The 1,153,433-nt window shown below is 34.5% G+C and overlaps 10 protein-coding genes and 2 pseudogenes across 12 annotated transcripts in view; 5 read left to right on the top strand and 7 right to left on the bottom strand.

The window, feature by feature from the left end:
* The window catches only part of LOC308648894 (jouberin), a 182,631-nt gene extending 58,511 nt beyond the window's left edge, over positions 1 to 124,120 (bottom strand). Inside the window, exons 1-21 of the mRNA XM_081294039.1 lie at positions 123,850 to 124,120; positions 121,501 to 121,568; positions 120,177 to 120,301; positions 105,259 to 105,803; positions 98,914 to 99,095; positions 93,832 to 94,051; positions 92,594 to 92,786; positions 89,591 to 89,686; positions 87,299 to 87,484; positions 86,017 to 86,169; positions 80,889 to 81,021; positions 77,110 to 77,233; positions 72,720 to 72,949; positions 70,649 to 70,755; positions 67,291 to 67,409; positions 63,263 to 63,393; positions 61,839 to 61,979; positions 48,612 to 48,808; positions 44,470 to 44,496; positions 33,976 to 34,096; positions 4,819 to 4,874 (exon numbers count right to left, since the gene is read on the bottom strand). Of these exons, the coding sequence (XP_081150165.1) occupies positions 4,819 to 4,874; positions 33,976 to 34,096; positions 44,470 to 44,496; positions 48,612 to 48,808; positions 61,839 to 61,979; positions 63,263 to 63,393; positions 67,291 to 67,409; positions 70,649 to 70,755; positions 72,720 to 72,949; positions 77,110 to 77,233; positions 80,889 to 81,021; positions 86,017 to 86,169; positions 87,299 to 87,484; positions 89,591 to 89,686; positions 92,594 to 92,786; positions 93,832 to 94,051; positions 98,914 to 99,095; positions 105,259 to 105,803; positions 120,177 to 120,301; positions 121,501 to 121,510 (3,096 nt within the window). The 5' untranslated portion in view covers positions 121,511 to 121,568; positions 123,850 to 124,120. The remainder of the gene's footprint in view (positions 1 to 4,818; positions 4,875 to 33,975; positions 34,097 to 44,469; positions 44,497 to 48,611; positions 48,809 to 61,838; positions 61,980 to 63,262; positions 63,394 to 67,290; positions 67,410 to 70,648; positions 70,756 to 72,719; positions 72,950 to 77,109; positions 77,234 to 80,888; positions 81,022 to 86,016; positions 86,170 to 87,298; positions 87,485 to 89,590; positions 89,687 to 92,593; positions 92,787 to 93,831; positions 94,052 to 98,913; positions 99,096 to 105,258; positions 105,804 to 120,176; positions 120,302 to 121,500; positions 121,569 to 123,849) is intronic.
* An 85,095-nt stretch (positions 124,121 to 209,215) lies between these two features.
* On the top strand, positions 209,216 to 210,672 carry LOC308650020 (peptidyl-prolyl cis-trans isomerase F, mitochondrial-like; annotated as a pseudogene). The gene has a single exon. The product of its transcript is annotated as a peptidyl-prolyl cis-trans isomerase F, mitochondrial-like (transcript).
* An 11,509-nt stretch (positions 210,673 to 222,181) lies between these two features.
* LOC308649513 (large ribosomal subunit protein mL42-like) lies at positions 222,182 to 224,393 on the top strand (annotated as a pseudogene). Its single transcript has 2 exons — positions 222,182 to 222,681; positions 224,307 to 224,393. The product of its transcript is annotated as a large ribosomal subunit protein mL42-like (transcript).
* A 277-nt stretch (positions 224,394 to 224,670) lies between these two features.
* On the top strand, positions 224,671 to 748,667 carry LOC308649512 (uncharacterized protein; the record flags this gene model as incomplete). Its single annotated transcript, XM_081295046.1, has 3 exons — positions 224,671 to 224,744; positions 227,545 to 227,905; positions 748,563 to 748,667. 2 exons carry the CDS (start codon positions 224,671 to 224,673, stop codon positions 227,897 to 227,899), a joined length of 429 nt encoding a protein of 142 aa, XP_081151172.1. The 3' UTR covers positions 227,900 to 227,905; positions 748,563 to 748,667.
* Positions 289,021 to 310,112, bottom strand: LOC308649511 (thyroid receptor-interacting protein 11-like; the record flags this gene model as incomplete). Its single annotated transcript, XM_081295045.1, has 5 exons — positions 309,431 to 310,112; positions 306,931 to 307,036; positions 292,941 to 294,817; positions 292,406 to 292,511; positions 289,021 to 289,085 (listed from the first exon to the last, which is right to left on the bottom strand). Exons 1-5 carry the CDS (start codon positions 310,073 to 310,075, stop codon positions 289,021 to 289,023), a joined length of 2,799 nt encoding a protein of 932 aa, XP_081151171.1. The 5' UTR covers positions 310,076 to 310,112.
* LOC308649510 (thyroid receptor-interacting protein 11-like) lies at positions 318,101 to 324,666 on the bottom strand (the record flags this gene model as incomplete). Its single annotated transcript, XM_081295044.1, has 4 exons — positions 323,988 to 324,666; positions 322,020 to 323,891; positions 321,485 to 321,590; positions 318,101 to 318,165 (listed from the first exon to the last, which is right to left on the bottom strand). The coding sequence occupies exons 1-4, from the start codon at positions 324,627 to 324,629 to the stop codon at positions 318,101 to 318,103; spliced, it is 2,685 nt and encodes an 894-aa protein (XP_081151170.1). The 5' UTR covers positions 324,630 to 324,666.
* LOC308649509 (thyroid receptor-interacting protein 11-like) lies at positions 335,917 to 353,738 on the bottom strand. Its single transcript, XM_081295043.1, has 4 exons — positions 353,057 to 353,738; positions 351,098 to 352,975; positions 350,557 to 350,662; positions 335,917 to 336,402 (listed from the first exon to the last, which is right to left on the bottom strand). Exons 1-4 carry the CDS (start codon positions 353,699 to 353,701, stop codon positions 335,951 to 335,953), a joined length of 3,081 nt encoding a protein of 1,026 aa, XP_081151169.1. The 5' UTR covers positions 353,702 to 353,738; the 3' UTR covers positions 335,917 to 335,950.
* LOC308649508 (thyroid receptor-interacting protein 11-like) lies at positions 365,039 to 368,269 on the bottom strand (the record flags this gene model as incomplete). The annotated part of the gene is given in 3 exon segments (XM_081295042.1): positions 365,039 to 365,334; positions 365,337 to 365,505; positions 365,623 to 368,269. Coding segments are annotated over 3 exon segments (3,075 nt in total). The 5' UTR covers positions 368,233 to 368,269.
* On the bottom strand, positions 379,534 to 411,844 carry LOC308649507 (thyroid receptor-interacting protein 11-like). Its single transcript, XM_081295041.1, has 6 exons — positions 411,163 to 411,844; positions 410,242 to 410,379; positions 408,663 to 408,768; positions 394,661 to 396,537; positions 394,120 to 394,225; positions 379,534 to 380,019 (listed from the first exon to the last, which is right to left on the bottom strand). Exons 1-6 carry the CDS (start codon positions 411,805 to 411,807, stop codon positions 379,568 to 379,570), a joined length of 3,324 nt encoding a protein of 1,107 aa, XP_081151167.1. The 5' UTR covers positions 411,808 to 411,844; the 3' UTR covers positions 379,534 to 379,567.
* LOC308649506 (thyroid receptor-interacting protein 11-like) lies at positions 423,098 to 455,448 on the bottom strand. Its single transcript, XM_081295040.1, has 6 exons — positions 454,719 to 455,448; positions 453,846 to 453,983; positions 452,267 to 452,372; positions 438,251 to 440,124; positions 437,713 to 437,818; positions 423,098 to 423,583 (listed from the first exon to the last, which is right to left on the bottom strand). Exons 1-6 carry the CDS (start codon positions 455,409 to 455,411, stop codon positions 423,132 to 423,134), a joined length of 3,369 nt encoding a protein of 1,122 aa, XP_081151166.1. The 5' UTR covers positions 455,412 to 455,448; the 3' UTR covers positions 423,098 to 423,131.
* LOC308649688 (ubiquitin-conjugating enzyme E2 N-like) lies at positions 475,099 to 476,790 on the top strand. The gene has a single exon (XM_081295423.1). The coding sequence runs from the start codon at positions 475,162 to 475,164 to the stop codon at positions 475,618 to 475,620; it is 459 nt and encodes a 152-aa protein (XP_081151549.1). The 5' UTR covers positions 475,099 to 475,161; the 3' UTR covers positions 475,621 to 476,790.
* A 376,529-nt stretch (positions 748,668 to 1,125,196) lies between the features above and the next one.
* LOC308649505 (mirror-image polydactyly gene 1 protein homolog) lies at positions 1,125,197 to 1,140,145 on the top strand (the record flags this gene model as incomplete). Its single annotated transcript, XM_081295039.1, has 3 exons — positions 1,125,197 to 1,125,922; positions 1,139,148 to 1,139,308; positions 1,139,953 to 1,140,145. The coding sequence occupies exons 1-3, from the start codon at positions 1,125,284 to 1,125,286 to the stop codon at positions 1,140,143 to 1,140,145; spliced, it is 993 nt and encodes a 330-aa protein (XP_081151165.1). The 5' UTR covers positions 1,125,197 to 1,125,283.
* Between the last annotated feature and the right edge of the window lie 13,288 nt (positions 1,140,146 to 1,153,433).

Here is a 1,153,433-nt window from a genome sequence, read left to right as displayed (position 1 = left end):
AAATATGAAACAGCCACATTTACATAAATTATATATAAAGTATGTTAAACAAGTGTAAAACTGCAGTATACAGCAATGTTGAGAACCTGAAGAAAGGACAAAATAATGATAACAATCTAACAACAACTCAAAATGATGCAAAAAAGCACAAATATCTTTTTTATTTTTTTCTGGAGAAAAAGGAAAAAGAGGTCTACTGCTTTGCAAAGGAGAATCACAGGGCACTCCTGTCCCAGAGGCTGTGATTCAGCACAGATCTCTTGTAATCTAAAAGAGATTCAGAATGAAATTTAACTTACATGATTCAGATCGGTACCTTTATGAATAAATTTAGTGTTAAGGGCAAGCAACATCATGATCATTTAGAAATAGTTTCAAGGTGACAAATTAAGTCTATACATATTTACAACTAATAGATTATAGGAAAAAAATTACCAGTCAGCCGTTAGAAGGGATATAACTGCAGAATGAATGTGCTAAAGGCTTGCAAAATTGGTCTTATAGTAAAAAATAATAATAAATCAATATTTAAATTACAAATGAAGCAAGGACATTTTAAATCCTAATAATAAGGGAAGACTTAAGACAAACAGCAAGTATTCCACATTTGGTATAATCTTGATAAAATCATGGTAAAATTCGGACAGTCTGGATTTTATTTGAACTATTGTGGTAGATATGGAGGTGTCTGTGAAAGTGCAAGCTGTATTTTTAAAAAGTGCCAAAAATTCACTTGTTAAATAGAAAAATTGTTCTAATAGGTGTCATAGCATCACTGAATAGATTAAGAATAATGAGTAATATTCGTTAAGTGTTACAGATTTGAAATGTAGAAAATTTACAAAAACTTAAACAATCACTTAAATTAGGCCATACTGATATAATCTGAATTTACTATATCAGTTTTCACTGGAAGAGATTCAAAAACAATGGGGCTGGGGTTGTGGCTCAGAGGTAGAGTGCTTGCCTACCATGCGTGAGGCACTGGGTTCAATCCTCAGCACCACATAAAAATAAAATAAAGATATTGTGTTCACCTATAACTAAAAAATAAATATTTAAAAAAAGAGATTCAAAAACAATACTCCACAAATCACTAAGAATGCTTTATAGGGGCTGGGGTTGTGGCTCAGAGGTAGAGTGCTTGCCTACCATGCGTGGGGCACTGGGTTCGATCCTCAGAACCATGTAACAATAAAATGAAGATGCTGTGTCCATCTATAACTAAAAAACAAATATTTTTTAAAAAGAATGCTTTATATATTCAGCATGGTTTACTATGTTTTAATGTCTTATAGGCATATTAATTATGTCGGAAAACATGAAAGCTGTGGACTCTGCTATGCATATGATTATACATTAAAGGGCAGGTATGTTTTAACTTGGGAAACATTTCCTTATGCTAGTTGTGCTTTCTCTTTGATTTGCAAATAAGTCCCTCATTTAAAGTAAATACATTTCTCAAACCTGAACTGATTTAACTATTAACTAACTTTTACACCTGCCTTTTGGGATTCAATGACCTTTGATTAATCTGAGGTTGATAAAATCCTGCCTATAAGCAGGTGCAGAGACTTGTCCTTAAAGTGGCAAGATTTAATTCTAATATTGTAATTGTCTCATGTCTTATTTACATTTCCTCTTAACAGTATAGCACCTGGGTGAAAATTACCAAGGGAAAAAAGTCAGTGAGAAGATGATTACCCTGTTGGCCATTAAATCTGAACTAGGACATTAGGTCGGAAGAAAATAAAATCTATAATAGATGAACAGGCTGAACAGGTTATTTGTACAAAAGAATATTCATACAGCTGATATCTAATGTTTCTCCTGCAACACTAAATGTCAGAAGACAAAGATGACCAGTTTCTACAATGTTTTTAGGCAAATAGGTAATGTCAAAATAATAAAAAATTGGCCTTATGCAAAGAGAACTGATATATTTTTAACTATATATGTAGATAATTCATCTCCCATTTTATATTTCTTGAAAAAACAATTTGAAAAATGTACTCTAGGATATTAACAAAATTAAGAGCTCAGGATGCAAAAAAGAGGAGACCATATTCAGTTAAAAAGAGAAGTTTGATTCATTTTGATGGATAAGCTCATATCAAGTGGGGATATTTTTTTCACTTTCTATTAAAGACATCTCAAAACAGGCTGGCTACTATTTATGTCAAAAAGAAAACAAATTCAAAGTTCAAGTAATAAATAAAATACAAAAAAGAAGTAAAGAGAGAGCAAACACAGAACAAAAGGACAGAGGTGGTTTTGTTCTCAGGCTAATCTATATTTACTTAAGGGTCAATGCTATTACATTATAGTACTATATGCTCAAACTATCCCCTATAACCATATATTTACTGAATAGTCCATTTAGAATTCTAACTTGAACTATCAAGGAACACACCATTCCCTAAAACAGAGGCTTGAGAAATTCTTACTTATTTCCCTCACTTGGTGAATAACTGCAATTGGCATTTAACACTCTCCTAGACATAAGCCATTCCCTAGAGTACTCAGAGCAAGAGGGAAGAGGGAGTGATAATGGGTAAAGAAGTAACCTGGAAACTGAGAGGTTAGGAAGTCAGGAAGTCAGTCAGAAGCCTGGTCTCAGACACTGAAATCCTGGCCAACTCTCTTTCTGTTTTATTCCCTCAGGTTCAATGAGTGAATTGACTCATCTCCTTTTCAGATCAGGAAAGCACAAAGTTTGGGATTGCAAATATCTCACTTTGTTCGATTTCCTGAGAGACTCCTTTCTATCTCTTTCTCTAAACATTTAGTATAATTATATTTCTGAGAAAATCAGACTTTACCTGTCCATCAGACGTGGGGGCATTGGGTAATGAGTGGACTTGTGACTCCACTCAAAGGTTTTGGAGAAAGGGACAAGGCGAACTGTCAGCAAACTGGGGGATGGGACTGTGGAGGATGGGTAGAACAGCCTTAGATGGTAGTAAAGAGAGAAGGAGAAGTATAGACCCACCTGAGAAATACACATCAAAATTAACCAGGACTCAAGTGAAAACTTGGTGAACTAATGGGTGTTTGGGGAATACATGCAAACATGAAATACATTAATTTTTTTTTAAGAGAGAGAGAGAGAGAGAGAGAGAGAGAGACAGAGAGAGAATTTATTAACATTTTTTTATTTTTTAGTTCTTGGCGGACACAACATCTTTGTATGTGGTGCTGAGGATCGAACCCGGGCCGCACACATGCCAGGCAAGTGCGCTACCGCTTGAGCCACATCCCCAGCCCTACATTAAAATTTATCAAGGCTTGGGGTACAGTTCAGTTGGTAGAGTGCTAGCCTAGCCTGCATGAGGCCCTGGGTTGGATTCTCACCACTGCAAAAAACAAAATTAAAACAAAAACAAAAACAACTCATTGATTGTATAGAGTAGGAATAGTAATAAATTAGGAGTTATCAATTCCTAATCCAATTGGAAAAACATAATAAAAAAGACAAGCAATATCTAAACTATTATGCTTTACATTTAGTTCCTAATTCATGGAGTAATTTTGCAATTATTGTCACTATTATAGATATCAATACCATTATTTCTTATGAGTTCATGTGAATTAGGCTCTATTACTTCATCATTTAAAAACCTAGGAATTTACAATCAGCCTAGAGGGTGTAACAGAAAACTGCCAGGCTTTACTTTTCAGAGCTCCTGAATGTATAAACAAATAAGAATGTAAATACATGTGACATAGGAAAGCTTATAAGAATAAACTGAATTTTGGAAGTATGTAAAATAATTCAATGATGGAGTATATTATTCAAATTTATTAAACATAAATTTCTTAATTGCTAATCTGTATTTTTTAATATTAAAGAGTAAAAACTGCATAATATTATGTCTACTCTTTTAGCATACTTACTAAAAGATAACTGAAACCCATATTATAGCAAAGTAATTTTTATGATTATGCTGATGACTAAATTTCTGATAAACTAGTCTTTTCTGGAGCATCATACATTAAGTTATCAACTATGTTATATATTTGTGGATTTATTACAAATAGAAAATAGAGTCAACTTTCTAGTGAGGCAATTATTAATCATCAATAAAATTCAAATAAAGTTTAACATTATCTTTACATTCCTGAAAAATTTATTACTGAAGAAAAACTTTTTCATAACAAGAAACAGTGAATTGAATGAAGCACTACAAAGACTTATTGTATAGATAGGATAAGAACATTATATTGAAGGAAAGGTAAGATGTACTCAAGTCTTATGAATCTTTCAACTGGAAACCAGAAAATGATGTATATTTCATACAAATATACCCAGAGATTAAAAGGGAAATCTAGTTGTTTTCCTTTTAAAATATGTATTTTTAATATCTTAAATAATTAAGTGCTTTTGTTGTCTGTTAGTAACAGAAGAAAAAATAAGAATAAGATTTTACTTTAGTAAGAGAAATGAAGCACTAATGGCATTCTTTCGCTGTCATACAACGTTCACTGTAAATAGTACTAGTGTATGAAATAGCACCCATTTTTAAAAAAAGCAAATTGATGTGCATAAAGATTTACATTACTTTGCCAAAACTATAAGCTATTTTAAGGTATAAATAAATACCTGTAAAAATACTGTATCTTATTTTCCTATATCTTTACAAAAATTACAAAGTTTTCTTCATTATTTGGAAAACATGACATTAATTTCCCTGCAGGGACATACTTTTTGCCAAAAGGAAGTCATAAGAAATTTCTACAATGGTGCTTTGTGTCACTGTAACCAGCATCATTCTCTAGTTTTTTTTACAGTTTTAACAATGCAAAAAGAGGCCTTACCGTTGGAGGTGAATCTACTTGATGGTTACAAGGCCTTCTTTCTATGCTGATAATCCCTGTGGAAAGAAAAGAATTGTGAATATGGGGTTATTATGCCTCTTCATTTTATTTTGAAAACATTCATGTCAGTAAGATATGCCTCATACAGTGTACAAGAAAAAAGCCTCACTCAGCTGGCAGGATCCTTTCAAGTAATATCATGAATTCTTTGGTCAGGAACAGTTGGTGAGTTTAGCTAAGACACCCTACTTAAGGTTAGCTAAGACAGTTTTCCCATTCAAGTGGCCTCCAGCAATAGTGGCAGATGTGCCATATCTTGCTTCCAACTCAAAATTACACCATTATCTGGACTCTGCTGCATTTCCTCCATGAAAGGTTTATTTCTGACTTGAGGTCATCAAGTTTCATAATGAAATATCATAAAGGCCATGAAAGGAATCACTGCTTCCTTATTTTCTCAAAAGAATAAATAAATCTATTTGAATTTCTCTTTGATCTGACTTCCTACTACGACATATTCTATTATTTATTCAACCACCATGGAGTATCTGAGGAAAAAGAAAGTTCCCTGATTCTCTCCTTTAAAATGATAACACTGATGGCTAATCTTGAGAAATATCCTTTTATCATGTGTGGATTTATCTTTTTGTTCTCAATGTCCTCTACTGCATTTCTTTGTAATAAGCAGCCTTCAAGGATATAACACATTGTATCTCATTTGTAAGATACTGGTTCAAAGTCAAGCTCAAGTTAAAAATGAACACAGGCACTGGTCTCATTTAGTTTCCAATCTCTGTCCATCAGCAAACTTACATAAGAGTGAGGATATCAGAAGAGTTTTTAAATAACACTAAAGGCTGTCACACACAAGACCTGTTAGAAGTGAGAACTCCAATGTCTGTTAATAGCAATTAGCAAAATTCCTAGTTCAAACAAAATATTAGTTCCTCTGTTTCACAAGCACTTAACGTGAAGTATGAAAAGGGATTCAGTGAGATCAACACAAGCAATTGCTTTTTATAACTTGAAAGAATATATTAAAAATGAACAATGTACCATGAAACATTTTTTAAAAATATAGCTTTTGTTTTGTTTTAAAAATTTCTTTCAATTTTTATTGTTAGACAGTGAGATATAAACTACTAGCTACCTTAATCCAATCAACTAATATTTATTTACAGGCTATCTGGCACTCACTACCTAGCTATAGGATGAATAAATTATGATTGAGTCTAATAAAACAGAGATATTTTGTTTTGAAAAAATACTATACAGTAAATGAACTGGGTTCTATCTTACATGTAGTAAGTCTTTAGGGTAATTTTAATGGAAAGACTTTAAATCATACAGGAACATTACCTTTGAATGAAAAACTTAAAAAAAAAGACAAGTAACAAATTTTAGAAAATATTCAAATAGTGCAGATTTTTTTTTTTTTTTTAAATGCTGGGGATAGAACTCAGGGCTCCATAGGTACTAATCACAAGCACTACCACTGAGCTACATCTCCAGACCCAAGACCCAAGTAATGAAGATTCTTGTTCAAAGATTTTAATAATACAGAGGTACATAGAACAATTGGTGAAATTCCCACTTCCCCAGCCCTGATGTCTGCAACCCTCCTAGCTGTAACCACTGAAAGCAGTCTGGCACCAGAAGCTTTCAAATGAGAGGGCTCACACCATGGGGTTCAGGAATTAGCAACATCTACATGTGTGTTCTCACTATTGTAACCTGACCGCTATAAAACTGACCTAAGCTGATTATAAATTTTAAAATTCTTATCCAATTAGAAAGTAACTTTAGTTGGAAATAAATAGTAACTTTAAATGACAAAAACAAAACCCCCAAATAAATATCCTTAGCTTATACAATCACAAGGATAAAAACAACATATTTTAGTTTCATTTGCAAGGCAAGAATATGTTGGAAACTTGAATTTTAAAAAGTAGATTACCCAAAGTTATAACCTTAGTTTTAATTTAGATGGCAAGTGGAAATAATATTGCTGGGAAATGTTTTTATCCAAGATTGCAATAATATATATACAAAACGAAATAAGCTTGGGGAAAATGTCCTAAAATAGCTTCCTATTTTAAGTAAATTTTACTTAAAAATCTGCATTTGTATCTCAATTTCACTTTTAGTAAATAAGTGAAAGCTCATATTAAGTAGCTTGCTATAATGATCAATTTTACATGTCAACCTGAGTAGGCTGTGGTACCCAGATATTTGATCAAACATGATTCTAGATATTTCTTTGAAGGTATTTTGTTTTTGGATGGGATTAATATTTAAATCAGTACACCCCAAGAAAGTAGATGGGCCTTCATTATGTAAGTGGGCCTCATCCACTTATTTTAAGACCTTAAGAAAATCGCTGACCTCCCCTGAGAGAAATCTGTGGATAGACTGCGTTTTTGAACTTGAACTATAACTCTTTTCTGGCCTGCAGATTTTGAACTTGACAGTTTCCATCATTCCTTAAAGTAAATCATTCTGTGTGTGTGTGTGTGTGTGTGTGTGTGTGTGTGTGTACATATATACACGTATATACAAACATATACTATTGGTTCTGTTTCTCAAAACATTATTTTCTGGAAAACATGAAATAAATGAAAATGTAATTGTATTTGTATTCTACATTATAAATACATATGGTCATTAAAATACTAATTGTGCAGGAATATAGTTAAAATGTCAAAGTTGTCATGAAATATTTTAAATTTATAAAATTTCCAAATGAACTTAAGATTACAGAATCTCTCTAAAATGAATAAATGAAAAAATATGAATAAAAATCAATCCGCCAAGAAATATTACTGCTGTATTGTCCAGTTGGAGAATCTCTGCCTTTCAAAGTTTAGACGATTTACATTTAAAATTATTAATGGTATGGCTTTAAGTTTACCATTTTGCTATGCTTTTTTATTTTTTTCAGTACTAGATATGGAACCCAGGGGTGATTTACCATTAAGCTACATCCCCAGCCTTTTAAATTTTTTTATTTTGACACAGGATCTCACTAAGTTTCTGAGGCTGGCCTCAAACTTGGAATCTTCCTGCTGTGGCCACCCAAGTAGCTGAGATTGCAGGTGTGTACCACATTGCCATCTTACTATTTTACTGCATTTTAAAAAAATTCTAATTTGTTATATATGACAGCAGAATGCATTACAATTCATATTACACATATATTACATTTTATTTTATATTCTTTTAGAATAATTCAATATTTATTATTGTATTTTATGTCCCTTAATGGATTTTTAGCTATACATTTTCACAGTTTTAATGATTAATTTAGAGATTACAGATATACCCTTAATTTATTACAGTATACCATGAATTAGGATTTTCCTCTTAAAGGACAATATAAGCACCTTAAATCAGTATTCCTATATTTACCTCACTACCCATACTACTTATACTTCCATGTTACAAATGTGACAATATATTGTCAGTATACTTGTTTTAAAGTCAAGTCTTTTAGAGAATTTTTAAAAATACAGTCTTTTATGTTTGTTCACATACTTATCCTTCCTAGTGTTTTCATCCTTTCCTGCAGGTCCAGGCTTTCAAATGAAATGATTTTGCTCCAGGCGGATGAACCCCTGGTTCAATCTCTTATAGTGAAGATCTGGTGACTGCTTTTTTCCTGAGAGGTCTTTAGTGGATATTCACTTACGAAGCATGTTCTTGATGAGTAATGAAATCTAGGTTGATGTCCATTTTCTTTCAGAAAGTGATTTAATTCCATTTTTTTCTTATGAGAAGGCAGGCATGATTCTTACTGTTATTTCCCTCAGTGTTCATTCTTTTCCCTCTGACTGCTTTTGCAATTTTCTCTTTATGTTTCAATTTCTTCATTTTAATTAAGATGTGCCTAGATGTGGTTTTACATGTATGTATGTAGTATGTATGTGTGTGTATATGTGTCTCCTTCTTGAGATTTGCTTAGATTTTAATGTCTAGAGGTTAAAAATCTTTGTTAACAAGAGTAAGAAAATTCCTAGCCCATTATTTCTTCAAATAGTTTTTAAACTCATTTCCTCTACAGTCCTTCTGAATTCCAATTATACATATTTAGTCCATTTTACATTAACACATAGATCTCATACTCTTTCTTCCTCCCAGGGCTTCATTCCCCCACTGTGTTTCAATTTGGATAATTTTCATGATTTCAATTGTCTTATTCCAGAATTCAGTGATCCTTTCTTTCAATGAGCCCTATATGCTAACAGCCCATCTAATAAATTGTCATGTTATCTAACACACTTTTCAGGTTTAGAATTTCCACTAGATTCTTTTTTTGGGAATTCCCATTTCTTTGCTGAAATTCTCTATCTTGTCATTCATTTTGATTATGTTTTCTCATAAATTATTCAACGTATGCATCAATTATTTCAAAAGTTTTATCTGTTAATTCCAACATTTCCATCATCCCTGGGATTCTTTTTATTGATTGTACTTTCTCTTGATTATGGGCACTTATTTCTGCTTTATTCACATGCCTTATAAATTCTGATTACAGGTTAGAACTCTTGGACATATAATCAGTAGAGAATGAAATAAAAAACATCTCTCCTCAGAAAGGGGTCATCATGTCCTTTTTAAGAAAATCTTTAAGAACAAAGATCTCTTTATTCAAATCAGGAGTTGGCTTGGGTTGGGGCAGGCAGTTATTGCTATAGCTAACCTATTATATTAGGTATTCCAAAAGTAAGTTAAGGTCCTCCGTCTAGGAACACTTTGGGATTTAAACTCCTAGAGATTATGAGAACTCTGCCTTTCTCCCAGTTTCTGGAGTTATTGCTTATGTCACAAAAAATCCTCTAGGGGAGAAATGATGAGTGAATAAGACTGATTCACATTTGGGATCTTTCAGATTCCAGTCTATCATGGTGGCCCACATGGTCCTCAGCTCATTTCTTCCTATCCTGGAGGCTTGCTCTTCTGTTCTCTTGTGCTTCTACCTCCATAAATGCTCCAATATATTAATAAGTGACAGTTGGCCTTTACTACTTTATGGGAAGGGCTCAATCTCTTTGCAATTTATTTTATTTAGACTTCTTTGTTTCCACATCTTTGATGACTTTCTGTCTATGTTAGGTTTTCTCAATGTTATAGTCAGAGTGATCAAAATTACCAATCTTGTATATACTAACTGGAAGCTAAACTCTGCTTCTATTTAGTTACATTGTTGTTATTTTTTTCTCTTTGTTTTTGGTTAATTTACTTCATTCTTTTGTTTTTCTTTGTCTACTGATCTTGACTTTGTTTTTAATTTTTACCAATGTTTCAATTCTGCTACTGGTTATCTTCCTGATTCTAATAGTAATAAATACATTTATAAAGTATATATTCTAGGACAGAGGTATAAGTTGGACAGGTTGTCTGTAGCAACAGCTCAGATCTCCATCAGTACAGTTGGCAACACAAAACATGAGGAGGCAAAGAAAATGAACAACTCTCTTTAATGGATTTCAGTATCCTGAAAAAGACCACATCAATGAGAACTGGTAGTACTACTGATGTCAATGTGAGAAACAGAGTATCTCTAAAATGAAGCAGACAAAAAGCAAGAATTAAGAATTTTAAAATAGGTAATTAAACAAACAACAAAGAGGACCCCATCTTAAAGAAAGAAAATAGTGGCTTTCAGAAAGTAAATCAGAAGGTAGCTAACATTTCCAAGATCACACAACTAACGAGCAGCAGTACCATTACTGAAACTCATGCTTCTAAACTACATACCCTTCAGACCTATTTATGTGTGTGTTTGGCCCCTGTGGTTGGGACTTGATTTTATTCATCTTTATATCCATAGTACCTAACCCAAATGACCAAAACACAGAAGGTCCTTACGAGTTGACTCAATTATTAACTGAATGAATGTGTTCCCTCCTAAGCCATATCCACCAGATTCATAAGCTATAATACAGCATTTTTTTAGTCATCAGAATGCTTGAGGATGTGTTGGAATTTTTTTTTTTTTTTTTGATACTGGGGATGAAAACCAGGACCATTTGCAAGCTATGTAAAAGCATCTACTACTGAGCTACATCCTCAGTCCTCTGGGATTGTTTTCAGAAGCTTTAATTTACTTCTTCTTTTAGTAATAAACTCACAACAAAATACAAGGTATTATTACAAACTTATTCTAATTTTCCAGATAGTAACATACTCCAGAGAATGGAAGAAATTTTATGCTTCTTAAGAGATACTTTCAGTATTTTGCTTTGTAGAAAAATCAGATCATGACTTTTTATCCCACTGTATAACTATTTTGAACAGAGAATTAAGTGTTTTTTAGTTACCCTAAACTATATTAACCTTCAACTCAAGATCATGATCAAAGAGCGAGAAAAAACATAGACTTACATAAAAATGAAAACAGGAAAGAATGCCTTGTTCTGAAGTCAAAACATATATGCATCAACTTTATATATCACACAGGGCACTGTGTGAGGACCTGGAGAAGCTCCCTACTTCCTTAACCATATCTTCTTATAATCTATTGGTTCCAGGCAACACTATACCTATGCATACTTAGTGTTGGAAATCTCCATAAATCTTTTTGTAGGACTCACAGAGAGAATTATCCTTTGATTACCCATGGCTATGCAAAAATAAAATTTATTATATTCCGGTAGAATATATTTTTTAGAAGGAAGAGATCTTTTTTGTTAAGTTTAATATAAAGTTGGCTACATTAAGATTATAAGCCCTTAGAACTAGGAAAAAGATAGGTGAACATGCCTGTAATCCCAGCAGCTCTGAAGGCTGATTGTGATTTCAAAGCCAGCCTCAGCAATTTAGCGAGGCCCTAAGCAACTTAGTGAGACCCTGTCTCAAAATAAAATATATAAGGGGTGAGTATGTGGCTCAGTGGTTAAGTGTCCTTGGGTTCAATGCCTGATACCCACCCCCCTAAAAAAAGGAAAACTAAAACTGCTTTTGAAATAATATAATTTTCTATCTGGAAAGTCCAAAAGAATCAAGGCTAAACTAACACAATCAATAATGATAAAAAATAAAAAAGCATAAAATATATAAAATTCAATACACTTTACATATTCAACCAAGTTAGAAGATATGAAAGAGAGTACCCTATTTATTCATTTTGAGGTGCCAGGGATTGAACTTGTGCATGCTAAGCAAGCACTTTACCACTGAGCCACATCCATAGCCTGAGTATACTCCATTTACATGAGCAATTTTGAAGATAAAAATTGTGATACACGTAAGCAATGTACCAATTAGAATAAAGAAACATTAAACTACTTCTGAAATTCACAAAGCAGTCCCCCCTCCTTTTTTATAGTACTTGGGTTGGACCTGGGGTCTTGTGCAAACACTGAGCTATATCCTAAGCTCTTTTAAATTTTATTCTGATAGGATCTTACTAAGTTGTCCAGACTGGTCTTGAACTTGTGATTCTCCTGCCTCAGCCTCCCAAGTAACTGGGTATGCAGGCATCTGCCACTGTACCTGGCTACTAACCATTTTCTTTTGTTGCTCTAACTGTCCCCTAATTTGACCAGGAGAGCTGCTTTATGCCTATTCTTATGTCCTTTGATATGAACCCCTTAGCTTTTGAGCACCTCCTTACTTATGATGTCCCAAGATCACCCTGTGATTTCCCCACAGTAGAACTGGAACTGTCATTTCTTCAAAGAGCTTTGGTACTATTAACATAATCAAATTAAAAACTACAATCTGGGACTCGGTGCACTCAGGGGCTTTGAGAGTTATTACTCTTTTGTTCAACTTTTCAGAGAACAAATCTAGGAAATCGAGTTTTAAAAAAGTCATTGAGCCTATGTTGATATTTCCTGTTCATATTTAAAATTACCTTTATATTTATATGCTCTGGCTTATATAACAGGGAGACTTTTCATCTGTCAATAATAAAGGCTGCAAATATTTTCTTGCGTGTTGTTATTTGGCTTTTGACTGTATTGTGCAAAAGCCTTTTTCAGTATTTATATTTCTGACCTATTAAAGTTTTGTTATTCTGGTTTGTTATTAGGAATGGATACTACTATTTTTAAAAATTACTATCTAGGGCTGGGGATGTGGCTCAAACGGTAGCGCGCTCGCCTGGCATGCGCGGGGCTCTGGGTTCGATCCTCAGCACCACACAAAATAAAATAAAAGATGTTGTGTCCACCGAAAACTAAAAAATAAATATTATAAAATTCTCTCTCTCTTAAAAAAAAATGACTACCTAGTTGTCCTAATACCATGGTTTAAAACTATTCTTTTTCATACACCAAAATGTATGTGGGCCTTTTTCCAAATATTTTTCTCTCTTCCAATAATTAATACATTTACTTATTTGTCAATACTGCATTGTTTTAATTTCAGAAGTTTTTAAAAATATGTGTTGACATTATGTTGTATTTATTCCACCGGTTGTTCTCCCTTCTCCCCCTCTCAGCATTTTCTAGGTATTCTTGCATGCTCTTCTATATGAATTTTAGGATCAACCTGTCTCATGTTGATGAAAAAAAATTGTTTTAAAATTGGAATCACAATAAATTCACATATTATCTTGGGGGAGAAATGACCCTATGATGTTACACTCACTTGTCACAGGAGAAGGATGTCTTTCCATTTGTTCAAGACTACTTTTGTAGCTAGGTGTAGTGGCACATGCCTATAATCCAGCAATTTGGGAGGCTGAGGCAGGAGGATCACAATTTTGAGGCCAGCCTGAGTGACTTCAGCAAGACCCTGTCTCTAAATAAAAATGACTGAGAATGTAACTCAGTGAAGTGCTTTCTTAGCAAGCACAAGGCTGGGTTCAAGGCCAAGAACTGATGAAAAAATGAAAATGTTACTAAAGAAGTATAAAAAGTATATTAAAGAAAAAGACCAATAAAAAAGAGATGGGAAAGAAAAATAAAAAGCAATCACTCTGCTTGTTTGAAGACTGCCAGCTAATAAAATGGAAGAAGGCCAGCATTAGAAAACTATCATTTTGTATCCTTCCCCACTGTGATAACTAACTCCTGCAAGGATCCCCAATGGATGCTGAAACCACTAAGCCAAGGATAAGGTACAGGGTAGTCACATGTTCACATGGTCTCAAGACATTATCCCATGCTACTGAGCAATTGCAAAGGGAACATTTTACTTTTACCATCTTAATCAAAGACTGAACTTGGCAATACCAATAGTGGAAATACCTGACATTACATGCCACCTGATATGATGTGAAAAATAATGTATCACTCACAGTGTTATGACCAAGAGTTTAGTAGGCTTATGATACAATAGAAAAATTCAAACATGGAACATTTTGTAAGAGAATTAGCCCAGTGTCAGATTCTTTTAAAAATCAATATCATGAAAAAGATTTTAGATTAATTGAAATTAAATAAGACCAAAATGACTTACCAATCAATGTAAATGTAAACTGGAGCTTGGATAAAATAAGTGCACAAAAATTTGCTTAAGACATGTTTTACAAAATTAGGGAAATCTGAATATGAATTATTGATTAGGTGATTATTCAGAATTATCATTAATTTTTGAGGTATGATAATGGGTACTGTGATTGTTTTACCAGGTGTATGATAAGGTTTTCAGAAAGAAAAACAAATGTGATAAATTTAGAAGCATACTTTATGTTTTCAATTTGTGGTTTAAAAACATTTCAAACATTTCAAAGTTGTAGGAAAAATATTATAGACACTAAATAGACATATAGTAATCATATAATAGGCAAATTTTCAAATTTTCAGTGATTTTTGAACACTGCATGATCCTACATATAGGCAAAGCAGACTTTTTTCCCCGAGGAAATTTCTCAGCATTATTTGCAAACAAACAAAATACTTCTTCCTTAATATTGAATTTATTAGCCACTTTCCTAAAAATAAGGGAGAGCTCAAAAATTAATACACGAATAAGTGATTATTATATTTATATTTTACATGTTTAATGATAAGAAATTTATTTATTGAAAAAAATATTAATTTTCTGGAAAAATTACTGTGCCAAATTAGGTATATGAGTTATCTGTAATTCTCTTACTAGTTTTTGTTCCTTTATAATTAGTAAAAAATATGAAAGGACAATTTAGTAGTATCCCAATAAATTAATAAATATCCTAGATCTTCCTTCTGAGAATATCTCCAGGGATATGCTGATCTTCAATGATTTGTACTATTTAATCTCAAATATTAATCAAAAATAAAATACACTGATCCAACAAACACAGAAAGCTAGCACATCTTCAACTTTTTAAACCAATAATCAAATATCTACTGTACCTATTTCTATTTTAAAACCAAAAACTGTATACAATTTTAAGTATTTGACTAAATTTCCTCATTAAACTCTACTGGGAGATTGAAGTCTGTTCAAACCACATCCTTTGAGACAGGCTCTAGATATCTAGTCTGAGGAAAGTCAGATGTTTTAATAAAATATGCCATCCATTTTTAATATTGGAAAGGCCAATAAACTTCACTTCATTGTGTGTAATCATTAAAATACAACTCACTGTCTTTAACCTTAATGTTATGTTAACTTGAAAATCACAAGTACAAAAAGGATGAAAAAGCACAAAATTATAATTAGGCATTCCCTTTTTATTTAGATTTGTTATTGCAGTAAAGAAGTGAAAACAATGATGTGCACCAATATCAGAAGCTTCCTGTATTTTCCTGTTTCCTCAGCTTTTTTCTTTACCATCTTTTTGGGTAACAAATATCCAAGCTATTCCTCAATAGTCATCCCTACTAGTTCTTCATCTCTTTTTTTTCAATAACTTCTTCAAGCTTCTCATTAACACCTGTGTGTTCAAATACCATATGTATATCAACGACTCCTTAATTTATACTTATGCTTCAAGCGTATACTTCAAAATATACATTATAGTTCGTAGCACAGGGCTTGACTTATAGTATGGTTTAATAAATGAAGTTCAAATGAATGAGCAAGCTATTAAATATCCTGTTTAGAAGTCTTCCAGAAATTTCAAATTCATTCTTCTGCCAATATTCCTAATTTCTCTATTTCCATTTATAGTTGCCACTGTTCATTTGCCTATATTAGAAAGCTCAACTACTCTCTCAGATTCTACTCCTTTATCCCTTACCACTCATATTCCAGATTTCCAAGTTAATGATTTAATTCTTCACTTTCTTATTCAGTTCTTTTCTCCCACCTTAATTATTAAAATCATCCTTTGACTGGACTTCCTGTGTGGAATGCCTCTAACACTTTTTTTTTTATAATTATCAATCTTTTCATCTTATAATAATTCAACACTTCTTTGTCTATGAGACCAACTTTCCCCTTTACTTCAGGATTTGTCACTAAATCATAAACACTCCCCAGTATACTTTATTCATTTTTTTAATTGGCACTGGCTCTGAACACAGGGTTGCTTTAGCCACTGAACTACATCCTCAATCCATTTTTTAAATAATATATTTTATTTTGAGACAGAGTCTTGCCAAGTTGTAAAGGCTGGCTTTGAACTTGCAATCCTCCTGCCTCAGCCTCTTGAATCACTCAGATTACAGGCATGTGCCACTGCCCATAGCTTACTTAATTCTTTTCTACTGTAGCAAATATCAAACTACACAATTCTAGTCACATCCCCTTTTGAAAACAGTCCTTCAGTGAGAACTTCCAGTGCTGGAGATAGAGCTGAGTTTCTACCAGTTAATTTCTACAAAGTTCTGTACAATGTGGTGCCTTGATCTCTCTAGCCTTACTGTCTTCTGCTTCCTCCTCATTCCCTCCACTCTGGCTACACTGACCTTCGATGTTAAAAACATTAGAAGTGCATTTCTGCCTAGGATCTTGATTGTATATGATACTCTACCAGATAACACAGGTGCTCTCTTTTGTTATTCTGTAAAATTCTGCTCAAGTGCCAGCTTCTTTGTGAAATATTCCTTGACTACCCTATTTAAACAGCAACATAATCCCAGTTCCCAGATGACTCTTTGCCTCCCTGTAATGGTTTGGATCTTAAGTGTGACCCAAAAGTCATGTGGTGAGAAATGGTCCCCAGTTCAAGGCATTACTGGGAGGTGAAACCTTTAGAAGATGGGCTCTGTGGAAGAAAGTCACAGGACTGGGGATATGCTTTTGAAGGGGATACTGGGGCTCCAGCTCCTTCTTTCTTGTTTGCTTCCCAGGTACCATTAGCTGAGAAGCTTTTGTTCTAACACATGCTTCCTGCCATCATGTGCTGCCTTGCTGTTATAATTTGCATCTGGAATGTTCCTCAAAAAGTTCATGAGTTGAAGCTTGGTCCTCAGTGAAGCAATGCCTGAAGGTGAGGTCTTTAGGAAATGATTTGATGATAGGGGTCTAGACTCATCAATGGATTAATCCACTTGATGGATTAATAAAACAAATGACAATTGGGAAGAGAACCAAGATGGAGGAAGTAGGCCACTAGTGGCACATCCTAGAAGAATTATCTAACCCTGACTTCCTCCCTGCTCTCTTTCTGTTTCATGGCTGCCACGAAATGAGTAGTTTTCCTTTGCTACACTCTGCAATGGAGCCAGACAACCATGGACTGAATCCTCTGAAACTGTGAGTCAAAATAAATTTCTCCTCTTCTAAGTTGTTTTCCTCAGGTATTTTAATCACACTGATGAAAGGCTGATTAATACAATTGACACAGGCCTTCTGAGACTGAGTGCCAAAGTAAATCTTTCTTTTATATAAAATGATTATTTTAGCTATTTTGTATCAGTAATGGAAAGCTAACACTTTCCTTCCCTTTCTTGTTATTTGTTCTATTTGTATTTATTTGTTTATTATACTTACTAAATATATGAATGATCTTGCACTTCCAGAACCTGAATGGATAAGAACCAAATATTCTTCATATTTAAAAAATAAAACAAAACAAGAACAAAGTTAAAACAAGAAAGGGTTTAATGATGAAAAAAGCTGTTTATTACACTGGTAAGGTATTGAGAAAGTAGAAGGTGAGAAAACATTTTATCAGACCCATTTATTATAGATAAAGTTCTGGGAGAAATTGTACATTTAAACTTCAAGCATAAGCATCATGATTTGAAGGAAATTTCCCCTAACTTAAAATAAAGGGAAGTCAAATTTTAACAATATGCTTATTATGCTATTAACTTTTTTTTTCTGTAAAAGTTCAGTGAATAAGAATTATATTAATTTGTCCATTATGCTGTGAATTTACAACTTTCAAACAATGATGTTTAAAACCTATTCCTTTCTACTCCTTTCTAATCTTCATTTAAAATACAGATCAAAAAGACTGACATGATACAACTTAATGAGGTCACTACTAAAAGGAAGAGGAAAACAAAATAAAAACTTTGCTGATTCTGAGCTGGCCAAAACAACAACAACAACAACAACAAAACCCCTCTGTATTCTCTTACTTTCTCAAATTTAACAACCATAAAATGTAAAGGATTTCATGCCCCATTTTTGTTCAGAACTTGGCTGAGTTCTTGTCACAGACTAGGTTTTTCTATAAACAGTGCTTGATGAACTGAATGAATTAATTTTTTGAAAGTATAAGAAAGTGTTCAGTTTTTAAGCTGAGTAACAGCTTACATTTGAGTATTTCTATTAAATACATTATTTCTGGTCCTGTTTTTAAAAAAGGATGCAAGTTAGTAAAAAAAAAAAATTCTCAATTTTGACTCCTTACAAAATTATAGTGGATATTTTTTCAGAGGGGAAAATTGAGCAAAAAAAATATACTGAAATTAGGACAATGTTTCACTCTTATTCAACATTTAAAATAGAAAACCTCTCATATTATTTAAAAAAAAAAATGACCAGTCACTCCACTTAGTCATTTGTTAGTTTCTGTCTTTCTCATCAACTTTGCTCTCAGACTAGTTAGCAAGTTGCTGACTAAGAACACCACGAAGAGTGATTCTTTACATTTTCATTCACTTTTCATTCAAGGAAAAAGGTTCCTGAAAATATGCATTTAAAATTCTGGAAAATACAAATCAACATTATCTAGAGGTCTCAATCATTATCAGAAGGTCTGGTTCCTAAACCTAATTTCTACTGTTAGTGGACTATTTCAATAAGTGATGGATATTCATTTCCAGAAAACATTACCAGTAAATTCTATGATATCATATACTGTTCACAATCCAGACCCAACTGACTAAAACCACAAAATGCAAAAGCCTGCACTTCACTTCTCTAAGGGAAACATTAGGGCTATTCTGAGTGTAGTCTTAGTAGCTTATAACTTAACCAAGTAAGAGTAAGTGAGAAGAGTAAGTCTTTTTCTCTGAATTTCCAGGGTCTTTTTCTGATCTCTCAGTGGACACAAATGAAAATGATTAAATACTAAGGTACTTCTTGGCACAGATCTAATTTTTTATAAAGTTACTTTGAGATATCGGGATTTAGAAAGAAAATAAAAATTATTGTTTTTATAATATAAATGATTTTTATTTTCTTTTCCCTGGCTGGGGTGAGGTGGAGTATAAAGACTGCTTGCTTTTTCTAGGTAATACCCACTCTAGGCAAAATTAGTAAATAAAGATATTAATTTTTTTAAAAAATCTACTACCTTTTGTAGCATCACAGAATGGCTAAAATGGACATTGATATGAAGTATGAAAATGTTAATGATATATCAATGGAAGGAACAAGTAAAACTGATTAATATGGAGTAAAAACTTGACCTTTTCCTTTGAAGTTGCATTGGAATACGTTTATTAGAGATGTGGTAAACATACTGCATATATATAGATACATTCACTTTTTATAATACTTAAAAAATACAAATAAAATCTAGTATTTGAGGAATGGCTTAAAAGTTTACTCATTTTCTTCAAAAGTAGGTATTGAGTTTATTATCAGAAAAAAGAGTAACACAAAAATCTACATTAAAATTTATGTACTAGTAAATATACTCCACAATAATATTACTTGTGTGCTTAATTATCTTAAAAGTCAAAAACTGTCGATTTCAGTTTGAGTTGATAAAATAAACTATATTAAATGCAGTCTTATCCTCAAAGTATAAAAATACAATTAAGTTATGCCTGGTCAAAATAACTTATTCATTTTATAACCAATTCTCTCACCAAACTTTTTGGTACCAGGGCCATTTAACCACCGAGCCATGTCCCCAGAGCCCCCCCTTTTTTATATTTTATTGTGAGACAGGGTCTCACTAAGGTGTCTAGAGCCTGGCTAAATTGCTGAGGCAGGCTTTGAACTTACAATCCTCCTGTTTCAGCCTCCTGTGTCACTGGGATTACAGGCATGCACCACCAAACCCAGCTTTCCCTCACCTTATATAGCCAAATGAGAATTCAGTTCTTCCTTTTGTTCTTACCTTTGAAAAAATTGATTACTGGCAGTTTACCCTAGAGGCACAATAGTAAATTAAAAAATATTCACTGCTTTCATCATGGTATAATTATGTTCTGATAAAGTAGTCAAAACCTTCAGTCATCTATTGCAAAATTATATAATAAAAACCACCTTTTGTCATGGAAATGGTTTACTCAGTATTCCTAAAAGTTATATTTTGAAATAACATATATAGTGGAGAAATATGGATTTTAATGTAAATCATTCACTAGGTTTAATTTTAAGAACACAGTGTTTTCACTTTCCAACATGTAGTAGGATGTTAGATAAATTTAAAATAAAAAGGTTCAATGATTAAAGTAGTTCTGAATACAGCCATAAAGATTATAAAATTTTATTAACTCCTAATGTACTTGAAGTCAAATGTATTTGGGTATTTAAAATTTTTTACTCATATAAATATTTTTTCTATCCTTTTAAATGACAAATCATTAAGATGAAATAACTTACATCATAGAAAAAGTAAGAGAATACAAATCTAAATTCAGGTATTCTGATTTCTTTGCTGAGTGCTACCAGAATCTCATGTGTTGACTTAAAATTTCTAAAGTTCCAACATGAATCAATTGATACTGCTTTTAATAACATCTTCAGAATCATGATGATGAAATACCATGAAATCTTCAACATTACATTCAAGGAAGTTTTTATTATTAAAGGTTTCCTGATAGTTAAATCAACTGCTAATTCTTTATAGTGTAACAATTGGTCTAGGGTAAGATGATGAAGACTTACACAGAAGTGGATTTACTGTTCTGTACTTTCCCAAGATGTACCTACTGGCCACATTTAGTTTTCAAATTAAAATTAAATTAAATTAAGCTAAATTAAAAATTTGGTTTCTAAGTCATACTTGCTACATATCATGTACTCAACAATCACATGAAGCTAGAGACTACTGTAATATACTATGCACATCTAGAGTTCAGAAAAGAGATCTAAGCTTAATATAAAACATTTGAGAATCACTAGAATATGAGTTTTATTTAAAATCATGCAATCCCCAAGGATATGAGCATATGCAGGGAATAAAACAGTCAAACTGTAGTGGAACAATCTAGAAAGACATGTCAGAACAAAGAATCAGCAAAAGAGAATAAAAAGAAGTGACTAAGATAAGAAGAAAACCAAGAGAATGTGGTATCCCAGAAACCATGCATTACGAAGTGACCAAATGTGTCAAATGCTGCTGATAGGTCAAGTAAGATAAGGATGAAGAACTGGCCATTGGAATTAGCAATGCAAAGGTCACCAAGCTTGAGAAGAACAGATTAGAGATTTCAACAAATTTATAAAAGAGGAAAGTGATTAAACAGACTGAAAACCCAACAAAAATGGCGTCTTCCCAGCATGAACCTCAGGTCAAAAGAAAACAAAAATCAGTGGAATTGTTTCTAAAAATAACAAATCATTTGGGAAGAGTGAAAGTGTCTCGAGTAGATATGCTGTCCCAGTTTTTCTCATCTGGCAATTATCCCGACAGCCTGACAGGTGGATCCATTCATCTTGCCTGAATGGAAATACAAGTAGCCAGTTATGTCCTAGTCACATGGAACAAAGTTCTAAGACATTCCGCTTGAGTGAACAAAATAGTGAGATCATGGAGCTAGTCACACAAAAGAACAACACTGTATTTGCACCCAGTCCTTCATCTTTAAAAATAGGCAACAACAACACTCACTAGATATATAAGGAAAAACCATAAGAATAAAAGAAAAACTGATGGGCAAAAACCATACACAGAGGAAACATCAATTCAGGGAACAGAACTTTCAAAGAGTTAAGAAGATATGATATCCACAAAACATCAATACTAGAAAAAAGGGAACAAGGAAGAAATGAAAGAGACTATAAACACAAAAGGGACATTAAGAGAGATTTAGAATAAAGAAATGAGAGCGGTCTGAGAAAGACTAGTTAAAAAAGGAAGAGAGAAGGAGGTAACGATGAAACCAAAGTTTCTACCCAAAAGAGTGGTAATGTGTCAGGTACTGGTGGTGCATGCCTGCAATGAAGAGAAACTCAGGAGGCCGAGGCAAGAGTATTGTAAGTTCAAGGCCAGTCTCAAGGGCAGCCTCAGCAATTTAGCAAAACCCAAAGCAACTTAGTGAGACTGTCTTAAAATAAAAACTAAAAAGTGCTGGGAATGCAGCGCAGTGATAAAGGAACCCTGGGTTCAAGCCCCAATACCAGAAAAAAAAAAAAAGTGGTAGTGTTATTCCCAGAAATGAGACTGAAGAGTAAAATATAGAGGTTTCTTTCAGGAAACTCAAGTTCCCTCATGAGAGCTATTAGATTTCTGTCACATACACAACAAAAGTGATTAGTTTATATTATTTGCTATACAAGTTTGAGGTTGCATATTCTTTGAGATTAAATTTTATATTTCAGAGTTTTATACATTATAATAGCTCTGTTCAATTTTGCCTAAACTCAAAATCTTTACATTTGCTTTTTTAAAAAAAGTATAGGCAAATACCTTTATAAGTCTTCAAAATACAAAGACAAACTAAAAGTTATTAATACATCAGCTAAAAAGCTTTGGAAAAGGTAAATATCAGAATATCAATATGAATTTCAATGATTTAGGTCATACTTTGGCCATGTTAGAATTAAATTATGTAGCTTGCACAGTCATTAAATCAATAAGATCTCATTTTGAGAATTTCCTACAGTTTATGCGAGCAACTTGGTTGCTTTTTATTCCTCATTGGGTTTTAATATACCACTGGGCAAATGCTATGGTATATTCTGACAACTAAATTTAAAAGGTTCTTAAAACAAACATACAAATACACAAAAGAAATGAGGCTGAAATTTAAAGTACCTTTTCTATTTTAAACAGATGGAGGTAAGGGTAAAAGTTGTAAGGCTGGAACCATATGGTGCCATATAGACACACAAAACAGCTTCCTACAAAACAAATGGCTAAAAAACAGTGGGAAGACTCAATCTCATTTGAGTCTGCTGATATCAACAGGGAGAAAAGTTTGCCCTCATATTCTCCCCTCAGAAGATATATAAAGAAATTTAACATGCCTTATAATTAATACATTAATACTAAGTACATATCCCTGTGCATGAAGAACCATCAAATTCAATAATATTCATTAGTTGACACATTAAGAAGTTATTTGTATGTAGAATATATTTTAAATTATCAACATATAAAAACACCTGACTAATTAAAAATATAGGGACTTGTATTGTAAGTGGAGGATAAGTTTTAATATTTAACTAGCAGATTAACTTGGATCACTGCAGAATTAGTATAATAGTATACTGGTTACTAAAATGGTACCTTGTATCTTTAATGTACTGATACAACATCAATTTCACATTCCAAGTATGACAACAACAACAACAAATTCTAGCAAATGAAGTCTTAATCTTTGTAGAAAGGGAGCATAAAATAGTCACATGTTATAGGAAAATTCCAAACAATGAAGATTTAGCCAGTAACCAGAAAAATCCAAATATGAAATTAGTCCCATTTCTAGGACTGTTGTGTTGATAGGTAGTTAGAGAAAATACATAAAACAGCAGCAACATCAGCTTTGGATGTAATTCCTGGTTTTTGGGAGATGAGATGGACAATAGGATTAATTCAGTTAGTCTGACCAGCTATGTGACATATGTACATTTTCATCCTGTCTTCATTTTTATCACCATCCTTTTTTTAAAATTAAGCTACTATTACTTAATTCATGCTACAGAAATAAAAGATAAAGGGTAACAACCTACATTTAGTTGCTTAATCATTTAAAAAGTGATTTCACACTGCTTGTTAGCCTTTTTAAAAAGCAGTCAAATTTGGGCATAACAGCCTCCATTTTATATGTGAAAAACTTTGTTAAGTTGTTCCCACCCCTCAGTCTTAGAGCCCCTTTCTTTTTAATGGGGACTCCTCTTCTTAAAACTCAATTCAGAAATCACCGAGTCTTTAAATTCTTTATCTTCCTCAGACCTCTGAGCCCGAGTTAGGCTCTCCACATTGCACTCTAAATGTCTGCTTGTCGTCTTCTAATAAAAACTGCAGATCCCTTGAGAGCAGGGTCTATAATTTTTACTCTGAACAACCAGCACCAGCATACTGTCTGGCCTATCATTAGCTATTTAGAAGTTGAATAAATTGAGAGGCTGGCGGGGCAATAAAGGCAGAATTAGAAGTTTGACATCAATTTCTAATCTGAAGTTTACTTCTATACATCACTGCTTCTATTAGTGAACAAATGTTATCAACACATTTCCGATTAAATAAGTACCCTTCCTCCCACTTTGATTCTTTTTTTTTCCTACTATAGAAAGTATTTTCTTGAGTGGAAAAATTACAGGTTGCAAAATGGCATTATATGAAGTACTTCAAAGTTTTCTGATGCTTCTTGCTGCATGCTTTTAGAGGCAGTCAAATCCTGAGGGAAAACAAGGCTAGCTAAAGGAGTTCTTTGTTATTTTGGTTGTTTCTTAGCTTTGGAAGAAAGGATTGTTCCCAACCCAACACATACTCTCACACAAATTTTGGCCTATAATTTTAACTATCTGAAATTCTCAACATTATCACATTTAAAAAATGGGTTAAGGGTGGTATTTCTGTGGAAAGCTAAAGCTTCAAAAGTGAAGTGTAAAATTCTAAGGGATAGAGTTTGAGATGCTTGTTTGAAAACTGTCCTCTTAAATTACTTAATCTTGACACCTTTTTGGCATGCCTCTAAAAATCCTATATCCATTATCTGTCCCTCTCACATATTTTCCTCCTATAATCATCACTTAATTCATTTTATTAAATCATGTACTTCCTTCATTCTGTGGGTCATGATGCAAATAGTATGATTTCAAATCTCAAGTAGCTGCCTATTATTTATTCTCACAACATTTTATGGGTTTTAAAGTATTAAAAATATTTTTGTGATCCTAACAATTCTATGCAGGAGAAAATATTCAGAGACATTTATCTGATGTGAGAAAGTCAACTACCCTCAAAAAACAGGTAATAGAGTTAGGGATAAGGCTCAACTTTCTTCTGACCAAATCCAATTCAAGTTCATAATATACAGCAAATTCAGAAAAGTGACCGTTTTGGAAAACAAAGTCTTGCTCTTAAAAACTGCCCAATAAAAACATGTTGATTTTTTTTAACAACAAAAAAGAATACTTAAGAACACTTATCTATAGAAAATCCATTAATTCTACTGATCATCTTTTGGCAATGAATTGGTTCCTTTAACCTATCTTACTAATGGATTGAGATCTTAGAATTTTGAAAGTATGAAACCAGACAGAATTCAATAAAGCAGTTAAATTCATTAAGTAATAATAGAAAAAAACCTGCCAATTCTGATGTGATGAAAAGTTCTTTGAGCTCATTTTACCTTCCTTAAAATGGAAACTTCCTTTTATCATCAGCTGTGTTCTGAGAATCATTCTAATTCCTAATTTTTTGCCCAAATATATTTTTCCTTTGAAATAAAGAGCCATCATATTTCCAGCTTAGATGTAATCCAAACACCAAATTTATAATTAAAAACAATGATATGAAGATTTCATGAATACAAGTCATATTAATAAATTGACGTGTTTTATTTTGCTTGACTTATCCATTTAATCTGAATTAAATTTAACTTAGAGCAATGTTGTGAAAAGCTGGAAATACATAAAAACAAAATACACTGTCCTTCAAATATAATTAAGCAAAGATGATACAAATACCCCATTGCCAGTAATAAGCATTTCTGCTAATTTTTCTCCCTTATCCACCCATAATAGTGATAGATTTTATTACTGAATAAACTAATTTTTAATTTTTATTTTATTTCTTTTTGCAATAGAGCTCACAATGTTGTCCACATTAGTCTTGAATTTGTGGGTTCAAGTAATTCCTCTGTCTCAGTCTCTTAAGTAGCTGGAACTAGAGGCATTTACCATCACACCTGATAGCCTGTTCTAAAATTTAGTTCTACAGGACTCTTGAGATGGTTGAATGGGATCTGGATTCAGACAAATCAGAATAAAGTTTCTCTGAAGAGAGCCTGTTAATTTGACTAGATACTAAACATGCCAATTATACTGACCCAAGCATTAAAGACAATTTAATAACTGACAAATAGAATATATCTAAAGGTGAAATAAAATGCAAATTGATTAATCCTCAGAAATTAAGATGTCCTTCTTGACAGCTTAATTTCAAAAATCACACCTTTTCCAAATAGTTGTTAGTATTGTTCAGGTTATTACTTTTCAAAGAACTCTAAAGCTAGTAAAGAAATATAATACCCAAGCCAGAGGGACTACTTGGCAGACTAAAAGGACAAAGGACAAAGGAGTGGCTGCAGGCACAGCCTCTCTGAGGGTCTTGACCAGGGAATCCACTTTACCTCCCATTTTTAAGTCCTTCTATAGAACAGGCAATTTGGTATAGTAAAGACGATGCATTGAGCTAGGTGCGACTGACATTAATTATGTGAAGTATAGTTATATGTCAGTCCCTCCAGTTCTTAGTTTCCACTGTAAATGAATTGAATAAGATCTTTAAAATTTTTAAGATGATTTCACTCAATAAGATTTTTCACACTTGCTCCTTTCAGAGTTATGTTGAGGAGAAAACAAACATATGTATTAAAAAAATCTTATAAACGTAAGTTGCTGTCATTGTTTTATACATTTTCTTAATTATACCAAACAAGTATGGAACAGTTTTGAGATGAAGTCTATAACATGTTCACTTCATGGTGAAGCATTTATATAGGTTGTAGCCTTTACTATAACCCAAAATGTTAAAATTACAAATTGACTTTTTATAAAACTTAGGAAAGATGTTAAATAGTTTTAATTTTAACAGGGATTAACTGACTTATTGTTAAGAATTTACAGTAATACCCTAATATTTTTTTCTAGACCATGTCTCACCCAGATACCAGCTACAGTTTTTTTAATATTTATTTTTTTAGTTGTAGTTGGACACAATATCTTTATTTTATTTGTTTATTTTTTTTTTAAGAGAGAGAGAGGAGAGAGAGAGAGAGAGAGAGAGAGAGAGAGAGAGAGAGAGAGAATTTTTAATATTTATTTTTTAGTTCTCGGCGGACACAACATCTTTGCTGGTATGTGGTGCTGACTGAGGATCAAACCCGGTCCGCACGCATGCCAGGCGAGCGCGCTACCGCTTGAGCCACATCCCCAGCCCTATTTGTTTATTTTTATGTGGTGCTGAGGATTGAACCCAGGGCCTCGCACATGCTAGGCGAGTGCTCTACTTCTGAGCCCCAGTCCCAGTCCCAGCTATAGTTTTTTAAAGTATATTTTTAAAAAAAGTTTTCAACATTATTTATTGGTGTATTATGTTGTACATAATGATGAATTTGTCCTTATATGCACACAACATAACAAATCTCCCTTTGATTTCCATGAGATCCACCCTTTCTTTCCCCTTTTTCCTCTCTAGCTTTTGCATGTGAGAAAATATATGACCCTTGACCTTCTGAGTTTAACTTAATTCATTTAACATAATGGTCTCTAGTTCCATCCATTTTCCTGACAAAGGATGTAATTTCATTTTCCTTTATGGCTGAATAAACTCCATTATATACATATATATCACATTTCTTTATCTAATCATCCACTGATGGACAACTAGACTGGTTCTATTGTTTCACTCCTCTGAATTGTGCTGTTATAAACACAGATAAGGATGTATCACTGTAGTATGATGACTTTAATTTTGGGGGATAGGAGTGGCATAGCTGGGTCACACAGTGGTTCCATTCCTTGTCTTTTGAGTGGTCTCCATACTGATGTCCATAGTGGCTGCATTAATTTATAATCCCACCAACAGCATAATAGTGTTATTTTTTCTCCACATCCTCTCTAGCATGTATTTATTTATTTATTTAGTGGGGGGGGCGTGGCCACTGAGCCACATCCCCAGCCCTATTTTATATTTTATTTAGAGACAGGGTCTCTTTGAATTGCTTAGCACCTCACTGTTGCTGAGGCTGGCTTTGAACTCACAATCCTCCTGCTTCAGCTTCAGGAACCACTGGGATTACAGGCATACAACCATACCCAACCTCTAACATTATAAGTATTTTTAATGCCTGCCATTCTGACTGTTAATGAGATGAAATCTCAATGTAGATTTGATTTGCATTTCCCTACTTGCTAATTATGTTGAACACTTTTTCATACACTTGTTGGCTATATGCATTTCTTCATTTGAGAAGTGTCTGTTTAATTCATTTTCCCATTTATTATTATTGATTTTTTTGGTGTAAAGTTTTTTCGAGTTTTTTTTTTATATAGTCTAGATATTAATCCTTTGTTAGAAGAATAGGTAGCAAAATTTTTTTTCCCATTCTGTGAGTTCTCTTTTCACATTACTAATTGTTTCCTTTGCTGTGTAGAAGTTTTTAAATTTGATGCCATCCCAATCATTAACTCTTGGCATTATTACCTGAGCTTTACAGGTCTTATTAACTTGTGCCTATGTGCTGAAGTGTTGATCCTGTTTTCTTCTAGGAGATGTATAGTCTCTGGTCTAATTCCTAGGTCTTTGATCTATTTTGAGATGATTTTTGTACACCTTGGTGAGAGACAATGACCTAGTTTTATTCTCCTACATATGAATAACCAGTTTTCCCAGCACTATTGTTAAAAAGGTTGTATTTTCTCCAAAGTATGTTTTGGGCACCTGTGTCAAGAACCAGATGACTGGGTTGGGGTCATGGCTCAGTGGGAGAGCACTTGCGTAGCATGTGGGAGGCACAGGGTTCAATTCTTAGCACCACATATAAATAAAGCTCCATTGGCAACTAAAACAAAAATATTTTTTAAAAAAAGAAATCAGAAGACTGTAGATGTGTGGGTTTGTCCTGTGTCTTCTATTCTGTTCCATCGGTGTTTTTTTTTTTTTTTAGAGAGAGAGAGAGAATTTTTTAATATTTATTTATTTTTTTTAGTTTTCGGAGGACAACATCTTTGTTTATAAGTGGTGCTGAGGATCAAACCCGGGCCGCACGCATGCCAGGCTAGCGAGCTACCGCTTGAGCCACATCCCCAGCCCTGTTCCATTGGTTTTTATGTCAGTTATTAAGCCATGCAGTTTTTTTTTTATTATAGCTGTGTAATATAATTTGAAGTTAGATATTGTGATGCTTCCAGCATTGTTTGTGTTTGGGGGGGGGCTTAGAATTTAATTGGCTATTGTGGGTCTTTTATTCTTCCAAATAAATTTTAGGACTGTTTTTTTTCCTAGTCTGTAAAGAATATCACTGGTAATTTGATGGGAATTGCATGGAATCTGCAAATTGCTTTTGTATCCATTTTAACAATATCAGTTTTGCCTATTCATGAACATGGAAGGTGTTTCCATCTTCTGAGATCATCTTCAATTTCTTCAATATTCTACAGTTTTCATTGTAGAGGTCTTTCACCTTGTTAGTTAGATTTACTTCTAGGTATTTTATTGTATTTTTCAATGCTATTGTAATGGAATTGCTTTCCTGATATTTTTCTCAGTAGATTCATTATTAGTATATAGGAAAGCTATTGATTTTTTTTTTTTGAGAGAGAGAGAGAGAGAGAGAGAGAGAGAGGAGAGAGAGAGAGAATTTTAATATTTATTTTTTAGTTTTTCAGCGGACACAACATCTTTGTTGGTATGTGGTGCTGAGGATCGAACCCGGGCCTCACGCATGCCAGGCGAGCGCGCCACCACTTGAGCCACATCCCCAGCCCTAAAAGCTACTGATTTTTTTATGTTGATTTTGTAACCTGCTATTTTGCTGAATTTATGTCTTAGCTCTAGCAGTGTTTTGGTGGAATTTTTGGGATCTTTTAAGTATAGGCTCATACCATTTTCAAATAGTGATAATTTGACTTCTACCTTTCCTATTTTAAATCCCCTTTATTTCCCTCTTTGCCTAATTACTCTAACTATAAATTCTAGCACTATCTTAAATAGAAGTGGTGTGAGGACATCCTATCTTATTACAGATTTTTCAAGGAAATGCTTTCAGTTTTCCTCCCATTTACAATGAAGCTGGCTCTGGGTTTTTCACATATAACCTTTATGACTTTGAGGTATGTTTCTTCTATCCCTAGTTTCTTTAGTATTTTTATTATGAATTCATACTGAATTTTGTCAAAGGCCTTCTCTGCATCTATTGAGATGACTAAGTTATCTTTGTCCTTAATTTTATTTATGTGATGAATTACATTTATTGATTTGCATATATGAAACCCAGTCTTGCATCTCTAGAAAAAAACCAACTCAGTCATGGTGTATAATCTGAATATGTTGTTGAACATGATTTGCTAATACTAAGTATTTTTGTATCTAAGTTCATCAGGAATATTAATCTATAGTCTTCTTTCCTGGACATGTCTTTATCTAGTTTTGGTATGTGGTACTGGCTTGACAGAATTAAAATGTCAATGAATTAAAAGCATATTTTATCATATTTCATATTCATACCTTGGATAACTCTTCTAGTTGAAGAATAAAATGTGAATTCCTAGGCTTAGCACAATTTGGCCCCAGTCTACCTTTGTAGACCCAGTTTTCCCTAAGCATCCATTCCACCATTTACAGCTAAACAAACCATTACCTAGCCATGTCAAGTTATTAAAACACACACACACACACACACACACACACACACACACACACACACAATTCATTAAAGTATGGTAACAAAAAATTTTATTTAGGGTGAATGCAAAGGATACAGATCACTGCAGTAGGCCAGATCAAACAACTGAACTCCATAGACAAGTAGGAAGTGGAGGGAAAAGAAAGACTCAATTATGGCTCTAAGTTTCCCTAAACAATTGAGTCGATGTGGTATGAAGCACTGGGATTATGAAGACCTGAGGTGTAGCAGAGGAAGTTGAGGTAGAAGGCAGGGTTTTGGGGATGGAGAATCAAGAGGTCTATTTAGATATGTAGTTTGAAAAAATCTGTTAACTCTTCTCTCTCTCTTTATTGCTGTGATACTCTGATGGTCTGTGATTTCATTGTTTATATCACAGTGACTTAGTTTGTTGCCTACTCATTTTTTTCCTCAACCAAATCAAAAGCTTCTTGAATGCAGAGATTGTAATATTTATTCCATATCTTTGACAGAGGACATAAAACACAGTAGATTCTTAAAATGATTTTATAATGAATAAGGCAGTATTCTAGAAATTGAGGAAAATAAACCAACGAGGAAAGACTGTTTTCTAACAGTCCTCATTACCTAGACCTTACCTTGAATTAATAAGGTCAATATATGTTTGGCTGAACATAAAAGCCCACATCGCAGTTGAGACATCCAGCAAGTAAACTCACGTATATGTAATTTATATATAAAAAAGATCCAATCTTGTTCATAAATCTCTTCACATGATTGTAAGCAGGATCATATATATTAGCTCTGTGTGAACAGATTTTCCCTATACTTTACAAAGACAAACATTGTATGACCTATATATTTCAGATAGGTTTTCAGTTGAGATTTTAAAACACTATATCCATATTATTTGTTTTGTAGTCCTGTATTTTGGATTCTAATAGATTTGTAAAATCAAGAACACTTATTTAAAAACTCATTTGAACACTGAATAAAATCACATAATTTTAAAGAAAGAAATCTAATCCAAAGTCTTCACTTGTAGGGGACAAGAAAACTGAAACCTGTAAAATACTGCTCAAGATTCTACAGTCATTTAGAAATAGGGCCAGGTCTAGAAACTAGTCTACCTAGTTCCCTGCACAGAATATCCTCCACAGAGACTGGCTTTTTAATGAATAAAATGGAGAACTTGGCCATTTTGCAATCGATCATTCTGCTTTTATCATTTTTCCATATAGACCACATATTCTCCTTTTATCATTTTTCCATCTTAATAAACTTTCTAGGAAGGATATGCCTTATAGTGAGGTTAGCAACTGATTTTGGTATGGCCATGTAACCATGCATTGCATGGCTAAATGAGAATACCTCTGAGATAGTGCACATGTGGATAGACATCCAGGATGTAGATATCCCACTTGTGGCCTGCACGGCCATGGGATCTACAGGGAAATTGAGCCACTTCTATGTATGTGAAGTTTGCAAGGCTTGCCCTTATCATATCCAGCTGTTCCTCTGTTCTTCATCTCTATTCTTTATCTGTTTTAGTGATAATCCCTCTTAACATTTCAAAGGCTTTCCTATCTATCCTTCTGCTCTTCCTCTTCACAAAAAATAAAAGCACTTTATATTCATTATCTACACAATGTTGGCTGACAAGACAGAAGACACTATTTAAATAAATTTTAAACAATATGTTAACATTTATCTTTATTTAACAACTGACATTTATCTTCTAAGCCTTTAATCCAGAAATGTGGACTGAAAAGTTTGTTCCCAGAAATTCTGACCTAAGCACAAAGATGGAAAGCTCCCTCCTAGTCATTAAAAGGACAAGTTATAAAGGAAAACCATCTATGTATTTAGGGTGCAAAGACTAAGTCTAAAGGAGCATATAGTATATGGTGCACCTGCCAATGTAAATATCAATGATCAGCACTATTGCTTTAACTTCTGTTAGATATCTGAAACAAGATAAATTGAAATTTTTGAGGTTTGAGATAATTGTTAATTACTATAGTGATCTGAATTTAGAAGTCATAAAGTTTTTTCAAACCTAGCTTACACATATTCACCATGTTTACAATGTCAACATTTATACTTATATAGTGCCTTATGTTTACATAAGTGTTTTCAGATATGTCATCTGAACACCATTATCAGTTTTCAAATGAAGATATTATAAAAGACAACCAGCACTACTGTAAGCCTTCTGAATCCAAATATTTTTTCATTATAGTATATAACTTATACAGCAAACTTAAAATAATTTGTACATGTAAATTCCAAAATACTTTCAAGATTGAAAATGATAGTATCTCTGAACTTCTAAGAAAATTATGCTGATCTTTTCAAACTCAAATTTATTTTTAATCTTTTTGTTAAAAAGTAATTGTTTTGTAATTTTCAGTTATCTCACATTTCTTGAAGAATTCAGTAATAGGAAAATTACTGTTAGAAATATATAGCTAACAGGGCTGGGGTTGTGGCTCAGCAGTAGAGTGCTTGCCTAGCATGTGCAAGGCCCTGGGTTTGATCCTCAGCACCACATACAAATCAATAAACAAAATAAAGGTATTATGTATGACTAAAAATAAATAAATAAATATTAAAAAGAAATATATAGCTAACAAAGAGAACATTAGCCTAAAAATTTACAATTGAATAGTTCATATCAACTCAGTAATTCATGTAGATTTCTGAAACAAGCTTTTTTGCATATTTTATTAATTTGCCAACTTTTAGGGGATGTGATCTCTCTGCAGGTTGCATCCTAATTCTTCCAAAGTGCATTCATTCTATCTTGACTTTACTTCAGATGAAAAATAGAATTAGTTGTAAACCATGGTTTCTTTATACAGCTGGGACACTGACTTAAATTTAGAATTATACATGTTTAAAACTCGTATTTCTTCACCTTTAAGTTATTATCTGTTTAACAGAATACAGGTTCAGAATAGCTACTGTTCAAGTTAGCAAATCTAAATTTACTTTGAAATAATTTCTGTGATTTCAAGGAAAAAAAGATGACTGAATAGAATTTATCAACTGTGAAACTGACCATTAAAATGCTATTTTGTTTCTGGAAGAGAAATATGTAAATTCATTTTAAAAATAACATCTGAACACTTAAAATAATAGTCAAAGTAAGAAAGGGGCTCACCGGTTTGAGTGAAACCAAACTGATGTAGAATCTCATGAGCGGACAGCATGTTTGACTGTTTTAACTTAGACTGTTGTGAGGAGGCTGGTGGTGGTGAAGTAAATGAGAGATTTTTGTTGACCTGCAATAGAAAATGCAAATCAGAAACTACAGCATGATTTTCTGGGTTACTTATGCAAAAACTGGATGTGAAATATTTGCTTACTAGCCAAATCAGAACATATGATGGGTTAAAAGAAGTGGTAATGATTTATATAGTTAGTTTTTAAAGTTTACAAAACAAAAAACAAAATAGTTTTTATCAAGAAAGGTATACAGTGAAGATGAAAGTTAACTATATTAAAGTAAATAAATCTTACTAAAGTTTGCTTATTATGAAATTAACATCATTAATAAAACAGAGTAGTCTTAATCCATGCAAAAAAATACAATGACTCCTTAAATGCTTTTAATCAAGAATGTAAAATGTTTCATATCCACATTTCTCTAGCATTTTAGTAAAATAGCAGGTACTTCCTTTTTAGAGACTGTAGAGAAAACACCTGTAAGACTAGCATTTATATAAATTAGGGTGACACAGATAACACAGCTATAACTTAACTTGTGAAAGTTATTCTGTGAAACAGTTATTCTGTTTAAAAAACAGCATGACTTTAGAAATAATATTAAGCAAAATTTCTGAAGTAAATGTAAGGTTTTACACAACATGTAAAACTTATTATGATTGTCAGTACAAACATCTCACAGGAATGAAACATGTATTATAGCTACTGTAAAAAAATAATCGTTCACTAAAAAAGTTTGAAGTGTTTATGAAGACATTTATATTGTAAACTAGAATGAATTTCAGGAAAAAAGCAAGTCCTTAGTTCATTATTAATAAGTCAGCAATTTTTTTAAATTATTACTATGAATCATGATAAAATGTGATATATTTTTTTAAAAATTGGAACAATATTTTAGTTCACTGCACATATGTAATTGATGAATTAAGAAAGCTAAAATTATAAATTATGATATAAATATTAATATATAAAAATAGTTCCTTTTCTTTTTATTTATTTTGGTTTAAATAATAAAAACCACAGAGTGGACTTCTGCATCAGTATTTGGGGTTTTAAATAAGAAAGTTCTGGGTTGGGGTTATAAGCAATTTATCTGACTCATTATTTGCATATTTGTAAATGCTTTCTTTCTTTCAAATAGTAATGCTATATCTTAGATTAACTTTTTCTCTTGGAGCAAAGAATTTTAGCAGATTCAGTAAAAAATCAATTAAGAACATGCACTAACACAATTCTAAAGTACCTAAATGGTTATGATGACATTTAATAAAACACAAAACTATTTTTCAAAGTAGTCAAAAGGGGTCAAATATCACATCAGTGCTAAAATACTGTCCAGCTTTAAAAATTCTCAGACTCCATTATCAAACACTGACCAAAATTAAGTTGATTATTTATATTAATTGTATCTAAAATAAAAACAAAACCAATATCTTTGAGCTTCCTTATCCATCTTTAAATGGAGATTATAAAAATAATATCTATGAGTTATTGGGAATGTGCCAATACATATGAACATCTGGTATTATAAAGTGATATTTACATGTTAACCATAAAACACTAAATAACATTAAGTAAGAAATAGGTTAAATAGGACTGAAGGTATGGCTCAGTGGTAGAGTGCTTGCCTAGCATGCACAAAGCTCTGGGTTTCATCTGAAGAAATGTACAAAACAAAAACAAACAAAAAAACCTAAACCAACACCCCCCAAAACTTAAAGTACATATAAAGTGCTATATAAATTTAATTATTATTATTAACATCATCTAAAAGTAAGAGAATTAGGATATTTAATGTAATATGGTGATGCAATAAATCAGAATTCTATAATTTTAAATGTAAGTACTATATACAAAAAGGACACATTTATCATTTAACTATATATTCATTCCTTTTGTCAGTTTCTTGAAAATGATTTTCCTACATGCCAAACAATGTATTTTAAGATCTGTTGTAAATTAACAGGTGTATGCTGGAGATATGAATTTGTGTTTGTATCTCTGTATGGTCATGGATACACACAAACACACACACACAGTACCTACAATGACTTTTAGTCATCCTCTTTAGAAATTTATGTGCACAATTTATGTGCACTGAAACAAAACAAAACAAAAAACACCAGCAAAGCTTGAAGAGTGTACTGAATGCCACTCTGCTCAAACAGAAAAACTTATCACTCTTTTTAAATAAAATGTTGTTTGGAAAGATAATTATAATTACATGTTCTTGTGGAGTTTTTTTTTATATAATTCTGTTATTTCTTGACACCTTTCTTTAGAGGCTATTCAAATTTCCATTAAGTGATGTATAGTAACACAACAGAGCAGACAAGGCAATTTTCAAGGTTTGCAAAAACTGTTATTATTGTTAGTATTAGTCATTTGAAATTACAACTCAAAGTGTTTTTAAAGCTAGTTTCCATATATTTATCACTTCATTTAGAGGAAGAAAAATAATAATAACCATTAGATAGAGTGAAGCAACATCTATTTTTGAAATATATGCTGTGGAAAAGAATTGCTTAATAATTTTACAACAACAGAAAGGTTGGCTAAGATAGTCTACCCTATACTGATCTACCCTCTTTTCACAACACATTTTTCTGCTTGCTTCATGCAAAAACCACAGTCTGCCAAAGTCAGTTTAGTACCTCCATATTGAAGAACACTTAAAGCATAAAACTTGAATGAAATTCATGGTAGGGAAAAAGAAAAAATCACCTAGAACTTCTACCAAGTTAATTACAAAACTGTTTTGCCTACTCTTTTAGAGCATATGCAGCTTTATGCAAAATATGCAAACATTAATTCTCTAGAAGTGGGTTCATTTTAATGTTAAGAACCTCACTGTCCCAAACATAAAACTGAATGCAAAAGACTAAATAAGCTAAGGAAAGTTTCTCTTTTAATCATTAGTTAAAATTGAAAACTTTTGGGAGAGATATAACACTCATTTCCATATATACATACAAGTCTAATCATTTTAGCTGACTTTAGATTGTACGATACCTTCGCCACAAATAGAATTGTTCATAATAATTTTTAAGCTTTGAAGACTCCTCAAATTGGTTTTAAGTTATATCTGAATATTCTGATGCTGTTTATATGCTACATTCACAAGTTCAACTCTTTGCCCATACAGCTGTCAAATTTTTCCACCAAATCTATACAATAATGCAGGTTAATATTTTAATCTGAAGACAGTTCTGGAGGCAAAAATAACCCAATAATATTCAGGAAATGTTTACTGCAAATTATTTTTGCAAATTATCTGTTATAAAAATTAAAATCCCAGTTTTGAAAAAGAAGTTAAACAGAAAGCTTGAAGTAAAGTAATATTCAAAGTATTTGAAGGCTAGTATTTTTTTTTTTACATTCTCAGAATATAAATTCTAACAGCAGCTTATGTTGCTATGATTTCTAGGTTAGTAAAGCCAATACATGAGCAGTCCATAGTATCTTAAGAAACATGATCTCAAGACCTTCAGATGTTTTCTTTATAAACTGGGACAGAGAAGTGAGAAGAGAAGTGAGAGACTGGGAAGGAACTATTAGAGACTTTTTTTTTTTTTTTTTTTGGTACCAGGGATTGAACTCAGGGACACTTTACCATTAAGCCACATTTCTAGTCCCTTTTTATATTTTATTTAGAGATGGGTCTCACTGAGTTACTTAGGGCCTTGCAAAATTACTGAGGCTGGCTTTGAACTTGAGATCCTCCTGCCTCAGCCTCCTGAGTTGCTGGGATTACAGGCGTGCTCCATGGCACCCAGCTACAGTTTTTTTTACAATGGTAAGGTACCAAAAAATGTTACCTCTAAACTAGTTCATTATGACTAATATTAACTAAAATCAGAAGTCAAATTTGAAGCAGTCATTATGAAGTTTTATTTTGTAATATTTAATCAGATTTTGGGGGGCCTCTGACAGCTACCACGGTGTTGGTGTTTCAAAGATTACTGATATGATTCCTCCAAGTACACTTTAAAATAGATCTTGGATTCCTTCAAGACTTTCACTACTTTTCCATTTAGTCTACTGCACAGCTTTGCAAGGAAAATGTGACCTTGAACCTCCAGAAATCCTCACTTTCAAACCTATGACCGAATACACCTCCTCCACCTACCCTCATCTCTTCTTTTACTGTCAGAGGAAGAAGTGCATCTGTTTAAGATTAATACCTTCACTGGTGTCCTTGGGGATGTCCCTAAAGCTCTTTCAAATTCTACTCTCAACTTCTCCACTGGCTCTTTTGCCACAAGCTAGAATAGACCCTTCTACTTTAGAACAAAAATTAACAGCAAACAAAAACTCCCTATAATTCTATTTCCCTCAAATTTTATTAGAAGGTAAATTCCTTGAAAAACAGCACACAGTTTCTATCCAGGTACCTCAATCTTTCATTCTTAAAACAGCTACAACAAAGCTTGTCTTTATTGTTAACACTAACTATGAAGTGAAGGTCACTCTGTACTTTCAATCATGAAATTCAGGAGATTCACACAGGCCTTTGACACTGTCCACAACTCTCCTCTCTTCATTTTTAATCCTGTTTATCTTGTCATACCCATACATTCCTCATTAGTGTGTTTGCTAGTCCACTTTAGCCCTCTTCTACCCTCACATCATATCATATTGTTACTCTGGGCAGGAACATTCATTTTATTACTTTATATGCTTTCTAACACTGTTTCTTATGTTGAAAACATGCCTCTTGGTCATTAAGCTCAGAGATAACCCAATCTTTCTGTACAATTTATTTTCTCAGGAAAAGCTACTACTCTCTGCCTAAGTGCCCAGGTTAGAAAGCTGGACTCTCCCTTAACTGCTCCTGACAAGCCACAAAGACCACATATAGAATAACGCCAGCATTCTACATATTGTTAGAGCAAGAGAACTCAACTTGCTCATATCCAGTTTTGGAATGCCAGTAAGAAATAATTGTATTTTTAAAAAAATTATTTAAAAACCCTTTCAAAAGAACCCTTTTCCAAACAACTGAAAACCATTATTCTACTCAAATCTCAACTTGATTTTGTCTTCCTTATGATGAAAATATTTATGCGCGTGTGTGTATGTCTATGTGTGTATATAATATATATGTGTGTGTATATATATGTGTGTGTATGTATATGTGTGTGTGTGTGTGTATGTCTGTGTATGTGTGTGTGTGTGTGTGTGTGCGTATGTGTATGTATATGTATGTATGTATGTATGTGTATATATATATATATATATATATATATATATATAGTTTTTTTTTCCCTCCTCTGTTTCTCTCTTAGTGGTGCTAGGGATTGAACCCAGGGCCTCATGCATGCAAAGCAAATGTTCCACCAGTAAGCTGCTTATAAGCAGCTTTCTCTGGAATCTCTATTTTTAAAACATTTAAAAATTTTTTCAGTAAATAATATGTTCCAAGATAGATCCGACTATAATATAGATTACTACTACTATAATATAGATTACTACTTTACATTTATAGAATTCTTATACTAAACATAATTTAATAAATTTTTATTTGGCTGCATTTATTATCACTTACCCTGGATGAATATAATTAAAAAAAAAAGAAAAAGAAAAAGAAGATTAAATCCTCTTCAAGACCTCAATACCAGTTACTACCTGGACAGCAATAAGATGAGAACTCTCTCACCCTTCCATCATCAAATCTATATTTTTATTTTCTCTTTAGAATAGTCCCTCCATTTGAACTCAAGATTATATCCCCTCTCACTTTTTTTTTTGTAAAGGACTTGATTCCAGTAATTACTACCTCCATGGTACATTATCAACTTTTAAACTACCACCAAATTATTCCCATCTGCAAGTAAGTATGCTTTAATATTCCACCTAATATTCCCCTCCACTCCTGCCCTGTTTCTCGGATCCTCAGTCATGATATAATTCCTTAAAAGAATGACCTATATTTCTGGTCTAAGATTAATTCACTCTGGTTCCATTTTCAACCCATTTCTCTTGTTCTTTTGTCTCCATCATTTAATGAAACAGTTTTTACCAAAGTAACCAAAGGCCAACATCTTGCCAAATACAAAGGTCAACTCTGTCTTTATCTTACTCTTCTTCTCAGCAGTATACAACCATCTACCACTCTTCTTTCTTGAACTACTCTAGGCTCTTCTTTACTGATATGCCATGTGATATCATTCAGTCTATCAGCTTAAAAAAAGGAAGGAAAGAAGGAAGACTCTAAGAAAGAAAGACTTTAGTCCTGACTTCACTACCAAATATGAGACTCATATATCCACTGTCTACCTCATAGATATTAGATATCCCTGTATTTAAAACTCTACTTTTATGACTTGCTCCCTCGACTCTAGTACTCCTCACATTAAAAGAACAGAGGGATGGGAAAGGAAGGTAGGGAGCATGGGGTTAGAAATGATGGTGAATGTGATGAACATTATTATGCAAAGTACGTGTATGACGACACAAATTGGTGTGAATATACTTTGTATACAACCAGAGATATGACAAATTGTGCTCTATATGTGTAATAAGAATTATAATGCATTCCACTGTCATATAGAAATAAAAAAATTAATTAAAAAAGCATACCACCAGCACCCACACAATTACTGAAACCAAAAACATGAAATTTATTCCTCATTCCTTCACTTATACCATATTGAACACATCACCAAGTCCTGATGACTCTATTCCCAAAATATACACCAAAACTATCCATTGCCTGCATCTTCATTATTACTACACTAACAGAGGCCTACTACATAAAGAGAGGTCTCCTCTTTATGGACTATAATAACAGTCTGCTGGCTTCTCTGCTTAAAAGACTCATTCTCTTACAATTCATTCTATTCTCCCTGGCTGGTTTCTCTGATTAAAATACTATTTCTAACTCCTAATCATGCTGGCAAGACCCTTTAATAGAATCTGTATGATCTACTACTGATTACCCCTTACCCTGTTTATGAAAACATGCTTCCCCTTGCTTCTTTACTACTTTCTTAAGCATAGGTCTTTCTGCTCCTTGAGCATGCCAGTACTACTCTTAAGATCAGAATTTAGGAAACAATTAGCTCCTTGTTAAGGATTTTTTTTCTGAGAGGGCTCCCATGATATCCTCAGAGTAGCCTCCACTTGCAAGCATTCTTTATCCCATGGACTTATTTTCTTTGTATCAGTTATTTCCTTTGTTTTTTTTATTTTTTTATTTTTATTTTTAAATTTTTTTTATTATTAGTTGTTCAAAACATTACAAAGCTCTTGACATATCATATTTCATACATTTGATTCAAGCAGATTATGAACTCCCATTTGTACCCCATATCACTTATTTCCTTTGTCTGTCTATAATAAAATGTTTTTGTTCACTGTTACATCCCAAGCATTTAGAAAAATACTTGGTAAGCACCAATAAATATTTATATTTATATTTAAAATATAAATTAGAAATATAAATAGAATATTTAGAAAAAATAAATAAGCTTTCAAGAAAGTAAAAATATGGCTGGAATTTAAGAAAGAAAAAACTTATTTAACAAGCCCTAATGAAAATTTATTATCCAGGATCTAAAATATGAGAAAGTGCATATACTGTGCTGTGAAGATGAAATACCTTTGATGAGTAACAAGACCATTCAATGTGAAAGAAGTGCTAAAACAACATCAGATTCATATGCAATAGAATGAAATTCAATTAGTATATCACATCATAAGAAAAAAATAACTCACAAGAATCACAGACCTAAATGTAAGAAACAAAACTACAAAACTCATAGAAGAAAATGTAGACCTTTGAGATAGGGTTAGGCAATGTTTTTTCTCATGTGACACAAGAGAGACAAGTAACAAAAAAAAAAAAAAAAGGAGAAGAAGAAGAAAATGAACTTCAGAAAAATGAATGAAAACCTCTTTATTTCAAAGAAAAACATAAAGAAAATGGAAACAATATAAATGGGAAAACATATTTGCAGATTATCTATCAGATAAAACACTTGTATTCAATATATATAAAAACCTATTGAAAGTGAACAACAAAAAAGACAAGAAACTCAATTTAAAATCAGGGCAAAGGATTTGAACAAATATCTTTCCAAAGAAAATACCTTGTTTGTGGGATTCTAATATGGTACATACACTTTGGAAAATAGTTTGACAGTTCCTCAAACTGTCAAAAATAAGAGTTACCATATGACTAAATAAGTCCACACCTATATTAAACGTCAGAGAAATAAAAATGTCCACATCTCCCAAAATATGTTCACAGTAGTATTATTTTTAATAGCTAAAAGGTAGAAACAACTCAAATGTTCATAAACTGATGAAGAGATTAGTAAAATGTAACATATCCAGACTGTGGAATCTTCTTTGGCAATAAAAAACAATACATTTAGAAAATGAAGAAGAATGCTTAAAATATCATTTTGAGTAAAAGAAAGTTACAAAAGACCACATATTATACAATCCCATTCATATGTAATGTCCTGCATGGGCAAAACTATGGAAAGTATATTAGTGGTCACCATGAGTTTGTGATGTGTGTGTGAGCGTGTAGGAATTGGGAATGACTACTAACAGATATGGGAGTTCATTCTGGAGTAATGAAACAGTTCTAAAACCAAAGCTGGATGGCTGCATAACTTGAATAAGGTAAAAAAGCAATGAATTATATACTTTTAAAAAAGATTAATATTGTGGTATGTGAATTACATCTCAATAAAACATATTTAAAAAGAAAAACTGAAGATATTAATAAGGTTAATCTTTCCAGATATAATATGTAATCATTTTTTTTCAATGAGCATTCATTCTACTTTTTCATTTATGAGCATTCACTTTCCCATTACATTTATGTAGAGAACATTCTCCATACAGATTGGCTAAATGTGTGCAGGATGCTTTTACTCTTTGGGCATTCAGACAGCATCACAAAAGAAGGGCATGCAATATATTTGTTAAAAATAAAAGAGAAATAACTTTGAATTGCTAGTCAGAGAATAAACTTTTTTTTTGAGGGGGCACTAGCCTTTTATACTGTGTATACATAAAATTTAGTAATCTTGGAGCTACAATCATTGTACCAATCAATGCTATCAGAACAAGTTTCCTGAACATCTGCAGCCCCAGTCAGACTATAGCATGTTCTCTTTTTTCTCCATTTTCCTTCTCTTGTCTATATTTGATATCTTGTTGACTTTGTGATAATTAGGTAAAAAGTGATAGGTCCCGACTGCTATTGGACAGCTCAGTGATGGGGTAGGCCCAGTATTTTCTGATATGTTTCCTCTGTAAGATGCCCCATGAGGAAAAAGATAACAGCCTACCACATTCTGTGTGTCTGCCACATGGTAGTGGGTACTTATTGAATTAAAAAAAATTTCCTGCATTGACACTATATGAAGCAGTCTTTGATCACACCAACACCATTCTAATTCTTTCCCTTCTCATCTTTTATTTTGTGAGATATAATTATATTTGATAAATGAATGTTTAACTGAACTTTGGAAGTGGCAGAAAAGGGAAGAATGAAAAAACAAGACCATTCCAACTCCTTAATTTATTTTCTCAACAACTGAGTTAAAGGTTATAAATAAATAAAATAGTCTTGTTTGTAAAAGGAGGACTGCTGCTGTGTATATCTCATACACTTTCGTTCATACTCTCTAATATCAAGGGTCTCTTTGTGTACTATAGTTGTTAGATTAAATTTGGATTCTCAGGTAAAACATAAACTCATTAAGCCTCAGCCTCCTCCTTTCTAAATTAAGAATAACAATAATATCTAATCTGTCCTTCAGGATTATTATATGATTAAATGGGGAAAGAGTACAAAACACTTTGATAAATAATTAAAGCATTATCAGCACAACATATAATTAACTGCAACTTGTATGCATTTCAATACTTATAAAATTTATTTAGCATATACCCATCAGATTATACTGGTTGATGTCTCCTATGTATTAATTATCATGTAAAATTTATCTGGACTAAGAATATAGCCCAGTGGTAGAGTGCTTACCTTGTGTGTGTGAGGCTCTGGGTTCAATTCCCAGCACCCCATCCCTCAAAACAAAACAAGACAAAACAAAACAAAAAAAGCATAAAATTTTTCTCAGAGAATGAAAAAACCTGCTAGTTCTTTACTGAAAATATACGCCATCACAATATTCTTTTTATTTTATTCTTTTTTCATTTACTGTTCCTAAATCTTCAAAATTGTGAAATTACTTGCTAAATTTTTTATCAAGTAATTTTTACTGAATTCTAAGATCCCAGTGTAATAATCCCTTGAAAAATTCTAATTCCAATTAAGGAAAGTATATACCAGATTAATTTATGTAGAAGTTCTAAACTCTACAAGAATGCATTGCAACTCTCTGGTGTAGCACAATGAAAACTATAGTTTAAAGTTACCTTCCTGGTATTAAGAACTACTTACTTTTGCAGCACAGGATCGTATCACCTCCTAAAAGACATACAGTACAATAAAGAAGTATTCATAATTTCATTGAAATAAAGTATAAACTCTTTTCAATTCATTCAGATATTGACCTTGTAATAACCAAAAAACAGCATTTGGGAGAGTTTATCACCCTGCAGTTATTACTCTGCATTGTTTCCAATAAGTTGGAAGGAGTATAAATTAAAGGCAGTAATCAACAGACTTGTGAGAGCCCATATGTGTCTGCCTCAATAAAGACCTGTCTTCTCAATAAACCTGGAGTAAACACTAAAATTCTGCAGTAGAATACTAATGTCTAAAAGATACCCCAAATTAACTGTAGTATAAATACATCTATAAAATATCCATAAATATAATTTCTAAATTAATAATTTATACCAGGGGACGTCTCAAAAACACCACTGAATGGTAAAGAATATGACTAGTGTTTAAAAAGCTAAAAAAGGAAACTACTTGCAATTCATAGGACAAGGCCAAGAAAAGTTCATTTATGAAAGGGAAACTAATAAGTCAATACATAATAGAAAATTACAAACTTTTCTCCTAAGGAAACACCAAAAATACATAAGTCAAATTAAGGTTAACCAGTATATATCATCAGTCTAGTAAAGAACTAAAGAAAAAGAGTAATAATCAACATAGGGTTTAGAAAAAAAAGAGTACTGAAAATAAAATATATCAACTTTTTATTCAGAAACTTCTAAGGTACTGTATCTAAAGGAGAGTAGTAATTTAATTACTGAAAGAGTGTTCCTCTTCTGGAAAGTGTGGATAATACTAGTACCCACTACTATCCTACAGAATGGTTTGAGGATTAAATAAACATGTAAAGACTTAGAACAGTGCCAGAAATATATTATGTCAATTATTACTTATAATGAAACAGATATTATCAATGGCCAATATAAGGTGAAATCTCCTGTGAGGTAGAGAAAATTAATCAACTTTTCTCAAAACTGGCATAAAACATTTTATAATTCATCCAATTCTTTCTGCTCTGATGCTACTTAATAAGTACCTCTGTGATCTACAGACTTAGGTTAGAATGGGAGGCTGATCTTAAGTTTCCCAACAGATGGGAAGGTCTACCTTTCATTAAAAGATATTTTTTCAGGTTTATTAATCAACTTTTTGTAGGATTGATTACTTTTAATAGGTAACCCAAACTCTGAGCAACTGTGGATACATTGGTAAGAGCAAATTTTTGGATCTGAAAACTTTTGAGATATATCTACCTGTGAAGTCTTACTGAGGTTGCAGAATGCCTTTTAGGTACTGCTATGGCAGCAACATACAATGAAGTCTAACTATGAGACAAACAATTTATATTTTTACTACATGGTAATGTTATCAAAACAGGGAGTTTTGATATGTCCTTTATTTGCTAATGAGCAAACACCTCTTAAATACCTTCTGAGCTGAATTTATTATACAGTTCTCTCTGTCTCTCTGTCTCTCTCTCTCTCTCTCTCTCTCACACACACACACACACACACACACACACACACACACAAAATCACATCCTAAACGTGAACTATAATCTATTAGAAAATACTCCAGTTTTAGTAACAAAGAAACAATTATCTCTAATAACAGACTTCTTCTATAAATTGATGAATAACCTATACAAAAAAAGGAATTTTGAGTCTATTGAAAAATAATTACAAGAAACAAACAAAAAAGACATTGTGACAAAAGGTAGGGATCCTGTCAACCCCAAATCTTGCAAAATATAAAAAGAATAAAGAAATAATAGAATTCCCGTCTTATAGATGAGGAAAAATTAGGCTTACTTATCTGGAATAACAAAGCAGGTATAGGTTGGTGCCACAGACCTATGTCTGTGCCTAAGCTGTAAAGCCTTAACTATTTTCACTTGTCTTTTTTTCTGCATTCTTAAGGATGTTTCTGAAATTAGTTCTCCAGGCTATACTACTGATCTGATATTTTTATGTGTCAATTTTCCCCTTTACCATTTGCAATGTAGAATTAATTGAACCTTGCCTTTTAAACTTCTTTAAATTCTTTTTACCTTAGCCAGATAACTTTTACATCAAAATCCCAGACTGTATTTCCATTTCTTCATTAATAGAAACCCCAATTTCTTCTATTTTATTGAGAACAAAACCTAAAACATTCTGTTTATTAGAATAAATTATTTTAAGATATGCTTTGCCTTTTCTTTTCTTTTTTAATGCACATTATCTTTTTAATGACCCATCTCTGGCCTTAAATGAGATCAATAAATGTTACCATTTTGAACTCAGGCTGTCCAGTGGGTTGCGTACAGCCCCTAAACCTATCTCCGGTGGATTTCAGTACTCTTATTCTGTGGCTCTGCTGAAATGAAATGGAATATGCTGTTCCTGTCTTGTTTTTTGGGGCTGTGAAGAGAATTTACTCCTGAGACGTACAATGATTTTTTTTTTCATTAACTGCTACTGTTCTATTAGTTTGGGTGATACTGCTTCTTCTTTATCTAATGCCTCTGTGATCTCATTCACTAGTTTCCATACAAAATTCCTCCACAATATAACACTAGTAGAGGCTCAATAGTTATACATGGAAAAACAATTAGCTACTACTACTTTTTATAATGATAGAAATGTTTTAAAAAATAGTAAGGGAGATTATGCACATAATATTCCAATTTTATGTTAAAAAACTTTATATCTATCCTTTGAACAGAAATTGTTTTTCTGTCTGTAAAAATAAGGGTAACCATCACCATCATGCCTATCTTACAAGGCTACTACAACAATAAAAGAGGCAATGTGAGTACTACAGTGAAAAGATTCTAATTAATAGTTGTTTGAATACCTGTCACTACCTACCAGACCTAAGGTAAATAAAGGTCAAGGATTTAACATTTTTATGTTCTCTGGAGTGACTTCAATATAGTAGATAATCAATAAATATTTGAAATAACTAAACTTTCTTTGTTCCAAGTGTTAGAGCTCAACTTGGAAGTCCAAGATATATTTGGTCAACACTTTCTACAAAAATAGTGCACAGGTGTAGAGAGCAAAAATGGTTTTTTGCAGAGGCTATTAGCAGGTACTCAGTACACAAATGTATGGTATCAGATAGGAGAACGCCAATTAGAAAATAGGAAACCATGGAGGAAGGTCAAGAGCTGGGAAAAATGTAAAGAATGGGAAAGTTTTGGAAAGAAAATTAAGGTGCAGACTGATCTCCCTAAAATGAAGACTGAAAAAAAAGTGGTTAAAGACAAAATAAGATATAGCACTTGTGTAAAGGGAAGTTTAGGAATTTAGTTTTTCCTTAGATCACCTAGTCTATTTTAGTTTTTAATGAAGATCAGTTATGTAGACTAGGGGATACAGAGAACTGCCTTCAGGGAGCTTACAGTTTAGATGAGAGCATAAAACACCTATTTATTATGATCTTTCTAAGTGTTGGGAACTGTGAATTTAGACCAGTTGGTCTCAGCGGGTGGTCCTCTGACCAGCAGCATTGCCTGGGACTTGTCAGAAATGACAAATCATAAGACATCTCAGATCTGCTGAATCACAAACTCTAGGTGTGGACCCTGGCAAGCTGTGCTTTGATAGGACTATCAAGTGTTTCCGATACACACTAAAGTTTGAGAACCACTGAAGGAAACATGAGATTTGGAGCAAGATTTTATGGGAATCTGAACACCTAGACAGAGATTGTTTGAATACTATCATCTTTCTAAGAAGTGGTCCTGTGGTATGACCCTGAGAATTCACAGGCTGAGGGTCAGAGGCTGTTAACTTCCTCTTGTCCCTCAGAGATCCTACTGGGCAGGATTGAGAAGGCTACCATTTCTCTTCCTTTCCTAGGAATGGAGTCACAACCATATGTGTCAAGTCCTACTTATGCTCTTCTTTAAAGCTTTCCTTACAACTAGGTCTTGGGCTCGTATTTACAGAAATAACAAGTCAAGACAGTATATGACAGATTATCCTAAATTTAGTTAGTCTACTATAATTAATGATTTCAGAAAGGAACTATGAAAGTATATGAAAACCTAGATTTAAGAAATTAACTTACTTCATTAATATTCATTTGCAAGGCAATATAAAATACAATAGAAGTGGTTTTAAGTTTTTAATAATAATTAAACATACCGTGACAGTTTCAAGTCTCTGCTTCACTATCTGCATCTTTGTTGAAGAATTTTCAGTGTGGACAAATTCATCAATTTGAAAAGAGCCTTGATGAGGCAGTTTAGGACAGGTACATAAAGCATCTTGGCTTTGGTGTATTCCAGGTAATGGAAATGTTCCATTGTAGCGTTTGAACATTTCAGCCTCCTGCTGGGCTACTGAAAAAAAATGAATCCATCATTAGTTCAATTCATCATTGCAAAAGCATAACTAAATGATTAAGCCATGAAACTGTAGCATTCAACAAATGATCAGATACTGCATAAAATTTTAAAAACTAGGTTAAAAAGACAACATAACTGACAAAATATAAAATTACTAGATACACTAAAACCACAAGAAAGGAAATATTGGGGGCTGGGGATATAGCTCAGTTGGTAGAGTGCTTGCCTCGCGTGCACAAGGCCCTGGGTTCAAACCCTGGCACCGCAAAAAAAAAAAAAAAAAAAAGAAAGAAATATAATTACTTCACAATTTCATGTCAAAAAGTATTGTAATTGAGCCTTAAAGGCCATGCAAACTGATATGGGAGCATAATTTGTTGAACACAGGTATATATAAAACAGAATATTAAAAAAATATGGATCAAAGATATTTAAAGAGATGTTATAATAATAAAAATAAATATTCACGAATCCATCTCACTATAATTGTTCTCATGTTTCTATATATCTCTTCCAATCTTTATACTTACATACTTTTATAAAAAAATGCCATAAGGTGAATATATTTTAATGCTTTCTCAATTAAATGAAAATATTCTCATATATCTACAATGATACAATTACCATGTTTTTTAATATCTAATGAAGTAACATATTTTTTTAAATGCATTTTCCAATTACTGAATATTTACAACGTTTTCTGTTTTTCCTTATTATAGACATTACATGAATAAGTTCTTTCAAAGTGGACTTCGCTTCTTAACATATTTTCTATTTTGTATTTAATTCCCCAGAGCGAGCGGGAAAGATGACTCAATGACTCAAAGGTGATGTTTTTTGATGATGATGACCACAATGACGACCACAGCCATGAGAACACTGCACTGTACTTTTATGTTTTTTAGGAAGCTTTCATATATTTTATCTCATGTGATCATCTAAAACAGATGAATCTGAAACAATTTTAAATGCCTATCTGTATACACAGAGGAGAAAAATGTATGCAATCATCATTTAAAAAGTACTTCCTCACCAAAAAACCAAATAACCCAATCAATAAATGGGCCAAGGACCTGAACAGACACTTCTCAGAAGAGGATATACAATCAATCAACAAATATATGAAAAAATGCTAATCATCTCTAGCATTTAGAGAAATGCAAATCAAAACTACTCTAAGATTTCATCTTACTCCAGTCAGAATGGCAGCTATTATGAAGACAAACAACAATAAGTGGGGAAAAAGGTACATTCATACGCTGCTGGTAGGATTGCAAATTGGTGCAGCCAATCTGGAAAGCAATATAGATTCCTTGGAAAACTGGGAACGGAATCACCATTTGACCCAGCTATTCCTTTCCTCGGTCTATACCCAAAGGACTTAAAAGTAGCACAGTACAGGGACACAGCCACATCAATGTTTACTACAGCACAATTCACAATAGCTAAACTGTGGGACCAACCTAGATGCCCTTCAGTGGATGAATGGATAAAAAAAAAGTGGCATATATACACAATGGAATATTACTCAGCAATAACAGAGAATAAGATCATAGCATTTGCAGGTAAATGGATGGAGTTGGAGAAGATAATGCTAAGTGAAGTAAGCCAATCCCAAAAAAACCCAAAGGCCGAATGTTCTCTCTGATAAGTGGATGCTGATCCCTAATTGGGGGGGTGGGAGGATGGAACAAATGAAGAACTTTTTTATTTTGGGAAAGGAGAGAGAGAGGTGGGCAAAGTGCATGGGGCAAGAAAGATGGTGTAATGATGGACATGATTACCCTATGTACATGTATGACTGCACATATGGTGTGAAGCTACATCGTGTGCAACCAGAGAAATGAAAAGTTGTGTGCAAATGAAGGCAGTACTAAAAAGAAAGTTCATTTCATGAAGTTCAATCCTTAAAAGAAGAAAATGTCAACAAATAAATGACTTAACATTACATCTCAAAACCCTAGATAAGAAAAATAAATCAACACCAAAAGCAGTAGAAGATAGGAAATCATCAAAATCAGAGCTGAAATCAATGAAATTGAAACAAAAGAATCTATTGGAAAAATTGACAAAACAAAAAGTTGGTTCTTTGAAAAAAATAAATAAAATTGACAAATGCTTAGCCATGCTTATGAAAACAAGGAGAGAGAAAAGTCAAATTACTAACATACGTGATGAAAAAGGAAATATCACAATAGACACTACAGAAATACAGATGATAATTAGAAATTATTTTGAAAACTTGTACTCCAATAAAATAGAAAATATCAAAGGTATTGACAAACTCTAGAGTCATATTATTTGCCCAAATCGAATCAGGATGATTTATCCAGTTTAAACAGATCAAATTTTAAACAAGAAAACAGAAGATGCCATCAAAAGCCTATTAACCAAAAAAAAAAAAAAAAAAAAAAAAAAAAAAAAAAGAAGCCTGGGACCAGATGGAGTTCCACAAGACCTTTAAAGAAGAACTAATACCAACACTCTTTAAATTATTTCAGGATATAGAAAAAGAGGAAGCATTTCCAAACTCATTCTATGAGGACAATATCACCCTGATTCCAAAACCAGGCAAAGACATATCAAAGAAAGAAAACTTCAGACCAATATCTCTAATGAACACAGATGCAAAAATTCTCCACAAAATTCTAGCAAATCAAATACAAAAACATATCAAAACGATAGTACACCATGATAAAGTGGAGTTCATCCCAGGGATGCAAGGTTGATTCAATGTATGGAAATGAATAAATATAATTCATTACATCAATAGACTTAAAGATAAGAACTATATGATCATCTCAACAGATGCAGAAAAAGCATTCAACAAAATATGGTACCCCTTCATGTTCAAAACATTAGAAAAATTAGGGATAACAGGAACATATCTCAACATCATAAAAGCTATCTGTGCTATGCCCAAGGCCAACATCATTCTAAATGGAGAAAAATTGAAAGCATTCCCTCTAAAAACTGGAACAAGACAGGGATACCCTCTTTCACCACTTTTATTTAACATAGTTCTTAAAATGCTGGCCAGAGTAATTAGATGGACAAAAGAAATTAAAGGGATACAGATAGGAAAAGAAGAACTCAAATTAGCACTATTTGCCGACAATATGATTCTATACTTAGAAGACCCAAAAAATTCCACCAGAAAACTTCTAGAACTAGTAAATGAATTCAGGAAAGTAGCAGGTTACAAAATCAACACCCATAAATCAAAGGCATTTCTGAATATCAGTGACAAATTCTCTGACAGGGAAATGGGGAAACTACCCCATTTACAATAGCCTCAAAAATAAAATAAAATAAAATAAAATACTTGGGAATCAACCTAACAAAAGAGGTGAGAGACCTCTCTATAAAATGAAAACTACAGAATGCTAAAGAAAGAAATTAAAGAAGACCTTAGAAGATGGAAAGATCTCCCTTGTTCTTGGATATGTAGAATGAATATATTCAAATTGACCATACTACCAAAAGCATTACACAGATTAATGCAATTCCAATCAAAATCTCAATGACATTCCTCATAGAAATAGAAAAAGCAGTCATGAAATTCATCTGAAAATATAAGAGACCCAGAGTAGCTAAAGCAATCCTTAGAAGGAAGAGTCAAGCATGTGGCATCACTATTCCAGACCTTAAACTATACTACAGAGCAATAGTAACAAAATCAGCATGGTATTGGCACCAAAAGAGACTGGTAGACAAATTGTACATAAAAGAGGACACAGAGACTAAACCACATAATTACAGTTATCTTATATTAGACAAAGGCATCACAAATGTACATTGGAGAAAAGATAGCCTCATCAACAAACAGTGCTGGGAAAACTGGAAATCCATATGCCACAAAATGAAATGAAGCCTCTCTCTTACGATGCACAACTCAAAGTGGATAAAGGATCTAGGAATTAAACCAGAGACCCTGTGCCTAATAGAAGAAAAAGCAGGCCCAAACATCCATCATATCGGATTAGGCTCCTACTTCCTTAACAAGACTACTATAGTGCAAGAATTAAAATCAAGAATTAATAAATGGAATGGATTCAAACCAAAAAGCTTCTTCTCAGCAAAAGAAACAATTGGTGAGGTGAATAAAGAGTCTACATCTTGGGAGCAAATCTTTACCCCTCACACATCAGATAGAGCACTAATCTCTAGGGTCTATAAAGAACTCACAAAGCTAAACTCCAAAAAAAAAAAAATAATAATAACCCAATCAATAAATGGGCCAAGGACTTAACAGATGCTTCTCAGAAGAGGATTTACAATCAATCAATAAATATATGAAAAAATGTCAACATCTCTAGCAATTAGAGAAATGCAAATCTAAGATTTCATCTCATTCCAGTCAGAATGGCAGCTATCAAGAATACAAACAACAGTAAGTGTTGCGAGGATGTAGGGAAAAAGGTCCATTCACACATTGCTGGTGGGACTGCAAATTGGTACAGTCAATACGGAAAGCAGTATGGAGATTCATTGGAAAACTGGAAACGGAACCAACTTTCTACCCAGCTATCCCTCTCAGTCTAAACACACAGAACTTAAAAACAGCATCCTCCAGGGACACAGCCACATTAATGTTTACTGCAGCACAATTCACAACAGCTAAACTGTGGAACCAACCTAGATGTCCTTCAGCAGATGAATGGATAGAGAAAATGTGGCATATATACACAATGGAATATTATTCAGCAATAAAAGAGAATAAAATCATGGCGATTGCAGGAAAATGGATGGAGGTGGAGAAGATAATGCTAAGTGAAGTCAGTTAATCCCCAAAAAACAAATGCCAAATGTTTTCTCTGATATAAAAAGACTGATTCATAGTGGGGTTGGGAGGGGGAGAATGGGAAGATTAGACAAACTCTAGATAGGGCAAAGGGGAGGGAGGAGAGGGAGAGAAGGGAAGGGGAAAGAGGGTAAAAGAAAGATGGTGGAATAAGATGGACATCACTACTCTAAGTACGTGTATGAAGCAGACATGAATGATGTGAATATACTTTGTGTACAAGGAGAGACATGAAAAATTATGCTTTACATATGTAATATGAATTGTAATGCATTCTGCTGTCATATATAACAAATTAGAATAAAAAATTTTAAAAACAGAAAAAAGAATGAGGAAAAAAATGTGCAAAAGATTCACAAAGTCTCAGTTTATCAGACACTAGAAATGGAAGCTGCTTACAAGTTCTTGGGCTCTTCCCTCCCTTACTCTCCACAAATACACACTCAATCCACCTGTATACTTTTTAAAATTTGTTATACATGATAGCAGAACGCATTTTAGTTCATATTACACATATAGAGCACAATTTTTCATATCTCTGATTGTACACCCATCTGTATATTCTTTCATTGTGAAAAAAGGTTATAATAGATGGCTCCAAGTATTCCTTTAAGATCTATGCTTTTAATATTTCAGTGGTTTCTAAAACACTTTTAGGTCATAGCTGGACTATGACATTGCAATGAAATAACTACATTTTTCTACTTCAGTTTTCTTCTTTTTGCTAATATAAATTTGCATGTTTAAAATTTAGATTTGTCCTAATCTGGTAGGTTTAAAATTCATGATTTTAACAATCTCATCCTCTTTCTTTCATCATTTTTTGAGAGTCATCATTTACAAGCACTGGAGTGGGCCATGGGAATACAAAGATTCTGGTCTTGGAGTTTCAGCCTTCTGGAAGTGAACAGATTAGTGTAAAGTGCTAAGTGGGATAGCAGAGGAAGGGAAAGGTGCTGAGAGTACCTGGGTGGCAATTCTTTGCTTAAATAATGTTATATATATCAAAACACTTCTAAGTTCACCTCCAAAGAAATTCTTAAAATAACTGACAATTCTTTGATTTATATAATCTCAGTGCTTTTATGCATTTTCTGTCCTTAAATAATTATAAAAAATAACATGGGGGGCTGGGATTGTGGCTCAGTGGTAGAGCACTTGCCTTACATATGTGAGGCACTGGGTCCGGTTCTCAGTACCTCATGTAAATTAAAAAAACATAAATAAAGGTCCATCAACAACTAAAAAAATAATGAAAAACCACATGGTTTTCTCAGGAGGATTTTCTCTCTAAATAGGAGAATGGAGGAAATAAAATATTTTAATCTACTACCCTTTGCATTTAAAGCAAATATAAGGTTTGCTATTAAAATCTATGTGTACTTACATTATTGACTTTAAAGTTCAAATAGAAATCATCATATATTATTTCTAGCACTCTATGTTAACAGTAAGATTTCCTTTGGGTCAATGTTTAATTCCTTTGCTCAAGATTTGTTATTAATATTTTACCTTGTTATTACACAAAGTCATCTTATACGTCTAAATGCTTTATAAATTATCACATTTGAAGTATAATATGATTACGGTAAACAGGTATTTTGCAGCTTCCCAGCCTTTACCAGTAAGGCAGAATTCTACTTCTCTTTCTTTAACATTTGCTCTATGCAGAGAAGCTTCAACAGCTTATGCTTTTTATTGTTTTTTACCTGGTCGTAACTTTTCCCAATTCAGATAATCTTTTGATACTATGTAGATAGATCCAGTTTCTATTGAATAACACTTCAATTCTGGGAGCCTGGGTATGTTTCATGGACTGTTAGTAATTCAATATTCCCCTGAAGTAAATAATTTAATGTTTATTTATTTATGTTTGTGTCAAAGGGGATTGAATCCAGAGCCTTGCATATATTCGGCAAGTACTCTTTCACGACCTTATCCGCAGCCCTTCCTTGACATAATTTGATATATCAAGTAAAATGTATGTGTTACTAATATAACTTGTTTAAAAAGCTATACAAGAATATGTAGCAGATCTGAGTCTCATAATAAAAAATGGGAGACTGTACCATCATTTGACAAATCCATTAGTAGCACATTAAATTATGATAACCTATCTATAATATGATAACCTATCTATATCCCCTGCAGCACATACTATTCTTTTCTTGGTTTCCTATTCCATTATCAATAATCACACATTAAGCTATTAAACTCAAAGTGTGTGACATGTATATTGCTATGAAAAATAGCCAGGATTTCCCTACTAGAGTCTGGTCCATGAACTCTAATAATTCCAACACTTCATGCCTTGCTTGACAATTTCCCTTCGATAAAATAGAATAGGTATTATATTTATTTTACAGGTAAAAAAACAACACAGAAATGTTAAATTACTTTCCAGGGCCAAAGAGAAAGTGACAGGATTTTGTCTAGATCCCCGGTGTTCTGACTTCTACTCCAGTGTTGTTTACTTTGTATTGCACAATTCTTCCTTTTGGTGCACTTTAAGAAGCACCAATGTAAGCATAAAAAGAGGCCTGGATGAGGAATTTGGTGCTCTGGTTTATGCTTAAAGTCATTGAGTAGTTTTTCATATATTCTGAATCCTTGAATGGCATAAACTTTCAAAGTATTCAAGATATAAAGAATATTAAAATACATTTTTTAGGATATAACCAAGAAGTAGTTTCAGCATCTCTTAAAATGTGGCATCTATATCTCTCACTTCATCTTACTAGGCTAAAAATAAATATTTAAAACTCTGTCCTATGATTTGTTATATTTGTTATGGCATAATTTCATCCAAGTACGAGAATTAAAAATCTAAGTTTGCTTTTGAATCAATCATTACCACTATTACAAGAAAACCAAAAATTAACTTTATTTCAAGTATACATTATTTTATTGCAAAAATATTGTGAAAGCATTAAAACAATGCTACATGAAAAGAAAATTTATATTATGCACTTTGTTGAGAATATGAGGACTTGATGCACTTTAATTATTATACCCCAAATTTTTACAGAGGTGAACTATTAATAATAATAATACTAAATAAATAAACTTCCTTTTAATCTTAAAGAGATTTTCCTAAATATCAAAACAAACATTTTATCATATGAATATTTAGCTGCCTGTCTCCACCCTCTTTTTTGGGTCCTAGGGACTAATCCCAGGGCCTCCCTCTTACTAAATAAGCACTCTACCACTAAGTTACATCTCAGCCCTTTAGCTATCTTTTTCATTTAAGTTACTTCATGATGAAGAAAAGCAAACTAACTAGTTTTGACAGCTTAATGCATTAAAAGCATGGGCTCTGGAGCCTAACAGCTTGGAATCAAACAGTAGCTGCACTACCAACTGTGTGACCCTAGGAAAATTATTTAATTTTTCCTGTGTTTCAGTTTCATTATGCACAAAATGTAGACAATAACAGTACCTACCTCAAAGGCAGTATGAGAAAATGCTCGTAAGAGTGGTGGACCCATAGTAAATACTTGATAAATGTTAGCTTCTACTACTAGTACCATTATTATAAGCTTTGAACTTACTGATGATACCTTCATTCTGTATTTTTACAAAATTTAATGAGAAATGACTTTGCACAAGATTTGAAATTCTTAATGAGAACATTTACTGCATGTTAGTAATATGCCAGGTACTAAGTTAAATACATGATGTTATAAATGCCATAGGTGATGTGCACGTATTTAAAAAAATTTATAGGAATGTAATATTACTTGACCTCTGGTAAAGAGTGCCACAGTAAGAACCAAAAAGCTACAAAAATGACAAGGTAGGTGACCACGATAAATATGGATTCTGTTAATAAAGCCATGTCAATGGCATAAAGAATTGCCTTTTAGTTTGACTAAAGTCTTCCAGAGGTTTAACCAACTACTTAAAAAGCACAAAGGATTAGAAAAGAATATGGTCATCTGAGCTTGATTCCCGGGTTTCATAGCTCAGCTCAACTGGGCACACAATAGATGCTCAATTAAGATTTATCTTGCCCAAGACACTATGATTAAAATGCATTCAAGTTACTACTTATTCAGAGGAGACACTGCCACCTAGTGAAAAATTAGGCTCATTACCCAGGATTTTAAAATAATGCTAAGAAACTTCTCAAATTAAGATTTGATCTTACTTAAAACAGTACATGCACATTAATTATATGCCAGTATTTAGATGTAGTACAGGTAATTAAAAAACAAACAAACCTCTATCTTTGCCTCCTACAAAGAATAAAAAGTACCAAGAAAAAATACTGTCCACAGAGATACACAAGGAATTGCATGAAGTTTGTTTATCGGATACTCAAAAGCTAGTATTTCAGGGAAGGTACCAATAAGTCAGTTAAGTGTATCAAACAAGAATATGGAATTGGTCCTGGCTCCTGTGCATTGGGGCTAATAATGGAATCTAGATGATAAAATTAAGTGTAAAAATTTAAATAGTAATAAGACATAAAATGTGCTATGGAGGTACAATAAATATTCTTACTTGTAAAATAGCATCCTAGAGACTCAAGCAGACAAATATTGATAATAAAAAAAATTGATTGCTGAAGTCTAGCTTGATAAATTAATTAAATAGAAGCCATTTCTCTGACTAGTACCTTTTTATTATGGGAATCCTAAAAGTACATTATTTGTGGTACTCTGTGACTAAATTTTGAATTACTAGATGATTAATTCTTTCAACATCAGGCAAATAAAACTGCCTTCTGAAAGTAAAAATCATATTTCTTACCAAAAAAAGCAAAAAGTCAGTAGAATGAAAGACTCAAAAGACCACAGCCTGAACATATGCTTCACAGGGAAAGAGGCTTGCTGACTCTTCACAGATTTTGCTAGAACTGAAAGATGGATGATACATTTAGCTACTACTGTGGTCTCATTCATAGCTCATTTAACTTACAAAACGATCAGCTTGCTTCTTTTGCTTTGAAGATTATCAGAAGTGCTGATAAATGATATTTTAAAAATCACTTAAAAAATCATCATCTATAATACTATTAAAAATTTTGTTAACTATTTTCAGACAAGAGATTTGGGGCAAAATAAGAAATAAAAGATAAAACTATGATAGGTCAATTAAACATTTTAATTCTCAATTAAAAAATTAAAATACAATTTGAATTGATGATTCTGGTCTGTATTTAATGAGTAAAACATTTCAGAGACTAAAATAATATTTCATTTCTTATAGATTTATACCATTCACAAGAACTGTGCTAAATCTTGGATGGTTTGAGGTTACTTCTTCCTAAGCTTCCTCTTTTTAAAAATAGGCAGTGAAGAGTTGGGAAAATGTGTTAAAACTTTGTGAGTTTTAATCTGTAAAGGTATGTTAATGTGTTAAAAAACTGATCTAAATATACTGTACAAAATAATTGTAATTTCAGGTGTTATCATTTGAGCATCTTAATTTCTAAAAGGCCTATGGAAATCCTTTCTCTTCCAAACTAAGACAGTATGGATATAGTGTGTCTTTAAAAGAACTTTATGCATTTATTTTGTAATACAATTGACCTGGAATGGCATATATTTTAACAAATGAAAAGAAAAGGCTGACCAATAGAGTAAAGGAGAGTTGGAAAAAAGCTTTTTAAATTCCATTCCATATGGAGATGCTTATCAACATATTAAAGCATAAGTTCCCTTAACATCAAATGGATGGGCATGATAACAACTCATTTTATCTTCTATTTGTTTTATATAGTGCTTATGAGTTTATAAAACACTTTTACCCTCACCGTCTCATAATATTCTCATACATAACTCTGTTAGGTAGGGCAGCTATTAGTACTAGCAGTACCTTTTAATAATAAGGGTATGGAAGTCCAGAAAGGCAAGAATTTTATGTAACATCACTGAAAAACATAATAGGAGCCCAAGCCTCATGTTACTGTATTGCTACAATATTTTGTTCTTCTCACTGTTCATCTAGAATGGAATTATTAAACAAAATACCTATAGTCTAAAAAACAAATTGGCAAACCTAACTATCCTAAGCTAATCCTTCTGTCAATGACCAAAAAAAAAAAAAAAAAAAACTGGCTTGAAGAAAAAAAGATTATAAATTTAATTTGCATTTGTAGTGAAAATTTCAAAAGCCTATAAAGCAAATTAGAAACTGAATGAAGACCATTGTGAAATCTCTTAAGAGTCTAAGGAAATAACTGTGCTGCCTATTTCCTGTGTAACAGTTCCAATTATAAAGTACTTAGGTATAACTCTTAGTAATTGTGAAGATTTAGAGAAAAAAAGAAAAAAAAAAAAAAAAAGAAACTACTTCAGGATATATGTTAGAATTAGACACCAGATTTGGCCATGGGATAATTATGAGAAACTCACTGTTTATTCCTATAATAAGGCAGTTTATTTTTTGCTAACATGCTAGTAAATGTAAATGGTACTATGTTGCTTGACATTAGTAATGGAGTGTTTTATTATATATCTGAATATGAGTTGCAGAATTTAATTCTTTTCTATCAGGTTTTTCAAAATAAGAAGAATCTAGATTTTATGTATTATTTTTGAAGATAATTCACTGGGAAAGGTATCATATAATATCTACTATGATAAAAAAATTCCAGGTAAATAATTTAATTGTCTAATAACTTGCACTTATCAGAGAATTAGTCAATTTAATATGTATTAACATAATAAACTTAATTTCTCATTTAATTACTGTCCAAATAGTACTAATTAATGTTGTAGCTATATACATATTTATATATTTATAGTGCTTATGTAATTATATGTGTATAAAACAATATTAGCTTATGAAATAATGACACATAATATTCTAAACAAATCAAAAAGACTAATCAAGACCTTTTTTTATATAAGAATATATAAAGGGGCTGGGGATGTGGCTCAAATGGTAGCGCGCTTGCCTGGCATATGCAGGGCGCTGGGTTCGATCCTCAGCACCACATAAAAATAAAATAAAGATGTTGTGCCCACCGAAAAATAAAAAATAAATTAAAAAAAATATATAAAGAAAATTAAATTGTAATTTTGAGAAAGACAGTTTTAATGTAAAGAGTGAAATCCTAATTTCAGAATAGAAATTAACAAATATAAACAATTCTTAGAATGACAGTCTACTCTTGAAAAATGCACTCAAACTTTTAATTTCCTTACTATTCTCCAAATGATAGAATAGTGTAATTTTAGAGGTGAAACAGACATTAGAATTTAATTCCAGATCTTGTTTTCATGTTAATTTAATTTTTGCCTCACTTTTTGTTAAGAAACTCAACTTACTGATTTAATAAAAAACATAAAGAGAATAAGAAATTCAATATTCAACTCAAAACATTAAAGATTCATATTTTCTACATATGTTATTTATCTCTTAAATTTAGTTAACATATTCTCCAATAATTTTTAGGTGAATTTTGCTTATTTATGTTTACTTACAAAGAAAGTAACAGCTACCTTTCTGTGATTCAACATAGAGCACAACCATTATGAATACTTTTGACAACATTTTCATATTAATCATGCTCACAGAAAACAAAATAAAATGTTGTAGCATCATAATAATACAATCTATTTAATCTTTTTTACTTTTATATATATTCATGAGGGTTTTTTAATTCAAAGGATAAACAGATTTCACAGTGCTCATGATTCCTGGTCCAGTCTAAACATAAAGATTAGTCTACATATATTATTTTTTTAAAAAATTAATTTGTGGGGTAGGGTTGTGGCTCAGCAGTAGAGTGCCTGCCTAGCACATGCAAGGCCTTGTGTTCAATCCTCAGCACCACATACAAATAAATAAGTAAAATAAAGGTATGGGTCCAACTACAACTAAAAAGTAAATATTTTTTAAAAATTGTTTATTTGGTCTAATCACTTATACATGACAGCAGAATGCCTTTCTATTCACAGTACACAAATGGAGCACAACTTTTCATGCCTCTAGTTATCACAAAATAGAGTCACACCATTTGTGTTATCACACATTTACCTAGGGTATGATACCCGTGGAGTCTACATATTCTTTTTATTTTTTAGTTGTAAATGGACATGATACCTTTATTTTGTTTATTTATTTTTTTATGTGGTGCTGAGGATGGAACCCAGTGCCTCACACATGTTAGGCGAGTGCTCAACCACTGAGTCACAACCCCAGCCCCAGAATCTACATATATTCTTAACTTAGCAAGCAGTGAGTGATGTGGAGTGGACTTACCATGGAAATCATAAATGTAAAGAAGAATGGGCTCATTCTGCCCAAATGCACAAAATGCAACCATATTTTCAAATGGATGGTAAGAAATGTCTCGAATAGGTGACTTGAATGGCAGATCAGAATACATTGCTACTTGTTCTCCTGAATAAAAAAAAAAAAAGGAAAAAAAAAGATTCAATAATTTGTACTGTATGTGGTATTTCTTACTACAAGACTATTCTGCAACTTATTAAAAATACTTATAGTTCTAATGAAGCTCACATATTTTAGTGTATTTGAGTACCCTGTATTAAACAATTATCTTTATTTTGCATTCTGTTGGTCCTTCTCTTTCCACTTCTCAATCCAACCTCTTCAATGAGCTTTTCAAGGCACAAAATAAACACAAAGTGATTAGAAGGAAGAATAGAGGTACATGGTTCTGAGGTCTGTCAGGGCTGAGCAAAAGACAACTATCAAAGAATTCTAGGCAAAACTAGGGGAGGAATTACGAAACTCTAAAACTGAAGAAATTCTCTATTTTGAGGAGAACTGCTGAGGTATTAATTTTTTCTACTCTGTTTTTACCCCTGTAGGCTCTTTGAGATATCCACTGCTTGAAAGATACCTATGATTATGACTAAAATATGCTTAAAGCAGAAGTGAAAAGAACCCAAGAAAATCAGCCAGAAGTAAAAAAAAAAAAAAAAAAAACAAAGGATCTAGATCCATTTATTAAAGGAGACAGTTGATGCTTTTGAATTGAAGTTAAAACACGGTATATGGGAAAAAAAATCCACAAGTATGCTGCCTAGTCAAAATTAAGGATAAAGGAAAGAACAAAACAATGAGATGAAATCAAACACAGTTCACTAAAGGAATTTAAAAAATTCTTTCAATTTCTAGTTAAAGAAATGCTCAAGAAGTTTCAGATTTTCTTTTAGAAAGCCAAGGTAAGGCTAAATAAACTTTTCAAGGTAACAGTTTAATTTATTAAAAAAATTTTTATTAAAATTTAGGTAAATTGCTAATTTAGTTTCAAGCATCAAAAAATTACACAGGAGTCTTTTTGTTACTCTAAAGAATACAGAGGTGTTTAATCATCTATGTAGTTACAATTCAGCTTACATAATTTTGTATTTTGTACTACAGTCATTAAATGTCTAAGAGCAGCATTATCTCATAGACAAGAAAAGAATAAACCTTGAATTGTAAAGTGAAATTTTAAATCAAATAAAGATAATAAAACAATAAAGAACAGAATTTGAGATGTTTAGATTGTGGCTCAGCTCCATTAAAGGCTATTCAATCTAAAAAAATAATTAAAAACTTGAAATCAGAATTTTTTCAAAAATTATTCCATAAAATGATAGTATTTTTATACTTCTTCAGGCCCCAACAAATACTTCCCCCTTATAAAAAGATTTCTGAAGCCCAATAAATACCTGTTTCAGGGTTCCAAACATATACTATGCCATCTTCACTTCCAGCAAAGAGAAAAGTCCCACATGGTGTTAAAGTACTGTGAAGCTTTTCCCGGTAATTTGCTGCACCGACAAATTTCCTTGCTGCTAATCTATAGACCACAAAATAAATAAATAAATAAATAATGATATAATCATTTAAAAGATTACTGGTAGAAAAACTTTCCTTTTAAATACTTAATTTGCATTCAACAAAATACTTTTTGAGATTCTATCATATAAAAGAGATTCTTTGATGGCTGCAGAATAAAGAAGAGCTGGTCCCAGTGCCCAGTAAGGTTAGAATTTAGCAGGGGAAAGAAGGATTATATCAATGTGAAATAGAAGATGGATACAGAATGTATCCCACAAAAGAAGAGAAGAAAGAGTGCTTTGCAGATCTAGGTAAAAGAAATTAAAACTAGCTATTAAAGAGACAGACTATTTTATGGAAGCAACATTTGAGTTGGTTACTAAAGAAATGGATAGAATTTTTATATTCTTATAATATCTTTCTTCTAATGGATTTTAAAAATCATACGAGGAATAGTTGGTCCCTGAAGAAATAGTAGATAAAATAAATTATCAAATCATACATTAAATATGGCGTACAATCTTTCAGACTTTTTCACTTACAAATAACAGTTACATTGTTTCAGCACTTATACAGAAACACTTATACCGAAACACTAATCTCTTTTTAGTCTATCAATAAATAATGAATAGTTGAGCACCATGTCAGAAAAAATACATTATGCATTATAATTTTAATGGGTATTTACCATTGCCTAAATGTATCTTAATAAATTTGCTATTGTGTAACATTTACAATGTTTCCCAGTTTCCTTTACCATGAACATGATGTCAATAAGCAATCTGTGTATTTATATATATTTATACTATTTTTCAATTTTTTTCTTAACATGAATTTCCAGACCTATAGTTACTGGGTCAAACTTTTCTAGTCCTTTCTATGTGCTTTACTGTTGTATGTACATGTTCTAACTACTTTATTCCTCCACAAAATCCTTATAAGTAAGATATACTATTTCTCCCATCTGAGAAATGAGAAAAGAGAGGCACAGAAAGGTTAACTGGCTAGAAAGGGTGAAGCATTTGACTTTAAGCAGTGTACCTCTAGAGCTGAGGCATGATCTTATATTATTTAAAAAGGAACTACCAAACTCTTTAGACTGGACTTCCAATCTATTTCTAATTACTATTTCTTAAAAATTTACTCCCAGTATTCCTTGTCAAGAAACCTCTACTCATATGGACTACCTCCTCTGCCTTGAACACACATGATCCTACTTCTGAACTTGATTTCATGCTTTCCATCTTACTGAAACACTTCCATCTTATCTAAATTCTGTCCATCCTTCAAGATTCAGCTCAAATCTCCTCTAAATAGAACCTTTAACAGAAGACTATATCATAGTTATCAGCTTTATTGTTGCCATGAAAAATATAATTTTTTATTATATACTTATATTCATTAAAAATAATGTGTGAATATATATACACATTTGTACATGTGTATAGTGTATAAATGTATTGAGTGTATACATACATATATATGTATACATATTATATATATAAAATCTATCTTGAGTGCTTGCTATTTAATGCCAGGCATGACATGAAAAAAGAATAAACAAATTCCAATCTGTGAAAGTCTCATATTTTAGTCTGACTAAATATTTTTATTTCATTTTGGAGGTGTGCAACTAGATTATTAATTCTTCATGGACTAATACTTTTATCAGTGTCTCAAATCCATGCCAGGATCTTGAACTAGTCTATGTAAACAGTGAAGGTTAATGATCAGCACTAAAAAGATAATTGCAGAATCAAACTAATATATTAATCTTACCAATTAATATCACCACGTTTTTCTAAATACAATAAGGAAATATAATAAAATAGCTTTCTCTCATTTGTTTTATTACAGAACCATGGAGACAAAAGCATAAAAATCCCAGGCATTTTCCCAGAACTCTGCTCTGTCTTTTCTATTTAAAAAATTTTCTCTTCATTTAGGAAAAAAACAAAAAACAAAGAAACCTGGAGTGGTGGTGCACACCTATAATCCCAGACACTTGGGAAACTAAAACAGGAGGATTACAAATTCAAGGCTAGCCTCAGCAACTTAGTGAAACCCTGTCTCAAAATTTAAAAGGGCTAGGATATAGTTCAGTGGTAAATGCCCCTGGGCTCAATCCCATTACCCCCAATTTCCTGCTATACATAAGAAAGAAACAAAACAAAACAAACAACAACAACCAAATATCTATTAACCAAAAGTCATCTGCTTCAGTTATATACCAATATGATGCTTATAGCAGTTTCAAAGAGATAAAAGATATGCTCTCATTGTTGAAGGTAGAAGTTCCTGTTTTTAATGGTGAAGACAGAAAGCAGTGGACTACATTTTAGCCCCAGAGCTATTCTCATTTGGGGCTGGATAATTCTGTGTGTCAGGGGCAGTTTCTTATGAGCCATAGGATGCTTAGCAGCATCTCTGATCTTAATCTAACAGATACATAAAAAATGTCTCCAAATGAAAAGATAGCCTCTTCAATAAATGGTAATGGGAAAACTGGAAATCCATATGTAATAAAGTGAAATTAGACCCCTATCTCTCACCCTGCACAAAACTCAACCCAAAGTAGATCAAGGACCTACGCATTAGACCAAAGGCCCTGTGCCTATTAGAAAAAAAAAAAAAAAATAGGCCCAAGTCTCCACCATTTGGTTTAGGAAGAGAATTCTCAGCAAGACTCCTAAAGTGCAAGAAGTTGAACCAATAAATGGGATGGATGGCTTCAAATTAAAAAGCTTCTTCACAGCAAAGGAAACAATCAAGAACATGAACAAAGAGCCTACAGAATGGAAGAATTTTGCCACCCACATCACAGATACATAATTAATCTCCAGGACATATAAAGACTTAACACCAAAAAAGCAAATAACCCAATCAATAAATGAGCAAAGGAGCTAAACAGACACTTCACAGAAGAAGAAATACAAATGATCAACAAATATATGAAAAACTGTTCAATATCACTAGCAATTAGAGAAATGCAAATTAAAACAACATTGAGATTCTGTCTCACTCCAGTAAGAATGGCAATCATCAAGAATACAAGTAACAATAAATGTTGGGGAGGATGTGGGGAAAAGGGTACACTTATACATTGCTGGTGGGACTGAAAATTGGTGCAACCATTATGGAAAGCAGTGTGGAGATTCCTCAGAAAACTTGGAATGTAACCACCATTTGGATCTAGTTATCCCACTCCACGGTGTATACCCAAAGGACTTAAAATCAGCATACAATAGTGATATGGACACATCAATGTTCTTAGCAAAATTCACAATTGCTAAGCTATGGAACCAACCTAAGTGCCCTTAATAGATGAATGATGAAGAAATGTGGTACATATACACAATGGAATATTACTCAGCCATAAAGAAGAATGAAGTTATGGCATTTGCTGGTAAATGGATGGAACTGGAGACTATCATGCTAAGTGAAATGGGCTAATCCCAAAAAACCAAAGGCTGAATGTTCTCTCTGATATGTGGATGCTGACTCATAATAGGCGAGGGGGTGGGAGGGAGTGGAAGTTCACTAGATTGGATAGAGGAGAATGGGGAGAAGGGGGGAAGGGGATGGGAATGGGAAAGACAGTAGGATGAATCGCGGACATAATTTTCTTATGTTCATATATGAATATACAACCAGTGTAACTCCACATAACCTACAAACACAAGAATGGGAAGTTGTACTCCATGTATATACAATATGTTAAAATACATTCTACTGTCATGTACAACTAAAAACAACAACAACAAACAAAAAAGAAACAAAATGTCTCCAGGCACTGTCAGATATCCTCAGGGGGCAAAACTGCCTAGTTAAGAACCATTGCTGCATTTTATAAATATAAATTAACTTATTAATTATCCTGCGAGTACTCATCTTGTTGATACTAAAATATACTTACATTCGGAGATCCATAATTCTCAAAGTGCTGTCTTTGGTATGAATTAATAAACGTTTTCCATTGGGATGAACCTCCAAATAACTTATTGGAATCCCCTTAAATTCAGTTTCCTTAATTTCCTAAAATGAATTAAAAAATCATAAACTATGGAGCCTGAAAAGTAGAAAATTAATTTAAAAACATCACTTGCAATTCTTGCAGTATATAGAATACTGTAAAACTGTTAGCAAAAAGATTCCCAGCAACTGCAGTTTTGGACTGAAAACGAAGCTGACAAATCTTATTTTTTGTAATATGCAATACTGCATTTAATTAGTATGTGTTTTTTGTATATTGTTCATTTTCAGTCCCAAACAAAAGGCACATTCATCATACACATCTTCTGACACTGCATTTTTGGTTTAACATCATATAAGAAAGTTTCTAATTTTTATAAAATTCAAACCTAAATGCAGAATTCACTTTTCAGTTTCCAGTCCAATCTCATACTTTTCATATACTTCTACTTGTCTTGAAAAATCATAAGTTACAGACATGTCGTTCTGAAATCATTTAATTTAGATTATAACTTTAGGTAGGGTTTTGGGAGTTTGGAGATACAGTTATTTGATGCAGCTAAAGAAGATATTAAATAATGATGTCAGGAAAGATACCTGCCTACACCAGCCTTGCCCAAGGAGAATTACTATTATCTTACCCTGTATGTTAAAATCAACTCATAATGGATAGAAGATCTAAATGTAACACCAAAAACTATAAAATTCATACAAGAGAACATAGGGGGAAAGTTTCTGAATACTGGTCTTGGTAATGAGTTTTCGAGTATTACATCCAAACCTCAGGCCACAAAAGCAAAAAAATCAATAAATGAGATGACATTAAACAGGTTTTGAACAACAAAGTAAACAGTCAACAAAACGAAATGGTAGCCTACAGATTGGAAAAAATATTATGTGTAAACCATGTGTCTAATAAGGGGCCAATACCCAAAATTTATAAAGACTCTTACAACGTAGTAATGGAAAAACAAGTAACCTGAGTAAAAGATGGGCAGAAGATCAAAACAGACATTTATCTCCATAGAAGACATAAAAATGGCCAACAGGAATAAGAAATGAGGCTCAACATCATTAATCATCAAGGAAATATAAATTAAAACCATTATGTGATAATACTTCACACCCGCCAGAATGGTTATCAAAAAGTCAAAAGTTAAAGATGTGAAGAAAAGAGAACTGTTCTACACTGCTGTTGGGAAAGTAGAGTCAATATGGAAAGATTATAGAGGTTTCCAAAGAAATTGAAATGAGAACTACCATATGACCCAGCAGTCCCTCTTCCGGGCACTTAAGGGAAATAAAATCATCATCTTGTAAAGATAGCTGCACTCCCATTTCCATGTTCACACCAGAAACTATAAATATTCATAGAACAGAAATACAGGAAAAGCCTCTAAATATTAGTCTTGGTAATGAGTTTATGGGTATTACATCCAAAACTCAGGCCACAAAAACAAATAAATGGGTATTGTTCACAATGGCCAGCATATGGACACAGTCTCTGTCCAGCCATGGATAAATGGATAAACTGTGATATATACCTATAAACACACACACACACACACACACACACACACACACACACACACACGGAATGGGGGTGGGGCTATTATTTATCCCTAAAAAAGAATACGTTCTTTCCATTTCCTGCAATGTGGATGAGCCTGGAGGATACTATACTAAGTAAAATAAGTCAAACAAAGAAAGAAAAATACTGCAAAAATTTTCTACATGATCTCACTTATGTGTGCAATGTTAAAAAATAAAAAATTCAAATAGAGAGGTTATTAGAGGCTGCAGGGGTAAAAGAAATGTAAAGATGTAGGTCAGAGGATACATCATAGAATGAACACGTCTAGAGAGTTAATGTATAACATGAGAATTACAGGTAGTAAAACTGTATTGAATGGAAGATTCATGCTAAAGGGGTAGATTCCAATTGGTCATCACAAAAATAACAATAAAGAGAAACTATGCCACATGATGGATTTGTTAATTTTTCACAATGGTAACCTTTTTACTGTATGCATGTATTTTCCTAATATCATATATACCTTAAATATACACAATAAAATTAATTTTTTAAAAATCAAAAGAATATTATCAAAGGTTATTCTTTTTTAGCTTACCAGACAAAAGAAAAGAATTGCAAATGAATATTACTTAGGCTAAAGTCCAAAAACTCAAAGAAAAGTCTCTTAACCTTCAGGCAGAACTCTAAATCAGCCACCTTCTCCCTTATTGCTTTTCACTCCCTTCATTTAAGAGTGTCTCTGGACTTCTTCAGCACTGGTCATGGTGGGCTTCACTGAGCTACAGTTCTAATATTAGCTGCTGAGCCCCTGCTACCACCGTTTGTCACTAAGACCTGCAGCCAGCTATTTTTTTTTAAGTCATAGACAACAATGAAACACACCACAGATGAGGATTTCAGTGAGTTAAACTACATCAAATTTGAGGTGAGAGAGCACTGGTGGGGAGTTGAGCAACTGGAACAGGAGCAAAAGTGACAAAAAATAAAACTGCAGAACAAGTGTTAGGTACAAATTTGAGAAAGTTGCTACCAGATTTAATGCCTGTAGTGTCTGGTGATTTCCTCCATATTTTTCTTTGATTACATCCATGTTCAAACTAAAAAAAGCCCTTGCTTTGAAGAGTATTATGACTAAGAGTATGTGCAACAGTATATGAGTGCTTCATGGCTAAGGGACAGATGATTGTAACTTAGCATTCCCCACACTGCTGGTGAACTACAGCCAAGGATATAATCACTGTTTCTCCAGTTTGTCATATGGCATTTTCCACTAAAAAGACATTCTAGCTCATTGCCTCACTTCTTTAGTTTTGTATTTTTTCTTTACTTTTTACTTATTTTAAAAATTTCTTGTCTTTTTCATTTATTTAATTTATTTATTATTTTAGTCTTTATTTAAATATGTTATATATGATGGCAGAATGTGGGCTAGGATGCAGTTCAGTAGTATAGTGCTTGCCTGGTATGCGAGAGATTGTAGAATCAAGACCCAGCACAACACATGTGCGCTTACGTGTGCACGCACACACACACCACACACACACACGCACACACAAAGTCCTGGCCCAAATGAAAATATTCACTATGTTGTCATCAATTAGTCATCAGGAAGATGTGACAGTTAATGATAACTGACTTTTTAGGGACTGAGAAAGAGCTGCTGTTTTAGAAAGAATATCTTTATGTCCTATCTTAAGGTCATGTGGTTGAATATTTTTCCCAATTTCTTTAATTACATTCCAAATTACAAAATATAATTTCATACCTTATCTATAGTCCAGTGGCGCACTGAATGTTGCAAATCATTAACTTTGACGTAAGTATTCCAAACAACAATCACCCCTGTGCAGTCTCCTGAATACATGTGATGGCCTATTTTAAAACAACAACAACAAAAAACCCAAACTCAGCTATGAATATTGCAAGAGTTAAAAACAAAAGCTATGAAGTCTAGGGAGAGGAAACCACAATCCAGTGGAACAATCAAAGAACTGGAGTGCCATTAAAAGGCATGTTAGTTTAGAAAAGCCAAAAAGCAAAATAACTTCCAATCTAATTCCAATTATCTTTAAGTGAATTTTTCATTCTTTTAAATTATTTGTGAATACTTATTTCCGTTTCTCCCTTACCTGAATTTTAACACAGCAAATGAGCATTTCAGTGTATGGGTATACAGCTCATACTCTACAGCCAGATTAATTGAATTATTCAACCAGCACCTCTACTCCTAATCTTTGTTATCCTATATAATCTGCTTTATAGGCTTAGAAAAGCATAATACCTAAAACCAACTGAAAACTCAATAAATGAACAGAGATGAATAAAATAATAAATAACAAATGTTAATAGTTTAACCTCAATTCTTTAGCATTAAGTCATCTTAAAGTTGAATAGGATCTTAAGCATCAAGTTCAGGAATCTCTTATACACCATTACTAATAGAAGGGTGTTTGCTAATTGTAAATTTATTATTTTTATAAAATAGCTTATTCAACTGGTGAATTGCTCTATGTGTTAGAATGCTCTTTTTAATTCTGAGCAAAGAAAAATCTGACTTCTATAGCTTTGGCCTCAATTCTACCTATTAGAGAGACATTTTTCACATTTGCATATCTTATGGCTAAATATTTTTTTAATTATCTCTTTTATAACCTGAGCTACTTCTGACAATTTTTCAAGACACTTTTCTTCTTATGGCCTTTCATGTATATGTTCCAAATTTACTGACATCCTTATAGATGAACATTATTATTACAGATACGTATCATCATTTTAATCTGAATCCCATTTTAATTAATGAATGCTATAGCTTACATAGCTAGTGTCTGAAATAATGTATAAAGTGAGTAATTAACAGACTTAATAAAATTCTTTAAGAAAAATAACTTATATTTTATATTTTTAAAATATCATCTACATTATTCATATGCTAGGAGAAACCTTTAAATGATTATAATTTTCCCTTTTATATGTGTGTGTACTTGATATGATTTGGATATGCCCCCAAAACTCAAGTATTGAAGGCTTGGTCCCCAGGGGAGCCATATTCAGAAGTAGGGCTTCAGGGAAGTGATTGGATCATGAAAGGCTTTGACTCCATCAGAGGATTAACCCACTTATAGCTAAATGGACCCCTGAAAGTTGGCAGAAACTGTAGGCAGTGGGACAGTTGGAAGAAACAGGTTACTGGGAGATGTGCCCTGGGATGGTATTACTTGTCCTCTGTCCTTTCCTCTCCCTCTCTGCTTCCCCACTGCCCTACTGTGAACATCTTTGCTCTACCACACTCTTCTACCTTGATTCTGCCTCACCTCAGGCTGAAAGCAATGAAGCCAGACAACCATGGACTAAAATCTCTGTGAGCCAAAATAAATCTTTGTTCTTCCAAATTCTTTTTTGAGTTATTTGATCAGTGATGAAAAGCTGAAAAACACTTACTATTTAAATAATCCTGGTGCTCATTTAACATATATATTTACATTCTTTTGAAATTTTCCCCCCACATTTCCCTAATTTTGGATCCTTTAACTTAAAAGGTCCTTAAAAACAACTAAGAATAATCATCACCAATCCAAGTAAATACATTAAGAAAATCTGATACACAACTGACTGTTGAGCGTAGATATCAAATGAATCTGTTGAGAAATTTAATAATTTTAAAAATATAAACAAAACTCTCTCAGTGTCAAACCTACATGTAACCTGTACCTAAATATTCACAAATAATCATCATTACATAAAATCCCCCAAGCTTAAATAAGCTTATTAGTAAAATGAAAATTAAAATCAGTTCTTCATTCAATTAGCCCTCCTTGTGAACATATTCTCTGACATACCTTCAGCATCAAAACAGAGAGAGTTGATAAAACTCTTGTGAGCATCAAATTGTCGAACCAATATGGCAGAATCTTCTCTCATATCAACTTTCCATATCCGTATCATAGAATCATAGCATCCTGTCACCACCAGCTCTCTTACAGCTGGATGAAATTTAGCCGTGTAAACAAAAGAAGGATGAGGTAAAACTCTGAAAGTATTTGTATTGTTTATTTCATTTTTCCATATCCTGTAAAAATAGAAAAGTTATATATTGTTTCTGAAAGGCATTTAACAGTTTATCTAAAAGCTAATAGACAATAAGCCTTAAATAAGTAATTAACAATGACCAAGGTAAAGCAACATTTATAGCAATAAAAAAATATGACCATGTATTTGATGGCTGAAAAATTTCACACTTAGCCATTTCTTATTCTCAAGCATAACATATCTATTAATTATAACCTATAGGGTAAAATTAAAAACTGTATTTTTATTTGGATATATCTCTATATTTTTAAAATCTACCTATTTTCGATATTATTTAAACCACATTGAATAGTTGGTAAAATATTGCTTTTAGTACAATGTATTTTTAAAAATATGGAGAGAAACTTAAATGATTGGCCATTTATGTTGTATATATTGCTTCTGGAAAATGCTTACTAGCGCTGGTTTAGAGAACAGGATTGACTATTGATTTTTACATCTGTAATTTCAAAAAAATTGATTATGTAGATAATAAACATGAAGATCCCAAAGACTTTAAAGCCGTGTTGAAATTACTCTGAATTCTTGAGCAAAATAAAAATAATATCAAAGATTCTGATACGCTATGCTACATTGGGCACTCTTTCTGTGTTCAACCCTCTCAGTATTTCTTCCTCGAAATAATGGCTGATTTTATACAAAACTTAATATTATTATTGTCTTGATCAAAGAGTAAACCAAAGGGTTAAACTGTTTTGTTAGGTATTTTACATTTCTGTGATGTGTAAAACTAGACAAAATCTAGCAACAAAAAGGTGTTATATGAATGTGGAATAGTGAATTTTTAAAATATGTTTGGATAAGTTATTAGAATTAGATTTTTTTTTAAATCAGGGAGGATTATAGTTCAAAATGTTTTGAATTACTGCATAAGAATTAAAGCAAATTAAGACCTTTATAAAACTTTAAATAAAAGAAAAATATAGTTGACTATTTAAAAATAACATTCTATGAATTTTCTCAGCAGCTGCTTAAAATATGGAATATGCTCTTCAATTACTAAGAATCCAAACTATTGATGAAAGAACATGTTTTCAAATGAAAATAAAGCACATGTGTCACTACATAAACATTTTTACCACAGTAAAAATTTCAATAAACATATGCTACATGAAATAGGATGCCTGCTAAAAGAACAAAATTGCTAACTTGCTAAAATAGTTAAAAGAAGAAAATCTTAATTGCTTGTTAATAAATCTTAGTGGCATTATTTGAAATATTATAAAACAGGCAGAAATGAAACAAACTTATCTTTAAAACCGCTCCATGCAATTAAAGTAGATACAATATTTTTAAAATAAAAATGAAGCATTTTGTATAAAACCTGATCAGTTACTAGTGGTGGTTTTTACAGAATACAAGATCAAAAGACATATATTAATGGGTTTAGAGGAAATCAGGGTGCTCATAGAGAACAAGGAAACACAAATCTGTAAGGAGTGGGTGAGCACATACCCCAAAATAATTATATTTGGGGATGAAAAAAAACATACCAAAGACCAAAGTTAAAACAGTATTGTGAGGGCTGGGGCTGTAGCTCAGTGGCAGAGCACTTGACTAGCATGCATGAGGCACTGGGTTCGATCCTCAGCACCACATACAAATAAAAAAAACAAAATAAAAGGCATTCTGTCCATCTACAACTACAAAAAAAAAAAAAAAAAAAGCAGTATTGTAAGGTACACCAAATGGGCCTATTGGAGAACCATTCCTCAGATTGTATTAGGAACTGTTGATGTGAACACATACACACACACACACAATTCTACAAATGGCTAAAGAAGAGGATTTAGACTAAAGGCATATGGCAGAAAGCTAGTCAGTGAGAAAATGTTACTCAGGAGACATTAGTGATAACATAGAGCAGTGATTCCCAGGAAAAGAGAAGACGACATGGGCAGTAATTACATTTGCCACTTCTGATTATTAGGAATCCTAATTCTCTTCCTTTTAACTTTAGCTTATTCCTTGCAAATATCCTTTATTTCTTTCAAAAACCTCCTTGTCCTTGCTCTCCCTTCATTCAGTTAATGATTTCACAATATTTTTACAATGTAGAGTCTAAACAAAGCTACATAAAGAATAACATACTGCTCTATAATGTATTGTATGTTGTGTGGGGAAACCCAGGACAGCTTCAAGAAAATTTGGGCTGAATTTTTAAATGACAACCACAATTCACTATGGCTCATAAAAGGCACTTAATTTTTCGTTGAATGATGGAATTAGGCAAAAAGGGTAAGAGAGGGGCATTTAAGTATAGGAGGAATAAGTCTAAGGTAAAATGGCATGAGATGACAAAAAAGATATGTTAAGGGTATTTCCAAAGATTGTGTGGGTCAGGCAAAGGGTATAGAGAAGAATGTAAGAACAATCAATGAGGGATATGTCTTTATGCCGTGGTAAGGAGTTAGAACATTTCCCAAAGGCAATGGGTATTCAAAGACTTTTTAAAGTCAAAGTATTATGAAAGATGGTTTTAGAAAGATTAGATTTTAGCACAGCAGAGGCAGAAGAGCTAGAGATTGAATGCTGGGAAAGTGAAATACCGACATAAGAAGAGATACTAGGGCTTGAAATAAGGCAAATGCATCAACAACAGAAGGGATGTGACAGAATTTTGAGTCTTTGAAGAGGGAGAACTGGCAGACTTCAGTGCTTGTTAGATGTGGACAGAAATGGTGGGAATGGAGTAGATGAGCACAGTTTGAAAAGACAAACTCAAAAAAAAAAGGTGGGAGACAGAGACATTAGCACATAAGAGACTCAAAGCTGGGGAAGGGGAGAGAAATTGCCATATACATACAAAACAGATAAAGATGGGTGCATTTATAGATATTAGGAAGGAAACCAGAAGGAAATAAAGAAAGTTCATGTCTAAGTTTGACAGTAAACTGAAGGTAGTCATCTAACAAAAACTGGAAGACTGTAATTTAGTATAGAGAACTTGAAGACTGTGATTTAGAGAACTTGGTGCACAGTGAGCTTTGGATCTGCTACCAGAGGAATGGGAAAAGGAGCTGAATAAAAATAAGAATAAAGATTGCTCAGTAGGGACAAGAGCTCAGGTGACTAAGACTCACCAATCTACAAACAATCCTTAACAGAGCTATGCATTTTCCTTTAGTATTACAGACATCAGACTAAATGGATGCCCCTGAGAATACTGTTCCTGATCAGTTCCTGAGCATATTGGTAAAGGGGGAGTAAGAAAGTAGGTTCCCAGCTAAACAAAGAGGGAAGTTAATTGTCACAAACTCATCTTTTTCATTTACATATAAACTAAACAATGATAAAAATCATTATCAATTAGACATTTTATATAGAAAAGAAGAGTAAGATCAATAGAAAAAGGGGCCCAGAGGCCACAAGTCACATGCTAAGTAAAGAGGAAGCAAAAAATGTAAATGAGAGTGAAGTCATAATGGATTTTAAAACGGTAAGTGTCACACTAAACTATAGAGAGAATGTGTCCTCCTAATAGTTGTTGGAACCAAATTAAATGATGTATATAAAAGCATTTTGAAAAATTATCTACTAGCATTTTTAGAACACATTCAAAGTCAAATAAGCATCTAAAAACAGTATAAATAAAACTTTAAAATTTAGCTTTTTAAAAAATTATTGATACTTACTAAATTGAAAAGGGACAATTTAAGAAGATATTGAAAATGCAAATAATTAACAATCTACAAAACTCTTTAAAACATAAACCACATACTTACTTATTCCCTCTACGTCACTATATCTAACTAATGAGCTCTATTGGGTTCTAGCCCCTGAATCCAGCCATGGCTGAAGATTAAAGATGGAATCTCTGACATCAGAGGAAAAATTTCAAGTGTATAATAACCTCATCTCAAGCTATTAATCAAAGAGTTTACTTAATGATCATTTCAAGATGGTTAGGACCAGAAATCCTACATACTATATAAATAAATATATTTAAGAAGAATTCTTTCAAGGAAGAAATTTATGACTACTTATTTAATCAGTCAGTCTACATGATGCATATTTATGACGGTCCCTTCATAGGTAAAACAAAACAGAAGCATAAGTGTAGTTGTATGACTTCATCTTCTCTTAGCTTTACTCCATGGCAAAGAGCATGCAAAATCAGAACTTGCTGAGTATACTAACCTGGCAGTGCCATCAGATGATGATGTAAGAATATATCGATCATCTGTTGACCAGCAAAGATCATAAATGATATTGAGGTGGCCACACAATTCTCTCATGAAACGTCCAGAAGGAATTTCATATACTAATAAAAATATTTAGAAATTAATAGGCTTCCAGATAGAGGATATTTAATTCAATGTTACCTAAATACACAATTCATAATAATTTAGACATATGTTAAAAACTGTGTAAGAAAAATACAACCAAAGACATATGCAGCACAAACAAAATTTTACAATCTATTTAAAAATAGTTTTTCATTACCTTTAGATATAAGAATTTACACATAAAATTTTATAATATGCTAAAGTTATATAATATATTATTAATCATTTTAATCTCTCAAAGCAACCCCGAAGTATCTTTGATAATTAATTGATCAGTCTTATAATAAATAACATTTACATTGCAATTTACTTTAAATAGTCTATAATATGGGGCTTCACAAATAAGGTTTTATTTATTCTACGTGAAAAAGAACTAAATGCTGACCCAAATTGTAATTATTTATAGTAATAAGAAATTTAAACTGTTATTGTCAGAAAAAAATTCTAATGTATAGACACTATGGCTGACCTGAAGAGGCGCTGCACCAGTAAAAAGTGAAGGCTAAGGCAGAGTTTTAAATTGTCTTCCAAAACACTGAAAGCATATTCCAACACATACACACAGCTTCCTGGCCAAGGACATCAGACCTATCCACTCATAGTTATTTTTTAAAAAACTCTGCCTGACCTATAAGCTGACCACTAAACTGAGTAGAGACTACAATGTTAATACATGACAAAGAATAAAGACTTTACAGAATTAGTCCAGGAAAGTCACTAAACAAACCTATAGAGAACTTTTGGTAATATCGCCATTTTGATAATGTTAGTTCTGCCTATCCATGAACAGGGTATATTTTTCCATCTTCTAAGATCATCTTCTATTTCTCTCTTTAGGGTTCTGTAGTTTTCATTGTATAAATCTTTCACCTCTTTTGTTAGGTTGATTCCCAAGTATTTTATTTTTTTTGAGGATATTGTGAATGGGGTGTTTTTCCTCATTTCCGTTTCAGAAGTTTTGTCGCTGATATACAGAAATGCCTTTGATTTATGCGTGTTGATTTTATATCCTGCCACTTTGCTGAATTCATTTATTAGTTCTAGTAGTTTCTTTGTAGACCCTTTTGGGTCTTCTAGGTATAGAATCATGTCATCTGCAAATAGTGATATTCTAAGTTCTTTTCCTATTTTTATGCCTTTAATTTCTTTCATCTGTCTAATTGCTCTGGCCAGTGTTTCGAGAACTATGTTGAACAGAAGTGGTGAGAGAGGGCATCCCTGTCTTGTTCCAGATTTTAGAGGGAATGCCTTCAACTTTTCTCCATTCAGAATGATGCTAGCATGAGGCTTAGCATAGATAGCTTTTACAATGTCAAGGTAAGTTCCTGTTATCCCTAGTTTTTCTAATGTTTTGAACATAAAGGGATGCTGTACTTTGTCGAATGCTTTCTCTGTGTCTATCGAGATGATCATATGGTTCTTATCTTTAAGTCTATTGATGTGGTGAATAACATTTATTGATTTCCGTATATTGAACCATCCTTGCATCCCAGGGATGAATCCTACTTGACAATTACTAATAGGGCATTATGTAAAATTGTGGATGTGTAACCGACGTGATTCTGCAATCTGCATTTGGGGTAAAATTGGGAGTTCATAACCCACTTCAATCTAATGTATGAAATATGATATGTCAAGAGCTTTGTAATGTTGTGAACAACCAATAAAAAAAAGAGTCACTAAACAAATAGCAATAATAATAATCCTGGTTTGGATGAGAGGAAATAGGAAGAGGAATATGATTCCCAGAGCTGCTGTATTACTTTTTTTAATTTAAATATCCAGTTTTCAGCTCAAAATTATGATACACAGAAAAACAAACAGGAAAGTATGGCTCATACACAGGAGGAAAAAAAGCAGTCAATAAAAACTATCCATACAGAAATTGATGAAAAAATAAAAAAGAAATTGAAGAAGCCCAGAGGTTGGTCTTTTTCAACAAAAACATAATATTATAAATATGTTCAAAAATCTGAAGAAAACCATGTCTAAAGAAGTAAAGTATAACAATGATTTCTCATCAAAAAAGACTGTATCAGTAAAGAAACGGAAATAATAAAAAAGAATAAGGCAGAAATTTTAGGGTTGAAATGTACAACTACTAAAAGGGTTCAACAGCAGCTCTGAACTGATGGAAGAATTACTAAACAATGTCAGGTTACTTGAGATTATTCTGTCTGAAGAACAGAAGGAAAAAGAATTTAAGGGGCTGAGGTAGTGGCTCAGCGGTAGAGCACTCGCCTATCATGTGTGAGGCCTGGTTCGATCCTCAGCACCACATAAAAATGAATAAATGAAATAAAAATACTGTGTTCAACTACAACTAAAAAATAAATATTTTTTAAAAAAGAATTTAAAAAAATAAATGAATAAGTCTCAAGAGACCTGTGGGACACTACTAGTTCTACCAACACAGGTACAAGGAGTGTCCCAGAAGAAGAAAGAAAGGGGCAAACAGAACACTGGAATGACTGAATACTTAGCATATTTGTAAAAAACAGTAATCCATACATTTAACAAGCTAAAATGATGGCCAGATTTGGACACATCATAATGGTTCAAAATCAAAAAGTCATCCTCTATTTTAAGATTTAAGCAATACACATAGCACTTTTAACAAGTAACTTAAGAATAAAGTAACAAGTCTATCACAAAAAATTTACAACATATAAACCAGAATGAAAATAATTCTTTCACTATCCCCCCAAAAGAAAAAATATATTATTAATATCTTAGAGCATATTTCCCAAGAATCTTTTTCTACTATACATAGGTTTCTTGGTGAATTTTAAAATAGCACAGTGGTAATTGAATTACATAAATAATTTTGTATTTTAAAAAAATCTGTTTATTATTGCAATGGGAAGGAATAGTCATTCAAAAAATGCCAATAGAATCAATTCTGACTAAATCAACCAAGGCACAACAAACTACGTGAAGCTAAGTGAAGTTCAACATGATCTGGGGGTTAAGGCAGAGGAGGTTAATGCCATGAGGAGCTGCTTTCTTCCTCCTGAGGAGAGCTGGCTTTCAAGAGCGAGTCATAAATACGGGACTATTTAACACAGAATTCTAAATCTAGAACAGTATGATAATGCTCACGTAAAAAAAAAATCTCTAAAGCTACAGAAAAATAATCTTTCTTGGCCTCTCTGTTGACTTCCCTGTTTTAATAAGAAGTTTTTATCTGGGTCCTGCTAAGCCAATTATTAGCATTCTAGTGCACAAGTTTGTGAGTTTTTATAATTTAAATAACCACCTTTATCAACTAACCATATTGAACTAAAATCTCCTGTGAGAATTATTAATCCCTTATATTTCTAAATTTCTGTACTTAAAGTAGAAAATGTTTACAAAAATTCTTCTGCATGTTTAAAAAAAATAATAGCTTTCATTTCAGAATTTTCACTATATTTAAAAAAATATAAAAGTTATAACAGTTTTAAAATTTATACAAGTTATAAAAATACAAAAGTTATAAAAGTATAAAAGAACTGTTTACCTGAAGAAATCTGTTTAATTTACTGGTATTGGGGATTACTCGAATTAAGATTTCAATGAATTCTAAAAACTAAACAATGTCCACCACACAGACTACAATCAGATTAAACAGGTAGGATCATTTCTCACATATAATCGGATATCCATCCCGGCTGGCACAGGCTGCTGCTAATATTCTTCCATTGTGGGAGAAATCAAGACAAAAACATCCTCGCTCTCCTGCATTCAGTGAGAAGAGGTGCTTGTTTGGGATACGGCAAGCCTAAAATACATTTAAAATTCATGTTAGTAAACATTAAAAATACAAAGTCTAGTTAAATTTAAATTATTATAGTGTCTTTTCTTAATAAAAAGGGAAGAGCAAGTAGGTAGAATAATGAAAAACCATAGTAAATTACTTACTAACCAGAGAATTGGTTCTCCATAAAATTAAGTGAAATTGTTCTTCATGTCTAACTAGTTTTTAATTCATACAAAATATGAACAGAAACACTTCAATATCTGATACTCTAAAGCTGTCACTACCACATTGCTTTTATACAAGCACAGAAAAGAATATATGTCACCTTATTTTGTAACAGCAACTAATAAGTCACTTTTGCTAATGTGACAAATTTGTTTTTAAAACTACATATGACCTAGTTTAAGCCCAGAGTATACAAATATTCGTTTTTCTTTTTCTCTCTTAAAATAACCATCCTCTGTGACTGTTTCTAAAATATACCATAATTCCCTGCCCACCTATTTGTGGTTTTCTTTCTGAGGTTTTTGGTCAGTAACAGCAACTGGGGTCTGAAAATAATAAATGGAAAATTCCAGAAATAAATAATTCATAAGAAATAAATAATTCATAAGTTTGGTACCATTCTAAGTAGTGTGATGAAATAGCATCGTCCTGCTCCACCCCATCTAGAACATGAATCACCTCTTCATCCTGCATATCTATGTGACATAGATATCAACAGATGTAAGTATAGATACCAATATGCTACCTATCACTTAATAGCCTTCTTAGTTATCAGATCAACTATCATATCTCAGTGCTTATCTTCAAGTACCCCTTATTTTAATCAATAATGGCTCCAAAGAACCCAAGTACTGGCAATTCAAATATGCCAAAGAGAAGCCTTGAAATAATTCCCTTAAATGAAGAGGTGAAGGTTCTAGATTTATTATAGAAAATAAATCATATCCTGAGGATGCAAAGATCTATAATAAGTTTTTATCTGTGAAATTATGAAGAAAAAAATTGTGGTAATTTTGTGTCATACCTCAAACTGCATGTTATAGCTCCAGTGAGTAATAAGTGCTTAGTTAAAATGGAAAAGGCACTAAATTTGGAGGTTGAAGACATGAACAGAAAAGGTGTTCCAACTGACAGCAACATCAGAAAACATTGAGCCTATACAAAAATTTAGCGAAGGATCCCCTGAAATGAGTGACACAAAGCCATTTATTGCAAGGAAGGGAGTCTACAGATTCTCATTTGTAAATTAAACTTTAAAACAGTTATGTATAAATAGAGGAACAGATAACCTATGGAGGGTTTAGTACTATCTCTGGTCTTAAAATGTATTTATTGGATACTCAGAGTAATTAATCATACCCTATTGGTCTCTCATTCATTAATTTCATTAAAATTTCTTCATAATTTATATGGTTTCATTCCTTATTCCAATTTTCTGGGTATTAATATCTACTATAGAAAACTCTACTTATTTTTTCCCCCAATATCTTTCTCTTAACCTTTAGTGGGTCTTACTTTTGTATTTCTTGTCATACAAAAAACTGAATTAAACATATACTGAGCCCTTAGTTGTGTACTGTGAATATTGTACCTTACTATAAATGCCTTTGAGAAACACCATAAGCAATCCCTGCTATTAGCTAAGAGTATCTATTATTAGCTAACTATAGCTAATAAGGATATTCAGAGAGTTAAGTCTAGCTTAATGGACTCAAAGACTATTAGGCTTGCTCTCTAGATGGGAGAGCAAACTCAAATTCCTAGTACAAACAAATCTCAAAAGATTTGTTTGTACTAGGAATTTGCTACTAGGAATGTATTTGCTACTAGGAATGTGGAATAATAATGTATCAGACAACAGACAAACTCTTGATAGGAAGAAGGGGTAAGAGGAGAAGGGAGGGGGCAGGGGGTTAGCAATGATGGTGGAATGTGATAGACATCACTATCCAAAGTACATGTATGAAGACATGAATTGGTGTGAACATACTTTTATATACAGAGATATGAAAAATTGTGCTCTATATGTGTAATAAGAATTATAATGTATTCCATTGTCATGTGTTTAAAAAATAAAATCAATAAAAAATAATTTAACAGACATCATGGAAGACAAAAAAAAAAAAGAATCTGAAGGAGATGTTTGGAGGTTTTACTTACAACCACTTGCTGCTGCTTTTAGAGAAAGTGTAACTGAGGAAAACCATACCTAATCATCCAGCTAAAATCACTGAAGCTACTATCATATTATGTGTATTTCCAGGGTTTGACATTGTATCCCATTCTATAAAAATTAAATAACAACAACAAAGATCCTCAACAGTTTTGCCGGTGTTCCCTCCCTTAATTTCCTGCAGTCACTAAATCAGGCAGGGTCTTATTTTCTACATTTTATATCCATGTCTTGCTTTAAATTTTTGTCATAACTAACCCAAGGTTAGCCCCTCATCACCTCACACATCAATGTCCAAATACCATTCAACAGATTTCTCTAATTCTAATGTATCCTGCTTTAGGACTTTCACATGACATTGTCAACATTTATTATCTGAAATATGATTAAATTTCTCTTCTTCCCAGAACCTTCCATTATTTCTCACATCCTACACAATCAAGTATCAGGCAAGACACTTTACCTCTTATGCAAACTCTGCTTTCCAGTCAGCAAAGTGTTGCAAGAGTCTAATAAATGCAAAGAAGCCCTTTTCACTTATTTGCAACTCTGTTTCCATATGAAATATCTTTCCCTACTCAATCCTTCTTCACTACACCTAAATCATCCATACTAGTATCTCAGAATCCCTCTTGTGAATGAATATTCTTTCTCCATTCTAGTTCACCTTCTTCATATTTCAAGTCTCAACTTTATCTAGCTTCAGGATTACTTCAGTCTTAAAACTGTTTTTGAAGATCCCCCCAAAGCTTTTGTTTATGTAGACATATCCATGGAAATTTTTCATTAGAATTTAAAATGGAGAAATTTTAAAAATATTTAATTCACTTCAAAAATAATACTAACAAATCCATTAAATGTTAACAAAAGAACACTTATGAAAAATAACTATATGAAGTGAAAGTGTGTGTACAGATTTGAAAATCTCCATAACATCTGGCTTAATAAACGCTAGGTTTTCATAACTACTTCTGCATTCACCCTCTTGAGATATCACATGCCATTTGGCCTCTAGAAAACTGCAGCATGTATTTGAAACAGAATGAAAATAAAAAGGACTACTAATGCCTTGGAATCATTATGAAAAGAGACTCACTTTGAGGATTACCTTGAAAGGGCCTCAGGATTCCTGAAGGTCCCTGAACACACTTTGAAAACAACTGATGTATAAAATTACATTTATATTTATTTTTCCTCAAGACTTTCACATGAAAGTGAACATCACTAATTTCTCATTTCCTTAAGGGCATAATCTAGTGTCATTCTCTCTATATTAGAGGTTGAGTATCCTTATTTGAAATAGTTGGAATGAGAAATATTTCAAATTTTGGAGATATTTTGGCTTTTGGAGTATTTACCTGGACATTTGTGGCTGAGCATCCCTAAACTGAAAATCTGAAATCTCAAATTCTCTAGAATTCAAAACTTTTTGAGAGTTTTGTATTTTCACATTAGAGATGTTCTACCTGCATTGTTTGAAGTATCCCAACCCCAATAAAGATATTTTAAAATGCATCTATAAAACTGGTCGCAAAAGAAAGTTAAATGTGTTACAACACACAGCAAATGAAGAGGCCTAGAAAAACAACCATTCCTATTTCTACATTAGAGATTTGGATAAAATTTAGATTTTGGATAACTTCTGCCCATGGCTCAAATGTATAAAATGAACTACTCCATCCTTTGTAGAAATAAGTAAGATATTTATAAAGCTGTACTACCAATGTTTTTGCCACTACAAAAAATACTAACGAAGTTAGAATAACTTAGGAAAAAGTTTAAATGTTGCTCAACTTGTTGTAGAAGGATATGCATATGTATGCTATCTCCTTCAAAATGTGATTCAGGAAAACCGGAGGCTGTAAAAAATTCATGAATTCATAAAGATTAGGAGATATGTATCTTACATAACAAAAATCTGTTTTGACTCTGTTATGGGCTAAATAGTGTCCATTTCCCAATTCATGTTAAAGTAGCAGTAGAGATAAGAGTATTTAAAAAAAATATGATTAAGTAAGAAGAAGTCATTAGGGTAGGGTAGTAATCCAACAGACTTGTGTTCTAGTAGGAAAAGACACCTGATATAACCATACACAAAGAAAGGATGATGAGAAGAAGCAACAAGAGGGTAGTCATCTGCAAGCTAAGGAGATGTCAGAGGATATCAGCCTTGCTGGCACCTTAATCAACATTCATATATTGAAACCCTAATCTCCAATGGGATGGTTTTTAAAGACGGGGCCTTTGAGAGCTTATTAGATCATAAATATGGAGTCCTCATAAATAGGATCACTGCACTTAAAGGAAGAAACATGTGGTACATAATCTCTCTCTCTCTCTCTCCACCATGTGAGGATATAGCAAGGAGGACATTTGTAAGCCAGGAGGATTTTCATCAAATTAGGAAATCAAATTAGCTAACAACAATTTGGCACTTATTTCTAGAACAGTAAGAAATAAAGGTCTGTGTGCAATCTCAGGTACTTGGGAGGCTAAGGCAGTAGGATCACAAGTTCGAGGCCAGGCTTGGCAACTTAATAAATAAAAAGAACTGAAGATGCAATTTAGTGGTAAAGCATCCCTGGGTTCAATCCCTGTTCCACAAAATAAATAAATAAATAAACAAACAAATGAATGAATGAATAAACATCTGCTTCACCTGTGGTATTTTGCTATAGCAGCCATAGCAAACTAATATAACTTCTCTGGTACCCAAATGAAAAATCTACTATACATATAATAGGAATTCTATTATTTGTCAAATGGATTAATTAAAAGTCTAAGATTAAGGTAATAAGTAAATATCTAAATCAATCCAGTATTATTAAACACTTCACCTGCCCAGGAAGTCGTTTCCATTTTACTACTTCCTTTGAATCTTCTAATCCAGGTTCTGTGTCGACTGAACTTGATTCACGGTGGCGTTCACAATACACTGGTTTACCTTTTTCCTCCTGAAGTGCCATCATAGAGCGGTAAGATGGTTTTATCTAGACATGTATAGAAAATGAGAAAATTTATATCACATTCATGTTTCCTAGCAAAAAAAATATGTATATTATGTATATATATATTCACATTTATACATACATATTGCTTTTAAAATATGGAGACAAATATCAAAATGTTTTATAAAAGGCAATCCATAAAAAAATTCTATTTTTATTTTTTCATTATTTCAAGTAAAAGTTCTATAATCAAAAAGTTTTAAAAGTTTGAAAAAAGTTGATTCTAATGGTTGCATGAAATGGTTCTAATAACCTTGTCCTTTCATTTTCATTTCCTGATTAATACCTATCTGATATTTTACCATGGCTATGGTATACTATGATATCTACATCTTAATTTTTTTTGAAATGACAAAACTAATATTATAAAAACCCTTATTTAAAAATTTAAAAAACCCTTATTTCTTAGTGATTTAACTCCATTCAAACCAATTGACCATGTGGTCAAAGTATATAAAATCAGCTACAGAAAGTGCAACTGACCTGAAAGATTATTTTATTAAAAATAAAATTTTGGGGCCTGGGGTTTTGGCTCAGTGGTAGAGCACCTGCCTCGCATGTGTGTGGTCCTAGGTTCGATCCTCAGCACCACATATAAATAAATAAAATAAAGGTATTGTGTCCATCTACAACTAAAAATATTAAAAATAAACAAATAAATAAATAAAGTTTTATTTGGACACATCACATCCATTTATTTATTGATTGATTCCATATCTATATTGCTACATTTACACTACAAATTTGGGTAATTTTGAGAGACATTATATGGTCTATAAACTCTAAATTATTTACTATCAGGCCCTTTATAAGAAATATATTTCTCATAATTTTAAAATCATCCTTTCATTTTAACTAAAAAAACAACAAATTTTAACATTTTTTCTAACACTGAAATCTACATTAAAAACTTAAAATTCATTTAAGTATCTCTCTGAGTATTAACCATTATTAACCATAAGCTTAATATATATCATCTCTTCAGGCATTTTCCTATTATAAAAATCTATTAAAAAATTTGAGACCTATCTTTTTAAAACTGGAAAACATATTATATCATCATTTAATTTCAACAATAGAAGGTATACATTTGTATGTGCTATTAACTTACACAGTCTGGAACTTTCAGTCCTCGCACAGTTACATACAATGTTGAAGGATAACGATTTCTTGGACATTTGGACCACCATTCAAAAACCTCAACAACATTTAATTGAGATCGAGGTTTAGTAGGTGGGTAGTACAGTTGCAAGCGAAGTTTTGAATTGATATTTGCATTTCCATTGGCTCCCAGTAGCTTAAAAGAATTCATATAAAATATTACTTTCACAGAAAATAAATAATATAATAAAGCAATAATATGTAGTCAGAAACTCTTTTATAAATGATCAATGTGGCATGCTGAAATTTCTTGGATTTATAAAGCAAAGGAAAGAACATTGACATAGTTGGTTAAGTACAGATTCAGATTATTTCTGAATAAAGGTAAACCAAATGACAGGTAAAATATTTTTTCAATAGCCCCCTTTTTATCTGTACAACCACTTCAGAATACAAAGCATTTACATTACTGAACCAGATGCCACTCTGCACAAAGGAGTGATCAATACATATTAAACAGAAACAATTTCCCATTTATTCCTTATTACTATTTTTAATGGTTAAATTATTATGTTTTTAAAAAGTCAACATCATCAAGATACTTAAACTAATTCAAACAAATCATTATATTTTCCCAATATTTTAGTTCATCTTCTTAAAATGGTCTATTTAAAGAAACCTACTAAACAAAATGAATTAAGTAAAGATTCTTATTAGAAAAATTCAAAAATCTCACCAACTCTTTCAATAGAACACAACTCTAAATAGGAAATCAATTATTTCTTTGCAATGCTAAGGCTTAAAACCAGGGCTTCACACATGCTAGGCAAGTGCTCTACCATGAACTATATCCCAAGCCTTAGGAAACATCTTTTTAATATTTGTGTCCTGTACAAATTAGGAGTAGAGTGATAGTTGTGAGAATTTACATTAGCTTGGGCACAGTATGAAGGTGACTTAAACCAAAAGAAGAGTAGTCAGTGAGTGCAGAAGACATATTTAATAACATTTACTGACTGATAACTTGAAACATTAAAAGAGTCAAGAAAGACTCCAAGGGAGTATTGTCCAACAGAACTTCCTATGATGGTGGAAGTGCTCTACACCTGTGCTTTCTAGAACAGAACCCATGGGGGGCTACAAAACACAAGGGGCTGTAGAACCAAATTCATAGTTATATTTAATTTTAATTAATCTAAACTTATTTAGTAACAAGTGGCTTGCAGCTACCAAAATGGACAGTGTAACTGGGAGACTGGGAAGATGGCAGTACTACCAACTGAAAAAAGAAGAGAGAAAATGGGTAAGAGATTAGTTAGGATGTTTGTTCACTCTGGGGGAGTCTGAGATATCTATAGGTCATTTGAATTAAAATGTCCAGTAAGTAACTGCATTTACAAATCTGAAGGACAGAAAAGGAAAGTGGGTCCAAGAGAAGTGAATTTCAGATGAAATCAAAAGTAGGACATCAGACTACTGCAAGAATTTCCTATGTGGATCTTCAAGGATATACAATTGCTCCCATTCTACTCCATTCTTCACATTGATCAAAGTAATCTTTCCAAAACATGGTTCAGATTGTTTTATCCTTTTGTTTAAATCCTGTAATGACTTCCTATTACTTTTTAAAAATTTTATCATGGCTTGAAAGTCCTATGTAATCAAGACCCTGTTGACCTCAGTAACCTCTTTATGCACCATTCTTTCAGTCTCTACTCTCCAATCTTAGCAGCCTTTTTTGTTGTTGTTGTTATCTGAATAGATCTTGCTACTTATAATAACTGGATTTTCCTAGAACTCTCCACTCCACTGCTCCCACCTAGGTAGTGCTTCCTTAGGAAAGTTTTCCTGATCCCACAGGACCCTTGCTTCATAATCCAACCCATAACTCTTCACAGTATTTACAAAAATTAATAATTATCTATTTAGTTATTTTATGCTTGTTTTTCTTATTAGAATATGAGGTCAACAAATTTGTCTTCTTTAAGTCTACTGACTAAAACAGTGGCCAGCACATAGAAATGGCTTACTGAATATCTGTTGAATTGAATAAAATTGGCAGGGTCATATATATCTTACTTGGTGCTGCATCCCCAGGACCAAAAAGTGGAAGTGGTAGAGGATAGGCAATCAGTAAATATTTGAGACTCTTAACGAGTGTCTCCAAGTTTGTGTTAACATCACTTTCACGATGCAATCTTCCTTTAAGTTCTAACTCCTTATATGAGACTAAACTGTCTAGGGAAAAGCAACCAAATCTGGAGATTATTTTAAATGTGTTTAAAATGAATGAAAAACATACCTTAAGAAATGCCCAGGCAATTTTCCGAAAGCCACATTCTTGGTTTTGAACCTCAGAGTTATTCTTAATTTCATCCATGCTCAAAAAATCAACAATCTGCAAGTAAATTCCAAAAATTACTTCATAGAATACTAGACTATCTAAAATTTAATATTTTCTAATAAAATATTGTTAAAAATTAAAAAAAATTTAGTTGTTGATGGACCTTTGTTTTATTTATTTGTGTATGATGCTAAGAATTGAACCCAGTTGCCTCACCCATGCCAGGCAAGTGCTCTACCACTGAGTCACAACCCCAGCCTAATATATTGTTAAAAAAAATTTTTTTTTAAAGAGGGAGGGAGGGAGGGAGGGAGAGAGGGAGGGAGGGAGGGAGGGAGGGAGGGGGGGGAGGGAGGGAGAGGGAGAGAGAGAGAGAGAGAGAGAGAGAATTTTAATATTTATTTTTTAGTTTTCAGCGGACACGACATCTTTGTTTGTATGTGGTGCTGAGGATCGAACCCGGGCCGCACGCATGCCAGGCTACTGCTTGAGCAGCCCCATATTGTTAAAATTTTTAAAAAAATCATTTGAATGTTTAAAAATGTGTTCTTTATATAGAGTAAAATCATTTTTATCTCATTTCATTCACCTTTGAGTTAACTCCGCTATTGAGGGTTCATTTTTTGGCCACTTTATCTCTTATTAGTAAATCTTTTATTAAGATTTATTTTAAACCTAAGGCAAAGAGTTAATTACCTCAAATATTACGGCTATGCCAACTACACTGCCCTAATCATCTTACATTGTATGCATTTATGGGAATGCCACAATGTAACCCATAAATATGTATAATTATAATGTGTCACCTAAATGTAAAAGATAATTACTTAAGTGCAGTCTAGGCACAAATACACCAGGCATAAAATTCTTAAGCTTTATCATTTAATATGTATCAGAGCAGACTTCAAAGGGTTCATTATTTTAAAAACTCAGGACATTTTTTCTGAATCCTTGCTTGGATCACCTTCCTGAAGTTGGGGGCTTTCTCTTTGGATACATGTTGTAATTAGGCTTCTCAAGAGATTTCTTTCATACCTTCATCTTATCCATATATTAAATCTCAGGGATTTGCTATCAACCTGCCACAGAGATTGATTCTAGGTACTTGTTAGAGGCTATTGCTTTGCATTCATGGTTATCAAAAGATCAGTTGAGAGATATTAAAACTTTATAGAAGACTGCTTAAACTTTAATATGGATTTCACCCATCCCTCTTCTTTAGATTCTTAAATCTTGTTTCAGATATAATACATGTCCAGTGAAAAAGCACTGACAATATAGAAAAATACAGAAGCAAAGTAAAACAATTTGTAATCCAGACCTACAAATAACTACCATTAGCATTTGACTTATACAAATGTAAACCTTTTTCTGTGCATTTCTAAATATATGTAAGCATGTGACTACAAATACCACACTCTTTTGCAAACTATTTCATATAGCATGTGTTGGCTATATCTCCATGTCATTGCAACCTATGAATATCATCATGTTAATGGCTGCCTAGACTAGTCTACCTAAAATTCTGTATTATAAAACAAAATAAATGTAATAAAAGCCATTAATTATTTAATCAAATCTGTTACTGATTAAAATTAGGTTCCTTAATGTCTCTCAAGTTTTTGCCATAAACAGAGATGAAATAAATATTTGCATATACATCTTTGTACACATGTTACTTTCCTTTTAGGATAAATATCTTGGAGTAGAATAACAGTTTTAAAGACTTCTGATAAACATTATAAAATTTTCCTCAATAAACTCTTCAAAAATTGAAATCAGCAGGCAGGAAACACACTGTGGTAAAACTTAAATAACCAAAATTGATAATCCAATAATCTATCATTCTTATACCACTTAATAATTAAGTGATTATAAAATGACATATAATAAATCACAATGACTAGTTTCTTTCTTTCTTTTTCTTCTTCTTTTTTTTAAAGGAGTGGGATTTATTCAAGTGTGAAGTATAGAAACAGGACTCTTGCAGGGGCTAAAGAGGACCCCGTTACGGGTTACCCCCAAATCACAAGTTTCTAGAACAAAGAAAAAAATTCCTTGAGATACAAATTACATTTCTTTTTAAAAAATTAGAAACTTTATATACATTACACATAACATAATCATAGATGAAATGATAGAATATTTGTATTATAAACAAACATAAATAATCTGAAAGTCAAGGATCATAAAAATAAGCCACTCTACAAAATGAAACATCAGCTCCTGTCATGCCAGGCACCTTGTTCCCATACTAAAATTTTCCAGTTTGGTTAAACTGGAAAGGAGGCTTTCTCTGTTTCACTTTGCTAGCAGAGAGAGAACATAAAATAGAGAAATTAAATGTGGTATTCAAGGTTGAAATTATCATCAAATATAAATTACCTAACTTAAAAATTGGAGTAACTTAAAGGAAATCACTCTAGCCAAACCTTGATATCCTTTTCAGTGGGGAAAAAAAAAAGGAAAAACTTATAATTACAAATCCGCTCAAAGACTATCTATTTTATAAATCTTTCTCTGAGTACTCTGACCCTTCACTTCACATCTAATAAGTTCTTCATCATTTTTGGTTATATATGACATTGTATTAGTTAACTGATCTATGTATGTTTCTTTTTTTTTTTTTTTATCCAGGTGGTACACATATTCTTATGGAGTCTGATACTCAGTTAAATAAGCTTATACCATGTAAATGGAGGACTGCACTCATACAGATAAGATTTATCACTTTAATTAACAGTCATGAGGCTGCTGTAAGGATTAAATGATGTCACAACATAGGTCAAATGGCTAACTTCTGGCACTGAAAACTATCACTGTTTTATCTGTACCTTCACAGCATACTGCACACTACTTTGTTGAATTATTGAACTACTTACCACTTACATTTAACAACTTATGTTTGCACAATTAAATATTAACTAAAATTTAGTTTGAATTGTTTAATCCAATTCATACCTCAAAGAACAAGATGACTTTAGGACTCTCATCAAACTCTCGAAGCAAAGAGGGAAAATTTTCATTAAATATAATTTGTTCTTCCCATTCTGGAAGTCTTGATTTTAACTGTTTAAAATCATAAGGCTGAGTCATAATAGGAAGAATATAATCCACATTCTCTTTTTCATAGTAAGATGACACGGGTCGTTCACTGTTCAAAGAAAGACATTTCTGTCAACAAAATTCATAATTTTTAGATGAGAAAAAATTATGATACACAACCAGAAATAATAATAAGGAAAAATTATTTTCATAGTCCATCTAGAAAATTATAAATTCATAAAACTTTAAAGTAAAATAGTGCCTTACTATCATTTTGTATTTATATACCATCAGTTTTCACAGAATTATAGGAACATAAAGTGAGACATAATTATACCTTCACTATATAGTGGAAATAAAGCAATTCCTTCAGAATTTTAAACAAATTTATGATGATAGCACAATAAGTTAATATAAAAAAGGGACAGGGCCAGGAGTGGTGATGCATGCCTATAATCCCAGTGGCTCAGGAGGCTGATGATTTCAAACCAGCCTCAGAAAAAGCAAGGTGCTAAGCAACTCAGTAAGACCTTGTCTCTAAATAAAATACAAAATAGGGCTGGGGATGTGGCTCAGTGGTTTAGTGCCCCTGGGTTCAATCCTGGGTACACTAAAAAAAAAAAAAAAAAGCACAATTTTTGGAGCTATCACATTTTCTTTACAACTGAATAAGTGAAAGCCCTTTTTTTGACAATTTTCATGTTTTCTGCCACTGCCATATTTCTGAACAACTAATTTTTTGAATGTTAGTATCATCATCTATTTTATTTACCTTGTTCTTTTACTTGGCCCTCAAGTATGTATTGCCAATAGCAAATTCAAGATTCATTTACCTCACTGAAGGCAAATGACAGGTAACATATTAATTTAAAAAAAAAAACTGAGTTACACAACTAGAACATTTACATGCAATATAAGATGATTTTCAAAGTTTTGTGGCATTAATTAGCTTGGGAGAACCTCTTTTACTTGAAATGAACAAATGTTCTCCAGTTCTTTTGCGAAAACATATTGATCAGTTATATGGTAGACGAACACTTAGAACTAGTCGACTACTCTTACACAAATTCATAACTCTATTTCCATTGACAATACCAACTTCTACTGCATACAGTTTCAATGTCAAGGATTAGCTGCATTATTAAAAATATTACCTATCGTCTTTCTTGACATATTGACCAGTATTCTCATCTACCACATGAATTTTTACCATTGGGTGAGAAATCATAAAATCTGATTTAAGTCGATCAGTTCGGTGAATGTAAACTCCCAAGACAAGGTCATCATCAAGCAAGCATTTGGGATAAACTGGGCTATCACGGCTTGTTATTTCATGAACACCATCACCATCAATGTCTTCATTATCATCTGAAACTACATGTATAGAAGAAAATCAATGTTATAATTAACTAGCCTCATATTTGAATTTACATATGATTTAAACCTTATGATCTATGATTATTTCACATGGTTAACAAAGGAACTTCAAGGGAAAAGAAGTAAAGGCCAGAGAGCAGCAGAGCACACATAGAGTAAAATATATTTACTAATGCATTATATTATAGCAGGGTGAGTAATGTTTTTTCCCAACAAGCACCAATAACAAAAAATGAGTCGAAACATAATTTTATCTATTTTCTTTGTGTAATATATTTCATTCAAATAATTTATAACTGGAACTTCTGTTTTGGGGTAGAATGTAGTAGGATGCAGCAAGTCAGTTCTTCAGGAAAAAAACAAACAACACAAACAATTGCAAAATTCTTATTTTAAAGACCTTAGAAAACTACAGTAACAGTGTACTAGATGGACTAAAATTCCAGAGAGAGAGAGAAAGTGGGTGTGGGTGTGGGGCAAAGACTGACTCAGTCAGAGGTAAACAGACAGAATGGCAGCTGCTTTTGTCTCTGGAATATTTGCTGACTCAGGGTGTGGGCTGAGAATCAAGATTTGGTCCAAGCAGAAAGAAGTTCACCAGCAAAGTTTTCAGTGGTTTCCTGTGAATAAAGCGATAAAACTGGAAAACGGAGAAGCCTTAAGCACATGGCCAATTTGCCTCACAAATTGAATTCTGGGAGGGTGGAGAGGTAGTGAAATCTTCTGGTGGCTAGGTGGTGCTAGCAGAACGTATCACACTAGGGGAAAAGGTCTGAAACAAAACAGGCAGGCAAAGAGGAAAGCCTAGGTTTGGTCAATTTTCAATGGATGATAGAATCCCATAATAAAAAGATAACTAAAAAATCAATTGCTGCTCAAAATTTAACAACAGACTTCTAAATAATATATAACCAAATAAAATAAAAATATAAAAATTTTGTTTGGTTGAATGATAATAAAGATACAGAATGTCAAAAAATTTTAGGGACACAGCTTAAGGCAATACTTAGGTAGAAATTTAAAGTCTTACATGCCTATGAAAGATAGACTAAAATCTTTCTTATAAAATTCATCTTGTAAAGCTAGAAGTAAACAGCAAATCAAACCCAAAGAGAGTACAAAGAAGGAAATTATACAAATAGAAGAAAAAATAGTATACAAATGTACAATAAAAAAAATATCAAAGCTACAGGCTGAGTCTTTGAAGACTCAGACCAAAAATCCTTGAGTGGATCAAAAATTGAGAAAAAAAACAAACGACAATATTATGAATGAAAAAAAAAAATGGTACAACCTTCTTGATGCTATATATATTCAAAACTTGAAAATTTGAATTAAGTGGACATATTCCTTAAAAAATATATCCTAACAAAGTTGCCAGAAGAAATAGAAAATGTGAAGACTCTGATATGTAGTAAAGAAACTAAATCTGATTAAAATTCTTCCTATAAAGAAAATCTTAGTCTAAAATATTTTATCAATAAATTCTTCTAAATATTTAGAAGATATTTTATCAGTAAATTCTTCTAAATATTTAGATATTTTCTCCAAAAACTGAAAAAGATGAAGCATTTCCCAATTCTTCTAAGACAACCAAAACTTTTATGTCTAAATTCAGGGCATTTTAAGAAAGGAAAAGTACAACTAATCTCACGACCACAGATATAAAAATACAAAGTAATGGCAAGCCAAATAAAAAAAGAGATTTGGAGGGGAAAAAAAAGAAAATCCATCACAACCAAGTAGGTACCTTCAACCCTCCCAGGAACACAAAGATGGCTTAATATTTAAATAACAATTAACCACACACAAAAAAAAGGTGAAATTTATATGATCATGTTGATAAGATGATCACATATGTACCTGACAAAATTCAAAATCAATTCATGATAAAGAAAAATAAAAGCCTTTGCAAAGCAGAAGTAACTTCCTTAATCTGATAAAGGGTACAGACAATTCACAGCAAACATCATACTCAATGATGAAAGAGTTTTCTGTCAAGGCTGGTAAAAAAAAAAAAAAATACTTGTTTTTGCCACTTCTGTTTAAGACTATAATAGAAGTCCTAGCCAATGTATTGAGAAGAAAAAAAAAAAAAAAAGAATAAGATACAATAACTGAAAAAGCAACAATAAAACTACCATTACTAACATATTAATGATCATACATGTAAAAAAGTCAAAATAATCTAAGAATAAACTATTAGAAGTAATAAATAAATTTAGCAAGATTACTAGGTACTATGTTTAAAATTTAAGTACATATGAAATAAGAAGCAAATTTTTTAAAAAATGCCTTTTACAGTATTATTAAGTAATATCACACACTAGGAATAAATCTACAGAAAGACTGCCAAAATTTATAATATTATCAAGATAAATTTTATAAGAAACAAATACATGGAAATGCATGCCAAATTCATAGATTTCAAGATAAATATATCTAAAAATGCCAGGTCTACTCAGAGAGTTGGTATATTGTGAATCTTTTAGATTTATCCAGTTTAGATCAAAACTGAGCTTGGTTGGCAGGACTAAGGTGGATAGGAGGAGGGAAATTGAGACATCACTTGTAAAATTCACATGGAAATGCAAAGAGTAAAGAATAACACAGATAATACTGAAGAAGGAAAAAAATCTATAGTACACTACTAAATATCATGACCTATTATAAAGTTATAGTAATTAAGGTATTTTTTTATACAAACTGTCTATGTAACTGAGTAGAGACTATAAAAACCGATCCACATTTAACATAGTCTTGTTATTTATCATAAAATTGACACTGCACTATAAAGAGAAAAAGATAGTCTTCAGTAAATAATTACTAAGTCAATTATATACTCATGTGAAAAAAAAGTCTTGATCTAGTAGTTAAATTAAAAAACAAGTGTTTAAAATGTCTTGCTCTAGTAGTTACATTTAAAAACACTTGTATTAAATTAAATTTAAAAAACACTTGTTTTTAACTACTAGAATCAGAAAATATCAATGTATCCTCAAATGACTAAAAACCATAAATTCTAAAATTGTCTATTTTCGTCCCCAAAAAATCATACACAAAATCAATTCCAGATGAACTATAATCCTAAACATGAAAAGTCAAACAGTAAAACTTTTAGCAAAACATTTTCAGGACTTAGGGAAGATTTCTTAAACAAATCACAGACAGCTCTTAACCATCAAAGAAAAAAATTAGGGAAACTGGGTAATATAAAAATTTATTTTTCAAAATTACCAATAAGAAATAATAAAGCCTAGAGTGGGAACATATTTGCAACTATTTGTGTATATTTATATCTGAGAAAAGATTCATATCTAGGTATATAAAATAGTGTCACATATCAATCAGAAGACAACAATTATTTTGTTTTAAAATGCATAGAAGACTTGAACAAATTTATAAATGTGAAATCCAAGCAGTTAATAAACATGAAAAGAATCAACATTACTAGTTTTAATTGGGATCAAGCTAAGGTCAAGGTTAATTGGGATATATATTATTATATATCCCTAAGAATGATTAAAAATTCAGGGGTCTAACCAGGTAGACACCATGTACATGCTGGTGAAGATGTGGAGCAACTAGAACTCTCAAACACTGCTAGTGTCTATTGGTAAACCAAGCAGGGAAAATAGAAAGTAACGATTAGAGCAACAATATACATAAACTATGACACAGCAACTCCAAGACTGTGCTCAACAAAAATGTATATATATGCTCACAACAGATGTGAACAGAATGTTCCTTTCAGCTTTACTTGTAATTGCCTAAAACCAAAAACAACTTAAATAACCATCAACAGGTTAGGTAAGTTAACTGTGGTATATTTACACAATGGAAATCTATACTGTACAAAATCAAGAACTGAGAATGTATAAAGTCAACTGTCTTTACTGCTGGTATAAATTTCAAAAATAACACTGAGTTAAGAAGTCAGGCACAAAAAGCACCTTTATAATTTTATTTGTATCGATGTGCAAAAATGATCTGTTAGCAAACAAGGTAGTGGTTATCTCTGCAGAGCAATAAAGTGAAAGGGGGCCTGAGGAGGGTGTCTGAGGACAAATAATGTTCTGTTTTTTGATTTAGACAACAAGTTTATAGGTAAGTTCAGTATGTGAAAATTCACTAAGAAATACACTGTGATACATATACTTTTCTGTATGTATATTGTGCTTCAACAAGTGTTTTAATTTAACTACTAGAATCAGAAAACATCAATGGAATCAGAAAACATCAATAGTATCCTCTAATGACTAAAAAACCACAAATTCTAAAATTGTCTATCTTTGTCCCAACGTTTTACCAATTACATGGGATTGGGGGAAAAATAGAATAACGGGTAGGAAAAGGGCAAGAATATACAAAGAAAAAGGAAAAAATCAGAAAATGTAGAGACAGAAAGCAAGAGTGGGAAGGGAAATTTGGAAGAGGAGAGAGCAGTTGAATTAGCTGAGGAACCAGGTGGACGCCATGTTTAATACAGGGACACAGCCTGAATATCTGAAATATTTTTTGACTGTTGACCATTTCTGTCTTTCACAACAGAGTCTTAACCACTTAGGGACTCTAAACTCAATGGTTTAAAGAAGAAATTCTCTATGCCACAAAAGTAATGACAAAGTCTGTATTATTCTAGATTTAATTAAATTAAGAACTCAAAATGACTCAAGTAATACAAACCCATCACAGCAACCTATAATTACAAATGAATGCTTTTAATCAAGATGAATCCAAAACAAGTACCAAATATTATACATGTGATTATTTTAAACTATATCTTTAGGCTTAATTTTAAGAACTAAAATTCCTAGAGTCAAAAGCACACCATTTCTCATTTAATTAGTGTAACAAACCTGCTTTAGTCTTCTTTTTTGTCTTTTTTGGTTTGGACTTTGTGTTATCTGGCATGTTATCATCTGCATTTTGTTCCACTGAGCTTACTTCATCATCTTGATGAGAATCTGAAGTAATGTTTCCAACTGGCGAGTACTTCTTTTGTTCATCTTCAACTGTGTCATCAGAGATGTTCAATGTGCTGCAAATATAAACCAAGTACAAGAAATTACAAATATATTAATATTATAATAATCATTATTCATTGTAGAACAGAGTGAATGGTAAACAGAAGCAAGGATATGTTGTCTTCTGCTGGAAGATGCATGTATTTTCTTATATAACAATCAAACATCAAACTAGGTATTATAGGGACTATTTTATGCTTGGTGAGGAATTATATACCCCAAGGTCAACACATCGAGCTCTAAACCCCAGGGGAAAAAAAATGAAATAGTCTTTTATGAGCAATAGATCTGTCTTACATAGGACCACTGATGCCAAGTAAATAATTAATGAACTTCTGAATCACTTCGTGTAAAGGCAAAAAAAAAAAAAAAAAAAAAAAAAACAAAAGCATTATAAAAAAAAAGCATTATAAAAAAAAGCATTATAAAAAAAAAAAGCATTATAAGTCTGTTCTGTTGGTGCTGCGACGTTCATAAAACAAATTCTCCTCAAGTTCAAGAATCAAATAGACCACAACACAATAATTATGGGTGACTTCAACACACCTCTCTCACCATTGGACAGATCCTCCAAACAAAAGTTGAATAAAGAAACTATAGAACTCAATATCACAATTAATAACCTAGACTTAACTGACATATATAGAATATATCAACCATCTTCTAGTGTATATACGTTTTTCTCAGCAGCACATGGATCCTTCTCAAAAATAGACCATATATTATGCCATAGGGCAACCCTTAGTAAATATAAAGGTGTGGAGATAATACCATGCACTTTATCCGACCATAGTGGAATGAAACTGGTAATTAATGATAAAAGAAGGAAGGGAAAATCCTATATCACATGGAAAATGAACAATATGTTACTTAATGATCAATGGGTTACAGAAGACATAAAGGAGGAAATCAAAAAATTCTTAGAGATAAATGAAAACACAGATACAACATATCGAAATCTATGGGACACAATGAAAGCAGTTTTAAGAGGGAAATTCATCTCCTGGAGGTCATTCCTCAGAAAAAAGAAAAACCAACAAATAAATGAACTCACACTTCATCTCAAAGCCCTAGAAAAGGAAGAACAAAACAACAACAAATGCAGCAAAAGGCAAGAAATAATTAAAATCAGAGCAGAAATCAATGAAATTGAAACAAAAGAAACTATTGAAAAAATTAACAAAACTAAAAGTTGGTTCTTCGAAAAAATAAATAAGATTGACAGACCCTTAGCCATGCTAACGAAGAGAAGAAGAGAGAGAACTCAAATCACTAACATACGGGTTGAAAAAGGCAATATCACAACAGATGCTACAGAAATACAGAAGATAATTAGAAATTATTTTGAAAACCTATATTCCTATAAAATTGAGGATAGTGAGGACATCGATAAATTTCTTAAGACATATGATTTGCCCAAACTGAGTCAGGAGGATACACACAATTTGAACAGACCAATATCAATGGATGAAATTGAAGAAGCCATCAAAAGACTACCAACCAAGAAAAGCCCAGGACCGGATGGGTATACAGCGGAGTTTTACAAAACCTTTAAAGAAGAATTAATACCAATACTTTTCAAGTTATTCCAGGAAATAGAAAAAGAGGGAGCTCTTCCAAACTCATTCTATGAGGCAAACATCACCCTGATTCCGAAACCAGACAAAGACACCTCAAAGAAAGAAAACTACAGACCAATATCTCTGATGAACCTAGATGCAAAAATCCTCAATAAAATAATGGCAAATCGGATACAAAGACACATTAAAAAAATTGTGCACCATGATCAAGTAGGATTCATCCCTGGGATGCAAGGATGGTTCAATATACGGAAATCAATAAATGTTATCCACCATATAAATAGACTTAAAGATAAGAACCATATGATCATCTCAATAGATGCAGAAAAAGCATTTGACAAAGTACAGCATCCCTTTATGTTCAAAACATTAGAAAAAATAGGGATAACGGGAACTTACCTCAACATTGTAAAAGCTATTTATGCTAAGCCTCAGGCTAGCATCATTCTGAATGGAGAAAAATTGAAGGCATTCCCTCTAAAATCTGGAACAAGACAAGGATGCCCGCTCTCACCACTTCTGTTCAACATAGTTCTAGAAACACTGGCCAGAGCAATTAGACGAAAGAAATTAAAGGCATAAAAATTGGAAAAGAAGAACTTAAATTATCACTATTTGCAGATGACATGATTCTATACCTAGAAGACCCAAAAGGGTCTACAAAAAAACTACTAGAACTAATAAATGAATTCAGCAAAGTGGCAGGATATAAAATCAACACACATAAATCAAAGGCATTTCTGTATATCAGCGACAAAACTTCTGAAACGGAAATGAGGAAAAACACCCCATTCACAATATCCTCAAAAAAAATAAAATACTTGGGAATCAACCTAACAAAAGAGGTGAAAGACCTATACAATGAAAACTACAGAACCCTAAAGAAAGAAATAGAAGAGGATCTTAGAAGATGGAAAAATATACCCTGTTCATGGATAGGCAGAACTAACATCATCAAAATGGCGATATTACCAAAAGTTCTCTATAGGTTTAATGCAATGCCAATCAAAATCCCAATGGCACTTCTTGTAGAAATAGATAAAGCAATCATGAAATTCATATGGAAAAATAAAAGACCCAGAATAGCAAAAGCAATACTAAGCAGGAAGAGTGAATCAGGCGGTATTGCAATACCAGACTTCAAACTATATTACAGAGCAATAGTAACAAAAACAGCATGGTACTGGTACCAAAACCGGCGGGTGGACCAATGGTACAGAATAGAGGACACAGAGACTAACCCACAAAGTTACAACTACCTTATATTTGATAAAGGGGCTAAAAGCAAGCAATGGAGGAAGGATAGCATCTTCAACAAATGGTGTTGGGAAAACTGGAAATCCATATGCAACAAAATGAAACTAAACCCTCTCCTCTCACCATGTACAAAAGTTAACTCAAAATGGATCAAAGACCTTGATATCAAAACAGAGACTCTGCGTCTGATAGAAGAAAAAGTTGGCTCCGATCTACATATTGTAGGGTCAGGCCCCAAATTCCTTAATAGGACACCCATAGCACAAGAGTTAATAGCAAGAATCAACAATTGGGACTTACTTAAACTAAAAAGTTTTTTCTCAGCAAGAGAAACAATAAGAGAGGTAAATAGGGAGCCTACATCCTGGGAACAAATTTTTACTCCTCACACTTCAGATAGAGCCCTAATATCCAGAGTATACAAAGAACTCAAAAAATTAGACAACAAGATAACAAATAACCCAATCAACAAATGGGCCAAGGACCTAAACAGACACTTCTCAGAGGAGGACATACAATCAATCAACAAGTACATGAAAAAATGCTCACCATCTCTAGCAGTCAGAGAAATGCAAATCAAAACCACCCTAAGATACCATCTCACTCCAGTAAGATTGGCAGCCATTATGAAGTCAAACAACAACAAATGCTGGAGAGGATGTGGGGAAAAGGGTACTCTTGTACATTGCTGGTGGGACTGCAAATTGGTTCGGCCACTTTGGAAAGCAGTATGGAGATTCCTGGGAAAGCTGGGAATGGAACCACCATTTGACCCTGCTATTGCCCTTCTCGGACTATTCCCTGAAGACCTAAAAGGAGCGTACTACAGGGATACTGCCACATCAATGTTCATAGCAGCACAATTCACAATAGCTAGACTGTGGAAACAACCCAGATGCCCTTCAATGGATGAATGGATTAAAAAAATGTGGCATCTATACACCATGGAGTATTACGCAGCACTAAAAAATGACAAAATCATGGAATTCGCAGGGAAATGGATGGCACTAGAGCAGATTATGCTTAGTGAAGCTAGCCAATCCCTAAAAAACAAATACAAAATGACTTCTTTGATATAATGAGAGCAATTAAGATTAGAGAAGGGAGGAAGAGCAGGAAGAAAAGACTAGCAATAAACAGAGACATGAAGGGGGAGGGAAAGGGAAAGAAAATGGGAATTACATGGAAATGGAGGGAGAGCCGCATTGTTATACAAAAATACATATAAGAGGCTGTGAGGGGAATGGGAAAATAAATAAGGAGAGAAATAAATTACAGTGGATAGGGTAGATAGAGAGGATGGGAGGGGAGGGGAGGGGAGGGGGGATAGTATAGGATAGGAAAGGTAGCAGAATACAACAGTTACTAATATGGCATTTTGTAAAAATGGGGATATGTAACTGATATGATTTTGAAATCTGCGTTGGGGGTAAAAATGGGAGCTCATAACTCACTCAAAGCTTATGTAAGAAATATGCTATGTCAAGAGCTTTGTAATGTTTTGAACAACCAATAAAAAAAAAATCTGTTCTGTTTTCAGGAGGTTTCAGATAAATAACTTTTGGTTTCTAGGTAAAAACTAATTCCGTGTGTTTTCCAGTGTGACTATATTTTCAGAAGGCTATCATTAAAATAAAAATCTGCATCATATAAACCAATAAATGATAAGAAAGAGCAGCCAAGAAGTATACCAAGTTTAAAGAGAAGCTGGCCTATGAAAGTTTGTTTGCAACTATTTAAGGATAATAGCTTCCCTCTGCATACTATCGTCATATAAGACATGGTTTTAATTAAAATTTGTGAAATAGTTCTACTTTATAGTAAGAATGGCTTTCTAGCTCTACATCAAAAAAGCTATGAAAAAAGGAAGATTCACTGTATTTACAGTATTTTTAGCAGCCCTTATGATTCCTGTGTCTTCATAATCATTTCTTTGTATAACCCCCTTCTCTTTAAGTATGAGAAGTAGTGGAGTCACCCAATACTACAATGAGATCTTAAACAGACTGTGACTTCTGTCTTGCTCTCACTCCCTTGGATCCCTTGCTCTGGGGAAGCAAATGGCCACATTGTGAATAGCAAACATGGAGAGGTTCACGTGGCAGGGCAATGATGTCTGGCTGAAAGCCAGTCAGGACCTGAAATCTACCAACATGCATATGACTGATCTTAGAAGTAGATCTTCCGAGGCCTTCTAATGGCTATGTCCACTGGCAGATTGCCCCTATCAAGACTAGCAGTAGCTTTAGGCCCAGCTAACATCCTGACTCCTGCCTGTGACAGACCCTGCCAGACTCAGGGGCACCCAGTGAAGTTATTTCCAGACTCCTGAAACCACATAAACTGAGAGACAATAAGTGTTTGTTGTTCTAAACTGCTATGTTCTAGGGTAATTTTTTAATGCAGCAACAGGTAACTGCTGTAGTATATATATAATATATATTATATATACTAACATATCCCTTTAGCAAACTGACTGTCCTTCTCTTTGTTACCACTGGTCCATTAACTTGTGATGATAAGAGGGGAATTACTTTTACCCGAGAGCTTTAGAGGAAAATGTCCTGGAATGCCAAGGAATAGTCATCTACAGAATGTTCCCACCTTAAGTTGCTTCTAGATGACTGCAGAAAAAAATTATGGCAGGTAAAACGCATTTTTTAAATCTCACTCTTTTCTCTAAAGAGAGAATCTATAAATATAAATATACTCACAGAAACCCAAATGATAAACACAAGTATATATGTATAGTCATTATATATATACATATATATGTATATGTATGTATATATGTATATGTATGTGTGTGTGTGTATATACATATACATGTATATATATATATATATATATATATATATATATATAGACTAAATACCAAATTGCCAACAGTGATTATCTTTGAATGATTGTTCTACAATGAGAAAATGTTATTTGTATAATAAGGAAAGTTATATTCATATGTCCAAATGGGCATTTATAACTCAAAAAGGGGGAAGTAATTAGGTTTCTATTATTTATAAGGAGAAGTATGTGGGTAAAGATAGAAACTCTGGAGTTAAGCTGCCAAGATCTGGCTCAGCCTCTGTGACTTAAACCTTTTAGTTTCCACATCAGAAAAACAGAATGATATTACTTTTCTTCATTGGGTTGTAATAAGGAATAAATGAGTTAATTTTCATAAAACTCCTACCACAAAGTTAAGGTGCTACATAAGGTCAGCTGCTATTCTCCTAGTGGCAGTGTCTCCAAATGAAAGATCAAGAATTTTATTAAACTACAGATGTCATGCAAGAGCTGAAAATAAGAATATATTAAAAAAATATGTATCTATGTAAAGTACCTTGTTTCAGCTTTAGACATGGCTGGAACTTTCTTTTTCTTCTTTTTCTTTTTTTCACTGCTCAATTTGTCATCATGCAATAAAGTATCTGAGGGAAAGTAAGTTAACTGTTCTTTCAGTTTCTTCCTTATTTTCTTCTTAATTTCCTTTGCCATTTCTTCAGCTACCTGGAGCTGGTATGCTTGCATGAGTTCTTCTTCTCCTTCTAAAGTATTATTTTCTTTTCCTTCCTTTGTCTTATCACTTTTTTGATGATCAACACCGGACAATGACTTTGTTCTCATTTTCTGATGTGCAAAATCTACCTTCTCAGAAGTTTCTGGTTCCATTTCTTGTGTGGTCTTTGTAATCTTTTTACTTGGCTTCCCTTGCTTGTCTTCCTCTACACTGACATCATCATTTGAATCTTCAGCTGCTGAATGTGTATTCTTCAATTTGTTTTTAGTGACTCGAATGCTCTTCTCTGGGTTATTAGTGTTAATACAACTTACATCATCACTTTTGGTTTCTTTAATATTCTGAAGACCGCTTTTAACAGTGCCAAGCTAGGGAATAAGACACAACAACAAAGCTTTAGCTAAGGACAGCTGAAGTTTATATAGATAAAAACAATGACTAATGTTCAACAATGTGGAATATTAGGAAGATTATGTTCTGCTGAGACAGAGTGATAACAGTGTAGAGCCTTTGGTCAGCATTATCCTAGCTTATGTTCCAGAATTAGACTAGTAATCTCTAAAAGTAACTGGAGATTAAATGAGTTAGTTAATTAACATGGGGAAAAGTCCTTAAGGACTTTTCAGATATGAATTAATTGCTCAAATTTTAAATGCTATTTTCCTCACTGGAAAAATGATCCAAACTCTAATCTAATTAGGAGATGAGAAACTACTAAAATAGTCACTGTGGGTAAAACATTTCTAGTTCCTCAAGAGAAAACACACATGGGTCATTTGTCTTGCTCCATAATTATACTCGAAAACCAAAGTCTTTAGCTCTAAGATTATCCTGTAATGAGTCCAACTGTATAACTAAAACACTGCTAAATGTTAAATATCAAGTTAAATCAAATGTCAAACTAAGCATACAGCTATACTTCTTTCTCCAATAAAGTATTATTTGAAATGAGATATTATTTTAATAGGAAAAAAGAGGCTGAAAATCACAAACGAATGTTACTAATAGTAAAACAAGTATTTTGAGAAATTCTCCAAAGATTTAAGTAGGCAAGATTAGATCTATTAAGAAACCATCAGAGAGAAAAAACACAATTGATAGGGAAAGACGTCCTCAGATACAGGTGGTTCTGGAGAAGCAATTAAGAATCAGAGTCAGCTATTCTTAAGCAGCAGCAAATATGCCTGAGGACAACCTATTATTGAGGAGCTGGAATGGATAACTCTTGTGGTAGCTCACCCAGAGGATTAAGCAGTTGAGCATAAAAAGAAAGGGTAGCATGCTTCAGGTAGGCACACCCCACAAACAGCAAAAGCAGACTATGTTAAAAACAAAAAACAGGCAGAGGAAAGATTCTCAACATAAAGACAACCAGACAAGTAAAAACTAACAGACACTAAAGGAAAGCAGTATAATTAAGGTGAGCCATGAAATCCAATGAAAGAGAAAAATGAATACCAAAGGAATATAAATAGTATAAACTAGTAAGAATTTAAAATAGGCATCATATTAAAGAAATACAAAAGAATGTTGGGTGAACCATAAATATTAGAAATAAAATTCTGAGTGACAGAAATAAAAACTTAATAGATGCAATGAAAATCAGAATGGACAAAAGCTAAAATCACAATTCAGAACTCTCTAAAAAATGGATATGCTTACTACTGAATACTGAGGCCCAATTTTTAAAATTCTTCATGTTTAAAAGCAGTTAGAAAACATTGATTACATATGAAAAGGAGATGAAAATGCTGAAAGAACACCAAACATAAAGTAGCTCAATACATATTCAACATAGAAAGAAAGGGTAGCATGCTTCAGGTAGGTACACCCCACAAACAGCAAAAGTAGACTATGCTAAAAACAAAAAACAGGCAGAGGAAAGATTGCTCACTTAAAGCATTTTCCTAATTCTGTCTATATTTAATGATAAATTATGAAGCCATAACTTTTTAAAAAATCTTCCATAATCAGAGCTAATAAAAATTGCTTCCCTTAGAAGGATCCCGAGTTCAAAGCCAGCTCCAGCAACTTAGCAAGGCCTTAAGTAACTCAGTGAGATTCTGCCTCTAAATAAAATACAAAAAAGGGCTGGGAATGGAGCTCAATGGTTGAGCGCCCCTGGATTCACTCCCCAATACCAAAAAAAAAAAAAAAAAAGCCTCTTTTAAGAAATCAATTTTCATATATTCTGTTTTAGAAGTGATATATGCTTTAAAAAATATTTTTTTAAAAAACAACAAAATAACCCCCCAAAATTAGAAACCCAAAGTTCATCCTTGATTGCCTTCCACAAAGAAAAAGATTGCTGATCTTTTTAGAAACTTCTCTTTGGTTTCTTTCTATGAATATAGTCATACTTCAATAACACTGAATTTCCATTATGTTAAAATGGGCCATATAGATATCGTTCTACTTTTTCAGTGAATACTAGAAATGTAGCACCAATATTGCACAGATTGTGAGGAAATAGTTGTAAAAAGACATAATCAAGAATTAGACACACAAGAAATATTTTGTGGTCTCAAAAAAATTTTTAAATGAAACTGGGAAAACTAATAAGATGAAGCTTGTTTTTTTAATATTTTAATTCACTCTGATCCATCAGCCTTTGTACAAATAATATTAATTTTATATGACTTTGTATCTGTCGTTGATCTTTTTCTTTGTTCAGTTCTTTTTTAAATAGTACAATAAATATAATTCCCAGCTTATCTCTGGTAACATCCTATACATTTAAAAGGATAATAATTATATTTTCATTATTTTTTTAAACACTTTATTTTTTGTGGCTTTGATTTCCTTTTCCCCCTTATAGTTTAATAGAATAAGTTATTTATAAATTATAAACTTGATTAATTTCTAGTTTTGTTGTAGTACAATAACAGATGTCTGCTTTGTGGAATTTAATAGCTTCATGGACCTGGTTGTGACTAAATTTGAAATGGCCCAAAGATATTTGCTCATGTTCCTAATTTATCTTTGTCCATTCTTCATCTTTAACTTCTGTGCATCACTTAATATTTTTTTTCTTCAGTGTGTCTGCTTTTAAAATTATTCTGAAAAAAATGATTTACCAAAAATTCACTACTTTTAAGTATATAAATCGACTTTGGCAAATGTATAGTTATATGGTCACAATAATCATGATGTATTTCCATCACCCTGCATGTCTTTATGAAGTCAACTCCTGAAGCCAGTGTGATAGTGCATGCCTGTAATCCCAGTGACTCTGGAGACTGAGGTAGGAGGATCATAAGTTCAAAGCCAGTCTCCAGAATTTAGCAAGACCCTGTCTAAAAAAAAAAAAAAAAAAAAAAAAAAAAAAATTAAAAAAAAATACATTTCCCTAACTCCTAATGACAATGAGAATTTTTACATGTTCTCATTTGCTATCCATACCTCTTCTCTAATTTTAATTGGATTGTTTTCATATCACTGAGTTATAACTGTTCTTAAAACGTTCTGTATCAGATGGTGCTTTGAAAATATTTTCTTTCAACCCAAAACTGATCCTTTCATTTTCTTAGCAATGTTTTAATTTTTGAAAACCTCAATTTATCTCATTTTCTTTTTATGTCTTATGCTTTTATATCCAGCAAGGATACCAAGGATACCAATGAGTTCCTAATATCTGTGTTCCTTAGGAATATTGGTTGGTAATTTTCTTGTAAGTTATATAGCTTTGGTTCTTATATGTAAGTCTTTGATCCATTTCTAGCTATTTTCCAAACATGATGTGGTCACAATTTATTTTATTGCATATAGATATATGATTATTTCAGGACCGCTGTTGAAAAGTTTTTCTTTTCCCTTACTGAATTAACCTTGACAATTAAGAATTAAGTGACCAGAATGGGGTGTAACTCATTGGTAGAGCACGTACTTAGCATGCACAAGGCCCTGGGTGCAATCCCCAGTACAAAAATGAAGAGAGGGAGGTAGGGAAGAAGGAAAGAAAAAGGAAGAACTGAGTCCATTTCTAAAGTCTATTCTGCTCCATTGATACATATGCCTATCTTTATGACAATATCAAGCTGTCTTGATTACTACAGCTCTACTATGGGTTTCTATTCAAACTGTGTAACTTCTCCAATTTTGTTCTTTTTAAAATTGTTTCATTATTCTGTTGTTTATATTCCCAAATAAATCTCATATTTAGATTTCCAATTTAAAAACCTGATGGCATTTTGACTAGTATTGAACTGAATCAAAAGATTTTCAGAGAATGAATATTTAACAACACTGCTTCTTCTAAACTATGAACAGGATACCTATTTAAGCAAATCTTTATTGTTAGCATTTTGGGGCCTTTCAGTATATACACTGAATATAAATGTAAATATACATAAAATTATTGGTTATACTCCCTTATTATCCTTTTAAAATCTATAGCATATGACTTTCCTCTCAGATTCCAAATATTGGTGATTTGTGTCTTCTTTCCTTTTTCCTGATAGATCTAATTAGAGGTTATGCAGAAAAAAAACTCAGCAGACTTTAGTTGCTAAAATGCAGCAAATTTCAACATCTTGCACATTTTTGATGCATTTATCCTTGAGTGCTATGTATATTCCAGATCATTTTTCTATATTTAAGATGATCATATGGTTTTCTGAATTAGCCTTATGAAAAGAATTCCAGTGAATAGTTTTTCTAACACTGAACTGACAATATATTCCTAAAAGTCATTTTGTATTATCTTTTTTTGTAAGAATGAGTTCCTAATATTTCATTGATGATGTCTGAATCTGTGTTCCTTAGGAATATTGGTTGGTAATTTTCTTGTAATGTTTCTAGTCGTGGTATCAGGGTAATGAGTGTTTACAAGAAGGAGTGGAGAATTAGTTTAGCCTGTTAAGAGCTTGTATAGAATTGGTATTAATTCTTCCTCAAACGCTTGGTGAAATTTACAATGAAGCCACCTAGAATTACTTTTATTTGTGAAGTTTTTATCTATTTCTTTTAGAGGGAGCTTTGGGAGTTTGTATACTGCATGTAATTTATGCATTTCATCTCAGCTGCTAAATATATGGTCAGAAAATCATTCATTATACTCCCTTATTATCTTTTTAAAATCTATAGCATCTACAGTAACTTTCCTCTCAGATTCCTAATATTGGTAATTTGTGGGTTTTTTTTCTTTTTTCCAAATTAATCTGGTTACAGGTTATGCAGGGGGGGAAAAAAAACCAAACTCGAGACCAGTTGCTAAAAGGCAGCAAATCCCAAATAAGATCCATTTTTGGGACCAGCTGTAGGTAGGATCCTAAAAACTGAGCTTTGAGTTTTTGGAATGTTATGTGTGATAAGACTGCTTTTATATGCCTAAAGCCTTGGGCAACACTGTACCAATTTGTTCAAATACTAATAATGCGATTTATGGTAAACATCTATTTTTGGTCTGGGAGACTGATATCAGAGTAACTAAGGTCATTCACACAGGCACTGCATGCTTATATGACACCTTGCACAGACACACACATACACAAAACCATGAACAAGAAGGCTTGGGTAAACGTTCCTGGTTATCAACATTTTGCACATTTTCACAGTTGCTGGCAGAAGTAAGAACTGTACAACACTACAGGGAGCACACTACTGGTTTCTCCTGCAGTGTGCCTCATGCACTTTTTCCTTTTGTTGACTTTAATGTTTCTTTCTGCTGTGATAAACTATATGAACATATCAGAGCTTTTGAGTCCTGTGGGTCCCGCTAGTGAATTATCAAGCCTGAAGTAGGCCATTAGAATGCCCAATACATAAGATGATCAATTTCTTTTAAAAGGATCTGCACTTGAATATACTCATGCTGACTATAGTTTTTCTCATTTCACTGTTTACACTTATTATTTCCATTTTCTATTTGGGGCTTAATTTGTTCTTCATACTGTTTAAGAAGGCTTCAATAATAGATCTGAGACTGCTATTCCTCTAATAAAGTTCCTCTTTAATTTCAGTATTATGAATTTCCATCTGCTTTAGAAGCATTCCACATTTGATACATTGTGATTTCATTTTTCTTTAGTTCAAAGTTTTTTCTTCAGGTTTCTTCTTTAATATAATGGCCATTTTTGGATCCTGTTTAACTTTCAAATATTGAAAGATCAGACATATCTCTTTCTAGTTTAATTTAATTTCTAGTTTAATTCTGTCATGGTCTAATCATTTAAAGTTTTTATTTTGTATCTATAATTTTTTTGCTTATATTTAAAATAGTAATATCTAGGCTTATGGCACAGGTTGGTATTTGTCTCAGTGTGCTAGAAATTGATTACTGTTGTTTGTTGGATACAATGTTCCAAATTTGTCGACAGTGATTTGAAGTCATCTATTATTAATGATTTTTTGACTACTTACTCTATCAATTTCTAAGAGGGAATATTCAAATATATAATCATAATTGCTGATTTGTCTGTCAGTTCATTTCCATTAGTTTTTGTTTTGTGTATTTTAAAGTTCTTTTACTGGGTTTATACACTTTTAGGATTATTTTCTTCCTGAAAAAACAATACTTTTATCATTATAAAATATTCTTTAAGCTAGGCAATATTCCTGTTTATCCTTGGTAACTTTTTATGTCCTAAAATATACTTTTTCTGATATCACTATAACCACTCCAACTTTGCTTCAACTACTATTAGTATGGTATTATCTTCTTGTCTGTCCTTTAAACTTTAACCCATCTGTGTCTTTATATATCTAGGGGGTTTCTTATAGTAAATATATACCAGGGTCCTATGTATTTGTCAATTTGAAATCTCTATCCTTGAATGGGTCTGTTTGCTCCTTTTATATTTAAAGTGATTTTTTTGATACAACTGAATTTAAGTATTCCATACTGTTATTTGCTTCTATTTGTATTGCTGGGTTTTTTCCCTCTCTTTCTGCCATCTTTCTCATTATCTTTTTGTTATTCCATCATAACATTGCTGGGTTTTTTAATCTATCCTCCTCCCCATTTTTTAAGTGATTGCTCCAGGTTTTATAATATAAATCTTTATCCAAACTTACCAAATAATGCCACTTCCCATGTACTTTAAGAACCTTAAAAGTATAATTCTACTTTACCTCCTCCCCTATTTCCTATGTTCTTACCTTTTGCTTCCACACACACATTCTATTCCTGTTTTCACTCTTGCCTTAAAAGTTATCTTTTAATTAAAGTTTTTTTTAAATGAGAAAAATTATTTCTTTAGTATATACTAGTTTGTGTGCTCCTTTGTACAAATCTACTTGGTTATGATCTTTTTAAAAATTAACAATTTCTTGTACTTCAGGTCTACTGACGAAGAATTCTTTCAGTGTTTACTTAAAAGGTTCTTATTTCCCTTTCAATTTTGCAAGATATGTCTCTCAATATAGAATTCTAGGTGGTGATAGTTTTTTCTTTCAGTGTTTTAAAGACATAGCTCCAGTCACTTTTAGCTGAAATAGTTTGTTTGCTGTCATTCTTTATTCTCCTGAACAAAATGTCTTCATTTTCTCTGACTTTTCAACAATTTTAGTGTGATAATGGAATGATTTTGTTCATATTTCTTCTACTTATGATTTGTTGAGCTTCTTGTATCTGTGGGTTTACTGTTTCCATAAAATGTGCAAAATTTTTTCTTTGAATGTTTTCTTAACTCCTACTTTCTCAGATTTATAGTACACACAATTAAATGCTTAATACTGTTCTATAAGTCACAATGTTCTGTTCCCTCTCCACTTTAACATTTGAGACCCTTTTTAGTGATAGAATGTTATTTCTTCAAGTTTCCTAATTATTTCTATGCAGTCTCTAATATGCTAATTCCATTCAGTTTACTGGTAATTTCAAATATTATATTTTTTAATCTCTAGAAGTTTTATTTTGTCTTTTTTATATCTTTTTCTATCTCCTTCTACATTGTTTCTATTAATTGACTTATTTCTGGTTCAAGGTCATATTATCTTTCCTTTTTATAAGGCTGGTGGATTTCAATGGAGATCAAACTATGCATTTGTATTGCTCGCTGCTAGATTTTCTCGGGATTCCTTTAAATATTGTTGGTCTTTGCTCTTAGACATAAACTACTTTGATCAGGTGACACACACTTGTAACCCCAGTGACTCAGTAGGTGTTGAGGTGTTTGAGACCAGTCTCACAAACCTAGCCAGAACCTGTCTCAAAATAAAAAAAAAATAAAAGAGCTGGGAATGTACCTCAATGATTAAGTCCCCCGACATTCAATCCCAATACAAAAAAAAAAAAAAAAAAAAATTATTTTGATGAGTATTTAGTTACCCCCTAAGACTGGGGTTCTAAATTTATCTTTGATAGAGCTAAGATAATTACAGATTTATGTTAAAGAAAATACATGGATGATATGAGTAATACCTAGAGAACCTAGAAGATTTTCTACCCTTTAAAATTCAGTACAAAAAGCAAAAATATTTAGAAACTTTAGCTCATAGGACAAATACGATATCAGTACTATCAAGTAAGTTATAAGAATAAAATGAGGTAAAAGAAAATCAAGATAATATAGCATAAGCAATCAAAATGAGAAAAATATGGCTTAAATTTCCCCATTTAAAAGAAAGATTTAAATGCAATTCTAAAAATACAACTATAGTGTGTTTATTCTCTACTTAGCCATTTATTTGTTATTACTATTGAATAAAAAACCACTCCAGACAGTAGTACAAAATAATAAAGTTTATTATGTTACCAATCCAATAAAGCCTAATTTATTAATATCCTGATACTGATCCCATGAGCCATCAGTTTAATCATCACTTGCCCTTATCATGTACTTACCGTCCATCACATTGTCTGGCAAAACTCCAGGCACTGTTCAAACTTAGTCATTTTATAATGAGTTTGAAAAATCTGAACCACTTCAAACACTGGTGTATTTATAAAAATATAGTCTATAAATTCAACTGGGTTTCAGCACTGTTGGACAAGTCTTCTATGTACAATAATCTGTTCACTTGCACTTCTCCTTACCTTCTCCACAGTGGCTACTTCAGACCCTCTTCACTCATCTCTAATGTCCAATGGTGTCACTTCCTAACTCATTTCTACAGACATAAGCCATCACATGGGAAGCTGGAACTTTCTGCTACCAACACTGCAAACACCTTCTTTTTCTCTTTTCTTCCCAATATAAAAATGTGAATTTTTTCTATTTGTGGTCTATATCTCCATTATCTTCCTGAAATCAGTGTTTAAACACCTTAATTCAATCAATACTATCTTCATAATATTCCTCTTCACAATCTTCCTAGAAGAGTTGTTAATGCGTGCTATATTAACTTACCCTTTTACCATCATTGTACCAAAAAGCCTTGTTCACCACACTACTACTAATAAGCTTTTAAATACTTATTTGGTCAGCAAAAAATATCATCTCAGTATCCCACTCTGAATCTCTTTAACTATTTCTATATTCTATTAGTTAATGTTATTTTCTCATACAATTTGTTTTATTTTTCATGAGTTTAGATTACTTAGCTATTTAGGATCTTAATATTTATGGCATCTAATTATACTACTTAACAACAGAAATGAAACTTAATCATAATGTTGTTCTGAGGAGTAATCAGATAAATAACTATAAAACATTAAGAAGGTCCTTCTGATTCTAGTATTCAATACATGTTAGTAATTACTTTTAGCTACATGTAAAAGTATTAACTCTTAGGACTGTAAAAATATTACATATTTTTCTCAATGAATTAGTTGACTTTGCTTTTTGACAAAAAGAGCATCTTACACATCCTATTCATTCATTCAATAAACATTTACTAAATCTTCTGAGAATAGTCTATTTGGGATGTTTTTATCCCTTTTAAGACCAGAATATCTTTCTTTACAGGAAGATTAAACCAGCTAGTCATTTTTATTTTCTCATTTAAGTATTTATCTACTAATTTAGATTTTTACATTTAACTTTTTAAGCTGTCTGAAATGAAATTTAGTCATATAAAATGAGGTTTTAATTGAACTTTTTCTTCAAAACTTAAAGTATCCCTATCAATATTATTTCTTGAATTATATTTATAATAAAATGAAATATCTAGAAATGGTATAATCCCTTTTCTTGTTTTAAATTTTTAAGTTAAATCTTCCTTTTTCATTCTTCTGCATTAACTTTAGTCTAATTTTGTTAACTAAAAAAGTTCACTGACGATTATGACAACAGTGTGAAACCTAAACCTTAAAGAAAACTGGTAAGTATAAAGTCTAAGTCTGTAATATGTGCTAACAATTATTTACAAGTTTTTTTCATTATGAATCTATACTTTTGGAAAATTTATTTTTAAGACCTTTTGGAGGTTTCTGTAGTTTCTATGTGATATTTATCTATTAGTTCCTGTACCTTCTTCTCCAATATCTTCATATTGTTTCTCACTCTAATTATTTTAATTTACTACCCTGTTCCCTTTCAGTTGATTCACATAGGTTTCCTAATATTAGCATTTAGACTATCCATGACCATTTGCTAAGAGAACATACATTTGCCTACAGTATACAAGAGCAAAATAGGGAGGAAGTAGAGCAGAGTTGTCATGATTACAAGATACAGAATAAGAAGGACCAGGATTCCCACACCTTAGTTGTCTGAACCCAGTTAAGTTCCTGAAACTCTGGTGCCTCGGTTCTCCAATCTATACTAATTTTAAGATTCTTATGAGAATGAAGTGAGTTAATAAATGCATGGAAAGCATTTGGTATGGTGCCTGGTATGAAGTAGCTGCACAAAAATATCAGTTTTTAAAAAAGCAAAACTATCATTATTTGTTTTATACTCTAGCATATTTTGTAATTATGTAAATATCAAGGATACGAACTAGTTTTAATGAAAAGAGATCTTTTCTATGTACCCTAATAGTAAAGGAAAAAAAATGAAGGTTAGATGTATATAGAAGTATATATCCTTCCTCCTCAAAGGAAACCATGGAAAACTACTAAAATCTTACACAGTATTTCATGTGTACATGTGGATCTGAAGGAACATAATTTTCACAAACATAAATATAAAATATTTGTTTTTTTTTTAAAAAATTACTATTTTGTTTCCAATTAAAATGATTTCTTCTTGGTTATTTTTATATGCTCATATGGCTTTTATTCAATTTATTTATACTAACTTCTTAATTATGCACCAATATCCATTTATTAAGATAGTCTTGAGATTTTGGGGGGAAACTATTAGGTTGATTTGGATAATTCTTTTAACATGATCAATTTCAATTGTTCAAATTTTATTTAGAATTTTTTATTCTTTCAATAAAGGCAACAGCTCCAAGTTTCTAAATGCTCTTCATCTAAATTTTTGCACTTTTATTTTAAACTTTATAGTCATTTTGTCTGGTACATGAATCTTGCAAGTGGAAAATGTGACTACTTCAAAAATTTATTATACAATCTACTTTTTAAAATAGAAATCTTAAGCCATTTACATTTAATGTCATGACTAAATATTTGCTCTTAAATTTCTCACTCCATTACTTTTCTTTGTCTTATAAAATCTAATTTCAGTGATTTTCCCTGATCTCTAATGACTCAAAAATTATAATAATCCATTTTATATGCTATATATTATTTTAATTATTTCACATTATAGGATGAAACTGTAACTATACCCTAGGCAGTAGTAATAGTTATATGACTTTTCCTTCCTTTGTAAGAGAGGATGTTTTGCTCAATCTTTGGAAACCATTTAATTCTGTTATTTCACATTATCATAGACAGTCAATTGTTTTTTTTTTTACTTTATGATGGTACAAGAGAGATGTTCACTCAGTAGAAACTGTACTTCCAATTTTAAATTTGAATCTTTTCCAATCTGGTGATGTATGGTACAGTATGTTCCCAGTCAGCCCTACAATCATAAGGGATTAACAACTGACACTCTATAGTGGACTGCACTGCTAAGCTATTTGGTAGGTTAGATGTATTAAATGCATGTTCAACTTACTATGGGTTCACTGAGACATAATACAATTGTAAATCAAGGAGCAGCTGTATACATACATAGTAAAAATCTTTAGGTTTAATTTTAGCATATATATATAATATAACATTTCTATATATTTAACTGATTTCAAGGTTCATTCAATATTTGCAGATTATATGTTTTCTATGCTTTTATTCGTGTCTGATAATCATATACATCTTCAAATATAACATCTTTAATAGCTTGTCATTTTTTTTCAGGAGCTCATTAAGCTCTCTGCTCATATGATTACTGCCCTTGCAAATGACTAACAATTTAGGTTACTAGACTTCTTGGGTCAGTTTTCCCCTCAATACTCTATAGATATTTCCCCATTGTCTTTTGGAGTCAGTGTTTTTAGAGAAGTCTGAAATGTACTTGATGCTTTTTTTGTTTAGATATTTGTAAAATTTATTTTTCTTCTGAAATAAAAACAAAACAAAAACATTTCTAGATACAGTTCTCATCTCATAAATACCTGGAATACAAAATGGACTCATGTCTTTCAAGATCTTTTTTTCTTAACCTCAGGCAGGTTTCTTCATCATTGCTGTTTTGGTTTCTATTCCATGAGTACTGTCTGGGAACACTTATTTGTAAGTCAAATATATCCTCATTACTTATTTACTTCAGTTTTGGCCATTTCTCCCATGGAGAGTGCCTCAAGTTTGTCTCCCATATTACTGACTAGATTTTCTCATGGTACCAATTCCATTAGTTTAGGCCTGAGATAGTTTTAAGGAAGCAGATGAAGAAAGGACATGGACTTTAAAATTGGAGGGACTATGGTCCTAGATCCCACTTTTTTGTTTTCTGACTATACAACGTGGACAAACAATTTAAAATCTTTTAAAATAAAATTTCTCATGTGCAAAAACTCTGAATGATTAACACGACTATAAGAAATAATTGTTGTAAAATTCTTATCACCATGCCTGATATGAAATTAGAACATAAGGTAAACCTGCCATTATTGTAAATTCTTTTATTACAGGTTTTTTTCCTTGCTTAATTTTATTTCAGACTGCTTCCTTTTTCACCTCAGTCTGTTATGTTATGTACACAGAAATTCATGTTCTTGTTCCAAAGAGTTGCTATCACTTCAACGTTTATTAAAAGAGGTAACACTGAATTGTGGATAAGAGTACACTCTACAATCAGACTGTCAGTATTTGAATCCCTGTTTTCACAACTTACTACATTACTTTTGTCAAGACACTCCAAGTCTATGCTGTAGTTTCCTGGTCTACGGAGATAAATCTTTATCATTCTGTTGTTTGTAGCAAGTATGCGAACACTTAAAAAATGTATAGAAGAGAGCCTGAAAGACAGAAAGCACTGCGCTATCTAGTAAATGAAAGTGGGTATTCCTTTTCTACTTCCTGGGATTAACAATTCCAGAAATATTTGGTTTTCCTCTAAGCCCTCCAGGAATATTCCCTTCTTTTGAACTAGAAAATCTTTTTCTCCCCCACCTATTATCCTTATTTCTGAATGCAAAGTCTATTTAGGTTTGGTGTTTGCTAAGAGAGGCTGGGTAAATTATGATGTTACTTCATACCTGTATGTCCTCAATATCTTAAATGGACCTTATAACTTCTGCTCATTATCTTATTATCCACTTAATTAAGAATTCTTGGCCTAAACTGCATCTTGCTCATAACTCACAAAGTCCAATTCTCTAACAATGAGAGAAAAAAAGAGGTTCTTCTTTAACCAAGTGAGTTCATAAAAACATTCTGCAGACAACTGTTTCCAGGGTTCTTTTCGCTTTGTTGCAATGTAAAATCCCCACCTGAGGGGAGGGCATGTACCAATACACAGTGTTCTATTCTGCACATCACTGTTTCCTACTATGCTGCACACTGTAGCTTACTATAAACGGTACTTGTCTGTGGCTGGATTCTGGCCAGCGATACACTAATTTTGCCTCACTTGAGAGTATATACTGGTACACTGATGACTACCAAATAGAATACTAATTACACAGGTTTCATACATATACATTGGGTAAAATCTGATACAAGCAAAATATAGGATATATCATTCATTAAAAAAGCTCCTTCCAGAGAAAAATTATGTATCACTTGGCAGGACATGCAAGGACTTATTTTTGTGTATGTGTAAGAACACAAGAGATTATGTTCAAAGGAGAAAGTGCAAAAGAAATGGTGAGATAGGTGTAAAACATGAACAGTTTACTGTGGATGCTGTTATAGACTCTCATAATACCACAGGAATCAGGCTAGTTAGTTGCTGATTTGCTTTAAATTCTGTATCTTTCATAAGTGTGCTGTCCAAAATTCTTTATTTAAATGTGTGGCTGAAGCATAAAAAGATAATTATTGACTTAAGGCCATTGATTTGCTCTGTTTTCTTCTGAGAAAGATCAGTTAGATTAAATCTAAATATAGACAAGTCACTGACTATCTGTAGATATTACTTCTAACATTCTTCATATTCTGGGTTTTAAAAACCTTTGTTTTCCTCAAAAATGTGTAATATGGCTAGTTTTGAGTTTCCTCAGTGTTTCTGGTAACCCTCGCCAGTGTGCCTATGTTCTTCTTTTAGGACAGCACTCAAGACAGAATTCAATACTCTAAGAATGACTCAAAGAATGATGTTGATTCTAATGTAAACTTTATTTTACCATGTGTTATGGATCATGACGGACGTTTTTAATTTCCAAAGTTCCTTAGAATTTTAATATGAAAGCCATAATTTTATTCAGATACGTAAGTCACCATAACCAAATGATCAGTTACTCACTGGGATGTTTTCTCTAGATTTGGCAAGTTTTTTCTTCAGTTTTTTCCTTTCACGAATTAGATCATTGTGGGTCTTAAGTAATTCTTCAAAGCGAATTTTGGTTTTTGCTTTGGCTTCACTCTCAACTACAAAAGATAAAGACTCAGTCATTTTCTAAATAACTCTACTGTAACACAAACCTTTACTACTATGATATTAAGAAATAGTCTGTGAATACCTGCATGAGTTCTCTACATTATAACAAGTGAATGATTCCTACTTCTTAAAATAGTTTTTTTCTTTTAGCTGTGGTGACTTCTCACCCATATACCTCTTACCTCTTTAGTCACTTCCTCTAAATGTCTCCTTTGCATAGTAGCATCTATCACTGTTACTTGTATGACCTTAGATATCTATAAACTTCATTTTCTAATATTATCTGTAAAATCAAAATTCTATCAAAGATCATTTGGCATGAAAAATGACTAACATTTGTCTAGCCTATAGTCACCATTTGACAAATATTAAAAGTTATTTTTTCCTTTAAAACACAAATCATATCATGCTATTTCCCTGCAGATTTAATTTAATTTAGGGTAAAATAAAACAAGTCCTTCATATGCCCTAAAGGGTTGTACACTTCCTGACAGCTTCAAATCAAGACAAACCTCCCCTTAAATACCTACATCCTGTCCATAATGTCAACCTTCTATCTCCTCCACCAAAATAAGCTCCTTCTCATGCAAATGGAGCTGCTTCTACATTGTGTTAAGCTATTTAAATGTTGCTTCTAAAATGGATCACTTTCTGACAACCTCATCTAAACTTTTCTGTTTCTTGTGTAGAAAGCCATTCTTTTTCTTTGTAGCACTTAACCCAACTAGAATATATATGTATATATAATATACATATGTCTACGTACACCTACATAAATAATTCTCTCTCTCCCACCATACTATGTAGTGTATATTTACATCCCTAGCTACTAGCTTTGGTGGTCAATAAATATGTTTTAAGTGAAAAAGTGATGACTGAATGAATGCCCCATAACAGGTATGGCCAAACTGTGGCCTATAGGCTAGTCATTTGCTTTTGTACATAATGTTTTATTAAAACCAGATATGCTCATTGTTATGAATTCTTATGGTATTTTTTTGATTTAAAAGAGCTGATCAGTTCCACACAGAGACCAAACCTAAAATACTCATTACCCTCTCTAAAAGCAATATTTGGTTGATGAGACTTACTTTATTCATTAATCTGTTAGAGTCCCTTAAAATGAGCCAAATTTAAAAACAAGTGTGTAAAATATGAATTTTGTACAAAAATTTCATAAAAGTCTTACCAGTGGGCATAGCTCAGCTTTATGGCAAGCATTGAAAAATAATGTAACGCTCTGACTCAATCAGGATCCTATTAAAACAAAGAGGATTTTTTATAACATGGATGTTCCAAATGAAAATTAAAACACTCTTCACTTAAGTTATGCCATGGTATTGCCACTACTTCACCAGTAAAGCTATACTCTCTTATCCCAATATTTATGGAAATTAATTGAGTACATTTGAATTAATTTTAGGGTCCTGCAATAAGGTTAAGTAAACTGGATCATATATGAATAAAATATTTTTTTATTTGAAACCAAAAAAATTAGAAATGCAGTAAACATCTAACTTGGTATGTTAGCAGACTTTTTAAAGTGTTCTAAAAAATTAATGACTATTTTAACATGATTTTAAGAAACCAAGCCCCAGCTCAGGTTTGATTTCCCAAAACATTATCATATTAATAAAATATGCTTGTGGGTAGCATATTCATAGGTAATTTAAATATTTCTGTATCTGCCACTGAAAATTTTGCTATAATCGAGAAGACTAGCACAAGCATCTGTGCCATCATTTTCAAATAAATATCTCAGGGTATATTACATCAGAGCTACTCAAATACATGGGTATACTCTGCACATATATTCTTGAATTATCAATTTATTTAAAGATGAGGATGAGTCTAAAATGAATATATTAATTTCCACATAAGAATATAATATGCATGCATTTTTAAGAATAAAATTGTGTAAAAAAAAAGAAAAAAACATATATTTTGAACTACTGGGCATTATTAGTTAATGCTCCAGTTCCCTGTAGATCTATATTCCCTAACAGAAAAGTCTAAGAAATGCTAAAATTCCTTGATCTTCATCAATCAATTGGTTTACTTCCACCCTGAATTTTAACCCTGGTAAATGTTCTGTGACCACCATCAAACTGCTAGCTTTTGGACAGCAAAACCTGTGCTCTCTTTATCTATGTATCACCATTAAAAAAAAAAAAAAGCAGAAACAATGGTTTTATAGTCCAAAAGACTCAACTTGAGCTCATGTTCTGTCACTTACTGATGTGTGGTCTGAGGCAAGCTACTGAATTTCCCTAAGCCTTGGTTTTTCCTTGCTTGGGAAATTAAAATGGCATCTACTTTTATTGTAAAGAGAAAAGAAAACATCAAAAAGGAAAACAATCACACAATGCAGGTAGTGCTCCATAAAATTTCTTTATGTTCATTTAATAATTATTTAATAAATAAAATACATGATTAAATTATTTTAATCATACAATATGCATGCATTTTAAGAATAAAATTGCATACAATATGCATGCATTTTTAAGAATAAATAAATTATGTATTTACATTATCTCTAAATGTAATGTATTTATGCAAAAATTAAGGCCAGATTTAATAAAACATCCCTGCATCTCATATATGCCTTTATTTTAAAATTTCTCCATCCCAAGTCTTTTACAGGAGCTTCAAAGGAACACAACGCAGAAAAATTAATTAGATTGCGTTTCATCTCTTTTTTTTTTCCCACTGACTACCTGATTATCACCCAGCATGGGACTAAAGACCAAGGGGAGAAAAAGCTGAGAGGCTTGGATAATCCAGTCCTTCGGAATTTTACAGTAAAGGAAAAAAGAAACAAAAACACAGGGTGCATAATTCAAAAAATAAATCAACGACAGTCTTCGTGAATACCTGAGATTCTAAATATGGTTTTAAAACACTTCTGGTATCTTAATATCTTTCAAAAATCCTTTAAAAGAATTTCCTGAATCCCCATAACAAGCAATCTTCTTTCAGAAAGCCCAAACAATAACAGCAATCCTTAATGCAACAGGTCAAAAATCTGTTAGCATCCCTTTCGGGGGAGCGGGGCGGCTGTATTTTCACAGTACTCCTGAAATGCAGTGTAATCATTCAGTGGGGATTCTTACCATATAATACACCCCCCATTTTTAGGCACACCTAAATGACTCTATTAACATAATTTGACTCTTATAAATGTAACCCATGGATCACCTTTTCTCAGATGTTTTAAAGAAGGCGTTTCAGTACCAGCTTGACCCTCTAAAAAGAAACGAACACACTTAGAACGTATCTGCTCCAATGCGCTCAAGCCAGGACCTGGAGTATGGAAGACAATGACTGCAATCCCCCGCTCCACAGACTAGAAGACCTGAAACGTACGGGGGATCCAAGATCGCATCCCGTGCCCGCTCGGCGACGGCCCGCGGTGGCGCACTGCGGCCCAGCGCTCTCGGCCTCGCGCAGCCCCCACGCCGCCCCCGCTCCAGGAGCCCGGGGCAAGCCGAGCGCCCGCTCCCGGCTCCCGCCACCAGCGCACCCGCTGGGTACTCACGGAGAGGAGAGCGCTCAGCGATCGGTTCCCAACGAACCGACAGCTGGAGCGGTGAGAAGCAGACCCAGTACCAAGCTGGGCGGGCAGGAGGGCGGCAGCAGCACAGCCAGACCGGCCGCCAACGTCCCAAGCTCTGAGAGCCGACTGGGTGCCGCACTGCGGGCTGCGCGCCGCTCGCTGACGTCAGGCCTGCCTACGCCGCCGTTCCCATGACGACCGGAGCTGCCCACGCGCCTAGCCTGGACCGTGGCCGCGCCTGGGCGCCCTTTCTGCGCCCCGCCCCCGCGCAGGCCCCGGAAGTGCTGCATCGCTGCGCGGACCCGCGGCTCCTCCGCCTGTCGGCGGGCACGCGTTGCGGGGCCGTGCGCGCGCCTGCCGCCCCCGCGGCTCTGGAAGGGGTAAAAATCTGCTCCCCTTGGAGCGGTAAGGAAACCCCAGGATGCGCGGGTGTACCCTCTGTGCGCCTCAGAACCGTAACGAGCCCGGGATAAACAAAGGAGGGAAAGCCAGACGCGCAGGCTGTCGTGGAACCCTCCCTGAATAAGAAACATGAATGAATGAGACCGTGAAGCAAAGAAAAAGACTTGTCATCCCCCGCGCTATCGCGCCCACAAAATGAAACAAGCTTTTTAGCGTGGAAAATGAAGAGTTGTACTACACATAAAAATCTTGGCGGAAGAAAACCATCCGTGATTCTCCAGGCGCTGAGATATCTCACTATGTGTTGAAAACAAAAATGAAAACGTCATCTTTTCTTCATAAAACGCCCCCTCCCCCGTGCTAATTTCTGCTACAGGCGCCATCTTTAGCTCTGAGTCACCAAGGATGGAAAAATACTAGTTGCGTTATTCCTCAACTCTTGAATTAGAGGCCATTTTCTACAGTTATAGTTGTGCACCATCACCTGTTGCTTCGTTTGCACTGGGAGAAAGTTGTGTATATTTCTCTGGAAGCCAATTTTTCTATTCTCAACACACCTTACAAAAGAAATCTCACCTGTTTCCCAAAGTTCTATCAGGAGACAATAGGAACTATTACCAATCCAATGTATGCCAAACAGAGTTTTTTGATTTTTCACTCTAAATCTACTTCCCTTCTAAATTTTATTTTGCATTAAGTCACCACAAAGCTCACAGTGTTTTAGTAAGATAGCTTTACAGTATCCCGAATACATCTTTTAAACAAATCTTGTCCATTCTACCTTTTTAACATCCTCAGTGTATAGCAACTGCCCCTGCCTAATGCCAGCTTTCAACATTTCCCACTGGGTAATTGGAAGATAGCCCCTTTCCCCAGTCCCCTCACTCTAGTTTTGACTGTTAAATTTCATTCTCCAGACTGCTATCAGAATGACCAAACTAAAAATGTAAAGCTAATAAAGACACCCTCCTGAAAATTGTTAAAAGGCCATCTGTAGCAGACTATCTAATTACTTTTCCTGGGATTCAAGATGCTCCATCTTGCCTAATTTCATCTCTCATCAGCTCCTTGTTTTAACGTCATACAATATTGAATTATGTATACCATTCAATTTTAGGCACTCCATATATTAAATTATGTGCGCCCGCAAGATAATTTGTACCATTTCATGCCCCGGACCTTGCACATATTGTCTGTTCTCCCTGAAAATCCCTCCTACTTCTCCAAAATGCAGCCCATCCTTTGAATCTTAAGTTGATTAACTTAACTCTGACCACTCCTGCTACACCCTACTAGATTTTAGATACTGATTCTACAAATTATATTTTCATTGCATTGCATTTTAATTTCTCCATCCCCAGCATCTACCACGGTATCTATCAAATAATTGATCCTTTATGAACATTTGTTGAATGAGTAATAGATGATATATACTGAGCTCTTTCTAGAGCTCTGCATTATTTTATGCGCTTTTCATCTGTACCCACAACCACCATTTAAATATAAATTTGACAAGGCCAACCATCCATGAAAAAAGTCAGAACAGATGCTGGCTTTACTGATTGAATTAGTTTGCTTTGCTGCCTTAACAAAGTAGCACACATTGAGTGGCTTAAAGAACAGAAATTTATTTTCTCACAATTCTGGAGACTAAAGTCTATGATGAAGGTGTCTTCACTTAGTTTCCACTTTCCCCTTCTCCTCTTCTAGGGGTGTAGTCAAACTGGATTAGGACTCACCCTAATAACTCCATTTTAACTTAACTATCTCTGTAGAGATCTGATCTTCAAATCAGGTACTTGGGGATTAGGACTTCAACATAAAACTTTGGACACAACTCAGCCCATAACACTACTGAAGTAGAGTTCTGTAGCCATAAAAGATGAGGCCTTGTTTAGATTCCGACTCACAAGAACTAACTGCATAAAGACATGTTTTAGGCAATCAGAGATCATTCCTTAAGGGTTAAATATTAGATGACATTAAAGAAATTTTCTTATTAAGGAATTTGGAGCCCGACCCCACAATATGTAGATCGTAGCCAACTTTTTCTTCTATCAGACGCAGAGTCTCTGATTTGATATCAAGCTCCTTGATCCATTTTGAGTTAACTTTTGTGCATGGCGAGAGAAAGGGATTCAGTTTCATTTTGTTGCATATGGATTTCCAGTTTTCCCAACACCATTTGTTGAAGATGCTATCCTTCCTCCATTGCATGCTTTTAGCCCCTTTATCAAATATAAGATAGTTGTAACTTTGTGGATTAGTCTCTGTGTCCTCTATTCTATACCATTGGTCCACCCGCCTGTTTTGGTACCAGTACCATGCTGTTTTTGTCACTATTGCTCTGTAATATAGTTTGAAATCTGGTATCGCTATACCGCCTGATTCATACTTCCTGCTTAGAATTGCTTTTGCTATTCTGGGTCTTTTATTTTTCCATATGAATTTCATGATTGCTTTATCTATTTCTACAAGAAATGCCGTTGGGATTTTGATTGGCATTGCATTAAACCTATAGAGAACTTTTGGTAATATCACCATTTTGATGATGTTAGTTCTGCCTATCCATGAACAGGGTATATTTTTCCATCTTCTAAGATCTTCTTCTACTTCTCTCTTTAGGGTTCTGTAGTTTTCATTGTATAAATCTTTCACCTCTTTTTTTAGGTTGATTCCCAAAATTCCTTAATAGGACACCCATAGCACAAGAGTTAATAGCAAGAATCAACAAATGGGACTTAATTAAACTTAAAAGTTTTTTCTCAGCAAGAGAAACAATAAGAGAGGTAAATAGGGAGCCTACATCCTGGGAACAAATTTTTATTCCTCACACTTCAGATAGAGCCCTAATATCCAGAGTATACAAAGAACTCAAAAAATTAGACAGTAAGATAACAAATAACCCAATCAACAAATGGGCCAAGGACCTGAACAGACACTTCTCAGAGGAGGATATACAATCAATCAACAAGTACATGAAAAAATGCTCACCATCTCTAGCAGTCAGAGAAATGCAAATCAAAACCACCCTAAGATACCATCTCACTCCAGTAAGATTGGCAGCCACTATGAAGTCAAACAACAACAAGTGCTGGCGAGGATGTGGAGAAAAGGGTACACTTGTACATTGCTGGTGGGACTGCAAATTGGTGCGGCCAATTTGGAAAGCAGTTTGGAGATTCCTGGGAAAGATGGGAATGGAACCACCAATTGACCCTGCTATTGCCCTTCTCGGACTATTCCCTGAAGACCTTAAAAGAGCATGCTACAGGGATACTGCCACATCGATGTTCATAGCAGCACAATTCACAGTAGCTAGACTGTGGAACCAACCCAGATGCCCTTCAATGGATGAATGGATTAAAAAATGTGGCATCTATACACAATGGAGTACTATGCAGCAATAAAAAATGACAAAATCATAGAATTTGCAGGGAAATGGATGGCACTAGAGCAGATTATGCTTAGTGAAGCTAGCCAATCCCTAAAAAACAAATACCAAATGTCTTCTTTGATATAATGAGAGCAACTATGAACAGAGCAGGGAGGAAGAGTAGGAAGAAAAGATTAACATTAAACAGAGACATGAGATGGGAGGGAAAGGGAGAGAAAAGGGAAATTGCATGGAAATGAAGGGAGACCCTCATTGCTATACAAAATTACATATAAGAGGTTGTGAGGGGAATGGGAAAATAAACAAGGAGAGAAATGAATTACAGTAGATGGGGTAGAGAGAGAAGATGGGAGGGGAGGGGAGGGGGGATAGTAGGGGATAGGAAAGGTAGCAGAATACAACAATTACTAATAGGGCATTATGTAAAATTGTGGATGTGTAACCGACGTGATTCTGCAATCTGCATTTGGGGTAAAATTGGGAGTTCATAACCCACTTCAATCTAATGTATGAAATATGATATGTCAAGAGCTTTGTAACGTTGTGAACAACCAATAAAAAAAATAAAATAAAAAAAAGAAATTTTCTTAATTTCATTAGGTGAAATAATAGTATTATTGTTACATATAACTTAAGTATGTAAAAGAGTGAGGAGGTATCTAAGGTTTGCTTTAAAATGTTGCAAATTAAAAAACAAAAAGTTGGGAAAGGTGACACATGTAGATCTAAATTTTGATAATTGTTGAAGCTGATAGATACCTAGTATTTTATTAAACTTTTTCTTTGTTCGAATATTTCCATAATAAAAAGGAAAAATGAAGATAATATTACTATATTCTAGAGAATTTGAAATATAGAGAGCATTAAAAAAAAAAGGAAAAAGTACCTAATGCTACTACCCAAAGATATTCTTAATTGACTTTTTTGACAAATTTCTTTCCAGTCTGTTTTCCATGCATGTTATACTCTTGGTCATGTTTTCATGTAAAATGTTTATTTCTGCTTTCTTTAATTAACATTATGTTATAACTTCATTTCTACACTATTTTACACACACACACACACACACACACACACACATATATATGTACACATATATATGTTATAAATTCACTATGTTATAACTTCGTTTCTACACTATTATATACCACATAAACTTTATTAAAAATTCTAAACTTTGTTAATAATGTTTATATGCTGTAGTAAAAATTCAGATATTTATAAGGTAGGAACTAAAGCCAGCCATATGTGTTATTCACTGATCATAGTTTTTTACATATTCTTTCAGACCTTCTTTCATACATATACTAAATATTCCAAATTACAAACATGTCTTTGTGCAGTTAATTCTGTCCTGCCTCATAATGTTTGTTCTTCTTTTTTTGTAACTTTGGTAGTGGGGCCTGAACCCAGGGCACTCTACCCATGAGGTAGGTTCCCAACCCCCCCCCTTTTTTTTTTCAGTGCTGGGGATTGAACCCAGGGCCTTATGCATGCAAGGCAAGCACTCTACCAACTGAGCTATATCCCAAGCCCCCAACCCCCCTTTTTTTTTTTTTATTGGTTGTTCACAACATTACAAAGCTCATGACAAATCATATTTCATAGATTAGAATCAATTGGGTTATGAACTCCCATTTTGGGTTATCTTTGTATGTTTAAATAAAATACTTATTTTTAATCAAATATATGTGTGTCTGTGTGTGTGTATATAATATATATATATATATATATAATGTCTTGACAGTTTATAAGATGAAGAAATTTACATTATGCTTCACTTTTCCCACTTGCATATCTCCATCTCACCTCCTGTATTTTCCATCTCTGATTATTATATTTTCTAGGACATTGTCTTAATTTAATCTTTTTAGCTATCTGTTATACATTTTTCTTTAGCAATCATATTTATAATTTCTAAGATTTTATCTGATCTCTAGTGTTTAGTTTTATAGGATTTTAAAGATGTGGTATCTTACTGACTATTGTGTTAGGTAGGGTCCACTCAGAAGAAAACATTTAACACACTAGTGATTTAAATGGGGAAAAATAATTGTGAAGTAATTTGTGAGCTAAGTAAAAGATGTTTTAGTTACTAACAGGGAACTGAACTTGGAAAAAGAACTTGGAAAAAAGAACTTGGAAACTCCCAAGGAGAAAGCCCAGACCCTGAGCCCCAGACCTGTGAGTGGGCCTGGTTGCCAAAAGAACACTCAACCTGCTGCTCGGATTACAGGTGTGTGCCACCACGCCCAGCTGTTGGCAGCTTTTAGATTATTGCTTTGTTCCTCCTCTTCTTCCTCCTCCCCTTCCTTCTTCTTCACCAGGATTGAACTCAGGGGAGCTCGGCCATTGAACCACATTCATCCCCAGCCCTATTTTGTATTTTATTCAGATACAGGGTCTCACTGGGTTGCTTACCTCCTCACTTCTGCTGATGCTGACTTTGAATTTGGGATTCTGCTGCCTCCACCTCCCCAGATGCTGGGATTACAGGTGTGCGATTTTCTTACTAGTTATTAATCTATTCAATTTTTCTCTTTCTTCACGATTCAGTGTTGGTATGTTTCTGGGAGTTTATTTATTTCTTCTATCTTATCCAATTTTTTAGCTTGTAATGTTCATGGTAGTATGTTATGATCTTTGTATTTCTGTGGTATTAGCTTAAATGTTTCCTCTTTTATTTGTAATTCTATTTACTCGAATATCCTTTTTTCTTGGTTATTCCAGCTAATGGTTTGCCAACTTAGTTCTTCAAAGATAAAAGCTTTAAATTTTTGTTACTTTGTATTTTCTTTCCTGTGTTTATTTCATTTGTTTCTGCTCTAATTTTTATTATTTCTTTCCTTCTGCTAATTTGGGTCTTAGTTTATTTTTATTCAAATACCTGTGGATGGGGCTGGGGATGTGGCTCAAGCGGTAGCGCGCTCGCCTGGCATGAGTGCGGCCCGGGTTCGATCCTCAGCACCACATACCAACAAAGATGTTGTGTCCGCCGAGAACTAAAAAATAATAAATATTAAAAAATTCTCTCTCTCTCTCTCTCTCTCTCTCTCTCTCCTCTTTCACTCTCTCTTTAAAAAAAAAATACCTGTGGATGTAAAATTGGGTTTTTACTTAAGATCTTTTTTTTTTCTTTATTCTTTTAAACATTGGAATTTGTTGCTACCCTCTTAGAATTGCTTTTATTATATCCCATACCAAATTATTGTATGCTGTGTTTCCATAGTTATTTGTCTCAAAATGTTTTTTAATTGACCTTTTGATTTCTTCTTTGACTCATTGGTTTTTCAGATGTGTGTTGATAACCTAAATGTCCATCGAAAGATGGGATATATAAAGGACATATGGTAGATGTATAAGTGGAATATTACTCAACCTTAAAACAGAAGAAAATCCTGCTTTTTGTGACAACATGGATAAACCTGGAGGACATTATGTTAAGTGACATAATTCACACACAGAAATACAAACATGTATGATTTCACATTTAAACTCACGGAAGCAGATAATAGAATGGTGGATGACAGGGACTGGGAAAAGGGGAAAATGGAGAGGTGATAATCATATACAAATTTCCAGTTATGTAAGATAAATATGTTTTGGAGATCTACCTATGCAGATAGTACCTTAGCTAATTGTGTTGTATACTTAAATTTACTGATGTTAGGGGACAGGCCAATGAGAATGATGAATACATAAGGTTTAGAGAATAATTCTATAAAATGGGTCCACTCTGCTGACCCCTACATGCTTTCTTTTCCAAGAAGCAATTTACCTACAGCCCTTCCTGGCCTAAATGGAAAGGATATGTCACATGCCTCAGCAAACTACCCATCTGCAGGAGAAATGCAGGCCCAAGATAAGGTGATAGGAGAAACCCAGGAGACTTTTGTGACCAGATCCTGAAACTCTGGGAGATAAGGACAGTTCCTCATGATAATACAATCTCTAAAAATGTATGGTTAGGAATCCAATTAGAACTGGTCAGCATGGACTAACATGACCTGGAATCATCATGATAGTGGGTACTTGAAAGCCTGATGTCATCTTGCTATCAGTCAAAAGTCAAGAGGTGGACCTGGGTGGAACTCTCTGGAAACTTCTCTGGGATCCCCAATGAAACTAGAGTACAGAGAGGTCCTTACTGAGAGGACTCATTCTATCCCTTGAGAATATCCCCCTTTCACCTTTCCCATCCCTTCAATAAACTCATTTCTGTTACTCTGAGCAATATATCTGAAATCTTTCTAACTTGATTGTAGGAATCAGGGTTTGAAGAGGGTCTTCAAGCTCAGTTTCTCAGAAGGCCCCAACTCTATAACACTAGGAAGTCAGATCCTAGGTCAAGCGTTCTTGCCTCAAAAGATAGAGGAGGGAAGAAGCTTTTGGAAGCACATGAATGTGTTTATGGCCTTGATGGTAGTGATGGTTTCTCAGGTGAATACTTATTTCCACATTCATCAAGTTGTATTATTAAATATTTACAGCTTTTTGTATTTCAGTGATCCCTCAGTAGTTTAAAATAAGTAAAAGTGCTAGGGTGGTTAGCCCCTCCAAGTGGTGGCTCAGTGGTAGAGTGCTTGCCTAGCGTGTGAAAGACCCTGAATTTGATCCCTCTCACTGCTCAAAACAAAACAAAAGTAACTGTGCTTGGGGTTTTCTTAGTCAGCTTTTTTGCTGCTGTGACTGAAAGACCTGACCAGAACAACAGTAGAGAAGGAAGGGTTTATTTGTGGACTGACGATTTCAGAGGTCTAAATCCATAGAGAGCAGGCTGCATTTCTCAGAGCTCAAGGTGAGGCTGAACATCCTGGCAGAAGAGTGTGGCAGAGGAAAGCAGCTCACATGATTATCAGGAGGCAGAGCTTCCACTCTCCAGATAGAAAATATATACCCCATAGTCACGCCCCCAATGAACCACTTCCTCCAGCCACACCCCACCTACATTCAGTCACCACTCAATTAATCCCATCAGACATTAATTGATTGATTATGTTAAGGCTATCACCCAATCATTTCTCCTCCAAACCTTCTTGCATTATCTCACACATGAACTTTTGGGGGACACCACATCTAAACTATATAACACGGTTTCTTAGCTATTTGCTATTTTTTTAAAATAAAGCAATGAAAAACTGCTTGTTGGCTGAACTTGTCAACTGATCAATGTTGCTTTAGAATATTTTGGTGGGTAATAGAGTCTTTGGTTTCTCTGCTTCTCTCCAGACAGTACAATATCTATAAAGAAGAATCTGGAAAATTTTTGCTAGAGTGGTAAATACTTTACTGCTAAGCATTCCACTTTTTGGGAAAGGGAACATAAGGAACAACTAACACTAATTTTCAATTAGTTCCCCCATGTTTTTTTTTTTTTTTTTGTACTGAGGATTGAAGCCAACGGTACTTTACCATTGAGCTACATTTCCAGCCCTTTTTAAAACTTATTTTTTAATTTTGATACAGGTTTTCACTAAGTTGGGGCCACTCTAAGTTGCTGAGGCAGGTCTCAAACTTGTGATCCTCCTGCCTCAGCCTCCCAAATTTATGGGATTACAGGTGTGCACCACAGTGCTCAGCCAATTCCCCCATTTTAAATTCAATATTGTATTATCTCCTTCCAATTGGTGCTTTCTGAGTTTCTCTATTTCTGCAAGCCAATTTTCTCAGCTTTGTTGGATTCCACTTAGATTGGTTTCTTGATGCTACCACAACAAAACACCACAAACATAGTAGTTTAAAACAATAAAGGTGTACTGTTTAATGGGTCTGGAGAACAGAAGTGAAAAAAAAAAAAAAAGCCCAAGCAAGGCCATGCTTCCTCCAGAGGCTCTAGGGGAGAATATCTTCCTGGTCTCATCCAGCTTCTGGTGCTGTTGGCATTCCTTAATCACATCATTTCAATCTCTGACTCCATCTTTTGTGTAATTTGACCCCTCATCCTTACTCTTCTAAAGGTGATTATCATTGGATTTAGAGCCTACCCAGAACATTTAGGATGATCTCTACACCTTTAGCTTAATGTACATTTGCATAGACCTTTTTTCCAAATAAGGTTATATTCACAGGTTCTTGGGAGTAAGACATGGATATATCTTTGGTTATCAAAATTTAACTCACTACACCACTGTTCTGCAAGTCTCTTTAAGAAATTTGACTGCATTTCTTGTCTATTAAGGGCTTAATTTCTGTCTTGTTTATTCATTATTGATTTTTTATATCACCTCACTAGATAGATATATTTGTATGTATATATGCGTATACATGCAGGTGTGTGTGTGTGTTTTTTTCTTATGACCGTTTATGAGGTTATTAGGAAAAAGAGAAAACAAATATGTTTTGTCAGGCTAACATCTTGACATTGGCCTATATAATTTGTTTCTAAAGAGTTTTTACTAGGTTGTCTCTGAATAAAATAAAATTATGCTAAAGTCTGAGAAAGTATAGAATAATCCAGGTTATGTAAAAAAGTTCAATTAGTAGTGTGTCTGTGTGTCTCTCTCTGCCTTTTAATATTTTTCAACTGATTCTATCATGACTCCCCAAATATTCAAATTCTCTGTTTCCAGGGGTAACAATAAACCTGAGTTTCTCTATTTAGCAATTTATATGACACTTCCCATTTAAGGTAGGAGCAAAAAAATAGGAAATGGTACTAACTTATGCAAAGCTAACAATTATGACATTTTGCTGACTTAAATATTTTCAAATATTTTTTTACATCAGTTTCCATGGTTTTGATTGCCATATCTAACTAGTGATAGCAATAGATGGCCCAGTACTATAGCCTTTCTGTTGGCCATGATCACTAATCAGTCATAGCATTTATTCTCAATAAGCCTAAATACACATTCAGAATTATTTTCAGCATAGCCTCCATGCATCCATACCAATTTACTGGAGCTAGCACATCAGCTGAAAATTGTTTGCCATCTCTGCTCTGAACTCCCTAGCTCACAGATATCATAACTTCAATGTATTTTAACACTGTAGATATCTCCTAATATAATAATGTTGACATTTTCCTGCTCTGAGCAAGCAGTTAGAGAAGGCTGTGAAACCTCTTCACCATGAGAGGATATAGACTTTATTCCTTCCATTGTGTGAGGACACAGCAACAAGGTGCCATCTTTGAATCAGAGATGGGGTTCTCACCAGACACTAAATCTGCTGGTGCCTTGATCTTGGACCCTCTAGTTTCTAGAACTTTAATCAATAAATTTTTATTTATAAATTACCTAAAGTATTTTTTTATATCAGCAGGTATAAACAAAGACAGGCAGTAAGTATTTCAGTTCTGAAGCAGTTGAGTGGAGATCTGGGCTAGAAGCTCTAATGTCCTAGAACTGGTGACCACTCAATGAGAAAAAACAGTTTTGAGGCTCAGAACAATTAGGAAAATTCAAGAGTCCCACCTGCACGGAAATGAAAGGCTAAAATCAGGATAGGTCTATCAAGAAGGTGTTTGCTCAAAAGTGCATTTTTCTCTTCTTTTTCCTATTATATGTTCAGTTGTTTACTTTCTATGTAGCCATGGACTCAAGGAAGGTGACTCAGTTCCACTTTCTCCAGGAGGTAAATATGATTCTCTTAGCCAATCATAGTATTTCTACTCTGCTAGTCTGCTTTTCAGAAACTGGTAAAAGAAGAGTCATATCTTTTTGGCCAATGAAAAATTAGAAGTAGACTGAGGTTGCTTTGCAGAAAGTCTTGCTCTTATAACAAGAAGCAATAACTTATTCTGACTGTGGATATTGAGTGGGTGAGGAATGATATCCAGAGCTGCTGCAACCACTTAGCTCATGAGAAGAACTAGCATAAGTCAAAAAGCCAAGATGCTACGATGGTAAAATAAAGAAATGGCAAGAATCTTGTCCTCAATACTGCTGAGCTACTGAATTAGTCAACCCTGCAACTCCTTATGTTAGTAAGAGTTCTCCAGAAAAATAGAACTAATGGGCTGTATGTATAAATATATACTAAGGAATTTGTTCATGTGATTATGTATGCTAAGTCCCAAGAGATGAAATTGGCAAGCTGGAGGCCCAGGAGAGCCAATGGTGTATTTCCAGGCCAAAGCCTGGCAGGTTCAAAACCCAGGAAGATCCAGATTTTCAATGTGTTCAAAGACAGGAAAAAAACTGATATCTCAGCTTGAATGCAATGTGGTAGAAGAAATCCCCTCTTATTCATGAGATGATTAGTATTTTTATTCTATTCAGGCCTTTAATTGATTGAAATGAGACCCACCCACATAAGGGAAGGCAGTTTGATTTGTGCAGTCTATTTAATTCAATAGTAACCTCATCCAAAAATACCTTAAAGAATCCCAGATGGAATGTTGAACCAAATATCTGGACATGCAGCAGCTCAGTTGAGTCAACACACAAAATTAACCACTGTCATTTCCACTTTTGAATTTCTTGATAAAAGTTTCCCTTTTTCTAGGAAATAAAGACATGAAAAACCCTTTGATCTATCTCTCCATGTTTTTGATCTGGAATTGCAGTACTATGGTGATTTTCAAAAATTGAGGTACACTGTAACTAGACAGGGGAGTTATCACCAAGTTTTGCAGACCCCATGACAATACTTTTAATTTATTCTTAAATTGTTTGTTTGTTTGTTTGTACTGGGAATTAAATGCAGAGGTGCTCTACTACTAAGTTACATATCCAGTCCTTTTTATTTTTAAATTTTGAGACAGTTTCCTTAGGTTGCCAAGGCTGGCCTTGAACTTGTGATCCTCCTGCCTCAATCTAATTTATTATTTTTTAATTTTTTAAAATATATTTTTAGTTATAGGGGACACAGTACCTTTATTTTATTTTTATGTGGTGTTAAGGATTGAACCCAGTGCCTCGTGCCTGCAAGGTGAACACTCTACCACTGAGCCACAACTCCAGTCCCTAATTCATTCTTAAATTCAACAAATACCAGTTGAATGATAACTATGTGCCATTGAGACATATACAATACTCCATGAAATAAAAATATAAAGATTCTGAGAAGCTGATATTCTATTTTAATAAGTGAGTGATCAATTTTAATATAGTTTTATATTTGAGTTTATTCCAGGTTAAGAAATTAATGCCCCAAAGTGACAGCTCTTGCAAAGCAATGCCCATCAGCAGATGCCACAAGATGTCAACCTATAGACAGAGCACCTTCAAGTTTTTACACAAATGAGATCCAAGTTTGGCAGGGTATTAAGAGTTTCATTTAAATCAATAAACGGACTCTGGATTTCATCTATTGTCCTAAGCCTGCTATAAACATTTATGTAGTCACCAATATTAAGCCCCTTGTTCCCGACCTTAACCCTACTGTGTACCTAGACTATTGCCTCTGTTCTTTTTTTTTTTTTTTTTTTTTTTTTTTTTGCCTCTGTTCTTTGTTTGCACATCATTCTCTGCTGGAAATGGATTCCAGCCTTGAACCCCAGCCAAATTGTCTGGGCCTGTGAAGTCAGCTAGTCTTGCCAACTTCTTCTCTCTAGGGGATCTGGATCTTATCCCAATGTTCTCCTCTCTACAGCCCACTGGCGAGGACCTTTTTACAACCCAGACAACCCCTCCCACTCCAAACATAAAACTGTCAACTATCAGATAATAATATTTCCCATATAACCAATTCCTGGTGTTGTGCTCCCACTGGGCTTATTCCAGGTGGTGACTACCAACATTGATCTGGTTTGGACTCAGGTTTGGTGTGTCCTCTTAGATGATGAAATTGGGAGAGCTCTATAGTTCTATCGGTTAGATTTGCCCTGTCCTCACCATTCTTGGCTCATTTCCCTCCTACTACTCCATAGCTGAAGTTCCCTTCTGGTTCTTCTGCCAAGACCAATCAGATCACAATACAGAACAGTAAGAATTTCCCCATTTTGCAGTATACACTTTTCTAAACTACTCTTTATATTTTAATGCATCTTACAATTATAAGTAAGGTTTTATTCTTTATGTAGAATATTAGGCCACCTACAAATAGTTATTTTCAAAATTATCTAAGATTTGGATGCTGTATCCAATGTTTACACTTTTTGCAAGCAATATGGTCCTAATCCAATATATCATGCAGAGCGTAGATCAGTGTTTCTTCTAACTTCAACAGTGATAAATATTTATTAAGCCTCTACTGTGTTCATGGCACTATACCAGGTGCTGCTATAACCATTTTTCCTTTCCAGGAAAAATAAATTCAAATATGGAATAAAAAGCCCAAACTCATGAAACTGGACTGCCTTTGTTTCTTAAAAATTCAACATGCTGCAGCTGTGTGCTTAAAACTGGTTCAAACAAGATCATTAAATAAAGCATTATTATTGTTGGGAATCTAATATTGTCTGAATAAATAACCAAAGTGAAAACTGTCTCTAAAAACCATAGTGTATGTATATGCAGACTGTAATTGAGTTAGACATTCCTCCACTATTCTGTGACATGGCCAAGTCAGAGTGTCTTACCATTAATCTTGAAGACATTTAAAGATATTCATTTTTCCAGTTCTTTTCCTTTGAAAGTATATGTGAACTTTATGTGCAATAAAAAAATCTCATAACTTTTTACTATTTTTTGATGTGCCATTTCTGTCAAATGTGCCTGGAATAAATCAGCTTTTACTTTTGGGATTAAAATTGTTGTTCCAAAGTTGTAGCACACACGTTTTCTAGTACCTTTACCATAATGGAAAAAAGAAGGAAGGAAGGAAGTAAAGAAAGAAAGAAAGAAAGAAAGAAAGAAAGAAAGAAAGAAAGAAAATGAAATGTATGTGTGTATATATAGTTTAATAACCAGCCAACTCTGTCACTATCAGAAAGCTTCTAATGTTGAATTTTAATTATATACTTGAATGACTAGGACTTTTGTCTTTTTTTTTCAATTACATATTAGTGTAAAACAAATCGAAATGAAAAGTTTTTAAAGTAATTTTACATATCTGCATGATGATGTTTGAATTAAAGATATAAATCTTTTGATTTTATATTTCAAATGTTACATCTATCAACATAAAAATCTACATAGCTATAATCATTCAGGAAAAAATCTTGTTCAAAAATGATCCAAGTTTTAGATAATCCTGACATTATTTCAGCATATTTTCTAGAGTAGTTTGCTCTCTAAGACTTTTTTTAAAATATTTTTTAGTTGTACATGGAGTCATTATCTTTATTTTGTTTTTTTTTTTTTTTTACTTTTATGAGATGCTGAGGATCAAACCTGGTGCTTCACACATGGGAGGCAAGCACTTTGCCGCTGAGCCACACCCCAGCCACCTCTCTAAGACTTTTTGACCCAAACATTTATGTTAAAGGCCATATTTTATAGATCAAAGTGTAGTTACTTTGTGGAGGAAGGCATTTGTTCTTGAACAGAGCCAGAAGCAAATAAATGATAAATAGTATTATGTAATAGACATTTCTGCAGACAAACGGTCTTAACTATCACGATTAAAATTTTAATGGCTAAATTTCCACAGATTAGTAAATTCTAGTTTTAATAATGATTCTTCGTTTTTAATGAAAGCCCTGCTTTTCCCATCATTAAGCTGATGAGAAATTGTGGAGAAAGCTCTCATTCCTATATAATAATGATGTTTTTAAAAAATGTTAATTTATGAACAACATTTTTCTTATTTCTTGAGGTATATATCATGAAGTTCAGAGGTTACTGTTTGTCCATTAAAACTAATTGGTCAGATAAGAATGGATTATAATTGTCAAAAGTAATACCAAAAAATAGCTTTTAAGTAAATAGAGTTTTATAACAGTTAATTAAATCAAAGAATCTTTTAGTAGGAACTGTAAGTACTAATACTTGGCATTTAGTGCACCCTTGCTGTGTATTTTGTATTTTACTGAACATTTTGTATTCTTTATTTTATTTACTTCTCAAAAGAGCATTATGAAAAATGTACTGGTATTAAGACTTATTTTTTTAATATTTTGTTTTTAGATATACATGATAGTGGGGTATATTTTGACATATTATACATACATGGGGTGCAACCCATTATAATTTTGATCCCATTCTTGTGGTTGAACATAATGTGGAGTTATATTGGTTTTGTATTCATATATGAGCTTAGGAAAGTTATTAGCCTTATTTTAACAATGCTGGAGCTGATGTTTCAAGGAAAGTGTCAGGCCTTAGAACAAACTCAGGGTCCTGTGCTGGGTAATCTGAGTCAACCTCCTCTGCTACAATTACATTTTTGTCATGTCTCCCTTACACAAATATGTCTTATCTACTCTGTTAATTTATAAACTCATTGCAAGGAAAGATAATTTCTTTTTAGTTTTTATGTTCATTAATTACTTTGGGCATAATAGGGACTGACACATGTGTGTACATTTCATAAAATATATTAATAATGGCACTATGATATATAGTAATGTTTTTTAATAAAATTAAGGGTTAAATAAGTTCATCTTATGACTAAATCACTTGATCATTTCTTAATATATTTAAAGGTCCAATATATTAGATTTCTTATTATTGATGTTCACAAAAAGTCATTTTTTATTCTGATATAAATAAAATGGCCCATATATCCATTGGGACAGTTTTGCTGCCAAGGAGTACAAACATTCATTCAACAAATATTTACTAAGCATCTACTCTGTGCCAAGCACTACTGCAGTAGCTGAAGATACAGAGGTGAACAACAAAAACAAGGTTTCCATTTTTATGGAACTAAATTCTTGTGCAAAAAAGTAATAGAGGTGATTAAGACAATTCAAATCAGTAGCGGGATTCAGCATGAAAAGAGGGTCTTCCGCTTTAGCATGGGTAGTTGGAAAGGCTCTACAATGAAGTTAAAATTTAGCTAAGACCTAAAGAATAGAGGAACATGAGCTTGGGTGGTTTGAAGAAGACAAATAATAGTGATTTGGCTGGACCATTAGTGAAACAGCATGATTTCCAACCTATCTGAAACCCAAGGCAGGAGTTTTCTAATCCTCACCATTCCAGACTTCTCTAATGAGTGGAATCAATAATTCCAGTCAAATGTTTCTGTGTTGGAATTTGACACCAAAGGTCCCTTTACAATTTTTGAGGCTAATTTCAACTACCTCACATTCTTGTTCTTTAGGTGATAGGCTAAAATACAATTCCTTCGGGGCCTTTTTTTTTTTTTTTTTTTGTCCATATGTTGTTCTTTTCTCTGTAAATCAACACATATGGTGCTAGCTCTAGTACCTAAACATTTCAGCTGCAATCTTAGAAACCCACAGCACATCCCCAGTATGTTTGAACAGGGCTCCCTTGAGGTACAATTCACAACTGATACCTGACTTTGCTAGGAAGACAGCTCTTCTTTCACCCAAGTTTCTGACACCTGTGTCACAACATCACCCTCTGCTCCAAGTCCTGTTATTATCCCCGACTTCAGTGTTTTTTCTATCTAACTCCAGTGATCTTCACATTCCTCTCCCAGAAACCCTGACAACTACAGATATGGTGTTAACCTTGTACTCTACAGCCAAGTAGAGTACAAGAGTACTCTTGTATTCTACAACCATGCTGCCTTCTAGCTTCCAGTTTTCTCCATGTAACCCTGGCATACCTCTCCTCTTCCTGTTCGCCTAACTTTGGATTGGCTTTAGTGGATTGGGGGATGGCAGGAGAAGAGGAGGCAGGAAGATGTACTTTACCATAGTTTGGCAATAGCTGTGTTCCCAACAGTTACAATTTGTGGTTGGGCATGTTCTTGTCCACAGTTCCAACTTTTAACAGCCTCTATACCACTTCAGGTTTAATGGGTTGGTGATGCTGTCTCACTTTTGCTAACCTCCATGTGCCTCACCCTCACTGTTTGGTATACTTAATCCTGCCCACACATTTGTAAATAGTCCTTTCCTCAGTAAAACCCTTTGGAATGTGCCATCTCTTTTTTTGCTCTGATCCTGACCATTTCTAAACTATTTCAAAAGAAGTATAGCACAGCCTTATGAAGTGGTACACATCTGTAATCCAGTGACTTGGGAGGCTGAGGCAGGAAGATTACAAATTCAAAGCCAGCCTCAGCAATTTAGCAAGGCCCTATACAACTTAGTGAGACTCTGTTTCAAAATAAAATACAAAAAAGGGGTAGGAATGTGTCTCAGTGGGTGAGCACGCCTGGATTCAATCCCTGATTGAATGTGGCACAAATTATTGTTAATCATAAAGCCATTTCAAAGCTTTTATATAAAGCTATTCATTGCAGCATCATATTCAATAGCAAATAAATCATAAACAGCTTATATAACTATAAAACAAATGACTAACAAATAATGTTACATCAATATGATCAAATATCATTCACCTCTACAATGAGACTTCTGAAGACTGCAGAAAACATGGGCATAGAAATAATGTGCCCAACCTGGGATACAACTAACTTTAGAACTACATCTATGTAAAAGTAAAACTATCTTTGGATAAGAAGTAAAAGATACTATGCAAATATGAAGATAATTATGTTTGGGTGTTGATATACTGATTATTTTTTAATTTTGGAAGTTTTCATAATTAAGGAAAATTGTTTTAAGTTCTTCATGAACATCAGTTTTAGGATATTATAAAAATATTATACTTATGTAACCAAGATAAATGCTCCAAGCAAGGGAAAAGCAATTACTAAATACTCAAATTATTCTTCTTACATCTTAATTGTAAAACTTAGCCATAAATTGTTAACACACCTGGCTTCCAAAGTTGAACTTCTGGTATAGTAAGAAGGAAAAATATTATTTAATGGATAGTATCTAATTGCTTGCAATCAAGACACAATCTTTTAAATAAACACTCATCTTTATAATCAAATATAATCAAAGAAACATCTGTGCAGTTATATTAGATAATCTGGTTCTTAACTTTACAAGGTGTATTTGGTAGACTTTATTTCTATTTGCCTATCTTCTAAAATATTCAGACTTCAGGGAGGGAGGAGGGAAGGGGAAAGGGAAATCCTGGAGGATGATATTGACCAAACTATACTGTTATATTATGTGCATGTACAAATATGTAACTCCACTATTATGTGTAATTATGAGCCAATGAAATATGGGGAAAACAAAATAAACTATTCAAACTTTAAATTTAAGTTTAATACATTCAGAATCATGAGATTGATCACAAAACTAGATTTCAAGGAGACAAAAACAAAGAAGAACAAATTAATTAACTGAACCTTAAGTCCCTCTCTCTCAAAAACCTATAAATAAACATGATTCTTAAGGAAACATTCCTCAAAGGGACATGCCTCTCTGTGGAATTCTGCAAAGTGATATTCCAGAGTATATGTAAAATAGCCGAAAGCCAGTGATGTGTATCCCAGTAACTATGCCAAAGCCATCACAGCCCTAGATATGGTTGCTTGATGTTTCAATTCAATTCACTTTTGATAATTTTATTTCTCATCCACTAGCAAGGTGCAGAATTATGGGTTTTTTATTTTTTATTCTAACATTTTTTCATGTCTGAAACAATCACTTTTTCTTCTCCAACTGTTTCCCCTCTCTCTCTCTCTCTCTCTCTCTCTCTCTCTCTCTCTCTCTCTCTCTCTCTCTCCATCTTTCTTAGTGATGCTGGGCATTGAATCCAGAAATTTTCACATGCCAGACTATCAGTTGTCATTTTCGAGGTATGCACAATCATTAAACAATAAATTTTAATACTCCTGACATAAAGGGAATGCTGGTTTACTTTAGTGGGGGTTGGGCTAGATGACCTAGTCAGTATCATGTAACTTTTATTTCAACAAACCATAGAAATCTATTTCTACTCTGACAATGGTCTTTAGAATGAGATAATTTATCAGGTAAGCCACAAAGAGTAGCAAAAGGACCAAAAACCATTGAAAGGAATCCAATATATGTTTCATCTTAATACTACAGGATGAAGCAGGGAGCTAGTTATCCCACTCATTATTTTCTGATGTTCTTACAGGTTCACTTATTCTACATACTCTTCACATGGAAACACATTTTCTTACTTTAAAAAATCTTTCACCAAACAATTATGATGCATTATTTTTCACAGGAAGTATAATGTTTTCTTAAAACAGACTAATTTAGACAAATTCTTTTAAATACAAATCCAGTTTAAAACATTTTATATAAAAATTCATTATTTGGTTAGTATAGGTTTCTGATTTTTAAAACTTGACATCAAATTACAATGTGCAAACCAATACAAATGATGACAAATATATGGGACTATAAAACTAATGCCTCTTTGACTGCCTAGTGGTAATATTGCATTCAAATCTCCAATATATAAAGAACATGAAAAATAGTTAAATGATAAAAATTGACAAAATAAACTCAAAAGAAAAGCAGAAAATTGCCAGGTGTGGTGGTACATGCCTGTAATCCTAGCAGCTCAGGAGGCTGAGGCAGGAGGATCATGGGGTCAAAGCCAGCCTCAGCAATTTAGGAAGGCCCTAAACAACTCAGTGAGACTCTGTCTCTAAATAAAATACAAAAAAGGGCTGGAGATGTGGCTCAGTGGTTTAGTGCTCCTGGATTCATTCCCCAGTATCAAAAAAAAACAAAACCCCAAAAACCAAACAAACAAACAAACAAACAAAAAAAAACCAAAAACCAGAAAACAAAAACAAAAACAAAACAAAACAAACAAACAAACAAAAAACCCCAGAAATCTGAAATTCTGTAAACAAGTTTCTTTATTAATTGTATTTTTAAAAATTTAATTATCTTGTGAAGTCACCAAAGGCTTATTATTAAATTGCAGAAAAATAAAATTTGACTTATTGTTTAATTTCATGTGAAAGAAGCATTTTCTGGTTAAAAGGACAAAATAATTACCATAATGATTAGTCTATGAACTGGGATTCTGGTCCATTTGAAGAACTCTGCTCCTATTTGTGAAAGCAATGGATACTTTACTTTGTTGATGAACAAATTTGTTCTTCATTCTGTCAAATACACACACACACACATACACACACACACAGAGATGTTCTTACCTTGTCATTGTATTATGTTCTCATAAACCTATAGTAAGTTATCAATATCATAAATTAAAAATCCAGTTAATATCCCTTAGCTAGCTTACATAGCTTAGTAGCTTAGTCTAGCTTTCTTTAAACACACCCAGAACACATACCGTAACCTAGAGAAAAATCATCTAACTCAAAGCATATTTCACAATAAAGTGCTGAATATCTCATGTAATTGAATACTGTACTGAAAGTGAAAAACAGAATGGTGGTGTGGGTATGCTTTTGCATTGTTATAAAGTAACAAACAAACAAACCATAAGCTGAATGAACGATTGTAAGTTAGGGACTTTCTATAATCAGAATCTTGCCAGAAGCTGCATCAGTTTATTTCACTGCTTTGTACTCATTATAGGTCTAACAATATTAATGTTAACTATTAGGTATGAAGATGGTTTCTTTCATTGACTTACCTATTATTTCATTCACTGAACATTTATAATCTTGCTGGTAGTTTAGCTTTAATTCATAATCTCTTCCCAAACTCCTTTTCTATTGGATTCCTTGCAGATCATTATCAAATATTTAATGTGTGGTTGGAAGGTTCCTTCCCATCCTATGGACAAAAGACTCTAGGATGCTTTAATATAACTATATAGTTATAATAGATATATATATATATATATATATATATAACTATATAAGTTATATATATAGTTACATATATATAGTTATATTAAAGCATCCTAGAGTCTTTTGTATATATAACTATATATAGTTATATATAATAATATATATATTTATTTTCTGCCATTTAATAATATACATAGTATATATATATATTATATATAACTATTTAGTTATATATAATAGTTCTTTTAAATCACTCCTGATGTGTGTTTGTAGCTATTAACACTTTATTGATACTTTTACATGCATACAGGCATTTTTAGGTTTTATCAGGCTCTTGGGCTATCAGCAGTCCCATCAGTATATTTCTGTTCTTAAGAAGAAAACATGTCTGGGATTCCATTCTGTAACTGTTAAATTGTGGGCTACTAGTAAATTTCCCACAAGAGGTCACCAAAACGCTAGCATTTTCTGGTGTATGTTTTTCTAACTTCTTGTCTTGGCTACAAAGGAATTGAGAAAGATTTTCTGTTTCCTGATTTTCTACCTTTTAAGGCAGGTCTAATCTAGGCAGGTCTAATCTAATCTAGGCAGGTCTGCCAATCTGTTCAGCTAGACATGAAGATTAGCAATAGAGAATCAAGGCTAAGGGCCAAGGCAGGTTATGGAGGTTTGAAGCATCTAGAGGAAGTGTCAAATATATCATGTGTGATTCAGAACATTCCTTACCACAATGTATACATAAAAAGAAAGGGGAAAACAACCAGCCTCCTTCTGAACTTTAGCCATAGATTAGGTATTTTTGAGGGAACATTAACACTTTTCAGGTTCTGGATTAATACAGTTTCTCATACACACCAGAATGATAGAACAGACACTTAAAAGAGGCCTATACTGAATTAAAATCTCTTTAGGGATAAACGAATATGTAAATGCTAAAAGTAATCTGAGTAATAGGAAATTTCTGCTAGAACCAACTACTTGGAGAATCTTTAGACTCAAGCAGTTACATTCTGTTATAAAGACTATGGTTGAGGGGCTGGGGTTGTGGCTCAGCGGTAGAGTGCTCATCTAGCACATGTGTGAGGCACTGGGTTCGACTCTCAGCATCACATACAAATAAATAAAAAAATAAAGGTGTTGTGTTTAACTACAACTAAAAATATATTAAATAAAAAGAATATGGTTTAATACAAAAGTTGATCTTTTAGTAACAACCTTTGTTTTCTTTACAAGACACATGAATATTTTTATTTTATTTTCATTTTTTAAAGGAGAGAGAGAGAGAGAGAGAGAGAGAGAGAGAGAGAGAATCTTTTTTTTTTTTTTTTTTTGTAGATGGACACAACACAATGCCTTTATTTTTATGTGGTTCTGAGAATTGAATCCAGGTCCCGCCTGTGCTAGGCGAGCGCTCTACCGCTGAGCCACAATCCCAGCCCGAATATTTTTATTTTTATTATTTAAATAAAATCCAGGGATTAAATCCAGGTGTGCTTTACCACTGAACAACATCCCCAGCCCTTTTTAATTTTACTTAAAAAAACTTTTTTGGCACTGGGGATTGAACTCAGGGGCTCTCTACCATTGAGCCACATTCCCAGCCCTTTTTTGTATTTAGAGACAGGGTCTCACTGAGCTGCTTAGCACCTTGCTATTGCTTCGCTGGCTTTAACCTCATGATCCTCCTGCCTCATCCTCTCAATATGCTGAGATTACAGGTGAAACATGAATATTTTAAAAATGATACTTACAATTATCTTTTATAGAATTTGACATTTGGATCCTCTAAAAGACAGTTTTTATTGTCTACTTTTCCCCTGTATATGGATCACATTATCCTTATTTTTGTATGTCTCATGGTTGACAGTTGAAAATTGGACATTTAAAATAATAATTGTAGCAACTTTGCCTACTGAACCTCTCTTCAAACCAGTTATTGTTTGCTTGTTGACCTGTTTGGTACCTAAGTTGAACAACTTCAGTGGTGTCTATATTCCCTCTGTGACCTCACTCCTCAGAGGCACAATCACCCCAAGATGAAGCAGTGTTAGAAGTATTGTTTTTGATACCATCTTTCTCTGATCTCATTATTAATTTGTCTGCCTCTGTGGTATCACATCCAGTCATTAACCTTTATTAATTGCTATCTCATTGGTCCATTGTTTTTAATATTGCCTTGGCTGATTAATTGTTCCACAATATGATCCAATTAAATTCAGACTCCTTTATAAGAGTGGTCTTTGAGGCTGGTCTTTGATGTTCATTTCCTCCAACTCTACAAGCAATCTGCCTGTTTATACCTTTCTCTGATCCTCTCTGATAAACTTATAGCTAGTTTATAATTTAGCTTGTTGTGTTTTTAAAAATATTTTAGCTGATACATGAAAACACAATATTGTGCATATTAATGGGGTATCATGTGAAGTTTTGATATGCATATACATGTATTGTTCAATCATGTTAAATATATCTCCTCATTTATCATTTTATTCGTTGCAAACATTCAGAATCTTTTCCTCTTGATTTTTTTTGAAATATAAAGCACATAATTATTATATATTTTCACCCTACTGTGTAATTGCACAACAAACTTTTTATTCCTATCTAACTGTAACTTGGTTTCTACTGATCAAGCAAAGACTTCAAGGTAGCTATTATGATATGTTCAAAGAATTAAAGAAATCCATAGGAAATGATATTCATTTGGAAAAATAAGAGGCTCAGAATAGTCAAAGCAATCCTTAGCAAGAAAAATGATGCAGGAGGTATCACAATACCAGATCTTAAATTATACTACAGAGCTGTAGTAGCAAAAACAGCATGGTATTGGCACAAAAATCAGACATGAAGACCAATGGAATAGAAGACACAGAGACAAACTCTCATAAATACAGTTATATCATACTAAACCAAGGCCCCATAAACATACATTGGAGAAAAGGTAGCCTTTTCCATAGGCAGCAGAATGAATTTGAACCCCTATCTCTCACCCTGCACAAAACTCAAAGTGGATCAAGAACCTAGGCATTAGACCAGAGATCCTGTGCTTACTAGAAGGAAAAGCAGGCCCAAGTCCCTATCATGTCAACTTAGGAACCAACTTCCTCAATAAGATTCCTAAAACACAAGAATTAAAATCAAGAATCAATAAATGGGATGGTTTCAAATTAAAAAGCTTCTTCACAGCAAAGGAAACAATCAAGAACATGAACAGAGAGCCTACAGAATGGGAGAAAATCTTTACCATCTATACCTTAGAGCATTAATCTCCAGGATATACAAAGAAATAAAAAACTTAACAGCAAAAAAAAAAAAGAAAAAGAAAAAGAAAAAAACCCCAATCAACAAATAGGCAAAGGAGAACAAATATATGAAAAAACGTTTAACATCTCTAGCAATTAGAGAAATACAAATTAAAACTACACTGAAATTTCGTCTTACTCCAGTCAGAATGGTAATTATCAAGAATACAAGTAACAATAAATGTTGGGGAGGATTTGGGGAAGAAGGTACACTCATACATTTCTGATGGGATGGAAAATTGGTACAAATGCAAACACTATGGAAAGCAGTGTGGAGATTCCTCAGAAAACTTGGAATGGAACCACCATTTGATCCAGTTATCCCACTCCTCAATCTATACCCACAGACTTAAAATCAGCATACTACAGTGGCACAGCTACATCAATATAAATAGCAGCTCAATTCACAACAGCCAATTTACGGATCCAAACTATGAGTCCTTCAACAGATCAATGGATAAAGAAAATGTGGTATACATACACACAATGGAATATTATTCAGCCATAAAGAAGAATGAAATTATGGCATTTGCTGGTAAATGGATGGAACTGAAGACTATCATGCTAAGACTATAAGCCAATCCCAAAAAACAAAAGGCCGAATATTCTTTCTGATATGTGGATGCTAATCCACAACAAGGGAGGATAGGGAGGGGACTAAAAGAAGTTCATTGGATTAGACAAGGGGAATGAAGGGAAGGGAAGGAGGTAGGGGGATAGAGAGAACAGTAGAATTAATCTGACATAACTTTCATATCCTTGTATTGAATATATGATCAGGGTAACTCTGCATCATGTGCAACCACAAGGAAAGGATTCTAATTAAAATAAGTTATAATCCATGTATGTAGAATATGCCAAAAGATACTCTACTGTCATGTATATCTAAAAAGAACAAATTAAAAAAAGTGAAAAGGGTCTGGGGACAATGTTTCATCAAGTATAGAATATTGATAAAGAGATAAAAGATATTTTACAAAGAAGAAAATGGAAATTCTGGAGTTGAAACATATAATAATTGAAATAAAATATTTAATTGAATGTTTAACATTGCATTTGAACTGAAAGAAGAGACAAAAGCTAAAGATAGATTGACAGAGATTCTTACCATCTATACCTAAGAATGGAAAGGGAAAAAATACAAAGGAAAATGAACACAGATAATGCAAAATGTGAATACCACAAGTAGAGGTAAATAGTAGAGAACATAAAACAATTTGATGATGTAATAGCTAAAAACCTCCCATGCTTGATGAAAAACATGAAAGACCTATTGAATAAACTGAATAAATTGCCAGTAGGACAAACACAAAGAGATCGACATCAAGACATTTCCAAGTAGAAGTATTAAAAGATAAGGACAAAGATAAAACATTGTCAGCAGCAAGAGAAAAATAACTTGTCAAATACAAGGGAACACACCAATAAGGTTAACAACTAGTCAGAAACAATGGAGGCCTGTTCCTCTAGTGAGGTGACAGATTTACAATACGGAATGCCAAACAGTGCCAATGAGTAAGCTTATGTCCAATAAGAATATCCTTCAAAAATAAAAACAAAACATTCTCAGGTAAATGAAAACATACTTTATTTTTGTTAGCAGACTGTTTTAGTCAGCTCTCTATTATTGTAAAAATATCTGCTATAATCAACTTATAAAAAAGGTTTGTTTGAGCTCATGGGCTCATGGTGTAGATCTCTTTCATTCTATGGTCGGTTGGACCTGGCTGCTTTGGTGTCTATAGTGAGACAGGACGTCATGGCACTGGTATATAGTGGAACAAGTTGGTCACATCATGGTGGTCAGGAAGCAGAGACCAACAATCCCTTTGAGGTCACCTAATGATCTAAAACCTATGCTGAAAGGTTCCATCACCTTCTAATAACACCAACCTGAGTACCAAGCCTTGGGCCATTAGGAGATATTTTAGATTCAAATAATAGCCTAGATCTACCTTGAAAAAATACTTCCGACAGAAATCAAATGACAGTAGCTTGAATCCACAAGTAAACAAAAAGCATTGGTAATTATATAAAAAGATAATTTAATTGCCAATTTTGCCTTCTTTTTTCCTTATTTTTAAAAGAAGTTGTAATAACATATAATTATATATATATATATATATATATATATATATATATATATATTTACTTTGTGTACAATTATTGCATACAACAATATATAACTACATTATATAACATTATAACATAATTTTATTGGATATATATAAGTATATATATATATGTATATATATATACATATATATATATATATTCTGTTTTTTTAGTTGTTAGTGGATTATTTGTTTATTTGTTTATTTTTATACAGTGCTGAGGACTGAATCTAGGGCCTCACATATGGCAGGCAAGCGCTCTACCATTAAGCTACAACCCCAGCCCTTCCCCTAGTTCCTTTAAAAAAATAAGTTATGTAAAGTGAGACTTATAGCAATGTATTGTTGGGCTTATAAAACATATCAATGTAATGTACATAATAATATTAGTACAAAATAAAGAATAGTACTATGTAGGAGTAATGTTTACATATTAGTTGAATTGTTAGTCTAAATCTAAAGTAGACTTTAACAAGTTAAGATGCATATAATAAAGCATTAAAATAACTACTAAGAAAATTACAGGAATTTTTTTTTAATTAAAGGTATTAAAAATCTTAAAGTAGCACAAAAGAAAGCAATAAAGGAAGAACATAACAACAATAGTAAAAGACATGTAATATACAGAAAACAAAAGAAAATGTCATATAACTCCAACTGTTTTGTTATGGTTTAGATATTAAGTGTCCCTAAACACTCATGTGTGAGACAAAGCAAGAAAGTTTGAAGATGAAATGAATGATTATAAGACATGTAATCTAATCATTATATTAATCCCCTGATAGGGATTAATTTTTTAGTAACTGTAGGCAGGTAGGGTATGGCTGGAGGAGGTGGGTCCCTGGGGGCATGCCTTTGAGGTTTGTATTTTTACTTTGTCAATATATTAAACACTTTCTCTGTTTCTTGGTGGCCGTGTTTGCAGCTCTTTCCTCTGCTATACTCTTCCACCAGAGTGTTCTGCCCCACTTGAGGCCTGGAGGCATGAAGCCAGCTCTCTCTGGACTGAGATCTCTGAAACTGTGAGCCCCTAGATAAACTTTTCCTCCTTCAATTCTTCTTGTCAGGTCTTTTGGTGTCAGGGGTGGAAAACTGATGAAAACATTTATCAATAATGACATATCATATGAATGAATTAAACAATCAAATTAAAAATCAGAGATTGCCAGATTAGATATTAAAACAGTATCCAACTCTGCAGAATACATTATTTAAAATTTTTTTTTTTTAGTTGTAGATGGACACAATAACTTTGTTTATTTTTATGTGGTGCTGAAGATCGAACACAGTGCTTCACATGGGCGAGGCAAGCGCTCTGCCACTGAGCCACAGCCACAGCCCTGCATGATATATTCTTTAGATTCAAATGTACAAATAAGTTGAAAGTAAAGAATGGAAAAAGAAATATCATGCAAACAGTAGCCATAATACAACTAGAGGTCTGTACAATTATTGGATAAAATAGTCTTTAAAACAAAAAGTTTACTAGAAAGTCTTTTATAATAACAAAATATGGATCCATTATGAGTATTTAGGAATCATAAGCATGTAGGCATCTTAATAGCTAAGCCCTAAAATACATGAAGAAAGTTCTGACAGAACTGGAAGGAGAAATAAATAATTCAACAATAATATTTGGAGACTTTAATACCTCATTTTCAGTGATGACTTGAACAACTAAGCAGAAAAGCAACAAGGAAAAAGAAACTTTGAGCAACATTGTCAACCAGACGTCAATGGGACAATACACCCAACAACAGCAGAGTACATATTCTTCTCAAGTGCACATGGCACATTCTCCAGGATACACTATACGCTAGATCACCAAACAATCCTTCATATATTTAAAACTATTGAATTCAAACTATGTTCTCTGACCACAGTGGAACAAAATTAGAAATTAATAACAGAAATTTGGGGAGTTTACACATACGTGGAAACCAAGGGCCAAAGAAGAAATCACAAGAGAAGTTAGAAATATTTTGAGAAGACTTGGGAAGATTCAATACACCATACTTATGGGAAACTAATTTCAAAAGACTACATTTTTTATATATGAAATGGAATGCACAAAACATATATGAAATGTTCAAAATAACAAATGCATAGTGATATAAAATAGGTTATTGGTTGCCTGGGTCCAGGTGTGTTGAGAAGAAGTAGGAGGAAATGTGGGGCAGTGCTAATGGTACAGGATTTCTTTGGGGGTTGATGAAATGTTTAAAAATTGGTGATGGTTGCACCACTCTGTCAATATATTAAACACCATTTATTGTACAATTTAAGTGAATGAATGGGATGTATGTCAATTACATATCAATAAAGGTGTTACGAAGAAGAAGAAAGAGGAGGAAATAATTAGGACCTGTCCAGACTGATTAGCTTATCATATTTATTGTTCAATTTGTTTATAGAAAAATCTATTATACTCCTTTAAACTGTGGACATTTCAAAGAAGCATAGAGTGTAATTTAAATGAGTCTTCTTGACTGCTGTGGTCCCATGGACAGATTACAGTAAGACATATTCAACTGTAGTAGAACTTGTGAAGACAAGAAATATATTAAAATTTTTATCATTTAACCCCTCTGAGAAATTGGTTATATTAGAAGACCCCTTCCAATGGAAATGTAGTCAATTTACTCTTGTAAAATGATCAAATATCTGTGCCTATGCTCACAAAACACTTGTGTTAACTCACTGAGACAGGGCCTTGGATTTTTACTGCTTTCTATGACAAAATCTGATATCCACAAAGAGGTCATTCCTGTTAGGAAGAGGCAATGAATACAAGAGTCATAATTTGAATTTGTTGATTTAAAAAAAGCAAACTTAAGTGATTTTCTCAATGAGAAGAAAAGTATACTTTATAGTAAACCTGGCTTGAAAATTGGAGGCTATTTTCTCCACCCTTAGAAGAATAGTGTCCTAAAATAAAAAGGGAAAGTTTGATTTATAGATGTCCCAGACTTTTGAAGAAATAAACTGCTTTTAGTGGCCTCAACAAGTAAAATCATTAGTTGTATATCTTCCTAGCAAGGGTCACTGGTTGCATTTTTTTATGGTTTCTATTATATATTAGCAGAGTTTTAGGCAGAGACTTCTCAATGATTTTTTTTTCACTTCTCTACATGGCATATACTTCACCTAAAATACTGTGATTTAAACATATATAAGAGAGAAGCTTTATTGTTATTTATTGACTATTTGAACAACTTCTTGTTTTCATATGAATGGTGTTAAAATTATGAAGAATAGTAAACATATCAGGCTGGAAAACCCCTTATGAGTATGAAATGTTTTAGACAAGACAATTTCTAAGGCCCCAACTAGCTCTCAATGTAAAGACTCTATTTAAATTCTCATGCTTTTGGACTATAAAAAGTCCATTTCCATTTCAATGAGATTTCTTTAATGGTACATTTTTCTTATTTGAATAGCTGTCTTATTATGGTACCAAGGTTTGTAAGTTTAAAAACCAGATAATTAAAATTCATTTTTTCATAATGACTAAGATTTTGCATTTTTCTCAGTAATTATTACTTAATTTATATTTCTAACTTCTCTGTTAATGAACACTCTGCTTCATGAAATGCTTTTGCAAAATGCTAACATAATCCTTCCCATGTTTCTTTTTGGGAACAAGGGACTCATATACTTTAATAAGCTGAATATACTTTAATAACTGAATGGCCCAAGTGAATAACAATACAGGGATATTAAGTTTCTATTTGAATTGATCCGCATCATTCAGAAAAAAAGGGTAAATAAATCAGGCTAGCCAGGAGAGTGGGAGCGAACCAGTTGTAGTGGATCAAAAGGCAAATGGCAGTAATCAGAATCTCAAAGAATCACACCATAAGCTGTTTTCAACACCACTGCCACCACCCAGGGCTACTGATAGTTGACGGGCATATTGATGTCCTCAGTTTACTCATAGTAATCCCTGGGCAGACACAACAAGAGAACATTTCAAATATGTGTGGGTTATAAATAAGCATGAGTCACTGACTCCTAGCACAGCTGAAACATCAGGGGACTCTCAGGACTGCATTCCTGTCTCACCTCTTGCCCACACTTTGTCCTTTGGACAAAGCCTTTTTTTAGTCCTTGTACTCAGGTAACTTATAGTACAGTTGGAGAAATGGGGCAAAAGAGACAACTACAGCATTATTTTATTGTAAAAAATAAAAATTCTAATGCATTTTTTCAGATTACATTTCAGAAATTAGATTGCATCTCACAATTGATGGTGTATTACATGCTCCGCTGGGTGGCAGTCATAAGCATTCTTGGTTTATATGGGTGCAAACTTGGTCATAGCTGTTGATACTGTCTTTCCTTCACTGAGGTATGTGCATTTTTGATACTGCAAAAGTTGAGTTAATTGCCAATTATAATGCTTTTAAAAGTACACTATGATTCAGCATTAGAGCAAAAAGTTATATAAATAGAAAAGCTAGAAACATTGAAATGGGGTGTATATTTGATGACAGGGAGTTAAGTGCTTACCATTGAAGGGATATCCCCCTTTTCTTATTTTATTGCAAATCAATAAAATGTTTCATAGGTCCTATGCAAGGAAATTGAAATTTGGATAAATTATGTAAGATGCCATGACTGAGATATGTGCAAAATGGTGCCTGTCACTTTGCTATACCACAGGTGGTCTTTGGTCCAGCAACGTCAGCATCACGTAAAGATTTGTAAGAAATGCTGAATTTCAGCCACAACCACAGACTTTCAATACCAGAATCTGCATTTTAATGAGATCTACAGACTGATTCATATGCACATAACTGTTTGAGGATTTCCAGTATCACTTCGACTAAAGGCAAGAGAAATTGTCAAATACCATTGAAGAAATGAAAGAAATTTCAAGACAACAAGGAGCTGATGTGACCAATTCATTCCTAATGCAGGACTGTCATTTAGATGTCAAACTTTAATATCAGAAACTTCCTGCTGAGTTTGAACTTTCTGTGACATGTGATTGGATTGAAGAAAAATGAAAACTATCAGTTGGCTAAATAAGAAATGCTAACAAAACCCTGGGCTCTTCGATATGTTTCACAATACACTGAAACAGTTCCTTAAATCTGTATAAAATAAAAATATAAAATTCTAAGTAATAAGGTTTTATTATAATTTTATTGGCAGTTTTTTTTGCTCCTTAGGGTTACATAAACTAATAAAGTTTCATAATTGATGGTGTTTAGACTGGATGAAAGCAATATAATACAGTGTGTTGTGTGCTGATAGCAAGAAATAAGGAATCCTGAGCAAATGGGTGGTCATCTCATCAGGGAATGCTTGTGAATATGGAACCAGAGTGAGTTTGAGCATTCCCTGAAGTAGGAATCCATGTGCAAAGGCATCACAACTGTTTACCAAAAATAGAGGAATTAAATCAGTTCTTTTTTTAAGGGGATGGGGTTAAGGGATGATGCAGTCATGAGTGCTGGATTGTTTTGTCTTAGCTCTGGTGGTGTAGAACAAAAGCAAGAGGGAAATATCTCTATATGTCAAATGAGGTTTTGGTGGCTAAAAGCTCCCATTCCCACTGGGAGAACTGACTCTGGGATCAGTTTTCTGCAGAATCAGGTTCCAACAAGAGGGTTGCTCTCTATTTGGATTTTCCTGAATGAGGATGGATTCCATGTAGGGAACGGAAATATTAGTTTGGATGGCTGAGGGTGAAGTTCTCTGCCCTGTCTACGCATTATTATCACTCCAGGAGATGCCTGTGCCCGTCCCACAGAAATTCTGAGTTACCTGGGCATTTGTGCTTTTTTAAGTCTCTGTCCTTATGGTATTACTATACAGCTTATTTAGAGAACCCAGGCTTAGGGGCAAGGGAGTTAGGATGGGCAAGTAGCTCATCATCAATAAACAGGAACTTCAGCACCAGAACTTAATGTCACAGGTAAGGTGAAGTATCATTAACATCCTATTAGGTTGAAACCTGTTAGGTTCCCTGTTAGGTGAAACCAGTAATTTGAGTAGATGAGGTGGGGAAATGGAGAATGAATTTGTACTATCATTTTATGAGTTTCAGGATTCACCAAACACCCTTGATCATCTTGGAACTCTTTTATTCTAGAATGGCATCTTTTCTGGCATCCTGTGGATGATAGTAAAAGTTATATCCACAACCTCTTCATCCAGGCTCTCAGATGGGCACTTCCCATAGCATCCCTGAGGTGGCGCTGTTGCACTAGTGGTTGTATCTTGGCTTGGACATGCTGATAGGGACAGTGGTGCCGAGCTCTTCCAACTGGTACCTCCTTGCTTTGCTGATATCACAGAAAGCAGATAGTTATTTGGACTTCGATTTCTGGACAACTCCAGTGGTGAGTGGTAAAGGATTAGGGACAGCATGAAAAGCTGGGGTGGGCTGTTCGTTATGCTTCTACCTTGAGATGGAGTTCACTGAATAGCACATCCTTAAGCCCATGTGGGTTGAAATTGTGAAACTTCATGGTAGTAGAGTGAACATTTATTTTGTTTCTTGCTCAGCATTCACTATCCTAATTTTGCTTTGAGGAGCCCACTCTCCCTCATTTTCAGTTTATGTGCTTCAAGTTCCCATGTCCAAAAACAGTGTTTTATTATAACAAAACCAATGAGCATCCATTTATATATGGCTGTTTTTTTGTTCTACAAAGGCTAAGTTGGTTATAACAAAGAACCTGTGGCTGCAATCCCAAACTATCATCCTGTGATTCAGTTCTCATGATGGAAAATGAGTGGTTCAGCATAAGATCCAGGAATAAATGTCTGGACCTTTCTTTGAGCTATTGGGAAATTGGCTTCCTATTATTCTGCCTCATGTCAAAACCTAAGGATATCAGGAACCATGAGGTCTTAATCAAACTTGTCTGAAATTATCCTAACTCTAGAATTTTCAGCTATGAGAAGCAACCCATTCTCTTTAATCTTAAATTAGCTAAAATTGTTTTTTGCTGCTTGCAGCCAAAGAAACTCAACTGATAAGTCATTTTGGAAGGAATCCTACCCAGGTACAGAGGAAACAGGATTAATTAGTTCCCCAGATCATTGTCTTATGGCAAAAACAGTAGCTACCTGGCAGAAGACAGGAAATTTGTCTTAATAGCACCCCCTATGTCCTGAATTTGTCTTGTTCTGGGAGAAATCAGAGAAGCTCAGAAGTTGAGATCATGTGGTCAGTGTACAGGACTTCCATTTTATAGCACATGACTGAATCTTTCAGAGGAAAGATTCAGAGGAAAGATTCTACATACTGGCAGACTTCAGGACTTATGATTTTTGTATCTTCTTATCAGAATTAACCATACAATAAATATCTGGTTTGTCTCCTATAGACTCTTTTTGTATATAGTAACACTACTACTGTTTTTTAAAATTCCAATACAATACATGAAGGTGTCCAAGAAGGAAAGGGTTGAAAAGCTTAATAATGAACAATAGTTTGTTATTTTGTTTGTCCTGAATTTGCAGAATATCAGCCATTACCACATATAGACTAATTATCAAGTAAGAATATAAATACATGTGATATTTTAATTAGAATATTTTTAAAAATGTATGTCTACTTTTCCTTCCTGTTGATTAATTCCACTTCCTGCAACTTAAAAAGCAAAGTTGCTTTCTGCTCATTATCTCAGGGAAAGGATGTTATGTGAGAGAGAACAGAAAACAGAAAATAAACCAAACCAAACCAAACAAAAACAACTTCCCCCAAATCCAGAAAACTTCCTGGCAAATGCTCATACTATTTGGACATTAAAGAATCTCTTTCTAGACATAAATTTTTTGAGAGACATTTCATAGGTGATTACTGTTTTTGTCTTCTGGAGAGAGAAAGACTCACCAGGATATATATGTATGTATATATATATATATATATATATATATATATATATATACACACACACACACATATATATGTATCATATCATATATATGAAAGCAAGAGCCTAAGAGGGAACAGAGAGAATGTGATGACAACTCAAGTGTGTGGGATTCAGAGAGAAGGGCCCCAATTCCAGCTCAGACCTCTGAATACCTGGTGGCCTCTCCTACAGGGAACTACAGGTAAAAGGGGAGGCATCCATTGCATTCTACCTAGATTCCCTGATGAATGGGCCCAAGAAAGAAGCTTCCTGGAATTGCCCCTTCATCAGCCTGAGTATGGTTATACTGTGGTGTGTAGATCTGTATGGGTCTCCAGGAATATGGCAAGGGGCTGATGTGAGGGCATAGGCCTGAGGGGCACAGGTTTTTGTCTACAGTCCTCCATTTCTGCTCCTCCTTTTCTTCATGTTATTAATGTGCTGAGGGCCCTTCTTGGCACAAAGTTCCCCCAAATAGTGGCAAAATTCCCCCAAATTTTCAGATGGTGCTCTGAGACTGGAGAGTCCTAAATTTCCTGGATACAATTTTCAAAACTTGCTATCTTTGCCCTGGCATGAGGGTTTGGCATAGAAGTTAGGTAGCCTCAAGTGGAAGTATTTCTCATACACTTGAGTTGATGGCTGGAGACCAGAGACCTTCTAGGTCAGTTATACTCATCTCCATTGTATGGAAAATCAGGAATTGACTTCACTCCTCAGTCATTCCAAGCATGACATTCTAAGTGTGACAGCCAACAACATGCAAGTGTGGGAATATATTATCTGTGCTTTGTGTCCCTGGATTTCACTGCTTTGCGATGTACTGTTGTTAATTTTAAAGAAATGTTTTTTCATTTGATTATGAAATCTATTCTTCACTGGCAAAGGGTGATTCACTGGCTTTCGTTAGGGAGCTCTTGAAAGAGATTTTCATAGTTAGTTCATTTTTCTTTAACATATAACCAATGAAATAATAGAACAAAAACACATTTATCTTTTATAATTGTTTCCCTCCTCTAATACATAGCAGATTTTGTGGAAACATTAACCTAACAGCTGTGTTGAATAATTCTCCCTCAACCAAAGAACAATATGAGTAATCTCTTCTATTTATAAAATCTCCTTGATTTCTTGATATTGCTCTTCCCATCCTTCACCTGGGGAAGGCAGGAAGCAAGATGAGAAAACACAAAGTGAGCTCTGGTAAGTTTTTCGTTGGTGTCATAGAATAAGGCCTTGATTTTATTATGGCCCAAAGGAGGTGTTGGGACTATACAGCAAGTGGTTCTCAGGCAGGGGCTATTTTGCATGCCAGGGCCTTTTGGGCAATTTCTGGAGATGTTTTTGGTTGTCACAGATGTTGGGGTCAGGGAGGGGGAAGGTATGTTCCTGGCATTTAGTGGGAAGAGGCTGGACATAGTGCTAAGCATCCTACCATGCAGAGGACAGCCCTAGCTCTGAACACAGAATTGTTTGGCCCAAAATGTCATTAAGAATGCCAACATGGTGAAACGCTGACATAAAGTAACAAGGAAAGGAGGCATGATTTGAGAGAGTTATGAGGATGAATGGGGTTTTTACAGAATGAGAGGAGGCACGTGTATGATTTTTGAAAAAGGAGGAAACAATCTATAGGAACGTGAAGAGTTGGATAGTTCTTTTATATTTGAAGCAGATTTTAAAGGGAGACTGACTTAAGAAGCTATGCATGTTGTTACCAACATTTTAAGAAAAAGAAAAAATTCTGTGAAATTAACATTATGGTTCTTGAAAGCACACACACAAAGAGAACTCTGACTACATTTCACATTTTGTCTCGCTAATTTCACATAATATAATGTTTTATTTACTGAATAAATGTAAACCTAAATATAGAGGGGAGAAAGCATGGTGTATTTCTACCTGGCTAGATTTTATAGGCCAGTAAATGCTCTGGGAAAGGTAATGCAGATAAAAAGAGTCTGTAATGGCAGGTTTTGGAGTTTCCTAGTCATTAGAAATGGGGAGGGATGTATTAGGGGTTTCCAGAGAAACAGAACCAATAAGACACACACCGCGCACGCACACAGATTTAGTTTTTGAATGTGAGGCCTAACAAGTTCCAAGTCTGTAGAACAGTTTTGCAAGCTAGAGTCAGGGAGGAGTTAATGAGTCAAAAGTTTGGCAACTCAGGAAAAAAATTCTGCATCTGGGAACAGAATTCCTCCTGAGAGCCATGAGAGAATCTGCTTCAAACCTGTTGCCTAGTTTCTCATGGTTTGCTGAAGAACTTTGGTGTTCCTTGTAGCAATATCACCCCGATCTTTGCCTTCATCTTGCATGACATTCTCTCTGGGTACATATCTGTGTACGAATTTCCCTTTTTCTGTGAACTCCAGTCTTATTGGATCAGGGTCAAACTTAATAACCTCATCTTAACTAATGATGGTGCCCGAAGCCTATTTCAAAGAGAGTCGCATTCTGAGACACTGGGTGTTAGAACTTTATATACGAATTAGTATTGCACACAATTTTCCAGAACAGTAGAGAAATGACATTTTCTGAATTGTTCTGTACTGGTAACACTGCAGTTTTTTCCTTTCTTGGAGACAACAGTTACAAGAAAATGTTATAGTAAAAACAAATGCAACAGAATCTTAAAATATTTTTGAATTTTATTTTTCTTATTCTAATAGTGTGTGTGTAAAAAAAACTAAAACATTGTACAACACAAAAAGAAGGAGCTTGCTTTTATTACAAAAAGTCACTCCCTTAGTAATCCATTAGTCCTTTCATGAAGGCATATCGCCTATGACCCAATCACCCCCCCACCAAGTTCCACCTCCAAATATATTTAAGTTTCTAACATGAATTGTGAGAGACGAGCATTCAAACCATAACAAGTAAATAAAAACCCATGATTTCTCTTTTAGTGACTGCTTAGTATTCCATTAAATGAATGTATTATATCTGTTTAACCAATTCCTTATTGAGGGTCATCTAGGTTCCAAACTTTTAGTTTTATAAAAATGCTACAGTGAATGTCTTTGAACATACATCTTTGTATACCTGTATAAGTGTCTTTTTTGTTTTTTCTGGATAAATGTTTGGAAGTAGCACTGTTGAACCAAAGGGTGTGGCTATTTTAAATTGTAATAGATGTTTCTAAGTGTCAGGCAAAAAATGTTGCATCAAAATCTTTTCTGAGAATATAGGAATTAGATTAGCAATCTCTATCTAGCAAAAAAGCAAGTAGATCATACTAATATTATATTTAATAATATTGTGACGACACAATAATTCCTGTATTAACCAAAGAATTGATTTCTTAATTAAGTTTCTATTCCTTTATAAATATACTCAGTTGTTCTTCATAAAGCTTTTTTCAACAAATCTTAGTTTATTGATCACACTGGTACTTCTGCCAGATGGAATTTGTTTATGTTAAATGCTACCAAAGTGTTCAACTTTATCTATTTGTTTGAATGTTCACCATCAAAATTATAGTTTGTATAGCACATTTTTTAGTTGCAAATTCTCAAAATGAATAAAAATGCTTATTAAAACCACAATGTTTGATTACTATTTAAAATGCTCAAAATGTAATTCCTTAACTATCAGTGTGTAGCAGTAAAAAACTCAAATAGTTTTAAGACTTTTTTCTGAGCCTTATTCTCAGCCCCCTGATGTGTGGTTCTCTGGCCAAGTGTGGACTACTTCCTACTGTTTTGTTCCCTGGAGCCAAGAATCATGTCTTGCCAAAGGGTTTCAAGTGAATTCAGTCAAGGATTGGTAGCCAAAGGATACTGTCATCTTTAATCATGATTCTGGAAAACAGTTGGATATAAGAACATCAATGCAATATTAGTTTGTTCTATCAGTAGAGTAGAGCTCAACCATGGAGACACAAGGACTGGTGAGACTTGGAAATCCTGGGGTCTGTCAGTCAATTTCTTGGGTCTGTTTGGAGGATGCTGAGTATTCACCATGGAGCCAAATCTTAGAGCAGGCTATAGAATTGAAGGAGGAGGAATGGGAAAGTTCATTAGCCTTCTTGTCTTGGGAGACACATTAACACACTAGGAACTTTGCATCAGAGACTGAGTAGACATAATGAAGGCCATAGTTTAGGTTCTGGAGACATTTCAAGACATTTCACACACAATGTCTGACTTTTGGGATTTGCTGTTGAAGGCAAAGTAATTGATACTATATCATTCCATACAGTGTCATTTTCTGTATCAACCAATATATAGCACTTTCTAAATACCATTGCCTTCTGGGTTGTTGACACCTTTTTGGAAGTTTTGAGATAATATTGTCTTTATTTTCAGAAGGTCACAATGGAAGGAGCTTAACCAATGAACAAGACTTAAATTTCTTCTGAAATGGTTGTTATTGAGGGAAATGTAGAGAGTTTGTAGTCATGCAGTCAGTCACCAGAAAAAACAGTTAACTTATTCACAACTATTGTGAGTCACTATCAAAAGCAACTATTGTGATTCACAATCAATAGCAAGATAAATCTCAACTTCAAAGATATTAATACATGTTTTAGAATTGAATGAAATATAATTAAAAATTTTAAATATGAGGTAGTTTAATTATATCTTTTAATTATAAAACAAATATTTACTGAGTACTATTATGTTCAAGCTTCTGTTCTAAATCCAGTCACCATTTTTTTTTTGTACTAAGGATTGAGCTCAGAGGCACTAGACCACTGAGCCACATCCCCAGCCCTATTTTATATTTTATTTAGAGATAGGGTCTCACAGAGTTGCTTAGCACCTTGCTTGCCATTGTTGAGGCTGGCTTTGAACTCAAGATACTCCTGTCTCAGTCTCTCCAGCTCCTGACCCAGTCACCCATTTTTATTTGTTGTGTATTTATATTTTCTCTCAGATTTTTTTAAACTTTAGTTAATAGTTTATGAATCTTATTTCCAGAGACTGAGTTCTTCTATTTATTAATTTTATACTTCATTGTTTCTGTTTTAATTTTCAATTATTTCCTTTTGTTTGTGTTTTTTTTCCAAATTTTTATTTGAATGCTATATTAAGTAATCTGTATTCTTAATTATTTAGATATGTAAGTTTCTAAATACATAAATTTATTTCTGCTGTAGATGTTTCTATTGTTTCTGATACGTGGTATGTGAACTATTGCTATTTCCTATATGCCTGACAATTACAATTTAGAGTTTTTTCTTTGATGCAAAAATTGTACTAGTGAGAAATTTAAAACTTATATGCACCTGGGTGTTTTGTTTTTCTACTTTTGTAATTAGTTTCTATGAGCTTTATGTAAAAAGATGTTGCTTAGCGTCTCACCATTGCTGAGTCTGACTTTGAACTTGCAATCCTCTTGCCTCAGCTCCTGAGCCACTGGGATTACAGGTGTGTTCCTCCATGCCCAGTGTTATTTGTATTATTTTTACTTTCAAGAATTTATTTGCTTTTTGTGGCCTAATACACAGTGCATTTAAAAAATGTTTTATGTGCACTTGGAAAATATACTGACTTTAATTTAAATCAATATATCTATCTTATTGGCTGGTAACTTAGTTCAACATTATTTTTTCTTCCACTTAAATTCTTATCACTGAGAGAGGAGAGTCTCCCATATCTATTTGTATTTCTGTATGTATTTTTATTCTTGTTTCTGCTTTAAGAAAATTTTGGTACAAAAGTACACCTGTTAGTTCTTTATTGTGGGTTGTAGGCATTGGATGAAAGCATCTTTCCTTGCCTTATTTTGTGACTCATATTTGACATTCTCTTACAATAATATCATAACCCTGCTTTCTTTTGGTTTATATTTGCCAAACAGGTCTTTGTTGACTCTTTTATTTTCAACTTTACTGTGTCACTTTGTTTCACACTTAGCCTTTTAGTACCTCATAATTTACTATGTGATCTTGGCTTATTATTTTTCTTTTATTACCTTTCCATTTATTTTTTTCTGAAAGACATATGTTCTTGGGTTTCTAATAGGCCCTTTTAACACTGTAAAATAATCAACACATAGTTTTGTTTAGACTGTATGTGAACTATTTGTCTTAAGCCACATTTATCAGTTGTTTCCCTGGCCCCTCCCTGGTCTCATGACAACCTTCCTCTTTGGATAAGTCACAGTCCTCTGGAGCTTGGCATGGTTGGTGAAGTCCACAGAAGACTTTGTCGAAACAGAAGTTCATTTCCAGTTCTGTGCATAAATGCTATTCACTTCCACTGATGGTGCTGCCTTTCATGGACAGATTGGTTTGTTTCTTTAAGATGTCTTCAGGGGACTATGGTTCCTAAACTCTTCCCCATTTGTAAATGTCTGATGTTTGTCTCTTTATGCCTGGAAAACGCTTCAACTACAAAATTTCTGGAGTACATCTTATTTTCCCCAAGGATGTGACATTTCTCTGTCCTCTTCCTGCATTATGTTGTGGCTGTGGGAAAGCTGAAGCTTTCCTGATTTTTGCCCCTCTATTTCTGCCCATCTATGACATGACCAGATTCTTTCTTTCTCTTTTAAGTTTGGTGTCTTTGTCGGGACTGATATTTTATTGGCCACTTGCATGCATTTTTACAGAAACATCATGTGACCTTTCAACAAGTAGATTCAAATATTCATTTCAAATAAATTTTGAATTATGTTTTTAAAATTTTTAGGTTTTATTTATATCCATTTTAGGGAACCTAAGTAAGTGTGTATTTCATGTTTTTTGTCTTTGATAGCTTTTATTTCTTCTCTGGTTCCTTGAAGCAATTTTGGTTTAGTTCAGTGGTCTCAAGCTTATCCTTCATGTTCCTGATTTTGTTTTATTTGTTCTCTTCTCTGTTGTTCCCAGTGTGGCTTTCCTTTTTGTTATGGTCTTATTTTCTCTTCCATTCCCCTTCTAGTTCTTCCAGCATTTATAGAAGACATTGTTTCATTAAGTTCTCTGATTATAGGCTGACTGTCCAGTTTTCATCTGTTTCATGACAATTCAGTAGTTTCCTTTGATCCAAATGGCTGTTTCAATACCCACTGGATGCCCCAAACCTTGGATACTACCAAACCATACACACACACACAATGTTCATACCTATGATGAAGTTTGATTTATAAATGAGGCATAGTAAGATATTAAAAACTGAGCAAAATGGAGCAATAATAACATGTTACTAATGGGAGGGTAGGTTGTATAGAGTGGATGCACTGCACAAATTATGATTCCCATTGTGGGCTGTATGAAGTGATGCTATGTGACATTTCATCACATTACTCAGGAATGGTATACAAACTTTAAAATTTATAAATTATTTGTTTTTTAATTTTTTTCATTTAATGTCTTTAGATTATAGTTGCCTGCAGGTAACTGAAACTACAAAATACAAACTGGTAAATAAAGGGGGACTATTGTATATTTGAGGTGTGTGATGTGGATTTCCATTTTTTTTTGGAAAGAGTTATATTTCTTTATTATCTATTTTAGAGTGTTTTTAAAAAATGCTGTACTGGTTTCTTTTTCTTTTTTTTAAATTAAGTGATCTGTGAATAAGTTTCTTCTGTTCAACTCTTTTCAGAAGTAGTACTCTACTGTAATCTGTCTCTCCGATTTTATTATTTACAAGGGTGCAAATATATTCTCAGCAGAAAAATCCTTTTATTAGGTGAGTTCTAAATTAACTTTCCTCATTTCAAGAAACTGGGTGGAACTTGATTCTATACTTTTAGTTTTTAATTTCATTTGTTCAAAATTGAACATTAATACTTTCATTGGTTATAAAATAGAACCTCATAGGAATTATAAAACAAAATAAATACAAAGAAGAAGTGAGAATTATTCATAATTTTACCACTTTGAGTGGTAAAATTTGAGATAATTAGCATTTTATGTATATCAGGCTATAGTTTTTATAACATATAAATTAATATGGCATATATATGTTTATATGTACAACACAAAAAATGACATATATTTGCATGTGTATAAATATACACACATATTTACATATAAATGTATATTTAGTATGTATATGCATGAATAAAAACATGCTCATGGTATACATATATAATAAAGAAATTTAACTTTATTTTTCCCCTAATGATTAGCCCTGAGATTCTCAACCTGTACACTGAGGTGCCCCAGGACACTACAGCAAACTCAGAATGCCATAGGAATTTTTAAGTTCTCAAGGAAAATCCAATGATATTGACATCTTTGGGATACCCTGTGAACTACTAAATTAAGCTACATTCCTTTCAACAACATCATTGCAAAGCTGGGCTGATGCATTTAAAAGCAAGCAAGTATTCTATGAAAATTGATGAGGGAGGCATAATCACTCTGAGTCCAAGATTTGAGAAGTTGTGAAGTGACCAACATCAAACATCCCATTTATATTAGTTGTGTTAAATAAGAATTAAATAAAAATATTATTTCAACTTATATGTATAATTTTTTCAATAAAACTATCCATCAAATGTATAATAGTAAAAAAAAAAAGAGTTTCAGAGTTTCTAGATCTCATGCCTATCTGCTTCTCTTACCCATGTTTCAAAAACCTATTGGAAGATGTACTCCTTGAAAATGAGGGAATAAATCAAGAAACGTGATCCAGGAAACCAGAAATCATAGAAACAAGCAAAGGAAATTTCTAGTTTGATGGCAAGTTGCTAAATTAAAATTTTTAGCTCATTTTTCTACTTGGATGTTGGTCTTTTTCTTATTGATTTGGGCTTTTTATCAAATAAATAATCTGTTTATTTGTTGTTTTGCAATTTTTTTTTGTTTTTGCTTTTGCCTATGGGATTTTCTTGGTTTTGTTTTTTATACTTTCTTTTTTCAACACAGAAACTTACTTAAAAATTTTATGTGATCAAATTGATTAACTTGAGCATATTATTAACTCTCAGATTCTATGATTCTACTAAGTTAGAAAAAGGACTAAATGGGGAGTGAGAACAGATACAGGGTATCACACATGAAAGAATGCTGAATTGCAGGCCAGGATTCATGAATTGTGACTACAGTAATATTATAAGTTACAGAAACCAAGACAGTTGCTTGGTTTCCTTAGATTTTAGATTTGTTTTTTATAAAATGAGGCTTTTACTAGATATTTGTTAAGACTCTTTCAGCTCTCAATATTTTGATCTGATGCAGTTGGAGGCTTTGACAACAAATTTAAATTAACATTTGGAAAATTGCTAGGCACTGGCAACAACAAAAATTTCAGATAAAACCATAAGACTAAGTGTCATAACCATAAAACATAAAAGTTGAAATAGCACAAAAATTCCAAGTGACTGAAGAAGTGAAGGACAGGTCCTCATTTCAGCTGTGTATCCAAAGATTATGTGAATGGAAAAGATGGCAGCAAGGTGCCTGGAGATGTCAAACCAGAAAAGAAAAAACCTGGAAGGAGGCAGGAACTTGCAGAAACTCTACCTGCAGCTTACTTTGAACACAGCATTTTCTTTTTGCTGTTTAGTTTTAAGAGTGATGACTCATTCACAAAAGGGAAAAATGACTGGAGAGCTCTGAAATTTACGTGCAGTGAATAGAAAACTTTCCTCTTTAATTCAGACAGTAGCTGGGGAAGGAGTTTGTATTTCCATGTTTTTCAACCCTCTCCCCTTCTCCCAAAACTAACACCCCACACAACTTTTGTTTTTTTCTTACCTCTCTGGTCCTTATATAATGCTATGAACAGGATGTAGCTTTGATGAGTATTAACTGCAAACAAGAATGAGACATTGCATACATTTTTGATAAAATATTACCTTTTTATTATCATCAAATAAATAAAAGTGCTTCTGAGACATTTACATCTTTCACATGTCCGTCTAGAACATCATCAGTGGAACAAAAACTCTCGCCTCTGCACTAGACTCCTTTTCTTTTTCATATTTTGTATTGCTAGTTGCTGTTTATTCTCACATGTATATAGTGATAAAAGCCCCACAGCTGTATAATTTGTCAAGATTTTATTTGGTCTTGTTGAAAATTACACAGTCAGAACCATTTCATTAGTATGTGAGAGAAAATAATATAAACTTCAGATCTCAGTCAGGATATATCATTAGGAATTGAATAAGCGTGAAAACCCATTGTATTTGCACACATTTGAGACATCATTTGGGCAATAGACTATAAAATAGCTGGCTTAGCAGACCAAATGGAGTAAATGCATTAGGTTTTTAGAGCATTTGGAATCATCTTAGATGAATTGTAAATGAGAAAAATAATCTATATGCATTTAAAAGAAACTAAAATGTATTAGAGAAACTATGCATTCATTATCATTGTAAAGTTATTTTAATAATGATTTTCTATAACCATATGATGCTGACCATTTAAAAATGTGACATCTTTTTAAATTATAAAAATAATGCAAAAACATTGCAAAATATTTGATTATAGGAAAGAGCACAGTACCACTACCTTCATACACAATTGTGTACATTTTGTCATTTATCCTCACAGACTCTTATGCACATTTTATATGGTTGTGGATGTATTTTTTATATTTAGTAATCTATTAGGTGCCTTTTTGCATTTACTACATTTGCATAACCTTATTTATAATAAGAAATAGCAATAGTCTATTGTAACTTTTAAAAACATTATTCTTTTGTTGACTATTTTTCAATTAAAATATCACTTTCATAAATATATATTTAAATATAATCATGTTATCCATTTTAGGTGATGTCATTGGGAAGCATGATTACTAAATTCAAATGTGTAACTTTTTTTATAGTTCTGAACACATATCAAGAAATTGCTTTAGAAAATGATGATACACATTTAGAGTGCAATTAGTGATGTATGAAACTGTCGATTTCACTGCACCACCACCAAAAATTATTTTAAGAAATTAATTTAATAACATTTTCTTGTTTTGAGTTTTGTTTTGCTTTAAAGCAATGTCTTTGACAGAGTAAGTCCAACGCTGTTGTGGAAGTGTACTTGTAGTTAGGGATCTAAGACTTTTTTGGTGGAATTTAGCAAAAAAGGAAAGTGTAAAGAAGAAGGTGATTTTCTCCTGGGGTGGAGTGGGGAAAGTTTCTATTTAAAAACCCAGGACTCTTTTTCCCCACCTTTTAGATTCTGGTTTTAAAATTTGGCCTATTCTTTTACTCCCTTATAATGATGTTTTGCAAATAAAGAAATAATCCTCACCATCTGCTATTTTATCCAGGGATCTATAATTTTTGTCCCAGAGGACACTTGCTTTGTGTGTGTCAGTGGAAGATAAGGGCTCATGTGAAGCTCTGTCTGAACTGACCTGTGTATTCCCACCATCAGAGCTCCGCAGCCAGGGGGAGTCAATGGCTAATTTCTGAGTAGTCTGGTGAGAGAGCAGCAATTTGAATATAAAGTCTGTTTTGGAGATTCCTATCAAGTTTTTTGAAGGATGTTTTTTAATTTCTGGTACTTGGAGGTCCTGAGACTTAACAGCCTTAGGTCATTTGGCTGCTGGTCAGGTAGAGCCAGTGATTCAGTTACTTCTGTCACTCGGAGCAGGCAGGACAAAGGGACCTTGCCAAGAACTTACTGTAGGTCAGCCATGAGGGGAGTTTGTAACAGACTGCTACTATGAAAGTTGTGTTTGTGTGTACATCTGTACAGGCATTGGCAAGAGAAGTAGTGGGGTTTATGATTGCATTTGTTATGTAAGTAATATAGGGGTGAGGTAAATTATATAGTATTTTTTGTTTTTAATCTTTGCCTATACTATAGTTGGGATCTGGAATGGCCCCTAATGGCCAATGTGTTAGAGGCTTGGTCCCCACTCAGTTTGAGGCTATTGGGAGTTGTGGAAAAGTTTAAGAAGTGGGGCTTGGTTTTCAGGTCACTAGGGCATGCCCTTGGAGGGGATTGTGGGACTCTGGTCTCTTCCTTTATCTCTTTTGCACTGTGGTCCTGAGATGGGTGGTTTTGCTCTGATGTGTACTCCTGCCATGGTGTGCCTAAAGGTCTGAAAGCAATCGGGCAAATAGATCATGTACTGAACTCTCCAAAACCGTGAGCTAAAAAAAAAAACAATTTCCCTTTGTAAGTTGATTATTTCAAGGAATTCTTTATAGTGATAGAAAACTGACTAACAACCTAAAAGATCTATTTCTCTCTGAAGTAAAAACTGGGACTATGTGTGATTATTGGTTCTGCTTCTTAGGGCAAAGTGCAAGATAACCACACCATTCTATATATTAATTAGAACAAAGACCAAGTGTCTACATGTGTAAGTGTGTGTGCATGTGTCTGTTTTCAGCAATTGAAATAAATCTGGTGGATTGCTAAATGGGAAATAGGCTTGAGAATTTTTCTTTTTAAAGGTAGAATGGACTTAAGCAGAGTTTAGCGTGTGCTGAAAGAATAAATAGAAAATGTCGGAGAAAGGGCGTGGCTAATGAAACAGTGCTCCTGAAAGATAGCTTACTCACTCCTGAAGATACAGCTGAAAGGTGATAGAAACTGGAAGAGAAAACCCAGGGTTTGATGGTGAATTTGGAAACCATAAGGAAGCGAAAATAACAAGTTCTGAAAACAGTGAATTTGTCATGGGAGAGCATGTTGAAGATGGAAAAAATAAAAACAGGGAGTTTTCAAAGGCAAGGACAAATAGAATGAAAACTCAAAAATATAAGATTAGGCTTGTATTTGGCACTTTAGAAAATCAGAGTTAAGCAGTGGCGCATGCATAAGGCCCTGGGTTCAATCTCCAGCACCACACACACACACCACACACACACACACACAAAGACAAATACTATATGATTCCACCTACATGAGGGTATCTAGGAATACTGAAATTCATAGTGACAGAAAGTAGATTGGTCATTGCTAAGGTCTAGGGGAAGCAGGGATGGAGAATTAGTGTTTAATGGATACAGAGTTTCAGCTGGAGAAGATTAGAAAGTTCTAGAGATAGATGGTGATGATGGCTGCCAAATAATGTCAGTGTGCTTAATACCACTGAACTTGAGAATGGTTTAATGAAAAATTATATGTTATGTATATTTTGCCACAATAAAAAATGTTGAGTGCTAAGAAAGAAAGAAAGAAATAAGACATATCTAACAAAAGTGTAGTGATCTCTTGCCAACCACAGTTTTTGGAACTGTAGTATCCATTTATATAATTTAAATTCTTATAACAAATATTTAAAATATGAGATCTTTCACTCGTGCAAGTTTTTGTTTTATCCCTTATAGGTATTCTTAAACCTGGTCATCAAAGCTACTTACTAAACTCTATAATAAGTTAGACTCACTATTATAATAAAAAAATTCTGGGCTCTTCCTCAGAAACTTTGAATCATAACTTCCAGGAATGGGGGCCCAAAATTAATATTTTAGCAGGAACTTTCTGGTGATCCGTATGCAACAAAAGAATCTTAACCCTCTAAAATATTTCTCCTCCTTCAGTTCTGGGTATAGGTCTTTAGGGGTTATGCAGAGAAAAGATATCTTTAAAATTTTGTCTTTTCAACAAATGTATGAAAAACCAGGCTGTGGAAATAATCTTGTTAATTTATAAAAAGACATAAACCTTCTGTAAAAGGAAATGAGGGAGCCCCAACAATAACAGATAATGAAATTATTGCCATCTTTGGTGAATGAGGGTTCAACATCAGGTATTATTTGATTAAGAAAAAGAAATTTGACAATTCTAACAAACACCTTAAATGCTATAAAGCAATTTATTCATGTATTACTATTACCTATTATATTAATGCAATTATTACTGTTAGTTTTTATATTAATATGTTACTATTGATCACTATATTACTATATAATAAATGTTACCAGTTCTTGTAAGGCCTTTCATGAGCCCTGTGTAGGACAGAGCCTTTGGATCTAGGTATAGAAAGAGTGCAAATGTTAGACACTGAATTTCAAGCAGTATAAAATGGTTCCCAATCTTTTTTAACTGGATAGTCAGTCTATGAATGCATTTGCCTCTACAGATCATGGGACAGCAATAGTGGTTCTGAAACAGTTAAAAGAAGTGCCGTGGTAGGGGATTTCCTACCAGAACAGATTTTTTGTTTGTTTTTGCTTTTGTTTTGTTTTGTTGGTGCTGGAGATTGAACTCTGGGCCTTGTGCCTTCCAGGCAAGCACTCTACCACTGAGCTATACCTCCAGCCCCAGAACAAGTTTTAATAACAAATATGATTTGCTTTGGACAAGATGCCTTTCAGATTTTTATTTTCTCTATTTTCAAGTTTTACATATACTTAACTAACACATTTTTTTTCTATCCAACCTTTTATTTTTGCCAACCAACTGTTCTGCCAGTCCCAGAACTTTTCATGAGCATAGCTTCCTGTGGTTAGCAAGGGATCACTGTAATTATTTTAGGCATGAAAATAAGCATTGTACAATCACTCTTCATTACCTTAAGAAAAATTGGATAAGCAACTTCAAGCATTTTTTTTAAAATGTGGTAGGGCGAGTATTAATAATTTAAGGAAGCAATAATTCCATTCCCCATCTCTTTCCATCCTGGTGAAACAATCTTATAGAAAAAAAGAAAGGAAAAAAGTAGGCTCTATCTGCTCAAGTGGACTATCATGAGGGCATTTGTAAAGGTGAAACCTTAGGAGCTACAGCCTGCAGGCAGTCATACAACTTTTCATAATTGAACTGACACTCTGTTGAAGCGATCAGGAACAAAGAGGGGTCTCTGTCACCTGTATAGGCTGCTCCAACATCAGTTGTTAATGACAGGGAAGGATACAATGCCACAGCAGAATGCTGGGCTCAAATGAGGCAGGGAAATTGGCAACCACAGTGGAATAAGAAACTGGACTTGCTCTATTTTCTCTGAACCTGGTCAGCCTAGGGATCCTTGTACATTCCCTTGAAAAGAGTGGAATTAAGTACCAAAAACTAATATTTATCTGCTGCTTTCCTACCTCTGAGGGGGAGGACTTGGATCCAGGAATAATTTGACATAGGAAAACAAAAATTGAACAACTCTACTAGCTGGTGTTATGGAGCAATTTATTCATGTTACATACATGAATATTTCATCTTTTTGAAACTGAGTTTTGCAAAACTTGTTTGTGTATGTGTGTGTGTCTTAGGGATTTTTTTTTTCCGGTACTGGGGATGGAACTCAGGAGCTCATTCATGCTAAGCAAGTGCTCTATCACTGAGCTGTATCCATAGCCTGTATATATTTGATTTTTACACACAGGAAGAAGAATCTGTCCTTGAATAAGGTGTGGGAGAAAAAGAAAAGGGTGATGGAAATTGTTCTTAGGAAAAGTGCAAGAAATTTGAGGAAAACAATGCAAATTTTGAAACAAGAGGGTTTTCCAGGACTACTGACTTAATACAAATTCTGTTTTTAATGCTGAATTTGCAGCTATCAGAATCCATATGTATTTTTTTTTCGTTTTGCATTTTTTGATTGCTATTGTATAATAGACTTGCTGTGGAGGGTCCCTGTGGAAATACCGGTGAAGGAGCAGACTTCTTTTTTAACTGATTAAAATGTGTGGAGCTCCTGTGATGATTTCCTCTGTGTTTCCTTTGGCTGCAGATAATACCACAAAGCTTACTCAGTGACGCACATGGGCAGCTGATAACAGCTGACACAAGTGAACCTTAAGCCAAGTGTGTATTATCAGAAATCGAGCTAAAAAACCCCATAAAAGTCCCCACCGCCTGATTTGAAAACATAACTTTTGCAATCTTTTCGTGACATGGTAGTTGATATTTTTAATTTTACGTGCTAAAGTGCTTGCAGTAAAATCTGGAATGAGAATAAGAGAATATCCTTTTATTGACTATGAGCTAGATATAGGACGTAAGTTATCTATGCACTCTTCAATTGCAGAAAATCTGAGAATTGCATGAAATTAATATCATTCACTTGGATTTATAGGTATATAGACAGTCTATTTGCCTTTAAAATTTGAATAATATTTTATTCAAAGTTAAACATTGACAGAATTTTAAAATCAAAAAATACCATAAGTATTTTAAAAACAGTAGTCCTTTTGCTACATTCCTTCCCACCCTAAATTCTAGCTTTCTAGAGATAACCACTTTCAACCATTTCAGTTATGTTTATTATTATTTTAATATTTTAAAATAAACTACTTGTACTATTATTTCTTAATATTTTCTTCCTAGAAGTTATATAAAGACTTCCTATTATAGAAAAAAAGTTTTCTCTGCTATCCCATGCTGCTCTATCCACACTTTCCTTTTCTTATCCTTTCAATGTAGTTTTAAGATGTTTTGGTACATTTTTCTTCATTAAATCCCATGCTTAATATGATTATTCAAAATGTAACTCACAACTGACCCACAGTTAATTGTGATCATATATCTTTCTTGTGTAACTTTTCATATTGTCTACTAATTACCTTTTGTCAAGATTAGTTTTCTCTGCATCCCATTATTAATTTATTCTCAGACTTCCCAGAGGATTTACTTCAGATAGCCTTTCATCTTTCACGATGTTCACATATGGATGCCCTGCTGACAGCCTGCTGCAGGAAGCCTGAGATGGCCACCGGTCACTGCTCCTATGAAAGTTCAAGGCATACTTGCTCTGAGATGCTTCCAGCCAATGGGGGAGTCTGGAGGGGATATTAAGTTCCATTTCTATCCCAGTACCAGTGAGTAGCCTTTGATTAGGGGCTCCCCACTCTCTTGGTTGAAACTTTCTCATAACTTTGCTATGCTTTGGGGATTTCCTTTCCAATCCTTCCTTCTCTCTCTCCTTTCACAGGAGTCATATCTGTACCATAGCCTGAAGGTACTCCATGTCTAATTCTGGTCCATCCTCCTTATCCTACACAAACATTTTCCTCAATAGATCTCTTGTATGTCTAATCTTATCATGACACCTGCTTCTCTGAGGATATAAAGGATAAAGTGGATACTAGGAGGGATCTGAGAAAATAGGCACAAAGATGGGATTGAGAACTGGTTTGCTCTTTTCCCACATGGTGAGGAGAGGATCCCACCCTGAGAAGAATGTGAGTTTGAAGGATGCAAATACTGTTTCAGTTCCAATCACTTAAGATTTCACTTGAGGTAATTCAGGGAACTGAAATCCAGAGGGTTTATTATTGATAAGTTGTGTTGATATCCTAAAAGGGTAATGGCAAATGGAGTAGTTAACAGTTAAAAACTCAAACATAAGTGTCATAGGGACTTTTGGTAGCTTACATGTAAGCCCCAGTCTCCTATAGTAGAGAAGTATGCATAGCTGAGAAGCAGATGTGGCATTTTATAGTTAGAGTCACTAAAGCCTCAGAAACATTTAAATGTGCAGTCAATGCATGTCCTGGGATCCTGATACATGGGATGGAGACATCTAGGAAAATGTCTTTGAGGGGTTTGGGTGCAACAGATCTCCTGAGTCTCATAATCTATAGAAATTGCAAGGAGGTGCCTTCCCTGTGCTGCAGAGGTCTCTTTCCCACAAAGCAGGTGCCCCGTCAGGAATGCCTCAACTCCCTATCCTGGTTGTCAGGCTGATGACTAGGGCTAAGAACCAATACAATCTTACTGGGCATGTGCTGGGATTGATGAGAGAGGAAAAGCAAGGATTAGTTAGCAGGTAAAAGCAGGAGCCAAGGGAATATACCTGTGATTAGATTTTGAGGAAGTCTGACTGAGGAGGTTAGATGTGGTTGAGGAGGCCAAAAGTAAAAATGTATAGAAAAAAACTTTATTAACTTGGGTGTGCTTTCTTGGGGCAAAAGATTTAACACTCTCTCAAGGATTCCAGGCAATTAAACAAACTTGCTAGGGTAGATCTTTGAAACCTAGAGAAAGCAGTGGTCTGAGTGAAGTTGAAATGGCAGACAGTGGAAGGGATACAAAGGATAGGAAAGACAACAAGAAGTGAAGATTTTTCACTAGATGGTAATGCCTATCAGAAGGCATACATCTCAGAAGAGGCAGTATACAACCAAATATACAAAATTACTTGATCGTTTGGTATTACCCAGTCTTCATGATCAGGAACTAATGAAAGAGAGACATGAAGAGAGGCCATAGTGGCAGAGATGGAGGGTATACATGGGGGAAATAAGTGAGTCTGACAGCAGTGACTTATCAACTTACCAAGACCAATATGTCTACTACAGCCTCTGAACATCCAATTGCCCATAACCAAGAGCATTGATGAACCCCTGACATGGCATAATTACTCCAGGAGACCAAACAACCACTTGGTGGCAAGTAAACTGTATGGGGCTTTTACCTTCTGGAAAGGCCAATGGTTTCTCTATTCTGGGATAGATAACTATTTGGGGTATGAGATTTCCTGTCAATAGAAATTTAGCCAGCACTTTCTTGGGGTTTATAGGATATCTGATCCCTTAGCATCAAATTCTACATAGCATGACATCAGAAAGGAGACCTACTTTGTTGTGATGGTGATGTGGGGGATAGATTATGACTATGGACCCACTGGTCAGATCACTTGCTGCCCCATCTAGAAGCAGCTGCTTCATAGCAGCTACAACAATTCATGTTGGAATTGTTTTTTAAAGGCACAGTGAAGGAGGCTATACTCTTCAAAGACGGAATGCCTTTTCCAGAATGTGTAACATTAGCCCATTTGGTCCAATACCTAGAAAAACTTACATTGAATAACAGATATACCATTTATGGTAACTTTGCAATAATTATTATGTTCACAGAATTGAAAACATGGGACTTAATGGGTTAAATCAGACAGATATATGCATTATCAGAGGCTTTCATATAGTATCAGGGTCCCAACAGGAAACTGGAACCAGGTGTGACCCTATCCCAGTAATTCACTAGGGACCTTTTTATTTCCCATTTTGCAACTTTGTCCTTTGCGGAGTTATAAAGTTTTATAACTATATATGACTATAGTGTATAACAGATATAGATTGCATACACACACACACACACACACACACACACACACACACACAAACATATGTATGACCCTAACAGCAAGTTTGTTTCACATATTTGTTTTAAACCTATAATATTTACCTTATGGAATAGCTAATATTGCCTCTATTTTACGGGTAAAAGATGGCATATCACTCAGTTTGTTCCTTTACTCATTTAACACGCAAATTATTGAACTCCAGTTATGCACCAGGCAATATTCTTAACATAGTAAGCATGTAACAATAACAATCCACTTTAGTGTGGCAGTAAAAATGTTCCAATAATGCAAAAAATGTTTTTCCTACAAACCTTCTGCTGGGTTTCCCTATTCTAATGAGCCAGGGAACTACTACTTTATATAAATAGGCAAATAAATTATTTCACAGGTATTAAAATTATTTCAAGTACATTGAAAGGATCAATGATAAATCTGGAATTTGAATTTCAACATAATTTACTACTGTTATTAAAAAGATTGATTATTATCTTGTCTTTTTGTGTAGTTTTTCTTCTTGAATATTCAAAAGCAACATCCTGAAGGATTTAAAAACTCTTATGGGAAAATCAGCACTAATTCATCATTTAGAATGTTGCCCTTGAGTTGCAGTTTACACTCGTGCTTCCTTTGAAGAAATAATTTGGTAATCAATGTAATAATTTATACAAAATTAAAAGAAGGCTTGTGCATTTGAGGAATAGTTGTGGTTGCATTTAATTCTTCCTTTAAAACAAGTTATTTTAGGATGGTAGCATATTATTTGCTAATTATTTCAGCAATTAGAAGCATGCTCAAATGCTACTTGCACAAATCTATTAGAATCACAGTACAGATGATTGTGTGTGTGTGTGTGTGTGTGTGTGTGTGTGTCTGTCTGTCTGTCTGTCTTTACTGGTGGCAATTGGAGATAAACAAACATTATTGGACACTTTTTGCATGTGGGACTTGAGTGGGAAAAATTAATGTCAAATCCTATATAAAACCATACTTTAAAAAATGACAATAATCAGACCATGAGGGTAAATGCCATCTCTAAGTAGTTATGGCATTATTTTGGTGAATAGACTTATACAGCTAAGCACCTCTCAAAGCAATTTTTATCTTTTAACAAATATGAGATGGATCAGCATAGTGAATTACTCATTAAAGGCTTGGCAAGAAGGATGAGTTACACCGAGCAAATGTGAGTTTATGACTCTTTGGGGTATGTAGGCACTTAAGTCCTTGGGATCTAAATTTGGGTAATTCAAAAGTGTAAAATTGCCAGCCTAGTTAAAAGAGGCAGAAATTTTGCAATGCTTTTAGAAGGCAACTTTAATATGAGATGAGCACTGAAGTCACACAGGGCATAGCAATGTTATGTTAATGACTTATTTTGTCATGGAGGAACGGTTAATTTAGTCTATGAAGAAGATGGAGCCTTATATCCTTCTAGGAAGAAAAGAGACAATCAGGTAGGACTTCTTCCTTAAATCTCTTTGAATTAGTTGTTATTTCTGATTTTGAAAGGATTCTTCCTAATAAGTAGGCATTTAGAGTTTGGAAAAGTGTGATTCTAGAAAATAAAAAAAAAAAAACAAATCTATGAGATGCCTTCATTCTCATAAGCAACTAATATTAGATCAAAGACATCCAGATATGTTTTTTTGCTAGATACTGGTATCTCTGATGAGATGATTTGCTTAGTATAACACATTCTCATATTTCTCAATGTATTTTACTTCCCTCACCTTCAAACATTGTGCCAGTTACTATTCCTGTATTTCACTATTGAAATAAAATAAATGCAGATAGGAGTTTTGGAACACATTTTTAAAAAATTTTAAATAAGTGTGCTCCTTCTCTTTACTCTTATGGAGTAATAAGCAAATAGAAAACTGGATCTCCCTACTCACCTCATTAAACACTGGACAAGAGATGATGCAGAATTTTGACCCTTAAGGAAAAGAAACAAAATGAGCTCACAATTGTGTCAGTTTATTACCTATACAATAGTACAGGAGGGTGCATGCCAGAGACCAGAGTGTTGACCAAGTTGAGGAGAAAGAGGTTCAAATCCAAAAAGCCAAGTTACCTAGAAGTTACAGGAAAGAATACCATGAGAAGGAAGCATAGACATAACTCTGGGGGGTCTTGCAGGGGTGTCTCCACAAGTCTGATGAATAATGATCTCTATAATGCATGGGAAGAAACTGAGATTAGAGAGGAAATGCCACAAGAGTAGGAAGAATAATTCTCAATTAGAGCTCAAACTGAAGAGTTCATATTTCTGCTAATTGAAAATAATTTGTCATATGAAGGGCATTGACTGGAATGCTCAGAAGTGTCTTACCTTCATTGTGAGGTTAAATTAGCACTGTGCTACAGGCTACTCTCAACATGCCTTAATGAAGGTTAAAAACAACCTCAAAATAATTTTGCTGATTCCAAGTAACTTAAATGCATGCCCAAGCAAAATCTAATGCTATATAAAATAACATGACAAAACCCAGTAAAGAGCAACATAAAATTCATAATGAATGGCATCAAACACAAAACTACCAGGCATGCACAAAGAAAATATGATTGAAACTAGCAGACATAGATTAAGACAGCAATTACAAATATGTTCAAGAAGGTGGAAGAAAACATGAACATGATAAGAGAAATAACCTAAATGGAACTTAAATAACAGAAATATTATATCTGAAATGGAAATTAGAGTCAAATGAAGTCTGTTGACAGAGAGTGTAGAGAAAAGATCAGTGAACCTTAGGACAGAGAAACTATCTAAAATAAGGCACAGAGGAAAAGAGTGAAACAAATGAACAGAGCATACATTTTGTGGGGAACAATATCATGTAGTCTAACATACATGTAAGTGGACTCCCAGATGAAGGTACTGAGAAAGCCAGAAAAAAAATATTCAAAGAAATGGCCAAAGATGTTCTCAAATTTGATTATTATAGATGAGAATTTTAAAAAGAATAAAAATAAAAATAAAAACATTATATATACAGAAACAAATAAGAACAATCACAGATTTCTTGTCAGAATCCATGAAAATTAAAGGATGTTTTTAAGGTTCTGAAACAAACAAAATTCACCTTGAATTTCATACTATTGATAATGTGTTTCGAAACAAAGACAAAATGAACTCCCTCTCTCTCTCTCTCTCTCTCTCTCTCTCTCTCTCACACACACACACACACACACACACACACACACACACACATACACACATGCACACACCCCACACCCCTGAGAAAATTTGTCATCAGTAGATTTATAAATGGAATGTTAGGGGAGACCCAACATGGCGGCCGGCGAAGAAGCAGTATTTTCAGTATCTCCACAGTAACGCGTTCAGAAAGACCCATTAATACACCTAGAATCTACCTACGGAGGGACTTCTAGCAAAATTCCGTGGAAAGGAGACCTGCCGGGAATCAGTAAGTTTATCAGAGGTGACAGTTTGTCCTAGACGAGTGAATCTTGGCCACGCGGCGCAGGGGTTCAGTCTCACTGCCAGCCGCTGCCAAACGGCGCCTCCGGCGCCGCCTGCCCGGTTCTGCAAACAGCCCCAGGCGGCCGGGCCCAGCGCGGCGATAAGGGTCCCCGCCCGCACGCCAAACAGCCCCCCACCCACCCAGCGCAGGAGGCGACGTGAAGGGAATCTAACCAAGCCTTTATGAAATAGCGAACTGGGCTGCATACGGGGGTTGCTGAAGTGCTGAAACTGGTGCTCAGAGTAGCGGCTTTAATAGAGACTTTGCACAGCTTGTTAGAGCTCCTTTCACCATTAGTCTGTAGTGGACCACCCGAACAAGCAGCAGAAAAAACAAAGAGATTGAAAAAGAGACGCTTGGCTCCCGGACGCTTTCCTGTTCAGAGCCACGGGCGCTTTGCGCCCATCTGCTTCCTCTTTCACTTCGCCCCCTGCGGAGAAGCTGAATGGGTAATCAGCAGTGGATCTTAAGTTCCTGAGGCAAAGAAAGCTCAGTACACCCCGCCCTTTTTTTTTTTTGAATAATGTCTATACAGGGAGAGTTAGTGGTCTGAAATTGTTGGCTGGGCTGGGGTTTCGGGGCCGAAAACCCACTCCGCGGGAGCCGCCATTTGCTTTCGGCATGCTGCCTTGATGGCCTTGTCTACACGGTCCAGCAGCCACATCTAGAGACTGGAATTGGGCTGCATGCCGAGCCCTGTCCTCTGAAGGCTGGACCACGGCCTCAAGCGCATCGGTCGCCTGTTCCCTGCTGCACCTTGGGGCAGAGCCTGCTCTGGGGTCGTTGGGCATCCCCCTGCGAAGGAACCCGTGCTCCGGAGGAGGGGGTTGGAGAGCCGCAGCGGCAGCCGCTTGGGCCCCAGGAGCTAGGCACCGGGCCGAGGAGCAGCGGAGGCCGCGGCGGCGCTGCTAAGGTCGTGGACCAGCGCGGTGCCCAAAAACGCGGTTATCGCTCCCACCAGGACTGACAACAGAGGTCCCTTGCACCAGCTACCAGGGGAGTTGCTACCTGAGGGCAAACAAACTCGCTGGGGGTCCTCAGCCCCAAGCCCTGGGGGTCCGAGGGAGGAAAACAGAAAGGGTGTGCCCAGGCATCCTGGAAAACAGGGCTCCCAGGAGCAGCAGACCCGGCGTGTGGCCAGTAATGTGGTAAGCATCACAGGCGAGTGGGGCCTGGATTGAGGAACCACAAGAGAAGGACCTAGCACTCAGGACTGGAGACTCGCACAGTATGGGAAGAAGAGCTGAGGCACAGTGATCGGTTTCCACCTATCAAGAGGAGAAGCCTGGCCCAGCGGGCATAGCTCCACCTACTGGAAGAGAAGTTAATCGAGCTCTATGACTGCATTTATTATTATTATTATTATTCTTTTTTTTTTAATGATTATTATTAGTATTTTTTTTTATTTTCACTTTTTGTAGTTGACGTTGTTGTTGTTCTTTAACTTTCTTATCAATGGTTTCAATTTTTTTTAATTCTTTTTATTCTATTATTATTACTATTCTTTTTTTAAACTTCAATTTCCATTTTTTAATACCATTATAATTTTTTGTTTGTTTGTTTTAAATTTTTATTTTTTCGTTTTTTCTCTCTTTCATCTCACTTTTCTCTTTTGTCTATTCATTTCTTTTCAACTTTCTTATTCCCCCTCTCTTGAACCCCACCTGCCTACACTCACTCTCTTTAGTGACTTCTTCCCTTCCCCTCTAATACCTCTCCTCCCAAGCATCAAATAAATTTATAAGAGTAAACAGTAACTCAGCAGTCAAACAGAACAAGAAGTATCATGAGCATAAAAAAGCAAGGAAGAAAAGGAGTACAAACAATGCAGGACAGCCTAAATATTCAGGAGGACCTGGAGTCATCAGAAAAATGGCCATATAAAGAACTCAAGGAACACCTTAGACAGATGGAAAGGAACCTTAAAGATCACATTGAAAAGGAATTACAAAAACAGATAAAAGAAGAAGTTAAGAATCTTTATCAGGAGATAGAGATTATTAAAAAAAATCAAACAATAATTCTAGAAATGAAGGAAACGATAAACCAAATTAAAAACTCAATCGAGACTATCACTAACAGAGTGGAGCAAGTAGAAGCCAGAACGTCAGATAATGAAGACAAAATATATCAACTTGAAAAGAGTCTAGCCAACTCAGATAGGCTGGTAAAAAATCACGAGAAAAACATCCAAGAGATTTTGGATAACTTAAAAAAACCAAACTTACGAGTCATCGGGGTAGAGGAAGGCACAGAGATTCATGCCAAGGGAATGAATAACCTGCTGAATGAGATAATTACAGAAAACTTTCCAGAAATAAAAAAGGAAACAGATATACAAATTGTAGATGCATACAGGACACCGAGCACACAAAATCACAGTAGACCAACGCCAAGACACATTGTTATGAAGCTATCCAATATACAGAACAAGGAGAAAATATTAAAAGCTACAAGAGAAAAGAGACAGATTACATTTAGGGGTAAACCAATAAGGTTGACAACGGATTTTTCATCACAGACGCTGAAAGCGAGAAGATCCTGGAACAACGTATTTCAAACACTGAAAGACAATGGATGCCAACCAAGAATTCTGTATCCAGCAAAATTAAGCTTCAGATACGACAACGAAATAAAAATCTTTCATGATAAACAAAAGCTAAAAGAATTTGTAGCCAGAAAACCAGCATTGCAAAGCGTCTTGAGCAAAACTCTACACGAGGAAGAAATGGAAAACAATAACCAAAACCATCAGCGGGAAGTGCCTCGGTAAAGACAGAGGAAGGGGGGAAAGCTAATCATGGAGAAACAAACTAAATTAGGGTGAAAAAAAAAAAAAAGATAAATAATCAAACATGGCAGGAAGTACAAACCATATATCAATAGTAACTCTAAACGTTAATGGCTTAAACTCTCCAATAAAGCGACATAGGCTGGTAACATGGATTAAAAAAACAAACCCAACAATATGTTGCATCCAGGAGACACATCTGATTGGAAAAGACATACACAGACTCAAGGTAAAAGGTTGGGAAAAAATATACCAAGCACACGGTCCTCGTAAGCAAGCAGGCGTGGCCATTCTCATATCGAATAAAATCGACTTCAAGACTAAGTTAATCAAAAGGGATAAGGAAGGACATTATATACTGTTAAAAGGAACCATTCACCAACAAGACATAACAATTATCAATATTTATGCACCAAATAATGGCGCTGCGACGTTCATAAAACAAACTCTCCTCAAGTTCAAGAATCAAATAGACCACAACACAATAATCATGGGTGACTTCAACACACCTCTCTCACCATTGGACAGATCCTCCAAACAAAAGTTGAATAAAGAAACTATTGACCTCAATATCACTATCAATAACCTAGACTTAACTGACATATATAGAATATATCAACCATCATCAAGTGGATATACTTTTTTCTCAGCAGCACATGGAACCTTCTCAAAAATAGACCATATATTATGCCATAGGGCAACCCTCGGTAAATACAAAGGGGTTGAGATAATACCATGCACTCTATCAGATCATAATGGAATGAAACTGGAAATCAATGATAAAAGAAGGAAGGAAAAATCCTACTTCACATGGACAATGAACAATATGTTACTGAATGATCAATGGGTTACAGAAGACATAAAGGAGGAAATCAAAAAATTCTTAGAGATAAATGAAAATACAGAAACAACATATCGGAATCTATGGGACACAATGAAAGCAGTTTTAAGAGGGAAATTCATTGCCTGGAGGTCATTCCTCAAAAAAAGGAAAAACCAACAAATAAATGAGCTCACACTTCATCTCAAAGCCCTAGAAAAGGAAGAGCAAAACAATAGCAAATGTAGCAGAAGGCAAGAGCTAATTAAAATCAGAGCAGAAATCAATGAAATTGAAACAAAAGAAACTATTGAAAAAATTAACAAAACAAAAAGTTGGTTCTTTGAAAAAATAAATAAGATCGACAGACCCCTAGCCATACTAACGAAGAGAAGAAGAGAGAGAACTCAAATCACTAACATACGGGATGAAAAAGGCAATATTACAACAGACGCTTCAGAAATACAGAAAACAATTAGAAATTATTTTGAAAACCTATATTCCAATAAGATAGAAGAAAGTGAAGACATCGATAAATTCCTTAAGTCATATGATTTGCCCAGACTGAGTCAGGAGGAAACTCACAACTTAAACAGACCAATATCAATAGATGAAATAGAAGAAGCAATCAAAAAACTTCCAACCAAGAAAAGTCCAGGACCGGATGGGTATACAGCGGAGTTCTACAAAACCTTTAAAGAAGAATTAATACCAATACTTTTCAAGTTATTTCAGGAAATAGAAAAAGAGGGAGCTCTTCCAAATTCATTCTATGAGGCCAACATCACCCTGATTCCGAAACCAGACAAAGACACCTCAAAGAAAGAAAACTACAGACCAATATCTCTAATGAACCTAGATGCAAAAATCCTCAATAAAATTCTGGCGAATCGGATACAAAGACATATCAAAAAAATTGTGCACCATGATCAAGTAGGATTCATCCCTGGGATGCAAGGATGGTTCAATATACGGAAATCAATAAATGTTATCCACCACATCAATAGGCTTAAAGATAAGAACCATATGATCATCTCGATAGACGCAGAGAAAGCATTTGACAAAGTACAGCATCCCTTTATGTTCAAAACATTAGAAAAAATAGGGATAACAGGAACTTACCTCGACATTGTAAAAGCTATCTATGCTAAGCCTCAGGCTAGCATCATTCTGAATGGAGAAAAATTGAAGGCATTCCCTCTAAAATCTGGAACAAGACAGGGATGCCCCCTCTCACCACTTCTATTCAATATAGTTCTCGAAACACTGGCCAGAGCAATTAGACAGACGAAAGAAATTAAAGGCATAAAAATAGGAAAAGAAGAACTTAAATTATCACTATTTGCGGATGACATGATTCTATACCTAGAAGACCCAAAACGGTCTACAAAAAAACTACTAGAACTAATTAATGAATTCAGCAAAGTGGCAGGATATAAAATTAACACACATAAATCAAAGGCATTTCTGTATATCAGTGACAAAACTTCTGAAACGGAAATGAGGAAAAACACTCCATTCACAATAACCTCAAGAAAAATAAAATACTTGGGAATCAACCTAACAAAAGAGGTGAAAGACCTATACAATGAAAACTACAGAACCCTAAAGAAAGAAATAGAAGAGGATCTTAGAAGATGGAAAAATATACCCTGTTCATGGATAGGCAGAACTAACATCATCAAAATGGCGATTTTACCGAAAGTTCTCTATAGGTTCAATGCAATGCCAATCAAAATCCCAATGGCATTTCTTGTAGAAATAGATAAAGCAATCATGAAATTCATATGGAAAAATAAAAGACCCAGAATAGCAAAAACAATTCTAAGCAGGAAGTGTGAATCAGGTGGTATAGCGATACCAGATTTCAAACTTTATTACAGAGCAATAGTAATAAAAACAGCATGGTACTGGTACCAGAACAGGCGGGTGGACCAATGGTACAGAATAGAGGACACAGAGACTAACCCACAAAGCTACAACTATCTTATACTTGATAAAGGAGCTAAAAACATGCAATGGAGAAAGGATAGCATCTTCAACAAATGGTGTTGGGAAAACTGGAAATCCATATGCAACAAAATGAAACTGAATCCCCTCCTCTCGCCATGCACAAAAGTCAACTCAAAGTGGATAAAGGAGCTAGATATCAAATCAGAGACTCTCCGTCTGATAGAAGAAAAAGTTGGCTCCGATCTACAGATTGTGGGGACGGGCTCAAAATTCCTTAATAGGACACCCATAGCACAAGAGTTAATAACAAGAATCAACAAATGGGACTTTCTTAAACTGAAAAGTTTTTTCTCAGCAAGAGAAACAATAAGAGAGGTAAATAGGGAGCCTACATCCTGGGAACAAATTTTTACTCCTCACACTTCAGATAGAGCTCTAATATCCAGAGTATACAGAGAACTCAAAAAATTAGACAATAGGAAAACAAATAACCCAATCAACAAATGGGCCAAGGATATGAACAAACACTTCACAGAGGAGGACATACAATCAATCAACAAGTACATGAAAAAATGCTCACCATCTCTAGCAGTCAAGGAAATGCAAATCAAAACCACCCTAAGATACCACCTCACCCCAGTAAGATTGGCAGCCATGATGAAGTCAAACAACAAGTGCTGGCGAGGATGTGGGGAAAAGGGTACTCTTGTTCACTGCTGGTGGGACTGCAAACGGGTGCGGCCAATTTGGAAAGCAGTATGGAGATTCCTGGGAAAGCTGGGAATGGAACCACCATTTGACCCAGCTATTGCCCTACTCGGACTATTTCCTGAAGACCTTAAAAGAGCACACTACAGGGATACTGCCACATCGATGTTCATAGCAGCACAATTCACAATTGCTAGACTGTGGAAGCAACCCAGATGCCCTTCAATAGATGAATGGATTAAAAAAATGTGGCAATTATACACCATGGAATATTACGCAGCACTAAAAAATGACAAAATCACGGAATTTGCAGGGAAATGGATGGCACTAGAGCAGATTATGCTTAGTGAAGCTAGCCAATCCCTAAAAAACAAATACCAAATGTCTTCCTTGATATAATGAGAGCAACTAAGAACGGAACAGGGAGGATGAGCAGGAAGAAAAGACTAGCATTAAACAGAGACATGAGGCGGGAGGGAAAGGGAGAAAAAAAGGGAAATCACATGTAAATGGAGGGAGACCCCCATTGTTATACAAAATTACATTTAAGAGTTTACTAGGGGAATGGGATAACAAACATGGAGGGAAATGAATTACAGTAGATGGGGTAGAGAGAGAAGATGGGAGGGGAGGGGAGGGGGGATAGTAGAGGATAGGAAAGGTAGCAGAATACAACAGTCACTAATATGGCAGTATGTAAAAATGTGATGTGTAACCGATGTGATTCTGCAATCTGTATTTGGGGAAAAAATGGGAGTTCATAACCCAATTGATTCTATTTTATGAAATATGATTGGTCATGAGCTTTGTAAAGTTGTGAACATCCAATAAAAAAAAAAAAAAAAAAAAAAAAAAAAAAAAAATAAATGGAATGTTAAAGGAAGTTATTCAGGTAGGAAGTTCCTGTTATATTTTTCTTATTGATTATACCTCTTTATAAAATTGTCATTCTTTCCTTAATGCATTTTATCATAAAATTTAGTTTATCTGAATTCAATATTATCATTTTTACATATTTTACTTTATTTTTTTAACCTTTATTATCTGCTCTAATTTTTTCATCTTTTATGTTTCTAATAAATCAGATTTATTTAGACATACATTTCCCAAGAAGGATAGTTTGATGCTGCTTTGTAAATCACTTTGAAGTGTTTAGATTAAAAAAATATGTACATAATTTGATTTATTGTTATAACAAATAAAAATGATACTGTTCCTCTTGTCATTTTGTTTTACCTTTTCTGAGGCTAAATTTTCTATGCTAATACTTTGTATTCTAAGTTTTAGAGAATATTTATTGGTTTTATATATGTATACATTGCTGGTGCTAAGTGGATGACATTTTACTTGGTTTAATATTGCCTACTGAATTTGAAGGTATCTGGGTGTCTTCTTTCTACTTCTAATTATGATCACATTTATATTAAAAATATGCTTGAATCTTTTTAATATTTATTTTCTAGTTTCAAAATTAGGAAACAATTAATCTGCTAGCTCTAACGTGAGTATTTAATGTATTTTACTATCTTCTAGAGTATATATTCACATTTGTTAATTCATTATGTTTTAATTTTTTAGAAGGTTATCAAACCAAAATGGTTATGTCATTTTATAATTTCACCAGCAATATATGAAAAATATACTAGATAGTGTCATTTTAAAACATTTTAGGCATTAGAAGTTTCATGATTTAATATTTATGTTAATATATGTGACCCATTTTGAGTTAGTTTTTTAAAAGGTGTAACATTAAATGTTTTTCTTTTCGTATAAATATCTGATCACTTTTTCCTGTGGTTGAAAAGATATTTTTTGCCTCTAACTGAATTATCTTAATATTTTTATTGAAAATCAGTTGACTATACAGAATAGATGAGAGTCAATTTCTGAATTATAAGTTTAGTTTCATTGATCTGTGAATCTCTTTTTATGTTGATACCAGACTTTCTTGGCCATTATAGATTATAATATGTATTGAGATTATGTAGTTAAATTCTCCAGTTTGTTTTTAGGATGTTTTGAATCCTTTGCATTTCTACATTAATTTTAGAATTAGCTTGAAAATATACACCAAATAAAAGCAGTTAGAATTTATTACAATTGAATTGGGTAAATTGACATTTTAAGACTTTATTATTTTTCTGAGCCACAAACATCTATGCCTTATCTATTTAACTACATTATTTTTCTCAAAGGTGTTTGTAATTTTTAGTATATGTGTCTTACAAAAAATTTAAAAATTTCTCCTTCTCTCATCAATGACATAAGAATAATGATTCACATTCTCATTTATTCTGCAGTTTGGCTAGAGTGAAAGATGGCTATTTTGGAGAATTATAGTAGATAAATCAAGTAGTAACTATTTACTGCAACTATGGTCTCTATATTAAGATCTTAAAAATGCTTCTTTAAAAAAAAAACCTCAACAAAAACAACATACCAGTTATCCTTTCATCAACTTATTCAATTAGTGCCTGGGGCATTGATATCTCACTAGTTGGGCATCATACTCATCGATAACATTGGTGATTTGTGGATGGGTAAGAAAATTTGCATATATGCTAGGTGCCTTAGTAGTATATGTACTCTTGAAAATACAGGGATAGACACCTCAATACAAGTTTTGGAATCTTTCTTTGGCAGGAAAAGATAGATATCTTCACTGATTTAAAGAACGAATTCTTGAACCCTGTATATTCTTTTTTTTCCTATATTTTTTATTGGTGCTTTATAGTTGTACATACTGATGGGATTTATTGTTACATATTTGTACGTATACACAATATACAATATAACAATATAATTTGGTGACTATTACTTCTTATCACTTCCTCATCTATCGCACCCTTTAGTCTCTTTCCTCTACTGATTTCCCTTTGATTTTCATAAGATCTGCCCCCATCATTCTTTTCCTTTTTCCTAACTTCTGCTTATGGGAAAAAAATATGAAACGGAATCTTCTGAGTTTGTCTAACATAATGGGCTCTAGTTCTATCCATTTTCCTGCAAATGACATAATTTTATTTGTCTTAATGGCTGAATAAAACTCGATTGTATAAATACACCATATGTTCTTTATCTATTCATCCATTGATACACATCTAGTCTGTTGAATTGTGTATTTTTAAATGTTTAGTAGGCCTGTTTAGATTTTGGAGGCTACTTATTCCATGGATGACCTAAAAATCTGCCAACTTTGAGTAAGGCCTCTCCTGATGGCCCAGGCTTCAGTGCAAGCAGCTCAATCATTTGCCTCTTATGTCCAAGGGCATCCTATATCGCTTATCTAAGGCGATTAGTATGCCGCAGCAAGTCCTAAAAGAGAACTACGAAAGAGAGTTGAGATGTTTCTAGGATACAGATTTGGCTCATTTTACTTTCTCCTTGTGGTTGCTCTATCACCAAGAATGCTGGTAGGAATGTCCTTGGTCAGAATCCATTCACTGCTCAGAAGTCTATGACTTAATACCCTCAAGGGAAACATTTGAACAATTGAAGGGGGTGGGGCAGATGGGTAAATGCTCCTCTTGCTTCCTGCCTTCTGATACACAATTCTGGGAGGCATCTTGTAAGTTTCTCAGTTGGGCCTAGCAGAACATTGTAGCATTTCCCTATAGCCATGCACCACAAGGAATACATTTGAGTTGAACAGTTTGGGTTTAATGTTCATTGCAATGAGGACAAAGGCATCCCATGGAGAATTGTGGATGTTTCTGTAAGACTACATTAGAAAAAAACATTAATTTTAGCTATGATGAATATTTTGAGGAGGGTTCAAGAAAGTAGAGCTTTGTTCTGGACTGTATACTGTCAATAAGTGAGGGTAATTTGGATTGGGGATCTTAAATTTCCATCGGGTATGTTTCTCAACCTGGAATTGTTAAAGAATCATATTCAAGGACAACAATGGCAGAACAGAGAGGGTCACTTTCCATGTTGCTCTGTGGGGTGAAAACAAGTAGGTAGACAGGCAGCTTCTCAGCAAGATGGGTGTTAAAAAAAGGAAGAGGACTTTACTGGGAATTAATTCTGGACATTCCAAGCAGATGGGGGAATCTGGAGGTTGGATCTCATAAAGAAGAAATCCCCAGCACCTGCCGGAATGACCCCATGAAAAAAGTGGAGGGATAAGTCAATTAGAGGAACTTGCATTTTTAGGAGGCTTGTGTATGGGTATGGAGAGATCAAAGACACTGCCTGACTAACCTGAAAGGTGTGCTGCATAATATTCCGGTGTGGGAAAAAACCCACATCTCTCTGACTTCCTGTGGAGGACAAAGGAAGAAACCATTTTGCAGCTGTGGCACATGGGCTGGCAGCTGGGGGGACCGATTCCTGGCAAACTGAGCTTGGACAGTAATAGAGGCCTGGCAAACCCACACCACATGACATGGAGTGTGCCTAAGTGACCAGGAGAAAATCAAACATGGAGAGGGGTTTACACAGGGGAATACAGGTAAGGGAAACCAACCCTTTTCCCCACACCCCCAAACCAGCTGGGAGAGACACCACTTGACTGGGAATTCAAAGGGGTGAGGATAGGTTTGATTGAGTTTGGAAACTGAACCAGAGACACTAGAAAACATGGGGTCCACAGGTGACTAACGACTCTAAGGATTGGCTCCTCCACTGCATGAGTGGGACCCAGAGGAGCTCCTGTGGACCAGCAACTGCTGGTCCTGGGAGGTGCACTGATTTCAAATCTTCAGACCAATTGTCATTCAAGGAAGAACCTGAAGCCTGCTTAAGCCTAAACTCTGCCTCCAGGAGCCCAGCCAATGGAATTTCCTCTCTCACTTCCACAACCCTACCTAACACAGAAGAGGAGGGAAGCTGAGAATCTTTTGAACTACAATGAAAACAATTCTTTAATTTTTCATCAAGATCTTTTTTTTTCCTCTTCATTTTTCATTGTGACCTTAATGGTTTATGGGCAGTAATACATATTCATATCAGTTTCTTTTTCCTTATTTCTACCATTTTTTGAAAGCAGGTATTTTTCTTGGATCAGTATTTTGAGGACTAGGATGTTTTATTAGTGCATTTTGGCTTTGTTCTTGTATTTTTAAATTTTTATTTAAAAATTTTTATCTCATACACTATCCTCTCACTTATCTGTGTCCTTCAATCCTGTCTCTTTTCTTCTCCTAATGACCCATCTCCATTGTTCTCTTTTCCCCTCTTCAATGTTTTATTTCTATTTACTCTCCTCCTCCCTCATAATCATCACATCCTTTATCACTTCTGTTCTATCCCTGTTCACTCCTGAAATTGTAAACACTTTTGTAAATTTACTGTTTTTACCGTGGGCAATAACTGATCATAATTTGTGTTTACTGTGACAATTGACATTGTAGAGAATCCCAGCCTCTGGGACAGGAGACCCTATGTTTCTTCTTTGCTAGCAAAGCAATAAACTTCTTTTTCTCAAAACAATGTCTCCATTATTGGATTGGCATCAGGGACAAGGACCAAACTTTCAGCAATAAATTTGGTACCCCTGATAGGACCCAAGAGCAGCCCCCACATCATCTTTCTTGGGAAGGTCTGGTTCTCAAAGTAATTCTGCTTCCATGATGAGGATGTAAGGTGGCTGGCAAACTTGTTGAGAGCCAAATGCAGGAGAGTTAGGACATGGATGAGTTTACCGTGGGTTGAATCCGAGGAACTATTCCTGTGAGTAGAGGGAGGGATTGAGGGTCCATCCCAACAGCTACCAAAGCTCTTTTGCTTCAGGGAACTCCCACCTTCTCTCCCTGAACAGTACAGGTTGTTCCATTATGGTCCACTTTGTGAAAAAGGAAACTGAACTCAGGAAACTTGTGACAACTTTGACTACTTGGTAAGTTCTCTGGTGTATACACCATGACCCTTGATTCCACACATCTGGTTGTTCTTCATGGGAATATCTGGCCCCTTTTTCTGGAGACATCTGTGTGCCACTGTTGTAATGGTCACTATTAAGTAACTTGAGAACCTAGGGGTATTTACTCCCTTTTGATTTGTTCTAGGTTTTTACCTATTTGTTGGTCTTGGGCTTGGGAATTCCCTCTGGTTATCTGTTTTGTTTGTGTCTGTTTCTGCCCCTTTTAAGGCATGGCCAATACTACAGTGATTCTGTAGGTAGTGTCTTGGGAAAGATCCTGGCAGGTCAATTTAAAGGTTACCATCTATTGGCCATGGTTTTGGGGCTCCTCTTTGGTGGACTCTCTCTGGTTGTTTTTTGTTTGTTTGTTTGTTTTGTTTTGTTTTTTTTTTTTTTTTACAATCTTGCAATTGGAGTTGGTCTGTCAGAGATGAAGTGAATTGAAGAAAGGGCCACCACCTATAGGTGTAAGTCTGACTAAGATAATGTTTTACTGTGATGATCTGACTGTTGAATAGCTTTCTGAATTATTGTACAATCTTGCAGTTGGAGTTAGTCTGTCAAAGGTAAAGTAAGTGGAAGAAATTTGTATGTGTGGGTCTGTCTGTTTTAAGGTTCCCATCTGTCAGCCCTAGTTTTGGTGATCCTCTCTTGTCTGTCTGTTTTTTGTCTGTTACTGGCCCTTTACGACATGGGCCAAGCTGCACTGATCTTACCAGTAGTCTCTTGAGGAGAGAGATCTTGGCTGAATGGACAACCTATAGGGATAAGCCTATCTAAGAGAAAGATGGCTTACTATAACACAATCTGGTCTTGGAATTTTTTTTCTGTATTATTATACAATTCTGAAGTTGAAGTTAATCTGTCAGGAGTAAGGTATATGAAGGAGATTCTGTTTGTACAGATAGTTATGCAGTTGCATGATAGGGGGTCTGATCAGTCAGGAACTAACTTGATGATGCCAAAAGACACTGCCTCTGATGTGCAAGGTTAGCAGGCCACCAGAAGAAAGGGTTAAAAAAGATTTCAATCCTTTAAACCCAGTGCTGGTACTCCCAGCACTGTTTCTCAGCCTGGCCCCCAGAATAAAGGGTTAAAAAAGATTTCAATCCTTTAAACCCAGTGCTGGTACTCCCAGCACTGTTTCTCAGCCTGGCCCCAGGCAGCCACAGTTCATCCCCCTGTGGGTCAAGGATACCAGCTCTAAACTAGGGTGAAAATCCCAGAAAGCTGCCTAGGGCGTAGAGAACCTGGCCTCTGCCCCTCCTAACAGCCCCCTTTGCTCCTGGGTGGGGGAGACTTCTGGCCACAAAGGATGTGACATATAGGCTCCAGCACTGTCAGTTTATGACCTAGAGACAGGATTAGTCTCCCTTTTAAAGATCCGACAGGACACCTCATTTGGCTAGGGGATATTAGTCACTGGGACAAAGCAATTCTTGCTATCCCATCACACTAGATGTTGGGGAAAATTGGTAGAATAAATAACTGAACCCAGAAAAGAAAAAGACAGAAACTAAGGCCAATCTGTGTTTTTTAGGAGCCTCTGCAAAGGGATCTTCAAGGAAACCTAAAGAAAAAGATGGAAAGGGCCTCCTTCACCACATATCAATATATCTACTATAAGAAAAAGGTTCAGAAGGAGCCTTAGGGTACAATTGACAGTGAGGAACTCACTTAAATTTGATGGCATTGTGATAATGATAATGGAGACAGGTTAGTCTCAAAAATATCCTGTGCTCCAATGCCTTGAATGCAACTTGGGAGAAAATGATTAATACACAGTTTTTGTATGTGCTGGATTGTCCAGCCCTCTCCTGGGATGAAATTGTTGTGTAAATTAAATGCATAGATAACATTCATAAGGACTTTTTCAGAATACAAATTTAAGAAAGAGTCCAAAACTAAAAATGATAAAAGAAAGTTATAGGTATAGAAATATATATTAGTACAGAAAATTGAAAAGGTAAAAGAAATGTTTCTGGATGAGAAAGTAATTTGGTAAAGTAATATTCTTGGGCTAAAGTTCAAGATAGAAGAGAACAAAACTAAGGATGTGAAGTTGTGAATATTTAAGTTGCAGAAGGTTTGCAGAAAGCAAATCTCAAAAAGTTTGTGTTTGTGATGAAATTGGCTACAATGAGCACAAAGTTATTTGAATTTTAATGTACTGATATGAAGCAAAGTCTGAAACATTGGTCTGCTCTTATCTACTGAGATAATTTTCTTGTATTTGTTAGGTTTTCTTACTTGGGGAAACTAAGTCTTAAAGGAATTATGGTTTGTACTGGTTTTAAAGTCTTAAATGATTACTTTGTAACTGGTTAAACAACTGTTATTTAGGTTATAACAATATTGTTGACATCTAAAATATATGCACCTGAGAACTGTATCTTTCTAAACCTTGTCTAAGTGTTATGTAAAAGTTTATAAAATTAAAGTTTGTGTAAGTTTATAGGCAAGATAACCAATAAGTGTTCTCTTTTATACATTGTATTGACATTGTAGGGCCACATTGTCATCTGAAGACCTGTCTTATATCTGTTTGCTTAACTAAGTCAATTTCTGATTATTAACTTTGTTTCCTAAATGTATAAGAGATTTAAGGATATCCTTTGATTGTCATTAACCCACCCAGACCTGTGATTATTGTTACCATATAGTCTGGATTCTAAATTGTACTTTTAAAGTTAAACTTAGTTAAATGTAAAGCTTAAGAGAGCACTTTCCTAAGTTCCTGTTCTCCAAACTAAAATTATGTATAGCAAAAATCTTGGATTTGTATAAAAATAACAAATTTGGTTAGTATTTATTAATGTAATTTGATGTTTTATAGCTGGATAAAGTAACCTGTTGGCAATAAGTTATATATACAATCTCGTATTACTCTTCACACTGGAATTGGGATTAAATGCATTTTTGGAAGATAATAAGGAGAGGCTGATCTGTTTAAAAGTGACACTATAAAACAAGGAAGCATTCTTCCACTTTTTCCACAAAAAGAGAGTTAAAAGCTCTCTTACACTTTCTTTGATTCATATTTTCAGATGTAATGTTGTATTGTGTTATTTGTAAGCTCTGCCTCACCTGAGATAATGCTCTGCCTCCTATCTTACTCCATGTTAAAATGGCTTCAAAATAGGGTAGATTTCAGCTCATTTAAAGTTGTGTTCAGAAGTTTGATTTTTGTTGTAAAGATTACTGTGATCTGAAAAAGGGAATACAATATTTAAGTAAGTAAAGGTTAAAGATTATATAAGTCATTTTTCTTCATTCCTGGCTATTACACAAACTGAATATGTTTTTTCTCTGTTAATTTCATTTTATATTTTCCTTGTAAGCTTTATAACTGTATAACTGTTGCCTGTTAGTGTTTTGCAGAGACAACATTTCTTAAAAAAAAAGCCAACTTGGGTTAGTTTGAGATAATAAGCTATCACCTATAAGACAGATAGATAGTATATACTGCTGACTTCCAGTTCTAATAATAATCCCAATTAAATGAAAGGGGTAACTGCAAAATTATAGGTTTTGAAGTTATAACCTGTTAATCCCTCTTTAATACTGGTGAAACTGGCTTGCTGTGTGTTTAAAACCAAACTTGGACACTAAAAAAAGGAAGTAAAAGGGCCAAGGAAAAACTAATCAACATTTTGGCCCTTGCCCTCTAAGGTCAGCCAGGACCAGAGAATGATAGTATCCCTGTCTGAGCCCTGCAACTCTGGTGAGTCACCAGATCTGCTAATCAGGGAGACTGAGAGGACCCTAGAGAACAGGAAGCCAACCAGTGCACATTCTGCAAAGAAGAGGGTCACTGGAAAATGTCCCTGATGCTTCCAAGAGAAGCCATGTATGGTCAGCCAGAGCCTGACCCATCCTGGCAGTTGGCACCACAAGTATTTATGCCCCAAGCAATGGAGCATCTATGCACATCAAACAAACCCTTCTCAATTCCAAGAATCAAATAGACCACAACACAATAATACTGAGTGCCTTTAACACACCTCTTTCATCACTGGATGGATTCTCCAAACAAAAACTAACTAAAGAAGTTATAGAACTAAAAATACAATTAATAATTTAGACATAACAGACATATATAGAATATTTCATCCATCAACAACTGAATACGCTTTCTTCTTAGCAGCACATGGATCCTTTTCTAAAATAAACCATTTGTTAGGCCACAAAGCAACTCTTAGTAAATACAAAAAAATAGATAATACCCCTTGCATTCTATCAGATTATTATGAAATGAAATTAGAAATCAATGATAAAATAGAAAATAAAAGCTACTCTAGAGACTAAGTATGTAAAGACTAAATGATATGCTATTTAATGACCAATGGACAGCAGAAGAAATCAGGAATGAGATAAAGAAATACTTAGAGGTAAATGAGAATACCAATACAATATATCAAAATCTCTTGAGACACCATGAAGGTGGTTCTAAGAGGAAAATTCATTGTAGTGAGCTCATTCATTAAAAGAATAGAAAGTCACTAAATAAGTAATCTAAAATTTCATATGAAAGCCCTAGAAAAAGAAGGAAAATCATCAACAAAGGCAGTGGAAGAGAGGAAATACTTAAAATCAGAGCCAAAATTAATAAAATTGAAACAAAAAAATTTAAAAATTGACAAAACAAATTTTTTTTAGAAAAATAAATAAAATTGATAAACCTTAGCAAAGCTAACAAAGAGAAAGAGGGAAAAACTCTCAAATTACTAAAATTTGTGATGAAAAAGAAATATCATAATAGACACTACTGAAATAAAGACAATAATCAGAAAATATTTTGAAAGTTTATACTCTAATAACATAGAAAATCTTGAAAACATTGACAAGTTTCTAGAGACATATAACCTACCCAAATTGAATCAGGAGGACATATGTACCAAAAATAATTTGTTGATAACTTCATAAGCATATATTATGTTCTAGGAACTTGGCAATCATTACTTCATTTTCAGTAGGCCTATTTTAACACAGCTCCATTTTAGAGTTGAGGAAACAGGAGAGATCAATTAATATATCCATTCACTTAAATATTATCAAAATGAACATAGTTTAATTCATTTATGAGTTGCTAAAAAATCAAGCATACAGTAGATGTTTAAAATATAATTGTTGTTGAATTGATCAATTCCAAAATTGAAGGTAATTTTCTTTGTACTATGCTAATTCTCTAAATAAGAAGGGAAAAAAATGAAAGAAAGGGGGAGGGAAGGAGAGAGAAAATATCATCACTTTAGTAAAAAAAAAAAAAAAAAAGATGAAAAAAAGAAACTTCCATACTTTTAATTGTTCAGAACACTCAGGCAATTATTTTTCTATCTTTTCCCTGTCCAGCTAATGTAGTTGTAATTACAATGTAGTTACTGAGTACTGTCAAAATCCTTTTTATATATTTTTGAAACTTAAAAAAAGTGCTTCAAATTCGTTAATGAAGTACAAGTTGAGGCAAAGTTACATGACTTGCTCAAGATCATCATATAAATAGCAGAGCTGGGGTCATCTGATCGTTCATTTTTTATATGACTATGTACTACACAATGTTCTAAGTGTTGGAGATTTATATGTAAGTGCAGTACAGTGCCTGCCTCAAGAAGTTTACAGGTCTGTGAGTAATACTCTAAAGTAACTAAGCAATGAATATAAAATAATTAAAACCCCAAAGAATCAAAAACATAAAAGAATATCTTCATGACATTGAGATGGGCAAGAAAACTTTAATCCAGACACAAAATCTACTAATGATGAAGAAATAATCATAAATTAGACTATAACACAGTTAAGAATTTCTGTTCATTAAAGGATAATTAAAAGAGTGATGGTTACTTTTATGTGTAACTTGACTGGACTGAGTTAGCAAAGCATTATTTATGGATGTGTCTGTGAAGGTTTTTCCAGAAGAGATTAGCATTTAGAATCAAAACACTGAATAAAAAAGGAGATTCTCACAAATGTAGGCAGTTATCATTCAATCCACTGAGGCTCTGTACAGGATAAAAAGGCAGCCAGGGGAAAGAGAAGAGTAAATTCACTTTCTCTGTTTGAACTGAAGCATTTGTCTTCTCCTACCTCTGACATTGGCGCTCCTGTTCTCTGACCTTCAGGCTTGGACCAGAACCTGGCACCATTAACTCTCCTGGTTCTTAGTCCTTCACACAGGCTTTGGAATTTTTATTGAATTATGGTATCACTCTCCTGGTTCTCCAGCTTACAGCCTACAGCTAGGATTTTGCAGCCTCTATAATGGAAATAACCAGAGTTACAGGAGATATTCACAAGACATTACAAAATGATAATATTTGTAACATACAAAGAACACACAAATTAATGCAAAAATTATGATATTTCAATAGAAAACACTTCACAAAAGAGGATAGCCAAATGCCCAATACACATATGAAAGATTAGACACTACATTGTGTACGACCAGAGAAATGAAAAGTTGTGCTGCAACTGTGTACAATGAGTCAAAATGCTTCTACTGTCATATATACCTAATTAGAATAAATAAATAAATAAATTTTTTAAAAAATAAAAATTGCTGAATCAGTTCTTTTAAAAACCCCTGTTCTTGATAATGGGGAGAATCCTATCCTTTAGGACAGGAGTCCTCTGTGTTTCTCCTTTTCTAGCAAAACAACAAACCTTCTTTTTCCTTTTTCTCAAAAAGAAAGAAAGAAAATTGTCTGGTGTGGTGGTGCTTGCCAGTAATCCTAGCAACTTGGGAGCCTGAGACAAGAGGATCACTAGTACAAGGTCAGCCTCAGCAACTAAGCAAGGCCCTAAGCAACTTAGTGAGACCCTGTCTCAAAATAAAAAATAAAAGGGCTGGGGATGTGACTCAGTGGTAAAGTGCCCTTGGGCTTAATCCCTAGTACCAAAAAGAAAAAAGAAAAAGAAAGAAAGAAAGAAAGAAAATGAAAACTACAATAAAATATGACTGCATATACACTAGCCTTGATAAAATTAAATAGATAAAATTTAATATGTACAAAATGTATGACAATAATGTGAAACAAAAAATTAGTACATTGCTGGTAAGAGTCAAAATTGGTATAAAACCTTATGAAAACCAAACAGCACTGTTTATTAAAGCTATATGTATATAGCTTTATATACTCTGTTACCCAACCATCCAATTACTATTTATATTCCCAAGAGAAATATATTTAAGGCGTGCATGGTGGTATACACCTGTAATCCCAGTGGCTCAGGAGGCTGAGGCAGGGGGATCGCTCAAAACCAGCCTCAACAACTTAGAGAGGCCCTAAGCAACTCAGAGAGATCCCATCTCTAAATAATATATATAGAAAAAGCTAGGGATGTGGTTCAGTGGTTAAGCATCCCATGTTTTCAAAATCCTTGGTACCAAAAAGAGAGAGAGAGAAAGAGAAAAGAAAAGAAAATGTTCACCAATACACATGTACCTCCTCAGTATTTATCCCAAAAAGTTTAAAGTCAGCATACTATAGCAATACATAAATATCCATATTTATAGCGACACAAAAAAGTACTTGCCACATAATTGCAAAATTAAAAAGGAGAAGAACCATAGAAAGAAATGAATCTATGCTAAGACTTCCACATTCAACCAAGATATAGTAACAGGGAATTGATTTAATGTTCTACCTGAAACAACTAAATCCTCAGATAAAATATAGGATATAATGATGGATTTTGTAACACTAAGCATGAAGCAATGAAGAAAAGTGATCCTGAGAGATGAAAAACAAATGAGATCAGCCGTACCATTGCCCAACTCTAGCCTGGAGAGAGATTTCTGGCCATGGCCCAGGGAAGAAAAAAAGAGCCATATTGCAGAAAGACAGGTGAATTTCCCAGGAACCACTGGTAGCTGGAGTTTGCAAAGCAGAGTAGTAGAGAGCATGGAACTTCACACAGAGAGTTCTCCAGAGCTCTGCAGAGTTTTCCTCCACTCTCCAAACAAGTATTCATTATCATAGGATATCTAAAGTGCTACCTATGGCTAGAGAAAGAACCATCAGAAAGAAACAGAGGGAATATTATTGGAATTTACAAAGAAACTGAGACCGTTACTGTTCCCCTACCCAGAGTGCAAAACCTCATGGTTCATGGGTTACTGAGGAGACTACTCAGAAGAGTTTTGCCCAAGTAGTGGGGCAAAATAAGTCCTAGGAAAGGCTGTTCTGGTTCTAGCTAACAAATTTTACATAGAAAATATAAAGATATTAATATGTTTCCAAGTAACTTAACAGTTGTCCAGAAGAAAAGTTCAAGAATATTTATAAGAAAACAAAAATGTTCAAAAACATACAAGGTTAAATTCCTGATGTCTGACAATCAACAACAACAAAAAAAATCACAAAGCATGCAAAGGAACAATACAATCAATAGTAAAGAAAATATCAATTAAAACTGTTAGACAGTCATTAGACATGAGCAGTGGATCAGGAGTTTATGAAAATTATACAGAGCAAATAAATTGATCAACAGCTCTGCTTCAATGGCATTGCAAGGTCTAAAAAGTATAGCTATTTGGGACCTTTGCCTGACCTCAGCCATATAAACTATTCTTCTTACATCAGGAGGAAAATAGATAAATCAGGGGAAGACAAAGATGTTTGCTCAGGAGGACCTAATTATTAAGACATCTTAAGAAAAGCCCTACACAAACAACACAGACTAGAGATTCTCAGACGTATTAATAAGGGTTCTCTAGAGGAACAGAACCAATGGGGGGATATTTGTGTATATATATATACATATATATGTATATAAAATATATATAAAACAACATAAGGGGGTTTATTTATTAGATTGGCTTACACAACCAGAAGCTGCATAGTTCCATAATGGCCATCAGCAGGCTGGACAGCAGGAAGAACTAGTAGCTGCTCAGGATAAGAAACTGAGCCTCAAAACAAGAGACATCAATGATGCAGCCCCAGTCCAGAACTGAAGGCCTGGAAACTCCCTGGAGAGTCACTGGTCAAGAGTCTACTTTGGAAGCAAGAAGGATCTGGAGATCTATGATCTCAGGTGATCACAGCAGCAATTGAAGAATCCACTCAAGAACTGAATTTTTACTTGCTGCTGCTTCCTTGTTCTTCCAGCTTTCATTCCATATATGCCCCCAACTTATTGGACTATGCAGCCCACACTCAGTGTGGTCTCTGTGTCAGTCTGCTGCCCCATATGGCAATCTTTCTAGAAACACCCACATTAACACACTCAGAAGCCTCTAAATCTTGGACATCTCTTAATCCAATGAAGTTGACAAATCAGATTGACCATCATGCCTAAGAAAGCATGATGATTAAGACTGGAGATCACTGACCATAAATTCTGAAAAACCAGTTTCAATTAGGACCTGTCAGCAATGAGCCAGAATGCAGCACCATCCACTGCCTTCACTAGAGGCCAAACCAATGGAGTCTAGGAAATCTTGGATTCTAAACATCTAAAATTCTAAGATAACCTTTTTCTCTTTATAAATTAGCAGCTTCTGGCATTTCATTATAGTGATAAAACACTAAATAACACAGTAGATTGCTAAGCAAAGAATATTACCAACAATTCAAAGATTCATTTCACAATGATAAAGGGATAAATTCATTAAGATAATATGATAATTGTAAGTTTTTTATGTATCTCATACATGAGTATATGAAATTACATAGAGCAAAAACTGAAAGAACTATAAAAGAAATAGAAAAATTCACAATTATGTTTAGAGATTTCAGCCTTGAAATCTGTCTTGATAGAATGAGCATACAGAAAATCAGTAAAGAGCCAAGAATGTAATCACCTGTCAATCAGTAAAGTGCCTGTAATCCCAGCTCCTCAGAAAACTGCTCCAAGAGGATCACAATTTCAAGGACAGCCTGATAACTTAGTAACACCCTCTATCAAAACAAAAACTTTAAAAAGGGATGAGGATGTAGCAAGGTAGTAGAGTGGCAGGGGGCTTGCCTAGCATTTGTGAGGCCCTGAGTTCAATCCTTAGCACCATATAAAATAAACAAATAAAGTCATTCTGTCCACCTACAACTACAAAAAAAAACTTTTAAAAAAAGGAATCAATAAATGGGATGGAATCAAACTAAAAAGCTTCTTCACAGCAAAAGAAACAAGCAAGAACGTGAAGAGAGAGCCTACAGAATTGGGAGAAAAACCTTGTCACCTGCACCTCAGATACAGCTTCAATATAAAGAACTCACAAAAACTTCACACCAAAAAAAAAATCAATAAATGGGCTAAGATACTTCATAGAAGAAGAAATATGATTGGTCAACAAATATATGAAAAAATGTTCAACATCTCTAGTAATAAGAAAAATGCAAATTAAAACTACACTAAGATTTCATCTCACTCCAGTCAGAATAGCAATTATCAAGAATACAAGCAACAATAAATGTTGGCCAGGATGCGGGGGGAAAGAGGTGGCTTCTTAATGAAGAGTTTTTGCAAATATAGAACTTATTGCAAAAGTAATTGGAGAACAACTCCTTAGGGTTATGATAGATACATTAAGTTGGTAAAGAAAATAAAAATCTGCATAGCTTGAAGGGCACATAGTGTGCATCATCACAAGGAATAATTCCAAGAATTATTAGGTGAGTTTCAGAGTGCCCTGGAAGCACACACCAAAGGTGGGGCATATGAAAACAGAGCCAGGAAAAAGCACAAATCTGTGTTAGATGTTGGTCTGATGGGAGAATATCTCCTGGGTGGGATTATCAAAGAGTTTAACTTGAACAATATTTATATAAGAAGTAGCTGTTTTGATGAGTCTAGATGATATCACTATCAGCATCTACAAAAATCTGGAGGAAAAATCTGGATTATTCAACAAAAATAATCTTGAGGGAAAATGCAATTACATGAAACAGTGTCAGAGAATGAAAGGAAACAATTTTATGATGGAGTTTAAAATTCAACAGGGCCTCTCTGAAGGTGAAATACAAGAAAGGGAAATAAAATTAGAGACAAACACCCTACAGGTGCAGAACAAGATGTGGAAGAAAATATTGTTACTCAAGACCTGGAACATTTGAAAACTGAGCATAAGAAATAATTTTTTTAAAAGACAAGTATAACGTTTCAACGTGCAGGCCCCTAAGGGGCAGAGCTTTCAGAATAATCAAAAGTAATTTCAGTTTTGAAATCTATTAAGAGTAATTCTTAAATAGGTACCAGTGGAAAACTTCCCTCTCAGCAGGTTTCCGGACTCATGCAATTTATATCACATAGAAATGAAAAGATACAAAATGAGAAAATGCCTGTTCACAAGATATTGGAACTCTGTACCTGTAGGTACAGTCATCCTCACTAAGGTCTAGGATGCTGGACGTACAAGACTCAAAGGGGAAAACAGAAATTAAAAAGGTTTAAATATGCAAAAGGAAAATAAAGCACCTGAAATGAGACCCATGGGCCAAAGTTACCACCATCATAATTTCTGAACTTGGAAAAATGTACAAAGGACCTGGATCCCTAAATCTGATCATGAGATAATGCCAAAATGAATTCCTTCTAGAAGATATTGCAGTCTTTCAAGTTCATTGTTTAAATTAGTCAGCTTTCTGTTACCATAAGAAAATACCTAAGATAACGAACTAAAAAAGAGGAAAGGTTTATTTTGGCGCACAGTTTTGGAGTTTTCAGTTCATATTTAGTTGGCCTTTGTTTTGGGGCCTGGGGTGAGGTAGCACATCATGGTGGAAGCATGTGGTAAAGGAAACTGCCTACCTCACAGCAGTCAGAAAGCAGAGAGATGGGCAGGGAGGGGCTGGAATTTCAGTATGAGTACACATACCTAGTGACCTAAGTTTCTCCCACTAGGCCTTATTTCTTAAAGATCCTACCATCTCCCACAGGCTGGAAACCAAATCTTTAATACATGGACCTTCAAGGGACATTTCAGATCCAAACTATAACACTAGTCATGGATTTGAAAGAACTAAAATTATGTATGGGAATCATTTGAGGTGTGAACCTCCCCCCAAAAAATCTACATCTAACTTCCTTCTCTAAAATTACTATTAAGACCTTAGGAACACTAAATTTAAGGATCTGGGAACGCACTTCTTGGGACAACTACTCTAGGAGATAGGAACCAACCCGTTTTTCAAATTGCATGAATGTAGGATTGACGCTCAGATAATATTTTGTTCTACTAACTCTTTCATAAGTGTTTTCATTTAAAGCAAGATTTAAGACTTAACTAAAACAACTGAAAGAGTCATACATATTATAGTGAAAAACTCTGATCACAGATGCTAGTGGAAAAAAATTGACTCTAGACTGGGGTTGTGGCTCAATGGTACAACACATGCCTGGCACATGTGAGGCACTGGATTCGATCCTCAGCACCACATAAAAACAAATAAATAAAATAATTAATATTACTTAAGTGGTATAATTTGATTTGGGACTTAAAATCTGTGGCAATTCCCCCAAATTCAATAATTAGAAAGCACTTATATTCAAATTTGGGATATCTCTGTGTGATAGTTTTCTACCAAAAAGTCTTAATGTATCATTGAATCTCATTGCAAAACTTGGACAAGGAATTTTGGACTATCATCATCCTTAGATGCAAAATGTTAATTTAGACAGTAAACTGATCTGACTTATTTCAGGGCCTTGTTCCAAAATGTTTAAAAATTGGTAAGAGGAGACTAGCCCCACAAAGAGAGAAACCTGTCTCAAAAAGCTCATTTTTCTCCCAAAAGGAAAACCCACACTTCCCAATGAGCATAAGCTAAATGATTAAACCCAAAGGGTTAAAAGCAATCAAGATATTCTATATACTAAGACTATGGTAGAGTGTTTTGGTCCCTTCAGTCTTCCATAGTACAATGTCATAAACTGGGGAACCAGTAAGCAACAGAAACGTGTTTCTTACACTTCTGGAGCCCGGGAAGTCCAAGATAGAAGCAACAGGAGGCTCAGTGTAAGATGGGGACTTCTTCTTTATAGTTGTGCTTCCCTTAACCTCACATGGCAGAAAGGCAAGAGGCCCTCTGAGGCCTGTTTTAAAAGGACACTTACCTCACTCGTGAGTTTGCTGCTTGTGAGGCAATCGGCTCCCAAGACCCTACCTCCTAACACCATCACCTGGGGGCTGAGGATTTCACATGAATTTGGGGGGGGGGATATAAATATTCAGGCCATGAGACAGAAGTAGAGGGAAACTCAGCACATTATTATATTGATAAATTTGGGAGCAAGCACTGGACAAGCTGAGTTGAGATTCCTCCCGTACCCTTCTTCCTTTCTTGGGAACAATCCACCAAAGGAGCACACGTTATTCTCTATTCTTAACACAACTAAAATTTTACAACTCTGCCTTTTGGGAAGTGGCCTGCTATAGTACAGGCATGTGGGAGGGAAAACTGGCCTGTTTATGGGTTCAAGATTTATAGGGTTTAATATCTTTATCACATACCCATACAAGTGTCCCAATAGCTCCAGCAATTAAAAAAAAAAAAACAAAAAACAAAACAAAACTAACATTCAGATCCTCCCCAGCTGGACTTCCTTGTCCATTTCAATTTAATCAGAATTAAGACAAGGAATTCTGAGTGATGTTATGTACTGCTCCTCTTTAAACCCCAGCTCTTAAAGGTTCCTAAAGGTCAACCACATGCTGTTGCCCCACAGCAGATAGCCCTGCTACCTGCCTAACGGAAGATAACTTCTGAAAGTTGCCCTTGTACCAGAGTAATCACAGTGGGAGTGAAGAAAAGTTTACTAAATAAGCACGGATAGGATTTGGTGATAGATTATTACAATATTACTGGGTAGTAGATGATGTCAAATGTTTCATTTGGGAGCACAGCGGAGGAATCAGAAAAATGATGGTGCTTCCAATAAGAGAACTAAAAAGAAGAGAAAACAGAGCTCAGCCTGGTATCACTCTTCTTTCAAAAAATTGAATATCTACTTGGTACATGCTGTGTGCTGGCACTGGGTTGTTAGTTAATAGTATACAGACAAAAGTGGATCCAGGGGTGCCTTGCCAATTACCCTTTGCTCCTGCTGGGCTGCACCAGCAGCAAGAACACTGGCATACAACATACAATAAAATACAAGCTCTATACAAATTCTTTACTTAACATTCATTCAGTATCATGAAAATACCAGGCACAGTGGCACATGCCTGTAATCCCAGCATCTTGGGAGGCTGAGGCAAGAGGATTGCTGGTTCAAAACCATCCTCCACAACTTAGCAAGGCCCTAAGCAACTCAGCAAGATCCTGTTTCCAAATAAAATATAAAAAAAGAACTGGGGATGTTAAGTTCTTTTTTATATTTTACGGTTAAGCTCCCCCTGGGTTCAATTCCCAGTACAAAAAAAAAAAAAAAAAAACATACAAAGGAGAACCAAATGCATAGCCCACAACATAGCAGAATCCCTTTATATATGATTCTCTTCCTCCCTTCATGTCTCTAAAAACTCTTATTCCCTAAGATCCAATTTCTCAACCCAGAGTTTGTTGTCATTTATTTTTAAACTCTTCCTCTTCCTCCTGGTTCTTCCTCACTCTTCATTTCTGTCTGTATATGATGCTTCGGAGCCTTCCCATAAATCATAGCTTCCTGAGAGATGCCCCCTTAGCATGCATAGATTTCCCCCTGAGAACCAGCCCACTGGCCTGGTTCTTTCCATATCTGCACTTGTTCTCCTGACTTAAAATGCTTAAAATGCTCTCTGGAAATGTCAGAACCCTTTGTAAGGAGGAGGAGGAATGAAGCCAAGTGAGCAGACCCAGAATCCTTTTCAGGGGAAACTAGAGGGGAGAACTGAAAATGTTTAATCAGTTTTTCCCAATCACAAGTCACTAATTAAAGCAATAATTAAGCTGGACCGGTGGCGCATGCCTGTAATCCCAGCGGCTGGGGAGGCTGAGGTGGGACAGCATCTCGAGTTCAAAACCAGTCTCAGCAAAAGTGAGAGGCTAAGCAACTCAATGAGACCCTGTCTCTAAATAAAATACAAAATAGGGCTGAGGATGTGGCTCAGTGGTCAAATGCCCCTGAATTAAATCCCCAGTACTAAATCATCATCATCATCATCATCATCATCTTGAATACAAGGACTTATACTGAACATTCTTCCATGGAATTTTCCATTTATTGCAACAATTCTTTGGGATAATTAGTGCTATTATTCACATTGTAGATAGAAAGGAACTGAGATTTAGGGGTCAAACATTACCCAAGTCCACAAAACTAAGTAGAAATGAAATTAGAACTAGAACTTGGGTGTACCTGACATAAGAATCCTTAAAATCTTACTGTTGTATGTGACAACATATTTGCCCCTTTCTTCTTATCACCCTCCAAAAAAAGAATACCAATTTTTTCAACTTTTTCTCACACTAAAGATCAGAAATTTTAAAGCACTTAGAACAACATGACATATAAAAGCAAGCACATGGTGCCAACACATTGTCAGCACTCAACCAATAGTTGTTCATTTGATTTATAATATCTAAAACAGAATCATATACCTCCATCCAGCTTTACCCTCCAAATCAGTTTCTCTAAGTTTTCATGCTTTTGTTAAGAATATCATCTACTACTACCCTCAGCTTAGGCCACATCACCTTAGACTTTACTGATTTTTACATAGTCTGTTCACTCAAATCTCCTCTAATTCTTGTTTGAGATAGTGCCTACCATTACATGACTACCACCACACATAGCCTAAGGTCTCATCTAGTTTCTAAATTACAATAGATTTGATGAACTGTTTATTACCTTTATACAAACCCTTTAATTAATTCATTGTCTTTAGATGGAAGTACATATTCTTTGATCAGAATCTGGCCCCTGCATCTCTACACTGTAACTCACTCAGTTTCAAACTACCTCACTCATTATTCCCTGAATATATATTTACATTTTCCTAAGTAAAATATGAACAAAAATATATAAAAATGAGCTCATCTTCACTTACTAATTATAACATATTTATAATTAAATATGTATTAACTAAAACCTTGAAGTAACAAGTTTTGATTCGATAGGCAGAGATAAAGCTAAAAGAGATATAACATTCAATGTTAATAAGAATATAAGAAAAGAAGCATTCTCGTTGGCAACAAAAATTACTTCAGTATTTGGAGAGCAGCATCTCTATCAAAAAGACAAACCCGAATCGCGCCCGCAATGTTGGCGCTGCGTTGCGGCTCCCGCCTGTCTGGCCTGCTCCCGGTCCCTCGCTCCGCGCCGCTGCGCCTCTCGGCGGCCCGCACCTGCAGCAGTGGCGGCGCCCACAACCCACCCTCTTCCTCCCCCTTGTGTACCTGGATGTCGGCGCCGATGGGCAGCCACTCGGCCGCGTGGTGCTGGAGCTGAAAGCAGATGTTGTACCCAAAACAGCAGAGAACTTCAGAGCCCTGTGCACTGGTGAGAAGGGCTTCGGCTACAAAGGCTCGACCTTCCACAGGGTGATTCCTTCCTTCATGGGCCAGGCAGGTGACTTCACCAACCACCATGGCACTGGGGGCAAGTCCATCCACGGGAGCCGCCTTCCTGACGAGAACTTCACGCTGAAGCATGTAGGGCCAGGTGTTCTGTCCATGGCAAATGCAGGCCCCAACACCAATGGCTCCCAGTTCTTCATTTGTACCATAAAGACAGACTGGCTGGATGGCAAGCATGTTGTGTTCGGCCACGTCAAAGAGGGCATGGACGTTGTGAAGAAATTTGAATCTTTTGGTTCTAAGAGTGGGAAGACATCCAAGAAGATTGTCATCACAGACTGTGGCCAGCTAAGCTAACCCGCAGCCAAGGTGCTGGGACGGCAGCTAGGACTTGCCCAGGTTACTGCCCAGGGCTCTTAGTGGAGGTGCCCCAAAGAGCTGCCAGTGCTGGCTCCACTGTCATTGTGTGTGAGCTTGAGGAAGGCTTGGGGACACGCCCCTCCGCAGGACCCCAGGGCACTCTCCTGATGTTCCCCCCTCACGACCCCATTTCTGGGCATCTCATATGACATCAGGCCACACACCCCTCATCAAGCATTGCTGATGATCGCCCAGCCCAAGTTCATCTGTGTCATGGGTGGTGGTGACAGGTCAGCGTCCAGTGAAGGTTTCTACCTTATCCTTGACCTGGGGGACAGCAACTTGCTGCAAAAGGGCTGTGATACCTGTTCAGTGTTGTCTTCCTAATTGTAATAATTTTATAAAATTGCCTAGAAATGAAGCTGTGACACTATAACATGCTGTGATGTGACTGAGTTGGTGGCACAGGACTCAGAACCTGAGAGCCTGACCTTTGAGACATAACTCAGGGCTTTTGTAGAAGCTCCCAAGATGCCTTTCCTTCCATCACTGTGAATCCCATTGGTTTGCTGCTCTCATTTTTGAGGAGGGTCTGCGGGTGGAAGCAGGTGACTCTGGGAACAAACCTATTGCTAGCTGTGCCAAGTCAATGTGAATCACTGTGTCAAAAATGGAAGTGGCTTGTAAGTGCCCTGTCCTCAGGAGGAAAGTATTTCCTGGTGGGCTTTGCTTTTTATGTGTGTTGAATAAATTGAAACTACTGATGATGTATATAAAAGATTTCTAGAACATTCAGTGTTCACCTTAAATGTGATAATAAATCCTATTTTCTACAAAAAAAAAAAAAGACAAACAAAAAGTACAAGTACAAGATGTTCTTAGAAATAAGAAAGCCAGGCTTAGTGGCACAGGCCTGTCATCACAGTGACTCAGAGGGTTGAGGCAGGAGGATCACAGGTTGAAGGTCAGCCTCACTCAGCAACTCAGCAAGCCTTGTCTCAAAATAAAAAGGGCTCAGGATGTAGCTCAGATGTGAAGCATCGCTGGGTTTAAGCCCCAGTACCCCCACAAAAAAATCAGTATGTTCTTGCAAATTAAAATATTAATATTAAAAAATCTTCAGAATAATAAAATTAAATATGCAATAGAAAATATAAGAGAAAATGAGACATGGTTTACTTGCAGATGTCCAACTTTAGAGAGCACAGAATAAACAGGAAAAGGTGATAATAATAAATAAAAATAGAAGAAATCTCCTGCAGCTAAAATGCTTCTTACATGGAAGCCAGCAAATTGAAAACATCCATGCCGACACAGTGGCGCATCTCTGTAATCCCAGCAGCTCAGGAGGCTGACACAGGAGGATCACAAGTTCAAAGCCAGGCTCAGCAAAAGTGAGGTGCCAAGCAAATCAGTGAGACACTGTCTCTAAATAAAATACAAAATAGGGCTGAAGATGTGGCTCGGTGGTCGAGTGCCCATGAGTTGAATCCACGGTACAACAACAACAACAAATTTAAAGCATCCATGATGTATCTGATTCAATAGCTAAAAGAAAGACATAGGCTGAGATATATCATTATAAAACTTCAAAACTATAAATATAAAACATACAAATATAATTTATAAATAAGTTGTCCAGTGTGGAGATAAAAACAAATTCCCTAAAAAAAAAAAAAAAAAAAAAAACAGACTATCATCAGAATTACCAGCAGTACTAGATATCAGGGAAAATCATGAAAGGATGTTTTCAAAACTTTGAGGGAAAATAATTTTTCACCCAGCAAAGTCATTCACCAAATATGAGAGCTGGAAAAAAATCAATATCTTCTGACATGTAAGTAATGAGTAAGTTCAGTTATCATAGTGCTTTCTGATGAAATTTCTTTAGAATTGATGTAACATATTCATCAAAAGGAGGGAATACACTAAGAAAGAGGAAAGTTCAAAAAAAAATGAATCCTCTTCAGAAGAGCAATAGTGAGTCCCAGGATGACAGCAGGGTGGATCAGGAAGTTGGAGAGCTCCAAGCAGGAACGAGGTGGCAAAAAGACCTACAATACCAGGGACTCCTGACAGGAAGTTCTAATAAAATTTAAAATCCAAGAAAGATAGATGATGCAAGAGAAAAAAATTAGAAACTACAAGAAAAAAAAACAGATATAAAAGAAAGGAAATACAAATATAATGCATTCCTGACATTATATTTCAACAATACTTACAGGATCATAATAGTGTTAACACTCTGTTGAATTTTGTACTTTAGAATCAACTTACAGAGAAAGTATGAAAGTCTTGTGGCTGTAGAGTAGAATGCAGTGGTGTGAACCTCATTAAAAGTGAAAGGTCAAGAGGACTGGGGATGTGGCTTTGTTGTCTGGAGGTAGAAAGGAAAGAAGGGAAAGTAGAACTGACCAGATAAGCAGGGAGGCTGCTCCTGTAGCACAGAGTGGAAAGAAAAGACACTCTCCACAGTTGGAAAAACGAGAGGTCGAGGTAGCATAAAACTGAAAATGGCAGGAACTAAAGTGATTCTATAGAAGACAGATTTTCTTATTAAAACAAATTGCAAGATCAGGATATAGGAGAGCTTGGTAAAAATGAGCTAAATCTTCATCTATCATTGCAAGAAGCCAATAAAGAGCCTTCACAATTGGTAAATCTAGGAATACAAAAGATAAGAATATTTTGAGGATACCTTAGTGGTATGCTGGTTGTGTGACAGCTAAGATAAACCACTGTGCATCATTTACTTCATCTATAAAATGAGAATAATAGCGGTACATGTTCATTTTGTGTGGCCTCTTCATGTTTATTAGGAACATTAAATAAGTCAATATATGTAAGTCACTTATAATGTGGTCTGGTGCATTATGAGTGCCACATACAAATAATATATATATATATATATATATATATATATATATATCAATGTCTTTTGATGAGTGATATGGTGGAGATGGGAAAAGCAGTTACAGGGCTCTTAATTTTCATTAGTCACCTTTCTTATTATTTTTTGTTCTAACAAAAGATATGTGTTGCTTTGATTACCAAAAAAAAAAACTTTTTAAAAAATATTGAAAAGAGTCAATTCCAAAACCTAGAGATGCCAAATTTACATTTATCCCACATTTTTTCTTTTTGGTGTTCCCAGCTTCACCCAGGTCTTCACACATCATGCCTGCTGGGGAAGTATTCCACTACTGAGCTACTTCCCCAGCCCCATCCCATGAGTTTTTAAGCTCTGCTATAGAACTAATTTAAAAATCTACATAAAGTAAAATTGAATTAAAGCATTAAACATGAGTGCTATTAAATTAAAAAAAATAATTTACTATAAATCTCTTTAATTAAATTGATCAATTTAATTAAACTTGAAATTTTTAATATAAATTTATTTTGGAATAAAATTTTATTTGTTAAAGTTCCAAAGATAACACAAAGTGTTCCTAAATATTCTCCATCCTGTTTCCCCTTATGTTATTTTTTACGGTGCCAAGATATATTTGTTAATACCAAAAGACCAACATTTGTTCACTACTATTAAATAAACTACAGCTTCATTCACATTTTATGTTTTCTAACTTCAATATATCTTATTGTATTCTAAGATCCAAGTCAGAATATCACACTACCTATAGTAATTTTGTTTCCTGAGTCGCCTTCATTTTGTGCCAGTTTCTCTGTTTCCCTTAGTATTTTTTCTTGATGTTGGCAGGCTTGGGGAAGACTGGTCTTGTCATTTCTAAAGCATCTTTGAAGTTTAGTTTGCCTGTTTTTAATACTCAATGGATTCATGCCTATAAAAACAGAATTTCAGACATTTTATTGATTTCTGTAACATAGTTATTAATGTAAATAAAACATTAAATATTATAATGTGCTGTACTTGTTTCCTAACATCTCAGAAGGGACCATGTGTTTTTAATTTAAGAGAATAATTTTTAAATGTATTTAATGATATAACAACCATAATATAGAAATATTCTGAACTTCCAATATCCTAGTGAATCATTTAAATAAATAGGAGAAATCATATGCCTTTAACATCTGTATACTTTTTTGTAAAATTATACCTTCAAGAGAAGCACTTGCTATGTGTTCATATTTTATCTTTTTTTAGTATTTCATTCCAGTTTTATTGTAGAATGATATTACATTGTAAGTATATATCACAGTTTCCTTTTAAAAAATGTTATGAGCTTATTATAAATATAAATAATAGGCCATTGTGTATAGTCGTACCTGAAGTGAACAGTATTTAGTCAGTTTCATTATTTTTTATTTAAAAAAATAACATTAAGGAAGGGAAGAAAATCTGATCTTAGGAAATGCAACACTCTAAAATACATTCAATAACATAGTTTTTCTAATAATGAGAAATTCTAATGGAAATTAAGAAATTAATCATATTAAAGGACACTAGGGGCCTAGAGAAAGTGGAAACTAGGAAATTAATCACATTCAATGCCATTTGGGATCTTTGAAAATCAGGTTCAGGTTTCTAGTAGACATTTCTCTTAGAGGTGGTCTTTTTCTTCTTGTATTTACAGATCACAGAAGTAACAAATAATGAACACTAGAGGGAGCTAGAGGCACAGGCCAGAGGATAAATGTCAGCAACTATGTTTGGGGAATAGCCTTAAAGGAATGAATCAGGAAGATCAAAATTAAAAAGGCGTTATTTATTTTTTCTATCGCTCATAATATAAGAAAGAAATAAAAATAAGTATCCATAAAAATGTATTATGAGTACCATAAAAAAATACAAAAATTTTTCTTGGGATATGTCATGAAAAATGTTTATAAGGAAATAAGCTTTGTGACGGATCTTGGAGAATGGTAAAAGATCAGTAAATATAAACGCAGAGGTCAAGATGAATAACACTGAGGCAGGAAGAAATAATTGTGCTGAAGCGAGAGATAAATATGAAAGAGTATCTGGAAATTGTGTACCTTGTCAGATGATAAAGATTCCTTCCCTACAATAGATTCCTTCCCTACAATATTCATAACACACTCTGTCTTTTGGTAAACCTCTTTTACCCTTCTGTAGACTTGAAGAGGAAGATTGAAAACTGCAATTACCAATCTTCACTCTGCTTCTTTTATCATTTATAAAAAATTAAAATTGTACTAATTCATAGGGGTATAATGAAATTAAGCAAGTTAATAAAGACAGAGAATTTGTAACTGTTCCTGGAGCATATTAAATACTATAAAGATGCTTCTTCTTGTTGATGCCATTGTTGGTTATTTGGTATCCATTCAAATACTCTGTTCTTTCCATGAAGAGTTTTCTAATCTCTCCAATCCACTCTGATCTTTCATTTCACTGTACTCAAATTCAATTTTACCTAGATAATATTTAATATTTCTCCAATTATTTTGTATGTCTTCATGTTGTGCCTTCACTAGCTCATATTTTTCTTGGAAGGGACCATCAAATACTGGATACTCATTTGATGTGTTGTGGAATCAATAAAATTGAGGTCAGCTAATGGACAGTGAAAGAATGTCGTACATATCTTAAAAATGAAAAAGTGAATAGCATGAGATGTAATTACCCATTAGCTAACGGAAAGTGAACATTATAAATAAGCTCAGGAGACAACTGAGCAAACATGCTCAAATAAACACAGCATTTTACTATTTCAACATTATTCAGTAGTATCAGGGAATATTTATTTGACATCTACAATTTCCTATACATTTACTCACAATAAATTTGAAAATAAATTTATTTAGAATTTTACAACAATCTTAGAGGGTTTTGTAAATGATTGAGGTTCATAGAGTACATTTTTGTTAATAGTGATAAAGTTAAGATTTAAATCTATGTTTACCAAACTTCAAGTATGTACTGTTTTGCCTATTACATCTTCTACTGATATAAATAATTAGGAGAAAAATAATTTTCGTTTTTTAGATTAAGATGGCATATAATTATAGTGAACAAATAAAATGAAAACAAGAAAAATAAAAATGAAGTAGGAAGGATGGATATGATCAAAACATGTATATGAGTTTATGAAAACGTCACAGTGAAACCCTCCATTTATACAATTAATGTGAGTTTATAAATAATGTTTACAAATAATGTATTACATAAAAATCTGCTCTTTTTGTTTATCATTTTCCAACAAATGTTTATTAAGCACTTATACTGTTCCAAGCACACTTCTAGAATTTGGGATTTACATCTGTGAAAAAACAAAGATCCCTATCCTTGAAAGAAATTACGAGTATGTGGGATGGGACATTGAGATAGTTGTAGTATTGAATAGGTTGATCAAGATAGGCCTTATGGAAAATATTACATTTGAGCGAAGACTAAGGGGATTTTTATCTCTAGGAAATACAGGAAATAGTATTCCAGATGGAGGAAGCTGTCATTAAAAATTTCTAGGGAAATATGCTCCTGACATGTTTAAGAACAATAAAGAGTCCACTCTATCTGGACAGAAATGAGAGTAGTAAGAGAGAAGCTGGAGGGGTGAGGGTACAGGTCATGGGGAGACAAATCAGGTAGGCTCTTATGGGCATTAAAAGTTGTTTCTTGGAGGCAAATGAGGACCTTTTGCAGAGTGAGCATAGGAGTGACATCTTCTGATGTACAGTTTCAGTTTAAAGTAAATAACATAAAGTCATAGAATTATTTATTTAATTCAAAAGCAGGAAGCTAGCAAAGAGGAAAAATTGGTTTCACCTCTAAAACACCCAGGTAAATTTTTTTTCTTAGGTTATCAAGGACTTTTTATTGCATATTCATTAAACTCTTTTTAAATTAATGACAAATATCACACAGATAATTCTAATTTTAATAAAGGTAAATAATTCTTGGCTCACCTAGGGCAAGAATAATACTTTAATATCTAATCACTATTTTTTTGTTATTAAATACAAATATTAATAATAATTTAAAATGTGTATTAATTTATCCAGTCATTATAAATCAACTGTCATAATAAAATATTTTGGTTAAACTTGTTCTAATATGCATAATAGTTGGGCTTTGGGGACGTCTGGAGAATTTGGTGTAGTTTGAAATCATGAACCTCCTGCAGAGCATACATGAGCAGTCTTAACTACAGAAGTTTCTAGTAATAACAGTGTGCAAGGGAGAGAGAGAGAACAGGAAGAACCAGGACTAAAACTGGCTACAGACCAGATGGGAGTGAACACTGGCAGATCCGGTGTTCGCTGTGTATGGCGAACTTCTCTACTGAGGACAGCACTGACAGATAACCCAAGGCAGGGAAGCCAAATAGGCTGCTACATTGTTCACCTACTATATTAGTGTGCTAGAGTTACTAGGTGGATTAAACAACTCAAATCTGTGCTCACAATTCTGGAGATTAAAATCCAAGATCAAGGTGTTGGCAAGTCTGGTTTCCTCTAAGGCACCTTTTGTTGGCTTCCAACTAGCTGTCTTTTCCTTATGTTCTCACATAGTCACCCCTTGCTCTGTGTGTTGTCTGTATTGTATGCTCTTCCAGTCATATTGGATTCAATCCATCCACATGTCCTACTGATATAAATAAATTGGAGAAAAATAATTTTCACTTTTTAGATTAAGATGGCATATAATTATAGAGTGAACAAATAAAATGAAAACAAGAAAAATAAAAATGAAGTAGGAAGGGTGGATATGACCGTAAAGGACCTCATCTCCAAGTATGGTCACATTTTGAAGCACCAGGGTGAAGATTTCAACATATGAATTTTTATGGAGCATGAATCAGCCTATAACACCTTGCATCAAGATCCAAATGATCTATCTGGTTGAAACAAGACTCAGGTCTGGAGTACTCAGTTACCTAATTAAGCTCTAGGTAAAACAGGAGACCCAAAATAGGTTTTTGTTTGTTTGTGGGAGTAGCATATTTGTTATTGCAGATTTTGGTAATTAAAAAAATGTCAAAACAGTTATCCTGGAAAAAGCAGAATTTTGTTGTACTTTCTTGTATTTATTATAATAGTCATAATTTTTTTTAGATTCTTAAGAAGCATTTAATTAATTTTTCTTTATAAAAAGTCTAGGAGAAATTGGAGTAGAAGTCACCTTCCTGTCTGTGACCAGATGGAAGCCTTTATCAGAAATCAGCAGCAAATACCTCATGCCACGGTCGACCAATAAACGCATTTCCATGAAAACCAGGAACAAGACAGGGCAACATTTTTACAAGAATTCTGGAGATTTTAGACAATGGAATAAGGCAAGAAATTATAATAAGTTCCGTAAGTGTAACCACGTCAACGACCCAGTGCCAGGCACTGTCCTGAGTTCATTACATGAGATGGAGAAACTAGAGCACAGAGAGGCACAGCAACTCTCCCAAAGTCACACAGCTTCTGAATGACAAAGCTAGGATTTGAATCCAAGAGATCTGGTTCCAGGACACGGATGTTCCTGACTTAGGAGACGTTGTCTCTCAGGTGTTGGAAGAGAATAGAAAACTTATCACTTTTTGTAGATGATGTAGAAACCCGGTACCAGACGATCTCGCGCAGGCTACCGTCCGTCTTGAAATTACACTTCAAGGTCACCGCGTCCCCAGCCACCACAGGGGGCAGAGGCTCAATGTTAAGGGTCAGGTAGCCGCGCGCCAGGTCCAGGATCGCGGCGAGCAGCAGGCAGACGCCGCCGCGGAGGCTCCGGGCGGCTCGCATGGTGCCCGGGAGCTGGCGGCGGTGGCGGCGGCGGCGGCGGGTCCCTTCGCCATGGGCTCAGGCGCGCTCCTGTTTCCAGCCGCCGGCCAGGCGGTGGCGGGCAGTGGCGGGGCGCCGCGACCCTCTCGCCGGCGGCGTCCTCCTCGGGGCGCGCAGAGGCTCCGGGTCCTCGCCGCGCACGGCGCCCACCGTGGCCCGGAGTCCGATCGGCGGCGGCAGCGCCGGAGTTTGGAGCCGAATCCAATAGTCTTAATTTTTAACTGGCCCCTAAAGTCAGTCTGCCTGTGACAAACCATGTGTAAGAGCTAAGAGAGCAGCCAAGCCAAGTGGGTATACACTGGTGGCCCAAATCTGCACCAAATCAGAAAACTGCAGCCCAGTTATAGGCTTGAGAAGAGAAAGAGAAGCAAAGGGAAGGCTACCACTTTGGACTGGGGATGGCAAGCACTTATTCCAGACACATCAGACTTGAGACACCAGGTTTCATCCATCATAGAATAGGCCCATCATAAGATAAATCCTAAACAACATAGTGGAAAGACATAGGCTTCAAAGTGGAAATATTTTGCACGCTTCCAGTATCCTCTCATATGTACATACATATTTCCATACGTAAACATGCTGATTTGTGAGCCTGTGGGAATGTGACCAAAATTCTCTGGATCTCAATGCCCGTAAGTATCTCCATAAATATTAGCTGCTTTTCTCCTCTTGCAGTTGAGTAAGTCTACAGGAGATAGTTACCATAAATTATTAATTGAACTAGTGAAAAATAAAGCATAAAGAAATTAGTCCAAAACAGATATAGAATATATCTTCAGCTACCAATTCCCAAAAAGTTACAAGTAAGATTTAGTTTCCTGATGTTGCATTAACGGTTATGAAAATACCAAAGAATAAAGGTATTTTCTTTCATTTATATCCAATGGTGAAATCTCCCCTGAGCACCAAATATTAGATTATTTTGTCAAGCTTAAATATTTGCTATTGCCATAGAAGCATGATGTTGACATTTCTGGTTGCTAGGAGCATCATAGCCTTGGATGCATATACAATAGCTTTCTCTTGGCTCAAATAGGGGAATTTTTTTTAATCAGTGTTACTTTCTTTTTGTATGCTGGTAATAATGGAAAATATAGATTTGCTATGTAAATCATTCATGAAGATCTGAATTCACTAATCCAAAGAAATAAAAGCACCAATATTTAAGGATTTAAGCTTGAGATTTCTTTCTTTCAGCCAGTCTTTCTTTCTTTCCTTCCTTCCTTCCTTCCTTCCTTCCTTCCTTCCTTCCTTCCTTCCTTCCTTCTCTCTCTCCCTCCCTCCCTCCCTCCTTTCCTTCCTTCCTTCCTACCTTCTTTACCCTCTTTCTTTCTCTCTCCCTTTTTTTTTTTTTCAGGATCTTTAAGTGTAAATAAATGCTGGGCATGATAGTACATGCCTGTACCCTAGCATCTGGGGAGGCTGAGGTAGTAAGAGGATCACAAGTTCAAAGCCAGCCTCAGCAACTTAGTGAGGCCTTAAGCAATTTAGGGAGACCCTATCTCAAAATAAAAAATACAAAGGGCTAGGGATGTGGTTCAGGGGTTAAGTGCCCCTGGATTTAATCCCCGGTGGAGGGGGGTGTGTAAATAATTAAATAAATAAGCTCCTTGAAATGAAACAAATGTCCATCAGTAGCCTGGATATATTCTGCTCTAAACACATTGTGGAGCACCATGATATTATTAAAAAGAGTAAATTATAATTGTGCCAATTGAAATAATTTTCACCAAGTGTTGTCAAAATGAGAAAAGCAAAATTCATCAAATTATATATATCAATGTTCATGGTAACACCATTTATAACAGCCAAAAGATGGAAGCAACTAGCATGTCCATTGACAGATAAAAGGATAACAAAATTCAGTGGTGTGTGTGTGTGTGTGTGTGTGTGTACATATAGGATTCTACCTTATAAAGAAAGAAAATTATAAAACATGCTACAACATGGTTGAATCTTGGGGACATTATGGCAAGTGAAATAAGCTATTCTCCAAAATGAATACTGTATGAACAGATATATATGAGATACAGATATATGTGAGTAATCTAATTTATAAAGTCAGAAAGTAAATGGTGGTTTCCAGAGACTGGGGGAGTGGAGAAATGGTAGTTGTCATGAGAATACAGTTTTACATTTATAATATTAAAAGAGTTTTGGAGATTGTTTACACAACAATATGAATGTACTGAACTACTAAATTGAACACTTAAAAATAATTAACATAGCCAGGCCTAGTGGTGCAAGTCTGTACTTTCAGTGATTTGGAAGGTTGAGTCAGGAAGATCATAAATTCAAGGATAGACCCAGCAATTTAGCAAGGTCCTAAGCAACTTAGACTCTCTATCAAAATAAAAAAAAACTAAAAAGCTGGCAATGTGGCTCATTGGTTAAGTACCCCTGGGTTCAATCCCCAGTACCAAAAAAAAAAAAAAAAAAAAAAGTTAACATAGTGAACTTTATACAATATATATTTTACCACAATTAAAAGTAAATATAGATTTTTTTTTTTAGGCAAGTGCAGTGATACACATTTGTGGTCCTAGCTACTCTGTAAGAGTAGACAGGAAGATCACTTAAGGTCAGATATTCAAGACCAATCTATGTAACATAGTAAGACTCCACCTCAGAAAAAAAAATGTTAAATACCTTTGTATAAAAATAATCCACAAAACCATCTACATGTATGTGAATATATATGTCTGTATATATACATATATGTGTGTGTGTGTGTGTGTGTGTGTGTGTGTGTATATATATATATATATATATATATATATATATCTGGTATTAGATTACCAATTATGTCAAAGTTGAAAGGATGCCACCAGGTGTCAAATGAGGTAATTTGTACAAATGTTTGGTAGGTTGTTCCAGTAGATCAAGAAAATAAATGGTATAGAACTTATACGGAGGAAATGGGAGTTCTTCACAGAGTGATGTTAGGAGGTCTTTATCCTAAGAGATTGGAAATATATCTTGGAATATATCCTTAACCACTAATATCTGAAAGGTGCCATGCAATTAAACCTACAATCCAGCACTGAAATTCAGTTTTCCATCTAACTGAACTCATAGTTCAATGTAAGGATCTGTTTTGTTGCTTCAATCTGGAGAATTTTGCCAGATTTACATTCTTGATGACTAAGCTAAGCCAATTTGACTATTTCAGTGATTGGATTTTTTGTAGTCCCAAAGAATCAGAATTAGTGAAAGTCGACTCATTTTCTTTTCACAACGGTACCATCAAGTAGAAGAACTAAGAATCAGTTGCTATTCTGCCACGGTTACAAAGATACGTTACCAAAAATATGCAAAAAGCTAGTCCCCCATTCTATAAACCAGGTGAAGTACACTGATGTTGCAATGTTCCAACATTAGGTCTCAGCAAATGTTCAAGAGAGTTGGTAAAATCTAGATGTATTACTTTCATACTCTAGAGCAGTTCTCTGCCTAGAACCCAGGATTTTAGAAGGCCTTGAATATCCTAATGCATATACTCATTAAGAATCAAATAGGCGGAGGTGGTCTCCTGGAGTAAAAATTGGTGTGCCTAGAAGCATATTTTAAAGGTGGTTGCTCTTCAGAACATCTTTCATCATATGGTCTGATCATCTTTATAACACCATGGCAGCGATAGCATTCAAATGGATGATATCAAAGAGAATTCTCTGGAAGCATTTATTTCCAGTTCAAAACAGTGCTTTTTCTGGTGTTTGTCATAAGTCCACATTTTCTTCTCTTCCAGATGCCTATAATTGCAAAGTAGAGCTTGCTTTGACATCTGATGGCAGGACATTAGTATGGTGTCCTATTCTGTGGATATCCCATGTGAACATACACAACCTATTTCTCAACCAGATCCTGTGCACAGTAATGAAGAAACACATGATCAAGTGCTAAAAACCAGATTAGAAGAAAAAGATGAACACCTTGAGCAAGGACCCATGATAGAAAAATTTAGCAAAATGTTCTTTACTACTAAACATCGTTGGTATCCTCATGGACAGTATCATAGATGTCATAAGAATCTGAACCAAAAGACAGATGATATTGAGACTCCTGGGAGAATCAAAGAAAAATGTTATCTGGTGTCTCATTTGCCATTTGAGAAAATGCAATCTAGCGTATTCACTAATATGTTATTTGGTAATATAATAAAATGTCTTTTCATATATTAAAAAAAAGAAAGAAATATGCCCCTCTATCACTTGGGATCTAGCACCCAGTGTTGGCATCCTACAGTTCTTAACATCACTCTATCTCCTATGCCTTTGAAATACAAGATTTTAGGTTACTCTACTTTCTATCCATGCCAGAGACAGAACTGTTTCAGAGTAAAAGAGAGTTTATTTTTTGAAGCATTTAATCCATTTGATTTTCTTTCAAAATATTAAATTTAAAATATGATATTTATGTGAATAGTTTTTAAAATTTAAAATTTATTAAATATAATTTATTGAATTTTAATTTTGTAACAATTCTGAATATAACTTAAATTATGAACATACCTAATTTTTCAACATTCAACATTTATTTTTAATAATTTTAGAAAATAGATTGGTTTTTAAATACATTTGTGCTTTTTACCCTTTAAGTGACTTGTACGCTGGATTCAAAGGGACCAATGGGACACCTGTTACTGTGCTAGGCGGGAAACAACTCCTTTTTCCCTATAAAAGATCTGTACCCCAAAGCCCGGTGTGCCAGTTCACCAAAGCTTCGGCTGAGGTTTTGCTGTGCACCCGCAGGCGCCTGTGTATTAATAAACTTGCCTCTTGCTTTTGCAGCCAGTGTGACGCTAGTTCTCTTTTGGACGGGGGATTTGAGGGTCTGGGGGGTCTTTCACTTTGAGTGCAATTACATTTTTGATCAATAACATCAATAACATCCATACAACACAGATTATGTAACAATTTTGATGATGACAGCCTAATCAGTGACTTTGTTGAAATAAAATCAAGAAAAAATAATTATATGGAATAAACATGATTTAATAATTATGTCTTTATTCATTAATGATTTTAAACATCACTGTTCCATTAACAGAATACCAGACAATAATAATTAAATTTGATCTTCTTGGATATTTTACCAAACATGTCTTTTTTCTTTTTCTTTTTTGTGCTGGTGATCAAACCCAAAGACCCATGCTACCAGCATTCACTCTACCACATCCCTAACCTATTATGTCTTATGAAAACTATGGCAAAACAAATTGTAGGAGAGCCTCCATTTTTACTTTCGCCCCAGAGCACCCAAATGCTTTGATTAAGAGGATAAGAATCCTAAGGTCAGGGACAAGGGCACCTTCAGAAGAAGGGTGTTATTGCTCAAGTATCAGGATTCCCAGTTTAGTCCAAAGTGGAGGTGTACACAGTTTTTAGTAAACACAAATATCCTGAACTTCACTCATTTCACACACAAATTCATTTTCACATATATTATTCTAATTAACAAAACTTTGATGCTGATTTAAAAAAAAAAAAAGAAAGAATGCTTTCAGAGAGTAGGAATTTGTTACATCTTTCAAATGCTAACCAAATGCCTCTGGAGTGTGTATTCTTAATTAGAGTATTTTAACCATTAACTATCCCCAGGGTGCAAATTACAATTAAGGGTCACACTACATATTACTGTTTAAGTAGGAGTATTTTAGAGTAAACTATAGCAAATCTAACAATCACCACGTATAAGGGCTTTATAAAGCAAGAGTTCTGTCATTAATTTGCAAGTCTTTAATGTGTCCCAGGGAGTCCTTGATTCAGACTTTGATCTAAAAGGTCAGAAGTCATTCAGTTCTATCCTGGCCTTTTCAAGGAAAAGGAAGCTTGACTAAATGGATGGTTAGCACTTATCTGTGTATTCATTGATTTATTCAACTAATACTTATTGAGTTTAATGTATACAAAACACTGTGATAGCTTTGTAGGTGAATGGATGTAATTATGACAGTCTTTATATTAAAAGTATTTTCATAGTCCAGTATAAAAAGGCACATACATTTCAATATGATGTAATAAGTGCTATAATAAAGATCACCAAGGAAGATTTCACCAAAGAGATGAGATCTGCATGCAACTGACCTTGAACGTTAAGGAGGAATTTAGGGTATAATGGGGAACCAGAAAGGCTCTCCAGGAGAGGCAACAGTGGTGGAAATATACAGAGGTGTGAAAGAATGTGACTTGTAAAATAACAGCGGTGAAGCAGTCAGGTGTGGCTCAGGCTAAGGTGTGAAGAGTGCTGGACCATGACTCCAATAGTAGGTAGTATCAGAACACTGAAGGTCTTTCATGCCATCTTAAAGGTTTAGACTTAGTTCTGGAAATTATGGGAAGCCACTGAATGACTTCAACGAGAAGATAAGGTTTTCAGATTTGTGTTTTAGAAAGGTATCTGTAGGATTGTGGAGAAAAATGTCAGTTCGTTGAGTTTCACTCTGTGAAGTGAGTATAAGAGGTATTTTCACTCACATTTGATGTAAGAGGCACTAGATCTGGTAAATACCATTCCAAAATGGAGAAAAATCAACACATTGTTCAGAAAGGAATGTAGGTAGAAACCTCTGTGTAGTTCATCTTTGGCTTCAGTCTTCTTATCCTTGAAAATAATTATTAATCACTAAGTCAGGTTACACTGTTGATACCAGATTTTTGCATAATTGATTGGATGAGAATCTGAATCAGGTACTCTGAAGCTTCAATTTCAATGATTGGATGGTTGTGGGGATTGAATAAGAGCTGTAAAGCCCTTGTCATATATAAAAGCTAATCAAAAATCCTTTATTACTTGTATCCCTTCATACATCTGATTTTGTTTCAGCGAATAAGCCAGTGCTGAACACAAAGTCAGTATTCAATCAATATGTGCTCATTGGAAATTATGTACATTTTTTAAAATAGACTATTTTACATATACCTAGGTAGGAAACTAATTCTATAGTGAATTATCTTTATTTGCAAATCTTATTTTTTGCTGACTATTGTAAAAGCTAAAAGTTTAATTTTGCACAATTCTTCATACTTTCAAAGAATTTTTCAGCTATATTATTAGGGAAACTATGGGAAAATATATTCTTATCTCCAAGGAAGAAATGGGAAAAAACCTTTGCAGATACATTAAAGAATTCTTCCAAATGACACAGTACCAGTGTAATTTAACATACATTAAAGTGTCCCTGAAGCTGAACCCAAACTCAGACTTACTTTTTCCTTGCCCAATAATTTTTTCCATATGCCAAACTATTTCGGGTAAATAAAAATGTACCTACAGTGTACCTGAAGAAACAATTAATTTGACTAAAATAATATAAAGTATTAGACAATGAGCTGGGCCTGATGGCACAGGCCTGTAAACCCAGCAGCTCCAGAGGCTGAGGCAGGAGAATAAAAGTTCTGCAATTTAGTGAGGCCCTTAGCAATTTCGGAAGACCCTACATCAAAATAATAATAATAATAATAATAATAATAATAATAATAATAATAGACTGGGGATGTGACTCAGTGGTTAAGTGCTCCTGGGTTTAATTCTGTTCCGCCTCCTAAACTCCCCCTCACTCTCCTTACCCCCTCCCCAGAAAAGAATTAGGCTAATTCATTTTAGGCTGGGCACAGAGTAGGCATTGATGTTTGCATAATTATAAACAACATGTAACAGCATGCCTATTACAGTGCCTGGTTTACAGTAATCCGTATATACAAAATAGTTATTGTTTAAATTCCTCTTTTCGATAAATATTTTAAAGGAGTCGCTTTCCCCTAATTAAACTTTAAGGATAAGGTTCATTACTTTAACAGTTTCTATTTGGGCCTAACACATCACATTGGAAAGCTGCCCTGTGCCTCACGTGATTTATCCCTTCCACTACCCAGATGCAAATTACACTTTGCTTGCTAAACTAAGGACTCAAAAGCCCCTGATGGCTTTTTGTAGCCCTTTCTGACACAGCCAGAGAATTCAATGCCCTTCCCAATAGAAACAACTAAGCGCCTTCTCCTAAGCTGGAGGTCCGCTACAGTGAAACCTCCCATATAAAAGGCAAATAAGGGGCTGGGGATGCGGCTCAAGCGGTAGCGCGCTCGCCTGGCGTGCGTGCGGCCGGGGTTCGATCCTCAGCACCACATACCAAAAAAGATGTTGTGTCCCCCGAGAACTAAAATATAAGATATTTCCCATTGTTTGTTTTGTGTATTTTCTGTTTTATTCAATTACTTTAGTAATTTCTATCAGGATGAATAAAAATGAATGAAATCCTTATTTTGAAATAGATCATCTTTATGATACAAAGTTTTATAAAAGTTTGGCTTATAGCCCATTATATCTATAAAAAAATATTAAAAATTCTCTCTCTCCTCTGTCACTCTCTTTAAAAAAAAAAAAAAGGCAAATAAGAAGGCAGCGTCCCCTTTAACTCCCGCCCATCACGCCGGCAGCATCCAGTCACTTTTCTCTGTGGCGCGGCCGGGGCCTAGGTCTGGCTCCGCAGAGGACCCGCGCGAGACCAGCGCGCATGGGCGGAGCACAGAGATTTGTCTGTCAGTGCGGTCGCCAGGCCTCCTAGCCTAGCTGAGCGCCCGGCAGGGCTGGGTGGGGGGCGGGGCCCCAGAGCTGCTGCGCCTGCGTGGTGGGCGTTCTCGGGGAGCAGTTGCTGCCACCGCCGCCGACGCCTCGGCCAGCACCGCCGCCGACGCCTCGGCCAGCACCGCCGCCGACGCCTCGGCCAGCACCGCCGCCGACGCCTCGGCCAGCACCGCCGCCGACGCCTCGGCCAGCACCGCCGCCGACGCCTCGGCCAGCACCGCCGCCGACGCCTCGGCCAGCACCGCCGCCGACGCCTCGGCCAGCACCGCCGCCGACGCCTCGGCCAGCACCGCCGCCGACGCCTCGGCCAGCACCGCCGCCGACGCCTCGGCCAGCACCGCCGCCGACGCCTCGGCCAGCACCGCCGCCGACGCCTCGGCCAGCACCGCCGCCGACGCCTCGGCCAGCACCGCCGCCGACGCCTCGGCCAGCACCGCCGCCGACGCCTCGGCCAGCACCGCCGCCGACGCCTCGGCCAGCACCGCCGCCGACGCCTCGGCCAGCACCGCCGCCGACGCCTCGGCCAGCACCGCCGCCGACGCCTCGGCCAGCACCGCCGCCGACGCCTCGGCCAGCACCGCCGCCGACGCCTCGGCCAGCACCGCCGCCGACGCCTCGGCCAGCACCGCCGCCGCGTTGGGGTGTAAAATTCGGAATTTCTGCGGCTGGTTAACGATGAAGCAGAGTTGGAACGTGCCGGCTTTCCTCAGCAAGCTGTGGACGTTTGTGGAGGAAACCCACACCAACGAGTTCATCGCCTAGAGCCAGGTATGGTCGGGGCACTGCGGCCTCCGAACGCCTCCTCCCGCTCCCTCCCGCGGGGTTGTCCCTCGCGGCCTGAGGCTCGAGGCTCCCTGCCAGGCGCGGGGCGGCTGTGCGGCACCGCGCGGCCTTTGCGTGCAGCCTCTAGAGGACCCCTGGTATTGGTCACGAGGGGAGCTGGGGCCCAGCCGCAATGCTCGCCGCGGGCCGCGGTGGGGGAGGGGCGGCCCGTAACGGTCCGGCCGGGTCGCGTTCCGAATCGGCCCGCACAGCCTAGGCAGAGGAGGTACCTAGGGCGCGGGAGCCACGTTATTGCACACTCATCCTCCATCCGGCTCCGGTAGGGATCGGGACCGGAGATCCAGGCCGGGCTCTTCGGCGCGGGGTTAGCTGGGGAAATCTGTACCCTAGGACCTGACCACACGCACACACCCCTCGCTTTGCATCTGGGACCTTTTATGAGGAGAGCTGTCGGGGGAGTAGACAGATGTTCAAACGCAGGCTATTGCTTATCAATCCCTAAAAAACAAATACCAAATGTCTTGTTTGATATAATGAGAGCAATCATGACTTTTTAAGACTGAATATTTCAATGTATATACTACATTTTGTTTATCTATTCAACTGTTGGACATTTTGGTTGTTTCTACCTTTTGGCTATTATAAATAATGCTATTGTGAGCTTCAAAGTTTATGCTTCTTTTTCTTCTTTTAAGTACATATCTATAACAGGAATTGCTGGATATTATAGTGATTGTTTTAATTTTTTGAGGATCTACTATACTCTTTCCATAGTAGCCACACTTTTATATTCCATTGGCAATTCACACGAGTTCAAATTTCTCCACATCTTCATCAATACTTATTTTTTGTTTTTTGCTCATGACCATCTTAATGGCTACGAAGTAGTAGGTATCTCATAGTGGTTTTGATTTTATTTCTAATGATTAGTGATATTGAGTGCCTTTTCATGTGCTTATTGACTATATTTATAAATGTTCTTTGGAGAAAGGTCTACTACAGTCCTTTGTTTTGTTTTGTTTTAGTTAGGTTGTTTGATTTTTGTTGTTGAATTGTAGGAGTTTTGTATGTATTGTGGATATTTATTAGATCCTCCTCCCTCAGCCTTCCTACTCTCTGGGATTACAGGCTTGGGCCCCCTCACCTGGCCACTGTTAACTTTCAGTGTTAATGTAGTAAACATATAGCTTCGAGTTTTGCAGTTGATTTGTAATCAGTGCATCTTAGTATAGTGTCTACTACAGATACTGATAAAATGTGTTTCCTTTTAATTTATCTTATTTATTTTATTGTTATACAAGATAGCAGAAATGGTCTATTTTTCTTATTTAATGGAAATGCTAATGATATAATGCAGTATTTGGTGTCAGGTAGATATCGAAAAATTTAATTGCAGTTTGGCACTTAATTGCAATTTGTTGTTGTTGTTGCCATTATCAGGAATAGAATTTTGATTTGAAGGTATCATGGAAGGACTGGTCAGGACAGATTTGGGATTCATATATATGAGTGTGCCAGAGAACCTTAACTAATTGACCTTTTCTGGTTTTCTTTAGAATGGCCAAAGTTTTCTGGTCTTGGATGAACAAAGATTTGCAAAAGAAATTCTTCCAAAATACTTCAAGCACAATAACATGGCAAGCTTTGTAAGGCAACTAAATATGTGTAAGTATGGACAGCAGTTTATTTGTTCTGCTAACCAATTACTGATTAAACCATTTTTTTTCTCATTAAGATAGATGATAAAGGAAAATTCCACACAAGCATTGTGACTTTTTGACTGTTGTCTAATTCCAGTGTGATTAAATTTTCAATTTTTTTCAGATGGTTTCCGTAAAGTAGTACATATTGACTCTGGAATAGTAAAGCAGGAAAGAGATGGTCCTGTTGAATTTCAGCATCCTTACTTCAAACAAGGCCAGGATGACTTGTTGGAGAACATTAAAAGGAAGGTGAGTTGTTGTTAACATTATTTAGCTAAGATTTTGACATGTATGATTGACCAATGAGCAATTTTAGCTATTGTAATGCAGAATGTACAGAAATTACACAGGTGTTCTTTGTTAGAATGAATCAGACCAATAAAATTTAATTAAATATTCTATCCTCCACCTTTCCCTGTGTTCATCTGTAGTGAGAGCTCATTCTTTATTTTCTTGATGAAAGGAAAATGCTTACAACATTCTGATTGAGGATGAAGAGTCATTATTATATTAGGAAGGTTCATTCCTGTGTTGACTGAAAAAAAGTCCTCACTGTAGGACTTTTTTTGTTGTTTACTGATATATATCCGTTGTACAGAATAAGTACTTTGTACATGGTAGGCATTAATTATTACATTTTTGAATGAATATCTTTTGCTGAAATAAGATATTTTTACTAAATCCATAAAAGGGCTGTAAACCATGAAAGAAAATGACCTGCCATGTAGCCATTACTGTATAAATTTAATTAAAAGTGGAATGTGGTAATAAAAAGGCTTGAGAAAATTACAGGGAATTTGGCAGAAGGAAAAGAAAAAAAACCCTAAGATATTACTGCTCATGGAAACTTAAAGAAATTTTTTTTTGTTTTGTTTTCTGATTATTTCTTGCTTTCTCTCTGGATGAGCTGTGAAGTGTATTCTTTTCCTAGAATTCCACCCTGGGCTTTTAGAACAAAATCTCCCTTTGAGTAGATCACAAAAAATTCTTATAATAGGGAAGCTTTGAATTATAATCATGGGTGTGCAGTGTATTTTTGATTTTCTAAATTTGCTTTTTGAAAGGTTTCGTCTTCAAAACCAGAAGAAAATAAAATTCGCCAGGAAGATTTAACAAAAATTATAAGTAGTGCTCAGAAGGTTCAAATAAAACAGGAAACAATTGAGTCCAGACTTTCAGAATTAAAAAGGTAAACCATTCTTCCAAATATAGTACTAATGTGTTGGGTGTTGGAGTTGTCTGGTGCATTGGTTCTTACTACTTTTGATTTGTAGTCATAGACTTAACTTTAATAACACGTTTTAATTGTGATGGTCAGGATCACGTATGAACCTAAGAACATCAAAACAATTTGATAAACAAATATTACTGAAGAAACAATAAATCTCTAGTGTAGGAAATACATTTCTACTTAGGTGTTCACAAACAAAAGAGGGCACACACAAAAAATCTTATGTACTACTCCTCCCCCCCCCCCTTTAAAATTCTTTCTTGAGTTCTATTAGGAAAAAGTAGGACACAAAAAGTAGGGAATAAAAGAACCCAAGAGATTTGCCCTACTTGATATTTGCTCTGCATAGGTGTGGGAGAATTTTATTTAAACCTTTTTCTCCAAAAAGATGCTTTGTTTTGTTTTATGACATTACTTGATAGGTTTTCCTAACTTACAAAAGTAATAAGTTTATATATATATATATATATATATATATATATATATATATATATATATATAGGGAGAGAAAGGTATTTTACTACTCTTAGTAAGCAGCTGAGATTTTTCCCTTTAATAGTTTCCAAGGGCTTGAGAGTAGTTCCTTGAAGTATTCTTCACCCATTTCAGTTATATTCCTAACTATATTTTAATAGTAACCTTGGGCTTTGGTTCTTTTTTTGAATAAATATAAATTTCTCCATTTTGCATATTTTATTTAATCACTGAGGATGTGTCTGTTCGCTATACTTTGACCTAATTCTTTGAATCTCAGTATAGCTCTTAAGGAAATAGATCCCCAGATCATCCTTTAAGTGTTAGAGGCAATGATCTCCTCCTTTAGTAGGCAGATAATAGCATCTTTAAAGGTGCGTCTGAAAAAATATAGCAGTTATTCAGTAAGTAAGTATTAAAGAAAATCTCCTTTTCATATACCTCTGTATTTAAATCCACATTTCTTTTTGTAATAATTCAGACTGAGAAAAATAGCTTTTGTGGAGATTAACAAAAGTTGAAAATTATTTAATTGGTAGATTATCTTTTATATCTTCTCACCATTTTCACAGTGCAATTTCAATTAAGAAACAGCAAAGGAAAAGAATCTTAATATTGGGCAAGTTATTGGTTTGACATTGTTGAATATTCCATCTTTTAAAAAAATAAAACAGTGGTTTGCATATGCTTGTTTGAGACAGTTATCAAGGTAGTTTGAGAGTCTCACTTTAGTTTGGCTTTAACAGTTATAGAATTATCTGTGTGACACTGGGCAGGTTCCCACAAATTCTCTGTACCTCAGTGTCCTAATCTTTCAAGACAATTATTCCTTACTTGGCTGATTTTAGAGAAATTTAAATGCTTAATTGAAACGTTGAGCATAGTGCCTGAAGCACATCAAGTGTTCAGTAAATGTCACTTTTGTTTCCTAAGGTGATTCACAAATTCTAACCTCACTTAAGTGATGAACATTAAAAAAAGTAATGAACCACATTATCCAAAGGAGTAAATTGCTTTCTACCATATGCATATAGAAGTGTGTTTCAAGTGTTTTTTTTTTTTTTTGTATATTTTGCCATGAATAGCAGATAATACATTTAAGAAGCACTTGTGTCCTCCGCGACAGGGGAGCCCAGAGCCGGCGGGGCGGCGTGGGGCGGAGCGTCCCTGCAGCGGGAGCAACACGCAGGAGCCTGGGACCCGAGGGCGGCGCACCGGCAGCTGGGTGATGCTGAGCCTGGCCAGCTCCGTGCACCCCCGCCCCCGCGCGCGCGCGAGACGGTCACGTGCAGCCGAGGCGCTGCCCCCGCTGGCGGCGGCGAGAGAGGAGGGCGGGGCCGCAGCACTGCGCCGCGCCTGTCGCGCAGGGTCGTTTTGGGCCAGGCGCGCGCCAAGCGCATTCGCCACGCGAGAGTGAGTATGAGCCTCGCGCGCGAGCCGGGCGCCGCAGCCGGGGTGGGCGGGGGCGGAGCTAGCGCGCGCGCGCCCGCCGGAGGGGGAGGGGCGGAGCCGCCGCGGCGCGCGCGAGACCGGCCGCCGCGACTGTGGGGGAGCCTGGACCGCGGTGCGTTGGAGCAACTGTCTTTCCCCGCGCTCCTCCCCGGCCCCGGTGAGGGCACTCTGCAGCGGCGGCGGCGCTGGAGCCCGCGAGGCCGGAGCAGGCAGCCGGGCTCGGGCATGGTGGTCTGGGGCAACGCGGAAGGTGAGCGACCCCGGGCCGGTGGCGGGGTGGCGCCGGACACGCGTCGTCCTGAGACGCCGCAGACCCGCACGGCGGCGGCCGGCCTGAGGTGCGGGTGGCGGCGGGCGCGCCGGCGCGGGCGGCATGGGCCGTGCTCTCGCGGCCTGGGCTGCCCGCAGCGCCCGCCCCTCGGCCGGCGGCTGCCGGCCGGCGGCCGCCGGGTTATGTAACGCGTGACCTCCCCTTCCCCCTCCGCCATGGCGCGCCAGTCCCTCCGCCGCCGCCGCCGCCGCTCGCGGCCGCCCCGACCCCAGCCCGCGGCCCTTCCCTCCGCGACCCGCCGCGGACGCCGCCCGCCGCCCCGCGCCGCAAACTCCTTCCTCCTGCGCCGGCGCCTCGGCCGGCCATTGAGTCCCGCGCCATTCATTCGTGCGCGCGTTCGGGCGTCCGCTCGTTCGGGCGTACGCTCCCCGAGCGCTGGCAGAATGTCGGCGGGCGCCGCGCTTCTCCGCCTGGCCTCCAGTCACTGCCTGTCCCCCACGCCCGGGCCCCGCAGTCCCTGTCGGAGTATCCACAGGCAGTTTTTATCACTCGCGTTTCCATGATACTTCTCTGGCCCTTAATGTGCAGCGCACCTTTCCCCAACTGTCCTTACAAGTGTCCCTTTCACACTTGCACACACTGTTGAAATGACTCAGCCCCGGTGTGGACGGAAAGTGGCATTTCTGTGTGTTTCACTCCTCTTCCTATGTATTCCCAGTTGGAAAAGCAGGAACCTTAACATAGCCTAGCTCCTTCATTGAGCCCCCTTGTTTAATTAAAAAGTGACAGATGATCTAGGTCCAACTCTGTCTTCATCCTCTCAGGTCATGTAGTGGTAGAAATGGTACGTGGGTGACAAGAAATCGTGTAGACTGGCATGCCATAAAAAGCGCTTGTAACTGTTAGCACTTTATGTAACAAGTCTTCATTCTGTGTATCTGCCTAGCCTCTCTGGCTCCTCTAATCTCCAAGAATAAGCCATTATTTGCTCCTGAAGTTGAGTAATACATATCATGGCCTTGGTTCTTGCTATGGAGTGCCCAGTAACTAATTTTTTGGTTTTTACAATCTACCTGCTTTCCAAACGTAGATTTGTGGTTTCTTATAGGCTTGGCTTTGCCTTTGCAAATTCTGCTAGCATAATGTTACCTCATGTCTTAGACTTCTATGCTGGACACTTGGAAACTCACTTAAAGTCTCTCTTTCAAAGATCCAGTCTAAAGGTTATCTTCCCTTCAGTGGTTAGGCTATTTGCCATTTTTCATGTGTTGTGATAATTATCTTTTATCCCTATCCTGTTATAGGTCCTTTAAGGTCAGACTGTACCAAACTCATAAAACTTTACCCTAATTTTATAGTAAACAGTACCTGTGGGTGCCTTTGTATGCTCATCTATCTGTAAGATGACTATAAAGGATTACAGTGAGTAATAATTTGAATTAATACATGTAAGGTGTTTCTGTGAGAGTTATTTTATACTTTTTAAAAAATTACTTGGGGACTGGGAATGTGGCTCAGTTGTAGAGCACTAAGGCCTGGGTTCAGTCCCTAGCACTGCCAAAAAAAAAAAAAAAAAAAAAATGTTTTGACTTAAGATTTGGCATGAGATAAAATGTGAAGTAATTGATTTTTTTTATACTTATGACCTTTTTTGGCTGAATTTTTATGGGCTACCAAATTATATTTATGGATTTATGGAACTTGTTTAGTTTCTAATAAGTAGATTTTGTATAGGTCTAGAAAAAATTGAAAAATAAACTCCTGAGAATGATGACCTGTATTTGGTCTTAATGTGTAAGTCAGGTTTTTATTCTCGGATTTGTGGAAGATACTAAGAGTGATTATCTCAACAGCCACCCACCAGAGTGGCTTTTATATATTTCCCTTTGAAGTTCTGCTGGAGATATGATTGTGGTGATGAAAGGACTTGCTGGAGGCTTCCTGTCTTTAGATAGGGAAGCCCTTGAGGATCCAGTTAAGGTATGAGTCTTGTAGTATTTGGGAAGGAAAAGATGTTTTATCCTCTTTAGTGTGTTGAATTTCTGCCTTTCATTTTGAGTTTTTCCCCTCAAATTGTGTTTGGTTCTTAATTGGAGCTTAACACAGTCCAACTATACTGTATATCTTTCTTTATCCTTCTGTTCTTTGCATAGTGTAATTGCTTCTTCTTTAGCATTTCCAGAAATAGTAAAGAATTTCTAGACACAGTGACTTTGTAATAATAAATAGTTTGAGCTAAGACAACTTGAGTTATTTTTGTAAACTTAAGATTCTTCTGTTTTAATTATATTTGCATAGTACCAGTTATTTTTACTTGATCCACTTGTCCTCTTTGTAGTAACATGTTTTATTTCTCAGTCTGCCTAGAATCCTCGACTTTGGGCTTTAACTTTTTTAAAAAATTGAAATACTGCTTGTATTTACATTTGTCCAAAATCTAATAATTACTAAATTATTAAATTATTACATTATTAAATAATTACTGGGCTCTTTGCTAAGTGCATTATCTTGTTTAATATTCACAAGACAATACATATAAGGTAGGCACAGTTGTAAAGAGACAGATTTATAGAGATGATGTTGCTTGGCTGGATCACACAGGTAGGTCAGAATATAGCCAGGATTTCTACCAAGTTCCACCTCATTCTGTATTTCAAGGTCATAACCACTCTTCTGTGAGCCACATTAAAAATAACAAGGTTTCTGTTTGGAAACTTGCCATTTTATTTTATCACATTATTTGTGAGTAGGTAGCCTCTTAAACTACTGGCAGTTTTACCATTTTTTATGATTTTAGTTTCTTTGGATTTAACTATCACTATACTTCAGTGCCTACATGTTCCTTATGTGTGAGACATTAAGTTGGTAATATGCAAAATCATTTACATTTTTTTCTCATTCTAAAAAGCCATTAAAGATAAGTCAAAGCATCATACATTTCATGGTACATCAGCTTTGTAAATAGTTTGGAAAGGTTTTGAATGTAATGGATGTGATAGATTTGATTTAAGAAAACAATTGTCTTTAGATTTGCTGAAAATAAGTTTCAGGTAACATAAATATTTAATAAAATATTAATGTCTTTCTGCTGATTACCGAGCAAATCTTTTGTTATCTTTTTTTTTTTTTTAATAAGGAAACATTTGTGGAATATTTTAACGTAAGTTTTAATGATTCTTGATGTCTATTTGTAAAACTTTCTTTTGTAAGAACAACTAAAATAAAAATTGTTGAATTGATGCTTAAGTAGAGTCAGAATGCTGGTGCTAGAAAGAATCTTAGATTGTATCCCTAGCCTTCTGAAGGAAAATGAGATCCAGATAATTTTCAACTGTGAATGAGGAGAAATTTAGGGCTAGAACCTAGATGGTTTTTTTTTTTTTTTTTAAATTCTAAAAGTGACTTTTTTTTTTTTTCCTATTACATTCTGCTCTGTGCATGTATCGTCCATGGAAAAATCAACACTTTGAAATCTCTTATTTAAGAGGGCAGAATATTGAACAATATGTTTTTGTAAAATTGTGATTTAAAGGCTTGAATTGTTTTTTATCATTGGAAGTGAGTAGAAAAAAATTTTGTCCTCTATTTATAATGCAGTAAGAAAATATGTTCTCTTGTGTAGAAAGGTAGTTGCTTTATCCACATAGGATGGTTTGAGACTCTTATTAAAGGGCACATTGGTCTCATTAGGCTTAAATTAAAAGAGTGAGAATGGGGGAAAAATATGGCTGTTAAGTAAGTAGTTTGTACTTGAATCCAGTATGTGAATAACCAAAATATTGCTTACTAGCTTCTGTCATTCTTGGTCAGACCCAAGACTTAAGAGAAACTTCTTAGAGGTTTAGTCACAAAATAATGAGTGCACATTACATTTTCTAAACGCCATCATTCCTACATTTGATATTACTCAAAATTGACTTAATGCATTTTTATCTTTTAGACATTAGTCTAAATTATGTAGTTTGAAATTATAATTATTCTTTGCCCTTTCAAATGCCTTTTACCAAGTTAGGAATCTTATTATTATAATAACAGGCTCTAGTTCTTGATGACTTGTTGGCTTGCTATTTTAAGCCTTTTTTTTTTTTTTTTTTTTTTAAGCTTGGATAGTCAATTTTATTTTAAACCCCCCTCCTTTTTGGTGGAGGATGAGTACTGGGGATTGAACTCAGAGACACTCAACCACTGAGCACTGAGCCACATCCCCGGCTCTGGGTTTTTTTTGTATTTTATTTAGAGAGAGGATCTCACTGAGTTTCTTAGCTATTGCTTAGTCTGGCTTTGAACCCTCAATCCTACAGTCTCAGCTTCCTGAGCTGCTGGGGTTACATGCATGCGCCACCATGCCCAGCTCTCTTTTTTGTTTTAACATGGATGATTTAAGGTAAATTTCTTTAATTTAAAAAACATTTTAATAATTCTTTAATATATTAAAGAACATAGCTTAAAATAAAAAACTTGGTACTAACTGGGATGTTTTATAGCTTAAAGAATGGTTTCACTCAGCTTTCCTCCTTTAAGTCCCAGAGTCCTGGGAAGAGAAGTAGGGCAGTATATTCTGTATTTTAGCTGCTGAGTAATTCTGGTACCAACTTCCCAGAGTTAAGTTAGGCATCACACTGAGGGCAGGGCCTGCCAGAATCCCCTCGCTTTAGTTATCAGTCACAAGCTCTAGGATTTCCAGGCCACTCACAATTCTGATCAAGGCACTATAACTTCTAAAGTCCCCACTATCCCCTAAGCTTTGTTAATTTGCTAGAATGACTCAGAATTCAAGAAAGCTGTTCTTGGAAGAACAGGATCCGATAAATGAGATGTGTGGGGGGAGGATAAAGCTTTCATGCCCTCAAGACTTTATGCTCTCGGTACACCAGCCAGAGAAGCTCACCCAAACCTAAGTGTCCAGAGATTTTATTGACGTTTTATTATATAGGTAAGACTGAACTACGTCTTTAGCCTTGTTCCTTACTTGGAGGTCAGGAGGTCAGGCTGGTATTACCTATCTCAAAGTTCCAGTTCTCTAATAACATGGGTTGACCTTTCCAGCATGACAGCCCCTGACCTGAAACTAGGGGTCCACTGGGAATTACTCTGTTAATATAAATTCATATGTCAGATGTGGTTTGAGGAGCCCACATGGGTTACAAAGACACTGTACCATTTGGGAAATTTGAAACATTGAGTCTTTCAGGAACCAGGGACAAAAGCTAGCCAAATTCATTACTATACAATATTAGCTGAAAAAGTGAGAACACATACTTGCCAAATTTGTTACAGCTAAAACTAGTAGTAATGGTAGAAGCCTAAATTCTACTCATTATATATATTTTGACATATTTATATTAAATATTGAAGCAAGTTGTATTAAAGTATATTTATATAAAAAGATTACCTTCTGTTGAGGATTATAACATTTTCTTTCATTAATACAGTAGAATTAAAGCCTGGGTTTATACTCATTTAAGTCATATATCTTATTTATGTAAATTTTGTTGCAGGTTGGGTTGTAAACTAAATATTTCTTGGTATTTTAAAAGTGCACTAATTTTTTCTGTGAAAAGTTTGATTTTTTATTTCTTTGTGAATTGTTTTTTTTAGTTTTAAATGATTATTTCCTACTACTAAGTGAAAAGAAAATAAATCTATGTGAGATTTTTGTGGGTGAGGTAGAGAGGTTGATGATCTATTTGTTTTTAGAGTTGCAGAATGTTTTGTAGTAACTTAATTGCTGTTTTGAATTTTAGCACTTGAGAGAAAGTTACCAACATGTTTAACTTTATGCTTTTGGAGGAGTTTTTTTTTTTAAATAATTATTTTTCAGTGTAGTTGGACACGATACCTTTATTTTATTTATTTTTATGTGGTCCTGAGGATCGAACCCAGGACCTCGCACATGCTAGGCAAGTGCTCTACCACTGAGCCACAACCCCAGCTGGAACAGTTTTCTTTTGCATGTTGTTTATGCCCAATTGAAAATCTTATTTCTGATTGTCATTTAAAGATTGTTTTGGAGCTCTCACTGTTACATGGAGCTAGAGTCTATTAGTCAAGTATAGAGTGCTGAATAAATTGTTACATCAAATTAGACTTTTAGTGTCTTGAAGAATGTAGTATGTTGCTGGGGCTGTAGCTCAGTAGTAGAGGGCTTGCCTAGCACATGTGAGGCCCTGGGTTCCATCCTCAGCACTACATTAAAAAAAAAAAAAAGAATGTAGTATCTCCTTATAATGTTATATCTATAAAACTACTGTCTCTTATGTTTTAAAATATATGATAGGGAGTTCTTGGCATGAAGGCAAGGAAAGAGTCCAGAAGCAGTGGCAACTTTTTAAACATTCTATACCTTTTATATTCACTTGCAATTACATTTAATGTAAGGATTTGTGAGAAAAGAGATTGGTGAAAGATGGAACTGATAGCAGATCCAGAAAAGAGTGTTTGACCATATATTTTTAGTTGCATTTGCTCAAAGTGATTTGTTCTATATCACCATTTGCCAGTTTCCTATGTGAGTTCAGAGATCTAATGAATTATATGGGTGGAATGCACAAGACAAGGACATCCGCTAAGACAGGTTTGTGGATCTTCATGTAGACTGGACTCATGAGGCAGAAACTCTCCATATGTATCCAACTCATTGTCTGCTGTTTATATATACAATTTTACAGTTTCCTAAAACTTAAAAAGTAAGGCTCAACATGCTTGGAATGACAATCAAGGCCTCAGTTACCTTGGTTAGTATTACATCTGGCCATGTATTTTGTAAACCAGTCAATTCCAGAATGTTTTCTGTGGTTTTGATGATGAATTTTTCTGACATTGTTGCTCTCCTCTTCTTAGTTCCCTTTTGCTCCTTCAGATCATTGTAATCATTCTCAGCTCAAATCTACCTACTAAGTGATGCTGACACTTAAGTGATAAGGGAGTCTGAGGAGACCTCATCAGAGCCAGAAGAAACCCCCTCCTCAGACCTTCCAGGCTCTTAACCCTATCACATAAAAGAATTTAAGGACAGTCATGTTTTAGCAAACAGGAAAGAGCTTTATTAGAAAGAAAAATGTGAAGGTGTACATTCTCAGAGCAGAATGTGGGCTATCTTGAGAGTGAGAAGTGCTTTGTTTTGTTTTTGTTTTTTTATTGGGGGCATAATAAGGTAGACTATGTTCCAAATGGGCCAGACTTCCTCTAGATTGGGAAATATTAAACAAGATTGTGTTTCCTTTTTGGGTGGTCTGGACTGTTAGGTAGGTGTATTAGCTTTTTGTTGTGATCAAAATACCTAACAAGAATGACTTAGAGGGGAGAAAAGTTTATTCTGGCTCAAGGTTTCAGTGGTCCCAGTCTACGCCCTACTGACTATTGCTCTGGACTTTGGACGAGGCATAACATCATGGTGGAAGCGTATGGTGGAAGAAAACTGCTCAGCTCATGGTAGCCAGGAAGCAGAGCAGGGAAGTGCATTGTGTTCCAGGGACAAAATATAATCCCCAAGAGTATGCCTCTCCCCTCATCCCGCCCCCCCCCAAACCTGTGACCTACTTCCTCCAGTCACCCCACCTGCCTACAGTTACCACCCAGTAATCTGTTCAAAGTATTAATCTGTCAGATAGGTTAATCCACTGATTAGATTATAACTCTCAAGATCTAATCATTTCACTTTTGAATAATCTTCATTAACACATAAACTTTTTTGGGGACGCTCATATCCAAGCTGTAACAGTAGGTTTCAGCTTATAACAGTGTCTGGCTTTATTTTTTTTTAATATTTTGTTTATTGTAGTTGGACCCAATACCTTTATTTTATTTTTATGTGGTGCTGAGGATCGAACCCAGGGTCTCGCATGTGTGAGGCAAGCGCTTTACCTCCTTATAGACATGCTGACTTTGAGGTGCACCTGAGATATCCTAATGGAGATGTTTAAGAAAAACTTTTGGGCCATGTGATTTGGAACATAGAAAACAGAAAACTGAGGGAGGGTTTTTGGAAACTGGATGAAGAATTCTCTCCAGCTCTGGAAAGCCAAAAGAGGAAGTCCTCCTTGGTGATTCGTTAAAACAGTGTCTATTTCTTTTTTTTTTTTCCCTTCGGGAATCTGTGATTCCAGGAAAGAAAATAATAATTCTTTCAGAATGCACCCTTCAGTTTGTATCACATGGCCTTGTTAAATCAAATATCATTTTGTATTTTTTTTGTAGTTATATACCAAATGATGAGAGAGAGAAAGCTCTTTTATTTTGAATTGTTTGGGATGGAAATTTTCCTTTCAATAAGATCCACCTCAGCTGGGTGCTGTGGTGTACACTTGTAATCCCAGCAGCTCAGGAGACTGAGGCAGGAGTCTCATAAGCCTCAGCAACTTAGTGAGACTCTTGTCTCAAAATAAAAAGTAAAAAGGGTTGGGATGTGGCTCAGTGGATAAGTGCCCCTGGGTTCAATCCCTGGTATACCCCCCCCCCAAAAAAAAAAAAAAAAAAAAAAGATCTGTCTCAAACTAGGGCATTTTACAAGTGTTTCAAATTTGCAATTTCAGTTTTTTTTAATATGTGTCTTTTTATCTTTATTTCCTTTAATCTGTTTGGTTTACTTAAATATGGAATCAAAATCATAATAAAATGCTTAAGTATTTTTACATTTTAGGGGACAGGCTAAGCCTCTATAACAGAGACTTCTGCATACAGTGAAATCAATATTGGAAGTTTTCTTCTTGCTAGTAATAGTCTAAAAGTAGGCAGAAAGTACATAGCAGGTGAGCAACTCTGCTTTTTCAGGTCATTCAGGGTCTGAGGTTCCTTCTGTTTTTTGTTGTTTTTTTTTTAAGCTATTCCTAGGTTATTTTATTTTATTTGGTTCTCGGGATTGAACCTAGAGGTGCTTTACACTGAACCATCCCCCAACCCTTTCTTATTTATTTGTTTGTTTATTTGAGGCAGGCTCTCACTAAGTTGCTTAGGGACTTGCTAAGTTACTGAGGTTGACCTTAAACTTGTGATCCTCCTGCCTCACCTCCTGAGATGCTGTGACTTGAGGCCTGCACCATTGCAACTGGCTATTCCATTGGTTATTGTATTCTTTTCCCATAGTTGAAACTGGGTTACCGCACAACTGTATTCCTGAAAAAGAAGTAAACAACTCCCAGTCAGTCTTGAGCATGGGAAAGGGGAAGAAGAATATAGCATATATATATATATATATATATATTTTTTTTTGTAGGCATTGTTGTGTTTGTATCTCAATGGTGAGAACTTAGTCACTGCTGATTTGATGCATTTTTATGTGGGCTCTCTCATCCAGCGAGGAGGTCTACAGAACAGGGTAGAGGAGAGTGTGACTATGGAGTCACGAATTAAGACCTTCTGGAGACCAAGCTGGAAGCAGGTCTGATTTTATTGTATAGTTACCATGTATATATACTCTTGGGCAGTAGTTAAGCAGATTATAGGCAGCCACCAATACAATTTCTGGCCAACTATCCTTTCGGTGACCAATCGAGGAGTGGACCGTGGAGCAAGCACTGGGACCACAACACATGGCCTCATGCTCAGGCGCTGTGCATACGGGGTAACCGTTTTGCTGCTCACGTGCCTACCATGAAGGGGGTGGTTTGCCACTCAGGCACCCTTAACATATGCCAGGTATGCAGTACTCCATGCACCTGTCTCCAAAGATTTTTGGTATTGGTGATTGAACCCAGGAATGCTTTTCCACAGAGCTATATCTCCAGGTCTTCTCTTAATTTTGAAACAGGGTCTCACTAGCTGAGGTTGGCCTTCAATTTGTGATAACTCCTGCCCTAGCTTCCCAAATTTCTAGGATCACAGGAGTGTGCCTTGCGCCTCTCCTGATTTTAAAGAAGGCTGGGAAGTATAGTCTCTAGTTGTCACCCATTTCCCATTAAGAGGGATAGGAATGGTGTTCCATTTTGAAAGAAAGGGAGGGAGGGAAAAAGAGGGGATGAAGAAAGAAAGGAAGAATGAAATTTGGAGGAGAGTGCCATTCTGTCAGCTGACCATCCTCACTTTTGACACCCAACTGCAAGTTTGGGGATCCTCATGATTATTTTCTGGTTCAGTAATTCTCTGAATGAGGTCACAGAACTTCTGAAAGTTCTTGTACTGATGCTAAAAGTGCTTGTACTTATGATTGGATTTATTATAGTGGAAAAGGTACATGGGCTGGGGATGTGGCTCAAGCGGTAGCGTGCTCGCCTGGCATGCGTGCGGCCCGGGTTTGATCCTCAGCACTATATACAAACAAAGATGTTGTGTCCTCCGAGAACTAAAAAATAAATATTAAAAAAAATTCCCTCTCACTCTCTCTCTCACTCTCCTCTCTCACTCTCTCTTTAGGGGGAAAAAAAAAAAGAAAAGGTACAGATTATAATAGCCAAGGGAAGAGATACATGGGGCACAAAGAGTTCCACATGTGAAATTTCTGGTTATTCTCCTAGTGGGGTCATGGACAGTGCTAACTTCTGGCACTTAACGTATGACAGTACTGACTGAATATTGACTAAAGGAAAATTCCGGGTCTTGGTGTTCAGATTTTGTCCAACGTCTATATATAATTGATTGCTGGCATGGTTGACTTTTTATAAAGTCTTCAGTTTTTCAGGAGGTTGATAATACATGGTCCAAAGCTGCTACCTTAAATCACATTGTTAGACTATTTGGAGTGGTTTGCAGCCCCTGGTAAACAAAGGCTTTGGATATGCAGGACATTCCAAGGGTTTACAGATTACTTCCTGAGAATTAGGGCAAAGGCTAGACTTAATTTTTAGGTAAGGTTAATTCTTTACTACTACCCAGCTGTACTTATGGATAGGCACATCTTTTTTTTTTTTTGGAAGGTATATAAAAAGTTGCATAATATATATGTATGTGTCTTAAAAGCTGTGTGTGTGTGTTTTAATGGCTACAATAAATGCAAGAGACTAGATTTGTCATGTCCAACTCTGTCCACATAGGAAAGATCTAAAATCTGGCTGATGTATGACTTGCTGGTTGTCAGTGAGCCAATTAGGAACAAAGTTGGTGTTGTCTCTAGGGTCTCTATTTATCATGAATATAACCTAGATGGAGCTAATCTAGATGGAGCTTACTTGTAGCACCTGTTTTCTTCCCTAGTTCTGTTTGAAACATGGCTCCTACTATGTCTGACTCCTGAACATGGCTCCTACTATGTCTGACTAATGCATAAGCATCTGTTTTGTTGAATTGTATTAGGTGAGTTCAATTCAGTAGGAGTGTTTTTATTCACTTTTTAAGCAGTTCCTGGTGATACCATTGTGATTTTCTCCCTTGAAAATTTGGAAACCTTCCTTGTTTTCAAGATGTATCATTTTGAACCACAAACTGCTACTTCAGCATATCAAACATTTTAACTTCTCTACCCTAGAAAGCAACTGTGTGCAAAATAGTATTTGGCCTGCCTGTCCTATAGAGTGCTATATAAACTATAGGGCTGGGGATGTGGCTTAGTGGTTGAGTGCCCCTGAGTTCAATCCCTGGTTAAAAAAAAAAAAAAAAACACCCTAAAACTCTAGATATAGCTTTTTGGAAAAAAGCGTTGTGGGAATGTGAGGTATTTCTAGTGGTGTAGAGAATTTTAGATTTAAATGTTAAAAAATTTTAAAAACCACGAAAGGAAGGAAATATAGTCAACAGGTGAATTTTTTAGATGGTGTATTATGGGTAATTCTTCCTCCCCCTTACTGGTTTTTGTTTATTACAATCTATACTAAACATAAATTGAGTTTATAAATACAGCAGGGAAAAACTATTTTGAAAAGAAACACCCAGCAAGACTTAGCATAAAAAATAAATGTATAAAACACAAATCAGTGATCAAATAATAGAGAAGGTCCCCAAAAAAGAGAAAGATCAGACTGTAGCCTTTTAAAAAATTTTCGGATAGTGTTTTATGTCACCTTCATTTGACAGACTAAAGTTTTTTGTTTTTTTAGTTATAGATGAACACACTGTATCTTTATTTATTATGTGGTGCTGAGATTAGAACCCAGTGCTTTACACATGCAAGGCAAGTGCTTTACCACTGAGCTACAGCCCCAGCCCTAGACTAAAGTTTTTTTTGAGTTCTGTGTTTATTTGGTGTTGATCAAAATGGATCTCAGTGGTGTGTGGTGACCAATGCCTGTAATTCCAGCTACTCCAGAGGTTGAGCATGAGGATCACTTAAACCCGGGAGTTCTAGGCCTGCCTGGGCAACATTCTGGCTCAAAACAAAGCAATCAGACAGATAGAGTATCTCATCTAGTTCAGGAGTTGTTTTATTGCAGCAGAAAAATTGGAAATAGAAAAATGTTTCTGTATACTGAAGGTGAAAAAATTGTAAAAGATGGTTGGTTCTATTAGATTTGAAATAAAATCTAATGTAAATATCTTGGACTTTTATTTTTGTATAGTTTTTAAAAGGTATCTTAAATACATGAAATACTACTTGCATGCAACACTGTTCTTAGAAAACGTACACTTTTCCTTGATTTTAGAACACCTAAAAATCAAGTGTAAAGACTAAAGTTAGGTACTTCTGTGGAAATTGCTACAAGGGCATAGTGCACTCAGGTGTCTGATTTTTTTTCCCCCCTAACTAGCTTCGTGAGAGTCCCTTCAGAGAGGAAACCTGACTACAGTGTGTGCCATGGGTATGAAAGAATGCTGTACTTCCCTGTTATGAAATTCAGGATTTTCTATAGTGTTCTTCTAATAGCAGCCTGAAAACTATAGCTTTAGACAATGATGGTCTCAAAACAAAATCTCCAATCAGCTATTTTAGATCTGAAAGTTACACAAAAAGCTGCTTCTCTGGTCAAAGCCTTTACCATTTAAGGACCAAATAAGAGCATTGGAGTAGGCATTGTCAGTTTTTTTTTTTTTTAGGCCTGTGGTCTAGCACCCCATTTACTTAATTTCTCATAAGAACAGCACATGGTCCTTTTGCAGTTGGCCTCCCACTGCCCACAGTTCCAAGAAAGGATCCAGGTTCTGCAGTACAGATTGCTTGGAGAGGTAGCCTCTTTCTGAGCTTTGCACTCCGCCTCCACACAGTGGTTACACCCCACCTCCCTTTCATGTATTTTACCCATTTCTGTGATCCTAGTGCATCTAGCTTCAGAAGTTCTATTTAAAAAAACAAAAAACAAAAAAAAAACTTCCTTTGCTCCTTTAAATATTATTTTAAAAAATTTTATATCTATGTAAAGTAGATACGATATAAAACTTACCATTTGACTGTTTTTTTTTAATGTTTTATTTTTTAGTTGTAGTTGGACACAATACCTTTATTTTTATGTGGTACAGAGGATCGAACCCAGGGTCTTGCACATGCTGGGTGAGCGCTCTACTGCTAAGCCACATCCCCAGCCCCGTTTTAACTGTTTTTAAGTGTACGTTTTAGTGGATTAGTTACATTCACATTATCCTACAACCATCACCACGATTCATCATCAGAACCCTTTCACCTTGCCTGAAACTTAACCCATTGAACAATAACTCTTCCCTACAACCACCATTCTACTTTGTCTCTGAATTTATCTGCTTAAAGTAACTCATGAATAGAGTCATACATATTTGTCTTTTTACAATGGCTTGTTTCACTTAGACTTACGTCTTCATGGTTCATTCATGTTGTAGCATGTGTTGGAATTTCCTTCCTTTTTAAGACCAAATATTTCATTTTAGATATATGCTACATTTTCCTTATCCATTTCTCCCATCAACAGACACTTCAGTTTTCCTGCCTTTTGGCTCTTGTTAATAATTAAGGTGTGAATGTGGACTAGAAATAAATAAATATGTGCTTGTGTTCACACTTTATTTTAGGGCCTATATTCAGAAGTAAAATTTCATAATCTCTACCACGCGGCCTGCGCAGTGGTTTCATTAATGAGGTTCTGGCATTCAGTTAGTTAGAAGAGATCAAAATAAAACACACAGACAGTACCTTATTTTAATGCTAGGTCCAAGACGGCTCGCCTCGCCTCCCTGTTTCCCTGCCTCCAGCCGCTCAGCAGGGCAGCGAGGATTACTCTGGGCTAGCAGGGGAGAGAGAGAGAGAGAGCGAACACGCCGGGGATCAGCCTTTTATTTGGGGGGGACAAGAGATTCAGGGGAGAATTCCATCCAATGAAGGTTGAGGGGGGGCTGTACTCCAAGGTCAGGGTCAGTGATTGGGTCTCCGGGGTCAGTGGTCACGCACACCCCCACACGGATGGGCTCTCTCATCAGGAAAGGGTCGGGATAACTCCGACACAGCCAGAGTGCCTCAGGCCCTTAACGGGAGTCACCCAATCACGTGTCAGAATGGCTCCCCACAATAATCATGATAAGTCCATTCCTAATTTTTCAACAACTTCTGTACTATTTCGTTTCCTTCCTTCCTTCCCTCCTTCCTTCCCTCCGGGATTGAATTCCCAGGTGCTCTGTCACTAAGCTACATCCTCAGTACTTTTTTAAAAAAATTATTATTTTGAGACAGAAACTTTCTGAGTTGTTCAGGCTGGCCTTAAACTTTTGATTTTCCTGTTTCGGCTTCCTGTGTAACTGGGATGGTAGACATGTGCCACCATACTGTGCTGCTGTAGTATTTTCTATAGAAGCTGCACCATATTTTATTTTCACCAGTAGTGCACAAGGGGTCCCAGTGCCTTTCCATCCTTGGCAATACTTTTCCTTTTTTTTTAATAGCAGCTATCCTATTCATTGTGCTTTCAATTTGCATAATGATTAGTTATGTTGAACATCCTTTCAAGTGCTTATTGGCAATGTGTGTAGTTTTGATGTTAAGTTGTAGAGATTAAAAAAAAATACAACCCCTTATCAGATATAAAATTTGCATATATTTTCTCCCATTTTGTAGCATTTCCTTTTACTGTTCTGTCCTCTTCCCTCCTTTTTGTGATGCCAGAAATTGACCCAGAAACTTGCCAGTGCTCACTATCACTGAGCACACTCAGATCCCCTGTTGGGTCTTCTGATGTACAGAGAAGTTTTAAATTTTTAATGGGGTCCAATTTATCTACTTTTTGTTGTTGCCTGTGCTTTTGGTGTCATAGCCAAGAAATCAATGCTTTCTTAGTTCTAAGAGTTTTATAATTTTAGCTCTTATGTTAAGGTTTTTGATCCATTTGGAATTAATTTTGTATATGGTATAAGGTAAGGGTTCAACTTCCTTTGCATGTGATATCCAGTTTTCCTACCACATTTATTGAAAAGATTGTCCTTTTCTCATTGAATGGTCATGCAGAAGTCCTTTTAAACATAGATGTCCATGGGACATCATACCTTAAGTCAGTTCAGTAAATACATTGGCAGAGAACTGACAGCTAACCAATTAAGATAAACCTTGAGGAAAAAAAGAAAGATGTTGAGAGATGGAAGAGAGCCAAAGGCAAGCTTATTTTATTTCAACTTTGCCTAAAGTAGGATAGTAACCACAGGCTGCTGTCCTTGTCACATTCATGAATTGTGCTACACAACTTAAAATGTACACATTTCATTCATTCATTGCATATTTGCATATTAATTTCATAGAGTAAATATGTCTTATGTAACTATTAAATGAAGGTAAGATAGCACCATACATTTACAGATGACCATAGTAATGACACTGATTAAAAGCAATTTAAAGGCGGTTTCATTAATCTTAATATTCAGTAGACTTTAGAGTTTCAAATATGTAACCAACAGATTAATACTGGTGAATATTTGGGCATTTTCTCTCTAAATGGGGTGAGTTTTACTTGTTTCTGATGAACTGTTTGTACTTAAAGTGTTAATAATTCTTTTGTAAATACATAAAACATCATTTTTGCATGAAAGTGATTGCTCCTTATGATGAACTTCATTTCCTTGGTATATGTTAAAATCCATCAGTAGCCATAGTAAAGAAGGCAGAATGATAGTCTTTTTAGTGGGATTTGACCAGCCTCTTAAAATGTACAGAATGTGCTCTAGCAAACGATGAACTAAAGTTAGGTAAAATGCAAACATAAATAATCTTGTTATATTTTAAATAATCCGGTCCTTAATGAGAAACTTCCTATAGTTTGGACATCCCTGTTAAAAGAATAGAAGTCAGGAAGTCTTGCATTGTAGGCATTTCAAATCCTTGGCTCTTACAGACACAGCTGCTCTACCATTTGCCTTAAAATTGGCCTTACCTGGGCAGATTTCCAAAACATTAAAAAAAAAAAAAAAAAAAAGAAAAGTCTACTTAAATTAAAGGGTTTAGGGAGTAGAATCTTTCTTGCTTGCTGTTTCTTTCCGCCACATCCACTTTACATTCATATATGGCCACCTAAGGGATTCTTCTGAGTGCTGATTCTTTATACTTGGTTTTTTAGATGAAGAGATGTCACGCCAAATGCTTTAGACTTACCCTGTGTCGTAGCTAGGTAGTCCTTTGAACTGGGGTTTGAACCCAGATCTTGTGTCAGTAAATCTTTGCTTTTTGTTATGTTGTAGATAGATCATGGATGTTCATTTAAATAAACTGTTATATACTTCATAGTTTTCAAATATGTAGTCTCAAAATTTGATTTTCACTCTGAACTAGCAAGGTATATTCCTAGAATAGTAGCTAATGTTTATTGAGAACATACTCCATATGCTAGGAATAAGAATACTATTACATATATGAATTCACTCATTTTCCATTTTTAAACAAATTTTTGGAGATCCATAACTGCATTATCTATTAATGTTGCTGGATCAGGAGAAGATGGTAGGTTATTTAGGTTGCACAATACAGGTTTAGAATCCTTTAACGCTTGCCCCAGGGTCATCAAGCATTGTGAAATTGGCTTGGGAATCCAGTCTGCAAGAGTTGGCTCAGAAAACAAGAATGTGATATTTATTTACAAGTCTAATCTTGATAATTGGTTAGTTGTCAATACTAAGAGGTTGCCTCTCAATGAGCAGATTTAGTAAATAAGGCATAATTCAAAACATTGCTTGAAACCAAGAATAAAAACAGGGGGCACATTATTTCTGAGGCATATTTCTGTCAAGTAGTATGCTGATTGATTGCCTTACTCCCTTTTAGGGAAATGTCTAATTTGAAGAATCAAATCAGTCACCTAGAGGGAAGAACGTTTCTCTGAATTTATCTATAGGGACATTGGCAGAGCCACTTTCTTTTTGTGATGGTCCTTACTTGCTTGCAGGAACTTAGGCCTTTTACATCTTGACACATTACAGTTTCTAAGAATAGGCACTTTTTATTTGTTTGTTTTTGGGGTACTGGTAGTTAAAACCAGGGGCTCTCTACCAGTGAGCCAAAATCCTCAAACTTTTTATTTATTTATTTTTTGAAACTAAATTGCTGAGACTGGCCCCAAACTTGCAATTCTGTCTCAGCCTGCCTAGTCACTGAGATTACAGGTGTGCACCATCATGCCCAGTTAAGACAGGGTTTTACATTTGCTCCTTCCTGATTTTACATTATATAAGCAGCTCTCTGGATGATTTGCCATTAATTCCCATCTATTGTGTGGTTCTCGTTAGCGTTAGCGTTGAAGGTGTGTTACTTGCTGTTGTACCTGTGTTACCACATTTTGGGGGAGAGGTATCTGTGATTGATGAGTAGATTTAGTAAATATTTGAGTGTGAATATTTCGAAAAATGTTATTAAGAGAAATAAAAGCTAAAATTAAAAACTCAGGATCTTTTCAAATATTGATGTATTGGGCAACCATATATTTGGGATGTATTTCTGTTACTGTGCTTTATAGGTTACCTGTAAGTTTACTTTCTTTACTCAGGAAGTATTTATTGTCTGACTACCTATCGTTTACAGGATTAATGACAATTTTATACATAGTGTATTTTAAATGTTTGCAACATAATGTTTTGAGTATCTGAAAGGAGGTGCATGTGGGTCTCGGTGAAGTATGAATTGTATGTATTAACAGAAGTGTTGATAAACATAGGGTGGTTTGTTTCCTGTTGCAACATCTTGCTTTTATTTGGCCTTACACTTGAGGTGGTCAGATGGTGGCTTTGCTGCATGCTAAAATTTGTCCTCTAAGTAGCATTGTTTCCCAGCATTGTGGAGCTGAATCATGTAGTTTGCTTTGCGCTCCAGGGTGCCTCATCCTGTCTTGCTGAAAATCTTCCATTTGAGTTTATTTGTAGGACTTGTATTTCCTTGCCTTGTGCTCATTTATTTTTTGGTTAAAGTTTAGAACTTTTTTTTTTTTTTAAATCTCCTTTAACATAGTAATTATGCTGGTTAAAGTTTGTGTTAAATTCAGTATTTCTAGGTCTGTGATTTTATTATTCTGTTTTTACTTGTACTTTGTGTCACAGACTTTATATTTTATTTGCAAAATTGATCGTAGAAATATGTGAAGTTTAGGACGTTGCTATCATCCATAGTGGATTTACATTTGCTTCTTCTAGTTGTTTTGAAGTTTTAGCAATCCAGGAGCACCTTAACTATTTTCAGAGTAGAAATAATGTAAGGTAGGATTCAGTTTCTGCAAAGTTGTAATCAGTTTACTTTCAGTTTATTTTTCCACCCAGGGCCCTAATCCCAAGCAGGGAGATACATGTGTATCCTTGGAAGATGCTTCAATTCCAGTTCTTATTCTCTTAGCACCATGATTGTCAAAAACATTGCCCAGCCTTTCAGACACTCCTTGAGAACTGGTGAATACCTTCAGAGGGAAAAGTGATCCTGCTTTGGGGAGGAGAACTGAGTTGATATATTTTCTTTGTAGATTTTGTCCTCTTGTGATTCTTGGCCAGTAATTTCTACTTTCCCTAGGCCTTCTATATCTGGAGGCAAGTTTTTAAAAAACAATTTATATATAAAGTTCTGCATTCAGCTTTGTTTTATACTTGTCTATTCTAAAACCATCAGTAAAGATTTTCTTATTGGCTTTTTAAAAAAGTATATATTTTTGTTGTAAATGGACTCAATACCTTTGTTTTATTTATTTATTTTTATATAGTCCTGAGGATCTAACCTAGTGCCTCATACGTGTAAGGCAAGCGCTCCATCACTGAGCTAAACCTAGCCCTCTTATTGGCCTTTTGCAGTGGGCCTATAGTAGAACTTAATAAGTGGGACACTTAAATGATTGAGCAAATGGATTAAGCTTTTAAAATATATTTTGTTATTTGATTTACCTTTAAAATTAGTAGTTTAATAGTTTTATTATTGTGAGTTTGCATCCTTGGCCAGAACTCCCAAGCTCTTGACTTGTAAGACTAGGCATATGGATTCAGAGTTTATGTGAAGTTAAGAAATGTTTTAAAACGTTTCTTAAACTCCCTTAAAATAAGGGGTGAAGACTTTGTTGGGGGAGCCTAGGCAAAGAAGAAATATTTAACAGAAAATATGGCACTTCTGGGACTTGATATTGAACACATCAGGTTTCTATGCTCCTGCGTATAGCAAACTTTTAAAGTTCTCCCCAAAGAGTTAATCAGTTTACCTTCTATTTTCAGAGCATTTTGCATATACCCCTAAAACATTTATATTATCCTCTGCTGGGACTTAACTCTTTGAGAATTATTTCTATGTGCCAGTAAAGAGAAACTAAACCCCACAGTATACCAAGAACAAGAGTATTTGAAAGAAAATGCTTTGTCTTTCTCATCATGTTTTAAAGTGGTGTTAAGTAAAAAATTCTCATTAATCATAACAAAGCTCATTTGATGACTTTGATAATTTTTTAAAACAATTTTTAAAAGTCCTCCAAATTTTTTTATTAATTGACGCACTTTTTGTGGTGCTGAGGATTGAACTCAGGCCTCTGTACGTGCTATCAACTGAGCCTCACTTTGATAATGTTTAAGGCTTCATATAGTAACCCATTGATACAAACCTACGCAGTGACTAGAAGAAAATCCTAAATAGACGTTATATTAAATTTGTGAAGGTTAATGCAGTGTGGCCATTTCAGTTAAAAAATTTGACCTTACAGGGAGTTGTATTTAGTGCCATTTTGACATAAATAATTTTGTGTCTTGCAAGACATCAAGCCTGCCTAACACTTGTGATGGCCATCATTTGGTCATCCTGGTGGTTTTTACAGTATAGTTGGCTGGCTAAGTGTTGCCTTAAGGAGAATGCCAGATGTACTCAATTATTATACATGATAATCTTTCTGCATCATGTCCTCTGTGACGTATTGTTTTAATTGACTTCTTTTAGGGCTTTTTGTAGATTGGTGAATTACACTGTGAGCACAATTGTAAGTATCCACTATGTAACAACAAAGACAGGAGTTGAAGCTGTTACACGATGGTTGATGAAAGGAAATGTTTTATTAATTAATGGTAACAAGTTAATAAGTGTGGCCATGTTTGTTGCATATGATGATGTTTTTATATGAGTGAACGTTAAGATACCTATTCAGGAATGCATAAAAATTTATCTATAAAAATTGAAATTTACAGTAGTTAAACTCTAGGAGGGTGTTTTAGGGACAAATTTCACTTGTAAAGCAGTCTAAGAATAATATATTTTGGAAAAAATTTACTAGGTATTGGATTAATTGAGCATTTGAATTTATTTTAATTTCTTATTTTTCTTAATACTGAAATAAAATGATAATTAGGAGTACATTGTGTTATAAAATTGATGTCCCCCCCCCCCCCCCAATACAGAAGCTCCACCATGAGGCGAGGTGGATGGAGGAAGCGAGGTGGATGGAGGAAGCGAGGTGGATGGAGGAAGCGAGCTGAAAATGATGGCTGGGAAAAATGGGTGTGTTTTAAAGAATAAAAATATTTTTCATTCTTTTAGCTTATAATGTGGCTTAAGGCATAAATTTTAAATCACTGTTTTAAGTGATAGCTTTTGATATTTTTCTGAGGTTGAAGTTACCTAGTGGAATTAGTGCTACTGTCAAGTAGATTACTTAGATCCTGAATTTAGCCATGGAATCATTCATTGTATTCTTAATTCCCATGTGTAGAGGGCTGCTGGTCTGTTTAATTGATTCATCTTATGCTTCTTATATAGAAATAGTAGAAGGCACTCTAAAAATTTGCTCTTAGACCACTTGTTAAATATCTGATTGTTTTAAACTTTGGTGTAACTCAATCAATTGTATATGTAAATAAGAACAGTATAAATATGATAAATTTAATGTCACAAAAAATTTTATGACATTAAATTTATTATGGTTGACTTTTTCCTTTTAAAAGTAATATCATAAGAGTGTAATAAGGTTATTAATATTAAAATTGAGTTGACAGAGGGAAGAGTTTTATTTGATCTACCTGTTTTTTACCTTGCTGTGTGGTTCAGGTTTAGGATGTCATCATTTTATCCTAGTAACTAGCACAGAATAAGGTTGTCTTATTATTTTTAAAATTTAAGTTTCTTGAGTGGGGAGTGGAGGGAGAAAATATAACCTTTGTAATTGTTTTATCTTTCTATAATTCTAGGGTGCGTATATGGCTGCCAAGTTCCAAAAATTGGAGGAACAGTTTCGAACAGATGCTGCTTTACAGAAGGATGGGACATGATCTACTATTTTTAGTGGAGTTGCCATCTGTGTTAATGGATATACAGGTTGAGTACTTTTTATTGTTTGGTACCTATTTTGACATGTACTTTTTTAGGCTTGAGAATATATTTTGTTTCAAATTTTCTTCTTTTAATTATTTGTCATGTATATGAAAATTATTTTTAAATGATTAAAAGAAGTCCTTATTTAGATATTACTCCTTCTCTACCCCTTTTCATCCCACCTTTAATTTTATCAAAGTACATAGTTAAATGAGGTTTAAAGTGAAGAATAGTAGGTGTCTTGCTTAAACAGCAGACTGGGAACTCATTGCATATGGGTGGGCTTGACAACTGCAAGGTGCATATAGGGGAGTCTGACAGGACCGATTTCCTTGGGAAATCTCCAAATGTGATTATTCATTGACCCTCTTTGAGTCTATGATTTCCCAGAGAAGAATCTCTTGTTCTCTTGCCAGGAGAAATATATAAACCTACCTGCCAACATTTTGGTTGTCAAGAGCGGAGAGGAAAGTACCAGAATTCTTAGGGTTTAGGAAGTAAAATTTCACTTAATCTCTCTATCTTTTTTCATCTCCTTTCCTATCATCTGTTTCTATTGTTATTGAGACTGGTATCTGGAGGAGTTTGGTAGTCTTTGTGAGTGGGGGAAGAAATCTGGGAGTTCTAATTTGTCCCTTAAGTAGTTTAAGCCATCAATTTCCTGTTTTAAGACTTATTCACACAACTACTTTTGGAAGTGCCAAGTACCTGTATTTCATGAATTTCTATTGATTTTACTGGCACCAAGCTGCTTCTCTTTTGGCTACCATATAGCTGCTTTAGATTTATCTTTTTCCAATCTGTAAAGTCAGGTAGCACTTGGCTATTAATTATCAGGTTTTATTCCTCAAGTTTTTTCTTCATTTTCTTAGGGAATTGTCATCTTACGATCACTGGAGAGATAGAGAGAGAGAGAATGAATAAATATTTTTTTTTTAATTTTAAGTGAATGGCTGAAAATAGTTTTATTCATGTGTTTTATTTTCCCCTCTCTGCTTTTCAGTTGGCTAATACCTGTATCTTTTTCCCTTGGTTATCTGATTGTCTTCATATACTTTAAGTGATTTCATAGTTTCTTCTGGAGCTGTGGCTCCTTGTGTGTCTGTATCTTACTTACCATTATTAGGCCTTACTTTAGTTGCCTGTTTACTAGACAAGAGCAAGAGCTATATTTTTATCCCTATTGTATCCTTGATGCTTCTGCAGTGACTGTATCTAAATTTGCTAAATTAAAGTATTAATGAATTGATGCATTTGCTTCATTTAGTAAGGATAGTGTGTATTGGTTGTAATTAGGAGTTTTGTTAGGCTTCATTAACAATGAGTTTCATCTAAGACTGTTATGCTGGTGCAAATTTGGGAAGTTTCAGGAAGTTTCAGTCACATTCAGGAATTTTCTTTTTTTCTTGAAAATATTGGCAAATTTGAGGTTTATTGATTTTCATTATATGCACCATAAAATAGTTGAAATTATAATAAAAGCAGTGGGCATGGTGGCATGTGCCTATAATTCCAGCTGCCTGGGAGTTTGAGGTGGGAGGATTACAAGTTTGAGGCCAGCCTGGGCAATTTAGAGAGACCTGGTCTCAAAAAAGACTGGGGATGTAGATCAGTATTTGCCTAGTATGTGTGAGGCGCCAGCTTCAGCTCCAGTTTAGTTCCAAAAATAATAAATAAACGAGTAAACAAAATATTATGCATCACATGAGCCAGTTACAGAAGTCCTCAATTCATGAGGGATACCCTTATTCACATAAGAGGAAGGAGATGCTTTGTGTAAGGGAGAAAAATACTGCAGTCATTACTTTCTTGTTTGGAGAACTGGAATTCTGATTCTACTTTATGACTGATTTTTGTGTGACTTGTAAGATATTTTCTATTTGGATTCATCATTATTCTCCCTTTCCTTTATCCCTTTTAAAAATATTATGTTATAATTCAGTAGGTAAACTTGTGCTGAATTTTATGGTGATACTCAAGTTGTGATTTAAAATAACTTTCCTTTTAGAAAAAGTTTCAGTTTTAGTGAATATTTCACAACTTTTAAACAGAATTAACAATTCATAAGAATTCTTTTTATTAAGAATTAATTTATGAAATAATTAGCAACTTTTATGTGGTGAATTAGAAAGTAAAAAGAGTAATGCATAAGATGAAGTAAGATAAGACATTGTATTTTTGTTGATTCTTAGCCATCTCTTCACAGACCTTAACTAATATTCTGAATTTTCTTGATTCCCTTAAAACTCCTAATTCTGCCACCAGGCCTTTTTCATAAGCCCTTTTACTCCCAATCCAGTTAGCTTTGAACTTGAACTTAGGAGATCCCTCTGCTTCTGCCTCTGCTTCTGCGAGCCCATTCTTTTTTTTCTCCTCAAAGCATTTGTTCCTTATTAAGGTTAACTTCTTTGTCATAGAACTATTTTTAAGACTTTTTAAAAATAATTATAGATTTATATGCTTCTTTGGTACAGGATTATTTATTAATTGAACTTTAAAAAAATATGGTAGATTCATAGGCAAATGTGAGAAATAAATATTGAAAGATACTGTGAACCCTTCACCCAGTTTCCCCAATGGTAATAGGCAATAGTACAGTGTCACAACCAGGAAATTGACATTGAGAAGAGTCAATATTTCCATCAGGAGTACTTTATGTGTGGCTGGGTTATAGCTCAGTGGTAGAGTACTTGCCTAGCACATGTGAGATACTGGGTTCAATCCTAAGCACCGCATTAAAAAAATAAATAAAATAATGCTGTCCATCTACAATTACAAAAAAAAAATGAAGAATATTTTATGTTGCCCTTTTATAGCCATGCCCACTTCCCTTTTTGTGCTTGTCATTATCTTAATTTATTACAACCAGTAATCTGGTCTCCATTTCTATATTTCGTCATTTGTCATTTGTTCAACATATAATGATGTTGTATAAATAGAAACTATAGTATGTAAACTTTTGGGATTGACCCTTTTTTTTTTATTAACTCAGCATTTGTCTCTGGAGATTCATAAAATTTTTTAGATGTGTAACTTGTTTTTTTCCTTCCTATTGCTGAGTTGTATCCCATAGCATGACTATATGGCAGTGTTAACCATTTGCCCATTAAAGGACATCTGGGTTAGTTCCTGTTTTTTGTTTTGTTTTGTGTTATAAATGTTTGTGTAAAACTTGACATCCTTAGTTTTTGTAAGATAAGAAACTTTTCTGAAGTGTTTACTGTTTTATATTCCCACCAGCAGTGTATGAGTGATGCATTTTCTTTGCATCCTTGCCAGCATTGTTTTTTATTTTATCTATTTTAGTAGGTGTGCAGTGATATCTCATCATGGTTTTAATTTATATAATTTATATTTATATAATACATAATTTATATTTCTTTGTCATATATGTGGTATGTACATTCTGTTCCCCATGCTATAGCTTGTTTCATAATCTTTTTGTGAGGGGTGGTTACTGGGGATTTGAAGTCAGGGCCACTCGACCACTGAGTCTCATCCCCTGCCCTATTTTGTATTTTATTTAGAGACAGGGTCTCACTGAGTTGCTTAGCACCTTGCTTTTGCTGAGACTGGCTTTGAATTCAAGGTCCTCCTGCCTCAGCCTCCCCAGCTTCTGGGATTATAGGGATGTGCCACCATACCCAGCTCTTTCATCATCTTGATTTTTTTGCAGAGCATGAACTTTTTTTATTTTACAAGGTGTAATTTATCCATTTTTACAGACTGTGCTTTCAGATCTAAAAACATAGCTTAGTGCCAGACTCTAAAGATTTTTCTCTGGGTGTGTGCGTGTGTGCACACACAGGAGTTTTTTGTTTGTTTGTTTTTGTTTTTTGTAAAAACTTTTTTAAGTTTTATGTTTTACATTTGTTTTGAGATTTGGATTAGGTTTTTTTTCCCCTCCATGAATGTCCCCTTGACTCAAAACCCTTTGTTGAAATGGCTATCCTTCCTCCCTTGAATTACTTTTTTCTTTTAAATACTTTTTTAGTTGTCAACGTACCTTTATTTTATTTATATGTGGTGCTGAGAATCGAACCCAGTGCCTCACACATGCTAGGCAAGCTCTCTACCACTGAGCTACAACCCCAGCCCTTGATTACTTTTGTACCTTTGTTAAAAAATCATTTGGGTATATCTGAGTGGAACCTTTTTCTGAGTTTCCTACTCTGTTCCACTGTTTCCACTGTTCCACTTTATCAGTACCACACTGCTCTTGTAAGTAAGCTTTATGATGGTGTAGAACAACGTCTCTCAGTTACTACTTCTTTTGTCAAGATTATTTTTGCTATTATAAGGCCTGTGCCTTTCCATATGCATTTTAGAATAAATGATAAAATTCTATTGTGTACCTTGCTAGGGTTTGATAGTAATTAAATTAAACTGTAGTTCATTTGGGGGAGAATTAGCATCTTTACTATGTTGAATTTTCCAATTAATAAACCTTCCATCACATTTATTCTACTTTAATTGACTAAGCAAACATATTTTGGATGCTACTTGTGTGGGAAGATGTGTGAAAAGAGGCAGTTGATAGAGAACATGGATTTTGTGACTTATAAATAATCTCTGTGAATTAGAATAGAGATGAACAGGAAAACGGAAGCAGTTGCTTGTGGGAGCCTTTGTGAATCTCCTTCAATAAAGCAACTGAATTTTTAAGCTGGGTCTTGGATAAATGGGTTGAGGCATTCTAGTCCTAGTCCTTAACCTGCATTTTCACTTGCAAATTCTTAGGTTTACTTTGATTTTCTAGATTTGTCTTTTTACTTTGCTCTCATGAAAAGATTCTTTTCTTCCGATTTCTGTAAATTAGTAATGCAGTGCATCTATGAAGACCCAGATTAAATCAGTTTTTGCCTCTTTCCCTAAGTCAGTTCATAGATGTAAATGTTAATATCATCACTGCTAGAAACATTTATTTTAAACCTGTGTTTTCAGTAGAGAAAGTGGACCGTCTTGAGCAAAAAGCAGCTTCCCCTTGGTCTGGTCTGTTAATATTTATGGAAGTACAGTAGCTAGAGCCTGTTGCAGTTTTCCCTATGCATGCTCATTGCCCTCTCATCGTATTACTTTTTGGGTGCAAACACTTGAGCCAAGGATGTGGTCTGGATTGCTTACCATTTGCTTGTTTTGCATTCTGGTGGTTCATGTGTGTTTCCTGCATGATGGCCACTTTTTGGTGGGATTCAATGTATCTTTTTCTGTATCCCCAAATTCTTAACCAATCTCAGAACCTTAAATTTGCTTTTCTTTTTCTTCATAAACTAGTATTGAACCTAGGGATGCTTTAACACTTGGTTACATCATCAGCCCTTTTTATTTAAATTTTGAGACAGGACTTTGTCAAATTGCTTAGGGTTTTGCTAAGTTGCTGAGGCTGGCCTCAAACTTGGGATCCTACCACCTCAGTCTCCTGAACCACTGCAGGATGGGCCGCTGCACCTGGTTTGTTGTTCCGTTTGTTTCTTCAGATCTTCATCATGCAGACTGTGCTAAATACCTCTTTAAAGAGACCTTCCTTTTCAGACTGCCTTTATCCAAAATTGGTTTCCATTGCTCTCTAACCCCTAATCCAACTTTATTTCTCTTTATTACATTTATCTGTAACAGAACTGATATTATTTTTCTGACCTGTTATTTTGTCTGGCCATGAAATACAAATATCCTGGAGCACAGACTTGAATCTTGTTGATTGCTGTATCCTGTGCCTGGAACTTTACCTAATGCATTGTAGATGCTCAATAAATATTAGTTGACTGGGCAAATAAGTAAAATGTTTTTGTATTTGTACATCTGAATGTTGAAATGTTTTCAGTCACATGCTAATTTAACACAGTCGTCTTAAATATTTACTTTTTAATATGAAATGGGCCACATTCTAGGCCTACTGAAGTATAATAATCTCTAGAAGATAGACTGGGGATCTGTTTATTTTTGTGAAAGCTCAAGTGAGACAACGCTTTATATATAGTGGACAGTAATTGCACCACTGTATTATTGGTGGGACTGGGACAGTTAGGGAAAAGAGATGTTCTGGTTATCTTGTGTTAACCACAAGATAACCAGAATATGTGGATAAAATCCAGGTCTTAACGAATTTGGCACGTGGAAGTTTCTAAAAAAAAAAAAAAAAAAAAGGCAGGTGGGTGGGCAAATACTTTGCCACAACTTGCAAAAAGAAATAAGAATATGCATATGTAACAGATGTGCAATTCAAGTGACAGGGATTTGTTTGAAAACTTACAACCATACATTAATGTTTTCTGAACACATGAATGTGATTGTCACCAGAAGAAATCTTCAGATTTTATGTGCTGGAGATAATGATTTTAGTGTGTGGAATCATGTAACAGTTTTATAAGGGACCTTCGTTTTCATCTAGTTTAGTCTCTCATTTTGCAAATGAGGAAATGAGGCTAAGTGAGGTGAGTTGAGTTGCCCAAGATCACATGACTTTTCAGTGTTAACCTGCACCTGGAAACCAATTTCTCATTCTAGGATTGCCACCTGTTAAGGTTGAGCAAGGGCTGGGGAGTGGCGCAGTGGTGGAACACTTGCCTACCACGCTCTAGACTTTGGTTTTGATTGGATTCTCAGCACTGTACCAAAAAGAAAAAGAAAAAAAAAATGTTGTTTGAATAAGACTTTCACAAGACTGGACCTGAATCTGAATTTTGGCCATTTTCGTAGCTGCATGTGATTTTGGAAAGTTAACTTCATTTCACCAATCTGATTTGTTTTTCTTTGAAATGGGGATTATATTACTTGGTAGGATTGTCAGGAGTAAACTATAGTATAGAATGCAATGTTAAAGCATTCAGATAATTCCAGGCTTTTTTTTTTTTGTTGTTGTTTTTGTATTTCTGATCTTTACACCATGCATAGAATACAACAATGAACATTGATTTTGAAAGGGTTCCAGTACTCAAAATTAATCGGCCTAAAATTAATGCTATTTATAAAAACTTATATCAGGGACATTGAATGAATAATAATTTGTTATTTAAAACCTTAGTAGAACTTTAAGGAAATAGCTCTTTGGCACATGTCCCGTAAAAACCTCATTTGAACCAACACTTTACTTTTTTCTATTGGTAAAGTCACCTATGAAGCCATGAACCTCAGAAACACTGTTTTATTTATTTAAGGTCCTCACTAAAAGATTTGTGGGTAATGATTTTGTTGGCTGGAATATTGTCATTTGCATACTCTTATTAATTTAAAAGTAATATGTTCAGAAGGATGTGTAATGAGGGTTTAGGGATGTTAATTTTATCTGCTAACTATTTGAATTGGTTCAGTCTGTTTACTTTCATTAGGTTGTGTGTACTGCTGTGGGAAATGAAATGGTCATTAGACTTCTGAAAAGCTCTTTTAGTTCTGACACTCCCTGGGGTGTGACATTGATTGTAAAGATGGAGGGTTGAATTTCCCTTAGTCTATTTTTGTTATTTCATTTTCTATTCTTATTCCTTGCCATACATTAAGGACATTCTTAAATGAAAACTTACTGAAGGGTGAGCAATAGAGAAAGATTTGTTAGGAGGAATTGTGAGTTGGAAAAATTTTATGGGTGGAGCAGCCTCACCTGATGCTGCTTCCTTCCTGCTTTGGGATAAGAAATGGTAATGTTAATACTAATAACATAGGTAATAGCTGACATAATTTTTTTTTCTGTTCAAGGTACTTTTCTCAGTCATTTATAAATTTTAATTCATTTAGTCTCCACAACAGCCCTCTGTTGTTATCCCTGTTCTACATATGAGGAAACTGAGGCTCTGTGAAAATAAGAAACTTTCTTGGGGTCCACATAACTAACTAGTGCCAGAGCTAGAATTTGAACGCCCTTCATCTTGCTTTGGTGTCTGTCATCTTAGTAAATGAGTGGTATGTGTGTGGAAGGAAGTATTGCTGCCACATGCATTCCATGTGTGCTAGAGAGGTGGACTCCAGGAGGGAGCCTGTGATGCATTGAGGTTGTCAATTAATTCAACACATACTTACTGCACATCTGCTTTGTGTAAAGGATATGAAAACAAGACAGGGAAAATTCCTGTCCACAAGGAGCATATGTTACTGGGGGGAATTGACAATAAAGTAAACAAATAGAGAAGGTAATTTCAAATTACCAGTGCTATGAAGAAAATTATCTGCTGCAGGCAGTATGTCACACAGTGCATACAGATTTCATGATTTTGGACACTATCTTCCAAATATTTTTTTTTGTAATTAACTCCACATTTGATGAATTAAAGGAGCATCTTACATATAAAAAATGAATTTATTATGTAAACCTTCATAGCTATTTGTTTATATTGTTTTGAGGTTGTAAGATGGGAGCATGCTTTACTACTGAAGAATTAGAACCAGAAAGAAATACTGTTTTGAGAGAGAGAATGTGTGTGTGTGTGTGTGTGTATGTGTGTGTGTGTATGTATATGTGTTTTGAGAGAGAGAGAAAGAAAGTGTGTGTGTGTGTGTGTGTGTGTTTTGCTAGGGATTAAACCCAGGGCCATGTGCATGCTAGGTAGATGCCCTACTGCTGAGTGATAGCCCCTATTTTGAAAAAGTTTTTAAATCTCAAAATAAGAGCAGCCACCAACTACTAGGTATGCTGGAAGATACCATGCCAGGATATGTCTTGATAGAGTAATCCCTAGCCACTGTCCTTAGTACACTGTCAGCAGTTTTTTTTTTTTTGGAAAGTTAGGGCTACCACATGGTAGTCTATATATCGTCTTCCCCCACCTCTATTTTTATAAGGGTCCAGGTCAGGACCCTCAAATTATATACATTACTTGAAAGGAGTTCTAATGTCATCATGTTGTACAGCAGCTTTCATATTGAGGGCTTCCTATGTGCCAGACTTAGATCATTGTTACTCTTTTATTTGTTATTTGTAAGAAAGAAAAAAGCCGAAACAGCTAAAGGGTGTGAAAGCCAAAGTCAGGATTAAAGTTGGGTCAGTCTGATGACATAGTTTATGTGATTTCACCTTTTTTTAAAAAAAAATTTTAATATTTATTTTGTAGTTTTCGGCGAACACAACATCTTTGTTTGTATGTGGTGCTGAGAATCGAACCCAGTGCCCCGTGAATGCCAGGCAAGCGCGCTACGGCTTGAGCCACATCCCCAGCCCTGATTTCACCTTTTAATTAGATTGGTTTTTATGGTTCACTTCATGCTGAAGAATTTGCAAGAGCTTTCAAACTTGAGCTTCAGATAGGCTGTGTGTCTTCATTGCAGTGCAAGAACAATGAACTCTCCAGGTTTTCCAGTTCCAAATTTAATTAGTTTTCAAAGATTTTATTTCAAGTGGTAGAGGGAAGAGTGCTTTAAGAGTATGTGTATGCAAAGTTAGTGGGTTCCTGACTTATCTTTTGACTAACTAAATAGAGGATAGCTAGCTATTTTCTACTTAAATAACTTAAATCCTGTTAAGCCCCAAGTTTTCATTTCTGTGAATATTTCAACAGAGTTGACACAGGTGCATTAAAATAACAAATAACGTTGGAAGTAATAGTTTAGAGCTTATTTATCATCATATTAATATCTAATTATAATTATGAAGTTATAAAATATATATATATATATATTGTATTTAAGTTTTCATAGGAGGTTCACATAGGATGTGGAACCACATCGGTTAATAGGATTGGAATTAGTTTAGGAAAGTCAGAGATTAACTTGCAAAAATGATTTTTTAGATTTTTGTGCTTCTTACTGGATTTGGGGTTCCTATTGTACTGTACTCTAGCCTTTAATTTAGTATTCTTTATTTGTCATTTTATAAGGTCACTTAAGTTCTTGAATCTTTGCTTTAATTTAGAGAAAGTAAGTAAGTGGTAGATTCCCGTCTGTCTAGTTGTTTCACACCACCATTTTATATAGATTTATAAACTAAATGATAACTATTATTTAGTTTTGGGGATCTTTAAAAATCTTCCATTGTGAATTTTGAATTCATTTTATTCAGAAGTATAATTTTAAATCTCTACATGTGTTGAGCACTGGAGAAGTGGTTTAAATATAAAATTTAAAGTAAGGAGTGTTTTAAATATAAAATTTCTACTATATTCTGGAGATTTAATATAAAAAAGAATGTAAATCTCAATTTTATATATCGATTATATCCAAAATAGTATTTTGGATCTAATAGATTAAATAAAATATTACTAATATTAATTTCACTTTTTTAAAAATCCACTGAACTACATCCCTAGTGCCTTTTAATTTTCATTTTGAAAGAGGGTCTTGCTAATTTCCCAAGCTGGCTTCAGACTTGTAATACTCCTGCCTCAGCCTCCTGAGTTGTTGGAATTATAGGCATGCACTACCATGCCTGGCTTTTTAAAAATGTTTTTAATGAGGCTCAAGAAATTTTTAAATTATATATTGTGCATTGTGGATTTCATTTCTGTTGGACATTGCCAGTACATGTAAAAAGCATGAAATGAATACTGTGCTTCAAGAATTTATCAATAATTAGACAAACCTGGCGCGCGCGCACACACACACACACACACACACACACACACACACACATATACATGCTATTAATTTGTTCCCCACACTCCCTCTTCTTTCTACAGAAGACTGAAACCTAATTAGAGAGGTGTCGTTATAAAAACATTTAAACACTTGGACATACATTGCTTGGGCTTAAGGAAAACTGTTGAATAACAAGGCAGATACATAAGGCTCCTTTGGAAACTTCCCTCGGGTACAGTTGTTAGGGAAGGTGTGATTTAGAGCATTCATTAAGATGATAGGTGAAAGAATCAGAAAAGTGAAAATGGTTTAACATGATACAGCAATGTAGGATACAACATCACTTTAGTTAATCATATTTCTTTTTTATGGGAAAGCATACATCATATTGATTTTGTATTTCTTAAAAGTTTCGGATGTTTAAGATGTTTGCTATAGTTTTACTCAGAATAAAATAATTTCAAACAGTTTTTAAAATGGTGTTTCTTAGTTTTTGTTTGTATTAATGAATTTTATTTTTTGGCCTTGATGAGGTTTTATATTATGGAATTGAATGAGATTAACTTATTCAATTGACTTTAAAATTTTTTTATATTTTAATTAGATATATATGACAGCAGAATGCATTTTGATTCATTGTACACAATTGCAGCACAACTTTACATTTCTGTGATTGTACAGCATGTAGCGTTGTACCATGTGTGCAGTCATACATATTTAATTGACTTTTTAAGTGTTTTCTTAAATAAAAACTAAAATTGTTAAGCCTCATAAGAGCCAAGTCTATTATAAGCCCTGCAGTAAGTCTACTTATAGTAAGTATGAGTAATTTATCTGATTACTCTTTTATTATTCTGAAGGAGTTAAAAGATTTTTAAAAAACGAGATACCAGTATTAAGGACATATGTTAAATATGATAAAATATTTAAAAAATTGTTATTTGTAATTTCTGTGTGACTTGAGATCCTTGTTTGCTCTTTTAGTCATCTCTTATTAGAGTAGATGTTTTTGTATTGGTTGACTGTTTCTGGTATCCAGAGGAAGAGGATGTGCTAAGGTCAAATAGCTGTATCACTTTGTGATTTTTCTCCTATCTTTGTTTAATGGCAACAAAGCCAAGGAGAAAGTGAACCAGTGATCTTTAAGTTGGTGTATTTAAGGTATTATTCACCTTAGTGTTCTTCTTTTCGTACATGAAACTCTTAATGTATTTTAATGTTGACTTTACAGATCCTTCTGCTGAGGAATTGAGAAAGCTAATGATGTTACATGGAGGTCAATACCATGTATATTATTCCCGATCCAAAACAACACATATTATTGCCACAAATCTTCCTAATGCCAAAATTAAAGAATTAAAGGGAGAAAAAGTAATTCGACCAGAATGGATTGTGGAAAGGTAAGTTTAACTTTTGATTAAATTCAAATTAATAAGTTTTTGGAAATATGGAATACTTTTTATTTTACCATACATATTTGATTTAATTGCCTCATAATTGGCATAGTGGAAAATAATTTCTTAATACTACTGTAGTCTTAAACTCACATTAGTTCCGGTAGCCTAAGATTGGCATCCTATTAAAAGTAGTGTGTTAGCCATCACGGTGATAATCAACTTAATGAGAGGGAAAATATTTGAAAAATATTTTGTTCAAATATTTATGCATCGATTATGGGCTAAACTGTTTTGTGTATATGGGAAATATCAGTGAACGAAACAAAGATCTCTCCACTATCTCATGGAGCTTACCTTAGTCAATAAACTTAATATATCAGCAAAGTTCATCATTTTTTATTACATATTATGTATTTTTTTAAGAGAGAGAGTATTTTTTAATATTTATTTTTCAGTTTTTGGCGAACACAACATCTTTATTTTATTTTTATGTGGTTCTGAGGATCGAACCCAGCGCCCCGCGCATGCCAGGCGAGTGCGTTACCGCTTGAGCCACGTCCCCAGCCCCTGTTTTTTTTAACCTTTACTCTTGTATGTCAGGATAATGTGACCTGGAATGCTGGAAGTAGGGGCAGTGGAAGGAGAGCAGTTTGCAGTATTTTTGTTAGCTTTTACTATGGATTATGTGTGAGAGAGAAATCATTTGTGTCAGTTATTTAACATAATTCTTAGAACATTGTAGAGGCACAATACACAAGAAGCTATTGTTATGTTTATTCTGTAAACTAAAATAAATTCTAAAAGTTAAAAAGTGCTTTTACTGCTTTCAGAAAACTAAATGTATCTTACAGACTAAGGGAATTTTAATCCTTGGGGGATTAAAATCAAAGGCCTTTCTTAAGAGCGCATCCCACTGATCTTGTTTTGTGCTGTGTTCTCATGACCCAGCTACTGTCTGTCCATTACATAGGATTAACATGGCTTTTAGTTTTTTGTCTCCTTATGAAGTTCTCAGTGTAAGAAGTTAGCATCACTCCAGAGTTGAGCTGTGTTGTCAGAGAGACTATCCTGTCATTGTGTTAGAGCCAGAATTTTGTTCTTGAGGTGTTAGTTTGGTTTGGACAGAATGGGGAAACCAGTGGGTGGTAGGGAAGTCAGGGAGAAAGGGTTCTTTCTGGGTGGGAACCAGATTTGCTTTGAAAACAATTTTTTTTTTTCATTACAGCTATTTTCTTTACACCTATTCTTACTGAATGTGGCTAGGGAGATAATGCAGCTGAGATATTAAAAGTTTAAAAATAGGATTTTATTTTAGTCTGGAGTTCTGCTTAGTTATCTGTTTTTCAATAACTGAAAGTAACTTTGAACATTATGATTATATGGTGTGTTGACCTCATTTTGTATATGAGAAGGTAGGGCCAATAAGTTTGATTTGCCCAAGAACAGAACAGAATTGAGAGTCCAAGTCCACATTTTCTGACTCCTATTTGGGTTACCTCTTTACCATTAATTTTGTTACAGATGAGTAGACCCATGTAGAAATGGATCATTTTGGGCACGTATCTTAATATATAAAATAAATTCTCCAAATGTCTTTATGTCATTATAGCATAGGATCATTTTTGTTAAATCATAGTACTGTTTTCTTTTACTTTTTAAAATATTCTTAATTCTAGATGGACACAATACCTTTATTTTATTTATATGTGGTGCTGAGGAGTGAACCCAGTGGCTCACATGTGTGAGGCAAGGGATCCACCACTGAGCTCCAACCCCAGCCCAGTACTGTTGCAATTCCTGTCTTGTCTCAGCAGGGTTTTAAATGAGATTTTGTTATACTTTTAAATTTTAAATACATATGTTATTTAATGGATGATAAATACTATTCTTTTTATAATTAGTTTTTCTGTTTTCATCTGAGTGGTTATAAAAGGAACTACACCTTAAATATGTAAGGCATTGCTTTCATTAGAATTCTCTTATGCCAGTGTATGTGCCATTAAACTTGAGTTAATACAGGTGTGATCGTAGGGCCCTAATATCCAAGAGGCAGGGGAGTCCTTTAATGAGAAGTCTCTGTATATTAGTTTAAGTATGAGATAATTTTACTAAAATTTATGCTTTGCAAGTCTTATACTCTTTTATGTAGTATAAATTATTTGTTTTCAAAATTTTGTCATCCTTTTCTTGAGACAACTTTACATTAAAATTTGAAATGTAGTAGAGAAGTTGCTGGCTTGCCAAATCTGAGGTGTTCATGGGAGCGCAGTTTAACACCGTAGTCTTAAGTTACTACAGATTGGTTTTGTTTTTGTTAATATTGATTTTTGTCTTGGAGTGTGGGAACCTGTCTCCTATGGTTAGGTTCCCAAGTAGATTGTCTCTGAGTTGAGAGATGATGGTGATTTATTGTTCCAGCTAAGCCAGTTCACTTGAGGTCTGTTAATAGTACTGGTTCCCCATCAGAGTTTTTCTTTACAAACTCCCAAACTGACTTTAGCATATTTGTCGTATGCTTAACAATACTCTGAAGATCTCATACTTGAAATGGGTTAAAACTCTGATTTCTAATTAGAGTGATTATTCAACTCATTTAAATGAAAGTTGATCATATCTTCAGAGAATATTTGCAGGATTCTAGTTTCTCCTATAAATTTTTGCTTTTTAAAAAAATTAATCATAAAAAAAAAATTAATCATGATGTCATTTTACATTTTCTCACGAACTAGAAAATTCTAAATTTATTTTTACTAATGTAAACAGTGCAAACATTTCGGGACATCTCTTAATGATTTGTGAGTAATATCTTCATAAAAATATATTCTCGGTTTTAGCTTAACTCCTAGTGTCTGTAGTGAAAACACACGTTTTCATCTTTACTTTTCTAAATACATGGTGTCTTGGTGAGTAGCTGAAACGATCAGGAACTTGAGGGTGGGCCAAAAGGAGTTTCAGTTTTGAATGCATAAAAATGATTCATTTATTTATTTATTTATTTAGCCTAATGGAGAAAAAATAGGCAAAGAACATCTTCTTTTTTCTTGGCACATAATTAGATCCTTTCTTACCTTAAATTCACTTTTGAAGAAGAAGGTGGATACCTGATTGGTTGTGCAGGTGGATATATAGGTGTTAGATGCTGATTTTCTAATAGAGAAGGACTGGGGGGCATTGACTGGAACTATAAAACTTTTGATTTTCAGAATTATTCCTGAAACACTAAAAAGAAAACACAGTTATTTCAGACTATAATAGAAACCAACACAGTGAATTTCTTTCTTTTTTTTCCTTCTTCTTTTTGGTGCCTTTTTTGTTGTTCTGTGGTGCGATGGATTGGATGCAGGGCTTTGGGCATACTCTTTCACTGAGTTATATTCTGGCCCCTTATATCTTTTTTTTTTTTTTTATTGGTTGTTCACAACATTACAAAGCTCTTGACATATCATATTTCATACATGGCCCCTTATATCTTAAGTTTTGAAAAATTTTCTAGACTCTTTATAACTACCAGTTTAAAGTTGTTCATTGACAGTTGATAGAAATAGAATATGACTCAGAAAACTGTTAGATACAGAATTTTTTTTCAGAGATAACTTTCCTTTGCTATAGGACAAAGCAAGAATTGAGATTCCCCCAAGCAGATGAATATTTCACTTGCAATGAACATGTGTCTGATCCATTAGATAGAATGTAAAACACTTTTATATATTTCTGAATATATTTGCAGTGAACAGGAAAAGCTATATACATAAAAAAAACAATGTTGTATTTTTTGGTAAAGTGAAAGATTTCTTTATATTATTGCCTTTGGGTTTTTATCTTTTATTTCTTTTTGGAAGGAAAATGGTAAAAAATGTAAATACATTTTCTTTGTTTTTAGGATAAGCAGGGAAATTAGTAAATATTAGAAATTAATTCCCGAGAAAATATTTTAAATAAGATCTTTTCAAAATATACTTCCAGATAATGTTTCTAGAGTGCATGCATTGGGCTTTATTTCCTTCTGCTAAAGTAGCTCAGAGGATATCTTACTTGAGACTTGTGGTATTTACGTTTGTCTAATTTTATAATAATCTCCATGGGCTTGCATAAGCCTAAGAATTCTTCTGGGCCACATGGCTCTCATTAGGAGCTGGACAAGGTGTTATCCCTTTGAGTGTGGTCAGTGTTGACCATAGGGAGCACCTGTAGAAGTCTGCAGCACTCTCCATACTGTTAATAGCCTGAAGAAGTGAGTACACTATTTGGGTATTTTGTCTGGTTTCTGTCTTTTGATTTTACCTGAAATGTGTACTAATCCCTTTGTTATAACTATCCACGATGAAAAGTATTAAGTTAAGATGGGATTCTATTTTAAGTTATTAAGTACCTCCACTTTTTGGTAGAAGAGACAGGAGGTGAATTGAGATAGACAATACTGTAAGAAGACAAGAGACTTATAGTTTGGCAATTGAAACCAACTTTTAAGGAAGAAGAGTTGATTCAGTAAAGAATAAAAGTAAAGTAATAAATGGTCTAATTTTAGAATTTTGGTTCTAGTATTTGAATGTAACCTATAATTTTGGTTTGGCCTAATAAATCTATTTGAGTAAAATTGAAATGTCTTGTGATTTGTATATTCTTTACTGCCATAGTTTACATATTTGGATATGTTTTAAAGTACTGAGGGTAGAATTATTAAATAATTGATGTAATTGACATAGTTAGAGGACGAGAATTATTAAATAATTGATGTAATTGACATAGTTAGAGGACGTAGGCTGTACCATTTTATGGCTCCATCTTTAGGAGGGGAAATTATATCAGTGTATTTTTCTGGATTCGAAGTTGTTGACTCAAGTATTTAAAAATAATTTTCTATAAGATTATTCTTTCATTTCTTTCAGGGCCCCCCTTTTTTTTTGAGTTACATAGAGTGCCATTTAAGAAAATGAAAGTGTCAAAAATCTTGGATTTATGAGACAAAAAAGTATTTTAGCCTGTTATTTATATGTTCTTTTCCTAAATAATTAAGGGATGACTTCCCATCTTCTCTCTCTACCCCATCTGCTGTAATTCAATTCTCTCCCTTGTTTTTTTTTCCCCCTTTTCCCTCACATCCTCTTATATTTAATTTTGTGTAACAATGAGGGTCTCCTTCCATTTCCATGCGATTTCCCTTCTCTCTCCCTTTCCCTCCCACCACTTGTCTCTCTTTAATGTTAATCTTTTCCTCATGCTCTTCCTCCCTGCTCTGTTCTTAGTTGCTCTCCTTATATCAAAGAAGACATTTAGCATTTGTTTTTTAGGGATTGGCTAGATTCACTTAGCATAATCTGCTCCAATGCCATCCATTTCCCTGCAAATTCCATGATTTTGTCATTTCTTGGTGCTGCGTAATACTCCATTGTGTGTAAATGCCACATTTTTTTTTTATCCATTCGTCTACTAAAGGGCATCTAGGTGGGTTCCACAGTCTAGCTATTGTGAATTGTGCTGCTGTGCACACTGATGTGGCAGTATCCCTATAGTACGCTCTTTTAAGGTCTTCAGGGAATATTCCGAGAAGGGCTATAGCTGGGTCAAATGGTGGTTCCATTCCCAGCTTTCCCAGGAATCTCCATATTGCTTTCCAAATTGACCGCACCAATTTGCAGTCCCACCAGCAGTGTACAAGTGTACCCTTTTCCCCACATCCTCGCCAGTTCTTATTGTTGTTTGACTTCATAATGGATGCCAATCTTACTGGAGTGAGGTGATATCTCAGGGTGGTTTTGATTTGCATTTCTCTGACTGCTAGAGATGGTGAGCATTTATTCATGTACTTGTTGATTGATTGTATGTCCTCCTCTGAGAAGTGTCTGTTCAGGTCCTTGGCCCATTTGTTGATTGGGTTATTTGTTATCTTATGGTTTAATTTTTTGAGTTCTTTGTATACTCTGGATATTAGGGCTCTATCTGAAGTGTGAGGAGTAAAAATTTGTTCCCAGGATGTAGGCTCCCTATTTACCTCTCTTATTGTTTCTCTTGCTGAGAAGAAAAAAAAAAAAAGAAGAAAAAAAAACCTTTTTAGTTTAAGTCAGTCCCATTTGTTGATTCTTGTTATTAACTCTTGTGCTATGGATGTCCTATTAAGGAATTTGGAGCCCGGCACCACAATATGTGGATCGGAGCCAACTTTTTCTTCTATGAGATGCAGAGTCTCTGATTTGATATCAAGCTCTTTGATCCATTTTGTGTTAACTTTTGTGCATGGCGAGAGAAAGGGATTCAGTTTCATTTTGTTGTATATGGATTTCCAGTTTTCCCAGCACCATTTGTTGAAGACGCTATCCTTCCTCCATTGCATGCTTTTAGCCCCTTTATCAAATATAAGAAAGTTGTAATTTTGTGGATTGGTCTCTGTGTCCTCTATTCTGTACCATTGGTTCACCCGCCTGTTTTGGTACCAGTACCATGCTGTTTTGGTTACTCTTGCTCTGTAGTACAGTTTGAAATCTGGTATCGCTATACCGCCAGATTCACACTTCCTGCTTAGAATTGCTTTTGCTAATATTTCTCAGACACCTGTAGTTTCTAAAACCACTAAGAGAATTTTTATCAAAATTAATTTTATTAATTTTTTATTATATTATATAGTAAATATTAAATGATTTAATCTATATTAAATGTTATTTAAATTGACTTTGTTAAATTGTATTAATTTAAATGAAATTTAATGAACTTTTAAATATAAATCAATCTAAAATTTAATCAAAATTAATTTAAAAAATCAATTAAGAAAATAAATTTAAATCAAACAATAGTATTAATAAAATAAATTTAAACAATATTAATTAATAAAATAAATTTAAATTAGATCAATTTATTAAATGATAATATAATTTATATTTAAAAATTTATTAAATTTTATTTGAATTAATTTTAATAAAAATATTCTGAATGGTTTTAGAAACTACAGGTGTTAGAGAAGTATGTGCTATGCAATCTGCTTTTGCTCTTCTCTGATTTCACCTACTTAAGCTAGAAACTTTTGATTGTCTTTTACCTTAATTTACGAAAAGGTTGAAACTACTCCTTTTTTAAAGCCTTTCATCTTTCAAAAACTGATGTTAGCTTCTTTCTCTCCCCCAATTTTTTTGATCAAATGTTTTAAAAAATGTGTTGAGAGGCATTATTGTAGAGCCCCCAAAGTATGTAGATAAACAGTCCAGATATTTAATGAAATATTCTTACTAAGTAACTTTTCCATTGGCAATGGATCATGTGATTCCACTTTGGGGTTGACTCATAAAAATACTCTTACTTCTGGACATATTTAACATCTGGAAAACTGAATTAATGTGAGGTGACTTTTCTATAGAAATGGAAATAAGTAAAATGGATAGGGGTCATAGTATTTGGATTAAAAGTATCTTAGAATTTATCCACTAAGCTTCATGATAAGGCCCTCTGCACTGGAATTTTCTTTTAGTACTTGTACCAGGTTATTTGGGATAAACTAAATATTCTCAACATTTTGCAACATCATATTTGGTTTTCTTCTTCTCTAAATCTGAGATCTCCTTCAGGTGGTTTGGATTTTTCATCTTTCCTGTTATTTAAATGTATCATTTTTATCTTAATGCCATTAAATTTAACAAATATAATCATTTAAAAAAAAGAGTTTAGAGCTAATGGTTCACTAATGCTGCTCTGTACAGTTGCTTACAAAAGTACATCAGAATTGAAGACTGGTGATGATTACCTGCTACACTGGAGCAAAATTTTATAAAGAAAAAGTGCTACAGCAAACAAAACAAAATTTTTAGAAAGAGCTATAGCAAAAAATAAAAAAAAAAAAACAGAAAAAAAACTACAACAAGAAGCAAAAAAAAAAAAAAACCTAGTATCTATATACATATATATATATCAGCTTTTTTTCTTTCTCTTTTTGTCTACAAATACAGAGTTCTTTTGCAAAAGGCCATGCTGTAAAACATCAAAAAGGGTTATGGCTTCTTTAAAGTGCTAAATATTTAGAAGATCCTAGAGTACAAGTCTGGCACTGTTGTCCGGGGACACTGGCAGTGGTGTGAAGGTGGGCTTGAAATCTGCGATGGGTTTAAAAAGAGGATGCCCAGGTCATATTATTTTATTTATTTATTTGTTTGTGTGTGTGTGTGTGTGTGTGTGTGTGTGTGTGTGTTATTCAGATTTGTGAGTTCTTTCTATGCCCTAGAGATTAGTGCTCTATCTGATGTGTGAGGGGGCAAAAATTTTCTCCCAAGATGTAGGATCTCTATTCACCTCCCAGATTGTTTGTTTTGTGGAGAAGAAACTTTTTTAGTTTGAATCTATCTCATTTATTGATACTTGATTTTAATTCTTGTGCTCTAGGAGTCTTATTAAGGAATTTTGGGACTAATCCCATATGATTGGAATTAGGGCCTACTTTTTCTTCTGTTACATGCAAGCTCTCTGGTTTTATTCCTAGGTCCTTGATTCATTTGAGTGGAGTTTTGTGCATGGTGAGAGCTAGGGGTTTAATTGCACCTCACTCCAGTTAGAATGTCAGCGATTTTTGAAAATGGCAGCTATGATGAAGACAACAACGATAAGTGTTGGTGAGGATTTCAGGAAAAATGTACACTCCTACACTGTCGGTGGGACTGTAGATTGGTGGAGCCAATATGGAGAGCAGTTTGGAGATTCCTTGGAAATTTGGGAATAGAACCACCATTTGACCTAGCTATCCCTCTTTTTGATCTATACCCAAAGGACTTAAAAACTGCATACTACAGGGACACAGCCACATCAATGTTTATAGCAGCAAAATTCACATTAGCTAAATTGTGGAAACAACTTAGTAGATGAATGCATAAAAAAATGTGGCATTTATACACAATTAATATTACTCAGATACTTACCCTCTCGCTCAGTCCAGGAGACGCTAGTGCCCTTCACTACCTCTGTCAGAGCCTGGTTCCGACAGCTGGTGCCTCGGAGAGGACAGGCTGATCCTGCCTGCCTCCCATGTACCCTTTGTCACAGGGAGCGACATTAATGTGAGACCAAATAAAATCCAGTCATAGACATTAATAGAATATCTCAAAAAAGTATTTAATAAAAAGGCTAGCAAATACAGGGTCTTTAATGAAACTTTAATAAAATTTATGAGACGAGGAAACTGAAAGCACAATATTTTCTTAGGAACTTTTCTGTTTGGTGTTATTCTTTACAATATAGAAGCTTTTCCTAAGAATGCAGGGAGTATGAAATTTCTAAGGCTATCTTGCTGTTTTCTCCATTAAACCCCTTGTCTTAAAAAGAATCTTGAATCTATATTAATCTTTGTAATTTTCTGAGTACCCGTATAACATATTTTTCTCAAGAATGCAGTGAGGTCGCTGTTTCCAAGAGCTCTTCAATTCTGAAATATAAGAAGTGTGTTTCCAGGCATTGAAACCCAAAGGCTCACCTAGACACAATGGAGTGAGCCGAATATATAAAAATCTCTCATGACAAATCTGAACTCTGCTTTTCCCAACCATGTGAAGTCTACTGGAATAAGATTCCAAGTAATTTGGCAGGTCGAAGCAAAATATATACTTTGATATTCTTCTCAGGAGTAACAACTGATGGCATCTTAATTTTGGTAAAATAATGTAAATGTTAAGGTGAAATTTAGAAATAAGAAAGGAAAAGCTGATATGTGTGTAGCTACTAGGTGTTTTTCTTCCTTTTTTTATTTTTGTAAAGTAAAACAAAAGATAAACCAAAAGGTTCTAGCTTAAGTTAGGTAAAATCAAAGAGGAGAAAAAAGAAGATAATATAGCTAATACTTCACTGCCACCTGTAATTTCCAAAACAACTAAGAGCATTATTATTAAAATTAAAATTAAATAATTCAACCTATATTATGTTAAATTTACTTTATTAAATTGTATTAATTTAAATAAAATTTAATGAGTTTTCAAATATAAATCATACTATAATTTAATATAAGTTAATAAACAATATCAATTAATAAAATAAATTTAAATCAAACCATAGTATTAATAAAAGAAATTTAAATAATACTACTAATAAAATTGATTTAAATTAGGTTAATTTATATTAAATGATATAATTTATATTTAAAAATATATTAAATTTTGTTTAAATTAATTTTAACAAAAATGTTCTGAATGGTTTTAGAAACTACAGGTGTCAGAGAAGTATGTGCTATGCAATCTGCTTTTTCTCTTCTCTGATTTCACCTACTTAAGCTGGAAACTTTTGATTCATCTTTTACCTTAATTTATCAAAAGGTTATAACTACTCCTATTTTAAAGCTTTTCATCTTTCAAAAACTGTTGTTAGCTTATTTCTCTCCCCAACTTGTTTTGATCAAATGTTTTATAAAATGTGTTTATGAGAATTATTGTAAAGCCCCCAATAGTATGTAGATAAGCAGTCCAGATATTTAATGATACATTCTTACTAATTAACTTTTCCATTGGCAGTGGATCCTGTGGTCCCACTTCGGGGTTGACTCATAAAAATACTCTTCCTTCTGGACATATTTATCATCTGGAAAACTGAATTAATGTGAAGTGACTTTCGTATAGAAATGGAAATAAGCAAAATGGATAGGGGTCATAGAATTTGGATTCAAAGCATCTTAGAATTTATCCACTAAGCTTCATGTTTAGGTCCTCCCCATTGGAATTTTCGCGTGGTAGTTGTACAATGTTATCTTGGATAAACTAAATATTCTCAACTTTTTGCAACATTATGTTTGGTTTTCATGTACTCTAAATCTGAGACATCCTTCTTATGGGTTGGATTTTTCTTGTTTCCTGTAATTACATGTATCGTTTTTACCTTAATGCCATTAAATTTAAGAAATATTATTATTGTTTTAAGGTTGGAACTAGTGGTTCAAGAAGGCTGCTCTGTACAGTTGCTCCCAAAAGTACATCAGAATTGATAACTGGTGATGATTATCTGCTGCATTGGAACAAAATTCTAGAAACAAAAAGTGCTACAAAAAACAAAACAAATTTTTTAAAAAGTACTATAGCAAAAAATCACAACAACAACAACTGAAAAAATAAAATAAAATACCTAGTAGCTATACACTTACATATACCAGCTTTTTTGCTTTCTCTCTTTGTCTACAAACACATGAGTACTTTTTCAAAAGGCCATGCTGTAAAACGTAAAAAAGGGTTATGGCTTCTTTCAAATGCTAAATATTTAGAAGATCCTGGAGTACAACTCTGGCACTATTGTCCAGGGACACTGGCAGTGGTGTAAAGGTGGGCATGAAATCTGCAGTGGGTTTAACAAGAGGATGCCCAGGTCCACCAAGTCCAACTCCAGCTAGGTTACTAAGAGGCACAGCTGCAGAACGTGGAACCAAAACAACTCATCCACTTACTGACACCACCGTGATCTTTATTCAACAGCTGCTCCATTTCGTCCTGTGGAATGTCCAGGATGCTCCCCGTCAACTGCAATACTTCACGACGTTTGTCCTTTGGTGTCTGGAAATGACCAATAAAAAGGTTTCGCATGAGGACTTTGTCCACTTTTCCTTCTGCGCTGTTGACCAAAGTCGACAATTTCTGTTGTGCATGGTCCAACATTTCTTTTCGGAGCTCGTTTTGTTTTTTCAGTTCTTCCATCTGTTCTTCCTTGAGATCTAAGTCTTCTCTCAGTCTGGAAGCAGAATCCAACAGAGCATTTGCTTCATCCAAACGTTCCTGCAGTGATGATACTTCTCCTTCCAGCTTTTCGGCCTTGTTCTTCCATTCAGCTATTGACTGTTTTTCTTTGTCTTCTGCAGCCAAAATTTGCTGGGTGTAAGACTCTTCTGATTCCAAGAGATGGCTGCGTAGCCTTTCTAGCTCCCGGTTTAGGCGTAATTCTTGGTCCCGTAAGTGTTGAACCTCTTTTTCTCTTAGGATTTTTACTTTGGTCTCTTGAAAAATATCAGAATTCAATGTCTGAGCATCTCCTTTCTCTCCAGGCAACTGGGCTTTTAGTTCTTCAATAGTCTTCTGCAAGTTCTTAATTTCCTCCTCTTTTTCTAAAATTAACTGGCTATGCGCAGCATTCATCTGCTCATATTTGTACTTAAATTCATCCATTTCCTCCTTCTGCTCCTGTAAAGACTGAAGTAGTTGCATTTTACGCTGGTTCTGGTTTTCAATGATATTCAGATGGTCTTGAATTTCATCTTCCAGATGATTTTTGACTATATTCAGTTGAGATACCTCCAATTCTAGTTCTGTGACAGCATCAAGAGCTGTCGGCTCAGCCACTGGTACAGCTTGATTGTGCTGTTCCCCAAGTATTTCCAATTCTACTCGCAGATAGTTGTTTTCTGCTCTCATGTAGGTAAGACTTCTGTCCTTTCTTTCCATGGATTGCCTTAAAGTTTCATTTTCTCCTAAAGCCTGAGAACACTTATCTAAATCCTTTTGTAGTTGTGAACTTTTTTCTTCGAGTTTTTCAATAAAAACTTCTTTCTCATTTATGACTTGTATCAATCGCTCCTGTTCGTCTACATAAGATGCCAAAATTTCATCAGTTTCTTTTTCATCAGCAGTCATTTGCTCAATATTCTTTTTGAGTCCTGCTATTTCAAAGTCCTTCTCTTGGCTGAGTTGAACTGCACATTCGTGTTTCAGCTTTAAGGCAGAGGTATCCAAATTATGTGCATTGGAGAGTTCCTGAATAGTCTGCCTGTGATTATTTGCTTCTTCCAACAGTCTTTTTTCTGCCTGGTGCAGTTTGGCTTCAATCTCTTCTTTGTCTCTTTTGAGAGTCTCCGTGATAGTGTCTTTTTCTTGAGAGATTTGATTGTAAGCAGCAATAGATTCTTCCAACTTACGCCTTACATCGTCACGTGCTAAAATCAACATTTCATTTTCCGTTTTGAGTTCAACAGCAACTTTCTTTAAATTTTCATTGAGCTGTTCCTCTTCAGAAAGATTTTGCCTTAAGTTGCTAACTTCAGCTTCTCGTTCTTTAAGCATGTCATCCTTACAATGACTGTTAGAGTCTTCATTCAGAGAAGTGCGATACTTGCTCTTAAATCCAGACAGCTCATCTTCAAGTTGTCTAATGTGATCCTTAAGCCCAAGGTTTTCCTGCTGGATGTTTAAACTATTTTTTTGTGACTGATTTAGCTGATCTACTAAATCTTCTACTTTACCTTCAAGCTTCTGCTTAGTTAAATGCAAATCACTGAGGCTCTGTGCGTTCTCAGTTAACTTCTCCTTCTGCACATGCAACTCTTGGGATATGTTCATTTGATCATCCTCAAGTTGATGAACTCTCTTTTTTTCATCATCTAGATCTTGTTCCAACTTCTTGATGACAAGGTCTCCTTCATTTTGTTGTTTTGATAGCTCCTCTTGTATCAAAATCATGTGCTTTGTAGCTTCCTGATTCTGATGATCCAGTTCTTCTAACTCAGCTATCAGCATTTTCTTTTCATTGATAGTCTGATTCAGTTCTTCCTCCTTTGCCTTCAAGTGAAGTTTTAAGTCTAGTAATTGTACATTCAAATTCATGTCTGTTGAAGCTCTGTTTTTCATGACTTGGTAGTCACAGCTCAATTTTGACAGTGACATCTGAAGTTCCTCTTTTTCTTGACTCAATGATGCCTTCTCTTTTTCTAAAGCTTCAGCATGCATTTTAAGTTTCAGATGGTCTTCAGCAAGACGGTTATCCTGGTTTAAACCATTTAGTCTCACGATTTCCTTCTCCGCATCAGCCAGGGCTTGTTGAAGCCTGAACACTTCTTCCACTGCTGAGCTCTGAGGAAGGATTTTTCCCTTTTCTGCCACAGTAGAACTCTGCTCCCAAACTGAAATTTCATGCTGATGATCATATATGTCTGGGCTTTGGTTTGGTTGAAGAGTCTTGATAGTATTTTGTACTTTGCAGATTTCACTTGAGTCAGAATGGTGTGTTCCCTGAGCCTCAGCAATCTGCCTCGAGTGGCCAACTTCAGATTCATGTTTTGCAGCTTCAGTTGATAATCTGTTTGTTTCTTGTCGTGATGAGATTATGTCACTAGAGTCCATGTCGTCATCACGAAAGGCTGAAAAATGACTACTGATCAGGGAACCGAACGGAGCCGGTGCAGTTGTTGTTGGCACACCACAAGCTCCCGAGTGTACTGATTGAGCGGCTGCCTGTAGTTGGAACATTTGATCTTGCAGTACAATCTGTCCTGCTTTAAGATGGCTGATCTCTACCTCTTTCTGTTGCAGTTGATTTTGGTAACTTACAGACTGATGGTTTATTTGTAGCTCTGATGCTTCATGCTTTTCTTCCAGGTCAGTACAATACTCTTTCAGTCTTTCATTCTCACATCTTAGTGTGGAATCAGTAGTTTCCATTTCCTTTCTCCAACAATGATGTAAAGCTGCTTCTGGGTCTCCTAAGTCACCCAGAAGCATTTCCCTGGCGAAGCTGGAGCTATGGCCGGTGAGGAAAGCCAAGCTGCTCCCCACCTGACCCAAGAAGTGGCCCAAGCCTGAGCCCAGGCCTCCAAACCAGGACCACATCGTGGCCACTTCAGTGATCCATCGGACCAGCTCTGAAAAGCGCGTCCATCACCATCCACTTCTGTGCCCCGAACGTCCTCGGGCGTTGCCGGGGTCAATTATGACCCAAGCGCTCAGAATTCCTCAGAGCGCGGGGTTCCTGGGGCTCCACCAACACTAATCATCCCTTCCTGCCTGTAAACTCAGAAGCCTGTCCTGCGCTTTGACCAGGGGCTGGCATCCAGTAGCACACACTCACCCCCTGCAGGGCCTCTGCTTCTTCCCTGCACTTGCCTGTCAGCTATTGGCTCACAGGATTGGGCAGGGTTGGCTGGGAGGAGCTAGAGATCCAGGAAAGTGTTCTAGTTTGAGTCCCAAGGCAGTGTGCTGTGGAGCCAGGAAGAATCAATGTTGTAGATGAAATCCAAAGGTAGTTCACTGGACAGTTCCCTCTTGTCTGGGAGAGGTGGGCTTTTTGTCCCATTCAGTTGCACTCGGTTGACGAGGTGAGGTCTCTCTCCATTACAGAATGGAATCTATTTAACTAAAAGTCCCCGATTCAAAAGTAAATCTCACCCCATAACACCAGCACAGACACACCCAGAATAAAAGTTGGCCAAGTGTCTGGGCATCGTAGCCCGGACGAGTTAACATGTAAAATTAACCATCACAAAGTCTTAATCATTCTCAGAATTCAAATTATAATATGGATTAAATGTCACTAAAGAACCATCTTTACCCTTTCCAAAAATAAATTTTTGCTGTTAATCTATAAATTTTCGAGTTCATTTTAATATTATTTGGTCCTTGTTAATTCTGATTGAGTTTATTGAAGTGCTGAAAAATTCCACTTAAATTTCACTTAAGAAAATTTGTTTTAGAGCCAACAGGTTGATGTTCACTTAACCTATTGTTGTTTATCAATGCCAAATATCATCCAGGTTTAAACAGTACAGAGTGAAATAAAAAGTCGAGAAATTTTCTACGATGGAGTAACAATCCTAAATTTAATTCCCACACCTCTAAGGATCAGAAGGAGTTAAGATAAGGCCCTGGTTTCCAAGGTGTTTAAATTCCAACAAGTTAATGAGGAGGCAGTTTTGTAGAGTTGGGGACAAAGCAAAGAGATGAAGCACATGGGCTGTAACAGACATACCAGTTGGGACCAAAGCAATTTTGGAGCTAAACTGACGGAATGCATTTAGAAAACCTCTCTCCCAAGCATGAGTTGAACAGTAAATGAGAACATAGTGTGTAGTTCTCACCTGATGGCTGGTGCAGAGAAAGTGGCCAACAAATAGAGCCTGCTGCCACTTTGTTCATATTTGCTTTTTGTTTTGTTTAGGATCATTTTCCTCATTACCCTTTAGAAGGGGTTTGGGTTTGCTCCCATTACTCTCTTCCCAGAGCCCATATTCAGGAGACTCTTTTCCTTGAGCTGTTCTTTCTATATGTCTGTTCAGGGAACAAAACCTCAAGGTGGCAGAAATAAAATTCAAAAAAAGGCAGAATTTTTGGAAAATTAATGGTTAAGTAGATTCTAAGGATTATATTAATCACCTCATAATGTCTCTTGCCTTCAAGATAGAGCAAGTAGACATAATTACTCAGATTGGTATCAGAAACTAGTGACTGCATTTGTGTGCTGTGCCAGAAAAGGAAATCTTCTTGGTCCTTCTTATTCATCTCCAAATCTGAGAGAGAAATCAGGCCTGTGTTAGTCAATCTCTCCTCATAAAAGACTAATATAAAAATTTAAGCCCCTTTTAGCATCTGCTGAAGTGCGAATCCACGCTGTACCCCAGCTGTGTCTACTGTTGAAGAAGGCATCAACAATACCAAGTGTCCTTTTCTCCCTTTAGACCATTCCTCCTGTGTGTGTGTGTGTGTGTGTGTGTGTGTGTGTGTGTGTGTGTTAGAAGACTTTTTCATCACTTTGACAACATACCTGAGAAAATTAAATGAGTAAATATTTATTTTGGTTCAATTTCAGGCTCCATTGCTGTGGCCTGAAGTGAGGCAGATTACCATGGCAGAGAGCCTGGCTTCAAAACAGAGCTGCTCAACTCATGGAGATCAGGGGATCAACTCATGGAGATCACGGAGATCAGGTGAGGGGAAGAGAGGACTGAGGAATATGATGTACCCTTCCAGGGAATCAACTCCAATGACCTACCCTCCAACTAGGCCCTACCGCCCACAGTTTTTACCAACTCCCAATAGTCCTGTCCAATCGTGAACCCATCAGTGGATTGATCCACAGATGAGGTTAGAGCCCAGGATTCAATTCACCTTTCTGTAGAGTCCGTTCTGAATGCTGTTACATTGGGGTCCAAGCTTTCAACACATGACCTTTGGGCAACATTCCAGATCCAAATTATAGCAGGGTGCCTCCTTCTCTTTAGGTGTTCTGTGTTTGTTTATTGTTTTAAATCACAAATAATGATCCTTTTTCAGTGTAAGACCTATCACATTTGGCTTGAATCTGGTTCCAGTGGTTGTTGCTCCTACTGCTGAAAGGCATTTCTGATCACTCAGATTCAGTCTTCTAGCATGGTTCACTCTGACCACAGCTGTTTGTCATTTTATATTTCAATCTGAGAGAGGTACCTACCTACTGTATTCAAAACTGACCATCCAAATAAAAGCATTTCTCTTCTTGTAAATATGTTTGGAATATTCCTGGAAACTATGGGGGATATGGAGGGCAAACCCTGGCTCATTCGCGAACACATGTGACAAAAAGCATCCAATAATCATAAGTATATCCTTATACATGTATTCAGTGCCCCCAAAGTACAAGGTATTGTGGTAGATATTGTGAACAACATAAAGCTGTGTTATATACATTTCCTGCTATGAAGTGCAATTGAATACAGTCAATCAATGGGGAAGATGTTACATAGAGTGATCCTTGAATTATAATGCAAGGTCAGCCATTGATGACTGTGGTGGTGAGGATCGCATATGGGGGAAAAGACTAAGTAAGAAAGAATAAGCCAGAAGTAGAGAGCCCTTAATAATGTGGCTTTGTTAAAACACAGTTGAAGATTAAAATAATGAAAGCTTTTTGAGTCTATAAACATAGGGTGATAAATTCTATGCAAGATATTAAGTTTGTACTTTTTTTTAATTCCTCATAATTCATTCAAACATTTTCTTATAGATTTCAGTAGAATTTTTAAATCTCTTTAATATGGGCCTTGTCTCTTCTTGTTTCTTTTTTTAAATTTCTATTGGTTGCTCAAAACATTACAATGATCTTGACATATCATATTTCATACATTTGATTCAAGTGGGGTATGAATTCTTATTTTTACCACGTGTACAGTTTGCAGGATCACATTGGTTATACATCCGAGTTTATACATACTGCCATACTAGTGTCTGTTATATTCTGCTGCCTTTCCTATTCCCTCCCTATCCCCCCTTCTGTCTCCTCCCCTCCCCTCCCATAATCTCTCTCTACCCCATCTACTGTAATTCATTTCTCTCCTTTTTTCCCCTTTCCCCTCACATCCTCTTATATGTAATTTTGTATAACAATGAGGGTATCCTTCCATTTCCATGAAATTCCCCTTCTCTCTCCCATTCCCTCCCACCTCTTGTCCCTTCTAAATGGTAATCTTCTTTTCATGCTCTTCCAGCCTGCTCTGTTTTGAGTCCCCCCTCCTTATATGAAAGAAGACATTCAGCATTTCTTTTCTAGGGATTGGCTAACTTCACTTAGCATAATCTGCTCTCATGCCATCCATTTCCCTGCAAATGCCATGATTTTGTCATTTTTTAGTGCTGAGTAATATTCCATTGTGTACAAATGCCACATTTTTTTATCCATTCATCTATTGACTGGCGTCTAGGTTGGTTCCACGTTCTAGCTATTGTGAATTGTGCTGCTATGAACATTGATGTAGCTGTATCCCTATAGTGTGCTCTTTTTAGGTCTCTGGGAATAGTCCGAGAAGGGGAATAGCTGGGTCGGATGGTGGTTCCATTCCCAGCTTTCCAAGGAATCTCCATAATGCTTTCCAAATTGGCTGCACCGATTTGCAGTCCCACCGGCAGTGTACAAGTGTACCTTTTCCCCCACATCCTTGCCAGCACGTGTTGTTGTTTGACTTCCTAATGGCTGCCATTCTTACTGGACTGATATGGTATCTTAGAGTGGTTTTAATTTGCATTTCTCTGATTGCTAGAGATGGTGAGCATTTTTTCCGTGTATTTTTTGATTAATTATATATCCTTCTCTGAGAAGTGTCTGTTCAGGTCCTTGGCCCATTTGTTGATTGGGTTATTTGTTTTCTTAATGTTCAGTTTTTGAGTTCTTTGTATACTCTGGATATTAGGGCTCGGCACATTTGTATTTTTAAGAATTGGCATAATCAATGAAATGTTCCGCACACATTTGTAGGAAGATGAACATAACACTCCAGTGACAATACAATAGTAGAAGGATTGATTTGGACTGAAGTTGTTCAGTGAATGATATATTACCCATAAATTTGAATTCTCATTATCATAAAGAAGCAAGGTGAAAATAAGAATTTAAGAGAGTGTTGGGGATATGGCTCAAGTAGCAGCTCGTTCACCTAGCATGCGTGAGGCGTGGGGTTCGATCCTCAGCACTACATAAAAAAATAAATAAAATAAAGATGTTGTGTCCACTAAAGGCTAAATAATAAATATTTTTTAAAACGAATTTAAGATAGTCCATAAATGTTATATACGAACTGTGAAAGTAGATGCTTTCGCATCTAGTGACTTTTATTAGTAGGACAAAGAATTAAATGTAGTTCTGCTGTGTACAAAATGATCACAATAAATCACCAATGTCATTTTTTGAAATGGGAAAATGTTTTTTTATTGGTTATTCAAAACATTACCAAGCTCTTGACATATCATCTTTCATACATTTGATTCAAGTGGGTTATAAACTCCCATTTTTACCCCAAATACAGATTGCAGAATCACATCGGTTACACATCCACGTTTCTACATGATGCCATATTAGTGACTGTTGTATTCTGGTACCTTTCCTATCGCCTACTATCTCCTCTCCCTCCCCTCCCATCTTCTCTCTCTACCCCATCTGCTGTAATTCAATTCTCTCCCTTGTTTTTTTTTTCCCCCTTTTCCCTCACATCCTCTTATATTTAATTTTGTGTAACAATGAGGGTCTCCTTCCATTTCCATGCGATTTCCCTTCTCTCTCCCTTTCCCTCCCACCACTTGTCTCTCTTTAATGTTAATCTTTTCCTCATGCTCTTCCTCCCTGCTCTGTTCTTAGTTGCTCTCCTTATATCAAAGAAGACATTTAGCATTTGTTTTTTAGGGATTGGCTAGATTCACTTAGCATAATCTGCTCTAATGCCATCCATTTCCCTGCAAATTCCATGATTTTGTCATTTCTTAGTGCTGCGTAATACTCCATTGTGTGTAAATGCCACATTTTTTTTTTTTTTTTATCCATTCATCTACTAAAGGGCATCTAGGTGAGTTCCACAGTCTAGCTATTGTGAATTGTGCTGCTGTGCACACTGATGTGGCAGTATCCCTATAGTACGCTCTTTTAAGGTCTTCAGGGAATATTCCGAGAAGGGCTATAGCTGGGTCAAATGGTGGTTCCATTTCCAGCTTTCCCAGGAATCTCCATATTGCTTTCCAAATTGACCGCACCAATTTGCAGTCCCACCAGCAATGTACAAGTGTACCCTTTTCCCCACATCCTCGCCAGTTCTTATTGTTGTTTGACTTCATAATGGATGCCAATCTTACTGGAGTGAGGTGATATCTCAGGGTGGTTTTGATTTGCATTTCTCTGACTGCTAGAGATGGTGAGCATTTATTCATGTACTTGTTGATTGATTGTATGTCCTCCTCTGAGAAGTGTCTGTTCAGGTCCTTGGCCCATTTGTTGATTGGGTTATTTGTTATCTTATGGTTTAATTTTTTGAGTTCTTTGTATACTCTGGATATTAGGGCTCTATCTGAAGTGTGAGGAGTAAAAATTTGTTCCCAGGATGTAGGCTCCCTATTTACCTCTCTTATTGTTTCTCTTGCTGAGGGGAAAAAAAAAAAGAAGAAAAAAACTTTTTAGTTTAAGTCAGTCCCATTTGTTGATTCTTGTTATTAACTCTTGTGCTATGGATGTCCTATTAAGGAATTTGGAGCCCGGCACCACAATATGTGGATCGGAGCCAACTTTTTCTTCTATGAGATGCAGAGTCTCTGATTTGATATCAAGCTCTTTGATCCATTTTGTGTTAACTTTTGTGCATGGCGAGAGAAAGGGATTCAGTTTCATTTTGTTGTATATGGATTTCCAGTTTTCCCAGCACCATTTGTTGAAGACGCTATCCTTCCTCCATTGCATGCTTTTAGCCCCTTTATCAAATATAAGAAAGTTGTAATTTTGTGGATTGGTCTCTGTGTCCTCTATTCTGTACCATTGGTTCACCCGCCTGTTTTGGTACCAGTACCATGCTGTTTTGGTTACTCTTGCTCTGTAGTACAGTTTGAAATCTGGTATCGCTATACCGCCAGATTCACACTTCCTGCTTAGAATTGCTTTTGCTAATATTTCTCAGACACCTGTAGTTTCTAAAACCACTAAGAGGATTTTTATCAAAATTAATTTTATTAATTTTTTTATTATATTATATAGTTAATATTAAATGATTTAATCTATATTAAATGTTATTTAAATTGACTTTGTTAAATTGTATTAATTTAAATGAAATTTAATGAACTTTTAAATATAAATCAATCTAAAATTTAATCAAAATTAATTTAAAAAATCAATTAAGAAAATAAATTTAAATCAAACAATAGTATTAATAAAATAAATTTAAACAATATTAATTAATAAAATAAATTTAAATTAGATCAATTTATTAAATGATAATATAATTTATATTTAAAAATTTATTAAATTTTATTTGAATTAATTTTAATAAAAATATTCTGAATGGTTTTAGAAACTACAGGTGTTAGAGAAGTATGTGCTATGCAATCTGCTTTTGCTCTTCTCTGATTTCACCTACTTAAGCTAGAAACTTTTGATTGTCTTTTACCTTAATTTACGAAAAGGTTGAAACTACTCCTTTTTTAAAGCCTTTCATCTTTCAAAAACTGATGTTAGCTTCTTTCTCTCCCCCAATTTTTTTGATCAAATGTTTTAAAAAATGTGTTGAGAGGCATTATTGTAGAGCCCCCAAAGTATGTAGATAAACAGTCCAGATATTTAATGAAATATTCTTACTAAGTAACTTTTCCATTGGCAATGGATCATGTGATTCCACTTTGGGGTTGACTCATAAAAATACTCTTACTTCTGGACATATTTAACATCTGGAAAACTGAATTAATGTGAGGTGACTTTTCTATAGAAATGGAAATAAGTAAAATGGATAGGGGTCATAGTATTTGGATTAAAAGTATCTTAGAATTTATCCACTAAGCTTCATGATAAGGCCCTCTGCACTGGAATTTTCTTTTAGTACTTGTACCAGGTTATTTGGGATAAACTAAATATTCTCAACATTTTGCAACATCATATTTGGTTTTCTTCTTCTCTAAATCTGAGATCTCCTTCAGGTGGTTTGGATTTTTCATCTTTCCTGTTATTTAAATGTATCATTTTTATCTTAATGCCATTAAATTTAACAAATATAATCATTTAAAAAAAAAGAGTTTAGAGCTAATGGTTCACTAATGCTGCTCTGTACAGTTGCTTACAAAAGTACATCAGAATTGAAGACTGGTGATGATTACCTGCTACACTGGAGCAAAATTTTATAAACAAAAAGTGCTACAGCAAACAAAACAAAATTTTTAGAAAGAGCTATAGCAAAAAAAAAAAAAAAAAAAAAACCTAGTATCTCTATACATATATATATATATCAGCTTTTTTTCTTTCTCTTTTTGTCTACAAATACAGAGTTCTTTTGCAAAAGGCCATGCTGTAAAACATCAAAAAGGGTTATGGCTTCTTTAAAGTGCTAAATATTTAGAAGATCCTAGAGTACAAGTCTGGCACTGTTGTCCGGGGACACTGGCAGTGGTGTGAAGGTGGGCTTGAAATCTGCGATGGGTTTAAAAAGAGGATGCCCAGGTCATATTATTTTATTTATTTATTTGTATGTGTGTGTGTGTGTGTGTGTGTGTGTGTGTGTTTTATTCAGATTTGTGAGTTCTTTCTATGCCCTAGAGATTAGTGCTCTATCTGATGTGTGATGGGGCAAAAATTTTCTCCCAAGATGTAGGATCTCTATTCACCTCCCAGATTGTTTGTTTTGTGGAGAAGAAACTTTTTTAGTTTGAATCTATCTCATTTATTGATACTTGATTTTAATTCTTGTGCTCTAGGAGTCTTATTAAGGAGTTTTGGGACTAATCCCATATGATTGGAATTAGGGCCTACTTTTTCTTCTGTTACATGCAAGCTCTCTGGTTTTATTCCTAGGTCCTTGATTCATTTGAGTGGAGTTTTGTGCATGGTGAGAGCTAGGGGTTTAATTGCACCTCACTCCAGTTAGAATGTCAGCGATTTTTGAAAATGGCAGCTATGATGAAGACAACAACGATAAGTGTTGGTGAGGATTTCAGGAAAAATGTACACTCCTACACTGTCGGTGGGACTGTAGATTGGTGGAGCCAATATGGAGAGCAGTTTGGAGATTCCTTGGAAATTTGGGAATAGAACCACCATTTGACCTAGCTATCCCTCTTTTTGATCTATACCCAAAGGACTTAAAAACTGCATACTACAGGGACACAGCCACATCAATGTTTATAGCAGCAAAATTCACATTAGCTAAATTGTGGAAACAACTTAGTAGATGAATGCATAAAAAAATGTGGCATTTATACACAATTAATATTACTCAGATACTTACCCTCTCGCTCAGTCCAGGAGACGCTAGTGCCCTTCACTACCTCTGTCAGAGCCTGGTTCCGACAGCTGGTGCCTCGGAGAGGACAGGCTGATCCTGCCTGCCTCCCATGTACCCTTTGTCACAGGGAGCGACATTAATGTGAGACCAAATAAAATCCAGTCATAGACATTAATAGAATATCTCAAAAAAGTATTTAATAAAAAGGCTAGCAAATACAGGGTCTTTAATGAAACTTTAATAAAATTTATGAGACGAGGAAACTGAAAGCACAATATTTTCTTAGGAACTTTTCTGTTTGGTGTTATTCTTTACAATATAGAAGCTTTTCCTAAGAATGCAGGGAGTATGAAATTTCTAAGGCTATCTTGCTGTTTTCTCCATTAAACCCCTTGTCTTAAAAAGAATCTTGAATCTATATTAATCTTTGTAATTTTCTGAGTACCCGTATAACATATTTTTCTCAAGAATGCAGTGAGGTCACTGTTTCCAAGAGCTCTTCAATTCTGAAATATAAGAAGTGTGTTTCCAGGCATTGAAACCCAAAGGCTCACCTAGACACAATGGAGTGAGCCGAATATATAAAAATCTCTCATGACAAATCTGAACTCTGCTTTTCCCAACCATGTGAAGTCTACTGGAATAAGATTCCAAGTAATTTGGCAGGTCGAAGCAAAATATATACTTTGATATTCTTCTCAGGAGTAACAACTGATGGCATCTTAATTTTGGTAAAATAATGTAAATGTTAAGGTGAAATTTAGAAATAAGAAAGGAAAAGCTGATATGTGTGTAGCTACTAGGTGTTTTTCTTCCTTTTTTTATTTTTGTAAAGTAAAACAAAAGATAAACCAAAAGGTTCTAGCTTAAGTTAGGTAAAATCAAAGAGGAGAAAAAAGAAGATAATATAGCTAATACTTCACTGCCACCTGTAATTTCCAAAACAACTAAGAGCATTATTATTAAAATTAAAATTAAATAATTCAACCTATATTATGTTAAATTTACTTTATTAAATTGTATTAATTTAAATAAAATTTAATGAGTTTTCAAATATAAATCATACTATAATTTAATATAAGTTAATAAACAATATCAATTAATAAAATAAATTTAAATCAAACCATAGTATTAATAAAAGAAATTTAAATAATACTACTAATAAAATTGATTTAAATTAGGTTAATTTATATTAAATGATATAATTTATATTTAAAAATATATTAAATTTTGTTTAAATTAATTTTAACAAAAATGTTCTGAATGGTTTTAGAAACTACAGGTGTCAGAGAAGTATGTGCTATGCAATCTGCTTTTTCTCTTCTCTGATTTCACCTACTTAAGCTGGAAACTTTTGATTCATCTTTTACCTTAATTTATCAAAAGGTTATAACTACTCCTATTTTAAAGCTTTTCATCTTTCAAAAACTGTTGTTAGCTTATTTCTCTCCCCAACTTGTTTTGATCAAATGTTTTATAAAATGTGTTTATGAGAATTATTGTAGAGCCCCCAATAGTATGTAGATAAGCAGTCCAGATATTTAATGATACATTCTTACTAATTAACTTTTCCATTGGCAGTGGATCCTGTGGTCCCACTTCGGGGTTGACTCATAAAAATACTCTTCCTTCTGGACATATTTATCATCTGGAAAACTGAATTAATGTGAAGTGACTTTCGTATAGAAATGGAAATAAGCAAAATGGATAGGGGTCATAGAATTTGGATTCAAAGCATCTTAGAATTTATCCACTAAGCTTCATGTTTAGGTCCTCCCCATTGGAATTTTCGCGTGGTAGTTGTACAATGTTATCTTGGATAAACTAAATATTCTCAACTTTTTGCAACATTATGTTTGGTTTTCATGTACTCTAAATCTGAGACATCCTTCTTATGGGTTGGATTTTTCTTGTTTCCTGTAATTACATGTATCGTTTTTACCTTAATGCCATTAAATTTAAGAAATATTATTATTGTTTTTAAAAAAAGAGGTTGGAACTAGTGGTTCAAGAAGGCTGCTCTGTACAGTTGCTCCCAAAAGTACATCAGAATTGATAACTGGTGATGATTATCTGCTGCATTGGAACAAAATTCTAGAAACAAAAAGTGCTACAAAAAACAAAACAAATTTTTTAAAAAGTACTATAGCAAAAAATCACAACAACAACAACTGAAAAAATAAAATAAAATACCTAGTAGCTATACACTTACATATACCAGCTTTTTTGCTTTCTCTCTTTGTCTACAAACACATGAGTACTTTTTCAAAAGGCCATGCTGTAAAACGTAAAAAAGGGTTATGGCTTCTTTCAAATGCTAAATATTTAGAAGATCCTGGAGTACAACTCTGGCACTATTGTCCAGGGACACTGGCAGTGGTGTAAAGGTGGGCATGAAATCTGCAGTGGGTTTAACAAGAGGATGCCCAGGTCCACCAAGTCCAACTCCAGCTAGGTTACTAAGAGGCACAGCTGCAGAACGTGGAACCAAAACAACTCATCCACTTACTGACACCACCGTGATCTTTATTCAACAGCTGCTCCATTTCGTCCTGTGGAATGTCCAGGATGCTCCCCGTCAACTGCAATACTTCACGACGTTTGTCCTTTGGTGTCTGGAAATGACCAATAAAAAGGTTTCGCATGAGGACTTTGTCCACTTTTCCTTCTGCGCTGTTGACCAAAGTCGACAATTTCTGTTGTGCATGGTCCAACATTTCTTTTCGGAGCTCGTTTTGTTTTTTCAGTTCTTCCATCTGTTCTTCCTTGAGATCTAAGTCTTCTCTCAGTCTGGAAGCAGAATCCAACAGAGCATTTGCTTCATCCAAACGTTCCTGCAGTGATGATACTTCTCCTTCCAGCTTTTCGGCCTTGTTCTTCCATTCAGCTATTGACTGTTTTTCTTTGTCTTCTGCAGCCAAAATTTGCTGGGTGTAAGACTCTTCTGATTCCAAGAGATGGCTGCGTAGCCTTTCTAGCTCCCGGTTTAGGCGTAATTCTTGGTCCCGTAAGTGTTGAACCTCTTTTTCTCTTAGGATTTTTACTTTGGTCTCTTGAAAAATATCAGAATTCAATGTCTGAGCATCTCCTTTCTCTCCAGGCAACTGGGCTTTTAGTTCTTCAATAGTCTTCTGCAAGTTCTTAATTTCCTCCTCTTTTTCTAAAATTAACTGGCTATGCGCAGCATTCATCTGCTCATATTTGTACTTAAATTCATCCATTTCCTCCTTCTGCTCCTGTAAAGACTGAAGTAGTTGCATTTTACGCTGGTTCTGGTTTTCAATGATATTCAGATGGTCTTGAATTTCATCTTCCAGATGATTTTTGACTATATTCAGTTGAGATACCTCCAATTCTAGTTCTGTGACAGCATCAAGAGCTGTCGGCTCAGCCACTGGTACAGCTTGATTGTGCTGTTCCCCAAGTATTTCCAATTCTACTCGCAGATAGTTGTTTTCTGCTCTCATGTAGGTAAGACTTCTGTCCTTTCTTTCCATGGATTGCCTTAAAGTTTCATTTTCTCCTAAAGCCTGAGAACACTTATCTAAATCCTTTTGTAGTTGTGAACTTTTTTCTTCGAGTTTTTCAATAAAAACTTCTTTCTCATTTATGACTTGTATCAATCGCTCCTGTTCGTCTACATAAGATGCCAAAATTTCATCAGTTTCTTTTTCATCAGCAGTCATTTGCTCAATATTCTTTTTGAGTCCTGCTATTTCAAAGTCCTTCTCTTGGCTGAGTTGAACTGCACATTCGTGTTTCAGCTTTAAGGCAGAGGTATCCAAATTATGTGCATTGGAGAGTTCCTGAATAGTCTGCCTGTGATTATTTGCTTCTTCCAACAGTCTTTTTTCTGCCTGGTGCAGTTTGGCTTCAATCTCTTCTTTGTCTCTTTTGAGAGTCTCCGTGATAGTGTCTTTTTCTTGAGAGATTTGATTGTAAGCAGCAATAGATTCTTCCAACTTACGCCTTACATCGTCACGTGCTAAAATCAACATTTCATTTTCCGTTTTGAGTTCAACAGCAACTTTCTTTAAATTTTCATTGAGCTGTTCCTCTTCAGAAAGATTTTGCCTTAAGTTGCTAACTTCAGCTTCTCGTTCTTTAAGCATGTCATCCTTACAATGACTGTTAGAGTCTTCATTCAGAGAAGTGCGATACTTGCTCTTAAATCCAGACAGCTCATCTTCAAGTTGTCTAATGTGATCCTTAAGCCCAAGGTTTTCCTGCTGGATGTTTAAACTATTTTTTTGTGACTGATTTAGCTGATCTACTAAATCTTCTACTTTACCTTCAAGCTTCTGCTTAGTTAAATGCAAATCACTGAGGCTCTGTGCGTTCTCAGTTAACTTCTCCTTCTGCACATGCAACTCTTGGGATATGTTCATTTGATCATCCTCAAGTTGATGAACTCTCTTTTTTTCATCATCTAGATCTTGTTCCAACTTCTTGATGACAAGGTCTCCTTCATTTTGTTGTTTTGATAGCTCCTCTTGTATCAAAATCATGTGCTTTGTAGCTTCCTGATTCTGATGATCCAGTTCTTCTAACTCAGCTATCAGCATTTTCTTTTCATTGATAGTCTGATTCAGTTCTTCCTCCTTTGCCTTCAAGTGAAGTTTTAAGTCTAGTAATTGTACATTCAAATTCATGTCTGTTGAAGCTCTGTTTTTCATGACTTGGTAGTCACAGCTCAATTTTGACAGTGACATCTGAAGTTCCTCTTTTTCTTGACTCAATGATGCCTTCTCTTTTTCTAAAGCTTCAGCATGCATTTTAAGTTTCAGATGGTCTTCAGCAAGACGGTTATCCTGGTTTAAACCATTTAGTCTCACGATTTCCTTCTCCGCATCAGCCAGGGCTTGTTGAAGCCTGAACACTTCTTCCACTGCTGAGCTCTGAGGAAGGATTTTTCCCTTTTCTGCCACAGTAGAACTCTGCTCCCAAACTGAAATTTCATGCTGATGATCATATATGTCTGGGCTTTGGTTTGGTTGAAGAGTCTTGATAGTATTTTGTACTTTGCAGATTTCACTTGAGTCAGAATGGTGTGTTCCCTGAGCCTCAGCAATCTGCCTCGAGTGGCCAACTTCAGATTCATGTTTTGCAGCTTCAGTTGATAATCTGTTTGTTTCTTGTCGTGATGAGATTATGTCACTAGAGTCCATGTCGTCATCACGAAAGGCTGAAAAATGACTACTGATCAGGGAACCGAACGGAGCCGGTGCAGTTGTTGTTGGCACACCACAAGCTCCCGAGTGTACTGATTGAGCGGCTGCCTGTAGTTGGAACATTTGATCTTGCAGTACAATCTGTCCTGCTTTAAGATGGCTGATCTCTACCTCTTTCTGTTGCAGTTGATTTTGGTAACTTACAGACTGATGGTTTATTTGTAGCTCTGATGCTTCATGCTTTTCTTCCAGGTCAGTACAATACTCTTTCAGTCTTTCATTCTCACATCTTAGTGTGGAATCAGTAGTTTCCATTTCCTTTCTCCAACAATGATGTAAAGCTGCTTCTGGGTCTCCTAAGTCACCCAGAAGCATTTCCCTGGCGAAGCTGGAGCTATGGCCGGTGAGGAAAGCCAAGCTGCTCCCCACCTGACCCAAGAAGTGGCCCAAGCCTGAGCCCAGGCCTCCAAACCAGGACCACATCGTGGCCACTTCAGTGATCCATCGGACCAGCTCTGAAAAGCGCGTCCATCACCATCCACTTCTGTGCCCCGAACGTCCTCGGGCGTTGCCGGGGTCAATTATGACCCAAGCGCTCAGAATTCCTCAGAGCGCGGGGTTCCTGGGGCTCCACCAACACTAATCATCCCTTCCTGCCTGTAAACTCAGAAGCCTGTCCTGCGCTTTGACCAGGGGCTGGCATCCAGTAGCACACACTCACCCCCTGCAGGGCCTCTGCTTCTTCCCTGCACTTGCCTGTCAGCTATTGGCTCACAGGATTGGGCAGGGTTGGCTGGGAGGAGCTAGAGATCCAGGAAAGTGTTCTAGTTTGAGTCCCAAGGCAGTGTGCTGTGGAGCCAGGAAGAATCAATGTTGTAGATGAAATCCAAAGGTAGTTCACTGGACAGTTCCCTCTTGTCTGGGAGAGGTGGGCTTTTTGTCCCATTCAGTTGCACTCGGTTGACGAGGTGAGGTCTCTCTCCATTACAGAATGGAATCTATTTAACTAAAAGTCCCCGATTCAAAAGTAAATCTCACCCCATAACACCAGCACAGACACACCCAGAATAAAAGTTGGCCAAGTGTCTGGGCATCGTAGCCCGGACGAGTTAACATGTAAAATTAACCATCACAAAGTCTTAATCATTCTCAGAATTCAAATTATAATATGGATTAAATGTCACTAAAGAACCATCTTTACCCTTTCCAAAAATAAATTTTTGCTGTTAATCTATAAATTTTCGAGTTCATTTTAATATTATTTGGTCCTTGTTAATTCTGATTGAGTTTATTGAAGTGCTGAAAAATTCCACTTAAATTTCACTTAAGAAAATTTGTTTTAGAGCCAACAGGTTGATGTTCACTTAACCTATTGTTGTTTATCAATGCCAAATATCATCCAGGTTTAAACAGTACAGAGTGAAATAAAAAGTCGAGAAATTTTCTACGATGGAGTAACAATCCTAAATTTAATTCCCACACCTCTAAGGATCAGAAGGAGTTAAGATAAGGCCCTGGTTTCCAAGGTGTTTAAATTCCAACAAGTTAATGAGGAGGCAGTTTTGTAGAGTTGGGGACAAAGCAAAGAGATGAAGCACATGGGCTGTAACAGACATACCAGTTGGGACCAAAGCAATTTTGGAGCTAAACTGACGGAATGCATTTAGAAAACCTCTCTCCCAAGCATGAGTTGAACAGTAAATGAGAACATAGTGTGTAGTTCTCACCTGATGGCTGGTGCAGAGAAAGTGGCCAACAAATAGAGCCTGCTGCCACTTTGTTCATATTTGCTTTTTGTTTTGTTTAGGATCATTTTCCTCATTACCCTTTAGAAGGGGTTTGGGTTTGCTCCCATTACTCTCTTCCCAGAGCCCATATTCAGGAGACTCTTTTCCTTGAGCTGTTCTTTCTATATGTCTGTTCAGGGAACAAAACCTCAAGGTGGCAGAAATAAAATTCAAAAAAAGGCAGAATTTTTGGAAAATTAATGGTTAAGTAGATTCTAAGGATTATATTAATCACCTCATAATGTCTCTTGCCTTCAAGATAGAGCAAGTAGACATAATTACTCAGATTGGTATCAGAAACTAGTGACTGCATTTGTGTGCTGTGCCAGAAAAGGAAATCTTCTTGGTCCTTCTTATTCATCTCCAAATCTGAGAGAGAAATCAGGCCTGTGTTAGTCAATCTCTCCTCATAAAAGACTAATATAAAAATTTAAGCCCCTTTTAGCATCTGCTGAAGTGCGAATCCACGCTGTACCCCAGCTGTGTCTACTGTTGAAGAAGGCATCAACAATACCAAGTGTCCTTTTCTCCCTTTAGACCATTCCTCCTGTGTGTGTGTGTGTGTGTGTGTGTGTGTGTGTGTGTGTGTGTTAGAAGACTTTTTCATCACTTTGACAACATACCTGAGAAAATTAAATGAGTAAATATTTATTTTGGTTCAATTTCAGGCTCCATTGCTGTGGCCTGAAGTGAGGCAGATTACCATGGCAGAGAGCCTGGCTTCAAAACAGAGCTGCTCAACTCATGGAGATCAGGGGATCAACTCATGGAGATCACGGAGATCAGGTGAGGGGAAGAGAGGACTGAGGAATATGATGTACCCTTCCAGGGAATCAACTCCAATGACCTACCCTCCAACTAGGCCCTACCACCCACAGTTTTTACCAACTCCCAATAGTCCTGTCCAATCGTGAACCCATCAGTGGATTGATCCACAGATGAGGTTAGAGCCCAGGATTCAATTCACCTTTCTGTAGAGTCCGTTCTGAATGCTGTTACATTGGGGTCCAAGCTTTCAACACATGACCTTTGGGCAACATTCCAGATCCAAATTATAGCAGGGTGCCTCCTTCTCTTTAGGTGTTCTGTGTTTGTTTATTGTTTTAAATCACAAATAATGATCCTTTTTCAGTGTAAGACCTATCACATTTGGCTTGAATCTGGTTCCAGTGGTTGTTGCTCCTACTGCTGAAAGGCATTTCTGATCACTCAGATTCAGTCTTCTAGCATGGTTCACTCTGACCACAGCTGTTTGTCATTTTATATTTCAATCTGAGAGAGGTACCTACCTACTGTATTCAAAACTGACCATCCAAATAAAAGCATTTCTCTTCTTGTAAATATGTTTGGAATATTCCTGGAAACTATGGGGGATATGGAGGGCAAACCCTGGCTCATTCGCGAACACATGTGACAAAAAGCATCCAATAATCATAAGTATATCCTTATACATGTATTCAGTGCCCCCAAAGTACAAGGTATTGTGGTAGATATTGTGAACAACATAAAGCTGTGTTATATACATTTCCTGCTATGAAGTGCAATTGAATACAGTCAATCAATGGGGAAGATGTTACATAGAGTGATCCTTGAATTATAATGCAAGGTCAGCCATTGATGACTGTGGTGGTGAGGATCGCATATGGGGGAAAAGACTAAGTAAGAAAGAATAAGCCAGAAGTAGAGAGCCCTTAATAATGTGGCTTTGTTAAAACACAGTTGAAGATTAAAATAATGAAAGCTTTTTGAGTCTATAAACATAGGGTGATAAATTCTATGCAAGATATTAAGTTTGTACTTTTTTTTAATTCCTCATAATTCATTCAAACATTTTCTTATAGATTTCAGTAGAATTTTTAAATCTCTTTAATATGGGCCTTGTCTCTTCTTGTTTCTTTTTTTAAATTTCTATTGGTTGCTCAAAACATTACAATGATCTTGACATATCATATTTCATACATTTGATTCAAGTGGGGTATGAATTCTTATTTTTACCACGTGTACAGTTTGCAGGATCACATTGGTTATACATCCGAGTTTATACATACTGCCATACTAGTGTCTGTTATATTCTGCTGCCTTTCCTATTCCCTCCCTATCCCCCCTTCTGTCTCCTCCCCTCCCCTCCCATAATCTCTCTCTACCCCATCTACTGTAATTCATTTCTCTCCTTTTTTCCCCTTTCCCCTCACATCCTCTTATATGTAATTTTGTATAACAATGAGGGTATCCTTCCATTTCCATGAAATTCCCCTTCTCTCTCCCATTCCCTCCCACCTCTTGTCCCTTCTAAATGGTAATCTTCTTTTCATGCTCTTCCAGCCTGCTCTGTTTTGAGTCCCCCCTCCTTATATGAAAGAAGACATTCAGCATTTCTTTTCTAGGGATTGGCTAACTTCACTTAGCATAATCTGCTCTCATGCCATCCATTTCCCTGCAAATGCCATGATTTTGTCATTTTTTAGTGCTGAGTAATATTCCATTGTGTACAAATGCCACATTTTTTTATCCATTCATCTATTGACTGGCGTCTAGGTTGGTTCCACGTTCTAGCTATTGTGAATTGTGCTGCTATGAACATTGATGTAGCTGTATCCCTATAGTGTGCTCTTTTTAGGTCTCTGGGAATAGTCCGAGAAGGGGAATAGCTGGGTCGGATGGTGGTTCCATTCCCAGCTTTCCAAGGAATCTCCATAATGCTTTCCAAATTGGCTGCACCGATTTGCAGTCCCACCGGCAGTGTACAAGTGTACCTTTTCCCCCACATCCTTGCCAGCACGTGTTGTTGTTTGACTTCCTAATGGCTGCCATTCTTACTGGACTGATATGGTATCTTAGAGTGGTTTTAATTTGCATTTCTCTGATTGCTAGAGATGGTGAGCATTTTTTCCGTGTATTTTTTGATTAATTATATATCCTTCTCTGAGAAGTGTCTGTTCAGGTCCTTGGCCCATTTGTTGATTGGGTTATTTGTTTTCTTAATGTTCAGTTTTTGAGTTCTTTGTATACTCTGGATATTAGGGCTCGGCACATTTGTATTTTTAAGAATTGGCATAATCAATGAAATGTTCCGCACACATTTGTAGGAAGATGAACATAACACTCCAGTGACAATACAATAGTAGAAGGATTGATTTGGACTGAAGTTGTTCAGTGAATGATATATTACCCATAAATTTGAATTCTCATTATCATAAAGAAGCAAGGTGAAAATAAGAATTTAAGAGAGTGTTGGGGATATGGCTCAAGTAGCAGCTCGTTCACCTAGCATGCGTGAGGCGTGGGGTTCGATCCTCAGCACTACATAAAAAAATAAATAAAATAAAGATGTTGTGTCCACTAAAGGCTAAATAATAAATATTTTTTAAAACGAATTTAAGATAGTCCATAAATGTTATATACGAACTGTGAAAGTAGATGCTTTCGCATCTAGTGACTTTTATTAGTAGGACAAAGAATTAAATGTAGTTCTGCTGTGTACAAAATGATCACAATAAATCACCAATGTCATTTTTTGAAATGGGAAAATGTTTTTTTATTGGTTATTCAAAACATTACCAAGCTCTTGACATATCATCTTTCATACATTTGATTCAAGTGGGTTATAAACTCCCATTTTTACCCCAAATACAGATTGCAGAATCACATCGGTTACACATCCACGTTTCTACATGATGCCATATTAGTGACTGTTGTATTCTGGTACCTTTCCTATCGCCTACTATCTCCTCTCCCTCCCCTCCCATCTTCTCTCTCTACCCCATCTGCTGTAATTCAATTCTCTCCCTTGTTTTTTTTTTCCCCCTTTTCCCTCACATCCTCTTATATTTAATTTTGTGTAACAATGAGGGTCTCCTTCCATTTCCATGCGATTTCCCTTCTCTCTCCCTTTCCCTCCCACCACTTGTCTCTCTTTAATGTTAATCTTTTCCTCATGCTCTTCCTCCCTGCTCTGTTCTTAGTTGCTCTCCTTATATCAAAGAAGACATTTAGCATTTGTTTTTTAGGGATTGGCTAGATTCACTTAGCATAATCTGCTCTAATGCCATCCATTTCCCTGCAAATTCCATGATTTTGTCATTTCTTAGTGCTGCGTAATACTCCATTGTGTGTAAATGCCACATTTTTTTTTTTTTTATCCATTCATCTACTAAAGGGCATCTAGGTGAGTTCCACAGTCTAGCTATTGTGAATTGTGCTGCTGTGCACACTGATGTGGCAGTATCCCTATAGTACGCTCTTTTAAGGTCTTCAGGGAATATTCCGAGAAGGGCTATAGCTGGGTCAAATGGTGGTTCCATTTCCAGCTTTCCCAGGAATCTCCATATTGCTTTCCAAATTGACCGCACCAATTTGCAGTCCCACCAGCAATGTACAAGTGTACCCTTTTCCCCACATCCTCGCCAGTTCTTATTGTTGTTTGACTTCATAATGGATGCCAATCTTACTGGAGTGAGGTGATATCTCAGGGTGGTTTTGATTTGCATTTCTCTGACTGCTAGAGATGGTGAGCATTTATTCATGTACTTGTTGATTGATTGTATGTCCTCCTCTGAGAAGTGTCTGTTCAGGTCCTTGGCCCATTTGTTGATTGGGTTATTTGTTATCTTATGGTTTAATTTTTTGAGTTCTTTGTATACTCTGGATATTAGGGCTCTATCTGAAGTGTGAGGAGTAAAAATTTGTTCCCAGGATGTAGGCTCCCTATTTACCTCTCTTATTGTTTCTCTTGCTGAGGGGAAAAAAAAAAAGAAGAAAAAAACTTTTTAGTTTAAGTCAGTCCCATTTGTTGATTCTTGTTATTAACTCTTGTGCTATGGATGTCCTATTAAGGAATTTGGAGCCCGGCACCACAATATGTGGATCGGAGCCAACTTTTTCTTCTATGAGATGCAGAGTCTCTGATTTGATATCAAGCTCTTTGATCCATTTTGTGTTAACTTTTGTGCATGGCGAGAGAAAGGGATTCAGTTTCATTTTGTTGTATATGGATTTCCAGTTTTCCCAGCACCATTTGTTGAAGACGCTATCCTTCCTCCATTGCATGCTTTTAGCCCCTTTATCAAATATAAGAAAGTTGTAATTTTGTGGATTGGTCTCTGTGTCCTCTATTCTGTACCATTGGTTCACCCGCCTGTTTTGGTACCAGTACCATGCTGTTTTGGTTACTCTTGCTCTGTAGTACAGTTTGAAATCTGGTATCGCTATACCGCCAGATTCACACTTCCTGCTTAGAATTGCTTTTGCTAATATTTCTCAGACACCTGTAGTTTCTAAAACCACTAAGAGGATTTTTATCAAAATTAATTTTATTAATTTTTTTATTATATTATATAGTTAATATTAAATGATTTAATCTATATTAAATGTTATTTAAATTGACTTTGTTAAATTGTATTAATTTAAATGAAATTTAATGAACTTTTAAATATAAATCAATCTAAAATTTAATCAAAATTAATTTAAAAAATCAATTAAGAAAATAAATTTAAATCAAACAATAGTATTAATAAAATAAATTTAAACAATATTAATTAATAAAATAAATTTAAATTAGATCAATTTATTAAATGATAATATAATTTATATTTAAAAATTTATTAAATTTTATTTGAATTAATTTTAATAAAAATATTCTGAATGGTTTTAGAAACTACAGGTGTTAGAGAAGTATGTGCTATGCAATCTGCTTTTGCTCTTCTCTGATTTCACCTACTTAAGCTAGAAACTTTTGATTGTCTTTTACCTTAATTTACGAAAAGGTTGAAACTACTCCTTTTTTAAAGCCTTTCATCTTTCAAAAACTGATGTTAGCTTCTTTCTCTCCCCCAATTTTTTTGATCAAATGTTTTAAAAAATGTGTTGAGAGGCATTATTGTAGAGCCCCCAAAGTATGTAGATAAACAGTCCAGATATTTAATGAAATATTCTTACTAAGTAACTTTTCCATTGGCAATGGATCATGTGATTCCACTTTGGGGTTGACTCATAAAAATACTCTTACTTCTGGACATATTTAACATCTGGAAAACTGAATTAATGTGAGGTGACTTTTCTATAGAAATGGAAATAAGTAAAATGGATAGGGGTCATAGTATTTGGATTAAAAGTATCTTAGAATTTATCCACTAAGCTTCATGATAAGGCCCTCTGCACTGGAATTTTCTTTTAGTACTTGTACCAGGTTATTTGGGATAAACTAAATATTCTCAACATTTTGCAACATCATATTTGGTTTTCTTCTTCTCTAAATCTGAGATCTCCTTCAGGTGGTTTGGATTTTTCATCTTTCCTGTTATTTAAATGTATCATTTTTATCTTAATGCCATTAAATTTAACAAATATAATCATTTAAAAAAAAAGAGTTTAGAGCTAATGGTTCACTAATGCTGCTCTGTACAGTTGCTTACAAAAGTACATCAGAATTGAAGACTGGTGATGATTACCTGCTACACTGGAGCAAAATTTTATAAACAAAAAGTGCTACAGCAAACAAAACAAAATTTTTAGAAAGAGCTATAGCAAAAAAAAAAAAAAAAAAAAAACCTAGTATCTCTATACATATATATATATATCAGCTTTTTTTCTTTCTCTTTTTGTCTACAAATACAGAGTTCTTTTGCAAAAGGCCATGCTGTAAAACATCAAAAAGGGTTATGGCTTCTTTAAAGTGCTAAATATTTAGAAGATCCTAGAGTACAAGTCTGGCACTGTTGTCCGGGGACACTGGCAGTGGTGTGAAGGTGGGCTTGAAATCTGCGATGGGTTTAAAAAGAGGATGCCCAGGTCATATTATTTTATTTATTTATTTGTATGTGTGTGTGTGTGTGTGTGTGTGTGTGTGTGTTTTATTCAGATTTGTGAGTTCTTTCTATGCCCTAGAGATTAGTGCTCTATCTGATGTGTGATGGGGCAAAAATTTTCTCCCAAGATGTAGGATCTCTATTCACCTCCCAGATTGTTTGTTTTGTGGAGAAGAAACTTTTTTAGTTTGAATCTATCTCATTTATTGATACTTGATTTTAATTCTTGTGCTCTAGGAGTCTTATTAAGGAGTTTTGGGACTAATCCCATATGATTGGAATTAGGGCCTACTTTTTCTTCTGTTACATGCAAGCTCTCTGGTTTTATTCCTAGGTCCTTGATTCATTTGAGTGGAGTTTTGTGCATGGTGAGAGCTAGGGGTTTAATTGCACCTCACTCCAGTTAGAATGTCAGCGATTTTTGAAAATGGCAGCTATGATGAAGACAACAACGATAAGTGTTGGTGAGGATTTCAGGAAAAATGTACACTCCTACACTGTCGGTGGGACTGTAGATTGGTGGAGCCAATATGGAGAGCAGTTTGGAGATTCCTTGGAAATTTGGGAATAGAACCACCATTTGACCTAGCTATCCCTCTTTTTGATCTATACCCAAAGGACTTAAAAACTGCATACTACAGGGACACAGCCACATCAATGTTTATAGCAGCAAAATTCACATTAGCTAAATTGTGGAAACAACTTAGTAGATGAATGCATAAAAAAATGTGGCATTTATACACAATTAATATTACTCAGATACTTACCCTCTCGCTCAGTCCAGGAGACGCTAGTGCCCTTCACTACCTCTGTCAGAGCCTGGTTCCGACAGCTGGTGCCTCGGAGAGGACAGGCTGATCCTGCCTGCCTCCCATGTACCCTTTGTCACAGGGAGCGACATTAATGTGAGACCAAATAAAATCCAGTCATAGACATTAATAGAATATCTCAAAAAAGTATTTAATAAAAAGGCTAGCAAATACAGGGTCTTTAATGAAACTTTAATAAAATTTATGAGACGAGGAAACTGAAAGCACAATATTTTCTTAGGAACTTTTCTGTTTGGTGTTATTCTTTACAATATAGAAGCTTTTCCTAAGAATGCAGGGAGTATGAAATTTCTAAGGCTATCTTGCTGTTTTCTCCATTAAACCCCTTGTCTTAAAAAGAATCTTGAATCTATATTAATCTTTGTAATTTTCTGAGTACCCGTATAACATATTTTTCTCAAGAATGCAGTGAGGTCACTGTTTCCAAGAGCTCTTCAATTCTGAAATATAAGAAGTGTGTTTCCAGGCATTGAAACCCAAAGGCTCACCTAGACACAATGGAGTGAGCCGAATATATAAAAATCTCTCATGACAAATCTGAACTCTGCTTTTCCCAACCATGTGAAGTCTACTGGAATAAGATTCCAAGTAATTTGGCAGGTCGAAGCAAAATATATACTTTGATATTCTTCTCAGGAGTAACAACTGATGGCATCTTAATTTTGGTAAAATAATGTAAATGTTAAGGTGAAATTTAGAAATAAGAAAGGAAAAGCTGATATGTGTGTAGCTACTAGGTGTTTTTCTTCCTTTTTTTATTTTTGTAAAGTAAAACAAAAGATAAACCAAAAGGTTCTAGCTTAAGTTAGGTAAAATCAAAGAGGAGAAAAAAGAAGATAATATAGCTAATACTTCACTGCCACCTGTAATTTCCAAAACAACTAAGAGCATTATTATTAAAATTAAAATTAAATAATTCAACCTATATTATGTTAAATTTACTTTATTAAATTGTATTAATTTAAATAAAATTTAATGAGTTTTCAAATATAAATCATACTATAATTTAATATAAGTTAATAAACAATATCAATTAATAAAATAAATTTAAATCAAACCATAGTATTAATAAAAGAAATTTAAATAATACTACTAATAAAATTGATTTAAATTAGGTTAATTTATATTAAATGATATAATTTATATTTAAAAATATATTAAATTTTGTTTAAATTAATTTTAACAAAAATGTTCTGAATGGTTTTAGAAACTACAGGTGTCAGAGAAGTATGTGCTATGCAATCTGCTTTTTCTCTTCTCTGATTTCACCTACTTAAGCTGGAAACTTTTGATTCATCTTTTACCTTAATTTATCAAAAGGTTATAACTACTCCTATTTTAAAGCTTTTCATCTTTCAAAAACTGTTGTTAGCTTATTTCTCTCCCCAACTTGTTTTGATCAAATGTTTTATAAAATGTGTTTATGAGAATTATTGTAGAGCCCCCAATAGTATGTAGATAAGCAGTCCAGATATTTAATGATACATTCTTACTAATTAACTTTTCCATTGGCAGTGGATCCTGTGGTCCCACTTCGGGGTTGACTCATAAAAATACTCTTCCTTCTGGACATATTTATCATCTGGAAAACTGAATTAATGTGAAGTGACTTTCGTATAGAAATGGAAATAAGCAAAATGGATAGGGGTCATAGAATTTGGATTCAAAGCATCTTAGAATTTATCCACTAAGCTTCATGTTTAGGTCCTCCCCATTGGAATTTTCGCGTGGTAGTTGTACAATGTTATCTTGGATAAACTAAATATTCTCAACTTTTTGCAACATTATGTTTGGTTTTCATGTACTCTAAATCTGAGACATCCTTCTTATGGGTTGGATTTTTCTTGTTTCCTGTAATTACATGTATCGTTTTTACCTTAATGCCATTAAATTTAAGAAATATTATTATTGTTTTTAAAAAAAGAGGTTGGAACTAGTGGTTCAAGAAGGCTGCTCTGTACAGTTGCTCCCAAAAGTACATCAGAATTGATAACTGGTGATGATTATCTGCTGCATTGGAACAAAATTCTAGAAACAAAAAGTGCTACAAAAAACAAAACAAATTTTTTAAAAAGTACTATAGCAAAAAATCACAACAACAACAACTGAAAAAATAAAATAAAATACCTAGTAGCTATACACTTACATATACCAGCTTTTTTGCTTTCTCTCTTTGTCTACAAACACATGAGTACTTTTTCAAAAGGCCATGCTGTAAAACGTAAAAAAGGGTTATGGCTTCTTTCAAATGCTAAATATTTAGAAGATCCTGGAGTACAACTCTGGCACTATTGTCCAGGGACACTGGCAGTGGTGTAAAGGTGGGCATGAAATCTGCAGTGGGTTTAACAAGAGGATGCCCAGGTCCACCAAGTCCAACTCCAGCTAGGTTACTAAGAGGCACAGCTGCAGAACGTGGAACCAAAACAACTCATCCACTTACTGACACCACCGTGATCTTTATTCAACAGCTGCTCCATTTCGTCCTGTGGAATGTCCAGGATGCTCCCCGTCAACTGCAATACTTCACGACGTTTGTCCTTTGGTGTCTGGAAATGACCAATAAAAAGGTTTCGCATGAGGACTTTGTCCACTTTTCCTTCTGCGCTGTTGACCAAAGTCGACAATTTCTGTTGTGCATGGTCCAACATTTCTTTTCGGAGCTCGTTTTGTTTTTTCAGTTCTTCCATCTGTTCTTCCTTGAGATCTAAGTCTTCTCTCAGTCTGGAAGCAGAATCCAACAGAGCATTTGCTTCATCCAAACGTTCCTGCAGTGATGATACTTCTCCTTCCAGCTTTTCGGCCTTGTTCTTCCATTCAGCTATTGACTGTTTTTCTTTGTCTTCTGCAGCCAAAATTTGCTGGGTGTAAGACTCTTCTGATTCCAAGAGATGGCTGCGTAGCCTTTCTAGCTCCCGGTTTAGGCGTAATTCTTGGTCCCGTAAGTGTTGAACCTCTTTTTCTCTTAGGATTTTTACTTTGGTCTCTTGAAAAATATCAGAATTCAATGTCTGAGCATCTCCTTTCTCTCCAGGCAACTGGGCTTTTAGTTCTTCAATAGTCTTCTGCAAGTTCTTAATTTCCTCCTCTTTTTCTAAAATTAACTGGCTATGCGCAGCATTCATCTGCTCATATTTGTACTTAAATTCATCCATTTCCTCCTTCTGCTCCTGTAAAGACTGAAGTAGTTGCATTTTACGCTGGTTCTGGTTTTCAATGATATTCAGATGGTCTTGAATTTCATCTTCCAGATGATTTTTGACTATATTCAGTTGAGATACCTCCAATTCTAGTTCTGTGACAGCATCAAGAGCTGTCGGCTCAGCCACTGGTACAGCTTGATTGTGCTGTTCCCCAAGTATTTCCAATTCTACTCGCAGATAGTTGTTTTCTGCTCTCATGTAGGTAAGACTTCTGTCCTTTCTTTCCATGGATTGCCTTAAAGTTTCATTTTCTCCTAAAGCCTGAGAACACTTATCTAAATCCTTTTGTAGTTGTGAACTTTTTTCTTCGAGTTTTTCAATAAAAACTTCTTTCTCATTTATGACTTGTATCAATCGCTCCTGTTCGTCTACATAAGATGCCAAAATTTCATCAGTTTCTTTTTCATCAGCAGTCATTTGCTCAATATTCTTTTTGAGTCCTGCTATTTCAAAGTCCTTCTCTTGGCTGAGTTGAACTGCACATTCGTGTTTCAGCTTTAAGGCAGAGGTATCCAAATTATGTGCATTGGAGAGTTCCTGAATAGTCTGCCTGTGATTATTTGCTTCTTCCAACAGTCTTTTTTCTGCCTGGTGCAGTTTGGCTTCAATCTCTTCTTTGTCTCTTTTGAGAGTCTCCGTGATAGTGTCTTTTTCTTGAGAGATTTGATTGTAAGCAGCAATAGATTCTTCCAACTTACGCCTTACATCGTCACGTGCTAAAATCAACATTTCATTTTCCGTTTTGAGTTCAACAGCAACTTTCTTTAAATTTTCATTGAGCTGTTCCTCTTCAGAAAGATTTTGCCTTAAGTTGCTAACTTCAGCTTCTCGTTCTTTAAGCATGTCATCCTTACAATGACTGTTAGAGTCTTCATTCAGAGAAGTGCGATACTTGCTCTTAAATCCAGACAGCTCATCTTCAAGTTGTCTAATGTGATCCTTAAGCCCAAGGTTTTCCTGCTGGATGTTTAAACTATTTTTTTGTGACTGATTTAGCTGATCTACTAAATCTTCTACTTTACCTTCAAGCTTCTGCTTAGTTAAATGCAAATCACTGAGGCTCTGTGCGTTCTCAGTTAACTTCTCCTTCTGCACATGCAACTCTTGGGATATGTTCATTTGATCATCCTCAAGTTGATGAACTCTCTTTTTTTCATCATCTAGATCTTGTTCCAACTTCTTGATGACAAGGTCTCCTTCATTTTGTTGTTTTGATAGCTCCTCTTGTATCAAAATCATGTGCTTTGTAGCTTCCTGATTCTGATGATCCAGTTCTTCTAACTCAGCTATCAGCATTTTCTTTTCATTGATAGTCTGATTCAGTTCTTCCTCCTTTGCCTTCAAGTGAAGTTTTAAGTCTAGTAATTGTACATTCAAATTCATGTCTGTTGAAGCTCTGTTTTTCATGACTTGGTAGTCACAGCTCAATTTTGACAGTGACATCTGAAGTTCCTCTTTTTCTTGACTCAATGATGCCTTCTCTTTTTCTAAAGCTTCAGCATGCATTTTAAGTTTCAGATGGTCTTCAGCAAGACGGTTATCCTGGTTTAAACCATTTAGTCTCACGATTTCCTTCTCCGCATCAGCCAGGGCTTGTTGAAGCCTGAACACTTCTTCCACTGCTGAGCTCTGAGGAAGGATTTTTCCCTTTTCTGCCACAGTAGAACTCTGCTCCCAAACTGAAATTTCATGCTGATGATCATATATGTCTGGGCTTTGGTTTGGTTGAAGAGTCTTGATAGTATTTTGTACTTTGCAGATTTCACTTGAGTCAGAATGGTGTGTTCCCTGAGCCTCAGCAATCTGCCTCGAGTGGCCAACTTCAGATTCATGTTTTGCAGCTTCAGTTGATAATCTGTTTGTTTCTTGTCGTGATGAGATTATGTCACTAGAGTCCATGTCGTCATCACGAAAGGCTGAAAAATGACTACTGATCAGGGAACCGAACGGAGCCGGTGCAGTTGTTGTTGGCACACCACAAGCTCCCGAGTGTACTGATTGAGCGGCTGCCTGTAGTTGGAACATTTGATCTTGCAGTACAATCTGTCCTGCTTTAAGATGGCTGATCTCTACCTCTTTCTGTTGCAGTTGATTTTGGTAACTTACAGACTGATGGTTTATTTGTAGCTCTGATGCTTCATGCTTTTCTTCCAGGTCAGTACAATACTCTTTCAGTCTTTCATTCTCACATCTTAGTGTGGAATCAGTAGTTTCCATTTCCTTTCTCCAACAATGATGTAAAGCTGCTTCTGGGTCTCCTAAGTCACCCAGAAGCATTTCCCTGGCGAAGCTGGAGCTATGGCCGGTGAGGAAAGCCAAGCTGCTCCCCACCTGACCCAAGAAGTGGCCCAAGCCTGAGCCCAGGCCTCCAAACCAGGACCACATCGTGGCCACTTCAGTGATCCATCGGACCAGCTCTGAAAAGCGCGTCCATCACCATCCACTTCTGTGCCCCGAACGTCCTCGGGCGTTGCCGGGGTCAATTATGACCCAAGCGCTCAGAATTCCTCAGAGCGCGGGGTTCCTGGGGCTCCACCAACACTAATCATCCCTTCCTGCCTGTAAACTCAGAAGCCTGTCCTGCGCTTTGACCAGGGGCTGGCATCCAGTAGCACACACTCACCCCCTGCAGGGCCTCTGCTTCTTCCCTGCACTTGCCTGTCAGCTATTGGCTCACAGGATTGGGCAGGGTTGGCTGGGAGGAGCTAGAGATCCAGGAAAGTGTTCTAGTTTGAGTCCCAAGGCAGTGTGCTGTGGAGCCAGGAAGAATCAATGTTGTAGATGAAATCCAAAGGTAGTTCACTGGACAGTTCCCTCTTGTCTGGGAGAGGTGGGCTTTTTGTCCCATTCAGTTGCACTCGGTTGACGAGGTGAGGTCTCTCTCCATTACAGAATGGAATCTATTTAACTAAAAGTCCCCGATTCAAAAGTAAATCTCACCCCATAACACCAGCACAGACACACCCAGAATAAAAGTTGGCCAAGTGTCTGGGCATCGTAGCCCGGACGAGTTAACATGTAAAATTAACCATCACAAAGTCTTAATCATTCTCAGAATTCAAATTATAATATGGATTAAATGTCACTAAAGAACCATCTTTACCCTTTCCAAAAATAAATTTTTGCTGTTAATCTATAAATTTTCGAGTTCATTTTAATATTATTTGGTCCTTGTTAATTCTGATTGAGTTTATTGAAGTGCTCAAAAATTCCACTTAAATTTCACTTAAGAAAATTTGTTTTAGAGCCAACAGGTTGATGTTCACTTAACCTATTGTTGTTTATCAATGCCAAATATCATCCAGGTTTAAACAGTACAGAGTGAAATAAAAAGTCGAGAAATTTTCTACGATGGAGTAACAATCCTAAATTTAATTCCCACACCTCTAAGGATCAGAAGGAGTTAAGATAAGGCCCTGGTTTCCAAGGTGTTTAAATTCCAACAAGTTAATGAGGAGGCAGTTTTGTAGAGTTGGGGACAAAGCAAAGAGATGAAGCACATGGGCTGTAACAGACATACCAGTTGGGACCAAAGCAATTTTGGAGCTAAACTGACGGAATGCATTTAGAAAACCTCTCTCCCGAGCATGAGTTGAACAGTAAATGAGAACATAGTGTGTAGTTCTCACCTGATGGCTGGTGCAGAGAAAGTGGCCAACAAATAGAGCCTGCTGCCACTTTGTTCATATTTGCTTTTTGTTTTGTTTAGGATCATTTTCCTCATTACCCTTTAGAAGGGGTTTGGGTTTGCTCCCATTACTCTCTTCCCAGAGCCCATATTCAGGAGACTCTTTTCCTTGAGCTGTTCTTTCTATATGTCTGTTCAGGGAACAAAACCTCAAGGTGGCAGAAATAAAATTCAAAAAAAGGCAGAATTTTTGGAAAATTAATGGTTAAGTAGATTCTAAGGATTATATTAATCACCTCATAATGTCTCTTGCCTTCAAGATAGAGCAAGTAGACATAATTACTCAGATTGGTATCAGAAACTAGTGACTGCATTTGTGTGCTGTGCCAGAAAAGGAAATCTTCTTGGTCCTTCTTATTCATCTCCAAATCTGAGAGAGAAATCAGGCCTGTGTTAGTCAATCTCTCCTCATAAAAGACTAATATAAAAATTTAAGCCCCTTTTAGCATCTGCTGAAGTGCGAATCCACGCTGTACCCCAGCTGTGTCTACTGTTGAAGAAGGCATCAACAATACCAAGTGTCCTTTTCTCCCTTTAGACCATTCCTCCTGTGTGTGTGTGTGTGTGTGTGTGTGTGTGTGTGTGTGTTAGAAGACTTTTTCATCACTTTGACAACATACCTGAGAAAATTAAATGAGTAAATATTTATTTTGGTTCAATTTCAGGCTCCATTGCTGTGGCCTGAAGTGAGGCAGATTACCATGGCAGAGAGCCTGGCTTCAAAACAGAGCTGCTCAACTCATGGAGATCAGGGGATCAACTCATGGAGATCACGGAGATCAGGTGAGGGGAAGAGAGGACTGAGGAATATGATGTACCCTTCCAGGGAATCAACTCCAATGACCTACCCTCCAACTAGGCCCTACCGCCCACAGTTTTTACCAACTCCCAATAGTCCTGTCCAATCGTGAACCCATCAGTGGATTGATCCACAGATGAGGTTAGAGCCCAGGATTCAATTCACCTTTCTGTAGAGTCCGTTCTGAATGCTGTTACATTGGGGTCCAAGCTTTCAACACATGACCTTTGGGCAACATTCCAGATCCAAATTATAGCAGGGTGCCTCCTTCTCTTTAGGTGTTCTGTGTTTGTTTATTGTTTTAAATCACAAATAATGATCCTTTTTCAGTGTAAGACCTATCACATTTGGCTTGAATCTGGTTCCAGTGGTTGTTGCTCCTACTGCTGAAAGGCATTTCTGATCACTCAGATTCAGTCTTCTAGCATGGTTCACTCTGACCACAGCTGTTTGTCATTTTATATTTCAATCTGAGAGAGGTACCTACCTACTGTATTCAAAACTGACCATCCAAATAAAAGCATTTCTCTTCTTGTAAATATGTTTGGAATATTCCTGGAAACTATGGGGGATATGGAGGGCAAACCCTGGCTCATTCGCGAACACATGTGACAAAAAGCATCCAATAATCATAAGTATATCCTTATACATGTATTCAGTGCCCCCAAAGTACAAGGTATTGTGGTAGATATTGTGAACAACATAAAGCTGTGTTATATACATTTCCTGCTATGAAGTGCAATTGAATACAGTCAATCAATGGGGAAGATGTTACATAGAGTGATCCTTGAATTATAATGCAAGGTCAGCCATTGATGACTGTGGTGGTGAGGATCGCATATGGGGGAAAAGACTAAGTAAGAAAGAATAAGCCAGAAGTAGAGAGCCCTTAATAATGTGGCTTTGTTAAAACACAGTTGAAGATTAAAATAATGAAAGCTTTTTGAGTCTATAAACATAGGGTGATAAATTCTATGCAAGATATTAAGTTTGTACTTTTTTTTAATACCTCATAATTCATTCAAACATTTTCTTATAGATTTCAGTAGAATTTTTAAATCTCTTTAATATGGGCCTTGTCTCTTCTTGTTTCTTTTTTTAAATTTCTATTGGTTGCTCAAAACATTACAATGATCTTGACATATCATATTTCATACATTTGATTCAAGTGGGGTATGAATTCTTATTTTTACCACGTGTACAGTTTGCAGGATCACATTGGTTATACATCCGAGTTTATACATACTGCCATACTAGTGTCTGTTATATTCTGCTGCCTTTCCTATTCCCTCCCTATCTCCCCTTCTGTCTCCTCCCCTCCCCTCCCATAATCTCTCTCTACCCCATCTACTGTAATTCATTTCTCTCCTTTTTTCCCCTTTCCCCTCACATCCTCTTATATGTAATTTTGTATAACAATGAGGGTATCCTTCCATTTCCATGAAATTCCCCTTCTCTCTCCCATTCCCTCCCACCTCTTGTCCCTTCTAAATGGTAATCTTCTTTTCATGCTCTTCCAGCCTGCTCTGTTTTGAGTCCCCCCTCCTTATATGAAAGAAGACATTCAGCATTTCTTTTCTAGGGATTGGCTAACTTCACTTAGCATAATCTGCTCTCATGCCATCCATTTCCCTGCAAATGCCATGATTTTGTCATTTTTTAGTGCTGAGTAATATTCCATTGTGTACAAATGCCACATTTTTTTATCCATTCATCTATTGACTGGCGTCTAGGTTGGTTCCACGTTCTAGCTATTGTGAATTGTGCTGCTATGAACATTGATGTAGCTGTATCCCTATAGTGTGCTCTTTTTAGGTCTCTGGGAATAGTCCGAGAAGGGGAATAGCTGGGTCGGATGGTGGTTCCATTCCCAGCTTTCCAAGGAATCTCCATAATGCTTTCCAAATTGGCTGCACCGATTTGCAGTCCCACCGGCAGTGTACAAGTGTACCTTTTCCCCCACATCCTTGCCAGCACGTGTTGTTGTTTGACTTCCTAATGGCTGCCATTCTTACTGGACTGATATGGTATCTTAGAGTGGTTTTAATTTGCATTTCTCTGATTGCTAGAGATGGTGAGCATTTTTTCCGTGTATTTTTTGATTAATTATATATCCTTCTCTGAGAAGTGTCTGTTCAGGTCCTTGGCCCATTTGTTGATTGGGTTATTTGTTTTCTTAATGTTCAGTTTTTGAGTTCTTTGTATACTCTGGATATTAGGGCTCGGCACATTTGTATTTTTAAGAATTGGCATAATCAATGAAATGTTCCGCACACATTTGTAGGAAGATGAACATAACACTCCAGTGACAATACAATAGTAGAAGGATTGATTTGGACTGAAGTTGTTCAGTGAATGATATATTACCCATAAATTTGAATTCTCATTATCATAAAGAAGCAAGGTGAAAATAAGAATTTAAGAGAGTGTTGGGGATATGGCTCAAGTAGCAGCTCGTTCACCTAGCATGCGTGAGGCGTGGGGTTCGATCCTCAGCACTACATAAAAAAATAAATAAAATAAAGATGTTGTGTCCACTAAAGGCTAAATAATAAATATTTTTTAAAACGAATTTAAGATAGTCCATAAATGTTATATACGAACTGTGAAAGTAGATGCTGTCGCATCTAGTGACTTTTATTAGTAGGACAAAGAATTAAATGTAGTTCTGCTGTGTACAAAATGATCACAATAAATCACCAATGTCATTTTTTGAAATGGGAAAATGTTTTTTTATTGGTTATTCAAAACATTACCAAGCTCTTGACATATCATCTTTCATACATTTGATTCAAGTGGGTTATAAACTCCCATTTTTACCCCAAATACAGATTGCAGAATCACATCGGTTACACATCCACGTTTCTACATGATGCCATATTAGTGACTGTTGTATTCTGGTACCTTTCCTATCGCCTACTATCTCCTCTCCCTCCCCTCCCATCTTCTCTCTCTACCCCATCTGCTGTAATTCAATTCTCTCCCTTGTTTTTTTTTTCCCCCTTTTCCCTCACATCCTCTTATATTTAATTTTGTGTAACAATGAGGGTCTCCTTCCATTTCCATGCGATTTCCCTTCTCTCTCCCTTTCCCTCCCACCACTTGTCTCTCTTTAATGTTAATCTTTTCCTCATGCTCTTCCTCCCTGCTCTGTTCTTAGTTGCTCTCCTTATATCAAAGAAGACATTTAGCATTTGTTTTTTAGGGATTGGCTAGATTCACTTAGCATAATCTGCTCTAATGCCATCCATTTCCCTGCAAATTCCATGATTTTGTCATTTCTTAGTGCTGCGTAATACTCCATTGTGTGTAAATGCCACATTTTTTTTTTTTATCCATTCATCTACTAAAGGGCATCTAGGTGGGTTCCACAGTCTAGCTATTGTGAATTGTGCTGCTGTGCACACTGATGTGGCAGTATCCCTATAGTACGCTCTTTTAAGGTCTTCAGGGAATATTCCGAGAAGGGCTATAGCTGGGTCAAATGGTGGTTCCATTTCCAGCTTTCCCAGGAATCTCCATATTGCTTTCCAAATTGACCGCACCAATTTGCAGTCCCACCAGCAATGTACAAGTGTACCCTTTTCCCCACATCCTCGCCAGTTCTTATTGTTGTTTGACTTCATAATGGATGCCAATCTTACTGGAGTGAGGTGATATCTCAGGGTGGTTTTGATTTGCATTTCTCTGACTGCTAGAGATGGTGAGCATTTATTCATGTACTTGTTGATTGATTGTATGTCCTCCTCTGAGAAGTGTCTGTTCAGGTCCTTGGCCCATTTGTTGATTGGGTTATTTGTTATCTTATGGTTTAATTTTTTGAGTTCTTTGTATACTCTGGATATTAGGGCTCTATCTGAAGTGTGAGGAGTAAAAATTTGTTCCCAGGATGTAGGCTCCCTATTTACCTCTCTTATTGTTTCTCTTGCTGAGGGGAAAAAAAAAAAAGAAGAAAAAAACTTTTTAGTTTAAGTCAGTCCCATTTGTTGATTCTTGTTATTAACTCTTGTGCTATGGATGTCCTATTAAGGAATTTGGAGCCCGGCACCACAATATGTGGATCGGAGCCAACTTTTTCTTCTATGAGATGCAGAGTCTCTGATTTGATATCAAGCTCTTTGATCCATTTTGTGTTAACTTTTGTGCATGGCGAGAGAAAGGGATTCAGTTTCATTTTGTTGTATATGGATTTCCAGTTTTCCCAGCACCATTTGTTGAAGACGCTATCCTTCCTCCATTGCATGCTTTTAGCCCCTTTATCAAATATAAGAAAGTTGTAATTTTGTGGATTGGTCTCTGTGTCCTCTATTCTGTACCATTGGTTCACCCGCCTGTTTTGGTACCAGTACCATGCTGTTTTGGTTACTCTTGCTCTGTAGTACAGTTTGAAATCTGGTATCGCTATACCGCCAGATTCACACTTCCTGCTTAGAATTGCTTTTGCTAATATTTCTCAGACACCTGTAGTTTCTAAAACCACTAAGAGGATTTTTATCAAAATTAATTTTATTAATTTTTTTATTATATTATATAGTTAATATTAAATGATTTAATCTATATTAAATGTTATTTAAATTGACTTTGTTAAATTGTATTAATTTAAATGAAATTTAATGAACTTTTAAATATAAATCAATCTAAAATTTAATCAAAATTAATTTAAAAAATCAATTAAGAAAATAAATTTAAATCAAACAATAGTATTAATAAAATAAATTTAAACAATATTAATTAATAAAATAAATTTAAATTAGATCAATTTATTAAATGATAATATAATTTATATTTAAAAATTTATTAAATTTTATTTGAATTAATTTTAATAAAAATATTCTGAATGGTTTTAGAAACTACAGGTGTTAGAGAAGTATGTGCTATGCAATCTGCTTTTGCTCTTCTCTGATTTCACCTACTTAAGCTAGAAACTTTTGATTGTCTTTTACCTTAATTTACGAAAAGGTTGAAACTACTCCTTTTTTAAAGCCTTTCATCTTTCAAAAACTGATGTTAGCTTCTTTCTCTCCCCCAATTTTTTTGATCAAATGTTTTAAAAAATGTGTTGACAGGCATTATTGTAGAGCCCCCAAAGTATGTAGATAAACAGTCCAGATATTTAATGAAATATTCTTACTAAGTAACTTTTCCATTGGCAATGGATCATGTGATTCCACTTTGGGGTTGACTCATAAAAATACTCTTACTTCTGGACATATTTAACATCTGGAAAACTGAATTAATGTGAGGTGACTTTTCTATAGAAATGGAAATAAGTAAAATGGATAGGGGTCATAGTATTTGGATTAAAAGTATCTTAGAATTTATCCACTAAGCTTCATGATAAGGCCCTCTGCACTGGAATTTTCTTTTAGTACTTGTACCAGGTTATTTGGGATAAACTAAATATTCTCAACATTTTGCAACATCATATTTGGTTTTCTTCTTCTCTAAATCTGAGATCTCCTTCAGGTGGTTTGGATTTTTCATCTTTCCTGTTATTTAAATGTATCATTTTTATCTTAATGCCATTAAATTTAACAAATATAATCATTTAAAAAAAAGAGTTTAGAGCTAATGGTTCACTAATGCTGCTCTGTACAGTTGCTTACAAAAGTACATCAGAATTGAAGACTGGTGATGATTACCTGCTACACTGGAGCAAAATTTTATAAAGAAAAAGTGCTACAGCAAACAAAACAAAATTTTTAGAAAGAGCTATAGCAAAAAATAAAAAAAAAAAAACAGAAAAAAAACTACAACAAGAAGCAAAAAAAAAAAAAAACCTAGTATCTATATACATATATATATATCAGCTTTTTTTCTTTCTCTTTTTGTCTACAAATACAGAGTTCTTTTGCAAAAGGCCATGCTGTAAAACATCAAAAAGGGTTATGGCTTCTTTAAAGTGCTAAATATTTAGAAGATCCTAGAGTACAAGTCTGGCACTGTTGTCCGGGGACACTGGCAGTGGTGTGAAGGTGGGCTTGAAATCTGCGATGGGTTTAAAAAGAGGATGCCCAGGTCATATTATTTTATTTATTTATTTGTTTGTGTGTGTGTGTGTGTGTGTGTGTGTGTGTGTGTGTGTGTTATTCAGATTTGTGAGTTCTTTCTATGCCCTAGAGATTAGTGCTCTATCTGATGTGTGATGGGGCAAAAATTTTCTCCCAAGATGTAGGATCTCTATTCACCTCCCAGATTGTTTGTTTTGTGGAGAAGAAACTTTTTTAGTTTGAATCTATCTCATTTATTGATACTTGATTTTAATTCTTGTGCTCTAGGAGTCTTATTAAGGAATTTTGGGACTAATCCCATATGATTGGAATTAGGGCCTACTTTTTCTTCTGTTACATGCAAGCTCTCTGGTTTTATTCCTAGGTCCTTGATTCATTTGAGTGGAGTTTTGTGCATGGTGAGAGCTAGGGGTTTAATTGCACCTCACTCCAGTTAGAATGTCAGCGATTTTTGAAAATGGCAGCTATGATGAAGACAACAACGATAAGTGTTGGTGAGGATTTCAGGAAAAATGTACACTCCTACACTGTCGGTGGGACTGTAGATTGGTGGAGCCAATATGGAGAGCAGTTTGGAGATTCCTTGGAAATTTGGGAATAGAACCACCATTTGACCTAGCTATCCCTCTTTTTGATCTATACCCAAAGGACTTAAAAACTGCATACTACAGGGACACAGCCACATCAATGTTTATAGCAGCAAAATTCACATTAGCTAAATTGTGGAAACAACTTAGTAGATGAATGCATAAAAAAATGTGGCATTTATACACAATTAATATTACTCAGATACTTACCCTCTCGCTCAGTCCAGGAGACGCTAGTGCCCTTCACTACCTCTGTCAGAGCCTGGTTCCGACAGCTGGTGCCTCGGAGAGGACAGGCTGATCCTGCCTGCCTCCCATGTACCCTTTGTCACAGGGAGCGACATTAATGTGAGACCAAATAAAATCCAGTCATAGACATTAATAGAATATCTCAAAAAAGTATTTAATAAAAAGGCTAGCAAATACAGGGTCTTTAATGAAACTTTAATAAAATTTATGAGACGAGGAAACTGAAAGCACAATATTTTCTTAGGAACTTTTCTGTTTGGTGTTATTCTTTACAATATAGAAGCTTTTCCTAAGAATGCAGGGAGTATGAAATTTCTAAGGCTATCTTGCTGTTTTCTCCATTAAACCCCTTGTCTTAAAAAGAATCTTGAATCTATATTAATCTTTGTAATTTTCTGAGTACCCGTATAACATATTTTTCTCAAGAATGCAGTGAGGTCGCTGTTTCCAAGAGCTCTTCAATTCTGAAATATAAGAAGTGTGTTTCCAGGCATTGAAACCCAAAGGCTCACCTAGACACAATGGAGTGAGCCGAATATATAAAAATCTCTCATGACAAATCTGAACTCTGCTTTTCCCAACCATGTGAAGTCTACTGGAATAAGATTCCAAGTAATTTGGCAGGTCGAAGCAAAATATATACTTTGATATTCTTCTCAGGAGTAACAACTGATGGCATCTTAATTTTGGTAAAATAATGTAAATGTTAAGGTGAAATTTAGAAATAAGAAAGGAAAAGCTGATATGTGTGTAGCTACTAGGTGTTTTTCTTCCTTTTTTTATTTTTGTAAAGTAAAACAAAAGATAAACCAAAAGGTTCTAGCTTAAGTTAGGTAAAATCAAAGAGGAGAAAAAAGAAGATAATATAGCTAATACTTCACTGCCACCTGTAATTTCCAAAACAACTAAGAGCATTATTATTAAAATTAAAATTAAATAATTCAACCTATATTATGTTAAATTTACTTTATTAAATTGTATTAATTTAAATAAAATTTAATGAGTTTTCAAATATAAATCATACTATAATTTAATATAAGTTAATAAACAATATCAATTAATAAAATAAATTTAAATCAAACCATAGTATTAATAAAAGAAATTTAAATAATACTACTAATAAAATTGATTTAAATTAGGTTAATTTATATTAAATGATATAATTTATATTTAAAAATATATTAAATTTTGTTTAAATTAATTTTAACAAAAATGTTCTGAATGGTTTTAGAAACTACAGGTGTCAGAGAAGTATGTGCTATGCAATCTGCTTTTTCTCTTCTCTGATTTCACCTACTTAAGCTGGAAACTTTTGATTCATCTTTTACCTTAATTTATCAAAAGGTTATAACTACTCCTATTTTAAAGCTTTTCATCTTTCAAAAACTGTTGTTAGCTTATTTCTCTCCCCAACTTGTTTTGATCAAATGTTTTATAAAATGTGTTTATGAGAATTATTGTAGAGCCCCCAATAGTATGTAGATAAGCAGTCCAGATATTTAATGATACATTCTTACTAATTAACTTTTCCATTGGCAATGGATCCTGTGGTCCCACTTCGGGGTTGACTCATAAAAATACTCTTCCTTCTGGACATATTTATCATCTGGAAAACTGAATTAATGTGAAGTGACTTTCGTATAGAAATGGAAATAAGCAAAATGGATAGGGGTCATAGAATTTGGATTCAAAGCATCTTAGAATTTATCCACTAAGCTTCATGTTTAGGTCCTCCCCATTGGAATTTTCGCGTGGTAGTTGTACAATGTTATCTTGGATAAACTAAATATTCTCAACTTTTTGCAACATTATGTTTGGTTTTCATGTACTCTAAATCTGAGACATCCTTCTTATGGGTTGGATTTTTCTTGTTTCCTGTAATTACATGTATCGTTTTTACCTTAATGCCATTAAATTTAAGAAATATTATTATTGTTTTAAGGTTGGAACTAGTGGTTCAAGAAGGCTGCTCTGTACAGTTGCTCCCAAAAGTACATCAGAATTGATAACTGGTGATGATTATCTGCTGCATTGGAACAAAATTCTAGAAACAAAAAGTGCTACAAAAAACAAAACAAATTTTTTAAAAAGTACTATAGCAAAAAATCACAACAACAACAACTGAAAAAATAAAATAAAATACCTAGTAGCTATACACTTACATATACCAGCTTTTTTGCTTTCTCTCTTTGTCTACAAACACATGAGTACTTTTTCAAAAGGCCATGCTGTAAAAACGTAAAAAAGGGTTATGGCTTCTTTCAAATGCTAAATATTTAGAAGATCCTGGAGTACAACTCTGGCACTATTGTCCAGGGACACTGGCAGTGGTGTAAAGGTGGGCATGAAATCTGCAGTGGGTTTAACAAGAGGATGCCCAGGTCCACCAAGTCCAACTCCAGCTAGGTTACTAAGAGGCACAGCTGCAGAACGTGGAACCAAAACAACTCATCCACTTACTGACACCACCGTGATCTTTATTCAACAGCTGCTCCATTTCGTCCTGTGGAATGTCCAGGATGCTCCCCGTCAACTGCAATACTTCACGACGTTTGTCCTTTGGTGTCTGGAAATGACCAATAAAAAGGTTTCGCATGAGGACTTTGTCCACTTTTCCTTCTGCGCTGTTGACCAAAGTCGACAATTTCTGTTGTGCATGGTCCAACATTTCTTTTCGGAGCTCGTTTTGTTTTTTCAGTTCTTCCATCTGTTCTTCCTTGAGATCTAAGTCTTCTCTCAGTCTGGAAGCAGAATCCAACAGAGCATTTGCTTCATCCAAACGTTCCTGCAGTGATGATACTTCTCCTTCCAGCTTTTCGGCCTTGTTCTTCCATTCAGCTATTGACTGTTTTTCTTTGTCTTCTGCAGCCAAAATTTGCTGGGTGTAAGACTCTTCTGATTCCAAGAGATGGCTGCGTAGCCTTTCTAGCTCCCGGTTTAGGCGTAATTCTTGGTCCCGTAAGTGTTGAACCTCTTTTTCTCTTAGGATTTTTACTTTGGTCTCTTGAAAAATATCAGAATTCAATGTCTGAGCATCTCCTTTCTCTCCAGGCAACTGGGCTTTTAGTTCTTCAATAGTCTTCTGCAAGTTCTTAATTTCCTCCTCTTTTTCTAAAATTAACTGGCTATGCGCAGCATTCATCTGCTCATATTTGTACTTAAATTCATCCATTTCCTCCTTCTGCTCCTGTAAAGACTGAAGTAGTTGCATTTTACGCTGGTTCTGGTTTTCAATGATATTCAGATGGTCTTGAATTTCATCTTCCAGATGATTTTTGACTATATTCAGTTGAGATACCTCCAATTCTAGTTCTGTGACAGCATCAAGAGCTGTCGGCTCAGCCACTGGTACAGCTTGATTGTGCTGTTCCCCAAGTATTTCCAATTCTACTCGCAGATAGTTGTTTTCTGCTCTCATGTAGGTAAGACTTCTGTCCTTTCTTTCCATGGATTGCCTTAAAGTTTCATTTTCTCCTAAAGCCTGAGAACACTTATCTAAATCCTTTTGTAGTTGTGAACTTTTTTCTTCGAGTTTTTCAATAAAAACTTCTTTCTCATTTATGACTTGTATCAATCGCTCCTGTTCGTCTACATAAGATGCCAAAATTTCATCAGTTTCTTTTTCATCAGCAGTCATTTGCTCAATATTCTTTTTGAGTCCTGCTATTTCAAAGTCCTTCTCTTGGCTGAGTTGAACTGCACATTCGTGTTTCAGCTTTAAGGCAGAGGTATCCAAATTATGTGCATTGGAGAGTTCCTGAATAGTCTGCCTGTGATTATTTGCTTCTTCCAACAGTCTTTTTTCTGCCTGGTGCAGTTTGGCTTCAATCTCTTCTTTGTCTCTTTTGAGAGTCTCCGTGATAGTGTCTTTTTCTTGAGAGATTTGATTGTAAGCAGCAATAGATTCTTCCAACTTACGCCTTACATCGTCACGTGCTAAAATCAACATTTCATTTTCCGTTTTGAGTTCAACAGCAACTTTCTTTAAATTTTCATTGAGCTGTTCCTCTTCAGAAAGATTTTGCCTTAAGTTGCTAACTTCAGCTTCTCGTTCTTTAAGCATGTCATCCTTACAATGACTGTTAGAGTCTTCATTCAGAGAAGTGCGATACTTGCTCTTAAATCCAGACAGCTCATCTTCAAGTTGTCTAATGTGATCCTTAAGCCCAAGGTTTTCCTGCTGGATGTTTAAACTATTTTTTTGTGACTGATTTAGCTGATCTACTAAATCTTCTACTTTACCTTCAAGCTTCTGCTTAGTTAAATGCAAATCACTGAGGCTCTGTGCGTTCTCAGTTAACTTCTCCTTCTGCACATGCAACTCTTGGGATATGTTCATTTGATCATCCTCAAGTTGATGAACTCTCTTTTTTTCATCATCTAGATCTTGTTCCAACTTCTTGATGACAAGGTCTCCTTCATTTTGTTGTTTTGATAGCTCCTCTTGTATCAAAATCATGTGCTTTGTAGCTTCCTGATTCTGATGATCCAGTTCTTCTAACTCAGCTATCAGCATTTTCTTTTCATTGATAGTCTGATTCAGTTCTTCCTCCTTTGCCTTCAAGTGAAGTTTTAAGTCTAGTAATTGTACATTCAAATTCATGTCTGTTGAAGCTCTGTTTTTCATGACTTGGTAGTCACAGCTCAATTTTGACAGTGACATCTGAAGTTCCTCTTTTTCTTGACTCAATGATGCCTTCTCTTTTTCTAAAGCTTCAGCATGCATTTTAAGTTTCAGATGGTCTTCAGCAAGACGGTTATCCTGGTTTAAACCATTTAGTCTCACGATTTCCTTCTCCGCATCAGCCAGGGCTTGTTGAAGCCTGAACACTTCTTCCACTGCTGAGCTCTGAGGAAGGATTTTTCCCTTTTCTGCCACAGTAGAACTCTGCTCCCAAACTGAAATTTCATGCTGATGATCATATATGTCTGGGCTTTGGTTTGGTTGAAGAGTCTTGATAGTATTTTGTACTTTGCAGATTTCACTTGAGTCAGAATGGTGTGTTCCCTGAGCCTCAGCAATCTGCCTCGAGTGGCCAACTTCAGATTCATGTTTTGCAGCTTCAGTTGATAATCTGTTTGTTTCTTGTCGTGATGAGATTATGTCACTAGAGTCCATGTCGTCATCACGAAAGGCTGAAAAATGACTACTGATCAGGGAACCGAACGGAGCCGGTGCAGTTGTTGTTGGCACACCACAAGCTCCCGAGTGTACTGATTGAGCGGCTGCCTGTAGTTGGAACATTTGATCTTGCAGTACAATCTGTCCTGCTTTAAGATGGCTGATCTCTACCTCTTTCTGTTGCAGTTGATTTTGGTAACTTACAGACTGATGGTTTATTTGTAGCTCTGATGCTTCATGCTTTTCTTCCAGGTCAGTACAATACTCTTTCAGTCTTTCATTCTCACATCTTAGTGTGGAATCAGTAGTTTCCATTTCCTTTCTCCAACAATGATGTAAAGCTGCTTCTGGGTCTCCTAAGTCACCCAGAAGCATTTCCCTGGCGAAGCTGGAGCTATGGCCGGTGAGGAAAGCCAAGCTGCTCCCCACCTGACCCAAGAAGTGGCCCAAGCCTGAGCCCAGGCCTCCAAACCAGGACCACATCGTGGCCACTTCAGTGATCCATCGGACCAGCTCTGAAAAGCGCGTCCATCACCATCCACTTCTGTGCCCCGAACGTCCTCGGGCGTTGCCGGGGTCAATTATGACCCAAGCGCTCAGAATTCCTCAGAGCGCGGGGTTCCTGGGGCTCCACCAACACTAATCATCCCTTCCTGCCTGTAAACTCAGAAGCCTGTCCTGCGCTTTGACCAGGGGCTGGCATCCAGTAGCACACACTCACCCCCTGCAGGGCCTCTGCTTCTTCCCTGCACTTGCCTGTCAGCTATTGGCTCACAGGATTGGGCAGGGTTGGCTGGGAGGAGCTAGAGATCCAGAAAAGTGTTCTAGTTTGAGTCCCAAGGCAGTGTGCTGTGGAGCCAGGAAGAATCAATGTTGTAGATGAAATCCAAAGGTAGTTCACTGGACAGTTCCCTCTTGTCTGGGAGAGGTGGGCTTTTTGTCCCATTCAGTTGCACTCGGTTGACGAGGTGAGGTCTCTCTCCATTACAGAATGGAATCTATTTAACTAAAAGTCCCCGATTCAAAAGTAAATCTCACCCCATAACACCAGCACAGACACACCCAGAATAAAAGTTGGCCAAGTGTCTGGGCATCGTAGCCCGGACGAGTTAACATGTAAAATTAACCATCACAAAGTCTTAATCATTCTCAGAATTCAAATTATAATATGGATTAAATGTCACTAAAGAACCATCTTTACCCTTTCCAAAAATAAATTTTTGCTGTTAATCTATAAATTTTCGAGTTCATTTTAATATTATTTGGTCCTTGTTAATTCTGATTGAGTTTATTGAAGTGCTCAAAAATTCCACTTAAATTTCACTTAAGAAAATTTGTTTTAGAGCCAACAGGTTGATGTTCACTTAACCTATTGTTGTTTATCAATGCCAAATATCATCCAGGTTTAAACAGTACAGAGTGAAATAAAAAGTCGAGAAATTTTCTACGATGGAGTAACAATCCTAAATTTAATTCCCACACCTCTAAGGATCAGAAGGAGTTAAGATAAGGCCCTGGTTTCCAAGGTGTTTAAATTCCAACAAGTTAATGAGGAGGCAGTTTTGTAGAGTTGGGGACAAAGCAAAGAGATGAAGCACATGGGCTGTAACAGACATACCAGTTGGGACCAAAGCAATTTTGGAGCTAAACTGACGGAATGCATTTAGAAAACCTCTCTCCCAAGCATGAGTTGAACAGTAAATGAGAACATAGTGTGTAGTTCTCACCTGATGGCTGGTGCAGAGAAAGTGGCCAACAAATAGAGCCTGCTGCCACTTTGTTCATATTTGCTTTTTGTTTTGTTTAGGATCATTTTCCTCATTACCCTTTAGAAGGGGTTTGGGTTTGCTCCCATTACTCTCTTCCCAGAGCCCATATTCAGGAGACTCTTTTCCTTGAGCTGTTCTTTCTATATGTCTGTTCAGGGAACAAAACCTCAAGGTGGCAGAAATAAAATTCAAAAAAAGGCAGAATTTTTGGAAAATTAATGGTTAAGTAGATTCTAAGGATTATATTAATCACCTCATAATGTCTCTTGCCTTCAAGATAGAGCAAGTAGACATAATTACTCAGATTGGTATCAGAAACTAGTGACTGCATTTGTGTGCTGTGCCAGAAAAGGAAATCTTCTTGGTCCTTCTTATTCATCTCCAAATCTGAGAGAGAAATCAGGCCTGTGTTAGTCAATCTCTCCTCATAAAAGACTAATATAAAAATTTAAGCCCCTTTTAGCATCTGCTGAAGTGCGAATCCACGCTGTACCCCAGCTGTGTCTACTGTTGAAGAAGGCATCAACAATACCAAGTGTCCTTTTCTCCCTTTAGACCATTCCTCCTGTGTGTGTGTGTGTGTGTGTGTGTGTGTGTGTTAGAAGACTTTTTCATCACTTTGACAACATACCTGAGAAAATTAAATGAGTAAATATTTATTTTGGTTCAATTTCAGGCTCCATTGCTGTGGCCTGAAGTGAGGCAGATTACCATGGCAGAGAGCCTGGCTTCAAAACAGAGCTGCTCAACTCATGGAGATCAGGGGATCAACTCATGGAGATCATGGAGATCAGGTGAGGGGAAGAGAGGACTGAGGAATATGATGTACCCTTCCAGGGAATCAACTCCAATGACCTACCCTCCAACTAGGCCCTACCGCCCACAGTTTTTACCAACTCCCAATAGTCCTGTCCAATCGTGAACCCATCAGTGGATTGATCCACAGATGAGGTTAGAGCCCAGGATTCAATTCACCTTTCTGTAGAGTCCGTTCTGAATGCTGTTACATTGGGGTCCAAGCTTTCAACACATGACCTTTGGGCAACATTCCAGATCCAAATTATAGCAGGGTGCCTCCTTCTCTTTAGGTGTTCTGTGTTTGTTTATTGTTTTAAATCACAAATAATGATCCTTTTTCAGTGTAAGACCTATCACATTTGGCTTGAATCTGGTTCCAGTGGTTGTTGCTCCTACTGCTGAAAGGCATTTCTGATCACTCAGATTCAGTCTTCTAGCATGGTTCACTCTGACCACAGCTGTTTGTCATTTTATATTTCAATCTGAGAGAGGTACCTACCTACTGTATTCAAAACTGACCATCCAAATAAAAGCATTTCTCTTCTTGTAAATATGTTTGGAATATTCCTGGAAACTATGGGGGATATGGAGGGCAAACCCTGGCTCATTCGCGAACACATGTGACAAAAAGCATCCAATAATCATAAGTATATCCTTATACATGTATTCAGTGCCCCCAAAGTACAAGGTATTGTGGTAGATATTGTGAACAACATAAAGCTGTGTTATATACATTTCCTGCTATGAAGTGCAATTGAATACAGTCAATCAATGGGGAAGATGTTACATAGAGTGATCCTTGAATTATAATGCAAGGTCAGCCATTGATGACTGTGGTGGTGAGGATCGCATATGGGGGAAAAGACTAAGTAAGAAAGAATAAGCCAGAAGTAGAGAGCCCTTAATAATGTGGCTTTGTTAAAACACAGTTGAAGATTAAAATAATGAAAGCTTTTTGAGTCTATAAACATAGGGTGATAAATTCTATGCAAGATATTAAGTTTGTACTTTTTTTTAATACCTCATAATTCATTCAAACATTTTCTTATAGATTTCAGTAGAATTTTTAAATCTCTTTAATATGGGCCTTGTCTCTTCTTGTTTCTTTTTTTAAATTTCTATTGGTTGCTCAAAACATTACAATGATCTTGACATATCATATTTCATACATTTGATTCAAGTGGGGTATGAATTCTTATTTTTACCACGTGTACAGTTTGCAGGATCACATTGGTTATACATCCGAGTTTATACATACTGCCATACTAGTGTCTGTTATATTCTGCTGCCTTTCCTATTCCCTCCCTATCTCCCCTTCTGTCTCCTCCCCTCCCCTCCCATAATCTCTCTCTACCCCATCTACTGTAATTCATTTCTCTCCTTTTTTCCCCTTTCCCCTCACATCCTCTTATATGTAATTTTGTATAACAATGAGGGTATCCTTCCATTTCCATGAAATTCCCCTTCTCTCTCCCATTCCCTCCCACCTCTTGTCCCTTCTAAATGGTAATCTTCTTTTCATGCTCTTCCAGCCTGCTCTGTTTTGAGTCCCCCCTCCTTATATGAAAGAAGACATTCAGCATTTCTTTTCTAGGGATTGGCTAACTTCACTTAGCATAATCTGCTCTCATGCCATCCATTTCCCTGCAAATGCCATGATTTTGTCATTTTTTAGTGCTGAGTAATATTCCATTGTGTACAAATGCCACATTTTTTTATCCATTCATCTATTGACTGGCGTCTAGGTTGGTTCCACGTTCTAGCTATTGTGAATTGTGCTGCTATGAACATTGATGTAGCTGTATCCCTATAGTGTGCTCTTTTTAGGTCTCTGGGAATAGTCCGAGAAGGGGAATAGCTGGGTCGGATGGTGGTTCCATTCCCAGCTTTCCAAGGAATCTCCATAATGCTTTCCAAATTGGCTGCACCGATTTGCAGTCCCACCGGCAGTGTACAAGTGTACCTTTTCCCCCACATCCTTGCCAGCACGTGTTGTTGTTTGACTTCCTAATGGCTGCCATTCTTACTGGACTGATATGGTATCTTAGAGTGGTTTTAATTTGCATTTCTCTGATTGCTAGAGATGGTGAGCATTTTTTCCGTGTATTTTTTGATTAATTATATATCCTTCTCTGAGAAGTGTCTGTTCAGGTCCTTGGCCCATTTGTTGATTGGGTTATTTGTTTTCTTAATGTTCAATTTTTGAGTTCTTTGTATACTCTGGATATTAGGGCTCGGCACATTTGTATTTTTAAGAATTGGCATAATCAATGAAATGTTCCGCACACATTTGTAGGAAGATGAACATAACACTCCAGTGACAATACAATAGTAGAAGGATTGATTTGGACTGAAGTTGTTCAGTGAATGATATATTACCCATAAATTTGAATTCTCATTATCATAAAGAAGCAAGGTGAAAATAAGAATTTAAGAGAGTGTTGGGGATATGGCTCAAGTAGCAGCTCGTTCACCTAGCATGCGTGAGGCGTGGGGTTCGATCCTCAGCACTACATAAAAAAATAAATAAAATAAAGATGTTGTGTCCACTAAAGGCTAAATAATAAATATTTTTTAAAACGAATTTAAGATAGTCCATAAATGTTATATACGAACTGTGAAAGTAGATGCTTTCGCATCTAGTGACTTTTATTAGTAGGACAAAGAATTAAATGTAGTTCTGCTGTGTACAAAATGATCACAATAAATCACCAATGTCATTTTTTGAAATGGGAAAATGTTTTTTTATTGGTTATTCAAAACATTACCAAGCTCTTGACATATCATCTTTCATACATTTGATTCAAGTGGGTTATAAACTCCCATTTTTACCCCAAATACAGATTGCAGAATCACATCGGTTACACATCCACGTTTCTACATGATGCCATATTAGTGACTGTTGTATTCTGGTACCTTTCCTATCGCCTACTATCTCCTCTCCCTCCCCTCCCATCTTCTCTCTCTACCCCATCTGCTGTAATTCAATTCTCTCCCTTGTTTTTTTTTTCCCCCTTTTCCCTCACATCCTCTTATATTTAATTTTGTGTAACAATGAGGGTCTCCTTCCATTTCCATGCGATTTCCCTTCTCTCTCCCTTTCCCTCCCACCACTTGTCTCTCTTTAATGTTAATCTTTTCCTCATGCTCTTCCTCCCTGCTCTGTTCTTAGTTGCTCTCCTTATATCAAAGAAGACATTTAGCATTTGTTTTTTAGGGATTGGCTAGATTCACTTAGCATAATCTGCTCTAATGCCATCCATTTCCCTGCAAATTCCATGATTTTGTCATTTCTTAGTGCTGCGTAATACTCCATTGTGTGTAAATGCCACATTTTTTTTTTTTTTTATCCATTCATCTACTAAAGGGCATCTAGGTGGGTTCCACAGTCTAGCTATTGTGAATTGTGCTGCTGTGCACACTGATGTGGCAGTATCCCTATAGTACGCTCTTTTAAGGTCTTCAGGGAATATTCCGAGAAGGGCTATAGCTGGGTCAAATGGTGGTTCCATTTCCAGCTTTCCCAGGAATCTCCATATTGCTTTCCAAATTGACCGCACCAATTTGCAGTCCCACCAGCAATGTACAAGTGTACCCTTTTCCCCACATCCTCGCCAGTTCTTATTGTTGTTTGACTTCATAATGGATGCCAATCTTACTGGAGTGAGGTGATATCTCAGGGTGGTTTTGATTTGCATTTCTCTGACTGCTAGAGATGGTGAGCATTTATTCATGTACTTGTTGATTGATTGTATGTCCTCCTCTGAGAAGTGTCTGTTCAGGTCCTTGGCCCATTTGTTGATTGGGTTATTTGTTATCTTATGGTTTAATTTTTTGAGTTCTTTGTATACTCTGGATATTAGGGCTCTATCTGAAGTGTGAGGAGTAAAAATTTGTTCCCAGGATGTAGGCTCCCTATTTACCTCTCTTATTGTTTCTCTTGCTGAGGGGAAAAAAAAAAAAGAAGAAAAAAACTTTTTAGTTTAAGTCAGTCCCATTTGTTGATTCTTGTTATTAACTCTTGTGCTATGGATGTCCTATTAAGGAATTTGGAGCCCGGCACCACAATATGTGGATCGGAGCCAACTTTTTCTTCTATGAGATGCAGAGTCTCTGATTTGATATCAAGCTCTTTGATCCATTTTGTGTTAACTTTTGTGCATGGCGAGAGAAAGGGATTCAGTTTCATTTTGTTGTATATGGATTTCCAGTTTTCCCAGCACCATTTGTTGAAGACGCTATCCTTCCTCCATTGCATGCTTTTAGCCCCTTTATCAAATATAAGAAAGTTGTAATTTTGTGGATTGGTCTCTGTGTCCTCTATTCTGTACCATTGGTTCACCCGCCTGTTTTGGTACCAGTACCATGCTGTTTTGGTTACTCTTGCTCTGTAGTACAGTTTGAAATCTGGTATCGCTATACCGCCAGATTCACACTTCCTGCTTAGAATTGCTTTTGCTAATATTTCTCAGACACCTGTAGTTTCTAAAACCACTAAGAGGATTTTTATCAAAATTAATTTTATTAATTTTTTTATTATATTATATAGTTAATATTAAATGATTTAATCTATATTAAATGTTATTTAAATTGACTTTGTTAAATTGTATTAATTTAAATGAAATTTAATGAACTTTTAAATATAAATCAATCTAAAATTTAATCAAAATTAATTTAAAAAATCAATTAAGAAAATAAATTTAAATCAAACAATAGTATTAATAAAATAAATTTAAACAATATTAATTAATAAAATAAATTTAAATTAGATCAATTTATTAAATGATAATATAATTTATATTTAAAAATTTATTAAATTTTATTTGAATTAATTTTAATAAAAATATTCTGAATGGTTTTAGAAACTACAGGTGTTAGAGAAGTATGTGCTATGCAATCTGCTTTTGCTCTTCTCTGATTTCACCTACTTAAGCTAGAAACTTTTGATTGTCTTTTACCTTAATTTACGAAAAGGTTGAAACTACTCCTTTTTTAAAGCCTTTCATCTTTCAAAAACTGATGTTAGCTTCTTTCTCTCCCCCAATTTTTTTGATCAAATGTTTTAAAAAATGTGTTGAGAGGCATTATTGTAGAGCCCCCAAAGTATGTAGATAAACAGTCCAGATATTTAATGAAATATTCTTACTAAGTAACTTTTCCATTGGCAATGGATCATGTGATTCCACTTTGGGGTTGACTCATAAAAATACTCTTACTTCTGGACATATTTAACATCTGGAAAACTGAATTAATGTGAGGTGACTTTTCTATAGAAATGGAAATAAGTAAAATGGATAGGGGTCATAGTATTTGGATTAAAAGTATCTTAGAATTTATCCACTAAGCTTCATGATAAGGCCCTCTGCACTGGAATTTTCTTTTAGTACTTGTACCAGGTTATTTGGGATAAACTAAATATTCTCAACATTTTGCAACATCATATTTGGTTTTCTTCTTCTCTAAATCTGAGATCTCCTTCAGGTGGTTTGGATTTTTCATCTTTCCTGTTATTTAAATGTATCATTTTTATCTTAATGCCATTAAATTTAACAAATATAATCATTTAAAAAAAAAGAGTTTAGAGCTAATGGTTCACTAATGCTGCTCTGTACAGTTGCTTACAAAAGTACATCAGAATTGAAGACTGGTGATGATTACCTGCTACACTGGAGCAAAATTTTATAAACAAAAAGTGCTACAGCAAACAAAACAAAATTTTTAGAAAGAGCTATAGCAAAAAAAAAAAAAAAAAAAAACCTAGTATCTCTATACATATATATATATATCAGCTTTTTTTCTTTCTCTTTTTGTCTACAAATACAGAGTTCTTTTGCAAAAGGCCATGCTGTAAAACATCAAAAAGGGTTATGGCTTCTTTAAAGTGCTAAATATTTAGAAGATCCTAGAGTACAAGTCTGGCACTGTTGTCCGGGGACACTGGCAGTGGTGTGAAGGTGGGCTTGAAATCTGCGATGGGTTTAAAAAGAGGATGCCCAGGTCATATTATTTTATTTATTTATTTGTTTGTGTGTGTGTGTGTGTGTGTGTGTGTGTGTGTGTGTGTGTGTGTTATTCAGATTTGTGAGTTCTTTCTATGCCCTAGAGATTAGTGCTCTATCTGATGTGTGATGGGGCAAAAATTTTCTCCCAAGATGTAGGATCTCTATTCACCTCCCAGATTGTTTGTTTTGTGGAGAAGAAACTTTTTTAGTTTGAATCTATCTCATTTATTGATACTTGATTTTAATTCTTGTGCTCTAGGAGTCTTATTAAGGAATTTTGGGACTAATCCCATATGATTGGAATTAGGGCCTACTTTTTCTTCTGTTACATGCAAGCTCTCTGGTTTTATTCCTAGGTCCTTGATTCATTTGAGTGGAGTTTTGTGCATGGTGAGAGCTAGGGGTTTAATTGCACCTCACTCCAGTTAGAATGTCAGCGATTTTTGAAAATGGCAGCTATGATGAAGACAACAACGATAAGTGTTGGTGAGGATTTCAGGAAAAATGTACACTCCTACACTGTCGGTGGGACTGTAGATTGGTGGAGCCAATATGGAGAGCAGTTTGGAGATTCCTTGGAAATTTGGGAATAGAACCACCATTTGACCTAGCTATCCCTCTTTTTGATCTATACCCAAAGGACTTAAAAACTGCATACTACAGGGACACAGCCACATCAATGTTTATAGCAGCAAAATTCACATTAGCTAAATTGTGGAAACAACTTAGTAGATGAATGCATAAAAAAATGTGGCATTTATACACAATTAATATTACTCAGATACTTACCCTCTCGCTCAGTCCAGGAGACGCTAGTGCCCTTCACTACCTCTGTCAGAGCCTGGTTCCGACAGCTGGTGCCTCGGAGAGGACAGGCTGATCCTGCCTGCCTCCCATGTACCCTTTGTCACAGGGAGCGACATTAATGTGAGACCAAATAAAATCCAGTCATAGACATTAATAGAATATCTCAAAAAAGTATTTAATAAAAAGGCTAGCAAATACAGGGTCTTTAATGAAACTTTAATAAAATTTATGAGACGAGGAAACTGAAAGCACAATATTTTCTTAGGAACTTTTCTGTTTGGTGTTATTCTTTACAATATAGAAGCTTTTCCTAAGAATGCAGGGAGTATGAAATTTCTAAGGCTATCTTGCTGTTTTCTCCATTAAACCCCTTGTCTTAAAAAGAATCTTGAATCTATATTAATCTTTGTAATTTTCTGAGTACCCGTATAACATATTTTTCTCAAGAATGCAGTGAGGTCGCTGTTTCCAAGAGCTCTTCAATTCTGAAATATAAGAAGTGTGTTTCCAGGCATTGAAACCCAAAGGCTCACCTAGACACAATGGAGTGAGCCGAATATATAAAAATCTCTCATGACAAATCTGAACTCTGCTTTTCCCAACCATGTGAAGTCTACTGGAATAAGATTCCAAGTAATTTGGCAGGTCGAAGCAAAATATATACTTTGATATTCTTCTCAGGAGTAACAACTGATGGCATCTTAATTTTGGTAAAATAATGTAAATGTTAAGGTGAAATTTAGAAATAAGAAAGGAAAAGCTGATATGTGTGTAGCTACTAGGTGTTTTTCTTCCTTTTTTTATTTTTGTAAAGTAAAACAAAAGATAAACCAAAAGGTTCTAGCTTAAGTTAGGTAAAATCAAAGAGGAGAAAAAAGAAGATAATATAGCTAATACTTCACTGCCACCTGTAATTTCCAAAACAACTAAGAGCATTATTATTAAAATTAAAATTAAATAATTCAACCTATATTATGTTAAATTTACTTTATTAAATTGTATTAATTTAAATAAAATTTAATGAGTTTTCAAATATAAATCATACTATAATTTAATATAAGTTAATAAACAATATCAATTAATAAAATAAATTTAAATCAAACCATAGTATTAATAAAAGAAATTTAAATAATACTACTAATAAAATTGATTTAAATTAGGTTAATTTATATTAAATGATATAATTTATATTTAAAAATATATTAAATTTTGTTTAAATTAATTTTAACAAAAATGTTCTGAATGGTTTTAGAAACTACAGGTGTCAGAGAAGTATGTGCTATGCAATCTGCTTTTTCTCTTCTCTGATTTCACCTACTTAAGCTGGAAACTTTTGATTCATCTTTTACCTTAATTTATCAAAAGGTTATAACTACTCCTATTTTAAAGCTTTTCATCTTTCAAAAACTGTTGTTAGCTTATTTCTCTCCCCAACTTGTTTTGATCAAATGTTTTATAAAATGTGTTTATGAGAATTATTGTAGAGCCCCCAATAGTATGTAGATAAGCAGTCCAGATATTTAATGATACATTCTTACTAATTAACTTTTCCATTGGCAATGGATCCTGTGGTCCCACTTCGGGGTTGACTCATAAAAATACTCTTCCTTCTGGACATATTTATCATCTGGAAAACTGAATTAATGTGAAGTGACTTTCGTATAGAAATGGAAATAAGCAAAATGGATAGGGGTCATAGAATTTGGATTCAAAGCATCTTAGAATTTATCCACTAAGCTTCATGTTTAGGTCCTCCCCATTGGAATTTTCGCGTGGTAGTTGTACAATGTTATCTTGGATAAACTAAATATTCTCAACTTTTTGCAACATTATGTTTGGTTTTCATGTACTCTAAATCTGAGACATCCTTCTTATGGGTTGGATTTTTCTTGTTTCCTGTAATTACATGTATCGTTTTTACCTTAATGCCATTAAATTTAAGAAATATTATTATTGTTTTAAGGTTGGAACTAGTGGTTCAAGAAGGCTGCTCTGTACAGTTGCTCCCAAAAGTACATCAGAATTGATAACTGGTGATGATTATCTGCTGCATTGGAACAAAATTCTAGAAACAAAAAGTGCTACAAAAAACAAAACAAATTTTTTAAAAAGTACTATAGCAAAAAATCACAACAACAACTGAAAAAATAAAATAAAATACCTAGTAGCTATACACTTACATATACCAGCTTTTTTGCTTTCTCTCTTTGTCTACAAACACATGAGTACTTTTTCAAAAGGCCATGCTGTAAAAACGTAAAAAAGGGTTATGGCTTCTTTCAAATGCTAAATATTTAGAAGATCCTGGAGTACAACTCTGGCACTATTGTCCAGGGACACTGGCAGTGGTGTAAAGGTGGGCATGAAATCTGCAGTGGGTTTAACAAGAGGATGCCCAGGTCCACCAAGTCCAACTCCAGCTAGGTTACTAAGAGGCACAGCTGCAGAACGTGGAACCAAAACAACTCATCCACTTACTGACACCACCGTGATCTTTATTCAACAGCTGCTCCATTTCGTCCTGTGGAATGTCCAGGATGCTCCCCGTCAACTGCAATACTTCACGACGTTTGTCCTTTGGTGTCTGGAAATGACCAATAAAAAGGTTTCGCATGAGGACTTTGTCCACTTTTCCTTCTGCGCTGTTGACCAAAGTCGACAATTTCTGTTGTGCATGGTCCAACATTTCTTTTCGGAGCTCGTTTTGTTTTTTCAGTTCTTCCATCTGTTCTTCCTTGAGATCTAAGTCTTCTCTCAGTCTGGAAGCAGAATCCAACAGAGCATTTGCTTCATCCAAACGTTCCTGCAGTGATGATACTTCTCCTTCCAGCTTTTCGGCCTTGTTCTTCCATTCAGCTATTGACTGTTTTTCTTTGTCTTCTGCAGCCAAAATTTGCTGGGTGTAAGACTCTTCTGATTCCAAGAGATGGCTGCGTAGCCTTTCTAGCTCCCGGTTTAGGCGTAATTCTTGGTCCCGTAAGTGTTGAACCTCTTTTTCTCTTAGGATTTTTACTTTGGTCTCTTGAAAAATATCAGAATTCAATGTCTGAGCATCTCCTTTCTCTCCAGGCAACTGGGCTTTTAGTTCTTCAATAGTCTTCTGCAAGTTCTTAATTTCCTCCTCTTTTTCTAAAATTAACTGGCTATGCGCAGCATTCATCTGCTCATATTTGTACTTAAATTCATCCATTTCCTCCTTCTGCTCCTGTAAAGACTGAAGTAGTTGCATTTTACGCTGGTTCTGGTTTTCAATGATATTCAGATGGTCTTGAATTTCATCTTCCAGATGATTTTTGACTATATTCAGTTGAGATACCTCCAATTCTAGTTCTGTGACAGCATCAAGAGCTGTCGGCTCAGCCACTGGTACAGCTTGATTGTGCTGTTCCCCAAGTATTTCCAATTCTACTCGCAGATAGTTGTTTTCTGCTCTCATGTAGGTAAGACTTCTGTCCTTTCTTTCCATGGATTGCCTTAAAGTTTCATTTTCTCCTAAAGCCTGAGAACACTTATCTAAATCCTTTTGTAGTTGTGAACTTTTTTCTTCGAGTTTTTCAATAAAAACTTCTTTCTCATTTATGACTTGTATCAATCGCTCCTGTTCGTCTACATAAGATGCCAAAATTTCATCAGTTTCTTTTTCATCAGCAGTCATTTGCTCAATATTCTTTTTGAGTCCTGCTATTTCAAAGTCCTTCTCTTGGCTGAGTTGAACTGCACATTCGTGTTTCAGCTTTAAGGCAGAGGTATCCAAATTATGTGCATTGGAGAGTTCCTGAATAGTCTGCCTGTGATTATTTGCTTCTTCCAACAGTCTTTTTTCTGCCTGGTGCAGTTTGGCTTCAATCTCTTCTTTGTCTCTTTTGAGAGTCTCCGTGATAGTGTCTTTTTCTTGAGAGATTTGATTGTAAGCAGCAATAGATTCTTCCAACTTACGCCTTACATCGTCACGTGCTAAAATCAACATTTCATTTTCCGTTTTGAGTTCAACAGCAACTTTCTTTAAATTTTCATTGAGCTGTTCCTCTTCAGAAAGATTTTGCCTTAAGTTGCTAACTTCAGCTTCTCGTTCTTTAAGCATGTCATCCTTACAATGACTGTTAGAGTCTTCATTCAGAGAAGTGCGATACTTGCTCTTAAATCCAGACAGCTCATCTTCAAGTTGTCTAATGTGATCCTTAAGCCCAAGGTTTTCCTGCTGGATGTTTAAACTATTTTTTTGTGACTGATTTAGCTGATCTACTAAATCTTCTACTTTACCTTCAAGCTTCTGCTTAGTTAAATGCAAATCACTGAGGCTCTGTGCGTTCTCAGTTAACTTCTCCTTCTGCACATGCAACTCTTGGGATATGTTCATTTGATCATCCTCAAGTTGATGAACTCTCTTTTTTTCATCATCTAGATCTTGTTCCAACTTCTTGATGACAAGGTCTCCTTCATTTTGTTGTTTTGATAGCTCCTCTTGTATCAAAATCATGTGCTTTGTAGCTTCCTGATTCTGATGATCCAGTTCTTCTAACTCAGCTATCAGCATTTTCTTTTCATTGATAGTCTGATTCAGTTCTTCCTCCTTTGCCTTCAAGTGAAGTTTTAAGTCTAGTAATTGTACATTCAAATTCATGTCTGTTGAAGCTCTGTTTTTCATGACTTGGTAGTCACAGCTCAATTTTGACAGTGACATCTGAAGTTCCTCTTTTTCTTGACTCAATGATGCCTTCTCTTTTTCTAAAGCTTCAGCATGCATTTTAAGTTTCAGATGGTCTTCAGCAAGACGGTTATCCTGGTTTAAACCATTTAGTCTCACGATTTCCTTCTCCGCATCAGCCAGGGCTTGTTGAAGCCTGAACACTTCTTCCACTGCTGAGCTCTGAGGAAGGATTTTTCCCTTTTCTGCCACAGTAGAACTCTGCTCCCAAACTGAAATTTCATGCTGATGATCATATATGTCTGGGCTTTGGTTTGGTTGAAGAGTCTTGATAGTATTTTGTACTTTGCAGATTTCACTTGAGTCAGAATGGTGTGTTCCCTGAGCCTCAGCAATCTGCCTCGAGTGGCCAACTTCAGATTCATGTTTTGCAGCTTCAGTTGATAATCTGTTTGTTTCTTGTCGTGATGAGATTATGTCACTAGAGTCCATGTCGTCATCACGAAAGGCTGAAAAATGACTACTGATCAGGGAACCGAACGGAGCCGGTGCAGTTGTTGTTGGCACACCACAAGCTCCCGAGTGTACTGATTGAGCGGCTGCCTGTAGTTGGAACATTTGATCTTGCAGTACAATCTGTCCTGCTTTAAGATGGCTGATCTCTACCTCTTTCTGTTGCAGTTGATTTTGGTAACTTACAGACTGATGGTTTATTTGTAGCTCTGATGCTTCATGCTTTTCTTCCAGGTCAGTACAATACTCTTTCAGTCTTTCATTCTCACATCTTAGTGTGGAATCAGTAGTTTCCATTTCCTTTCTCCAACAATGATGTAAAGCTGCTTCTGGGTCTCCTAAGTCACCCAGAAGCATTTCCCTGGCGAAGCTGGAGCTATGGCCGGTGAGGAAAGCCAAGCTGCTCCCCACCTGACCCAAGAAGTGGCCCAAGCCTGAGCCCAGGCCTCCAAACCAGGACCACATCGTGGCCACTTCAGTGATCCATCGGACCAGCTCTGAAAAGCGCGTCCATCACCATCCACTTCTGTGCCCCGAACGTCCTCGGGCGTTGCCGGGGTCAATTATGACCCAAGCGCTCAGAATTCCTCAGAGCGCGGGGTTCCTGGGGCTCCACCAACACTAATCATCCCTTCCTGCCTGTAAACTCAGAAGCCTGTCCTGCGCTTTGACCAGGGGCTGGCATCCAGTAGCACACACTCACCCCCTGCAGGGCCTCTGCTTCTTCCCTGCACTTGCCTGTCAGCTATTGGCTCACAGGATTGGGCAGGGTTGGCTGGGAGGAGCTAGAGATCCAGGAAAGTGTTCTAGTTTGAGTCCCAAGGCAGTGTGCTGTGGAGCCAGGAAGAATCAATGTTGTAGATGAAATCCAAAGGTAGTTCACTGGACAGTTCCCTCTTGTCTGGGAGAGGTGGGCTTTTTGTCCCATTCAGTTGCACTCGGTTGACGAGGTGAGGTCTCTCTCCATTACAGAATGGAATCTATTTAACTAAAAGTCCCCGATTCAAAAGTAAATCTCACCCCATAACACCAGCACAGACACACCCAGAATAAAAGTTGGCCAAGTGTCTGGGCATCGTAGCCCGGACGAGTTAACATGTAAAATTAACCATCACAAAGTCTTAATCATTCTCAGAATTCAAATTATAATATGGATTAAATGTCACTAAAGAACCATCTTTACCCTTTCCAAAAATAAATTTTTGCTGTTAATCTATAAATTTTCGAGTTCATTTTAATATTATTTGGTCCTTGTTAATTCTGATTGAGTTTATTGAAGTGCTCAAAAATTCCACTTAAATTTCACTTAAGAAAATTTGTTTTAGAGCCAACAGGTTGATGTTCACTTAACCTATTGTTGTTTATCAATGCCAAATATCATCCAGGTTTAAACAGTACAGAGTGAAATAAAAAGTCGAGAAATTTTCTACGATGGAGTAACAATCCTAAATTTAATTCCCACACCTCTAAGGATCAGAAGGAGTTAAGATAAGGCCCTGGTTTCCAAGGTGTTTAAATTCCAACAAGTTAATGAGGAGGCAGTTTTGTAGAGTTGGGGACAAAGCAAAGAGATGAAGCACATGGGCTGTAACAGACATACCAGTTGGGACCAAAGCAATTTTGGAGCTAAACTGACGGAATGCATTTAGAAAACCTCTCTCCCGAGCATGAGTTGAACAGTAAATGAGAACATAGTGTGTAGTTCTCACCTGATGGCTGGTGCAGAGAAAGTGGCCAACAAATAGAGCCTGCTGCCACTTTGTTCATATTTGCTTTTTGTTTTGTTTAGGATCATTTTCCTCATTACCCTTTAGAAGGGGTTTGGGTTTGCTCCCATTACTCTCTTCCCAGAGCCCATATTCAGGAGACTCTTTTCCTTGAGCTGTTCTTTCTATATGTCTGTTCAGGGAACAAAACCTCAAGGTGGCAGAAATAAAATTCAAAAAAAGGCAGAATTTTTGGAAAATTAATGGTTAAGTAGATTCTAAGGATTATATTAATCACCTCATAATGTCTCTTGCCTTCAAGATAGAGCAAGTAGACATAATTACTCAGATTGGTATCAGAAACTAGTGACTGCATTTGTGTGCTGTGCCAGAAAAGGAAATCTTCTTGGTCCTTCTTATTCATCTCCAAATCTGAGAGAGAAATCAGGCCTGTGTTAGTCAATCTCTCCTCATAAAAGACTAATATAAAAATTTAAGCCCCTTTTAGCATCTGCTGAAGTGCGAATCCACGCTGTACCCCAGCTGTGTCTACTGTTGAAGAAGGCATCAACAATACCAAGTGTCCTTTTCTCCCTTTAGACCATTCCTCCTGTGTGTGTGTGTGTGTGTGTGTGTGTGTGTGTGTGTGTGTTAGAAGACTTTTTCATCACTTTGACAACATACCTGAGAAAATTAAATGAGTAAATATTTATTTTGGTTCAATTTCAGGCTCCATTGCTGTGGCCTGAAGTGAGGCAGATTACCATGGCAGAGAGCCTGGCTTCAAAACAGAGCTGCTCAACTCATGGAGATCAGGGGATCAACTCATGGAGATCACGGAGATCAGGTGAGGGGAAGAGAGGACTGAGGAATATGATGTACCCTTCCAGGGAATCAACTCCAATGACCTACCCTCCAACTAGGCCCTACCGCCCACAGTTTTTACCAACTCCCAATAGTCCTGTCCAATCGTGAACCCATCAGTGGATTGATCCACAGATGAGGTTAGAGCCCAGGATTCAATTCACCTTTCTGTAGAGTCCGTTCTGAATGCTGTTACATTGGGGTCCAAGCTTTCAACACATGACCTTTGGGCAACATTCCAGATCCAAATTATAGCAGGGTGCCTCCTTCTCTTTAGGTGTTCTGTGTTTGTTTATTGTTTTAAATCACAAATAATGATCCTTTTTCAGTGTAAGACCTATCACATTTGGCTTGAATCTGGTTCCAGTGGTTGTTGCTCCTACTGCTGAAAGGCATTTCTGATCACTCAGATTCAGTCTTCTAGCATGGTTCACTCTGACCACAGCTGTTTGTCATTTTATATTTCAATCTGAGAGAGGTACCTACCTACTGTATTCAAAACTGACCATCCAAATAAAAGCATTTCTCTTCTTGTAAATATGTTTGGAATATTCCTGGAAACTATGGGGGATATGGAGGGCAAACCCTGGCTCATTCGCGAACACATGTGACAAAAAGCATCCAATAATCATAAGTATATCCTTATACATGTATTCAGTGCCCCCAAAGTACAAGGTATTGTGGTAGATATTGTGAACAACATAAAGCTGTGTTATATACATTTCCTGCTATGAAGTGCAATTGAATACAGTCAATCAATGGGGAAGATGTTACATAGAGTGATCCTTGAATTATAATGCAAGGTCAGCCATTGATGACTGTGGTGGTGAGGATCGCATATGGGGGAAAAGACTAAGTAAGAAAGAATAAGCCAGAAGTAGAGAGCCCTTAATAATGTGGCTTTGTTAAAACACAGTTGAAGATTAAAATAATGAAAGCTTTTTGAGTCTATAAACATAGGGTGATAAATTCTATGCAAGATATTAAGTTTGTACTTTTTTTTAATACCTCATAATTCATTCAAACATTTTCTTATAGATTTCAGTAGAATTTTTAAATCTCTTTAATATGGGCCTTGTCTCTTCTTGTTTCTTTTTTTAAATTTCTATTGGTTGCTCAAAACATTACAATGATCTTGACATATCATATTTCATACATTTGATTCAAGTGGGGTATGAATTCTTATTTTTACCACGTGTACAGTTTGCAGGATCACATTGGTTATACATCCGAGTTTATACATACTGCCATACTAGTGTCTGTTATATTCTGCTGCCTTTCCTATTCCCTCCCTATCTCCCCTTCTGTCTCCTCCCCTCCCCTCCCATAATCTCTCTCTACCCCATCTACTGTAATTCATTTCTCTCCTTTTTTCCCCTTTCCCCTCACATCCTCTTATATGTAATTTTGTATAACAATGAGGGTATCCTTCCATTTCCATGAAATTCCCCTTCTCTCTCCCATTCCCTCCCACCTCTTGTCCCTTCTAAATGGTAATCTTCTTTTCATGCTCTTCCAGCCTGCTCTGTTTTGAGTCCCCCCTCCTTATATGAAAGAAGACATTCAGCATTTCTTTTCTAGGGATTGGCTAACTTCACTTAGCATAATCTGCTCTCATGCCATCCATTTCCCTGCAAATGCCATGATTTTGTCATTTTTTAGTGCTGAGTAATATTCCATTGTGTACAAATGCCACATTTTTTTATCCATTCATCTATTGACTGGCGTCTAGGTTGGTTCCACGTTCTAGCTATTGTGAATTGTGCTGCTATGAACATTGATGTAGCTGTATCCCTATAGTGTGCTCTTTTTAGGTCTCTGGGAATAGTCCGAGAAGGGGAATAGCTGGGTCGGATGGTGGTTCCATTCCCAGCTTTCCAAGGAATCTCCATAATGCTTTCCAAATTGGCTGCACCGATTTGCAGTCCCACCGGCAGTGTACAAGTGTACCTTTTCCCCCACATCCTTGCCAGCACGTGTTGTTGTTTGACTTCCTAATGGCTGCCATTCTTACTGGACTGATATGGTATCTTAGAGTGGTTTTAATTTGCATTTCTCTGATTGCTAGAGATGGTGAGCATTTTTTCCGTGTATTTTTTGATTAATTATATATCCTTCTCTGAGAAGTGTCTGTTCAGGTCCTTGGCCCATTTGTTGATTGGGTTATTTGTTTTCTTAATGTTCAGTTTTTGAGTTCTTTGTATACTCTGGATATTAGGGCTCGGCACATTTGTATTTTTAAGAATTGGCATAATCAATGAAATGTTCCGCACACATTTGTAGGAAGATGAACATAACACTCCAGTGACAATACAATAGTAGAAGGATTGATTTGGACTGAAGTTGTTCAGTGAATGATATATTACCCATAAATTTGAATTCTCATTATCATAAAGAAGCAAGGTGAAAATAAGAATTTAAGAGAGTGTTGGGGATATGGCTCAAGTAGCAGCTCGTTCACCTAGCATGCGTGAGGCGTGGGGTTCGATCCTCAGCACTACATAAAAAAATAAATAAAATAAAGATGTTGTGTCCACTAAAGGCTAAATAATAAATATTTTTTAAAACGAATTTAAGATAGTCCATAAATGTTATATACGAACTGTGAAAGTAGATGCTGTCGCATCTAGTGACTTTTATTAGTAGGACAAAGAATTAAATGTAGTTCTGCTGTGTACAAAATGATCACAATAAATCACCAATGTCATTTTTTGAAATGGGAAAATGTTTTTTTATTGGTTATTCAAAACATTACCAAGCTCTTGACATATCATCTTTCATACATTTGATTCAAGTGGGTTATAAACTCCCATTTTTACCCCAAATACAGATTGCAGAATCACATCGGTTACACATCCACGTTTCTACATGATGCCATATTAGTGACTGTTGTATTCTGGTACCTTTCCTATCGCCTACTATCTCCTCTCCCTCCCCTCCCATCTTCTCTCTCTACCCCATCTGCTGTAATTCAATTCTCTCCCTTGTTTTTTTTTTCCCCCTTTTCCCTCACATCCTCTTATATTTAATTTTGTGTAACAATGAGGGTCTCCTTCCATTTCCATGCGATTTCCCTTCTCTCTCCCTTTCCCTCCCACCACTTGTCTCTCTTTAATGTTAATCTTTTCCTCATGCTCTTCCTCCCTGCTCTGTTCTTAGTTGCTCTCCTTATATCAAAGAAGACATTTAGCATTTGTTTTTTAGGGATTGGCTAGATTCACTTAGCATAATCTGCTCTAATGCCATCCATTTCCCTGCAAATTCCATGATTTTGTCATTTCTTAGTGCTGCGTAATACTCCATTGTGTGTAAATGCCACATTTTTTTTTTTTATCCATTCATCTACTAAAGGGCATCTAGGTGGGTTCCACAGTCTAGCTATTGTGAATTGTGCTGCTGTGCACACTGATGTGGCAGTATCCCTATAGTACGCTCTTTTAAGGTCTTCAGGGAATATTCCGAGAAGGGCTATAGCTGGGTCAAATGGTGGTTCCATTCCCAGCTTTCCCAGGAATCTCCATATTGCTTTCCAAATTGACCGCACCAATTTGCAGTCCCACCAGCAATGTACAAGTGTACCCTTTTCCCCACATCCTCGCCAGTTCTTATTGTTGTTTGACTTCATAATGGATGCCAATCTTACTGGAGTGAGGTGATATCTCAGGGTGGTTTTGATTTGCATTTCTCTGACTGCTAGAGATGGTGAGCATTTATTCATGTACTTGTTGATTGATTGTATGTCCTCCTCTGAGAAGTGTCTGTTCAGGTCCTTGGCCCATTTGTTGATTGGGTTATTTGTTATCTTATGGTTTAATTTTTTGAGTTCTTTGTATACTCTGGATATTAGGGCTCTATCTGAAGTGTGAGGAGTAAAAATTTGTTCCCAGGATGTAGGCTCCCTATTTACCTCTCTTATTGTTTCTCTTGCTGAGGGGAAAAAAAAAAAGAAGAAAAAAACTTTTTAGTTTAAGTCAGTCCCATTTGTTGATTCTTGTTATTAACTCTTGTGCTATGGATGTCCTATTAAGGAATTTGGAGCCCGGCACCACAATATGTGGATCGGAGCCAACTTTTTCTTCTATGAGATGCAGAGTCTCTGATTTGATATCAAGCTCTTTGATCCATTTTGTGTTAACTTTTGTGCATGGCGAGAGAAAGGGATTCAGTTTCATTTTGTTGTATATGGATTTCCAGTTTTCCCAGCACCATTTGTTGAAGACGCTATCCTTCCTCCATTGCATGCTTTTAGCCCCTTTATCAAATATAAGAAAGTTGTAATTTTGTGGATTGGTCTCTGTGTCCTCTATTCTGTACCATTGGTTCACCCGCCTGTTTTGGTACCAGTACCATGCTGTTTTGGTTACTCTTGCTCTGTAGTACAGTTTGAAATCTGGTATCGCTATACCGCCAGATTCACACTTCCTGCTTAGAATTGCTTTTGCTAATATTTCTCAGACACCTGTAGTTTCTAAAACCACTAAGAGGATTTTTATCAAAATTAATTTTATTAATTTTTTTATTATATTATATAGTTAATATTAAATGATTTAATCTATATTAAATGTTATTTAAATTGACTTTGTTAAATTGTATTAATTTAAATGAAATTTAATGAACTTTTAAATATAAATCAATCTAAAATTTAATCAAAATTAATTTAAAAAATCAATTAAGAAAATAAATTTAAATCAAACAATAGTATTAATAAAATAAATTTAAACAATATTAATTAATAAAATAAATTTAAATTAGATCAATTTATTAAATGATAATATAATTTATATTTAAAAATTTATTAAATTTTATTTGAATTAATTTTAATAAAAATATTCTGAATGGTTTTAGAAACTACAGGTGTTAGAGAAGTATGTGCTATGCAATCTGCTTTTGCTCTTCTCTGATTTCACCTACTTAAGCTAGAAACTTTTGATTGTCTTTTACCTTAATTTACGAAAAGGTTGAAACTACTCCTTTTTTAAAGCCTTTCATCTTTCAAAAACTGATGTTAGCTTCTTTCTCTCCCCCAATTTTTTTGATCAAATGTTTTAAAAAATGTGTTGACAGGCATTATTGTAGAGCCCCCAAAGTATGTAGATAAACAGTCCAGATATTTAATGAAATATTCTTACTAAGTAACTTTTCCATTGGCAATGGATCATGTGATTCCACTTTGGGGTTGACTCATAAAAATACTCTTACTTCTGGACATATTTAACATCTGGAAAACTGAATTAATGTGAGGTGACTTTTCTATAGAAATGGAAATAAGTAAAATGGATAGGGGTCATAGTATTTGGATTAAAAGTATCTTAGAATTTATCCACTAAGCTTCATGATAAGGCCCTCTGCACTGGAATTTTCTTTTAGTACTTGTACCAGGTTATTTGGGATAAACTAAATATTCTCAACATTTTGCAACATCATATTTGGTTTTCTTCTTCTCTAAATCTGAGATCTCCTTCAGGTGGTTTGGATTTTTCATCTTTCCTGTTATTTAAATGTATCATTTTTATCTTAATGCCATTAAATTTAACAAATATAATCATTTAAAAAAAAGAGTTTAGAGCTAATGGTTCACTAATGCTGCTCTGTACAGTTGCTTACAAAAGTACATCAGAATTGAAGACTGGTGATGATTACCTGCTACACTGGAGCAAAATTTTATAAAGAAAAAGTGCTACAGCAAACAAAACAAAATTTTTAGAAAGAGCTATAGCAAAAAATAAAAAAAAAAAAACAGAAAAAAAACTACAACAAGAAGCAAAAAAAAAAAAAAAACCTAGTATCTATATACATATATATATATCAGCTTTTTTTCTTTCTCTTTTTGTCTACAAATACAGAGTTCTTTTGCAAAAGGCCATGCTGTAAAACATCAAAAAGGGTTATGGCTTCTTTAAAGTGCTAAATATTTAGAAGATCCTAGAGTACAAGTCTGGCACTGTTGTCCGGGGACACTGGCAGTGGTGTGAAGGTGGGCTTGAAATCTGCGATGGGTTTAAAAAGAGGATGCCCAGGTCATATTATTTTATTTATTTATTTGTTTGTGTGTGTGTGTGTGTGTGTGTGTGTGTGTGTGTGTGTGTTATTCAGATTTGTGAGTTCTTTCTATGCCCTAGAGATTAGTGCTCTATCTGATGTGTGATGGGGCAAAAATTTTCTCCCAAGATGTAGGATCTCTATTCACCTCCCAGATTGTTTGTTTTGTGGAGAAGAAACTTTTTTAGTTTGAATCTATCTCATTTATTGATACTTGATTTTAATTCTTGTGCTCTAGGAGTCTTATTAAGGAATTTTGGGACTAATCCCATATGATTGGAATTAGGGCCTACTTTTTCTTCTGTTACATGCAAGCTCTCTGGTTTTATTCCTAGGTCCTTGATTCATTTGAGTGGAGTTTTGTGCATGGTGAGAGCTAGGGGTTTAATTGCACCTCACTCCAGTTAGAATGTCAGCGATTTTTGAAAATGGCAGCTATGATGAAGACAACAACGATAAGTGTTGGTGAGGATTTCAGGAAAAATGTACACTCCTACACTGTCGGTGGGACTGTAGATTGGTGGAGCCAATATGGAGAGCAGTTTGGAGATTCCTTGGAAATTTGGGAATAGAACCACCATTTGACCTAGCTATCCCTCTTTTTGATCTATACCCAAAGGACTTAAAAACTGCATACTACAGGGACACAGCCACATCAATGTTTATAGCAGCAAAATTCACATTAGCTAAATTGTGGAAACAACTTAGTAGATGAATGCATAAAAAAATGTGGCATTTATACACAATTAATATTACTCAGATACTTACCCTCTCGCTCAGTCCAGGAGACGCTAGTGCCCTTCACTACCTCTGTCAGAGCCTGGTTCCGACAGCTGGTGCCTCGGAGAGGACAGGCTGATCCTGCCTGCCTCCCATGTACCCTTTGTCACAGGGAGCGACATTAATGTGAGACCAAATAAAATCCAGTCATAGACATTAATAGAATATCTCAAAAAAGTATTTAATAAAAAGGCTAGCAAATACAGGGTCTTTAATGAAACTTTAATAAAATTTATGAGACGAGGAAACTGAAAGCACAATATTTTCTTAGGAACTTTTCTGTTTGGTGTTATTCTTTACAATATAGAAGCTTTTCCTAAGAATGCAGGGAGTATGAAATTTCTAAGGCTATCTTGCTGTTTTCTCCATTAAACCCCTTGTCTTAAAAAGAATCTTGAATCTATATTAATCTTTGTAATTTTCTGAGTACCCGTATAACATATTTTTCTCAAGAATGCAGTGAGGTCGCTGTTTCCAAGAGCTCTTCAATTCTGAAATATAAGAAGTGTGTTTCCAGGCATTGAAACCCAAAGGCTCACCTAGACACAATGGAGTGAGCCGAATATATAAAAATCTCTCATGACAAATCTGAACTCTGCTTTTCCCAACCATGTGAAGTCTACTGGAATAAGATTCCAAGTAATTTGGCAGGTCGAAGCAAAATATATACTTTGATATTCTTCTCAGGAGTAACAACTGATGGCATCTTAATTTTGGTAAAATAATGTAAATGTTAAGGTGAAATTTAGAAATAAGAAAGGAAAAGCTGATATGTGTGTAGCTACTAGGTGTTTTTCTTCCTTTTTTTATTTTTGTAAAGTAAAACAAAAGATAAACCAAAAGGTTCTAGCTTAAGTTAGGTAAAATCAAAGAGGAGAAAAAAGAAGATAATATAGCTAATACTTCACTGCCACCTGTAATTTCCAAAACAACTAAGAGCATTATTATTAAAATTAAAATTAAATAATTCAACCTATATTATGTTAAATTTACTTTATTAAATTGTATTAATTTAAATAAAATTTAATGAGTTTTCAAATATAAATCATACTATAATTTAATATAAGTTAATAAACAATATCAATTAATAAAATAAATTTAAATCAAACCATAGTATTAATAAAAGAAATTTAAATAATACTACTAATAAAATTGATTTAAATTAGGTTAATTTATATTAAATGATATAATTTATATTTAAAAATATATTAAATTTTGTTTAAATTAATTTTAACAAAAATGTTCTGAATGGTTTTAGAAACTACAGGTGTCAGAGAAGTATGTGCTATGCAATCTGCTTTTTCTCTTCTCTGATTTCACCTACTTAAGCTGGAAACTTTTGATTCATCTTTTACCTTAATTTATCAAAAGGTTATAACTACTCCTATTTTAAAGCTTTTCATCTTTCAAAAACTGTTGTTAGCTTATTTCTCTCCCCAACTTGTTTTGATCAAATGTTTTATAAAATGTGTTTATGAGAATTATTGTAGAGCCCCCAATAGTATGTAGATAAGCAGTCCAGATATTTAATGATACATTCTTACTAATTAACTTTTCCATTGGCAATGGATCCTGTGGTCCCACTTCGGGGTTGACTCATAAAAATACTCTTCCTTCTGGACATATTTATCATCTGGAAAACTGAATTAATGTGAAGTGACTTTCGTATAGAAATGGAAATAAGCAAAATGGATAGGGGTCATAGAATTTGGATTCAAAGCATCTTAGAATTTATCCACTAAGCTTCATGTTTAGGTCCTCCCCATTGGAATTTTCGCGTGGTAGTTGTACAATGTTATCTTGGATAAACTAAATATTCTCAACTTTTTGCAACATTATGTTTGGTTTTCATGTACTCTAAATCTGAGACATCCTTCTTATGGGTTGGATTTTTCTTGTTTCCTGTAATTACATGTATCGTTTTTACCTTAATGCCATTAAATTTAAGAAATATTATTATTGTTTTAAGGTTGGAACTAGTGGTTCAAGAAGGCTGCTCTGTACAGTTGCTCCCAAAAGTACATCAGAATTGATAACTGGTGATGATTATCTGCTGCATTGGAACAAAATTCTAGAAACAAAAAGTGCTACAAAAAACAAAACAAATTTTTTAAAAAGTACTATAGCAAAAAATCACAACAACAACAACTGAAAAAATAAAATAAAATACCTAGTAGCTATACACTTACATATACCAGCTTTTTTGCTTTCTCTCTTTGTCTACAAACACATGAGTACTTTTTCAAAAGGCCATGCTGTAAAAACGTAAAAAAGGGTTATGGCTTCTTTCAAATGCTAAATATTTAGAAGATCCTGGAGTACAACTCTGGCACTATTGTCCAGGGACACTGGCAGTGGTGTAAAGGTGGGCATGAAATCTGCAGTGGGTTTAACAAGAGGATGCCCAGGTCCACCAAGTCCAACTCCAGCTAGGTTACTAAGAGGCACAGCTGCAGAACGTGGAACCAAAACAACTCATCCACTTACTGACACCACCGTGATCTTTATTCAACAGCTGCTCCATTTCGTCCTGTGGAATGTCCAGGATGCTCCCCGTCAACTGCAATACTTCACGACGTTTGTCCTTTGGTGTCTGGAAATGACCAATAAAAAGGTTTCGCATGAGGACTTTGTCCACTTTTCCTTCTGCGCTGTTGACCAAAGTCGACAATTTCTGTTGTGCATGGTCCAACATTTCTTTTCGGAGCTCGTTTTGTTTTTTCAGTTCTTCCATCTGTTCTTCCTTGAGATCTAAGTCTTCTCTCAGTCTGGAAGCAGAATCCAACAGAGCATTTGCTTCATCCAAACGTTCCTGCAGTGATGATACTTCTCCTTCCAGCTTTTCGGCCTTGTTCTTCCATTCAGCTATTGACTGTTTTTCTTTGTCTTCTGCAGCCAAAATTTGCTGGGTGTAAGACTCTTCTGATTCCAAGAGATGGCTGCGTAGCCTTTCTAGCTCCCGGTTTAGGCGTAATTCTTGGTCCCGTAAGTGTTGAACCTCTTTTTCTCTTAGGATTTTTACTTTGGTCTCTTGAAAAATATCAGAATTCAATGTCTGAGCATCTCCTTTCTCTCCAGGCAACTGGGCTTTTAGTTCTTCAATAGTCTTCTGCAAGTTCTTAATTTCCTCCTCTTTTTCTAAAATTAACTGGCTATGCGCAGCATTCATCTGCTCATATTTGTACTTAAATTCATCCATTTCCTCCTTCTGCTCCTGTAAAGACTGAAGTAGTTGCATTTTACGCTGGTTCTGGTTTTCAATGATATTCAGATGGTCTTGAATTTCATCTTCCAGATGATTTTTGACTATATTCAGTTGAGATACCTCCAATTCTAGTTCTGTGACAGCATCAAGAGCTGTCGGCTCAGCCACTGGTACAGCTTGATTGTGCTGTTCCCCAAGTATTTCCAATTCTACTCGCAGATAGTTGTTTTCTGCTCTCATGTAGGTAAGACTTCTGTCCTTTCTTTCCATGGATTGCCTTAAAGTTTCATTTTCTCCTAAAGCCTGAGAACACTTATCTAAATCCTTTTGTAGTTGTGAACTTTTTTCTTCGAGTTTTTCAATAAAAACTTCTTTCTCATTTATGACTTGTATCAATCGCTCCTGTTCGTCTACATAAGATGCCAAAATTTCATCAGTTTCTTTTTCATCAGCAGTCATTTGCTCAATATTCTTTTTGAGTCCTGCTATTTCAAAGTCCTTCTCTTGGCTGAGTTGAACTGCACATTCGTGTTTCAGCTTTAAGGCAGAGGTATCCAAATTATGTGCATTGGAGAGTTCCTGAATAGTCTGCCTGTGATTATTTGCTTCTTCCAACAGTCTTTTTTCTGCCTGGTGCAGTTTGGCTTCAATCTCTTCTTTGTCTCTTTTGAGAGTCTCCGTGATAGTGTCTTTTTCTTGAGAGATTTGATTGTAAGCAGCAATAGATTCTTCCAACTTACGCCTTACATCGTCACGTGCTAAAATCAACATTTCATTTTCCGTTTTGAGTTCAACAGCAACTTTCTTTAAATTTTCATTGAGCTGTTCCTCTTCAGAAAGATTTTGCCTTAAGTTGCTAACTTCAGCTTCTCGTTCTTTAAGCATGTCATCCTTACAATGACTGTTAGAGTCTTCATTCAGAGAAGTGCGATACTTGCTCTTAAATCCAGACAGCTCATCTTCAAGTTGTCTAATGTGATCCTTAAGCCCAAGGTTTTCCTGCTGGATGTTTAAACTATTTTTTTGTGACTGATTTAGCTGATCTACTAAATCTTCTACTTTACCTTCAAGCTTCTGCTTAGTTAAATGCAAATCACTGAGGCTCTGTGCGTTCTCAGTTAACTTCTCCTTCTGCACATGCAACTCTTGGGATATGTTCATTTGATCATCCTCAAGTTGATGAACTCTCTTTTTTTCATCATCTAGATCTTGTTCCAACTTCTTGATGACAAGGTCTCCTTCATTTTGTTGTTTTGATAGCTCCTCTTGTATCAAAATCATGTGCTTTGTAGCTTCCTGATTCTGATGATCCAGTTCTTCTAACTCAGCTATCAGCATTTTCTTTTCATTGATAGTCTGATTCAGTTCTTCCTCCTTTGCCTTCAAGTGAAGTTTTAAGTCTAGTAATTGTACATTCAAATTCATGTCTGTTGAAGCTCTGTTTTTCATGACTTGGTAGTCACAGCTCAATTTTGACAGTGACATCTGAAGTTCCTCTTTTTCTTGACTCAATGATGCCTTCTCTTTTTCTAAAGCTTCAGCATGCATTTTAAGTTTCAGATGGTCTTCAGCAAGACGGTTATCCTGGTTTAAACCATTTAGTCTCACGATTTCCTTCTCCGCATCAGCCAGGGCTTGTTGAAGCCTGAACACTTCTTCCACTGCTGAGCTCTGAGGAAGGATTTTTCCCTTTTCTGCCACAGTAGAACTCTGCTCCCAAACTGAAATTTCATGCTGATGATCATATATGTCTGGGCTTTGGTTTGGTTGAAGAGTCTTGATAGTATTTTGTACTTTGCAGATTTCACTTGAGTCAGAATGGTGTGTTCCCTGAGCCTCAGCAATCTGCCTCGAGTGGCCAACTTCAGATTCATGTTTTGCAGCTTCAGTTGATAATCTGTTTGTTTCTTGTCGTGATGAGATTATGTCACTAGAGTCCATGTCGTCATCACGAAAGGCTGAAAAATGACTACTGATCAGGGAACCGAACGGAGCCGGTGCAGTTGTTGTTGGCACACCACAAGCTCCCGAGTGTACTGATTGAGCGGCTGCCTGTAGTTGGAACATTTGATCTTGCAGTACAATCTGTCCTGCTTTAAGATGGCTGATCTCTACCTCTTTCTGTTGCAGTTGATTTTGGTAACTTACAGACTGATGGTTTATTTGTAGCTCTGATGCTTCATGCTTTTCTTCCAGGTCAGTACAATACTCTTTCAGTCTTTCATTCTCACATCTTAGTGTGGAATCAGTAGTTTCCATTTCCTTTCTCCAACAATGATGTAAAGCTGCTTCTGGGTCTCCTAAGTCACCCAGAAGCATTTCCCTGGCGAAGCTGGAGCTATGGCCGGTGAGGAAAGCCAAGCTGCTCCCCACCTGACCCAAGAAGTGGCCCAAGCCTGAGCCCAGGCCTCCAAACCAGGACCACATCGTGGCCACTTCAGTGATCCATCGGACCAGCTCTGAAAAGCGCGTCCATCACCATCCACTTCTGTGCCCCGAACGTCCTCGGGCGTTGCCGGGGTCAATTATGACCCAAGCGCTCAGAATTCCTCAGAGCGCGGGGTTCCTGGGGCTCCACCAACACTAATCATCCCTTCCTGCCTGTAAACTCAGAAGCCTGTCCTGCGCTTTGACCAGGGGCTGGCATCCAGTAGCACACACTCACCCCCTGCAGGGCCTCTGCTTCTTCCCTGCACTTGCCTGTCAGCTATTGGCTCACAGGATTGGGCAGGGTTGGCTGGGAGGAGCTAGAGATCCAGGAAAGTGTTCTAGTTTGAGTCCCAAGGCAGTGTGCTGTGGAGCCAGGAAGAATCAATGTTGTAGATGAAATCCAAAGGTAGTTCACTGGACAGTTCCCTCTTGTCTGGGAGAGGTGGGCTTTTTGTCCCATTCAGTTGCACTCGGTTGACGAGGTGAGGTCTCTCTCCATTACAGAATGGAATCTATTTAACTAAAAGTCCCCGATTCAAAAGTAAATCTCACCCCATAACACCAGCACAGACACACCCAGAATAAAAGTTGGCCAAGTGTCTGGGCATCGTAGCCCGGACGAGTTAACATGTAAAATTAACCATCACAAAGTCTTAATCATTCTCAGAATTCAAATTATAATATGGATTAAATGTCACTAAAGAACCATCTTTACCCTTTCCAAAAATAAATTTTTGCTGTTAATCTATAAATTTTCGAGTTCATTTTAATATTATTTGGTCCTTGTTAATTCTGATTGAGTTTATTGAAGTGCTGAAAAATTCCACTTAAATTTCACTTAAGAAAATTTGTTTTAGAGCCAACAGGTTGATGTTCACTTAACCTATTGTTGTTTATCAATGCCAAATATCATCCAGGTTTAAACAGTACAGAGTGAAATAAAAAGTCGAGAAATTTTCTACGATGGAGTAACAATCCTAAATTTAATTCCCACACCTCTAAGGATCAGAAGGAGTTAAGATAAGGCCCTGGTTTCCAAGGTGTTTAAATTCCAACAAGTTAATGAGGAGGCAGTTTTGTAGAGTTGGGGACAAAGCAAAGAGATGAAGCACATGGGCTGTAACAGACATACCAGTTGGGACCAAAGCAATTTTGGAGCTAAACTGACGGAATGCATTTAGAAAACCTCTCTCCCAAGCATGAGTTGAACAGTAAATGAGAACATAGTGTGTAGTTCTCACCTGATGGCTGGTGCAGAGAAAGTGGCCAACAAATAGAGCCTGCTGCCACTTTGTTCATATTTGCTTTTTGTTTTGTTTAGGATCATTTTCCTCATTACCCTTTAGAAGGGGTTTGGGTTTGCTCCCATTACTCTCTTCCCAGAGCCCATATTCAGGAGACTCTTTTCCTTGAGCTGTTCTTTCTATATGTCTGTTCAGGGAACAAAACCTCAAGGTGGCAGAAATAAAATTCAAAAAAAGGCAGAATTTTTGGAAAATTAATGGTTAAGTAGATTCTAAGGATTATATTAATCACCTCATAATGTCTCTTGCCTTCAAGATAGAGCAAGTAGACATAATTACTCAGATTGGTATCAGAAACTAGTGACTGCATTTGTGTGCTGTGCCAGAAAAGGAAATCTTCTTGGTCCTTCTTATTCATCTCCAAATCTGAGAGAGAAATCAGGCCTGTGTTAGTCAATCTCTCCTCATAAAAGACTAATATAAAAATTTAAGCCCCTTTTAGCATCTGCTGAAGTGCGAATCCACGCTGTACCCCAGCTGTGTCTACTGTTGAAGAAGGCATCAACAATACCAAGTGTCCTTTTCTCCCTTTAGACCATTCCTCCTGTGTGTGTGTGTGTGTGTGTGTGTGTGTGTGTGTGTGTGTGTTAGAAGACTTTTTCATCACTTTGACAACATACCTGAGAAAATTAAATGAGTAAATATTTATTTTGGTTCAATTTCAGGCTCCATTGCTGTGGCCTGAAGTGAGGCAGATTACCATGGCAGAGAGCCTGGCTTCAAAACAGAGCTGCTCAACTCATGGAGATCAGGGGATCAACTCATGGAGATCACGGAGATCAGGTGAGGGGAAGAGAGGACTGAGGAATATGATGTACCCTTCCAGGGAATCAACTCCAATGACCTACCCTCCAACTAGGCCCTACCGCCCACAGTTTTTACCAACTCCCAATAGTCCTGTCCAATCGTGAACCCATCAGTGGATTGATCCACAGATGAGGTTAGAGCCCAGGATTCAATTCACCTTTCTGTAGAGTCCGTTCTGAATGCTGTTACATTGGGGTCCAAGCTTTCAACACATGACCTTTGGGCAACATTCCAGATCCAAATTATAGCAGGGTGCCTCCTTCTCTTTAGGTGTTCTGTGTTTGTTTATTGTTTTAAATCACAAATAATGATCCTTTTTCAGTGTAAGACCTATCACATTTGGCTTGAATCTGGTTCCAGTGGTTGTTGCTCCTACTGCTGAAAGGCATTTCTGATCACTCAGATTCAGTCTTCTAGCATGGTTCACTCTGACCACAGCTGTTTGTCATTTTATATTTCAATCTGAGAGAGATACCTACCTACTGTATTCAAAACTGACCATCCAAATAAAAGCATTTCTCTTCTTGTAAATATGTTTGGAATATTCCTGGAAACTATGGGGGATATGGAGGGCAAACCCTGGCTCATTCGCGAACACATGTGACAAAAAGCATCCAATAATCATAAGTATATCCTTATACATGTATTCAGTGCCCCCAAAGTACAAGGTATTGTGGTAGATATTGTGAACAACATAAAGCTGTGTTATATACATTTCCTGCTATGAAGTGCAATTGAATACAGTCAATCAATGGGGAAGATGTTACATAGAGTGATCCTTGAATTATAATGCAAGGTCAGCCATTGATGACTGTGGTGGTGAGGATCGCATATGGGGGAAAAGACTAAGTAAGAAAGAATAAGCCAGAAGTAGAGAGCCCTTAATAATGTGGCTTTGTTAAAACACAGTTGAAGATTAAAATAATGAAAGCTTTTTGAGTCTATAAACATAGGGTGATAAATTCTATGCAAGATATTAAGTTTGTACTTTTTTTTAATACCTCATAATTCATTCAAACATTTTCTTATAGATTTCAGTAGAATTTTTAAATCTCTTTAATATGGGCCTTGTCTCTTCTTGTTTCTTTTTTTAAATTTCTATTGGTTGCTCAAAACATTACAATGATCTTGACATATCATATTTCATACATTTGATTCAAGTGGGGTATGAATTCTTATTTTTACCACGTGTACAGTTTGCAGGATCACATTGGTTATACATCCGAGTTTATACATACTGCCATACTAGTGTCTGTTATATTCTGCTGCCTTTCCTATTCCCTCCCTATCTCCCCTTCTGTCTCCTCCCCTCCCCTCCCATAATCTCTCTCTACCCCATCTACTGTAATTCATTTCTCTCCTTTTTTCCCCTTTCCCCTCACATCCTCTTATATGTAATTTTGTATAACAATGAGGGTATCCTTCCATTTCCATGAAATTCCCCTTCTCTCTCCCATTCCCTCCCACCTCTTGTCCCTTCTAAATGGTAATCTTCTTTTCATGCTCTTCCAGCCTGCTCTGTTTTGAGTCCCCCCTCCTTATATGAAAGAAGACATTCAGCATTTCTTTTCTAGGGATTGGCTAACTTCACTTAGCATAATCTGCTCTCATGCCATCCATTTCCCTGCAAATGCCATGATTTTGTCATTTTTTAGTGCTGAGTAATATTCCATTGTGTACAAATGCCACATTTTTTTATCCATTCATCTATTGACTGGCGTCTAGGTTGGTTCCACGTTCTAGCTATTGTGAATTGTGCTGCTATGAACATTGATGTAGCTGTATCCCTATAGTGTGCTCTTTTTAGGTCTCTGGGAATAGTCCGAGAAGGGGAATAGCTGGGTCGGATGGTGGTTCCATTCCCAGCTTTCCAAGGAATCTCCATAATGCTTTCCAAATTGGCTGCACCGATTTGCAGTCCCACCGGCAGTGTACAAGTGTACCTTTTCCCCCACATCCTTGCCAGCACGTGTTGTTGTTTGACTTCCTAATGGCTGCCATTCTTACTGGACTGATATGGTATCTTAGAGTGGTTTTAATTTGCATTTCTCTGATTGCTAGAGATGGTGAGCATTTTTTCCGTGTATTTTTTGATTAATTATATATCCTTCTCTGAGAAGTGTCTGTTCAGGTCCTTGGCCCATTTGTTGATTGGGTTATTTGTTTTCTTAATGTTCAGTTTTTGAGTTCTTTGTATACTCTGGATATTAGGGCTCGGCACATTTGTATTTTTAAGAATTGGCATAATCAATGAAATGTTCCGCACACATTTGTAGGAAGATGAACATAACACTCCAGTGACAATACAATAGTAGAAGGATTGATTTGGACTGAAGTTGTTCAGTGAATGATATATTACCCATAAATTTGAATTCTCATTATCATAAAGAAGCAAGGTGAAAATAAGAATTTAAGAGAGTGTTGGGGATATGGCTCAAGTAGCAGCTCGTTCACCTAGCATGCGTGAGGCGTGGGGTTCGATCCTCAGCACTACATAAAAAAATAAATAAAATAAAGATGTTGTGTCCACTAAAGGCTAAATAATAAATATTTTTTAAAACGAATTTAAGATAGTCCATAAATGTTATATACGAACTGTGAAAGTAGATGCTGTCGCATCTAGTGACTTTTATTAGTAGGACAAAGAATTAAATGTAGTTCTGCTGTGTACAAAATGATCACAATAAATCACCAATGTCATTTTTTGAAATGGGAAAATGTTTTTTTATTGGTTATTCAAAACATTACCAAGCTCTTGACATATCATCTTTCATACATTTGATTCAAGTGGGTTATAAACTCCCATTTTTACCCCAAATACAGATTGCAGAATCACATCGGTTACACATCCACGTTTCTACATGATGCCATATTAGTGACTGTTGTATTCTGGTACCTTTCCTATCGCCTACTATCTCCTCTCCCTCCCCTCCCATCTTCTCTCTCTACCCCATCTGCTGTAATTCAATTCTCTCCCTTGTTTTTTTTTTTCCCCCTTTTCCCTCACATCCTCTTATATTTAATTTTGTGTAACAATGAGGGTCTCCTTCCATTTCCATGCGATTTCCCTTCTCTCTCCCTTTCCCTCCCACCACTTGTCTCTCTTTAATGTTAATCTTTTCCTCATGCTCTTCCTCCCTGCTCTGTTCTTAGTTGCTCTCCTTATGTCAAAGAAGACATTTAGCATTTGTTTTTTAGGGATTGGCTAGATTCACTTAGCATAATCTGCTCTAATGCCATCCATTTCCCTGCAAATTCCATGATTTTGTCATTTCTTAGTGCTGCGTAATACTCCATTGTGTGTAAATGCCACATTTTTTTTTTTATCCATTCATCTACTAAAGGGCATCTAGGTGGGTTCCACAGTCTAGCTATTGTGAATTGTGCTGCTGTGCACACTGATGTGGCAGTATCCCTATAGTACGCTCTTTTAAGGTCTTCAGGGAATATTCCGAGAAGGGCTATAGCTGGGTCAAATGGTGGTTCCATTCCCAGCTTTCCCAGGAATCTCCATATTGCTTTCCAAATTGACCGCACCAATTTGCAGTCCCACCAGCAATGTACAAGTGTACCCTTTTCCCCACATCCTCGCCAGTTCTTATTGTTGTTTGACTTCATAATGGATGCCAATCTTACTGGAGTGAGGTGATATCTCAGGGTGGTTTTGATTTGCATTTCTCTGACTGCTAGAGATGGTGAGCATTTATTCATGTACTTGTTGATTGATTGTATGTCCTCCTCTGAGAAGTGTCTGTTCAGGTCCTTGGCCCATTTGTTGATTGGGTTATTTGTTATCTTATGGTTTAATTTTTTGAGTTCTTTGTATACTCTGGATATTAGGGCTCTATCTGAAGTGTGAGGAGTAAAAATTTGTTCCCAGGATGTAGGCTCCCTATTTACCTCTCTTATTGTTTCTCTTGCTGAGGGGAAAAAAAAAAAAAGAAGAAAAAAACTTTTTAGTTTAAGTCAGTCCCATTTGTTGATTCTTGTTATTAACTCTTGTGCTATGGATGTCCTATTAAGGAATTTGGAGCCCGGCACCACAATATGTGGATCGGAGCCAACTTTTTCTTCTATGAGATGCAGAGTCTCTGATTTGATATCAAGCTCTTTGATCCATTTTGTGTTAACTTTTGTGCATGGCGAGAGAAAGGGATTCAGTTTCATTTTGTTGTATATGGATTTCCAGTTTTCCCAGCACCATTTGTTGAAGACGCTATCCTTCCTCCATTGCATGCTTTTAGCCCCTTTATCAAATATAAGAAAGTTGTAATTTTGTGGATTGGTCTCTGTGTCCTCTATTCTGTACCATTGGTTCACCCGCCTGTTTTGGTACCAGTACCATGCTGTTTTGGTTACTCTTGCTCTGTAGTACAGTTTGAAATCTGGTATCGCTATACCGCCAGATTCACACTTCCTGCTTAGAATTGCTTTTGCTAATATTTCTCAGACACCTGTAGTTTCTAAAACCACTAAGAGGATTTTTATCAAAATTAATTTTATTAATTTTTTTATTATATTATATAGTTAATATTAAATGATTTAATCTATATTAAATGTTATTTAAATTGACTTTGTTAAATTGTATTAATTTAAATGAAATTTAATGAACTTTTAAATATAAATCAATCTAAAATTTAATCAAAATTAATTTAAAAAATCAATTAAGAAAATAAATTTAAATCAAACAATAGTATTAATAAAATAAATTTAAACAATATTAATTAATAAAATAAATTTAAATTAGATCAATTTATTAAATGATAATATAATTTATATTTAAAAATTTATTAAATTTTATTTGAATTAATTTTAATAAAAATATTCTGAATGGTTTTAGAAACTACAGGTGTTAGAGAAGTATGTGCTATGCAATCTGCTTTTGCTCTTCTCTGATTTCACCTACTTAAGCTAGAAACTTTTGATTGTCTTTTACCTTAATTTACGAAAAGGTTGAAACTACTCCTTTTTTAAAGCCTTTCATCTTTCAAAAACTGATGTTAGCTTCTTTCTCTCCCCCAATTTTTTTGATCAAATGTTTTAAAAAATGTGTTGAGAGGCATTATTGTAGAGCCCCCAAAGTATGTAGATAAACAGTCCAGATATTTAATGAAATATTCTTACTAAGTAACTTTTCCATTGGCAATGGATCATGTGATTCCACTTTGGGGTTGACTCATAAAAATACTCTTACTTCTGGACATATTTAACATCTGGAAAACTGAATTAATGTGAGGTGACTTTTCTATAGAAATGGAAATAAGTAAAATGGATAGGGGTCATAGTATTTGGATTAAAAGTATCTTAGAATTTATCCACTAAGCTTCATGATAAGGCCCTCTGCACTGGAATTTTCTTTTAGTACTTGTACCAGGTTATTTGGGATAAACTAAATATTCTCAACATTTTGCAACATCATATTTGGTTTTCTTCTTCTCTAAATCTGAGATCTCCTTCAGGTGGTTTGGATTTTTCATCTTTCCTGTTATTTAAATGTATCATTTTTATCTTAATGCCATTAAATTTAACAAATATAATCATTTAAAAAAAAGAGTTTAGAGCTAATGGTTCACTAATGCTGCTCTGTACAGTTGCTTACAAAAGTACATCAGAATTGAAGACTGGTGATGATTACCTGCTACACTGGAGCAAAATTTTATAAACAAAAAGTGCTACAGCAAACAAAACAAAATTTTTAGAAAGAGCTATAGCAAAAAAAAAAAAAAAAAAAAAAAAAACCTAGTATCTATATACATATATATATATATCAGCTTTTTTTCTTTCTCTTTTTGTCTACAAATACAGAGTTCTTTTGCAAAAGGCCATGCTGTAAAACATCAAAAAGGGTTATGGCTTCTTTAAAGTGCTAAATATTTAGAAAATCCTAGAGTACAAGTCTGGCACTGTTGTCCGGGGACACTGGCAGTGGTGTGAAGGTGGGCTTGAAATCTGCGATGGGTTTAAAAAGAGGATGCCCAGGTCATATTATTTTATTTATTTATTTGTTTGTGTGTGTGTGTGTGTGTGTGTGTGTGTGTGTGTGTTTTATTCAGATTTGTGAGTTCTTTCTATGCCCTAGAGATTAGTGCTCTATCTGATGTGTGATGGGGCAAAAATTTTCTCCCAAGATGTAGGATCTCTATTCACCTCCCAGATTGTTTGTTTTGTGGAGAAGAAACTTTTTTAGTTTGAATCTATCTCATTTATTGATACTTGATTTTAATTCTTGTGCTCTAGGAGTCTTATTAAGGAATTTTGGGACTAATCCCATATGATTGGAATTAGGGCCTACTTTTTCTTCTGTTACATGCAAGCTCTCTGGTTTTATTCCTAGGTCCTTGATTCATTTGAGTGGAGTTTTGTGCATGGTGAGAGCTAGGGGTTTAATTGCACCTCACTCCAGTTAGAATGTCAGCGATTTTTGAAAATGGCAGCTATGATGAAGACAACAACGATAAGTGTTGGTGAGGATTTCAGGAAAAATGTACACTCCTACACTGTCGGTGGGACTGTAGATTGGTGGAGCCAATATGGAGAGCAGTTTGGAGATTCCTTGGAAATTTGGGAATAGAACCACCATTTGACCTAGCTATCCCTCTTTTTGATCTATACCCAAAGGACTTAAAAACTGCATACTACAGGGACACAGCCACATCAATGTTTATAGCAGCAAAATTCACATTAGCTAAATTGTGGAAACAACTTAGTAGATGAATGCATAAAAAAATGTGGCATTTATACACAATTAATATTACTCAGATACTTACCCTCTCGCTCAGTCCAGGAGACGCTAGTGCCCTTCACTACCTCTGTCAGAGCCTGGTTCCGACAGCTGGTGCCTCGGAGAGGACAGGCTGATCCTGCCTGCCTCCCATGTACCCTTTGTCACAGGGAGCGACATTAATGTGAGACCAAATAAAATCCAGTCATAGACATTAATAGAATATCTCAAAAAAGTATTTAATAAAAAGGCTAGCAAATACAGGGTCTTTAATGAAACTTTAATAAAATTTATGAGACGAGGAAACTGAAAGCACAATATTTTCTTAGGAACTTTTCTGTTTGGTGTTATTCTTTACAATATAGAAGCTTTTCCTAAGAATGCAGGGAGTATGAAATTTCTAAGGCTATCTTGCTGTTTTCTCCATTAAACCCCTTGTCTTAAAAAGAATCTTGAATCTATATTAATCTTTGTAATTTTCTGAGTACCCGTATAACATATTTTTCTCAAGAATGCAGTGAGGTCGCTGTTTCCAAGAGCTCTTCAATTCTGAAATATAAGAAGTGTGTTTCCAGGCATTGAAACCCAAAGGCTCACCTAGACACAATGGAGTGAGCCGAATATATAAAAATCTCTCATGACAAATCTGAACTCTGCTTTTCCCAACCATGTGAAGTCTACTGGAATAAGATTCCAAGTAATTTGGCAGGTCGAAGCAAAATATATACTTTGATATTCTTCTCAGGAGTAACAACTGATGGCATCTTAATTTTGGTAAAATAATGTAAATGTTAAGGTGAAATTTAGAAATAAGAAAGGAAAAGCTGATATGTGTGTAGCTACTAGGTGTTTTTCTTCCTTTTTTTATTTTTGTAAAGTAAAACAAAAGATAAACCAAAAGGTTCTAGCTTAAGTTAGGTAAAATCAAAGAGGAGAAAAAAGAAGATAATATAGCTAATACTTCACTGCCACCTGTAATTTCCAAAACAACTAAGAGCATTATTATTAAAATTAAAATTAAATAATTCAACCTATATTATGTTAAATTTACTTTATTAAATTGTATTAATTTAAATAAAATTTAATGAGTTTTCAAATATAAATCATACTATAATTTAATATAAGTTAATAAACAATATCAATTAATAAAATAAATTTAAATCAAACCATAGTATTAATAAAAGAAATTTAAATAATACTACTAATAAAATTGATTTAAATTAGGTTAATTTATATTAAATGATATAATTTATATTTAAAAATATATTAAATTTTGTTTAAATTAATTTTAACAAAAATGTTCTGAATGGTTTTAGAAACTACAGGTGTCAGAGAAGTATGTGCTATGCAATCTGCTTTTTCTCTTCTCTGATTTCACCTACTTAAGCTGGAAACTTTTGATTCATCTTTTACCTTAATTTATCAAAAGGTTATAACTACTCCTATTTTAAAGCTTTTCATCTTTCAAAAACTGTTGTTAGCTTATTTCTCTCCCCAACTTGTTTTGATCAAATGTTTTATAAAATGTGTTTATGAGAATTATTGTAGAGCCCCCAATAGTATGTAGATAAGCAGTCCAGATATTTAATGATACATTCTTACTAATTAACTTTTCCATTGGCAGTGGATCCTGTGGTCCCACTTCGGGGTTGACTCATAAAAATACTCTTCCTTCTGGACATATTTATCATCTGGAAAACTGAATTAATGTGAAGTGACTTTCGTATAGAAATGGAAATAAGCAAAATGGATAGGGGTCATAGAATTTGGATTCAAAGCATCTTAGAATTTATCCACTAAGCTTCATGTTTAGGTCCTCCCCATTGGAATTTTCGCGTGGTAGTTGTACAATGTTATCTTGGATAAACTAAATATTCTCAACTTTTTGCAACATTATGTTTGGTTTTCATGTACTCTAAATCTGAGACATCCTTCTTATGGGTTGGATTTTTCTTGTTTCCTGTAATTACATGTATCGTTTTTACCTTAATGCCATTAAATTTAAGAAATATTATTATTGTTTTTAAAAAAAGAGGTTGGAACTAGTGGTTCAAGAAGGCTGCTCTGTACAGTTGCTCCCAAAAGTACATCAGAATTGATAACTGGTGATGATTATCTGCTGCATTGGAACAAAATTCTAGAAACAAAAAGTGCTACAAAAAACAAAACAAATTTTTTAAAAAGTACTATAGCAAAAAATCACAACAACAACAACTGAAAAAATAAAATAAAATACCTAGTAGCTATACACTTACATATACCAGCTTTTTTGCTTTCTCTCTTTGTCTACAAACACATGAGTACTTTTTCAAAAGGCCATGCTGTAAAACGTAAAAAAGGGTTATGGCTTCTTTCAAATGCTAAATATTTAGAAGATCCTGGAGTACAACTCTGGCACTATTGTCCAGGGACACTGGCAGTGGTGTAAAGGTGGGCATGAAATCTGCAGTGGGTTTAACAAGAGGATGCCCAGGTCCACCAAGTCCAACTCCAGCTAGGTTACTAAGAGGCACAGCTGCAGAACGTGGAACCAAAACAACTCATCCACTTACTGACACCACCGTGATCTTTATTCAACAGCTGCTCCATTTCGTCCTGTGGAATGTCCAGGATGCTCCCCGTCAACTGCAATACTTCACGACGTTTGTCCTTTGGTGTCTGGAAATGACCAATAAAAAGGTTTCGCATGAGGACTTTGTCCACTTTTCCTTCTGCGCTGTTGACCAAAGTCGACAATTTCTGTTGTGCATGGTCCAACATTTCTTTTCGGAGCTCGTTTTGTTTTTTCAGTTCTTCATCTGTTCTTCCTTGAGATCTAAGTCTTCTCTCAGTCTGGAAGCAGAATCCAACAGAGCATTTGCTTCATCCAAACGTTCCTGCAGTGATGATACTTCTCCTTCCAGCTTTTCGGCCTTGTTCTTCCATTCAGCTATTGACTGTTTTTCTTTGTCTTCTGCAGCCAAAATTTGCTGGGTGTAAGACTCTTCTGATTCCAAGAGATGGCTGCGTAGCCTTTCTAGCTCCCGGTTTAGGCGTAATTCTTGGTCCCGTAAGTGTTGAACCTCTTTTTCTCTTAGGATTTTTACTTTGGTCTCTTGAAAAATATCAGAATTCAATGTCTGAGCATCTCCTTTCTCTCCAGGCAACTGGGCTTTTAGTTCTTCAATAGTCTTCTGCAAGTTCTTAATTTCCTCCTCTTTTTCTAAAATTAACTGGCTATGCGCAGCATTCATCTGCTCATATTTGTACTTAAATTCATCCATTTCCTCCTTCTGCTCCTGTAAAGACTGAAGTAGTTGCATTTTACGCTGGTTCTGGTTTTCAATGATATTCAGATGGTCTTGAATTTCATCTTCCAGATGATTTTTGACTATATTCAGTTGAGATACCTCCAATTCTAGTTCTGTGACAGCATCAAGAGCTGTCGGCTCAGCCACTGGTACAGCTTGATTGTGCTGTTCCCCAAGTATTTCCAATTCTACTCGCAGATAGTTGTTTTCTGCTCTCATGTAGGTAAGACTTCTGTCCTTTCTTTCCATGGATTGCCTTAAAGTTTCATTTTCTCCTAAAGCCTGAGAACACTTATCTAAATCCTTTTGTAGTTGTGAACTTTTTTCTTCGAGTTTTTCAATAAAAACTTCTTTCTCATTTATGACTTGTATCAATCGCTCCTGTTCGTCTACATAAGATGCCAAAATTTCATCAGTTTCTTTTTCATCAGCAGTCATTTGCTCAATATTCTTTTTGAGTCCTGCTATTTCAAAGTCCTTCTCTTGGCTGAGTTGAACTGCACATTCGTGTTTCAGCTTTAAGGCAGAGGTATCCAAATTATGTGCATTGGAGAGTTCCTGAATAGTCTGCCTGTGATTATTTGCTTCTTCCAACAGTCTTTTTTCTGCCTGGTGCAGTTTGGCTTCAATCTCTTCTTTGTCTCTTTTGAGAGTCTCCGTGATAGTGTCTTTTTCTTGAGAGATTTGATTGTAAGCAGCAATAGATTCTTCCAACTTACGCCTTACATCGTCACGTGCTAAAATCAACATTTCATTTTCCGTTTTGAGTTCAACAGCAACTTTCTTTAAATTTTCATTGAGCTGTTCCTCTTCAGAAAGATTTTGCCTTAAGTTGCTAACTTCAGCTTCTCGTTCTTTAAGCATGTCATCCTTACAATGACTGTTAGAGTCTTCATTCAGAGAAGTGCGATACTTGCTCTTAAATCCAGACAGCTCATCTTCAAGTTGTCTAATGTGATCCTTAAGCCCAAGGTTTTCCTGCTGGATGTTTAAACTATTTTTTTGTGACTGATTTAGCTGATCTACTAAATCTTCTACTTTACCTTCAAGCTTCTGCTTAGTTAAATGCAAATCACTGAGGCTCTGTGCGTTCTCAGTTAACTTCTCCTTCTGCACATGCAACTCTTGGGATATGTTCATTTGATCATCCTCAAGTTGATGAACTCTCTTTTTTTCATCATCTAGATCTTGTTCCAACTTCTTGATGACAAGGTCTCCTTCATTTTGTTGTTTTGATAGCTCCTCTTGTATCAAAATCATGTGCTTTGTAGCTTCCTGATTCTGATGATCCAGTTCTTCTAACTCAGCTATCAGCATTTTCTTTTCATTGATAGTCTGATTCAGTTCTTCCTCCTTTGCCTTCAAGTGAAGTTTTAAGTCTAGTAATTGTACATTCAAATTCATGTCTGTTGAAGCTCTGTTTTTCATGACTTGGTAGTCACAGCTCAATTTTGACAGTGACATCTGAAGTTCCTCTTTTTCTTGACTCAATGATGCCTTCTCTTTTTCTAAAGCTTCAGCATGCATTTTAAGTTTCAGATGGTCTTCAGCAAGACGGTTATCCTGGTTTAAACCATTTAGTCTCACGATTTCCTTCTCCGCATCAGCCAGGGCTTGTTGAAGCCTGAACACTTCTTCCACTGCTGAGCTCTGAGGAAGGATTTTTCCCTTTTCTGCCACAGTAGAACTCTGCTCCCAAACTGAAATTTCATGCTGATGATCATATATGTCTGGGCTTTGGTTTGGTTGAAGAGTCTTGATAGTATTTTGTACTTTGCAGATTTCACTTGAGTCAGAATGGTGTGTTCCCTGAGCCTCAGCAATCTGCCTCGAGTGGCCAACTTCAGATTCATGTTTTGCAGCTTCAGTTGATAATCTGTTTGTTTCTTGTCGTGATGAGATTATGTCACTAGAGTCCATGTCGTCATCACGAAAGGCTGAAAAATGACTACTGATCAGGGAACCGAACGGAGCCGGTGCAGTTGTTGTTGGCACACCACAAGCTCCCGAGTGTACTGATTGAGCGGCTGCCTGTAGTTGGAACATTTGATCTTGCAGTACAATCTGTCCTGCTTTAAGATGGCTGATCTCTACCTCTTTCTGTTGCAGTTGATTTTGGTAACTTACAGACTGATGGTTTATTTGTAGCTCTGATGCTTCATGCTTTTCTTCCAGGTCAGTACAATACTCTTTCAGTCTTTCATTCTCACATCTTAGTGTGGAATCAGTAGTTTCCATTTCCTTTCTCCAACAATGATGTAAAGCTGCTTCTGGGTCTCCTAAGTCACCCAGAAGCATTTCCCTGGCGAAGCTGGAGCTATGGCCGGTGAGGAAAGCCAAGCTGCTCCCCACCTGACCCAAGAAGTGGCCCAAGCCTGAGCCCAGGCCTCCAAACCAGGACCACATCGTGGCCACTTCAGTGATCCATCGGACCAGCTCTGAAAAGCGCGTCCATCACCATCCACTTCTGTGCCCCGAACGTCCTCGGGCGTTGCCGGGGTCAATTATGACCCAAGCGCTCAGAATTCCTCAGAGCGCGGGGTTCCTGGGGCTCCACCAACACTAATCATCCCTTCCTGCCTGTAAACTCAGAAGCCTGTCCTGCGCTTTGACCAGGGGCTGGCATCCAGTAGCACACACTCACCCCCTGCAGGGCCTCTGCTTCTTCCCTGCACTTGCCTGTCAGCTATTGGCTCACAGGATTGGGCAGGGTTGGCTGGGAGGAGCTAGAGATCCAGGAAAGTGTTCTAGTTTGAGTCCCAAGGCAGTGTGCTGTGGAGCCAGGAAGAATCAATGTTGTAGATGAAATCCAAAGGTAGTTCACTGGACAGTTCCCTCTTGTCTGGGAGAGGTGGGCTTTTTGTCCCATTCAGTTGCACTCGGTTGACGAGGTGAGGTCTCTCTCCATTACAGAATGGAATCTATTTAACTAAAAGTCCCCGATTCAAAAGTAAATCTCACCCCATAACACCAGCACAGACACACCCAGAATAAAAGTTGGCCAAGTGTCTGGGCATCGTAGCCCGGACGAGTTAACATGTAAAATTAACCATCACAAAGTCTTAATCATTCTCAGAATTCAAATTATAATATGGATTAAATGTCACTAAAGAACCATCTTTACCCTTTCCAAAAATAAATTTTTGCTGTTAATCTATAAATTTTCGAGTTCATTTTAATATTATTTGGTCCTTGTTAATTCTGATTGAGTTTATTGAAGTGCTGAAAAATTCCACTTAAATTTCACTTAAGAAAATTTGTTTTAGAGCCAACAGGTTGATGTTCACTTAACCTATTGTTGTTTATCAATGCCAAATATCATCCAGGTTTAAACAGTACAGAGTGAAATAAAAAGTCGAGAAATTTTCTACGATGGAGTAACAATCCTAAATTTAATTCCCACACCTCTAAGGATCAGAAGGAGTTAAGATAAGGCCCTGGTTTCCAAGGTGTTTAAATTCCAACAAGTTAATGAGGAGGCAGTTTTGTAGAGTTGGGGACAAAGCAAAGAGATGAAGCACATGGGCTGTAACAGACATACCAGTTGGGACCAAAGCAATTTTGGAGCTAAACTGACGGAATGCATTTAGAAAACCTCTCTCCCAAGCATGAGTTGAACAGTAAATGAGAACATAGTGTGTAGTTCTCACCTGATGGCTGGTGCAGAGAAAGTGGCCAACAAATAGAGCCTGCTGCCACTTTGTTCATATTTGCTTTTTGTTTTGTTTAGGATCATTTTCCTCATTACCCTTTAGAAGGGGTTTGGGTTTGCTCCCATTACTCTCTTCCCAGAGCCCATATTCAGGAGACTCTTTTCCTTGAGCTGTTCTTTCTATATGTCTGTTCAGGGAACAAAACCTCAAGGTGGCAGAAATAAAATTCAAAAAAAGGCAGAATTTTTGGAAAATTAATGGTTAAGTAGATTCTAAGGATTATATTAATCACCTCATAATGTCTCTTGCCTTCAAGATAGAGCAAGTAGACATAATTACTCAGATTGGTATCAGAAACTAGTGACTGCATTTGTGTGCTGTGCCAGAAAAGGAAATCTTCTTGGTCCTTCTTATTCATCTCCAAATCTGAGAGAGAAATCAGGCCTGTGTTAGTCAATCTCTCCTCATAAAAGACTAATATAAAAATTTAAGCCCCTTTTAGCATCTGCTGAAGTGCGAATCCACGCTGTACCCCAGCTGTGTCTACTGTTGAAGAAGGCATCAACAATACCAAGTGTCCTTTTCTCCCTTTAGACCATTCCTCCTGTGTGTGTGTGTGTGTGTGTGTGTGTGTGTGTGTGTGTGTGTTAGAAGACTTTTTCATCACTTTGACAACATACCTGAGAAAATTAAATGAGTAAATATTTATTTTGGTTCAATTTCAGGCTCCATTGCTGTGGCCTGAAGTGAGGCAGATTACCATGGCAGAGAGCCTGGCTTCAAAACAGAGCTGCTCAACTCATGGAGATCAGGGGATCAACTCATGGAGATCACGGAGATCAGGTGAGGGGAAGAGAGGACTGAGGAATATGATGTACCCTTCCAGGGAATCAACTCCAATGACCTACCCTCCAACTAGGCCCTACCACCCACAGTTTTTACCAACTCCCAATAGTCCTGTCCAATCGTGAACCCATCAGTGGATTGATCCACAGATGAGGTTAGAGCCCAGGATTCAATTCACCTTTCTGTAGAGTCCGTTCTGAATGCTGTTACATTGGGGTCCAAGCTTTCAACACATGACCTTTGGGCAACATTCCAGATCCAAATTATAGCAGGGTGCCTCCTTCTCTTTAGGTGTTCTGTGTTTGTTTATTGTTTTAAATCACAAATAATGATCCTTTTTCAGTGTAAGACCTATCACATTTGGCTTGAATCTGGTTCCAGTGGTTGTTGCTCCTACTGCTGAAAGGCATTTCTGATCACTCAGATTCAGTCTTCTAGCATGGTTCACTCTGACCACAGCTGTTTGTCATTTTATATTTCAATCTGAGAGAGATACCTACCTACTGTATTCAAAACTGACCATCCAAATAAAAGCATTTCTCTTCTTGTAAATATGTTTGGAATATTCCTGGAAACTATGGGGGATATGGAGGGCAAACCCTGGCTCATTCGCGAACACATGTGACAAAAAGCATCCAATAATCATAAGTATATCCTTATACATGTATTCAGTGCCCCCAAAGTACAAGGTATTGTGGTAGATATTGTGAACAACATAAAGCTGTGTTATATACATTTCCTGCTATGAAGTGCAATTGAATACAGTCAATCAATGGGGAAGATGTTACATAGAGTGATCCTTGAATTATAATGCAAGGTCAGCCATTGATGACTGTGGTGGTGAGGATCGCATATGGGGGAAAAGACTAAGTAAGAAAGAATAAGCCAGAAGTAGAGAGCCCTTAATAATGTGGCTTTGTTAAAACACAGTTGAAGATTAAAATAATGAAAGCTTTTTGAGTCTATAAACATAGGGTGATAAATTCTATGCAAGATATTAAGTTTGTACTTTTTTTTAATACCTCATAATTCATTCAAACATTTTCTTATAGATTTCAGTAGAATTTTTAAATCTCTTTAATATGGGCCTTGTCTCTTCTTGTTTCTTTTTTTAAATTTCTATTGGTTGCTCAAAACATTACAATGATCTTGACATATCATATTTCATACATTTGATTCAAGTGGGGTATGAATTCTTATTTTTACCACGTGTACAGTTTGCAGGATCACATTGGTTATACATCCGAGTTTATACATACTGCCATACTAGTGTCTGTTATATTCTGCTGCCTTTCCTATTCCCTCCCTATCTCCCCTTCTGTCTCCTCCCCTCCCCTCCCATAATCTCTCTCTACCCCATCTACTGTAATTCATTTCTCTCCTTTTTTCCCCTTTCCCCTCACATCCTCTTATATGTAATTTTGTATAACAATGAGGGTATCCTTCCATTTCCATGAAATTCCCCTTCTCTCTCCCATTCCCTCCCACCTCTTGTCCCTTCTAAATGGTAATCTTCTTTTCATGCTCTTCCAGCCTGCTCTGTTTTGAGTCCCCCCTCCTTATATGAAAGAAGACATTCAGCATTTCTTTTCTAGGGATTGGCTAACTTCACTTAGCATAATCTGCTCTCATGCCATCCATTTCCCTGCAAATGCCATGATTTTGTCATTTTTTAGTGCTGAGTAATATTCCATTGTGTACAAATGCCACATTTTTTTATCCATTCATCTATTGACTGGCGTCTAGGTTGGTTCCACGTTCTAGCTATTGTGAATTGTGCTGCTATGAACATTGATGTAGCTGTATCCCTATAGTGTGCTCTTTTTAGGTCTCTGGGAATAGTCCGAGAAGGGGAATAGCTGGGTCGGATGGTGGTTCCATTCCCAGCTTTCCAAGGAATCTCCATAATGCTTTCCAAATTGGCTGCACCGATTTGCAGTCCCACCGGCAGTGTACAAGTGTACCTTTTCCCCCACATCCTTGCCAGCACGTGTTGTTGTTTGACTTCCTAATGGCTGCCATTCTTACTGGACTGATATGGTATCTTAGAGTGGTTTTAATTTGCATTTCTCTGATTGCTAGAGATGGTGAGCATTTTTTCCGTGTATTTTTTGATTAATTATATATCCTTCTCTGAGAAGTGTCTGTTCAGGTCCTTGGCCCATTTGTTGATTGGGTTATTTGTTTTCTTAATGTTCAGTTTTTGAGTTCTTTGTATACTCTGGATATTAGGGCTCGGCACATTTGTATTTTTAAGAATTGGCATAATCAATGAAATGTTCCGCACACATTTGTAGGAAGATGAACATAACACTCCAGTGACAATACAATAGTAGAAGGATTGATTTGGACTGAAGTTGTTCAGTGAATGATATATTACCCATAAATTTGAATTCTCATTATCATAAAGAAGCAAGGTGAAAATAAGAATTTAAGAGAGTGTTGGGGATATGGCTCAAGTAGCAGCTCGTTCACCTAGCATGCGTGAGGCGTGGGGTTCGATCCTCAGCACTACATAAAAAAATAAATAAAATAAAGATGTTGTGTCCACTAAAGGCTAAATAATAAATATTTTTTAAAACGAATTTAAGATAGTCCATAAATGTTATATACGAACTGTGAAAGTAGATGCTGTCGCATCTAGTGACTTTTATTAGTAGGACAAAGAATTAAATGTAGTTCTGCTGTGTACAAAATGATCACAATAAATCACCAATGTCATTTTTTGAAATGGGAAAATGTTTTTTTATTGGTTATTCAAAACATTACCAAGCTCTTGACATATCATCTTTCATACATTTGATTCAAGTGGGTTATAAACTCCCATTTTTACCCCAAATACAGATTGCAGAATCACATCGGTTACACATCCACGTTTCTACATGATGCCATATTAGTGACTGTTGTATTCTGGTACCTTTCCTATCGCCTACTATCTCCTCTCCCTCCCCTCCCATCTTCTCTCTCTACCCCATCTGCTGTAATTCAATTCTCTCCCTTGTTTTTTTTTTTCCCCCTTTTCCCTCACATCCTCTTATATTTAATTTTGTGTAACAATGAGGGTCTCCTTCCATTTCCATGCGATTTCCCTTCTCTCTCCCTTTCCCTCCCACCACTTGTCTCTCTTTAATGTTAATCTTTTCCTCATGCTCTTCCTCCCTGCTCTGTTCTTAGTTGCTCTCCTTATGTCAAAGAAGACATTTAGCATTTGTTTTTTAGGGATTGGCTAGATTCACTTAGCATAATCTGCTCTAATGCCATCCATTTCCCTGCAAATTCCATGATTTTGTCATTTCTTAGTGCTGCGTAATACTCCATTGTGTGTAAATGCCACATTTTTTTTTTTATCCATTCATCTACTAAAGGGCATCTAGGTGGGTTCCACAGTCTAGCTATTGTGAATTGTGCTGCTGTGCACACTGATGTGGCAGTATCCCTATAGTACGCTCTTTTAAGGTCTTCAGGGAATATTCCGAGAAGGGCTATAGCTGGGTCAAATGGTGGTTCCATTCCCAGCTTTCCCAGGAATCTCCATATTGCTTTCCAAATTGACCGCACCAATTTGCAGTCCCACCAGCAATGTACAAGTGTACCCTTTTCCCCACATCCTCGCCAGTTCTTATTGTTGTTTGACTTCATAATGGATGCCAATCTTACTGGAGTGAGGTGATATCTCAGGGTGGTTTTGATTTGCATTTCTCTGACTGCTAGAGATGGTGAGCATTTATTCATGTACTTGTTGATTGATTGTATGTCCTCCTCTGAGAAGTGTCTGTTCAGGTCCTTGGCCCATTTGTTGATTGGGTTATTTGTTATCTTATGGTTTAATTTTTTGAGTTCTTTGTATACTCTGGATATTAGGGCTCTATCTGAAGTGTGAGGAGTAAAAATTTGTTCCCAGGATGTAGGCTCCCTATTTACCTCTCTTATTGTTTCTCTTGCTGAGGGGAAAAAAAAAAAAAGAAGAAAAAAACTTTTTAGTTTAAGTCAGTCCCATTTGTTGATTCTTGTTATTAACTCTTGTGCTATGGATGTCCTATTAAGGAATTTGGAGCCCGGCACCACAATATGTGGATCGGAGCCAACTTTTTCTTCTATGAGATGCAGAGTCTCTGATTTGATATCAAGCTCTTTGATCCATTTTGTGTTAACTTTTGTGCATGGCGAGAGAAAGGGATTCAGTTTCATTTTGTTGTATATGGATTTCCAGTTTTCCCAGCACCATTTGTTGAAGACGCTATCCTTCCTCCATTGCATGCTTTTAGCCCCTTTATCAAATATAAGAAAGTTGTAATTTTGTGGATTGGTCTCTGTGTCCTCTATTCTGTACCATTGGTTCACCCGCCTGTTTTGGTACCAGTACCATGCTGTTTTGGTTACTCTTGCTCTGTAGTACAGTTTGAAATCTGGTATCGCTATACCGCCAGATTCACACTTCCTGCTTAGAATTGCTTTTGCTAATATTTCTCAGACACCTGTAGTTTCTAAAACCACTAAGAGGATTTTTATCAAAATTAATTTTGTTAATTTTTTTATTATATTATATAGTTAATATTAAATGATTTAATCTATATTAAATGTTATTTAAATTGACTTTGTTAAATTGTATTAATTTAAATGAAATTTAATGAACTTTTAAATATAAATCAATCTAAAATTTAATCAAAATTAATTTAAAAAATCAATTAAGAAAATAAATTTAAATCAAACAATAGTATTAATAAAATAAATTTAAACAATATTAATTAATAAAATAAATTTAAATTAGATCAATTTATTAAATGATAATATAATTTATATTTAAAAATTTATTAAATTTTATTTGAATTAATTTTAATAAAAATATTCTGAATGGTTTTAGAAACTACAGGTGTTAGAGAAGTATGTGCTATGCAATCTGCTTTTGCTCTTCTCTGATTTCACCTACTTAAGCTAGAAACTTTTGATTGTCTTTTACCTTAATTTACGAAAAGGTTGAAACTACTCCTTTTTTAAAGCCTTTCATCTTTCAAAAACTGATGTTAGCTTCTTTCTCTCCCCCAATTTTTTTGATCAAATGTTTTAAAAAATGTGTTGAGAGGCATTATTGTAGAGCCCCCAAAGTATGTAGATAAACAGTCCAGATATTTAATGAAATATTCTTACTAAGTAACTTTTCCATTGGCAATGGATCATGTGATTCCACTTTGGGGTTGACTCATAAAAATACTCTTACTTCTGGACATATTTAACATCTGGAAAACTGAATTAATGTGAGGTGACTTTTCTATAGAAATGGAAATAAGTAAAATGGATAGGGGTCATAGTATTTGGATTAAAAGTATCTTAGAATTTATCCACTAAGCTTCATGATAAGGCCCTCTGCACTGGAATTTTCTTTTAGTACTTGTACCAGGTTATTTGGGATAAACTAAATATTCTCAACATTTTGCAACATCATATTTGGTTTTCTTCTTCTCTAAATCTGAGATCTCCTTCAGGTGGTTTGGATTTTTCATCTTTCCTGTTATTTAAATGTATCATTTTTATCTTAATGCCATTAAATTTAACAAATATAATCATTTAAAAAAAAGAGTTTAGAGCTAATGGTTCACTAATGCTGCTCTGTACAGTTGCTTACAAAAGTACATCAGAATTGAAGACTGGTGATGATTACCTGCTACACTGGAGCAAAATTTTATAAACAAAAAGTGCTACAGCAAACAAAACAAAATTTTTAGAAAGAGCTATAGCAAAAAAAAAAAAAAAAAAAACCTAGTATCTATATACATATATATATATATCAGCTTTTTTTCTTTCTCTTTTTGTCTACAAATACAGAGTTCTTTTGCAAAAGGCCATGCTGTAAAACATCAAAAAGGGTTATGGCTTCTTTAAAGTGCTAAATATTTAGAAAATCCTAGAGTACAAGTCTGGCACTGTTGTCCGGGGACACTGGCAGTGGTGTGAAGGTGGGCTTGAAATCTGCGATGGGTTTAAAAAGAGGATGCCCAGGTCATATTATTTTATTTATTTATTTGTTTGTGTGTGTGTGTGTGTGTGTGTGTGTGTGTGTGTGTGTGTTTTATTCAGATTTGTGAGTTCTTTCTATGCCCTAGAGATTAGTGCTCTATCTGATGTGTGATGGGGCAAAAATTTTCTCCCAAGATGTAGGATCTCTATTCACCTCCCAGATTGTTTGTTTTGTGGAGAAGAAACTTTTTTAGTTTGAATCTATCTCATTTATTGATACTTGATTTTAATTCTTGTGCTCTAGGAGTCTTATTAAGGAATTTTGGGACTAATCCCATATGATTGGAATTAGGGCCTACTTTTTCTTCTGTTACATGCAAGCTCTCTGGTTTTATTCCTAGGTCCTTGATTCATTTGAGTGGAGTTTTGTGCATGGTGAGAGCTAGGGGTTTAATTGCACCTCACTCCAGTTAGAATGTCAGCGATTTTTGAAAATGGCAGCTATGATGAAGACAACAACGATAAGTGTTGGTGAGGATTTCAGGAAAAATGTACACTCCTACACTGTCGGTGGGACTGTAGATTGGTGGAGCCAATATGGAGAGCAGTTTGGAGATTCCTTGGAAATTTGGGAATAGAACCACCATTTGACCTAGCTATCCCTCTTTTTGATCTATACCCAAAGGACTTAAAAACTGCATACTACAGGGACACAGCCACATCAATGTTTATAGCAGCAAAATTCACATTAGCTAAATTGTGGAAACAACTTAGTAGATGAATGCATAAAAAAATGTGGCATTTATACACAATTAATATTACTCAGATACTTACCCTCTCGCTCAGTCCAGGAGACGCTAGTGCCCTTCACTACCTCTGTCAGAGCCTGGTTCCGACAGCTGGTGCCTCGGAGAGGACAGGCTGATCCTGCCTGCCTCCCATGTACCCTTTGTCACAGGGAGCGACATTAATGTGAGACCAAATAAAATCCAGTCATAGACATTAATAGAATATCTCAAAAAAGTATTTAATAAAAAGGCTAGCAAATACAGGGTCTTTAATGAAACTTTAATAAAATTTATGAGACGAGGAAACTGAAAGCACAATATTTTCTTAGGAACTTTTCTGTTTGGTGTTATTCTTTACAATATAGAAGCTTTTCCTAAGAATGCAGGGAGTATGAAATTTCTAAGGCTATCTTGCTGTTTTCTCCATTAAACCCCTTGTCTTAAAAAGAATCTTGAATCTATATTAATCTTTGTAATTTTCTGAGTACCCGTATAACATATTTTTCTCAAGAATGCAGTGAGGTCGCTGTTTCCAAGAGCTCTTCAATTCTGAAATATAAGAAGTGTGTTTCCAGGCATTGAAACCCAAAGGCTCACCTAGACACAATGGAGTGAGCCGAATATATAAAAATCTCTCATGACAAATCTGAACTCTGCTTTTCCCAACCATGTGAAGTCTACTGGAATAAGATTCCAAGTAATTTGGCAGGTCGAAGCAAAATATATACTTTGATATTCTTCTCAGGAGTAACAACTGATGGCATCTTAATTTTGGTAAAATAATGTAAATGTTAAGGTGAAATTTAGAAATAAGAAAGGAAAAGCTGATATGTGTGTAGCTACTAGGTGTTTTTCTTCCTTTTTTTATTTTTGTAAAGTAAAACAAAAGATAAACCAAAAGGTTCTAGCTTAAGTTAGGTAAAATCAAAGAGGAGAAAAAAGAAGAAAATATAGCTAATACTTCACTGCCACCTGTAATTTCCAAAACAACTAAGAGCATTATTATTAAAATTAAAATTAAATAATTCAACCTATATTATGTTAAATTTACTTTATTAAATTGTATTAATTTAAATAAAATTTAATGAGTTTTCAAATATAAATCATACTATAATTTAATATAAGTTAATAAACAATATCAATTAATAAAATAAATTTAAATCAAACCATAGTATTAATAAAAGAAATTTAAATAATACTACTAATAAAATTGATTTAAATTAGGTTAATTTATATTAAATGATATAATTTATATTTAAAAATATATTAAATTTTGTTTAAATTAATTTTAACAAAAATGTTCTGAATGGTTTTAGAAACTACAGGTGTCAGAGAAGTATGTGCTATGCAATCTGCTTTTTCTCTTCTCTGATTTCACCTACTTAAGCTGGAAACTTTTGATTCATCTTTTACCTTAATTTATCAAAAGGTTATAACTACTCCTATTTTAAAGCTTTTCATCTTTCAAAAACTGTTGTTAGCTTATTTCTCTCCCCAACTTGTTTTGATCAAATGTTTTATAAAATGTGTTTATGAGAATTATTGTAGAGCCCCCAATAGTATGTAGATAAGCAGTCCAGATATTTAATGATACATTCTTACTAATTAACTTTTCCATTGGCAATGGATCCTGTGGTCCCACTTCGGGGTTGACTCATAAAAATACTCTTCCTTCTGGACATATTTATCATCTGGAAAACTGAATTAATGTGAAGTGACTTTCGTATAGAAATGGAAATAAGCAAAATGGATAGGGGTCATAGAATTTGGATTCAAAGCATCTTAGAATTTATCCACTAAGCTTCATGTTTAGGTCCTCCCCATTGGAATTTTCGCGTGGTAGTTGTACAATGTTATCTTGGATAAACTAAATATTCTCAACTTTTTGCAACATTATGTTTGGTTTTCATGTACTCTAAATCTGAGACATCCTTCTTATGGGTTGGATTTTTCTTGTTTCCTGTAATTACATGTATCGTTTTTACCTTAATGCCATTAAATTTAAGAAATATTATTATTGTTTTAAAAAAAAGAGGTTGGAACTAGTGGTTCAAGAAGGCTGCTCTGTACAGTTGCTCCCAAAAGTACATCAGAATTGATAACTGGTGATGATTATCTGCTGCATTGGAACAAAATTCTAGAAACAAAAAGTGCTACAAAAAACAAAACAAATTTTTTAAAAAGTACTATAGCAAAAAATCACAACAACAACAACTGAAAAAATAAAATAAAATACCTAGTAGCTATACACTTACATATACCAGCTTTTTTGCTTTCTCTCTTTGTCTACAAACACATGAGTACTTTTTCAAAAGGCCATGCTGTAAAACGTAAAAAAGGGTTATGGCTTCTTTCAAATGCTAAATATTTAGAAGATCCTGGAGTACAACTCTGGCACTATTGTCCAGGGACACTGGCAGTGGTGTAAAGGTGGGCATGAAATCTGCAGTGGGTTTAACAAGAGGATGCCCAGGTCCACCAAGTCCAACTCCAGCTAGGTTACTAAGAGGCACAGCTGCAGAACGTGGAACCAAAACAACTCATCCACTTACTGACACCACCGTGATCTTTATTCAACAGCTGCTCCATTTCGTCCTGTGGAATGTCCAGGATGCTCCCCGTCAACTGCAATACTTCACGACGTTTGTCCTTTGGTGTCTGGAAATGACCAATAAAAAGGTTTCGCATGAGGACTTTGTCCACTTTTCCTTCTGCGCTGTTGACCAAAGTCGACAATTTCTGTTGTGCATGGTCCAACATTTCTTTTCGGAGCTCGTTTTGTTTTTTCAGTTCTTCCATCTGTTCTTCCTTGAGATCTAAGTCTTCTCTCAGTCTGGAAGCAGAATCCAACAGAGCATTTGCTTCATCCAAACGTTCCTGCAGTGATGATACTTCTCCTTCCAGCTTTTCGGCCTTGTTCTTCCATTCAGCTATTGACTGTTTTTCTTTGTCTTCTGCAGCCAAAATTTGCTGGGTGTAAGACTCTTCTGATTCCAAGAGATGGCTGCGTAGCCTTTCTAGCTCCCGGTTTAGGCGTAATTCTTGGTCCCGTAAGTGTTGAACCTCTTTTTCTCTTAGGATTTTTACTTTGGTCTCTTGAAAAATATCAGAATTCAATGTCTGAGCATCTCCTTTCTCTCCAGGCAACTGGGCTTTTAGTTCTTCAATAGTCTTCTGCAAGTTCTTAATTTCCTCCTCTTTTTCTAAAATTAACTGGCTATGCGCAGCATTCATCTGCTCATATTTGTACTTAAATTCATCCATTTCCTCCTTCTGCTCCTGTAAAGACTGAAGTAGTTGCATTTTACGCTGGTTCTGGTTTTCAATGATATTCAGATGGTCTTGAATTTCATCTTCCAGATGATTTTTGACTATATTCAGTTGAGATACCTCCAATTCTAGTTCTGTGACAGCATCAAGAGCTGTCGGCTCAGCCACTGGTACAGCTTGATTGTGCTGTTCCCCAAGTATTTCCAATTCTACTCGCAGATAGTTGTTTTCTGCTCTCATGTAGGTAAGACTTCTGTCCTTTCTTTCCATGGATTGCCTTAAAGTTTCATTTTCTCCTAAAGCCTGAGAACACTTATCTAAATCCTTTTGTAGTTGTGAACTTTTTTCTTCGAGTTTTTCAATAAAAACTTCTTTCTCATTTATGACTTGTATCAATCGCTCCTGTTCGTCTACATAAGATGCCAAAATTTCATCAGTTTCTTTTTCATCAGCAGTCATTTGCTCAATATTCTTTTTGAGTCCTGCTATTTCAAAGTCCTTCTCTTGGCTGAGTTGAACTGCACATTCGTGTTTCAGCTTTAAGGCAGAGGTATCCAAATTATGTGCATTGGAGAGTTCCTGAATAGTCTGCCTGTGATTATTTGCTTCTTCCAACAGTCTTTTTTCTGCCTGGTGCAGTTTGGCTTCAATCTCTTCTTTGTCTCTTTTGAGAGTCTCCGTGATAGTGTCTTTTTCTTGAGAGATTTGATTGTAAGCAGCAATAGATTCTTCCAACTTACGCCTTACATCGTCACGTGCTAAAATCAACATTTCATTTTCCGTTTTGAGTTCAACAGCAACTTTCTTTAAATTTTCATTGAGCTGTTCCTCTTCAGAAAGATTTTGCCTTAAGTTGCTAACTTCAGCTTCTCGTTCTTTAAGCATGTCATCCTTACAATGACTGTTAGAGTCTTCATTCAGAGAAGTGCGATACTTGCTCTTAAATCCAGACAGCTCATCTTCAAGTTGTCTAATGTGATCCTTAAGCCCAAGGTTTTCCTGCTGGATGTTTAAACTATTTTTTTGTGACTGATTTAGCTGATCTACTAAATCTTCTACTTTACCTTCAAGCTTCTGCTTAGTTAAATGCAAATCACTGAGGCTCTGTGCGTTCTCAGTTAACTTCTCCTTCTGCACATGCAACTCTTGGGATATGTTCATTTGATCATCCTCAAGTTGATGAACTCTCTTTTTTTCATCATCTAGATCTTGTTCCAACTTCTTGATGACAAGGTCTCCTTCATTTTGTTGTTTTGATAGCTCCTCTTGTATCAAAATCATGTGCTTTGTAGCTTCCTGATTCTGATGATCCAGTTCTTCTAACTCAGCTATCAGCATTTTCTTTTCATTGATAGTCTGATTCAGTTCTTCCTCCTTTGCCTTCAAGTGAAGTTTTAAGTCTAGTAATTGTACATTCAAATTCATGTCTGTTGAAGCTCTGTTTTTCATGACTTGGTAGTCACAGCTCAATTTTGACAGTGACATCTGAAGTTCCTCTTTTTCTTGACTCAATGATGCCTTCTCTTTTTCTAAAGCTTCAGCATGCATTTTAAGTTTCAGATGGTCTTCAGCAAGACGGTTATCCTGGTTTAAACCATTTAGTCTCACGATTTCCTTCTCCGCATCAGCCAGGGCTTGTTGAAGCCTGAACACTTCTTCCACTGCTGAGCTCTGAGGAAGGATTTTTCCCTTTTCTGCCACAGTAGAACTCTGCTCCCAAACTGAAATTTCATGCTGATGATCATATATGTCTGGGCTTTGGTTTGGTTGAAGAGTCTTGATAGTATTTTGTACTTTGCAGATTTCACTTGAGTCAGAATGGTGTGTTCCCTGAGCCTCAGCAATCTGCCTCGAGTGGCCAACTTCAGATTCATGTTTTGCAGCTTCAGTTGATAATCTGTTTGTTTCTTGTCGTGATGAGATTATGTCACTAGAGTCCATGTCGTCATCACGAAAGGCTGAAAAATGACTACTGATCAGGGAACCGAACGGAGCCGGTGCAGTTGTTGTTGGCACACCACAAGCTCCCGAGTGTACTGATTGAGCGGCTGCCTGTAGTTGGAACATTTGATCTTGCAGTACAATCTGTCCTGCTTTAAGATGGCTGATCTCTACCTCTTTCTGTTGCAGTTGATTTTGGTAACTTACAGACTGATGGTTTATTTGTAGCTCTGATGCTTCATGCTTTTCTTCCAGGTCAGTACAATACTCTTTCAGTCTTTCATTCTCACATCTTAGTGTGGAATCAGTAGTTTCCATTTCCTTTCTCCAACAATGATGTAAAGCTGCTTCTGGGTCTCCTAAGTCACCCAGAAGCATTTCCCTGGCGAAGCTGGAGCTATGGCCGGTGAGGAAAGCCAAGCTGCTCCCCACCTGACCCAAGAAGTGGCCCAAGCCTGAGCCCAGGCCTCCAAACCAGGACCACATCGTGGCCACTTCAGTGATCCATCGGACCAGCTCTGAAAAGCGCGTCCATCACCATCCACTTCTGTGCCCCGAACGTCCTCGGGCGTTGCCGGGGTCAATTATGACCCAAGCGCTCAGAATTCCTCAGAGCGCGGGGTTCCTGGGGCTCCACCAACACTAATCATCCCTTCCTGCCTGTAAACTCAGAAGCCTGTCCTGCGCTTTGACCAGGGGCTGGCATCCAGTAGCACACACTCACCCCCTGCAGGGCCTCTGCTTCTTCCCTGCACTTGCCTGTCAGCTATTGGCTCACAGGATTGGGCAGGGTTGGCTGGGAGGAGCTAGAGATCCAGGAAAGTGTTCTAGTTTGAGTCCCAAGGCAGTGTGCTGTGGAGCCAGGAAGAATCAATGTTGTAGATGAAATCCAAAGGTAGTTCACTGGACAGTTCCCTCTTGTCTGGGAGAGGTGGGCTTTTTGTCCCATTCAGTTGCACTCGGTTGACGAGGTGAGGTCTCTCTCCATTACAGAATGGAATCTATTTAACTAAAAGTCCCCGATTCAAAAGTAAATCTCACCCCATAACACCAGCACAGACACACCCAGAATAAAAGTTGGCCAAGTGTCTGGGCATCGTAGCCCGGACGAGTTAACATGTAAAATTAACCATCACAAAGTCTTAATCATTCTCAGAATTCAAATTATAATATGGATTAAATGTCACTAAAGAACCATCTTTACCCTTTCCAAAAATAAATTTTTGCTGTTAATCTATAAATTTTCGAGTTCATTTTAATATTATTTGGTCCTTGTTAATTCTGATTGAGTTTATTGAAGTGCTCAAAAATTCCACTTAAATTTCACTTAAGAAAATTTGTTTTAGAGCCAACAGGTTGATGTTCACTTAACCTATTGTTGTTTATCAATGCCAAATATCATCCAGGTTTAAACAGTACAGAGTGAAATAAAAAGTCGAGAAATTTTCTACGATGGAGTAACAATCCTAAATTTAATTCCCACACCTCTAAGGATCAGAAGGAGTTAAGATAAGGCCCTGGTTTCCAAGGTGTTTAAATTCCAACAAGTTAATGAGGAGGCAGTTTTGTAGAGTTGGGGACAAAGCAAAGAGATGAAGCACATGGGCTGTAACAGACATACCAGTTGGGACCAAAGCAATTTTGGAGCTAAACTGACGGAATGCATTTAGAAAACCTCTCTCCCAAGCATGAGTTGAACAGTAAATGAGAACATAGTGTGTAGTTCTCACCTGATGGCTGGTGCAGAGAAAGTGGCCAACAAATAGAGCCTGCTGCCACTTTGTTCATATTTGCTTTTTGTTTTGTTTAGGATCATTTTCCTCATTACCCTTTAGAAGGGGTTTGGGTTTGCTCCCATTACTCTCTTCCCAGAGCCCATATTCAGGAGACTCTTTTCCTTGAGCTGTTCTTTCTATATGTCTGTTCAGGGAACAAAACCTCAAGGTGGCAGAAATAAAATTCAAAAAAAGGCAGAATTTTTGGAAAATTAATGGTTAAGTAGATTCTAAGGATTATATTAATCACCTCATAATGTCTCTTGCCTTCAAGATAGAGCAAGTAGACATAATTACTCAGATTGGTATCAGAAACTAGTGACTGCATTTGTGTGCTGTGCCAGAAAAGGAAATCTTCTTGGTCCTTCTTATTCATCTCCAAATCTGAGAGAGAAATCAGGCCTGTGTTAGTCAATCTCTCCTCATAAAAGACTAATATAAAAATTTAAGCCCCTTTTAGCATCTGCTGAAGTGCGAATCCACGCTGTACCCCAGCTGTGTCTACTGTTGAAGAAGGCATCAACAATACCAAGTGTCCTTTTCTCCCTTTAGACCATTCCTCCTGTGTGTGTGTGTGTGTGTGTGTGTGTGTGTTAGAAGACTTTTTCATCACTTTGACAACATACCTGAGAAAATTAAATGAGTAAATATTTATTTTGGTTCAATTTCAGGCTCCATTGCTGTGGCCTGAAGTGAGGCAGATTACCATGGCAGAGAGCCTGGCTTCAAAACAGAGCTGCTCAACTCATGGAGATCAGGGGATCAACTCATGGAGATCACGGAGATCAGGTGAGGGGAAGAGAGGACTGAGGAATATGATGTACCCTTCCAGGGAATCAACTCCAATGACCTACCCTCCAACTAGGCCCTACCGCCCACAGTTTTTACCAACTCCCAATAGTCCTGTCCAATCGTGAACCCATCAGTGGATTGATCCACAGATGAGGTTAGAGCCCAGGATTCAATTCACCTTTCTGTAGAGTCCGTTCTGAATGCTGTTACATTGGGGTCCAAGCTTTCAACACATGACCTTTGGGCAACATTCCAGATCCAAATTATAGCAGGGTGCCTCCTTCTCTTTAGGTGTTCTGTGTTTGTTTATTGTTTTAAATCACAAATAATGATCCTTTTTCAGTGTAAGACCTATCACATTTGGCTTGAATCTGGTTCCAGTGGTTGTTGCTCCTACTGCTGAAAGGCATTTCTGATCACTCAGATTCAGTCTTCTAGCATGGTTCACTCTGACCACAGCTGTTTGTCATTTTATATTTCAATCTGAGAGAGGTACCTACGTACTGTATTCAAAACTGACCATCCAAATAAAAGCATTTCTCTTCTTGTAAATATGTTTGGAATATTCCTGGAAACTATGGGGGATATGGAGGGCAAACCCTGGCTCATTCGCGAACACATGTGACAAAAAGCATCCAATAATCATAAGTATATCCTTATACATGTATTCAGTGCCCCCAAAGTACAAGGTATTGTGGTAGATATTGTGAACAACATAAAGCTGTGTTATATACATTTCCTGCTATGAAGTGCAATTGAATACAGTCAATCAATGGGGAAGATGTTACATAGAGTGATCCTTGAATTATAATGCAAGGTCAGCCATTGATGACTGTGGTGGTGAGGATCGCATATGGGGGAAAAGACTAAGTAAGAAAGAATAAGCCAGAAGTAGAGAGCCCTTAATAATGTGGCTTTGTTAAAACACAGTTGAAGATTAAAATAATGAAAGCTTTTTGAGTCTATAAACATAGGGTGATAAATTCTATGCAAGATATTAAGTTTGTACTTTTTTTTAATTCCTCATAATTCATTCAAACATTTTCTTATAGATTTCAGTAGAATTTTTAAATCTCTTTAATATGGGCCTTGTCTCTTCTTGTTTCTTTTTTTAAATTTCTATTGGTTGCTCAAAACATTACAATGATCTTGACATATCATATTTCATACATTTGATTCAAGTGGGGTATGAATTCTTATTTTTACCACGTGTACAGTTTGCAGGATCACATTGGTTATACATCCGAGTTTATACATACTGCCATACTAGTGTCTGTTATATTCTGCTGCCTTTCCTATTCCCTCCCTATCTCCCCTTCTGTCTCCTCCCCTCCCCTCCCATAATCTCTCTCTACCCCATCTACTGTAATTCATTTCTCTCCTTTTTTCCCCTTTCCCCTCACATCCTCTTATATGTAATTTTGTATAACAATGAGGGTATCCTTCCATTTCCATGAAATTCCCCTTCTCTCTCCCATTCCCTCCCACCTCTTGTCCCTTCTAAATGGTAATCTTCTTTTCATGCTCTTCCAGCCTGCTCTGTTTTGAGTCCCCCCTCCTTATATGAAAGAAGACATTCAGCATTTCTTTTCTAGGGATTGGCTAACTTCACTTAGCATAATCTGCTCTCATGCCATCCATTTCCCTGCAAATGCCATGATTTTGTCATTTTTTAGTGCTGAGTAATATTCCATTGTGTACAAATGCCACATTTTTTTATCCATTCATCTATTGACTGGCGTCTAGGTTGGTTCCACGTTCTAGCTATTGTGAATTGTGCTGCTATGAACATTGATGTAGCTGTATCCCTATAGTGTGCTCTTTTTAGGTCTCTGGGAATAGTCCGAGAAGGGGAATAGCTGGGTCGGATGGTGGTTCCATTCCCAGCTTTCCAAGGAATCTCCATAATGCTTTCCAAATTGGCTGCACCGATTTGCAGTCCCACCGGCAGTGTACAAGTGTACCTTTTCCCCCACATCCTTGCCAGCACGTGTTGTTGTTTGACTTCCTAATGGCTGCCATTCTTACTGGACTGATATGGTATCTTAGAGTGGTTTTAATTTGCATTTCTCTGATTGCTAGAGATGGTGAGCATTTTTTCCGTGTATTTTTTGATTAATTATATATCCTTCTCTGAGAAGTGTCTGTTCAGGTCCTTGGCCCATTTGTTGATTGGGTTATTTGTTTTCTTAATGTTCAGTTTTTGAGTTCTTTGTATACTCTGGATATTAGGGCTCGGCACATTTGTATTTTTAAGAATTGGCATAATCAATGAAATGTTCCGCACACATTTGTAGGAAGATGAACATAACACTCCAGTGACAATACAATAGTAGAAGGATTGATTTGGACTGAAGTTGTTCAGTGAATGATATATTACCCATAAATTTGAATTCTCATTATCATAAAGAAGCAAGGTGAAAATAAGAATTTAAGAGAGTGTTGGGGATATGGCTCAAGTAGCAGCTCGTTCACCTAGCATGCGTGAGGCGTGGGGTTCGATCCTCAGCACTACATAAAAAAATAAATAAAATAAAGATGTTGTGTCCACTAAAGGCTAAATAATAAATATTTTTTAAAACGAATTTAAGATAGTCCATAAATGTTATATACGAACTGTGAAAGTAGATGCTGTCGCATCTAGTGACTTTTATTAGTAGGACAAAGAATTAAATGTAGTTCTGCTGTGTACAAAATGATCACAATAAATCACCAATGTCATTTTTTGAAATGGGAAAATGTTTTTTTATTGGTTATTCAAAACATTACCAAGCTCTTGACATATCATCTTTCATACATTTGATTCAAGTGGGTTATAAACTCCCATTTTTACCCCAAATACAGATTGCAGAATCACATCGGTTACACATCCACGTTTCTACATGATGCCATATTAGTGACTGTTGTATTCTGGTACCTTTCCTATCGCCTACTATCTCCTCTCCCTCCCCTCCCATCTTCTCTCTCTACCCCATCTGCTGTAATTCAATTCTCTCCCTTGTTTTTTTTTTCCCCCTTTTCCCTCACATCCTCTTATATTTAATTTTGTGTAACAATGAGGGTCTCCTTCCATTTCCATGCGATTTCCCTTCTCTCTCCCTTTCCCTCCCACCACTTGTCTCTCTTTAATGTTAATCTTTTCCTCATGCTCTTCCTCCCTGCTCTGTTCTTAGTTGCTCTCCTTATATCAAAGAAGACATTTAGCATTTGTTTTTTAGGGATTGGCTAGATTCACTTAGCATAATCTGCTCTAATGCCATCCATTTCCCTGCAAATTCCATGATTTTGTCATTTCTTAGTGCTGCGTAATACTCCATTGTGTGTAAATGCCACATTTTTTTTTTTTATCCATTCATCTACTAAAGGGCATCTAGGTGGGTTCCACAGTCTAGCTATTGTGAATTGTGCTGCTGTGCACACTGATGTGGCAGTATCCCTATAGTACGCTCTTTTAAGGTCTTCAGGGAATATTCCGAGAAGGGCTATAGCTGGGTGAAATGGTGGTTCCATTCCCAGCTTTCCCAGGAATCTCCATATTGCTTTCCAAATTGACCGCACCAATTTGCAGTCCCACCAGCAATGTACAAGTGTACCCTTTTCCCCACATCCTCGCCAGTTCTTATTGTTGTTTGACTTCATAATGGATGCCAATCTTACTGGAGTGAGGTGATATCTCAGGGTGGTTTTGATTTGCATTTCTCTGACTGCTAGAGATGGTGAGCATTTATTCATGTACTTGTTGATTGATTGTATGTCCTCCTCTGAGAAGTGTCTGTTCAGGTCCTTGGCCCATTTGTTGATTGGGTTATTTGTTATCTTATGGTTTAATTTTTTGAGTTCTTTGTATACTCTGGATATTAGGGCTCTATCTGAAGTGTGAGGAGTAAAAATTTGTTCCCAGGATGTAGGCTCCCTATTTACCTCTCTTATTGTTTCTCTTGCTGAGGGGAAAAAAAAAAAAGAAGAAAAAAACTTTTTAGTTTAAGTCAGTCCCATTTGTTGATTCTTGTTATTAACTCTTGTGCTATGGATGTCCTATTAAGGAATTTGGAGCCCGGCACCACAATATGTGGATCGGAGCCAACTTTTTCTTCTATGAGATGCAGAGTCTCTGATTTGATATCAAGCTCTTTGATCCATTTTGTGTTAACTTTTGTGCATGGCGAGAGAAAGGGATTCAGTTTCATTTTGTTGTATATGGATTTCCAGTTTTCCCAGCACCATTTGTTGAAGACGCTATCCTTCCTCCATTGCATGCTTTTAGCCCCTTTATCAAATATAAGAAAGTTGTAATTTTGTGGATTGGTCTCTGTGTCCTCTATTCTGTACCATTGGTTCACCCGCCTGTTTTGGTACCAGTACCATGCTGTTTTGGTTACTCTTGCTCTGTAGTACAGTTTGAAATCTGGTATCGCTATACCGCCAGATTCACACTTCCTGCTTAGAATTGCTTTTGCTAATATTTCTCAGACACCTGTAGTTTCTAAAACCACTAAGAGGATTTTTATCAAAATTAATTTTGTTAATTTTTTTATTATATTATATAGTTAATATTAAATGATTTAATCTATATTAAATGTTATTTAAATTGACTTTGTTAAATTGTATTAATTTAAATGAAATTTAATGAACTTTTAAATATAAATCAATCTAAAATTTAATCAAAATTAATTTAAAAAATCAATTAAGAAAATAAATTTAAATCAAACAATAGTATTAATAAAATAAATTTAAACAATATTAATTAATAAAATAAATTTAAATTAGATCAATTTATTAAATGATAATATAATTTATATTTAAAAATTTATTAAATTTTATTTGAATTAATTTTAATAAAAATATTCTGAATGGTTTTAGAAACTACAGGTGTTAGAGAAGTATGTGCTATGCAATCTGCTTTTGCTCTTCTCTGATTTCACCTACTTAAGCTAGAAACTTTTGATTGTCTTTTACCTTAATTTACGAAAAGGTTGAAACTACTCCTTTTTTAAAGCCTTTCATCTTTCAAAAACTGATGTTAGCTTCTTTCTCTCCCCCAATTTTTTTGATCAAATGTTTTAAAAAATGTGTTGAGAGGCATTATTGTAGAGCCCCCAAAGTATGTAGATAAACAGTCCAGATATTTAATGAAATATTCTTACTAAGTAACTTTTCCATTGGCAATGGATCATGTGATTCCACTTTGGGGTTGACTCATAAAAATACTCTTACTTCTGGACATATTTAACATCTGGAAAACTGAATTAATGTGAGGTGACTTTTCTATAGAAATGGAAATAAGTAAAATGGATAGGGGTCATAGTATTTGGATTAAAAGTATCTTAGAATTTATCCACTAAGCTTCATGATAAGGCCCTCTGCACTGGAATTTTCTTTTAGTACTTGTACCAGGTTATTTGGGATAAACTAAATATTCTCAACATTTTGCAACATCATATTTGGTTTTCTTCTTCTCTAAATCTGAGATCTCCTTCAGGTGGTTTGGATTTTTCATCTTTCCTGTTATTTAAATGTATCATTTTTATCTTAATGCCATTAAATTTAACAAATATAATCATTTAAAAAAAAAGAGTTTAGAGCTAATGGTTCACTAATGCTGCTCTGTACAGTTGCTTACAAAAGTACATCAGAATTGAAGACTGGTGATGATTACCTGCTACACTGGAGCAAAATTTTATAAACAAAAAGTGCTACAGCAAACAAAACAAAATTTTTAGAAAGAGCTATAGCAAAAAAAAAAAAAAAAAAAACCTAGTATCTCTATACATATATATATATATCAGCTTTTTTTCTTTCTCTTTTTGTCTACAAATACAGAGTTCTTTTGCAAAAGGCCATGCTGTAAAACATCAAAAAGGGTTATGGCTTCTTTAAAGTGCTAAATATTTAGAAGATTCTAGAGTACAAGTCTGGCACTGTTGTCCGGGGACACTGGCAGTGGTGTGAAGGTGGGCTTGAAATCTGCGATGGGTTTAAAAAGAGGATGCCCAGGTCATATTATTTTATTTATTTATTTGTTTGTGTGTGTGTGTGTGTGTGTGTGTGTGTGTGTGTTATTCAGATTTGTGAGTTCTTTCTATGCCCTAGAGATTAGTGCTCTATCTGATGTGTGATGGGGCAAAAATTTTCTCCCAAGATGTAGGATCTCTATTCACCTCCCAGATTGTTTGTTTTGTGGAGAAGAAACTTTTTTAGTTTGAATCTATCTCATTTATTGATACTTGATTTTAATTCTTGTGCTCTAGGAGTCTTATTAAGGAATTTTGGGACTAATCCCATATGATTGGAATTAGGGCCTACTTTTTCTTCTGTTACATGCAAGCTCTCTGGTTTTATTCCTAGGTCCTTGATTCATTTGAGTGGAGTTTTGTGCATGGTGAGAGCTAGGGGTTTAATTGCACCTCACTCCAGTTAGAATGTCAGCGATTTTTGAAAATGGCAGCTATGATGAAGACAACAACGATAAGTGTTGGTGAGGATTTCAGGAAAAATGTACACTCCTACACTGTCGGTGGGACTGTAGATTGGTGGAGCCAATATGGAGAGCAGTTTGGAGATTCCTTGGAAATTTGGGAATAGAACCACCATTTGACCTAGCTATCCCTCTTTTTGATCTATACCCAAAGGACTTAAAAACTGCATACTACAGGGACACAGCCACATCAATGTTTATAGCAGCAAAATTCACATTAGCTAAATTGTGGAAACAACTTAGTAGATGAATGCATAAAAAAATGTGGCATTTATACACAATTAATATTACTCAGATACTTACCCTCTCGCTCAGTCCAGGAGACGCTAGTGCCCTTCACTACCTCTGTCAGAGCCTGGTTCCGACAGCTGGTGCCTCGGAGAGGACAGGCTGATCCTGCCTGCCTCCCATGTACCCTTTGTCACAGGGAGCGACATTAATGTGAGACCAAATAAAATCCAGTCATAGACATTAATAGAATATCTCAAAAAAGTATTTAATAAAAAGGCTAGCAAATACAGGGTCTTTAATGAAACTTTAATAAAATTTATGAGACGAGGAAACTGAAAGCACAATATTTTCTTAGGAACTTTTCTGTTTGGTGTTATTCTTTACAATATAGAAGCTTTTCCTAAGAATGCAGGGAGTATGAAATTTCTAAGGCTATCTTGCTGTTTTCTCCATTAAACCCCTTGTCTTAAAAAGAATCTTGAATCTATATTAATCTTTGTAATTTTCTGAGTACCCGTATAACATATTTTTCTCAAGAATGCAGTGAGGTCGCTGTTTCCAAGAGCTCTTCAATTCTGAAATATAAGAAGTGTGTTTCCAGGCATTGAAACCCAAAGGCTCACCTAGACACAATGGAGTGAGCCGAATATATAAAAATCTCTCATGACAAATCTGAACTCTGCTTTTCCCAACCATGTGAAGTCTACTGGAATAAGATTCCAAGTAATTTGGCAGGTCGAAGCAAAATATATACTTTGATATTCTTCTCAGGAGTAACAACTGATGGCATCTTAATTTTGGTAAAATAATGTAAATGTTAAGGTGAAATTTAGAAATAAGAAAGGAAAAGCTGATATGTGTGTAGCTACTAGGTGTTTTTCTTCCTTTTTTTATTTTTGTAAAGTAAAACAAAAGATAAACCAAAAGGTTCTAGCTTAAGTTAGGTAAAATCAAAGAGGAGAAAAAAGAAGATAATATAGCTAATACTTCACTGCCACCTGTAATTTCCAAAACAACTAAGAGCATTATTATTAAAATTAAAATTAAATAATTCAACCTATATTATGTTAAATTTACTTTATTAAATTGTATTAATTTAAATAAAATTTAATGAGTTTTCAAATATAAATCATACTATAATTTAATATAAGTTAATAAACAATATCAATTAATAAAATAAATTTAAATCAAACCATAGTATTAATAAAAGAAATTTAAATAATACTACTAATAAAATTGATTTAAATTAGGTTAATTTATATTAAATGATATAATTTATATTTAAAAATATATTAAATTTTGTTTAAATTAATTTTAACAAAAATGTTCTGAATGGTTTTAGAAACTACAGGTGTCAGAGAAGTATGTGCTATGCAATCTGCTTTTTCTCTTCTCTGATTTCACCTACTTAAGCTGGAAACTTTTGATTCATCTTTTACCTTAATTTATCAAAAGGTTATAACTACTCCTATTTTAAAGCTTTTCATCTTTCAAAAACTGTTGTTAGCTTATTTCTCTCCCCAACTTGTTTTGATCAAATGTTTTATAAAATGTGTTTATGAGAATTATTGTAGAGCCCCCAATAGTATGTAGATAAGCAGTCCAGATATTTAATGATACATTCTTACTAATTAACTTTTCCATTGGCAGTGGATCCTGTGGTCCCACTTCGGGGTTGACTCATAAAAATACTCTTCCTTCTGGACATATTTATCATCTGGAAAACTGAATTAATGTGAAGTGACTTTCGTATAGAAATGGAAATAAGCAAAATGGATAGGGGTCATAGAATTTGGATTCAAAGCATCTTAGAATTTATCCACTAAGCTTCATGTTTAGGTCCTCCCCATTGGAATTTTCGCGTGGTAGTTGTACAATGTTATCTTGGATAAACTAAATATTCTCAACTTTTTGCAACATTATGTTTGGTTTTCATGTACTCTAAATCTGAGACATCCTTCTTATGGGTTGGATTTTTCTTGTTTCCTGTAATTACATGTATCGTTTTTACCTTAATGCCATTAAATTTAAGAAATATTATTATTGTTTTAAGGTTGGAACTAGTGGTTCAAGAAGGCTGCTCTGTACAGTTGCTCCCAAAAGTACATCAGAATTGATAACTGGTGATGATTATCTGCTGCATTGGAACAAAATTCTAGAAACAAAAAGTGCTACAAAAAACAAAACAAATTTTTTAAAAAGTACTATAGCAAAAAATCACAACAACAACAACTGAAAAAATAAAATAAAATACCTAGTAGCTATACACTTACATATACCAGCTTTTTTGCTTTCTCTCTTTGTCTACAAACACATGAGTACTTTTTCAAAAGGCCATGCTGTAAAACGTAAAAAAGGGTTATGGCTTCTTTCAAATGCTAAATATTTAGAAGATCCTGGAGTACAACTCTGGCACTATTGTCCAGGGACACTGGCAGTGGTGTAAAGGTGGGCATGAAATCTGCAGTGGGTTTAACAAGAGGATGCCCAGGTCCACCAAGTCCAACTCCAGCTAGGTTACTAAGAGGCACAGCTGCAGAACGTGGAACCAAAACAACTCATCCACTTACTGACACCACCGTGATCTTTATTCAACAGCTGCTCCATTTCGTCCTGTGGAATGTCCAGGATGCTCCCCGTCAACTGCAATACTTCACGACGTTTGTCCTTTGGTGTCTGGAAATGACCAATAAAAAGGTTTCGCATGAGGACTTTGTCCACTTTTCCTTCTGCGCTGTTGACCAAAGTCGACAATTTCTGTTGTGCATGGTCCAACATTTCTTTTCGGAGCTCGTTTTGTTTTTTCAGTTCTTCCATCTGTTCTTCCTTGAGATCTAAGTCTTCTCTCAGTCTGGAAGCAGAATCCAACAGAGCATTTGCTTCATCCAAACGTTCCTGCAGTGATGATACTTCTCCTTCCAGCTTTTCGGCCTTGTTCTTCCATTCAGCTATTGACTGTTTTTCTTTGTCTTCTGCAGCCAAAATTTGCTGGGTGTAAGACTCTTCTGATTCCAAGAGATGGCTGCGTAGCCTTTCTAGCTCCCGGTTTAGGCGTAATTCTTGGTCCCGTAAGTGTTGAACCTCTTTTTCTCTTAGGATTTTTACTTTGGTCTCTTGAAAAATATCAGAATTCAATGTCTGAGCATCTCCTTTCTCTCCAGGCAACTGGGCTTTTAGTTCTTCAATAGTCTTCTGCAAGTTCTTAATTTCCTCCTCTTTTTCTAAAATTAACTGGCTATGCGCAGCATTCATCTGCTCATATTTGTACTTAAATTCATCCATTTCCTCCTTCTGCTCCTGTAAAGACTGAAGTAGTTGCATTTTACGCTGGTTCTGGTTTTCAATGATATTCAGATGGTCTTGAATTTCATCTTCCAGATGATTTTTGACTATATTCAGTTGAGATACCTCCAATTCTAGTTCTGTGACAGCATCAAGAGCTGTCGGCTCAGCCACTGGTACAGCTTGATTGTGCTGTTCCCCAAGTATTTCCAATTCTACTCGCAGATAGTTGTTTTCTGCTCTCATGTAGGTAAGACTTCTGTCCTTTCTTTCCATGGATTGCCTTAAAGTTTCATTTTCTCCTAAAGCCTGAGAACACTTATCTAAATCCTTTTGTAGTTGTGAACTTTTTTCTTCGAGTTTTTCAATAAAAACTTCTTTCTCATTTATGACTTGTATCAATCGCTCCTGTTCGTCTACATAAGATGCCAAAATTTCATCAGTTTCTTTTTCATCAGCAGTCATTTGCTCAATATTCTTTTTGAGTCCTGCTATTTCAAAGTCCTTCTCTTGGCTGAGTTGAACTGCACATTCGTGTTTCAGCTTTAAGGCAGAGGTATCCAAATTATGTGCATTGGAGAGTTCCTGAATAGTCTGCCTGTGATTATTTGCTTCTTCCAACAGTCTTTTTTCTGCCTGGTGCAGTTTGGCTTCAATCTCTTCTTTGTCTCTTTTGAGAGTCTCCGTGATAGTGTCTTTTTCTTGAGAGATTTGATTGTAAGCAGCAATAGATTCTTCCAACTTACGCCTTACATCGTCACGTGCTAAAATCAACATTTCATTTTCCGTTTTGAGTTCAACAGCAACTTTCTTTAAATTTTCATTGAGCTGTTCCTCTTCAGAAAGATTTTGCCTTAAGTTGCTAACTTCAGCTTCTCGTTCTTTAAGCATGTCATCCTTACAATGACTGTTAGAGTCTTCATTCAGAGAAGTGCGATACTTGCTCTTAAATCCAGACAGCTCATCTTCAAGTTGTCTAATGTGATCCTTAAGCCCAAGGTTTTCCTGCTGGATGTTTAAACTATTTTTTTGTGACTGATTTAGCTGATCTACTAAATCTTCTACTTTACCTTCAAGCTTCTGCTTAGTTAAATGCAAATCACTGAGGCTCTGTGCGTTCTCAGTTAACTTCTCCTTCTGCACATGCAACTCTTGGGATATGTTCATTTGATCATCCTCAAGTTGATGAACTCTCTTTTTTTCATCATCTAGATCTTGTTCCAACTTCTTGATGACAAGGTCTCCTTCATTTTGTTGTTTTGATAGCTCCTCTTGTATCAAAATCATGTGCTTTGTAGCTTCCTGATTCTGATGATCCAGTTCTTCTAACTCAGCTATCAGCATTTTCTTTTCATTGATAGTCTGATTCAGTTCTTCCTCCTTTGCCTTCAAGTGAAGTTTTAAGTCTAGTAATTGTACATTCAAATTCATGTCTGTTGAAGCTCTGTTTTTCATGACTTGGTAGTCACAGCTCAATTTTGACAGTGACATCTGAAGTTCCTCTTTTTCTTGACTCAATGATGCCTTCTCTTTTTCTAAAGCTTCAGCATGCATTTTAAGTTTCAGATGGTCTTCAGCAAGACGGTTATCCTGGTTTAAACCATTTAGTCTCACGATTTCCTTCTCCGCATCAGCCAGGGCTTGTTGAAGCCTGAACACTTCTTCCACTGCTGAGCTCTGAGGAAGGATTTTTCCCTTTTCTGCCACAGTAGAACTCTGCTCCCAAACTGAAATTTCATGCTGATGATCATATATGTCTGGGCTTTGGTTTGGTTGAAGAGTCTTGATAGTATTTTGTACTTTGCAGATTTCACTTGAGTCAGAATGGTGTGTTCCCTGAGCCTCAGCAATCTGCCTCGAGTGGCCAACTTCAGATTCATGTTTTGCAGCTTCAGTTGATAATCTGTTTGTTTCTTGTCGTGATGAGATTATGTCACTAGAGTCCATGTCGTCATCACGAAAGGCTGAAAAATGACTACTGATCAGGGAACCGAACGGAGCCGGTGCAGTTGTTGTTGGCACACCACAAGCTCCCGAGTGTACTGATTGAGCGGCTGCCTGTAGTTGGAACATTTGATCTTGCAGTACAATCTGTCCTGCTTTAAGATGGCTGATCTCTACCTCTTTCTGTTGCAGTTGATTTTGGTAACTTACAGACTGATGGTTTATTTGTAGCTCTGATGCTTCATGCTTTTCTTCCAGGTCAGTACAATACTCTTTCAGTCTTTCATTCTCACATCTTAGTGTGGAATCAGTAGTTTCCATTTCCTTTCTCCAACAATGATGTAAAGCTGCTTCTGGGTCTCCTAAGTCACCCAGAAGCATTTCCCTGGCGAAGCTGGAGCTATGGCCGGTGAGGAAAGCCAAGCTGCTCCCCACCTGACCCAAGAAGTGGCCCAAGCCTGAGCCCAGGCCTCCAAACCAGGACCACATCGTGGCCACTTCAGTGATCCATCGGACCAGCTCTGAAAAGCGCGTCCATCACCATCCACTTCTGTGCCCCGAACGTCCTCGGGCGTTGCCGGGGTCAATTATGACCCAAGCGCTCAGAATTCCTCAGAGCGCGGGGTTCCTGGGGCTCCACCAACACTAATCATCCCTTCCTGCCTGTAAACTCAGAAGCCTGTCCTGCGCTTTGACCAGGGGCTGGCATCCAGTAGCACACACTCACCCCCTGCAGGGCCTCTGCTTCTTCCCTGCACTTGCCTGTCAGCTATTGGCTCACAGGATTGGGCAGGGTTGGCTGGGAGGAGCTAGAGATCCAGGAAAGTGTTCTAGTTTGAGTCCCAAGGCAGTGTGCTGTGGAGCCAGGAAGAATCAATGTTGTAGATGAAATCCAAAGGTAGTTCACTGGACAGTTCCCTCTTGTCTGGGAGAGGTGGGCTTTTTGTCCCATTCAGTTGCACTCGGTTGACGAGGTGAGGTCTCTCTCCATTACAGAATGGAATCTATTTAACTAAAAGTCCCCGATTCAAAAGTAAATCTCACCCCATAACACCAGCACAGACACACCCAGAATAAAAGTTGGCCAAGTGTCTGGGCATCGTAGCCCGGACAAGTTAACATGTAAAATTAACCATCACAAAGTCTTAATCATTCTCAGAATTCAAATTATAATATGGATTAAATGTCACTAAAGAACCATCTTTACCCTTTCCAAAAATAAATTTTTGCTGTTAATCTATAAATTTTCGAGTTCATTTTAATATTATTTGGTCCTTGTTAATTCTGATTGAGTTTATTGAAGTGCTGAAAAATTCCACTTAAATTTCACTTAAGAAAATTTGTTTTAGAGCCAACAGGTTGATGTTCACTTAACCTATTGTTGTTTATCAATGCCAAATATCATCCAGGTTTAAACAGTACAGAGTGAAATAAAAAGTCGAGAAATTTTCTACGATGGAGTAACAATCCTAAATTTAATTCCCACACCTCTAAGGATCAGAAGGAGTTAAGATAAGGCCCTGGTTTCCAAGGTGTTTAAATTCCAACAAGTTAATGAGGAGGCAGTTTTGTAGAGTTGGGGACAAAGCAAAGAGATGAAGCACATGGGCTGTAACAGACATACCAGTTGGGACCAAAGCAATTTTGGAGCTAAACTGACGGAATGCATTTAGAAAACCTCTCTCCCAAGCATGAGTTGAACAGTAAATGAGAACATAGTGTGTAGTTCTCACCTGATGGCTGGTGCAGAGAAAGTGGCCAACAAATAGAGCCTGCTGCCACTTTGTTCATATTTGCTTTTTGTTTTGTTTAGGATCATTTTCCTCATTACCCTTTAGAAGGGGTTTGGGTTTGCTCCCATTACTCTCTTCCCAGAGCCCATATTCAGGAGACTCTTTTCCTTGAGCTGTTCTTTCTATATGTCTGTTCAGGGAACAAAACCTCAAGGTGGCAGAAATAAAATTCAAAAAAAGGCAGAATTTTTGGAAAATTAATGGTTAAGTAGATTCTAAGGATTATATTAATCACCTCATAATGTCTCTTGCCTTCAAGATAGAGCAAGTAGACATAATTACTCAGATTGGTATCAGAAACTAGTGACTGCATTTGTGTGCTGTGCCAGAAAAGGAAATCTTCTTGGTCCTTCTTATTCATCTCCAAATCTGAGAGAGAAATCAGGCCTGTGTTAGTCAATCTCTCCTCATAAAAGACTAATATAAAAATTTAAGCCCCTTTTAGCATCTGCTGAAGTGCGAATCCACGCTGTACCCCAGCTGTGTCTACTGTTGAAGAAGGCATCAACAATACCAAGTGTCCTTTTCTCCCTTTAGACCATTCCTCCTGTGTGTGTGTGTGTGTGTGTGTGTGTGTGTGTGTTAGAAGACTTTTTCATCACTTTGACAACATACCTGAGAAAATTAAATGAGTAAATATTTATTTTGGTTCAATTTCAGGCTCCATTGCTGTGGCCTGAAGTGAGGCAGATTACCATGGCAGAGAGCCTGGCTTCAAAACAGAGCTGCTCAACTCATGGAGATCAGGGGATCAACTCATGGAGATCACGGAGATCAGGTGAGGGGAAGAGAGGACTGAGGAATATGATGTACCCTTCCAGGGAATCAACTCCAATGACCTACCCTCCAACTAGGCCCTACCGCCCACAGTTTTTACCAACTCCCAATAGTCCTGTCCAATCGTGAACCCATCAGTGGATTGATCCACAGATGAGGTTAGAGCCCAGGATTCAATTCACCTTTCTGTAGAGTCCGTTCTGAATGCTGTTACATTGGGGTCCAAGCTTTCAACACATGACCTTTGGGCAACATTCCAGATCCAAATTATAGCAGGGTGCCTCCTTCTCTTTAGGTGTTCTGTGTTTGTTTATTGTTTTAAATCACAAATAATGATCCTTTTTCAGTGTAAGACCTATCACATTTGGCTTGAATCTGGTTCCAGTGGTTGTTGCTCCTACTGCTGAAAGGCATTTCTGATCACTCAGATTCAGTCTTCTAGCATGGTTCACTCTGACCACAGCTGTTTGTCATTTTATATTTCAATCTGAGAGAGGTACCTACCTACTGTATTCAAAACTGACCATCCAAATAAAAGCATTTCTCTTCTTGTAAATATGTTTGGAATATTCCTGGAAACTATGGGGGATATGGAGGGCAAACCCTGGCTCATTCGCGAACACATGTGACAAAAAGCATCCAATAATCATAAGTATATCCTTATACATGTATTCAGTGCCCCCAAAGTACAAGGTATTGTGGTAGATATTGTGAACAACATAAAGCTGTGTTATATACATTTCCTGCTATGAAGTGCAATTGAATACAGTCAATCAATGGGGAAGATGTTACATAGAGTGATCCTTGAATTATAATGCAAGGTCAGCCATTGATGACTGTGGTGGTGAGGATCGCATATGGGGGAAAAGACTAAGTAAGAAAGAATAAGCCAGAAGTAGAGAGCCCTTAATAATGTGGCTTTGTTAAAACACAGTTGAAGATTAAAATAATGAAAGCTTTTTGAGTCTATAAACATAGGGTGATAAATTCTATGCAAGATATTAAGTTTGTACTTTTTTTTAATTCCTCATAATTCATTCAAACATTTTCTTATAGATTTCAGTAGAATTTTTAAATCTCTTTAATATGGGCCTTGTCTCTTCTTGTTTCTTTTTTTAAATTTCTATTGGTTGCTCAAAACATTACAATGATCTTGACATATCATATTTCATACATTTGATTCAAGTGGGGTATGAATTCTTATTTTTACCACGTGTACAGTTTGCAGGATCACATTGGTTATACATCCGAGTTTATACATACTGCCATACTAGTGTCTGTTATATTCTGCTGCCTTTCCTATTCCCTCCCTATCTCCCCTTCTGTCTCCTCCCCTCCCCTCCCATAATCTCTCTCTACCCCATCTACTGTAATTCATTTCTCTCCTTTTTTCCCCTTTCCCCTCACATCCTCTTATATGTAATTTTGTATAACAATGAGGGTATCCTTCCATTTCCATGAAATTCCCCTTCTCTCTCCCATTCCCTCCCACCTCTTGTCCCTTCTAAATGGTAATCTTCTTTTCATGCTCTTCCAGCCTGCTCTGTTTTGAGTCCCCCCTCCTTATATGAAAGAAGACATTCAGCATTTCTTTTCTAGGGATTGGCTAACTTCACTTAGCATAATCTGCTCTCATGCCATCCATTTCCCTGCAAATGCCATGATTTTGTCATTTTTTAGTGCTGAGTAATATTCCATTGTGTACAAATGCCACATTTTTTTATCCATTCATCTATTGACTGGCGTCTAGGTTGGTTCCACGTTCTAGCTATTGTGAATTGTGCTGCTATGAACATTGATGTAGCTGTATCCCTATAGTGTGCTCTTTTTAGGTCTCTGGGAATAGTCCGAGAAGGGGAATAGCTGGGTCGGATGGTGGTTCCATTCCCAGCTTTCCAAGGAATCTCCATAATGCTTTCCAAATTGGCTGCACCGATTTGCAGTCCCACCGGCAGTGTACAAGTGTACCTTTTCCCCCACATCCTTGCCAGCACGTGTTGTTGTTTGACTTCCTAATGGCTGCCATTCTTACTGGACTGATATGGTATCTTAGAGTGGTTTTAATTTGCATTTCTCTGATTGCTAGAGATGGTGAGCATTTTTTCCGTGTATTTTTTGATTAATTATATATCCTTCTCTGAGAAGTGTCTGTTCAGGTCCTTGGCCCATTTGTTGATTGGGTTATTTGTTTTCTTAATGTTCAGTTTTTGAGTTCTTTGTATACTCTGGATATTAGGGCTCGGCACATTTGTATTTTTAAGAATTGGCATAATCAATGAAATGTTCCGCACACATTTGTAGGAAGATGAACATAACACTCCAGTGACAATACAATAGTAGAAGGATTGATTTGGACTGAAGTTGTTCAGTGAATGATATATTACCCATAAATTTGAATTCTCATTATCATAAAGAAGCAAGGTGAAAATAAGAATTTAAGAGAGTGTTGGGGATATGGCTCAAGTAGCAGCTCGTTCACCTAGCATGCGTGAGGCGTGGGGTTCGATCCTCAGCACTACATAAAAAAATAAATAAAATAAAGATGTTGTGTCCACTAAAGGCTAAATAATAAATATTTTTTAAAACGAATTTAAGATAGTCCATAAATGTTATATACGAACTGTGAAAGTAGATGCTGTCGCATCTAGTGACTTTTATTAGTAGGACAAAGAATTAAATGTAGTTCTGCTGTGTACAAAATGATCACAATAAATCACCAATGTCATTTTTTGAAATGGGAAAATGTTTTTTTATTGGTTATTCAAAACATTACCAAGCTCTTGACATATCATCTTTCATACATTTGATTCAAGTGGGTTATAAACTCCCATTTTTACCCCAAATACAGATTGCAGAATCACATCGGTTACACATCCACGTTTCTACATGATGCCATATTAGTGACTGTTGTATTCTGGTACCTTTCCTATCGCCTACTATCTCCTCTCCCTCCCCTCCCATCTTCTCTCTCTACCCCATCTGCTGTAATTCAATTCTCTCCCTTGTTTTTTTTTTCCCCCTTTTCCCTCACATCCTCTTATATTTAATTTTGTGTAACAATGAGGGTCTCCTTCCATTTCCATGCGATTTCCCTTCTCTCTCCCTTTCCCTCCCACCACTTGTCTCTCTTTAATGTTAATCTTTTCCTCATGCTCTTCCTCCCTGCTCTGTTCTTAGTTGCTCTCCTTATATCAAAGAAGACATTTAGCATTTGTTTTTTAGGGATTGGCTAGATTCACTTAGCATAATCTGCTCTAATGCCATCCATTTCCCTGCAAATTCCATGATTTTGTCATTTCTTAGTGCTGCGTAATACTCCATTGTGTGTAAATGCCACATTTTTTTTTTTTATCCATTCATCTACTAAAGGGCATCTAGGTGGGTTCCACAGTCTAGCTATTGTGAATTGTGCTGCTGTGCACACTGATGTGGCAGTATCCCTATAGTACGCTCTTTTAAGGTCTTCAGGGAATATTCCGAGAAGGGCTATAGCTGGGTGAAATGGTGGTTCCATTCCCAGCTTTCCCAGGAATCTCCATATTGCTTTCCAAATTGACCGCACCAATTTGCAGTCCCACCAGCAATGTACAAGTGTACCCTTTTCCCCACATCCTCGCCAGTTCTTATTGTTGTTTGACTTCATAATGGATGCCAATCTTACTGGAGTGAGGTGATATCTCAGGGTGGTTTTGATTTGCATTTCTCTGACTGCTAGAGATGGTGAGCATTTATTCATGTACTTGTTGATTGATTGTATGTCCTCCTCTGAGAAGTGTCTGTTCAGGTCCTTGGCCCATTTGTTGATTGGGTTATTTGTTATCTTATGGTTTAATTTTTTGAGTTCTTTGTATACTCTGGATATTAGGGCTCTATCTGAAGTGTGAGGAGTAAAAATTTGTTCCCAGGATGTAGGCTCCCTATTTACCTCTCTTATTGTTTCTCTTGCTGAGGGGAAAAAAAAAAAAGAAGAAAAAAACTTTTTAGTTTAAGTCAGTCCCATTTGTTGATTCTTGTTATTAACTCTTGTGCTATGGATGTCCTATTAAGGAATTTGGAGCCCGGCACCACAATATGTGGATCGGAGCCAACTTTTTCTTCTATGAGATGCAGAGTCTCTGATTTGATATCAAGCTCTTTGATCCATTTTGTGTTAACTTTTGTGCATGGCGAGAGAAAGGGATTCAGTTTCATTTTGTTGTATATGGATTTCCAGTTTTCCCAGCACCATTTGTTGAAGACGCTATCCTTCCTCCATTGCATGCTTTTAGCCCCTTTATCAAATATAAGAAAGTTGTAATTTTGTGGATTGGTCTCTGTGTCCTCTATTCTGTACCATTGGTTCACCCGCCTGTTTTGGTACCAGTACCATGCTGTTTTGGTTACTCTTGCTCTGTAGTACAGTTTGAAATCTGGTATCGCTATACTGCCAGATTCACACTTCCTGCTTAGAATTGCTTTTGCTAATATTTCTCAGACACCTGTAGTTTCTAAAACCACTAAGAGGATTTTTATCAAAATTAATTTTGTTAATTTTTTTATTATATTATATAGTTAATATTAAATGATTTAATCTATATTAAATGTTATTTAAATTGACTTTGTTAAATTGTATTAATTTAAATGAAATTTAATGAACTTTTAAATATAAATCAATCTAAAATTTAATCAAAATTAATTTAAAAAATCAATTAAGAAAATAAATTTAAATCAAACAATAGTATTAATAAAATAAATTTAAACAATATTAATTAATAAAATAAATTTAAATTAGATCAATTTATTAAATGATAATATAATTTATATTTAAAAATTTATTAAATTTTATTTGAATTAATTTTAATAAAAATATTCTGAATGGTTTTAGAAACTACAGGTGTTAGAGAAGTATGTGCTATGCAATCTGCTTTTGCTCTTCTCTGATTTCACCTACTTAAGCTAGAAACTTTTGATTGTCTTTTACCTTAATTTACGAAAAGGTTGAAACTACTCCTTTTTTAAAGCCTTTCATCTTTCAAAAACTGATGTTAGCTTCTTTCTCTCCCCCAATTTTTTTGATCAAATGTTTTAAAAAATGTGTTGAGAGGCATTATTGTAGAGCCCCCAAAGTATGTAGATAAACAGTCCAGATATTTAATGAAATATTCTTACTAAGTAACTTTTCCATTGGCAATGGATCATGTGATTCCACTTTGGGGTTGACTCATAAAAATACTCTTACTTCTGGACATATTTAACATCTGGAAAACTGAATTAATGTGAGGTGACTTTTCTATAGAAATGGAAATAAGTAAAATGGATAGGGGTCATAGTATTTGGATTAAAAGTATCTTAGAATTTATCCACTAAGCTTCATGATAAGGCCCTCTGCACTGGAATTTTCTTTTAGTACTTGTACCAGGTTATTTGGGATAAACTAAATATTCTCAACATTTTGCAACATCATATTTGGTTTTCTTCTTCTCTAAATCTGAGATCTCCTTCAGGTGGTTTGGATTTTTCATCTTTCCTGTTATTTAAATGTATCATTTTTATCTTAATGCCATTAAATTTAACAAATATAATCATTTAAAAAAAAGAGTTTAGAGCTAATGGTTCACTAATGCTGCTCTGTACAGTTGCTTACAAAAGTACATCAGAATTGAAGACTGGTGATGATTACCTGCTACACTGGAGCAAAATTTTATAAAGAAAAAGTGCTACAGCAAACAAAACAAAATTTTTAGAAAGAGCTATAGCAAAAAATAAAAAAAAAAAAAAACAGAAAAAAAACTACAACAAGAAGCAAAAAAAAAAAAAAACCTAGTATCTATATACATATATATATATCAGCTTTTTTTCTTTCTCTTTTTGTCTACAAATACAGAGTTCTTTTGCAAAAGGCCATGCTGTAAAACATCAAAAAGGGTTATGGCTTCTTTAAAGTGCTAAATATTTAGAAGATCCTAGAGTACAAGTCTGGCACTGTTGTCCGGGGACACTGGCAGTGGTGTGAAGGTGGGCTTGAAATCTGCGATGGGTTTAAAAAGAGGATGCCCAGGTCATATTATTTTATTTATTTATTTGTTTGTGTGTGTGTGTGTGTGTGTGTGTGTGTGTGTTATTCAGATTTGTGAGTTCTTTCTATGCCCTAGAGATTAGTGCTCTATCTGATGTGTGATGGGGCAAAAATTTTCTCCCAAGATGTAGGATCTCTATTCACCTCCCAGATTGTTTGTTTTGTGGAGAAGAAACTTTTTTAGTTTGAATCTATCTCATTTATTGATACTTGATTTTAATTCTTGTGCTCTAGGAGTCTTATTAAGGAATTTTGGGACTAATCCCATATGATTGGAATTAGGGCCTACTTTTTCTTCTGTTACATGCAAGCTCTCTGGTTTTATTCCTAGGTCCTTGATTCATTTGAGTGGAGTTTTGTGCATGGTGAGAGCTAGGGGTTTAATTGCACCTCACTCCAGTTAGAATGTCAGCGATTTTTGAAAATGGCAGCTATGATGAAGACAACAACGATAAGTGTTGGTGAGGATTTCAGGAAAAATGTACACTCCTACACTGTCGGTGGGACTGTAGATTGGTGGAGCCAATATGGAGAGCAGTTTGGAGATTCCTTGGAAATTTGGGAATAGAACCACCATTTGACCTAGCTATCCCTCTTTTTGATCTATACCCAAAGGACTTAAAAACTGCATACTACAGGGACACAGCCACATCAATGTTTATAGCAGCAAAATTCACATTAGCTAAATTGTGGAAACAACTTAGTAGATGAATGCATAAAAAAATGTGGCATTTATACACAATTAATATTACTCAGATACTTACCCTCTCGCTCAGTCCAGGAGACGCTAGTGCCCTTCACTACCTCTGTCAGAGCCTGGTTCCGACAGCTGGTGCCTCGGAGAGGACAGGCTGATCCTGCCTGCCTCCCATGTACCCTTTGTCACAGGGAGCGACATTAATGTGAGACCAAATAAAATCCAGTCATAGACATTAATAGAATATCTCAAAAAAGTATTTAATAAAAAGGCTAGCAAATACAGGGTCTTTAATGAAACTTTAATAAAATTTATGAGACGAGGAAACTGAAAGCACAATATTTTCTTAGGAACTTTTCTGTTTGGTGTTATTCTTTACAATATAGAAGCTTTTCCTAAGAATGCAGGGAGTATGAAATTTCTAAGGCTATCTTGCTGTTTTCTCCATTAAACCCCTTGTCTTAAAAAGAATCTTGAATCTATATTAATCTTTGTAATTTTCTGAGTACCCGTATAACATATTTTTCTCAAGAATGCAGTGAGGTCGCTGTTTCCAAGAGCTCTTCAATTCTGAAATATAAGAAGTGTGTTTCCAGGCATTGAAACCCAAAGGCTCACCTAGACACAATGGAGTGAGCCGAATATATAAAAATCTCTCATGACAAATCTGAACTCTGCTTTTCCCAACCATGTGAAGTCTACTGGAATAAGATTCCAAGTAATTTGGCAGGTCGAAGCAAAATATATACTTTGATATTCTTCTCAGGAGTAACAACTGATGGCATCTTAATTTTGGTAAAATAATGTAAATGTTAAGGTGAAATTTAGAAATAAGAAAGGAAAAGCTGATATGTGTGTAGCTACTAGGTGTTTTTCTTCCTTTTTTTATTTTTGTAAAGTAAAACAAAAGATAAACCAAAAGGTTCTAGCTTAAGTTAGGTAAAATCAAAGAGGAGAAAAAAGAAGATAATATAGCTAATACTTCACTGCCACCTGTAATTTCCAAAACAACTAAGAGCATTATTATTAAAATTAAAATTAAATAATTCAACCTATATTATGTTAAATTTACTTTATTAAATTGTATTAATTTAAATAAAATTTAATGAGTTTTCAAATATAAATCATACTATAATTTAATATAAGTTAATAAACAATATCAATTAATAAAATAAATTTAAATCAAACCATAGTATTAATAAAAGAAATTTAAATAATACTACTAATAAAATTGATTTAAATTAGGTTAATTTATATTAAATGATATAATTTATATTTAAAAATATATTAAATTTTGTTTAAATTAATTTTAACAAAAATGTTCTGAATGGTTTTAGAAACTACAGGTGTCAGAGAAGTATGTGCTATGCAATCTGCTTTTTCTCTTCTCTGATTTCACCTACTTAAGCTGGAAACTTTTGATTCATCTTTTACCTTAATTTATCAAAAGGTTATAACTACTCCTATTTTAAAGCTTTTCATCTTTCAAAAACTGTTGTTAGCTTATTTCTCTCCCCAACTTGTTTTGATCAAATGTTTTATAAAATGTGTTTATGAGAATTATTGTAGAGCCCCCAATAGTATGTAGATAAGCAGTCCAGATATTTAATGATACATTCTTACTAATTAACTTTTCCATTGGCAGTGGATCCTGTGGTCCCACTTCGGGGTTGACTCATAAAAATACTCTTCCTTCTGGACATATTTATCATCTGGAAAACTGAATTAATGTGAAGTGACTTTCGTATAGAAATGGAAATAAGCAAAATGGATAGGGGTCATAGAATTTGGATTCAAAGCATCTTAGAATTTATCCACTAAGCTTCATGTTTAGGTCCTCCCCATTGGAATTTTCGCGTGGTAGTTGTACAATGTTATCTTGGATAAACTAAATATTCTCAACTTTTTGCAACATTATGTTTGGTTTTCATGTACTCTAAATCTGAGACATCCTTCTTATGGGTTGGATTTTTCTTGTTTCCTGTAATTACATGTATCGTTTTTACCTTAATGCCATTAAATTTAAGAAATATTATTATTGTTTTAAGGTTGGAACTAGTGGTTCAAGAAGGCTGCTCTGTACAGTTGCTCCCAAAAGTACATCAGAATTGATAACTGGTGATGATTATCTGCTGCATTGGAACAAAATTCTAGAAACAAAAAGTGCTACAAAAAACAAAACAAATTTTTTAAAAAGTACTATAGCAAAAAATCACAACAACAACAACTGAAAAAATAAAATAAAATACCTAGTAGCTATACACTTACATATACCAGCTTTTTTGCTTTCTCTCTTTGTCTACAAACACATGAGTACTTTTTCAAAAGGCCATGCTGTAAAACGTAAAAAAGGGTTATGGCTTCTTTCAAATGCTAAATATTTAGAAGATCCTGGAGTACAACTCTGGCACTATTGTCCAGGGACACTGGCAGTGGTGTAAAGGTGGGCATGAAATCTGCAGTGGGTTTAACAAGAGGATGCCCAGGTCCACCAAGTCCAACTCCAGCTAGGTTACTAAGAGGCACAGCTGCAGAACGTGGAACCAAAACAACTCATCCACTTACTGACACCACCGTGATCTTTATTCAACAGCTGCTCCATTTCGTCCTGTGGAATGTCCAGGATGCTCCCCGTCAACTGCAATACTTCACGACGTTTGTCCTTTGGTGTCTGGAAATGACCAATAAAAAGGTTTCGCATGAGGACTTTGTCCACTTTTCCTTCTGCGCTGTTGACCAAAGTCGACAATTTCTGTTGTGCATGGTCCAACATTTCTTTTCGGAGCTCGTTTTGTTTTTTCAGTTCTTCCATCTGTTCTTCCTTGAGATCTAAGTCTTCTCTCAGTCTGGAAGCAGAATCCAACAGAGCATTTGCTTCATCCAAACGTTCCTGCAGTGATGATACTTCTCCTTCCAGCTTTTCGGCCTTGTTCTTCCATTCAGCTATTGACTGTTTTTCTTTGTCTTCTGCAGCCAAAATTTGCTGGGTGTAAGACTCTTCTGATTCCAAGAGATGGCTGCGTAGCCTTTCTAGCTCCCGGTTTAGGCGTAATTCTTGGTCCCGTAAGTGTTGAACCTCTTTTTCTCTTAGGATTTTTACTTTGGTCTCTTGAAAAATATCAGAATTCAATGTCTGAGCATCTCCTTTCTCTCCAGGCAACTGGGCTTTTAGTTCTTCAATAGTCTTCTGCAAGTTCTTAATTTCCTCCTCTTTTTCTAAAATTAACTGGCTATGCGCAGCATTCATCTGCTCATATTTGTACTTAAATTCATCCATTTCCTCCTTCTGCTCCTGTAAAGACTGAAGTAGTTGCATTTTACGCTGGTTCTGGTTTTCAATGATATTCAGATGGTCTTGAATTTCATCTTCCAGATGATTTTTGACTATATTCAGTTGAGATACCTCCAATTCTAGTTCTGTGACAGCATCAAGAGCTGTCGGCTCAGCCACTGGTACAGCTTGATTGTGCTGTTCCCCAAGTATTTCCAATTCTACTCGCAGATAGTTGTTTTCTGCTCTCATGTAGGTAAGACTTCTGTCCTTTCTTTCCATGGATTGCCTTAAAGTTTCATTTTCTCCTAAAGCCTGAGAACACTTATCTAAATCCTTTTGTAGTTGTGAACTTTTTTCTTCGAGTTTTTCAATAAAAACTTCTTTCTCATTTATGACTTGTATCAATCGCTCCTGTTCGTCTACATAAGATGCCAAAATTTCATCAGTTTCTTTTTCATCAGCAGTCATTTGCTCAATATTCTTTTTGAGTCCTGCTATTTCAAAGTCCTTCTCTTGGCTGAGTTGAACTGCACATTCGTGTTTCAGCTTTAAGGCAGAGGTATCCAAATTATGTGCATTGGAGAGTTCCTGAATAGTCTGCCTGTGATTATTTGCTTCTTCCAACAGTCTTTTTTCTGCCTGGTGCAGTTTGGCTTCAATCTCTTCTTTGTCTCTTTTGAGAGTCTCCGTGATAGTGTCTTTTTCTTGAGAGATTTGATTGTAAGCAGCAATAGATTCTTCCAACTTACGCCTTACATCGTCACGTGCTAAAATCAACATTTCATTTTCCGTTTTGAGTTCAACAGCAACTTTCTTTAAATTTTCATTGAGCTGTTCCTCTTCAGAAAGATTTTGCCTTAAGTTGCTAACTTCAGCTTCTCGTTCTTTAGGCATGTCATCCTTACAATGACTGTTAGAGTCTTCATTCAGAGAAGTGCGATACTTGCTCTTAAATCCAGACAGCTCATCTTCAAGTTGTCTAATGTGATCCTTAAGCCCAAGGTTTTCCTGCTGGATGTTTAAACTATTTTTTTGTGACTGATTTAGCTGATCTACTAAATCTTCTACTTTACCTTCAAGCTTCTGCTTAGTTAAATGCAAATCACTGAGGCTCTGTGCGTTCTCAGTTAACTTCTCCTTCTGCACATGCAACTCTTGGGATATGTTCATTTGATCATCCTCAAGTTGATGAACTCTCTTTTTTTCATCATCTAGATCTTGTTCCAACTTCTTGATGACAAGGTCTCCTTCATTTTGTTGTTTTGATAGCTCCTCTTGTATCAAAATCATGTGCTTTGTAGCTTCCTGATTCTGATGATCCAGTTCTTCTAACTCAGCTATCAGCATTTTCTTTTCATTGATAGTCTGATTCAGTTCTTCCTCCTTTGCCTTCAAGTGAAGTTTTAAGTCTAGTAATTGTACATTCAAATTCATGTCTGTTGAAGCTCTGTTTTTCATGACTTGGTAGTCACAGCTCAATTTTGACAGTGACATCTGAAGTTCCTCTTTTTCTTGACTCAATGATGCCTTCTCTTTTTCTAAAGCTTCAGCATGCATTTTAAGTTTCAGATGGTCTTCAGCAAGACGGTTATCCTGGTTTAAACCATTTAGTCTCACGATTTCCTTCTCCGCATCAGCCAGGGCTTGTTGAAGCCTGAACACTTCTTCCACTGCTGAGCTCTGAGGAAGGATTTTTCCCTTTTCTGCCACAGTAGAACTCTGCTCCCAAACTGAAATTTCATGCTGATGATCATATATGTCTGGGCTTTGGTTTGGTTGAAGAGTCTTGATAGTATTTTGTACTTTGCAGATTTCACTTGAGTCAGAATGGTGTGTTCCCTGAGCCTCAGCAATCTGCCTCGAGTGGCCAACTTCAGATTCATGTTTTGCAGCTTCAGTTGATAATCTGTTTGTTTCTTGTCGTGATGAGATTATGTCACTAGAGTCCATGTCGTCATCACGAAAGGCTGAAAAATGACTACTGATCAGGGAACCGAACGGAGCCGGTGCAGTTGTTGTTGGCACACCACAAGCTCCCGAGTGTACTGATTGAGCGGCTGCCTGTAGTTGGAACATTTGATCTTGCAGTACAATCTGTCCTGCTTTAAGATGGCTGATCTCTACCTCTTTCTGTTGCAGTTGATTTTGGTAACTTACAGACTGATGGTTTATTTGTAGCTCTGATGCTTCATGCTTTTCTTCCAGGTCAGTACAATACTCTTTCAGTCTTTCATTCTCACATCTTAGTGTGGAATCAGTAGTTTCCATTTCCTTTCTCCAACAATGATGTAAAGCTGCTTCTGGGTCTCCTAAGTCACCCAGAAGCATTTCCCTGGCGAAGCTGGAGCTATGGCCGGTGAGGAAAGCCAAGCTGCTCCCCACCTGACCCAAGAAGTGGCCCAAGCCTGAGCCCAGGCCTCCAAACCAGGACCACATCGTGGCCACTTCAGTGATCCATCGGACCAGCTCTGAAAAGCGCGTCCATCACCATCCACTTCTGTGCCCCGAACGTCCTCGGGCGTTGCCGGGGTCAATTATGACCCAAGCGCTCAGAATTCCTCAGAGCGCGGGGTTCCTGGGGCTCCACCAACACTAATCATCCCTTCCTGCCTGTAAACTCAGAAGCCTGTCCTGCGCTTTGACCAGGGGCTGGCATCCAGTAGCACACACTCACCCCCTGCAGGGCCTCTGCTTCTTCCCTGCACTTGCCTGTCAGCTATTGGCTCACAGGATTGGGCAGGGTTGGCTGGGAGGAGCTAGAGATCCAGGAAAGTGTTCTAGTTTGAGTCCCAAGGCAGTGTGCTGTGGAGCCAGGAAGAATCAATGTTGTAGATGAAATCCAAAGGTAGTTCACTGGACAGTTCCCTCTTGTCTGGGAGAGGTGGGCTTTTTGTCCCATTCAGTTGCACTCGGTTGACGAGGTGAGGTCTCTCTCCATTACAGAATGGAATCAATTTAACTAAAAGTCCCCGATTCAAAAGTAAATCTCACCCCATAACACCAGCACAGACACACCCAGAATAAAAGTTGGCCAAGTGTCTGGGCATCGTAGCCCGGACGAGTTAACATGTAAAATTAACCATCACAAAGTCTTAATCATTCTCAGAATTCAAATTATAATATGGATTAAATGTCACTAAAGAACCATCTTTACCCTTTCCAAAAATAAATTTTTGCTGTTAATCTATAAATTTTCGAGTTCATTTTAATATTATTTGGTCCTTGTTAATTCTGATTGAGTTTATTGAAGTGCTGAAAAATTCCACTTAAATTTCACTTAAGAAAATTTGTTTTAGAGCCAACAGGTTGATGTTCACTTAACCTATTGTTGTTTATCAATGCCAAATATCATCCAGGTTTAAACAGTACAGAGTGAAATAAAAAGTCGAGAAATTTTCTACGATGGAGTAACAATCCTAAATTTAATTCCCACACCTCTAAGGATCAGAAGGAGTTAAGATAAGGCCCTGGTTTCCAAGGTGTTTAAATTCCAACAAGTTAATGAGGAGGCAGTTTTGTAGAGTTGGGGACAAAGCAAAGAGATGAAGCACATGGGCTGTAACAGACATACCAGTTGGGACCAAAGCAATTTTGGAGCTAAACTGACGGAATGCATTTAGAAAACCTCTCTCCCAAGCATGAGTTGAACAGTAAATGAGAACATAGTGTGTAGTTCTCACCTGATGGCTGGTGCAGAGAAAGTGGCCAACAAATAGAGCCTGCTGCCACTTTGTTCATATTTGCTTTTTGTTTTGTTTAGGATCATTTTCCTCATTACCCTTTAGAAGGGGTTTGGGTTTGCTCCCATTACTCTCTTCCCAGAGCCCATATTCAGGAGACTCTTTTCCTTGAGCTGTTCTTTCTATATGTCTGTTCAGGGAACAAAACCTCAAGGTGGCAGAAATAAAATTCAAAAAAAGGCAGAATTTTTGGAAAATTAATGGTTAAGTAGATTCTAAGGATTATATTAATCACCTCATAATGTCTCTTGCCTTCAAGATAGAGCAAGTAGACATAATTACTCAGATTGGTATCAGAAACTAGTGACTGCATTTGTGTGCTGTGCCAGAAAAGGAAATCTTCTTGGTCCTTCTTATTCATCTCCAAATCTGAGAGAGAAATCAGGCCTGTGTTAGTCAATCTCTCCTCATAAAAGACTAATATAAAAATTTAAGCCCCTTTTAGCATCTGCTGAAGTGCGAATCCACGCTGTACCCCAGCTGTGTCTACTGTTGAAGAAGGCATCAACAATACCAAGTGTCCTTTTCTCCCTTTAGACCATTCCTCCTGTGTGTGTGTGTGTGTGTGTGTGTGTGTGTGTTAGAAGACTTTTTCATCACTTTGACAACATACCTGAGAAAATTAAATGAGTAAATATTTATTTTGGTTCAATTTCAGGCTCCATTGCTGTGGCCTGAAGTGAGGCAGATTACCATGGCAGAGAGCCTGGCTTCAAAACAGAGCTGCTCAACTCATGGAGATCAGGGGATCAACTCATGGAGATCACGGAGATCAGGTGAGGGGAAGAGAGGACTGAGGAATATGATGTACCCTTCCAGGGAATCAACTCCAATGACCTACCCTCCAACTAGGCCCTACCGCCCACAGTTTTTACCAACTCCCAATAGTCCTGTCCAATCGTGAACCCATCAGTGGATTGATCCACAGATGAGGTTAGAGCCCAGGATTCAATTCACCTTTCTGTAGAGTCCGTTCTGAATGCTGTTACATTGGGGTCCAAGCTTTCAACACATGACCTTTGGGCAACATTCCAGATCCAAATTATAGCAGGGTGCCTCCTTCTCTTTAGGTGTTCTGTGTTTGTTTATTGTTTTAAATCACAAATAATGATCCTTTTTCAGTGTAAGACCTATCACATTTGGCTTGAATCTGGTTCCAGTGGTTGTTGCTCCTACTGCTGAAAGGCATTTCTGATCACTCAGATTCAGTCTTCTAGCATGGTTCACTCTGACCACAGCTGTTTGTCATTTTATATTTCAATCTGAGAGAGGTACCTACCTACTGTATTCAAAACTGACCATCCAAATAAAAGCATTTCTCTTCTTGTAAATATGTTTGGAATATTCCTGGAAACTATGGGGGATATGGAGGGCAAACCCTGGCTCATTCGCGAACACATGTGACAAAAAGCATCCAATAATCATAAGTATATCCTTATACATGTATTCAGTGCCCCCAAAGTACAAGGTATTGTGGTAGATATTGTGAACAACATAAAGCTGTGTTATATACATTTCCTGCTATGAAGTGCAATTGAATACAGTCAATCAATGGGGAAGATGTTACATAGAGTGATCCTTGAATTATAATGCAAGGTCAGCCATTGATGACTGTGGTGGTGAGGATCGCATATGGGGGAAAAGACTAAGTAAGAAAGAATAAGCCAGAAGTAGAGAGCCCTTAATAATGTGGCTTTGTTAAAACACAGTTGAAGATTAAAATAATGAAAGCTTTTTGAGTCTATAAACATAGGGTGATAAATTCTATGCAAGATATTAAGTTTGTACTTTTTTTTAATACCTCATAATTCATTCAAACATTTTCTTATAGATTTCAGTAGAATTTTTAAATCTCTTTAATATGGGCCTTGTCTCTTCTTGTTTCTTTTTTTAAATTTCTATTGGTTGCTCAAAACATTACAATGATCTTGACATATCATATTTCATACATTTGATTCAAGTGGGGTATGAATTCTTATTTTTACCACGTGTACAGTTTGCAGGATCACATTGGTTATACATCCGAGTTTATACATACTGCCATACTAGTGTCTGTTATATTCTGCTGCCTTTCCTATTCCCTCCCTATCTCCCCTTCTGTCTCCTCCCCTCCCCTCCCATAATCTCTCTCTACCCCATCTACTGTAATTCATTTCTCTCCTTTTTTCCCCTTTCCCCTCACATCCTCTTATATGTAATTTTGTATAACAATGAGGGTATCCTTCCATTTCCATGAAATTCCCCTTCTCTCTCCCATTCCCTCCCACCTCTTGTCCCTTCTAAATGGTAATCTTCTTTTCATGCTCTTCCAGCCTGCTCTGTTTTGAGTCCCCCCTCCTTATATGAAAGAAGACATTCAGCATTTCTTTTCTAGGGATTGGCTAACTTCACTTAGCATAATCTGCTCTCATGCCATCCATTTCCCTGCAAATGCCATGATTTTGTCATTTTTTAGTGCTGAGTAATATTCCATTGTGTACAAATGCCACATTTTTTTATCCATTCATCTATTGACTGGCGTCTAGGTTGGTTCCACGTTCTAGCTATTGTGAATTGTGCTGCTATGAACATTGATGTAGCTGTATCCCTATAGTGTGCTCTTTTTAGGTCTCTGGGAATAGTCCGAGAAGGGGAATAGCTGGGTCGGATGGTGGTTCCATTCCCAGCTTTCCAAGGAATCTCCATAATGCTTTCCAAATTGGCTGCACCGATTTGCAGTCCCACCGGCAGTGTACAAGTGTACCTTTTCCCCCACATCCTTGCCAGCACGTGTTGTTGTTTGACTTCCTAATGGCTGCCATTCTTACTGGACTGATATGGTATCTTAGAGTGGTTTTAATTTGCATTTCTCTGATTGCTAGAGATGGTGAGCATTTTTTCCGTGTATTTTTTGATTAATTATATATCCTTCTCTGAGAAGTGTCTGTTCAGGTCCTTGGCCCATTTGTTGATTGGGTTATTTGTTTTCTTAATGTTCAATTTTTGAGTTCTTTGTATACTCTGGATATTAGGGCTCGGCACATTTGTATTTTTAAGAATTGGCATAATCAATGAAATGTTCCGCACACATTTGTAGGAAGATGAACATAACACTCCAGTGACAATACAATAGTAGAAGGATTGATTTGGACTGAAGTTGTTCAGTGAATGATATATTACCCATAAATTTGAATTCTCATTATCATAAAGAAGCAAGGTGAAAATAAGAATTTAAGAGAGTGTTGGGGATATGGCTCAAGTAGCAGCTCGTTCACCTAGCATGCGTGAGGCGTGGGGTTCGATCCTCAGCACTACATAAAAAAATAAATAAAATAAAGATGTTGTGTCCACTAAAGGCTAAATAATAAATATTTTTTAAAACGAATTTAAGATAGTCCATAAATGTTATATACGAACTGTGAAAGTAGATGCTTTCGCATCTAGTGACTTTTATTAGTAGGACAAAGAATTAAATGTAGTTCTGCTGTGTACAAAATGATCACAATAAATCACCAATGTCATTTTTTGAAATGGGAAAATGTTTTTTTTATTGGTTATTCAAAACATTACCAAGCTCTTGACATATCATCTTTCATACATTTGATTCAAGTGGGTTATAAACTCCCATTTTTACCCCAAATACAGATTGCAGAATCACATCGGTTACACATCCACGTTTCTACATGATGCCATATTAGTGACTGTTGTATTCTGGTACCTTTCCTATCGCCTACTATCTCCTCTCCCTCCCCTCCCATCTTCTCTCTCTACCCCATCTGCTGTAATTCAATTCTCTCCCTTGTTTTTTTTTTCCCCCTTTTCCCTCACATCCTCTTATATTTAATTTTGTGTAACAATGAGGGTCTCCTTCCATTTCCATGCGATTTCCCTTCTCTCTCCCTTTCCCTCCCACCACTTGTCTCTCTTTAATGTTAATCTTTTCCTCATGCTCTTCCTCCCTGCTCTGTTCTTAGTTGCTCTCCTTATATCAAAGAAGACATTTAGCATTTGTTTTTTAGGGATTGGCTAGATTCACTTAGCATAATCTGCTCTAATGCCATCCATTTCCCTGCAAATTCCATGATTTTGTCATTTCTTAGTGCTGCGTAATACTCCATTGTGTGTAAATGCCACATTTTTTTTTTTTATCCATTCATCTACTAAAGGGCATCTAGGTGGGTTCCACAGTCTAGCTATTGTGAATTGTGCTGCTGTGCACACTGATGTGGCAGTATCCCTATAGTACGCTCTTTTAAGGTCTTCAGGGAATATTCCGAGAAGGGCTATAGCTGGGTCAAATGGTGGTTCCATTCCCAGCTTTCCCAGGAATCTCCATATTGCTTTCCAAATTGACCGCACCAATTTGCAGTCCCACCAGCAATGTACAAGTGTACCCTTTTCCCCACATCCTCGCCAGTTCTTATTGTTGTTTGACTTCATAATGGATGCCAATCTTACTGGAGTGAGGTGATATCTCAGGGTGGTTTTGATTTGCATTTCTCTGACTGCTAGAGATGGTGAGCATTTATTCATGTACTTGTTGATTGATTGTATGTCCTCCTCTGAGAAGTGTCTGTTCAGGTCCTTGGCCCATTTGTTGATTGGGTTATTTGTTATCTTATGGTTTAATTTTTTGAGTTCTTTGTATACTCTGGATATTAGGGCTCTATCTGAAGTGTGAGGAGTAAAAATTTGTTCCCAGGATGTAGGCTCCCTATTTACCTCTCTTATTGTTTCTCTTGCTGAGGGGAAAAAAAAAAAAAGAAGAAAAAAACTTTTTAGTTTAAGTCAGTCCCATTTGTTGATTCTTGTTATTAACTCTTGTGCTATGGATGTCCTATTAAGGAATTTGGAGCCCGGCACCACAATATGTGGATCGGAGCCAACTTTTTCTTCTATGAGATGCAGAGTCTCTGATTTGATATCAAGCTCTTTGATCCATTTTGTGTTAACTTTTGTGCATGGCGAGAGAAAGGGATTCAGTTTCATTTTGTTGTATATGGATTTCCAGTTTTCCCAGCACCATTTGTTGAAGACGCTATCCTTCCTCCATTGCATGCTTTTAGCCCCTTTATCAAATATAAGAAAGTTGTAATTTTGTGGATTGGTCTCTGTGTCCTCTATTCTGTACCATTGGTTCACCCGCCTGTTTTGGTACCAGTACCATGCTGTTTTGGTTACTCTTGCTCTGTAGTACAGTTTGAAATCTGGTATCGCTATACCGCCAGATTCACACTTCCTGCTTAGAATTGCTTTTGCTAATATTTCTCAGACACCTGTAGTTTCTAAAACCACTAAGAGGATTTTTATCAAAATTAATTTTGTTAATTTTTTTATTATATTATATAGTTAATATTAAATGATTTAATCTATATTAAATGTTATTTAAATTGACTTTGTTAAATTGTATTAATTTAAATGAAATTTAATGAACTTTTAAATATAAATCAATCTAAAATTTAATCAAAATTAATTTAAAAAATCAATTAAGAAAATAAATTTAAATCAAACAATAGTATTAATAAAATAAATTTAAACAATATTAATTAATAAAATAAATTTAAATTAGATCAATTTATTAAATGATAATATAATTTATATTTAAAAATTTATTAAATTTTATTTGAATTAATTTTAATAAAAATATTCTGAATGGTTTTAGAAACTACAGGTGTTAGAGAAGTATGTGCTATGCAATCTGCTTTTGCTCTTCTCTGATTTCACCTACTTAAGCTAGAAACTTTTGATTGTCTTTTACCTTAATTTACGAAAAGGTTGAAACTACTCCTTTTTTAAAGCCTTTCATCTTTCAAAAACTGATGTTAGCTTCTTTCTCTCCCCCAATTTTTTTGATCAAATGTTTTAAAAAATGTGTTGAGAGGCATTATTGTAGAGCCCCCAAAGTATGTAGATAAACAGTCCAGATATTTAATGAAATATTCTTACTAAGTAACTTTTCCATTGGCAATGGATCATGTGATTCCACTTTGGGGTTGACTCATAAAAATACTCTTACTTCTGGACATATTTAACATCTGGAAAACTGAATTAATGTGAGGTGACTTTTCTATAGAAATGGAAATAAGTAAAATGGATAGGGGTCATAGTATTTGGATTAAAAGTATCTTAGAATTTATCCACTAAGCTTCATGATAAGGCCCTCTGCACTGGAATTTTCTTTTAGTACTTGTACCAGGTTATTTGGGATAAACTAAATATTCTCAACATTTTGCAACATCATATTTGGTTTTCTTCTTCTCTAAATCTGAGATCTCCTTCAGGTGGTTTGGATTTTTCATCTTTCCTGTTATTTAAATGTATCATTTTTATCTTAATGCCATTAAATTTAACAAATATAATCATTTAAAAAAAAGAGTTTAGAGCTAATGGTTCACTAATGCTGCTCTGTACAGTTGCTTACAAAAGTACATCAGAATTGAAGACTGGTGATGATTACCTGCTACACTGGAGCAAAATTTTATAAACAAAAAGTGCTACAGCAAACAAAACAAAATTTTTAGAAAGAGCTATAGCAAAAAAAAAAAAAAAAAAAAAAAAAAAAAACCTAGTATCTATATACATATATATATATATCAGCTTTTTTTCTTTCTCTTTTTGTCTACAAATACAGAGTTCTTTTGCAAAAGGCCATGCTGTAAAACATCAAAAAGGGTTATGGCTTCTTTAAAGTGCTAAATATTTAGAAGATCCTAGAGTACAAGTCTGGCACTGTTGTCCGGGGACACTGGCAGTGGTGTGAAGGTGGGCTTGAAATCTGCGATGGGTTTAAAAAGAGGATGCCCAGGTCATATTATTTTATTTATTTATTTGTTTGTGTGTGTGTGTGTGTGTGTGTGTGTGTGTGTGTGTGTTATTCAGATTTGTGAGTTCTTTCTATGCCCTAGAGATTAGTGCTCTATCTGATGTGTGATGGGGCAAAAATTTTCTCCCAAGATGTAGGATCTCTATTCACCTCCCAGATTGTTTGTTTTGTGGAGAAGAAACTTTTTTAGTTTGAATCTATCTCATTTATTGATACTTGATTTTAATTCTTGTGCTCTAGGAGTCTTATTAAGGAATTTTGGGACTAATCCCATATGATTGGAATTAGGGCCTACTTTTTCTTCTGTTACATGCAAGCTCTCTGGTTTTATTCCTAGGTCCTTGATTCATTTGAGTGGAGTTTTGTGCATGGTGAGAGCTAGGGGTTTAATTGCACCTCACTCCAGTTAGAATGTCAGCGATTTTTGAAAATGGCAGCTATGATGAAGACAACAACGATAAGTGTTGGTGAGGATTTCAGGAAAAATGTACACTCCTACACTGTCGGTGGGACTGTAGATTGGTGGAGCCAATATGGAGAGCAGTTTGGAGATTCCTTGGAAATTTGGGAATAGAACCACCATTTGACCTAGCTATCCCTCTTTTTGATCTATACCCAAAGGACTTAAAAACTGCATACTACAGGGACACAGCCACATCAATGTTTATAGCAGCAAAATTCACATTAGCTAAATTGTGGAAACAACTTAGTAGATGAATGCATAAAAAAATGTGGCATTTATACACAATTAATATTACTCAGATACTTACCCTCTCGCTCAGTCCAGGAGACGCTAGTGCCCTTCACTACCTCTGTCAGAGCCTGGTTCCGACAGCTGGTGCCTCGGAGAGGACAGGCTGATCCTGCCTGCCTCCCATGTACCCTTTGTCACAGGGAGCGACATTAATGTGAGACCAAATAAAATCCAGTCATAGACATTAATAGAATATCTCAAAAAAGTATTTAATAAAAAGGCTAGCAAATACAGGGTCTTTAATGAAACTTTAATAAAATTTATGAGACGAGGAAACTGAAAGCACAATATTTTCTTAGGAACTTTTCTGTTTGGTGTTATTCTTTACAATATAGAAGCTTTTCCTAAGAATGCAGGGAGTATGAAATTTCTAAGGCTATCTTGCTGTTTTCTCCATTAAACCCCTTGTCTTAAAAAGAATCTTGAATCTATATTAATCTTTGTAATTTTCTGAGTACCCGTATAACATATTTTTCTCAAGAATGCAGTGAGGTCGCTGTTTCCAAGAGCTCTTCAATTCTGAAATATAAGAAGTGTGTTTCCAGGCATTGAAACCCAAAGGCTCACCTAGACACAATGGAGTGAGCCGAATATATAAAAATCTCTCATGACAAATCTGAACTCTGCTTTTCCCAACCATGTGAAGTCTACTGGAATAAGATTCCAAGTAATTTGGCAGGTCGAAGCAAAATATATACTTTGATATTCTTCTCAGGAGTAACAACTGATGGCATCTTAATTTTGGTAAAATAATGTAAATGTTAAGGTGAAATTTAGAAATAAGAAAGGAAAAGCTGATATGTGTGTAGCTACTAGGTGTTTTTCTTCCTTTTTTTATTTTTGTAAAGTAAAACAAAAGATAAACCAAAAGGTTCTAGCTTAAGTTAGGTAAAATCAAAGAGGAGAAAAAAGAAGATAATATAGCTAATACTTCACTGCCACCTGTAATTTCCAAAACAACTAAGAGCATTATTATTAAAATTAAAATTAAATAATTCAACCTATATTATGTTAAATTTACTTTATTAAATTGTATTAATTTAAATAAAATTTAATGAGTTTTCAAATATAAATCATACTATAATTTAATATAAGTTAATAAACAATATCAATTAATAAAATAAATTTAAATCAAACCATAGTATTAATAAAAGAAATTTAAATAATACTACTAATAAAATTGATTTAAATTAGGTTAATTTATATTAAATGATATAATTTATATTTAAAAATATATTAAATTTTGTTTAAATTAATTTTAACAAAAATGTTCTGAATGGTTTTAGAAACTACAGGTGTCAGAGAAGTATGTGCTATGCAATCTGCTTTTTCTCTTCTCTGATTTCACCTACTTAAGCTGGAAACTTTTGATTCATCTTTTACCTTAATTTATCAAAAGGTTATAACTACTCCTATTTTAAAGCTTTTCATCTTTCAAAAACTGTTGTTAGCTTATTTCTCTCCCCAACTTGTTTTGATCAAATGTTTTATAAAATGTGTTTATGAGAATTATTGTAGAGCCCCCAATAGTATGTAGATAAGCAGTCCAGATATTTAATGATACATTCTTACTAATTAACTTTTCCATTGGCAGTGGATCCTGTGGTCCCACTTCGGGGTTGACTCATAAAAATACTCTTCCTTCTGGACATATTTATCATCTGGAAAACTGAATTAATGTGAAGTGACTTTCGTATAGAAATGGAAATAAGCAAAATGGATAGGGGTCATAGAATTTGGATTCAAAGCATCTTAGAATTTATCCACTAAGCTTCATGTTTAGGTCCTCCCCATTGGAATTTTCGCGTGGTAGTTGTACAATGTTATCTTGGATAAACTAAATATTCTCAACTTTTTGCAACATTATGTTTGGTTTTCATGTACTCTAAATCTGAGACATCCTTCTTATGGGTTGGATTTTTCTTGTTTCCTGTAATTACATGTATCGTTTTTACCTTAATGCCATTAAATTTAAGAAATATTATTATTGTTTTAAGGTTGGAACTAGTGGTTCAAGAAGGCTGCTCTGTACAGTTGCTCCCAAAAGTACATCAGAATTGATAACTGGTGATGATTATCTGCTGCATTGGAACAAAATTCTAGAAACAAAAAGTGCTACAAAAAACAAAACAAATTTTTTAAAAAGTACTATAGCAAAAAATCACAACAACAACAACTGAAAAAATAAAATAAAATACCTAGTAGCTATACACTTACATATACCAGCTTTTTTGCTTTCTCTCTTTGTCTACAAACACATGAGTACTTTTTCAAAAGGCCATGCTGTAAAACGTAAAAAAGGGTTATGGCTTCTTTCAAATGCTAAATATTTAGAAGATCCTGGAGTACAACTCTGGCACTATTGTCCAGGGACACTGGCAGTGGTGTAAAGGTGGGCATGAAATCTGCAGTGGGTTTAACAAGAGGATGCCCAGGTCCACCAAGTCCAACTCCAGCTAGGTTACTAAGAGGCACAGCTGCAGAACGTGGAACCAAAACAACTCATCCACTTACTGACACCACCGTGATCTTTATTCAACAGCTGCTCCATTTCGTCCTGTGGAATGTCCAGGATGCTCCCCGTCAACTGCAATACTTCACGACGTTTGTCCTTTGGTGTCTGGAAATGACCAATAAAAAGGTTTCGCATGAGGACTTTGTCCACTTTTCCTTCTGCGCTGTTGACCAAAGTCGACAATTTCTGTTGTGCATGGTCCAACATTTCTTTTCGGAGCTCGTTTTGTTTTTTCAGTTCTTCCATCTGTTCTTCCTTGAGATCTAAGTCTTCTCTCAGTCTGGAAGCAGAATCCAACAGAGCATTTGCTTCATCCAAACGTTCCTGCAGTGATGATACTTCTCCTTCCAGCTTTTCGGCCTTGTTCTTCCATTCAGCTATTGACTGTTTTTCTTTGTCTTCTGCAGCCAAAATTTGCTGGGTGTAAGACTCTTCTGATTCCAAGAGATGGCTGCGTAGCCTTTCTAGCTCCCGGTTTAGGCGTAATTCTTGGTCCCGTAAGTGTTGAACCTCTTTTTCTCTTAGGATTTTTACTTTGGTCTCTTGAAAAATATCAGAATTCAATGTCTGAGCATCTCCTTTCTCTCCAGGCAACTGGGCTTTTAGTTCTTCAATAGTCTTCTGCAAGTTCTTAATTTCCTCCTCTTTTTCTAAAATTAACTGGCTATGCGCAGCATTCATCTGCTCATATTTGTACTTAAATTCATCCATTTCCTCCTTCTGCTCCTGTAAAGACTGAAGTAGTTGCATTTTACGCTGGTTCTGGTTTTCAATGATATTCAGATGGTCTTGAATTTCATCTTCCAGATGATTTTTGACTATATTCAGTTGAGATACCTCCAATTCTAGTTCTGTGACAGCATCAAGAGCTGTCGGCTCAGCCACTGGTACAGCTTGATTGTGCTGTTCCCCAAGTATTTCCAATTCTACTCGCAGATAGTTGTTTTCTGCTCTCATGTAGGTAAGACTTCTGTCCTTTCTTTCCATGGATTGCCTTAAAGTTTCATTTTCTCCTAAAGCCTGAGAACACTTATCTAAATCCTTTTGTAGTTGTGAACTTTTTTCTTCGAGTTTTTCAATAAAAACTTCTTTCTCATTTATGACTTGTATCAATCGCTCCTGTTCGTCTACATAAGATGCCAAAATTTCATCAGTTTCTTTTTCATCAGCAGTCATTTGCTCAATATTCTTTTTGAGTCCTGCTATTTCAAAGTCCTTCTCTTGGCTGAGTTGAACTGCACATTCGTGTTTCAGCTTTAAGGCAGAGGTATCCAAATTATGTGCATTGGAGAGTTCCTGAATAGTCTGCCTGTGATTATTTGCTTCTTCCAACAGTCTTTTTTCTGCCTGGTGCAGTTTGGCTTCAATCTCTTCTTTGTCTCTTTTGAGAGTCTCCGTGATAGTGTCTTTTTCTTGAGAGATTTGATTGTAAGCAGCAATAGATTCTTCCAACTTACGCCTTACATCGTCACGTGCTAAAATCAACATTTCATTTTCCGTTTTGAGTTCAACAGCAACTTTCTTTAAATTTTCATTGAGCTGTTCCTCTTCAGAAAGATTTTGCCTTAAGTTGCTAACTTCAGCTTCTCGTTCTTTAGGCATGTCATCCTTACAATGACTGTTAGAGTCTTCATTCAGAGAAGTGCGATACTTGCTCTTAAATCCAGACAGCTCATCTTCAAGTTGTCTAATGTGATCCTTAAGCCCAAGGTTTTCCTGCTGGATGTTTAAACTATTTTTTTGTGACTGATTTAGCTGATCTACTAAATCTTCTACTTTACCTTCAAGCTTCTGCTTAGTTAAATGCAAATCACTGAGGCTCTGTGCGTTCTCAGTTAACTTCTCCTTCTGCACATGCAACTCTTGGGATATGTTCATTTGATCATCCTCAAGTTGATGAACTCTCTTTTTTTCATCATCTAGATCTTGTTCCAACTTCTTGATGACAAGGTCTCCTTCATTTTGTTGTTTTGATAGCTCCTCTTGTATCAAAATCATGTGCTTTGTAGCTTCCTGATTCTGATGATCCAGTTCTTCTAACTCAGCTATCAGCATTTTCTTTTCATTGATAGTCTGATTCAGTTCTTCCTCCTTTGCCTTCAAGTGAAGTTTTAAGTCTAGTAATTGTACATTCAAATTCATGTCTGTTGAAGCTCTGTTTTTCATGACTTGGTAGTCACAGCTCAATTTTGACAGTGACATCTGAAGTTCCTCTTTTTCTTGACTCAATGATGCCTTCTCTTTTTCTAAAGCTTCAGCATGCATTTTAAGTTTCAGATGGTCTTCAGCAAGACGGTTATCCTGGTTTAAACCATTTAGTCTCACGATTTCCTTCTCCGCATCAGCCAGGGCTTGTTGAAGCCTGAACACTTCTTCCACTGCTGAGCTCTGAGGAAGGATTTTTCCCTTTTCTGCCACAGTAGAACTCTGCTCCCAAACTGAAATTTCATGCTGATGATCATATATGTCTGGGCTTTGGTTTGGTTGAAGAGTCTTGATAGTATTTTGTACTTTGCAGATTTCACTTGAGTCAGAATGGTGTGTTCCCTGAGCCTCAGCAATCTGCCTCGAGTGGCCAACTTCAGATTCATGTTTTGCAGCTTCAGTTGATAATCTGTTTGTTTCTTGTCGTGATGAGATTATGTCACTAGAGTCCATGTCGTCATCACGAAAGGCTGAAAAATGACTACTGATCAGGGAACCGAACGGAGCCGGTGCAGTTGTTGTTGGCACACCACAAGCTCCCGAGTGTACTGATTGAGCGGCTGCCTGTAGTTGGAACATTTGATCTTGCAGTACAATCTGTCCTGCTTTAAGATGGCTGATCTCTACCTCTTTCTGTTGCAGTTGATTTTGGTAACTTACAGACTGATGGTTTATTTGTAGCTCTGATGCTTCATGCTTTTCTTCCAGGTCAGTACAATACTCTTTCAGTCTTTCATTCTCACATCTTAGTGTGGAATCAGTAGTTTCCATTTCCTTTCTCCAACAATGATGTAAAGCTGCTTCTGGGTCTCCTAAGTCACCCAGAAGCATTTCCCTGGCGAAGCTGGAGCTATGGCCGGTGAGGAAAGCCAAGCTGCTCCCCACCTGACCCAAGAAGTGGCCCAAGCCTGAGCCCAGGCCTCCAAACCAGGACCACATCGTGGCCACTTCAGTGATCCATCGGACCAGCTCTGAAAAGCGCGTCCATCACCATCCACTTCTGTGCCCCGAACGTCCTCGGGCGTTGCCGGGGTCAATTATGACCCAAGCGCTCAGAATTCCTCAGAGCGCGGGGTTCCTGGGGCTCCACCAACACTAATCATCCCTTCCTGCCTGTAAACTCAGAAGCCTGTCCTGCGCTTTGACCAGGGGCTGGCATCCAGTAGCACACACTCACCCCCTGCAGGGCCTCTGCTTCTTCCCTGCACTTGCCTGTCAGCTATTGGCTCACAGGATTGGGCAGGGTTGGCTGGGAGGAGCTAGAGATCCAGGAAAGTGTTCTAGTTTGAGTCCCAAGGCAGTGTGCTGTGGAGCCAGGAAGAATCAATGTTGTAGATGAAATCCAAAGGTAGTTCACTGGACAGTTCCCTCTTGTCTGGGAGAGGTGGGCTTTTTGTCCCATTCAGTTGCACTCGGTTGACGAGGTGAGGTCTCTCTCCATTACAGAATGGAATCAATTTAACTAAAAGTCCCCGATTCAAAAGTAAATCTCACCCCATAACACCAGCACAGACACACCCAGAATAAAAGTTGGCCAAGTGTCTGGGCATCGTAGCCCGGACGAGTTAACATGTAAAATTAACCATCACAAAGTCTTAATCATTCTCAGAATTCAAATTATAATATGGATTAAATGTCACTAAAGAACCATCTTTACCCTTTCCAAAAATAAATTTTTGCTGTTAATCTATAAATTTTCGAGTTCATTTTAATATTATTTGGTCCTTGTTAATTCTGATTGAGTTTATTGAAGTGCTGAAAAATTCCACTTAAATTTCACTTAAGAAAATTTGTTTTAGAGCCAACAGGTTGATGTTCACTTAACCTATTGTTGTTTATCAATGCCAAATATCATCCAGGTTTAAACAGTACAGAGTGAAATAAAAAGTCGAGAAATTTTCTACGATGGAGTAACAATCCTAAATTTAATTCCCACACCTCTAAGGATCAGAAGGAGTTAAGATAAGGCCCTGGTTTCCAAGGTGTTTAAATTCCAACAAGTTAATGAGGAGGCAGTTTTGTAGAGTTGGGGACAAAGCAAAGAGATGAAGCACATGGGCTGTAACAGACATACCAGTTGGGACCAAAGCAATTTTGGAGCTAAACTGACGGAATGCATTTAGAAAACCTCTCTCCCAAGCATGAGTTGAACAGTAAATGAGAACATAGTGTGTAGTTCTCACCTGATGGCTGGTGCAGAGAAAGTGGCCAACAAATAGAGCCTGCTGCCACTTTGTTCATATTTGCTTTTTGTTTTGTTTAGGATCATTTTCCTCATTACCCTTTAGAAGGGGTTTGGGTTTGCTCCCATTACTCTCTTCCCAGAGCCCATATTCAGGAGACTCTTTTCCTTGAGCTGTTCTTTCTATATGTCTGTTCAGGGAACAAAACCTCAAGGTGGCAGAAATAAAATTCAAAAAAAGGCAGAATTTTTGGAAAATTAATGGTTAAGTAGATTCTAAGGATTATATTAATCACCTCATAATGTCTCTTGCCTTCAAGATAGAGCAAGTAGACATAATTACTCAGATTGGTATCAGAAACTAGTGACTGCATTTGTGTGCTGTGCCAGAAAAGGAAATCTTCTTGGTCCTTATTCATCTCCAAATCTGAGAGAGAAATCAGGCCTGTGTTAGTCAATCTCTCCTCATAAAAGACTAATATAAAAATTTAAGCCCCTTTTAGCATCTGCTGAAGTGCGAATCCACGCTGTACCCCAGCTGTGTCTACTGTTGAAGAAGGCATCAACAATACCAAGTGTCCTTTTCTCCCTTTAGACCATTCCTCCTGTGTGTGTGTGTGTGTGTGTGTGTGTGTGTGTTAGAAGACTTTTTCATCACTTTGACAACATACCTGAGAAAATTAAATGAGTAAATATTTATTTTGGTTCAATTTCAGGCTCCATTGCTGTGGCCTGAAGTGAGGCAGATTACCATGGCAGAGAGCCTGGCTTCAAAACAGAGCTGCTCAACTCATGGAGATCAGGGGATCAACTCATGGAGATCACGGAGATCAGGTGAGGGGAAGAGAGGACTGAGGAATATGATGTACCCTTCCAGGGAATCAACTCCAATGACCTACCCTCCAACTAGGCCCTACCGCCCACAGTTTTTACCAACTCCCAATAGTCCTGTCCAATCGTGAACCCATCAGTGGATTGATCCACAGATGAGGTTAGAGCCCAGGATTCAATTCACCTTTCTGTAGAGTCCGTTCTGAATGCTGTTACATTGGGGTCCAAGCTTTCAACACATGACCTTTGGGCAACATTCCAGATCCAAATTATAGCAGGGTGCCTCCTTCTCTTTAGGTGTTCTGTGTTTGTTTATTGTTTTAAATCACAAATAATGATCCTTTTTCAGTGTAAGACCTATCACATTTGGCTTGAATCTGGTTCCAGTGGTTGTTGCTCCTACTGCTGAAAGGCATTTCTGATCACTCAGATTCAGTCTTCTAGCATGGTTCACTCTGACCACAGCTGTTTGTCATTTTATATTTCAATCTGAGAGAGATACCTACCTACTGTATTCAAAACTGACCATCCAAATAAAAGCATTTCTCTTCTTGTAAATATGTTTGGAATATTCCTGGAAACTATGGGGGATATGGAGGGCAAACCCTGGCTCATTCGCGAACACATGTGACAAAAAGCATCCAATAATCATAAGTATATCCTTATACATGTATTCAGTGCCCCCAAAGTACAAGGTATTGTGGTAGATATTGTGAACAACATAAAGCTGTGTTATATACATTTCCTGCTATGAAGTGCAATTGAATACAGTCAATCAATGGGGAAGATGTTACATAGAGTGATCCTTGAATTATAATGCAAGGTCAGCCATTGATGACTGTGGTGGTGAGGATCGCATATGGGGGAAAAGACTAAGTAAGAAAGAATAAGCCAGAAGTAGAGAGCCCTTAATAATGTGGCTTTGTTAAAACACAGTTGAAGATTAAAATAATGAAAGCTTTTTGAGTCTATAAACATAGGGTGATAAATTCTATGCAAGATATTAAGTTTGTACTTTTTTTTAATACCTCATAATTCATTCAAACATTTTCTTATAGATTTCAGTAGAATTTTTAAATCTCTTTAATATGGGCCTTGTCTCTTCTTGTTTCTTTTTTTAAATTTCTATTGGTTGCTCAAAACATTACAATGATCTTGACATATCATATTTCATACATTTGATTCAAGTGGGGTATGAATTCTTATTTTTACCACGTGTACAGTTTGCAGGATCACATTGGTTATACATCCGAGTTTATACATACTGCCATACTAGTGTCTGTTATATTCTGCTGCCTTTCCTATTCCCTCCCTATCTCCCCTTCTGTCTCCTCCCCTCCCCTCCCATAATCTCTCTCTACCCCATCTACTGTAATTCATTTCTCTCCTTTTTTCCCCTTTCCCCTCACATCCTCTTATATGTAATTTTGTATAACAATGAGGGTATCCTTCCATTTCCATGAAATTCCCCTTCTCTCTCCCATTCCCTCCCACCTCTTGTCCCTTCTAAATGGTAATCTTCTTTTCATGCTCTTCCAGCCTGCTCTGTTTTGAGTCCCCCCTCCTTATATGAAAGAAGACATTCAGCATTTCTTTTCTAGGGATTGGCTAACTTCACTTAGCATAATCTGCTCTCATGCCATCCATTTCCCTGCAAATGCCATGATTTTGTCATTTTTTAGTGCTGAGTAATATTCCATTGTGTACAAATGCCACATTTTTTTATCCATTCATCTATTGACTGGCGTCTAGGTTGGTTCCACGTTCTAGCTATTGTGAATTGTGCTGCTATGAACATTGATGTAGCTGTATCCCTATAGTGTGCTCTTTTTAGGTCTCTGGGAATAGTCCGAGAAGGGGAATAGCTGGGTCGGATGGTGGTTCCATTCCCAGCTTTCCAAGGAATCTCCATAATGCTTTCCAAATTGGCTGCACCGATTTGCAGTCCCACCGGCAGTGTACAAGTGTACCTTTTCCCCCACATCCTTGCCAGCACGTGTTGTTGTTTGACTTCCTAATGGCTGCCATTCTTACTGGACTGATATGGTATCTTAGAGTGGTTTTAATTTGCATTTCTCTGATTGCTAGAGATGGTGAGCATTTTTTCCGTGTATTTTTTGATTAATTATATATCCTTCTCTGAGAAGTGTCTGTTCAGGTCCTTGGCCCATTTGTTGATTGGGTTATTTGTTTTCTTAATGTTCAATTTTTGAGTTCTTTGTATACTCTGGATATTAGGGCTCGGCACATTTGTATTTTTAAGAATTGGCATAATCAATGAAATGTTCCGCACACATTTGTAGGAAGATGAACATAACACTCCAGTGACAATACAATAGTAGAAGGATTGATTTGGACTGAAGTTGTTCAGTGAATGATATATTACCCATAAATTTGAATTCTCATTATCATAAAGAAGCAAGGTGAAAATAAGAATTTAAGAGAGTGTTGGGGATATGGCTCAAGTAGCAGCTCGTTCACCTAGCATGCGTGAGGCGTGGGGTTCGATCCTCAGCACTACATAAAAAAATAAATAAAATAAAGATGTTGTGTCCACTAAAGGCTAAATAATAAATATTTTTTAAAACGAATTTAAGATAGTCCATAAATGTTATATACGAACTGTGAAAGTAGATGCTTTCGCATCTAGTGACTTTTATTAGTAGGACAAAGAATTAAATGTAGTTCTGCTGTGTACAAAATGATCACAATAAATCACCAATGTCATTTTTTGAAATGGGAAAATGTTTTTTTTATTGGTTATTCAAAACATTACCAAGCTCTTGACATATCATCTTTCATACATTTGATTCAAGTGGGTTATAAACTCCCATTTTTACCCCAAATACAGATTGCAGAATCACATCGGTTACACATCCACGTTTCTACATGATGCCATATTAGTGACTGTTGTATTCTGGTACCTTTCCTATCGCCTACTATCTCCTCTCCCTCCCCTCCCATCTTCTCTCTCTACCCCATCTGCTGTAATTCAATTCTCTCCCTTGTTTTTTTTTTCCCCCTTTTCCCTCACATCCTCTTATATTTAATTTTGTGTAACAATGAGGGTCTCCTTCCATTTCCATGCGATTTCCCTTCTCTCTCCCTTTCCCTCCCACCACTTGTCTCTCTTTAATGTTAATCTTTTCCTCATGCTCTTCCTCCCTGCTCTGTTCTTAGTTGCTCTCCTTATATCAAAGAAGACATTTAGCATTTGTTTTTTAGGGATTGGCTAGATTCACTTAGCATAATCTGCTCTAATGCCATCCATTTCCCTGCAAATTCCATGATTTTGTCATTTCTTAGTGCTGCGTAATACTCCATTGTGTGTAAATGCCACATTTTTTTTTTTTATCCATTCATCTACTAAAGGGCATCTAGGTGGGTTCCACAGTCTAGCTATTGTGAATTGTGCTGCTGTGCACACTGATGTGGCAGTATCCCTATAGTACGCTCTTTTAAGGTCTTCAGGGAATATTCCGAGAAGGGCTATAGCTGGGTCAAATGGTGGTTCCATTCCCAGCTTTCCCAGGAATCTCCATATTGCTTTCCAAATTGACCGCACCAATTTGCAGTCCCACCAGCAATGTACAAGTGTACCCTTTTCCCCACATCCTCGCCAGTTCTTATTGTTGTTTGACTTCATAATGGATGCCAATCTTACTGGAGTGAGGTGATATCTCAGGGTGGTTTTGATTTGCATTTCTCTGACTGCTAGAGATGGTGAGCATTTATTCATGTACTTGTTGATTGATTGTATGTCCTCCTCTGAGAAGTGTCTGTTCAGGTCCTTGGCCCATTTGTTGATTGGGTTATTTGTTATCTTATGGTTTAATTTTTTGAGTTCTTTGTATACTCTGGATATTAGGGCTCTATCTGAAGTGTGAGGAGTAAAAATTTGTTCCCAGGATGTAGGCTCCCTATTTACCTCTCTTATTGTTTCTCTTGCTGAGGGGAAAAAAAAAAAAAGAAGAAAAAAACTTTTTAGTTTAAGTCAGTCCCATTTGTTGATTCTTGTTATTAACTCTTGTGCTATGGATGTCCTATTAAGGAATTTGGAGCCCGGCACCACAATATGTGGATCGGAGCCAACTTTTTCTTCTATGAGATGCAGAGTCTCTGATTTGATATCAAGCTCTTTGATCCATTTTGTGTTAACTTTTGTGCATGGCGAGAGAAAGGGATTCAGTTTCATTTTGTTGTATATGGATTTCCAGTTTTCCCAGCACCATTTGTTGAAGACGCTATCCTTCCTCCATTGCATGCTTTTAGCCCCTTTATCAAATATAAGAAAGTTGTAATTTTGTGGATTGGTCTCTGTGTCCTCTATTCTGTACCATTGGTTCACCCGCCTGTTTTGGTACCAGTACCATGCTGTTTTGGTTACTCTTGCTCTGTAGTACAGTTTGAAATCTGGTATCGCTATACCGCCAGATTCACACTTCCTGCTTAGAATTGCTTTTGCTAATATTTCTCAGACACCTGTAGTTTCTAAAACCACTAAGAGGATTTTTATCAAAATTAATTTTGTTAATTTTTTTATTATATTATATAGTTAATATTAAATGATTTAATCTATATTAAATGTTATTTAAATTGACTTTGTTAAATTGTATTAATTTAAATGAAATTTAATGAACTTTTAAATATAAATCAATCTAAAATTTAATCAAAATTAATTTAAAAAATCAATTAAGAAAATAAATTTAAATCAAACAATAGTATTAATAAAATAAATTTAAACAATATTAATTAATAAAATAAATTTAAATTAGATCAATTTATTAAATGATAATATAATTTATATTTAAAAATTTATTAAATTTTATTTGAATTAATTTTAATAAAAATATTCTGAATGGTTTTAGAAACTACAGGTGTTAGAGAAGTATGTGCTATGCAATCTGCTTTTGCTCTTCTCTGATTTCACCTACTTAAGCTAGAAACTTTTGATTGTCTTTTACCTTAATTTACGAAAAGGTTGAAACTACTCCTTTTTTAAAGCCTTTCATCTTTCAAAAACTGATGTTAGCTTCTTTCTCTCCCCCAATTTTTTTGATCAAATGTTTTAAAAAATGTGTTGAGAGGCATTATTGTAGAGCCCCCAAAGTATGTAGATAAACAGTCCAGATATTTAATGAAATATTCTTACTAAGTAACTTTTCCATTGGCAATGGATCATGTGATTCCACTTTGGGGTTGACTCATAAAAATACTCTTACTTCTGGACATATTTAACATCTGGAAAACTGAATTAATGTGAGGTGACTTTTCTATAGAAATGGAAATAAGTAAAATGGATAGGGGTCATAGTATTTGGATTAAAAGTATCTTAGAATTTATCCACTAAGCTTCATGATAAGGCCCTCTGCACTGGAATTTTCTTTTAGTACTTGTACCAGGTTATTTGGGATAAACTAAATATTCTCAACATTTTGCAACATCATATTTGGTTTTCTTCTTCTCTAAATCTGAGATCTCCTTCAGGTGGTTTGGATTTTTCATCTTTCCTGTTATTTAAATGTATCATTTTTATCTTAATGCCATTAAATTTAACAAATATAATCATTTAAAAAAAAGAGTTTAGAGCTAATGGTTCACTAATGCTGCTCTGTACAGTTGCTTACAAAAGTACATCAGAATTGAAGACTGGTGATGATTACCTGCTACACTGGAGCAAAATTTTATAAACAAAAAGTGCTACAGCAAACAAAACAAAATTTTTAGAAAGAGCTATAGCAAAAAAAAAAAAAAAAAAAAAAAAAAAAAACCTAGTATCTATATACATATATATATATATCAGCTTTTTTTCTTTCTCTTTTTGTCTACAAATACAGAGTTCTTTTGCAAAAGGCCATGCTGTAAAACATCAAAAAGGGTTATGGCTTCTTTAAAGTGCTAAATATTTAGAAGATCCTAGAGTACAAGTCTGGCACTGTTGTCCGGGGACACTGGCAGTGGTGTGAAGGTGGGCTTGAAATCTGCGATGGGTTTAAAAAGAGGATGCCCAGGTCATATTATTTTATTTATTTATTTGTTTGTGTGTGTGTGTGTGTGTGTGTGTGTGTGTGTGTGTGTGTGTTTTATTCAGATTTGTGAGTTCTTTCTATGCCCTAGAGATTAGTGCTCTATCTGATGTGTGATGGGGCAAAAATTTTCTCCCAAGATGTAGGATCTCTATTCACCTCCCAGATTGTTTGTTTTGTGGAGAAGAAACTTTTTTAGTTTGAATCTATCTCATTTATTGATACTTGATTTTAATTCTTGTGCTCTAGGAGTCTTATTAAGGAATTTTGGGACTAATCCCATATGATTGGAATTAGGGCCTACTTTTTCTTCTGTTACATGCAAGCTCTCTGGTTTTATTCCTAGGTCCTTGATTCATTTGAGTGGAGTTTTGTGCATGGTGAGAGCTAGGGGTTTAATTGCACCTCACTCCAGTTAGAATGTCAGCGATTTTTGAAAATGGCAGCTATGATGAAGACAACAACGATAAGTGTTGGTGAGGATTTCAGGAAAAATGTACACTCCTACACTGTCGGTGGGACTGTAGATTGGTGGAGCCAATATGGAGAGCAGTTTGGAGATTCCTTGGAAATTTGGGAATAGAACCACCATTTGACCTAGCTATCCCTCTTTTTGATCTATACCCAAAGGACTTAAAAACTGCATACTACAGGGACACAGCCACATCAATGTTTATAGCAGCAAAATTCACATTAGCTAAATTGTGGAAACAACTTAGTAGATGAATGCATAAAAAAATGTGGCATTTATACACAATTAATATTACTCAGATACTTACCCTCTCGCTCAGTCCAGGAGACGCTAGTGCCCTTCACTACCTCTGTCAGAGCCTGGTTCCGACAGCTGGTGCCTCGGAGAGGACAGGCTGATCCTGCCTGCCTCCCATGTACCCTTTGTCACAGGGAGCGACATTAATGTGAGACCAAATAAAATCCAGTCATAGACATTAATAGAATATCTCAAAAAAGTATTTAATAAAAAGGCTAGCAAATACAGGGTCTTTAATGAAACTTTAATAAAATTTATGAGACGAGGAAACTGAAAGCACAATATTTTCTTAGGAACTTTTCTGTTTGGTGTTATTCTTTACAATATAGAAGCTTTTCCTAAGAATGCAGGGAGTATGAAATTTCTAAGGCTATCTTGCTGTTTTCTCCATTAAACCCCTTGTCTTAAAAAGAATCTTGAATCTATATTAATCTTTGTAATTTTCTGAGTACCCGTATAACATATTTTTCTCAAGAATGCAGTGAGGTCGCTGTTTCCAAGAGCTCTTCAATTCTGAAATATAAGAAGTGTGTTTCCAGGCATTGAAACCCAAAGGCTCACCTAGACACAATGGAGTGAGCCGAATATATAAAAATCTCTCATGACAAATCTGAACTCTGCTTTTCCCAACCATGTGAAGTCTACTGGAATAAGATTCCAAGTAATTTGGCAGGTCGAAGCAAAATATATACTTTGATATTCTTCTCAGGAGTAACAACTGATGGCATCTTAATTTTGGTAAAATAATGTAAATGTTAAGGTGAAATTTAGAAATAAGAAAGGAAAAGCTGATATGTGTGTAGCTACTAGGTGTTTTTCTTCCTTTTTTTATTTTTGTAAAGTAAAACAAAAGATAAACCAAAAGGTTCTAGCTTAAGTTAGGTAAAATCAAAGAGGAGAAAAAAGAAGAAAATATAGCTAATACTTCACTGCCACCTGTAATTTCCAAAACAACTAAGAGCATTATTATTAAAATTAAAATTAAATAATTCAACCTATATTATGTTAAATTTACTTTATTAAATTGTATTAATTTAAATAAAATTTAATGAGTTTTCAAATATAAATCATACTATAATTTAATATAAGTTAATAAACAATATCAATTAATAAAATAAATTTAAATCAAACCATAGTATTAATAAAAGAAATTTAAATAATACTACTAATAAAATTGATTTAAATTAGGTTAATTTATATTAAATGATATAATTTATATTTAAAAATATATTAAATTTTGTTTAAATTAATTTTAACAAAAATGTTCTGAATGGTTTTAGAAACTACAGGTGTCAGAGAAGTATGTGCTATGCAATCTGCTTTTTCTCTTCTCTGATTTCACCTACTTAAGCTGGAAACTTTTGATTCATCTTTTACCTTAATTTATCAAAAGGTTATAACTACTCCTATTTTAAAGCTTTTCATCTTTCAAAAACTGTTGTTAGCTTATTTCTCTCCCCAACTTGTTTTGATCAAATGTTTTATAAAATGTGTTTATGAGAATTATTGTAGAGCCCCCAATAGTATGTAGATAAGCAGTCCAGATATTTAATGATACATTCTTACTAATTAACTTTTCCATTGGCAATGGATCCTGTGGTCCCACTTCGGGGTTGACTCATAAAAATACTCTTCCTTCTGGACATATTTATCATCTGGAAAACTGAATTAATGTGAAGTGACTTTCGTATAGAAATGGAAATAAGCAAAATGGATAGGGGTCATAGAATTTGGATTCAAAGCATCTTAGAATTTATCCACTAAGCTTCATGTTTAGGTCCTCCCCATTGGAATTTTCGCGTGGTAGTTGTACAATGTTATCTTGGATAAACTAAATATTCTCAACTTTTTGCAACATTATGTTTGGTTTTCATGTACTCTAAATCTGAGACATCCTTCTTATGGGTTGGATTTTTCTTGTTTCCTGTAATTACATGTATCGTTTTTACCTTAATGCCATTAAATTTAAGAAATATTATTATTGTTTTAAAAAAAAGAGGTTGGAACTAGTGGTTCAAGAAGGCTGCTCTGTACAGTTGCTCCCAAAAGTACATCAGAATTGATAACTGGTGATGATTATCTGCTGCATTGGAACAAAATTCTAGAAACAAAAAGTGCTACAAAAAACAAAACAAATTTTTTAAAAAGTACTATAGCAAAAAATCACAACAACAACAACTGAAAAAATAAAATAAAATACCTAGTAGCTATACACTTACATATACCAGCTTTTTTGCTTTCTCTCTTTGTCTACAAACACATGAGTACTTTTTCAAAAGGCCATGCTGTAAAAACGTAAAAAAGGGTTATGGCTTCTTTCAAATGCTAAATATTTAGAAGATCCTGGAGTACAACTCTGGCACTATTGTCCAGGGACACTGGCAGTGGTGTAAAGGTGGGCATGAAATCTGCAGTGGGTTTAACAAGAGGATGCCCAGGTCCACCAAGTCCAACTCCAGCTAGGTTACTAAGAGGCACAGCTGCAGAACGTGGAACCAAAACAACTCATCCACTTACTGACACCACCGTGATCTTTATTCAACAGCTGCTCCATTTCGTCCTGTGGAATGTCCAGGATGCTCCCCGTCAACTGCAATACTTCACGACGTTTGTCCTTTGGTGTCTGGAAATGACCAATAAAAAGGTTTCGCATGAGGACTTTGTCCACTTTTCCTTCTGCGCTGTTGACCAAAGTCGACAATTTCTGTTGTGCATGGTCCAACATTTCTTTTCGGAGCTCGTTTTGTTTTTTCAGTTCTTCCATCTGTTCTTCCTTGAGATCTAAGTCTTCTCTCAGTCTGGAAGCAGAATCCAACAGAGCATTTGCTTCATCCAAACGTTCCTGCAGTGATGATACTTCTCCTTCCAGCTTTTCGGCCTTGTTCTTCCATTCAGCTATTGACTGTTTTTCTTTGTCTTCTGCAGCCAAAATTTGCTGGGTGTAAGACTCTTCTGATTCCAAGAGATGGCTGCGTAGCCTTTCTAGCTCCCGGTTTAGGCGTAATTCTTGGTCCCGTAAGTGTTGAACCTCTTTTTCTCTTAGGATTTTTACTTTGGTCTCTTGAAAAATATCAGAATTCAATGTCTGAGCATCTCCTTTCTCTCCAGGCAACTGGGCTTTTAGTTCTTCAATAGTCTTCTGCAAGTTCTTAATTTCCTCCTCTTTTTCTAAAATTAACTGGCTATGCGCAGCATTCATCTGCTCATATTTGTACTTAAATTCATCCATTTCCTCCTTCTGCTCCTGTAAAGACTGAAGTAGTTGCATTTTACGCTGGTTCTGGTTTTCAATGATATTCAGATGGTCTTGAATTTCATCTTCCAGATGATTTTTGACTATATTCAGTTGAGATACCTCCAATTCTAGTTCTGTGACAGCATCAAGAGCTGTCGGCTCAGCCACTGGTACAGCTTGATTGTGCTGTTCCCCAAGTATTTCCAATTCTACTCGCAGATAGTTGTTTTCTGCTCTCATGTAGGTAAGACTTCTGTCCTTTCTTTCCATGGATTGCCTTAAAGTTTCATTTTCTCCTAAAGCCTGAGAACACTTATCTAAATCCTTTTGTAGTTGTGAACTTTTTTCTTCGAGTTTTTCAATAAAAACTTCTTTCTCATTTATGACTTGTATCAATCGCTCCTGTTCGTCTACATAAGATGCCAAAATTTCATCAGTTTCTTTTTCATCAGCAGTCATTTGCTCAATATTCTTTTTGAGTCCTGCTATTTCAAAGTCCTTCTCTTGGCTGAGTTGAACTGCACATTCGTGTTTCAGCTTTAAGGCAGAGGTATCCAAATTATGTGCATTGGAGAGTTCCTGAATAGTCTGCCTGTGATTATTTGCTTCTTCCAACAGTCTTTTTTCTGCCTGGTGCAGTTTGGCTTCAATCTCTTCTTTGTCTCTTTTGAGAGTCTCCGTGATAGTGTCTTTTTCTTGAGAGATTTGATTGTAAGCAGCAATAGATTCTTCCAACTTACGCCTTACATCGTCACGTGCTAAAATCAACATTTCATTTTCCGTTTTGAGTTCAACAGCAACTTTCTTTAAATTTTCATTGAGCTGTTCCTCTTCAGAAAGATTTTGCCTTAAGTTGCTAACTTCAGCTTCTCGTTCTTTAAGCATGTCATCCTTACAATGACTGTTAGAGTCTTCATTCAGAGAAGTGCGATACTTGCTCTTAAATCCAGACAGCTCATCTTCAAGTTGTCTAATGTGATCCTTAAGCCCAAGGTTTTCCTGCTGGATGTTTAAACTATTTTTTTGTGACTGATTTAGCTGATCTACTAAATCTTCTACTTTACCTTCAAGCTTCTGCTTAGTTAAATGCAAATCACTGAGGCTCTGTGCGTTCTCAGTTAACTTCTCCTTCTGCACATGCAACTCTTGGGATATGTTCATTTGATCATCCTCAAGTTGATGAACTCTCTTTTTTTCATCATCTAGATCTTGTTCCAACTTCTTGATGACAAGGTCTCCTTCATTTTGTTGTTTTGATAGCTCCTCTTGTATCAAAATCATGTGCTTTGTAGCTTCCTGATTCTGATGATCCAGTTCTTCTAACTCAGCTATCAGCATTTTCTTTTCATTGATAGTCTGATTCAGTTCTTCCTCCTTTGCCTTCAAGTGAAGTTTTAAGTCTAGTAATTGTACATTCAAATTCATGTCTGTTGAAGCTCTGTTTTTCATGACTTGGTAGTCACAGCTCAATTTTGACAGTGACATCTGAAGTTCCTCTTTTTCTTGACTCAATGATGCCTTCTCTTTTTCTAAAGCTTCAGCATGCATTTTAAGTTTCAGATGGTCTTCAGCAAGACGGTTATCCTGGTTTAAACCATTTAGTCTCACGATTTCCTTCTCCGCATCAGCCAGGGCTTGTTGAAGCCTGAACACTTCTTCCACTGCTGAGCTCTGAGGAAGGATTTTTCCCTTTTCTGCCACAGTAGAACTCTGCTCCCAAACTGAAATTTCATGCTGATGATCATATATGTCTGGGCTTTGGTTTGGTTGAAGAGTCTTGATAGTATTTTGTACTTTGCAGATTTCACTTGAGTCAGAATGGTGTGTTCCCTGAGCCTCAGCAATCTGCCTCGAGTGGCCAACTTCAGATTCATGTTTTGCAGCTTCAGTTGATAATCTGTTTGTTTCTTGTCGTGATGAGATTATGTCACTAGAGTCCATGTCGTCATCACGAAAGGCTGAAAAATGACTACTGATCAGGGAACCGAACGGAGCCGGTGCAGTTGTTGTTGGCACACCACAAGCTCCCGAGTGTACTGATTGAGCGGCTGCCTGTAGTTGGAACATTTGATCTTGCAGTACAATCTGTCCTGCTTTAAGATGGCTGATCTCTACCTCTTTCTGTTGCAGTTGATTTTGGTAACTTACAGACTGATGGTTTATTTGTAGCTCTGATGCTTCATGCTTTTCTTCCAGGTCAGTACAATACTCTTTCAGTCTTTCATTCTCACATCTTAGTGTGGAATCAGTAGTTTCCATTTCCTTTCTCCAACAATGATGTAAAGCTGCTTCTGGGTCTCCTAAGTCACCCAGAAGCATTTCCCTGGCGAAGCTGGAGCTATGGCCGGTGAGGAAAGCCAAGCTGCTCCCCACCTGACCCAAGAAGTGGCCCAAGCCTGAGCCCAGGCCTCCAAACCAGGACCACATCGTGGCCACTTCAGTGATCCATCGGACCAGCTCTGAAAAGCGCGTCCATCACCATCCACTTCTGTGCCCCGAACGTCCTCGGGCGTTGCCGGGGTCAATTATGACCCAAGCGCTCAGAATTCCTCAGAGCGCGGGGTTCCTGGGGCTCCACCAACACTAATCATCCCTTCCTGCCTGTAAACTCAGAAGCCTGTCCTGCGCTTTGACCAGGGGCTGGCATCCAGTAGCACACACTCACCCCCTGCAGGGCCTCTGCTTCTTCCCTGCACTTGCCTGTCAGCTATTGGCTCACAGGATTGGGCAGGGTTGGCTGGGAGGAGCTAGAGATCCAGGAAAGTGTTCTAGTTTGAGTCCCAAGGCAGTGTGCTGTGGAGCCAGGAAGAATCAATGTTGTAGATGAAATCCAAAGGTAGTTCACTGGACAGTTCCCTCTTGTCTGGGAGAGGTGGGCTTTTTGTCCCATTCAGTTGCACTCGGTTGACGAGGTGAGGTCTCTCTCCATTACAGAATGGAATCTATTTAACTAAAAGTCCCCGATTCAAAAGTAAATCTCACCCCATAACACCAGCACAGACACACCCAGAATAAAAGTTGGCCAAGTATCTGGGCATCGTAGCCCGGACGAGTTAACATGTAAAATTAACCATCACAAAGTCTTAATCATTCTCAGAATTCAAATTATAATATGGATTAAATGTCACTAAAGAACCATCTTTACCCTTTCCAAAAATAAATTTTTGCTGTTAATCTATAAATTTTCGAGTTCATTTTAATATTATTTGGTCCTTGTTAATTCTGATTGAGTTTATTGAAGTGCTGAAAAATTCCACTTAAATTTCACTTAAGAAAATTTGTTTTAGAGCCAACAGGTTGATGTTCACTTAACCTATTGTTGTTTATCAATGCCAAATATCATCCAGGTTTAAACAGTACAGAGTGAAATAAAAAGTCGAGAAATTTTCTACGATGGAGTAACAATCCTAAATTTAATTCCCACACCTCTAAGGATCAGAAGGAGTTAAGATAAGGCCCTGGTTTCCAAGGTGTTTAAATTCCAACAAGTTAATGAGGAGGCAGTTTTGTAGAGTTGGGGACAAAGCAAAGAGATGAAGCACATGGGCTGTAACAGACATACCAGTTGGGACCAAAGCAATTTTGGAGCTAAACTGACGGAATGCATTTAGAAAACCTCTCTCCCAAGCATGAGTTGAACAGTAAATGAGAACATAGTGTGTAGTTCTCACCTGATGGCTGGTGCAGAGAAAGTGGCCAACAAATAGAGCCTGCTGCCACTTTGTTCATATTTGCTTTTTGTTTTGTTTAGGATCATTTTCCTCATTACCCTTTAGAAGGGGTTTGGGTTTGCTCCCATTACTCTCTTCCCAGAGCCCATATTCAGGAGACTCTTTTCCTTGAGCTGTTCTTTCTATATGTCTGTTCAGGGAACAAAACCTCAAGGTGGCAGAAATAAAATTCAAAAAAAGGCAGAATTTTTGGAAAATTAATGGTTAAGTAGATTCTAAGGATTATATTAATCACCTCATAATGTCTCTTGCCTTCAAGATAGAGCAAGTAGACATAATTACTCAGATTGGTATCAGAAACTAGTGACTGCATTTGTGTGCTGTGCCAGAAAAGGAAATCTTCTTGGTCCTTCTTATTCATCTCCAAATCTGAGAGAGAAATCAGGCCTGTGTTAGTCAATCTCTCCTCATAAAAGACTAATATAAAAATTTAAGCCCCTTTTAGCATCTGCTGAAGTGCGAATCCACGCTGTACCCCAGCTGTGTCTACTGTTGAAGAAGGCATCAACAATACCAAGTGTCCTTTTCTCCCTTTAGACCATTCCTCCTGTGTGTGTGTGTGTGTGTGTGTGTGTGTGTGTTAGAAGACTTTTTCATCACTTTGACAACATACCTGAGAAAATTAAATGAGTAAATATTTATTTTGGTTCAATTTCAGGCTCCATTGCTGTGGCCTGAAGTGAGGCAGATTACCATGGCAGAGAGCCTGGCTTCAAAACAGAGCTGCTCAACTCATGGAGATCAGGGGATCAACTCATGGAGATCACGGAGATCAGGTGAGGGGAAGAGAGGACTGAGGAATATGATGTACCCTTCCAGGGAATCAACTCCAATGACCTACCCTCCAACTAGGCCCTACCGCCCACAGTTTTTACCAACTCCCAATAGTCCTGTCCAATCGTGAACCCATCAGTGGATTGATCCACAGATGAGGTTAGAGCCCAGGATTCAATTCACCTTTCTGTAGAGTCCGTTCTGAATGCTGTTACATTGGGGTCCAAGCTTTCAACACATGACCTTTGGGCAACATTCCAGATCCAAATTATAGCAGGGTGCCTCCTTCTCTTTAGGTGTTCTGTGTTTGTTTATTGTTTTAAATCACAAATAATGATCCTTTTTCAGTGTAAGACCTATCACATTTGGCTTGAATCTGGTTCCAGTGGTTGTTGCTCCTACTGCTGAAAGGCATTTCTGATCACTCAGATTCAGTCTTCTAGCATGGTTCACTCTGACCACAGCTGTTTGTCATTTTATATTTCAATCTGAGAGAGGTACCTACCTACTGTATTCAAAACTGACCATCCAAATAAAAGCATTTCTCTTCTTGTAAATATGTTTGGAATATTCCTGGAAACTATGGGGGATATGGAGGGCAAACCCTGGCTCATTCGCGAACACATGTGACAAAAAGCATCCAATAATCATAAGTATATCCTTATACATGTATTCAGTGCCCCCAAAGTACAAGGTATTGTGGTAGATATTGTGAACAACATAAAGCTGTGTTATATACATTTCCTGCTATGAAGTGCAATTGAATACAGTCAATCAATGGGGAAGATGTTACATAGAGTGATCCTTGAATTATAATGCAAGGTCAGCCATTGATGACTGTGGTGGTGAGGATCGCATATGGGGGAAAAGACTAAGTAAGAAAGAATAAGCCAGAAGTAGAGAGCCCTTAATAATGTGGCTTTGTTAAAACACAGTTGAAGATTAAAATAATGAAAGCTTTTTGAGTCTATAAACATAGGGTGATAAATTCTATGCAAGATATTAAGTTTGTACTTTTTTTTAATACCTCATAATTCATTCAAACATTTTCTTATAGATTTCAGTAGAATTTTTAAATCTCTTTAATATGGGCCTTGTCTCTTCTTGTTTCTTTTTTTAAATTTCTATTGGTTGCTCAAAACATTACAATGATCTTGACATATCATATTTCATACATTTGATTCAAGTGGGGTATGAATTCTTATTTTTACCACGTGTACAGTTTGCAGGATCACATTGGTTATACATCCGAGTTTATACATACTGCCATACTAGTGTCTGTTATATTCTGCTGCCTTTCCTATTCCCTCCCTATCTCCCCTTCTGTCTCCTCCCCTCCCCTCCCATAATCTCTCTCTACCCCATCTACTGTAATTCATTTCTCTCCTTTTTTCCCCTTTCCCCTCACATCCTCTTATATGTAATTTTGTATAACAATGAGGGTATCCTTCCATTTCCATGAAATTCCCCTTCTCTCTCCCATTCCCTCCCACCTCTTGTCCCTTCTAAATGGTAATCTTCTTTTCATGCTCTTCCAGCCTGCTCTGTTTTGAGTCCCCCCTCCTTATATGAAAGAAGACATTCAGCATTTCTTTTCTAGGGATTGGCTAACTTCACTTAGCATAATCTGCTCTCATGCCATCCATTTCCCTGCAAATGCCATGATTTTGTCATTTTTTAGTGCTGAGTAATATTCCATTGTGTACAAATGCCACATTTTTTTATCCATTCATCTATTGACTGGCGTCTAGGTTGGTTCCACGTTCTAGCTATTGTGAATTGTGCTGCTATGAACATTGATGTAGCTGTATCCCTATAGTGTGCTCTTTTTAGGTCTCTGGGAATAGTCCGAGAAGGGGAATAGCTGGGTCGGATGGTGGTTCCATTCCCAGCTTTCCAAGGAATCTCCATAATGCTTTCCAAATTGGCTGCACCGATTTGCAGTCCCACCGGCAGTGTACAAGTGTACCTTTTCCCCCACATCCTTGCCAGCACGTGTTGTTGTTTGACTTCCTAATGGCTGCCATTCTTACTGGACTGATATGGTATCTTAGAGTGGTTTTAATTTGCATTTCTCTGATTGCTAGAGATGGTGAGCATTTTTTCCGTGTATTTTTTGATTAATTATATATCCTTCTCTGAGAAGTGTCTGTTCAGGTCCTTGGCCCATTTGTTGATTGGGTTATTTGTTTTCTTAATGTTCAATTTTTGAGTTCTTTGTATACTCTGGATATTAGGGCTCGGCACATTTGTATTTTTAAGAATTGGCATAATCAATGAAATGTTCCGCACACATTTGTAGGAAGATGAACATAACACTCCAGTGACAATACAATAGTAGAAGGATTGATTTGGACTGAAGTTGTTCAGTGAATGATATATTACCCATAAATTTGAATTCTCATTATCATAAAGAAGCAAGGTGAAAATAAGAATTTAAGAGAGTGTTGGGGATATGGCTCAAGTAGCAGCTCGTTCACCTAGCATGCGTGAGGCGTGGGGTTCGATCCTCAGCACTACATAAAAAAATAAATAAAATAAAGATGTTGTGTCCACTAAAGGCTAAATAATAAATATTTTTTAAAACGAATTTAAGATAGTCCATAAATGTTATATACGAACTGTGAAAGTAGATGCTTTCGCATCTAGTGACTTTTATTAGTAGGACAAAGAATTAAATGTAGTTCTGCTGTGTACAAAATGATCACAATAAATCACCAATGTCATTTTTTGAAATGGGAAAATGTTTTTTTATTGGTTATTCAAAACATTACCAAGCTCTTGACATATCATCTTTCATACATTTGATTCAAGTGGGTTATAAACTCCCATTTTTACCCCAAATACAGATTGCAGAATCACATCGGTTACACATCCACGTTTCTACATGATGCCATATTAGTGACTGTTGTATTCTGGTACCTTTCCTATCGCCTACTATCTCCTCTCCCTCCCCTCCCATCTTCTCTCTCTACCCCATCTGCTGTAATTCAATTCTCTCCCTTGTTTTTTTTTTCCCCCTTTTCCCTCACATCCTCTTATATTTAATTTTGTGTAACAATGAGGGTCTCCTTCCATTTCCATGCGATTTCCCTTCTCTCTCCCTTTCCCTCCCACCACTTGTCTCTCTTTAATGTTAATCTTTTCCTCATGCTCTTCCTCCCTGCTCTGTTCTTAGTTGCTCTCCTTATATCAAAGAAGACATTTAGCATTTGTTTTTTAGGGATTGGCTAGATTCACTTAGCATAATCTGCTCTAATGCCATCCATTTCCCTGCAAATTCCATGATTTTGTCATTTCTTAGTGCTGCGTAATACTCCATTGTGTGTAAATGCCACATTTTTTTTTTTTTTATCCATTCATCTACTAAAGGGCATCTAGGTGGGTTCCACAGTCTAGCTATTGTGAATTGTGCTGCTGTGCACACTGATGTGGCAGTATCCCTATAGTACGCTCTTTTAAGGTCTTCAGGGAATATTCCGAGAAGGGCTATAGCTGGGTCAAATGGTGGTTCCATTCCCAGCTTTCCCAGGAATCTCCATATTGCTTTCCAAATTGACCGCACCAATTTGCAGTCCCACCAGCAATGTACAAGTGTACCCTTTTCCCCACATCCTCGCCAGTTCTTATTGTTGTTTGACTTCATAATGGATGCCAATCTTACTGGAGTGAGGTGATATCTCAGGGTGGTTTTGATTTGCATTTCTCTGACTGCTAGAGATGGTGAGCATTTATTCATGTACTTGTTGATTGATTGTATGTCCTCCTCTGAGAAGTGTCTGTTCAGGTCCTTGGCCCATTTGTTGATTGGGTTATTTGTTATCTTATGGTTTAATTTTTTGAGTTCTTTGTATACTCTGGATATTAGGGCTCTATCTGAAGTGTGAGGAGTAAAAATTTGTTCCCAGGATGTAGGCTCCCTATTTACCTCTCTTATTGTTTCTCTTGCTGAGGGGAAAAAAAAAAAAAGAAGAAAAAAACTTTTTAGTTTAAGTCAGTCCCATTTGTTGATTCTTGTTATTAACTCTTGTGCTATGGATGTCCTATTAAGGAATTTGGAGCCCGGCACCACAATATGTGGATCGGAGCCAACTTTTTCTTCTATGAGATGCAGAGTCTCTGATTTGATATCAAGCTCTTTGATCCATTTTGTGTTAACTTTTGTGCATGGCGAGAGAAAGGGATTCAGTTTCATTTTGTTGTATATGGATTTCCAGTTTTCCCAGCACCATTTGTTGAAGACGCTATCCTTCCTCCATTGCATGCTTTTAGCCCCTTTATCAAATATAAGAAAGTTGTAATTTTGTGGATTGGTCTCTGTGTCCTCTATTCTGTACCATTGGTTCACCCGCCTGTTTTGGTACCAGTACCATGCTGTTTTGGTTACTCTTGCTCTGTAGTACAGTTTGAAATCTGGTATCGCTATACCGCCAGATTCACACTTCCTGCTTAGAATTGCTTTTGCTAATATTTCTCAGACACCTGTAGTTTCTAAAACCACTAAGAGGATTTTTATCAAAATTAATTTTGTTAATTTTTTTATTATATTATATAGTTAATATTAAATGATTTAATCTATATTAAATGTTATTTAAATTGACTTTGTTAAATTGTATTAATTTAAATGAAATTTAATGAACTTTTAAATATAAATCAATCTAAAATTTAATCAAAATTAATTTAAAAAATCAATTAAGAAAATAAATTTAAATCAAACAATAGTATTAATAAAATAAATTTAAACAATATTAATTAATAAAATAAATTTAAATTAGATCAATTTATTAAATGATAATATAATTTATATTTAAAAATTTATTAAATTTTATTTGAATTAATTTTAATAAAAATATTCTGAATGGTTTTAGAAACTACAGGTGTTAGAGAAGTATGTGCTATGCAATCTGCTTTTGCTCTTCTCTGATTTCACCTACTTAAGCTAGAAACTTTTGATTGTCTTTTACCTTAATTTACGAAAAGGTTGAAACTACTCCTTTTTTAAAGCCTTTCATCTTTCAAAAACTGATGTTAGCTTCTTTCTCTCCCCCAATTTTTTTGATCAAATGTTTTAAAAAATGTGTTGAGAGGCATTATTGTAGAGCCCCCAAAGTATGTAGATAAACAGTCCAGATATTTAATGAAATATTCTTACTAAGTAACTTTTCCATTGGCAATGGATCATGTGATTCCACTTTGGGGTTGACTCATAAAAATACTCTTACTTCTGGACATATTTAACATCTGGAAAACTGAATTAATGTGAGGTGACTTTTCTATAGAAATGGAAATAAGTAAAATGGATAGGGGTCATAGTATTTGGATTAAAAGTATCTTAGAATTTATCCACTAAGCTTCATGATAAGGCCCTCTGCACTGGAATTTTCTTTTAGTACTTGTACCAGGTTATTTGGGATAAACTAAATATTCTCAACATTTTGCAACATCATATTTGGTTTTCTTCTTCTCTAAATCTGAGATCTCCTTCAGGTGGTTTGGATTTTTCATCTTTCCTGTTATTTAAATGTATCATTTTTATCTTAATGCCATTAAATTTAACAAATATAATCATTTAAAAAAAAGAGTTTAGAGCTAATGGTTCACTAATGCTGCTCTGTACAGTTGCTTACAAAAGTACATCAGAATTGAAGACTGGTGATGATTACCTGCTACACTGGAGCAAAATTTTATAAAGAAAAAGTGCTACAGCAAACAAAACAAAATTTTTAGAAAGAGCTATAGCAAAAAATAAAAAAAAAAAAACAGAAAAAAAACTACAACAAGAAGCAAAAAAAAAAAAAAACCTAGTATCTATATACATATATATATATCAGCTTTTTTTCTTTCTCTTTTTGTCTACAAATACAGAGTTCTTTTGCAAAAGGCCATGCTGTAAAACATCAAAAAGGGTTATGGCTTCTTTAAAGTGCTAAATATTTAGAAGATCCTAGAGTACAAGTCTGGCACTGTTGTCCGGGGACACTGGCAGTGGTGTGAAGGTGGGCTTGAAATCTGCGATGGGTTTAAAAAGAGGATGCCCAGGTCATATTATTTTATTTATTTATTTGTTTGTGTGTGTGTGTGTGTGTGTGTGTGTGTGTGTGTGTGTGTGTTTTATTCAGATTTGTGAGTTCTTTCTATGCCCTAGAGATTAGTGCTCTATCTGATGTGTGATGGGGCAAAAATTTTCTCCCAAGATGTAGGATCTCTATTCACCTCCCAGATTGTTTGTTTTGTGGAGAAGAAACTTTTTTAGTTTGAATCTATCTCATTTATTGATACTTGATTTTAATTCTTGTGCTCTAGGAGTCTTATTAAGGAATTTTGGGACTAATCCCATATGATTGGAATTAGGGCCTACTTTTTCTTCTGTTACATGCAAGCTCTCTGGTTTTATTCCTAGGTCCTTGATTCATTTGAGTGGAGTTTTGTGCATGGTGAGAGCTAGGGGTTTAATTGCACCTCACTCCAGTTAGAATGTCAGCGATTTTTGAAAATGGCAGCTATGATGAAGACAACAACGATAAGTGTTGGTGAGGATTTCAGGAAAAATGTACACTCCTACACTGTCGGTGGGACTGTAGATTGGTGGAGCCAATATGGAGAGCAGTTTGGAGATTCCTTGGAAATTTGGGAATAGAACCACCATTTGACCTAGCTATCCCTCTTTTTGATCTATACCCAAAGGACTTAAAAACTGCATACTACAGGGACACAGCCACATCAATGTTTATAGCAGCAAAATTCACATTAGCTAAATTGTGGAAACAACTTAGTAGATGAATGCATAAAAAAATGTGGCATTTATACACAATTAATATTACTCAGATACTTACCCTCTCGCTCAGTCCAGGAGACGCTAGTGCCCTTCACTACCTCTGTCAGAGCCTGGTTCCGACAGCTGGTGCCTCGGAGAGGACAGGCTGATCCTGCCTGCCTCCCATGTACCCTTTGTCACAGGGAGCGACATTAATGTGAGACCAAATAAAATCCAGTCATAGACATTAATAGAATATCTCAAAAAAGTATTTAATAAAAAGGCTAGCAAATACAGGGTCTTTAATGAAACTTTAATAAAATTTATGAGACGAGGAAACTGAAAGCACAATATTTTCTTAGGAACTTTTCTGTTTGGTGTTATTCTTTACAATATAGAAGCTTTTCCTAAGAATGCAGGGAGTATGAAATTTCTAAGGCTATCTTGCTGTTTTCTCCATTAAACCCCTTGTCTTAAAAAGAATCTTGAATCTATATTAATCTTTGTAATTTTCTGAGTACCCGTATAACATATTTTTCTCAAGAATGCAGTGAGGTCGCTGTTTCCAAGAGCTCTTCAATTCTGAAATATAAGAAGTGTGTTTCCAGGCATTGAAACCCAAAGGCTCACCTAGACACAATGGAGTGAGCCGAATATATAAAAATCTCTCATGACAAATCTGAACTCTGCTTTTCCCAACCATGTGAAGTCTACTGGAATAAGATTCCAAGTAATTTGGCAGGTCGAAGCAAAATATATACTTTGATATTCTTCTCAGGAGTAACAACTGATGGCATCTTAATTTTGGTAAAATAATGTAAATGTTAAGGTGAAATTTAGAAATAAGAAAGGAAAAGCTGATATGTGTGTAGCTACTAGGTGTTTTTCTTCCTTTTTTTATTTTTGTAAAGTAAAACAAAAGATAAACCAAAAGGTTCTAGCTTAAGTTAGGTAAAATCAAAGAGGAGAAAAAAGAAGATACTATAGCTAATACTTCACTGCCACCTGTAATTTCCAAAACAACTAAGAGCATTATTATTAAAATTAAAATTAAATAATTCAACCTATATTATGTTAAATTTACTTTATTAAATTGTATTAATTTAAATAAAATTTAATGAGTTTTCAAATATAAATCATACTATAATTTAATATAAGTTAATAAACAATATCAATTAATAAAATAAATTTAAATCAAACCATAGTATTAATAAAAGAAATTTAAATAATACTACTAATAAAATTGATTTAAATTAGGTTAATTTATATTAAATGATATAATTTATATTTAAAAATATATTAAATTTTGTTTAAATTAATTTTAACAAAAATGTTCTGAATGGTTTTAGAAACTACAGGTGTCAGAGAAGTATGTGCTATGCAATCTGCTTTTTCTCTTCTCTGATTTCACCTACTTAAGCTGGAAACTTTTGATTCATCTTTTACCTTAATTTATCAAAAGGTTATAACTACTCCTATTTTAAAGCTTTTCATCTTTCAAAAACTGTTGTTAGCTTATTTCTCTCCCCAACTTGTTTTGATCAAATGTTTTATAAAATGTGTTTATGAGAATTATTGTAGAGCCCCCAATAGTATGTAGATAAGCAGTCCAGATATTTAATGATACATTCTTACTAATTAACTTTTCCATTGGCAGTGGATCCTGTGGTCCCACTTCGGGGTTGACTCATAAAAATACTCTTCCTTCTGGACATATTTATCATCTGGAAAACTGAATTAATGTGAAGTGACTTTCGTATAGAAATGGAAATAAGCAAAATGGATAGGGGTCATAGAATTTGGATTCAAAGCATCTTAGAATTTATCCACTAAGCTTCATGTTTAGGTCCTCCCCATTGGAATTTTCGCGTGGTAGTTGTACAATGTTATCTTGGATAAACTAAATATTCTCAACTTTTTGCAACATTATGTTTGGTTTTCATGTACTCTAAATCTGAGACATCCTTCTTATGGGTTGGATTTTTCTTGTTTCCTGTAATTACATGTATCGTTTTTACCTTAATGCCATTAAATTTAAGAAATATTATTATTGTTTTAAGGTTGGAACTAGTGGTTCAAGAAGGCTGCTCTGTACAGTTGCTCCCAAAAGTACATCAGAATTGATAACTGGTGATGATTATCTGCTGCATTGGAACAAAATTCTAGAAACAAAAAGTGCTACAAAAAACAAAACAAATTTTTTAAAAAGTACTATAGCAAAAAATCACAACAACAACAACTGAAAAAATAAAATAAAATACCTAGTAGCTATACACTTACATATACCAGCTTTTTTGCTTTCTCTCTTTGTCTACAAACACATGAGTACTTTTTCAAAAGGCCATGCTGTAAAACGTAAAAAAGGGTTATGGCTTCTTTCAAATGCTAAATATTTAGAAGATCCTGGAGTACAACTCTGGCACTATTGTCCAGGGACACTGGCAGTGGTGTAAAGGTGGGCATGAAATCTGCAGTGGGTTTAACAAGAGGATGCCCAGGTCCACCAAGTCCAACTCCAGCTAGGTTACTAAGAGGCACAGCTGCAGAACGTGGAACCAAAACAACTCATCCACTTACTGACACCACCGTGATCTTTATTCAACAGCTGCTCCATTTCGTCCTGTGGAATGTCCAGGATGCTCCCCGTCAACTGCAATACTTCACGACGTTTGTCCTTTGGTGTCTGGAAATGACCAATAAAAAGGTTTCGCATGAGGACTTTGTCCACTTTTCCTTCTGCGCTGTTGACCAAAGTCGACAATTTCTGTTGTGCATGGTCCAACATTTCTTTTCGGAGCTCGTTTTGTTTTTTCAGTTCTTCCATCTGTTCTTCCTTGAGATCTAAGTCTTCTCTCAGTCTGGAAGCAGAATCCAACAGAGCATTTGCTTCATCCAAACGTTCCTGCAGTGATGATACTTCTCCTTCCAGCTTTTCGGCCTTGTTCTTCCATTCAGCTATTGACTGTTTTTCTTTGTCTTCTGCAGCCAAAATTTGCTGGGTGTAAGACTCTTCTGATTCCAAGAGATGGCTGCGTAGCCTTTCTAGCTCCCGGTTTAGGCGTAATTCTTGGTCCCGTAAGTGTTGAACCTCTTTTTCTCTTAGGATTTTTACTTTGGTCTCTTGAAAAATATCAGAATTCAATGTCTGAGCATCTCCTTTCTCTCCAGGCAACTGGGCTTTTAGTTCTTCAATAGTCTTCTGCAAGTTCTTAATTTCCTCCTCTTTTTCTAAAATTAACTGGCTATGCGCAGCATTCATCTGCTCATATTTGTACTTAAATTCATCCATTTCCTCCTTCTGCTCCTGTAAAGACTGAAGTAGTTGCATTTTACGCTGGTTCTGGTTTTCAATGATATTCAGATGGTCTTGAATTTCATCTTCCAGATGATTTTTGACTATATTCAGTTGAGATACCTCCAATTCTAGTTCTGTGACAGCATCAAGAGCTGTCGGCTCAGCCACTGGTACAGCTTGATTGTGCTGTTCCCCAAGTATTTCCAATTCTACTCGCAGATAGTTGTTTTCTGCTCTCATGTAGGTAAGACTTCTGTCCTTTCTTTCCATGGATTGCCTTAAAGTTTCATTTTCTCCTAAAGCCTGAGAACACTTATCTAAATCCTTTTGTAGTTGTGAACTTTTTTCTTCGAGTTTTTCAATAAAAACTTCTTTCTCATTTATGACTTGTATCAATCGCTCCTGTTCGTCTACATAAGATGCCAAAATTTCATCAGTTTCTTTTTCATCAGCAGTCATTTGCTCAATATTCTTTTTGAGTCCTGCTATTTCAAAGTCCTTCTCTTGGCTGAGTTGAACTGCACATTCGTGTTTCAGCTTTAAGGCAGAGGTATCCAAATTATGTGCATTGGAGAGTTCCTGAATAGTCTGCCTGTGATTATTTGCTTCTTCCAACAGTCTTTTTTCTGCCTGGTGCAGTTTGGCTTCAATCTCTTCTTTGTCTCTTTTGAGAGTCTCCGTGATAGTGTCTTTTTCTTGAGAGATTTGATTGTAAGCAGCAATAGATTCTTCCAACTTACGCCTTACATCGTCACGTGCTAAAATCAACATTTCATTTTCCGTTTTGAGTTCAACAGCAACTTTCTTTAAATTTTCATTGAGCTGTTCCTCTTCAGAAAGATTTTGCCTTAAGTTGCTAACTTCAGCTTCTCGTTCTTTAGGCATGTCATCCTTACAATGACTGTTAGAGTCTTCATTCAGAGAAGTGCGATACTTGCTCTTAAATCCAGACAGCTCATCTTCAAGTTGTCTAATGTGATCCTTAAGCCCAAGGTTTTCCTGCTGGATGTTTAAACTATTTTTTTGTGACTGATTTAGCTGATCTACTAAATCTTCTACTTTACCTTCAAGCTTCTGCTTAGTTAAATGCAAATCACTGAGGCTCTGTGCGTTCTCAGTTAACTTCTCCTTCTGCACATGCAACTCTTGGGATATGTTCATTTGATCATCCTCAAGTTGATGAACTCTCTTTTTTTCATCATCTAGATCTTGTTCCAACTTCTTGATGACAAGGTCTCCTTCATTTTGTTGTTTTGATAGCTCCTCTTGTATCAAAATCATGTGCTTTGTAGCTTCCTGATTCTGATGATCCAGTTCTTCTAACTCAGCTATCAGCATTTTCTTTTCATTGATAGTCTGATTCAGTTCTTCCTCCTTTGCCTTCAAGTGAAGTTTTAAGTCTAGTAATTGTACATTCAAATTCATGTCTGTTGAAGCTCTGTTTTTCATGACTTGGTAGTCACAGCTCAATTTTGACAGTGACATCTGAAGTTCCTCTTTTTCTTGACTCAATGATGCCTTCTCTTTTTCTAAAGCTTCAGCATGCATTTTAAGTTTCAGATGGTCTTCAGCAAGACGGTTATCCTGGTTTAAACCATTTAGTCTCACGATTTCCTTCTCCGCATCAGCCAGGGCTTGTTGAAGCCTGAACACTTCTTCCACTGCTGAGCTCTGAGGAAGGATTTTTCCCTTTTCTGCCACAGTAGAACTCTGCTCCCAAACTGAAATTTCATGCTGATGATCATATATGTCTGGGCTTTGGTTTGGTTGAAGAGTCTTGATAGTATTTTGTACTTTGCAGATTTCACTTGAGTCAGAATGGTGTGTTCCCTGAGCCTCAGCAATCTGCCTCGAGTGGCCAACTTCAGATTCATGTTTTGCAGCTTCAGTTGATAATCTGTTTGTTTCTTGTCGTGATGAGATTATGTCACTAGAGTCCATGTCGTCATCACGAAAGGCTGAAAAATGACTACTGATCAGGGAACCGAACGGAGCCGGTGCAGTTGTTGTTGGCACACCACAAGCTCCCGAGTGTACTGATTGAGCGGCTGCCTGTAGTTGGAACATTTGATCTTGCAGTACAATCTGTCCTGCTTTAAGATGGCTGATCTCTACCTCTTTCTGTTGCAGTTGATTTTGGTAACTTACAGACTGATGGTTTATTTGTAGCTCTGATGCTTCATGCTTTTCTTCCAGGTCAGTACAATACTCTTTCAGTCTTTCATTCTCACATCTTAGTGTGGAATCAGTAGTTTCCATTTCCTTTCTCCAACAATGATGTAAAGCTGCTTCTGGGTCTCCTAAGTCACCCAGAAGCATTTCCCTGGCGAAGCTGGAGCTATGGCCGGTGAGGAAAGCCAAGCTGCTCCCCACCTGACCCAAGAAGTGGCCCAAGCCTGAGCCCAGGCCTCCAAACCAGGACCACATCGTGGCCACTTCAGTGATCCATCGGACCAGCTCTGAAAAGCGCGTCCATCACCATCCACTTCTGTGCCCCGAACGTCCTCGGGCGTTGCCGGGGTCAATTATGACCCAAGCGCTCAGAATTCCTCAGAGCGCGGGGTTCCTGGGGCTCCACCAACACTAATCATCCCTTCCTGCCTGTAAACTCAGAAGCCTGTCCTGCGCTTTGACCAGGGGCTGGCATCCAGTAGCACACACTCACCCCCTGCAGGGCCTCTGCTTCTTCCCTGCACTTGCCTGTCAGCTATTGGCTCACAGGATTGGGCAGGGTTGGCTGGGAGGAGCTAGAGATCCAGGAAAGTGTTCTAGTTTGAGTCCCAAGGCAGTGTGCTGTGGAGCCAGGAAGAATCAATGTTGTAGATGAAATCCAAAGGTAGTTCACTGGACAGTTCCCTCTTGTCTGGGAGAGGTGGGCTTTTTGTCCCATTCAGTTGCACTCGGTTGACGAGGTGAGGTCTCTCTCCATTACAGAATGGAATCTATTTAACTAAAAGTCCCCGATTCAAAAGTAAATCTCACCCCATAACACCAGCACAGACACACCCAGAATAAAAGTTGGCCAAGTGTCTGGGCATCGTAGCCCGGACGAGTTAACATGTAAAATTAACCATCACAAAGTCTTAATCATTCTCAGAATTCAAATTATAATATGGATTAAATGTCACTAAAGAACCATCTTTACCCTTTCCAAAAATAAATTTTTGCTGTTAATCTATAAATTTTCGAGTTCATTTTAATATTATTTGGTCCTTGTTAATTCTGATTGAGTTTATTGAAGTGCTGAAAAATTCCACTTAAATTTCACTTAAGAAAATTTGTTTTAGAGCCAACAGGTTGATGTTCACTTAACCTATTGTTGTTTATCAATGCCAAATATCATCCAGGTTTAAACAGTACAGAGTGAAATAAAAAGTCGAGAAATTTTCTACGATGGAGTAACAATCCTAAATTTAATTCCCACACCTCTAAGGATCAGAAGGAGTTAAGATAAGGCCCTGGTTTCCAAGGTGTTTAAATTCCAACAAGTTAATGAGGAGGCAGTTTTGTAGAGTTGGGGACAAAGCAAAGAGATGAAGCACATGGGCTGTAACAGACATACCAGTTGGGACCAAAGCAATTTTGGAGCTAAACTGACGGAATGCATTTAGAAAACCTCTCTCCCAAGCATGAGTTGAACAGTAAATGAGAACATAGTGTGTAGTTCTCACCTGATGGCTGGTGCAGAGAAAGTGGCCAACAAATAGAGCCTGCTGCCACTTTGTTCATATTTGCTTTTTGTTTTGTTTAGGATCATTTTCCTCATTACCCTTTAGAAGGGGTTTGGGTTTGCTCCCATTACTCTCTTCCCAGAGCCCATATTCAGGAGACTCTTTTCCTTGAGCTGTTCTTTCTATATGTCTGTTCAGGGAACAAAACCTCAAGGTGGCAGAAATAAAATTCAAAAAAAGGCAGAATTTTTGGAAAATTAATGGTTAAGTAGATTCTAAGGATTATATTAATCACCTCATAATGTCTCTTGCCTTCAAGATAGAGCAAGTAGACATAATTACTCAGATTGGTATCAGAAACTAGTGACTGCATTTGTGTGCTGTGCCAGAAAAGGAAATCTTCTTGGTCCTTCTTATTCATCTCCAAATCTGAGAGAGAAATCAGGCCTGTGTTAGTCAATCTCTCCTCATAAAAGACTAATATAAAAATTTAAGCCCCTTTTAGCATCTGCTGAAGTGCGAATCCACGCTGTACCCCAGCTGTGTCTACTGTTGAAGAAGGCATCAACAATACCAAGTGTCCTTTTCTCCCTTTAGACCATTCCTCCTGTGTGTGTGTGTGTGTGTGTGTGTGTGTGTGTGTGTGTGTTAGAAGACTTTTTCATCACTTTGACAACATACCTGAGAAAATTAAATGAGTAAATATTTATTTTGGTTCAATTTCAGGCTCCATTGCTGTGGCCTGAAGTGAGGCAGATTACCATGGCAGAGAGCCTGGCTTCAAAACAGAGCTGCTCAACTCATGGAGATCAGGGGATCAACTCATGGAGATCACGGAGATCAGGTGAGGGGAAGAGAGGACTGAGGAATATGATGTACCCTTCCAGGGAATCAACTCCAATGACCTACCCTCCAACTAGGCCCTACCGCCCACAGTTTTTACCAACTCCCAATAGTCCTGTCCAATCGTGAACCCATCAGTGGATTGATCCACAGATGAGGTTAGAGCCCAGGATTCAATTCACCTTTCTGTAGAGTCCGTTCTGAATGCTGTTACATTGGGGTCCAAGCTTTCAACACATGACCTTTGGGCAACATTCCAGATCCAAATTATAGCAGGGTGCCTCCTTCTCTTTAGGTGTTCTGTGTTTGTTTATTGTTTTAAATCACAAATAATGATCCTTTTTCAGTGTAAGACCTATCACATTTGGCTTGAATCTGGTTCCAGTGGTTGTTGCTCCTACTGCTGAAAGGCATTTCTGATCACTCAGATTCAGTCTTCTAGCATGGTTCACTCTGACCACAGCTGTTTGTCATTTTATATTTCAATCTGAGAGAGGTACCTACCTACTGTATTCAAAACTGACCATCCAAATAAAAGCATTTCTCTTCTTGTAAATATGTTTGGAATATTCCTGGAAACTATGGGGGATATGGAGGGCAAACCCTGGCTCATTCGCGAACACATGTGACAAAAAGCATCCAATAATCATAAGTATATCCTTATACATGTATTCAGTGCCCCCAAAGTACAAGGTATTGTGGTAGATATTGTGAACAACATAAAGCTGTGTTATATACATTTCCTGCTATGAAGTGCAATTGAATACAGTCAATCAATGGGGAAGATGTTACATAGAGTGATCCTTGAATTATAATGCAAGGTCAGCCATTGATGACTGTGGTGGTGAGGATCGCATATGGGGGAAAAGACTAAGTAAGAAAGAATAAGCCAGAAGTAGAGAGCCCTTAATAATGTGGCTTTGTTAAAACACAGTTGAAGATTAAAATAATGAAAGCTTTTTGAGTCTATAAACATAGGGTGATAAATTCTATGCAAGATATTAAGTTTGTACTTTTTTTTAATTCCTCATAATTCATTCAAACATTTTCTTATAGATTTCAGTAGAATTTTTAAATCTCTTTAATATGGGCCTTGTCTCTTCTTGTTTCTTTTTTTAAATTTCTATTGGTTGCTCAAAACATTACAATGATCTTGACATATCATATTTCATACATTTGATTCAAGTGGGGTATGAATTCTTATTTTTACCACGTGTACAGTTTGCAGGATCACATTGGTTATACATCCGAGTTTATACATACTGCCATACTAGTGTCTGTTATATTCTGCTGCCTTTCCTATTCCCTCCCTATCCCCCCTTCTGTCTCCTCCCCTCCCCTCCCATAATCTCTCTCTACCCCATCTACTGTAATTCATTTCTCTCCTTTTTTCCCCTTTCCCCTCACATCCTCTTATATGTAATTTTGTATAACAATGAGGGTATCCTTCCATTTCCATGAAATTCCCCTTCTCTCTCCCATTCCCTCCCACCTCTTGTCCCTTCTAAATGGTAATCTTCTTTTCATGCTCTTCCAGCCTGCTCTGTTTTGAGTCCCCCCTCCTTATATGAAAGAAGACATTCAGCATTTCTTTTCTAGGGATTGGCTAACTTCACTTAGCATAATCTGCTCTCATGCCATCCATTTCCCTGCAAATGCCATGATTTTGTCATTTTTTAGTGCTGAGTAATATTCCATTGTGTACAAATGCCACATTTTTTTATCCATTCATCTATTGACTGGCGTCTAGGTTGGTTCCACGTTCTAGCTATTGTGAATTGTGCTGCTATGAACATTGATGTAGCTGTATCCCTATAGTGTGCTCTTTTTAGGTCTCTGGGAATAGTCCGAGAAGGGGAATAGCTGGGTCGGATGGTGGTTCCATTCCCAGCTTTCCAAGGAATCTCCATAATGCTTTCCAAATTGGCTGCACCGATTTGCAGTCCCACCGGCAGTGTACAAGTGTACCTTTTCCCTCACATCCTTGTCAGCACGTGTTGTTGTTTGACTTCCTAATGGCTGCCATTCTTACTGGACTGATATGGTATCTTAGAGTGGTTTTAATTTGCATTTCTCTGATTGCTAGAGATGGTGAGCATTTTTTCCGTGTATTTTTTGATTAATTATATATCCTTCTCTGAGAAGTGTCTGTTCAGGTCCTTGGCCCATTTGTTGATTGGGTTATTTGTTTTCTTAATGTTCAATTTTTGAGTTCTTTGTATACTCTGGATATTAGGGCTCGGCACATTTGTATTTTTAAGAATTGGCATAATCAATGAAATGTTCCGCACACATTTGTAGGAAGATGAACATAACACTCCAGTGACAATACAATAGTAGAAGGATTGATTTGGACTGAAGTTGTTCAGTGAATGATATATTACCCATAAATTTGAATTCTCATTATCATAAAGAAGCAAGGTGAAAATAAGAATTTAAGAGAGTGTTGGGGATATGGCTCAAGTAGCAGCTCGTTCACCTAGCATGCGTGAGGCGTGGGGTTCGATCCTCAGCACTACATAAAAAAATAAATAAAATAAAGATGTTGTGTCCACTAAAGGCTAAATAATAAATATTTTTTAAAACGAATTTAAGATAGTCCATAAATGTTATATACGAACTGTGAAAGTAGATGCTTTCGCATCTAGTGACTTTTATTAGTAGGACAAAGAATTAAATGTAGTTCTGCTGTGTACAAAATGATCACAATAAATCACCAATGTCATTTTTTGAAATGGGAAAATGTTTTTTTATTGGTTATTCAAAACATTACCAAGCTCTTGACATATCATCTTTCATACATTTGATTCAAGTGGGTTATAAACTCCCATTTTTACCCCAAATACAGATTGCAGAATCACATCGGTTACACATCCACGTTTCTACATGATGCCATATTAGTGACTGTTGTATTCTGGTACCTTTCCTATCGCCTACTATCTCCTCTCCCTCCCCTCCCATCTTCTCTCTCTACCCCATCTGCTGTAATTCAATTCTCTCCCTTGTTTTTTTTTTCCCCCTTTTCCCTCACATCCTCTTATATTTAATTTTGTGTAACAATGAGGGTCTCCTTCCATTTCCATGCGATTTCCCTTCTCTCTCCCTTTCCCTCCCACCACTTGTCTCTCTTTAATGTTAATCTTTTCCTCATGCTCTTCCTCCCTGCTCTGTTCTTAGTTGCTCTCCTTATATCAAAGAAGACATTTAGCATTTGTTTTTTAGGGATTGGCTAGATTCACTTAGCATAATCTGCTCTAATGCCATCCATTTCCCTGCAAATTCCATGATTTTGTCATTTCTTAGTGCTGCGTAATACTCCATTGTGTGTAAATGCCACATTTTTTTTTTTTTATCCATTCATCTACTAAAGGGCATCTAGGTGGGTTCCACAGTCTAGCTATTGTGAATTGTGCTGCTGTGCACACTGATGTGGCAGTATCCCTATAGTACGCTCTTTTAAGGTCTTCAGGGAATATTCCGAGAAGGGCTATAGCTGGGTCAAATGGTGGTTCCATTCCCAGCTTTCCCAGGAATCTCCATATTGCTTTCCAAATTGACCGCACCAATTTGCAGTCCCACCAGCAATGTACAAGTGTACCCTTTTCCCCACATCCTCGCCAGTTCTTATTGTTGTTTGACTTCATAATGGATGCCAATCTTACTGGAGTGAGGTGATATCTCAGGGTGGTTTTGATTTGCATTTCTCTGACTGCTAGAGATGGTGAGCATTTATTCATGTACTTGTTGATTGATTGTATGTCCTCCTCTGAGAAGTGTCTGCTCAGGTCCTTGGCCCATTTGTTGATTGGGTTATTTGTTATCTTATGGTTTAATTTTTTGAGTTCTTTGTATACTCTGGATATTAGGGCTCTATCTGAAGTGTGAGGAGTAAAAATTTGTTCCCAGGATGTAGGCTCCCTATTTACCTCTCTTATTGTTTCTCTTGCTGAGGGAAAAAAAAAAAGAAGAAAAAAACTTTTTAGTTTAAGTCAGTCCCATTTGTTGATTCTTGTTATTAACTCTTGTGCTATGGATGTCCTATTAAGGAATTTGGAGCCCGGCACCACAATATGTGGATCGGAGCCAACTTTTTCTTCTATGAGATGCAGAGTCTCTGATTTGATATCAAGCTCTTTGATCCATTTTGTGTTAACTTTTGTGCATGGCGAGAGAAAGGGATTCAGTTTCATTTTGTTGTATATGGATTTCCAGTTTTCCCAGCACCATTTGTTGAAGACGCTATCCTTCCTCCATTGCATGCTTTTAGCCCCTTTATCAAATATAAGAAAGTTGTAATTTTGTGGATTGGTCTCTGTGTCCTCTATTCTGTACCATTGGTTCACCCGCCTGTTTTGGTACCAGTACCATGCTGTTTTTATTACTATTGCTCTGTATTATAGTTTGAAATCTGGTATAGCTATACCACCTGATTCACACTTCCTGCTTAGAATTGTTTTTGCTATTCTGGGTCTTTTATTTTTCCATATGAATTTCATGATTGCTTTATCTATTTCTACAAGAAATGCCATTGGGATTTTGATTGGCATTGCATTGAACCTATAGAGAACTTTTGGTAATATCGCCATTTTGATGATATTAGTTCTGCCTATCCATGAACAAGGTATATTTTTCCATCTTCTAAGATCCTCTTCTATTTCTTTCTTTAGGGTTCTGTAGTTTTCATTGTATAGGTCTTTCACCTCTTTTGTTAGGTTGATTCCCAAGTATTTTATTTTTTTTGAGGATATTGTGAATGGAGTGTTTTTCCTCATTTCCATTTCAGAAGTTTTGTCGCTGATATACAGAAATGCCTTTGATTTATGTGTGTTGATTTTATATCCTGCCACTTTGCTGAATTCATTTATTAGTTCTAGTAGTTTTTTTGTAGACCCTTTCGGGTCTTCTAGGTATAGAATCATGTCATCTGCAAATAGTGATAATTTAAGTTCTTCTTTTCCTATTTTTATGCCTTTAATTTCTTTCATCTGTCTAATTGCTCTGGCCAGTGTTTCGAGAACTATATTGAATAGAAGTGGTGATAGGGGGCATCCCTGTCTTGTTCCAGATTTTAGAGGGAATGCCTTCAATTTTTCTCCATTCAGAATGATGCTAGCCTGAGGCTTAGCATAGATAGCTTTTACAATGTCGAGGTAAGTTCCTGTTATCCCTAGTTTTTCTAATGTTTTGAACATAAAGGGATGCTGTACTTTGTCAAATGCTTTTTCTGCATCTATCGAGATGATCATATGGTTCTTATCTTTAAGTCTATTGATGTGGTGAATAACATTTATTGATTTCCGTATATTGAACCATCCTTGCATCCCAGGGATGAATCCTACTTGATCATGGTGCACAATTTTTTTGATGTGTTTTTGTATTTGATTCGCCAGAATTTTATTGAGGATTTTTGCATCTAGGTTCATTAGAGATATTGGTCTGTAGTTTTCTTTCTTTGAGGTGTCTTTGTCTGGTTTCGGAATCAGGGTGAAGTTGGCCTCATAGAATGAATTTGGAAGAACTCAGAGGGCAAACTTTATAACCCCAAATTTGAAGTCAGTTACAGAGAATTTACAGCTTACATGAGCAGAAGCACAAGAGCAGAAATTGATTCTGGATCCAGAATCAGGGAAAGAGAACTTAAAGTATAAATGATGAATCATTATCAGTTCAGTTTAGACAATTTTTAGAGTAAAATATGACAGAGGTCTCACAATTTCATGAGTTTGTACAGTTGTGAGATCTTCCAGATACACAGGGAATATTGGAGAAAACCCTTTCATGCTTTTAGCAAAAAAAGGAAGATATAGCTATTATGAAATACATACAGATCATTCTATTAGCAAGAATTAAACAAAATGTTTACTATTTTGAAAGAGCTTAACTGACCTACATGAAATGACTTAACTGATTTAAAATATTTTGTATTAGTAGAAGATTTTAAGTTCAGTAAGGTGGTGATATAATAGTTTATAACTCGCATTTTAAAACAATAGAGCATACTGAGACACAGTGGTGCATGCCTGTAATACCAGTGACTGAAGAGACTGAAGCAGGAGGATAGCAAGTTAAAGACCAGCCTCAGCAACTTAGCAAGGCTCTGAGCAATGTAGAGAGGCCCTGTCTCAAAGTAAAAAGGCAAGGGCTGAGGATATGGCTCAGGAGTTAAGGACCCCTGGATTCAATTTCCATTACCAACATAAATTAATAAATAAATAAAAGAGCATGCTATATTGTACGGGTCCACAAAGGGAAGCATAGAGTCAGTAAGTTGATGGGAGAAATTCTGGGAAAGAGCCTTATTGTGGTTTATTTGGGAAGGAATCAGCAAGTTATGGTAGGCATGCTTAGAATTGTCTGCATTGAATATCTCTGCAGATTCTGGAACATTTTATTTGGTATTAGTCTTAGGTGACTGAGGCAAGGAGGGTCTACTGTCTGGAAGTTTTATAAAAAAGGCGGTTGGTGTGGGATCTGGGTTGATGCATTTTTATTTGATAAGCCTTCTCATGGGCAGGATGTTTACTCTCCTAGGAATTGTCAGGCCCTGGGGAGGGTCAGCCCCTTCGATGTTGGCAGAGGCCCAAGTGTCAGAGCATTTAAATATAAAAAAAATAAAGACATGGTTAATGCAGTACTCACTCCCTATCTACTTCTTAACTAATAACTATGGAAAGGTAGAAATAAGCTAAATGTTAAACACCTAATACAAAATAAACAAAATAAAGCATATTTTCTATTATTTGACAATTAAAAACATGAACTAATGGTCCATGCTACATGAGAAAACCTTAAAATTTATTACTAAGTGAAAGAAACTAGTCACACATGGCTACATAGTGATGATTGTACAAGTGTGTGAACATACTAACAACCACAGAATTCCATTAAAAACAACTTTATCTGAATGAAACTATGAAAAATAAAGTATATTAAATAAAACTTTAAAATAATTAACAAAATTCAAATTACTACTTTAAGAAAAATAAAAACATCAATAGCAATCTTATATTCTGGTAATAATACTCACCTAGAAATGGTGGTGGAAGTTGTGTGGCATTTACCATAAATTTCAAAAAATTGTTCTGAGATATTAACACCAGAATGAGAAATAGTGATTCAGTGAGGAAAATTATGAAACTAAGGCCCATAAAACAATTTATGTTGAAAATTAAGACAAAATCTATTCCAATGATATTAAATAGTCCATATCATAAAAATACATTTTCCTTAAAGTAATGTATAAGTCTACTTCTATCAAAAATGTATTAATGGCTTTTGGAGGCATAAGTGTTAAGATTATTTTAAATATAACATGAATAGCTTTATATTAAAGTCTAGAAAAAAATTTTAACATTGTATTCTGGGATCTAAATATACTAATGAACATAATATATGTTTCAAATATAAATTATCTTGTTAAAATATTTATAATAATAATGAATTGCCCATATTTTGTGAGAAAACAGAAGTTTTAGTCAGTTTTCACCACTAAGCAAGAGAACTGACAAGAACAATTTCAAAGGAGGAAACGTTTGTTTGGTGCTTATGGTTTTAGAGGTCTCAGTCACTAGATGACTGACTCTGTTGCTCTGGGTCCAAGGTGAAACAAAGCATCAAATACAGAAGGATGTGAAGGAGGAAAGAACTCAGAACTAACAATCAGGAAGCAGAGAGAGGCTTCCACTCACCATGGATAAAATATAAACCCCATAGGCACATCGCCCCTGACATACGTCTCCCTACTACACACTCCCTGGCTACAGTCTGTTGCTCTGGGTCCAAGGTGAAACAATTAATTAATTAATTAATTAATTAATCCATGCAAGCGTATTTAATGCACTGATCAGGTTAAAGATCTTATTATTATCCAATCATTTTACTTCTAACCTTTCTTGAATTATCTTACACATTAGTTTTGGAAAGACAACTCATATCTAAACCATAGGAACAGAATTATTGAACAAATGATCTTGGGAAAGCTTACTAATAATTTTTAAAACACAAAAGACTATGTTAATATTTTATATCAATTCTATAAGAACTTAAGTCTTAAATAGAACATGGCAAATTTGAGAAATACTTGAAGTCATGATTTTATAGTCTGCATAAAGAATTTTTATTTTTAACTTTCAATGAGTTATAATGTATATAAAAATAATGCACATGTAATATATACATCTTGATGAGTATGCCATATAGTCATGAAATCATCATTCCAATCAAAAACCTAAACCTACTCATCACCTCAAAAATTTTTCTTCTTTTCTTTCATGTGTTTGTGTAAGAATACTTCATGAATTCTGTCCTTGAAACATTTTAAATTCTACAATACTATATAATTGAGTATAAGTAAAATACAGTATAGCTGGTCTCTAGAACTTGTACATCTTGAATAATTGAGGATTTAAACTCGTTTAGTAACAGTTTCCCATTCCACACAAACTCAGACTCTAGCAAACTCCATTTTGTTCTGTTTCGATTGGTTTGATAGTTTTGGACCCCTTATATAAATGAGTTATACACAAATTATTTTGTGACTGGCTTATTTCACTTAGTATAATCTCCTCTAGGTCTGTTTGTGTGGTCATAAATGACAGGATATATTTATTTTTTAGTGCTGAATAATATTTCATTTTAAATGTCTATCACATTTTCTTTAGTCATCTATCAATATATATTCAGTTTTTATTGTATCTTAATTACTATGAATAATGCTGCAGATCAGTTATTATACTAGTCCTCGTTTGTTTGGGGCACTTTCCTCCCTTGTTTTTCTATGTTGTCTATATGTCTTCCTTTCTTGCAGTGTGGATCTGAGATATTATAATTTTTACCCTATATTCTTGTAGTACCCATGCAGATTATCTGTATCTCACCTTGATGTTGGGCTTCCAGACCCTGCTGGTTTCCCTCATTATACGCTAGTGCTACTAAAGGTGGTGGTGGTAATAGCCAAGGTAACTCAAGATAATACTTGAGGTGCCCTAAGATGGATGCAATGTCTTACAGAGATGGGGCTGAAAGGGTGGGCCTCACACTCTCTTTGGGATGCCTGGTCTAAGTAGCAGCTGCTTCTAGGCTCTGTCTGTTGTCAAAAATGAAGGGGCTACTGCATGGAGAAAGCTGTGTCAATGACTGCAGTGTTCCAAGATGGAAGTGGGTTAGGCTTAGGCTCCCAGGTGGGGTAGGGTCGAACTCAGACCTACCCTGAACCTGAGTTCTGCCCAAGTCTGTATGGGTGGATCTGGGTGGGGCCTGACCACCCTTGGTAGTCTGCTGATTGGAAGGGGTGGTTCTGTGCTGGAGGCTGGGCTCTGGCAGGTGCCTGCCAGTGGAGAGATATATCTGGTCCTACTGTTCAACTAGGTCCTATGCAGCCCATGTGGGTGGATCTGTTGTTTTTATTCTTAATGACGCCACTCTAGCTGACATGACATGAAATCTGAAGTAGTTTTGATTCATATTTCCCTAATTACTAATGATGATGAACATGTTTTTATATATTTGCTATTTATTTATATTTCTTATTTTGAGAAGTGTCTGTTTTATTTATTTATTTAAAGAGAGAGAGAATTTTTTTAATATTTATTTTTTAGTTTTCGGCAGACACAACATCTTTGTTTTTATGTGGGGCTGAGGATCGAACCCTGGCCTCACGCATGCCAGGCTAGCGCGCTACCTCTTGAGCCACATCCCCAGCCCCATGTCTTTGTTTTATTTATTTGCCCATTTATTAATTGATTTATTTGCCTTTTGGGTATTAAATTTTTGAGTTCTTTAAAAATATTTTGAATATTAATTCTATTGGAAGAGTAGCTAGCAAAGATTTTCTCCCATTCTTTAGGCTCTTTCTTCACATTCTTAATTATTATTATTTTTTGTTGTGTAAAAACTTTTTAATTTGATTCCATCCATTTATTAACACTTAGCATTATTTCCTGAGATTTAGCAACCCTATTGAGAAAATTATTGCTTGTGGCTATATGTTTGAGTATTGAATTGACATCTTCTTCTAGGAGATGCATAGTTTTGGGCCTAATTCCTAAGTATTTGATACATTTTGAGTTGAGTTTTGTGTAAGGTAAGACATAAGGGTCTATTATCATTCTTCTACATATGGGTAACTGGTTTTCCAGAACCCTGTTAAAAAGACTTTTTCTCTAATGTATGTTTTTTGCACGTTTGTGGAGGATCAAATAATTGTAAATATGTGGGTTTGATTATATGTCTTCTATTCTGTATCATTTGTCTATGTGTTTGTTTTTATGTCAGTATCATGCAGTTCTTATTAATATATCTCTATATTATTATTTGAAATCAGATATTGTGATATCTCCAGCATTTCTTTTTTTGGCTCTGAATATTTTGACTATTTAGGGTTTTTATTCTTCCATATGAACTTTAGGACTGTTTTCTCTGGTTCTGTGAAGACTGTCATGGGTATTTTGATGAAGATTGGATTTATTTTGTACTTTGTTTTTAATAATATGGACATCTTAAAAATATTACTTATGTCTATCTAAGAACATGGGAGATATTTCCATCTTTTGATGTCTTATTCAATTTTTTTTCTTTAATTTTCTGTACTTCAGTTTGTAGAAGTATTTCATCTTCTTGGTTAGATTTACTTTCAGTATTATTTTAGGCTATTTTGAATGGAATTATCTTCCTCATTTCTTTCTCAGCAGATCTATTATTTGTTTAGGAAAATTTACAGGAAATCTGTTGATTTTTCATGTGGAATTTTTTAAGCTGCTACTTTGCTGAATTTGTTTGTTTATTAGCTCTAGTAATCTTTTGGTGGAGATTTTGGTATCTTCTAAACATAATATCATATCATTTGCAAACAGTGATAATTCAACTCTTCCTTTCCTCTTGTTAGCCCTTTTTTATTTCTTTCTCAAGATGGTTGCTAACTTGCTCTCAGCATCCAGTTTAAAAAAAAAAAAAAAAAAAACAACATTATTCAGTCATCAGTTCACATAATTACCTCTGGATCAACTAAGTGTAGACTACTTTTGTGATCTTAGATTATTCTGTACAAAATTTATTCATGGTAATTTTCTGTGTGTTATCCCTCCCTTCTGTGGTGAACAAGTATCACTGCTGCTGCTGCAGCTGCATTAACTTGCTCCAGTGTACTCTTTCTTCTTTGTTCAATGTTCCTGTATTTCTGAGTCTCTGAGAGGCTCTGACACTTCAATATAGAATTTTAGTGAAAACATTTTATTTACCTACCTCATTGAAAACATTACTCCTTTTGCTTGAATCCTGAGCCATGGAACAACTAGAAATGCATCCTTTCTCTAATCCACCATCTCAAATCTTTTTAGTCACTTGATTCTTGATAAAGATGTCAGAAACATACATTGGAGAAGAGGCAGTTTCTTCAACAATGTTGCTGGAAGAATACAATACCCACATGTAGAATTAAACTTTAAAAATCCCTATTTCACACTCCACACCAAAGTCAGCTCCAACTGAAATATCTGGTTATAAAATCAGAAAATTTACAACTGTTAAAGAAAAACAAGGAGACATACTTTAATATATAGACACAAGCAATGGCTTACTAATAAAACTACTATTGCTCAGGAAACAAACAAAAATCAATAATTTGAATTATATTAAAAAAAATTTCTGCACAGCAAAGAAAAAAATTAGCAGCCTGAAGTCATAGCCTACAGAATGAGAGAGAATCTTTGTCATTTATGTGGGGTGGTGATTGAACAATTATGTATGCTAGGCAAGTGTTCTACCACTGAAATACACGTGAACCATTTGGGAGACACTATTCCAAATCATAGCTGCGTATGACTATATGAAATTTTCCATTGTTGATGAGGTAATAAAAAATAGGTAATCTAACACAGTGCAAAGGAGAGCTGAGCATAATATTTCTGGAGGTACCTGGTAAATATGCATGTAATTAGATAAATTATGCATTAGAGAAGAAAAAAAAATTTGACTTAGGCGATTGTCTCCCAAAGAAAGATATTTTAATGACCTCATACTTATGCAATGATACTAATAGCAACATTTTTATATGGGCAGAACAGAAATTTTAAGACACTAATTATGAAATAAATATATTTATATTTATTAAATGGGAAATTGAAATAGATCAATTAGACCTGGAAATATTTACAAGAAAAACTTTATGTAAAAGTATTTCACATAGAAATATGGACAAGCAAATTTTGCATAAAATTTTTTATATAATACAGATTAATCTTACTTTAAGTGTATAGGTATAAAAGTTGACTTCTATAAACATGCATATTGCAAATACAACTATTTACGAAAATACTATACATACTAGGTGGTATCAGAAATTATCTCTGCATGGTTATATAAAGATATATTTTAAAATTTTTATTTTTGTATATTCTTGAAATTTTTTAACAATTAAAAGGGTTTATTCTCATAATAAAACAATCACACAACTTTCACTTTGAAAGGTAAACTATCTTGAGCAATGATTTCACTGATTCTGGAGAAACCAAGAATAGGAAAATATCCTGAAACAATAATTATGAGAGTTTAAAATAATAAAAATATTTACTTTAAATAATAATCTCTTTTCTTCACTGTGTGGACTGTTGCTTTTCTTTTGTGTCATTCCTTTCTTTTTTTTTAATATGATAATTGTTTTTAACTTTTTTTTAATTGCCATTAACATCCACTGTTCTTACTTCTTTTTAGAATAATTTCCACTGCATTTCCTATAAATTGCTGATGCTCATTTCTAATTTTCATTCTGAATTATTACCAAAAGGATATTTTTTCATTTCCTTAAAAAACATTATTTGATCCTGACATTGTTATTCTTCTCATTTTGTTCAAATCAGTTTTATATAACCAGAAGATCTAGAAAGGCAAAAAGATGAATTTTTCTTTATTTTGCCCCAAATCAAAAGTAAAATTGAGGCAGGAGAATTACAGTTTCAGGCTTACCTGTGCAACTTAGCAAGACTCCCAAAATAAATAAATAAATAAATAAATAGGCTGGAATGTATGTAGCACACTTATAGAATGGCTTTAGATACAATACACAGTAAAAAACATAATTAATTAATAATAATAAAAGTAGGATGGGTTTGCAGTTTTATGTCCCTGAGGGTATAAATATATAGTGTGTATATATATATATATATATATATATATATATATATATATAACTGTAACTGGTCAAATCTGAGACCTTTGCTTTATTTAAGTTTAAAATTCAGGATTGAATTATTGAAAAATCACAAATCTGATGTTGTATATTTGTATTATTAATTTCTCTTTAGAGTACAAAATTATGTATTCCATTTTGAACATAACACTCAGAAAATAAATCACAATTTAATTTAAACAAAGGCATGAACATTACATATTAAAAGAAACAAAGCACATAAGAATTCTCATTTCTTGTCACCCAACACAACAATAACAACAACAAAGGCTATATCATTCTAATAATGAATAGAACAGAGATTCAATTTATGGTACAATCTCACACTTAAGCTGTCTGGCCCAGGGTGTGCAAATGCATCACAATATGTGGTCAAATAAAAAAAAATGTATTTGTCCCAATTCCATTAGATATTAAGTGGTATAAGTATTCTGTAGCAGTCTAAACATCTACAAGTTTGTTTTTACAATTAGAAAAAAATGTTACTGTATTTCAGCTCATAGTGACTACGTCATGGACTCTCATAGGAATGCCCTCTCAGGGACACTTTCTTATGATAAATTAAACTGCTCCAAGTGAATTTCTTAAGGACTTCACTCAAAATGGAAATCCAGAGATCTGGGTCTCATGTTATAGCACCCTCCACTTCTAGTCACTTGTATATTTTATTCCAATTTAACTATCTTTTAAATTTAAAGCTTCTTTCATCATATACTAAGTCCATCTGTGCAGAAAAAGTTAATGATCTTATTACGGAAACTAAAATTTTAGCATCAAAAGTATATTTAACATGCACTTTAAAAATATCTTGCCTCTACTTCCTGGAAAGAAAAAAAAAAATGATGTGTTGATTCATTCATGATCCATTCCTCTTCTTCAAGACTACTTTGCAAAGCCCCTTTAATATCTGTGGTCAAACAAAAGAAAGAAAAGAAAAAAACAAGCATAAACCATAATTCGAACATCTGGAATATAGCACAGTAATGAGTTGATAAACACAAAATTAAAAGTAAAGAATTACCAGGGAGGGGCTGGGGATGTGGCTCAAGCAGTATCCCGCTGGTCTTGCATTGCGTGCGGCCCAGGTTACATCCTCAGCACCACATACAAACAAAGATGTTGTGTCCACCGAAAACTAAGAAATAAATATTAAAAAATTCTCTCTCTCCCCTCTCTCTCTCTCTCTCTCTCTCTCTCTCTCTCTCTCTCTCTCTCTCTCTCCCTCTCCTCTCCTCTCCTCTCCTCTCCTCTCCTCTCCTCTCTCTCTCAAAAAAAAAAAAAGAATTACCAGGGAAATAATCTAGAAACAATATAACCATAGTATGGACTGCAACATTATATATTTTACATGAAATTCATTGCTACTGTATATTGCATGTTTGAACTTTATTAGTCCAAAATAACCAAATATACAGTAAATTTATATCACATTCAGTATGCTGTTGACTATCAGTGGCTTTTGAATTATTAATGCAAATGGGGTCAGTCTTCCATATCTGTTTATACATTCAACCAGTGATAAATAGAAAAAAAAAGTTATGTCTGCATTGAACATGTAGAGCCTTTTCCTTTTTCATTCTTCCCTAAATAATACAACATAGCAACTATTTATGTTGCATTTATATTGTATTTGGTATTGAATAATATTGAGAACTCTGCTGGAAATGTATATAAATATATGCAATTCTTATTAATATATCTCAGTAGTATAATTTTAAATCAGATATTGGGATATTTCCAGCATTTCTTTTTTAGCTTAGGATTGTTTGGACTATTCTGGGTCTTTTATTCTTCCAAATGAATTTTAGGACTGTTTTGTCTAGTTCTCTAAAGAATGTTATAGGTATTTTGATGAAAATGCATTTAATTTGTATATTGTTTTGGTAATAAGAATTTTTTAAATACTAAAAAATACTCCTTATGTCTATCTAAAAACATGGGAGATGCTTCCATCTTCTGTGAGAATACACAAGAATATAAAAAAAATTGGCATTTATGTATGAATCCTAGAACAATCCTGTAAACACTTAGGCATGACTGAAAAGTGAGGAGTGTGATAAAGTGATTTTATATTTTATATGGCGCTTCTAGCTTTTACTATGTACTATATTGCAAATTATGGTACAATTAAAGAGAATAAAGAAGGTGTAAATAAATAAATAAATTTCTTTCAGTGTTGGGAACAAAACCCAGGACTGTGCATACAAGGCAAGGGTTCTACCACTCTGCTACTTAACAGATATCAAACTTTCCATGGTTAAGAAAAAAGTGATTAATTAACCTAAGCATCCATACATTCATTTTCTCCTATCACAACAAAAAATTTAAAGTTTCAATAGTGATTACCATAGTATTATATTTATAAAAAGCTATTAAATCTTTATTTGTTTGTCAAACTATGTCCTGCTGAAGAGGTATTAGAAGTCATATAGAAAGGTGTTATCTGAATGTGTGCATTAATGATGTATTTTTGGAAATTCTTATTTAAGTAAAATAAAATTTACAAAAGTAAAAGTTTCATATTTATTTGGGAATCTTAGAAGCTTCAATATTTTAATTGGTCTTGTTACAAATCCATTTTTTTATATAATAGGATTCAGAAATGCTTTATTACTGAGTTACATCCCTAGTATTTTTAACTTTTTTTTTTTTTAACCTGGGATATGCTAAGTATCTGAGGTTCTTGTTAAGTTGCTGAGAATGGCACCAAACTTGAAATTCTCCTGCTTCAACCTCCAAAATTGCTATGATTATAAGCATGTGCCACTCTTCCCAGCCTTACTGGTATTACATTATCTAAAACAATATTTTATAGTTATGGAATTCACTCAATCAGATATCTTACCACAAGTCACTGAAAATTTTTCTATTATATTCCAGGAAATATAAGAATTCTATTCTTATAATATTTTAATTTGCCTTCTGCCTCTTAAACAGATACTGTACATTATAAATGACTTGGGTAATATCTTAAGATAAATTTACAATCTTAGATTTTTTTCAAGATACACATTAATGAAAACTAATTGTAATTCAAAAATTCAATTTTAGATAGTTGTCATTCAACTGGACATCATATACTTAAAATCACAGCTATAGAATGTACATCTACCTTTATTTATTTATTTATTTTTGGTCCGTAGATGAAAAAACTAAAAAGCAAAAAGTTAAACTCTGCTAAACATTTAAAATTTGATTATAAAGAGGAGAGAGTTAGATATCTGTCCCTTGATCAATTTTTTTAAACATCTTTTAAAAGTCTGTTATTTGATTAGACTATGTCTTGGTGAAGTTTGTCTTAAAACTTTTGGAATTTTGAATGCTAAAAAGAAATTAAAATCAATTTTGTAAAATTTATCAAGCTTGAGTCCTTATTAGAATTAGTAATTATCTTTATCATTTGATTGAGAAGACATGATTGTGAGCACAGTGACGGGTATATAAAACCATTAACTGTCTCTCCCTCCAGATAGAGCAAGTGATGTGTAGACACAAACTCAGCAGGGACCATCTTTATAACCATACCCTGAAGGGAAGTGGAACATGCTTGAATGAAATACTGTTAAATGAGCCTAATATGACCCTACTCTGTCTCCTCCTCCATGTACTCTTTCTCTGTAGGCTTTCGTTTTCAAAATGCTAGCATCACCTCCATCTCATTCATGCAACACATATCAACCAATAAATAAATAAATAAAGTAACAGTGGTAAGTATTTAATAACAAACTATATCAACAATGTGACTCAGTTAACTTTTGGATTTCATAAAGAGCTCTGATATTGTGAAGAGTCATTTTGCAGCACAAAATATGATTTTAGCAGAAATACAGGTTTAGGCTACCCTAGAGAGCAACATGATTATTTGTTCAGTGGCTTCTCTCATAACATGCCCCTATATCAATCATCTCAGAGGTAGCAAGGAAGCTAAATTGGCCCTCAACCCTAGGAGGTCTGCCTGTTAACATGAAATCATGAAAAAGATCCTGAACTACTCAGTGGAAGTCCTAAAACCTTGAGCAATTAATATTCTTTCATGCTAAAACATAAATCCTATTCCTGTTCTCACTTTAGACCTCTACTGTTATAATGTAAGAAATCAAAAGGGACTTTTGAATTCTTTTTGTTCTCAAAAGGTAATTTTCGCTAGAAAAAAAAAAAAAACTTCTATATCTGTAACAGTTCTAGGTAAAATTTTTTTTAGCTCTGTTGATAGATTCAGAAAAAAGAAAAAAAATAATTGTCAAGGAATAACAAATGATCACAACCTTGTGACAGTGGCTATTTTGTGAAAACTATCCAGTGAATGTTTCTTTTCATTTCTGAGGTCAAAGAATAAAAACAAATGTTTGGCTCAGAAAATTATCTGGGAGAAAATCATTTCAAGCATAGGTTATTCAGCAAGAAGTCCAGTGAAACTTCCACTCGTGCGTGAGGCGAGCGGAGCCGGAGACGAAACCAGAGGCCGAACTCGGGATCTGACAAGATGGCCGGGCTGCCCCGCAGGATCATCAAGGAAACCCAGCGTTTGCTGGCAGAACCAGTTCCTGGCATTAAAGCAGAACCAGATGAGAGCAACGCCCGTTATTTTCATGTGGTCATTGCTGGCCCCCAGGATTCCCCCTTTAAGGGAGGGACTTTTAAACTTGAACTATTCCTTCCAGAAGAATACCCAATGGCAGCACCTAAAGTACATTTCATGACCAAAATTTATCATCCTAATGTAGACAAGTTGGGAAGAATATGTTTAGATATATTGAAAGATAAGTGGTCCCCAGCACTGCAGATCCGCACAGTTCTGCTATCGATCCAGGCTTTGTTAAGTGCTCCTAATCCAGATGATCCATTAGCAAATGATGTAGCGGAGCAGTGGAAGACCAACGAAGCCCAAGCCATAGAAACAGCTAGAGCATGGACTAGGCTATATGCCATGAATAATATTTAAATCGATCCGATCATCAAGTGTGCATCACTTCTCCTGTTCTGCCAAGATTTCTTCCTTTTTTGTTTGCATTTAATGGACACAGTCTTAATAGAAACATTACAGAATAAAAGCCCAGACATCTTCAGTCCTTTGGTGATTAAATGCACATTAGCAAATCTATGTCTTGTCCTGATTTACTGTTGTAAAGCATGAGCCGAGGCTAGAAGTATCATCTGGATTGTTGCGAAACGTTTAAAAGCAGTGGCTCTCTGCTTTTATTCATTTCCCCCATCATGGTTTAAGTATAAAGCACTGTGAATGAAGGTAGTTGTCAGGGTTAGCTGCCAGGGGTATGGGTGTGTTTATTTTTTATTTTATTTTTTTGAGGGGAAAGGTAGTTTTATTTTAATTTTATGGACTCCTTTCACTCCCCTTTATGGTGAGCTAATTGCATTGGTTAAAAGCAGCTAACCAGTTCTCTAGAATATGCTCTCTAGCCATGTCTAACTTTATTTAGACTCTGTAGATGGACAAGCTTGATTGTTTGAATCAAAATGGGAACATTAAACAAACATCACAGCCCTCACTAATAACATTGTGACTTTGCTGTCAGGTGTAGATTTCCCCCCTTCAAAAAGAGAAAAAAAAAAAAAAGAAAAAAACTTGTGACCATTTTGTATGGCTTGTCTGGAATTCTGTAAATCTTATGTTTTAGTAAAATATTTTTTGTTATTCGACTTTGCCTTTGTACAGTTTATTTTACTGTGTTTATTTCATTTTCCCAATGTGACAATCGTATTTAAAAATTAAAAAACTCTGATGAAACATTCTGTTTTGGTCTTCACCATCTGACAAATTGAATGGCAAGAGATTTTGCCAGTTTCTTTTCACTGATGCAAACTTATATTAAGAATTACTGAATGGGATTATTTATAAATTGGCCCTGAGCATGCATAAAGCATCAGTGTCTGACTTTTTTTTTTAAACTCCTAGAAATTAAAAATAAATGTTCGTTGTCTGATTTAGTTAGGCTATCATTGGTCTTGCCACAATGTTTGACAAATTACTGTACAGGGATAGTCACAGCAAAAAAAGCATTAGTGACTGACATGTAGGACTTTCACATGTCGTGCCACATTTTTACCTCAGATGTGGAGTATGACCTTTTTCTTGGTTCCTATCTTTAAACTTCCTATGTGGCCACTGGTGTGTGTTATTAGGAAACACCAATCTGGTATTCATTTGGGGTTTGCTGAGGCATTTGAGTCTTCCTTATAGACCTAAGAGTGTATCTCAAGCAACCAGCTTGCATAAGTGTCATCAGAAAGGTTTCTTCCTTTGAGAGCATCAAATCTTAGTTAATGTGCTTTCACCTCCCTAGTATTTGCTTTGGAGCTCCTTTTATTCTTTAATTTGTTATTAGTAAATTTTTCTTCACTGACACTTTCTTCCCTCACAAAACTGTTCTTTTCCACCTCTCTCCACATCTAATGCTTGATTCTTATTTTCAAGTCATAAATGTAGCCAGTCATAAATATGTAAATGTTAACCTTCACTTTGGAATCTTTTTTTGTCTCTTGCAGTTTAAGGTAATGGATATTGTAGCCCCATCTGAATTTTCCTCACTCTTATTCTCATAATTTCTGGAGTTTCTTCAGAATGTGGTGTATTTTATTGTGCTCCTATGTAAGATGAAGAATTATCTATTAAAATTACGTTTTCAACATAAAAAAAAAAAGAAGTCCAGTGAAGCTGAAATAGGGTGTAGCAAATGTATTAGGTAACTAATAAAGGGCAGAATCTGACACCCATTATATGTCATATTAAAGATGTTAGATTTAGGGCATTATTTAGAATAAGATGAAAAGTAACAGGTGGGCATTTATTAGAGTGATAACATAATATGACATACTTCGTACAAGGGCTCTATACGAAGAATTGTGAGTGAAAAATGAAAGTAGAAATACTAATAATAAGTCTTCTGTAATTGTCCAGATGAGATGTGATAACTGTTGGTATTTGGATCATACTGGTATCACAATAAATAAGTAGTGGTTGATCCAAGCTGCTTATTGAATAGAAGGCACATTGCCTTCTGGAGAAGGGTTGGATACAGTATGTGAAAGAATGATGGTAAATGACGATGTCTGAGAGGTGTGCATCTTAAGCAAGAGGTAGAAAGACAAAGACAAAAAATAACATGGGGAAAAGTCTGCAGTATACAAAAGTATTTTATTAAAAATATTGATATTGTTATTTATTTATTTATTGCAGTGCTAAGGATTGAACTCCAGGTCTCTGCACACCAGGTTAGTGCCCTACCTCGAAGCTGTATCAGCTGCTCTATTAAATTTTAAATGCCCTTTGGATGTTCAAAGGAATAATCAATTTAGGCAGTTAGCTGTACAAGTCAAATGTTTAAGCAAGCTATTAAATTAAAGATACAAATTAGGGGGCCATCAGCACCAAGACGATATTTAAAGGCATAGAACAAGACGAGATCCTTTAAGAAGACAATAGTTAAACAGATAAGAAAAAAATGTCAGAAATTGAGATCTGAGTAACGGTGAACCAAGTGATCAGGAATATCATGAATGGATGGCAAACATGCTAAGTAATGGAAAGGTGGGACCCAGTGGATAATTGTAAGAAGATGAGAAAAATCCTCAGGATTCAATAGTGAGAACTGAAGATAATTAAACTGATTCTGGATTATGCTAAAAGAATTTTTTGTTAACTAAACTCTGAGAAAACAAACTTCTTTGCAATTGTGGTCACAGAAATTTCAACTAAAGTGAAGTCAATAAAAATTGAAGAAGAGAAATTTAGAGACAATGAATATAGACATTTTTTTCTATAAACAGGACCAAAATAATTGCATGTGGTTGTAGGTCAAGGAAGGATTTTTTATTTTAAAATACAAGAGCAGATGGTGAACATAAGTTGTTCTATATGACACAATTATCGACTAGAAATTGAAAGCATGCAATTTAATTTCACTCATTAAAATAAGTAGGAGCAAATTTCTTTGATATTTTAAGAACCTGCATATGATTTGACCATGGCCTATATAAGTCTATATAAGCCTGAACACAGACAGCTGAAAGACCATTTTTAAAAAGATGTGATTATTCTTTTCTGGTATAAAATGGCAGTTTTTCTCTGATAAAAATATAGGCTTTATGAATACTATTTACCCACTAATTATAAACTTTTGCCATGTATTCCAACAGTGAAAATTATGTTTCCATTCCACAATGTGGCTACATTTCTTAAAATATAAATAAAATAAATGCTTAAGACATATAAGTTCAAAAATTAAGAGAAAAAAAATATGATATGTAACAGGGACAGACAAAGAGACAGTATGAACCAAATTTCAATAAGTAGTATAATGAGTTCATAATCTATAAAAGGGCAATAATATAATTCTAATTCTAAGATTTTGCATTCTCAAATATAATTATCAACTAGAACTATGTTTTCAAGAAACAGAGTTTATATTTTAAAACATAGTTTAGCCCTCACCAAGAGAACAAAATTTAATCAAGAAAAATCTAGTATTATTTATTAGGGCAGATTCACTTCAAAAACTCCAACACATTTGCAAAACCTGAACTAAAACCTGCTACATAGTTCTAAAGTTAACTATAAAATGGAAAAATATTTTATTGTTTTACATCTTGGTAGATATGTTTCTCTCTCTAAATTTAACAATTTACTTTGCACTGGATAATGTATAAATTCTCATTATTTCTTTCGTAGAGAAGTTTAAAGATCTTTAAAGCAAAGTCAGAATTCTGTTTCAAAAGAGGAGCAAAGGTAATAGTATTTTCAATGAATTTATGAAGGATTTCTTGCCTTGAGAACTGTTATTACAGAGATGAAACTGCATTGAATGTAATCAATAAAATATTATGAAAAATATAATCAGGAAAAATGAACTGTCACCAATCTGCCATAGCATTTTTCAATGAACAGGATTTAGTTAAACTAATTAAAATAATATGCTATTAAACTGATGGTGTAAAGCTGTTATACATAATCATGTGTTTAATGTACCACAATAAATATAATGCTTGCTTTATTCAAGTTTGAGAAGGATTTCCAAGTGTTTGTTTTGTTTTGTTTTCAAGTTCTCAAAGAAATGCTTTTATATGTTGAAAGTTTAAGTAGTAAAAAAGTATCCCATTGTATGGAAGTAAGTTGGAAGTTGATCTAGAGTAATTAGCTGAACCACTAATTTCCTTTAAAAAGATATGGAACTAGCTTGATAACAAAAAACAACAATAATTCAACTGATACTCATTTTAGAATTCACATCAGGGGAAATCATAATATTTTCAGGAGAAAAAGGGGAAAATGAAGTATTTATATGGCATGAGAGAGCTATATTGCATCAGAGTAAATGCATAAAAAAGAGATTATAAGATTAGGGCTGCGGTTGTGGCTCAGCAGTAGAGTGCTTGCCGAGCAAGTCTGAGGCCCTTCAATCTTCAGCACTATATAAAAATAAATAAAATACATGTATTGTGTCCAACTATATCTAAAAATAAATATTAAAAAATATTATAAGATTAAAATCTCATTCAATAGAATGTGAAAGCATTTAACCATTAACTATCTCAGTCACATCGAACTTGAGTAGTTGGTCAAAAAGTAAAATATATATTTAAACCGTTATTTTATAATTATTTATGATACTTCATTTATTAATGATTACATTTATCTAAATATCTATTTTAGCATATATGATCTCAAATTAATTGCATTTTTTATACTATTTAGCTTTAAAATTAAACCCAAGTTACACATGATGTTGCATTTTTGTAGTCCCAGCTACTGTGAGGCTGAGACAGAAAAATCACTTTAGTTCTCCTGTTTAAGACTAGCATAGAAAAATATAGTGAGAAACTATCTTAAATAAACAAACATATAAATAAAATCAGAAACTGTATTAGTAGTAAATTTAAAGCATCTAAAATATATTTTTCTATAGTTCATCAAATTTCGTCTCTTCTGGGCCTTAATTTTTTTATTTTTTATTCAGGTCCTAATGATTAGCTCATCTTACTCAGGACCCTTTGGTCCTAATCTTGGTCTGTGCACAACTAAGGAATTCCATTTCAGTGGTCAGACTGCCCATGAGATAATTCCTTATATCTAGGCAGGCTTCGATGTATTTTTCTACTTAAAATTATAGGATATTTATCCGATTCCTCAAACATATGTCCTGCCCTATAATCTAATAGAATTGACTAAATCTAAATTCTGTATTCTGTGCCTGACTTTCCCTCTAACAGTAGCTTGCCAGTACCCTCTTTCATGTGAGCCCAGAAGCCTGTAATCCTGTGATATTATCTTGGTGAACTGGAGTTATCCTAGTTGCTCTTTGCCCATTACCATAAAGCAGACTTCCATAATGTCAACCAAGTATCTACCTAGCTGTATAAGTTTGTAAATCTATTTATGATTTATAAGCCCTGTGAGTACCTCCTACATTTCTCTTTCTGGTTGTTGTTAAATTCTATGATACCTATTACTATCTGGGGCTACTGGCTATATTCCATTAGAGGTTTTGGTTATTATACTTTAAATGCTGAGCTAGTCTTTCCTACTTTTAGAAGTATCATCTACTTATATGTTCCTTCCCCAATTCTCTATTTCATATAACTTGAAAAGTAATTTGTTACCAATTTGGAAGAGAGCTATGCAAGATGGTCCACTCCTAAAAGGATTAAATCAATGCCTTTGTGAATTCAGTATTAATAGTTTATTTCAAAAGTTGCATTGCACTCATAATGTTTCAGATATTTTATCTTTATGCATATATTTTTATGTCTATTTATTCTTTTTAATAGAATCACTTCCCACCTTTGAGTTTTTTAGGTCAGAATAAGAAAAAAAAAATTAAGTCCATTTTAATTAATAAGATGTGTGTTTTAATTGTAGTTTTTTTTTTTCAGTACTGGGGATTGAACTCAGGCCCTCACACATGCTAAACAAGTACTTTACCACTGAGCTATACCCTAGTCCAAATTAATTGTAGTTTTTAATACCTATTCTTCTCATATATACAAAATAAAATGCAAAACAGTTGCAAAAATGATACTGTCATTTGGTGTTAAATGACATTGGCATAACAAAGATTAGGAAAAAATGTTTAGTAACATAAATAGACACATTAAGGTATAACATGAAGCAAATTCCTGAGTGGTGGCATATTAAATATTTAATGAAGATAATGATGGTAACTATTGCAATGTAAGCCAAATAATGTCTGATTAAATTTCTAGCTAAATGTTTGTTTCTCCTGATTCTTTCAATAACATCCATATCTATTCATATATAACGTAGAAAAGCATGAGGTAATGATATAAATGCTTTCAGTAACCAAGCTATAATATGGTAATTTAATTACATATTGAGGTACAAACAAAAAAAACCTCATTATTTTTTTATGGATGTATCTACACTTTCCATAGAATATTCATACCTTTTAACTACATCTCATATATATAGAATTTAAATACTGAAATGAATTGTTGCAGTCTGCATGTGAGGCATCACTCAAAAGCTCATGTGTAAGACAATGCAAGAAGGTTTAGAAGAGAAATGATTGGGTTACAAGAGCCTTAACCCAATCAGTGAATTAATCACCTGATGGGATTAATTGAGTGGCAGGTGGTGTGTGGCTAGAGGAGTTTGGACATTGGAGGCATCATTTTGAGGTACGTATTTTTATTTGGAAAGTGAAATGTCTCTCTGTTGCCTGATCACCATGTGAGCTGATTTCCTCTGCACACTCTACTCCCATTCTTATCTTAAGCCCAACAGAATAAATCTGCTGTCTATGGTTGAGACCTCTAAAACTCTTAGCTCCCAAATAAACTATTCCTCCTCTACAATTGTTCTTGTCAGGTCTTTCAGTCACAGTAGTAAAAAAGCTGACTAAAACATGAAATATGAATGAAATAATTTCTAAAATATTCAATTAGTAAAGATCTATGTATCTACAAAAATATTGTGAAAAAGACCCAAAAAAGCAAAATAATAGATATTTGCCACCAATATTATCTCAGTTTTATTATAATCAATGTTATACTCCAAGTCTCAGTTTTTGTCTGGCATTCCTAAAATAAAAAGGCCAAATTAAGCATACATATTACCCTTTAAGAAAGAACTAAAGTTCATCTTATGTTGATAATAAAAAGTATGTTTTAAAAAAGGCTAAATAAAACTATAGAATTAATTAAATAATTATAAATATCATTAAATTTATAATTCAGTACATGATCATCAGTGTATGCATATATATATATATATATATATATATATATATATATATATATGAAGAATTACTGTGTATTAGGTAGTTGCAAGCTGCCAAAATTAAAATTCATTGATTTATTTCTAATTACTTAACATGTTAAAAATTTATAATAGAGAAATACAGTTTGTTATCATACAAAAATGAAGAACAAAACTAGCTTCATATATTTGGGGCCAATCTGATTTTTGGTGTCAAATCATGGATTTACATAAATTATATAGCATCCCCTATTTCATGGATGACATTTGCTATGTCTATTTATTCTTTTTAATAGAATCACTATTATTAGTTTGCCAAAAAATACTTAATCTGAAATCTATCAGGACTTTAGATCTAGCTGATAGTTTAGAGGAAATACAGAATTTAGGGGAAAGGTTAAATAAAATCATGAATAAACAATTAGGTAAATTTAGTATGAAGGTTATTCTATGTGAAAAAGACTATTGTCTTCAAATTATTTTTGAATAATTAAAAAAGTAAGCATTGAATATAGATTTTAAAGACTACATGGTTGAGAATAAGATAGTTTAAAAGATATATTGGCAAACAATTGGGGGATTTTAAATATGGACAGTGTATTAGATAACAGAAAAATACTTTTATAGACAGAATTTCAGTATTGTAGTTATATAGTGGTATGCCTAGATTAGGAAATGCACACTAATTTATATATGGGTAAAATATTATTGATGTGTATCCATCAAAATGTTTCAAAAATAAATATATATGAATGACATAGTGTAAAATTTTGTACATGTTTTGAATTATATATACATTGTCAAATGAGTGAATCAAGCTAGTTAACATATGCACTATCTCACATACTTACTTTTTTGGGTTGAGGCTACTTAAAATTTATAATCATTGATTTTCAAGAATATATTGTTAACTATAGTCATCACATTGTATAGTATTGAGTATTTTCAATCTGGTTAATATGACATGTTAGTTTATTATCTTTTTAATTTTTTATTCATATTATAATAGTTAAAATAATGTCATTAAAATGAAAGATAACAGTATTTAGAATAAGCAAAGTATTAGACATGAATTATGCTTATTTTCTACATTATATATGTACTTTCTTTAATTTTAAAGTCACATATTAAAAAAATCTTTAAATCTTACCTTCAACCCAAAGCACAAATTCTGAAAGAAGGTCTAAGTGTATGAATGGAATATTACTTAACTACTTATTAGATTAGTTTGACCTCCTTGATTCCTTTAGCTCTTTCAACTTTATATTACACTTTTATAATTTATAAAACTGCCAAGGCCAGTTTAATTCTGAGGTTTACAGATAAACTTTGATTCATCAAGTTCAATAAGGATTTTTCCCTGGGGCTTAAAGAAAATTTACTTCTGTTTTGCATTTACTTCTCTGTTGCCTAAAAAATCTCATTGAAAATCATCCTGTGGGCTGTTGATATAAACTTTGGTAGATAATAAATAAGTGAAATATTTAAAAAATTAAACAAATGAAATTCATGAATTATTGAAGGTGCTTTTGTGCACAACAATAAGCACCTCATTGCTGTATGAAACCAAAGGACAACTCTTTGTATTAGTCACATCCATTTTGTATAGTATGTTGTGGCAATATATATGTTGAAAATAAAATATCTTTCACCCAAAATCAACAGGGTTTCTGAAAGCATTTACAGTTATTTAAAAATAACCACTTTATACTTATGAAAAATTAATGGATTCATACTTCTTCAAATTTCTACTGATTTATATGACATTGGGAGTAAATATTGTGATGTGTATAACATGGAAAGAGGGGCTGGGAGTTAAGCTTACTGGTAAAGCTCTTGTAGCTTGTATGAGGCTTTGGGTTCAGTTCCCTACACAATAAAAAATGATGGAAAAGATGTAGGGAAATGCCAAGTGACATGACCTCACATAGCCTTAAATATCTTATCACATAATGGTTCATTCAAATTCAGGAGAGAAAAGTTCTGAGGAAGCCATTTTGAGTGAAGTTATCCCATCATTCCTGCTTTTTAAAGACCTGAATATTAGCATGCCAGTCAGAATTGCTAGATATAATGGAATAGGAGTATTGTAGGGACAGACTAGACAAGGCATCAAAGATACAGGAAACAGTTTTATTTGGCTGCAGCCAGATTTAGAGGGCACAGCTTTTGGTGTAATCAATCAATCCCATGAACCCTGAGTTCAGATAGTTTCAGTATTTTATATCCAATATCTAAAGGGAGGGGCTCAGAAGTTCACATCTGTAGAAGTTCACATAAAAGCAGTTTTTTTTTTCTTTCACTGTTCTGGGCACTTTAACCCTTCAAGGGCAACACCTGAGAAGGGAAGAGCTTCTTCTCCCCTTTCTTTCCTCACCCTGTTACCTTGGAGCCCAATTGGTAAATTTTCTTGTCTTAAAAATATAAGCCCTAGCTCAAGGCCAGAGGCCTTGTTTACACATTTCTACAAACAACTAGACTGGATACATGTTTGTGAAAAACTAGTAAAAGGGTGTCCAGCACCTGGAGTGCTGAGTTCTTCCCAGCCATGACCATGTAAAACAGGGTGACACAAAAATAGGAAGTTTATCTACATTGAACTCTTTGGTAGAGACTCTTTTGCTGACAGTCCTAAAATCAGCCATGGTGAAGATTTGGAGAAATCCAGTTAAGACTTTTCTGTGGAGAAACTGGGTACCACTACAAGAGTGGGCTCTTGATTCAAAATATTCAGGTTCAGATTTTCTAATAAGTTAAATAAAGTTTCATAAACATAGAAGTATTAGCTATTAGAGCTATTTATGGTTATAATGCATTAAATAGAAAACTGACCCAAATTATTATGATTCCAATAATTATGATTTATAAGTTACACAAAATCTAAACACAAAAATTAAAGGTATGATATTCCTTCATTACATGAGTAAATTTATAAGTTTAGGTGCATTACTAGCTAAACTTATCAAGTATATTGATGCTTATTAATAATCATTTGAATATTTTCTAATGTTATATAAAAAAGTAATCAATAATTTCTGTTATCTAGAAAAAGTAATTAATAAATGTTTCAAACTAATCTCAATTTTTTTGGTACAATTCAAATTTTTCTAGAAAATTCACAGCAATTTAAGCTAGGAAATCAAACTTTTCATGATACCGTAACTCTATTACAGATTTAATATGTCGCGGAATAATTTTTCTGAACTGCAAATGAAACTTTACAGTCATACAAAAATAAAAATTATCTTCTGTTTAAATGGTAATTTAGAGGGAAATATTGAACAAATTTGAAATGGATATCTACATTTCTGAGTGTCAAATATTCTACTTATTTAGAACAAACACAAAAATAAAATTATAGGTAAGCTATTGGAGTCTGTTTCTAATGATTTCAATTAAAACATAAAAGCCTGACTGAAAATTGTATTTTGTACTCTCTTCCCAGTCCTCACAGACAGTAATCCAAATAAATCCCAAAGTGAAAAAAAGCCTTTACCCTTACTCCACTATTTTCTCAGTAAGGTCTGTAACATATTATATTTAAATGATTAATTTTCACATATGGCTACCTGTGGAAAATATGATCTCTTTACATGATGAATCATGTCTTACTCATTTTTGATTGCCTAGACCTTAGAACAGGACCTGACACATACCTGATTTTCCATATATTTGTGCTGAAACCCATTTCAAAAACCAAAGAGAAAGGAAAAATTGTCTGCTTGGCTTTGTTTTTGGAGAGAAGCTGTTTTGAGAACTAGCTCACCTGCCTTACCAAATAAAATCTCTGCACATGAGAAATTGATATTACCAATTCTCAATTTTGTTATATTTAAGTTTTACATGCTATATTTAAACATTGAAACATTTGTTTATATTTAAATAACTTGGTATTGAAAATTATCAGTTTTGTTATATTGAAATCAATAAGATGGCTACTCATGGGCTGTCATGAGCATTGATCATGATGGAAGTAACAAGAGGCAGTGTTGACTGAGTACCATTACTGTGTGTCTATTAAGTAATATAATACACTTACTGTGTGTCTATTAAGTAATTTAACACACCTGGCTCCAAGTTCTTTGTGCCTGACAAAAAATCTTCTAGAAACATTACATACAGGATTTTATTTAATTCTCAATAACCCATGAATTACCTATTATTTTTTCATAATTTTATAGATTAAGAATATGAACAAACTGAAGTTAAATAATTTGATCAAGATCAAGTAAAAAATGGATTGAGAAAAGAGCATTCCCCCCCCCCCCAGGGTCTCATAATATGTAAAGGGCCTGAATATAATGCATGATCAATAAATTTAGATTAAGAAAAACAAGAGAAAAACATTTCAATTACAATTCATATTTCATGTGGTCCCTTTTCAGGGTACAAAAAATGCCAAGCTTTCTTTGGTCTCTAATTGTTAATGAATGTGTCATTTTTATGAACGTATGAATATACTTAAGCCTTCAAAGGCTCTCACTTGGGCAAGCTGTTGAATGCTAAATGGATGTTAATAGCTACAGGGAAATATTCTGCATAATAGGAATGACTTCTCTATTAAAGGAAACCACGTGTAACTTAGGGTATGGTGTGGCACTTCTGGTATACGATTTACAATAGATCTATTCCTTTAACTCCTCCCAGCATTTTCAAGCCAACATACACATGTTCTAACCTAATTTACCTTTGCCTTTTAGAGTACATTTGACATTAGAAAATATGAAATAACAAGTGTTATTTCCATTTAATTCCTCAAAAATTGGCTTCTCTCTAGACAGGCACCTGATTTGGAGGAAAGCAGAGGCTCTTGGCCAGCTGGAAAGAACAAGAAAGTAAAAGAGTCAAGGTTTCCAAATATATAGGTCTCTCCCTATTTAAACTGTTCCAAACCACACTCACTTAGAAACAGACCAAAAAAGTCTTGACTCTTTCTATATAGAACCTTTTTAATCAACTATGGCAGGCCAAGGGCTACAGCTTCAGGCAGCCACATGGTCAGAATCTCTGTTCTCATATCTTTGGCTATAAGAAAAGTCTGTAAACCAATTTCTAGACTGTGTTAAAAGTAGTTTAACTTTGAGAAGAAAAAAAATTATACCTTTGATGTTCAATATTTGAAATTAAACATTTGGTTTATATATGTGCATTTTCTGGGAATATTAAACCATAACCAGTCGCTTATATTGGAGTCCCATATTACTATAACTAACTTAAATGTATATCACTTTTCAGCTGCCTCCAGTATTAAGCTCACAAGTGCCATTTGTAATTAAAGGGATTTAAAAAAGAAATTCACTTGGTTTATTTATATTGCTACATGGATTTTCTCTGTGGAGTTACCTACAGCTAAGGTAATGTAAATGGGTATATTTCTTTGAAACATTCTCTTTTATTTTTGTCACAAATATTTGTGGTTTAAAAAATAGTGAGTGACAAACTTGTTTCTACATTTCTTTCTGTCTATTAGCTGCTATATCATATACGGAAGAACATAATTTTAAATGGTCTAATTGAAAGAGATTGCAAATTAGTTTTCTACAGCCTAGGAAATACATTACAGTCATGTATGTTTCCTTCATCAATAGCAGGGAGTTCCTGGGCTGGGGTTGTGGCTCAGTGGTAGAACAGTTATCTAGCACATGTGAGGCACTGGGTTCTATCCTCAGCATCACGTAAAAAATAAGTAAATAAAATTTAGTTGTAAAAATATTAAAATAATAATAATATGGAGTTTAAAAAACAAATTACAAAACATAGTGACAGGGTGACACATTTGAAGTCTCAGGTACTCAGGGGGCTGATGTAAGAGGATCCCAAGTTTGAGGGCAATCTGAGCAATTTTTCAAAACGCTGTCTGAAAAAATATTTTTTTTTTCCCAGTAAGGGCTGAAGTTACAGCTCAGTGGTAAAGCACATGTCTACCATGAGTGTGGTATTGTGTTCAATTCACAGTACCACATAAATAAATAAATATATAAGTATACACGGAAATATAAATTTTGGTATCTGGTTGAAACTAAGAATAGGTAACTTTGTATATCCTAACATAGCAGAAGTTCACAAAAACTGTTTTTTCTCTGCATTAAGAATCAAATTCTGAGGAACAGAAGTAAATATGGAAAAAGTCAATCCTACAACTATGGGACCATTTTTGCAGTATACTACTAAATGGCAACCATCAGGTTATTTGAATGTTATTTTCCAGATCCACCAGCCAACCCTGCCCCAGGCCACTCCATATAAATAACTAATAGAAATATAATTAGTAGAATTTCTAAAAAATATATACCTTTAAAATCACCCTTCCAAATATATTTGGTTTTCTTAAGACTCTTTTATTCTCAGCTTCATTGAAGTATAACTGACAAACAAAATTTAAATATATATTTTACTTAACAAATGTCCTCAAAATTTACTCATGTTATTGCAAATGGTATGGTACCCTTTCTTTTAATGGTTGAATTATACTCCTTTTCATTTATTATGTCATCTGTCAATGAACACTTCAGCTTTTTCCATATCTTGGCTATTATGAAAAATGTTTCAGTGTACATAAAAGTGCAGAGATCTCTTTTGATTTTTTATTTAAATACTTTTGATATATATAATCAATGGACTTGCTGTATCATGAGGTAGCTTTATTCTTCATTTTTGAGGAAATTCCATGCTGTTTACCAAACTAGCACTTTAAATACATTATAGTATTTTAAAGACATGTATAGATCCCACAGTCATCATATTTGAGTTATATAGACTGGGCACAAAAAGTTATATATTTTTTTATTCTATTAAATTCTAACATAAATACTATGTTAATTTGCTTGATTGAGGTAAACATTTTCAGTGATGGATGAACTTTTATAACTGTGAACCCAAATAAACTTTTCATCATATAAGCTGTTCTGATGAGGTATTTTGATCACAGTGACAAAAATGATGAATAACACAAATAATGTCTGCCTATGTCCAAACTGAACAAAATGTATAAAGTAAAAATGCAAATTTTTTGTATATAATTTATACCTCATAAAAGTTTAAAAATACAATAACTTTTCTTGTGTAGTCTATCTAAAGTTGTTTTGTTAATTTTAACTTTGTTCAACTTTGAAAATAATCAACATTTAAGACTTTTATTATTATTATTATTTCATTTTTTGGCTGTACTAAGGAGTTGAACCCAGGTCTATAAGCATGCTTGGAAAGTAGGAATTACTCCATCCCTGAGCATCATCCAGTCTCCAAAATTTTATCTAATCTGGTTATGGTAATTCCTGTTTGCTTGTTTTAACTAGGGATTGAACCCAGGGGTTCTTTACTGCTGAGCCACCTAAGTCTTTTTTATATTTCTTATTTTGAGACTGGCTGTTCAGTTGTCTCAACCTCCAAAGATGCTGAGATTATAGTTCTGAGACACCATGCCAACAACCTTTAGATTTACTATGTTTTTCTATTCTCTAATATAGCTATTTTTATTTTTTTACTTATTTCTGTTTATAGTAGTTTAGTTTATTCTTATTTATGTGTTTATTTATAATATAGGCTTTAACAGGTATAAATTTTCATTTTAAGCACTGCTTTAGCTACATTACAAAAGTTTGAGTATATTCATCTAATTCATTCAGTTTTGCTATTCATTTCTTTTCTACTCTTTCCCTTCCTCCTCCCACCCTTCTTCTTCTCCTTTCTTTACATATGCATCTTTTAGAAGTGTGTTTAATTTTCAGTATTTTGGTGAATTTCTGTATTTTAATGCTGTTATCAATGTATAATTTCCTTCCATTATGGCTGGAGAACTATAAACATTGAAAATAAAGTCTTTTTTTATAACTTGACACATGGATTAACCTATGGATATTTTCTTTTTATATTTTGTTTGTTTGTTTTTATTCAATTTACCTATTGCTCTTTGGAGTAATCTCAGTTCCCACATATCAAATCTTCTGATTCTTCAGCTTCTCAGTCTAGGTGTTGCACCCCTCTAGTAAAATGTCGTTTCAGTTCTTGAATTATTAAAGTATGGATTTTCTACATAGCTATTTTTAATTAATTTTCTTTTTTGAAATTGTCTATTCTGATGAGAATTTTTTTTATACTTTCTTATAGTTTTCCCCAGGGCTTTGAGTGAATTTAAATTAGTTGATACAGAGGCTATTTTGTTGTTGTTGTTGTTGTTGCTTTTGTGCTGTCCTGAAGATTAGACCCAGGGGCACTCCATAACTCTGTATTTTGTTTTCTAATTTAGTTTTATTTATTTATTTATTTATTTATTTATTTAAAATTTTGAGACAGGATCTCATTAAGTGCCTTTGTTGACCTTAAACTTGCAATCCTGTTTCACCTTCCCAAGCAGCTGGTATTATAGGTGAGCACGACTGTGCCCAGTTGAAGTCTTTGTTGTTTAAGCCTTGTGTTAGTTTCTCCATGCACTGTTTCTGCTGATTGCTTATGTTCTAATATTTTGGCTGTCTGGGTGTCCTGAAGAACACCTATAACCCTTGCTACTTAGGAGGCTGAGGCTGGAAGATTGCAAGTTCAAAGTCAGTCTCCACAAATTAGTGAGATGCTGTCTCAAAATAGCAATAAAAAAGACCAGAGATGTACCCTGGGGGAAATATATATAGAGACAGAGATCTACATTTATATTTATATCTAGATTTATAGATATCATATGTTCTACTTTATTGGTGTATCTTCTAATTTCTGTTAAAAAGTAGATGTTTGAAATCGTATCATATAGCAACTGTGGAAATCAACTCTTCCTTCCTTTCCAGGTTTTGTTCCTGTTACTGTTGACTGCAATACCTGTTGGTGTCTGAATACTTTTTCTAAACTAATATTTTAAATTCTGTCTTCATTGTCACATGTGCCCACAGATGTGTCTGCTTAGTTTGTGCAGTGGCCAGTTTATGATTATCCTGACCTTTCCTTATATGTCTTCAAACAAGGTGATATCTTCCAACCTTTGTTGAAGGTTTTTGTGTTGCTCTGGAGTATGCCTTCAATGCCCAGGCAAACTTTATACCGCTCTGTATCATCCTTCATTTCCTGCTACTACAGTATTACACCTTTGCCCCTGTTACTGCTAACTTTATTCTGCCCTTCCTCTCTCTTTCATATTCTTTTCTGGCACATTAGTAATACATTTCAAACAGGTTGGTATTATCCCACAGTTTTTGTTTTAATTTTTTCCTTTTTATTTCAGTTTGAATAGCAATTGATTTGTCTTCAAATTTTCTGGTACTTCTAGACAAAGTTCTGTTTCTTGTAAAGTGTGATTGGAAAATATGTGAAGTTATAGCAACTGCAATTGGACAAAGCTATTTTGTGGGAGTAGCATTTAAACAGCAATCTCATCGCCTGAAGAGGCGAAAATCTAGATGGAGTTAAAAGGAAGGAGAGACATCAATATATTTGTCTTTTACAATTACCCTTAGAAACTTTTTTTTTTTTAATAAAAGACACTGCTTACATTCTGGATTTCCCAAACTATAGCAAGAAAATTTAATTTGTCTTCCTGTCAGATCTATTAGATTATGCTAGTTAGCTTTTCATTACTGTGGTAAAACACATGCGATAACCAACTTAAAATAAGAAAAGTTTATTTTGAATTGTAGATTCAGTTTTCAGGCCATGGTCACATGGCTATGTTGCCTTTGAACCTGTGCTAACATATTATATGATGGTAGGAGTGCATGGTGGAGAAGCTATTTACTTCATGGGAGTCAGGAAGCAAAGAGAGAGTAAGAGGAAGGGGTTAGGGTTCCAGTCTCCCTTCTAATGGGCCAACGACCAAACTTTCTTCTACCAGGCTATTATGTCCTCACCACTTTCCAATAATACCAGATGCATGAATCCAAACCTTGAACGCATGGTCCTTTGGAAAACATTTCAAACTCATACGATGGTACAGATCCTATCAAAGAGTTGCAATTAAGTCTTGTTTCCCTTGTAATTACTTTACGGGTAAGTTATTGAAATAAAGGAGATGGCACCACTCCTCTACCTTTACCTGTGAGTATCTTTGGATACCTTGTCAACCTATACATCCCCCAAACCATTATTCAGTGATTCTATGAGGCAGAGAAATGGCATTCTGCTGATAATTTAGACACTTCATTCAAAACAAGAATTAGATCAATTACCAAACTTGGCCTTGAAAATTTAAAGCTTATTAAATTTTTTTGAGGCCAAATTTGGAAGCACTTTCAATTTCTTTTCCCTCTCAATGGATAGTAGGCCCACTTGTAAGACTCCAAACTCATACACAAGAACTTCTCTCTATGGAAACTGTACATGAATCTGAAATTATTTTTGTTTTTGTTGTTGTTTTTAAATCTGGTAAAGATGAACAAATTTGATCCTCTATCAAAAACAAAACAAAACAAAAACAAAAAACAGTGAGTTACAACACAGGGTTAGATATTGAGAACTTCAAATGTTTTATGAAACATTAAAAGTAGTCACTCAACTCAGCCCATGGAGGACTGTAAATATCTTTTCAAAATGAGGTTTTCTTGATTACTTGTGGATAACTTCTAGAGAGATAACTGATTCATCATTTATGTGCTGCTTGGAGGCAGTTATCTTTACAACATGAGTCAACAGATTAGAAACCAGGGTATAACATTTATCACTGTCTTTAACTGAAGTGATCAATTATACTACTTTGGCCCTCAAAGGCATTCAATTCTGCCTGAACCCACTGGTCATGGTTGTTCTGGATGATTGCCGGATTTTTGCTCTTACAGGGCCGTGTAGAGTCTGTACAACCACTAATGCATCTTGTTGTGTCTGAATTACTGTCAAAAGTCTAGTGGAAAATGTCAATAGTAAAAAAACTTATATTGAAACCCACCAGACTTTCTGAGTTAAAACCTGATTTGTTTATTCAGCTGTGTCTGCTACTTTACAGGAATATTTTCAGTCCATACTTAAGGTTGTCATCATTTGGGTGCTGGTAAGCTTACTGAGAACAGTCTTAGTTAAATGTAACATGAGGCAACTGAACAGATTTGATTGTAAATTCTGTAGGTCAGATTAATCAGAGTGGCCAATAAAGTGGCACACTGGAAATTCACCAGAATTTAAGACCTTGCAGAAAATGAATGGTTGATGTTGCTGGGAAACAATTCCCCAGAGATCTTCCATATTTGTGAATATATTGTGAGGGAGGCAATGATGGTCATTTTGTTTCAGAGTATATTTCATATATTATTTGTGTAGAGTAAGATAGAATATTTCCCTCAAGAGTGAAATAGAGGGCTGGGGTTGTAACTCAGTGGTATAGTACTTGCCTAGTATGTGAGGCACCAGGTTCGATTCTCAGCATTTAAAAAACATATTTTTGAAAATTGCTCTAATCTACTACTACAAATGCCACCATCACCACTGCTACTCTACACACACATCTAAATAAATAAAATAAAAGTCCATCGATGACTAAAAATAAACTTTAAAAAAAAGAGGGAAGTACAGACATGTTTTATGTTCATTCTATGGGTAGTGCCTCTTCTAAAATTGACAAATATAATTAGTGACCATGGTAAAAACTAAGGTTTCCAAAACTTAGGTATGTAATCCTATAATCTGTGACTGCATGTGACATAGGTTATGAAATGATACAAAATTCTGCAGGACAATTTAGCATATTTTTTTCAAAAGTATATGGACTGAAAAAACAAAGAAAGAATGATACCTTAGAGTAAAACCACATGCATGTGTGTGTGTGAACACATACATACACATTCACCCTCACACACACACAGAACCAAGTGCAATTTAAATTAATCTTAATTAACAAAAGTGAAAAATTAAAAGATGTATTTGAGACTGGGTGTGGTGGCACATGCCTGTAATCCCAGCAGCTCAGGAGGCTAAGTCAGGAGGATCGTGAGTTTAAAGCCAGCCTCTGCAACTTAGCGAGGCCCTAAGCTAATAAGTGAGACCCTGTTTCTAAATAAGATATTAAAAGTGCTGGGAATGTGACTCGGTGGCTAAGCATCTCTGGGTTCAATCCCTGGTGCCAAAAAAAAAAAAAAAAAAAAAAAGAAAGGAAAGAAAGAAAACAAAACAAAACAAAAAACAAAGATGTATTTGAAACAGTGGCATCAGAATATCAATTATGTACTAGGTATTGTTAAGGATTTTTTTATGAATAGCATTAATTGGAGTTACTAAATAGGGTTATGTATGAAAAGAAAGTTTTATAAAGAATATATACTAGTACATAAAACATATTTTTAAAAATTGTCCTATTCTACTACAAATGCCACTACTATTACTCTACACACACACACACACACACACACACACACACACACAAAGCTATTATGTAGTATAGGTTTTCTAGTGAAAATAACTGAAAAACAAATCAGTTGTTGAAACTGGGTGAAGTACATAGGAATGCATTATATTATTATCTGTTTCAACAAAACAAAATAAAATGGAGCGTGATTCAAATTTCAGTTCAATCCCTTCCTAACTGTGTGAACTTTGTAAATTTCCTTACTATTATTCCTTCAGTTGAAAGTAGGGGTATTATTAATACCTGTTTAATAGAATTGTTATGAGCTTTGATAAATGAATATTTCTGGGCATTTAAATCAAAACATTGCTATCTACATCCCTTAGGTTCTAAAATATAAATATAGCTAATAACCATATTCATACAAACTTTTCCTTCATAATTATGTTTTAAAGGATTAATTAAATTTCATACCATAGAATAATGCATCTAGAACTCATCACATAAATGCTATACCTCTTTAAAAATTAATTTATCTAATTTATAGACATTGTTGTTTTCTTTTTTTTAATGGGTATAGGAGTTTTTATAAGTAATTTCATTGTGTCTCAGGATCTCCCAGCATTTCCATGACTTCCACTGCATTCACTAAATATAGGAAATAGTTTTAAAATTTCCTTTCACTTACATCCAAGATGAAAACTCATTTTACTTCTCCTCCAGGTATGAACAAATATAGATTATTTTTCCACATATAGAAAAAAAGATATTTTCTTCACTAAAATATAGAATCACAATTGTAGCTCCCATGCCTGGCAGATGGACAGCATTCTGTTACTTAGCTATCAACCAACTAATCAATCAATATTTAAATGAATTAGTCAACAGAATTCAAGTGTTTTCTAACTGTAGGTAAAAATTGGTAGAACTGTCTGCTTCATAAAACTCCCCTGTGAATTCATACTAGAGAATAGGATTCACAGCAAGAAGATCATATTATCTAATCCCCCTCCTTTGATAAGTCCAAAATAGTTCTTATATCTACTTCTTCCAGGTCACTGCATTTCCGACTCACCTTTGAATGCCCTGGCCTCAAATATACTTCACAGAGTGTTCATAATTTACATTTATCAATATAAAATATCTTTTCAATGGCTTAGAGAAAAGTCTCATTTTCTTTTTTTATTTCAAATATTTCTCAGGCTAAATATTGTGGTAGTTTTGTAATTCAAGTGGTTGTAGTACTCTTTTTCACATTTTTCTCAATTAGGAAAATTAATTTTGAAGCCAATGAGTGGTAGTTAAAGAGTTACTACAGAAAATTAAATGAAACAGAAAGAAATATAAGTAACTTTAAAAAAAATGAAACACAGGTATGAGTAATATAACAAACATCATAAAATTTTGGAGAGAGATTTTTGTGTTACATAACATTTCCATGGTTTTAATATTAATAACAAAAATACCTAAGTTTTAATTGTGGAATTTTATTCCATTTTTTGAGAGTCTATCTTTAATCCCATTTTCAATGAATGATTCAGTTCTTTTTTTTCCAGGAAATTTTGTCTGCAAAAAAATTGAAGAATGCTTATTTTACTAATTAGAATGGAAGCTTTTTGAAATTAATGTCTGTGAAGATATAATGTTAGTGTAGGCACAATTAATATATATATATATATATATATATATATATATATATATATATATTCCAGTATCAAATTCTGATCATTGTATGATATTCAGAAATGACTTAACCTTCTGCAGTTTTAGCTTACAGTTTTATAAATGAGAATAATATTCATGAAATATAAACAAAATAAAACTCAGAATATGATTGAAAGCTATGTAGCTCTGAAACCAACATAATTCTGATAAAACTTTTTTTAATTTTTTTTTTTTACATTTTTTTTATTGGTTGTTCACAACATTACAAAGCTCTTGACATATTATATTTCATACATTAGATTGACATGGGTTATGAACTCCCAATTTTACCCCAAATGCAGATTGCAGAATCACGTCAGTTACACAACATAATGCCATATTAGTGACTGTTGTATTCTGCTACCTTTCCTATCCCCTACTATCCCCCCTCCCCTCCCCTCTCATCTTCTCTCTCTACCCCATCTACTGTAATTCATTTCTCTCTTTGTTTATTTTCCCATTCCCCTCACAACCTCTTATATGTAATTTTGTTTAGCAATGAGTGTCTCCCTTCATTTCCATGCAATTTCCCTTTTCTCTCCCTTTCCCTCCCATCTCAAGTCTCTGTTTAATGTTACTCTTTTCTTCCTACTCTTCCTCCCTGCTCTGTTCATACTTGCTCTCATTATATCAAAGAAGACATTTGGTATCTGTTTTTTATACAAAGAACTCAAAAAACTAGACAATAAGATAACAAATAACCCAATCAACAAATGGGCCAAGGACCTGAACAGACACTTCTCAGAGGAGGATATACAATCAATCAACAAGTACATGAAAAAATGCTCTCCATCTCTAGCAGTCAGAGAAATGCAAATCAAAACCACCCTAAGATACCATCTCACTCCAGTAAGATTGGCAGCCACTATGAATTCAAACAACAACAAGTGCTGGCGAGGATGTGGAGAAAAGGGTACACTTGTACATTGCTGGTGGGACTGCAAATTGGTGCGGCCAATTTGGAAAGCAGTTTGGAGATTCCTGGGAAAGCTGGGAATGGAACCACCATTTGACCCTGCTATTGCCCTTCTCGGACTATTCCCTGAAGACCTTAAAAGAGCATGCTACAGGGACACTGCCACATCGATGTTCATAGCAGCACAATTCACAATAGCTAGACTGTGGAACCAACCCAGATGCCCTTCAATAGACGAATGGATAAAAAAAATGTGGCATCTATACACAATGGAGTACTATGCAGCAATAAAAAATGACAAAATCATAGAATTTTCAGGGAAATGGATGGCATTAGAGCAGATTATGCTTAGTGAAGCTAGCCAAACCCTATAAAACTTTTTTTTAAAAAAAAACATTCTATTAGTTAAGATTCTCCAAAGAAATAGAATCAATAAGAAGGGAAGACATAGAGATTGATTGATACATAATTATTATAGGTGATTCACTTTATGCAATGATATGAAATGGGCAAGCTTGCTCAGTCTTATGGGGACAACAAATGCATCAGAAAATTAGGAGTTAAAAAGTAGCCCAAATCATGGCAATAAAATTAAAATGAGACATTAGGAGAAAAAAGGTTGGGAAGTCATCTCTGCCTTCGGAGACTAGGTGGTCTGCAAATTACCAAGAGGTCCGAGCCAGACAAGAGAAAGTCACTAAAATCCAATCCACTGAGATAGGACAAGAGTTTGCCTTGTTCTCAAAATAATATTAAGAACTTTCTAGATGATAAGGAGAAACTCTAGACAGGGAAATGTGTAGAGAATTCATTAAAATAACTTGAAATTATTTCAAACTTCTTAGTACGGTAAAACACACAAGCTGAGGAGGAAACTTAAGATAGTAATAAGAACTGATTGGCATGAGAAGCATAATAAAGAGTGTAGGCACAATTAAAATACCATCACTACATGTTATGACAAGAGAACAGGATCATGCCTACTCTGTAGATGCTGTGAAAGCTGTACAACATTGCCTTTTACTTGAGCTGGCTGACACTTTTGGTTGGTGTGTTCTCCCTTCTGGCTTGAGGACAACACTACCCTCTTCCCCCTCTTAGTACAGAGAATTATTTCTGTTACACTTTTGCAAATGCATAATTCTTCTAGTAGAGAGCACAAGAACCCACTGAAGCATAACAGAAGAAACAGAAATGTCCCATGAGTTATCCTCTATAAGCTGATGGTCCAAGAAAGATGATGGCATACTTAGACTCTAAATATAAGAGTTTTCTTAAGACACCAGTGGTATAAATACTATTCTGAGTTCACAGAAACAAAAGCCAACAAGACTGAAGTTCAAGGGCAGAAGAAAATGAATGTCCAGGCTCAAAAAGAGAGGATGAATGTCCCTTCCTTCATCACAGTGTTCATTTCTCAATGGATGGGGTGATGTTCACCCACGTTGGTAAACATGATTTCCTTTATCAGTCTTTTAAATTCAATTACAATGTCTACAGAACCACCCACCCAGTCATACACAGAAATAATATTTTCCAATAATTTTATCTTCCCTTTATCAGTCATACTGACATCTATAATTAATTATCACAATAACAGAAAACACAAAATTATAAATTAGCACATCTGAAAGTGTGGTTAGCACAACGGTCATTATTCTAGTTGCTATTTCTAAACTTTATAAATTCTTGATTTAACAGAGTTTTAGATTTCTATGCTGCAAAATCACATAATTAATTTTCATAATACTTTCCTAAAAAGAAGAGGTAAATTGGGATTTGTAAAATTCACTTATGGAAAAGATGTCACTTAAAAAAATACTTAAAGGTCAAATAAACCATATGCTAAAAAATGCCTCTTTAAGAAATTCTTCTTAACTAAGAAGGAAAGTATGTATAAATATATATATATATATATATATATATATATATATATATATATATATATATAAAGCAGGAAGAGATAAACTTCAAAAAACAGGAGAACATTACACAACATATAAAATGATATAACTAATCCCAACAACATTAACATTTACATTAATACTGTTCAAGAAACTACCCTGACAGTGTCAGCTGGAAGAAAAAAAAAATAAGCAAATAGACCTAAGACACAACTCATTGTCCATGCCCGATATCTGTGGTTATTTAACACAATTTGTTCATGTGAGTTTTCTTATCATCATTGAATTAACACACCATATTGTCCACTTTGTTCTTCAGAGTTGTTTTGACTGTTTCAAATTATTAACCTTTACAAAAATGTTTTAAAATCAGCTTGTTGATTAATTGCAGAAATAGAATATGAATTGTGAACACATCAATTTGGGAAGAGCTGCCTCTTTAAAAATACCAAGGCTTAAATTAATTAATAGCACTTCTCCCTTTATGTTTTCTTTAATTTCCTTTACAATTGTCTGTAGTCTTCCGCCCATCTTAATTTTTTTTCTTATTTTCAATCTTTACCATGTTACCATTTTATACTGTAAAATGCTATACCTTTGTATTGAGTAATAAACTATTCATTTTCAGAGATCTTGAGACAAATATGCTATTGCAAATTGAATTGTACGTAAGGTAGATTTCTGAGAAGAAAAAGCATCTGAAGTTGTCTTTTTTTTTTTTTTCCAGCTCTCTCTACTTCCCTCCTCCACCTTCCTCTTTTCCCTTTGAAATCTCAAGACTGAATTGAGAGAAAGATTACTTAGTTTGGACACTAGTAAGATTGCTTAGTGGCCTCCAGTGATATTCAGATAAAAGTGCAAGTGGATTGCAAGTTCTTGTAGCTCTTTTTGTGCTTCTGAACTCCAGCCCACTCTCTCTGTCTCCTGCATTCAGCTGCAGAAATGCTTCTCTATTCTTTGTTCTCCCAACAAACTTCTTTCTGCCTCAGGACTTGGCACATGTTATTGTCATACCAAAATTTTCTCTCTCCTTTCCCTTTCTCATTATTTTTGTCTTAATAAATACTTATCTGTTTTACTGTAATTATTCAATCATATTAATTGTACATAGTAATGGGTTTCACTGTGACTTTTCCATAAATTAATTTATTGTGTTTTGATCATATTCACCCTCCCTACTACCTTCTTACCTTTCTCTCAAGCCTCTCCCCCACAATTCTCCTCCCCTTCTCTTAATAGTTCATTTTATACAGATCATCTTATTTTTAAATAAAAATGTTTTTAGTTTCTACATATGAGAGAAGAAATAAAATAGTTTTCTTTCTGTGTCTGGCTAATTTTGCTTCATACAATGTCTTCTAAGTCCATTTTCCCTTAAATGACATGATTTAATTCTTTATGGCTGAATAACACTTTATTGTTTCATGTATCAGTTATTTTTAGCCTAATAAAGTCATCTATTGACATGCTAATTCCATATTTTACTACTGTGAATTTTGACACAATAAACATGGCTACGTGGGTCTGACTTTTGTATACTGACTATATTGTGTACTGACTATATTTCATATATATATGGTTTATACCCTAAAGTGATATAACTGTTTCATATTGTAGATCTATTTCTAGTTTTAAAGTTTTTTAATTTACTGTCCTTCTATTTATTGAATCTTAATATTATTTTCTGATCTATTGGATTTCATTTTAGGAAATGATTGCAAGTGCCAATATATCAGTGTTCCCCCCAAATTTTTACCCTGTAAATTCTAAGTTTCAGTTCTTATGTTTGGTCATTGCTACATTTTGAGTTGACTTTTTACATTGTGAAAGAAAATAATCTAGTTTCAATGTTGCACATCCATGCTTGTTCAGTTTTTCTAGCACCATGTGTTGAAGAGGCTGACTTTTCTCCAAGGCAAGGTGTTGGTCCTTTTGTTGAAAATCAGGCAGTTGTAGATATGTGACTTAAATTCTGGATCCTCTATTGTCTTCTACTGGCTTACATTTCTGTTTTTATATCATTATCTTGTGTTTTTTGTAACTGGTTCTTTAGTATATTTTGAAATCAGTTTTTTTTTTGATATCTGTGAAATTGTTTCTTTTGCTTCCTTAAGGTAGTGTTGGCTATTTAGGGACTTTTCCACTTTCATATGAAATTTAAGATTATTTTTTCATATTGCTATGTAGAAAGTCATTGGAATTTTGATGGGATTGCATTGAATCTGCAGATTGCTTTTGGTAGAATGACCATTTTAACCGTATTAAATCTCACAATGAATAAACATGGGAGGTCTTTCCATGTCCTAGTTCTTCCTTAATCTATTTAATCAGTACTTTATAATTTTCATTGTAGAAGCTTTCACCTCATTTTTTTTTAGGTATATTCCTAGGTCATTTTTTAAAAAGAGTATTATGAGTGGAATTGTTTTATTAAAGACTTCATTATTCATATATAGAAAAAGCTACTGATTTTTGCATGTTGATTTTGTATCCTGCCCCTTTGATAAATTTTAAAATCAGTTTTAGGATGTTTTTGATTGATAGATTGCTTAGGTTCTGCTAAGCTAAGAATCATCTACAAACAGGGATAAATTATGTTTCTCTTTTCCTATATGTATTCCTTTTATGGTTATCTTTTGTTATTCCTCTGGTTAAAATTTCAAGTGCAGTATTGAATATGGGTGGCAAGAGTGAAAGCCTGTCTAATTCCTGATTTTGGAGGAAATGCTTTTTGTTTTTCTTTAGATAGTATGATGTTGGCTCTCTGTCACATATAGAATTTATAACGTTCTATCCTTAGCTTTATCTTGGCTTTTATTATGAGGGAACCTGAATGTCTTTTCTGAATCTATTGAGATAAGCATGTCATTTGTATCACTTATGCCTTGTATTACATTTTTTGATTTACATGTGTTGAGCCATTCTTACATCCCTGGAATGAAAGCAGCTTGGTTATAGTATATGATTATTTTTAATATGTTGTTGAGTTTTCCTTGCAAGTATTTTATTTAGGAATTTTGCATCTAAGCTCATTAGAGATATATGCCTATAATTTTCCTTTGTTGCTGTGTGCTTATCTGGTTTTGGTAGCAGAGTGGTACTGCCTTTGTAGAACATGTGTGGAAGGATTGCTTCCTTTGTATCTTATGGAACGGTTGGAGAAGCATTGGTATTAGTTCTATAAAAGTCTGGTAAATATGTGTGGCCCTGGGCTTTTCTTTCTCAGGAGAGTTTTTATTACTGCTTCAATTTTATTGCTTGTTATTGCTCCATTTAGATTTTTTTAATATATCCTCTTGCTTCAATTTTGGAAGATCAAATGTGTCTATAAAATTGTCCATTTCTTCTGTATGTTTCATTTGAAAGGAATTTGGCCTCTCAAAAAAGTTCAAAATGATTATTTGGATTTCATTTTATCTGTTTTAATATGCTTTTGTCATGTATAATTTTGTTTATTTGGGTCTTCTCTCTTTTTTGGCTAAGCCTTTAATATTTTATTTATCTTTTCAAAAAACTAACTCTTTTTTTGTTTATACTTTGTATTGTTCTTTTAGTTTCTATTTTATTCAATTAAGCTTGAGTCTCTATTATTTCTTTCCATCTACTGGTTCTAGCATTGGTTTTTGTTTGTTTTTCTAAGAACTCAATAAGTGTTAGTGGGTTATTTGAGATCTCCAAGTTTTTGTATTATAGGCCAGCTATAAACTTTCCTGCTCAGTAATAATTTCACTACATCCCTCAGATTCTAATATGTCATGTTTTTGTTTTCATTTGATTCTTGGAAATTTTTAATATCCCCTAATTTTTTCAACAACCCAATGTTCAGTAAAAAATGTATTGTTCAGTCTCCATGTTTCAATAGTCTCTGTTGTTTCTCAGGGTGTTGATTTTTAATTGCATTTCATCATGATAGGATAAGATGTAAGAAATAATTTAAATTTTTATTTTACTAATTGAGACTTGTTTATGGATTTAACTGATATATATTTTGGAAATAGTCCCACAAACTTCTGTAAAGAATGTGTGTACTGCAGATGCTGAGAAAAATATTCTGAATATATCTGTTAAGTTTATTTAGGTTAATGTTCGTTGACTTTTTGCTTGGGTGATCTATCTGCTGGTGAGAGTTGGGTATTGCCATTACTCATTATTATTGTGTTGGCGTGTGTCTCTCTTTTTATTCCCAGGAGTGTGTTTTATTTTAAAAAATTGGTGCTCTAATGTTCAGTACATACATATTTAAATTTTTTTTGTAATGCCTTTTTGATGAATTGGGTTTTTTTATCCATATATGATAACTTTTTCTTTTTTCAATTTAGATTGATTTTGTCTTGAAATCTATGTTGTTGAATATAAGAAAAGGTACTTTTTGCTTGTGAATTCCTTTTACTGAGAACATCATTTTCCACCCTTTCTCTTTCATTCCATGTATCACTTTGCTGGTAAGATGAGAATTTCTTGCAAGCAACAGATTGTTGTGTCTTGTTTTTAAGTACAACCTGTCAGTCTGCTTTTTAATTAGATATTTAAATTCAGTTACATTCAATGTTACTATTGAATGTTATATACTGAATCCTGTCAATTTTCTGATCTTGAATAATCTATGTTCTCTTTTGTCTCCCTTATTTATCTAAGAGGTTTGATGTTTTACTGAAATAGTAATGTTTCATTCTTTCCTAGTTCTCATATGGGTAATTTTCTTTTCTTTTTTAAAATTTGCTTTAGTTGTAGATGGACACAATAACTTTGTTTTATTTTTTTATGTGGTGCTAGTGAATAAACCCAGTACCTCAAGCATGCTAGGCAAGAGCTCTGCCTCTGAGTCACAACCTGGGCCCTGTGTACTTTTCTTGCAGAGATTTTTCTACTTCATATTTTGGTGATTGCTTCTATTTTGCCTATTTGGGTTCAGGATTGCTCTCAGTGTTTTCAGAAATGCTGATTCAGTGTTTATGAATTTCTTCAGTTTATGCTTACCTTGAAAAGTATTCCTTTTTACTTTGATTCTGAAAGATAACTTTGTAGGATTTAGTGATCTAGTTTGTTATTTTTTTTTCAAGGCCTCAAATACAACATTCTGTGACCCTATGGCCTGTAGAGTTTCTGCTGAGTTTATGCTATTCTGATGATTTGCTTGTATAAGTAACTTAATGCCTCTCCCTTGCAACTTTCAGTATTCTTTCCATTTTATGTCTTTTGGCAATTTAACTGTACTATGATATAGAGAAGTACATTAAGGGTATATTGTTCAGCATTTTATTGTATATTTTACCTGGATATTCATATCTTTCCCTAGATTTGAATTTTTTCTGTTCTTATTTCATTGAATGAATTTTGATGCATTAAGCCTATAATTTTGTTCCTTCATTCACATTTATGAATCACAAAGTTCTATAGGTAAAGTTTTCAACTAAGGTTTTGTTGTTGTTGTTGTTGTTTTAATATATTGAGCTTTTCATTTCTGATATTTCCATTTCCTTTTTCTTCAGAATAGGTATCTCTTTATTGAATTGTTCTTTCAAGTTTTGTATTATTTTAAATTATTTGGCTCTTTATTTCTTTCTTGAGTTCTTAATATTTTTATATCTTTTTTTAAATTCTTTGTCCAGCATTTTATCCACTCAGTTACTAGAGAATTAGGAACTTCTGCTGGAGTCATATTGTTTTTTTGTTTATTTTTTCTTGTATTCTAGGTTGATATTTGTGCATCTACTGGTATTTGATTGATATCTCTTGCATTTTTTATGCAAGTGTCTTCTTAGGTAGTAGTTTTCTTTTACTGATGTTCCCTGCAATATTTACTTGTTGTATAGTATTGAATTTAATTTCATATAAATTTGGTGTAGTTTCCCTGTGGCTTCTAAGACTTTGATTGTTCAGTTTCAACCCACTGTATTCTGTGCCAGAGAATGAGAGTCCCAATTCCTTTGTAATTCTCAAAAGAGATGGGTCTCCCTAGAAGTTTAAGGTGGTGTATTGTGGAAAGAGCATTATTTGGTGCACCCACTATTGTTAAATACTTCAGAATTGTATAGTATGTACAAGGGCATGGGAGCAACCTTTGCTAAGGTCTCTTGTAGATGTAATGGCCTCAACAATTATGTTGTTAAAGGGTTACCTTAATTTTGAGCAGGGATGGATCATGAATGGAGTAACATGCAATCTCTTTAAACTAAACTGGGAACATAGCTTAACAGCATAGCATCAATGCACTTCAAGTGTTGGGTTTTATCCTCCTCACTTTGTAGAAAGAAGAAAATAAGTAACAGTAGAAACAACAAATAAAAGCATACTGGATACAGAAACAAAGTAAAAATCAAGAAAAACTAGAACATTAACAACATCACCAAAGAATGGTGAGGGTAAAATGTTGAAAAATTATAAAAATAATATTAAGAGGGAAAATAAAATAAAATGAAATTAGAACATTCAAAATCAGAAAAAAACAGCAAATAAAAAAAGAAGTCAGTAAAAATTTGTATCTGCTGACATAGTCAGTTATATAGATAAAATTATATGTTTAAAATCTATGCTTATTATAAGTATTTCTTTCCTCATTTTTTTTTCTGCTCTGTTCCCCTTTGAGAGAGCAAAGAGTGGGAGGTTATCACACCTTACTTCTCACTTTTGTGTTTCTTACAATATGACGAAGAGAATGAATTGGGATTGGATCCAATTGGAATAGCTGTGTTCCTGATCTGCCATGCATAAAAGGAAAGTGAATTATGCTCTGATTGGTGTCACCAAATGTTTACACACTACTACAATTTTCAGTGGGTTTGTTTCAGTAACACTCCTTCAGGGCCAAGTCTCAAGAGAGATGCCCACTAAGGCAATGTAATATTATTTGATGTGGGTTCCCAGGGACAGAAAAACATAGGGCTTTTGTTTCTGTGAAGTGGAAAGATAGGGCATGATTTTCTCAAAATGACTCCTTATTATACCACTGCTTGTATTGCTGGGAAGTGGAGACAACCTCTTCAGCAGTATCTTGAAGAGAAGTTTAGTTTTAGATGTTCTGATACTGATGAGAGGAGAAACTGCCGAGTGTCCAGTGCACTAAAAGTCTATCTATCCTTTCTGTAAACATTTTATTTACTATTTAATTTTGATTGTATTGCAACTAGTCCATTGTAGTATATTCAATTACAAATGGCAATTGCATATTAATCTTGTGCCCAGCAACCTTTATAAAATTACTTGGCAAAAAACTTTTTTACCTGGTAAATAGCTGTTCTAACACCATTTTTCTACATATTTGGGTTTGCATAAATAACATTAATGAAATAAAATAGTGCCAATACATAGAGTTTTACTTTCATTGCATTTTTATACCATGTATTTATTTTACCCTTATTTCAATACACTATTGAATGAGATTGTAGTGAGCTACAGTGTTAAAATAATTACTATAAAAATTAGATTATAATGTAGACATATTATAAATTACCAAATAAATAACCCACCTTATTAAATTGTGTATAAATATAGTTAGTTTAAGTTATTAATAAAAGTACAAAGAGCCCAATATAGTGACTAACAAACACATTTAAAAGGAACAAATACACATGGACAATAAGCATATGGAGAAGCACTCAATGACAATATCCATAAAAAATGTAAATTTACTAAAATGAAATATTTTAACATACCCATAAGAAAATCTGTAAGTAATACCACTAAAACCCTAAAGGTTGACAAGGATTTATAGCACACAAAATTCCCCTATCTTATCAGGTAAAAGTATAAAAATATATACCCCATCTGTAAAAATTACTTGACAGTTTCATAAAAAGACACATGCACTGAAGTAGTTGACAGTAGCACTCATGTATTTATCCAAGTGAAATAAAAATTTATTTAGAAACATGACCTCTAAAATCATATGTATGGGAGACTCTTCATGAAAACAAAAATGTAAATAGTCCATTATAGAAGAATTGAATAAATAGATTGTGAAACAGCCGCTTAATGGGATAGTTTCATGTGGCCAAAGGAGTAAACAAACATCTCATACAAGCGACAAAATTTAGACATGCTGCAGAACATGTACCCTGAGATTTGATGAACATGAGCTTCAAGAACAGGCAAAAACACAACTAAGATAACAGAAAGTATAAGGGTGTTTGCCTGTTGCGGAGTATAGTTATCAAGAGAAATGAGTAGACCTTGTGAGGTAAAGGCGTCTCTTATATCTTTTTTTAAATGGTGCATATTATTTATTTATATTATCCATCTATGTTAATTATGAAGAATGATAGGTTTCATTGTGGCATATTCATAAATGAACTTAACTCAATTTAGTTAATTTTATCCCAAAATACCTTGCCTTATCCTCTATACCTCCCTTCCTCTATTCTCTTGCTGAATCCTAATGTTCCTTCTGTTTCATGACATACCTTTTTCTTTCCTTCTAACTTCTGCATATGAGAGGAAGAATATAATAATTGTCTTTCTGAATCTGACTCATTTCACTGAACATAATGATCTCCAGTTCCATTCATTTTTTTTTTTTTTGGCAAATGACAATTTAGTTCTTCTTTATGGCTGAAAAAATACATTGTGTATATATGCACCAAATTTTCTTATTCATTCTTCAGTGTACAGATGCCTAAGCTTAGTTCATAACTGGGATATTCTGAATTATGCTGCTATAAACATGAATATGCATGTATCTTTAAAGTATTCTGACTTTAATTCTTTCAAGTAAATGCAAAGAAGTAGTATAGCTGAATCATATAGTAGTTTTATTTTTGGAAATTTGAAGAACCCTCACACAGATTTCTATAGTGACTGTACCAATTTTTAATCCCTTCAACAATATATAAAGGTTCTTTCCCCCCTGCATTCTCACCAGCATTTATTGTTTTTTGTATTCTTGATATTTTCCATTCTGACTACAGTGAGATAGGTTGTCAATGTGGGTTTGATTTGTGTATTTCTGATGGCTAAAAATGTTGAGTATTTTTTCATATAATTTAGCAATTTGTACTTCTTCTTTTGAGAAGTGACCATTCGCTTCATCTGCATATTCTTTGAATGGAATATTCAAGTTTTTTATGTTGAGTTCTTATATATATATATATATATATATATATATATATATATCAGATAGTAATTCTATATCAAAAGAGTAGCTGGCAAAGATTCTTTTTTCAAAGTTTGTAAATCAAACTTTCATACTGTTAATAATTTCCTTTGCTGTGCAGAAGCTTATTAATTTCATTCTATCTATTTATTGATTCTTGCCAGTATTTTCTGAATTGTAGTAGTCATGTTCTTGAAGTTTCTCCCTGTCCCTACATATTGAATTGTGTCTCTTTTCTTCCAGAAGTTACAAAATTTCCTGTCTAAATCCTAGGTCATTGATCCACTTTGAGCTGAATTTTGTTTAGGGTGAGAAATAAGTATTTTGTTTCATTCTTCTAGATATTGAATTCATTCTTCTAGTCATTGATCCACTTTGAGCTGAATTTTGTTTAGGGTGAGAAATAAGTATTTTGTTTCATTCTTCTAGATATTGAATCACTGACATGCCTCCTGAGAAGATATATCACCCAGTGTTTGGGGATTTAATTTAAGGTGTGTGTGTGTGTGTGTGTGTGTGTGTGTGTGTGTGTGTGTGTAAATCTCTCTGAAATGAAATGTTTGCTTTTTATGGAAACAAAGTTAATAGAAATTAGAACTCACTCAATTTTATAGTAAATATTATTAGAAAAAATGTTTTAAGTGGTATTCATTAAAATTTCAATTGTTAATAGGAGCTGGATTTTTTGCAAAGCAGTCAACCTTTGAGCAAGTCTCAATTGAAATCCTGGGTTGTATTCAAAGTCATGCATCTAATTTGTTGGACAATCTTGAACAAAGTCACTTATGTAGTAACTCAACCTAGGGGTTTTTCTTCCCAATATGTCAAAAAAAGTTGGTTAATGACACATACTTATTTGTGAAGTGCTTTGGTCTGCTCAGATTAAAAATGTCATAAATGCAAATATAGTTATTACTTTATTTATTAATTAGTGAGGATGGCTTTAGTGCACCTTTGATATTTAAAAAATCATGTTGTCAAAACATTATGTTTACATGAGCCATTATCAGAGATGGTTGATGCAGAACTCATAGAGAAGGAAGCTGCTGGAGGAGCTACTCATGAAGAGCAAGATAAGAGAGAGAAAGAAACTGCATGTAACAAACATGTGCACATACATACACATTTCTGTACTTATGATTAGAGAGGACTGTGGGGTCTATTTCCTTATTGTCATTCTCTTTCCTTCACCAACTAGGTCTATTAATTCTTTATACAGAGCTTGCTTTTGTGTGCAAAACATTACTGTAATTTGTTTCTTAATAAATATTCACACCTTAAAATAGTTTGGCAAAATAGCATTTTGTGTTTCTAAGTCCAATAGAATTTGCTCAGTTTGTTACCAGAGAGAATAATGCTGTTTCTTTTTCTTTTTCTTTTCTTTTTTTTTTTTTTTACTGAATTTCTTGTGCATATGTTATTTTTTTACTATATCCATAGTAAACTGTTTTAACTGTTATTATCAATTTTCAACATGGCTCATGTGGGTTCTATGAATTTCCTGACTTCTGTAATTGTGATGGTACTTATGGAAACATGCAGAGCATACAAGAGAAAACCCTAAGATGCAGGATGGAAGAGCAGCAGAGCAAAATTCAGGCACTTTCTTCTCCTGTGCCCCCTTCTTCACCACCCAGTTGAATTAAAACTCTTATATAAAATTTCTTTTGTGAAAACAAAGTAAGGTTTTACATTCATTGAAGATACGATTAGGAATACAAATGGATGTGACACAAAGTGGTACTTTATGATAACCTAATTAACTAGTGTTTAAAATGTATGTTGCTTTGTTTTATACATCTTAGCTAACCAATGTAATATTACCAAGCCATTTATTTTTAACCTAATTTGGAGAGGGTTCATGAGTAAACACTATTTATTTAGTGTCATATTATCATCTTTGGTCAGTGCAAAATCTTACTTCATTTTATCTATTCATTTTCATTCATGTACCCCATAACTTCCTTACTTGTCCTGTACCCTGCTAAAGACAATTATTTTATGCTATCATTTTGGTTGCTAATTTCATTGTTTCTATAAAAATATACTTTTGTATTATTTTAATAAATTTATTATGTTGTTTATTTTTGACTCAGTGAGCACTATGATTTTTTTTAAGATTTTTAGATGAACCTTAAGTTAATGTTTATTATAATTGTTTAAAGTAATTTTTTTTTGTTTTTGGAAGGTAGATAAGCTACTTGGAGATCAGTTAGTTATTTTTAAGTTAGAATTTTAAAGTTAAAATTGTTTAATGTGGAAAATTTGTATAAAAAGAACCTTATGATTAGGTATGACCTATTATTTTTTTTTTTTTACATTTTTTTTATTGGTTGTTCACAACATTACAAAGCTCTTGACATATTATATTTCATACATTAGATTGACATGGGTTATGAACTCCCAATTTTACCCCAAATGCAGATTGCAGAATCACGTCAGTTACACATCCACAATTTTACATAATGCCATATTAGTGACTGTTGTATTCTGCTACCTTTCCTATCCCCTACTATCCCCCCTCCCCTCCCCTCCCATCTTCTCTCTCTACCCCATCTACTGTAATTCATTTCTCTCTTTGTTTATTTTCCCATTCCCCTCACAACCTCTTATATGTAATTTTGTTTAGCAATGAGTGTCTCCCTTCATTTCCATGCAATTTCCCTTTTCTCTCCCTTTCCCTCCCATCTCAAGTCTCTGTTTAATGTTACTCTTTTCTTCCTACTCTTCCTCCCTGCTCTGTTCATACTTGCTCTCATTATATCAAAGAAGACATTTGGTATCTGTTTTTTAGGGTTTGGCTAGCTTCACTAAGCATAATCTGCTCTAATGCCATCCATTTCCCTGAAAATTCTATGATTTTGTCATTTTTTATTGCTGCATAGTACTCCATTGTGTATAGATGCCACATTTTTTTTATCCATTCATCTATTGAAGGGCATCTGGGTTGGTTCCACAGTCTAGCTATTGTGAATTGTGCTGCTATGAACATCGATGTGGCAGTGTCCCTGTAGCATGCTCTTTTAAGGTCTTCAGGGAATAGTCCGAGAAGGGCAATAGCAGGGTCAAATGGTGGTTCCATTCCCAGCTTTCCCAGGAATCTCCAAACTGCTTTCCAAATTGGCCGCACCAATTTGCAGTCCCACCAGCAATGTACAAGTGTACCCTTTTCTCCACATCCTCGCCAGCACTTGTTGTTGTTTGAATTCATAGTGGCTGCCAATCTTACTGGAGTGAGATGGTATCTTAGGGTGGTTTTGATTTGCATTTCTCTGACTGCTAGAGATGGAGAGCATTTTTTCATGTACTTGTTGATTGATTGTATATCCTCCTCTGAGAAGTGTCTGTTCAGGTCCTTGGCCCATTTGTTGATTGGGTTATTTGTTATCTTATTGTCTAGTTTTTTGAGTTCTTTGTATACTCTGGATATTAGGGCTCTATCTGAAGTGTGAGGAGTAAAAATTCGTTCCCAGGATGTAGGCTCCCTATTTACCTCTCTTATTGTTTCTTTTGCTGAAAAAAAACTTTTAAGTTTAATTAAGTCCCATTTGTTGATTCTAGTTGTTAACTCTTGTGCTATGGGTGTCCTATTAAGGAATTTGGAGCCCGACCCCACAATCTGTAGATCTGAGCCAACTTTATCTTCTATCAGACGCAGAGTTTCTGATTTGATATCAAGCTCCTTGATCCATTTTGCGTTAACTTTTGTGCATGGCGAGAGAAAGGGATTCAGTTTCATTTTGTTGCATATGGATTTCCAGTTTTCCCAACACCATTTGTTGAAGATGCTATCCTTCCTCCATTGCATGCTTATAGCCCCTTTATCAAATATAAGATAGTTGTAACTTTGTGGGTTAGTCTCTGTGTCCTCTATTTTATACCATTGGTCCACCCGCCTGTTTTGGTACCAGTACCATGCTGTTTTTGTCACTATTGCTCTGTAATATAGTTTGAAATCTGGTATCGCTATACCGCCTGATTCACTCTTTCTGCTTAGAATTGCTTTTGCTATTCTGGGTCTTTTATTTTTCCATATGAATTTCATGATTGCTTTATCTATTTCTACAAGAAATGCCGTTGGGATTTTGATTGGCATTGCATTAAATCTATAAAGAACTTTTGGTAATATCGCCATTTTGATGATGTTTGTTCTGCCTATCCATGAACAGGGTATATTTTTCCATCTTCTAAGATCTTCTTCTACTTCTCTCTTTAGGGTTCTGTAGTTTTCATTGTATAAATCTTTCACCTCTTTTGTTAGGTTGATTCCCAAGTATCTTATTTTTTTTGAGGATATTGTGAATGGAGTGTTTTTCCTCATTTCCATTTCAGAAGTTTTGTTGCTGATATACAGAAATGCCTTTGATTTATGCGTGTTGATTTTATATCCTGCCACTTTGCTGAATTCATTTATTAGTTCTAGTAGTTTCTTTGTAGACCCTTTTGGGTCTTCTAGGTATAGAATCATGTCATCTGCAAATAGTGATAATTTAAGTTCTTCTTTTCCAATTTTTATGCCTTTAATTTCTTTCGTCTGTCTAATTGCTCTGGCCAGTGTTTCGAGAACTATATTGAATAGAAGTGGAGATAGAGGGCATCCCTGTCTTGTTCCGGATTTTAGAGGGAATGCCTTCAACTTTTGTCCATTCAGAATGATGCTAGCCTGAGGCTTAGCATAGATAGCTTTTACAATGTCAAGGTAAGTTCCTGTTATCCCTAGTTTTTCTAATGTTTTGAACATAAAGGGATGCTGTACTTTGTCGAATGCTTTCTCTGCATCTATCGAGATGATCATATGGTTCTTATCTTTAAGTCTATTGATGTGGTGAATAACATTTATTGATTTCCGTATGTTGAACCATCCTTGCATCCCAGGGATGAATCCTACTTGATCATGGTGCACAATTTTTTTGATGTGATTTTGTATTCGATTCGCCAGAATTTTATTGAGGATTTTTGCATCTAGGTTCATTAGAGATATTGGTCTGTAGTTTTCTTTCTTTGAGGTGTCTTTGTCTGGTTTCGGGATCAGGGTGATGTTGGCCTCATAGAATGAATTTGGAAGAGCTCCCTCTTTTTCTATTTCCTGAAATAACTTGAAAAGTATTGGTATTAATTCTTCTTTAAAGGTTTTGTAAAACTCCGCTGTATACCCATCCGGTCCTGGGCTTTTCTTGGTTGGTAGTCTTTTGATGGCTTCTTCAATTTCATCTATTGATATTGGTCTGTTCAGATTGTCTATATCCTCCTGACTCAGTCTGGGCAAATCATATGACTTAAGAAATTTATCGATGTCTTCACTATCCTCTATTTTATTGGAATATAGATTTTCAAAATAATTTCTTATTGTCTTCTGTATTTCTGTAGCATCTGTTGTAATATTGCCTTTTTCATCCCGTATGTTAGTAATTTGAGTTCTCTCTCTTCTTCTCTTCGTTAGCATGGCTAAAGGTCTGTCGATCTTATTTATTTTTTCGAAGAACCAACTTTTAGTTTTGTTAATTTTTTCAATAGTTTCTTTTGTTTCAATTTCATTAATTTCCGCTCTGATTTTAATTATTTCTTGCCTTCTGCTACATTTGCTGTTGTTTTGCTCTTCCTTTTCTAGGGCTTTGAGTTGGAGTGTGAGCTCATTTATTTGTTGGTTTCTTCTTTTTTTGAGGAATGACCACCAGGCGATGAACTTTCCTCTTAAAACTGCTTTCATTGTGTCCCATAGATTCCGATATGTTGTGTCTGTATTTTCATTTATCTCTAAGAATTTTTTGATTTCCTCCTTTATGTCTTCTGTAACCCATTGATCATTCAGTAACATATTGTTCATTTTCCATGTGATGTAGGATTTTTCCTTCCTTCTTTTATCATTGATTTCCAGTTTCATTCCATTATGATCAGATAAAATGCATGGTATTATCCCCACCCCTTTATATTTACTGAGGTTTGCCCTATGGCATAATATATGGTCTATTTTTGAGAAGGATCCATGTGCTGCTGAGAAGAAAGTATATCCATTTGATGATGGTTGATATATTCTATATAAGTCAGTTAAGTCTAGGTTATTGATTGTGGTATTGAGTTCTATAGTTTCTTTATTTAACTTTTGTTTGGAGGATCTGTCCAATGGTGAGAGAGGTGTGTTGAAGTCTCCCATAATTATTGTGTTGTGGTCTATTTGATTCTTGAATTTGAGGAGAATTTGTTTTGTGAATGTCGCAGCACCATTGTTTGGTGCATAAATATTGATAATTGTTATGTCTTGTTGGTGAATGGTTCCTTTTAACAGTATATAATGACCTTCTTTATCCCTTTTGATTAACTTAGTCTTGAAGTCGATTTTATTCGATATGAGGATGGCCACCCCTGCTTGCTTACGAGGACCATGTGCGTGGTATATTTTTTCCCATCCTTTCACCTTCAGCCTGTGTATGTCTTTTCCCATCAGATGTGTCTCCTGGAGGCAGCATATTGTTGGATTTATTTTTTTAATCCATGATACCAGCCTATGTCACTTTATTGGAGAGTTTAAGCCATTAACATTCAGAGTTACTATTGATATGTGGTTTGAACTTCCATCCATGTTTGATTGTTTATCCTTTTTTTTAAAAAAAAAAAAAAATTTAGTTTGTCTCTCCATGATTGTCTTTCCCCTTGCCCTCTGTCTTTACTGCGGCACTTCCCACTGATGGTTTTGGTTATTGTTTTTCATTTCTTCCTCGTGTAGTGTTTTGCTCAAAATGCTTTGCAATGCTGGTTTTCTGGCTGCAAATTCTTTTAACTTTTGTTTATCATGAAAGATTTTTATTTCGTTGTCATACCTGAAGCTTAATTTTGCTGGATACAGAATTCTTGGTTGGCATCCATTGTCTTTCAGTGTTTGAAATACATTGTTCCATGACCTTCTTGCTTTCAGTGTCTGTGATGAAAAATCCGTGGTTAACCGTATTGGTTTACCCCTAAATGTAATCTGTCTCCTTTCTCTTGTAGCTTTTAATATTTTCTCTTTGTTCTGTATATTGGATATCTTCATAACAATGTGTCTTGGCGTTGGTCTACTGTGATTTTGTGTGCTCGGTGTCCTGTATGCATCTTCAATTTGTATATCTGTTTCCTTTTTTATTTCTGGAAAGTTTTCTGTAATTATTTCCTTCAGCAAGTTTCTCATTCCCTTGGTTTAAATCTCTGTACCTTCTTCTATCCCGATGACTCGCAAGTTCGGTTTCTTAATGTTATCCCATAATTCTTGGATGTTTTTCTCGTGATTTTTTACCAGCCTTTCTGAGTTGGCTAGACTCTTTTCAAGATGGTGTATTTTGTCTTCATTATCTGATGTTCTGGTTTCTACTTGCTCCACTCTGTTAGTGATACTCTCAATTGAGTTTTTAATTTGGTTTATCGTTTCCTTCATTTCTAGAATTATTGTTTGATTATTTTTTATAGTCTCTATCTCCTGATAAAGATGCTTAACTTCTTCTTTTATCTGTTTGTGAAATGCATTCTCAATGTGTTCTTTCGCTGCTTGAATTTGCTGTCTTGTATCCTCTTTAAGGTTCCATTCCATCTGTCTTAGGTGTTCCTTGAGTTCTTTATATGACCATTTTTCTGATGACTCTAGGTCCTCCTGAATATTTAGGCTGTCCTGCGTTGTTTGTACTCCTTTTCTTCCTTGTTTTTTGAAGCTGCTCATGTTGTTTCTTGTTCTGTTTGACTGCTGAGTTACTGTTTACTCCTATAAATTAGTTTGATGCTTGGGAGGAAAGGTATTTGAAGGGAAGGGAAGAAGTCTCTAAAGAGAATGAGAGTAGACAGGTAGAATTCAAGAAAAAAGGGGGGATAAGAAAAATGAGAAGACTAAAGAAGAAAAAGAATAGGAACTAAAAAAGAAAAAGATTAAAAAATAATAATAATAATAATTAAAAAAAATTAAGTTAAAATTAGTAGAAAAAAAAATTTAAAAAATATTTTGTAAAAAAAGATTAATAAAACAACAAGAAAGAAAAAAATGAAAATGAAAGAAAAACCTAAATCAAAAAAAAAAAAAGGAGAAAAGAAAAAGAAAAAAAAACCTAATAAATGCAGTCTTAGAGTTTGATTAACTTCTCTTCCAGTAGATGGCGCTGTGCCCACTAGGTCAAGTTTCTCCTGTCAATACGCGGGAACCAATCACTGTGCAGCAGCTCCTCCCAGACTGGGCGAGTCTCCAATCCTGAGTGTCTAGGGCCTCCTCTTGTGTCTAGTCACTTCCCACTTTTTCTCTAGCCAGGCCCCTCTCACCACAATACTGGCTACACGCCAAGTCTGCTGCTTCCGGGAGCCCTGTTTTCATGAACGACTGGGCACACTCTTCCAGTTTGCCATTCCCTCAGACCCTAAGCTTGTAGAGTTTGGGGCTGAGAATCCTCAGCGGCTTTTACTTGCCCTCTGGTATCCACTTCCCGTAAGTGGTGCAAGAGGCCTCAGCAGTTAGCCCTGGTGGGAGCGGTATTTCCGCTTGCGAGACCCGTACCACCTCTGATTCCCTCGGGCTGGCTGAAGCACTCACAAGAGAGCTGGGAGGTGCCCTTAGGGGAGAGCTGGGAGGGGCTCTTAGAGTTTTCCCGATGTGTGGAGAGGCAAGGCTATGGGATCACACACCTGTTTCAACAAAGTTATCTCCGCAGCAGTCTGATGACACGGTTTCCCTTTGCCGGGAGACTAATTCAACGGGTGGGTCCTTCTCTCCCAAGCCCCGTTTCAAACCTGTGGCCACTACTTATGAAGGCTCGGTAGGCATTTACCTTCGTAGGATGAGAAGGGCTGACCCGTTGTTTCAGCCGGATGAATTAATGCCGAGTCATAGCTGTTTGTCTGCGGGAAGCAGGTGACCGGGAGTTTGAATTCAGCGGGTCAGAGCTCAGTGCGTGTTCTCGGATCACTTGGATTTTAAATTGTCGCTCATCTTATCAGCTGTTTCATATACTTCGGCAGCTCATTCGCGCGGTGAAGAGTCTGCTCTATGGTGCTCTGTGGGAGGCGGCGGCAGCGGCGGCGGCAGTGGCGGCGGCCTTCGGGACCCCCGGGGAGGGGGTGCGGGTTGGGGGAGGGGAGGCGGCGCCTCAGGGCCGCGCGGTCCGGGTACCGGACACGCAGGAGAGCGGGCGGGGTGGGGGAAAGAAGTTGAGATCTAAATTTAGAGACTGAGCTTGGGAGGAGAGACGGCTGGGGAGAAAGAAGCAAGGCGGAGAGGCGGGGAGGAGAAGGGGAGGGAGAAGGAGAAGGGGTTGATGGAGCCGGGCGGCTCGGGCTGCAGCCTTACTGCTCGCGCTGAAGTCGTGCTGTACTCCCTTCACCTTGGCTGGATTAGTGGCTGATTCACTCCACCTAGGCCCCTATCTTGACACGGTGCTGGGTTTTTGTCGACAGATCTCCTTTAATGATCTTTACCTCATCTTTTCAGACGCCGCGGCGCGGGGCTCAGAGCGGCTTACTCACTTCCCGCTGAGGTATGACCTATTAAATAGCATAATTATTCAATTAATTCTTTCTAAACTGGCAGATTGGAATTTTTTCATCTTGTAAATTTGCTGGATTTGGCGAGAGTTTGGTTTTGATTTCCCCAGTTGCTTTTCGTTTTCCTAAATTTGTTCTTTACGAGGTATTGTTGATTTTTAGCCTAAGCATGCACGGTTTCCTATTTGCTCAAAAACTGAAGGTTATCCATATTTAAACTTCTGAGGTTGTTCCTTGCATAATTTATTACTCAACAGCAATCTGCTTCATAATTTCAGCTACTGAACTCCTTAAATTCTATTTGCAATTTTTTTTATCATTGTCAGTAGTGTAACATCTAAAAACACATTTATGTTTTATGTTATGGTAGAGAATATGACAGTAAGTAAAGAGTATTATTGACCAATCCCTCTACCATTTCTTCTAGTGTACCTGAAAGAAGAATTAAAAAAATAAGTTTGAATTGTATCTTTCCTGCTTTGTTAGCATTACTTGGTTATCAAAGATTTTAACTTTTTATACATAAAAAACTTCAAATTGGACTGATTTGTTTTTTTTTTTTTTGGATCCCGAAAAATGCTAGGCAATTCAAATTATATTATATAATATTATAACTTATTAAATATTTTTATCTAATATGAACTGCATAACTTGCATCAGTCCATCCTGGTGACTCGGTTTCAACAAAGAAATCTTCTTAGATTCCTAGCAGATTAATTAATCAAAAAAGTGGCTTTTTCAGAAAGAGTTGTATTGACTATAGTCTTAAAAAAATAAGTACATTAACAAATAGGTTAACAATATATCAGTAAGGTATAAATATATTACCAAATTATATAAGGCACAGAATTATGAACAGTTCTTATTCTTGGAACTTCATGGTCCAGTGCAGAAAGAAGCATCCTGGCAATATGTATGTATCATGAAAATATTTGATAACACAAAATACAATATCATAGAAATATCAAATGCATATATACAATGCCATAATTTTTAAGAGTATGTGAAAATTTTAATATTGATAATAAATACTTATAGGATAGTGGTTTTGATTTAGTCCTTGATTTTTCGAATGTTTTCTACAGATCTGAAAAAGAAAGAAGGAAATTGGTATTGGGAGAAGAGCTAAAGCAGAGAAAGCTACTATGAAGCAAAACATTTTGGTAATGAGGCACCCAAAGCATGACACAATGAGGTCTTATATTTTTCTTATCAAGAATCACAAAAAGGGGGTGCTGGGGTTGTGGCTCAGTGGTGGAGTGCTCGCCTCGCATGTAAGAGACCCTGGGTTCGATCCTCAGCACCATATAAAAATAAATCAACAAAATAAAGATATTGTGTCCATGTATAACTAAAAAAATGTTTAAAAAAAGAATCACAAAAGGGAAATGTAGAAACAAAAATGAATACTATCTTTAGAGTGTATTAGACTTAATACTGTGAACTTTATAGTGTGATTTAGGTTCAAGTTATTTTTAAAAAATATATACAAGACATATCAAATTTTGAAAATAAAATTTACTGTCTCAAATACTTTCTTAATCTATAAAAATTCCTACTAATACTTAATAACATTGTTTTTCCACAAAATGAAATACTAAAGGAGCAAATCTCCTGAAAATTGAAACAGTTTGAGAAAATAAATACCATAATGAGAATTTTGATCTGTAATAACAAACTAGCAGTTGACACATACTGAATTATAGTAAGAAGATATAGTAATATGATGAGATGTAATTGAAAGAGTTTCCATATTAAAGAATAAACATGAAATAAGTTTATTTAGAAAAGAAACAAAAATAGACTTTTCCATGGTTTAGAAACAGGTTAGAAGAGCTAGCTTGGTCTTTTGTAACTTAAATGGATTCTAGGAATTTTAATGAGCCAGTAAAAGAAAATTTAATTATAAATATACTAAAATTCTTAGTATATGGGTCAAATTCTCAAATTTAGAACAGGAACCATCACCCAGGATGGACACATTTTCTTCTTCCTATATTATTTTACTTAATATTAACACAGTTTTGTTATTCTAAGCAGTGTATTAAAAAATACTGATGAAACTTATTTAAATATTTTTACTTTTTCTTAAGAGTAAGGAATGTCAGGAATAAAATTGAAGCATCTGGAGAGTACTAAGTGGCAAAAAAAAAAACAGAGGTAGTTTAAAAAAATAGATTTTGTAATCTTTATAATACAAACTAGGACAGATCTTATATATCAATATTTTTTTAAAATTGGTATCTTAGAGAAATCATCTGCTTTATGAGGGTGTTTTAAAGAATATATTTTAGTCACTATGCTTTTTACCATCTTCTAAAACAGATTTTTTTATTATAATAACTACAGAATTTTATATATATACAAGGTAAAGGATGTGAGGGAGAAATCAGATTAACTCTGGACAAAAGCAATTGGTAGCACTTCTGCACGTATAAACATCTGCCATTTATTATTTCTTCTCCTTATTGTCATTGTTTCTGAATTTATTTTCATCTTTTCTTCCTCATTCCTACTTTACCCAAATTGAAGACATAGTCAAGCTAGCCAAAATTATGACTACATTAATAGTCCTTTTAGATAGTTTATATGTGCTTGAATTCCCCTTCTAAATATGACCTTAACTTACAAATCAATTAAAGAAATGGAAAAATAATGTGAGAAAGAAGTTTATAATAGACATTGTTAAATAAGTGAAGATACCCAGCAAGGATAGATATCCAGAACCATAAAGAATTATGGAAATGCACATCAAGTCAACAACATGATAATATTATTTTATTATTATTATTATTATTATTATTACTATATGCATGATAGAAGGGTTGAAATCATAGAACATCATCATATAATAAAGACCAAAAATAAAATATAAAACACTACTTATCACAAAATTAGAACAATAACAAACTGAACTTCAAGTTATTACAAGAAAGGTAGCAATGAAGAGCAGAACACAGCAGATATAAATCAAAATGAGAGAATATTTTTTATTTCTGTCCTGATTTCTACTATGATCTGTTCCTCATTCCAAAATCATTACTATTTTTTATAAAAATATACCTACTCAAACTTTTGAATAACGTGTATAATTAAGATCCATATAGGAATGAATTTGTGTAATGTTTATTTTTCCTATATTTTTATATTTCATATCTTATTTATTTATCTTGAAAATAAATGTGCTTCTGTTGAAAATGCTTGTAGCTCTATCTTCATTTTTTATTTTCTCTAATTATCTCAAGGCATTTTTTGTAGAAGTGTTGAGATTACTTACACAAAGTAATTATGACTGACTATTGGGACTATTGCTGGAATAAAAATGGAAGTGCAAATATTTTTTAAAAAATACTTTTTAGTGTTGATGGACCTTTGTTTTATTCATTTATTTATATGTGGTGCTGAGAATTAAACCCAGTGACTCACACATGTGAAGCAAGCACTCTACTTGTGCATATTCAGTAGTGTGATTGCTGAATCATGTAGTATTTCTACTTTTAGTTTTTGTGGGAAATTTCCTATTCTTTTCTGTAAGTAATATATTAATTTATTTTCCCACTAGCTATGCTATTTTCCTCCACATTCTCAAAAAATGGCATTAGTTCTTCTTCAAAGATCTGATAGAACTTGACTGAGAATGCATCTGGTCCTGGGCTTTTCTTTTCAACAAAGAAAAGCCCAGGACCAGATGCATAATTGCTGCTTCAATTTTATTGCCTGATCTTCATCTGTTTAGTTTTTCCATATCTTCATCATTCAAGTTGGGTAGGTCATATGTGTCTAGAAATTTGTCAGTATCTTCTGGATTTTCCATTTATTGGAGTATAAATTTTCAAAATAGTTTCTGATGATCCTCTGGATTTCAGAAGTATCATGTTGATATCTCTTGTGTCTCTGATATTGTTGCTTTTTTTCTCCTCTCTCTTTTGGTTAGTTTTGTTAGATTGAGGAGTGGCATAACTAAATGAAATGTTGTTTGCATTCCAAGTATTTTAAGGAATCTGCATACTGTTTTTCATAGTCATTTCCATGGATCAAAGACCTAGGCATTAGACCAGAGAACGTGTCTCTTCCTAGAAAAAAAATTAGGCTCAACTCTCCATCTTGCAGGCTTAGGAACCAACTTCCTCAATAACACTCCTAAAGCAGAAGAAGTAAAACCAAGAAACAAGAAATGGGTTGATATCAAACTAAAAAGCTTTTTTTACAGCAAAGGAAGCAATCAAGAACATGAAGAGAGAATTTACAGAGTGGAAGAAAGTCTTTACTACCTGCACCTCAGATAGAGTATTAATCTCCAGGATATAAAAATAAATAAAAAACCTTAATACCAAAAAACAAATAACCCAACCAATAAATGGGAAAAACAACTTGAACAAGCACTTCATAGAAAATGAAATACAAATGGTCAACAAGTATCTGAAAAAAAAAATGTTTAATATATCTAGCAATTAGAGAAATGCAAATTAAAACTACGATGAGATTGCATCTCACTCCAGTCAGAATAGTAATCATCAAGAATAAAAGTAACAATAAATATTGCGAGGAAGTGGGAGGAAAGGTAACCTCATATGTTGCTGGTGGGACTGCAAATTGATGCAATCACTCTGGAATGGATAAAAGTTAGCATTTTAAATAAATGGTGCTGAGAAACCTCTATATCCATATATAGAGAATGAATCTGGATCCCTAATTTTTACCCAGCACAAAAGTCGACTCAAAGTGGATCAAAGGCTTAGGAATTAAGCTCGTAACTTGCTAACTGCTAGAAGAAAACACATGCTCGACTCTTCAACATACTGATGCAGAAATTCACTTTTTTTTAACAAGACTCCTAAAGCTCAAGAAATAAAACCAAAAGCCACTAAGAAGGACAGAATAAAGTTAAACACCTCTGCACAGTAAATAAACAAAAGCATGAAGAAAGAGCCTACAGAATGGGAGAACATCTTTGCCAGCTCTACTTCTGACAGGAGGTTAATAGCTGAAATACATAAATAATTCTCAAAGCTTAAATCCACACACACACACACACACACACACAAGTAAAACAACAAAAAAATCCAAATAATAGAAAAAAAACACAACAAACAGCTTTTTCTCAATTGAAGAAACACACATATCCAAGAAATATATATATATATATATATATATATATATAAGTTCAACATTCCTAGCAATCAGGGAAATGGAAATATAAATTATATTCTTATTAAATCTAACTACAGTTGGAATGAAGATCATAAAGAATATAAAATAATAATAAGTTTTGACAAAAATGTGGGGGAAAAGGTACACTCATACATTATGGGACTATAAATTTGTACAACTTTGGAACTCAGCATGGACATTTCTCTAAAGAAGATGAATGGAACAACCATAAGACCCAGATATCCTGTTTCTTGGTGTTCATCCAAAAGAACTAAAATTAGCATAATATAGTAACACAGGGACATTAATGTTGATTTTAGTGCAAATCACAATAGCCAAGCAATGGAATCAGCTCAGATGCCTATCAAGAGATAAACTGGAAAATAAATATGGTAGCATACACAATCGAGTTTTATTCAGCCATAAAGAAGAATGAAACCATGGCATTTGCTGACAAATAGATGGAACTGAAGAACATTATGCTAAGTGAAATAAGCCAGACTCAGGAAGTTAAGGATCAATATTTTGTCTCATATGTGAAAGACAGAGCAAAATAAGAAAAAAAGAAGAAGAGCTGTGATGGGGGCAGAGGAGGTTGCTGTGGGAACTCATTAAAATAGAATGGATATTTGTAGAATAGAAGGAGGAGACAGGTGGAGAAGGACTGCTTGATGCAATTGAGCAAATTATATATATATATATATATATATATGTATCACAGTAAAGTTGGGCTTTATGTATAGCCATAAAGCACCAATTAAAAGAAGAATAAATAAATAGAAGGAAAACCATAAAGTAGAGGAAGGACCATCAAAGTAGAGGAAGGAGAAAAGATAATACATTCAGAATAAGTTACTGAACCAAGAAGACAAAACATTCCTCAAATTTATATATAATAGAAGTAATGATTCACCATATACAAAGGAAAACTGAAAGACTTGACAAATGAAATAAAGGAAACAGACTATTATTATTCAAAATGTCAATATTTTTCTCTCATAAATATTTGAAAATTGTCAGGAGCCAATCAGGATAAAGATGAGCAGGGTGAGGAGCATTCACATGTATACCCATCCTACAGGCAGTAATGGGTGAACTAGCTGTCCACGAGGGTGGAAGGGTTCTGAGCCTATCCTAGAGGTGGTCCGATTTTTCGTCATAACCCTTGGCAATGCCTTCTGGCTGATCGCCAGGCGCAGTCTTAGCCACATGTGCGGCCCAAAGAATGGGAAGTGGGTAGCAGCCAGCAAGTTAGGTTTCCTGTTTTCTGATGCAACATACCCCACATGTTACATCATGCCCTGCAGGCTCATAAAAGTAAAACTTTAAATTTAAAAGTATTGATACACATTGAATATACACTCTATCCACAGAAATATTATATTAGAAATTAACATTTTCTAGAAAATCACCAATTCATTTGAAAAAAATAACTTTAAAGTAAATGGATCCATGAAAAATAAAAATTACAATGTCAATTATAAAATATTTTGAATAGGGCATCTAGGTTGGTTCCACAGTTTAGCTATTGTGAATTGTGCTTCTATAAACATTGATGTGGCTGTCTACCTGTAGTATGCTGATTTTAAATTCTTTGGATATAGACCAAGGAGAGGTCAAATGGTGGTTCCATTCCCAGTTTTCAAAGAATCTCCATACTGCTTTCCATATTGACTGCACCTATTTGCAGTCCCACCAGCAATGTACCAGTGTACTTTTTTCCCCACATCCTCACCAGCACTTATTGTTGTTTGTCTTCATAATAGCTGCCATTATGACTGGAGTGAGATGATATCATAATTTGCTCAATTGCATTTTGTAGATGAAACCTAGATTCCCTTCAGTAGATTAATGGATTAAAAATGTGGCATATAGACACAATGGAATATTATTCAGCAATAAAAGAGAATAAAATCATGGCATTTGCAGGTAAATGGATTGCGTTGGAGAAGATAATGCTAAGTAGAGTTAGCCAATCCAAAAAAAAAAAACAAAACAAAACAAAACAAAACAAAAAACAACAACAAATAAATGCTGAATGTTTTCTCTTATATAAGGAGACTGATTCATAGTGGGGTAGGGAGAGGGAGCATGGGAGGAATAGACAAACTCTAGATAGGGCAAAGGGGTGTAGGGGAAGAGAGGGTGCAGGGGTTAGCAAGGATGATGGAATGTGATGGACATCATTATCTATAGTACATGCATGAAGACACAAATTGGTGTGAACATAGTTTATATTCAACCAGAGATATGAAAAATTATGGTCTATATGTGTAATAAGAACTGTAATGAATTCCACTGTCATTTATTAAAAAAAATAGATTAAAAATTTTAAAATTTTTAAAAATAAAATATTTTGAATATAGACACTAATATAAAACATTGAGATAGAAGATTCTGTAAAATAAGCGATTTTAAGAAATATTCAATATAAAATAAACAATTTTACTGAGATAATATGAATAATGCTAAACCTATTACAAATAGAAAATTATTATAAAACTTCTTTCCGTAAGTAGAGTCAAGACTCCCATGGCTTGAATGTTGAATTTTGTCAAAATTTTAAGAAAAAGATAACATCAACTTTACATTAATGTTTTTTTTAGAATGTATAAGAGGAAAAACAATTTTCAATTGGTTTTTTAATAAAAAAAAATCTAGAAAATGACATAATAAATAAGGTGAACACCAAACAAAAAAATAAACAATGTACCTTATGAATGCAGAAAAAATTAACAAAATATTACTAAATCAATATATATATTTTATATATATCATAATATATAAAAGTAATGATATGATTATGAAATAATCATTTTTATTTCACAAAGAGAAAGTCACTTTAACACGTGACTGTCATCCAGTGAAATTCACTAACTTAATAAAACACCTGAGTAAAGAAAGATAAGATTAAAAATGTAAAAATTTCATTTGGTCAAATTTAATACTTATTATTATAAAATCTTTTCATGAACCAAAAAAAGAAAAAAAAATTCAACACAAAACACACTAAAAAAATTCAGCATTCTTAACATTGAAAGACTTAAATCATGCCACCTAAGATCAAAACATGAATATCCATTTCACCATTTTCATTCAATATTTTACTGTCTATTCAGTGAATAAAACATACACATATATAAATAAAATCTTCAGACTGGAAAGAAAAAAACAATTAAGCTTTTTATTTATATAAGAAAAACCTTTTACTTACAGGTAGAATTGAAGGAAGCTATAAATAATTTTAACTAATGAATCAATGTAGCAAAATTGCCAGACATTATGTAAATATAGAAACCAATTATGTACAATGTATTAGCAATAAATAATTGAAAAATGAAATTTAAAATCAGTATCATTTATAATAATATTAAAGAGAATACATACCCAAATCCACAAGCTTGAACTTTGAAGTGTGTAGAAGAAAGAAAAATAGAGATCTTTGTAAACTTTGGTTGGGTAAATTTTTTTTTTTGGTAAGCCACAAAAGTTCATTAACTAAGAAATAAAAACAAACTGGTATGGCATTGGATGGAGTTAGAGAATATCATTTTAAGCGAAGTAAGCCAATGCCAAAAAAAACAATGCCAAATGTTTTCTCTGATAAGTGGATAATAATTCATAATGGGGCAAGAGGCATGGGATGAGTGGAGGAAATTTGGATGGGACAAAGGGGAGGGAGTGAGGGGGAGTGGGGGTAGGAAAGATGGTATAATGAGATGGACACCATTACCTTAGGTACATGTATGATTGCACGAATGGTGTTATCCCACTTTGGGTACAAACAGAGAAGTCAAAAATTATGATCCATTTGTGTACAATGAATCAAAGAGCATTCTGCTGTCATGTATAACTGATTAGAATAAATAAAAAAGCAAGTTGTATTTTAATAAATTTAAAACAAAAAATTATCTTTGTAGAACTTCGATATAAAAAACAATGGAAATCGTGGACTGGGCAAAAATATGCACAGTACACAGGACTCTGATCTGGACAGGATATGTAAAGATGAAGATTTATAGTCTAGAAATGTCTCGCTATGGTTTGCTATAACAATGTGCCATAGGTTGAGGAACTCAAACAAGTGTCATTGCTGACAGTACAGGAAACTGAAGTTTGTGATCCATGTACCAGCAAATTCAATTCTTGGTGAAGACTCCTCTTGGCCCTATATGTCAATTTATCTCATTCTCCTTCTTTGAGAAAATGAGTAAAAATAAAGTGATATGAAGCAATATTTTATGGTGTTAGAAATATTCCATTCTTTAATCATTGTGATAGTGATTACATGTGAATATGTGCTTGTTAAAAATCATCAAATTGTATATTTAAATATATGAATTTTATTTACTGCAAATGATACTGCAAATGAAATAGATGGAATGTGAACTGTGATGTTCATGCTATTATAGATTGTCGAAGAAAATTATTTCATGATTTCTTACAGAAAAATAGTATGTACGTTCATTATTTACTATGTACAAAAGTATGTACATGCATCTTCCTGTGTTTGAAAATTACATTTTTGTTATAAAATATTTATTAAATTATAAAGAATGTGTATATTTTGTTAATGTGTTAAAATAAGTTGGTCCTATTTTTAATTTTTTACATTTATTTATAATAAAAATATGAAAATTATTACCATTTGCTTGAACATTTTATTGGAAATGAATAGAATGGAAATAAATATTTGAACTTAAGCTATGTAACATGTTTTAGAAAGTCTTATTTATGTGTCCACGACATAATTAATGCATTATTATACTCTGAGAATTTCTTTAAAACAATAAACATCTTGTATTCAGAAAAATAGTATAATTAATTGGTAAACTTTAAACTCACAAGATGAAACCATCCTAACAGCAATCTGGGATTTCTGAACCAGAACTATATAATAGGGGATTATATAATTTAACTATGTTATGATAAAATTTCAAAAACTCATTGATGGTATCACTTTATATTGTATCATATTGATAGAAAAGTTTCTAAAAAAATGTTGTAAAAAGATACTGGAGAATGTTAACCCTCTACAGAACATTTTATTTGAAAATAAGTAAAATAATCATATTTTGGTGCTAAATTGAAACAATGTTATTGATTTAGTGAAATTATGCCAAACAATTTTGTGGCTCACTATCAAAGTGTATTTTATCTTTCTTTAGCAATGTAATCATAGGATGAAGGGATGGAGATGCTAATTTCATGAAGTTAGAATTAAGTTTTTAGTTTTATTGAACAGTTTTCTTTGTATCTATTATTTCAACCTACATAACCTTTATCAAATGACCAGAAGTGGCATGCTCCACAGATGGTTAGACCTCATCCCACCTACAGCTATGTATATCTGGTGTGTCAGTTTGTTCTTGTTAGTTTGCCAGATTCCATGTTTTTGCAAGGGTGGTTGTAGGTGGGTGGTAACAAACAGATGTTTTACTAAAACAGAAAGTATACCCCACTAACTATGAATAAATGCACTTCAACACTAAGGATAAGAATACAAACAATAGGGATTAAAAAAATATTGTTTCATGGTACAAACTTTTCAAAATAGCTAAAAGAACATTAAAATGATTTTTAGTCAAAAATGTGATTCACACATCAGGAAATTTTCCTGTTTTGGAGAAGTTAATTGCGATTTTCTTTAGTTTGCATCTAAATTTTACATCTAAATTTCATGATGAGTGGCCAAATTCAATTTCCACTTTTTCTGTTGCAGAGTTTTTAAAAGATAAGTTCCATCAACTGAAATATTTTAGAAGATTTTGTACCTAAGATAAGTTAAAGTAAAATCAATATTATTATTTTCTTACTAATAAAAAATAATATGATATTTAATTCTAATACTAACAAATGTAGCCAATGATGTCATGCATATTTATAAAGTGATAGCACTTCAAAGTAAAATAAAATAGTGCACTGTTAATGATGGTGTAGTTTGGACATGTGCAGATTTCTTCATTCTGTCCAGAAAATCCTTACTTTAAACTTCCTATTCAATGGACTGAAGTGGTGGTTGTATATTGCTGCAAAAATCAACTAAAAAAAAAATCATTGGGTTCTATATTCTAACCAAAAGCTATAGGTTGGAGGGATAAAATATATAGGAAAGTGTACAAAATTCCTGTATGGTCATTCAGTCCTTTTCCCTGAGCCACTGAATCAGAGTACAACTTTTTAAAAGATGTTATTTATTTTTTTCTGTTTAGTAGAACACTATTCTGTTTATAAAAGTATATACTTATTATTTAAAATCTTGTAAAATGCAGAAAAATGCAAGTAAAATAACTGATAATATAACCACATAATGGAAATGATAATTTTAATGTAATATTTTATATTTTTATGCAAAAGTAAAAAATAAAGTACTTATGGTTTTTATATCTATTGTACCAAAATCAAGTGCCTGAAATTGTGGGTTTATGATAAATCAAAATCTGAATTGAATATTTACTGCAGAATCATAAGAAAATAACAGTCCATTTAAAATTCTTGTTAATTTGCAATAAATGTTTATATACTGTACATGAAATTAAAAATCTGTTTTATAATACTTTTTGACTTAATCAGAAAATCTGTATTTTCTTTTTGTATATTTTGTGTGGCATTTTTACTTATCTAAGCATGATTAAGATTTTATTTCCAAGAATGACTGTGTTTAAATGCAATTTTCTTTTCTTTATTTTTAATATCAAATGCCTATAAATAAAAGCATTTATTATGTTGGTCATGTTTTCATATTGTAAAAGTATTTCAATAATTTCCGCCTTCCTATTATACATTCTTTGCATAAATGTACATATGAAAAATCAACATAAATTATTATTTTTATGTATGAACATACACATTTAATATTGGAAGTGATACACACACACACACAAGTACATGTTTACTAATTCAAAAGCTTAGTTAAAACATCAGATACATTAAAATGGAATCATCATTTAGAAAAAAAGGGGAAATATTGGAATGAAATATCTGTAATCAAAGACAAAAGGAGAAATTTTTTTAAAAGTGACAACTTTCAAAAAATACCTAAAGAATAAAGTTGAAAGAATTAAGACAACAATGAAGTCCATGATATTTCTCTATCCTTGTATTGTGATAATTTTAGTGTTCTAAATTAGGACCTTTGGTGATGATTCTGAGCATAACTCATCATTAATATCCATACAATGTTCTTTTATTACTGTAAAAAGATTCCCTTTGTATATAATTCTGATCAATATTACACTTCTAACTTTTCTGTAGTGTAGCAGGATAACAATCAGTTTTGTAAGGTCACAAAGTTCAGAAAATAAAGATGAATTTTGTAACATATGCTAGGTACTTTTTATGTTCTTTGAAAGGCAATCTATTAGGTGATGGGATTGTGATACAAGTAAGAAATAAAATATAAAGAAAACATGCACTCTTTTTTTCTCACTGCTCTGAAAATTTATCAGACTAATCCATCTTAGATAGTGTCTTGATCTGTTTATGCTCTACAACAAAAATCCCACAGACTGAATAATTTATAGATATTAAAAGCTCATGATTCAATTCTGAGATCTGGAAAGTTCAAGACCAAGACTGAGATGCCAGTAGGACCAGTGTCTGGTGAAGATCTAGTGTGTAATTGCACGATAGCCCTTTCCTGCTGCATCCTCTCTAAGAGAGGATAGTCATATTCACACATGGCAAATGAGTTGGAGGAAGCAAACTTGCCTCCTCAAGACTTTATCTAAGGCACTAATTCAATTTATAAGGCTTGGATCTTAAAGGTATTACCTCCTAATGTTTTTGCCTTGGGGACTAAGTTTCCACATGAATTTTGGAGAGGTCACAGATATGCAAACCATAGAAGGTGTTGTGTAACTACACCATAAAAAGAACTAATTGTTTTTTCAGGAATACTTGGATTTGTTCATATCTAATATTCCCCTGAAAATAATTTGATTATTCCTGAATATAAACAAATACATTCTTTTTATTTTTGCTTAAAGACTAATGTTACAGTGCAGATTGACAATTTAGTATCTGCACCCATCTTGGTGTTTATTCATGTATTTGCAGTGCTAGGGATAGACCTGGAGAGGACTTAGTATATGTGAGGCAAGAACTGTACCATTGAGCTACCCTTCCAGCTTACTGATATTTAATTTTAAAGCACCAACATTTAACCTACTGTGAAGATAAGGTTGCAAATCTAGAGTAAATTCATTGCAAATATCAATTTCTATTTACTTTATTTCAGATTTTCTCAAGTGTTATTGAAGTATATAATCATACTGGCAAGTAGTTATGAATTCACAGAGAAATACAGAACCAGGTATAATTGAAGAAAGTTATATTCCATCTCTGTAAACAAATATTAGATTACACATTAGAGCAAATACATACTGAAACCAGAACTAATGCTTCCTCATATTTTCCTATATTGTAAACCAAATATTTTGTCATTAAAAATTTAAATCAAGGGCTTCTATTCCTTCCTTTTTAGGTTTGGGATCCTAATTACATTTTAAAATATCAAAAACTTAAGATTAAAATAAAACCAAATATGGCTTTTTTTTCTTCCTGTCGTTTCATATGTAACAACATTCAAGTGAAAAATTCAGATATAACGAGTGAAACTAAGAATTTACTTTTTAATGTAAACTATATTTATGACTTTTCTCACTGTATCAAAACACATAGTTCTAGACATTATTTGTATGTAATCCAAAAGATAATTTTCTCCTTAACCTCTTAAAGAATGTATAAGTCATGTTATATTCATGCCCATACTTAGCCTGTAATTGGATTTTAACTCATTACCCACATACTAGCTAACCTACTGAAGTGATATTTTATACTTTGAAAAAAATTAAAACAGGCAAAATAAAGTTTGTATGCCAAGAAGACAAATCGAGTTATATTTTTGTAACAGATGAAAACTTAAATGATGAATGCAATGTAAACATATTTGTACTTTTTTGTTTATTTGTTTTGCTTATTTTATTTTCTTTATACAGTACCGAGGATTGAACACAGAGGTACTCTACAACTGAACCATGTCTCCAGTCCATTCTATTTTTTTATTTTTGAAAATGATCTAAATTACCCAGGCTGGACTGAAACTTGTGATTCCCCTGCACCTGTATCTCAAGTAGCTGGGATTGCAGGAGTGCACAACGGTCCCACACCTGAATTATTATTCTCTTAGTTCATTTTGTACTGAGCAGCAGAAAATCTGAAACTGGGTAATTTATAGTAAGCAAAAATGTGTTGGATCATGGTTTTGGAAGCTAGAAAGTCCAAGTTTGTATCTGGAAACACCCTTCTTGCTATGTCTTCCCATAGTAGAAGGGCAAAGAGAGAAATACATATATATATATATATATATATATATATATATATACACACACACATATATATACATACACACAGTATATATATACATATACATATGTATATGTATATATACATAAACATATGTATATGTATATATACATAAACATATGTATATGTATATATACTCACATATATATATATATATATATATATGTGTGTGTGTGTGTGTGTGTATACACACACATAGATGCACATGCACACACACATACATACACACACAGAATGTGTTGCATGGCTAAGGTTCTCCTTTGGTTAAGAACCCATTGTTGTTAAATGAGTCCATGTCCAAATTAACAGTATTAACTATTCATGAGAGCAGAGCCTTCTGGACTCTGTTCATTGAAAAGTTGAAGACTAACTTTCCAACTATGATTTTGGGGAGACACACTTAAAACGTAGCAATTAATACACTTTACCTGCAAGTATGACAGTACTTTGATTATTAAAAAAAAAACATAATCTAGCTATATATTCAGGCAAAAAGTGAACAAAAACAACTACCTCTAGCTAATTTCCTATATAGCATTGCGTACCTAGACCTGGTACAGCAGCCTTTTCAGGTTAAATTTATTTGTAATATTTATTTTTACTCAGTAAACAAATAAGTGTATCTTTAGTATACAAGACTGAGTGCTTCACAAGATACAACATTCCAGGAGTAATTACTTTCAGAAGAATCCAGACTTCACTAACTTCAATACTGAAGAAAAAAGAAATATTACAAAGAGGCACAAGTGAGGTATGAAAGTAGTTAAAAGGAAATATGATTCACTCTACAAGAAGGATTAAGAACTTCTGGGAAGATATGCCAATTAAGAGAAGTATTTCATAAGTCAAGGTTGGCAGAGAAAGTCAACAATTAAAGGGAGTAAACAACATGGGATAATAGACTACCAGAAGTGAAACATGGTTATGGACTTTACAAACACTGTCATTTAACCCCTACAGAAATTATTTGACATAAATAGCAAGATTTTCATTAAGGGGATGAGTTTACATCACTATAGCTAAATTTGAATCATATCAAACCTATTTCTCTAAAATAATCTATTTCTCCACAATAATCTATATTAATGAAAAGGAGAGAAGAGGGCAATGTTTCTGGATCTTGTGACAGAATAACTTTGGGGATTATTTCAGAGCCAACCGGTCTTTTTCTCAAGCTAGTTTTGCAATCATACATGTAAACACTTTCTATTGAATTTACATTTTATCTGGATATTTGATATCATATTTGTAACTTTTGTAAAATTTATAATCAATTTATGATCTTAGGTGTGCTTTTTACACTAGAAGAGAAAAAAATAATTCTGAGTACAAACTAAATTCAATGTAATGGACTATTTCACAATCACAATCTCACTTGTGCTATTAAGAATGTTTTAAAACATATTTAAGTTATATTAGATTTTAATTTAAAAGAGTAAACATGGGCATTCCTTTATAATAAACACTAAAATAAATTGATAAATAGATAATTACAGACTTAAGGTTTATCCTTTATGTTGAGAAGAAATAGTTCATGAGTCTCCAGTTCCCATTTGCCTTAAAGGGTCTCTATTTTAGCAATACTATAGAATAGTGATGGTCTTTTCATTGGGAATTAACAGAAACTGTGTTAAATGCTCCTTTTAATTCAATGTCAGTTTGTGACACAATTTAAAATATATTTTAAAGATTTTTTAAAAGCAGAAGTGGATGAAAAATTTAAAGCATATGGTGGGATGAGAATATTCTAATTTTATCCTAACTGGTATAAATATTACATTTCCTTGAGGCTGTGCATAAAGAACTCTGTTTCAACTCCAGTGATTTTTTGAAGGTAACCAAATCAGCTTGTAACTAGATAGATGACCTTGGGAAAATCACTGGAACTCTCAGACATCCAGTTCTTTCATATGTAAAGTCCTACTATTGAAATATATGTTCCTTAAGGCCCAATCAACTTTAATATTCTGCTGGAAGTAGATGTTTTCATGACTTACTACTTACTATAAGCATGAAAGGAAGGATGCAGTTATGGCATAGACCTATTAGAGGATGACTAGATTAGCAGGAGCACATAAAACAGGAAATCAATTGTAAATACATTGCTTCAGGTTTATAAAAATTGAAGAACACATGCCGTTTTCCATTAATGAACAAAAATCTGTAGGGTCATTAATACACGTTTCCAAACAGCAAATAAAACACGTTTCTTAGTGTAGTCATATATTTTAACACTTAATATGATGAAAATAATAGAGTAGTCTCAAAGTCTCAAGCTGTATTTCTTAATATAAACCACCTAATAGCAACATGTATATTTATATATTCTCCCTCACATTAAAATGATTCATGCTTATTCTCTGAGACACATACATATTTATAGCTGTTTTTTGTTGCCAGGTCTTGCATTCGTTCCTTTGTATTTGTATTTCACTCCATTTTTTTGGTTAACAAAAAGGTATGTTAAAAATTAAATATTTTATTCAATGCCATCTATTAAATAGCAAGGAGTCAACAGTTACTAATAAACTTCTTTCTTTAAAATTATGTTAGGTCTTTTTGTTCTTATGTAAAGTAGTGCAATACTGTACATTCTCTGAACAAAATGCAGCCTGCTGGATGCCAATATTCATCAATATGCTTGCAAGTTAGAAGGTTCCATATGGGAATGCTGCCTTGAGACAGTGATTGCAGATAACCCTCAGTCTCAAACCTCTTTGCTGTCCTGCTTTTCCACATGGCTCTATGTCATCTGTCAAAACTCACCACTGTAAACATGCTATAGGCATCTCAGCTCTATCGTCTCTTGACCATTCAACTTGATGGTCAATGATTTCTTGCCATTTCTAATCATGTGCCCTTCTATGCTCATTATAGCCCAAAACCCATGATTGTCACACACACATAGACACACAGACATACATACACACACACAGAGAGACACACACACAAAACAAAACAAAACAAAAGCTATTATATCTTATTAATTTAATGTCTTTGGACACAAAACAAAATAAAATTTACCATAGTATTCTTTCAAGGTATCTAACAGTTTTAGTTTACCTTTAAGTTTAACTAACTGAAAAAATCTCTAAAATATAACATTATTTTTTCCTCTCATGGTTTTGTTCATATTTAAGGACAATAGTACTTACTCTATTTCTAAGTATTTATTTTAATTTTGTTTTTTAATTGTTGATATGACTTTTTTTATTTATATGTAGTGTTGAGAGATGGACCCAGTTCCTCACATATGCTAGGCAAGCACTCTACCACTGAGCTACAACACTAGCCCTTCTAAGATGTTCTATAGCAACTATAAATAAGTATTATGTATATTGACAGTCACATTTCTGTATGAATATGTGAATAAATTATTGAGTAAACCTTTTCACTCTACCCTCTATTTCTAGAATTCCTTTTTTATTTTTTTCTTCTGTTTACTGCTTTTTAAATTTTTTCTTCTATTTACTGCTTCTATAATTACTTCAAATTTATCAGTTTATCAATTTTAATGTTATGTGCATGATAGTCTTATTAAGGTACAGTTAATGTTTTATATGGATGCATTATTTTATGTTTTAAATTAAGCTATACTTCCTTTTAAATTCAGTGTATATATGTATATGTTGTTTGTATTTATGTACTTGTTCTTCTGATTAGTTTCTGACTTCTCTAAAGAATGGTTTTGACTTTGTTTCTGCCTCTGGGATTTTTTTTTTCATGTTAAATTTTATCTAGATTTCAATACCATGTGGATGGAAGGAGTCTATCTACCTGTTCGTTCCTAGTATAGGTATGGAATTTTTTAAAAATATTTATTTTTTAGTTAAAAGTGGACACAATATCTTTATTTTTTTTTTCATGTGGTGCTGAGGATTGAACCCAGTGCCTCTTGCATGCTAGGCGAGCACTTTAACTCTAAGCCACAATCTCAGCCCAGGTATGGAATTTTTAGTACTTCATGAAGATATTTTCACAGTTCTAAAAAGGGACAAAATATCCAGAGCCAATGAACATATAACTTTTCTTTGCTTTACTTAGTTTTGAGCATGAATTCAGCTGGACTCTGGACTTTGAAGACATTACATCTCCAATTTCTAACTTCTAATATTTTTGTCTAAATACAATATTTAGCTGTGCTGGCAGAATACTAACTCACAGTTATTGCTCAGATCTTGAGTCTTCTCTGTGAAGAATTGCAGAAGTTTAGAGATTTACTTTACTTGCAAGCTGACAAATCTGACTGTCACAGTTTCTTGGATGCTGGCAGAAGACTTGAAACTCTTGGCTTACAGGTGAAGAATGGGTTATTGTTCACAATAATAGTAATAAAACAATGTATCAGAATTTCTTTAACCTGGATTTGTAAACATCAAATGCCACAGGAAAATGTTTAAAAGGCCAGCAAACATTTAAATAATCAAGTGTGAGTGCATTGTAGGAATGGAACCATGAGCTTTGGATATTGAATATTTAATAATGGAAAATAAGTATTCCTGATTTTTGCTCAAAAGGCACTGTCTCTGTATTTCAACACTAAAACCAAACTTGCCTGTTGCTATAGAGAAAAAGCCTATTTTTTCATGCCCTTTGGCATATAAAAACATCTTAAGAGATAGACACAAATCAAGTACACATACACATTCAGTAATACAAATATATATTTAGTAATATAAAAGTCTATAAATTCCAATATGTTCTTAATTTATATATGCTACAATTTTATTTTTTATTATCTCTATTATATGCTTCGTTATTTTGTAGCTAAAATTTAATATCAAATCCTATAATTTTAAAGGTGAGAAGGAATAGTTTATTTTAACCAGTTTCAACAGGTTGTTCCTCATAAAAATTTTTTCCTTTTAAAATGATATTTTAGGATGGGGAAAATATTCTACACTCAAAAAGCTTTTCTGAGTCACTAAATTTTTTTTTCACTAATGGATTTTTGTTTAAAACAAGCAAAAAAGACCAAATATATAATAAATTTTTTGGAAGGAATTTTTTTTTCTATTTTAGTACACTTAAGATTATATATTTGATTGCAAACATTATGCATTCCATTATTCTCTTTGTGATGTAAACATCACATTAATACATTAACTATAACTGAAATATTTTACTTGTTCTTAGAATATCTCATTTAATTTTAGAACTCTAGATAGAGAGTAATAAAAGTGGACAAGTGTCTCACAATTGTGTATTCTTGGCATTATGCAAATTAATCTCAGTAGTAAATTATTTGGAAAAGGAACCATTTATGCCTACATACTCTATAGATGATAATAATCCTCTCTAGCTGCTAAAAACACTATTGCTTTATTTTGGCTTTTTTTTTTTTAACACAAATCATTATGCCCTGATCATGACTCTAGTTTGGATCACTTTCAGACTGTTATCATTATAACTGTGGTCATTAGCAAGCATATATGCTGAAAAGTAATGCATTGGGTATTACGAGCCTTCAAGAAAAATAACTGAAATTTAGAAGTGTAATCCTGCCTCTGTTATTTATTTGAAAGTATATTTATATGTATATATCTGTTATTAAATATTTGAATAAAGTAACTAAGTAAAATTTTAATATATTCATGAAGATAACTAAATTTAAGAGGATTTAAAGTCTTCATGAAGATGTAATGGGAGTATATTGTGAGTTTAGTTCTTAGTTTACTGAATTTTCTAAACAAGTTCGTACCAGGCCTACACATTATCTAAATATGAATAATTTACATATTCAAAAAGATAATCCCTATTAATGGCATTTAAATGCAAGGTGTAGTTTTGCTTCTCTTCCAAAAAATAATTGGAGAACATCCTTCCAGACAGAGTCATAAATGTTGAAATAATAGATTTTTCTAAGTTGCTACTGATGATAATCTGATTTCCATTTAAATATTGAGTGCCAGTGTTTAGTCATATGGCAAATTTTTGTCTGAATTGAGTGGTAAAAAAGTTTATGTTTTCCTCTCTCATTCTCTACCTTCCCCTCTTTTTCTCTTTCATTTTAAAAATTAATTAATTAATTTTGTTTTTCTGGAACTAGTAACCTAATTTATCTTGCACATGGAATTTCCTTCAGTCAGCATGTTTTTGTTTGTTTGTTTGTTTGTTTGTTCTAATGTCTTTCCTGTTACCAGGGAGCTACCTAGACCCACCTCTATAATTCTTTTACAACTTTCTTCCCAGTCATATAGAATAAAATGATTGCATTACATTACTAGCCCTGATTTCACAAGATTTCCCTTTTTCTATTGACACTGATAAATTAGTGTCTGAAATTACAAAGGGTCATTCCTTGCTATAATATCCCTGGTAGATCAATGCAAAATTGCTAGTGTTTTTTTTTTCTAAACTAGCCCCACGCCCCAAAATTAAAAGTATTTAGGGTGTTTGGAGTTGGGAAGAATATGAAAATAATTTTATTTTCCCTGTTAAATTTATGAAACTTGATAAACTGTCTTTTAGTTTTGTACATATTGGCTAATATAGCTTTTTTCTCCCTTTTGAAGAATCATATTTTGATCAAAACAAGATATTATACATACAGCAATGAGTATACATTTCAAACATAGGTTACATTCTATTACTTGAAAATAATACAAAACTAAACCTATTGACATTCTGACTTTGTGCAACTGTTAATGTCAGGTTTTCTTTTTAATGGTAAATAATATTACATTGTCAGAATATATCAGCATTTATTTATCCATTCTCCCACTGAAGGACATCTTGATTGCTTCTAAGCTTTGGCAACCATGAATAAAAATTGTACACATTCATGTACAATTTTAGTGGAGATGTAACTTTTTAACTCATTTCTGTATATATGAGGACTGCAACTATTCAATTATATAGTAATAGTATGTTCACTTTTGCAAGAAACTATTAAACTATCTTCAAAGTGGCTGTACCATTTATGTTCTCATCAACAATTAGATAAGACTTGTTATTGCTATATATCCTGGTTATCATTTAGTACTGTCAGTGTTCTGGATTATTACCATTCTAATAAGTGTTAGTGGCATTTCATTGTTTTAATTTTTAATTCTCTAATAAGGTCTGATATGGAACATCTGTCTAGATGATTATTTCCTTCTACATGTCATTTTTAGTGAGATGTCTTTTCAGATATTTGGTTCATTTTATAATTAGGTTGTGCATTTTATTATTGAATTTTAAAATTTCTTCATTTTGGAGTAAAAGTCCATAATCAGATATATCATTTCCAAATATTGTCTCATAATATATGATTTGTCTTTTCAGTCTTTTGATAGTGTCTTACACACAGAAATAGTATTTTGGGGGGCTAGGGATGTGGCTCAAGCGGTAGCACGCTCGCCTGGCATGCATGTCGCCCGGGTTCGATCCTCAGCACCACATACAAACAAAGATGTTGTGTCCGCCAAAAACTAACAAATAAATATTTAAAAAATTATCTCTCTATCTCTCTCTTTCTCTCTCTCACTCTCTCTTTAAAAAAAATAGTATTTTTGATTGTTTATTATTTTTAGCAGTAAATGTCTTTAGCTGATGTGAGAGAAATTTTTGATTTTATTGTAATCCCATTTAGCAATTGTTTCCTTAATAGACTGTGCTGTTAAACTTATCTCTTATAAGTCATCACCAAACTCATCTAGACTTTTTCTTACATTATCTGATAGTAGTTTTATAGTCTTACATTTTAAATTTTAATTAATTATTCCAAAGTCTGTAAATTCTTATCAAGATATATTTTTTCATGCGAATGCCTAGTTATTCCAAAATTATTTGTTGAAAAGATTGTTCGACCCATTTAAATCTCTTGTTCCCTTGTCAAAATCAATTGTTTATATTGATTTTTAGACTCTATTATGTTCCAATAACCTACTTGTTTGTTCTTTGTCCACTGAATTTTATTCTTATCAAATTTATTTCTACAAAGTGTTATTTTACTATCAATTTTTAGAATAGTAATATCTTCAACACATAAAGATTTGTATATTAAAACATTGAAATATTTTTTAAATTTATTTTTTACTTGTAATTGGACACAATATCTTTATTTCATTTATTTTTATATGGTGCTGAAGATCAAACCCAGGGCCTTGCAAGTGCTAGGCAAGCGTTCTACTGATGAGCCACAACCCCAACCCAAAGCATTGAAATATTTTATGGCACTTAAAATTATTCCATATACTTCAGAATTAGGAATTGATATTTGTAACATTTTGACATTCTGATAAATCATCTTGATTTTAGTTATGTAAGATAGATATATAAAATTGACAAATACAGCATAGTTTAATTATTTCACAAGTTTCATAATTTTATAAAGTTAACATTTGTTTTTCAGAATTTTTTCCATCTTTTGAAACTGAGAATGAAAGTTTTTTAATTAAAACATGAAAATATTTATTATAGATCATTTGTTAATTCTAAAGTACATTCATCTAACTTATACATTATACAACAATTTCAAACGTAAAGTACATACTGCAATGTGTTTAGCTTCTCTATTGTGTGACCAGAATAGGGTATTGAAGTACATATTATTTCTCTGTTTTCCTCTAATGCTTAATGTCTTAGTAAAATCATTCTATTGCTTTCTTTCAACTTAAATAAGGAAAATCTTCACAATTTTTCAAACTCATGCCAGAATCTGTGTAGTTAAAGTAGATGGGACACAATGACATCATCATATAATCAAAATTGAGAAAAGAGTGTTTAAAGAATTATTGAAACTATAACTGAAATTTGCTAAATATTTTCCAAAGAGAAACAAGACAATTTTCAGGAAACAGTGAAGATATATTTGCTGTAATTCCATAAGTTAGCCTATATTTTCTGTCTTCAGTAAGAAAGCATTGCTAATCAGTTCCAGTACTGTTTTTGGAAGAAAGGTCTCTTCTATCTGGGACTCTAAATATGTCTAGGCCATTACCAACAATATATTCAAAGTGTAAATCCTAACAAGAAGGATATATCCTGCAACACTGTTTATCCTGTTATTAGGGGAAGTATAGGAGTAGAATAACTATAATCAACAACTATGAATGTATATACATATGTTTTGTCCTCATTCACAGAAAATTTGAAGGAAGATATACATTCATTACTCATTAACCTAGTATTCATTGAGTATTGATTATGATTTCCTTGGAGCAGGGGTGCTTGTAATATTTAGCAAAAAAATAAACAAAAATACGCTCTTTTTGATCTTAAATTGTAGAGAAGGACGAAATTTCTGTCCAGTAAATTATGTAGGGAGATCAGTACAGTAGGATTAAGAAAATGAATAGAGTTGAAAAAGTCAAAGAAAAGTTTAAATGTAAAGCAGATGGTTAGGGGTTACTTTTGTTAAACAGGCAATTCATGAACAACCACTTATAAAATGTAAGGAAGTCAGTCATGCAGATAGATGAAATGGAAGTTTCAAAAATAACAGGCAATAAGAAAGGCTCCAATAAAGAAGTATTTCACTCTTGTTTTAGGATAAACATGGAACCAGTTTGGCTGGGGTGGTGTGAGTAGAGAGCAGAAGAGTACAAAATAAGAGAGAAAATGAAGGTGAGAGGCTGGTAGATCTTTTAGGGCTTTGTCAACAACATAGACTATGAGAATCTCATTGTTGAAAAGGGAGTGCCACTTAACTGTATTGAGTGAAAGATTTAAAGTATATTTTTAAAAGGACAAACGTCATTTTCTATAAGCTATAGAGAAGTAAGGGAATGAGGTAGATTAAAGAAACTGTATATACACACACACAGGCAAATATATGTGTATGTATATATATTTTTTTTTCACTAATCTAGGAAAAAGACAATGGTGTATGGAGTAACTATAAAGATATGGAGAATATGTTAATTTCTGGATATAATTCTAAGGTTGTATTAAATTATTTTCTGCTTTATTTGAACTGAAGTCTGACAGAGAAGCATCAAGGGTAACTTGCTTTTTACTCTAACAGAGAACACTAATTTTATTTTCTAAGGTTGTTAACTATATAAACATCCTTGAAAAGATAATTTGAAGGCAAGAGCAATGAATTTCTTGCTTTTATAATATGCAAAAATATAAAACTTGTAGGGAAATATCTCTTATGAATCAATTTCTTCTCATATGATATTCTTTATTTGGCAATCTTGTATATCCAGACTCTTAATTAACTTAATTGCCTAAATCAAAAAAAAAAAAAAAACCCAAAAGTCATTTTTAAGCCCTCCATTTTGTGGAAACTATTGCAATTTTTTTTTTTTTTTTTTTTTTTTTACGGAAGCTAGCAATTAAAGATTCTAACCATGTTGAGATCTTTGAGATCTTGAGTGAAGCTAACCTTAGTGAAACCATTTAAGAAAGATAAAGATTGATGTCAGTGCTGAAGTGTTCTTTTGGGGTTCACTTGATGTGAGACCAATCTCTGTTCTTTTTATTTATTTCAATTAATCAGTTCCTCCACTTTTTTTCCCAGTTTGAGTCTTATTTTCAGGTACTTATGTCCAAAAGAATACCCTATTCATTCCTCAAGATTAGACTTAAAATGTATTTCTCTCTATAATGTTTTTCAAATCCTATAATGGTATTTTGATCTATTTTGTTCTCATTTATTGCTTTTAGCATATAATCTATTTTTTTAACTTTAAGTTATTTCGATTGCATTTTGTTTTCTCTAAATTTCATGTGTGTCTCATGTTATCCATTCCTTTTTTGATAGGTAGGAAGCATCTCTGTGATTGTACAACTAAGATAATGACTGATAATTACTTTCATTAACCATAGACATGCTTTTTACAATAATACTAATGATTAAAATTATGTCAGTAATGTACTAAATTAGCAAGTAAATCTTTTTTAGCAGGCATATATTTAGAAAATACACATTACATTTGAATCTACTAAAGTTTATTTTAGGAACTAGAAAAGTAATGGGAGAAGGAAAACTGCATCCTTTTAATAGGAAGAGTGAGATTATAGTTTTGAAATCTGCAAATTCTCAGAAGTTGATAGTTTATTTTAATAACATGGTCCCACATGTCAGCTATTGTTCTTTATAGTATGTATTATCTAATTGAAGTCTTAACATACACCATGACTTCAGCATAATTGTTATCATGGAAAAACTAAGGCACAAAGAGTGATTCAAATAAGGTAGCACAGAATTCATTACCCTAAGTTGCTGCTCTCAATCACTTCATTTGCTCTTACCCATCCTGGTACATTTTGCTTCTTCTAATTTATGATCTAATATGATAGTATTCCATAATTCTGTTTAATTTGTTCATTATAAATTTCCATTGCATTTGGTTTAATAAATTTTCTCTGCTGTATGCACAACTTTGATGGTAGAATGACATTTTTAAGAGATAGAAAACAAGTTTTTATGTTAAAGAAAATATTTTTTATTGTATAGTTTAAGTTTTAAGTTTTGATGCATACAGAGGTATTTTGCAGTAAAGTTATTCTAATATAAAAATAAGTTCAAGAATGAAAATGGAACTCAGAGTAGTTCTAATCATAATAACTCACTATTTGGCTATTTTAACAGATGGCAGAAACTGGAAATCCTTAGAAGAAACAAAAGTTTTTGTTCCTATTAAAAGAATCAACATTTCAGAAATCAGAGAAATTTAAATACTGAGTGACAGGAAAATTTTGGTAGTCTATATTTATCATGGATGTGAATTTATGTCTGTACAAACCAATGTTATTCTCTTGTTTATATCCCCAAAGTTGATTATATCGTCATAATATATACATATCATAGTGATGAAGAATATCTGAAAAATAGACTAAGACATGATCAGTGATTCTATATTGCCAAGTCTTGGCATGGTGTGGAGTTAACAGTAAGAATATTTAGCTTATTCATAGCTTTCCAGAACCTTGAACATAAGAAGAAATAACAGCAAGCTTGAAATTACAACTCTCTATTTATCTGCTAAACCACCACATCTGTCTTTTGATGTTGTGATTATATCATAGTCTTGTATCTGCTTTAACTACATGATCCCTAGCATTACTTGAAGAAACAGAAATAACTGTGTAATTATTTGGTTTAGAAAAGAAAGTCCTTATTGGAATTATATTAAGAAATTTAAATTTAAAGATGTGGACAAATATGATTACCTTTCATATAATTTATTATAAAGGAGGTAGTTAAATGGTGCTTAAAGAGACAAAAGAGTTATATTAACAAAGATGAACAGACCAGCAAAGTGATTACAGAAAAGCTTACAGAGCAGGTGTAGTGCTGATACTGAATCAGTACTGAGCAGTAGGACTAATCACCAGCCTCCTTTATCTACCTAATTTAAGTCCAGGCTCTATCTCAAAGTCTGAGGGTGCTTTGGGGATATACCCAGCAGCTAAATAGAGTTTAGGACCAGGTGTGTGTGTGTGTGTGTGTGTGTGCGCGTGTGTGTTCATGTGTGTGCACGTTAAAAAACAGAATTATGAAAGGTGACCCTATAGTATTATATGATTCTGAAATATCCTGATTTTTTTAATCATATAGAAGTTTTGACATTGGAAATAAAACAAAAACCTGCTTTTCCTTAATGCCTCCTTGCTGTCTACATATGCCATGGGATTTTTTTTTTTAAGAGGCTGTCTGTAGAAAAATAGCATGATTCATTGACACAGGGACTATTTATTAATTCCTGAATGTAAATTAAACTTCTGCTGAGAAGGGAGATGATTTAGAGAAAGCTAGTTCACTGTGAACTTTGGGAAATAAAATCTTTAGCAGAAGGCTTATTTCACCCCTTACTGATTTCTTCTGGTCCTGGTCCTCTTTTCTGTCTGAAAGTGTAAAGCAAAGAAGATAAAGGAGAAAGAGTGGGGAAGCCTCCCATCTCTTTTTGCAATAGTCAGTCCACAAAAAATATTAAAGAGACCATTCTCCCTAGAAATAATAAATAAATACTCCGTGCATAATATTTTTACATTAAATACATATACTTCTCAATAAATATTGTTGAGTATGGATTTAAACTGACCATATTACTCAAAAGCACTAAACATACTTGAATTGACAAGTTTAGAACATTTTATTAATTTCTTAACCAGTGGAACTTGCTTCAGCATGCAGATTATAAAATGAATGTGTATATATGGGTCTTAGCCAAAATATTAATCAATAAAAAACAACAGAGTACAATTTTCTTAATTACAAGCTGCACTAAACAGTATAGTAAAATTTAAGGTATAGACTTGATTGGTACTATGTGATAAACGCATGGCCTTCAGTTGTCTTTTAAGGACCATATATATCAGTACTGCAGGGTAAATGGTTTTCTTGAAGGTTTTTTGCTTGTTTAGACAATAATACCAGAACTTTTACTTATTAGACATCACTTAAAGAAGAAATTTTTTTTCTTACCATAAAATAATTACCATTGTTCTTTGTTAGATAATTTTGGCAGTGATGAGAAAGGATAGGTTGGAATTCACAGTGTGTCAGGGAGGCCTGTCTAGAAATTTTGAGAAGTTTTTGGAGGAGAGTGGATCAGTGCGTGGACCAAGGTGTAGACACTGAGTGCCACATGAATTGGTCTTCGATTAGAGAAAATTTCCTAAGGTGAATTATGTACCACTGGAATGCAGGACCATTTATCCCCTTGTGTCATTTTGGCAGACATGAGAAACTACTTTTCCCATAAGCTTTTCACGGAAATACACATCTGTTTTACCTATTCTATAGTAAAGTATAACTATAATGTCAACACATTTACTGTATGAAATCCTTTACCTACCAGTCCTTCCTCTTTAAGAATTTAACCAAAAAAATAAATTAGAGAATTACAAGAAAGAAAGGGGAAGCAAAAAGTGCATGGTGATAACCCCTACCACCTGATTTGCTAGTTCTCTTCCAGTTTGTAGAATAAGGATAGCTCCTTTCTCCAGTGTACCAATCATTTAATTACGTATTATTTACTTATATGTGTGTCAAGTAAGGTCACCTAAAAAAAATGTAGAAAACATACTAAGATGGTCTCAGTGCGGTAATTAGAAATATGCTCAGAATCTGGATGTTTGATATAGGTGATACCGTTTGCTATAGGTATTTTAAAATGTTATTATAAAATATAACTATTACAGAATTTCAGTATTACATGGTTGGGGGTTGAGATGTTGGAAAGCCCAACCCAAGAGTTTTCCACAACCTTGAAAAATTCCAAACTAGACAAATTGAAACTAATCACTACTGACCTAAGCTTTTCTCTCATGAGGATTTTGAAAAATGGAAAAACAGTCTTGATTGATTATCCCTAGACTGTTGTTTTTGTATTATGTGGTATTTTTCCAGCTATTGCAAATAACTATTACTTATGAAAGGCATTTGTAAGAGTATTGCTTTTCCCTAAGAAATGACATAAAACTGTCTTTTGTGATACCATATGATACATGCTTGAAAAACCAAACAAATAAAAATAATATCAGTTAGAGTTGACTTAAAATACAGTAACTCTGTCATGACTAGATGGAAACAAAACAATGATGACAATAATAACAGCTGAAATTTATTGAGCATTTGCTTGATGATGGAAGATACTATTTTACAGGTTTTATAGATAATAACATATTTAATTCTCATGAAGTTCTTTGAGGTTAGTCCTACAACTATCTCTATATGACAGATGAGAAATCTGAGAGACAGTAAAATTGGCCTACTCAACAAGATAGTGTTTGAAACAAGATTTGTTTCCAAGTAAATTGGTTTAACATCAGGACTTCATTTGTGTTGGAGACTTCTCATAGTTTTTCTTCTTTTCATTCTTTTGTTAAATTTTAACTTAGCATATAAAAAGACTTTCAACCTATATTGATAAAAAATAAGGGTATAGAAAACATAATCCTATGCATTTAAACTCATATATATGTATATATATATATGTATTTGTATATGTTCATGTGTATACATACATATATAGGTGCATTGAAGTATAAAGGATGTTTATCATATTATTTTTATTTATTTATTTATTTATTTATTTATTATTAGTTGCTCAAGAGAATACAATGATCTTGACATATCATACATTTGATTTAAATAGGGTATGAATTCTCATTTTTCCACGTGTACAGATTGCAGGATCACATTGTTATACATCCATGTGTATACATACAGCAATCCTAGTGTCAGTTGTATTCTGCTGTCCTCCCTATTCCCCTCGCCCCTCCCCTCCCCTCCCATCACTATTCTCTACCCATTCTACTGTGACACTTATCTCTCTCTCTCTTTTTTTCCTTCCCTTCCCCCTCACACCATCGTATATGTATTTTGTGAACCCATGAGGGTCTCCTTCCATCTTCCGTGCAATTCCCTTTCTTCCTCCCTTTTCCTCACACCTCTTTTCCTTGTTTCCTGGTAATCTTCTTCTCATACTCTTCCTTCCTACACTGTTTTGAGTCACCTCCCTTATATCAGAGAAGACATTCGGCATTTGTTTTTAGGGATTGGCTAACTTCGCTTAACATAATCTGCTCTAATGCCATCCATTTCCCGGAAAATGCCATGATTTTGTTATTTTTTAATGCTGAGTAATATTCCATTGTGTATAAATGCCACATTTTTTTATCCATTCAACTGTTGAAGGGCATCTGGGTTGGTTCCACAGTCTAGCTATTGTGAATTGTGTTGCTATGAACATTGATGTAGCTGTGTCCCTGTAGTATGCTCTTTTTAGGTCTTTTTGGTATAGTCCGAGAAGGGAAATAGATTGGTCAAATGGTGGTTCCATTCCCAGCTTTCCAAGGAATCTCCAAACTGCTTTCCAAATTGGCTGCACCAATTTGCAGTCCCACCAGCAATGTACAAGTGTACCTTTTTCCCACATCCTCGCCAGCACTTGTTATTGTTTGACTTCATAATGGCTGCCAATCTTACTGGAGTAAGATGGTATCTTAGGGTGGTTTTAATTTGCATTTCTCTGATTGCTAGAGATGGTGAGCATTTTTTCATGTACTTGTTGATTGATTGTGTATCCTCCTCTGTGAAGTGTCTGTTTAGATCTTTGGCCCACTTGTTGATTGAGTTATTTGTTTTTTTTTTGTTGTTGTTGTTGTTTAACTTTTTGAATTCTTCATAAACTCTGGATATTAGGGCTCTATCTGAAGTGTGAGGGGTAAAAATTTGTTCCTAGGATGTAGGCTCCATATTTACCTCACTTATTATTTTTCTTGCTGAGAAAAAAAAAAACTTTTTAGTTTGAATATATCCCATTTGTTGATTCTTGATTTTAACTCTTGTGCTATGGGTGTCCTATTAAGGAATTTGGAGCCCAAAGAGATGGAGATTAGGGCCAACTTTTTCTTCTATTAGATGCAGAGTCTCTGGTTTTATTCCTAGCTCCTTGATCCATTTTGAGTTAACTTTTGTGCATGGTGAGAGAAAGGGATTCAATTTCATTTTGTTGCATATAGATTTCTAGTTCTCCCAGCACCATTTGTTGAAGATGCTATCCTTTTTCCATTGCATGCTTTTAGCACCTTTGTCTAATATAAGGTAGTTGTAACCTATATTGATAAAAAAAAGAGGTATAGAAAATAAACATAATCCTATGCATTTAAACTCATATATGTATGTATATATATATATATATATATATATATATATGTATGTATTTGTATATGTTCATGTGTATACATACATATATATATGCATTGAAGTATAAAGGATGTTTATCATATTATTAAAAGTTTATTTGTAGTGGAAGAGTTAGGGAATTATGATTTTGCTTATAACTGTGTATATTATTGAAAAATTTTACCAAAATATTAATTTTTTTTATTATTATTTTATTGTTGGTTGTTCAAAACATTACATAGTTCTTAATATACCATATTTCACAGATTGATTCAAGTGGGTTATGAACTCCCATTTTTACCCCGTATACAGATTGCTGTGTCACATCAGTTACATTTCCATTGATTTACAAATTGCCTTTCTAGTGACTGATGTATTCTGCTGTCTATCCCATGCTCCACTGTCCCCTAACCCCCCCCTCCCCTCCCCTCCCCTTCTCTCTCTCCATCCCCTCTACTATAAGTCGTTTCTTCCACTTATATAATTTTTCTCCTACTCCTCCTTTCCTCTTATATGTAATTGTGTATAACCCTGAGGCTCACCTTCCAATTCCATGCAATTTCCCTTAACTCTCACTTTCCCTCCCGCCTATCATCCCTGTTTAATGTTATTCTTCTTCTCCAGCTCTTCATCTCTACCCTGTCCTTGGTTACTCCCCTTATATCAAAGAAGACATTTGACATTTGTTTTTTAAGGATTGGCTAGCTTCACTTAGCATAATCTGCTCTAATGCCATCCATTTCCCTCCAAATTCTATGATTTTGTCATTTCTTATTGCAGAGTAATACTCCATTGTGTATAAATGCCACATTTTTTAATCCATTCATCTATTGAAGGGCTTCTAGGTTGGTTCCACAATCTTGCTATCGTGAATTGTGCTGCTATGAACATCGATATAGCAGTGTCCCTGTAGCATGCTCTTGTTAGGTCTTTAGGGAATAGACCGAGAAGGGGAATAGCTGGGTCAAATGGTGGTTCCATTCCCAGCTTTCCTAGAAATCTCCATACTGCTTTCCAAATTGGCTGCACCATTTTGCAGTCCCACCAACAATGAACAAGTGTACCCATTTCCCTGCATCCTCGCCAGCACTTGTTGTTGTTGGACTTCTTGCTTGGAGCGCATTCCTTAAAAAAAGAAAAAACCAACAAATAAACGATCTCATATATCATCTCAAAATCCTAGAAAAAGAAGAGCAAAATAACAGCAAAAGAAGTAGAAGGCAAGAAATAATTAAAATCAGAGCTGAAATTAATGAAATTGAAACAAAAGAAACAATTGAAAAAATTGACAAAACCAAAAGTTGGTTCTTTGAAAAAATAAATAAAATTGACAGACCCTTAGCCATGCTAACGAAGAGAAGAAGAGAGAGAACCCAAATTACTAGCATACGGGATGAAAAAGGCAATATCACAACAGACACTTCAGAAATACAGAAGATAATCAGAAATTACTTTGAATCCTTATACTCCAATAAAATAGAAGATAGTGAAGGCATCGATAAATTTCTTAAGTCATATGATCTGCCCAGATTGAGTCAGGAAGATATAGACAACCTAAACAGACCAATAACAATAGAGGAAATAGAAGAAACCATCAAAAGACTACCAACTAAGAAAAGCCCAGGACCGGATGGGTATAGAGCAGAATTTTACAAAACCTTTAAAGAGGAACTAACACCAATACTTTTCAAGTTATTTCAGGAAATAGAAAAAGAGGGAGAACTTCCAAATACATTCTACGAGGCCAACATCACCCTGATTCCGAAACCAGACAAAGACACTTCAAAGAAAGAAAACTACAGACCAATATCTCTAATGAACCTAGATGCAAAAATCCTCAATAAAATTCTGGCGAATCGGATTCAAAAAATATTAATTTTTAATAAAAATTGTGTAAAAAATAAAATATGTACTTAAATGGAAATATTTGAAAAGCATTGTTTTGACATAGCAGATTTTTTATTAATATGCATTGGTGGTGATATTAAGTACTTTGAAGCCTACATATATACCACCCACAAATACATACACTTAGTAAAATGTTGGACTTGGAGGATATGAAAATATTAGTAATTGTTATCTATTTGTGAAGTAGTTATGTAGTTTCAATTTTTTTTGATAAAAAGTACTATAATTTTTATTTTATGAATGATCTATTATTTTGTAATGAACAGTAAGAATTAAAATAGACAAAGTACAGAAAAATGAGGAAAGAAGGAAAAACAGAGAGAGTTTGGAAGCATGGTAAGTAGAATGAAAAGCTCTGGGTGAAAATCTTAGTTCTGCTTTCATCACTTCCAGCTGTCACCTCACCTACCCAAATCTCATGTACATTTTTTTTTACTAAAGCATATATAACAATAATGCTATTATTACTATGAGATAAACTTCACATGATCAATGTATAGATCATGTATGAGTTTATGTTAAATTTGTCTATGAAAATGTATTTAAATCCTACAAATGTGCTTCTTTTTGATCAATAGCTCAAGATAAACATTTGTCACAGTATTGTTTTTCCCAAGAAAAGAAAATAAAACACTTTTTCATAGTACAAAAGAAAAAGTAGTTCCGATATAATATGAAAAAAATTATACTCCTTCATGAACAAAATTCACTTATCCTCATAACAGTCCCATCCATTTAGGAGTCTTAGGCAAGAGGATTTCAATTTTGAGGACACTGAGCAAATTTGTGAAAGCCTGTTTCAAAATAAAAAATAAAGAGAAGCAGGTTGGAGCTCAGTGGCAGAGCAACACTGTGTTCAATCACCAGCACTGTGGAATGAATGAATGAATGATTGAATGAATGAATGCACGCATGCAAATAGATTTCCACACTCAAGACAAATACATTTTATCTAGATACATGTAAGCCTTTTTTCCCATCATTTTTTGCAATATTTTTATGGAAATTTGCCATCAAAATATTCAGAAAAATCTCCATAATTATTTACTACTAGTATTTTAGAACAAAAAATCTAAAATTTTAATCTTAATGAATCATAAGAAACATTAATTTACCTAGCTTCAGTGTTCATGTGTATAAAATTAGGTATTATTGTTGTCCTGAAGCTTTAAGTGAGATTATATATGCTGAAAGTTAGTTGACTGTTTCATGCATATATACCTGCTCATTACATGCCAATTCCCTTCTCATTTTCATCTACATAGGATGAGTTCACATTTGGAGAAGATCAGGGAAATAAATTACTCTGTCATATCATTCATATACATAATTTTTAAGGTAAAATTATTTTATTTGTGTGAGTCATCAATCTTATACTTTTTCTTCAGGAAAAGTTTAAAAAATAGTTTAAAGTTAAAATCAAATAAGAATATACAAAACAATCATCCCCAAGCATTAAGGCTTATTAAAACTAGGGCTTGTCTAGGCATCTCTGGAGATTTGGGAAATGAGCACAGTTTTATCCATTTCTCTATTAACTTTCTCTATTAACTAGTTCTCCACTATTTGACCCAGGGACTCTTAATTCTTATTTCAGTTTTCTCAACTTTTAAGTGGAGAATAATTATGGCACCTGTCTTACCCTCTAGAAGATCTTTTGTGAGGAGCAAGATGAGAACGAATGAAATTAAAGAATATTAAAGAGCTGACATTGTTGAAATAAATAAGTTAGAATGCTGAAATTGTTGAAATAAATAAGTTAGAATCATTCTGTTAAGTGGTACATTGAGAGAATAGGTCTGCTTTGCATGAAATAATTCAGGATTTTAAAAACTGAAGTAGAGATTGTTACATGCATCACAAAAACTGATGATTGCCTCATTCTCTAGGCATATTGTTAAAAAACAAAAAAAACAAAAAACAAAAAGTTTGTCCTAGGTCTTCCTTTAAGTGTGACTTTGTGAATAAGCAGTACCTACCATAGTATGTGCAGAATGATGTATTTGATCCTGAGGATTTTCTCATTAAATACATCCCATGTAGGCTCCTCTAGGCTTTTTAAAAAAATTTTTTTAAAATGTTTCCCTTCCCCTTCAGAGTTTTGGAATCTAAAGTAATTCCAAAGTTCCCTGGATGTTTCTTTTTAGAGATAACAAACTCTCTGCATGAATCCATGAATGACTACTTGTGAGATATGTATCATTAACATGTAAATTTGCCTAATATTATTTGAGGAAGAAAGAATATGATTTTACATGCAAATCATGATACAGATATGGTTCATTTTGTTAGTACAGTCAGAATAGAAATTACAATATAACAATATATAACAATATAGAAATTACTGGTGTTAAGAAGGAAAATCTAATTTTATAAATTTCAAAATTCAATTAATTCCTAAGGGAAACCTGAAAATTAAAACCATTTGCTGAAATTGAAACTAACAGGTTATTGCTGCCAATAATAAAGTCATAGAAATATTTCTTAGTATTTTTGTGTGAAAATTATGGATTCAAGTTATAATGTTCATAACATTTTACAATATTGTTGTGAATTTCTTTTTTCATATTTCATGGAAGATGATCATTATACACCAGGTTTATAGTTAGTATTCATTAAGTAGTAGCTTACTAAGAATGTGAATCATTTTTCAATCCTTTAAATAAGATACTAACAATAATTTGTTATAACTAATAATCACTAAGTGCTTTGTATATTCTTGAAATTTTACATTTAAATCACATAAGAACTATTGGAGAAAATGCAATTATTACTTTCATTTCACAAATAAGGAAATTAGTGCCCACAAAGTTAAGTAACTTTTCCTAGTTACTTATTGTTCAAGATAAACAAGGTTATACTGCAACAGATTTACAAATTACAGGACATTTACAAAACAAAATTAATTTCTCACTTAGATTACGTATTAGAATACTAAACCTATGTGTTAGTACCTTCACAGGTGTAGAAATTTACAGTTGCTGTCATGGTCTAAAGCCAAAGGGATCGCCATTTTGACACCTGCTTTGTCTGTCACTTTGTCCAAAGGAAACAAACACGACAATTATGCACTTTGTCCTCTAGTTTCTTCCCACATTTCTTGGTCAGAGCATGTCACAGGATCACACCAACTTTCAAAGAGGAAAGTGCCATCCTACCAAATGCCAAGAAGCAAGAAGTGAATTCTTGTGAAAAGTTTTAATATCTAAAAGAATATTTAGCAAGTGATGAGGAAAGAATGTAAATTCAGGCATTTGGTTTCAAAGTTAGTTTTATTGTTATTATTGTTTGTTTGATGCCGCAGTCCAGCTGCAGCAAAATAACGGGGGGGGGGGGGTGACGAGCAACTTGTGTACATTGATACAGCAGGAGTGGGAGCCGTTTATTGTAGGACAGGAGGGGTATATATACATTCCACACAGCTTATCTTAATTAAGAGAAACTAGATACAGCAGTCAACCAATAAGGAATCTCCACACTTAACGGCTTGCTGGCATTACTTCACAAACCACTCCCTCTGGCAAAATACCAGGCGCCATCTAGACTTGTTTACAGACCCTAACAGTTTGTTTTAATCTACTGTCTAAATAAAAGTTTTAGGGTGCAGAGGAATGAGATTTGAATTAACAGTGAGGACATTACTGCCTTCCTAATAGGAACTTGGTAATAGTAGAACCCAGGTACATCTATTGTTTCTGTCAAATATCTTCTAAATGTACAGTTTAAAGGTGGGGTATTTTTCCCCCCTCAATGAACCCTTCTACTGTTGGTTATGTAGTGTTATTTCTGAATCTGGCTGTGAAAACCTAGTTCAAATCCATATATTTCTTTCAGTTGGATCAGCAATAAGGGCACTTTATGTTTGCATAATGCTATGTGATCCATGGTAATTTTTCACATTCTCACCTTCAAACATATTCTTAAGATTTGAAAGTTTGGTGGAAAGTAATTCATAGACTATGATCATAAAATTGTTCACCAGTGTTCACACTGTGCTGCATGACATTGCTTAATAAGAGATAAGTTATGGTTGCCAATTGTAGCTGAGACATGGAATTTAACTATCTTGTAATTCTAAAACATTTTTTATTAAAATTTGCATTCTATCATTTAATGGAATCTAAACTTAACATAAAATAAAATAGAAATGAAGAAAATATGTTGTGTCTGTTTAAATATGGATGAATCTAAAAATTTATTTAAATTCAGTTTTATCTCCCTTATAAAAAACAACAGTCAAAAAAATGAAGTAAAATGATAGGATTTTGGGAAAAAAATTCAACAATGACAAATAATTCAAAAAAACAAATAAATTTTCCCAATATTTTTCTTGTATTACTTCTTTTAATATTGAATTTTGAGAGATATATTTATCTATTTCACTACATCTATTAATCTACCTATCATTTATCTATTGAACCTATCATTGATACATTTTCAAGACATGTACATTATGAAAAAATATATAGAGAGAATATAGTATGTATCTTCTATGTACAAGTCTTTTATTAAATACATCATTGCCAATGTTTTCTCCAATTCTGTTCTATATCTTTTAATTCTCTTAATAGTGCTTCTCAAAACTAGCTTTTAATTTTGATGAAGTCTATTTTATTTCTGAATATTTTCCATACTTTTTTCATTTATGCATGACTCTTTTGATGTCATATCCAAGAACTCTCTTTGACCCAAGTCTCATGCTATTTTCCATAATTTTTAAACTTTTATGTTTTACTTTTAAGTCTGATTAATTTTAAAATTTTATTTGGTACAACGTATGGACAGAAAATGATGTATACATGAATCATTAGTCTACTTTCAGTTTCTACTCAGCTCTTAATAATACCTAGAAGAATATTTGAATTTTATATTGATCTTGCACTTCTACATAACTTTCTCATCTCCCTTACTCTCTTTTGTGCACTCCAGCCACATAGGGTCCTTCTTGAACTTTAGGACTGTAAGTTTTCCCTTCCTCAACTCAGGGGTCCACCAGCATCATCTGGTTTCTTCTCTCTGGAATAAATACACATACACACTCACACACACACACACACACACAGAGAGAGAGAGAGAGAGAGAGAGAGAGAGAGAGAGAGAGAGAGAGAAATACATACATATATGAGAAAATACAAATGTGAATTCTACACTAATGACAATTGGATTATATGTATGTAAGACTGAATCAAGGCTATTATTAATTATTTATATTATTATTTTTAGATAGTCTATGGATTTGGTGACATTAGATGGTCTTGAAGGATGGTACTGAAACATGGAAAATATTTTGAAAGCTTTTGTAAGGAAAATGATCAGACAGTAAACACTTGTTTCAAATCATAGTGAAGGACTATCTGGAAGTATAGCCCAAGCAGTAAGTACATATTGGTGCAGGAAAGCATAGCACTCCAACAAAGAGACCTCCAGATATAGGAAATAAAGCACTTAACAGATTAACTATGAACTTTAATTTATTCCAAGGTAATATATAATTTATTAGGATATCTGGGAAAGAATTAATGGTATATACCCAAAAGCTTAAGGAAAAAAATGGGGTAAATAGCAACTTTAGGGAAAATTTAAAAGTTGTACAGAAATTAAAATGTAATCTTTATGATTTAACCAGGCATAAGATTTACATAGTATAATGTGACATGAACACTGATTTAACAAAAAGGTGAAATGCTATGAGTGAGGAGGCAGGAATGGATGCATGCAATGTGTACATTGTGTGAAAACACAGATTTATATTTTTTGGTAGAAAGTAGAGCATGTTCCAACCTTAAGAAAGAACATTATGAGGGCTGAGAATATAACTCAGGGGTAGAGCACTGTGTAGCTAGTGTGAACACACAGCTTAGCCCTCAACACCCCTCCAAAAGGAAAAAAAAATTAAAAAGTATGAGCAGTTTTTTTAAACATTTAGAGTTGTATAGTAAATTTTAGAAAAAAATTTAAATGGTTACCTTGATCCACTAAGAATAAGGGTGTTTAGTATTATAGAAAAACCAAAAGAGAGAAGGATATTGATGGTGTAGGAATGATGCTGAGTCATTTTCTGAATGCATCCTCAATAAACAATGCAAGGAACACAGTAATAGCATTCTACATTAAATAGCAATACCATTTGCATTAATATTTAAAATAGGCAAATATTTTTATAAATATGTTGTTTTGATGTTCCTATGTCTGCTTAAAAATTGATTCTGTCATACTAATCAGATTTTTGTGGCCCATTTTATTCAAAATATGTTTATTCAATTTTTTTTTTTCAAAGAACTCCAAACCCTGTGACATAAATTTTCAAAACCAGCAGTATGGAGGCAACAGCTGGCCTGGCCAAATTTCTTGGCCTAGTTGTAAGCCTGAGTCTGATAGGGATTAATATCAGAAAAGACGACCTACTTTGAATCTCTAAGTAGGAAGACTTTGTTAAGTCAAAAAGGACCCTGAAGGATAGAATGGGTGTGAAGAGTATTTTTGTTTCAGTTTCTACTTCTTCGGTAGACTATTCGGAAATATTAATTATGTGTATGTTAGACTGAATCAAGGCTAACTATGTTAGCCTCCTGACATCAGCTTATTGTATGGACTCACTGCAGACTTATTTCATAATATGTGTTAAAACAAGCATCAGATAAAATTAGCCTTTTCCCCCCTATATTTTCTTTTTTATTTTTTAAATATTTTTTTAGTTGTAGATGGACACAATACCTTTATTTTATTTATTTATTTCTATGTGGTGCTGAGGATGGAATCCAGGGCTTCACATGTGCTAGGCAAGTAGTCTTCTACAAAGCCACAACCCCAGTCCCCTATATTTTCTTTATGTTAGTAATCTTTTTCAAGTTTGTTTGCTGTGAATATGTATTGCTACAAAGGATTCAGTATTGTAAAAGAAATTAAATTTTTCTGAGGAAAATTTATTATCTGAACTCAGAGAAAAAAACACAGAAAGATAACAATGAAAATTTCAAACTACATATTTTAAAATATTTGGTATATCAAGAATTCCTCAAGGACAGTGACTCTGCTTTTTTAACTTGTGTTTCTATCATGCTTGATATAATGTCCAGGATACACTCAATATTCAGTGAATTTTTATTTCATTGAGTTGATACTAGTTAGAAATCTTTTAAAGGGACATTGTATTTTCCCTGACTCCAAGGCTGTCTTTATGAATATGCAGTTTATTCATAATATTGTACCATAAAGGTCACCATGACAGGGCAGTAGAGAAAATATGAATATAGGGACTTGAAGATGAGTTGATTCATTTCACAAAGGTAAACACCAAATGCTGCATAACTGTCTGCTTTTAATTAGCTTGTCAAAAGATTTTGACAAAGACCTCCAGTGGATTACTGAACAAACCTGGATGCAGATTACTTCTATTGAATCTTTATTGTCTTTCATAGCTTTTAATAGAATTGATCTAATCAGGCTCATTCTATTCTCTTATCAATTTTACACTCCTTTTTTGTTTGCATTTGTAACTATATGGTTTCCTAGAGATAATTTTGCTTCCTCCATGTTTGTTAAAGCTGCTCTATGCTTGAACACATACTTTAGATCTATTCTGATATTTTTATTTGGGACTGAGTATGATGTTTCTAATAATGTTTATACATTCAGCTTTTTCTCTATATTTTTGATAAAAATTTTTAATAGCTCTCATCTCCTTCTTCCATTTTCTATTATGAAAATATGGCCTTTTAAAAAACTCAAGAAAATTGTGCCTTTAGTGTAATATTCAATTTCCTTGATCTTCTTTTTCACATAAATCTTTTTCATCTCACTCTTACTCATTACAAATAAGAATGAAATGCTTCTGAAATTAGCAAGTTATATACAGAATGAGATGATCTGATACAAATCAATTTTCATCTTCACAGTATTAAATGAATTAATTCATCAAACTAACTTGCAAGATAATGAAAGCAAAATGCAAGCAATGAAATTGAATGACCTTTAACAAGCCTCAAATGGAACTAAATGTCAAAGTCCTGAAAAGAAGTTTCCTCTGTTTATTTCCAGCAGCTACATGTTTCAGCCCAGATGCTATGATGGGGAGTTGCTAGGTGATTCTTATAACTTGGGCTTTATTTCTATTAAAGGTTTACTATCCCTAGCAGGACCACATTGCATTTCTTATTTGAACGATTCCCCTTCAGAATTCTGCAAATGACTATATATTTGTTGAAAAATTAATTATTTTCTTAGATACTGCCTTTATTTTGTACAAATAAAATTGCATATCTAAGTATATGTTGGTAATGAAATGGACTATTGAATATTTTAAAAAGGTCCCAAAATTTATGGGTATTTTTCTGATCAAAAGTCAAACAGAGAAGACAAGCTGTTAAAGTGCCAAGTGAATCGATAACAGTTGTCCACATCAAGATGCAAAGTCTTAAAAGGTTTGAGTTCTCATTAATCATATCAAGAGGATAGGAACAAAACATAAATGAACATAGAGAAAAATATTCTAAAGAAATCTATATCGTCTGTGGTAAGAAAACTGAAGCTGCTTTCTTCATCAAACATGAAATTATGAATACTCTTTCAGCATACTATAATTGATTGCACGCTATGTAAGTGTGACTGTTAATTAATATATCCATTGATCTATTTTGATTTACATTAGAAAATGTATCTATAACTCTTAGGTTGTGCCTTATTTTCAATTATAAACAAGTGGGGAAAATTAATTAAATAAAGAAAATGAAAAGAAACCTAAGCTAAAGTTTTATAAAGTCATGATAATGTAAAATAAAGGAGTCTTATATGTTGTTGAGATGCATATAGAACTTTACAACTCCTGTAGGTAGCATAGATCACCAAAGGAAACAAACTATACCCATGTCTTCATCCTCAGTTCAGAGCACTGTCTAGGTGTTATGCATAAAACCAGAGGAACCACTACTTTTTGTTATAAAAGATGAAAAACATGAAGAACTAAGATTTGGTGCACTCGCTGCACACCAGAAACAAAATATCGTGCCTACCGTTCGACACAATGTTTAGTACTATTTGTTTTTGCCAGGGTCAAAAGCACCTTTCTTCATGCAGCTACATTGGATGAAAACAAAGTATGCCATTGGTGATAAACACTGAAACTACAGTGGGGGAACAGAAATTAGTTTTATCTTATCTACCTTACCAACTGAGTTTCAGGAACTCAATTATTTCATTATGTTGAAATGATAATAGGTTAAATGATAAGTGCTTTTAAACCCCACAGTAAACACTGATTAATAACAATGTGGGTGGATGTAAGCAAGTATTTACACTTGTTGTGTTTCATTATCTTTTTGACTTACCAAGATATCTACCTAAGTTCATTCTAAAGATTTCCCTGATTAGGAAAAACAAAAATAAAAACAAAACCAAAAAAACCCCAAAAGAATCTAACATATGAAAACCACTGTGAAAACACATGAGGCACATAGAGAGGCAAAACTGTACTCTCTATAAAATTATTTTATCAATAGCATATGCACATCAGAAATTATAATGAGGAACACTGTGCTTACTTTACTCCTATAGGAACTTAGCAAATATCCACTGATCAACTGTTCTTTCACATTGTGGAAGAATCTCATGGGGAACACTACTACAAACTCCCCATTTTACAGTCTTTATAGACATTGGAATGATTAGATAAGTACAGAATAATGGAATAAATATTGTACCTATAGACATAGAGATATATACAATTTTTGCCATGATTCAAAGTTGAATTTATTCTGTTTATTAGACATTATGGTACATAAGTTGATGCAAAGTGGAGAACAACTCAGGAAGGAAACTGGCTAAAGCATAGCCTTCTCCTCTAAAAGTCATAGCATTGGAGATGTGTTACCTCTCTGATTTTCATGTAAGCATTTTGCATCCTAATATTTGAGTAGGCTTAAAGATTGAGAAGTTTAAGTAATAAGTGTTCAACAAATTTATAGCATTTAATTTATAGCATTTAATTTCATCTGTGTTTCTATTCTTAAAAATATTTTGTGTTCTCATATAGGAGAGATTTTGAAATACATATTTGCTGAACAAAATATCTTTGACCAGGATTATAACTAATATGAGTTTCAAATTTTATAACAAAAATAAAATTTAAAATTTCAACTTGAGGGGCTGGGTTTAGCTCAGTGACAGAGTGCTTGCCTTGCATGCATGAGGCACTGGGTTCGATCCTCAGCACCACATAAAAATAAAAAAATAAAGGCATGCTATCCATCTACAAGCACAAAAAAATTCAATAAATAAATTTCAACTAAATTGTGAAAAAGATGTTTGATTAGAAATATTTGTAACATGCCCCAAATAGTATCTGGAGATTAGTAGTCCTGGACCATTTCATTTTCAACTGGGCTCTTCATTTACGTTGTTAAGCAGATTTTTACACTACTACCACATTTTAAAAATGATGGCATAATGTAAGAAGGTTATTTTTTTCCTGAAGTATGATTTTTGTATTAAATTTTTTAGAATTAATAAGCACACTAATTGATATGATTTTGATCATTCAGATTTTACATTCGTGTTAGGATTTCTTACAATTAAAAATATAAATATATTGCCAAGAAATGCATTAGAATATGGAAATATTTGAGAGAAAAAATGGTCTAAAAGCTGGAAATAAATCCATTCAAATGTTAGCAATATTTCTATTTCTAAATTCATACTTTTACTATCTACGACTGATTTTGGAGATAGGAGAATTTATTGTGTAATTCTCAGGGCTGAGAGCAAGTGCAACATTTCCTTACCAAACTCAGTAATTTTCAGGAGCAGGCACCTAATAAGGATATTACATTTTTGTGTGAAGGTGCCTTTTCCTCATCTCATGCACTAGGCATTTAGTCCTAATGGATGCTATTTGCAGACACTGCCTCACCATAAATAACTGTTTCAATGAGGTCAGGACCCTTTGTGTTCAACTTGTAGTCAGTGTTGCAACTGAATGGCATCTGTGCTTATATCCTGCTTCAGGGGAAAACACATAGGTTAAAAAAAGTAAGAAAGAAAGAAAGAAAGAAAGAAAGAAAGAAAGAAAGAAAGAAAGAAAGAAAGAAAGAAAGAAAGAAAAGAAAAGAAAAAAATTCTCAACTGTTCCACAAACCACATCTCCATCCTACACCTCATTATTTGTGTCGAGAAAGTTTTGGTCAGAATTAAGCAAGGTAAATTGAAGATGACAAAATTTCCCATGTTTTCTAGGCAACAATCAAAATGTATTGCATTCTGCTCTCTGTCTGCTTGCACCCATCCCACATATTTTATTTATTGTCTCATTTATTTCTGAATAACTAGACCTACATTTAAATTTACAGATATAGAGCATAGAGCCTTTGGGCATGTTTAAAATACAAAGAAATAAATAAGCATTTTTACAAAAATGTTATAAAAATCACATTGGAGCCCAATTTTCTTTGTACAGCAAAGAAAGAAAATGGCTCCTGAGCCTAAAGAGACTGAATAAAAATTTAACCATTTTGAAATAAACTGTGGCTTGATGAAACTCCCCATGTTATAGAAATAGCTATATTGCTGAAAAATATGAAGAAAAATACAATTTAATCATGACACTAAATTTGTACTTTAGCACAGAGTAAATGCATCTATTATTATCATTATTTTATTATTATAGTATGGTTATAATTACCTAACTTATTAAGTAAATTCAATAAAATAATTATGTAAGTGTTTAATCTCTGAAGGGTACACTAATATCTATTCAGCTCACCTCCCATAATAATTGTACACCAATATTTTATAATTAAATCATAATAGAAATCATAATGGATAAAACAAATATAATGGATCTTTTTTTCCCCCTTGGGGTACTAGGGATTGAACTCAGGAGCACTCAACTACTGAGCCACATCCCCGGCCCTTTTTTGTATTTTATTTAGAGACACGATCTCACTGAGTTGCTTAGCACCTACCTGTTGCTGAGGTTGACTTTGAACTCACCATCCTCCTGCCTCAGCCTCCTGAGCCATGGGATTATAGTCCTGTGCCACCACACCTGGCTATAACTGATCTTGTTACAAGGCAGCATACTATTCAAACTGCTCTATAACTGATGAATACTGGTCCTCTGTATGTTTTTATGAAAAAGATAATTTAGGAGACAAATTTGTTCAGGAACTTTTGTTATAATAAAGAAGAATAATGAAGAAAATAGCGATAACATATCCTATTGTGAAAACTAGTGTTATCGTTTAGATATGAGGTGCTCCCCCAAATTTCATATGTGAGAAAATGCAAGAAGATTTAGAAGTAAAATAATTGGGTTATCAGAGCCCTAATTCAATCATCAAATTAATCCCCTCATAGGGATTAACTGAGTTGTGACTGAAGTGTGTAGGCTATGGCTGAAGGAGGTGGATCAGTGTGGATATGCCTTTGGGACATATTTTTGGTGAACTGAGCTTAGTCTCTCTATGCTTCTTGGTGTGATGTCTTGAACTGCTTTGCTCCACCACACTGTTCCACCATAATATTCTATGTTGGCTAAGGCCTAGAGAAGGAATTTGGGTCATCTGTGAGCTAGGACCTCTGAAACTGTGTGCCTACAAATAAACTCTCCCTCCTCTATGTTGTTTTGGTCAGGTCTTTTGATCACAGCAGTGGAAAAAAAACTGACTAAAACAAATAGAAATTTAGCACAGTAAATATAATTGATCTTTTTTTTGGGGGGTACTAGGGATTGAACTCAGGGGATTAAACTGCTGAGCCACAAAATCCTTTGTGAGTAGTTCTTCCTAAATAGCATAGTGTTCCTATCTTTTTTGTGGTTATTGTTATTATTTAAGTTTTTAATTTGGTTTTCTAAAATCTTTGCATAGTATAAAACTGCATTTAACAACTACTAATATCTCTTATAGGTCAATACACATAATAACTTTTAAATCATCTTGCCATGATTGAATACACAAAATAATATAATAAATGCAAATGATATTGGACTTCTGAATATACATATTTCAAAGGCCATCATGAAAATGGTATATCCCCAATTTAATGCACAATCTGAGTAGGAGAGTTGAGGAGAAATATATGTGTGAAAAGACTACTTTCATGATTTCTTTTTCAAATGTTAGCATTTGTTTGAGTTCAAAGAAATTGGGGTAAATGGCCACATTCATCCATGAAGCTTTTCCTTTAAAAAAAAATTTTTGTATTAGATTTGTGTGCTCAAATATTTTTTACACAAAATGAGTTCTAGAAAACAAATGTTTAGGAAGAAACACAAAGCTAAATGCATATGAGTCCTGACAAGAAAGTTAGTACAAAATACATAAGTTGTTAGACTTCTAGAACTCTTGTCAACAGTGAAAAGTAGTAACATTTTTGCTGGAGTTTATATAATTGTCCTTTTATAGTTATTCTAAAAATGAATTATCAAACATCTACAGTGTTTGTGTAACTTATTAATATCTTTATTGAGTAACCATTGCCATTATGATCTTCTTGATGTTTTATCTATAATATTATTTCATCATGCAGGAGAAACGTTCATAGAGAAAGACTGAGAAATCTTTACCATGGTTTAAATGTTTCAAATGTCAGACTCCTGCCGATGATAATTATCAGTATTTCACACTTTTTTCAGTTCCAATATAAAAGTGCACCCTGGAAACCAATGAATGGAGAAAAAAATGTAAAGGCAAGACAATTTTTAGCAGTAATTTAGAAAACAGAGTTTTATGCTAAAAAAAGAAGGTATTTATTTTTAATTACCCTAGGTAATTTGCTTTCTTTAACCACAGGAAACTAGTTTGCAGTAATGAATATTGCTTTAAACTTTATCTGAAACTCCTTTGTAAGGAGTTCTTCCTAAATGGCATAGGATTTAAAAATTAATGACTCAATTCAGGATAAATACCATATTTGAATCTCTAATTTAGACAATTGTTAAAGTTAACTCAGAGGAAACATTCAGTACAAATAAGGAAACATCACACTAAGAATAAAATAAAAATATTTAGGTATGTGTGTATGTGTGTATGTATATGTATATATACATATGTGTATATAAAGCAGAATATATAATTTGTATGTCTAAGTGTTAACAATGTGTGGCCCATTCCTCTTAACTTATTGATAAGTCAAAAGACTTTAGATGGACTAAAGTTTTAGAAAGAAATGATTGACAAGGCAGAAAATGAAGAAAAAATCTCATAATATACAGTTTCAATGCCGGTTTTGTCAGTGACATGCTTTAATAGTTTAAGAATATTTACAGATAATCTATGTTTATTCAAAGTGTGATGTGTGGATTGGAACTGCATAATGCCAATGCATATTCCCAAGCCCTATCCTAAAATTAATGACTCAAACCTTGCATTCTAACAAGATTCTTAGTGATTTGTAGGCACATCTTGGTGTTTCAGCCAATTTTGCCAATAACATAATCTTAAATTTATGGATTATAGGAGCAAAGGTTCAAAAGGAGAAGTAAGATCACCAAAGGACATTCCAGGCACATGTAGGATACAAGTAAAAAAAAAAAAAACCCTAACTCAGTGGACTTTATCAACTGTTCAATTTCCAGAGTTAAGGTGGCTTACAGGGACAGAGACTACAGGAGATGAATTAAGCATCATTGCAATCAGGTTGGCTTCATTTACAAGGTGGTAGCATGATGGGTACAGGTATTCTAGGTATTGAATTAACATGTGTCTTTTCTTCCCATAAATATTTCCTACAGATAAGATAAAATGTCCAAGGAACTCTTGAAAAGGCATGCAGTATTTTTATTTATGAGAATTTTATCATATGCCTAGCCCTAAAACTATTAGAGACAATGAAAAAAGAAATTACTCTAATTGACTTAATCAATTGACATCAACCTCATAAACTCAAGTTGGGGATGTATCCCTTGGATGGCAAAGGGTTAGGCTGAATTATTTAAAACTATATGTTCTAGCATCTTATTGGCATAAAAATAGACATGAAGATGAATGGAATGGAATAGAAGACATAGAGACAAGTCCGCATACCTATGGCCATAGATATTTGACAAAGTTACCAAAAATATATTTTGGAAACAACACAGCCTTTTTACCAAATTGTGCTGGGAAAACTGGTTATCTATATGTAGAAAAATGGTACTAGATACCTATCTCTCAGCCTGGACCAGACTCAAAGTAGAAGGGATCAAAGACTTAAGAATTAGACCACAAATTTTACAACTGCTAGAAGAAAACATACTATCAAAACATCTTCACATAGTTGTTGGCACTGACTTTCTTAACAAGACATCCAAAGTGTAAAACATAAAACCAAGAATCAGTAAATGTGAGGTCATCAAACAAAATCTTCTGCACAGCAAAGGAAATGATTGAGCATGAAGAGAGAGCCCACAAAATGGAAGAAAATCTTGGCCAGCCATAATATGGGATTAATATCCTGAATATACTAAGAACTCAAATAATTTAACATAAAAAAATTAAGTAACCCAATCCATAAATTAGCAAAAGAACTATCAGAAACTTAAAGAAACACAAATTTCCAACAAATATACAAAACCATGTTGCACATCTCTAGTAATCAGGAAAATGTAAATCAAAATTACACTAGGATTTCATCTTACTCTAGCCAGTGAGGCTTTGGTGAAAAACTGCACATGTTCATTTTTGATGGGACTACAAACTAGTTCAAACACTTTGGAAAGCAATATGGAGATTTCTCAAAAAATTAGGGATGGAACAACCATGTGACCCAGCTCTCCCACTCCTAGATATTTTCCTAAAGATCTAAAATTGGCACATTACACCAATACAGCCATATTAATGTTCATATCAGCACAACTTATAGCTAAATTATGAAATCAATCTAAATATATACCAACAGAGGAATGGATCAAGAAATTGTGATATATGGGTGTGCACACACACACACACACACCACAATGAAATTCTACTTAGTCATAAAAAACAATGAAATTATGATATTTGCCCATAAATCGATAGGAATGGAGAATATCATGCTAAGCAAAAAAAAAAAAAAAAAAAAAACCAAATCAAAAACTCAATGGTCCAGTGTTTTTTCTCATAGGCTGAAACTAGAGTAAATAAATGAAAGGGAGAAGGAAAGATAAGGTAACATAAAAAGCAATCAAATACAAATTAATAGACAAATGAAGTGATTCTAGTAAAATAGAGGAAAGAGAATGGGAAAGGGGAGGTAGGATGGGTGGGAAAGGTGGAATCATAAACCAAAGTGGATTTTCATACATTTATAAGCCTATTGGTATGAACCCAGCCACTTTGTATTACTATAAAGCTCTCATAAAAAAGAAATTAATTCAGATTAACAAGATCCTTTATTAAACTGAATATACCTCCACGAAAATTGAAAACAAAGCTGTGGGGTTTTTTGAGAAAAAAAAGGTAGAAAACAGTATTCATTATTTTTCCCAACTGCCTAAGTGGAAACATGAAAAGATTTTCAAGCAGAATATTGAGATGATGAAGTGTGTTTATTAAAAATTATATAAAACATTCATATAGAGTGCAGGACAGAAAAATATCACCTTTTACAGTTCAAATCAGAAATTGTTAAAAGTTCAAAATCAAGGCACTTGTAGCAATATAAAAGAGGTGATAGAGTTGAAGGACACTATCACCTTAATTAAAAAGCAGAAAATGAGATCATAAGAAAAGGCTTAGGCAAGTTTCTGGGCTATAAGTTTCTGGGCTACATAGATTGAATATTCCATATTCCTTCAAATACAGAACTTATGCCTAGTTTGTTCAATAGACTACACTGAATACCTGGTACCATAAAAGATATAATCAAGGTGATCAATCAATATTTATGAAGGGAAGAAATACATGTACCATTAACTGAAATCATAATTCAGATAGAGAAGATTTAAGGATGAACTGATAAGCTTCTAGATCTGTGAAAGGATGTTCAAAATCAGTCAAAATCCAGGTCTTGAGGGAGAAATTTAAACTCAAGACAAAGTATTGCTCTTTATCATTCACATCATGTTTTTTCCCTTAATATTTAATTCATACTATCCTTTCTTATAACCTATTTTCTACAATCGCTTGACTTCTCCATACTATTAGTATTTAAAGGCCTTTGAAAAAAATCACATTGTCTGAATTTCATGATCCAAGTCTTACATCCTTAGTTTTTCAAGATACCTATGTTGTGTCCTATAAAAATAATAAACTATGGAACTTTCCAAAAATGAGACACATTTCTAAATTAAAAGGTGACTAACAATGTATGTGCTCATAAATCTCCATTTTAACATTCTTTTTCTTCTTCCTGGAAAGTTCTTATTGTCTTGGTTTTCCTGCTTAATATCTCATCCCTGAGATTTGCAAATACCATCACCTAAATTCAATTATAAACTTTTGTTGGGTATTTGTAACATTACCTCAAATTGGGCTAGATTCTATAGTTAAAGATAATGAGATGGAGTCTTCCTGTCCAAATAGCTTACCAGGTAGTGTGAATAAAACAGAATCTTAATAAAAAATGCATAGACAGAATAAAAGATATGCATTATTTAATGAGTGAAATAGCTGCTACCCAGACTATGGGTAGAGACATTCGAGGTCAAAGAAATATAAAATAATGTGACACAAAATTGAGACCCAGTTCTTGGATTATGTGTGAAGAATAGGGGAAATCCAAGAAGGGGCTTGCCAAAATTTGCCAGTGATAGAACACATGGTATGAGCAGGGTGGGGTATTATGATTTGGGGGAAAATATTGAACCTCAGGGAAGGTATTTTTTTCTGTATATAAGAATGAGGAGTGACACAGGATTCTGATAATAGCTGGAGGGCATTGGATGCCAGGTCAGTTAGCTTGGAACTCACAGGCAGATAATGGAATAAAATTTTCAAACTTCCAGTTTCCCTTCAGTCCTACCACATTGATATCTAGAATTCCTCTTATCTTTTCCTAATACCAGAAGCATACCACTGTTAAAACACTTAGTTTGGTTTATTTTCATTTTTGCTTATTGTGTGTGGATGTTTTGTCCTATTTGTTTAGATCTGCCTATACATAACAGATGTTCAATAAATGTGAGTATATTGCTAATTATGTGTCCACAAAAGCACATTTAAATTCTTTTAGTTGTAGATGGACACAATACCTTTTATTTTATTTATTTATTTTGATGTGTTGCTGAGGCTCAAAACCAGTGCCTTTACATTTGCTAGGTTAGCATTCAACCACTGAGTCACAACCCTAGCCCACAAAAGCACATTCCTTGTGCTTGATATTTGTTTGTTAATTCACAAAATTGCTAGATTCTTGAAGAGAAGCCTTTATTATTATTTTTTTTTACTTACTTATGATGCTTTTGGTGGTGATTTAATATATATTCCTCATTAAATGTATGGCATGATTTAAAGACAAATGAGACAGGGGGTCAACTGTAATTTTAAAAATGTTTTATGATAACAAAAAGCCCTTTATTTTCAACATTTAATATGTTTAAAATGCAATTAGGTATATAGTCCTTTCTCTTTTGGGAGGGAGAAAGGAGGTACAATGATGCAATAGCTCCTGGATTCAACCTCCCCTATTAATATTTTATATACTTTTTCAAGATCTTCCCCATACTCAAAGGGAATTAAGAGAAAAATAAATGACCACTATCACTTGCTTGAGTAGTTTTGGTATCATTTAATAGCACCATCTGCATATATTTCTGCTATAGAATCTATTGACCTAATACAGACGTTAGATTAACCTTCAGGTAGATTTGATAGAAAGAGCCATTAAGCATGCATGGATAGTTAGAGCAGGTATACAAGCAAAGTTTATAAACCGGCACAGAGGAAAAACACCCAGTCTTATTAAACAGACCTGTTTGACCATTCTGTCCAGGTAGCAAACACTTTATAAATTACATTCTGTATTTTAAAATACTCCATTCAATGGTTTTTCAGTACATTGCACAGGCAATAGCCCTGTCAGACTATTTTCAAGTTCCTGGAAAGTATTAATTGACAGGAAACTATGAGGTTGAGAGTACAGTTTTGAATATTTCATGGACTAGTTCTTGACCTAGCACTGTATAAACTACAGCAGAGTAAAATATCAAATTATCTTAAGAAATATATTAGGTCTAGAATGCATTAGGTCATAATGGATTTTAAAATATCAAGTAAAGTATGGTAAAGTTATTTTATTTTCTCCCTAAGGCTATATTTTACAAAAGTCACATTAAAAGTGATGTGACAGATTTTGATTTCAGATAAGTAAATCATCAGCTTGAATATCTGTTTAACCATTTATTAGTTGAATAACCTTGAGAAATAAATTGTATACCTTTTGTTTTACTCATGTTGAGTTGGTAAGTCCTATCTTTCAGTGTTGTCAGTATTAAAAACAATGAAAAATTCTCTAAAAAGATAGGTATGAGTTCAAAGAATGCACACATTCAATGGAAGATTTATAATTATTGCAAAATACTTTAAGTTAGTGTGTTGGCTAACTGCTATGGCTTAACTATGTTTGAGTGTGTGCCCTAAAGCTTCCTTTGTTGAAATTTAATTCTGATTATGAGTTATTAAGTGGATGGAAACTGGACTGAGTGTATTTATCAGTAATAAAGCACATGCCTAGCAAGCATGAGTTCCTAGGTTTGGTCCCCAGAATTTCCCCTCAAAAAATAAGGACAGAAACATGATTGTGACGTTTAGAAGTGAAGCCTTTGAGAGATGATAGAATTAGGTAAGAGGATCAAGGTGACGCCCCCAGAATTGTTTCCTGGTTGATTTATAAGAACAGAGGGACAGAACAGAAGAAAATAAGTGTGCCCTTTGTCATATGATGTCCTCTGTCACATTGGGGCTCTGATAGTAAGAAACAGACGTGTTTCTTACACCTTGGACCTCCAGATATGTAAAGAAAATGAAATTCCTCCTCCTTTTTACTTTTTCTTTCAAGATTATCCAGTATTTCATTACTGTAACCTTTTGTTACCATGCATATCTTGAGTGGGTTCCATTCATTACTGTAGAATATATATGAAGGGTCTTACCCTGTTCTATTAGGTAGAGGTTTTTGAGAATATTATTTAATTTCTTTATAATTTTAGCTTCTATGACAAAACATTTTTAAATAAAAAAGAGACAAAATATAATCTTCTCAAATTATGGTCTACTGTGTGTATACATATATGTGTATGATTTAAAAATTGCTCAATAATAATAATAAAAACATGGAACTTATTAGCTAAATATGTCATATATAATTTATTAAAATTAATTATATCATCAAAATCCTATAAAAAGGAAGGACTCTAATTATTTACACTTTAGATTCATGGAAACTGAGCCTCCTCTCATGTATGAAGGTAAATAGTTTAATTACTGATAAACTATAAAATAATGGAATCGTATTTTGTGAATTTATCTATAAAACTATACATCATCTAAGTGAAAAATGTGGCAATTGAAATCTTGTATGACAATCAAACCAAATGTATTTAATACTAATTAAAATATATGATTCATTTAAAAAAATACCTAATCTTTTGAATGATAATAGGCAATAGCAGATGTTTATGACAAATTGCAATGAACCATCATTTTCAAAAATCTTCCCAGAATCTTCCACATATTTTGGGTTTTGCTCCTTCTTGAAATATCCTCATGGCTAGAATGAAAGAGACAAAATAATATTACACCCCAAAAGGCCATGAGGACTATGCCAATGGTCTTCTACTCAGTAAGGTTTTTTAAGGTTCTATTGCCTTGGACCTTCATCACCACTCTATATTGAATGTTATTGTTTTGCTAATCCAGTAAATGAAAAATATATTTCATTATGCATTTCATTTTCATCTTCCTGATTCCAAATGCAGATAACCTATTCATGTTCATAAGTTATTTACATTCTTCTGTTATAATTTTAATAAAATATTTCTTTGTAAAGTAGTTCATTGATTACAAAAAAATCTCAAATATTGTCTTTTGATCATTTTATAATATAAATACCTGTATATATACAAATATAGTTTATGTAGCTCCCCGTAACCTATGTTTTATTAATATGTATTTCACCTTCTTTTACATATTTTATTATCCAAATGTTAGTAAATTATGTTCAAAGATGGTCAACCATATACTCAGAAGTTTAAATTTTCATTTAATTTTGTGTGTATGTGAAATCAGAGACAATTATAATCTTTCCCCTAAGTCAGGCTGTGACAATACGACACCAAACTGATAATTGGCCTATATGTGCTCAGTAAAATATGGTCAGTATTGTCACTTCAAAACTTTTGAACTGAGAAATGGGCAAATTAGAAGTTTCATTTATAGAGATGAAGAGTTTGTAGGATAAACATCCGTTATTTTATGTATTTATTTATTTTAGTGAAGAGAAGAGTAAATTTTGCATTAGGATATGTTAAATTTGGTATGTCAGGGTAGGGTTGTAGATCTGTGGTAGAGCGGTTGCCTTGCTCATGTGAGGCACTGGGTTCTATCCTTAGCACTATATCAAAATAAAGTATTGTATCCATCTACAAATAAAAATATTCAAATTTTTTGGCATGTCTATTAAAAATCTGTAAATATCATTTGTAAAAGAGGGTTAATAAGTTTATCAGGGAGTTTACAGGGAAGGTGATGTATATAAATTTGTATTTCTATAACTGAAACCTGAGTCTGGGAAATTTATAATGGATATAGATTTATTGGCCTATTTTTCTTCTGGAGGCTGGGAAGTCTAAGATCAAATTTTATATTTGGTGAAAGTCTTCTTGCTTCATCATAACATGGTCAAAAGCATCTCCTGGAGACAGAGGAGAGAAATATAGAAAGAACAAAGGAATGCTGAACTCACTGGTATAACAACATAGCTCTTGTATTAATGAAACCACACCCATGATAACAACATTAATTCCTAATAATCTCTTAAAGGTACCACTATCATCACTGTTAAATTGAGGATGAAGTTTTCAACACATGAAATGTGTGGGAAACTTTCAAACTGTAGCATAAAATACATGCCAGAATACAAAAAGGAATTGGAATGAGAGATCAGTAAATAGAATAGATGATAACTGAAATAATATTTGAACTGCAAGACCTATTTGGTATATTTTGCTGAGCATGACAATGGAATGGACTTGAGAGAAAAATAGGAATAATGAAAGGAGGGAGAGAAGTAATATAGGAGTGGAGGAGGCTCTCCAAAGAAAGAAAAGAATTGGGTCAGTAGCTGAAGATGAAGTAAAAGTCAATGGGAAGTTTATTTCTCTCCTTATTAATTTTCCCATTCCCCTCACAGCCTCTTATATGTATTTTTGATGGGAGGGGAGGGGAGGGGAGGGGGGATAGTATAGGACAGGAAAGGTAGCAGAATACAACAGTTACTAATATGGCATTTTGTAAAAATGGGGATATTTAAATGATATGATTTTGAAATCTGCGTTGGGGGTAAATATGGGAGTTCATAACTCACTCAAAGCTTATGTAAGAAATATGCTATGTCAAGAGCTGTGTAATGTTTTGAACAACCAATAAAAAAAAAAAAAAAAAAAAAAAAAAAAAAAAAAAAGAACTGAAAAAAAAAAAAAAAAAAAAAAAAGTCAATGGGAAGATCTTTATTAGCAAATTAGATATGTTTGCGTTTAGAATCAGGGATGATTAATGACATGGGAGAGGGCGAAATTAGAGGTAAAACCTGTAGGCCCAGAAAATTAGTCTAATGAATATTTATAGAACCTGGGCAGATATTGGATATAAATGATTTGAGAAGAAGAAAAAGAAAGTAAAAGAAAATGTATACTTTCTGCTTTGGACATAATTGTATTCTCCAAATCAATTTGGCTGATAGTAAATAAAATATAATGTATGTATGGTAGCACATTGAAAACAATTAAACATAAAATAAACTAGGTTTTAATTTAAAAACTTTTAAAGTAGACTTTTAGTAATTTTATGTTTGATATGCATTTTTAGTGAGATGATACTGTGTATAAGGAGGTGAAAATTGATTCTCCAGGAGTCAATAAAATGTGAGCTACTACAACAATTTGTTTTACTTCAAAGGACTATAGCATATAAATAGACATATGGTACTAATATTTATGGGGTATTGCAGCATTTAGAAAAAAATGTATAAAAAGGGTACTTATGAGAGTACTGATGAAAAAAATAATCTAAAAAGACTACTTAAGGAGGACTGTGTTGAAAAAATTGATCAGTAAGAACATATGTTATTATTTTATATTTATTTTAATTCGCACATGTGTCACATGCTATGGCATTTAGAAAGGAAAAAATAGTAGTTAATACATTGATAAAACCAGTAATTAACCTATTAAAACTTAGTTTAAACTTTTAGAATAACTAAATATAACTACCACCTTTGGTTTGAGCAAATATGGATTTTGTCAGTTTTCCCATTGATATAAGGGGAACCCTAGACACACACCTGACCAGGCTACTGCTTCCCCTTAATTCTGGTCCCATCGCTACCAGCAATCCCTGCTTTTTCCCTTTTGTATGCCAATGCAGAAAATATACTGACAAATAACAGCATTTCAGAGATTGTAACATAAAAATCACTTCTTTAGTCATTCTTACCCATTATGAATATTAGTCAGGTCATTCAATTAAATATTTTTTCACTATAGAGAAAAAGGACCCACAAATTCATGCTTTCCATTTGTTCATTGTTAATCGTCATTTATTACACAATCTCAACAACATTATTATCATTTTCTCAAAGTGTTCTTCTTTGTTATAGGTTTTCATAAAGACCTTATTTCATTGTACTCTAAACAGGCATTTTCTTGAAATCAACCTGCTGTGCGTATGTTTTACTGGTGTGTGTTTTGATATAATTTGAGGCATCTCATATAGGTCAGCATGGTCTTGTTAAAAACAGGTATCACAGATAAGTCATTAAGAATTATTGAATGAAAAAGTTTGTATAATAAAGCCCTAGGCATGAGAAATAGCATGAAAAAACACACAAGTCAGAAAAAGATTACAACAAAGAGCTCATTATTAAAAAGTTAAAATATATAGAACAAATGGAGAGAATCAGATAAAGTGTAAATAAAAAATAGAGATGATTTTATTTCACTAAGAATAAAACTCTGATTTATATATTATTGTTATATTTGATTCCTAATGATATTAAAGTGTAGGAAATACTGTTTGAAGTATGTACTAACAATTTTTACATTAAATAATCTGTCAACAAGACAAATATGTTTTCAACTTCAATTTATATTTCAGTTTAGAAAAGAGCTTTCCCCTTTAAATCCCAAAGCAAATAAAAAGTCCATGTTTCTGAATTTGAGATTTGTAATATTAAAACATGTAGAATATAAAAAATACTAGATTTGTCTAAATGTGTATATTTTCTATACCACATTCAGCTTAAATGAAGGCTGTGTCAAGAGTAGAACATATTCCACTTGCTATGATGAAGAACTTGTGCTAACAGGCAGCTTCGGAGGCAGCACCATTAGAGAGATGGATGTACGTATCAGTAAGTAGAGGCACAAATATCTGCTAATGGGAAGGTCACAAAGCAAACATTAACAAACAAGAACATTAATAAATTCCCCCACATCAATGCTTTCTCAATAGTGCCTTTTTGACAGGTACAATCTGGCTCCCATATGTCTCTGGTAAACCTCGGGGAAAATTTTTAGTTCAGTACACAAACACATCTACAAATTTGCCTTCAAGATGATAGAAACAACTGAGCCAAAGTGTTTAGCATTTTTGTATACATTGGAACAGGTCTCTTCCCTAAGTAGATAAATGAGGAGATTTGTCTATACAGTACTGTGTCATATAGCATGTGTACAGGAATCACACTTTTTTTCCCCAGTGTGTGTTGCTTTCTGTTGGCATGAAAATATATGTATAAGATCATCATTATATATATATGTATGTATACCCAAATGATAATTAAAGAGGCAAGACATTCTTTTTTTTAACTGAGTATTGAACATAGGACACTTAACCACTGAGTGACATCCCCAGCTTTTAAAAATTTTTCTTACTATGTTGACACAGGGTCTTGCTAAGTTGCTTAGGGCCTGGATAAATTGCTTAGGTTGGCATTGGATTTGCTATCCTCCTCCTGCCTCAGCCTTCTGAGCTGCTGGGATTTTAGACTTGTGCCACCACTCCCAGCAGGATCAAGTCACTCTTATATCTTAAGGGGTAAAGGGGAAAATAAATGGCCAAGAGGATGAAGAATTTACAAACTAGATTCCCAAAGGTCATATTACTTATGATTTTTAAGTGGGGTTCTGATCTGTCCCTGATCACATCTTATACAGGTGTCAGGATAATAAACACAACACTAATGGATATGCAGGGCTGTGACAGTGGGCAGGGTCAGGAGGTTGTGTTATTAGGATGCAAGGTACCAAAAATTATCTAAAAAGAAGGACTCAGCGATTCTGTTGTGAGACAGTTTGAAGTAAGGGACTTTACTTTTTGCCTGGCAGGTAAGGTTGGCTCTTTTCAACCTTTGCTCAGAAGAGAGGTAAAAGGAGACAAGGGGAAGCATAACTTGAAATTCATCAATGGCAAATGTGGTATTTAGAGTTTTTCTCCATAGACTTATTTTGAAATCAGGAATAATCAGTATACTATCCACATTAGAAGTGGTGAGACAAAATTATAATTGTGGACATTTATTCTATGCAATAGCTGTAATTTCTTTAACAGAATAATTATACTTCACTTTTGATAGCACTACTGAAATTTGTCTGTTCTCCTTCATTTAATTATCACTAAATCTGAGATGGATTTAGAGCTAAAATTATTTTCTACAGTAATTAATTAATTTCTAAATTGTGATGTAACTGTGCAACTCTTAGTTGAAATACATATTATCAACGATTACTGAGTTTTCTGACATTAGGAAATTTTGCACTTAGAGAAACTGGGATTAGACCAATTTTCATAGTAAATTCTAGAGACGATTTTCAGAAGTATGTGCAAAATACACGCAACATATTTCTAATTGTCAAGTTAGGTATGCTAGCATTTTTATTATGGAAGTATCCATTTCATTAAGATACATACAACTGATTGATTTCACGAAGTTCTTGTTTAGGGAACATTAAAATAAAATAAATATTTTATAATACATATACAAATGTTAACATCTTTAATATAGAGATAAGAAAAGTGAACTTTAGTGATTTGTGTCAGATACCATGTGGAAGCTTTACCTCACTTTACCTCACCTCTTCTGTTTAAGAAGATGCCAATATTCATAATTTATCTTTAGGGATACTGAGATATAGATAGATTTAGAAATGTCTCATCATTGCTCAATGTGATCAATGTTAAAGCTAAGTATAACTACAAATCCATGCTCTTTATATTATTTATGCTGTTTATGCCAAAACACATTGAAACTCATCTGTGAAATAATATTTTACTGAATGATGTCATTTACATATTCAATAACATCCACTCCAAATATTTTTGTTATATAGCTATTCAAAGTCCTACAAAATATACTTTATTCTTAATTAAAATGTGATTTTCTGATTCTCCATGCTGGAGATAACATTTATATCTCTCTATATCTCCCTCCCTCTCTCTCCCTCTCTCTCTTTCTCTTTAGTTCTTTTTCATTATACATGACAATAGAATTATAATTGACACAACTATAAAAGTATATAATATAATTGTTTTCATTTAGTCCCTAGTTCTTCCCTTTCTCTCTCTCCCTTTCCTCTAACTCTGGTTCTCTTCCCTCTACTTATCTTTCTGCAATTATGTTTTTTTTCTTTTAATTAGTATCTTGTGAATATACATGATGGTAAGTTTCACTGAAGTTATTCCCATATGTTCATAGGAACATTAGGTGAGATTCATTCCGCTGTGCTCCGTATCCCATTCCTCCTTTCTTTCTTTCATTACCTTTATCTACTCTATTGATCTTTTTTCTAGTTTTTGTTTGTTTGTTTCTTTGTTTTGTTTTGTTTTGTTTACTCTCATCCTCTTATTTTGGATTAGCTTTCAAATATCAGAAAAAACATTCGATCTTTGACTTTGAGGACTGGTTCCTTTCACTTAACATGATATTCTCCAGTTCCATCCATTTACCAGCAAATACCATAAGGTTGTTCTTCTTAATGGCTAAATAATACTCCACTATGTATATATGCCACATTTTCTTTACCCACTCATCTGTTGTAGGGCACTTAGGTTGGCACCATAACTCAGCCATTCTAAATTGTGATTCTATAAATATTGATGTAGCTGCATAACTTCACTTTGATGATTTTTAAATCCTTTGAATACATACAAAGAAATGGGAAAGCTAGGGCATTTGGTAGTTTCAATCCTAGTTTTTTTGAGGAATCACCATACTACTTTCCAGAATTGTTGAGCAAATTTTCAGTCCTACCAACAACACCTGAGAGTACCCTTTGCCACACATCCTCACCAACATTTATTGTTATGAATATTCTCGTTAATTGCCATTCTGACTAGAGTGTGATGAAATCTTGATGTAGTTTTATTTTGCATTTGTTTAATTGCTAGAGTTGTTGAAGTTTTTAAAAGTATATTCTATTTGACTGTTTGTATTTTATCTTTTGTATTTTTATCTTTTGAGAAGTGTTTAGTTCTTTGTCCATTTATTGATTAGGTCATTTCTATTTTTAGCATTATGATTTTTGAGTTCTTTGTATTTCCTAAATATTAATGCCCTGTCTGAGAAGAAAGTGGAGATTTTTTTACCATTCTGTTGACTCTCTTTGTATGCTCTTAATTGTTTCCTTTGCTGTGAAGACTTTTAATTTGATGCATCCAATTTATTGTTTTTTTGTTTTGTTTTGTTTTGTTTTTTTGTTTTTTCCACTTCTTGTGCTTTGGGAGCTTTCCTAAAGAAATCAGTTCCTGAGCTGATGTGTTGGAATGTGGGTCAACATTTTCTTCTAGCACTTGCAGGATCTCTGGTCTCATTCCTAGCTCTTTAAACAACTTTGAGTTCAGTTTGTACAGGATGAGAAATGGGGTTAAATTTCCTTGTTCTACATATGAATTTCCAATTTTCCCAGCACTATTTGTAAAAAGACTCTTTTATTTAATGTATGCTTTTGGCAGCTTTGCATAATATAAGAGCAATATTCTTTTACAGATGTATCTGTGTCTTCTGTTTTATTCCCTTGGCCTTCTTGTCTGTTTTGGTGCCAGTACCATGCTGGTTTTTTTTTAATTATAAACCTGTAGTACAATCTGAGGGCCAGTATTGTGATGCCTTCTGCTTCACTAAGGATTGCTTTGGATATTCTAGGTCTCTTATTTTTCAAAGAAATTTCATGACTGCTTTTACTCTTTCTGTGAAGAACATAACTGGAATTTTGATGGAAATGCACTGGATAAGTGTAGCACTTTTAGTAATATGGTTATTTTGACAATATTAATTTTGCCTATTAAAGAGCATCGGGGATATTTCCATCTACTAAGTTATTCTTCAACTTATTTCTTTAGTGTTCTATAGTGTTTATTGTAGAGGTCCTTCACCTCTTTTCTTAGAATGATTACCAAGTATTTTTTAGGCTAATGTGAATAGGAGGGTTTTCCTAATTTCTTTTTTAGCGTATTCTTCATTGGGGCTTAGAAACACACTCAATTTATGAGTGCTGATTTTGTTTCCTGCTTTTTTGCTGAATAATAATCATTTATGAGCTCTATAAGTCTTCTGGTGGCTTTTTTGTTTGTGTGTGGTGGTGTATTATAAGTAAAACATTTGACAAAACACAGCACCCATTAATGTTTAAAACACTAGAGAAACTATAGATAAATGAAACTTACCTAAATGTTGTAAAGGTTATATATGATAAACCCAAGGACAACATTATTCTTAATAAAGAAAAACTGAAACCATTTCCTATAAAAATAGGAAGAGGACAAGGATGCCCACTTTCACCATTCTAATTCAACATAGTCCTTGCAAACCTAGCCAGAGCAATTAGGCAAGAGTAGGAAATTAAAAGATACAAATAAGAAGAGCTCAAATTATCTTTGTTTGCTGATGATCCTATGTTTAGTTTTCTTCATATATTCTTGAAATTTTCAATCTTTATTTTCTAATAGTAACAAGAGTAGCTTGTGCAAAGTGTGCTGAGCTGGGGGTCAGATTATTCAGGTTATCATCCAAGACCTGCTCCTTATTCACTTTGGCCTAATACTGAATTTTTTTAAAATTTATTTTTAATATATTTTTTATTTTATTTATTCTAATTCAATATATATGACAGCAGAATGAAATAAAATTCATGCAGCACAAATAGAGCACATTTTTTCATGTCTCTGGTTGTACACAAAGTACAGTCACATAATTCGTGTTTCCATACATGTACTTAGGGTAATGATGTCTGCCTCATTCCACTGCCTTTCCTAATCCAATGCCCCCTCCCTTTCTTTCCATCCCTTTTGCCCTATATAAAGTTTGTATATTCCTCCCACAGTGCCCCCCCATCCCCACTATGAGTCAGCATCCTTATATCAGAGAAAACATTTGACATTTGTTTTTGGGGATTGGTTTACCTCACTTAGCATTATATTCTCCAACTCCATCCGTTTACTGGCAAATTCCAGGATTTCATTCCCTTTTAATGCTGTGTAATATTTCATTGTGTTTATATACCACATTTTCTTTATCCATTCATCTACTGAAGGGTATCTAGGTTGGTTTTACAATTCAGCAACTGTGAATTGTGCTGCTATAAAAATTGATGAGGCTACATCACTGTAGTATGGTACTTTTAAGTCCTTTGGTTATAAACTGAGGAGTGGAATAGCTGGGTCAAATGGTGGTTCCATTCTTAGTTTTCCAAGGAATCCCCATACTGCTTTCCAGATTGTCTGCACCAATTTGTAATCCCACCAGCTATGTGTGAGAGTGCCTTTTCCCCCACATCCTTTCCAACATTAATTGTTGTTTGTATTCTTAATAGCTGCCATTCTGACTGGAGTGAGATGAATTGTTAGAGTAGTTTTGATTTGCATTTCTCTAATTGCTAGAGATGTTGAACATTTTTTCATATATGACTGATTGTATATCATCTTCTGGGAAGTGTCTGTTCGTTTCCTTAACCTATTTATTGATTGGGTTATTTGTGTTTTTTGATGTTAAGATTTTTTGAGTTCTTTATATATCCTAGAGATTAGTGCCCCATCTGATGTTCATGTGGTAAAAATTTGCTCCCATTCTGTAGGCTCTCTATTCACATCATTGATTGTTTCTTTTGCTGGGAAAATATTTTTAGCTTGAATCTATCCCATTTATTGATTCTTGATATTAATTCTTGAGCCAAAGGAGTCATATTAAGGAAATCAGGGCCTAATGCAACATGATGGAGATTTGGGCCTTCATTTTCTTCTATTAGTTGCAGAGTCTCTGCTATAATTCCTAGGTCCTTAATTCACTTCGAGTTGAGTTTTGTGTATGGTGAGAGATAGGGGCTTAATTTAATATTTTTGCATATACACTTCCAGTTTTCCTAGCACCATTTCTTGTTGAGGCTATCATTTCTCCAATAAATGATTTGGTGCATTTGACTGATATAACTTTAATTATATGGGCTCGTCTCTCTGTCTTCTATTATGTACCATTGGTCTACCAGTCTATTTTGGTGCCAATACCATGCTGTTTTTGTTACTATTGCTCTGTGGTATAGTTTAAGGTCTGGTGTAATGATGCCACCTACTTTTCTCTTCTCGATAAGGATTGCTTTAGCTGTTCTGAGTCACTTATGTTTCCAGATGAATTTCATGACTGCTTTTTCTATTTCTATGATAATGCAGTTGGGATTTTGATTGGAATTGCATTAAATCTGTTTAGTGCTTTTGATAGTATGGTCATTTTTATAATATTAATTCTGCCTATTCAAGTTATCCTGTTGTCAGGTAAAACATTGGAATTTATTTATCCTATGTAATTGTATTCTGGTAACCTTTAATTATCATTACTCCCCACCTCACTTCTTAACATCTACTGGCCTTCATTCTGTTCTTTAATTCTATTAAATCATCTATTTTAGCATCTACATAAGAGAACATGTGGTAAAATGTAGAAAAATCATTGCGACAGAACATATAATGTGTATTTGTCTTTCTGTATCTCACTTATTTCACTTAATATCATGCCCTCCATGTCTATTCACTTTGTCACAATTTCTCAAAACTTCTTCAAAGCATTCTGCATAAACTCAATATGTTGTATTTTTCATATATCAGTTCAAAATATTAACTAATTTTCATTTTGATCAATTCTTTCTACCATAATTTAATTAATATTTAGTGATTTAGTGTTTGATTTTTCAGATATCCACATTTTTTCTTAAAGCTATTATTTATAGTTACTTTTTTGATAGCATTGATAGCAGAGCTTGAATTCATGGGTGCTTAACCACAGAACCACGTCTCCAGCCTTTTTTTTTTTTTTTTTTGAGAGAGAGAGAGAGAGTTTTAATATTTATTTTTTAGTTTTCAGTGAACACAACATCTTCATTTTTTAAATTTTTATGTGGTGCTGAGGATTGTACCCAGTGCCCCTGCACATGCCAGGCAAGCGAGCTACTGCTTAAGCCACATCTCCAGGCCCTGTCCAGCCCTTTTTATGTTATATTTTATGATAAGGGCTCACTACATTGCTAAGACAAAAGTTATGATTCTTTTGTCTCAGCCCCCTGACTGGCTGGGGTTAAAAGCATTCATCTCTATGCCTGGCTTATTGTTGTTGCTTTTATTTTTTTTATTTTTTCATTCATTAATTTGTTTGAAATAATTCAATTTTTGAAATATATGAAGACTCATCTCATGACACATTATATGGCCTTTCTTTATGATTTTCTTTAAGTATTTGAAAGAAACGTGTGTTCTTCTATTTCACTGATTGTTGTGTTCCATAAATTTCACTTGCATTAGGTGGTTATATCTTTTGTGGTTTAAAGTAAGGTATTCTCCAAAAGCTCATTTGTAAAACACCAAATAACCTAATCATTGAATTAATCCCATGATAGGGATAAAATAATTGGTGACTGAAGGCAAGTGCTGTATGGCTGAAGGAGATGGGTCATTGACATATGTCTTTGGGTTTGGGGTACATAGTTTGTCACTGGCATATGTCTCTCTGCTTCTTTACCCAGATGCTTTCCTCAGCCACATACTTCTGCCATGATGTTCTGTCTCACTTCAGGCTCCAAGGAATGGAGTTGACCATTTATGAACTGAGACCCCTAAAACTGTATGCCCCCAAATCAACTTTTCTTCTTTTACAGTTGCTCTTTTCAGGTCTTTTGGTCACAGCAGCAAAAAAAAAAAAAAAAAAAAAAAAAAAGAATAAAAAAATAGCATTACAATATTCCAAATTAACCAATTTTTGGTGTGTTTTTTCTTTCTATTGTTACAAAAAGTATGTTAGAGTTTCCAAACAAAATTGCATCTTTGTGAAGTTCTACCTTTATTTTTTCAGTTTTTGCTTTGCGTATATTGACATTTTATTTTTAGTTACATATATAATTACCAATTGTTATATCTCCACTATACCATCTTTAAAATAATATGGGGCCTCTTTTGCATAATCCTTGAGTTTGTGTTTTATCTTAAATCTGTCGAGCCTCTCCAATTTCTAATATTTATTACTAACTTAGCACCCTCTTCCCAGCCCCTCACTATTATTCTAATTGTGCTTTTGTGTTTAAATAACATCTCAGACAGCACATGGTTAGTTCTTGCCTTTTACACAGTCCAACAATCTTTGTATAGTAATTGGAAGAATCAGTTGAAGTTTAATGTAATTATTAAATTATTAAATGGAATGTTTTTATACTTGGTAGTCCAATTTTCTTATTTTTTAAAAATTTATCTCAACTGTTTTCTTTGCTCTTCATTTCTTTGTTGTCTAATTCTGTACTACTAAATTTTAAAGCATTATTTTTATTTTTTCTATTGAGTTTCTAAAAGGAGTGCAGAGTAAATCTAAGAATGAAGATTCATTATTCCAGGGGAATAAGGCTGGGCTGTATCATGAAGTGCCATATAATTTATGCTAGGAGCATGATAAAGATATGAGTGTAGTGGAATTTTGAAATCAATACATGAAAAATTATATAGTAAAAATTTGCTGATTATGTTTCTGTTGAATGTTAGTGAGGAAAATTTTATCATGACACTGATATTTTAGGTTAGATGATAGTTCAATTAGTATGGCAAACAATTATACTCAGAGCAATTTGCAGAAGTTTGAGAAGGAAAATATTGAGTTCAGTTTGGTCATCCTGTTTCTGAGGGACATGATATCCAGATGGAAATGACCAGAAGACCATTGGAGTTCAGAACATGCTTTTGTGGAATGAAGATTTCACTAGTGGAATAAGAAAATAATCACATTTAATGGTAGTTGATAGCTTATTGAGTAGAGAAATTTGCAGCATACAGAAGAATAGGATGAAGACTCGGAAGCTAGGGAATAAAACATTTCTGGCACAAACCAAGGAAAGAAGACTTTGTAAAATATAGGTTAAGGCTGAAGTAAGAAACACGGGAAAAGAAAAGACTTTCAGAGGGAAATATGCAAATCAAAGTCAAGTGCCTCCAAAAGAACAATTTTAGAAGCAAAGGCATTTCAAAGCTTATGTGATATGACCATTAAGATATTCATAGATTTCAGCAAAAATAGTGAATGAGTGTGGGTAGAAGACATAGAATGTATTTATGTTATAAAATCGGAGAGAACAAATATGTACTAATATTTTATACACTTGAAAATTAAAAAAAAAGTAAGAGCAATTGGTCCATAGTTATTGGTCCACACAAGACAGAAGTTTTTGTTTATTTTGTTGTTGTTGTTACTCCTAGAATAACTAGTAAGAAATAAATGGATTGAGAATGATTAATAGTTCTATAAAAAATTCAATACTAAACACAATGCTAAAATAGCTAACACCCATGTACTCTTTGTTAAATGACTGCTACCCTAGTACTCTTCAGAGAAACCAGATGCCACCATCATAGCTTCCATCTGGAATTCCTCAGGAATCATCACTTTTGGCTCAACCTGCCATTCAATCTAGCTCTCTGGTATATGGACTCCACAACTTCTAATTTCTCATATATAACACAAGTTTTGTGGCTAGCATCAATTCTTATCTCCTTTGTTCACTACATTCCTATCTCAGGTTCCACCTTCTCGACTGTCCCAAACCCATGTAGTTCTACAATTAAATAGACTCTTGGTATAAGTCAATGGAGAATCCTAAGGAATATTTCCAAATACTGCTTCCAAGCACTGTTTGTATCATGATTACTACTTATATTACCTTGGGGAATGTGTTGAGCATGATTATCTATTATCTACTCATTTTCCGGATCTGTTTATTAGTGTCAATAAAATATAGAAGCTTTTTTACAAGACTCCCCAAACTCAGAAAGAATCAAATCACCCCTCCTTTTCTATAAATCTAAAGCACAAAGCAATCTCATTTGACCTCAGATAAGTTTACATTTTCTCCTTTTATTTACGTTAACATCTCTATGAACCTCATTGAGTTGCACTGATTGAACAGAAAAAGAGAAGCTACATTAAAGAATATTGAGTAAAGAGACTCAAGAATAAAAGAGAAAAATAAAAGGTGAAAGAACATTGTGAAAATAAAAACTATCAATATGAGTGTAAAAGCTTATTTGTAAATGAGCTTATTTATTAATAAAAGCTTATTCATAAAGATTTCACAGGAACTCTCCACACAAATTGGAAGATGAAGAACAACCTTGCTTTTTTATAGAGTTTTTCCTCTGTAAAATAAGTGGCTAATAATATAAGAGACACAGAATGTTGAGAAAAATGGATTATATAAGAATCTAAGAGGTAAAGATTAAATCAAGAACATTAGACACTCAGGAAAGCAGCTTATCAAGAAGGAATCCTTTAAACCTGGAACACCTCTGCCACGTCAGTTCATCAGTCAGGAGGAAAGTAATCCAGCCAAGAGGAAGAGAATATTGGACTCTTATACTTGCAATTTGTAAAATAGTGTATATATTATATATCTTCATTTTTCTTTTGCAAATATATATATATATATATATATATATATATATATCTTATATATAAAATAATATATATATATATCTTCATTTTATTTTACAAATAAACAAACTTGGACATAAAAATAAAATGTACAAAGCTATTTTATTGAGTGTCTTATCTTATTGACTCTATCACAAAGTAATTTCATGATGAGATTATTCAACTGCTCTATTCTGATTACTATTCTCCTTGCTAACACAGTACTAATGCTTATACTTAATCATGCCAACATCTTCTGATGAAGCATTTCCCCCAAAAGTCAATAACCCTCTCGTAGAGCTTCTTATTAATTTCTCTTTTATCTAGTATTCACATTAAATATTATACAGGGATATCAGCCTATTAATAGATTATTTTTAATGGAACATATTGACTTTGTTGTTTCTTATATAAGTATTATTGAGAAAAAAGAGATAAAAGCGTTCATTTTACACAATGAGTGACACCCAATAAATTATGTAATGATTCATTCAGGAAAAACTTGCAATAAAAAAAGATCAAAAGGTCAATACACCTACAGAAAAATAAATAAAAATTAGATGATAAATATGAGTGTTAGCAAAATTCAAAAAGAGAAGCTGCTTATCATTCCTTTGTTTTATTTTAGTTTTTGAAAGGGTGGAAGAAATTATTTAACTTTTGAGGAGAAAATTGAATTCTGTTTGCAGGTAACAGTAATAATCATGTTTTCCTGACATCTTTTCATGGGCTCCACACCAACCATCACCATTGTTTACCACCCTAGGTCCAGCTGTGTCACTATTCCTTTCACAAGGGCAGTATTCCTCTTGTGCAGTAACCATTGACATTTCATCATACTGCATTTCTTACATTCACCAGTAAAGAATCTCTGCTTTTCCCCATTTCCTCATATAACAGGAAGAAACATAGATAGCCCATAGTTCTCCATTCTGCCTACCTGTCTTGTCTTTGTCCTTCCCTGTTGGTCCAGTATGGTATACAGTACTTCCTGTTTAGAGGGATTTGTGAGACTAATAAAACCCTCCATGAGAACATTTCCTCGTCTCCATGTCTCAGTTTCTTTGCATATCTGATCAAAGCACTTATTATGTTGTTTTTAAGCAATAATGGCTATTAGTAAGAAAAAAATGTACTTGTACCTCATGCTATGTAAAGTGTCCTATACATCATATAATTTGCATATATGTACTTATACACGTTTACATAGCATAATGAAAGTAAAATAAATATAAATTTATAATTGAGTTTTATTAACATTATTAAAACTGGAGTGTGAAAAATCTCTCTACAGTGGGAAAAAATAAGTCAGCTAACCAAAACTTTAACTATCTTTTTTATGCAGATACTTTTGTTTAAAATTTTCTATGAAGCATTCAGCAAAATTTTTATTGAATCATTTGTATATCTATTTCATCTATATATATCAGCATGCTTTTCATTTATGTAAGATGCACCTACCTGGATGTATAAGATCTCATTCACTTTAAAGCTAAAACCCTCTATATTTTGAAAATGCTTATAGTTCTCATGTAGAATATGATATCATCTTTTTATATTTTTTACTTTAAGATTAAAAAAAGAGGAAGCCTCACATATATGCAAATCCATGTGGAATGTTATGAAACTTTAAAAATTTTATATCTAGCAGGGCATGGTAATGCATACTTGTAATTGTAGTGACTTTGAAGGCTGAAGAAGAAGGATTGTATACTCTGGATATTAGGGCTCTATCTGAAGTGTGAGGAGTAAAAATTTGTTCCCAGGATGTAGGCTCCCTATTTACCTCTCTTATTGTTTCTCTTGCTGAGAAAAAACTTTTTAGTTTAAGTAAGTCCCATTTGTTGATTCTTGTTATTAACTCTTGTGCTATGGGTGTCCTATTAAGGAATTTGGAGCCCGACCCCACAATATGTAGATCAGAGCCAACTTTTTCTTCTATCAGACGCAGAGTCTCTGATTTGATATCAAGCTCCTTGATCCATTTTGAGTTAACTTTTGTGCATGGCGAGAGAAAGGGATTCAGTTTCATTTTGTTGCATATGGATTTCCAGTTTTCCCAACATAATTTGTTGAAGATGCTATCCTTCCTCCATTGCATGCTTTTAGCCCCTTTATCAAATATAAGATAGTTGTAACTTTGTGGATTAGTCTTTGTGTCCTCTATTCTATACCATTGGTCCACCTGCCTGTTTTGGTACCAGTACCATGCTGTTTTTGTCACTATTGCTCTGTAATATAGTTTGAAATCTGGTATCGCTATACCGCCTGATTCACACTTCCTGTTTAGAATTGCTTTTGCTATTCTGGGTCTTTTATTTTTCCATACGTATTTCATGATTGCTTTATCTATTTCTACAAGAAATGCCATTGGGATTTTGATTGGCATTGCATTAAACCTATAGAGAACTTTTGGTAATATCGCCATTTTGATGATGTTAGTTCTGCCTATCCATGAACAGGGTATATTTTTCCATCTTCTAAGATCTTCTTCTACTTCTCTCTTTAGGGTTCTGTAGTTTTCATTGTATAAATCTTTCACCTCTTTTGTTAGGTTGATTCCCAAGTATTTTATTTTTTTTTTTTGAGGATATTGTGAATGGAGTGTTTTTCCTCATTTCCGTTTCAGAAGTTTTGTCACTGATATACAGAAATGCCTTTGATTTATGCGTGTTGATTTTATATCCTGCCACTTTGCTGAATTCATTTATTAGTTCTAGTAGTTTCTTTGTAGACCCTTTTGGGTCTTCTAGGTATAGAATCATGTCATCTGCAAATAGTGTTAATTTTAAGTTCTTCTTTTCCTATTTTTATGCCTTTAATTTCTTTTGTCTGTCTAATTGCTCTGGCCAGTGTTTTGAGAACTATATTGAATAGAAGTGGTGATAGAGGGCATCCCTGTCTTGTTCCAGATTTTAGAGGGAATGCCTTTAACTTTTGTCCATTCAGAATGATGCTAGCCTGAGGCTTACCATAGATAGCTTTTACAATGTCAAGGTAAGTTCCTGTTATCCCTAGTTTTTCTAATGTTTTGAACATAAAGGGATGCTGTACTTTGTCAAATGCTTTCTCTGTGTCTATCGAGATGATCATATGGTTCTTATCTTTAAGTCTATTGATGTGGTGAATAACATTTATTGATTTCCGTATATTGAACCATCCTTGCATCCCAGGGATGAATCCTACTTGATCATGGTGCACAATTTTTTTGATGTGTTTTTGTATTTGATTCGCCAGAATTTTATTGAGGATTTTTGCATCTAGGTTCATTAGAGATATTGGTCTGTAGTTTTCTTTCTTTGAGGTGTCTTTGTCTGGTTTTGGAATCAGGGTGATGTTGGCCTCATAGAATGAATTTGGAAGAGCTCCCTCTTTTTCTATTTCCTGAAATAACTTGAAAAGTATTGGTATTAATTCTTCTTTAAAGGTTTTGTAAAACTCTGCTGTATACCCATCCAGTCCTGGGCTTTTCTTGGTTGGTAGTCTTTTGATGGCTTCTTCAATTTCATCCATTGATATTGGTCTGTTCAAATTGTGTGTATCCTCCTGACTCAGTCTGGGCAAATCATATGACTTAAGAAATTTATCGATGTCTTCACTATCTTCTATTTTATTGGAATATAGGTTTTCAAAATAATTTCTAATTGTCTTCTGTATTTCTGTAGCATCTGTTGTGATATTGCCTTTTTTATCCCGTATGTTAGTAATTTGAGTTCTCTCTCTTCTTCTCTTCGTTAGCATGGCTAAAGGTCTGTCGATCTTATTTATTTTTTTGAAGAAACAACTTTTAGTTTTGTTAATTTTTTCAATAGTTTCTTTTGTTTCAATTTCATTGACTTCCGCTCTGATTTTAATTATTTCTTGCCTTCTGCTACATTTGCTGTTGTTTTGCTCTTCCTTTTCTAGGACTTTGATATGAAGTGTGAGCTCATTTATTTGTTGGTTTTTTCTTTTTTTGAGGAATGACCACCAGGCGATGAATTTCCCTCTTAAAACTGCTTTCATTGTGTCCCATAGATTCCGAAACCTGTGGCCACTACCTATGAAGGCTCGGTAGGCATTTACCTCCGTAGGATGAGAAGGGCTGACCAGTTGTTTCAGCCGGATGGATTAGTACTGAGTCACAGCTGTTTGTCTGCGGGAAGCAGGCGAACGGGAGCTTGAATTCAGCCGATCCGGGCTCAGTGTGTGTTCTGAGAGGCCCAGACTGTTCGCCCCAGATCCACGTCAGCTCAGCACTGCCTAGTGATCCTGAGCAAACAGATTTAGGTTGCACAGCTGAAGAGGTCAGAGACTTGATCTCTCTGCGCCCGCCGCCATGGTGGAATCCAGGAAGCAATTTCTTTAACAGACATTCATTATCTCTATGTAGGAAGTCTTTATAGACTAGAAAGTTTATAATACATAATATGGTTTTGTTGTATCAGGTTTATCAGAAAGTAGTAAAATGTGTTTCTGGGTTCTCACAGTCAGGGCAAGCATAAGCAAAATAAATATGAAAGGGTATAAGATCTGTGACATCCTCCTGTTTACGGTGTTTAAGGTACTTGCCTACCAGCTTCTAGCATGTGGGCGCTTGTCAGCTGGATATCAGTGGTCATAGTACAGAGTCCCCAGTTTTGCCTGTTACTTGAGCATCAACAACTCTATGAAATCAGAGGTGAATGTGATAAAAACTGTAAGGAAAATATATTAACCTTAGTGAAAAGTTTCAGTAAGAATTATTGTTCCCAAGCTGTATTAGCCACATTTTTTAGCTCATTTCATCATAATGATATTTCTAGTAGAATCAAGGCTAACAACAAAAGTTAGTTTGTATTCCATTTTCCATTACCCCATATTAATTTCCATCAAGAAACGTGATGGCAAGGTAAAGATTTTGCCAACAAAAAATAGGGTATTCCCATGTTGCTGCATAATCTCAGAAATTCTAATATCTAAGAAATATAACCACCCACACTTAGTAACCAGCAAAGACATGGATGGTGGATTGACAAATGAGTCTAGAATTAGCATAACATTAGATGTGAAAGAAAAGGTTAATGGCAGTAGCTAGACAACATTATGGAAGAATATATGACCTTGGGAGACGGAGTAGAAAATTTTTGTGGTACAGGTTTTGCTTCTTTTATAAAACTGTGAGTACACATTTACCATTATTGACAATGTATGTTCTCTAGCAGTTTCAGTGTTACTGTATAATATTTTATCCCTGCTTTCAGGGACAGAAACAAAGTTCACTTTTTTTTTTACAATGTAATGTGTTGGATGTTTTCAAGCACATTATATATGACTTCTGTCACATCTGAGTATCAATTTAGTTCATCATCACAGTGAGAGTATTAGAGTTTATGTACAGTAGACAGATAGGAGATGAAACTGATCCTCTGTGAATGATAACAGGAGGACAGATAGAAATTGGATTTACTGAAAGGTGAAGATTGGGACAAAATTTATTGTGTTTTAAAGGATTACAACTCAAAATGAGAGACATTCCAGCTTATTACATACTTTTTATCAGAAGCAATTATTTATAATTATTATTAGTTCTCACAATGTGAAATGGATTACATGTAGCCAACATTTATCATTATCGTATGTTTGTTATCCTTAATTCAGTGAAATTCATTAAATAAATGTTCTCTTTCTCAAGAACCAAATTTGAAAGAAGTTTTAATGAAACTAGTTTATACACACACACACACACACACACACACACACACACACACATATATATATATATATATATATATATATAGAGAGAGAGAGAGAGAGAGAGAGAGAGAGAGAGAGAGTGAGTTTATCCTAACATACACCAAAGGAAAATCTTATTTTAAATTGGGTATTTCTTGCATTTGATTTGGTTCAGACACTTTATGGTTTTCAAGTGCTACTAACTCTGTTAGGTTGTTATTAGCATTTCAATTAATGGTTTTCTATCAATAGAAGGCAGATAGTCTGGTTCTCATACAATTTGTACAGCAAACACTAAAAATAAATGATATCTGATCCAAATATTTCTAAGCTATATTTAAGTACATGTCAAGAAAATGTTGGCCAAAGCTGCTTCCAAGTTTCTGGAGCAAAATTGCACCCACATTGTCATCTGTAAACCACAGCTTGTGAACATTTAAGGATCCACAGACAGTTAAATCTGCTGAAAAATTTATTCTAGTTACAAGAAATCTTTTCCTGTTTAATTAAAAGACAGTTAGTTATTCCCTCCCTACACTCTGTTCTTCCTCATCATGTCCACTTGGTCACAACATGGCTTTTTTATGATTTTAAAAGGAAATTTTCAAATCATATAATAGTTTGATTTTATAGGAAAAAATGAAAAAATAATAGAGAGAAATATTAAATACTTATCCAATTTTCCTACTATAAACACCTTACTCTAGTGTGAGAAACCTATCACAAGTAATGAACTAATATTGATATTTTATCAATAACAGAACCCATATTTTATTTGGATTTCTATAGTTTTCTCTGGTTTTCTTTATTGTTCAAAGATCCCATCTGAAACTCTCCATTTATGCAGTACTCTTAAGTTCCCTTTGGATTTGACAGTTTCTCACATTTTTTTATAATGTCCTTGAACATTTTGAGACCTGGTCAGAAATTCTGTAGAGTATTTCTTAACTGGAATCTTTTTTTACTCTTCACATGAATATAAAGAATCAAATAGACACCATACCTAATACTAATGATTTATTTGTTATATTTCTACTGTTTTTAATACTTAATGATTTCAAATCACCTCTCTCATTTTTAGATAGGTAATCCAGAGAAAAACTAAATAAAGACTTTTCAAAACTAAAAGATACTATTAATCAAATGGATCTAACAGAAACTAATAGAATATTTCATCCACTGACAACTAAATTCACTTTCTTTTCAGTGTAGGTACATGGAATTTTCTGTAAAATCGATTGTGCTTTAGAACACATAGAAAATGTTAGCAAATACAAAATTGAAATAATTCTTTACATTTTTGTCAGACCATAAGGAACAATATTATGAATCAATGAGAAGATAAAAAAACAAAAAAACTGTAATACCTATAGATTAAATAACACATTTTTGAATGAGGAATAGACCACAGAACAAATCAGGAGAGAAATTAATAAAAAAAACCCCAACAACTTAGAAACAAATGAGTATAGAGATACAGTTTACAAAATTTCTGGGACAGTATGAAGACAGTTCTAATGAATAAAATTTATGTCACTGAGTCCACACATTAAAAACAATAGAAATATAACAAATAAATAGTCTAACATTATACCTTATGCCCCTAGAAAAAGAACAAATTAATTCCAAAATCAATAGAAGAAGGAAATATTTAGTATTACAGTCAAAATTAACAATATTGAAAATTATCAAATAAAGAATCAATGCAACAAAAATTGGTTCTTTGAACAGATAAACAAGAATAAATCCTTAGCCAAACTAATCAAAAGAAAAAGAAGACCTAATCAACAAATTCAGAGATGTAAAAGGAGATATCATCAAGATACTTATGCAATTCATAGTACTATTAGAAAGTATTTTGGAAATTTTTACTCCAATAAGCTGGAAAATCTTGAAGATATTGACAAATTTCTAGACCTGTGACATAACCAAATTGAACAATGCAGATATAGAAACTTAAATAGACCAATATCAAGCAAAGAAATTGAAGCAATAATTAAGTCTTCCAACAAAACCACCTAAAATAAACCCAGGACCAAATAGATTTTCAGCTCAGTTCTACCAGAACTTTCAAGAAGAACTAACACTAATCTTCTTCAAATCATTCCATGAAATACAAAATGAGATAACACTGACAAGTTTATTCTTATTTTTTGGTATCAGCCGGGAGCACCCTGATAACACAACCAGTCAAGAGCACATTGAGGAAAGAAGCTGCAGACCAATATCCCTCATGAATAAAAAATCCTTAATAAAATATTAGCTACCTGCATTCAAAAACACATCAAGAAGATAGTACACCATGATCAAGTGGGTTTCATCTCAGGGATGCAAACTTGGTTTAACATACACAAACCAATAAATATAATGCACCACAAAAAAAGAAAGGAAAAAAAAAGAAAAGAAAGTTTAAATACAAAAAACACATGATTATCTTAACAGATGCCAAAAAAAAAAAAAAGGCATTTGGCAAATCCCAGCACCCATCCATGTTTAAAGCATTACAGAAAACAGGAATAGAAGGAATTTACCTTAATATTGTAAAGGATACATTTTATTAACCCAAAGCCAAGATCATATTAAAAAAATTTAAAAGACTTTCTCTAAAATCAGGAACAAGACAAGAACACTAACTCTCACCACTTCTAATCAACAGTCTTTGCAACTCTAGTCAGAGCAATTAGGCAATAGAAGAAAATTAAAGGAATTAAATGACATTACATTTAGAAAACCCAAAAAAACTACCTGAAGACTTTTAGAGCTGATAAACAACTTTTGAAAGTAGCAGAATACAAGATCAGCATACATAAATCAGTTTCTTTCATTTACTTCTATAATGAGTCTGCTGAGAAAGAAATCAGGAAAATCATTTCATTCACAATAACATTAAAAAATATATACTTGAGAATAAATATAACGAAGTTGATAAAAGACCACTAAAATGAAAACTGTAGAACACCAAAGAAAGAAATCTAAGACAACTTGGATGAAAAGTCCTCCCATATTCTTGGATAGGCAAAAGTAATAGTATAAAAATGGTCATGTTACCGAAAATGTTATACAGATTTAATGCAGTCACCATTTAAATACCAATGACACTCTTCAAAGGGTTAAAAAAAAAGCAATTCTAAAATTATGTGGAAGAATAAGAGACTCAGAATAGCTAAAGAATCCTGAACAAGAAGTGCTATGTTGGGCGCATCACATATTGGACACTGAATATACTACAGAGCTATAATAACAAAAGCAGCATGGTATTGACATGAAAAAAGACATGAAAACCAATGGCATTGAATAGAAGATACAGAAATTCATGCAGAGTCATCTGATACTCAACAAAGGTGCCAAAAAACATGCATTGGAGAAGTGATAGTGTTTTGACAAATTTCCACATTTTTTTTAAAGAGAGAGAGAGAGAGAGAGAGAGAGAGAGAGAGAGAGAGAGACAGAGAGAGACAGAGAAACAGAGAGAGAATTTCTTTTAAAATATTTATTTTTCAGTACTTGGCGGACACAACATCTTTGTTTGTATGTGGTGCTGAGGATCGAACCCGGGCCGCACACATGCCAAGCGAGCACGCTACCGCTTGAGCCACACCCCCAGCCCCAAATTTCCACATTTTTAACAAATGTCCATATGAATATCCATATGTAGAAGAATGAAACATGTTTCCTATCCCTCACCCTGCACAAAAGTCACCTCAAAGTTAATTGAACACCTACAAATTAGATGGGACACTCCACAGCTGTTAGAAGAAACGCCCAATACTCCAAAATATTGACACAGGTATCAAGTTCCTTAACAAGCTTCCTAAAGCACAAGAAATAAAACCAAGAATCAATAAGTGGGATGGCATAAATTTAACAACAACAACAACAAACAAAAACAAAAACTCCTTCACAGCAAAGAAAATAAACTAGAGTGTGAATAGAGAGCTTATAGAATGGGAGAAGATCTTCCTCACTCCTCTGACAGGGGATTAATATCCAGTATATATAAGAAACTGAAAAAAAAACATAAGTTAATAAACAAATAACCACCAAATAATCCAATTAATAAATTGGCAAAGAAATTAAGTAGTCACTTCTCAAAGAAAAAAACACAAGGCCAACACATATAAGAAAAAAATATTCAACATCTGGGACAATCAGGAAATGTAAACTAAAACCACATTGATAATTCCTCTCCTTCCAATCAGAATGATATTTATTAAGAATATAAATAATAATGAATTCTGGAAAGGATGGGGGCAAAGATTCAGTTATATATCGTTGATGGGGAGCAAATTGTGGACCACTCTAGAAAACAGTATGGAGAGTCCTAAGAAACAACAAACAAAGAAATAGAACCACTGTAGGACCCAGATATTTCACTCATGGGTATTTATCCAAAAGAACTAAAATCAACATACTATAGTGATACATGCATACCAATGTTTATAGCAATGTAATCCACAAATAGCCAAGTTATGAAAGCAGCCCAGATGTCCATCAACAGATGAGTGGATAAAGAAACACACACACACATACACACACACACACACACACACACACACATACATACATACATACAGTGGAGTATATAGGAAGGAATTTTATTTAGCAATTAAGAATGAAATTATGCCATTAGTTTATAAATGGATGGAATTGGTTAAGATAATGGTAAATAACAAAATCCAGACTTATAAAGTCAAGGGTTCACTGTTCTTTTACATTCATGGAAGCTAAACAGAAATATGGGAATAGGGGAGATGCAGAGAATCCCATGAAAACAGAAGGGAGTAGAGAAAGCAGGTTGGGGAAGTGGGAGGGAAGAAGGATAGAAAATAGAATGACTAGTGGAATGATTTTGACCAAATTATTTTATGTACATTGATGAACACACCACAGTAAATTTCACCTTCATGTATATCTACCTATAAAGCACTAATTTTAAAAATCTATAAATAAACATAAATAAATAGAAGGGAGACAAGTAAAGTAAAATGAAAGGGGGAGGGAGGAGAACAGAGAAAGAGAAAGTCCTAGGAACTAATTGAATTAAATTATATTATGCTTGCATAAATTATGTCAAAATGTACCCCAATATTATCTATAACTATAAAGCTCTAATAAAAAATAAATTACAAAATTTCTACCTGTTTATTATAGATAAACCTGAATGGTATTTTAGTAATTTTAACATATTACACATCAATATTACCTTAATCACATGTAGTGCAATAAATCACTAAAACTTATTTCTCTCATCAAACTACATCCCTCCTCAAACTTTGTTCCCTTTGATCAATGTCTTCCTTTTACCTTCCTTTCTTCTCCCATTCTGGGGCTGTTTACTAGCTTTCCACTCCCTATCTAGTACTAGTATTCTTTCCATACCTGGCCTATTTCACTTAGCATAATTTGTTTTTTTTTTAATTCTTCTTAAATTTTAGCACTGTGAGATGCTTCAGGATTCTTTTGCATATCCCTTGCCCCAGTCATAGAACCATTTGATTCTTCAGGAATCTGTGTATTCTTTTATTGGAGAATGGAATAAGAAACCAAGATTTATGTGCTTGTAGTTTTACTGCAATCTATAGTAAATTTTTGATGGGATAAAATACAGAAATAATTCCTGTTATTTTCCATACACATCAATGTCTGTGATACATAAATATCTGTATTATGCTGTCTCTTCATTTTTATTTTTAAGCAGACTTAAAGTGCATTCATTTAGGAATGAAGAAAGTGCTTTATTTTACTATACAATTAATGTAAATTGGAAGCAAAGGAAAGGATGGACATTAAAAATAGTCTTGGTATGGAGATAAAATATCTTGAAAGCTGATATTGAAATTTTTGTTGGTTTTATTTTCATGTATAAAGCATTACTGCAAAATTGGTAGCTTAAAATTATTCACTTACTGCCTCACAGTACCTGTAGATCATAAATACTTTTTGAAGGAACTGATTATCTGCTCAACATCTCATAATACTACCATGAAAATAGTAGATTGACTATGTTCTCAAGGAGGGTTGAGATTATCTTTCTAAGCTTACATGTTTTAGCAAAATTCACTTCTTTGCAGTTATAGAAATGGAGTTCCCATTGCATTTCTAGCTGTCATCTAGGTTATACTCCTAGCTTATAGAGAAAGTCACATTATTTGTCATTTGGTTCCTTTCAATTTCAAATTCAGCAAAGGAGTATGGCTCATATAGAATTCTCCTCATGCTTTGAATCTCTTTGTTTCAGAAAGAACCCTGTGTTTTAAGGTTTAACAATTAGATAATGTACACCAAAGATAATCTCCCTTTAGTAAAGTCACTTCTGCTATATAAAGAAAGCCAATCATGGTAGGAAAGTCCTTCAATTCACAAGACCCACTGTTTATAAAGGGTATGTGGATTGGGGGCAGGAATTTTGGAGACATTTTGGAATCCTTACTACAACAAAATTGTGTTTAAAATGTTTAGTAAAAACAAAAGAGAAAGTGAAAAGAGAGATAAGCAACTCAAGGCATGCAGAGTTCAACTACAAACAATTCAGGATTAATTAGATATGAGACTTCTAGTCAGAAGTTTATGAGATGAGTCTATACTCATGCTTTTTTGTGAAATATGCAAATCTCATTTCATGCCAAGTAGTCTGAAATTTTCTGTAGTTAGTGGAGGGTTTTAAACAAGGGAATAACAAAGAAAAAATGTGTCTTATTGATCAAACACTTAAGTAACAGCAGAAATGATCATTGTGCATAATATATTGCTGGAGTCAGAATCAGTAAATAGGTTCAAACAAAAGTTAACATTGGCCTGAAATAATAAAATTGTAGTAAGAAGGAGGAAACTTTCATAATGGGCATTGAAAATCAGGGAAGGGTTCATAATGCCTCCAGTTGTGTAAGCCATGGAAAGATTATAGAGTGAGAGACAGAAACAAAAAACAACGAAGGAAAGATTGAGGTATGGGGAAAATTTAGAGTTGTTGAATCAGAAGATAATATACATATTAAGGTCTGTGGGAAATTTGAGCTGATAAATGGATCAACAGGGGATTGCATTGGGGTGTGGATATGATCCAAGTATGTTATATACATACACTACTATGCCACAATGAAGCCCATTGTTCTGTATATTTAATATACACTAACAAAAGATTTTTTTTGATACCCAGATTAAACCCAGGAGTGCTTAACTACTGATTCATATCCCCAGACCTTTTTAGTTTTCCTTTAGACATAGGATCCCACCAACTTGCTTAGGACCTCACTTAAATTGCTGAGGCTAATTTTAAACTTGGGATCCTCCTGCCTCAGCCTCCCAAACACATAGGCTTACAGGTATGTACCACTGTGCTCAGCCCAAAAAGGTGTTAATAAAGAAAAATGGATCAATTATTTTGCAAAGTATCTTGAGTAAAAACTTACTAGAAGGAATAATTATACATCGCACCTTCAATTATTGAAGAATCCCAATGCAATATTTTTTTTAAAAGGAGACATCATGAAGAAGTATAATATCAGAGAGTAGAAGGATAAAAAAGTTTTGTAGCAACACTTGCATGGAAAATTTTATTTGAATTAGGAAATGGAAAACCGGAATTTAAGCATTCATTATTCTACTTAGTAAGTGGTTTTATTCAGATAATTTTAGAAGAATATACATGCAACAGTTCACATCATGAAGTTTTTATGTATGCTCTTTAATTCTGGCAAGAAATGATATAAAATATTGTTATGGTTTGGACATAACATGTCCCCCCAAACCCACATGTGAGACAATGCAAGAAAATTTAGAGGTGAAATGATTGGATTATGAGACCCTTAACCTAATCTATACATTAGTCTATCTGAATGGATTACTGGGTCAACTGCAGGTAGGTATGGTGTGGCTAGAGGACAAAGGTTGCTGGCAGTATGGCATAATATATTTTGTCCCTAGTGAGCAGAGTGCTCACTTTTGTCCCTCTCCCTCTTGCTCTCCCTCTCTCTCTCTTCCTCCCTCTCCCTCTCTCTTCTTGCTGGTGCTATGTCCTGATCTGCTTTCCTCTGCCATGGACTAAGAAACTCTGAAATAGGGAATCCCATCCAAACTTTTCCTCCTTGAATAGTTTGTCAGAGGTCTTTTGGTCACAGCAGTGACAAAAGTGACTAAAACAAATGTACTATTTTGTCTGTGAAACTTATTATCATCCTCTGACCCATTTGTGCCCATCCTGGAGCCAATAATGGCTGGGGACAGACAAAGGAGAATGAAAAGGAAAACTAAACATAACAAGTAACATAAGAAGGGAGCATACACTATCATCTCTTCCTGTTCCCTTGACTCTAGAGTCAGCTAGATATTTGGCAAAGAGTAGAAGAATTCTCAGTATTTTAAAATGACAGGTTTCTATTTGACAGCCATCATTTCAAAACTAAAACAAGCTTTGTCATTTATTAGAATAGAATATACATCCTATAGGAAATGCATTTCTATTTTTTATATCTGGAAACAAGATTTCTATGAGCACACAAGAACCCTTTACTTCTATGCAGACTTCAGAGATGATTATACATTGCATTGTCACTGGGAATTAAGTTTTTTGTACTGAGAGTGGAAAGAGAAGTGGGCACATGGCAACTCTCCATTTTATTTTATCAGTCTAGGAAATTTGATTTTCTTTCCTTTGACATTGTTTGGCTATCTAGATAGATCTATTTATCCGGTAGTATTCAGATATCTATGTCAGTTTATGTTTAGATTTAGCTTCAGCCAAGAAAATATTTTGTTTACTCTTTACATATATGAAAACTGCTTAGACATGTGTGTAAAGATGGAATTTCAATGGAAAGGTACAGCAAGTTACAGTGAGCAAAGAAGATATATGACCATTTCTAAGTTGTTTTTAAAATATAGCAAAGCAAAAGAGGAAAATAAAAACTGCTCCAGACAGAGCATAGAATAATTAGTGATGACCATGATCAGCATAAACACCAGAGCTATACATGAAGAGAGCAGGCTTCAATCAATGCATAACTTCTTTATATCCACACTGCCTAATCCACTCACCTAAAGATGAGTGATAAGGAGAACCTCCTCTTTCTTACATAACCTAGATCTCTTTCACCCATGTTTTTGACAACGTACTTCCACACATCAATCATTATCTTGTTTAAAATTTTAAGCAACAACATGTAGTGTAGCTAAAGAGAAATATGTTAAAAGGGATAGGAACATATGTAAGAAAGGACATTAAAACAAAATAGAGATTAATATTTTAAGATACTATCCTAACACAATTATTTTATAGATGAGGAAATTAAGGTGCCTAGTAACTTAGATTCTTGCACATGATTCTAGTTAGGAAATGGGAAGTATAATTTCAACTGTTCCTGGATGGACATGATGAAAGGATAATTTGTCTCAGAGAAATATACTGAATTGGAGAAACATGCTGTTTGTTCGCTTCTTTGGAAGAATTAATGTTGATTAGTTCGAGGTGATGATTTTGTAGAATGATGAAGGCCATCCACTCTGTGCTATGGGGTTATTGAGAAGGGAGTAACTAAGCCTGCATGGTTGGGAAAGTTGTAAAGGCCAAGTAGCATTTTGAGAGCAGGGTCACAATGGATAAATGGAATTTCATAGACAATGGCATTTATATCCTAGAAGGTGATTTAACCATTGGGTATATTTGGAGTGGAAAATGTGAAAGGAATTCACCAAATTCATGGATAATGAGGACTGCATATGGGTCATGAACAATTTTGTGTATCATTTAGTCTAAAGGGAACAGATTTGTGATTCCAAAAGATAGACAAATATATGATAAATTTGTAAGTTGGGAAAAACAATTGTTGATGGTGGAACACTGAAATAGAACTCAGTAGGAAGAGAAGTTAGAAGAAATTGGAGTATCCCAAGAAGTATACGATAGTTCATACACAAAATAATTGAAGGGCAAGAAGTGTTTTGAAGAAAAAAAGTGAAGATCAAGATATATTTCATAGGAAAAAACAACAGGACATGATGACAAATGGTAGGAGATATTCTGTTGGAGAATGTCTCATAGCTACCATGTACTTTTACTCAATAAATGTCCAATCACCCCTTTGCTTCTCCAAGGAATGCCTTCATCACTCATGTCATAACCCCAGAAAATAGTGAATTTGTCTTTCTCAACACCTTGTCCTGTGGCAGGCTGCTTGACAATTGGCACTTATCCTCTCCACAGTATATAGTAACAACAAGTTTGCTCTATTTGCAATGTTTGTGAGAGAGATAGTCTGGGTTTTTCCAGACAGTATTTATCTGAGCAATTTTGTCTGGGTCCACTCATATTGTTCCTGTAGTTGAGTTGGCCCTTGGAAACAGAAAGGGATAATTTCAAGGATGTGGCACTTTACTATCTCTCTTCCTTTAAATACAACACATATTCACATGTGTTTGTTTGCCTATAGAGCACGTTTACAAATGAACATCCTATCTTCAGATTCTGACAGAAAATATTTGAAAGTAATTATTTCTGGGCTGAACATCTACACACTTTTATTCTTGTCATTATTCCCTAAACAATACAATTATTCACATAGCATTTTTATTGTTGTATTAATTTTAAACTAGATGTGTTAATGTAGAGAAGAGTGATTTTGTAGATTTATGCAAATAGCTCTCCACTTTTTTGCAGAAGACATAAGTATCTATACATTTTGGCATACTGGGGAGGAATGGTGTCCTGAAAACAAACCTCTGTGGATATGGAGACGTTATGTTATCGATTACTAGGATCCCATCACCCTGAGCATTTCCAGAAATCACATATAAATATCGGAGGGAGCCCTGGTATTAGAATATATAATTTTCTAGGTCATATTTAATTCTGGTCAACTTTAATCTCTAGTCTTACAAGAAGAGTTTCTTCTGCTGTCTAGACTACAGATTGTTAAAATCGTCTTCACATTAGTGAAGCTGTAGCTCTAAAATTACCAATATCCAGTGACATTTCAACTCTAGTAGAATCTCTGGGGGTGGGACCCATACTTTGTCATTTTCCAGCTCCTATAATACAAGCTCAGTAAATTAAGCTATAGTGAAAAAATATTCCCTAAACTACAGATGTTTAAATGCTTTTTAATGATTACATAAAGTACATTTCATAACAACCATCTTTACATTATTGTTAAAGGTAACTAAAATAATGTGTGGAAAGACTACTTAAAATATTTCAAGTATTATTAGGTCCATTGTTTTTAGAATTCTTGTTCTGGACATTTCAGTTTATATCCAACTATCTTCTCATCAATGGACAAATTAATTCTGCAGTATTAATAACTGTTTATAAGAACAAAGGTGTCCTCTATTTTTGTTTCCTGTCACTAGTAAAAGCCTGAATCAGTTTTGGTATGAGTGATTTAAAAGGTAACTAGTGTATCAGAGTAATTTTCCATAAAATTTCATGTTTACTATGATCTAGGAAAATGTATATTTTGAGAAATAGTTGAGAATTAATTGTGTTTTCAGCAGTGGCATGACTCGTTTTTAACTAAAATAGGATAATTTTTTGTTCAGTTCTAGGGATGCCTAAATGTCTGGTAGTTACTTTTGGTGAAGATAAGGATGACTGGGATAATTAATGATTTATAATGTACTGTTTAAAATTAGAAAGTCTAAAGGTGGCACTCAGTGTCAGCTTGCTTATTGATGACTTATGCCAGGTGTCATTGGTTAAAAAGCCTGGCTGGCTTAATAATCAGTGAGGCATAAAAGACCCTGCTACGGATGATCTCTTTTTTTTTTTTTTTACTTCTTTTCCCCTTTCTCATTTTATTTTTTTTATTGGTTGTTCACAACATTACAAAGCTCTTGACATATCATATTTCATACATTAGATTGAAGTGGGTTATGAACTCCCAATTTTACCCCAAATGCAGATTGCAGAATCACGTTGGTTACACATCCACATTTTTACATACCTGCCATATTAGTGACTGTTGTATTCTGCTACCTTTCCTATCCCCTACTCTCCCCCCTCCCCTTCCCTCACATCTTCTCTCTCTACCCCATCTACTGTAATTCATTTCTCTCCTTGTTAATTTTCCCATTCCCCTCACAACCTCTTATATGTAATTTTGTATAGCAATGAGGGTCTCCCTTAATTTCCATGCAATTTCCCTTTTCTCTCTCTTTCCCTCCCATCTGATGTCTCTGTTTAAAGTCAATCTTTTCTTCCTGCTCTTCCTCCCTACTCTGTTCATAGTTGTTCTCATTATATCAAAGAAGACATTTGGTATTTGTTTTTTAGGGATTGGCTAGCTTCACTAAGCATAATCTGCTCTAGTGCCATCCATTTCCCTGCAAATTCTATGATTTTGTCATTTTTTATTGCTGCATAGTACTCCATTGTGTATAGATGCCACATTTTTTTTTATCCATCCATCTATTGAAGGGCATCTGGGTTGGTTCCACAGTCTAGCTATTGTGAATTGTGCTGCTATGAACATTGATGTGGCAGTATCCCTGTAGCATGCTCTTTTAAGGTCTTCAGGGAATACGGATGATCTCTTCTACTGTCCTGAAAGCAAGACCTTTAAAAACATACCAAACGTGTGGTAAAAAGAACTTGAGAAAACTGCAGCTGGCAGTCTCTTCCAACCTGACACTTGCCAGAGCTTCTTTCATCTGTGGAGCAGTATATCTTTATTACCCTCCTTTCATGTTGTTCTCTGGCATCTAATGGGCCTTTTTCATGATCTTATTATATGTACTCATTGCATATAGTTATTGTAAATATTGTTCTGTGGCCATTGTGTCTACCAATACATTTCAAAATATTTCTCTGTTCAAAATTCAAATTTGTATTTTTGTCCCTAATGTTAAAATCACTTAACCTATTTATTTTCTGAAGATTAGACATATCACTTGATCACAAATTTAATCCAAGAATAATTAATATGTGGTTTAAGATTTTATATATATATATCTATAAATATATTTATATATATGTATTATATATGTATATATATAATTCAGGTAATTTGGGGGGAAGAAAAGGAAAGAACAACTTTGTGTGAATTATAAAGAAAAAACAAAGTAAAATAAAACCTAAAGTGTGCTTTGCAAGTCCTCTGCAGGCTGAAGGTTACCTATGATCTTAAGAGTTAAGGGTGGGAAGTGACTGTTAAGCAAGAGAGTACAAGAATAAACCGAACATCTATAGCAATTAGAAAAATGCAATTTAAAACTACACTGAGATTATATTTCACTCCAGTCAGAATAGTAATTATTAAGAATACAAGCAACAATACATGTGAGCCAGGATGTGGGCGAAAAGGTACACTCATACATTGCAGTAGGACAGCAAATTGGTGCAACCACTTTAGAAAGCAGTATGAAGATTCCTCAGAAAACTTGGAATGGATTTACCATTTGACCCAGCCCACTTCTCAGTTTATATCCAAAGGAGTTAAAAATCAGCATACTATAGTTACACAGCCACTTCAATGATTATAGCAGCTCAATTCACAATAGCTAGACAATGGAATCAACAAAGGTGCCCTTCAATAGATGAGTGGATGAAAAACAATGAGACATATATACACAATGGAATATTACTAAAACATAAAAAAGGAAAATTATGGTATTTGCTGGTAAGTAGATGGGACTGGAGAGTATCATGCTACATAAAATGAGCCAATCCCTAAACACCAAAGGCTGAATATTTTCTATGATATGGGTATGTTAAATTCACAATAAGGTGGGAATGGTTAGGGAAAAATAGAAAGAAGTACTTTGGATTAGAAAAAAAGGAATGAAAAAAAGAAAGGGGAAATTAAAATAGAAAAGAGTAAAATGAATCAGATATTACTATCATTTATGATTATATGACCAATGTAATTCTGTATTATGTACAACCAGAAGATTGAGAGGTTATACTACATATAGGTATAATATTTCAAAAGATATTCTACTATCATATATAACTACTTAGAATAAATAAAAATAATTTTAAAAAGAATAAATCAAAGAACATTGAATAAGCTGATCATCAGAATTACTCCACAAATAAAGCTAGAAAACTATCATAGCTAATCCAATAATATACTTTATTTAAATTTTTCTATATATGTAGGTTTTGTTTAAAAACAGAACTGATTTTATATTCTAGATTTATTTTTTTACCTATCCTGAAACATACTGCAATCATTTAAGAGAAAAAGACATTTCCAAAGAGCAAAAATACAAACTATGTAACTCTAATTTACTCCCTCTGGAGAATTTCAAGAAATTTGTATTGATGAAATAATTCCACCAACTGCAGGCATACATTTAAAATATTTTAGAAAAGCTGTGTATTTTTTACCTGTGCAGAAATGCTCCTTTTGATAATTGCTGATGATTCTAGGAAAGTGTTCACTATCTATAGCCTTGACTTAACTTGATTCTCAATAAACGACTATCAATAAATTCAGTAGTAAATAAGTGTTTGAGCATGGAACCATAAGAACAGTAGATCTACATATTTTCTAAATTTTCTATTAAATTATTTTTCTTAAAACTTTTGAGCTATAATTATAACAGGTAATAATACTTGAGGTTTACAATCTGATAAACTTGGTTTGTTGAAATCATCACCAAAATCAAGATAATAAACCTAGCCATAATCCCCAAATGTTTTCTTATGCCTGTTTGTGTTACAGTATAGCACAAATTTTGATCACCAATATTTTCACTAAAAAATAGAAGTATCATTAATAGCAAGACATTGTTGAAGCAGTACTTTCGATTTTTACAGCATCCATCATTTAACAATATAATCTATCACTATAATAGTATAGTTAAACATTATAACTTAGTGAAGTTTCTGTTAGCATTCTTAACCCATTCACGCCAATCTGTGAGTATGTGTTTTGACATAGGAGTAATATTACTGTTCTTAAACTATTTCTAATAATGGAATAGATATTAGTTATATATACCAAGATTTCAAACTTCTATTTTTATAGTCACGAACCACACCACCACAAACTTCCCTGTTATTCTATTAAACAGTCTGTTCAAAACTTTCTTTAATAAAATATTTCAACAGTTTAGAACAGCTTAGGCTCACTCATTCTTTCTTTCTCTTTTTTTCTTTTCTTTTTTTCTTTCTTATCATCTGCTTATCTAACTATCATTGTAGTTATACCCCAAAAGAAAGAAACCTCATCTCCCTTAACAGAATCTTTTACTACCCACCCTCGACACTGTGAAATCCTTCACAGACTTTTTTCAGGTGCAAATATTAATAACTTTCAAATTTGTGGTCTTGTTTCCTAAAAGTCAAAAAACTTGGTCATATTTTCAGCAGAAAATTGTACATATGACTGGGGTATTTGTGACATTAGGGCAGAGGAATGGAGAATTACAAGTGATTTTTTTTTTGATAAATAATTTCCAGGTTAGTTTTCAAAGGGAAAAAAAGTGAGCAAGTGTAGAGTTTTTTATACACTACATACTTCTAGATACTGAGATACAATTTTTAGACAGACTTGGACACACTTTCATAAGTAATTATGTTTTATAAAGGAATTAGTGAAAAGTCAGTTATTAATGAACTTTAATAAATGTTCTGGAGTATTTCTGTCTAGCATATGGGAAATATAAATCTTGATATCTACTTTATATTGTACCCCCAAATCATTTCCAACTAGTTTATGGATAGAATTTTGAGCCATAATCAAATCAAGAGTTATTAGATGACATTATTAGAGAAAGTCTTCATAATATTTGAAATTTGATGAAAAATATTACTAACATGCAATTTGCAAAAAGTTCAATAATATAAGAAACTAAAAAAAAGAAAAAAAAAAGTTTAAAAATGTCAAAGAACTTAATCAAAGTCACCATAAATCTAGGAAAAGAATTTCATCTCTGTTAAAAGTTAAGAAAATTAAAATTAAAACCATAATTAGGTGCTAATGAACAAATCCTGAATGGTAAAAGCAAATGAAGACATGTTTGTTAGAAATGCAATGGAGCAACTAGAATTCTAATAGTCAACTCTCCTGAGTGTGAACTGACACAAATAGTTTGACAAACTATTTCTAATTATGAGCTATAGTTTAGTATTCCTAAATACATGATCAAGAGAATATATATGTACAGCATAGTAATAAAAATGTTCGTACCAACATTAGTCATAATAACCTTCCATTAGAAATAAACCAACTAGCCATCATTGTTATGATGGATAAGTAATTATGGCTTATTCATAACATAATATATGCAGTATCATGTAAAATGATAAATACATCTAATCACATAGGTTAATATTGCAAGCATAAACTTGAGCAAATGAATGTATAGGAAAGGAATGTATAACATATTAATACATTTATAAAAATATAAGACAAGAATTAAATGTAATTTTTTCAAGTCAAGATTGTGTTCATCTTCAGGGAAAAAGGAAAAAGCTCTCATTTGTAGGACTAAAGCAAGGAGAAAGTGGTAATAATAATTATTGTTTCTTGATCTGAGTGAGAGTTTTATCGGTGACTATACAATAATTCATTGAATTGTACAGTTTGGATTTATGCACTGTTCTGATTGATTTACTTCTATAAAATTTTAGAAACATAGTTAATCAAAAATACACAATGGTGCTCTGCACAGCATTAATTAATTTTGATAGAATTAATGTCAGTATCTTTAAATATGAGAATGGCATTGCAGTTATACAAAAATAAATGCCCATATTATTAGCTACTTACTAAAGAATGACATTGTAAAAAGATATGTCTGCAATTTGTTTAAAATATTTTCACCATACGGGCTGAGCATGCAGCTTAGTAAGAGTGCTTGCCAAGCATGTGCAAGGCCCCAGAACTGGGAGAAAAATAATAATAATGAAATAATTAAATATTTACCATAAAAATAATTAAAGAGACTATATAAAATGAATGTGGCAAAAATCTTGCTGAAACTGAATGGTGGTATACAGAGATAAATAATGCTACTCTAGTTATGGAGTGAATGGTGCTATAATACTGTTCTACCTACTTTTACATAAATTTGAACATTTTATGATAAATATGCATCTTTTAAGAAAAAGCAGTGTCATAGGCCAGGCGAGGTGGCGCATGCCTGTAATCCCAGAGGTGCAGGTGGCTGAGGAAGGAAGATGGTGAGTTCAAAGCTAGCCTCAGGAAAGGCAAGATGCTAAGCAACTCAGTAAGACTCTGTCATTAAATAAAATACAAAATAGGCCTGGGGATGTAGCTCAGTGGTTGAGTTCCCCTGAGTACAATATTCGGTACACCATGTGCTCCAAAAACAGAGTGCCACAATTATTTAGCCTAAAAATTATCAAAATTTATCCTGCCTCTGTGTTTTTTTAGAATAATTTTCTTAGAACCCCACCCATGTAGTCTTTCCTTCAGAGAGTAACCTAGATATAATCCTGGATTTCTTCTTCCTCACCAACTCCATTCCTACCATATATCTTGTAATTCCTGACATATTATGGTTTCACCTCTTTATTACTGGAAGAACCCATCTATCTCACCTCTTTGTCATGCCATCATTTTAATATAGGTGCTAATCATTTCTAACCTGGGTTGTGTCACCAATCTCCTTAACTAATATTCCCATCCCAAGTGTAGCCTCAATCAACTCTCCAACTCTTGGTATTGTTATCTGGTGGCCAGAAAATAGAAAATATTGGCTAAGGAAGATGGTTCAGAAAAGCCCCATTAAGTTGGAAGAGAACAAGAATAAAGCCAATGTGCTACATCTTTCAGTTCCTATAGCCTGATTCAGAAAAATCAGAGCTCTTGTCCTACTCAAGTGTTAGGTTATATCAATTGTGAAAAACTAACAGATAGCAGAAGTTTATATGCTAAAGGTAAATAACATTAATGGAGTGTTTCATTGGGCTGTGGGAAAGGATCAACCCTCAGATTTTAGGAACAATGTTTATAGACTTGAGAGATCTTTTTCATCACAGAAGCTCTTGCTGCTGCCACAATGACCCACTTAGGTCTGAGGAAGCTGACACCACCATTGCAGGCCCTAGTGCCCCAACACACTCTATCAAAATAATGTCTCATGATCTGTTTCTCAGTCCCACTAAGAACTTCTGTTTGCACAGAAAGTACAGCACATCCATCACTATCCTTGGCAGCAGAAGTTGCAGAATTACAATAATTGCAGCCCCCTTATTCTCTTTCACTACACCTGTTCTAATCACAAAAACGATCTGATTGGGAGAATGTATATCTAGGTTGGAAAAGAAACTGAAGTGGAGTCTGGGTGATACAGATATATTTAGACTTACGCTAAAGGAAACACGTTTCTAGGGTGTTATAATTCATTTCTCAAGATGACATAAATACATACATACATATGTACATACATACATTTTGGAGGAGTATAGAGATACTAGTGGTCAAGTTGGTGGGATATTTAAATTTTATATGTTACATTACTATTTTCTATACTGCAACCAGTAATCCACAAGGGAGGGAAATTATAAATGTGAGGGAAGCTAAACAAGTAGATATGTGAATGGTTTCCCTAATAAAATTAATGTCACAATTATGAGAGACGCTATGCATGGTTGAATTACATAATTGCTGGTTCAGAATTTTATATTATGTTTTTAACATTGGATATTTAATTTGCTTTGTTTTTAAATTATTGTTTAATTGTATAAATTTATAGTGAACACTGTCATAATTTGTACATGTGTTGACAAACCAGGGAAGTTGATATTTCTATTTTTTTTAAAGTTCCTGATTAACAAAATAACTGAATATATTTATTGGGTAAAGTGTGATATTTCAATAGATTCATACAATATGTACAAATCAAATAAGAATAATTAAGGCTTCCATCTTCTTCTAATTACTTTGTTTTTGGAGCTCCTTTTTCCCAGTTATTTATAAAATATATAATAAGTTATTGTGACCTATAGTTCCTCCACTATTCTATAGTCACTGGAATGTGTTATTTCTACCAACTGTATTTGGATACTTTTATCCAAGTTCTCATCACCCCCTACTTCCTAGTCTCAACAAGTTTCTATTAGTTTACCACTATTATTATTTCAAAAATTTTTGATACTGTGTCTCACTATGTAGTACAAGCTGGCCTCAAACTCCTCGGCTCCAATCCAAGTTCTGGGACTGCGGCATGTACCACCCTACCATACCAATCAAGTCTTTTGTTTTTTTTTTTAATATTCACATATGACAGAGAACATGAAGCATTTTTTTAACTATGTTTAGTTTATTTTACTTAAAATGTCCTCCAGTTCCATCCTTTTTTTTTCAAATTATAGGAGATAATTTATTATTGCTGGATAATTCCATTGTGAATGTGCACAATTCCTTTATCCATTTATGGGCATTTAGGTTGCACTCATATCTTAGTAATGGTAAATAGTGCAGTGATAGCCATGTTGTGCTTGTGCCTCTTTGATATGCTGATATTATTTTCTTTTGATATATATACCCAGAAATTGGATAGCTGCATCCTATGGTAGGTCTATTTTTAGTTTCTGTTCTCCATAGTGTTTGTAGGAATTTGTTTGTTTGTTTGTTTGTTTGTTTGTTTGTGGGTATTAAACACAGCACTTTACCACTGAGTTACAGCCACAGCCCTATTTATTTTTTGTTGTTGTTTTTTATTTTATTTTTGAGACCTGTTCACTAAGTTGATGAGGGACTTTCTAAGTTACTGTGGCTGGCTTTGAACTCATGACCTGAATGGCTCAGCCTCTGGAGTCACTAGAATTATAGACCATGCCCAGATGTGTCTGTAGTAATTTACATTCCCACCAACAATAATTGTTTTATACAATCACATTAAACGTTTTCATGAAATATGAAGGGATCTATACATCTAATGCCATACAATTATGGAAAGAGTATTCTAGAAAACTAAATAACATGTTTCTTTTTTAGTCATTTAAACTTCAGTTACTCTTACCCTGAATACATTTTACAGACTTTAGAAAAAATAAATCACAACAGACAATTATTCTACTTGGAAAGATAGTCTTGTTTAAATTTATGTGTACTATGTATACATTTCCATGTTTAATTAACATATATGGTATACATATATTTTCTACTCTTTATTTTATTGTTCTATTTTTTCCTCCCTATATCCAAATTGTCTTCTTTCTTTCTTATAAATCACATAGGTTTTTTTTTCTAAAAAAACAAAGGCTAAACAGTTAAAGAGACTGAAATTTTATTTTTCAACTTTTGAAGAAATGTGTTCATAAAATGTGTTCATTAAGGAGTACTTTTTAAACTACATTTTATTCTTTATTTTATAGATGATACAGTTTAGGCCAACAAAAGTACCAATCACCTTATCTGGTTTATAGAAATACTTTTAAATATGGACTGTTATGCATGTTTGCTTGTTCTCTTCTGTGTGATTTCATTAGTGAGATTGCCATCAGTGTGGAAAATAATTTAATATTATGCAGAAACTGGGTCAGCAGAGTAAAATTTAAGCTTTTCCTTTTGCATTTGACCTTCCAAGACCATATAATTGTACAGTATTAAGAGGCAGGTTTTTTTATGAGAAGTATTTTAATGCAGGAAGTTTACTAATAAGGTATATTTGTTTTTTCAATTTTAATTTTTAAATTTCCCAGTCATGACTTAAAAAAAAAACTCTAAACAATAGATGGCATTCAAGTTTGAGACATAACCTTTATCTTTATAATGACATTTACTACTGAAATCTTAAAACAAACTGTTTTACCAGCCAGAATGAGTCAAAACAAAATCACTTTGATGTACCACACGAAAATAGATTTTAAAAATTTGGCTGAATTGAATCATTTTAGATTGCCGACCACCTGTCATTGCTTGTTTTAAGCTAAAAGCATCCATTACTTTCTATGTGAAACTTCAGCTATTGTAAATCAAACTTCTTTTCCAAATAACTATGAGTCCCATTAATGCACAGTGGCTTGGTTCCTGCATTGAAAACCAATGAATTCCAGAAAGAGAATGTGATTCTGTTAAAGTTTGACCAAATAGGAAAATGTGGATTAAAGGTGGATGATTTATTATGGGCCAGTTCAGCAGTCTTCTTTTTCTTTCTTTGTTTCAAGGAGGTCCTAAGTCAATAAAATGAGCAGCCAAAGAAAGGGAAAAATTAAGAAAAATATTTAATTGAAGTTAAATTCAGATAAGAAGTTATTTCCCTGCCATACTTTCAGAGATAAATGCAGTCCTAAAAGGCAACCTCTCTTTTTGTAAAATGTCTTGAAGCACCAACTTAGGTGTTTTGATTTCCACCATTGTGATTTCTTGGACTAAAGAACTAGAAGTGAAGTTTACATCCATTTCCTGATTTCCTTGTGCTAGCAGGATTGTTGATTTAAGTTTTTTATTTTTTATTTTTATTTTATTTTTTTTGTGTGTGTATTTATATTTTTGATACCCAGGGTTGATTTAACACTGAGCTACAGCACCGGCCCCTTTTTCTTTTTAGAGACATGGTTTCCCCAAGTTGTCTACACTGGTTAAGAACTTATGACCCTCCTATTTCAGCCACTGAATCTCTTGGATTGCATGCATGCGTCACTAACACTCATGGCTAGCCTTTTGCTTTTGTATCAGATTAATTTCACTAAAATAAAAATCTTTGTTCATGTTTAACTACCTTTAAATAAATGTTTATATTTTTGTCCTCAAATTTTATAATCTGTTTCTTTACATGGAAAACTTAACGTGGATTCTCTTTTAAATTTAGGTTTTCAATTATACAAAAATGACTCACATAAATTTTATAACAATATAAAAGCAACATAAGAATCCCACTCTTTTTTTTTTGTTTTTTGGGGGGGTGTGGGGGCGAGGGGGAACCATAAATTGAACTCAGAGCACTTGACCACTGAGCCACATCTCCAGCTCTATTATTTATTTTATTTAGAGACAGGCTCTCACTGAGTTGCTCAACACCTTGCTGTCACTGAGGCTGGCTTTGAACTGCCAATCCTCCTGTTTCAGCCTCCCAAGCTGCTGGATTACAGGAGTATGACACTGTGCCCTCCTCCTTTTTTTCTTCTTTTTCCAGACATTATAACTAGTAACAGTTTAGTATGCTACTTCCACATTAAATTTGTTCTTCGCCCTAAAGACTTACAAATCTTGATTATAGCATATTACATTTGAAGGAATTATTTATTTATTTGTTTGGTGTCTAGAAAAAGACACTGAAGAGTTTTTATGTAATTATTTTCTGGCTAAACAAACTACATAGAATGGCTTTAGAATTTTATAAAAGCACCATAAGGAATGTCTTAGACACTGCAAATGGGTCAGTATCCACAGCTACAATTTCTGGATAAAGTCCACATGGTTGTAGCCTCCAGAAAGAGTTCTTTCATAGAGGATGAAATTAACTCTGGAGTCACTTAAGTCACGGCGTGAGGTTGAAAATAACACAATTCTGACATTTTTTACTTTAAATAAAAACTTTCACTTACCACTTAGATAAAACGCCTAAGTAAGCTCATGTTCTTTTCTCTCGTGAATAAGTGATATCGTGTCCAGAGAAAATTAAAAATGGATCCACAAATCTCATGTACGCACAAACATTATATACACAGATTCCAGAAATTGAGGTCTCTGCTCTTGTAGGGTTTACCCATAGCACAAGAGACATCATAATCTACCCAAAATGCTTCTTTTCCCAACCGCCTCCGAAACAGGCCATTATTAGAGACTCACTGTCTCTTGTGTTATCCTGTCATATCCCATGATGATTCTTTAATTCCTGGCCTAGCAAAATAAATGACAAAAAACAACAATTACGAAAACAACAACCAAAGATCTCTTGCTAACAAAAATTTTCTGGTCAGTAAATATTTCTTTTTGTTATGGGGTGGGCAGGTGAACAGTTAAATCTTATTAGAAACAATGCATTGCTGCCTGTACAAAAGTTTAGTGCTCAGATGTTGGCTATGTCAATGAAAATTCAGGTACAGTAAATGGCATCTTGCATGGCAGAAATAAATTATTCAAAATTGTTATAGGATCCTTATTTTAAAAAATAGTAGTAGATAAATACATTGTATCTTTATTTATTCTTATGTGGTGCTGAGGATAGAACCCAGTGCCTTGCACATGAGAAGCAGGTGCTCTAATACTGAGCTACAGCCCCAGCCCTGTTATAGTATCTTTTTGAGATGAGTATCTCATGGGGAGTCTTAACCAGAGATAAATCAAATGTGCTGAGAAAATTTCAATAAAGTATACCTACAATTCTGAACAAAATACTTTTGAAACATGCTTTCTCAATGCAAGGTTGTTCAGAAAGAGAAAAACAATGCAGATTGTATTTAAATGCAAGCTTAACTTTTAAGATACTAAAAAAAATCTTAATTATGAAGACTCAAAACAACCTATTCTTCATCTCCTGCAATCTAACTACTATACATTTTTACATCCTCTGTTCTGACTCAATTTCCCCTCCTCTCTGTAGGTCCTGAAATACTTATTGTAGACCTCTGTAAGCATACGTTCAGTCATTATCCACATTCCCATTCATTTAAACTTTGATGTTTGTTTAGCTTAATATAAAAATACCAAGGAAAAATCACACTCAGCTGAATAAACTGCCTCCCTAAAATTTTCTTAAGTAGTTGATATTTTTTAGTTCTTGAAATCCCATTGAACTAACCTGGAATGTGAGTGCTCTCCTTGCTTCGCATTGTCACATTTACAGATCAGTGATGCTCTGTCCTCCCTAAAAGGCATGCCATCATACTATCAGTGATTGGATTTCTGTCATCAATATTCTGACTCTCCTGTCATAGTTCATTGTTATATATACTTCCTTGTTTAATCTGTCAGTTGTCTAGTGCACCTTTCCCTTCCTAATGTATCATTCAATATTTTTACTGTTATGGTTTGGATGTGAAGTGTCCCTTAAAAGCTTATGTGTAAGAGAATGAAAGATAGTTCAGGGAAGAAATGATTGGGTTAGGAGAGCCTTAACCCAATCAGTGATTCAATCACCAGATGGGATTAACTGGGTGGTAACTGAAAGCAGGTGAGGTGTGGATGGAGGAAGTTGGGCATCAGGGGTTTGTCTTTGGGGTATATATTTTATATCTGGTGAGCATAGTCTCTCCTTCTCTGTTTCCTGATCATCATCTGAGAGCTTCCCTCTGCCACATACTTCTGCCATGTTGTTCTGCATCATCTTGAACCTTGGGGAATGGAGCCAGCTGTCTATGGCTCACAGACCTCTGAAACTATGAGCCTTTAAATAAACTTTTCCTCCTCTACAGCTGTTCTGGTCAGGTCTTTTAGTTATAGCAGTGGAAAAGCTGGCCAAAACACTTAACCTGTTTTAATGAAACAATCTAACTATTCTCTGCTTAAAATCATGCATCTAAAACTGTTCAAGGAAAAAAGAAGTAAAGGCATGCATCTTGGTCTCATTTTCATTTCAAGACTATAGACTGTAGGGCTATCTGTTTATTATACTCTATAGTTCTATATGCCATACATCTTCCCATTACTCTGTATAATTATTTTATATGTCTTTTTTTTTGCTAAATTCTACAAATGTTCTTCTAAATCCTCATTTTGTTTGATTTTCAACAAAAAATCATAAACATAGCTGTTGATGAATTTGTACAATTGTTTTAAAGAAAAATGTATTTGTTTCTCATACCACATATTTTATGAATGTTGCAAGTGAGTATTTATAAAAACAGGGAGGTATATTATAATATAATATGAGTGGCAATAGGAGATCATGAATGTGAAAAATATGAAACTCATTGCTCTTGTAACCTGAACAACAACAACAAAATCTTATGACAGCATAATATTTTAATTCATGTTTGTATAATGTTATCTTATAATTTAAAATACATAGGATGACTTAATGTAAAACAGTCTGCTATCCAATAGTTTTATTACCTGTGGGTATATATGTAGTCAAACACAGCATACAAGTTAGATTGGGCTCCTATAACAAAAACAAAAACATGAATTCGGTGACAACAGTAACCTACTTTGTCAACAGACCTGAAGGTTGAAAATCTGAAATCAGAGTGTTAGCATAATCAGTTTCCAGTGAGAGTTCTCTTCTAAGCTTGAAAAAGGTTGCCTTCTTTCTTCATCCTTACTTAAGAACACTGATCCCTTCATGAGTATCCTACCCTTATATAAACTCTTCTAAACTTAATTACCTCCCATCTGCAAGTCTATCACATTAGGGGTTAGAGTTTCACTGTATGGATTTTCAGGAGACGTGATTCAATCTATAACATGCATTTTCATTTTTAAAATCACACTCTACAAATAAAGTATTCTTTACAAGGTCCACTACAGTAAAGGGTTTTAACACTGGAGGTCATTGTCAGTATTCCTAGAATGTTTCCCCAATGATTACATATTATTACTGAATAAAAACTGAAAATAGCTTTGTTTCTAACATATTTTGTTCCAGAAATATTATATATATACATATATATGTATATACATATATATATATATATATATATATATATATATATACATATATATATATTATGTTTATTTGTAGTACAGACTGATTTTCTTTGGCTAAGGTAGCATCATTTGGAGGAATGTGAAAGAAAAAAGTAAAACCAAATAGGAAAAATAATATCTAACAGTAAAAAGCAAATAAGAGCATACAACTAGAAACATATTGATCAATATTATTTAATAAAATTGTCTTATTGAATCTTCTTTTAGAGATAACAGTTCTCATATGTGGATTTAAAATTTTAAGATGTATTTTCCCAATTTGAATTGTATATCAATCTTGAGTTTTAAGAAATATGCATAAATTGATATCAAGCTATAAATATTTCAAATTTTAATTTTTGAAATTAATAACCAAAAACATGTCTGAATGTGAACTATCCTGCTGCAGCACTAAATTATTTAACAAGCAATAGCAAGATCAAATTACTGTTTGACCCACATAGAGACAAATCCAGATTTACTCACAGTGGATCAATTTAACAGTCTCATTCCATGACCCATACCCTATTTTATGCACATCTGCACCCAGACAACCTCATCTCCATACCAGTCCCCAAATTTGATTTATTATAATCATGCCAGAAGGAAGGAGATTAAAAGCCTGTGCTTACATAGCTGAGAATTTTCATTTAAAATAGCAACAACTAGCAATCCACCCTACACAATAAATTCAAGTAGCTACCAGTGTCTATATTTATTGCTTCTGTGTGTCATTTACTTATCAATCTCTTAAATCCTTTTGATTTAGAATATTCAAACATACCACACAGAAACAAAACATAAAGACTGATTATCATAAAAAATAGTCATCCTAGAAAAATGTGCATACATATCAAATTATTACAAATTTGAAGCACGCTGATCAAATGCAGAAAGAATTCTACTAAGTGTTAAAACAGTTGGAAAAGTTCTCCCAACCCCCAAGTCCTACTTTTAAGTTCCTTTGATACAAGGTGGCACAAAGTCAAGAGAGAACTTAAAACAAGCTTCACATTAATATTTGAAAAAGGGCACCCACTGTGTTTGATGTGGTGCCCTTCATGCAAATCATGTAGTCCAAGAGAAATCCCAGTAGGAAAAACGCTGCTTTCTTCTTAGCATGCCCCCTTTTTTCTGATGGATAATAATGAACTTCTCACACTCCCTCTGCAACCCCCATCCCCCGAGCTATACAGAAATTAAGTTATTACTTGCTAACTGAAGATTCTTTTGGTAGTTATTGGGGTATATATTTTTATTATTGATTTTTGGTTAAGAGAAAAAATGCAAATTTTAAATTTCATTAGAGAGAAAAAAACTGACCTATTTTTCTAATAATGAGTAAATTATTCTTTAAGAAAATGTAACCAAAATAAGATATATTCATTTAAATTATTTCAAATCATGATTGGTATTTATAAAAAGCATTCCTTCCTGCATTGGAAGCCTGCAGGGCATTGATCTAGCTGAAAAGGCAGAATTATTAATGGAGAAAGCCAGTGCATAGAGAACATGCCACACAGCCAACTATGAACCCCTCATAAAGCACTCTCTAAAAGGAGGAAAAATGTGGAAACTAAAAATCAAGTTGTTCTTACTCCTATGTTGACATCTCTTTAATTTGTCATTTTCTGAGGCACTCTATGTTTTTGATGGCTGTATACATATATTCAGGGATATTTATAAAACAGGGAGAAATAGATAGGGGTCTAACCCTTGTCCTTTGTTGACAGCAACAGGGGGATATTTAAAGCTTTCTGCCACATACAAACCAAATGCACCGAGGGGAAACCCTGGGTAACTTTCCTTTGTCTTCCTTAAAGTGATGCTCATTTTTGTTACAACTAAACCTAGTTTCAAGTCTATACAATTGATACAATAAAGAGAATATAAAAGATTAAATAGTTTACCAAACATTTTCACATACTTATTTTTCATGTGATCATCCCTATAACTGGTTATGGAAACTTCTCTTACTGCCCCCCAATCAGCAAATAAATGAATTCTTAGATTTTACAAATAAATGAATTCTTAAATAAATCACCAACATATTAAAATGTGAAACAATTCCATAATCTTCTAACTAAATATCTCAAATCTCTTAAGGATAACCCAAATTCTACCTTTTTTTTTTTTTTAGAGAAATACAATCAGGGGAATAAATCTGGCCTGAATTTTCTATAGGATATTGGGTAAATGACTTTTTCCATATTTTCTATTTATGTCAGCTATGAGATGTGAGTGTGAGCCTTTATAGCTGAAGAGGCTTTAAGAGATTTACAGAATCTTTGGTTTAGGCAAAAACACCTAACAATTGTAAGTCTAGGTTAAATTTACTCCAGGCGAAGTCTCAGATATCATGAGGTTGGTTCAAAAGTCTCTTTGTCTACACTATTCTCTGTCCCAGGGTCTCTTTCCCATTGTGCCTTCTTGCTTATGCTCCAGTGAAAATAAAATTGAATAGTAATCTGGCATTAATCAGTTCAGATCTTAGGTTACTTCACCTCTCCTGTTCTATATGCTTAGTAATCATATCTCTTAAGAATGGTACTTACATATCTATTCTACTTACTCTTGAAAATAAACAATTATGTCAGCATCTATGTTTTGTGCTTTGACTTAATTGAATGAACTGATATAATAGGAAAGAAGATGTCTCATCAGTTAAATATTTTTTCTACTCTTTTCATAATTGGTCATTCTGGCTGTGATCAATTTCAGAAACTACTAGTAAATGATGTAGCCAAAATAATTAATTGCAATATCAGGATATGAACATTCCTGGAATTTCTTGTTGAAGAACAATATTAAGTTCTTAATAAAATATTTTCTGATAATAAAAATTATAATGAAATTGTTTATTTCTTATGCAGTGAGTCATGCAATTTCTTGTGAGTTTTTTAACTTTGACCATGCTAGTTTTCTCATGTCTTATTACTCCTACTTTTTCAAATGTTTTTAAAAAGACTTTTATTTTATTTATTTGCTTTTTATGTGGTGCTGAGGATCAAAACCAGTGTTTCACACATGCTGGGCAAGTGCTCTACCACTGAGCCACAACCTCAGCCCCTTCAAATATTTTTATTAGTGCTTTATAGTTATGCATATTAGTGGGGTTCATTTTGGCATAAACACACATGCATGAAATATAATTTATTCCACTTGAAACCACAATACTTCCTTTTTCTCTTCTCTCTTCCCTTTCCTTTTTCTTACTCTACTGGTTCTCCTTCTATTTATTTATAATTTTCTTTTATCATTCCTACTTTTAATATGATCTTCTAGAAATTATTCTGTCTTAAGCCATTGCTTGTGTAGAAGACCAGTATAACACCAAAAATTCTTTAATAGGACACCTGATACAGACTTAGAATTGAAAACCACAGACATAAAAAGGCTGATTTTAAGATTCTGTTCACATCATTCAAAAAAATATCACAGTTAGGCTAAAAAGGTCTGTCAAGAGTACTGAATTTTTATATTGGAAAAAAAAACCTGTACAAAGCTTTAGTTTCCTCCTTGAATAAAATTAACATGTCTACCATCAAAGAAAAATAAACCAAGGAAGTAAATAGATATTTAATAATGATGAAAAGGATATGCTTGTCAAAATATGGACTCTAATGATTATTTTACACAATTACCAACACTTTGATATCCTTTATTTTTTTTTTTAAAGAGAGAGTGAGAGAGGAGGGAGAGAGAGAGAGAGAGAGAGAGAGAGAGAGAGAGAGAATTTTTTAATATTTATTATTTTTTAGTTCTCGGCGGACACAACATCTTTGTTGGTATGTGGTGCTGAGGATCGAATCCAGGCCGCACGCAGGCCAGGCGAGCGCGCTACCGCTTGAGCCACATCCCCAGCCCTGATATCCTTTAAATAATGATTTCTCATCATCTCTTCAAATAAGACCATGAATTTCAATATAATGGATCAGACAATTAGTGCATCCAAACTAAAACCTGCATGTGGTAGTTGCCAGTGGGCTGTTTAAGGGAAAGGCTAAACAAATTGCACCTATGCACTGTGATACGCAGCATGTGATACTGTTCCTGACTCAAGCAGATGATGTGCTTATGCCTAGCAGCTTCTAATTACTGTTTTAATGATCTTATCTGTCATAGGGAACACAGAGTAGCCATTTAAAGGTTTAGCAGATAGATATGCTTCATAATCTCATGGCTGAAAAGATTTCTATGAATATCTAAGTGTCCTTTCTTACACCTGAATATATATATATATATAGATAGATAGATATAGATATAGATATAGATATAGATATAGATATAATTTACAAGTTATTGTGAATCTATCACTAAATTGGTTGAGAATAGGAGGATATTTCTGGAGCACAAAGACAAAAATTATATTTACTATAAACTAATGAATGTATTATAATTCTACCAGACACAATATTTTGTCTTTGTTTCTCTTAGTCTCATAAATAATCAAAATATGAAAATAAGCAAGCAATAAAAAATTTACTGTTTAAATATTTTGAAAAAAATTAGTAAGTTCTCCTTAAACATGAACTAAAAGATGTTATCATATTTTCATAGATTTATTTCTGTTAAGTGCCTCAAGGTTAATGTTTATTATTTTTAACACATATTCTGAGGTTTTTTTTACATTCACTGTGCTATTACATGGTAGCTAGTGTTTTTATTAATAACTAGTTATAATTATGAAACTCTTAAAATTGTGATTTGTTAAGAAAGGTGAAATTTGATAATAATTTGGAACATAATGTAAAATCGCCTTATGCTTTATCTATCTCTGCACTTTCTGAAAATTTTCTATACTTCCAAAAATGATATTTTATATCTGATTAGTATCTAAATCCAGATAATGATAAAAGTTTGGCATGCATTATTAATCCTCATAAAATGCCTATGAAGTTAAGACTCTTATCCTTGTTTTCAGATATTGATGCTTAACAAGCTTTAGAACCTGGTTTAGAGTTAAAATAATGAGACATTTATGGATAAATTTGTCTCTTTATGCACCAAAGTATTTGCCTTATGAAAACATTAATGTAAAATACAATAATTGCAATTTCCCTTTGTATGAAAATCTGTTATTATTATTATATTAGGTAAAAGTAAAAGTTGATAATCAAGATAAAGTTAAATATTATCACAGCTATTTTTCTGCCACATAAGCCTGTGCAACTAATAAAATAAAAGGAACAAAATGGTAAATTGATCATTTTTTTATTTGCTGTTTATTGACATTACAAATAATATTTTAATCATACAGAGAATTATTATCTTTTCACTATATGTCTTCATGTGGTTTTAATGAAATGCAATGCTATCGTACTTTATATAAATTGCTTTAAAAGTGCCTACTGTTTTCAAATCTATTTGATTTTTATATTATTCAGAGTACAGATGCTGAATAATATTCTCTTGAGTAGAGAGACAAGTAGCCCAGTCATGATTTTAGAAAGCCAGTCTGTCTAGCTTCATGTTTTCTAGCCAAAAGTAACAAATGTACTCAAATAAAATAATTTCAAATGTTTTAGCATATTCTTGCTTCCATTGTAAATTTTTTTTACCTTTGTTAAATTAAGAAATTTGAGAACAATTTGGGGGTATCATTCTTTTGTTAACTCAACCAAATAACTCCTATAAATCATTCTGAGGGTGAAAATGATGGAAAGTGTTAGCCTAAGTACTTTGGAAACGAGTCTTTCACAATAAAAACAAAATGAACTATATATATGGTCTGTACTTATAAAAGATACAATTGATTACCATAAGAGTACCAGTTAATTCTTAAAGCATTTTCATGCATGCTGGAATTAAATAAGTGGACTGAGAATGATTTTGGAAGTAGCTTTCTCACTGTGGAAGTGGGAGGTTACACATAAGCAGGAAAGAGGCCCAAATGATACTTGTAGTAATAGATTAATATTGAAAATATCATTATGAACTTGTGTTTGCCTAATTCAGACACAGATGATTACAACATTAATATTTACAGACATGAAAATAAACAAAGGTTTGATAGTTCATCTCTGTTTTCTGCTCTAAGAAGGTCCAGATGCAATGATGTTTGAGTAGCAACAAGTACTTCAAGCATCTAGATATTAGCTTCTTCTATATTATCAAGCTTCCTATACAAATGGATAATTCCAGGATTGTGGCAGGACATGAACTACATACTTGTGCAGCATCTTGTAATACTGAAAATTGTCTTTCCCTCTGTCAAGCCCTATGTCACACTATGCACACACACATCCACACACACTGATAGGAAATATGTTAAAAGAATACAGGATCCAAGTGAAAAAGTGACTAACAGCCACAGGTGTATAAATTTAGCAACAAAATAAATTAACAAATTTTGAATTATAGAACAATTCATAAAATGTATATCCATGAGTCCATACTGAAATAAATAAGAAATTTAATTAAAGTAATAATATCATGGAATAGACAGCTCTCTTATTCAGAACATTTTCAAACATTTTATGTAGTTACTCTGCTTTCTTGAATGTAAAATGTAATTACATAGTATTTGAATATGGAATGGACACAGCAACTATCTTCTAAAGTGTATAATGATAAAATTTTAGGTACTAGGGAGGTTTCATTAAAGTAATCAACTATAAACTAAAATTGAGAGTTAGCAATACAGAACAAGGGAGTGAGCGGAAGGGAGAATATGCCAGATGGAAGACAGCTATATCTTTGTATCAGTTGAAAAGAGAACCAAAGTTCAAGAGTACTTGAAGGAATCAAAAAAATCAGAAGCTTAGATTATATATATATATATATATATATATATATATATATATATGTGTGTGTGTGTGTGTGTGTGTGTGTGTGTAATTAGTTCAAGAAGATGAATAAAGCTGGACTAATAAAAGTTCTTCAAGTGCAATGGACATTGAATTTGTATCACAATGGCAATATAAACCCATAACTGAGTTTTGCACAGAATTCATCTAATGTAATTTTAAAATAACACTCTAGGTGCTCTGCACAGTATGATTTGGAGCAGAGCAAGAATGAATGTAATGTACTACTGTAAGTGATAATGTGAGTGATAATGATAATGCAAATGTTTTATCTATCTGTTTGCATACAGTAGTGTTTCTCAAACTGTAGTGAGCATCAGAAGACTAGCAGAAACACAATCGCCAGGTACAAGGTTCAGAGTTTTTGATTAAATAGATCTGGAATGAGGTCTAACAGTTTGCATTTCTCACAATTTCCCTGGGGATGCTGCAACTGTTGTTACTCCAAATGCCACATTTTGAGAACCACTGGTAAGAGAATAAAAGTGACATTGCCTTCAATTCACAGGTAACTGAATGACATGCATTGACCCTTTGTGTTTCTGCTAGTCTTCTGATGCCTACATTTGAGAAACACTGCTGTATGCAAACAGATAAGTAAAACATTTGAGATATCATCATCACTCACTTGGATCAGTGCCACACTATTACATAGCATTCATTCTTGCTCTGCTCTAGTTCATGCTGTGCAGAGCAGCTAGAGTGTGCCTTTAAAATTACATCAGATGATTTCTTCTGGGTAAAGCCCATTTATAGCTTTATATTGCTACTATAGTACACATTCAATGTCCATTACACTTGCAGAATTTTTCTCAGTCTTGCTTCCTGATCTATTCTTAGTGTCTTTTTGTTGTTGTTGTTGTTGTTGTTCCATCCAAACTTCTACTTTCGTTTGCTCAACTAAGAAAAAAAAACTACTTCCAGATATTTTTGAATTTTGCACAAACAAGCATTACTTTTTAAGTCTATGTCCCATATGTTGTATGTACATTCTTATGCTAAAACTATTCTTACTGTATATTCCATCTTTGAATTTAATACAGTCCTGTGTTTTATCTGAAGTACTGATGCACCCATGGCCAAGTCTTTTGAAAAGTATACTCAGAAGTGTATTTCACCAAGAACTGCTAGACTTCTTTCCAAAACAGATGAATTTATTCCTCCCAGATCAATATGCAACTATTCTTTTCTGTATATAACTTCAGTGATACTTTATATCACAAGATTGGTATTCCTACTGTTGTTTGCTTTTATCAAGGGTCTGAATTTTTTCATCCAAAATATTTAAATCTATAATTTACAAGAAAACATCATTCAACATTTTTATAAGACAAGTACCATTAAATATGAAAATATTGGTTTTATTTTTAAAATCAAATTTGACATATTTAGTCCAATAACATTTAATAAGTAATTTTCCTAAGCACTCATGTGCCCATGATTGAAATTAGAAAAGTAAACTTAAAGTAGAGTTGGAGGGTTATGTGCATTCTCTCCACACAACAGAACGCGCTATTCCAGAACATTATGGACATTAGCATATTTGCACTGAGCTCATTTGCTCCCAAGTCCCACAGGGTAATATGAGAGCCCAAATACCAAAAAAGACCTTCATTTTTATAGGGTTTAGTTTTTCATTTAATTTCTCATATCTTTACAGATGAGTATATATTTTCCCATTAGGACAAAGCCTTAAATATATTTATCTACTTAATCTCTTTCATTGACGCAACTTTAGTTTAAAAAAATAAATTTCTATTAATATGTGTAGTTTCCCAGCATTCATTTACCATTCTTATGTATTGTATGTACTCTTGAATAATTGATTGATTAATTGTGAGACCTTGAGGATGTTGCAAATTTTTTACTACAACAAACAACACGGAAAATTTTTTAAAATGTCATATTTTGAACAGTGTGAAAAAAACGTGTCTTTAAAATATATGCCAGGTGGGAGGAATAGATGAATTCTAGATAGGGAAGAGGGGTGGGAGGGAAAGGAAGGGTGCAGGGGATTAGCATGTATGGTGGAATGTGATGGACATCACTATACAAAGTACATGTATGAAGACTTGAATTGGGTGTGAACATACTTTATATACAAACAGAGATACAAAACTGTGAGTTATATATATACGTATATATAATTGTAATGCAAATAAAAAGCAACAAAGTACATGTATAAAGGCATAAATTGGTAGGAACATACTTTATATACAGAGATATGAAAAATTATGTCCTATATAAGAATTGTAATGCTTTCCACTGCTGTCGTGTAGTTAAAAAATTTTTAAAAATTAAAAGAAAAACACAAAGATTTTCACAGAAAACAAAAATATATATGCCAGGAAATGTTATTGCTTGGCAGTAAGTTTTGTAACTTCTGCATTTCCAAATTGTTCTCCAAAGAAAAGTAAAACATTCTTAAGGTCCAAAGTCAAATGTTGTCTCTCACATGTGAAAGCTAGAACAAAATAAGGGGGAAAAGATAGCAGGGGTGGGAGACAGGTTTCATGAAAATAGAAGGAAGACCAGTGGAACAAAGGAAGGAGATTGATGAAGAGGAAAGAGAGATGGCAAAAGAGAGGAACTGCAGAATGAGTTGACAAAATTATGCTGTGTACAAATATAAATATCCAGAAGTGAAGTTCACCTTTATGTGCCTATAAAAAGCGCTAGTTAAAAAAAATAAAAATAAATAGAAGGAAGACCAGTAGAGTAAAGGAACGGGAATAAGGAATGGAGGAAGGAAGGGCAAGGGGAAGTTCAGGGGACAGAAATGGAACAAATTATACTCCATGCATATACAATTATGTCAAAATGAACTCTGATTTTATGTTGAACTATAATGCAATAAGTAAACTTTTTTTTTAAATAAGAAAAGTAACTGTCTTGTATAACTAATTAAAACAATTAAAAATTTTATTTAAAAAAGTAAAATAAAACATTCTTCCTGTTATTGATTTCTTGTTAGATTCCATTATATAGAATTTATTTTGCATAATTTTAATTGTATGACGTTTGTTTAACAGTCAGATATGTTCTACTTTAGGGAAAAATACCATGTGCACTTGAAAAGAAAATATATCATGCTTATTTGGTGTTGAGTGTTCTATAGATGTCATTGTATGTACTTGGTAAAGAAACTTTTTAACTTGTAAAAACTACTTTTCCGTCTCCTTGTGTTGAAGAATTAAACTGTGAAATTAATTGTAATTAATAATTGAGCTCTTGAAGTGAATGTGAAAACCTTACCACCATATCAGTCCCTTTTTCTTTCCCTAATTCAGTGGTAGTTGTCATAGATATATGTCCATGTTTGCTGAAAGTGCACCAGACAATGCTTCAATTATTCTTTTCTTTCAATAATTATACATATGTTATAGAACTTAAATAGGAAAAATATATCTACCCAGAGGTTTACTGTATCTTCAAACATTTTAAATGTATTTCATTTTATTTTAATATTATCAGTCTCAACAATTTTTTTTTTGAGATTTAGAAGGATTTTTTTGCCTTAAAGAGATTCTTACATTGTCTTTTTCTTCTGGATGTTTTATAGTTTTACCTGTCATATGTAGATCTACAAATTCTGAAATTATTATGATTAACATAATCTAAAGTTAATTTTTATGTGTCACATCAATTTAAGTTCTAACTTCACCTTCATTTATATCCAAATGTTAGAAAAAATATCCATGATTCAGTTTTACCAATTGTTCTAAAATTGTTCTTAATCATATATAAGCATCTTATGAGTGAGCATTTATGTGCTATTCCTTTGTCTATTAATCAAATAATCTTCTAACCCCATGCAAGAAGTATTCATTACATTTGCATAATCAATCCTGATATTAAATTAAAAGTCTCCAACTTGCCTACTTATTCAGGAGTGTTTATATGCATGGTTCTCATATTTCATAATTTCTCAGAATCATAAAAAAATTTATTCTAAGAACTTTTGGTAAATTTATTCTAAGAAATTTTGGTAAAATGCCATTGAATTTGGAGATACATTTTAAGTTCATTGATTTTTTTTTACATTATCATCTTTTCTTATCTAAGACCATAATATAAATCTTCACTCATTTAGACATTTTATTACTTTCAATACTTTCAAATTTTCTGTATGAAGATCTTTCATATACTGGTATTTTTGCAGCAGTTGATGACAAAACTTTGACTACTTGTTCTGTTTTTTTAAAAATTTTATTTTCAAAGAAATTTGATTTCTTTGTATTGGTGCCATACAAAGAAAACTTTAACTAAACATGCTTATTTTTTCCCTGACAGGTTTTTTTAAAATATTTTTTCAAACACTTGTGTCATTTTAAATAATTATATTTTTTCTTCTTGGATCTTACATATTCCACCTATGCTTTTCTAACTGACACTGATTAGGACTTCTGCTGTAATGCTGACTAGAAGTTCTGATAGGCTGTATGCATGTCTTGTTTCTGAATTCAGTGGGAATATTTCACATGACATACAGTCACAAGTAGAATTTATCAGATTGAAAAAATTCCTCTTTCTTGCTAAGAGCTATTAACCTATGAGTGATTGTTGAATTCATTAACAATGTTTTGGCCAGTACTGAAGTGATTGTGTGTGTGTGTCTCTGTGTGTGTGTGTGTGTGTGTGTGTGTGTGTGTATTTGTTATTCAGTTAGATAATATTGGATTTATATTATTAAGATTTTTGAAGAGACTCAGATTTTGCCCTTCTCACCTGTTACTGATGCAGAGGTGATGGTCAAAGACCATCCTCAGGGTACAGAAAGCATTATGAAAATTAGCATATTTGCACTAATCTCATTTGCTCCCAAGTCCCACAGGGTAATATGAGAAATCCAGAAGAATGCTAAGTATGAAATAGGTTTGTGTCACAATTTTGGAAGGCAGAGAGAAGGCCCAGTCCTTTTTGATTAAGTAACAAACTTGATGGTAAGTAGAATACAAGCCAGTCCTATCCCTGTGGAAGAAGCATGCACATGATAGCAACACTAAAATTGCCTTGACCTTCTTATTGTCTTTGTGTCAGTATAGAACAGCTTCTCACTGTCAGTAAATAAAAAAGCCTTGGATCCTGCTACATATTCATATTCATATACATATTCAGCAAAATATGTAGAGACACAAGGAAAGTATGGTGAACTCTCTTAATATGTATAACTTGAACTGCTTATAATGACAAATGATATTGGGTGTATTTTGCTAATATGTTGTTCAGATTTTTGCAACACTGCTAATCAGCAAGATTAGCTTTTAATCCCCATTTTACTATTTCATATGGCATAGGTATTAAAATTAAATGATCTGATTATCCTCATAAAGTGAGTTGAGTTTTAATTTCCCTATTTCTGTTTCGTGGAAGAAATGACATGAAATTGGAATACATATATACATATACACTTACCTAATTAAAAACATATATATATGTTTTTAATTAGGTAAGTGTAACAGCTCTTAAGGAAAGATATTTAAATTCTAATTGAAATTCTACATGAAAATTCTTTCTTTTTTCTTCCTGTAAATGCATTATATTCTCATATTGATCAATTATAAATAATGTATAAGGAATTTTTGTCTTGTTTTTTGCTTAAAAATATTAATCTGAAAGCATAATATATATGCACAAGTAGAGAAAATATGAATTTCTAATACAAAAAATATTTTACAACTTTATAATTTTTTTTTTTAATTTTTTTTTAAAGGGGGAGAGAGAGAGAGAGAGAGAGAGAGAGAGAGAGAGAGAGAGAGAGAGAATTTATTTATTTATTTATTTTAGTTCTCGGCGGACACAACATCTTTGTTGGTATGTGGTGCTGAGGATCGAACCCGGGCCGCACGCATGCCAGGCGAGCGCGCTACCGCTTGAGCCACATCCCCAGCCCACAACTTTATAATTTTTTAATAGACTGACTCCCCTAACAAAGTTTGCATTTACTATCTACTTTACTTAGATAATTATTTGAAGGGAGCTTTTTATCAGTTGGATAAATAAGAAAGTTTTATATGTAGGTTATATAAAAACTGGATATAACAGAAAATATAATAATAGAATTATTTTATTTTTTATGCTTTCTTTGGAGGAGGAAGCCACATTCAAGAATTATTCCTAAGTTTTCAGAAGTTCATTAGAATAATTAGATTATGTTTTAGCTGTGCAACTTCTTAATCATCTTCAGAGTTTCTACCCTGGATTAACTTAATACAGCTAAAAATAAAAATAAAAATTGAAACAAAACAAAACTCATGCTCACTTTATCTTCCTGGATGAAGAAATACTTTGAATAATACTTTGAGGGGATAATGGCATATAATTCTCAGGCCCATTTTATTTAGATATTTATAATAATAACTACAAGAGGACATTGATGTCAGTTACGCACATCACAAAATCAATTATGTTATGGAATTTATGCAGATATGTAGATTTTTTTCTCTAGGCAATTACTAATGCTGTTTCTGAACTATAAATTATCCTAGATTTCCAACCAGCATAAGATTTATGGTGAACACTCTTAATAGTCCTCCATGATGTTTGCTGTATGAGGTAAATGCCATGGAAAGCTCTGTATTTTTCATCTGTTTGCAAGAACACACACATACACATACACACACATACCCACACACAAGGTATATGAGGGAGGAGAACTTTATAGTGAGTTTAAAAATGAACCAGAGCTTGAGAATTACCATGAGAATAAATATATTCCATGGCTTATGCACTGGAGCCTTACAAAACACACAGTAATTATAAACTACATTTTTATGGCTTTCATAAGACCGTTTTAGGATTGTATTTGTTAAAGACAACCCTGTAGTTGTATATTTAGATGTGTTGTTAAGGTTGTGTGTTAATCTCTCTTCATGACAACTTTCCCAAAAGACCACTTGTTTGCACTTCTTGGTGCTATTCTGCTTATGATACAGAGGAAGAAATGTCATCAAGGAGAGAAACAGCTCACCATAGGTGAGGAGGAAGCAGAAGGGTGGACAATGGCAATCAGATCTGGAGTGATAAAGTGATCACAACCTCCACAATTATTGTGAAAATTGTCCCATATAGTCTCCTCAATTAGAAAAACACCATGAACCTAGCCAGGTTTGAATTTGCCTCAAAATATTTTTTCTTCTCAAAAGACAGAGTGCCAAAATCTGTAACAGTAATATAACACCACTATTTTAAAAATATGCTTTTATATTACCAAATATATGACTCTTCAAAGTTATCTCTAAAGGCCAAGCATAGTGTTGCATGCCTGAATTCCTAGACACTTGGGAGGCTGAGGCTGGAGGGTAGATGGTTCCAGTTGGAGGGAAGGTTTGGTAACTTAGCAAGACAATGTCTTAAAAATAAATAATATAAATAATAGATAGATAGATAGATAGATAGATAGATAGATAGATAGATATAAAAGACTGGGTGTGTTACTCAATGATAAACATCCCTAGGTTCAATCCCCAATACCACAAACAAAAATAACAAAAGTTAGTTTTACAAATGACTTCTAATTTTTTTGTATGTGTCCAAGAAAGGATTTTATAATATCTTTTCCTCCCAGTTGGTAGAAATCTGTTTGATTACCCACTGTGTGGTCAGGTTTTAATATATTTCATATACGTTAGTAAAGAATGTGAATTCCTTAAATGTTTCAAAGAATAATACAGATATACCCTTGGCCCCAAAATATTATATTTTTCTGATTTTATTTGCAGATCTTTAGTTACTATGAGGTAGTGAAAGACACTATGATGATGATAGATAAATAGATGGTAGAGAAATACATTATATATATATTGTATATGTTATATATTTATAATGCATAGATAGATAGATTGTTTAACTATTCCATAGGATTCACCCTAATCCAGTATGATATCATGTTAATTTAGCACATTACACAATAAAGACAGTATTCCTTACAAATAAGTATGGTTGCATTTTGACATAAAATGGACACAGTGGGAACAAAATTCAACGTCTTGATGAATAAGCACACTTCCTTTCCTATTGTCATCTCTGGTCCACAGGAAACAAACACCAATGGTCCCTAATGAGGGTGCTTCATCCAGTATCCTTTGCAATGCCCCCTGCCTGGTCTGCCGGCAAGAAACATAGTCATGCTTTTCTCTGGACGTATTTTGTTCTGAAGCTTCAGCACCAAATTGAAACCTCACAAACTACTATGGAGAAAGACCATATTTTTCTCATATTTTGCTCTTTAGTTTGGAGGCATTGGGGTTTAAAAATATATGCACCTCCACCAGCAGGAGAAGAGAAGATGGTATTTTCTATTGACAATCACCAATACTCTCTAAGTGGTAAGGGGAGGGGGCAAGAGGATCTGCACAACATCCAGGCAAATCCCTATAAATCAATCCTAGATCCCCATTTCAGTCCGCTACCACATGCCTTTAGGTTTCTAAGGGACAGAAAAGATGCAGGTTTCCAGTTTCCTATTAGTAAACTGTACAATATTCTTAGAATGTATTATTACTTAGCTACATTTGTATCTAATTTACGGCTTTCAGAGAAGGCTGAGACAACTAGAAAAGTATCATTTAACATTCTTTTACAGAAGAGTTAATGAAAGTAATAATAATAAATTCTTGTTGATTTTTATTATACACGTACTGAACTCAGGAATCTTTGATTTTATGAGAGTAATGTACTCCCAGTTCAAGTATAAAACAACAACATAAACTTCAAATGTCAGATTCAAATTCCAGGATTTTTGTACATCAAAAGATTTTATAGCCTACAGATTAATTAACATAGCTTGAAACAGACATAGACCACATTGTTAGAAATAAGAAGATTATAATATCAATTGGTACAAATTCTATTTGGTATGAACACACTAAGCTGTGAATCTTATCCCTTCTGATTTGAGAATGGCAGTTAAGATCATCATAAGGCAATTTAAAGACCATGAATCAAAGAATTGCATGATCCGCTAAAGGTGAATTTAAATCAAAATAGATAATTAGCTAATATTATTTGGAAAAATTCTAACGATTTTCCTAGTTTTAAAATTTATATGTTAATTATTAAAAGTTCTAAAATATATAAAAATGCAAAGCGGGGCTGGGGTTGTGGCTCAGTGATGGAGCGCTCACCTAGCATTGCAAGGACCTGGGTTTGATCCTCAGCACCACATAAAAATAAATAAATAAAATAAAATAAAGGTATTATGTCCAACTACAACTAAAAAATAAATATTTAAAAAAATAAAAGTGATTCCAGCATAGATAAATATGGTTAATATTTAGATACATGTAGTTCAATATTCTTACATATTTTCATTAAATGTAGTGTTTTTATAAAGTTACTTTTTACATAGGCTTATTTCTGCTATATGTCCAGTTGGGAATCTATTTTTTTTTTAACTTGTACTTTCAGTTTTATCATTTCCCTGTATTTTTAGCTGCCTTTTGAGTATTACTTCCTTTTTAACTCTTATTATAGAATATTTTGAATATAGAGAGATTGACATAATGAACATATTTGTACTCAATATCCAGTCTAAAAATTTAACAATATCATTTGCATTTGTTCATTTCATTTATTGATTTCACATTATTTTTTATTAGCAAGTTTATGATATTCCTCTGATATGTCATAAAGCAAATATCAAATGGACATTATTTTATCTATGAATATCTCAGTATTTATTTCTAACAGTAAGGACTTTCTGAAAATATAACAGTAATATGCCAACAACATAATCATACACAACAAAATTAACAATAGTTTCCTAATATTATTTAATACATAGTGTTTTCTTTTTCTCTAATTGTTAAACAAATTGTTGTATTCAAATCAGGATCCAGAAATATTTGACTAATCAAATTTGATGTGTTTCCTGACTTGCTTTTACTTTTTGAAAGTTTACATACTTTTATTTTTAAATCTCTCATTTAATAGGTGCATCTTCTATTTTGTTGTTTCTTTTTGCTATATATAAGTTTTACTTTGAAGACACCCCATGTCAGTTCTTGATAATATTTTCTGTGCCTTTGGAATTCTTTACAGAAATTCACTGCTCTACAAACATCTTGAGTTTCCCTTTTGCTTTCCTATAGCAGTTTCAGAGTTTCAGGTCTTACATTATGGCCTATCATACATTTTGAGTTGATTTTTGTACATGGTGAGAGAATGAGCTCAAACTTCAGTGTTATGTATGTGGATAATCAGCTTTCCCAGCAACAATTGTTAAGGATGCTATCCTTTCTGAAATGCATATTTTAGGCAACTTTGTCAAGAATCAGTTGGCTGTTAGTGTGTGGCTTTATTTCTGGGTCTTTGTCACACTCACAGTCCAGTTGTGATAGGATAGTGGGGTAGGTTGTAGAAAGGACAAAGTGTGCAGAGATGACATGTGAGACATATGTATTAAGGAAAGTTCATAAGACATTAGCAACTTCTTCAAGAAGAGTTTAGTGTCAACAGATTGAAAAAAATAGCACCTCAGTCTCCCACTACTTTTCTAAACAGTGCCTACTCTCTCTCTGGGTGTTTTGACAAGTGGTATCTCACTGAATGAATGGCATCTATAATTTCCACAGTGTGTTCAGCTCTGCCCCAGTTGCCACTGGGAAAGGGTTTTCATATGTTATGCTGTTGAAGCACTATATCATCAGCAGTAACTTGCTTAATTAGTTCATATAATGAGCATCCAAATGAGTAATTGTCCAGGCACATATGCAAAATATAGTTTCCTACAAATAACACAAACTTGACCTATTCACAGTGTGAATAAGAGAAAGTCAGTGACTTTCAAGAAAAATCTATCTGAACATTCCAGCCCATACTGGCTTGCTGTCATTGTCCCTTTAACTTATCTAAGTTTTTATTGTTTGCTTTTGGTACAGGGGTTTGAACTCAGGGGCACTCAACCACTGAGCCACATTCCCAGCCCTATTTTTTTTTGTGTTTTATTTAGAGACAGCATCTTACTGAGTTGCTTAGTGCCTCACCATTGCTGAGGCTGTCTTTGAATTCTCAGTCCTCCTGCCTCAACCTCCCAAACCGCTGGGATACAGGCTTGTGCCACTTCAAACTTAGCTATGTCTTTAGGAAAAGAAAAGTGGCATCCATGGATATGATATTTTACTGTATCTATTTTCTATAAAGAGAATAGAGTCCTCCATTCTGTCCTTTCAATCAATGTGTCTGTTTTTATGTCATTAAAATGCTGATTTTGTTATTATGGCTCTACAGTGTGTCTTGAAATCAGGTATTGTGATATCTTCAGCTTTGGTATTTTTGTTTAAATTGATTTGTCTATGTAGGAACTTCTGTGCTTACATACATACTTTAAGAGTGTTTAGTTCTGTGAGAAATATCATTGGCATTTTGATTGAGATAGCATTTAATCTGTTTTTCAATATGTATTTTCAATTTATGATGGGTTTATTAGGATGCAACCCCAACATACATTGAGGAGCATCTGAACTTACATTCACAGCATGTTTTTCTTTCTGTTTTTGTTCATTTCTTAAATAATCCTTTGAATGCTTAGGATCCAGATCATTCATAGAATTTCATACCTCATAGCATAAAAATCCTCTCATATAATAATAATGTCCCCCACTAAATCTCACCTAACAGAACTTTCAGCAATTGACTCCCTTGAGAAATATTTCTACTTCTAGTCATACCTGTTTAATATATAGCCCTACTCTTATTGAAGTAGGGTCTGTGTAAATGTGTAACATAACCTCGGAATGACTTAGGATGTTAACATTTATGATTACTCATCTTAAATTTAAGACAAGTACGTAATCATAGATCCTACAATAAAATTTTGATTCAGAGTGCATTAAATAATCACTATATACTTATAATCTCTATAATTATAAATGAAATGTCTTGTTGAAAAACATTAGAGATTTTCCTCTCACACATAAAAATTATAGTATATTCTTCAATAATCGCTATTCAGATTCAGAAGATTTTTTTTGTTTGTTTTTGGTTCTTTTTCTGTAAATTAAATAGAACCAAAGAAGAGGTGATTAGTACATTTATCTACCTGGATTTCTATAGATAACTTCACAATCATGAGATACAGTGTCTCTCTCAACTCTGCTTTTCTCTGAAAATCAACATGATTCTTTCCACTAAGCCATTAAGGAATCATGACTACTATCAGTTTCTAGTTGGTTTTACCATGTGTAAAAATCTGTCTGATTTGAATGTAAAATCTCATCCTTACCCTCATTCCTGACCCTGCCAAAGAAACAAAGGAAGAGGGATGGGGTGGGGGAGAAAGGAAAAATATTGGCATAAATTTGGCAAAATATGTGCAAGGTCTTCATTCTAAAAGCTGCAAAATGCAGATGAAGGAACTCTTAAGATCAAAATAATTAGAAAGCTATACTATGCCCTTGAACTTGTAGGCATAGAATTGTTATATTTGAATCAGACAGATTTTCACACATGGTAAAACCAACTGGAAACTGAGAGTAGTCATAATTCCTTAGTGATTTAGGGGGAAGAATGATGTTGATTTATCCATAAAAACATCTATCCTAGTCAAAGTCCAAGCAGAAAATTTTCTAGAGAAGCTCTTTTTAAAATTTTATAGAAAGACAAAGGAACCTGGGCTAGGGATGTGACTCAAGCAGTAGCGCACTTGCCTGGCATGCGTGCGGCCTGGTTGGATCCTCAGCACCACATACAAACAAAGATGTTGTGTCCGCCAAAAACTAAAAATAAATAAATAAATATTAAAATTCTCTCTCTCTCTCTCTCTCTCTCTCTCTCTTTAAAAAAAAAGAAAGAAAGGCAAAGGAACCAGTGTATTTCTAATTCTTTTGACAAAGAAGAACAAAATTGAATGATCAATAAAATTTGATTTCAATAGCTGATATAAAACTGTAATAATTTAGACACAATGAGATGCTGATTAAGGTATATATGTATTTAGGAAATGAAAGTGAGAGTCCAGATCAGAATGGACTCACAGAAATACATTCATTTCATCTTTGACAAAGGCACAAAGGCAATTCAATTAAAAAATAACAAATTATTTCAACAAATACTGCTGGGAAATTTGCATACCATATTTATAAAAAGAAAAAAGAAAAAAATCTCAACACACACTTCACATCTTATATGTAAATACATAATTCAAAATGTATCATAGACTAAAGTGTCAAATGATAAAAATTAAAACACATAATAAAAGATAATATAGGAAAAATCTATAACTCTGGGTTGGACAAAGTTATCTTAAATGTAATAGAAAAAAAACACAATTCAGAAAACAACAAATTTAATTTTATTTTAAAATAAAAAAAATCCTGCTTGAAAATTATCATGAAGAAAATGAAAAGATGAGAAGCACGTGAAGAGAAAATATGTATATATCATATGCCACACAAAGGCCTTGTATTCAGGTAAGATTATAAAAGTTTACAATCTAAACAATATGAAAACAACTCAATTTTTTAAATGGACCTAAGATTTGAACAGAAATTTTACCCAAAAAAGATATATAAAAGGCATATAAACATCTAAGAAGAAGTTCAACCTCATTCATCATTAGGGAAATACAAATTAAAACCTCAATGAGGGGCTGGGAAATGCAGTTCAGTGGAATAGTACTTGTCTAGCATATGTAAGGCTCTGGGTTCAATCCCAGTCTCCATAACTAACTAACTTACAAACTAAATAAATAAATCCACAATGAAATATCACTGGTTATTCATTAAAATGGCTTAGAACAAATTGAATGGTAAGGATGTACCAAAGTTAAGTTTCAAGTGCACTCTTCATGATGTAATCTGGAGTATAATAATCAACCTTTTTGATTCACAATTTCCACATGTATAAAATATGGTTGCCAGCACCTGTCCTGTTTAATATTTTGAGCTGCTATGAGAAGCAAGTGTATGAAGGACATTTTGTAAATTACAAGGTAGTTTGTTTAGGGAATGAAATATTATTACAGTGTAATATCATTGAAGATTAGGAAAGATTCAAATTATAAATTCTTAAGGTAGAGTGATATTTCATTTGTGCTTTATCTATACTTAAATAGATTACTAGGCAAAACTGTTGGGGAAAAAGTTCCATAAGAAGTATCATAATTAATTAATCATGAAAATGATATAAATTCTAGAAACTGATTTTTGATCATAGTTATTGATGCAGAATATCAAGAAATGTACAAACCAAATTAGTGATACAAATATGAACTTTGAATGTACAAATATTCCTGTGATAATATTTAAGGCAAACTATTGTTTTCAATGCTTGCCTTCAAAATGGCCTTAATTTACTACAAATCTTCATCATACAAATATTTTCCCTTTTCATTGCCTCTGTGTTTGATCATTTACCTATATGGCAGACTGATACTTTGAATTTTACTGTTCTGCAAAGAAAAGATTAAAAGAGTAAAATAACGACTCTGAATCTAAGGAAAAAATTAAAATGTCAACAGTCCCTCAGTGACAGTTTTAAATGAATCTTTAAAGAAAGCTTATTTTGGAAAGCCTTCTGGTCACCCCCAATTACTATGGTTGCCTTGGTTGTGACAGCTGGTGTATAATCTTTGATTACACTGTCATTAAAATGTCTTTTATACCTTTTTTAATGCCATCAACACACCATTTGCTTTTCAAATCACACCCTAAAGTGGGTGGATCATGGGCATTGAGGTATCTATGAAGTTTATAAGCCTTTTTCACACTTTTAGGAGCTGGTAAATTCAGATACAATATGGGAATCTGATACTGCTCCAGTTCTGGTATACTAAATTTATCTTAGATATTTTTTTAACACTTACTCTTATTTTTGATGTTTTTCTTTTACCCTCTATCTCAACATAAAATGTATTTATTTCATTAGAGTTCATTATTATACCTTGTTGGTAATTATAATAATGATGTCAATATTGTAGAGCAGCCCTCAAGCACATTATCAGGGTTTTAGAGGAGAACAAATACACTGTTTCAAAGCCAAAGCCTCAGATTTTTTTTTTTTTTTGTGTGTGTGTGTGTGTGTGGTACCAGGGATTGAATCCAGGGGTGCTTAACCACTGAGTTACATCCCCAATTCTTTGTATTTATTTTTAAACATTTGCTTAGGACCTCACTAAGTTGCTGAGGCTGGCCTTGAACTTGTGATCCTCTCACCACAGCCTCCAAAACCACTTGGATTACAAGTATGTGCCAGCTTGCTCAGCCTTAGAACTTCTTTAACCCAGCCAGCTAGCTTAAAAATTTTGTACTATGAGATGTGCATACAGATTCATCTCTATGGACAGGAAGCTTGATGAGGAATGAGGAATCAGTTTGTGTGTGTGTGTGTGTGTGTGTGTGTGTGTGTGTGTATGTGTTTATTTTTCCTGATCATGTTATTTGAAAAATAAATTTCAATAATTTCAATAAGATCCAGATTTTTGGAATGCAAAATGAGAATAATAACTGCCATTTTTATTTATTGGTATTCTTCTGGTCATTAAAAAAAATATGAAGCTTAGCAATTGACTATAATCCCCAAAGCACTGTACTATATCACATTTGCTGATGTAAGGGTATCTGCCATAGGTCAACTATTCAGTGAAAGTTTTGAGTTCTTAATGGGCCAGTGACCTAAATGTCATGATGGAAAATTGGCCAGGTGGTTGGAACAGTTCTGTGTGCACCTGTGTCCTTAACCAAATGGGACACAGGTGCACTAAATTTATCTTAGATATTTTTTTAACACTCTTATTTTTGATAAACTGGGATTAGTTTCTCATTAGGAAAATATTTAAAAAGCAAAAAGATATTTTTAATTAGACAGAAATTTGAAGAAAAGATATTTACTGTTATATATTTGTTGTTGGAGATACATTGAAATATTTTGGAAGATTAGATAAAATTACAAAAATTTAAGCATGTTAGTATGTTATTTCCAACATGACATTTTCAGATAAATATTCTGAAATTTTAATAATAAGGGGGATATGAAATTTGCTTCAAAATCTCAAAAAACATAAAAGAAATATATTTAAACCAAGATAGGGTAAAGTGTCTTACATTTTAATATTTTCAACAATTAAAACTTGGTCTTTTGTGTTGTGAACACTGACATCCTAATATTGATTAAAATGCTTGATTGGTGATGTCTTGAAATAATGCAAATCAGAAACATAAGTAATTCATACTTTCAATTAGGAGATAAAAAGTTTTAAATCCTGGAGTTTAGGTGGAAAAGATCACTAAGTGAAGACATCATATGAAAAATACATTGCCATGGAAAATGCTAGTGATTTTATTTTTAAACTTAACAACACCCCTCATGAAGTTTATTACTTTATATGAATCATCTATTTACATTATTTACTGTCTTTCTCTGATTAAATTCAGCATATTATTTTGCTGACATTTCCAGATACATTTTCAAGTACAGGAAACTTTCCAATTATCAAGTACTCATTGCTTTTAAGGTATATCCTAGTCAATATCTCTGCTATTTCACACTATATTTCCTCCAAACCTCATCATAGAGCACTCTTCCAGTTCCAGTGATTTACAGCTGGTGAATCTTTAAAATTGCATCATGAATTCCTTCACAGAAATTTTGCTTTCTGTTAAATCCACACTGATGTTCCATGAAAAGCTCATTTGGAATTAGAATTTTTCCATTATTATATATAGTAAGGTCTCATGTAAAATATTAAAGTTTTGTACTAGCTATCCTTTTACATATTAGATATTTAGAGTGCCTGTGATTATTAATGCAGGCTTCATTCAAGAATATATTGGTTCTAAAATATGTTCTCTTTTTTAACCTTATTCTGAATAATGAAATAGATATGAATTGCTCATAATAAAAGGATATGATTTTTGGTAATATTATGTTAAAATAATTCTAGAAAAAATTGAAATATGGAAATTGTGCCATCTATAATTAATTAAATTCAAGATTTGTAAAAGACTCTGAACTATACATCACTGTAAATACAAAAAAAATGGAATTTTACTTGCTTTTAAGGAGTTATCTCATTAATAGTTACTTATATTATTCCTATAATAATCACAATAATTAATCAATATCAAAAAAGTACTAAATATTATATAAGGCAAAATAGGGCATAGTGAGATTCCCAATATGAATTTGGGGCTATAGAAAGCCACTAACATTTCCCTGGATTCAAGGGAAGGAGCCCTTAATGCTGTGGTATCTATATATTGTGAAATATGTAATGTACATGGAAGCCAAGAATTAGCTATGTCAATTGCTGTTTTGAACAGGACTATATAACCTAGTTTTTGTAGTGATTGTTTCCAAGAAAATCTTGCCTTAAGTAATGGATTAATATGACTAGAACTATTTCAAAAAGCATAAATCTTAATGTGTACTAGTGTGCTTAAGTTCTAAACTAACCAAAGCACTGTTTGAAAACACACCCCAACCCCAGGATCTCCTGAAGGCCTCGTTTCCATGTATTTAGGATCTAAGGTTCTTGGTTTCATGAGAAGTACACACTTCATGCAAGCAAAGGGGTCATGAGCCTTTCTCATTGAGTATGTGAAGCCTTAAACTTTCAATACTTTAAAGACCCAGAATTGCCCAACTGTGAACATATGTGTTGTGTCAGCACATACTGAGTGTCATGAATGAACATGACTAATGACTCCAGTAACATAAAAAAATGTGTGAGGAAGAATGAGGGGATATCCACTGTTTACAAGAAGCTGAGTCTTTTAGAACAGCATAATCTGTCTCTTACATGGATTTATTCCACCATTGTCCTTAGATTATTAGAACTGGAATAACCACCATATCATTTTAATAAGTGTATGAATTTTCTCTTGGAATAAATAGATGCTTAAAATTGTATAATGAGTCTGCCACTCATTATATCATGTTTTTCAATTGAATTTATTTTCTTAAACCTTTTCTCAGAGATTATCCAGAAGACGTGTTGTTGAATGTGCTTGCTCTTTGGCACTAATGCATACTCATCTTCAGCACCTAATATTTTTGCTGACTAATCCTATCATTTAAAATTTCATCAGTGAATGTGACTGAGGGCTTACCTTCTTATCACAGAAGACAATCTTCTCTCAATCTCACACTTATTTCTTGGTGTTTTTTCCTCTCTGCGATTCAGGCCCTTAGTTGTCTGGGACCTTTATTCCCCTTGACTTCCATTCTGTGTTCTCAGCTCATGAAAATAAGAAAAAGTTGCTTGAACCAGAGCTTGGAATGAATGATAGTGAGAATTAATATATGCTTCCATCACTCACAGACATGTATATGTAAATATTTAAATCCTTTTTTTAAAAAAAGGATTGCATCTCAAACTTTATATTTAAAAAACTGACATAAAAAACAGTTTATGGATAAAGTGTATGACTTGGTTTGCCTTAAATAAAATTATCTTAATCAGAATCAACCTTATTTTCCCTCACACATTCTCAGACCTCAACAGTTATGATGATTGGGTTTTTAATACACATTTCTCCCAGAACCAGCTGAGCACTTTTGTAGAACATCTGCTATGTTCTTGATCAAATACCAAGGGATATGTGATAATTAACACTTTTGTTTATAATACACATGCTATATTTTTCCTAATACTTATCATCATATTACAAACAAGTACCAACTCAACTTCTTCAACTAAACTATCTAATTTATTGCTAAGAAAGCAAGAAGCAAAGTTGAGTAAATAGGAAATAATGAGAATTACAACTAAAGATGAAGAAATTATCCTAGCATCTATGTACATATCTATGAAGTCCTTAACTGATGATAATTCTTAATAAATATACCAAAACACAAACCATATAAACAGCATCTGTCCCTGTTGTCTATACATTTTCACTTCCCTTCTATTCTTAAATTCTCATTTATAACTTTGTTTAACAGTGCATTTTGAAACCCTTGACAAGATCCAACAAGTTAAAATGACTCACTAATTCTTATTTCAATATATTCTGTATTCCTATGTTTTCTCCAGAGATCTTGACACTAATGCCTACTCATTCATTAGTAAAAAGTCCTCTTTTGTCTTCTTGATAATTCATGGTATTGCAGTCCCTCTTGTTTAAGCTTCTCTGAAGGTTCCTTTTCCTCTTGTGTACTCCTTTGAAAGTTGTCATGTCTCATTCTCTATTCTCCACCCTTTTATCAGTTGGCATGTGTTCTTAGTGATCTCATTACTGTTTAATGCTTCCCAACTCACTTGTGTATGATGAATATTTCAAAATATCCTGTGACCGAGACCCACAGATGGGACTTTACAGTATATATCACCTCCAGGTGCCCACAATCATCTGAAACTCAAAATATCAAAATTAGAACTCAATAATTTCTTAATCACTGCCTTATTCTCCCCGCCAAAACATATCTTCAAAGAAAAGAATAATTTTATGTTTTGGTATTCTCTGTTCATTGATGGCCAAGTGTAGGAAAAATATATGTTTTTTTAAGTTTAATTAAGCATTTGTCAATAACTCTTTTTTATTTTTCTATGTCATCTGGCCCTTCTTCCAGACCATATGTGGCTCCTTAGTCACATACATTTCAAATAAAAGTATGTATGTGTGTGTGTGGGGGGGTGTGGGTGTGTGTGCACATATCCATTTAGTTACTCAGTACTGAAATTATTACTAACAGTATTGTTGAGAAAACAGTTACTTATTCTTATACCCTGTGTTCTAAGAAAGACCAGATCTTGTTGAGAGATACCCAGTATGCTTTTAAGCTCAAAAGAAGACAAACTGGTGTATTCTTGGCTTTACTTGCAGAAGATGTTAGTGTAAAGAAAATGACAGTTATGAGGAAGTTTTAAGTGCCTAAATTTGGGGGAGACCTGTAAGCTCAATATGGACCTCAGTCCTTTAAGGCAAAGTGATATATTGGGGTGCGTGCACATGTGTTTTACATGGGATTGGACCCAGGATCATGTGCCTGCTAGGCAAGCACTCTACAACTAAGCTACTTTCCCCTGCCTCTAAGTGGATATACTTTTTATAAAGAAACTGGTCCCGGATTCTGGTTTGGAGATTCCTAAATCCAGTAGTTATGTAGGAATATCCCATAAAGTAGAGCATTAATGGGCCAAACCCTAGTTTGTGTATGAATGAGCTTCCTCTTCTGAAGTTCACTATTGGACATTTAAAATACATTTGGGCATTGACTGTGCTCCATGTCACCTGACAGGACTGTTAGTAAAGTAGCTGGTGTCACAGTTAGTCTGAGGGACCATGTTAGCCAAGCAATCTCACATGATATTCTAATAAGACTAAGGGGATATGGTTTCTTCTGAGGGGCTCCTGTAGCAAGAAAGTCTTTGCTAAAGCTCCACATTTGTGAAAAATAGCTTCATGCTCTTGATTCTGCTACATCATACTTATTTTAGGTCCATGGACACTTTAGAATAACCATATAGCAAATAAATAATGCAAAATAAGGTGTCCCAACATGATTTCTCTCCTTACAGATTGCTATTATCTGAGAGAAATAGAAAATTAAGGTATTATGGTTAGAAGGAGGGAACTCAACTGATTTATTTTTTATTCTTGCTCATGTGCCAGAAAAACACTTACACCTTACATGTCATAAGTTGTTTAATCTTTACCACAGCTCTGTGAGCTAAATAGTTTTATTGCAATTAACTATATGAGAAAAGTGATTTTCAGATCATTGAACTAATTTGTCCAAGATTTCACAAAGAGACACTAAGTGGAAAATAAACTCAGGTTTGTTCCCCTCAGGAGGTGAAGTGTTTTTGTTATGACATACATCAGCAAAATATTTTCATAAAGGCTCCCTTCAATAATTTTAATCATACATGTTTTTCTCCACCCAATTATGAAATAATTTTTCCTGTTTGAAACTAATGTCATTGCCTCTGAGTATCTGTAGAGGAGAAATGCATATATTTTAATGCTTTTTAAATTTTGATTATGTACTATTTTGACAAGTTTTAGATATGTACATTCTCAATATATCTGTATTGGTTTATTTACAAAGTATATATTAATATATACTTTTAATAGCTTGATTTCATGTGCAATTCTAAGTATGAACATTGATGAATTTAATTATCCTGTTATCCCTGTGACAGTTATGATTATCCTCTCTATTTTAAAGATAACACACAGAGAAGTAACTTTACACAAGTACCTTGCTTTGTAAAGGATGGAGAGAGGATTAGGACCTAAACAGGAAGCATCAAGAGGAGTCTTTGATAATTCTAATGTACTATATCATCTGTATGTACTTCTATAATAACTTTCTATATATAATATAAATTTATACAAAAATTAGGAATTAAAAATAAATTTAAATGCTATGAATATATCTTTTCTTACTTTTTCTAAAATGCAATGAGTTAAATTATTTACACATTAGGACAATACCAGTTTATTTTCTAGAAGTTTGATCTTACTTTGAATTTAATAGCAGTGATGCTAACTTGAATTATATTTTGAAAGTGGATTTTACTCCTTTACTAAAAAAGCAAGAGAGAGATAGAATTGTTATTCCCTCAAAAGTTTTGTTTACTAGACCTCAAAGATCATATTTGGAATAAAAAAGAAGTGAACATATGGAAATTAGTAGCAAACTATCAAAAGAATGATATCACAGAAGCAGTAAGCAAAATTTAAAAACCATCTGTGTATTTATTGGATATGTCTACATAATAAACATGCTTTGTGGGAGATCAGTTGGGTTTTCAGGAGTGGTTTTATTTTTATTGTCAGCCTGATTAGTAAAAATATCCTCACCTTTTAAAGAAAAAATGCTTTTGCCATTAGGCATAGAAAGTTGGAAAAAGCACTAGTTAAATATTTATCTGTTAAATGCAAGAAGTCTTATCAACATAGTTTCAGAAAAGATCATTTCATTTAGTGTAAAGAAATTCATACCCAAATAGCAATTTTTACATAATGAACTACTAGATTCCTGCCATTTGTCCAATTTTTGCTTGTAGCAAAAATGAGTTTTAGTTTCATTGCACATTTCCCTCCAAGTTTTTCCAGCCACAAGCTGACAGGTAATTCATATGTCTCAGTGGGGGTGTTTTAGACCATGTTTCATGTGTGGTTTCAGAGACAGAGAGAGGCAAATGAGATAACCAAGAGAGACCCCAGAAACTAACTCTTCCTAGGCAGAAGTCCCATTTAAAAACCATAAAAATATAATAAAAATTAAAAATGCACAAAGAGCATGGAAGCAGTGTCTGTGGTTAGTGGAAAAGAAATCCAATTTAACCAATCTTTTCAGTAAGAATTCTATTATTTATGAAGGACATACAGAGATTTTGATAGTGGGATTCAGCTATCAGACAAACAACAATAGGGAAGTGATAATTTAAATCTCTGATCTCCATTTCATTGTCCTTCATCCTTAGAAGAGTTTCAACTAGTTTAACTAATAAACAGAAGGAAGACTATTCAATTCCAAATACTTTGACTCAGTGTGTTTAAAAGATACTCTTCAAAGCTGGGGATATAGCTCAGTTGGTAGAGTGCTTGCCTTGAATGCACAAGGCCCTGGGTTTAATCGCCAACACTAAAAAAAAAAAAAAAAAAAAAAAAAAAAAAAAAAAAAAAAAAAAGAATAAACCAAACTAAGATCCAAAGCTTGAGAACAAATCTTATCTATCTTTAGAAAAATTTATTTTGTGAAGCTCAGTTTGCTTACAATTTCTAAAAAGAAAATTTCATCTGAGTAGAGGATATCAAGTATAATTTGTCCATTTTCTAGTTTGTTTTTTGGTAAAGAACTTGGAACTGAAGTCTGCCCATCTAATTTGAACAGATACCTAAGCCCACAAGGCTTAACATAAGATACTTTTTTTTTTTTTTTCCGGAAAGACTCAGAAGTTGTTATCCCTTTGAAAAGGGAGCTATACTAAGAAAAAATGTAATTATTAACAAGAGGATGTTTTGAATTTAGAATATATTATGGTAAATAGTGAATTCAGTCTCTATCCTATCCAACTAAATATGTTCCCATGTTGATTATGCCTGTAGCTAAACTAAAATACTCTCATTGTCTAGGTAAATGCCACATTTTATTGACAGAAAAATAATACTAAAATGCATTGTGATCTTATTGCACACCAAATCTTAAATTCTTTTTTCCTGTATATTTTGAATTATGAGTAGTAATAATTCTATTCAATTCAGAAGCATGAGTTCTACAAAGTATCCACCCACACAAGATGTTAATTCACCCTCAGACAACATAAACAAAAAAAGCTTCAACTAGAAATTGGTCTGATCTGCAGTCCTATGACCACTAAATGTGATATTTTATCTAAAAACACTTTTAATAGGATCTCTAAATAAATAAGAATTATCTCTATAAAAAAATAAAAGCAGCAAAATATATGTATATTTACCATAACCTAAATAATCCTGAAAGACCTTTTACATGCAGGATTTTAAGAGGAAGTATTTTTAAGGTGTGCTCTCTTCCTAAAATGAAGGCATATGCTCTTTGATTCAATGCTCCTTTTATAACTTCCAGTTGTTGTTTGTATATTGAGATATCCAAAGCTTAAAATATCTTATTGAAGAATTATAAGTAATGCATTGTCTATTTTCAGTGTTATGACATTATGCTATCAATACCTTGGGCAGTATAAAAGCCTTCCTCTTATGTCTTGTTGTAGGTAAATGGATGGAGCTGGAAAATATCATACTAAGTAAATAAGCCAATCCCCCCCCAAAACAAAGGCCAAATGTTTTCTCTGGTATGCAGATGCTAATTCACAACAAGTGGACAGGACTAGGGAAAAATAGAGGTGCTTTGGATTAGGCAGAGGGGAGTGAAGGGAAGTGAGGGGGTTTCGGGTGTAGGAATGACAGTAGAATGAATCAAATGTTATTACCCTATATACATATATGATTACATGACCAATGTGATTCTACAACATGTGCAACTAGAAGAAAGATAAGTTATACTCCACTGATGTATGATGTGTCCAAATGAATTCTACTGTCATGAATAACTAATTAGAACACATTTTAAAAAGCACTGAAAAACAAAGATTAACATATATACTTTAATTTACTATATTCTCATTAAATTTTATTTATTAACATAAAATCCAACAGATGATGCACTCCATTTATTTACAAATATTTATTACAAAAACAATAGTTAAGCACTAAGATTATTTAGTTATAGGCTGATACTGCATTAAATAACCTTTTCATATGCTTAGTTCAAAAGATATTAAACACAAATATTGGTAAATTTAGTACATTGTGGCCAACTTGGGTCAACAGATATTCAGTACTTTGGAAACACAGAAAAAAAAAAGAAAGTGTATTTATATTGACCATAGTGGAACCAAATTTCTCTAATTGTTTCCTACTTTTGTCATTCAAATGTCATTTTTTTATTTGTTGCTTTTACATATACATGAAAATAGAGAGTATTTAGACATATTATATGTACATGGAGTACAATCCATTCCAGTTAGGATCTCATTCTTTTTGTTGCACATACTGTAGAGTTACACTGATTTTGTGTTCATACATGAGCAAAGGAAAGTTATGTCTGATTAGTTGTACTATCTTTCCTATCAACATCCTCCCTCCCTTCCCTGCATTTCCCTTTGTCTAATTCAATGAATTTCTATTCTTCACTCCCTTACCCTCCCTTGTTGTGGGTTAGTATCCACATGTCAGAGAGAACATTTGGCCTTTGGTATCTTGGAAATGGCTTATTTCACTTAGCACAATATTCTTTGATTTTATCCATTTACTGGCAAATGCCATAATTTTATTCTTCTTTATGGCTGAATAATATTCCACTGTGTATATATAGCCCATTTTCTTTATCCATTCATCTGTTGAAGGGCTTTTAGGTTTGTTCCATAGCTTGGCTATGATAAATTAAGCTGCTATAAACATTAATGTGACTGCATCACTGTGCAGTGTGGCTGGGCACAAATCAGGAGCTACTCAAGCAGGAACAAACTTTATTTTCCGAACTCCCTTGAACGCCACCCATGCGGCCCTCCTAGGCACACCACACACCAACCGGAACTCCCTCCACCGGAACTTCACCAACCAACATGAACTCCCTAGGAATCCCCGTGAGAACTCCAAAGTAGCAGGCGCCCAAGTTGGAGGAGGGGGTCCAATATACAATTGAATACACAACCTGTTTCAATCCAGCATCAATGATGGTTTCAGTCCAAGCTTTCTAAGAGTCCAAGCTTTCTAAGGGATCTCCATACTGCTTTTCACAGTGGTTACACCACTTTGCAGTCCCTCCAGCAATGTACCTTTTTAATGAAGACAGAATTAGATAGGCACTCAGTATAGACAGGTAAATTGAGTCAGGTCAGATCAAGGAGGTCAATTTTGAGTGAGTCAGGGAAGTTGGCGACTGTACCCTGAGGGATCCTAAAAGAACCTGCCTCTGCTCCAACCAGTTGCCAAGGTAACCTGTTCCAGGAATTTCCTCTCCCTACAGGGAGCTCTAAGGATGTTAATGTGTCCTTGGCTATTCCTTCCTGCCCTTCCCCCCTTCAGCCCAGCTGTTTCCCACTTGGACCCTCCTGCCTAGCATGCCTGGGCCTAGTCACTTACACAGGAAGGAGAAAGATGAGGGGAAAAGGTTGGAGAACAAAGGAAGCCTAGGACATATAAAAAGGGCAGAACACCTCGCCTATTGGGGAACCATGATAGTAGTTATGGCCCCCTTCTCCCTCCCAAGAGGATTCTATGTTACCCTTTCTAAGGGATCTCCATACTGCTTTTCACAGTGGTTACACCAATTTTCAGTCCCTCCAGCAATGTACCTTTTCCCCCATATCCTTGCCAACATTTATTATTCCTTGTATTCTTAATAATTGCCATTCTGACTAGAGTGAGATAAAATCTCAGTGTGGTTTTATATATATATATATATATATATATATATATATATATATATATATATATATATTTAGAGAGTGAGAGAGAGTGAGAGAGAGTGAGAGAGAGAGAGAGAGAGAGAGAGAGAGAGAGAGAGAGAATTTTTTAATATTCATTTTTTAGTTCTCGGCGTACACAACATCTTTGTTTGTATGCGGTGCTTGAGCCACATCCCCAGCCCAAATCTCAGTGTAGTTTTAATTTGCATTTCCTCTAATTGCTGGAGATGTTAATTTTTTTTTCATATCTTTTTTGACCATTTGTACTTCTTCTGTGAAGTATCTGTTAAGTTTCTTTGCCCGTTTATTGATTGTGTCATTTGTTTTATTGGTGCTAAGTTTGAGTTCTTTGTATATCCTTGAGATTAATGCTCTATGAGAGGTGCAGGTGTTGGTAAAGATGGTGCCCAGAGTGCTTCTCTTCTGGGAGCTAAGGTCCATGATGCACTGAATGGCACACGAACCATCACCTCCAATCCCTGTGAATGGCACCAACTTTGAATGGCACACCTCCAATCCCTGAAGTAGTGGCAATGAAGAAGTAACAGCCCACTCGCCTTGCTACTCCTCATCCTGTGTTAAGCCCATAAATATCAACACCCTGTTCATGCTCACTCTCTTACTCTCTTACTCTCTCTCCTCTCTCTCTTACTTACTCTAACCCCTCCTCTCTCCCTCTTCCCTCTCTCCTATCTCTCCCCCTCTCCTCCCCCCCTCTCTCCCCCCCTTCTCTTCTTCCACTGGCTGCTATGGTCCTGCTCATAAAATCTCAAGGTAAACAATTGTTTGGGCTTGTTGAGTTTACAGAGCTTTTACACCATTCCTTACACAGGTAGTAAAGATTTTCTCAAATTTTTTGGCTCTCTGCTCACATTCTCAATTGTTTCCTCAAGTGCCTTATGTTTTTTAAACCCACTAATTTTAATTTTAATAAAACTAGTTTTGAAAAACCAGCCTCTACCTCAGAGCAAAGCCTGTCCAAGGAAGAGGGAGTGACCCTTGTCCTTGGAAAGACCCACAGAGCACTCCCAGGCACATACCCACCCTGCTGAGTTGTTTATCTACAAATAATTGGAGAGATCTGCTGTGCCAGGTGTCCCTGACTCAGTCAGGCTAGGTTGGGATCCATAGGAACCCCCTAGCAGCTACCAATCAGCTTGAGACAGGGAAAATACCTGGGATGCCAGATGACCTTCCCAGTAGTTTATGGTGGTTGATAACCTGTTGGGAAACCATGTAGTTCAGCACATACTCCCCTCATGGCTTAAACCAATCAGTTCAAATGAGTCCCCCTCTTGTACTAGCCAATCAACCTTACCCAACTTGTTCCCACCAGTGAATGTACTAATCATGTTTTAGATTTGTTTTATGATTTTCCTGTGATGTGTGATGATTTGCTAAGAGATGCTATGATATATGTGAAGTCCCTGCCTTCCCCAGAGTGTATAAAACTGCTGCAAACCCTGGACTCAGGGCCTCTCAGCATCACCAGTTGCTGTGTGAGCAGAGGACCTAGCTAGCTCTCAATAAATGCCTCTTTGCTGCTTACATCGATCTTGGTCTCTGGTGGTCTTTTCTGGGGTCCCAAATTCGAGCCTAACAGTTTTATACTTGAACTTGATTTTACTTTGATTGAAATGTTTATATTTCACTATTCTTATAAATATTGTCACTTCACAATTTTCTTGTTCTTTTACCTATTATCTTTCTTCTATCAGGTTTGAAGATAGAAAAAGATAGTACTAAAATGGGCCCCTTGTTTACATAAACATTTAAATTGTCAGAAATGATATGTCAGCACAATCTGTAGGCCTTATTTTGTGCAGTATTTGGAAATAAGGACCACACTGGAAAACAGGATCAGTCTGCTGCCTTAACTGTTTTCCTGGAAGCATCCTAACTGCAGGTCTAAGAAAAACCCCATCTGTGTATTCCAGAACTTTCTAGGGGATCTGATAAACTGTCTTGCAAAGGGAATATAGTTTGTAGTGGAAGGTCCCCATCAGAAGATGTGATGCACTGCTCATATCATTTTGTCTATAGTGGCAGATCCAGAAGAAATGTTCAGGAGGGCAAATCAAAGTGCAGGGCCCACTGAGATGAGGGTCCGGAATACAGACCCCCCTCACTAGATTGAAGAGCAATGCCTTGCTTCTGTAGAAGCCACCCACAAGTCCTCTTAATCAAGACACTGATCCATTCCTTTAATTCATCAATTTCTTAGCTGAATGACTAAATTACAGGAATATAAATGTCTAATTTCTATACTCCTTCATAATTGCAATTAATATTCAGACACTTTTATTTTAATTTCAGTTGTAACTCTGAACTTGAGGTCAAAATGGTTTTTCTCATAAAGTGTTGATATATAATATGAGCAGATGGGAAGTGAAAAATTTTTAAACATAGTCAAATAACTTTCTTTTAGTTGTCTTGCTTTTATTAACTTTTATGTGCCTTTTATTTGAACTTAACTTCCATGATATTCACTGATTGATTCTAAAGTTCGGTTGTAGAGATTAGTTGAACCAAAATTATGAAATGCTAGTTAGGAAAGCAATCATACATTAAATGTTCAGAAACTGAGCTAGACATTTGAATGTAAATGAGTTTCATTTTTATACCTCTTTGTTCACTTTTGATAACCAACTATTTATCAAATAATGCATCTTTTAGAACATATTGAGTATTTCTTATGTGTAACACAGTAGTCTAGGTATATATTCTGAATATATATCACAGAATGAAGAAGAAAAAATAGAATCATTTACATTCACTTCCATCAAAACTCATTTGGCTTCCCTTACCCATAGTCAAGGGCTTATAAATAATTAACCAAAAGTAATTTTGTTTCTTAAGTTCAGCTTCATTTTACAAGAAGGACTCCACATAGCCTATAGGCCTCACTTCTCTCTGTCTTGTTGTCCTACAGCTAGTCAATATCTGACCACCATTTCTTGTTCTTTAGAAAGTCCAACTGAATACACCTAGGAAGATATTGATGAGTCACTGATACCATGCCTGTCTTGCACCTTGACCAGCAGAAGTTGCATTGCAATTTTTACTTAACCTAAAGGAGTGATGGCTATAATGCTGTACTGTAAAGTTCATTTCAATTAAGAGAGTGCAAAATTTTTGAAATTTACTGACAAGCTTGTTCTTTGATTTGGAAATCTTTATGGTGACTTCATGAGGATTTAATTCTGTCTGCAGTCTAGTGCTCAATCTTTCCTGAGTTTCCCACATGCAGAAAAGAAATGGGTCAATTTTCTTAACATTTGTGTGTTTTTTTTTTTTGTCTTTTATACCTGATACTTTAAACCAGCATTTTAGTTGAAAAAGTTAATGTGTCAAAATGTGTACTTTTATGCTTAAATGAATTTTACAGTGATGTACCCATGTAGCCACAACAGCAATCAAGATACAGACTAAGATCCTCCCACCTCAAAGATTTTTATATTCTTTACAAGTGAGACCTTCTGAGGCAGGTGATAGATTATCTGAAGACAGATAGAAATGAAGAAATAAATGAGGACTGTAGAGAATAGGATCCTACCTCCCAAGATTAAAATCTTAGGTGAAAGCTTGATTTTTAGTTTTTGTTTTTGGCCCCCTGACTGGAAGGCTCCACTCATGCTCAGGTGCCCATACATTCCAGGTGGCCCCCTTCCTTAACTACCCTAAGAGTAGTCAATCCAAAGGAGTTGCTTTGAACCCAAGTCATTCTTTTGTTTTAAAGAACAAGTTCAGGGCAAACTCAGTTTAACAAATGCATTAAACCTCCCATTATGTTGAATAAGAAATTAAAGTTGTACATTTAAGATTGAATCAGAAAAAAGGAACCCTCAAGAAAGACTTTCCAATGAAAGATTTGTTCCTTATCAAAACAGTATAAAAGCCCTTAGAAAGTTCCCAAGGGTGCCCTATTTGGGACCCTTCCCATGCTGTGAGAGCTTTCCTTTTTTTCTTCTAGTAAATCTGTGACTCAACTGTCATCCTTGGTTATCTGCATACTTCACTATTTATGTGTGTGTGACAGGAAACCTCCCGTGTCCACCCAACCTCATATCCCCTTGACCTAGACAACTCAGGATTTTCTTTTTTTTCTCATTATATATTACATTTATATTTCCTAGAGTTTTGTAAAATTAGAATCACATATCACATACTCTCATGTGTCTTGACTTTTTTTTCTCAGTATGTTTCAGACTCATTTGTTATGGGTACCAGTCATATCCTCCTTTCTATTGTGAATGTCATTGTAATTTTCAGGTATGAATGCCTTGGACATTGTCCAGTTCCACTTGGGGTTATCCAAACAAAAATATGATGGAATTTCAATTCAAGTTTCTTTTTTGATAAATCTAAGCATGGAATTTTCTAGGCAGTGTATAATTGAAGTCTATCTGTTAAAGAGACTTCCACACTGTTTTCTAAAATTTCAGCAATATTTTACATGTCTGAAAGTAGTATACAGGAAATTAAGCTTTGTTCTAGATGCTGGCCAAAACCTAATATTGTGAATTTTGTTAATCACAGCCTCTCTAATGGGTGTGTATGTAATTTTAGAGGTTTTAATTTGGATTTACTTGATAAGTAAGACATCTCAGCTTATTTATTTCCTTTGTCTATTTTTATTGAATAAGATATTTGAATAAAAACTTTATGAAAAATATATGAATGATAATGAATACAACATGAGATAGTCAATACACTGTATTGAACACTCCTTTTCTTATTTTCTTGTTGTCACTTTATTATTATAATTACTAGCACAGCACATACTAATTGTACAGGTTGATGTGTTTACTGACATTCTCATACATGCATATGCTATGAATTGATCCTGTCTTCCTTCCCTTCTTCTGCCCTCCCATCCTTCTCAATTTCCAGTATTTAATAATCCCTCTTCTACTTTTACCTCAATAGTTTCTTTCCTTTTTGAAGTTTATATATATGAGGGGAAATTTTTCTTTCTGTGTTTGATTTATTTTATTGAAACAAGTCCTCCAGTTCCATGCATTTACCTACGGAAGAATGTCATTCTTCTTTATGGCTGAATAATATTCCATGTTATTTATGTTCAATATTTTATTTATTCATTTACTATTGATGAACACCTGTGCTTATTTCTTATCTTGGTTATTGAAAATAGAGTTGTAATTGTAAATGAGATAGTCAATATACTTTTATTAAATATTGTTATTTAAATTACAATCTACAATTGTTATTTAAATAATATACATGGCAATTCAAGTATCTTTTTTGTATGCTTTTTTTCATTTCTTTGGGATATTATTTTAGTAAGCTTTTTTTCTGCTTTGACCAAAAGATGTGACAGAAACAATTTTAGAGGAGAAAAAGTTTATTTGGGGGTACACAGTTTCAGAGGTCTCAGTCCATAGACAGCCAGTAGAAAGAAGTGGTCACATGATGATCAGAAACCAGAGAGAGCCTCCACTTGCTGACAGAAAAGATATATTCCAAAGGCATGCATCTAATGACCCACACCCTTCAGCCACACCTTACCTGCCTCTAGTTACCACCAAGTTAATACCTCCTAGGAAATTAATTCACTGATTCAGTTAAGGCTCTCATAACCCAATAATTTCACTTTTAAGCCTTCTTGCATTATCTCACATTATGGACCCCCATTATACAAACTATAACAGATATTACGGAGGAATGGAATAGTTGGATCATATGGTAGTTCTACTCTGAGTTTTTATCATGTTTTGTGTAGTGGGTACACTAATTTACATTCCCATTGGTGCTGTATAAGTGTTCCTTTCATTTACATTATAACAAGCATTTATTTGTTAATTGTTGGGTTTTTTGTTTGTTTGTTTGTTTTTTGTTTTGATAACAGCAATTCTAACTGGTGTGAAAGAGAATCTCTTTGTAGTTTTGACTTGCATTTCCTTATGACTAAAGATAGTATTTTATCATATTTTTATTGTTTATTTGTATTTCTTTTAACAAGTATCTCTTTGAATAAAGTGCCCTCTTTTTCTGGGATGACATGCTTTACTATTTTTAAGTTTTTTGAACTCTCTCTATATATTTCTGATATCAATACTCTGTCAGATAAATATATTGCAAGGATTTTCCCCTGTATATAGTGGATCTCTCCACACACTTGATTGATTCTTTTGCTGCACAGAGGCATTTTACTTTGATATAATTCCATTTGTCAATTCTTTGTTGGCTGTGCCTTTGGAGTACTATCCAGGAGATCATTGTCTGCACCAACATCTTGAAGAGTTTTCTTTATGTCTTCCTCTAGTAGCTTTAGTTTCCCATCTTACATTAAGGTCTTTGGTCCAGTATGAGTAGGTTTTTGTATAGGGTGGGAGACAGAGGTCAAACTTCAATCTTCTGCATGCACATCACTGTCCTTTTGACAATGTATTTTTTGGATACTTTGCCCAAAATCAATTGGCTGAAAATGGATGAATTTATTTCTGGGTTATCTATTGTTTTCCTATTAGTCTGTCTGCTTTTATGCCAATACCATTCTGTTTTTGTTACTAAGGATCTGTAGTACATTTTCAAATCAGGTATTATAATGCGTCCCACATTGCTCGTTTTTCTTAAAATTCCTTTGACTATTCAGAATCTTTTATGCTTTCATATGAATTTTAGGATTATTTTTTCCATGTATTTTTAAGAATGTTATTGGTATTATTATGGAGATTATATTCAATCTGTAAATGTGTCTGGGGAATATGAATATTTTAACATTATTAATTCCTCTAATTCATGACCATACAAAGTCTTTCCAACTTCTCATGTCATCTTTAATTTCTTTCTTCAATGTTTTGTGATTTTGATTTTGATTTACCTCCTCATTTAGGTTTATTCCAAAGTATTTTATTTATTTCTGTGGATATCATTCATGGGATAATTTTCTTGATTTATTTCACAATGAATTCTCTATAGATGTATAGAAAAATCTACTGATATTTCAATGTTGATTTTATATTCTTTCAATTTACTGAATTTTTAAATCAGGTCTCAAATTCTTTTGGTGGTGTTTTTAAGATTTTCTATACATAGAATTACATTATCTGCAAATAAATACAATTTTAATTTCTCCTTTCCTATTTATATATCCTTTATACTGTTCTCTTTCATGATGGCTTTAAAATATTTATACTACACTGAAATAGAGTGATGAGAGGAAACAAGATTAGAGGAAATGCTATCTAATTTCCTCCATTTCATATGATTTTGGCTTTGGGCTTGTCATATAGTTTTCATTATGTTGAAATGTGAAACTTGTATTGCAAATTTATTTAGAACTTTTTCATGAAGGCAGATTAAATGTAATCAAAGACATTTTTTTTTGCATTGTATTGAGATGGTCATGTGATTGTAGGTTTTGGAATATATTTTGTTTGGTTTGTTCTTTGTTTTATTTTGTTTCTGTAATACTGTGGTTTAAATCCAGGAACACTCTACCACTGAGATCCATCCTCAACTGTTTTTGCTTTTTTTTTTGTTTGTTTGTTTTTATTGAAATAGTGTCTTATTATTTTCCAAGTCTGGCCTTGAAATTGTGATTTTCCTTCTTCAGTCTCTTAAGTATATGGAATTTTAGGTGTGAACAATAAGTCTGGCTGATCTTGTGATTGTTATCAGTGTTTCTATTCATGTACTGTATTAAGTTTATTTATTTGTATATGTTGAACTATCTTTGAATGCCTGAAGTAAAACCAACTTGATAATGGTGTACGATTTTTTTTAAATTTACTGTCAAATTTAACTTTAAATTTTTATGTTAAGGACTTTCACATCTTTTTTCACCAGAAATATTGATATATAACTATGAGATCAGGCCTCAGAGCGGCAACCAAAAGAGGCAGATTTAAAAAGACAGCCGCACAAAGCTTTATTGAGACTCACTCCTGAGCAATACTTGATCAGACCAACAGGGTGGACAGGAGAAGGGTCTGATGAGAAACCGCATGGGGGCTCAACCCGACTGGAATCATATGGAGCTTACACAGAAAGGGAAGGGCTTTGGACAGGAAAAGGTGTTTTTAGAGTCTCTTGTCCCACTGGAGTTGGTCCGGGGAGGTGGCTGAAATCCAGGGTTGGCCAGAAGAAGCTGCTGATTGACAGGCCTTAGCCAGAAGATTCCGGTGATTGACAGGTGGCTCCATCAGTGCCTGATTGATGTTTCTTTCCCAGGCTGCTTGGTGCTTTGTTCCTAAGTCACCGCCACCCACCGACCTGACAATAACCATGTAATTTTTTTTATTTGTTGTGTTCTTGCCAGGTTTTGATAATGTGGTAATATTGGATTCATTGAATAAATTCAGAAGTTTTCCTTCAGTTTTTTTTTTTTTTTTTGAATAGTTTTTGTAGTGTTGACATTAGTTCTGATAAAAGTCTGCTAAAATTCAATAATAAATCTTTCTGGTTTGAGGTAATTCTTGGTTAAGAAACTTATTATTACTGCTTTCATCTCATTATTTGTTATTACTCTATTTAGGTTTTTTAATATCCATTTGGTTCAATTTTGATAGGTCATATGTATCTCAAAATTTGTGTGTTTGTTCTAGATTTTCCAATTTATTCACATAAAGTTTTTAAAATATTTCCAAAAGATCATTTAAATTTCAGTGACTTTTGCTTTTGCGTCTCATTTTTTTTACCTCAAACTTTATTTTACTTTTCTTCCTTTTTAGTTGGATTAGTTTAGCTGAAATTTTATTCATTATGTTTGCCTTTTCAAAGAATCAACTGTTTTATTGATTCTTTGCAATGTCTTTTTAGTTTCTACTTCATTTATTTCTTCCGTGATCTTTATAATTTCTTTCCTTTTACTGATTTTAGATTTGAATTATTCTTATTTTTTAAGAACTTCATATTTATCATTATGTTTATTTTTTTGAGATATCTCTTTTTTTTTCCTTTTACTTTTGGTATTGGGAATTGAACCTAGGGATAGTTGACCACTAAGATACATCCCATCTCCTTTTTTATTTTTTATTTTGTGACAGATCTTACTAAATTCCTGAGGGTCTGACTAAATTGCTGAAGCTGACATTGAACTTGTGATCCTCCTCATTCAATCTCCCATAATACTGAGATTACAGGTTTCAACCATCAAGCCTAACTTAGATTTGCCTAATTTTTTGTTTTTATTTTGGCATTTATTACTATCAACTTCCCCGATAGTATAAGCTTAAACTATATCCTACAGTTATGGTATGTTGTGTCTACATTTCACTTGATTCAGGAAATTGTTAAATTTCCTTCAATGATTCAATGTTCATTTAATAGCGTGTTATTCACTTTCCATCTATTTGTGTAATTTCTGCAGTTCCTATTCATGTTTATTTCTAATTTCATTCTATTATGATCAGATAAGATGAAAGAAATTATTTAGATTTTTTAAAAATTATTTCAGTTCAAGTTTTAGATTTTGTTTAGACTTGTTTTTTAGCCCAATATATATTTTGTTTTGGATAAAGCTAATATAGTAATGAAAGGAATGTGCATTCTGAAATTGTTGGAAGGGATATTCTGTAGATGCCTGTTAGCCCCATTCAATTTATAATGTAATTCAACTCTGAAATTATTTGTTTTGGTCTAATTGATCTATTAATTCATGAGAATAGGTATTTAAATTATGAACTATTATAATTAGACCCATCACTCCCTTTATATCTAGTAATGTCTGTTTTATGACATTAAGTGCTCATAAAGTCAGTGCATATGTATTTATAATCATTATATCCTCTTGATAAATATTTCTTTTGATAAATATATAGGACCTTCTTTTTCTTTCCTAACTAATGTTGTTTAAAAAAATCTATTTTGTTATATAAGAGTAGAGTTAACCCTGCTTTGTTTTAGCTTCCATTTGCTTAGAACATCCTTATTCATTTTTTCCAATTTTATTCTGCAGATATTTCTGTGGATGAGGAGATTTTCTTGGAAGGAACACAATTTTGAGTCACTTTTTAAATCGATTCTGCTATTCTGCTTTTTAAATAGAGAATTAAGACCATGCATATTCTGTGTATTATACAAATAAAATATATAGGTTCCTGTCATTGTTTTGGGTATTTCATGTTTTTTCATCCTCATTATTCATCTTAGAAATTTGATGGTTTACTATATTGATAATGTTCAGTTATTTCATAATTCTCATTTGCATTAGTACATTTCTAGGGAAATGTATTGTTTCATGTGCTCTCATGGGTGTGTTTATCTTTCTTCCCCTTCTAAGTATAAGATTCCTTTATGTATCTTCTGTAATGCAGGCTTAGTAGTTATGAATTCCTTTAGTTTAAGCTTATCTTTGAAGATCTTTATTGATCCAGAGATTCTGAAGGATAACCTTGCTGGGTATAGTAATCTTGGTTTTCTTTCAGGACTTGAAATATATCATGCCATGCCCTTCTGGCCTTTAGATACCTGCTGAGAAATATGCTATTATTCTAATCAGTTTGGCTATAAATTCTCTCTTACAGATTTTAATAGTCTATCTTTTTCCTTTCTTTTGGTAATATACCTGTCATGGTTTGGATATGAGGTGTCCCTCAAAACTCCTGTGTTAATGCATGAATTTCAGAATGATGCTGGATGTGAGAGTTGTAATCTAATCAGCCCAACCTCATTTTAATGGACTAATTGGATGGTAACTGCACACAAATGAGGTATGACTGAAGGACTTATAGCCATTTCTGAATGGATATAGGACACAATGGTGTTATTTTTGTTTAGTGCTAAATGTCTGTGTTATTTAAAAAATGTTGGTCCTTGATCTGTTAAGTAGTTTAGAAGTTACTTACAAATTGCTCTAATAGCTTCAAGGGTGTTTTGGGTTGCTATTGTTCATAATTTAATAGTTATAACATTGGTCTAAATTACATGTTTTACTGAAAATGCTTAGCCTCACTACTGAATCACAAACCTCATGAAACCTCTGCTTGGTGCTCTTGATTTCCATGTTTCTCTGCACTGACTGGTAAAAATTTAAATGGTTGGTATATATATATATATATATATATATATATATATATATATATATGAGTTTGTATATATAATATTGTATATATAATGATATATAATATCAGGTATTATGACACCCCCCAAATTGTGACCACTCATCAATTTTGAAACTATGCATGCATGGTATATATCAAAAACTAAAGGAAAATCTATATATATTTATGGCATAACTCATTTGTTTCCTTTTCTTTTACCAAGAAAAAAACATATGATTTTTGTCCAATGCCTAAAAACAGACATTTTATGCTTTTTTCTAGATTTCTTGACATTTGTTGAAAAAGGGTAAATTTTAAAATGGAATACATTTTTTTTCCTTTATGGAATACATTTTTTCTTCTCCCTCCCTTTTGAACATCTTGAGATGATGATAGCTACTGTACAACTCTGATGTTTTCATTTACAAAGTGGAAAGGCAAAGATCATATGTACTCTGGATTGGGTAAAAATTCAAATAATCATTTTAAAACAAAGTAGGTTTTCCATTGACAATAAGTAAAATTTTGATTTCACATTTGTGCAAAAATAATTATACTTTCATCAAAGGTACTGTGGCTAAAATAGTTTCAGGGGTCTATCCAAAAAGGATGACAATGTTTCAAATGTTTCCTGGGAAGTTAGAATGTGGTCATTTGCAAACAATCTGCAATGATCCATAAGAGAGTTTGAAACTTACCAGTGATATTGCGAATTCACATCTTTGCTGTACTGTGTAGAAAAAGCTTTCATCTGTCCACTCACTTCTAATATAATACAATGTACTTCCATACCCTGGAAAGTACTAGAGTTAATGACCTGAATTATACTTCTCTGGCACTACATCATAAAGAATAAAAAAGAGCTTAAGGGGCTGGATACATAGGACACATTTCACCCATTGCTAAAATGATACTTTCTTTGAATCTTACTATAAGTCACTCTGCAACATAATGCACAAAAATCTGTTTAGAAAAGCAAACTATACTTGTGGATTTTGATGAAATTTTCCAAACCACATTAACTTAAAAAAGTTGATATCAGCAACATGATAAAGAGAATTTCCCTGATATATGTATAAAAATAATCTTGATTACTGGAGAGGTTTATAGAGAAGTAATATCAGTCTTAGAAATTCTAGAAAATTTGAGTATCCTGGAACATTAGTTTTTATCTTAGATTTGCACACAGAATCCAAAAAGCCTAATGTGACTGTTTGGGGTATTATTATCTTATAGGAGTTTTCTTGTGAGAAAGGTTTGAATTAATGGAACAGAATCTGTACCCATTTTAAGGGAGAATAGGGATGAACAATGTTCTCAAATGTACACAAGCAACTGGGAAGTTTTCAAGTTACATATGGTGTTAATGTTAATCATTCTCAAGCAGTTAATTTTAAAAATATCCAGTACATCCTTAGAAATTCAATACTTTGTTTTAATTTGTTAAACTACATGCATTTTTTGGCATAAGTGACTGGAAATATTATAGATTGGTCAGATTTTGTTTGCTTTGAGATTTCAGTGGTCAACAACATTTAGATTAAATCAGGAGAAAAGTCACTGGGAGTACTCCTAGAATATAAATGCTTGCCAAAGACCTAACTGTAAAATTCACCATTCATCACTCTTTTAAGACTTGCTATTTTATCTGCACCTAACATTTGACATACTGTAGATTTTCATCAATTTGTACTATGGGGACTGGGCTTTAACTTTCACAGGTGATATATAGATAAAGCAACAAAATAGTATGAAATACAGAAAATACAAGGAAAATGACCATGACTCATTGTTAAAAATGATTTCCACATGAATCTTGTTCAGTATTTTGTGCTTACTTTCTTCAATAGGTTCAAACCTATTCCCTAGGCAGGCTTCTCCTTTTATATTTAAGATATTCAAGCATTTTATCTGATTTGACAGCTTGCATACACAAGAAAGAGAACCAAACAGAGTTGGCTTTCATTTTCTTTGACTCTTCATATTACAAAGGACTGCATTAATCCCGCATTTCATAAATTAACGAGGACCCCATTGCTTCCCACAGTTGATCTTATTGAAATAGTATTCCATGAGTTTTGTAGATCAACTGATTTCAACATTATGGAAAAGGCAATTTAGAGCAACATCCAATGTAAGCAGAAATGTAGAGAAAAACTAGACAAAGGAGCCATTATAGCTGACTATATGCCTTGATAGCATTCAGATGTCTGCATCCATTTGCAGTTATATTGCTGGAAACCTTAACTTGAATAGTCTGAAACATTGTAAATTTAGCTCTCCAATAAGCCATTTGCTGAAAAATAATCTGTTGAAGAAAGTGGCTCTCCCAGCCTAATTCTTTCTCTATTTCATTGAGATCTTACAAATAATGGTGCACAAGTCCTAGAAAAGTGCAATGCTCATAGAAACTGAGTACTCTGCAGAGCATCGGTGTGTAAGCAAAAGACAGACACTCATGGATACCTGCCTCCTCCTATACACACTAGCACCCCATCATACTTCATGCTTACTCCTTATGTCCAGAACCCATATCTTGAATAGATTTTAAAAGAAGCAATTGAGAAAATCAAGAGAAAAGCCATAAATGAGTTAGAAAATGAATTCCTCTGGACAGACTCTAACTTGAATGATCTTTGGCAAAGTTAAGTCAGACTTAAATGACAGCTCAATTTGGAAGGTTAAAGATAATGTGAGCTGGATGTGTAGCTCAGTGGTAGAGCAATTGGCCTAGAATGCACAAGGCTCTAGATTTAATTGCCATCACTGGAAAATGCATAAATATAAATATAATGCAACTATCTTGCTACTTATAAATGCTCAGACTCCAAGAAATTGAACATATATGCTTTTTAAAGTAAGCACCTAAAGATGATAATTATTCTATCAATTCTTACTTTAAGTGTCAACTGTTTAGTTAATATATCTCAAAGGCATATATCTGTAAGGAATTGATTTTTAAATAGTGCTTGCCAAACACGTTTTTTATATGTTTTTTATATCTAATTTGTACTTAAGTTTGGAAAGTAGCAACTGAGGAGTTAATGAAGATATCAAGTTCAGTATATACATATATGTTTGAGTTTGTGTATGAAAGTGTAATTTGTTGCAATATGACTTTTTTAACCTCTTCAATTAATCAATAAACCCTAATTAGTTCTGGAAAGTAGGATCATTGTCCAAACCTTCAGGAGTGAAGCAAGATCTAGGAGAGTCTTGAAGCACGAATCCAATGACAATGTTGTGCTTGGGTGAGTACTAAGATTCCAAAAGGCCATCTTCTTGTCAAAGACATGAATGAATTGGTCTGAGTTTTCTGGTCCTTCCCTATTTTTCCAAAGAAAGTTTTATTGAAACAGTGGTGCTATAACAGTGTTATGTAAGTTCCTTATATAACAACACTGACTAGGAAGCAATAATATTTTTAAATTAAACAACAAATCAATTGCTTGCCCTACCTTCCAAATCTCTTGGTACATTCTGTGACATTCTGAAATTGTTGGGTTCTCCTGATTATATAGCAGTCACTGGTCAGAAAGAGGAATTTAAATTTCCTTTATCCTTCAAGTCAGAACTGCTTATGTCTATGAAAATATGTAGCTCTAGAATTACACACACACACACACATATATTCAGCATATATATGTACACATATGTACATGTATATATATACTTTTTGTCTCATTTTAAATACATTACAAAATACTAAATACTATATATGAGAAAAACACAATTTGACCAGCTAACAAAGACAATCCTCAGAAACATGGTTACACACAGAAAATAAATACCATATGTATATAATTTATATATACATTAAATATATATACACATTATATATTTATATATGAAATATATATATAAATTGTATTATATATTTGTTTGTATATATAAGTACATAAACATATGTATGTATGTGTATATATATATATATATATATATATATATATATATATCTCCTGAAAAAAATATATATATCTCCTGAAAAAAAGAATCTAATTTGTCTACTACATAGAAAATTTCTTATAAAATAGTGAATTTGATTGGTAGCTAAATTTCAAGTATTGTATTCACCCAATACTATCTTGGTTTTTTGGGGTTTTGTTTTTTGATTTTGGTAGTGGGGATTGAATTCAGGGACATCTACCAGTGAGCCACATTCTCAGCCCTATTCTGTATTTTAATTAGAGACAGGGTCTCAGTGAGTTGCTTTACACCTTGCCATTGCTGAGGCTGGCTTTGAACTTGTAACCCTCCTGCCTCACTCAGCTCCTGAGCTGCTGGGATTACAGGCATGGGCCACCGCCCAGCCCATCTAGATTTTGAGAACATGCCAACATACTCCATGATCAATGTATCCTCTAGGCCATATCACATATTATGATGTAACTAAACAGAAAACAGAATAGTAAATATATCTCTGTAGCACTATACTTTGATAGAAATTAATAAAGACAGATTTTAAAAAGAAATGTCATATTAAAATATGGCTGGAAATGCATGGTTTCTTTATTTATACTCTAATGCTGACATTTTTGGGAAATTATAAAAAATAAGCAGCCTCTATTTCTGAATTATCAATTGTCTCATTTTAAATACAGCACAAAATACTAACATATATATGAGATAAGTGCAATTGAACAGATGATAAATGGAAACTGACAAGTAGATTTATTATAAACATGGGTACTCACAAAAAATATTGGTAGTATGACCATCTTGGGGCAAATCCTGAAGAATGCGCAAGATGAAATTATTTGCAAAAAAGAGCTGACTTCCGGAAACCAGAGCAATGAGCATTCTGTTTTCATTCTAGGATTCCATTTGGTCCCTGTTTGTGCCTTGTGTTTGAATTCTAAATATCTATGCACATGTACATCTCTCTCAGTACTTTGTAAATAATTAATATATAGTGACCATGTCTTATTCAACTTTTTATCTCCTGTTGTTCTTAAGGAATATATATCATATATTAGTAGCAGTATAAATTATAATGCTATTACTCTTAATATGACTCATAATATATAATATATATATTTAGAAAGAAATTATATTATTATATATGAATATATGTATGTATATATGAATATATATATGTGTGTATATATACACACATATATATAAAATTCATATATGTCATTCCCATAATAGGGAGAAGGCACTTTTATTCCTAAAGAGATAGGGGTTTATACATTTTTCCTTGCACTTCTTATGAAGTTATTGCTCTCTTTCTTGACCAATAGCCACATCAAGTTCATACTTTCCTGACCACATTTTTCAGGCAATTGATAATTCATTCATAGGCCATATTGCCAAACCACTGTGAATATATTATAAAATTGGCTACTGCCCTAATTTAAACAATAAAGAAGATTAAAGCAGGGTGGGTACAGCAATGAAAATAATATGCCTTTGGATTTCAAAGCCAGACACAGCCAGAGGCTATTTGATTTGTACCAACATAATTACATTTAAAAATGTGAAGAGATCTTCCCACTTAAGATCTCCTCCTGCCAAGAAATAAGTTGCCCTTAAACAGGTATATTTGGCTAAAACATGAAGGACTTTAAGTGCTTTAAGACTAGGTTTTTCTAAATACTCTGATTCTCTATATTTTTAGGTCAACAATTAACTTCAATAAGGTTCTTACAGGATTGAGTTTCATTTTTTGGTTAAAGACCAACATATTGGGAAAATGCAATTAGGAAGATAACAAGCATAAAGCATCACTTCTTTTATTCACTTAATGAAATGAACCAAATCATCTGCTACTGAAATGTGAGATCAATAATAAGAATTAGAAAACTGATTCTGCAATTTTAGCAAGGAATTCAATTCATTGTAGAGACAAAACCTTTGCATGAATCATCCTTATATAATCACTTTGTTTAGGTCAGAACAATTAAAGCACAGGTTTGTACAATTTCAAATAGAACTGAATATGCCTAGATGTTAAGCTCAACATGTTCAGGAAAAGAAAAGTACCCCACCATAGAAGAACCCTTTGATGACTAATGCACCCATTTTGCATTAGGACAAAATGCAATACTTAATCATAAATATAAATATGCTCTGGACATATAAATATTTCATATACAACTACATAAATATATATTTTTTGTCTATCCAAGTCACACCAATTTCTACAGAATTCTTAGAGTAATAACATGAAACAAATCCTACCAATTTCTACAGAAATCTAAGAGTTCTAACATGAAATTCAATCTAAGAAAAAAGTCAATGATTTGTCATTTTGATAATTATGTAGACTGCTTATGAAACCTACAAAAGGCTAGCCAATTTAAAAGAAAACATGAAAGGAATGGCTAAAAATTAGGATAAAGTTAAGTTAAACTGTAACTGAGAAATTACAAATTAGTGAATTATTATAGTTTTGAAAATAATAATATTTTAAGTCACTTTTTTATTGAACTAACGTCAATTATTTTTTCCCTTTATTGTAGGGTTGCAATTTTGAATGCACATGGCTTGCATACATAGGCTTATATACACTAAGAAAAGGCTCAGCCTACATTCTTTATTGTGACTTGTTTTTCCATCAATGTAGTATATTTATTGCTATTATTCCTTACTTTTAAAAATGACGATAAGGGTAATTTAATCATTAACTTTTCTAGATGTTACCATTTAACATTTTTACATTGAGTAGTAGTTTTATTTTAAGTACAATGCTAAAATATGGAATAAATACTGAATGACTTGATGTGTTCTCATGCATTGGTGTATTATAATCTACTTCATCTAAAGACATATTTCTTTGAGATAAGCATGTTATTCTTTTAACTTTTTTTAAAAATAGCACAATTAGATAATACAATTTTTGAATAAGACAACTACTTTCAAAAATTACATATAGGCGTACATGTACAGTAAGGCTAAACTATTAGAGAATATTCACTTACAAAACATTCAACAGACATAAGAACTTGTTACAGATACACACCTTGATCAATTTTGCACAGGATTTCAAAGTTGCAGGAACTGTTCTCACTCCTTTTGCTTGGAACTGTGTTTGTCTATGTTGCGGGGAGGAGAGAGAAGCATGTGGCAGACTTCTCATGCTTTAGATACTTCAACTCAGGACATGAGTATAAAACCAAGGAGCACTGAACTATTAGAGAATTATGAAAGAAAGGGCATAGATAGATATTTAGGAGAATATTTAACAGAGGGAATGTTATAATGAAGTAAGTCTTTTTTTCCTGTTATGCTGAAACCATGTCATTGCCAAAGCAAAATGGAAACTTGCAATAAAAACATCTATTTACATGAGAAATTGCCCAAGTGCCCCCACACACACTGCTTCTCATGCACAATACAAAGTGGTTCCATTTGCAGTGGAACATATGCTAAATGTTTAAGCTCAAAGATGATTTAGACAAAATGGAAAAGATTTTTTAAACATTTATTTTACACTTTACAGGATTCATTTAGATTGGCAGATGTTCCAAAACCCAAAGGAAAGTAACTTAACTAGCTGGTAGAAATGATAATGTTTGAGAAGAAGGCAAAAGGAAGGGTAAAAACTCTCTCACCTTGTGGCATTCAATATAAAAAAGCATATAAATAAGTAAATAAGTAATAAATAAAATTCCAGAGGAAATCTAGTACTTAAAATACTAAAGGGTTTCCAAATTCTTTCAGGTACCTGCAGCAAATGATGTATCGATTTTGCTGTTAAACTGCACAGCTGTAACCAACACATTAGACATGGAAGATAAAAGCAATGACTAAAAGCACCTTATTTCATCTGTCACACCTGAGGCACTGCCTTCTGCAGACCTTTAGTGTATTAGCACAGAAAATCAATTAGGTAAAGAGCTAAACAAATGAAGGGAGAATAAAAAAGGCCTCATTCACAAAGTGTCAGGGATGTCAACAAGCCCAGGAGACTTCAGTAAACTCTACGATATCTTCAAATAAACCATAACAACTTTTTATGAACTTCTAAAAGTTAACAATTATGTATCACAGATTCCTTCAAACCTATTTTGGAAGATCCTTGGCCATTGAACAACAAAAGATAATGCTGAATTTCTTATGGATAAAAAATGAGCTACCTATAAAATATACCTTAATTTTTTTTGGTTTCCCTTGAAGTTTAATGTATATACATTTCATAAATCCTAAGTAGTCTTTGTCAAAAAGCTAAATAACCCAATGTAACTATTTGCTACATTTTCAAATGACTACATTGAGTTATATTTCAAATTATATTTTCAATTTGATTGGATCCATGAATATTCAAGGTGATTGATTATCTTTTAAAATTTGTATAGGTTTCTATATTTCTACATGATCCCAAATTTACAGTGCAACTTTGGTAAATGATTTCCTCACTTATTTAAATAATCAACGTCTATTACAACAGTCAAATGGCTTCTTTTTAAATAGACAAAGCACCGATCATAAGATCAACCTCATGAATTTTGCTAGCTTTAAAAAACATATTAGTCTTTATCTAAGGAACAGTAGTTTTTCCCCAAATAAAATCAAATTGCTTCTTGTGAGATGTTCTTAAACATGTCAGAGGTAGTCTGTGTCATACTTGGATGCAAATTAAATTTTAGGGTCAATATTGACCCCCTTTTCTGGAAATTGTCCAAATTATAAAACTATTTCTTTTTTTCTCTAATTCTTATGCCATAACACATATTACCTGACCAATTTTCCAGTCACTGATGCTTCATCTGAGCTCCTCACAGCTGTTAATATAGAATCTCATCCTTCCCATTTCATCTTAATGAGTAAACATTTTCTTCCCATAAAATACTTTCCATACACTGAGTTCCATGAGCTCCAGATCTAACATTCTGAAATTCTCAAATTACCTCATGGAATTTGCTTATGCCCTCTGCCTTCTCATATGGATCATTGATGCCCAGATGTCAAGACCTCTCTATGAAAGTCTGATTCTCCTCCTTTCTTTCTGAATATTTGCATTTTTGGTCCCCAGAAACAACAGCAGCCTCTAACTCTCTACATCCTGCTTTTGCACCTGAGATTCAAATGAGGTATCACTGATACTCGCATTGCCCTGTTTTAGGCATTATGTTCCCACTTTTCTATGTTTAAAAGCATACAGAATGTACTCATTTAAATCTTATCACTTTCTTGTGACCTACTGGTTCAGTTTTACAAATGAAAAAAATTAAAAAAATTTAAAAAAATGAGGAGACATGAAACTTGCCAAATCTATTCACTCTCTCCCTTGAGTCACAAAATCATCTACTGAGTTTTGCTTTTTTTGTGATCTCATTCTAGGTAATAGCTCCATCATTCTCTCTTAATACAGAGTAATTCATTAGATCACCTCTTGGCAAACTTGCATCTTACATAAGAAAAAGTGAGTTCCCTATGCAAAATTTCCAATGTGACATAAGGAAGAGAAAATAAATGGTGGGAGTGTTGAAGTAATTATAGCCATTCTTAGGGATAATTTTATTATAAGAATTATGAGTTATATCACACACACAAACGAAAAAGTGAAGAGAGAGATAAGCATGAAAAATGGAAATAAGAGATTAGTAAGGAAGCAGAAATGGCCTAGAGTACATCTTGTAAATCAGTATAGGTTGTTGATCTGGAAACAGTCATATTGATATTAACAGAATATAGGGGTCATCAAGCAATTCTCATCTACCTCATAGTATTGATAAGATATATATACTATTTTAATATGAAAAGTCTCTAGACCAGGACTCAATTCTTTATCTATGATTATAATATGAATTTGAATATCTTATCTGAACTCAAATTTTCTAAGGCAAAAATAAAAATCAGAGGATTCACATACAGTGCTGAGAAATTTCTAAGGGTTCTTTTAATAAATTAATTTAATTAAATATTTTAATACAAACTTAATTTTTGAAATGTGGCATATGAATATTACTTTTGGTGACCACCTAAATTATATTCAGTGTTGCAATAAATCTTTTTAATATTTGGATAATTTGTTAAAGATTTTATACATTCACATTTAAAGTATAAATTATAAGCTTCAGTGACTTTTAATGCCTATTGGTGCCTATATATTACTATTAATTGTGTAATTAAAATGCATGTACTCAATAGTTTACAATATATAATAATCAGAGGTTTTATCAATTCTACAATTGATTGTGTACTTGTATAATCTCACATTAGAATCACATTTTCTTTGTTAAATGAAGTACATGCATAACTCTGAACTTGAGCTGCTCAGACATATTTCTGAGATTTCTGAATATCTTGTAGCTAAAACATATCCTGTACTTTTTCATAATTTGTCTTGGCAATATAATTTGAGGTTGCACATTGTGGTATTAGTTTAGCTCTAGCTCAGAGAAGAAAGACCCACGTCAGTTCCAGATTTACCAGGTTTTCAATGCTAGCATAGGAGCATCTCTGTTCATCATCTAAATGTGAAGAATCCTGTTGAAACTGATATCCTCAGATTACCCTAAGCAGCTTGTAACTTGACAAGGCCATTTAGAACAGCTCAAGGCGAACCAGATGTTTAAAAGTCCAGCTTTTATAAAGGTGATTTGGATGCCATAGCTAAGTACATTGCAAGTACAACAGAACAGAACAACCTTCTAAGTGACTTCTGATATTAGGAAAGAAACCTGTTCAATGCTTGAAAGTTTCAGTCAACATCAATAATTTTCCAGAGGTGAGCATAGTAAGTGAATGTCTTCAAAATGGCACTTTCAAAATGCAGCTCTATTAGGAGGGAAGAAAGCACCCGTTCCATTAGCCTATGAGAAGAAATTGCATATCAAGATCTTCAGGGAATGATCACCAATAAGTATATTTTTTTTTAAAGAGAGAGTGAGAGAGGAGAGAGAGGAGAGAGAGAGAGAGAGAGAGAGAGAGAGAGAGAGAGAGAGAGAGAGAGAGAATTTTTAATATTTATTTTTTAGTTCTCGGCGGACACAACATCCTTGTTGGCATGTGGTGCTGAGGATCGAACCCGGGCCGCACGCATGCCAGGCGAGCGCGCTACCGCTTGAGCCACATCTCCAGCCCAATAAGTATATTTTCAAAAGGAAAAAAAAGTTAAGAAAAAATCTGAGAAAGAATCACTGCCCAACCAATACACCTAGGTAGGCCACTCCAAAGACAGTAGAAGGACACTTGAGATAGCCGAGGCAAAGATGAGGTCACAACAAAGATAATGTTTGGCCAACGTGAATAGGGCTTACGGAGATAATTGTGTGTTTTTTATGAACCCAGAGTATATAGATTCAATCGTTTACCTCCATTTCTCCTGTAAACTAGGAATAGTACTAAAAACTGCATCAGAGGTAAGGTTAGAGTATCATAAATTATTCACCAAAAAAACACATGGGAAGCATTTAGATCTTCATAACAATACATATAATTTAATGTGGAGATTCACTAATTAAAATAGAGTATCTTGGCATGTTTGCAATTTACCTATATAATACATTATTATTTTTATAACTTACTCATATTCCAGTAAGCCAATGCTCTGGAAAAGAAAAGAAAAAAATATTTTGCCACCTTTTATTTTCTGCAGCATGATCATGGTGCTTAATTTTGTTTTCTTTAACTTAGTGAAGTGTCTTAAGTCTTTCCCACTCATGTAAGAAAATGAAATTCAAACCAATTATAAGCAACTATCCTTAATTTTTATTCCTAACAAGTGAACATACTTTTAAATGACATTACAGGGTATTTTTCACACTTCTCCTAGATGATAGATAAATTCTTAAGGCACTTCTCATTGCCAGGAAATGGGAGCTCTTGTCACTGTTCGAATAAAATGAACATACACAAGAGTCTCTGGGAGACTGATAATCTCAGAGTTTCCCTGGTCAGCTCCCTGTAGTCCCCAAGCTTGTGTTCCACAGACTTTACCTGCATGAGGATTTCAGGATTAGGTTTTTCTTTGTAATTTCACTCTCTAATAATGGGATTCTCTGGGCACTTTCTCAATTATTTCTACTTCCTAGTGTGATGCTACAGAACTAAATGTGGAGATTTATGTACTTAGTCTCCTGCAGATCAAGATGATTATATATATATATATATATATATATATATATATATATATATATATATATATATATAATTTTGTGAACTGGAATTTCCTTCAATATGCAGACTAACATTGTAGTTTAATTTTTTTTTCTCTTTCCTTCCCCTTTTTATTCCTCCAGAATTTCTACCTTCCATCTTCCCTCCTTCATTCCCTTCATTCCTCACTTCATTTCTTCCTTCTTTTTTTCAACCTATCTTTCCAGTTATCAGAAAACAGGTGTTAGTTGTTTCTATTCCCATAACATTTTATTTGCTTTTGAGGAAAAGCCATGGCTCTTTAAAATCCCTTATTTAATAAGTATACACAAAGAATCACACAGAAGTAAAATTTAGGTAAATAATTATAGTAAAATGTTAGCTAATTAACTATTATTAAATTAAGTTAAATAGTAATAAACTTCCCCTTTTGCCATCAGATACTAAGATCAAAATATACATTTAATGACTATTTTAAGAACCCTTCACATTTCTTGGGCCAAATCATACTGCTTTGATTATGGTCATGTCAATTCAACTGTGGCCACAGTCATCAACCAGTATGATATATCCTTCTTTGAACCTAATCTCATTTCATCACTTTTATCCCTGTTCTTTAACATGAAATAGGTTCTTAATTCTCACTAAGATCTCTATTAGATCCTTTCTTCCCATTATTTTTTTTAATTAAATGGTCCTGTCATTTAGGACCATTTAAAGTTGTCATTGAACTACTTTAAATTACATTACTTTGATAATTATGATTAACAAATTCATTTTTCCAGTGGGGGAAAATGGGAGTTATATAACATACTTCATAGTTTTGTCAAAATATTAAAGATAATATCTTTAAAATAAATAGTGTCATATATGGTATTTAATAAATCATTTTAAATATGGTAAAATAATCACACTGTCATTGTTAAATAACATTATATCAATTGTTAATATACATTTAATAAATTAAATATACATATTATTTGTGTCTATTTCTTCAGTGTCTTTTCTGTTGTGTTGTTCTGTATTTGTTTCTTCAGCAATTCCATAGTACACTGATTAGTTTAGCTTTCTATAAGAAGTTAATTCCTGAGCCAATGTGTTGGAGTGTTGAGCTGACTTTTTTTTTTTTTTTTTGTAGCAGGTATAGGGTTTCTAATTCTTAGGTCTTTGACCAACTTTGAGTTGAGTTTTGTGCAGGATGAGAGATAGGGTTTCAATTTCATTCTACTACATACTGATTTCCAGTTTTTCCAGCACCACTTATTAAAGAATCTATCTTTTCTCCAATGTATGTTTTTGCTACCTTTGTCTAGTATGAGATAACTCTATTTATGTGGGTTTGTCTTTCTGTCTTCTATTCCATTGATCATCATGACTGTTTTGGTGCCAAAACCATGCTCTTTTTGCTATTAGAGCTCTCTATTATAATTTAAGTTCTGGTAATATGATGCTTCCTGCTTCACTTTTTTCACTAAGAATTGTTTTGGGTATTCTGGGCCTTTATTCTTCCAAATGAATTTCATGACTGTTTTATTTCTGCTTCTATAAAGATTATCACTGTAATTTTGATGGGAATTGCATTGCACTTTGGTATTATGGCCATTTTTGCAATATTAATTCTACTTATACAAGAAATTGGAAGGCCTTTCAAGCTTCTAAGATCTTCAATTTCTTCCTTCAATTTTCTGTAGTTTTCATTGTAAAGGGCTTCACTAGATTGATTTCCAAATGTTTTTTCTTGAGGCTATTTTGAGTGGGATAGTTTTCCTAATTTTAGCAGTCTTGGAATCATGTTGTGAGTCTGTGAACTCTCCAAATTAAAAAAAAAAAATGTTTTGGTTACTCTAATTTTCTTCCTATGTTAAATGTTAGAACTAACTTGCTGGTTTCTATAAAATTCATGTTTAAATTTATAATCATAATATTAGTAGTTTATAGAATAATTTGAAGAATTGACATATTTCTAAGATGATGTATCCCATACAATGAATGATATATAGGATTCATTATTGTTTTGTATGTATTTGATATATATGATGTGTATCATCCATTGTGTACGATACATCATGTTAGTAATAGGTTAATTCTTCAAATTATTCTATTTACTAGTAATATTATATATATATATATTTGTATACATATATATATATATATATATATATTGATTTGTCTATGATTTGTGAATTTTAAGAAACATTTATAGCATTTTTGTTAGATTTAAACTAATGTTCTTCATGTTTCTAATATTCTTTTTTTATTGTAGATGAACTCAATATCTTCATTATTTATTTTTATGTGGTGCTGAGGATTGAACACAGAGCCTCACATATGAGAGGCAAGTGCTCTACCATTGAGCCACAACCCTAGCCCCATGTTTCTGATATTCTAAATGATAATTTTATCTAATTTTAATTTTCAATTGCACTTTGCTATATTGTGACCCTTAATTTTTCCAGTATTATCATAGTATTAAGTGGTCTTTCTTAACACGCTGATTTATGTAAGTTGCTCCCAAAATACTCTGTAATCCACTACATAGACAATTACTTATAAATAGAGGTCATTTAAATAATTATTTTCCACATGGCACACATCTTATTTCTTTTTTTTCCTACCTGGAATGACTAGATTTTCAGTTAAGTGGTACATAATTTCAAGTGCAAATATTACTTTGTGCTCTATTATTAGAAAACAGAGTGTTTTACCACTAATTGTGAACTTTTCTATAGTTTTTTTTTCTGGGTATAGTTTATTTTTTGTTTTTAGGGTTTGATAGACATTTATTTTTTCATAGATTCTCATCAACAAATTAAAAAATATTATTACTTTCCTGGTGAGTCAGTGTCTGCCTCTCTGTCTGTTTCTCTCTTACACACAAATGTATGCATGATCTATTGATATAATAAGTTAAATAGTTTTTTATTCTGAAACATGGAAAAAAATTTACATGACAAAGGTATGTTCATGGTATATTATCCTTATCATATATTGATGAATTTTATCACCTAATATACAATGGTACTTTTTCTCTGTGTTTCTGGTAAGTATTGAGCAGCTAATCTTTGTTCTTTCAGTACAACAAGGACCTTGAAAAATTAGTTGAGCAAAATAGCACCTTCTTCAATTTTGTAGAATAGATATATTAGAATCGGTATGATTTCTTCCTCAATTGTTTAAAAGAGCTTACCATAATGGCTTCAGTGTATAAAGATGGGTATCTTTGAATTTTAACAATGCATCCAATTTATTCAATGGATAGCACTGTTTAGTACTACATTCTGCATTAAACTTTGGTAGTTTAGTATCTCTTAAGGAATATGTTACTTTATCTAAGTTGTGGAATTTATTAACATAGTATTTTTTTGATAAGATTGACATTCCAATGATTTATTTAAAAAGCAAACATGTTTAAAGTAGGAGGAGGAAGAGAAAAAGAGGGAGGCCTCAGGGCAAGGGCAGGAGTCCAGCAGCCGTCATGCTGTCCAAAGCCTGGACTGATAACTCCCTCCCATGTTCAGTGTAAATAGAGACTCCTGCCCCTTGAGCCCATCTGCAATGGGACTCAAACACCTTGAGCCAGTCTAGATGGGGACTTTCTTGCCTTAAGTCTGTTTGAACTGATGGATTTGGCCACAAAGAATCCCTCTTCTGGGCTTCAGACCCCTCCCTGAGGTGTGTGGAGAGGGTGGGTGGCAGCTGTTGGAGAAGACACATGTGTCAAGGCACTGGAGACTCCAGAGTGTTCTGTGGCATCATCTCCATGTTCCCATTTGCACGCAAGGGAGAGGTAGGTCAATGGGCAGAGGTGGACCTGCCAGCAGCAGTGGCTGGATGCTTTACCACACGCCACGCAGCCTCTGTGCCCAAGTCTCCTTTTGTCACTGCTAGAGGTCACAGAATGTGAGACATGGGATTTGAGGACTGGAGGTGTTAAACCATCTCAGGGTTGCTACTTTTTTTTTTGGTCTTTTTTTTTTTATTGGTTGTTCAAAACATTACATAGTTCTTGATATATCATATTTCACACTTTGATTCAAGTGTGTTATGAACTCCCATTTTTACCCCGTATACAGATTGCAGAGTCACATCAGTTACACTTCCACTGATTTACATATTGACATACTCATGTCTGTTGTATTCTGCTGCCTTTCCTATCCTCTACTATCCCCCCTCCCCTCCCCTCCCCTCCCCTCTTCTCTCTCTACCCCTCTACTGTAATTCATTTCTCCCCCTTGTATTATTTTTCCCTTTCCCCTCACTTCCTCTTGTATGTAATTTTGTATAACCCTGAGGGTCTCCTTCCATTTCCAAGCAATTTCCCTTCCCTCTCCCTTTCCCTCCCACCTCTCATCCCTGTTTAATTTTAGTCATCTTCTCATGCTCTTCTTCCCTACTGTGTTCTTAGTTACTCTCCTTATATCAAAGAAGACATTTGGCATTTGTTTTTTTAGGGATTGGCTAGCTTCACTTAGCATAATCTGCTCTAATGCCATCCTTAACATAGTATTAATAGCATTCCTTTAATAGCTTTTAAGTATCAAGAGCATTTGTAGCGATGTCCCTTTCTGATACATATGATTACTCTACATTTTTTGAATTAAAATTTTTTTAAGTTGTTGATGGAACTTAATTTTTTTATTTATTCATTTATATGTAGTGCTGAGAAATTAACCCAGTGCCTCACACATCCTAGGCAAACACTCTACCACTGCAGTACAACCCCAGCCCTTATTCTTTACTTTTTTGTGTAATCAATCTTGATAAATATTTATCTTTATAATTGATCATCCCTAAACCACAATCACTGCTGCAGGCCCCTGATCCCCCAGACACTTTCCTGGATGTCTTCTTTTTCTGGAAACTCTCCCTTTAGCTCAACTTCCTGGAGTCCTTTATGGCTGTGTTTAAATACTCCTTTGTAGTGAGGCTTACTCTGGTCATTCCCTTTTACCCTGATAAACTTTTACTTTTTACTCACGAAATTTCTTATTCCTCTACTTTCCTTTTTCTCTTTTCAATGATATTTATTCTTTATATCACACTCAGGAGTCCTTTCCTTACTTGTTTGTTCTCTTATATACCTCAAACAGATAATAATTTCTGAAATGAATTAACTATTCCCTACATAGGTATTGAATGAGTAAAATGCATTATGGAATGAAAAAGGAAGGTGGCAAAAAATTAAAACAAAACTTAATCAAAAACATGAATCAAATCTGAGAATTTACCAGGAGCAGTGAGCAAAATACAAAGGAATGATTATTGCATTGACAAAAACAAACCTACTAATTGAGAAAAGGAGGATCCAGTACAAATAATGAATCACTCTGACTGAGATTGCTGAAGTTTAGACCCATGCACTATGTCATCTACAGTGCAATTTTTAGAATTTCATGTTATCAAATGGGGTTTCATGTGATGCTGCATTATTAGATAATCTCAAGGTTCTTTCTGCTTTTAGGGTTACTACTAGGTCCCTTCCAAGGAAATTATATTTTACACATTTGACAAACTTTTTATTCATTTCACATTGGTTCTACATGGAATTCTTCCCAGAAATTTCCCCTTAGGTAGTAATATTTCAAACACAGATTCTGCAATTTTCTAGGCAACACCAATTTCTTCTGCATATGTTTAATTTTATCTCCACATTTGCTGTGAAAAGATAAAATCAATATTTGGGAAATAATTTGAATGCTTACAATGCAAAATAGAATGAATCAAAGCATTTTTTAATGTTTCAGACATTTTCTTTCAGACAATTAATCCCTTTGTTGACGAAAATCTGGCTAACAATTTTTCTGTTTCAAGTTTGACACATTTTGATTCTCAATTTAGTTGAAACATCCCAAGTGACTCAACCATTCTCAACTTAATGATGCAACTGAGTGTTTTATAACTGACTACCTCTTGTGCATCATGTAAAAGAAACAAAAGGCTGGAAAAAAAATTAAAGGATAGAATTTGAGGCTATTACTAAGTGTTTTTATCTTTTTAAAAATGTTCTCAGATAATTTATCTATCCACTTACTTTATTTTAGCAAATGCTTATGCAGCTTATCCTGAGAAACATTTTGTATCAGAAATATTTATGTACAAGAAACACATAATATGCTAAAGAATAAGGATTAATGAATTCTGACTGAGCAGGATATCTAATTGTAATCTGATTTTTAAAGTTGTACTAAAATTTACATATTGTATAATGCATGTTTGCTTTTCCTAAGAAGTTAAATATATCATCCTGAAGATAGACAATTTTCAGAGATCTTTATTTTAGGTCTTTATCAGGACACAAAAAGGAATATGATTGTATAAATAAATGATAAAGTAAAAAATTCAATTAAGTATTAGTTCTAGTTGATTATCTTTCTCTACTATAAATCTACATCTATATATTTATGAGTAAATGTATTTTTAAATGTGAAAGTGAAAAAAGAAAATTGTAATATTTATTTAGTTTTTTCAAATATTACACTTTATGAATATTTGGGAAACAAACTTACTAAACAAGCTGGCAAAGGGAACTTCTTAGTATCACAAAAGAACAATCTTCTATTCTTTATCTTTTAATGTGTTATTTAAAATTCAAAACAAATTGCAAACTGGAAAACTATATGTATGCAAATTCTTGATTACCAGTAATGCTTTATATTTAGCTAATATGATTATTAAAACTCTATGAACAACTAAGAATTTACTCCCCAATCATTTCAGGTCAATTCACATTAACTTATAATTATTCTAAAATGCATTGGTCTTTTTGTCCACCTTAAATTCATGAATGTGAGAAAAATTGAATCTGTGATAATTCAGTATCTACACTGCCTTGGGCTCATCAGTTGAAGAGTCAGTACCCATTGCATAGTGATGGAATTGAAATTATATGGGGTATAGAGGATATTGACTTTATTCCCTACTGACCAAAAAAAATAAAAATTATAATGTCTTGGCTTTTTGAATATGTCTAAGATCCAATTATTATTTTTTTTATTTACCTCTGTATCTCAAGTATGTAAAAGGAGTTAAAACCAGTTGAGTTATTTGGAGTTTCTGGTTAATCATGTTTCTTCACTACATTTTCCCTATTCTTTTGGAGACTGGATATCATGTGTATTCAAAAAGTTTTTTCTCCTAAGTTTAGAAATGTTATGTTATATATGCAATGTCTCCTAATTGATCACATAGTCAAAAGGATAAGTTGTTATGAGATATGTAACAAAGCCAAATATATTAACAATTATAGATTATATACTGATGACAATGTTGATTTGCTAATTGTCTATATGAAACATTAAGTTAGATGTTTCAAAAATGTATTATTATCAATTTCTAATTCAATTTTATTTTTTAATAAGATTACAAAAAATAAAATATTTGAATATCAATTACATATTAATGGGGATTCTGATTCAAGGGAAAATAGTTTAGGCAAACTGTTCTCTGCCTTTACCCCTGAATGCATCAATAAATATTGGGCACAACATGTAAAACACCTTTCTAAGAACTCTGAAAAATAAACTGTTGCAGGTAGATTAGAGGGATCAGAGTTCAAATTTCATCTCCATTACTACACAGTTTGCCATATTCTATCCTACTATTGTCTGCCCACAGTAAAAGCCAGATTGAAACATAGTGTGAACATAAATGGACCTAATGGAAGCCTTCTATTTCTGGGACAGAGTATGACAGAAGATATGTATAGTTTGGAAAAAAATGGTGTTCTGACTTGTCCTTTTTCCTTTATTCCAGAAATCTAAAATTCTGACAAACATAGCAATCCTGAATATGTGTACAACAAAATGTGAGACTAAAAACATGTTAAAAATAAACTTATAGAAATGAATGGAGAAATGTCCAAACCAAAACTTTATTTGAAGATCTCAAAATTCCTCTCACAGTAACCCATGGGAATAGTATATATAAGTTGTTATTGAATAGAAGAGTTGAACAACACCATCAGCTATCCTGATCAATACACATTTATGGGATATTTTATACCAAAACAGAAAAATACAATATTTTGTAAGTGCAATATAGTAATCACTATTATGTAGCATATATCCTGAATTATAAAACAAAGCAAACTGTAACACATTTAAAACAAGTGCAATCATACAAGGTGTTCTTTGTAATCTGTAAAAGAAATGAAACTATGAAGTTCCCCAAAACTTGGAAATAAAACAATTCACTACTAAATTACATATGGATGAAAAGAAAAGTCTCAAGAGAAACTGAAATCCACTTGTAATCAAATCAAAATAAACTTCAGAAGAAAAAATTGTAGACTACAGATAAAGCAGTACAAAGAAAAAAAATGTACAGTTGATTAAATGCTTGTTGTAGAAAAGCACAAAGATTTAAGTGAAGAATCAAGGATGTCACCTCACCAAATTAGCAAAAAGAATAAGGAAATTAACAAAACAAAGTAAGCAGTATGAATGTAATAATAAAGACACAAGCCAGGCATGCTAGTGCACCCCTATAATCCCAGTAACTTAAAGGCTCAAGCAAAAGGAATGCAAATCTGAAACCAACCTCAGGAACCTTGGGAGAACTTGACTCAAACTAAAAACGGAAAAAGAAGTGGGGTACAGCTCAGTGGTAATGTGCTCCTGGGTTCAATCCTGAATCAAAAAAAGAAAAGAAAAAAGAAAAAAAATAAGCAGGAAATATTTAATATAGTTATAAACTGGAAATTATAAAATGATCATTACAGTTGTGAAACCTCTAACCCAACTGAAAAAGCTGAAGGAGTGGAGATACAAAACAACAATACCAGGAATGAGTGTGGGAATTTCATTACAGAGCTTACTGGAATTTAAAGAATAACAAAGGAATATTTTGAATATTAGTCACAAATCTTTAATAATTTAGATGAAGTGCAATGAGTCTTTGAAAGCCTCAAGATTACCAAATCTCAGTCAAGAAAACATGGTAAACATTATAAATAGTAAATAATTTTTCTAGGGCCTTGGAGTTTAGCTCAGTGGTAGAGCACTTATCTAGAAGCACAAGGCTCTCAGTTGGATCCCAAGCACAAAAGGAAAAAAAAAGAAGGAAGGGAGGGAAAAAGGAAGAAAGGAAGGAAGGAAGAGAGAGAGAGAGGGAGTAAAATGTCATCTTAGTAAATTTAAATGGCTTAAAGAAGTGGGACAATGTTACAGCCTTATCTCATGGCTTTACAAAGTTTATACACTCAGAAATTTTCTAATAAGAAAATGAAAAGCTCACTTTTCATTTGTGAAATTGGAGAATTCCTAAGTCAAATTTTATTTTAAAGAGAAATAAAAATATATTGTAATAAAAATAATACAAATAAGGTTTACCTCTTAGAAAATAAACAGCAAAATTAAAGGGCATCAGCTAGTTTCAAATTAAAATTTGTTTAAAAAATAAGAATCAACATTTAAATAAAGTTTATTGTAGGTAAATTTATATTTTGGTAAACATAAGTTTGAAATGTTCATTCAAGGAAAGAGAAGTCTAGCAAGACAATCTAGGCTTTCATTCACTCATTACAAAATATATATGTATTTAGTGTGTATTATGTTTCAAGTTTTAGGAATTTCAGATAAAGAGCTATAGAAGGAAATAATAAAGTTTCTGTTCCCTTGTAGTATATATGCTATGATCAGGATAAATTAACAACAACAAAAAAATTACAAAAAAATAATAATGTGAGGTTATTTAACAATGAGTCACAGAAAGGATTAGTCAGGGAACACTTCTCTGACAAGACATGATCTGAAAAGGATGTAAAGGAAGTGAGACATAAATGGATGCTTTGTGTTGAGGGAAACTTTCAGAATAAAAGAATGGAAAGAATAGAATGAAGACCTCATTTTGCCTTTTTAAGGAGAGCAAGGCAGCCACTGTGGCTGGAACACAGTGAGCCATGACACATATGGGTTGGTATGGATTCAGAAGAAGCAAAGGTGGGAGGTGTGGCAGATCACAAAGAGACTCATGGGCCATACTAAGGATCTGGCTTTTATTATGTAATCAAAGACATTTGAGGATTTAATGTAGAAATAGCTTGTTTTTTTTGTTTTGTTTTGATATATAAAACTATTTTCCATGAAGGTGAGATTGAGGTGAGTTATGGCATGCCTTGAAACAGGACTAGAAAGGATGATATTGAACTGGTTCAGGCAAAATATCATAGTGATCTGAACTAGAAGTAGCATTGGAGGTGGTTAAATTGATTCATGGGATATGAGAAATGTTTTCCATGATATTTATAATCATTTATCTATGCCCTGAGAATAACGAATAAGGCTAAGTTTTAAAACATTTTATTAAATACAAAATTAATTTCTAGATCAGAATAATAGATAGAACAAAACATGATTCACATGGAAGATTACATATTGTTATTACTCAAAAATGTTTCAAAAGTTACACTGTTCTTTCTATCTTTCTCAAAATAATTGTACGTGTATTCAAAGAAACTTTTGGATAGAATGAGCTTCTAGCACTTGATACCTACTATTGTTTTTCTCCCCAAAATTAAAAACTAAATATAGAATTAAGGAAATGTTTTCCTATGAAAAACTTACAGAAGTGTTAAAAAACTAAACTTGGCAATCTCTACAGAATATAGATAGATAGATAGATATAGATATGTATATAGAGAGATGATATGTAATTATATATTTCATAAAGAAAGTAAAATATAATTTAATATAAGTATTTAAAATAAAAATTGTTCACATGGGAAGATTTGTATCTTCTATTTATACAGACACACACACACACATACATGTAGCTGGATACATATAAATAAACACAAACAGATATTAAAGTTATTTATTTTATGTTACCTATACATATCTATAATTACAAAGTTGAACATTGACCATTTTTGTGTGTAATGTCCTCCCTTCTCTGTGAAATGTTACCTTTGTAGTCAGAAAGATTCTATTCTTGTGTTAGTCAGCTTTTCATTGCTGTGAGCACAGTATCTGAGAAGAACAACTAAGAGAAGGAAAGATTTATTTTGCCACACAGTTTCAGATCTTAGGTCCATGGTCAGCTGATTCCATTGCTCTGGGTGAGACAGATCATCATGGAGGGAAAGCATGGCAGAGGAGTACGGCTTTACTCATGGTGGCCTGGAACCACAGAGAGAGAGGTAGAGAGAGAGAGAGAGAAAGGGACTGCAGATAAAATAACCCTTCTAGGATATGCCTCTAGTAACACATCTCCTCTAGCTGTATCCTACCTGCCTACAGTTACCACACAGTGATCCCATTCAAACTACAATGGGCTGATTAGATTACAACTCTGGAAATCCAATCATTTTACTTCTCAATATTACTGTATTAATACAGGAGCTTCTGAAAGTACAAACTTCATATCCAAAGCATAACATTTCATCCTTCACACCCAAAAGCTTATAACCATCTCACAATGCAAAATGCATTTATTCCATCTCCGAGAGTTCCCAAATGCTTAACAGTGCCAGCACTGCCAAAATGTCCAAGTCTTAAGTCTCACCCGAGGCTCAAATCAATCTCTTGGCTGTGTGCCCTGTAAAAATCAAAATCGATTTGCATACATCCAATAAACAATGGCATAGAGTAACCTTCTCCATTTCAAATAAAGTAATGGGGCACCTAAAGAAGAAATGGAATCAAAGAAAGACTGAAATCCAGCAAGGTAAACAAGCCCTGTATCTCTAGATACAGAACTAGGGCATATGCTGGTGAGATGTGAATTCCAAAAGACTTGGGCAGCCCCACCATTTTGTCCTTTCATGTTGAAGCACTCACGGCTACTCTCTTGGCCTAGCCATCTCTACAGCCAGACGCTTTCCATGGTAGAGAATTCATGTTACTGGCATTTCTTTTCTTTTCTTTTTTTTTTGGGGGGGTGTGTGGGGGTGGGAAAGGCAGGAGTGTACCAGGAATTAAATTCAGGGGCACTCAACCACTGAGTCACATCCCATCCCTATTTTGTATTTTATTTAGAGACAGGATTTCACTTCACTGTCTTAGTGCCTCACCTTTGCTAGGCTGGCTTTGAACTCATGATCCTCCTGCCTCAGCCACTGGGATACAGGCATGAGCCACCACACCAGACTGGCATTTCTTAAATCCCCAGGTCTTTATTACAATTTTTGTTTCATTTCACAACTTCATTCATCACCCTCTCAGGGGCTGCCTGCTGAGATTCCAATACTGCTACATTTTACCTGAACTCCTCAGTCTTTCTTTGAAATCTTTGTGATAGTCTCCATGACCCCCTAACTCCAGCATCCTGCATTCCAGCTGTACAAGCACCATGTGAGTAACACCAAGGTCTGTCACCACCTTGTGTAGAACATGAGCTCCCTGGCACTATGGCTGCAGCAGCCTCTGAGTACCTTAGTGGTTTGGCATGGTGAAATAATTTCCTAGGATACCTGTGTGAGCAGTATACCCTATGGTCTCTTCTGAAGGAATTTTCCCTTCCATACCCTTAACCCTGCTAAAAGCTGAGAGCAATATTCATTTCACTGTCTGAATGCTGCACTGCCTTTGAGATTTCTTCTGCCACCTTAATTAGTTCGTCACTTTTAAATTCAGCTTCGTGAAAAGTCTCAGGACATGATCAAAACATACAGAAGTTCTTTGCCAAAATACAATGCTCATAGCCTCTAGTCTAATTCCCAATATAATCATCTTTTCCCACTGATATCTCATAATCACAGTTTTTACTCTTTGCGTTCTTACTGGCATTCTGATCTCTGAACTTTCACCAGAATCATCTATGAGGCTCCACTTGCAGCACTTTAAAAGTTCTGCAGCCTATTTCTTCATTTTTTTCCCCCTAAACCCCTTCTACAAACCAATTCCAAAATTTTCTAAACCACTTGATGAGGTTAGTCATACCCATGACCTCGCTTCTTGGTACAAATTTCTTTGTTGAACAAACAGCTTTTTGTTGATGTGACTAAAATACCTGACAAGAACCACTTAGCCAAGGAAAAGTTTATTTTGAATCATGGTTTCAGAGACTTAGTCTACAGCCAGCACACTACAACGTTGCTCTGGACTTAAGATGAGACAGAAAACTATGGCATTAGGGCATGGCAGAGGAGTAAGTGCTCTGTTCATGGTCATCAGGAAGCAGAGACAGAGAGAGAGGAAGTGAGTTCTGGGAAAATGAATTTTGGGACAATTCTAGTGACCCATTACCTCTTGCCTTACCCATACCCCATCTATCTACAGTTATCACCCGTTTTAATCCATTCAAAATAAGATGGATTGATTAAGTTACAGGTCTCATAATCTGATCATTTCACCTAGGAACACTTCTGCACTAACACCTGAGCTTTTGGAGAACATGTAATTTCCAAATCATAACAATCCTACTTGTCCATTTTCTTTGCAAATTTTGTTTTTAAGATTTATATATAAGATTTTTCTCTCTGCCTGTTTTTCATCTTCGTCCTTTTTCTCCTCTTATCTTTTGACCAGTTTTTCATTGAATTCTTTTCTTCTTCTTCTTTTTTTTTTAATCTATTCTAATTAGTTATACCTGACAGTAGAATGCAGTTTGACACGCCATAAATAAATGGAGTATAACTTCTCATTCTTCTGGTGGTGCATGACACAGAATCTTTCTATATGTTAAAAAAGTAATTAATTATTTAAACTTTACCTTCTTACCTGCATGCTTTTAAATCTAAGTTTCTGGTCCTCATCACTCATCCTTTTCCATGCCTGAAAAATTTCTAGAAATGTCAGAGTACTACTTCAATGTGTTATATTGGGCTAATTGCTCACAAATCCATTCTTCATGTTTTCAAGTTGTATTTCCCAGGCTTTCTTGTAATTTGAAATTGAGGTAGTTTTAACTAATGATAGGTTCTGAGAAGACATTAGGAATTTGAAAAAAAAAAATTCCTAGAGCCTCCCATTTCCCACTTCAGAGATATCTGCAGAAGGTGTCCTCTCTTCTCCACAGCTCCATTACTCTGTAGGAAGGTTTCCCTTCATGTTTTATGCTGTGGACAGTTTTCCTGTTCTTGACCTCTAACCAGCTCCCTGTCATCCCTTCATTCTTTTTTTGAGGGGGATTACTGGGGATTGAACCCAGAGGTACTTTACCACTGAGTTATATCTCTGGACTTTTAAATCATTCAGTCATGAGACAGGGTCTCACTAAGTTGCTTAGGGCCTCTCTAAATTGTGAGGCTGGCCTCAAATTTCTAATCCTTCTGCCTTCACTGCTGGCATCACAGGTGTGCATCACTGCACTTGGCTAGCATGCCTTCATTTTTTTTGGGGGGGATTCTTTTAAGTTATACATATTATTAGAATTCATTTTGACATAATTATAAAAGCATAGAATATAATTTTCTCTCTTTCATTCCTCAGTATTTTCACTTTCTCTCCACTCATCCCTATCCCTTTGTTCCCTTCCCTCTACTTTCCCAATCTTTCTACTATTTATTATTTTTCAAATTGTTTTTTATAGTTAGTGTCTTGTGGATATATATGATGGTGAGATTCACAGATACAGATTTACCTATATACATAGGAAATTTAGATCAGATTCATTGCACTGTTCTTGACAAAACAAGAAATATATCCACATATAAGAAAATTTATTTTATTCCTGGGGAAGTCAGCTATGGGTAGGAAAAGGGAATGACATTTTTATGCTTATAATCCAAATTCATGATTGGCCATATAACTTACTAAGTGAACCAAAGTTTTCTCATTTACAGTAGGAGTAAAATAACACTGTTTTCCCTAATTAATTCACATAGTCAGCATTATAGTGAAAAATGTAAAACAGAAAAATGCCCAGAATGTATTTAAAAAGACCTATGTGCCATCATATTTATGAAATGGAAGTCCATGCCATAAAAATCAGAGCATTAAATAATCAGTAATTTATATTTAGTATCATAAACCCAGATTTTCCTTTTTAAATACAACAGAAAATGCCAGGAATTAACTGAAAGTCAGAAAAAAACAGTTCTAAAATTAAAAAATAATAATTTAACTTCTTTTTTAGTCTCATTTATATTTGGATTATGTGAATATTTGCTTAAGTTCTTTGCAATTTGGTATAAGATATAAAATAGAAATATTTGTACTAAATTAAAATATAAGAAGAATTCATAGGGTATTTAATTTCTTTCAAAAATAGGAAAAGTAATAAGCTTCTGGTCATACCTTTGGTAATTCTCAGCATTTTTCAATAAATTGTTATTTTTAGTTACTTTAATGGCCAATTTTAGTTGAATTCATGATATATGCTGCCACTTATGTCATATTCAACCTCAAAAGATCCAGAAAGGGCATTGTAACTATAAAGTGTTTGACTCTGGAGTTGCATATAGATAGGGCCTTGGAATATTAACTCTCTCATCCACCGTAACCATTTTAGATATACCAAAGGGGCAATGTCATTTCATGATTCATTCAACTCTCAGTTACCCTTGGAAATGGGACATAGCAGAGTCTGGATGAATGAAATCCTCAAACAATCCTTGAACTTACTGCAGTCATTACTGTTGATATCCTTAACTAACTTCTGACCAAAGATTCCACAAAATAAACAAATAACAGATATTAAATTCACCCCAAACTGGGTTTCTTTTCTATGAAACACAAAATGGAAATAATAATGTGAAGAGAAAAATAATGAAAAATTAGAAAATCCAATGGGAAAAATATCAGGAAAAGAAACTAACTTTAATATGTAAAAGTGTTTCACTTTCATTTCAATTTGAGGTATTTTTATTTTACTCAAATGTGATTTCAAATTTTGTTTTATAAACACCAGATATACCTTAGCTTACCAAACAATATTTTAGAAAATGCTTAAGACAACCTTATGTTATGAAAATATCACTACAAATCAGGCTAAATCAAAATACATTTGTCAGTTGATGTAATAGTATAGGACAAATTTTGTGATCTGTTGAAGAAATATTAGATTATATGACTTCAGATTTTGTTCTGACAGAATTTTATAATTTTATCTATGTACATGATATTAGCCTAATTATTCTGGGGGATTTTGATAATTCCTAATCACAAGAAACTTGAAAATTAGTGGAAAGAGATATATTCTGAAGTAAGAAATATTCTCTGTATACATAAAGAAAAATGAGCAAACAAAATATTTCTTATGAGACTAATGGAATAGATGACACAGAGACAAACCCAAATACTTAACAAAGGCACCAAAATATATATTTAGATGAAAATGTCTTTTTAATAAATGGTACTGGGAAACTGGGGTAAAAGAAAAAAACTAGTTTCCTATCTCTTACTCTGTATAAAAATCAAATTAAAATGAATAAAAGACTTAGGAACTAGATCAGAAACCTTACAACTACTAGACAAAAACAGGTTCAACACTTTGTCATATCGGTGCTGGCACTGATCAATAAAAATCAATAAGTAGGATACTATCAACTTAAAAATCATTGGTATAGCAAAGGAAATGATGTACATTTCCTTTGAAGAGAGAGTCTATAGAATGGGAGAAGATAATTTCCAGATGATTCTCTGACTGGGGACTAACATCCAAAACATATAAAGAACCTCTTCCCCTCCCCCCAAAATTAATAAATTGGCAAAAGATTTAAATATACATTTCTCAAAAGAAGAAATAGTCAACAAATATATGAAAACATACAGAACATATTTAGCAATCAGGGTAATACAAATCAAAAGTACAATTCAAAAGATTTCATCTCACTGTAGTCAGAATAAAAATTATCAAGAACACAAATAATAATAAATGCTGGCAAAATTTTGGGAAAAAAGGAACACTCATGCATTGGGATTGCAAATTAGTACAACTACTCTGGAAAGCAGTATACAGATTCCTCAACAAAACTAGGAATAGAATCATCATATTACCCAGCTACCCAACTCTTTGCTATTTATTGTAAAGAACTAAAATCAGAATAGTATAGCAATAGAGCTATCTCAATGTTTATAGCAGCACAATTCACAGCAGCCAAATTATGAGATAAGACCACATTTCCATCAACAGGTGAATGTATTAAGATCAATGCCACTCTCTCTCTCTCTCACACACACACACACAAATAGAGTTTCTTAGCCATGAAATAATGAAACTGTGGCATTTGCCAGTAATGCCATTTGGCAGTGGAGAACATAATGCTAATGAAATAAGCCAGTCTCAAAAATGAAGAGTTGAATGTTTTCTCTCATATATATAATAAGCTAGAGCAAAATAAAGGTAGGAAGAAGGGAAGGATCAGATATCATAAAGGTATAGGGAAAATGAGTGAAGTAGAAGAAAAAGAGAAGGAGAAGGAGGGATGAGAAAGGGGAGGGGATGTGGAATGAATTTAACAAAATCATGATCTGCGCATATATAAATAAACCACAGGGAATTTCACATTTATATGTAAGTAGGAAGCACCAATAAAAATTAAATACATAAAAGAGCAAATGGAAGAATATTAGAGTAGAAGAAAGAGAATAGGGAGAGGAAGGAGGTGAGGAAAGAGGGAGGGAAACAGGATTGAAATAAATTTCATGCATGAATGATTTTGCCAAAATGAACCCACTATCATGTATAACTATGATGTCTAATTTAAAAAAATCTTATATATATTTATACCAGGAAAGATCTAGAAAAACTTGTTGAATCTTAATATATTTTCTTAGTTTAGAAGTATAAATATTATTTTAACAGAGGAATATGCAAGATAGAGGGCATTCAAAACAAGAATAAGCAAAAAAGGAACAGGGATAGTATATCTAGTTGATAACAAGCAGTCAAATGCACTATTCACCTTTTCATCTTAAAACAGGAGGTAAACCTAAATAAAAGATTTTAAAATATGCTTCATGCTCTACATTTTGAGTTATTAAAGTATTCTGTTATTTTCATACCTCATTTACCCAAATTTCCATCACACATACTGCATTACTATCTTAGAGTATTGGTGAAGTATTCTGGTATCTGAAATTCTGGTATCACGCACAGCTCTACTTCATCTCATATAAAGTATAATACACACACACACACACACACACACACACACATACACACGTTTCTATTATTATTAAAATAATCTCAGATGTCACCTGCCTCTATTTATTTTTCTATCTTCTCAGATTTTCTAGAATAAATAATCTAAAACTGTTACTTATATGTCCTTACTATCCACTCATTTCATATCTCATACAGTCTAGTCTTCATGGCAATTTCATCTGATCACCATCCACCAAATTTACTTGGGAGTTTCTATAGCTTTTGATACTGCATTACTATTTTCCATATTAAAAGTCTTCTCCTTTAGACTCTAAATCTTAGTAATTTATCAGTGTCTGTGCTATTTTGACTATCTCTCTTTATCTATTGGATGTATATCCTCCTTGTGCTCTTTAAACACGGACAACCTCAACCTTTGTCACTAATTCCATCTTTCCTTAGGGATCTAAACTTGAGGTCTCCTATTATCTCAATGTGGATGGTGTGTAATCATTATTCTTTCTTCAGACATAGACCTCTTTCACAATAGTCTGCTGATAACTCTACATGCACATTAAGTGTTTCTCCAATAGACCTTATGGGTCGTTCCATTCCACATACTCAAAACTAATTCTAGACATTCATTTTAAACAGAACTACCATTCTCCCATTTAACTCAGCTCAAAGCCTTCATATTTCTTTCAATCTTTCCTTCGTTTCAAATCCACGGGTAAATTAATGCAAATGCCTAAAAGTTCCCCATCTATGATATTTCTCACATTCACCTCTTCCTTCTATTTCTACTAAGCTGCAAGCTAGTTTAGGACCTTGATACCTCTGGCCCTCTTCTTCTGAAATGGCCTCTTTACCTTAATCTCTGTGATTTTAACTTCTCACAATCTCCCTACAGATGTCTTTAATATAATTCAGATTCTCTTGCCATGCTGAACTTTGAAATCATCTGGAGTATTTCTGAAACAAACATCAAGGTTTATTCCTACAGATACTTGTTTAATTATCCTGGAGGAGGTGGTCTAGGCACAGAACACCCTTCATTGTTGTCGAGGATGTCTTTCACTCTTAGATGATTCTAATTAAGAGAACAATTTAGGCTGATAACTACTGATGGTCAAGCTATGCCTGGGTTTTCTCAAACATACATCTAATTTTCTTGCATCAAATCAACTTAACTACCTTTTCTTCAGCTCCCTTGTTATGCAATTATTTTTCTCCTGTGGACTACCATTAACCCATTGTGCTTTAACAAATTTTTTCAATTTTATTACTCATAAAACAAACAGAAGTTTTTGTTCAAATTCCTCACCTGCCAGTAAATTTCTCTTTCCTTTCATATATTTATCATATGCATAAGTGCAACAAGAATTTCATGATATATATATATATATATGTGTGTGTGTATATATATGTGAGATATGTGTATGTATATATGTGTATGTATATATGTGTATATATTCATATGTGTATGCATATGTGTATGCATTTATGTATATATACACATCTATGTGTATATATACATAAATGCATATATGTGTGTGTATATATATATGTGTGTGTGTGTATAATTTATTGTAGCAACTAGTTTATGACTTCTGGTTTTCTCATCCCCCAAAACTTTAGATGATCTCCAACTTACTTTCTATATGAAAACTGTTATTCTGTGATTCCAAATAAATTCCCTCTCTCTCTCTCTCTCTCTCACACACACACACACACACACACACACACACGGACACACACACAAAATCAGGATTTCTGCATAATTTACCTAAATACTCAATCCAAATAGTTCTAAGTTCTTGATGGTTTTTGCAATTAGAATTATGGTCATGTTTCACATGATATCATCCACAACTCAATCTTTGAAGATGTCCACATACAAAAACAATAAAACCATTGTTTTGTTCTTTTAATTGTCCATGTATGACTTTTATTCCATCCTCATAATAGGAAATTTTTCTTTGGTTATACCATCTGCTGGGTGATCAAGATTTTGTAGGTTTCTATTATGTAGAACATAATAGTCCTACAGTTATGGTAAATTACGGTTTTTCAGGGGGTTTTAGAGCTTTGTGAGGAGCCTTGTGCATCCCTCAGTCTTTTTTTTTAAGATTGTTGTAATATTTTTATACCTTTGTTTTATTTATTTATTTTTATGTGGTGGTGAGGATTGAACCCAGCGCCATGCACATGCTAGGAGAGTGCTCTACCACTGAACCCCACCCGCAGCCTCTCAGTCTTTTTTCTATAGCAGTTGTGTCACCTGCCAGGAAAACAACTGGCAGTTGAAAAACAACTGGACATATAGGTGCTTAAATATATCCTAACTCTTTTTAAGACAGTTTTTCTAAATGATTAAAAAAAAAAGTGGCTCAGGAGGCTGAGACAGGAGGATTGCTAGTCAAAGCCAAGCAATTCAATGAAAAAAAAAAAATTGGCAAAGAACATGTATAGACAATTTTCCCCAAAAGGAATTCAAATGGTCAAGAAGCTTATAAAAATTGCTGAATATTCCTTATTACAGGGAATGTGCAAGATCAATTCACAGTGATGTGACATCTCACACTTGTTAGAATTATGTAAAAAAAGATAAAATTTTGATAGCAAGGGCTGATCAAGATGTTGAATAAAAAAGGAAATCTTGTGCACTGTTGGTAGAAATGTAAATTTATATGGCAATTATGGAACCCAGTATGAAGGTTCTCAAGAGTCAAACAATTCAATTAGGACAAGTTTTTGATTTTGCAATAACACCATTGGATATTTGTCCCAAGGATAGGAAATTAATATGTCAAAAGTATTTATAAATTTCCATGATCCTTGCAACATTGTTCACAATTGCCAAGATATGAAATCAGGTTTAGTGTTCATCAACAGATTAGTGGATAAATAAAATATGAGAAAGGCACACACACACAGTGTAACACTCTTTAGCTTTTTAAAAATAAGCAAATTATGAGCCAAACCCGGTCCTCCCAAATGCTAGGAGCCACAAGCAAATATACGATGTATGGCACCTTTAGTTGTAAAGTGACGCCAGCTAGCCACTGAGATATGATTATGTTAAGATTTACATTCATATGGAAATTGGACTCCCGCTGTTCACCTTGGCCTGCTACCGGACTCATGTTACGGGACTCATGGAGAGTTCCCATTGGTTGGGGAAGGATAGTAGGAGGGAATTCCGGGGGAGGTCCGGGGTACCCCGGGTTCCGGGAGACGCTCGGTTCCGGTAGACGCGCGGTTCCGGTAGACGCCCGCGTGGGAGGACCGGGTTTGGCTTGCCGGCGCCTAGAGAGTATCAGCAGCTTTTTCAAAATAAAGTTTTGTTCCTGCTTGAGTGGCTCGTGATTCTGTGCCCAGCCAAAACTGCGGCAAAAGGGTATAATATTTTAGTTATGATAAAAATAAACTTCAGGTTGTGTAGTTATACAGCATATGGTTATAGTGAATAATGCATTATGTATTTGAAAATTGTAAATATTATTATTCTCACCACAGATTTCATAAAAATGAGTTAATTGATGTTAGTTTGATTTAGTCATCTCCTAATTCATTAATATATTAGAACATCACATGTTACAATGTACATATTTACAACTTTGGGAAGCTGAAAAATGTTTCTAAATATTATTTAATAAACATATATTTTATATAGGGAAATAAATGGAATGTTTTAGTAGTAGTAAATGTCTAAAGTACCCCAAATGAATTTAAAATAAGAGTAAATCTTAGAAAATTTATCCAAATGAGAAGCAATTTCCTTTCTTTTATATTTTTAACTTTTCTTTTAAATTCAGACAGGTGTGTAAAAATCAGCATTGCTAATTTCTTTTCAAATGATTTCTGTCTAAATCTGTTCTAAATTTTTCTCTAGGTAAATTCAATAACTGGAGCCAGGATGACTATAAAGCTAGTAATTATTTCATATTTAAGCATGTCATCAAATGTAATTTTCAGTTTTGTTATGTGTATTCATTATTTCCAGTGACAGAAGTAGATGCGGAGGGACCAGGATGATAATTCCCACTAGAAAAATGAAGAAACTTACAGGTGGAACAATTTCTTTACAAGGACATTCTAAGAACTGAGTCACACTGTGAATAGAAAATGCTTTGAAGATTCAATATATGAAATCATCAACATCATCTCTTGGGTGCAGACAAATAACAGGATTCTACTTCCTAGAATCTGAAATAAATAGAAAAGGTGGCATAGAGATTTGAAAATGTGTAATACTTATTTAAATTTTTCAACAGACTGGCTTAAATATTCTCTATAAACATTTAATAAACTGCTGTTTAAAATCTAGCCATCAATTTTGTTGCTATAAAGAATAAAAATGATAATTTCTACTCAACTACATAAAATGTTTTATTTGTCTTTAAATTTTAAATTATTTTTAAATAACACATAAAAATGTAAAAATTATATATACTAATAGGGTAACATGATGGTTCAAAAAATGTACGCATTATTTAATATTTAAATCATCCCTGAATTATCAATTTTCATTTCTTTATCATGAAATATTCTAAATCCTTTCTTCTAGCTTTTAGAAATGAATACTACATTATTTCTAACTATGGTCACCCTAGTGGGCAATAGCACATCAGAATGTCTTTCTTAACCCTAACTGTAACTTACTACTCATTTATGAAGCTTTTCTCAACTCTGTCTCTCTCCTCTAATCCTGTCTCTGGTAACCACAATTCTATTCTCAGCTTCTATAATCACAGTTTTTTAAAAAACTACTCTAAAAATTCCTCGTATGAGTGAGATAATATAACGCTTGAAATTTTGTGTGTGATTTATTTCACTAAAAAAAAAAAAGATCACTGATGATTTCATCCATGTTGTTACAAACGACATTGTTTCATTCTTTTTAGGGCTAAATAATATTTTTTGTGTTCATGCACCTCATTTGTTTCATCCATTCTTCAGTTGATGGACATTTGAATTATTTCAATTGCTTAGCTATTGTGAATAGTGCTTCAATAAATATGGGAGTGTAGATGTACTTCAAAATACTTATTTCATTTCCTTTGAAAAAATACTCAGTATAATCTATTATAAGGATTGATGTGTTTGGGTTCTTTGATTAATGAAAATATTTAAAAAAAATACAATTTTACACTCTAACTATAATATATGTGAATGGATTTGATCCCCAGAAGAAATTAACAAATTATATCAGTAATACAGTCTTCAATTTAATATCTCCTTACTATCCAAACATCCATTTAATTAATTCATCCTGATGATATAATATTTCACTGTTTAAATCCTGTGTAATTTTTCATTTATAACTCAGCATGTGGTTATAATTACTGTTGCCACATGTCAAACAATCTTTCTATGCTATCATTAGTTTCATTATATATATATATATATATATATATATATATATATATATATATATATGTATATTTAACTTCTTTTAATAATTTCCACAACTTTTTATGGTGCTATGATTACTATGCAGCTGTGTTTTTAAATAAACCAAATGTGGAAAATAATTGTTAGAAAGGCTAGGGAGAAAATTTGAGCTCTTGGTAATGGTAGAGTACAATGGTTGCTTAGTCCTTCTGCAGATTACATTTATAAATTCTAAAACAAAATATAAAGAGCAATGTGTGTACATTAATATTGGTCTAAAATCATCAAAATCTAGAGAAGAATCAACATGGGGAATAAATAACTGTGTCACATGTGTTTCTATTTTGATCAGTTTTTGCCTAAAAGGACTCTTCAGCTAATATCTATGAAGGGCATTTGAAATTGGGAAAGTTCAATGACTTTAGGGTTTAGAGGGTGGATATCTAGGACACCATAACACTGTGGATAGAAAATGCTTTCAAATAATATATATAAAATCATCAGTACCATCTCTTGAGTGCAGAAGCATAACAGAATACTCAGTCTTAGAATCTGAAATTGCTGTTAAAGAGAGCAAATAATGAAAAGTTGACATAGAGATCAAGTAGTTTATTATGCTTATTCAAATTCTCAAAGTAACTTGTCTAAATATTTTCTATAAGGCTTGGATGAACTTCTGTGATGTGGGGAGTAAAGTTGTACAAAGGATAAAGTCAAAGAAGTGACCTCAAATTCTGCATGTAAACTTTCCCCAATCCTCTAGTTGATCTCTGATCTGTAAATGCATCAGGCAGGATTCAAGTAGGACAGCTAATTATAAAGAACTGAACATTTATTTCAATGACTACACTCCACATGTGGGATGCTGTTTGAAGTTTGAGTTCAGCCAAGGTCACTGCTTGCTGAAACAAACAAACAAAATGTCATTAGTCCTCAGAGAACCATACCAGGATGCAGAGTAGACATATGTAATTCACAATTTCCAAGAAACAGTTCTCAACTTCTAGAGGACAGGCAGGTAAATTATAAATAAATAAACAACAGCAAAGCAGCCTGGTGCATTTTCCTAAAAAAGGAATTCAATGGACAATAGAAACTACTTTCTATCAGAAATAGAATCTATGAGAAATAAGCCCCCCAAAAAAACATAAAATGAAATTGCAGAATAAAAAATACAATTTCTAATGTTAAGTTTTTCTGATTCAAAGTAGTTTTTTAGGTCCACATAATTATGATTTGCCACATCTAAGAATTAAACCAGGTCTGCCTGATTCTAGAATCAATGCCCTTTGCTACAACTCCATGCTACTTTCCAGTCAAGTATATATTATTGAACTTCATGAGTTTTATGTGGAAACTGAGACTTGATAAGTTAAGTAATGTATTTGGTGATAACTGAAGTAGAGTAATCAATAAGAAAGAAATGCCAATTGAATTCCACAATCTAGTAATTGTAATAAGTTACTATAATGGTAACTAAAATTGTAAAATATATCATATGAAAAATTGTAAAGTAGGGTGACCTGACTTAGTAATAACAAAAAGCTTTGTAGACACTTATTCATCTTCTGTATTTCGTTAAACAGTCTCCAAATTATGACCAGTCTTAAACGTGAGTGTAAGTTTACCCTTTCCGGTTAGTTGATATTTATTAAATTTATAAATTGAACATCATAGAGAGATTATTATGACTCTGAAGTGCCATAATTATAAAAATAGTAGTTCAGGTCACAATATTGCTAAGGAAAAATTTTACTGAAACTTTGAAATTTACTGTATTGATTGTTGAGCTCCATTCAAGTGGGGATCTCTCTTTATAATGCAGGAATAGCCTAGTGAATTATTTGCTAAAAAAACATAAGTAACCAATATTATATGAAAGAAATAAATATGTTTTATACTTATTGAATCCAATGACTACTTTAGTATTTAATTTGCTTTCAACACGTGGTACATTTTTTTGAGGTTAATTAAGTCTATTGATCTCTAAGACTTTACCCATGCAACTTTTGAGTCATCATAATTTATTGTAATTAATATGAAAATACAGAGCTGGATATTTGTTCTCTTTTTATATTTGTACTTAGCTACAGAGTAATTCTTAAATAAAAATTATGTTGTTATTTATACCAGTATTTATTGATACATAGCAACACTATGAATTTTTAAAGGATTTCAGTCCACAAAACCTAAACACCTCATATCAAGCAAATAAATACTTATCTTCTTTGTTTACAAAATTCTGTCACTATTTAACTCTATTGTTGGTTTTCCTTCTTCCAGAAGATCCACAAAAAGTATTCTTCATGGGCTATTCTTTTTTTTTTTTTTCTTTCTTTTTTCATTTTGTGGAGCGGGGGTTTGAACTTACGGCCCTCTGAATGAGGGGCAAGCAATCTCCCAACTGGGCTATATCCCCAGTCCCTTCATGAGCTATTCTTCACTAAAGTTTACATATCACATAAAAATTTAAAAAAGAATAAAAACTTTAAATATTTTCAACTATTATTTTCATCTTGTTCTGTTTATATCAACTTTCTACATTCTTATGAAAATGTTACTTGCTCCCTTTAAACTCTATATTGATACTAAAACCCTATTTAATTTATGTAATTTCCTTTATACAAGTTCTTTTTCAAACATTTTAGAATTTTTTTATGAATGAAAATATTTATTGATTTCAAATTACACTCGATAGAACCATATAGTTTCTTATAATCTAAGATAGAAAAAAGTAACGAACTCTATACAATTTTATATATTTAATAAACATTTATGTCTACTGTGTTCTAGATTACTACTATAAAATAATTTATAAATATTGAAACAATGAATCATATTTGTACTAGCAAATTATGTCAGTTCTGGGTTATTTCAAGGAACTTATTGGCATCTATAATAAGATATTACAACAAGATTTAATGCAATAAAATGTAACAAAACTTTTTGCATTTCTTCCTTGCTGTTGACGTAATGAATTTTTGTTTAGAAATTACTTACAAAGATGAGAGCAGAGGGACAAGAGCACTTGGTTCACAGTCATTCTAGAGAATTGTCAATTACTTCAAAGGATCAATTCCTGGCTTATTGTACTGGTGACAATAATGCAAGACCTCTGGGTGATGCCAAAACAGATCAAAAGTGCCAACACTGGTTTCACATTTTATATTTCAAAAACAAGTGTCCTGAAAGTCTTGGACACCAGAAAAAAATCTGTCAAGTTCCTCACCAGCAGCTGTCATCTAAAGTTAATCCTTTTATTTTTATTTGTGTATTCCCCCTCACACCACTCTATCTCCTGCACACCATGACACCATCTGCCGCCACATTTTCATGTGTCCAATTGACCTCTCCAAATATAGTCTGGCTATCATTTTCAGTAAGTGAGGCATCACTAAGTTAGTGATGTCAATGTCCTCTGAAAATGAAACTACATATGTGATAACTTGGAATTGAATTTTTACCCTCACTCTCCAAACATTTGAATGTACTTTTCGGTGTGGGTACAATAGTTATAGAGCTCACAAAATATTATAGCAACTAATACAAATATATCTTCTTTTGAGTATGTATTAAAGAGGATGGATGATGTAGACTTCTTTTTTACTTTATAAGCAACTGTGCCTAATAGGAAGCAGTACACCAGTGAAAGAATCAACCAATTAATTGATTAATAGGCAATAATGTAATCAGAGTAATAAAGGTTATTGTCATTTGTAAAAATTTGGTTTACTTCTCCTTCTGTGAAAATTACACTTTTAATTTCTGTTAAATGATATGATGTGTCTACTTCAGAACCAACTCATGATTCCCATGCATTATTCTGAGCTCAGAATTTGTCTTTTGGAGCACCTAGGATCTAGGGGTTAACGTAGCTACCACAGCATAGCCTAGTCTATCCTGACTAATATCTTAAGTCAGAGATAAGAAAGAGTTCATCTGTCTCCATTTTCCCCCTTACCTATCCCTCATAATGAGAATTTTCATGATGGACTACTCAGATTTCAATCATTCTAGATATCATGTTGTGTCTCTTTGATAAAGAGCCTTAAATTTATTATTAAGTCAATTATGCAGATTATGTGACTGCCTTCATAATTGAGCTAGCCAAAGGAATGTATTATAAGGAGCTAAAATGTAGCCATGGAGCAGCACTCTGGTGTGAGAAAAGAGGGAGAGGAAACTAAAATCCAATGTCAAAGCCTTAAGACCCAAATCTTCCATGTTGTGATCAGAGAATAAAACATAAGCACAGATTGAGCAGAACACTTGCAGAGACCGAATTGTTTTCTGAAGACAATATTGAATGCTTTTCTTTCCTTAAAAAGGAAGTAAATAAAATGAATTTGGATGGATTCCCAGATTGCACATCTGCCTAAATTACACCTGAGACATAGCAACCAAACAGATGTTCGAAGGCAAAAGAATTAGAGAACAGCTTTCTTTGGATTTTATATACCAATAATCACAATGGCTTACACTCATTGCAACAAAAGGTCTTCAGGCTGGCAGATAGTCTTATAAATATATGCTCTAACACCTGTGCATTAAATAAGCAGATACAGGTGCATGGTGGGTTCCCTAGATAAAGAGGATAAACTTTCTTAAGTTAGACACATGCACATCATTCCAGAAGCTCCATGTCTATTTCATTATAATATAGAAAAATAATATTGCATAGATTATTGATATTACATAATATAATTTCTCTTTGCTAGATTGGAAAGAATGTGAATCTATCATATTCCATTCTATGTCTTCTCCAATTCTGCTCCCTCTTTGCTTCAGTCTTATCAGAATTTTCTGTTTTCTGTTATAAAATTCCACTGAATGGTAGAGAAATATTGGAGACACATTTAAATGATCAAATATATTTCCTTTACCTTTTTAGACTTTAAATGGCAATTAGGGGATTTTGTGATTTTTTAAGATAAACAGAGATCTTAATGTTGTGGAACTGCTGCAAATAACATTGAAGTGATTAACAAATATATCCTCCTTTTCAATAAGACAGAGTTGTGGAATATTTGGCATTTAAATGAAAATAACATGAAGAAATAATACACTATAGCAAGTAACTGACTAAAAAAATGATTGAAAACTGTACTTACTAGTGTTTAAAAATTAAGTTCTGTAATTCAGGAGACATTAGATTCCTAAAAAAAAGTGTTTATGTAATTTTTTTTAATGTATGAAACATTTCTTCACTGCCAAGAATACGTATCTACTCAGGTAGCTAGGTATTAACAGGAAGTAAGTCTGACAGTGAATTAACTGACAATTTGAAATCTTCTGCTAGCTTTGAGTTGGGTCCTTGAAAATTCTTCAACCTAATCACATATCATGGGATTGGTTGGCATTAACTTAATCTCATGTTCTCAATTTACAAGCTGAGATTCCTTTTCTCTCCCTCTATAGTGACAATAGCAATTTTATGAAATGTACTGGAAATGTAAAATACAATGGGATTTGACATTAACAAACAAATAGTATTTTGATTAATAGTGACCATGAAATCTACCTTATAAAAGTGGAGGTGTTGTTTTATAATTTACTGTAAATTATGAAATAGTGTACAGTGATCATTTAAATCAGATATCACACACCTGCTGATCACATAAGATTTTGCTTCACTCTGACACAACAGTAAAGTAGGAATTATATTGTGAATATAACAGAATATAATAATATATTGTTATATTATTATATTATGACTACTATTTAACCAAAATATAATAAAATTATTTGTTAAGTGATTACATTCCATTAAAAAAAACCGTGTTCTTTGATCTGCATGGTTTAAGATAACTGAGTTGACTAATTTCTAATACAACAAGCTTGTTTCACCATGATTTATGTATGAATAAGATAGGTTAAAGAAGTTCTTATGTAATGTACCACAGCTCATTTAAAGGTTATGATTGTGAGGAAAAGGCATGAAATTATCAATCTTATCTGCTATACATATTTATTATTTCTATACATATTTATTAAATTTGATTGACTTAAATAAGATAAAGGCACAACAAATCATAATGAAATTTCTCAGAAATTTCAGTTACAAAGCTCATGTGTAAGTACTATAAGCAACCTTACGAGAATTACTGAAGGAAGCCTAATCGTTTGCACCCCCTTAAGCACACGTACACCAAATATAAAATAATATACAGATACACAGAAACTGATATGATCAATTCTACCTGTTAGCATGTGACTCTCCTGGTTTTGCACTAAAATTTTTGCACCCCAGAAAAATCCTTCATACTAGAAAAATTGAGATACTCTATTACCATAAAACATACAGAGACACTGACACACAGACACACAGACACACACACACACACACACACACACACACACACACTTTGGTTGATGACACTTTCCATACAGTCCCATAAATTTTGAAACCATTCCCTCACTTTTGACCAAGGTAGAAAGGCAGAAAAAAAAAAACACTAAAATACCTCAAAGTCAAGAGAATATACGAAATAGCAGCTTATACGATGCTGAATTTCAGTCAATGAAGAACATTTTGAATCTTTAGGAAACAAGTAAGATGAGCCCCATGATAACCTAAGTATACTGCTTTTTCATAAAGAGGGAAAAACATAAGCAGAGACTCCTATAAAAGATATCTCAGCTATGGCAAAAATTCACATTACATCTAGCATCCTATGAGATCACTTTCACATTGAAGATCTAGGGCTTCTGTGGCAAGGAAAACAAAGGCTCTTGCTACTTGCTGTGCCATGAATAACAAAGGTTTTTGTCTTTGAACAACACGCCTCTTGTTTTCTGCCAGCATATATGAGTTGCATGTGGCAGGCTATCTTGGTAGATTACAGGTCAGTTAAAATCTCAGGCACTTCACAATTCTGTCATAAAACACAGAAAGAAAAAACAAAATTTAAGGAAGATTTCTTATAGAAAACACTATAAGTTTAATCCACCAAAGGACAGATTGATAAACAGGGATTTGTCATCTCCAAAAACCACTTTAAAGAGAATAAAAAGTAAAGCCATGTTCTTGGAGACAAATATATGCAGTGGTATATCTTAAAAATAACCTGAATATAGAATATATACATAATTCTCAAAACTTAACAATATAAAAATTAACAGCCCAACATTTATAATGAGCAAATGCAGGAATAGACACATAACCAATGGAGATAGATACACAAATGGTAAATATTCACATTGAAAGATGCTTAATATTTTTAATCATTAGCAAAATGTAATTAAACCTTGATGACATATAACTACATACTGATTATAATGGAAAATTCAAAGATAACTGACTACCCAAAGTCTTGTTAAGGATGTAGAAGAATTGAGATTCTCATAATTTGCTAGTTAACCTATGAAATGGAATGATCACTTCCAATAACATACTCCTACTATATAACCGCCCTGTTCCAATCCTATGTATTTTCCAAAGGGAAAAACAGTGTCCATGTAGACACTGTTAAATGATATTAATAAAACTCTTTTAGATTAGTCAGACTGGAAAATGTCCAAATGTCAATTAATAGGTGATTCATAGACAAATTAAAGCTTGTCAGTATAGTGGATAATTAAAATTGAATACACTATTGAAACATCAGCAAAAGGAATAGGGCTAGGGATGTGGCTCAAAGGGTAGAGCGCTCACTTGGCATGTGAGGGGCACTGGGTTGGATCCTCAGCACCACATAAAAATAAGAAAAAAATAAAGATGTTGTGTCCACCGAAAACTAAAAAAAAATAAATATTAAAAAATTCTCTCTCTTTAAAAAAAAGGAATAAATTCTTCATATATGATATAACATGGATAAATCTTAATATAATTGTAGTGAGTCTAAGATATAAGTAAAAAATTAAAATCATATATGATGTAATTCCATTTTTTAAAATTCTAGAATAAGTAACATAAAATAGATTAGTGAATGGTCTTGGAAATGTTAATAAAAATATATTATGCCTTACAGCCTGTAAAAGAAGAAACTTCCAGATCAATATCTCTGCCCTACCAACACCAGATAGATTAAATGAACTCAGTAAAATTTCACCATATATTGGCAATTTATTATTCAGGAAAACATCAGATACAAATTGTATAAATGAAGGAAGGAAGAAATGAAGAAAGGAAGGAAGGAAGGAAGGAAGGAAGGAAGGAAGCTGGGGGAGGGAGAGAGAGGGAGGGAAAGAGGGATAAATAAAGTAAGGAAGCCTGTGATAGAAAATATGAACATACAGGTACAGAGTTTTCAGTCAGAATTTTAGTGTTCTTCTCCTAAACAGGAATATATCACTTGGCACACCAAAGCACAGAGGATATATACATATATATGGATATATATATATATATATATATATATATATATATATATATATATACTCTGTTGCATAATTTTCAAAGTTGAAATCATTACAAAAACTTTTATGATGGCAGTTTCAAACAATTTTTAAGAATTTATCCATTGAACAAAATAAAAGTGAGAAACAAGAAAACTAAAAGTATAAAATAATAGCACATTTATTAAGCATATAATTATACAGTAAATTATTTATGCCATCTATAAATAGGTAACTGAATAATCCAGTCAAGTTATGTTAGTCAATGAACATTATCTTTAAAAGACTCAAATGGATAGAGACTAGAATATGGTTATTTTCTCTTGCCCAGTTGTTACAATGACTTTTCATTGTTGTTACTTGAGCAAAGTAGGGTTGGGGGTCAGGCACCAGGGATTGAACCCAGAAGCTCTCTACCCCCCCCTTTTTTGTATATTATTTAGAAACAGGGTCTAACTGAGTTGCTTAGTGCCTAGCTTGTGATCTTCCTGCCTCAGCATCCTCCTGAGCCACTGGGATTACAGATGTGCATCACTGTGTCCTGCAGGGTCTACTTATTTTTTAATAAAACTTTTGATTTTGAGACATTTGGAGACTGACATGAAGTTGAAAGAAACAACAACAACAAAATTGTACCACCTTTTGACAGTTTTTTTCTTATAAACATCTTGAAAATTTGTATGATATCACAACTAGGTTAAACATCTATTTGAATCAATACACAAAACTCTTTCATCACCACAAAGATCTGTTATGTTGTTCTTTGTATCCACACCCATCACGTTCACCTCCCACTCCCCTGGAAACTACTAATCATTCTTTATTTCCGTAATTTTATCATCTGAAAATTTATATAGATGAAATTAAATAAAGTGTAACCTTTTGGAATGGTATTTTTATTCAAGTAACTTTCTGAAGACTTGTTCAGGTTTTGTATCACTAGTTCATATATTTTATTGTTGAGCAATATTCTATGATATTAATGTACCAATATTAGACCTCATGAAAAACATTTAGTTTGGTTAAGATTTGGTCTATCATATGTAAGGCTGCTACAGATATTTGTCTGTAGGATTTTGTGAACATAACTTTTCATTTTTTTTCTTGGATAAATGGTCATGAGTATAATTGTTAGGTATTTATGTTGTTGCATGCTTACTTTTATGAGACTATACTACACTTTTTTATAAAGTGATTTGCTACTTTAATCACACCAACATTGTGTAAGTGATCCAATTTTTCTTCACCTTACAAGCATTAGATATTTTTTCTCTTTTTTTTTGTCAATTTTAGCCATTGAAATAAGTGCATAGAGATATCTCACTGTGGCTTATGTTTGCAATTCTCTAACAACTAATGAGTCCAATATTATTTCACATGTTTATTTGCTAATTATTTATTCTTTAGTGAAATACTAATGCATAATTATTTCTCTTTCTCTCTCTTTTTTCTTTTTTTATGCTAAGAAGTAAAACTTTATTCATAAATCATCCTGGAACTTATACACCCAATACCTTCAAAAACTGTACATGTTTTATATGGCACATTTTCAAGATATTTTAATATGCTCTTTAGATATATTTTCAAAAACTAATGATAAGCTGGGCAAGATATCAGTCTTATTCTTACAAATAAATATTGTTTTCACATTAAAACCATGTGGAAACTTGTTTATTGACTTGGACAAAAATAAACATTTATTCCATTTCAATGAAATCATTTTGAACCATTTCATCACAAATTCACCTTTAGAGTGAAAAAATTAAATATTATTAAAAAGGTTCAGATATTGCCTTGTGACAAGTTGTTGAGAGAGTTTCCAAAGAATAATTCTAAAAAGTTCTAGGGTAACAGCAGGCATCTTTCCAAGATGAATTCTTCATAAACGTATTTTATATTGATATGTTTCATATTCTGGTTTGAAAATTTCTAGTGTGCTTATTTTACCATGGTGTATACTTTTGCAACATGCAATAAATAGAACCAGTTGTCATTACATTTTATTTTCTGTTTGGGGTTTTGTTTGTTTGTTGTTTTTTGTTTTGTTTTGTTCTATTTTCTTTTTTCTGGATCCCTGAGGATTACTTATGACTCAGATTCCATTTTGAATTATGCATTCTATTTATGAGTGTATCAATTAGTATTATATTAGCAACGGTTGTTTTCTATTTTGAGATATATACATACACACATATATGTGTACACACACAAACATACAACTGACGATCATTTTCTGTTATTATTTTGCTAGTTCAAGAGAATTATAAAAAAATCTCACCTGAATTAAATCTCTCTGCATTCCACCCTTTGTAATATAAATGATCATCACGTTCTCATCATCATCAAATATAAAACTAGAGAAGTGAAGGAATGCCTACTGCATTTATCCTTTTGTTTACTATGTTCTTTGTTTTTCTGTGTGTTTGAAATTTTCCTTTCTATTTAGAGAAGTTCCTATAGTCATTTCAAGGGTTACAACTTTTGGCAATCTATTCCTGATTTCCCGTCATCTGAAAATGTCTGGATAATGCCTTCCTTTTTGAGTAATATTTTACTGGATATAAGATTCTGAGTTGGCAGTCTTTCCTTTCAGTACTTGAGTACAAGTGTGCTTCTTTCTTCTGGTTTCCATACCTGATGAGAATCCACTGTCATTTCAATTACTTTTCCTCTACAGGCAGGGCATCATCACTTCTTTATTACTTTCAAGATTTTCCTTTTGTCTTTTTTTGAGTTTCAATATTTGCTTTAGTGTGGGTTTATTTGGGTTTATGTGGCATCTTGAATCTGTAAGTTTTTGTCAAATTTGTAAAGTTGTCAGACTTTTCCAGTTCTCCCCTCCTCCTGCTCTCCTGCTGGAATTCAGACAACATAAATGTTAGATATTTCATATAGTGCCATGGGTCTCTGAAACTTTTAGTTTACTTTTCCCCCCTCTATTTTTGTTTGAAAGCTATTTGCTTTGGTTCGTTTTGTGGGGCTGGAGATCAAACTGAAGCCCTCACACAAGTTTGGCCAATGCTGTAGCTAGATTTCTGAACTTTTCTTTACTAGTGAGTTAATTAATTTCTATTTTTTATCTTACATTTATTACTTGGTCACTCAGTCAACTCTGTTTTGCTAACCCATCTACTAATCTTTAAACATTTGACATTATATCCTTTAGATATAAAATGTGTATTCAATTTGTCTATCTTGTATTTTTTTGCATAGACTTTATTAGCTGAGATTCTATTTTCCCAATTGCTTTAAATATGTCTAAAATGGGTCACTAAGGCATTTTTGTTATGACTGGTTTAAAATCTTTATTGTATTATTCTGATATTTAAGTATTCTCCATTACCATCTAGTGATTTTTAAAACTTTAGTTTGAGTACTTTTTATTCTTGGTATAGCAATTGATTTTCTATTGAGTGCTGGGTATCTTGGATATTGTGATGAGATTCTGGGTCATATGTACATTGTCTAATTCACCTAGCTTTTCCTGAAACCAACATAGCAGGAAGAAAGTAGTACCAACTCATTATTCTCAGAAGATGGCATAAGTTCTGGTTTTTCACCTGAAGGGGGCTGCTCTTATCACTATTGGGTGAATGTGGGAGTTCTGTCTTTTTATTGGGGTTCTGTTGATACCATTATGGTTTCCAGGGATTGGTGTGCTAAGTTATTGTTTCCCGGGTGGCCTCTGGATGCCAAATGTAGCAAAAGCCCTGATTCTCCCAAGTCCTCCCCTGATGCCACCCTGTCAGACATTTAAAGACACATCACCACCCAGTACAGATGAGGTCCATGCCAAAGTAAGGCTAGAAGATACCACAAGAAACTGTAAATGCAGATAGAAGAATAAGTCAATCTTTCTTAAGAAAGGCAAGCAAGTTTCAATATTCCAAAAATAGCATAAGTATCCTTTTATACATGAAGAATATTACATGCATGTGATAGAAAGTAATTATGTAAAAGTCTATTTGCCAGGCTTATTTTCTTAAACTGGGGGATAGGGTTACAAAAATTTAAACTTAAGGGGAATATTTGCATATACTCAATTTAAAACAAATGAACATGTGCTCAATTTTTGTTCAAGAACAAAAGAGTAATTAAGAGCAAAATAAAATACCACATATATCACACATGCATACATACACACACACATACAATTTTGAAATGTCTTTTCTGTAATTACTGGAAAGAAATAAAAATGGATTTTGAAGTTTAAATATGAATATGATGATCATACAGCAAGATTTCATTAATTAATAATCTGTATAAATCTGGCCTCCTGGAAAGCAATTTCATTTTTATGTTATTAAACATGAAGAAAGATGTTCTTATCTCAGTGACACTGTCCCTAATCATTCTATGTAAACTTGTAGTACCTAAGTATCTATGTACCATTATTTCCTAATTTTTACATTGTGCTTACAATATTTGCTTGACATTTTACTTATTTGTTTTTGTAATGATCTCTCCTGATTCTAAAAATACCATGAAGGAGTAATATGCAAATTAAGTGAATCAACTCTTATCAGAAACATTTGACAGCACATATTTTTGAACAGATCATTTCATGTAAATACTTTCTAGTCTCCTAATTAGTATTACAAAAAATTTGAATTTGGTAGGGTTATTTTAGAATTTATCCATTTTGTTTTATTATACAATGCTTTATATACTGTTTTCTATAACTGAGTTTTAGTCATACATTTATTATATTTAATAAGATTAAGCTCTTATTGAAACACAGTTTGGTATCTCATAATTTAAAGATACAAGGAAGTGAAAATTACTTCTATACTCACCATTTCCTTTCCTGTTGTATTACTGTTTTCTTCAAAAGTCTTTTCTGGGTCATGATTACATATAAATTTAACCACAATTTCTAATTTTGTCCTAACCTATTTTATGAAAATGATATTGTCAATGACTTTACAAATTAAAACTTAGAATTCATATTTATTTTCATCAAAGCTGAGCTCATAATTTTGTATCCATTGTCCCTTTTATGTATTCAATCTTATCTTTAAAAATCAGCCAATTAATTATTTTATTAATGATAATCAACTTGCATTCTTCCATTTACCTATGTCCAATGTTCAGTTGCTACCAAATATATAATAATTCTACTTTCAAAATTATCTTGTTTTCTGCATGAGATTTAGTTCACTTGTTAGGTCAATAAAATTTAAACAAAAAATTCAAGCTTTGAGACATCACTTTTTAAGATTATGCTCTGTAGATGTCCCGTCTTTTATTCTGCCTGATTTCTCTAAACAACTACAAATGTAGACATGCCCAAAGAAGTAAATCTCTGATTTGGTTGTACCTCACCCTTAACAAGTTCTATATGAGGGGTTATTTATGCATTAGAGACATTTATATTGTCTGTATTTATTTATTTCAAGTATATTTGGAATTTCCTCTTCACTATTTTCACAAAACTGGGGTTCTAACAGAATTTAAGGTGTGACTATGAAGTAATTCGAGTAAATAAAAGGCAATATAGTAAAGTCATATTTGTAGGTATAATACTTGACTGCTGTGTATCTGTGGCAATGAGAAACAATAGGTTCAATACTATCCACTGTATTTGATATTTATCCATCAGGTATTTCAATATGTTACTGTTTCCCAAAGGACTGCATATAATAATTAGACTTGTGAAGTAAATATTTCTAAATGAAAACTCTGATTCTATAATAGGTTGTAGGGTAGAACTTGAAACTCTGTTCTCATAAAAAAGTGAAATATGATATTATTGGCTTAAGTTGTATACTTCTCTTGAGACCTCCACTTTTAATAACCTCCAGGATCATAGATAAAACTGAGGTAGTAATCATTACTGAAATGGATTTTCTGGCAGAATTAGACATCACCTCCAAGAATCAATAATCATTTGAAGCTAACGGGGTGATTAAATGACCTCCTTTTTATTTTACTTCATGTTGAGTTGCTTTTTAATCTTGATTTAGAGTCACACCACTAGAAACAAAGATAAACTGAGGACTTAGAACATTAGAGCAGCAACTAGAAGCCTATTCATTATCAATGTTAAAGGCTCCCTTCCTTCAATCAAGGCATTTCTAGTTAATCAATGTATTCTCAAAGAAAAACTGAACACTCTGGGTGCAGACTGAATAAATACCACCACCTAAGGCTGCTTCTACTTTTTAAAGATCTGCTCCATTAGCTTTTCTATGGCAGGTGCTATATTTTTTTATTTAATAATTTACCATGCCAGTGATGCTTGGGGTTATCTTCATATTGACTGATAATGTTGTCATTAGTTCTTTTCATCCATGAAGTTTATCCCTCCCATCTTTTTACAGTCCAGAAAGATCTGCCTCAAGTAGGCAGCAAGTTAATTCTACCAGCCAATTATTTTCTGCTGCATGTTGGAAATCGATCCAATTTCCAAAATGAGTCTCTCCTAGCTTGAACTGTCAATTATTATGCAAAAAATTATTTACTAAAGTATCAGTATGTTTGTGCATCCTAATATTTACATAGGACAATAAGATAAAATTTGTCAATATGTTCATATGCAAGAAATAAATAAAATGCAAAAAATAAAATCATTTAACAATTTAGAAGTAAGACATTGTTTGCTCCCTTATCCAAAAAAAGAATTGGTCAGAGAAAGAGAGAGAGAGAGAGAGAGAGAGAGAGAGAGAGAGAGAGAGAGAGAGAATGTTCAACCACATATGTATGTAATAAAGGAGTAAAGGACACAGAGAAAATGTATCTCTATGCAGATACAATAAATATATTGATAATTATAACTGGTTCCAAAGTCATGGAAAATAGTTGTTATTGTATGTATGAATCTAAGGATGTTATCATATTTGATAACATTTTAACCCATTGCAGTAATTTTGATGTTCATATTGTGTAGGGATTCTGACTGTGGAAATATAGAGAAGTGTTCCTTTGGTGAGCAAACTCCTGGGTGCAGGGGAGTAACTGGCACTCTGTTTCCCATCCTTTGAATGCCCTGCTGTTTCTCCTAAGAAATAGTAAGATAACTATTACATATGCTATGCCTAGCTGCTGTAGCAATGTCCTTCATGAGGACTCTCTATGGTAGAGTCTTATCAGCCTCCAACTTGATCTCAGGCACATAGCTCCTGGCAATAAAGAAACTCTCTTGTTAGAAAACCACATCCTAAACCTGTCCACATAACAGTATCTTTATACAATGCACTTTCTTGAGAGCTACACAAAGCTCCTAACATTGCAACTTGGTATGCAACTTAGAAGTAAGCTGCATAATATTGTTATATCTGTAACCTACCAAGTAATACAATGAACAATATGTACTAATGATGCCAATGACCTAAAGTAACCTATTGATATAAATAATGCTGGCAGAATTGACAATATTGTCTCATCTTTGACCAAAGGAGTCTATGAAAATGATTGTTCTTTAATTTAATATGAACCTGTTAGTCTTCATAGCTTCCATGTTATCTTATAATAATAATATGTTACATCCTATTCTTCCACATATTTTTATTCCAGTCCTGGAATCAGTTATTTTTCTTATGAGACTAGATTCTTATTAATTATATGGTTTTAGAAAACACATTCTGGGTACCAGAGTTTCTCACCACAATTTAATTATTTATTGTTTCTAGCAATTTCAAGGGAAACTGACAGGTAAATATATAATTTTTTAGAGAGTAAGAATATATCATAGGTGCATATGTATTTTTCTAATTACATTTTGGGATTATTATATTTTGATTTTGTATTTACATGTGTTTGGCTAGATTGGCAAATATTGGTTACAAATTACACTCACTATTATGGTTTGGATATGAGATGTCCCCAAAAAATCCTGTGTCAATGCAAGGATTGAAATTTTTGCATTATGTGAACTGTACACTCATCGATTAATTAATCAGCTAATCAATTCAGTGAATTAATAATTTGAGTGGGTTAGTGGTTGGTGACTGTAGGCAGCTGGGGAAAGGCTAAAAGAAGTGATAACTGTGGGTGTTTCTTGGGGAATTGCATATTTTGTCACTAGCTCTTTGTGCTCTCTCTGCTTCCTGTCTGCCAAGAGTAGAACAACTTCTTCTACCAAGCCCTTTCTAATGATATTCTGTCTCAACTTAGTCTCAGAGCAGTGAAGTCTGCTGGCCATGGACTGATCCTGAAATCAAGAACACAAAATTAAAACTTTTCCTCTTCTAGGTTGTTCCTGTTTTTGTTTGTTTGTTTGTGGGTTTTTTTGGTCACAGCCATGAAAAACTGAATAACACACAGCTTATTTAGTTATTTTACTTATCATTATGAATCTCTGCACATGAATACAGTAGTGCCCTAATCTGGTCAGTGGGTAACAATGTATTTCTTGGAAAAATAAAAGTCTCTGAGTGTAGAATTTTCTGAAGTCCAAGAAGTAATTACTCTTCATTACTGACTTCAGGCCATGGAGAGAGTACTTTTCTTACTTCAGAAAAGCTCTGTTATGAGGACTGGGGTTGTAGCTCAGTGGTACAGTGCTTGCCTCACATATATAAGGTACTGGGTTCGATACTCAGCACCACATATAAATAAATAGATTGATTGATTGATTGTGACCATTTACAACTAAAAAATAATTTAAAAAGGAGAAAGCCATGTGATTGCACATGAATCCATATAATATTTTCACTATATAGGCACAAGAGGTATAAATTCCCTTATGATTATAAAGTGTACGAAAATGTAGTAAACTCATAAGAAATTATGAGTTTCTGAGTATTTACCACCTTGTCATGTAATTGCCATATAATGAAACTTTATTCTTCCTGCACAGGAAAATAGAAAAGAAGATATGTAAGTAGATATACAGCAGAGATGTTCCACAACAGAGATGTTCCACCTCTTTGCATTGTATATAATCTTTCAGCAGATGATGAAGATATGCTTTTTTACCTCTTAATAAACAAGAAAACTATATAGATGCCTTATTTGAAAAGTCTTTCTTGGCCCTTCAATTTCATTTCTTTTCCAAGAGTCTTAGAAAAATTATTTTATTTATTTGATAAAAATCAAAGACTATTTTTATTTTGGTACTCTGTTAGTTTATACATTTCTAAGACTAATCAGCATTGTATTATTCTATAAGTAAAATATTTTCACTTTTTCTCAGTAGTTTCAAGAAAAATATATATATTTATATAAGATGTATATAACTATATATATTGTATATAATATATGTAATTGAAATTCTTTCACTAAATACATATATATAAATTATACATATATTTATATATAAAGAAATTTAATTACTAAGAATAATGTATATATAATTTATTATATATTATATCATATATATTATATATAATTTATTAAATGAAAGTTCATAGTACTTAATTTTCTATAGTGGCTGTATTTGGGTTGGGGATAAAGCTCAGTGGTAGTGTTTGCCAAGCATGTGTCAGGATGTGGGTTCAATCACCAGTACCTAAATTTCTTTTTTCAAAAAAATATTGGCTGCATTTAACCTTAGACTTACAAAACTACAGAAAATTTAATAAGTTCTTAAAAGTTCATGTAAACTGGCTTAAGCACATTACTCTTTCATGTATACATACAATATATATCTTCAACTATGCAAATATAATTATTACAAGTTAATCTATCAAAAATTAGTGTAAATATTTTTTAATGTCCTCCCTTTTTAGATTATATCTCATTGTGTAATACATATTACTGTGTTTTGAAATCACTTGCAAGAGTTGCTCTCCTAGTAAAGTTACTTATTTAATTTTGATACTGAGTTTTGGATATTTCCTTCCTTCACATTTTGATGCAATTTTGTTTAAAATTTTGTAACACTTTTACATGCTTCTAATGGTCAAATGACAATACAAGATCTTATCACAGAAATTATCCTTTTATTTCTTTTCCTCTTATGGTATTGTCTCTTTCCACATATTGATAAGCATAGATTCAGGTTGTTATTTATTCTTGAAATTACAGGTAGACACTCATAACCTACATATCATTTGATTTCAGAATGATATTTAAAATTTATATGAAGCATAAAACAGAGAAAGTAATATGTTAAGTCTCATAACAAATATGCAGTAAAACAGATCCAAACTGTAGAAAATCCCACAGGATATTTTACAGCTCCTTAATCATAGCAACAGAAGTAAAAGATTATAGGAATTATAGACATAAAAGACTTAAATATTTATCAACCATATGTAATATATTTATGTGGATATTTATTGGATACTGACAAACCAAACTTACAAAATTTCATATATATATATATATATATATATATATATACACACACACACACACACAAACACACACACACGTATATAAAAAAGAGAGAACATTTGAGAACAAATAGATTGATTTTCTTATATACAGAATTGCTGGAGTTTCTAAATTTATTTATTAGGAGTGAAATGGTATTCTTCTAGTGTTCAAAAATGGATACTAAATATCATAGATATTTGGGATTACTGACCTTAACTCTTGTGTGTATGGGGGTTCATAGTACCATATTCACTAATTTCATTTACCCAAAAATGCCTCCATAAAATGTGAAAATGTAATATATTGGTTTTCCAAACTTATAAGATATAAATAAATACAAATTAGGTCACTATCTCAAGAGTCTCATTATACTGGTATAGTATTCAGCTTTGTAAACAATTACTACAGTTGGATATATAGACAATTTTGAAAAGTGTTACAAATGCAAAGAGTAAAGAGAAACTAAATTCATCTTTGGAATTGGGATGCTTTTTGTGGAGAGAATGGTCTTAACCATCCCTTAATTGGGATGCATTAGTCATGCTCCATGTTAAAAAAAAAAAGGTATTTACTCAATTACGTTTCTGTAAACTAAATTATTCCTACTCCAGTTGAGATGTCAGCTATGTGTTGCAATCATAGGAAAGAACCCAACTCATTTATTATTTGGTCACTGACTGAGAACTTTTTAGTCACTTCTACCTAAAGAACCCTGAATCCTAGTTAAAGCCAGTTCTCATTGTGCTTACTTGCCAGGCTTTCTGATTTTTCTTCTATTTTCACAAGTGAAGAAATTTAAAAGATTTTTCTTAGGTAGTGATTTGGTGCATAACTGTTTACTCTAGAAGGTCTTTGGGAACATCTAGCCACTGAACTGCAAGAAACAGAAGTTCCCTGTTTGTGTTTTAAGTGAGATCAGGAAACAAAACAATGATTCAGACAGAGGAAACTACAGGAATTAAAAAGTTATAAATTTATTTTCAGTTTTCACTTATTGATATTTAACTTAGTCTTAAAGAAGCACTAACAAAACAGCAATAGCAAAAAAGATTTATAAAATTTTAATTTTTTCTCTTTAAACACTTTATATCTCATTTTCTCTGTCTTCATATGGAAATAGTAATAGCATTTTGCTAGATTTTAGAGAAGTGCCTGCTATTTATTTTAACTGTTATTGAATCCATCATATGCATATAAATGAAATAAATACACTATAAAATTTTAAAAGTAGTCATTGAAAAACTTCATATTATCATTCTTCTGCTCTGGCAGTCTGTCATAAAAACACAAGTGCACACACAAACACATACACACACACTTACACACAGTAAAAATGTTTTGGCATTTGTGGAAATTGAAACCTAATTTCACAAGTAAATCTTGCAAATGCATTAAAATAACATGAAAATATGTACTGGTGTTGTACTATACGTAAAGAATTGAACAAATTCCTATAGGATGAATCAACATTTGCAGAGATTAGATTTTTTAAAAGTGTACTGCACTTGAAATATGCAAGTTAAGATATAGATAATCACTAGATTGGGAGGAAAAAGTTCACATTTGTAGAAGATCTTCATAATAGAAGTTTTTATGCTTTAGCTTATGAATTTATTCTTAATTCTAACTTTGTTCTTTCAGAGTTTATCTTAATATGGCTGAGCCAATCCATCACTCAAAAGCTTAGTGAGTGCCTACTATGTGCACAGCATGAAACCAGCAAAATCAAGAGTCTCTGACATTTTGATTGGCTGATCTGATTTGAGGCTACCCAGAGAGAAGAAACTGGAAGTAGCAGGCTCTTTGCCTTCAGGGAATCCTAATGAGACCTAGTGGTTCAGACTGACAACCTACAATCAGACCTGATTTTACTGCAATTCTTTTATAATGAGCAGTGGTCTACTCTTTATGATGCCATTTAAGTCCTTTATCTTTACCCATTTGATTTTTACTCTTTTTACCTGAGAAAATTAATGACAAGTTTGTTTTCTCAGATGAATTATTATAATAGACCCTGACCTCCATTAATTCTACAGAGTTGTTGATTTTCTAATCAAACTTCAAACTTGAAAGTTATCTAGTCAGAATAATAGTCAGAAAATAAAAAATAATTTGCAAGATTTTACATATACTTGTTTTTTTCAGTTTTCATTGTTCTATTTCTTCAGGTTTAACTTTAAAATTCATAAAAGTTTTTTTTAGTATATTTGTCCTAATTTACCTTACATAGTATTAAATAATTCATTCTTACCTATTGTGATGTTGCAATGCTAGATTGTTTTATTTACTTGATATATTAATACTTATTTAACATTTAACACATTATCCTCATGCACATAGAATTTTGAAAATCAAGTTAGAATTCAGATTAGAGTTTTCAACAGGCAAACATGAAATAAAAATTGCTTTACCTTAGTTGTTGGACTTAAAGAAAATCTCCAAGTCTAAGGTCTAAAGTTTCAAAGTTGTGTTCAGGAAATAAATGAAGATTTGAGATTGGAAGACCTCAGAAAGTAGGAGTAGGTGTCTTTTTCTTCTTTTTCTTTTTTTTTTCTCTCTCTCTCTCCAGCAATATGGAGATTTAATTATTCTTTCTTACCAGGAGCAGGTATAAGTTTTGTGCTACCTAAAATCTGTCCAATTTGGTAGGTCTTCAAAAATGAAGAAAAATAAATTACTGATTACTGATTCAATTTGTGCGTGTGTGCGTGTGTGTGTTTGTTTTTTAAATACGAAATTCTTCAGAAAAATTAGTCTAATATGAAATCTTAAAGTTCAAGCTTTATTGGATCCAAGATAAATTTTCCTGTGTTCTTGGATGAAATTTATAATGAAGATAATTTTAGATGAAATATAGTGTCTATATTAGCTAATACACCCAATTTCTTCCTCAACACTGAAAGACACGAGGCGGTAAGTCTTCTTAAACATGCTCTAAAACAACAGATATTGGTGAGTGAAGATATATTATATTTAGAGGTGATAAGATTGGCAAACCTAATTGTCATGGACCAAGGAAATCTTTGTTAGATAAAATGAGGCAGTAAGTTTAGAGGAGGATTACAATGGAGAAAGAACATATATAATGGGCTTACCAGATAGATGGTGACATTTTTATGAATTTTGTAAATACTATAAATCATTTCCTAATCTAATTAGTAATGAAAATATTTACATAGGAAGGCAATAGTTGCAAAACTAGTAGGCAAACTACTGTCATTTTCACATGTAAAATTAACATGTAAAATAGTTTAGATTGAATGAGAAATATTTTAATTTATTTTCAGATTAACATCTTAAAGGAAAGCTGAAGAATATTTTCCTTTGGGCCTTTTCCTTGGCCTGTATTTGACCTGCTAACTTCTTTTACTTTTTTTAATTCAAATGTCATTTTTTTTATCCTTAGAAATGACAGATTCGTCTTTTAATGACTTAATACATGGGTTAGTGATTCTACATAGAAGCAAAAGTCCATGACTATAGAATAAATCAAGAAGCCCAACATTTGTGAAAAGAAATGATTGACATTATAAGTTATTCAGGAAAGTACGTGTGTGTATCTAGGGGACAAATGATTCTGAACATGTCTTGCAAAGAAACGATGTAACAGTATTGTAAATGTGATTGTGCTTCTTGAGATAACAGTTACTTGATTGTAAACTGACTTGAATATTTAATTATCATTATAAAAGGATTTTAGATTAAAATATATAAGAACTAGGCTTGGGAATAAAATGTTTGAGAATGTTAACTATCAAGCTAAAGTAATAAATTATCATATACTTTTATGAAAGTTTTCAACAATCACAATGCCTGAAGTCAAAATAACAGATAGATCAGGGCAACAGATGGTCAATTTATTTCTCATCTAGAGACCACAAGCACCCATTTGGAAAACCAGGGCACGATGATCTGGTATAACATCTAAATTATTTGTTGCAATACTACACTGATGGAATGTTTATTTATGATTAACATTAGTTAAAAACATACATTAAAATGAAATATTGTAATTGAAAACTTAAGACTGATTCATAAAACTATCTTGAAAAACTACTAGAAATTAAGAAATTTATTTGTGAGAAAGTGCTAATTTTATTTACATACAATAGTTTGCCAGAAACTTTGTATGGTTATATGTCCAGTTGTTTACTTAGAATAACTATCCCAAAAGCCTATTTTACACACAAATACTAACATATCAATATCAAAGTATCTGCTTATAATTTGTTTGATCCTTATCTTAATGAATTTAGTTGTATACAGATTGATGTGGATGCTACGAAACTTTGTGCCAGAGTTCCTAGTCCTACCATCATTAAACAGTGTGTTTCTTCTGTTTTAATTTTGATTTTCTTCATAGATTAACAATAGGAGATAGAAGATCATTCTCTTGTTTGATATTTTAAATTATCATGCTAAAACAAAATATAACTATATAGATATATCTTGAAATTATTGTAAATACTCAGAGGATTTCAGTAGTTACATGTGTCTTTAAAGTATGCTTTAGTAAAGCCTATATTTTATTTATTTTTATTACTTCTCAAAAAAAAGAAAGAAAGAAAAAGGTTTTGTGAAGCATAATTTTCTGAGAGTCTAAGCTTTAATATAGTATGCCTGTATAATCTTTGGCGTAATACTTGACTAGCTACAACCTAACTTCAGAAAGGTAACAAGAAATAGTAGCCCGACACTTATTTGGACCAGCACTCTCTTTCCTTTCTGTTACAAGAGGCATTTCCTGGGAAACATTGACCTTGAAAACAGTACTTTCCTTTTGTACAATGTGCATAGTTTTTATAGAGTTAATATCTTTTTTATTAGTTAAAATTTTATAATTTAATGTAATGAGAATATAACAATAATGAAAGTTAAAAAAAGCATCAGAAGTCAGAATATCAAAGATTTAGTAAAATAGTGTAGGGAAAAAGGCCCCAAAATATCAGAAATAATATTCCAATATACTGCAGGTGACCTTAAATACTAGAGATAGCAGACTAAAACATTTATTCTTTGACAAAATATTCTTTATAGGAATGAAGTTAAGGATATAAATCCTCTCTATTCCCTTTAAAAATCAAGAAATTTTTTAAAAATATTGATAAACATAAGTTTTTTAAGGATTTACTTTTTAAATGTTATTTTCCCTTGAGAGCAGAACATATGCTAAAAGATCATCAGTCAGATCCCTTCTCTCACACAAACACACACACACACACACACACACACACACACATACACATACACAATTTCCTGCTATCCTAGTGACAGCTTATTCTCAGTTGAATTTGTTTGCATTTTGACATGTGCCAATCAGTCATCATCTTCAATTGAAAAAAAGTGACAGCTTCTTCCTCTAGTGATAAAATCATCAGGAGTCAGAATACAGTCAGATACAAACTGTAATGAAAAACTATAATGATGGATACTCCATAAATGTTATGTAAGCAACAAGACCAAGCAACATACCAACATACAAAAAGTGAATCATATCTATACAAGTTTGTAGATATATCACACATTTATTTTTTTGTGTATGTGTGCATATACAAATATAAGATAAGTATATACTTTAGTATTTACTCTTGCAAAGCTTAATATAAATCCTTTGACTAAAATGATGGAGTAAGAATACAAATTGGGTTTTTATAAAAAAAATAATGCTTTTTTCTCAACCTTTGTAAAAAAAAAAAAAAAAAAAAAAAGACCAAAAATAATTCAGGGACAAAAATGGCACTAAAAGAGATACCTTTGGTAGGAATATTTCCCATTTACTGAGTAAAGATAATACTTTGGAACTACTAAACTCGAGGTACATAGTTAAGAAAATAAAGGTACTCATGAGGGGAATAATTTCATACTGGGAGCCAAATAAAAATAACTCCTCATGATAACTTTGAGCAGAATTTGATGACTTATATAGTCATTGGGTGGAATGAGTTTAAAAAAAAAAACAATTGAAAAAAAGAAAACAATGTCAGAACAATTTTTGTTTGATGCAACTCAGAATATATTCACGGGGTAAATAACTCAGGACATTTTATCTAGGAAAAAATAAAAAATAATTTGTGCAGACATTTTTTAAATGCAATGCAATATTAAGCTGTAAATCTCTATAGAAATACCAAGGATAGAGACTTGCTGCCAATATTGTGCTTCAAGCAATTGAAAAAAATAGATCTTGAGAAATTCTCACAAATAATGATGACAATAAAATGACCAGCTCATATATATGAAGAGATGAGCTGAGGGGTAAAGAAAAACTTAGAATAAATTCAAACTTAAACCATTCATTACTTTTTGTTTCCTCTTTTTACTGACTTTTATACTCCTTTACCAAGTAAGAAATTGGAAATCATCATTATACCTATTGCTCATCAGAGAAAATCTTTTTTATTATACTAACAGTAAGTTTCAGAGTAAAATGTTGAGTTCTCTTTTAATAGTATTTCACCATTTTTTACCTACTCATTCTATTGTTTTACTAAAAGGAAAAGGAACCCCTGAGGACTGCAGCTGTCTGGAACTGTCAGCTCCCAGGGCTTCATTTGGCAGACTGTCTTGGCATTCTCATCTACACTGTGGTGTGCTCTTGTTGAGCATAAACCATTTCACAGAACACAACATCAGACAAAGCCACTGTGACTGTAGTTATGGTTGATCACAAACAGAAATGAAGATCATTGTCCAAACTACAAATATGCCCAACAGCTCCCTGTCCTTATGACTGCTGAGTCACAGGTGATTGATGCTTCCTGAGTTTTCCTTTTCGCTGAGTTCGATTCCTCCTTCTTTCTACATAAACATTATTTACATACCTAATTATGTATTCACTGCTTCTTTCTGACCAGATCAAACCCACAGCAAAGCTTCACTTCCTTAACTCCACTCCAAAATTACCTACATAAAAACGATGCTTTCTTAGTCTTTTCTAAAACCCTTATTCCCAAAGTGTGAGCTCTGAATTATTACATGATCTAATAAATAAGCCCGAATTACAGTTATGTTCCTAAAGGTCTTTGGCTGGAGGACAGATATCAACAATGATTTAGATATCCCTTTTTGTTCACCAATATTATCGATGGATGTCTAGATGGCAAATATTTTTATTATGTTATCGTCTAGCTTCTGGTTCTCCAGAGTGGCCTACCCAGCTTTTCCATATACAATATCTATTTAGTTTAATACATGTTTCTTACTGGTTAATATACTTAAACTGTGTTGATGGTATACAGAGATATGCAACTTGTTCATTCTTGCTTGCACACTCTTCCAAATAAAGCTTTGCTCTGTTATTGAAGAAATAACAATCACTAATGTTGTAAATTAAAAAGACTATAAAAACAAGCTGAGGCCCTTGGAAAGAAAGCTAATATAAAGATATTCTGATTCAGATATTTCCTTTGCCCCAAAATGGCTCAACAGTAGAAATTGAGAGAGCCTCTATATGATTCCCACCCACAAATGTGTTAATGATAACTTCTCTTTGGTAAACTATTTTGCTAGTCAATACAGAAACAAGTAGACACTATGACTTGATTTTTTTCCCTTTGAGTTACCAGTTGATTTCTTTTATTTAGTAGTTTATTCACAGGTGCAACTTTGTGCAAGCTTATTAGGAGTGAGAAATAGTAGAGAAACAAAATGGCTTTTCAATAAGAGCAAGGTAAGATAGCTCAGGTTTAAGTCACAGATTTGCCATGTAAAATATATGCAACCCTGTCAAAGTTACTTTTTTATTTCCTTGACTAAATAGCCTTTAAATAGAGACAGATTTATACTATCTACATTTTATTATTTATTTCAAAATTAAATGAGTTAAAACATTTCTGTTGTGGTAAAACAATGATGGCACACATTAGGTATTGAATTGATGTTACATATTTATAAAACTAGACATCTAAAATTCCCTTTGCCCACAGTCTCCAATAACAATTTGTCCAGAATACCTCAGAAGGAAAGTATATTTCTTAACCACTCCACATGTTCATACATGTTTATGTGCATTGTAAAAATGAAGGGCAACTGGGCGTGGTGGTGCATGCCTGTAATCCCAGCAGCTGTTTAGGCTGAGACAGGAGGATCATGAATTCAAAACCAGCCTCAGCAAAAAAGAGATGCTAAGCTCATTTAGTCATCAGTAAGATGAGAGCCAGTCTCTAAATAAAGCACAAAATAGGGCTGGGGATATGGCTCAGTGGTAAGTGTCCCTGTGTTTAATCCCTGATGCCAAAAAACAAAACAAAAATAAAGGACATCATACTATTCTTATACTGTTTTAATAAGATTTATTGGAGGTGTAATTTATATGCAGGAATTATTAATTTTCATGAAGTGAGCTTTGCACAAAAATACTCTTTTTTTCACATTAACATGTAAATTGTCCCTGTTATTCATTAAATTACCATCCTCTCTCCTGCCATTGCTCCTTTCTCAAATTGACCATCATTCTGTTAGTCCTTTCTTAAACTATCTTTTCTAATCTGAAGTTATGTCTTGTGCTAAAACCAGTGTCTTCAGTACTCTAACTACTTAGTAAGTTTAAAATCAGGTGAGGTGAGCACTATAACTTCTTTTTAAAAATTTTTAATAGTTTGATTCATTAGTCTTTCCGTACATATTTTTTAAATCATTTTGTCAATATCTAAAGAAATTCCTTCTGAGGATTTGATTGGAATTGCATTAAATCTAAAATCAGTTAAGGAAAACTGGCATCTTTATTATTTAAATTTACAATCCATGGACACTATATTTCTCTCTGGCTATTTAAATAGTCTTTGAATTTTAAGTTCTTTAATGTTTGCAGTTTTGTTGCAAACACATTCTTCAAATGTTTTGTTGGAATTTTGCAAAGTATTTCATTAAAAATATTACAAATTTTATTTTTAAAACTCTCATCCCAGACATTTATTGATAATATATGTAATATATATAAATATATTTATTCCAGATATTTATTGATATAATATAGAAATAGTACTTGTGTCTTGAACTTTTATCCTTCAACATTGGCAAATGTATTTGTTAGTTCTGGAAGGTTTTTTGAGAATCCTTGAGATGTTCTATGTTGACAGTTATACCATCTATGAATAGGAGGAGTTATATTTTTTCTTAATTCAAAATATTTTATTAAACTTATACATTTTAGCTGGGCATAAGTGCATGCCTCTAATCCCAGCAGTTCAGGAGGCTGAGGCATGAAGAATGAGAATTCAAAGCCAGTCTCAGCAATGGCAAGGTGCTAAACAACTCAGTGAGACCCTGTTTCTAAATAAAATACAAAATAGTGCTGGGGATGTTGCTCAGTGGCCAAATGCCCCCGGGTTCAATCCCCATTTAAAAAAAATAGAAAATGTTAAGTTACTTGCTTTAATGCTTTAATGCACTGTTTTAATACTCACACTAAGATATTGAAGAGAGATGTTCAGATTAAGTGTCTTTATTTTGTTCCCCATCTAAAGTGTGAAGCATTTAATTCAGTATGATATTAGCCTTCTCTTTTTTGTTTATCTTGATATTGAATGAATATAAAATCTTGTCAAATTATTTTTGCCTCAATTAATAAAATCAACTATGTTTTCTCCTTTACTCTAATAACATGGTAGGTTACATAGATTTGGTTTTGAATATTACAACAACCTGGCATTACTGGGACAAATCATAGTTGCATATGAGACATCATTCATTTGCATATTACTGGATTCAAATTCTAATTACTTATTGAAAACTTCTTGCAGGTTCATATAGTAGTTCTATTTATAAATTCCTTTCATTGTAATGTTTTTCACAATGGCTTCAGTAGACTGACTTAGAAAACAATATGGAGGTTTCTAAAGAAATTAAAAATAGAACTTCCAAATGAACCAACAATCTCTCTTCTATGCATATCATATAAAATAAATAAAATCGTCATTACACACAGTCTTCTGGTGTGTACCAGAAGACTATTATTCAGGCTTCAAAAGCTAAATTCTTCCATTTTTTTACAGCATGAATGAATTAAAATGACATACTATCTGAAATAAACTATCCATGGAAAGAAAAATATTGTATGATATCACTTATATGTGGAATCTAAACCATAAAGTCAAATATAAGGAGAGAGTAAAACAGTGGTTAAAAATGGGGAAATAGGAATGACAGGTGCTGGTCAAGGTATACAAAGTAGTAGATATGTAGGATGAACCAAAACTAGATACTAAGGTACAATGTAAGTATGATAGCTTTTAGTAACATATTGTGCTCAGAATTTTTTCTAATAGCGTAGACTTTAGCAATGATCTCCACAGGTAAAAGGATTAATTTTTTTACTATATCCATTTATCTGTACATTTCTCATAGCATCATGTATATTTTAAATATATTCGATAGTTATCTATTTTTAAATTACCTTTAAAAGTCTGCCCTTTCTATTTTTGGGAAGTAATTATATAGAATTAGTATCACTGCTTTCTTAAATGTTTTCCAGAACCCTTCATGGTAACCATGCAGAGAAACCACAGGATAATTTTTTTTTTCTGTTTTGGAAATTTTAACTCTTACTTCAGTTTTTCTGATGGACACAAAGGTATTCAGGTAATTAATGTTATTGAGCTGGTGGTTAGTCTCTTTCATCTAAGGCTCGAATTGTATTTTTGTTGTGGAATTGACTTACATGGAGACTTTTGTAGCATCCATTATTATAATTGTAATTCCTGTATACTCAATCATAACTTTGATTTATAAAATTAGTACTTTATACATTCTTCTTTATTATTACTTTTTCTATAGCTTATTGGCTTTATTGGTTTTACAGATCTCAAAGAAAAGCTTTTTTTATTTCAAATTTATACTCTTATATTTGTTTATTATTTTTATTGTTCTGTTTATTTTGTTTTATTTTCCTCAATTATGCTTTTTTTCTCTTTTCTCTTTTTTATTCTTGGTCCTGAGAAGTGACCCAGAGGCCCCTTTTCCACTGAGCAACATCTAGCTCTATTGATTTTTTTTTTTTTTAATTTTAAGACAAGGTTATACTAAATTGCTTAGGCTTCCCTAAATTGCTGAAGCTAGCCCTAAACTTGCAATATTCCTGTCTCATTTCCCAGATTGCTGGGATTATAGGTATGTGTCACCATGCCCTACAAATTATGCTAGTTATAAAGAGTGATTCCTTACTAATTAATTTGAGACTTTTCTGCCTTTATAGGTATTTAATTTTTTAAATTTTCCTATAGATATTGCTTTGATACTAACATTTTTAATATACAAAATTTTTATTTCAATTCATTTCAAACTTCTTTCCTTTTGTGACTTCAATTTTTATTCATCGTTATCTTGCTTTTTTTAAATCCATTTTGACAGTCTCTGAACTATAATTGGGGTGATTAGACTATTGTTATTTGAATTGGTCATATTGATAGTTCTTTACTTATTATCTTATGTTTCTTCTTTACGTTTCCCCACTACTTTTGCCCTTTATAGAATTAATATTTATTTTAAAATAAATATAAAATATTTGGACTTATTTATCTTCAAAAAGTTTTTTCAAAATTTTTGTTTGCTTTAAAATTTATAATATTTAAATTATTCTTTTATTTGTAAAACTCTTCCTTCATGTATTATTAAGCCATTTAAGGTAGAGTAGAAATTTTTCTTTATAGCACTTCTCAAACTTCATCCCACTGGTCTCATGCATTATTCTACGTATACAATAACATTCAAAATACATTGATGCAAGTTTAAATACTCAATATCCTTCAAAAAATTAAAGCAAGAAAAATACATTTGTGTTTTTTCTCAATATTGAGATTTTTTATTTTTTCTATGGTGTTATGTTTATCTATACCTATCAATATTTACACTTGCAACCACTACTTCCTTACCATTTCTTATATGGCAGTTCTGTTGAAGATATCTTTTCCAGCTTGTGTTCATCTGAAATATCTTTTATTTAGTTTAAATTTTGAAATCTTCTTTTTAGTATAAAATTCTTATGTGTCAGTTTTTTTTTTTTGGATACTAAAGGTAACTTCATTTTCCTTTGATTTTCACTGAAAGACTGCTTTAACAGTAGTTTTTATTATTATTTTATAGATATTTCCCTCCTCTCCCATCCCCTCTATCTATCTTTAATATTTTATTTTTAGTTCTTGTTTCAACATTTTAAAAGCGACTAAGGTTTTGTGTGTATGTTGTGTGTGTATGTGCAGTGTATTTATATCATTACCTCTTCAAATACATTTTCTGTTCTGGTCTTTTCTACTGAGATTTTGTAATGCATATGCTAGATTATAAGGTATTTTATCATAGCTGCAGGATGCTGTGTCCTGATTTTTTAAAGAATCATTGCTTTTGATTTATATTTCTGTTAAATAATTACTCTCAGAACTACAATTTTAAATAGGTCTTATTTGTAAAATCCCTTGGCTGACAACTTAATAATCTCTAGCTCTATTTCTACCAACTATCTAAATTTCTGAGGAGTTGTTTTCTTTCTTGGTATTTTTGGATGGTAATTTTTGATTGAATAGTAATTATTACATAATGAAAATAGTGAAGAATATTAGGAACTGCAATAGAATTTGTGACTCTCCTTTTCTCAATCTGTGGGTGTGGCAGGGTCAGTTCAGTCAGTTATTGAATTTTTCTTGCAGTAATTAGTTTAGAACACCACACACTTTAAGTTCCTCTAATGGTGGAAAGCTGCTGACTTATTTGTAGTGTTTCAGTTTCCGCCTCTTTCTTACCAGTAAGGGAAACCTCAGATTCTTTATTGTGCTTGACAGCAATTATTTGTAGCACCTTGTGTTTGGCTCTCTCCTGAATTAAAAACTTTCCCAAGAGCCATTTAAGTCAAACTTCAGCTTTTTCCTTTTAGCCACTTATTTCTTCCTATGATTTGTCAAAAGTTGGACAGTTGTGGTTAGTGTGATACTGCTTCTGTTTGGATTCATCTGCCACACTTTGAAATTCAGTTCACTTGAGAAAGATCAAGTAGCCTTATAATTTCGCAGATTGTCAAACGTTTTTCATTACTAAGATGGCAGTGTCATTTTATTGTAGATTTGTCTATTCTGAGCTTATTCTTAAAATTTGACAGTCTGAGTTGTTGTACCACAATTTGACAATATGCCTTAAAATTTGTCTTCATATGTGTAGTTTTACCTTATTTTTTTTTTTTGGTTTGGTTGTATATCAAAATTCTAAATGACCAATTGTTTCCCTAATCAGGAACATTTCAGTTTTATGTTTTCTGAGTCCAAGTAGTGTATCACATTTAAATGCTTTTAATGTATGTTTACAAGTATACTTCAGAGGGGTTTTCAAAGTGAAATTTCTAGATGACTGTGTTTGTATGTCTTAAATATTAATAGCTGAAAATATTCTCTTATATTGGGCTTTTACTACTTACCTACAGCAAGGTAGTGGCTTTTTCTACAACTTCACAAATATTTATTATCAAGCCTCTTAATGTTTAGCAGTGTCAAGTAATAGTAATGTTTTGCAGCTTTAATGTGAATTTTCTAATAATAGTGATGTATATAGTTTTTACATATTTATTGCCTACTTGTGTCTTCACTTTTTATTTATTCATCTTAGTTTTTAATTATTATTCATTTATTGTAGTTACCTATCTTTTTATGTATGTGCTGCAGATGTTTTCTTCTAGTCTGCTTATGATAAAAATACTGTATAAAATTACTCTTGCTTCTTATGTTAATTTTGAAAACTGGAAAAGTGTATTATTATATAGTAATTCAGTAATATCACTGCTTTGTTCAGTTCTTTTATTTTGAAAGTCATTGTTGTGTGAATAGTATTTATTTCTTCCCAATAAGGAGTAAGTTTTCAAAACAATATTTAAAAAAATATATTTAATTCCTTTATGCATTGTGTTCCATTGATCTATTAATTTATCATTTATTTTTATTTTTTACCTTACTATTTTATTTCTACTTACAATATAATTTAATATATGAAGAATTTCTATTACTTCTTTTTTTTTGATTTATCTAGATTATTCTGTCATGTCCACTTTGCTGATTGAGAATTGTTTTATATAATACAAGATCAGCATCCATATCTGAAAATTTTAAATCCAAAATTCTCAAAAATCTGAAACTTTTGAATGCCAACATAAGGTACAAGTAGATAATTCCACATCCAACATTATGAGATGGGTTGCTGTCAAAACACAGTTGCACTAAAAATACTGTATAAAATTACTCTTGCCTAAGTGCATAAGATACGTATGAAACATTAATGAATTTCATTGGGTCCCATCCCCAAAATATCTCATCACAAAAATGCAAATATATCAAAGTCTAAAAAACACTCAAAAATTTGAAGTATGTTTAATCTCAAGTGCTTTGGGTAGAGAATATTTAACCTGTGATTGTAATGGGAATTTAGTGGGACTCTATAGCATTTATTGAATAGTTTGGCAAATCTAACATCTTCATGTTCTTTAGCTATCCTGTCTTTGCAAAAGTGAAGTCTCAATTTATTCATGTTTTCTATGCTGTATTTGGGCAAATTATCAATATTTGCTTCTGAATTTTCTCAAATTTTTCTTAGGTTTATTTTTAAGTACCTAAAAATTCTTTCATTGAAATATTATTAAATGAAATATTTATAAATTCTTATAAAATATTAAAATATTTTAATTACTATCAATGAACTAGAAGAGAAGGTAAAGCTTGTTAATTAAAATCATTAGCTTCAGAACCATACTGCATCTGTTTTGCTTCTTGCTAGTTATGTGGCCATAGAGAAATTAATTGCAATTTAATGTTTAAATTTTTCTAATTTTTAAAGAGATAATATAGATAAGAAATTTCTAATATTACTAGTGAAATCTAAATTTAGGGTACTCAATAAATATTATTCATTATGAAGACTTTTTGTAGATTTACTTGGTTGGGTAAGTAAGTGTACAGTCATATCATCTGGAGAAATAATTGCATTATTTTTCTTCTACATCACTAATTCCACTTCTTTCTTTCTTTTTCATTACATTAGCTTAACCCTTCAGTACAAAGTTAGTATCTGGAAGTGAGCCAGCACCTCACTGCTTCTTTAATAAATCACTTCTAATATTTAGGCATTATGCATGATCCTGGCTATTATAGTTTTGTAGACTCTTGTTCCATGTAATAAACTTTTTCATCTTTTCAGTTTACATGATACACTTTAATTAAAATGTATATTTATTTTTAAAGAATATTGTGAATAATTTATTGAATATTTGTTTTATGGTTTATTGAGATCATTCTATTCTTTTCTCCTTTTGTCAATTAAAAGCAGATGTCATTTTATATAACATACTTTCAAATGTTAAAGAATATCTGTATTTATGGACAAACTAAATATTAACAGGTTTTTATTTTTTTAATACATGTATATTTTTTTAATATCCTCTCATTCTGTTTATACACACAATTGATCAGAAGTTCATTTTTCTTCTCTGGTTTTGCTTTAAGGTCTATTGACACTCATAAAATGAAGTAGATATGCAAATTATTCCATTTAAATTAGTACTATAAATTTTTCATATAATATTTTTAATTCATTCATATTAATAAAGGTAGAGCTAGACCATTTTAAATTCTGCATAGCATTTTTGGTATGAGAGTATAATCATTGACTTAATCAATTATTTGATCCTAATTTTAAAAATGTTTTCTTAGCACCTATTATATATTTAACATTATTCTCAGTGCCCAAACAACTGCCAACAACACAAGTTTCTGATCTCATGAAGCTAACACACCATTGGGAAAGACAAACCATAGACTACTAAATTAGTAGATACTGAAAGTTAGAAAATCATCTTTCAAAAATTAATTTTAAACAGTAGGGCGATGTGGTATAGGGTAAAAAAAATGTTGTTTTATTTGGGGCAATAAGGAAGAAACCTTTCAGAGAAGTGATATTTGATTGAAAAATGAATAAATATTAAAAGCTATAGATAACAATGCATATTTTTCATTTCCTCTTGATACCCCTTCCCTGTAATTCTAAGTTGATAATATTTAGGATTATATCCTATATCGTTAATATTCTCCATAGATTTAACATTGTGTTAACTTCTGTTTCTGCTATACAAATGAAATGCTTACCATTTTCTCTTGATTACCTGTTTTCAATTTAGTGTATGAATTTTATAATGATTTATTCAGAGAAGATCTAAGGAGGCAAAAATGTCTAGGTCCTTTTAATTTACTTAAAAGCATACTTATTTTGTTATTATGCTCTAAAGCAACAGTGACTGTACAGTTCCAGATGTAGGTTGATTTTCTAAAATGTTTAATATATTGTTATATTTTCATGTTAGCAGTAGTACAGTGATACTAGTGTTCTGGTAGTGTGTTCTTTTCTTACCTCTATTTTTAGAAATTTTGCATGAATTTTTAAAGTATTTTTTCTTCTATCCTTTTGGGTCATTCATTCTGGAGTTCCTCTGTATAAGTGATATTAGATCTTTATTTTGCTTCAACTAACTTGATTTTTTGCTTTCTATTTTTTAGATATATCAAAATTATGATCTTTAGTCTTGTCTATTCTTACCATGCATGTTTTATTTTTAAATTTGATTGATCAAAATTTTGATACATAATATCTTGTGGAATTTTTTATGTATATTGCATATTTTAATACATCTTTCTGAGCATGTTAAATGTATGGACATATTCCTGTTGTGCTTGCCTGATTTTCTCTGTTACTTTTATTCTAAGTTATTTCTGATACTCATTATCATGTCCTTTCTGTTTTGTAGATTATCTTCAATATCAGATAGATTGATAGATATATGTAGGTATACATAAAGAAATATTGATATACATAGATATATATCATGTATTTTTTCCAAGAGTATATATAATATTTGTGTTTGTTTCTCTGTTAGACACTTTATCAAGTCTTCTCAGAAAATGTGCGTATAAATATTGGATGATCAGTACTTATCTCTATCTCAGAAGCTTACTACATTCTTTGTTTGAATCAATGGAGGACATCAATTTTGTTGGATGCAGTGTTTCTCCAATGAATAACATTAAAATGAAAGCCTGCTGATGGAAAACATCACTAGTGAATCTACCTGGCTCAAGTGGGTGGAGATAATGCCTAAATGAGTGTTCCGAAGAAGTTTCCCTATCATTAGTGAAATTGCTAGTTATTCACTAGCCACTCCTACTTTATGACCACCACATCCAAAGGTGATCCATCCGTAGGACTACTCCCTCCCTCTCAAGCAGTCTTGTGCACTCCACAAAAGTTAAACATTTAGATTATTTTTTCCAGTTTGAAATACTCTATAAATCTATTAACAATGCATCAAATAACAACTTTCCTAGAAGATTATTTTAGGGTCTTCATAATAGATCATTGGATCACCTAGAACTCCACAGCTGGCTAGCCACATTATTCAAAGTAATGATTAATTATAATATCACTACCAAACAATATTGTACTATCCCCAAAACAATCAGTTGAAAACATTGTTTTAGCAATATCTATGACATTATTAAAACTTGGACAGTTTTATTTCCTATAGCATATAATATTAACTACATGCATTTTTATATAAACATAGCTAAAAATGCTATACTAGACATTACTGGATGGGAGCTCAGGTAGTAATTACATCTTCTGACGTAGAAATTAGAGTTCTTCTTTAAAGTGGAACATTGCTCTCATTAAAGTCATAGTTGTTATATTAAAGTTTAAGCTATTTCCTTCAGGATGAAAAAGTTTTTCTAGAGATTATGTCATATGTAAATACCCGGGCTTATGATTGCTTTTTTGAGTAATTTAACAATTTGTCAACATTGTAGTAGCAGGTTTCACTTGGAGACAAACTGAAATAGGGTAATTTCCCCCCATATTTTTTCACTATTCTCCATATTTCAAATACAATTTGAATGAAATGTATGTACATTACTGTGTCATTGGAGAATGGAATGGTAGAAGTGATCTTAATGTGCTGGTAATGTTTTTTGTGTCTTTTGTATTGTTAACATTTATCATAAGGAAAGACTGCCCCATAGAGCTGATTCTCTGAGAATGAGAAACACAGCTGTTCTGAAGCACATTTGCTGCCATAGGATTTGCTGACCACCTTGCACACTAATAAAAAAAAAAAACTAGTGTGCAAGAAACATAAACACCGTGTTCTATAATATATTTTAATAGGGGTGTTTTTTTTGTTACACAACATAAGCACATCAATAGTTGACTAATAAAATCAATTAGCAAAAAAATAGTTGGGAAATTCTAATGAAAATAGACATGTTCCAAGATAGGGGACAGAACCTCACATTGTTTTCTAAAATCAAAATGTTCTTTAACTTACTTATTATACCAGACACCACTAATTTTTAAAAATCTTTTATGACAATGTCTGAAAAAGAAAGGAAAGAGAATGGATGGAAAGGGAGAGACGGTAAGGATAGAGAAGAGAAGAGAGAAAGAGAAAAAAGAGGCAAGACATGAAGTGAAGGGAAAGAATAGGGGTGAGAGGGGAGAGAAGGAAAGAAAAAGAAAAAATATATATATCAAGTTGCTACCAATCATGGGTACACTGCGTGTTTGATGTAGTAAAGAAACAATATTTTATAGTTTATATTAAAATTTGTTGAAGCAATTTCAAATATTACTCTTTGTGTCCATGGTCAGATAATGAAATAGTTCTTTGGAATTCATCATGTTTGTGCTGGTGTTTTTCAGCAGAGACTTCTGTTTGCCCAGAGTGAAGGGATGGGACTATAGTGGAATTCAAGTAATAGTCACTATGCTGCACCAAGATCCTCCCCAAAGAGACCATGTCTTAATGATTCTTTTCTTTGGAATAATTCACACCAAAAGCAGTTAGGTACAAAGGAGCAAGACATGTATCTGCAGAAGCAGGTGGTTACAACATCTTGTCATGGGGTGTTGGAACTAAATGGAGTGAGCAGAGGCTCTCCATAGGGCAGAAGTGGAAGAACCTTGATAGGGTGCAGGCTTAGACTGTCTACAGTGTTTTAAACAATTTTTTGAGGTTCCTCTGCATCTGGACAGGTCCTTCCAATGCTTTCTAAAGGAGAAGGCAAGGCTCATGCATGTGTGTGCATGTCTGTGTGTGTGTGTGTGTGTGTGTGTGTGTGTTTTGTAATAGATTCATGCATCAACACCAGAATATATCCTTTCTTACTACATCAAAAGCTAGATTTTGCTACTGTGGTTTCTTTCATAAAATCTGGCAGAGATGAAGGGCTTTGATTGATTCATGATAATATTTCATTTTCTTTTTATTCTATAAAATAAATTTCCAAATAAGGTATTATATAGTATAATAAATCAAATAAGGTATTATATAGTATAAATCAAATCATCTAATCATGCTATGACATTCCCATTATCAAAATGTTATAAGAAAAATACCACATATTAACACAAAATTTGTTTTCTTTCATTATTAAAATTAGTACACAAAATAAGCTTGGTAGGATATTTAAGACAATTATACCAGGATGTTTATGTGTAAGACAGAAAAACTAAGGTGATTTAAAATAAAAATTAAATAGGGCATTTCTTTTTTATACAAATAACATTGTAGAAAAATTTTTGCATACCTTAATTGCAAGTCTCAGCTACCATATCCAGTAAGTCCTTGAAGACAGCAATGATCTGAAAATGTCATTAACATACCCAATTCCAGATATTGCTCTGTTACATCTGGACTTTGGTGGACATGGTAGCAATAGCTTCCTATTATATTTTCTGGGAATGTGAAACAAAGTCAGAAGCAATGCTTTACATTCTCCTGAACCAGGATTTTATCAAGGAGCTGTACCAATCATGAGGAATATAATCATCCATAGCTCCCCTTTATCACTATTTCAAGAGAATGCGGTTTTGTTCTCTTCCATAGATGAGACCATACAATCCACACAGGCAACCTGGAGCACTTGAAGGCTAGTATTCCACTTCCCCCAACCTATATTCTCAACAGATGCCAAAAAGAGAAATCAAATTGTTGGAAGAGTTTGTGACCCCATTAGAGAGAAAACCACAAACTTGGTTTGTTTTACTGGCAAGATCACTACCGCCCTTCAAGAACACATATTTGTAATTCAAGGTTATGTAAAAGCCAAAATGCCTCTGATAAACTTAACAACATAGAATTTATCTTTTATTATTGCTTTCAGAGTGCTTTATAGAGTATTCCCTTATTTAATTTTTGCTTCTTTATTTTTTTTACTGTTTACCTGACTTGTCAATTCAGATTTTGATGTTTGCATCATTTAAAAATTTTAGTAAATTTAAAATGATAGGTTTTTTCCCTCTCTTGTTGTTATATCCCTGCTTTATCAATTAGAAATATAGTGATTTTATTCAAATATATGGCATTTATTTTCCCATATCTGACAATATTTGTATTAAGATTCTTATCTTTTTATTTTGCTTTGTGACTACAATTGGCACAACTATGATTCTAAAACTTAGGAATAATAATTACCACTAAATTTATTGAGTGTCTTTATGTTCAAGACATTGTGCTAACATTTTTATATCCAGGACCTCATTAAATCTTTGCAATACTCCATGCAGTAGGAATCATTAATAATGTCATTATGCAGATGGGAAACTGGATTCTGAGAAGTCAGTAGCTTGCCCAGGAGCCCCTATAATTGGCAGGACCAGGATTTGGACACAGTTTGTCTGATTCTAGAGCTGGAGCTTGGCACCATCTCACCAAGAATTTGCTAATGATTTTCCTTGGCTATCTCACTTTTATCAGAAGTTTGAATTTAACTACCCTATGATTACTGTCTCATTGTAAGTTGCTGGCCAATATCCTTAGCATTTTTTTAATTCATAATGACTGCTGATAAAAAAATTAAAATGATAAAAGCAAACTTCTGTAGCACTACCTATAGCAATCAGTGTTCTCTAAAGAAACAGAACAAGTAGATAAACAAAATCTACCTACAACTATATCTATGTCTACATAGATTTTGATTTATTTTGAGTAATTGGCTCCTATGATTAGGGGGCTGGCAAGTCTGAAATCTGTGGTGAAGTCTGACAGGCTGCATCTTAGGCAGGTGCTGCTTTTGCAATTTGAGGCAAGATTTCTTCTCTGGGAAACCTCAGTGTTTGCTCCTAAGGACTTCAACTGATTAAATAAGACCCACTCACATCATTGATGCTAGTTTTCTTTATTTAAAGTTACCTAATTATAGATTCAACCACATCTACAAAATATATCTACAAAATATATTTCCATAAATACCTATATATAATAGCCTATCAAAATTGACATATAAAATTAACCACCATGCCATCTATAACACAAAGCAGCATTCACTTCAAAAAATTTGTAATAACTCAATATGATAATTTACTAGTGTACATGTGGGGAAAAAAGGACCTTCCATATAGTATGGCTTCACATATTTTGAACTTCAAATTTTGGATTAGTTTCATAAACCTGAGAAGAATTATAAGGCCCTGTTTAGGGCTTTTAATTATTTAGGTAGGGCATGCTGAGGCATAGAAATTTTGAAGACCTCTCTATATCAGGAAATTTAATCATTGCTCTTCACTTTAGCCTTTATATACATGCCATCTATATATTCATGTCACCAATTCCTGCCATGATACTAGCCCAGCAAATAAATTAGTTCTGAAAACTTTCTGACATTATATTATTTTAAAGTCCTTACCATCAAATACTATAATTTATCTGATCACTCTTCTCCATGGAATTATTGTAGAATATACAACCTGCTTTCATGTTGGCTTACTTAGTTTATTAGATTGGTCGAATCATCTATTGAGTCAATCATATATTTGAAGATTTTGAGCACTTTATAGGAAATAAAGTGTGAAGAAATATTGTTCATAACTCTCTCTTCATTTGCACCAATATCTGATTCATCAGAAAGTTTTGCTGACACACTCTTCAAATTGTTCTCTAGAGCTCAAAAACATTTTGCCATTTCAACTGCCATCCCAATGCAATCTAACATCATCTTTGTTCTGCATATTGCTTACTGCAATAACTCACTAGAAGGTCCTCCTTCTCTCCCTTTTGCTGTCTTAGTAATTCTCCTGCTGTCTTTCTCACAAGAATCTCTGCTGTCATTATGTGCTGTCCTAAAGAGAACAGCAAATGACTGAAGAACTGAAGATGAATAGTGACTTTATCTTAAACAGTTTTAAATAAAAATATTATAAAACTAAGATTATTTATTTAGAAGAACTTTTAGTTTATTTTGAAAATGTACCAGAGAACATATTCAATAATAAGCACTGCAGTGGATAGAATAGTGGTCCTGAAAATATGTTCATATCTTAACTCTCAGAACCTGTAGCTATTACTTTATTTGTGGAGATAAAGAAATCTTTGCAGATGTAGTTAAGTTACTGAATCTCAACATGAGAGTATCATCCTGGATAATCTAGGTTTACTCCAAATTTAATGATAAATATCCTTGTAAATGTGATGTAGAGAGAGATTCTATATGAAGAAGAAGAAAGCACTGAGATCACAGAAACAAAGGGAAGCATTGAAACCAAAACCCCAAGAATGCTGGAGCAGGTAATAGAAACTGGAAGGAGAAAAGAAGAGTCTACAAAGAGATGCCAATAGGAAGCATGATGCTGGAGTTTGAACTTTGGATCTCTCTCTCTCTCTCTCTCTCTCTCTCTCTCTATATATATATATATATATATATATATATATATATATATATATAATTTATGTAGTTCAGTCTATAAAATTTTAACACCAAAAGAAACTAACACACATGAGTTATTAGTCATGATTCTTCAGAGAAATAGAATCAATATGATAGGCGGATGGAAGGACTGATACATAGAGACAAATAGATACAGAGAGATTCTTATAGATGAAAAAGGTTATGTGTGGACATTGACTTGTAAAATTATGGAATCTTCAGGTTTCAGGATAGTCCAAATTCAAACTGGAGATCCAGGTGAACTGACAGCAGAACTTTCAGTTCCAGGATGAAAACCTGAGAACCCCAGGGACCATCTGTATATGTCCCAAAGTATAAAACCAGAGAATTCAGGGCTCTGCTGTCCAAGAACAAAAGAAATCTACCCTAGTTCCAAAAGAAAGGCATTTGTATTTCTTTTTTTATTTCATGAGTTCTTTTTTTTCTTTTTTCTTTGTTCTTTTTAGTTATATATGACAGTAGAATATATTTTTACATATAAAACATACATGGAGTATCACTTTCCATTTTTGTGATTGTGCATGATGTAGAGTTACACTGGTCATGTATCTGTATACAAATAAAGAAGACTTCTGTCTGATTCCTTCTAAAGTCTTTTCCTTTCATCTCCTCCCTTCCTCACCATCACACCTCCACCATCAAATCCAGTGAACATCCTCTCCTCCTTCCTCCCACACTTCCTATTGCGAGTCAGCATTCCCACATCAGAGAGAACATTTGGCTGCTTATTTGGGGGGGATTGACTTATTTCACTTAGCATCATTTCTCCAACTCCATTCATTTACCTACAAATACCATTATTTCATTCTTTTTAATACTAATTGTAATTGTGTATATATACCACATATTCTTTATCCATTTATCTGATGAAGGGCACCTAGCTTAGTCCATACTTTACTATTGTGAATTGAGCTGCTATAAATATTTATGTGGCTGTGTCACTATAGTATGCTGCTTCTAAGTCCTTGGAGTATATACCAAGGAGTGGGATAACTGGGTCAAATGGTAGTTAAATTCCATGTTATCTGAGGAATCTCTATACTGCTTTCTAGTGTTTTTGCACTAAATTACAATGTGAACAGCAATGTATGAGTGTACCTTTTCTTCCACATCGTGACAGCACTTAATGTTCTTTGTATTCTTAATGATTGCCATTCTGACCAGAGTGAGATGAAATTCTAGAGTAGTTTTAATTTGCGTTTCTCTAATGGCTAGAGATGTTGAAATTTTTTTTCATATATTTGTTGATCAATTGTGTATCTTTTGTTATGTGTCTGTTCGGTTCCTTAACCTATTTATTGATTGGATTATTTAATATTTTGGTGTTAAGTCTTTTCAGTTCTTTATATATTCTGGAGATCAGTGTTTAATCTGATGTACATGTGGTAAAGATGTTCTCCCATTCTGTAGCCTCTCTCTTTATGTTATTGATTGTTTCCTTTGCTGAGAAGAAGCTTTGAAGTTTGAATCCATCCCATTTATTGATTCTTGATTGGATTTTTATATTTCTATGAAGAACTTCAGTGGCATTTTAACAGGAATTACATTAAATCTGTACAGAACTTTTGGTTGTATGGCCATTTTGAAAGTATTAATTCTGCCTATCCAAGAACATGGGAGATCCTTTCATCTTCTAAGGTCTTCTTCATTCTCTTTCTTTAGTGTTCTGTAGTATTCATTGTAGAATTATTTCACATGTTTTGTTAGATTGACTATAATTTTTTTTTTATCAGGGTGGGGAACTATTGTGAATGGGATAGTCTTCCTAATATCTTTTTCATCATATTTCACTTATGAAAATGTATGTATGAGAATGCAATTGATTTATGGTTGTTAATTTTATATCTCAGTACTTTGTTGAATTCATTTATGAGCTCTAGAAATTTTCTGGTGGAGTTTTGTTTTTGTTTTTGTTTTTGTTTTTTGTTTTTTTGGTTTTCTCAATACAGAATCATGTCATCAGCAAACAGTATAGTTTGAGTTCTTTTCCTATTCATATCCCTTTAATTTCTTTCTTCTGTCTAATTGCTCTGGCTAGGACTCAGTGGAATGGAAATGGTGCAAAAGGGCATCCTTGTCATATTCCAGGGTTTGGGGAGAATGTTTTAATTTTTCTCCATTTACAATGATATTGGCCTTGGGTTTAGCGTATATAGCTTTTACAATATTAAGGTACTTCCCTGCTTTCCCTGGTTTTTCTAGTGTTTGAAAATAAAGAGGTGCTGTATTTTGTCAAATGCTATTTGTGCACCTAATGAAACAATCATGATTCTTGTCTTTACATCTATGATGTGATGAATTCACTTTATTGATTTCTGTATATTAAATTAAACTTTAATCCTTGGGATGAACCCCCACTTAATCATGGTACACTATCCTTTAATATGTATGTGTATGTGATTTGCCAAAATTTTAATTAGAATTTTTGCATCTATATTCATCAGGGATATTGTTCTGAAATTTTCTTTCCTTGATGTGAATTATTTTTTTCCCCTCCTTTCACCTTTTGTCTGTGGATGTCTTTTCCTAAGAGATGAGTCTCATGGAGACAGCATATTGTTGGGTCTTGTTTTTTAATTCAATCTATCAGTTTATGTCTGTCTTTTGATTGATGTGTTTAGACCATAAACATTCAGTGTTATTATTGAGATATGATTTTTATTCACTATCATTTTAATGTATTTCTAGATTTTAATTTGGATAGGTTCTTCATTATTTCACTGTTCTTTGGAGTTTTTAATTTTGCTGGTTTTCACTTTTATTTTTCATTTCTTCTTCATAAAATATCTAATTGAGGGGTGGGGAACATGGCCGCCGAGGAGGAAGCAGGGACTCTGATGTCTCTGCACTAACGGGATCAAAAAGACCCTTTGGAACAGCGGCAGTCTTCACACTGAGGAACTTCTAGCAGAATTCCATGAAGAGGGGTCCTGCAGGGATCTGGTAGGTCTATTAGAAGTGTCGGTGTGTGGCCGCCGGGACTCGGGGCCTGGGGACTGTGATACTTGCCGGAGTCAGGCCGTCGCCTCCCCGGCCCCGGGCGCCGCGAGCCATAAAGACACGGACCGGGCCGCGGTGCGGCTAGAAGCTGGGAACGCCGGGGGCGGAAAGAGCGAACAGGGCAGCGCCGGCTGTAGAAACCGCGGCGGAGAGAGGCGCGGGAGCTCGAAGCAGAGACACACCGGAGAGAGTGAGCCAGCACCCCGCCATCATCCCGAAATAGCGAGAGGAGAAAGTTGGCGGCGGGAAGTGAGTAAGCCCCTCCTGTTCCGTGCCCCGCACCACCGCGTCTGAAAAGCTAAGACAGACAGCTGCGACTCAGCATTAAGCTATCCGGCTGAGGCGGCTGGTCAGCGCTTCTCATTCCCCGGAGGTGGATGCCTGCCGGGCCTTCGTGGGTGGTGGCCACAGGGTCCAGGCGGGACTTGGGAGACAGTGGGGACCCGCCCGAGGCATTGGTCGCCCGGCAGGGGGAGGTGAACTGCAGCCGTTTGCTGAGGACACCACTGTGGCAGAGGGCTGGCGTGGCAGGACTGCGGCGGAGGAGATAAATTCATTGAAGCCTGCTGCAGCAGGTGTGTGGTCTCCTGGTTCTCCCTCCCCACGCATCAGGGAAACCTTAAGAGCCCCTCCCAGCTCTCCCGAGAGTGCTACAGCCAGCCCAAGGGAGTCAGAGGTGCTGCGGGACTGCCGCTCCCTCCAGGGATGGCTGTTGAGGTCTCTTGCACCAGCTACGGGGGCGTGGCTACAGGAGGGCAAGCAAAATTCGCTGAGGATTCTCAGCACCAAGCTCTACAAGCTTAGGGTCTGAGGGAATGGCAATCTGGAGGAGTGAGCCCAGTCGTTCATGAAAACAGGGCTCCCGGGAGCAGCAGACCTGGCCTGTAGCCAGTATTGTGGTGAGAGGGGCCTGGCTAGAGGAAAAGTGGAAGTGTTTGGACACAAGAGGAGGCCCTAGGCACTCAGGATTGGAGACTCGCCCAGTCTGGGAGGAGCTGCTGCACAGTGATTGGTTCCCGCGTACTGACGGGAAAGACTTGACCTGGGGGGCACAGCGCCACCTAGTGGAAGAGAAGTTAATCAAACTCTAAGACGGCATTTATTAGTCTTTTTTATTGTTTTTTTTTTTTTTGATTGATTGGGGTTTTTCTTTCATCTTCATTTTTCAATCTTGTTTTTTCTTTCTTTTCTCTTTTTTTTCTCCTTCTTTCTCTTCTAATCTCAATTTTATTTATTTATTTTTTAATTATTATTAATATTTTTTTAAATTTTTGTTCTTTTTTAGTTCCTATTTCTTTCTTCTTTTGTCTTTTCATTTTTCTTATCCCCCCTTCCTTGAATTCTACCTGCCTACTCTCATTCTCCTTAGTGACTCCTTCCCTTCCCTTCTAATACCTTTCCTCCCTAGCATCAAATAAATTTATAGGAAAATAACAGTAACCCAGCAGTCAACCAGAACAAGAAGCAACATGAGCAGCTTCAAGAAGCAAGGAAGAAGAGGAGTACAAGCAATGCAGGACAGCCTAAATATTCAGGAGGACCTAGAGTCATCAGAAAAATGGTCATATAAAGACCTCAAGGAACACCTTAGACAGATGGAATGGAACCTCAAAGAGGATACGAGACAGCAAATTCAAGCAGCGAAAGAACACATTGAGAATGAGTTACATAAACAGCTAAAAGAAGAAGTTAAGCATCTTTATAAGGAGATAGAAATTATAAAAAATAATCAAACAGTAATTCTAGAAATGAAGGAAACGATAAACCAAATTAAAAACTCAATCGAGAGTATCACTAACAGAGTGGAGCAAGTAGAAGCCAGAACGTCAGATAATGAAGACAAAATATATCAACTTGAAAAGAGTCTAGCCAACTCAGATAGGCTGGTTAAGAATCACGAGAAAAACATCCAAGAGATTTTGGATAACTTAAAAAAACCAAACTTACGAGTCATCGGGATAGAGGAAGGCACAGAGATTCATGCCAAGGGAATGAATAACCTGCTGAATGAGATAATTACAGAAAACTTTCCAGAAATAAAAAAGGAAACAGATATACAAATTGTAGATGCATACAGGACACCGAGCACACAAAATCACAGTAGACCAACGCCAAGACACATTGTTATGAAGCTATCCAATATACAGAACAAGGAGAAAATATTAAAAGCTACAAGAGAAAAGAGACAGATTACATTTAGGGGTAAACCAATAAGGTTGACAACGGATTTTTCATCACAGACACTGAAAGCGAGAAGATCCTGGAACAACGTATTTCAAACACTGAAAGACAATGGATGCCAACCAAGAATTCTGTATCCAGCAAAATTAAGCTTCAGATACGACAACGAAATAAAAATCTTTCATGATAAACAAAAGCTAAAAGAATTTGCAGCCAGAAAACCTGCATTGCAAAGCATTTTGAGCAAAACACTACACGAGGAAGAGATGAAAAACAATAACCAAAACCATCAGTGGGAAGTGCCTCAGTAAAGACAGAGGGTGAGGGGAAAGATAATCACGGAGAAACAAACTAAATATTAAAAAAAAAAAAGGATAAACATTCAAACATGGATGGAAGTTCAAACCATATATCAATAGTAACTCTGAATGTTAACGGCCTAAACTCTCCAATAAAGCGACATAGGCTGATATCATGGATTAAAAAAACAAATCCAACAATATGCTGCCTCCAGGAGACACATCTGATTGGAAGAGACATACACAGGCTGAAGGTGAAAGGATGGGAAAAAATATACCACGCACACAGTTCTCGTAAGCAAGCAGGAGTGGCCATCCTCATATCGAATAAAATCGACTTCAAGACTAAGTTAATCAAAAGGGATAAAGAAGGTCATTATATACTGTTAAAAGGAACCATTCACCAACAAGACATAACAATTATCAATATTTATGCACCAAACAATGGTGCTGCGACATTCATAAAACAAACTCTCCTCAAGTTCAAGAATCAAATAGACCACAACACAATAATTATGGGTGACTTCAACACACCTCTTTCACCGTTGGACAGATCCTCCAAACAAAAATTGAATAAAGAAACTATAGAACTCAATATCACAATCAACAACCTAGACTTAACTGACATATATAGAATATATCAACCATCATCAAATGGATATACTTTTTTCTCAGCAGCACATGGATCCTTCTCAAAAATAGACCATATATTATGCCATAGGGCAACCCTCAGTAAATATAAAGGGGTGGAGATAATACCATGCATTTTATCTGATCATAATGGAATGAAACTGGAAATCAATGATAAAAGAAGGAAGGAAAAATCCTACATCACATGGAAAATGAACAATATGTTACTGAATGATCAATGGGTTACAGAAGACATAAAGGAGGAAATTAAAAAATTCTTAGAGATAAATGAAAATACAGACACAACATATCGGAATCTATGGGACACAATGAAAGCAGTTTTAAGAGGAAAATTCATCGCCTGGTGGTCATTCCTCAAAAAAAGAAAAAACCAACAAATAAATGAGCTCACACTTCACCTCAAAGCCCTAGAAAAGGAAGAGCAAAACAACAGCAAATGTAGCAGAAGGCTAGAAATAATTAAAATTAGAGCGGAAATCAATGAAATTGAAACAAAAGAAACTATTGAAAAAATTAACAAAACTAAAAGTTGGTTCTTCGAAAAAATAAATAAGATCGACAGACCTTTAGCCATGCTAACGAAGAGAAGAAGAGAGAGAACTCAAATTACTAACATACGGGATGAAAAAGGCAATATTACAACAGATCCTACAGAAATACAGAAGACAATTAGAAATTATTTTGAAAACCTATATTCCAACAAAATAGAAGATAGTGAAGACATCGATAAATTTCTTAAGTCATATGATTTGCCCAGACTGAGTCAGGAGGATACACACAATTTGAACAGACCAATATCAATGGATGAAATTGAAGAAGACATCAAAAGACTACCAACCAAGAAAAGCCCAGGACCGGATGGATATACAGCGGAGTTTTACAAAACCTTTAAAGAAGAATTAAAACCAATACTTTTCAAGTTATTTCAGGAAATAGAAAAAGAGGGAGCTCTTCCAAACTCATTCTATGAGGCCAACATCACCCTGATTCCGAAACCAGACAAAGACACCTCAAAGAAAGAAAACTACAGACCAATATCTCTAATGAACCTAGATGCAAAAATCCTCAATAAAATTCTGGCGAATCAAATACAAAAACACATCAAAAAAATTGTGCACCATGACCAAGTAGGATTCATCCCTGGGATGCAAGGATGGTTCAACATACGGAAATCAATAAATGTTATTCACCACATCAATAGACTTAAAGATAAGAACCATATGATCATCTCGATAGATGCAGAGAAAGCATTTGACAAAGTACAGCATCCCTTTATGTTCAAAACATTAGAAAAACTAGGGATAACAGGAACCTACCTTGACATTGTAAAAGCTATCTATGCTAAGCCTCAGGCCAGCATCATTCTGAATGGACAAAAGTTGAAGGCATTCCCTCTAAAATCCAGAACAAGACAGGGATGCCCTCTATCTCCACTTCTATTCAATATAGTTCTCGAAACACTGGCCAGAGCAATTAGACAGACGAAAGAAATTAAAGGCATAAAAATTAGAAAAGAAGAACTTAAATTATCACTATTTGCAGATGACATGATTCTATACCTAGAAGACCCAAAAGAGTCTACAAAGAAACTACTAGAACTAATAAATGAATTCAGCAAAGTGTCAGGATATAAAATCAACACGCATAAATCAAAGGCATTTCTGTATATCAGCGACAAATCTTCGGAAACGGAAATGAGGAAAAACACTCCATTCAAGATATCCTCAAAAAAAATAAAATACTTGGGAATTAACCTAACAAAAGAGGTGAAAGATTTATATAATGAAAACTACAGAACCCTAAAGAGAGAAGTTGATGAAGATCTTAGAAGATGGAAAAACATACCCTGTTCATGGATAGGCAGAACTAACATCATCAAAATGGCGATATTACCAAAAGTTCTCTATAGGTTTAATGCAATGCCAATCAAAATCCCAACGGCATATCTTGTAGAAATTGACAAAGCAATCATGAAATTCATATGGAAAAATAAAAGACCCAGAATAGCAAAAGCAATTCTAAACAGGAAGTGTGAATCAGGCGGTATAGCGATACCAGATTTCAAACTATATTACAAAGCAATAGTGACAAAAACAGCATGGTACTGGTACCAAAACAGGCGGGTGGACCAATGGTTTAGAATAGAGGACACAGAGACTGATCCACAAAGTTACAACTATCTTATATTTGATAAAGGGGCTAAAAGCATGCAATGGAGGAAGGATAGCATCTTCAACAAATGGTGTTGGGAAAACTGGAAATCCATATGCAACAAAATGAAACTGAACCCCTTTCTCTCGCCATGCACAAAAGTTAACTCAAAATAGATCAAGGAACTTGATATCAAACCAGAGACTCTGCATCTGATAGAAGACAAAGTTGGATCCGATCTACAAATTGTGGGGTCGTGCTCCAAATTCCTTAATAGGACACCCATAGCACAAGAGTTAACAACAAGAATCAACAAATGGGACTTAATTAAACTTAAAAGTTTTTTCTCAGCAAGAGAAACAATAAGAGAGGTAAACAGGGAGCCTACATCCTGGGAACAAATCTTTACTCCGCACACTACAGATAGAGCCCTAATATCCAGAGTATACAAAGAACTCAAAAAATTAGACAATAAGACAACAAATAACCCAATCAACAAATGGGCCAAGGACCTGAACAGACACTTCTCAGAGGAGGATATACAATCAATCAATAAGTACATGAAAAAATGCTCACCATCTCTAGCAGTCAGAGAAATGCAAATCAAAACCACCCTAAGATACCATTTCACTCCAGTAAGATTGGCAGCCACTATGAAGTCAAACAACAATAAGTGCTGGAGAGGCTGTGGAGAAAAGGGTACACTTGTACATTGCTGGTGGGACTGCAAATTGGTGCGGCCAATTTGGAAAGCAGTTTGGAGATTCCTGGGAAAGATGGGAATGGAACCACCATTTGACCCTGCTATTGCCCTTCTTGGACTATTCCCTGAAGACCTTAAAAGAGCATGCTACAGGGATACTGCCACATCGATGTTCATAGCAGCACAATTCACAATTGCTAGACTGTGGAACCAACCCAGATGCCCCTCAGTAGATGAATGGATAAAAAAAATGTGGCATCTATACACAATGGAGTACTATGCAGCAATAAAAAATGACAAAATCATAGAATTTGCAGGGAAATGGATGGCACTAGAGCAGATTATGCTTAGTGAAGCTAGCCAATCCCTAAAAAACAAATACCAAATGTCGTCTTTGATATAATGAGAGCAACTATGAACAGAGCAGGGAGGAAGAGTAGGAAGAAAAGATTAACATTAAACAGAGACATGAGATGGGAGGGAAAGGGTGAGAAAAGGGAAATTGCATGGAAATGAAGGGAGACCCTCATTGCTATACAAAATTACATACAAGAGGTTGTGAGGGAATGGGAAAATAAACAAGGAGAGAAATGAATTACAGTAGATGGGGTAGAGAGAGAAGCTGGGAGGGGAGGGGAGGGGGGATAGTAGGGGATAGGAAAGGTAGCAGAATACAACAATTACCAATAGGACATTATGTAAAAATGTGGAGGTGTAACCGATGTGACTCTGCAAGCTGCATTTGGGGTAAAATTGGGGGTTCATAACCCACTTCAGTCCAATGTATGAAGTGGGTTATGTCAAGAGCTTTGTAATGTTGTGAACAACCAATAAAAAAAAAAAAAGAAAAAAAATGTCATGTCCATTTACACATGACCCTTGTGATAACAACAGTTTACTTATTTACTAATTTATGATAGCTACTTGAAAGTTTAAGATAGTCAGAAGTCTTAGTATATACTAAATGTAAAATCAAAATAGTCTTTATCATAAGCAAATAAAACTATTGTGTGTTCCCATGAATGTATAGAATGGAAATAAATTTTTAATCCTAAAAAAAAAAAAAATATCTAATTGAATATGTTTTGTAGTAAAACCATCAACGATTTTATTTGTGAATTGTTTTAACATTTGATTACCATGGGATGTTTTAAATTTCATTATCAATTCTGAAGCTTAATTTTGCTGGGCATAGTATTCTTGGCTGTCATCCATTTTCATTCTGATCTTGGTATATATTATCCCAAGACTTCCTGACTTTGTGGGTCTAGGTTGAAATATCATCTAGGTTTTGGATTGTTTTCCTTCTAAATGTTACCTGTCTATTTTCTCTAGCAGCCTTTAAAATTCTATCCTCATTCTATATGTTAAGATATTTTCATAATAATGTGCCTTGGCATGAGTCTGTTGTAATTTTATATACTTGGGGTCATGTAATCCTCCTTGTTTTGATTTCCAATTTTATTCTTTAGGTTTGGAAAATTTTCTTATATTATTTTATTGAAAAGATTGTGTATTCCTTTGGTTTGTATCTCTGTGTCTTCATCTATACTGATATTTTTTAAGAGAGAGAGAATTTTAATATTTATTTATTTATTTATTTTTAGTTTTCGGCGGACACAACATCTTTGTTTGTATGTGGTGCTGAGGATCAAACCCGGGCCACACGCATGCCATGCCAGCGTGCTACCATTTGAGCCACATCCCCAGCCCTATACTGATAAATTTTAAATTTGATCATTTTATATTATACCACAATTCTTGGAAGCTCTGTTCATGGTCTCTTAACATTTTTTTTTCCTCCATGGTCAACTATGTTTTCAGAATTAAATAATTTTTCTTCATTACATAAAACTGTCTTCCAAATGACCTACTCTATTTGTAATGCTTTCTATTAAATTTAATTTGTTTTATTTGTTCCTTCATTTTGAGAATTTCTGCTCTTTTTTCCTGAATTTCTACTTCTTTATTGAAGTGATCTTACAATTCCTGTATTTTCTCTCTGATTTCATTCCTTTGATCCTACTTTACCACACAGATTAGTTTAACTATGTACATTTTTAAACTCCTTCTCTGGCATTTCTTCCACTGTGGTGTCAATGGATTCTATTGTTGTAATATTTTGGTTTGTTTAGGGTGATACATTTCCTTGCTTTTACTTCATGTTGTTTGTGCAATTTCCTATCTTACAGTATGGATCTGAGGTAGTAGAGTGTCTACCCTTTGGCCTTATAGTGTTCCTGAAGTTTTCCAGAGGGAGACACACAATATAGAGAATTAAACCAGATAATTCCTACTCTGATATCTAAAAAAATAAGTATCACAATAAACAGAAATGATATGAACGGTTATTGCCTATAATAAAAACAGCAAGTTTGCAAAATGGTTAATGTTTCCAAATGGTGGACAGAGAGAAAACAAAAGTGATATAATTATGTTTTGTTTATAAGAGAAGATGAGGGAAGATAAAGGGGAAAAAAACTAAAGAAAGAGTTTAAGAACAATAGAGATTGGTTGTCAGCCAAAGACAGAGTATAAAGGGAAACAAGTGGAAGGAGAAAAAAATTAAAATTTAAAAAGTACAAAATATAACTCAAATATACTAATCTACATCCAAATCCTAAAAAATACTGATCCACAAAATTAAACTGGCCAAAAAAAAAGCTAGAAAAGAGGAAAAAAATATGAATGTTTATAAATGTTCATGAACCATTAAGGTCATAATGAAACAGAGAAGAGAAAAAGAAAAAAGAAGGAGGGAGAAAAAAACTTAGAGAAAAGTTAAAGAATTCTTTCAAATACCTGGTGGCAGGGTTTGGTCTTAGGTGAGCTCCAGGTTCTTTACTGAATGGCACTTGGTCTAGGGATTTTAAATCAGCAATTGCTGGTCCACACTGGAAGACTATACCCAAGGGATCCCTCATGGGTTTTATTTGTGTGGTGGAGGAGCCAATTCTTAGTTCACTACCTCAACTTCAGATCCCATGTTCCCTGATTTGGTGTTCAGACTTTAAACTCAATCTCCCCCTTCTCCCTACCCTTCTGAATTTCTGGCCATGCACATCTATTATCTGGTACCACAAGCAGCTGGATTAGAGGTGGAGGAGTAGAGCCAGGTTGATTTCTGTAACCAGTTGTCTCCTGTGTAAACTTCTTTCAAGCTTTGATTTTCTCCTGGTAACTTAAGCACTCGATGTGTTCAGTGTGTGTTTACTGGGCCTGTATTTTGGGCCAAATTCAGGCTTGCTAGGACTCAGATTCCTCAGCTACTACCTCTGTGCTGTGGCTGCAAAACTGGTTTATTCCTTTGTCCTCCAAATGCCCATGTCAGCTTCATTCCCAGACAAGGATATTGTGCAGAGCACCTTTCAGTTTAGTTGGGCAATGGCCTTGATTTCTAAATGCTCCTCAGTACCCAGACACACCTCAGGCTTCATAAAACATGTGAGGACCTTTAGTTTTTCTATCCCTCTACTTTGCTTGCAAAGGGAATGCTCTGCTTAGTGCTTCCAGTCCAGCCCCAGCAGAGGCTGGGGATATCTTCCTTATTTTATTATATCCAACCTCATGAGTCCCCAATCTGCCAAATCTTTCCCGGAAACACATTCAAATATATACCTACAAATAATGCTTTACCAGCTGTGTGATTATCCCTTAACTTTATCAGTTGATACTTAAAACTACCAATGACACTAAACTAAGGTTTAGAAAGAAGTTGGCTATAAAAACAACCCATTCTTGGCTTTGTAGCTATATGATTTTGTGGGGGAGATGAGAGCACATAATTTTAGATAATCAAGTACAGAATGGCAAGTATACCAAATTCTGTCAGAAAGGAGTCAGAAGATATGGAAAGATACAGTGAGAGGGTCTGATGGAAATGAAGGCCCAGGAAATACTTACCTAAGAAACTTAATATTTAAGAGAAATAAAAACTGAGTATACATTAAAGGAGGTAATAATCCAATGAGAAAGAGATCTAAATGGGAGAAATGAATGTGTGAAAACTAAAAAGAGGATAGATGTCTTTAAGATGCTGTTGGGAAGCAATAAGAAAAAAATCCTTGTGGTTTTAGCAGAGAGAAAATGATGCAGGTTAACTAACTTCCAGTTGTGTAACCTGACTTGAAAGTGGCTAGTATCATGGCCACAATTTCTGACTTCAAACATGTACTAATAATGAGTACACCGTGTTGCTTCTAAATGGAAAAAATTATGCAAGAATGTGTAAACCACATTATGTATTATGAACTTCTAATAACAGTGAAAAATCTCTCTGGTATTTTAAACAGATAAATACTATTTTCACTTTTCTCTAAATGAAATTCATTCTGGGAAGCCATGTGTCTAAAGGGTGAATGATTTCTTAAGTTTGTTTCTATTAAATTTCTAATATGTTAAAGGCAAAAGTAAATTACTTCTATTTTGGATTATGGCTTTAATAAGTACATACGTTTAATATGAGCAAACAAAGGGGGGTTAATAGATACACTTACTTTTGTTATTCCTGAAATCCTACTAAAATGACAAAAGAAGGTTTTGATTTTTGTCATTTGTTTGGTTTTAATGGTCAGAAACCAGCATGTTCAAAGAGAAGTTAAGAGATGAGAGCATACAAATTTCAGAAGCTAAAATGTAGCTGATAATTGGTGATTTATCCTATCTGTGAAAATGAAATCTCAAGACAATAATGAAAAATTAAGACTCATTGAAATTTATACCACAAACTCCTTGTATTCATTCATTGGTTGTTAAAATAAAATACTACATACTAGATGACATACCAATAGTAGAATTTTATCTCTCATAGTTATACTTATTGGGAAGCCTAGAAATCTCAAGATGAAAGCCCAATTGAGTTGGTGTTTGTTTAGACTTGATTTCCTGATTCAGAGATAGCAACTTCCTGCTGTGTCCTCAGATGGTAAAAAAGTCTGGCTATCTCTTTAGGATCTCTCTTAAATTGTACTAATCCCATTCATGAGATCTCTGGCCTCATGACATAATCTGCCTCCCAAAGGTCCAACCGCCTAATATTATTATGTTAGTCATTAAGTTTCAATTTATGAATGTGGGAGGACATGGGCATTCAGTATATGGAATTATTGGTACCTGATGCTTTCCCAAAAGAGGTTTAGATAAATCTAAAATTGAAAGTGTTAAATATCTGCTTAATAAGATAACTAGGATGTTTGTTTGGTTTTTTCTGGTCAAAGAAAGAGGTGACTGCTTTTCTCATCCAGTACATGATGAAAAGGAAGCTTCAACAAGCTGAGTGCTAAAATATTGAATCTGAAGCATACAACATCCTTCCATACTCAGTTCTGACAAAAACCAAACAACAAAAATAAAATACTACAGCTAAGGTTCTCCAAGTAGGACACTGGCAGAAATATCTGCCCAAATTGGTGTTTCACTCACACACAAAGCATAAATGACACATTTGTTTCTTCTTTATATTTATGTGCTCTGGGATAGCCAACAGGAAAAAGAAAAGGAGTGAGATGGAGACCACAGATTCTTTATTTGTATTCTTGCCTTGTATGCCTCACACATTAATGGTTCAATAAAATGATGTAAGATTCCAGAATGACAATTGTATAACAGATGAAAAAAAATTATCAAAGGAATGAAATTGATAGAATACTTCGCATATTAAGAAACATAAATTCAAGTAGGTGTTTCATGTCAAATAATGGATAAAGATATCAAAAACTAAACAAAAAATTATAAATAATTATTCTGAAACAAAACATATTTTGCAAGTTAGCAAAATAATGGCAAACACAATAGTTCTGTTAAAACAGTATTAATATTGATGTGGATATTGATAAAATCAAAAAGCAGATTATGATATAGGTGTATAGGGTTGTGTGAATGCAAGTACTTTGGTGTTGGTTGAAATCATTCACTGGGGAAAGTGAATAGATAATGCTGCCTGCTGAACAATCAGCCCTAGAAAGACATGCTTGTTACTTTGAGAAATGAAAGAAAATAAAATAACAGGTACACCAGCTGGAAATTTTATTTTTAGATATCAACAATATGTGGGGTTGAATGGTTGAAGAATTTCTTGAAGAACTTTTCAACTCCCCATTTTTTTTTAAATATTGAGTGCAAATATAAGTTTGCTTAAAAAGAAAAACATGGTTAAAAACTTTACAAAAATGTTCTTATTCTAAACTCTCCCAGAATCAATTTATATAGAAATGTCAATTAATTTAAATATTAAAGTAGAAATTTTAATATACTATTTGCATGCAAAGATCACATAATTGAACTTTTATTATTTTATTTTAGTTATGTTTAAACAAAGTTTTGAGAAATTATTGTTTATATTGAGAAGGTACTGTTTACAAAATATGCACTAAAACAAAGCATATTCATTGATTTGGTAATTTAAACAATGACTTCTTACAATCAACAATCTGAAAAAAATGACTTGGTATGTAGAAAACCTAGGAATTGATTATGGAATACTTAGGAAGAATTAGGTAGTCATTAAATGAAAATTTGATTCTGTTACTAGACAAGTAAAGTTATTTTTTTTGAAAAACTTTCTACAGGAAGCCTGAATAAAGTATTATTAATAAAATATTTAGAATTCCAGAAAAAGCTATAACAAAAATACATTACCAGTTCTCAGCACATTGATCAGCTCAGAACCTATCATCTTTTGTAACTACCATATAAAATTATAAAAACTATGTGATTGAGTGAATATATTTCACCAAAACAATACAATCTACAAAGGTAGTATTATTACTTGGAATTTATGTTTCTTCAATGTAAGATTAAATTCTTTTTACAAGCAAATAATATCACCAAGGGCCTACTTAATGTCTTTAAATGGAAACAGAGTATAAACACTATTTATCCAACTCACAATAACATTATACAGGAGAACCACCCAAATAGGAAATAAAATAACAATCAACTTATTAAATAACTTCAGGAAAATACATTTTTATTTTTAAATATGCAGATTACAAAATCTTTTCCAAACAGAAAAACTAAAAAAAAAAGATTTTGATTCTATGTTCAACTGTATATAATTTTGATACTTAAGGAGTAACTATAATTTTATCAATGAGAATTTGGTCACATATCAATTCCCTAGGGGAAAATAATTTTTCAAAGTAATTTATATTATTCTTTGCTGTGTTTATTTTATATTAAAATAGGTAAGAATAAATACTAAATTTTACCCATGAAAATATAAATATAGTAAATAAGGAAAATTTAAAAGCTCTGTAATTATCTATCATCACTTATCGTTTTTCATGAAAGGTGTATCTAATTTATACTTATTTTAAACTTAGTCCTGTTATCCTACTTTTTTGTTGTTGCTGTTGTTGTTACCAGGAATTCAACTCAGGGGTACTCCACCACTGAGCCACATCCCCAGTTGTGAGGATGGTCTTAGGCCTGAGCTTCAGCAACTCCATTTTAAAAACTCCAGTTTGAAAATTCCAGTCTCATAAGTCACACCCAACAGAGCCCTCCAGTATGGCCTCAAACAAGTTACTCTCCCTCACCCTGAGTGAAGCCTCTGGAAGGCTGCCCTCCCCTCATAAGAGGGAAGGCGAGAAGATCAGAGTGGAAAAACACCAGACCAGATGTTTCTGACACCAGGGTAAATTATGTCATGGAGAAATATGGTGGTAGCTGATAAGGAGTGAAAGGGGGGATTCAGCCAGCAAAAACAAGGATGCACTTGAGCTAGAGAGCCTGATAAGGACCTAGACTGTCATCTAATAACTTGTTGTTTTCCTGATCTCACCACTCTCAAACTCTACCTCCTCGTCTGGACCCTGGTGAGAAACGCAACTTCTCCCTAGGACCCTCTCCTCAACCAGTTATCCACTCCACACCAGGAAAAGCCTGCCTTGGTTCTGGACCTGATCACCGAGGTCTGAATGAGTGTAAATCTGCTGGACATAAAGCCTAAGGCTTGAGACTTCTGAACTTAGCATGCAGAAGGAATGTCTGTCATTAGCCTGTCATGATTAAGTGCATTTGCAGTGCTTAGAATTAATCTAGAATTGTTTGCAGTGAACTAATTAATCTAGTTCTGTGAATTGAGTATATCTATTGTAGTGCCCAGCATTAAGGATTGTTGTTTCTTGATTAAGAACCTATAGAGTGGGCTGGGGATGTGGCTCAAGTGGTAACGCACTTGCCTGGCATGCGCGGGGCCCTGGGTTCGATCCTCAGCACCACATAAAATAAAGATGTTGTGTCCACCGAAAAACTAAAAAATAAATATTAAAAAAATTTAAAAAAAAGAACCTATAGAGTGAAATTGTATTGAGTAATTTGAATGAATAAAGCATTGAAAGGGGCAGAAGTGTGTGGACATTCTTTATTTCTCTCCCTCGACTGCATACATCGAAATTTTGTCCCCTTGTGACATCAGTCCTATTTTGTATTTTATTTAGAGACAGGGCCTCACTGAGTTGCTTAGTGCCTCGCTAAGTTGCTGAGGCTGACTTTGAACTCACGATGCTCCTGTCTTAGCCTTCTGAGCTGCTGGGATTAAAGGCATCTGCCACCAAACCTGGCTCTCTGCTTCTTGGAAGTATATTTCTTTAGGTTATTTATTATACATTGATTTAGTTAAGAATATATTTACTTGGGGGGGCAAAAGAGTCCTCAAGCCGAATTTTTTAGCGGAATAAAAATTAATTTGTTTCTCATGGGAATTTTGGATATAAAGGGTCTATGTTTGTGAAAATGTCATGTGAAACCCAGGCAACTCTCAGTACTGTAACTACTCTTATGATCTGTGTTCCATGTCCAGGGTTCAAAATAGAGTTTCAGTTATCACTTCCACTCTCCAAGCAGCTGAAAAAAGACTGAGTAAAGAAAGTATAAAGGAATCTCACAGGTTCTTTTTATTATTATTGTTATTCTAATTTGTTATATATGACAGCAGAATGCATTACATTTTGTATTATACTTATAGAACACAACTTTTTATATCTGGTTGTATACAAAGTAAAGGCACACCATTTGTGTCTTCATACATGTACTTAGAGTAATGATGTCCATCTCGTTCCATCATCTTTCCTACCCCCCCAGGCCACCTCCCTTCCTCTCCTTCCCCTTTGCTCTATATTGAGTTCATCTAATCCTCCTATGCTTCCCCCACCAACCCCCATTATGAATCAGCATTCTTATATCTCAGAAAATATTCACCATTTGTTTTTGGGGGATTGGCTAACTTCACTTAGCATTATATTCTCTAACTCCATCCATTTACCTGCAAATACCATGATTTTATTCTCTTTTGTTGCTGAGTAATATTCCATTGTATGTATGTGTATATATATATATATATATATATATATATATATATATATATATATATCACATTTTTTTATCCATTCATCTGTTGAAGGGCATTTAGGTTGGTGCCACAGTTTAGCTATTGTGAATTGTGCTGCTATATACATTGATGTGGCTGTGTCCCTGTAGTATGCCGTTTTTAAGTCCTTTGGGTATAGACCAAGGAGAGCGAAAGCTGGGTCAAATGGTGGTTCCATTCCCAGTTTTCCAAGGAATCTCCACACTGCTTTCCATATTGGCTGCACAAACTTGCCGTCCCACCAGCAATGTGTGCCATTTCCCCCCCATCCTCGTCTATTAGAAGGAAAAGTGGGCCCAAATCTTCATCATGTCAGATTAGGACCCAACTTCATTACTAAGACTCCTATAGAGCAAGAGTGAAAAATCAAGAAACAATAAATGAGATGTATTCAAACTTAAAATCTTCTTCTCAGCAAAATAGACAATCAGTGTGGTGAATAGAGAGCCTACAGAGTGGGAGCAAATCTTTACCATAAGCACATCAAACAGAGCACTAATATCTAGGGTATATAAAGAACTCAAAAATCTTAATACCAAAATAAATAAATAAATAAATAAAAGCCAAATAACCCAAACAATAAATGGGCCAAGGAACTAAATAGACACTTATCAGAAGATGATATATAATCAATCAAAAATCAATCAACAAATATATGAAAAATGTACAACATCTTTAGCAATTAGAGAAATCCAAATCAAAAACTACTCTAAGATTTAATCTCATTTCAGTCAGAATGGCATCTGTTAAGAATACAAACAACAAAAAAGTTGGCAAGGATGTGGGGGAAAAGGCACACTTACAGGTTCCTTTAAGAAAGATTTTCATAAATTTTCACAGACTAATAGTCATTGTTAACAAAAGGATGAGAGGTGTGTTATATATTCTGGAATACCATAAAACAGTTGAAGATTGCACTACCATACAAGAAGGGGTGAGCAGATATTTAGGCATATAATATGTAGTATCTGCTACCTGGATAATCAAACTTTGAAAAAGTAACAAGATATCATTAAACTGCTGTTGCTAACATTAAATAAACAATATAATTTTATCAACATTTTTTATTTAATCCATGTAGAGATTTAAGATTAAAGTTTATATAAATTTAAATATAAAATATTGTGTAACTTGGCTATCATTAAAGTCAAATATGAATCATTCAATAAGAATTGATGCTTAAAGTGCACTCACTACCAAGAAAGAAAGCTATTTCTAATGATTCTTGGGTTAAATTATTATTTGGAATTTCATGTTATTTTATTTTTCATGCTGATTTCATGTTGATTTATTCACTAGGCATTTTTAAGCATAATTTCCTCAACACATAATTGTGAGCAACATGCCAAATAAAGAAATTTTTTCTCACTGTAATTTTTTTAATATTTATTTTTACCTGTAGTTAGACAAAATATCTTTATTTTATTTATTTATTTTATGTGGTGCTGAGGATTGAACCTGGGGCCTTGCACATGCTAGGTGAGCACTCTACCGCTGAGCCACAATCCCAGCCCCTCTCACTGTGATTTTTTTCTTTAATTTGTTCCCAACACAAATTTATCAGATTATAATTATCTGGACTTATATTTCTATATATAGGAATTCCTGTCTAATTGTAGTAATTATCATGTACGCATTGTGCAATAAATCTCATTTTCTGATCCTGAAAGACAGAAAGTAGATATCCTGAAGACCTTAGAAGTCCATGAAATTTATTCTTTAATCCACTTAAACCACAGAAATACCTTACTATTCAGGTGAATTGATCAACTAAGCAAATAATAGATCAGAAGCATCTTTAAAATTTTAAAGCAGATATCTTTTTGATGATTAAAGATAAAAGCATGAACATATTTACCTTGAAGTGTAAAAAGTAAAAAAAAAAAATCTCTAAAACATATTCAAACATTTTTGTTATTCAAATGGTTCCAAACCAGCAGAGTGCTTCGACTGTTTATAATTTCCTCTTTTTTTCTATACTATGAATCATTCCAGATTTCTATAGTATTTGTAAAACACTTTAAGTTTATTTCTATTATTCTTTGCCTCTTTCTTTTGACAGATACTAACCCTGAATAGCCAAATATAGAGAGCTCTCCAGTGTTAAAATTGTGCGTGGATATGTTCAGAAAATACGGGGGAGAAACAAAGTACTTTATATGTGACATTTAATCAAAGTGGATGACTGTCCAAACTCATTTGTTTATTTATTTTGTTCAATAATTCATGCTATCATTAAGCTAGAAGACCTATAAATATCTATAAATACCATCTGGCAGCTCTATAATACTCTAGTCTTAATAGGAAGAAAAGAAAGTATGAAGAAGTTTAAAAACACAAGCTCTTGTTTGAAGGAAGGCAGAAAAGTTTCAGATTTTAGAATATCATAAATGTGAAACTGAAAAGATTTTCTAAGGTAAATTTTAGTGCAGCTTCCATTAAACATTTTCACAGAGAAAATATCGACAGTATTAAAAGCTAATTTCATTTAAACAGCATTTTTCGCTACTTTCACCTATTCAAAACACCCAGAGTTTTACATGTAATTTAGTAGTTGTCATGTTAATGTGGCTTATTTTACTGCCAATAAGTGTTTACTGTTACATTAGTAAAAGTTGTTCTACTTATTTTCTTATCATATTCTGTATATGAATAAAATTGTGAAATTGCTCCAAATTTACTTTACCGAAGATATCAGAATTCTTCTCAATTCTTTCAACCAAACTCAATGTTATTTGGAAATCCAGGACATCAGGTGATTTAATACAGTTGTCACTGTGAGCTATAGTGTATATATATTTTTTTCTGCAGCATTTCTACTCAGAATAACAATAATTTAATTTTAATTTAAGATGCACTAATAATTTTCTTAAAATATTAACATTGGATAATGTTTTAACATGTAAAACAAATGACATAACAACAAACTAAGTACTATAAAATTCAACTTTTGGTAAACTAATATGTTACCAATTAAATGCTATTACTAAACTGCTAATTCTTATAATATTAACATTAACTTTGTAAAAATAGCTAAGGTCCTCAAAATTGTATGCTTCACTTTATTTTAGATTATTCTTTAAATATAGCTGCCTACCTGCCAGAAAGATTTATCCAACATTATCTTTCATGTTTCATGAAAAGTTGATAATATTTCTATTTGAATTCCAGTTATTACATAAGTGGCTCTATTTATTTTATAATTATAAGGGGGAGAAAGATCTCCTTGTTATATAGGGAAATAGTTTGATCATATTCCAGTCATTCCATGGGTGAGGGATGGAAATCCACACTTGAATTATGAGGATGGCCAAATACCTGACTCCTTACACTGGAGAGATGAGATTGATATCAATTTTTTTCTTTATTAAACTATTTATTTATTCTAATTTGTTATATATGTTGGCAGGATGCAATTCATTTCATATTACACATAGAGAGCACAGTTTTCAAGTCACTGGTTGTACACAAAGTATTTTCACACCATTCATGTCTTCTTATATGTACTTAGGGTAATGATGTCTAACTCATTCCACTGTCATATGAATTTTTTAGTCACACATATTCACAGCCTGGGAGAGAACACCAACCATCAGGAAGGACTGAATGGGGCCTCACTGAGGTTGAGCTGAAGAGCAGAATGAACAACCAGGGCATGTGTAAACAGGCTCTGTAGTATAAAGAGGGTTGTTGTCCTCTGGATTCCCATTGAGATTGTCATTGGCTTGTTTGACGAGTTCCACAGGTTATCCAAGAACCAAAATGTGATACTCAGGGATAAGCAGGAACTACACCTCATTAATTTGGTAAGGAGGATTATTGGCTTTGGATCCCTATTCACGGAAATAGAATGGAGAGGGAACACCTGGTTTCTTAACTTTGAAGTCCTCCTTTCTTCCCCCTTTTGTCTATGCATCACATAATGTCAGCATTAATTTTAGGTCTTGTACTATGGGTAACAGTGCTGATCTGGGACTGGTTAGGAGAAAAATGCAGCTTTATGAGTAGTAAGTGTCCTCACATTATCACCAGCATTGGTTGGTGTCACTATTTGTCACATTAGCCTTTCTAGATGTATTGTAATACAGGCATGATACTATTGTGGATTTAAGTGGCATTTGACTCATGGCTAAAGATGGTGATTATTTAGGTGCTTTTAATAATCCATTTATGTGTTTTCATTCTTTATGCCTTCTTTGCTGAAATGTCTGTTTACATCTTTTGCCCATTTGGAATCTGGATTTGTTTTGTGTTATGGGGAGACACCTCAGAAAGCATTCTAAATCCGAATTCAAATCAAAAGAGAGCTTTATTTACCTGGCTAGGGACTGTCACCCACCACAGAGACTCATGCTCTGTGGGAGGACAGCAGCTTCCTGGTCCATCCAAAGAGAATATAAGTAGAAAACCCACAACCCAGTAACTTGCTTATCGTCATGTAGCTACACAATCATAGACATTAAAACATTAATAAGTGGGACCTGTGGGATCTAGGCAGGACAGAAATTTTCCAGTCAGCAAGCAAGAAATAAACAGAAGCTAAAAAGCATTAGCTTTTCAAGCAGGTGCTAGACAGTGGCATCATGAATTTGGGCAGGGGGTCAGCAGGAGGAATCTACTTCAAAGTCATGTTGTTCCACAAGGGCATTCAAACCCAGGAGGTAGCTCACTAGGACACCACTGCATCCTGAGTAGGGTACAATTTGTGGGGTACAAAGGATAGAAAGAATCTTTTTATAAGAAAATAGCTTTCATTTCAGTTTCTCACAAACAGCTCTTATAACAGTTTTTTTTTAAACAGAAGGCAGCAAATGGAGCCTTAGACCTATCTATGACATTTCTTGCTTTATAATTATCTTATCTCACTTCTTAAAATCTTATATCTATAACCTATAACTTATACTTTTATTGATTGCATTCATCAGTTCACACTGCAACATTTTGTTTTAAATTTTTCTTTGTTTTTTACTGTAGGATTTTAGAAATTTTAGAATCATGTCCTAGATATGAGTCCTCTGCTAGACACACAGTTTACAAATGATTTCTCCTAGTCTTTAAGTTGTTTTTCCATCTTAAGTTTTAAAACTTACTTTTAAATGAATACATAATGATTACACACATTAATGGGATGAAATTTAATATTTCATACATGTATACAATATGTGATAATACAATTAGAGTAAATGGAAATCCATCACCTCAAGCATATACATTTTATTTCTGTTGGGAATATTCAAAATCTTTTCTGCTAGCTATATTAAAATATACAGTAAATTCTTGTTAGCTATCATTAGCCTACTATGCTACAGAACACTAAAATTAGTTTTTTCCTATCTATAATTTCATATTTAATAACCAGCCATTTTCTATCCTTTCCTAATGATTCTCATCTTCTACTAGCCACAATTCTGCTCTTTCCTTCTATGAAACCAACTCTTAACCACCACACATGAGTGAAATCACATCTTTCTGTACCTGGGTTATTTCACTTAACATACTGTCCTATCATCTATGTCACTGCAAATGATGGGATTCCATGCTTTTTTATGCTGAATTATATCCCTTTATTTACACATCCCATAATTTATTTATATACTTATCTATTCATCAACACTGAGCTATCTTGAATAGTACTGTAATAAACATAGAATTGCAGCCATCTCCAATATACCGATTTATTAGCCCTTCCCTTTGGTGGGATTGCTGGATCCAATGGTAGATTTTGGAAGAAAATCCATATTGAATTCCTTAATGACTGTATTAATATTCATCACCACCTACATTGCAACAGTCCCTCTGTCCTGGCAACACTTTTTTTGTACTTTTGTTTATAAACTCAATTATTTTTTGAAGATTTTTTTCTGTGTATGGTTTCCTCATGTTTTCTTCATAATCATGTACCTAAAATTGGTGATCACTGAAATCTTCACCATGTTCCCGATGTTAGAAATTATTCAGTCTTTCATAATTAAGTACAGTGTTAGATGTGTGTGAGATTTTTTATTTATTTTTTTATTTTTTAGGTGTAGATGGACACAACACAATGCCTTTATTTATTTATTTTTATTTTTTTTTTATGTGGTACTGAGGATGGAACCTGGGTCCTGCCCATGTTAGGTGAGTGCTCTACCGCTGAGCCACAATCCTAGCCCTAGATTTGTATGTTTTGAGATGTTCTTAATCAAGGTGAAGATTCTTTATTTTCCTTTTTAAAGCAAATGTTTTATTGAAATATTTCACATAGCATATGACTTATCCACTTAAAGTGTACAATTCAATGATTTCAGAGTTTCTATGCTTAATTTTCTGAAAAAATTATTATGAATGTTTGTTAAATTTCATGTGATTTTTCTGTTATAATTGATAAACATATGCTTTTTATTCTGTTTAGCCTGTTGATATGATGAATTATATTGATTGAATTTTTCAGACAGTGAATCAACTTTTCATATATGAAAAAAAGTTCACTGTAAAATATTGTAGAATCCTTGTTTACAGCATGAGCACATCTTATGCTTTGATGGCTTGCGAGTATTACATAAAGAATTTTTGGATGTAAATTCTTGAGGATCAATTTTTTAATATTCAGTGAATTTCAATATTAAAACCACATGAACCTGGAGATTTCATGGTTATTTTAATTCATATTCAAACGTTTAAGTGATTATAGCATTATCTAATAACTTTTCTTCAATTTTGGTTTAATGCAGTTATTGGTAGAACAGCTAATTTCATCTTAAGTTGCTGGGTTATTTACAGGATTTATTTATTTATTTATTTCTAAGAAATTCAGGTTCTGTAGTGAACTTGTGGTTTATTTCAGATATTGGATATTTAGCCATTTTTCTTTTTATCTTTTGTAGTCTTGGTAAATGTTTATCAATTTAGTTCATTTTAATAAACAGCTTTTGGTTTCATTGAGATTTATTTATTTTCCCTATGCTTATTTCTTATTGTTTTTTTCTTAGTTTCTAATTTATTTCTTCCATCTACTTGTTTTATGTTCACTTTATTCTTATTTATCTAATCACAGTAGTCAAGAACTTAGGTTATTGATTTGAAATCCTTCTAATGTAAGAATTTAATGCTGTAACTATTTCTCTTGGCCCTGCTTCAGGTACATCCCCCATATTTTGACACTTATAGGATACTTTGAGTCTATTTTCATGTAGTTTTTCTTGTTTGAGTCTTCTCTTTTTTTTCACAAATTGTTAAAAAATTGATTAATTTCCAAATTGTTAAAATATTTACTTGTGTTTTTGCTACCAATTGCTAGCTTGATTTTTATAGCCAAATATCATATTCCATATAATTCCAGTTTTTAAATTTTTGTATCTCTTTCATAACATAGAATATAATCTGCATTTGTGAATGTTCTTGGAAATCTGAAATAAATATGCATTGTTTTTAGTGATTATAGTTTTATATATTAATTAGACCCTAATATTTAATAATTGTGTTCAGTTCTTTTATATATTGGATAATATTTATTTATTAATTATATCAATTACTGAATGTTGGGAGATGAAGTTTTCATCTGTAATTGTGGATTTATTTTATGTATTAATGATTACTATGAATTCTTTGTAAGTTTGATAGGGCCATGACAACAAAATGACATAAACAATATTGTTTAACAATAGAAATAAATTTTTCTCTCAGTTCTGGCTGCTAGAACTTCAAGGTCAAGTTTTTGGCAACTTTGGTTTCTTTTAAGACATCTCTTTTTGTCTTGTAGATAGCTCCTACCTTTCTGTGCCCACATGTGGTCCTTCCTCTCTGTATGTGAACAATCCTGATACCTCCTCATTTTCTTTTAATGGTTCTATTATATTTTGGTATAAAATATCCCCCCAAAACTCATGTGCTGAAGCTTAGTTTCTCAGTGCAGCACTTTTCAAAGTGGTAATTATGTTAAGTGATTTGATCAGGAGGGTTTTGGCTTCATGGTAAATTAATCTTTTAGGGGTTTATATTTGATGGCTTTACTGGGGAGATGGTGGAAACTGTAGGAAGTAGAAACTAGTTGAAGAAAGTGGGTCTCTGAGGATATTCCCAGGTATCCCAACATCTTAACTCCAGCCCCAATCTACTTTCTGGCTGTTTTGAGGTAAATCACTTTCCTCTGCCACACCCATTCCACTTGATGATTCTTCCTTGCTACAGGACTAAAATCAATGAAGCCAGCAGACCATGGACTGAAACTTTGAACCTGGAAGCCATAATAAATCTTTCCTCCTTGAAGATTTCATGTCAGGTATTTTGTCCCAGAAAAAAACAAACAAACAAATAAAAAATTTACTAACACGGATACAAACAATACTGGATTAATATCCACCCTTTGGCCACTGCATGGCAATTTTTAAAAAATTAGGGGAAATACAATTCAGTCCAAAATAACTTCACAGTGGACTGTTCCTTTTGTCATTGTGTATTGTTAATATTATTTGTGCTGAAATCTGATGTTAGTCAGTTTTCTGTCAGTATAACCAGTACCCAAGATGATCAATTTATAAAGAGAAAGTTTCTTTGGAGCTCATATTTGTAGAGATTCCTGTCCATAATTGGTCCCTTTCCTTTTGGGTCTGTGTCATGACAGTATACAGTCAGAGGACATTATGGACCACAACCACCAACTTCATGGCTGGCCGGTAAAAGTGAGAAAGAGGACAAGATAGAGTCCTGGAATTCTCTTCAAGTGCACATCATCAATTACCTTAAATGTTCCAGTTGGTTCTAACTCAAAAATTTTCACTACCCACCTATAATAACTAAACTGAGGATCAAGCCTTAATCACAAAAGCATTTTTGTAATATACCAGGTGCAAACTTAACATTTGGTTTATCTGATATTAATGTAGTCACTTTTATTTTTTTTTGTTGATTTTTTCATTAATGTAAGTATTTTGTATCACTTTCTATTCTTTTAGCTTCAGCTTACCTACAACATTGTATTTGAAGTAACTTTTTTGGAGAGAGCTTAAAATTAGATGATGAACTTTTAAAAAACCCTTTCTATCAATCTCTATGTTCTAAACAGTATATTTTATCATTCATATGTAACCTAATTGTTGATATGATAATATGTGAATCTGGGATATTACTTTTTCTGTTTTTTTTTCTGTTTATCCTTTATGTTTGTTTTTTTTTCCATTTCTTTGGATTACATGAATAGTTTGTAAAATTCTCCCTTTTTTGTTTGGAGTGTTTTCAAACATAATTGCTTCATAAGGTTCTTCCAGTAGTTATTGTATATAATATAATATACATAAACATGTCAACACAACTAACAGTAATTGACCTTTTAACATTTCATATGAAACACTAAAACTTTAACTTTATTTAGGTTTCAGTTTCTCCTCGTGTGTTTCAATTATTCTCCCTGCATGCACTGAGTAACACCAATTTTTATTTGTCTTCTGATATGATTTTTCAAATATCATTAGGAAAATAAACTATTATATTTCCTCCTGTTTTACCTATTCTTTTTCTTTCACTATGAAAGAAAATTCCAAAATTTGTATTATCATTTCCTTCCTATTTGGATTGCTTTCTTAGCCATTCCTTAAAGGAAAGTTTAACAAAAAATTCTCCTAAAGTTCCTGTATTTGGTTATATCTACATTTCCTCTTCATTCCCAGAGGATAGGTTTCTTTGATGTAGGATTTGGGACTGATAGTTGGTTTATTTATTTTTTTGTAACACTTAAAAAAATTATTGGATCCTTTTTTTGCTGTCATAACTTCAGTAATATTGTGATTTACATATGAGGTGTTCCCCAAAGCTTATTTTCAAGCTGAAATGGTTGAGTTATAAGACCCATAGGCTAATTAGTGGATAAATCCACTGATATGGATTAATTGCATAGTAACTATAGGCAGGTGGCATGTGGCTGGGGAGGAGGTTTACTGGGGGGCATACCTTTATGGTTTATATTTTTCCTTTAGTGAGCAGAGCTCTGCTTCCTTTTTCCACGTCCTGGGCCTTGATCTTCTGCTTTATCTTGGCCCAGAGCAATGAAGTAGACCATCTATGAACTAAGACCTATGAAACTGTGATCCAAATAAACTTTTCCTTCTCTATGCTGTTCTTGCCAGGTTTTTCAGTCACAGCAGCAAAAACAAAAACAAAACAAAACAAAAAAACTTATTAAAAAACAAATAATAATTCCACCCTGCCATGTAAGGCATTATTTTCCTCTGGTTTATTTTAAGATATTTTTCTTTGTGTTTAATTTTCAAAAGTTACTATCATGTGTTATGGAGTAGATGTCTTTGAATTTGGACTATATGGAACTCACTCAGCTTCCTAAATCTATAAATTTGTATTTTTCATCAAATATGGAAATTTTCCAGTGATTATTTCTATGAATATTTTTTAGACCTACCTTCCATTTTCTTTTCTTCTTTGTCTCTGCTAATACAAATGTTTTCTGTTGTTGTTTTTCCACATATTCCTAAAACTATGTTCATTTTTTTAATCAGCCTAGATTATGTGGTTCAGATTAAACTCTGGTGATTATTATTTTTTAATTCAATGATTCTGTTTTTAGTCATCACTACACTTATACAGAAGAAATCCAGCAAGGTTTCATATGTTTGGTTTTGGTACTGGGGTAAGAGTTGCTTTACTACTAGTTACATCCTACTCCTTTCTTAAATTTTATTTTATTTTTAGACAAGATATTTCTAAGTTGCTGAGTGTCTCACCAAGTTGCTGATGCTGGTATTGAATGTGCAATCCTCCTTCTTCAGCCTCTAGAATCGCAGGGATTACCAGTATGGGTTACTGCACCTTGGTTTCAAGCTAGTTTTAAATTTGATAATTCTGTTTTTCAGTTCTATAATATCCATTTAATTCTACCTGATGATTTCTATTTATTTAGGGACATCATTTTCATTGATATTAAGATATCATTTTTATTTATATTGAAATTCATGTCTATAATAAAATTGCATTATTTTATCTATATTAGAATATTTTGCAATTGATTGTTAAAGTATTTTTATGATGACTCTTGAAATTTTTGAGAGAATGCATCATGTATATTTTTTGCTATTAACATCCATTTGCTTTCCTCTCATGTAGATTTGATTTTCATGGTCTTGATATAATGAATGGCTGTTTAGTACATACTGGACATTTTAGGTCTCAAGTATTAGGAGACTGTAAATCCTATTTAAATCCTGTTTTAGCAAGTAGCCATGTTCTTCATATTTATTATCCCAATAATATTCTCCTTGGTGAGCTGTGATTTCAATGAGTTTATATTTTGAGCCTTCAATGTGCTATTCTGGACTGCTGTTTTCTGGTACTGCATAATCTCTGGCTGGTTACTTGATGGTGCTGATGGCAGAGGTGAGAGTTGTTTCCCTGAGCCCCTAGATCTCTTAAACAGAGGTTGACAAACCCAGAGGATGTAGAATATTTTCCCCAGGGTCATTGAACATCTTGTTGTATCTCAGGGGAAGAAAGGTACTCACCTGGAATACCTTTTCCCACCTGGTAGAGGGGCAGTAGATTTCTGTCTTAGATATACTTTGCCACTGTGGTGGAGGACCAAAAGAATGGCTCTCTATCCTTGGGCAGAAGTAGTAGCAGGTTATTTGGAACTGCCAGTGGCAGCCAAGGGCCCAATTGCTGCTTAAAGAAAAAAAAGGATTAGAGACAGGACATGAGATGGGTAGTCCTGCTATACACATTGGATTTTTTTTCACCAGATCTCCTAGGGAAGAGTGTGGACTTGTCAACCCAGATTCTGTTGTTGCCATCATTGATGTTGCTATTGCAGCTGCTGCTGGATTATGAACCCCACTATTGTAGGCATGCATGCAGTGATGGTAGGCAGATCTGGGTACTGTAGCTACTAGGTATGAGTCTTCTTAAAGGTCAGTATTAGCCTCCCCCTTTTTAATTTTCTTGGCCACATACATCAGGATATCATTATGTTTTGATTTTGGAGTTTTTCTGCTTTTCTATTTTTCTTTGTTGTTTTTTTTTTGTTATAGTTTTTTTAAGAACTATGATATATGGATGGTCATAAATAAAATTTATTATTATAATTATTATTATTATTAAACTCCTGAGGTTCATAGCTACTGTCTCAACTTATTCCTACCTTTAGGAGCCCTTTTATGGTGGATAAATTATTTCCAGAATACTTATTCATAGCTAGAAGAGAAAAAACTGGGAAGATAATCTAGAACTTTTTTTTTTCCTTAGTAACAAAATTCATAAGTTTGTTGTTGATATTTAAAAAAAAATTGTTACATGCTCATTCTTTTGGTGAACAATTATGAACTAGAGATAGTGCTTTTCCTTGTTAAGGTCAAATGATGTGATAATAAAAAAGCAACTACAAAAGTGAAAAACAAGTGGATAGGTATTATTACTTTTATCATTATTATTACTGAACTAAGGAAAGATACTTACATTTTAAAAATAAGAACCTAAATACTAATGACCATTTTTGTTCCATTATCGGTTATATTCATTAGTGCAGATATTATATTATTTAAATTTTATTGTTTATACATTGATTCATAAAATTAATAATATATTATTTACATGAATCCATGACAAAATTAAAAGGTATCAAAACTACATGCTGATGTAGTATCTTATAGAGAACTAGACTAAGATGTGTCTTCCCATCAAATATTTTAAGATGATTATTGCTCTGTTTTCTTTTTATATTGCATCTTTGGAAATGGATTACCTTAAATTCTCTATTATTTTGTTTACTCTATAATTTGTGGTAGTTCCTACACAAAAGATTATGAAACCACCGTATGAATCAACTATTTCACTCCTTAATATTTACATAAAAGAATTAAAGCCAGATGCATGCATTCCCATGTTTATAGCAGTGCATTTCACAATAACCAAGTTATGGAATCAGCCTAGATGCCTGTCAATAGATAAATGGAAAAAGAAAATGTGGAATATACACACACTGGAACTGTATTCAGCCATAACAAAGAATGAAATTATAGCATTTGTGGATAAGTGGATGGAGCTGGAGTATATCATGTAAGTGAAATAAGCCAGATTTGTAAAGTCAAAGATTGAATGTTTTATTCCATACATGGCCAGGAGAGAGAAAGAGAGAAAGAGAGAAATAAAGTAGGAATCTCAGAAAAATGGAAGGAGAGATCAATAGAGGAAGGAAATTAAGAAGGAGGGAGGAGAGAATGGTAAGAGGAATTACTGGGGAATGAACTCTACCAAATTATGCTATTTTCACTTATGAACAAAGTAAAATTACATATATATGCATTCATATACATGTATCTGAATAAAATTAGAATACAGTAACTATGAAAATGCCATAAAAATAGTAGTAGAAGGGAGATTAGGAGACTAAGGCTAGGTAATATGGGAGGAAGATGAGGGAAAGGGAAGAAACTCCAGAGGAGATTGATTAAATTATGTTAAATGCATGGATGAATATGGCATAATGAATTCACTATTATGCATAATTTTAACGAACCAATAATTTTTTTAAAAAATATTTAATTTTGGTGCATTTATAATTCTGTTTACACTCTTTGCTTGTAGAATGTAATACATTCCAGTGAGTTTGGTTTGTTAAATTCCATGTGCAAAGACAAAACATTGATTTCTTTATTGATTTAGTTTTTAAATATATTTCCTTGGTTAAATTTTTGGATGGTATTTTATTTTATTTTGATACTTGGGTTAAAACTGATAGTATATCACTGTATGATAATCTGGCAATTTTATTTTCATTTTAGTTATACTAAAAACTAAGAGTTTTATATCAAGAATCATTGTTCAAAATCCACTTGTATGCACATACACATATACTAAAATTTAGCTACCTAAAAATAAGTTGCTGTCATAAAAACTGTTGTCATGTATTTTAAAAAAACATGAAAAAAAGAAAGAAACAGGAGGGTTTTACTTGAAAAACCATATGCTATGTTGGAATAACATTTATATTAAACATTTTTTAAAATTATTTTATACATTCAGATATTATAGTTGTACTAAAGAAATAGCATTTATTATGTAAGAGAAAATTATACAAAATTAGCAACTTGTAAACTGGTTGATATGATGTAAGTTTATTGTAATAGTTACTGTTTTGTTAGATTATTATAATGAACAGAACTTAAAATACGTATCTTTTCTAAAAGAGGTGGCTTCTCTGCTATAGAACAATCTATTATACTGTCGCCATATGACCCATGCATTGTTCTTAATTTATTGTTGACTCTGAATTACTGCTATAACCATGTTCTATTTTTGTGTGTAAGGGAAAGCAAAAGAGGAAGTCAACAGCAAAGAGTTTCACTGGTTAATCAGGTATAAGTTTCATCACTGCCTTTCATATTCTTTTGGTGATCATCTAGCCACAGGTTGGCTAAGGAATGAAGCATCTAGCAGGACACATTGACACATAAAAGAACAGATTTAAAGGACTACTGGAACTTTCCACACTTTTACATTATATTATTCCAGATTTCTCTTCAATAATTGAAAATTTGAATTCTTGTCTTAATGAATATTAGGAGAAATGAGAAATTTTAGGCATTGCTGTTCTACTGTTATCCTGGGCAAATGATGAACCCAAGTTTTGCTGGATGGAGTTCTTCAGGGTTAGTCTCAGGGAATCTACATAAAACACTTAGAAGTGTAAAATAGAGACAGAAAGTATTTAACACATTCTTTATCCTACCTATTCTGTTTCTTAAGATCTGAAAAGTCTTTAGAAAGAACAAATGTATTTTTTTTTAAGATTGTGGAGTCACTTGGAACCAGCGTAAATGCCCACCAAGAGACAAATGGATAAAATGCATACGTATATATACATGTATTATATATATATATTTACATATATATTATTTTATATATATATATAGTTGGTTTCTTTAAATTTTTATTTTCCTTTAAATGAAAGTGTGGAAGGTATAATTCACAGCTCCATGACAAATTGTTAATCAGACACCATTAAAAGAAGAAAAGGCCCTGAACCTCAGGAGAGTCCCCAGGCCATTATCAACATGTGCAGAAGCATTTGGCCATCCTAACTACCACCAACCAAATGCTTACTATGCTACAATTGGAAACCAATTTGGAAACTCACATATCAATATGAAAGCCAAATTTTCTGCTAAAACAAATGTTTTCAACTGAAACAAATGCTTGGGTTGTATTCACATGTGCCCAAACCAAATATTTTCTTGTGACAATAAATATGCTTCCAAGTTATCTATACTCTGTATCATGTACTAACTGAACAAGACTTCATATTAAACAAGACTTGATAGTGTCCCACAAGTTTTTTCTGCTTTCAACTGAAAATAAAATATGAGGTACTTACTAAAGATGAAATAATACCCTTTGTTGCAGAGTCTATATTTGAAAAACAGAACCTTCACATACACTAATCTCCTCCTTTATATTACTTAGCACAGACTTTGGTTGTATGCTTAACTCTGATCTAGTTTTCATCTTAGTCATAACTTCTTCAGGGAAACCTTCACTTGCTTAAATTAAACCCTCAAAACATTCTGTATTTACTCTTTTAATTTTTATTTAAAATGCTTACAGTTCCATAAGTAAAATAAGGGCAGCAACATTGTTTGACATATAAAACATAAACAACAGTTATTGGAAAACTAAATGAGGAGTAATATTGTGTAATTCCCAGGGTTGATTTGAGAATTAAATGGGCTATTGCATGTAAAATGCTTAGTGTCCAGCACACAGAAAACCATTAATTTTTGTCTCCAATAAATGTAAACTGAATGAAGTCATGATTTTCCCCACAAATATATTCATGGAAGTTAGAATAGCATCAAAGATATAATATATTTAACATAAATAATAATGAATGAATATAAACAAATAGTATCCCAGAATCCAAGTATATTTAGAGATAGTTTCATTGCATTAATTGAATTGAAGGAATGCATAATGAATATATAGGTAGATAGATAGGCCCTTCAACTACGTAATTGATATAATCTCTCTGGAGAGTATGTCAAAACTAAATTGGTATTTGAAGATTGACATTTTGGGGGCTAAAACATTTCAGGATGGAAACACTATAAATATTTCTAAAACTTTTAGGTACATCTTATATGGGTCAATTTGAATCTATTATTTCTATACAGTTTAATTAAAATTGACATATTTTGTTAAATATCTGGAACATAGAATTTAAAACATGGGCAAAGATTAAAATAATGAGTAGAATTGACTACAAATATTCCTGAACCTGAAAAAGATAACTAGACCATACCAATCATTATTTGACATGACCCATTAGTACACATAAAAATACTTTAAAACAGCTTTAATGTGACACAGCATAACTATTATAAAAACAGTGAATTATAAGTGTGGATATCATTAGTTCAAGGATTCTTAAGGGAAATGGATAAAAAGGAAAAGGAAGAGAAGAGGACAGATTCAGAATAAAGAAATTTGCCATTGAAGACACTGCATAAAAGTGGTTACTTCAATGAATTATGAAACACAAGGAGGTTTTACACCCAATTATTCCATTGACTTAGATATATGGTGGAGCTCTGTCCTGGCTTGCTATTGTGCAGTAAAGATGGTCTAGTAAGCCCTAAAGTTGTATATACAGTTCAGGGCTAAAGTTCATTACCACACAACTGATAGAAGAATTCTTCTTGTAAGGTTCACTTCAGAAGTGAGTCAGGAGGATGTATGAACTTCTCTGTTCACTGCTGAAGAACAAAGGCAGGTACTGAAAACACCCTCTGCATGATGTCAGACAGCACAAAGTTGGGGAAACCCACATCCCTTCACAAGTGCAGATGATTTGTGAGGCTGATGCCACTCAGTTTCAAATTGTGAGTGAGAAAATTTGTCTGTCTTTTAAGCATGTTATTTAAACCTCCACTCTAAATTTTGAGGTCATTTGAATAGACAGCTCTCAGTTTTGTGTGTGTGTGTGTGTGTGTGTGCGTGCGTGTGTGTGTGTTTGTGTATACATATATATGTATGTGTGTGTATATATATGTATATATATAAATATAAATTTTTTTCTTAGATTTATTTTCAATTAAATATCTCTAAGTTATTTTTTATTTATTTTTCTCTTATTTTACATATTGAGCATGCCTATGTGACTGTTGCTTTATGTTGGTATTCATTGTGCTTCAAATATGACTTCTCACTACATATTACTTTAAGAACAGTGGAAAGGAAATAAACATTGTTTCTTTAGAAGGTATTATAATATCTGATAGGTATAAAAAACTTACAAACTTTGTCTGTAAACTGACTATTAAATATTGAAATCGGTGTTATTTTCCTAGTGTCATATACTTAAGGAGGATTCTCCAAAACTTAAATTTCAACTTTTCAATGGTAAAAGTTTTAGTCATTGTATATAAAATATTGTTTAATAAATTTTAGAACCAATTTTCCTCAATTATTATTTTTCTTTTTAAATTTATTTTTAACTGAGGCATAAAACATGAAATGTGTAATTATTTTTGAGTAACAAGTAGTGTTTCAATAAACCTATTACATTGTGCAATGTTTAAATCATATTAAAAATATCTATATTTACAAACATCTATTATTTCTTCATGGTAAAAACATTCAATATATTCTAACTTTTTAAAATATACAGTACATAATTATTATTTTTAGTTACTCTGGTAGTCAATATTTCATTGTGACAAATATTTGTAAAAAACAGCTTAGAGGAGAAAGGGTTTGTTTTGGCTCAGGGATTTGGAGGTTTTAGTTTGTAGTAGTCTAGCTCCAAGTCAGAGTCTTCGTGGTGGAAGTATGTGGCTGAGGAAAGCTGATCACCTCATGGTAACAAGGAAATGGAGAAAAAGTCCTGGATAAGGTATGGTCCAAATGATGCACCCCCTATTTCCTTCAACTGTGCTTGACCTGAATAGTTTCTACCTTTTCCCCATAGTCAATTCAAAATACTGATCAATCAAATGGATTCATTTACTAAGAAGGTCAGTGCCTTCATCATATAATCACTTCAAAAAAGCCCTACCTCTGGCTATTGCTTAGGTAACAAGGCTTGAACCATGAGACTTTGTGGGATATTTTAGATCTAAACCATATCAGTTGACCTATTAGCATATCACACGAGACCTCCTTGCTCCTTTCTGTCTTTAATATTAAACCATCCTTTGATCAGCCTTTCAACCTCCCTAGCCCACCCTACTTCTTAGCGTAGGGTAGCCACCATTTTACTCTCAGCTATAATGACTTTTTACACTTTGATGCTTTATAAACACATATTAAAAGCAAGAATTGAACAATCAATAGCTTATATAGATAATATGTAGTACAGAACAAAAATAAAATAAATGAAGTTCTTGAAATAAGTGAATGCTGGAAACTAATATGAACTATAGTGTACACATACAAAATGCTTGCTATAAATTCTTAGTGACCAAAAGGGAACTATGGCAAAAAGCTCTGTAAGGATGTAAGCCCAGAAGAAATAAAGATTCAAAGCAAAATTATACAGTTCTCAGGAGAGGTCTCAGATTCACAGCATGAATTCATGAGATATTCATTCAGGAGTTATTCCATTTTTTTTCCTCTCACTCATTTGTAACTAAGTGCTAAGAAAAAAATCATTTCACTGGTCCTAATGGAGACCATTGCCAGCTCATGGCATTTTTTTTTCTTTAGAAATTTAATAACAATATTCCTGTTTTCTTCTTCCCTGAATTTCACATTTATTGTTTCCTTATCCATATGCATGATTGTTTAAAAAATTACCCTTAATTTTTTTTTTCATTTTTTACCTTTATATAAACTGAATCAACTTTGTAAATAACTCTACAATTACTTTTTTGTGGCTAATGTATTATTCCTGAGGTTGTCATGTTATTGTTTATACTCATCATTTGTTCAGTTTTACTGAGGTGTAGAATTTTTATATACCATATTTTATTTATACATTATAATGTTGATAGTTGATTGATTTGCTTCCATTTTTTGGCTAAGACATAGTGCTGCCAGGTTTTTCTGAAACATGTCTCCACATATATATCTTTCTCTAGGGTGAATGCCAAAGTACTTTCTAGGATATCAGTATGCCCATCTTCAGCTTTGCCAGCTCATGGCATTTTTTTTAGTAATTTAAGTCAATAATATAGTAATGTTCTTGTTTTTTCATGTATTCATCTTTACTTCCTATTGTAAAAAAATATATATATTTTTCCTGGCTGACTTGTGTGACTTTGTTTTTTTTTTTTTCTTTTTTTTTATTGGTTCTTCTAAACATTACAAAGCTCTTGACATATCATATTTCATACATTAGATTCAAGTTGGTTATGAACTCCCGATTTTACCCCAAATACAGATTGCAGAATCACATCGGTTACACATCCGCATTTTTACATAATGCCCTATTAGTAACTGTTGTATTCTGCTACCTTTCCTATCCTCTACTATCCCCCCTCCCCTCCCCTCCCATCTTCTCTCTCTACCCCATCTACTGTAATTCATTTCTCTCCTTGTTTATTTTCCCATTCCCCTCACAACCTCTTATATGTAATTTTGTATAACAATGAGGGTCTCCTTCCATTACCATGCAATTTCCCTTTTCTCTCCCTTTCCCTCCCACCTCATGTCTCTGTTTAATGTTAATCTTTTCTTCCTGCTCTTCCTCCCTGCTCTGTTCTTAGTTGCTCTCATTATATCAAAGAAGACATTTGGTATTTGTTTTTTAGGGATTGGCTAGCTTCACTAAGCATGATCTGCTCTAACTTCTGATTGAGAAATTATATCTCATTACTGGTAAATTTTATTTCCTTTATTTTTCAAAGTTTTAGGATATCTTTGTGTTAAATGTGACTTTTCATGTGCTTATTCAGGGTATCTCTTATACTCCCACCCTCCAGTGCTAGGGAACAAACCCAGGGCCTTGTACATGATAGGTAAGGGGTCTACCACTGAGACACACCCCCAGTCCTTATTCAAGGCTTTTGATTATTTCTCTTTTTACTAGTAATATGCCTTCATTCACCACTGAATTATTTTGGACAGATATGGATTGTATTTATTATTTGTGTTTCTAAATTGTCATTTTTCTTTTCTGTGATATTTTCTGAAATTGAAATTTAAAATAATAATTTAATAATAATAATTTAAATTTTAAATTTTTTAAGTTCATCCCTGTTTTTCTTTTGTCTTTTGCCTCAAGAAATATATTATATTGAGAACACAAAGATATTCATGTCTATTGACTTTTAAAAGTTCTATTGTTTTTGCATCCATATTAAATTTTTAATTCATCTGGGATGATTTTTGTGTATAGTACAAGATAAAGTTCTAACAGCAGATATTTACAAATAGATAACTAATCTTACCAGTACCATTTAAAAACGGTTCATGAATTCACACAGAACCAGGAAGTGAACTTTGTAATAAATCCATGAAACCATACTGGATATAGATTTTTCTTTCTGGTCTTTCTCTTTTACTTTTTGCTTCCTTTGTAGACCAATATGATTGGATTATGTACCATAAGTTTGTGATGATTTTTGATATTTGATAAAGCAATGACTTCTTCCTGTTCTTCTTAGGAATGCCTTTGCCATTCCTGAAATTTCTCTTTGATATAAACTTCCAAGTTATCTTGAGAAGCTTCACAATATAACCTGCAGAAAATTTCATGTATCAAATTTATAAATTGGTTTGGGGAGAGTTGACAATTACAGGAAATAGAATGGTCTCATTTTTTAACTTGGTCCATGTTTCCACTAATTTAGCTCTTCTTTATTTTCTCGTGATGAAAACATTTTAATTTTCTTTATAAATACCATTCTAGTTTTCTTGCAGACACTTTATTTCTCAGTTAAAGAGCATCCTTTTAAATGGCACTAACATATATTCTTTATTGTTGTTGCTGATACATAAAAATACAGCTCAGTTTTACAGTAGGAATTTTGATACCACAAAATCTTCTTATTCAAAACCAGTTGTTCTTTTCTCTTTGTAGATAATTGTATCTTCTGTGAATAATTATACTTAAAAAGATGTTGCATAACAATGAAAGGGCAAAACAAAATTGGAAACACTGTTTCCTCCAGAGTTGTTACCTTGCAACAACACCAAATCAGTGTCCCTTTTTCAAAAAAAAAAAAAAATATATATATATATATATATTAAACTTTTAATATTTTATGACCAAGATATATTTTTAAAAATAATAAATCAAGTATTCTGCAGCATCAAATTGAATCACAAATTCTTGGTAAGACCTCCATACCAAATATAGTCTACCTAGTTTTACATGATTTGCTCTACAATTTAATTAATCATTTGGAATACTTGTATAAAGACTATTTTAAACCTTATTTTCTTTTTTTCATGTCTTCAACCACTGCTAATTTTAGCACTAATACTGTGATTAGAAAAATAGTGTCTCATAATTTCACATGTTTTCTATTTTTCAAAGTGATTTACATCTATTATGACAATTGCTCTTCATAGAACTCTGTGGATTGAGATGTCATTGAATTATTTCTCAGGTGAATAATTTAGTGATTTTCATTTAAAAATAGAATAAAAGAGGTTGTTGGGAGAATATATTATATTTATTTCATGCTAAACATATGCAATATCACACTGTGACTAAATTATAGCAGTGACTTTTTAAGAAATAAAGATATTATTAGGAAAACATCAGCATTGGCAGAAACACTTTCTCATTACAACCATCTCACATTCTCAATGCCTTTTAATAGCAGCAATATTAAATGATAAATATTGTCAAATAAATTGATTATATGAGATTTAATTGTTAATGTGTTAAATAAAACAAATTCATTTGATATATATATATATATATATATATATATATATATAGAGAGAGAGAGAGAGAGAGAGAGAGAGAGAGAGAGAGAGAGAAAATGAGAGAGGATATACTAATTGATAGTCAATAGGAGATAAGCTCTAAAGAAATATTTTGGTTAATCTCATAGCTCTTTTTCTTGGCCTAATTCCTCAAAAAATAGAAATAGTATTATAATGACAATTGCACAATAGAAGATAGGTACAAAAGTGTCTCATGTTGATTTTATTTATATCTTTTATTGAATCCTCACAATGAATAGTGATTTTGAGAGACCACAGATCATATTCAATAAAATGCAAATAAATTATAAGGGAGCTGTAGATGTAGCTGAATGGTGGACTGCTTGCCTAGCAAATACAGAGTTGCATTCAATCCTCAGTAACAAGTAAATAAACAAATAAATATTATAGGAGGATTAATCTTATTGCTTCAGACTTTTAAACATATATTTTATTATTCTTTCTGTGATAATTTTCATTGTTTTTTTTTCCCCATCCAGTGCACATATTATTTCCTTTGTACGGGTATTTGGTGTGTGCTGTTATAAATCACTTAACTTTGAATTCTGTATCTAGTTGTAATTCTACCAACTCTGTTAGTCAAAGAGGGACAGGAAAATTAAGATATTGCATTTAGGCATGTGTATTAACTCACCATCTAACATGGAAAAAGCAATGAGTGTAACCTTCACAATGGTGGAGTATAGGGAGCTTTTAAATAGGGAGTTTAATCTCCTTTAGAGCAAAGCCATACTCTAGGTTGCCCTAGGTTTTTGGCAAGATTCCCAGAAGCTGCAGTCATTCATGAGCCACACACTCTGTTATTAAGAAAATTGCACTGGGATCTTCACACAGTGCAACCAATGCTCTCATTTTGGATGCTTCATCTGCAAAAAATCCCCTCACACATGTATATACACGTGCATGGTACTTAACTCAGCCACCATTGAAGAATGAAGCACTACTGGGATTTGAACCTGTAGTTGTAGGAAGTCCAAGTATTTTAAATCTTACATGTAGACTATAAAACCATTCCCTCTGGCTGATTATTCTGGAATTAAAATGTAGTTTATGTTAAGCAAGGCTGGAAAATTCCCAAATCAAATAAGCTTGTTTAGAAGGCCTGTTCTCTCTTTGGAAATGCTGAAGCCACAGTTTTGCTCTACCTTGGTCTCTTGGACTTTTTTAATGTACTCCATGTTCTCATTTGCCCAAAGTAAACTCTGTGTAATTTGAATGAGATTTTTCTGTGAGTCATGCTGAATGTAAATAGAAAATACAGTGCAGAACATAGTATGTGCTTACTTATTTACATTCTGGAGTTATGCAAATTAGCTGCATCTTCTATTTCAAAGACAAGCTTTCTTTTACTAAGTATTTTTATAAGTGTTTTTAACAGAATAGGGCTTGAAATTGTTATCTTGAATGGGTAAACAGAAATGGTTAGTAAGATATTTTTTTCTTTAATATCTTTTCTTTGATATTCATACTTGACTTTTAAGTTAATTGAGGTTGTCAATTCCAATACTACTGTAGCTCTATGTGTTAGTTTCTTGACTTCATCTTGAAAAATTAAAATTTATACAAATTTTTGTAATCCAGAATGCATAGGTAGTAAACTTAGTAGTTTAGCTTTTAGATTTAGGCAATTTCTTAACTATATATGTGTGTATACATGCATACACATATAAACACACACCTAAATACCTGTCATTAAATGCTTAAGGAAAACAAGGTAAAACAGAAAATAACATCTGTTCCCACTACCAACAGCTTCAAAAGCAGAAGACAGTATGTTTTCTGTCTCTTTGTAAACTACAAATTTGCACTTTGTTTAGCTGGAAATAAACAGGGTCATTCAACTTTGGGGAAAATGTGTATAACAAGCCATTTTAGTAATTAAAGTTGTAAAATTCATATCTATAATTAACTGGCAACCATAAGGAGACCCTCTAGAGTTACATGTTTAGATACAGAAAAGTCAGATTCTCTAGGATGCTTCTCTCCTTGCTTGCACCTTGGCAGTTCTGTCAACCTCACACACAGACCTGTTTCTTTGTTAGAAAGATATCTTCATTGATGACATCATGTTATATTTCTTAAGAGCGTTTTCTCCCCTAGGGTTGAATCTGCTTTAGTAGAACTGATTTTATAATTCTTGTAACATTTCTGTGATTTTAAAACAGGAAAAAAAAATTAAAGAGTGGCAGAAAGAGGATGAGTGGTGATCTCTTCATTAGATAGGTAGAGAAATTTTGGAACTCAGAAGATTAAGTGTCTTGCAGATGATTTCACAGGGGTAAGGATGGAGCACAATCATTCACCTGTGGCTTAAATGTTTCATCTGTTCCCAGGGACTAGCAAGTTTAAGAAACAGAATGTAAGTGAAATGTAAGCAAAAATAAGCAAGCTCTCCTACTCAGCTTTTATTGTACTTATTTTCAAGACGTATGCAAATCATTTGGCTTCATTTACATTTTTCTTACTTAAAATGAAGTTGAATTGCATTCTCCAGGTTTAGCATATATTTCCCCCCTTTTTTTCTGGAACAGGACACTTTGAAAATAACAATAACAGAGCAAATCTTTATGGACTGATTGAATTATCCTCAGCAGGGTCAACTTAGTATTTTGTGTGTTTTTTTGATAGACTATGATGTAATAAACTAAAGGCATGAGTGGAATTAGAGGTTTTCTATTAAGACATCATCTTAATTTTTATTTAAATGAAAAAAGATGAAAGACTTTACAGAAATTAAAATATATATTCTATAAGTACACATTTGTGTTAATATATGTGTACATATATAGTGACCTCATTTGCAAGTAAGAAATCATAATAAAATCTTATGATTGAGATAATTGGAGAATATAGAATACTGAATCTATGCCAAAAACATTCTCTTTTAAGAAGATGAAAATTTTAATATCATTTAATATCCTTTAACTATAATAAATAACCTAGAATATATTTATCCATTTTCAATTATCTAGATCTTTAATTTCTTTCAAAAATTATTTCAAATTAATTAAAACTAAATAAACTCAATAATTATCATTTAATTAATTCAATAACTCATATTGTTAATTTAAAATGTTAAATTTGGAAAGTTTAGATGAAAAGCTACTTCATAAGAAAATAAAATTATGGGCATTTTAGTTAAAAATAATACTAACCAATACTAACCATTCAATAAATTTCTTTCACTTTCTACTGCTCTTACTGACCTACATAATTTATAGCAAGCATTTTCTGTAGAATGTATCTCATTAGGGTTTTTTAAATTAAAAGTTAAATTACATATGATTTTGACTTGGCATTTTTGTGCATCTTGTCTCATATAATTACATTTGTTTTTCTGAAATAAATTTATTAATGTCTTAAAATTGTTGAGCCATATAAAATTAGATATTATAAATGTACTGTCTTTGCTACGCTGTAGATTTAATATGCACTTATATTTCCTGCTTATGAATAAAAAATATTTACTTTTAAAATATATTGAAGAATTATCGTGTTTTACTGGAAAAAAATGTCATGTACCTCAAGTTTCTTAAGTGGTATACTAGAGACACAAATCTGGTTAGAACTTTCCTTTAAAATTGCCTCTCGGTATCTTATATTACAAAGATTACTTTGTCTTGCTCATCATTTGGCAGACATATTATTACAAGTTAATAGGATAAGAGACACATTTAACAGTTACTGTAAGTATTATTTAAATTTCCTCAATTACCATAAAACAAGTTTTTACATTTTTCCTTGGCATTTTTCCTTAGATTAAAATGATAATATTTAATATGAGAAAAATTGTTAACAATGGAGCAAAACTTAATGTGTGTGCAATTATAGTTCTTATGCAGATTTAGTATTAACTTAATAAAAATGGTAAATGTTGTGTGTGATTGAAAGGAGGAAATTTGGTTAAAAGATCAAACAGAAGAAATCTAAAGTAGGACATTAAATTCTTGAAAAAAAATTTAAACAGAGAAGACATTATTATAAAGTGTAATGAAATATGTAATAAAACAATTAAAAACAAAGTATGCTATCATTTTAAAAAGATATGACTTAAATGTAATTGGTAAAGAGCTATTGGCATTATAGAAAAAATAAGGCTGAAAGAATAGATCCAATTGTCTATTTATTCTGACAGTCCAAAGTTTTAATATCAAAAAAAATTTATGTCTTAAAATAGAGGTGAACCTTAGTGCTCCAAAATAATAATAATAATAATAATAATAATAATAATAATAATAATAATACTGATGTTTCAATTTATTAGACAGTAGGACTATGCATTTGAGTTTTTTCTTTGTTTTTATGTATTTGCCATTTGTAAGATAAATGGATCCAAATTTTTTTTCAACTTGTATTGCACAAAGAAATATTTCATATTCGTTACACATATGTGACAGGCCTGAGAACAACTGGACCTAGAATCAGAGAGATTTTCAGCAATTTCTGAAACAAAGCAAAGCATGAAAGTTCAAAGCTTTTGCAGAAAATGTGACATTTGCCTCAAGTTAATGACCTTACTCCCTGTGTAGCTATAAACGATAACAACAATAAAAAAGAGCATGACTATTACGATGACATGCTTTTCCTTGAGAAAAAAAATGCAATTTAAAATGAACTTTTGCTTCAGCAGTCATTCATCAACCTCCCACCCCCAAAATAATATAAGCAAATCTGAGCTTCAGAGATGTTCACTCCGGTGAGAGTCATGAATTTTGGGCGTCTCTGTTATTTCCTGAGATAGTTTTTACCTGTGTGATTCTGTGTGATTTAGATGCAGGTTAAAGAAAAAAAAATTAACAGCTTGAAAAGTGCTAATTAGAACCAATTATAATTTCATTGACCTGCCATGGCTCACTGCCATAGCTCAACTAGTTTAAAAAAATCATTTTGCTTTATGCATATGTTGAATTGAAAAAGCTTACCATTCAACACATATCCATGAAATAATCAATTAACTAGAAATTTTAAAACAACAATAACTCTGCAATTTATTTTGTTAATTTATAGTTAATATGATTATTTTAAAAAATCATCTTTGGAAAGGAACCACTTAATTCATAGAACTAGTTGTTACTTAACTCCTATGTAAAATTAGTTTTCATGGCAATACAAGGATAGAAAAAAGTTTATGTATAGTTTGGTATAGTTTGTTCATCATGAAATCATACAGATGTTTATATGGTAATGAAAAAAAAATGTTCCCTGAAATCAATTTAGTTCTTGAGAAAAGCAATTCAAACTTAACGTAACCTACGCTAGTTAACAAAAGATATTTTGTGAGATTAGGTTAGAAATGTAATACAGTAACCTAGAATTACCTTACATCTAAGTATAGCAACTACCATTTTCATACATTACATGACTTAAAAAGCTGTCTACTCCCATCTAGTGGTCACATCATTAAATATCCTTTGGAAAATTAGCAGTGTGAATGGTCTGTCTGTGTTAAGGCAAATGGAACTGCTGTTTTATTGTCAGAATTAAATAATTAATGCAGTTAACAACATCTGCATAGATTAAGTAATTCAGGCTCATGGGTTTTGTTGATAGCAGTAATTTTAAAAGCAGCATAAAATGGTTTTAGTCTGATTTATGGAGCGTAGCTCATGCTGCCAGAGCCTCATGGAGCTCATTGACTGAAAAAGTCCCAGGATCACTCAAGAGAATTGCCATAGTTCTATAGTCAACAATTTCTTATGAATATTTTATAAAAATGTCTATGTATAAAGAGAAGGAAAGTTCAAGCAATGAGGTCTTCTGTGTACAGCTGAACTCCAGAATATAAAAATAGTTGATTGATCTCTTGAAATTCTTGCAAAAAATTAGATAGTCAGTTTTCAAAATAAGATACTTTAAAATCGTTGTGATGTAATCTTTGCTTTTGGTATCAAAACAAACACTAGAAGAACATTTGTTGTATTAGTGATATCTACTTTAAAAATGACTGAAAAGGAAAAGAAGATTGCATTTCGTATTTCAGCAAAAGGCAGTGAGTATTCGTGTGTCTCTGTGTTAAATCTTATGCTAACAGCAGCATGTAGTTTGGTGTGGTTATAATGCAAAATATTCAAATGTGCTGGATTTATTGGGACCTGGTAGAATTAAGCTATCAGAAATTCTGAAAACTTAAAGACAACTAAAAATTTTTCATTAGCAGAGAAAAGGGGGTGGAAGAATTTTACACAATGGGAAAAATTATTCTATTTCAACTGACAAGATCAAATCTTCGGAGTGACTCTACATACTAGCCATTCACTCTGTTCCAGGGAGTAGAGATGTAACAATTGTGAACCAATAACACAGCACAGCAGATCTACTTATTTTACTCACTATGATATATTGAACATTTTTATATGAATACCACACTAGATGTTCTATAAAAATATAGGGATGTGTGTCTACGTGGAGAGACGAGAAACATGCAGTATAACTCCAAACAAAGTAAGGAATGAAGCAAACACAGTGTCTGAATTCTGAGCAGTGTAAGAAAGCCTGGTGTTCTGGAAAGCTTCCTAGGTGCTGCAGGACTTACTCTGAGAATTGAAGAGTGTGATTTGTGTAAGACACAAGAGCATGATAGCTTCATTAACAACAAAGATGAAAATTTAGAGAAAATTGAGTATGTTTGGAGGAGAGCCAGATTATTCTCTAAAGAATAAAGAGGGTTTGGGGTTAAAGTAGTTTCCAGACTGTCTCAAATGTCTCTTTACACAAGAACGCTGAAGTTAGATAAGTAAGTTTTCTTGGGAGTATAAACTTTAAATATGAGAAAAAATATAATGTGTAAATCTTTGCAAGATGAATAAAAAGAAGAAAATATTAATGCTTTGTTTACTCACATTAAATCCATGAAAGTTTTGCCAATGGTTAGGATCAATCGAAACTGTATAGTTTCTTCTTATTGATGTGTCTGTATAAGCATGAAATATTTTTTAGCGCCTAGTATATGCTAGGTATAGATATGTATATTTACATAAGGCTTACGATTAAAAGCTATTATAAAAAATTTGTGTGGGACACATAATGCATATTAGTAGTAATATGTGATTTTTTTTCCATTTTCAAAATATACAACATAAACAAGTATTTAAATAAGAATTCTAGAGGTTTCCAGTATTGAATACAAAGTGTCATGTAGCTTTTTCTATACCTTATTACATTATTTTTTTTCTTTAACCTAGTTTCAATTGCTTGTCTGTTAAATGGAACTACCATCAAACACAAGGAAGCTAAAATAATTAAGAAATGAGATATTAGAAAAATGAGTATAAGTCATTTTGAAAGTAAATTTTATCATAATTTTTATTACTGATACTGACTAAGAACTCGGAACAATATAATTAAAATGAGTAATATGCTCTTTTTGAAATAATAAAAATCTATTTGCCAATTTTGCTGTTTCAAAATGCTCCTCTATTGCCTTGCACCTCTATTCATATGGGTATTTCAACGTCATATGAGAATACAGTCTTAGCCTTTGTATGGCTTATATTATAGTATGTACGCAGTGAGTACCTAAGAGATAAAGACATAGATACAAATAAATTTATATATATCACTGAAATATATAAATATGAGAAAAACATTTTAATGTATATTCTTCAGAAATCAAAGCTTTCTCAATTTTCAATATCTAAAACATAATGTTAAATATTTGTTTCCTGAGAAAATATACAAATAGAATCATTTATGCATTGAATAATATTACTTTATTGTTATTCAATTCAATAAATATCTAGGCAAATAAACACACTCAACTTTCAAGTCTCTTTGATATAAAGTAGAAGTTTTAAAAGGAAGAGTTTATCTATTAATATCAATATAATATTATCTATCATATATGTAAATACAACTAGCACATTTTATAAAATATTTTATATATATTTTCATGTTAGTTATATATATTACATAACTAATTTCACATTCTAAAATAGTACCCATTTTAGACAGATACTATAAATGAAGAAAATCCTGAGACCTTAAAATGAATCTTTTTCACAAACATATTTTGTAAAATAAAATAATAAGTGAGTTTAATGACAGTAATACTTTTTTTTTTTTTTTTTTTTTTTGGCTAGGTGATTTTATTAAGCTCCTAAGAGGCATGTTTTTTTTTTTTTTTTTTTTTTGCTGATCTGTTAAGAGATAGAGGGTGATTCAATGACTTTGATGTGCTTTTATCAAGCAACAATAAGCCTAAAATCAACATCATCAAATGAAAAGATATTTTATTATTTTGTTTTGCTGGAATAAAAAGAAAGCATATGAATGTGGATTAAAGGAGGAAGAAAAAAAAGCAAACCAAAACACGAAAGTTTGTCAGTGATAGGTGAGTCAGAGGAGTGAAGTCCTGTATAGTGAATCTTCCTTGGTGGCCTTTTATTTAGCTGTTAGATTTTAAGCTTCAAGCTCATCCCCGCCCCCACCTCTTTTTTTTTTTAATATTGTAGCAAAGAACAAAGGCGATCAAGAGAAAGGCAATATAGTCATTAAGTAGTAATTGGTAGAAGAGGCTTTGGGGTTAAAATTAATAAAACCAGCATGATGTACATTAAGACTGTATAAATATTTAAGGAACTACAGCCTGCTTTCGAGATGTAAACCGATTAGCAAAACTACTTAATCTAGAGATGCAAATATTTCAGGTAGATAAAATAAGCACACACTGCTTCTTGGAAGTCTGATCAGTTTTCATTCTGGGAGTGCTTTATTTCTTTAAAAATTTAATTGTCAAAATAAAGTACTCTTTATGTTTTCTGTAAAAGGCTAACATTGCTTCTAATGTTATACAGAAAATGGAATCACAAATAAAATCATTGCCAATGTTTTCTTTTCTTGTCAGGTCATGTTTAATAGATGCAATTCTGGCCTTTCACATTGAAATTAAAGGGGAACTATGAAACAAGATACGGAAGACTCATTCTTCAGGATTTTCTTTGCTGGTAATATTGATACATTAAAGGTTTTCTACAGGAAAGGATGTATTTAAAGCCAAAATACATATCTTCATTCATAGCATTTCAATGATACTGTAATTTAAAATAATTAAAGCTAATTAAATACTTTAATGAAAATAGTTCTAAATACCTAATGTTTAATTTTCCTCTTTCAAAATATCTGCTATAGAAATTTGATATAAATTCAGTAATTAATATTAAATTTCTAACTAGGATTTTTGAAAATAAAAAATATTAAATTAATTTTTATAAACATTTATATGCTTATATTTATTTAGACAATAAATTACCAAATTTATTGATATTTTTAAATTTTTATATGACTCCATGTATCATATAGGCTTCAATTTGATAGTGTCTAGAATGAACAATACATTATAGACTGTATTCAAATGACATTAAAATATCCATAATGATAGGAATATTTTAAAAATTATCTTGGCAAAACTAAATGTTCAGTATAAGTAAGATCTATTGGTTTAACATTTCATCATTATCTCACACAATTAGCATCAGATGTGCTGTGAACAATAAATTATCTGTCCTGCAATCAGAATTCCTTAACCAAAATCTATAGTTATAGAATTTATATACTGAATTGTGAAAACATTAATTATTTCCAGAAGAATGCATCCATACAGAGTATATACCCATACGAAGGCCATTACATTTAAATTCTTATTCACAATTTTAAATTGATAGATACACCACATTAGTGTTTCAAACAGAGAAAAGAATGATAGAATTGCTAATAACATTCGGTGAATAAATCAAAGTGTTCCTTACCATTGACAGACCACTGGGGAGAAAGGCTCATAAATGGGGGCCTAAGTCAGAAAACTCTCTCTCTGATTGATATTATGTACTATGTGGGTCAGCAAACAAGCTAAGACAATGGTCCATCAAAAATATCTTGTCCCAAATATGTCAAATATTTAAGTTTTGTTTTTCTTGTTCTTGTTTTCTTCTCCCTGGCCTACTTTTCTTACTTAATATATATATTCTTCTATAGCTTTAAACTTTAGCTCTCAATATTAGACTATTTATTAGACACTGTTTTTTGAATACTACATTTAAAATCCTCACAGTGAATACAAATAGAGGATTTTGAATTTCTTTTTTTTAAAATAAATAATTATTTTAAAGAGAAATTTATATAGAAAATTATTAAAGTATTTTAGCTTTTCTAAATTCTAAATTCTGCTTCAAAGTATCATGTAATGTAGATACTGATGAATAAAACCGTAGATGGAAAAATGCAATACTTTTATCCCCATCCAGGCTATGAAATGCATAAGTTTAAAAGTAGTCGTTTGTATTTTCCTTCTGCCCTTTTGCTCGTAAGCATAGCAATAGACCTTTGTGGAACAACTATTTACAGACTTTGTTGATCCACCTACAATATTATCCTTCACAGAAGATATTCATGACTTTATATAAACATCAAAGGCTATGCTAAATATGTAATAGATACTAAAAATAAAATTCCTATTGATTCAGTTTATGAAAGCAAATCATATATATTAATATCTAACAATTAGTGGTAAAACACAATTAATTTTGTACTCTACACTAAAGATAAATTTAAAATTCATGACATTCCCTAGCTTCCTATTTGCATCTCAACCATTTTTATGAAGTGAGTGAAGGTTCATCCTTTAAAATAGTAAAATACAATACTGTTGGATAAATTGCAGCTCTCTTCCAACAAGCCTTCAGTGTGTACACTGGCAATAAGAAGCTTTTGCACATATGATAGAAAATGAAATACCTCCATAACTTTTGCAATGACACACTTACTCTTTGTCTCTATTGATTTCTGCCAATTGAATTTTCCAATGCTAGTTTCAAAAATTCTAAAACATATAAATGGCAGAATAATAAGATTTGAAAACACTGGCTTGATAAATGGGGCTAATACATCACTTGGATTAGCCTTCTATCTCTGATTCTGAGATTAATATTAAAATAATTTATTCAAATTTTGTTTAAAGCAAATAATTTATTTTTTATTTTTTAATACTGTGAAGAACTGTTTTCATTCTGTTGGTGGATAAAATTATTAAAGACAAAGTCAGTTACTATAGGAAAACTGGAAGCTGAAAGTGTGGTCTACTATTATCACATTTTTGTATTGCAGTATAATTATCATTTTTGCAATGATAAAAGGAGAACTGAGATTCATTGAACATTAACTATGTGATAATCTCAAACATAGAAACTCATTCTCCTAACCCAATATGTTCTCTGATCAGACTGTAATAACAATGAAATGTTTTATAAACTTACCATTTAGTTGTTTTGTTTAATGCTTCGAATTATGAATCACTAGAAAAGAAAAAGAAAATTTCATAGTTTCTTCAAATTAACACATCATAGGTAATTTTTAAATATTTGTGTAAAAACATAACACTAATCAACATCTCTTTGCTTGAGGATTTCCTGTTTTACTATTCTTAAGTCATAACAACCAATATCACCAATATCTTTAACAAACACTTCAATAGTTCCCACTTAGAGTTTTTACTGAGGTCACATAAGCCTTGAGAGATACCAAGAAAGATAAACATATGTACAAAGTGGTTTTTGGAGACTTCTCCAGGATCATAAAGCAGAATGAAAATTACTAAAGTAGAGCACAAATTTCCTGATGACCTTAATTCTAGTGAACAACTGGGCTGAGGTGATATCAAAAAAAACATATTACATATTCTTCCCTCAATAGAAAATAGGTTTAAGCCAGAAAGCTATAGAAAGCCACCAGAAAAGAATTAGAAGTTTTCATATTTGAGAAAGAATATTAATGTGATGAAGTATTTTTTTAAAAAATAGTATTTTTTCATTTTTAAGTACATATATTTACTATAAATATTTTTAGATCAGTACAAAGTGGTTTAAATATATTTGATTATATTTAATCTAATTGCATTTTATTTAGAGAAATATTAAATGAAAATTTTAAAATGACATAGTTTAAAACCTAGGAAAGCACATCAAATAACAAGGAAAGAGGAAATTATTATTATTTTTTACTATTAACATAGTAGAAATTCTTCTGATACTTTGTAAATTTGATAAACAAGGAAATACACCTTAATTTACATTGTATAAGTTGTTAAACTAAGCACAAAAATAATCAAAATCTAAATTTGACTGTGGAATCTACACAATGTTAGCACCAAGGTTTGGTGTTAGGTAGGAACGGAACTTTTTTTATTTCAAACAAGGAAAAGGAAATAAAATGCTAGACATTAGAAATTTTTGACACATTTGAAAGAATTATCTACCATTTTATAAACAGAGATGTCTCATGTGGTAAAGGACTATAGAATTCAGGTCAAGGTAAAAATGACAGAAAATTCAAGGTATAAGGAAGTCATTTCTTTTTACATTCTACATAGTAAAAGTGAAATCTGAAGACATTTTTATAAGTAAAGATTATTTATTTTATCTTGCTCAGTTGAGGAAATAACAATGGAAAATGTATATGCAAAAATATGTGTGTTTTTATGTATGACTATGTGTGTCTGTGGTAATATATGTGCAGCCACGCTTGATCATATGTGGCTTGTACTGATAATGATGAAATTGCAGAAGGTATTCTGCAGCAGCCTTGAGGGCATTGGAGAAAGGAAAATAATAAGCTCCTGAGAGTATATTTCCCTTTTGAACTATCTGAATCTAATATAATAGAGAATAGAGGTAAAGTTAGACATAGAAGTATGCAGGTCATACTATAAAGAGAAGGAATAAAACACTCAAATCTACTTCTCTTATGGTATACGTTAATAACAGAATAATCATATTTACTCCAGAAATTACTAAGCATAGGATTTATAATAGTAATTGTAATAACAACAGGTTTTACCATCATCTTGATATGCCATATTGGTTCCTATGAATGAAAGTAATAAATCACATTTCACAGTTGTGTCTTAAATGACATGCATGTAATGATAGTGGTCAGAAAGCATTTCTATCACATTTTTCACTGACACATCACCAGCAATATTTATCTATGCAAGAATACAGATGTTACAGATGTTATATGAATCTGACACTGTCTTTTACGGTCAGAGTTCTGTGTTTCAGTTTCCTCATCTGTTAGCAGGATAAGTCTGACACTATCTCTTCAAATACACCAAATATATATTTAAATTGCTTAGTATTGTCATAGAATATAGTAAGCATATTCCTATGAAAGTAGGAAAAATAAATAGTAAAGGAAGAAAGAGAGGAATAAAATGTTAGAATAAGTAACTACACACACACACACACACACACACACAAATTTAGTTTTCCATTTTTGAATGCTATTTCAAAAAGCAAAGACTCTTTGAGTCATTGAATATTGACATGGTCTAAACATGCTGCTTACTTGTGCAAAGCTTAGGTCCCTTCCTCTCTGGGATGAATATAGTAGTAGTACCTACCTCTTAGAGTTGTAAGGATTAACTTACTAAAACATGGAAAGTGCTTAAAGCAAAACCTCACATAAATAAACACAATATAAATGTTATTTGTTGCTATCATTCATAATATATTTCCCTGATAAATGATTGGTTTTATATACATAATACTACCTGTAAGATGAAAAGGAAAGAAAAATGCATAAGAAAAAGAGAAATTGAACAAATAGATATGATTTGGGATGCAGTATTCATATTTCAAATTTGCTGGGTTTTTTTTTCAAATGTTGAACCTAGATCTGCTTTTTCTAATCTGCACCAAACTAAATGAAAATAATAATCACAATAATATTTACCCTAGGTAATTTTCTCCATATTTCACAAGAGGAAATTAAAGTTCAAAGTGAAATAATTTTTCTCAGGTCACATCCAGTAAGTTAGCAGAGCTGAAATCAAAAAATTGTTACTGTTAAACACTATTCACTTTAAATATGTATGGCCCAATTCAGTTCCCCCAAAATTCCAGTTTTCAAATAATAATGAATAATCAAATACCTAACTTCCAGATAGGCAGTTTAGGTGGCTGGCTTTCTTGTCTTTCAATTATAAACCAATAATGTAATTAGTTGTTAGCAAGTAAAAGGTCATAAGCTATTGAAAAATGATTTGATTCCTACTAAGGTGGCTACACATTTTATGGTATCTAATAAGCAGAACTAATCCACACATAAACATGCTAATTTCATATAAAGTTATCAAAAAGCTCTGAAATTACATAAGCATTCAATACATTTTCCATAACAGTGAAATTACACATATCAATTGAATTCTGAATAAGTGGTTTATTATAACAGTAGTATATTCTTCCTTTTTTTTTTTTTTTTTACAATTGTCATATAAGAAAGCTCTGCATTTCTAGTTTTAAGCTGTGAGGCAACTGAACTGGATCATTCAAAGGAAACCATTGTAGAAGAATAGGTGATAGAAGTGACTTCTTCAAAGCCCAGTGCCAAGGAAGTTCACAAGTCATTCACATACTTAAGCATAGAAAGTGCTTGATGATCTATTTTTCTTTTTTTTTTCTTACTTGTCTCTTATACCTTCTTTGAAACACTCTCAACACCATGTCATTCAAATCAGTTTTCCATATTCATAGATTTGTGAGACTTGTTACCATACAAATATAGATAGTTTGGGGGAATGGGAAGGAAAATATTGGAAATATTCCCAAGTCTCACACATTTATGAATATGGAGAACTGATTTGAAAGACATGATGTTGGTGTAAGTCACTAGCCTCGATCCTAGCATCACATAAAAATAAAATAAATATACTGTATGCATCTACAACTAAAAAAATAATTAAAAAAACTTTACACATGTCTTTAGTGTTTAGTGTTTATATTGATTCACCTTATTTCATTTTAATAATGAGGAAACTCATTTTCCAAAAGTCAGACGTTAGTGTCTAATAAGTGGCAGAACCTGCATTCAATTCCAGAGCTGTCTGACTTTGTAACTCTTAATTCTAGTTCTCTATGCTACTAACTCTTCTGAGTGTAATTTTCCCCATGAATTAAAAAATGATCTTGAAGAATGTCTTTGACTCTGATTATTTTACTTTTAAATTAATGCAATTAGAACTGGAAAATTATCTCATAGTAGTGTAAGTTGGATTAAAGCATTATACTAAAATATGGACATAAAATGCAACTGTCAATTGCTAAGACTACAAAAAAGTAAAATAAAAAAAGTGAGCATTGCAATGTAGCAGGATCATTTTTGAGATGTCAATTTTTATTTCCCTCTGTATTTTCCCTTTATCCCTGTTCAAAGAAGGGATATTCTAACATGCCCTTTGAAATTCCATGCCTCAGGATGTTTTGCAGAGGAATCTCAGAGACATTCAGAAGCCTCTAAAAATGGAAACTTAGAAGAGTTAATGCCATGTGCCTCAGTAGAAGAATAAGAAATACTTTTAGGGGGCAAGGTGAGAGAAAGGAGAACTTTATCTAAAGTAAGAAAGGATATAAAAGTTGAGAAGTCCCAGAATAGCTGATATCCTTATTTCATTTAATGGTAACAGCAACACAACTTGCAAAATGTGATGGTTCATTCAGGAAAACAAAAATATGTGGCACTGGGGGTTTCTATTGATACATAGGCATGCTTTAAGAATGGTGAAGAAGCACTGGGAATGTGACTAAGCGGTAGGTCATTTGTCCAACATGAGAGAGATTGTGAATTTTATCCTTGGCACTGCAAACAAACAAAAAGAAATGGTGAAGTAACCACACTGTCAAATTATAAACAGCTACACCAACTAAGAAACTACAGATTTGTTGGTGAGCTGTGGACAGACAAAAAGACCTAACATACACTGTGATTTATTCTGTGTGGTAAATGCACTTAATCCCACCACCCTATAGTAATAGCACTTACCTAACTTCTAAAGTCAAGGAAATAAGGCAGCAAATTGCAAAGGTTTTTTGCTCAAAGTCACACAAGCAGTTAAGTGGTATAATAATTTGAATATAAGAAGACAAAATTCTAGCCTGAAAGTTTATGCTATATTGTCAAAGTCTATTTAAATTTAAGGAATCTTGCTTTAGGCTGGAAGGAAACTACTAATATTGACAAAGGTTAAATTTTTAGAAATTCTTTCAAAAATAGGTTGATTTTGATTTTAGCTTATTGAAAGAAATAGAAATATGTGATATTTCTTATGCCACAGTTTGTGTAGAAAAGAATATATTTTTAACACATTTGCAATATGAAATCTGATGCCCTTTAAAGGATCATGTAAGAATTTCAATGTTTTAAGTTCTTCTTTTCCTATTTGTATCCCTTTCATTTCTGTCTTCTAATTGCTTTGGCTAGTTTCAAGGATTATGTTGGACAGAAGTAGTAAAGAGGATATACTTGTCTTGTTGCATTTTTTAGAGGAAATGCTTTCAATCTTTCTCTATTTAGAATGATATTGGCCTCAGGCTTAGCATGTATAGTTTTTACAATATTGATGTGTATTCCTACTATCCCTAGTTTTCTAGTGTTTTGAACATGAATGGGTTCTGTATTGTGTCAAATGCTTTTTCTGCATCTATTAAGATTATCTATCAAGATAATCATTTGATTCTTGTCTTCAAGTCTACTGATATGATAAATTGTGTTTATTGAATTCTATATGCTGAATCAAGTTTACATTCCTAGGATGAACCCCACTTAATCATGGTGCATTATCTTTTTAATATGTTTTTGATTGTGATTTGCAAGAATTTTATTAATAATTTTTGCTTTTACGTTCATCAGGGGTACTGGTCTGAAATTTTCTTTCCTTGAAGTTTCTTTGTCTGATTTTGATATGAGGGTGATACTAGCTTCATTGAATGAGTTTGGAAGTGTTCCTTCCTTTCTATTTCATGGAATAATGTAAGGATTATTGGTGTTAATTATTCTTTGAAGGTCTGGTAGAACTAAGCTGAGAATCCAACTTGTCCTAGACTTTTCTTAGTTGGTAAGTTTCATGGTGTCTTCAGTTTCATTGCTTGAAATTGGTCTGTTTAAATTTTCTCTCTTCTCTTGATTCAGTTTGAGTAGGTACTATGTCTCTAGAAACTTGACAATGGCTTCAAGAATTTTTTTTAGAATATATTTTCAAAATATTTCCAGATTGTCATCTGTATTTCAGTACTATACATAATTACATTTAATTTTTCATCACAAATTTTAGTAATTTGAGTTTTTCTCTATAGAAGACACAAAAACTCCACCAGAAAACTTCTAGAGCTCATAAATGAATTTAGCAAAATAGCAGCATATTAAACTAACACCAACAAATCAATTGCATTCCCATATATCAGTGATGAATCAACTGAAGGAGAAATTAGAAAAATTACCCAATTTACAATAACCTCAAAGAAACAAAAATATTTGGGAATCAATCTAACAAAAAAGATGAAGACTTCCACATTGAAAATTATCAAACACTAAAGAAAGAAATTGAAGAAGACCTTAGAAGATGGAAAGGTCTCCCATGTTCTTGGATAGGCAGAATTAATATTGTCAAAATGGTTGGATTTTGTTTGAGCTGGGTATAATATACCTCATTAATGATACATGACAAGTTAGGTCTCCCTAAGGCTCTCCTTCAGTGAGTCTGATATGGAAATTGAATCATAAAAGGAAAAATTCCTGATGTGTTAGAATAAAGTTGGGTCAAGGGATTCCCAGGAGCTGTGGATTTCTTGTGTTCTCAAACTGGTGGTCCAGAGAATTTTAGTTCTTGGAGGACATTCAGACCAAAAGTTCCACCACCTTGTTGCTGTAGATAAATTGATTGACACGCCAATAAATGATCAAGATCAACTGGTTATTGAAGGCAATGCTAGTCACAGCATCAAAAGTGGAAGAATGAGCGTAGTCATAGTCACAGAAGACAAATTTGTCCTTAGTGTAACCAAATACACTCTTTGGTCTGCCCTCCAAATGTCTGCTACACAACTTTCTTGTTGTCATCATATCTTTCAGGTTCTCTGGATGGCAGGTAAAATCCACTACAAACGTGCTGGAAGTAGGAACACAAACAAACATGCAATTGAACCATTTCATTCAGCTCAGGGATGGCTTAGTGCACAGCCATCGAAGTGCCAGTAGGCTCACAGATGATATACATCCTGCAAAGTCCCAAGTCCATCATGTCACAGTTTTCCTAAGAAGCCATCCATATTTTAAGAAGAAAATGATGGCAGAAACTGTGGTCATGGGTCCTTCCCCAATGTCAAAGCTGTCATGAATGAACTGATTCCGAGGAGTTCAACAGTTAGTTGAATCAGCATAGGAGATATTCTGATAATCTGGAGAAAATCTGAAGGGAGTTTCCATACTTTCCATTGTCCACACCCATCACAGTCTTGAGGATATCAGCAGATATCAGAGATGCTGCCTTATTTTATTTTATTTACTTTTTTGGCTACACTATTGAAGTGAGCTCCCTTATTTTCAATGTAGTGAAGATACCAGAGGATTTCCTTATTCATTCAGCATCAGCATCACCCCATAGACATCGGTGAGGACTTGTATCTGCAAAGTGAAAATGAGATTTCCATTCGTCACATGCTTTACATTCTCAATCTTGATTGCACAACTGAGTTTGTCATGGATAGAGTCAACTGTAACTCATAGACCATATAATTGAATTCAGTGAAATGGTTATTGAGGAAGGGAATATCCACTTTGTTGGAATTCATATCCCTAGGGGTTAAACAATTGAAATGGACAGAACAATTCACTCTAAACTTCATTATATCTCAGGGGCACTGCTGAAGAAAAACTTGGCTGTCAAGCCATTTTCATGGTATTTATCAAATGTTCCTGTAGATGACATAGTTTAGGGTTTGACATCAGAAGAAAGAGTATGTCTGGATCATATTCACTTCCATGAGAACAGAATATTTTCTGCTAATTTTTCTGACATGAAAAATCTAACTTCCATATTAGTTTATAATGATTGTGCTCTTTTTTGGCCAGCTAGCCATAACTGTGTAGATCAGCATGGATATTGACTCTCAAATGGATCTAATTGATTTGTTCTCCTGAGAATTAGAATTTAGAAAAGATTGTGTCTCAGCAGTAAGATTTAAGTATGATGGAAAGTATATACCCATAAACAGAAGGAATGTTTTCTGAAAAACTCAGAGAATATGTATAATGCTGAAAGAGAGAAGAAAGAAGATGCAAAAAGTAGTAAAGATGAGATACAAATCAAACTCAGCCCTGGGTTCATAAAAAAAAAGGTAATCTCTTGCAAGATGCAGTTGCACCTTTGACCTTACGTCTTTTGAAAATTCAGTATCTTCTCAATAATTTTCTAGCTAATCTAAATGGATTGTTTGTCCTTCAAACGAGGTGATCATAAGAATGTCCTCCAGGTGGACAGAATCTCGGGACTTGTTGTCTACCAATATTTCTCACCCTAATCAACTGATTGTTAAAATGATCTAGTTTCCTGATGATAATGATTGTCTGAATATTTATCAGGCTCCCAGATATACCAATGATAGTCCCCTCTTCTTTGGAGGCAGGTAGAATTCAATTTACAACACAACAAATAAAAATGAATACCAATGAGTTTTAAAATTAAGCAAGAACTTGATTTGAGTAACTGTATGTACTATGGATATCTGCATACACTATGCCAGAAAGGTTGAAAATTTATCACAGGAGAAATGGAGTAATCATAGTGACTTGGTAAAAATACAGTTGTAGAAAGATAATCCTAACAACAAAGTAGCAAATGAAGGAATGAGGCAGGGGTTACAAAAAACAAGGATCAATTAAGGAAATATCTTACATAGAATTATTGAAAAATATTTGTTTTCATATGTCATAAGAGAAAAATATTGGAAGACTTCTTTTAAATTTCAGAGTAAATACAAGTTGTATATTTATTTTTGACACTGGAAATCACTAGGTTGTTTGTCTTTGAATGTTTGCAGGTATGGATAATTAAAATAATACACTTATTTTCACTTGATTGAGCATTCTCATGTCTTTAAGTGATTTTAATCAACTTCTCTGAACAAGGGGGATCCTCTCTAATTAACAAAACTTTATGTACAATCATTGGAGTTCAGAATTATCATTCCTGCTGCATTTCCAATTGTTACTTGTTATCCACTTGAACTTCCATTTCTCTTAGTGAATAAGAATTTACTAAATGATTAAAATACTTATTCTTTCTTTTTAAATAAAACTACTTATGGATAAATAAAAAAATAATTTACTAAACCATTTAATTAATAAGCTCATACCCACATATAATATTTGATTAGATGAAATAACATTCAAGTTATTTGTTAATTTCTACAATCATTTTTTATACATACATTTCCCTTCAACTTGCAACTGAAACACTGTACCTGAGAACAGCAAGTGTATATCAAATGATTCTACCAGTAATCAAGATGTGTTTGGTTGTTTTCTGCTATTCAACCAGTGCATGGAGATATCTACCATATCTAATACAAGAATGAAGAGAAAAGCTTAGGCACTATGAAGACCAAGACTCAAACATTGACTCAACTTCCAAAACTTAATATCATTATCTATAAATTGAGGTAATGATTTCTAATTAATAAAGGTGTTGAGATTTAAATGAGGTAATTCATGTACAGATTCTGGTGCACACTATATATCTTAAATATATAACTGTCATTACTATAATACTTATATAAATTGGTTTATTGTATTCTGGGAAAGATTTTTAACACTAAAAGAAATAAAGTAATTAATACATTGCAATCATATATCTTGAACGTTTCACTTTATTTTAAATTACTCCACTTGAAAAAATAAAAGGGCATAGAGTAGTCAGACATTTTTTTTAAATGCTGATTTTGGAGGACAGTTAATACATGTTAACTTATTAAACCTAACTATCTTTTATTTTGGATACACTGGATCAGACTAAAATATTTGAGGATCCCATCGTTCAGAAATTGTGATGTCTAGCACTCAGCACTTTCAATGAATTCTGAAGTAAATTACTCTCAGGCCCCAGTCTGAGACATACTACAACTGTCTGAGAACATTATACTGGCAATTGAACCAGGGGTACTTAAACTTTCAGCCACATTCCCAGCTCTTTTTTATATTTTATTGTGTGACAGGGTCTTGCTAATATGCTTAGGGTCTTGCTAAATTCCTGAAGCTAGCTTTGAACTCAGGATCCTCCTGCCTCAGATTCCTGAGCCACTGGGATGAAAGGCATGCACCACCATGCCCTGCCAAAGCCAAGTTCTGTTTATACTGCACACTCAGTTCCTGATTCTGCTTAACAGGTACTAGGGCTCAACAAATACTGATGAATTAATGTAATTTGTGTTTAACCTACTCAAATCAAGCTTGAATAATGTGGCTAGTATTTTCTTTATTATTACTATTAAGTATTGTACAAAATATAATTTTTATTCTGATTTGTGGCCATGGACAGTTAGATTCAAATTAACAATTGTAATGTCTGGCAAAAATGAAAATAGTCAAATTCATTTACTTGAAAAGATGAAACGACTTAAATGTGCTATTTACTTGGGTTCATATCTCTCAGATTCTTTCCAAAACATTGCAAACATTAACACCTGAAATTAGGAAGTTTCTAGTTTCAATTGTGTTTCTATATTTACTTTTCTCTTATAATTAATTTCTCTTTCCAACTAATACCAAATAGAAGATCTTTTATTTCCCATTGAAAGGTAAACTAATTTAATTACTTCCTTAGTTTCTTTTTCTTTCTTTTTGCTCCTGAGAAAGGAAACATTCAACTACATTCCCAACCCTTTTATTAATTAATTAGAATATGGCTGGGGATAGGGCTCAAGCTATAATGCGCTCGCTCGCCTGGCATGCTCGGGGTGCTGGGTTCATTCTTCAGCACCACATAAAAATAAAATAAAGATGTTATGTTCACCGAAAACAGAGAAATAAATATTTTTTAAAAAATTCTCTCTCTCTCTTAAAAATATTAATTAAAATTTTTTTTATAGACAGGATTTAAGTTACTTAGGGCCACAATAAGTTTCTGAGACTGGCTTTGAACTTGCAATTCTTCTGTCTCAGACTCTGGAGTTATTGGGATATGGGTTTGTGCCCCTGCATGCAGGAAAAAGTAAACTATAAACAGAAATTGAATAAGCAATGCACTTGAAAGCAAATTATGCAAAGTTTAAGAAAGCAAAGAATTGCAAACTGATAGAAGGAAATACTAGCTGAGCAAGCATGTTTCTGTAAGAAACATGATTATCTACAATATAATCCACAAATAGAAAATAAGCTCAAACATAAATTTTGTTTTCTTATGATATCAAAAGTTTACATTCAGTGAGTAAATGGTCACTTAATTGGTATTGTATTCAAAGATAAAATTACAGTTGTGAATTTAGGTTTTTTAAACTCAAATACTTGATTAAAACACTATTTTAAAATCTGCAAAAAAAATACTAAAATTTGAATCAGGTACTAAATTAATCTAAGACTAGGTCCAAACCTGTTAACATTGTGAACTTAAACAAAAATAATTAAATACAAAATTATTTATTGATTGGTTGATATTTGCCAATTTGCTTCATGATTTTATTTTGATATCAGTTTTTTAAGCATATCTTTAAGTGCACTTAAAATGAAAAGTATATAGACATACATCATATGTAAACATGATAGATAGGCATACAAATTTCAAATGTTAACACAGATCCAAAAACACACAATTCCCATTTCTTTGTTAGTTTTGAAATTTTAATTTTCTCTGGTAATATCTTGTAAAATATTTTGTAAAGACATAAACTAGTTATTAAAAACACAAAGACAGTTTTTGAGGAAGTATTTTAAATTATCAAATAAAATTGGGTGATTCAAAGCAGAAATTTTACATGTATCAGTTCTTGTATAAAGTTTGAAGTCCAGAAGACTTGTCACATTGGTCTATAAGCTAATGCCAATAGTCTCTCAATACTCAAATAATTCTAATAATATATAATTAGACTTAAAAAGAAAAAGGGACAGCCCCTAGACATGATTTAAGGCTGGGAATTCTGTTAGGTCCTAAACTAGATTTATGGTATATATTATTAGAGTCTGCTATTAAGTAGTATCAATCTCAGAAATGCCTTACTGTGAAACCATTCTGAGGCTTTTTTTTTTTTTATTTTCCAGGAGGATTTGATAAAGAAATTGGTTATTTAATTTCTAATCTTACTAGAGGACAAAAGAAAACATTCAGGAGAAGCTGGGGCTTCAAGCTGTACCATTTGTGGAGATGGGATATAAAATCAATTTCCTTAATTAAACAGAAAAATTGACTTCAAATTCTTTAAAATGAATGAAATTACTATTATCCATATAGGAAAGCACTTCATTTGGGAGAAAAAAAAACCAAATTACAGATTGAACAATACATTTATTGATATTAATGAAAATGTCCTAATAGTTTCTATAGGTTTAGTAGATACAATTGAAGGAAGAATTACCTAACAGAAAGCTAGATTCAAGGAAAACTGAAAACAGCACAAATAAATAAGAGCATAGAAAATATATATGATGTATTATACATTAAAGACAGATTTAAAACTTCCAACAAAATATTTTATGTACTATTTTTAATTTTACATAAAGTGTTATCAGAATGAAGAAACACACAGAAAACCAAGTGAGACATATATGTATAATAAACCTACATATGATTACATTATAGATAAATTAAAAAAATATATGAGACAAAAGAAAATACTTTAAAAGTATCAAAGAAAAGAATGGGATTGTCGTCAAAAGAATGATAATCAACTTTAGTTCGGAGTTCTGAATAAAATATGTGAAGCCTATATAGAAAGGAATAATATCTTCAAAATGTTTAGCAAACAATAGTTATTAATCCATACTAATATAAATACATTTAAATGGATACTTTCAAATTTAAAAAAAGTCAGAAAGTTTATATTTTACAGACTTTTAATGAAAAAAAATAGCGAAAGGACATACTTCAGCAAAGGAAAAAATATTTGAAATATATATATATAGAGAGAGAGAGATGAAAGAAAGTATGGTGAACATTAAGTATATCCAATAGTATTTACTGCTCCAAAAGAATATAACTAAATAAATAAATAACAAATCAACACTGATTTTTTAGAGTTCTAAACTAGAAGAATGAAATTAATGATAACTCTCAAATGGAAGAAAGAAATTAAGAGAGCATCGAATTTTTGAAGTATGCATATAAAATCTATATGTGTCATTAACTTTATTATGTTTATATTAAAAATTTGAAATATGGCCATTAAAATAGTTATCTTCAATATATTTATAATTTAAAAGATTAAGCAGAAATAAAAATAAATGTTCATTCTAATGGAAGACCAGGAGGGACAGAAAATATCAGAGAAAAAACACAGTAAATACAGAATCTAAATATTAGTAATATATTTGATCTAAACTTAAACAAATTGGTACATGACAAACATAATATGCTGGGTAAATGAAATATTGGTTATCTGTATAGAATAACCAATCTGTTTTTTGATCCTTAAACATCAGAATGGACCCACCTGAAAGTTACCTAGAGGAATAAACATGCTGTGGAGGGACAGGTATAACATGACATCATATCATAAGAGACTTCAGAAGAGACCTCTTCTATCCAGAGTGTCTGGATTCCACAATACACACATGAATAAAAACCTTGCATTTTTGGTGACATCAGTCTTTTTAATGTTAAGCTTTGGCTTTTTTTTTTTTTTTTTTTTTTTTTTAATGCCGGAGAGAAAACCCAAGTCCTCTTGCATGCTAGGCAGGCACTCTGATCACTGAACTACATTCATAGTCCTGGAATTTTCTGTATGTTTACATTTGTTATAATTATTTTTTCAATACATCTAAACTAATCATTTTATCTATGAAATATGGGAACAGTCTCTTCAAGTAGTTACTAGACAATACGGTAATGCTATCTTTCTCTAAATAATATCCATACAATTACTGTTATGCTTTGTTTCTCCAATATTTTTCAATTTCCATCTATAAAATAACTGGTACCAAAGGAAGGTGAGGCCACTTACAGATGTCACTAGTCTGAGATTTAGTTCAGATCCACTGGTATTCTCCTTATTTCTAGACTACAGATGTTCTTTATTCCATGTGCACCAAACCACTGGTATATGTCAAAATTGTATTTTCCTTCAATTATCTCAAGTCACTTGAATCTTCCCAAGTAAAAGGATCTGATTCCCTACTAGCTCACATTCTCTTAAAGTACTGGGTGCCTGTTCTAAAAGATATGCAATCCTCTTCCTTATGTAGAAGATTCATTTGTAGGAGTTTCATAAAGAAAACCATCATCCATGAAAGATGTAAGGCTCAATTGAATTATGAGTGAGAATAAAGGATAAAGTTAAGAAACTGTACAATTACAAGCAATAAAGGCCCAAATGAAATTTAATGTTAATGAGTCTGGCCTTAATTGACTTCTACTCCCATGGCGAAACTCTTTAGTAAAATATATTACCACATCATTTCTTTTATGATGCATTAAAATTCTGTATTATATTAAAGCATTAGTTATTATGATACTTTAAAAAATATAACTTGCTTCATATCATGGCATTGTTTATGTTCCAATCACATTATGAAAATGTTGCAATTCTTTCTCAGAAATCCTCAATCCAGTATTAAGAGTTAATTTAGCCACTATATTCACAGAAATTGCCTTTTCTAATGCATTTTTTATTTTAATATAAAATCCTTCTTGTACTTAATGATAGGTTTGTAATGCCACATTGGAACAGTCCATTTACATTGATTCAAAACAGATCCTGTTATCCAATAATGGTACCTTTACTTCAATGACTCCCTCATACCTGTGATTGTATAAGAATGACCATGGTGATGGTTTGTGACTAGCCATATAGGAGAGAGCAAGTGACTAGTGAACATCAAATGGCATTCTTGTTAGACTCTGATAATGTTTTGATCTTGTCAAATTTTGGAGGAAATGAAAAGTTAAAAGCCCATAGAAATACTGAGATTCACTCCCAGAGTAGAAAACACATTCATTGTACCATAGGATGGATGGAACTAGCTTTTTTTTTTTTTTTTTTTTTTTTTTTTTTTTTTTTTTTTTTTTTTTTTTGGTCAGGAGTACTGGCAAAAACTCTTCCAGGGTGCAATATCTAGTACCAAAGTTAACATTTTGTTTTTCTTGAGACATCATGAACTTTGCAATTACTAGAGATTAAAAGCATTTTGGGGGGATTATTTTACTTTTCTTTTGGAGAAGATCTAAAATTAGTGTTGACATACTTCATGACTAAAATTTTTAAAAATGTTCTACAAATTAGGATTTCTCTTAAACATTTTTTAAAACATAATACTGTTACACCCACAAATAACTTTCGATTCATACTGTCCCTTATCAGAAATTATATAGTGTCTATTGCATTTTTAACTACAATAAAACTAATTAAAATGATTATGCTTCAGCTGACTCTTTCATTATGTAGACACAACTTAAATTTAAGAATGCTATCTTCAATTAAGCCAATTTTACTTAGCTCAACAGCAATGTGATGACTCTAAATGAGAAACTGTATTCCAATTTTCAAAACATTTAATAACAGATGACCAACATTTAACCCAAAAATTCAAATCAAGACTATTTTTTCCATGAGGTTAATATGTAGTACATTAATAATAATCATGAATAATGTCACATGTTACATTTTCTTTATCAAAATGCCTTAAATAAGAGAAATTCTAGATTCAATTTATTTCAAAATTTGTCCTCACTTTTGAAATTTATTATTTTTTTTGTTAAATCTGCAATACATAGATGATTTTTTCAGGTATTAAACTTTAAAAAGTAGAATTTATGTATATTTAAAAGTGAATATAAGTTTAAAAAATTAAATGTCAGACAAGTGAATTAGCAGCTGGTCTCTTTTACCCCCTAATTTTCTGACAGTAAATACCCATAGATTGGAAGCAATATTATCAAGAGTCCTTTACTCACAAGGATGATAATGCATAGACTGCAAAAAAGAAAGTTTCCCCTTTCCATAGTTATAATGTGGCTCAGGTGTGAATGAGTAGGTTAATCATGTGAAAATATAGTTCAATTGTAAGTCAATCCCTCCCTGAGCCTGCATGAGTAGGCATCAGTGGTGAAGGCTATTGACAACATGCTTTATTTGATTGACTCAAGATGGAAAAGAAAAAAGGATGGTTAGTTCTTATCTTCATTCCTATCACTGACTTCCAAATTACATTCCTAAAAAAATGTTACAATAAATCCAGAAACAAGTCCACAAAAATTAAAGTAAGATTTGTACTGTCCTCTGATATTATCTGTTCATCTGCTCTTTATCTGCCATACACTAAGTCTTAGGGGCTCAAGAATGAAATTCACTAAAGGATTTTAGAACTCATTCCCACCTGAGGATCTGGACAGTCCTCGGGGAGCTCTTTCTCAAATTTAAAATCCTTTGAAGAATGAATAATGACCAAATTCTGAGAAGTGATTTAAAAGATGCTCCTTCAACTAACCTTTTTTTGCTGCCCTTAGATACAGGTAGTATTCACATCAAACACACTGATGCATCTAGATATTGTACCTATATCCTCAAGGACTGAATTTAAGAATCAGAACTCCACAAGAGGCCTTCTGAAAACTTTCCTTCATGGCTTTTTTTTTTGGTTTGCTACTATAATGTAGTTATTCCTTTGTAACGAAAAATCATATTGCAAAATAATTTGTTGTCAAAATATTTTATTGTCCAGCATCTACAAATATAATATAAAATCAGCCTTGTGACTTCTAACAATCACATTGATAGCTTAAAAGTTTTACTACTTGGTGTTAGTTCTACAAAAAAAATTAAATAACTTTGAATAATTGTATACTTTAATTTGTATAATATTGCACCTGTTACATAGCATGAGTTATTTGTATAATACAATTGAATGCATTTATAGCCACATTCCATTTATATTTTTAACTTACCTAAATCATTATTTCTCTATACTACTGTATCTCACCATATTTTATTTATGTAATTACACAAAATAATATTAAAAATCTTGAATGTTGAACTATTTGGTTGAATGTTCAATGGAATACTCAATAATATCAGATGTCTCATTTTTGACAAACTGAACTTCCAAACACTTTACTTTGATTCAAACAAATGAGAAAAAAATGACCCATACTTCAAATTTGTATTTTTGACACTAGCTGATTCTGATAGAAAACTACTGTGCTGTTTGAGAAGTGTGCTTTGTACTCATAGAATGAATATGAACAGTGATTGCTTCTTTATTTGAAATTCTCAAGAGAAATTTAAAATAATTTGTGAAATTGATTTAGATAAAATAGTCATTTGATCCAAACAGAAAGTCCTAGTTATCAGAGTTATATTTAAAGCAACTTACGTAATCATCCCCTCATAATGAAGAAATTTTTAAATAGATAACTGAAGCCTCTTCAAATGACTTGCATCTTGCACTTATAGTGCAATTAATGGTTGCAATAAGAGCTACGCAGTGTCTAATAAGTATGAAAAAATATGTTAAGCAATTACATATTCAAATTGTCAATTTTTTTTAGACATAGAAAATCTTTACCTAATTTTCTTTTTTTTAAATTTTTTTTGAGAGAGAGAGAGAGAATTTTTTTAATATTTATTTTTTAGTTGTCGGTGGACACAACATATTTGTTTGTATGTGGTGCTGAGGATCGAACCTGGACTGCACGCATGCCAGGCAAGCGCACTACTGCTTGAGCCACATCCCCAGCCCCTTTACCTAATTTTCAATTGACTAATTTTTAATTTTTTTAATATGGTGTTTTGAAGTGGTATTATATACTAAAAATACCAAATGGTAAAATAAATAACTAGATTTGTACCACCTGATAAATGGGAAATGACATTCTCTTCCCTCTGTGCTGCAGACATGTCAGACTGTATCTCTTGAGCATACTTCAAATGTATTTGCACATCTGTGAACCTTTCAGGATGCCACAGGAGTCAAGGTACAAATCATGGGTATGTTAAGTAATCTTCAGGAGAGAGGATCAAATGCTTCTCCCATCATCACCAAATACCAGAAAAATAAAATATCATTGTTTTATCAGCAAGGGTTTTACACTCTGTCCTTAACAAATCTGTTGTTCTCATAGGGTTCCTGCAAAGATCTGAAAGATAAGAGTTGGTTTATTCAGATTTAACCATGAGTTTAAGTAAGAATTCCATTCATCGTACATGTATCTTCATATACCATTAAATGATACCAACAGAAGAAGTTGTTTATTTTATTTTATAATAGGGTCAGTTTATTTTGACCCTATTAATAATAATAATATCTATCAAAAATTATAAATTAGACAAATGAGATTTGATTGATACAATAAACATAAGCCTATATTCCACATCAGGACATAGATACACCTCTTCCTAAACTAGATAGTAAGGTAAAAAACATCTGATTTAAACCTTAATCCAGTTGGATTAATTTGTCCAATCTTTTGGGATAATTGTTCAATTTGTATTCTTTCTGTCTTTTCTCTCTTCTTTAAAAAATGAAATTATGGAGAAATAGAGTAGAGAGTCAGAAATAATCTTGAGAACATAGTGTCCACAGTTGTCTTCTGTTCCTTTGCTATGGAATTTTGTCTTTCTATGATAGATTTGGTTGTGGGTGATTTTTTTTCTTCCTTGTTTTGGCTTGACCATGGCCAGGAGCTCTTGCTGACAGATCTGAACTCCCTCAGTTCTTAGTATTGCTACAACAGATAGTGCCTACTTTATTTGTTATCTTTCCATTTACTATGTTGTCCTGTTCAACTTCTGGTAGAAATTAGTTTCTCTTCTTCAGTGAAGAACCCCACAGCAAACCCACCAGCTTTACCTGATAGGAAGGAAGGAAAAAATGGAATGGAAATATGAAATACTCTCAGGACAATTATGAGTTTCCTTCATGTATGTGCTAAAATAACCAAGCAATTAACCTCTCCTGTCTTATACATTTCTGGCTTCAGAATTGTAGTTGCAAGGCAACAGTGATATAAGAAAAAAATATGCACCAGTTTAATAGTTGCAAAAGCTTGTTCCATTTCATTAAGTTAAAAATAAACTTTAAATGCTGATATGGATAGGTCTTTTTATAGTCAAAGGATCACTTATACTAGCTTTGTGGGATAAGGTAGAATCTTTTCATCTCTTTAAAGGGAGGTCTACAAATATGTGCTCTATATGAAGACCATTTAGTTTAATAAATTTATAGGAAACAGAATGATAATATAATCTTTTATAATATTTTAATGCAAAGTTTTAAGACAAAAAGATTGCAAACTCAATTCAAATAAAGCAGCTGAATTACATTTTCTTAAAATGGTTCTCATATAGAGCGTAAACCAATTGTCTACAACTCTGGAATGAATTAGTGAATATAAATTCAGTATGCATTCAAAAATTAATTTTCTTTAAGCAATTCACTTTTATAAAAACCATTTTATTTAGTTAATGTGCCTGGTGTTACCATACATGACCAAGCAGTTTGACTACATCATTTATAGAGTTAAACACAATTCTTTCCAACAATGGAATTGTTTGTGTGAGTATTTTGTACAACATTTCATCTATCAGCTAATAAAACTATCTAAGAAGCCTTATGATACAAGATACACGTAAGCAAGAAAGATAAAAGGAAAGGTTAACACTTTTTCAGCATCTGTCAACACTGTCTCCTGTTACATTTGATCAGCTTTAAAGTGAATGCAAACACATGATATCATTTACAGTAATAAAAGCAAATGCCACATAGCAGCTACTTTGCTTTTATCCATTCTGCAGATCACTCATCACAGCCTTTCATGGGGTAAGGGTGATTCTACTTTATGGAGCATCTTTGTCAGTGAAGTACACTGCTTCAGCTCTCCAAGACTGAACATCCAACCTATGATCATAGAGGAATCCAATCTAGTATATTTCCTTTTTAAAACCTGGAGAAGGAAACAGTAAGAAGCCACACTGCCTCTTGTTCCTTAAAAAGTTAAAACCAATTGCTAAAACAAAAGAGGAGCAAATAAGATGTGAACAACTAAGTATGCCATTGTTTTCTCAAGAGATTAGATGTGTATTCCAAGTGAATCAATGACATCTTTATCTAGAACCATGGTTACAAAAGTGTGTTCCTTGGACTAGCAGAAGAGCATCCTGGGAAGTTCATTAAAAATGAAACTTCTCAGACCCAATGTCAGAAATACTGAGTCAGAAACTATTGGTGGCACCTGGCAATCTGATTCAATGCTCTCTAAATGACTCTGATGAACAGAATATTGTCTGAGAAGCACCAGTTTAGTGAAATTCAGTATGAGGCATATTACATGTGAATGATCATCTTATTGTTTTAATTCAAAATGACAAATTTTATAAATATGTAAAAGTTATTAGATGAGCAAAGAAAGCTTGTGTACTTGAGGCTTGTTTTCCTCCTTTTAAAAATCTATCTAGTAGTCTCAAGAGTTATAATTTACATTCAAATAAGTGAATGCATTAATTTGGTGCATATTAAACAAACTTTGGGGAAAACTATGCTGTCTTCTCACTTGATATATACTGCAAAATATATTGACTTAGTAGCCAATAATTTGAAAGATATTCATGGGTTTTAGTCTAAAATTTTGAGTTTATACCACAAATTCTACTTGTAAAAATTTTTTTCTATGCTCACTTATCCTTTCCAGTTATAATGTAAAATAAATAATCTAGAAAAAAAAGATAGTATTTCAAAATTCTACAAAACTGGGCATTACAAATAAGAATTTTAAGCTTTGGAAATGTGGAATACTCTTCCTAATTCCATTGTCCTAAAATCACCTTTTTAAATGCTCCTTTGGAAGGAAGGAATCCTCCAGCCTAAAATCTGAATTTTAGGCCTTGATCCCAAAAGGAATAATGAAGCAGAAAACAAATGTTTCCTTAGGGTGTGTGTGTGAGAGAGAGAGAGAGAGAGGGTGTCTGAAAACCATAAACAACAAGTCATGAGCTAATTAATTCATTAAAAGCTCAGAGCAGCTCACCCAGATTCTGTAGTTATAGAATTCGTTAGGAAATTTTAAATTTTCCTTTTAGATTTTTCAATGTATAGCTAAATCTAAATTGAAGATGATACTTAAATTGATAGCTTGAAAAACATTGTTTTAAATAAGAGATTTAGAAACTGAAGTAAAACTTTTGTCCAGTTTGGTTCTGTTAAACTGCAATCAAGAGAAATCATGAGTAACAGTACAATGAACATTTATTTTTACTTTATAAGAATTTCAGAAGTAAGGGTTCTATGGTTCTTTTGCTGTGGTGGTTGTCATTAATGCTGTTGCTGTTTGGGGTTTGGGAGCAACCTTTCTATTTTTCCATTTTGTCATTTTAATCATGTTAACAACTCATGGTCATGAGATGGATGCTATAGAACTAGGTATCATGTTCTCACAGAATAAATAGAGAGCCGAAAACAATGGTTATTTTCCTAGTGCACTTTATCTTTTATCCAGAAAGAATTTTCTTTTTCAGAAACATGATAACAGCCTTCTTTTAATTACTCAGTTAAAATATAGGATGTCCATTTACAAAAAGTTTTTGGCAAAGGGAAATATGATTATGATTGTCTCAGGCTGACAAGGGCTTAATTCACTTAGCATTTTAACACTGGCCTCTCAAAAAATTATGGAGTTCTGTAAACAAGAAGAGCTACCAAACTACTATTGAGTAAACTACCAAGTGTCTCCCATGGCCACTATTATATACCATCAGAAGATGTTTTAAATAGTACAAAAATGCAAATAATGGGAAGGATGTGAAGAGTAAAAAAGCAAATATGACAGCTTTGCAAAGTCTCAGAGGTGTCTACTTGTATGTGCAAGTAGACAGGATTATGACTCCTGAAGATTTTCATTTCTTAGTAAGAGGGGAAGGTGGGGAAGCACATGAAAAGTGCTATGCTGGTAGGAATGACTATCTTTTGTTAAAGCTATAGTCAATGTGCCCAACTGACAAATAGAATAGCTGTAACAGAATGTGCTTTAAATTAGAGAAATTAAAATCTCATTAATTTTAGTGTGCCCAGTTTAGAACCAACTGAAAGATAAATGATAATATTTATGGCATTCATACCTAATTTCATATTAGAATTTTCTAGGTAGCTTTTTACAAACAGACACTGGTACTCCAGCACCACACCAAAATAATTTATTCTGAAACCTAAGCATGGAATTTGGGCCTATGCATGACGTTAGTCTAATTTACAGCAAAGCTTGATAATTATTGTTTTAGAAGAAATTGAAACTATAGTATAACATCCACTATAAGTTCTATGAATTTTATGAATTTTTTGAACAATAGGATTTTGAGCACCTACAACATGCTAGGCTTTGCTCTATGCACTGATAATGCAAAACCAAGTGAAATAAAAGGGCCTGACTTTGGTTTTCAAATGGGGGAGATGGGGAGATGGGCAGTATACACATAAGGCCAGATAACAATAAATAACTCATCCTGATAGTGTGTAAAAAGGTGAAGGCGGGTGGACCCCAACAAAGCCTCTATCAAAATGAGAGACAGGAGCAAAGCAGAAATAAATTGGGAGAGCAAACCATAAGCTATCCAGATGAAGAGGGGAAGAAGGCAAAGGGAGAAATCAGTACAAGGTTTGCTTCCAGAGAATGACCATACAGCAACATCCTCAAAGCCCTGAGGGAATATAATTGAGTCCAGAAAACCCTGTGCTAATGCATGTTATCAGTCATGAGTAATGACAAACATGTTTTAAAGAGGAAGTCTAAGAGATTTGGCCATTTCTAGGTGTTCACTCCCAGAACTTCTGAAAAACAACAATAAAAAAATGAAACCAAGAAGACAGGAAAACCTAAGAATAAAATATAAATAAATATTTTAGTTTAAAACAATGTTAATAATAAAAGTTTAATTCAGGGTAGAGAAAATCAAAGCAGAACAAGAATGCTATAACAAAATCACATGAAAGATGGGGAGAGTGAAGAGGTCAGGGTTGAAGTTCCTGAATGGTTCATTCTGGAAGGGAAGGTAAATTTAATGAGCTTCAGATTTCAGCCTAAGTGTATAGATGGAAATTTTATAGATTCTCAGTGAAAGATTATAAATAGAATTAATAACTTTCAAATGAGTTAAAAACTGCAACAGTGATGAAATGATCAATCAACTAGATAGCAGAATGAGAAGAAAAATCTGTGAAGAGTAGCCATGGAAACCATAAGATACGAAAAATATATCTGGGTTATGAACTCATGGTTTTTGTCTTACTGTACTCTTCACTTTTGTACCTAGGAGAGATATTTGACAGTAGATATAAAAAAATATTAAACATGACTAGACTATGGCATAGCTGGCCTTAAAACATGCCATTATATTTAAAAATAAAAGCTAAAATAGCAAATAAAAAAACTGCAATTCTAAAAATAGACCTCAATGTATACAGGAACTTAATATACAATAATGTGATAGTTCAAGACAATGGGAAAAAGTGACTTAATTAATTTATATTGGCACAGATGATATCCTTAATGTGGTGAGAGGAGAATAGGGATACAATCTGGCATAATGTTGGTGCCTACCAATAATATATTCTACCTATGGAAAAATTAAAAATAAATCATTGTCATGAAGAACTAGAATATGTTATAGAAACTGATGGGGAGATTATGGGAATAAATTCCCTTGAAACACTATCTTTTAATAAAATCTTTGCATTAGAATTTTATTATGAAGCAAAGATAATCAAAGAAGGTAATTCTAAAGAAGTAAACATTAAATTAAATGTGAACTAAGGTAAAAACAAACTACATCATATACACTGGGCTAAGTACTTTCAATTTAGGAACCCAAGCATAGTTAAATTCATTTATACCACATGTAAATTTGAATGTCTATTAAAATTGACTGAAAATGGTTTTGTTATCTGAGTACTGTGTGGTTCCTTGCCCATGAAGGAACATTTCTTAAGAATGTGATAAAATTATCTTGACACTCTTGCAATTGGCCTCTTGGCCAAATACTGCAGTGCTTTGACTTGTCCACTTTGCAGAACCTGTGCCTCTAGCAAAAAAAGAAAAAAAAAACACAGCAGAATAAAAAAGCCTTCAGTAAGCATCCCTCAAAGGGAGTAGAAGTGATTTTGTGGGGAACACATATGCAATCGCCTTCCGTTACAATCTCTAGAGAGCTCTTTAGCGTCACTTGAATTAGAACTTTGGGCAAAGAGCCTGCTCAAAGTGAAACTGCTATGATAGTTACTCTTGACCACAGTACATTGCTTTCTCGTCCCCAGTGCCAGGCACTACAGCAGTGTGAACAGTCAGGGAGCACAGCTGAAAATATAGATAATAAAATGATGAGAGTTCCCTGAAGCAGACACACACACACAATAAAATACATGTGCATGTTCTCTTTTTTAGAATACAATATTAGGAAGAAGCGAATATGTTCTTCATAGCATGAGGAGCTCATGCTATCTTTTGTATATCAGAGATGTATCTGTAAACACTATATAGCTCTTGAACAAGGCAATTTCCTTGCTGCTTCGTTGTTACATTTACCATTTATGATATTTGGGGGACACATTTCAGAGCATGACTGTTTTTTTCAATCAGTTCCATAAGTCTACCTTGATTATAGTGATAGAGAACTGTGGAAAAAGTCGTTAATTTAAGGACAGGTGTGCATGCATGTTTGCAGTTAGTATAGCTAACACAGTTCCATCACCTCATCATTACCCTATCACAAAGACATGAGTTAGGAGGTGAGGTTAAAACAATTTGGGGGATGTTTTTTGCTTTTTAAAATTTACATATAAATTTTCAGGGATTTACTTTTCCTAAAGAAGTCTGCTTGGGTTACAATACAACTGGAAGGAAGGATATTTCTAATGGCTGCATGCCACTTTTCACAAGGAAAGTTAAAGCCTCTTTAGTTACTTACAAAATTTTATTATTTCCCTTTTGTAGTAAATTTCAGTTTGAAGACTAACAATATGACATACCCTTTACTACCCATCTCTTTGACCACACTCTAATCTGTATTTGTTTAGTGTAAATTCAAATTTCACATAAGAGATGCCACAAGCAACTTCAGACTAATGCTCAGCGTCTCTTCTCTACAGGAACCCATTCTTGGGCACAGGTTGGACCTTGCCACAACCTTAGACTTCCATGGCTTAGAAAATGTAAACAGTAGAAGCTACTCTTTTAACATAAATTTTCAAGCTTACTTTTCCCTCCCCAAATTTATAATCTAACTACATAAAGACCTTTATTCGTCTATCTTTGTATCAGTTTCTGTTTGGCTTTACATTCCTCCCAGAATTCTCCATTATTTAACTGCTACAGTGAATGGAGCTACTTGGGTACTCTGGAGCAAGACAGCCTGTATTTGAAATCTGACTCCAACATTTATTATCTGTATGGCCCTTGCAAGATGCTTAAATTCCCTGACCCTTGATTTCCTCATCTGTAAAATAGGAATTATAAAAGTGCATTTTTTAAGAAAAAAATATTTTTATTTGTTTCATCTTTGATAAAGAAAAAGGTGGAAGATCATATCCAAGTCCTTAAATGGACCAAGAAAATACATGATAACACTGGGAAAATATCACCTTTAAATGAAGATAAAATTTGCCTTATGAATATACATTTTCTGTATTTTAATCCTTTTTCTCATATATTATCAAGACACTATCTCAAGTGTCTCAAAATTTTTTGAGTTTGCCCAGATTCTATTGTTTGTAAAGGAACTAAACTAGTCATAACATTAAAAAAAAAAATCTGGGTGTATGCTTTTTGCGCTTTATTCCCACTGATGCCTGTCATCATTTTTCGTTACCCTGTCCCACACCAAAGGAAAAGGAATGCAACCAGACACTGAGATCATGACACCCAGCATCACCTTTCCTGACAGAGTGCTGCCATCTCATGCATAATCATGCAGACAAACTGGCTCAAGTTCAGGGCTCCGGAGAAGATTTTCTTCCCTATCTTTACCCCAATTTAGCCTTTGGCAAACAATTGCTTCAGGAAAAGGGGGTAGGTAGGAGAACAAAGGAGATTTGCAAAATATAGTATTTGAAAAATGGCAGTTCCTTTTGTGTGTTTCTCTTGGGAAACTATTTTTCTTAAGTCCTATCTTTACCTGAAGTTTCACATGGCTACACGAAGCATTATTTTCTTCACTCTACTACTCCAGCTGTAAGATGGCCTCATTGCAGAGAGATGTAGGAGTGAGAATGATTGCTTCAAAAATAGCACAGTATTGAAGTCTTCCCTGAAGAGGTTCCTCCATAATTTTTGCACATATAACTGATAATGAAGTGAAATCAGAAATACATTTTTCCCTCCAAAGTTGAAACAAATTCATCTCAAATTTTCAAGCTGAACTGCATTAAATAATTTTAAGATTTAATTATGCTTTGCTGTGGAACACTATATCCAGAATCACATGTTTTAGACTGAAGAGTCTTTTGTTCCTCATTTATCCCATGTTGAGTTTGCTTGTTGAGAGAGTATTCTTTTATGCTTAAAGAAGCAGATAATGTGATTTCTTAACTCTCCCAATGCCTAGTTTTGAGGTATGAATAAATTACATAATTTTTCAGTGCCAAATTCCATCCCTTTATGAAGTCAAGTCTTGTTTATTACCTACACATTTCACAAAGGAGTTACATTGTTTGAAGTGTTGGAAGGTCAAGTTACAAAGGACTCCATATTTCTTTGTGCTTCTTGATAAAAATAAATAAAAGCAGTTGAGGACATAAGTTATTCAGCTAAGAGGATGTATTAATCATTTAAAAATCTTACCAGAAATAAGTACTACTTAATGTAATGAGACTGATGCATTTATAGGATGCATATATACTAATGTTATGTTTTAATACAAATAAACATCAAAGACTAATATCAAATTTTATGTCATTAATTGTGAGGGAAAAATTAGCATATTTATAAATTTTTCTCAGACATTACCTTGTATATCAAAAGTTACTACATAATAAATTAAAGACTGAACATATATGAGAAAAAATTATGAAAATCCATATTTAATTAATAAAGAGAATTTTTACAATAAGCACTAGCCATGTATTCAAAATATTTGTATATGTGTGTGAGTGTTAGAATGAGTAGGATTGTCTGTGAAACAAATAATCTCATATAAACATAGGGAAATATTTCAAAATAAAAAATACCATGGAATAAATTAAGAACATGTAATAGGCCAGCTGTGGTGGCACATGCCTGTAATCCCAGTAGCTCGGGATACTAAGGCAGGATTATCATAGGTTCAAAGCCAGCCTCAGCAGAAAGTGAGGTGCTAAGCAACCCAGTGATACCCTGTCTCTAAATAAAATACATAATAAGGCTTGGCTCAGTGGTCAAGTGCCAAGTTCAATTCCAGGTACAAGAAAAAATAAATAAATAACATGTAATAGCTATTCTTAACTTCTTTAGCTATGCATCAAGATGGAATCCTATTCTGAAGATATGCAGCTAATTCAGGATTTCAGTGTTTCAACCCAAATTTTATCAGACTGTTACTCAGTAAACTATTCTTAATATTCATAATCAATTTACTTATGCTTTACTCCTCCAGAATGGTAGTGAGATATTTCCTCAAGTGTTACAGTCCCTAACTCCATCATACATGACATCTGGATTGAAAAATGATTTTGTAAATATGGTTTTAAAACTACTTCTTGATACACATCTCCTTTCAGAAATTTCTCATAATTTAATATCTCTCTCTTTATTTATAAAGTCTTTAAGAAATTGTGTTCTTTAAAGGATGAATGGATAAAGAAAATGTGATATATATATATATATCTGTATATATATATTTTTTTTTCACATGATTCTTTCTTCTATTTATTTACCAAAATCCTATTTCAGTTGTAAAATATGCCTTTCATATCAAAGAGTTATAAAACATTGTATTGGAGGATATAATACAGATGGTATACCACTAAACTAATAAAAACCTGAACAACTAAAATTATTTCTTTAAAGCTCAAAAAGCACTTAGAATAGTTACCGGTTTCTCTCTTGCTGTCTGGGGGATCTTGAAATTAGGTGTATTTGATATCAAGATCAATACAATCCTCCTGGTTGGCATTAGCTCTCCTTATATCTCAGCTAGTGTGGTCACTCTGGAAAACTTCTGATCAGTCCTTTTGATTACTTTTAATCTTTCTTCTCAAGTACATGAGAACTTCTGGATACTTTTACATCACTTAAAGATAAGGACACAACATCCACAGGTCCTTCCAGATACTTCCACTGATCCCACAGGAAGGTTTGCAGAGGCTGCCCCCACCTTGCTGTGCCCCTTCCTGCAGACTCCTAGGTGTTCCCAGGAACACCTTCTACTCTGGGTCTATAGCATACTTAGAGTTTGTGTCTATAGCCTCTCTTCAAGATGAGATCCAAAATGAAGGAGAAAACTTTTTAAACTTTTTTTAAAAATTAGAGCATTACAACTTGCCTTATTTATTTGAAATGTTTTGCTCACTTTTCCTGGTAACAGAAAGCATGGGTTAGACGTTCATTGTTTTCTTTTTATGCTTTTTGCCTAGCCTCACTTAGACAGAAAGATGTACTTTACCACCCTTTGCAAGACCAACTTTTTATTTATTTGTTTCAGTGTTGGCCCAAGACATATTTTATGGGAGCGAAAATAATTTACAAACTGCTCTCTGTCCACAAAACTTGATTTTCAAGATAATACTTTGCTCAGAAATCAGTAGTCTGCCTCTCTAGCTCTGGGGACTCTAAAGGACCCTCTCAAATACTGATATGGGAGTTATAACATAATTAGGGGAAATCAAAGGACAACATTTTAATATTCCCCAAATATTATTTTTGTTGTCTTCAATACAATATATACAAAAATTAAATAATTTATTGATCAGAATCATTTTGTTCAATTACTCATATTTGCAAATGAATTTTTTTTAAAGAGAGAGTGAGAGAGGGAGAGAGGGAGAGAGAGAGAGAGAGAATTTTAATATTTATTTTTTAGTTATTGGCAGACACAACATCTTTGTTTGTATGTGGTGCTGAGAATCGAACCCGGGCTGCACGCATGCCAGGTGAGTGCGCTACCGCTTGAGCCACATCCCCAGCCCCGCAAATGAATTTTGACAAACCAAAAAATCTTGCATTTGAAAGAAGAGAACTTCTATTATGTTGTGAATGAACTAAGCCTCCAACTGAAGTACACAGACATACACAAAGACTAAGTCCACCTAATGTAAGTCAAAATAATCACACAAAAAAAATGCAGTACTAACTAAACTATGCTTTACTATTAATTTCAAATCCACTTTTATAGTTGGGTCAGAGATTACCAACTGCTTCCAACTCACAAGCCAAAGCTGAGTTTCAAGTTGCTCTCACCTGAAGCCCATTGTGGTGGAACATTATAGGAATAGTGTCCTGAATTGTGTTGGCCCTGAATAGAGTGCAGATTGTGGTAAACTTGCCATGGATCTTCATCCTTGGTACAGGTAATCTCAGAGTGACCATAATACTTAATCTCCTGGGTGGTCAATGCCTTCCTGTTTCTTTTAATTCTACAAATTTAGATCCTATGCTACAACTAAATTTGCCATATCACACAAAGCTTTGTCTTTTCCTTATACTCATTTGCAATTTATAGTGCCCTTGGAATCTTTCTGGACTCATTAAGAATTTAGTCATTACATAAATATTCTGCTCAAACATACTCTAACCCTAACTCTATTACCATGCTGTTGTAGCTAATTCCCTGCCTCAATTCTTTTGCATAAATCTGTGCAAATGCTGGAAATTCAGAAGCTTGTTTATCATTTAATGCAAATCAGTTCTCCTAAGGCCTTCTTCAAAATAGCTTTCATAAAATGCCTTCTGATTATATATGGTTTTTGCTATGTGATTGAAAGGTTTTATGACCTTTCTATTCATTAAATATTTATTGAGTGACTACTATATGACATACAGTATTCCCACTTTAGTCTGAGTCATGCCTGGAAGTATTTCCCCAAATTTATATAGCTATGCTGTCTTTTATTATTTTTCTTGTTTAGGCCTATCAAACATTCTGCCTGGGATCAAGGATTTAAAGTGCTTCCTTTGAAAGGAAATGCTGCCTTGGGAAAGTTCCAGCATTTGTATTTCCCCCTGAGTATAATAGGCAATATATGGTATTCTAAAGTTAAAAAATATTTTGTAATTATTTTAATCTTCAGTGTATAAGAAAAAAAAAGCTTTCTTCTCTCTTTTGGTTACTTCTAATTTTAAGAAGTCTATGTCATTCAATAGAAACCAGCAGATATTGACACAATGGAATACAATTAAGGAAGAACACAGCCCATGTTAAACATGGAGTTTCAAAGCCCCTAAAAGAAGAGCCATATCTATCTGTCACAGGAAACAAACAAGCAAACAAACACAATTCACATTTTAATTAGCATGTTTTCCGGAATATTTCACACTCAAGTGGAGTTATTCAGGGTATGTGAGGGGAAGCCGCACAATATAATGAGAAATGTCATTTCAATCAAAATTTGCAGAAGTGCCTTGAAAGAAACAAAACAACATAGAAACAAATGTCCACATGTGCAACTGACAACTGGTGATTCAAAACAAATGCTTGAGTTCCACCTGCAGGCAAATCAGTGGCTTCACTCCTCACAGAATTTTCCTTTTCATCACCTGAAAAGCCTGGTGTCCATGTGGAACACAGAATAGTGTGCTAGGCATGCTCAACTTTCACACTCACAGGTTATTTAAGGTGGTTGAGCAGTACTGAGTATTGAGTTTAATCCTACAAATATTTCACGATATAAATTACATATATAATAAATACAAGTCTACAGATTCTTTCCCAAAAGGAAAGAATTTTTCCCTTAGCAAAATTACTTGACTAAACAGATAACACTTTATTCCTTAGATGTAAAATCCTACTATTCCTATGAAACGGAAAGTTTATATTTTAAAGAATTTTGATCACTTGTTCCATTAAATGCATTTTGTAAACTCAAAATTAGATAGTTGTGATAAAAATGATTATAGCCTTGACCACTTGAAATAATTTGATCCTGTTTGTAATATAGTCTCTTAAATGGTAAGTGGAGTTAGTTACAAGGCATAGAAATAAGTTACACCCCATTAAAATAATCCTGATTGATATGACAAGGTACTTGATAGAACACACATGAAGGGATCTATCAAAAGTTATAGGAGTAATCCTGGTTACTCATAGAGAAGATGAAAATAATTTTTGAAATTTATATAATTCTTATGCATAACTTTCCCATATTTTAGCATTGTCACTTATTAAATATTTTCAAATATCTGAAACTCCAGCCCTAGAAATGAGATGGAATTAAATAAGGATACTATAATATGAAGTATGAAAATATAATACACAGAAAAACATTTTAAATTTTAACTAGGAGAATAATAGTATTATGACTCATTATTACTTTTTCAAATGTGAATGCCATTCCCTTTATAGCTTAGGAAAACTTTCAAAGTTTCAACAAAAGCTTTGAAAGTGAGTTTGCTTATTGTTTTATTTATCATAAGATATCCCCAAAGTCAACACCCTGATTATCCTTATTCTCTCCAAGGCATATTGGGTATAAGAACTAAATTTAGCTTCTTTCGACCTTTTGGTTACATAAATATTTTTAAATTTAAATAAAAGTTATTTTAGCTGATAAAAATTTAGGAGTGTACATATGTTTGACACATATGTACATCATGTAATTTTTAAGTCAGGTTGGGCATGTCCAGCTCCTCAAACATTTATCATTTTTTTCTAGTGAAACTATTTAAAATTCTTTTCTACAGCTCTTTGAAATGTATGCACATTGGTATTATCTACAGTCCCCCTACAATCAACAGCACAACAGAACTTATTACTCTAACTATAACTTACTACCCATTAATCAAAATTTTCACATCTCTCCCTCTAATAAACAAACAATGGCCATAAGCCATAAAGATAGTTTCATAATTCTTCTGGTCACACCTATAAAAAAAGCATTAAAGCCAACCCTTTTTTTTCTATCCATATAATCCTCTAAAGAATATTTAAATTCCAGTATACTTAGTCATAATACTTTATCTGTTAACGAAAACAATTCTATGACATAAATGAAACATGTAGTTAAATGAAATGAAGAGCCACAAATTAAATAATATCTTGAGTCTTCAACAAGCTATTACAGAGGCAGGACTGAACACAGTATTTTATTTTGTTTTTCAAGTCAAGTGAAAAAGTATGAACTGGTTCACTCCGAGTCTAACCTTGGAAATACGGTAATTTCATGGAAATTTCAGGATCATAAATAAAAGCCTGAGCTTACATATAGATTTTGGAAATTTGGAATACACAATTGTTCTCTTCATTCATCAGTGGCTTCATTAACAACCATTTTTTCTACGTGTTGTAGGGCTACAAATTCTCTCACATTTACATTTCTTATTTCCCTTTAGCAATTGTGATTAGAATCCAAGAATTTCCCTTTTTGTAAAATTGGTTATTACCAAATATATCACTATTATTATTCTTACTCAGCAAAATTATTATAATAATGTTATAATTCTTCTACTTTAATTACTTTGAAGAATTTGGGCATTGGACATTATTTATGCTGGTTTTAGAGTTTAAGCATCATCATCTATATGTAGCAATTAGAGTTCTGTTCTATAGCACATTTATTAAAGTTCACATTCTAGAGTTGTTTTTATAGTTAGAAAGTACCTGGAAAGGTTATCTAACCTCTCTCTGATCTGGATTCCACATGTGTGAAAATTCATTTACCAAAAGAGTTAAATAGATGAAGTGATATAAAGAATTCAGAACATAGCCCAGCAATATAATTGTTAAACAATTCACATTGACATTTGTTTTAGTCAGCTTTTTTGTTGCTGTGACTAAAAGACCTGATAAGAAAATGTAGAGGAGGAAGAGTTGATATGGGGTTTGTGGTTGCAAAACTCTTAGTTCATAGACAGTGGGCTCCATAGCTCTGGGTTCAAGGAGAGGCAGAACATCATGGCAGAGGAGCATGACAGAAGAATGCAGCTCTGGACAAGGCAAAAGGAATCATACAGAGAGAGCTCTGCTCACCAGAAACAGAATATAAATCCCAGTAACCCACCTCCTCAGCCACTCCCCACCTGCCTACAGTTAGTGGCCAGTTAATTCTTATAAGTGAATCAATACACTGATTAAGTTAAACCTCTAATAATCCACACATTTTACCTCTAAACCTATTTCTTGCATTGTCTTAAATATGAGTGTCAGGGCGATACTGCATATATTAACCAAAATAACACCACTCCTTTTACTGTAATTTTGCTATTTGAATTTTGTCTTTGCACTTTAAAAACTCTCTAATGCTCCATAATCTTTCACAGTTTCATTCACTAGAAATTTCCTAAGTCTGAGTAACATATTAGCTCCAATTTCAAGAAAAGCAAAAGGTATTTTCTTCTTTTCTCACTCTCTTTTTTTTCCCCCTGGGGCAAGGGATGGTAACCAAGTATTGAAACCAGGAGTGCTTAACCCCTGAGCCACATCCCCAGCTCTTTTTATTTTAGTTTTTTTTTTCTTTTCTTTGTTTTTAAATTTCAAGATAGGGTCTCACTAGAGTGCTTACAGTTTAAGTTGCTGAGATTGGCTTTGAATCTGCAAACCTCATGCCTCAGTAATTTTTTTATTGAGTTTTGTGGGTATTTCATCTCTAGCCCCAAATATTTTCATTCAGTGTAATGACTAATCAAAATGTCTATACATAATGGCATACCATTATTTTAAGTGTTTTATTGCATAAGAACAAAGTATGTATTTTCCTGTTTTTTAGAGAAACACTGATAAAGCAAATTGTTCATATGTATATGTGATTATATATTGAAAATTTGTCAGTTTGAGTTGTACAGAGTTTGTGTTTGTGGCTAAGCATAATTCAAAGAGACTTTGTAAAATGCCATATAAGTCTTCATGTCTTTCTTTCATTCCTGTAAAATCCTCTGTCCCAAAGGCTACATATACTGTTATATAAGTGTAAGCCAAATAATGTTAAATAAAACATACAACTGTTTAAAACCTTCCCAAATTTTTGTTCTTGTATGGATGCCTCCTCATTTAGAGGCAAAATGTGGTAAATGGTGGTGGAGTCCCATTATTCATATAGTAGACTATGCCTTATCTACTTTCCTAGAAATCTTTTATCTTCAAACAGATTCTACATTATTAAGGAATCTGAAGTTTAGAGTCAAACCTTGGAAATAAGGTTTTTATTAGGCTTGCTTTGATGAATTTTTATGGTATCTCTAGAGTTGATCTTACTCTAGAAATGGCCCTTCATCCTAATGTATAATCATTCCATTGTCTGAGCTCAATGCCTAGCACATGGGTTTCCTGGGGGAGAGCTCTTCTATCTCTCAGCATTGCTCAAATCCTATTGTTTCTCTTTTGCTCTTTTCCATATAATATTTGAGCCCCTACTTGAACATGCACAGGCCAGCTTTCAGTTGAGGGATCAAAAATAAGTTTTTTCAAAATCCAATTCTTCTCAACTCCCTCTGTCTGGTTCCTTGACATCACTAATTTACATTCCAGCTGCTTCACATGCAGCATACTGTATTCTCTGCTTTCTAAGCTCAGAGGGATCTGGGTGCTTCTCGTGTGCTGGAGCTGTCTGAAACAAAGTGGAAAACTGTCCCTAGGTACAGATGTGGGAATTGTATGGCTCACCTTTGAGTTTCTCTTTTTCAGAGAATGTAATCTCAAGTTGCCTATGGTGTCTACGAATAGTTATCTTTTGTTTTTGTTGGCAATTATTTAATTTGATTTAATTTGTGGAGGAATAGCTAGCCCCATCCCAGCCACCCTATAAAGTCAGGTAGATGAAGCTTCCATTAAACATTACTTACTTTATCAAAAACTAATTATTTCATTGTACAACACTGAGATGTCATGCCCAATTTATGTATGCATTTCTTAGAGAAGCATAACTTTTTATATTTGATGAAAAACTCATTTTTCAATACAAAATTATTTCATTTGGACTAGAAATATTAGTGTAATTACCTCTACAAATTACATTTCCATAAAAATAGGATTATTGTTGAAATTATAATCAAAGATAATGTTATGTATATACTGACTGAATTCAATATTTGAAATTATTTTATATGGCATATAGATACCTATATATTTATTTATTCACAATTGCATGTGTAATCTCCAGTATTATAATAAAAATATATCACTAATATGCCATTATGTAATAATGTGAGTATGTAACAGATGTGATTCTGCAATCTGTATTTGGGGTAAAAATGGGAGTTCAAAACCCAATTGAGTCTAATGTATGAAAGATGATATATCATGAGCTCTGTAATGTTTTGAACAATCAATAAAAAAAATATATTACAAACATATTTGGCATTTGCTCTTTACTAGTATAATATACTATTAATTCTTTTTAATTTTTTTTTCAAAAGTTTTTAGATTAAAATATACAATAACATGAATGAAATATGAAAAATAAATATATTGTGAATTTCCAATAACTGTATTATTTTAATATCATTTTCTTAAATTTGACATAGAAAATTCTTTAATAATCACATAATTATTTCTTAATTACATAAGTAGTTTTTAACTACTTATGTAATAAAGAAATTAATTGGCATTGTCTTTATTTCTCAAATTAAAAATATAACAATTAAGGAGAATAAAATATTTAATAATTTTGTTACATAATGTGTACACCTGTTCTTTCTTTAATATTTTTCTTAGTAAATATTTCATGAGCACCCATTAGAGGTTTACTACTTTTGTAACTTGGAACAAAATATTCACAAATATGTGAGTGGTTTCTTATTTATGGGAATTTGTGGTTGAGTATTCTCATTGAATTCTGATGTTGATACTAAGAAGTCTGTGTTATCATTATTATGTAGATGAGAAAATGGAGAAATATTTGACCACTGTTATCAAAACACTGCTTGATTTTTTTTTTTTTTTTTTTGGTCACAAATGCTTGGTTTATATAAAATACTGTAAAACACTTTGTATTATATAGTGCTAACTTAACAATCATTATCACAGAGTTATTTGGCATGATAGGGTACACACTGTTGAGATGGTACATGGGAAGCTACAGAAAATGTAAATTACACTGTACTTAATCCACTGTACTTAATCCACACTGTACTTAATACACTGTACTTAATTCACCTGAACCAAGAACACTTCCCATTTCATATCTCACCTTTCCAGCTAATAGTCACTTAACTACAAGTTAAGATAATATTATTTCCTTTTTTCCCCACTACATTCTATTTACATTAAGCAAAAAAAAAAAAAATTCAGGCAAATGTAGGTACGGATATACTTTCCCTCTGTATTCTCCTCTCTGACCCCACTCCCAGTCCGGGGCACTGCAGATAATCTTTATGCTTCTGCCAGCCATCTCACTTTTGATGCATAGGTAACTTCACTGTACTTCAGTCTATTCTCAATCAGTTCAATTACTCTAACCTATTTCCTAGCAGATTAAAGTTCAACTGCTAGTTTACTTTTCTTTAGGTTTCCACTGAGAAATATCTATTTGTTGGTGAATCACTTTCAAGTATCTTCTATCTGCAGAAATCCTATGGTTTTTCAGCTTCTTGTTATCTTGGTGTTTGACAGGAAAACAAAGTGAAATGAGAGAAATAGAAGCCTATTTTTTCCACTTCTGGTACATGCACACACTATCACACAGACAAACGAGCCCAGTTGCATGTACATCTACTCCCCAGAGAATTTAGCTGCATCCAGATTCCTTGAAGCCAAGGATTATCCACATGGCTCTCTTTGATTATCCACATGACATGTTCTCCCACTCACCAGCTGTCTTGCCCTCTGGCAATCTCAGGCTTTTGCTCTTCCCTGAAGCAATTCACATGGCCACTATGATCTTCTTAGCTGGTCTCTGATTAGAATCCCTCCTAGCTCAAGGTCATGGAGCTTTTTGCTTCTTCCTGCTATATCCAGTTTGAAATTAAGATTTATCCCCCTGTTGTCCTTCCCAAAGCGTAGGCTTTGAGGGAAATTATTTGCAATAAATTACAGATTGTTTTAGTTTAGTTCATTAACAGCTTAGTCATATTGATATTGTGGATACATAGTGATATCCAAAGGTGTAAATCTTTTGAATTTTATTTATCCATTGAGAGATCTCTAACAATTTGTGAACAAAAATTAATCATTCATATTTAAGCTCAGATACAGCCCATTACTTATAAGAGCAAGATTCTTTGGTGTATATTCAATTTGGATCAAGGAGTTTTCATTTATTTCATAGGTGGTCTTACCATAACCTCCATAATGCTCAGACCACTTTCCTCTCAACACTTTCTACTCCCTAGTTCCATAATATGATTTCATAATATACTTCCATTTCTTATGTCTTCATGGATTGTCTGTCACATGTCACAGGAATGACTCGTACCCAATATATTCTAAAATGTACACATAGCAATAATATGATCCCTAAAAAAATTAGAGGTTATCACTAAAATTTGAATTATATCTTAATTCAAATACCAGCCTACATTTTATTTAATACTGCAAAATGGTACATATATTTAATGTTTAGAATTTTCAGTTTATATAGCAGTGCTAGACAAAAGACAACAGGAAGAACAACAAAAAATTCTCCCATAATTTGTAAAGAAACCAAACAAAATGACTTTGTCATCTTCTGACTGTAGTCTTGCTTTCCTCTCAGTGGGTGCCTAAGGATGCTTTAATGATAGTTAACTTACGAAGTGGTGGCACTGAATATTCTGTGAGGATTCCTTTGACTTCTTATTTCTCTCTATTGGCCTAATTATAGATTTTTAAAAGAAAAGGTCAGTTTCTCATTTTAATTCCTCCTACTCATTAATTCCCAGCTTTCCCTATCTTTTAACTATATGTAGGTTTGCTGTCAACATCAACTCCAGTGAACAGCTAGCAATGTTATTTGCAATTTCATATGGTTTTAAACTCTGAGTCAAATACAAATAATTTGAACAACTCATCCTCACACTTAGAAAATTCAAATTGTCTGCCTGGTCCATAGCAGGTCAGTTCATGTAACTGAAATAAAAATGATAACACATTTAAACTTGTAAATAAATAAATTTCTAGGCATTTTGATTCATTGACTTTAACTCTAAAATACATTTTTCTCTTCTCAATGTCCTTGGTTCTTCCAGATTTTGATGGCAGCAATTTTCTTATAAATCCATCCCACTAATACAAACACCAATGAAAATCTCTCAATGTTCATTTGTTACTCCAAGGCTTTCAATTGGGAACATAATTATCCTCAAGTGTGACCACCACATCCTATCCTAAGGTCAACAAGAACAAGAACCTACTCTTAGAGCAATAGTAAATATAGTCCCTGGTTCATAATACCCACTTCTAACCAGATAAGAGGGCCAATACCTTATAGCATGTTTGCTTCAATATGCTCAGTTCCAACAGCTAAACCACTTTTCTTTCCGAGAGCTCATAGTCCAGAATTTTAGGAAGCGAGAAAGAAAATATATCAAGAGACTCTGTCATCCCATGCAATGAATCTATCCACAGTCCATTCAAAAACATGTTTTAAAATGAGAAGTAGGAAAATAAGTATCTAAAGAAAAAAAGTGGGCCAGTTGCTCATGTCATTTGGAAAGTAAAACTATGTTTATGATATGTTCTTATTGAAGGTGGAGATAGGAAAATGTGGAAATACGAAAATTGCATGCTGGATAGATACTTAAAAAAAAAGGTATGAGGGGAGATTTTAGTGAGAGATAAAACCCATTATTCTGGGAGTGTTCTATGGTTTCAGTTTTCATTCAGGAGAGAAAAATGTGGCTATCTATATCTGGCCTGGATCATATGTGGAAATCCAGGTTTCAAAATGAAGTAGCAGATTGATTAAATGATAAAAATTCTAAACAAGTAATAATAATGGGCTAATATGGAGGAACAAGTAGGGAAATGTGGATCCAGAAGTAGTAGTAAAAAAATAATGGAGCCAGCTAACAAGAGGGACTGTGACTTGGGATTAAGAAAATATGGCTCTTAAAGAATTAGAGGTTTGGAAGGTAGACTGGAGGTATATGCTTCCTTAATTCTACAAGATGAAAGAAATTATTTTAAGGGCTGCCTAGGAAAGATGCTGATAAAAATATAGAATAACCCCTTGAAATAAAATTATCAAACAATGTAGGAAAATAATCTTAAAGTGAACTATTTCAACCTAGTTCCCATGATTTGGATAAATTCTTTTTTAAACATGTATTTGTCTAATTTTGTCCTTAATTACATAAAGATGATAATAATGGCCATGCTGCAATTTATTTTAATGCTTACTGAAATAAAGCTTGTAAGTGTGCAGAAATGGCAGCCAGTATTTACTGTGGAATTCCATCTTTCTACTGCCATGTATATGTACAACTCACAAATGCTGCAGATAATTTAATACAACCCATGCTAATTTATAATGTGTAGTTTCCTACCTTAGGTTTTGTTGTTTCTGATGTTCTTCCATCTTAGAAAGGATACAAATGGAAATTTCTCATATCAAAAGGCTGAAACATTATTAAGTAGATTTCTGGACATGGATGTACCTATGAACTTTGTGATATTAGACAAAGAGATGATTTTAGAAATTTTAAATACTCAGTGTCATAAAGAAAATAACCTTGGCATATGGCATGGAATTATAGGATGATCCAGTTGACCTGACCATATTTTCTTTCTCATCAGATGACCACAAGAACTCAACTTTCAAGAGATTTGATAACCCTGGGACCATACCAGGATGAATGACTCTCTGATTCTAATGTGTGAGGACTGACCATGATGACCTTAGCATTCCCTTGGGTTTGACTAAAATTTAAGCAAACTTGACTGTGTATCTGCTGGGAATTAGAACAGGATCTCAAAAATATTGCACCTTGGCACACTGACAATTTTAAGGAAATTAAGCAAAGTAATGAAGCAGGACAGTCACTATCTGATCTTCTCCAGCCCTTTTCTTCTGAAAGAGGGCTAAAAAGAATGCCATGACCTACCTCTTCAGAATGTAGGTCATAAACCTACATTCCAGAAGTATCCTGCCTTATACTCAAGGACTAGGATGTCTGTGAACAAACAGGACTTGCTAAATTCTCCCCAATTTTTTTCTCCTTATTCTTCCCATTTATTCTCCAATTATACTTCTGCTATGATTACCCTTAAATTTTTCTGTGTCTTCCAGGCTTAATTTCTGAAGACTCCTGTGATAACACTTACATTAAATAAAGTCTGTATGCTTTCCTCTTGTTAATTTTTGTTTTTGTTTTTGTTTTACTAGCAGGGTATCAGGGAAACTTGTGATGGATCAGGAAATAAATCTTTCTACTTTATAGGCTCTTATACTCACTTGTTTTAGAGCATTTACTCTACTAAATTATAATTGTATACTTTTTCTTTGACGTTTGGGGTGGAATTTTGCAACTCAGGACTATCTCTTGGAGAACGGAGGGCCCTCCTTTGTAATGCAACCATCAAGAAAGAAAATATCCCTATTTCTCCATTGCTGTGGGAATGTAAGGCTTCAACTGAGATAAGTGACAATTAGTGAATTTAAAAAAATCCTAATACACTGAGCATTTCCAATAATAACTCTAGGTCTTTTCTACCAGCTCACTCCAGTGCTTCAAAACTCTCCTGTCTTTTGTTTTCACTTGCATTGAGTTGAATCTCTTGTCTCTATTGCTGTAGTCTTTAATAAATTTTTTCTTGCCTATTTCACATAAGTCTTTTCTATTGCTGTAGTCTTTAATAGAATTTTTCTTGCCTATTTCACATATTTCTTTGACTTTTTTTTCCTTTGCAAAGAGTAAGAGTTTGATCAATGCAGCTTCATATATAGAGACCACATGACACTTAAATAGTGGTTTTATTCAGTACAACTAACACTGATTATTACATTTCTTCCTCTACTTCAGTGCTTTGTATTCCTGGTTTGAGTCATCTGAGTAGTACTTAATAATACTGATGAATATGAAAATATTTCTTAGATGAGAACCCAATAGCAAAAGAAATAAAAATAAAAAAACTTGAATGGAGATTCTTCAAATTAAAATGTTTCTGCACAACAATGGGAATAACAGAGTGAAGAGATAAGCTGCTGAATGAGAGAAAATACTTGGAAACTACATATCTGAAAAAAAAAAGATTTTTTTCTAGGATATATTAAAAACACCAAAAACTCAGTAGTAAAACATAATAAAACCAGGAGTGGTGGTGCATGCCTATAATCCCAGAGACTTGGGACGCTAAGTCAGGAAGGTTTCAAGTTCAAAGCCAGCTTCTGCAAACTATGGAGGTCCTAAGCAAATTAGTAAGACTCTGTCATGAAATAAAATATAAAAACTGGCTGGGGATATGGCTCAGTAGTTAAGAGCCCCTTGGTTCATTCTTTGGTACCAAAACACCAATAACAACAACAACAAAATATAGTGACCCAGTTTAAAGATGGACCAAAATATCTAAGTAATCATTTCTCAAAAGAATGCAAATGAAAACAGATATATGAACAAATTCACAATATCAGTAATTATCAGAGAATTACAAGTCAAAAATCACAACAATATGTGACCTGACTTCAGTAATAATGGTTACTGGTAAAAAAGATAAAAAGATAACAAGTGCTTGAGAGGATATGGAGAAAATGGAGTGCTTGCACACTGTTGGTGGATACAGCCATATGGAAAATAATGTGAAAGCTCCTTAAAATTTTTTTTGAATGACCATGTCTTCCAGATATTTCACTACAGGATATACACCCAAGTATATTGCAGCACTCTTCACAAGTACCAAGAAATGGAAGTAATCTGAATACTTCAATGGGTGAGTGGATAAAGAAAATGTGGTACACAAACAGAATATAATAATATTCAGTTATAAAAAGAATAAAATCCTGCCATTTGTGATAACATGGATGGAACTAAAGACTATTATGTTAAGCAAAATATGTAAGGAATGGGAACACAAGTACCATATGATCTCATTTATATTCAGAATACGAAAAATAAAGTTGATCTCATAGAAGTTGAGAATGCAATGGTGGTTACCAGAGGCTGGGAAGGATTTGGGCAAAGGAGAGATAGGAAAGGTGATCAGTGAATATTAAGTTATAGTTAGATGGGAATAAGTAGTTTTGACATTTATCACCTATATTTGAGTATTGTTTTCTAGTTACATCTACCATTTCATTCACACACAAATTTAAGAATCAGGCCAAAATATTGCCATGATTATATTACAATATAATTATATTAAAATCTCATTATATTTATAGTTAGAGCATGTGTAGAGATTTTCTCATTGAAAAACCAAGAATCTGCTGAATTCTCTTCAGTACAAGGTCTTCTAATACTCTCCTGTCCTTATCACACCTTGTTTTTAATACCCTTCATTGTAACTACCTAACATATAGTGGCTGAGCCCCCAAACCTTGAATTCCTCACTGATTCTGCTCATACACTCACATACATAATCCTGAGAATCAGCAATTAGTCTTAGATTAGGCTCAGTTTCCTTTTCTTTTTCCTTTTCGTTTTGAGAGAGAGAGAGAGAGAGAGAGAGAGAGAGAGAGAGAGAGAGAGAGAGAGAGAGAATTTTTTAATATTTATTTTTTAGTTTTCAGTGGACACAACATCTTTATTTTATTTTTTATGTGGTGCTGAGGATCGAACCCAGTGCCCAGCCTGTGTCAGGTGAGTGCGCATCCCCAGCCCTCAGTTTCCTTTTCAATACTTCTGTTCTATCACAGTGGTCCAAGTCAAGTTTAAATCTCCTAATTATCTCCAGATTTCAAATCTTATAAAAACCTTCGCTTTACACAGAGGTCATCTTTTAGGCGAGTGATCACTGAAAAGAAAAATAAAGCAACTCCCTTGCTTACTGTCCAGAAACTTCTCATCATAGCTAGAATGACATTCAATCCTCTTAACATAACCTACAATCCATGCCTGATATGTTCATAATTCACCTTTTCTGAAATACCCTTAAACTTACCATGCATCATTCATACTGACCTTGATCATTTTTTTTTTCATGGAGAAACTTTTATCTCATTCAGACACTGAGTTTGTGCTAATTTTGTGCAGAATGTTCTTTAGATATATAATGCCTCCTGCTGTCAAGCATTTTAGGTCTCTGCTCAAATTGGGCTCGGTAGAATCTCATGTCCTCACCACTCCTCCTAGTTTCCTCCCTTCTCATCATCCTTTTTATTTGATTTGACAGCGTTTACTAGAGCTGAAAGTTTATAATATATGCTTTTAATTTTCTTCTCCATTAGGATGGTACCTGGAGGGGAGGCAATGGGTTTGTCTTGTTCTCTAACTGGAACAGTTGTTGGCACGAGTTTTATCAATATATATTTCTGGAATGAATGGAAGAGGCAATTGTATGATGATTCTTGTACATTTTTATCTCATGTCAATCCAGTTTTCTTGATACATGAAACAACATTTGTAAGGTAAGATTTTCACATGAATCAGAATCCTATTTCCAATAGCAAATACATGATATATTATAGTAAATTCTTATTCCCCACTTAGATTAACTGAATATGCACAGATACTGTGATAGTAAGAATAAAGTTAGTGTGAAAGGAAGAAATTGAAACTAAAGAGTTAAATTTGTATTCTTTTCTCTCTCTCTTTCTCTTTCCCTCATTCCCCCACTTCTTTCTCTTCGTTACTTATTTTGACTGAGAAAATAAGCTTCTATTAAGGTACAGGAAATATGTATCCTCATAGGGTTTCATCATGGCCGGATCAAAATTTTATATTTTCAAGTCTGAGTGTCTGGGAATAGAAAACCTGGGGCCAGCGATAAATGCTGAAGATTTGTTCACCTAAAAACACCTGTAAATATGTTTTCATACCTCATAACCTTCATAATATATTTTAATTTAACATGTTGGGATACAAAAATTTCAGTGCCAAACATCAGCTTTTTAAAGGAACTATCAGAATGCTCTTTTTGTAGTTTAAAAAATGTTAAAATTATGTCTGTGAATTGTATTGACATGCCAGAAGACCAGCTATGTAGTTAGAGAAATGTTTCTGAAATGTAACCTAAAAGATTAAAATGATTAATATTGTTTGAATCATAAATTATAAATGAGAAAAAGATCATTTACTGGATAGTGAGATGTTTAGGAAAGTAAAATAATTACTACACATATGTAAAATGAGCATTTATTATGGTCTAACTTGCTTATTACTAGAGTTAGTGATCATAGATTCTAAAAATAAATGAATGAATGAATCTTCAGTTATAATGTCTATGTGCAGGATTTCTAATTCCAGTTAAGGTAAGAACCATTAGAATATTATAAGATCATCCCTGAAGGTACTCTCCCAAAATCGATAATAGAATGATGAGATTACTGTGCTATAGATAACAGATGATATATTCCCTAAAGCTAAATTCTTTGTGCTGAAGACTTTTGGCTAAAATATAAAGGCCATGTCTATCATCTGAAATTTAATTAATACACAGGTGAGTATCATTCTAGAATTCAATTGTACAGAAGTCAATGAATGGTATCCTAAATTTTCAATCACTCATTGCACAGGTAATTACAGCCTATTATGTGTACATACTAAAGTGTAGGAGTATATTAATTTTTACATTGAATTAATAAACAACTTAAAATATGCTGAAGATCAATAGTGGTGTTGGTTTGTCAATATACCTGATTGGGCCTTGATTTCCTCAATTTTAATTGTACTCTCTCACCCTAATAAGGGACTCTAAGAATTTAAAAACATAGATTTAAAAAAAAAATCTGAGGGTTTTCTAATACAGGAAAAAGAAAAATGAAGTCCTAAAAAGAATTGGAAAATCTAATATAATTATGCATTAATTCATAATAGCAAATATCGCAATTTCAAAATGTAAAATTATATGACCCCATGCTAAGAGATGTGCAGAATAAGTTTTTGACATAGTATTTGTCTTTATTTAGAACTTTACACCTTATGACAAACATAGAAATGAAAGTAAGTATGAAAAAGAGAGGAAAGATGCAGAATAAAAATATTAATTACACATTGAAAAACATAATATGTCAGGCAGAAGAGAACAAAATAAATGAAGAACAGAAAAGTAGTAAAATTTCACATACATTGAACTTTTTAAATTAATTATTCGACTGGAAATTAGACTTTTTGGCTGAATAATCCAAAACTAATGGATGATGAATGAAAAATCATACTCATGTTGAAATAAAGAATATTTTTATTTTATATAATATGTTTAGATTTTATGTAACACAACAGATCAAGATAATGCAAAGGGAATCTGACCACTGAATGATAGGAAGAAATGAAAACCTCACAAATTATAACTTTAATTTTATGTTTATGCTCCATTCATTTAGGTACTATAACATACAGTTGAAAAATTCTTAGAGTAACTTTTCATGGAAGTTGCCTTCTTAGATTCATCATTAAGAAAAGAGGCTTGTGATGTATTTAAATTTTAACTAGTTGGGAGACACAGATTTTTTTAAAAAATATATTTTAATCAAAACATGCATTTTAAGATCTGTATATAATTCCATTTGTTAGTAGTGTTTTCTTTCTCATGATTAGTTCAGTATCTATTATGAACTGGTAATTGTGAGGTTTTGTGCCATTTTAGTAATACCATATATGGCTATCAGTCACATTAAAAAAAATAATGCATCACCAAATATTTCCTAGAAGGCTATTATCATCCCTGGGTGTTAATGAAATGTTCTTCTTTCTTTTGTACAGAATAGCTCTGTCTCTAGAATCAAGGATAAGAACTTTCCAGCATTATCAAGAATTTTTCCATTTAAAGTGTATACCTAGTCATAGAAAATATGTCTTCTATAAAGGAATATTTAATAACTTATGTGCATATATGCCAAAAATTAGGCAATGGGTATATTCAGAACTCTCAATAAGTTTTTATTTTCCTATTTTTTTCTTAATAAGTTTTGATCTTGTTTTTTTCTATGCATTACAAAATGTCTACATATTTGACTTCAATTAAAAATGAATGATCTTTCTAATTATTAATAGTAGAGAAATTTACTTAAACATCTGTTTTACATGTTCTTTATTCATTTCTGGTGAAAGTGTATTCAAATATTAAATGATCTTTACTAGAAAGGAGCATATTTTTGCACATAGTCATTAATGCAGAATCTTAGGTTTTGACAACTGGCAACACTGGCCATGAATTGCAGAGTTCTTCTTTTCCTTTTCACTCATAACATACTAGCAATGTCTATCACCTCTGGCAGACAGCTAACAAAGTCAGAAGAAGGATTTCCAATTTCCTTCTGGCCTCTAGCAGCTATTTCTATTCTGTTTCCATGGAAATAGAAATCAGATATATAAAATAACAATAAAAAGAAGTGTTTCACTTGTGAATTTTTCAAGCTTTTGATTTTTTCAGTAAAAATACAATTTTTAATGAGATCAAATATTTAGTAGTTATTTTTGAGACTATTTTCATTCCAGATACCAAACAAGAGATTATACATGTTCTCAGAACTAAAAAGTTACTGGCCTTGAAACAACCAGGGCAGTAATCTGTATTGGCCTTATAATATCCAAAATCACCAAATAGTGCCTCACTGCTTTCCAGAGAGGTTCTAACCCCAGGTAGAAGACATCATCTGCCTTATTTAGGGGTGGTAGGAGATGAATAGATACTTCCAGAGCCAGTGGGGCTATTGCATAGCACAAAAGCAAGGATCAATCTCCAGTTCAAAATGTTGTCAAAGTATACAGTGGTACCTGAAGCATCACTGACAATTTTGAAGCAAAGGGAAGAATTCCAGCTTGATACCATAGAGTTGCTTTTGTTACCTGCTCCAAATAGTTAAAACTTAACTGTAATCACACATTTTACAGTATATTTTGAGATCAACTCAGGCTTTTTTTCAGTATGAGCTTCCCCTATTTTATGAGATTTGATGACACTAAGAAATCTAATGGCTGCTCAGGAGAATAAACAAGTGAGAACAGAGGGAGAACATGAGAAGTAAATTCAGACTCTATCACCCTCACTTCTTTGCTGTGGAAAATATATAGGGTTCTTTCTAAATTTTGCTAAGTCTAAGTTTCTAATTTTATAAAATAGAAATGATAATTGTTTTACTTAACAGAATTTATGTGAAGACATCTGGTTCATACTAAATGAGGATATGTTTTATGGTTCACAATTAAGTAAGTTGTACAAAATTGATTACAAAGTTGAAGTAAGCATGTAGCCCTTTAAGTATGGTCTAACTGTGGTTATTCTGGAGAGAAAAATAATTAATTTGAAATATTTATGTACTGATTTAAAAATGGTTATATTATTTTGATAGACCTATAAAATAGAGGATTCTTGACTTATGATTTTTTGATTCTGAGTGCAAAAGCAAGACATATTCAGAACAATTTGATCTGCACTTAAATACTTTAAATTTTGATCATTTCCTGAGCTAGTGATATGTTGCATGATACTCTCTGGAGATTCTGGGCAGTGGCAGTAAGCTGCAGCTCCCAGTTAGCCACATGTGTAGACACACTGATGTCACAAAAGTAGACAACTGCTCATCTACAGTGTGCTGCTGTGTTGGTCACCTTTGATTTTCTGTAAGTTAGGTGTTTTAAATGCATTTTCATCTTAGGATATTTTCAATTTACAGTGGCTTTATATAGATGAAACTCCATTGTAAGTCAAGGAGCATCTACATTCAATTCAAATGTTATTTTCAAAATGAATTATACAAGATGATCATATCATATACTTTAAAATAATTATTCAAATTGGCATTGATCTAAAAGTAATTAAAATAAAATTATTTTGACATATAATTCATACATTTAATCAGTTCTCTAATATAGTATTTGTGTGTATCGAGGTGTCCAGCAGTGCATTGCTCTGGCCTGAGCTCCTCTGACCAATACAATGGGCAGAATCTGGGGCAGCAACAACATAAACTCCAAAGATTTTAGCTGTCCCTGGTACCTTGGATCCTAGTGCACTTGATCGTATCCCCAATTTTTTAATGCATGCTTAAAAGTTCTTAAGGGAATTTTAGTTACATTGTGGCTAGAAAACAGAAGGAAAAAGGAGCCACCTGACACTGGTAATTATCTTTCTAATTAACCACATGTCTCCTCCTTTTCACATTGAGGACTTGGGGGCTTCAATGTGAAAACTTCTTTGGAACTCCTAGTTTCATACTTTGTTAAGAAGTGAACAAATTGGGCAAAGGTTATACTAGCAAAGACACTGGGAACACAGTTTTGACAAGTTGTGTTTCTGGCATGTCTTATGTTCACTTTCAATTTGATACTGAAAAACAGTCCATAGCTTTTTATTGCCTTCATTTAGATTAAGTTAAAATTGCAGAATTTTTAATACGATATGACTAAGTTAAAAAATCTTTGAAAATCAAATTGTTTCTGAGTTGGAATGATTATATATAATCCATTATACTGATTTTACTTTGTTTTACTACTGACACCTCCACACAAAAGAAAAACAAATGTCAAGATTAGTGTAGAATTAAAATGTATATTTTTTATAACATGAAGAATATTATAAAGTTGCCAGTTATATAAGAAGTGATATTTATATGTTAAACACAATAATTAGTTTAATCCAGAATAACTCTATGCACATTCTGACCCTATCTACCCCCAGGCGTTTATTAGAGTAGCTTTATTTTCATTTTTGCATGGTTTTAATTTTATATAAGAGACTGATAATTGTTCACAATTTCTAATGTTGGTGGATATTTGTGTGGGTTGTATGCCCCCCCATTATGGATAGTGCTATTATGTCTAATCTTATAGAAGTCTTCATGAGCACATGTGCAGGAATGTCTCTAGAGTGTTAAATAAGTAGTGGATTATTGAGTTAGGATAAAAACATTTTCCACTCTGCTAGATTAAGTCAAGCCTTTGTCAAAGTAACAGATCATCACTTCATGAAATTTTCTTGCTTCCTGATTTAACAAAGAGTAATATTATCAGACTTCTTTAATTTTTGTTAATCTGGCAGGATAAAAAGTGTAATCCCTGTGATATTCATTATTTTATGTATTTTGGTACTGGGGAATGAACTCAGGGGCCCTTGACCTCTGAGTCACGTCCCCAGCCCTTTTTTTGTATTTTATTTAGAACCAGCACCTCACTGAGTTGCTTAGTGCTTTGCTGTTGCTGAGGCTGGCTTTGAACTAGTGATCCTCCTGCCTCAGCCTCAAAAACCACTGAGATTACAGGCGTGCGCCACCGCGCCCAACTATGATATTCATTTTTATTTTCACAATTAATAATAAGTTTGAGCACATGTATTTTTACTTATAAGCTGTTCTTCTTTCTATTAAAATGCTTGTTTCTTATTATTTCATAGGAGTTCGTCACAAATTCTAGTTATCAATCCATTGTCAACAATATGTCAGTGGCAAATATCCTTTCCAGTGTGTGTTCAAGGTGCAACTTTTCTTTATAATACTTTCAAGGAAAAATGGTTTTTGAATAGTAGCTATATTCTTACATTCAATGTAGTAAGGTATGCTTTTTACCTTTTATGATTTTTGATGTCTTATTTAATAATTTAAATTATTTAAATAATTCTATACTACTTTGAGATCAGAAATATAATTTTGATATTTTCTTCAAACAATTTAAGTTTGTGGTTTATGTTGAATATTTTGCCTTTCTGGAAATGATAATTATAGAAAGTTTGGAGGTAGAAATATACATATTACCTCACCCATTTATTTCTCTTTTCTGTGAAAGGATAGGCCTATTATATACTAGGATACCAATGTTTGTACTTATAAATATTAAAACCAAAATAAATCTTTCAACATGTCATTGTCATTTTTAATTATACCTTTTAAGACTCTTTCAAATGAATACTATTATAGCAAATTTCCTTTCCACTATTTATAATCTTTATAATTCCCATTTAACATATATTCTATACACTTTCCTATCATTCTACTCAGTTTTTCTAAATATTATTTCTATATAACCGTAAGTTTTCTATTGTTATCACTGCAATGTGGACTGAATGCTTGTGTCTTCCCCAAATTCACATGTTGAAGACTTAACTTCCATTGTTAGCTCTGTTACTGCATACATTTATTTCCTTGAATTTATTTTTGTATATGGAAGTATAAGTGTTGATAAGTTGGAAATATGTACTTACTACTGACAAAATATACTTATACAGAATTAGTTTTCTGAATCAAAGGAGAGATCTTTTGTTAAACTTCACAGATTTTCTTTTTAGAGATGAGATGTCAAAGGAAATAATTAAGGTTAAGTGATGTCATAAGAGTGAGGCTTTGATCTGACAGGAGTAGTATCCTAAGAAGAAGAGGCACAAAGAGCTGCCTCTTTCTATCACTCTTTGTTTCTTTGTCTCTATCTCTGCCCTTCTCTTACCTCTACATGAGACCCCAGTGAGAGGGCAGCCATTTGAAAATCTGGAACACAGCCCTCATGAGGAAACAAAGTAACCAGCTCCTTGGTCTTGGACTTGCCAATCCATAGAAATGTGGGGGTGGGGGGTGGGAATTCTGCCATGAAAGCCATCCAGTATTTTGTTATGGCATCCTGAATATATGAATATGTACTGTTCTAGGATTATATTAGGGGATTTTAAGCCTTTTAATACAGTATATTATTCTACATTGACTGTATCAGAGTAAAGCTATATTTTAGATCTTTAAATTACCCATTATGATAAATTCCCAGGAATAATTTTAATAAATCAAAGGATTGAGCATATCTATAGCTTTTAAAAGTATTCTGCCATATTTTTTTCAAAAATGATTATATCACTGTACATGTCAGCAGTACTAGAGCATACAAATTGCATATTAAAATTCAATGGCTTTGTTATAACCTTAAGATGATAATCAGATAGATATGAGGGTACCTCAAGGTTGATTTTTTATTTAACACCCTTATTCCTAATTCGAGTTGATTCTTAACTACAAAGAGACTAATCTGTGAAGTTTAATAAAATATCTCTCCTTTGATTCAGACAGCTAATTCTGTGTAAGTACATTTTGTCAGTAATAAGTATATATTTCCAACTTATCGGCAATTACACTTCCATATACAAAAATAAATTCAAGGAAATAAGTTTATCTAGTAACTGAACTAACTGACATTACCTCAAAAAACAAACAAACAAAAAAACAATTGGGAGACAGGAAACAAAAGTAATTATAGGGCATGCATATTCTATATTATGTGTCCATTATACAAACACACACACACACACACACACACACACACATACACACATATGCGTACAAATAAACAAAACTAAAATATATAGAAAGCAATGGTTTTAGTGTACCATATTAAAAGAATTGCTTGTATGAGACACCTTATATACCAATACACAACTACTCAAACTAAAAGCCCTTGGTTACTTTAATAGACATCTAGTCTCTTTTCATTACTTAAGGAAAAGAGACATTTGGCTTTTAAGCTTTCAATTTGTAGTTTTCTGAATCAGGGTAGCATGAATCACAAAGAGCCAATTACTGCAAAACAGTGGCATTCACATTTCTTTAATATTTCCACTAACCTTATTTCTCCTGTGAGCCAAATAGCTTCTGCTATTTGCTCAGAATTGCCAGCCATGATCCAACTGGCTGTCAGAGAGCTCCCGTCTCTCAGTAATTTCAAGCTCTATTGAACAGCGCTGTTAGTACTGCTGTGGCAGGACCAGTGTGCAACATTTAGTAGCAGCCCCAACACAACTTGGGGATAATCTTAAATAAACTTGTGAATATCGCAAATTAAAGAAAATTCTAGCAGTTTTTTTTATTTCCCCTCCCATCCCTCCCTCCCTCCCTCCTTTCCTTCCTTCCTTCCTTCCTTCTCTCCTTTCTTCTTTTCTTTAGTTTATTTTGGTTTGGTTTAATTATCTAGTTCATTGCTACAATTCATTGTTATAAATAGTATTAATGATCCTCAGGTGTTATTATAAGAAAAAATTCTGGTGGAAAGATTGACAGAAATTATGCATCACTAAATTTATCTAAGAAGAGACAACAAATGTTCTTTGTCAAGCTCTTTTCCCAGTCTTCCCTTAGAGATCTGTTTTGTATGCCCAATTATTCCATTAGAGAAGAAGCTACCAAAAGGTAACTTTGCCACATCCTCACCTGGAACTCTCTCTTTAGTTGCGTGTAATCACCTGGTGACCTATGAGCCCTATTTAATCTACTGTGGTCTTTTTGAGTTTACCAGTTATCTTCTAGGTAGTAAATCCAAATGCAGACTTTTTACACAGTGTATTTTTCCTGACTGTTACTCCTGGAATTTATATACAGCATGTCTGTTATCACCTTTTTGTGACTTTCCTTCTTGGATTCTTAGGGTTACTCTTCCCTGATCCACTTGCTAAATTAAGGATTCCCTAGGTTTCTATTTTTCAGCTTTCCTTTCTTGGATTTTATATTATACTCCTAGTAATTACCTCCCTTTTAAGGACTGCAATTACTACCTGATTAGTTCACACATATATACTTGTTCCATACTGCTCTCATAACTGTCAATATTAATGTGTTTCTTTTTATTTTCTACATAACCTCTCAACCTAAACACTAGCAGATCTCTCTTATTGAATGTTCTACAGATGTTTGATGATACATACTAAATCTCAACAAAAGTATATTATCTGGCCCCAAAATATGCCAGAATAAAAATGTGCATAATATATAATTTTTATGGACAGTTTACAAACAGGAAGATTAATATTTGATGTTAGAAAGTAGATTTTTTTTCTTCTTTTGAGGAGGAATATAAGTGGCTGGGAGAAGTTGTAAACAGCTTTTATAGAGACTCACAATGTTCAGGATTCTCTGTCTTGACATTGGTGGCAATTCCATGTAAGGTCACTTGGAGAAAGTTGAAATTCTACAATTAGGAATTATTTTTTCCTTCATCTAACAGTTATACCTCATGAACTTATTTAAGGAAAACACTTTATCAATGATATTATCCCAATAATAATTTCAACTGCACCTAACCATGGTACTACCTGCTTAAAATTCTTTTAAGATTTCCCATTGGCTTTAAATTGAAAACTAAAATTTTTGCACTTGGAAGGAAAGGTTCTTCATAATCTTGGTTCTGTCTAATATCATTTATACACAAAACAAAATTTTGTTATATTTTTCCTTTTAATTAATTTTCATATAATTATTGTTATAGACTTATTTTTAAATATTTTGTTTAGAAACTCAAAATTATTTCAATGTAGTCCACCAGGACTTCATAAGACAGACGCTTTCTCCTTCACATTCTTATTTGTTTTTCTTTTTTGTTGTTGTTATTTTGTTTTGTTTTTTTTAGCACCCATTACAGTAATTATTATCCCGTTTTTATATAAGTTTAATAGGAGTTTGCAAGTGCTGGCAACAAAGAGCAATTTTTTTTCAATATTAAGAAATACACACATTGAAAATTTAGGAAAATAATATTTTGCAAGACTTTACAAAATATATTTGTTGTTGGTAAACATTATCTGGAAATTGATGTAGGTTTCAAGGCAAAGTTTTCTGAAACTATATATTCCCTCAAATTAAGGTTTCTGTCTACAGCCTGAAACATAAGATAAATATCACTAAAAAAAAGGTACTCTAAAATGCATTCAAGCAACCATCCACAAAGGCACAGAAAGCAGTGGTTGTAATCATGAAATTATTCCATTATAGTTTATAAATATAATTCATGTTGAGGTTTACTTATATTTAGATTATTGTACCATTTAGGTATGGGTTGTCCCCAAAATGTTTGTATGTGAGACAATGCAAGAAGGATCAGAGGTGAAATGATTGGGTTATGCAAGTTTTAACCTAATCAATGAGTTATCCTCTCATAGGAATTGGGTGGTTACCTTAGACAGGCAGAGTATGGCTGGAGAAGGTGGGTCATTGGAGGTTTGTTTGGGTTTCCATATTTTGTCCTTGTTGACAAGGGCAGTCTCTCTCTGCTTCCTGGTGGCCAAGTCCTGAATGGTTCCCTTTTGCATATCCTCTGTCTTGATGTTCTTTCTTACCTCTGGACCAGGGTGATGAAGTCTGCCACCTATGGAATGAGACCACTGAAACTGTGAGCCCCCAAATAAACTTTTCCTTCTCTAAAAATTTTCTCCTTACGTCTTTGGTCACAGTAGTGAGAAAGCTGACTAAAACAGAAATTGGCAGGAGGTAGATCCTTGCTGACCATGTGATTTAGAAGCTTTGGGGGACTTTTGGAATTTGTAGAAGGAATTTTGAAAAGTTTAGTGATACAAGCTGAAAAAGTTTTATATTATTATAAGTTGAACATAATGGGCGATTCTGATGTGAGTCCAAAAGACCAAAATGTCAACAGGACTGTAGACAGTAAAAACTGGGTTCATGGCCAGGTGTGGTGGTGCACACTGGTAATCCCAGTGACTCAGGAGACTGAAGCAGAAGATCACAAGTTCAGAGCCAGCCTCAGCAAATTAGCAAGGCCCTGTCTCAAAAAAAGAAAGAAAAAATGGCTGGAGATGTGGCTTAGTGGTATAGTTCAGTGCCCTTAGTTTCAATCCCTTGTCTGGAGCTGCCACATAGGAGCTTTGAGTGACGGAAATATGGAGACTGACTTTCCTGCCAGGGAGACAGGTGGATCCTAATTTCTGCTCAGCAGAGGAGCACAGCTTTGGAAGTGGGCGTTACTCAGTGGGAGTGGGACATTATCCCTTTGCTTTTTATGAATGGAATGTTTTTTCAAACAGCCTCCCCTAATAAAACCTGGGTTCCAGACATGCTTCCCCTATTTCTTGATTGCATTGCCTCCTTTGTGGGAGCTGGGTCAGACGGACTGTCACAGAACCTAAAGAAAAATTTATTTCTCTTCATGTGAATATTTCGGGCCAGCCCAGTTCACCTGGAGTGACCCTGACTGGTTTAGTCATGTGTCACAACAATCCCTGGTACAAAAAACAAAATTAAACAAACAACAACAAGGGCTGGGGATGTGGCTCAAGCGGTAGCGCGCTCGCCTGGGATGCGTGCGGCCCGGGTTCGATCCTCAGCACCACATACAAACAAAAGATGTTGTGTCCGCCGAGAACTAAAAAATAAATATTAAAAATTCTCTCTCTCTCTCTCTCTCTCTCTCCTCTCTCACTCTATCTTAAAACAAACAAACAAACAAACAACAACAAAACCTCTGGATTCTTGAGGTTTTGGAGGAGGAGGACTGTATCTGTGCTAGTCACCATTTATGTTTCATTCTGGCTAAGAAGTTATCTACATTTTGCCAGTGTCCTAAGAGTTTCTGTGAGGCTGAATTTAAAGGTGATAGACTAAACAAGCTGGCAGAAGAAATGTCTAGGCAGCCCAGTATTCAGCTGGTGGCATTGGTGTTGCTGGAAGCTTTTAGTAAAATTTCTTGTGATAATCAGGAGTAGAAAGCAAAGCATTAAGATTTGAAAGACTTGCAGTTTGGCCAGAAAACTGAGTAAAACTGGAGCTAAGGAATGTATGGTTTTTAAAGATATTACAGACACTAAAGAAATGCTAAAGACTTTGCCCAGAAACAAACAAACAAACAAAAGATGGTTTAGGGCATCTCAGGAATTGGCAAGACTACACACATCTTGGGGCTCAAGGGTATTAAAAAAATTAATTTGAGAAGAGACCATGGGGGCACTAGGCTTGCATAGGTTGCCTGGGAAGTTTCACCATGCTCAGCCATCCACCCACTCAGAGGCAACTGAGGCTTGCCTACTGCTCCAGTTGGTGGAAAACTTTGGCAGAACTGTTTCGGTAGGAATGCAGGATTCTGGCATTATGGGGTCAAGGGGGCTTCCACCAAGATATGATAGGAAGTCTCAGGAGACTAGGCAAAGTGCAGTAGGATAAGAGTCCCTATAGGCTGTTCATGAATGTGTGACATATGGAGATGAGGAGGAAGCCAAAGTTGCAGTGGAGAAACCCAAGATTAAGAGATGCTATTAACGTGGGGGGTCAGCCAAGGAGAGTGCAGAAATTGATCAGAGACAAGCCATGCACAGTCCATGTGGGCTGCAAATAGTCCTTTGGAGAGAACATCATGATGTCATGTGCCCCAGGTGCTTCCCATGGAGCTATTGAACTTAATTGTCCACCTGGATTTCAGTCTTACTTTGGTCTAAACTCTTCTTTCTATGTCATTATTCCTTCCTTTTAGAATGAAAATATTTACTCTGTGCCTTTATATATCAGATACATATAACTTGCTTTTGCTTTTTACAAGGGCTCATGCTGAGAGTTTGCCTTGAGTCTCAGAGGAGATTTTGGACTTGAACTTTTTTCAGTCCAGGAATTGTTGAGAATATGAGAACTCTTGATAAAGGACTAAATGTATTTTGCATTTTGAGGTGAGCATGAGCTTTTGTGGGCCAGGGTCAGAATGTTAGGGTTTAGATATGAGGTGTCCCCTAAAAGCTTATGTGTGAGACATTGCAAGAAAGATCAGAGGTGAAATGATTGGGTTATGAGAGCCTTAACCTAATCAGTGCATTTATCTGCTGATAGGGATTAACCGGGTGGTAATTGTGGGCAGGTAAAGTGTGACTGGAGGAACTGGGTCTTTGCGGAGGTATTTTGTGGATTTATCTTCTGTCCTCATTAAGAGTAGTTCTCTGCTTCCCAGTGGCCAAGTCCCAACCTGCTTTTCCCCTGCACACTCTTCCATCCTGATGATCTGCCTCATCCTGTGCCCAAAGCAATCAGTCAGCCATGGATTAACTGAGACCTCTGAAACTATGAGCAATAAATAATGTTTTCCTCCTCTAAAGTTTTTCTTGTCAGGTCTTTTAGTCACAGCAATAAAAAAAGCTGACTAAATCAGTTTATAAAGACTTAATTAAAATAATAAAATTATAAAGCTCTCAAGAAACTGAGGCAGAAGGCCTACAAGTTTGAGGCCAGCCTCAACTCTATCTAAAAATAAAAAATAAAAAAATCTGAAGATGTGACTCAGTGCCAGGATTGTGAACTTAGCACTGCCAGCATTTCAAATTTTGAAGGGAAAAGACAATCCTTTATTTTTATGTCAAATCTCATGGTGTTTCAAATATTGTCACATAATTTAAAATATGTGTTGGGCCAAAAATAAAAATCAAAACTGGCTGAATATAGTAGCACTTCTACAACAAATATGTATCCTCAGTCTTAAAAAACATTACAGAATATAAAATTTGGAGTTGGGACAGAAGGGTTAAGAGAGAAAGAAACAGGGAAGGGAGGGAGAAAATAAGCAAGAATGAGAGAAGGGAATGAAAAAGGGAAGGCAATTTCTGCTCACCCGATGAAAGGAAATGCTTGGCCTAGAAACTTGACAAACTGAAATTTAAAATTATATTCTTAGAGTTCCAGTCTCACCCTCCACTTGTAAAGAGTATAACTCATCATTCATACATTTATAATCAGAAAAGCCCAAACAAATTGAAAATCGACCCCTTTTTCTCAATATATCTGAAGTTCCAGGGAAACCCATCACTGGGCTATATAGTAATAGAAGAATTCCAAAATTCATAGCCAAGATCTTCCTTCCTGAAATAGAAACTCCTGGAGCCACAAACTGAGACGAATACTTAAATGATAATTTTGGTTAATTTATGAAGACTGAGTACAGGTAAATATGAGACCATGAACCATTTGGAGCTTTGGGTATCCAAGTCCCACATTTTCATGCAGTGCACTTCCAGAATTCCACCAGGTTCTCATAATATAGTTCTAACTACAGCATGTGTGAGAAGTGGAAACATGAATACACCAAGATAGAGCATCAAAACATACAGAAGAAAAACAAATACACCCAAAGAGAGAAATAACAATTACCTATTACAGTCAGAGACATCAACACTGATTTTCCAGTGATGGATAGATCAAGCAGGCAAAAAATAAAATAAAATTAAATTAAATTAAAAATCACAAAGAAATAATTGATCTGAAAACTACATTCTGAGTATTTAATTGTTTGTACATATATTTCCACCACCACTTTTCTACAGTTTTAATATAAAAGTTTGAGATGAGAGTCTAAAATAAGTTAACAAGCAAAAGACATAAAATTTATTTCATTCTTACTATATTTATCAAATCAATGTCTTACAAAGTTGATAAAATCTGTAAGTTGTCATAATGATAGTGCATACCAATATGTCAAAAGTAAAGTGCTTAATTGTTGAAAATATAAAGTATTAAGTGAGAAATATTCTCAGTGATGTTTGTATTTTGTAGATGGATATTTAAAGCCATTAAAACACAGGTCTTATTTGTGTAACAGAGGCCAGGAAGGAGTGGTTAGAGAAAGATAACCAATGGATAGGAAGTTGCAGCTAGATAGGAGCAGGAAACTCTGGCATGCTACAGAATAGTGCAATGATGATGGCTAGCAATAATGCCCTGCACATTTCAAAACGTTAGAGGAAAAGATGTTGACAAGTTTCACAATAATGGAATAATGAATGTTGAAGAGATAAATATATTTAACCTGATTTAAATATTACATAATATAGACATGTATAGAACTGTTATGTACAACTTTTTACATTTTTACATAGCAATTGAAAACATATTAAAAAATAAAAAATTGGTAGTCATCAATTTGTGAGAGTAAGAACACGTGGATTATTTGAATTTTAAAAGAAAGTGTGTCGGTATTATATCATAAATTTAAAATATTATTTTATCTATTTAATTTATATATTTTAAATTTAAAATACCATTTTAATACTAACTTTCAATCAATAGCCTATTTTCAACTCAATGAAGCAAAACTTTTTTTTAAACAAATTATTACTTGGAGTTTTTTTAGGTAATTGTCATTGTTCTATATTAGTTCACAAATAATCCTGTCATATATGATGATCTTGGTGTTATAACTCAGTACAAATTTATTTCTCTTTCCAAACATACTCTGTGGCAGGTCAGGTAGCAATTCTAGGAGGCCCCCCTTCTAAAATGTTCACTTGAGGGTCCAGACTAAACATCTCAGAGTTTGGCTGAGTGAGTGCACTGAAGGGAAAGAGGCAAGGAAGACTGCAAGAGAAACAGAAGCTGGCTTTACTGGTACCCATATTCTCTTGATCATCAATCAAATACATGGTTATTCTAGGTGTTCAAATTTAGCAAGAACATGGCACAATCTCTGACACATGAACATATCAGAAAATTATTTAATAATCCCAGTCATCTTTAAAGTGGCACCATTTTACTTGTGGATTAAACCTAAATGTGTAGTTTTTGCAAGTTTAGACCTGTTAAAATTCATAATCACATCCAAAAACCTAAAGTTGGATTAAGAGATAGAATATATAATTTGAAGAAATTATAATTTAATCTTGCAAAGACCATCTTACACTGCCAAACCTAAATTTCACATAAATTTTGTGATATATAATATTGATAATTTTCCTACATAATGTTACAGACAAGATTGAAAGATGGGACTAACTGTATCAATCTTCTACCTTTAACGTATATGTGAGCCATAACAGTTGACCATTTCCAAACTTGGAAATGTTTGTAAATGTTATTATTCATTTCTTTTCTTTTTCAGGAACTTTTACTTTTAAATGTTAGTTTTTATGTTTGTAAATTACTTTGTAATTATGTTTAACAGTATTCTTTGACTCAACAAACGTCTGCAAAGTGATTGATATGCACTGAAATTGCAGTAAAATTCTAGGATTATTCTTTTTTAAAATTTTGGAAATTTTTTAAATTTCTCTAGCTCATGTAATAGTTTTCTTCTTGAAAAGTGAAATCTGTTTTTACTATATGCTTATCTCTAATTTAGTACTAAATTACTTTCTTTTTTTTCTTTTTAAAATTATGATGGCAGTTAAAACAAGATGAAAATGTGCCATATCATCACTTACTATAATATTCCAAGGATATTTATGTGTAATTCCTCAAATTATATTTAGATTTGAAATAGAATGTAATTTAAGGAAAGCGATGTCTTAATGTAATTGGTTGTAAGTTTATTAGAACCAATGGAGTTTTTTGCTCAGTTTAAATGGCTACAAAACCCTTTCAAAACATAAATTTTTAAACCAGCCACTATAATGAAATGTGCTCTTATTCCTCGTGTGCCCAAATTTGAACACTGAAGGATGCTATCTGATAATATTAAGCAATCAGAATTAGCTTCCTTTGCAATAATTTGTGTAACCTAATAAGACTGGATAGCTTACTAACAATGACATTTAATGTAATTTGAAGAATTTGATTTATATTAGCTTATCATGTTACTTTTAGTAAATATGAACACTTATACTTTTGAACACAAGTTTTATTCAAATATTTAGGAATTATGTTTATAAATTGCACTGATTTTAGTTCATATTAAGGAACTAATGCAAGAGAAAAGTGAAAAAAAATGTGAAAGAATATGTTTTATAAAGATTAGAATTGAGATGCCCTTCAATTTGTTGAAGAGTTCATTTTTCCTTGAGTTAAAAAGAAACATTTGAATAAAATACATAAATATTAAAAAGGCAATTATGGTTGGTTACCAGGACAACAGAAATGAAGCACATGATAAAATAATGGGAATAGTTTACAGCTCAGTGGGACAACCATAGAGACAATAATTTAATGGAAAAGACACTTTATTTAAAAAGAACATAAGATCTCTTAGTTAAGTTCATCCTTAATTTTAATGTTAGTGCATCAGGTGATCCTATAGAATCCTACACAAATATATCAAAGATGTTTTCAGTAATTTATGGACAATTAGAAAGTAGTCAAATATATTAATTCAAAAAGAGTCTTCTTGAATAGATTAGTAATTCGATTGTATTTACTAGGAAATTACTTTTTTTTCCTAAGAAACTCTTTGATGTTGTATAACAAATTATGGATTCATGCAAAATATTTTAGACCATCAGTAGATCTGATAACAGTCAAATTCTAGAACTATCAACACAAGAGTGTAGAATGGGCATCCAAATTTAATAACTTCTGCAATTCTAGTCCCAGAAATTTAAATATACTTTTAAGTCAAGATAAAAGAGTACCTTTAAAAGTAACTTAATCTGTCTTCTCTTCTGATGGTAGTTGATAAATATTTTGAATAAGAATATTGTAGTATGAGAAAAATGATTTGCTTATAATTTAGGATCAGATAAATGTATAATACAATAACATCAAGAATAGAACTACAAAAATATGATATGAATTAATGATAAATCTGTCTTTACTTATGCTTATCCTTTTAGTCAACAATGCATATGGACAATATAGTCCAACAATATGGACTATATTGAACTCTGGTTTACTGGATAAAATTTGAGTGCAAGTATATGACAGAGATGGGTATCCTCAGATTTTTAAATAGCTATAGTAGCATAAGAAGAACTGATATTGTGTACCTTGGATAATTCATCCAAATCTGAAAATCTGTAGAGGGATTATGAAGGAGGCCATTCAGCATTCTTCTATTCACAAGATAGTTGATTGCCTTTTAATTGGAGATAATACCTACATAAATTTCCTGTCATTATCACCCCACAAGGAAGGAAACTAGTCAAAGGACAAACACAGTTGGGGTTTATAAGTAAGACAGAGATGAGGATTGTCACAAAAGGGAATTTTTATTTTTGTAATGATGTATGTTGTATTGTCTTTTGCTTATTCCTGAATTCCTACAGGAATTAAAAGAAATAAAAGATCTCTGTCACCATATATCAGTTTGAGAAAATGAGCAAAAAGTTCTGTTTTATTTTGTGGTCTAGTAACAGATTGCAACATGATTCTTCAGGGTGGAGCTTGCTCTACTACTTCAGTTCAGTATCTATTTATATAAATGCATCCTCCCCAATATTAAAGACTTAGGAGAAGGTCATCTGGATGACCAGACTGCTTGAGAGCCTGGCGATCAACCTCATGAGTGACAGAAGATATTAAGTTGGTAGTGTCAGGTGACCCAGAAGTGGCAGACCTGACATGGCAGTGATGAAAGAAAATGTAAATTGTGACCTTTGCAGAAAACACATAAAACTCTGAAACTGTGCCGACCTACTTCAACCAGAAAACAACTTAAATGGCATGGGTTCCAGAAACTCTGAGGAAGGAGTCTGTTATTGTTACGGCTTACCTCTTTCCTCAGCACAGTGATCAGGAAAAAGATGGATGCAAAACTGAGACGCCTCCTAAGGGCACACCTTTCTTGAATATTCTGGGATTTGTAAATTGTGGATAGGTTAGTCTAAATAATTACTAGTGACACACAAATATAAAATTTATTAATAATAACTACTGATTTTATTGAGGCACTTCAATGTACATTGTCACATCTGATCATCTTAATATCCCTTATAAACTGGACATTATTTGTGCACTTTCTCATAGGAAGCTAAGAGAACTAAGACAGTTTACTCTGATTATGAAATCTTTTTTCTGCTACACCACACAGATGTAGAGGAACCTGGAAGAAAACTCCATCATTGCTTGCAAAATCAATATGAACTATTTCACATGAATATATAGGCAGTACATAAAGAAAGACTATTTTTGCTTAAGAAATAATTGTGTTTTCTTCTTTTTATGTATTCTCATCAAAAACTTGAAATGTGAGAACAGCTAATACAATCCTGGTTGACCTCAAAACCTTTAGGATTATTTTTGTGATGAGACTCTCATGAACAAAGGACCAGTGAAAAATACAAAACAAACTAAGGAACTCATAATCTTGCTGACAAGCATCTTGCCTGGCTCCGTACACTTCGGAGACTGTCATCTCGTTTCTTTGTCAGTTTATAAACATCACTGCTAAGTGGAAAGCAGAGATAATTCATTCAGCTCACTTAGGAAAACCTTGAACTTCAGGTCACCCAAACTAAATCTGTTTAAATCTCAGAAGTAATGAGAGAGCAAACATAAAATTATAGAAAATTCTAATGCTATTTTCATCCCAGGGAATTCAGAATTACATTATGCAGAGAATATAATTAACTCTACTGAATTCTACTCTGAGTAGCATGTTAGAAGTGTAGGATTTATCATTAGCATAAATGGAACAAAAGTACAAGCCTGAAGTGAAGTCTCTTCAACATTGTCATTGATGGCAAATGAGAAAGAAAAATTCTTACGAAGGAACGACAGGTGATTCAGAGTCAGAGGAAGTGATGAAAGCTATAATTAAAATCATAAATTGTAAATAAAAGTGCATGTAAACTACAGAGCCATTTAGTCCCTGGGTCAAAGAATCCACAATAATTATCAAGCTAAATGAGGAGCTACCACTGAGTTCTTACAAGGTTCAGGCTAGAGTGGGGAAGAAAGCCTCCCAGCAGGCAGAAGGGAATTTTCTTTCTCTTTTGAGTGTGTTTGGAGACACTGCTTGATTTCTAGTAAGAACTGAAACTTCCTAAATTTCTCTTTCCTACTTTTTCAAGACGCAATCAACCCTATATCCTGACAGATACATTAATAAGAAAAAAGCAAAATGAAATGGTTGCAAAGATGTCTGGAAGAAAGAGAGCGCATTTCTATTGAAGTTGCAAGGCAAGCTGGACACCACCAGAGTGTTAACAATGAGAAAACCTGGGTTTGTGTTATGCTCCTACTATTAACGGAATACCAAAATCCAATCATTTAACTTTCTAAAAACTCAGATTTTTATATAAAAAGTTTATAAGGATAAAGTTAGGGTTTTATGAAGCTTAGATGAGAAAACATGTTCAAGTACAAGGGATGAATATAAGAATCTATAAATAATATTGATAATTTAAAAAACTTACTGCCAATGGTATTTGATAGAAATAGCAATGATGAATTTATGGAAGGAAAGTTGCTATGGAAACCTGTATATCTAAATTGGTCAGAAAATCAAGCACTGTCATTAATGGTCAATGTCTCAGTATCTCACTATCTTTTAAGATAATTTAAAACACAGATTTCCATTTTATTCAAGTCAATTTTACACTTTAATAACAGTGCCTATCTTTTCACTTAGTGGGAATCAAATTTTTAAAATTATCAATTCTTGCTTCTTTACAAGGATATTGTGACTGTCTTATTAGGAAAAAAGGAAAGGAAAGGTTTAATGTAAAAGGTTTAATGTAAAAGTTTCAGACTCTCAAAGGGGATACAAAGTACAAAGGTTTCTTTGAATAATGATAAAATGAATACTTTTAAAATTTCCTTCTCAAAATTTCAATACTACATATTATAATTTAGAAAGTAACCCACTTTGTTCATTATTTGTTTGCAAATTTTGCAAATCATATTCAAATACATGGTTGCTCTGGCAATGATCTGAGTACCACTAATGTCACCATAAGACGTGCTTCATTTGTTCTATATACTGAATCTTTTCTATGAAGCAAAATCAACATTTCTAATTGTGGTTAACTCCTGTGGACTCTTTCCACATTAAGCTACCTAGATGGATGCTGTACATTTTGGCTTTTGCACCTCTAATGATAACTTGACATCTAAAAATGAATAGCTGCAAATGGTAGAGCAGGTTTGTAGTCCTAGCTACTCATCAGGCTGAGGCAGGAGATATTGGAGTTGGAGGACAGTCTGGGCAAGTAGCAATATACTGTTTCTAAATAAATTATTTACTAAATTAGAAAATGAACAGATCCAAATTACTATTTACTGAAATGAACTCAAGTCTCAAGGTCCATTAAATCCGCAACACACATTTTGAACAGATATTTTCTAATTTTCTTAATTTTAAATGTGTTCCAACTCCACTATTTTTTCCTCCAACTTTTTGCTTCAAATAGAATTAGCAGGCATTAAAATAATTTGTTTTTCTACTTCACTAGTCTGAATTCATTGCAGGAAGTGTAAATTGTGATTAAGGAGCTCAGTTCTCCTCACCCTATACATGTCTAGAGCAGCCTCCCACTCTTTAGTGACCCTCAGGACTTAGGCTAATTTCAAAATACCTGTATTTTATATACTGCCTTCTAATGACTTTTATCTTAAAATAACAATGATTCAAACTTATTTTCTATAACTCTATATTTATAGATTATTTAAGCCCATGAGGCAGTACTATTTTACTGCAAAAGCTTTCTCTGCATAGAATTTATAGATTTCTAGATAATGAGAAGAAATTATTTCTAAAAGTAACATTTAAAACAGTTGGTATATTCCACATCCTAGAATAGCATATCTTTCCTTTCCATCCTCAGTCCTCACACTAATTCAAACATTTAAGCCATTAGATGGTTTGTGATTTTTCTGACTTTTGTTTATAAAAATCTTGGTCTTTAGAGAGGTCTGTTGGCATAGATCAAGTATTCAAAGAATTAAGCCATCCAGAGAATTAAATTATATCTTTTTAACAAAGATGATCACAAATTGAAAATACAGTCTCTCTCTCTCACACACACACACATATACATACGCACAGAGAGAGACACTTTTCCTCATCTGAAAAGAAATAAGATGGAAATGAAGAGGGGGAAATTAGCACATAAATTATAAATATCAGGTCTAGTGCCCTGCTTTATTGATAAAGGACTCAGGATGCAAAATAAGATTGAACAATTTCCATGCTTCAGAGTGGCATGGAAATATATAGATGCTACATGATTGATTAAGTGTGGAATATACCACAGAACTCCACATGCTTAAATATCATGGAAACAGGAACAAAAATCATCTTATTAGAAACATAGATGGGACAAAGTCCTAGCAGCAGAAATAAAGGTGAACATTTCCCCTGCAGCCAAGAATAAAAATCCCTTCTACAATGCTTTGAAACTAGGAAAGTTCTTTCTCCCACAAATATTTGACTATGGGAAAAGGGGGTTTCACCCAGTGATTAAGACTAGGTAAAGCTATACATAATTTCATTATAGAAAATTGGTATATATTATGCACAACTGAGTTCATTCCAGATTTTCATATTTGTAATGTAATATTATTAATAAAAATCAAAATTAATAGATAAAAAGCTTTTCATCCCTATGTATTGTTAGTTATATTCTAGATGTGAAACTCTACAATAACAGGTCAGTGTGGTGGTTAAATAGTTTCTTCCTTTTTCTAGTGTCATATGTATCACTGACTTCCAGTGCACCATAGAAACTAATTCACATGCTAAATAACTAGTATTAAACAAGAATATATTATTATTTTCAATACTTCTTCATAAGTTGTCAGTAAGTGCTGGAAGCCAGTAGTAACTGATATATATATATCAGTTAGGTTAATGAATTTAATATGATCCCAGGCATGTAGCTCTAAACATTTAATCAAGCACTGAAAGTACCCCAGTGGTTCCAATCTCAGAAGAATGCACAATTGGTTCCAATCTCATAAGAACACAACTTTCACTATCATCACACACACCAGGGTGGCACATTTGGGTTCACTTACTCTTTGTAAATGAGGTACCTCACTTCTTGACTTTGAAAACCCTTTAGGCAATCAATTTCTTATAACTTGAATCAATGTTTTATTGGATGTCTTCTGAACCATCTGGGTGAGTTAAGGGTAAAGGAATCTAAAATGTATGTATTCATTCCATTTAAAATACACATGGGCTTATAAACCAATTGAAAATGACTTGGCATGAATATAGAAGAACTTGGCAGAAAATGTTTCTTTGAACCCAAAACTTTTGACAAAGTCCAAATGCAATAAAAATTACCCACATATTTAATCATGAATTGATAAAATAGTTGAATAATCATTACATTGAAATAAATTTGAAAAATGTATATTTTCTCAAGTGAAATATACCTTAAAGACAGGCTTATGCATCTTTTTCTACAAGAATGGATCCAAATCTTTTCATGGAACAATCTGCTAAAATCTGATTTCATCTGTAGGGATGTTTTTATGTCTCTATGAGTCACCTGTTTCATTCTAGTGGCATTCTATGAATGTTCTACAGAACTTGAAAACAGTGCCAGGTGCTCTTTTTTTTCCAATGAGATCATGTCATGTGTACACACACACACACACACATACACACATAGAAGTAGGCCTTAACACATATACACTCGAAGAAAAATGTTTCTCCTCCCCAAAAATGTAAAAACTAGTCCCTGTACTTATTCTTATGGTTGTAGTCTACTGACAGGAGCAGCTAACAAAATAATTCTTTTCTTATAATAAGTTGCCAGATAAAATGGAGGCAGTACATGTAAATTTGAATTACAGATAAACAGGAAATAATTCATTTCAGTGAGCGTATGCTTCATACAATATTGGGGGCAGATTTGAATGAAAAAAAAATCAGTTTTTATCTAAAATTCAAGTTTATCTGAATGTCCTGTTTTTATTTGAAAACCCTATTCTCAACATAACTTCATAAGTGCATATAGAAGAGGAAATATTTAAAAGACTAAGTAGTTCTCAAGTTCCTACCATATAATTACATCTTGTTAGGTCCTATAATAACCAAGGGGTGTTCTCTCCAGACACTTGTCACTGAGTGACTATAAATCAAAAATATGTAAAGAAAGCAATATAGGTTAACTGCTAAATTATGTACAATATCTAAAAATGTTCTGTTTTAGATGAAAACACTAATAATGTTAAATGAATTTAAAGTCATTTTCACGACTGAGATGCACTTTGAAGAAAATTAAGAATTCTTGTTATGTGGAAAAGGTATGAAAGAACTTTCCAGGGAAGAGAAACAAAGTCGAAAACTTAGAGTAGAGAATGAGTACAATATGCTCATGACTACTTGCAGGTATGCAAAAGATGGAAACAATAAATGTTAGCCAAAGGTGAAATCTAAAACCAAAATATATTTTTATATAATGTCAACAGTTACTTTCAATCATTTAGAAAAGATGTGGCTTTACCTTAAAAATTGTTACACACCTCAAAATATTTGCAATTATTTGTTCATTTTAGTTATATATGACAGAAGAATCCCTCTTGATATAATTATACAAGCATAGAATATATCTTATTCTAATCAGAACCACATTCTTGTCGATGTACATGATGTGTGATTTACTGTGGTGCATCATGTATATACATAGGAAATTTATGTCAGATTCATTCCACTCTCTTTCCTATTCTTGTCCTCCCTCCCATTCCTTAATTCCCCTTTGTCTAATCTCCTGAACTTCTATTCTTTCCCTCCTAAACTCCTTGTTATGTGTTACATATCAGTGAAAATATGTTACCTTTGGCTTTTGGGGACTGAATTATTTCACTTAGAACAATAGTCTCCAGATCCAACCATTTACTGGCAAGTATCATCAAGTCATTCTTCTTTTTTGGCTCAGGAATACTTCACTGTAGGTATATACCACATTTTCTTTATCCATTCGTCTTTTGAAGGGCACCTGGGTTGGCTCCATAGCTTAGTTATTGTGAATTGAGTTGCTATAAATATTGATGTGGCTGAGTCACTGTAGTATGCTGGTTTTAAATATTTTGGATATATATATATATATATATATATATATATATATATATATATATATAAATATTTTGGATATATACTGAAGAATGGGATAGCTTTCAGTAATAATTACCCAGAAATGTTTTGAGATAAAGTAGAGCATGAGCTATGTCTATTTATTGTACTTACAGTTTCTAGCACAGTGCTCAATAAATGTTTCCAGAATAAATCAGAAAAAAAGGAAGAAAAGGAAAATATACAGTACTTAGGAAAGTAATAGGTGAAGGAAAGTAGAATTTCAATGGTGCCTATGCCTCACAAGCAGAAATTCTGCTACTCTTTTCAACCATTTATTTTGGAGAATGTCACATTAAATAAAAAATAATAATACAGGCATATAAAACCTCCAAGTCTCCAGGAAGAGAAACAAAGCTCAGTCTTCAAAAAAGAATCACGGATTAAACAAAAACAAAAATGAAAATGAAAATAAATGTATTTAGAGAGTGATTATTATGATGATTTTGGGAGTGTAATTTCCAGGAATTTTGAAAGATGAGAATCATTGGGTGAATGAATGCAGCACTCACTGAAGATCTTTGAGGTGCCATGAATCTGTCTGATTTCTAACATTAGCTTGTTGTGGTGCATTGATGTCAGAGTCATGTCTAGAGGTCTCTGCTATAACTGACAAGATACAGCACCTCACTGTCAACTGCAGATTTTTTTTCTTTAGGATGAAGGAGATTTGAATATCTGCCCTGTTTTGCTGGTTTTCAATCTCAAAATCATTATGTACATATATATGTGTTTAAAAATTAATATTGTTCTCCTCCCTTTCCTTTTTATTTCTAAAAGTTGTTAGTGACTTTTTCCAGGTCTGGTACTAGTTGGATAAAGTCAAGAGATATATCAAAATCTCCCATGAGACTAACGTATCATGTGGATTTTTAATGAATATAGAAGTAGATTTTCAAGAATTAAGATTTGAGGGGCTGGGGTTGTGGCTCAGCGGTAGGGCACTCACCTAGCATGTGTGAGGCCCTGGGTTCGATCCTCAGCATCACATAAAAATAAATAAAATAAAGGTATTATGTCCAATTACAATAATTAAAAAAAAAGATTTGAGTGGGTTATGAACTCCCATTTTTACCCCGTATACAGATTGTTGAACAACCAACAATAAAATTAAAAAAAAAAAAAAAGATTTGAAAGACTTTGGATGTTTGGTGGAATCAAAAAGGCCCAGGCCAAGGTTTCCAAATCTTTTATTTCACAGAACTTTTAAGAATAAATTTTATCATGGAATGCGTTATTTTACCTTAGTACAAATCTGGTGCAAATGCCTATGAAAAGTCAATGGTGACCTCTATTGCCTCCCAATTTTACAACATGGAAGCACAGAGTTAAATCCATATTATACAAACATGAGTTTGAAACAGACTCCTTTTATTTGAAGATAATGGTTTTTATAGTTCACATAAGATAGCATATGAGCTTTTTAAAAAGTCAAGCAAGGGTCTGAGGTTGTAGCTCAGTGGTAGAGCACTTGCCTAACATGTGTGAGGCACTGGGTCCAATTCTCAGCACCACATATAAATAAAAAAATAAAGGACCATCAACAATTAAAAAAATATTTTTTTTAAAGTCAAGCAATACAAAACATCTATGAAGAATAAATTAATAATACTCAAGAGATTCTCATCACCCACAATGAACAGACACAATATTATTGCATTTTGTTCCCAAGCACATATACTGAATATGTATATAAAATTGTTTTCTTGAAATGATATCATGTCCATGTTATTTTTATTTAAAATTATTAAATATTTCTTGAGCTTTTAGGATAAAATATAATTGAAATGAATTTGAAGAATCAGATTCATGTTTCTTTATTTAAAACAAAAAGATTGTAAGGTCTAAAATAGTGCTTTAACATTAATAAAAATGTTGTGATAGTATATACAGAGCAGGAGCAATTACTTTCTTCTCCAAATTACAACCCAATATTATCAAATTAACTCTGTACTACAAAAGGTGAAAAAAATAGTATTTTATGATTTTTTCTTTCCATTATTTCCTGTTTTCAAGTTACTGAACTTTTACTTTTTGTAATTATTATTGTGTATAATACTTGAATTCTTTCCTGTAAACATTGTTTGATCCAAGTTATTTACTAATTGAGAGATTTATACTTATCATTCATTTTTCATTTACCAAATATTATTCATGCTCTATTTCTGATTTTTAAATTTTTATTCACATCCTAGTTAGCAGATCTGGAGCAGTGAGTAGTTTTTTTGGAGGAAATTCAGAGTGTTATTTTTCTCTGTGCCTTTTTTATAACTGGTGATAATTGCATACCTGCTTTACAAATGTAAATTGCCTTTGAACATTAATTACAAATTACCTGTGTTTTTTGATATTTCCTCCTTGGAATTTTGTAGATGTCATTCCATTTTCTTCAGATATTTAATCTAGCTTCGAAAAGTATGAAACAAACCTGATATCCTCTCTTAACATTCACTTTTTGTTCAGTCTATGTGCATGGAAAATTCTTCATTATCTTTGAAATACAGTTCTGAACTAGAACATGTCTCAGTATATAGCATTTTGTATCATTTTTACATTGAGGATGGTGTAACCTTTTACATCTTCAAAACTAGTTCTTCATTTCATAGCAATATTTTCCCTAATATGTCTGTAAATATAATTTTTAAGTTTCATTTGGTGAATATCCCATGGTAGAAATAACACTCATACTTTTCATGTATTCCTTTTGTCTTTTATATCTTCTTATTATTTTTATATCATTGCCTTATTTCGTCCAGCTGCATTCAAAATAACAATCTCATGCCTTTCTTCTGTGGTAGTGATATGTGATTCACCATTATCTTTACAAATTCTATCTTTTCCTAATTCATTTATTTGTTCCATTAATGGTATTAGTTTTCCCAATATGTTTCCATAGCTAAGAAATATCATTTTCTATTTTTTTAATGTATCTCCTAGTATGAATTCATTTTTGTGGAGTAGGGGAGGATTTCTCCTTTCCTACTTTAGTTTTTATTTCTTAGAACTCATCCTTTTGGGTTCTCTTTCACTCCTATCTTCAGAGACCCACATCACTAACCTAGAGACTGCTGGTCTGAGGAACTTTCTGAGAAACTGGTCCATCTACTTTTCCCACTGGCCTCTCCACTTTCCCATGAATTCTTATTTTATTGAAGTCCTTGTTCAAGTTTTACTAAGATGGGAGATATTTCCAGAACATTGTTTCTATCTTTTTATTTTTACTTCTATCTTTTAAAAAAAAAATAATACAATTTTAAAAATTTGTTCTTTGCCAATCATATTTTCTTCTATCTGTTCTCTTGTAATAACTTTTAGAGGTTGCCCATACAATTATCACAATTAGGACTGTGAACAATTAATGTTAGAGAACTCGAAATACAGGGTAGTTTGATATCTCTCTCTCTCTCTCTCTCTCTCTCTCTCTCTCTCTCTCTCTCTCTAATAAGATTTAAGGTTTAGTAGGTAACAGATGACTATGTCCTGTTTCCCAGGCTGTGGGATACACTTCAATTCCATATAACCACTAATTTTAATGGAAGTATTATGAATGTGACATCTGAGTGGGTTTCTCACCTCTACTAAGATCCAGATTTCACTTTGTATTGAAAAGCTTCTGTTTCCTCTCTTTGTACCTCTGCCTGTGTCTCTGTCTTTGTCTCTCTCAATTTTTCTTCTGCTACTTAGCTAGCTACCTATCTGCATATTAATTCCTAATCTCTGGCACATTAGTGAAAATCATGGGATGTTGGGGATTCATCATATTCCCCTTGATTACTTTATATTTATACTTTTGATGTGATCATGTATATTAAATGCATGCCTCCTTTATTTTTTCATTATTTAACACGTTTGGTTTTATAGACAATGTGAACAGTGAAATCACTTGTCTGTATTTGTAATAAAGTCCAGAATAATACTTAAGATAATTATTTTCAAATTTCATTGAAATGAAAACACAATCATTCTGAAAATTGTTTAGGCCTTTCACATAGCTTCATACAATATGGATGCCAGGAACCTTTAAAAAAAATTCTCTGTACCTCCAGAGCTATGTAAGTGAAGGGAAAAAGGCAGGTTGATTAATGGACAGATAATGTGAATCTGGATAGCCAGAGCAGTGTGCCAGTGACTTCATAGCTTCCATTTGCAAAAGTGCACTATTTACAAGTCAAGTGCTGGCGAGAAAAAGTAAAAGAAAATTAGCTATAAATTGAAACTCAGACTCACATGGGAGTTTAAGAATTTCATATCCTGAAGCACATTCGAAGGCATTTCAATTTACAACTTGTATACTTTCTTTTTAAAGTCCTGGATTCTTTAAATTTGTTATCTCGGTGTTTTCATTTTCAGATCTGTATAATCAGCAACATCTTTGCTCTGTAAGGGGAAAGTGAAATCCCATTGCAACAGTGTCATTTTTGATGTAGTTGTTTAGAAAAAGAAGAAAAAAAAGAGCAAGCATCAAGGATGAAATTATGCTGCTGTTGAGCCTCTAATTTTTCTATGAATGAATTGTAAAGTAAGCAAAGGGTGAGGGGAAAGTGCCATATGCTCTTCTTCAAGAGGATTGTGTCTTAACAACAGATCAGAAGTCACCTTTAACTGCTGACTACAAAGAAACCTCCAGTTGCTTATTCTGCAGAGGCAATTTTTGCTTTCCTTTTGCTGAGCTGCCAAGAGGAAAATATATAAGAATAATTATTTATTCCAGTTGAGTAATTAATGAAGGCCTTTACAAGTGACAATTTCACTGAATGGCATTAGAAAAGATGAATTAGATTTTTATTAAATGGTATTTCAATGTTTCAAATATTTCATTAATACCCCATAAGGAGTGTTCATGCTAAATTATGGAAAACTGTGTTTTCAATTTCCATGTCTATAATAAATATATGATTCATATGAGTATTTATCTATCAAAGTATTTTATATTTTTTTATTTTGATAGAAAACCACTGTGCTGTTATTTTATGCCACCCAAAGTATTATACAATACAAATCAAAAGATCCTTAATGATAGAATATTTGTCCTCATTTCTTTATATCATATTTCTTCTAGAAATCACTGACCTTACTTTTTTAAGCATTTTTACTACTTTTTTGGTTTCATTAAATTTGCACTAAAAATAAAGAATATAAGCTTTTTATTTGTACATTGATTGACCTCGTTCCCGGCTACTACCACTCTTCCCTGTTCATTGTCGAAGGCATGTACAAAGGAATTAACAGTGGAATCAATAAACATTTTTAAAGGCAGCTAAGAAACAGTAGTGAATAGACCCATAACATTAATAAACTTTGGCTATTTTATCTAAACATGTGCCAAGTTCTAGAATTGATTAAATTATTTTGTTATTGTTATATGGTATAATGTATAAATATATAATAATAAATGCCACTATTACATATTATTATAAATAGAAAATAAAATAGAATAATAGAAATGAAATAAAACAAGTCATTAAAACTAAAAAAAACAAACCAGAAAAGAGATAAATTTCTGCCTTTTTCTCCAACTGATCCCATAACACCTATCCTGGAAGCTGCCTTCTTAATATTTCTGACTTAGGAATGTCTTCATGAAGGAAGTGCTACAGGACTCAGTCCTTGGCCCAGCCTTGCTGTCTCAGTGAGCTGAGTCCCATGCCTATAAAATAGCAACCATATGTTGACAACTTCAAAATTTATAACACAGTCCAGAGCTCTATCCAAATGTGAATCTTATATGCTCCACAGGCTACATAATATCTCCACTAGGATATATAATGGACTTCTGGAAAGTCTAACAATGAATTGTTTTTACCTAATAGATTTGTAAGGCATGGTGATTTTCATACCTAAAGTGATATAAAATAATTATAATTTTTGGAAAATTAAAATGTCAATTAATTATGTATTTTTTTCTTTCTCTCATACCACATATCTCATCTGTAAGGAATGTGTGTCACTTCTATCTTCAATATACATTTGCAATCAAACCATCTTTCACCACATATCATGCTCTGTGACCCTGGTCTGGCCCATCGTATTTCACCTGGGTTACTACAATTATTTTTATCGCTGACCTATTTCTTTCAACCTCTGTCCTCTGTGCCATAATCTATGCTTATCCAGAGAAAGATCCATTTGCACTGTAAGGCAGATACTGTCAATTCTTTACTTAATAACTTTAGTGGCTCAGCATTTTACACAGAATAAGTCACTACAATCTCATTTAATAGATTCTCTTCCATGGTAATTTATCTTTTATATTATTATATCCTGATTCAACCACACATCATTCATGCTGAATTCTTCTTGATTTTGCTAAGCCTGAATATGAATCCCCCACCTTGTTCTGTTTCCTTTGTTGGGAATAATAATCCCCTAAATGTCCTTTAGTCTATCTCCCTCCCTGGTGCCCTATAAGTATTTCTTGATCATGCTTTTCATGAGGTCTATCTTGATCACCCACTGAAATACTTAATTTTATTCCCATCCTAGCCCACAATACTTCTGTTATTTACTTTGCTCCATTTTATCTTTTACCTTCTACTATACAACACATTTTTCTTACTTTTCGTATCAAGTATCTGTTTTCTACATAGACTGCTAAAATGTAAATTCCTTCAGGGTCATGAAACACACATCTTTTGGCTACAGAGCATTAATAGTCATCTTTTCACCAACCAGCAGATTCTCTATATAGGTCATTCTGATCCACTGCATTTCTTCCTGCTATCTAAAAATGAGTTTGCCTCTAGGTACAGAATCAATTGACCCAACGGATAGTACTGATTATCACCTGAGAACCCTTGATAAACTGAACTCTCTCATAATCCACTTACCTGCAAATTCCTATTCTCATACTTCCCTCAACTCAGTCTTATAAGGAGAAGTGGAGAAGTTTAGTTACCTAATATTATTAATTTGTATCATTATAATTCCTAATGTTGAAAATCCCTCATGATTGCTGCAGTCTTGGCTGGGCACAGAATCACGAGCCACTCAAGCAGGAACAAAACTTTATTTTTGAAAAAGCCGCCAATACTCCGTAGGCGCCGACAAGGCAAACCCGGTCCTCCCACGCGGGCGTCTGCCAGACCCGCGCCTCTCCCGGACCGGGGTCCCCTGGACCTCCCCGGAATTCCCTCCTACTATCCTTCCCCAACCAATGGGAACTCTCCATGAGTCCCGTAACATGAGTCTGGTAGCAGGCCAAGGTGAACAGCGGGAGTCCAATTTCCATATGAATGTAAATCTTAACATAATCATATCTCAGTGGCTAGCTGGCGTCACTTTACAACCAAAGGTGCCATACATCGTATTATTTGCTTGTGGCTCCTAGCACATGATAATGCAGTATGTATTTATATCTATTTTATGTTCATTTCTCATTTAGACTTTGACAATGACATTCCTGTGCATGACCCATATACAAAATTGTATAATTTTATTTTAACTGTAAGTTCTGTATTTCTATTATGAGCAGGTTAATGTTTTTGAAAATATGCTTTAAAATTAATAATGAACTCACATTGCTGTGTAAGAAGATATTTAATGAAATGAGAAACAGCTAAAAAACCACATCTGATTTATAACTAACATTGTACTTAAAAGAATCTTTATTTAAAAACAAGCCATATCAAAGCATAGTTCACAATATTGCACACTGTTACTTGGCAGGTAAAATTTCTACATATCTGGAAATAGCAGAAGACTATGAATGCACTGATTTGATTTTTGAGCAGTTTTTTTAGTGGTTCATTATAATTATACATAATAGTGGGATTACTTCTTACATATGTGTGCATGTACACAACAAAAATATAATTTGGTCAGTTTTGTACATCAGTACCTACCCTTCTCTCCCCTTGGTATCCTCCCTCTATTCTACTGGTCTTCCTTCTATTTATATGTCGTCTTCCCACCATGTTTTTTACATTTATAAGAACACAATAATTTTAGTGCTAAAAATTAAACTCACCCTTTATTAAGGAATGGCCTTAAAGTTACACAATGTAAAAGAGTATGAAGTTGTATTATTGTACAATACAGGTGCTAAGTAAGTACTTGTTTTGAACCAATCTGTGTCCCATTTTCAAGGGCCTTAAGATTGTGAGAATAAATCTTATAAAGTAATGGCTTCAGTTTTTTTTTTCCCAACAGACATAGTCATTGGATGTTGCTTGTAAGCATAACAAATCCCATCAGTGATGGTAACTCATATTAAGCCAGGACAAAGGCAAAAGAGGCTGCACATTCATGCATGTTTTGCTTTATTAACTGTAATTTCATCTCTTCAACTTCCTCGAGAACTCAGGCCTCTGCTACAACATAATGGTTGAAAACCAGCTCAATAAACTTTGGAGAAAAATAAATAAATAAATCTGGGCTGATCTGAGTGTTTCTTCTTTAGCCCTTATTTAATTATAAAAGTGACATAAGAAGAAAGATACTAATCTCATTCTACTGAGGAGTAAATACATTTGGGAAGAGTAGATTGTCTAATGTTGCTAAGGTAGGTTGTTCATGACATAGAACCAAATCAATTCTTTGAACATTAAACCCAAGGCTCTTGACTCTGGCACAGAATTAGAAAGTTGGATCAGGCAAGATTCTCTTTACAAAAACAAAAAAAATAAAAATAAAAATAAAATATAAAAAACAGCAAGTATTAATTATCATAAAATATCATTCTCTTATCCAAGTTATGGAGAGATAAAAAGAGAGAGAGGTATTTCATGTGTTCATAGAAAACAAATTGTCTAAGTCCCACAAGGAGAGATGTTCAGAGCTCTGTGTCCATCATGTGTTCATACAGTCATCATGCCTTTGACTCTAATGACAACTGGATAATGAATTATCTATTAATTTCATTCTTTGTTCTGGAAATATCAATTCTCAATGGTAGTAACCTTCTGAAGAAGAATAAGAAAATAATTTCTGAATGAAAATTCAATTGTTCATAGTAAGCTATTCAGTCAGAGTTGGACTACTTACAACTTTCATTATTACCATGCTGATTTATTTCTTCTGAATAGGCAGGCTGGCATATAAATTTTCACCAGGCTAAAAGGAGAGTGAAAAAAAATTACCAAGGTCAGGGTGAATCCATTGCCTCTGTTCCCAATATAGTGCTAATATTCTCCAATCATGCACTTGTAAAAGCAATGATCATAAAACTTTAAATACTACACTTAAAGAAAAGGTAGATGAACTCACCTTATTACTGATAAATAAAATAGAAAGATTATTAGTGAATGAGTTTGAGTATCTGTTCTCCCCCCAGTGGTATCCAGATTTATTAAATCTCAGTTGAATTTTCATTGTAAATTATCAGTGTAGTTGCCTTTGTGAACACACAAAGTGCAAAATTTAGTGTTCATATTACTTCATCTGTCAAATAATTACAATGTACTGCTTTATGAGAAAATTCACCACCAACAACAGAAATAGTATACATCTTTGTGTTAATTACAGCAGCTACACATCTTACTCAACTGACTTTGAATTAAGGGGCTATAAAAAAAAACCCACACAATTGAACACCGTTAATTCTTTTTCTTTTCCTTCTTTAGAACATGTTTTCCTAATTGAATATACTTAGTTTTTATTTAAAAACAGAATAAATCAAAATAAAAATCTTATATGACAGTGAGTTAAATAAACATGTACTTTCATTGAATCCAAACAGAATTTTTTTCCATTATGCTGGAGTCTAATGTATATGGCTAATGGTGTTAGGGAACACTAGACTATTTAATTGCAATCAGCCAAACTCTGTACATCTTACTGTACACTTAGGCTGCTTTATATTTCAAAGACTGAGTTCAAATTAGGTTGAGGCTTTTTTTTTTGGATTAGAAACATCCATATCTTTCTTTCTATCAATATTAAATAGATAATCTTATTTTTGGTTTAAATTCTTTAATTGCTTTAACATCCCCAGTTGTTTAAAAAAGGTTAGCTACTCTATTTCTACATGAATCTGAGGGTTCTTTTATCTACTGAAATTCAGTAAAAGTTTCTTAGGTTAAAAAAATCTGATAAGCATATTTATGATAAAGTGTATGGAAATACATATCTATATCTATTAATAGAAAAATACAATTGTGTGTGCTTCATAACAACACAGGAAATATATTTCATATTTAAAATGCACTGGTAATTCAAAAACATGATTTTTAGAGAACTGCCTGTCATACTGTAAAATTCAGCAAATGTTAACTATTTTGATTATGTGTCTGTATTCTATAGCAGCCAACTCTCCAAACTCTAAATGAATTCCTAAGGAATTACACTAGAAAGATCTCACTTTCTTTTTCCTCATTTTCTGTGATTAGTACTCCAGGGAGAGCTAAGTAGACACAAAACCCACAGGATCACTAAAAGAAATTTCATTATACAGACAATTGAAAAATACTGCCTTGTTCCCAAAGAATTTCTGACCACCACCAAGTCAGCTTGATAGTTTCAGCTTTGTACTTCAGTGTCTTCTATGGATAGCAGTGCACCTAGTATGCCTGGGTATGTTTCCTTGACATGATTTAAACCTCACAAATTCATTATGCATATGTTATGTTTTTGCATACCCTAAAATGCAGCACAATTCTTGGACAAATTTTTTTTGGCACACAAAATAGTGTGTGCATTAAACTTTTAAATGAAACTACACAACTAATTTTTTCCTAAATAGCATATTAGTACATATTGGTTTCATTTAATTTACTTTTTTCTCCTTCTTTTGTTGCAGAAGAGCTTATGGCACATACAAATACTGGCAAGAAAAGCATTGGTTCTTGTTTGTAGCTTTTGGAATAAATAGGTCTTACTCTTGTCTTTCAGAGTTATTATTTCATTAGCAACAGCAGTTGGCATGTACAGCATCTCCCCTCAATATAGTGGACTTAACCATGGATCATGCCCCTTGAGGATTCAACTCCTACCATTTATAATTGCCAGATTAAAAAAATTATGTTGTTCACCAAAGTTGGAAAAAATAAACACAAGGAAAAAATTAAACAACCAAGTGCCAAATCAGAGAAGAAGACTCAAGCTCAAGTAGATGATATCTATCAGGGACTAAAGAGGAAAGGAATCAGATGCAAATTTTTTTAGGTGATTTTTTTTTATTGGTTGTTCAAAACATTACATAGTTCTTGATATATCATATTTCACACTTTGATTCAAGTGTGTTATGAACTCCCATTTTTACCCCATATACAGATTGCAGAGTCACATCAGTTACACTTCCACTGATTTACATATTGACATACTCATGTCTGTTGTCTTCTGCTGCCTTTCCTATCCTCTACTATCCCCCCTCCCCTCCCCTCCCCTCCCCTCTTCTCTCTCTACCCCCTCTACTGTAATTCATTTCTCCCCCTTGTATTATTTTTCCCTTTCCCCTCACTTCCTCTTGTATGTAATTTTGTATAACCCTAAGGGTCTCCTTCCATTTCCAAGCAATTTCCCTTCTCTCTCCCTGTCCCTCCCACCTCTCATCCCTGTTTAATGTTAGTCATCTTCTCATGCTCTTCTTCCCTACTCTGTTCTTAGTTACTCTCCTTATATCAAAGAAGACATTTGGCATTTGTTTTTTAGGGATTGGCTAGCTTCACTTAGCATAATCTGAGAATTTGGAGGGAAATGGATGGCATCAGATGCAAATTTAGTGGTTAGGGCCAGCTCTTCAATGGACATGAGAACAAAAGATGAGCCTTGGCCCATGCTGGAGAAAGCACAGTGTACAAACTCTGGGTCAGAATTTTGTAGTGAGCTTTTTTAAAAAGTTAGTTTCTTGAAAAACTGCCCAACAAATGAAAAGATTAATGGAAAATCTCCATCTTTTAACTCTGAGAAGCCAATCAGGAGGTCTTCTGTCTACCAGAATGAATACTTGCTGGAAAGTACAGGGACAAAGAATCAAAAACACAAATCTCTCCTGAACTGAGGTCGTGTCCAAGTACACACTCCTCACAAGATGCAGGAACCAATTAAAATTATAATAATTAATTTTCTCAATTTTCAATGTATTAATCAGTATTAGTTAATATTAAAAGATACTTTTTATGAAGCAAACAACCCAGGACTCAAGAAATCTCCCTTTCTCAATAACTCACATAAACCTTAGCTAGATAAAAAAAAAAAAAAAAAAAAAAAAAAAAAAAAAAAAAAACTCCCATAAAGAACTGCATACCCTTGGAGGAAACATAACGTGAATATTCAATTGGACGTTTCATCTTTTGAATGTTCACCACTTATTTTGATTTTCATTAACAAAAGACCTCAACGCTTTGCTTTTAATGGTGGACAAATTTAAATGTACATTTTGCAGATTGGAGTTGTAAAATAAAATTCACAAAGTGTATCTTTTCTTAATGATAACTGCTAAATATTGCTTTATAATAACAATTAAAAGTATCATTAATTTAATTTATTATGCCTCACCTCATTATCAAAGTAGGCATGAGGTAAATATAATGGTATCTAGGGCTTTGTTTTAGTCTTTTTTCAAATACTTTAAATAATTTTAAAGGATTTTTTCTAATAGGACATACTATATGTAAAGTATGTTAATTTTTAAGCAAATAAAATATGCTTTGAAATGGGGTCTATTATAATTATAGCATTAAAATACACTTATATATTCTAGTAATGTCACCATTGTTCCATTCATTTTTAGAATTCTGTTTTATATTTGACTTCTGAAAATATATTGGCTTGCTTTAGAAAAATTCATAATTTAATGATGGGTCAAAAGTAAAGACCCCCTGTTCAATGCCTCTTCATTTTAGTAAGTTTAGGATTTTTGTTGTTGTTTATTTGTTTTTTTCTCTATCTGCTTAGCTATTAATCATTTTTTCTTTTAGAGTTGGTTTTTTTTTAATTAACGCTGCTTGGCTCTGCATATCAGAAAGATAAAGTATTTGCTGGAATTTAAATTAGGAATCTGCAAATCCATCATAAATCTGACTCTGTTTCATTTGTATGTCTTCTGCCTGCTCAAGGGCAGTATGTGAAGTAAGTCAATATCATGCGTGTAATTGACTGATTACTGTTAATTTGAAATATGTGATTTTGAGAACAGCCTTTCTATAAATTCATTAACATGCCATCCTTCACTCACAATGATCAAGCTCCTGGCACATCACTAATAGGATATTTGCTTTGTGTTGTTTTCCTAGTGGCCATGATGAATTTGGTTTGATCCATTCCACATCTACAGCTGTCTATTTTCCCCTGTGACTAATGGGCCATAGCTGGCATGGGAGGATTATATATATTTTTCTCATCCTTATTGGAAGATGAAAAAAAAATGGCAACAAAATCTATACTGTTGGCTTAATTTTCTACAGCCAAAGAAGCATAAATTTATTATGAAACTACTATCAAGTCAAAAGTTACAACTTGTCTCAATAACTTTTCCACTAAAACAAAAATAAAATTCACATACTTGGATGCAATTCCACATAAACAGTTAGAATTGCATAATATAACGTGTAACTAGTGTGTCAAACAAAAATATCAATGAAAGCTGAAAATGAATAAAATTTCAGTATTATGGTTTGAATGTGAGTGTCCCCACAAAGCTCCTGAATTAATGCATGAGGTAAAAGGATTAGATTTCAGGAGCCATAACATAATCAGTGGATTAATTTGGAGGGGGGTAAGTTAACAATTTGAATTGACTACTATAGGCAGGCCAGACATGATTGGAGGAATTGCGTAACTGGGGGTGAGCTTGAGGATTATATCTTATCCTTCTGGTTCCGCTTCACTCTCTGCTTCCTGGCTACCATGAAGTGAGTGGATTTCCTGTGCCATTCCCATCTGTCATGATGTTCAGCCTCATCTTAGGCCCAGAGAAATGGAACAGGCAGACCATGGACTGAATCTCTAAAATCATGATTACAAAATAAACTTTTTCTCCTCTAAGTTGTTCTTTTCTGATACAAAAAGCTGACTAACAAAATCAGTTTGGAAAAATGTTATGCTATTTGTGCTAGTTATGATTCCACTAGTTCTTCAACATTCCGCTCTTACCCTTCTACATTCTTCATCTCATGCTGAGGTCTAAATGTTCTCTTGTCATTAGAGACAAATGAGGGAGAATAATTGGAAAAACATGAGTTCTCCCTTGTCCTTTTCTTTGTTGTTTCTCCTAGAGGATCATTGTTTAAAGAATGTAGCTGTTTGCTCCAGTCCGGTGAATATTTGGGTATTTCTTGAGTCAGCTTTTTTTTTTTTTTTTTTCTTGAGCCACATCCCCAGCCCTTTTTTTTTTTTAAAAGAGAGAGTGAGAGAGAGGGGGAGAGAGAGAGAGAGAGAGAGAGAGAGAGAGAGAGAGAGAGAGAGAGAGAGAATTTTAATATTTATTTATTTTTTCTTAGTTCTCCGCGGACACAACATCTTTGTTGGTATGTGGTGCTGAGGATCGAACCGGGCCGCACGCATGCCAGGCGAGCACGCTACCGCTTGAGCCACATCCCCAGCCCCTCTTGAGTCAGCTTTAACCAACTCTTTCACAAGGACTGAATCATACAGCAGCAACCTATGAGGATTATACCCAATTTTTTTTTTCCATCTGGATAAGTAACCTTACTTTTCTGCAGTTATTAGTTCTTCCTTATCTCATTGTTTTTTCTCTTTCTTAAGCTTTCAAATATCTGCTTAATCAAATTCTTAGAATATCAAATTTTCTTTGATTAAGTATGTAACAATTACTTTCTATTTTCCTCATCCTTCTTGTGGATTACCATAAAAGAAAGTTAACTTTTCTGGAAATTAGCTACTTTTATTTAAAAAAAAACTGAGTAAAAATTTTCAATCTATAGGCTCTCTTTGAAATATTGATTCAGTTTACTCTATTTTCTGTTTAAATCCATTACATTCACCTTCTGTCATTGAGGAAAAAAAACTTTAAATTGAGCATCATATTGAGTTGGAGAGCATAAGTGGTATTACCAGGTACCTAATATTGGTTTTGACTTTGTTTTTGTTTCTGGTTTGATATATCTGTCATTTGGGGGTAACTTACACTCCTTTCTCTCATGGTTTCTAACACACACACACACACACACACACACACACACACAATGTGATTCTGGTTTGCCAAGCAAAAAATCATATTTTCCCTATTTTAACCAGTGGACAAATAATATTCCCTTGCCTGAGAATGTCAGTAATGAATGAACACCCAGAGGATACAAGGTAATTCATGTTGAATCATCCAATAGCACTACCTAAGAGAGATGATGCATGCATTTTCTCCAGTTAAGAACCATAGTAACTATCCACAAAATTGATTCAGGAGCTATTCCTCCTATCCTGAGCATACAAAGTTATCTTTTGTTTGTTGGCTTAAGTAGATTGAAGATGATTCCTTAATATATACAACAGTACTGCTTATATCTTTTTTTTTTAAAGAGAGAGTGAAAGAGGAGAGAGAGAGAGAGAGAATTTTTAAATATTTATTATTTTTTAGTTCTCGGCAGACACAACATCTTTGTTGGTATGTGGTGCTGAGGATCGAACCCGGGCCGCATGCATGCCAGGCGAGCGCGCTACCGCTTAAGCCACATCCCCAGCCCCTACTGCTTATATCTTGTATTTTAGTTGGCTACATTCACAAGCTATCCCTCTGATTTTTCAATCCATAATTTGGCTTTGAAATATGAATTGACTTATTTCACTGTATTATCTGTTTAAATCCATTAAATTATAGATGGCTTTTTCTCCATTTTTTAAAAATGTGAAAGCAGAGAATCATACATACCTCATAGTTTCATGTGTTGACATGATATTATTATGAACTGAAGTTTAAATGTAAACCTTAATAATATAACCAGCACCCACTCCTGTTTTATAATTATGTGTGGGTAATGTTGATTTGATATAGCAAGTTGGCCTAGATAATATTTCCATTAGCCTTTCATCATTGAGACCAAAATGCCCGACAAGAACATCTGAGAGGAGGAAAAGTTCATTTTCTGCTCATGGTTTTAGAGATTCAGTCCATGGTCAGTTGACTCCATTGCTCTAAGCCTAAGATTAGGCAGAACATTGTGGCTGAAGAGAAGAATTCTTCCCTGTTCATAGGAGCCAAGAAGCAGAAAGAGAGAGTAGAAGGGGCCTCAGGGAAGATGTATTCTTCCAGGGCATGCCTCCAAAAACATCCCACCTGCATGTAGTTACCACACATTAGTCCACACAAACTAGAATGGACCAATTAGATAACAACTATCACAATCTAATAATTCACATCTAAATGTTTTTGCATTAACACAGGAGTTTTGGTGAGTACCTCATACATAAACCATAGAAATATTTTTGAAACCCATTTAAAAATAATAAAAGTCACTATATGGAACCAAAAATTAAAATCATGACTTAAGTTTCTCTTTATTAAAACAAAAAGTGCATACTGATGCCTCACTAACTTTATATACACATTTCTTTATCAAATATGTATGTATAGTTATCCCATGTAGGAGGCACAATGATAAATATTAGAGATGAATGATTGATAAACAACCTAAGAATTAGGAATTAAGTTAATCACAGAATTCTCTATTTAAGAAGCTTCCATTACAATGAGATTGGGAGGATTAGATTAATTCTAGATAGGGAAGAGGGGTGAGAGGGAAAGGGAGGGGAAAGGGGATTAGCAAGGATGGTGGAATGTGATGGTCATCATTATACAAAGTACATGTAAGAAGACTTGAATTGGGTGTCAACATACCTTATATACAAACAGAGAATGAAAAATTTTGGTATATATGTGTATTAAGAATTGTAATAAAAAACAAAAAGTACATGTATAATGGATAAATAGATGTGAGCATACTTTATATACAGAGATACAAAAAATTGTGCTCTATATGTGTAATAAGGATTGTAATACATTCCACTGTTGTCATGTATTTTAAAAACTAATAAAATTTTAAAAATATTGTTAATCGGGCTGGGGATGTGGCTCAAGCAGGAATGCACTCGCCTGGCATGCGTGGGGCGCTGGGTTCGATCCTCAGCACCACATAAAAATAAAAAGATGTTGTGTCCACCGAAAACTAAAAAAATAAATATTAAAAAATTCCCTCTCTCTCTCTCTCTCTCAAAAACAAATAGTGTTAATCAGCTAGAGATACACTGTGAGGCAAGAGAAAAACCTACTAGTCATCAACAAAGAGAAACATAATGTAAGGGTCATAGGTACCATGTGACAAATGAGGGCATCTCATATCAATGTCATACCAGTAGAAACATGAAAGAAGAGGGGAAAGTGGGCCATGTTGCTTTCCAAGGGTAGAACAACTTAGGTAATATTTAGAAAGTTGCTAGGGAAGAATATGCTATACATATTTAAAATAAAAGTAGGCCAATATAGATGGCACTGACTAGATTGAAGTAGAAATAATTAGAAAGTTAGAATGCTTCAGATCATATGAAGGAGTTTGACTTTTATTCACTGAGGTATACAGTGATTTATATATTTTGAACAGGAAAGACATGGCATGACTCATATTTTAGCATTAGCCTTCTATTAAAAATCAAAGGAAAGATTTTTGAGGAATAATTGCTAGAGAAATCCTGCAACTTTAAATTTAATGATGGGGATTTGCATATAAATCTTTTTCATTATTTAGATTTACAACAGGGGTATCCATGAAAATTCTTTTTTGTCCTCTGTTCATGAGAGGCATAATTTAGTTGGATCTACAATTTCATATTTTAGGAGATAAGCTTGAATTGGAACTTTAAAGCTCAATCTTCAATATATAAACAGTATTAAAGCCATACTTACCTGGAGGGTGAGATCATTTAGAACATGAATATAGACAGATATTGGTGTTCTTTGAATTAGGAGTTCTAGTTCTAATGAGTTATTTTTATAATAATATAGGCAAATGAAGTGAAACAAATATTCCTCCACAAGAATATCAACACAATATATTTATTTTATTAAAGATTAAAACAATTTTAATATATTTAAAAATAGATAATGGCAGAGTTATAAAATTTATTAAAAGACTTGATTACAAATATCATTTAACGACATTGGGCCTATGAAAATATGCATATACACATGGTATATGTATGTGTATATATGTATTTATATACGCATAAATATATATACATAAAGATGTATTAGAAAAGGAAGATTATACTTACATTTATAAGAAGAAATTAAAGTGTTCTACTCTGCTACCTATCTTTGGGAACAGTGATCTCTCTTGAAGAAAAGTCTATTGATGACATGTGATGTGAATATAAAGGTGAAACACTTATATGATCTGTTATTTGTGGAAACGTAAAATGAGGCATCAAAGTCATGGTACAAAGACATGCCAGTTGAGATGATGATACTGGATATTTGGTAACTTACTGTTTCACACACTGAAGTACATTTTATGTTCTCTTATTTCCTTTTCCTGAACGAAGCTATTATCTCAGATATAAATTAGACATTTTTTCTATGATGAAACTGAAGGAAATGGTGACTTTGGGTGAATACTACAAATAAAATTATCTAACTGGCATGCTATATTAATTCCAAAAGAATCTATAGCTTGTATAAACAAAAATTTTACTAAGATACTGTGCTTCTCTTAGAAAACTAAGAGTGTCTCCTGAATATGATTTATTTTATTATATCTATAATACATGAATTTTATGGATAAAACTTGGACTCTTCCTGGTTTAAGTATCTGACCCATTACCCAGGCCTATTTGGTTTATTCTGCTATATTTTACCTCTGACACTAAGAAGTAGGTGATGAAGACAAAGATTTTTGTCTTTAATCAAATCTTTGAACACTAGAAAATATAGAATATTAGTGGCTCAAGATAAGGATCCATTTTGGAAACTGAATTTTATATTTTATTACTTAGAAAAGTAAAACATCTAAAAAGTTTACAATTCATTTCTTGTGACCTAAAAATAAATGTAGAAAAATATCTCATTTTATCCATATACAAATACTTTCTATAATCTGACAGTTTGGAAAACTGCTTTATAAAATGATTTTACAATATGCTACTTTCTTTGGTAACTTTATGTCATTTTCCAAATGTGTTTAGGCTTGCACTCATATTCTAAAGAAGCTGTCACACAAAGATATCCCTGGTATAAATTTAAATGGTGAACAAAAGTTCATATGTACATCTTCACAAAACTTTCTTGTTCAAGATATAAGATTTCTTCACATGATCTCTCAAAATCACCACAGCACTGCTGTCAGTTATGTTATCATGAAATTAAGAAAAAAAATTTGCTGGGCATAGTGGCACATTCCTGTAATCCCAGCACCTCAGGAGGCTAAGACAGGAGGATCACAAGTTCAAAGCAACCCTCACCAAAATTGAAGTGCTAAACAACCAAGTGAGACCCTGTCCCTAAATAAATTACAAAATAGAGCTGGGGATGTGGCTCAGTTGTTGAGTGCCCTGTGTTCAATCCCCAGTACCATAAAAAAAAAAGAAAGAAAGAAAGAAAAAATTTCTAAGTATTTATACAAGGGAAACAATAATCCATTAAAAAAACTTAATGAAAATCTGTAAATATGTTAATTTTTTCTCTACAGAAATATTCTTAAAAATGTATTCTGCCAATAGTTTATCAGAGAAAAGAAATGGTTAATCAATTAAACTTAACATCCTTCCTACAAATGTTTATAAATATGGACAAAAGACCAATGGATAAAATAACTAGAATACCAAGATTACAAATATATTAACTGTCTTTGTAAACAAGCAGAAAGTTAGGATAAATAACTATTGTAAATACACAACAGAAACAACTGTCTTCACAGACCTTATTTTCTCCAAGTCAATTCCTTTGCTACTCTGATCCATTTGAACTTAAAATTAGCAAGTAGAGTATTGAAGAAACTTCCCACGAAAACGTTGGTATAAAAACATTAAATTGTATACTTTAATTAGGCTATAATTTTTCTTTGAGGGGAATTACTATCATTTTTGCCAAAGAAGAAAGCAATTTTATGCCAAAGTTAACATGACAATCCTGAAATTTGAACTTATCCATTTAGCAAAAAGCTTGCAGGAAGTGACAGACTCAAACATCTTGCTGCTTAACTTTGATATGTCTATAATATTTGGGCAAAATTCTCATTATTTCTTTTATGAATTTGAAAAAGCACTTATTTATTTTTATGTTTTGGAAGTTGAAAGTGTTCCTGAAAGTGAGAAATCCCTTTTGCTTCACCATATGCCATCTTGTCTTTTTGACACTCTAAGCCTGGAAATATCACAAGTGTGCAGACTCCTGATTTCCAAATTATCTACTGCCAAGAAGGGAAGTGGGTATCTGAAACTCAGCCATAGACCTTGGCAAATTTCAAATTCAGAATAAAACTTTCACTTTTAAATTGTGCTCAAAAGTTGAAAGGGATTTTTTAATGTCTGATTTATGTTTTATTCCTATTGCAGGATTTTGAATGGAAATTATTACAGCCTAGTTTTAAAGGGTTTGTCTTTTCCTCGTTAGGGAAAAGTTTTGAAGGATTAAGAAGGGACTTAAAGTTTCTATTATTTGCATTTAAATTTGACAATATAAAGAGTGAGAAATTCCATCTCAATAGCAATATTGCTGAAGCAATACTGCACATCCTTTAGGATTTTTAGAAAGTGAGTGTTGCTAGATTTTTATAGGTATCTAAGCAAATGTCTATTCTGTAAAGGACGACTTGTCTAGCAGTAGGAATGGGATGTCTGTATGCTATGGTACAGCTTTAAAATGAAATGCAAATTTTAATTTTTGCTATGTTGTTTATTAAATTTGTGTTGTTACCAAAAAGGTACTATATGTGGAACTCTGCAAAACAGAGTGGCTTCAACTATTTCTCTACTAGGTCTAAGAGTTTCTACTCAATTTTAAATAATGTTTTACTATAGAATCAGAATGTTTATCATAGAATGGAAGCAATAACATATTTATATTCCAGATACACAAACCAAGCTTAGGTGGCTTTATTCATTCAAAAGATAATTTAAGTAACATTTGTTGCATATTTTAATTTTTAAAAAACGCTTTTCAAAAAGCCAAAACAAAATCCTTCCAATTCAAGAAATGATAGACCATGATAACGTAAATTCCTTTTCATGCAAAAGGGTAAGCATATAGCTATGTGTACTGGAAAACAGAGAAATCTTATGTCAAAAAATAGTTGCTTGGAGTGAGACAGGATGTTTGTCTTAGTATTTTGGGGATTAAATAGATGTAATCCCCACAGAGAGACAAGGGGTAAAGGTTTGTATAGAGTGATTTGAGAGTTGGAACTGAGAACTCATGTATAAAGCTACACACTGAAAGGAATATAGTTTCCCTGGAAAGGTAGACAAGGAAAATTTTGTCTTTAAGCATCAAATAATAATATATTAATCCATGTCTGTCTCTCATCATCAGGGATAGATGGAAAAAAGGAAAAATTTTTCTTGAGATTTTAATTTTATCTTATAAACATCAAAGTCTGAAATTTATTAATATCTAAGTATAGATAAATGCCTTGAGAAAAAAAATCACCAAAGCCAAAACTCTGAGGGCCAGAAATATCACTGGAACGCTTTGAAAAATAAAACATTAAACTGCTCTGGAAACACTTTCATACTAAGTATCACATGTGAAACTAAATTAACTGTATCAATAGGAGTAATTGCAAATGAGGAAGAAAACGTGGCCAGAAAAAGACAATATTCTCAAGTAATTACCAGAGCAAAATCTACAGAAAGAAATTCTAAGTCATAAAAAGATGCAGGTACAGTTAGGCAATATTATGATAAAAATATATAGAGAAAAATAACTTGTATGACTATAATAAAACCACTTTTATTATAAAATCATAAACTGTAACTAAGAAAGTATTATTATATATTAAATGGCTTTTAGCTAACAGTAAAGTAAAAGTAAATTAAATAATGTACATATTCTGTGTATAAATATGAAAAGCATACTTTAAAAAATATATGTAAAATTTAATAACAAGACACAGAAAATTATGTTATTTTTAAGATAAAATGCTCAATTAGGATCAAGAGAATTTTGAAAAAATATGAAAAATGAGAGAGTTGTTAGGTACTACCAGATTCCAAATACAGCGATTTCTTTTTTAACTGAGACAACTCTGTTCTGACCCAGGTTAAAAATGAACAAAATAAGGTTAAGAAATATATCCTGATACAAATATTGTATTTCATTCATGATAGCAATGGAATTTAAAATCAGTGATGAAAGAAAAATACAATCTGAAAAGACATTTGAAAAATTTATAAATATATTGTTTAAATGTATCCTTTAATCACATTATTTACTTAAAATATATGTATAAATTTATATATAAATAATAGGCAAAATAAGCTAAAATAACTAATGGGAAAATAATAATTATTTTACTATTGTCTTAAATAGGTTTGCTAGGTAAAGAAAAAAAATCTCAAATTTGTAAAAGTTTATATGTGTGTGTGTATGTATGTATATATGCATATATGATATATACAGTTTTATAATTCAAACATATTAAAATAGAGAAACTGTTAAAGATACCACAAATAATACAAAGACAGTTGCATTGGAACATAAAACAAAAATAGTCTATAAGAAAAAATAAGCTGAATCACTTCAATTTATAAAGTCTTCCTAAAAAACAACTAAACAGAAATGATGAATGTAATGATATGTACTTATCATTATATTCTCTTACCAATAAAAAAAAATATAATCACGCAAATGAAAAAATGAAAAAGAGATTCCATTTAGCCTTCCTAATACCAGCACACAATTTAGAATTTTTGTTGTTGTTGTTATTGGTAGGATGTGAAAAGACATTTTTTAATGGTCTTCATGTGAGTCTAAATAGAAATAGCATTTTAAATGATGATTCCACAGTACTGATGAGAATTATAAAATTATATTAACCACACCATGGATTCACCCATCCACCTACAAACTGGGCATGGAAGGAACATCATTAGAAAATCTAAAAATGAAAAAAGGACCCAAATAATTATAATTTGCCAATACTCACAGAATGGGACTTATATAAATGTTGTTTTTTTAGATGGCATGTGTATCTTAGTTAAGAACTTTTATAGTCACATAATAAAAACTAATTTTATCTAGTTCAGTCAAGTAAAGGGAGTATATCTTAAGAAGCCAAGAGTTCACTGGTAGAAGGAGGTTCACCAAGTGCTTAACAAAAAAACTGGTAAAATACAGAGCACAAAGTTACCTTTTTACTTCTACATACCTAAGTTTTCTCTATATATAGGATTATAAGCCAGCTTTCTATATTCCATAGTTCACATAAAAGATTAAACCTTCCATATATTTTTTTTAATTTGGTTATTATAATTTTGACATCTTCATAGACTAATTTTCTATCCAGTGCCAACTTCCCAGAAATTAAGATTGAATTGTCCCAGTTTAGGCAAGATATCCTGTTAAAATTCAAGATACTAAGTACATTTACTTTTCACCACTAGAAATGAAAGGAGTCATTTGAAAGAAAGAGGAATTATTATGATCTTGTTATCAATCTCAAAAAATATTTTTAAAATGTATGTGTGGGTTTAAAACGCAAAAAAATTTTCCTGATACATTTTGTTTACTTTATGAAGTAAGCATCTACTTTATCTCAAGTGATCCAGTGTCTATGTTAAATCAGGGGCCTTAAGGAGAAAAGCAGTCTTTGAGGAACTGGAAACCAGATTGAACAGGTGAATGGTTTGTTCAGTGGTCTTGGTTGCATGACATGAAGATCATCCTTAAAGTCTAAGTGGAAATGAGGCTATGCCCTACTATTTCACCAGAAAGCCTACTGTAGCAGTCATGTGTATCAGTGAAGATTGGTCCAAAATTAACTTTAGATTCAAGGATTAATAAAAGTAATTGAGTACGGAGAAAAAGGATTCTGTGAATATGCATAAAAAAGACTAGGTTCAGAAGAAAATAACTAAATAAAATGTTCAGATTACATAGTGAGTGAAGAAATATTAAAGAAGTCAAATTGAAGTGCTGAGAATGTTTAGGGATTGAAAATCCTGGAAGGGCAAGGACAATTCAAAATTTCAAAGTGGAATATTTCTATCCTCATTAATGTTAAGTCTGACATTGCTGAAATGTAGTGATTGTAAATCAAGCAATCAAAAAATTCAAGGAACTTTGGTAAAACCATTGTTATTTTCTTTGTCAATTTGAACCCTAAGGTTGCTAACATTAGGACTTGTGTGTTTTTATTTAAAATCACTATAGAAATTTAAAATGATGATAAAAAATCTGTTTCTAGGACTTGGGACTTTGTGTTGAAGATCGTACACATACATCCTTTGACCAGACTAATAAAATCAAGCTTAACTTGAATCAGCAACTGAATCAGCAATTCTTTTGATAATTAAAGTCAGAGAACTTTAAACATGTTGCAAAGCTTCAGATATTCATGAAGCCTAGCTTAGAAGGATAAGATTTAGATTAAAATAATGTATTATTTAAGAACACCTCTTATAAACCTTATCAAGTTTTTAAAATCTCTAAAGAACACTTAGGTTCTGTTTCTACATATAAACTCTGAAGTCCTTAATATATATACCAATTCATGTATGTCATATGTGGATCTGATTTCACTGTGATAAAAATCAAGAGCATTACTTTTAGCTTTAATATATAATCTTATTTTACACAAGTTAGAAAGAGACATAAATTAAAAACAAAAGAAAAAAAAAGCTTCATAACACAGAGCCTAGATCTGTGCTTATCTAACAGTGAAAGGAAACACATTGGGCATTGCCATCATGGTCCTCTTGGATCCATCCATCTGAGATACTCTATCGTACTGAAAAAAGGAACAGGTTTTTCTGTGTTTCCAGTTATAACATTGCTTAGGCAGACTCAAAAGATTTACCAAATTCTCTGGCAGCCAGTGTTTTAGTGGTTATCTGGTGTATGGGGATATTCTGGTAAATGTTATTCAGCAGTTAGATGACCTTCAAATCTCCTGAAATAATCGTGTGTTCTTTAGCAGTGCACTTTTTCAGTCTGTATGAACTACAGTTTGCTCTAATGTATCTATTAACTTCTCTTCTTCCATAAAGTAATGAAAACAGTATTGCTGGTTTTGCCTTTTCCCCTTCACATTATATATGCTATCTTAGGACTGTTCACCTCAACATAATACTTTTTTTGATTCTTTCCACTCTCAAAAATGTCCTGACTTAAAATTAAAGTTATGTAGCCACCTTAGTTATTCATATGCATTTGCTCTTACTTTATTACCTCATTAAAGACTTCTTCTTTTGCTTTTTAGATTGGAATGCCAGTATTTTTTTTTTTTTTTTACTTTTTCCCATGGTTAAGTTACTCCTGCCACATAGCAAATCACCCAAAACAAAACCATTGGCTTAAAATATCAACCACTGTTATTTTTAAAAAATAATTTCTTGGTTGACCCTCAGTTCCCTTACTTTATGGGGTGTTGACTGGGGCACTAGATTCTAGAGGGTCCATATGACCTTACCTCATGGATGGCACTGGGCTGAACTGCTGGGTGAGGAATCAGCTAGGAATGTTGTCAGGTCCCTCATATAATTAGCAGCAGGAGAGTGGAAGGAAAACATTGAGAAAGAGCATGTGCAATAGGAGATAGTTCCAGTCAGGTTTGGGAACACAATTTACCAGAACCTTACTTAATTAGTGTTGTAGGCAGTTTCTAAGATCATCTTCAAATTCTAGCTCTCTGATGTGTACACCCTATATGATTCCTCTTCCTGAATGTGCCTGGGAACTGTGCATAAGATGGCATAGTTACTCTCCTAATTAAGTTGTATTATAAAGCAAAGGTGACATGACAATCATTGGTATGATTCTGCTGTTATACAAGATTACTTTGAGAATGACTGGAGAGAGTTTATCTGATAAGATTTGAAGAAGTAAGTAGCTATGTTATAAGAGACCACATGGCTAGTATCCAAGGGCATTCTCTAGTGGCTAAAAGTGACTCCAGGTGGATAACCACCAAGAAAGAAAGGACTTCAGCCTCTTAACTATAAACTTTGAATTCTGTTGACAACTTGGATGATCTTAAAAAAAAATGCTGATGATATTGCATCCCTGACCTACACATTAATTTTGGCCAGGTAAGCCCCTGAGCAGATGGTCCAGTTAAACCACACAGATGTCAGATCCATGGAAATAGTAAGAAAAAAAAAACCAACATGTTGCTTTTATGCTGCAAAATTTGTGCCAGTTTCTTACACAGCTATAGAAAACTCATGTGCTACAGGAAAAGTTTCTTTGATTTTTAGGTACATATATATCTCTAAATAACAAAATTTAATATTTTATAAATTCTTTTTTGAGAGAGAGAGAGAAAGAGAGAGAGAGAGAGAGAGAATCTCAATATTTATTTTTTAGTTTTTCAGCGGATACAACATCTTTGTATGTGGTTCGGAGGATCGAACCCAGGCCGCACACATGCCAGGTGAGCGCACTACCGCCTGAGCCACATCCCCAGCCCTATTTTATAAATTTTTATTATGAACATTAATAGTGACTATTTCCTAACAGTCTGAATGGGTCCCTTTTCATTTTTATGATGAAATATCTTGGGGTAGATAACTTCATAAAATGTTTATTTAGCTCACAGTTGTAGAGCAGGGTATAGCATTGCTGCAGTCCTGAGAAAGGCCTTAGGTAAATGGCATGAGTGAAAAATATGCAGTGAGGAAGAGATCACATCTAGAGACAGGAGACCAGAGAGTTGGTTGGGGGCTGGTTTTTCTTTGTCCAGAAATCCTTTCCTGAGAATTAACTTATGGGTCCTGTGAGAGCTACCTTAGTTTGTTTGGAGGAGTGACCCCTGAGATTTGAGGACCTCCTAGTAGGTCTTAAAATTCCAACTTCTTAAAATTCCCACTATGTGAACACCATTGTCACATTGGAAACCAAGCTTACAACACATGAGATACTGGAGGACAAGCCAACATCCCAAAACAGTAGTCATTAACACTTGGTTTCAGCTTACCAGGACTTAATTCTAAGCACCTTTGTTATTGTCAGTTGATTGGATTTAGAGATGACTAAGAGTAAGAGGCTTCTGGGGGTCTCAGTGGTGGTGTTTCTAGGAATGGTTGGCACGTGGCACAGTGAACTGAAGTGGAGATCACACTAAGTGTGCGCAGCACTGTCCAATAGGTTGGAGTCTTGAATGGAAGAAAAACTGGAAGAACAAAGAGGCAACAGCAGACATAAATTTGATTCTTTTTGATGGGTTCTTGATTGCTACTGCAATTGTCTGAGGACCTCAGACTCCAGCTCTTTCATTCTTCCAAAGGAGACTCTGACCAGTGACTCATTAGGAAGTTTCCAGGCCTTCCATCCCAACTGGAGATACATCATCGATTCCTCTTGTTTTGAGGCTCCAGGTTCTTGCACTGAGCAGCTACTGGTTTCTCCAGCTCTTTAACCTGCAAAGGGCCATTGTGGGACCACCCAGCTTCTGGATGTGAAAGCCAATATAATAAATCTCCTTTTTATATACATAATATATATGATTATATATTACATACATAATTGATTGATTCTTTTGCTCTAGCACACCCTGAATAATGCAACCTTCTACTTCTCACTCATGTTCTTTCTTTCCATCCCTTATTTCACTATTATATTAAAACATAGCCTCAATAGTATTGTAGTGGGTTGGTCTTGTTACAGTGGGAGCCCTTGTCTCATCAAGGAGAGGTTGTTGTTTTCTATAGTGTACATTTGATAACACTGGAGATGGGATTGTCAGATTTTAGGTTCTTTGATGCTAATTCAAAATGATATAGCCAGACTTTATTAAAATTCCCTGCTCTTAAGAGATATTTATATTTTCAGTCAAATAGTTTTCTGCCCTTCTAAAGGCTGATATCAATAATTTTGATTCACTGCTCATAAAAATTTAAAATTTTGTTGACACTTTTTTCTAAACTTACCAAGTATTCTGTGTGAAGTTTCATCTATTCAACACTTTTATTTTGCAATTTCTTTATACATTCAGCTTCAGATACTTGCACCTCTTCAGAAGTTCACTTTCATGGCCATCCCCTGAATCCACATACTTCTGCATTCTTTCAACATTTCTGAAATATTTGCAGTGTACCTCATCTGTAGTCTGTTTTCCACAATATAAGATACTGATCTTGTTGTAATGAAATTTCTAAGACATTGTCTTTGTCAGCATGAGTCCAAAAGGCTCACTGGGTCTGTATCCCAGCCAGTGAGAAAGATGAATGAAAAAGGAGCCAGTCTCTTTCCTAAAAGAGCTCAAGGTACAAGTTGCACTTATCATGTCCTGTTCTCTGATGATGGCCCTATCAACCCTAGAGTAGTACATTCTGAGTAACTATATATCACCTAAAATGTTGAGATTCCTTTACCAAAGGAAGAGGGACATCAGGCACACTTTTAGTCAGCCACACATTATAATCAAAGGAGTGTTCTAAGGCCTTTCGGGATCCGGGGGCATTATTATCCGTTTTCATACAGGTAATTCAGAAGGTAATAGAGAAATTAATTTGGTGGGATTTGATTTACTTTATATTATAAACCTAAAATTGAGACTCAAGATGTAACAAATATATATGGAAGTAACAGGAGGAATGTTATACATTAATTTTGTTTTGGTAATTCTAGGAGGGACGATCATGACAGTGAATGAATAGAGACTTAAATGGCTGCTGTTTCAGCCTGGGCAGGTGTCTTTAATTCTCCAGTTAGCTATTGTCAGAGGAGAAAGTAATTTAGAGCCAAATATGCTTAAATGGTAATAATCTTCATAGCTCTATCACATAGCCAGTTATTTAGCTTCTTTGAGTTATTTCCTCCATCTGTAAAACAGAGATAATTGTCACTTCAAGGTTGTTAAGAAGATTAGCGATAAACTTGGAAGGGACCCATGAGTGCGTGGAATGGAGTAGACACTCCAAAACCATGAATATTATCATTAGTAATTTTTGTGTTGCCCCTTTCTTTGAGAATAAATTTCTATTCTCCCTTCTACCATTTTATGTCCACCAAATTCACTCTGTGCTAGGAACTCCAAATATTCAACAATCACAATTTGACTAGTCCAAAATTATTTATAAAAACACTAGATTTTTTTTTGTCTGTATTATGCTCAAAGCACCAAATTCACTGAAGTACTACTAGCGTAATTTTTTTTGATACCCTGATAGCTTTATTCACTACTAGATGTCCCTTCAAACCAAGCCCCCAAATTTACTTCTCTATCCACTTCCAGTCTACAATCTTGTCAATCTCAGTAGATGACCTTACCACTTGCCGCAGTCTTGGCTGGGCACAAGATCATGAGCCACTCACAGCTTTGTAGATTCAAACAGCAATTCTTTATTCCCGAACTCACACCGGCCTCTACACACACGTTCTAGGGAAATCCCTGTTCTGCCGCCGCCCAATTCACCTACTCCACGAGGCTTTTGAAGCCAGATTTAAAGTTAGGTAGTCAGTGTAGTTAGATAAATCGGGTCTAACACCGAGTGAAATCTAAAATGGAGGCCATGCTGAGAATGATTCCGGGGAAACCCAGGACAACTCATGAAGTCCCGGAAAGGCCCTAGGCCAAAGTCCACCCTATAACAGCCCCCAACAGATTTGGAGATAGCCCATCCCAAAGAAGTGATAATGAAGTCCTTCCTGCCCAGATTACTTGTTTGGCCCACCTGTGTCCCAACCCTTCCCCCTTCATCAGCAAAACTATAAAAAGGAGAGACAACTGCACTTCCACGGATTCCACCTCTTGGGTCCCCTTCTTCCTCCGGGAGAAGTCTTTTCTGCTGTCCTTTAATAAACTTCTAATTTCTACTCTGACCTTGCCTCGGCGTGCTTCTTTGGTGTTATTCTTCAACATCGGGGAAGCAAGGACTCGTCACCGGTCAACAGCGGTATCACTTTCTTTTCCAATACTTTCTGAATCTCAGGAGAACTCAACGGGAACTCAAGGATCCGGCGTGCCTGAGGCAGCAGGATACGCCCTATTCCCCCTGCAGGGTACACCTTAAACCTGGAACTTCCCTAAACCCAAGTCTTAAACTGGGAACGCCTTAAACCCAAATTATCCTAAACCGGAATACTTCCTAAAACCTGCAGGATACACCCTAAACCTGGATCCACCCTCGTCCTTGAGCAGGGTCACCTTTCTCAAACACACATGCAATGTCACAGCGAATTTCCAAGGCAAGTCCATTTAACATGGGGTACGCTGGCAAGGAAATTTCGATGCGTCATTCCTACTTGGCAATGGCCCTCAGCAACCACTTACTTTAGGAAGGACAGCATCCAAGTCAAATATGAATCTCCAAACATATCATTGTCCACCCCTCGAAATCCGTTTCCTGACATTCTCTCTAGGCTCAAAGAAAACCAATAACCCCACAAGTTCACATGTGGGTGTGCACGCGTGTGACCCCCCCACACACACACTCACACACACACAAAATTTTACATGCCATAAATGTCAATCATTTCACATGCACTTTTAATTCTGTTTTTTCTCACCTCTATTTAAAATTAGTAATTTACCTTAACTGCCTATAGTAAGCAAGAGTGAAGAAAAATGAGGAAAAAACATAGATTTGAAGATTTTCCAAGGAAATGAAAATAAAGGGAAAACAAGTATGAAAGAGTAGGATAAATACAAAAGCTTACCCATAAGTGGACATAATGACAAGTAATCACATAATCATCCTCCCTCTTTACTAAGGAGAGTGGGATATCTTTTCTAAGAAACATGAATAAAGTATCCTGAGAATGTTTGACCTTGTTTAAAGGTGTATAATGTTGTGAGATAAATAAATAGCACTATTCAATGCATGTATATTTTTCTCTTTAAGAAAAATCAGCTTTAAATTTTAATAAAAATGTATTCTGCTATGAAGTATTCCACACATATCAATTATAAAAAGGGTAGATTTAAAAGGATTCGTAATCAAAGTAAGATTTTAAAGAATAAGGAGGAACAAAGAGAAGGGAATAGAGTTCTATCATTACATAAAATTTCAAAGCAACATAGTAAAAACCAAATACAAAATAACTGATATGTTGGCTTTTCTTTAATAATAATTTTTCTATGATTTAATTGCATCAAGTAAATTATACCCAGAACAAAATGGCAAATTGATTTTAAAGGCCATAATATTGCTTTGTAGCTCTATCTTACAGATACCAGAATGAATATGATTGATGATGTTTTCTGATATTCTATTAATCATAACGAAATAAAAAATATGCATTGCTATTTGTCAAGTAACAAGAGATTAACCTGAGAAAGTTTATTGGAGCTCTGCTTGAGAGAGCATTTAAGGTTTATAAAATCTGAAACATAACTTTAATGACTATTTTTTACTATGAGAAAGAGCAATGAAAATGGAAAACTTTGGAAGGATTTCATCAAGGTTTTGAACTATAAAATATTAGTAAATTCAGTAAGTTTAGCAAATTAAAGTCATCTGTGTCTGAAGATTTATTTTTCTAACAAGTTTATTACTATGCAGTCCTTGGTTAAAAAATGAGTTGGATCCCATTCATCTGGTGAGGAAAATAAATATCCACAAATGTTACCTCATTCCCCCATAATATTAATTTGACTGTTAAGGTCAGAGTTTGAGATTTTATATAAAAAATGTTTAGATGTTGGTGGACCTTTATTTTATTCATTTATTTATATGTGGTGCTGAGAATTGAACCCAACATGCTAGGCAAGTGCTGTGCCACTGAGTCACAAACCCAGCACTCAAATGATGTTATTAGTAACAATGATATTTTGGTATATATTCATTTTGTGCATTTTCATAAAATAAATCTATTTGAAAAAATACGCACTTTTTCTCCATGAAGACCCAAACCTATTCTCAATTCTAGGGGATTCCAGTGTACTGAGGGCCAATTTCTGCATTCAGAACTTAATTTGTAAAGCCATAACGAAATTCAATGATCAAGGCTCTTTTGAATGATGAATAATATGTTTCTGGGAAGATGAATGGATGAGAGAGAAAGTAAAGATAGCTATGTGGATAATTAATTTAATTTCTCCAAATTAATTTTTCTTCCTCACAATCATAAATTTCCTCTATTTTTCTGTCTACTTATTAGTGGTTCATGGCAATTATGAAATGTATTATACCTAAATGTTTGCTAGAGTTACATCAGCTTTTATATACACACACACACACACACACACACACACACACATATGTACATAGTACATATGTACATATCTGTATATACATTTTCTTTTTTGAAAGCAGCATTCAAGATACACAAACTGAGTGCTTACCACGTTTTATAGGATACATGTTCAGATCTGATGCCATAGTGGATCTTTGTGTTTGTGCTTCCCCAGAACACTGGGTAAAATTATTATAACACTATATTATAACATTCTAACACAATCCAATGTAACCATTGGGGCATTATCCATCTCTCACTATGGATTTTGTTATATTTAAATCTTAGGTTCTACCCCAGTGCATAAAGTAGGTTTTTGAATATATTTTGAATGAATGATCAAGTTATGCTCCCAAACTGAGTGTTGGTGAGGACGGTGAGATCAGAACCAAAGATATATTCAAAGAAGATTTTCTGAATATGGGTTTCACAGGGAAACCACAAATTAACACATAATATTTACCTCAATCTTGGGAAAGTCTTAGATGTAAGCAAGCACACAAAAGAAACCAGAATACTGGGTAAAATCATTATAACACTATATTATAACATTCTAACACAATCCAAATGTAACCATTGGGGCATTATCCATCTCTCACTATGGATTTTGTACATTCTTACCAGATGCCTGAATAAGGAATGGGGATACTAGTAAGTAGTCCTAACATTATCATAGTTTATAATTATAAGTATCATATTTTCTATATTATTTTATATTTAGAGAGCTAAAAAGCAACTGAAATATTATCTAAAAGTTAAGGGAAGCAGCAGTTTTCCATGCTGTACTATATTTAGAAACTACCCTAAGACCTCATATAAAGCTGAACACACCAATTATCCACTACTTATAATGTATTAATGAAGCAATAATGCTTTTGATTTACTCCTGAAATAAAATTTAAAATCCCTTACAGATTAACTTTTAAACACTATTATTTCAGAGTAAAAAATTAACTAAAGGAGTTGTGGCTGTGGCTTAGTGGTAGGGAACGCTTGCTTAGCATGGGTGAGGCATTGGGTTCTATCCTCAGCACCACAAATAAAAATAAAATTAAAATAAATAAATAAATAAAATAAAATAAAGTTATAAAAATATATTTGAAAAAGAATTAACTAAATACAGGAGAAGTATTTTTAAAAGAATGAGTGACTTTTATGCCTTATTATATTTTTTAAAATTTATAAGATTCATTTCTTCATGCAAAATTACTTCAGAAAAACAATGTTAATTTTAAAAAAAAAAAATACTGTTCTTGGTTCTTACCAGATACTCAGTGATCTTCCTCTTTTCAAACACAGTTATTTCTTTTCATTCTTAACCAATGTCTGTAACAGACTGTCTTAGCAATTATGCCTCTCATTAATTCTTCTCACCCTTGGATTTCATTGCCATTATTATCTGTATTTCTTCTTTTGCCTCTAGAATGCTTGTTCTTTGGCTTCTGCCCAGGTGGCTCCTTCTTGGCCCTGTTTTGTCCCAGCATTGGCAGAAACCACATATCAGCCATTGTTCTCATCCTTCTCACCTGTCTTAACTGTCTGAGAGCAACCTCCAGGATTCTAGTCTAATGAATTTATCTAACATTTGATAATGGACTTCAAAATATCGTCTCCATTTTCAAGGTATCCCTTAAAATTTGGATCCATATTTCAAATTGATTGTTGGATAACATTCTATAAACACAACATACACATTTAACACTACACACAATTCAAAATTTTAACTATCTTTCTCTGTTTAGGCTATAGACTTGCTTCTAATTCTCTACACAAACACACACACACACACACACACACACACATGATATAGGCATCATACATATTGAAACTTCTAAGTCATTTTTGGATCTTTTTAAACTCCTGTCCTCAAAACTTTGAAGTGCACATCAATCTTCATCAATTCCATTATCTGTCTTCTTTATCAGTCTCTTGAAGTTGACTAAGTTGTTGCCACTTTCTACTTCGTGGGAGGACCTACACATCTTTGTGCACTGTTCTACCCTATACATCTTTCATACTGCCAACAGATCTATTTTTCCAAACACTAATACATGTTGCTGCCCTGTACAACATTTTTAGGAGTTTCCCTTGACAAAGTCCAAACTTTTTTGGGAAACCATAAGACTCACATCTGCTAGTCTATGAACTTATTTTCCAGTGTTTCAGTAATGCTGAACAAAATATACTATAAAATAGTAGGGTTTTTTAAAAATTTACATGCATAATAGTCACCAAAGGTGTTTGATGTGAATTTAGTTTGCCTGGCCTCATACAGAGATACATTCTTTTTTTATATCTTGGGGAGAAAATGAGGAATCTGTAATTTCTGTATATATAATGAGGTGATATAATACATGTAGTCTACAGGGATGATAATTTAAAAGTTTTTGCCTGCCATATTTTGTCATGACATTTTCCCTTTCGCAGAAATTATTTCCTTTATTTCAGTGCCACACAAGTGCCCATTCTTTCAGAATCATTTCTGTGAACACTCACTTCTCATTTTAGCTTAATCAAATATTCCCTGTTTTGTGTTTCCATAGAATTTTGCTAATATTTTATTTTATTTTATCTTGAGCGAGAGAAAGAGAGAGAGAGAGAGAGAGAGAGAGAGAGAGAGAATTTTTTAATATATATATATATTTTTACTTTTCTGCAGACATAACATCTTTATTTGTATGTGGTACTGAGGATCGAACCTGGGCGCCACGCATGCCAGGTGAGTGCGCTACCGCTTGAGCCACATCTCCAGCCCAGAATTTTGCTAATATTTTAAAATCTGTTTTAGATGTGGTTTTGTATATGTGACTCAGCAATGGTATTGACTATCCTCTATGGAATCTTTAGTTATATCTAAACTAGGGATTAATGTCTATTTTTTATATTTAACTGAATTTATTCTATTTCTTTTTTTTTTTAGAGAGAGTGAGAGAGGAGAGAGAGAGAGAGAATTTTTAATATTTATTTTTTAGTTCTCGGCAGACACAACATCTTTGTTGGTATGTGGTGCTGAGGATGGAACCCAGGCCGCACGCATGCCAGGCGAGCGCGCTACCACTTGAGCCACATCCCCAGCCCCTATTCTATTTCTTTATGTATATTATTTCTAAAAGCAAAGATCACTAGCAAAGGGAAGTAAAAGGCATAAACAACAATTAAATATCATTTGTTACATATAAATAGGACGGTTTCTTAAATTTATGGATGATGTTTAATTTATTCAACAGTTGATAGGACAGGATTCAAATCTATCTCAGCAAGCTGAGGTCCTGAAATAAATTGCATGGATTAATTTTTAATATCATATTTTTGTTTTAGAAAATCAGTTTCCAAAAATTAATTGTGAAAATTGAATTTAAAAAAGTATATGAAAAATAGCTGGAGGTTTTACCTGATGAGAAAGATACTATGACTTAGAGTGTTTTAACTTGTAAGAGAGCTAAAGCAATTTTAGTCTGCATTCATGAAAGTTTTGTATCCCTATCACAGGACATAATAGACTCTCTATAAGCTGCACAGATGAGTCTAAATAATAAACATTATTTTGTGTCTGTGTCACTATACAAGGATATATACAAACTCAAAAAGTATTTAGAGTATTAGTAAGACATTGAAAATATTTGAGGAATAGTTACCTGATAAGTTGTTGTAGGGACTGCTTAGAAACATGAGATTAAATGGTGACTGGCATCTGTGCTCTAATGTTTGAAATATATCATAAAGAAGGAGATGCACTGTGAAGTTGCTTCAGAATAAAAACTGAAATCAAACTCAAATTTTCTGCAAAATTTAGCTCAGAATAAGTTATTTTAGGTTGGACTTGTGTACTGAAATAATGTATTAGAAAGACACATTCTCCCTCATGGAAGATCTTCAGGATACCTATCACAGAAGGGAATGTGTCTGCCCCTAAGTGAACCTGTATACAATCTCCAAGTGGTGTTCCATCCTAACATTGGGACCTTAGGAATGTTAATTGGTTTCCTGGGTCCTTTATATGTTTTTTTTTTCTGAAACTTTTAAAGTTCTTATTCATATTTAATAATTGTCAGTTTAAAATAAAGCATCCCATAATAAATTGTTTGTATTTATGTAAAAACAATGTCCCTCCAGGCAAATTAACTCATAAAATAGAGTTAATACTATACTCTGACCTAGTGCAAATTCATAACACACACCCGTACATCCATACACACCCCAATTCATACACTATTAAAATCAAAAGTGCAACTACTATTGCCTGCTTCAGATCCTATCTCATAGATTTCCTCTATTGATCAGACACAGGGAGATGCCCAGAAGGAACCAGAAGGAATGGATATGGGTGATTTTCTCTCCCACTGAATTAGTGATGGTTGTATGCTGAGGGCCATTACCAAGTAGGAATGACGCATCGAAATTTCCTTGCCAGCGTACCCCATGTTAAATGGACTTGCCTTGGAAATTCGCTGTGACATTGCATGTGTGTTTGAGAAAGGTGACCCTACTCAAGGACAGGTGGATCCAGGATTAGGGTGTATCCTGCAGTTTGAGGAAGTATCCCGCTCCTTGGGTTTAGGGTGTTCCCGGTTTAAGACTAGATGGGTTTTAGGGAAGTTGGAGGTTGAAGATTATTGCTGCCGGGGATTAGGGCGTTCCTGCTGCCTGAGCTCCCGTTGAGCTCTCATGAGATTCGGAAAGTAGATTGGAAAAAAGCCACGTGGAGGAGGTGAATTGGGTGGCAGAGAATGGGATTGCCCCAGAACGTGTGTGGAGGCCGGTGTGAGTTCGGGAATAAAGAATTGCTGTTTGAATCTACAAAGCTGTGTGGTGGCTCGTGATTCTGTTGTACCTTCAGCCCTTGTATGGAACAAGGGGAACAAGGAGTACTTTGTTTGTATACATTGTTGCCATCTCCCCTTAGTTCTCCTTTTCATTTTAATTTGCACTCCTGACTGACATTTTTTCCTAATAAAAATAAAATTGAGGTAAAAACAAAATCTTCTTGAATCATGAAGTTGCATTCATTATCTTAGGGGATTGATAATTGTATCAAGCTGGAAGACACATAACTGTTTAAAATATAATATTTTATGGAAAGCAAGCTGGTAAGGGATGTCAGGTAATTTAGGATAACCAGAAAATTCTCAGGATTGTATAAGAGACAGGGTAAGGAACTGATAACCATCATGGTTAAAGATCTTTCAATTTTATGGACTATTTTCCAAATATCAAATCTTTGAATCCTTACAGTGACCTTTAAAGTGAGCATCATGAAGCCATTTCTGTAGTTGAGAAGATGAAGCACACTTCAGTAACTTGAATAAAAAAAGGCATTGCGAGACTTGAAATCAGAATATTTGATTTAATGTATTAATTCATATCATACATTCAGCAGATACATGCTTATACAATTTACACAATAATTTTATAATATATTCTTGAAGGAAAGGAACTAAGACTCTGAGAATAAATGAACTTGTCCTTGAGAAAAATAATGAAGAAATGTTTGAGGTTGAAGTTTAGTCTACGTGTTTAAAAATCAAGAAGTCTGTTCTTCCTTTACACTTTTAGTAAATGGGTAGCACTCTTTATATCAAGTCTGTTAGATTTAATGTACCTTTCTACAACTATCTGAATTTGAAGATAATTCCTAAAATAAGAGGGCAATCAAGATTTCTGACAATATTCTGACAGAAGCCTCCCATTTTACTTGTTTTTTTCTGCCATTCTGCATTGTCTGCTTAATCATGTTTTGTCCCTTGCTCTGCTATCTTGGATTAGTTTTCTCAGTATATTTCAACAATATTCTCATTGTGACATAAAAACTTGCAAATATATGAATGAATTATGTAAAATCAAGTATAATGGAAGAGTAATATATTAGATATAGTAATTTATGGCATGAGGATTTGGTGTCAGCCAGTTTTCAGTTTGACTTCCATTTTAATCTCTCTGCTCTTAGCATGTTATGAGACCATGGACAGGTTTTTAAAATCCTAATGTATTTACACTCTTCTAGAAATGAAAAATATTAATTATGTGTCTTATAGAATGTAATGTGGTTGCTAGAAATGCAAGAAATGATATATGTTAAAGTGTTTAGCTTAGTGCCTTCACACAGTAATACTCAATAAATGTATAATCCAGTAAAATTGCCCCTATTAGATTCTTATAGCAAATCATGCCTGACCATCAGCCATAAAAGAGATATTTTGGAGGTAATTTCTACTTGTTTTAGAAAAGTGCAAGAAATTTTAGTGACAATCGTCTCACAATGACATAATGTCAAACTAGGTATTAAATACAGAAATGTGGGCCTTTGTTTTGCTTCTAAAATGTAGACATCCAGGAGAAACACTGGAGAGGCAGAGATGTAGCCCTGTAACCTAATAAGGCATTGCTGAACTTTTCTAGTGCCACTAATATACTTTCAGTTTCAGATGGCTTTAAAGTAAATTTCCCAATTGCACTTCAATCTGGTTAGATACACAGCATAACAATAGCTATGCAGAAAAATCAGAGTTTATGGTTCATCAGAACTCTATTTTAGTTATGTGCAGAATGTCTGCTGTACTCACTCATGGCTCTGTTTAAAGACTTGGCTGTTAGACATTTATACATCCATTAATTAGCAGCTAGGCATGATTTAAAGGATAATGTTCCTGGCGTTCTGCGTATATGAAGCAGTAAACAGCTTTTGTGGAAGATTAAACGCTGTAGCAAATCAGAGACATTTGGTGACCCCCAGCAGCCATTTGTTGCCAGAAAACTGCAATGCTATGATTATTGTGCCAGGGGGGGAAACATATTCAACTGAGCACAACAAACAGAAGAATGCATTTGAATTTGCCACTTGCATGTTTAGAAATATGGTTTCTTGTTTTTACTTTCTTTTTTTAATTGAACTACATTTGAAGAAAATTTCATGTTAGTTAAATGTAGTATATTAAACATACCTTGTGAGTGAAAGGAATGAACAGTTCTAGAGATCAATGTACGTTTATAATGGAGAAGTAAAGACTATGTGGCTAATGTGAAAAATCATGAAAATTATTTTATTTTTTCCTATTATAATTAAATTTCAATCTACTAATTTACCTATTTAGATTGATTGACTGTCAATTAAAATATGGAATGTATAATATGCCAATCATGTATTTCTGAATAGATTTTTATTAAGTAAAATCAAATTTTATTTTGGACTGATATGATAAAAATAAGCAAAAAATTAATTCTAATTGTTATTTGAAAAAAAAATTAACAAATTTATAATTTAACACAGAAATTTGATGTTTACAAATCAAAATTTTTATATCATTTATATGTATAATTTTTAGCAGATACATTCATTTACAAATATGTGATATAGAACATATATATGTAGATATATTTCTATATGGATACAGTTTTAAAAATGTAATCATTTAAATAAGAGATTTTTTTCAAAAGCACTTCCCCCCAAATCACTTGATTTTCAAGGTCTTTTAGTATTCATTCGCAATTATTTGTCTAAGTGTATTCTGAACAGAAAATAACTGAAATAATAAAAGAAAAATAAGAATTAAATATTTGGCAGGAATAAAAAAGATGTTTGATTGCACTGTGGTAGTCAGTGCATGGAGAAAAGTCCTGTTCATACATATAGTTGTCTGTGTTCTAGGCTTACTGGAAAAAAATTACATGGTTTAGTAAGCGGGTTTAACTTTCAATAAGAAAAGAATTTCCACTGTTCTTCCTGTATAATTGGATTTGGTATGCATTGTAAAAGAAACAGCGCCTTTCACTGAGCAGTGTTAGTAACCCATTTTTCAGTAATACAAAAGGCTCCTCACACCACGTGTTGATCACCATAAATGCTTGTCTAGCTCACTTCTCTCTCTTCTTCTCAGAGACCTTTTCTTCCAGACCTATGTGGTTGCAAAGGAAAAAGGGGAGAGGGCAATAAAAATCAATAAGAATCTGAGATCCTTATTTTCAAATGTGCACATCTGCTTTTTCTAAAGTAGGCGTTTTCAGGTGCCAGAACTTTCAAAATCTCCGAACTGCTTTAATGCTGAAGGTATATTTTGTTTGGAGAAGTAGGATTCTGCATTCTGTGAAATTTTTATCTTTTTGAATGGCTGTTGGGGAAGAGACATTCCAGTATTTTGAAGCACTGCTTTAATACCTACAGAAAAGCTGGGGAGGCACAGAGGCATCTGCCTTCACTGTGACTAAAATGTTTACTTTAGCAAACACTGCTCTATTAAATTTCAAAGTGGTGCTCTTTGAATTTTAAATTGTAAAGAAAACCTGGCCTCCATTCTTGAAAGCTTTGGTTTAAACATAAAAAGAGAAACTAGCTTTGAAGTTTGAATGAGATGCATGAACTCTCCTTTTTTTTTCATTGAGTTTGAAGAACTTATAGGGCAGGCATGTGTGCTATTTATTATTCTAACTTATGACTTGAGTGATACTCTTATTTCTTTCACCCTTGACCGTTTGGGCTGTTTTATAAAATAGAATTTGGAGGTTATTGTAAGGTTTAATTTATTTTTCTCCATTCAGGAAATGTCTCAAACAAGATAATTTTATACATTTTTCTAAACAAACCATTTTATGGCTCTTTAATGGACATCTAATTTGTCAAATTATATCTATATTCCAGGGTTTTTATTGGTGCTCTTTATCCATTTCTCCAGAGTTTACTATGTACATAAAAGTAAAAATACAGAAAATTTGTATTTTTGGCATAGATGCTTACCTTAATGAGTATTTATTTGGGTAGATGAGTGCTTGCATAATTGAACAATTCATGGACCAGAGATAATTGAGCATTACAATAAGTTATGTCACCTATTTACAAATGGGAGTCATTAACTCCCTACTTTGCTCACAGAAATGAACTTTTTAAACCAAATAATTACAAATGTACCTTCACAAAATAAGCCTTTTCAGGGTCAGTTCATTTTATCTACTTTGATGAAGAATAATCTTGATAGTATTGTTTCTATTTTTACGTGATATCAGCATTTTTATGCATTGCTCTTAACAAGTAAACATTTTAAGTAAGATGATTATAAGGGTCGTAGATTATTAAATAACATTTGTTTAGTTAACTTAAGATTTTTCTGCCTAGAAATTTCACATAACATTAAAGGCAAAAAAACACAAGAAAATTTGTTGCATTATTTTCATATATTATTATTCTTTGGTCTTAATTTAACAGCTCTTTCAACCAATGAAAGCTTATCTAAACAAATTATAGTCTTTATTTAAATGGCAGTTAAAAGCTAATAGTAGTGTTTTCTTCTAGCTATCTGTTTGATATTCTTACCTTCTTGTCTCTTGCATATTTAGGTTAAGAACTAAGGATATTTATGCAAAGCATTCAAAATATTGAAGAGGCAGTAAAATGAACAATCCCCTAAGGAGACAGCCAATCAGAATGGACATCCATTAATGGGAACCAATGCTAACTGGCAATCCCCACAGCCATCACCATAGCTGAGTGAGCTTTACTACATCTCCCATCCTTGGAGAACAACAGAGCAAAGGTAAGGAGATTCAGAAACTGAACAGTCCTTTTCTCTAATGTGTCACAAACTGCTATTTTGTAGAAGATCTATTGGCAATGACTTTTGCTCATATAAGTTCTAACAAAGGCAGCATGCCATTTTCTTCTTTTGGAAGTTTCACATGCCCAGTTGAACATGAGGTCCAGAAGCAAAAAAAAAAAAAAAAAAAAAAAAGTCCCATATTCTTTTTCATAACTGTTTTTCAATTGTTTGATCTGATGTCTAGCATTAAGAGTAATAATATCAAGAGGGAGAAATGCAGTCACAATTTTTACAATCTAATGGCTTCTGTGTAAAAATACATTTGCAATTTCAATTTAACAAAAAGGATATCTTTCTAACATTAGAGTTACACATTAATGAGGTGGGATGTTTCATGAGGCAATAAGGTCTCTATAATCTGATGACATACCAGCAAGATCATCTTTGTGTAGTTGTCTAATGTGTTAAAAAGATCCTGCATAATTTGGGGGATATTACTAAACTCCTAAATGAGTTTAAAAGTCTAAAGTATACCAATGACATTTAAAATTTTGTTTTACATGCTCAACACTTTGCATATTAATAAATTAAATAACAGAAGAATCCATATCAAACATTTAAGATTGTAATGAATGCAAATGAATGCGAATCACTATGACTTACTAATACACATTTAAGTCAATGTATACTATTTTTGCCCAATGGTAGCAATAGGAAATTGATTCACATCATTTAACTTAAATAATGCAGATATAAACAACAGATTAGGTATATTTTGAACTGACTGACATGCAAAAATATCAAACCACTAGAAAGTCAATCTTGAGTTAATGCCAAATAGTTATGAAAAAACTAATATGATTTGAAATGCTTTTGTTACACATGCCTTTTTAATAGGATGTCAACTATAATGTTTAAAATGGTAAATGCTTGTTTAATATAAATTATAATATTTTTGCCAATATCTACCAGATATTTAAGAAAGCTTTTGGATATGAATCACATGTTATCCTTCTCTGATGATCCTCAAAACATGAAACAGGTTAGCTAAAATACATGTGCTCATGACCAAATACCTCTTACTGCTATCAATATGCTTTACTTGGAACATTGAGAAATAATTGTAATAATGACGTTTGAATAATGGAGTGAATTAAAAACCTCTGAACTTCACACACACACACACACACACACACACAGAGAGAGAGAGAGAGAGAGAGAGAGAGAGAGAGAGAGAGAGAGGCGTATTTACACAAAGGAACCTAAAGGATGCTAACCTCTCTGTTTTAAATCTATGAACTCTGGCATTGAGTATAACAGGGTTTGTGATATCAAATAAATATTAAAAAGATTTAACATCCCTAAACTACAACAAATTGATAGTTTCTATAAAAAGATAACATTTTTTGCTAAACATAGTGTTTCAAATACTGAAAGCTCAATTACAGTTTTCCACAGAAATGTATTAGACATTCAGAGTCATGGGAACAAACGAATCTATCTGAAAGAGTAGAAAAAATTCTGAATTAATATTGTGAATTCTCTATGATGCTAAACTGGAAATTATTTTAGACTTTTAGGGTAGATTTGATTTTGCTTAAATCATGGACAAGTTCTCTGATTTACTTGATTTAAATGAGACAAGATTACTACATAATTCTCTAACTCAGTCATCATACAGTCATTCAGGGAGGAAGAAACATTTTCACATGTGTAATTTGTATAAACCATAAGGTTATGATTAAGAAATCTTAGGAATATTTATAACTATGACAGCAGCAGTAGTATCAGCCTCTTTGTCTTCTTGCTACAGACAAGAATATACTCAAGGATAGGGGATGACCTGCTTTTAGTTCATGAATCAAGAAACAGTGTTTCCACTCTCAGGATACTGAGTTTTTAAAAATGTCTTACAATATATAAGTAAGTGTAACAACATGCCACTTTATTCCAAACTTCTATCCCCAAAATACCTACATTAGGAGGGTTTCATACAAGTTCTAGCATATGTCTTTGCCCTAAGAGCTCTCATCATGTAACACAGAGCCATTTTCAATTCACTCTAATTTTTTTAATAGAATGAGCACATCACAGGAATATTTCTATTCTCAGTAGTTTACACAGTCCAAGTCAAATTGCCCAACTCTGCAAAATTCCTCATCTTACATCACCTACTGCACAAGTTAAATGGAAATTTTCCATCTGGCCATTTAAATAAGAACCCTTTCATTGAATTTTATTGTAATTATTTTACTTATATTCTCACAATATTCTTTCAGTTTAATAGTTGATTTACTTGGACAATAGAGAAATTAGTAACACATTTATTACTAAAGTAGTCAGCAGCATTAAGTATACTAAATATAGAAAAGGAAGGAAGGAAGGAAGGAAGGAAGGAAGGAAAGAAGGAAGGAAGGAAGGAAAGTAGGAGGGGAGAGGGAAGGAGAGACAAAGGAAGAAAGGAAGGAAAAGAAAGAGAAGAGCAAAGAAAGATGAGAAGAAAATGAAAAAGGAAAAAGAGAAAAAGGACACACAAGACGTGTTTCATCATTTCATTATGTTTTTCCCTTGTTCTAGATCAGCTAAGAAATTCCATTATTTTAGTTTGTTTTTGATACCCCTAAAAGTGTCAATTTATTTTTGACAATAAAAACATGAAGCATATATGAAAGAACATGAATGTAAACGAGCCATAAAACCATGAAATTTACTCTCTTTTATATTAAAATCACTCCTTTGAACCATGTAAGGACGACACTCCTTCCAAGTGCCATGCTCTCTTAAGACTTCATAAATGGTTTAGATCAAGTTATTATAATTTTTCAACACAAAACAATCTAGAGTTCTCTTCTATTTTATGATAAAAATCATAATTCTTTCACTAAAACTTTTGGAGTATTCCAACGAGTTACAGAGAGTGTGAACAAATTAATAAATAAATAATTAAATCAAGACACATTAATATAAAATTCATTAGTCTTTTATATTTTATTGATAAGATTAGAAGAAAATGTTGTCCACTATTAAAAAATGCAAGCTGACAATACATTTTGAAATCTTTGATCAAAATACAATAAAAACACATTTTCAAAATGAACTTGAAGATTGCAAAGTAATTCAAATTCACATCTATCATATCTGTGAACTGAAAATTCTACAGCCCTGAAAATAGCTAAGTGCATCTGACCCAATGAAAGATCATTTTGCACTCTTTCTTCATTCATTCCAAGTTAATCACCTGATGTATTCCCATTTTCTGTAGAAACAATTGCATTAGGCAACCCAATTAAATATTAACAAGTTTTCATCAAATATTAACTTTGAACACATTAGAGAACATTTCAGTCTAAAAGATGCAATAACTTAAAATAATCCATTCAGGGTGGCATATAATTAGTGGTACTTTGTAATAAGCAATTTTATTCCAAAACATATGTTCTAAAGGGAACAGAAGGAATTAAAAAAAATTACAAAATTTACCTAAATGCTCTAAACTGATCATTTTTTTAAGAAATTTCCCCATACTCACAGAATGATATCTTTTCATTAAGGCAATGCTAAGTGTATTGAGAAATTCAACTGCTGTTTTAATATTTTTTAATATGGAAAACAAAGGCAAGGTCAGAAATAATAGAAGTTTATATCTTAGGTTAAAAGAGTTACATACTTACCAATGTTATCTGCTATTCTGAAGGTGATAAATGTGGGTGTATTCACCAAAAATAAGTGAGCAATGACAATGATCTACACTATTATCTTCCATTTTACAGTATTGCGAAGTAAATTTTAAAAAAAAACAACCTTTGATTTCCAAATCAACTATTATAGGAGGAAATATAGTCATAGTTTCATTATTAAATCTATATGTTTGTGTGTATGATGCTGGGGATTGAATCCAAGTCCTTGTAGATGCTAGGCAAGTACTTTGAGCAACACCCACAGCACCAGACCATGATTCTTATAGTTTGTTTTATGATTTTTAAAAATATCTGTCTTTATTAATAAAGGGTTCCATTCTACCACCAGAATTGTTATTCTGCATTAATTAAACATTTATTATTTTTAATTCTTAACCCATTTTTTTATCTAGAGTGTTAGCTTCACATTTTTCCCTGTAAACTTCAAACTAGTGCTGCCAATTATAATATTAGGGTATATCTACATAGTTGCCAAAATTCAATTTAAAAGAGTGAAGATTTACCAGGTCTTGGCCTATTACTGGTAGAAAATGGGTCAAAGCAAAAATTGCTTTGTAGACATACAGAAAATGTATTCTTATATTGATTGACACTCAGTTTTCATGCATAATATTTTTTTCTTCATAATTCTAGAAATATATATTTATTTATTTATTTATTTATATATATAAAACTTATGAGCTTCATATAAACACAATAAGAAAAATACTGGTGTGCTGATCTTTTTAACCTGGGTTGTCTCTAAAGCTAAGTCCTTGGATTATTACATGACTGAATTTTTGTCCTCACCATAAATTTTAAACATTTCAAATATAGTCCTAGAATTTTCATCTTTTTAAATGAAAATGCTACATTAACATGGAAAGAAGATTCCTAGTTAGCAAGGATATATTTCCAAGATGCACTTTTGTATGTTTATTAACATTTGAAAACGTATATCATTGTATACAATAGAAGTGAGTTCAAGATCCTGTAGGCAAATATCCCAATTGATAATGAATAAAAGTCAGTACAACTATAAGTGACATACATATACCTCAATGAGAACCTTTGCTGTTTTTCATTTATGCATCTGGAATTAGGTTATCTAGTTATGTTTGCCATTTACATAACCCAGATAGTTCAATAAAGGAACTGAACAAATACTATATAGTATTATTTTTCACAATTTTCTTACTAATATACTTTCTTGATTGAAATTTATTCATTATCTGTCTCATATCTAATATAGATTTACCTTTCTACCTATCTCTTTCTAGATAGATAAATCAATCTAGCATGAAATATATATCTTTATATATATATGAGTGTAGATAGATCTCTATATATAGAGATATAGAGATATAGAAAAAGATAGGGAGATAGATAGATACACAAACAGATAGATATGGTATACAAGTAATAAAAAGCATAAACCAGTATCAGTGATATGCTAGAAAAATTTACCTTGGCAATTAAGTAAATGCTAATTTTGACATCTATTTGATTCAACCAGTAACAAAAACTTTTCTGTCTTCTATATTCCTAGATAGTATTGTCTATGTTATGGGAATTTAAAGTTGCTTCTTTAGATGAACATTTTCTAAAATACCCTTATTACTGGAAAGGTGATTTTAAGATCTTTGGTGACAGATTGTGATAGTCCTGGGCCTGATCTCTATCTGTTCTCCATTCCTTTGCTCCATTAATTTTGAGACTAGCTCACAAATTCACAGTGCATTTCTCATGACCTACAGTCAGTTGGCTTCACCAGATATTGCACAATGGAGACATTGGCGGGATTTTGTAAGGAAGTGGGAAGAGAAAAAACAGTGTATTTTCACCTTTATCTTTGCTGGGTGGTTTTTAAATTGGTTTCTCTCTGCTTCCAAATTGCATCTCACAGGTCCATTGTGATTTCAGTTTTGGAAGAACCTCTGTCCTCTAGTAGCACCACCCCTTATCCCTCCAAGCTAAGGCTGGTAGTGGCTTTTTGCTATTACTAAATTTTGTTTGTTCTATCATATCCTTTATGCTTTCTTAAAATCTACATCACTTGTTTCACCAATTTCTGAGATGAAAGACCACATTGTAAATATTTAAGTGATTTGTTTTCTTGATTAAAGTCTAAAATAACACTAATATATGATTATAATCATTTGAAACACTACAGTAGTTTTAATCACATTTTCTATATCAGAATATTGAGATTTGGTGATAATACTCTTTATTACAGAACATGTATTTTGTAGATAATCCATGTATTCCTTAGGTATATTTATTTTTTAATTTTTTTATGGAGCTAAGCCTTCAATGATAACAATATCCAGCTGTATACATATTTTATGAATATTTTATACATATTCAGCTATATTCTTGCCGTTTGCACTATATCATCATGAAAACTGTCTTCTTGGTGACAGAACTGTGGCTATCATGGAATCACCCTTATGTATAATTGTAATCTAAGGAATTGAGAGAAAACATAATCCAATTTAGCATACCATTTGGACCAAAATAATGTCATTTGGAAAGTCAAAATTACAAAAGGAATTGACAGTCAAGGAAGCTTTATGAGTTTTGAGTAATGTTGCTGTGAAGGTTTCTGAATGAAGACCCTGGGATGAGGACCTTTCCCTCCATTGGACTCACAGGAGATAACTCTTAACCTCACAGACTAAAAAGCTCCATAAGCCCAATGATTTAATGTAAATTAATGAATTACATGGCTTATAATTAAGTCTCACTTATTTTAGACACTCAATCCAACTTATGTGTACATGTCTATTTTTTGCTCATTGGCTGTTAATCCAAACGCAGATTTTTGCAATCTTTCTACCATTTGCCCCTTTGCTATTTTAAGCCAAGTTCTCAAATAGACAGGCAATTCCTTAAGTACTGAAGTGAATTTGCCAAAGGCTTTAGTATAAAAACGAGTTCATATATAGTATATGACAGTCTATAAAAGTGAAACTGGAGCAAATAGAAAAAAAAAGTGTATGTTGAATACACTGCACATGGCAATCATAAATCCTGGCTCAGAACTTAGGTTCCAGACACACGGAGTTGTCCCTTTATGTATTACTGAGGCTGCAGTTTCATTTGCGGCCCTTTTTTAGAGATCTTACCATCTAAATCAACTAGAGATGTCATGTTTTCTTTTACACATAGAAATTATTTTTAAAAATATCCTCCTTTCATTTTGATCCTGTGAATGTCAGTAACAGTGATATTTTTAAATATTTATTAGCATTTGACATTTGATGATAATGTCATAAACACATGGTATACAAATTTTAAAGAAAAGAAGGTTAAATTTTCTTCATTTTATGAACAATTAGATTTATAATTAGGCATGATTTAGTCACTTACTAAAATAATTACAAACTCTCCTTGTTTTTACAAGTTAGAGTAAACAAAGTTACAGGACACACAGAAAATATTTCCCTTTAAAGTTTCCTTATCCACATTTCCAGAAAAACAATAATTACCAGAGGATCAAGAAATTATTTCCAAGTAGGATTCATCCCTGGGATGCAAGGATGGTTCAACATACGGAAATCAATAAATGTTATTCACCACATCAATAGACTTAAAGATAAGAACCATATGATCATCTCGATAGATGCAGAGAAAGCATTCGACAAAGTACAGCATCCCTTTATGTTCAAAACATTAGAAAAACTAGGGATAACAGGAACTTACCTCGACATTGTAAAAGCTATCTATGCTAAGCCTCAGGCTAGCATCATTCTGAATGGACAAAAGTTGAAGGCATTCCCTCTAAAATCCGGAACAAGACAGGGATGCCCTCTATCTCCACTTCTATTCAATATAGTTCTCGAAACACTGGCCAGAGCAATTAGACAGACGAAAGAAATTAAAGGCATAAAAATAGGAAAAGAAGAACTTAAATTATCACTATTTGCAGATGACATGATTCTATACCTAGAAGACCCAAAAGGGTCTACAAAGAAACTACTAGAACTAATAAATGAATTCAGCAAAGTGGCAGGATATAAAATCAACACGCATAAATCAAAGGCATTTCTGTATATCAGCGACAAAACTTCTGAAATGGAAATGAGGAAAAACACTCCATTCACAATATCCTCAAAAAAAATAAAATACTTGGGAATCAACCTAACAAAAGAGGTGAAAGATTTATACAATGAAAACTACAGAACCCTAAAGAGAGAAGTAGAAGAAGATCTTAGAAGATGGAAAAATATACCCTGTTCATGGATAGGCAGAACTAACATCATCAAAATGGCGATATTACCAAAAGTTCTCTATAGATTTAATGCAATGCCAATCAAAATCCCAACGGCATTTCTTGTAGAAATAGATAAAGCAATCATGAAATTCATATGGAAAAATAAAAGACCCAGAATAGCAAAAGCAATTCTAAGCAGAAAGTGTGAATCAGGCGGTATAGCGATACCAGATTTCAAACTATATTACAGAGCAATAGTGACAAAAACAGCATGGTACTGGTACCAAAACAGGCGGATGGACCAATGGTATAAAATAGAGGACACAGAGACTAATCCACAAAGTTACAACTATCTTATATTTGATAAAGGGGCTATAAGCATGCAATGGAGGAAGGATAGCATCTTCAACAAATGGTGTTGGGAAAACTGGAAATCCATATGCAACAAAATGAAACTGAATCCCTTTCTCTCGCCATGCACAAAAGTTAACTCAAAATGGATCAAGGAGCTTGATATCAAATCAGAAACTCTGCGTCTGATAGAAGAAAAAGTTGGCTCCGATCTACAGATTGTGGGGTCGGGCTCCAAATTCCTTAATAGGACACCCATAGCACAAGAGTTAACAACTAGAATCAACAAATGGGACTTAATTAAACTTAAAAGTTTTTTCTCAGCAAAAGAAACAATAAGAGAGGTAAATAGGGAGCCTACATCCTGGGAACAAATGTTTACTCCTCACACTTCAGATAGAGCCCTAATATCCAGAGTATACAAAGAACTCAAAAAATTAGACAATAAGATAACAAATAACCTAATCAACAAATGGGCCAAGGACCTGAACAGACACTTCTCAGAGGAGGATATACAATCAATCAACAAGTACATGAAAAAATGCTCTCCATCTCTAGCAGTCAGAGAAATGCAAATCAAAACCACCCTAAGATACCATCTCACTCCAGTAAGATTGGCAGCCATTATGAAGTCAAACAACAACAAGTGCTGGTGAGGATGTGGAGAAAAGGGTACACTTGTACATTGCTGGTGGGACTGCAAATTGGTGCGGCCAATTTGGAAAGCAGTTTGGAGATTCCTGGGAAAGCTGGGAATGGAACCACCATTTGACCCAGCTATTGCCCTTCTCGGACTATTCCCTGAAGACCTTAAAAGAGCATGCTACAGGGATACTGCCACATCGATGTTCATAGCAGCACAATTCACAATAGCTAGACTGTGGAACCAATCCAGATGCCCTTCAATAGATGAATAGATAAAAAAAATGTGGCATCTATACACAATGGAGTACCATGCAGCAATAAAAAATGACAAAATCATAGAATTTTCAGGGAAATGGATGGCACTAGAGCAGATTATGCTTAGTGAAGCTAGCCAATCCCTAAAAAACAAATACCAAATGTCTTCTTTGATATAATGAGAGCAAGTATGAACAGAGTAGGGAGGAAGAGCAGGAAGAAAAGATTAACTTTAAACAGAGACATGAGGTGGGAGGGAAAGGGAGAGAAAAGGGAAATTACATGGAAATGGAGGGAGACCCTCATTGCTATACAAAATTACATATAAGAGGTTGTGAGGGGAATGGGAAAATAAACAAGGAGAGAAATGAATTACAGTAGATGGGGTAGAGAGAGAAGTTGGGAGGGGAGGGGAGGGGGGATAGTAGGGGATAGGAAAGGTAGCAGAATACAACAATTACTAATAGGGCATTATGTAAAATTGTGGATGTGTAACCGATGTGATTCTGCAATCTGCATTTGGGGTAAAATTGGGGGTTCATAACCCACTTCAATCTAATGTATGAAATATGATATGTCAAGAGCTTTGTAATGTTGTGAACAACCAATAAAAAATTTTAAAAAAAGAAATTATTTCCAGGTGATTCTCTAGGGTGTGAAGTAAAATTCACCTGCAAAGTGTTGATTTTTCAATGCAAAGCCTGAGAACTTTCTTTCAAGTGGGCAGAGAACTTTTCTACATAAGCTCTTGGAAATGGAATGTCAGATATATTTCACTTAAGGTGTGGACACAAAATTCCCTTGAAGAAAAACACCAAACAGGGACTTACACCTTTAGTTTATGTCCACTCATATGTCATCCACAGATTGAGATATGCAAAAATGATTCCAGAATTTGCTATTCAGACACCTTCTGAATGTTTCTTACACTAAAATGGCAAATGAGTTGACCATATCTACCCTCAAGTCTATTAAAAAAAAGAAAAACAACAACACTAAATTAGTTACAGAATAGTTTATCAAAAATAATGATTATTTATTAAAGTCTAATAGCAGTGTCCATCCTTAACAACTCAATGAAATACAAACATAATAAAAAAATCAGCAAAACATTTGCAGTTATCAAAAAAGTAAGAAAAATAATCTGATGTTATATAGTCAAAAACTAGTGATGAAAGTAATATGTATGTATATGTATAATATATATAATTAAATAATTTAAGGAAACAAAGGCTGTCAATACAAGAGAATATTTAGGCAAAATTCTGTAAGCATGATCCAAATGAAAAGTAATGGTAAATGAAATATGTAAATATATTGCAGAATTTTAAAAAAAATTGAATAATTATTCAGTCTAGAAAAAATGCAAACCAAGTAACAGAAGGTAAGATTGAAATTACCACTATCCAACAAAATTTAAATGCTCTCCATATATATAAGTCCAGTTAAGGACTACATTGATCTTTCACTTTGCTCCTGTCAATTGATTGAACATAGAATCTACATATAGAATATATACTTCAATTTCCTAAGGGGACATCTTGATCCCTATTTATGTGTATTTTTTCCTTTAGTTTAACAAAGAGGTCACGAACTAAAAATAAATTGAAAACTCTATGTTGAAGATTCAGAGTTATAATTGATCTAAATATATTTATAAGAGGCACCCACCCATCAAGCTTAGATAAAGAATTTGAGACATCATGCCAGAGGAAAATGCACTTTTATCTAGTTTGAGCAATTATGTTTTGGGTGTTTCTTGTTATTGAGTGAAATAAAATACCCTAATCAATTCAAATGGAAAATTTCCAATAGAGTTTTTAGTAATAGAACAATTAATAAGAACAATAAATCAGTAAAACAAGACATCATAAACTAAAAGATTTTTAAAAATAAGATTTAAAAAAATTACAGAGTTAAAGATATAGATGAAGTACCAAAATAAAAGGAGAGCTAATAGATTAAAAGAATAGAAAACAAGGAAAGAATTAGGAATTCTGATACAGAGATGCATCTTAAGATAATCACAATAAACACAAGTTATAGCAGTTAGAAAATAAGAGTTGTACAATTCAGACAATACAACATCAGGAAGATTTATATCTTTAAGGTAGAAAACTCAATAAATATAATGAGAAGTTATTTAGTGATGCAATTTAAGAAAAATAGTTCTGAAGTGAGGGAAGAAAGCATCTGTAGACTTGGTGGCATATCATTTTCCAGGAAAAGCTTGGAATAATGCACTAACAATGAGTCATATCCTAACTATATTATTAAGTGTCCAGGATAAAGAAAGGATTTGTATTCATCCTGGAAGATTAATAAAGACACTTACAAGAAAAAAGTAAGGTTTATCTGAGAACATACTTTAGAACACTCAATATCATATGATAATAAATCTATGTGTACCAAGTTTTGAGAGAGACAAAAAAAGGACCAAAGACTCCTTGTATACTGGCCAAGATATTATTCCGTTTCAAAGTCAAGAAAAAGATTTTCTCACATATAAAATTATCCAGATAATGAAAGTCCTATAATACCTTTGTGGGAAAATATCCTGAATATTAGACATAAGTCAATTAATAAATTAAAATAAAGCAAAATAAAAATTAACAATGAAGATATTGTTGTAAGAATAATCCCAAGTATAGCTAGGAAAGAACAACTTGAGGGCTTGGCCCCAAATATGATGTGATGATGAAGATATAGAAACATCAGTCACTCTGATTTGAATAGTGCACATGGTGCACACATATTGCAAAAATCACATGGCACTGCATAAATATGTACAATTATTATGTAATAATAAATTTTTAAAAAATTTAAGGAGATGGACTTTTAATGCCCATATCTTCTACACTAAATGCTCCTGATCAATTTTAGAGTTTACATAATATAAAATATAATAACAAGGTGAGTTACTATGTACCCAGTATCAACAAAGATTCAATTTATCACTCTCTGCAGACTTACATAGACCGATGTAAGTACATTCTTTAAATGAGGGCTGGAACAAGAACAAGGATCACTTACCTAGATGTCTCAGGCTGTCACATTAACAGTCCTATTAATATGCCCTATCCTGCAGCTAATTGCTTCATCATTTATAGCCAGGGTAAATTAATACCATAAAAAGCTGAAACATGTAGTATTTTAAAAAGCACATAATGACTCAACCTCATTACTACGTTTCAAGAATCCTCATTCTTAACAAATAGCATCACATGATGAAAAAACATTTGTCTAAAGTTAATCAGATCCTTCAGTTTTTCATATTTTCCTTCTACTTAATTCAGATAAAGTTTAATTTGGTGTTTATCGATAGAGCTTTTATATTGTCCCCCCATGTGAACAAACTAACATTAATTTTTTAAATCTTTTTTAATTTAATTCATGCTTTGGCCTGGAGTGGGAAATACATAGAATGGTATCATCTAGTGCTAATAATGGCTGTTTCTAGATGATGTGGTAATGATGGCCAACTGCTGTTTTTCAGGTGAGAGAACTGCTTAGAATGTAACTTAGACTCTCATACTTTTTCTTCTGTGTAATTACAAGGAATAGCTATATGCACACACTTTCAAGCTCCCATCTGCCTCTTCAAATTGAGTAGACTTAGGGAAGTTGGAGAATGCCAGCAAACAACAGGCATACTCCATTTTCTCACATAGGCATTGGAAGCTGTGAAGGCTACTGAAGGACATAGGTAATGGTTAATTTTAAAGCATCAATTTGATTGTGTAAAGTGATGCCAAGATAATTTGTAAACCTTATTTCTGGGTGTGCCTGGGAGAATATTTCTGGGATATATAAGTATTTGAATAAATAAAATTGCATGAAATCAATATGGTTGGGAATCGACTAGTCAATCCATTGACTGCCCAAATAGAATAAAAAGGCAAGTGAAAGGGAAATTTGCTCACTATGCTTGACCTGGGACAGTCATCATCTCCTGCCCCTGTACATTAGTGCTCCTGGTTCTCTGGTCTTCAAGTTTGGACTAGAACTACACCAAAGTTTTTCTGGGATCCAGGTAGCAGAGAGCAAGGGGCTTCTCAGTCTTCAGAATCATGTAAGTCAATCTCAATCAGAAAGACTCTTTCTATATATCTGGATATTTTGTATTATCTTTTACTCTGGAGAACTCTTGTGAATACAAGACAGAAAAGAACTTCTTATTGGTTGTCCACAGGTCCCAGTGTCATTCACTGTATGAGCTCAATAAAAGTGCAAATTTTCAGCCCCACTGAAGAATAGAGGCCAGTTCCTGGGTTCTTCACTCTCCATTTTATTCTACCTTATTACAACAAATTAAAGACTTTGTTCAAAGTTCAAAGCAACATCAACATCATAATAAGCAAATTATTTATAACTTTTAGACATAGCAAATGGAGAATATTTGAAGTGGGTCTGAGAAAAACATCAGGCCCAGGAAAATTGGTCCTGTATATCTTTTAGAACCAGTCTTTGGATATGGGCCAATTTTTCCTTCCACAACTTTATTGACAATTTCTGCATTGTTTATAATGAGTATGTATGAATACACAAAAATATTGAAATAAATTTCCAAATGCATATAAAATTAAAAATTATGGTAGGACTTAAAAATTCAAAGGAGCAAAATATAAAATTACAAATGCACACACACATATATACACACACACACCTTACACTAGCACCATCTCTCACCATACAATCTTAGGGACTAATCCCAAATCACTAGTAGTAGGAAAATGGACCCTATGTGCTTCTTGGCGTGATTCAGTAAAACAGACAAACCATTGTCACATAAGTTCTATTGTTCAGTGTCTTTACTGACTCCAATCAGTCTTGATATATAACCTCTAGAACAGATAATAAAAGTGATGAAGGAACAAGCTAAATGATATCTTGGGGACACAGACAAACCAGAAGTCAGTTGCTTCATAGCTCAGTCTTTTCAAAATTTCTTGGAAGACTGCTCTAGATGAAAAGACTCTTATGAGAAACATCATATAAACAAACAAACAAACAAATAAATGTAGTTCTTAATTAGATGTTGTTTTAGCACACCCATCTGCAACATACACTTTGGGGACATTTAGAGATATTGGAGAAAGGACTAAAAATCAAATGGTATTAGAAAAAATTTAAGTGACTTGCTTATAGATAATTGTAGTCAGGTACACAACCATCTCTATGTTTGAAAATACATACTTAAATTACGGTAAAATATTCTCTAAAAATGAAATGAAAGAACCCAAAACATGACAAAAATAAAATATTGTCTTTTTTTCATAAAACTCCTTCAGAAGAAAATGAAGCAAATACTGGAAATAGTAACAATGGAAAGATCTAGGTAACACACATATGAAGATTAATTATGCTTTTCCCTACCTTTCTGTTTAAATATTTTCTATTGCAAACACAGTGGATAAATGTAGATGCTAAGACAAGAAATATGATGGCACACACCATAAGAACTGCCATTTGTCTACAGAACTGATCATTGACTAGTTATGACATTCTTTCTTAATGACTCAAGATGTGATTCCAGGTTCCTTCTCTCATGAACACTTCTAATAGCCAAGGACACTAGATTAAAATTAGGATTAAAGTTGGCACACTAGTTATGCTGTATTCCACTCTTATAATAAAAAAAAACTATCAAGTTTCCTGAACACACATGAAAAGATTAGACAAAATAAAACCCCAGGTACACAATGCAATTTTTATTTAAAAATGTTTTATTTAAATATAGAAAATGATATATGACAGAGTGCTAATAACAGTTACTTTACAGAGGTGGCACTTCAGTGATTTAAAGTTTGCCCCATTTTATTAATGATCATTGGCATTTCTAAAATAAAATTCATATTCATTTTACAAGGAAAATTGCATTTAAATAATTTTGTATGTATTGATACTGTGGGTAAAAATATCTTGAAAGGCATATTGACAACTGATATAAATTGTTTTTAAAATTTTATTTAATACAACTTTAAATTTTAAATTAAATTAGGAAGATAGGAAAAAAGTCTCCATAATATCCCATACCAAGTTTCCCTTAATTAGAATAATTAGAATAATATATGTGTCAAATCTAATAGACCATCTCCAACACTTCATTAGTTTTGTTATGGTTCAGATATGAGGTTTCTCCCAAAAGCTCATGGGTAAGATAATACAAGAATTTTCAGAGGTGAAATGATTGAGTTATGATACCCTTAACCTAATCAGTGGATTACTCCACTGATATACATTAACTGGGCGGTGGGTATAGGCAGGAGGAGACAGGTAACTGGGGGTGTGATTTAGGGTTCTATATTTTGTCCCTGGTGAATGAAGCTCTCTTTGCTTTCTGATTGTCATGTCCTGAGCTCCTTTCCTCTGCCACATTTTTTTTTCCATGATGCTCTGCCTCACCTCAGGTTCAGAGCTATGGAGTTGGCTGATCATGGACTGAACTTCTGAAATCATGAGCCACAATAAACTTTTCCTCCTCAATGTTTTTCTTGTCATGTCTTTTGGTCATAGCAATGAAAAACTAAATAAAGCAATATTTTAAATTACTACTTTATTACTTTATTAATATTTTGCCCACTTATAATCTAATATATTTGTGCTTTAAGATCCTTCTAAGGTAATGCATGACTCATCAGGCCTCCTATGACTCTCTTGGCTGTGACATTTTCTCAGTCTTTCTTTTGATGAGTTTGGAAGTATTGAGTAGTAGTGGTTAAATATGTTGTAAGCTATCCCATTACAGGTATGTCTCTAATGTTTGTCTCCTGATTAGACTGGGATAATGTCTTACAGAGGAATATCATTGATGTCAGTAACTCATAACATATGTCAAGGAGTCATACTATCAAAGTGAACCTTCATTGTCGATGTTAACCTGGGTCACCTGCTTGGGGGAATATTTGTCCCGTTCTCCACTATAAGGTTGTTCCTCCCTTTCCCCTTTTTTTCTATACTGATTTTTTAAAGCAATGCATTTAATTTTTAATAATTTCCTTCTATCATATATATTGGTAGTCAGCAAACAAGTAAGCATTAATAATTATTTTGAAATTATTTAAAGAGTTGTTCAAAAATTGTTTCTTGGAAAACAGAGGTATAACAATTACATGATTCGTAGGCATTTGTTATTGGCTAATTACTAGATCTAAATTATATGATCATTTATTTTACTATAAGAAAAGTGTTACTATCTTCATGATCTTGACATATAAGTAACAGAATCACATAGAGGTTTGTTTTCCCAGGGCTAAACAATAGCAAGCTGCATAAGTCAAGGCTTTTATGAAATTCAAAGATGTAATTTATATTATAGCAACATAGTGTCTTGTAAGATAATAGATGCATTTCAAACAGGACAGCTCTCTAACATTCATGCAACAATGTCTAGATGTCTAGACATTGGGTTTTAGGGAGAAGGGGGAAAATCAGAGGTTATGTGATCTCCTTACAGCAGACACAGCCAAATTACTATCTATATCTATTAAACATGTTTATGACTGAGGTCTTTTTGCTAAGTGAACTACCTTGTCTTCTTTATCTTTGTTCACTTAAGTTCTCCAGGCATATACTTTGCTGACAGATTATATTAATCATATCTGTATTCTACAGAATAAATAGCTCCATGTAATACAATATCATCAATAAATGGGTCTACTATGTATTCTTTCAGTAAAGCCAAATATAAACCATTATTTAGATAAGTTTATTTTAAGCCATAATAAGTGATTTGCACACTCATTTCATCCAAATTTTTTAAAAATACAAATTAGCTTTTAGAAAAGTATTTCAAAAATGTAAGCATTAATATAGATTTTTAAATACTTATTTTTTTAGTTTTAATTGGATACAAAATACAGTTTTTAAAAATAATATTTAAATAATTTTGTAAAGACTAAGTATGGAAATGATATATTTCACATTATCTCAGCAGAGCTTAGAATTAATTTTTTTTCGTAACCAAACAGCTGAATAGACTGAGATACAACAAAACACCTGAAAAAAATTGGTACATATGTAAATCATTTTTTTTGCAAAAGATCTTCCAATGATACAACATAGATAAAATAACCAAATTTTTCTTTGTTAGCAATTTCAATAAACAAATATATTAAAAAGTTTGTGATGTTTTCAGAAGTCAGAGATTTGAAAAAAAAAAAAAAACGCCTTGTCAATTTGTTTTAGAAAACTACATCCTTTTCACAAATACTGTGAAGACACCTCACAAATACTGTGAAAAATGTTAGCATTGAGCATATCTTTAAATTATATTAAAAAAATGGGTCCAGAAAAGTTATTTAGTGTGACAGATGTCACATAGGAAAACTTCCATTGATTGGACACCAAATTCTATAAGCATACAGAAAGGTATTAGGAAAATGGATTATTTTTGTTGCGCTTAATACAGACTTAGCAGGTAATACTGCTCAGCATTTGAATAGGTACACCACAGTGGAATTTTGTTCTTCATTAATATCCCAAATCAGTAGACTTAGAATTAAAAGATAAGCTTGGATTTTCATTTACAAAACTAGTAGAGTATATCTTAGTACAGAAAGCCTTAAAGAACTGGAAATAATCCTTCCTTTCACATGTTTTCTACACTGCACCTGTTTTTATTTCCTTAAGACCAAGGCCTTTGCATCCTCTACCAATATTACAGGCCACAGAACCCTGTAAACTCCAAAAAAAAAAAAAAAAGAACATTTCATCCTTGGTTGAATATTGTTATTGCCTCTGTATTTACATTGTGCCATGTATATAGATATAACTTATCTATTTTTCCATTAAACAAAATCATAACTGGCATGTAGAGGTACAGAATTGGCTTCCTCTGTATTCTTGCTCTCTTTATAAGATATGATGTCCTCATTTTAGCAGTATTTATTTTTTTGTAGCAGGAGTTTTGTTTGTAAAATGAAACAGCACCACCTTGTATCCTGAAATGAAGCTACAACTTCTATAAAATCTTAGAACATTCAGATATGTATTTCAAGTTTATTTACTGGTAAGCATGTTTTGAAGAACATGAAATGTAATGATAGAACTAGTTGGTGCTTGATTCAACTGTAAGATTATTAAATCATTAAACTGATACTATGTTCACCTCCTTTACTTTTTCTCTTTAATGTAGGTTCACCCTGAGATAAGTAATATACAAAAGCTATATTAATTATATACTGTTACCTCTAAGATCTCATAAAAATAATGACTGGATTGAACATCAGACTCCCTCTATACTTGTTATTTTATTACTTCATCAGTCCTTATATACATACAAAATACGATAGAGCTTCTAAACTATACATTAGACAATTTAAATAGTTTAAATTAGACTCATAAAATTACACAAATGCTTTGATATGATATAAATACAAGGTTATAAATTAATTTACCTAATTATAATTATCAAAGCTTTGAAGTAGAAATCTATGACCTTTCTTTAGCAACCTAAAATAGATTTAACAGACCTCAAAAATGACTTTTTACATAAATACAGACTTGAATGTTGAAATTCTTAACTAGGGTTCTGGAATGATAGTCAGTGAGTTTTATAAAGGGAAAACATTAGCTCATACTTCTCTTTGTAATTTGATAAAATTGTGAAGCACACCATGACATTAAATAAACACATTAAAATGTTTAAAATTTATGGGTGTTGGTATGTGACTCAGAGGTAAAGTACATGAAGCCTTGAGTTCAACCCACAACAATGAGAATAAAATAAGTACACATATATTATGTCTTCTTTTACAAAGATTTTCTACTATCTAAACCTGGTACAGTGGCACACACTTGTAATCCCAGTGGCTCAGGAGGCTGAGGCAGGAGGATCACAGGTTCAAAGCCACCTCAGGAAAAGCAAGGTGCTAAGCAACTCAGTGAGACCCTTTCTAAATAAAATACAAAACAGGGCTGGGGATGTGGCTCAGTGGTTGAGTGCCCCTGAGTTCAATCCCTGGTAACAAACAAAAAAAAGACTTTCTACTATCTAAATAATTTCATACTTTTAATAAATAGATATAATTTATAATTCATCATGAATATAAGTGATATTAAAATACATTTGCACAAGTTTTAAATTGTCTAAAAACTGTTCTGTGGATTCAGATTGCTAGAATAATGTTTGCATTAAGATTTTTATATCAATGGCTTCATGACATCTTTAATTTGTTCTTCAGAGATACAATAATGTTAAAGATGAAATAAGATATTATATTTTTCCCCTTGTGGATACATTATTTTTCCCTTGGATGAGCAATTGCCAAGTAGTGGTGAACCTATATTTTGCATTTCATGAGTAGCTTACATGCCATAAAATCAAATTATACTATAAGAATAGTTAAACCTAGTCAAGTGTCTGGAGTATTATATCTCATAGTCTTGATTACTGTAAAATCTGATCTTCTATGAGACAAATCTTCTTGTGATATTCTTCTTCATTACAAATGCTTGCTCACAAGTATCTTCTACTAGACTGTGGGGTATCAGGAAGTTTATAGTGTGTTTGGAAACTTATTTTGATACAACACATATAATAGTGACTGGTATATAAGAGGTGGCCAATAAATACATTTCTACAAATGCATTTTCTCATGTAACTAACAAATAAGTATGTTATATCAATAAAATTTCTCAAAGTTTCAAAGTCTGCCTCTCTAATTACACTTAATACTCATGGTAAAATGATATATGTGGTGAAAGAGGGGAAATGTACATCTTTGCTTTTATTTTCAAAGTATAAAATAGGTAATCCACTTTCATTTTGATGACTCCATTATCAAGTTTAAGGATGTTATGTATTTTGCTTATTTCATTGGAATTATAAAGAATATAACTTTAGTTAAGAAAAATTCTGTTTTTTAAAGCATAGGAAGTGATTGTAATCCATTAATTACACACACTTTGCTTCAAACTCAAGGGTAATTTTGAGTTGCTTTTGTTTAATCTTTTAGATATAATGCCTAATCTATCAAAATGCTCAAAAACATTGTTAAATGAGTGGATTAAATGCTCTCTGTGCAAAGACTAAAATAAAATGCAACTATATGTAAGCATTCAAGCAAATAGTAAAGATAGTAATCTTATGTAACTAAAATTGTCTTGATATAAAAAAAACTCATAAGAATTTTCTGTTGTTGGCAAATGTAAAATTATTTGTAAGTAGAAAATTCATCCATAATTTTATATTATTAGTACTACAGTTCAAAAAAAGCTGGAAACTCAGAAATGATTAAATAACTATTTGAGTCTATCAAACATTTAAATTTCCAGAATCTTCATTCTCCCATATAACTAGACAATTGCTCAGATCTTATATGCTGTGATTCTTATTTTTATGTGATTTGGAGCCCTTCTGCCTTAACATATTGATACCAATAATCAACCTCTAGATTCTACAACTAATTCCAAAAATCTCTGGAAGTTGAAAAATAAAAAAGAGGTGAAATATTAAGTTATAACCATTTTATTTAATTATTTCATTAAAGTATGAAGCTAAAATCAGATAATGTATTCAACAAATATGACCCAAAGTTAAACATATGGTATGTTCAGGAAATATATTTTAAAATATTCAAAGCTTATGATTTCTAGGAATGAAGGAAAGAAAAAGTAGAATATTTATGGAATGAACTTGATTTAAAATGGAGGATAAACCAAATGTGAATAACATTATCAAACACCAAATACAAAAATAAATGAAATATGCTTACTGATGACCATAGAGTTATTAACTATTAATTAAATTGAGTTGTTTTAGATCAGAGGTAGAAGAAGAAAAATGAGAAGAGAAAAAAGGATTTGGTAACCATTATGGTTTAAATATAAGGTGTTCTTCAAAAGCTCATGTGTGAGACAATGCAAGAATGGTTAGAGATAAAATTATTAGCTTATGAGAGGTGTAACTTCATCAATGATTTAATCCATTGGTATGGATTAACTGGGTGTTAACTGTACGCAGATAGGGTGTGGCTGGAGGGGTAAGTTAGTGGGAGCATCCCTTTGAGTATGTTTTGTCTTTGGTGAGCAGAGATATATCTTTTTCCTGAATATCATGTCCTAATCTGATTTTTTCCTCCACACCCTTCTGCCATTGTGTTCTGCCTCATCTTGGGACCCAAAGTAATGGAGTTTGCCACCTATGGATTGAGGCTATTGACACCATGAACACCAAATAATATTTTTTCTGCTCTAAAATTGGTCTTAATAAGGCTTTTGGTCACAGTGGTGAAAAAGCTGACTAAAACAGAAATTAGTATTGAGAAGTGTGGTTGTTGATATGACAAACCTGGTCATGTGGTTCAGAAGCCTTTGGAGCTAATTCTTGTGGGTAGGAATTTTGAAAATTTTAGAAATTTAAGCTGGTAAAGCATTAGAACATTGTATGCTGAGATTAGTGGGTGATCCTAGTGGAAGTTCAGAAGACCAGTATGCTGACAGGACTGTGGAAAGTAAAGACTGGGCTCAGGAAATTTCAGAGGACAAGTAGAACTCGATTGGCAATTGGATTAGGGGTAATTCATGTTACATTCTAGCAAAGAAATTCTTAACATTTTGTTCATTTTATTGAGGTTTAAAGTTGATGGACTAATTGTTCTGGCAGAAGAAATTTCTAGACAGATTAATTAGTCCATCATCTTTAAAGCATTCAGGCAGCAACATGAATATTGGTGACAGTGTTTAGCCATATTTACTGTGATAGTCAGGAGCAGAAAGAAAAGGAGAAAGATTTGAAAAATCGCAATTTTGTCATAAAAGTACAGTAAAACTGAGGCTAAGGGAGTTGTGGTTGTTAAAGAGATTAAAACCACCATTAAAATGCTAAGTAATTTGCCAAGATACAATAGGAAAGATGGCTTAAAGGGCATCTCAAGAATTGGCAAGACCATACCCATCTCAGGCTCAAGGGTGCAAAAGTAAAAATTCCATTGTGATGAGACCATGGGTGCACACTTCTTGTGCAGGTTGGCTTAGCAAGTTGTTTCACTGTGCTCAACCACCCTGGCACTTAAAAGTTTGGTGCAGTCATGGTCCCAGGAGGCTTGTGTACTGCTCAAAATGATGGCAGACCTTGGTGTCAACCACATGATGCTGGTTCTGCAGGAATGCTGGATGCTGAAGTTAGGGGGTAATGTAAGTTTCCACTGGGGTTTCGAGGAAAAACCTGCAAGACCAGGCAAAGTATGGAAATGTTGAAGTTTCTCAGGTTACCTCTGAGAGGGTGATGCGTGAAGATGTGAGAACAAATCTGAACCTGCAGTAGCAATCCCTCAGATTAAGAGATGTCAGTAATGTAGGATGTCCATGTAAGAAAGTTTCAAGAATTAAGCAGACATAAACCAAAAGGAGGCCACATTCGGCAACATTCATGTTGCTGCCTGAATGCTTTAAAGATGATGTACTAATTAATCTGACTGAAATCAGCAAAGACATAGTGGCAGAACACTGCAAGTCCTTTGGAGAGAACATCAGGATGACAGGTGCCCCAGATGCTTCATGTGGAGCAATAGGGCTTGTTTTCTCAGCTGGCTTTTGGTCTTGCTTTGATCCCATGCCTTCTTTTCATGGCCTGTTTCTTCCTTTAGGGATGGAAATATATACTAGGTGCCATTATATATGGGATATTTGTAAACTGCTTTTAACACAGCTCACACCAAGTCTGCCTTGAGTCTCAGATGCAATTGTGGACTTGAAATTTTGGGTAATGCTGGGACTGTTAGTGAGATGGGCATAAGCTTTTGCAGAAGCAAGGATGGAATTATATGGTTTACATATAAAGTTTCTTTCAAATGCTCATGGGTGAGACAAGACAAGAATTTTCAGAGGAAAAACCATTGGGTTGAGGGGTGTAACTTTATCAATGACTTAATCCACACAGATAGATTGATTGGGTGGAAACTCTAGGCAGCAGGACATGGCTATAAGAAGTAGGTTACTGGGGGCATTCCTTTGATGTATGTTTTGTCCCTGGTGAAAAGAGGTCTCCCCCCACTTCCTAACTGTCCTGTTCTGAGATGCTTTTTACCTCTACCCACTTAGGTCATGGGATTCTGACATACCTCAGGTCCAGAATAGTGGAGTCAGTTGTCTATAAACTGAGACCTTTGAAACTCTGAGTGCCAAATACAGTTTCCTCTTCAAAAATTGTTCTTGGTAGGCCTTTTGATCATAGTGGCAAAAAGTTGACTAAAACAGTAACTAATTTCATTATTATTAATAGTAAGAAACCAGTAAATCATAACCAAAAAAAAAAAAGATTACAGGTGTTGTAGAAAGATATTTAGTAAGAAAGCAACAATAGGAACATCATTATGAACCTTCTTATATACCAGGAAAAGAAAGATCTGTTTATAGTAGAAACAATATCAGAAACAGAGTGAAAAATAATTTAAACATTAAAGGGTAGGGGAGAAAAGTTGACCCTGAAAGGAAGAAATAAATAGAAGGATGGGTAAAAGCCAGAAGCCAAACTTCTTTGACTAACATTTTACAGCTGTTTAATTTGAAATGGATAAAAAAGTTATAGTTATTTTTATAATTATATTAATTGAAATAAATTTAAAACAATAAAACAAGAAACAAATGAAACTGTTTGCATTTGGTGGTATAAAGAGAAAAATTATTAAAAGAGACTTTAAAAAACAGTAATTTGACCATCTATACCAGAGTGTCAGAGAGTATGTATTAAGAACAAAAGCTATCACCGCCATTGTGTTTACGGTAGCTAGGATGTTTGCATGTGTCCGACCATATCAATTATACACATTAGCTCTGAACTGTGCCACATGCCTATAATCCTAACTTCTTGACAAGCTAAGTCAGGAGGATTTTAAATTGGAGGCCAGTCTCAGCACTTTAGCAAGTCCTTAAGTAATTTAGTGAGAATTTGTTTCAAAATAAAAATAAAAAGTACTGAGAATTGGGGATGGGGATGGGGATGTGGCTCAAGCAGTATCACGCTCACCTGGCATGTGCAGGGCACTGGGTTTGATCCTCAGCACCACATAAAAATAAAATAAAAAGATGTTGTGTCCACCGAAAACTGAAAAATAAATATTTAAAAAATATCTTTCTCCTCTCTCTCTCTCTCTCTCTCTCTCTCTCTCTCTCTCTCTCTTAAAAAAAAGGACTGAGAATATGGTTCAGTTATAAAGTAACTATGTGTTCAATTCCCTATACCATAATAATAAAATAATAATTGTAAACATTAAATATGTGCATTTCTTTGTAAGTAAAAAATATACAAATAAATTTGTTTTAAAAACCACAAAACAAAATTAAAGCAATCATGTAATTCTTAATGCTGGTATATTACATTGATATGCTTTCACTTGCAATGTGTGTTAACACAAATGAGTGATTATTTTGTATTTTAATTCTAGCAGTCTTAGTTATTGAGAAATGGAATTCTTAGCATGCATATAAAGGGAAACTTGTATAATTGAATGTTATTAAGAAAGTATCCTAAAGCCCTAAATTTCTTGACAAACATGTGGAGAAAAGGAAACCTTTGTACCCTGCAGATGGGAATGCACACTGATATTTTTTTTTGAGAGAGAGAGAGAGAGAGAGAGAGAGAAGAGAGAGAGAGAGAGAGAGAGAGAGAGAGAGAGAGAATTTTTAATATTTATTTTTTAGTTCTCGGCGGACACAACATCTTTGTTTGTATGTGGTGCTGAGGATCGAACCCGGGCCGCTCGCATGCCAGGCGAGCTCGCTACCGCTTGAGCCACATCCCCAGCCCCACATTGATATATTTATCATGGAAAACACTATAGAAGTTCCAGAAACAATAAAAATAGAACTACCATATGATCCTCCAATGATCATTCCTGGATATATGTCCAAAATGAAAAGAAATTAGTCTTCGATGATTCAATATGTAGAAAACAAAACAAAACAAAACAAAAATCCCACCAGAGAAATTCTAGAACTCAGTAAAAGAATTCAGCAAAGTAGCAATGGTATAAAATTAACACCTGTAAATCAATTGTTTTTCTATATGCCAAAAATGAATTAGCTGAAAGAGAAATTAGGAAAACAATTCCTTGCACAATAGCCCTCCTCTGCAAAAACAATAAAATACTTGGAAATCAATCTAACAAAAGAGGTGAAGAAACTCTACAATAAAACCACAGAACCTAAAGAAAGAAATTGAAGAAGACCTTAGAAAATAAAAAGATATCCCAAGTTCATGAACAGGCAAGATTAATATTGTCAAAATTGCCATATTACCAAAAGGGATACATAGAGTTAATGCAATTTCTATTAAAATTCCAATGACATTCTTCATAGAAACAAAAAGCAGTCATGAAATTCATTTGGAAAAAAAAAAAGATGCCCAGAATAGCCAAGGTAATCCTTAGTGAGAAAAATGAAGCAGGAGGCATCACAATAATAGACCTAAATTACACTAAAAAGTCATAGCAACAAAACACCATGGTATTGGCACCAAAACAGACATGAAGACCACTGGAACAGAATATAAGTCATGGAGACAAACCCACATAAATACAGTTATTTCATGCTACACAAAGGCACCATGAACATACATTGGAGAAAAGTTAGTCTCTTCAACAATGGTGCTGAGACAACTGAAAAATCTATATGTAGCAGAAAGAAATTGAACCTCAATCTCTCATTGTGCACAAAAATCACCTCTAAATGAATCAAGGACTTAGGCATTAGATCAGAGATGCTGTACTTATTAGGAGAAAACATAAACCCAACTCTCCATTATGTTATTTTAGGAACTGACTTCCTCAATAAGACTCCTAAAGCAAAAGAGGTAAAGTGAAGAATCAATAAATGGATGGCATCAAGCAAAGAAAACAGTCAACAACTTGAAGAGAGAACCTACAGAGAAAACTATTTACCACTTGCATCTCACATAGAGCATTAATCTCCAGGATATAAAAATAATTAAAAAAAATTAACACCAAAAAATAACCCAATTAATAAATGGGCAAAGAAGTGAACAGGCACTTGAAAGAAGAAGAAATATAAATGGTCAACAAATATATGAAAAAGGTTCAACGTCTCAAGCAATTAAATAAATGGAAATTAAAATCACACTGAGATTCCATCTCACTCCAGTTAGAATGACAGTTATAAAAAAAATACAAGTAACAATAAATATTGGTAAGGATGTTGGGGAAATGTATACTCATACATTGCTGGTGGGACTGCAAATTAGTGCAACCACTCAAAGAAGCAGTCTGGAGAGTCCTTAAAAAACTTGGAATGGAACGGCTGCTTCACCCAGTCTTTCCACTCCTCAGCATACATCCAAAAGGCTTAAAATCAGCATACTTTAGTGATGCGGCCACATCAATGTTTAGAGCAGTTCTATTCACAATAGCTAAGCAATGAAAACAACATAAGAGCCCTTCAAGTGATTAATGGGAAAGAAAATGTGGTATATATACAGAATGGAATATTCCTAAGTCATAAAGAAGCATGAAAATCTGGCATTTGCTGGTATATGGATGGAACTAGATACTATCATGCTAAGTGAAATATGTGCATCCCCAAAAACCAAAGGCCAAATTTTCTGTTTGATATATGTATGCTAATACCCTACAAGGGGAGGGGGAAAAGGAAGAATAGAAGTTTATTGGATTAGACAAAGAGGAATGAGGAAAGAGAGTGGGGATGGGAATAAGACAGTAGAATGAATTGAACAGAACTTTCCTACATTCATATATGAATACATGACCAGTGTAACTCCACATCAAGTACAACTAGAAGAATGGAAAGTTATGCTCCATGCATGCATAATATGTCAAAATACACTTTACTGTCATTTATATCTAAACAGAACACATTTTAAAAAAAAGAAATTAGTTTGTCAAAAGATGTCTGCACTCCCACATATATTGCAGCCTTATTCACTATAGGCAAGAAAACAACCTAGTGCATTCCTCTGATGAATGGATAAGTACTATTTGGTACACAAACAATACTATTCAGCCACAAAAACAAAATGAAATACTGTCATTCTGTATAATATGAATGGGATTAGCAATCATAATGTTATGTAAAATAAATCAGGCACAGAAACACAAGTACAGTGTGGTTTTCTTCACAGGTGAAATCTAAAAATACTAATCTCATAGGAGTTGAGAATACAATAGTTACAAGCGGCCAGGGAGAATAAAGGGGCAGAAGTGATGGGGAAAGCTTGATCAACACAATGTTATAGTTACATTGGTATACTATTGTATGTTAGGGTGACTATGAATAACTCTAATGTGTATTTCAAAGACCTTCGAGAATGGATTTTGAAAATTTTAACTGTAAAGAAATGATCAATGTTTGAAGAGATAGCTATTTTACCTGATTTATACATTGTAGAATGTATAACTGTATGGATATATCACATGGTATCCCATAAATAGGTTCAATTTCTTTGTTATGTATCATGATGTTAAAGAATAAATGCAATGTAAATAATTTTTTTAAAAAGTCGTAGAAACTAGTTATCACTAAAACAATGGAAAATAATAAATAGGATATTTTTGTTGTTTGTAACTATGATACAACAAAATTTATTGCAATATTAATTCATTCTTGATTTTACCTAAAGATTTTGAAGAGAAATACAGCCATCATATGTGTTCCAATAATTTTCTATATATGAAAAAAAGACAAAGTACTCAAAATAATAGTTATGTATTTTTCAAATGGTTAGGAGCCTGTGAGGTTTAAAAAATGAGATTTTAATAAACAAATTGGCAATTGATCCAAGAATCTTGTTAAAATGCAGATTCAAATTCAGGAAGTTTGGGATAGAACATGAATATTGTCTTCCTACTTGACCGCTGTAAGCATGATTTAATACACCATATGATTATTATCCTGCTAACAGGACTCTCCCACTCCCTTTTTTAACACTGACCACATGGAATTTGGTTCAGTGATTAAAATTCACATTTAAAAGCAACTTAGGCTAGAGTGCAAGTTGTCAATTTGCTGGCTAAGTTACTTAACTTTTCTGTTACTATAACTGAAAAATCCAGGCACTGAAAATGTTACCCATGTGATACATATGAGGAGGAAGTGAGCAAAAGATGCTGTATGGAAAATTTACACTCATATCTGGCTTATGATGATTACAGTAGCTTTACTATTATTGTTATATAAACAATAGCAGTAGCAGGAATCCTGTTGGTGGAAGAGATGGGAGAAGCAGTTGTGATGCTGATTAGAGTAATGTATTGAAAATTAAATGAGCACATTATGCAAAATCTTGTGACGATTTTGTTGACTTCATGATACCTACCATTATCTGAGAACATTCTACTCAATGTCTCAATCCAGATTAGATATAATTCCTTTTTAACACTTTCCATATAGGTTAACTCAAAAATATATTTTAAATTTTTGTTCCCTTTAATTTTCTCTTCCGCCATTACCAAAACAATCAAAACTAATTAATAGCTAATGGGGAAATCTATCCTTTTTTTTTTTTGACATTTTACCTTAAGTTTCCTGAGAGCAACTCTAAAGAAAGGAAGAAAGGAAGTAGTATCAAGGAAGTAGTATCCCTCAGAATATCTTACTTCATTTGAAACAAAAGTTTTTTAAAAAAAGGAAAAATGACTGTTTAAAAAACTTCTATGGCATTTAAAATATTTCATCATTCTCTATTGCCAAATATCAAGAATATCGGTATGCTTGCTTGAACATATGTGACTCAAAGATCACTTTTTGATAATGAAAACAATTTTTAGATTCAATAAGGTAAAAGGCCTTTTGAGAAAATCCAAATACCTAGGAATGTTTGTTTTTATTTCATCAACTCTATCAATAGCTTTTCTATAACAATAGATGGAAATATATTCCATTATTAGGAACAAGACAATTGTTTTAAAGACAGAGGGCCCTGAATAAATCAATGAATTATTTTAATTTCTGGTAAATAATTAACAGTATTTTGCCAACATATAACAACATCTGTATCTAACAGAGAAAATAATTTGTCTTGGCTAAAGATCAAAATCCATAATTGCAAATTAAAATTAGGAAGAGATCCATCATGGAGATCAAATGCTTCCTGAATATACTAGACTTATCTTTTTAGTGTGCAACGTTTTTTCCCCTCATAGTCCCATTTCTGACAGAGATAAACTGCAGTAACCCAAGAAAGAAGAGTAGGGAGTTCACAAAAAGTAGCACACTATTAAATTGCACAGAATGTACCCCAGGGTCTTCAGAAAAAAATGATGATGAATGTCATTAAAAGCCTCATATAAATGCACAACATTTAATCTGCCTTCTGAAGTTCACAAATTCAAGATAGCTAGGCTTCCAAATATTGGCAAACACCTGAACTTTCTTTATGTGGTCTTATTTTAATTACTAAATGATAACAAAAAAAAAAATAAGCTCCCTGCCATCAGGCTTCTTGTTATATACAAAAAGAAAAAAAAATAAGAACTCACGACTATTCACTTGGCCTTTTCTGACAGAGAATACCAAGGTTAGTAATTTAAGCCTGAAAACATGGAAAGGTTAAAGTATAAAGCCCAGAAAATTCCTTGTGACGTTTAACTTCAATTTAGGACTTGAGTATTTGGCTTCAGTGATCCTTATAAAGAAAGGCAGAATGGCTTAGCGGGTCAAAGTATGTGAACAGGAATCAGATACCTGTGAACATGTTCAACCTTCAACTCGCCACGTACAAAAATCCTTTTAATCATTCTGACCTTAGAGAATCTCTTCCCAAGGAAGATATACCACCTGACATAGAAGCCAGGATGAAAATTTAACTCATATTAAACAGAAGCCACAGTGTCATTAGCAGTTCCTGATTTTATCACAACATATCCTGGGCTTGGAAGGAAAAATGAAAGCAATTGGAGTCAACATTTTTTCATATATAATAACTCATTTCAGCACATAAGTAGAATCAACTGACTGACTACACCTTCGTACACAAAGCAAAAGCACATATTGCCATTTAGTCATCTTGCTAAAAATTGAAAATAAATGTCTTTGCAAATGTTAATGTTCTCATTCAAAATGTTCTTTCCTAAAATTGGAATCATTTTTCAATGCTTTCATTTTCACATTTGTAGCATTATTTTGTAAATGGATAGCTCCAAGCAATTTATAATGAGGTTACATTAATTTGCTACAACAAATTCAGAATTCTTAAATGTTGTATATTATTTGGCTTTATATCATGAACACATGTCATAGATGCATCATCATATGCTATTTTTGAGATATTGAAGGAAGAAAGCAAATTTCATTTTGGTTGTTCATCCACTTGATGCATTTATTTGTTCAATAGATAATCATTAAATACTCAATATTTATCAGGCTCTATGACAAGTGCTAGGTGTATAGTGGTTAAATAATATGTACAAGCTATGCTTTTATGCATAGTGTGGGATACAAAATAAAAATAAGTAGATATATAAATGCACACAATAAAGTAAAAATAAAAAAATAGTTTGTAAAATCACCTATAGAAAACAAACAGGTTTTTGTAAGTTTGATTAAGACAATTGCAACATGTGCCTGAAATTAGGAATTGAAGCTCAAATCTGGAATTTGATTATCATGTGTGAAAAGTTGGAGTAGAAAGTCTAAAATCAAGGAACTGGAAGAGGAACCATGCTGGAGCACCGACTTGGAAAGATGTATGGAGATGAAATTAAGTAGGAATGCAGAACTGGATATATTTACTGCCTCAAAGAAGTATATTACATGGCCTGGAAGTTTATTTTTAGCAAGATAATGACATTTTTGAATATGTAATTCTGAGATGTGCAAACAATTAGGTAAAGAATAAATCAGGGAGATTATAAAGGAGTTCCTGGAAAAAAAAATGAGAGTGGCTGGAATTAGAATGATACTGGTAGAAATTCAAATAATCTTACCAAGCCAAGAAACATTGGGCCACAGATTGCCATGGATTAGTGATATAGATTGAGAGCAGGAAGTGACATGAGTGTCTCAAAAATATCTATCTGTGGATGTGCATCATGAATCTGTTATTTAAACAGAAAAAATGAGCAAAATCTAAGGGAAAAAGTAGTTATTTTCCCTGCCCCCCAGTGCTGGGGTTTGAACCCAGGTGCACTGTACCACTGAGTCACATTCTCATTCCTTTTTACTATTTTTAATTTTGAGACAGAGTCCAACTAAGTTGCTGAGACTACCTTGAACTTAAAATCTTCCTGCCTCAGCTTCCTGAATTAGCCACACTTTTAAGTAACAGATCATTGAGAAACATTCTAGTGAATATATCAAATGGTAGGTGGACATATAAATTAATCTCATAAGTTGATTCTTAGTTTAAGATTAAATGTGTAATTTAAATTCATTAGTCATTGAGGAGTGAAGTATGAACAGTATTCTGATGGCAATATGAATATAAATCAGATTAGAGCACATTTTGGGAGTGAAAAAAATGGAATAAACAGAAAACAGTAATTCTAAGCAGATTTTTTGAGAAACTTACACAAAGTAAAATCAAGAAGGTTTTATATGCCAGGAGATGTGAGCTTTGTAGGATGTTAGCTTTGAGGGGTGAAGACCTCAAGCAGATGTGGAAAGACTCCTGGAAGGGGGCCAGAAGGGAGGAGTCAGAGTAGATAGTAAATAAAACTTCTCTGAAGTTAAATCTGTCCATCTCCTTGGACAGATAATTAGGATATTAGGTCATTTAATTACTGCTGTTAGGGCAGAAAGGGAGGGGTGATCTTTAAATAATAAATCACTAAATCCAATTACAAATTAATTCTTCCTTTAGTTGCTATATTTCAGAGCTTGCTACAGTGGAGCCAGGGTGGACCTTCCTGCTACACTGCTACACTTTTGCACCACTTGGTGCTATCCTATCGATTGGAATTTGATACTAATGAGTCACTATTGAGCATGCATTTTAGTTTGTATTCCAACACACACACACAAGGCACAATGTGCAGGGTGGCCCAGAAAGCAAATCTCAGTCATTCGACTTGCTTTATTAAGTGTCTATTCAGTAACAAATTTTCTAAGGAAACTGCTGAAGATCATAGCAAAAGATGAAAATGTATGAAGGGAAAGGAGAGAATCATTTATCTTCTGCTAGTGTTCACAGGTGCTAAGTGCCCTCTTCACAGAAGACTGCTTCTTGCAGAACAATCTCAATTCCTCACTGCTTTCTCCTAGGCCTTGTGCATTTCATCCTTTTTCATTTATTTATTTATTTTTGAAAAGAGATGAGAAAGGGTAAAATTTAATACACATAAATTATCTAAGTAAAGTACATGGGGCATTTGTAGGTGAAATCATATGCAATCTTATATGTAGGGGTTGAAAACATACCAATTTCATCAAAAACACTAAAATAACAATAATAACAATAGTAATTGTCAACCTGGTTTTAGGGATGTAATTTTGCCTTTATGTGTTATAGAGTATACATAAAAGAAAAGATCAAAATCCAAATTTCTAGCAGTTCAGTAAAGAGAACAAACATATGGGATGGAAATGTGATCATATTTGATAGAATTCAGGTTATTTTGATGTAAGATAAGTGATATCTAACGTGAGACAAAATAATCTTTAAAACCTTGGTAATTTGATTAGAATAGGTATTTTCAAACTATATTAAAACAATAATGTATAAAATTAACCTTATTCACAGCTTCATATAACAGAATTGTTCACATTGTGTACTTTGAACCCAAGTTAAATATAGCTGCAAGTCTCAAATTTGATCTTACAATTAAGTTGCATAAAAGATTATTTCTATAATTTTTTATAAATACATGTACAACAGCAAAAAACAACAGATTTAATAAAGTATTGTGATATTAAAATAATCAATTGAATATTTCAGGTACTAAAAAAAATTACTGGGTAATATAATTGTTCTAACAGCTAACCATTTTTCTGTAACACTACAACGCCATGCTGGTGATAAATGCCAAAGCAAAGCTGTTGAAAAGAACAATGTGATATCCTTGAATTGATTATAGAAAGAAAAATTGGATCACAAATATTCTATGTATGTATCTCCCTAATGGTACTGGAGAATCTTAATTAGACTTAAATAGTGTGTATTAAAGTCAGGTAGACTGATTGCTCACACTTTATTTTACCTTTTCAAATTATACTAGCTATTCTATGCTCTATGCCTTTCCTTATAAATATCAGAAAAACCTTGTCTATGTCTACCTAAATCCATGTTTTGATTTGAATAGAAACTGAATTAAGACTCCAATGAATTAGAGAGAGTTAACACACTTACTTGGTTGAGTCTTGTAATCCAGGAATGTAGCACATCTCTACAATTATTTAGATATCAAGACTCAGTATACTCATAATATACTCATAACAAAGAACAATTCATTACCAACTGTGCAGGCTGTGTTTAATCAAGTTGAAATCACTGTTAATAAATAGACATTTTTCCTTTATATTTACTCTACAAAATGATTGTTATCTTTTATTACTCAAAACCAATGGAGTTAAAAAAAATTAGTTGATTCACAAAGTACATATGTGAAATCTACTAAACATTTTAAGTAGTGTGGACTTTATCCCATGGGAAGAAAATACCCACATGAATTTGTAAGGAAATAGATAGATGAGAATGGTGGGAACACAAGGTTAAGAGTATAATTCTATAAAGTGAGCCCACTGTACTGACCCTCCACATGCTTTCTTTGTGAAAAGGCAATCTACCTGTAGCCCTGCCTGGCCTGAGTGGATAGGCTATTTCACATTCCTCAGCAAACTGAGGCAGGGCCAAAGGTCAGGCAGCCTGGGTGAGTAATCCAGGGTGAGGACTGGTTATCACTGGTTAGCAAACTGAAAAGACAATGGGTTGTTAACCTCTGCAATCAGGTTCCTGGGTACTCTGGGTTGCTAACAATTAACCTCTGTGTCCCTGCTCTCAGGCAAGTACACAGAGAAGAAAGAGAAGAAAATAATTAAAAGAGGGATTCTGGGGTTTATAAAAAAGCAGGACACACCCCCTCTGGTGGACACCCAACTCTAGGGAGCTTTCTCTTCCAAGAAGTCTGTTGCTATCACTTTCTTAAATAAAACTTGTTTTGTATGCTTGCCTTGGCATTTCTAGAGCATTTAACATTCAACACTTGGGGAACAAGGACCTGTCCCCCATCTCCAAGTATCAAGTTGTCATCTACAGGTTAGGACAAACTGAAGAAAGTGCCCTGTACTAACCATGGCTTTGTAGGAGCCCAAAGAGCCAGTCAGTGAAGAAAAGTGAGGAAGCATACATTCAACTCAGTAGGAGAATTGTTTCATAAAAGGTAGGGCTTCTGATCTACCTCTGTCATTATTGGCTCCTTTTTCACTCCATATATATTTTGAAGTCATTTTTAATTAGACACAAAGTGTGTGTTTTCAGGGGTGCACTAGGTTTGATAAGAGTAGAAAAGTGATTCACACTAGGCTGACAATGTCTCTAAATAGGATCTATTAAGAGTTTCCTAGAATGGGCCAGGGCTTCAAAAGTGTTTTCATAACCTGTATTTCATTTTACCTTCTGACTGTGGAGAAAAGTACTTTTCAATTCTCTTAGGTATTAGGCTAATTTCCGATGTGATTTACAAATGGATTAGCCAGCATCCACAACCACCTTTAGCAGAAATGAAATGACATTCTCTTGGATGCTTGTGCCATTTTAAATATCTACAGGTGATTCTGATGGCTGAGTCTTGGTATAGATCCCTGTGTTCCAGGGATGGAGGTAGGTAATGGTAGTTATTAAATCTAAGGAAATGCAATAGGCATAGGGAAAGGCCATTGTGATCTACTGCTAATCCCAAACATTTGTATTATCTTAGATTTTCATGGGAATTCATCTTTGTGGCTGAATAGTGAGTTTACTTGGCCATAGGTAGAAACCAGCCTTTGTGAATTAGATAGCAGTAGAGGAGTAATCATTAATAAGAAGGGCTAAGGAAGAATTTTGTTTGGGCAGAAAACTGAAAACCTTCCCTTGAAGTTAAGCTCTACACCACATACAGCCAATTAGTGAGAGTCACATTGATATGGTAGTCTTGCAAAAACGGTTATAAGCCTCCCACACTAAACAACATAAAAAATTTCTGAAAATTTATAAGCAAATTATGTAGAGTTAAGGAACATAGTCAAGTGCAGTCAATTAATGTTATCACTGTAAATCAAGATTATAGCTTGCCATGTAAATAATGATTTATAATAAAAATAAATAACTTAGATAACTGCACAAGTGACTCAACTTAGCAAATCATACAGGTTTCTATGCATGGTCAGTGTACTGAATTGTTGAAGGGAAAATGAGCCAATTTAGTTCCAGCAGAAAGAATACTCAAATGCTAATTCAATATTAAAGACATCAAAATAACTGATAAAACTAAAGGCAACCTGAGGCAAGAAAATTAAAGACAGATAGCAAACAAACCCAAAGACTTAAGATAACAAGTTTTGGAATTTTGAAACTAAAGAGACATCATCATCTGTTAAAAAATAGAGCCTGCTCAATAGTAACTTGAGACAGAAAGCCATAGAAACAGTAGAGGTTATTTATAGCAGTGGTGGTTCAGATTACCTATGTTCAAAGGCTGCCACCAAAATTCACCAGAAAACTAATCTTACCTTTAACCTTTAAAAGTGAAAAGACACAGATATTACCCAGCCCATAAAGTTGTGACAGAGATACAAGTTAATGCACTTAACACACTATATTGCCTGTCATTAAAAATGAACCCATACCAGATATTTAAAAAAATAAAAATAAAAAGTCAAACTCCTGTGATTTAAATGCTACAGTGACAGTTACTGTTAATCTTCTTCAGAAATCAGTGATTAAATTAAAAATACTTAGAGGTAAATGAAAACACCAATACAACATACCAAAATCTCTGTGTAGGAAGGCAGTGCTAAGAGGAAAGTTCATTGCATTGAGCTCATTTATTAAAGAATAGAAAGTCAATGAATAAATGACCTAATATTACATCTCAAAGCCTTAGAAAAAGAAGAACAAATCAACATCAAAAGCAGTAGAAAACAGGAAATAATTGAAATCAATGAAATTGAAACAAAAGATACAATTTTAAAAATCAATTTAAAAATTTTGGTTCTTTAAAAAAATAAACAAAATTGATGAATCCTTAGCCATGCTAAAAAAAGAAAGAGGGAGAAAACTCAAATTCCTAAAATTCATGATGAAAAAGGAAATATCACAACAGACACTACTGAAATGCATAGGATAATTAGAAACTATTTTGAAAATTTATACTTCAACAAAATAGAAAATCTTGAAGACATCAACAAATTTCTAGAGATATATGACCTACCCAAATTGAATCAGGAGGACATACACAATTTAAACAAATCAATTTTAAGCAAGAAATGGAAGATGCCATCAAAAGCCTATGAACCAAGAAAAGCCCAGGACCAGATGAATTCTCAGTTGCGTTCCTTTAGAATTTCAAAAAAAAAAAAAATTAACACTAATAGACTTCAAATTATTCCATGAAATAGAAAAAGAGGGAATCCCTCCAAACTCATTCTATGAGACTAGTATCACCCTGATACCAAAACCAGAAAAAGACACATCAAAGAAAGAAAATTTCAGATCAATATCCCTGATGAACATAGGTACAAAAATTCTCAATAGGATTCTGACAAAACATATTAAAAACATAGTGCACCATGATCAATGGGGTTCATCCCAGGGATGCAAGGTTTGTTCAACATACAGAAATCAATAAACATAATTCATCACATCAATAACCTTAAAGACAAGAATCATATAATCAGCTCAATAGATGCAGAAAAAAATATTTGACAAAATACAGCACTCCTTCATGTTCAAAACACTAGAAAAACTAGGGATAGTAGGAACATACCTCAACATTGTAAAAGCTATCTATGCTAAACCCAAGTCCAACATCATTCTAAAAGGAGAAAAACTGAAAGCATTCTCTCTAAAAACTGGAACAAAACAAGGATGCCTTCTATCACCACTTTTATTCAACATAGTCCTGAAAAATCAGCCAGAGCAATTAGATAGACTAAAGAAATTTCAGGGATACAAATAGGAAAAGAAGAACTCGAACTATTACAATTTATCAACAATATAATTCTACATTTAGAAAGCCAAAATATTCACCAGAAAACTTCTAGAATTAATAAATTAATTCACCAAAGTAGCAGGATACAAAATCAACACCCATAAATTAAATTTATTCCTATACATCAGTGATGAATCCAGTGAAAGAGAAATTAAGAAAACTACCCCATTCATAATAGCCTCAAAAAAATAAAATGAAATATTTAGGAATCAATCCAACAAAAGAGGTGAAAGACCTCTACAATGAAAACTACAGAACACTAAAGGAAGACAGAAGAAAAAAGACCTTAGAAAATGGAAAGATCTCCCATGCTCTTGGATACACAGAATTAATATTGTCAAAATGGCTGTACTATCAAAAGTGCTATACAGATTTAATACAATTCCTATTTAAATCCCAATGACATTCTTCATAGAATTAGAAAAAGCAATCATGAAATTCATTTGGAAAAATAAAAGACCCAGAATAGACAAAGCAATCCTTAGCAAGAATAGTGAAGGAGGAGGCATCACAATACCAGACCTTAAATCCTACTTCAGAGCCACAGTAACAAAAATGACATGATATTGGCACCAAAACAGACAGGTAGACCAATGGTACAGAATAGAAGATACAGAGACAGACCCACATAAATACAGTTATCTTATATTAGACAAAGGTGTAAAAAATATTCATTGGAGAAAAGATAACCTCTTTAACAAGTGGTGCTACGAAAACTGGAAATTCATATGTTACAAAATGAAATTAAACCCCTATCTCTCACCCTGCACAAAACTCAACTCAAAGTGGACCAAAGACCTAGGCATTATAAAAGAGACCCTGTGCCTAATAGAAGAAAAAGTAGGCCCAAATCTTCACTATGTTGTCTTAGTGAACTGACTTCCTTAACAAGACTCCTACACGGCAAGAAGTAAAATCAAGAATCAGTAAGTGGGATGGATTCAAACTAAAAAGCTTCTTTACATCAAAGGAAACAACCAAAAATGTGAAGAGAGAACCTACAGAATGGGAGAAAATCTTTACCACATGCACTTCAGATAGAGCATTAATCTCCAGGATATATAAAGAACTAAAAAAAAAAAATTAACACCACCCCCCCAAAAAAAAACAATAAATAAATGGGCTAAGGAACTGAACAGACACTTTACAGAACAAGAAATACAATTGAGCAACAAATACATGAAAAAATATTCAACATATCTAGCAATTAGAGAAATGCAAATCAAAACTACTCTCTAAGATTTCATCTAACTCCAGCCAGAATGTCAATTATCAAGAATACAAGCAACAATAAATGTTGGCAAGGTTTAGGGGAAAAGGTACACTCATACAGTGCTGGTAGGACTGCAAATTGGTGCAACCATTATGGAAAGCAGTATGGAGATTCCTCAGAAAACTTGGAATGGAACCACCATTTGACCCAGCTATCTCACTCCTTGGTTTATACCAAAGGACTTAAAATCAGCATACTTCATTGACACAGACACATCAATGTTTATAGCAGCTCAATTCACAATAGTCAAACTATGGAACCAACTTAGGTGTCCTTCAACAGATGAATGGATAAATAAAACGTGGTATATATAAATGATAGAATATTATTCAGCCTTAAAGAAGAATGAAATTATGAGATTTGGTGGTAAATGGGTGGATCTAGAGGATATCATGCTAATCAAAATAAGTCAATCCCAAAGAACCAAAGGCCAAATATTTTCTCTGACATGCAGATGCTAATTCACAATAAGGTCTGGGGTGTGGGATGGATGAATAGAGGTACTTTGGATTAGACAAAGGAAAGTGAAGGGAGATGAGGGGTTTGTGGGTGTAGGAAGGATAAAAATAGAATGAATCAGACAATCAGACAATCAGATAATAGAATGAATTATTACCCTATGTACATATATGATTACATGGCTGATGTGATTGTACAACATGTACAACCAGAAGAATGAGAAGTTATACTCCATTTATATTTGATGTGTCAAAATGCTTCTACTGTCATGTATGACTAATTAGAACATTTAAAAAAAAAAAGATGTGGATTCCCTGTGTCCAGTCTCAGCAATTCCACTCCTAAGTATGTGCCCTGGAGAACACCCAGAGAACCATCAGAAAGGAACAAGAAAGGTCACCATTGTTAATACTGATGAGCCTCTCATCTATAAAATGGAAATAATATCAACACCTGCCTCAAAGGGTTATTGTAAGAAATAAATATATCTTGACATGTAAATTTTTAGAGAAGAACTTGAAATAGTGCAAGTGTGTAATATGTGTTAGCAGTTGTTAATGAATCCAATTTTAGGACTTGCTTTTCTTTATTTTAATTCCCAGGAATTACTGCACGAGTCTCAGAGCTAAAGATATTTTCTTTTGAAAGCTTTCTTTTCTCTATAACTCATTTAATGGGCTGTTCCCTAGTTCCTAGACAAGTGTACTTACCATGTAATACAAGGGCAGCCAGGCCTGCTGGAATCTGGGTGGGGCTTGCACAACCTCTCAGGTCATGTTTATGCTAATCCTGTTGTCCAAGGGTGAACTGGCAGCTGTCCCATCATACGTTATCCCCAGTGAGGTCTGCCAAAGTTCTCAAAATTATTTTGATCTATCACATCAACAGATGCTAAATCAGGCCAGTGGATATTTCAATTTCACCCCTTAATGAGATTTTTAATTGTAAGATTCTACTCTCAATAAATGCAAAAGGGAAAAGAAAACAAAGAAAGGAAGATTGGAGGTAAGGAAAAGGAAAAAAGTAAGAGATTCCAAATGCTTCTTTTTTACTTTTTTATTTGTACATTATAATTAAACATAATAGATTCATTGTGACATAATCCTACATGCACATAAAACAATTTGATCAGTTTTGTTTCCCAGAATTTTTTTTTCCTATCCCCTCTTGCCTCCCTCTAAACCCATTCCTCTGCTGGTCTCTCTTCTATTTTCAGAAAATCCCTTTTTTTTTTCTTTCTTTCTCTCTCTCTTTCCTTTTCTTCTTTCTTTCTCCCTCCCCCTTTCTTTCCTCTTTAGCTTCCATATATGAGAGAAAACATATGACCCTTGACTTTCTGAGTCTGGCTTATTTTGCATGATATGACTCTCTAGGAAAATTTCATATAATTAATAACATAGAGAAATGCTGGTAATTTAGACATAAGCAAGTTTTGCCTTTTTAATAACAATGTAACTTTTTTTAAAAAATTGTATGCTGATATACCTTTATTTTATTCATTTATTTATATGTGGTGCTGAGAATTGAACCTAGTGCCTCACGCAAGCTAGGCATACACTCTACCACTGAGGCACAACCCCAACTCCTTGCCTTTTAACCTCACCTTTATTTCTTACTTATTTTCTTTATTTGAGCAACTATTCACTTAACCCCAGAATCATTGATTGTCTGAAATTATTATTATTTTTTTTTTTTTTGCACTGGGGATTGAATTCAGGGGCACTCAGCCACTGAGTGACATACCCAGCCCTGTTTTGTATTTTATTTGGAGACAAGTTCTTACTGAGCTGCTTAGCACCTCACCATTGCTGAAACTGGCTTTGTCGAACTTGCGATCCTCCTGCCTCAGCCTCTGGAAATTCTTAATCACAAACAAATTAATATTAAGAACTGATGGGTGCTAATATAATAAAGTGTCATATTTTTCAGTGTCATATTTTAACATAGTGACATTTTTAAATGGCCCTCTAAAATACATACAGTTTATTCGCCAATATTATATAAAAACTTATCCTTCCACTGGTGTAGATTTTAGTCACCCTGACCATTCAGTGTGGGAGAAATTCTGAGATAGTTGCCTTCCAGGACTCTGACACGTGGCATGAAATATCTGGTTTATTTGCCAAAACAGGTAAAGCTGGCTCTGAAAATACCCTCCATCCCAGCCCCAAACTGTTTTCTATATATTTACTAGAAGATATTAGCTTTATATGAACACAAAAGATGTATATTCTTCTTATTAGTAGCCAATATATGTATTTCATAAATATTTATAAAGCATTGTAATGTGCCAAGGAAATAACTAACTTTGTTTCAAATCCTTACTTGATTTCATCTTTACTCTGTATTTACCTATGTGATTCCCATTCTCACAACTAAGACTTGCTGCTCTTCCGTCTCTCAGTCTTTCCCCACTTCCTCAATACATACACACACACACACACACACACACACACACACATACACACGATGAATATAAGGTTGGTCTGGATGAAGTCATATGGGTTTCCCTGCTTCAACTAAAGTACAATCTGATTCTTGACTTTGAAGTCCAGGTTTTGAATAAGCAATGCATAAAAATAACTTATTTTCCAGTAAATTTACTTTTAATGATTTTTCATTTATCTTTATCATCTTTTATGCCCAACATTACATAAGATTTTATAAAAATAACAGTTCTTTACATTGTTTAGAAACTTCTCATTTAAACACTTAATAGAAATTTTTAGTATAAGATAATATTAAAATAGTACAATGAAATAATAATTGTTGATTTACTATGACTTCATAAGACCACTAAAATGCAAAAAGTACATTTTGTCATTTTCAGTAAAAATGCAGAGTATTTAAAAAATAATAGTAACCTCAGGATCTGGACCATTAATCTGATGGACTCTATTCTTTACAAAATACTCAATTTTTTGTTTCCTTGCTCTTTGGAGACAAAGTATCTGAGTGCTTTTTTCTTATTCCTTTTTAAAATATCAACACAGGAAAAGAGAACAATTCTTTGCTCTTATTGAAACAGTATTTTATCAGTTTTTTTTAAATCAATGTTCCTTCCAACATATCAGGGTGACATGGAATCCTCCCCGCTGATTATTAGAAAGGCTGTTGCAATTTCCTCTTCCTTTGTCAAATCACATCAAACACTCTAATCATCTCACTACACTTTGGTCAGTTGAGCCTTCCTCATGCCCTTCAGCTATGTCTCTTCCCATGACCACTTGAATCCTTTTAACTTTATGCAGTTGTAAATGCTGAATTATTTCTCCTTTCATCATAAGTCAGCTAGCTCCTCCTAGACTCCTCAATTCGCCTCAGACTCTCAGTTTGAACATTTTCCAATCAAATTACACAAAAATAGTAAAGTTGGTCCAGATTTGTTTAATAATGCTAACAAAGACACTGAATTTCCACTCAGACAAAGCTCTTTGCTAAGTAATTTTTATATACCTTGTTACCCAAACTCTCAATAATTCTATGAGGTAGGAATTTTACAAACAAGGAAACAGATCTAATGAGTGTAAGAACTAGGAACTTACATGTGATCACCTAGTTGGCAATTGGGACAGCAGCTAGTCAAAATAATCCCAAAGTCTGTGTTCTTCCTTAAACATTCATTAAATAATGACTGAGAACTGTCTGCAGCAGAATTGCTTGGAATATTTGATAAAAATGAAGGCTACTGGTCCCTTTCCAGGCTGGATAAATTATTATCTCTAAGGAAAAGGACCAGAAATAACACATTTTTAACAATATCTCTCCCCAAATAATCCTTAGGTATACTAAAGTTTGAAAATCACTGAACTGTAAGGCCTACATTCTGTGATACTAAGTACTTGATGATCTGAAATCAACCAAACCTACCATGAGGAAAATGTGTTACTATTGGTACTGTGCCTTCCACTTTTTAGTAAAAGGATCTATTAAAACACTAGTAGATATTAGTATTTTTACATCAAATTTGGGTGCTCCTAATACTGGCATTATGCAAACTTAGTGTGAGCCACCCTTGTTTGGTACACACTATAGTAAGGCCACTGCACAACAATTCTTACTAAAGAGTTGTTGGGAGGCTAATAATAGAATGTCTTAAGACTGTCTCTGATTAAAAATTATGTAAACCTCAGAATGTAGATTAAGAAACAAACAAATAAAAAAACTCCTGTCCAAGATGTCCTGTTCTAGTTAATGAAAATAGTTGTTTAAACTAACTTCCAGCATTCTGTGGTAGTACTGACCACCCCGTCTGCAATCTCATAATATGATTGTTAAAAAGGTTTGCTGTGAATCATTATCCAAAGTAACCATCTGCTAGAGAGACATGATTAATTATGTGCATAAATAAAATCACAGCTAACCAACAACAGCCTTTGGCCTAAAATAGTGAGAGAACTAATGGCCATAAAAGGTAAAATTAAAAAATATTTCTTTCTTATTGGGGAGAAGGACATGAGAGTATTTTCCCTGTGGCAACAAAGGACTATGCAGCTGTTTCCCTTTAACCCTCTGCCGGGTTGGAAATCGGAAGCAATAAGCTGATTTTCAAGGTAATGGCAAAATTCTTCCTTGATCATTAGGAGTTCTAAAAATATCAAGTTAAGAACTCGAAAAATTCTTCCAGCTCTGCTTACTTGCACAGTATCTTTCAGGCTAGGTTTTGTAAGGGTCAAAAAATTGAGAGGTAGATATATACATATTTTATACACACACATCCTTCTACTGCCTTTCTCTCTTCTTTAGGACAACAATGCAAGATAATGAAGAAAGCAGGAAAATGACCTTTAGGTGAGATGCAGCCAGGGTAGGCCGATTACCCAGTGACAACATGGGGTCCCCTCAGCCTCTCCTTAGGGGAAATCACACATCGGATCCTTGCAATTAAGCTTCTCCATTAGGCAGCCAAGAGTTATCGCTAGCATCCCTTCTAAGGCATTTGTCTTCAGATGCTTTGCGGTACTGATTGAGTTTCTACGCCTTCTTGCTTGTGCTGTGCAGGGACAACGGAACTTGAGCCCTTCTACCTTCTTCTCAGGAGCATAATGCGTGAAAATACACTATGATCATCATTGAATTTTAAGTCTCATTTCATACTATTATCCCAAATGTGACTCTACTAGGAATTGAAATCATCTTACTTTTCATCTCACACCTAATTGACTACAATAATCATACAACTCACTGAAGGACTGCCATAGAGTTTGGTCTGTATTAAAGGTTTAGATTACCCCAGTTTATCTAAAACCCTCTTTATCAGTAGAGACAATTGTATTTCATTCTTTTGAATTTTCATAGTAATTTATCATTCACAGAACTCTCTTGAGGTTTGTGTGGGTAATTCTCCTTGGTTCCCTTTCCTTCCTCTCTGGGTCATAAACCATTTGTGGTTCTATGTTCCTTCCCCTACCACTTTCTCACAGAGGGCTCCAAAGCTTCAGGGAATTCTTGCCTCTTCCTTTGGACCTGTCCGTGATTCCCTCTTCTTTTGCTACAGTCACTGGCAGCTGCTTTGCTGATACATTTCCTTATTTTCCACTTTATCATCCAAGCATCCTCTATTTCCTAAGGTAATCTGACCAGGGTAAATGGCTGTTGCCCATGGAAAAAAAAACACCATTCCATTTGCTGAGAAGAAGGAGTGAAGTTTTCTGGGGTCAAAAACCCCAAAATTGAGGGTAAATGAATGAGTAATGCTTTTCAAACTTCAAGATTTCAAGTAGAGTTCTAGCAAATATATGTGATATAGTTGACATAGCACAAAATTTAATTAAATCAGTATAGTTCTGAGGTATGTATGAATAGAGAGATCACAGGAATAGAAAAATCCCCAAACAGATCTCAGCAACAAGAAAAAGAATCATCATAGGTTAAGGCAAAGCATGTCCAACATACTTGAATTTACTAAATGTTGATTAAAGGTTAGACTTAATAAATAAATACACACTCATTTAAACTTTGAAACGGAGTTTTCTAAAGTAAAAATGCAATGCTACTTTATATTAACTCACCAAATAAGCAAGAAAAATAATATTTTCAAGAACTCAATAAATGGACTCTCAAACTAAACTTCTCAAAAATGATAATTGGTAGAGATTTTCTGAAAATAACTTGGCAAAGTATTTAAAAAATATTTTCAAATACAAAAATTTATTATAAGAAACATATAAAATATAAGATCAATATTGTGTGTAAAAAAGTTAGTGCAATATTGCTTATAATAACAAAAATAGAACAACAAAAATCAAACATTTAGAGGATGGTTAAATTGTGATAGATTTATATAGTGGAATATTAAATAACTAATAAAATTATGGAATCCAATGTCAGAAAAGGGTTAACTTGGTTTAAATCCTGTACATTCCAAAGAAAAGATTGACACTGACTTTCTGGGAAATGATCCTTCATGTCTTACACTATCTGGCATGATTAGAGTGTCTTTGTTGACCTGGAGCCACAGATGGTTAATCTAACATGGGATTTAGGTAGATGAATTGGGCCTTGTGTTACCAGTTTGACTCTAAGGAACCCTGGGATCTCAATACCTAAGGTAAGTTACAAGGCACTCTGTGACTCCATGGCTGAATCCCATTAGAAACTCTGCACCTGAAACTTGTTTGATTTTTCTTGGTTGGCAATATTGTGTTTATAGTATTTCACATTGCTGGGAAAATTAAGCGTTGGTGATACAACTCCACTGGGTAGGGTCAACTGGATGTTTGCACCTGGTCTCTCCCAGACTCTGGCCTCTGCATTCTCTTCTTTTTATGAGTTTAATATGTATCCTTTTGCTTTAATAAAATATAACCATAAGGAAAATTACATTTAAAAGAGCTTAAATGAAATGCTCTCTTATAATGTTCATGGAGAAAAACCACAAACTGTTTGTACATAAGAACTCAACTTTATTTTTAAACAATCACTTTTAAAAGTTTTGAAAGTATTAGCCAATATGATAACTGACCATCTTTAAGCAGTGGGATAATATGTCATTTATTTTTCTCTGACTCATTATCCTAATTAATACTTTCCACATTTTTTTCATTAAAAACTGTAAACAACAACAGCAAAAACAGAACATGCAGATACACACCAAATAAGGGAAAATGTTTTTATTTTTTATAATATCAAGAATAATATCACTGGTTAAGCATCTCTGGATTTAGTACCTGGTACAAAAAAAAAATCATTGAAAAGTGTAAGTAGATTTTTAGCTTGGTTTGGATTTGGAATTCTGTTTTAATAGTAAAAGATGTATAAAATATTTTAAATGTATAATGCATAGGACATACATGAAACACATTAGTTATTGGTTTTGTGAAAATGGAAGGGAGGAGTAGGAATAAAAGAATAAATACATGAATAAATAAAATACAAAAATAAACTGTTCTAATAATGTCATAAGATGCCTTCCTCCAATCATTAGCAAATATACTCCACACAGGATTTAAGAGAAAAAAATATAAATTTAAGATTGTGTGTTTTGGTTTCATCATTTATTTTTGAAAGTTAATATCTACTTTAAAAAAAATTATGTCTGTAAACTACACATAATGTATCAAAATCCAATGCCCTTTTCCACTTACAGTTTTAAAGTTTCAAGACCAATTTCTGCCTCCTTGACATTTTCTTTCCTCTCTCTCCATTGACAGTGATGTACAACAAGGGATCAGCTCATGCAGCTCAGCAGAATGTGGAGGTACTTCTACAGTATAATCAAAAATGCCATGCATTAGTTTATCTATAGATTTATCAGAAAAATTTAGTTCTACCAGCATTAAATTTGCATAAAACGATCATTCCAGTTGAGACTAACTTATCCACCTATGGAAATCATTTAAAATATCAAGGGTTAATTTGGTCTGTATGGACTGAATAGAGACAGTAATAAAGTAGGTATCCTTTCATTTTAACAGAATCAGTTGCCTTGTTATTGTTGTAGTTTTAATGTCCTTTTTAACTTTTTTCTTTGATATAATTAACTTTCAGATGGCCCCTCCTTAAGATTATTGAACCAGGTGTAGTGGCCCACACCTGTAATCCCAGTAGCTTGGGAGGCTGAGGCAAGAGGATTGCAAGTTCAAAAGCCAGCCTCAGCAACTTAGCAAGGTCCTAAGCAACTTGGGGAGAACCTGTCTCTAATTTAAATACAAAAAAGGGCTGGGGATGTGGCTCAGTGGTTAAGCACTCCTAAGTTCAATCCATAGTACAAAAAAAAAAAAGCAAAAAATTAATGATACTATCTTGCAAGTAACAAAAAGCTCTTTCTGAGATTTGTTTGGCAGTCACAAATTTAGTTACTAACTTAGTGTTAGGACCAATAATCACTAGAACACCCTGAATACTTTAAATTTCATCAGAACTGAATACAAATTATATTTGTGTCCCAGAATTTACAACTCTCTTTTTTCTTTACTAGTAGCATCTTTTTTTCTCACAACTAACTAGAAAATATTCACTTAAGAAATAGTCACAAAAGGGGCTGGGGATGTGGCTCAAGCGGTAACGCACTTGCCTGGCATGCATGGGGCGCTGGGTTCAATCCTTAGCACCACATAAAAATAAAAAAATAAAGACATTGTGTCCACTGAAAACTGAAAAATAAATATTAAAAAAAAGAAATAGTCACAAAATAAAGATGCTGTAAAGAGCTACTAAGAGAAACAGGGATTTTGAATTTCATTCAGTCCATTGCATGATTCTCATTTGTTCCACTTTATTTGGACTCTGGGTCTTTAAGCTGATCTTTACAGTCATTCCAAAAACATGTTTGACTAATGTAAACTAAAAGTCCAAATCAGTGAATACTGAGCTACAGGGTTTGGTAGGAATTTGTGTTATATACAAATTAGGAAAGTAACTAATCATGTTTGACATTAAAATAATACAAAACAAAAGTTTAAAAATTAAAGCAATAAACTATTTGGAAACATAATACAACTTTAGGGTAAGCTTTAAATGTATCCAGAATAATTTATGCCATATAAGAAGTCAAGAATGTTAATTTTATTCCTCTTTTTTTCCCCTTAGACAGTATGGTCTGGATAATTTTGCTGTATCTGTGGAATATACCAGTTTTGAGATTGTCTTAGATACTGACTTCATTACCACAAGCTATTTTACTCTTATTTACTCTATGGAAACACACACACACACACATTCTAGGGATATATATGTCTTTTTTTGTTTGTTTGTACATTTAGCTTTAATAAATTTCTTACAAGTATAATCCTTTCTAAATAAATCAGAAAAAAATAGTTTTTATTGCTTTAGCTGCTCCTTGTTGACTACAGAGTAATGTCCACACCTTTTCAGCCTGACATTTAAGGTCCCACACTAGAGGTTCTGAACAAAACCTTCCTTCCTTCAATTTTTGTACATCTTTTCAGGCAATCAAAAATCCTCCCTCATTCTCCTCTCCCTTCTGCCCGCATTCATATCTGGATCATCCTTCATCAGAATATTGTAATAGAACTATAATTTGGATCTGGGATGTCGCCTAATGGCACATGTATTAAAGGCTTGATCTGCAACTTGGCACTATTGGGAGGTGGTACAAACTTTAAGAAGTGGGATCTAGAGTGAGATTTTCTGGCCTTTGGGGACTTGCCCTTGAAGGACCTTGAAGGAGACTGTGGGACATTGTTCTTCCCCTTTCTCTTTCACTTTCTGACCATTAGATGAATAGCTTCCCCCTACACCCGCCCCTCACTGGGGATTAAACCCAGGGACACTTTTACCACTGAACAGCATTCCCAGTCCTATATTATTATTTTAACTTTGAAACAAGTTCTTGCTATGTTGCTTTGGGCCTTGCTAAATTGCTGAGACTAGCCTGGAACTTGCAATCCTCTTGCCTTAGCCTCCCACATTGCTGGGATTACAGACAAGCACCACCATGCCCAGAGAGGTAAGCAGCTTTTCTTTGCCATGTGTACCCCAACATGAAGTGCAGCCTCACCACAGGTACAAAAGCAATTGAGCCAACCTTTACTCTGTATAAAGTTATTACCTCAGGTATTTAAATAACGACTGAGAACTAACATTACTGGCAATCAAAGTATGAGCTAACAGGATGAATGGCAGGAATAAAACAAAAATAAACAGACTTAGAGGTCATTTCTAGGTTTCTTTCCTGGAAAGTCCAAAGGTATAGAAACAAACTATGAAGGGAGAGAAGAAGGAAAACCAAAAAGTGAAAAATGATAATACTGTCATTTTGAACTATTTGAATGCTTCAATTTTGCATATATTGTAATCTATGGTAAGAGCATTTGTATCTTCTTTTTTAAAAATATTCTTTATATGCTTCAATGGTTTTCTTAGTGATAGGTAACTATTAGGCACACAATAAATATTTGGTGAATAAATGAGCAATGTCAATTTTTCACTGACTTATCATTTTATTAATATATCTTTTATTTAAAAATGTCTATAAATATTGACACTCATAATATAACCTAACTCAATTAGCAAAAGTTGAGAAGACTAACAATATCAAATATTGGAGAGGAGAAGGATCAACTGCAATGCATACATGACAGAAAGAGTAAATCAAAATGACCACTTTGGAAAAGAGTATGGTCAACTGCAATGATGAGTTTTTGGTGTGCATTATGTGGTATATGTTTTAGATCTTAAATATATGTTACACCTAGTCTTATGTACCAATTATTATTTTTAATGATTATAAAGCAAAAATGTTCAAAAATTTGTAGGCTGATTCTTAAGTGTGTTACAGCATGGGATTCAGATTTTTGCTTTTTATCCTATTATACAGCCTACAAATAACTTTTTAAGGGGAAAAAACACTGAGTTATACATAGACATAATTTGTAGGTCCTACCCTAGAGAAATGGCAATGTTAATAACAACTAATAGCATCATATGACAGTGGGATATTCAAAATTATAATGACTTTGCTGGATTCATTTCTTGTTTTTACTTCATTAACTTTTTTCCTCATCAAAGTACTCTGAACAATGAACTTAGTTTGTCCAGCATATGGGAAGAATTAGACAAAAAATCTTTTATTTCACATTGTCATGCCCAAAACAATCTTTTTGTTTAGCCAGAATACTGGCTTTGTCCTCAAATTTACAAGCAGAGGGGGTGGTTTGTGACAAATATCAATTCAAGTGTTTTTGTTTAGTTTTTCTATGTAATTTTGCAGCATTTTTCTAGAACTTTATGTGGTCTGATTGTGACACAAAACATTTGCTCTTTGACTCAGTATGATCAGCCGAAACTATTGACCTAGATATTGAGCCCATTATTTCTCATCTCCTTTTAAGAGGTTTTGTCACTAAGCTATAAGGTCCATCTAATTCACCTTCCTGGAGTGTCCTAGCCCATGAGCCATTATACCTGCCAAGCTTTCTTCGTATATCCATCTGTCTCCCTTAGGAAATCACTCAAGGATAACATTTCACTATCATACCACATGAAAAGCAAAGCTGTTTTTAACAATGTAACACTTTTAGTGGCAATGATCGTCACATCCATGAATTTTAAATATCCATTTTTCTCTTGTAAATGTAAGTTTTGTGTCCTCACATTCTTTGGGCGATATCTGAAGATTTTTCTGTTCCTAAAATCAGTGAATAGCTGAGAAAAACATTTTCCAACAATACAAATCTGCCATAGTTACTTAGGAATTAAAAGAAATTCAGAGAAATTTCTACTTTATTAACATATCAAAAATTTTTTTATTCATTGTAGGAAAGAAATCAATACAAGAATTGCAAAGAAATCTAGCAAGTAGGAGTTTACCTAGAAATGTAAATATTCTAAATGTCTTGTAGAGTCCTGTTTCTTATAATTTCTATGCCCTGGTCCCATCATCATCTCTCGCTTTGTCTCATTCAAATGACAGAAGTAAAATGAAGATATTAATTCTACAAGTTAACAAATAAAAAGTCAATAAATGTTTCCTGAATAATATGTAGGATAAAAAAACAAAAATCTGAATCCCATGCTGGAACACGCTTAAGAATCAGAATGTTCTTTAAGAAATCCTGCCATGAAGACTCCTATCTCTAGCATCTCTGTAACCAATGAACTTTTAGCCTCCAAAAATAGAAAATGCATCACCGCCAAGGGAGGCCTATTCCATCATTAGCCAGCTCTACTGGTTAGAAAATTATGTTAGAATTCAATTTACTACTTTGTAGCTTTCCTACATTTGCTCTGTGTCTGTCTATTAGAACAACGAGCCCATCCTTAGATTTACTTAAGGATTTTTAATGCCTGTTTAAAATATCCCCTTAGGGGATGGGGATACAGTTCAGTGGAAAGCATTTGCTTAACATGTGCTAGGCCCTGAATATGATCCCCAGCACTGCAAAAAATTAAAATATCCCCTTTTACTTTTTTATTTCACTAAAACATTTCCCAGAAGATAATTCTCAGGTTTTTTTTTTCTCCAAAGAGGTTTCCAAGTTTTCCTACAGAATAGCATTTTGTTAGTGTAATACTAAATATATGGTACTCAGAAGCAGATGTAATATTTTGGATGTTAGCCATTTTATATACCATAGACTTTAAATTTCTATTACTTCAACCAAACACAATTGTAACGCTTGTATAATTCAAGGATTGTTCATTTAGCAAATATTTATCACTGGGCATGGTAGTGCATGCCAGTAATCTCAGAAACTCAGGAGGCTAAGGTAGGAGGATCACAAGTTTGAGGCCAGCCTCAGCAACTTAGTGAAGCCCAAAGCAACTTAACGAGACTCCATCTCAAAATTAAAAATTAAAAGAGCTATGGCATAGCTCCATAGTTTTAAAACCCCTGGGTTCAATGCACAGTATAAAAAAAATAATTCACCAAGTACCTACTAAATGCTAAGTTTTAGGTAGGCCTTGGGAATTTAAAATCAAAGAAGGCTTCCTTCCTTCCGTCCTATAGCTGTGTTACCCTATTGAGTCATGAGGGTTTATAATTAGTTAAAACTCCATCTCTTCTGCATTTGTATTTCTACAAGCTGATCACTACCTCTCTCTATTGCTATGCAGAGAAATTTACCTCCCAAACTGTGAAGTTCACTGACTTTAATCACAACATTCCTTTTTTAATGGGAAATTTTTATTCTCCTTTTCCAAACTATATAGTCTTCTTGTTATCCCTTTCAACTTGTATGAGGATGAGAAAAAAAAAAGTTGTATTTTTTTTTTCTTAAAAGGCCTTTGCAAATATGAGTAGTATGGAGACAAGGACAGACACCTCTCTGCTCTCCTTAAGTCTTGGTGGGCACAATGGTTATTATCAGATTAGAGCACATCACTTCTGTCACTCACCCAACATTGTATCAATTGCTTCACAAATCATATCAAGGGCTTCACCAAGCATACCTAGAGCTTTACTCAGGATACACTGTGAGCATATTTTTCTGATTTACCATGTTAAAGATTCCATTATGAATGAATATAAGGTTTCTTATGCCTTGTTCTCAGTAAACTCATATTGCGATGTCAAATTCTCCAAAGCTCTTCTAAATACTCACAAATGTTTTATTACTTCACTCTATAATTTGTATAGATATTGAGATTATGTTTTCAGGTCTATTGTTTCCAAGTTCCCTCTTTTTATTTTCTGGAAATTAAGCAATTGACTCACAGTTTTCTGTCACTTTTCATCCCCCATCCTTCCCCTTTCTCCCAATTAGCACGAAAATAATGATTCTTCCTATCGAACTAGGCACTTACTAATGCTAAAAATGAAGACAGGCTCACAGTGAGAACAGAAATGGCTGAAAGGAGATGCTTCTGTGTGGTGCACACCTGAGGTTTTCAGATTCCTTTCAGTTCCCTTATGATTCTTCAAATGAAAGACTACTTTCTACTACTTAATGGTAGTCCAATGACTGAAGCAGACATGATTTAAGTGCTTCTAGTTGAAAATAAGAAATACAGCACAGCATGGTGGTGCATGCCTGTAATCCTAGAAGTTTGGGAGGCTGAGGCAGGGAGATCACAAGTTCAAAGTCAGCCTCTGCAACTTAATGAAGTCCTAAGCAACCTAGCAAGATCCTGTTTCAAAATAAAAGTAAAAAGGGCTGGGAATGTGACTCAGTGGGTAAATACACCTGGGAAGAAAGAAAGAAAGAAAGAAAGAAAGAAAGAAAGAAAGAAAGAAAGAAAGAAAGAAAGAAAGAAAGAAAGAAAAAGAAAGAAAGAAGAGAAAAAGAAAGATTTTCTACATACTTTTAATATGTGCATGAATCTCACCTGAGGATCCTGTTTAAACTGCAGATCCTAGATCAGTTGGTATGTGGTAAGCCCAAGAATCTACCTTTCCAATGATCTTCTAGGTTGATGCCCAGATTTTCACCGACAGGCTACACAATGGGGCAGTTATGGGATATGGGCAACCTCTCAAAGCTGGAAAACATGAGGACCCGATATTTATTTATTTATTTATTTTGATACTGGGGATTAAACCCAGAGGTGCTTAACCACTGAACCACATCCCCAGCCCTTATTTATATTTTATTTAGAGACAGGGTCTAGCTAAATTGCTAAGATGGCCTGGAACCTGCAATCCTCCTTCTTCAGCCTCCTGAGCTGCTGGATTACAAGCAGAACCCAGTTTTCTTCCACAGCCTATACAAAGGAACGCAGTCCTACTTATATCTTGATTTTAGTTCAATGAGACTCATTTCATACTTCTACAGAGCCGTAAAATTGTTTTAATCCAATATATGTGGTAATTTGTTATAGAAGCAATAGAAAACTAATAGATTCTCCATACTAGTGTTTTCCTGAATAAAGAGCTAACTCAAATTGCCTACATAATATCATGAGTTTCTCTTTTTAAAAATTAGATAATATTTGAGTGAAACTTTTGTCCTCTGAATTGCTACTTCATTTTCAATCTTCAAAACTATAAGGAAACTCATTTCATGTAAGAGTCAGTGGTGCATGTGTATGACAATATAGTATACTTTATTGCACTAACTGAGCATCTGGAATTTGTTTTAAAAGTACTCAAAATTGGTGGCTTTCATTTTTATTTTAGAGTAAGATTTACTACTTAAACTAATTGAGTAAAGTCCAATTTTTAAGTGTGAAATTTTGTTGGTTTTTTTAGGTGTTCAAAATGTGTCACCATTTGTGTTTAAAAAAAAACTAATTGAAAACCTATGAAATGATTTTTTTGTTAAAATTTTTATCCTTGTGGTATTTAAAGAAAGTTCTGCCACATTTACCGCCAAATAAGTTTAAATGTCAGCATCATAACTTTTTAATAAACTCCAAATTAGTTATAATCTTGGTTGGAAGGAATAAGTACAAATATTGCAATGGAAAAACATCAGGAATTGGGCCCCATACATGCATAATCTTTAAACTCCCAGAGAAGGGGGAAGGGATGTCAATAAAAGTATTCTGAAATTTTATGTTTCTAAATAATGGAAGTTTCATCATGCACCAAAATGAAAATTACCTAAAAATAAGTGCACATAATTTGATGGCAAAATATCTGCATCTCAAGTATGAAGTTGCTAAAGAATATAAAAATATGTTTATATAAAGATAAATATAAAGACTTATAAATGAGCTTAATCTATTCAGATATAGTGGCCTCTTCTTTATACAACATTCAACAATCTCTGTTCTAGAAAGTTGACTCCAGGAAGCAAAAGGACTAATTTTCAATGTAAAATGTTCAACAATAAAGAATATCACACTGTCTGTTTTCATCTCCCAGTGGGAGAGGAGATCAGAAAAAAATGTGAGATCAGAATGAGAAGAGCCTCAGTGGATGCTTAAATGGAAAGAAAGTCAAGGAAGGGTTCCAGTATCACAATAAAGCAATAGTTAAAGCAGCATGGAACTTTCATCATCAGAGGTTTGAAGTTGCAAACAACAGAAACCCACACCGACTTTTCGAAAATGGGTATTATTTGAGAACTTACAATGTTGTTCACAATTCTTTGCATTGGAGAGAGGAGGAAATGAGGGCAACAAAGCAAGGCCAAGTTCCAGAACCAGTTCATAAAAGTCACCACTGCTTCTGTCACTAAACATTGGAGCAGGTCTGCCATAGCTTTTGGCACTGAACATCGAAAGCCATAGTAATACTGCTATAGTAATACTGTAGTAAAGCCATAGTAACACTGCTAGAAACAGTATTACTGCCACTTCTGCTGACACTATTCATCACCAAAATGGATTTTCTCCAAATCTTACTCCTTTGAATTAGTAACTTATTATTCAAAGTCAGAAGAGGATTGCCAATGCCTTGGCTTGGCACCGAATCACGAGCCACCACACAGCTTTGTAGATTCAAACAGCAATCTTTATCCCCGAACTCACACCGGCCTCTACACACGTTCTGGGGCAATCCCAGTTCTGCTGCTGCCCAATTCACCTACTCCACGAGGCTTTTTTCCAATCTCCCTTCAGAATCTCATGGGAGCTCAGGCAGCAGGAACGCCCTAATCCCAGCAGCAATAATCTTCAACCTCCAACTTCCCTAAAACCCCTATTGTCTTAAACTGGGAACACCTTAAACTTGTCTTACACCAGGAACGCCCTAAACCCAAGGACCGGGATACTTCCTCAAACCTGATTAGCTCTAAACCCAGATCTGCCCTGGTCCTTGAGCAAGGTCACCTTACATGCAATGTCAACAGCGAAATTCCAAGGCAAGTCCATTTAACATGGGGTATGCTGGCAAGGAAATTTCGATGCGTCATTCCTACTTGGAAATGGCCCTCAGCATCTCCCCACTTCTGATTAATTAAACAACAAGCAATGTGGCTTAAGGACCGTGCCTGGTAGGTTGTCCAATTCAACATATGGTTCTTACCCGTCATGGGAGAACTGACCTTTAGGCGTCAGCTTCCTGTCTTAGGTTGAATCCACTGCAATCAGATCAACCCGTCACTGACTACCGGTCCAGCATTCAGCCATGCTTGTGGATAGGCCTATGCACCAGTGGGGGGGTGAGGTTCTTGCCTCACCTCTGTTGGCCCCCAAATTTAGCCTTGGTGCCAGTGGGGGGGTGAGGTTCTTTGCCTCACCTCTGTTGGCCCCCAAATTTTAGACCATCACTAGTAGAAGGGAGGAAGATACAGAAATGCCACGTCACCAAGCCAATTGATGGCTCCTTTGGAAAAATTGCGTCACTGGTGACACCATCAGCAAAGATATGCCAGCATTACCACAATTAACATGGGGTGTGCTGGCAAGGAGATTGCATCACTGGTGACACCATCAGCAAAGATATGCCAGCAGTACCATAATTTGCTGCACCAGACGATAGTTCACAATGCATGCAACTGATATATAGTCCAGGCAAGTTCTGCAGGCAGTTCAAATCGGAGGAGTCTATCAATATGTCCATTTCCTCCCAAAGTAAATCAAGTCCTTGATTGAGCATTACTTGTTGAGTTATATTCATTTATGCATCAGTTTATACAGTTTAATGTGATGGCTATCATAGAAGCTGTACTTTGGTTTTATCTTAGTCTTCACCGGCACTGGGATGGAGATGGGAATTCTGGCAATGATGCTAAAGAGACATTATCCTGAACAGAATTAATAAATATAATGAAAAGGAAAGGTGAAAGTAAACAAACAGATCCGTTAACCTCCTTTAAAAACAATCTTTAACAGCTGTTTACCTAATTTAAATTAGTAAACAAACAGATCTGTTAACCACCTTTAAAAACAATCCTTAACAGCTATTTACCTAAATTAAATTAAACCATTTAAATCACGTGAATAAAAAAAAATTTGGATCCATTTTTTTATGAGCGCTCCTCATATATGAAATATGGACATACACACATACAGACATACAACACAAAACAGTGCACACATAACATACAACACATAAGACAATAAAGGCCTTGTAGCTTTACCTAGGTGAAATCTCCATTGCAATGTTTAAAAACTCTAGTCAAAAAATAAAATACAGTCAAAAAATAAAACTGATCAGAAAAACATTAACCTAGGTTTGTATGAGCTCAAAAAATAAAATAGAACTTTACGATGTGGGAAAAATGCAATAATAAAATAGATATTGAAAAAAACACCTTGGTTAATCACTGTCGCAGATGTAAGAATAGTCAAGCTGGAGCTCTGGATATCAGCTGTTATGGATTTGAGTCAAATCATCTTCTTTTTCTGTAGAAATTGCTTTAGTTAATCTCTCTGGAATCCAAATCGGCTGCTGTTCTCCCTATGGAAAAACACAAACGGAACCCCGACTCCAGACAATAACTGGGTCAGGGCCTTTCCATTGTCCTGTTAGAATATCTTTCCAAAGTACCTTAGGCTTATGTACATTTTTCAGGTACATATGTCTTTCCGCAGCACTAAGTCCTGATGAATCCAAATTTAAAAAGTTTAGAGTAAAAAGGGTTATTTTAAGTTTATCTTTGGGGGATATATACCCCTTTCCAATTCCCTCTTTTTGCTTTAATAGGTATGTTTTAATAGTTTGATGAGCTCTTTCAACTATGCCTTGTCCCTGTGGATTGTATGGGATTCCTGTTATATGAGTAATACCAAATGATGAGCAAAATTGTTTAAAAGAGGCAGAAGTATAACCAGGACTGTTATCAGTTTTTAACTGTTTAGGAACACCCACAGTGGCAAAATTTTGTAAGCAATGAGCTATAACATCTTTAGTTTTTTCTCCGGCATGAAGGGAGCCCATCAAAAATCCAGAAGAAGTATCAACTGTAACATGTAAATATTTTAATTTTCCAAATTCTGGCAAGTGTGTGACGTCCATCTGCCAAATATGGTTAGGTATCAGTCCTCTAGGATTGACTCCAAGATTAACTTGTGGTAAAAAGGTCACACAATTTTGACATTGTTTTATTATATGTCTGGCTTGTTCCTTAGTTATTTTAAAACACTTTTGTAAAGTATTAGCATTAACATGAAACCTTTTATGAAAATTTGTAGCTTCTTCTAGTGTAGAGAAAATATGTACGTCATGTGTAGTTTTATCTACTAAATCATTGCCCATACTAAGGGCTCCAGGCAATCCTGTATGTGCCCTGATATGTCCTATAAAGAATGGATCTTTGCTGTCCCAGATTAAACTTTGTATAGCGGAAAACAAAGAGAAAACAGTAGAAGAAGGTGAAATCCTACCAGCATCTTCAAGGGATACTATAGCATTAACTACATACTGACTATCAGAAAATAAATTAAATACAGAATCTTTAAACATCATAAAAGCTTGTAATACTGCATTAAGCTCTACCTTTTGAGCTGATTGTTTGGGTACTAAAAATGTAAAAGTTTGATCAGGAGTAACTACTGCTGCTGTACCATTGTTTGACCCATCAGTGAATATATTTGGAGCATTTATGATAGGGGTTTTTCTTGTCATTTTTGGAAAAACTACAGGATGCTTAGGCCAAAAAGACAACAAAGGATTAGATGGTAAGTGATTATCAAATGAAACACTAGATTTACACATGATTATTGCCCAAGTATTTAACTCATTAGCTAACTCATCAATTTGATCCATAGTATATGGGGTAATAATTTTATTGGGAGAAATCCCAAACACTCCCTTTGCTGCTTTTATTCCTTTGAGTATTAATTGTCCTACAGCCTCAGGATATTTAGTAAGAATAGTGTTAGGAGAATAAGATAAATGTATCCACAATAATGGACCTTCTTGCCAAAATACTCCTGTAGGAATATTTTTTGTTGGTAGTACAATAAATAATAAAGGCAAACTTATATCAATTCTATCCAAATGCATATTTTCCATATATGTCTCAATGATTTTTAAAGCTTTTCTTGCTTCAGGTGTTAACATTTGGATCTGATGGACCTTTTAGAATATCAAATAAAGGTCCCAACTCTCCTTTTGGTATGCCTACATAAGGCCTTATCCAATTTATGTCTCCCAATAACTTTTGAAAGTCATTAAGTGATTTGAGTTGATCTACTCGTATTTGAATTTTTGGTGGATGGACCATGGTTGAGGATAATAGAACTCCTAAATAATTAATTGGAAGATTTAATTGTACTTTATCTATTGCTATCTCTAGATTATAATTTTTTAATAAGTTTGTAAGTGTGGCATAACATTCTAGCAATGTTTTTTTATCTTTATGTGCCAATAACACATCATCCATATAGTGAAATATTTGTAGTTTAGGATTTTGATTTCTAAGTGGCTGGATTGCTTTATTAACATAAATTTGACACATAGTTGGGCTGTTAGCCATCCCTTGAGGGAGTACTTTCCATTCATATCTCTGATCAGGACCTTCATGATTCAGTGCAGGGATAGTAAATGAAAAATGTGGACTATCCTTGGGATGAATTGGAATTGAAAAGAAACAATCTTTAATATCGATAGCTAAAACATGCCAGGTTTTTGGTAAAGCAGACAATTGGGGAATCCCTGATTGAGCAGGTCCCATAATAACCATCTCATTATTAATAATGGCTCTTAAATCTTGTAATAATCTCCATTTACCAGATTTCTTTTTAATGACAAATATGGGAGTATTATGGGGTGATATGGAAGGTTGTATATGTCCTTCCGCTAATTGTTGTCTGACCAAGTCATGGGCTACTTGTATCTTTTCTTTAGTCAGGGGCCACTGAGGAACCCACACTGGTCTTTCTGATTTCCAAGTAATTTTGATTGTCTCAGTGGCCCTTTCTGAAAACCCAATCCATGTCTATTTATTTCTTGATCTATTTGAATTGGTGCTGTCATACCTTGTTCTTGTTTTCTTAATCTTTTTTCTTTCCTAAATCCTTGTCTAGCCCTAGTAGTTGGCACGTTAGGATTGATGTTATTTGTTAATGTCAATCCTAATTGATCTAGGAAATCTCATCCCCATAAATTTACGGGAAAATGATCCAATACATAGGGCTGTATAGTTCCTTCACATCCTTCAGGATCCCTCCAATCTAATACCATAGCACTTCTATGGGGATTTGTTGCCACTCCTAGGCCTCGAAGCATTTGAGTGGCTTGTTGTAATGGCCAATGTTTTGGCCATTCTTGAGGAGATATGATGCTGAGGTCAGCACCTGTGTCCAGCAGCCCATTAAAGTCATGTCCTTGAATATTTAATTTTAGCATTGGGCGAGAATCTAAATTTAAAGACAGCATATCCCAATCTACACCTGTGGAGCCTAATCCTTTGGAACCTCTTTCTACATTACAACTGGAAAATTTATCATGCAGGCTGGGTATTATTAATAACTGTGCTATTCTATCTCCTGGTGAAATTACTGATATACCTCTTGGAGAACTAGCTATAATTTTTATTTCACCCTCATAATCGGGATCAATTACCCCAGGACTTATCATAAGTCCTTTTAGTGTAGAAGAACTGTGTCCCAATAATAAGCCTACTGTTCCCTGGGGAAGAGGTCCTTTTACTCCTGTGGGAATGATTTGAACTCCCATCTCTGGAGTTAGTACTGCTCTGGCAGAGGCGCAGATGTCCAGCCCTGTGCTCCCTCTAGTTTGTCTGATGAGGGATTTAATGGATAATGCATCCTGGGCACTACCTTGATGGTGCTGCTGGGTTCCTCCATTGCCCCATATATTTGTGGTTTGGGGCCCCGGGGCATTGGGCCCTCTAGTCCGTTTTTTGGCAATGGAGCCTGATACCTTTCTCCATGATATCATGGGTAAACACTTGGTCCTTGTCCATTTTTTGATAACGGAATACCCTCTATGGTGGTTTGAGAACAGCATTCATTAGCCCAATGTCTCCCTCTATGGCATCGTGGGCAAATACCCGGTATTCTATTCCTTTGATACCTAGCTTTGTTAAACCCTCCTCCTATGGGGCAATTCCTTTTAAAATGTCCTGTTTGATTACAATTATAGCATGTTTTTGGCCTGGCATCTAAAGCCTGTTGTACTGCTGCTAAGACTTGCCCTTGTTCATTAATGTCTCTACATAATTTAATATATGTGTTTAAATCTTCATGTCTCCATGGTCTAATGACCTCTCTGCAGCAACGATTTGCTTGGTCATAAGCCAGTTGTTTCATAAATGGCATTGCCTGTTCTGTATTTCCAAATATTCTAGAAGCTGTCTGAATAAGCCTATCTACAAATTCAGCGTAAGGTTCATTAGTTCCTTGTATTACCTTAGATAATTGACCTTGTAAATCTCCATGCCCCTGTAAAGTTTTCCATGCGCTAACTGCATCTACAGCAATTTGTGCGTATACGCCAGGATCATATTCAATTTGTTGTCTTTGACCCTCATAAGGTCCCTTTCCTAATAACATATCTAGATTTCTTTGAGGGTAACCGGCTTCTGCATTTCGCCTAGCTGTCTCCATGCAAAATCCTCATTGGCAACCTTCCATAACAAATATTGTCCTCCATTTAGCACAGATCGACACATGTTAGCCCAATCTGCTGGTGTCATGTCCAAGTTGGTAACAGATTCGACCATACTAATCGTAAAGGGTGCTTGAGGGCCATAGGTTGTTATAGCCTCCTTTAATTGCTTTACTGTTTTGAAATCTAAAGCACGGTGAATTCGTTGCCCTCCTGCCTGCTCAAGTACACGGCATGCTAATCTTTGGGGTCCTGCCTCAGAATTCCGTCCATCAACTACCGGAGTTGAGGGCCGCTCAGCTGTAGATGGAGCTCTTGGTTGAATTACACCCTCTGGTGATAGAACGGAGATAGTAGCAGCCTCCTGTTGTAATTCTCCACCTGATGGCTGTTTTATCTCTAAGCTTTCTTTCTTTAAATTTTCCTCTGTCTGACTAGCTTGAGAGACCTTCTCTTTTGCTTGACCTAACGTTCTTTCTACCATAGTCTGGATCTCTAACAATTTACTTAACAGTCTTTCGGTTTGTTTTTTACTAGATTCTAATCTACTATAAAGGTAACGTAATCCAATAAGATAGGATAAAACAAAGCCGAAGCAGAATGAAACAAAAACGGAGCAGAGAATGGTTGTATCAATTTTCTCTTTCTCAGGGCCAAATAACTTCAAACCTTGAGCCAACCATTTTTCCTAGTTCACCTGAGAAAATTCTAGGGCTAGGGAGCTTGAAATAAAAACAAAATTAATCAAAACAAGAACACATTGTTTTTTGAAATGGTCACCCATTCTGTCACCTTCCCTCAGGGGCGAGCAATTTTACCACCTCTAAGCTTCAGGCATTCCCCGTATGGGCCACCAATTGCCGCAGTCTAGCTGGGCACAGAATCATGAGCCACTCAAGCAGGAACAAAACTTTATTTTTGAAAATGCCGCCAATACTCCGTACGCGCCCAGCAAGCAAGCCGGTCCACCCACGCGGTCGCGTCTACCGGAAGCGGGGCCCAGGACCTCCCCCGGAATTCCCTCCTACTATCCTTCCCCAACCAATGGGAACTCTCCAGGAGTCCCTAACATGAGTCCCGTAGCAGGCCAAGGTGAACAGCAGGAGTCCAATTTCTATATGAATGTAATTCTTAACATAATCATATCATCTCAATGGCTAGCTGGCGTCACCTTACAACCAAAAGTGCCATGCATCATATTATTTCATATTATTTGGTTGTGGCTCCTAGCACTTTATGCTACATATTAATATTAGTTTTTCCCTTAATTTGAGCACTAATATCTTATAAGTTGAAAAATTTCCAGGTTATTGGCTTATTTTAATTCAAAATAAGATGAGTAACATATAGTCTCTGCACCAAGACATACTTTCAAACAAAACTATTTTTATTTCTATATTAATATTGAACTTTAAATGTTATTTTAATTTTTAAACACACAATTGTTGTAAAATTTTACTTTTATAATCCAGAGAATTGTGCTACATACATAGAAAACTCATAAATTGTAAATCTGTTCAAGATTTTAGAACTGTTTTTGAAAATTTAGTCATAATTTATAAGAGAATATATTAATGATTTCATATATAAATGCCTACTTTTTGCAACAAATTCATAAAACACTACATAAAATGCGATGTTAAATAATACATTTAAGATAAGTTTACAAGGAATATTTTTAAAAGGAAAACATATTTTTTTGTAAATAATTACTTTTTTCTACCTGAACTGTAAATCCAGATTTTCAAGTGATAATTTTTCAATACCCAAATTCACTTCCCTGGAGTTACTTCTCCTTCCAATCTAATTCAACCCAACCTATGGAACTAACCTTCTAAAAGACAGACAATGGCATTCCCTTGCTTGATGTCCTTTTGTGGCCCCACACTATTGTCAGTATTCATTCAATCTTTTTTTTCTATTTTACAAATGGTCCCTGAGCTGTGCACCAATGTGAGATGAATTGAATTATAGTCCCAGACATGGAGCTCTGCTCTAATAGTCATTCTCAAAGGCACAAGTTTCAGTCTCACATTGAGGATCTGTTAAAATGCAGATTGTCCCAGAGTTTCTGATTTAGTAGAATGGGGTGGGCCCCAGGAATCTGCCTTGCTACTAGGGATGTTTGGTCTACTGTTCCTGTTACCACAATTTGAGAGCTACTGATCCAGAGGCAAGAATGATGAGTAAACAGATGGCTAAAATACAGAAAGAGGAGCTGTGGTTGAGGGGTGTTCAGAATGCTGTGAGAGCCCAAGGGAGAAACCAGGGGAGGATACACAGTGTGTGGGTAGTGTGAGGACACACATATTGTTCCAGGAAATGTTCAACAGTAACATTTATCATAGGTTTACAATATATCAGGAACCATTTGTACAATGCAGTACTTCATTTGTTCCTTGCAACAAATGAGTGGCAGATTCTATCAGTATTCCTTTCTCAGGTAGAATAAAAATGAAGCTCAGAGATGTTTAGTGACTTTTTCAGTTTGACAATAAATTGTAGAGCTAGGACTCAAATCTTGCTATTTGTGATGAACTGGGGCGAGGGTGAGGGGTTGCTACAGGCAGGAGAAGCACTTGTGAAGACTTGACTGAAGCTAAGCTGAAGGGGAGGTAAGAGTAGTTAAAGAGTTGAGGTCAATTGTGAAGGGAATGTTATGCCTTGACAAAGAATTCTAAATGTCTCTAAAGGCCACAGGGAGACTGCATGATTGAAGGAGCAGTATGGATCCGAGGGGCCATTAGGTAAGGAAGCATTTAAATGGGATTTTAATAACCTAGGCAAGCAGGGGAGCTGGAAAAGAGGGCAGATACATGAGCTACTAAGGAAACAGAACAGACAAGTGGCCCATGTTAAGGGACACAGGGTCATTGATTATATCTCCCGACTTGCTTAACTAGATGAACAGTAAGAAAAAGAACAAGACCCATTTTGAATGGTAGGAATGGCAATTGTTGATCTACCCCAAGGCTCTCTGAAGGAAATGTAATGCAAGCCGCACATATAATTTTAAAATTTCTCTATCAGCCACATTCCTAAATGTTTCAAAAGTGTGAAATTGATACTTATTTAACCTAATATATCCAGCATATTATAATTTCAGCATGTACTAAAAACTAACAATTATTGAGATTTTTTTTGTCATCTGTCAAACTGTGTCTTAGAGCTCCAGAGTGCATTTTACCAGAACACAGCACAGCTTCAATGAGCCATATTTCAAGAGCTCAGTTGCCCCATGTAGCTAGTGAAGACCATATTGAACAACATAGGTCTAAACTCTGCTGACCCCTCATCTCCTGCTCTGAACAGTCCACTGTCTAATCATATTAACTGCTTATTGAGGGGTTACTATGTAACAATCCCTGGACTCACATTTTCTCATTTTATTTAGCATTCTCTATACCCTACTACTATGCACATATATTTTTCCTTTTTATTTATTTATTTTTATTGTTTAATTTGTTCTAATTAGTTATAATTGACAGTGGAACACTGTACACATACATAAAAAGAAACTGTCTAGGTTTGGTTGACTATTGCCTTCATTTCATAGATTCAGAAACCAAGGTAAAGAGAAGTTAAGAAACTTATTCCAGTTCATGTGGCCTGTATGTTGGGGCAGGGCTCTAGCCCAAACCTTCTGGATGTCAACCCTCTTCTTAACCTTGTGCTAGCCTGCCTCCCACTTGGAAAGTTCAAAACTTTAATACTATGTTGAACAATCAATTCTATTGCAACACATTCTTTTTAATAGGATTTCAGAAATGAGAACTTAAGTTGAGTTAATGGTTCAATAGCATACTTTTATTTAGTGGCAGAATTGAGATCAGGAAAAAAAAATTGTATCAATTACCAAAGGAAAGGCACTTAACAATGCTGTCTAAATGACAGAACACATGACTTCATTATGATATAAATATCATTATGGCACTCTAGGAAAATCCAATAAATGTGAATCAGACTTCATATAGCAATCTAGACATTTATGTACTGCCAAAATTTTTATTGTTTTTTTTTTCAAAAAGATATTTAGATCCTGGACCAAACAAACTATAAAAAATATTATGACATTTATAAGACATTTGGCTTTTAAAACTTGACTGAGTATTTAATGATGCTAAAGAATTATGGATACGTTTTTAAACTGTGATAATGGTATGTGTGTGTGGGGGGCGTGTTTTAAAAGTCCTTCAAGTCTGGATTAGCTTCAAAATAAAAAAACTGGAAATAAAAGTGGAAAGGATGAAATAATATTGAACATGAATTGATAATTGTGAGGGTGGGTGACAGGTAAGAGGAATTCATTATATTGTTGTATTTTAATTATACACATTTTACTATTTTAATACTCTTAATTTCTTTAACCACTGAGTATATTTTTTAACTTCTTCTTCTTCTTCTTCTTCTTCTTCTTCTTCTTCTTCTTCTTCTTCTTCTTCTTCTTCTTCTTCTGTTCTGGGGTTTGAACATAGGGGCATTTTGCCACTGAGCTACATTCCCATGCCCAGCCCTTTTTATTTTTTATTTTGAGACAGGATCAAGGATTACAGAATTACCGGCATGTGCTATTGCACCTGGCTTTTTATGAACTTTTAAATGTGGTTTTATTAATGAGGAATAGGCTAAGGGGTGACTTGTTTAATGGCTATGCACTCAAGGTATCAAGCTCTCCACTGTAAGCCCTGTTCCCTTATATCCTCACAACAATGCTGCCAGGTAAGAATTGTGACCCATATTTATAATAAGAAAACATGTCCAGAACACATGATTTCAGGGGCTTTACCAGTATTCTGGGCCACTGAGATGAGGTGAGAGGCAAGGGAAGAGGATCACTGGGAAGTTCCATGATCTTGGCATAGTGTCAGGGACCAGAGGGCATGATGTTGAATTGGACCATACAAGGGCAATGAGGAGGCCCTTGGCTATGCCTACCAGCCAAGAGAAACACACCTTCCACAGCCACACAGCACAATGGTGGGGATCTGTGAAGGTCTATGTCCATCCTGGAACTCATCTTCCTTTTGGCCCTATGACACCAGTGACAAAGAGTTCTAGGTTATCTTACCCTGTGGACTCTGCTCTTCTCCGTGCACCCCACCACTGCTACCACTGCATCATCTCCCTCTTCTCTCCTTCCAGAACTTCTGCCCCTCAGCTAGATCCCTATGGAGGGGAGTCAAGCGATCTCTGGTCTCCACTTGTCAGTCTATTGTTGGAACACATTTTGGAAGCCAAAAAAGCAAACACCCCCAACACCAAATGTTCCTCTTCATTGCATTCTTTCTGCAGCAAACCTAATTCTCCAAGACAATGTCACCTCTAATAGAGGAACTGGTGGACAAGAAAAACACAAAAACATTTCATAGTAGTATATGTACATAGATGAAAGTCATCCCTGGGTTCTGCTATTCCCTTTGTGTTTGCCCTTCTTTTGGCATGCCAGTCATGCTTAAGTACTTTCTATTACTGGGTTAGGTCATTGCCACTCCCCCTGTCTAGAACTAAAGCTCCCTTCTTTGGAAGGCTAACTCCCACTCATCGTTACAGGTCTCGGCTGACACCTCACTAACTTCAGAAATTTTCCTGACTTATTATTCTCTGTTGGGAACTCTTTAATTCTCTCTTTTCTCCTTAATACAGTCCTCATTAGTCTGACTATGGGGAGTAATTAATGGTAACCAAAGATTTATTATGTTCTCATAAAGATCATTATGAATGCAATTTCTTTATTAAAAAGCTTCCACTCGTTGTTTGTGCACAATTGCAAAACTATTCTGAAAGTGGAATAAACATGCAAAAGTCTTCCGTTTATGGATACTTATGATTTGATAAATGCTTTCCAAGTTGCTTTCCAAAAACTGACAGCTACAACTGGTCTTTACGTTGTCATCTCTTTGGATCAAAAATATTTTGGTGCCTGTCTTCCTTCCACTGCCCTAAACAATAAAGCATTTTTAATGAGTTGAAATTAAGGAAAGACTGCATCTACACAAAATAGAGGAAAGTTTATTAATGTGCAATTTCAGAACCTCCCCAAACCAAAAACAGTATCTTTGTAAGGGCTAGTTTGGGACCCAGAATGAATAGGAATATATGCTGGTGGCATCCCTGAGAATTCAGAGCTTCAGAGGACCTGTAATACTCCAGTTGGCATGACTCACTCATCTGTCTTTCCACACAGTTAATACCACCCCATATTATTCCCAGTCAAGTCAGTGTATAATTCAAAAAGGACCGGTTTATATTTGTTCCATTCTCCTGGAGATCTCTTCATTTATCACTTGAATTTCTCTCATGGCATTTAATAATGTAAATTGAGATGTCTTGCACATATTATTTTACAGTTCTCCAAATAATGACTACAAATATGGGATCTAATTGTATCTTGGAAGGTATTGAGAGGGAATAGATATGTCCCTCTGGCTTACTGATACATGCATAGTGTCTGGTGTCATTCCTGCGGATACTCAGTGAAAATAAGTTGAATGACTCAGCATAGTTTAAGAATTGAAAGAATCTTGGCCTTAAAGGACATTCTAGCTATTTAAGGAGCAGATATATGATCGGTCAGAGCACCAGACACACTTAATACCACCCCATATGAAAGCAATCTTGGCCATACAGGAGATAGTAATAATCAACACAAAATTTAGCAAATATTGACATTCTTCCCAAAGCTGTTTGGGACTCTTTTAGAATACAAAGAAAGAAGTAAGATTAAAAAAATAATAATCACATGGTAAACAATTAGAAAAATAAAGTATATCCTATGTTTATATGAACCTTTAAAGTATACTTGTGTAGATTAGCTCACACTTTAAAACAAATTCACAGGCTAGGATTATAATGCCCTCATTGTTAATGGAGAAATAGAGGCTTAGAGAAATTAAGTCATTTTCACAAAGCCAATCATTAAAAGAGTTGCAATTTTATATCAGGTCTATTGACTCTCAATCAGAAAGTAAACTTTGTGATTGATTATAAGGGCAAAATGACCTCATCAAAAAGATATAACCTGACTTCATAAGGATTTAGGCTCTTGCAAAACTCAAAATCGTCCATACAGTTCATATTTAGGATCAGTTTAAATGTCATTTGAGTGGTTCTCAAACTTTATTACTCTTAACCCTGGTTTTCCCATTTTAACAAACTTCTCATTGACTACAATACAAAGACCTACTGAGGCCATAGAAACTAGTGCAGGTAATAAACAGGAACAGGCTTCTCCGAGAGTTTCTCTCAGGCAGGATTTCTTTATGGGAATTGGATGGACAGCTGGGATATCAAAGTTCCTCAACCAAAAAGGAAAGCCACAAATTTTCTATTGAAATGAACAAATAGAATATTTTTTTACTACAAATAAAGAAATGCATGTTAACACAAAAATGGAATGCCATTCCTGTCCTACAAAATTAGTCAAGATATTTTTCCTTTTAAAAATTGAATAACTTGTTCTAAAAAAAAATGAAATAAAACATGGTGGTAGGCTGCTGGTATTAGTAGAATTTAATACAAGTCTGTGAGAAAACAGTATGTTAGCAATATAGTAATCTGTATTTTTTTACAAATGTGGCTCTGAATCTAAAATATATATATTTCTGGTAGGAAATAGAAAAATCTTAATGATCTTTACAGGGTGGAATCATGTTTAACAAGTTTGTAATGAAAGAGAGAAACCCAGTCTTTAGCAGTTAAAGCTTGCATGACTTTGGACAAGTTTTTTCAAGTAATGTTTTGATCTGGTGTTTTTAACCCTTATTTGCTCATTTTCTTTTTGTATATCTGATGTAAAATGTGGAATGTGCAGAAAAATGCATATACTCAAAAAATACACACAAAATTGTGTACAATTGTAGTGTTATCAGAGAAACCCTAAGGCCCATCCATGTATCCCAGATTAAGAATCTCAAATATTAAGAATAATTCCAACTCTATTTATATGGGTTCCATGTAGAGTACATTTAAAATCCTGTAGATAAAGATTATCCCCATCCTCATGAAGAATTAAAGAAAGCATTAACCGCATCATCATATCTGCAACTATGGCATGTGCAGAAAGCTGTATAAATATTGTTTGTGGGATTAGTATTTTAAATTGTCTTTCAAATTTCAGTATGTTCATTAGGCTCCTTCAAGTTGTAGGGAATACAAAATTCACTCTACCTCAATGGGGATAATAGGAAGATTTTTAGAATCCATTAAAACAACTATCTTAACATCTACTGATTCAGCTTCTCTCTGCCACCATTCAAGATTCACAATAACTCATTGGTTAAGTACATAGTGGTGCTGGTGACCTATGGGCCATTGCCATAATCTTCCATGCTAGGGCTGAATTATTCTAGTCTCAGATTTGTTTTTTCTTCCAACTCTACTAAAAACTGACCAACTCTTTCTCTTATGCAAACTCACAAGAAGAGAGAATCTCGCTGAATAAACTAATCACTACTTGGTATTTGACACCATGTTAGATGGAGCTCTATTAACAGGTGCTGGTGGGCAGGGGACAGGACTGTGCATGACTGACTTTGAGACAAATGTATTTCTCTAAAGCAAACGTGTGTGTCCATATCATAGAGTTCATCTGATACAAGTCATGTTGACCTAAGCAAAAGACACCCCACTAAAAGTGCTAAGGTAAGGGACAGCACCCAAAAAAGTCTCAGAAGGAACCACAATAACAGACCCATTCTATGGCATATTTGCTGCTGTTAAACTATTAAGAAAACAAACATTATAAAAACAAATTCAGATATTGGGTCCATTAAAACTAATATGATTGCATTGGTCATGAAGGTTGTAGTAGTTCTGGGAAGTGAAAGGGAAGGTGAAGTAAATATTCCTGTTTTCAGCTTCTGACTAGTCATTTCCAGTTAATTCAGGACTTTGAAATTTCTTCCCTAATCTGTAAAGTTCAAAAATGTCTAAAATGCTTTAGAGAACCAGTTGTCTCTGATTTTCTAAAGTCTCAAAATAATATAAGCTCACTAATTCAATTCTCAAAGGATTCAAAAAAGTTCAAAATGTAAAAAAATATAAAAACATGAAATAAAATGATAAAAATAATTCTTAATGTCACTACTCACTAGTCTCATTATTCAAATAAACCCAAATTAAACTGCTATTAAACAACTCTCAGATTCTTCTGGTCAACATATCTAGCTTTCAAACATGAGAATCAAATGGGAGCTTTACATTCTTCTCCTTAGTTCAGTATCTAAAAAGACATGTCTTAATGATGTTTGTTTTTAAAAGGCTAAAATTATGGCTATGCCTTTCCTGCTTTCATATATTTTGTAAGTTTTAATGAAAGAAAGAGAAATATCAGGTATTTATTGTATAATAATAGCAAGTCTACTTAAAACTGTACCAAATGTAAATTATTAGCAAACAGACAAAAATATTTGTACAACCTGTTCTTAAAAACTTAGTGAAGTTCTGAGGTTGTGGCTCAGTGATAGAGCACTCACCTAGCACGTGTAAGGCACTGGGTTCCATCCTCGACAACACATAAAAATGAAATGAAGATATTGTGTCCACCTACAACTAAAAAATAAATATTAAAAAAATAACAGTGAAGTCCCCCTCTCTAATCTATAACACTTTGACAACTACTTTGAGTTTGCCAAGTTTACTCTGAGACATCACAATGACACCCTGAAGTCAACATCAAATATCCTGGCAAGATGATTGACACAATTTTTCATAAAGTTGAGGCACAGTCTAAGAGCATGGAGTTCAAGATCTTGGAATCTTCTCTAATGGTATTTGAGTTACTGGGCTTTCCAAATTCTTTTTTTTTTTTTTTAAGTTTTAACCTCTCAATTTTATTTTGCAGAGTTTTATAATAATTTTTACCACTCTCATTTAATCTTGACTCTGTTAAGTTGATCTTGATTCTTATTACTTGTCCTTTTTTTTAATTTTTTATTGATTATTTAAAGCATTACATAGCTCATGATATATCATCTTTCATACATTAGACTCAAATTGTGTTTTGAACTCCCATTTTCACCCCAAATATAGATTGCAGAATCACATCTGTTACATATTCACATTTTTACATAATGCCATATTAGTGTCTGTTGTATTCTGCTACCTTTCCTAACCCCTACTATCCCCCCTCCCCTCCCCTCCCCTCCCATCTTCCCTCTCTATCTCCCCTGCTGTTGTTCAATTCTCTCCCTTTTTTTTTCCCTCCCCCTTGCCCCTCATAGCCTCTTATAATTTTATGTATCCTTGAAGGTCTCCTACCATTATATTTTGTTCATATAAGGATAGGGAGGCCTGATCAATTTTGTGTGTTTGGAACAAAATTAATTTCATCAGTGAAAAATATAACTTGTTTCTGATGTTCATTAACAAAATCTCTAGTATACTTTTCAATAATATTTTCTGAACTGCCTGATAACTTATTCAAGTGTGAATTCTTAATAAGGGTACTTTAGATGTTAATCAACAGCTCCTGGGGTATAGATTAACATTAATTTATGTACACATATTTCATACTATATTATGCTAAAGTATTTTGTACTTCACACAAAATATATTTTCAAAATATATCATATTTTTATATTAATATTCACTTATTTCCCCTTTAAAGGATGCATAATTTAATAAAAGCCTTTGCAAGAATATGACTAGGTATACTGTGTAAAGTTAATGTGAAATTGTACCACATTTATTTTTCAGTGGCAAAAAATGAAGACAAAATTTTAAAAACATTTTCCCCAGAGTCTCATAAAAGCAAGTCCAATTTCCTAGACAACCACCAAATTATTATCACACACTGGAAATTTTATATGGACATGATATATTACTTCTGTGGAATTCATATTCAAATTTCTTCAGTTATCCTCAAAATATGAGAATCCTGGAATCAAATTTTCACATGTTGCATTTTGTTATCGTATCTGTTAGTGTCTTACTCTAAATTTTTCTGAGGGTTTCCTCATTATTAGATTCTTCAGGGAAGAATTCTATAAAGGTAAAATTGTGTATCTCCCATTGCATCTCATAAGGAGAACATAATATGACTTTGTTTCATTTTGAGTGATGGTCGGTTTGATACTTTGATAAAGGTTATGTATTTGTGTTTTATTTGTACTATTATCCTTTGTAACTAGTAAGTTATGACTTGAGAGTAGGTGAATATCTTGTTCCTTCAAAACATTTTGCCCAATGCTTTTAGCACCCATTAACAGATCTTGTCTGAATCAATTATTTACATCGATGATGTAGACTGATATGACTTCATCATTTCATTTTTTTCTACATTTTAGTAGACATTCTTCCATAAAGAGATTTCCTCTCTTACCCTTGATCTTAGGTGTTAATCTATATATTGATTATTTATTCATTTATTTTTGATAACTTATCTTTTTGTTTTCTCTGTGTCATAATCTACTGGCATCATGATCCTTGGGGCTGGGTGTGCAGCTCATTGGTAGAACACTTGCCTAAACATGCTTGAGGCCCTGGGTTCAATCCCCAACACTGAAATACACAGAACAAACAAAACAATTATGATTTCTGTTGATGCCAAATGGTTCCAAATTTGGCCTACAAGACACCGTTTGTGTTCTTTTGACATGTCCCCATCAATGCCTTGCTTTCTGTGGTAACCTGACATTCCCATGGAGCCGCTACATTTTTTCCATTTTTTCAGCTGTGTGCATTTTTGTTATTTATATTCTCTGTTTTTTTTTCCCATTGAGCTCTCTTTCTCTGACTCATGAATCTGTACCACACTGTATTAGTTGTAGACACTTTATAGTATGTTTTCTGTTTGTTTGGTTTTGGTATCAGAGATTGAATACAGGAACACTCAACCACTGAGCCATAAGCCATATCCCCCAACCCTATTTGTGTGTGTGTGTGTGTGTGTGTGTGTGTGTTTTATTTAGATACAGGGTCTTGTTGAGTCACTTAGGGTCTTGCTAAGTTGCTAAGGCTGGCTTTGAACACATGATCCTCCTGCCTCATCTTCCCGAGCTGCCGGGATTACAGGCTTGTGCCACGGCACCTGGTTTATAGTATGTTTTAATATCTGACAAGGCATACGTTAACAGGTTTAAGCTCATGTTAGGTATTCTTACTACACATGCAAAAACTGGCACAGAGGCACAAGGACACTTTGCGGGGTGATGAATATGTCCAACACCTTGATGATGATGATGGTTTCACAGGAGTTTGCATCTGTCCAAATTCATCAAATTGCACTCATTAAATTTGTTCCGTTTTTAAAATTTACTCCTCAACAAAGTTATTTTTAAAATATTTGATAATGCTAGTCCCCTCTTATCTCTTTGTTTTAGGGTTCTCATATGTATATATAAACTTCCAAATCTGATACAATAACTTCATAAAACAATTCTGTTTTTTTTTTGTGATTATGCTAAATTCACTACTAAGATGGGAATAAGTGATAGGAATAAACTTTATAATGTTTACTGATGCTATCTAAAAACCAAGAAAATCTCCAACTTTATTTAAGTCTACTTTTGTATCATTCAGGCATACTTTAATCTTTTCTCAGATAGCTTTCACATACTATCTGTCAAGTTTATTATTAAATAAATTCTTGCTACCAAGTTTTATCTTTCATAACATCATCTAACTAGCTACTATTTGTGTATATAAAGGCAACTGATTTTTGTATTTTACTTTAATAACTTATTAACATATTGAAATGTGTTATTGTTTGTGTTAGTATTTTCATTTTTCTCCCTAGTTATCTTTATTTAAGATTTATTTTATATTATACCAAATTTAGCTGCTGTCAAATCACAAGACTTCATTTTTTGAAACTCAATATATATTTTACAAAAATCTTAAATGCATTTTCACAGTAGTAATTTTTTGAGCATACACCCCAATAAATATGTACTAATTAACTTATAAATCATGCATGCAAATATGATATGCATATATCAGATCACATTATAAAATACACACAAAACCAAAATTTTAAAAGAATAAGATATACACCTCATGATTCAGGGGCTGGGGCTGGGTATTTAACCCAGGGGTGCTTTACCACTGAGCCACACTCCTAGCTCTTTTTATTTTTTACATTTTATTTTGAGACAAGGTCTCCCTAAGTTACTAAAGATCTTGCTAAGTTGCTAAGGCTAGCCTCAAACTTGTGATGCTTCTGCCTCAGCCTCCCAAGTCACTGGGATTACAGGTGTGTGCCACAGCACCCATCCAATCATCAGAATTTTTTATTTGTTCTTTTTAGTTATCTATGACAGTAGAGTACATTTTGACATATTTATACAAACATGGAGTACATCTTATTCTAATTAGGATCCCAATCTTGTGTACATGATGTGAAAATTCACTGTGGTGTATTTATATATGTACATAGTAAAGTTAAGACAGACTCATTCGACTTTCTTATTCCTATTCCCCCTCCCTTCTATTCATTCCCCTTTGTCTAATCTACTAAACTTCTATTCTTCCCTCACCCCCATTTGTTATGTGTTAATACTCATATCATCAGAAAGAACATTTGACTTTTGATTTTAGGGGATTGGTTTATTTTCCTTGATCTTATATATAAATACAATAGTATATATAAATAGACTTAGTTTCACTTCTGTTCTAATTCTTATGGCTCTTTCATTTATTGTGGTCTAATTGGATTGACTAGAACTTCCAGTATATTTTTAAATAATATTGAATTTAATGTATATCCTTGTCTGATTCTTTGCCTTTTTAAAGATGTCCCTGGTTTTTTCCACTGAGTAACACACCCTCTTTAGGACTGTGATGTGATGTGATGTGAGGTGAGTGTGTGCATGCATGTGTAGCTATTGATATTCTTTAATACTAAAGAAGAATGTTTATAGCAGATCAATTCACAATAGCTAAACTGTGGAAGCAACCTAGACGCCCTTCAGTAGATGAATGGGTAGAGAAAATGTGGTATATATGCACAATGGAATATTATTCAGCATTAAAAGAGAATAAAATCATGACATTTACAGGTAAATGGATGGAGTTGGAGACTATCATACTAAGTGATGTAAGCCAATCCCAAAAAACCGAAGGCTGAATGTTTTCTAATATGTGGATGCTGATAGATAATGGAGGTTGTGGGGCAGCGTGGGAGGAATGGAGAAAGTTTATATAGGACAAAGGGGAGGGAGGAAAGAGAGGAGGCATGTGGATAGGAAAGATGGTGGAATGAGATGGACATCATTACTCTAAGTACATATATGAAGACACTAATGGTGTGACTCTACTTTGTGTACAAACAGAGACATGAAAAATTGTGTTCTATATGTGTGCTATGAATTGAAATGCATTCTGCTGTTATGTATAACAAATTAGAATAAATAAATAAATTTAAAATAAGGAAAAGGAAGCAATCATCAGTTTCTATTTTATTTAGTGTTTTAATTAGGAATGGCTGTCAATTTTACTCAAAGACCATTTAGCATCTATGAACATGACCATATGATTTTCTACTTAAATTTACAAATTTGATTAATTATGCTAGTAGCTTACCTAATACTTAACCATCCTTACATTTTTAGAATAAATATAATTTGGCCATGATACTTTATTTATATGATGTCATCTTAGATTCTGTTTGCTTTGCTTATGTTATTTGGATGTTTTACCTTTATATTCATAAATGAGATCAATCTTTTGGGGGATGGGGGCACTGGGGATGGAACTCAGGGGCACTCAACTCAATCAATGAGCCACATCCCCATCCCTATTTTGTATTTTATTTAGAGACAGGTTCTCACTGAGTTGCTTAGGAATACTCCTGCCTTAGCCTCCAGAGCCGCTGGGACTACAGGAGTGCACCAACACACCTGGCCCATCTTTTTCTGTGTTATCTTTAATTTCTGTTTCGTTAAAACAGCTTCATGTTTTTCTTCTTTTTCTATACTCAGAAACAATTTAAGTAGCATTGGAAGTGTATGAACTTTGAAAGTTTAGAGGAATTCTCTTATGAAATCTGAGCCTGTTCCTTTTATAATAAATAGCCTTCTCCACTTATCCTATGGAAACTGGAGGCTCTTATGTGATTTTGCAAAGCAGAATGCTCCCCTCGCCTACAAAGCTTACTCTTAGAGCAAATAGCTGTATTTTCTCAAGGTCTAGCTCATATGCCATCTTCCCACTGCACCCTGACTCCAGGACAGAGTCAATCTGTCCCTTTTGTCCTTTATGTCTTTTTCTCCCTCCCTCCTTCTTTCCTCCCTCTCCCTTTCTCTGTCCATCCTCCCTTTATTCCTTCCCTCCTTCCTTCTTTCCTCTTCTCATTCCTCCCATCCTTCCATCTTTCCCTCCATTGTATTATGAGTATGTCTTTCAGATCTGACCACATTTGTGTAGTAACACACTTATTTATGGAGGTGCTTATATCTTCAGCCTCTCTGAGTTTAATTCCTCATCTCCCAAACTGTTTAACCGTTGGTAGATATTCAATAATTCAATAACTACATTTTGAATAATAATGAAGGAAGGAAGGAAAACATAATGAAAGCCTAGTCCAATGGGAACCATAGTCTATCAATAAAAAAAATGTAGACTCTATAGTCAGATATGCTGGAGTTACTCTCCTAGTTCCTCCCCAGCAAGTACGTGACATCAGCCAGTTACTTTCTGAGTGTTTCTTCTATTTATCTGTAAAACATAAGTTAGTTTTCATAGTTTTTTGTTGTTGTTATTGTTGTTTTGTTATTTTTAGTTATAGATGGACACAATACATTTATTTTTATTTATTTATTTTTATGTGTTGCTGAAGATCAAACCCAGTGCCTCACACATGCTAGGCAAGCACTCTACCACTGAGCTACAGCCCCAGCCCCTCATAGGGGTTTTGTGTTCAGAACATATGTAAAATTCCCCGTATTCAGTACTATATCAACAGAGAATTCTTTCCCTTCCACTTCTTTCTATCGAAAGCCTTCCTTTAATTCTTACAACAATTCCTAGAGAAACCATGAGATGTGGCCCTCTCTCCTGTTGGATCATAGCTCAGGATCCAGCCTCCATTGAGCAGCTCCCTTGGAAAGGGCCTCTTCCAAGGACAACAGTCTCCAGTCCAAGGAAATTCCAAACTGGGTTGTGTCTCTGAGATCTTTATATACATTCATTTCACAGAGGAAAGTTTACATTATTTTAATGTAGGTAGGAAAAGTGCATTTTGAACATCAAAACACTGTATTCTGAACAACAAATTACCAGTCCTCATACCTGGGCTTGCTTCCCAGTTTTTTTGTGCAATTTTCCCAGACAGCAAATTAATTAAATGGCCTTTGGCCACAATTCTTTCCCTTGTGTCAGCTTTTCTCTCATTTAAAGCATAGAGATGGGGGATTTAATTAGCCCAATGCCTGGCACATTGTGTGCATTCAATATGTTTGTGGAACCTTGGAATTATCTTCAGATGAAGGTCACTTTTGCTATTAATATTAATTTAGGAGCATATAAGTAATTCCTGTGCTGATAATACTGACAATAAATAAAGATTGAAGAAAAGTTAACTCATAACCCACAGGATGTGCCATGAGAATTCAGACTGTCACCAACTCACCTCTACTGCACATGCTCTGGGATTTTAAAACTGTCAAGATCTGCACCAACCATGCACATATTTCTCCTGCAAGGAATATGTATGTATTTGTGTGTGTATGTGTGTGTGTGTGTGTGTGTGTGTGTGTGCGCGCGCACGTGTGTAAACCGAGACTAAATATAGAGTCCCTGTTCTTTGGGTAAGCTACTTAAGACACAGGATATTATCTTTTAATTTTTTATCTCTTCAGCAAGTTATTATTGCTAGTTGCATCACAAAATTATGTATAAATTATGAACAGTTTTTAAATCCTTTTAAAAAACAAGTTTCTTAGAAAATGTTTTCCTTGAAATAGTCTTTTCACTGACCTAGAAATTTTTTCTTAGCTGTTGCCATATTCAACATTTCTCACTGATGATGTATGTGGTGATGATGGCATTGAGCAGAAAAAGCTCAAGGAAATACACATGGTGTTGATATTTTACTAAAATGAATGTAGCACTCACTTGTAATCATAAATTAATTTTTAAGTAAAAATCTTATTTTCCAGTGTCATTCCCTTAAGCCTGCTCCTTTATAGGCCTGAAGTCTATGTGAATTTACACAGCTGCTTTGAAGCTATGCATATTTCCTTGTTTTAGGTTCTTTGATTTTTTTAAAGGGGTATTTTTATACTGAAATAAAAACTATTAACACTAGCTTCAGGGGGAAAAGAAACTAACAACCCTACAGCTTAAAATGTTTTAATGCTTTGCCTTTAAAATCTTGCACATCCTTTAGAAGCTACAAAAATAAAAGCTACCCCCTGCAAAAAAAAAAAAAACAGAAAAGAAAAAAGATTGAGGACAAACTATCAACATTTTGGAACATGGTAGTGGAAGTACAGGTGTTAACACTAGAGAGATTGCTTCTGTGTAAAATGATGCTTTTAAACAGCTACTGTTTAAATGTTTTAGAATCCTTTCTTGGGCACAGGCGCCTCTGTATTGCCACCATTACCACAAGATGCAAGCAGTACAGCAGAATGTTTTCTGCATGGTACCCAGCCAAAAGCGAAACAAGTTGCCTACTGACAGAGAGGCCATTTATAGAACATACTCATTTACACAAGGGCTAGGCAGCAGGAAAAGCAATGCAAAGAAGTAACATCTCTTTACCTTGCTTGGAGCAACCCTGACACGGAGAGCCATGCGCACAACCTACATCAAGAAGGTGATGAGAGCCGGGCTCCTTATACTGATGACATCTGGAAGAAGAGACAATTGTCACCGTGAGCTTTTCAGTTACTCCTGGAGACTAAGTGTGAGACGCAGTAGTGCAGGATGATTGGATTACACAAAATGAGACAGAAGCCATCTGTGAGCCATGCGTAAGTCGATGAGTGCCAAAATGAACATCCTTATTAGACAACTGAGTTCTCATACCATTTGTAGTTTGGTCAAATTTGAAGGATGAGTGGATTGTTTTTAAACAGTGCCACAAATAGGCAGTGACGTGGAATTGTCCCTGGCTGCATGAGCAATTACTGCCTCATTTTTAAACTGGAAACATGGGTTTTTCAGTTAGGAGGTCTTGAGATTGTCCCCAAAGGCTACTGCTGCCATTCATGAGAAAGCCTGGTACTTTCACTTGCAAGGGACACACACTTCTGGAGAAAGAAATCACTGTTTCCTTTCACATTGTGGGGAAAAAAAAGCCCAAACAACAACAACAAAACCTCTAGCCTTCTGCTAGGAAACAGAAGGATTTCCATGTTCTAAAGTAATGTTCATTGTATAGTTAGATAAATGATTTCCAAAACTGTCAGGATGCAGGATTGGAGCTCTATGTACCCCAAGGCTTCAGAACCAATCCTTCCCTTACCATTGTTCATTCCTTGTCATTTGACTACCATTGACCTTGGATAGGAATTTTCCTGTGTTCTCTCATTCTTTTCCCATCCCAACACCATTCTAACTTCCCTAAAGAACACAGCTTGAATACTTACCCTTATACATAAAAGCATGAATCTGGTAAAAGCAAACAGAGTATCTTTTACAAGCCCAGGGCATATTTTTCATCTGGATATGTTATTAAATTTGACATTCATAATGCATATTAATAACAATATCAATGCTCTTTTGTTATACTTTAGACAATTCCTTCAAATGTGGTTGTGCTGTTCTCTGCTTATATTGCAAGTTCTTACAAAGAAAAACTTCTGCCCCCCGATAACTTTGTAACAGCTCCCATAGTCTGCTTCAGATTTTGACAGTTAGGCCCTCAAGAAATGATGATTGACAGTCAAAATCCTATGTCTTGTCCTATTTGTAACAGCAATAAACCACCCTTTTTCCCTGAAGAGGGCAGGTAGAACTCCCCACGAGTTAGAGCCCAGAGAACTGTAAAGGGCATTTGCCTTTCTTGCTCTGCTTCTAACACATACAGAGCAATTTATATAAGCTCAGATTCCATTTGAATTGTTCTGTTAAATAGTAATAACCCCAAACCTATCCTCTTAGGTAGCTGATACCTCCTGAGTGCCTTGGGAACCAACACTAATTTTATTCTAACCATTCACTGGATAAAATATTGAAAAGTACTAATTGTGTGTGTGTGTGTGTGTGTGTGTGTACATACACACATGCATTTACATCTACAACAATAAACGTCCTTTTTTAAGATACTATTATGATCTGTTGTGAGAGTAGACATGATAACACACACATTTAACAACGCTAACTCTGTTTTCCAAAGTTGCTGTTAAATTTATGAAGTATAAACCTGTGTGTACCTTACAGGTACATATGTGTGTATATACATTTTTATATATATATATTCATGCACGGTACCCATATGGTAGTTAAGGAATAAAATGTACACAATTTGTCACAATTTGTCATCATGTTTTAAAGTATTTGCAGTCCTTTTGTGTGATTTGTATCCAGAGTTCTTCTTTGCTAAAACCTAATTTCATTGTTTCCTTCATAGTAGAGACATTCATAAATTAACACCTTTAATTCATGGTATCAAAGAAACATTTGCAAGAGAGTACATAATTTAGAATTTCTTCCTGATAAAAACAGAGGGGAAAATGAGTTCAGATCCACAATTACTAATACTAAATCTTTAGGGCCAGATATTATTATAATTTCAGAAAAAAATTAATTTTATATAGATAATAGTTTTCGTATATTATATTACATGCTCCAAAGGTCTGGAGCTTTACTCTGTATTCAGAAACATTCTGTGAACACCAAAACATACAAATATCCACAGGGGGGATAAATAAAAACTGTAAAACAATTTGATATCAATTTAGTTTTGTCATTCAATTAATTTAGATCAGGTAATATTCTGCCACTGAAGGGTTATAAAAGCATTTTTCACACCTTTTTAGATTTTGGATTCTTAGTTGAGGAACTGTGAGCAACTATAGATTTAATGAGAATCTGAAGATTTGATGATAGAACACTTGTTAAATTTAATTAAATTTGGCCTACAGCTGCTTCTCTATCAAACTGCACTCTAACAGTATAGATACAACTGCAACCTGACAGAGAATATCTTGTTGTAACAGGTAGCAGAGGCTCAGCCAATCACAGCACCTCAGTTTCAGCCAATCACAGGTTGAGGACTGATGAGACTATGTCTATTTAAGGCAAAGGCCACCTCATGCCATTCCCAAATAAGGCAATGCCAACTGTAGCCAATCAAGTTGTTTCTGTATTTTGTTTCCTTTTTTTCTGTCTCTATTGCCTACCCACATAGCTGGGTGGAGCTCTAGAAAACCTCTCCTGGTTCTGAGAGCTGCCCAATTCATAAATCTTTCTTTCCTAAATTTAATTTGTCAAAAGTTTTTCTTTTTACATTCCAAATACAATTTTAAATAATTGATGAAATAAAAATGCTGCTTTAAGAAAGTCAAATTAACCATAAGAAACAAAAAAGTGAAATTCCTTTGTCCCCAGTGTCAGTGTCTCTGAATGAATCAGATTCCCATTGATGCTTCCAGATCCCTCTGTTAGAGCTGACTTTGCTTGGGAAGTCTGACAGTATATTTTTTAGTTTTACTGGTTCTCTCTAACCCATTTTTCCTTCTCAGGGCCTTCTACCACATCTGCTATTCACTGCCTTTTTGAAATTAAAATAAAGTACTCTACAGGATATCACTAAATCATAAAAAAGATATTAAGAACAAACACAATGGATTTTATTTCAGGGAGCCATGGAAATAACAAAGTTGGGATAATTTTTTTTCAGTTTATAGCTTTAATGGAATTTCCTTTAGATTTGTGTACACCCACACAGGCACACACTTATTTCACTGTTTCAAATTTCTTCAGCAACAAATTGTGTTCTGAAAGACAAAAATCACAAAACAGGACAGAGCCGTAAATGGAAAGTACATGGAGTCAAAAAAATATTTGGCATGGTGCCTGTTTCTGAATATCCAAATTCTATGAGACAGTAGTTTTCATATCTCCCTACCATAAAACTAAGCCAGAGTTAACAATAACTGCAAATTTGGATACTTGAATCTCAGTGTCTCATTTCCTCTACTTCTAAGTGAGTTGACAACATTCTAGGACTTAGCTTATGCATTATATAGCAGAGGAACATTAATAGGATAAAGAAAAGAGCTGATAAGTATATACATTGTGTCCACTTGAAATATTATTGGGAAAGAAAACATAAATTAGAGTAATTTCAATTCCATGATCCCAGAGCAAAAATAAATATTGATTCAAAAAATGTGAGCTGGATTTTTCACTAGGAGGAGAAGACAGAATGGTAGGAAGGAGAAGAAAGGCATTTCAGATGAGATCGACTTCAAAGTGCTAGGAACAAGCCAATGAGCTTGAGAATGAGGAAGGAGACTCAGGAGGAGGTGCTGGGATGTTGACTGTTTAGAAGTCTCAAAGAACAAACAGGAACATTGTGTTTTGGTTCAAAATAAAATAAAACTCTTCTTGAAGAGCTCTGTGAAAGACTAAATCAGCATATGATGAATATTATTTTAATAGCAATAAAATATAAAAGACTGTATCAATGGTATTTACTGGCTTGTTGGAGAAAATTTGGTATTAGATTTTCAATAGCACTTTTTTTCCCCCTACACTGGGGATTGAACCCAGGAGTGGTTTAGCATTGAGTTATATCCCTAGCCCTTTTATTTTATTTTGAGACAGGGTCTCACTAAGTTGCCTAGGCTGGCCTCAAACTTGAGATCCTCTGCCTCAGCCTCTGGAATGGCTGGGATGACAAGCGTGTGCCACCAAGCCAGGCTTGACAGCGCTTTTATTTCAAAATAGGCACTCTTGATGAGCAGCTGCCTTGCATGCACAAGGCCCTAGGTTTTATCCCTTAACACCACCAAACAAAAACAAAACAAAATCATATTCTGAAAACAGAAACTGAGTATATAAAAGATCATAGCATAACTTTTGAAGGAGGCAACAGAAAGAGATTCAGAAGGGAATTGCAATTAGGCATTATGTGAGTGTAGGAAAAGGGACCCCTAGGTGTTTGACAATCTATTCTAGAAATTTTTCTCTCAATCTCCGTGAAGAAGCAAAAAGGTGGAAAGTTAAAAGGAAAAGTTAATAAGTCTACTTTGTATTTTAATTATTGTCAAGTACCCAGGTGCTTAAGTGAAGAGTCTCATGTACATATAAATTACTTCTGTGCCCTAGCATATTTGTAGAAATCTAAATGAGATGTTGTTCCATTTAAAATTTAAATAATTCCCTTGAGAAAATGCCAACCAGATTGCTGAACTAGAAGCCAATGCATAAACATGTATTTGTTATTTACGTGTTAATGTGTTCAGTATCTCGATGTTTCTTTTTTTGCACAAAACCTAAAATCCTTTATAATATGATTTGATTGACCCCAAAATGAAGTTTAAATAAGTAAACAAACAATATTGAATTTTGCAGCAGCTGCGGAGAACACAATTTATAGAAAGGACTTTTTCAAGCCGTTTCAGAAGTAATGGTTACAAAATGTGATACTCCATTGTTCCAAGAGTTCAGACAAGCCTCAGCTCGCACTTTTACAAAATGGCAGGTTCCCATCCACGAAGGCAAATTTTTTAAATGGTGACTCAGTGGAGGGAAACTTGCCTGACACTCCAGAATGCTGAGGACAATTAAGGGGCCAACTTGGCTTTGTTCTGCAAGATCACACTGATTGGGTCAGCCTTGGCTCTGGCAAGGCAGCTGCCGGCAAAAATGTGCAGTCATTTCCCAGAGTCTATATTCTGAGAGGAACTTAACTCTTGCAAGCATAATTTGAAGTTAAAATGGGAGTGAGGGGGTTCAGGTAATCTTTAATACTTGAAAATTCACAACTTCCATGCTCCAGCTGAGGAAAAATTTGGGTAAAACCAGATTTTACACACACACACACACACACACACACACACACACAAACACACAAGAGTGCACATGTGTGTATATATGTCTATATTTACATTTACATTTATATTTACATTTATATTTATATTTATAAATGACCCTAGAGTATTTTGGACATAAAATTGTTTTTTTAAAAAAACAACAATATAATGAGTTAAGAGTGAATGAATCAGAAACATACGGATTAAATTTTCCCTGAAATTTGCATGGATTTGGAAGTCATGCAGAAAAGGGCACTTGGCAAGATGTTTTGGTATTTTATTGAACCAAAAATGTTTGAAAAATCATCTGAGGTGCTTTGGTAGACACAAAACTGTACCATGTTCTTTCATTTTTATAAACAGCACTCAATAAAAAAGGGGGGCAGAGATTAAAAGTCATCTAATTGAAATTTAATGAAGACATAGACTCTTGCTTATACAGCAACTAGCAAACTTCACAGATAAGCACCAGTTTTCCAAGGGATTGGGCTAAGGGCATTGAAGAGGAAATTGGAATCAGAGACAGACTACAGTCTGTGAATGTGTAGTGCCCCCAGATAGAGCAAGGGTACAACCTGGTACTGTCAGAAGGGTGTTTTATTTCAGGGCCATTTTTTTTCCATTAACCTAAATGGAATTAAAATAAACAATAACAACAACTAAAATATTGCTTCAAGGAAAACACATAGTGCTTATCTGTATGCTGTTTTGTTTTGTGTCAACACTCAGCATGTCACTAAGATGATCATTGGGCTAAGAGTGCTCTAGCAAGGGCTTCTGGTACTTCTAGTAGCTAGCTAGCCAGTTTTACACCAGCTCTGGTGCTTTAACAGGAAAAATAAGCTTCAAGTTGCTTTATAAGCATTTACTAGGTCATTAATGAAATGATAAATGGGGAAAATTTGTATCTATTTTTTAAACCTGCTGTTTCTTTCATTGTGATAATTTTTATTCAGCCTCAGCAAAGACCTTAGTGTAACATTACTCTCCCATTCCTTTTTCTGGTGGATTGAAAATCAGCCTCTTATTCATATAGGATTCATACAGGATCTTATTCAGTCACTGTATGGACATAGGAGCTTACAAAAATCACTAAAGCCACACATTTTCTAAAAGATCACAGGTTGGTGCTGGGTTGAAAAGAGGGGTAAAGAAATGGGAGGGGAGGGGAAGGGCAGGGGGGGAAAGGAAGGACAGCAGAATAAAATACACATTATTATTGCTGTGGGTATATACGTGACTGCATGACCAATGTGATTCTGAAACCTGTACACTCAGAAAAATGAGAAATTATACCGCATCTGATTCAAATGTATGATATGTCAACATCATTGTACTGTCATGTGTAACTAATTAAAACAAATTAAAAATTTTTTAAAAAAGAAAAGTGAGACCTTTTATAGGGATGGAAAACACAAAGTACAACAATCTCTGTAGTATTTAACCCATGAACTTAAAACTTAGATTAATGCCATGAGCATAAGCAAGAATATCAGAAAACTCAACTTACCCTACATTTGTTAATGACTCTGGTAAATGAATTCACTCTTTCTTTACTTGGTAGATTAGTTCTAGCTCTTTAAAAACAAGGACCATGTGGGGTGCTTACCATAAGCACCGCACTCTCTGGCTAATACACTAGTAATAAGGGTAGTTTTTAAGTGGAATTCAGGGGAGTCATTTGTAAAGCAGATCCTGCCACATGTGTACATTATTTCTTGGGCAAACTAAACCAACTGTATACCTAATATTTGAAATATTTGAATATCAGTCCCTCTGACTTCTTAACTCTGATAATATTAGACATGTGCATAAAGGGGGTATTTGGAAAGAATGAACAGCAAGGCAACAGGGGTTAGGTTTACTCAGAAGGTGGTAAAAATACCCAACATAGAAATTCCAAATTTTGATGTTTTTTTTCTTTAAAAGAAAATACTGTACCCATCCAAGGGGGATAGGCCTTCATGTTAGCAGCTAAGTCTGAGACCTTTGTGAATGCCCATAATTGTATATTCCACCATAATTCCCTATCTTCCTACAATACAAAAGCAAAACCACAACTGAGCATACATGCACCTTTTTAAATACATACTATTTCTCCTTCCCCATTAATAAGTATGTGCAACTGACTCTGGAACATGCTAAATCAGTTGTACAATCTGATTTTTCTTGTTTCTTTATAGAATACACAGTGGAGAATTGCCTTATAGAACAGGGCTATTGTAAGAACCAATATACCACTTTTCAGTATCAGAGATTTCTATTTTTCTAGCCAAAGGATTTAAATTCTTATACCAGTTTACTTCCATGTTGGTCTTAACAATTGTTTTTTGTATACTCATTTACTTTCTCTTCACTTCCATATGTAGACTACAATTGTGGTTTTTTTTTAGGCCTCTTTATAAAAACAAACACAATTTTTTACCAAATTTATTGTATGTGCCATATTGGAGAGAGAAAAGATGCTGCAAGGAGGTGTGGCCACTGAATGAATTAATGTCTGGGTTCCCACCTTAGCAAGGGGACCAGCTCATATAGAACTGCATGAGCTCCGTGAATACACAACTCAAATTTGGGCCTCAGCCTGGGTGTTACACACTCTGGGAGTGCTTTCTGATTCTCTCTCCCATATAACCTCAATACCTTCTTTCTACCTATATATTCCTGAGGCATCCTGAACATTGCCCATCACATTTGTTCTTACTTTCTGTTGTAATTGCCTGTTTTATTTTATTTACAACCACTGTGCTCAAAGCCCTAAGAAATCAAATTCAGTATTTCACTTACCTTGTTCATTTTTATAACCCAAACACATAGAGAGTTCCCAGGACTTAGTAATAACCCAATAAACATTTTTAAATACATGAATTAATGTTTCTTGGGTTACATGTGAATATACTTGGCCCTTTAGTAGAATGTGGTTTCTACTAAGGGACCAAATGCATTTGAAAATATAAAAAATAATACTATCAAAACTGTGCAAACATTGGAAAGTAGATTAAAGTGTAATACAATTTCGAGATCAAAGTGTTTAGCAATTTTTAAACATAACTTGTATTTTATTTATTTGTTTATTTTTGGTACTAGACATTGAATCCAGGGATACTTTACCACTGAGCTACTTACCCAGTCTTTTTATTTGTTATTTCGCGACAGAGTCTTAAGTTGCTGAGGAAACTAGTCTTGAACCTGTGGATCCTCCTACCTTATCCCAGAAATCTGGGATTCTGTGAGTTGCGTGCTGCACCTGATTTTTACCTGGACACATGATCTTTAATTTTTTCCCTATTCTTCAACAATGAATACACTGTGTTTATTTGTTTAACTTTGTGTGTGTGTATGTGTGTGTGTGTGTGTGGTGCTGAGGACTGAACCCAGGGCCATGTGCATGCTAGGCAAGTGCTCTAACCCCAAGTCACATTGCCAGCCCTATGCTGTTAACTGATTTGGGTTTAACTGAGAAACCAATTGAGGCTAAAATCTGTTGCTTTCAGCATGCCTAATGATATAATTCTTATGTCAAGAAATCATATTTATGAGACTCATGATTTTTATCATTAATACCAACATTTTCATTTTTCCAATTTCTATTGTTTTACAAAATAATAAGAGAAAGGGAAATGAAGATTTAAATGATTTAATAAACAGTGCTGTGCAGGCCAGCAAGGTGACAGTGCCAAAAGAGCTGAGGTTTGGCAGGAAGCTCCCCCACATGCAATCCATCAAGATCCTCAGGGTCCTCCTCCAGGCATTCCTTGCGCGTACCAGCTTCTTGCCTTCTTATCACCCCTCCCTATAATACTGTCCAAGTTTCCTAACAACTCCCTGCTTTTATTTTTGCCCCCATATCATACCCCACATACTCCAGTGCAGCCAGAAGATTATTTTTAAAATATAAGTCAAATCACTGGTTACAAATCCTCATTGGCTTCTCATTGTTCTTAGAGAACAGATTACAATTTCCTGTTTCATTGTACAAAGGCCTCCCCTCCCTGGTTAGCTGGTCTACCTACCTGACCTCATCTTGCTCCACCATCTGCACTCTTTTTCCAGCCTTTGTTTTACCCCAATTATGCCACGCTCCTCCCCACCTTGTGACCTTGACACTGTGCTGCTTCTCTGTCTCTGACACTCTTTCTTTCATCTTACTCCTGTTTTGCAGGTCTCAGCTGTCTGCTAAAGCAACCATCCCACAACTCTGTCACATTACTCTGTTTTACATCTATCTCTGCATAGACCTTATTGCTTTGCAGTAATTTTCCTCTTTTTTTTTTTATTGCCCTTTCCCTCAGAAGAATGAAGGTCTTTGAGAGCCTGGACTTTATGTCTCTGGGGGAAGTTGAAGCTCCCAGTTAATGGGTGGTTCTTGGATTTTCTTTACACAAACCAAAAGCTGATTATATTCATAACAAGACCATCGTGTCAGAAAGATGGTAAATGGTAATAAACCCTCTATTGGATTTCTTCCCTCCACCCCCCAAATACACAGCCTAATTAGGAAGCTCAAATGCATGTGAAGTAGTATAAAAAAAAATCTGTGCATACAAAAGGGATAACAGAAGTGGAAACAGAGCTTAACATGTGAAAACACTTAACATAGTACCTAACACATGTTAGGTGCCAAAGTTTATTTATTGGTTCATATGTTTATCATTCCTTGTTCACCAATTTCTTGGCTCATACATTCACTAGATGTAGTTCACCAAACCCAGGAGTATCAGTAGATATTGATTATAAAAGGGGCGTGTCTTCAGAGAGGAAGCATCAAATCCATCAAAAATCCATCAAAGCAGTTAAAGGCCAGAAAAGCTGTGCCTGGAATGGCCTGCTTTGTAGCCTTCCAATGCTAAATGGCAGCAAAGCCAACAAGGAACTTAAGTGGCCCCGGAATTGAACACATGTTACATAGGAAATTTTCTAAGAAAACTTGGAGAGAAGCTTGTGGGAGGATTAAGCGTGTGCTTGATTTTAGAATCACTATTGACTATCGAAGACTGAAAAGTGAGAATTAAACCTGTGAAGTTGCTAAAGACAAATATATTTAAATATTAATCTAATTTGTATGTGTTATAATTTGGATATGAAGTCTCCTCTAAAGAGTCATGATATCCAAGGCTTTGTCCCCTATATAGCAATGTTCAGAGGTGGGAATTTGGGGAAGTGACTGGATCATGAGGGCTCTCACCCCATCAATGGATTAATAATTAGAAGGCATTATTGGGAGCTATAGGAGGTGGGAGCTGGTTGAAGGTAACATATCATGGGGGCAGGCCCTTGTACCTGGCCCTGCCCATCCCCCTGCTTCCCAGCTGCTATGAGATGAGCAACTTTCTTCTGCTACACCCTTCTACCCTGATTTTCAGCCTCACTTCAGGCCTAAAGCAATAGAGCCATCTGACCATGGATGGAAAGATGGAAACCTCTGAAACTATGAGCCAAAATAAATCTTTCCTCTTTCAGGTGTTCATATTATGTCTGTGGTCACACCAATGAAAAGCTGACACTGTGGCTATGTGAAAAATTATCCCAAAACATGATCCCATAAAATAATGACATTGTGCACCCAAGTTATAAGTCAGGAATCTAAGAATTATGCTGGTTATTCTCACTTAGGCCTCTCTTATAGTTGCAGTCAGGTTTTGACAGGGGTGACCACTATCTTAAGGCTTGGCTGGGACTTGATTATCTATTTCCAAGGTGGCTCCCTGACAGAAAGTAATGAGGTGCCTTAGTTCCTCTCCATTTGGGTCTCTTTCAAGGGGCTGGCTGATCTAGTGCCCTTCTGGTGGTAGTTTCCCCCAGAATGACCAATCCAAAAGATCAGGGTAAGAATGCAATACCTTTTACAATCTTAAGACTCATATAGGGTTACTGTACTCCCGGTCACTTCAGCCAGTCCTGATTCCATGTGGGAGGAGACAACATGAATACCAAGGGGTGTGGATCATGGGGGACATTTTGGAGGCTAAATAATAAAAATGTTATTAAACATTAACATTAACGTTATATAACGTGATTAGAGGATGACTAAGGATCAAAAAGGGGTTTTCCATGACTGAATTTTAAAAAAAATGAATTGATTGTACCAGTTAGTAATATAACAGCATATTTGTAAATAAAATGCAAACTTGCACCATGTTCATAAGATAATACAATAATATTTTATTCTTAGAAAATTTCAGAAATCTTTGCAGGCAGAAACATTTCATTAAACTTTGTTAAATAACTACTGTACACATACCTCATTAAAGAACCTGTGATTTTTTTTTCATCCTCTTTGCAGATATAACTTAGGCCAACTTAGGTGCTTTGACCAAGACATTACAGAAAAACAACCCTCTGCATAGATTGCTGCCTTTAAAAAAAAAAGAATTCCAAAATAAGTTTTGGAACACTTGGACCATTTCCTGATAGTTTTCCACTGTTCCTTCCAGAGCAAGCCCACAGTCAGCACTGGGCCACGCTGTGGGAGTCTTAAAACTTGACTTGAATAATCATGAAGTTTAATGCATAGTTTGTTTTTTATTTAAAACATGTACAACGAATACACACACATGCACACACATCCCACATACACCCAATCCTGTAAAGTACTGGTTGGCAATAAGTCCAGCAGCTGAATTTTGATCTTCAGAATCAAGTCCAGATGATTCTAAAACAAGTTGATAGTAAGAAGAAGAAAACAGGTTTTACCAAATTTATCCCCACTCACAGACTTGTGGAACTTTAAGTTTAGAATAAACTAAATTTTCCAAACCTTTCCGCATATTGCTCTGCCTAGCACAAGGAAGTACATCATTCCGGTAATTTGAAAAAAGGAGGAAAAGAAGAAAGAACAGCCGCAGTTTGTGAGATAACTTCTACAACCTCTAGAAAATAGAGGGTAAGTAAAACAACATCAGAAAGGCAGGATTGTTAACTCTGCCCATATCCATAGGGTTCAGTTACCCTTTAGGGCATAAGCAGTTCCAAGTGGGTGGAGGTAGGGGAATGTTTGGTCTTTTTTGTTGTTGTTATTGTTGTTGTTATTATTATTATTATTATTATTATTATTATTATTATTATTAAGTTGCAGCTGGACACAATACATTTATTTTATTTATTCATTTATTTTTATATGGTGCTGAGGATCAAACCCAGTGCCTCACATGTGCTGGGCAAGGGTTCTACCACTGAGCCACAACACCAGTCCATATTTGGTTCTTTTTAGCTTTACCAAACCTGAAGTGTTTGAAACCTATCTGGAAGTAAACTGCTATCAGACTTAGATTGGATACTGTTATGGAATTGAACATATTCAAAATTTATGAAAAGCCTCTTTTAATACCATTTCAGACAGCCATGATGAAGACAGGTGCTCCATGAATATGCCCATAAGCTCAATATTTGCATTCGCAGCCTGGTGGTCTTGTGAAATTCAGTCATAATGGCTCCCAAGTCCAGCAACTCAGCTGAGCGTAGATGAATACGTACAAATTTACATGGAAAGTTTTGTGCCAATACAGGGTACTTGTGTTTGCACACAGCAATGGCATTCTAGGGCAATTTGAGGTTTTGCATTTAAACTCCATGTGAGGTAAAGTTGGGTATATTAATTAAATTACTCTGGTTTGAATAAATGGCTGTAATATAAACTGACAGAGTTTCTTCATTCTGGGTTAAAAAAAATAATGATCTATTACAGGAAGTGAAACCTAATTGCACGAAACTGAACCCACGCAAAGCTGAAGCTGCTCAGATAAACAAAATTTCCTCCAAGAAAGCTGTACCCTGCCCTTTCCTAATGTAGTATTTAGGACTGGAGGTGAGATTTAAGCTTACCCATCAGATATTCTAGAAGAATATTCATAAGAAACTTTGTGTTCCTTCTCTTTTCAATTACAAGGTCACACATTTTTTCCTTTGAGCTTCTTAGATTTGGAAATACATTTATTATGAAAGAAAAAGACTTTAAAAAGTCTTGCTTTTATACACAGCCTTCTCTATATCAGGGTTTACTTAAATGTCCACGCATAAGCCACGGTCGTCTTCAGGGCCTGCCTACCCTGACATAGTGCTAGCAAAATTAATTTGAGAAAGATTCCCCCCATTGTCAATTATTTCAAAATTGGGCTTTGAAAATTAATCACTTACAGTGATGAGTAAGATGTTCAAGGATTACTGAGAGGAAACATTTCTGTCTCTCCCCTTGACCTCACCAACAGAACACTGGTGAAACAAAGGCAAACACAAACCAAACAGAACAGAAGCAGCCAACTAATGTCAGGAAGGAGCTGAATGGCTAACATACAACTGAAAAAAACACCTGGACATGGACATCCACCCAAGAAAGAGAGAAGACCAGGAATTGTGTTCTTTTCTTTCAGGAAAATTAGGGGAATGTAGAAATCTCAAAGAAGAAAACAAAATCTACATATAATTTCATCCATCAGGTAATACTTATTAAATTTCAGAATATGCATATACACATGTTGTTATTTTTTTTTAAAAAAAGAGATGATACTAGATGTAGGCAACATACCTCTAATCCTGTAGTGACTTGGAAGGCTTAGACAGGAGGACCATAATTCAAGGCTGGCCTCAGCAATTTAGCAAGACCCTACAGGATTGACACAATTTAGAGAGACCCTGTCTCAAAAAAAAAAAAAAAAAGAGTTGGTTGGGGATGTGGCTCACTGGTAAAGTGAAAAGTGCCCCTGGGTTAAACCTCTAGTACCGAGAGGGGGGGGCACATTTTATAAAATTTTTTATTCACATTTCTATGTGCCCATCATTATTCTATAGTTTGAAGGGCTGCAGAACACAGCCCAGTATGAACAGATTTTTTTTAAACAAATTTCTTTCTGCCATATACAGGTTAGCTTGTAATTCTTGCTGTTTTATTTTAATAATGCTGTGAAGTGAATTATTTTATGATTCTGAACAAATCTTGGAGTAAAAGAAAAGACTAGAAGTGGAACTGCAAGGGAATTTGCAAGATGTTTGTTGGGCATTGAAACATGTTCTTCCAGAAAGGTTCCACCTCTCTGGGATTGACAACCAGCAGTGTGGCAAGTGAGGTTTCTCCCAAGGCTGCAGGACCAGCCCTTCTGAATATGCCTCCTTAAGTCTTAAAGACACAGTGTCCTCTCCCCCAGGCCGAAAATTTGGGAGAGAACCCCGCTAATATGTTTGCAACTGTGCTTTTTCAGTGTTACCTGCTAATTCCATATATCTTATAACATTACACAAAGGAGATTTGTTGGGAAGTGCTAAGTGGTAGAAAGCAGGATGAAATCAAGCTTCCTAATTTTTATTTCCAGACTGGGAGCGATTTATTGACTTTTTGAAGGTTATATAAGCAACTGAAGCCATGCCCTAAGAATAAAACACAGGCTAGTGACTATCCAGATAATTGCCAAACCAATTTCTCTTCCTAATAAAAGTAACTCAGTTTAATTTCTAGGTTAATTTAAAATTAATAAAAGATGTCAGATGAATAGCTCAGAAGGCTCCTACCTTCTTAATCTATGATCCAAACAATGGCACGCTTTGAATAACATCATTCACAAATGAGCAGAAACTGTGTCATCTCCATGGCTATAACTCAGAACTATGGCAGAATTATATGTGTCTAAGAAATTTAGTCCGATCAATTGCTTGAAGCATCTGATAATGCCCTGAGAAATAGAAAACTTCGGGGGCTGGAGGGAAGTGCCCAGGCGGGTGATATAAATTAGAATGATTAAAACACTTTGGTCATATTTAATTATTCTGGGGTCATTTTTTACCACAGCCTATACTTCTAAATTTACTTTCTGAATTTCTTAACATATTAACTTTCCTAAAGCACTAACTGGGAGGCGGTGTAGTTTTGAGGAGCACATCAGGATGGGGGAACCAGAATTCTTTGCTACTGTAAGCACAGGGCAAGGTGGGGAGCAAATCTCGCATCCTCAAGCTTCTGTTATTCAGCATCAGGGTGAATCCAACTAACACCTGATGTGGCTCATTTTCAGGGAAAAAAATGGCTGGGAGCCACGAGGTTCTGGGCTTTATATACAGCCTCAGCAGAGCCAGATGATGGGCGGAGCTAGCTACTTCTTGTGGGTCCTTTTGGTGGGCAGGGGACAGGGCCAGGTCATGGGAGGAGTGTTGGCAGCAGGATCATTTAGGGCAGTGCAGGAAGACAGGTAGGTAATCATATCCCTCAGCTACTACTTCTCCTAGCTTGCCGAATGACTTGGGTTAACTCCCTTAACCTTTCTGCTCTGCAGTTATTTGTCTTGCAATAACTTATATTTTGTAACAGGCAAATATCTAATAGATGGGAAGCACACCAGGCCCTATGGCAGTTAAGATAGTTGACAACGGAGCCTGATTGCAGGTTGAAACCCCGCTGTACACTCACCACATATCTTTGGGAAGTGTCAGTCTCCTCATCTGTATAACATGAATAGAAATAGCATCTACCACTGAGAATTCATGTGAGAATAACATATTTCTTGCTTGGCATATGGTAAATAGCCACTAAATGTTAGCTGTCAATAGTCCAGGCTCATCAGAGTATAGGGGATCTTGAAATGTGTCTTTAATTCATGTTTTTAAAGAAATATTTGGACTAACGTTTTATTACATCGATTTGAGCACTATTTACTGTAGTTCTGCGTCTTCACTAGCAGGAATGAGTTGTTTTTATGCCTCATGGTTGAATCAGCCTCATTTTCTAAATAACATTTTCTATTTAGAAAGAACTTCATTTCATCTTTATTTTCTTATTTCAGACCTACTTTCAGAAACACACTGAGTTGTTTACATTAGTGGTAGGATTATATTCAATTTGCTCTTAAAATATCTTTTAAATTTCACAAAAGCCTAAAATTTATACCTTATCTTTTTTAAAGATTATTTTGGATTACATTAGTCAGTTCATTAAATAAAAATCTGAGCTGCACACTCTACTATGGTGTTGAAATTTGGCATTGTGGCGTCCCGCCTCGCGCGAGGAGGAGGAGGGCGCGTCGCCGACGTGGGACCTGGACCTGCCGAGTCCGCGGCGCCCGCGCCGAGCAGTCTGCGGCGCCCGCCGCTCGAGCAGTCCGCGGCGCCCGCCGCTCGAGCAGTCCGCGGCGCCCGCCACTCGAGCACCCCCAAGGTCCCTGGGCGGCTGAGTGTGGTTTCGCCGCTGCCAGGCCCGCACCGCCGGAGCCCCGCGGAGCCGATGCCTGGGACGGAGCCTAGGCCTGTGATTGAAAACATCAAGTCATGAGCCAAGGTGGAGGGAATCCATCACGACTTCAGCGCGAACAGTAAGGCTGCAGCCCCAGGTGCACGGCTCTATCGGCCCCATCTCCTTCTCCTCTCCGCCTCTCCGCCTTGCTTCTCCCCAGCAGTCTCTCCTCCCAAGCTCAGTCTCTAAATCTAGATTTCAATTTCTTTCCCCCACCCCGCCCGCTCTCCCGCGTGTCCGGTACCCGGCCCCCGTGGCCCGAGGCGCCGCCTCCCCTCCCCCAACCCGCACCCCCTCTCCGGGGGTCCCGAAGGCCGCTGCCGCCGCCGCTGCTGCCACCGCCTCCCACAGAGCATCATAGAGCAGACTCTTCACCCTGCGAATGAGCTGCCGAATTAAATGAAACAGCTGATAAGATGAGAGACAATTTAAAATCCAAGTGAACCGAGAACATGCACTGAGCCCTGATCCGCTGAATTCAAACTCCCGGTCACCTGCTTCCCGCAGACAAACAGCTATGACTCGGCATTAATCCATCCGGCTGAAACAACTGGTCAGCCCTTCTCATCATACGAAGGTAAATGCCTACCGAGCCTTCATAAGTAGTGGCCACAGGTTTGAAACGGGGCTTGGGAGAGACAGTAAGGACCCACCAGTTGCATTGGTAGCCCAGCAAAGGGAAACAACGTCATCAGACTGCTGTGGAGGAGATAACTTCGTTGAAACCAACAGCTACAGGTGTGTGATCCCACAGCCTTCCCTCTCCACACATCGGGAAAACCTTAAGGGCCACTCCCAGCTCTCCCGCAAGGGCCCCCCCCAGCTCTCCCACGAGTGCTACAGCCAGCCCGAGAGAATCAGAGGTGGTGCGGGTCCCCGCGGCGCGGATCTACCGCTCCCACCAGGGCTGACTGCTGAGGTCTCTTGCACCAGCTACGGGGAAGTGGATACAGGAGGGCAAGTAAAATCCGCTGAGGATTCTCAGCCCCAAGCTCTACAAACTTAGGGTCTGAGGGAATGGCAAACTGGAAGAGTGTGCCCAGTCGTTCATGAAAACAGGGCTCCTGGGAGCAGCAGACCTGGCTTGTAGCCAGTATTGTGGTGAGAGGGGCCTGGCTAGAGAAAAAGTGGGAAGTGAATAGACACAAGAGGAGGCCCTAGACACTCAGGATTGGAGACTCGCCCAGTCTGGGAGGAGCTGCTGCACAGTGATTGGTTCCCGCGTATCGACAGGAGAAACTTGGCCTGGTGGACAAAGTGCCACCTACTGGAAGAGAAGTTAATCAAACTCTAAGACGGCATTTATTAGGGTTTTTTTTTTCTTTTTTTTCTTTTCTCCTTTTTTTTTTTTTTTTTTGATTTGGGTTTTTCTTTCAGTTTCATTTTTTTCTTTCTTGTTGTTTAATTAATTTTTTTTTTACAAAATAGTTTTAAAAAATTTTTTTGCTACTAATTTTAATTTAAATTTTTTTTAATTATTTTTTTAAATTATTATTATTATTTTTTTTTAATTTTTTTTCTTTTTTAGTTCCTATTTTTTTTCTTCTTTAGTCTTTTCATTTCTCTTATCCCCCCTTTCCTTGAATTCTACCTGCCTACTCTCATTCTCTTTAGTGACTTCACCCCTTCCCTTCAAATACCTTTCCTCCCAAACATCAAATTAATTTATAGGAGTAAACAGTAACCCAGCAGTCAAACAGAACAAGAAGTAACATGAGCAGCTTCAAAAAACAAGGAAGAAAAGGACTACAAACAATGCAGGACAGCCTAAATATTCAGGAGGACGTGGAGTCATCAGAAAAATGGTCATATAAAGAACTCAAGGAACACCTTAGACAGATGGAATGGAACCTTAAGGAGGATACAAGACAGCAAATTCAAGCAGCGAAAGAACACATTCAGAATGAATTTCATAAACAGATAAAAGAAGAAGTTAAGCATCTCTATCAGGAGATAGAGATTATAAAAAATAATCAAACAATAATTCTAGAAATGAAGGAAACGATAAACCAAATTAAAAACTCAATTGAGAGTATCACTAACAGAGTGGAGCAAGTAGAAACCAGAACGTCAGATAATGAAGACAAAATATACCATCTTGAAAAGAGTCTAGCCAACTCAGAAAGGCTGGTAAAAAATCACGAGACAAACATCCAAGAGTTATGGGATAACATGAAGAAACCAAACTTACGAGTCATCGGGATAGAAGAAGGTACAGAGATTCAAACCAAGGGAATGAGTAACCTGCTGGATGAAATAATTACAGAAAACTTCCCAGAAATAAAAAAGGAAACAGATATACAAATTGAAGATGCATACAGGACACCGAGCACACAAAATCACAGTAGACCAATGCCAAGACACATTGTTATGAAGATATCCAATATACAGAACAAAGAAAAAATATTAAAAGCTACAAGGGAAAGGAGACAGATTACATTTAGGGGTAAACCAATACGGTTAACAACGGATTTTTCAGCACAGACACTGAAAGCAAGAAGGTCATGGAACAATGTATTTCAAACACTGAAAGACAATGAATGCCAACCAAGAATCCTGTATCCAGCAAAATTAAGCTTCAGGTATGACAACGAAATAAAAATCTTTCATGATAAACAAAAGTTAAAAGAATTTGCAGCCAGAAAACCAGCATTGCAAAGCATTTTGAGCAAAACACTACATGAAGAAGAAATGAAAAACAATAACCAAAACCATCAGTGGGAAGTGCCTCAGTAAAGACAGAGGGCGAGGGGAAAGACAACCATGGTGAAACAAACTAAATTTTTTTTTTTTAAAAAAAGGATAAACAATCAATCATGGATGGAAGTTCAAACCATATATCAATAGTAACTCTGAATGTTAATGGCTTAAACTCTCCAATAAAGCGACATAGGCTGGTATCATGGATTAAAAAAAAAAACCCAACAATATGCTGCCTCCAGGAGACACATCTGATTGGAAAAGACATACACAGGCTAAAGGTGAAAGGATGGGAAAAAATATACCACGCACACGGTCCTCGCAAGCAAGCAGGGGTGGCCATCCTCATATCGAATAAAATCGACTTTAAGACTAAGTTAATCAAAAGGGATAAAGAAGGTCATTATATACTGTTAAAAGGAACCATTCACCAACAAGACATAACAATTATCAATATTTACGCACCAAATAATGGTGCTGCGACATTCATAAAAAAAAATTCTTCTCAAATTCAAGAATCAAATAGACCACAACACAATAATTATGGGAGACTTCAACACACCACTCTCACCATTGGACAGATCCTCCAAACAAAAGTTGAATAAAGAAACTATAGATCTCAATACCACAATCAATAACCTAGACTTAACTGACTTATATAGAATATATCAACCATCATCAAATGGCTATACTTTTTTCTCAGCAGCACATGGATCCTTCTCAAAAATAGACCATATATTATGCCATAGGGCAACCCTCAGTAAATATAAAGGGGTGGAGATAATACCATGCATTTTATCTGATCATAATGGAATGAAACTGGAAATCAATGATAAAAGAAGGAAGGAAAAATCCTACATCACATGGAAAATGAACAATATATTACTGAATGATCAATGGGTTACAGAAGACATAAAGGAGGAAATCAAAAAATTCTTAGAGATAAACGAAAATACAGACACAACATATCGGAATCTATGGGACACAATGAAAGCAGTTTTAAGAGGAAAATTCATCGCCTGGTGGTCATTCCTCAAAAAAAGAAGAAACCAACAAATAAATAGCTCACACTCCAACTCAAAGCCCTAGAAAAGGAAGAGCAAAACAACAGCAAATGTAGCAGAAGGCAAGAAATAAATAAAATCAGAGCAGAAATCAATGAAATTGAAACAAAAGAAACTATTGAAAAAATTAACAAAACTAAAAGTTGGTTCTTCGAAAAAATAAATAAGATCGACAGACCTTTAGCCACGCTAACGAAGAGAAGAAGAGAGAGAACTCAAATTACTAACATACGGGATGAAAAAGGCAATATCACAACAGATGCTACAGAAATACAGAAGACAATCAGAAATTATTTTGAAAACCTATATTCCAATAAAATAGAGGATAGTGAAGACATTGATAAATTTCTTAAGTCATATGATTTGCCCAGACTGAGTCAGGAGGATACACACAATCTGAACAGACCAATTTCAATGGATGAAATTGAAGAAACCATCAAAAGACTACCAACCAAGAAAAGTCCAGGACCGGATGGGTATACAGCGGAGTTTTACAAAACCTTTAAAGAAGAATTAATACCAATACTTTTCAAGTTATTTCAGGAAATAGAAAAAGAGGGAGCTCTTCCAAATTCATTCTATGAGGCCAACATCACCCTGATTCCGAAACCAGACAAAGACACCTCAAAGAAAGAAAACTACAGACCAATATCTCTAATGAACCTAGATGCAAAAATCCTCAATAAAATTCTGGCGAATCGAATACAAAAACACATCAAAAAAATTGTGCACCATGATCAAGTAGGATTCATCCCTGGGATGCAAGGATGGTTCAACATACGGAAATCAATAAATGTTATTCACCACATCAATAGACTTAAAGATAAGAACCATATGATCATCTCGATAGATGCAGAGAAAGCATTTGACAAAGTACAGCATCACTTTATGTTCAAAACATTAGAAAAACTAGGGATAACAGGAACTTACCTTGACATTGTAAAAGCTATCTATGCTAAGCCTCAGGCTAGCATTATTCTGAATGGACAAAAGTTGAAGGCATTCCCTCTAAAATCCAGAACAAGACAGGGATGCCCTTTATCTCCACTTCTATTCAATATAGTTCTCGAAACACTGGCCAGAGCAATTAGACAGACAAAAGAAATTAAAGGCATAAAAATTGGAAAAGCAAAGTGGCAGGATATAAAATCAACATGCATAAATCAAAGGCATTTCTGTATATCAGTGACAAAACTTCTGAAATGGAAATGAGGAAAAACACTCCATTCACAATATCCTCAAAAAAAATAAAATACTTGGGAATCAACCTAACAAAAGAGGTGAAAGATTTATACAATGAAAACTACAGAACCCTAAAGAGAGAAGTAGAAGAAGATCTTAGAAGATGGAAAAATATACCCTGTTCATGGATAGGCAGAACTAACATCATCAAAATGGCGATATTACCAAAAGTTCTCTATAGATTTAATGCAATGCCAATCAAAATCCCAACGGCATTTCTTGTAGAAATAGATAAAGCAATCATGAAATTCATATGGAAAAATAAAAGACCCAGAATAGCAAAAGCAATTCTAAGCAGAAAGTGTGAATCAGGCGGTATAGCAATACCAGATTTCAAACTATATTACAGAGCAATAGTGACAAAAACAGCATGGTACTGGTACCAAAACAGACGGGTGGACCAATGGTATAAAATAGAGGACACAGAGACTAATCCACAAAGCTACAACTATCTTATATTTGATAAAGGGGCTATAAGCATGCAATGGAGGAAGGATAGCATCTTTAACAAATGGTGTTGGGAAAACTGGAAATCCATATGCAACAAAATGAAACTGAATCCCTTTCTCTCGCCATGCACAAAAGTTAACTCAAAATGGATCAAGGAGCTTGATATCAAATCAGAAACTCTGCGTCTGATAGAAGAAAAAGTTGGCTCCGACCTACAGATTGTGGGGTCGGGCTCCAAATTCCTTAATAGGACACCCATAGCACAAGAGTTAACAACTAGAATCAACAAATGGGACTTAATTAAACTTAAAAGTTTTTTCTCAGCAAAAGAAACAATAAGAGAGGTAAATAGGGAGCCTACATCCTGGGAACAAATTTTTACTCCTCACACCTCAGATAGAGCCCTAATATCCAGAGTATACAAAGAACTCAAAAAATTAGACAATAAGATAACAAATAACCCAATCAACAAATGGGCCAAGGACCTGAACAGACACTTCTCAGAGGAGGACATACAATCAATCAACAAGTACATGAAAAAATGCTCTCCATCTCTAGCAGTCAGAGAAATGCAAATCAAAACCACACTAAGTTACCATCTCACCCCAGTAAGATTGGCAGCCACTATGAAGTCAAACAACAACAAGTGCTGGCGAGGATGTGGAGAAAAGAGTACACTTGTACATTGCTGGTGGGACTGCAAATTGGTGCGGCCAATTTGGAAAGCAGTATGGAGATTCCTGGGAAAGCTGGGAATGGAACCACCATTTGACCCAGCTATTGCCCTTCTCGGACTATTCCCTGAAGACCTTAAAAAAGCATGCTACAGGGATACTGCCACATCGATGTTCATAGCAGCACAATTCACAATAGCTAGACTGTGGAACCAACCCAGATGCCCTTCAATAGATGAATGGATAAAAAAAATGTGGCATCTATACACAATGGAGTACTATGCAGCAATAAAAAATGACAAAATCATAGAATTTTCAGGGAAATGGATGGCACTAGAACAGATTATGCTTAGTGAAGCTAGCCAATCCCTAAAAAACAAATACCAAATGTCTTCTTTGATATAATGAGAGCAACTATGAACAGAGTAGGGAGGGAGAGCAGGAAGAAAAGATTAACTTTAAACAGAGACATGAGATGGGAGGGAAAGGGAGAGAAAAGGGAAATTGCATGGAAATGGAGGGAGACCCTCATTGCTATACAAAATTACATATAAGAGGTTGTGAGGGGAATGGGAAAATAAACAAGGAGAGAAATGAACTACAGTAGATGGGGTAGAGAGAGAAGTTGGGAGGGGAGGGGAGGGGGGACAGTAGGAGATAGGAAAAGTAGCAGAATACAACAATTACTAATAGGGCATTATGTAAAATTGTGGATGTGTAACCGATGTGATTCTGCAATCTGCATTTGGGGTAAAATTGGGGGTTCATAACCCACTTCAATCTAATGTATGAAATATGATATGTCAAGAGCTTTGTAATGCTGTGAACAACCAATAAAAAATTAAAAAAAAAAAACAAAAAAAAAAACAAAAAAAAAAAAAGAAATTTGGCATTGTGTGGCTCTAACTTGGTCCACCTCCAAGAGCAGTTAGTTATCAGAGAGGCAGAAAACCCTCAGTACAATAGGCCTCACCCTACGGAGGCCCTGCAGCTGTTCCCAGAGGGCAGTTGGGCTAACAAGCAAGGATTTAGTATGAAAAGAATTTTTATTAGTATGAAAAGAATTTTTATTAGTATCCAAAATTTAATACCACATCTTAAATTACTTCAGTTCCCATGTGATAAAAGTAAAATTAAATAAGCTATCAACATAAATGCAGATGTGGCCCTACAAAGGTTATAATAATTTGTGAGTAGAAAAAAATCTTCAAGAAATAGGTTAAAACAATACAAGACATAAAAAGACTCAATCGTCTGAGTCAATGAAAGAGTGTCAAGAAATAAAATAAATGCAAAAGAAATCTGAATAATTATATAAGAGATAAAAGAATAAATCAGTCAATAATCCAAATTGTGATCTATTAAGAAGGTGTAGTTTTTTTTTCCTGGATTTTTATCAATGAGATAAAGAAACAAAATCACTCTTGGAAAAAACCTTCCAGGTCTCCTTGTTGGGGAAGAACAGATTTTTCTTTAAAATATTACAATGCTCATTTTTGAGATGGATTACTAAAGTGGTTGTAATCTATGATTATTATTACAACCCTAATGTGAAAAGGGGGTGATCATTTATTTTTAGCTTTGTTATTAATCACATCTAAATAAACAGGATTTATTTCACATTTCATGTTTCAAACAGACAATGTAGGGAAATCAGCTCGATAACTAAATTTTGACATCAAACATTCTGATGAGGATAGCACCTCATCACTTTCAAGTGTTTACTAAATATGCAAAGTGATTGGAAGACATAAGTTAAAGGAGTATTTTGACCCCAATTTTTGACAGTAAAGCATTTCTGAATTTCATGCAATGACAGGATCTTAACTTTAATGTTTTCTCATACTGTCTTATATAATTCAAACAATCAAACTAATTTAGTCCAAACCAAATTTAAAAATAAATTGCATTTGAAATTCATATATTGACAACTAAAGATGAAAAGGAATATGTATGTGGCACTGGATCAAACCAGTTAGTGAGACATAAATTGGCAAATGCATGATGTATGGGTATAGCAAAACAAAAATAGAAAATATGTTATTTGTTCTCAAGATAATCCATACATACATAAAAGTTATGATTTTAGCCAACATTTTCTAAGAGTAAATAGATTCAAGCATTATTATGAGGAAGTTTCAAAATGGGAATTGAATGGGTTTATTTCAAGGACAGGCATTGCCTATATCCATTTTATATTCAGATTCTAATCATGTCTAATCATCCAACAGCCATGTACTTGGGCCATGTTGTTTCATTGGCTCACAAAATTGTTAACTAGGTTTTATTATTACTTTGCTTTTATTGACAGAAATTCCAAGAAATGCCCACATGAACAGCCATTTCTAAAAAAAACTACTTATTATATCTCCAATTGCTTTTTCAATTGGTGAAAGTTCTTTTCCCCAAGGAAGTTTGGGGTATTTTGTTTTTCCTCTAAAGAAAATTAGAATTTTTTTTCTTTTTTTTTGCTTTGTCTTCCCAGAATCTCAGAATCAAAGTTGTTCTCAGAATGTAATAGCTAATTGGCTCTTAGAATACGTGTACACCTATGTACATTACATGTTATCTTTTCTTTCTCCCCCTGAACCTGTTTTCACTTTAGCATTTATAATTCCCAATTTTTTCTCTATATTTTCTGTATGCTACTTGAAATTCTTAGTAGCAAAAGGTCATGGATGGATAGCTAGCTAGGTATGATTGACAGATCTGAGGAATATAGGAGGAATCAGAGTTGGTTTGCAGTTAATAAACAAAGCCTATTGAGAGAGAATAGGTTATTAAAATTATTGTTTTCTGTGGGTAATAAAATATACATTCATTGATGAAAGTGCAGGTAAATTAAAAAAATCTTTAACTATGTATAGGCCCTGATAGAGTTCATATACATTGTCACATCATCCTCCGGTAGACCCTAAGGGGTAAGGTGCTATCCACCCCCTATCCCAGATCTGGTAATACTAAAGCTGTGTTTTGAGTTCAGGCAGATTAATTGGAGCATGTGCCTCACCACTCCTCTGTGCTGCTCTGCTAACATTCATTAGAAATCTTGCTAAATCAGTGTACTGAACTTCTAAATACTGATTAGTTGGAAACTCAGTCATTTCCTGAGATGATCTTCATGACATGGTCCCTCTAGGAAATTCTGGGAATGTTGAACAAGATGCAATGGTGTATGTATTCAGAACCTGCCTTCAGCTTTGTGCTTCTGACCTCAAGGGATGCCCTGACTTTTTCCTCATACATTACCATCCATCTTATAGCCCAGTTGCTGAAAGTTTCACTGTTTCTACAATGTTCACTAGGCTGACATTGACTTTCTCCAACCTAGAAAAATACATGTGTACTATATAGAACAAACAAAGGATAATGTCCTTTTAAAAAACAAAAAGAAAAACAAATTGGTAATCAATAAAAAAAATCTTATTGGAGAAATTGTCAAAGAATACAAGTCAAAAAAGACTGCTCTTAGGAGAAAAAATATAATTGCTCCATAAACAGTTAAAAGCATTCCCTACACTCTTAATTTTAAAAATGCCAATAGAAATAGTGAAAGACCAATCACAGCTTCTTTCTTCCTCTGCTGACAAAGTAAACAAACAGCATTTGGATATGAGAGAAATAAGCACTGTCACAGACTGTTAATAAGAGAGAAGTCAGTACAAACTTTTGTGAAATAATTTGACATTATTTATCAAATGTTTAAATAATTTATCTTTTGATTTTGCATCTTCACTGCTAAGCATTTATCCCGAGATTCTACAGAACATTTACAGAGATAAATGATAAATGCAATTTTTGTAATTATTTTTATAATAATTAAAAATCCCAAACAACCTGAGCACTAATAAATAAGACATTAGATGAATAGATTGTGATAATTTATACAAGGGAATAAGAAAAATGACAGCTATCTGTCCTCCAAGATTTATACATATTAGGTATGCCAGTCAGCTGCTCAGTTAAGAGATTAGGAATAGATTCTAGAGGCTTGGTGCAGATTCTGGAACCATAAAGGAATTTGCCCACCACTTATAACTGGGGCTGTCTATGTCAAGTATCATAATCTCTGCATCCCCACACTTTGCTTGTCAGTAAAATGAACATAAGAATGGTACTCACTCATAAGTTGTTGTGAAGCTTAAATGATCTAACATTTGTGAGGCGTTTAGATGAGGGCTTGACATGTAGCACATTTTGTGAAATGTAATAAATACTGATATGAAAAGTTGTTTAAAGCACATGAAATACAAAGTAGAATGATACAAAAATGGTATAATGACAGGTAGGGGCAGGATAGGTGTTTGCATACAAATAAAACCTTTCTGGAAGCCACTACAGAGTTTACCTCTAAGATATGGAAAGAAAATAGATGATCACAAATTGTCATATTTTCACCCTTCTGTATAGTCTGAAGTTCTTTTAATTGTATTCCATCAGGAAATAGAAGGAGACACCACAGTAGCAACCACAGCTCCTGGAAGATTTTTATAAACCTGAGAGGTGGGTTTGCCCTGAGCTTACTGGGGACCCCTGCAGGGTGGGAGGTTTAATACCACAGGCCAGGCTCCCATCTTGGCTCTGACTTCACGAAAATAGCTCACCCCCCCCCACACACACACACAGATACACATATACACTCACATGCACACATGCATTATAAAATTAGAATCATATGATATAAATGATTATTGATCCTATTCTGTTTAGTTAGTGATGTATGGAGTCTTTTCCCATCTTATTAAATGTTCTTCAAAATTATGATTTTAGTAACTGCTTATGTTCTACCAGTACATGTACCAACCATATCTTTTCCTGAATAGGACTATGAACCAAGTGGAACAGGGATCAAATCACAGAATCCTGTGAGGTCAATCTACACAAGGAACCCACAGCCTTCCTTTTTCATTTTTCACTGTTCTATGTCACTCCCTCCTTCTCATTATAAAAATAGGGAAAAGGATCTGGCAAGCTTATTCACTTTAATGAACAAATTACTAACATAGGAAATATTGATACTAGTACTGATACAAGGGGGAAAAAATCCAGCAACTCTATTTTACCAAGGAACAAATCATTCATCCTAAGATTTAAATTAGGAGTTCCTAATCAGCAAGAAGAGTAAGGGAAGATTTCCCTAATCAGCAAGAGGAGTAAGGGAAGCCTTACATGGGGTGGAAGAGACATTTAGACTTAATATTTTCAGTCTGGACTGAGTAAATGTTGGTTGAATTGAAATGTTAGGAAGGCTGGTACAATATATCTTCTCTGTATTGTTGCAAATCTCTGTGGCATACAAACCATAGGAAGTCAAACAAGTCTCAGACACACACACAGAGAAAAAAAAACCCACAGGAAGCCACAGAAACTTCTAGAACACAAAATACCAGTTTTCCAACGTTGCTTACTCTTGGTATCTGACTTTGTTCCTGTCTTGAGCAAGCTTACCTTACTTCTCCATGTCTCACTCTATATGTGTATTTCGGGGGTGGGGGATTGCTAGGGATTGAACCCAGGGGTACTCTACCACTGCCCTATACCTTCTGCCCTTTCTGTATTTTATTTTGAGACAGGGTCTTTCTAAATTGACCAGACTGTCCTCCAACTTACAATCATCCTGCCTCAGCCTCCTAAGTCACTCGGATTACAGATGTGTGGCATCATGACTAGTCATGCCTCACTTTATCACACAAATGATCTACTCCAGAAAGATATGGGGAGAAGTCATTTGCTCAAAACACACAATTCTGTATTTCACGTTCTCATCCTTCCCTTGCCTCTCCTCACAAGGAAGTTTGAATTCAGAGAAGATGGCACATAATTCCCAGGAAAGACATAAACATATACCATCTAAGGTGGGTCACTAAGTTTCACCTTGATGATTGATATTAACAATAGCAATGTAAAATAGAGAAATTCACATTTTAACTTAACCCAATGCTGATGCCTATTATGCTTATTTGTCTGACACTATTGTTGTCATTTAGAGGCAAAGGAGAAGGATCAAAATGTGTGCAACATTTTTTAGAATATAATGAATTTGGTTCTTTGGTTGATTACCTCCTTTAATCTTCAAAATAGCCGCTTAATGCAGAGATGATACACAAATTAAAGTTTAGCTCTCACCCAAATGCACACAAATCAGAAGTAGTATAGTTGAAATTTAGATTCCAAAGCCCCTCTTCATGGCTGCACACTGCGTATGTGATCTTCAGAGCTCTGTAGAGGCCCAGACACATTAAGCATTACTATTATCATATTACTAAAAGGGTTATGAAACCAAAGTGGCATGAGTCACCAAAATGGAGGTGACTCACCAACATCTCTCTTGTGAGGACTTTTTGTTCTGCAAATCTTCCCTCAATATAAAAGGAACTAATTTATGATGAAGAGTTTCATAAAATAAACCATGATATGTCAATATCTAAAAGTGTCTATAGCAATAGCTGATGTTTAGGCACATATGATTGAACTTCTTAGAGGCATGTGAAGTATATTATATATAATTTACATAAAAATTACATATGTAAGATGTACATATATACACATGTATACCCAGGCATATATGCATGTCATAAATACATATATGTATATTGTGTATGATTGTGCTCCTTTTTTTTTTCCCTCTTGGTACTGCGGGGAATGAACCTGGAGCACTTACCCACTGTGCCATGTCCCCGGCCCTTTTTTTAAGTTTTTAATTTTGAGACAGGGTCTCACTAAGTTGCCTGTGTCCTCCCTAAGTTTTTGAGGCGGGCCTTGAACTTGTGATCCTCCTGCCTCAGACTCCCCCAATTGCTGGGATTTCAGGCACGCACTACAAGGACCCAGCTGGTTGGACTCTTGATACCTGAACTATTGATAGCAAAAATTGAATAAAACATTGGAAATACAACAATTTCAATTTTTTTTTTCTTTCACTTCATCAGATGAGCCACACACCTTCCAGCTCCTTTCCTGGTGAATTATATCAGCATTATGTCCATTCACACTATTTTGCCTTTCCTTCCCATTATGTTATTCCCCAGAAAATTAAAGAAGTGAATCTTAGACACCTGTTCTCTCTTTGCTCTTGAATTAGACCAAATTTCTTGCCATTTATTCAACAAATATTTCTGAGCTCCTCTTCTCCTGCTGCTGCTGTGCCAGGAAAGGCACGGTAGGCACTGCATGCATGGACAACAGGGCATGTCTGCACCTCAGGAACCTGCAGCTGAGTGTGCTGAGCTGGTGGGGTGTGGTGACGGTGAAGTGGAGAGAACTGTGGCTGGCAGGAGGCTGAAGAAGGGTAAGTCCTCTTCCCAGGGTGGAGTTGGGGGCAGGGCCAATGATGGGTTTTTGAGAGAGTGTGAGAAAGCTGGTCAGGAGAAGGGAGATTCCAGGATGTCAAACCACACAACTTTGACATTCTTCAGCTGGCCTTAGAAGAAAAGGGATACCAAACAACCTCACATTCAGGAAAACAACACACAACAGGGCATGGAAGCATTTTCCCCACCTTGTCTTTGACACCTCCCCCACCTCCTATCTTCCTGAAAGCCAGCTAGTGTAGTCTGGGGCCTGCCCCGAGTCCTGTGGCCAGGCCAGGCCTGAAGTCAATCAGAATCACCACAGCGTCTCTCACCTAGATGTGCACCTGGTCCTGGGCTCTGCAGGGAGAAGTGAGGCCTCGCTGTTTGTTTTAGTCAGCTTTTTCACTGCTGTGAATAAAAGACCCGACCAGAACAACTGGAGAGGATTTGAGGGTTCACGGTTTCAGAGGTCTCCATCCACAGACAGCAGGCTCCGTTCTTCCCATTTCCAGGTGAGGCACAACATCATGGTGAAAGAATGTGGGAGAAGGAAGCCCCTCACATGATGACCAGGAAGGGGAGAGAGAGAGATCTCCACTTGCCAGATACAAATGTATAACCCAAAGCCACACCCCAGTCCCCACCTCCTCCAGCCACACCCTACCATTTCAGCTGCCACTCAGTTAATTCTTACTAGGGGATTAGTCCACTGATTGGATTAAAATGTTTATACCCTAATCATTTCTCCTCTGAACCTTCTTGCATTGTGTCTCACACTTAAGCTTTTGGGAGACACCTCACATCCAAACCACAACACTCCTCCAATCAGACAGACATCCTGCCCTTTGCCAGCCTGGAAACCTCACTAGTTTACTTGAGTGACCGAGTCCTTGGTTTGCTCAAGCATGATGGAGATAATAATGCCTGTCTCACAGGACATTTTTGTGTGATGATTAAAGAAAGAATAGAAGGTGGACATAAAGTATGTTAGCCTAGAGTTGGGCATATGGTAAATGTTCAAAAATTGTACCTAATATTGTTTTACCTCCACACACGTGCCATTGCCCCCCACCCCCCAGCCTGTTCCTAATCTCCATGGCTTCTTTTTGTCTCTTTTTTCCCACTTTACTGCCATTGCTTATGTTCATAACTGATCCCTTCCTCCTTCACGTTGCCCAGGGCCTGAAGCCATCCTCTCCTCGTGCCCAACCTTAAAGCGTTGTCTGTGTCGGCAATTTGCCCTGCTCCCAAGGCCTTGTGTCCAACCCCATTCAGCAATATTGTGTGGCTGGTAAAAAAGCACAAGGTACATAATGTGAATACACTGACAAGGAGGGAAGTCTGAGATATGTTAATGAGAAAGGAGAGATGCCGTTTAAGATCTGTGGTATGGTTTCATTTTTTGAAACAAGACCTTTTATCTCAAAATCTCTATTTTGGTTTAAAGTTTTTCTAGAAGCATATATACTCCTTGGGGTGGTTATTCTTATATGTCTGCTTTGTGGGACTAAAGCATACCAGATAGCTAGTCAAACCTTACTTCTGGGTAGGCTTGTAAGGGGTTTTCTGGAAGAGATAATTATTTGAATGGGTTGGCTGAGTAAAGAAGGTTCCCTCACCAACATGAGTGAGCATCACCCAAACCATGCAAGGCCCCGATAGAACAGAAAGGCACAGGAAGGGTGGGTTCATATTCCCTTGTGGAACCCTGACATCCATCTTCTCCTGCCCTTGGACAATGGCACTCCGGGTTCTCAGGCTCCAGCCAGGACTTATAACATCACCTCATGTACCCTGCTTCTGGATTCAGAGTGGGATTTATGCCATGACTCCCCTGGTTTGTACTGGAGCCACACCACCAGCTGTCTTGAGCCTTCAGTTTGCAGATAGAAGACCTTGGGACATCTCAGCTACCATAATCACATGACAAATCTCTCATAGCAAATCATTCTATATATCTAATATACATATGTCTTATCAGGCTTGTTTCTCAGGAGAACTCTGACATACTACTTTTACCTTTGTGTTTATATTTGTAAAGAAATTGTTATAACTTTCAGACATCATAAAGACTATGGTAAAAGGAAAAACACAGGTTTAAACAGAGCAATGGTGGAGAAGAGTCTGTCTGCATGAGGATTTCCCAAAGTGGGCATGGAAAGCTGTTTTTGCAGGGGGTGAATGTCTTTCTTTATAGGAACAAAGATCATTTAGTCAAGTGTGTCTGAGAAACACCAAGTGGAGACTATCACTGTGGCTAAAATGGGCAACAGTGTCCTTGCAACACCTTCTTTTTCTAGGAGCAACACCCAGCATGACAGGGGGAGCTCCCCAATTTGAGAAATGCTGACCAAGTAGGCCAACTATTTCTCTCCTTAAATATCTCAGTTTTTGTCTCTGTTCTTTTTTTATTCTTTTTCCACCAAGTATTTTTTTAATCAGACTACTACCCTAAGTTCAATATACAATTTAATTACTGTATATTTAAGTACTGAATATTCAAAATCTCAATGCCCAGTGAACTTGAAATATAAGTAACTTCACACTGTCTATAATTAGCCCAAAACAAAAATCATCTAGTTAAAATAATTATCTCCTGGGTTGGGCAGAAATATCTCCTCTGCTCAGGAGAGAAAATTGTGATTTTAAAAAATATTTTTGAATTTGATACTTAAATTTGAGATAAGCATCAGCATTACTTGACTCTCTTGTTAAGAGATTGAGTTGATTTTCTTCATCACTGATCTCTGTTTAAGGCACATTATCATCATTGATCTGACTGTAAGGCACATTATCATCTAAGCCCTTTCCTGTTAGCTTAGTCATTGATTCATTTCTTCACTTGCTCCTTTAAAAATTCATTTTCAAATTCCATCTCTCTCTCTCTCTCTCTCTCTCTCTCTCTCTCTCTCTCTCTCCCCCAACCATTCTAATATATTTAAATACACTGAATACAGAATTTGAGATTTTTATGTTTTTTTTAAAAAAATGGGAATGCTGCTTTATATTATATTTGTAAGAATTATTCCAACTGTGCTGCCCAGGATCTTAGGAGATTTTTGACTGTATAATGACTTTTAATAAATATTAAAAACTAAAATATGACTACCAGGAAAAACTGATTAACTCTTTAGTCACATATACCAAAATGTGCTATGATAAATCAATGAATTCAGCAACTGTGTATCTATATTTTGCCAAGCAACATTGAATGCAAAACAAAACCAACATGTCCAGAGAACATCCTAGTATTTATTTGCTAAAATTTGAAATGTTCATTTTATCATTCTCTACATTCTTCTGCAACAGGAAATGACTTCTGAATGCACGGCCTCATTTGTCATTGTCAAGGATTAAATATGAACCAAATTTGCAAGGTATTTTTTTTAAGTTTGCTAGAGCAGAATAATGTCATTGTCAACACTTTTTAACATTTTATGACTTTGGAATCTTTCCTTAAAAAAGAAGCACACTGCCAAACTAATTAAAATTGGTCATGAATATTAATGTTTGAGCTGAAAACAACTGCCACTAGGTGGCAAACAATCTACACATAGACTTATACAAAAGAAAAAATTATAAATACACTATATTATATGCATATTAAGCCAGACATTTCAAAATATCTGCTTAACATTGCATCTTCCATATAATGTTAAAAACACCCACTTGGAAACATCAGTCTAATACTATGAGCAGTGAAAAATGCACTTTTTGAAAAGGTAAGTTTTCTTTTTTCTTTCTGTTTTTTAAAAATATTTTAAGTTGTAGATGGTGTGGTACTGAGGATTGAGCCAGTGCCTCACACATGCCAGGCAAGCAGTCTACGTCTGAGCTACGAACCCAGCCCACTGTTTTTTTCTTAAGTGAAATCTTTTTTTTTTCTTTCTTTCTTTCTTTTTAAAGAGAAGGAAGGAGCTGGGATGTAACTCAGTGGTAGAGTACTTGCCTAGCATGCATGAAGCTCTGGATGTGATCCCAGCACCGCTCCCTCCCCTGCCAAAAAGAAAATGAAGGTGAATACATAGCCTTAAATCCTAACATTTGTCATTATGTAGAACTGGAACATGGACATGTATTATTTATCTCACCTGTGCTGTCCTAAGGCATCCTGTTGTGATTGAAGATATACCCATGATGAAACACTATAGCTTGGAGAGACCCTGAACTTGCCCTGGGGTTTCTTATCTGGCTTCATGGATTCTATAAGGTCATCAATCTTCATCCCATGTTGGATGCAGAAGGAGAGAAAAAGCTCTGCTGGTATTTTTCTTCCACCATTTGATTCAACACTCTTGGGAATAGGAAATGTGATGTTGTGGTGAAGAGGGCAATCCTGGCACTCAACTGCCAGGTTTGAATATTAGCACAACCACTTCCAGGTTGAGTAACTGTGGCTAACTGTACTACAGTGCCCCCAAATAACTTCCCATTCTTATAAGAGGATAAAATTGACCTTGAGTTTGGCCACATATGTGCTCTGGCCAGTGGAATGTGAGTTAAACATGGTGTACACCCTGTCCAGCAAGCAGCTTCAAGAGCTGTTGTGAGTTTCCACTATCTCCTTGGTCTTTCCTTCTACAAAGAAAATGATATGTTCTCCTTCAGTTTATGGCCTGGAATAAGAAGACTCATAGAAAAGAGCTAAGAAAAGTGATGTACAAGTCACCAAATTATAATACAACCAACGAATGAGTATTTGTTGGTATAAGCTACTTGAATTTGGGGTTCTTTGTTATTATAGCATCACCTGGTAAAAACTATTACAAAGGGCTTCAGTTTCTTCATCTATCAAATGAAACTAAAAATATTACTCATTTCATAAGACACGGAGGATTGAATAATTAATACATGTGAAGAAGGTGGAACAGTACATGGCATCAAAGAAGTTAGATATCATTATTAAAATAGTCCAAATGAAGCTAGGCATGGTGACATGTACCTATAAATCCTAGCTACCTGGGCAGCTGAGGCAGGAGGGATTTGTTGAGCGCAGGGGTTCAAGACTGGCCAGGGCTACCTAGCAAGACCCCCCCCACACACACACACACACAAAAAAAGAATCTAAATGCAGCAAGAGTAAGAGATTGCATGTATTGAGTGACTAAACTTTTAGAGTCTAAGGATGTTTCACTAATGATTTTAATTATACAATTTTAAAAGTATTGCTATTTTTTTTCTCACTAAGTTGCTTAGGGCCTCACTTAGTTGCCGAGTCTGGCCTCAAAATTGAGATTCCCTTGTATTGGGAGTCTCTGGGATTACAGGAGTGTGCCATCATGCCAGGCTAAAGTATTGACATTATTGTTTTATAGACTGTGCCAAAAAGCCTCCTAATTTAGTGATTCTCAAATCATCGGTGGCTTAAGAATGATTCTTTTTACTTTTTTGCCCTTAATCTGTCATGAATTCATAAATTTGGAAAATACAAATAAAAGTGAGTTATTAGAAATTCAATTAAATGAACAAATTTAAAAAGCATATAAAATACAATTCTAATATGCATTATAGACTCAATAGACATAAAATTCTATCTTAATTCATATCATTGATATAAATATAACACTAAAAATTTTAAAATTGTCCTCATTGTTTTGTGAAAATATACATGTAGACAACTTATATAGAAAATAACTATTTCACTTAATCTTTCTGTCACTTCATAATTATAACTGAACAAAAGTATGAGTGAAAAGCCATATCTCAAGTGTTAAAACAAAATACTTGAAACTCCACACAGTTTGTAATGTGACAAGTTTGCTTCTTACTTGTTAACTTATCTAATCTTTAATTTTGATAACAACTTCTGGTAAAGAAACAAATCTCACAGAGCTCTGTTGATGGGAATGGCAGAAAGGACTTTAAATCAATTATAGCTATCTTGATTGTTTGTTTTAACAGTATTCAAAATGAAGTAAATGGTGCAATATATCCAGAGTTTATATTTTATCAGAGGTCAAATCCAATAATTTACTCTGTAGAATTATAAATTGAAATTGTTTTTAATGGAAAAAAATCTAAATTTAACACTTCGGGATTATAGTTGACAAACTAACCTTAACATATGATTTTGTAACAAGGTCTTGCTGTGCAAATTGATAGGTACCTTTGAGTCCACATAGTAAGTTTAGGAAGGGACTCATCCTGTAATTTTGTTTTTGTTTTTTGTATTTTATTTTGTTTTGAGACGGGTTCTCACTAAACTGTTGAGGCTAGCCTCAAACTTGGGACTCTCCTCCCAAATCACTGGGATTATAGGCCTGCTCAACCACATCCAGCTCATCATGTGATTTTAAAAACACCTAAGCTGTTCTGTGCTTTATTAATTGAGGTGAGTCAATCCATTCTACATGACTGTTTAAGCAGCTTTCTAAACACTGAAGCTCAATTCTGAATTTGTAATGTGACAAAAATTTTGCTTCTTACTTGTTAATTTATCTGATCTTTTCATTTTTGATTGGAGCAGCAATAAGGAATGTGCCGTTGACACTGTTCTATGAAACATTCCTTGAAAAGCATAGTGCTAGCTAGGCCAGCTGGTAGGTGGCAGGAACAGATTTCAACTCCAGGTCTGACTGACTGGCCTCCTTTATTGTATATGGTCCTTTCTCTTATCTGTAAGCAGATTATCCAAGCTGTGGATTATATTTGTCCTACTGCCTATACTGCCTAGCAGCACTACCAGCTGGCTAACAGTAGCCTGGAGCCAGGCATAGAGATGATAATTCATTATGTCTAGATAGATGATTGATAGATAAACAGCCAATATACATGTACATTACATGTATACATGTGTATACATAACATATATAACACATAACATGTAACATACAAGTATATACTTATATGTGTGTGTACATGTATACATGCAATTCTTTTTTTTTTTAGTTGTTGATAGACCTTTATTTTATTTATTTATTTGTGGTGCTGAGAATCAAACCCAGTGCCTCACACATGCCAGGCAAGTGTGCAACCACTCAGCCACAGCCCCAACCCTGCATGCATCTTTCATACATCTTTTTAATGATAGAAATAAAATTTCAGGTGTCTTCTGGAAATTTACATATATCCATATTAGATTTGTCAGTTTGCAGGCCAACCAAGACAACTTTATTATCTTCAAATATTTATTGGCAACCTGTTTTAAATAGGCCAAGTTATAACTTAATTTCCAGTATGGGGAGAAAAATGAAGTTTCTTAATGGAAATTTTGACACATATGTGATTCTAGAAGTAACCTTCCAATATAGGTAGAAGAATTTAAATAGGACCAAAACATTTAAAACTTAGTTCATTACCCATGATTAGGAATAAAGCAATTGTTTTTAGAATGTCAGTTCAATTTACTCTGAATCCTGTTGGATTTCAATTTCAAGCTTTTTTTCATTGCAAATATAAAATCATTGAATTTAAATAAAAATTTCATTGCTCATTCAACATGTACTTATATAAGTCAAGGAAGTTTGCTTATTAGTTTTATTTGCTCTTTTACTTCCCAGCTAATATAATTATTACAAAGCTACACATAAATGTAAATATTTTTATTGCTTGACTGAAATTACCATTATAAAACTTTACTTCATTTTTAATTTTGGTTTTCTTTAAACATCAAGTTATATGGGGATCTTTCCTGCACTGCCAAAATGCTTAAAGCATTAAATATTTTTAGCCTATAACAACAGAATAGATTTGAAGAACTTATTGATTATCTTTTCCTTTTTTCTCATAGAAATAAACAGATGCTGCAGGCAGAATTTAAGTTCCACCTTCTTGAATGAGTGGTTCCCTTCACTTCTTTTGTCTGTTTTTCCTGGGAGGTAATGCAGAGCACAAAGATAAGCAGAAATACTTTATTCATTAAAAAAAGATTTGTATGTTACAAATATGAAATCTAGAATTGCCTCCTGCACACTGAATCTAATTTCAATAACTGGGAAACTCAGCTTTCTTAAGATGAGCTGGAAAGTCTGTCAGAAGGCAATATTTTTTCCCATAGGCCTCAAAAGTTTTGCTCATGTACCCTTCCTTAACCAACTTTGTAGCTTTTCAAATATTTTTGTTTTCTTACATTCATCCTTGTAATTTTTTTAAATGCAGAGTTTATAACATCCATATATTGAGAACATTGGCATTTTAAAATAAAATTTTAGCAACTTTATCTATACCTACAAATGTTGCAGATAGATAAATAGATAATAGTTATACATGTGCACTTACATACATATATATGTACTTTTCCTTAATTGTAGGATATTTTTTCCCTTTTCTTTTTTACCTCACACTTCTAGTCTACTTCTTTATGATAATATATATTTATGATACATTTTTATGCTACAAAATTTTTATTAGCCTATAACATTTGAAATGATCAAAGTTGGTGAGCAAAAGGCTCTAGGTGTTAAAACATTCCATGTTGATTGAGTTCTCAACACTATTATTAGTGTATAATCTATCAAAACAATGTTTGTAGACGTTTTGATAAATATGCATTAAACAAAAAACTTGGAAATTCATCTTCTCATGAGAGAAAAGGGACTGAATTTATGTGGGAATATTACTTGCTACTGAAATTAATGGTAATATATTTATTTCTTAATTTTTGTAGATATAAGCATTAAGAAATGCAGTTCCTCTAAATATGTAAATGAAATTAGATGGAATTTGTTGAGGCTCTGTTATTCAATTCTGAACTCCTTCTGAGTTACATAACAAAAATTCTGTAGTGATCTATCATCAACAACTAGTTTTTAATAATCTATTGGTTAAGAATTCCTTTAGATTCTCATCTGTTTTTAATGAAAAAATATTAAAAAGGAACACTCTCAAACATGGAGTTGTTAGCAAATCATTTAGATTGTTCAGTTACTCAGTATTGTAACCAATACTATATTTGAAATTGTCCCTTTCTGCATTTATTGGCACGTCAAAAGTTTTTTTTGTTGTTTGTTGTTTGTTTTGTTTTATTTTGTTTTTGGTTACGTGGATTGAACTCAGGGGCACTTGACCAGTGAGCAACATCCCCAGCCTATTTTGTATTTTACTTAGAGACAGGGTCTTACTGAGTTGCTTAGTTCCTCACTGAGGCTCACTGAGGCTGAAGCTGAGGCTGGCTTTGAACTTTCAATCCTCCTGCCTCAGCCTTCCTATCTGCTGGGATTACAGGTGAGCGCCACCACACCCTGCAAAAGTTGTTTGTTTTTTTTTTAACAAGGAGAATATGATACAATACAATTCAACTCACAAAAGATTAAGTCATTTGTTTTTCTTTTATAAAGTGTGAAAAGAGATACTGTAAAAAGAAATATGGAAAACACAGAAGACAGTTTTTGAAGTGCATACATTCAATACATGAAAGTTGAAAATTGGAAATTGCTTTTCCTAAATCACGGTCCCATGTGGACCTTGGACACATTCCAAGTGGTCCCAGGTGTACTATAAATCCAGTGGTGACAACTGTATGCTCTCTTGTCAAGATAGTAACTCTCTTCTTGTACAGGTTGTTATGGTTTAGATGTAGTGCCCCCCAAAGCTCACATGTGAGACAATGCAAGAAGTTTCAGAGAAGAAATTATTGAGTTATAGCCTTAACCTAATCAGCGAATTAATCTCTGTTGGGATTAACTAGATAGTGACTAGGGGAAGGTGGGGTGTGGCTGGAGGAAGTGGTTCAGTGGGGGTGTAGCTGTTGGGTATATATTTGTATCTGGCAAGTGGAGACCTCTGTCTGCTTTCTGATCATCATGTGAGCTGATTCCCTTTACCATACTCTTCCACCATGATATTCAGCCTCACCTCCAGCCCCAAGGAATGGAGCCAGCTGCCTACTAAGATCTCTGAAACCATTTGATCTTCTTCAATAAACTGTGAAGTTCCTGAGGGTAAAAGTATCATGCCATATTCATCTTTGACTCCCCTGATTCTTACAAAATACTTGATAAATAGAGGTGCCCGATAAATATGAACCATGCTAAATGAGACAGAAGTAATATATTTGCATGGTGTAATATGAGAGATATGAGGAAAATTCCTTTGCCCTGAAATATTAGCTTTCAAAGCCATTCTTAAATCCTTTGATAAATCCTTTTGCATCTCCTAGAATCCTAGAGCCCTCAAATAAATTTTTCCTACAGTAAAATTGTTCTGGTCAGATCCTTTAGTTACAAAAGCAAATAAAGCTGACTAAAACACAGGTAGAAGGGATTTTCCTTTACAAGTTTATCACAGTCCACTTCCCAATCAACAGACTATTCATTATTTATTGTATGTGATAAGAAAGTGTTTGGCTAAATTAAAAAATACAAATGATTATGTTTTTGCCATGAGACAAGAAGAATTTCTATAATTACCTTTTCTGCTACCCAGTTTAATCAAACCAAACTCTTCTCTAAACTCTAGGGATATTGAACTGTAAAGACCTGGTGGAAAGTTCCTGAGAAAGCCTTTCCTGAACCTCAGGCTTCACTGATATCTCCTCTCTGGGCACCCATAAAAGATATTAAAATTATTTTCTCATCTGTCTTCTTGAACAAACTGTAAAGTTCCTGAGGTTAAAAGTATCATGCCATATTCATCTTTGACTCCCCTAATTCTTACAAAATACTTGATAAATAGAGGTGCCCAATAAATATGAACCATGCTAAATAAGACAGAAGAAATTATCTTTGCATGTTGTAATATGAGAGATATAAGGAAAACTCCTTTGCCCTGAAATATTAGCTTTCAAAGCCATTCTTAAATCCTTTGATAAATCCTTTTGCATCTCCTAGAATCCTAATATTAAAAAATGAAATATGGTTAAGATTTCATTGGGAAAACAATAGCAGAGAGGAGAGAAGTTGTTTCCTACAGTGGGAACAAACTCTGCTGCAGTAACATTGTAAGAGCATGGTATGGGCAGAGCTTGTGTGGGAGGGAATGTTTCAGAAGGAGGATGAAGAGTTTGATCCAGGCATCATCATCGGGGTCAAGTATAGGATTTGGGATTTGATTCTAAGCATAGTAAGTAGCCATTAGAAAGTATTAAGCAAAATGCTGACATGACCTGATTTGGTTATTAAAAGATCACTCTGGCAGAGACTTCTCCATCTACTAAATCCAGGCTAGGCTAATTACACCAGCTCTCCCAATAAAAACAATCAGAACTTCCAGAAAAATTATTTTTAAAAAAATCTTTAAAGCATTGAAAAACCAAAAGTAAACAAGGGACTTCCAGGCCAAAATCAAATAAAAGACAGGAAGCCTGAGAGATCCAAGAAACCAAATAAATACCAAGCAGATAAATCATGAGACCACATTTAGATGTATTACAGTGAAGCTGTGGAGCACCAAAATCAAAGAGAAGCAATTTTAATCCAATCAAAAAATAAAAGCTAATGTATTGGTTTTCTAGGACTGCCATTAAAAAAATGGTTACAAATTGGGTGGCCTTAAACAATGGAGATTTATTCTTGCATAATTCTGGAGGCCAAAAGTCCAAAATATTAATAAGAACAAGAAGAAGAAGAAGTGAGGGTCTTGTTTCTACTATGTCTTGCACCTGGTGGTTGCCAGCATCCTTGACATTTCTTGGCATGTAAGTGTGCCTTTCCCATCTCCCATGTAAAGTCTCTCTGTCTCCTCTCCTCTTCTTAAGGATACAAGCCACTGGATCTAAGTCTACTCTAAATCTAGGATAATATAATTTTGAGATCTTTAACTCATTACATCTTCAAAGACCCTGTTTCCTGGCTGGGACTGTATTCAGTGTTAGAGCACTTGTGTCGAATGTTCAAGTCCCTGGTTTTGATGCACAGTGCCATTTTAAAGAAGAAGAAGAACTGGGGGGAGGAAGGAAGGAAGGAAGGAAGGAAGGGAGGGAGGGAGGGAGGCGCTTCTCCAAGACCTGATTTCCAAATAAGTTCACATTATGGGTTTTTTGTTGTTGTTGTTGTTGTTGTTAATTGTTTATTTACCAAGAAAAACTATTCCTTCGCCCATATATTCATCTTTTATAGTTCAGGAGCACAAGTCAGTACAAACTTCTAAGGACCTCAGTCCCAAAGAGGTGATGGTGAAATGGACTAAGATTTTGAGGGATTTAAAAATTCTTTATATTCCCAAATCACTTTACACTCTGAAAGACACCAGCCCTTCTCATCTCCTCAAAATCTTCATGAACTCATAATTTCTGCAGAAATCTGCACATGCCTTCTTTTTGGGTTCAGCCACACAAAATTTATAGAGCTGCAACCCCCAGGGCAACTGTGAATGTTCCAACAATATGAAAACCGCAGACACCTAGCCCCAAGACCCTGCATCCAAGGTTGCATCAAAGTGTCTGAAGCCATGGCACTTACTGTCCTCCACACCATCTTAAGGGCAGATGAAGAAATGGACCTAAGATAACATTCTGAAGTTCCAGATAGATATGAATTTTGGAATAATAATATTCAACTCCCTATAGCTTTCCTTCTGTCCCCTACCCCATATTCATGTTCCTACCATGTGAAAAATGCATTAACCCATCTCTAAATCCCTCAGAATCTTAGTCCATGTCACCATCACCTCTAAATCCTAAATCTCATCAACTTTTTAAAGTCTCAGATATTATCATCTAAATAAGATATGGGTGAGACGCTGGGGTATGATCTGTTCCAGAGCAAAATTTATCTTTCCTTTGTGGATCTGAGAAGTAAAAAAAAAAAAAAAAGAAAAAAAAAAAGAAAAAGAAAAGAAAGAAAATCTGCTTTCTAAATACAATGATAAGTCAGGCATAGAATAGGCATTGCCATACCAAAAGGGAGAAAACAGGAAAAAGAAAGTGGTCACTGGTCCCAAACAACCTCCCAGTAGGACAAAATCTACTGTTTCTCAAGGCCTGAGATTAATCCTTGCGGCTCAGTCCACTGTAAAGACCCTGGAGCCCAATTCTATGGCTGCTGTTACTGTATCCAGTTTTGCTTCCAGGATCAATCAATCAATCGATTGATCTATCTATTTTTCTTCCTTCCTTCCTTTCTTTCTTTCATTCCTTTTTCCTCTTCTTTTTTTTCATTATTTTTCCTTAAGGGGTATTACACATCTATAGCTGAGCAATTCTATCAGCTATTTCCTGCCTATAGAATCTCACTGTCAACATCCTTCCTTAATTTTATTCAGTCTCTGTCAGTCTGAACTTGTAGTATTTCTGTAGATATAACATTCTCAAGAACCTTGTGGGTTTCCCATATATTTCAAGGAGGTTCATACCATTAAACGTGAGTATTTTCCCACAGGTCCTTCCTGTGTAATCTCATTTCTATTTCTGGTTTCCACTGAGATTTTCAACTGGATGATTCATATGCCTAATCTCTAGCAAAAGGTTTCCAGCCCCACACTGTTTGGTCCAGCACATGTTTTAGCATTTTTTTTTTTTTGCAATATGAATAGGTTGAAAATTTTCTAAATCATAATGTGCTGGCTCCTTTCTGCTTAACAGTTTTTTCCTCAATTGATCTCATTCCTGTCATATTTTACAACAAGTACTTAGAACAAGTAAGTAGGCTGCACCTTCCACTCTGATCTGAAATCTCCTTAGCTAAATTCTCAATTCTCACTTGTAGTTGATTCTTTCTTGCCAATCAAGATACTTCAATCTTGTTCTCGGTACTTTATAGGAAGGATTAACTTTCCTCCCAAGTCTAATATCATGTCCTTCTTTTCCTTCTAATACCTCACCAGAAGCATCTTTAACATTTATATTTTTACCAACTGTTTCTTCAAAGAAGCCTATGATTTTTTAATCAAGCACCTTAAAATTCTTCCAGCCTCTACCTGCTATGCAAACTAAAACCACTCTGTATTTTTAGATATCTGCTTACAGTAGTTTAGAACATCTGTTTAAGTATGTTACAGTAACACCTTACTTTCTGTACCAAAATCTGCATCAGTTTCATAGAGTTGGCTGTAACAATTACACACACTGTGTTGCTTAAATGACAGAAATTTATTCCCTCACATTACTGAAAGCCAGAAGTCTGAATGGAGTTGTCCTTTCTATCTGGAGACATCAAGGGAAAAATCTATGTCATGCTTCCCCTAGCTAGTGGTGGTTATTGGCAATTCTTGGCATTCTTTGGCTTACAGCTGCATTATTCCAATCTCTGCTTCTTGCTCAACATGACATCCTCCTCTCTCTGTTTCTGTGTTCTCTCCTCTTCTTAAAAGGACAAAGTCACTGGTTTAGAGCCCACTCTAAATTCAGAATGACTTTGACTTCAGCTCTTTAACCAATTATATCAGCCATAATCCCCTTTCTAAGTAGGACCACATTTTGAGGTCCTGAATAGATATGAAATTTTGAGGAACATTCAACCCCATACAGATAGGTTACTTTCAAAAGAGGTACAGTAGATTGATTTTCAATAGTAATAAGAGAAGTTAAAAAATAGTGAGTGATATTTGCTGAAAGAAATGATATACTGAAAGAAATTGACTTCTATCCTAAGCTTAGTAATAATATATATTTTCAAAAAGATCAAAAGTCATTTTCAGGAAACACAGTCTGCTTAATTATGTGAAAAAAAAAATAGCAAAATTCCCATTCTGTGTAGAAGAGTCTCAGCCATGGTGACGGCTTCTGGGTGGTCAATAACTCTGAAGGCCTCCACTAGCTAGGGTGTAGGTTGTCTCTTAGTTTGCTTAGAACATACCAAATGTCACATTCTTTCACCAGTGACGATTACTTCACATCACATTGTCAAATAAAATACTAGAAGGATTTTTTGATGACCCAAAGAATTGAGGAGAAGGAAAAGGAAAATCTGGAGCTGCTTGGACTAGTCAGAAATTAAGGGACAAATGTATCGAAGATTTACATAAACTTTTGTATGTCCTTGTGAAAGAAACATGCTTCACACTCTCAAGCAGGATCCCAAGAGGCAGAGATTGACAATACCAAACCCAGAGTGCTTAGAAAAGGTGGTTGATACCATGGCGCATTAGTAAAGTTTTCCGGGAAAGAGAGCACTAGGGCTTCTTCAGAGGGGCCAGGAAAAAGCTAGACCCTGTGCTTGGAGCAGAGACATCTTTGGAAGAAACATCTAGCACAAGTTCAAACACTGGCCTATAAGATAGTCTTTGTAATGCCTTCGGTGGATCATTTCCTCAGACTGAGACTTGAGAAACAAGCCCACATCAAAATAAGAAAGCAGAGTTTAGAGAAAGAGAAAGTAAAACGTCTTCAGGAAAGGTTTCCATATCTCATTTTCATATCTTTCTGAAACTCATTCCATCTACCATATCTGACCTGTTAATTAACCATTTGTTTTTCATGCATTATAGTCTGTGTAGAAAATAAATATGTTAAGTGGTTTAGAAAGGGGAAAAATCATTTTCAGATAATTACACAATAAGTTTGCTGCCAATAGATGTTCACTTAAGAAAATTCTAAAGAATGTGCTTCAGCAAGAAGGAAAATAAACCTGGATATGAAAGAAAATGAAAAGTACAGAAAAGGTGAAAATAGGTCAGTCAATCTAAATGAACATTGACAGTATATTATGATGATAATAGTAGAATTTTTTAAAAGGTGAAAGTAAAATTGATAATATCTAAAATATGTGAAGTTCATTGAGGAAATATATCCTAATAATAAAAAGTAAAAGTAGTTATTACTTTTAGACTTTGTTGATTTTTAAGAACACACGTAAATTTTCTAGAGTAAACACTAAAAGAAGATTAAAAGTGTATAAATTCAAACAGGAAATAAAAATAACATGTGGTGACTTACACACACACATACACACACACACACAATCAATCAATCAATTCTAAAGAAAATTCTGAAAAATTAAAAATAAACAGAATAGCATATGAAGGGAAAAATAGGACAAAATAAGAGGCTAAATTTACATCAGGTAAATAGACAATATTCACATTAATTTATTTAATAGACTACGTGAACCAGCTACAGGACAGAGATTGTCAGAAAAAAATAAAAAATACAACTGGATGATATTTGTAACAAATACAATTCCAATATAGAAAAATAGAAAAAGAAGGGATACAAAAGAAATACCATGGAAATGCTTATACATCACATTTTTAGGCAAAATGCTTGACAATTAAAAAAAAGAAATTTAGTATATTGAGTAAGAGGTTTCACTTAAAAGGATAATATAACAATTTTATATTTTGCTTCATATATAAATACTGTTTCAAACTATTATTCAAAATTTTAGTCGAGAGAAAAATAGTTTCTCTTGGAAATTGATGAAGAAACAAGTAGCAATATATAAATAAGACTGTATAAGAGTTGAAATTTGTAAGATGATAGTACTTGGAAAATCAATTTAATAAAATTGGTATAAGACACAAAGTAAACCATTGTTGAATACACAGTCTTTTAAAAAACAAATGAAACATTTAAAACAGTTTACCATATATTGAGCAAGTTTTATCACATTTCAAAGGGCTAGAGTACTATGAAGCACATTTTCTGATCACATCAAATTAAAAATGGCATTAATTTTTTAAAGGTAATTGAAATGATCCCATCCCAGCATCAACTTAGCCAAAAGTTGGCTCTCTGAAGAGTTTAATCAATTTGGCAAAATTCTGTTCCTATTGAATGTGTCTGTTTTCATATGTGCAGGAGGGGCAGAATGGGAGTTAAGAAGTAACTACTACTATCAGAAGTAAAGAGAAATTACTAGGAGCATTTTAGAAGTTAATTAAATATAGGAACAGGACTAGTGAGAACAGGATCTATCAACTGTTAAGGATGGAAGTCTTTCATAGGTCTCTAACCTGCCCAAACCTCTTATAAGTAGTCTCTCAATGAATTTTCTTCATTAGAACCATTTGGAATACTCTGGATATCTTTCTCCCCCACTTTTTGTTTCTCAGGAAGCTGAAACCTATGAATTTTAACCATGGAGTTCCTTGGCCAATGGTTTCCAGTGGGATTCAGTTAAAGTGAAAAACCAGCAGGAAATCAGAAGAATGAAGTCTGGGTATTTATTTCCTTTCTCTCTCTTACCATGTTGTCTCAAACTGAATGATCCCTCCCCCGCCCAATTTTCTTAGCTTCCATAAGGAAGTTCATTCTTTTCTCAGACTGCACTCTTGACCTTGTCCCTTCAGACTTAGAGCTGTTAAAAGGTCCCTGTTTGGGGGTTTTGTTCCATCCCTATTGTATATCTAAACCTTGTGCATATCTTTGCATCCAGTCTCTCTGTTAAGCTCTCTTCAAATTACTCAATTTGATCATGCCATATGTTACCTGCCAGGACCCTGACTGGTAAATGAGGTGAGGCTTCACCATTACGGTATCAGTTGATGCTTCTCCAGTTGAGCTGTCAGTGCATATTAATTAATTTTAAAGCAAAGGTTTGTGCTTGTTATTCCAATACACTTCTCTCTCACTAAGCAATTTTGACTCCACCAAACTCAGAGAACACTTACCTGTGAAATGAATGGGGAGATGGGCAGCTTTGCCTTACATAAGATTCTCCTGAAGCAGGTATCCATTGATCTCCGCATGTCACACTGCTACATCATCATACTTTGTCAGCTCTATTGTGCTGTAGGGAAGGGAGTATAGACCATGAGTCTGTGTTGGATGGCCATTTCATGTTTCTATAACACGAAAATCCTTAATCTCTTAGTTTACAACTGTTTCAATTTTATGCTCAACTTAGTCATTAATCAGAAAATGTACCCTTCCATGAAATGGTGAAAGCATGAGAGGCATATATACCTGTACCTAAGCCCCAAATTTCTCACTTGCCACAGATGTGCTAACAGCCACATACCAGCGCTAATACTAACTATGCTGAAACAGAAGCACATCCAGTTTTTGAAGGAAAAATCACAGTTACCTTGTATTCGAAATGAATGAGGTTTTGTGGGGTTTTCTTTGCGCTGTATCTATTTTGCTATAATGGAGTTCCATAGGGCCAGGCTGAATTTTGGTGTGGAGAAGACAGCTTCCAGCTAAAATATTCTTTCAAACTATCTCCTCCTTTGGGAAGAAATCATTGATTCTGTATCATGCTGTTGATCAACATCCTCTGCCCAAAGCAACCTAAATAATTACTGATTAACATTGATACACATAATTCTCAGACTGCATTTAGACCTGGTTTCCTGGAGTAGGAGAATATAATATATGCCACATTATCAGCCTTTTTAACATGAAACAGACAAGCAAAACAACAAGGTCACAAGTACAGCAGGTCCTGGTGACATTCCAGAATAGAGCCACAGAGGTAAATATGCTGTAAGTAGATGTATGATGAATAAGCAGAGTTAGCATGGCCTGTTCAATGCTCTTCTGAACTCTGACACTCTTTGTTTTGTTCCAAATTTCAGAAAAGAGATCCTTTTCTGAAATCACCTTTAGGCATAGTTGGTGGTTGGTACATATTAGTTAGAATGTGTTTGCCTGCATAAAGGAAAAAAATATTCTTACCAAATATTCTTCTATATACAGAAGGAGTTTTTTTCACCTAACAAGAAGACTGGTCCAGGAAAGTAAGTGACTTGAAGAACCTGGGCCTGGCAGACACCCAGACTCACACATTTCTATCCTGCCATGATTAGCATGTCACTTCTTAAGCACAATTGTAGCAGTACTACTGGGACCAGACAACACATCTGCATTCCCAACAGGAAGAAGGACAATAGGACCATAGGTGGAGGAAAAGAAAAAAAAAAAAAAAAAAACAGGCCAGGTGAGTCTCTCCTGTGGTTTCTGATTACCATATTTCACCACATAATCATTGCATATTTTTTGCCCATTTTTTTTATTTTTATGTTCTGCAAAAAGGTGGAGTACAACTCCATGAATCTCTTATAAAATAATAAGTTGCGCCAGTATTATTTAAAAATTATTTTTTACTAAACTGTCTTTGGTGCAAGATTAGGATGCATGGAATAATCCCGAATATATGTTAATGTAGTGCCAATGATTATATGGCAAAATAGGGTGTATTTCATTGGCTAGCCTGGGTCATTTGGCCAATCAGAGCTGCAAGGAACTCTGGGAAGGTATTTCTTTTTTTTTTTAAGAGAGAGTGAGAGAGAGAAAGAGAGAGAGAATTTTTTAATGTTTTATTTTTTTAGTTTTCAGTGGACACAACATCTTTGTTTATATGTGGTGCTGAGAATCGAACCTGGGGCGCATGAATGCCAGGCGATCGGGCTACCGCTTAAGCCATATCCCCAGCCCCAAGGGAAGGTATTTCTTAAAAACGTTTTTATAGGTGAATCATTACTGTGCATAAAAGTAAGCTTCATTGTGATATATTCATACCTGCACATAGCATGGTATGGCCTATTTCTTTCCTGCCTTCTCTCCTTCATCTCCATCCCTACTCTATTGGTCTAGGAAAGTATTTTTAATAGAGAACAATGTCATTATGACAAAATTGGGGTTCTGTTACTACAGAAGAGGAGAAGATACTGGGAAATCAACTAGCAGTATCTAACTTAACTTTCTTTCATATTGTGATGTAACTCACTCCCTGTCCTAGAAGCACATCTTACAGACCTAACCTTGAAGAGTTTACACACAATTGCAATAGTATTTTTTAGAGTATTTGTGTATTGGGGTAGAGTGGGGCTGTGGTAGACACTCAATTACAATCTGTATCAAGGTAGTTTATTTTTTTTTGACAATTTATTTTCTCTTTCTCCCCTGCCAAATTTAATTATATATATATCTCCTCATTGCCATAGAGTTATTAAATATTTTAAAACATTATATAGGAAAGAATTATATATATATATATTATATAATTTATATATAATATAGAGAAAAAAAATATATAGATGGTTTTACTACACCAATACTTGCCCTATTAATGTGCTTGTATATTTCATCTTTTTCTATCATAGTATTCATTGAATTTTATATATCATTTTATGATTAGCAGTCATAAGCATTATACTGTTATTAAAATTTATATCAGAATCATATCTGATAAAATTGATATTTTCTATCTTATACAACTCTTGCCAATCAAATAAGATAAAAATAATAGCTTTCACTTAATGCACACTTACTGAATGTCAGGCCTGGTATTAAGTACATCATGTCATTTATTTCTTTAAGCCCCCCTTGGGAACAAGATATTATTGTTATTCCCATGTAAGGTAGGGAAACTGAGGCTCAGATATGGTTAACTGATCTTTCTAGAATCACAGTTACTGTTTATTTCATTTTTAATGATAACAATATATAATGATAAAGTATAGTTCTGATTATGTAACATGAATACCAGATTTCCCTCCAACTCTATTCTAATCTAGTAACAACTCTGATGCATAAAGAAGCTTTTAAAATTTATTTATTTTACAGTTTTCTGCATCTTAGTTTAATCATGTCATGTTTTTCTGCTGTATTTCATGGTATTTTTTAAAAATAGTGATTATTCATTTGAAATGTTAGTTTTGCTAGTTCCCTTTCAGACATAACATGGACACAATTGGAATATGGAGGTCTTTATGATCTATTACTCTTTCTAGCCAAAATAAAATAAAATAACATAAAAAACAGTGAGAAACATCAGCCAGATCAATCTTGTTAGATATCTTCATGCCACAGAGCAGTAAGTTACTAAATGATTATTCAGTGAGGTTATTAGTGAGTGATTTAGTATTCCTTTTTACCCTTTTCTTTTAGAAGGAGAGCCCATCTGAGGAGATAATTCAATATTCCCATATGAAATGATTAAACCAGAAAGAGTATAAGGGACCCTTTACCCAATCTGCAATTTAACAAGAACAATGAAACTAAAAGTGTATCTTCTAAAATTTTCTTTAGTTATTCTAATAGATAATATGTTTGAATGATTCTTTTTTAGAAACTTAAAGTTGAACAAAGTATAACACAAATGAGAAGACTTATTTCCCTTTTCCCACTATCTACCTCACTCCTTACTTCCCTTTTGGTTAACCATTTGTATTAATTGCTCATACTACTCCCTTTATTTTTTATATAAAATGTAGATCATCATTGGATGTGGTAGCACATACCTATAATCCCAGCTACTTGAGAGTCTGAAAGAGGAAGAACAGAAGTTTAAGGTCACTTTGGGCAACTTTCTGAGGTCCTATCTTAAAAAAAATTTACAGGAAAGGGGATATACTAAGTGGTAGAGATTTACTAGTATGCTGGAGGCCTGGGTTCAATCCCTAGAACCAGAAAACAAAAAATAGTAGATTATTATTTACTTTTTTCATCACTTCTCACTTCACTTTTAACAATGTTTCCTAGAAATATTTCTTTATCAGTACATCTCTTGCTTCCTCATTGTTTTTTATAGCTACCTAATATTCCATTGTGTGCATGTACCATAATTTAATTAACCACTCCTCTGCGGATAGACACTTGGGTTGCTTTCAATCTTTTGCTTTTTCAAATAATGCAGTAGTGAATAACCTTGGACATAAATCATTTTGATGTGTGCAGATGTGTCAGTATGATGCATTCCCAGAAGTGAGATTGCTGGGTCAAAGAGCAAACACATTTGTAACTATTAAAAATCTTGCCAAAATGTCCTTCATGGAGATTGTATCATTGTGTCCTCTCACCAGTAATGAAGGAGAGCACCTGCTACCCTATAGCCTCAGATGCAGAATTATATTCAACTTTTTGATTATTTCCAATCTGATAAGTGAAAAAATTGTGTTGGTTAATAAGTCAGACTTTAATTCACAAATAATATATTATTTTAGGTAATATAAAAGAAACTTGCAGGGCTGGGATGTAGCTCAGTGGCAAAGCATCTGCCTTGCATTCTCAAAGTCCTGGGTTCGACCCCCAGTTCCAAAAGAACCCCACCAAAAAAAAAAAGATAAAAAAAAGAAAGAAAGAAACTTGTTTTGTTTTCTTTGCCACACACTGTGTCCTTGATTCCATGTCACAGAATCACTGCTCTAAGTAGAACTGTGTTAATGAGGGCTCCCAGGATTTATTTCGCAGATCTTTCATATGAGTTAATAGGTATGGTGGCAAGAGCCCTTGCCCACAAGCCAGGAGAAAAACACAGGAGAAAGGAGTCAAGTCCAGGATCTGCTTGTCACTAATTGTGTGCTTTGATCCAGTCATAAATCCCTAGAGGCTCAGTATCCCCATGTGCAAGAAAATCAGGAAGCAGAATAATGGGAAAAGATAGAGGAAAGTTGTAATGACTACTGCTAAAGGAGGAGGAATATGGGAGGCAACACCAATTTAAGGCAGCAGAAAATGTATGGTGTTGATACTATCAATTGGAACTATTGAGCCAGCGAATAATCTGGGAGGAGTGAAGCAGTCAGAGGCTGTTTTGGTTTCAATATAGTGAGATGTTCAGATGGACCCATGTAATGCTAAATTCTGTTTACGCTGGGTCAACAATGTATTGAAATTTAAAAAAAGGATTGATACATGTAAATACTTTGTTTAGGAACCTACAGTTGGAAACAAATGAAGTTTATTTTGTTTTGGAGATAATACCTACCTTATGTCTATAATTTGAATTAAGTCTAAATGCCAAGATTGTCAGCTTAAAATTATGTGTTGAATTAGGTGTTTATTATCTAATCATTCTCTGGTAGCTAAATATTTAACTATAAATATATAGGGTCACATGTTTTAAACATGTAGCTGAACATACCATGGAATCCTATTTTATAAGAAGCCTTATTGGGTTTTTGGTAGATATTTGTATAAAATAATATTAGAGAGATTGCTCAAGAAAGTGTACAGCCTTCTCAGTCTAAGTTGTAGAATTTCAGAAAATTTACTTTTGTCTTGCTGCTATGTATTTAATAATTTTCCCATAATGAAAATTTATTAACTTTAAAAATAATTTTGAAAAGTCAAGAAAAAAGCAATTCTGGTTAAAAGTGGGGCAGAGGGGAGACTTTGATTGTTGAAATTTCAGTTGAAACAGTTCTCAGTCTGGTCAATCCTGTTGAACCAACCAGAGGCATTTTAAGTGGAGTAAGGTAACTTCGGCTACATGCACTTTCTTATATTATGGATCTACCTGAGCACTTTCTGTAATATCATTCTTTTCTTATTTTACATCTTTTATTTGAATAAAAAATAGAGAAAATCATAGAGCTTGAAGGTGAAAGGCCTTTCGGTCTGCCTATTCGATATGTAAACATAATTTTTCAACTACTTTATTTTATGCTTCTCATGATTCCCAACAGATATAATAGGTCTATTTCCATTTTCTATTGTATTCTAATGGTTATTTTCACAGAACGCTGTTCATGGTGTCTTTCTAACTGGTCTCTGGGCAATCTGTCTGACATACAAGCAGATTAATATGTTCCTAAAACACCACTTTCATTATGTAACTTTCCTGCTCAAAAATCTTCAATAGTCTCTCTTATTTACCATCAGGATCATGGAGCTTTGCAATAGTAGAATTTTGCTCCCAAAGGAATCCTTATGTGGAATTCCTGTGTATAAAAGAGATGCAAGTAATATTTTATTTTAGAACTGATGGTAAAGCCAAACAATAAAACCCATGAGGATATTTTGAGGCCACAAAAAAATAGAATTGAGTGTTATGATTGAGGCTGAAATTCTTAGCTTTCAGTATACTTTTGTATTTTATTTTGGTTGCAGAGATTCAATTTAGAAAAATAAGTAGAGACTGTTAATAAAAGCATTTTTAATAGCTGAGTTTACAATCACAAGTCACAAGTACATCAAAACTTGACTCCAAGGTTTGCAATGAGAGTTAACTTGTTAGTGGAAGTCACAGTGGTGAGATGGGATACATCACTGACTTAAGTGTAAGAGGCTGGTTTGCCAGTCTGTTCATTTTCTTGTGTTTTTGTTTGTTTGTTTGTTTGTTTGTTTTTAACTTGCAATTCAGAAAATACATTTAAAGATCAGGCTTGTTCCAAAAAGCTTCCTAATTCTGGGACAGATTTTCACCAAATGAGAGTCAGGTGGTTCTCTGCAGCTCTCAAGTGGACACTCTTTTTTCCTCTTTGATCCTATGCAGGCTGTCAAACATATTTAAAAAAAAAAACAGTCTGTTCACCCTGAAAGTTGCTGAGGTGGCAGATGTCCTCTCTGAGGGTCCCTTTGTTCTTCATACTCCCCTCACTTTGATACCAAGTGGATTTCAGGGAGGAAAATTCACTTTTCAGCAGAAGTTTCAAGACCATCCTGTCACTGTCGTTGGCCTTCAACTCCCTAAGCCCTGACAATCATCTCCTAGGTAAACACTGGGCCAAGAGATAGAAGGTGCTGGGCCATGGCTCCTTCAACGTCCTACCTGGTTTCCATTGTGTCATCTTCATGTTCGCTGGTGGTAAGTGGCATGACTCATGCCTAGCTCCTCACAACCTATCCTAACTTGACTCTTTGCCCCATGACCATAAATAAGGGAATTTTCGTATCACTTTCACCTTTTTAAAGTTATTTTTACTTTTTCTCATAATCGTGTGCTGCCTTTGGCTACTTAACAGTTTTTAACACTTTTCGTGCTATTTTGCACTTATTGGTCTTTGATAGGGTAACCACTGTTTGAAACACATTTAAACTAAGCACACCTCAGCAGACACAGCAGCCTCACTGGTCCAGTGAGGGCACAGCTGCCAACACCATCTCTTGGTGGCATACAGAACTGTCTCACTACTGCCCCAGAGCACAGTGCTGCTGTGCGCCTATAGCAGTGTATAAGTTGCAAGTTTGTAAACTGCAGTTTCCTAAGGAGTTTATATGGTTAAGAAATATATCTTTAGGAAAGCAATTTAAATCAAGCATTGACATAGTATAACCACATTTTAGAGCAAGGATTTGCAAACATCCTATAAAAGATCAGATGGGGTAGCAAATATTTTAGATTGTGCAAATTACACAATCTCTATCGCAAGGACTCAACTCTGTGGTTGTAGCACAAAAACAGGCATAGACAAATGTAAGCTCATGGGTGTGGATATATTCCAATAAAACTTTATTTACAAAATCAAGTAGTGGGCTGTATTTGGCACATGGGCTATTGCTTGCCAACTCTGGTCTAAGCAATTACATCAAATTAATAAATAAATTAGAGTAGATTAAAGCTGGTTACAAATTCTTTGCTACTTCTTCCACTGAGCAATGGGGTCTGTGTTCCCTCCCTTTGAATAGAGATTGTCCTTGGAGACCTTCTTATCCAACAGAATGCTGTGTGAGTATCATTCTGAGACTCTGACACTAGGAAGTAAGAAATCTTGTAAATTGTGTCTGGGTCTTGGAAAATGCTTGTTTTAGAGAAACCCTAGCATGTGCCAAGACTGACGGCTCTGAGATTACCATGTGGTGAGAAGTCCAGGCCACATGGCAAAGCCCTTGAGGACGGGAGAGAGAAATATCAAGGTGCCAGACACGTCAACAGAAGCCATCTTGGAAGGCAACCTCAGGTTGAGCCTCTCCCTCCAGCTGGTGCCCAAATAGAGCAAAGACAAGCCATTCCTATAACACTTTGGATCAATTGCAAATCGATCCAAATAAATGTCATTTTTATTATTTTAAGCCATTAAATTTGGGGATGTTGTAGAGACTCAAAGATTCAGGGTTTGTCAAGGAGAAAACAAGACCAGAGGAGGCAGTGGCACACCAAGAGCTTTATGTAGGAAGAGCTTGGGCAGGTTGCATGGCAGGGATGTCCCTGGCAGCAGAACTTCCAGAGAGACAGCAGTGAGGGACAAACTCCAGAAAGGGGGAGGGACATAAAATCTTCAAGGGGTCAGGGAAGTGGGACAGTAGTGGCATGCGCAGTTGTTGTTGTTCAGTGGCACAGGGGGTGGATGACCTCAGCATAACCACCTGGGGTCATGTGTAATCCCAGGGTTTGCCCTATGCCGGCCCAGTGTATACTGGGTATAGTTCATGGGGTATGAAAAGAAAGTGGCCTTCAAATGGCTAAAAATATGCTTATTTGAGTTGTCTATTTTTTTAAGTTGTATATGTAAGAATTTGAGTTTAGTGTTGATAGTTTTTGAGGTAATAGTCATCTTCTGTGAAGAAGCTAACAACATACAGGTCAATATTGAGGGGCTGTCTTTGGTTCATTTATATGACAAGCATTTTTTATGAGGTAGTAGATAAAACCACAAATAATCATGCAGCTATTTATTTTGTTTTAAAATATTATCAGGTATTTTGGTTTTATTTGCCCGTGTAGATTCCACATTTCGTCAGCACACAGCAGATGTCTTAAATGTTTTGTATTCTGCACAGGAGTTGACCCTTGCTTTGTAAACAGTTGCCAGGTAATGAAAATTTCTTCAATACTGCAGATATCTCAATGAACAAAGAAGTCACTATCTTGATTGGTAAGTGAAGGGGTCAGTTAGCATTCGGAGAGCAAATGCAAATATTTTGTATTCAGTCAAACAAGGCACTTTTCTGCATAATTTGAGAAGGTATGTAGAATTTGTCTTTTGCTCTGTTGGTCAGATTATATTTTTGGAATCTATTTTTATTTTCTAATAGTTATAATAGTTTGAAAAACATGATTAAAATGCACTGATAGCTTGGAGCATGGTGGCACATGCCTGTAATCCCAGAAGCTCTGGAGGCTGAGGCAGGAGGATTGTGAGTCCAAACCAGCCTCAGCAAAAGCAAGGTACTAAACAACTCAGTGAGACCCTGTCTCTAATAAAATACAAAATAGGGCTGGGGATGTGGCTCAGTGGCTCAGTGCCCCTGAGTTCAATCCTCAGTACCCCCCCCAAAAAAAAAGAAGCACTGATAAACCGCATGTGGTTGTGCAACCTATAATCCTTGCAATTCCGGAGGCTGAGGCAGGAGGATCAGAAATTTGAGGCCTGTTTCAGCAATTTATTGAGGCCTTCCTGCCTCAAAATAAAAAATATAAAGGACTGGGGATGTGGCTCAGTGGTAGAGTGCCTCTGGGCTCAGCTTCCAGTATCAAAAATAAATAAAATAAATTGCACTGATAAGCAAGAAACAACTTTCTCAATAGCATTTGGAGTCTTGGCCATACTTAAAAGTTCTGTGCCTTATCTAACATCAGTTGGTGTCCTCGTGCTATTAGTTAAGAGATTCTAAACCCAGAGATGCCAGATCAGCTTTGTTAACAAGCAATATGTTATGCAGACTTATGTCCATTTGATCACATGGGTTAAAAAATTAAATCACAATCTATTGAACTACTCTAGTAGACAGACATCTCTGTGGGGTATTGAGGGACCATTATTAGGAATAAGACCCAAGACCTGCCTTGAAAGGCATTATAACCTAAACAGAGAGCTGGAGAAGTATAGAAATAAGCATAAAGAATAATACAAGAAATATCATAAGAGAAGAAGAAACAACAGGTTTAGTAGAGAAATCAAAAGTGACTTCATGAATCAGAAAAGTCTCCCCCCAGTAACTAGAATTTTAGGATGTATTTCAAAATGTATTTCACAACTAGTATTTCAAAAGACAGACATAATCAATATTCAAGTTTTCAACTAGGTAATTTGAATAGGGTTTTGTTCTGTTCCTAACCAAGTAGTAAAGATTTTGGCTACTTCTCTTTAAGAGTAGTGACTTAGACAAAACCATCTGTATGCCACTTGGAATAAATAAAATGTATCATTGTGCCTTGAAACATAAGGAATAGGCTGAGTGTGGTGGTGCATGCCTGTAATCCTGGTGGTTTGAGAGGAGGCTGGGGGATCACAAGTTCAAGTCCAGCCTCAGCAATTTAGTGAGATCTTGTCTAAAAATAACAAATAAAAAGAGTTGGGGTGTTGCTCAGTGATTAAGTGCACCTAGGTCAATCCCTGGTACCAAAAAAAGAAAAAGAAAAGAAAGAAAAAGAAGAATATAAAATCCTTCTGTGGATTAGGTAAAACAATGAGCATGTTTATCACAGGTGAACCAGACCCACAGTAGTATATTTTGAGAATTGTGCACACACACACAGGTGCACACATACACACTACCGATGAGGGAGAGAGAGAAAGAAAACACAATTCTCTGTGTTTTTAGAAGTTGCAGAAGACAAGACTGCAAAGGTAGGTTGGTTTAAAATGATAGTACTTTGTGTATTATTTGCTAAATTATAGGGGATTATAGAAGGATTTTGAATAAGGGAGTGATGTGGCTGGAACGGGCTTTTGAATATTTACTTGGGAGTGGAAAACTTACAAGTGGGTGGTGGTACGGAGTAGTCTATGGGAGAATGGTGTTGAGGTGGTCACAGTGGTTTTGGTGAGGAGTTGAAAGATCATAATGGCTTTCCCTAGAGTGAGTCTACAGAAGGGAATGTTGGGGGTTGATGTAGAAGACATTATTTTACTTAGGACTTTGAATTGGAAAGAGGAAAGATTCATTAAAACCAGCTAAAACAAAAGAAAGTGGGAATAAATTAAGGTATCTAAACCTTTCGTGAGAAACCTGACAGTGAGTTACAATTCGGATAACAATTGAATTTGGAAATTTCCTAGCAATTGAAATTGGAAACTAAAACTGTGTCTCTCTATTTCTCCACATACCTCTCCATCTCTCTACAGGTCTGTTCCTGTCTCTGTGCCCTCTTAGCCACCTTCCTAAACTTGCCCAGAATTATCCAGCCTCAGCTTCAACTTCTCTGACCCATTGGGAATACACACTTTAATGTGAAAATCCCTGTAAGCAACATCTGATCACCTCAGATGGTCTTTTCCCCCCCAGAATTCTGGCCAAGCTGTGGATGGACAGGTTTAGATTGCTGCTCCATATACTTCTAAATAGCTAAGGTCAGGGATAGGTGGGATCAGAGGCCAGTATGAAGTACATGGTACATGGTAGGGTTGGGCTTGCCCTGTTCTTCAGAGGTTGTGATGGGTTGGGGGTGAAGGGTCTGTCACCTCCAAAGATATCTTATCAATTTTGGTCTGTTGTCAACTTGACAACTGGTTATATGGGAGTTCAGAATTTGAGTCTAGAAATCTGGAAGAAAAATGATAACAGTCACCAAAATAAGAAAAACAGTGGGGGATGGTGAGTTAGGTTATAATTTAAGGATATTCTTTGTCAGGGTTTTCTCGTAAATGCATACAGAGAACATTCCTGAGGCAAAGCTAAATTATAAATGTGGACCTGTCAGACATTCTTCTTTTTTGAGTGTAGTGATACATTTGTGGAGAAGGTTATCTATTAAATAAATTTCAAATGTGAATAAATAAAATCTCTTTCACTGCAGTCACTTCGGGTAAATGCTGCCATCTCTATGCCAGTGAACCTCACAAAGTTTGGTCCTGGCACAGAAATGGCAATAATGCCAATCACATCCTTGAATTTACAGTGTGTCAATAATAGCACTAGTTAGGCATCTTTAGGGTCAAATAAGTAAGTTAAATTTATAAGAGATAAATGTATGATTCATTACTAAACTGTTATAATTCTGGACACCTTAATGTGAAAGATGAGGTAATAGAATAAGAAACTTTGGGCAGGGAGTGGAGTTGGTTTAATTAATTTATTAATTAACTTTCCTTTTTTTTTTTTTTTTACTAATTAGATAGTATCCTTCCTGTCTCACTGCCCTAAAAGAAGACACTTCAAATGGATGATAACTGGATGTACTTAATTCTTTTATTTTTCTTTTTTGGGTACCAGGCATTGAACCCAAGGATGCTTAACCATTGAACCACATTCCCAGCCCCTTTTTTATTTTTTACTTTGTATTTTGAGACAAGGTCTCACTAAGTTCCTTAGGGCCTCACCAAGTTGCTAAGGCTGGCTTTGAACTCCCAATCCTCCTGCCTCAGCCTCCTGAGCTGCTGGGATGACAGGCATATGCTGCTGAGCTCAAGGGATGGGCTTTATTCTTTTTTTTTGTTATTTTTAACTTGTTAACTTTATTCTGACTTGTTATATATGACAACAGAATGTATTACAAGTCATATTACATATATAGAGCACAATTTTTAATATCTCTGGTTGTATACAAAGTATATTCACACCATAAGTGTCTTCATACATGTACTTTGGATAATGATGTCCATCACGTTCCACCATCATTTCTAACCCCATGCTTCCTCCCTTCCCCTCCTAACCCTTTGCCCTATCTAGAGTTCATCTATTCCTCCCACGTTCCCCTTCCCTGCCCTACTATGATGCTAGTTGTTTTAATGAATCATAATAATAGCCATTATTTATCAGTTGGTTAATATGTGCCCAATACTGATAAAATACTTCATGAATTAGATTTCTTTTTAAAGTCATGTTTGTTAAGATGTAATTTATATATGGTACAATTTTCCCTATTTAATTTTATAGTTATATGAATTTTGATGACACAAATATAAAAAAATGACAACATATAAAAAGCCACATTCAAAGACAGAATCGTACCATGGGCTAAAGATCCTTTGAGTGTGCATGATTATTTCTTCCCATAAGGTGATCTGATGGATCAGTCTAGAGAAGGAACAATAAAAAATTCTAATAAATCTAATAAAAGAGCCCAATAAAATTTCAGATTGTTCTCATCACTAGAAATGCTTTCTTTAAAGTAACTCAAATTCTGCTTCCTGTAACTGCACTCAATGATGCTACTTCTCCTCTCTGGCACTGTGTAGAAAAGTCATTTTCTTTAACAGTTCTCATGTGATATGATTGTTAGATCCCTCACCATTTTCTCACTCTTCTGAATATACTGCTGACTTATTTTAATGTGGTCTGTGGAAGGTTCAGGTTGCTTTCAAACTTAACGGACTAAAATTAGATAAATCAAGAGTTAAGAAAAACTGGAACCCACTTTTTAAAGGTTATACAATAAAAGCCCATCAGATATTTTGTCAAAGAATAATGAGGTAACAATGACTAATGCAAGGGTAGAGCTCCAGGGCATCCAAGGCTTTTCCTAATTGCACTTCTTCCCCATTCCTATTTGTATCAGCAATACTAGTCTTTTTTCCTGATATTAATTCCTTAGAATTTAAGGAACAGTGGAAAATTGCCTGTGTGGATTGATATAAGGAGAACAGTAAGGAAAAAAACTCTTCTATTCACCAATACTAACGGAGATCTGCCCTTGATCATCTTCTAAAAGTCTTATACTGATTATCAAAAATACAATTAATAATCAATGCTGGTGAGGATGTGAGGAAAAGGTACATACATTTATTAGTGGGACTGAAAATTAGTGCAACCACTCTGAAAACAGTGAGGAAATAGCTCAAAAAACTAGGAATGGCATCACCATAAAACCCATCTATCCTAGTCCTCAGTATATATCCATAAGATTTTGAATCAGCATACCATACTGACACAGCCACATTAATATTCATAGCAGCATAATTCACAATAGCCAAGCCATGGAACCAACCCAAGTGCCCTTCAACAGATGAATGGACAAAGAAAATGTGGCACATATATACAATGGAATATTACTCAGCCATAAAGAAGAATGAAATTATGGCATTTTCCAGTAAATGAAAGGAACTAGTGACTGTCACGCTAAGTGAAATAAGCCTGTCCCCAAAAGTTGAAAGTTGAATGTTTTCTCTGATATGCAGAAGCTAATCCAAAACAAGAAAAGGGGGATTAAAAAGAAAAAAAGAGAAAGGGGGAAAAAGGAAAGGTGTTTTCATCAAAATAGAGTAGAGTAAGTGAAGGGGATTGTGGAGGAGGAAGAAGGGACAGGAAAAGGGAAGAACAGAGTAATGAATCTGAACTTACATATGTACATACATGAATATAGCACAGTGAATCCTAACATCAAGTATATCCACAAGTCACTGATTTAAAAATAAAACTATCAATTATAGAAAGATCTGTAGAGTAGAGGTAGGAGAACAGCGGGAGCAAAAGGGGGGTGGGAGAGGTGCTGGGGACTGAATTAGAGCAAATTATATTGCATGCTTTTGTGATTTTGTCAAAATGCATCATAATGTTATATGTACCTAAAAAGAACCTTAAAAAGACATTGAACTAAAAAAAGAAAAAGTCCATGCTGGAGCTAGTGAATTACTTGATTTTTTTAATTAATTCATACACTTAGTAAAAATTTCAAAAAAATACCAAGTAATATACCACAGATAATAATTCACCCTATAATCCCAACCCTCAACTGCCCAGGGGTCTCCTAAAGACTTCAATTGTTAGCCAGTTTCTTCTGTAGAGTTCTAGAGATATTCCATGAATATTACACATGCAAATGTCTTTGCATAAACATATAAAACTTTTTTTCTACACAAATGGTACACTATATTTTGGAGACAATTTCATGACAGAACACAGAATTGTCTCATTCTGTTCAAATATCCATTATGCTCTGGTATCACAATTTATTTAACAGTCCATCTTTGTTAGACATTTGGTTGTTCCCAATCTTTTGCTAGTAAAAACAATGCTGCAATGGTTATCTTTGTACATATTTTTTTCTGCCCATATGTGCAAGTATACTTGTAAAATTAATTACTGGAAATGAAAATGATGTGCCAAAGAGCATGCACATTTTTAAAATTTTTAATGGATGCCAATTAACCTCCAGGGAGTGTACTCTGAGTGTTTGATGGTGCCAGTTTCTCCATACCCTTGCCAAAACAGCGTGTTATCAAATCTGTTTATCTGTGACAGGATAAAGATGAAACATGGTGGAATGTATCTCACTTTCGTGGAATGTATCTCACTATTCTTATAGTGATATTGAATATCTTTTCAAATGTTTAATAGTTGTATTTCATTCCTTATTTCTGGACTATTTATAGCTGTTTGCTATTGCACTTGAGTCTTTTAAAAATTTTTGTTCACAGCTACATTTTATATGTGAAGCTATGAACATTCTGTCTATAGCATGACATAAATATTTTCTACTAATTTCTATATCTTTGGACTTTAGTGAAAGAACTTTCAATATGCAGGTTTTTAAAATATAATTAAATTCAGAAAACTCTTCTCTTCAAGTTACATAAAAAGACTTTCACTTTCCTCTAATAATGTTATAGCCATATTTTAATTTTTGAATTTTCCATCTGGAATTTATTCTGATGTAGTATGAGTGAAAAATCAACTTTCTATTTTCAGAAATTCAATTATTCCAGAATTATGTATTGAAAATTCTGTTTTTCTCTAATGATACAAATGCCTGTATCATTTACTATATTTCATTTGGGGGATGTTTATAAGCCCACTCTTGTATTTCCTTCGTCTGTGTTTCTATGTGCCAGTACAACACAATGTTAGGCAACATAATTGGTAAGGCTAATCTTCCCTCATAACTGAATCTTGTTCCACACAGAAGTTTCCTAACCATTCTCATGTGCTCATTTTTCCATGTGATGGTTACAAGCTTGTAACAAAGATCTACTGGTTTCTTACTGAGACTGTGAAAAAATATATAGTTTAATTTAGGCACAATTGAGGTATTTATAATTCTCCTTTCTCTTTAAGGATAAAGTGTACCTTGCACTTATTTATGTCTTTTGTGTCCCTTCATAGCATTTTAAATGGTGCTCTATATAGAGTTTTATGCATTTCTTTTTAAGTTTGTTCTCAGGTAGTCTATCTTTTAGTTACTTTTACATTTATTCTCTTACATTTTCAAACTGGTTACTAATTGTGCATAGAAAGGATAAATCCAAGTGATATTAAATTATCAAGTAAAAAATGTTAATATAGCTCATTTTATTTTATTAAGAACTTTTATCACAAATAAATGTTTTGTGTTTGATGAAATATCTTTTCAGCATCTATGAATATTATATTTTCTTTTATTTACTAATGTAGTCAAACATATTATTAGATTTCCTAATACTGAAACATTCTCATGCCTTTGAGATGGTCCCTATCTAAGTCAAAAATTTTTAAAGTATGATTAATATTACTTGTTAATTTTTTAGATTTTAAAAAAATCATCTTATAAGTAAAATAGATTTTATTACTTCTGTTTTCTAATGATATTCCAGTTCCTTAAAAAGAACTTTGAAAATTTCACTAATTATCTATGTTCTGGAACAGTTTAATTAGCATTAGTATTCTCTAGTCATTGACGTTTCAGAAAGTACACTTTGTGAAACACTTAGTCCTTGTACGCATTCAGAGAGGAGAGTGGGGATGAAATGGCTCTTTGTGAATTTTTATTTATATTTTATTTATACTATTTTTATTTACATTTTCTACTTCTGTGATTACTTCAGGCAATTTGAACTTTCCTATAAACTGATTGAGCTCACGGAGGCTTTCAAATTGTTTTTTCATGCAGTTGACTTAAATAATCCCTTCCTATTGTTTACATTCACTCTGTATTTAGGTTACATTCCCATTTTCATTCTTAATTGGCATATTTCTTCCTTTTTATTCTAGTCATATCAGCTAGTGACATCTCTATTTTATGTTTTCTTGATTTCAAATAATCAATTTTTACATTCACTCAGTATTTCTATTTTCTGTTTCCTAATGCATTTATTCAAATTTTTCTCCTTTTTTATCTCAAAGCTATAATTGTTATTAATGTGTAAGTATTCTTGGAAAGTCATACTTAGATTGTTAATAATCACTTAAATCTTGAGATAAATTAATTCCAGATTCTTTTCTGAGACTGAGTTTTGGTAAAGAGAAAAGAGAGTTATTAATCAAGCAATTACTTGAGTCCTAAGGAAGGGGCTGAGACCTGGGCTACAAATATAATTATAGTGCTGGAGTCTGGAGAGGTACATACCTCCCAGGTCACAGACTTACACCCACACACATATGTTAGAATGTGTTTCTGGAACATCCCCACATAATGGTTTGATATTGTGGGGAAGCAAAATAAATTAGTATTTATTGGGAAAGTGCTTAAATAAAAACATGAGATTCAGCTACTCCAATTATGAAAACTAAGTCATGGTACATTTTGTTTCCCAATAGTATAAATACAACAAAACTAGGAAAATACCTTTATGAGGAGGCTCATAACTAGGCAACACAATTCCAAGGCCATTTATTTATCCTGTGGTACCACAGAAAAGAATAGGAGAGAAGGGTGCGCCTCTGTACCACAGCCCTGGCTGCCCCAGAGCTGTGAAGTCCTGCTCGCCACTCTGCATTGGCCACTCTTCTTTCTGAGGTTTGAACAATTATATTTCTAAGACCCTTTGACATACTTTTCATAATTTGATCTTCATAATATCCATGTTCGTTGGATTCTTTTCCCTGTTTGTCCTTTCCCACCTAACTGGACACAAGTCTTAAGAGTTCTTAATTCAGAATGTTTCAAACATTTTTCAACATTTTATCAGTCCTGCTTCTGAGTTTAGGACTTAATCATTCTCACACACACACACACACACACACACACACACACACACACAAACAGTCTCACAGTATAGGCAGTAGGGGATTATCCTAGGAGTACAAGAAATGACCAAAAAAAGGAGAAGAAAAACACAAAACAGCTGAGAAAATCAAAAGTACAAAATAAGACAGCAAAAATAAGTTCAAATATGAATAATTATATTAAAAGTAAATGGACTGAATGTTTAAAAATTTTCAGATTACCAGAATGGATTGAGAAAACAATCACATCATATGCAGTTAACCATATATAACAAAACAGAAAGGTTGAAAGAATGGGAAAAAATACACCATGCAGAAAAAAAAATTAAAAGAAAGTTGGTGTAACACTAGTAATATCAGTAATGATAGACTTTAAGGCAACAGGCATCAGTAGCCTTCATAACAAAACAGCTCAATTCACCAGGAATGCATAACAATTTTGAATTTGTGTGCATTTTTATACAAGACACAAATTAGCAAGAAGTAGAAATAAAATAATAGATAATTGCCTCATTTTCTTACTTGTTTTTAATCTATCAACCATATATATTCTGTACCTATTTGTCAGTTGATTTTCAATCTTAGAACAATAAGTGTTATGGCTTAACCAAATGATATCAAAACTAGTAGTGGAAATGTCACTCAAATTCCTCAAGTTTGTGGGTGAGCGGGGTATGGACAACTTCTCTCCTGAGCAGAAACTGAAGTGTGGTCTTGGGAAGGAAGGCCATCCCCGGTCCCTAGGGCTTCTGCCAATTGCCACTTCTTAATAAAATGCTTCTCTTTGGTCACTAGATTTCCCCTAAAATTAATTGAAGCCTTAGGCTTTGGACATAAAGCAGGTGATGCAAATTTGTGACAATATTAAAATTGAAGCATCAATACTATTCTTGAAATGAAATGTTGAGCATCGTCTTTGTTCCGATTTTCATTTTTAATCTTTCTATTTATTCTTTCACTACCTTATTTACTTCTCCATCTTTAGAAGTTTGTTCAATGGTAATTAATACACATATGAGATCAAAAATTAAAATCACACAAATAGTAAGATTGGTAAAATCCATGTCTCTTGCCTCTGTCCCCCAACCCCCCCAGGTCCATATTGTAGAGACAAACCAGTTACCAAATGGTAGATTACCAAACCAATGTTCTTCATTTTACTCTTCTTCCTTTTGACTATTTATTCTAGATGGTATTTCATATCAGTTTTTAGAGGGGGTACCACATTCTTTTTAATCTTCTGCATAATAACCATTGCATGAATGAACCACATTTTATTAACCAGCTCCTTCTAAAGGTTGTTTCTGCTCATTTGTTATCACAGACAATTTTGCAGGACTAGCTTTGCATATATACACCATTGCACAATTGCTAGAGTGTATTTAAACAGTCAATTCTTAAAAGTAGATGGCTTAGGTCAAACGGTGTGAGTATATGCATGTCATTTTGATAAACAATGCTAAATCATCCCATCCATGAGTAGAGTTCCTTAAATGTACTAGCCCAAAAATGGTTATTGAAAGTGCTTGTGCCCTGGTACCTTGGAACAGCTTATTATTAAAATGTTTATTTTTAGCTTTCTGATAATTGGAAAATAGATTCTTGCTGTCGTTAAGTACTTCTTTTATGAGAGGATTAAATAAGGATTAAACATCTTTTTTAAAAAAATTACTATATTTGGGGGGGGCAGGATACAAGGGTACTTTAACCACTGAGCTATATCCCCAGCACTTTTGTTTATTTTTTTTATTTTGAAACAGGGTCTCAATAAGTTGCAGAGCCTGGCCTTGAACTTGCCATCCTCCTGCCTCAGCCTTGAGAGCCACTGGGATTACAAGTGTGCGCAACTACACCTGGCTAAAAAAAATTACAATAAAATACTGTCAATAAATTAATATTAGTATAACCAATATAGTAAATATGATAATTATAGACATAGAAAACATATCATAAATATAATAACAAATTGTATAAATTTATATCATTTGATTAAAAATATTACTAGTCAGATGAAAACTACTGTATATCCTTTCCTTGTTAAATTTCTCTATTACTTCTTTTCAGAAGTATTTGCTACCCTGAATTTAATATTTATCATTTCCAGGTATTCGTTGATATCTTATAACATCTATATATATTCCCAAATTATATATGGGGGTGTGTATAGACTTGGTTTTCATGTTTTTAAACTTCACACAAATGGTGTTATAGAGTATGTATTCCTCTACCGTGTGTCTTTCTTTAACCTCAACCTTATTTTGTGGGAATTCATTCAAAGTATTTGTTTATCTCAGATTCATTCACTTGCCCAATTGCTCAGTAACCCATGGGATGAATACATCACCACTTACCTGTTCTACCATTAAAGTCAATTGAGGTTGTTTCAAAGTCTCACTCTTGCAGACAACGCCACCACGAGCATCTCTGTGACTGTCTCCTCATCACAGGAGTAGACATGTACCAGGAGCGAACCTCTGGTCATGGAGTTTGGGTTCTTCGACTTCACTACAATTGCCAAATTGCATTCAAATGTCATTGTCCCCATTTCTACTCTCATCAGCATTATAGAAGAATGTACTCCATTGCCAAAACTTGGCATTAGGATATAATAATTTTGCCAATATGAGTAATTTGAAAGACTTTTAATGTAGTTTTAATTTGCATTTCACTGTTGGTAGATAAGAATAAAAAATTTTACAGATGTGCAAAAGCAATTTTTATTTTTTTATGTAAATTGCCTGTTTGTGTTTTTAGCTTTTTTTTATATTAGGCTTTTAATTTTTTATTATTTTTATTTTAATTTGTTATATATGACAACTGAAGTCATTACAATTCATATTACACACATAGAGCACATTTTTCATATCTCTGGTTGTACAAAAAGGAGAGTCACACCATTCATGTCTTCTTACATGTACTTAGGGTGATGATGTCCATCTGACTCTACCATCTTTCCAACCCCTATTGCCCTTGCCTTCCACTCCCTCCCCTTTTCCCCTTTGCCCTACTAGAGTTTATCTAATTATCCCATGCCCCCCCCCACCACATTATGAATTAGCATCCTTAAATCAGAGAAAACATTTTGCATTTGTTTTTTTTGGAGGGGGGGGATTGGCTAACTTCACTTATCATTATATTCTCCAACTTCATCCATTTACCTTCACATGCCGTAATTTTACTCTCATTTAATGCTGGATAATATTCCACTGAGTATATATACCACATTTTCTTTATCCATTCATCTACTGAAGGGCATCTAGGGTAGTTCCACAGTTAAGCTATTGTGAATTGGGCTGCTATAAACATTGATGTGGCTGTGTCCCTGTAATATGCTATTTATAAGTCCTTTGGGTATAGACAGAGGAGAGGGATAACTGGGTCAAATGGTCGTTTCATTCCAAGTTTTCCAAGGAATCTCCATACTGCTTTCCATATTGGCTGTACCAATTTTCAGTCCCACCAGCAATGTATGAGGGTGCCTTTTTCCCACATTCTTGCCAACACTTGTTGTTTGTATTCTTAATAGCTGCCATTCTGACTGGAGTGAGATGAAATCTTAGAGTAGTTTTGATTTATGTTTCTCTGTTTTCTATTTATGTTTCTTTGCTAGAGATGTTGAACATTTTTTCATGTATTTGTTGATTGATTGTATATCTTCTTCTGAAAAGTTTTCATTCAGTTCCTTGGCCCATTTATTGATTGGATTTTTTGGGGGTTTTTGGTGTTAAGATTTATAAGTTCTTTATATATCCTAGAGATTAGTGCTCTATCTGACATGTGTGTGGTAAAAATTTGTTCCCAAATTGTAGATTGTCTATTCACCTCACTGATTATTTCTTTTGCTGAGATTTCTTTTGTTGATGAATAGTTCCCTTAATCAGTATGAAATATCCTTCTTCATCCCTTTTAATTAACTTTGGCTTGAAGTCTACTTTATTTGATATGAGGATGGAAACCCTGCTTTCTTCTGCAGTCCATGAGAGTGGTATAATTTTTCCCAACTTTTCACCTTCGGTCTTTTCCTATGAGATGAGTCTCTTGGAGGCAGCATATTGTTGGGTCTTTTTTTTTTTTTTTTAATCCTACCTGCCAGGCTATGTCTTTTGATTGGTAAGTTTAGGCCATTAACATTCAGGGTTATTATTGAGATATGATTTGTGTTCCAAGCCATTTTTGTTTGTTTTTGGTGTTTAACTTGAATTGGTTTCTCCTTCAATTAGTTTTTCCTTTAGTGTAATACCTCCCTTGGCTGATTTTCATTGTTGTTTTTTAATTCCTCTTCATGGAATATTTTGCCGAGGATGTTCAGTAGTGCAAGCTTTCTAGCTGTAAATTCTTTTAATTTTGTATATCGTGGAAGGTTTTTATTTCATCGTCAAATCTAAAGCTTAATTTTGCTGGATATGATTCTTGGTTGGAATCCATTTTGTTTCAGAGCATGGTATATGCTGTTCCAGGATCTCCTAGCTTTGAGGGTCTGGGTTGAAAAATCTGTTGAAATACGAATTGGTCTCCCCCTATATGTGAGCTGATTTCTTTCTCTAGCAGCCTTTAAGATTCTATCCTTATTCTGTATGCTAGGAATTTCATTATAATGTGCCTTTGTGTAAATCTGATGTAATTTTGTACATTTGGTGACCTGTAAGCCTCTGAGATTTGAATTTCCAATTCATTCTTCGTGTTTGGGAAATTTTCTGATATTTTCTCATTGAAGAGATTATGCATTCCTTTGATTTGAAACTCTGTGCCTTCCTCTATCCCAATAACTCTTATTGGTCTTTTGATGTTATCCCATAATTCTTGGATGTTCTGCTCATAGTTCCTTACCATTATGCTAAGTGAAGCTAGCCAATCCTTAAAAAACAAATGCCAAATGTCTTCTTTGATTTAAGGAGAGCAACTAAGAACTGAGCAGGAAGGAAGAGCATGAGGAAAAGAGTAACATTTAAACAGAGATGAGTGGTAGGAGGGAAAGGGGGAGAGAAGGGAAATTGCATGGAAACGGAAGGAAACCCTCAACGTTATACGAAATCACATATAAGAGGTTGTGAGGGGAAAGGGGGGGGAAAACAAGGGAAAGAACAGAACAACAACAGATGAGGTAGAGAGGGAAGATGGGAGGGGAGGGGAGGGGGGATAGTAGGGGATTGGAAAGGTAGCAGAATACAACAGTCACTAATATGGCATTATGTAAAAATGTGGATGTGTAACTGATGTGATTCTGCAATTTGTATTTGGGGTAAAAATGGGAGTTCATAACCCAATTGAATCAAATGTATGAAATATGATATGTCATGAGCTTTGTAATGTTTTGAACAACCAATAAAATAAAATAAAATAAAACTCCTCAATGTATATTTTCCTAAAAAAAAAAAAAAAAAGATGGAAGTGGGTTAGACCTGGGCTTCTAAGTGGTAGTGGGGGAGCAGACCCAAGCTTACCCTGGGCCCTGGCTCCTGTGCAGGTTAGCAAGGTAGGTCTAGGCTGAGCCTGAGCTCTGGCTTCTATTAGATTTTTTGGTCTTACTTTTAACTGCTTTATAGGAGGGTTTTCTTTCTTTTCTTAAATTAGCTACTTATTCCCATAGGTCTTGTTTTTAATCAAAGTTTCTCTAGATTTTCATGTTTCTTTTGTTTTTATTTACAGTGCCTTTGATCCAAATATTTGAGTTTATATTTTTAAATGTATATTCACTTGAACATAATTTTATATAAATGTGATCGTGTTTAGGAATTCTATGTATACAACTATTTTCCTCCTTCTCTTGGCTTTTTCCTCATTCTCTCCTACTTTACCCCTCACCTGAGTCCCTGCTCTTCCCTTGCAAAGATAACTCATGTTAAAAAATTTATATACCATTTCATGTTTTTCACTGCATTCAAATAATTGTATGAAGGCCTGAACATGTATATACATACCATAGGCTATTTTTAATTTTTTTATTATTTGGTTCATAAAGATGGGCTAAAGCAAATATGATGTTGTTTCCTTTTTATATTTTCACTTAACAATATTTTGTCAAAATAACCCCAAGTCAACATATAATTCTAATTCATTCTTCCAATGGCTTCTAAATTTTGTTCTATTGCCAAAATTTTGCTAAAAGAAACCCACAGCACAGAAACTTTAAGGAGCATAGAGAAGGATAACTGTACCTAGTCAAGATTTCAATAAATGCATTTTAGATATTTATTTATATATATGAACTTGAAAGTGACATTTTAAGATACATTATTTCACCATGAAAATGTGGTGTTGTAGAAATTTAGGTCACACACACACACACACACACATGTCTATATATATTATATATATTGAGAGAGAGAACCCCAAGAGGCAAGACAAAAGGCAGAGAACAAAATGACAGGAAGTACATTATATTCCTGGTTCAGTAGCAGACACCTGTGTGGACTTGGAATAATTTAACACCGTGGACTCCAGATATCACATCTGTAAAATGAAAAATAGAATCAGAGCAGAGGCTGCATGAGATCAAATAGTTTGTCAGTCAACTCAAGACTAATCCAAACTTTGCCAAAGCTTTATGTTCACCAGCTGACATGGCGCCACCATGTGGTAGTAGTGTAAACAGTTTAAAATGCATTTGACTCATGGGCTTTTAAATTATGATTCTTTTAATTTGACAAATTAGCTTTATTTCAATTTTTTTCATAAATTGAGATTTTAGTGAAATTTTTGTTTTTCACATTGTTTCAAATTTTCATAAAATGCAATTACACTCAATCGTCACAGGAGTTTTAAAATATAACATTATTTCTGTACCACACAGTAGTGATCAACCACATGAGAAAATGGGCAAAATTTTAATAATCAGAATTACTTACATGAAGAAAGTATATTTGAGACAAAAAATATACAACATATTTAGAAGCCACATAACTAGAAAATTTTTCAAAATGCCTAAAGTCCCTGAAAATGTTAGCAGGGTGATGGTGGGAGCAGTGTTAGGTGAAAGGGTACCAGGCATTCCTACATCCAGAGTAATAATGAAGCACACAGTGGTGCTCACCTGTAATCCCAATGACTGGGTGTTGAGGCAGGAGGATTGCAAGTTCTCAGCCAACCTTGGTAAATTAGCAACACCCTGTCTCCAGAATAATAATAGTATAATAAATGATAATTATGTATTATTATTTAATTGTATTATTATAGTACCATTTTTTAGACTTCACACTATATGGGACTCATACTACACTAAAGCATATTACACAATCCAGTAATCAAACAGTAGGAATAAAATATGTCAGTTTTTATATTTATTCTAGCATTTACATACTTGTTCATTGAAAATAACTATGTAAACTCTTACTGTTTTAAGATATTTAAATTTTTGTTTATTTTTGAGGAAATTCTTCATTTTAGTATAGTTTTAGATCCACAGAAAATTTTCAAAGAGAATTCCCAATACCTAGTACATTAATCTCAAAGATGACTGTAGCCCATTTGTCACAACTAAAAACAAACGTCGGTACTTTATTACTAACTAAAGTCTATGCTTCATAAAAATTTCCTGTTTTTGCCTAACCTCCTTTTTCTTTTCCATGATCCCATCCACGATAAAACATTTAGCCATCACATCTCTTTAATCTCCTCTGGGATTTGACCATTTCTCAGACTTTATTTTTGAAAATTTTGGCACTTTATTTTTTCTTTTTTGTACTTTGGATTAAATGCAACAGTGCTCTACCATTGAGTTAAATCCCTGGTTCTTTTAATTTTTATTTATTTTTATTTATTTATTTATTTATTTATTTATTTATTTATTTATTTATTTATTTTTGTATTTTTGTATTTTGGGTCAGGGCTTCCCTAAATTACTGAAGCTGGTCTCATATTTGAGATCCTCCTGCCTCAGACTCCCAAGAAGCTGGGGTTATAAGCATGTGCTAATGTGCCCAGCTGACTTTGGCAGTTTTGAAAGTTAAGTCAGGGTTTGGTTGGTTGATTGTGAGTTTCATTTCCTCTGATGCTGTCTTGTGAATAGACCAGGGTTCTGGTTGGCAGGGAGGAAGATCTCAGGCATAAAGTGCCATTATTTTCACATAGCAGCATGTGTTTTTACTATTGCTATGACTTCTCTCAGTTGATGACCTTGATCATCTGACAAGGTAGTGTTTTCTGGGTTTTTCGATGAGAAAGTTAGTCTTTCCTCCCCTTTCCTTATTGTATTCTTTGGAAGGAAGTCATGAGGCAAAGCCACCACTGAAGGGTAGGGAGATACTCACCTTGTTAAGTAGGAACTCCACACATCAATTCTTTGAGATTCTTCTGTATAAGATATTTGTCTCCTTACCCCATTTGTTTATGTATTCAGTCAGTTATTTGTATTACAGAGACTCGTGTATATTTATTTTATATGTATGTGTATGTAATAATACTTTATTATTTTTTTAAATTTTGATGCTCAGGTTGTTCTAGTTTTGGCCATTGCGAGTTCCTTCATATTGCCTTCTGAGCCCCTTTGACACATCCCCATCCTTTAGTTTTTTGAAGCACTTCTTTTCTTCCTGGCATTTCTTGTATATTTCTTGCTCCAAGGAGTTCTGGTTTCTTTTATTTTAGAATGGATTAGAAACCCTGACACGGCTATTAGGTGACTCTTATTTACTCTGGATTCTTCCTCTGCTTGTATTTACATAAATAATTTTCCCTCTACATCTTAATCATCTTAATATTGAGACTTCTTAAAACAGAACTTTGAGGATGTCAGGAATAGTTTTTTTTTTTCACTCGTTGAGTATTCTTTCGGTTATTGCTGCTGTTAACACTGTCACACACTATGTAAAGTTTGTCAGTCCCAAACATGAATTCAGGATAAAAGCTTCCTAAAGAAAAAAAATTATAAATTACTCATTTTTCCTCACGACATTCCTTTTCACTAAACCTGCAGCCAATACGTTTTCTGCAAGGGAATAAATAGAACTGCATGTCCACATACATACAGGTGTTTTCCTTTAGGCTTCTTATTAAAGTGCAAATATGCCCAAATTACCAGACTGATTCGTTTGAAAGCAGCATCTGTGTGTTCTCTGTGTCTTTGCATTTCCAGGACTTAGCTCAATGCTTGATATGACACAAGGGTTTCCTAACGTTTTGCTGAATAAGCTGCAGAACACCCCCACCCCCGGAATGTGGTAAATGTTACCATCAATAATTTAAATGGATCTAAGTTTTTATCCTCCTGTGTTTTGTTCTTTATTTACATGATTTTGTTTGGGAAGTCTTCAGTGCCAATAATTAAAAGAGTAGGGGTCACTATCACAGTGGAAACTTATCCCATCTCCCTGATACTGCCTTATCATGAGCCATAGTAAATTAATCAGTGTTAGTCTTCTTTTCCACTAGGGAAATAAGACCCAAATGTTTCTTTTAGAGAAAATGCCCCCAAAGAACCCTGTATTGGAAAAGCATTTCTAGTTGTCATGTTGAATAAGCTATTCATCCACTGGGTGGTACTGAATTTAATTAGAAGAAAATATCTTCATAAAAATAAGTCTTCGTGATATACTGTTTCATTTAAGACCAAGTCATCACATCCTCTAAACAGTGGGATAAGGATGCTGCAACAGAACACTATGAAAGGAAAAACTTCTTCATTTGCTGTTCAGTCTTTCCATGCATTTTTATATTTTATTATCTTCATAGTCTCACATCCAATTCCCCATTTAAAATGAGATTCTCTTGTAAGATCTATTTCAATTTGACTGAAGATTCAGTACAATTTTTATCAAATGATATTTGTTTAAATATAATCCAGGAACCAAGCAGTCCTGAACAAAGAGATTAGAGACAGCACCTATGGCTCCAGTATAAACACTCTCACCATCTCTCCATCCAGTCCCCAACCCATTTATCAGAACTACTAGGCAACCATGTCCTCCAGGACTGGGAACCCACGGGTGGGGAAGGGAGACACAGAGAGGAGAAAAGAACTAAATGATGCAGCAGGATGGTCCCAGTATAGCAAATGAGAGCATGAGACCTGGATGCGGTCTGCCATTTGCTGACGTGAGAGTTCATTGATGGCAGCCTGCCAATCCAGGTACATGCCCAACAGAGTAGGGGTGAACTGAGACTACCTGCACACTATCCCTGGGTACTAGCTCCTTCCCCCCACCCTTTTAAAATAACAATGGACATTCATCAAATGTTTGCCCAAGTCTGAACATAGTTCTAGGGATTTTGTGTGTCCTTAACTCATATTTCCTTCTTTACAACTCGTCATGATGACAGGTGCACTGAGGCAGATTATGGGTTGTCTGGAGCAGGCCTTATAATTCTCATTTCCATTTTGCATATGAGAAAACAGAAGCACAGAGAGCTCACCTAACTTAATTAGGATCCTGCAGCTGCACGTGTAGGATGCAGACCAGGAAGTATGCTCCAGAACCCCCTTCACTTGCAGGATGGTCTGCACTATGGTTGAACCTTAAGGAGAGAAGAGCAGCAGGCGGAAGCTGCTCCACCAGACCAGTAGAAAGAGCAAAAGGCAGGCAATGATCGAGAGTCTGCAGGAGCCCACCTCGTTTGGCTCCTTGAGACCTCTGGGGTTAGTTTAGAAGCCTTGAAGTTGGTCATCTCAGCATGAAGACTGTGTTCATCTGAGCCATTCTCAGGTAACTACAGAAGCCAAAGACAATGCCAAAAGGGGAGAGGTTTGGGAGGAATCAGAGTGTGAGCGGAGTGGATGGAGAAAAGTGTAAGCTACACACTTCATGGGAACCGCTCATGAGACTGGACATATTGATAGAGCTCAGGTTATTTTCATGCAGGGTACATTTAGATGCTCCTGTTAAAAGTGCCAAATACTCTTCTATTTTTTGTAGATTTGTTTTTCCCTTGGTGAATGTGATATCCAGAACCTTTCCCTTCTTCCTAGGCACACCAAGACAGCAAGTGGGCGGTTTCGACTTCATTGAGTGTGTTTTCTATGTTTATAGGTTTGTATTACTTTATAAACTGGGGGGGGGCAACTCTTGTAATTTGATAGAATTGGGATGGAAATAATAGCCCTGTCCCACAAACCCATCATTAACAATAAAGTTTTACAATAGTAATTATACTTGGTTAATACTACTAAGGCGAGAGAGAAATGTCAGACATTTAATTGAGCTAACAATATTGTGCAGTCTAAAACAAAGAACAGGAGATCACATATGTGAACTGAGTATTCTCCTCCCCAGTGTCTTTAAATTTAAGACAGAGATGAGAGAATTTTAATGTGGCTCAATCAAGATGCAAGTGAATTCTCAGATATGAGCAGGCATATTGCTTGGAATGATTGATGGCCTTTTCTGAGATGAGTGAGTAAGGTAAACAAAAGATTTTGTGACTGTGTTTCTGCTAGAGACTTCAGCATGGTTCTCCTCCCATCTCTGATCCCCTTCATCATAGACTACCATCCTATCAGCAGAGTACAAAATGCAATAAGTTTTCCCAAGGATGGGGCAAAGTGGGGCAAATTTTCCCATTACCTAGTTATACAAATTGTAAAAAAGAAAAAGGAAAACAAAGCTTCCTACCTTGGAAAATACTATGGCCAAGTGACTGTTTCAAAGACCACAGTGAAAACAGATGTGTTCTCGTGGCCACCTCAAAACGGTGATACCAAAATAGCCTGTGAAAATGTCATGACCCTGGGACCCACAGAAGATGCTCTTTAAACACTTCTGGGTGTAAGAGGACAAGGATTTCTGAACCTACCCACAGTCTCTTGAGATCTCAAAATAACTGTATTAAAATGGTTGACATCATCTATGTCAGGGGAAATGCAAGCAGGAATTTTTGGAGGAGGGATGCTCTAGAAAAAGGAAGGATTGGAGAGGCAGAGTACCTGGGAGAGAGAACCAGGGGAGGAGAAGGTGTTATAGCAGAAAGGGCAAGATGCACAGCAACCCAGAAATGAGAATCTGAGTGGGATGAAGCTACAACATGAAGGCTTCTTACATGCTCACCAACCAACTTTTATTGAGCACCTACTACATGCTTCACCACAGTGCCAAACCCTATTGTAGAAAACACAATTGATCTGGTATGATTCAGTCTTCTTTTTCTTTTTTTCCTCTCCACAATGACAACAACAGTAAAATACAGTGGATCCTAAGTCAATTTCAAAACTCAAGTTTGATTTTAGCACTATGTGGTTTTCCTCGAAGTATTTTTCTAATCATTTTTTAAACCACTGCAGCACAAATTATATAATTCAAAAATATTCTTTTCTCTACTTATTTTCAAAAATCATCGAGTCTAAATTAAATTCAGATAAACTACTTCATTTATTTTGAAACACATAGTTACATTAGAAATACAAATACACACACACACAAAAAAAATTGCTGATCAATTAAGTATTAAGCATTCAGTTGGTATACAGTAACTTTTTGAAAAGAAAATATCAGTTATTACTCAATTTTAATAATAATACTTTATGCTCTACAGAATTGAAGAGTGTGCTGAAACATTTGAAACTCTGTCAATATTCTTAAAAAAACAAATCTTGAAAGCAGATTAAATACAGATTATTTTTCTGTAACATTACCATTAACCTGAATGTTCCCATGGCAACAAGACATCTAACAGAATATAAAGCAGATAACTTTCAATATTTAAATCATAACTCATAAATAAAATCATATTTTGTAGTTCTAAGAAAGTTACACATTAATTCTATCAGGGATGCAGAAATTTATTTAGAAATACTATTTTTCAAGTTTATATGTTAATTTTTATAACTAATTTCTAATTACAAAAACAATTCATTCTTTCTGCAAAAATAAATTGGAAAATATACCAAAAGAAGAATTAAATAAATCCTGTGATGAGTACCACTAATATTTGTTTTAATTATTTTTGTATATTGATTTTTTAATTCTTTAAAAAAACTTCAATCAGAATATAAATTTAGCTTTTTGTTCTTAATTTTTCACTTCTTAACATGCATGTCATTAATTATATTTTATATTTGTTTTATGGTAACAGTTTTGTGATAGTCTCAACAATGTAACCATATACTTTCTGCTTAAATAATAACTTTGTATTTTCCATAATACATTTAGTCCTTGCAGCTGTGAAGTCATATTCTACACCCTCAAAAAATAATGACTACAAGAGAGTTAAATTCCTTTATGTCATTTTATAACAATGTTATCATGTCAAATCTATAAGCTTCCAAAATTAAGGATGTTTTAGACTAATTATTCCTCATTAAGGCTGCTTTTGGACTCTAAAGTACTAATTGAGAGTTCTTTCACAAACAAAATCATAAAACTTCTGAAAGAGAATGGGGCAGGTTCCTTTTATCTGGGCATGTATATAGTAATTTCCCAGGAAGGCTCTACATTAAATGTTAAATATTGTTTATCACTTCAGCACACAAGGGGAAAAAATGATAGCCAGAAAATACCCTACACATGGACTTTTTTGTTATTAAAGTTATTAAACGTATATATATTTCCATTATTTTGACTTTGAAATCGTGTCAAATATCAGACACATGCAGATTATATCTATCCTATCAGGACCCATTTAATAGGACAGGAGCCATTAAAACTGACAAACCCAATTTACTGGAACATACCCTCATGGTCAGACAGGGAAATGCTGCCTTTGCCCTTTGGTTGCAAATAGTAACAAGGAAGAGAAATATACAGAAGGTTAGAGAAGACCTCAACCCCAGAGGAGAAATACAGTTGAGGACCAGGAACAGTGGAAAAACAGGACTGGAAAGATTCGGGAAAACAAGGAGTCCTTTTCTTTCCCAGAAACCCCATTTCCTCAGCTCTCTACCACTAGATTTCTGCCAAGAGAACCTGTCTACTCCTCAGCACACAGGGAGAGAGAAGATGGCACCCCACTTCCTGCAGATACTGGAAGGTACCTGGCCAGCCACATGCTAAAATGGATTCTCTGGCAGTCCCATTCATTAATGAATTGTCTTGGCTTGACTTAGGTGCAGGTTCCTGGACCCTCTGACCCTGTGCTGAGTCACCTTATAAAAGCCTGAGTGCTGATTCCCTAGTCGTAACTGAGGGCAGGCGATCGGCCCACTCCTGTGTGATTTTGTCTACTGTGATCAAATGACTGTGCAATAGGTTCTGAATTCAAATGAAGTATGACTTTTATTTTACTTTTTGCTTTGAGAATTATATTACTAGTATATGAATACATTTTTCCTTGTATCCATTGTGTAAATTTCCAGAACTTTTTCCTTGGGGGAATCTTACTGTAGGTGTTGTTCGACGATATGTTTTTGTTTTGTCACATAACAATATGTCTTACATATTAGAGTTATATATTTTTAATGAATTCATTTTTAAGGTATACTAGCAATACACAAATGCATTTTTATTGTAAGAAAAATTTAGTGCTGCTGATCATATGAATGAAAAGTCAAGTTTTCTTTCCTATAACCTGTAAATTATCATTTTTTTAACTCTCTAGGATCATGGTTTATGTACTTGAATCAATGCATAAATATGTAGTCATCATTTAAACAAACACTGCTTTAAAATACATAAACAGACTAAAAAATAAATTCCCCTTTTTATGAATAAAATCCAACTTGCCTTCCCCAAATCATCATTAACAATTAATTTGTTATGTATCCATCTGGACTTTTTTCTATGTACTTACATATTCACATACATATAAAATATATATAACTTGGAATTTTAAAATTTTAACAAAATTGGTATCAAAGTATAAGAATTAAACAGAATTTTGTAGTTGTTTTCAAAAATTACAGATTCTGGGATGGGGGCACACACTTTGTAATCCCAGCTATTAAGGAGGTTGAGGCAGGAGGACTGCAAATTTGAGAACAGCCTGAGCAATTTAGCAAGACTGTGTCTCAAAATTTAAAAAACAGTGGGGAGACTGGAAGTGTAGCTCAGTAGTAGAGCACTTACCTTGCATGCTCAAAGTCCTGGGTGAAATCCTCAGTGCTAGGAAAAAAAAAATTGTAGATATGTAATGGAGATGGTTCCAATGCAGGTACATACAGACTTAGTAAGTTTTGCTTAACATTCTATATTAAGATGTAATTTAACTATTCCTCTATTGGTGAATATTTTTTATTGATTTTATTTTTTTTTAAATACATGACAGTGGAATGTATTACAATTCTTATTACACACATAGAGCACAATTTTTCATACCTTTGTATAAAGTACGTTCACGCCAATTCATGTTTTGGTGAATATTTGTTGTTTTTAATATTAAAAATATGGCCGTAGGACTGGGGTGTAGTTCAGGCGTAGAGCACTTGCCTAGAACTCATGAAGCCTTGGGTTCAATCTCCTCCAGGACAGCAAAGAAAAGTAAATTTTTTTGTGTGATGAATGTGTTTGTACATATTTCTTAATGTTCCTATAAGGATATTTCTTCTGTCAAAAGAACACAATTATTACAAAAAGGAAAAAGAAAAACCTGTAAGAATTTCATCCTTCCAACAGCATCTGAGATTGCCTATTTCCATACAACTTTGCCAATCATAGATACCAGCAAGCCTTTTTAATATTTGCCCATCTGAAAATTAAAAAAATATATCTTTTATATTTGCTGATAATTACTGAGAATAGATATCTTTTTATATGTTTACTGGTCATTTAGATTTATTTTTCCTTGGATTGTCTGTTCAAAAACCTTTTTTTCTTCTTGGAATTTTTTACCCTTTTTTTTTTCAAAATCAATGTACAAAAGAACCCAGGTGTAGTGATATACACCTGAAATTCCAGCAACTTGGCAGGCTGAAGCAGGAGGATAGCAAGGCTCAGCAACTTAGCCCCTCAGCAATTTAGCAAGACCCTGTTTCAAAATAAAAGATGTAGCTCAGTGGTAAAGTATTCCTGGGTTTTTAACTTTGTGGTATTTTTATTATACGAATTTCAATTTTTAAATAACCAGCATTGTAAGCCTTTCTCTTTATGGTGTCTAGATATAGTATAAGGTTTAGGAAGTTATTTTTTAAGCTACAAAGAAAAAAAAATGTTTATTTTGACTTTCAGTTTGGGGCCAAGGGCCAAGGGTCACATCTTGCTGGCAGAGTTCCACAGTGACACGGTGCATCCTGTGGCAAGAAACAGGGAGCACATGACTGATGGATGCTTTTTACCACATAAAGATTCCAAACAATTTCCAGAAAACATAGTTTGGAGATGTCTTTCTAATTTCCTTCCAATCTTCTGTATGGTTTTCCCTACAGAAAGGTGGAAAGACTCACTTGTAAAACCATCTGGGATGAGTTCCTTTCCAAGGCTGATCTTTGACTACCTCCCTGTCTCCTCTCTGGTTATTGTCTTGTTCAGATTTTATACGTCCTCAAAGTACAAATTATTTATATCTTTTAGAAGTCCTTTCATCTAGATTTTTTAATCTATTCATATAAAATTGTCTTTCTTCCTTATTTCTTATGATAAATTTCTCTTTTAACTTTTGTCTTAATCACCCATGACAAAGATTTATTGACTGGTAATTAGGCAACTAGATGTGGTCTCCTCTGATTTGTGTTGCTTTTCTTCCCCAGGCAGCCCTGTCTCCAACGTGAGACCTGGGTGAGGTTGGCAGGGCATCTCACTGTCATGTTTCATTCTGGGCAGGAAATCAGGAAGGCCAAAATTGAGAGGACCTTAATTTGGGGTGGATCCCCCCAAGTGCCATTAGACATGTGTCCCCTTAACTTCCTCTACATCTGTGCTGAACTTCCAGAGGAGTCTCCTGTAGCTCTGCTCAGCTTGTCCAGGACAGGGCAATTCTCTGAGGAGGCCTTGGCCTCCTGTGGCAGATTATTCTCTTTTCAGAGAGGGTTTTGCTGATTTTATCCAAGGGCACACACTGCTAATCCCTGCCACTTAGAATAAGTGGAAGGGGAGAGAGGAGTAAGATGCCCAACCAGCCTAGCTATTTCAAGAATGTGTTGACTCTGAGCTTGGATAATCACTGAAATTCCTTCAACATTGTACAATTTTCTCTTACCCATGTTTTAGCCTGAGGTTTTCTCTAACCTTGTTTCTTCATCAGCCTGATTTCATTTCGTTTCTATTTATCTTCCTAGAAACTTTTATTTTCTGGGCATCCTTTCTCATTTTCTATCACTGATATAGATTTATTCTTGAAGAACAAATAAGATAATTTCTGTCACTTCCTTCAGGGCCTGGAAGTGAGCAGTTTTGAGACCGTTTTTGGACCAACTTTTTTCATTGTTGTTTTTACTTACATTAAACGAAAGAGGATAATCCCAGTAAATAAATAAGTTGAAAAAATAAGAACTGAGTTAGGAACCCCTGTTAGGCTTTCATTTTCTGTGAACTTCCTTTTCCGCTTCAGTGGTTAATCCAAGTAAGGGTTGTGTAAGTCACGGTGAAGACAAAATGCTGCCCCTCGTGTGTGTCATTGGTACCCCTGATGCACAGCATTGCTTAAACCTGTGAGCATTCCACAAACACTGATAAAGTGGGTAAGGGAATATATTATTTTATGCACAAATCCAAAATGCAGGAAATCACTAAAAGTTCCTCTGAAGGGCGTGGTGCACTTCATCCAGTGACAGGACTAGATCTGGGACCTGATGTGACCCTCCCTTGAGCGCTACTTCCACTGACTTTCTCGGGCCATTTGCTTTGTTCTCCCAGTCATCTCTTCCAGAAAGACAAGTGGAAAGAAGTCCACTGTCATTGGCAATGACAGAAATTGTTGCTAAGCCTGACAACTAACACTAGCATCATCACCTCCTACACTAGCACTTCAGGATATCAGCAGGAATAGGTCCACCCTCTTTCTTTGTTATCCTATCCTTTATTGGAGTAATAACTGAAGCTCATTCACTGCTCTGAGTATGTTGTAAACATTATTAGTATTTCTGATCTTTTGTGCCTTTGCAAAGGAAAAGATGGCCATTAGATTGTGTGTAGGTGTGTGGATGGGTGGGTGGTTGGGTGTGGATATGAGAGTGTTAGTGTATAGGGCTTGTTTATTTGTTGTTTTAAAATGTAACCTCTGAATTAGGGTGAACAGTGAATTGGAAAGCCACTGGTTTCCTAGAATAAGATTTGCTTCTTACCAGTACAGCCCTTTTGTATTTTGTTCAAGCAATATAATAACCTTGAGTCTCTGGACCTAATAGTTAAATTATGGTAATCACAGAAGACTTTTCCTTAAAATATGCTTTGATATTAAACCATTCATTCACCATATCTTACCAAGGGGTGGAAAAAGATATTTTTCTTGCAAGTGATTATGCTGCTTATATGTCCAATATGGATGACAGCTTGGCTTAGCAAAAAAAAAAAAAAAAAAAAATTTTTTTACTTTTTTGTAAACTAAAGACATAGATTGTAAGTTAGAAACTTGTGATTACATCTGTTTTACAGATTAATCTGAGGATATATATTGCCACAGAATTTTTTACTACTAACATTTCTCATAATACTGATAAGGGCCTACTGAGATTTTTTTATGAAAAGCCTTATTATCTTAGGGATAAAATTTTAATTGATATGTAGAGCAATTTCCTTTTACTACTCTAAGGAGTCTGGAAAGTTTCCAGGTTATAGATTCTGAAAACAAATTGAATCTATCCACCTTAGATTAGATAAAGAGTTGCCAATGAGATTGAAAAAATATTTTAAAAATCGACTTTCATCAGTTTTTGTTTAGAATGGTTATATCTGGGGAAAAAATGGACAACTATTTTTAAGTAGAGTTTGCTATTTGAATTTACCCAGAAAATATTACTATAGAACACAGGACAACCTACACAATGTCTCAGTTCAGGTTGTCAGAACAGAGTATGATAAAATCATGAGATATTTAGAAATCACCATGAAGAGCTTTTATTTCCATGTTATATGTTTAACTGTTTGAATTTACCCTATGACCTTTGAAAATAAGAAAAAAAATTCTGCATACAATGGTGCATGCCTATAATTTCTGCATTCAGGAAGCTGAGGAACATTGCAAGTTTGAGGCCAGCTTCAACAACTTAGCAAGATCCTGTGTCAAATAAATAAATAAATAGTAGAGGTCCTACTACATCCTGAGGCTACATGGAATCAGAGTGACAGTCTATGCTACAATGGGGTCTTATGACTCTTCTACCTTCTCAGCCTCTGGGTAACCTAGCTAAGGGGTACAGTGCACCGGAGTTCAATCCCAGTATTGCATTTTAAAAACTTAATAAACACACACACACACACACACACACACACACACACACACTTCTCAATGTTTCCAAGTCAAATCAAATCATGAGAGGCCCCTGATTGTTAAGATTATTGAAAATCTATTTGTCATCATTTGGAGTGGTAGCCTTTCCTTGAGTAGAAGTTCAGAGTCACACATACAGCCCCACACACTGGGGGTGGTCTTCTGGCTTAACATTACAATCCCTGTGATAGTTAAGTTGTCAACTTGGCTAAGCTATAGTGCCCAGTTGTGCGACAATCCCTAACTTAGATATTGCTGTGAAGGTATATCTTAGAATCTTAGATGTGATTAACATTTAAATCACTAGGCTCTGAATAAAGCAGATTATCAAAAACCCCATAATGTGTGTAGGCCTCACCCAATCAGTTGAAGGTGGTAAAAGCGAAGACTGAGGTTTCCCAAAGTGGAGGCAATTCTATGTCAAGATTACAATAAACAAATCCTGCCAAATTTTGGATTCAAGGCTGCAACACCAACTCTTCCCCATGTTTCCAGGCTGCCAGGCTGTTTGCCTGCACTACAAATTTCAAATTTACCAGCCCTGAAGAATAATATAAACCAATTGTTTAAGACAAATCTCTATTGGTTCTATTTCAATGGAGAACTCTCACGAGTACATTTTCCCTTGAGATGTCCACTGACCAAGTGCCACATTCAAAGTTGGAAGTTCTGCTGCTCTTGACACCCTCTGCTGCCCTCTAGCCACTATGATGCTTCCTTCAAGTTCAAGTCAGCAACCCTTAGTTAAGTCCCAGGACTACACATGCTGACCTGTCAGAGGTCCTACTACATCCTGAGGTTAGGTCAGAGTGCTGTCTGTGACACATGGGGGTCTCACAATTCTTCTACTTTCTTAGCCTCTGGAAACCCAGCTCTGCCCCAAGGTTGAGTCAAACCCCCAAATGCCACCTTCATACTCAAGCATTAGAATGATCCTTTTCCACCCACCTCAACTCCTACCCTTGAGCAAAAGCAACTACCTCCTATCCTTCTAAAATGCAAGAAAGGCTATTTATGTCTCTTTGAACAACAAGCTCCCAACACACAAATGTCATTAAGCACTTGGAAATTACCGTTTTAGTCCTTTAATTATCCTACATCCATGAGAATTGACATGAAATAATGTCATGTGCAACTATCCTGCTTTGTTTGTATGTAAAGATCCAAGACCCAGAGAATTTAAGTAGTTTCCTCAAGCTTCCCAGAAGACTCTTGTGAAAGGAATAAGATGCTATGTGATGCTGTGATGTCATATCCCTTCCTCTCCCCACCCTTGATCTATCATCCGGGTGTCACCTGCTACATAGCTTTGTATATATATCTGGAGACCCCAGCACTGAAACTGCTTTGCTATTTCAATATGAAATGGCAGGTTGGAATCTGGTTCTTAAATGGATCACAGCCTCTGTGGCTAGTAGCAGCTGCAGCTTACTCCAAATAATTCAACCACAGGCTTTGGAGGGAAGAGGGTCCCTTCTCAAATACACAACTTAGTTCAAGCTTGAAAGTCAGTGGGCACCACCTGGCATCAGCAGCTAGAAAGTTCTATGAAATTTACTCTATCCTCCCTCTTGATGATGAATAAAATCCTTTTTCTTTTCTTCCTTTTTTTCTTGTTTCTTTCTTTCTTTTTAAGTTTAGCAGCTCAATGATAGGATGATGCAAAAATGGGACTCTGACTGTGGCAATATTACTCAGGCTTTTCCTATCAATCTCATGGGCTCATTATGTAAGCTTATTTCTTCTGCTGATACAGGAGCAAAAAAAAAAAAGCTGATTTGTTAATTTTTTCTGTTACACTCCGTGTCTAAAAACATACTCAGACATTCAACAGTACATGAGTAGCCAGCCATTTAGTCTTTCAGCCAAGAAGGCTGTGGCTGGGGATTGCCTGAGAAAATATCTGCTTTTGATAAAAATAAAAATCCAAACTGTAAACCAATATAGTTTATTGCCTATAATAAGCCTTGTCCCTTAAGGTCATAATAAAACTGTCAGCTTCTTGTGTCACCAGCTTCCTCTCTTCTCTCTTTTCCCCCGTTCTCACTCTTGTGCTTGTTATTTATCTACTTTTGCAGCTAACTAATATTTTCTATATTTTGAATGTTTTCTTTAGAGATTTGCTTGCTATAGAGGTTATCATGTGTCCTTGTGTTTTATTTTCACATCTAACAGAGAAGCATGCATGTACAGAGTCAGGCAAGAGAACATAATAATTGTTTGAAATCAAAATATGTCCCTCTGGCCTGGAACCACTAAATACATTTGCCAGTCACAGAGAGCTCGAGATTTCTCCAAATTCTATTTCTGCCAGATTAGCACCTGTGACCACTGCCTTGGGGCCACTCGTTGCAATTACTATAAGTAGTTTAAAACACGGACTCTAAAACTAGGCCACTGAAGTTCAAATCCTGGCTCTCCTGATTGTTATCTGTTTATCAATCATGTATAAGATTTTTTTTCTCTATGCCTCAGTTTTCTTAACCATAAATTAGAGATTTAAAAGAAATATCACAGAGTTTCTGAAAAGTTTTGATGAATTAGAATATTTTCCTGCAGAATAGTACTTGGTACCTTGTAAGTATTGAATTAGTTATTATTATTAATCAGGTTTTTGAGAGACTTTGTTTTACTGAAGTCTAAAATACAGTTTCCAAGAAAAAGAGTACAGTCCTCCCTCAGTATCCACAGGGGATTGGTTTCAGCCATGCTCTGCCTTCCTCCATGTTCAAGTACCTTAGATAAAAATCACATAATTTGGGCTGGGTTTGTGGCTCAGCGGTAGAGCGCTTGCCTCACGTGTGTGAGGCCCTGGGTTCAATCCTTAGCACCACATAAAAATAAATAAATAAAATAAAGATATTGTGTCCAACTACAATTAAAAAAATAAATATATTTTTTTTAAATTACATAATTGTTACACATAACCTAGGCACATCTCGTCAAAAACTTTAAATCAGCTCTAGACTATTATTTCTGATACAATGTAACTATTATGTAAGTTATTGCTATATCACATTGCTTATTAGAATGATAAGAAAAAATGTGTATACATGTTCGATCACAGATGCAATTTTTCTTTAAATAACTTTTGTTCAAGTTTAGTTGATACAGAACCTGGAAATTTGGAAGGCCAGCGATACGGGTTTCATATTTGCTTATGTTGCAAATACTGATGGAGAACATAGTACTATTTCTTTGGTACATTGTTCTGGAAGATAGTCTTTGGAGCTGGAGTGAATGAGGCTCCCCCTGAGATAGTGGTTTTTGAGATCAGTGTACCTTCAACACTTCATAAGATCATCTATGTCACCAAACTGGTTTGGGGGAAAGAAAGGAAGGCAGGTAAGAGAAACTTGGCTTAAGAAGTAAGAAGATTAAGGTCTAGACTTTATTTTGCTGTGTAAAAAAAAAAATAAAAGGAAACACTGAGATTCATTTTCCTCATCTTGTTCTTGGAAAGAAGCTATTTTGGAATCATTTTGTTGGAACAGTAATTCATAACATAAATAATTTTAAGTTCTAGATCTATGGAGAGTTAAATGTAGAATAAAACTAAGAATCAGCATAAAGCATAGATATTGGGTTGAGGAAGGTCTTCGTAAGACACATTTTTTTAAGAGAGAGAATTTCTTAATATTTATTTTTTAGTTTTCGGTGGACACAACATCTTTATTTCATTTTTATGTGGTGCTGAGGATCGAACTCAGCGCCCCGCACATGCCAGGTGAGCACGCTACCGCTTGAGCCACATCCCCTGCCCAAACACATTTTTAAAAGGGAGAAATTGAGTTGAATATCAGAAAAATTTGCAATATCTACAAATAAAAAGCTTCAGCAAATGTAAAGCAAATAACAACAATATTTTAACAATGTAACAGGAAAAATTAAGAAGACAACCTAAAGAAGTCTTAAAAACCAAGTGGAATGATGAAAATACATTATAAAAATTGATAAAAGAATCACAATGTGTGTATCTTATTAAGATCTTGATTCAAAATTGAACTGTAAAATACTTAGAGGTAGAAGACAACTGGAAATTTTAATACTTGATATTTGATGATAAAAAGAATCAGCAATTCTTCAAGTATGATAATGGTATTGTAGGCATTTTCAAAAGAGCCCTTATTTTTTTTTAAAGACACATTCTGAGATATTTACAGATGAGCTGGATGTTATCTGGGATTTGTTTCAAAATTATGCAAAGGTGGGATAAATAGATTGGTGCCATAACTGAAGCAAGACTGGCCATGAATGGAAAATTGTTAAAAATCCAGGATCGGTTCCTTATTCTATCGGCTTTTCCTAATGTTTGAGATTTCCATAACAAGAACAACATAAGCTGTAATACTGTTTAATGGAATGAATACATGATTCAAAACAGTATGTATTCAGAGATACGGGAATCTGTGTGTGTGTTGTGTGAGAGTGTGTGTGTGTTTGTGTGTGTGTGTGTGTGTGTGTGTGTGTGTGCGCGCGTGCACGCGCACACGTCCATGTGTGTAATTTATCTCTATTGGGGCTAAGAAGAGGAATGTGATTAGGAAGGAGTCCATAGGGACATCAATTCTACTGCTAATTTTTTCTATTTCCTAAGCTAAGTAAACACAAAGTGGTGATTTGTATTATTATTTAATTTTGTGACTCTATGGTATTTCTTTATATTTTCTTTAAAAAACTATTTTCTCAAAATTTTTAAGTACAAAGACATATAATTTAACAAAAGAGAAACTAAAACTAATCATTAACTAGCAAAAATAATTCAAGCTTGCTTTTATTAGAAGAAATACACTTTCGATAAGATACCATGTTGATTTTTTCCTAGCAAATTGGAAAAGATTAAAACATCATATCAATCACTTTTGGCCAACATAGTGAATTAGATACTTTCATACATTGATGGAAAAAAAATTTTTTCAAACTTTCTAGAAAGCAACTTGATGTTCAAATCAAGACAAAGTAATTCCACTCCTAGGTTTTTATTCTGTAGAAATAACCAGAGAGAAACATAAGATTTTTTATTATCAAAGGATGTTCATTGCAATTATGTTTTACAGAAAAATTGGAAACTTCCATGTCTAACAATAGGAATCTAATTAAATGTTTGATGGCATGTTCATGAAACAGAATTCTATATAAGACTAAATAGTCATGTTTCTAGTGGCATATAAGACAAGCTCGACATAGTATTAAATTACAAAAGCAAAATAAAACTGCATATAGCATGAACCTCTTTTTATGAACAAACAATCTGAATGAGAGGTGGGGGCAGGGCAGTCTTGGTTTGAAACTGTGTGGCGCCTTCTGAGATGTGAGCATGTCTGGGCAGGCCTTAGGAACTGGTGGGTGGCCTTCTGGGCTTCTTTCAGTTTGTTTGGGAGAACGAGAGAACCTCCTAGAAAACAACTCATTCTAAGCAAAAAGGGAGTTTGAGACAAAGAGACAAATTAGAGACAAAGCCTTGGGGTAAGAGGCTGTAGTCCTTCTGAGTCCAGGGATATTTAAAAGCTGCATCTGCCCTAGATCAGCCTCTGGGATCTCAGAGCTGGTCTTACGAGACAACTGTATACAAAGGTGGGAGTAGCTATTACTCAAGCACCACACTGTTGCAATGTGCCACAACACTATAACACAGATGTGAAAGGGAGCTTTTTCTTTTCTTTTGGCTGCTTTTCTGTTGGCCACTGATCAGTTTGAAACCTTAAAGGCTTCTGTCAGGGCTGTTCTTGAGAGTAAAAGGCAGCCAGGCACTGTAGAAGTCACACTGGGGGCATCTAGAGGGGTCTGGGGTGGGTGAGGGCCTGGGACCTGGTCTGTCTGACATATAGGAGCTGCAGAGACACTTGTGTGATACACTTTACAAACCCCAGAAACAAGCTAGGAGCAAAGCAAGATTTTGGTTTGGACTGAGTTTCTATAGTTTCATAGGACAGCAAATTAGCAGTGACACTGTTGAAGTGATTTTACATTTAATCAGGTGGTTTAAGTAAACTCAAATTACATATACATGTATATATGTCCAGAAAAATAACCAAAAATAAATAAACCAAATCCTCATCAAATTTCATTATTATTATAGGTGATTTCAATTCCCCTCCAAATATTTCTGCCACTGAGATTTAGTTATGACTAAGCATGCCTAAAGAGCACAATGGCAGCCTACTTCTGGAGGAGCATACCTGTAATCACAGAGACTTGGAAGGCTGAGGCAGGAGGATCCCAAGTTTGAGACCAGGATGGATGACTTAGAACTTCAACAACTTAGCAAGACACTGTCTCAAAATAAAATAGAAAGGAATGGGGATGTAGCTCACTGGTAACATGCTGGAGTTCAACCCCCTGTTCAAAATAACAACAAAAGTGTGGTGAAAGATGATCTGTAGTGACTAGGGTGAACCCTCCTGTTTTCTGACACTGTGAAAACTTTAAATTGTACTCTAAGACTGGGAGTGTGGCTCAGTGGAAGGGCTCCTGCTTAGAATGCATAAGAACCTGGGTGGAAGAAGAGAAAGGGCCCGGGGAGAAGAGGAAGGGATTCTATTCTAAAGAAAAAGAAAACATATTTGACTTTGTTTTATCAGGCCAATATTGAATGTGCTATCTCCTATTTGCTTTTAAGTCAAATATTCTATATGACTTTATAATTCTGTGAAAGGTTTATAGGTCCATGATTAAATATATTTGACTTATGTAGGAATATGTGTGTATAATAAATAATTTCTGTTGTCTAGGTTTGTGTCTTGCTCAGAAATTTTCACTTATTTCCTGGTGGAATCCACAAAAAATAGTCATGGAAGCTGTGGTCTAAATATGTTCATACAAGAGATCCAACAGCTAAAAATGTCTCTATTGATGAAAATCAATAAGAGAATGTATTCAAATTCAGTTTCTATTGTCAATCTCTTGTATATATTGAATAGGCTGTCTTTATATTAGCTATTAATATTTTACACTATTTTTGTATTTCTTGAGTTGAAAGATGAAAATTAGGATTTTGCATTTATCAGGGAAGCAAGTCTGATTCTACAGTTTCATGTGATAACTAACATATGACAAATGCATAAAGTTAGAAAATTTGATGAAAGCCATTTTCTCTTTGTTTTGCTTTATAATTTTTCTTATTTTTGTCAAATTGATTATTTTCTTATTTGGTCAAACTATTTCCCCATACTTCCCCTTTCCCTATCCATCTCCCTCTCCTTAGTCTCCTTTTTCTACTCTACTGAGCTCCTTACCATTTCCATGAGATCTCCATCCCCTATCTTTTTCATCCTTCTTTCTCTCTAGCTCCAACATGCAAGAGAAAAACCTATGACAATTGACTATCTGAGTCTGGCTTATTTTTTCATTTTATTTTATTCATTTTTATGCAAATGACATAATTCCATACTTCTTTTGGGATGAATAAAACTCTGTAGTATAAATTTACCATACTTTCTTTATCCATTTATCTGTTGATGAACACATAGACTGGTTTCATAACTTGGCTATTGTGAGTTGTGCTGCTGTAAACATGGGTGAGCATGTATCACTATAAAGTGCTGACTTTAATTTTTTTGGATAAATACTGAGGAGTGATATATCTGGATCATGTGGTGGTTCTATTCCTGGTCTTTTGAGAAAACTCCATGTTGTTGTGCATAGTAGTTGTGCTAATTTACAATCCCAGCAACAGTGTATAAGTACTTTTTTCCCCACATCCTCACCAGAATATATTAATTTTTTAATTAATTAATTCCTTTTTTTTTTACTCTTTGGATTCTTGATAGTGCTGCCATTTTACCTGGAGTGAGATGAAATCTCAGTGTTTTTTTTTTTTTTAAGTATCAGGAATTAAACCCAAAGATAGTTTACCAATTAGTTACATCCTCAGAACTTTTTATTTTTTAAATTTGAAACAGGGTCTCACTATGCTTAGGGGCTTGCTAAGTTGCTGAGGCTGGTCTTCAACATGTGATCCCCCTGCCTCAGCCTACTGACATGCTGAGATTATAGATGTGAACAACTGGGCCTATCTTCAGCCTGGTTTTGATCTGCACTTCTCTGATTCCTAAAGATGTTGAATATTTTTTCATATATTTGTTGGGCATTTGTATTTCTTCTTTTAATAAATGTCTATCTAGTTCATTTGTCCATATGTTGATTGGGTTATTTGTTCTTTTCATAGTAAATTTTTCAGATTATTTATATATTCTGGATATGAATCCTCAATAAAAGTAATTTGAATCAGATACTATTTTTCCAAAAGATCACCATATTAGCAATATATTTACTAGTTGAGATTTTTAATTTGAAAATATGTATTTATGGAAAAACTGGCCTTTAGATTAAGATTATTCATATATTGTTCCCAATTTTAAATTGACATATAACATTTCATTATTAATATGACAATCATGTTTGTTTTGCCTTTATCATTCTTCAGTAATTTTCTTTTCTTTCTACTTTACGTTGAACAAAAGTAGATTCTTTATCAAAACACTTTTAGCACCTATGATATATTTTCTCCTTTAATTCATTGAAAGATTTCCTGGCTTTTGGATCATTTACACATTCTTGGAAAAAAATAGTTGATTGCACAGCATTCCTTTGATGTACTGCTATTCTATAAAATAGTCATTTATTTGGAAAACTTGCACCTGCGTCTGTTGGATATTTGGCCTACATGACATTTATTCCTGTTGCTCAACACAACCAGTGTTGCTCTACTATCTGTGTTGGGTGTTAGTTTAAAGTTAGATTGGTTTTATAAAATTAACTGAGGAGATATCCTTTTTTTCTCTATGAATTTACATAGTTAAAATACCAACCTAGATGCCTTTAAACAGATGAATGGATAAAGAAAATGTGGTATAAATACACAATGGAATATTATTCGGCCTTAATGAAGAATGCAATTATGGCATTCACAGGTAAATGGATGGAGCTGGAGGATATCACACTAAGTGAAATAAGCCAATCCTCCTAAGACCAAAGGCTAAATGTTTTCTCTGATATGTGAATGCTAATTCACAATGGGGATGAGGGATGCTATTCCACAATGGGGATGAGGGAGTGGCTAGGGAAGGATAGAGGTACTTTGGATTAGACAGAGGAGAGTGGGAGGAGGGGAGGGGATATTGGGGTTGAAAGGATAGTATAATCAATCAGACATTATTACCCTATGTGCATATATAATTACACAATCAATGTGATTCTACAGCATGTACAACCAGAAGAATAAGAAGTCATACCCCATTTATGTATAATATGTCAAAATGCACTCTACTGTCATGTATAACCAATTAGAACAAATAAAAAAAAGAAAAAATAAGATCAATGTTATCTATTCTTCAAATGTTATCATTAATTTAATCTGTATTGGGCCTAATTTTTTTTAGTTGTACATGAACACAATATTTTTATTTTTATTATTTATTTTTATGTGGTGCTGAGGATTGAATCCAGGGCCTCACATGTGTGAGGCAAGAGTTCTGCCACTCAGCTACAACCCCAGATCTGGGCCTGATTATTTTTAAGTGTTTACATTTTATCATCATTCCAATGCCTACATGGTTTTTGTTTGTTTGTTTGTTTTCTATTCAAGTTTTTACTTCTTAAACAAATATTAGAGATTTATCAGTCATGCCAAGCTGTAGTAACAAAACCCTACCTTTGAGAAGTTTCACACAATGAACTGTTCACATCACAGTTTGAAATGGATTAGAGAGCCATCCTGCAGCTTATAGTTAGCCTGCAGCATATAGTTAATATGCGTCTTCTAAAGTCATCATAAAAGAGGACTAAAGAAATAAGCAAGATATTTTTATGTGCAAGGCCCTGAAAGTGGCTTGTATCACTTGTATTCTTACTTCTTCGGACAGATCTCAGTCTCATGATCTCAGCCTGACAAGGAGTCTCTGGGTCCATGAAGAAGAAATACTGAGGAAATAAAAGAGTGTCCCTCTACAGTAATAGTTACATATTTCACTAGGAAATCATCTAGTTTCTCTGAATTTTCAAATTCAATACCATAGAATTGCACACAATGATATTTTACAATCATTTTAATATTTTTATATTTGTTTTTTTCTTTTTCTGCATTTTTGTTGGTGCATTATAGTTGTACATAATGGGATTTGTTGTTACATATTCATACATACACACAATATAACAATATAATTTTGGTCCATATCACTCCCTAACACTTCCCCTCTCCCTCCCCTCCTTCTACTCTCTGGTCCTTTTGCTCTACTGATCTCCTTCTGCTTTTCATGAGATCTTCATCACCCCTCTCCCACCTTTTTTTTGTTTGTTTTTCTTCTCTAGCTTCACATATGAGACAAAACATATACCTCTTGACCTTCTTTCTGAGTTTGCTTTAGTTTGCTTAACATATAGTCTTGGGTGCCATCCATTTTCCTGCCAATGACATAATTTTGTTTTTCTTTATGGCTGCATAAATCTCCATTGTGTATATATACCACATTTTGTTTATCCATTTGTCTGTTGATGAACACCAAGGCTGGTTCCATAGTCTGGCTATTGTGAATTGTGCTGCTATAAACATGGGTATATATGTATCACTATAGTGTGATGACTTTAATTCTTTAGGATAAATACAGAGGAGTGGTATAGCTGGGTCGTATGGTGGTTCTATGCCTTATCTTTTGAGGAATTGCCATACTGATTTCCATAATGATTGGACTAATTTACAATCCCAAGAGTGTAAAAAATGTTTGTTTTTCTCCATATTCTCTTCAGCATTTATTATTTTTTGTTTTTTTGATGGCTACCATTCTGACTGGAGTATCATGAAATCTCATTGTATTTTTGATTTGCATTTCCTAATTGCTAATGAGTTGACATTCTTTCATTTATTTGTTGGCCATTTGTATGTCCTCTTTTGATAACTGTCTATGTAATTAATTTTCCCATTTATTAATTGAGCTATTTGGGTTTTTTGGTGTTAGGATTTTATATATATTATTTCCTAGATATTAATTCTCTGTCAGAAGAGTAGCTAACCAAGATTTTCTCCCATTCTGTAGGTTTTCTCTTCATATTTCTAATTGTTTCCATTACAGAAGCTTTTTATTTTGATGCCATCCCATTTATTAACTTTTGGCATTATTTCCTGAGATTTAAGGGTTCTATTGAGGAAGTTGTTGCCTGTGCCTATATGTTGAAGTATTAACTCTGCATTTTCTGTATAGTATAGTGCATTTTCTGTATATGTATAGTTTCTGGTCTAATTTGTAGGTCTTTGCTCCATTTTGAGTTTACTTTTGTGCAAAGTGAAACATAATGGTCTAGTCTCATTCTTCTACATATCTATATAATCAATTTTTCTAGCATCATATGTTTAAAAGGCCATTTTTTCTCCAATGTATATTTTTGGCATCTTTGTTAAGGACAACATAACTGTATATATGTGCATTTGTGTCTCTATGTCTCTTATTCTCTACCATTGGTCTATGTGTCTGTTTTTATGCCAATAGCATACAGTTTTTGGTACTATAGCTCTGTAGTATAATTTGAAGTCAGGTGTTATAATGCCTGTTAGATTGGTTTTTTTGGCTTAGGATTGATTTGACTATTCTGGGTCTTTTATTCCTCCAAATGAATTTTAGGACTGTTGTATTCTAGTTCTGTGAAGAAAGTCATTGGTGTTTGATGGAGATTGCATTGAATCAGGGTATTGCTTTTGATAGTATAGCCATTTTAACAATATTAATTCGGCTTATCTAGGAACATGGGAGGTTTTTCTATCTTGTGAGGAACTTCTGAGGAAGTTCAATTTCTTCACTATTCTATAGTTTTCATTTCTCTCACCTCCTTGGTTACATTTATTCCTGGATATTTTATAATCATTTTAATCTTAATTGTATCTCTATGTAATTTTATTGTGTCATTCTCAGTTTTATAAAATTTATTTTATCTTTTTTGTACTGTTCTGTTTTACCTCATAGTCATTCATTAGTTTAAAAAAAAGAAACTGAGCTTTTGGTTTTGTTTATTCTTTCCATCAATATCACAAATAACTATTGAGCACTATTCTCTGTAACTGAACACTTTGTGGACATTTAAAAAAAGAAAGAAAATCACTCATCCCATGAAATTTGTAACCCTTTTGCTTTTTTCCAATCTATTTCCTTGTTCTTATGCCACATATTGGAATTTTTTTCATTTTACTTTAATCTTCCTTTTAATTTTTAATAAAAGCTTCTAAGACCATAAAATTTCTTCTGATTTTAACATGTTCCCCAGGATTTATCATTAATGGTTCTCATTTTTTTAATCATTTTTTCCCTGTGGTTTTGATTTTCTCTTTGATTTAGGATTTTCTAAAAGAGCACATTTTCGTTTCCAAGGAGTTAATTTTTTGATGATTATATCTTTTTTATCTCTATGTTGAATTACTATTAGAATATGTGGGCCATAAAAATCTTTGCTTTTTAGAATTTATTAAATTTTTCTTTGTGGCCAAGAGCAAGATTGATTTTTGTAAGTGTTCCATGAGTCTAAGCCGAGAATATATGTTCTCTGATGTAAGGCCATGTTTCATACAGCTTGTTGATTATATTATTAAAATAATATATGTCCTTGTAATTTATCTTCTTGGCCTATCAAATTCTGGAAAAGATACATTAAATTCTCCCACCGTATTTCTTTAAAGATTGAGCAGTACTTATGGAACATTTTTATATGTGTGATGTATATGTTGTTCTGTGCATAAAATTTTATGTATAAATTATGGGAGGAAACTTTCCCAAGTCCAAGTGAACTCTCACACCATTAAATAATGTCTCTTTCAGTTTTGTAGAACGTTTTGACCTTGTTGAATATTGACGTTTTAACATCTATGTTTTATTTGTTTATATTTACTGGTATATCTTTTTTTACATCTTCATTTTCAGTGTTTCCTTGCTGCTTTTAGATGAGTGTCATTTAAAAATAATTTTTAATATACAATATTTAATAATTTAGTGAGAACTTATATACTTTATGCTTTCAATTATGTGGCATGTTTTCTTTATATTTTGCTATTTGTTGCTATTGTTTTCTCCCATTATTAGTTCTTCTTTCTATGTCAAATTTTCTTCATCGCTTTTCCAAACTTGGTGATTTGGAATTTCATCTCTATCTTAAATTCTGCTGGCAGTTAAACTGATAATCAAATCCATACTCGTTTATTATAATATCAGAACATAATAATTATGCAGGATCCTATACACCTCATTTGTTCATTTCTCCCCTTTCCCTACTGAGAATTACAGTGTTTTTATTTCCTCATTCTTACATGCTCTGTTCTTCTCATCTTGTAGTTTTTTATTCTCAAAGTTCAAGAATTTCACTAAGATACTCCAACTCTCTCAGGCAATAAGTGGGAACTTTGACAGAGCTCCCCGCCATTGGTTCTTTGTTCTCAGCGGTCACGATTGTTGCACACATTTTGGCTGGTTTTCTACTTATTTAGTGTGGGAAGGTAAATCTAGTCTAATTCCAATGTGGCCAGAAGTGAAAGTGTTTCTTGATAACATCTCCTAAAATTTGGTGAGGCCTATTAATTTGTATATTCACATCTCTTGCCAGTTAGGGAGGTTTTCTCACATAGTTTATTTTTTCCTTCCAATTTGCCTCTGTCCGAGTTCCAGCGGGAGTCACGCATGGGAAATTAATCCTGGGGCTCCTGTATCATCCTCCTCTTTTCTTTTCTCTGATTAATTCCACCTCTTGGTATTTTGCTCCGTGATCTGACACACTTTCCCTGTAGAATTTCTGCACTACTAATTTTCTTCTCGACAGTAAACATAGCCTGAGGTAAGCTGTTTGGCTGATCACGGCTTTGTGTTACCCCAGCACCCATGCAGGTCAGGCTGTAGGATCTCGGGAGCACTGACAAACCATCAATGGTGCAAGGCAGAGAAAAATCTTTCTGTCATGGAAAAGTAGCAATCAACTCCCTTCCAGACTATGAAGAATAGAGGGAAATGTTGGGTGACTGTAATTTTGGAAGCATTAACTTTCTTGTGAAATCCCCTGGTGTATGGTATTATGACACCTAAATTCTGGACATTAGACTCTCCCAGACTTCCTCAATCTGAGTTGGATATGCTCCTTCTGAAGATTTTAGGATTACTCCCTCAGTTACCAAATAGCTACTGAATGTGCACTTTTTATCAGACACTATTTTTTTTTTTACTGGTGCACTATAATTAAACACAAATGGTAGGATTCATCGGTACATATTTGTATATGCACACAATTTCCAGACACTCTTTTAGTGACTACAGAAATGTTGATGAACAAAGTCCTGGTTCTATTGACACAGTCTAAAGGAGAGAGGCAGGGAGGAAAAAAAATGTATGTTTGGAGCTGTGAAAAGAAAAAAAAATAATAAAAACAAGGTAAGGTGAATGGGCATGTGGGACCTGGTGTGCTGCTTAACTTAGGAAGGTCATGGAACACTTACTTTAGTAGGATACTGAAAGAAGTGAGGAAGGGAGGGGTTATGGGTATCCGAGAAAAAAAAATTAGACAGAAGGAGCAGCACATTACATGACCCTGTGGTGGGAACTGCGAGGAAACCTGCAGGGCTGGAGCAGAATAAGTGAGGCAGGAAGCAACAGAGGTGAGAGCAAAGAAACAGCTGGATGGAGAATGCAAGGCACACTCAACCCCCACTCAACCTCAACATGTGGCAGGTTTTCCTTTGGAACCAAACAGAGAAAGAGTCCCATCTAACTGATCTAGGGTGGGGTCCGGTCATGGAGATCTTTCTAGAAACTCCTCAGAGATCATTCACATGTGCAATTGGAATTTAAATCCTCCACTGTACAGGTTTGTGTAAAAAAATAAATAAATAAAATCTTGGATTCTGTACTGTAGATGAGCAAAGAAAAATACTGGAATTTCTGAGTAAAGAATTAATAAGTATAGTAGGAAGGAAAAGAATGCTCAGCAAAGAATAAAAGTGTTAAGAAAGGCTTTAAAGGTATTTTTGTTGTTGTTTGTTTGGGGTTTTTTTGTTTGCTTGTTGTTTTGTGGGTTGTTTTTTGTTGTTGTTGGTTTTTTGGTACCAGGTATTGAACTCAGGGGTGCTTAACCACCAAGCAACATCCCCAGCCCTTTTTTAATATTTTTATTAAAGACAGGGTCTCACTGAGTTGCTTAGGGCCTCACTAAGTTGCCGAGGCTGGCTTTGAACTCAAAATCCTCCTGCCTCAGCCTCCTGAGTCGCCGGGATTACAGGCATGTGCCACCGCAGCCGGCTAGGAAGTTTTATTTGAGGGAAGTAGTCACTAGGAGAATCTCAACGCATGTGACAAAAATTATGCACAGCCAAAAAAATAGAAACAACCCAAATGTCCACTGGATGAATGGATGAACAAAAGTGGTGTACATATATATGATGAAATGTTATTACTCCTTAAAAAGAAGGAAATCCTGACACGTTTGACAACAAGTATGAATATTAAAACATTGTGCTAAGTGAAACAGGATAGACACACAGGATAAATATGTTGTGATGCCACTTACATGAGGTTTCCTAGAGTAGCAAAAATCTCAGTGATAGACAGCAGAATGGTAATTACCAGGGGCTGGAGTGAGCGGAGAATGGAGAGTTAAGGTTTAATAGGTACAGAGTTTCAGTCAGGAAGATGAACAAGTTCTAGAGACAGATGACAGTGGGTGTTGCCCAATGATGTGAACATAATGCCACTGAGCTATACAGCTAAAAATGGATACAACGGCACATTTTTTGTACATATTTACCTTTCTTTATATATAATGCACAAACAATACGCATATGCATATTCCATTTCACATATGAAATTTACAGAGGGCATTGGAAATACTCTAAACTTTATTTTTTTTTAATTTTGCTGTGAACCTAAAATACTCTAAAAAAATAAAGTCTCTTGTTTTAAAAACAATCTATCTAAACTTGCTAGTGATACAACATGGCGGCGGGCGCTGAGAGATCAAGTCTCTGACCTCTTCAGCTGCGCGGGCATAGGGAGTTGTAAACTGTCTAAATGCTGTTTGCTCAGGATCACTAGGCAATGCTGAGCTGACGTGGATCTGGGGCGAACAGTTTGGGCCTCTCAGAACACACACCGAGCCCGGATCGACTGCATTCAAGCCCCGGTTGCCTACTTCTCATGACTCAGCACTAACAATCCCGCAGAAATAACTGGTCGGCCCTTCTGAACTTACAGAGGAAAAGCCAACCGAGCCTTCATAGGCAGTGGCCACAGCATTGAAACTCGGCTTGGGAGAGACAGTCAGGACCCACCCGTTGCATTGGTCACTCGGCAAAGGGAACGAACGGTCACCATTTGCATGGGATACCACCATGGCAGAGAACTGATGTCATGGGCAGAGGAGATAACTTCATTGAAACCAGTGGCTACAGGTGTGTAATCCCCTAGCCATCCCTCTCCACACAGCGGGGAAACCTTAAGGGCCCCTCCCAGCTCTCCCGTGAGCACGATAGCCAGACTGAGGGAATCAGGAGTGGCGCGGGACTTGCGGCACGGAACTCCCGGCTACCACTCCCACCAGTGCTGACAAGTGAGGTCTCTTGCATCAGCTACCGGGGGCATGGCTACCAGAGGGCAAGCTCTACAAACTTAGAGTCTGAGGGAGGCAAACAGGGAGAGTGTGCCCAGGCGTTCATGAAAACAGGGTTCCCAGGAGCAGCAGACCTGGCGTGTAGCCAGTATTGTGGTGAGCGTCACAGATGAGCGGGGCCTGGCTTGAGGAAACACAAAGAGAAGGCCCTAGACACTCAGGATTGGAGACCCGCCCAGTCTGGGAGGAAGAGCTGCTGCACAGTGATTGGTTCCCACCTATTGAGAGGAGAAGCTTGGCCCAGGGGGCATAGCTCCACCTACTGGAAGAGAAGTTAATCGAACTCTATGACTGCATTTATTATTATTTTTTTTATTTTTATTTTTATTTGGGTTTTTTTCTTTCATTTTCATTTTTTTGTTGTTGTTCTTTAACTTTTTTTAATGTTTTTAATTTTTTAAATTTTTTTTTATTTTATTATTGTTATTTTTTTAAAAATTTTTAATTTTCATTTTTTTATTATCATTCTTTTTTTGAAAAAAAAATTTCTCTTTCTTTCTTTTCTATTTTTTTCTGTTTTGTCTTTTCATTTCTTTTCAATTTTCTTATTCCCCCTTCCTTGAATTCCACCTGCCTACTCTCATTCTCTTTAGTGACTTCTTCCCTTCCCTTCTAATATCTTTCCTCCCAAGCATCAAATAAATTTATAAGAGTAAACAGTAACTCATCAGTCAAACAGAACAAGAAGTAACATGAACAGCATAAAAAAGCAAGGACGAAAAGGAGTACAAACAATGAAGGACAGCCTAAATATTCAGGAGGACCTAGAGTCATCAGAAAAATGGTCATATAAAGAACTCAAGGAATACCTTAGACAGATGGAATGGAAACTTAAAGAGGATAGGAGACAGCAAATACAAACAGTGAAAGAACACATTGAAAATGAATTACATAAACAGATAAAAGAAGAAGTTAAGCATCTTTATCAGGAGATAGAGATTATAAAAAATAATCAAACGATAATTCTAGAAATGAAGGAAACGATAAACCAAATTAAAAACTCAATTGAGAGTATCACTAACAGAGTGGAGCAAGTAGAAGCCAGAATGTCAGATAATGAAATACATCATCTTGAAAAGAGTCTAGCCAACTCAGAAAGGCTGGTAAAAAATCACGAGAAAAACATCCAAGAGATATGGGATAACATAAAAAAACCAAACTTACGAGTCATCAGGAGAGAGGAAGGTACAGAGATTCAAACCAAGGGAATGAGTAACCTGCTGAATGAAATAATTACAGAAAACTTTCCAGAAATAAAAAAGGAAACAGATATACAAATTGTAGATGCATACAGGACACTGAGCACACAAAATCACAGTAGACCAACGCCAAGACACATTGTTATGAAGATAGCCAATATACAGAACAAAGAGAAAATATTAAAAGCTAAAGGAGAAAGGAGGCAGATTACATTCAGGGGTAAACCAATAAGGTTAACAAAGGATTTTTCATCAAGACGCTGAAAGCGAGAAGATCCTGGAACAACGTATTTCAAACACTGAAAGACAATGAATGCCAACCAAGAATTCTGTATCCAGCAAAATTAAGCTTCAGGTACAACAACAAAATAAAAATCTTTCATGATAAACAAAAGCTAAAAGAATTTGCAGCCAGAAAACCAGCATTGCAAAGCGTCTTGAGCAAAACACTACACGAGGAAGAAATGAAAAACAACAACCAAAACCATCACTGGGAAGTGCCTCGGTAATGACAGAGGGCAGGGGGGAAAGCTAATCATGGAGAAACAAACTAAATTAAAAAAAAAAAGATAAATAATCAAACATGGCTGGAAGTACAAACCATATATCAATAGTAACTCTAAACGTTAATGGCTTAAACTCTCCAATAAAGCGACATAGGCTGGTAACATGGATTAAAAAACAAATCCAACAATATGTTGCCTCCAGGAGACACATCTGATTGAAGAAGACATACACAGGCTGAAGGTGAAAGGTTGGGAAAAAATATACCACGCACATGGTCCTCGTAAGCAAGCAGGGGTGGCCATCCTCATATCGAATAAAATCAACTTCAAGACTAAGTTAATCAAAAGGGATAAGGAAGGACATTATATACTGTTAAAAGGATCCATTCACCAACAAGACATAACAATTATCAATATTTATGCACCAAATAATGGTGCTGTGACATTCATAAAACAAATTCTCCTCAAGTTCAAGAATAAAATAGAGCACAACACAATAATTATGGGTGACTTCAACACACCTCTCTCACCATTGGACAGATCCTCCAAACAAATTTGAATAAAGAAACTATAGAACTCAATATCACAATCAATAACCTAGACTTAACTGACATATATAGAATATATCAACCATCATCAAGTGGATATACTTTTTTCTCAGCAGCACCTGGATCCTTCTAAAAAATAGACCATATATTATGCCATAGGGCAACCCTCAGTAAATATAAAGGGGTGGAGATAATACCATGCATTTTATTTGATCATAAGGGAATGAAACTGGAAATCAATGATAAAAGAAGGAAGGAAATATCCTACATCACATGGAAAATGAACAATATGTTACTGAATGATCAATGGGTTACAGAAGACATAAAGGAGGAAATCAAAAAATTCTTAGAGATAAATGAAAATACAGACACAACATATAGGAATCTATGGGACACAACGAAAGCAGTTTTAAGAGGGAAATTCATCGCCTGGAGGTCATTCTTCAAAAAAAGGAAAAAACAACAAATAAATGAGCTCACGCTTGATCTCAAAGCCCTAGAAAAGGAAGAGCAAAACAACAGCAAATGTAGAAGGCAAGAAATAATTAAAATCAGAGCAGAAATCAACGAAATTGAAACAAAAGAAACTATTGAAAAAATTAACAAAACTAAAAGTTGGTTCTTCGAAAAAATAAGATCGACAGACCCTTAGACATGCTAATGAAGAGAAGAAGAGAGAGAACTCAAATTACTAACATACAGGATGAAAAAGGCAATATCACAACAGATGCTACAGAAATACAGAAGACAATTAGAAATTATTTTGAAAACCTATATTCCAATAAAATAGAAGATAGTGAAGACATCGATAAATTTCTTAAGTCATATGATTTGCCCAGACTGAGTCAGGAGGATACACACAATTTAAACAGACCAATATCAATGGATGAAATAGAAGAAGCAATCAAAAGACTACCAACCAAGTAAAGCCCAGGACCGGATGGGTATACAGCGGAGTTTTACAAAACCTTTAAAGAAGAATTAATACCAATACTTTTCAAGTTATTTCAGGAAATAGAAAAAGAGGGAGCTCTTCCAAATTCATTCTATGAGGCCAACATCACCCTGATTCCGAAACCAGACAAAGATACCTCAAAGAAAGAAAACTACAGACCAATATCTCTAATGAACCTAGATGCAAAAATCCTCAATAAAATTCTGGCGAATCGAATACAAAAACACATCAAAAAAATTGTGCACCATGATCAAGTAGGATTCATCCCTGGGATGCAAGGATGGTTCAATATACGGAAATCAATAAATGTCATTCACCACATCAATAGACTTAAAGATAAGAACCATATGATCATCTCAATAGATGCAGAGAAAGCATTTGACAAAGTACAGCATCCCTTTATGTTCAAAACATTAGAAAAACTAGGGATAACAGGAACTTACCTCGACATTGTAAAAGCTATCTATGCTAAGCCTCAGGCTAGCATCATTCTGAATGGAGAAAAGTTGAAGGCATTCCCTCTAAAATCTCGAACAAGACAGGGATGCCCTCTATCACCACTTCTATTCAATATAGTTCTCAAAACACTGGCCAGAGCAATTAGACAGACGAAAGAAATTAAAGGCATAAAAATAGGAAAAGAAGAACTTAAATTATCACTATTTGCAGATTACATGATTCTATACCTAGCAGACCCAAAAGGATCTACAAAAAAACTACTAGATCTAATAAATGAATTCAGCAAAGTAGAAGGATATAGAATCAACACGCTTAAATCAAAGGCATTTCTGTATATCAGCGACAAAACTTCTGAAACGGAAATGAGGAAAAAAACACTCCATTCACAATATCCTCAAAAAAAAAAAAAACTTGGGAATCAACCTAACAAAAGAGGTGAAAGATTTATACAATGAAAACTACAGAACCCTAAAAAGAGAAGTAGAAGAAGATCTTAGAAGATGGAAAAATATACCCTGTTCATGGATAGGCAGAACTAACATCATCAAAATGGCAATATTACCAAAAGCTCTCTATAGGTTTAATGCAATGCCAATCAAAATCCCAACGGCATTTCTTGTAGAAATAGAGAAAGCAATCATGAAATTCATATGGAAAAATAAAAGACCCAGAATAGCAAAAGCAATTCTAAGCAGGAAGTGTGAATCAGGTGGTATAGCGATACCAGATTTCAAACTGTATTACAGAGCAATAGTAACAAAAACAGCATGGTACTGGTACCAAAACAGGCGGGTGGACCAATGGTACAGAATAGAGGACACAGAGATTAATCCACAAAGCTACAACTATCTTATATTTGATAAAGGAGCTAAAAGCATGCAATGGAGGAAGGATAGCATCTTCAACAAATGGTGTTGGGAAAACTGGAAATCCATATGCAACAAAATGAAACTGAATCCCCTCCTCTCGCCATGCACAAAAGTTACCTCAAAATGGATCAAGGAGCTTGATATCAAATCAGAGACTCTGCATCTCATAGAAGAAAAAGTTGGCTCCGATCCACATATTGTGGGGTCGGGCTCCAAATTCCTTAATAGGACACCCATAGCACAAGAGTTAATAACAAGAATCAACAAATGGGACTTACTTAAACTGAAAAGTTTTATCTCAGCAAGAGAAACAATAAGAGAGGTAAATAGGGAGCCTACATCCTGGGAACAAATTTTTACTCCTCACACTTCAGATAGAGCCCTAATATCCAGAGTATACAAAGAACTCAAAAAATTAGACAATAAGATAACAAATAACCCAATCAACAAATGGGCCAAGGACCTGAACAGACACTTCTCAGAGGAGGACATACAATCAATCAACAAGTACATGAAAAAAATGCTCACCATCTCTAGCAGTCAGAGAAATGCAAATCAAAACCACCCTAAGATACCATCTCACTCCAGTAAGATTGGCAGCCATTAGGAAGTCAAACAACAACAAGTGCTGGCGAGGATGTGGGGAAAAGGTTACTCTTGTACATTGCTGGTGGAACTGTAAACTGGTGCGGCCAATTTGGAAAGCAGTATGGAGATTCCTGGGAAAGCTGGGAATGGAACCACCATTTGACCCAGCTATTGCCCTTCTCAGACTATTCCCTGAAGACCTTAAAAGAGCGTACTACAGGGATACTGCCACATCGATGTTCATAGCAGCACAATTCACAATAGCTAGACTGTGGAACCAACCCAGATGCCCTTCAATAGATGAATGGATAAAAAAGTGTGGCATTTATACACCATGGAGTATTATGCAGTACTAAAAAATGACAAAATCATGGAATTTGCAGGGAAATGGATGGCACTAGAGCAGATTATGCTTAGTGAAGCTAGCCAATCCCTAAAAAACAAATACCAAATGTCTTCTTTGATATAATGAGAGCAACTATGAACAGAGCAGGGAGGAAGAGCAGGAAGAAAAGATTAACATTAAACAGAGACATGAGGTGGGAGGGAAAGGGAGAGAAAAGGGAAATTGCATGGAAATGGAGGGAGACCCTCATTGTTATACAAAATTACATATAAGAGGTTGTGAGGGGAATGGGAAAATAAACAAGGAGAGAAATGAATTACAGTAGATGGGGTAGAGAGAGAAGATGGGAGGGGAGGGGAGGGAGGATAGTAGAGGATAGGAAAGGTAGCAGAATACAACAGTTACTAATAGGGCATTATGTAAAAATGTGGATGTGTAACCGATGTGATTCTGTAATCTGTATTTGGGGTAAAAATGAGAGGTCATAACCCACTTGAATCTAATGTATGAAATATGATATGTCAAGAGCTTTGTAATGTTTTGAACAACCAATAAAAAAAAGAAAAATAAAATAAATAAAATAAATAAATAAATAAATAAAAATTTAAAAATAAATAAATAAATAAATAAATAAAAATTTTTAAATGATAAATAAATAAATAAATAAACTTGCTAGTTGCAATAGATGTGCAGCTGAGGACCACATAGAATAGCAATGTGTATAGGAAGAAGCTTTGGTATTCTAAAACAACTAAACAGGGAAAGGAACAAACAAAGGAAAGTAATAATTCAGTTACATAGTTATTTGAGGCCATTGGATATTGTTTAAAGAAGATACTATCAGATCCCATATATGAATGAGAAAGAGAGTGGGATTAACATGCTTTCCTGTTAGCCTGCCAGGCTCACCCTCAGTATGTCTTGACTGTGAGGACTCAGCATTGAGTATTAAGTCTCCAGCACCAGCCATTGATAATTCTACTGGCTGCATGAGCAGAACTCCCCTGGGGGTGGGGAACAGAAAACAAGGTTATCCATCCACCCTTTCTAATGGTTCTTGGCCTTTCTTGTCACTCAAGTCATATTTAGTCATCAAAGGAAGCACATATGCATTTCAGTGTAACACATTTCCAAGTTTCAGTGGAAGTTAGAGCCTCTCCCCAACCCAGCCTGGGCCTACTCCGTCACAGAAGTCAGCAATCCCCTGCCTTGTTTTTCCTTTCCTCTGTCCTGACTATGCCTCCGGCTGGAAGTGAGGTAAGATAGAGGAGAAAGGGAAGAGAGGAGCCTGTTGGATTAGCAGTGATGTCATCAGGCCCTGCAGCCCATGGGTGGGGCAAATTCTCAATGCTGATTGTTCCTTTGATATGATTTCCTGGATTCCTTGAAGAAAGTCCTCAGTGGAGGCCTCCCTCTCAAGTCCCTAGGTATGAGCAATGCTTCAATTGGCAGGCTACATATACTGTATTCCAAAGCCCCTGTATGTCAGCCAAACTCCCTTCCAAGCAGTGATCTTGAACCTGATTCAACAGGGCTATAGGCCAGCTAACTCCCATGTGGCCCAATGTGGCCCACTAAGAACCACTCCTGCATTCTTGCCCACTATTGCTGGAAGAGAAGTTTGTTCTCAGTACACCTCTGTCTTCCTCTTTTGCTCTGCCACCTTGGGCTGTTCTAGCCAAGCCTTCATGCTTCCAAACTTCAAGAAGCATGGGCCAAGTTATGTGAATGGTTGTCTTGAAGCCCCTGTCAAGCTTGGCTGAAATTGAAGAAAGGAATAGGAAGACCCCAAAACATTTTAATTCAAACTCTAAGAAATCCTCTCTCTCTCTCTCTCTCTCTCTCTCTCTCTCTCCCCCTCCCTCTCTCCCCTTCTCTTTCAATCTTTAACTTTTATAAGTTTACACATTCGGGTAGGTGAAGAATAGAGGTTTAAGTAATCCATTTTTATAGGGGTGGTCTAGCATCTCTTTATTTTTTTTTTATTTTTTTATTTATTATTTTTATTGTTGGTTGTTCAAAACATTACATAGTTCTTGATACATCATATTTCACACTTTGATTCAAGTGGGTTATGAACTCCCATTTTTACCCCGTATACAGATTGCAGAATCACATCAGTTACACTTCCATTGATTTACATATTGACATACTCATGTCTGTTGTATTCTGCTGCCTTTCCTATCCTCTACTATCCCCCCTCCCCTCCCCTCCCTTCTTCTCCCTCTACTGTAATTCATTCCTCCCCCTTGTATTATTTTTCCCTTTCCCCTCACTTCCTCTTGTATGTAATTTTGTATAACCATGAGGGTCTCCTTCCATTTCCACGCAATTTCCCTTCTCTCTCCCTTTCCCTCCCACCTCTCATCCTTGTTTAATGTTGGTCTTCTTCTTGTGCTCTTCTTCCCTAGTCTGTTCTTAGTTACTCTCCTTATATCAAAGAAGACATTTGGCATTTGTTTTTTAGGGCTTGGCTAGCTTCACTTAGCATAATCTGCTCTAATGCCATCCATTTCCCTCCAAATTCTATGATTTTGTCATTTTTTAGTGCAGAGTAATACTCCATTGTGTATAAATGCCACATTTTTTTTATCCATTGGTCTATTGAAGGGCATCTAGGTTGGTTCCACAGTCTTGCTATTGTGAATTGTGCTGCTATGAACATTGATGTAGCAGTGTCCCTGTAGCATGCTCTTTTTAGGTCTTTAGGGAATAGACCGAGAAGGGGAATAGCTGGGTCAAATGGTGGTTCCATTCCCAGCTTTCCCAGGAATCTCCATACTGCTTTCCAAATTGGCTGCACCAATTTGCAGTCCCACCAACAATGAACAAGTGTACCCTTTTCCCCGCATCCTCGCCAGCACTTGTTGTTGCTTGACTTCATAGTGGCTGCCAATCTTACTGGAGTGAGATGGTATCTTAGGGTGGTTTTGATTTGCATTTCTCTGACTGCTAGAGATGGTGAGCATTTTTCCATGTACTTGTTGATTGATTGTATGTCCTCCTCTGAGAAGTGTCTGTTCAGGTCCTTGGCCCATTTATTGATTGGGTTATTTGTTATCTTATTGTCTAATTTTTTGAGTTCTTTATATACTCTGGATATTAGGGCTCTATCTGAAGTGTGAGGAGTAATCTCTTTTTAGAATATCAGGATCTTTGGAAAACACTATTGTATTTTTGGTCTTTGTAACCTCAGCCCAAACTAAAACTTAAAAATTTGCTAACCCATTAACACTAATTCTTTCCACATCAAGTGGAATATAATAGTATATATTACCTCAGAAGTATTCAACCCAGGTAATATGATGGATATCATGTTGCTATCACTGCCTGCCTCCCCTTTCCCCCAATAGTTTTTATGCCTTAGTAAATGACTGAAAATTTACACAAGTAATAGGAGAACACTAATCACCTCATTGCAAAAGAACAAAAAAAATTCTCTTTTTCTCTAGCTTGACAAGTCATTCAAGAACTCTCTCCACCGTGTGAGTAAGAAGAAAATGTTGTACTAGTATATACAAACATAAAGCATAATTAAATTTTGCTTAACAGGAACATTTTATACAAACCACTTTGCTAAATTGAATTTTCAGGTTGAGCAGCAGCCCCTTTCTGTTTCAGTATTTGTTAATAAATATCTTCCTTAAATTTCTTAGCTACTTTAAATTCCTTTTGAAATCAGGCAGTATATATGTGACATCAAATTAAATATATGTCATTTTTCTGCCTCAGTAGGCCTTATAGGAAACTTAATTTTATATTTGAGAATTATAGGAAATGTCAGGTAGCCCTTAGATCTCTGGACTTCCTCTGGCTTTCTCACATGTTTCTGGGCCTGATGAGACACATATCTCACAGAAAAGTAAAACAGTCTACATAGGACAGTAGTACACCTGAGTAGACAGGACTTGGGTCAAATACTGAGTCTCCATCCAGGTGCTGCTAGAGTGCAGAGAACCCAATTTGGAACAGGGATCTGGATCCAACCCTCTTGGAGGACACTTGTAAAGGAGTCTGGCAGAATAATAGACTATATAATAATTTGTTTAGGCTCCTGGATTCTCCTCTTTTCCTATTTCATGCACTAACTAGGCTTTTTAATTCCCTGGTGAGGTAGTTAGGCATAAGAGGCTGAGATCAACAATTTCTCTATGACACCCACTGAATAGATTTTGTGGTAAGATTACAGAGGAGGAGAGATTTTGAGAGGTTGACAGATATATAGCAAGAAGTTCTGTAAATTGTGAAGAAGAGACCCTGGGTCTCTAATTGCTCACAGGAGGTGAGAGTCTAAGGAGAAGGGATTCCAGGCCTGGGTGTTTAACTTGGACTATGATGCCTATATTGGTTCCCTGACAAAAGAACTTTTGAACAGAATGAGACCATAAACAGTGACAATGACTATACTCTGCTGGGCATGATGATGAATGCGTGTAATCCCAGCGGCTCTGGAGGCTGAGGCAGGAGGATCTAGAATTGCAAACCAGCCTTAGCAAAATCAAGGCACTAAGCAATTCAGTAAGACCCTGTTTCTAAATAAAATAGGGCTGGGGATGTGGCTTAGTGGTCAAGTGCCCCTGATTTCAATCCCCGGTACAAAAAAAAATGAATGATTATACTAAACAAAAATCAATAGTCTCATAATTGCAAGGGTTTTCATATGCCTTGGTTTCACCTAAGACCCCAAAACCTTTCTATAACTTAGAGTATTGAGTGTGTGTAGTCAGGAAAAGAGGCACCAAAGTAAGTAAGCAGAGTAGGATAGAATTAAGCAGAGTGAGAACTAAGATGTTTAGTGCATGCTGTGTACGTGGGCTAAGATTACTTTAATCAATGTCTCTGAATTCAGTGGGCTCAAGTTGCCTGGTCTTAGGGTCCATGATTGCTTTTATTCACATAGAACAGTCTAACCCAGTGCTTGGAACATGGAAAGTGCATAGTCAAGTAGAAATACACAAAGTCTCCCTTAAAAGTCTGCCATTGTATGGTATTGAATAAGAGACCTATTCATTTTCTTGGTTTAATTTTCTTATCTCTAAATGTTGAAAAGGATTTTTATCTCAGAAGGCTGTAGTAGGGATTAAATGAAAAAACAAATGGTTATTAGTCAGACCAGGCAAATTTCCTTCCTTCCTCTGTACTTTCTTTGCCACCTTGAAATGTTTGCCTTGTCCATGGCCCCTTTGAAGGCTTCACAGTTGTAATAAAATCTCACATAGTTCTGAGATCTGAACTTGTCTTTTTCTAGGTTTCTCCAGAAGCCATAATTACTGCAGGCAAGGTTCTGAGGTGAGTGCCAATGTCAACGATGGACAACTACGTCAAAACTGGCTGTCAAGATGTTTCTTCATCGGTATGTGAATAGCCGTCCAGCACGGCCACCATATACTAGATGGTGACCAAGTAAGCCAGTTAGACCCTCTGTGCTGGGGATTTTGTTTCTTTTAATTTTTTGTTGTGAGTATCAAACCCTTGGCTTCCTGCATGCTAAGCAAGTGATACAGCACTGAACTACACCCCCACACCTGTCTTGGGGTTTTAAATACAAAGTAATAGAGAGTCAAACATTAGTAATGGAGGGCAGAAATTCATCCATTCACTCATTCAACAAACACTTATGGAACTTTGTACATTTATGAAGTCTTTTCCAAATACACTTCTAGATGATAAGAAATAGCTAGTGAACCTAACCAGTCAAATAATAAAAAGAAATAGCCAATGAAAAAAAAATCAAGTCAATTTCCTGCCCTCCTAGTGCTCATCATGTTCTGGTGGAAGAGGCAAACAATAATCACATATTATATTGAACTGACTCAAAAACATGCATTTCTTCATATTTTCTGATCTCTGAAAAAGGGAATGCAACTAGTTATCACTGGCAACTTATAAATATATTTGTCCTGACATCAGTCATTTTCCTGTGGGAACTTATCAGAGCTGCTTATAACTGTAAACAAATTATATGCATGTTGGTACCACATGTGTAGAGTTCAAATACAATTTCAAGTATCTTCAAAAGATGGTATTTTTATATGGCTGAAAAAGAAAAGTTATTATGCACACCAGCCAGGCTCAGAAATTGAACAATCAGACATAAATTTGATATTAGGAAAGCAAGTATCATTATTTGAAGAATACCATAATTCCATATTTCTTGCTTCACAGGTCCTAAGAAAGGAGGGTACCCCAAAGTATATGAAGTCATGTTGCATTTTATTATCTAGATATTATGTGGGAAAACACTGACTTTGACAACTACAAGTTGAAGAATGAATCAGAAGATAAAACTCTAAATGTAAAAGTATAAATTGATTTATTTTCCTTTTTGTGTGTGAAGGATATATGAGTTTTTAAACACCATGTCTAAGTATAAAAGAGCTCTTTCAATGAGTATAAAATAAAAGTTGTAAGTGATAAGAAAGACAATGTCAACTTTGTCTTTCTCCATGACTATATAAAATAATAGCACGTATTTCAACTCATAACATCTCAGAGTCGTTGAAATTCGGTAGCTATATAATGTCAGTGCTAAATGCCATAAAGAAAAATAAAACAGATAATGAGAGAGTGACTAATAAGCACATTGTGCTGTTTTGGGATGTGGTGTTCAAAAAAGGCCTTTCTACTCAGGAGAGATTTGAGCAGAAACCTAAAGGAATTGAGAAAGTGAGCATGAAGATTTCTAGGGGAGAAATTTTCCACACGTGAGAACCTACAAAAGCAAAGCTTCTAAAGAGAGAGCAAGTGTGAGATATTTGAGAAATAGAAAAGGGTTTTCTGTGGCTTGAGCCTAGTGAGTAAAGGGCCGAAGTGTAGGAGTTGGAGTCAGAGATGTAATGGTCAGGATACTCATTATAGGAGACCTGGGAGGCCAAGGCAAGAGCCTTGGATTATGTTCTTGGTCAGGATATGAAGTCACAAAGAAGTCTCTAACAGTGAATACTGCATAAAAAATAAAGTAGGTTGCAAGTTACGAGACTCTTATAAGAATTCCCAGAAGGGCTGAGGTTGTAGCTCAATTGTAGAGCACTTTCCTCACATGTGTGAGGCCCTGGGTTCAATCCTCAGCACCACTTAAAAATAAGTAAATAAAATTAAAAAAAAAAAAAAAAGAATCCCCAGAAGACATGAGAGCAGCTTGTACTAGAACATTAGTGGTGGAGATGGTGATTGGAGTTTGAATACATTTTGGAGGTAGAATTCATAGGCATTACTGAAGTTGTATATGGGAGTGTGAAAAAAAAAAAGAATCAAGATGGCACCAAGGTTAAATGGTGATACCCTTGATTGAAGTAGGTGAGACTTTAGGAGGATCAGGATCTACGCAGGGTGTGAGGGAAGGAATCAATAGATTAATAATTTTATTTGGGGGGCTGGGGATGTGGCTCAAGCGATAGCGCGCTTGCCTGGCATGCTTATGCAGCCCGGGTTTGATCCTCAGCACCACATAGAAACAAAGATGTTGTGTCTGCCAAAAACTAAAAAATAAATATTAAAAAAGTTCTCTCTCTCTCTCTCTCTCTCTCTCAAAAAAAAAGAATTTTATTTTAGACTTTTAAAATTTAAGCATCTAAGAAGAAAAGGTGAATATACCATCACATTTATGACTCTTTGGTCAGGGTAGAAGCTTAGGCTGGAAAAAATATATTTAGGAATCATCAGAGTGTTGATGGTATGTAGTCATCAGAAAGAATGAGATAACTATGGAAGTGGGTAAAGGAGAGTGAAAAAAAAAAGGAGGCAGCCAGTAAATTGGGGGAAATCAGGAAGATTTGGAAGCCAAGTGAAGAAAATATTTCAGAAGGAGAACCTATGAACGGTGCCAAATGTAACTGAGAAATCAATCAAGGTGCCGCCTGAGAACTGATGTTAGATTAAGCATTGTGAAGGTCACTAATGGCATTGACAGGAAATGTTCAGTGGAGAAATAGACACACTAACTAGAGTAGATTAATGGAAAGTGAAGAAGATGAGACTGAGGAAAGAGATAATATTGGTGACTTTTGGGGGTAAAAAGAAATGGGTCAGATACTGGAAGGAGATGCAAAGTCAAGAACTTTTTTTACTTTTTGCACTTTTTAAAATTATGGGAATTATTAGAGTATTTAGTTGTGGTTGATGATGCTATGGATGATCCAATACAGAAAACGAATTTCAGCAAAGGAGTCCAGGAGTAGGCAAAAAGAGATGGGATTTCACATATAAGTAGATAATACATACAAGCCTTAGAAAATCTATTATTATGATTCAGATCCAAGTAATATTGGGAGACAACAGTCTGGATCTCTTGTGGCTTTATCCATATTGCAAGTAGAGGCACCGATTCCTTTTATTTCCAACTATCTTTTCTAGGATATTGGTATAGTAAATAATCTTGGAAGACAGAGATATTATTTCCCTCTGGAGCAAAGGGGAGTTCTGCCCATCATATAAAGTTTGAGTTCCTGGTCTCAGGGTTCCTTTCCTGAACATAACCTATGGCATATGCAGGGATTTGTCTGGACTCAACTGTGAAGGATATGGAGGCAGGGGAACTGATAGTAAATATACTGGTATTCATGTTGCTTGGTGTGTGGTAAGAAAATTTTTCACCTCTGACCTAGGAGTCTTTGGTCTTCTGAAAGTTATTTGTGGAGCTGTGGTTTACTAACCTGTTAGCTTTCAGGTGTGATAAGATCTTAGACCACTTACAGTCATTAACATAGCACTGTCAAGTCATACTGAGCACATATACAAGGATTTTTGTAAATAGATATAAAGTGCTAATGGTCTGTATGGTCATTTATTTTTTTGTAGCCACTTCAGCAACTGGAGTACAAACATGTGGTCAGCCAGATTGGACCCATAGGCTATGGTTGGCAGGCCCTAGAAGACATCAGTTGGTCCTCTATGCCTGGAATCTATTATACTTTCCCATAAATACACCTTCATTTGGGGGAGATGGTAAAGGGAAACTCCTTATTAAAAATCTTCCAATTCAAAGGTTGAGGAAATGGAAACTCTCACCCATTGCTGGTATAAAATAGACAATTAGTTCAACCATTTTGGAGAATAACATGGTTATGAATCAGTCTGAATCAGTAATCACACAGTTATTTGAACAGGGAAAGTTCAATATCAAGGATGACTAGTTCTAGCAAAAGATTAAAGTAACAAGGGATGCGTAGTAAGAAGTGAACTCTGAAGAATACAGGAATATCAGCTATTAGGAGTAGCTACTATCTTTGTGGCTGAGACTGGTGCCCTCAAGAAGAGCTTCCTGCTTCTCACAGCTGAGATCCTGGCCTTACAACCATAGTGAAGCCATGAATCATGATATTGTCCCAACCAAAGGTTAGGGACAAGACCCAAGATAGGCCAATTGTGGATTCTCTCCAAGGAATTTGGCTGTTGGGTGATGTGACCTAAGGATTTATGAAGACAGTTTCTCCAACGGTGGTGCCAAAAATAGACTGTCCAGTAGTTCCTACTACTTAGACCCAGGAGACAGTTGAGGGCATTCCTTTCTGGAAAACTGTCTCCCAATGGTAGGGTATATGTATCTGAAACTTTTTAACATACAACCCAAGCTGGTTTATTTATTGTTACTTCAAATTCATACTTTTTGCCAGCTCCCCGAAAATGGACCTGGTCCCTCTGATTTCTTTTCTCTGGCCAGCTGGTACGATGTTAAGCTATTGCAGTAGAGGGCTACGGAGAGGCATCACAGGAGAAAAGGGTTTTGATTTCTGCTATTGGTGTGCCAGCTTGTGCTCCTACAGTGTGGGCAGCTTCCTGGCTCCTAGCTAGTGAAGCAGACACAGCTTTCAGCATCAGGCTCCTCAGGGCACAGCAGGTAGTGGCACCTTGGGGCCAGCAACCACCTCTGGAATGCCCCTCAGGTGATTGTGCCACAGAATGCTTCTGGTGAGACACTGTGAACCATTTTCCTCAGCAGCCCCCACTTGCTGGTGGGTTTCCAACCAGTTCCAGAGGGTGAATTTCCCACCAGTTATACTGGTGTGACATCACAATGAGCTCTCAGCTATCATCAGCATCTCCATTCCTGCTCCAATGGGGCCAGGATCTCAGCTGTGAGAAGCAGGAAGCTCTTCTTGGGGCATCAGACTCAGTCACAAAGATAGTAGCTACTCCTAATAGCTGATATTCCTGTATTCTTCAGAGTTCACTTCTTACTACGCATCCCTTGTTACTTTAATCTTTTGCTAGAACTAGTCATCCTTGATATTGAACTTTCCCTGTTCAAATGACTGTGTGATTACTGATTCAGACTGATTCATAACCATGTTATTCTCCAAAATGGTTGAACCAATTGTCTATTTTATACTAGCAATGGGTGAGAGTTTCCATTTCCTCAACCTTTGAATTGGAAGATTTTTAATGATTGCCTATCTAATGAGTTTGAAGTTATATCTCTTGGAAGCTTTAAAATAGATCAATATGTTTTATTTTTTTCTTTAATTTTTTTCCTGCATGTCCTTGACCAATCTCCTAAAGCAGTTTCTATACCATATCTGGTTTAATCCATCAGAGATTTGGCTCCTCTGGTTTTGGTAGGTAGCTTCCCAAACTCTGTATACCACACAGTAAGCATGGAGTACACATCATAATTCCAGTGACTGAGGAGGATCACAAGTTCTAGGGCAGCCTCAGCAACTTAGGGAGGCTATAAGCAACTTAGAAAGACTTTGTCTCAAAATAAAAAATAAAAAGGGCTGGGGATGTAGCTCAGTGGTAAAGCACCCTAAAGTTCGATCCCTGGTACCAACTCTTTACCACGCAAAATACTTTGAATCAGTAAGCCACTTTCTTCTTAAACTGAAGACCTTAAGTTCAAATCTGATTCCATGTCAGACTCTCAGATTCCTGTGGCCTACATTTTAAAAATCTCAGATTCACTCAATGTTAACCTTTCCTCATACTTCCCTTAGTACACATACTCTCCATGTATGTTCATATGAAAGTACATAGGCATATATGTGGACATATACATGCACACTGTTTTATTAACATAGTTAGAATCACTCAAGAGTAAGACGAAAATAGCATGCCCCTTCACTCCTGGGTATTTTAATGTGCATAACTTAAGAACCAGGACACTATTTTCTATAGTCATAGTATAGTTCATTTATGAGTAGAGAAAATTTAACAGGAATTTTGTTATGTAATATACTGTCGGTATTTAAATTGTTCAATTTTTCCCCCTTAGCCAGGATCTCATATAGGATCATAAATTGCATTTAATTATCATGTCTTTTTATCCTTTTTTTTTAATCTGGTGCAGTTTCCCACTCCTCTTTGTGTTTCATGACAATGATATTTTTGAAGAATGCAGGGCAGTTGTTTTATACAATGTTCTTTCACTTGACTATGTCTGATGTTTCCTTATTAGTAGAGGCAGGTTATGCATTTTTGGTAGAAATGCCACAGAAATGACATTGTGTTCTTTTCAGAAGGCCCATGATATCATTTGTCTCAATATGGGTGATCTTGACTTTCATCTCTTGATTAAGGGAGTGTCTGTCAGTTTCTCCATAAAAAAAAAGTTATCATTTCCTCACATTGTAACTAATAAATAAAACAAAGGGGAATATTTTGGGACTCTGTATTTATTCTTTTCTTCATTTCCCTAACATCAGTTTTTATATCTCCCTTCTTCCACAATGATAACCTTGGTTCCCAATAAAATGAGTATATTCACTCATTTGCTTTATCCTTAAATACAGGCAATGTAGTTTTAGATTGACATACTAGTGCCACTAACAGCAATTACCAGTTAATGAGGAGATCTCAAGAATTCTTTTTTTTTTTTAAAGAGGAGAGAGAGAGAGAGAGAGAGAGAGAGAGAGAGAGAGAGAGAGAGGGAATTTTTTAATATTTATTTTTCAGTTTTCGGTGGACACAACATCTTTATTTTTATGTGGTGCTGAGGATCGAACCCAGCGCCCTGCACATGCCAGGTGAGCACATTACCACTTGAGCCACATCCCCAGCCCTCTCAAGAATTCTTTATAATTTTTTTCCCTAGACTCTCATTGAAGGTATACAGAGTTTAAGTTATGTTTTTTTCTGTGATAATCTTACTGTTTCAATATATGTTAGATTTGACTGTTTTGATATATGTTAGATTTGATATGTTCTTTTTTCTCATACAAATAAATGGTAGTATACCATGCAAACTTTTTTATACTTTGCAATTTTTATTTAACTAAGTTGCACAGAAATCTTTTCAGGATAATAAATATCTCATTTTTTTGTTTTGTTTTTAATAGATCCACAATCTCCATTTACCATTGTGTAGATAGATGATAGTTTATTGACCCTATTTCTTATGTATAGAATTTAATCATTTTAGTATTCTTTTCAAATACAGATAGTGCTGGAATGAATATTATAAATATGAATTTTGATTTTTTTTGAGGTGTGACTTAAGGATAATTTCCTAGAAGTGGTATTTGTGCATTAAAATGATAAATGCATATAAATATTAGTAGTAGTTGTTGTTGTTGTTGTTACTACTACTACTACTAATACTAATACTGGTACTGGGGATTGAACCCAGAGGCACTTTACCACTGAACCACATCCCCAGCCCTTTTTATTTTTATTTTGATACGGAGTCTCACTAAGTTGTTTAGGACCTCACTAAATTGATGATGTTGGCCTCTAACTTGCCCTGCCTCACTGGGATTACAGGTGTGCATCACCTGTAATCTCTTAAAGAGCTTTAACTGATGCTGATGCTATAAAACTTACACTATTTTGCTTTGCTATAAGCCATATATGAGAACATCCTAAACCAACATTTGAGGCAAGTTTTCTCTGATTTCTCTGCCTGAAAAATCTGGGCTGTTAGTTAAAGAAGACCAAGAAAGGAAAATAGAATAGGCAGACTTCTTGTGGTATTCTCCAACCATCCATTTCTACTGTAAATAATGAGAGACAAATGGCATAGAGAAAAAGGTCAGAAACAGACCAATGTATTTATTGAGTAAAATATAAATGTGACATTTGAAACATGGGTGGAAATAATTCATTTTTCAACATATGTTGTTAGGCAAGTGATTAATCATTTGGGGGTGGGGGGAATCCTGATAGGAATTGTAAACTGGGCTATTCAGATCATCTCTGAGAAAAAATTAACTAAAGAGCCTACATAGTGTAAAAAAAAAAAACCCAAAAAACTATTTTCTTAAAAATGTAGAAGATACCATGAGACAGAAAAGAATTTCTAGTCCTAACCAAAAAGAAAACAGTACCCAGATAGTTCTGTTAATTCAAATATGCCTTTGCCCTGAAAGCATTTTTTGGTCCTTGAAAGACAGAACCTTGGTTTTAACAGCTAACAAAATGAGGGAAAAATAAACCAAAACCCATAATCATCTAAGATAGGAGATCTCCCTACAAAAAGTTACCACCTGAGTGAACTACACCATCAAGGTAAGACAAAACTTTGGAACTGAATTAATGTCCAAGCTCAATTGTTTCCTCTGCCTTTTGACTAAGAGCAATCTCATTCATTGTATTGATTTAACACAGTCAGGTCAGGCGGTGCCCCCAAGTGTCTGAAAGAAACAAATGTAAATCCTCTGCAAAAGGAAGTACCCTCATCATAGGTCTCAAATTACTCCACAAAAATTTTGCAAATACCATGCCCAACACACAATAAATAATGAAGAAGCAAATAAGGAAATGAGACTGTGACTAGGATCAACAGAAACAACAGATAGGAGAAACAGGTGCACACAAGCTTTGAATATTAGAATTATCAGAAATGAGATAAAAAACAATGTTCACTGTGTTTAAAAAAATAAAACAGGCTTGAAGATATCTGTTGAGCACACAAAGACATAAAAGCTATTTCATATTCAAAAAAAGGAGCAAATAGAACTTTTAGAAATTAAAACATAGCAATTAAAAGCTCAATAGATATTTATCTCATGCCATAATAACTGAAGATCGACTAGTACTCCTTACATAAAAATCAAGCCAGGTTCAGTGGTACACACCTGTAATCCCAGCGGCTCTGGAGGCTGAGGCAGGAGGATTGCAAGTTCAAAGCCAGCCTCAGCAACTTAGCGAGGCTCTAAGCAACTCAGGGAGACCTTGTCTCTAAATAAAATATAACAATAGGCTGGGGATGTGGCTCAGCCATTAAGTACCTCTGGGTTCAATTCCCAGTACCTAATAATAATAATAATAATCTTAATATTTTTAGAGAAAAAAATATAAAAATATCTTTATGAGGTGGAAGTCAAAATTTTTCTTAGATAGTTTATAGAAAGGAATAACTATAAAAGAGAAAATGACCAAATTAAAAATTACTGTATTTCAAAAAACATTAAGAAAATAAAATGTAAGCTACAAAATGAGAGAAAATATTTGCAAAGGATATCAATGAGTGTTATTCTGCATCTACAGAACTTCTACAAATAATAATGAAAGATAATAAGCTCAATTTAAAACCTGGTCAAGGAGTTTGAACAAAGGACAGCTAGTTTAATAGGAAATAGATGAATGGCTAACAACTTAGAACTCTACACATGACAAAAATATATCTATATTTAAGGAAATTCATATGTCTACCAAAAAGATAAAACACAGTAGAAACTAAATATATCAGTAAATATATAAAAAAAAACTTTTATAAATTTTAAATATTCTTAAATAATAAAGCAAAAAGAACAATGCACTATGAAGTTTCTAAATAGAGAAAAGCTAAGTATGTGGATAGTAAAAAAGACAGAGGAGAAAACACAAGTGTACAGTTTTAGGATTTTATATTAAAGGCAAAGAAGTATAATATTATTTGAAGAGAGAATGAAAAAATAAAGATGCAAGGCTGGGGTTGTGACTTAGTGGTAGAGCACTCACCTAGTAATTGTGAGGCCCTGGGTTCAATCCTCAGCACCACACACACAAAATTTTTTTTAATTAAAATTAAAAAAAATTAAAAGATATTGTGTCCAACTACAACTTTAAAAAAAAGATGCATTTGCTAATTCATAGAACAATCTCTTTACAAAGTAAAATAATAAGGTATATCTAATAAGTCAACTGTGGAAATAAAAAGTAATTATTGATCTAGGTGTGGTGGCCCATTCCTCTAAGGCCAGCAACTCCAGAGGCTGAGGCACTAGGATTACAAGTTTGAAGCCAACCTCAGCAACTTAGCAAGGCCTTGAGCAACTTAGCAAAGCCCTAAGTAACTTAGCAAGAACTGTTTCAAAATAAAAAGGGCTGGGGATATAGCTCAGTGATAAAATTCCCCTGGTTCAAACCTCAGTACCTCTCCCCAAAAAAGACTGGGGAAATGAAAAATAAGGCAGGTAAAGAAGAAAGATATTAAAGAACAAATTAAACAAAGAAAATAATAAGGTGATTGTAGAACTAAATTCAATCATTGTATTAATTACTTTAAATGTAAATAGTCTAATCAATTCAATTAAAAGGCAGAAACTGCCAGACTGTACAGAAAATAAGACCCAATTATACACTGCCTATAAAAGAGCACACTTTAAATAGAAAGACAGGTTATAAGCACAAGTAAACCATGCAAACACTAATCATAAGAAAGCTGGTGTAATAATACTAGTATCAGAATAAGTAGATCACAAGACAAAGAATATTACCAAAGATAAAGAACACTTAAGAGTAATAAAAGCAGCATGTTATCAAAAATACATACAAATCTAAACTGTATGTGTACCTAATATAAAACTTAAAATATATAAAGCCAAAACATATAAATGAAAGGATAAATTTTTAAAAAATGAAGATTAAAGACACTAATACTCTTTTCTCAGTAATCGATAAATTAAGTAGAAAGAAATTTAACAGGAATACAAAACAGCTAATTATTATTAAAAACCAACTTCATTTAATTGGCATTTAGAGAACATAATATCAAACTAAGGAAGAATACACATTCATTTCCAGTGTAAATGAAACACTGAAATAGACCACATGCTGAGCCAAAAGTGAAACATCTGGCATTTAAATAGATTGAAAACGTATACATAAATCCCCACCACCACTATCAGTGATTTTGCTTTTTGCAGTTTAAGCTACCCATAGTCAACTGTGGTATGCAAATCAGCAGTGGAAAATTCCAGAAATAAATAATTCATAAATTTTAAATTGCATACTCTTACAAGTGTAATGAAGTCTCTGACCATCTTGCTCCATTCTGCCCAGAATCAGAATCATCTCTTTAACTAATGTATCCTTGCTGTATATGCTACTCACCTATTGGTCATTTAGTAGACATCTTGGTTTTCAGATCCTGTCATTGTATTAAATGCTTGTGTTCAATAAACTCATTTTACTTAATAATGGTCCCAAAGTGCAAGAGCAGAAATGCTGGTATTTCGGATATGCCAATGAAAAGACATAAAGGATTACCTTTTAGGAAAAAGATGAAAGCTCTCAACTTATTAAGTAAAGGGAAAAAAATCATATGCAGGGGTTTCTAAGATCTATGCTAAGAATGAATTTTCTACTCATGAGATGATAAAGAAGTAAAGGCAATTTGTGCTAGTTTTGCTATTGTATCTCAAACTGCAAAAGGCCACACTGCATTATAAATATCAAGATGAAAAAGGCATAATAGAGTTCAGTCTTGGAAAGTATCCCTCATGGATAAGGGGAAACTACTGTAACTATTGTATTATGTTCTCTAATAACAATGGGATTAAATTGGAAAACATTAACAGAAATAGTAAATCCTAGTTATATGGAAATTAAACAATACATGAGTAAACAATCCATTTTTAAGAATAAATCACAAGAGCAATTAAAATATATTTGAACTGAGTAAAAATGTAAAATCAACAAGATTTACGTGCTGTAGTTAAAGTAGAGCTTAGAAAGAGAAATAACTTTAAATGTCATGCTAGGAAAAAAGACACTAAAGTTAATTATTTAAGCTTTTATACTGAAAAACTAGAAAAGATGAGTCAATTAAATTAAAAAATGAATCAGTGGGTAGGAATTAGTAAAGGTAAGAGCAGATGTCAACAAAATAAAAAATGGTCAAAGCATAATAAAGAAAATAAGTGAATCAAAAGCTGGTCCTTTGAAAAGATCAATAAAATTTTTTAAACATTGTCTAGGATGAAGAAGAAAAAAAAATCACAAGCGAAAATAAGATGACTAATACCAGAAATAAAAGACTTAAAAGAATCATAGAGAAATATTATGAGCAAATTTAAAAGAATGAAGTTGATAGATAAAATGAACACATACCATGAAAGATGCAAAGTACCAAATTGGACTAAAAAATAAATAGAAATTCTAAATAGCACTAACTCGGTTAAGAAATTGAACATGGACTTTAAAGTTTACACACACACACACACACACACACACACACACTAGCCTGGCTGGCTTTGTTGGTAAATTTTGTCAAACTAAATAACAATAAAAATCATAATACAATTCTAGAAAAAAAACATTTAGAAAACAGAAGAGAAAGGAATACATCCCTACTCATATTATGATAAAAACAATCTTCTAATAAAGCAGACAAATATATTGCCATAAAGAAAATTACATGTAAACTCACAAAATAAAATATCTAAAGAAATATTAGCAAATCAAAAAAGGATTACATAAAAAACAATACATCATGACAAATTAGGATTTATCTCAGGAAATAAAGGTGGTTTAATATTCAAATATTAGTAAAGATAATTATCATATCAACAGTATAAACAAAAAAAGTTCAATGATCATCTTGACAAATAAAAAGCACTTGACAAGCCATTTTATTAGAAAAACTCTTGGTAAATTAGAAATGAAAGGGAACTTCTTCAAACTAATGAAGGTTTTCTATAAAATCTCTGCAACTAATATCACATATTACCCTTCAAGTAAGTATAAGAGTCTTCCTTTTAAGATCAAAGATGAGGTAAAGCTGTGCATCGTCATCATTTTTGCTATTTAATTCAGTTTAATCACTGTTGTTATTCAGCAATATTTGAACTTATTGGCCAATGCAATAAGATAGGAAAAATAGGGGGGATAGTAGAGGATAGGAAAGGCAGCAGAATACAACAGACATGAGTATGTCAATATGTAAATCAGTGGAAGTGTAACTGATGTGACTCTGCAATCTGTATACGGGGTAAAAATGGGAGTTCATAACCCACTTGAATCAAAGTGTGAAATATGATATATCAAGAACTATGTAATGTTTTGAACAACCAATAAAAAAAAGACAGGAAAAATACAGATTCGAAAGATACAACTGTTTAAATTCACAGATGATATGAACTTACAATCTCAAAACAGTATTAGAATAATAATATAATTTAACAGTGTTGCAGGACACATTATCAAAGCATAATAATAAATAAATATCATGCAAAATTGGAAAATATGCTTTTTAGTAATATTATTTACAATAGCATAAAAACATAAGATACTTGGAATATATTCAACAGAATATGTATAAAACCTAGGTACTAAAATTGATGAAACGTTTGCTGAGAAAAAGATATAATTATATGGAAAGATAATCTTGTAATACCAGTGATTGGGATGCTGAGGTAGTAGGACTGCCAATTTGAGGCCAGCCGAGGAAACTTAGCAAGACCCTGTTTCTAGATTAAAAAATAAAGAGGTCTGGGGATGTAGCTCAATGGTAAAGCACTCTGAGTTCAATCTTCCATGTATGCTCTGTGTGTGTGTATGTGTGTGTGTGTGTGTACATATATGTGTATATATGTATATATGTATATATACATATATATAATAGGTTTTATATACATTTATATTGATAGTTATATATGGTTATTATAATTGACCATTCTCCATAATTCAATCTAATTTTAATTAGTCCCAGTAAACCTTTTACTGATTTAATTCAGTCACCGTACACCTTTCAGCACCTTTTTAAAAGAGAAGTTGCTAAGTTAATTCTAAATTTAGGTAAAGATGCAAAAGACCTAGAATAGCCAAAATAATTTTGAAAAAGAAAAAGAAATTTTAAGGGGTCTTTCTTTGTTTCCAAAATGTTGGCCAAATTACTCAAAATAGAGAGAAATTTGTATAAGGACAGACAGGAAAATTAATGGAAAAGAAGAGAAAGTCCGGGAGGGTGATACAAGTCAATGAAGAAGAAATAATCTTTTCAAGTGATGGTATTAGAAAGATTAAAAATTATATGAAAAAAGTAAGCTTTTTTCCCACTGCACACATCTGTAATCCAGCTACTCAGGAGGCTGAGGCTGAAGGATCACAGTGCAAGACCAGTCTCAGCAACTTAGTGGGACCCTATTGAAAAATAAATTAAAATGTCTGGGACATAGCTTAGTGGTAGAGAGCTTGCCCAGTGTGTTGGAGAACCTGGGTTCCATACTCAGTACAGAAAAAAAAAATGAGCTTTGATTCTTACCTTGCACTGCACAGAGAAATTAAGTTGAAGCAGAGCCTAGGAAAACACAATGCCTATTGAAAACACAATAAAAAAATACTTAAATGAAAGTCTTCATGATCTTGATATAGTGAGATAGTCAAAGATATCATTTATGGACAAAAAAAAAAAACACACTAACCATAAAACAAAAAAAAGAGAGACTAATTTAGATTTCATCAAAATCAAAAAACTTTTGCTTATCCCTCCTAATGATAACAATGATAAACCATAAACAATATATTTTTAAAAAAAACTACCTGAGAGTTCCAAAGAGTAAGAGAGGTGAGCAGATCATACAGAAAAATAACAGAGAGGTGATCATTGGCACAGGGGTGGGTTTCTCTGGATGTTGAGATTATCGTAGTAGTTGGTGCTTTCCCAAGACAGGATGAGGTGGAGCAGTATGAGCAGCTAAATCTCCCAGAAAATCCCTGACATATTTCTTAATAAAGGAGACAGGCAGAGTAGCTTAGGCAGGCTAGAAGTGAAAAGCAATCTTCAAAGGCAGAGAGCCAGAGAACGCAATCACCTAATTCTGTTCATGAACACATGAAAAACCTCTGCCTCCCCAGAGCCACACATGCAAGATACAGATCTCAAACAGCACAGTAAAAGCTCAAAGAAATAAATTGAGACTTGGGCCACCACTCATAGAAGGCAAAAATAGGTTACCATCTGAACCCATCTAGATGAATTGCCTACTAAAAAAAATATATATATATATATCACCATTCTCCAGAGGATCATACCAGAACCCAAAGTCTACACATGATGAGTCATAAAGGGGGCCTGAGATGTGGCTCAGTGGTGAGTACTTGCTTAGCATGCCTGAGGCCTTGGGTTCAATCCCTAGAACCCTCCCCACAACACATACACAGAAAGAGTCATAATGACAATGATACAATCCAAAATGATTTACTGTAAAAATAATAAGGAAAATAAGATCCATTCTCAAGAGAAAAAATAATGAACAGATGTCAGCCCTGAGATTATCGAGATATTAGAACTACCAGACAAGGACTTCACATTAGCTTGTAAGTTTTGCTGAGGTAAAAATGAGCACACGTGCAATGAATGAAATGAAGGAAATTTCAGCAGAAAAATATATCACATAAAAAATAACCAAATGGAAAATATTAGAATTTAAAATATACAGGAAGCCAGGCATAATAGCACATGCCTGTAGTCTCAGCCATTAGGGAAGCTGAGGCAGGAGACTCATAAGTTCAAGGATAGCTTCGGGAAAGGGAAAAATAATACAAGGGGGAGAAATGAATTACAGTAGAGGGGGTAGAGAGAGAAGAGGGGAGGGGAGGGGAGGGGAGGGGGGATAGTAGAGGATCGGAAAGGCAGCAGAATACAACAGACATGAGTATGTCAATATGTAAATCAATGGAAGTGTAACTGATGTGATTCTGCAATCTGTATATGGGGTAAAAATGGGAGTTCATAACCCACTTGAATCAAAATGTGAAATATGATATGTCAAGAACTATGTAATGTTTTGAACAACCAATAAAAAAAATTTAAAAAAAAAAAGGATAGCCTCAGCAATTTAGTAAGACCCTAACACAAATCAAAAATAAAAAGTGCTAAGGGGTGTAACTCAATGGTGGAGCACCCCTGGGATTATTTCCCAGTTAAAAAAAAAGTACACCTAATAACAGAACTTCAGAATATATCAACATATAAAAACGTATGGTATTTTCATGTGACGCTTCACTGCTTTATGCAATGTAATAGTTAGCAATAAAGATATCCAGGTGGTAAATAATATATAAAAATGCTTGCCATCAATAGTCAACTAGGGAAATGAGAATTCACCCACAATGTAATACACTACACACCTATAAGTATGGCTAAAGTTATAAAGTTATAAAGTTATAAAGCATTAAGAAAGACAAAAAGAGCTGGGTGCGGTGGCACATGCCCGTAATCCCAATGGCTCAGGAGGCTGAGATGGGAGGATTGCAGGTTCAAAGCCAGACTCAGTAATCGTAATCGTGAGGTGCTAAGCAACTCAGCGAGACCCTCTCTCTCAATAAAATACAAAATAGGGCTGGGGATGTGGCTAAGTGGTTGAGTGCCCCTGAGTTCAATCCCCAGTACCAAAAAGAAAAGAAAGACAAAGGCAACTGAACTCTCATAAAATGGTACAGTCACACTGAAAAAATAATTTGACAGTTGCTTATAGAATTAAGTGTACCATTACTGTATGATCCACCAATTCCACTCCTAGATATATGACTACAAGAAATGAAATCAAGTACCTACACAAAGATCACACACAAATGACCACAGCAGCTATATTCATAACACCTCAAATTTTCAGCTAACCCAAAAGTTTGAAAAAATATGTAAATAGATAAGAAATTTATGGTATGCTCATTAAATAAAATACCACTGCATAATAAGAAGGAGCAATCTACTTATGCTTGCAATATATATCAATCTCAAAACCATTACTCTGAGTGAAAAAAAAAGCCAAATACAAAAAGTGTATGCCATATGATTCCCTTTATATGAAATTTTAGAATAGGTAAAACTAATTTAAAAAGACAGAAAGCATATCAGTGGTTGCCTGGAGCCAGGAAGCAAGAAATGATGGAACTTATTTTGTGTGATAGAAATGTATTTCTTGATTGGTGTGATGACTATACAGGTATGTACATTTGTCAAAACTCATTAAACCATAAACCTAAGATGGGTGCATTTTATTTTATATAAAATCATCCTCCATGAAGTTGACTGCAGAATGAAAAAAAAAATAAGTTGAGAGTTTGGTTCTTATGAACCCTAAGGGGTTTTTGCAGTGGGGAGGGGGGGTATTAGGAAGAAAAAAATTACTATAATTTCTTTCTTCCTCCTCCCTGCCCTGCCCCAAATTAATTTGAACTCGGTAGTGTAGTAAGTGGAAAATGAAACTTTGTTCTCACTGATGTGGAAAAGACAGCCCATTAGAAGTGGAAAAGCCCATGCTAGGGCTTCAGATCTGAATTTTAAATCCTATATTTGATTTATTTATTATACAGGTCTGGGCAAATTACAGATTGTTTTCAAGTTTCTGTCTCCTTTTATATGAAATGGTTCTAACACCCATTTTGCAGGACTGCCAAGATTAAATGAGACAATATGTGTAAAATACAGAGAAGAAATAGAAAAGACATAATTTGCCCCCTCATCTCCCAGATTTTTAAAGAACCTCACATCCGAGATTTTAAAAACCAAGCTCAAGGGGCTGGGGCTGTAGCTCAGTGGCAGAGCACTTGCCAATCATGCGGGAGGCACTGGGTTCAATCCTTAGCACCACATAAAAATAAACAAATAAAATAAAGACATTCTGTCCATCTACAACTACAAAAAAAATAAAAAATAAATAAGAAAGCTCAATTTCCAGTACCCCACTGATCCTGTAATGTCATTCACACTTCTCATAGTATGCATTCTGAGTTTTATTTGTTTAGAAAGTAGGTGACCATATTTATTTTTAAAAGAACTTTAGGGCTGAAGATATGGCTCTGTGGTAGAGTGCTTGCCTAGCATGTTTGTGGCCCTAGGTTTGATCCCTGACACCACAAATTTTTTTAAAACTTTTTAAAAAAGAAGAGAAGAAAAAAATGAAAGAAACAAAAAGAAGAAATTTAGGGATTATATTAGTTGTTGCTACATTTGAAAGTCTGTAAAGCCAGTCTCGGTGACACATGCCTATAGTTCCAACAACTAGGAATGTTGAGACAAGAGGATCATAAGTTTAAGGGTAACCTAAGCAACTTTGAGAGACCCAACTTCAAAATAAAGAATAAAAAGGACTGAGGTTATAGAACAGTGTTAGAGGGCTTCATGGTTCAATCCTAAGTACAGGAAAAAAAAAAAAAAACACTGAATGTTACAGTCAACAATGTTTATAATATTTGTTAAACATTCCATTATGTATATGGTACTTTTTTATGCTCTGGGGCTCCTGTTGGGAAGTAGGTGTAGTTAGTGATACAGATACTCATTGTATGAATTCACTGTATAAAAATATTCATGTATCTATATTCTTGAATATAGGCACAGACAAATAAACCTATACACAATCTACTATTTTGTAGTAGGAAGCTAGTATCCTACTCCAGCTCTGCCAAAACCCATGTAATTTTGAATAAGAAAATGAACATTCATTTCCTCATAGATAAAACATTATATTTGAGTTATGGTTACTTACAAGTCCAAAATTTTACATTCTAAAAAAAATGTGTAAATGTCTAAAGTCCTTTTTTTCTTTTTTTCCAGTACTAGGGATTGAACCCAGTGCCTCACACTTGTTATGCAAGTCCCCTACCACTAAATTGGATCCCAGCACAAGTTCCCCACCTCTTCCCATCCAGTTTTTAAAATGTATTTTCCTAACCCCTTTTTATATACTTATTTGTTTATTTATTGAGACAGGGTCTTGCTAAGTTTCCCTGACTGGCCTCAAATCCCAGAAATTTGGGAGGCTGAGGCAGGAGGATCACAAATTCCAGACCAGCCTCAGCAATTCAAGACCCTAAGCAACTTAGCAAGACCTTTTCTCAAAATAATAAAAAAAAAAAATGTGGGAATGTTGTTCAGTAAAGCATTCCTAGGTTCGATCCTCAGATTCAAAAGAAGAAGAAGAAGGAGAAGGAGAAGGAGAAGGAGAAGAAGAAGAGGAGGAAGAGGAAAAATGTAATCCTCCTGCTTCAACCTCCCAAGTAGCTGGGATTACAGGCACTTGCCACCACATTCAGCCCTTTTCTAGTTTTCAGTCATTCACTACATACATTATTTCTTTCACTAATTTTGGTTGTGTATTATTAGCCAATTTTGAGCCTGGAGGTGAACAATGGTTTAGAACTGAATGATCTCAAACTAAAAAATCGCAAATTCTTTCATTCACTCATTAAGCATTTGCCTAGCACCCCCTATGTGTAAGTAACTGTTTGAGGTTCTATGCATCAAAACAACTTTGGCCTCAGACATGATGGAATTTATTAGGTGTAGGGGGTGAGAAAGTTTTCTGACTTGGGAGAAAACAAAAATTAAACTTAATTAGTTAAGTTTGAGGTACCCCAGTAGATACCCCAGTGGAACCACATTAAAATCAATTAGAAAGACATCATCAGGTAAAATTTAGAACCATGAGATTGAATGTGGTCAACTGGAGAGAGTGAGTACAGTGAGAAGAAAGGAGATCACAGGTCTCAAATTTCAGGAAAGTTAAGATTTAGAGGTTAGGCATAAGAAACTCAGGTAAGATGGGGAGCCGAGAATGAAAGCCAGAAGAATATAGTATACCAAGAAGAGGGAAAGGCAAACTGAACCAAATGAAATGAAATCAATTATCAGGCATTGTGATGCACACACCTTTAATCCCAACTCTGGCTGAGGCCAGAGGACAGCACAATCAAGGCTAGCCTGGCAACTTAGTTAAATAAAAAAGGGCAGGGGATGTAACTCAGCGCTCCCTGGTTTCAATCCCATTTACTGCAAAAGAAAGAAGGATCTGTAAGCCACTGATGTACTACTAGTAAGTGTAGTTTTTTTCTTTGTTTGCTTTTTGTCTTTGGTACTGGAGACTGAATCCAGGGGTATTTTACCACTGAGCTACATCCCCAACCTTTTTATTTTATTTTTTTTTTAATTTTGAGACAGGGTCTCGCTAAATTGATGAGACTGGCCTTGAACTTGCAATCCTCCTGCCTCAGCCTCCGGAGTTACTGGGATTAGAGGTGTGCACTACCACACCTGCTGGGTAGCTGGTAGAAGCAGAAGCAAGATCAGGATGGGTAGAGAAGACACAGAGGCAGGGAAAGTGAAGAGTGTGTACTTAACACTATGGGGAAAAAGTTGTAGTAGAAAGGAAACAGGGATCTGAGTGTTGTTATTGTTTCCGTATTGCTATGATTATCTTAAAAAAATATTTTTGTAGTTGTATTTAGACACAATACCTTTATTTTATTTATTTATTTTATATGGTACTGAGGATCGATCCCAGCGCCTGGCACATACTAGGCAAGCACTCTACCACTGAGCCACAAACCCAGCTCCTAGGATTATTTTTAAGGTGGGTGGTATTATGACTGAAAGGAGATTGAAAGTAAAAAAGAGAGGGAGAAAATTGATAAGTAGGGCTCTTAGAAGGTTTGGGGGTGGTGCCATCCAGAGAAGAATGGAAGGATTGGAGTTTGACTTAAAAGGAAGGAGAGAGTGACCATGTAGGAAAGTCTGCAGAGAGTGGAAAAAGAACGGGTAGCGTGACACAGGGTTTAGAAGCCTCTGTCTGGATTTGTTCTGTGAATTTTTCAAGGAGCTACTTAAGAGCACTTTAGAAATATCAGCATATACCAGGTACCGTACATATCAGCTAGTAACATTCAGTGGGGCTCAGTGGAAAAGGTCTTGGTTGATGGCTTCTATTTTCTTCATGAAATCAGATGAAGACAAAAAAAAATAATTGTAAATCTTTCTAAAAACTAAGAGTGATATAAGTAAACAATGAGATATTTTTTTCTATTAAATGGCTAAAGATTTAAAAGCTATGATTGTTAATGATTCTTGGCAGGGAAACAAGCCTCTTCTTCCTGGCTGGTGGAAACCCAACCTGCTGCATCCTTGCTGATGGCCATTTGGCAACAGGATTCACAAGGTGCTAAGATGCCAGTAACAGATGCCCTCAGGAAGGGGCGTATTTGGCAAATAGGGGTGGAAAGTCCACCCCTGAGCGAGCTACTTAGTTACCTTGGACTTCAGCCCTAATTCCCTGATTGGTAAAACTTTCCCGGGTTCCTATTAATTCCCAGGTTCACAGCAGTAGTAGAATTGGCCTCAGGCTCCTGTGTTTCACGCAGTCTCTGTCTATATAAATTCAGCTTCTTCGACACGTGTCTCCAAAAGAAATCCCCTCCTAGGGAGAGGGCATCACATCCTTGAAGCACCAGTCTCGCCTCTTTTTTCCCTCTCTCACCCTGCCCCCCATTGCCTCTGGGGGTTCAGAATTCTGTATTGTGCCGAGCATTTTGTTTCTTCTAAATTTCGAATTCCAAAGTCGCATAGTAAACCCTTCAAGGCACTCCGGAGAATCTTTATTTCTAAGCCCTACTGTTCTTAAAAGGGTTATCAGTGGCCTGTATTTACCACTGCCTCAGCAATTTCTTTTCCAGAACTTGTCTGCAGAACTAAATACTCCTTTCAGTATCAAAAACACCCAAACAATGTAAATTTGAATACTCTTATCAAAAAGGTTAATAAATTATGTGTGTCACTTGGTGGAACGTCACACAACTATTAAAATATGATTTTGAGGAACATTTAATGGGAAAAGTTTTTCAATATTTAAAAACAAAATACACAGGGGATGTGTCTCGGTGGTAGTGAGCTTGCCTAGCACTGAGTTCCATCCACAGCGCTGCAAGAAAAGGAACAAGAAAAAATTTTAAAAAACATTCTGAGGCACAAAGAATAAAACAACCTAAAAGAAGTAGGCTTTAATCTTCCTTCCTGTCAACATTTTTAAAAAGAATAATACATGTATAAAATTATAAAATTTAAATAGTGCAGAAAGTTACAAAATAGAAAGTAAACAGCCGGGTTTCTCTCCTTCTTCTTCCTTACTACTTTCTCCAAGTGAATAATTGCTTATTATACTTCCTAATTTAAAAAAGCATAAATCTGCATAAACTCACATCTATCTTTAATTTTGCACAAAAAGAAGCATGCAATTTACATTGTTTCATACTGTTTTCACTTCTGATCTATTTTAGAGATCTTTCATTATTAGCATACATATGTATGTTTGTATATGCCCATTTTTTGAGTAGATAATATTCCATGTTTCATATTATTCCATCATGTCAATATACCCTAATTTATGTAACCATTACCCTGTTTTTGGAAGTCCTGGTTCCATATTTTCTTCCAAACAATTGCTTCAATTTACACTCCAACCTACAGTTTTTTCACATTCTTACTGCATCCATGCTGAGCATTATTAAAATTCACAATATAAACTTATAGGAAATAAAAGCTCAATATAAAAATATAGATCAGGTAATTCAACAACCAGTTAATGAGAACCTAAATGAATTTAAAAATCATGGGAAAGTTCTACATAGTATAAGAGTTAAATAAATACAATATTTAGTTCTCTGTCTTCAATCTAATTATCTGGAACAGAAAAAGAAGACGTAAAGAACTAACAATAAAAAGAAGAGAGAAAGGATGGCCATACTAAGACCAAAATGAAGAGCAGAGCATGGGTAAGAAGCGACCTGTTTAAACTGAGCATAGAAGAGCCTTCATGATGGGGGTTCCAATTTACATGGGATTCCATAATTATAACAGCTACCATTTGTTAATGTTTAGCAGACACTAGGCTGATGTACTTTAGGTGCATAGGCTAATTTAACCTCCAGAACAAAATGAGGTAGATACAATTTTTATAGGCATTTTATAGATGAGACACTGAATGTGAGCTTAATTGCTTAACATCATATCCACCTTCTCTGTATGTCTCATTTAATTTTTGTAACAATCCTATGAGGTAAGGGCAGTTATTAACCTTTTACAGGTGATAAAAACAAGACACCAAGGGTTTATATGCTCAAGGTCACAGGACAGGTGAGTGGCAGAGCAGGGACCTGGGCAATCTACTCAGAGACCAAGTCAGTCCTTGATTGATTGGTCCTGGAAGGAAACGGAAAGAAGAATGAGCTTTCTTAGAGGAGAGAGCTGGGCGAGCACGGGCAGGGTGGGGATGCATGAGAGGAGCACAGTAATGGAGTCGTTCACGTAAGGCCAGTGGGAGTGAGAGTGGAATAAAGTGAATGGAAATGAGATACGTTGCAGAGTTAGAATAGTGAAGGCTTGATGACTAATTGGATGCTTCAATCAGAGGCCTCTCAGCCTTCACCTCTCTAAACTAAAGCATTTTACTCTTTTTAGTAAGAGCTTCCAGCTCGCCCTTTATCCCTTTCTTTTTGATTATTTTAGGGCCCTGTTTCGGGGTGCTTCTGTTAGAAATGTGATCATTCCCGTGCAATGTGAACTTGAGAAAACAAGATGCTAATGAGATTTGTAGTTCAAATAGTACTTCTCCATCCCTCAATAATGCACCAATCAAAGAAGACTGAGATAGTGGTTGTTGAGCAGGTTGCAAGAGAAAAGGCATTCTACCCTCCAATCATTTCTAACATGAATGAATAAAAGTCCAGTTAATGGTTTTCAGTTATTCTATCACTACTTCCTGTAGCATTCAACAATCTGATTATTCCCTCCTTGCAATTCCCTGTGTTATTAACCTCTGCAATGTCACCCTTGCTCATTTTTCTCCTCCCTCTCTGATTTGCCTTTCCATTCACCTCAAAGGTACCTCTTCCTCTGATGCTCCTAGAGGACCATGTACCCCAGGGTTCGCTCACCATCTCCAATTTTCCCTATGTTTACTTCCAATACAATCCCCAATACATATGTATTTAGAGTTGCTTAGCTGTCAGTCTTCAGAAAGAGGAGAACCTGGCCTTATGGACTTACCTCACAGTTTTCATTTAGGAGAACATAATTAAACATATAAGGTTCTTACATAGCTTGGGCTGTAGCCCACTTCTGAGGTCACATGGGTCAGCTTTACCAACCTCCTCTTCTCTGCAGATCTGATGTTTGGTGCTGCCCCTTCAGCTCTGATCCAGACCTCAGCTCTGTGACTGTTTTCCTGCCTCAGCCTTTTACTACACTGCTTCCCGCTGCTATGTATAAAAACTTCACTTGGCTCAATCTAGCCATCAACAGTTTACATCAACGCTTCCAAAATTTGTTATGCATTTGGTTGCAGTGGGGTTCTTTAAAAAATACTAACACCATCCAGGAATTGTGACACATACATGTAATCCCAGCAGAAGGGTGAAGCAAGAGGATTGCAAGTTCAAGGCTGACCTGGGCATTAAAATTAAAATGCCAGGGATGTAGCTCAGTGGTAGAGGGCCCCTGGGTTCAATCCCCAGTATTAAAAAAAAAGCAAAAAAGGAAATAAACAAAATAACAACAACAACAAACACCCTCACATTTGACCTCCACTCCAGAAATGCTGATTTAATTGGTATGGAATGACACTGCGACATTGGACTTTGTAGAAGCTGGCTCTAATGTGATTCTAATGTGTGGCAAATTGGGGGAACTGTTGTTCTATATGATGGTTACTCATCAAAATCCTCTCTCTCTCTCTCTCTCTCTCTCTCTCTCTCTCTCTCTCTCTGTCTCTTAAATGCAGATTTCTAGGCTCTCCTTTAAACCTTAGCCAGTGGCTCCCAGGAGACTTGCCTTTTTATAAGTCTCCAGGTAAACAGAATATTGATTCTCAGCTCGGAATGGATCTTTCTAACTGGGTCACCACTGCCTGCCTTCCAATTCTTTGAATGGCACTAATGTACTTTCCCCTGTCCCATTTGGAAGAGAGTCTACAGCTTCTCTCCAGACCCATGCTCTGAGCTCCAGACTTGAGCATAAGATCCCATAAGGCATATTTGATTCTTATCTTTTCTTCTTATCTTACCTCAAATGCCACATGGCTGAAATGGAACTCCTCAGTTTGTGTTTTTCTTCTTCTGTCTTATGCAGGTGAGCACCACCCATATCCACACTTGTGTATAAGCCTTAGACTCAGCCACATTAGCACCTTCCTTTCAACACAGATCCAGGATACCATGTCTGCTGCAATCCTTTTCATCCTGCTGATTTTCTCTGCTTTGCAGATTACAGACTTAGCTAAATACATATTCTTTTTTTGGTACCAGAGGTGCTTGACCACTGAGCCACATACACCCCCAGCCCTTTAAATTTTTCTTTCTTTTGAGACAGGCTCTCGCTTAGTTGCTTAGGGCCTCGCTAGTTTGATGAGCCTGGCTTTAAATTTACATCCTTCTGCCTCACAACCCACATGTCACTAGCCACTGGGATTTCATGTATGTGTCACTGTGCCTTGCTCAAATACATACTTCTAGTAACCTAACTGATCTTCCTTTGTCAAACTCCCTTTTCTTCATTTCTTCCCTCTGACCCCCAAAGCTGGTTTGACTGAACCCAAAGCCTTGGGCGTGCTAGTTAAACATGATGCTACTGACCTACATCCCCAGCCTTTTCTATTTTTTATTTTGGGAAAAGTCTTACTATTTTGCCCAGGTTAACCTGGAATCCTCTTGCCTCACCCTCCTACATAGTTGGGATTACAGGCAAGTACCTTCAGGACTGGCCTAGCCATTTTCTTCAGGGTTTTTTTGTTTTTTTGTTTTTGGTTTAAGTGCTACTTAAGTGAACTTTCTAAAATGCAAATCTGATCTCAATATTTCTCTTCTGTAAATCCTTAAGTTTACCTTTAGGATAAAATTCAACCTTCTTAGCACGCAATGCCCTTCTGAATTTTGCCTCCAATCTCCTTCCCTGGGACAGCTTCCCTTCCCTGTGAGTCACCAGGGGCTGAACTCTAAACCTTGTGAATCGAATTCCCCAAAGAAAGAACTCTATATCTAAGATTTTACAAGCCTTATGATTCTGTTGATCACACAAGTTTGGGAAACACATCCCTCAGGTGTGCCCATTTCTCTTGTCACTTTAGAAAAACAATTTAGCAGTGGCTTTCTGAATACCTGAACATACCACTTTGCTTTTCTGGGTAGACTGCAGGTACCCTTCTACCAGGCCACTTCTACTCAGCCTTCTATGTGGCCTCCTAGGGCCACGCTTCCTGATTCCTTGCCTCTCTTCCCCTGTTCACCCTTGTCAACTCCTCTTTGGCAGTCATAGAGCCGCTTTCCTCTTCAACTCCAGATCCCAGTAGAATGGTTAGTACAATGAATGTTTGTTGGATATATTAGGAAAACAAAAATATAGGAGTCCAAATAGGTTGTCCAAAGTATAAGCAAAATTAGCAACGTAGACAACTGTAGGGATTGGAATTCAAGACTAAAGGCTCAGTACCCATCATTTAAAGCACAAGTAGATACACACAGAACAGGTTTTTAAATCACAAATAATAGATGCTGGATTGCATTGAGAGGTTGTTGGGTAGCCCACAGGATTACTAGGAAGACTAAAATGCCAGGCTTTGAATACAGGCAGGAGCAAGGAAAGGCTGAGCAGCAGACTGAACCGTGGCTGAAGAACAGAGGCTGCCACTCACACAGACTCAAGCCTCAGATAGGTTCTCATGACTGGGCAAGACTAGGTCTGGATGTCTGTGAATGTGGAATGTCCTTTCTAGTCTTGTCAGCATCCATGGAAGACTCATATTTTGATGAATTCCCCCAATAAAGAGAGATGTTTGGATGTTGAAGAGCCAATTTTAAAAATATTTGTTTCTAATTTTACTTAGGATTATGCATAGAATTATTAAAATGGTAAAATTAATTAAAATCTTAGTACCCAAACAGAAAGTCCAAATTAATAACTAATTTCTAGTAAAGGTCACAAAGTATAATTGTGAACAAACCCTAGGATTCTATTAAATTAATTTTGGAGTAGGAAAACAGCATTCGCTATTTATGACATTAGGCTCAAGGAAACAAGGTGGCACAGAAATCTTTAGGCAGCAAAATCTACAGCTTGGATTCCTCCCAGGACACTTGGAGGATGAACAGAATTCCAGAGGGGAAAATTAGGTTCCAAATAATGGAGATAGAGAGGATAAGGGTGGGGATCAAGGTTGAAATTGCAGAGTCAAGCATTTGTAGCCCGGGAGATGGAATTGAAGCAAAGCAGTGTGAAAATACGCAGAGGCTTTGGGTGACTGCTTCATTTATGGAGAAGAATTCAAGGTTAAGGAGTTTTATTTTTTTGTTGTTTTTATTTAAAGGTAAATCCTTTTTGAAAAAGAGTAGAATTTTCAAGCAAAATTTAAAAAATGCAAAATAGAAAAAAAATTAAATTCAATTTAATTCTACCTCTAAGAAACAGGCAGTAACACAGGGAACACCCTCCTAGTCTTTCTACACAAGTACACAGATCAAGCACCCAGCCCCCCAGTTGCTCACCCCAGCTGGCACCACTCTCAAAGAAGGCCGAGGAGTCAATTGGAGGAGGCATGGACACGACGTAATAGACTTGTGTTAAATGGACTCCTTTTAAAAAGTCATTTTGATTTTATTGAGTAGAAGAAAAATTAAAGATATGGTTGGAATTCAAGTATGTTTCTTCACCACAAAATACATGATTTCCTTCTTTAAAAAAACCACTAATTCAGTTTATAAAAGAGTTTATTTAAATTGCTAAGAGACTTCTGGACAAAACAGTGCATGCCTATAATCCCACTTAGTGGGGAGGCCAAAACAAGAGGATGGAAAGTTGGAGGCCAGCCTCGGTAACCTAGTGAGACTCTGTCTCAAAATAAAAAATAAAATAAAAAGAGCTGGAGGTGTATGTAGCTCAGTGGTAGAGCATCCCTAGATCAAAATTATGTTTTTGATTTCAGCTACATGACTTAATTTTAGTATCAATCAACTCTCTGTTGTGAGCACTCTTAGGATTCTTGTCACCTGTCTCTCTCAGTTTTTTCATGGTGTGTGTTTCAATTTTTATTTTATCAAGACTTGTAGTTATTTGCACTGGGTGTTTTCTAGTATTCTGTAGAAATAAATTCTTTGCTCACATGTGTTCTGCTACCACTTAGCCATTCTTCAATTTTTTTTTTTTGTCAAACTATTTTATTGATTGTTTAAAGCATTACATAGCTCATGATATATCATCTTTCATACATTTGACTCAAATTGTGTTTTGAACTCCCATTTTCACCCCAAATACAGATTGCAGAATCACATCTGTTACATATTCACTTTTTTACATAATGCCATATTAGTGACTGTTGTATTCTGCTACCTTTCCTATCCCCTACTATCCCCCCTCCCCTCCCCTCCCCTCCCATCTTCCCTCTCTACCTCCCCTGCTGTTGTTCAATTCTCTCCCTTTTTTTCCCTCCCCCTTGCCCCTCATGACCTCTTATGATTTTATGTATCATTGAAGGTCTCCTACCATTTCCATATGCTTTCCCTTCTCTCTCCATTTCTCTCCCCCCATTCGTCTTTGTTTACTGTAGTCTTTTCCTCATGCTCTTCCTTCCTGTTCTGTTCTTAGTTGCTCTCTTTATAACAAAGCCGACATTTGGCATTTGTTTTTTAGGGCTTGGCTAGGTTCGCTTAGCATAATCTGCTCTAATGCCATCCATTTCCCTGCAAATTCTATGATTTTGTCATTTCTTAGTGCTGCATAATACTCCATTGTGTATAGATGCCACATTTTTTTTATCCATTCGTCTATTGAAGGGCATCTAGGTTGCTTCCACAGTCTTGCTATTGTGAATTGTACTGCTATGAACATCGATGTAGCAGTGTCCCTGTAGCATGCTGTTTTTAGGTCTTTAGGGAATAGACCCAGAAGGGGAATAGCTGGATCAAATGGTGGTTCCATTCCCAGCTTTCCAAGAAATCTCCATACTGCTTTCCAAATTGGTTGCACCAATTTGCAGTCCCACCAACAATGTACAAGTGTACCCTTTTCCCCACATCCTCACCAGCACTTGTTGTTGTTTGACTTCATAATGGCTGCCAATCTTACTGGAGTGAGATGGTATCTTAGGGTGGTTTTGATTTGCATTTCTCTGACTGCTAGAGATGGTGAGCATTTTTTCATGTACTTGTTGATTGATTGTATGTCCTCCTCTGAGAAGTGTCTGTTTAGGTCCTTGGCCCATTTGTTGATTGGGTTATTTGTTATCTTATTGTCTAATTTTTTTAGTTCTTTGTATACTCTGGATATTAGGGCTCTATCTGAAGTGTGAGGAGTAAAAATTTGTTCCCATGATGTTGGCTCCCTATTTACCTCTCTTATTGTTTCTTTTGCTGAGATAAAACTTTTTAGTTTGAGCAAGTCCCATTTGTTGATTCTAGATATTAATTCTTGTGCTATGGGTGTCCTATTGAGGAATTTGGAGCCCGACCCCACAGTGTGTAGGTCGTAGCCAACTTTTTCTTCTATCAGATGCCTTGTCTCTGGTTTGATATCAAGCTCCTTGATCCATTTTGAGTTAACTTTTGTGCATGGTGAGAGAAAGGGATTCAGTTTCATTTTGTTGCATATGGATTTCCAGTTTTCCCAGCACCATTTGTTGAAGATGCTATCCTTCCTCCATTGCATGCTTTTAGCCCCTTTATCAAATATAAGAAAGTTGTAGTTTTGTGGGTTGGTTTCTGTGTCCTCTATTCTGTACCATTGGTCCACCCGCCTGTTTTGGTACCAATACCATGCTGTTTTTGTTTCTTCAATTTTTTAATCTTATTTTTTTGGTGTTAAGGATTGAGCCCAGGGCATTCATTCATATACTAGGCAAGTGCTCTGCCACCTGGGTTACTTTCACAATCCATTATTAAAAATTTGTTTTGAGACAGTGTCTCACTAAGTTGCCGAGGATAGCCTTGAATTTGTGATCCTCCTTCCTTGGTATCCTAGGAAGCTGGGATATAAGCATGCACTGCCATCCCAAACATAAAAATAAATTAGACCTGGGTGCAGTGGCACATGCCTGTAATCCCAGTGACTCCAGAGGCTGAGGTAGAAGAATTGCAAGTTCAAAGCCAGCCTCAGAAATTTAGTGAGGTCCTTAAGCAACTTAGTGAGACTGTCTCAAAAAACTAAAAAGGGTTGGGGATGTAGCTCAGTGGTTAATCACCCTGGGTTCAATCCTGTTATCAAGAAAAAAAGAAAGAAAATGAAAAAAGAAATTTGATGACAAAATGCAGTTGATTACAAATGAAATTTTTTAAATTTATATATGACAGCAGAATGCATTACAATTCTTATTACATACATAGAGCACAATTTTTCATGTCTCTGGTTGTATACATAGTATATTCACACCAATTTGTGTCTTCACACCTGTACTTTGTATAATAATGATCATTACATTCCACCATCATTAATAACCCCATGCCCCCCCTTCCCCTATGAATGAAAATTAAACATTGAAAAGTCAAGTGTGGTGGCCCACACTGGAGTTCCAGTTACTCAGGAGGCTTGGGCAGTAGGAACACACTTTTGAGACCAGCCTAGGCAATTTAGCAAGATACTGTCTCAAAAAAAAAAAAAAAAAAGCCTGGGTATACAGCTCAGTGGTAGGGTACTTGCCTAGCACGTTCTAGGTCCTGGGTTCAATCTTCACTACTGCAAAACTATTTTCTTTTTATCTGCAAGAAGAACTCCATATGTTATATTCTCTGAGACTGTTCTTATTTAAATTCATTTTTTCCAGGCCTGGTCCTAATTTTTTGTTTGTTTTGTTTTGTTTTTGGTACTGGGGATTGAATTCAGGGGTTTTACCACTGAGCTTCATCCGTGGCCCTTTTTATTTTTTACTTTGAGACAGGGTTTTTCTAAGTGGCTTAGGGCCTTGTTGAGCTGCTGAGACTGTCCTTGAACTTGTGATCCTCCTGTCTCAACCTCTGGAGTTTCTGGGATTACAGGGGTGCACTATCATGCCCAGCTATGGTCTTAATGTTTTAACATCAGACTTCTTTTTATATTTTACTATTATTGTCTCTGTCATTGAACAGTGCTGTGGAGAAAAGTGTGGTGTCAACATTTTTTCCTTTGTAGATGACTTGTTTTTCTGCCTAGTATCAGACTAATTCATTGTTATAGTTTTAAATTCAGGAAGTGAACCAGATGTGTCCTGGGATTGAGCATATTATCTAGTTATTTTATCACTATTTGAGATTTGATTATTGCTCTCATGATTTTAGCAGTCCTGAGGAAGTCTTTCTAGAAGCTTTGAAAAGCAAGGGAGTATGAGTGCTAGGTGATCTCTCCAAATTCTTACTTTGCCTGCGAGGTCTGTTGCCTTTGGTTTTTATCCTTGCTTTATACAAGCAAGTTCTGTAGCTCTTTGGGGATAGCTTGAAGTGATTCTATGCACTCAGTATTTTCTGGAAAGATGGTAATGTAAATAAGTAATTGGAGATGACAGTAGTGTTGCTATGGAGGAGGGTATTCTTGGTGGAGGTTTGTGGTGAATTCTTCATACAGCAAATGGGATAGACCAGATATACTATTAGCAAAATGCATTTTCCAAGATTTCTTTTTGCCTCATTATGTAGATGTATAGATGGATGATAGGGCCTAAGCTGAATTTTCTTTCTAGAGTGGGTAGATGAAGTAGCTGGGAATCTATGGAAGCAAAATACTTCTATGGTGAATAAAAAGAAATGTGAAGACACAGTATGGCCCACAGAGAGATGGTGCATGTCATTTTGGTGAGTGCATTTACTACCAAGATGATAGTGCTGCTTAGGTAGGTAAAGGGGAATAGCCAGTGATAAAATCCATGGTGAACTTATCTCAGAGGTCCTTAAGGCCCCTTGTCTTGAGTAACTATTCCAGACTTCCAGATCTATTTTGCCTGTGTACATGTGACATGATACTTTACATTTTGGTTGTTAACATGAAAAGGTAGAGTCACCAGATATTCCAGACGACCTCAGTGGCATATGGTAGAAGCACAGTACTTGGGGGCGTGTACCTCATGCCAGGATATGTATCTGATAGGTTTGGTTGAGGAGTCTCCCTCACATCCCAGAACCACACTACTGGGAACACTATAAGGTGGCCTTAGATACTGATCAAGTGCTACACAGAGAGGTATTGGCCAGCTTCCCAACTTTCCCACTTCTGAGACTGAAGTCACAAAGTTTTTGCATTAGAATATCTCTCATTATGGGCTGATAATTTGCCTCACAGAACAATGTGTCAGTGTGATTGTTTGAGTTTCTGTCTCGTTAGTGACTGGAGAGAAAAAGAGAACTCATTCTCCTTGGATGCAAGCAGAGTTCTCAAGTTTGCCTTTGGTATTCATAGCCTTTGAGTGGGGACCTACCCCAGTGTGCTGAGCCCCTTTAATTTAGTGTACTGCCAAGAAGGCTTTAATTGCCAGTAGTTCTTTCTCCCTGACTGGGGAGTTAGCCTTGGTTGGAATGAGCTTCCGAGTGAAGAGCAACAGGTCAGTTGTGTTGAAATCCTCTTTGGGTTTAGAAGATCTTCACTAAGATATTAGAAAGTTAATTTAGATCAGAGATGTCAAGCTATAAGCCTATGGTCTGAAATCAGCCCGTAGGCATGTTTTCTTTGCCCGATAGAGTGTTTGCCTCCATACAAAGACTGCATAGTCAAAAGTATTTTTCTATTGGTTGCCTATTTTCAAAAGGTAGGATAATGTTCCGTAAGCATCCAGATTGACATTTTCCCTCTAAAATGAAAGACATGATGATCACTACAAGTGCACATTTCTAGAGGCATCACCAGATCCCTGAGCTGCTGAGGGAAGCCAGGGAGCAGGTGCCCTCTCAACACATGCATCTGCTCCTCAACTCACCAGGGTCCCCACCAGTTCTGATAATCCTCCAGATGCGGAGGCCAGCTGTCAGTTTCCATTTATTATCACCCCTGAACTTTAGTTTTTCATATTATGGAGTCCAGAGGATTATGGCATGTCTCCTACACTCTGCCTCTGCCACAAGCAGAAATATACAAAACACACCGAGAGCATAGGGGGTCTTTTTAGTGGCTTTACTCCTTGATATTACCTGCTGGGGATCTCTGAGCATCTCAGTTTATGACTGTTGATTTCCACAAAAGAAGGGCAAGGTGAGTCAGATGGGCCAAGATGGGGATGCAGCTAATCACATCTGTTAGTTTATGGACGAAGGTGGCCCCTTCCGAGTGACAAGTGTATACAGTTGTGTGGATTTATTGCCTGGGTGTGGAGCTGGACTTTTGGGGGGAAACAAGTCAATGATCGTCAGGGACTATTGAATGTTCTTAATTGTTTGCAGTCACATATGATCTTTTGATTTTCCTCTCTGAGTTTTATTATCAAATCAGGTTGCGATTTATGGCAAATCTGCTAACTCTCCATGCCTGAACTGTGCTAATTACTTCGTGTGTGAGCCCAACCAATAAGTCCAGGATAAACATCCTTGTGAGCCAGGGTTCAAAAATCCCCTACTGTCACCACCAGCCACTTCGTGACTATGCAGCCAGGTTGAATACTATTCTTGTATATGTGATCACCCCACTTTCTTTGTCCTAGACCTTCAGTTTTTATGCTCTTCAAAATCATTTTTAAATTAATTTTGGAATGACGAATACATGCCCATTGTTGAGATTTAAAAAGTTAAAAGGGCATAGAATGAAATGTCTTCTTCCCACTCCTGACCCCAATTATCAGGGCTTTTCACTGATGATAAACAATGTAATCAGTTTCTAGTCTATGACTCCAGAAATATTTTATGCCAGTGGTCCTCTGGTTGTGATTTGTGGGTACCTGGGGGTCCTTAAGATACACTGAGGGGGTCTATGAGGTCCAAAGTATTTTCATAGTGATAAGAAGACACGATTTGCCATTTTCACTGTTGGTAGTTGCACTGGTGATACACAAGCAATAGATACACAGAGTGCCTTGACGTGGATCCAACAGCAGCAGGAAACTGTACCGGGGTCATTTTATTTTTCATTCTCACACACTCAGAGATGAAAACACTCAAATTTCACTTAAGAATATCCTTAATGACACAGAAAAAGCTAACAATTCTATTGTCTTGATTCTTGAGTATCGATCGGTCTTTTGAATATTCGGTCTGATGCAACAGGAAGCGCACAGGAAAAAAACACAGTGAAGACCCTGCTGCATGCCACAATGCCGTGGTCCTCTCCAGGGAAAAGTTCTCGTAGGACTGCTTGAGTTGAACCCTCAACTAGCTCAATATCTCATGGAACATCGTTTATTTATATTTTTTCCACATTTTTTATTGGTGCATTATAGTTATTCATAATAAGGGGATCTGTTATGACATACTCACACCTGCACACAATATAACAATTTAATTTGGCCAGTATCACTTCCCAGAAGCTACCCCCTCCCTCCATACCTCCAGTCTGTAGGTCTCTTTCCTATACTGAGCTCCCTTTGATTTTCATGAGATCCGCCCCCAATCATTCTTTTCCTTTTTCCTCTCTAGCTTCTGCATATGAGAGAAAACATATGTCCCTCAACCTTCTGAGTTTGTCATATTCTGCTTAACATAATGGTCTCTCATTCTATCATGTAACATCATTTCTATCTGAAAGAATGACAGATAACATAAGGTTAGTCAGATATGTGTTTGGCAGAGACTCTTGCTCTTTTTTTTCTTTTTTTCCAGCACTGGGGATTGAACTCAGCATTGCTCTATCCCTGAGCTACACCCTTCTTATTTTTATTTTAAGACAAGGTCTCACTAAGTTGACCAGGCTGGTCTTGAACTGGTGATCCTCTGCTTCACCTCCTGTATCAACTAAGATTATAAGCGTACACCACCATTCCTGCCTGGCAAACATTTTTTGAAAATGAGCCAAATAATCCTGTTAGTTTTAAAAAAATAAATATGACCAGGGCAGTGGCACATGTGTTTAATTCCAGTAACTCAGGAGGCTGGGGCAGGAGGAATGCAAGTTCAAGGCCAGACTCAGCAATTTATGGAGACCCTATTTAAAATTACAAATTAAATTTGAGTATCTTAAATTGCTTTTTTTCCCAAGTATATCTTGTTCAATAAAACCCCAAAACTCATTTTGTGAAACACATTTTCTACTATTTTCTAAGTAAACATTTTACAGACAATTAAAAAAAAATTAGAAATTAAAAAAGGGTTTGGGGTGAAGCTCAGTGATAGAGCATTCCTAGATTCAATAACCAGTGTGGCAAAAAAAAAAAAATTAATAGATAAACATAAAAATAAATTAAAAATAATAATGTGACTTGAAAATGATAAAATTTGAGCTTTTTGGCCCTCGCGCGCGGCGTGCGGCAGGCTCGGTCTCCCTCCGGTGCCCCGCCCCGCTGGATCATTTGGGGTCGCGCGCCTCCGGCCGAGCCGCCGAGTCCGTGGCTTTGACTGACGCTGTAGTTGCGCATCCGGCCTGAGAAACTCTGTGAGAGTGCTCCCAGTCGGCTCCCGGAGTGATGCCTAGCGCATCCCAGGATTTAAAGTTTGATGCTTTGGAGAAGTCATCACCAGAAAGCAGAATTATGGAACAAAGAAAGAATGAATTGCATTATGAACATATGATTCCTTGTCAAGTTACTCCAGACCTAAATAAAGAGACAACTGTAGCATTTCTTCTAAAAGAATTGGATATTCTCAGAACAAGCAATAAAAAGCTTCAAGAAAAACTGGCTAAAGAGGATAAAGAACAGAGAAAATTAAAGCTTAAACTGGAACTCCAAGAGAAAGCAGCAGAAGCTAAAATTGCTGAAAAGGCAGCAGCTCTGGTTGAAGAAGTGTATTTTGCACAGAGGGAACGAGATGAAACTGTTATGTCTAGGCTGAAATTAGCCATTGAGGAGAGAGATGAAGCAATCACACGAGCCAAGCATTTGGAAATATCTCTAAAAGCGCTAGAAAATATTAACCCTGAAGAAAATGACATGACATTACAGGAATTACTGAACAGAATAAACAATGCCGACACAGGAATAGCTATTCAGAAGAATGGAGCTGTAATTGTGGATAGAATCTACAAGACCAAGGAATGTAAAAAGAGAATAACTGCCGAAGAAATGAATGCAGTGATACTAGAACGGGATGCTGCTTTGTCTCAGGTAACTATGCATGTATCTGAAAAAGCATATAATTACCATTTTCCCCTCTTTTTTATCCATTAAAGGGTGATTCTTGCCCAAATATTATTAATTCTCTTTAGTTTTTAGAGTTTATACTCATGATTAGATATATTAAAATATTTACATGATTTCCTTCTACCACTGTTCAAAATATGCATCCTCATTTCTTTATAAAATTTAATGCATCATCTTTTGTTAGTAAAATAAAACTTGTTTTATAACATGTTAAAAAAAATTAGAATTTTGAAAAACTTTTGTTTTGATTGGTTTGGTTTGGGATTAAATCAATGGGCCTTCTACCACTGAGTTATGTCCCCAGCCCTATTTGTTTATTTATTTACTAATTTAGGCAAGGGGGATTGATCCAAGGGGGGGGTTACCACTGACCTACATTTCTGCCCATTTCATATTTTATTTTGAGGCAGGGTCTTGCTAAATTGCTGAAGCTGACTTCCAACTTGCTATTCTCCTGCTTCAGATTCTTAGGTCACTGGAATTACACATTCAGATATTTTAATTGTTCTAATCTTGACACAATATATTGCTAAACTTCTGAGACTGGCCTTGAACTTATGATATTCCTGCCTCAGCCTCTACGTTCACTGGGATTACAAACATGTGCCACCACCAACTAGAATTTCAGAAAACGTTTTTTGTATCTACTGCTGTGAATTTGATTGCTTTCCAATGTGTAAAAACTTTTCTGATAAATTAGGTGGTGATATAACAAATGCAATGTTAATATATTCTAGAATGACATGTTTTAACATTTAGAAGATCTGGATAACTCTATAGATCAGTATTTTCCTAATGACCAATGAATGATCTTAAAAAAATTATACTTAGAAAAAAGAGCCATTGGAAGTGGAAGGCAGACCAGTGGTTTTTAATGTAACAGTATGAATAACTCTTTGACAGAATTTCAAAAAGTACATAACAATTAACTTTTAATAGACTACTAGTTATCACGTTTTGGTATAATATAAAAAAATAATATTCTTGGTTCTCTGAAAAAATTTAGAATCTATCTCTTTTTTCAAACCTAATACCTGTGTGAGACTTTCTTCATATACTAACCCAAAACAATATAGCACAATAGATCAAATCAGAAGCAGGTTGAAAATACATATGTGTTCATTTTTAAAAACATGATATACTACTTTATTTTTTTTGTTTTTGAAAACCTAGTTATTTTTCATAAAAATATTATGTTAAACTGTAATGGGTTTATTACTGTCATTTTGTAATAAATATTAAAATTTTCCTCATTTTCAGTTTCTTACTTGGTAAATATTAATAGATAGAACCCACATAATAAAAAGTGTCTGGGCTGGGCATAATAGCACATGCCTGTAATCCCAGTGACTGGGGAAGCTAAGCCAGGAGGATCAAGTTCAAAGCCAGCCTCAGCAACTTAGCGAAACCCTAAGCAATTTAACAAGACCCTCTCTCAAAATAATGCATTAAAAAAATAGAGCTGGGGTTGTCGCTCAATTGTTAAGTGCCACTGGGTTCCACCCCTGGTACCAAAAAAGGTCAAATAAAATTAAAATTGCTTGGATTCCTCAATACTTCTTGTTGTAAGGTGGCCCAAGATCATAAAAGTTGGAATTTTAAAACTATTCATTTAGTCATCTATTAATCTCCAAATGTTTATAGCTGTCTCTCTGTGCTTCAGGTATTCTCCTTTTCTTATACAAAACACGCTGCATGGGCTGGGGCTGTGGTTCAGAGGTAGAGCACTTGCCTACTATGTGTAAGGCACTGGGTTCGATCCTTAGCACCACATGAAAGTAAACAAGATAAAGGCCTTCTGCCCATCTGTAACTACAAAAGAAAATTATTAAAAAAAATCACACCCTGTACTTGCCACATTGTTCCATTTCAGAACATTTAGAACTCTCTTATTCTTCTGGCTACACATTATCTCCTTGTAAAAATTTACTGTAATTTTTCAACCAACACGTTATTGATGAATGTGTAAAGCAATTTATTTTTCATATAGACAATGCCACAGTGAATAATACTGACCTATATAATGTTACAACTGGATGTAGAAAAGTCCATAGGACAGAAATATAAATGTTGGTCAAGGATGAAGTGTGTTAGTAATTTTCATATATGCTGAAAATGTATAAACTCATGCACTTTAAAAAAAAGAGTAAGAAATATATCTCAACATTATAAAAATAAGTTATGTCAATGTTATAGTTGTGGTGAGATAAATGCAATGGAATTGAGTGCTAAGTATGTATACTTACGTGCAATTTACATGATTGGAGGCAAAACTTGAAATTTAAAAAAGTAAAATTAAATTGTAAAGTCTATTGTATTATGTAAGATGTAATGTTCAGTACCCTGCATGATGAACGTAATTTAGAAGTCATACATTTTTGGCATTTGTGTGGCATATGGTTGAAACAATTTAGCAACTTTGGTTGGAGGCCTTTAAGCAGCTGGCATTGACTGCATCAATGAACACGAGGTCCCAGCATATTAAAATTCCAATTTCATGGTGGCCAGTGGAGGGGGAGGATGCTTGTCATTACAGAAGTAAGATTTCAGAGCTGGTGGAGGTAGATTCCAGGCAAAATCCATTGTGGACAAGTAAGACAAGTTCTTGACTTTTTGCTTGGATTTTGTAGGGAAGCACTTGCAGTTCATAAATATGGGATCATAGTAACAAAATGAAGCATCTTATTCCTCTTTTATTTTGGGAGGTACTGAGACTTGAACCCAGGAGTGCTCTATCAAGGAGATGCATCCCCAGCCCTTTTTATTTTAAGACTAGATCTTGCAAAGTTTCTGAGGCTGGTCTTGAATTTGGGTTCCTTCTTTTTTGTTGTTGTTGTTGTTTAGTACTGGGGAAGAAACCCAGGGGCACTTAACTACTGAGCCACAGTCCCAGTCCCTTTTAGTATTTGTTTTGAGGCAGAGTTTTACTAAATTGCTTAGAGCCTTGCAAAGTTGCTGAGACTAGCTTTGAATTTATAATCCTCCTGCCTCAAGCTCCAGAGCTGTTGGAATTACAGACATGCACCACCATGCCTGGAATTTGGGTTCCTTGGCTATCTTGGTCTCCAGAATGGCTGGGATTACAGGCATGTACCACTGAGCCCTGTTGGGAAAAGATTTTTTTTTTCAAAAAAGATCTTAACCTTTTAAAGTAATTTTTTAAAATGATTGCAATGTTTAAATGTGTTCCCCAAAAGTTCTTGAATTGGAAACTTGACCCCTAAGTCATATGTTGATGGTACCTGGAGATGGGGGTCTCTGGGAGATCGTTAGATAGAATACTAGAGATAAGGCCCCTATGATGGCTTACAAAGAAGAATTTGAGCTAGAATGCTTGTTCTGACTCACTATGACGATACAGATAGAAGGCCCTCACCAGCTGTGAACACCTTCATATCGGCTTCTCTGTTTCCAAAACCATAAGCTACATAAACCTCTATTCTTTATAAATTACCCAACCTGTGGTACTCAGTTACGGCAATAGAAAATTCCAGACAACAGTCATAATCCTCAGTAACACCCTTCCCTACCTCAGATAACCATCACAATTTGGGGGAGTGCTTAATTATTTTTGCTCATTAAAAGGTGTTCCACATCTACCATTCTGTCTTCACGTGTCAACTTAAATAGCTTCCCCACTAGGAAATCTCCTATGGTTCCCTAAAATGCAACAAAATTCTTTTCCTTCACATCCCTATAGGACTTTGAAATTTCTCTATTGTAGCATATATTATGATATATTTTAATTGCTTGCTTATTGGCAATGTCCCCGCGGTATTTTACATCTAAAGAAAGCGAAGCTGTGACTTATTTTATGCTTTATTCCCAGAACTGAATCTAGCACCTGACATAAAGTAGATACTCCATTAATATTGGTTAAATTAATGAATAAATGGGACAATTTTGGCTAGAATATGGGGTCTGAGTGTCTAATCTTTTTTTCTTTTTTGGTACCAGGGATTGAACCAGGGGCACTTTACCATTGAGTTTCATCCCTAGTCCTTTTTAATTTTATTTATTTATTTATTTTGGTACTAAGGATTGAACCCCCAGGGGTGCTTGACAACTGAGCCACATCTTCAGCCCCCTGCTGCTTTTAATTTATATATGACAGCGGAATACATTACAATTCTTATTACACATATAGAGCAGAATTTTTCATATCTCTGGTTGTATACAAAATATATTCACACCAATTCATGTCTTTATACAAGTACTTTGGATAATAATGATCATTACATTCCACCATCATTTATAACCACATGCGCTCTCCCTTCCCCTCCAACCCCTCTGCCCTATCCTGAGTTCAACTATTCCTCCCTTAGTCCCGCTCCCTAACCCACTATGAATCAGCCTCCTTATATCAAAGAAAACATTTGGCATTTGTTTTTTTTTTGGGGGGGGGGAATTGGCCAATTTCACTTAGCATTATTTTCTCTAATTCCATCCATTTACCTGCAAATGCCATGATTTTATTCTCTTTTATTGCCTAGTAATAGTCAATTGTGTATATATGCTACATTTTTTTTATCCATTCATCTATTGAAGGGCATCTAGGTTGATAAATGGGCCAAGGACCTGAAGACACACTTCTCAGAAGATAATGTACAATCAATCAACAAATATATGAAAAGATGTTCATCATCACTAGCAATTAGAGAAATGCAAATCAAAACCACTCTAAGATTTCATTTCACTCCAGTCAGAATGGCAGCTATTATGCATACAAACAATAAGTGTTGGCAAGGATGTGGGGAAAAAGGCACACTCATACATTGCTGGTGGGACTGCAAATTGGTGTAGCCAATATGGAAAACAGTATGGAGATTCCTGGGAAAATTGGGAATGGAACCACCATTTGACCCAGCTATCTCCCAGTCCTTTCTATACTTTATTTGGAATCAGGATCTTGCTTAGTTGCTTAGGGCCTCACTAAGTTGGTAAGGCGGGCTTTGAATTTATCATCCTCCTGCTTCAGCCTCCAGAGCTGAGATTACCAGTGTTTGCCACTGTGCCACCGTCACTCCACCCCCTCCACCCCTTCCCCCCCCTTTTTTTTTTTTTAGTAGTCACCATTTATTAAGACTGTATTCTATGCACAATGTGAAGTGCTTGGCAAATGTAGTCATTAATCTCAGCTTTAAAAAATTCTGCAAGAGAGGTATTACTAAAATAATAAAAATTAAAATATTTAAGCAATTTATCCAAAGTCATACAGTGAATCAGAGAGCTAAAGATTCTACCTTGGTCTGACTGCAGATTCTGTGTTTTTTTTAAATTTTTAAATATTTTTTTATTTTTATATGACAGCAGAATGCATTACAATTCTTATTATAATTCTTATTTTGAAATAGGATCTCACTAAATTGCTTAGGGCTTGGCTAATTTGCTGAGGCTGGCCTTGAACTTGTGATCCTCCTGCCTTATCCTATAAATTACTGGGATTGCAGGCCTGTGTCACTGCCCCAGGCTCTGAAAATTTTAATTTAAAAATCTTGAGTGGGGCACAGTCGTCCACACCTATAATCCCAGCCTCTTGAGAGGCTAAGGCAGGAAGATTGCAAATTCAAGGCCATTCTAGGCAATTTAGTGAGACCTTGACTTAAAAAAGGGGGGGGGGAGGGGGGCTGAGGGTGTAACTCCATAAGAAAGCATCCCTGGGGTCAATCCTTACTACCAAAAAATTAAAAACAAATTAAATAAAAAATAAAAATCTCAATTATTTTAGCAACTACTTTAAGCAGTACTATCCTCACATTATCTGTTTTACTGTTTTTTATAAAATTTCTAGCAATACAAATACACATAGTATTTCCAGTGTAGATATACTATGGTTCAATATAGAGTAGAATGCTATTTTCTCTTCTGTTTTTTTTCTCCCTTCTCCAATGACTTTGTGCTATTTGCCTTACAGGCCATCAATAGCACCTTGGACCTAAGAGTAAGAATGAATTCTCCAAGAAGCAAAGGTTGGATCACGTGAGAAAATTAGCAGTCAATAAAGCCATATCATATACATAATGTAGCCTAGACAAAATGTGCTTTAATGGTACTGTTTTTTTTTTCCTTTTTCTTTTTCTTGATTCCTGTGTGTGTGTGTGTGTGTGTGTGTGTGTGTGTGTTGCTGAGGATTGAGCCCAGGGGTACCCTACCACAGAGCTACATCCCCAGCCCTTTTAATTCTTTATTTTGAGATAGGATTCTTGCTTAGTTCCTGAGGCTGGTCTCAAACTTATAATCTTCCTGCCTCAGCCTCCTGAGTTGCTAGGATTATAGGCATGTGCCACTGTGCTCTGCTTAATGGTACTGTTAAGGTACTATTTTCTATAGTTTGACTAAATTTGTTTTTTTTCTTTTCCTTGGTTTATAAACATTCTCAAGCTAAGAAAATAGACTTTCAGGGTGTAGGAAAACTTATCATTTTCTTTTAATTATCAAAAAACTTTTTAAGGCCAGGTGTGGTGATGCATACTTATAATCCCAGCTACTCAGGAGGCTGAGGCAGGAAGATGGCAAGTTTGAGGCCAGTCTGGGCATTTAGCAAGTCCCTATCCCAGAATAAAACTCAGAGGTCAAGCACTAGCCTTGTACAATGAGGCCCTGCATTCAATACTGCAGTAACAACCATAGCCACTTACCCTAAGTCAATTTATAAGGAGCAAGGATAAAGAGAGCAGGACTTTACTAAAGAACAGAACTCCTGAAGGCAGGTCGCCTCTGTTCCCTGCCAATCCTCATTGTTCTACAAGACCAGACCCTCGCTGTCGCCATCTGCAAGACTTCTCTCGCCCTCTCATTTAGCAAGACCTCATGACTCTGCTTTCTCTGCACCCTTCACTCTTTTCCCATATGTGACCGTGCCTGAGTGGTGTGTCTTCTGATAGAAAATGGGGTTCTTGGAGTTAGCCCTGGGTTTTCTCCTGCCACCTGGGACAGTGATTCATGTACATGATGTTTTCTAGAGGTTTGTTGAATGCCTGTGTCTCTCTTAACAGTGTCTTGCCCCTGCTTTCCATATGAAAATGTAATAGAGGGAACAAGGGTACTCAGTGTGAAGGAGAAAGCTAGATAAAACTCTTAAAAATACAGAAAAGTACCAGGTACAGTGGCACACACCTTTCCAGTGTAGACACTTGAGAGGCTGAGGCAGGAGGATCCCAAGTTTGAGCTTAGCCTTATCACTTTGTGAAACCCTGTATCATAATAAAAAGGGCTGAGGATGTAGCCCAGTGATAAGTGTGCCTGGGTTCAATTTCCAGTAATCCCCGCCTCTCAAAAAAGAAAAAAAAAAAAAAAAACAGAAATGTGCCATTTGTGGTGGTGCCTATAATCCTAGTGACTTGGGAGGCTGGGGTAGGAGGCTGGCAAGTTGGAGGCCAGCTTTTTAGCAACTTAGCAAGACCCTCAGTGACTTAGTGAGACCCTGTCTCAAAATAAAAAATGAAAAAGAATGGGGATGTGGTTCAGTAGCAAAGCACCCCTGGGTTCAATCCCCCAATACTGAAAGAAAAAAGAAAAAAACAGAAAAATTTCAGCAAGGATAAGAAGACTTACAAGAAGATAAAGATCATTCCAAGAATATTATGACTTAACTGTGGTTCAAGTCTTGACATGAACACTTAGAAGTTGATAATCTTGGGTGGATGATTTAGCTTCTCTAAATGTTAGCATATTCATCTGTAAGGGGGGGTTGAAAATTGTAGCTACATGCATTAGGAAGAATTATAAGGCTGTTCCCAATATTCCCCAATGAGTGTGTACCCTCTGTGTAATCCCTTCTCTCTGTGGGAGAGATCTATTGCAGTTTTACTCTGTGACAAAGGTGAAGGGATTTTACAGATGTGATGAAGGTTCCTAATCATTTGACTTTGAATTTATAAAAGGGTGATTAGTGTGAGTGGACCTGACCTAATCAGGCAAGCTCTCTAAAGCAGGTCGCAGGCTTCCCTGAAGGGAGTCATTTCAAGGGAGAGAGATTATCCTGCTGGAGTTTGAGAAACAAAGTGGTATGTTTTGAGACACCTGTGGATAGGATTACATGGCAAGAGCTGCAGGATCCTTTAGGTCCAGAGAGCAGGAAGCCCCCATGTGATAGTCCACCATTGGAAATGGAGTTTCACAACAACTCTGTAGCTTGAAACAAGACTCCAAATCTCCCCCGACCCCCACCCCAACATTCTTTTCTCTTTTTGCAGTCCTAGGGATTGAACCCAGGGCTAGGCAAGTGCTCTACCACTGAGTCACATCCCCAATCCTGAGTCACTGTGATTACAGGTGTGTTTCATCATGCCCAACAAGGACTCCAAACCTCAAAGGAGACCTTGTCTGCACCTTGACGGACACTGTGTGTGATACTAAGCAGAGCTTCTACAGAGCTGAGCTCTGGTCTGAACCCTGACAATGGAGGCTGTGAGAAAGAAAATTGTGTGCTGCTTTGGGCAGATATCTGTTATATAGCAGAACATAACAATGCACTATCTATTTTCCCTATCAGGAAAATTTATAATTAATAAGCATTTATTCTAGCTAATGTTATTGAAAGAAGCAGAATTTACTGGAACAAAATTTGTTATGTCATAAAATTGAAGGAAAACTTCAATGATTGGTACTTGAGGATCCTAGGAATAAGGGCAACATTGAGGTTGTCATTCAGAAAGTTCAGTGTGTGCTCTCGGAAATAGTTCACCTACACCATTCTTGCCACTTTCTCCATGAATCAAATTCTCTCGACAGAGTCTAGTTGGCCTTATTGTCATCCTTGTCAGGAAGCTTGAGAATGGAGGGGCCCTGCAATCCCACAGAGGGAGAAAGGGAGTTCCCGAAAGGGAAAGTGTGATTCTATCATTGAGAGGAGAGGAAAGAGATTTGGGGTGGGCACACACAAACAAAATCACCCTGCTGGCTCCTAGAGCTAATTCAGAAAAGACATGAAGCCAGGTGCAGTGGCACACACCTGTAATCCCTCAACTTGGGAGGCTGAAGCAGGAGGACTACAAGTTTGAAGCCAGCAATATAAGATCCTGTCTCAAAATTTAAAAAATAATGAAAAAGGATTAGGGATGTAGCTCAGTGATTAATCCCCCTCCCCCCCCCCACTTCCCACCTGAGTTCAATTCCCAGTATATTAAAAAACAAAAGAAAATACATGAGATAGTAAATGCAAAAAATAAAAAGCAGTTTTTGGCACATGGTAATCACTCAGCAAATTTTAGATAGCAAAATAGAAACCTCTGGTTCTGAAGATAAAGAGACAAATTCCATCCTGATGAGGGCAAAACTTCCCTAACACTCAGGAAGACAGGCTTAAGTGCCTGTTGCTACCTAGATGACTTATAATTAAGAAGTTATCAGAGGTTAGGAAGTTATAGATTTCCCAATGCTATCCACACCACTGTTTGTTGCTATGTACTCAAGCCAACCAACCATGAGATAGACTCCTCCAGGTTCCAGTGGACCAGGGTGGAAGCCCCCTGTGAGTGGCTATTCCTCTTCATCCAGGACTCTTAATGGTGGGTACATAGTTCTCACTGTAAATACACTGGGTGTACTGAGGCCAGGTCGTTCATGTTTGAATCATGGTTTTAAATTTGAAATTTTAGAAAACCCATAATATCTGGCCTACTCACAAGTGGCTTTATCTCTAAAACTGACAATATCTTTCAGTTCCTGGTATTGGATAATGTATTTGTGAGTTTTCCATTTTTTTTTTTTTTGCTTTCTGGTGCTGGGGGATGGAACCAAGGGCCTTGTGCATGCTAGGTAAGCACTGCACTCTACCATTGATGTATACCTCAGTCCCTTGCTGTTTTTTTTTTTTTTTTTTTTTTTTTTGGAAAGTGAGGTTATTTCCCAGCTGTGTTGCCAGCTGTCGTTGGTCAATACATCCATTTTGGGGAAGGCCTATCTGTCAGGTGGTATCATTCCTGGCCTGGAACATCCTTGACGGCTGGGGTTAATGTCCATTCTGTTCTGTTCTACTCCCCGAGGATTTATTGAGCTCCCATTACGTGCAATGAACTGTATTAAGTGCTTTGATAGATTAAAAAATGAATAGATAAGACAGAGCTTCTGACCTTAGGGTATTTTATTATCTTAAAAGAGAGACAAACGTTATGAGAACCAGACACAATACAAAGCAGGATATGACAGGTGCTAAAATAGTTACAAAGACAGAAGCAAACTTTACATTTCAAATGTGGCTACCTGCAGTTTTTTTTTTTTTTTTTTTTTGGTTAAGGTAAAATTTGTGCCCTTCCTGATTGTATGTCCCTCTAGGAATAGGAAACATTCTACTCATTTTTTTATTCCCAGTGCCTAGAACAGTCCCTGGTCCTTAATATGGACAAGTAAATGTGAGTCTAAAGATTGTTTAAATGTGGTAAAGCAGACACATAAAATGTTGTTTTGACCATTTTTATTTTCCTTTCTTTTTTTGGTACTAGGGATTAAACCCTGGGGCACTCAACCACTGAGCCACATCCCCTATTTTGTATTTTATTTACAGTCAGAGTCTCACTGAGTTGCTTAGGGCCTTGCAAAGTTGCTCAGGCTGACTTTGACCTCATGATCCTCCTGCCTCCCAAGCCAGGAGTCCTGTGTAACCACACCTGGCAGTGTTTTGACCATTCTTTTGTGTGTTTATGTGTGTGTGTGTGTGTGTGTATGTGTGTTGCTAGGGATTAAACCCAGGGCCCTGTGCATGTGAGGCAAGCACTCTACCAACTTAGCTATATCCCCAGGCCTTGATCATTTTAAATGTGTACTTCAGTGTCAAAGAAGTAAATTTGTATTATTGTGCATAATCCACCTATAAATTTTTTTCCATCTTGCAAAATCATTTTTTATTAAATAATGATTCCTTATTCCTCCCTCCTCCTAGCCACTGAAAACCACCCTTCTATTTTCTGTCTCTATAAAGTTGCCTCTTCTAGGTACCTCACTTAAGTGAAATAGCATAGTATTTGTCCTTTTGCAATTGGCTTATTTCACTTAGCATATTGTCTTAAAGGTTATAGAATGGGCCAGAATTTCCTTCCTTTTTAAGGCTGATTTTTATTGTACGTGACAGTCACACAAGTACATGCATAACATGCACCACCTTTTGTTTACTCTTTTGTATTAGTCAGCTTTTTGTTGCTGTTACAAAATACCTGAGAAAATCAACTCAGAGAAGGAACAATTTGTTCTGGTTCATGATTTCAGAGATTTAGTCCATAGTTGCTTGACTCCATTACTATGGCCTGTGGTTAGGCAAAAGTCATGTCAGGGAGCATGTGGTCCATCAAAGCTGCTCAGCTCATGGTGATTAGAAGCAGAGGAGAGAGAGGAAGGGTCTGGGGTCAAGATACATCTTTCCAGAGCATGTCCCCAGTGGCCAACTTGCTCCAACTGGGCCCCAGTTTCCACCACCTCCCAGTAGTCCATTAGACTATGAACCCATTAATGAAGTAATCCATTCAGGAGATCAGAATCCCCGTGATCCAAACACTTCCCCTAAGTTCCTTTCTCTGAACATTTCTCTGAATAAGCATTCAACAGGTGAGCTTTTGGGGGACTCTCTAGATCAAAACCAGAGCACCATTCATCCATGTATGGACACTTGGGTTGTTGCCATCTTTTGACCATGATAGATACTGCTGATACAAACATGGATATACAAATTATCTGTCTGAGTGAGCTAGAAATGTTGATAGGCCAAGGCAGGAGAGAGCATTTTATATGTAGGAAATTTTTAAAAAGCAAAAACCGATGACAGTGCCCTGGGCTGCTGTATATGGCTTACTCCTAAGAGTGGCCTGGGGGAAGATAGAAAGGTCAGTCTGTCCTTGAAGGGCACTAACAGCCATACCCAAGAGAAATTTTTTTTGTCAAATTGGGACAAACCATTTAGGGGTCAGGGTAGGTGAGTAACATTACTGACTTGGTACTCCAGGAGGATAATTGTAGTAGCAAAGATGTAGTTATAAATATGGGGTAATCGTCCTGGCAGGAGACAAAGTAGGGCAATGGCAGAGGAAATAGTAAAAGGAGGGAGGCAGGGAGTAGACATGTCATAGAGGTACAGTCGATGGAATCTGTTGACTAACTGGATGTGGGTGGCAGGAAGGGAAGTAGTTAAATCTGCCTGAGAGCATGGCGACATTATAAACTGAGATGAGAGATGCAGGAGGAAGAAGCAGCAAGCAAAAACGAGAGTTACTATTTATTGGGCTCTTATGTGTTTGGTACCTCACTATATTATCTCATTGAATATTGATAATGACCCAGTAAAATGGGGATTATGGTATATAGGAAGAAACTCAGTTTATGTAGATGAAGCTGTCTAATGTACAGTTCAGTGGTAGAATTGAGATTTACCACCACAATATTCCGTTGTCTTCAAATACATAGAATATCCATATGGATTTGTTTCTCTCTCTGTCTCTCTCTTTGTACTGGGGATTGAACTCAGGGACACTTTATCACCAAGCCACAGCTCTTTTTATTTTTTTTTAATTTTGAGATAGGGTCTTCCTAAGTTGCTTAGTGCTTTCCTAAATTGCTGAGGCTGTCCTTGAATTTGTGACTCTCCTGCCTCACTCAGCCTCCTGAGTCACTGGGATTATAGGCATATGCCACCAAGCCAAGCAAAACCATATTCAGCTAGATTTATCTCTTAAGAAGTTGGAAATTGCACAAGCCTCAGCGGCTTGGGAAGTTGAGGCAGGAGGATTAAGAGTTCAAAGCCAGCCTCAGCAAAAGCGAGATGTTAAGCAACTCAGTGAGACCCTGTCTCTAAATAAAATACAAAATAGGGCTGGGGATGTGGCTCAGTGGTCAAGTGCCCCTGATTTCAATCCCCAGCATCCCCCACAAAAAAGAGAAGTTGGAAATCCAATTCTTGAGATCCATTTGAATGCTTGCAATGAAAGTGTAGTCCAGTTCTTTACCAAAGGGTGAGTTCAAGGGGTGCTGGAAAAGTACGTGAGTTCACTCAGAAGAAAATGGAATGTCAGAAGGGAAGATCAGAATTCAGTTACAGAAACACACTATATAAGTTCAAGGAACTCTAGCCAATTGGATGGATGGATGGATGGATACATGGATAGATGGACAGATGGATGGACAGACAGATGCAAGGATATTTATTAGGGGACCCACTTGATTATGAAAACTCAGAAGTCCCATAAAGACCATCTCTAAACTGTAGACCCTGGAGTTCTGGGTCACGGCTCGGTTCAAGTTGAAAGGCCTCAATACCAGCCAATGGTGTAACTCTCAGCCAGAGGCCCAAGGCTTGAGAGAGGCTGTGTGTGGGGTCTACGATCTGGAGTACAAAGATTGGAGAGCCTATAGTTCTGATGTCCACAGGCAAAAGAGAAGGGTCGACCATGTTCCAGGAGAGGCAGGAAGTGGCCATTTTGTTCTATCCAGGCCCCCCCACCCCCGTTGATTGGGTGGTACCCACCACGTTGAGAGTGGATCTTCCCCACTCAGTCCTCCCAGACTCTATGTCATTCTCCTCTGGAAACACGCTGACCAACACACTCAGAAGTACTTCTTTACCTGCTCTCTCAGTAATTCTTAATCCAGTCAAAAATTAACTACCAAACACATATTTATCAGGAGAGAGAGAAAAAGGTGGGGGGAGGGCTGGCTGAGGGACCAGAGAGCCATCAGAACAGGGAAGTGACAGGAAAGCTGCCTGAGAAGACAGTTTCAAGAAAGGGAGGAGTCGGCACCGTGAAATGCTTCTAGAATCTGAAGTAGGAAGTGGACTGTGGCCACTAGGTTGGGCATTTAGGAAGCCATCAGAGACTTGCCACAGAGCAAAAGACACAGCTCAAGGTCCATGCACTGAGAAGTGATTTAGAAAGTCGGGAAAGAAAGAAAGGGCTTGTGAGCTCCTGGTTCAAGAAAACTGGAAGCAAAGGAAATTATGGTTCAGTATTCAGAGGGATGTGGGATTCAGTAACTGTGATTGTATTTTTCCGTTCTTTTCTTTTTTTTCTTAGAATTTTGACAATCAGAGCATGTTTTGGGGGCTTTGGAGAAAAAGTCAGTGGAGAAAAGCAGACTGAAAATATTGGGAGGCTGAGGAAAATTGATGGAGGACGAGAGAGTACGATCCAGAACACACTTAAAAGCATAGCCTGGGAGAAGAGGAAAGGATATCCTTTTCCTGAAGATGGAAGAGAAAGAGCTTAGAAGCTAAAGGGAAGAGTTGGAGAAACGTATGTGGAAATGGAGGCCACCTTGTAAGGCTATGGTGGCCTCAGGTGGAGGCTGGCCTGGAGATTAGTAAACAGCTAGTTTGACTGAAGAAGAGGGAAAGAAGTAGGCTTAAATGAATAGTTTATCTAGTTTTACTGAGGGTTCCTCTGAGTTAGTATTGTTTGTAGTGAAGCCAATCAATAGGGACAATAAGGAAATCTCTGTGTCTCTTTCAGACCAATACATTTTTAGACTTTCCTGAAATTCCACAGAGACACCTGATTGGGTTTGGGTATTTCCCAAACCTTCTTAGCCTATTTATAGATGCTTAAGTTAGATCAATCTTCACTGATTTCATCAGTGCTATGCTGATTTTCACCAGTTTCATTTTTCACTGTCAACAAATTCTAAGGGCACACACACAGAGCACCCCCGCCACCCCCATATATAGACACTGGGCAAGAACCATTTTTCTTCAAGAGGCTGTCATTTAAAGATATTGAGAAATTACTGAGATATGATGAAATGTTTGAATATTGTGTTTCAAAATTTTGTTCTTGAAAGATGTCAAGCCCATTGAGAAACCTCAGTTTATAAACCTTTCTATTGATTCTAGTTTCTGAAATAGTACCAAGTGCAAGGCATAGCTAGTATAATTTAAAGTAACAGATTTTCTTCTTCTCTTACATTGACATTCCATTCGGCATTCTATGTGAACAAAGTAATGTTCCAGAAATTTTTTTTTTTTATATACAGTTACATTTACTGTATTTATGTGACAAATTCAATTCCAGGTATAGGTATTAGCAATTGGAACCATGCCTCAGTTACCTCCCTTATGAAAGATAATGTAGGAATGTTATAACAAATATTTAGTTAAAAAACTGAAAAGGGCTTTGAAAATGTAAAAGTGTAAGATAAATGCTAAATAAAGATAATATATTGAAAAAGCCAATAGTTGGGAGGGAACATGGCCGCCGAGGAGGAAGCAGCGACTCTGATGTCTCTGCACTAACGGGATCAAAAAGACCCTTTGGAACAGCGGCAGTCTTCACACTGAGGAACTTCTAGCAGAATTCCATGAAGAGGGGTCCTGCAGGGATCTGCATCAAATAAATTTATAGGAAAATAACAGTAACCCAGCAGTCAACCAGAACAAGAAGCAACATGAGCAGCTTCAAGAAGCAAGGAAGAAGAGGAGTACAAGCAATGCAGGACAGCCTAAATATTCAGGAGGACCTAGAGTCATCAGAAAAATGGTCATATAAAGACCTCAAGGAACACCTTAGACAGATGGAATGGAACCTCAAAGAGGATACAAGACAGCAAATTCAAGCAGCGAAAGAACACATTGAGAATGAGTTACATAAACAGCTAAAAGAAGAAGTTAAGCATCTTTATAAGGAGATAGAGATTATGAAAAATAATCAAACAGTAATTCTAGAAATGAAGGAAACGATAAACCAAATTAAAAACTCAATCGAGAGTATCACTAACAGAGTGGAGCAAGTAGAAGCCAGAACGTCAGATAATGAAGACAAAATATATCAACTTGAAAAGAGTCTAGCCAACTCAGATAGGCTGGTTAAAAATCACGAGAAAAACATCCAAGAGATTTTGGATAACTTAAAAAAACCAAACTTACGAGTCATCGGGATAGAGGAAGGCACAGAGATTCATGCCAAGGGAATGAATAACCTGCTGAATGAGATAATTACAGAAAACTTTCCAGAAATAAAAAAGGAAACAGATATACAAATTGTAGATGCATACAGGACACCGAGCACACAAAATCACAGTAGACCAACGCCAAGACACATTGTTATGAAGCTATCCAATATACAGAACAAGGAGAAAATATTAAAAGCTACAAGAGAAAAGAGACAGATTACATTTAGGGGTAAACCAATAAGGTTGACAACGGATTTTTCATCACAGACGCTGAAAGCGAGAAGATCCTGGAACAACGTATTTCAAACACTGAAAGACAATGGATGCCAACCAAGAATTCTGTATCCAGCAAAATTAAGCTTCAGATACGACAACGAAATAAAAATCTTTCATGATAAACAAAAGCTAAAAGAATTTGCAGCCAGAAAACCTGCATTGCAAAGCATTTTGAGCAAAACACTACACGAGGAAGAGATGAAAAACAATAACCAAAACCATCAGTGGGAAGTGCCTCAGTAAAGACAGAGGGCGAGGGGAAAGATAATCACGGAGAAACAAACTAAATATTTAAAAAAAAAAAAAAGGATAAACATTCAAACATGGATGGAAGTTCAAACCATATATCAATAGTAACTCTGAATGTTAACGGCCTAAACTCTCCAATAAAGCGACATAGGCTGGTATCATGGATTAAAAAAACAAATCCAACAATATGCTGCCTCCAGGAGACACATCTGATTGGAAGAGACATACACAGGCTGAAGGTGAAAGGATGGGAAAAAATATACCACGCACATGGTCCTCGTAAGCAAGCAGGAGTGGCCATCCTCATATCGAATAAAATCGACTTCAAGACTAAGTTAATCAAAAGGGATAAAGAAGGTCATTATATACTGTTAAAAGGAACCATTCACCAACAAGACATAACAATTATCAATATTTATGCACCAAACAATGGTGCTGCGACATTCATAAAACAAACTCTCCTCAAGTTCAAGAATCAAATAGACCACAACACAATAATTATGGGTGACTTCAACACACCTCTTTCACCGTTGGACAGATCCTCCAAACAAAAATTGAATAAAGAAACTATAGAACTCAATATCACAATCAACAACCTAGACTTAACTGACATATATAGAATATATCAACCATCATCAAATGGATATACTTTTTTCTCAGCAGCACATGGATCCTTCTCAAAAATAGACCATATATTATGCCATAGGGCAACCCTCAGTAAATATAAAGGGGTGGAGATAATACCATGCATTTTATCTGATCATAATGGAATGAAACTGGAAATCAATAATAAAAGAAGGAAGGAAAAATCCTACATCACATGGAAAATGAACAATATGTTACTGAATGATCAATGGGTTACAGAAGACATAAAGGAGGAAATTAAAAAATTCTTAGAGATAAATGAAAATACAGACACAACATATCGGAATCTATGGGACACAATGAAAGCAGTTTTAAGAGGAAAATTCATCGCCTGGTGGTCATTCCTCAAAAAAAGAAAAAACCAACAAATAAATGAGCTCACACTTCACCTCAAAGCCCTAGAAAAGGAAGAGCAAAACAACAGCAAATGTAGAAGAAGGCTAGAAATAATTAAAATTAGAGCGGAAATCAATGAAATTGAAACAAAAGAAACTATTGAAAAAATTAACAAAACTAAAAGTTGGTTCTTCGAAAAAATAAATAAGATCGACAGACCTTTAGCCATGCTAACGAAGAGAAGAAGAGAGAGAACTCAAATTACTAACATACGGGATGAAAAAGGCAATATTACAACAGATCCTACAGAAATACAGAAGACAATTAGAAATTATTTTGAAAACCTATATTCCAACAAAATAGAAGATAGTGAAGACATCGATAAATTTCTTAAGTCATATGATTTGCCCAGACTGAGTCAGGAGGATACACACAATTTGAACAGACCAATATCAATGGATGAAATTGAAGAAGCCATCAAAAGACTACCAACCAAGAAAAGCCCAGGACCAGATGGATATACAGCGGAGTTTTACAAAACCTTTAAAGAAGAATTAAAACCAATACTTTTCAAGTTATTTCAGGAAATAGAAAAAGAGGGAGCTCTTCCAAACTCATTCTATGAGGCCAACATCACCCTGATTCCGAAACCAGACAAAGACACCTCAAAGAAAGAAAACTACAGACCAATATCTCTAATGAACCTAGATGCAAAAATCCTCAATAAAATTCTGGCGAATTGAATACAAAAACACATCAAAAAAATTGTGCACCATGACCAAGTAGGATTCATCCCTGGGATGCAAGGATGGTTCAACATACGGAAATCAATAAATGTTATTCACCACATCAATAGACTTAAAGATAAGAACCATATGATCATCTCGATAGATGCAGAGAAAGCATTTGACAAAGTACAGCATCCCTTTATGTTCAAAACATTAGAAAAATTAGGGATAACAGGAACCTACCTTGACATTGTAAAAGCTATCTATGCTAAGCCTCAGGCCAGCATCATTCTGAATGGACAAAAGTTGAAGGCATTCCCTCTAAAATCTCGAACAAGACAGGGATGCCCTCTATCACCACTTCTATTCAATATAGTTCTCGAAACACTGGCCAGAGCAATTAGACAGACGAAAGAAATTAAAGGCATAAAAATTGGAAAAGAAGAACTTAAATTATCACTATTTGCAGATGACATGATTCTATACCTAGAAGACCCAAAAGAGTCTACAAAGAAACTACTAGAACTAATAAATGAATTCAGCAAAGTGGCAGGATATAAAATCAACACGCATAAATCAAAGGCATTTCTGTATATCAGCGACAAATCTTCGGAAACGGAAATGAGGAAAAACACTCCATTCAAGATATCCTCAAAAAAAATAAAATACTTGGGAATTAACCTAACAAAAGAGGTGAAAGATTTATATAATGAAAACTACAGAACCCTAAAGAGAGAAGTTGATGAAGATCTTAGAAGATGGAAAAACATACCCTGTTCATGGATAGGCAGAACTAACATCATCAAAATGGCGATATTACCAAAAGTTCTCTATAGGTTTAATGCAATGCCAATCAAAATCCCAACGGCATATCTTGTAGAAATTGACAAAGCAATCATGAAATTCATATGGAAAAATAAAAGACCCAGAATAGCAAAAGCAATTCTAAACAGGAAGTGTGAATCAGGCGGTATAGCGATACCAGATTTCAAACTATATTACAAAGCAATAGTGACAAAAACAGCATGGTACTGGTACCAAAACAGGCGGGTGGACCAATGGTTTAGAATAGAGGACACAGAGACTGATCCACAAAGTTACAACTATCTTATATTTGATAAAGGGGCTAAAAGCATGCAATGGAGGAAGGATAGCATCTTCAACAAATGGTGTTGGGAAAACTGGAAATCCATATGCAACAAAATGAAACTGAACCCCTTTCTCTCGCCATGCACAAAAGTTAACTCAAAATGGATCAAGGAACTTGATATCAAACCAGAGACTCTGCATCTGATAGAAGACAAAGTTGGATCCGATCTACAAATTGTGGGGTCGGGCTCCAAATTCCTTAATAGGACACCCATAGCACAAGAGTTAACAACAAGAATCAACAAATGGGACTTAATTAAACTTAAAAGTTTTTTCTCAGCAAGAGAAACAATAAGAGAGGTAAACAGGGAGCCTACATCCTGGGAACAAATCTTTACTCCTCACACTTCAGATAGAGCCCTAATATCCAGAGTATACAAAGAACTCAAAAAATTAGACAATAAGACAACAAATAAACCAATCAACAAATGGGCCAAGGACCTGAACAGACACTTCTCAGAGGAGGATATACAATCAATCAATAAGTACATGAAAAAATGCTCACCATCTCTAGCAGTCAGAGAAATGCAAATCAAAACCACCCTAAGATACCATTTCACTCCAGTAAGATTGGCAGCCACTATGAAGTCAAACAACAATAAGTGCTGGAGAGGTTGTGGAGAAAAGGGTACACTTGTACATTGCTGGTGGGACTGCAAATTGGTGTGGCCAATTTGGAAAGCAGTTTGGAGATTCCTGGGAAAGATGGGAATGGAACCACCATTTGACCCTGCTATTGCCCTTCTCAGACTATTCCCTGAAGACCTTAAAAGAGCATGCTACAGGGATACTGCCACATCGATGTTCATAGCAGCACAATTCACAATTGCTAGACTGTGGAACCAACCCAGATGCCCCTCAGTAGATGAATGGATAAAAAAAATGTGGCATCTATACACAATGGAGTACTATGCAGCAATTAAAATGACAAAATCATAGGATTTGCAGGGAAATGGATGGCACTAGAGCAGATTATGCTTAGTGAAGCTAGCCAATCCCTAAAAAACAAATACCAAATGTCGTCTTTGATATAATGAGAGCAACTATGAACAGAGCAGGGAGGAAGAGTAGGAAGAAAAGATTAACATTAAACAGAGACATGAGATGGGAGGGAAAGGGTGAGAAAAGGGAAATTGCATGGAAATGAAGGGAGACCCTCATTGCTATGCAAAATTACATACAAGAGGTTGTGAGGGAATGGGAAAATAAACAAGGAGAGAAATGAATTACAGTAGATGGGGTAGAGAGAGAAGCTGGGAGGGGAGGGGAGGGGGGATAGTAGGGGATAGGAAAGGTAGCAGAATACAACAATTACCAATAGGACATTATGTAAAAATGTGGAGGTGTAACCGATGTGACTCTGCAAGCTGCATTTGGGGTAAAATTGGGGGTTCATAACCTACTTCAGTCCAATGTATGAAGTGGGTTATGTCAAGAGCTTTGTAATGTTGTGAACAACCAATAATAAAAAAAAAAAAGATAATATATTCTGAACAGCAGGCTTCTTTGAAATAGGGCCTATGAATTCCATTAGCACTCTCTGTTTTCATGCTTTTAGGAACTTTTAGGAGGATGTTACCCATGAACATGCTTTGTGACATGATGCTGTGGCCTAATAACCAGCTGGGAAAGGGGCAAGTAAAATAGCAACATAACAGTTCCCATGATAATATTTCTGTAAAGTACTTAATATGTGTTTATTGCACGCTTGCCATCCATATACAGGGAACAAAACTGGCAAAAGTCTGGGAAAGGACCTGAAGAGGCATTTCTCAAAAGAAGATATACAAATGGCCAACAGATACATGAACAAATGCTCAACATCACTTACCACTAGGGAAGAGCAAATTAAAACCGCAATGAGATATCACTCACACCTGTCAGTATGGCTATTGTGGAACACAATGGAAGATACGTGTTGGCAAGGATGCAGATTGTATATTGTTGGGGGGAAATCTAAGTGGGTACAGCCATTATGGAAAACAGTATAGAGGTTCTGCAAAAAACTAAAAAGAGAACTACCATATGATCCAGCAATCCCACTTGTGGGTGTGTATCGGAAGGATTTTAAATTAGTATGTTAAAGAGATATCTGCCCTCTCATGTTTTGGTAGCACTATTCACAGTAGACAAGATAGAGAATCAACTTCAATGTCCATTCACCAATGAATGGATAAAGAAAATGGGAGATGTATACACAATGAAATACTATTCCACCTAAAAAAAAAAAAAGAAAAATTATGTCATTTGAGAAAACATGGATGAAATTTGAAGACATTATGCTAAGTAAAATTAGCCACACAGAGAAAGACAAATACCCAAAGGTTCTTTTACATGTGGGAGGAAAACAACAAAAAACAAAAAACAAGTAAGTGAACAAACAAAAAGACAATTTCAAACACCTAGAAGCAGAAAGCAGAATGGTGATTACCAGAGGTTATGTAATAGAGGGAATGGGAATATGTTTGTCAAATATTACAGTATTTCAGTTAGACACAAGGAATACCTAATAAGTATCTGAGGAGATAGATACATCAATCAGCTTGATTAAACCATTCCACATTGTGTGTGTGTGTGTGTGTGTGTGTGAGAGAGACAATATTACTTTGTACCCTGTAAATATATGCAATTATAATTTGTCAATTTCCAGTAAAGAATAGTAAAAGCAGGCAAAAATTTCTATTCAGAAACTTACATTTATTGACTAGTAACTAAATGCCCAGGATTATTCTTGCATTCATCCATTAAATCCTTGAAACAGTTCCTTGAACTTGGTATGGTTAATATTCCCATTTTACAGATACAGTAACAGGGAAGAGAGGTTCAGTAACTTGCCCAAGATCACACAGTGGCAAGAAATGTAGTTGGGATTTGAATCTTGAATTCTGGCTGGCATTTTCCACTAATGAGAAAAAATGACTTGGTACAGAAATGACTAAATTGAACTACACAGTTGATCCTCTATCATTTTGTAAAGCCAAAATGACGGCGTCATACACATTGCTTGGGGTCTTGTTTTTCTATTTAATTTTAAGACTCTTCAATTCTCTATATGTGATAGACAGTTATTGTGGGGGTGCCAGAGAAGACAGAAATTCTGCTCTTCAGGAAGACTTCCTGGTGATCACAGAATGGCCAGGTTTCTTTGGACCAGAATGTCATGTGAGAATGAGAGGTCATGCAGAGTCTGGATTCAGTGCTGGCATCTTCATCTTTTGCTTCTCCTGCCAGCTAATTTCTGCTCTTTCCTATGATTTCTGCTGAAGCACTTTACAATATACCTATGTGCTACCTTTTTCTGTGAGTCACTTAGTATTTGCAATGCCTATCAACTAACTTCATCTCCAGTACCTCCAGTTCATATAGTCAAGTGTGAGAATATGATTGGCTATTCATATGGGCCAGCACTTCCTGCTGATCCTAGGCTACCCCCCTCACTGCTCAATTCTACTCTTGACTTAAATGCCCACTCCTGGACCAATCAGTTGCGGCAGGAGGCCAGGTCACATAGAAAAAAGATTTTAGAACCAGGCTGTAATGGGATCGGGAGCTATTGTCACAGACATGTTTTAAAATCTGGCTTGTCCCCACTAATATTATTTAGATATAAGACTTCTGGATTTAGGTTTTTAAATAAGTGTGTTATATAAAATTAAAAATAGCCTTTTAAATTTAAAAGTCAATGTTGTTCCACTCTTGAATATATCTATCTCGACCTTCTTTGTAATACTCACTTCCATCCAGAGGCTTTTTTATATATTTAATTTCCTTAAGATGTTTAGAATGTGGTAGATATTATACTTGTTTCCTTATCTGATAAATAATATATTACCTTTCTTTACCCTCAGCATTTCAATTACATTTCACTATTACAAGCCTTGTGCTAAGAAAGTATGCAGATATGTCACAAGAAAGAACCAGGATTCAAATTAAAGTACTTCTATGAACCTTTAGTGTTATCTAGAACACTAGCAGGAAGAACAAACTCAGCATTTACAAATATCAATGATAAGAATTTTGGCCAAATCAATGTTAACATCATTTTTATACTTGGAAAAACATGGAGTACACAATTATGTAGGATAAAAAAAATCAATAGCTCGACTCATAAGTAAGACAATGCATTAAAAAGAATGATTTCAAGTATTATTCATTTAGAAAATGTCTGTAGAAAGATTCAATTTTACCTTAAGACTTGGGACCAATAATAGCAGACTTTGCAACATGGGGACCTGGGTTAGAAAAGCAGTTTGTGGCTATGAAACAGATCAAAACAAACTAGCCATTAGGGACTAGAATCCCTGACCTGGATCTCATTACTACCAGGCTTAGCCCCACTGAATGAGCTGTTTATTGATAACATTTGGATACCTAGCAGATGAATGAACCTTTACTCCTTACTTAAAATTCCTTTCTTAGTTCTATATTATTCCTACTAAATTGTGACAGTGTTACTAATACATGTGAGGGGGAGAAGGGAGGGCCATGGCATTCCAAGAGACCTCAGAAATCAGTTTCTGTTTTCTCTGTCAAATTAGGGAGATGATTGAAGCCTTAAAATGTGAGGTGACCTGCTAAATGGTTGCCACCAGTAGTGGCAGAAAACTGGATTAGAACATGAACCCCTTCGACTTCACTTCCGAGTGCTTTCAATTTGTGAGGGCCTGGCTCATGGAGGAGATCATCCGTGAATTTGTCAGTACAGGAGTGTACCCTATGTTAGGAACAGGGAGTTTGATTTCTAAATTTAAGTTCAGGCATAGTGGAAGTTATAGGACCCCATACAGTGAGAGGTTTTGTTTGTTCTTTATGGTAGTGGGAATTGAACCCAGGTGCCCTTTACCACTGCCCTACATCCCCAGCTCTTGTATATGTCTTATTTTGAGACAGGGTCTCACTAGATTGCAGAGGCTGGCCTTGAACATGTGATTCTCCTACCTCAGTCTCCCGGGCCAAGGGGATTACTGGCATGCACCCCTGCATGGGCTCAGTGTGAGGTTTAAATGGCCTCCATTTATGGGGTGATCAGAAGCCTCAAAAACTCTGAAGAATGAATTGTTTAAAACATTTTCGGTGGAAAATGACCTTAACTTCGGCATAGTTGGGAATGGAGTCATATGCAGGGAGTGGAAGTTTGGGTATGAATAAATAAATACAAAGAAAAATAAATAGTTTGGACAGCCAGGGAATCTGGAGACCTGGGTCTGAAGGATGGATCTGGTATGTAGGTGTGGTAGGGTGAAGCAAAGTAGAATGGGAAGTGAGGAGAGGGGTAGAGACTGATGAGATTAAATGATGCTGGAAAAAATGTATTCATCATGCATGATTAACCAGTGACTGAACAGCAGAAGGTTGAAGGTATGGCAGAGAAGCTTCTAGTATATTACCACTTAGGGAACAGATGGTGAAAATCCTCTAAATAGTACTCATTTATATAAATAATAAAACAATGTTATCTGGATGCTAATGGTGTATTCAGCCTGTCTTGGATGGTGGCACTGAAGATTTCTTGTTAATAAAAAAAAAAAAAACCACAAAAAATCTTGGTAGTAGCCTTTAAAGTCATTATTCTTACAGGGGAGTCCCTTCAAAATATTTATTATCATGAACCACATCTTGGGAACAACTGAGATGAGGTTCTAATAATGACCTCTGAAGGAGAAAGACAATGTATTGTAGAGTGCCTCGTGTCATCCTTATTTCTATTAGTGAGCCTCAGTCAGTGCGGCAAGCCTTGCTCTCTACAACCTTGGGCCTTTATCAGGTACTTTATGATTGGAGCATGTACTTGGACACCTTGGAAATAAGGGGGCATCACACACCCTGGATGCATGTCCTTCAAGAATTAGCTGAAACATCATTTCTAAAAAATCTCCTTATTGCCACCTGTGCTCCTTGACTATACTTGTTCCACATACCCCTACTATAACATTTACCACACTAGAAAATAATGCCAAATTTACTACACTGTCTCTCTCTCACCAAACTGAATTCCTTATAGCCAAGGCCTAGTTTTGGTCATCTGTTTACCTCTGGCACATTGTGGAGTGCTTAGCACAAGACAGACCATTCATATACATTTACAGACTGTTGAACCAATATCTCTGAAAATCCATGTACAATAGAAATACCATCCAGAAATAATCTGAATATAAGATGGATTTTTAGAAAGAGGAATCTAAAATTAATTTGAGTTTCTTTTGGGGCAAGGTCTTAGTTTGCCACATAATTCATGGTCTTTTTTTTTTCTCCCATAGTCTGCCTTTGGCCATTTTGCTGTTTATTATTCAAGGGCTAGAAAGCAAGAAGCTGAAATTGAGACTGGTTAATGAAACTACTTGAGAGCTGCTTTGAAAAGGGCTGGATGTGGTGAGTGATATCAGTAGGGAACAGTGGTTTGAGATTATCCATAGCTCTCACTAACCCAGTCTTTCCCCTTCACAGAATGGAACCAATAGCTGTCCAGTATATGAAGCATATTTTATAAGCTCATTTCCGCATCACAGGTTTTGTACCTTTGTCTAAAGTATACATCAAGCTACATGCCTTGATTTTTGGTTTGGAGAATTCAGTCACTATACCAACAGAAGAAAGAGTTGGGTGGTCTGCTTCTCTAGGGTAATTTCATGGTCCTAAGGAAAGAATTTAACAGTTTATTTTCTGAAGCTGGCTCAAGGAACATTCCTTAGGTGAAAAAATTCAATCAAGAATAATATTACTTACATTTTTGGGGAAGGATTTTTAATACAGAATTTCCATCTGTGATATATTTAAATTCTAAGCCTCAGGCAACAATTTCAGAAAAGGGTCTCCTTTACCCTTTATTAGATACAAAATAAATAGTTCACTGGAGGGGTGGGGGCTTCTCCTCACCTTTTCACTTTTACAAAATATAAGGCTTGCTTTGCCATTCTTAAAATCACGCTAGCTACTCCTGCGCCCCTCCCCCCAGCAAACTTGGATATTGGCGTCAACATGTTTATCCCAACTTTAATTACTTGAATTATTTTGTATAAGTACATTTATCTAGTAAGGAGGACGGTGAGCTGCCCCAAAGACAGCCTGCAGTCAATAAGCGGAGAGCTGTCAATACTGAAATACAATACTAGTTTTGACACGTTGACAAAGGCAGGTTTTGCTATTTAGGACCACTCAGCCATCTTGACTGAATACATTAGGAGGGTAACCCTAGACCTGCTTATTGCCAAGATACCTGAACAGTGATTTCTAAGTTAAGGTAGGAATCCCAGCATATCTCAAAACAGAGGCCTAACCCATGAAATCTATTAATTCAGATTCACACTTAGGAAGTGAAAAGAACGCGCGCAAGTTTTTTAATGCATACTTTATTATGCATTCTTCCAGTCCTAAAAGGAGGGAGAGAATGTACTCCATAGAAGCTTAAAACTTTATTTTTCATGACCTGTAGCATGTATTTAGGCTTTGGGTAGCTTTTGTGTAAAGCCAAGGCCCACTCTTTAATGGCTGAATGCATACATTTAAAAGCACATGGTGGATTAGCTGCTAGGAGAATTGCCTTTAAAAAAAAGTAAAGTGAAAAACAGACAAAGAAATCTATAACCTTAGCAGTCTTTCACATTTGTTTAGACTGTTCTTGAGCCCGCTTCGAGCCGGTGACAAGGATCTCGAAAAGATGCACCTGAAACAGTATCTGCGGGCAGCTGCATTTGCCAAGCGGCTTTATTGCTGCTTTCCAGCGGCGAAGGCGCAGCAGCACTAACAGGGAAGCCAGAGCGAGCCTCCCCGGCCGCGGCGCGGCGGCACCGGCACCATCGCAGTTTCCCCTCTCCCCAGCCCTGACTCTAGCGCACATGCGCACTGCGCCCGCAGCCCTGGACCATTTGTCAGGACTACTCGTGAGACGGAGGAAAAAAAAAAGAAAATTTGGGGGTAAGAAGCGGCTGATCGGATCTAATCTCTAATTAATCTGAAGATTTGTCCATGCAAAAGCCATTCATTTATTTTTCTGGGTGAGGATGAAAGTTAAGAGACCTATAGAGGGAAGGAAGCGCACCCTCGTCTTGTGAAACAGATCGGGGAGGGGAAGGACAGAAGGGGTTTCTCCCCCACTTCTCTGCGCCTCTGGGAAAGAGGAGAAAACTTAATCCCGGGAAAAAAAGTGGGCAAGTGACTCGGAAACGGCTGGAGGGGGAGTCTCTGGGCATCTCACTCTGAAGTAGTGAGTGCGAGTGTGAAAGAGGAACAAA

The sequence above is a fragment of the Spermophilus citellus genome (assembly GCF_964194105.1).
Source record: "Spermophilus citellus genome assembly, chromosome: 5".
In the NCBI taxonomy this organism is placed as follows: domain Eukaryota; kingdom Metazoa; phylum Chordata; class Mammalia; order Rodentia; family Sciuridae; genus Spermophilus; species Spermophilus citellus.
Note: the sequence above shows the minus strand (reverse complement) of the source record. Positions and strands in the feature narration are given on the sequence as shown.

Excerpts from the sequence above, each read along its gene's own strand:
- LOC308649507 (XM_081295041.1), bottom strand. The coding sequence starts at position 411,807 with ATGTGGTCCTGGTTTGGAGGCCTGGGCTCAGGCTTGGGCCACTTCTTG. Across the intron at positions 408,769-410,241 it reads CTAAAGAACGAGAAGCTGAA|ACACCAAAGGACAAACGTCG; the intron begins GTTAGCAACTTA and ends GGTCATTTCCAG. Across the intron at positions 394,226-394,660 it reads ATTCTGATATTTTTCAAGAG|ACACCAAAGGACAAACGTCG; the intron begins ACCAAAGTAAAA and ends GGTCATTTCCAG.
- LOC308649506 (XM_081295040.1), bottom strand. The coding sequence starts at position 455,411 with ATGTGGTCCTGGTTTGGAGGCCTGGGCTCAGGCTTGGGCCACTTCTTG. Across the intron at positions 452,373-453,845 it reads CTAAAGAACGAGAAGCTGAA|ACACCAAAGGACAAACGTCG; the intron begins GTTAGCAACTTA and ends GGTCATTTCCAG. Across the intron at positions 437,819-438,250 it reads CTGATATTTTTCAAGAGACC|ACACCAAAGGACAAACGTCG; the intron begins AAAGTAAAAATC and ends GGTCATTTCCAG.
- LOC308649509 (XM_081295043.1), bottom strand. The coding sequence starts at position 353,701 with ATGTGGTCCTGGTTTGGAGGCCTGGGCTCAGGCTTGGGCCACTTCTTG. Across the intron at positions 350,663-351,097 it reads ATTCTGATATTTTTCAAGAG|ACACCAAAGGACAAACGTCG; the intron begins ACCAAAGTAAAA and ends GGTCATTTCCAG. Across the intron at positions 336,403-350,556 it reads TAAAGATCACGGTGGTGTCA|AAGACAAAGAAAAACAGTCA; the intron begins GTAAGTGGATGA and ends TTTTGGCTGCAG.
- LOC308649688 (XM_081295423.1), top strand. The coding sequence starts at position 475,162 with ATGGCCGGGCTGCCCCGCAGGATCATCAAGGAAACCCAGCGTTTGCTG.